Source organism: Lepidochelys olivacea (genome assembly GCF_965140295.1).
Source record: "Lepidochelys olivacea isolate rLepOli2 genome assembly, chromosome: 3".
NCBI lineage: Eukaryota > Metazoa > Chordata > Testudines > Cheloniidae > Lepidochelys > Lepidochelys olivacea.
This window is the reverse complement of record NC_140413.1, coordinates 6278625-7378041: the sequence shown is the minus strand read 5'-3', so window position 1 is coordinate 7378041 and position 1099417 is coordinate 6278625. Positions and strand designations below refer to the sequence as shown.

At 47.2% G+C, this 1099417-nt stretch overlaps 10 protein-coding genes across 25 annotated transcripts; 4 read left to right on the top strand and 6 right to left on the bottom strand.

Moving 5' to 3' along the window:
- Positions 1-57916: 57916 nt before the first annotated feature.
- Positions 57917-112704, bottom strand: ZNF395 (zinc finger protein 395; the record flags this gene model as incomplete). The annotated part of the gene is given in 11 exon segments (XM_084622358.1): positions 57917-64940; positions 73095-73198; positions 73575-73667; positions 77229-77487; positions 80876-80976; positions 81811-82046; positions 86435-86547; positions 88220-88479; positions 96717-96974; positions 112515-112544; positions 112546-112704. Coding segments are annotated over 11 exon segments (1725 nt in total). The 3' UTR covers positions 57917-64828.
- Positions 112705-162469: 49765 nt separating this feature from the next.
- On the bottom strand, positions 162470-233323 carry LOC311518259 (uncharacterized protein). The gene is made up of 6 exons (XM_084623920.1): positions 233205-233323; positions 220540-220713; positions 208728-208794; positions 196228-196300; positions 166534-167297; positions 162470-164161 (listed from the first exon to the last, which is right to left on the bottom strand). The coding sequence occupies exons 2-6, from the start codon at positions 220674-220676 to the stop codon at positions 164120-164122; spliced, it is 1083 nt and encodes a 360-aa protein (XP_084480046.1). The 5' UTR covers positions 220677-220713; positions 233205-233323; the 3' UTR covers positions 162470-164119.
- A 52183-nt stretch (positions 233324-285506) lies between these two features.
- NCOA1 (nuclear receptor coactivator 1) lies at positions 285507-637260 on the top strand. 10 transcript variants are annotated; one of them, XM_084623432.1, is made up of 22 exons: positions 285507-285763; positions 372554-372722; positions 502521-502626; positions 510977-511143; positions 555063-555157; positions 562745-562922; positions 569760-569939; positions 571948-572043; positions 572967-573107; positions 574684-574831; positions 575801-577124; positions 593448-593631; positions 607657-607783; positions 611814-611982; positions 615731-616042; positions 616737-616838; positions 619683-620082; positions 621364-621571; positions 630154-630337; positions 633998-634087; positions 635838-635894; positions 635990-636127. In XM_084623432.1, exons 3-21 carry the CDS (start codon positions 502538-502540, stop codon positions 635880-635882), a joined length of 4239 nt encoding a protein of 1412 aa, XP_084479558.1. In that variant the 5' UTR covers positions 285507-285763; positions 372554-372722; positions 502521-502537; the 3' UTR covers positions 635883-635894; positions 635990-636127. The 10 variants fall into 10 exon arrangements, with proteins under 10 accessions (XP_084479558.1, XP_084479557.1, XP_084479553.1 ...); XM_084623431.1 differs by having other exon boundaries at positions 635987-636127; XM_084623424.1 differs by having other exon boundaries at positions 285509-285763; positions 621397-621571; positions 635987-636127.
- Positions 637261-649280: 12020 nt separating this feature from the next.
- On the bottom strand, positions 649281-655320 carry PTRHD1 (peptidyl-tRNA hydrolase domain containing 1). The gene is made up of 2 exons (XM_084624726.1): positions 655006-655320; positions 649281-649596 (listed from the first exon to the last, which is right to left on the bottom strand). Exons 1-2 carry the CDS (start codon positions 655303-655305, stop codon positions 649426-649428), a joined length of 471 nt encoding a protein of 156 aa, XP_084480852.1. The 5' UTR covers positions 655306-655320; the 3' UTR covers positions 649281-649425.
- Positions 655321-655424: 104 nt separating this feature from the next.
- CENPO (centromere protein O) lies at positions 655425-671845 on the top strand. 3 transcript variants are annotated; one of them, XM_084624724.1, is made up of 7 exons: positions 655425-655559; positions 657577-657737; positions 660215-660384; positions 660804-660933; positions 661959-662218; positions 663538-663709; positions 666569-671845. In XM_084624724.1, the coding sequence occupies exons 2-7, from the start codon at positions 657707-657709 to the stop codon at positions 666694-666696; spliced, it is 891 nt and encodes a 296-aa protein (XP_084480850.1). In that variant the 5' UTR covers positions 655425-655559; positions 657577-657706; the 3' UTR covers positions 666697-671845. The 3 variants fall into 3 exon arrangements, with proteins under 3 accessions (XP_084480850.1, XP_084480851.1, XP_084480849.1); XM_084624725.1 differs by lacking the exon at positions 655425-655559 and adding an exon at positions 655573-655668 and having other exon boundaries at positions 666572-671845; XM_084624723.1 differs by lacking the exon at positions 655425-655559 and adding an exon at positions 655573-655668.
- A 147-nt stretch (positions 671846-671992) lies between these two features.
- On the bottom strand, positions 671993-766473 carry ADCY3 (adenylate cyclase 3). 2 transcript variants are annotated; one of them, XM_084624720.1, is made up of 20 exons: positions 764019-766473; positions 742755-742904; positions 699420-699550; positions 697101-697212; positions 694565-694692; positions 692712-692870; positions 689723-689885; positions 689073-689192; positions 688439-688581; positions 686997-687158; positions 684788-684875; positions 683566-683682; positions 680612-680871; positions 680203-680284; positions 679488-679646; positions 677091-677237; positions 675508-675627; positions 675199-675325; positions 673548-673672; positions 671993-672859 (listed from the first exon to the last, which is right to left on the bottom strand). In XM_084624720.1, exons 1-20 carry the CDS (start codon positions 764691-764693, stop codon positions 672677-672679), a joined length of 3351 nt encoding a protein of 1116 aa, XP_084480846.1. In that variant the 5' UTR covers positions 764694-766473; the 3' UTR covers positions 671993-672676. The 2 variants fall into 2 exon arrangements, with proteins under 2 accessions (XP_084480846.1, XP_084480847.1); XM_084624721.1 differs by lacking the exon at positions 686997-687158.
- A 13894-nt stretch (positions 766474-780367) lies between these two features.
- Positions 780368-796111, bottom strand: DNAJC27 (DnaJ heat shock protein family (Hsp40) member C27). Of its 2 annotated transcripts, none has more exons than XM_084622954.1 (7): positions 795859-796111; positions 791029-791111; positions 790193-790262; positions 788960-789124; positions 788385-788507; positions 787664-787824; positions 780368-784529 (listed from the first exon to the last, which is right to left on the bottom strand). In XM_084622954.1, exons 1-7 carry the CDS (start codon positions 795943-795945, stop codon positions 784397-784399), a joined length of 822 nt encoding a protein of 273 aa, XP_084479080.1. In that variant the 5' UTR covers positions 795946-796111; the 3' UTR covers positions 780368-784396. The 2 variants fall into 2 exon arrangements, with proteins under 2 accessions (XP_084479080.1, XP_084479081.1); XM_084622955.1 differs by lacking the exon at positions 795859-796111 and adding an exon at positions 795717-795851.
- A 50533-nt stretch (positions 796112-846644) lies between these two features.
- On the top strand, positions 846645-979754 carry EFR3B (EFR3 homolog B). Of its 2 annotated transcripts, none has more exons than XM_084623863.1 (23): positions 846645-846781; positions 895143-895219; positions 897588-897715; positions 909342-909492; positions 922974-923095; positions 935824-935973; positions 940869-941003; positions 942816-942894; positions 948029-948164; positions 951440-951598; positions 954389-954500; positions 957991-958042; positions 958634-958806; positions 959661-959736; positions 961233-961394; positions 964562-964693; positions 965118-965185; positions 965759-965886; positions 966397-966488; positions 968741-968789; positions 969613-969719; positions 970665-970714; positions 971417-979754. In XM_084623863.1, exons 1-23 carry the CDS (start codon positions 846742-846744, stop codon positions 971520-971522), a joined length of 2484 nt encoding a protein of 827 aa, XP_084479989.1. In that variant the 5' UTR covers positions 846645-846741; the 3' UTR covers positions 971523-979754. The 2 variants fall into 2 exon arrangements, with proteins under 2 accessions (XP_084479989.1, XP_084479990.1); XM_084623864.1 differs by lacking the exon at positions 846645-846781 and adding an exon at positions 857456-857534.
- Positions 979755-999181: 19427 nt separating this feature from the next.
- POMC (proopiomelanocortin) lies at positions 999182-1010967 on the bottom strand. 2 transcript variants are annotated; one of them, XM_084622320.1, is made up of 3 exons: positions 1010908-1010967; positions 1004687-1004840; positions 999182-1000176 (listed from the first exon to the last, which is right to left on the bottom strand). In XM_084622320.1, exons 2-3 carry the CDS (start codon positions 1004816-1004818, stop codon positions 999526-999528), a joined length of 783 nt encoding a protein of 260 aa, XP_084478446.1. In that variant the 5' UTR covers positions 1004819-1004840; positions 1010908-1010967; the 3' UTR covers positions 999182-999525. The 2 variants fall into 2 exon arrangements, with proteins under 2 accessions (XP_084478446.1, XP_084478447.1); XM_084622321.1 differs by having other exon boundaries at positions 1004699-1004840.
- Positions 1010968-1062915: 51948 nt separating this feature from the next.
- LOC311518583 (fibrinogen-like protein 1) lies at positions 1062916-1098678 on the top strand. Its single transcript, XM_084624506.1, has 6 exons — positions 1062916-1063400; positions 1085306-1085528; positions 1088789-1088926; positions 1092477-1092693; positions 1095501-1095696; positions 1097599-1098678. The coding sequence occupies exons 1-6, from the start codon at positions 1062966-1062968 to the stop codon at positions 1097743-1097745; spliced, it is 1356 nt and encodes a 451-aa protein (XP_084480632.1). The 5' UTR covers positions 1062916-1062965; the 3' UTR covers positions 1097746-1098678.
- Positions 1098679-1099417: the final 739 nt, after the last annotated feature.

Below are 1099417 nucleotides of genomic sequence, written 5' to 3'. Positions count from 1 at the left end.
CCCTTGCACCCCACTTCCTGGGGAAGGTTTGGTAAAAATCCTCACCAAATTTGCATAGGTGACCACAGACCCAAACCCTTGGATCTTAGAACAATGAAAAAACATTCAGTTTCCTTACAAGAAGACTTTTAATAGAAGTAAAAAGGAATCACCTCTGTAAAATGAAGATGGTAGATACCTTACAGAGTAATTAGATTCAAAACATAGAGAATCCCTCTAGGCAAAGCCTTAAGTTACAAAAAAGACACACAGACAGGAATATTCATTCTATTCAGCACAGCTATTTTCTCAGCCATTTAAAGAAATCATAATCTAACATATACTAGCTAGATTACTTACTAAATTCTAAGACTCCATTCCTGTTCTGTCCCCGGCAAAAGCATCATACAGACAGACACAGACCCTTTGTTTTTCTCCCTCCTCCCAGCTTTTGAAAGTATCTTGTCTCCTCATTGGTCATTTTGGTCAGGTGCCAGCGAGGTTACCTTTAGCTTCTTAACCCTTTACAGGTGAGAGGATTTTTCTTCTGGCCAGGAGGGATTTTAAAGGGGTTTACCCTTCCCTTTATATTTATGACACCTCACATATAATATGCGGCACAAAACAGGCATCTAACACCATTGGGATATTTTTCACACTTAAATCCAATCTAGTGAGTAAACAACACCAGCGACCCTTCAATCTACCAAAAGCACTTTCAACTGTCTTTCTGCAGCTAATGAGCAGATAGTTGAATCTTTCCTTGGTGCTGATGAGGTGGCCAGTGTATGGCTTCATGAACCAGGGGAGCAAGGAGTAGGCTGGGTCCCCCAGGATCGCTATTGGCATTTCAATATCACCAATCATAATTTGCTGGTCATGAAAGAAGCTGCTTGCAGCTTTCTGAACAGTTCTGTGTTCTTAAAGATGCAAATGTCATGCACCTTCACTGGCATCCGTGTTGGCTAGTCAGAGACGCATCTGCAGTGATCCACCAAAGCTTACATAACCATAGAAACTATTAACCATAGAATAACCATAACCATACACCATTACATAACCATAGAAACCATATACTATGTTTGTAGACTATAGCAACATGGGCTGGTGCCAAAATAGGGATATGCATGCCATCTATTGTCCCATCAGAGTTCATAGTGAGAGTCACAATCCTGCATAGCAGGCCACAATTAATGGCCCTGCACACTTGCATGACAATGGCCTCCATTGTGGATTTTCCTACTCCAAAATGATTTCCCAGTGACTGGCAGCAATGCAGCATTGAAGTTTCCAAAGTGCAATCACCACTCACTTCCCCACTGCCAGGGAAGCTCTCATTCTGGTGTCCATGAGCTGAAGGGCTAGAGCGATCTCTGCATACAGACCCAGAAATGTGGCCTTTTGCATCTGAAAGTTCTGGAACCACTGCTGATCATCCCAAACTGGCATTATAATGCGATCCCACTAGTCAGTGCTCATTTCTCAAGCCCAGAAGTGGTGCTCCACCATCCGCAGCTGCTCTGTGAACACCACTAAGAACCTTGAATTGTTTTTCACTATGTCCCTCAGCAAATTGTCCTCAAAGAAATCATCATGTCCCCCCCACTGTTACGGACCTTCCTGCAGCGCTGATAATACTGGAAAATTTTGAACACTGCACATACAGGATGCATGACACTAGTACACAGCTGTGTGGGCTCCATGCTTTTGTAAGAGTTGGCAGACACTGAATAGTGCCATGTGGATTTGTGGGATTTTTTTTTAAGCAAAAATTATGGGATATAGATGGCATTAGGGAGGGAAAAAGTTGCATGCTGGGAACTTGACCTCTACCTCCCAGAGATCCCTACATGAGTTATCTGTCCCCCAAACTATTTTGTAAAAGCTTCCCAGAAGGCATTGCACAAGATGGTAGCACATGGCACACTGGGATACCTACCCATGGTGCACTGCACTTTGCATCAAGACTCAAGCACTCTTGGTATGTGCAGCACCAATGCCAAACAGCCAGGTATGCACGCACATGAACAATACACTAACTTCCGCAGCTGAATGCCAATGTAACTTGCATCGACCAACATTTGTAGTGTAGACATGGCCTCCCATCCAAGAACTGATCCAGCCATACTGGCTGATAACATCTCTTGGTGTACATGCAGGGAGGAAAGGCATGAGCTTCCCAAAAAGCTGCATTTAATAAAAACTACACAACAGCTGTAGGGAAAGGAACCTGCTGGGACCTCAGAGTTCAGAACACCTCAGGAATGGAGGGTGTTCGTATCTTTGAAATGTTCGTAACTCTGAACAAAACGTTATGGTTCTTTCAAAAGTTTACAACTGAACATTGACTTAACACAGTTTTGAAACTTTACCATCCAGAAGAAAAATGCTGCTTTTAACCATCTTAATTTAAATGAAACAAGTACAGAAACAGTTTCCTTACCTTGTCATATCTATTTTTTTTTTTAAAAAAACTTTCCCTTTTTTTTTTTGTCGTTTACATTTAACACAGTACTGTACTGTATTTGCTTTTTTCCCCCTTGACTCTGCTGCTGCCTGATTACTTCCAGTTCCAGATGAGGTGTGTGGTTGACTGGTCAGTTCATAACTCTGGTGTTCATAACTCTGAGGTTCTACTGTATCCCGATTTTGGTTAAGAACAGTTGTAATTTGGTCTGCATTTAGTGCAACTCCCTGTTCAATCGTTTACTCTTTCAAAAGACAGACTGAGAGCCTCAATATACACAACACAATGATCCAGGCAGGGGAATGGGATTTTTACAGTTATGCTTGAGGAACCTGAGATGTCAAAGCAAGTTCCCCTAGGCCCATTCCTGGTGTCTGTTGGAGCAAGTTACAGATGCCATGGCCACGTTCAATCAGGGTAGGGAGTGACCTGACCCCAGCTAACCTTTACTCTCTCAGGAAAACAGCTGCTAACACCCACAGCTGCACGTGAGCTACAGCTGAGTGCAGGAGGGCTGACGCATTTACCTGCAACAGTCACAGCACAGGAAGTATAGAGCTCATTGCTTTGTTAAGTGCCTAGAGTATGAAAGACACTAGTTATAAAACCATATTCTATCCGAACAGGAATAATAGTCTTGGCTTACAGGATTTCTTGTACGTTAATGGCGCACAGCAATCAGCTCTTGGCAGGGAATTCGTTTTCCTGGAAATGCCACATACTTGCACCCTTTTTCTGAAGGAGAAGGAAGTCTGGTCATGTAATTAAAGACCCAGATCCCAGCTCTACTGCCAAGAATTTCCTAAGCGACTTTGGGAAAGTCACCACCTCTGTGACTTAGCTTCCCTATCTGTAAAATACGGATCATATCTTTCTGCTTCACTGGGATATTGTTGCTGTAAGCCAAGGGGTTCACCAGCTGCAGAAACAAGGGAAACACTGGTGTTTCTCTCCCCATCCTCTTCTCCTGCTGAGCTGCTCCTTAGCTTCCTTACCAACCCTCAATAATCCCTGCAGCTCTCCCAACAAAAGCTTCTTCCCCCATGTTCTTAGGGCATATGACCAGTCTATAGGAATAGGGCTTCTGGGATAGGAGTTTGGAGGCACCCATGCCCTCCTAAAGCTCACAGGGATTGTGGGACCCTTTGCCAACCAGGTGATACAATTGTCTGAGAACAGCTCTATTCCTGTGGAGCCCCTATGGTCAGCAGAAAATGGGCGCCCCTCCTAGAGAATGTCGGAGATGTGCATTAGTCTGGCTCTCACCCTGCCAACCTCAGGAAGCCACGAGGAACGGAGGGGAAGTCCCCAACCTGAAAACTTCCATCATTCACCAGTACCATGCCATGCCTGTTTTAAAAACTAAGGAAATTTCTACACCAACAAACTTCATTAAAATGAAGTTAAGGCTGCAGGCACATATTGTTAAGGAAAAGTTAGCACATGTGACTCCATTTTGGTTTGGGGCCCACCATTGTTTAAATGCCAGCACATCATACACCAGGAGGAGTAATCCTTAGATACTGAATCCCTGTGAAAATCCTCCTCCTTGTCTCCAGCCTGCCTTGACTCCCAGTATCTGGTTTTTGTCAGTCTCTAACTCCCTGTCTCTTGGCCTTGATGTGAGGCCTCCCATCCTGATAATAAAAGTTACTGATGCATGGCTTTAGGACCATGCTGTGTAATTAACATACTGGTATAGCACGAGGAATGCACCAAGCAGGGATAGGTGGTAGATAAGACAAGGGTTTGTTTATTGGCTAAGGTTTCCGATGCACGAGGGCAACATGCTTTGCTAAAAGGTATATAACCTTTGTATAATCTGCATTCAGGGTTCCCTCCTGGCTAGCAGGGGGGCACCATGCTCGAGCGTAATAAACTTAGTGTCTTTTGGGAACTCTGCAGTTGTGGACTTTATTTCTGTGCCTCAGCCTAGATTCGAACTGTGCATGACCTCTCAGGTATAATTCGCAGCACTTGTGTGCGTGTCCTACAAGGTGTAATTCGTAGCACTTGTGTGCGTGTCCTACCAGGCATAATTCGCAGCAGTTGTGCGCGTGCCCTACCAGGTGTAATTCGTAACAATATCAATGGTTGGAGTGCTTATTACTTTCCTTGAATGTAGGAGTTAAAACACTCTCAAGCATTAGATACCCAGGAAATGCAGAGATAAAGATATATTACTCTAACAAGATACCCAGCTCGCCTTAGCACTGCATATGTATCAATGCCCTTAAATAAAATAAACACTGCTATTCTTCCTCAACCATCCATAGAATATAGAATCATAGAATATTAGGGTTGGAAGAGACCTCAGGAGGTCATCTAGTCCAATCCCCTGCTCAAGCAGGACCAACACCAACTAAATCATCCCAGCCAAGGCTTTGTCAAGCCGGGCCTTAAAAACCTCTAAGGATGGAGACTCCACCACCTCCCTAGGTAACCCATTCCAGTGCTTCACCACCCTCCTAGTGAAACAATGTTTCCTAATATCCAACCTAGACCTCCCCCACTGCAACTTGAGACCATTGCTCCTTGTTCTGTCATCTGCCACCACTGAGAACAGCCGAGCTCCATCCTCTTTGGAATCCCCCGTCAGGTAGTTGAAGGCTGCTATCAAATCCCCCCTCACTCTTCTCTTCTGCAGATTAAATATCCCCAGTTCCCTCAGCCTCTCCTCATAAGTCATGTGCCCAGCCCCCTAATCATTTTCATTGCGCTCCACTGGACTCTCTCCAATTTGTCCACATCCCTTCTGTAGTGGGGGGACCAAAATTGGACACAATACTCCAAGTGTAGCCTCACCAGTGGAGGACCTGACAAATTTTGTGAGAACAGTGCCAGACAAATTCACAATAAAATGATTAAAAGTAATAGTATGCCTTGCCCAGGAAAACAATACAATAGAAATACTGAAATCATCAAGATGCTTTGATACAGACATGGTATTCCTATTCTGATAGGATAATCAAGAAGGATATACACGGAGGATAACAACAAAATTACATCCCTCTTTCTCCTTTATCTTTCCTTTCTTTCTATTCTCCTGAGATACTTCCCTGACCAGGAAACATTCTGCTTCCTCCCCGCCCCCAAAGAAGTTAATATGAATGGTATAGCATGTTAAGGTTGTCTTTAAATAATTGGGGGAGGGGGTGCTATAACTATAGATGGTCAATATACAATATGTTGCTTAGTATTGGTCATTCTGTAATAAGATATGTACTTAGGTGTGTCAAGACTATGTAAACGACCCAAATGATCCTTAGGAAGCCCCAGGAGGATAACCAATCAGAAAGGGTCACACAAAAGGAAATGAAGACTTAATCTCTCATTGGTTATTGGTAGCTTCTCACTGGAAAAAGAAAAATAGCCCAACCATGGAGGATGGTTAAAAATATATAGGAAGTTGTGGTTATGGAAGAATTCACACACCAATTACGTACTCAGCAAAATTGACAGAGGACAGATAGATACGAAGATATTTGGTTATCTTTTATTCAGTACTCAGACAAAGTACATTCACCTGCAAAAAGCCCAGCACACCTGTCCAATTATTTTTAATATTAACATTTGATAGACATACCTTGTCTGTTAAATGTGTATATAAAGATTTCACTCAATTTAATAAAATCACTCGAAACATAGGTGTTGTAATGATGCTCACTCTGTAACATGGTAGCACCCTGTTAAATAGAAAGATCCAGTGACTATATTCCTGTATCATGTCTCTTTAAACAAAAGATAACTGCTGTAATGGATTGTTTTGTTTCTGATTATTCCATGGCAAGGATTTGTAAACTTGTTAAAAACTTCCCAAATAAATAGTTTAAAAAAATTAAATAAATGAAATCTCCCTCCCCGCCAAAAAAACAATATCTATAACACTCTTTTCATTTCCAATCATATAGCAGCTGGGTAGTTTTGTGGCTTTCTTTATCATCAGACACATACAGGGTTTTTACAAAACCCCATTGCCTTCAGCATGCTATCATTCTCCACTCTTCTTTAAGGGGTCTGAGCCTGCAGAAGCGGGCAGGAGCAGGTCATAACAGAAGGCAAACACTCTGGAAAGACTTTATTCGAACACAGGATGAACACAGATAGCCTCTGATGACATCATAATGTAGGCATGCCTATGGTTACAGGGAGCTGGCATCAAGCCTGTTTCCCAGCTGGCTTAGGATGTGTTTCTGAGGACACCATCCAGATGTTATTCACCTACCAAATGTAGGGTGCTTGGAAAAAAGACGGTCTTGCCAATAGGGAGGGAATCCTAAAGAAGGGATTTCCAGAGAAGGTCTCTGAGAATCAGCTTGTACCTGTAGCTTCCAGGTAAGTGACGCACCTGTAAGCCTCAGCATTAAATCAAAAGACTTAGCTCTGCTTATCTTCTCCATCCCGTCCCATTGTATTGTTACACCCTATTCCATGTTTGTTGTAACATGATAATTTTGCCTACAGTAACAAAGGCATCAGAGTTCTCTCTGATCAAATTGTCCCATATTCTGCTCAATAATTCAGCGCAAAGGAATGAAATTCTCCATCTGCTTTCTCCTGCCTGCCAAGGTATGTCTAAGCTGCATTGTGAACCTGGGTCTGCAGGACCCAGGCTTGTGGACTCAGGGTTTCCGGTCCACATTTGAGCATCCCCACTGCTTTGTAAATCTGGACTTCCATTTGCTGGACCCAGGTCTCACAGCTGTGCTAACGCCTCTGTACTACACTGCGCGGACCTTCTGACTCAGGTCTGAGGCTTGAGCTGTGTCCACATTGCAAAATGAGAGGAATTGTATCCAAGTCAGAACAGGATTCAGGCTCTGACCCATCCCTCTAGTGATGTCCTAGCACCTGGGTACTGAGTGCTTGCTGACCTGAATCAGACTGATTTGCGTGTGGACGGAAGGAAGGTTTGGGCTCAAACCTGAGTCAGAGCCCAGGCTTAGTGTGCAGTGTAGACAGACCCCCAAAGGAATGCCTGCCTTCTTCTCAGCTCCCTCTGTTTATCCAGCAGGAGCCAGGCCTTTTTGACTATCTAGTCTTTGCACTCTCAGCTCTCCTATAAAGCTCATGCCACCTAGAAGAGCTTACCTGTATTTCTCCACCTGACTCACTCCAGTTTCAAATCTCATCTTCAAGCCTTAGGCCAGAGTCTCCTGTTCATTATTACGGCAAAACTGCCTTAAAACTGGTACATCCAGCTACCAGAAAGGATCACTGGAGTGCAGAGAAATCCTCTGGTGCCATCCAGATGCTGTAGAGTTTCATGCTGACCATGTTGCAAAATCCTTTATAGAGATGAATAATATGAGACAGCTGTTGCTCCAATACCACCCCTCTCCTAACCTGCCAAGCAGGCGGCACGTCTGGGGAAACAGGGGCATTTCTACACCCCTGCAAGCCTCAGCAGCAAGAACAGTTCCTCGGGACCATTGTCAGACAATTCAGTTTACAGCAAGAAGATCAGGGGCCACAAAATGGCCTAAAGACACCTGTTCACTCCCCCTGCACTCTGGGTGTTCTGTTCCATACAGTTCAGCCAGACTGGAAGACCTGGGCTAAGATGTTTTCTCCCTTCCCTAGACATACACACACCCGCCAGTACCTATCCCCCTTTGTTATTAGCAGGGCTCTGTGTAAATCGCAAAATTTTGTTGAGAAAATTAATGATAGTATAAAGGGGCAAAGTACTGAATGTCACAGTGCATACGTAAGTAATATTACAACTAAAGTCACCAGTAAACACAAAAATATACAGTTCCCTAAAGGTCACTAGCAAGGGCTACCATGTGGTTATGTCTAGCTGCACAGGGCAGTGAAAGGCTCTGGCAAGGAGGAAGCAGTAGGACATTACCCAGCTTTAAATAGCACCATAGACATTGGAGACACTGCTTGGGCATGTAGAGAGCCTATATAGGCTACATACCCTTGGGGGAGGAGGGGGGGAATCAGGCATGTAGGGCACTCCACTAGCTTAAGCCACACCTCACAGTCTACATTGTTATTTATACCCATGGTAGCTGGGCATGCAGTGTCTGTACTCTACACACCACTGTAAGTGTAGACGTACCTTGAGTTAAGCAGTGATCCCTGATGTACTGGACTGTAAACTTTTAACACGTACGATGCACTGTCAGCGATAAATGCAGCACTATCATCAAAATCCACCCCAAAGGTATTCTAGCATTTTACAATAGCTTCTGCAATGGTGTTGTAATTAACAAATCATATCAGCCAGCACAACTTTCAGTTCTGAATTAGATGTGTCTTCATCGTTTAGGCCTTGCAAAACAAAATAAAATGTGACACATATGGATTGTGAGCATCAGTCGATTTGACAGTGATCATGGACAAACAATCAGACTGCTTTAGCAATGCTATAATCTCATCCTTGTGACAATTGGTAACATTATATATTCACGTCTTAGTGAGGCTGATGAAGGAATCGATCAACCATTTGCTACATTAGGACTGAAGAATTCCCATAGCGTTTGGTTGTCCATATTTGTGCAAACAAACCCCTGTGTAAGGTTAAAATTTAAAGTTACGTACTTTACAGTTTTCCACTGAATTTTGAAATGAGGAATTTTTGTTCCTTCACAAGTAAAGCCGTTGCCACAATTTGAATTTCCATCTTTCTTTTGGTGAAAACCCAAATCCAGCCGCCTGTCAACAGACCCTTTTTGGTAGGATCGACGGTAGCATTGCAGGAGGTACAGAGGAGGTTGCCTCCATCACTGTGTAAAACTCCTGGTGGATATCGGTGGCTGGTACTTGACGAGATCTGCGGCAGACACCTTTTTAGCTTTTTTTAGAGACATCCAGTTTCCTGTTTCAGCGTTTCCCACCTAGATTGCATTTAGATCAATTCACTTACACAGCACTCTATGTTGCGCATGCAGAAGAACAGGACACACAGGTGCGTAACAGCTGGGCTGCACAGTTTGCTATGCTGATTTTTTGGATAAATTACTTTATATTATACACTTGAGAATATTGAAAAAAATTATGGTATTGAAGTATTTTCATGATTTCCAGGCATTCCATGAAATCATGATTTACACAGGGCCTTAGCTATAAGTCCAGAGCTGAGACAGCTGATCAGAACTCCAGAGAAGGCTGAATGTGTATGTCCATGTCCAAGCTCAGGGCCATCTCTAGTTAGCAAGCTGATGACTGAATGCTTCCATTTACTCTCCATATGATGGCCCTGATTCTCCACTACTTTGCACTTTCGGACATTTACATGAGTTCCCAGTAAGTGTAAAATGGAGCCCTCAGATGACTGTAGAGACCCTTGAGAGAGTCCCATGTGTGAGTTAGAAAGTTTGACTCTTTGCATGGGTGTTTGCATGTGCATGTTTGCTTGTGTGCATGCTTGTCTGTTTGGACCGTGGTATGTAGCTAGAGACAGCACCTGCCACAAGGTGAGCTAGAAAAGCCCTTGAACCTCCTGCCTTTGGTTCATTCTGTCATCATGGCCTCTGGGTTTCTGGTACCAGTCTTGAAGCTGCAGGGTTTTGTTTGCAGACACCGCAGTGTGATGAACTCCACTATCAGCCAGTCAGAAAGCGAGGTCTCTTCCATGGCCTGGATCCCCCACAGGGAAGACCTTCAAAGATACCTGGATGAAGGGGAATATCCTCCCTTTCGGTCTGTTGCAATGTTTGAGAGCAACTTCATCCAGGTAAATGGGGACTGGACATTGAAGTGGGAGGGTTGGATCGCAGACCTGGGAGCCTTGAGTACTTGGTTCCAGCACCTGGCTTTACCACTGACTTTAAGACCTTGGGCATATCACATCACCAATCTGCAAAATGGGGATGGGGCAGAAAGGGGATAGTAACATCACGCCTGTTCAACAGGCATAGAGATTTAACAGCTATTGGAACCAGAGATCAGTAGAAGCATCTCCCTGGCAGTTTTAGGCATCTATCTCTCAGCTGTAATCCACACTGGGTGGCGCTGTCCCTGTGTAGCGGTGGGGGCTGGGTCACACGTAGGGGTTGATGAGCCAGCTACCGTGTTAAGTAGCTGAGGTGCGTCTTTTGGCTCAGGCAGTAAAGCTCATATGTTAAGACCCAGAGTTCCCAGGTTCGATCCCTACTGCACACTACCCACACAGGTGTGCAGTGTTACAGAAGGAGGGAGTGGCCAGGTGGAATAGTGCAAGGAGGTTCATTCCCATGCACACAGGCCCCCTCCTGGATCATACTAGAAACTTGGGTCTTATCAGTCTACTGCTAAAGCAGAATATGTCCCCTTCTAGTCCACGGGAGAGGCCTCAGACACTCCCCTTCTGCTCCCATGGGTCGGAAGGGAAGATACCCTAAAGGTTAACATAAATGCTGAAGAGTTTATCTACTGCCCCCAATCCCAGAGCTGAAAGAGATCCCTGGGTGTAACCCCCTTTCTCAACATGCTGCTATTTATACGGGTGCCATATACAGGCGTGCCGATCACAGCTCCACCACTCCAGGCACTGTACAGACATGCCAGAGAATGACAGTTCCTGTCACAAAGAGCTCACAGTCTAGGTTATGATAAGAAGCAGCAAGTGGACAAAGCAAATAAATCAGATGGAGATTTGAGGGGGAAGTAGCAGTGAAGTGAGCAAGTTATTGTACAGTATCCACTCCCTTGTATTGCAATGTAGCTATTGCCATGATATCTCAGGCTTTCTGCACAGATTACTAGGAAGGGCAAGAACGTGGACGTCCATAATCATCCGACCGAGGCCATCATCGGCATCATCTCCACCGACAACAAACTGCCACTGCCCAACATAATGCTTATCGCTCGCCCAGTGCCCAGGCAGAACGGCCAGGTCTCCGCAGGGTGCCGCACTGAGCAGCTGGTGCTCACCAGGTGAGTTCACAAAGGTCCTGCCCTTACGCGGGCTGGCTTTGGGAGGCGGGGGTGTTGACCTCTACTCACTCATGTAGCCTCCTGGGGTGTATCTATGCTGCAGCCAGGAGGTTTGATTCCCAGAGCGAGCAGACAGTCAACTAGCTCAGCTCAAGCTAGCACCCTAAAAGTAACAGTGTGGACGTTGCAGTCAGCAGCTGGAGCCAACCTCCCAAGCCCAAGCCTGCCTGAGGCCCTGGGTCTGAGCCCAGCTGGCTAGCCTGAGTTGCTGCCTGCACCACAACGTCCGCACGGCTCTGGCTAGTTGTGACGGGTTGGGGCACAGAAACTCCCCCAGGACTGTCACTAGATGTTCTGGGATACCACTGAGAACAAACCCCCAGCCGGAAAACGCTCCCCTCCACTCCTGTCTTCAGCTGGCTCAAGAGATGGCCCCTCCACCCCAAAGACATGCCTGAAAGAAACTTGGACAAAGGACAGTAACTACGGGGGTGTACGCGATTGCTGGACCCAGGCCATAAACTACAACGTTGGTCTCAAAAGGATCGGGCCCAGATTAGGAAGGAGTCCAGTCTGTGAAAGAAGCTTATTGGAACATCTCTAAGGGTGAGACACATCTAGGGACAGTCCTGAGGGAGTTTCTGTGACCCAACCCGTCACACTCATGTGCTAGCTTAAGCCTAGCTAGCTCAGTTTCGTCTACCCGCACTGGGAATCCCACCTCCCAGCTGCAGTACAGACATACTCCTAAAGGAAAGGGAGAGAACACAGTTATACCCTGGGCTAAAGTCTGTAGATTAGTATCACCACAGGGCGTCCGCCCAGGTGAGTATGTCTACACTGCAGCTAGAGGGGAGTCCACCCAAGCTAGAAAATATACCCGTGTGCTAACTTTGATTGAGCTTGCACACCAAAACCAGCAAGGCAGCTGTAAGGGCGCAGGTAACGGGATGAGCTAGCCACCCCAGTATAATTCTGTCCAAAACCTTAAGTGTGTAGGTGGCTAGCCCGTGCCACTGCAGCTACACTTATTTTCATTGCGCTACCTCGATCAAAGCCAGCGTACGTAGGCCTACCCAGGCTGGAAATTACACCTCCAGCAGCAGAGTAGAGGTGCCCTGTGAGGCCAACCCGGGCGCAGAATGCTAGTGGGAGTAACACAGCTGAACTCTTTTCCCCAGCTCTAGGGATTGCCCAGGTGGAAAGTCAAGATGCCTTTGCTTCTGCTCAGACACAGCAGGGATCTAACCCAGGCGTTCTGGCCAGCATCGTCATCTGTTTATAAAATTGATGTGCACAGAACAGCCGCTGCACTAGCCTGGGTGGTCCCGGCACCAGACTCCCTGCTGTGCAAAGTGCTTTGGCGCTTAACTTTGGTGCTTTAACTCCCTGTCTGTTGCCCAGTGTACTGGGTACCCGGAGACAGAACGCAGCTCCAAAATAGGATTGATTCCCTATAGTTATCCCAGCTTCTTTTTTTAGAGTCTCCCAGGGCTATATTGCCTGTCTGAGACTGGAGCATCTCCCTAGGGAATAGAGTTCTAGGATTCCACTCACCTATAAGCAGAAGCTGCAAAAGACTAGGCTATCCCTAGGGAAGATGATATGACCCCCCACGCTAAGCTTTCACTAGCTGTTTGGAGCTGCTGTTGTTTAAAGCTCTGGCAAAAAGCTTGTTCCCAAAATTAAGGGCAAAAAGGCCCAGCTTGCTCCCACAGATACTAGTGCATGCTGGGCTGAGAAATGGCTCCTGGAGTCTCTTCTTAAGCCAACAGCACATTACCAGCATACTCCCCATGCATTTCCACTCAAGCTCTTCCCTCTGCACTCCGAGTTCCTCCACACAGTGATAGGTGCAGAGGTTCAGCGAAGAGGCATTATTTGGTCTCACACTGGGGTTTCCTTGTAGGCTCCTGCCCTTGAAGTTTGTGCGCATCTCCGTTCACGATCCCGACAGGCAGCGCATCAAGCTCAAGCTGATCAATGGGCGCTCCTACTACCTGCAGCTTTATGCCTCCCCGGGTGAGCAGCAGCTCCTCTTTGATCGCTGGCTGTCACTCATCTACCTGCTGCATCACCCCCCGGACTGCTACCTGCGCCCCAATTCCTGCATGTGCAGAGACAACCTCAGTGTGCAAATCCTAGCAAGCGAGGAGGAAGAGGAGGTGGTGGTGAGTCCACAGTGGGCACAAGCCTCACCTTCAGCATATGCAAATAAGATAAGCTCAAATACAACCTGCCTGCAGTGTCCGTCCCAGCATCCACAGTTGCCTCCCATGATTATCCCCTCCCATATGGCTTCTCTACTGTCTCTTTCAAACTGTAAGTTAACCCTAAAATCTATGGTGCTGTAGCCTCTTCATTATCTCTGGCCCATCATATGCTGCATTGCTACAGCTCTTTCTCCCCTCACCGTCACACCATAAACTTTAGTCTCCTGATGTAGCTGTCTTGCTGTATGTTTGCAGTCTCTGATTTGCTACTGTACTTAACTCCCTAAAGCCAGAAAGCCAGAACAAGGCTCAGGAGGATGCAGATGCAGAAGAGAAGGGAAAGGAGGAGGTGGGCAATGCTGCAAGTCCTCTTGGAGAGAGCAGCAGCAGAGAGAGCCTCATCCAAGGGCCAAGCACAGACACCAAGCCAGAGCTCAACTCGGAGTCCAAAGAGCATGAGAGTTTCACACAGACAGATGTGGTGAGAAATGAAGGGGATCTGGGAGAAAGGGCCAACAGCAGCTCACTGGACTCCAGCACAGCATTAGATCAGGCCAGGTATGTAGGTGGCAAAGGGGCATAGTGGTTCTGACTGAGGGGCCTGCCACACACCATTCTCAGAGGATGCCACATGGCATAGACCTCAGATGCAGGGGATCTTTTAATTCAGAATTGATTGGTACATTAAATCACTACTAAGAACCATTCCTAGTGTTGTAAACTTACAGACATCGAATGAGACACAGTCCTTCCCCTGAAGAGCTTCCATCTTAAGCCAGCAAAGAAAAGAAACAGGACAACAGGTGAGGGTGCGAGGAGAAGGGAAGAGTGGGTTTTAAGGAAGGATCCGAAGGATAGAGGCTACTTAGCCAAAAGGGAGTGGGAGATTGTTTCAAGCCAAGGAGGAAATATGAGTGAAGGTAAGAAGAGCAAGAAGAGTATAGGTTGCAGGGAAGGTGGCAGGAGATTATGTAAAACTGTGAAGGGTTTGCTCAGATCAACATGAAAGCAATGCATTCTGGGACCTGTACTCTCCATGGGCGATAACTCTGTACTGAAGATCTGAGTGATTACAGTCTGCTTACTTTCATCTAAATTGGCTTTAGCCCTCAGGCTCCTGACAAATCAAACTGCAGACCTTGACTGGGCAAAGCTTAGGCAGCCCCGAATGTACCTGGCATGCCCATTGGTCAAGGCAAATGTGAGATCCAGACTTGGCCACACAACTAGAGCTAGTTTTGTCCTTGTCCCACAACTGGCTCCTGGCTGTGCCAGTAAGAGCTGCTGCATCCAGGGACATATGCAACTCCAGGAGAGGCCATAAAACACTTCCACTGCTGCCTTTCCTTGGGAGTTCATGCGGCTTTCAGTTCCATAGAACTTAAGATTGGCTATACTGGGTCAGACCAAAGGTCCATCTAGCCCAGTATCCTGTCTTCCGACAGTGGCCAATGCCAGGTGCTTCAGAGGGAATGAACAGAACAGGTAATCATCAAGTGATCCACCCTGTCGCCCATTCCCAGCTTCTGGAAAACAGAGGTTAGGGACACCATCCCTGCCCATCCTGGCTAATAGCCATTGATGGACCCATCCCCCATGAACTTATCTAGTTCTTTTTTAAACCCTGTTATAGTCTTGGCCTTCCCAACATCCTCTGGCAAAGAATTCCACAGGTTGACTGTGTTGTTTGAAGAAATACTTTCTTTTGTCCATTTTAAGACTACTGCATATTAATTTCATTTGGTGACCCCTAGTTCTTGTGTTATAAGGAGAAATAACTCTTCCATATTTACTTTTTCATACCAATCATGATTTTATAGACCTCTATCAAATCCCCCTTAGTTGTCTCTTTTCTAAACTGAAAAGTCCCAGTCTTATTAATCTCTCCTCCTATGGAAGCTGTCACACACCCCTAGTCATTTTTGTTGCCCTTTTCTGTACCTTTTCCAATACCAATACATCTTTTTTGAGATGAGGTGACCACATATGCACGCAATATTCAAGATGTGGGTGTACCACTGATTTATATAGCGGCAATATGATATTTTTGTCTTGTTATCTATCCCTTTCCTATCGATTCCCAACATTCTGTTACATAAATAATTCTAGTAAATCAGCGAGGCATGATTTCCCTTTACACAAACCATGTTGACTCTTCCCCAACAAATTGTGTTCATCTATGTGTCTGATAATTCTGTTATTTACTATAGTTTCAACCAATTTGCTCAGTATTGAAGTCAGGCTTACTGGCCTGTAATTGCCGGGATCACCTCCAGAGCCTTTAAAAAAAAAAAAAAAAAGTGGGTGTCACATTTACTATTCTCCAGTCACCTGGTACAGAGGCTGATTTGATAGGTTACATACCACAGTTAGCAGTTCTGTCATTTCACATTTGAGTTCCTTCAGAACTCTTGGGTGAATACCATCTGGTGCTGGTGACTTATTACTGTTTAGTTTATCAATTTATTCCAAAACCTCCTCTAATGCCATCTCAGTCTGGGACAGTTCCTCAGATTTGTTACCTAAAAAGAATGACTCAGGTTTGGGACTCTCCCTCACATCCTCCGCCATGAAGACCGAAGCAAAGAATTCATTTAGTTTCTCCGCAACGGCCTTGCCTTCTTTGAGTGCTTCTTTGGCATCTTGATCATCCCCACTGGTTGTTTATCAGGCTCCCTGCTTCTGATGTACTTACATTTTTTGCTGTTACTTTTTGAGTCTTTGGCTAGCTGTTCTTCAAATTCTTTTTTTGGCCTTCCTAATTATATTTTTATATTTCACTTGCCAGAGCTTATGCTCCTTTCTATTTTCCTGAACAGGATTTAACCTCCACTTTTTAAAGGATGCTTTTTGACCTCTAACTGCTTCTTGTACTTGGTTGTATCCCTGAGACAGGTGCTGCCATGGGGAAACTGAATCAGTTCACACACACCCCATCTGAGCTAGCCACACCCCTTTCCCGGCTAGCATTAACCATCTCGATGGACAGAAGCTTGCAGCACCTTTGCTCTGCAGTAGCCTCTGCTCCAGGTGGAGCTTTCTGCCATGGGGGCCTTGCTCCTGAGTCTGGACTGGTGGTGCAGACCATGAAATGAATGTGGACCCAAAGTGATAAAGGCTGACCTTTGGGGATAAAATAGCAACTCTTCTTTCACTCCGCTGAACTCCACAGGGGCTGGGAGAGACTTCCATAGGGAAGGAGCATCTGGATTATATCTTGGCTATATTTCTTAGGCTCCCACCAACGTAGGGTCCTGTTCACAGCTCTGCCAATCCCAAGTAGACCGGGGCCCTATCTCCCAAAAAGTGGGAGACCGGAGTGACAGGCGTTCACGGTGTAGTGAGGGGATGGATACCCTGGCAGCACTTTTGCTGCTAATCACGTCTGCACCAGGATATCCAGGTGAGTGTGACAGTACAGAGCCTACCAGTAATGATTGAGTTGTCTGTGTTAATCTGGGTTCTTTGCTTCCAGGGAAAATACAGCAGTGTCTGACAGGACAAACAAAAAAGCTAAGGATACAAACACATCATCACAGACTTCAGGTATGAAACAGATCCTGTTACATTTTTACATATTCATCCCCTTTAACTACTGCAACAGTTGCCCCCCTCGCAGAGGTCAAGACTGAACAAGCTAGGCACTCCCCAACAATTAACATCCTACACCACTCACTGCCACACCCTCCTGCTGGGGTCCCCCCACTGCCAGCACTCCTGCACTCATCCCCTGCTAGGAAAGGCTAGAATTGAATCCCCTACAGGTGATGCTCCTTCACTGTTCCCGACAGTGAGATTCTTTTTATTTCAGGCTGCAGGGCTTGAGGCCAACTCATGTAACGGTTTCTTACAATAGTTGTTAACTACTTTATACTAAACAATCCGTTCCACCTTGTACTTAGCTGTGACACCCTGGGTACATCTACACTGCAGCAAAAGACCACAGCTGGCCCAGGTCAGCTGACTCAGGCTCAGGGGTAGGGGGGCACTTGGGCTGTGGGACTGTAAAATTGCAGTGTTGACATTTGGGCTCAGGTAGGAGCCTGGGCTCCAAAACCCCATGAGGGGAGACGGTCTCAGAGGCTGGGCTCCAGCCCGAGTGTCTACAATGCTATTTTTAGCCCTGCAGATCAAGCCCCTAGGAACCTAAGTCAGCTGACCTGGGCTCTGAGACTAAGTGCCACGGGTTTTTTAATTGCAGTGCAGACATACTCTCTGAGTACCTTTCCCAGACCTGAAGAGCTCTGTGTAGCTCCAAAGTTTGTCTCCCTCCCCAACAGAAGTTGGTCCAATAAAATATATTACTTCACCCACCTTGTCTCTCTAATAAGCCTTAGAAGTGTCTATTCAAGCAAGGACACTTGCCCTTCTCTACATCATGGCCCTGGTTGCGTTGGAATGTACTAGGCATGGCTCAGACAGCATGGACCATGCTAGAGACCATGCTGTGTGTTGTACAGAGACTTCCCCTCTTTGTACTAATAATAAACTCTTAACGATTCCTGCCTGCAGATGAACGAGTCAATCCATCTCCCTCCTCCCACTCCCTATTGTCTTGTTGTGTTCAGATGTCTGATGAGATCTTCCGTAGGTGAATTTAGACTAAATAGAGCTCACAGACGCCAACATTTGGGTTCTTTCCAAAACCCACCAGCCCCACCCCCTACCCAAGAATTTTCCCCAAATACACTTCCTCTTCTCCCTTCAACAAACGGTTTTGTTCAATATCTTCATAAATGATCTGGAGGATGGTGTGGATTGCACTCAGCAAATTTGCAGATGATACTAAACTAGGAGGAGTGGTAGATACGCTGGAGGGCAGGAATAGGATACAGAGGGACCTAGACAAATTGGAGGATTGGACCAAAAGAAATCTGATGAGGTTCAATAAGGATAAGTGCAGGGTCCTGCACTTAGGACGGAAGAACCCAATGCACCGCTACAGACTAGGGACCGAATGGCTAGGCAGCAGTTCTGCGGAAAAGGACATAGGGGTGACAGTGGACAAGAAGCTGGATATGAGTCAGCAGTGTGCCCTTGTTGCCAAGAAGGCCAATGGCATTTTGGGATGTATAAGTAGGGTCATAGCGAGCAGATGGAGGGACGTGATCGTTCCCCTCTATTTGACATTGGTGAGGCCTCATCTGGAGTACTGTGTCCAGTTTTGGGCCCCACACTTCAAGAAGGATGTGGATAAATTGGAGAGAGTCCAGCGAAGGGCATCAAAAATGATTAGGGGTCTGGAACACATGACTTATGAGGAGAGGCTGAGGGAACTGGGATTGTTTAGTCTGCAGAAGAGAAGAATGAGGGGGGATTTGATAGCTGCTTTCAACTACCTGAGAGGTGGTTCCAGAGAGGATGGTTCTAGACTATTCTCAGTGGTAGAAGAGGACAGGACAAGGAGTAATGGTCTCAAGTTGCAGTGGGGGAGGTTTAGGTTGGATATTGGGAAAAACTTTTTCACTAAGAGGGTAGTGAAACACTGGAATGCGTTACCTAGGGAGGTGGTAGAATCTCCTTCCTTACAAGTTTTTAAGGTCAGGCTTGACAAAGCCCTGGTTGGGATGATTTAATTGGGGATTGGTCCTGCTTTGAGCAGGGGGTTGGACTAGATGACCTCCTGAGGTCCCTTCCAACCCTGATATTCTATGATTCTATGATTCACCCAACTCCGATACACTTCTTGGTCTCCCTGCTTCTAGCCTCCTGGCACAAACTGAACTTCTGTCTCATTCTCTGTCCAGGACCCCACAGACCACTGGACCCACTTCTCAAAGATCCCACCTTTGCTCACCTTTGGGGCAGTCTGTCAGTATGCCTGTGAAGGAGTCCAGTTGGCCACCTGTGAGCTCCTGTGTGTGGCTGGGTCAGTGATGTTCTCTTCCCTTCCCTGGAGAGTCATGTTCCCGTATCCATCTGTCTGGTTTCCATTGCCAGTGGGTCTCTCCCTTGTCCCTTTCCCTGCTGCCTGTCACAATATTGCCAAGCCCAAGCATTTAAAAATCATGAGTCAGGCCCAAAAAAGTTATGAAAATTTTAAAATAAAAGTCATCTTTTTTCCATTTGCCTTCTTGTTTGAGCCTTTGGGGATGCACTTGAGTCACATTTTCAAGCTTTTCTATGCAATTGTGAAACTTACTTATTTTAACAAAAGCCTGAGATTCTCACCTCACACACCTCCAGGAGCTAGGGCTTTGGGAAATGCACCAAATATCCCAAGAAAGAGTTGGCAGCACTGTCATCACCCTCTTTGTTTGGTTGCAGTGAAGGGGAGATGCAGCAGCCTTAAGACTGTGACGCTCTTTAGTGCCATTTCCAAAATACTTCTGAGAAAGGGGAGTGAGGAAGAGAAGACTGAAGCTGACCATGGATGATGGAGAAACTGAGACCAATCAGCACAGAGGAAAGAGAACAGAGACCCTAATCATGGGAGGAGAAGGTAACTTACAAGGGAAGGCTTCTGCCCAAGCCATTCATTACCACTAGAAATGGGGCATTCCCAGCAGTCTTCCCTATCCCCATCCAGACCCTGAGGGCCTCCAACCCACATGTACCCACCACCACCACCACCACCTTTCAAGGCATACATCACAGGTCCCAGCTTTTTGAAAAGCACTAGATAAAATGAACTCAGAACTTGTGAGCACAGCTCCTTAAGGCCAGAGGAGTCATAACTGAACAGTCTTTGGCCATCTCACAGAAGTGAGTGTGACCCACTCACCTCCTGGGTGTGGTGTTCTGTCCCCTTTACTGGCACCAAGACCACTCAGAGAGAGATTAATGAGTCTGTTCTACAGACACATTCATATGCCACAGTCATATGGCTTTTAGCTCATGCAATATAGGTTCATGCACTAAGTTCCAGAGGTCCCACATTCGATCCCGCCTGCCGACAACCGGGGTCTGTCGGCGTTACATGAGCATGCTCCCCCACACCGCCAGTGCTGTGTGGGACTATCTGGGCTCTCTCCACGGCTGTGTCGAGTACTAAGGCCTGGCTACCGTGTATCATTCTCTGAGCCTGAAATCAGAGGGAACGGTGCTGGATACAGCAATATCCCTCCACTGCAGAATCCCTGGGAGAGATTCTATGGCCTGTGCTATGCAGAACTTCAGACCAGATAATCATAATGGTCCCTTCTGGCCTTAAAGTCTATGAATCTATTAGCCACAAGATACTAGCAACTGAAATGGGACAAAATAAAGTTAAAAACAGTGTTCGATATAGGATGAGCTACATCAGATCAGATGAAGTGTCCCTTAGGTACCCTGCCTCTACTAGGGACCAGGACTGATACCTTGTAGGAAGGCAAAATCCTCAGAAGATCCATTTGAGGAAGTGAGATATTCCCTCCTGACCCTAGCAAGCTATGGGGCCCTGAATCATAAGATTTAATTTCCCTCATCTTAGCAGATATAACTATAAAAAGGACCATTATGATTCAGGTTAAGATTTCATCACAGTTATTTTTAGTAAAAGTCAGGGACAGGTCACGGGCAATAAACAAAACTTCATGGAAGCCCATGCGTGACCTGTCCCTGACTTTTACTAAAAGTAACTATGACAAAATGAGGCTGAGCCAAGCCCTGCTGCGGATCAGGTGGGGGGGGTCCAGCATCTGGCACTGCCTGTGGCAGCTGGGAACTGCGGGGCCCTCTGCCAGCTGACAGCTCCAGCCCCGCTGCCCTGAGGCTGAAACAGAAAATGTCACGGAGGTCACAGAAGTCACGGATTCTGTGATATAATCTTAGCCTTAATTATGATTAACTAGTCTGACCTCCTCAGTCCAGAGTCACAGTCCAGAGAACCTCACCCAGTAATTTCTGCACCAAGCCCATGACTTCTGGTTGAGTTAGAGTGTATCTTTTTAAAAGACATCCAGGCTTAATTTAAAAACTTCAAATGATGGAGAACCTACCATCTCCTCTTATGTCACTGTCCCTTACAGTTACATTATGGGCAAGTGTATACAACAGGGACTGATTGGTTTTACCAGACCTGTCATAATCAGAACTACCTGACTAAAGTCTCCTCTAATAGGTCACCTTTTTCCAGTCTAAGGAATCATTTTCTGCCATTTGTTCTCATATGCAAGTCCCATCAGGACTTCTCCCTCCATCTAGCTATCTTCACTGCCCTTATCTGGCCCTTTTCCATCTCTACCACATCTCTACCACACAGTGCTCCACACGAGGGTGCCCAACATTTGACAGCTCCTCATTGTGATTTGTTATCCTGCTACACTTTCTGATCCTCTTTCTCTTCTGGTTTGTTTGCAGGGAAGCAGAAGGGCAGTGCCCAGCTGGAATGATCCAAAACTGCTTCCATATAAGAATGAAGAGAAAGAAACAGAAGAGAAATGGATGGAGAATGGGAAGAAAAGTTTACCACCTAAAAGACTTATCCATTCCCTCCTTCTCATGCATTTTAATCCTTTAAAATTCAACATTCTTCTAAATATCAGTCAGCAACACTGTGCTGAAAAAGCCAATGTCCAGGCTAGAGAGAAGGCTGCTCAGGGACATTTACAATTTATATTTACAAGACAATTACAGCCGTCAGCAAGAGGGTCAGAAGGGACAAATTTTAAATACTCTAGCCTCTGCCTAGATTTTTGTTGCATTATCTTTCACACTTTTCTATTGTGTGAAATGCTCCTGATGGTCAGCTCTCAGAGAGTTGGTCATAACGGGGAACAAATAAGGAGTTCTGGTTTAATCACAAGAAGCAGTTGCTACCCGCATGTACTGGAGCCGAATGCATCAGATACATCCAGGTAGAACTCAGTTGCTGAGCAGCTAAATTGTCAAGTACATTCAAGAAGAAGTCAAGCTCTGTTGCTAATGTATTAGTTATATAATGTAGTCTCTGCTCAAGCTAGATCTGGAATAGCAGGGGCTGTTGCAGGTCTGGACTGGTACATTGGCAGAGCTGCGTGAGGGGTCCAGAAGTGGAATAGTAAGGGGCTCAATAAGCTATTTTTACTACCCCACAAGTAAAGATAACAGCTCCTACTCTGTAGAACTTACAATCGAACATTAGATATGACACAATGAGTAGAGCAACAAAGAGTAAGGAGGGAAAAGCAATAATACAGCAATAAAATCCATGGTTACTCAGTTATGGCACGTACACACAGATTCATAGATTAAGGTCAGAAGGGTCCATTATGATCAAATCAACATGTTCAACAGCCTAAGGGTTACTGGAAAGGGTTTAATTATTTTAAACATAACCCACTGGAGCCAAGAGCTTAACACCTCCAAGGTACTGAGGGATAAAAGGCTAAATCCCAGTTTATAGCCACAAGAGAAAGAAACAAAAAAGTGACACATACCTCCATACTGGGGTTCTTTACTGCAGGGCAGGCTGCTGGTCTTTCCTTTTCTAGCCTGTCTCAGAATGATTCCTTTCTGGTAACTCTTATTTTATAGCCTAGTGAGGGTTCCCAGCCTGCCCTACTCTGTCACAGGCAGGACAGATTTTTTTTTAAGGAGGGATTTGAATGAGAGCATCATGGTTTGGCAAAACCGTCAAAGTTGAGCTTGGTTGCATTGGCAGAGCTGTAGTAGGAGTGTTTGGCCTTGCCGGGAAAAACTGCAGAGAACTTCCAACCTGAGACTCCAGCCAATAAGAGAAGCCACAGCCAAGCAGGGACTGCTACACTGGGGGAGGGGGGTAAAATGGGGCCCAGCTGATGCCACCATCCCCTCAAGCACCTCCCTAGACTTGGAACTGTGCAGGGAAGACCCCCCTCTTGTAGCAGGAGGGACCTAAGTGGTGCTTTTCCTTTCCTTCCTCAGTGTGTGGCCTTGGGGAAAAACAGCAGACTCCAACTGGTAGGGACACAGCAGCATCCAAAGCAGGGACATCTTTGGTCTGGACTGGACATTACAGTCAAAACCATACATTGTCCTCTGACTGATTCTCTGCCCTGTGCCAATTGGCTGTTTGCTCCAACCCTCTGCCTCCCGGCCACAGTCACTTCACCCAGCTTTGTCCCTCCTCTCCTCTCCTCTCCTGCCCTGTTCTGTCTTCCTCCCTTTCCTTTTCTTTCCATTTAACTGATTGCAGGGGCGTGCACAGGAATAAAATTTTGGCCACTTTTGGAGGGGTACTTTCTGTGCCCCCCCACAGCCAGAGGAGCTGCCTTCCTCCCCCCCACACACAGCTGGAGAAGCTGCCTCTTCCCTCCTCCCCACCCCCACCCCCACCCCCACCCCAGCACCGGCACTGGTTGAGCTGGTTCTCCTTCCGCGGCCCCAGGACTGGTGGAGCTGTCATCTCCCGCCCCAGCCTAGGGCCAGAGGAGGTCACTCTCCTCGCCCTGGCACCAGAGGAGTTCTGTGCCCCCACTGATTGGAGGGCCATACCCCTGCTTGAGCGCCTCTTGCCCACACCCCTTCCTAAGTAAATCCATCGACCCACCCACCCAAAAAAGCAACCAATAAAAGCAAATTGTGGAACAAAACATGCCATTTGCTACTATCCCTCTGTCACTCCACTTGTGTATTCTGCCCCTTCCCCCATCCTGTGTCTATCTGGTCTATTTAGACAATATCATCTGCTTCCTTGGTGTAATGGTCTCCACTCAGAGTCTGGTTGGGAAGCGTGGCCTAGTGGTCATGGCCACAACCCCGGACTGCCAAGGAGGTTCTGGGGAGGGGATCCCGGGCCCTTCCACTCCACCGACCACCAGGTAGGTGGTTTCCTCTTTCCCTATTTTACATTTTGCAGGATTTGCTGTTAGTCCAGCCTGTCGCAGGGAGCAGAGCACGAGCGTCGCTTGGGCCAGATGTTCTTCCCAGCTTCAGCTGTAGATGACTACATCATCTAAAATAGACTGTGGTGTATGAGTTATGGGGCTACACCACCTGGTCCATAAGGCATTGGAGGGTTGCGGGTGCCCCATAAAGTCCAAAGGACATAGTTCAAAACTGCTACAGACCGAATGGAGTGGCAAAAGCATTTTTTTCTTGAGATTCTGGTGTGAGTCGGATTTGACAATACCCCTTTGTTAAGTCTAAGGTGGTGATGTACTGAGCTTCACCCAGCCGTTTTAGTAATTCATCCACACAGGGCATGGGGTAGGCATCAAATTTGGAGATCGCATTAACCTTCCTGAAGTCAGTGCAAAATTGGACAGTGCCATCCGGCTTTGGGACTAATACGACAGGGCTTCACCACTCGCTGTGGGATTCCTCAATGACCCCAAGCTCCAACATGGTCTGGACTTCCTATTTTACCACCTCACGCACTTTCCAGGGAAGCGGCCGGGGGTTCTCCTGGATGATCGGGTCCAGGTTCCATCTGGATGTGGTGGTGTGTGAGGTGGGTCCTTCCTGGCAGGGAGGAAAACACTGTTGGGAAGGCTTTCACTAGACTCTGTACCTGGACTCTTTGTTCAGGGCAAAGTTATTCCCCACCTGTATAGCCTCTGGGGACATGGTGTAAGGTACTTGGGGCCCCAGTTCTGGTTCTGGGGAATACGAGTTGATGAATAGAATTTCTCATTCTTTCCATGCCTTCAGCAGATTGATGTGATAGACCTGGGTGGGCTTCCATTTGACAGATTGTCTAACCTTATAACTGACTGGTCCGACTTGGCGCACAATTACATAGAGTTCCTGCCACTTGGCCAGTACTTTAGACTCCGTACTTGTGAGTAGAAGGAGGACCTGATCGCCTGGTCTGAAAGTATGTACCCGCGCTCCCTTGTTATAGGAGAGTTCCTGGGTTTGTTGGGTGGTGAGGAGGTTTTCTTTAACCATAGCTCCCACAGTCTCAAGTCTCTCCCTGACTCTCAACACGTACTGTAGGACATTCTGAGTTCTCAGAGTTTGTCCTTCCCACATATCCCAGACCAGATCGAGGATTCCCAGGGCCATCTCCCATACAGGAGCTCAAATGGGGAGAAGCCTGTAGAGGATTGTGGGATTTCCGGAACGGCAAACAGGAGTGGGAGGATCAGTTGATCCCAATGGTGGAGGTCTTCTGGCATAAACCTTTTCAGCATCTGCTTCAGGGTTCAGTTGAAGTGTTCAACCAGGCCATCCGTTTGCGGGTGATAAATAGAGGTACAGAGGCTCTTTATTCTCAAAAGCTCACAGACCTATTTCAGCAAGCCGGATGTGAAATTGGTGCCTTGGTCAGTGAGAATCTCCTTGGGAACTCCTACTCAAGCAAAGACTTTCAAAAGTTCCATGGGAATAGTCTTTGCATTGGTGTTACACAGTGGGATTGCCTCCGGATAGCGAGTTGCATAATCAACTATCACCAATAGGTGTTTGTATCTGGCGGCACTTTTTTCCAGGGGGCCGACAAAGTCTATTCCAATTTGTTTGAAGGGGACATCAATGACTGGGAGAGAGACAAGGGGGGCTTTCATCCCCCATTTTGGCCCAACTAGCTGGCATTCCGGTCAGGAGTTGCAGAAGTTTTTAACTTCTTGATGTACACCAAGCCAGAAGAAGTGGTCTAAGATCTGGGCCAGAGTTTTCTCCTGTCCAGGGTGGCCTGCAGAGGGGATGGCATGGGCCAATCGCGTGACTTCTCGCCAATGCGGCCAAGGGACAAGGAGTTGTGAATGGATTTCCCCCATCCGATGGTCCTTTTCCAGCTGATATAATCATTCCTCTTGGAGTTCAAAGTGGGGGTACTGCGCATCCTGGTGGGGATCTACAACCTTCCTCTGGTCCTTCACAAAATCCGTCTCTTGGGTCAGTAACTCCCCTTCCAGGAGCAGGGTTTGTAATGTCTCCTGATTAGGCGGATCTTCTGGCAGCATTCCCTCTTGGCGGGAACCCCCATCCCCGGGGTCCTGCTCCTCACCTACTCCCACCAGGGTCACGGGCCGAGCTTCCCTGCCTGCCCTGGTTCCCTCAGGCACTTCCTCCGTGCTCCCGGGAACAGGCCTACATCCACTCAATAGGTCAGAAAAGTGCTCCCAATCCAGACCCAAGATAACAGGGTAGTCTAGGGCTGGGGCTAGCCCTACTATAAGGGGCCTCGTGTTATCCCCTATGGTGACCTCTACCCGGGTACTGGTGTGATGTCTCCATGAATGCACTGCAGGAAGATGGTCTCTCTGGGGGCTTCAGGGTTGGGGACCAGGTCGTCCCAGACCAGGGTTTGCCCACACCCTGAGTCTACTACACTGATTACCTCAGTCCCATTTATTTGTACAGGAACTGTTAGTTTTGCTGGGGTGCACTTCTGGGTACGTCTCTCTGCCATCCATACTTGCCCATAGCTGCACTCCATATAGGGGAATTCCTGATAATGGTGGCCAGGACACCCACAGGAGAAACAGGCCCCCATGGTTAGCCCTGAGACTGCTAGTCAGGGCCCAGGCCTCGGGGGATGTCATCCCCCAGGTGCTTGGCCCCCTCACCCTTCCTGACCTCGCAGTTTCCAGGCAACAACCCGGGGTCGGGCCCCTGGAGGGTACCTTCCCCTCCAGAACCTCTGGGGGAAGGTCTCCTCAGTAATGTTGAGGTACTCCAAGATGGCCGCTCTGACCTGGGGGGTAGTCTTGGGTGCTCTCTGAATCCAGTCCCCGGTATGCAGCCTGCGCTGGCCCCGTTAGGTAGCATGCCAACAGGATGGCCCACTGGTCAGGGGGCCATTGGGCAGCCGTCACCACCCGCTCAAATGTTGTCAGAAAAGCCTCGGGGTCATCCTCTGGGCCCATCTTTGTGAGCTTCATGGGTACTGGCAGGGCTCCTGAGCTTGGGCCCAGGCCCCCTGATGGGGAGGCTCCACGGGACCCCGGGACTGCATCAGCGCCACAACTTGTTGAACTAACCTTTGCTGCTGCTCCTGTTGTTGGGCCGCTAGGGCCGAACCATTTGCTGCAGGAGTTGTGCTGCATGGCCTAGTGGTCACAGCCACAACCCCGGACTGCTAAGGAGGTTGTGGGGAGGGGAGCCAGGGCCCTCCCACTCCACTGGGCTCCAACCCAGGGCCCTTTGGGCTACCAGTAACCTGGCAACCAAGACTACTTAAGGCTGTCCTCCCTGGGCCTCTTCCTCTCGTCTCCCCGCTGGGGTCACCTCAGTCCAAGACCTTCACCTGGTGGGAAAATCCAAATCACAAGGAAGCAAGAGGGAGTCACCACTGTCCAGGGCCACAGGATACTTCCCTTTCTGCTTGTCTCTGCGGAGGGGCCTCCTTTTCCTCATGGAGGGCCCCTTTGGGCAGCTGCGTCAGAGCCTTTAGATTTTGCTTCACTCTGCTTTGCTGGAGCTGTGGGCTGCAGGTCTGCTCACCTTCAGCACCACCTGTCAACTGAGCTAATTCACTGCCTTTTAATTCTTCCAGCAGATGACACATTTGCAGCAGATGTGGCGGGGCGGGGCTGGCTGAGCCAAAAATGAGCCCTTCAGCCCTTGTTGCTCAGTGTGGGGTTTGTACACCCCATCACACTTAGATTCCCACATGTGTCTGCAGCTAGCTGTTGTCTTTTTTCTTATACTTAGATTGTAAGCTCTTTGGGACAAAGTCTGTCCTTTAGTTCTGTGTTTGTACAGCACCTGGCACAGTAGGGTCCTGACTAGGGTCCCTGACTAGGTCTCCTAGATGCTTGATAATACAAATAATAAAATAACATATTGGACTCTAGAAAAAGGGGTTCATTAATCAAAATTAATATGGCACACAAATGGATTAAAAGCTGGCTAACTGGTAAGTCAAAATGTAATTTTAAACTAGGAATCATCGAACGGGTGTTTCTCTGTGGGGTCTGGCAGGGATCAGTTTTTGGCCCCATGCGATTTAACATTTTTATTAAGAAACTGGAAGAAAAAACAAAATCATCACTGATAAAGTGTGCAGATGACATAAATTTGCAGGAGTAATAAATAATGAAGAGGACAGGTCACTGATACAGAGAAATTTGGATTGCTTAGTAGCTGAGTGCAAACAATGTGTGTTTAAATAAGGTTAAGTGAAAATATATACATCTAGGAACAAATAACACAGTACCCTGTCTTCTGACAGTGGCCAGGGCCAGATGCTTCAAAGGGAACAAACAGAACAGGGCAATGTCAAGTGATCCATCCCCTGTTGTCCAGCCCCAGTTTCTGGTAGTTGAAGGTTTACAGACACCCAGAGCATGGGATTGTATTCCTGACCTTCTTGATGGTCCTAACTTCCATGATGGACCCATCCTTCACGAACTTGTCTAATTGTTTTTTGAACCCAGTTATACTTTTCACCTTCACAACAAGTTCCACAGGTTGACTGTGTGTTGTGTGAAAATATACTTCCCTTTTGTTTTAAAGCAGAGGAATCTTGAGGAAGAGTAGAGAGGTTATTTTACCTTTGTGTTTGACACTGGTGTGACCCCTGTGTCCAGTTCTAGTGCCCAGAATTCAAGAAGGATTTGATAAATTGGAGAGGGTTTACAGAAAAGCCACAAAAATGATTAAATGATTAGAAAATATGGCATAGTGAGACTCAAGGAGCTCGGTTTATTTAGTTTCACAAAGAGAAGGTTAAGGGCTGACTTGAGTTTATAAGTGTCTATACAGGGAACAAAGATTTAATAATGGGCTCTTCAATCTAGCAGAGAAAGGTATAATACAGTACAATGGTTGCAACAAATTCAGGCAGGAGATAAGGCATAAATTTTTAACAGTGAGAATAATTAACCATTGAAACACTTTACCAAGGGTCATGATGGATTCTCCATGACAGACAATTTTTAAATCAAGATTGGATGTTTTTTAAAAAAGATCTGTGATTACTCTAGTAATTACTTTGGAGAGTCCTATAGCCTATTATACAGGAGCTCAGACTAGATGACCACAATGGTCCCTTCTAGCCTCAGAATCTATGAATTACATTAGCATGAGAACTAAACTAACACACAAAATGTTATGGAAGAAAAATATGATGAAAGTGTTAAACCCTAAATGTCACCCTCAGAGGATCTTCAAACACTGGTGCCTTTAAGACAAGGGTGGTTCTTGAGTCTGCAAATGCCCAAGCAGCTCTCCCCCAAGAGATTACAGAACAATTACAGCTAGCTGGAGAACAAGTATCAAGTGAATAAAAACATTTGAAGGTGGTTTGTCACACAGACTCAGGACAGTACTGAAGGACTGCTAGAATAAAATTACCTCTGAAGTCTTTACACACTTTAGAGCAGGGACATGGCAACTGGTAATACTCTAATATCATGGTTAAATAGGCTGGGATTATAGGGGGTGGGGACAGACTGGGACCTAGCATTGTTTGTGATCCGGCATCTGTAAAAATGAGTGTGAAGTTAAGTGATTTATTTGGGTGCAATGATGGAAACCAGGATGTCATTCACGAGTAGAGACTGGTGCTCAGATACCACAGGAATGGGAGAGTTAGGAGAAGACGTTATAATAAAAAGTGGAAGAAATCACTCTTTTTGCCATGGAAATCAGGACTGGGACAAACAGAGCCTCATTAATATACCCCATAGAACATTTCATTACAAAGTCATTGAGTGGCTCAGAGAGAGTTTTAATATTAGGTCTCTAGTTCAAATCGACCCCATTTTGGTAGCCAATAAAACTGCTACCATCTCACAGCTATTTAATGGCCCTGGTCTGAAATTAGTTGAGTGGATCTCACTCCAGTTTCATGCAGGCAGGGATCTGCATCACTAAAAACACTAATGGGTCTCCTCATTGATAATGTCAGAGGAACCCAGGAGTTAATAACCCATGGGGATTAAATGCCTCTCAGAGGGTCCTTCCAGGGCAGGGAATGTGGGGAGCTGAGGATGGCAGTCTACAGGGCTGTCAATGCAGTATACTCTGCATCATGGCATTTGTCATTGTAAACTACTTGCTATTACGGAGGAAGAGGGGATGGTTTTTGTATTTCAAAGGAGTGACTCATTTTAGTAAGTTCCCTATCTTCCCTATCTTTAAAAAAAATATCTCCTTCACCTCAGCATGCATCCGGGATGGGGAGGAAATTGAAGAAGGGGTTAACTCAGGATTTGGGGAGACAAATAAATAGCGGCTGAGAACTTCAGAGCTATTTTTAGCATTTCCATAGAAACCAGTGTCTTGTGGCTGCAGTTCAAATATACCCAAAAGGCATGTGGGTGGTGTTGGTTGGGGAGAAAGGGGTGGAGGGTCAAATATCCCTCAATTCTCTATCTATACAAAGTTCTTGTAATACTTTAAAGATGGGCCTGAACAAAAGTCTGGGCACAAACACACACACTCTGAACTCTGCAGGGGGATCGTTCAAACCCAGAACTCCTGCTTTTTCTTGATTCTCTGCTATTCACACTACTAACTATTTTTTCTTCCTCCCATCTCATTTCCAGTGCCCATAAAACACAGATTAGCACAGGTTTCACCTCCCAGCAAACAGTTGGCTCTGTTATAGCCTCAGGAATGATGAAGTCAGTTAAATAAGAGAATCACAGTTTAATTTCAGAGAAACAAATCTCCATCTACATTTTCTAGTGCACTGAGCATAAAGAAATATGAAGAAACCCCCACTGGATACAAGTATATTTCATTAGCAAGATCATCATCGGCACCATAAATTTGTCCAGAGGGAAATTCCACTAATTAATATTTCTACCCATATCAACTGCTACAAGACCAGACTGGCAGGGAGCATCATTCTCTTAGGTCTTACTGTTGGCCACATTACATTGTTTGCTACACAATGCACCTTCTCTTTTGGGGCGGGGAGGCATAATACAGCATATCCATTCCAGAGCGCCCCCTTGCAACACTGTCCAGTGTAGCAGCCAATCAGACCCAGCTTCCCTGTTGATCTTCCACTGCTTTGCCCAGCTTCCAATATTCCAACATCTTCCAGGTTGCAGTGACTTAGCTCTGTGACTAGGTCACTTACAGCTCTACCCCTTTGGAATACCCAAAGTCCATAACAAATACAAAAAATAAACATCTTTCCCCCCACGTGCCCTGATAAGTCTTGCCCCAGCCAGCCCTCTTCTGCATAGTGAGAGCTGCACATCTGCTCTCCATGTCTTCCTCTCGCCAACTGAACAGGGGCTTTAACTCCTCCTTGGAAGCCTGACTCCTGCCCCAGGCATCCAATAGCCCAGTAACCTTCTCCTGCCTTTTGTGGAGTTTGCATGCCCCATCACAGAGGACACCAGGTTTGTCTCCCTAGAATCTAGACATGGGCCACAAACCATAATCCCAGATTCAGATGTTGATGGAACTTTGGTTTTGAGCTTTGTTGTCAGCCTTTTACCTTAGATACTTATACCATTACAACAGTAGTTGAGCACCTCAGCTAATGTATCCTCCCCACCCCCCCGTGAGATAATACAGAACTATTATTCCCATTATACAGGTGGATAACTGAGGTACTGAAAAGCCATATCCACAATATTGCAGTACAATCCTCAGCCCTGAGTTAGACACCCAGGCTCTCCATACAATGCATGGGGAGAGTTAGGTGCCTAAGGAAGAGATTTTCAGAAGCCAGCACACTGAGCAGGGAGCCACTTAAGCTAATCTGGAGTGAAATGCAGAGGAAAGGAGCAGGGAAGATAAAAGAAGGCTTCAGTGCCTGGCTGATGGGCTAGAGATAGGCACATCCCTCTGGTTCGGATGTTCAGCCATGACTCCTCTCCTGTAGTTAGGCACCTTAACCAAGTCAGCCACTTAGGTAGCTCACACCCTAGCAGCAAAAACTCATCTGGCTGAAACAAAGACCTGCCTCAAGAAAAACCAGAGAGAGCAAGAGACACCCCTCTACAGCAGATTGATTATTAGGGCACTAACATAGGATGTGGGACCCTCAAATTCAAGTTCCTACTCTGCCTGATTCAGACAAAAGACTTTAACCCACATCCTTAGTGACTGCCCTGACCCCCAGGCTGCTGGCTCTTCTGAAGTGGACCTCTCTCAGTTTCTCCTACCAGAGCCATTCCATTGTGTATAAATAATTAAATATTCAAGGGAGCAGGGACTTGAACCTGAGCCACTCATCCCAGGTGAGTGATGTAACCAATGGGCTATAGAATCAGACTCTCTCTGTCTGGTCCAGTGCATTATTTATTCAAAATTATGTACCCAAAGGTTTTGTTGAAAAATTCCTGATCTGCTCATCCCAGCTGTCTTTCATGACAGGTACCAGGTGTGCTCAAAGCACACCTACAGGATTGGATCCTGCTGGACAGATATGCACTCCCCTGCCTAGTTTGAGAATCCAACTTCAGCTTGAGCTAGGGCTCCGAGCAGCTCATTGTCTGCACATAGGTGGCTTTGTGAATGCTGACTGGTGGAAGCTTAGGTACCTAGGAAACTCAGGCAGTTGCTGTACAGTTGTTTTGAGAAGGGAGTGGCACTTAAATTGTGAACTTACATGCCTAAAGACCTTTGCACATGTGGTCCTAAGTGATCTGTCCAAGAGTATGGGACAGCAAGTAACTGAAATCAGGGCTCCAGAGTCCTTGGCTAGCACCCTAACCATTGGACAATTCTTCTTCTCTACAACAGGATGAACCAATACCATGGATCTGACTCCCACCCACTTTAGGACAACTTGGGTCCATCTCTGCTGGAATCACATATTCAACTCCCAGCAGGGTCAGGTCAGCCTTTTGTCTTTCTGCGGTAAATTGATAACCAAGAGGATGGCTATGGGAGTCTTTTGGATGAGACTTTAAAGATCCAGTGGGATTTTTACAAGAGTGAAATAAAATTGTAGAACACCATGCCACCTGGTATGGGCTCACTTCCACCTGCTGTGGTCAAGCTATGCATTATGAACGTGACTACCTGAGGCAAAGCTCTCCATGCACGGGTTACATGTAAAGACCACAGCCAAAGAACTGAAGGTGCCCAGACATGGTAGTGGCACGCATGAGAACAAGACAGATATGTAAATAGATTGAGCCAACAGATCCACTTCAGGCAATGAGGTGGAGTAGCTGAACATTTGCCCACCAATTCTCAGCAAGCAGAAGCACCATTCAAACAGAAACACAGCAATTGCCATGCTGGATCAGTAGCCCCTAAAGTCTGGTATCAAAGGCTTCAGAGAAACATACAAGAATCCATATGATAGACAAGCATTCCATAAATACATACATATACACACACTAGCTAATGTAGCTGTGGAGGTTCTCATTAGACATAGAAATGTCCAATCGTTTTTGGAATCCTACTAAGCTCTCAGACATTACAGTGAAGAGATGCTGCAGCTCAAGCCTAAGGTACAATGGCAGATCAATGCTGGTGGAGGGCAAGGCTGGAATAACAGGAGGCTGCTGCAGATCAGGACTAAGGTGTGGTGACAGAGCTGTGCAGGGGTCCCCAGTACTGCAATAGAAGGAGTACTTCTGATGAGGACTCCAGTGCATTGGCAGATCTGTGCGTAGGAAGCTTTAGAGCGGCTGCCTACACTGTTAGGCAGATGATCCTGCTAATACTGCAGCATTTTTATCATCCTGAAGTTGAAATTAATCCACAAGTTTTAAGAAAAGAATGGTTTCCCATTGCGTAAATGAGAGAGGAAATAAAGCAGCCGACAAGCAGGTTGGCAACATAATGAAGAGCTCAATGATTCAGAACGAGTTTATTTTGCATAACCAGCAGCAACTCTTGTCGTCAGCATTCATAAAACAAGCCCTGGAAGTATTTAGTTTTGAATGACGTTCCAGCCTTTTGTCAAACTGCAATTCCTGGTCACACTTGGGAGGTTGAGTGACTATCATAAAGCCAGCCCAACAGAGAGAGACATGACAATTAAGTAGTTTGGAGTAATTTATGTTTTACAGACTGAGGGGGTGAAAAGGCCAACAGCCGCCAACTTTGAAGTTAATCATTTTCTAAAAGGGTGTTAGTTTTATTTATATAACTGGCTATAACACACTTCAGAAAAGAGCTGCAGGACTTCCACATCACCTTGAGCAGTGACCTATCTGATCTCACAAGGTTAGGGAGGTTTGGGAGTTGGTATTTAGAAGGCAAACTCATGCAGCACAGGAAGAGGTGATGATGATGATTCAATCAGTGCAATTTAAAGCGGGTCAAAAGTTTTATGATGGAATAGTTTTCCCCACCAGAAAACATTGATTCCGCTAAACTTAAATATTCCACAGAAACATGCTGACTCTGTCAAAACGTTTGACAGAAACCAAGCAGGCAGACTGGCCATCCTGCCTGCTTTCCTGGCCCACCCACCTCCCCAGGCTCCCTAGCAACTCACCGGGGAGGCTGCTTGGGTTCATGGGCTCTTAGTCAGCTACTAAGCTGCCCAACAGAAACAGGCAGGCAGCTAGGAAGCTGGCCAGCGAAGGAACCAGGCAGCCCACCCACCCACCAAGTGGGTTGCCATGGAGCCAGGGAACCTGCCCACCCCTCAGATGAGCGGCTAGCAAGCCAAAACTTGCCATTTCAGCTCTGCCAAAACAGAAGTTTCCTCCCCTTTTGTTCCTGTGAAAAATTTCATTTTTTTTTTCTGGTTCTGATTTGGAACAAGAATTTTTTCAAAATCTCAATTTTTTTCCTTGGGAAGGAATATTCCATTCTTCCACTATTCTAGTGGCATTGTTCCTTCTGAGTCAGCACTGAACCAATGACCCATAATGGTGACAGGGGGCTGTGTGGTTGTCATGCACAGGAGCTGTAAAACCATTTGCAATCATCAGTCAAGGCTAGCCTGCAAGCTAAATATCAGTTAAGGGTAATTACATTCTGCTTCTCTACATTCCAGTGGTATCAAATGCAGAAGTGCATAGATGCAATACACACTTGCGGACACTAGAGAGCCTGGAGGGGTCTAGAGTCCTCCCCCAGTGGAGGCTGCTTACATATTCGTACATTTGATGAACAAAGAATCCTAATTAACTCTACTAACTGCTTGCTTTCCTCAATTAAAACACAATTCCCTCTGCAGTTTCACTTCAAATATGATTCCTATTCACTTCCTTTCCCTGAACTGTTGGCTGTGTTGTTGTGTACTGCCATAAGAACACCACAGAACGCAGAGATGGATGATTAATTACTGATTAATTATGTTTGTAGCACCCCCTCTCCACCCGGTTACCTTCTTTAATGCCAATCTGCTGACAGGTTTTGATGGACAGGTCTGGGTTCTTCTGGATCCCGCCACCCACTCAGCGGGGTGTATCTTCTTTATTTTTCCCTATGAATTTATTCGGCAGTGCCTCCACCCCCCTCCCTCCTTCCTGGCAGGGTCACCAGGGCAGCTTGGGAGGAAAATTCTAACCACAGGGTAATCCCCACTTACTTGTCAGATAGTTGGAAACTTCCAAGAAATAACACAAACACATACAATATGTTCAACACAATAATTATATTAAACAGGAGACAAATATAACATAACCGGGTAAAACACTATTTTTAGGTTCACTGGTGCCCACGCTGCTAATAGCTGTGACTTTCCCCAGTCACGTGACTTGATGTAGCAAACGTAAGATTAGTGTCCCGTTGGTACGCGTACTTTGTTGGGGCCCTTGATGACCTATGACCACAAAATTCTTCTCTGCAGGGGTTTAGCAGCGTGGCTGACTGGGTTCAGTACAGCCCAAAGGACTCATGTGGGAGAAGGTGGTAAATCCCTCCACAGGTTTAATATGCAGCAGGTTATAAAATCCCTAAACCCTTATGCCCTGGCTTGAGGACACAGTTCCGGGAGTAGGGGGTCCCCAAAACAAATTTCCTGACTGACTAAAAGATGGTGCACTCACAAACTCCATGAATGATCCTCAGGTTCAGAGATAACTCTGGACTCCTCCGTCACTGCAGAGGGGCTGATCTCTGCTGGCAGGGATCCTCTTCTGGCAGGAATCAGGCTGCTTTGGTCCCAGGATTTCCCCTCACCACAAAGGGGTACAGGGCTCAAGCTGCAGATTACACAACTGCACTAAAATCCAAACTGTAGTCTCCGAGCCCAGCGTCCAGACACACACACAGCAGGCAGCAGCCCTGAACTAGCAGACAGAGAAGAGCTGACCATGTGGTGACTGGTCTCACCTAGGGAACTGGAGGGCTAACTCAGCCTGGCTGGGGAAGTTTCCCAATAAAACTCTACAAACTGGGAATCATCTGCGGAGAAGGAAAAGCCCAGCTGAGGGATTTTGCTTTCGGGTCCCTAGAGGCCAGTTCTCAGGGGGAACCCTGCATGTAGGCCTGGGACTCACCAGCACCCAGGGCCATCCCTAGTCTGGGGCCCTATGCAGCCCCCCTGCGGGAAGGGGGGGGGGCCGGCAGGCCTCTGCGGGAGGGAATGGGCCCCAGGCCTCCAAGGGGGGGGGAGCGGGGCTGGCTTGGGGGGCAGGAGGGAACCACCCCCCAGCACTCACCAGCGGCACAGCTGTGGCTGGGTTGCTGCACTTCCCGCCGCCGGTGAGTGCAGCTCCGGCCCTGCTGCAGAGCTCAGGGGAGTGGGGGCAGGGCTGGGGTGGAGCAGGCGCGGGAAGAGGTGGGGCTGGGGCAGGGAAGAGGTGGGGTGGGGTGGAGCAGGGGCAGGGGCCCTGGGGAAGAGCCAGATCAGGGGCTGGAGCAGTACGCAGCTGCGCAGGTCACCACTGGTGCCCTACGCAGGTGCGTACTTTGCGTATGGGTAAGGACAGCCCTGCCAGCTCCCCACACAGCGAATCCTGCCCTGGCTGGCTCCAGACGGACTCAAAAATGGCTTCTCCCCTTTTCTGCACTCCCTGGGAAGGGCATCTCACTCTCTGTCGGTTGCCCAGCAGACTCTTAGTTTGCCTGGGCTCCCCCTCCCTACCAGGGACAGTGCGCCTCTCCCTGAGCTGCCAGCAGACAGAGCCCCAGGAATCTAGGTCATCTCCTTGGGGGTTACATGTACAATCCATTCATCAGAAATGGCTGAACTGTCCATATGCCAGTGAGGATTCTCCCCAAATCATCCATTCATAACAGCCCAAACGTCAGACGTGCAGATTTTTGAACTCCCAGGGTTTTACGAATGGTTCCAAGAAGCATTAATTCAGTATTCTGGATTCAGTTTGCAGCTGGGTTGTTGGAATCAGATGACATAATTACAGTGCTATGATTGACTGTCCTAACCTTTACAAACAGAAGCCGCGCCTACAGAAATCACTGGTAAATTGACTTGCAAGAAGAGGGTGGGCAAAGATATAGGAAGAAATGAGCAGCTCTAGCAAATCTTAGAACATTTTAGATCGTTGTGTTCTCTTTTGGCTACATACATGAACCCTGGACTTAAAAATTCCAAGCAGAGATGGGCAGCAGGGGACAGGGCAATATATATGGGCTATTATCTAGCACACTTTGCATTCTTTTTCTCTTAAACATTGACACCAAGTAACCATGTCTATATATTCCATTTGTGAAGAATGCAGCCAGATCCTTGTCTGACTCATTTAATTCACAGAGTGCGAGGGCTCTGGCCAGGGAGTCTCGGGGAGCTGCTGTTTATTCCCACACACAATCTGCCATGTGCATGGATTGAATCCATGGGTGTTCATTTTATGCCATGCTATCATTCACTTCCCACAGTCACTAACTATATTTCAATGTGAAGCGAAGTGTGTACTGACTCATTTGATTGACTGCCAGGGCTCTGCATAGGCGGCTTGGGACCTGCCATGTATGTTTTAAAGGTGACCTGCAGTCAAAGAAAATAATTGGCCTTCTGCCCTTTTCCCCTTCTTTTTGGGGGTGTAAAGATGGCTTGAAAGGCATTTTTTAAATTTCTGTCTGCCTTTACATTAGAATTTCAGGACTTGTCAATCCTAGAGGATTCTATGGACAACTGGTCAAAAAATGGAGAACATCTCTGTCTCTTGCCCCCCCAAAACTCCCTCTTTCCCTTTCCACTTTTTCACAAATATGAATTAACGGGCAGCTTTCTGAATATATTCAAAGAAAGAGAGAGAGCCTGCAAGTGATGCTAACTTGCTAGTTTCATTTGCCAAAGTGCTAGTAAAGAAACACGTAAAAATAACTATTTGCTGAGCTCTAAAGATAAGACAAGTTCTGGGGAAAATTCCACACTTAAAATTCAGTTGTAAACCTAGATGTGATATGCTGTCAATTTGTGTTAACGTTACTTTTACACAAATGATGAGTATCCAGGAAGAGTGGTCACTGCTGAAGATAGATTTGCTTTAATTTGTTTGAAGGCCTAGGTTTTTATGGTCACAAGAGAAAAGCAATGACGAGGTATGATCTAGGGTCCAGATCCTCAGCGGTATTTAGCCTCTTAAATTTCCATTTTTCCCATTACCTTTGATGATCTCAGCCTAGGAGACTACTATTGTGTGATTTGATCTTGCATTGCTTGGGCACTCCAACCTCCAAGCATTCAAAATGAATGGAGCCAGGCACCCCAGAATCACAAGATTAACCAAATATAACAGTTTGCTGCCTGCCTTCTGATTCAAGAGGAAGCTTTCCATTCCCGATTTGTGTGTGATCATTTTCAGGTTCAAAATTCAACACTAAGTGTATGCACAAAAATGTGAGTCTCCACACCAGCTGTTTTTGATAGAGGCTCCACTTACCCTTTAACCTTTGTGGGGGTGGATCTGCCATTTTTATCCCTCCCCACTACCTCTACCTCTCCATCCAGACTGCTTCTTCCCTTCCTGTCTCATTCCCTGCCCTCCGCCCCCAACTCCTGCCCACCAAATGTGCAGTATCACTGCTTCGGGAGCCAATCAATGGTTCCCACCATTCTGGGACAAAAAACAGCATTTTGCAGATTCTGCATTTGTCTGTGTCCTGTTATAGAAACCATCAACAGCATCTGCCTCTCCTCGCTCCTCCACTCCCAGCCTCGGCAGCAGGAGCCATCCAAGCAGGAGGTAGGTGTAGGGCCATGGCAGGACAAAGCCACCCTTTAGTATTAGGGTTTACTCATGAAAAGCATTCACATTGATCGGAGAAGTGGGTCTAACACAAGGGTGCAGCAAGTGTTTTGGTCAAAGGGTAAGTTAAAATGGAAGGTACAGTTCCAGACTGGACCATAAGGAGGAGCTGCTCACCGGTGCCTCCATCTGGCATGCTTGGAAGTAGGAGAGTGGGGTGGGGGAGCCAGCCCAGGAAGGAAAAAAAACAGACACTGTGGGCCCTGCCCCTCCCACTTTTGTTGGGCTGTCAGAGAAGCCCAATCCAGAGTGGGTTCAGGAAGAGCTCTGCACAGAAAGGAGTACCCCACCGAGGGAAGGAAGCACCAGGAACAGTTACTGACCATAAGAGTTGCAGTCTTGTCACTGTCAAACTGCTGTGTCCACTTTCTCAGGCATTTGAGCCTGTGCATTCCTCCCAGTCCTCCCTTCCATTCACAGCACAGCACTGGGAAGGGGCAGAGGTTGGACATTGGTGTTACATACCCAGCCTTACCAGCCCAGCTTGAGCAATCGGTATACCTTTAAGAGCAAGTCTGCTGATGTGCATCACTACCACGTAGCTCATAAAAATCAGCTATTGGGCTTGTGGGCATGATGTGTAGATTAAATATGATTTTTCATTCAAAACAGTGTTCTCTCCACCACTCATTCTCCACACTCCCTTGCTGTCCAAGGTCACACTAGTAAATCCTTTCCTCGCTGATGTTAGCTAATTAACTCCATACCAACTTCTGGCCGCTAGTGCGTCAGAGGCGCCCACGTGAGCAAGTTAGAAAAGCTGCCAGTGCACGTTAGTTTTCATCCTGCTGCTGGATTAGGGCAAGTTCCCTGCAGCACAGGAAAGAGACAGTATATTTTGCACCTTCTTGTTAACTCTTACGTTTAATTTTTCTATCATTTCGTGTTTCTGCAACACAGAGATAGAGCCCTTAGAAAAGGCCTAAGGGAGAGTTTATACCTCTAGATTCGTGCAGTTTGCTTAGAATGAAATCACTAAGAGTATGTCTACAAAGCCAAAAATCCCTGCAGCAGCAAGCCTCAGAGCCTGGGTCAACTGACTCAGGCTCGCGGGGCTTACACTATGGGGCTAAAAATAGCAATGCAGACTCAGGCTGGAGCTCAGACTCTGAAACCCAGTGAAGGGGGAGGGTCTCAGAGCTCAGGCTCCAGCCTGAGTGGGAATGTCTACACGGTTAGTTTTAGCCCCGCAGTGTGAGCCCAAATCGGTTGACCCAGGCTCTGAGACTTACTGCTATGAGTCTTCTTTTGCTGTGTAGACTGTAGACATACCCTTTGATGCAGATCCTCAGTCCCTTCCTGCAGAGCAGGACTCTGGGAACTTGTGAAAGGGATCCCAATCCACCACACTTGCATGCTTCAGAGCACAGTTCTATGGGATCATTGCCCCCCCGGCTCCAACTTATAGACCAGGGGCTTTCCTTCTATCTCACACTTTTAGTCTCTCCTTTCTTTTCCATTGTGGTTTCTTTCCTCTTCATTTCTCTTTTCCCACCTGGTTTCATCCCTCAATATTTTACCCTCTGTCCCTTTCACCTCTTATCCCTCCCACCTTAACCTCATTGGACTCTCCACATTTTCCATAAATGACAGATTTTTACCAAGCTTTTCTTATCTAGAGACAGCTTTTATATCCAAACACTGAAAGCGTGATTTTCTAGGTGATACAGACTCAACTGTCATGGACAAGTCTTTCAGGGCAGGAACATGAGGTTGGAAATCAAGAGCTGGTGCGGGATGTGGGATGGAGAGTTCTCCAGAAATGTAAGACATTGCTCATTTTCCTGTAGTGACACAGATCCAGATTTTAAAAGGCAGAAGGGGCCATGATGCTCATCTAAAAGACTATTCTCCTGTGTAAGACAGGCCACAGAATGTCATCCAGTTACTTCTGCATTAGATTTGGCCAAAGCAACTCTTCCACAAAGGGACCAAATCTTGATTTGACATAAAGAGATGGAGAATCCACCCCTTCTTTTGGTAATTTGTGTGATGCTGGCAAACCAGGTGCCAGCTCTTGCCAAGGCTTTGGGCCTCAGCTGAACACTGACGAATTCACTGGTGGAAACTAGTCTGTTTTACTTGTATGTTAATATGGTTAAGAGAAATACTAGACTTCTAACAATGTGTTTGCTGTTTAGACTTTGTGAAATGTTTGTAAATTACTGCATGCATTTACAATTTCTTTATCACATGCTATACGGTAATATTAAAGTTTTTGCTTTTTAACTGTAAAAAATGTTTGCTCTGAAACTGTGAACCCAGTCAGGAGTGATTATCTATGATCTCCTGCCTATCAATAAGGCCTATCAAAACTAAATGGGCCATTGTGGGACGTTACAATACCAAGACTTTGTTTATTTCGCTTATGTGCAAAAGGGCTTGTCCCATCAGCTTGAATTCTGGAAGAAGGAAATAAAAATAGCTGACAAGAAAAATTTTCATCTCTTTTGCTGTTTGGACTTGGAGCTATGAAACAGAAGCAGAGATCCCCAGGGTCTACTTGGGTAAGCCCTACAAGACATTCCTAGCTGACAGATTACTACAACTCCATCACCCTTTGAACCCACAGACTAACTCGTTTGTGTATATTTGTTTGCCTGCTTTAACCTTGTAATAATTCATTTCTTTTCTTCGGCCAGGTCTACACTACAAACTTGTATCAGTAAAACTATGTCGCTCAAGGGTGTGAAAAATCCACACCCCCCCCATGAGAGATGTTGCTATACCGACCTAACCCCCAGTGTAAACAGCGCTAAACTGATGGGAGAGCTTCTCCTGTCACCATAGCTACCATCTCCTGGGGAGGTGGATTAACTACACCAATAGGCGAAGCTCTTTCCTGCACTGCACTGATGCTGCTATAGCGCTGTACATGAAGACAAGCCCTTTGTTAATAAATCCTTAGATAGTTTATTATAGGATTGGCTACAAACAGTGCCTTTGGTGTGAGATGTAAGCTTCAAATTAACCTGGGGTAAGTGACTGGTCCCTTTGGGACTGGGAGTAACCTGAATCTTTTGTGATCTTGGTATATAGCAACCATCTATCACTAAGACCAGTTTGACTGGGTGGCAAGATAGACTGGAATGCCCAAGGGTCCTGTCTGTGACTCCATGGTAAGACTGTTACAGTGCTTTTGGAGTTCACAGTTCTTACTGGGTTGGTGGAATCTAATTATAGAACATACAACCAGTTTGGGGTCTCTGCCCTGCTTCTTGACAGTCTGCCCTGAGATTGGCTCTCACAATCATGAGTCACTTCAGACAGCATAATAGTTTGTTCTGGTGGCTAATCTGCTTCGCTGTTAGAAATTTTACATGGATGACACCCAGTTTCAAAGCACAAGACTAGAGACTTTTGTCTTTTACTAAAATACCTGTGGTTTTAGGCTACTCAGGAATCACACAGATTGTTCTGTAAGAGGAGGTAATGAAGGGAGGGTGCCTGGAGACTACCCTGCTGTGGATTGAGGGTCAAAGAGTACAGGCTGTAGTCAGTTGTTGGCTGCAGGTGTGTTCTGTCTGTGTGCTGCACTAACTCTGGCCAGATTGCCTGTACAGCAGGCTCTGATCGAACTGCTCAAAAAGACCACAGACTCAGTTTGGTAGTGAAGGCACTCGGGCAGGTTAATTACCGATGAAGCACGGTCCTAGCTTCCCGGATCAATGTCTACAGTTACACTAGCATGTGTATGCCTATGATAAAGAATTTGGCTCAGTGAATGGCGGGACTTTTCATTTCCCCCTTGGCTGGACAAAGACATCCCCTCTGAGACTCCGCTTTATACACCAATACAGACAAATTACGTATTGCCCCTCTCACATTACCACCCTTTACTTTGTACATGTTGGTTTGATCAAAACATCTCTATCCATCACCCTGTCATCCTGACCTTATCTTTAAGAGGGGTCAGTGTGTCCCTATTATCTTCAGAGAGTGTGTTTATACCATAACCTTGTATTGGGGTGTTGTGATGCTACCCTTCTGGAATGTGTTTAAGTGAATGTTTAGTGCCTAGGAGTGCTTGTGCTTTTGTAACACCCGCCCTGGTCTTGCCAAGTTCATGAATTGGACAGTGAACTTGCAAGCAGGCATCTGCTTTGTAACAGGGCCTGACTTTTGCTCATAGCTTGACTCTTGCTAACTTTGCTTTATCTCAACAGGGCCTGACTTTAGTGCAGACCTTAGGCTTTATACCAGGCCTCATGTCTCAGGCTCTCCTTCTACTAAGGGCTCCTGTACTGTCTGGCATGTGGCTGTGAGGACTTGGATTCTAATAATGCCCAATGACCACACATGAGAACCTCTGTGACACCTGAGGAACTTGTCACCGTTTACTCTTTAGGAACACATATAGTTTACTACATCCACAAAGTATTTTTGCTCCTTGGAATGAGCAATTAATCAATATTCAAGGCCTTGCTGGATTGTTTCCAATAGGAAGAGAAACTGATTATATGATTCTTTGACCCAGTCCTATTTGTTTACAGTGAATGCATACAGAATCCTGTTTCCCAGAACACTATCATACTCATATGGTGCCCCTTACTGCATTGTCTGAGTACCTCAATCTTTAATGTATTTATCCTCACAACACCTCTGGAGATAGGGTAATGTTGTTATCCCTATTTCATAGATGGGGAACTGAGGCAGAGAGAAGCTAAATGACATGTCCAAGGTCACACAGAGGATGTCAGGAGGAGCAGGGATTTGAACACAGGTCTCTTAAGTCCTAGGCTAGTGCTCTAATCACTAGGTCTTCCTTCCTCATGCAGGAATAAAAAAGCAGGCAGTTTCCTTGCTCACAATTTCCAAGCCTGCCTTTTCAGCCAGTCCTGTGCCTGAAGGAGCTCCATCTACGCTCCTTCTCAGAGCCACATTCACAACTGCTTCTGTGGCTTTCTGTTTACTTTCTCCTGGCTTTCCAGGTGCTTTCTGCCTCTGACACCCACAGACAAACACAGCTGCAATCACTCAGTTCCTGTTTCAGACCTTGTGTTTGCAATCGCTCCCCAGGGAAACCCTTCTTATTTTCTCCAAGTTCTTGCTCAGGCCTTTCCATATGGCCCATCCCTTGGATGGGGGCTTCTGTTGTTTCAGCTGTCTTACTCCATAACAGAGTTTAATTGTTTCTCTTATTTAGCCTGAATGAAAAGCAACTGGCATGACCAAAGGCAGTCTGTTATTTCCCATAGATCAAAGACAAGATGACAGCCATTAACCCCTTCCAGCATAACAGTATAATGGAGCTGACGGTACTGCTTGCTCCTGAAACTACCAGAAATAATTATGCTTCCCTACCAGTTTATCATGTAGGGAGCTAAAGAAGTTCTGGTCCATCTTATAGACTTTTGTGGGCGGGGAGTGGGAATGAGGGCACACAGAACCGCTGGGGAGAGAGAATGGGGACCCTAGTGTGGGATGCACACATAAGCCTGGCAGGGGGTTTGGGAGGAATTTCAGGGACTCCCTGAAATAGAGGGGGATGGGAGGTGGCACACAGGGAGCTTGTGCAGGCGAATGGAGGAATGCAAGGAGTCAGTGGTATGTGTAATGAGCTCAGCTGACATAAGGGACGAAGCATGCACGCCCCAGTAGTACCGGTTACTGTCACAAGCTCAAATGCAAAATATTACCTGCATGTACATACAAATGCTCCCACTAGGACTCTTCTCTGGGCAGACTTAACTTTCTCAGTTGCTGTGGCATGGGGTCAGCTCCTTAAAATTGGGAAATAAGTGATAGTTCCATTGACTCGTTCACACTCCTTTTGGGTCTCTACCACTATAGCCTGCAATTAACTAAGCCTGCAGCAATTCTAGTCCTCTTTCTTCCTCAGTGGGCTGAGGGAACCTGCTGTCCAAATCCAAACTGTCAAAGTCCTTGAACACAGCCCTAAGGCTTACAGCAAACCCTGGTGGTCCTTGCACTGCTCCACAGCTGAGTCCTCCTGTTGGTCTGGCTCCCTCTCTTTATAAACTCCGTCTCCTACCCTTGAGCTCCCATTGGTTCCACTCTCAGAGAGTGACTCTGGGTGTGTCCTGCCAGGCTGCATGCCCACAATGGAAATTGCCTAAATAGCTTCAAACAGCTAATGAGCACTTCCAGTTTCTGGGTGATTCTTGCCCAACCAACAGAGTCACATTATCCAGCTCTGGTAAATCTGTGGGCACACAGCATCCCCTGAAACAAAAACAAGAGCATAAGTATCCTCCCTGCTTTTACTTCCCTTATTTACACCACTAAATGCTGCAGTACAAGTATGTGAGATAGACACCAATGGACAATGCATTTGGTAGTAATTCCCGTTGGGTGGCAGGGCTGCCAGGTCTTATGCACCTGCCTGCAGCTCAGTCTGAATTGCCTCCACCCAGCTGAGCTGTGAGCAGAAACCCTTTTGACTGCTGGAAGTCATCAAGCCTGGCTTCATGGAGTCAGATTACCTCTCCTCTGGCTGCTTTTCCTGCTAGATCTCAGAAGGGAAGGAAGCAGTGACAACAGCCAGTTGGCTCGTTACTACACAAACTAAGGGAGCTAAATACTAGCCCCAGGCTCCCACAGTTAACCTCCACACTGACCCCCACCCCCTCCCAACCCTCAGGAAAAGTCCTTGCCTCTCAGCTAGGGGAGTCATTTCAGATTTTGGTACAGGGAGGTGGGGGCAACTTTAACCGCAACTTTAACCGTGATTCCAGGGGCTACTTAGACACTTGAAAGCTCTGTTTTTTTGGCAAATAATTTAGCAATAGGTGACAGGAGCATTGCATCTAATTCTGATACAAAACAAAGAAAAGTAAATAAATATTAGACCCACTCAGCTCTATTACTAACATGTGGTTCATCCCCTATCGCCCACTCCCAGGTTCTAGCAAACAGAGGCTAGGGGCACGCAGAGCATGTTGTTGCATCCCTGCCCACCTAGCTAAAATCCATTGATGGACCTATCCTCCATGAACTTCGTTAGTTCTTATTGGAATCCTGTTATAGTTATGGCCTTCACAGAGAGTTCCACAGGTTGACTATGAAGAAATATTTTCTTTTGTTTGTTTTAAATCTGCTGCCTATTAATTTCAATGGGTGACCCCTAGTTCTTGTGTTATATGAAGGAATAAATAACATTTCCTTATTCAATTTTTCCACACCAGTCATGATTTTATAGACCTATATCATATCCTCCCTCAGTCATCTCTTTTCCAAGCTGAAAAGCCCCAGTCTTTTTAATCTCTCCTCATATGTAAGTTGTTCCATACCCCTAATCATTTCTGTTTCCCTTCTCTGTATCTTTTCCAAATCCAATATATCTTTTTTGAGACGGGGAGACCAAATCTGCATGCAGTATTCAAGGTGTGGGTGTACCACGGATTTATATAGAGACAATATGCTATTTTCTATCTTATCATCTATCCCTTTCCTAATGAGTCCCAACAGTCTGTTCGCTTTTTTGATTGCCGCTGCACATTGAGCAGATGTTTTCAGAGAAGTATCCACAATGACTCCACGATCTCTTTCTTGGCGGGTAACAGCTAATTTAGACCCCATCATTTTGTATGTAGAGTTGGGATTATATGTTGCCATGTGCGTTACTTTGCATTTATCAACACTGAATTTCATCTGCTATTGTGTTGCCCAATCACCCAGTTTTGTGAGATCCCTTTGTAACTCTTTGTAGTCAGCTTTGGATTTAACTATCTTGAGTAATTTTGTATCATCTGCAGATTTTGCTGCCTCACTGTTTACCCCCTTTTTCCAGACCATTTATGAATATGTGGAACATCACTGGTCCCAGTACAGACCCCTGCGGGGGGGGGGGGAACACACCACTGTTTACCTCTCTCCATTCTCATCATTTATTCCTACCCTTTTTTTCCTATCTTTTAACTGGAGTGCCTGACAATGCTTTCAGGATCATCTAACAATCCTTAATTTTATTTAATTTAATTTAATGACAAGACTTTTGTTATCTTAATCACCTTGCCTCTGTTTATAAACAAACTCCCTGCCCCAAAGATGACACTGGGAGCAGCACAGAACTCTTCGGGCTGCATTAGTGGGAGCATTGTCAGCAGATGGAGGAAAGTGATTATTCCCCTGTATTCGGCACTGGTGAGGCCACATCTGGAGCATTGCGTCCAGTTTTGGGTGCCCCACTACAGAAAGGATGTGAGCAAATTGCAGAGAGTTCAGCGAAGGGCAACAAAAATGATTAGGGGGCTGGGGCACATGATTTACGAGGAGAGGCTGAGGGAACTGGGTTTATTTAGGCTGCAGAAGAAAAGAGTGAGGGGGGATTTGCTTGCAGCCTTCAACTACCTGAAGGGGGGTTCCAAAGAGGATGAAGTCCAGCTGTTCTCAGTGGTACCAGATGACAGAACGAGGAGCAATGGTCTCAAGTTGCAGGGGGGGAGGTCTAGGTTGGATATTACAGAAAACTATTTCACTAGGAGGGTACTGAAGCACTGGAATGGGTTACCTAGAGAGATGGTGCAATTTCCATCCTTGAGGCCAGGCTTGACAAAGCCTTGGCTGGAATGATTTAGTTGGGGTCAGTCCTGCTTTGAGCAGGGGGTTGGACTAGATGACCTCCTGATATTCTATGATTCTGTGATTCATCACTAAGGCTCAGATTTTGTCACGGATATTTTTAGTAAAATCAGACAGGTCATGGGCAATAAACAAAAATTCACGGAAGCCCATGACCTGTCTGATTTTTACTAAAAATATCCCAGATAAAATGGGGAGGGAGGATGGTCAGCATCAACAGCAGCTGGGATCCCCTTGTCCCCCCACAGTGGCTGGAAGCTCTGTGGTCCCCCCGCCGCCTGCTGGGGCTGGGCGGCTGCAGGGAGCCGCACCACCTATGGCAAATGGGAGTTCTGGAGGAGGGGTTGGGAACTCCGGGGTCCCCCTGCTGTCCTGCGGCTAGGAGCTGTGGCTGAGAGCTGTGGGGCTTCCTGCTGCCAGCTCCAGCGTCGCGGCAGAAAATGTCACGGAGGTCTCTGGAAGTCATGGATTGTGTGACTTCCATGATCTCTGTGACTTAATCGTAGCCTTACTCATCACATATCACACTCAAGCCGAGTTGCAGTTACGAGCTCCATCTGGGGCTAGGGCGTGGGCTGTGAGCAGAACTCAGGTATGAAATTCTGTCCCCCACACAAATGGCACCCCTGCTCCCGAGGATACCTCTACCACATAGGCGCACTCCAGACATCCAGAGAGGCCCCTATTACATCCCATTTCCCTGCCTTCCAGAAACATCCTAGCTATTAGTCCCACAGACAGATTTCAGTTCCCCTCCCAGGCAGCATCCACCCACCTAACCCAGCACTCCCAGACATCCCAGCACCCCCCTACCCTGACAGCACCCACCTAGACACCACTGCTACTCTTAGGCAGCACCCAGGCATCCCAGATCGCCAGCACTCACCTAACCAGCCAATTGCAGACTCCCACCAGCACTCCCCTATTCAGATATCTCAGCATCCCTAGACACCTAGCCTGTATTTTGCACAGTTCCATATCCTACACTCACCACTACTAGAGGAAGGGTCAAAGGCTGTATTGACTATAAACTTCTATTGAAAGTCATGTGTAAATTATTTGAAAATATGCAAGTTCACTAATATTTTTTGCAATCAGTGTGACACATGGAGTTGAACAAAACTTGGCTGCTATGTTTGTGTTTGATTCTACTGGGTGTCTTTGCAGAACTGGTACTGCCCTCTGGTGGTTTGAAAAGGGCATGATGAATAAGCAGTAAAGATGAAAACCTTGGTGGATAGCACTATCTAGTGGTGTCATGGCAAAACTATTCAGTCTGTAAGAATAGACAGAGGCTTAAATGAGATTGTAAAGTTAGAAGGTTAAAGTGTACAAGTCACCATCAGTGCTTTGCATACTCTGGCTCATTCGTTCATTTAGAGAGGGCATTATTAACTATGCAACCAAAAGGAGGTTTTTGTCAGTGTCAAGGGTTTCTTGTTGCTTTCAAGGTTCATTTTTAGAGTTGCTGGGTATTTCAGACTGTAGCTGACAGTCTTCTTTGCTGGCTGGGTTATCACAGCTGCAAATGCTACTGCTATTTTTCCTCACGAGGTCTGCTGAGGTGTTTGGGAAGAAAGGGGATTCTGTGGGGGTTGTTTGGGTGGTCTGCATTGTTTAAATGAACTGAAGTAGTGGAGTTAGATATGAGTCATGCTACCTGCACAATTTGGATTGTGCTGGCTGGAGTTTTGGGGTATCCTTTCATTTTGATCTTATGGCCACATGAGTGGAATTACTAGACTTCTTCCCTCTCTTTCCTGGTGTCCCTTCACCTTTTTCCTCCTCCTCTCAGAGAGCCTGGGCTCAGAGTGAGCAGGAACAGGCAGAAATGTAGGTCTAACACCTCTCTGGAGGCACCATCAGTTTCTGTAGCATCTATGATTTCACTTGAAGAGTTACGTTTCTAAACTTTCTGATTGTGAAGGAAAATATTTCAAATGTGAACCCAACATAAACTAATGCACTGTTATCTACCTGACCATCCAGGCAGCTATCTAAAAAATATAACCTTGAGAGGTATAAACAGTCTCCATACATATTAAATTACTGTTACCTTGAAGTCTAATGATGTCAAGTTAAGCTGACCCTGAAAGCTAACACTGCCGATCCTTTGAGCCAAAAGATCCTTTGAGCCAAAACATCACGCTAATATGCTTAGCTAGAGTGGTTTGATACCATAGAAAGAAGAGAAGGAAAAGATCTTTTATCCATCTGGTGATCTGGAATTAACTATAAAAATAACTACTGATAAAATTTGCAGATGACATAAGAACAGCCATACAGAGCCAGACCAATGGTTCATCTAGCCCAGTATTCTGTCTTCCAACAGTGGCAAATGCCAGGTGCCCCAGAGGGAATGAACAGAACAGGTAACCATCAAGTGATCCATTCCTTGTCGCCCATTCCCAGCTTCTGGCAAACAGAGGCTAGGGACACCATCGCTGCATCCTGGCTAATAGCCATTGACAAAAATTGGCACAGTGGTAAATAATTATGAGTATGTGGACAGTCACACAGAGCAATCTGGATCTCTTGATAAGCTGGGCCCATTCAAAGAGAATGTGCTTGAATACAGCCAAATGCAAAGTTATATACATCTAGGAACAATAAATGCAGGCCACACCTACAGAATGAGGGGACTGTATCCTGGAAGCAGTGACTCTATGGAGGATTTAGTGGTCACAGTGACAAGCAACTCAGCATGATCTCCCAGTATACTGCTGTGGCAAAGAGTGCTAATGTGATCCTTGGATGTATAAAGAAGGAAGCAGTGAGGTGATTTTACCTCTGTATACAGCATTGGTGAGACCAAGACTGGAAGACTGCGAAGAGTTCTAATGTCTACATTTTTTTTAAAGGGTGTAGAAAAATGGGTCAGGGTGCAGAAAAGAACCACAAACATTATTTGAGGGCTGGAGAAAGTGCTTTACAGTGAGAGACTTAAAGAACTTGATCTCTTTAGCTTATCAAAGTGATGGAGAAATAACTTTATGGGGAGAAGATACTGGGTACTAAAGGGCTGTTTAATCTAGTGGAGAAAGGCAAAACAAGAACCAATGGCTAGAAGCTGAAGTCATACAACTTCGATTTAGAAATTATGCACAAGATTGTAATAGTGAGGGTGATTAACAATTGAAACCCAACTACCAAGGGAAGTGGTGGATTGGCCATCTCTTGATGTCTTCAGATCAAGAATGGAAGCTTTTTGGATGAGAAGCTGTAGCTAAACACAAGTTATTAGGTTCAAAACAGGGATAAGTAGGTGAAATGTAGTGGCCTGTGACATACAGGTCAGGCTAGATGTTCTAATGTTCCATTCTGGCCTTAAATTCTATGAATCACTATCTTCTTGGAAAATTGTTTGTGCCAAATTTAAAATTCCTACTAGCTTGCCTTCTTTTACTCATATAGAATGTCTTCCATTTTACTTTCCCCATTGCCCAGATCTGTCGGTTATAATTTGTAATTCACACCTTTACTCCCAATATTCTGAGAATAAATTTATTTCCCTGGCAGAGATGCTTAGGAAGCGGAATTTGATAGTTTTCTTTTTACTCCTTTCTATACTTTTAATATTTTCAAACAGAAAGCCTCCTTACTCTGCCTGCTAATAAGACAGCACAGAGCAGAAGGGAGCTAATGGTTGAATCTGTTGTATTTTTGGTCAGTGAGTTCAGAGTTAATGAGATGCTTATACAACACACTCATGAGTACAATGAAATGCAGGAATAGGGAGCTGGGTTATTAATTTTTCCTAAAGAATGTGGGTTGAGATGGGGAAATATAATGACCAATTTATGCTCCAATCATAGGACTGAAAGGGACCTCAAGAGGTCATCTAGTCCAGTCCCCTGCACTCATGGCAGGACTAAGGGTTACCTAGACCATCCCTGACAGGTATTTGTCTAACCTGCTCTTAAAAATCTCCAATCTTCTACAACCTCCCTAGGAAATGTATTCCAATGCTTAACTACCCTAACCATTTGGAAGTTTTTCCTAATGTCCAATGTAAACCTCCCTTGCTGCAATTTAAGCCCATTACTTCTTGTCCTATCCTCAGAGGTTAAGAAGAACAATTTTTCTCCCTCCTCCTTGTAACAACCTTTTATATACTTGAAAACTGTTATGTCCCCTCTCAGTCTTCTCTTCTCCAGCCTAAACAAAACCAATTTTTTTCAGTCTTCCCTCATGGGTCATGTTTTCTAGACCTTTAATCATTTTTGTTGCTCTTCTCTAGACTTTCTCCAATTTGTCTACATCTTTCCTGAAATGTGGGGCCCAGAACTGGACACAATATTCCAGCTGAGGCCTAATCAGCACAGAGTACAGCAGAAGAATTCATTATCGTGTCTTGCTTACAACATTCATGCTAATATAATGCCATAGCTGTAGATATTGTAGAATTCCAGAAGAAAATATACCTTGAGTATCAAACTCTTGGTAAAATGCTAGGGTTGCCAAACCTCCAGGATTGGCCTGGAGTCACCAAGAATTAAAGATTAATCTTTAATTAAAGATTATGTCATGTGATTACATCTCCAGGAATATATCCAACCAAAATTGGCAACCCTAATCTTGGCTCAATAGATGGGCTAAATATTAGAGTGACTATAACTAAAATGCCTCACTGTTTATATACTTTGAGCCTGACCAAAACTTATTCTGGTCTCTTGTGAATTTTTTCCATGTGATGGAGTACAAGTACAGTGTCTTTGAACTCTGGGACAGCTTCATGTGCAGGAGGAAAGCTTGGTCAGCACACAGGAACTGGAGAAAGATGGATCCTCAACCCCTGTTAGAATGGTTAAATCAAGTATGAAAGATTGCTGAATAGCACACATTTTTTCAGGCAGGCTAGATGATCTGGTGATCTCTTCTGGCCTTAAACTCTATAGACAAAAAAGGATTATATTTGTTATTAGCAGATTATTTCAGGAGCTCTAAATCTCCTACCCACCATCTCCTTTCTCAAAACCACCATCCTGCGCTTGTCACTCAGGCCTGTAACCTGGGTGTCATCTTTGACTTGGATCTCTCTCTCTAGGTCAGAGATTTTCAAACTGTTGTGCGTGCCCCCTAGGGAGGCAAAGGAACATTTGTGGAGGGTGAGCGGAGACACCAGGCAGCTCAGGCTTCAGCCCTGTGCAGCGGGGCTTGGTCTTTGGCTTGAGCCCTGCATGGTGGGTCTTGGGGAAGGAGCGCCACCTCCACCCCCTGACTCACTTAAGTGAGTCACCCAGCTTATGGGTCAGTGTCAATGCCTCCAAGACCTGTGCTGGCTCCTTGCCCCCCCCCACCTCCCCAGACCATTACACATACCTTCCCCCACCCTGAAAACCCAAGTGGGAGGGGCAGCTATTGGGGTGGTGCAATCAAAAATTATAACTCAAAGCAGGGGCTCAGCTCAAAAAGTTTGAAAACCACTGCTCTAAGTCCTTACTTCCAAGCTGTATTTAAGAATTGCAGATTCTTTCTGCATAGCATCTTGAAGTTACAGCCTTTCCTATCCATTCACACAGCTAAAACTCTCATCCATCTCATGTCTCGATTACTGCAATAACCTTCTCTCTGGCCTTTTAAAATGCACTCTTGTCCACTCATATCCATTGAGAATGCTGTGTAAAGACAATTTTCCTAGCCCATCACTTTGATTATGCGATACTTCTCTTTGCATCCCTCCACTGGCTCCCTCTTTATCTATTATATCAAATGTAAGCTACTTGTTCTTCCTTTCAAGGCCCTTCATGACCTGTCTCTACCTCACCTATCATCTGTAGCTCAGTATCAAAAGGTCAACCCCCCCCCATCTCCATGATGCATGATTCCATTATCTACTTCTTAAATTACCTACTTCTCAGGCCTCCTGCTCAGGGCAGGTGGAGGGTCCGGGGCTCTCCACAGAGGCCCAGGCTCCCGGGGTGAATCTTAACATAGCCTAGGGTGAGCATACTTCCTGTTTTGGCCAGGACAGTTCCCCTTTTTAAGCCCTGCCCATGACGTCCCAACGTTTTTGGCAAACTGGCCATTTGTCCCATTTGCTCTTCCCAACTGATGGCCCTGCAGATGACCAGTTGGCAAGAGCAAATGGGACAAATGACCAGTTTTGCCAAAAAGGGTCTTGCGGGGGTGGGGGGAGGCAGGGGGAAGCGAGTGAGCGGCAGGGCTTGGGCCAGCTCCGTGCGGGAATGGGGGCATAGCTGAGCCAAAGCTCCAAACATTTGTTTCCACAATACAAGGCACCTCGTTTGGATATCTGATGGACATACAGATCAAACAACAGTGTCTCTCTCTTTCTCAGTTCCAACCACATCCTTTAGGAATTTTAATTTCACTAGCACACATCCCAGGGCTGGGTACTGGTTATCTCCTAACCCCCATATGGCCAACCTGGTTAGGAGCTGCAGGGACTAATGAGTCTGATGCTGCTGGTAAAATGGTTTGTGGATGATAAGTGACCTGAGAGATACACTATTCTTGTGAGAATCTGGAGGAGCCCACATCCCATGACATAAATATCAGGAGCATTACCAGTAGCCCCTCAAATGCATTCACCCTGCACTAGGAGGAATCAGTGTCAGAGACAAGAACGTACTCCATGAGGGAAATGTAGTGTAATGGTTTATTGCTAAAGAAAAGTCAATTTGAATTTGCCATTCACGCTCCGCCTAGACCCTCGGTGCAGAGTGAGAGAATCAGCAGTGGCATATTTATCATTTCAGCAGCTGTCCCTTCTGCTTCTGGTGGCTCCTTCTAGTATTGCTCTCTCCCTTTTCCTTCCTTCAGCGCATTGCCATTTCCCTCACGGTGTTCCTCTCAAACACTTTTCCCTACGTCCACCTCATTTTTCCTCACTGCCTAGTTTCTGTGCTTCCCTGTCTCCTCATCCCCCTCCTGTCACTATACTTTCTTCAGACCCTTTCCCCTTTCCGAACACCTGCCCATTTCTGCCGGTCGTTCCCGCATGCCACTAACAACAGATCTGGAGTTGGATTCCAATACTCCCTCTCTTCTCCTCTTAAAGGAATATCACCTAAACCCTGCCAGAGTTTCCACAGCAGTAGAGAGAAGATTCATGTGTTGCATCCCACTGCATGTCCTCATAGTCACATAACTGTGGCCTCCCGTACTTAGGCATAATGGGCCCAAAGGCCACAGAAAGACACTGGAGAAAAAGATACTTGACCTTCCTTTGTGACTCCATTCAAGCCAGCTGGCAAAAAACAAAGCAAAAAGTGGGTGGTAAAGCAGAGGGTTTGTTTACAGTGTAGAAAGCTCAGCCAGATTAATTTTTTCCAAAAGGAAATTGTACAGTTGCCTTCAGCCTCTGTGGGACTCTTTGCCAAAGGATGTTGTGAAGGCCAAGCAGAGCTGTCCCTCGGGTACGGTGAATCAGGGTGACCGCCTTGGGCCTCACACTTTGGGGGGCCCTACAGGCGGGGAGGTGAGGCGGGCGGGGTGAGGAGGCGAATGCGGGGGCAAGCAGCCCCCCATTAGAACCTCCCCCCCCAGTGCCTCCTGCCCACCGGTGGGCCGCACCCATCAGCACCTCCCCCTCCCTCGCAGCACCTACCGCGGATCAGATATTTTGCGGTTTCAGGAAGCGCTGGAGGAGAGGTCAGAGAAGCGAGGGCGCAGCGTGCTCAGAGGAGGGGATGGAACTGGGCGGGGAAGAGGCGGGGTGGGAAGAGGTAGGGCGGTAGCAGGAAGAGGCGGGGTGAGGCCTTGGGGGAAGGGGTGGAGTGGGGGCAGGGCCTGAGCGGAGCCAGGTGGAGCACCCCCTGGCAGATAGGCACCGAGTTTCTAATGTCCCGGGTCTCGCAGCCTCCTAGGGACGGCCCTGGGGCCCAGACCATAACAGCGTTCAAAAAGAACTAGATAAGTTCATGGAGGATAGGTCCACCCATGGCTATTAGCCAGGATGGGTAGGGATGGTGGCCCTACCCTCTGGTTGCCAGAAGCTGGGAATAGGCGACAGGGGATGGATCACTTGATGATTCCCTGTTCTGTTCATTCCCTCTTGGGCACCGGGCATTGGCCCCTGTCGGAAGACAGGATACTGGGCTAGATGGACCATTGGCCTGACCCAGTATGGCCGTTCTTATGTTCTTAGGGTTTGTTTACAATGTAGAAAGTTCAGCTAGATCTATTTTTTTTTCAAAGGAAACTGTAAAGTTGCCTTGAATCTGTATGTCAGGGATGGGGAACCTTTTTTCTATCAGGGGCCATTGACCCATAAGAAAAAAGAAGTCAGTTACAGGCCACACACAGCCCCATGGGGGGGTGGGGATAGGGGCGCAGAGGCTTGGGGCTTCCCCCACAGCAGGGCAAACCAGCACTTGCAGCTCCAGCCCCGCAGGGGGGTACGGAGACTCAGGGCTTCCCCTGGGTTCTGGAGTGGGGCCAGAAATGAGGGGTTCAGGATGTGGGAGGGGAATCTGGGCTGAGGCAGGGTGTTGAGTGCAGGAGGGGGTGAGGGTTCTGGCGATGAGGGGTTTGATGTGCAGGAAGAGGCTCCAGGCTGGGGTTGAGGGGTTTGGAAAGCAGGAGTGGGCTCACGGCTGGGACAGGGGGTTGGGGGGTCTGGAAGGGAGTTAGGGTGCGGGAGGGGGTTCCCACCTGGGGCAGGGAGCTCAGGGTGTGGGCTCCGGCCGGGCAGCGCTTACCTCAGGAAGCTTCCAGGTGGCAGCGCAGCGGGACTAAGGTAGGCTCCCTGCCTGCCCCGGCTCCGTGCTACTCCCGGAAGCGGCTGGCCTGTCCAGACCCTAGGCGGAGGAGCGACCAGGCACTTCTGCCGAGCTGGTGCTGGAGCAGCACACGGAGCTTCCCGGGCCACAGAGACATGCTGACTGCTTCCGGAACTTGCGCGGAGCTGCTCAGACTTTTAACAGGCTGGCAACCCTAGCTTCCCCCCGCAGAACGAGACAGCGCTCGCGGCTCCAGGCCCGCGGTGGGGCGCCGAGGCTCGAGGCTTCAGGCCTGGAGACTTGCCGCGGGCCGTAGGTTCCCCACCCTTGCGGTATACATAATGGGCGCAATGCAGCTGTCATTCCAGTCTCTTGTCTGCTTTAAAAACTAGGTTAATACAATGTATAAAGAACAAGACTTTTTAGCCAAGCAAAAGTGGTCTCGCGTTAGGAAACATCAAGCTGGAAGAAATGTTCCCTTCAGTGCTCTGGGACATGAGCATCAGGCTAAACAGTGAAACATGTAATAGCTACCCTAGTCCAGGACAGCAAGGTCTCTTGCTTTTTCTTCCTTCTGTACAAGAACAGGTAAAAGGACACAGTCAGATATCAGGCAACTTTTCATTTTATTTCTTATAAAATATATTTTATATTGCTGCTGTAAAAATTACATTTCACATTTTTATTTTATTACAATAAAAAATAATACTTGGAAGACAGCTGAAAAAAGCTCCAATGAGACAGAAATTCACTGATATGGCATATCCCCGTTAAGCTGAATAGCATGCCAAAGAGCAGCTATTGGCAACAAATGTCCCATCCTTTCCACACTTTCTCATATCCCATAACTCCACAAAAAAAACAAGTTACACCCTACCCTAGCTTTGTGTATCTACCTGAAGACTTCCCATTTCTTTAATCCAATGGGGGTGTAGAGTGACAGAGTGGGGGGGGGGGGTCACCAGGTGCTGAACTTCACACAACACAACTGCTTTGCTTCTTTTAGGGGTCCAATCTCCCATCAACAATGAAGGGTCACAACGTGTAGGCTGGACACACTCCAGTTAATGCCTAGCAGAAAGGTTCCTATGTACATACATACATGCACAAAGAGACAATCAGACCAAACAGGTGCATATGGGAGGTGTTTCTTAGCTGAATTCACAGGTCACGGCTACCTAATGTTTGGAGGTTGAGGGGGACTTGCTTAAGATTAGAAAAGTTCTTAAGTATGGAGTCTATGCAAGAGTGACAGAAGGAAAACTAGAGTCTACCAAGTGTGGTTGGAAGCAAGTTAGAAAATTAGGCGGAGAAAAGCAAAGAAGGAAAAAAAAAATTTTTTTTAAATCTTGCTGTGTCATTTCTGCCAACAAAAAAAGTGTAAAAAATAAAATTAAAAAAGACGTGCACCAGCTGTTCCAACAAAAAAAAAAACACCCACATATAAAACAACCACCATATTGTTAAGAACTATTTTGTCCAATTAAATCTGTACCGCAAAAGCCCTCAAAATAAAGTGTAAGAATCCCCCATCCCCTTTCAAATCTTTTAAAAAACACGGATACAAAATATTCCTATGTAAGATGTTTTTTTCTTTATTATGATTAAGTAAGTGCTCTTCATTTTGGAATCAGGCATTGCAAGATGGCTATGTGTACAAACAAAGGTGCTGCAAGATGGGGAAAAAAAGCCAGTGGACAGTATTTAGTGTGTGTTAGTGGTGTAATACTTCTCTTCTGCCTACCTTCCTCCCATCCCACACACGCCTGTGATGCCAGGCAATAGCAGACGGATTCTGCATTCCTCTCTGGCCTAAGAGTTTGTGCAGCTTAGCGAGGGTATACGGTATACCACATGCTTCTATAGGTGACTGCTTATTCCAAAGTCATTTACACTTTTTTAAAAAAAAAAAATCACATTTAACAAAAGCAAAATGTTATTTTTTTCAAAACCCAATCTTCTGTCAGCAAAAAAATTATCCTTGAAATAAACATATATATAACACATACAAATGTTTGGGTTGAGGACTCTGGATTGTTCAAGGCCAGTTACTGAGGGGTGAACCTTAAAGAGGCTCATAGGATTGGTCTGATCAGCACCCGTGCGTCTGGATGCATATTTTAATTTCCTGAGTGACCCAGATTGACCTTATGAATTGCAGGGTCCTAAGCAAGAGAAGGGCCCCAAAAGTCCCAGAGAAAGAGAGGGAAGGGTGGTCAGGGTGAGTTTGTGTCCTGTTCCTCCAATCTCACGGCTGGAGAGAGAGATGAGACTACAATCAGTAAACTGCTAAGATGGCTTCATTTGAAGTCTGCAAATTGTACTAAAAGTGTCATAAAATAGGCTCTCTAAGAAGATTTCTGGACCTCTCCACTTCCTGAAAGACACAATGGGTCCAATGATTAGGGTGCTAGGCTGTAACTCAAAAGACTTGGGGGTTCAATTCCTTGCTCCACCACAAACCCTCCCATGAGTTAGGGGCTTCTGAAAAATCCCAGTAGGTGCCTATATCTGGATCTTTAGAAATCTGGCCCTTAGTCTCCCTGGATCAGATGTATGCAAGTGCCTAACTCCCAGTGAAATCAATGGGAATTAGATGGTGTCATGGGGTGCCTGGGCCCCTTTAAGGGGGAGCTGGTCTGCACCTGGGCTAACTGCCCTGGGCTGAGGCTGATCGGAGAAGTTCAGCAAAGAAGGTTTTAATGAACAGCTGGACAGCTTGAGTGACCCTACTGGTTACACCTGGAGAGGGCATGGTCAGGTAGGGAGGAGAGGAACTTAGAGGAAATGCAGGGAGGAACCCTCTCCGGGGTGGACAGTCTGAAGAAGGACCTTGAAATAGATCCCTCAAGTTGTCACACCCCGTATCTGTACAACTTGCAACTTCTGGTTGATACTACAAAGTTACTATGAAGTGGTTGCCATGAAAAATGCTGTATCACAAATGCTCCTCCAGCTATGCGTATCCACTATGGGCTAAGCAGAGCTGTATCACATCCTCTTAGTAGACCAGATACAACAGAAGGTCCTTAGAACTTATTAAGTGATAACACCTTGGAACAGTGGGTGAGTTTAGGCCTGGGGCGGGGGGGGGAAGTGGGGGGAATAAACCCAAACAGTTTTACTCTACCTCTCTGAAGGAAGGAACAAGAAGTGGAGAGCGGAAAGTTACCAAGCAGAACAAAGATACCTAGGTGTTAATGCTAGCCTTTAAAAAACACAGAGGTTGGGTGGGTCAGGAGAAGATTGAGAGACACAGGATGTTTGGGAAGAAAGAAGGAAAGACATGGATCAGCCAAGGTGAAAGTACTAGTAACTGAGCTGGGAAGAAGACTCCATGTTTCAGAACGTAAGGGTCCACAGCAGAAGGACCTGGTTGGCCCCAGAGGCTCTGACCCCAGCCCAAAGAATGCCCTGGTGAAGAAACTGAGAAATGAGCATAGGTTTTATTATTTTTGTATGGACCTGTGTATTTCTTGTATGATTCAGTAAAGAGCAACAGCGTTCTAGAACTCTGGGCAAAGTGTCTATTATGTGTCACAACTTTTATGAGTCCCCTGAGAGGGTTGAATGGTAACCCAGAAGGCTCATATTTTTGGTGCGGTTTTGGGAGAGGGGATCTTTAAGCTACAAGGGGAGTCTATGGTGTCTCAGCATTGGTTCCAGGCGCTGGGTAGTGGATGGTGAGGTCACAGCTCTCCCGAGGGAGTGTTAGAGGATCTGTGCTCCAAAAGTATGCGTAGGGATCTCAAGATTGGAACATCTGGGGATCAAGAAGGTTGATCATAGCATCTGCTGAGGTGACCAAATTTGTGACAGGGGGAAAAGCGGAATAAACTGCAGAAGTCACAATTAACTATAGTCATGCCCCCTCCCCACCCCCCCGGGGGGGGGGCAGGAAGGGGACTTGGGGCCCTGCAGGTCAGTATCATGACAATAGGTCAGAGGACTAAAGGGAACTGGAAGAGAGAGACTGAAATCTCAAACTCATAGGGCTGGAAGTGAGTTGCTGTTACTGTTTCACGTGCTGTCACTCGGTGAAGAGACTGGAACTGAAGACCCCAGGTGGGGCAGAAGACTTTTTGGTTCACTTTGGTTGTTTTAATACTGATGAAGGACATTAAGGACACATGTCCCAAAAGGGGTGGGACTCTAGAGGGAGGCAGCCAGAGGGCCAAGTACCCCATGACATGAGAGAGATGACACCACCACAAGAGGGCACTCCAGGATGGTGAGAGACAACAACGCCACAAGGGAGCGCTCTGGGATGGTGAGCCCCATAACAGGCATCTAACACATTTAGAAACCTGGCTCTCTGTGTCTCAATTCCTTACCTATAAAATAGGAACCCGAGCACTACTCTACCTCACAGAGGTGTTGTGAGGAAAAATACATTAAAGATTATGAGGTGCTCAGATACTATAATAATGAGGGATGAAAACCTTAAACAGCAGAGCCAGGAATAAGAGATGAGGCATTTCTCTGGTTCCAGGACTGGGAATGAAAAACAACTAATAATATCAGAAACTGAACTTTTTGGGCCTCAAAAGAGACTTCTATTTGAATTGCAGGCAACGGTTCTAGTCAGTTTTACTTTACCCTTCCATAACTCGAGTGCAAAAAACACAGAAGCACTTGCATGCAAGTAAGCAGCATCCAACATCAAGAGTTCAAACTGGGAGACAAGAGGTTTCCTTTCATAATTTTATCAATGGGCCCAGGTGCCAGCCTTAAAGGAAAACTGCAGTGTAACCCAAGAGATAGTTTAACCACTGCATTTGAGAGTTATGTATGCAATTCCGCAATCCTTTCTCATGTGAGTAGTCCCACTGCAGTGCTGAGGTCACTGGGAGTACTCAAACAAGCACTTCAAGGAGTAGGCCCCAAGTGCCTGAAATACAATAAAGACGAATTATTAATAAACAGAAAGGTGCATTGGCAGGTTAGGATTCAGCCAATTCAAGTCAAGTAAAAACAGCTGGAAATTAGACTGTTTTAAAGGTTTGTGGGCTTTTACATTGTTTTTGAAACGGAAACATTTAAAAATAAATAGAATATATTTTAGAATGGCCCAATTTTCACCTATGTCCTGTGAGGGGTTCAAGTAGTACCCTGGCTGCTGTGAAGCACAATTCTTCACCATGAAAATGGCAGCCCCAACTGACTATCATCAACCCCTTTCTCTGAATGGTACTTTTTAGGCGAGCAACCACAATGTCTGAAATCTCTTTTGAAATTTCATTCTTTTCCAGTATTTAGTAAAATATTAAGCCCCAGGGAGGTATAACACCACCTGGTATGACAAACCACTGCAGTATTCCTTTAAAGGTCACCTATATAGAACAGTTCAGCAACTTGTCTGCTTTCATAATCCACATTTCTCACATCAGACTAAGACAGTGGATCTCAAACTGCTAGCTCTTTATGGTGGTCATCAGAGTAAGAGTCACAGTGGAGGGACTAAAGTGTAAGAGAGGGCCTCTTACGAACTCCTTCCTTCATAAAGTATCTGAACCGCAGTCACTGAAGTCAACTGAAAGACTCCCATTGTTTTCAATGGACTTTGCATCAGACCCACATGGACCCAGCTAGAGAACCTGACCCTACTGAATCAGACCTAGATGATTCCATTGGCTCAGAATCAGTGGACTAAGTAAAAAAAACAAACAAATAGGGAGACACACTCACTTTGTTCCTGCTTCCCATAGGCCAATTTGGCAACCACCAATTTAACAGCGAGCAGAAGACTGGGTTCTAAAACAATATACTGTATATATGTATAAAATTACAAAAAAATACCAACAAGCACCCCCATATATAACCCCTTTGACTGCACCACCTGCCCCTTTATCAACCAGGCTCACGTTGATCCAGGAGGAAATAACACCCTCCTGGTCACATGAATTGTTTTTACAAAGAAAGTGTAGTCAATCCTATGGTCCTTAAAAATACACCAGGCTTGTTTCTGCCTTGCCCATGGGTTGAGCTCTGCAGTTTATGGCCTACGATTATCAAAAACGCAGCAAAAAGTCCAATGATCCCCTTCCCACCCACTCCCATTAATACAAAACCCTCAACTCTGACTGCAGCCGAGTTATGCACAACATGGACCACATGGCTCGTGTGTAGCTGCCATTTTGTATTTACAAACAGAACAGACTTCACAGCGCCAGGATTCTCTGCACAACAGAGTGTAGCATTTGAATGGCTTTAGTGACGGGGCATTCCTTGCCCTGTTAAGAGAAACCAGGACTCCTTAGTGACTGTGACAGAGCACTTCTGTGACACCCGTTGAGTTCAACACGATCAAAATGGCACCCTCTGGGGGCAGTGTCCCAGTCAACCTGCACTGCTACCATCGCATACTGTACTGAGTTCAATGATGGAAACACCACTGACTCCCCAAGACACAAAATGGGGACGTATAGAACAAAATTCTTTGCCTTTGTGCTCCAAGGTCACACAGTGAGATGGACAGAGACACTGACATTAGCAACCTGGTCGCCAGGGTCCTGTCCATGCAGGGCCAAGCTTCCACAGGACAGCTTATTGTGCCATGGGATGCACTCTGCTGCTCCTCACAGCAGCTGCAATGTGTGTGCTGGTATTGTGGCTGGACTGCACTTGCTGCCAAGTGGCTTTTCACAGCTCAGACAGTAGATTGGGCACTTCCTACATGTGGCTGATCAGCCATGAGTGCAAAGACCAAAAACAATAAAAACTGGACCTGACTGCTGGTGGTGGATTAAATGGTGCTCTTCTCCAAAATCAGAGGGGCCTATGGAACCTTTGATCTTTCCCTCCAGCTCCCCCCGCAATTCCAGAAAGACTCCTTGGGCTTGATTCTTCTCTTATTTAAACCTGTGCAAGTCAGGAGTAACTCCACTGAAGTTACACTGCTATAAGTGAGAATCAGGCAAACAGGGATAAATTCTACCCCCAGAAGACAGTAAACTGTACACAATGACAGATCAAATCAGAAACATTTGAATCATGTAAAAAGAATATGAATTTTTAAAAAATGAAAGCCAGAAAGCTGGGTTCAGACATCTTTCACAATTCAGGATTTCATAACATACGTATCTATGACACTGATTCAGCAAATGACATAAGCACGTGCTTATCTTTAAGCATGCAAGTAATCCCAACTCATTCAGCATGTACTTTAGTCCCACTGATTGCAACATAATGTAAAAATGTATGTAAGCATTTTGCTGAATTGGGGCCTAAATTTTTGTGTGTCCACCCTTTCTAGTCCTCTTGGGTTAACAATATTGATCCTGCCAACTTCGCAGAAAGCTACATCAGGTTTCAAAATAAAAACTCATTCCCTGTAGGTTAAAGAGACACTGTGAGACCCAAAAAATAGGTTTTTCAAAGAAATACATTGTTTTCATGAATCTAACAAAAAAATTAGTTTTGTTTTAAAAAAAATTTGTTTTTAATTAAAAGATAAAAATATATGTAGATGTTTATTTTAAGATTTCAACATTGCTGATGCAGCTGTATCAGAACACATAAATACCAGGAAGTGAAACTGACCAGAGACATAGCAAGTCCAGCTTTAATGTCAGAGCTGAGAGGTGTAAAAAGTAAACACAGTATCATTGGTAAAAAGCAAAGGAAAGAACTTTAAATTCCTCCCATTCCAATAATTTAAGGTGTTACTAGTAAAACATGAACATCATTTTCCTTTTTTAAGCTATGATTGTTATTCTGACAGTGCCCTTTAAACTACAGCAGACTTTGAGCTTTCTAGCCAGTCACGTAATAGAGAGAGAGATGATCCTCACCTCCTTATCCCAGCTACTGACCTGAAAGTTCAGTAGACTGTACTGTTGAGCTGGGAGATCAGTAAAGAGTTCTTTGGTCCCTGGATCACCAAATAACAAGTCTGCTGTGAACACCAAGCAACCAGCTTTCTTTCTTTCCCTCCCTATTTTTACTATAAAATAGGAGGACTTTTTTTTTTTTTTTTTACATTTGTAAAAAACCCACAGAAAGTGTAAAAAATTAATAAATCCAGCTGACATACAATATACAGAACTTGGAATTTACACACAGCTCTTGAGATCTCTGCTGAAGCCACAGGAGATAGATACCTCCAAGTTTGCTGTGCCCTGGTTGCAGCAATGACCAACTTTGGGAGCTCTCGGCTGAGAGAGAGAGAAATTCAATACTCCTGAAATGTTCATGTGCTCAGTCCAGGAATCGCTGGCAGGCCTTTTTCCACCGGCAGGCCGTGCACCACTGGTCTCGGTGCTCAATTCCATACACTTTACGGCATTTCTTGGCTTCGCCACGGACTTTTCTGCAGAGTAACAAAAATAACCGAGACGGTGACATGGTTATTAAAGCGTTACAGAGCTCAGGGGAGAAGAGAGTATGTGCAACGCAATGCAAGGTTGAGCTAAACCTGAGGAGGAAGCCCCAGTGTGAACAAAGCATTAGACGTTCCCAGTAGAGAGCAACCCTGCAATAGCAGAGGGATGGGCTGAACCCACAGTAACATCTCTTGCTTATGTGGCAGCTTCTAGAATTCTAAGGGCTTGTCTGCACTTGAAATGTCACAGCATTGCAGCTGCAACTACACTCCTAGAGCACTTCAGTGTAGACACCACCCATGCTGACAGGAGGGATCCTCCCACAGGTGTAGGTAATCCACCTCCCCGAGAGTTCTCCGCAAGAGTTCTTCTGTTGACCGAGCACTGCCTACACCGGGGCTTAGGTCAACTTAACTAAGTCTCTCAAGGGTGTGGATTTTTCACACCCCTGAGTGACGCAGCTGGGTTGACCTAACTTTTTGGTGCAGACCAGGCCTACGTCAAAGGGCTGTTCCCATCCTGAGGGAGTCCAAAGAAAGTGGAAGTTTAAACCAAAGCGTTTCCTTCTTTTCTTTTGGACTGTTTTCCATCAAGACTCAGCAATACTAGCCATCTCCACAGCACCATTATTAGAATGCTAATAGAGAGGAAGGCTGTTCTTATTGTTAAGGTACCGGACTGAGATTCAAAAGATTGAGAGTCAATTCACAGCTCTGCCACAGGCTCCATGTGTGATCCATGGCAAACCACTTGATCTGTGTTGTGAATTCCCCATTTGTAAAATGGGGATAACAACACTTCCTTTCTCCCACGCTTTATTTCTCGTCTATTTAAACCCATAAGCTCTTTGGGGCAGGGACTGTCTCTTACTATGTGTATTATGCACAGTGCCTATGCATAATAGCTGATCTTAGTTGGGGCAAATAATTCAAATACAGAATAATACCCGCTTTCATTCTGAAGAGTCACAAGCAGCAGACAAACTAAATACAGAGTTCAGTCATCCACCATTTAAATGCAGTCACCTCTGGGGTGGAATGTGGAAGCTACTCTGAACCAGCAGCGCTACATAAGAGTTTTTAGAAGGAGAAATGAAGAACAGTGTCCCCAGTTATTCAGTATTTAGGCAAAGCTATTACATGCAGACAGCAAAGAGGAAGTATAATACAACAGGTTGGTGGATTGAATGGACATACTGGAACAGTTATGGACCTGACCTAAATTAGACTGTATAAAAGCCAGTCAGCCAGTCAGCTGCGAACCAGCTGAGCAGCGAACAGCAGAGCAGCGAACAGAGGGAGTTTGCCTGGGAATTCCCCAGGGAGAGCCTGCTGAGGCTTACATCTTGCCGGCTTCTCTGAGAAGTTACTACAACTCCTGAGTGAGCTAGTAGAAGGAAGATAATATGGATGGGGGGTGTTCAGCTGTTGTGACCTGCACTGGATGTACCATGTTTGTCTTTCTTCCACAGGACAGAAGCAACTTTGTCTGTACAAAGTGCAAGCTGGTCTCCATATTGGAAGAGAATATTGGAGAAATGAATATCGACCCTGCATTGCATAAGAGAAACTGAAGACTTCCTGGACAGACGTCAGGATATGCTTCTACGGGCACAATGTTCTGAAGATTCAGAGCAGGCTGCGCAGCGGGGACAGGAGGACGGTGAATAAATTTAGCAGCATGTGACCTCCGGAAGAAGAAAGGGGAGCATCCCTGTACCAGCAGGGCAGATACAGGTAAGTAACCGTTTTCATGTTTTCTCCACAGGTACTAATGCGGAGAGTGGACCAGATGATACATCTGAGGGAAGGGAACAAAAGGAGACTCTGCCAATTGGAAGGCATGAGATGCACTGTCCTAGGGTTGGGGGTTCCACGACCACCTCTCCCAAGAGAAGGAGGCGGGTGGTGGTGGTTGGGGACTCTCTCCTCAGGGGGACTGAGTCATCTATCTGCCGCCCTGACTGGGAAAACCGAGAAGTCTGCTGCTTGCCAGGAGCTAGGATTCACGATGTGACAGAGAGACTGCCGAGACTCATCAAGCCCTCGGACCGCTACCCCTTCCTGCTTCTCCACGTGGGCACCAATGATACTGCCAAGAATGACCTTGAGCAGATCACTGCGGACTACATGGCTCTGGGAAGAAGGATAAAGGAGTTTGAGGTGCAAGTGGTGTTCTCGTCCATCCTCCCCGTGGAAGGAAAAGGCCTGGGCAGAGACCGTTGAATCGTGGAAGTCAATGAATGGCTATGCAGGTGGTGTCGGAGAGAAGGCTTTGGATTCTTTGACCATGGGATGATGTTCCAAGGAGGAGTGCTAGGCAGAGACGGGCTCCACCTTAAGAAGAGAGGGAAGAGCATCTTTGGAAGCAGGCTGGCTAACCTAGTGAGGAAGGCTTTAAACTAGGTTCACTGGGGGAAGGAGACCAAAGCCCTGAGGTAAGTGGGGAAGTGGGATACCGGGAGGAGGCACGAGCAGGAGCGCGTGAGAGGGGAGGGCTCCTGCCTCATACTGAGAAAGAGGGGCGATCAGCGAGTTATCTCAAGTGCCTATACACAAATGCAAGAAGCCTGGGAATCAAGCAGGGAGAATTGGAAGTCCTGGCACAGTCAAGGAATTATGATGTGATTGGAATAACAGGGACTTGGTGGGATAACTCACATGACTGGAGTACTGTCATGGATGGATATAAACTGTTCGGGCAGGGCAGAAAAGGTGGGGGAGTTGCACTGTATGTAAGGGAGCAGTATGACTGCTCAGAGCTCAAGTATGAAACTGCAGAAAAACCTGAGAGTCTCTGGATTAAGTTTAGAAGTGTGAGCAACAGGGGTGATGTCATGGTGGGAGTCTGCTATAGACAACCGGACCAGGGGGATGAGGTAGACGAGGCTTTCTTCCGGCAACTCGCAGAAGTTACTAGATCGCACGCCCTGGTTCTCATGGGAGACTTCAATTACCCTGATATCTGCTGGGAGAGAAATACAGCGGTGCACAGGCAATCCAGGAAATTTTTGGAAAATGTAGGGGACAATTTCCTGGTGCAAGTGCTGGAGGAACCAACTAGGGGCAGAGCTCTTCTTGACCTGCTGCTCACAAACCGAGAAGAATTAGTAGGGGAAGCAAAAGTGGATGGGAACCTGGGAGGCAGTGACCATGAAATGGTCGAGTTCAGGATCCTGACACAGGGAAGAAAGGAGAGCAGCAGAATATGGACCCTGGACTTCAGAAAAGCAGACTGACTCCCTCAGGGAACTGATGGGCAGGATCCCCTGGGAGAATAACATGAGGGGGAAAGGAGTCCAGGAGAGCTGGCTGTATTTTAAAGAATCCTTATTGAGGTTACAGGGACAAACCATCCCGATGTGTAGAAAGAATAGTAAATATGGCAGGCGATCAGCTTGGCTTAACAGTGAAATCCTTACTGATCTTGAACACAAAAAAGAAGCTTACAAGAAGTGAAAGATTGGACAAATGACCAGGGAAGAGTATAAAAATATTGCTCGGGGATGTAGGATTGAAATCAGGAAGGCCAAATCACACCTGGAGTTGCAGCTAGCAAGGGATGTTAAGAGTAACAAGAAGGGTTTCTTCAGGTATGTTAGCAACAAGAAGAAAGTCAAGGAAAGTCTGGGCCCCTTACTGAATGAGGGAGGCAACCTAGTGACAGAGGATGTGGAAAAAGCGAATGTACTCAATGCTTTTTTTGCCTCTGTCTTCTCGAACAAGATCAGCTCCCAGACTACTGCACTGGGCAGCACAGCATGGGGAGGAGGTGACCAGCCCTCTGTGGAGAAAGAAGTGGTTCGGGACTATTTAGGAAAGCTGGACGAGCACAAGTCCAAGGGGCCGGATGCGCTGCATTCGAGAGTGCTAAAGGAGTTGGCAGATGTTATTGCAGAGCCATTGGCCATTATCTTTGAAAACTCATGGCAATTCGGGGAAGTCCCGGACGACTGGAAAAAGGCTAATGTAGTGCCCATCTTTAAAAAAGGGAAGGAGGAGGATCCGGGGAACTACAGGCCAGTCAGCCTCACCTCAGTCCCTGGAAAAATCATGGAGCAGGTCCTCAAGGAATCAATTCTGAAGCACTTAGAGGAGAGGAAAGCGATCAGGAACAGTCAGCATGGATTCACCAAGGGCAAGTCCTGCCTGACTAATCTAATTGCCTTCTATGAGGAGATAACTGGCTCTCTGGATGAGGGGAAAGCAGTGGACGTGTTGTTCCTTGACTTTAGCAAAGCTTTTGACACTGTCTCCCACAGTATTCTTGCCAGCAAGTTAAAGAAGTATGGACTGGATGAATGGACTATAAGATGGATAGAAAGTTGGCTAGATTGTTGGGCTCAACGGGTAGTGATCAATGAATGGCTCCATGTCTAGTTGGCAGCCGGTGTCAAGTGGAGTGCCCCAAGGGTCGGTCTGGGGGGTGGTTTTGTTCAATATCTTCATAAATGATCTGGAGGATGGTGTGGATTGCACTCTCAGCAAATTTGCAGATGACAATAAACTGGGAGGAGAGGTAGATTAGCTGGAGGGCACGGATAGGATACAGAGGGACCTAGACAAATTAGAGGATTGGGCCAAAAGAAATGTGATGAGGTTCAACAAGTACAAGTGCAGAGTCCTGCACTTAGGAAGGAAGAATCCCATGTCCTTCTACAGACTAGGAACTGAGTGGCTCGGCAGCAGTTCTGCTTAAAAGGACCTAAGGGTGACAGCGGACGAGAAGCTGGATATGAGTCAACAGTGTGCCCTTGTTGCCAAGAAGGCCCATGGCATTTTGGGATGTATACGTAGGGGCACTGCCAGCAGATCGAGGGACATGATCGTTCCCCTCTATTCGACATTGGTGAGGCCTCATCTGAGTACTGTGTCCAGTTTTGGGTCCCACACTACAGGAAGGATGTGGAAAAACTGGAAAGAGTCCAGCGGAGGGCAACAAAAACGATTAGGGGACTGGAACACATGACTTATGAGGAGAGGCTGAGGGAACTGGGATTGTTTAGTCTGCGGAAGAGAAGAATGAGGGGAGATTTGATAGCTGCTTTCAACTACCTGAAAGGGGGTTCCAAAGAGGATGGATCTAGACTGTTCTCAATGGTAGCAGATGACAGAACGAGGAGTAATGGTCTCAAGTTGCAGTGGGGGAGGTTTAGGTTGGATATTAGGAAAAACTTTTTCACTAGGAGGGTGGTGAAGCACTGGAATGCGTTACCTAGGGAGGTGGTAGAATCTCCTTCCTTAGATATTTTTAAGGTCAGGCTTGACAAAGCCCTGGCTGGGATGATTTAGTTGGGGATTGGGTCCTGCTTTGAGCACGGGGTTGGACTAGATGACCTCCTGAGGTCCCTTCCAACCCTGATATTCTATGAGTCTATGATTCTATAGCAGGGTGGGAAGCTCTGATGGCTTCACCTGAAGGCTAGAGTCCAGAAATCTGAGAACCAAGGTATGATACAGTGGAGATCCGTTATTATTTATAAAGTGCCACACACAGCTGCATGGCAGAGCTGGGGCTGGCAGAAAGCACATCATTTTCCTTTTTTAAACAGGAACAAGAAGGAAGGGGGCAGAGGACAGCAACTGACCCCTCAGGTTTGGGGCCCCCGAGCAACAGGAGCCTTCTGGGATGGGGATGGAGGATACTGAGGCTACTGTAGAAGATTCTCACACAGCTTTTGAAATACGGAAGGGCCAGCTCTGGTCTTTGCTGAGGAAGGGCCCCAGGGTAACCCTGGACTAGGGAGGAATGCACCTGGTCTCCTGAACATGTGAAGTCTTCTTGGGGTTTTCTCAGGAACATGGGGCAATTCCCCTGCAGGGCACTAACCTACTCGGGGGACCACAAGTGTAGACCCCGGCCCAACGTAGAGTTATGCAGGTGTGACAGCACCAGGCCTATCACCTGGATGCACATTAGACATGTCTGGGCTAGTCTGTTAACGTCTTGTACAAGGCTAAAGAGGCTGGGTTGAAAAGACCTATTCAGGCAGAAGCCCCAGCAAGGAGGCTATGCAGACTGGAGGGGTGATTAGGCTTTAACCAATACAAAATAGCCACAGGAGAAGATTATAAGCCTCTAAAACGTCCCCATTAACATCTCACCATCCTAGATCACCCAGTCCCAGAGCATCCATGATTTCTACAGTGCCCAAAAGCACGCTGAGCACCTCAGAAGAACATATCAAAAGACAAGGTGCTGATGCCAGGTTCCGAGCTAGCCAGGGACCTGACACAGGAAGGACAAGGTCTGTAGTGAGGTCATGGGGTACCTCAGTTTGGGTACGTGCATCAGGAGATTTCATTACCTATCATTCTTATTATTTTAGTTCATGCTTCTTGTAAGCCAGGTGATCAAGGGAGTTCAAAGGGAGGCTCCTAAGCTAGGAGAGGTTGGTGGCTTGGTTAACAGGGATTGGCAGAGTGTTCTAAGCAGGGTTTGCATGGAAGTGGCTTAGGAAATACAAGGCTGTCCTCCTTTGCAGAATGGAGGAGACAGGAGGAAACTTGATAGGAGACAGGTTTCAGGAGTAACAGCCGTGTTAGTCTGTATTCGCAAAAAGAAAAAGGAGTACTTGTGGCACCTTTGAGACTAACCAATTTATCTGAGCATAAGCTTTCGTGAGCTACAGCTCACTTCATCGGATGCATACTGTGGAAAGTGTAGAAGATCTTTTTATACACACAAACCATGAAAAAATGGGTGTTTACCACTACAAAAGGTTTTCTCTGCAAAAGGTTTTCTCTGGCCCAACTTGATTATCATACACATTGTAAGGAGAGTGATCACTTTAGATAAGCTATTACCAGCAGGAGAGTGGGTTGGGGGGAGAGAAAACCTTTTGTAGTGGTAAACACCCATTTTTTCATGGTTTGTGTGTATAAAAAGATCTTCTGTACTTTCCACAGTATGCATCCGATGAAGTGAGCTGTAGCCCACGAAAGCTTATGCTCAAATAAATTGGTTAGTCTCTAAGGTGCCACAAGTACTCCTTTTCTTTTTGGTAGGAGACAAGGCCAGAGATCTGGGCCAGGGCAGAAGTGAGTCAATAATAATTGGCACCTGGACAGCACTTTCTCTCTGGGGATATCAAAGAACTCGGAGGACATTATTTGTTACCGCAGCTACTCATGGAGCAGCACCCCACAGTGGGAGGCGCCATGCAAACACAGAACAAAGAGATGGCCGCTGCTCCAAAGAGCTTAGCCTCAGAAAGTTTCTGGGAAATTATTATTATCATCCTCATTCTGGAGATGGGGAAACTGAGGCACAGAGAAGTTAAGTGATTTGCCCAGGATCACAGAGAGTCTGTTGCACAGTTGGGAAGAGAACCCAGGACTTCAGATATTCAGTCCCATGTTTCCCCCAAAAGGACAGTTACAACCATCTTTTATACCACCTAAAAGACTGTCAAATAAGAAGTTTTTCCATCTAAAAACTCTCTTCACCTAAAGGCAACAAGGGACATGGTTAAAATGAGAGCCTCACGTAATACTTTTACATTCCAAATGCTTTAACTGTTTTTCCTTCTTTCTGTATATCTTTAATAAAAGGTTAAAAGGATGTTTAAATGGTGTGTTTGCCATGGTACTAAATCTCTCTGCCAAACCCGGAACCTTGTTTAACACTGTTTAATGTTGGTCAGTGACAGGGCCACATTAACACCTTTGACTCTTTGGGCCCATATAATCCACCTAAATTATATCTTTGACTCTTTGGGCCCATATAATCCACCTAAATTAATACAACACAACCATAACAACATCCTTCCTCTCAAAAAGAAAAGGGAGGACTCGTGGCACCTTAGAGACTAACCAATTTATTTGAGCATAAGCTTTCGTGAGCTACAGCTCACTTCATTGTATGCATTCAGTAGCTCATGAAAGCTTATGCTCAAATAAATTGGTTAGTCTCTAAGGTGCCACAAGTCCTCCTTTTCTTTTTGCGAATACAGACTAACACGGCTGCTACTCTGAAACCTTCCTCTCTCACTGTCCCACCTGCAATGGTGTAACCATACCCAGCTGTCCCTGTGCAGGATATGGTATCAGCTCATTACTACCTATGTTAACACTCTCTCTTCTCCGACAGTACCAGGGCAGCATGGTCCCCACCCGCTTCCCCTCTCTGCAAACTCTTACCTGGTGCCACTGGGAGCCTTGGGAGGAGACGCGACGATCAGGTGTGACTTCAGCATTGATGTCGGCTGTTGGTGTTCACTGAAGCTCAGTGATCTGCTTCGAACCTGCACATGAGAATCAATTCCAGATCTATGAGTCATCACACACACCAGAGCTCGCTTTCTGCTGCTGAGATCTGTCCAGTCAGACGAATCCAGCCCAGTCTCTGTACTCAATAGCCTATGGAGACTGGTTTTATTGCGTGCGTAAAGCAGCATAGAGAACATAGCTCAACCATGTGGTGCCATGTCCTCTGAGCTGGTGGCAATGCACAGATCTCCTGTCAGGCAGCACATAAGCTTCAGGGAGTGACAAAGGGTAAACCAGGTTCTCTTTAAAACTCCCACTCCCTATGCCCTCCCACCCCTGCCCGATCACCCTTTCCAAGGTGCTGGGCAATTAACTGTGTAAAGAAAAAAGAGCCAAGCAAGCGTGACTCACCGGGGAGAGAGAAGGGATGGTGGAGGTGGCAGCAGCCCAGCTGATGCTGGTGAATATGTGTGGTGACACCGGAATCTGAATTGACGGTAAGGCCTGTAGAAGGAAAGGGGAGCAAAGGTTAGTGGTTTAACATTAACCCTTCAGAGGCAGTGTTGGTAACTGCAAGGACAGGGAAGCCAGGACTCCTGGTGTTGGATCATATTAAAGAAGTTCTGTATTAAAATCACAAATGAGTTTGATCCCCCATAGTTTAAATTCCAGGGTATTACTAATTAAGAGGTCTCTTGGTTTTTGGTACTGTTTCTCTCCCTCTGTGTGTGAAACTTGCAAGCTGCTAATTGTGTTAGTACATTCTAAGACAAAGTCTGTTCTCAAAGCAATTCTTTGTAACAACAACTACTCACACAGAGAGAGACTCAAAGCAATACTCTGTAATAACAGAAACAGCACCAGAGACTCCCTGTCCTTTTGTTGTATTCATCTCGCTTTGTTAACAATTGTGACTAAAATAGAGATAGAGGAAGTATGTGGATGGATGCTTGGTGTGGATAACAACTGAATGATCAGGGGGGTGCCAGCCTAAGAATCCGGTGTCCATCGGCTGAAGCAGGCGTCAAGTGGAAATAACCAGAGGACCCCCGGAGGGCAGACTAGAATCCACCCAACAGCCTCAAGAATGGGAGAACCAAAGAACAAGATAACATCTGGCAGCACGGAGCCGTCAGGAATATGCCATCTGCTGATTGATTCAGCAACAGCATGATGAAGCAATTCCCATAGACTGGCATAGGAAGAAATTCCTATAAAAATGGACTCTAGAAAGTGAGAACTTTGGGATCTGATTCTGCAAACCAACCTCCAGGAGCATCAGATGAGCATCTGACAAGGCCCTGCTCCCTCCTCATGTTCAGGTCACCTGGCCAGTGGCTTGGCATGAGCAACTCTAAGGCTGGTAACTAGGATAACAATCTTGCAGAACCTGTGTGTGTGTGAATGAATGTGTGAATAAGTATGAAATTGAATGGAATGTTACAGCTATAACTAACTGCTTACTATGATTCTTTCTGTATTCACAATAAATGTGGCATTTTGCCTTTTCCCCTTTAATAAGATCCTGCTGGTTTTTATTTTATTGGTATAACACTGGTTTCCATCTGACTATCACTGACTCACTGGGTGAATTGGCCAAACACCTCAGAACCTCAATACCCCTCCTCCCTGACTTTTGCGCTCTGAACCATGCAGCCTGCATGTTCTCTTAATGGAGTTTTTAAAAGATGTTTCTTAGGTAAATTCCTTAACCTGGAACGATTTCACTAAGTCCCACCAGAACACCTTCTCCAGGACCATTATAAGGTCTGGAGAAGAGGGTACCTGACCTGCCAGCCACAGGAGCTGTGGGATACCAGCCTTCAGAGCCCCTACTCCAGCACAGACTCTGAGCTCCACTGGGCAGACACCTAACACAGCTTCTGGCCTGCTTCAGAGTCCAGAGGCAGAGTCCCCCACCCTTAGCAAGGCTGCACCTTTAGTTCACTTTTCAGCATGCAGCCTCAGCAACCATATGTGCATAGCAACCTTCCTTACGATTATTTATTTGTATTACGGGAGGGCCTAGAGACCCCAGCCAAGCCCAGGGCCTCACTGTGGTAGGTACGTATATACACATATACAGCAAAAAACAGCAACAGCCCTCAAGATAGGAACTAAAGAGACAAGACAAAACGGGAGGAGAGGAAATATTATCCTCATTGTACAGATGGGAACCAAGGCATGAGATTGGGGTAAAATTTCCAAAAGTGATTTAGAAGCCGAAGTCCCATTTTTACGACAGACTTAGGCTCTGAGAGCCATTGGAATTTAAACTCCCAAGTCATTTAGGTACTTTTGAAATTTTTACCCTTAAATGACTTGCCCAAGGTCCCATGGACTCTGTGGCAGAGTCTAGAATTGAGCCCTGATCTCCCCAGTCCCAGTCTAGTGCCTTGACTACAGAGCAACCCTTCCTCTCCAACCTTAACCGCTCTCTTTCTGTGCAAGGGGTACTGCTCATGCACAGTGGGCGGCTTTCTTTCCTTCCGCCCACTGTGCATGAGCAGTACCCCTTGCACAGAAAGAAAGAGAGCAGAGTGCCCCAGGGCACTAAGAAACGTTTCCCCCTGAAACAGATTTCTCCAAGGTAGTTACACACATTTCAATTTCAACCCCCAACTGATTGGGCTGTGGGGCTAGTCAGAAAAATGTTACAAGATTCCCTGCCCCACCCACACACCCCCAATGTGTAAAATGTATTTTTTCCCTCCTCTCTCTCTTACTTAAAAAAACAGGATACATTTTTTTTGTTCAGACTTTCCACACAACCTGCCCCCCGCCCCCAGGCGGAGACCATGCCTGAAAGGTGAAAGTGACTGAAGACAGGCAGCTACAGTGGAAATGCTTATGCTGCCTTAGCTCCACAAATCGTCCCGCGTGTAACACAGAGATATCCTGGGCTCTAAAGCCTGGTCTACGCAGTTTGTCCACTAGTATTACTAGGTGGGGTAGGGGTGTGATTTTTTTTTTTAACGAATGTAGTTATAGCAATACAAGCCCTAGCGGGCAAATAGATATAAAGGTGCCTTATATCAGTACAGCTTATTCCCCTCCCCATAAAGGAATAAGCTACACCAGCCTAAACAGGCCGATACTGGTATAACACCACCTACAACAGGAAAGTTGTATCTCTTTAACTAAACTGGTTTAGGTACACTTGTGTGTGTACAGAAGGCCTAACAGTTTTAGCAGCATGAGGAACTGCAAGTGATGCAGTTATACCGGATCCCCATGCTTCCCATGTATTTGAACTCGGGACTCCTAATACCCAAGCCATGCAAGGACCCGGTATAGTTACATTCCTGGTTGTGGTTTTTTTGCATACATAGGGATGTGCTGCATACCACCAAGCTGGCTAATTACAGGGTGGCTGGAAACTAGAGTGCTCACAGCAAGAGAATGACTGTGTTATACAGGTTAGCGAAAGAAATCCACTGATCACTTAAACAAAGAGTAACAGATACGCAGCTCCATGGTTATGAGGCCTAGCCAGCAGGTAGGAGGACAACAAGGCTGCAAATGTTTACAAGACATAATGAAGTTCCTCCCATATGCTGTCTTGTAGTATGAAAATTATGGAAACACTGGATCAAAACTAAGTAAATTTGAAACCAACAAATCAAAATACTTTATGTCGCCTATAGCCAATCTGTGGAACTCACTGCAGCAGGAGGTACAGTCAAATTCTGTGGCTGGATTTTAAAACAGAACTGGATCATTTTAGGATCACTAACTTTTGTAGCTATCCAAGCCAAAACAACAAGGAGAATCAGACCATTAGCTGATCAACTGCTGGGTCCGAGAAGGAGATTTTCTCCTTCCTGCTATGCACAACCACTACAGAATTCACTATGTGTTATTTTCTCTGATGCATCAGGCACTGGTCACTGGCATAGACAGGACCCTGAACTTGATGGACCAATGGTCTGATGTGGTAAGGAAGATTCTATAAGTAGCCAGCTGGTTTCTGAACCTTGTCACTAGATATGAAAACAAATGCCCCTAAGAATGAGGATGCCAGATGCCACTCCATCATGATGTTTCCGTAAGTGGCCAACATACCTGATAGGCATGATCTGCCTGGATGTGCCAGAAGGAACTGGGGGCAGACTGACTGAGAGCACTGTTTGGGAGGTGAGACTCCAAGGTTGCCTGGTCCAAAGCCAAAGCCTCTGGCTTGGCTAGGGCCTGCTGGATGACAATGGGTGAGGACCCAAAGGTGGGGCTGGTGGCAGACTCTGGAGCAGCTTCTTCTTTCACCTGCACTTCGGTGTAGTAGAAGTCTTCCTCCCTCCTCCGCTGGTCAGAGTCTGCGCCATCTCTGTGGTGGTTTAAAAAGGGGAAAGGGTATGAGTCAGTAATCATGATAAGTAACTCCCCCTTCCAATCAGATCTGTGCAAGGCGCCAGCATGATGCAGGTGGCAGCACTCAACCAAGGAGCTATAAAAAAAAAAAATCACAGGTTCAAGACCCGCCCCAGTTTCAAGCTCATTCTCAGAGCTGACAGTGTGAGGCAGCAGGTGGGGTCATCCTTGCGGAGGGTTCTCTTCTTCGGTTATGCTGTTAAACCAAGGTCTCTTTGGCCCGGCTGGGATTAAAGTTTCCACGCACTTTTCCAAGAGACCAGGTGTCCTGGCCAACACTGCCTCGGCCAACAAAGCAAGTTCTGACGCTCAAGACAACAGCGAGCTATTGCTCCGTGCAGGAATGCGGACGGGCTTGCGCACACCCGTCGTACTGAAACCTGGAGAGCTGGCTGGCCCCAAATGGAGATGCAAAGGGCTATGAAATAATCACACAGCAGCAACAGCACATGCTGACCCAGTAAAACATTGTAACGCAACATCAGCATGCAGTTCTGCCAATATTTCATGACCCCCGTTCGTACCATCTAATGTCTCCTGCCACCATATCCAGTGTTATTAGCTGCTTTTGGGAAATGAATATTTTTCCTTTCTCCCTTTGCTGGCTGCATAAATATTCAGTTACTTCGGTTCCTTTGCTCAGCATCGCCTGTGTTGTGTCACGTACCTCAGAAAGTACGGAAGACGTGTCAAGCAAACCTTTGGACTCTAAGGGCACTTCTCCACAGCATTTTAGAGCCTGCGGGAGCGAGCATCCCAGATCTGGCCGACAGACTTGGGTTAGCAGGACTTGAGTGAGAGCTGTAAAAATCGCTGTGTAGACAACGCTTTGAAGTTGTGGCTGAGGCTGAAACCGCAACTTCAAAGCGGCGTCAACACAGCGATTTTGTCAACCTGGGCTGGGAGGCTTGCTCTTGAGGGCTCTGAACTGCTGTGTAGACATACCTTTATGGTCTACAGTCACTGCACCAGTAATATTTAGCACTTAGATGGGAAGGTGCTTTGTATCTTCAAAGGGATTTAGAAGCATTAACTAGTTAAACAGACATCATCGGCTTAAAAATCTCACTGCTTACTAATTTTGTTTTATCTACCATTGTTGCAAATAAAACCCAAGAGGAGTGTAGGAAAGAGATTAGAAAACAGGCTTTTTTCCCCTCGATATTGCCAGCATGTTTATTTTGTGCTCCTGACAGTATTTCGTGAATTGTCAGTTTCCCCACGTCCTCTGTATAGTCAGTTTCTCCCATGGTTTGTTTGGAGCTTTCACATGGAAACAAGGTGAGAGAAAAAACATTTCACAAAACAGAAAAACGTGAGGCTGTAAAACCACACTGGCACGGGGGACTGAGTGGTAGACATGGGTTTTAGAATGGACACCACCACAATATCCCTACAAGGAGGGGAAGAATTATCCCCATTTTGAACATGGGGAAACCGAGGCACACGGGGACGGACAGACTGTGAGATGCCCATGGCGAGAATTAGTGGCAAAGCCAGGCTTTGAACCCAGGAGTTCCTGGCCCCCAGTGCTCAGACCCAGCTTCTCTTCTGCGATAACTTCTACAGTACAGCAGGGAGACCATGGAACACAAAAATTAAACCAAAAACCAACTTCCATTCGAGGCTGGATTTTTCTTGGAAACATGAGCAAAGCAGGAGGTTTGACAGGATGTTAGCTTCCCCTGCGCGTCCTGCTCTTTTGTGATAAAAGCCTCTTTCCTCACTGTACCACAGTTGCTGTACAAATGCAGAAGTGTCAAGCTTTGCGGCTTGTGCCTGTATCAGTCAGATGGGGCAGCAAGGGGCCCACTGGCTGGAGGTGCAACCGCTTTTTCTTTACTCTGAGCCCTTGATGGTCAGGGAGAGAAGAGCTTACAGCTCACTCCTGTCCCACCTTTATACCCCTTCGCTTTAGGGAATTTGCAATGCCTGGAGAACCAACCCTGAACTGAAACTAGGGGGCCCCACTACACCAGAAACAAGCCTTAGCTGAACTGAGCAACTATAGTCATTACTTGAGTTCTATTCAGTTAATTAGCAGCTTAAAGGGGAGCATAAAGCAAAGGGCTTGTTTCCAAGAAATACCAGTTTTACCCTGGGGGGGGGGGCCCTTAAAGATACATCCCATCTCCCCTTCTCAATACCCCCCAGTCTCCGTCATTGTTATTTATTTGTATTTCAGCTGTGTCCAAAGGCCCTAAACAGAATTAGGGCCTCCACTGTGCCAGGTGCTACACAAATGTAACGCACTGGTCAGTGTCGGTCATGCATCCCCCTCTGTATGAGCCGGATAAAAACTCCCTGCCAGCCCCACTCTTAGCTTGGGCTGCAGAGACTCATAATTTAAAGCTCTGGATGTCCCCGGTTCATTCCCTGGTGGTGGCCAAGTGGCAGCCATCACACAAACACACGAGACTGTTCCTGTCCCAAAGCGCTTCTGCTTCAAAATAGACAGGGCAGAGAGGCTGGAGAAAAGGGATGCAATACACGAGCAGAATGATGGTTGGCAAATCTACCTTTTCTTATTGTATTCTTGGGCAAAGGTGGGGGTGGAAGGCTGGAGAAGAGTTAACAGAGCAAGAGAGCAGGAAACATGAGGGAAGAGGGACACAGAGAAATGGGGAAGGGAGAAAAGGAAAGATGGAGAAGAGCACAGAAGGCAAGGGTTGGGGTGGGCAACGCAGCCCTGAGCTACCGTACAGGGCCCATCTCAGTGGTGTCCGAGAGGGAGAGGGGAGGGCTGGAAAGCAGGTTATGGCAGCCATCAGCCATCTGGGCCAGCAGCAATTCTCTAGCCAGGGTAGTTTCCTGCGTTCCCTACTAGCCCAAGCAGCAGGTTTAGTGAAGGTCAAGTGCAGCAGAAAATCCTTTGGCATCTGCCCTAAGCACTGGTGACAGGTACTGCACCCACAGCTCTGGAGACTGACGAGCTTTACCCACCAAACAGCCGCAGTGTGTTAGACCTGCCCCAAAGGGATTCCTCTTCAAGGATGAGAGGGAAGTTCATTCTCCAGGGCCCCTTCAACCCTTGGCCTCATTGCAGAGGCTGCAGACACATAGGGACAACAATGATGGTGGCTTTGGTGACATGGATGACTGGTGGGCACTGGACTGAGAACTTCCAAACGCATTTCACACAGGCCAGGGCAGTACCAGTTTGATACCCAATATATCCTCAATTGGGAGACTATGTCCTGCCTTTCCGAGGGATAATCTCAATGATCTACCAAATCTTTTCCGACTTTTAATTCTGTGAGCCTCTGAAATTCCTTCTTCCTTCTGCCCCCAGCCCCTCAGACCCTGCTTGGGTTCTGCAGGTTAATCGCCATTCAAGGTCTTACCCAAGGTGCTGGGTCTTGATGTGACGCTTGATACCGACAATGGATCGCAGTACTTTACCACAGTTTGGCCACAGGCACTTGTACATCACCTTCACCGAGTTCTAGGAAAAAGACAGCCCCACGTCACGGAAAGGTTACACCCCAGCCCTGCTCCGAAGGGACAGAAACAGCCCCAGAGAATTAAGATTCACTCAGGATCACTGAAAACAGTCTGCATGATGCTGCCGTTTTGTCCCATCCACCCCACACACATTCCTGGGCCTCCCTGGCCCTCTCAAGGTGCCAGTTCACGAGGTGCCAAGTTTCAGCCAGACACAAGGAAGACTCCAGTTATCTGGATTTATTTCTGCCCTCCCATCCTGCCTGTTTCTCCCTCTCTGCTCCTCTTTCTCTTGCCCTAAAGTGGACTTGTCTCCCATACATTATTTTCCCCCTCCCCCAGCCCCTTTGACGATCAGTGCACCTGCTCCACCTGGCCCATGTGGACAGAGGAGGGAACTGAGCCGAGAAAGAGCTCCATGCATGGAACGGAGTACTCCCCAACCGCCCCGGCTCCCTGCTCTGGTCACAGATATCAGGCAGAGTGGGAAATGCTGATGAGTAAAGGACAGGAGTGAATGGGAGCAGGGAGAACTCTGGAGCCACTAGCAGGATCTGGGGAGATGGCAGGCAACTGACCCTTGGGCTACTGTCTCTTCTTCCCCGCCAATCCCCTTTGCATTCCTGGGGTCTCTTCCCTTCTCCCATCCCCAGCACCCCTTCTGCTCTGGGATCTCAAGGTGAAGCTTGCCAGGGGTTAGTAAGAGGCACTTTGCTTCCACTCTCTCCTGCTAGCTTCAGAGTCAGAGTGAAACTTACCAACACCTTGTCAGTTTTACCAGGCAGCAGATCCCATGACTGAGAGTTCACAGCACAGTTCCCCCTGCCCTCGGTACCTTTCTCTTTCTTGGGGCAGGCTCATCGAGAAGAAAGGGATCCGAGTCTGTCTCAAAGCCATCGTCGGCCTGCGGGGAGCTCAAGGCCTCGCTCGAGTACTTGGGGCTGGCTTCGGGATGCGGGGGTGACGGGGTGGAGATGTCGCTTCCGCCACTCCAGTGACCACTGGTGGTGCTGCTGCCACTGTCTGAAACGTCGCCGCTCTCCTTCCAGGCGTCGCAGGCTGCCTGGGACGCTGAGCCAGGGGGAAGAGGAGAAGGGAACAGACATGAAAACTGACAGGTACGAACACAGCTCCTGCCTGCGGGATGCGGTAGCTCTGCTCCCAGCCCCCCTGCCCCTCTCCATTCAGTCTGTTAGGTTACCTTCATCTTGATCAACACCCAGGACCGAATCACGGACCTCTGGAGCTAGGAGCATCTGTCTCTACAGCTCTACCGAGCGCCAGGCCCTGTAACACTCCCATCTGCTGTGGATCAGGCACGGTGGGGAGACACATAACGTGCTTCCCCCTGGGTTACGGCGCCATTAAGGATGGCGTGGATGCAACCAGAACAGAGACCTTTGGCCCAAAACTTAAACCACAGGCTTCAGGATCAAAACAACGTGTGTAACCTTTACCTTCTCCCCGCTGCACAGGGCTGCGAGCCAGGAGCCCTGGATTCTATACCCAGCTCTACCAACGATTCACTGCGTGGCCCGGTGCCTCCCTCTGGCTTCGCGTCTCCTTCCGTAAAATGCAGCTAATGCTGCCTACCTCATTTAATCACAGTCGCAAAGCATTTTGAGAGCCCTGGATGGAAGATGTCAGAGAAGAGCAGAGAATCTTCCTCCTCCTTCTCCCAACAGTTCTGCAGCTACAGGTTTTGGCCAGGGTGGCAACAGGAGGGCTGAAATACCACGACAAAGCCTCTCTCACACCATCACTGGCCAGCCAGACCTGGGAATCTGGTTTGGCATGGAGATTTACTCCCCCAGGAACCAAAAGCCTCCATCGACCTGAAGACAAACTTTTCCCCAGATGGCACAGAGGGCTGATTATATGGACTCTTGCAGCGTCTTTTTCAGTTCAGGGCCCGGAGGCTGCTGGGCTGTTCAGCGATACACAGCTGCTCTCTAGGGGAATGTGCTTTATAACGTGGGACACTGGCGTAGCTGCCCTGAACGCACCCTCACCTTGGAAGAGCTTAGCTGTGCCTTTAGTGACGCATGGTCTGAATGCAAGTTCATTTATTCCGCTTTAACCCGGTTTCCATGTCCAAGCGTTCCGGACAGGGCTGCGGCAGAAACTCACAGGCCTAGCCCCTCGAGGACTTGCCTGTTGCTAGCTAGAGCCAAGTCTGCGTGCAGAGAATGAGTTAGTGACAGGACATGCAGATTTCCCACAGCTGCAGACATCTATTTTTAACCACCTGTATCCACTTGACTACTTGGGAATGGAGCCGCCGCTAAAAAAAAAGGAGCCGGGCCACTCTGTGCTCCCATGCCTGTGGCTCCCAGAATAGGTCCTGCCGCTCTATCGTACATGGCAGCTGCGGGCAGGGTTACGCTCTCCTCTCTCTCTCTCTCTCTCTCTCTCGAGAAATATACATGGCCTCCCAGCTTGGCCAGCCGTTCAGCAAGACCGCATTAAAGCGGCTGTCCCAAAGCACCCTGCTCACGGAGCCCCACAGCTTCTGAACAGCCAGCACTCCCATGTGCAGACTCTTTTGGAAAGCCAGTCCCCCTCACCCCCCAATTCTTAGTTGGTTCATCCCAATCTGTTAGGCCTGATAATTAGAACAAACAATTCCAAATAAATAAGAGGAGGAGGGGGCCAGCCTGAAGAGCCATCTCCCAATTAAAACAGGGGCTCCCGGCACTCATAACTCAGGCTTTCCGGGAGGAATTCAACACATTAAGCTACACTATCCTCCCAGCCGCATGCTGCTCACGACACCCAGACCCACTTACGCAGGGATTTGTATCAAAAGCCCAGTAAAGGTCCCTCTGCAGGAGATACACAGAACATGATCTGCTGCTGTCCAACACGTGCCATGGGACACTTCTGCAGAACGGCCATGTCCCTGGCATTTTTCCCCTTTGTAATATTATAAGCGGGATCCGGACCTCATGTTCTCCTGACAGACACCAGCATGAGCGAGGTCAGAACCAGACCCTGTGCATTTCTCTGAAGTAGGGAAGGGTTTAAAAAGGTTACTTTACAGAACTTTTGGATCAAAAATATGAAAAAACAAAATTAACAAGCCCAGTAGGAATATTTAAAATAAAAGCCGGTGCTCGTACAATAAAATGCCTTTCAGTCATAGACCATATTGCACAGACCTGGAACCTGAGGCGCAGAGGGTTATGTGACTTGCTAAGGAGCTGGGAATTAGACTCAAGTCTAACCAAGAAGCTAACAGCTGTCAGTATACTGGATCCCTCTCAGTCAGGATGGGCCAGGGCATGGGTCAGACATAGCACCTGGTAAATGGCCTCCTCCCGCTCACTGACAGGGGAATTCCAGCCAGTCAGCTGGCTGCACCTCTCTGCTGCATTTGACTCACTTGCCGTTCCTCACCAAAGACACTTCTCCAGCCTCCAAGAAGTTGCAAAGGTGCCTGGAAACACTTGAAAATGGCTCAAGTCCTTCCTCTCAGACTGAGCTCACAGGGTCATCACGGACCCCTCCAACCTCCCCACCCCTGCAGTCTCAATCCTCTCCCGCATTTTATTCCAGGTCTACAGGATGCTGCTGGGAAAATGCAGGCTGAATGCACAGACACCACCCAGCTCTACAGCCAATGCAATCGGCACCATCTCCCAGCACTTAGCTACAATTAGCAGCTGGATGGAAAGCAGCAGGCTCGAACTGAGCCCTGGCAAGACTATGGTGATGCTAGGAGGAAGAGGGAAGCACTTTAAAGAACTTGCTTCTTCTGCTTCGAGGGCACCTGCTCTCAGATTGTTAAGGCTGTCCACAGCCTTGGGTCCTTTGAGAGTCTTCAGCTCAGCTGGAACCCGAAATAGCCACGACAGCAAACATTGCCCACATCCATCTCTGACAGGCCAGAAGATCACATCCCATCCTATCGGGCACAGCCTGGCAGCGTCCACGCTAACCCTTCAGGTTCCATCACTGCTATTCCTTAGGTCTAGGAATGATAACCTGGAAGAGCTCCAGCTAATACAGCCCATGTGCTTAGTAACAAAGGTCGCCATGAGGAACCTGGTACACCAACTCCTCACAAATATGGAGCTCAGTTTCGAGGTCTCTGTCCTGATATTCCAACACCCTATGAGACTGGCCCCATCACCCTGGGAGATTGCTCTCCCTCTGCAGGCAGGCTGTCCCACGACAGCTACATGCCATGGAGCAAGGTAACCGTTGACTTGCACCTGTCCACGCTAGGAGCACTTTACCAACAGAGGCACATGCCCACTCCCGATTAGCCAGACAGCAGAGGGGACATGGATTTTATTTGGATACTCGAGAGGGCAAAAGCCATTCAGCCATTCACCAGCAGATTGGCCTCGCCCATGGGCTCATCCTCCTCTTCCTCACAGTCCCGGCCAGGACTCTGCTCTGCCCCGCCAAAACCGCAGGCTTCCCTGCACCTGGTGCCTGCAGGGATCGGGTGCCACCGGCCCTTCGGCAGCACAGGGAGCCCTCTGCAGCTTTGCTGTCACAGCCCTGCTCACTCACTCCCGTCACAGTGGGGCGGCAGAGGGCTCCCCGAGCTGCCACAGGAACCATTCAGCAGCAGCGTGGCCTCCCCCGCGGCCGGGGTCTCCTCTTGCCCCCCCTCCCCCTCACAGTCCTGGCTGGGGGTCTGTGCTCTCTTACCCAAACCTCCACATTATCTGACCCCCTTCCTCGTCCCCCACCATCAGGTCGGTGGGGGGCAAGGAAGGGCTTCAGATAATGTAGAGGTTCAGACGACAGGGTTTCGGGTACATGGCAGCATACTGTACTCTACTGCTACAGTGCTCCCAGTGTGGACGCAGCCTCTACCAGCAAACCTGGGCTTTTACCAGCCTGGTTTATTCCAGCTGCCCCACACCGGGAAGAGGGCAGGTCTGCCAGAACAATGCGTCTACACGAGGGGCTTCTGCTGGCACAGCGACATCGGGCAGAGGATGTCCCCTCACCAACACAGCTGTGCAGGCAGAGCTCTGTACGTACCCACAGCCGTCGAGTCCCCACCATTCATTCCTTCACCAGCACAGACAGAGAACATCTCCAGCCACATTCTCAATCCGGAGATACATTAGAATGGGTCAGACAACTAACTTCCCGCCCAGTGGCTTACTCACTGCAGCACGGGGCCTCTCTATGTACCTGACCCCAAAGGCTGGCTCCAGTCTGCGGCAGAGTTTCATGGTGAGGGCGACATCACCAGCAGAGAGCATGCTGGGACACCAGAGTGTGCAACGAGACAGACGTGGCAGTCAGACAGCAATCTGTTCACATTGCACTTGGGGCTCTGGTTACCTGGGAAAACTTATTGTTTGAGGTGAGCAGTTTTCCCCTCCTTCTTCGGGGGCACCACAAAAGCAATTTAATTCAGCCTCCAGTTGCTGCAATACAGAGTCAGGCAGATTTGGGACCCCAGCGTCCAGCTGCACAGTCGGACTTACCCGGCATGCTGCTTTCACGGCTGGGCGGGCTCTGCACCACAGGGCTGCAGGACAAGCTAGTCAGCACCATAGCTGCCATCATCTCGTCCATTTCCACAGCAGCATCGGACTTCCTGCGCCAGGAGACAGAGAACCATTAAAGACTTCAGTGGGGGAGGGGAAGGCAGATATTCAGGAGACAAGGTGAGGATTCTATTTCAAAGACCCCATATAATCAAAAGGGCCATGGGAGCAAACACAGAGCCCAAAGGTGTTACACTTGGGGCTGATTGGACCCACGGGGTTCTAATGATCATTGCTGCCTTTGGGTACCTCCTTCCTTTCTACAGGACCCCAGTGTGCCTTCCTGTATATAGAAAGCACAGTTACCCATCTGGAGTCAAGCCCAGATCCTAAGAGGAATTTAGATGCCTAAAGATGGCAAGAGACATCCAGTGGGATTTTCAAAAGTGCCTCCCAGTGCATCTTTAACCACCTAAATACCTTTAAAAATCCAGCCCTGAGTCCGAGGTGTCTGTCCCTCCCCCAGAACCCCAGTAAAGCGAGCACCTAGGTGGGGACACTGCCTACTCACAGCATGAGCTATACCGCTGCTCTCAAATTCATGCTTATGAAGGCATCAGTGCAGCACAGACCAGGGAACAGAGGCTGGGGCTCGGGAGAGACCTTTGTATTTAACGGTTTAAGTGGAAGTCAAAATTGAGGATTATTGTAGAGGTACGTGAACAGTGGCTCTGGGGGTAAGAACTGCTCCACAAAATGACTAGGGCCTCTGTTTAAATTATCAGGCATTTACACAACCACTGTAGCAACATGTTGCCCCTAGCGCCACAGAGAGGCCAGGGTTCAGAAAACAATCCAGCTGTCTACGGTTAGCGGCGGCTAACTTCCTCTGCTTCCAAGAGGTTCCCTTGGAAGTCACACATCCAACCACTGATCAGACCTGAACCTGCTTAGCTTCCCAGTCCTAAAGTGTTCACACACTGAGGCTGCATGGCTCGCCACATGTCTCTTTCCCCCGTAACCTCTCCCCACTCTGCTGTCCCCGGGGCCAAACAGGACCAGAGCGATTTTTAACTTGCAACTAGGGAAGTTTGCTTTAAAAGAGAACTTTTTTTTTCTCCTAAACCACCATAAAAATATCCTCTTAATCCTAAATTCAACAGCACTCTGGATAATCCACCCTTTGGAGAGGCTGACACAGTATGTTACAATGACGTGGTCTCATCCCGCGTACGAACAAGGCAGAGGTGGGAGACGGTTCATTTCTCATCATACACTGAAACAAACAGCATTTTACTGCTCTGGGTGAACAACACTAAGGACCATTCTAGAATTAACGCCTCTGCATTATTTTGAGCTTCCAGTGCAATCTAACAGCTCCTCTGCAGACTACTGCTAGATTTTTACTACGTCCTCCCAACCCAGGGGACTTTGATTCTATTTTAGCCATAGTGACACTGAGCAGAACCAGAATTCAGCACCTCACATTTTATGTAGCCATGCGCAACTGTTTCCAGAAATATGCTTTATACTATAGGATTCCAGGGCATTTTATAAACTATACACAGGGATCATTTCACCCCCGCATGGAAATGCGGCCACCTCTGCAGTAGAATCCAGCCGCTGTTAAACAGCTCTCAGCAACACTACATACTAGTTTAGAACAGAAAGAGAAGAGGGATTCTGTAAGCAACCAGTGCGCAAACCCAGCTGTTGAACCAGGCAAGATGAACCAGAATCAGTCTCCAAAGCTAAAAGCACCAAGCAGCCAAGGACACATACCTTTTAGGTACATCGATATTCCTAGAAACCGATCTCTGAACTGATCCATTGGCAGGACTATGGTCCATCGCAGTGGCAGGACTATGGTCCATCGGAAGGGTAGGGGGCGGCGATCTTTGCATCTGAGCCAGTCTCACATCCTCTGTCTTCCAGCAGGTGTGCAGTCCCTGCTCAAGGAGCAGCACCTTCACCTCATCACTCAGCTGACTGTGTTGCTCTACCAGGCCAGTGCACTCCTGCCCGTTATAGGTGACGTAAACCTACGTGAGGACAAGTCACAGCTGGTCAGTGTTACTCTCCATCCTTTAAACAAAATCCAGCCAAAACTCACCTGCCCTGTCTCTGAGCACCCTCCTGTGCAAAGCCCCAGTTGCAAGGATTCCATCACCGGGAATAGCATAAAGCCAGGGTTTTTCCTTTCCACCAGTTCAGCACCCCTATCCTGCACCACCACTCTGAGTGAAACAGTATTAGCAATTGTCACCCATCTCAGGACTTTCTCCACTTGCCTGTTGGGACTCAAGGGTCCCCCCTCAATATATGGTCATGGCTGATGCAACAGAGCTGCAGCAGGATATCACTCCATGTGATCAGCAGCGTTAACACAGGGACTCCCCAAGGGGGTAAATACAAAGGCAGCGGCATTCCTCAGAGACCCTGTGGAATAACGAAGAACTGGAATGCTCCCACTGAACCCAATGGAAGTTTTGTTGATTTGAATGGGAGCAAAATTGGGCCCCAGCAGGTCAGATTTCAGCCAAATTTAGGTTTTTGCAACAACAAAGTTTTATAAAACTTACTAGCAACATTCCCATGAAATTAAAAAAACTCAACAACATTGCAGCACTGTGCCGGGGCATGAGACCAGGAAAGGAAAACAGACTAGAAACAAACAATAAAACTGACAAGTCTGCTTTCAGTTGCCAGACTGAGTGAAATCTAAAATGCAAGGCCAGCAGAAATGCTGAAAGTCAGTTAGATTTCTTTACTTCTCAATTTCAACTTTTGAAGATGTTATTAGAAACATGGGAGAGGATTTTAATTAAAAAAGATTTTCAACTTGAACAAGGTCCCTTTAAACTCAGCTGGACAAAGGTGTGTGGAATACAGTGTAAAACACAACTTCACAGGGCTAGAGGAGATTTACAAAGAAATTGTCTGAATCCCTTCATTTCAAGCATAGAAACATTGTAAGGACCATACACACATACCATTGCCCTCTACTGGTTGCACTCAGAACTGCTCAGCTGTGTGTCAGGCCATATATTGCTAAAAGGAGATTCTTGATTAGCCCAAGTATCAGGAGGAGCCCGAGCCTTTAGGGTGTCTAACCCCCATTATGATCAAGAAGTTCCAACTGGCCGTGTTATTCAAAGCATCAGTGACAACCATGCGGTCCTACAAGGGCATGGATTTTTCATAATGCAAAGCCAAACTTCAGTACAAAATGGACAGAGTGAACAGCTGGGTGCATTCAGTACAGAAACACACAGAAAAGAAAGTGGAGGATATAATGCTTGAAGAGACTCCTTAGCAGGGATGGTGGTCACTGGCCCTTTAACAGTCAGAGCAGGACTGCAGGAGTGTGGAGACCCTCCCCCCCCCACCCCATTTACAGGGTAGCATTCTTGTAGAACCTCCACTATACAACCCCAGAGCAAAATTCATGGCAGGTGTAAGTGGGCACAACTGCATGGAAGTCAATGGAGTTATACCCGCTTAGGCCAGCAATAAATTTGACCCTTCTAGTCTAATTTTCATTTGCGGGGGGAGCGGCACAGAGGAAGGAAAATGTACTCTAGCTTCCCCTGTCAACTATCCTCTTAAATGATTGTGCTCTGACCCCCAAAGCAACAGACATAGTAAAAACATTCCTCCCCAAAAGGAAAGAAACCAGCCCCATCCCCTCCCCACATCACATCCTTGGGTTTCCACTTATCATTATTTGCATTACGGTAGTGATCAGGGTCCCTTGCACTAGGTGAACAGAGCCATGAAGTACCAAACAGTCCCTGCCCCAAACAGCTTACAACGGGGGTGGGGGGGGGGGGGTTATGACAAGACATAGCAGGTGGATGAAACAAAAAGACAGGCGGGGGAGAGAGGAGGTTTCCTTGTTTAAAAACCATCAACTCCTCAGAGGAACAGGACTGATCAACCATTTAACGAAAGGGAAAGAAAACACAAGAGCTGAGACATTTCTTCATTTGAGTGAGTGGACAAAACCAATGGAATATGCATCCTCCTTTGCAAGACAGGCAGAGTCTGGCAGACAAGAGCTCTCATTCATGTCATGTCTGGTTCCCCATTCTCAGCTTCTTCACAGAGGAAATGTTCTCTCCACAGGTACCATTGCGGAGAGTGGACCAGATGATATGTCTGGGGCGAGAAAGCAGAAGGAGACTCCGCTGGTTGGAAGGCATGAGATGCGATGTCCTGAGGTTGGGGGTTCCACGACCACCACTCCCAAGAGGAGAAGGCGGGTGGTGGTGGTCGGGGACTCTCTCCTCCGGGGGACTGAGTCATCTATCTGCCGCCCTGACCGGGAAAACCGAGAAGTCTGCTGCTTGCCAGGGGCTAATATTTGCGATGTGACGGAGAGACTGCCGAGACTCATCAAGCCCTCGGATCGCTACCCCTTCCTGCTTCTCCACGTGGGCACCAATGATACTGCCAAGAATGACCTTGAGTGGATCACTGCGGACTACGTGGCTCTGGGAAGAAGGATAAAGGAGTTGGAGGTGCAAGTGGTGTTCTCGTCCATCCTCCCCGTGGAAGGAAAAGGCCTGGGTAGGGATCGTCGAATCGTGGAAGTCAACGAATGGCTACGCAGGTGGTGTCAGAGAGAAGGCTTTGGATTCTTTGATCATGGGATGGTGTTCCATGAAGGAGGAGTGCTGGGCAGAGATGGGCTCCATCTTATGAAGAGAGGGAAGAGCATCTTTGCCAGCAGTCTGGCTAACCTAGTGAGGAGGGCTTTAAACTAGGTTCACCGGGGGAAGGAGACCAAAGCCCTGAGGTAAGTGGGAAAGCGGGATACCGGGAGGAAGCACAGGCAGGAATGTCTGTGAGGGGAGGGCTCCTACCTCATACTGAGAATGGGGGGCGATCAGCAGGTTATCTCAAGTGCTTATATACAAATGCACAAAGCCTTGGTAACAAGCAGGGAGAACTGGAGGTCCTGGTGATGTCAAAGAACTATGACGTGATTGGAATAACAGAGACTTGGTGAGATAACTCACATGACTGGAGTACTGTCATGGACGGTTATAAACTGTTCAGGAAGGACAGGCAGGGCAGAAAAGGTGGGGGAGTAGCACTGTATGTAAGGGAGCAGTATGACTGCTCAGAGCTCCGGTACGAAACTGTAGAAAAACCCGAGTGTCTCTGGATTAAGTTTAGAAGTGTGTGCAACAAGAGTGATGTAGTGGTGGAAGTCTGCTATAGACCACCGGACCAGGGGGATGAGGTAGATGAGGCTTTCTTCCGGCAGCTCGCGGAAGCTACTAGATCGCATGCCCTGATTCTCATGGGTGACTTTAATTTTCCTGATATCTGCTGGGAGAGCAATACAGCGGTGCATAGACAATCCAGGAAGTTTTTGGAAAGCGTAGGGGACAATTTCCTGGCGCAAGTGCTAGAGGAGCCAACTAGGGGGGGCGCTTTTCTTGACCTGCTGCTCACAAACCGGGTAGAATTAGTGGGGGAAGCAAAAGTGGATGGGAATCTGGGAGGCAGTGACCATAAGTTGGTTGAGTTCAGGATCCTGACGCAGGGAAGAAAGGTAAGCAGCAGGATACGGACCCTGGACTTCAGGAAAGCAGACTTCGACTCCCTCAGGGAACGGATGGCCAGGATCCCCTGGGGGACTAACTTGAAGGGGAAGGGAGTCCAGAAGAGCTGGCTGTATTTCAAGGAATCCCTGTTGAAGTTACAGGGACAAACCATCCCAATGAGTCGAAAGAATAGTAAATATGGCAGGCGACCAGCTTGGCTTAATGGTGAAATCGTAGCGGATCTTAAACATAAAAAAGAAGCTTACAAGAAGTGGAAGGTTGGACATATGACCAGGGAAGAGTATAAAAATATTGCTCGGGCATGTAGGAATGATATCAGGAGGGCCAAATCGCACCTGGAGCTGCAGCTAGCCAGAGATGTCAAGAATAACAAGAAGGGTTTCTTCAGGTATGTTGGCAACAAGAAGAAAGCCAAGGAAAGTGTGGGCCCCTTACTGAATGAGGGAGGCAACCTAGTGACAGAGGATGTGGAAAAAGCTAATGTACTCAATGCTTTTTTTGCCTCTGTTTTCACTAACAAGGTCAGCTCCCAGACTGCTGCGCTGGGCATCACAAAATGGGGAAGAGATGGCCAGCCCTCTGTGGACATAGAGGTGGTTAGGGACTATTTAGAAAAGCTGGATGTGCACAAGTCCATGGGGCCGGACGAGTTGCTTCCGAGAGTGCTGAAGGAATTGGCGGCTGTGATTGCAGAGCCATTGGACATTATCTTTGAAAACTCGTGGCGAACGGGGGAAGTCCTGGATGACTGGAAAAAGGCTAATGTAGTGCCAATCTTTAAAAAAGGGAAGAAGGAGGATCCAGGGAACTACAGGCCACTCAGCCTCACCTCAGTCCCTGGAAAAATCATGGAGCAGGTCCTCAAAGAATCAATCCTGAAGCACTTGCATGAGAGGAAAGTGATCAGGAACAGCCAGCATGGATTCACCAAGGGAAGGTCATGCCTGACTAATCTAATTGCCTTCTATGATGAGATTACTGGTTCTGTGGATGAAGGGAAAGCAGTGGATGTATTGTTTCTTGACTTTAGCAAAGCTTTTGACACAGTCTCCCACAGTATTCTTGTCAGCAAGTTAAGGAAGTATGGGCTGGATGAATGCACTATAAGGTGGGTAGAAAGCTGGCTAGATTGTCGGGCTCAACGGGTAGTGATCAATGGCTCCATGTCTAGCTGGCAGCCGGTATCAAGTGGAGTGCCCCAACGGTCGGTCGTGGGGCCGGTTTTGTTCAATATCTTCATAAATGATCTGGAGGATGGTGTGGATTGCACCCTCAGCAAATTTGCGGATGATACTAAACTGGGAGGAGTGGTAGATACGCTGGAGGGGAGGGATAGGATACAGAAGGACCTAGACAAATTGGAGGATTGGGCCAAAAGAAATCTGATGAGGTTCAATAAGGATAAGTGCAGGGTCCTGCACTTAGGATGGAAGAATCCAATGCACCGCTACAGACTAGGGACCGAATGGCTAGGCAGCAGTTCTGCGGAAAAGGACTTAGGGGTGACAGTGGACGAGAAGCTGGATATGAGTCAGCAGTGTGCCCTTGTTGCCAAGAAGGCCAATGGCATTTTGGGATGTATAAGTAGGGGCATAGCGAGCAGATCGAGGGACGTGATCGTTCCCCTCTATTCGACATTGGTGAGGCCTCATCTGGAGTACTGTGTCCAGTTTTGGGCCCCACACTACAAGAAGGATGTGGATAAATTGGAGAGAGTCCAGCGAAGGGCAACAAAAATGATTAGGGGTCTCGAACACATGACTTATGAGGAGAGGCTGAGGGAGCTGGGATTGTTTAGCCTGCAGAAGAGAAGAATGAGGGGGGATTTGATAGCTGCTTTCAACTACCTGAAAGGGGGTTCCAAAGAGGATGGCTCTAGATTGTTCTCAATGGTAGCAGATGACAGAACGAGGAGTAATGGTCTCAAGTTGCAGTGGGGGAGGTTTAGATTGGATATTAGGAAAAACTTTTTCACTAAGAGGGTGGTGAAACACTGGAATGCGTTACCTAGGGAGGTGGTAGAATCTCCTTCCTTAGAGGTTTTTAAGGTCAGGCTTGACAAAGCCCTGGCTGGGATGATTTAACTGGGAATTGGTCCTGCTTCGAGCAGGGGGTTGGACTAGATGACCTTCAGGGGTCCCTTCCAACCCTGATATTCTATGATTCTATGAAAGTAGAGGAAATATTCAAACGCTTCCTTTCTCTCAAAATGACAGGTTTCAGAGTAACAGCCATGTTAGTCTGTATTCGCAAAAAGAAAAGGAGGACTTGTGGCACCTTAGAGACTAACCAATTTATTTGAGCATAAGCTTTCGTGAGCTACAGCTCACTTCATCAGATGAAGCGGTCTGTAGCTCACGAAAGCTTATGCTCAAATAAATTGGTTAGTCTCTTAAGGTGCCACAAGTCCTCCTTTTCTTTCTCTCAGAGACACCCAATGACCTAATAGGCTGCTTCTCCTAATGTCTAAATGTCTGTTTTTATTAAGGTAAATATATCTGTGCTGAAATATAGCACACTTCTGCAGGTTAGCGTTCGTAGGTATTTATAGGGACATGCACTCCTATACCTAAATACCAGAGGTGACGTGTGGACAGGCCTGTATATGATGGATACATAAACGCACAGTGCTCTGAGGCAGAGAGAAAATGTCTCAGCTGACACTGGATGCAGAAACCAAAGCAGAGAAGGGATGTGATTTGCCCAAACTCAAAGAGAGCAGCTGCAGCAGTGTAGGGATTAGGACCCAGGAGCTCCTGACCACTACACCCTGCTTCTCTCCAAGAGTATCTTTGCAGACAATAAGGAAGGAGGCTCCACAATGAACTACGCCAGCGGACTCCCCAGACCTAGACAAGCACTGAGCAACAGAACACGTACGCTCGAGCATCTGCTGAGGCTGCACAGCAACCAAACACAAAAAAGTCATCTGCCACTGGTATGTAAATACAGCACCCCACTCCCGATGACTATTTTTATGCTGCTTCTGGTGTGAAGAACAAAAAAGCCCAACACTGATGTGTGCTGGAGAAAACAGCCCTCGCTGTCACGGGGTTAAAAACCATAGAGCAAAAGGAATCTGGCTTCTCTGTGAGCTTATAGGATAGCTCTGTGTGCAAGCCAAAAAAAAAATCAAACGAGGGGCCTTATTGACACTTTGTTCCAGGCAGAACTCAGGGGCCCTGGTGGCACATCAGCAGCTGCCCCGCTCCATTCGGACAGCCACACTCCGAGACCTTTTACTATTCCTTCCTAACTGTCAGGGTGGTTAAGCACTGGAACAAGTTGCCTAGGGAAGCTGGGGAATCCCCATCACTGGAGATTATTAAGAACAGGTCAGACAAACGCCTGTCAGGGGTGGTCTAGAATAATACTTAGTCCTGCCATGAGTGCAGGGGACTGGACTACATGAAACTATGGCGGTCCCTTCCAGTCCTACATTTCTAGGATTCTGGGAACAGTAATCATTCCTATACCACTGAAGATAGATCCAGTGCTCTGCAAAGCACCCTACCCCTAACAGTGTGCAATCTGTCTACTGTACTGACCCTCTAAGGGCCTCCACGCCCCTGAGCACAACCAGGGTGGAGGGTACTCAGCATGGGCAAGGCAAGATGCCACACATCTCTGCCTCCTCCTTATCCATGAGAGACAAGGAAGACAGGTGTGTGACCCTGGCTCTTACAGTCCCTAGTCCCTCTACTGAGGCTGCCAAAAGAAGCCAGTTAGTATCTACTGAGCTGCTGATGGAGACGCTTGTCTACGGGGAACCCACTAAACTCATTCCACACTGGCTACCCAACAGCTAGCAGATGCTAATGACTTGGTAATTACAAAGCTAAGCCAGATTTGAGCCAGCAACTCAATTGTAATCCCTGAACTAATGCAGTCAGACGCTTTCATCCCATTTCCCATCCCCTGAACCACAGAGGGCATGTCTTCACTGCAGAGTTAGCCCCTCCTGCTGGAGCGGCCCCCCCTGCAAAGCCCTACCCGGTTCGGACCCATGCGGTTGCATCCACAATGGTGCTGAGGTAGCCCGTGTGCTGGGCTGGATTTTCTAACAAGATATCCCATGGCTCTCACTGGTGCATTAAACTGGGCCAACCCAATGAATTCACTCGCAGTGTATTGTGAGAGAACTTGTCTGTCCTTCCTGGGCTCCCAGGCGAGAGTGCCCTGATGAGTCTTACTGGCATCGCACCACAGTGTTACCAGAAGGCTGGTCACAGCTTCTGGCCAACTGGCAGCGTGGGAGATGGATTTCTTGGCTGGCACCTCTGTCCAAATGCTATGGAGGTACAGCAGAAATGGAGCAGGCAAACTGGGGGGTGAGGGGGCTAAGACCCAGTGACGAAGAAGGGAGGAGTTCAACAAGAAAGTACAGCCCAGGTGGCACTGTGGGATAGGACTGGAGGACTAACAGCACCCTGGCAAGCCCATGTTTTCACTGCATAGAGGGTGGGTTGCCAGCTTGGAAAGTGAAATGCTAGCTCAAGCCTAAACCACCCTCAGTGATGCCCGCTAGCTTGTGTTTAGAGCACCCTCAAGCCTGGGCCAGAGGTTCTTATGTGTGGACAGAAGGGGGAGGCTACAGCCCAGGCTAGCTCTGCACTGAAGCCAGACCCACAGCGGACTGCACCCAGGTTCAAGGGATTAACACCGCCGGTCAGCACTGTACAAACAGCCTCCTTACGTACTCTTTGTCCTGGGTGGAGCTGTAAGCGGTTCAGGTTTGGGAAGCTGGGATTTGTGCTGCTCTCCTCTGCCTGCTCCGTGCACCGACCACCCTCATACGAAGCCAGGTGGGAAGACACTCTGCTGAGCTCTGCCTGCAACGTGGGGATCTGGGCCGTCCCCAGCATCCTGTCTGCCAAGGAGCTGGGCGTGGAAACGCGGGCGCCCAGCAGGGAGCGCTTCCCCAGGCGCCTGGACAGCACGCTCGCCATCTTGACACTCTGTAAAGGACAAACAGACAGGTGCTATTACCTCCAGTGCAAAACACAAACTGCTCTGCATCTGGGGTGCTGGCGAAAGGTACTGGGCTGAGAGTGCCCTGAACTCCTCCAGCGGCACTGTCTTGTGCTCAAAACAGCGGGCTGGGAGTCAGGAGGCCTCATTTCCGTGACTGGCTCTGATGGGACACTCACTGAGCCAACCTGGCCACGTCCCTACCTCTCTGTGCTTCAGTCTCCCCCATCTGTAAAACAGAGATCACACCACTGACCACCTGCCAAATGGAAAGTGCTTCGAGATCCTTGGCTGGAAGGAACGATGCCTCCACACAAAGCGCTCGTCACAGCCCATTTCACAGCCTTTTGGAAAATCACATCCCTCCCCCTCGCTGTTATTTCTCAACCTCTTCATTGAACCTGGACTGACGTTCCTTCCCCCCCGTCCTGCACACAGTGGAAGGAGGTCCCGTGGTTAGGGCGCAAAGTGGATAAAATCAAATATTTAAAAAACAAAACAGATTTATGTCAATGAAGTTTTTTTAAAAACCTTATTTAAAATTGAATTTGAAATTGAGACAAAACCCTGAACTTACAATACAGCTATTAAAATCACTGACATTAATTAAAAAAATACTGTTAAGCAGAACATCTGCTGCCAAGTTTTAAAGAAAGGGAAACCACTGAACTGGTGGGAGTCACTGACTAAGCACCTGGAACCGGAGTTTAAAGTGCTAAACCAGCTTCTGACAACAGTGGCCTCTTCCGCAGGTTCAGCGAGAGAATATATTCTTCTCCATTTATTCCACTAGTTCATTCAAAATTAAGAAACCACTTGGGAGTTGAAAAAGCAGGAAAGCTTGTTTTCCACTTCCAATCTATGAACAAAAGCAAGGTGCAAGAGGATGAGACCTACTAGTTCTAAAATTCTGAAGGATTTTGTGACCTAGAATCAATTCAATTCACTAACTACAGAAAATACCTCCTTAGTTTTAGAGTCAAAACATGTTTTGATAAACGTTTTGTCTTATCTATCATCATGTCAAAGGTAGTTATATTTAACTAAACAAATACTTTTTAAAATGTTTCTGTGCATTTTAATTTCCACCCAAATAGAGCCCAACATAAATCACAAGTACAAGATTAATCAAAGTCTTGTAAAGTAGAAATGCATCATACACAATTTGCTAACTATTTTAAGTCTGAATAAACGTAAGTTACATAACTGCTTGAATGAATGTATATAGATACAGTGTACCATCCCGTTAGCAAAAAGCACCACCAAATCTAGTGTAAAAGCTATAGTCAATTGCAAATCAACATGTTTTAATGGTTACCAGCTAATGAGAATCAACCTTTCTTTAGGAAATTAACTAAAAAGTACAAATGCAAAATAAGATTAAAATTGTTGATTTAAATCAAGGTTTTCTGTTTGCTGATTTAAATTATTATTAAAGCCAGTGATTTAAATCAATCCACCCTGTTAGAGCACTAGCTTAGGACTTGCGAGACCAGAGTTCAATTCTCTGCTCCATCAGACTTCCCATGTGACCATGAGCAAGTCAACTAGCCACTCTGTGCCTCAGTTTCCCCGTCCGCAAAAGTGCTGCCCTGCCTCACAGGGTGTTGTGAGGATACACATATTAAAGACTCTGAGGTTCTCTCATATCTACTGACGAAAAGCACTATAAATATTATTGCTATTATCGGAAGGGTGCACATGAGGGCTGAGCAGCACAGGGAGGTATATTATCACAGGGGGACACACGAGGGCTGAGCCAACACCCATGGGTATGGTACTGTGCGGTGGCCTATGAGCACTGGGCTGCAAGCACCAATTTATCTTGTTAAACCAGGAGCAGGAGCCCAGGCTTTGGCCACATCGATCACTACACGTCAGTCTCTTTGGGTGGCTGCCACCCCAGGAATATCAGTAGAGACACTTTTAAACCAATTGCATTGTCCGAGGCTAATGGGAATGCACCACGGGCAAGTTTACAGCTCCAGCAGACAGCTATGGTTTGCTCTGAGGACATTCATCAGTTGTGGCAGTATCGGATCCAGTGGGCTAAGGGGTTTTACCCTGGCTGTCAGCTCAGCTGCCACTAAATCAGGTTCTACAGTCCATCTACAGACAAAGACAAAGCCCTTTGGGGATTCAACAACGATCCACAAAGCCACATAATGCACCCCGACTGTGCTTTACAATACGTAACAGGGAAGCCCAGCAAAGCAAGAACAATTAAAGCTGAAAAAATAGACAGGAGGATCCAATGTTACTCTTACTACACCTACCACTGCATTTGCTGCAAACCATGGTTTTCTAACAGCCACCTCTGATCAGATTCCCCTCATCTGAACCTGTTTAACCTGTAACATTCCTGTGGGTGTTCCCCCCCACCCACTGAAATGATGTTCCCAGATGGATCTTCCAAATCGACCTCATCCGCTGTTCACAGCTGTGGCCCAGCAATATTCGTGGCCCTGGAGAGCCAAACATCATGTAGAGAACAGCTAGGAAGGCTTCCCACACACAACCTGCAGCCCCCTTGCTGTTACAGACCTGGCCCTCCAAAAGAGACTCTGCCAGTGCACCTCAATGGGGGGCTCCCCTCAATTCCGCAACATCCACTTGCCAGTCCTGGGCACAGGGAAATAGTGGTGCCTAAAGAAACTGACAAGCTCATGATGTGGACAAAAGTCGTCTCTCAGGATATCAAAGATCCACTTTATTCCACAAATAAATTAGTTAGTCTCTAAGGTGCCACAAGTACTCCTTTTCTTTTATTGCTCAAGTAATCCAGATTCCAATTAAGGACTCCAGATGCAGAAGAACTGTGCCCGAATGCGCCACTCCCTCCTTAGCACTATTACCTCATCTCACTCTCGCTTGTGTGTTCCTGGTTTAGGGTTCAAGTTCCCACAGGCAACACTTGGGTTTTTTTAGCCTTTGGTACCTCTACTAACCCACACAGTTAAGGTGGCAGCCAGTCCACCCAGAATACACATGCAGCAGTCTCAAACCACTGGATCAAGAGAACCATGGAAATTGGTGATGGCAAAGTTCACCTGCACACTCTCTGCCAAGGCAGGGCTGTCCCCTCCAGTACCCTGTCCAGTCTAGTTTTAAATGATTTGTGCAATGGGGCTTCCACCCCTTCCTTATGGGGACTATTCCACAGGCCTATGGAGCTTTGCTCTGCAGGCCTGTGTTACAGAGGTCAGACTAGCTGATCACAATGGCCCCTTCTGGCCTTAGAACCCATGAATCTATGGATTCTATAGAAGTTTTGGGATATACGGCCTAAATTTTCCTGACCTAATTTCCAGCCCACTCCTCCTAGTTATATCCCCTTGGTCCGACCTAAGTAAATCCTTGGGTTTTGCAGTTACATACCTCTACATTGCCAAAAGACACATACTTAACCCTTTCAGCCTCCCCAGCCCAGTGACCGCTTTTGCTGCTCTTCCCTGAATTCCCATCCATTTGCCAACGTTTTTCTGGCAGGGTGGTGCCCAAAACTGCAGACAGTCCACAAGGTGAGCACCCACCAGACCCGTCAAGAGAAAAACGATCACCTTCAGAAACATCACATTAGGGCTGGCACTTCTGCATCCTTCAGGAATTCCTTTCCTCTCCCTTCCCTACCTGGGAGGAACAGGCGTTTCAGCCAGATGCGTTTTCCAGGGTGGGATTCCTCTCACACGCTCATTGGGTGCTGCCAGTCCAGTAGATTCTCTCCCTGATGATGAATGCAGCATTCAGGCACTGGACTATAATCAATAACTAAATGTGTAGTTCCCTCCTAAAGGCCGTTTCTTCCCTTGATCTCTGGGCAAAACCAGCCACTAACACCAGTGAGCATGCACACATTCCTAGACTTTAAAGCCAGAAGGGATCTGACCTCCTGTATAACATAGGCCAGAGAAGATTCCCTCTGCACTGCAGTAAATATGTATTTTTGGATGTGCACCATGGCCCACAGACCATAATTAAACACCATAATTAAACACAACGCTTGACCCTCAAGTCCCAATGAATTTGACACCTTGGCCAAAACTCTAGTCAGACTAGGACACAAAGTTCCAACTATCCTCCTACACCACTGAAACAGGTGGATTGGTCTTAGCATGCAGAGGGAGAATCAGTGTTCTAATGTAACTGAAGCTTTAAATCCACTGTCAAAAGCTTATTCTTTCACAAAGATTCACACTGTTCACCTTGAAGTCAACAGGCATTTTGGCCACAACCTTCAGCGGGAACATGATCAAACCCTCAAAGAGGGCAATTAAATCTAAACTGTGTCATTACCGCCCCCTCCCTGCAAGGCAATGTTGGCTCAACAATTTAAACTTGTTTAATAATCATAAAAAAAAAGGAGGGGGGGAAATCTAGAACTCAAGAAAAATAAAAGTGCAAAAAAAAATACATTTCTCAGGGTTGTGCCTTTAGGACTTAAGAGAACAGATGATAGGAGGAAAGAAAATAATAAAGGAGAAAGAGTTACACAAAGCTCTGAGATGAAGGAAGAGAGGGAGCATGCTGTAGTGGTCAAAGCACAAGACGGGAATCCAGGAACTCCAAGAATCTAATTCCAGCTCTGACACTGACTTGCTATGTAACCTTGGGAATGTCACGTAGCTTCTCTGTGATGGTGTTCCCTCACCCATAAGCCTTGTGAAATGGGTAAGAGTCCCATTAGGATATCGGTAAAACACGTGGAATGCTGGGTTATTAATGAAGTAGCCATGTCTTACCACTCCACTTTATTTGGTTAAAGCACCATTAGGAGCATTTTTCTTCTCTCTTGGTGACATTAACACATCCACAGTAATTTTTCTTAGGCTTTTTTCTAAAATTATTTCCCCCCCCTTGAAAACAGGCAGTGATGGATTTTCCCTTTTGACTGGTGCATGTAGCAAGTACATAAAGAGAACTTCTCTGTCTGGCTTTTCCTATTCCTTTAGATTTGCATTTTTTCTGTTGTAAAAATATGGGTTTTCCTAAGAGCAAGGAGAATTCATGCCAAGGGAGAACAAACCTTCCAAGTTTACGCATAAAGAACCAAAGAGAGAAAAGACTGTAACATGCACTGTTCAGGGTAAACAGTGTTATAGTAATACTTAGCACTCTTCATCTTCAAAACACATTACAAAGTCACAGTGCCCTATTTTACAGAGGGGGAAACTGAGGCAGAGAGTGGCAAAGTGATTAGACCCAGGACATACAGTGAGTGCGTGCCACAACTAGATTTAGAACACAGGAATCCTGACAACGCTCTCCTCTAGCCCCCCCACACACACACACACACAGTTCTATGCTCTATCCACTAGGCTTTGAGCGCTTGAATGGAGTAGAGGAGGGCAGCTGCAAGCAGTCAGATGGAGGTACCGGCACAGGGCCAGCCCTAACTTACAGCAGTGGAGGCTAGGACGTAGGTCTGCTCCACCTACCACACTCCCTCCCGCCCGTGCCCCACCTAGTCTCTCTCTCCTTGCATCAAGCATAGGCAGCAGGGCTGCCTCCATCAGCAGGGAGTTCCCCTGCCCACAGAGAATTCTCCACCGGTTGCTTTCAGGCCACTCTGTGCGGCCTGTGCAAAGCGTCCTCGGCAGACCTGAGGACCCGACCTGAGCTAGCTCTGCTTGAGCTAGTGCACAAAACACAGAAGCGTGGACACTGCAACACAGACAGTGGCTTCCACCCAAGGGGTTTGGCAGGCTTGGACTTGAGTGACTATCCTGAGGTGCCACCTGTTCTGAAACGCCCACACTGCTATATTTAGCACACGAGCTGAAGCAGAGCTAGCGAGAGTCTGTCTGCCCGGGCTGGGAGGCACGCCCCCAGCTCCAGGACAGACGTACCCAAAGAGACTTGCCCAAACTCACACTCTGTAGATTTGAATTCCGAATGAAAACTTTAACCTGCCACCCCACCTCAAGCTTCAGAGAAGCCACTCACAGCTAGGGAGCTGACAAACGTGAAATAAATGCACCACACTATGGTCAGGTCTACACGACAGACTTAGACTGAAAAATCCACCCCCTGAGCGACGTCGTTATACCGAACTAACCCCCCCATGCCGCTGGGCTGCTGTACGGGATGACAAGCCCTAAATGAATATATTACATTAAAGATGAGAAACTGAAGTGGAAAGTAGCTGCCACCTCATAGGTGCTTCAGGGAAAGGTATTGGAAGTGGTGTTTTTCCATATGACTTTGTACTGAAGCAATGCACCTGCACGCCTCCAGGGGTCGCTATGCTGTTGGACGTGCCAGCTTCCTGATTACAAATAAAACTAAGGTCCTAGCCGCTTTTGGTTTTTTAAGACAGATGGTGCTTTTCCAAAGAGTTTGGGTGTTAAGCCGTGGTGTCCTGACTAAATACCAACTCTAGCACCTATATTCTGATTCCTCTCACTGAAATTCCCCGTGTACTTTCATTTGACTTTAGCATTCTTTTTCATTTCCAGGCCTAAATTGTTGCATGGTGTTGCTGTGTGCTGTTAAATAGCTGTGGAGTTCTCCCCCAGAGATGGCCACATTTCAGTGATGGATATATGTAGTTTATACAGCACTCTTGTAGCCTACATACCATTTCAGTCACACAGAATTTCAGAAAAAAAGGAGCCACAGAGATCACAATTTCAAACTGACCCTGATCCCAAATAATATCTCATTTCAAAACTGAAGTGGAAAGTAGCAGCTATTTAACAGCCATAGTAACACTACAAAAGTGTTTCCAATGGGAAGTGAAGAAGAATATTGACAGGTTTCAGAGTAGCAGCCGTGTTAGTCTGTATCCGCAAAAAGAAAAGGAGGACTGCATCTGATGAAGTGAGCTGTAGCTCACGAAAGCTTATGCTCAAATAAATGTGTTAGTCTCTAAGAAGAATATTGTATCCACTTGAAACCACACAGGGAATATCAGGGAAAGCAGACACAATACAGTTACCAGGACACCATGGCTAGCACCCTACTCTTAAGAAACATGCTATTTATCTTTAAAAATTAAGGTCCTGATTCAACAAAACACATAGGGGCTGGTCTATACTGGAAAATTAGATTGACCCAGCTACGGCACTCAGGGGTGTGATGAATCCATACCCCTGAGTGAGGTAGTTAAGCCGACCCCAGTCCCTGTGTAGACAGCCCCAGGTCGATGGAAGAATTCTTCTTCAGCCAACCTAGCCACCACCTCTGGGGGAGGCGGATTACCTACATTGATGGGAGAACCCCTCCCGTCGGCGTAGGTAGCGTCTGCACTGAGGCACTACAGTAGTACATGTTTCAAGTGCAGACAAGCCCTTAACCACCTCGCTCCCTTGTAGGTGCTCCGAGTGCTTTGCTGGGATTATTCAAGTGCTTAAATGTAAGCATGTGCACCTCAGGGCTTTGCCAAACCAGGTGCTGAAAGCGGTAGGCCCCTTTTCAGCAGAAAGGCGCTCCCAGGGGCACAGCCCCCCCATGCCAGGTCAGGCCAGGCCTTTAGGAAGAGCCCCACCTTCCGTTTCACTGGCACCATTTCCGGGAGCACCTCTTAGTGGGTGGCAAAGCCTTTACATTTTTACTGCCCCCACCGCTGACACATACCTCTGCCCTCTCTTAACTCAGTCACATGGAAAACCTATACCAAGTTTTTTTTTTCTGTTTTTAGGAACTTATGGAGACAAATTTGCTGACTTCTCCCCACCCTTCCTTAAAACCTCAGGGAAATCCCTCAGCATCCGAACTAACTTGCAAATACGTTGACCACACCGGATTGCTACTAGAACGGCAGGGCTCTTGGGAATCACTCTCTCTCCTTATAACTAAGCCACCGTGTTCCCAGACTGGGCACTCATCCACACCAATTTACCATGAAATTTAAAAATAGGACACCAGGGGACTTTTTCAAGGTACAAATGCACATTCCCTGAGGCAGAGGGAAGCTATGTAGCAACAATCCAAATGTGTATTTATCTATCTCGATTTATCGCCTTCGGTTCACAGATCTAACCCCTGAAAAGATTATTCCCCATTCTACAGACAGGGCAGCAGAGGCAGAACGAGGTAAAGAAATTTGCACCAGTTCACACAGCAAGCCTGTGGTAAGGCCTGTCTATCCTGACTCCGTGTTTACCACTAGACCACGCGTCAGCCCATAGCCCACGCCTCCTGCTTTCAATAACTTGCACTCAAATACTGCCAGTGCCAAGAACTCTGTTCAGACAGTGGATTCTGGATTATCAGTGGCATTTTTATTCCATGCTGTTTGAGGGGCTTGACAGTTTAAAGACTTCCCCTTGCACCAGTCCAGCCCTACTCCTCCATACCAAGAAAGGCTGGGATATAATGCCCACTTCAGTATCTCTCCAGAAAGTTTATTTTTTTTCCCCCGATACCTTGTAAATTCTATTCACATGACCCTTCCCTGCAGGTTTTACTGCCGGCCAAGCCCAGTCCTCTCCCACTTTAAAAGGTCCCGCTCATCTCCCCTATGCAAACAAACAACTACTGAAACCAACAGGGCTGCAAGGTTCCTTTAAATTGTGCTAATCTTTCAGTGCAGCACCTGGCTCTGATCCAGAAGAGGGGGTTGGGGTATTTTTGACTTGCAAAAAGAGTTTAAGAGTAGGGAGCTCAGGAACGCCAGAGCCACATCTGCTTTCAGCAGACCCTGCAGGGTGAAACGTGGATCTTCTTTCAACACCATGTCCCATACCGCGTGGCCTGTGATTAGGAAGTGTACATGCTAACACAGCTACTCAGCTGAAAAGAGGACTGCTGAGGGGCTTTAGCTGAACGCTACAGGGTGAGTGGAGACGGGTGAGTGGAGACGGCATTAGGATCCATCGCTGTGAAGTCCGCTGAGAGCCACACCCCACTTAGAAGAACAAGGGGGAAACCCCTGTGAAAACTTCCGATGGCAGCTGAGCTGAAATGCTAGGAAACAAGAACCCTTCTGAGAGAGAAGCTGTCCAGATTTGTGCTGGAGAGTCATGAACACGGCTCCAAAAAAAGGGAGGCTAAACAACCTACAGCAATGGCATTTGAAAGACGCTACCTCTTACATACAGCAACTGCAGTTTACCAAGGCTGGGGTCATTATACCCATATTCCAGATGAAAAAACAGAGGCATATAATTTCTCTCTGACCTGCCCACAGCTACAAAGCAAGCTCTGATGGCAGAGCTAGGAACACAGGGTCTTCTGCTTAGACGCCCACCACTTAGACTCTGACCCGTATGAACACTGCCGACTAATGCACACAGTGCCTATCAGTTGCTAGCAACCACACTTCACACAGGTGAGAACCAGCAGAGATCCAGAATTATTTCTTGAACACTGAGCATACACTTTGGAGGCAATTGTCAACGTTCGGCTTTAAACAAGCAGTGGGGAAGACATCCGTCCATCTTCAGCCTTTCCACATTGGAGTCATATACTAATAAATAACAGCAATGCTTCGGTGCTTAACTGGGGTCTGAAAACTCTTTACAGAGAAGGTGAAGTATCATTCACTCAATTTTACAAATGGGGAAACTGAGGCACAGAGGTGAAACACTTTACTCAAATTCACACAACAAATCCACAGCAGAGAGCGGACTAGAACCCTAGTTCCACATTCTAATCACTAATGCTCCCCAGTCAGAACACCCAAATGTAGCAGGAAAGTAATTCTGCTATTAGCATTTGCATCGCAGAAGTGACTAGAAGCCCCTCCTGTACGGGGCGAGGTACTGTACAAGCACATTACAGAGCCATGGTCCCTGCCCCGGAGAGCTCACAATCTAAACTGCTGCCTACTTTCTTAAAAACAGAAGTTTGTAGGTTTCATCATCTTGGAAATATCAATTAGCACACGCTAAAGCCAAGCTCACATAACACAGTATCCTACTGCACTGAAGTCAATGGAACTACTCATGGTGTAAAACGTTACTCAACATGAATAAGGGTGTCAAAAGTGAAATGGTACTGTGACCGACTGAAAAACGTATATAACTTCTGCCTCCTCAATTCCACTAACTCACATGTATACAGTGCCTTTCTTCCAGAAGGATCAGAAAACACTTTACAGACTATGGCCCCAATCCTGCAATCTGTTGCATGTGTCGTGGATGCCTGCCCAGACCCAGTTGCAAGATTTGGGTCCTATATTCAAAACCTGCTTCAACCAACACTGAAGTGCAACCACCACTGAGATGGAACATGGCTGCTATTTATAATTATGATAGATGATATATATGATAATTTAGGACAGGAAGTGAAAAATTGCATCACCTATTAAAACTGCATGGGGAAAGTTTAAGAAAGAAAACTAAGTGGCAAATCAAAATTTGGCCAGGACCCCCACTCCTGCAGAAAATGCCCAGGAGTTCCTTAATTACAAGTGGGTAAGACTCAATTTCACAGCATAAATCTGGCCTTTACTTATTCTTATTAAATGCATTTATTAGTGAGAATAACAGCCGGCCTCTCTATATATGTGGGAGGCAGTGTGGTCAAGTGGGCAGTGCAGTGGACCGGGTTTAACTCCTGGCTTGCTGTCTGGCCTAGAGCAAGTTCACCTTCACCTATCTGTGCTTCAGCGTTCCCATCCTTAACATTACAAAAATGATATTCCCCTTCCCTTGTAAAGAACTCTGAACGTGACGGATAAAAAGCGTTATACACCACTCAGACATTACCGACTCCAACAGGGGCAGAACTGGGCTGTTGGCTTGGAATATTTCAAATCTTTAGAATCAAAGGTTCAAATCCCAGCTGAGACAATTCACCCCTTCATCCTTCTAAGGCACATAAATTCAATTCCCTCTACTTTACTGAACAAGGATCTGCCAGATGAGACTTTAAAAACCCAGCTCCAGCCTGCTCTTCATGGACACTGAAGATCCCATGGTGTTTTAGCAAAAGAAGAAGCACTTTGCTCCAGCACCCTTTCCCAAAATTTCCCTTTCATTCTACTATGTTGCCTGCTGCCCTCCGTCTCAGAGGTGGCTGCATTTTAGCCATGCGGCCTGTATTCATTCATGGTCTTTGAAATGCTGTTGGGATCCTTCTGATTAGAAACACTTTTTACTGTCCCAGCTTGGAGGATGCCAGAGAGCCCTGTTAAAACTGGGGCTAAGCTGACGACAACTATGACAAGTTTCATCTCCACCCATCTCTCTCTCATGCACTGAAGTTACAGAAAACTTCAGACTTGCCATTTCGTACTCCGCTGCATTTTTCCGAAGGCCTTAATTTAGGGTGGGTAGGGGTCTCTGGCCCTCCCATTGGGGCTTGGACGAAAGCCTGAGTGTGTGTGTGGGGGGGGGGGGTCTTGCCCATTTCACTCCAGTGTGAATGTCTGTGTTGCTGCTGAGTTCAAGAAGGAGATAAGGATTTTGAGGAGAGAGAATTTTTAATTGGGCAGTAAACATATATAAACACTCATACACCTACCTACACATTCACCAGGCTGTCCCTAAAACAGCAGCAGCCCCACCACCCTAAGAAAGCCCCTCAACCAACACCAGCCATCTGCTAGCATTTGAGAAAGATAGCCGGCTCTAAGGGGTTAAAGTAACAGAGTCTGGGAAGGAAAAGGTGGAGATTTGCTACTTTCTCAAAACCAAGCCTACAGCTGGCAAACTCCCATCTGATACCCTCAGCACATGACTGCAAAGGGACAGGTATGAGTCTACAGGAGGGGCTGTGGCATGCTTGCAAAAGGGCAAGGATGGGAACACGAGGGGCACGCAAAGCAGCACGGGGGGGGGGGCTGTAAGGCGGATTGTGGAATGCATGCAATGGGGCAGTGCAAGAGTGTGGCAATCATTCAGGAGAGAGGAGAGCAACACAAGGGGGTGTGGCATGCCTGCAAACTGGCCGACAGAAAAATATGAGAGAAGGAGCGGCCTGCACGCCAGGGGACTGGGGAGCACTGGGGAAAACGCTGAAGTGCACGCAAAAGCGGGCAGTGGGGTACAAGGAATTGACGTGCAAGCCGATGAGCTGGAAGGGGTCTGGAAGGCATACAAAGAGTCATGGACAAGCACAAAATGCATGCAAAGGGCAGAGACAATGGTGTGGCATGCATTGTAAAGCTCCAGGAACAGAGGTGCTGCAGGAGGGTAGTGTGCGTGTGTGCACGAGGGCAGGAGTGTGGCAGAAGGGGGAGGCGTGGCGTGTGTGCACAGGGCCCAGGAGTGTAGCAGAATGGCGGGGGCATGGCATGTGCGCACCAGGCCAGGAGTGTAGCAGAGTGGGGGGGGGGTGGCATGCGTGCATAAAACGGGGCAATAGTGTAGCCAGGAGGGGGCGTGGCACCCATGTAATGAGCAACAGTACAGCCAAGAGGGGGCGTGGCACGCATAAAACAGGGCAAGAAGTGCAGCCAGGAGGAGGCGCCCGGAGCAGGAGTGCAACAGGGAGGGGGCAGGGCCCTGGGACAGGTGTGCAATAGGAAGCAGCATGCTGTACGTGAGGGAAGAGGTGCCAGAGGAGGCCTGGCATGTGTGCAGAAGAACAGGGAATGGGTGCATGCACAGAGGACTGAGGAGTTAACAAGCAGGGGGACACTGGGATGACATGCAGCGGGCACTGGGGAAGCATAGGGGTTATGTGCAGAGGGAAATGGGGGGATACTCAGAAGTAACAGGTGAGTTTCCAAGGATTTCCACAGTGGGAAATGGAGATGGGCCCAGAAGAGGAATAGGAATACCTGGACAGTGCTAGGTGCAGGAGGAAATGGGGTGATGCACAGGGGGACAGAGAGGTGCCATGGAGGGAGCTGGGGGTGAATGCAGAGGGGAAGAAGGGTGCATGAGGGAATGGAACTACAGGGTATGTTGCACACAGAGGTAACGGGGTGCACAAGGGAATGGGGACAAATGGGACAGCTCCACGTGGGGGGAATTGGAGTGCAGTAGGCAGATGTATAGGAAGGGAAACAGAGGGTGTAGAGCAGGTTGAGGGCAAAGGGGCTAAGGGTGCATGGAGAGGCTGGACACAGATAGGAACAGAAGGTGCATGGGGAAGCTGACATGGGGGGTGCACGGCGCGGTGGCACCCAGCGAGGGAATATGGAAACAGGGACTAAAAGGGGAGGTTGCATGCAGGGAGGAATAAGGTTGTACATGGCGGGGTGCAAGCAGCGGGGGAGCACGGGGCGGGTGCATGCAGCAGGGGACTATGGGAATAAGGGTAAAGAGGCCACTACATGCAGCGCAGAATGGGGGGTGCAGGGGACGGTTGTGTGGCGGGACAATATAGGAACAGGGGGTGCGCGGGGCTGCTGCATGCGGCACAAGGGGAGCAGGGCACTGCTGTATGGGGGGGAGACAGCGGGATACACGGCGCGGCTGCACGCGACAGAGGATGCACAGGGCGGGGGGAACGGGGGGATGCACGGGGAACGCGGGGTGCACGGGGAACGGGGGGTGCACGGGGAACGGGGGGGCGGGGGGTGCACGCGGCGGGGAGGACGGGGGAGTGCACGGGGAACGCGGGGTGCACGGGGCAGGGGGAACGGGGGGCGCACGGGGAGGGCGGGAGGAACGGGGGGCGCACGGGGAGGGCGGGAGGAACGGGGCGGGGAGGACGGGGGGCGCACGGGGAGGGCGGGGTGCACGGGGCGGGAGGAACGGGGGGCGCACGGGGAGGGCGGGGTGCACGGGGCGGGAGGAACGGGGGGCGGCCTGTTGCAGCCCCAGCGCCCGCGCACCCCGGCCGGTGCCCTGCAGCCCGCGCCGCCGAGCCCGCGCCTCCTTCTCTCCGCCTTGCTCCCTTCCCCCGCCTTCTGCGGGCAGCGGGCCCCCCGCGCCCCCGGGGGGCGGCTCCCCGCAGTGCCCCGGGCCCGGCCCGGCCCCCCTGCCCGGCCGCGCGGCGCGGCGCTTACCTCCCGCTCCGCTCGCTTCGCTCGCTCCCTCCCGAGCTCGGCTTGTTTTGAAATTAACCTTCCCCTTCCCCCTCCCCGAGTCCCCGGCACAGGCTGCCTCACGTACGCGGCTGCAGGCAGCCCCCGGCCTGGAGTCCCGGCCGGGAAGGGACTGCGGGGGACTCCACTGGGTAACACCCCGGGACAGCGGTAGGCAGAGAACAGCTACAACTGCGGGGCCGGGGACGCAGCGGGAGCTACCTCGACCTAGACAGACACCCGTCCTAACAGCGAGACGCTCAGCTGCCGGCAAACACGGACACGTGCGAACACACGCCAGGCTTGGTCCGTGCAGACAGAGGCATACAGCTAAGTCGATACACAGGGCCGGATCGTCGGAGGTGCTGACGATCTATCTTTAGTTTGCATTTGATTCCTTTGGAATTGTAGGTGCTCAGCACCTCTGAAGATCAAGATCGCGGCCCGGGAAGGCACGTATACATACACCCCCATACACATGACTCCATGGGTCCCCCTCAAGGCCCGGTACAGCAGGCATAGGTACACACACGGTGCATATACGTGGCTGGATGCCATCACACATATATGCAGCCTCATCTGTGTGTGTGTGTGCCTGCACACATATATAATTTGCCGCACAATGTAATCAACTGTGTTCATGTTTTATTGGCGTGGCAAGCTATACCAGTGTAGACCGCCGCTAGGTAGCCACAGAAAGAGGCACAAGGGTGCACCCCAAGACAAGCATGGTCTCTTGCAGGCAGGAGCAGCCAAACCCCAAGGATCTTCCTTGCAAAGAAAAACAAAGTCGTTGTTGCACCCTTATTCCCAGAGGTGCTGGAAGGAGGGGTGCTGGGGACGCAGCAGCACCCCTGTCTTGAAGTGGTTTCCATCATATGCAGGGGTTTACAGTTTGGTTCAATGGCTCTGGGCACCCCCACTCTACACATTGTTCCAGCACCCCTGCCTATTCCCCATAATAAGAAAAGGAGGACTCGTGGCACCTTAGAGACGAACCAATTTATTTGAGCATGAGCTTTAGTGAGCTACAGCTCACTCCATCGGATGCAGTGAGCTGTAACTCAGGAAAGCTCATGCTCAAATAAATTGGTTCGTCTCTAAGGTGCCACAAGTACTCCTTTTCTTTTTGCCAATACAGACTAACACGGCTGCTACTCTGTTCCCCATAATGGTTACTCTCAAATACCCTGGACACCGCTCAAGCCACTTTGCTGGTCGCCTCTTTCTAGAGGAGAAGGAGGCCAGGAAAATTCATCCTCCCACCTCCCTTCCAAGCGATCCCCTGATCCAGGCCAGGGCTGGCTGGAGTGCAGCCCCGGGGGGCCAAACACAGTCTGGGGAGTTATACCTCATGGCCCTCCCTCTTTCAACCTCCACTGAGACCAGGGGTATCGGGAGTTGGCGAGGGATGCACAGATGCTGAGACCCGTGGCCTGTACGGTGGGACCAGCAGCGGGGACCAGTTGTCTCCGTGGGCCACCCCTGCATCCAAGAGGGGGGCATGTGATGCAGCCCCTGGTGCCCTTCCCTCAGGGCAGATGCAGCTCTGGGTTTAGCAGCCCCTCTAACGCTGGACAAGGGCAACTTGGGAGCCCTTTGGGCATCCTCCCTTGTTCCACGGTTACCTGCCGCCTCGCCTCCACTGCGCCGCATGCTTTACCTTGGTCTGCGCCCTCCAGGAACGGCCCCGGGGCCCATCCCTCGGGCGGCCGGCCCGGGAGGCAGCGCGACGCCGCACACGTGCTCCCAGCGCCGGGATTTGCCTCTTGCCCGCTGCCGGCCGGGTTAAAGCGCTTCGGGAAGGTCTGGTGTAAACAAGCTGCCCACATGCTCAGCCCCTTCCCGCGCATTGGCTGCCCGGCTCCCTTTAAATACACGCCCCCACCGGAGCCTGCAGAAAATAAACAGTGCGGGGCTGGGGCGAGCTTGCCGCGGCTTCCCCCCGGGCTCCTCCCTTGCGAGTCCTGCACCAGTCCCGCTGTGGCCTGACACCCAAGCCGGGACAGCCAGGGCTTTTGGGGGTTGCGCACGCTGCGGAATGGCAGCTGCCCCCCGGTTCCTGCATCCAGTAGCCTGAAATCACCCAGCCGCTCCATTTCTGCTGCTCACTGGGGGCGGGAGGGACAGATAGCCGCTCTGTGCCCGCTTCACCCCCACCCACTCCTCTCCTCTCCTCTCCCAGCAGCAGGGAGATTAAAGGAGGGGGGGTCACCCCCTTAGTGATTCCTCCCCCCCCCCCACACACACACAGAGTGGCTGGCAGGGAACCAAGGCACACTTCACTGTCCAACTTCTCCCTCCCCCCGGAATTCGGTGACCGAATTAGAGAGGGAGGAAGGTCCTTGCTAGATTTCGCCACACCCGCCCTGGGGAGCTGAACCAGCTCAAGGCCCACTTTGCACCCCAACGTGCAGCCCAGCAGCTCCTAAGCCACCCTTGTTGGCTCCCCCCTAGACCCCTGGCCGGGTCTCCGTCTCTCTTGCACACGCATGGGATGGGCATGATGCAAAGCCCCATGTGGCTCGAAAACGTGCAGGACTATCACTGTTTACCCAAACGCTTCTGGCTCCCAAGGGTGGGGGAGGCGGGGAAGGCGTGGCGTTTGGCAGCACGCTTGACATTTTTTGTTGCTTCCTATGCTGTATTGGCTGGAATGTCTCTCTCTCTCTCTCTCTTTTTTTTTTAAAGCGAGAATGTCCAGATTTTGCTTAACCAAAGGGGACAGGTTGGCAGCCTGTAAATGCTGAAGACAGCACCTAATTAACATAAAATGAGTAGGTAACTCTCATCTTTAACACATGGGCAGCCTGCCGACACATTCACAGATCCCAGCGTGCTAGGGTCTGTCTGGGACCAAGATAGAATACAAACATTATATGCTGGAGTTCAGACCCTCTACTGGCTCCAAACCGCTTGGATCAAGATGAGGTTTGGCATGCTGAAATCCACACCCATTTAGCCTTATGCTACTCCAAATCAATATAGAGGAAGGCATGCTGGGGACTGTAGTCTGCCACAGATTGGCCTGCTCCATTAATGAGAAAGGAGACATGGAATGCATTTAAGATCTCTGTGGCCACTCTGTGGGCCACTCTGTAATTTAACTTGCCTTCTGTTATAGGACTTTTTCTATCCCATTTCTGACCCTTCTCAAATCCATTGATAAGGGTTTCTGTTTGTAATTTCAGATCTTTCCCTGTCACAGGATCCTGGATACTAGAGGCTTTTTTGTTACATCTTGAAGGCAATTTGAATTTAATGGGACAAACTCATCCACTTAGATAACTCCCTTAATTTCAATCAGACAGTAAAGATGACTTTGTGGTTCAGGCACTGGATTGGGGCTCTGGAGAGCTGGTTCAATTGCCAGACTCACAATGTGACCTTTTGCAAATCCTATAGACCTTGCTTATGCCAGAAAAGTTGTACTAGTCTGACTAAATCAATTTAGCTTGTTTTGGTAGAATTAAGTGAGGGTTAAACTTAGATTTCCTAGACATATGCTTAAACTTCTGTAAGGCATTTGACTTGGTACTGCACAACAGTTTGATTAAAAAACTAGAATGATATAAAATTAATATGGCACACATTAAATGGATTAAAAACTGGCTGATAATGTACAAAATGTAACTGTACATAAAGAATCAAAATAAGCAGGAGTGTTTCTAGTAGGGTCAGTTCTTCACCTTCCGCTAGTTAACATTTTTATCAATGGAAGAAAACAAAATCATCACTGATAAAGTTTGCACACAACACAAAAATTGGGGGAGAGGTAAACAGCAAGAGGACAGGTCACTGGTACAGCGTGATCTGGATCACTTGGTAAGCTGGGCGCAAGCAAACAATATGTTTTAATACGGGTAGATGTATACAACTAGGACCAAAGAATGTAGGTCACACTTACACAATGGAGGACTCGATCCTGGGAAGCAGTGACTCTGAAAAAGATTTGTGGGTTGTGGTGGATAATCAGCAGAATATGGGCTCCCAGTGCAACACTGTGGCCAAAAGGGCTAATCCGATCCTGAGATGCATAATCAAGGGACTCTTGAACTGGAGTAAAGAAGTTGTTTTACTTCTGTCTTTGGCCTGCTGCAACCGTTACTGGAATATTGTGTCTAGTTCTGATGTCCACAATTCAAGGATGTTGATAATTGGGGATTGTTCAGAGAAGAGCCATGAGAATGATTAAAGGATTAGAAAAACTCATCTTACAATGACAGACTAAAGGAGCTCAATCTATTTAGTTTAACAAAGAGAAGATTATGGGGTGAATTAATTACAGTTTAAACATACCTACACGGGGAACAAATATTTGATAATGGGCTTTTCAATCTTTCTCTTCAATCTAGCAGAGAAAGGGACAACACGATCCAATGTCTGGAAGCTGAAGCTAGACAAATTCAGTCTGTAAATAAAGCATCAATTTTTAATAGTGAGGGTAATTAACCACTGGAACAATTTACACCAAGAATTGTGGTGGGTTCTCCATCCTGGAAAAAACTGGATGTTTCTCTAAAAGATCTGCTCTCAGAATTATTTAGGGAAAGTTCTCTAGCCTGTGTCAAACTAGATGATCATCGTGGTCCCTTTTGGCCTTGGAATCAAAGAAAAACCAGTTTAAGTGCTTCTATATTAGGGGTTTGCACCAGTTTAATTTAGTCAAACCAATGCAATTTTTCTAGTACAGACAAGGCCTTAATCTCTGCCTTAGTTTCCCTTCTGTCCAATGGTGAGAACACTTGCTTTTTCTAACCTTTGTCTACTCTATTTAGATTGTAAGATCTTCATAGCAGAGGTTGTTTTTTACTATGTGTACGTATAGCATCTAGCACCAGAGAGTGCTGGGTCCCAAGCCACCATTGTAATAAAAAGAGTAAATAATAACAAATACTCCTGGGACTAAATTGGCCCAATTGTGCATGAGATTATTCAATACCAGAGATAAAGTGGGGCTGAAGCAATCTGTCTGGATGCAGGGAAAAGAGGATGGGTTTTTCTGAGAATAAGTTAAGATCCTTGTTCCCCTGTTAATAACAAAAATAAATAATAAATCACACACATGCATATGTTATTTGAAGAGGGGCAAGTCACATGAACAAAGATTCCTAATCCAAGACTTTATTACTGGGATGTTACATCTAAGGATATCCTAACATCAGACCCACCAAGCCTCGTGCCTGGGAAGGCAGGAACTTCTCATTCAGGGTAATTTCTCCTTTTTATGATTACTTTCATTACAATAGCCTCTAGAGGCCACAGTCAGGATCAGGGCCACATCATGTCAGACACTTTGCAAACGCATATAATGAAAAGAACGTCCCTGCCCTAAAGAATGTACAGTCTAGGTGTCAATGAGATACCTTCATTCACATTGAATAGTACCTTATACCATAAGTAGTCCCATTGCAGTCAGGGTAATACTCCAGGCCTGTTTTAACTAACACATTTTTAAACTTGAGTGTAGTCAGGGAAGTTTTTTTTGTCCAAAGTGACCTAGGTGCCCACATCCCATTTTCAAAGAAGTGACAGGCTCTTAAGAGCCTAAGTCCCACTGACTTTCAGTGAAAAAAGTTCTTAAGCACCTCTGTCACTTCTGAAAATGGGACCAGAGTGCTTTTAAAAAATGGTTTCAGAGTAAAAGCCGTGTTAGTCTGTATTCGCAAAAAGAAAAGGAGTACCTGTGGCACCTTAGAGACTAACCAATTTATTTGAGCATAAGCTTTCGTGAGCTACAGCTCACTTCATCGGATGCTGAGCTGTAGCACACGAAAGCTTATGCTCAAATAAATTGGTTAGTCTCTAAGGTGCCACAAGTCCTCCTTTTCTTCTTTTAAAAAATGTGGCTAAGGTTCAAGTGAAGACATGGTGCTTAGGAGGAGAGCCAAAGTTTCAGCTCGACCAGCTAACATATTTCAATACAACCCGCCCTGTCTATTCTAGGTGTTAGCTAACACTTCAAAATACCTGCGTTATAAGCGAGTGGACAGAATGAGTGAGAAAGGGCGCCAGAGCATTTCTAGCTAACATCTCTCCCTCCAACAAGGAAGGGGTTTCTACCCAGTATGTGCATGTCAATCAGTCACCCTCTCCTCCTCCAGGGCAGTTCAGCACCTATTCCCTGGTGTGGGTACAGGGCCATTTGGAGGTGTATGCAGCTCTCATACCTCCCAATTCCTACAGGGAAGGCAGCTCCAATCCCTTCCCCCATCCAGTTCCTACAGGGAAGGTGGCTCCATTTCCCCCCAGCTCAGTTCCTATGGGGAAGGTGGCTCCCATACACCCCACCTTCACTAGTTCCTACAGGAAAGGTAGCTCCAGACCCCCCAGTTCCTACGGAGAAGACAGCTTTAGTCATCCCCCCCAGCCCAATTCCTACAGGGAAGGTGGCTCTAGTTCCCACGCCACACCCAGTTCCTATGGGAAAGATGGCTCTTGTAAACTCTCCCCCCTCCCCCACCCATTTCTATGGGGAAGGCAGCTCCAGTCCCTCCCCCAGTTCCTAGGGGGAAAGCGGCTCTAGTTCCGCCCCCCCCCCGCAGTTCCTAGGGGGAAAGCGGCTCTAGTTCCGCCCCCCCCCCCGCAGTTCCCATGGGGGAAAGCGGCTCTAGTTCCGCCCCCCCCCGCAGTTCCCATGGGGGAAAGCGGCTCTAGTTCCGCCCCCCCCCGCAGTTCCTAGGGGGAAAGCGGCTCTAGTTCCGCCCCCACCCCGCAGTTCCTAGGGGGAAAGCGGCTCTAGTTCCGCCCCCACCCCGCAGTTCCTAGGGGGAAAGCGGCTCTAGTTCCGCCCCCACCCCGCAGTTCCTAGGGGGGAAAGCGGCTCTAGTTCCGCCCCCACCCCGCAGTTCCTAGGGGGGAAAGCGGCTCTAGTTCTGGCCCCACCCCGCAGTTCCTAGGGGGGAAGCGGCTCTAGTTCCGCCCCCACCCCGCAGTTCCTAGGGGGGAAAGCGGCTCTAGTTCCGGCCCCCCCCCGCAGTTCCCATGGGGGAAAGCGGCTCTAGTTCCGCCCCCCCCCGCAGTTCCTAGGGGGAAAGCGGCTCTAGTTCCGCCCCCCCCCGCAGTTCCTAGGGGGAAAGCGGCTCTAGTTCCGCCCCCCCCCGCAGTTCCTAGGGGGAAAGCGGCTCTAGTTCCGCCCCCACCCCGCAGTTCCTAGGGGGAAAGCGGCTCTAGTTCCGCCCCCACCCCGCAGTTCCTAGGGGGGAAAGCGGCTCTAGTTCCGCCCCCACCCCGCAGTTCCTAGGGGGGAAAGCGGCTCTAGTTCCGCCCCCACCCCGCAGTTCCTAGGGGGGAAAGCGGCTCTAGTTCTGGCCCCACCCCGCAGTTCCTAGGGGGAAAGCGGCTCTAGTTCCGCCCCCACCCCGCAGTTCCTAGGGGGGAAAGCGGCTCTAGTTCCGCCCCCCCCCGCAGTTCCTAGGGGGGAAAGCGGCTCTAGTTCTGGCCCCCCCCCCCGCAGTTCCTAGGGGGAAAGCGGCTCTAGTTCTGGCCCCCCCCCCGCAGTTCCTAGGGGGAAAGCGGCTCTAGTTCTGCCCCCCCCCGCAGTTCCTAGGGGGAAAGCGGCTCTAGTTCTGCCCCCCCCGCAGTTCCTAGGGGGAAAGCGGCTCTAGTTCCGCCCCCACCCCGCAGTTCCTAGGGGGAAAGCGGCTCTAGTTCTGGCCCCCCCCCGCAGTTCCTAGGGGGAAAGCGGCTCTAGTTCTGGCCCCCCCCGCAGTTCCTAGGGGGAAAGCGGCTCTAGTTCGGCCCCCCCCGCAGTTCCTAGGGGGAAAGCGGCTCTAGTTCGGCCCCCCCCCCGCAGTTCCTAGGGGGAAAGCGGCTCTAGTTCGGCCCCCCCCGCAGTTCCTAGGGGGAAAGCGGCTCTAGTTCCGCCCCCCCCCGCAGTTCCCATGGGGGAAAGCGGCTCTAGTTCCGCCGCCCCCCCGCAGTTCCTAGGGGGAAAGCGGCTCTAGTTCCGCCCCCCCCCCGTTCCCATGGGGATGGCGGCTCCAGGCAGCTCCCATACCGCCCCCCCCCCGAGTGGCGCCATCCCCCAAACCCAGCCACGGTCAGGCGCTGCTGAGCCCCCCGCGCCGCTGGGGCGGCTCCCCCAATCCGCTCCTCCCCCGCTGGGCTGCCTACGTGCAGATCCCCACGTGGCAGCAGAACCGCTCTCCTCGTCTTGCCGCCCGAGCACAGCCGCGCGGCACGTTCGCGCCAGGCAAGGGCGGGTGGGCACTGGGGAGCGGGCGGCCAATCAGAGCCCGGAGCGGCAACTGGAGCGGGGGGTAAAGGGGGGACAGAAGCAGCCAATCGGAGCCCGGGACGAGGAAAAGGGAAAACAGGGAACAGCCAATCAGAGCCCCGGAGCGGTATGGCCCCGCCCGCCGCCCCCTTTGGTAGCCGCGCGCGGCCGGCTTCCGACTCCGAGCGCCGACTCCCAGGGGGCGGGGCGCCCCTGCCGGGGGTTCCGCGCGGTGCGGCCGCTTATTGCCCCGCCCTCCGACTCTGCAGGGCGTGGGCCCCTCCCCCCACAGCGCCCCCCCCCAAGGGGCACGGCCGCCCTGACGCCGCGGGGCGTGGGCCCCTCCCCCCACATCATGACTCCCCCTTGACACTGTAGGGCATGGGCTCCCGGCCCCCCCAGCAGGCGCCAAGGGGCATGGACCCCACCACACTGCAGGGCGTGGGCCCCTCCCCCCACAGCGCCCCCCCCCAAGGGGCACGGCCGCCCTGACGCCGCGGGGCGTGGGCCCCTCCCCCCACATCATGACTGCCCCTTGACACTGTAGGGCATGGGCTCCCGGCCCCCCCAGCAGGCGCCAAGGGGCATGGACCCCACCACACTGCAGGGCGTAGGCCCCTTCCCCTGTAGCACCCCTAAGGGGCATGAACCCACCCTTTGACCCAGCAAAGCATGGGTGACTTCCCTCCACAACCACGCTCCCCTGAGGGGCATGAACCCCTTGGGGACACTGCAGGGCTTGGTCCACCTTCCCCCTCTCCCCCCCACAGCACGGTCTCCATGGGGAACATAAGCCCCCTCCCTCCCCCACATGTTTCCCCCCACCACCACCGACAGACAGTGCAGGGCATAAGCCTGCTCCCCTCCACACATAGCACTCCCACCATGAAGGATGTGACACTCCCCCACGCCCCAGACCCTGCAAGGCACAAGCCCCCCTGCTTCCTCTCGCAGCAGCCCCAGTGTGAGGGGCACGACCCCCACACCCTAAGTGGCACTGCAGGGTGAAACTTCCCCTCTTCAATGCCCCTCGGTGAGGGGCACGCACTCTGGAAGGGCAGAGTGTCAGGTTGCAACATGGCTTGAAAACGTGAAAAACACTGGCACAGTGTGTGGCCAACTGTTGAAATTTGGACAATCCTGCAGAATTCAGGAAGGGCAGCAACCCTTCTAGTCCGGCCTCAAACTAGCCCTGGGGGACACTGTTTGTTTTTATGCTATTAAAAGGGGAAAAGTTCAGTTAAGTTGTAGGAGTGGGTGTTTTTTTTTCCTTTTAAAGAAAGAAACAAGACATTTAGTTGCAAACAATTAGCACTCAGTTAACTCAAAAACAGGGCATCCCAAGACTACAAAGCACCCACAGCACTTACCATGGTGTAGCATATGCAAACATTTCCTATTTATGAGGACATTTTCTTCAGTTTTTACTTCTTTGCTTTAAACATGGCTACAACCCACTAACGAACATCATCAGCTCAAGATAATAAATGAGCAAGAATTGTGCTAATCAAATATATACCCCAATCCACAAAAATTCCTCCCTGGTGGTAGAAAGCTCTTCCAACAGGACATTTTTTTCTGTATATTCCCATTCTCTCCCTTCCAAAAATCCTAGCCTTACTGGACAGCACACTGCAAAATCATTGCTTCTTCTGGTTTGATTCATGCACGCTTTGTTGTCAGACTGATTTTCAGCTGAAGGTAAATTGCACACTAAACAAGCTGAATAAATGCTCATTCTGAGCACGTGCACACACACAAATAATACTCATGGCATCCATATAAAGCATGGATCTAAGGAATCAGGATAGGTGTGGTTAAAATATTTACAGCATTTATGAATATAGTGAAAGCAATGTGTGGATGTGCAAGTTTAGTGCTAAAGAAAGGTCCCACCTTGACAGTCTGTGAATTCCTCTGTCCACAGATCAGATATGGTAGAGGCAGCGAAATTCTCTGCCAATGTAACTGAACCATAAACTAGAAGGACTCTATCAGATGGGAGTTAATTCTCCCATTACACTTTAGCATCTCTGCTAAGATTGCCAGCAAGGGTGACAATTAGTGCCAAATGTGTTTTGTTCTTTTTTATGTGTGGACTTTAATATACTAGAACCTGCACTGCGAATCACCAATTCATTTCACAGGCTAGAAAGCTGCCATGTGGTAATAACTTACTTCTAACATTTATGTAGTAGCATTAACTTATTTTACACTATTTCAAAGGCATTCAGAAGCGTCTCTGTTTTTGCTTCCTGAGTTGTTCCTGGTTATAGCTTTTCCAATGGTGAATATATGCAAGGAACTTACCCAAATCTTTATTAATTTTGCAACATTTTAAAAGAGATATAGACCAAAAAGCAATGGAGCAAGAAATGCCACACATAATAAACCACACGTCAACAGAATGGTATTTAATCACAGCGTAAGGTGACTTCAATTAATATTACATGTTAGTGTGCATTTAACAATGTTGTCTGCTTGAATACAGGTAGCTCAACACTATCTGCCTGGTTGTTCTGCATGACATTTTACTTTGGCATCTGTCCATGGACGGTGGACCTCTACAGATGCTTTGTTTCTAGGCATACCAGTTCACAACAAATTGCTTAACTAACATTTTGAATCCATTAATATAATTTATTTCATTTTTAGTAGCGGTGAATTTGAACCAAACCACCAGACCCAAATACCCCCTAAAATACAGAAAAATGTGCATGCAGATTTTGCTTCAAGTCCCTATAATGGGCCAAATCTAATCCAGATCTGAACACCACCAAACTGGAAAAGTTCAGAACAGTGTTGCCAACTCTTGTGATTTTTTATCACACGTCTTGGGGTATTTGATGTTTTCTTGCAGCTCCAGCTCCTGAAGGCATGTGATTTGGGGAGATGCTCAAAGTTCTTTTTTTTTTTTGCTTTAAGTAAGTTTCTAGCCCTCATGGTTGTCGAGAAAAGCTTGAAAGTGTGAACTGAGTGAGACCTAAAGGCTCAAACACCAGAAGGCAAATGAAAAAAAGCCCACTTTTAAAAAATCTCATGATTTTTAAGCCAATCTCATACTGGGGGGAAGTTGACGCATGATTGTTTATCACTTGGGGTTGGCAGTACTAGAATCTGAACTCTGTGGTTTGGGCTACACTGTCACTAATTCTGGATGCTTCTATTTTTAGGGGCTCAACTTGAGACACAGATGCCTGGTTTTTCAGAAGTGTTAAGCACCTGCAGCTCTTATTGATGTCATTGGAAAGTCAAAATCATGATCCACCCAGGCACCCAAAAGTAGCTGACCCACTTTAAAAAAAATTCGACCTAATTGATTACAGCCGCCACGCCAGAGGCAGACACACATCTAAACAACACGTGCAGCCAGACAAACTGGCCGCCAAAATCAATCAGCTCCCCACATGTGTACGGGACATTTCCTGCTGAACAACCACACCGTTTTTCACTATTATCTATAGGCAATAACCTCGGCTGAACCACTCGCACATAATGTGTCAGCAAACAGAAAAAGATGGACATTCTGGGCGAAAGGTATAGATTTTAATATCCCCCTTTTATGGAAAGTATCAGTGTGTCTTCAGTGCTCATACAGAGCACTTAGGAGCTAGGTATTTCAGACCTGGAGCACCCACAGAAAAAAATTAGTGGCGGCTTAGCACCCACCATCAGCCTGCTCTCCCCCCCCAGCGCCTCCCACCCACCAGCGGCCCCACCAATCAACTCCTCCCCCTCCCTCCCAGCGCCTCCCACCCACCACTCTCAGCTGTTCCGCGGCATGCAGGAGGGGGTGGGGGAGGAGCGGGGATGGGGCACGCTTGGGGAAGGGGGCAGAACTGGGAGGGAAGAGGCAGGGTGGGGCATGGCTTTGGGGAAAGTGATGGAGTGGGGGCGGGGCCTAGGGCTGAGCACCCCTGGGGAAAGGAGGAAGCCGGTACCTGTGATAGGTCATGAGGGCCTTGAAAGTGAAGAAAAGTAGCCTATGTTGGATATGATAGAGACGTGGGAGCTGGAGGAGGGATGCTTGGAAAACCACCTCTGCAGCAGCTTTCTAAATGGATATCAATGGGGCAAGATTTAATTTGTCAGGGCCACAGAAAAAGACATTGTAGTAATTGGGATGCAAGATGATAAGAGCCCATGTGGATGGACAGGAAAGACTGTGTGGATGGATAGGAAAAGCTGTATCTTAAGAGAGACATTCTACAGAAAGAATCTGCAAGACTTAGACAGTGAAGGAAGTGGGACCTAGAAAGAGATGACACAAAAGTTATGGGCCTGAGTCACAGGCAGGATGGTGGTGTTGTCCACAGTGATCGAAAAGAGGTGGGGGCGGGGGGAGGGGATTAAGAGCTCTCTTTTAGCCATGTTGAACTTGAGCTGATGGCTTGACATCCAGGAGGAGATGTCAGAGAGACTGGCTGAGATTTTAGTTTGTCATTAACTTCAATGGGGCCAGAATTTCACCCCTTGTGTGATCCATAGAATCTAGGATGCGTTGACACAAAACAGCTATGCCATGACAGACGTAACATCCATACTCCACGTATTAAAGATTTCCCAACTATGACTTCAATTCAGCAAGGTTCTTAAGCACATGCCTAACTTTAACCACATGAGTTCCATTGATGAAGATTAGTCAGGTGTCAATGGGACTACTTGCTTAAGTACCTTGCTGAATTAAGGCCCCTGCTAAAAGACTCAAAATAGATTGGTTTCAGAGTAGCAGCTGTGTTAGTCTGTATCCACAAAAAGAAAAGGAGTACTTGTGGCACCTTAGAGACTAACAAATTTATTTGAGCATAAGCTTTCGTGAGCTACAGCTCACTTCATCGGATGCATCTAAGGTGCCACAAGTCCTCCTTTTCTTTTTTCAAAATAGATTGTAACAACTCCTTATGGTCTTCTGGGTAACAGTGCTTCCACCAGGCGATTGCCAGAAAGCAGGATGGTTTCTCTCAATACAGTGGGGAACGGGAAGAGTTATATGTAAGAATGATCTCCTAGTACACGCCACTGGACTACCTGTATCTTAGTGAAGGATCACAGCATCTTGCTTACTTGTTTCTGTTATGCAGTGTGTGTGTGAGACACAGAAATGTTTCAGAAAGGCCTCCAGGAAAAGATGGGTATTATGTGCTGCTTTGGTGACAAGTAAGGCGTAGTCAAGTTGTCTGAGCACATGACTAGGTGCCGAGAACAACTGAGTTCCAATCCAAGGTCTACATGACTGTCTCACTGGCTCTGAGCAAATAACATAGCCCTTCTTCCCATAACACTTAATGTTCATGGGCAGCCATGCTCTAAGACACCAATGTGGACATCTCAGAATTCACGAGTAGCCTATAATAACAAATTGCCGTGTCGTTTAATGCTCCCCTACAATAAACAAAGCATTGTGCAGTGGAGGAGCTGGGATTTTGGTAAAGAAGCATATGCCAGTTAAAAACTTCCCAGGGATTATTATAAAAAGAAAGTAATTAAACTATTTTTAATTAAGAAAAATCCCTTAAATCTGTTCTTTAAACTCCTTTTTTATGTTTTTTTAAATTTGTTTTTTAGTTAAAATGGTTAGTGAAATGGTTGTTTCAGCGGGACTTCTACAGTCATAGTGTCAAATCTGGCGGCTTGATTCTAATACAATTTTAATGTAATTCTGATGCATCTCCCATCTGGAAGGATATCAGACACTGGGCCAGATGTGTGGAGGTGTATCAAAAGATTATCCTCGAAGTCCAGCATAATGAACTGAACGGTGCTGTTCAAAAACCTTTCTGCGACTCCATTATCTCCAGGGTCATAGACCCATCCAATGAAGTGAGCTGTAGCTCACGAAAGCTTATGCTCAAATAAATTGGTTAGTCTCTAAGGTGCCACAAGTCCTCCTTTTCTTTTTGCGAGACCCACAATAGGTCACAGAAATTGCCTTTGAGCCAGTATACCTGTAGTAACAGTGCATATTATGTTATAGGTGGTAACTAAAGACACTAATTTACACATATACTACTGCAGGCAATAATTACATTTTTAGTTACAAATCCAAAAGAAGATTACAATAGAACGTATCTACAGCTATGTTTCTAAGTTACAGAACTCTGCTGTTCGCAATTTTGTTTTCTTCAAAACAACCCCATGTCATTATCCTACAATATGGACAAAAAGCCTTCAGAATTTAATTCAAAGGGCAGGCAGTAACTGCACAGTGTGGTATGTGTTCTACAGGATGAACTACATGTTGTCTCAGTTTTCTACAAGTACTTTTCTTTTAGTGAAAATCTTGAACAATGTGTAGTAGCTCTTTCATACTAAGGTTTTTACAATATATATGAAAGGAGTAGATGTACCATAACATCCTGCAAATAATAAACAGATTGTTTTAAAAGAAAGTACAAATATTTCCTTTCCCCCCCAAAAAATTAAAGCAAGGCAGATTTGATTGTGTTTTAAACATATAGTGCAACAAATCCTTGGCCACCTAAGAACTTCATCATTGTTAGAACTCAGAACTACCTGCTGCAAAAGCACACGGTCCTAACACCCCTATCATAATTGTCTCTGTTGTATCTTTTACTCTTTACACAACCAACATAACAGGAAGCACCTGGTTACAGTGATGTCCACATTACTGTGATTACCACCTATAACATTCAAGGGCTAGTGACATAGGTACACAGCTGCTTGGGCAGTGTTCTGGTGGATTCTGAAACAGAGAAGACATTCAGTCACGGCCATCAGAGGGATCACAAACTATTTAAAGGACTACTACTCAATTCCTATACATTACAGTCTCAGTTACCTTGTGCTTTCTCCACTGTCTGTTTGTTGTATCCACCTGTTGTCCCTCAGCTTCTACATAGATTTTAAGTGTTTTGGGACAGGAACTGTCTTTTTGTTTTGTGTGCCTACAGCATCTAGACCAGTGGGACTGGGCTCTCTAGGTGCTACCACAATGCAAATTAATAATAGACACAATAATAATAATGCAAAGTGACTGTTAGCAATATAGGGCCTCTGACACACCCCACTGAGCGGTAGTTCTGATTCCACTGGGTAATGGACAGAGCACGAGCCTGTGCATTACAACAGATCTATATTTTCAGAGTTTTAAATTGAATTAAATCTGGTTTGCAACCCCAGCAGGTTAATTAAATCTGCTGCACCCCCCTGGACATTCCTCCATGTCCCCCTAGCGGGGCACGCCCCACAGTTTGGGGACCATTGCCCGATAGGGAATCAGTTCCCAGGGCTATTTTGTGCCTACAGTGACGGTGTGTTTTTGTGATGTGAACACCTGGCAGGCTGTGCTGCCAACTCTTGCCAACTGATTCCAAGGCTCATGATATTAGGTGTTTTTCTTAAGGTCCCACCTCCTGGATTCATGAGAATATGTGAGAATCTCAGCTTTCTTTTGAAAACACTTGCTAATCCTCATGGTTGGTGCAAAAAGTTTGAAAATGTGACCTGAAGGTCCAAAATTCTGAACTCAAAGAAAAAGAACCCTAAATATATTATTAATTATTATTATTATTTGAAATCATGCTTTTTAAGACAATCTCATAATTTTTGGGTGACCGATTTGTGATTTTTGAACACTTGAGGTTGGCGATTCTGCGATTGTAACAACTTTTAGCTATTACTGTCCCTGGACTGAAATTGGACTCAAAACTTAGAGGCAAAAGGCTCAGATGCAAACCTCTATTCCAACCACTAAACACTTCTTGCACAGTTGAGATGTAATGAAAATATCACTATGGGCAGAGGTTTGCTTAGAGAGCAACATTGCCCTAAATCTACCGGAGAAAGCTAAGCTGCTTCCTTTGGGAGGTTTCATTGTCTTCTTTTAGTGGCTTCTGTGGCTTATTAATCATGATTATTATTACATAGAATCATAGAAGGTTAGGGTTGGAAGGGACCTCAGGAGGTCATCTAGTCCAACCCCCTGCTTGAAGCAGGACCACTCCCCAATTTTTGCCCCAGATCCCTAAATGGCCCCCTCAAGGATTGAACTCACAACCCTGGGTTTAGCAGGCCAATGCTCAAACCACTGAGCGATTCCCCCCCCCCCCATTTCATGGTTTAATTTTTTTTCTTTCCATTTTGGAGATTTGCCATTGTGCCTAGTGTGTAGTGTTGTATCATACTTGTTTGTGTGACTTCCTAACAATGAACAGACTCCAAACTGTGCAACTGTGTCTCAAAAGCTCTATACTGCTAATGCTTAAAGAGGCTTCTCCTTTAGTTTGGTATGGGCCTATTCTTCTCGATTAAGAGGGTCTGAGTTCTAGCCCCAATGTCATCATAAGGCTCCGAGAAGCTACTGTGCGAAGTAGAAACTCCCTGAAAAAGCACAAGAGCAAATCTGCACAGACACACCCCTAGAACTCCAAGCAGAGGTATTCTATCTGCTACCCAAGATCCATAAACCTGGAAATCCTGGACGCCCCATCATCTCAGGCATTGGCACCCTGACAGCAGGATTGTCTGGCTATGTAGACTCCCTCCTCAGGCCCTATGCTACCAGCACTCCCAGCTACCTTTGAGACACCACTGACTTCCTGAGGAAACTACAATCCATCGGTGATCTTCCTGAAAACACGATCCTAGCCACTATGGATGTAGAAGCCCTCTACACCAACATTCCACACAAAGATGGACTACAAGCCGTCAGGAACAGTATCCCCGATAATGTCACGGCAAACCTGGTGGCTGAACTTTGTGACTTTGTCCTTACCCATAACTATTTCACATTTGGGGACAATGTATACCTTCAAATCAGTGGCACTGCTATGGGTAGCCGCATGGCCCCACAGTATGCCAACATTTTTATGGCTGACTTAGAACAACGCTTCCTCAGCTCTCGTCCCCTAATGCCCCTACTCTACTTGCGCTACATTGATGACATCTTCATCATCTGAACCCATGGAAAAGAAGCCCTTGAGGAATTCCACCATGATTTCAACAATTTCCATCCCACCATCAACCTCAGCCTGGACCAGTCCACACAAGAGATCCACTTCCTGGACACTACAGCGCTAATAAGCATGGTCACATAAACACCACCCTATACTGGAAACCTACTGACCGCTATATTTACCTACATGTCTCCAGCTTTCATCCAGACCACACCACACGATCCATCGTCTACAGCCAAGCTCTACGATACAGCTGAATTTGCTCCAACCCCTCAGACAGAGACAAACACCTAAAAGATCTCTATCAAGCGTTCTTACAACTACAATACCCACCTGCTGAAGTGAAGAAACAGTTTGACAGAGTCAGAAGAGTACCCAGAAGTTACCTACTACAGGACAGGCCCAACAAAGAAAATAACAGAACGCCACTAGCCATCACCTTCAGCCCCCAACTAAAACCTCTCCAATGCATCATCAAGGATCTACAACCTATCCTGAAGGACGACCCATCACTCTCACAGATCTTGGGAGACAGGCCAGTCCTTGCTTACAGACAGCCCCTCAACCTGAAGCAAATACTCACCAGCAACCACACACCACACAACAGAACCACCAACCCAGAAACCTATCCTTGCAACAAAGCCCATTGCCAACTGTGTCCACATATCTATTCAGGGGACACCATCATAGGGCCTAATCACATCAGCCACACTATCAGAGGCTCGTTCACCTGCACATCTACCAATGTGATATGTGCCAGCAATGCCCCTCTGCCATGTACATTGGCCAAAGCGGACAGTCTCTACGCAAAAGAATAAATGGACACAAATCAGAAATCAAGAATTATAACATTCAAAAACCAGTCAGAGAACACTTCACTCTTTCTGGTCACTCGATTACAGACCTAAAAGTGGCAATATTACAACAAAAAAACTTAAAAAACAGACTCCAGCGAGAAACTGCTGAATTGGAATTAATTTGCAAACTGGACACCATTAAATTAAGCTTGAATAAAGACTGGGAGTGGATGTGTCATTACACAAAGTAAAACTATTTCCCCATGTTTATTTCCCCCCCATAGTGTTCCTCACATGTTCTTGTCAACAGCTGGAAATGGCCCACCTTGATTATCACTACAAAAGGTTTTTTCTCTCTCCTGCTGGTAATAGCTCACCTTACATGATCACTCTTGTTACAGTGTGTATGGTAACACCCATTGTTTCATGTTCTCTGTGTATATAAAATCCCCACTGTATTTTCCACTGCATGCAGCCAATGAAATGAGCTATACCTCATGAAAGCTTATGCTCAAATAAATTTGTTAGTCTCCAAGATGCCAAAAGTCCTCCTGTTCTTTTTGCAGATACAGACTAACACGGCTGTTACTCTGAAACATCTCTAACTACAGTGATCCTATGATTGCCCTTAGCTTTAAACTCACTACTGAGAATCTGTCCCTTGGTTTATATATTCACAGGCTGTATGCAGTCATTAATTTGCAACAAGTACTAACAGCTACTGGTCTGTAGGGTTCCTCTCAACTGCAACTTCCACTATAACAACAGGAGCCGTATGAACCAATCCGAACATCTTAGCTTTTCACTCCCTGGCTGGGGCTGCCAAATATGCCTGAGCCAGAGAAATCTAGTCTCAACAGGCTGGATATACAAACGTGAGAGGGGGAGGGGATCTGGGTTGTTTGGCTTGGCTCCCAACAGCACACTCACATGGAAGCAGAGATCTTTCTTGCCTTAAAGGGACAGTACCCTAAAACCCATTAGGGAAGCTTCAATGGAAGCGGATATGTACACATAACTGACTTCAGGATGATGTAAGTGACTGAGCCATATTTGGGTTAAAGAATTCACATTTTTAATCAGTAATCACCCCTTCCCCCCACCACCTTCCAGCTTTGCTTTTAACAGCAAAAGTTGGCCTAGATTCAGAATCTTGAACCTGGTTGTTATATTCTGCAAATAACAGCACCATAAAGTCAATATTGTCTTTATTCCAAGGATTTATTGCCATGAGATGTTGTGAAGGCCAAAAGAAGAATGGGGTAGAAAAAGAATGAGATAAGTTCATGGAGGATAGGCCAATCAATGGCTATTAGCCAGGATGGGCAGGGACACACCCCCATGCTCAGGGTGCCTCTGACTGCCAGAAGTCAGGAGTGGAAGACAGGTGATGATCACGCCTAATTGCCCTGTACTGTACACTCCCTCTGGAGCTCTGGTACTGGCCCCTGTCCAAAACAGGATACTGGGCAAGATGTTTTCACCCAGGATGGCAGAGCTTGTGGCAGCTTCTACTCCACTATTATTGCTATTATTTGTATTACAGTAGCACCTAATGGCCCCAGGGACTCGCTGCGCTAGGTGCTGTACAGACACAGAGTAGTAGGACCTTACAATCTAAGTAAACAAGATAGACCACGAGGCATGAAAAGAGGAAATGTCTTTTGCATATGCCTTTGATATTTGCAACCCAATTTATACTGTGTCAAATCAGGAAAGGAAAGGGAGTGAAATTAAAAAAAGGTTAAAAAACAACAGCAAAAACGGAGCAGGTAGCATTAACAGTGTAATGTAAGTATAGTCTCGTGTGATCATTGAATCATAGACGATCAGGATTGGAAGGGACCTCAGGAGGTCATCTAGTCCAACCCCCTGCTCAAAGCAGGACCAATCCCCAACTAAATCATCCCAGCCAGGCTTTGTCAAGCCTGACCTTAAAAACCTCTAATAAGGAAGGAGATTCCACCACCTCCCTAGGTAACGCATTCCAGGGCTTCACCACCCTCCTAGTGAAATAGTGTTTCCTAATATCCAACCTAGACCTCCCCCACTGCAACTTGAGAACATTAATCCTTGTTCTGTCATCAGCTACCACTGAGAACAGCTGAGCTGCATCCTCTTTGGAAACCCCCTTCAGGTAGTTGAAGGCTGCTATCAAATCCTTCCTCACTCTTCTCTTCTGCAGACTAACAAGCCCAGTTCCCTCAGCCTCTCCTCATAAGTCATGTGCCCCAGCCCCCTAATAATTTTTGTTGCGCTCTGCTGGACTCTCTCCAATTTGTCCACATCCCTTCTGTAGTGGGGGGCCCAAAACTGGACACAGTACTCCAGATGAGGCCTCACCAATGTCGAATAGAGGGGAACGATCACGTCCCTCGATCTGCTTGCTATGCCCCTACTTATACATCCCAAAATGCCATTGGCCTTCTTGGCAACAAGGGCACGCTGCTGACTCATATCCAGCCTCTCATCCACTGTAATCCCCAGGTCCTTTTCCGCAGAACTGCTGCTTAGCCAGTCCGTCCCCAGCCTGTAGCGGTGCATGGGATTCTTCCGTCCTAAGTGCAGGACTCTGCACTTGTCCTTGTCCAACCTCATCAGATTTCTTTTGGCCCAATCCTCCAATCTGTCTAGGTCACTCTGGCCCTAGACAAATCTATGGTACATCCATACTACATCCCGCTAACACATCATTCTGTTTCCCACAGTATGAAATCTTTACTTCCCCTAGCAGAGATAAAAGAACCCAGCAATAACCATGCCAGTTTGTTTAATATTGTGAGTTTGCAGCATCCAAAAGTGTTTTAAAGGCACATAGGAAAGACAGGTCCTTGTGTTAAAGAACTTACAACCTAATGTCCTGATTCTGCAAAGGAATCTGCCTGCACAGTGCCTAAAACCCACAAAGGATATAGTTCCCTTCGCAGGATTAAACTGTCAGGGCCCAGTCTTGCAACTAATTGAGCACCCCCCACTCCCGTTTACACTTATAGAAAGAACAGAAAAAAGGGCGGGGAGGGAAGCACCACAAGACTGTCTTTGCACCTGTTTGTAATGTTTATCATCATGGCCCATTTGCCTCTATTTTGGTTGCTGTTGTTTAATCCTTGTTGGTTTCACTCCCTGCACTCCCATTCCATTCCTGCTTTGACACAGTATACGCTGATTGGCAAATATCAAAGGGATATGTCCAATGTTCGAAGTATCCAAATTAAAATGTTTCCCCTACCAGGTCTATGACACAAAGTTGAACAGTTCTGAGTCCATCCAGCAGAGCTCAGCAGCACAACAAAGGAAGGAATTCCTGCGCCTGCATGTTTGCCTCACTTACAGCACAGTGACAAGCATTCTGAAGGTGGTCATGGGATCAGGCAAACCCCATCTTTTCCTTAGTTCCCATGGAACGTGTTAAACGTACAAGAAGCCCTCCCTCAACCCCGGCACAGTTTGTATGAGCTGCAGACGGAGCCCAGTTCTGAGGCACCTCAGGGACAAAGTGCCTTTCTCAGCTGGACACCTGGGTTCTCTTCCCTGTTTTGCCACAGAATGCCTGTGGGACCGTGGGCAAGGCACTTAGTCTCTTCATGGCTCAGTTCCCCATCTGTAAAATGGGGTGCCCAGCTACTCTGGTAATGAAGGTTATATAAACACATAGATCATACATAAGGGGGAGGGGGACAGGCAAATTAAAGTTGCACAGGCAATCTTAATTCTGGCATTTCCTAACTTTAGAGTACTTGACTTTGCAACCTTAATGTTCTTTTAACATTTTTGTGCGTAATTTCCTAGGTTAAAAAAGCAACCTGAATAAACAGAAACTCCACTATGTGGCATCATCTCCACACCTATGGCTAAGCAGCAGGTTTGGAGCTGTTAGCTCCACTGCCTAGACTTTGGGCACTTAAGCTAACAAAGTAACTGATCACAATAGTAGGTTGTCATCCTCTAGGTGGACCAACACTGGAGGGGGGTGGGGTGAGATGCACACAGGGTTTCACAGATATTTGCTGACAGCAGAGGAATGTTGACACTCAGGAATCTGGGATTCCATTCCAGGCTCTGGAGGGGAGAATGTTTCCCCCAAGCTTGACCCTCTGCCTCTGCCCCAATCCTGTCTCTTCCCTACCCTTGGCTTGTCATCCCGTCCCATTCTCCTTCTCTCCCCATTCCCAGTCTCCACTTCTTAGGCTTCTCATCCCAGGCCCAATCTCTTTGCCCAGCCAGTCCCAGTCTCCCCCTCACAGGGTTCCCCAGGGCTCCCCATCTGAGTTGTAGTCTGCCTCCCTAACCCAGACTCATTGCCCAACAACCAGACCTAGTTCCCCTCTTCCAACTCCAAAACAATTCTTCCCCCCGCCTCCCACAATTAACTGAATTGTCCTATGAATTGCACATAAGAAAGGCTGCACTGCTGGCTGAAAAGAAATGCATACAGCATGTGTTCCTTGCCGCTTAAAAACAGACCCCATGATTTAGGCCAGAGTGTCTGTTTGCTTTTCCCACATACAGCAAGATATCTTCCTTGCTCTTCTGTGGGAGCGATGCAGGGCTGGCAGTGCAAGATGGACTAACTAACCTAGCAGAGCTTCTCTTTCACTAACTCCCACCGATAGATCAACCTGTGTGAAACCCCCTTCCAGCTGCCCTGGCCTTGTTCCTACATCTCCTCTTGTGGTTGTTGCTCAGGAACATTTGTTTGCCACATGCTAAATTGACATCTCTCCAGAGGCTAAATTAACTCACAGCCACCGTCACATGTTTGCACGCACACACACAAACACACACACACACACAACTCCCTGTACTAAGGAGACCTCATACATGCCTGATTTCAGAAGTCCAGGAAAAGGATAACTGTGTCAGATTAGAATAAAATAAAACAATGCCCAATTCCCTTTTTATTCTTTGGCAAACACCAATCTGGAGCCCTCTAGTGCTAGATGACTGGTACTGGTAACATGTCCTATGGCTATACTCTTGGGACCTTACTCTACCAGTCTTGCTGTCTCCTTTCTATCTCGCTCCGTCCTCTCTTGTTCTGTTGTCTCTATCATCTTTATTCTTCTTTCAAGACAGCGAACATGGATTTCTTACTCCGTCCCATTGCTGCCTTCGACCCTGATTCCAAGACATCTGTCCCTCCAGGCATTTCCTCCTCAGCCCACTTTCCAGTTCTTAGTGCATCACTTCCTTCCCTATTCCTGATTTCCTCCCTGATCCCTGGTATCTCATCTCCTCACTCTCCTCCAAGCCCAGGTATGCATCTTCCCTGCTGTCTCTGGTGATGCCCCCTCTAGCCCCAATTTCCTCCTCTCCTCGGCTGCCCCAATTGCTACGAGCGTGGATAAACTGAACAAGCTACCATGACTCCAGCTGTTAGAGATGAAACACAAGGAGAGTGTGCCTTATGTTTGCTATTGGACGGGGTATAAATACACCCTGAAAGGTGATTTTTTTTCCTTCTGCACATTTTTTTTTACATTAAAACCTCAGTTCTTATCAACCATATTTCTCCTGGAAAGCTGGGGAACTAGTAAATTGTTGTGAGGAAAGATTTGTGATTTAACAGCCCCATCTCATCAACTAAAAATGGAGAAAAACTCCCATGCCACCTCTGAGATCCTCCAAGGAGAGCTCCAACAAAAACAGGGAAGAGAAACCCTGATAATCCTGCTATTTTATTCTTTTTTAAAGCAGAAAAAATTCTTTTGAAAACTTTTTTTCAAGCCATCCCTTTTTATACATAAAAAATCTTGTCTCCTTTAAGTCAATCACTGTTCCATGCATGTGAACTCATTCTCTGGTTTTCAAGGGTTAAATATGTCCTGTCAATAACAATTACCCTCTTTGAGGCAGAGATACACGGAGAGGGTTATTAGGTGGCACCCGTTTGGCACCTATCTGGCTACCAGTGGTAGAGTAAGTAGAAGCGTTTTGCTCTTACTGCATCTCATTCTATGGGTGTTCTCTTTACTGACAGGTTTCAGAGTAACAGCCGTGTTAGTCTGTATTTGCAAAAAGAAAAGGAGGACTTGTGGCACCTTAGAGACTAACCAATTTATTTGAGCATAAGCTTTCGTTGTAGCTCCCGAAAGCTTATGCTCAAATAAATTGGTTAGTCTCTAAGGTGCCACAAGTCCTCCTTTTCTTCTCTTTACTGTGCGCCACTTGATGTGAGATTTCCCTCTTTCTCCAGAGGCTGAGACGAGCACTGCTGGGCCTTGCTAGTGTTACTTTACAAATCAAATGTGGTGACATTTCACTCTAACATCTGGGGCGCATTGGTAATTGCTCTATCAGAGCCACAGTCCTGCCCGTCATTCCAGCTGTGTGTATACTCAGAGCTGAATAGGATTGCTAGACTCTGGAGGTGAGTTAGGAAGACGATGAAGGCTTTTGTGAAGAGATACATTCAGTTACATGAGCAGGTGAAAGCAAACACGTGTCTGGTTAGTCTCCACAACTCCCAAGATAGAAACATTGCATAATCAGCATACCGTCATTGACTGAACGTACCCTCGGGGTAGGACATTATGTCTACACTAGGATGTTACAGAGAGCTAATTAACCCTTTCATAATTGTCACGCACGAAGACACCATAGGGTCAGTGCAAATGTCATATCTGGCCTTGTGGGTAAGGTACTGCAGTGTTTTCCTTTTCCGGCTCTGCAATCTTATCATGGCATCAAGAGGCACATGGTCACAAGTCTATTGAGTCATCACTCAGGAAGAACTCATCAGTGACTGTTCAGTGACCTTGATTTAGAGTAAATCATCATGTGGTAACATGCCATTCGGTGTGAGGAGTTACCAGCAGCAGCCATGTAAAAAGGCAGACAAATAAGGTGAACAATTGTGTGAGAAAGAATGTTATCTCGTGGTTAGAACACAGAGCTGAAAAATAAGGCAGTGTTCTAAGAGTTATCAGATAGGGCTATCTCCATGATGACAGACATGGCCTGATTTGCCATTCACTTACATGAGGACATCAGGAATAAAGTCTGAGTTAAATCAACAGCGCTACATCAGTGTAAAGCCACTGTGAGATAAGAATAATGCCCAGAGTCTTATTCCCAAGCTGTACTGTTGACACCGTATATGGCCTTGTGCAAGTCACTTGACCCCTCTGAGTCTCAGGGCTGGTCTACTAAAGCTGAAAGTTGACCTAAGTTACATTACTTCAGTACTGAAGTAATACATAACTGGAGTCAACGTAACTTAGGTCGGCATACAGTGGTGTCTACACCGTGCTGTGTCGATGGGAGACACTGTCCCACTGACTTACCTGACGCTACTTGGGGAGGTGGAGAACAGAAGTTGATGGGAGAGTGCTCTGCCATTGACGCAGCTTGTCTTCACCAGACCCGCTAAATTGACATGGGCAGTGGGTCTAATAGGTCAGGGGAGGCTCTGCCTCCCCTAACACAGCTGCTGCTGTGGGACCCCGGTTGCAGGGGAAATTTTTGCTTTTTGTTATGCCCTATGCAGGTTCCGGGGCGGCTGAGGAGGCGGTATGCGCTATTCAGCTTCCTGGGTTCGTTAGTAATCTCCCTGCACGCCAGGGAGGTTACTGATGAACCCGGGATGCTGAGTAACACATTCCGCCTGCTCAGCCACCCCGGAACCGGCATGGGGCATGGCAAAAGCTCAGTTTCTTCTTCCGGAAGAGAGAAGAGAAGACCTTTTGAATTTTCATGGGGCGGCTTGGGGTCTGCAGAGGGGAGGCGTGGCTGCGGGGGCTCCAGCCAGCCCGGGGCTCCTCCAAGCAGGTTGTGGGGGGACTCAGGGCTCCGGCTGGTCTAGGGCTTCTCTGGCCATGGGCAGGGGGAGCAGGGGGTCTTGGGGTGCCTCTGGCCACGGGGGGGGAGGGCAGGGTGTCTCAGGGCTCTGGCCACGGGGGGGGGGCAGGGGCTCAAGCAGTGGTAGGGAGGGGGCCTCAGGGCTCCGGCCACAGAGGAGGGCCAGGGGGACTGGTGGCTCCAGCCATGGGGGAGGCAGGGGTGGAGCCAGGGGCTAGCCTCCCTGAAGTGGGGCTTCACCCGCCGCCCATGCTTCTGCATCTATCACAGCAGTGCCGATTTAGCCATAAGTTTAGACAAACCTTCAGTGTCCCCATCTGTAAAATGGGTGTAATAATTCCCTACCTTTGCAGGGTGGTTGATAATCCTGACCTACCTCAAGAGGGTTATGAATGTGCATACGTGCTTTGAGAGCCTTTGATGAAAAGCACTAGACGAACAAAGGATTCTGGTTTCCTCACTCGCTTTCCCAACCTGATTAAAACCCGGCGTCATTACACATTTATACTGAGGCAGCACCTGAAGGGCATCACCAGGTTGTGCTAAGGGCTGCAGGAGCATAACATGACAGGGATATATGGCCTCCTTGCATGCCGTTCTCCGAGCACCATTATAGCTACAAATTAAAATGAAAACAAGCAAGAAATAATCTCCATGGAATTGGTGTTTGGAAGTGCAATCTCCTTTTGTTTATTCCTCTCCTACTCACTCCCTGTTAGCCAACTGTTCCTGGGGAGAACCTCCCCCTCTTGCCTTTCTTCCCTGCAGGCAGGAGTACCATGCAGAGTCACACGTAAAACAGCCACAGCCGTGTGCATGGTCAGCTAAGCCAACAGAGTCATCTCCAGCCAACAAGTTCTGATGCTCTGGTGACTAAGGCACTCACATCCTTTCCTATGACTAAGAGGAAGAAATGAGAGAAGGCTGTGATTACAGACAGTGAGGCAAACACAGGCTTGTAACCCACGTAGCTGTTGGGACATATTTTTCTGGGTGGAATATAGGAAATGCCGCCCGATGTCACCAGGGTGAGATAGGAGGGCTGCTCACACTCTCTTTGCTCATCTCCTAGTTCTGTCACACCCAGAGGCAATGCCATGTGCTTTACAACACTGTGAAATAGACTCAGTCAGACTTTAAGAGCCTGAGCCAACTAAATGGGACTCTTCCCCTCAATTTCAATTGGATCGATTACTATTATTTAACATTTATATTGTGATAGTGCTGAAAGGAGAACAAGGGCTGGTCTACACTAGAAAATTAGGTCAACCCCCACAACAGCACTCAAGGGTGTGAAAAATCCACACCCTAGAGAATCATACTTAAGCCAGCCTAAGCCCCTGTATAGCCAGCATTAGATCAATAGCAGGATTCTTTTGTCCAGTGTTTTCCCCAGGAATTGAAATTACAGGGGGTGTTCAAATATACAGGGGGAAGTCAGGGCCGATGAGGGGTGAGACCGTGAGGGTGAAGGTGGGCTGGATGGCACCATAGTAAAAACTGAAAAATGTTTCATGACCATTTTATTAGATTTTAAAATCATCTCACAAATTAAAGTTGGCTACTCAAGCCTTCTATGAAGCACCACGTTTACATCCTCCTTGGTTTCTTGTTATAATTTTCCACAACTCTGTTAATGAACTTCTTGAATGCAATGCTTTGGTGGCTTCTCATGTGTCCGGTACGTCCATTCCTTCAATTGACATGCTCATTAGTTCATTCACATGATCAGGCAGAAGGCGACTTCTTTCAAAACACAAAATTCTATTCAATGATGAAAAAGAACGCCCAACTGTAGCTGTTGTGACTGGGAGTAGCAAGAGATGAATCATAGAATCATAGAATATCAGGGTTGGAAGGGACCTCAGGAGGTCATCTAGTCCAACCCCCTGCTCAAAGCAGGACTGATCCCCGACTAAATCATCCCAGCCAGGGCTTTGTCAAGCCTGACCTTAAAAACTTCTAAGGAAGGAGATTCCACCACCTCCCTAGGCAACGCATTCCAGTGTTTCACCACCCTCCTAATGAGAAAGTTTTTCCTAATATCCAACCTAAATCTCCCCCACTGCAACTTGAGACCATTACTCCTTGTTCTGTCATCTGCTACCACTGAGAACAGTCTAGAGCCATCCTCTTTGGAACCCCCTTTCAGGTAGTTGAAAGCAGCTATCAAATCCCCCCTCATTCTTCTCTTCTGAAGACTAAACATCCCCAGTTCCCTCAGCCTCTCCTCATAAGTCATGTGTTCCAGTCCCCTAATCATTTTTGTTGCCCTCCTCTGGACTCTCTCCAATTTTTCCACATCCTTCTTGTAGTGTGGGGCCCAAAACTGGACACAGCACTCCAGATGAGGCCTCACCAATGTCGAATAGAGGGAAACGATCACGTCCCTCGATCTGCTGGCAATGCCCCTACTTATACACCCCAAAATGTCATTGGCCTTCTTGGCAACAAGGGCACACTGTTGACTCATATCCAACTTCTCGTCCACTGTAACCCCTAGGTCCTTTTCTGCAGAACTGCTGCTGAGCCATTTGGTCCCTAGTCTGTAGCGGTGCATTGGATTCTTCCATCCTAAGTGCAGGACTCGGCACTTTTCCTTGTTGAAGCTCATCAGATTTCTTTTGGCCCAATCCTCCAATTTGTCTAGGTCCCTCTGTATCCTATCCCTACCCTCCAGCGTATCTACCACTCCTCCCAGTTTAGTGTCATCTGCAAACCTGCTGAGGGTGCAATCCACACCATCCTCCAGATCATTTATGAAGATATTGAACAAAACAGGCCCCAGGACCGACCCCTGGGGCACTCCACTTGATACCGGCTGCCAACTAGACATGGAGCCATTGATCACTACCCGTTGAGCCCGACAGTCTAGCCAGCTTTCTATCCACCTTACAGTCCATTCATCCAGCTCATACTTCTTTAACTTGCTGGAAAGAATACTGTGGGAGACCATGTCAAAAGCTTTGCTAAAGTCAAGGAACAACACGTCCACTGCTTTCCCTTCATCCACAGAGCCAGTTATCTCGTCATAGAAGGCAATTAGATTAGTCAGGCATGACTTGCCCTTGGTGAATCCATGCTGACTGTTCCTGATCACTTTCCTCTCCTCTAAGTGCTTCAGAATTGATTCCTTGAGGGCCTGCTCCATGATTTTTCCAGGGACTGAGGTGAGGCTGACTGGCCTGTAGTTCCCCGGATCCTCCTTCTTCCCTTTTTTAAAGATGGGCACTACATTAGCCTTTTTCCAGTTGTCCGGGACTTCCCTGGATCGCCATGAGTTTTCAAAGATAATGGCCAATGGCTCTGCAATCACATCCGCCAACTCCTTTAGCACTCTCGGATGCAACGCATCCGGCCCCATGGACTTGTGCTCGTCCAGCTTTTCTAAATAGTCCCGAACCACTTCTTTCTCCACAAAGGGCTGATCACCTTCCCCCATGCTGTGCTGCCCAGTGCAGTAGTCTGGGAGCTGACCTTGTTCGTGAAGACAGAGGCAAAAAAAGCATTGAGTACATTAGCTTTTTCCACATCCTCTGTCACGAGGTTGCCTCCCTCATTCAGTAAGGGGTCCACACTTTCCTTGACTTTCTTCTTGTTGCTAACATACCTGAAGAAACCCTTCTTGTTACTCTTAACATCTCTTGCTAGCTGCAACTCCAGGTGTGATGTGGCCTTCCTGATTTCACTCCTGCAAGCCCGAGCAATATTTTTATACTCATCCCTGGTCATTTGTCCAATCTTCCCCTTCTCGTAAGCTTCTTTTTTGTATTTAAAAGCAGCAAGGATTTCACTATTAAGCCAAGCTGGTCGCCTGCCATATTTACTATTCTTTCTACACATCGGGATGGTTTGTCCCTGTAACCTCAATAAGGATTCTTTAAAATACAGCCAGCTCTCCTGGACTCCTTTCCCCCTCATGTTATTCTCCCAGGGGATCTTGCCCATCAGTTCCCTGAGGGAGTCAAAGTCTGCTTTTCTGAAGTCCAGGGTCTGTATTCTGCTGCTCTCCTTTCTTCCTTGTGTTAGGATCCTGAACTCGACCATTTCATGGTCACTGCCTCCCAGGTTCCCATCCACTTTTGCTTCCCCTACTAATTCTTCCCGGTTTGTGAGCAGCAGGTCAAGAAGAGCTCTGCCCCTAGTTGGTTCCTCCAGCACTTGCACCAGGAAATTGTCCCCTACATTTTCCAAAAACTTCCTGGATTGCCTGTGCACCACTGTATTGCTCTCCCAGCAGATATCAGGGTGATTGAAGTCTCCCATGAGAACCAGGGCGTGCGATCTAGTAACTTCTGCGAGTTGCCGGAAGAAAGCCTTGTCCACCTCATCCCCCTGGTCTGGTGGTCTATAGTAGATTCCCACCACGACATCACCCTTGTTGCTCACACTTCTAAACTTAATCCAGAGACTCTCAGGTTTTTCTGCAGTTTCATACTTGAGCTCTGAGTAGTCATACTGCTCCCTTACATACAGTGCAACTCCCCCACCTTTTCTGCCCTTCCTGAACAGCTTATATCCATCCATGACAGTACTCCAGTCATGTGAGTTATCCCACCAAGTCTCTGTTATTCCAATCACATCATCATTCCTTGACTGTGCCAGGACTTCCAGTTCTCCCTGCTTGATTCCCAGGCTTCGTGCATTTGTATATAGACACTTGAGGTAACCTGCTGATTGCCCCTCTTTCTCAGTATGAGGCAGGAGCCCTCCCCTCTCATGCGCTCCTGCTCGTGCCTCCTCCCGGTATCCCACTTCCCCACTTACCTCAGGGCTTTGGTCTCCTTCCCCCAGTGAACCTAGTTTAAAGCCCTCCTCACTAGGTTAGCCAGCCTTCTTGCGAAGATGCTCTTCCCTCTCTTCGTTACGTGGAGCCCGTCTCTGCCTAGCACTCCTCCTTGGAACATCATCCCATGGTCAAAGAATCCAAAGCCTTCTCTCTGACACCACCTGCGTAGCCATTTGTTGACTTCCACGATTCGACGGTCTCTACCCAGCCTTTTCCTTCCACGGGGGGGATGGACGAGAACACCACTTGCACCTCAAACTCCTTTATCCTTCTTCCCAGAGCCATGTAGTCCGCAGTGATCTGCTCAAGGTCATTCTTGGCAGTATCATTGGTGCCCATGTGGAGAAGCAGGAAGGGGTAGCGATCCGAGGGTTTGATGAGTCTCGGCAGTCTCTCCATCACATCGCAAATCTTAGCTCCTGGCAAGCAGCAGACTTCTCGGTTTTCCCAGTCAGGGCGGCAGATAGATGACTCAGTCCCCCTGAGGAGAGAGTCCCTGACCACTACCACCCACCTCCTTCTCTTGGGAGCGGTGGTCGTGGACCCCCCAACCCTAGGACAGTGCATCCCATGCCTTCCAATCGGCAGAGTCTCCTTCTGTTCCCTTCCCTCAGACGTATCATCTGGTCCACTCTCCACATTAGTACCTGTGGAGAGAACATGAAAACGGTTACTTACCTGTATCTGCCCTGCTGGTACATGGACGTTCCCCTTTTAATTCTGGAGGTCACATGATGCCAAATTTCTTCACCATCCTTCTGTCCCTGATGTGCAGCCTGCTCTGAATTTTCAGAACCTTGTGCCCGTAGAAGCCTATCCTGACATCCGTCCAGGAAATCTTCAGTTTCTCTTATGCAACGCAGAGTCGAAACCTGTTGCTCCAGACCTTGAACCTTCTCTTCTAATATGGAGACCAGCTTGCACTGTGTACAGACAAAGTTGCATCTGTCCTGTGGAAGAAAGACAAACATAGCACATCCAGTGCAGGTCACAACAGCTGAACACCCCCCATCCATATTACCTTTTTTCTACGAGCTTCCTCAGGAGTTGTAGTAATTACTCAGAGAATCCGGCAAGATGTAAGCTTCAGTGGGCTCTCCCCAGGCAAACTCCTTTTGTTAGCTGCTCTGCTGTTCGCTGCTCAGCTGGTTCGCAACTGACTGGCTTTTTATGCAGTCAGGCCCACTTAAGGCTCACCTGGAACAAAACACACCCAGTTCCCACCCTTTTCAAACAACCAATCAAGCACACAGCACACAGTCACACTGTCCTCACAACAAACACTCAGATACTCACCAACACAGCCGCCTTAATGCAGCCCTTAGCGTACCTCCTCTCAGGTACTGAGAGGTAATGAATTCCTACTTCTTTCAGCCCAGGAAACAGCATAAAGATCGGGTCGAACCACTAATGATGATAAAAAAGAAGTTGAACCCAAATCTTCATTCATTCATCATATGATGTTCTACTCTGTGCTCAAATTCTCTATTCTGTTCTGAGCACATGGCAGACCCATTGCTTGTAGTAGATGCATCCGATGAAGTGAGCTGTAGCTCATGAAAGCTTATGCTCAAATAAATTGGTTAGTCTCTAAGGTGCCACAAGTCCTCCTTTTCTTATTGCTGGTAGTGGATCACTCCACTCAACTGTCAGTGTTTTATAAGACAGGGAGCTGTAAAAGCTATGTAGAAGAAGTCACTGTTGTAGATTTTTAAGGATCAAGTCTGTGTACTTTTTCAGTTGTCTTAACAAACACTTCTTGTCCTCTTCACTTAAGGATTCAATATAAATGCCTTCATTAGTCAAGTTCTGGACTGAAGTCTTTGCTTCTTCCAGTACTTTTTCAATGGATAGCTCTCTGATTGATCCAAATGTAGCTTCTATTGCTGGACAAAGATCTACTGCAGTTGTAGCAGATGCCTGGATGGCATTGTTTAATGACCCAAGTGGTTTCAACAGTGGACTTACAAGAGAGAGAATTCAGAGTAGCAGCTGTGTTAGTCTGTGTTCGCAAAAAGAAAAGGAGTACTTGTGGCACCTTAGAGACTAACCAATTTATTTGAGCATAAGCTTTCATGAGCTACAGCTCACTTCATCGGGTGCATAAAGTGGAAAATACAGTGAGGAGATTTATATACACACAGACCATGAAAAAATGGGTGTTTATCATACACACTGTAAGGAGAGTGATCACTTAAGATGAGCTATTACCAGCAGGAGAGTGGGGTGGGGGGAGAGAAATGGCAGTAGTCTTCTCTGAACGTAGTAACAAAAGTAATCCACCAGCCTCACTACTTAGATCCATCCCATCTTGGTATATACTTTCCAAAGCCAGTAATAATGGCTGGAGTAATTTTAAGACAACAGCCAAGGATCGCTCATGAGAAAGCCAGAGGGTTTTCCCAGGTTGGACTAATTTGAACTTCAGTCCCAGTGTATCTTCTATATTTTCCAAGATATTCAGTCCTTTAGGACTTTTGCTGAAAAAAGAGTATAATGAAGACATTAAATGTATAGCTTTTTAAATGTTTTTTGAAGAGTCTCGTATTAGCGCTAGTTGGAGTAGATGGCCTCTGCAGTGTGTATACGAGAGACTAGGGTTAAACTTTTCTCTGAGCAAAACTTGTGCTCCACCATGTCTTCCAGAGAAGTTTGCAGCTCCATCAAATGCACAAGCAGCCATCTGTTTGGGGTCCAATTGACAAGCATTTAACTCTTCTAAGATGTGGGTTGTCACAGATGCAGCCAATCTGTCTTCTATAACTTGAACATCTAGAAATGCATGTACTGGCCTACCCCTGACATCAAGATAACGTACACAATGACTTAATACTTGATGACTATTTGCATTGGTGCATTCATCAGCCATGTGTGCAATTTTTTTGAATGTGGTGAGAGAGTTCTTCACTTTTTCAACTGTTGAGTCTTTCACTGTTGCACCGCCTGCGTCTAGCCAGTCTGTTGAGTTTCTTGCAGAAAGACAGTGAGCGTTTGCTGGTCTTGTTCGGAACCAGCGTCCAACTTCAGGATGAACAAGTGACCATGCATTTAACATTGGCCTCCAGTTTGCAGTGTGTGGTATCTCTTGCTTAAATAGAAAGTAGGATGCCACGGCCATGTTGGTTCGCATGAACTGTGTTGAGTAACAGCCTCATTAACACTCACCGGTGTTGTCCTTGGTCAGTGGGGACCCAGAGTTCAGAGGTGCTTTCACATGAGTTCACCTCCCAGGTGGGGGGCAAGAAGGCACCTTGCTCGTTCCTCCAGCTGCTCACTGTTCACTCTGTCCACTGTTGTTCATTGTGCCACCGTTCACGCCATCGCTCCGTTCCCAATGGCCCTGCACCGTCACCTTCTGCTGCCACCTGCCACTGTGACCTCTGCGAGTCGGTCTCTTGAGGTTCCACCCAGCTCTCCGTGATTTCAGCTGAGCTCTCAGTGGGGGAACCTCACTGCTAAAGCAGACTGGGCCGTCTCTTCCACAGAAACACTGTCCCACAGCAGGTCTAAGCACTTAGACCTGACTATCAGTGATTTCAGCTGTAGTGGTCACTTAACAGAACAAAAGACTCTCTATGGAGCCTAATCAGTTCTGTTTTTAAACAGTGGAGAGGGGCAGGTCAAATCATACTTGTGACTCAGGCAGACCATCAAGCAAAACAACTGCCCCCACCCTCTCTCTTGATGCCCTCAATCGGCACAGGCTAAGTACAGTTCTACTGTCTTTTACTCATACAATAAGAATAACAACATTTCTTTACCCCCCGCATTTAAGTGATTTGTAACCCAACCCCAGCCAAAATGTATCACTTTGGCAACACAGCTCTGTTTGCTGGATACCTAGGTAGATTAGGTTTGAATGTAAATACAATCTGGTCCTGAAGTCTTCCCCCCCGAGCCCCTAGCTCATCACTAGCCGTCAGGGAGAGCTCATTTAGATTTTACTTACAAATCATAATTTGAAATTATTAGGTTGGCCAACATCACCAAAATGGATGCACTGACATGGTCATAAAAAACAACAGCTGTATAAGGAAGCTAGTCTATGTTCATACTTTTCAAATCCATTATACTTTTTCAGATACACGTATTTTATCATACACTTTATATGCTTTTAAAGTGTGTATTAATGTTTCAACTTCAATTCACATTTCCAAACAATCACTAAATTGGCAACATTGCATGTAACTAGTTCACAAAACTGGTTGGGTGGGGTGTTGGGGAAATTCCGGGGGGGTAAACACCCCCATGGGGAGGTGTAGGGAAATCCTTGCTTCTGTCAACCTAGCTACCGCCTGTTGGGGAGGTGGATTAACAACAGCAACAGAAAAGCCCCTCCCGTGGGCGTAGGTAGTGTCTATACTGAAGTGCTAGAGCAGCGGAGGTGCAAAGCCCCGGTTGCCTTTCAAGTGTAGGTGAGCCTTCTGTCTGAAGCTCCATTGTGCTAGGCGCTGTACAAAATGCGGAGCACTCTCAACACCCACTGAAGTGCACTGGCAGAGCAGTGTGTGCGTGGTGGGGGGAAGACCAGGATTGGAATAGTAAAGAGAGGGGGTCACAGGTCAGGCAGGGGATGGGCTGGCAGAGCTGTGAGAGAGGCTTGCCCAGCCACTGCCTGCCCTTTAGCTGGGCCCAAACCTCTTTTACTCGTCCTTTACTGTCACACAGCAAAGCCACCGTTCAAAAAAGGAAAGCTTGAAGGAAGCTATTTACTGCATGTCGGTCCACTGAGCGCGTCTCCCCCTCTCTAACCAGGATGTAAGTTACTACATTTAAAATCCAACAGCAGCCTGTGCAACAGAGCTCAGCACCTGGGCGGAAGCGTCTTCCTATGAATTAGATGCACAATAAAAATAAGTGCAACCCAGCGATCTTATTGTAAACAGGAACGTTCTATGGATCCCCCTGTCTTCCTGCCTCCAACGGCCGGTGTCAGCTGTCACACGCGTCCTGAGCAGAGCTCTGTGCATGCAGACCCGTCTGCTGTAACATTTCAGCAGGGTGCACATTTCCCCAAGGGTCAGGGTAACGAAGCGGAAGGCTGACAAACTGCAACTGGAATGAATTGCTTATTAACCATTTCTTCCTGAAGGCACAGTTCCTACAGCCCTGGCTATGCTGCAGCCGTCGCACTAGAACAACTGGAGAACACTTGCTGCTGCCTTAAGCTCGAGAATTTTCAGCGAGGTTAGTTTTATCCTCAAGATGTGCATCCGTTGATTCCATGGAGCGCAGCAAACAGTGCCATCAAGGGCAGAATTTGACTGCTAGAGTCCCTGCTTCCTTCCAATCCCCGGAGAGGAGCCTGCACCTGGGGGCTGGGGGGCAGTGATCCTACCTTGGCATGCTCCCAACCTCCCTTAGACTCTGTGGGTGGGCTGCAGGGATGTGATCTGGCAGTGAGGAGGGGGCTGGACACTGTAGTTTCCTTGTTCAGCTCCACCCCTTCACCTTCCCACATTGTGGAACATGCCCCCCATCTGCCAATGGGCAGAGAGGCCCTGCCAACATTGCAGGATGAACGAGTTAGCTTATTTTAATATCCTACACCAATTCTCAGAGGTGCGGAGTTCCTGATGCTCCCACTGACTTCGTCTGCAAAGAGGTACTAACGCAAAATCCTTTCATGGCCAAACAGCAGGAGGACACAGCTCTGCTGCAGGGGGATGCTGTCGACACAGAGTTTGGTACATTTACAAAGCCTGGGTCCAGATTGGTTTGTGACCCTGGAAACACATGAACAAAAAGTGAAGTTCAAAGCTGATACCATGTAACCACAACACGGAATGTTAACACTGAAAATTAAGTTTGCTTGGTGTAGCAGGCACAAAAATGAACTCACATGGGAAAACTTCACTGGACTGTCTATATAAAGACAGATACCACGTAGCGGAGTTTGAAGTAGTGGGAATGGAAACCCTGTATGTGCTTGGGCTGAATTGCAACTGCAAATGCAGATGATCAAATGGTGCATAACTTGTCCACTGAACAGGATGCAAAAGAATTTGATGAGGTGGGCAACAGCTGCCACAAACCCCAGCTACCTGTGCCATGCAAAGTCCCATTAGCACTGAGAGCTGAACTGGATTGCATGGCAAAATTAGATGTTACTGAGAGAAAGCAGACACCAGCTGACAGGGTTCACACTATGGTCCCAAGGTAGGGATTTGTATAGATCCAAAAGGTTTGAACAGGGGCATCAAATAAATAGGACTTAACGCATAAGAACAGATGGGGAGGTGATGCCTTGACTTCAAAATGCAGGAGTATTTTCAGATTTGGATGCAAGCCAAGGATTTTGGCAGGTCTGGTTTGATACAGAAAGTGCAGAACTTTGCCCCCTCAGCCTCTCCTCAGTAGCTATAAGTTTAGACAACTTCCCTTCGGGATTTCCACAGCACCTTGGGTGTGCCAAAGCATCCTGGCCCAGATCTTCAAGGATCTAGATAAGGTAGGATTCATTGTTGATGATCTGCTGATTTTAGTGTGCCTAGGGAAAGAACCTTGAACAGAACAGGAACCAGTGCCAGGGTGGGCTAAATGAGTTTAATTACCCTGGACGGCTAGTGACACAGGCACTTGACTGGACTTAAGAAAAGTGGAGGCAATTGGACAAATGGAAAGACTATAAGCAGGGAAGCTTTACAGAGATTCATGGGCATGTTAACATAGCTAAGCCAATGCACCCCTAAGTTGTGCTCAGACTGCTGCGTGAAGACACCTAGAATGCTGCTGGCAGGGCTCCCAAGCCGCAGACGTCACACAAAAAGCCCATGCAATCACTGGCCATGAAATACACTAGGAGCAACAAGCAGAGACTCCACTGCTAATGCATCCACTTCCTAGCCTCCCAGCAGGCCACTGCCTTTTGGAAACACAAAGTGGTCACGGGATCAGAACGCAATGGGAGCGTCACGGGGTGGAGGGGTCTAGTCTGTGTCCAGCCTGGAACCAGTCTCCTGGGAGTGACCCATTAATGGGCTGGCCCCCTAGGACTCAGACAGTTCCACAGGGGCAGGCCCCTGGCTTCCAAGACTATGAGACCAGGCCTCCTGCACCAGCGAACCCATGTCAAGTGACAGGGATAGTCTATGTCAGATGACCGGTTCCAGCAAATAAAGACCAGTGTGTTACCAGCACCCCTGTGTGTTGGACCTTTATTGCAGCTCAGGCTTGTGCCATAACCATAAGTGCTTGCTTCCTCCATTTGTTACAGGGCAAAGAGCCAGATGTTCCAGAGCCAGATGACATTGGAAAGCACCATGGACTCAGAACTGTCCCAGGTGTCGTGAAGTGTTCCAGGTCACTAGAGGCTCCGGTATTTGTTTTTCATGCATTTCTGCACTCGCTCTACGCCAGGAATGTGCCAGGCTCTCTGGCAATGGAAAAATCGAAGTGGGTCTAAATTCCACGCTACAAGTGGGCCTGCTTTGTTTGTTCAGGTGTAAATAAATCCAGCACACGTGATAAATCCAGTCAATGAAGCCCGGCACTGAGATGTTTCCAGCACGCCCGAGTTAAAGGAGCGACGGAGCCTCTACCAGCAAAAATGCCGCCTTCCATGTCCCTGCTTTTACTTGCTTCTTAGTTCAAAGGTGTTCAGTAATTATCAGCAAATTTAACTGATGGTGCATTTCAGCAACCCCTTTTGATCTTCCAGGAGCTGCTCAGGGAGCACTGCTGCCAACTTTCCTTAGCCCAAAAGCCTGGTCAGCCTGATCGCAGGGTTGTTAAGGCCAGGGGGAAAATGGGAAGGACCCCAGCGAAACTCTCCCCTCCCCACCAGTAAAAATGAGACGGGAAATGCAATTAAACCTGCCAAATGTGAAGTAAAGTACTGCTGCCCTGAGTCTGATACACTCTGTGAAAGGTATGAATTGCCTCATCCATCCCTATGTGCCTCAAGCCACCAGCCTTCCTCTCGGTGCCCGAGAGGGGAGTTCGGCCTCCCTGTCTGCTGAGGGCGTGGCGTGCTCCTATATCGTGTGCCAGTGAAAGGGCTCAGCTAATGCAGAGACCGGGGAGGTCACAGTGTGTCTGCACTGCCACCTTGAACGTGGACCTTGCGGCCCCTGAGAGATATCCCCCCAAACGACAGGGCGGGTTTAGAGTGCGCCCAAGCAGCTCAAGTCTTCTGCCCTCTGGAAATCATTAACCCATGTATCTGCTATCGCTGGCTTTGCTGTTTAGCTGATTGCTGTGCCTGCTGGCTCTCTGTGCCTTGTTGTGGGAGCAGCCTGAACATGCTAAGACACACACACAAGCCCCAGGAACATTCACAACGAAGTTATCTTGGTTGCTCCAAAAAAAACCGGTTGTTTCTAATTATATGCTGGCATCAAAGTCTCCTTGTGATGTCTAGAAGCCTGGCTGTTTGGAGATAAGTAGTGAAAGTCCATGTTGGAGCCCCACGCCCCCTACCCGGCTATGCCACACCCAAGGATTGCTGCCAGTGAAGGACAGCAGGAGAAAGTCAGCAGAAGGAAAGTTGAAAAGACATTTGCACTTAGGGAAGGACAGTGAGAGATAGCTTCTCTTTACAGCTCTGCCAGCGACCCTCCATGCAACCTTGGCCAGATCCCTTAGCTTTTCTGCACCTCTGTTCACACAGCTGTAAAGTGGGGATAATAATCCATCTAGCACTTCATTCTGGCCATTCCAAAGAACTTCGCAATAGTGACTGGGATTGAGCCCAGATCCTTCTGCTCCAGAAGCACAGGCCCCAGCCACTGGAGCTAATGGAGAATCTTCATTAGCTGATGGCAGTATAGGGCCTCTGACACATATTTGAACAGTTCTGATTCCATTCAATGAAGGGCAGTGGTGGCACATACACACTACCCTTCTCTGACCAACTTCACAGGGCATCACAAGGATTGACTCGTTAGCGGAATAAAGTGCCAGGAGGCCTTCAAGTGAGAGGAGTTGCAGAAGGGGACAATATTGTTATCTGGTTGTTGTTAAGTGGTCAGAATGGTTGTTAGAGTCTATTTAACTAGCTTCCCTTCCATAGTCTCTAGCCCCCCCTACAGTTCATCCGATCTGTATGTGGAGCAGTGGTCAGGCCTGAGAGAGACTTTTGCTTTTACAGCTTACTGAGTGACACCAAGACATAAAGTTCTTGGCTGGCTGGTGTGTGTCACCTGGAAGAGGAGTAGAAACCGTGAGAGCTGAGATGCGATTTGTTTTTGGAATCCTAGGCTGTATGCCTTAGGAGACGACTCTGGCTCAGAACACAGGGGTGCGAGACGACAGGAAACCAAGCCCCAAGGAACCGGTGGGCTCCTTTCTGGTGGACTTGCTGCCATGCAATAGTCTGCTCTCAGGGGTGCTGCTCAAGAGCCAGGACACCTGGGATTACTGCAGCAGTTCTGCAATGACCCTCTTTAGAGCCCTGACATTAAACTAGGTATAGGGCAATAAGCCCTCTGATCTGGTGGTGCTTCTCACTGTTTGCAGGCCTTCTCTGTGTGCACATTTGACGGCATGACAACATTTTGGGACAATCTCGTGCTGATGATCGATGGGGCAAAATGTGTCCAGAGCAGAGCTGGAGGGAGGTGGGGGAGAATCAGATCCGTTCATTAGTCAGAGCTCTCAGTCTGAGTCAAAAGAAAAGGAGTACTTGTGGCACCTTAGAGACTGCTGCCTGTTGGGTCTTATTATTCGTCTTTCACAAGCACTTGGACAACCCTTGGGAGTTGGGGAAAATGCTTGAAAATTCCCACATTTGCAGGGATTTTAGCACTGATGATCGTTTGTCCAGAAATTCCTACCTGAAAAGATGTTATCTGCCATTCACTCTGCTACTCTACCGCTTGAGGAGTTTCAGTCATCCAGGCAGGGAGCAGAAACTATTCTGGGTCATTCAGGGGATCGGTCACACATCGTGAATAGTGGATCAACAGGAACAGCTCACAAACAACCCAAAGAGTGGGAGAAAGTGATTTTCCTCGTTCTGCTTTGAAAGTGAGACCTAAGGTGGCATAAAACCAAAATTAAACACAGAGGAGTCCGGGGGTAAGGAGCTGAGGATCATGAACATCTGGAAGAAGCTACCAGGTATATGTGGGGGAAGCACCAGTATTTAAAGGAATTTACACATAGGGTCGATGATATTTCTGATTAGATCTCCTGAAAAGCAGGAGTCAGAGGCCAGGCCATATGTGCCTCTCTCTCTAGCTCCTTCCAGTCAGTGTCCCTGTTTCTAGCTGTCATGTCCCTAGGTATTATACGCTGCAGCCCTTAGAACAGAATCTCTTGCTGTGACTCTAATGCACTAAAACCCTGCGATGCCTTCAGGTATAAAACTGATGAACAATATGAGGCAGGGTTGGTTATCGTGAAATTATCATGCCCTTGGCATTCTGAGGCAATCAGCTGCATCCCCCTGTGCCTCAAAGCATCTCTGTGATTAGATGATTTCCTTGCAAGCACGGCACCTCACCATGCACCCTTGCTTAATCATTCTCTCTGAAACACCCACCTTATAACTGACATTAATCTTTGCACAGTAGCCTGCTGATAACAATGCTGGTGCTTGCAGCCTGGCACCTCCCCATGCCGCGAGAGTTATTAAAGCTGCTAGTTTTCATCCCCCCAACATTGGCCTGGCTTGTTTTTGTCCTTTGACTCAGCCTCCTTAAAGGCCCTTAGAAGTTACAATTCTCCCTGAACCTGTCTCGACCATGGGGAACGAGCCAGTGGGCAGCTTCCCTCCACCTCAGGCTTTTGAGCCCCCCGTTCCGTGTGTGGCATTCTCACGGTTACCAATAAAAGTGGAGCAGGGAGACAGCAACAGGGAGTGTATGTGAGCAGCCAAGGCTAAGAGCAAAACAGGTACGACAAGTTTGGGACCTACCTGACAACACAAAAACACTGGGTTGCACAAAAACCACATTGCCAGATAGAGTGTGCGTGTGCGTACGCACATGAGAAACAGCTGTGTGCACGTCCAGACCAGCTCTTTGGGGCTGCCCCGGCCAACCCCAGGGCTGCAGCGCCCCCAGCTACGTACACGCACATTTTGCACACGCTCCTTCCCCAGACTGGCGGGGCTGTGGAGCACAGAGTCACATTGCTCAGCACCTTCCCAAGCCAAACCAGTCCCCTTGGGCTGCCAGGGCAATGGCTGCAACACAGAGAAGCGGGGGAAAGGAGGGGAAACCTCCTGACTCCAGGGGGAGGAACCCCCACCGCATGGCAGCCTTGTGATACTGGTTCAGCTTTCAGTAGGCCCACATGCCCTATCCAAGCTCAGGTCCCTATGTGCTAGGCATTGTGAACACACACAGACAGCGCCTGCCTCACAGAATTTACCCTCTCTAACTAGACAAGACAAAGTATGGAAAAGAAAAGATGATTATTCCTGTTTTACAGATGGGAAACTGAGGCGTATAGAAATTGAATGACTTGCCCAAGGTTACACAGGGAACATATAGTAGCGCTGCGAACTGAACCCAGCTCTCTTGAGTCCAGTCCAATGTCTCAGCCATTAGACCATCTTTCCAAGCACCACATCATTGGCATTATTGTGAGTGTAACGGGGAGCAGTAGCCTTGTGGTTAAAATGCCAGACCCATTTGTAGTTCTTGCTTCCCCATAGATCAGGTCATGACTTTGGGGAAGTTCCTTCACTTCTTTGTGCCTCAGTTTCTCCATCTCTGGGACCATGATGGTGGCTACGTCATGCAGGCTCCATGAGGCATCATCCATTGACATCTGTAATAAAAGCACTTGGATGGAGGGTGCTCAAGAAATGAAAAGCATCGTTGTTATCCAACTGGCCAGACAACATTCAGGGTGACCTGGGAAGTGAAGACAAGGGAATTTTCACCTTGGATAACTTCCCTGCTTTTGCTGGAGTCCCCCATGCTCCTTGACCTGGAGGGTGAGCTTTCCTTGCCCTTCATCAGCATGTCCCAGGCTTTCCGGAGAAGATCTTTTTAGCTCATGTGTTTGAGTTAAACAAAGAATTTTAAATAGTCTGATTTAAAATTCCCTTCCCAAGAGCTCAGCTTTGAGTTGCTTCTCTCCTCATCATCCTATAACCCCACTAGTTCTCTGGTCTTCCACAGAGCCCTCCAGCAAAGACAGAGCAAGAGAAAAACCAGATATTTTAATATGAAAGCAACTAACCCTTGCTCCCCCAAAAAAGCCCATATCCCTTTTCCAGAAGAGGGAAAAAAATCTTTCAGGGCTTCTCTCTACATTAGAAAGCAACAAAAATGGAATTTTGTTGTCCTTTACGGAGAACCTGTAAGGCAAACAGCTACGTTTCCTCATGAACATGTCAAGCAACTTGAAGGCCAAGTCACTAAAATAAATAAATCCCAGGTTGTTAAAACCTTTAAAAATTATTGTGCTGAGAAAAAGGGAAAGACTGTTCCAGATACAGCCCAGCTCCCAGCTTTGCTGTGCACGCTGGTGGCAGTTTGCGTAGATATGGCCGATTTGCAGCCACGAGAAGCAGCATAAATAACAACCCCAGACGACAGCAGCTAAAGATATTACAGACAGAGGACGCCAAGGCAGGGGAGGAAAATAAAGATTATGATTTATTGCAATCCAAATATACTAGCCCCAGCAAGATACTTACATTTAGAACTAGAGCTGCTAGGAGCACAGAGGAGTTTCTAAAGCTTTGTATAGCCTGTGCATGCAGGAAAAACACTGCTAGACAGACCCATCAGTGAAGTGCAGTCACCTCTGGGCTGAAAGGCGGAAGTTGTTCCGCTGTGCACAGTACCACAGCCCAGCCACTTCACACAGGAATGAAGTGTGACCCAACTGAAATAGTATTTAGGCAGGAATTTGACCAGGACTACATTTATCTATCGTCTAGATGCTGCTACATGCCCTGCTCATGCAAAAAGAGCCATTAGAACTTCACTGACTTCAAGGGTCCGTTTTACATTACATCTGATGTGGCAAGTAGGGGAAGAGGCTGATCCTTAGGATGGCAAGAGTCTCGGTGTGCAGTCCCCAGCCACGACCAGGGTGGGTAAGCTATAAATACAATGATACAGACAGACAGAGCACGGGACCAGGAGTCAGGACATACCTGAGTGCCAGCTCAGCCACTGAGGTGTTAGGTGACCTTGGGCCAATCGCATAAGTTAATTAATGAAGCCTGTACCTCAGCTTCCTCATGCGCAAAGCAGGGGTGACTCCCTCCCTGCAGGCTCCATTGTCTGTAAAGGACTTTGGCCTTCCCCCATGAATGGAGCTATTGAAATGAAAAGCCCCATTAGAGATCCCTGCCACCCCAACTCCCTCGAATGCCACACACCCTGACTATTGCAGCTGCAGACCTCTTCGTGGCCTCCCCCATCCCAGCTGGCTTGCCTGCAGCCTGAGCAGATTGCTGCCACCTGCCGTCTCCTCATGCACGATGCCACACTCCTCCACCCGCAGGCACCTCCCTTCTTGTCAGGAGCCAGCTCCAATCTGCCCTCCTGGGTTTTCAAACCCACCCTGCAGCCAGGCTGGGCCCTCTCTCATTCCACTCACCTGCTTGCTCCTTCCACTACTTAGTCCTGCCTTCCTCTCTGCCCTGTCACCTGCCTGCACCTCTGCTGACCAGAGAGCATACACCTCTGCAGCTCAGCCCCTGCCGGCTGCACAGCCTCCCTGCATCAGTGATACTCAATCCATTTTCACCCTGACCGTGTCCCCTGCTCAAGCCCTCAGGATCCTTCTCTCTTTCGGAGGTGGTTTATTTATTTATCCATATCACACATCTCCAGAGACAGCTTGCCTGTTGAGACATGCCACACAAAACACAGTTAGCTTGAGCTCTGTGTCCAGGGCATGACGGCACTTAATGGGGACTCCAGAGATCAGCGAGCTAGAGGCAAGCACAGGACAACCTCCCTCAGGGAGGAATACACGCCTGGGGAGCGGGGCTTGCCTTCCTTTCTTGGAGCCAGAGACTGGCCACACTCCGACAAGGGCAGCGCTGTTTCCGTTTTTATGCCAAAACTCCTGCCAGCCTCCTTGCCTATGGCACGCCCTGGGGACAAGCCTGCTCTGCGCCCCCTCTGCCCGGCTAGCGACACCGACCGCAGCAGACATCTTATCTGTACTGTTGTGTAAACAAGGCCCACCCAGTCACGCCAGGCCCCTGGCAAACCCCTCTTCTGGGGCCAGGACTGGCAAGGGCTCAGTATCTTTACTGGGAATTTCCATGTGACAGCAGGGAGGGCCAGCAAAGGTGAGATGACAACCATGGAGTGCTGGCCCGCCGGCCTCTCCCTCCCCCAGTCTGGCCCCTATGCCACAGACTCCCTTCCTCCTACCTGCCACCCCCAGCACTGCCCCAAACACTGAGCCCGGCCTTCCCCTTAAACAGAAGCCAGCACTCTCGTAGCGGTCTTACCCTGAACCTCCACCGCTTTTCATCCCGCCGCAGTGCCGCAGCCTTCCAGCCGCCTCAGGCTTCCCAAACACAACAGCCTAACAACATCTCCCCCCCACCGGTTCCCTCCATTCTGCCCACTGCTGCCTCCCACTTGCTGGGCTCCCTCCTGGATCTCCCAGACTAACTTGCCTCCCTCCCTGCTTGAGGCAGGCTGGAATAGGGCTAACCCAGACCTGACCTCCCCACTTATGTATAGATTAGGGCTGTCAAGCGATTAAAAAAATTAATCACGATTAATCGCACTGTTAAGCAATAAGAGAATACCATTTATATAAATATTTTGGATGTTTTCCACATTTTCAAATATATTGATTTCAATTACAGCACAGAATACAAAAGTGCACCGTGCTCACTTTCTATTTATTTTTGGTTTCAAATATTTGCACTGTAAAAAACAAGAGATAATATTTTTCAATTCACCTGATACAAGTACTGTAGTGCAATCTCTTTATCATGAAAGTTGAACTTACAAATGTAGAATTATGTACAAAAAATAACTGCATTCAAAAATAAAACAATGTAAAACTTTAGAGCTTACAAGTCCACTCAGACTTAACTTCTTGTTCAGCCAATTGCTCAGACAAACAAGTTTGTTTACATTTGCAGGAGATACTGCTGCCCACTTCTTGTTTACAATGTCACCTGAAAGTAAGAACAGGCATTTTCATGGCACTGTTGTAACCAGCGTTGCAAGATATTTACATGCCAGATGCACAAAAGATTCATATGTCTCTTCATCTTCAACCACCATTCCAGAGGACATGCATCCATGCTGATGACGGGGTCTGCTCGATAACAATCCAAAGCAGTGCGGACTGACACATGTTCATTTTCATTATCTGAGTCAGATGCCACCAGCAGAAGATTTTCTTTTTTGGTGATTCGGGTTCTGTAGTTTTCACATTGGAGTGTTGCTCTTTTAAGACTTCTGAAATCATGCTTCACATCTTGTCCCTCTCAGATTTTGGAAGGCACTTCAGATTCTTAAACCCTGGGTCAAGTGCTGTAGCTATCTTTAGAAATCTCACATTGGTACCTTCTTTGTGTTTTGTCAAATCTGCAGTGAAAGTCTTCTTAAAATGAACAATATGCTGGGTCATCATCTGAGACTGCTATAATATGAAATATATGGCAGAATGCGGGTAAAACAGGAGACGTACAATTCTCCCCCAAGGAGTTCAGTTACAAGATTTATTAACGCATTATTTTTTTAATGAGCATCCTGAGCATCCTGGAAGCATGTCCTCTGGAATGGTGGCCAAAGCATGAAGGGGCATACGATTGTTTAACATATCTGGCACATAAATACCTTGCAATGCTGGCTACAAAAGTGCCATGTGAATATCTGTTTGAACTTTCAGGTGACATTGTAAATAAGAAGTGGACAGCAGTATCTCCCATAAATGTAACCAAACTTGTTTCTCTTAGCGATTGGCTTAACAAGAAGTAGGACTGAGTGGATTTGTAGGCTCTAAAGGTTTACATTGTTTTGTTTTTGAGTGCAGATATGTAACAAAAAAAATTACATTTGGAAGTTGCACTTTCACATTAAAGAGATTGCACTACAGTACTTGTATGAGGTGAATTGAAAAATGCTATTCCTTTTGTTTATCATTTTACAGTGCAGATATTTGCAATAAAAATAATATAAAGTGAGCACTGTACACTTTCTATTCTGTGTTGTAATTGAAATCAATACATTTGAAAATGTAGAAAAACATCCAAAATATTTAATACATATCAGTTGGTATTCTATTGTTTAACAGTGCGATTAAAAACTAAATTAATCGCGATTAATTCTTTTGAGTTAATCGCATGAATTAACTGCAGTTAATCGACAGCCCTAATATAGATCTTGCTCTCTCTCTATATCTATATATCCCTCTCCAGCCTCGCCTCACAGATGGCTCTGGAGTGGATTCCAGGCTGCAGTTCATGCAATGGGCTCCCATGTGCAGATTAAAGTCCGGTTGGCGGTGCAGCGAAGCTAAGGCAGGCTAGTCCCTACCTGTCCTGGCACCGTACTGTGCCCCAGAAGCAGCCAGCAGGTCCGGCTCCTAGGCGGGGGAGCCACCCAGCTCGGCACGCTGAACCCACTCCAAGCAGCGGCTCCAGACATCTATTGGCACGGAACCTCAGCCAATGGGAGCTGGGGGCGGGGCGGTGCCTGCGTGCAAGAGCAGCGTGCAGAGCCTCCTGGACCCCACACCTAGGAGCCGGACCTGCTGGCCGTTTCCAGGGTGCAGAATGGTGCCAGGACAGGCAGGGAGCCTGCTTTAGACCTGCTGTGCCACTGACTGGAAGCTGCCCAAGGTAAGCCGGGACCCCAACCCCAAGCCCCAACTCCCTGCGCCAGCCCTGAGCCCCCCAAACCCAGAACCCCCTCCTGCACCCCAAACCCCCCATCCTCAGCCCCACCCCAGAGCGTGCATCCCCAGCTGGAGCCCTCACCCCCCCCCCTCCGCACCCTAGCCTAGAGCACCCTCCCACACCTTGAACCCCTCATCCCCACCCCAGAACCCATACCCCTTCCTGCACTCCAACCCCCTGCCTTAACCAGCAGTCCCCTCCTGCACTCCGAATCCCTCAGCCCCATCCCCCAACCCGGAGCCCCTTCCTGCATCCCCTACCCCAGCCCAGTAAAAGTGAGGGAGGGTGGGGGAGAGTGAGCCACTGAGGGAGGGGGAATGTAGTGAGTGGGGGCAGGGCCTCGGGGAGGGGCGGGGCAGGGGCCGCGGGGAGCGGGCGCAGCTAGGGTGTTTGGTTATGTATGATTAGAAAGTTGGCAACCCTATGGACGTGTAGCACAGATAGTGTGAGCTTGGAGTTAGGGAGGAAGAAAAGATGGTTGAATGGGCAATGTTCTGGCCTGGGAATCAGGAGCTCTGCCATGGACTCGCTGCATGATCTTGGGCAAACCATTTAATCTCTGTGCCTCAGTTCCCAGTCTGTCAAATGGACATAACACTCCCTTTGTTGGTCATGTTGACTTAGATTGTAATGTTTGGGGTAAGGACTGTCCCTTACTCTGTATTTGTATAGCACCTAGCCCTGATCTTAGTTGGGGTCTTAAGTGCTATTGAAAAACCAGTAAGTATTATTAATAATGAGATTATAATGAAACAGAGCCATCTCATGAAAGGAATGTAAGCCCCGTGATCATACTGAAACACACAAATAAAGAACACCGAGCTAAGGCCTCTTCTCCAGATGTCTCACCCTCTCTCTTTCTCTCTGCCCCATTGTGTCACCTGGTTTTCTATCAGGCCAGGCAGCAGCCATACAGCCAGCTAGGCTGTTGGGGCCTAAACTCTGAATACCCCTGCTTTGTTTCCAGTTTAGGCAGGACCCTTGCTGCGTTAACATAGCCCCTCTTTGTTAGTTTACTACAGAGATAGAAGCCAGAGTTCAGCAAGGGGGAAAAAATTAGGTCACAAACAATGTTCTCATTGATGTTCAAGTGTGGGAGAAGGGCAGGGCTAGAGGACTGTGCAATTGGGACGCAAGTGAAAACTGCTCCCCCACGGCCACCATCTCACGGCCTGCAGATCTGACGGGACCTTTTACAACGTCTCCCTCACAGCATTCAATTCCCCCAGCTCAGCTCATGGCTGAGTGTGAGGCTTCTGCTGTTTTTTCTTTACCTAGTGTTCCTGGTGGATGGAGTGAGGCACAAAGACTAAGGATAACAGTCCCTTGGAACACAAGGTCATTCCAGATCCCATTTCTGAGACTAATCTCCTGAGGATTCCCTGGTGGATGCATGGAGTGTGCTTACCCCTGGCAGAGTTCTCTGTCCTGACATGCATGTTGATGTTATTATTGCACAGCCCCCCAGAACGTGCTACGAGCCTCACAATTGAGATGACAAAAGGCGATTCCCTCCCCGCAAATAGTTTACAGACTAGCTTCCAGAGAACTTGCTGCGGGGCCATCTGGAGACAAAGACACCTGTCAGGCAGCTGGAGAAGGACTGAACCCAGACAGCCAGGGCCCTGGCCACAGTTAGAGCACCAACCACAGAGCGAACGCTACGAAAGGATGCCAAAAAATAGGGATGTTTGGACAATAGGTCGCAGAGGGAGGGCACTGTAGTGTGGAAGAAGGGAAGGGGAGAGATGGAGGGGGAGAGACGAAAAGAGAGCTCTCCTCTCTTTTCACTCTCTCTTTTCTTCCTGTTTTTCTGTCCCAGTTCCCTCTCCCCTTCCCAGAATCAGCATTTAGTCACCAGATCTGAACCCCCAGGGTTTGCTGCTATTGCTCCCATCCAGTTTGGAAGGTAGGTCGGGGTCTCACCTTTGTCTCCCACTCCAAGGGGTTCATGTTCCATGCAGCCCTGGCAAATCCCGCCCCGTGGACGGGCCCCCAAAGTCACCAGGGCTTGAGGCAAGGGGACAAAGCAGCACCAGCGGTGTGATACATGCAGGCTCGTCCACTCCAAAAGAGACTTGAGACTTGTGGATCATTGCACACAGGACACCTAGCATCAGCAAACTGTTCAGTCATCACCAACGCTGGCTGGATTTGAATCCCCTAGGGATGAAAGGCTCTGTGTCCCCTAAGCAATCCCCGAGCTAGCCAGTCCCCAAGGCTCAATATATACAGACTCTTGACACAACAGTTGAAGTTTGAAGTTAATGAGAGCAAGGGGACTGGACCCTGGGTCTCCCCACACCCAGGTGATTGCTCCAACCACTGGACTATACAGTCTTCCTCACTTTTGCTCTCTCTCTCCGGCCTACTGCCTGTCTAATTATGTATACACAGAGGAACAGATTCTGCAGGAGTGACTGAAGGCACAGGTGCCACCTTTCCAATGTGCTGGGGGGTGCCACCCCTGCCCCGCCTCTTCACACCCTGTTCCACCCCTCCTCCCACGTTCCCCCAGCGCCTCCTGCATGCTGCGAAACAGCTGATTGCGGCGGGTGGGAGGGAACAGGAGGTGCTGATTGGCATGGCCCAGCAGCGGGTAGGAGGCGCTGGGGAGGTTCTGATGGGGGGCTGCTGGTGCGTTCACTAGGGGCATTTCCCCATTGTTTCCCCATGGGTGCTCCAGCCCCAGAGCACTCACGGAGTTGGCACCCATGACTGAAGGAACCCTATATCAGAACATGCCATTGCTCAGGGGTTAGAACACCCCCACATAGGAGGATTTGAACAGAGGTCTCCCACCTTTCTCCACCTCTGCTGAGGGGGGAATTGAACCTGGGTCTCCCTCCTCCCAAGTAAATGCTCTAACCCCTGGGATGAAAGTTATAAGGTGGTGGGGAGGCGTTACCTCCTCCTCTCCCCCTAATTTTGAATGGGAGTCCTTCCGGCAGGCAGCCTCTGAGCACACCTACTGGAGAGGGCCCCTCCTATACTCACATTACATAGCTGAATGCTCATCTTCCCCTGGATCGCAGAGCGCTCTGGGGCTTAAGTGGGAGATAGGCATCCGGCCACCAAGCACGAGGCAGCAGTGGGCATCCTTGGAACCACAAACAAAGGCGCCGGTCGAACTTTCATACTGGAAATGCAGGTGCCTGCAGGGTTTGGTGGGAGTTCTGTGGATCGAGTAGAGCCTAAAACTGGGACTTAAGTGCCTAAGGCTGGGGTCTAGGCACCTATGTACCTTCGTGGATCTGTAGGGGCAGATAGGCACTAGTCGAAGGGCCTTGGAAGGGGCAGAAGAGGACAGGGCTAGATCTCCTAGCAGCCCTCAACTATGGCACTCAGTATTTAGCTCTGCACCTAGCTGAATTTGTCCCACACTTTGGTTCAGTCACCTGCTGTGGCTATTATTTCCACAGGTTACTTTGGTCTTTGCATGAATTAGATCTGCCTCCGTTAGATGTAATTAGACTGTAAGATCTTCAGTGCCGGGACAAAGGTTTCCTAGATGTTTGTACAGCGTCTGGCACAACGGGGCCTGAATACTGCAATACAAACAATAAATAATAATATTCATCCCTATTTATTCCCAATTGCCTGCTGTTCAGATTATGTCTTGTGCTCAGATACCACAGCGATGGGCACAGTATAAGAACGTGAAAGAATAGAGAATGGGTCTCAACCCTCAATCCCAGTGAGAAAAGTATCCCGTGTGGACCTGTCTGTCCTTTGATCACTTATTGCACAATCAGCCATTTAAAGGGAAAAGGAACCGTTTTGCCTAGTTGAGGAGCTTGAACTTCCACAGGATTTTACAGCTCTGGTCTGGCACCAGCTAACGCAGACACAGCTCCTGCTGTGGCCCATGGCAGCTCCCTCAGCAAGTAGCAACATTTCAGCTGTTGCGGGTCATTTGGGTTGAACATATGAAAACGAGGCGCGCATATACACACACCAGCATGAGGAGTACAGGATAGGACAGGACTGGATGGAGTTTTCATTTTGCAAAACCAGGGCTAGCTCATCCACAGGGTCCCTTTGGTCCAAACCACCAGAGCAAAAACGGGGGTTGGATAAAGTGTGATTGAGGTACCACTCTCTTCAGCTAGAGAGTCGCCCTTTGTTAAGGTTCCATTTATAATAAGGCAGGTTAATATCGCAGGTTAATAAATGAGGGGATAAATATGTTATAGACAGTTACAAGGTAACAGTAAGTGTTATAGACAGTTATAAGCCACTGGTTATAAGCAACCTCTCAGTGTGCTAGATCTGTAACAATCTATAAACCATTTATTAATCACTGATTAACCATTTAAAAACTCCTTACAAACAGAGTGAAAAGTGAAAAAATATACACATTTCACAGTGAGAATGGTTTCTTACCCTGTTGATTTTCATAGCCCCAGGCAGAGCAGAAAGGTGGAAATTTTTGTTTAAGAGCTTGTTGAGTGAGCTCTTTGCTAGGTAGCCAAGCTTTAAGATTCCCTGTAAAACATTATTTGCCAGTTCTTGTGGGTGGGAGACAGACTTCAGGTGGTTCTTGATCTTGATGCCTCCTTACAAGATGAACACACTCATGTCTTTTGGTTTTATTTTCAGGACAGCTGATGGGGGGAGGGCAGAATTCCCTGGCACAACCCCCAGCCATTTCCCGCTAAATGCTTTTTGGAGGGTTGGCTCAGATATTTGTTTGTCTTAACTCTGAATAACCGGGTTGATAACGGAGAAGGGACGGCCCTTCCCCTTGCACCAAACACTATCAGATGCAGCTCTGAACAATGTCCCGTTGGCACACTGACAAAGTTACTGTTACACTGTCACTGTTAGTTACACTAACAGTCACAATGCATCAGCTTCTGTAGTCATGACATGCTCTGTACCCCCTTAGTGTAATGGGTAAGCCAGGCTGGGACATGCTGACAGTAGATTTTAGCCCAGGTAAAGTACTGGGCCCAATTCTCCTCCCACTTATGCTAGTGTAATTCAGAAGTCACACTACTGAAGTCAGTGGATTTATACCAGTATCAGAGAGCAGATTGAGGGGGAAATCGAGATAAGGCTACAGATTACTATCAGAAGGCCCTAAAGTTTAGATCACAGCAGGGCTATTAATTCCCAGATCAAGTGCTGGAGAAAGAGAAATTTGGTAAATTACTATTTGGTCTGATAAACATCTGGGCTCCTATAGAATTAGACATGAGTTTCCAAAAGCCACCACTTAGCAGCCCTGTGGGACATGGTGACCTATACTGATTTGCTCCTGCCTGCATAATGTACTGTAATCACCCTGCTCGGTTCTGCTTTCCCCTTGGGACTTCCAAGACATGCTCTTCATTTCTGAAATCTTGTTGCCCCCAGCCAGGGAATGCCTCCTCAAGGGCATTCAGTTACTAGCCAAAGGCTTCATCACAGCTGAGTGCACAGCTCTTGTACCACGCTGTTGTACAGCGCTGGCTTTCAAACCCTGTAGTAACAGCTGGGTGAGAGGGAGGGTTCTGGCACTTGCAGAACAACAGCGTCTCCAAAAGGGCAGACATCACGTCCCAGTGCACAGGTCTCAGGAGGATACTGGTGGAGATCCGTCACTCCCTTAGTCTCCCTGTAACGCTCAGAGCCTGTCATGTCGCACTCCATGCTCAGACATGATTGGTATCAGTTTCTTCAACAGCTGTTGCGGGTAAGACATGCTGTTCCAGCACCTTTGATGGAGCTGTGGACACTGTGATATCAGCGGCAGCGGGACGTTCCTAACTGTGATCTCTAAGGAGGTCCTTGGTGTATCCGGGTAATACCGTTAACAGGGTAGGGGCAGGAGCTGGGGATGCTTGTGTCAGGCATGGCTTCACAGCGTCCCTCCATGAAAGGTCAGCAAATGTCTGCCTCTCCTGGCAGGGCTAGTCAGGATTGGAGTTCTCTCTGTACTTGATATAGCCTTCCCCTGAAGTTAGGGCTCCTCATTCTTCTGGCTGGGCTATGACGGTGGGCACCTCACTGTCCTGTGGGATGACAGAGAGGAAAGCAGAAGCCTGTTAGCATGAGCAATAATTAGAGATGGATCCAAAGTGGCTCCAGGTCCAAACTTCTCCAGAGTTTGGTAGCAGCCAGATCTTGGAGTCTGGTGCAGACTTATCTAGGAATAATAATACTGTTAATAATTTACCTCCCTATATAGTGCCCACTAAACCCAGCTCATCTGTTTTGTTACAAGAGAAGGTTTTGTTTTTTCCCTTTTTTGGAAGAAGCTTTAAGCTTGTTCATGACAAATGACTTTGTAGACCAGCCAAGACAAGGGGAGACCTGGATACTATTCCCTGCCATGTTGCTGATTTCCTGTAGAAAGCTCAGCATGTTCATGTAGTCCTTCTCTGTCTCTGTTTTCCCATCTATTGAAGGGGAATGATGGCAAGGGATGACACCTGCTCAGGTCAGGCCAGAGCTTTGGGGAGGTAGAGTCATAGGTTTTAAGGCCAGAAGGGACAATTGGGATTATCTAGTCTCTTGCATAACACAGGCTGGGTGGAGAACCTCACTGAGCCCTGCATCAGGCCCATATCTTGTGACTGAGCTTTTGTAGGTGTGATGCTTACTGTACATGCCAGCAAGTTGGATGGGTCACAGTCAGAGCTGCTTGTGGATCAAAGGCCTGTCTCAGCTTGGTAAAAAGAACCCAACTTTTCTCCAGCACATCATGGAAGAGATGTGAAACACCCCCCCCCCCCCCCCGGTCTCGGGAACTTCTGAGCACAAATTCAGGGCTGATGTCCATGCAGCCTCACCTGTTCACACCAGCACCCAGTCTGCCCCCTTGACTTCAGATAGGATTTCTGCCCTGTTTTATTTGAAGTGGGTTCTCTGGATTCACCCCTTCTCCCACCACATGTCATTTCCTAGCTTCAGAGCTGGGCTGATGTGCAGGATTCTACTGGAGAGGTCCCAAGCTCACCCACCAGCCGGTGCTGCAAAGTTAAAGCTAGCTACCGACTCAGTAATACTGAGGTTAGTTCAGCTAGCTCCTCCCTCATGCCGCTGTCCCTCCTACCCTCTCAGTGTGCCATTGCCCCTCCTCCCAAATTGTTCAGCCTTCCCCATCCCCTCCACCTCCAATGCCTCTCTCCAGCTCCTGCTCCGCCCCCTCCCCTCCTCCTCTCATCCTGGTCTCCCCTCTCCTCCCCCCAAATAGCTCTCAACCTCCTGAGAAGATGGGATCAAGGTGCAGAACAGGGGACACATGAACCAGAAGCGCAGGGAAATTAAATTACATAACACATTGGGCGGTAGCTGGGTCCTTAATTTTGCATGAGTGCTTGTTTCCAGGTTATAAGGGGGTCGGTGGGTCTTGAAAAATCACCACAAACTGTGTTATGCAATTTATGGACGCCCCTAAACCACGTGGGCTTCACTCATCTAGCAGCGTGTTTCCTCTACGGCCACTTTCCCGAATTAGCATTTCTGGTGCAAAGAATGTACAGGGCAGCAGCGAGATAACCTCAGGTCTGTGGGGCGTGGGTTGAGATTGACTCCGGAATAAGGAACAGGCCTCAGAGAGGGAGAGAGGAGAGCCACAGGCTGGGCTACAGAGTTACAAGAGAAAAAAAAAAAACCCCAAACCAAACAGGGGCCTTGATAATAGTGGTGCTGACTCAGAAAAAAAGGTGGCTTTAAAGTTCAATCACTGGGGGATGTTTAAGCTCAGTGCAGCAAGAGCCTGATCCAAAGCCCATTGGCGTCAACGAGGAGCTTTCCATTAACTTCACTGGGCTTTGGATCCGGCCCCAAGAGGAGAAGGAGTGGGGAGGGAGAGGGAGTGGAGGGAGAGGGGAGATTTCAGAGCGAATTCGCAGGTCAGGATGCAATTCCCCAAGACGGAATTTAGCCAGGAGACTGGGGTTAACACCCCATCCTTGCTGAAACTACCATGCCATGGGATCTTTAACTACACAACATCCAGGATCCTGCTCACATCCCATCCATCAGACAGCATCTCCAGTCATCGAGTGCCCCCAGCATCATGGTGGGGCATTCAATTAGCACAGACCTGGGGAGGAGTTGTACACACCAAGTGCCAAATGACACTCCCTTCAGCATCTGGCAGGCTTCTCCAACCAAGTATTGGCCAGGTCCAGCCCTGGGGAGCTTAGGAGAGCTAATAAGATCACAGCAGGGTAGCAGCTCAAATATTCCTTTGAGGCTCCTAGCCGATAGAGAAGGAGACAGCCAAAAGCCTCCCCTTGGAAACATCTGTAGAAGGGGGAGCAGAGAGAAACCCCAGCCTAGATGAAACAGAACCTTGCAGGAGAGAGGGCAGCAGATGTTCAGGGAACTCAGGGCCCGCTGAACATCAGGCCAGGCAGAGGGCAACCCGCATTACCTGCGTCTCAGACCCCAGACTCCCCAGGGTTTCATAGATCACATCCAAGTGCTTTTCTGGTAGGGGTGGAGGCTCCTCCTCTTCTGGCTCCGTGGAAGCGTCTGGGCTTGCAGGTTGTGAGAGCCCGAGGGACTTGGATTTCTTACACACTCGCGCATACATCGCCCTGAGCTTCTTCTCCCTTTCAGTCAAGGACTCGTTCACAGCATCCTCCTCCAAGGCAAGTTCCTGCCACTCCCGAGGTGACTTCCCGGGGTCCCCCCTGGAATCATCAGCCACCAGCTGCTCCTGTTTGCTATTGCATCGTGGCAGTGTTTCCCCTGGCTCACTCTCCTCACCCCCTGCAGTAGCATGGCCTGAGTTCATATTAGGGCCTTCTGCAGTGCCAGCACTTAGTTCGTACAAACTCCCTCGGTAGCACGTGATTCCTTTATCCCTGATGCTTTCGTAGATTGGACCATATGCGTCCTGACTGGAACTAAGCTGCTCTGCAGTCGTTACTTGCATATCCCCTGGAGTCGCTGGGAGCTCCCGGAGCTGCAAAGACTCTATGGCAGTTGAATTTTCCTGAGATGCCACTGGGGAGCTACTTCCCAAGACACCTGCGGCCAATGCTCTGGATTCCCTCTCCCCTCGATGGTTTGCTGGAGAGGAGTCCAAATCCTTTGTGCAGCTGGAGCCTCCTGGCTGAGGATGGGTGTTTCCAGTGAAGCCATTTGTCTGCCTTTGGGCTGGTGCTCCTGGGTCGCTGGGCAAAGAGCCGCCTGCAGAAAGAAAAGCAGAATGAAAGACTGAGCCAAATGCATGCTCCTCATTTTAATTAAACTGAAGTAGGACAAACGAGACAACTGCAACAAGCGGAAAACCAGCTGGGTGAGCAAAGTCTGCTGGGTAGGTGGAGAATTGCAGCACGATATCAAGCAACGTACCTGGGATGGGGGTGTCCGCACCCTGTTGCCCCCATGCATCACTGCAAACTCTCAAGCCCCTCCAGGATCAGTTTCTTTCTCCCTAATCCCTTAGCAACCCTATGACTCCCTGGGTACGTCCTAGGGCTAATCTCCTGGGTGCCAAGTCATCCTCAGCATATTTAAGACAATATGTGTCTAGGACGGCAGTCACTCCAGCTGCCAGGGTGCGACGTGGGAAGAGGGATCACACTCCCTCTCTCAAGATGGCTGTAAAGGATGACAAGATGTTTATTCACAGCTCTGCACAGAATCAGCGCAAGACAATCTTGTGTTAATGTAGTCTTATGGCTGAGAGTTTAAATGCATGAAAATCAGAGCACTCAAATGTCCTGGTCCTACATCAACCTTCCTTGTTCAAAGGTAGTAACCTTGGGTAGCTGTGCATGTTGTTTAGTGTAGGTTCAAACATGGGCAAGACTGATGTGGGTTTAAATTTAAATTGCCTGATTTGGGTTTTTAAATCCCTGGCCATAGTGCTCCAGCAGCACAAGATGTTTGGACTGAACTTCCTTAATTTAAAAAGGACTGAGTGAACACACAAAAATAAATGCCCTGTGGCAGTGGTTTTCCACTGTTTCCTTGCCAGGACCCTTCCACAACCTCAGCTCGTCTAACTGGAATCCCTGTCTTTGACACCAAGTGCCATTGGTGGCCCACTACTCTGAGTCAGCCACTCTTCAGGCCTGACATACTCACTACACCTAACAGTGTTGTCAGGCTATATATGCAAAAGGTGGCATGTAATAGATCACTGGGAGACTCATAACTCACTGCTCATTAATATTATTGTGTGGTGTACAAATGGGTAACATACGTCAAACTACAAAGTTATGCTGAAAATATGTTCTTAGAAGTACCCCACAAGGTACCTCATCCTAGGCAAAGGAATGTGGTTCCACCTTCTTGAATGTGTCTCCACTGTAAGTTAGGCAAGGTGTGACCAAAGATAAAGAAAAGCATGTTTATATGCAAGGTAAACAAAGCCTTCAAGACAGCAAGTGGGGAAAGATGAATACTTAGCAATTTCAACCAAGCGCAGGCCAGGGAGACTTCCTGCCTCTTGAAGCAGGGTCAATGAACTTTGGGACGGCAGCTCAGCATCTCCATTCCAGCAGGAGAGAGAAGCTTGGTCTAGGCTTGCTTTTCAAGGAATACATGTCAAAGAATTATTGGGCGATGAAGACTGAATCAACTGATTGTACACAAAAAGAAAAGGAGTACTTGTGGCACCTTAGAGACTAACAAATTTATTTGAGCATAAGCTTTCGTGAGCTACAGCTCACTTCATCAGATGCTGTAGCTCACGAAAGTTTATGCTCAAATAAATTTGAGTACTCCTTTTCTTTTTGCAAATACAGACTAACACCGTGAGCTGTAGCTCACGAAAGCTTATGCTCAAATAAATTGGTTAGTTTCTAAGGTGCCACAAGTCCTCCTTTTCTTTTTGTGAATACAGACTAACACGGCTGCTACTCTGAAACCTGTGATTGTACACACTATTACTGTGCTATAAAAGTGTATAGAATAAGGTCTTTTATGAAAGCCTGCGACACTCTGGTGATTAACGTCATTGTGAAATGTCTGTATTACCACTATGCGAGGAATTATGGATACTCACTGATATCATGCTTTAACCAGAGTTTTCCTCTCTGGGAAGGCAGCAATCTAACTGTCTGCAAAGTAAATTAAGCATTGTGGAATCAAAACAATGGAGGCTGTATTTACATACGAATCAGCAGGGAGATGGGAACACCACAGGAAAGGAAGGACAGCAGGAAGCATTTCTGCCTCTTGTAACAAGGTCAATGAACTTTGGGAGATATAAGCAGTGACAGAAAGGCACTTTGGTAGCCATCACTTGGGGGATTAAAGGGGCCAGAGTTCTTGGAATCACAGAACATTGGATCCTTCACCCAAGGGGGCTGAATTCTCAGGGAACCGAACACAGGTGAGAAACCTGCCTAGGCAAAGATTGTAACTGCTGAAATTAAGTTTTAGCCTTAGAAATATAGTTTTTACTTGTGTTTGTTTGTAACCATTTCTGTCTTTACTCCTTATACTTGGGATCAGTTAAACCCATGACTTTTACTATAAACCAGTTCAGGCCTGTGATTAAATAAGAGTCTTTGTCAAACCCCAGTTAAATTTACGAGCTGGAGCATTTGTCTCTTTAAAGGAGTAACAAACTGAATAATTTCTGGGAGTGTTCCAGGAGAGGGCTGGACACCACAGGGAGATGTCTCTGGGGAACTCAGGAATTGGGGTTTGTTGTTTGTAACCTACAAGGCAAGGTCTGGGCTGTCAGAGCCCTGAAGAGTTTGCTGGTAAGGCAGACAAGCTGATGTATCAGGGAGTTGTCACACAGCAAAACTCTGAATTGCTGAGATGGGATAACACAGTAACTCTCAATTCTGGGAAAACCCAGCAGATCGTCACAGGGCAGATGATGGTGTTGGGAAAACTTGGGATTGGGAGGGTTTTGGGGTCACTCTGCTGTACTGGAAGGGCAGAGGGGTCATGCCCTAACACCCGTTTGTGAGTCCCGACTGGGAACCTATGGTCCGCAGAGGGCCAGCATAGGACCATCCATGCTGAAGGATCCAGTGAGATTACATGGTGCACAGAAATTGGCCCTGTGCACAAGGGTGTATTGCACCCTATTTGCATTTATTTCAACAGAAGATTCAAATCTGCAGAGATCCCAGTCCAGCAAAAACTGAGAGATACAGTAAATCTCCTCCAATAGGTGATCCCACCTCCTAACTGATTGCTTTAAAGTAGCCCCATAAATCAATGGGCATTAAACAGCCACCCTTCAAGAAGGCTAAAGATCTAGTCAAATGAGGTCAGCACTTTATAGAATCCCATTACCAGTACCTGGCTGCCAAGAAGCAGTGGAATACAGCGGGTATGTGCCATTCCCAACCTGCTCTGAAATACAATCCACACTCTGTGTCAAACTAAAACTCACACCCTTCCTGGATTTGGTTAACAATAATACAACAAAGTTCTGATCAGTCCTCCCCAGGCTTGGCTGTTCCTAGGATTCCTCCCTGAGGCGTGCTCAACCCACGCCCTAGATCCTCTTTTTCTGGAGAGTCATTACCAGCAGTCAAAAAAGCAAACAGAATGTTGGGAATCGTTTGGAAAGGGATAGATAGTAAGACAGAAAATATCATATTGCCTCTATATAAATCAATGGTACACCCACATCTGGAATCCTACGTGCAGATGTGGTCGCCCCATCTCAAAAAGATATGTTGGAATTGGAAAAAGTTCAGAAAAGAGCAAGAAAAATTATTAGGAGTATGGAACGACTTCCGTATGAGGAGAGATTAATAAGACTGGGACTTTTCAGGTTGGAAAAGAGACGACTAAGGGGGGAGATGATTGAGGTCTATAAAATCATGACTGCTGTGGAGAAAGTAAATAAGGAAGTGTTATTTACTCCTTCTCATAACACAAGAACTAGGGGTCATCAAATGAAATTAATAGGCATCTGGTTTAAAACGAATAAAAGGAAGTATTTCTTCATACAACTCACAGTCAACCTGTGAAACTCCTTGCCAGAGGATGTTGTGAAGACCAAGACCATAACAGGGTTCAAAAAAGAACTAGATAAGTTCATGGAGGATAGGTCCATCAGTGGCTATTAGCCAGGATGGGCAGCGATGGTGTCCCTAGCCTCTGTTTGCCAGAAGCTGGGAATGGGTGACAGGGTGGATCACTTGATGATTACCTGTTCTGTTCATTCCCTCTGGGGCACCTGGCATTGGCCACTGTCGGAAGACAGGATACTGGGCTAGATGGACCTTTGATCTGACCCAGTATGGCCGTTCTTATGTTCTTATATCCAGGTGACAAGCCATCTGCCTCAGTGAGTCAGCAGAACCCACTTCACGCTTTCCTGGCAGGATCAAACACCCGATAGCAGGAAAGGGGTGTTTCAGGCAAACTGCCAGCCTGTTACAGACTCTGCAATTCACCAGAAAAGTTCCCTGTACACCAACAGAAAGTGAGAATGTTAGAATCAATTAGAGATTTCAGTGAAACCTGTTTAACAAAATCCACCTAGAATCTCTATTTAAAAAAAAAAAAAAAGCGAGGACAAACTCTCAAACAAATTTGGGCCCAATAAATACAGCACAAAGTGGAAGGCTGGGCTAGTGGTTATATCACTGAGCAGTGCAAGAGCTGGGTTCCATTCCCAGCTCTCCCACAGTCTTCCTGGAACAAGTATCAGAGGGGTTGCCTTGTTAGTCTGGATCTGTAAAAGCGGCAAAGAGTCCTGTGGCACCTTATAGACTAACAGACATATTGGAGTGTAAGCTTTCATGGGTGAATACATCCGACAAAGTGGGTATTCACCCACGAAAGCTTATGCTCCAATACGTCTGTTAGTCTATAAGGTGCCACAGGACTCCTTGCTGCTTTTTCCTGATATAAGTCACTTAATCCATCTGTGCCTCAGTTCCAGAGCTGTAAAATGGGCATGATGAAAACACTTTCTTTCTCCTTCCATTTAGGCTGCAAGATCTTTAGGCAGGGATGGTTCCCCTAGCCTCTGTTTGCCAGAAGCTGGGAATGGCAACAGGGGATGGATCACTTGATAATTACCCGTTATGTTCATTCACTCTGAAGCACCTGGCATTGGCCACTGTCAGAAGACAGCATATTAGGCTAGATGGACCTTCGGTCTGACCCAGTATGGCCGTTCTTATGAAGCATCTGTGTCTTATTATGCCTTTGTACAGTGCCTGGTACAATGGGGCTTTGATCTTAGATAGGGTCTTCAATCACTACCATCAAAAAAGCATTAATAGTGATACAAACCCATATTCTGTTTTTTCCTTCTTTAAATGTTATTTTAGAATGTTACATTTATGAAAATTGGGTAAATTTGTGTATCCCACTTACAAAAAACTAATTGTAACAGCTGGAATTAATCTGTTATTGGAGCATCAGTAAATGTTTATTGGTCTTTTGGCTAAGGAAGTGGAGTAATAATTCTAAATGTCTATGTAGGCACAGCTTTCAGGTTTTACAGAAACAGGCGACTATAAGTCCTATGACCATTAGAAATATTTCCATATTTTTTTAAGCAAATTTTGGAGGGGTTCGGATTTAAAATATGCCTCTGCAGCAATTGCAACCCAGACATTGCAGTGCTATGCTAATACAGGAGTGCTAAAAAGTGAGAACTTCGAGAAAACAAAAGTTCTATGGACCAGTCCAGAACTAAGGGGACATTAAATAAAACTGAAAGGCAGCAAATTCAAAACTCATTAAATGAAAATACTTGTTCACAAAACACATAATTAGACTGTGGAACTCATTGCCACAAAGTATTATTGAGGCCAAGGGTTTAGGAGGGTTCAAAAAGAAGGAATGGGACATTTATGTGAAGAACAATAGAAGTTCTGGCGTTCACAGTTCAAGCAGGATTTCGATGGTGGAGGGTTCAAAGCAGAGCCATGAGAATGATAAAAGGATTGGAAAACACACCTTATAGTGAGAGGCTCTAGGCACTCCGTCTGTTTAGTTTATCAAAGAAAAGGTTAAGGGGTGACTTGATCACAGTCTATAAGTATTTACAGGAAACAAAAATTTAGTGAGTGGCCCATCCATCTAGCAGAAACAGGTCTAACAATATTCAATGGCTGGAAGTTGAAGCTAGACAAATTCACACTGGAAATAAGGCAAATTTTTTTTACGGGGAGGGTAATTAACTATTGGAACAACCTACTGAGGGTCATGGTGGATTCTCCATCACTGGCAACTTTAAAAAATCAAGATAGGATGTTTTTCTGAAAGATCCGCTCTAGTTCAAACAGGGATTAATTCAGGGCAGTCCTATGGCCTGTGTTATACATATGACCTGATCACAATGGTCCCTTCTCGCCTGGGAATTTATGAATAACATCCAGAGTTATAATAATTAATGATAAAAGAGCTAACAAGACTTTGGGAAGGGATCTAAACCCTCTGGCTCCAGGGCACAAGAAACATCCCTGGGGACGGGTTATCTTATCACTGCCTACATTGTGATAAAGTGTCTTGTATCTGTCCCTGAAGCAGCTAGTACTGGCCACTGTCAGAGAGAGGGTATTGGGACACATGGGCAAGTGGTCTGAGCTGCTCTGGCAATTCCTATGTTCCTATTTTTGTTGTCTAAAGTTAACTGGACAAGAGAAGAAACAAACAGCAAAAATAGTAAAAACTGCACAGGATCATCCCTTCTTAATCATCTGTGGTGTTACCGCCACCTCAGGCAAGGACATTCGTAACCAGACAATGCCCCTTCATTGCTGCTCTCTGCTGTACTGACTGTAACCTACACTTATAGGGCTCTGGATTTGAACAGTTCCTGTGCTTGATGGCCATTGCCAGCTCCCTCTGGTCAGTCAGGGCACCAGAAGACTGAGGAGGAGACACAAAGATGTTGCCTGTTCCTCCATGCACCAGCAGCGTGGGCAGGAGGGGAAACAAATGGCTTCCTGGGGCCCCTGTAGACACAACAGGCTGAAGAGCCACTGCTGGCTCTCCCTTGGCTCCAACAGGGACCAAGGGGAAGCCTGGCTAGCATCTACCGCAGTGACATAAAGCAATGAGCAAATATCCCTCGACCCCCTTATTAAAATGAAGGCTCTCTGCAAAACAAACAGGCTGCGTGGTATGTGCAAAACCTTCTCCCTGACTAGAGAGGATTTGGTCCAGCAAGTCTATTTCTGGGACCTGTTTCCTTCACTGCCAGGTCTTCGTCTTGGAGCACGGCACACTCGGTGTAGCACAGACACAGATCAGGCCGAGGCAGGTTCTAACATTTGCTTAGCAGGTCTATTCTTCCTAACCATGGAGGACCACAGTATTCAAGTCCACAGGCCGCAGAATGTTGATTCTTGTAGTGAGTTTATTTCTTTAGTCAAATATTTATTTAAGAAGGGGCTCTCTACTACCCATACAGGATTTGTCAACATTGGTGCTCAACAAAGCTGTACGCTAGGCAGGTTTGTTCACCTAAAGACGAAAGAGCCTTTGAAAGAGACTTAATTGAATTCTGAGGCACTGGCCCAGTATTTAACATACCCCAAAAGTCCTCACCCTTTTACCTAAGTGCCCTGTTGTTGCTGAAAAATAGAATCTACTTGCTCATCTGATCTAGGGTTGCTCAAAGCCTAGTTCCTCAGTTGGTGACTCACAGGCTCATGCACCCAGAGAGCTGAACATAGTCTGAACAAGCTGTGGTTAAAAGTGGGGTTACAGCCTGAGTCACTGGATGGCGGCATTTCATGTAGTCCCATAAATTCTATTTCTTACCATAAAGCAATGTCCAGTCTATAGTTGCTTTGGAGCAAGCCGCAAGGGAGTTTCGTCTGTGCCAGGCTCTCTCTAACCAGAGTCAGGTTTTGGGGCAGAGCTGGTCCCTGGGAACGGGGCATTCATAGAACCATAGAATATTAGGGTTGGAAGAGCCCTCAGGTGGTCATCTAATCCAACCCCTTGCTCAAAGCAGGACCAACCCCAACTAAATCATCTCAGCCAGGGCTTTGTCAAGCTGGGACTTAAAAACCTCTAAGGATGGAGATTCCACGACCTCCCTAGGTAACCAATTCCAGGGCTTCATCACCCTCCTAGTGAAACAGTTTTTCCTAATATCCAACCTAGACCTCCCCCACTGCAACTTGAGACCATTGCTTCTTGTTCTGTCATCTGCCACCACTGAGAACAGCCGAGCTCCATCCTCTTTGGAACCCCGCTTCAGGTAGTTGAAGGCTGCTATCAAATCCCCCCTCACTCTTCTCTTCTGCAGACTAAATAAGTCCAGTTCCCTCAGCCTCTCCTCATAAGTCATGTGCCCCAGCCCCCTAATAATTTTCGTTGCCCTCTGCTGGACTCTCTCCAATTTGTCCACATCCCTTCTGTAGTGGGGGGTCCAAAATTGGACGCAATACTCCAGGTGTGGCTTCACTAGTGCCGAATAGAGGGGAATAATCACTTCCCTCGATCTCCTGGCAATGCTCCTACTAATACAGCCCAATATGCTGTTGGCCTTCTTGGCAACAAGGGCACACTGCTGACTTATATCCAGCTTCTCTTCCACTGTAATCCCCAGGTCCTTTTCTGCAGAACTGCTGCTTAGCCAGTCCGTCCCCAGCCTGTAGTGGTGCATGGGATTCTTCCGTCCTAAGTGCAGGACTCTGCACTTGTCTTTGTTGAACCTCATCAGATTTCTTTTGGCCCAATCCTCCAATTTGTCGAGGTCACTCTGGACCCTATCCCTACCCTCCAGCATATCTACCTCTCCCCCCAATTTAGGGTCTTGCTGAGGGTGCAATTAATCCTATCATCAATAAAGATGTTGAACAAAACCAGCCCCAGGACCGACCCCTGGGGCACTCCATTTGATACTGGCTGCCAACTAGACATCGAGCTGTTGATCACTACCCGTAGAGCCTGACAATCTACCCAGCTTTCTATCCACCTTAGAGCTTTCTATCCACCTTAGCATTGGTGTTTGGGCTGAGATTCCTGATGGAGGAGTTTGCGTGCATGCTGTTTGTGACCACCTCTGTTCCAGGACTTGTGTATGCGAGTAAACAAATAAATTACACTAACAATATACCATGACTCCACATTCCAGATACTTTTCCAACAAGAATGGGAGCTGAAAGGCTCTGACCTTCAGTACTACATGCAGAGGGGAGGCAACCATGGATTGAAATAGGCGGGGGAAACTCTCACTGCACCAGCCACAGAGGAGGGGGAATTCACCCACACCTATGAGTGATGGAGGGCTCCTGCTGCTTTTAGCAGAAGAGAAGGAGCTGAACTCCCAGCCTCACTTGAACCCCTGTGGGGGTTCTAGATAAAATATTAGATATTTATATCTAATAGGGATCTTGAATTCATACAAAAGCGGGCGTAGGTCTATTTATAAACTAATCCCTCACAGGTTAATAGGATATAATTGGCTGTTGCGTATTACGGTCTGGTAATCCAGACCAGATTACTGGTGCACGAATCTGAGTGCTGGAATATAACAGACATCCACGCCACCACCATCCTCACGTCAAATCACTACCATTGTCTGGCCTGGATCCTGCTGCCTGCTCTTCCCCGGAGCAGCACTGAACATCACACATCACTGCGTGAGCAGTGCCAGCAGCCACAGCCTTTCGAAGCTTTGAGATTAGAGAGAGAGAAAGGAAGCAAGCAGGGGCCTGCAGAACCAAGGTGTCCCAGCCAAGGCTCCGCTTGTCTCCAAAACTGCGCCCACCCTGTGCTACCGGGCACGACCCGATGAGCAACGAACGAACGCACTCTCCCCCGCACCCTTCCCAACCCACACATGCTGAAAGGTTTCTTCCAGCAAAGCAAACCCCATGTGGTTGAGACAGTGCTGTGGCTCTCCCAGGCCCAGCCATGTTTATGCTGTCTCTGTATTAACTGCTCAATCTATTGCAGGAGACTTGTACCAAGGAGCCAGTCCCAGAAGGTGGACTAAGAGTGTGGCACACAGCAGTACTGGTAAAAGTCGAGTCAGCTCTTTATTGCCTGGCATGGGGCAAGGTTACTAAAGATTAACACCCCCTGTCACATGGCAGGGGTCAGGCTCCACTGGCTCCAATTCAATGCAAATATAGCCGCAACTAAAAATAACCACCATACGCCTAACCCAGCCAACAACACGCACAAACACGCATACAGACGCTAGCCCAGAGGTTAGGGCCAACGACCTGAACCCCCGCAACAGACCAGAGGGTTATTCTGCCTCCCGCTGCTCTCTCTGGACCGCAAAGGCTTTTCTGATCCCAGGGTCACTTCTTCTCAGAGCAGGCTTTCACGCCGCTGACGGGAGAGCTGCCAACTGCCCTGGTTGTTTTCCGTGGTCACTGACTGGGTGGGCATATGTTAATTCTGTTAGCAGCACGCTGTCTCCCCTCTCCCCCTTCCCAGCCACACTGGCACCAAGAGAGAGGCACCAAATAGCTCCACCGTCAGGGAACCAAAATTCCACCACCGCCCAGGCTTAAAGGGGCCAACACCACCCTAAAAAGGTTTCTCTTCCTTTAGAAGTCTCTTCAGCCACCTAAAGGGGTCACTGAGACCAAGGCAGGCGGGGGGAGAAGAGCAGGGCTCTCCCCTCCAGGAAAAGAGGCAAGTGTAATGAGGCGGAGGACCCGACTGTAACCCCTTAGCGTGGCCGAATGCACAAGTGCATGTCACGAGCAGCACAGAGCCTGGGTCAGGGCTGAATCCTGGCTATGCAAGAAGGCACTCCCGATCCCCTCCATGGTGGGAGATTAGACTAAAGCAAGTGGCCTGGTTGTTCAAGAAGCTGCAGCTGTACAGGGAGCAGCATTTGTCCCTTCCGATCGCTGGGGCTGTGACTGGAAAAGTCTGCTGGGCCCATGGCAGGTCACGGGATATTCGACCTTACAGACCCACCTACTACTTACTTCCCAACCCCTTCCACACTTCCACCCCACAGTGGAGTTAGTGGCCAATAGCTCGTGAAAGTCAGAGATTAATGTCTGAGGCCATTTCTAAGACGGAACTTCAAGCTTCATAGACAACAGCTGCTAAAATCATACACTGAACTTTCCAATTTATTTGGGAGTAAACTTTCGTGAGCTTATGCCCAAATAAATGTGTTGGTCTCTAAGGTGCCACAAGGACTCCTCGTTGTTTTTGCTGATACAGACTAACACGGCTACCACTCTGAAACCTGAACTTTCTGAGGAGCTCAAAGCTCTTCACAGATATTAATGAGCTAAACTTCAAAGCTCCTTTGTGAGAGCAGAGAGGTGTCATCTCCCTTTTATAGATGGGGAAGTTGAGGCACAGGGCGGGGACGTAACACACCCACAAACTCAAAGAGCCCGTATTAGAGCTTTGATCCTGCAGTTACACTGCTTAACCTTATCGACCATCCTTCCTCCCCCCTTCCTGCCCCGATCTGCAGTCACAGCACCTCTGGGAGGTAGCCTGGGGCATGTCCTGAAATGCAGGCAGGGAGGTTAAGAGACGCATCCAGCCACACGCAGCATCTGAGATGGGATTTGAACTTTAGAAGTCCTAGCTCCCAGACCACAAGACACCAGTCCCGCAGCACTGCGCAAGCAAGGCGGCAGGTGGAGAGAGACTTTGAACCGCCCAGCACGCAACACAGACAGCCAAAGTGACACTTGGGCTTTTTGTTCCCCCCTAAGTTTTAACTAGTGCTCAGGGTTTACATTCCTGTTCTGCAGCCTCTGGGGAAATCATCTCAGCATAACTCCCTCTTCCTCACCCCCACCCCCACCCCCCTCCAGCCAGGGGGCGCTTAGCCAGGCTCCCTGCTAATTAGCTCCCAAAACAACCTATCATCTTCTCAGTGAGGCGTCTCACAGGGAAACCACAATGATTCATCAGGAACAGCAGCAGCCACTGTTCTGGGCCCTGCATGTCCGATGCCTATTCCTCACCCATCACGTCCACACTCCCTGGAAGAAACCCAGTGACCAGAGGCCAGGAAGTCACAAGATTCCCCTCTTCTGCCTTCCCTCAGGGCTCACCCTCAAAGCTTTTCAAAGCAGGGAGCTGGGGGGGTGCCAGGCCTGGAACACACCGTCAGCGTCTCAGCACAGTGCAGTAAGCAGAGAGGCGAGACCAAGTCCCCTCGGAGCCACTGCCTGCCCAAGCCTGTTCTGAAATCTAAATCCAGCTCTGTCATCACAAAGCCTGCCCTTCCCGCTGCCCTAGCCCAGGGCTTACAGCTTCCTCTCGCCTGCCTCTGAAGCTTCTTTCCTGGGCAGCGGCCTCGCCAACCAATGGGCAGAAAAAGGAAGGTGCCCCTTCATAATTTATTATTAGTTGGCTCTGCGGTCCCCCAGCTGAGGTCTGCAGAGTGCTGTGTGGAGGACCGGCTGGTCACCTGATGCCGGCTCCTCCTCCTAATTTTCGGCAGCTAAATTGCATTAATAAAGCACACAATACACAAGTGTCCTAATATCACTCTACTGCATGAGCAACGGTTGCAATTGCCACAGGGAGATGATGAGATTGTGAATGAGAAGGGTGTGGATGGTTGTGAATGGGACAGGCAGGCAATGGGGAACAGAATGCGAAGTGTCCACAAGGCAATCTCTAGTAAGATGAGCACTGCTTTGTTACAAAGCCTGAGAACCCCTTATTTCAACTGTAAGATTTTGGGGAGTTTTGCTTGATGAAGTGCCACAGAATTTGCTCTTTTCAAGAGTGACTAATGATTCCAGGGGCCCAACTTGAGGTTCCTTAAGAACAGGCCTGATTTTCGGAAAGCGCTGAGCACCCACTCTCTGAGAATTAGCTTGAGACATCTCAAATTGGGCATTCGCAACCACTAGTCACTTTTTGGCCTCTCTTTGTCAAGCGCCCTGCCTCTACTTTGCTCCACAACGCTTCCCATCATGTGAACATCGCTAAATAATGTATTATTGTGGACAGGTAAGTAGGAAAGAAACTCACACTCGACTATCCTTTTGTTTGATATGCAGGTGGACTTTGAATTTTTAAGTCTGCAGATTGATTTCTCTTATTGGAGTGTTACATGTATTTATTATTTTGTTAAAAATAGCTTCCCCATGTCGAATGGCTTCGGGCCAATACAGAACCCAGAGCAGGGGACATTGTGAAACCACAGTTGACAGGAGACTGCTGGAAGCACCACTGTTCCTGAACAGACTCTTCTAAACCAATAACGAACCACGCTAGTGAAGTGAATGTGCTAGTGTAGCAGGGCCCTCTAGTGGGTCATAAATGGAACTGCTTTACTGCGTGTCAAAGTCCCTAGACTGATAACAGCTAACGGAGAATCTCCTTTCCCTCCAATGGTGGCGATCTGTGCTTTTAGAGTAGGAGAATCCAAGTTCTTGCACTGTGGTGAAGTGCAGAGTGGAGCGCAGTATAGTGTACATCTACACTGTACAGTTAACCCAGGCTTTTAGTAGGGTTTTAGTCTTAACCCCACTACTGTCTACACAGAAAAACCTTTGGCCTGGATACGGAGGGGCTTTAAGCTTGGGCTAGCTCAGTCGGCTGCAGTGTAGGTTAGAGCCCGAGTTCAACTTTAATTCAGGATGGCATTCAGCACCTTTGCAATGAGGGTGCCTGCAAAGTCTCTAGCACTGACTGTCCTCCAATGCCTTCCGACAAGTCCCTTGAACGACAGGCAAGCTCTCCTGCAACTGACATAACTGACTGGGAAAGAATCCTAAAGCTTCTCAGCACAAAGACCCAGGAGCTATGGCCCCAGCCACACCCGGGCAACTACAGAACCAGTGAACACGCAGGTAGGACTTTGCAGTAGGGACGCTCGCTCCTGGGCTAGACTGACTCGGGACTTCTTGTTGGGTGCTGACTCGGGTGCTGAGCACTGAGGTTAACTGTGCCGTGTAGACATAGCCCTAGTGACAATGCTGGAGTTCCCAGGTGGCTAACGATTTGTTCCAGTGCAATCAGACCCTTGCCTTGGCCCAAATCAATAGCTGTTTATACAAGATCTACCCTTCTTCCAAAATTTCTAAACGGCTTTGTTCTAGTCATTGCCAGCGTCAGATATTTTAAAAAGTGAGTCAATATCTCAGTCATTTTAGTCATCATCAAACTCTCATCTCCATTTCATTCACTGGCCTAATTTCCACTCAGTGTTTCCTTCCCCCAATATACCTGTTAGAGCCTCTCTATTTTTTCCTGCCCATATCTTTTCCCTGCGCCTTGATATTGACTCTCAGACCTGCTTTGATTGCCTTTTCCACTCACAGTCAAGGTATTGGACTATTACTTCCTTGACCAGACACTGCTGCAGCCACATTGGCCACTGCTTGTTCCGAGCATCTCTTTTCAGAGGTTGTGGAGTTTGATTTGGTCTTGTGTCTGCTGAGATTCCCCTGCCTTCTTCTCCACAGGTTAATTTTAATTCTCCCTTCGGTTGCAGATTTAATTTTCCCAAACTGTCTCTCCTGAAATCTTATTCCCTTGGACTGCTTCATTCTCTGGTCCTGCTCCTAGGGTAGGGAATGCAAGAAGCTGCTGTTCACTGGTAACAAACTCCATTCTTATTTCCTTGCTCTCAGGCACGTCTTCCTTCATCCATACTGATCAGGTGCTGAGAAGAGTTCCAGCCAGAAGCATAAATATCAAGCGTCCTGTAATGTTCACCTCCAGGCCAGGGGCAGCTGAAGCCTTTCAGTATTTGTCAGATATCAGCAAGGTATCAGTTCCTTATGCTGTGGCTGCTCTGTGCTCTCTCTGATCCTAGCAACGCCAGCGACTGCAAGCCATACACAGAGTCAGGACTTTGGTATCGCTCAGCGGTGGCCAACCTGTGGCCCCGGAGCCCCATGCGGCTCTTCAGACGTTAACATGTGGCTCCTTGTCCAGGCACCGACTCCGGGGCTGGAGCGACAGGCGCCAACTTTCCAATGGGCCGGGGGGTGCTCACGGCTCGACCCCTGGCTCTGCCACAGGCCCTGCCCCCGCTCCACCCTTCCCGCCCCCTCCCCTGAGCCTGCCGTGTCCTCGCGCCTTTCCCCTCCCTCCCAGAGCCTCCTGCATGCCATGAAACAGCTGACTGGGAGGTGCAGGGAGGGAGGGGAGGCGCTGATCGGCTGCCGGTGGGCAGGAGGCGCTGGGAGCGGGGTAGGGGAGCTGACGGGGGCTGCTGATGTGTTACTGTGGCTCTTTGGCAATGTACACTGGTACATTCTGGCTCCTTCTCAGGCTCAGGTTGGCCACCCCTGGTATAGCTCAAGGGAGACAGAGAATAAAAACCAGCACTCAAAGCAATTGCTTTATGGAGTAATCTGTGCCAACAACTCACAAGTGACCCTACAATAGCAAATGATGCATCCAACTGTGTGCTCATAAGTAACTCTACAATAACAAAGGGCACACAGACTAGCTCCGCAATGACAAACCTGCACACGGTGCCCAGTACTCACAAACTACCCGACTGCCTGTCTGTTTACTGGGAGGACAAAAATGCATTTCATAAGAATTTTCAGATTTCATGAGCAATCTAACAAGATTGGGAACAAGCATATAAATATTAGTTGGAAAATACCATGCAAATGATCCAGGAAATTCTGAGAGGAAGCGGCAGGGTTTCATAGGTTATAAAGTCAGAAGGGACCATGGTGATCAGTTAGTTGGACCTCCTGCATAACACAAGACCAAGAACTCCCTGAAATTAATTCCTGTTGGAACTAGAGCAGCTCTTTTAGAAAAACACCTGGTCTTGATTTAAAAATGTCCAGCAATGGAGCATCCACCAGGACCCTTGGTAAATTGTTCCAAAGGCTAATTACCTTCACGGTCAACATTGGAAGCCTTATTTCCAGTCTGAATTTGTCTAGCTTCAGCTTCCAGTTCTTGGATTATATAAAAGCTTTCTCTGCTAGATTGAAGAGCCTGCTAGTACCAAAATTTCTGTTGCCCATGTAGGTACTTACAGACCGTGATCAGGTCACCCCTTAACCTTCTCTTTGATAAGATGAAGATTGAGCTCCTAGAGCCTCTCACTGTATGCCTGGTTTTCCAGTCCTTTAATCATTTCTGTGGATCTTCTCTGAATGCTTTCCAGTTTGAGTCTGGGACTGGCCTGACTGTCTGGTGGTAAGATCTGCACAGCCAGGCTGAAGAGCCAGGTTCAGCTCCCTGTTCTGGTCTCTTGTTCCCAAATCTCTGAGCATCCCCCATGGGAACAGGGACCACCTCACATCACTCAGGAGATTGAGAAACAGCACGAGCGTTCTCCAAATGGAGCCTCATCCAGTCCCCCTTGGGCAGAAGGGGAGTAGCTGCAGTATGGGGTGCGATAAGGGGACAAGAGAGATTCTCAGGGTTCTGCAAAGGGATGGGACGGCACTCTACTCTGAAACAAAGGGGGAAAAAGTGATGTTGAAAACCAGGTTCCCCTGAAATCTGAGTCCCTGCCCCTGATGGGATCATGATAGATGGAATCACAGTTCTCTTTAGACAGGAAACATTTATTAGAGAAAACCAGTACTATGAAATTATGAATTATGAAAATTCTTATGATTTAACTGGGAATTGGTCCTGCTTCGAGCAGGGGGTTGGACTAGATGACCTTCTGGGGTCCCTTCCAACCCTGATATTCTATGATTCTATGATACTAGCTACAGACACAAACAAACAGGCTTCCACACAGCTCGAGTTCCAGATTTGCCTTCCTGATTTACCAGTGACGCACCCTGACTAGAGCTCTACAAAGCACACAGAACCACCTAGTGACTGAATACTACACTACAAGTATGGAGTGGAAATCTATCAACTTCATGAAAAACTTCGTACAGATACAGACAGACATCATCTTCCTTGCCAAATGCAAACAGATGGACATCGTACCAAATTAGTCTCTTAGGTGCCACAAGTACTCCTTTTCTTTTCACACTACAAGTAAATATAACAGACAAGGTGGGTGAGGTAATATCTTTTACTGGACCAGCTTCTGGTGGTGAGAGAGAGACCAGCTTTGGAGCTACACAGAGCTCTCCTTCGGGTCTGAGGAAAAAGGGGTCATATCTAAATACAAAGTCACACAGATGTTTTAGCATAAGTATCAGAGTAACAGCCGTGTTAGTCTGTATTCGCAAAAAGAAAAGGAGGACTTGTGGCACCTTAGAGACTAACCAATTTATTAGAGCATAAGCTTTCGTGAGCTACAGCTCACTTCATCGGATGCATACTGTGGAAACTGCAGCAGACTTTATATATACACAGAGAATATGAACCAATACCTCCTCCCACCCCACTGTCCTGCTGGTAATAGCTTATCTAAAGTGATCATCAGGTGGGCCATTTCCAGCACAAATCCAGGTTTTCTCACCCTCCACCCCCCCACACAAATTCACTCTCCTGCTGGTGATAGCCCATCCAAAGTGACAACTCTTTACACAATGTGCATGACAATCAAGTTGGGCTATTTCCTGCACAAATCCAGGTTTTCTCACATCCCCCCCACCCCCATACACACACAAACTCACTCTCCTGCTGGTAATAGCTCATCCAAACTGACCACTCTTCAAGTTTAAATCCAAGTTAAACCAGAACATCTGAATAGATATGTGCCCACATATATGTGACACCATCACAGGGCCTAATAACATCAGCCACACTATCAGAGGCTCGTTCACCTGCATATCCACCAATGTGATATATGCCATCATGTGCCAGCAATGCCCCTCTGCCATGTACATTGGTCAAACTGGACAGTCTCTACGTAAAAGAATAGATGGACACAAATCAGATGTCAAGAATTATAACATTCATAAACCAGTCGGAGAACACTTCAATCTCTCTGGTCACGCAATCACAGACATGAAGGTCGCTATCTTAAAACAAAAAAACTTCAAATCCAGACTCCAGCGAGAAACTGCTGAATTGGAATTCATTTGCAAATTGGATACTATTAATTTAGGCTTAAATAGAGACTTGGAGTGGCTAAGTCATTATGCAAGGTAGCCTGTTTCTTCTTGTTTTTTCCTCCCCCGCCCCCAGATGTTCTGGTTTAACTTGGATTTAAACTTGAAGAGTGGTCAGTTTGGATGAGCTATCACCAGCAGGAGAGTGAATTTGTGTGGGGGGGTGGAGGGTGAGAAAACCTGGATTTGTGCTGGAAATGGCCCACCTGATGATCACTTTAGATAAGCTATTACCAGCAGGACAGTGGGGTGGGAGGAGGTATTGGTTCATATTCTCTGTGTATATATAAAGTCTGCTGCAGTTTCCACGATATGCATCTGATGAAGTGAGCTGTAGCTCACGAAAGCTTATGCTCTAATAAATTGGTTAATCTCTAAGGTGCCACAAGTACTCCTTTTCTTTTAGCATAAGTAGTTAGCACATATTCTAAGGGGCCATTCAAGGTGAAGTGGCCCGTAAACACCCCTGTAAGACATAGGACTAAAAAGGGGGGTTAGTTGGTTACAGATTGTTGTAACAAGACACAAATGCAGTGTCTTTATGGATTTTCAGTGTCTAGCAAAGTTATAAATTTAACTCCCAGGCTTGTTTTTTGAAAGTGTTGTGCAGGTTTCTTTTGGGGATGAGGACAGAGTGATCAACAGAAGATATCAAATTTCGCCATCTGAAATGGAAACTCCACAACATGAAGAAAAAGGAAGCAAAACTTAACCATGACATCTACTTCCTGGGCAGATCATCATCCCCAGAGGTCTCACCCTCTATAACACTCTGACCAGGGCCATCCCTAGCCATTTTGGGCCTGTGAGTGGAGGGAGGGCGGGCAGGCCTCCGTGGGAGGGGAGAGGGGGCTGGCCCCAGGCCTCCGTGCGGAGGCGGGAGCAGGCTTAGGCAGTGCCGCCCAGAGGATTCAGGGGGCCTGAGGCAAAGCAATTTTGGGGGCCCCTTCCGCTGCCGAGGAAGAGAGGGACTGAAAGACCCGCTGCCGAATTGCCACCGAAATTGCCCCCACCCTGTCTGCGGGGACCGGGGTCTGGGGCAAATTGCCCCACTTGCCCGCCCCTCTGGGCGGCCCTGGGCTTGGGGGCAGGGCAGGCCCGACCCCGCACTCACGGGGCGGCGGGAAGTGGAGTGACCCGGCCCCAGCCCGCTTCGCTCTGCTCCCCTGGCTCCCAGCCTTGGGAGTGGGGGGCAGAGGGGAAACTGCCCCCCAGCACTCACCAGTGGCACAGCTGGGAGCCGGCAGAGCAGAGCAGGCTGCGACCGGGTCGCTCTTATCACCGCCAGTGCCTGCAGGGTGCCCGACCCCTGCTGCAGTCCTCAGGGGAGTGGAGGCGGGGCTGGGGCGGAGCAGGGGCGGGGGCCATGGGGAAGAGGTGGGGCAGGGGCTGGAGCAGAGGGTGCCCCAAATTTCCTGGTGCCCTACGCAGCTGCGTACTTTGCATATGGGTAGGGACGGCCCTGACTCTGACCACTACAGACAACTCCAAACCCACTTATGCTAAACTAGCTGTTTGGTCTTGGATTTAGCTGTGACACTCTTAGCACCCTTCCCAGACTTCGCGAAGAGTGCTACAAGTACGTCTACACAGCAAAGAAAAACCCACAGCTGGCCCGTGCCAGCTGACTCGGGCTCGCAGGGCTCTGGTTGGAGGAGTATTTTATTGCTGAGTAGACTTCCAGGCTTGGGTTAGAGTCCAAACTCTGGGACCCTGCAGGGTGGAAGGGACCCAGAGCCTGGGCTACATCCCAAGCCTGGAAGTCTACACAGCAGTGAAACACCCCTGTAGCCCAAGAGCCATAAGCCCACGTTGGCTAGCAGGGACCAGCTGCGAGTTTTTCTTTACTGTGTAGATATAGACCCTTTGTAGCTCAAAAGCATGTCTCTCTCTCACCACCAGAAGTTGATCTGATAAAAGATATTACCTCACCTTATCTTCCAATAGTCTGGGACCGACAGGACTACAAGCTACAACACTGCATTACCACACACAGTCATTCACAGCACACAGGCAGGAAGTGGTGGGGAGTACTAAAAGGCTGGGGGCGGGGGGGTTAAAAAGCTGAGGCAGCAGAGGTGCCTTGACATACAACTGAGTAGTGTGGTCACCACCAGAAAAAAGATTTGCAGCTCCCTTCTCTGCACTGGGCTCAGCACTGTCAAATCACGCAGCTCTCCAGCTCAGATGAGGAGATTATGTGAATTTACAGTGACATTCTTACAGCTTTTGGAAAATCCGTTTTGAAGTTGGTGCAGCACTGAATCTGCTCACGGTTCACACTGCAGGATAATACGGCATGGCTTGAAAGAAGGGAACCTATAATCATTAGCCAGATTATATCTTCCCAAGAGAAGAGGGTGCCTTATTGGTGAGGCACATTTCTGAGAGTCAAAGGATCTGGGCCCTGCCCATGGAACTAACAAACACACACCTCCTGGGTGTGGTGTTCTGTCCTCTCGCGTGGCACCAAGACCACTTAGAGAGCAATTAATGAGTCTGCTCCACAGCCTTAGCTAACAGCCAGTCGGCTCTGAGCTCATGCTGTAGAGACTCATGCACTAAGCTCCAGATGTCCGCGGTTCCATCCTGCCCGTCGACAACTGGGATCTGTCGGCGTTACACAGCCTCAAAGAAGTCATGTAACCTGCAATGGAAAGGATAACTCCGCCACCCAGAGGGGGGTTAGAACGCTTAACTCATGCGTGCTTGCAAAGCGCATGGAGATCCTTGCACAGAAGAGGTTATAGCCCTGCAGAGTTTACTCTAATGGCTTTCATCCTGAACAAAGCACTTCACAAACTGCTTGGTCTCTGCGTATAGAAATCGCTCTACTCATCACAGCAAGGCAGCTGTTGCTGGAGTGGAATGGTACATCCCTTCTGTGCCATCAGCATTACAAAGGGCAGAGAAGAACACCACCCAGCATGCCAGACACTTCAGAGAAGACACACAGTGATGTGGTCACTGAGCCTAAGAGTTTACAATCTAATTACAGACATGATGCAACAGGTGGGAGTAACAAACAAACTTCCCCACACAAAGCCATATAAGAGGAAGTTTAGACCAGCAGAAGGGAAACTGCCTGAGCTGGATGCTGGGTCAGAATAAAACTCCTGCTCTTGCAAAAAAGCCCCATGGGATCGGTAATGGCCACAAGCGTCAGCTGTAGGCCTCAGCTGAAAGACGGTAACTCCAGCACAATATCCCCATAAACACTGCTCTTGTGCACTGGCTCATTGCTGACTCACAGAGGAAAGTGGCTCCTACAGAACCACCCGCACCTCTCCCTGCAGCACTGGGGGTTTTCCCTGGACGTCTCCCATCCAAAGACTGACCAGGCTTGTTTCTGCTTAGTTTGCAAGATCACAACCAGAGATAGGACAGCTGTTGAAGAGAAACAAGAAACTGCTCAGAACAAGCATGTGGCCAGCCATCATGGAGCCTACTTTCCATCACCCCTCGGGTTATGACCAGCTAGCCCCTGATCTTTGGAGGATTGGGCCAAAAGAAATCTGATGAGGTTCAATAAGGATAAGTGCAGGGTCCTGCACTTAGGATGGAAGAATCCAATGCACCTCTACAGACTAGGGACCGAATGGCTAGGCAGCAGTTCTGCGGAAAAGGACCTAGGGGTGACAGTGGACGAGAAGCTGGATATGAGTCAGCAGTGTGCCCTTGTTGCCAAGAAGGCCAATGGCATTTTGGGATGTATAAGTAGGGGCATAGCGAGCAGATCGAGGGACGTGATCGTTCCCCTCTATTCGACATTGGTGAGGCCTCATCTGGAGTACTGTGTCCAGTTTTGGGCCCCACACTTCAAGAAGGATGTGGATAAATTGGAGAGAGTCCAGCGAAGGGCAACAAAAATGATTAGGGGTCTAGAACACATGACTTATGAGGAGAGGCTGAGGGAGCTGGGATTGTTTAGCCTGCAGAAGAGAAGAATGAGGGGGGATTTGATAGCTGCTTTCAACTACCTGAAAGGGGGTTCCAAAGAGGATGGCTCTAGACTGTTCTCAATGGTAGCAGATGACAGAACGAGGAGTAATGGTCTCAAGTTGCAGTGGGGGAGGTTTAGATTGGATATCAGGAAAAACTTTTTCACTAAGAGAGTGGTGAAACACTGGAATGCGTTACCTAGGGAGGTGGTAGAATCTCCTTCCTTAGAGGTTTTTAAGGTCAGGCTTGACAAAGCCCTGGCTGGGATGATTTAACTGGGAATTGGTCCTGCTTCGAGCAGGGGGTTGAACTAGATGACCTTCAGGGGTCCCTTCCAACCCTGATATTCTATGATTCTATGATTCTTTCTCAAGAGCCCTGGTCATTCAACATGTGAGCTCCAAAGCCTAAAGGCAGCTCTGATACATTTCCAAGCCTCCTGTCCAGCCTTGATACCAGGTGCTGAAACAGACTCAGGATCGGCAATTCGCACTTGAGTTACACAAAGCAGGAGTTCAGAGGCTCAGCTGGCTCCATTTAAATGCATCTTGGCCAAGGTAAGGATGGGCCTGATCTGGTAAGTGTGAATCTGGATCTGCACTTTCCCCACTTCTGGGTGTGTTCAGATGCGAGGTGCTGGGTCAGGCCCAGAAAGGGCTGGTTTGGTGGTCCCAGTGCTAGGCCTACAGCACCCAGACTCTTGGAAGCGATGAGTCCTGTCTGGATTGACTGAGCACTTCACAGGGAATAGCACTGTAGCTCTGTCTGTCTTCCTAGCATGTCGTAAACATTTATGTCCGGGACATTTAGAGCAATGCACTGAGTTCCATGCAGTACACAGTGAGGGCTACTCCACAAAGACCTGAAAAACGTAGGTCCTGCATCTTCCGTGTGGATGTTAAAGATACAACAGGATTTTTCGTAAGAGCAGGGATTTGCCCTGGCGTTCCTGGCAAAATGTCTCTCTCCCTCGCCTCTTCTGTGTATCATTCACCCCAGAGGTGGCTGCACTTCACTGGCCCTGTGTGGTATAAGGACACGGAAAAGCGCTTTGGGATGAGGTGTTACAGTACTGCAAAAGCCATGCGCTGACTGCACAATCTGCTTCAGCAGGGAGCTAGTTGCAAAGGCAGATAGTGACTACTGTCGTGTTGGGTTAATGTTACAGTAGCCAACACACTTTTTGTAGTAGCTACCAGGCAATTCACAGGGCGCTGAAGGCATATTGTGAATCTACAGAAGTCCCCAGAGGTCCCAGTCAGGATAGGACCCATGTGGTGCTCGGCCTTGTACATGCACATGGTCCCCAGCCCCTAGCTCTGGGTGGGTGTGCAAGGATGAGGAAGAGGGTACAAGAAACCTCCTCCTCATGTGCACATCTGTGCTGGGGACAGTCTCCTCCCACTGCCCATCCTGAGCTCCTGCTAGAGGCTAACATGGGCAGCAACGCTGGCTTTCCCAGTGAGGTGGGACAGCGTCATGGCCATGCCTTCTTCTGCACCAGCCAGCACGGCCAAGGTGGAGATGCTGTACTACATAGGAGGGCATAGCAATTACTTCTCTGCCACTCATTTCTGGGGAGATCCTGTCTGCCTCAGCATGGAACTTTTGGGGAGCTCCCCTCGGAAGAACGCAACCCTCCCCCTGCAAAGAACACCCACCCACCCTCTTGTTTAGAGTCACCACCTAGCCCTGTGATTTGCTCCGTACAGGCTGGCTGAGTTCTCGGGACTGCGTTATGCAGAAGGTCCAACTAGGTCATAATGGTCCCTTTCTGGTCTTAAAGTCTCCGAAGCCATTATGTAAGTAAATGAAGTCACTTGTGGCTCTCGTCAACGTGCCCTCAAGGCCCCAGCCTGTTCCCAGGGAAATCAGTGCCAGAGTTTCACAACAGCTTTAACAGAAGCAGAGCTGGGCCTTAAGTGATGCGCTTCCATCTGGAAAGCATGCTCTCTGCTTAGACAGATCCTTTCACTGCTTTAAGACCTGGGCAACCCGGAGTCCACGGGGGTTAATCAGAGCTTTAGTCCTTCTCTCTCCAGAACAGAGAGTAAAGACCAGTCAGGCCTGGGGAGGGAGGAGATGGGGCAGGGAATCCTCCTTTGCCCGCAGAAACTCCTATCCCCATCCCGTAGCCTCGGACATGAAATCAATGCAGCTTAAGCTCCACAGATGTTGTGCTAAACCGCAGCCTCCGTCTGGCTATTACTTTGCAGTATAATCCATGTTAAATAAATCCCAGTCACCTTATGTGGGCTCTACAGGAGCAGAGGCCTTTCAGCTCCCACCAGACAAGCCAGCAGGTTACCCATATGAAGAGAACACGGCACCAGTCACATTCCTGGTTAAGTGACATTAACTCAGCTGCAGTAAGTTCCAGGCACTGCATTACCAGACTGTTAGAAACAAACTGGCGACGAGCAGCAATGACAGCTAGGGGCTGGAAGGATCAATAATACTGTAACAAATCCACTGCCAGCTAGGGCTTCTCAGCTGTTGTCACAGGCCACACCAAAGCCTCCTGGAACTTCATGGCTAGCGCAGGGACAGAACTCAGACCTGATCAACCACAAGCACAGGTCTCTTGAGCTACCAAATCTCCGCTAGCAATATAAAGCCTATGGCCCAAGGGGAGCAGTTCCCCAGGGGCAGAGAGCAGGGCAAAATACACACCAGGCAGTTCATGCCCATACTTTGAACTTTTACAGCATTTTCCAGGGAAGGGAAGCACTGAGCCCCACAACACAGGTGGGAGGGGTGATCTGCAAATTGGGCAGTGGTGCATGGAGATATTAAGTGACTTGTCCTAGGTTACACAGGCATCAGCGGCAGACCTGAGAACAAAACAGACCCAGAGCGGAAGAGAACTTTACCCCAGCTGTTGCCTGTCTTGTCTCCATAGCTCTTTGGGGAAGGGACTGCCTCTTAGGATACGCCGCTACAGCACCTCGCACAATGCGGCCTGATCTCAGCTGCGGGCCTATAAATGCTGCTATGATAGAAACCATAAATAAGAAAAAACGTTTCCTGGCTCCTGTTAAGGGGTTCTATCCATAACTCCCCTCTCACTCACCTCGACGAGAGCGAAAAAGAGTTAAATACACGTCACTTGGCTGTGTGAAGCACAAAGGATCCACCGAGAACAAACATCTGAAGGCTGCAAGCACCGGGGGAGGAGAAGAATTGTTAAGGGTGGCACAAGGGTTTATAAAGTGGGAGTGATGGGCTGAATATCAAGAGACACATCCTGTATCAGGCTATGGGAACTGGTGGGATCCCCGTTGGTTGGGTCACTAGACTGGACCAACAACCCGTGTTATTATGCTGGCGGGAAGAGCACTATGCTGGCCCTGGGGACATGGGCTGGATGATATAACAGGGTTTGTTCTATCTCCAGTGCCTACAAGGCCACGTTGAAAAGGAGACACTGAGCAGACATGCAGAGTGCTCTGATTAGAGACACAGCTATTGACCAGCAGGAAGCAATTGTTTCAGCAACAGGAGAGCACGTTTCCCCTTGCTGCAGCCATATACTTTGCCAGAGGTTTGGAGAAGGGAGCCCCTCTCTTGTGCTCCTGTGGAGGGGACGTCTCTCTCATTTGGCTGAGCTTGATTTAGAAGCAATATTAAAATGCACATTTGGGCAACTGACTGTGACCTACAGTCGGTCACCAGTCCCCTCTCCCGGGCTTTCCCTCCGCTTCGCTCCCAGCTGCTTTGCTCTGGCGTTCAGGACCAGGAAGAGGAAGTCCTGCCAGTGAGACGATCTGTATGCTAGGCAGCACGGAGACGCCCCTGGCTTGTACCAGGCACCTTTGTGCACTGGGGCCACTAGCATGGAGACCGTGTTATGAAGCGATATTCAGCGGGCTTGTTTTTAAAGCCTCCCTGGAGTCACCCCAGCCTCACAGACCTGGCCTCTCCCTCTTGCTGCTCCCGCACCAGCCTCCTCCATCCCTAATGCAACCCGTTAGGAGTGGGATGGAGATGGTGGAAGACGCACTTATTTGCCAAGTGCTTCCTTGCTAAAGAAGAATACATGGAGGCCTGGCATCTTCCCCTGCTCCCCAGCTAGCCTGACCCTTAAACACCCAGCCCTGCCAGAGGAGCAGCAGCGGAGATGGGCCAGACTGGGAATGGTGGGGGTGTCTCTTTACTCTGAGCACCTATAGACCGCAGTGGTGGGTGCGAGATTCAACAGTCCCCATGCCGTCGGGGAGCAGAGCAACAAGCCCAAGTGAAATGAAAACACTGAGGGTCCATCCAGTGCCAGGCAGGGCAAGGATGAGTCGTGGGCTGGTTTAGTGCCCCCTTGTGGGGCACCCAGCAAGCCCTGGGGCTGGGGAAGCAGGGTGGGAGAAAGGAGCAGGGCAGGAGAAAGGAGCAGGGCCCAAATCAGGGCACACAGAGGGGCTGCACAGGGAGTTGCCGCAGGACACCTGCCTCAATGCAAGGAAACTTGGTGTTTTAGGGTAGAACGAGAGAGACTGGGGGCACTGCTGCTCTGGGTGGCTCTGCCCTCCCCTGCCAGCTGGGGTGTGACACACACCAGGCTTTCCCTGCTCCTCTGAGGCAAGGCATTCTCCTTGCTGCCACGGCCTCAACCCTGCAGACTCTGGGGGGGAGGGATCCGGTGCCACGGACAGCCCTTTCCTGAGCACATGCTCATCCCTGTCCCTACCCCAGAGCCCGCACCCCCAGCCCAGAGCCTGTACCTCCTCCCGCACCCCAACCTCCCTACCTCAGCCCGGACCCCCCTACTTCAGCCCAGAGCCCCGCACCCTGAACCCCTCATTTCTAGCCCCACCCAGGAGCCCACACCCCCAGCCCAGAGCCCGTACTCCCTCCCACATGCCAATCCTTGCTGCAGCCGGGATCCTCCTCCCACATTCTGAAACCCCCAGCCCCAGCCCAGAGCCCCCTCCTGCACCCCAATCCCCTCATCCCTGGCCCTATTCCAGAGCCTATACGCCCAGCAGGTGCCCTCCCCAACCCCCTGCCCCAGCCCAGAGCCCTCTCCTGCACTCTGAACCCCTCATTTCTGGCCCCACCCTGGAGCCCGCACCCCCAGCTGGAGCCATCACCTCCCCCGCCCCCGCATCCCAAGCCCCTGCCCCAGCCTGGTGAAAACGAGCAAGTGAGTGAGCGTGAGGGAGGGAAGGACAGAGGAAGGGGGATGGAGTGAGTGGGAGCATGGCCTCAGAGAAGGGGCGGGGCAAAGATGTTCGGTTTTGTGTGATTGGAAAGTTGGCAACCCTAGAGAGAGGATGCATGGGGCTCTCATTTCTCACTTCCCTCCTAGGAGCATCTCCCGGCTCCAGCAGAAACAGGCAGCGCTCACATGCCAGGTCCAGGCAGCATCTTCAAAGGCCAGAGGATTGCTGCCATCAAAGGAGTCTCTCCCCCTTTCCTCTCCCTCGCCCCTTCCAAGTTCATATGGAGGAAATCCTAATTACACTGAAATGCAAACAAAGCCCCTGAGGAAGCCAAATGTTTATAGTGCCTTTATAAAGGGATTACACAAGATTAGCCAGGCAAGGGGACAGGTGCTTGCCAAGCAATACACACACACAATAAATCCCGCTCTGCTGGCCCAGCTCAGAGTCGTGGAGCAGATACCTAGCGATGGCCTGATTACTGTTTGCCAGGCAGCGCTTGGGATAAAAGGCTCGCTCATGTGAACCATTAACGATTCGATCTGGCTTTCATGTCAGCCGGGAATAAACTGATCCAAACAACACCAGGGTGTGGGATTGTTTCAGCCGGGTTAGGCAACTTCACATTGTATCTGCTGGGAAAGAGAAACCTCTCATCCACGTACTGACCAGTCCCAGCCCCGCTTAGCTTGGGAGAACAACGGCAAGCTTTGCCCATCATCCTACACAGGCAGGTTAACATCCTTAAGCAGCAATGAAATGGAAATAAAATAAAATGGACACCACACAGATCTGTGCTGCTAATGGGATTCCGCCCCTGTGCAGAGGGACCCTGTAGGCCCAAGCGCCATGTAGGGTTTAAGCAGGGCTGCGTCCAGAACGAGCTTGCCCCACCGTATGCAGCCACTGACCCATCACAATGCACTAGACCAGTGGTTCCCAAACTCGTTCCACTGTTTGTGCAGGGAAAGTCCCTGGCGGGCCAGGCCGGTTTGTTTACCTGCCGCGTCCGCTGGTTCGGCCAGTCGCGGCTCCCACTGGCCGCGGTTCGCTGCTCCCAGGCCCATGGGAGCTGCTGGAAGTGGCAGCCAATACGTCCCTCGGCCCACGCCACTTCCAGCAGCTTCTGTTGGCCACTGGGAGCCGCGATCGGCCGAACCTGCAGACACGGCAGGAAACAAACTGGCCCGGCCCGCCAGGGGCTTTCCCTGAACAAGCGGCGGAACAAGTTTGGGAACCACTGCCCTAGGGACTGGTTTTCCTTTAATTTGTGAAAGACTCCCTGTGACTGAATCGATGCCTCCTGGTGGTGAGACATGGTGCCGCGGGCTCCCTGCCTCAGCTTCCCCAGCTGTGTTTCTAGCCCGCTCTGGTGGCTTACGTAGCGCAGCCTTCTAGCCAGTCATTACACAAGCTCAATTCCCTTCCAGGGTAGCAGAGACCAAAGTCACTAAACAAAGGAGTCTTTGCCTGTAAACTTGGCTTAAGTCCGCAGTTCCTCGGGTTATTCATCCATCTGCCCTCTGGGTTTAGCTCTCTGTCCTCCTGTCTCCTCTACATGGCTCATCTTAAAATTCATCAGCCGGTCCCAGGTACATCCGAATGGTTCCTTGTCAGGGCCTACAACCCCTCCAGGGGGACTTGATCAGGAATCAGATTTAGTCAGCTCTGGATTCCTGCCCAGCTTCTCTCTCCACAGGTCTGTTGCTCTGAGCAACTTCCCAGCCAGCCCCCTTCTGAGCATCTTTCCCATTTTTAGCCCCACCCCTCTGGCCTAACACCCACAGGTGTGGCAGGCAGGGCTGATTAGCTCACAGCAATACATTAACCTTGCCCAGGAATTCATAGAGTTTGCAAACCGTATCATGCTCCCAAAAGCAAAGGATTGGCAGCACCCAAATGAGCTAGGCGTCGGGCAACCACCCCAGGCATTGTGTGAGTTCCCCCAATGGAATGGAACTGATCCACAAGGCCCCCCCAGACCCCCCTGCTGTGACATGTATCGAACTATGTTATGTATCCATAGAGATTTAGAACTTCAGACTGGACCCAGGAGGTGCTGGGAATGGACCCAAATCACTGTTGCAGCACAGGGCAGGCAGGAACTGTGATCAGTTAATACCTGGTGTTGTTGCAACGCAAACCATCTCATTGTCCTACCTTCCTGCACAGTTGTTTCAGCCTTTGGTTGTTTCCCTGCAGGACTGCTGGCTGATCGGTCTCCTAGCCGAGTCTGCAGAGAGAAACAGAAGTTTGACAGTGGCCCTATTGGCCCTCCCAGGGGGCCTGGTTCAGCAAAGCAAGCAGGAACTTGGTGAAGTGTTTTGCTGAAATGGAGCCTTAATCTCTAGCCAGATCTTTCTTTTTTCAGACCTGACAGGACCGGTTTCACACAAAAACCGAACAGGTGCCAACATACCCTGGAGATGGGCACAGTGTAAACACACAGAGATTAGATCCTTTCTGGAGCATCACACAGCACAGAGGTAAGTCCCCTGTCTCCAACATGATGGGGCTGTTGCCCCCCAGTTTCTGCTTCTTTGTAGGGTTACTATAGCTCAGGTTCCCAAAAAGAGGGTACTGCGGGAGGGGCAGGGAGGGGACAGGAGGGGAGACCGGGGGCGGGGACACCTGCAGCAGGGCGTACTAACTGGAGGTGGGGGGGCTGGTGCAAGCCCAGGATGCAGTGCCAGACATCAGACAGTGCCTCCCCGCCGGGCTGGGAGCCGGGGCCTGGGTGGGCAAGAGGGATCCAGCAGCTGTGGCTGCTGGGCAATGGACCAAACAGGTGCAGATGCAGGGGACAGACCAATCGGGAAGCGAACCAGCATCTCCTCTGCAAAAATCCCAGACGTTTCCTGTTATTTGAAAAATCCACCCGGACAGAGGATGGAGCCTCAAAGAAGAAATGACATCAAGGAAAACCCAGACCTACAGTATCCCTACTTCTTTGCGATGGGTGAAGGTGGCCTGAAGTGAGGGTGGGAGGGTAGGGGACTGTGTTAATTAGACCTGCTCTGAGCCAGGTGAGTTGACATGGTGTTTAAAATGGTAGCAGCTGGTGGGCCCCATCTACACAAGGGCTCCAACATTGTTTTCCTTGGGGGATTATTCCAAAAGCCACTGGTAATCAGCATAAATTTCCCTTATTATTAAAGCTGAGTCTAGATCAGGGCCCCATTGCTCTAGGCATTGCACCTACACATTGCAAGACAGTCCCTTGAAGAACTCACAACCTAACAGACAGAGGGTTGGAGGGGAAGGAGAGAAGGGATGTAATTTGCCCAGGGTCACACAGGAAGGCAGTGGCTGAGCTGGGAATAGAACCCAGGTGTCCTATGCCATGCAGCCTCCCATTTTTTCCCCATTACTCCTAGTTATAACCCCTTTGGACACCTTGCATCTTTTTTGGCCCTTCAAACTCTTCCTTTCCCCTCTCCCCCACCTTGATGCAGTCTCTGAGGTTGTGTCTACACTGCCGGGAGACACAGAGTATCCCTACCACTACAGCTGAACCTGGGTTGGTGCTGGCGGGAGCCCTTCCAGAGTGGGATGGTGGGGGTGGTGTCATTAACATGGTGATAAGAATAGGCCTAGCCCAGGAGTTGCCTGGAAACGAGGGCTCTGACCAGTGCTAAACTCATCTGTACCTGGCCTCAAGGCAGAGGATCCCCTAGCACAGCGAGTGGGCAACTCCAACCCACTGCTGTCACTGTAGTTCCCTTGAAGCTGCACATAAAGGGGTTAAAAGCCCCCAAGCTTACATGTGGCTCCCAGCTGAAGGGGAGTGGAAGTTGAAGCTTGTCTAAGAACCAGCATCCCCATCCCTCTTCCCTGGGAGCAGACAGGGCAGCAGCTCAGATTACAGCAGCCACATGGGACCTCACTAGTCAGGTCCTCCGAAGATCTTGCTAAGATCTTCCAGCAGAGAGAGGGGAACATTGAGGTGACCCTCCAGATGTACAAGGCAAGCAGAGGCAAGCTATGATGAGGCCGCCTAGATACAGACCTGGGAACTGGAGCAAGCACTGTGGTCTGCTTTGCAGGTCCACTTTCACACAGCAAGGTTGCACTACTCTGCCTGACTCGAGCGAGTGACCCAGCAGAGAAGAGGTTACACGCACAGAGGTGCCCAAGGGCCAGCTGTGGTCACTGACCTGCTGCTCCCACCCCCACACACCTTTTCACTTGTGTTTGAGGGGCTACATATAAAGGAAGGCTCTCTGGAGAACACAGCCACAACCGGGGAGCTGTGAACACATGGGTGGGCTGGCAGGCTGGGGAGAGCAGACTGCAACAGAGGTTAACTCTTAGGACCCTGTCCTGCATTCTCATCGCAAGCAACATTCCTCCAGCCTCCCCCACCCTCAGCAAAGAGAGATCTCTTAGATCAGGGGTTGTCAACCTGGGGGTCAAGACCAGGTGTCAGGGGCTATGACCGTTCTGACTTTCCCATATTGCTGAATAGGAGGAAGGCTCCCAGACTGGGAAAGGTTCAGAGCTGCCTGCTTGGACCCTGCAGCAATCCCCACAATGACTGATGGGCACCTGTGAAAGGGTCTCTCTGCTCCTACCACCTGGGAGCTGACAGCAACAATGGGACAGCAACAATTGACAGACAGGAGCCCCATTGTGCCCCACGCACAATGCCTATGATCAGGGCTCTGGAGACCTACCAGCGTGGGCATCACTAGACAGAGAAGCAGCTAGTTGGGGGCTCTGCTATCTCAGTGCAATACTCTGACTTAGCGAGCGTGATCATGTCGCCTTCTAGCATCTCCCCCCCTCCCACCCCCGGGGCTGTATTAGCCTGCTACATGCTCACAGCCATAGGAGCTCTGTTAGCTCCAGGGGCGGAGTCATGTGCTTTTGATGCTGAAAGTCCTGGGTTCAAGCCCCAGTGAGGACCGCAGTGTCTGTAGCCATGGTTCCTGATAGGAATAGCAGCAGGAGCAGAGGATGGGGCTGGATGAATAGACAAGGGCCAGCCACATCCTTCTCCCCAGCAGAGTGCTACGAGCCTTGGGCTAGCCCTGGGCATTGCCAGTATAGAACCGGCACCGAAGCATTCATGCATTCCCTGGAGATTCCCACCACAGTACTCCAGCCAGGCTCAGATATGGCTGCCCGGCCACCTCTGGTTGTAGAGATCAGAGAGCCTAATCTTGATCACAGAGACAGTAGCCTTACACAGTAAGGAGCCTACCGTTCAATGCAGCCGAGGCGAGAATGCATAGGTGCCTGCTGCCACCCGTAGGCAGAAGATATTAGCACACGTCTCGCATGCGAGAAACCAGAGTCCTGACCGTTTGCAGTTACTGCAACTCCCACGTCACATTGAATTCCCTGACACAATGCATCCTGGCATGATCCTGTGCTGGGTAGTTACACCCAGCTTCCTTGCCCTTTACCCCTGCCGGTCCAGAGAGTGTCTGCATGTCGGGGGGGGGGAATTCTAGGGGTTGCCTCTCCAGCAAGGCCTGTTGGGTCAGAGATTGCCCCAAGATGGCATTTCAGATCTTGTATCACTAAGGCCTTTCCCACCACAGTGCTCTGTTCTTCAAAGCGCTGGACGCTCTTCCCCCAGTGGCAGGTGAAGACCGAACCCTGCACCTATCCAGCAGCCCAACTCTGCATCCCATCACCCCTAAAGAAAGCGCTGAACCCGTGGCCATGCAAAGATGGCTCCAAGAACTGGAGGCGTATAACAATTCCCAAAAAACCCTCCTTACGTCTCCCCCCCCACATTAGATATCATTTGTAAGCTTATTTTATATAGGTTTAGGTGAGGTACGGAGTTGAGCTGTCAAGTGGTGCTAAAGGTGAGGTGAAAGGATGGGATCCACAATAAGAAAGTTTCTGCACAGCTCCAGAAACACTGCAACTGGGCCATGACTACCGTGTGTACTGTTTGAGTTAACTTCAACACCTTAAAGGTGGGATTTACTCATCAAAACTACCTAATGACAATGGATGAAAAGATGTTTATTGGTTTTGCATAGGCAAGCTTTGTTTCTTTCAGAAATGATGAAGCTGTTTAGCCCATGGGAAAGACAGCAAACATCAATATTTTGCAGTATATTCACATCTCTTAATTGTCAAAGTATCTCACAAGTGATTATAATAATCATTTATAATTTTCAGTTGAAGTTTGCTCACCAGATCAGTCTCTCACGGAGTAGCAGTAGATTGCATGCCCACAGTCTGTGTAGCACAATAGGGAGATATAAAAGTATGTGAACTCCTAATGCAATGCTTTTCCATGTATAAGCTTTTGTACATACAAGTCTACACTGGCACTTTCATTGTTAAAACTTTTGTTGCGCGGGGGTGTGAAAAAACACACACTGCCCCCAGAACCACAAAAGTTTGAGCAACGAAAAGTGCCAGTGTGGACAGCACTTCAGCAGCGTGAGCTGTGCTCCCGTTGATGAACCTACCGCCCCTCATTGGAGGTGGTTTTATTTTGTTGCCGGGAAAGCTCTCTGCCGGAGAGAAAGATCCGTGACACGGCGCGCCTTACGATGGCACGGTTGCAGAGGCACAGCCGTGCCATTGTAAGGTGCGCAGTGTAGACATAACCACATACAATGCAGCGTCTAGTCTGCCTGGCAGAAGGTTTTAATTTTTCAAATTACCTATGCATGCAGTACTAGCCTTTGAAATATTCTAGAAACTAGCTTTTTAATTCAGTGACTCTCATGCACAAGTCAGCATTAGTGTTGGAGAGGACAATACACAGCTTTATGAGAGAAACAAGTGGCCTAACAAAAAGTAGTGAAGACAAAGTCCACAAACAGTTCCTTGCCTCTGCCCTGAAGAGGGGTAAAGAGCATGGTACAGCTCTTATCATCAACCATGTAATCAATATGAAAAACCCATGTGATCCTGAATCACACCCAGAAGTACCATCAGCATATCTGCTGGAATGCATGTAATATCAGATGTACAGGAGGAGTCAGCACCGAAAATAGCAGATGCTGGTGAAGAACAAGTGGAGAGATCTCTGAGAGATGCACTTGATTCTGATGGGACATGGAACTTCTTCAGCTCAGTCAAGAACTCTGGCATAAAAAAAAACTTTTGCTGATATGCCAGAATTAAATTTGGTTTTCTTGGGCAAGGGATGGACAATCACAGCAGCTATCAGTCCAGAAATTATTTTTTTGCTGAGTCCTGTCCTTAGCAAGAGATGATGTTTCAATAGTATCTGTTCTTAGGCACAGATCCTATGGGGTGACTGATATTGATGCTGATGGAACAATGAGAAGGACAAACAAAGCTGAATTAGGGCATCAACTGGATGCTCAAGATGAAAGCATTCATGAGCTAAGGGCATGCAACAAAGAAAGCCACAGAGATGCCACAGCTGTCACAAAAATGACAGCTCGAGACAAATTCCACACGTTCGATGAATTGGCTGTTGAGTACTTGAGGTGTGTCTTAAAAGAATTTAACATAGATAATTCTGTAATCGAAGTCTGACAGTTAGGATAACAGCAACTGCATGAAAACAACAGAAGGACAGAGCTGGACAGGATAAAATGTTGGATTCAGGAAATACCAGGTGATTGGGGGATGCCCTATGCCTCCATAGAAAAGGTTTGCTTGCTGGATACCAAGTTTAAAGTCATTTGTAAAAATTCCTCTGTCAATATATGGTTCTTCAAAATGCACCTGAGAGCGTAGGAGCATGCCCAGCACAAACATTCCTCCTTGCTGGAGGCTTTTCCAACAGGGAAGTAACAAAGTCCATCACCAGGAGAGGTGCTGAAGGAACCCAAGGCTTGTACGGTATTCAAGAGGAAGCAGACACAAGGATGCTTCCACATGTGTCAATATGGCTTTGGGGTCTCCTAGTATCAAAAGGAACCATAATAATTAGGCCACCTGATACAGATGTTTTGGTCCTTGCTGTGCCATGTTTTCAATGCACATGTTATCTGTGTTTAATTTCTGGAAGTAGGCACAATTACCGGCACAACTGACACGCCTCGCTTCATACCTGTACGGCCAATTTGTGGTGCACACACTCCCGACTTCCTGCTGTACACGCATTAAACAGGATTGTGAGCTGTGTCATCCCTATTTGGTACTGGGGGTCGGGGGGAAATCCGTGTTTAATGTTTTCTAAACAAAGGGAGCTTATCCCTTCAGAGATCTTGCCCGGTTGGAAAAGAGTGATGGACAAAACACAATTTCTGCAGCAATGAAGTTGGTAGCAGGACTGTATGACCAGAGTGAGAAAGAAAAGGAGCTTCACAGAGACCTGAATTGCTTGCACCTCAGTCTGTCCATCACAAAAGGACAAGCTGCTGGCCAAACTCCCACCGCGAGAGGACAGTTTTGAAGAGCATGTCAAAAGAGCATTTGTGGCAAACAAAGATGTGGATGTCTTCATGCATAGGTAAAGCCAGGTATTAGATCACCATGGATGGAAAAATTCAGATGATGAACTACTTCCTGTATTCTTCAAGGGCCCAGTGACATCTAAGATCTTATTTGTGCCAGTACCAGGAGACTGCACTGCACAATGCACAATCAGTTGAGTCTGCAGTGAGAATAATCACCCCTACAGAGAGCGGTTTACATGTCAAGGCAATGAAGACTGTGGAAACCCATGCACTCTTGACTGAGATCATAGTGATGAACAAGATGTGATGATGATGTTGGACTAGATGACCTCCTGAGGTCCCTTCCAACCCTGATATTCTATGACGTTGCCCAGAAATCTCACCAGCGATATGACATTTCAATAATACCTGTACACATTTATTATTAGATTTTGTTTGATGCTGTAGCTTGTTGTGGTGATGCTTTGAGGTCACAAAGAAATCCAATTTTATGTCCTGAAATAATACACAGTCCTTAAACTAACAGAAATGGATGCAAATATTTCAAAGCGGTCATTTTAATGCGTTGATGAAATCGTTTCTCTCTGTTTCTATGGTAACGGCACCATGTGACAGCTCCACATCATATCTTATCTTAAAAGTAGACATAATAAGCTTTCAAATGATGCACGAGGTGATGTGTGTAGTGAGGGTACATTAAGTCGACCAAATCAGTGGTGTTTGCCGCTTGCCTGCTGCCATGGCAATGGCACAGCCAGCAGCAGGCCAGCCTGACCAGAGCTGGCCTGAAAATCTCCTGTTGACTTCTGTAACTTTGCTTCAGGCCCCAGGAGAGGTCCAATAATGGGAGATTATTTTCTCCCCCTTAGGGAATTCTACTTAGCATGGGGATTAGCTGCAGGGTGGTTTTGATTACACAGTATATGGTAATGAGCACAGCAGATAGATCGACCAACCACTTCTGGAGTTTTGCTAGGCATCTGCAGGCTTTCCTACCAGAACAGGGATTGCGGGCATCTTCTTACCACCCTGGGCTCTCCCCGCTTGGTAGTGCCAGAGGAACCAACATAACTGGCTACAGTGAACCTGAAAAAAGGAGCTGTCACGGAGTGTGGGGGAGTCCAGGCCCTGCACCCCTCTTCCTGGGATTCACTGAGACTCTCAGCCAGCCAGTAAAACAGAAGGTTTATTGGACGACAGGAACTCAGTCCAAAACAGCTTGTGGGTGCACCCAGGACCCCTCAGTCAAGTCCTTCTGGGAGAGCAGGGAGCTTAGACCCCAGCCCTGGGGTTCCCTGCGTTCCTCCACCCAGCCTCAAACTGAAGCTAAACCCATCCAGTAGGTTCCCTGCTGCAGCCTCTGTCCACATTCCCAGGCAGAGGTGTTACCTCCCCCTCCCCTTCCTCCTCCTAGCTCAGGTTACAGGCTCTCAGGTCTCCCATCCCCAGGACACATTCCCAGGTCAACACTCCCCCCTCCCTGCTGCGTCACATCGTCACAGGAGCACATTTAGAAACAAAGTCCTTTCTAGTCTGCTCTCCTTTCCTGGACTTGACCTCAGAAAATCCAGAGGCTACAAGCAACGAGTAGCCAATGCCTGTCTCTCCACGTAGCAACACTGCTCCCAGCAACTCTGGTTAGAAATTTGCCCTAGATCTTTGGCTCACAAATACAGAACCTTCGTGCTTTCACCAGCTTTGCTGCCATTCATGTGTGCATGATTTTCAATGGTTTAAAAAAAAAAAAAAAAAGGGCTCTATTGCAGGATGCCAGAACTGGCCGTATTCCTGTTTACTTATCTTGTCTCTGCTCCATCCAAACATTTATTTAAATTAATAGTCTTTAGCATTTAAGTAAAACTCAGTGTTTCAAATTGGTATAGAAACATTGACCTGTTACCTCAAACACCCCTTTTATACAGTAGCGCCTCAGAGTTTCGAACACCTTGGGAAGGGAGGTTGCTCGTAACTCTGAAACCTTCGTAACTCTGAACAGAACGTCATGGTTGTTCTTTCAAAAGTTTACAACTGAACATTGACTTAATACAGCTTTGAAACTTTGACTACGCAGAAGAAAAACGTTGCTTTCCCTTTATCTTGTTAGTAGTTTAGGTTTAACATAGTACTGTCCTGTATTTGCTTTTTTTTGTTTGTTTGTCTCTGTTGCTGCCTCATTGCGTACTTACAATTCCAAATGAGGTGTGTGGTTGACTAGTCAGTTTGTAACCTCTCCTAAAAGGCGGAGAACCTTCCATTTTCCCAGGTTTCAGAGCAGCAGCCGTGTTAGTCTGTATTCGCAAAAAGAAAAGGAGGACTTGTGGCACCTTAGAGACTAACCAATTTATTTGAGCATAAGCTTTCGTGAGCTACAGCTCACTTCATCCACAGTATGCATCCGATGAAGTGAGCTCACGAAAGCTCATGCTCAAATAAATTGGTTAGTCTCTAAGGTGCCACAAGTCCTCCTTTTCTTCCATTTTCCGACACTAGAGGGCTGTCATAGCACAAGACGCCAGAGTCTTGATATTTTGTACACAGCACTAGTACAGAAGTGGCATTACAGATTCCCACCACATGGGCTTACACATTCCACCCAGTATTGCTAGGTGATCATTAGCATCACTAATCAATTCCACATCAGATGATAGGGGGAAAGGATGTTTATTAGGGAGGGGTCTTGACTGGGGGAGCAGTCTCCCATTGGTGTGTAGAATGGGCTTTTGCAATATGTCCCTATGCAATGGTTTGTTAGTAATACTCAGGGCACATATACAGTGCTTGTATAGCACTCTGAAGATGTAATGTAGGCTGACATTTTCTAACTCATTGCTTAACACTGGGCTCCTAAACCTACACATAGGCCCCTAAATAAAAGTGGCCTGACTTGCAGAGATGCTAAGCCCCTGCAGCTCCCAGAGACTTGGTAGTTTTGGCCAAGGCACGGGACCGGGAATTCAGAGGGGGAGGATTCAGTTCGCAGTTCAGTCACAGACTTGCTGGGTGATGAGGGGCAAGTCACTTAATCTCTGTGTCTCATTTTACAAATGGGGATAACCACGAGAATAGAACTTCTCTGTCTCACCCTGGAGCAGTGAGGGTTAATTCATGCTTGCAAAGGGCTGCAAAATCTTCTGATGAGATTAATTAGTATCATTCACTCTCTCTCCAATCCTCCACTCTCTTGGTTCTTTTCAATCCACAGCCAGCCTGTTTGCAAGGGTTGTGTTTAACCAGGCTGCTCATAGTGAGTTACTACTTGTTTCTCCCCCTGTTCTCCAGGACACCAGAAGTGAAGCCAGGCTGTAGTCTCTCAGCGTGAACGTGGACTTCTCTCTCGTCAGGGAGGGGTACAATGGAGTTTTCCCTTTAACAAAGACTAGGGCCATTCTTTTTGATGTGTTGGTGAAAGGCACCATTGGACAGAGTCCCCTGTGCAACCCCCACATGCAACAAAGACCAAAGTAGCACCAGCCTCCCGCCCTATGACCCAATGTGACTATTCTAACCACAAGGGTGTGAATCGAAGGTCCCTTCAGTCTTTAGCCTCGGGGCTGAGACTTCCGATATGGGAGTTGGTGGTAGTACGGATATACCATACAGTCCATGGTATCCAGACTATGGTGGATACCTGCCCGCTAGGAAGTGCACGGAGACCTGCTACACCTAGGCTACCAACCAGCTAAGAGATGGTAACAACTTCCAGTCATTACAGACCTGTAATGACTGGCTATGAGGTGCTGAACAAAAGGTGAAGGGCTGCCTCTCCCATTTTTTAGTCCCTTCTAACATCAAGGGTGTCCAGCAACTATTGGGATAGGTGAGGACCACTGACAGTTACAAACAAATATTTTTCTATTAGTTCAGGGATTCTTCTTCCTCCTGTAGCATCTCTCTCTAGAGACACAAAAGGCAGTGCTCAGGTCACTCCACTGATCCCTGGAAGATTTTGCCAGCCCTTTCAAACAGGCAGAGAGGATGACACAACCTAAGAACAGCTCCCACAGTTTATCCCTCTGCAGTGACGCTGGTACCATTAACAGTTCAGAGTGCTGGGCATGGTTTCAGATCGAGTGGAACAATTAGAGTCATAAGAGCAGCCATACTGGGTCAGACCAAAGGTCCATCTAGCCCAGTGTCCTGTCTTCCGACAGTGGCCAGTGCCAGGTGCCAGAGGGAATGAACAGAACAGGTCATCATCCCCTGTTGCCCACTCCCAGCTTCTGGCAAACAGAGGCTAGAAACACCATCCCTGCCCATCCTGGCTAATAGCCATGGATGGACCTATCCTCCATGAACTTATCTAGTCAATAGGAATTGGGTGTGTTCAGTGCCTATGAAAAGTCAGGACATTTATTTAGGTGACTAAATACAGGTTTTGATGCCTAACACCAACCACCCAAGTTTGAAAATAATGGTCACATATTAAGAAAGTCTAGTCATTAATTACACACCATTGTGCTGTGCTCAATGCAAGAGACAAAAATAAAGAAAGCCCCTGCCCTGAAGTACTTAATAATTACTCCTTGCAAAAGCTCAGCCAGGAGGTAATTAAGAGCAGTTCTGCTCATTTGACTTGTGTTGAACATGGGGGTGCTCTGTGGTGCATCTGGATCTTTACCCCAAAAAGAACTGTAAGTATAGGGTGGGGAGGTGGTATGTCAGAGGGAGCTGACAGGTTCGTTACCCTTCTCCAAAGTCACGGGGCCTTGGACTGAGAGCTGTTAAGACTGAATTGGTTTAACTGCCAGACAACATAGCTACAATCATGGGGGAACTCTTATGGCCTGGCTGGCTGGGAAACACCAGTTACTGGCAAATAGATGATCTTACACCATGGCCCTGTCACAAAGGCCATTGAGCCATATGGTAACTGGGCTCGGGCACACACAGGTTGGGTGGTGTTTTGGGGGGGTAAGAAAGGCAATTGTGCCTAAGAAGGGGGGGGCACAGTCTGGGGCATATGTTCTCTTGAAGGCAAACTGGACGAGGCTGGGTCTCAAGAGCCCCTTGCTTTCCTAAACTAATGTAAACTGGGTCTGCTCTTCTCCTGTAACACCAGAGGAAAGCCCATCATAACTTAGCTCGTCGCGAAGCGTAAGCATGGATGAGCCTAGGCGGGCACGCAGGCTGCTTGTTGTGTTGAAGTCACTTTCTGCAATGCTTTGTTCAGTTTGCGAATAAACATACTTGTTTTAAAAGGACATTGAGCGTGGTGCATTGCTGGTCACTGTCACCTCCCGAGGGCCCCCATGGGACTGAGTAGGGCTCTAGTAGGGGCTAATCAGGGTTTAAGAGCTTCTTCTCTAAAAGTCCATGGCTGGGTTGTGCGGGTGTGTGCCCAGGCCTGCCCACTCCCCTGGGCTCCAGCTCAGGCCCCTTGTTTGCGATGGCCAGAACCAGTCCATCTAGTCCTTTGCTGTTCCCAGAGCTACTTCCCATCTGTGTAGTCTTCCCCAGCTGTCAGCCCTGTTTCTCCCTCTTTGGAGTGGTGGTTTTGTCTGGCAGCTTCTCATCAGTCTGTTGGAAGGATCCTGTCCCTGCAGTCTCTCTGGCAGCAACTTTTCTCCTCTGAAGTTCCCCATCTAGCTGAGCTCCTTAACCTTTTAGCATATCCCAGTGCCTCCCTGCCTGCCTGATTAACTCCCTGAGTAACTACTCCCAGGTGAACTTGAGCTGCTTCATTCCCCCTTGTGGAAGTATCAGAGCTACCCTCTGAAACTCCTGAAGGGAAGAAATGCAGGCATCCAGTCAGACCTGCACAGAAGTGGTTGGCATACTTGGTGGGTAAGGATTGTACTCTGAGCCTGGTCTAACTGCAAAACTGCATGGCAGGATAAGTAAGGGCATGAGGCCTGACACTGGGGGGATGCACTCAAACAGACCAAAAGGGGACAGTGGTGCAATGAGCTCCATAACTGTGACATTACTGAACTGGGAAACTGAGGCACAGAAAGGGGAGGTGATTTGCCCAATATCAGAGGGATCCCAAAGTTCCTAATTTCCACTACTTAGTCTGAACTCTTTTCTCCCCTCCTTCAAGGTCCTGCCCTCAAAGAGCCAGTCTCCAGCAGATTTGCACAAGCTCACGTTGGCAGAGTTCACACCAGGGTTGGCCCATCCTGTCCTCTCTCTCGCCAAGCATGAGCAAAGCTTAAGAGCTAGAGTGCCCAGCACCAGGTACAGCAAGTTGAAGAGGGAAGCAAAAGCAAAGGTATCAGGAATGCACCCACTTAACATTGCTGTAGGATCATCCTGCTGCAGAGGTTCTAAGGAAAAACACCTTTTCCAGAGGCCTCCAGAACTTACCATTCTGATGAGCTTGGAGGAGTCAACATGTCTCCCAAGGGGTCTGGTGGAAAAACTTTGTTTTTTCCTGCAAAGATGAAAAAGACACAAACGATTCACTTTGCTCCTCCGGAGAATGCGTGGAAAGTTTTTCTGATGTTCATCACCTTTCTGTGCCCAAAGCCACCAGCTGCACAGATCAGAAGGGGGCCAGGATATATTTCCTGACCCCAGCCAGGATGGAGAGAGGAATTGTTTAGGTGGGTAACTTGGAGTAGCAGGATCAAACTCCGCTAAAAGGAAGCTCAGGGAATTCCTAATGGCAAGATGATGACTGCAGTCTCTTCCCAGACAAAGGGTGGAAGCCCAGTCACCTGACACTCCTAATGCACCGGATCCTCACTAGAACGCGGGATTTGGGATCCATGCACAGTACCGCGTTAACGCGGGGACTGCGTTAGAATGAATTGCAATTAAAGTAATTAAATTTGGGATCCATGGCTGCGACCGTGTTATATGCGAATTTGTGCTATACAGACGCGCGTTCTAGCGAGGGTCCGGTGTACTGGAATGGACTAGAGAAGAGGGAGGCCCAGCATTGGCTGGGGGATGGGCTAAGATGGAACCCAACACAGCTTTCCCCATCAGCAATTTCTAACACGTATTTCCGTATTGTCCAGCCATTTCCTCCTTTTTTCACGGACTATGAGTAATTACATTGCGGGGCGATGGGCACCTTAGGCAGAGAGAGGCATTGTAATGACTGCCATGGCTTCCATGTGGGGTCTCAGAGCCCAGAGCCTGAATGTCTACACTGCAATTTTAGAGCTCTGCGAGCCCGAGTCTGTAGCCAGACAGCCAGCCCCCCCCCCCCTCCTCTCAGACCAGCATTGCTGGAAACACAGGAGGAAGCCGGAACAGGGCACTTAACATATATTCCAGCACAGCCTTTGAAGCTGTGAAAGCACAGGTGTGCTGCTACAATGTGCCTCTGGGAACAGATAGGACGATTAAGCTCACAGCAGGCAGAGGCCCTGGGACAGACATGGCTTTTAGCCCCTACTAAATAGCGTGATGCACACACCCCAACATCCTAGGTGGGAAAATATTTACCCTGATAAAAGAAATGTCCAGTAGTCGAAACTTATTGTTTCTCTCCTTTGCAAGTGTAAACTACTCTTGCGAAAGCTGGCGTCACCCCGACAGACCAGCCTCAATTTGGCATAAGAAAGGAGAAAGAGAATAAAGGAGTACAGAGGTATAAGTAGGGGACCTACAGCACCATGATTTTTGAGTGCTTTTCACTATCTATCTGCTAGTCAGATAAGTGACAGCCTCCCAAGGCTTCTGCAGCTAAGAGGGTCCCTACGCCTTGTCCCTTATTCGTCTTTCCGTGGAATTGAGTGACCGATCCTGGCTTGGCACCGCTGGAATCGAGAGATGCAAGGAGGGTAAGAAGCACCCACACCTGATCTCCTATCTTTAGTGTACACCTATTTTGAAATAGAGCTCTATACTTTGTTTTCTTTCTTTGGGATTGTGGCTTCAGTTTTGTAACTTGTTTGTGTGTGTAACATCTCTACATTTAAATAAGTAGGCACTAGCAATTTTGTAACCACATGATTAGAATCTAGCTTAATAAATTTTGGTAACCATTTATGCATAAGCCTGACTTGTTTTCTCTGGTTTACTGTAAAGCAGCCAACACAATTAAAGAACCTCAGCCGTTTTGGCTCTAAAGCCTGGCCATTAGGTGAGAGTACTAAGAGCCTAGCGTTGAGTTGTGCCGCCTCCACGGGGCAAACTCTTGGGGCACCTGTCAGTCAATCCTGGCTGCCCGCTGCGAAGGAGCTCTGAGCTCTAGCAGTTAAAGTCACGGGTGTGGAGAGGCTCTTAGTGCTGCCATTGGGGCACCTGTCAGTCAGTATTGACTGCCCGCTGTGAAGGAGCTCTGAGCTCTAGCAGTTAAAGTCACGGGTGGTTAGGACCTTGGGGCATCCGTCAGCCTAGCCCGGGCTGCCCGCCGCGAAGGGACAGTGTGTCCTAGCGGTTAAAGTCACAGATGGTATAAACGGGCATAGCTGGCACCTCACCAAACATCCTTGGCCGTCGGCTAACAGAGTCACAAGTCTCCTGCTTCAGTTCAGGCACGTGCGTAAGTCTTTTGCTCCTCCTGTGTGGCAAGCCAGGGTGTGAATTCCCAGCTTGCCGCGCAGTAATGCTTCCCAGGAGCAGTAAGCCAAGCTGCACTCCGGGGCTTTCACTGCACCGGAGCAGCGTCCACGTAGGACGGAGCTGCCTGGCCAGGTGGTGCACTGTAGATTCACATCTTGGCTTGCCACACAGTGACTTGCTGTGCACCAAACCCTTTGTGGTTTTGTCTCATCTGACAGATGTTGCATTGCCCGTTAATCCCCCTTCACCCCTCCCCCTTGCGGAGCCCTCTGTGCACATGGTCAGGAGGAGCAGCACGCAGGATATGCAGTGGCAGAGTGACCAGGCCCTTCCCTCCCCTGGCAGCCTTTCGATGTACGTGGGGCGCCTTTTCAAGCACACGACGCAGCCGACAAAAGGAGGCATACGATACTCACTTCCACACAGGGCGGAAACAGCTCCTGTCCCGGGGGGCTGGGCGTGGCTCCCCACTCCGTTTTTGCAACACTGGTGCAGTGTCACGTGTCTCCATAACCCCTTACTCTCTGTCACAATGCCACGCGCTCAGATTTGCCCCGGCCGCCCCTCTGTCATGATGGAGCAGTGGCTGGGCCACACCTGAGTTGGTGCCGTAACCCCGTGTGCCAGGGCACAACAGCCGACTGCTCCCCAGCGAGCGTGGGGTGGGCTCGCTCGCCAACCCACCACCAGTGACCCCTCGCTCTGCCCCCCCCCACCACCACTTGGTTTTAAGACCTGGCTCTGCCAATGAGGCTATACAGATGAAGTCCAACACAATACTAGCAGCAAGAGATGTACTGAGCCAGTGGTTCTCAGTCAGGGGTCCGGGGCCCCCTGTGGGGCCCGAACAGGTTTCTGGTGGTCCTCCAAGCAGGGCCAGTGTTGGACTTGTTGGGGCCCAGGGCAGAAAGCTGAAACCCCACCGCATGGTGCTGAAGCCTGGGGCCCTGAGCCCTGACACCCGGGGCTGAAGCCAGAGCCTGAGCAACTTCGCTTTGCGGGGGCCCTGTGGCCGGGGCCCTGTGGCCTGGGGCCCCAGGCAGTTGCCCTGCTTGCTACCCCTTAACGCCGGCCCTGGCTTTTATATGCAGAAAACCAGTTGTGGTGGCACAGGTGGGCCGTGGCGTTTTTATATCCTGTTGGGGGGGTGTCAAGGTTCCTCCCCCACTCTGAACTCTAGGGTACAGATGTGGGGACCTGCATGAAAAACCTCCTAAGCTTATCTTTACCAGCTTAGGTCAAAACTTCCCCAAGGTACAAAATATTACCCCTTGGACAGGCCGCTACCACCACCAAACTAATACTGGTTACTGGGGAAGAGCTGTTTGGACGCGTCCTTCCCCCCAAAATACTTCCCAAAACCTTGCACCCCACTTCCTGGACAAGGTTTGGTAAAAAGCCTCACCAATTTGCCTAGGTGACTACAGACCCAGACCCTTGGATCTTAAGAACAATGAACAATCCTCCCAACACTTGCACCCCCCCTTTCCTGGGAAATGTTGGATAAAAAGCCTCACCAATTTGCATAGGTGACCACAAACCCAAACCCTTGGATCTGAGAACAATGAAAAAGCATTCAGTGTTTTACAAGAAGACTTTTAATAAAAAATAGAAGTAAATAGAAATAAAGAAATCCCCCCTGTAAAATCAGGATGGTATATATCTTACAGGGTAATTAGATTCAAAAACATAGAGAACCCCTCTAGGCAAAACCTTAAGTTACAAAAAAGATACACAGACAGAAATAGTTATTCTATTCAGCACAATTCTTTTCTCAGCCATTTAAAGAAATCATAATCTAACACATACCTAGCTAGATTACTTACTAAAAGTTCTAAGACTCCATTCCTGTTCTGTCCCCGGCCAAGACGACTACAGACAGACACTTTGTTTCTCTCCCTCCTCCCAGCTTTTGAAAGTATCTTGTCTCCTCATTGGTCATTTTGGTCAGGTGCCAGCGAGGTTACCTTTAGCTTCTTAACCCTTTACAGGTGAGAGGAGCTTTCCCCTGGCCAGGAGGGATTTCAAAGGGGTTTACCCTTCCCTTTATATTTATGACACGCCCCCCAAATCTCAGCTAGGGTGAAACACTGGCTGGGATTTCTTCCTGGAGCTCTAGGAAAACAGAGTTAATAAGACACATGCATCTCTAAATATACTACCAAGTACATAAAGACTAACAATATTTTCCACATCTCAAGGACGATTTTAACCAGTTGATTCTGGGAAACTTTCACGGGAGAGTGCATCAGCTACTTTATTAGAAGCTCCTGAGATGTGTTGGATGTCGAAATCAAAATCTTGGAGAGCTAAACTCCACCGAAGAAGTTTTCTGTTAGTTTCTTTGACGGTGTGAAGCCACTTTAGTGCAGCATGGTCGGTTTGCAGGTGGAAACGCCGTCCCCAAACATATGGGCGTAGCTTTTCCAGAGCGTAGACAATGGCATAACATTCTTTTTCAGTGACTGACCAGTTGCTTTCCCTCTCAGACAGTTTTTTGCTGAGAAACACTACAGGGTGGAATTCTTGATCAGGTCCTTTCTGCATTAAAACTGCTCCCACACCACGCTCGGATGCATCTGTGGTTACTAGGAACGGTTTGTCAAAGTCTGGGGCCCTTAGTACAGGGTCAGACATGAGTGTCGCTTTAAGCTTGTTAAAGGCCTTCTGACACTTTCCGGTCCACTGAACAGCATTTGGCTGTTTCTTTTTGGTTAGGTCTGTCAGTGGGGCAGCGATTTGGCTGTAGTGCGGTACAAATCGTCTGTAATAACCGGCCAAGCCTAAGAAGGATTGAACCTGTTTCTTTGACTTTGGGACAGGCCACTTTTGGATAGCATCCACTTTGGCCTGTAGGGGGCTGATAGTTCCTTGACCCACCTGGTGTCCAAGGTAAGTCACTCTGTTTAGGCCTATTTGACACTTCTTAGCCTTAACAGTTAGTCCTGCCTCCCTTATGCGCTCAAGGACTTTTTGTAGATGTTCCAGGTGGTCTGCCCAGGAATCCGAAAATATGGCCACATCGTCAAGGTAGGCGACTGCATATTCTCCTAATCCCGCTAGGAGACCATCTACAAGTCTTTGGAAAGTGGCGGGTGCATTTCGCAGCCCGAAAGGGAGTACATTAAATTCATACAGCCCGAGATGTGTGATGAAGGCTGACCTTTCCTTGGCAGATTCATCTAGCGGTACCTGCCAGTACCCCTTGGTTAAGTCCAAGGTAGAGATGAACTGGGCCCTTCCCAGTTTCTCTAATAGTTCATCTGTGCGTGGCATGGGATAGTTGTCTGGGCGAGTTACAGCATTTAGCTTACGGTAGTCCACGCAAAAACGTATTTCCCCATCTGGTTTGGGAACTAGAACCACTGGAGATGCCCATGCACTTTCAGAGGGGCGGATTACACCCATCTGTAACATATCCTGGATCTCCCGTTCTATAGCAGTTTTAGCTTGAGGAGACACCCGGTAAGGTTGGACCCTAATTGGGTGAGCATTACCTGTGTCAGTGGAGTGGTATGCCCGTTCAGTCAGTCCTGGGGTGGCTGAGAACGTTGGCGCGTAGCTAGTGCACAGCTCCTGGATCTGCTGTCGCTGCATACGCCCAAGGGTCATGGAGAGGTTCACCTCTTCCACACCACCAGCACATTTCCCTTCGTAGTAAACACCTTCAGGCCACTCAGCGTCGTCTCCTCCCTGGGCTGTAAACTGACAAACCTTTAATTCTCTGGAATAAAAGGGCTTTAGAGAATTAATATGGTACACCTTAGGCTTTCGGTTGGAGGTGGGGAATGCTATGAGATAATTAACAGCTCCCAGGCGCTCCTGGACCGTGAATGGCCCTTCCCATGATGCTTCCATTTTATGGGCCTGGAGTGCCTTTAAGACCATGACCTGGTCTCCTACTTTGAAGGAACGCTCTCTGGCATGTTTATCATACCAGGCTTTTTGCTCTTTTTGAGCATCCTGTAAGTTTTCTCTAGCAAGGGCTAAAGAGGTTCGGAGGGTGTTTTGTAGGTTGGTTACAAAGTCCAGAATGTTAGTTCCTGGAGAAGGTGTAAATCCCTCCCATTGCTGCTTCACCAACTGCAATGGCCCCTTAACCTCACGGCCATATACAAGTTCAAATGGGGAAAACCCTAAACTGGGATGTGGTACAGCTCTGTAGGCAAAGAGCAACTGCTGCAATACTAGGTCCCAATCATTGGAGTGCTCATTTACGAATTTACGTATCATGGCCCCCAAAGTTCCATTAAACTTCTCCACCATGCCATTTGTTTGATGATGGTAAGGAGTGGCAACCAAGTGATTTACCCCATGAGCTTCCCAAAGGTTTTTCATAGTTCCTGCCAGGAAATTAGTCCCTGCATCTGTGAGGATGTCGGAGGGCCAACCTACCCTGGCAAAAATGTCTGCTAGTGCCTGGCACACACTTTTAGCCCTGGTGTTGCTTAGAGCTACTGCTTCCGGCCATCGGGTGGCAAAATCCATGAAAGTCAGTATGTACTGCTTTCCTCTGGGTGTCTTTTTCGGAAAAGGACCCAGAATATCCACAGCTACTCGCTGAAATGGAACTTCAATGATGGGGAGTGGCTGGAGAGGAGCTTTGACCTGGTCTTGGGGTTTTCCCACTCTTTGGCACACCTCACAAGACTGGACATAGGTAGAAACATCCTTGCCCATTCCCTCCCAGTGGAATGACCCCCCCAAACGGTCTTTGGTCCTGTTCACCCCAGCATGGCCACTAGGGTGATCATGGGCTAAGCTCAAGAGCTTGGCCCGGTATTTAGTTGGAACTACCAACTGTCTCTGAGGATGCCAGTCTTCCTGGTGTCCCCCAGAAAGAGTTTCCTTGTATAAAAGTCCTCTTTCTACAACAAACCTGGATCGATTAGAAGAGCTGAGAGGCGGTGGGTTGCTCCGTGCCACCGTCCAAGCTCTCTGGAGGCTTTCATCTGCTTCCTGTTCGGTCTGGAACTGTTCCCTTGATGCTGGAGACATCAGTTCCTCATGGGATTGTGGACCTAGGCTTGGTCCCTCTGGAAGCGATATAGGGGATGGAGCTGTTTCTGTTGACTGTGAACCGCTCTCCGCTGGTGCACTATGTTGGGATTCAGGCTCCGGCTGAGCCTCTTGTGTAGGGTTATCGGCTGCTGCCAGTTCAGGTTCGGTGGGGCCCTCTGGTGTTGAGGTTGCAAGTACTGGATTCAGTGCTGACACGGGGTCTGGTGTTGGTTGTTCGGCTGGTTCCGGTTCTGGGACTGGTTCCGTCTGGGTCTCTGGGACTGGATCCACTACTGCTGTTGCAGACATTGGCCTGGGGTCCAGGTCCATCACCTCTGACTGGGTCCTGATAGAAGTTTCCGGAACAGAGCTAGGCCTCACGGCTTGTTTAGCCTGGTTGCGGGTGACCATTCCCACCCTCTTGGCCTGCTTCACATGATTGGCCAAGTCTTCCCCCAACAGCATGGGGATGGGATAATCATCATAGACTGCAAAAGTCCACATTCCTGACCAGCCCTTGTACTGGACAGGCAACTTGGCTGTAGGCAAATTGAAAGAGTTGGACTTGAAGGGTTGAATCGTCACTTGGATCTCTGGGTTGATTAAATTGGGGTCCACTAAGGAAGCATGGATAGCTGACACTTGTGCTCCGGTGTCCCTCCACGCGGTGACCTTCTTCCCACCCACACTCACAGTTTCCCTCCGCTCCAAGGGTATCTGGGAGGTATCTGGGCCTGTGGACCTCTGGTGTGATTCCGGTGCAATGAACTGTAACCTGTTGGGGTTCTTGGGGCAGTTGGCCTTTACATGCCCCAGCTCGTTACATTTAAAACATCGTCCAGCTGACGGGTCACCGGGGCGAGGTGGGTTGCTGGAGAACGGGGTGGTGGGACGATAAGGGGTCTGGAGGGTTCTTTGGGAGGTAGGTGGGGCTTTGGGCGGCCCCCGGTAATAGGGTGTGGTCTGGGGTGGTCCCTTCTGGTCTCCGCTCCAACTGCGACCAGTTTTCTTCTTCTCTGCCACCTCCACCCATCTGGCTCCAATCTCTCCTGCCTCAATTACAGTTTTGGGTTTCCCATCTAGGATGTATCTTTCTATTTCCTCAGGAACACCCTCTAAGAATTGTTCCATTTGCATTAGGAAGGGCAAATTTACTGGAGATTCAACACTTGCTCCTGATATCCAGGCATCCCAATGTTTTACAATGTGGTAGGCATGTCGGGTAAATGACATGTCTGGTTTCCACCTTAGGGCTCTGAACCTCCGACGAGACTGCTCGGGTGTTATCCCCATTCTGACTCTCGCCTTGGATTTAAACAGTTCATACTTGTTCATGTGTTCTTTAGGCATTTCAGCTGCCACCTCAGCTAAGGGTCCACTGAGCTGCGGCCTCAGCTCTACCATGTATTGGTCAGTAGAGATGTTGTACCCAAGGCAGGCCCTTTCGAAGTTTTCTAAGAAGGCCTCAGTATCATCACCTGCCTTGTAGGTGGGGAACTTTCTGGGATGGGAAGTGGTACCTGGAGAAGGATTGCTAGGGTTTGTTGGTATATTCTGCTGGGCCTTTATCCTCTCCATCTCCTCCACATGCTTCCTTGCCTCCATTTCCCTCTTGTGGGCAGCCTCCTGTACCTCCTTCTCCAGCCGCATGAGTTCTATCTGTCTTTCATGTTCCCTTTGTTTTTCCTCAGCCTGAAATTTGGCTAATTCCAGCTGTAGTCGAGCTGAGGATTTGGCCCTTCTAACCTCTCTGTTTTTAACTAACTTTACACCCGAGGTTTAGAAATAAACAAACAAAACTTGGCTGTAAACTTTTGCTGTGCTGGAATAGAGTACCTATTCTCTGATAGTGATTGTCAGCCTACAGAAAAAGACAATTCCCTTGTCTCTGCTCTGGGCCCAAATTAAAGCAAAAAACCTCCAACTACTTGGAAAACTGCTTACCCAGCCCAAAGAAAAAAAAAATTTCTTTTCAAACCTGTGCTCCTTGTAAAACAAAAAAAAAAAAAAATCAAAATCCTAAAAAAAAACCCTGCCACTTTTGTCTCCAGGCAAATGGGTAGAGCACACACCCCCTATTTACTTTTAGGAAGAAAAGAAAAAAAAAAAACCTCTGGGTTGGAAGACTGTGAATTTCCCTGCAGGAGTTAAGTACCCTGCCTCCAGGCAAGAAAACCTGCAATTCACAAGATAATCCCCTTTTGTCTCTGCTTGGCCACAAAGCAGAGAGAAACCAAGCTGCTTTCAGTTTCAAAGCTGCCTTCTGGACTTCCTAAAAATTCCTTTTTAAAATCTGTATTTCTAGTTCAAAAAATCTCAACTGGATCTCAAAATGATTTCAGGTTAATCCCACCACTGTGCCACCATGTCAAGGTTCCTCCCCCACTCTGAACTCTAGGGTACAGATGTGGGGACCTGCATGAAAAACCTCCTAAGCTTATCTTTACCAGCTTAGGTCAAAACTTCCCCAAGGTACAAAATATTACCCCTTGGACAGGCCGCTACCACCACCAAACTAATACTGGTTACTGGGGAAGAGCTGTTTGGACGCGTCCTTCCCCCCAAAATACTTCCCAAAACCTTGCACCCCACTTCCTGGACAAGGTTTGGTAAAAAGCCTCACCAATTTGCCTAGGTGACTACAGACCCAGACCCTTGGATCTTAAGAACAATGAACAATCCTCCCAACACTTGCACCCCCCCTTTCCTGGGAAATGTTGGATAAAAAGCCTCACCAATTTGCATAGGTGACCACAAACCCAAACCCTTGGATCTGAGAACAATGAAAAAGCATTCAGTGTTTTACAAGAAGACTTTTAATAAAAAATAGAAGTAAATAGAAATAAAGAAATCCCCCCTGTAAAATCAGGATGGTATATATCTTACAGGGTAATTAGATTCAAAAACATAGAGAACCCCTCTAGGCAAAACCTTAAGTTACAAAAAAGATACACAGACAGAAATAGTTATTCTATTCAGCACAATTCTTTTCTCAGCCATTTAAAGAAATCATAATCTAACACATACCTAGCTAGATTACTTACTAAAAGTTCTAAGACTCCATTCCTGTTCTGTCCCCGGCCAAGACGACTACAGACAGACACTTTGTTTCTCTCCCTCCTCCCAGCTTTTGAAAGTATCTTGTCTCCTCATTGGTCATTTTGGTCAGGTGCCAGCGAGGTTACCTTTAGCTTCTTAACCCTTTACAGGTGAGAGGAGCTTTCCCCTGGCCAGGAGGGATTTCAAAGGGGTTTACCCTTCCCTTTATATTTATGACAGGGGGGCAGAAAGAAAAAGGTTGAGGACCCCTGTTCGAAGCGACATGAAACCTGGGTAGCCGAATTCCCCTTCTGCCCTGTGAGCGTTAATGGCTAGAGTTAAATTGCCACACAACTGCTCTTTCCCTGCCATGTGTGTGAGCGGATGCCACCCGGTGGCCAATCTGGCAAAGCGCACCTCCAGGGGAGACATCTCACGGCACCATGGCACACAGTGTAGTTGAGAGACCAGCTGCACCCTCTCCAAACCGGCCCAGTGCCTGACCACAGCTTTGCTTCCTTCCCTGGAGTGAAGGGGAAGCATCTCTGTCCCTCTCACATGGTCCATCCCTCTACTTGCTCTGCCACAAACTTTACGGGACCCCCATTGAGGATAATACAGATCAGCCTCAATCAGGCAAGGAGACTGGCATCAACAAATGCAAGGTGCTGTCTCTCTCTCCCTCATCCCCCTCCCCCCAGAGGCGCTGTCACATCAGACAGGGCGGTGAGCAGCCTAGCATGCAGATAGACGAAGACCCGTCAGAAATATCCAGCTCGCCACCTAGGCCTGATATTTGTGCTAGCTAGAAAATTAACGCTTTGATTCATCCATTGCTATGGCCCAATTTTTGCTGGGGTGCAGGAGGGGGAGTCACACTCCTTTACATGCAAATGCTCTTTGACCTGCTTATGTTCTCTGATCAACGTGTTCGGGATGCCTGGTCTATGCTAAAGCAGGGCCCTGCTTTAACTGAATTGATCTAGAGCGTATTACGGACATGCTTAAACTTAAACTGGTACATTTTTAAAATGGTTAGTAACCAAAGTAAGCTATCAGGTTTAAATGGATTTAAGAGCATCTCCACAGGAGTTTGCACCACCTAAACTAAATCTATTTCAAAACAACCCTTCAGTGAAATTGGTGCAACTCTGCATATAGACCAGACACTGGTGCAAAAACCATTTTCACATATTCATAGGTTAGGAACCATTGTTATCCTCTAACCTGACCTCCTGTATGGCACAGGCCTTGAATTAATTCCTGTTTGAATGAGAGCTTATCTTGATTTTAAAGTGATGGAAAATTCACCACAGCCCTTGATAAGTTGTTCCAGGGATTTTTAACAGTGAGGGGTAATTAATATCCACCTTATTTCCGGTCTCAAATTGTCTAGCTTAAATTTTGCACAGGCACAGTGTGTCAGCACCAAGGGGTTACAGCATGGAACTACATCAGCGTAGTCATACCAGTGCTAGTATTTCTAACCTCAACAAGCCCTGAGATTCCACTCTGAATTTGGTCCTTTGTCCCCAGGGCTGACAGCCCTGCCCAGCACCTTCCACCATGAATAATGAGAGCGAGCAAGAGTGAGAGATTTAGGAGGGAGAGCACCTACCTTTTAAAGGAGATGCAGAGAAGGAGCAGGAGAACTGTGAGCAGGACAGGGACAATGGATGCTAAACTCCATTGCAGCAGGCAAGAGCTGAAAGTGACTTTCGAATACTCTGGTCTCTCTGCCGAAGAGGGAGCCATGCGGCCAGGTGGAAGGGAGGGTGGGGCAATAAAACCACTGAAAAAAGAAACACACAGAGCAAATAAAAATCACAAAGAATACCAACCTGTAACATTTGTATTATTCAGGTAGCCATGTGCATCAGAAGGAGATGACATATGTTGTTTGTACAAGGGCGTGCTTGTATCTAAAGGTTTGTGTGGAGGTATGATGTGTAATATGTGCGTGTGTAGAGTTTAGGGAGGTGATGTGAGCTGGGGATTGGACTTTGGCAGTAGGTGAGATTCAGCTTTTCCCAGAATAAAGCTTTATTCTGAAGTGTTCCTGATTGAAAGGGACTCGGAACACACCCCAAGCCCAGCAGCAGGGTTTATGAAACCTACAAAGGTTTTATGAACCCTCCTGTAACAACCAGAGAAATGTTACAAGGGGTTATTAAACATCCGACACTGCAAGGGAGGAACACCAAATGAACAGCACCAAGTGCTAGAATATTGGAACCAGAAAGCAAAAATGATCAGCAAGCCCTTGACCTCAAGCCATATTCATCCTAAAGCTTCACTTCTGCCAGGCTGGCTGCCTTTCAGCTTGAGCGGGTTAGAAAAAGGTTGAACGAACAGTTTTGTCAGGAAATGCAGTTCTGCCAAAATCAAAACACTTCCTGAAACTGACATGATTTTGCTAAAATTTTGTTTCAGAGTAAGAAAGGGGAAAGTCCTGACACCATCAAAATGTCCCGTTTTGACATTTTCGTCATGAAACATTTCAATTTTCCTTTAGAAAAGGACTTTTCTTTCCAAAGTTTTATTATAACATAATATGAAAAATAAAAATTAAAAAACTAGGGCTGTCAGACGATTAAAAAAATAATCTCAACTAATCACAGTTTTAATCGCACTGTTAATAATAGAATACCAATTGAAATTTATTATAGAGATTTGGGGATGGTTTTCTGTATTTTCAAAACATTGATTTCAGTGACAAAACAGAATGCAAAGGGTACAACGCTCACTTTATATTATTTTTTATCGCAAATATTTGCACTGTAAAAAGATTTAAAAAAAAAAAAAAAAAAAAAAAAAAAAGGTCTACTTGCATTTGCCCGGCCTGCTATCTCACAGCCTTAGTTACTGGGGAAACTGAAGTGCCTTATTAAGGGATCGCTTCCTGCACAAGGCAGCCTTGGCCCCTTGGAGAAGTCTCCCTGTAGCTCCGGCACTCACCCCTGCCATCACCAGGACACTATCTTAGCAGCTCTCCTAACTCTCACTCTGGCAGCACCACGATGCCCTCCCGGGCCACCGCAAGGGAACGAGCCCTGGATTGTGGAGTGGGAGGGAACAGAAATAGGAGGTGAGATTGTACCACTCAGGGTCCCCTGTGGAATCCACAGGGGCGGGGGGGGAAATCCTGCAAAGTGGGCAGAGACAAGGAAAGGAATAAAGCAGCAAAGGAAGGGGGTGTAAAGAGGTGACAAGACATCTAGATCAGTGGTTCCCAACCTTCTCTCTGCCATGGCAAACCTTGAAACTTTTAATTATTTTGTCTCCAAAATGATCTCGCCCTTTTATCGCCTCGGTCCAAGCTGTTTACCACCCTGGCCATTCACGTCATGCACTTTATGTGCAGCCTGTGAGGTGCATTTTCTGTCGACTCACAAGTTCACACCAAGATGCCAAATACAAAAATGAATTGTTTTATTATAGGATGAACAAATAATACAGAAGTTGTACCAATCAAGAAACAACAGCTAAAAATATTATTATGTATCAAGACTTATTTTATTACCTTTTCATCTCTGAGGCACTTCTTTCGTATGGCCCCTGCTGCAGGAGTTCTCACCTCCACATCTCCCTGTCCCTTGCCCAACAATGAATTCTGCCCCCAAACCTCCAAATCAGTCCTGTGGCTCCAGTCTCCAAATCAGTTCTACCCTGCAGCCCCCCATCAGTTCTGTCCTTACCCTCCACCTGTCCAGCCCCCACCTGACCCCAATGCTGCTTCCACCAGTTCTGCCCCCCCGGGTCCACCCCCTCACACCCAGCTCTCACCCCAATTCAGCTCCCCTGCCTGCCTGCCAGCCTCACCTCCTGAGGGGCTGCAGCAGGGTCCCTGCTCCTCTTCCAGGCTGGGGAGGGGCAACTCCAGGGGATCTTCCCCCCGCCCCTGGCTGCAGGGCGGGGGAGCGGACCCATTGCTCACAGGAGAGGGAGATGGAGCTCTGATTGGTTGCTCTGCCACTGGAAGAGGAGGAGGGGCAGCGAGGCAGACGGCCAATCGGAAGGCAGCTTCCCCTCTTTCCTTTCCCACCTCCACCCTGCAGGACTCAGATTTGCTATCGTAACCTGGCTTTGGGGGATGGAACGTGATGCGTGCATAATATTGGAAAGGGGCTTCATCCCAGAGAGCAAAAGTACAGCCTGGGATCCGGCTCCAACACTCATTAAAATATAGAAGGGAAGGGTGTTTTTGTTCTCACTTGTGGTTCTTCAGAAAGATGACACGGCACACTGACCTGACACCCACAACACTGCGCCATGGCACATGGTTTGGGAAACACCGACATCAACCTTTACAGCAGGGCTCTCCTCCTGACTTTACCTCACACTCCCCATGTGACCTTGGGCAAGTCCCTTCCCTTCACCGTGCCTCAGATCCCTATCTGTGCCATGGAGGGAACCACACTTCTCTCCTCTCTCCGGGGAGTCGGGAGAATGAATGGACGTTTGTAAAGCGCTCCAAGAGCCCTATATTTAAAGGCACTTCGAAGGAGTGCCGATGACTATTTCCAGTGTTCAGTGCTTGGGCCTGCGACCCCTCTCTTGTGCCACTCCACGTGCCTGGAATAGTTGCCCCCACCACCCTCCATCTCTGGGAAGAGCCTTTAAGAACATACCTATGCCATGAACCAGTCAAGCTGCACTGGCCCCACCCTGTTGCTCTGTGTATGATCTGTCTGGTCTTGTACTGTTTGCATTCAGTCAGAGCTAGCTCTTTCCGAGCAAGGGCTGGGTTACCTGTTTAGCTGCAACCTTCTCCTGTTCAACACGGTGTTCACTAATAATGAAACGAGCTAAAATACAAGAGAAGTGAAAGCAACACGTCCTTTCCAGCAGCATGAACTGTATGGAATGTGCTGAGACAGTGATGGATTGAGCCGAAACTGGGCTCGGCCCAATAGACCCAACAAATCACAGTGCTCCTGGCTCTTTTTCTGTGGCTGCTTCCGGCTCCCCATTCTCAGGAGAGATCCAGCACACTCTGACAGTGCCCATCCCTCTAACATTAGTGGGCGGGGGGCCTCTCAGTTTAGATCTCCATGTATCCTCACCTTAATCCAGCCCTGCATTTAGATGCCACCTGGAAATAGACAGGGTAAGGATGGGGGGAAAGGACATTCAGAGCCAGATCCACAGTTGGTGGAGCCCTGTTGCCTTCCCCAGCTAAGGATCAGACCTTCTGTTCCTAATTTCCAAAATTAGGGAGGAAAAAGACAACCAACGATTTCCCAAAAGAAACATTTGCTGCTGCCCCGCCCCCCGAAACCGAGTTCTCAGCCTCATGAACCAGGGTATTGCTCTCTCCCACCAGAAGCTGAAGGGGCTTCACTAAAATCAGGCAGATTTCGCTCCTTCCCAGAAAGAAATTAAAGTTCCCTTTTTAAGATGACAGACTAAGAAAACTGGCCCTCAATCCGCACTGGAAAAATATCTGAGACCCTTGTTCCTTGGGTGGAGTAACAGATGGATTATATTAGCATAAGTAGCCCCGGGAGAATGGTAAAATTTAGTAGAAGAATTTGTTACTTTTCAAAAAAAATAAACAAACCCCAAACCCTGGAGCAGAGGGGACAAAGATGAGACTCCCAGAGAAGCAGCCGCAAGATCCACGTGGTCCCGGGAAACAACAAACAGGATGATCCAGTTTTGCTGAGCCTGACTCACCAGAGAGGCTTGCATTGTTTTCAGCTGCACTGGCGTGATTTATTTCAGTTCCTCCTGGTTTTGACTGGCCTCAGATTGAGACGCTTGGAGCAAAGAATCTAAGACACATACCAGCATTGCTGTGTTCCAGCTGATCCTTCACCAGCTTAGCCTGGGACCCTGAGTCTTGGCAAAGGCAGTTGATTGACAGAGATTTAATGTCTCCTCTCTGCTGCATTCATGCTCCCTGGAAGCTCTTGCAGGCAGGGACGCCGGCTATTGCTCAGCACATCTATGTTTGTACAGGGCTACCACCTTGTGTATTCATGGTGACATAGAAACAAAGTGATGATAATAATGGGGCCGACTTCTTAGACATTCTCAGGCCTCACACCTGCAAAATGAGTTAGCACAAGTGATGTTGCCCTTACGATTGTGTCTATATGGCGACAGGTGGTACTGCAGCACGGTAGATATACCTGCGCTAGCTTTAATCTAAAAAAGAAAAGGAGTACTTGTGGCACCTTAGAGACTAACCAATTTATTTGAGCATGAGCTTTCGTGAGCTACAGCTCACTTCATCGGATGCATGCCGTGGAAACTGTAGCAGACTTTATATATACACAGAGAATATGAAAAAATACCTCCTCCCACCCCACTGTCCAGCTGGTAATAGCTTATCTAAAGTGATTACCGTTGCGGGGCTGTCTGTAGGCAAGGACTGGCCTGTCTCCCAAGATTTGTGAGAGTGTTGGGTCATCCTTTAGGATAGGTTGTAGATCCTTAATAATGCGTTGGAGGGGTTTTAGTTGGGGGCTGAAGGTGACGGCTAGTGGCGTTCTGTTATTTTCTTTGTTAGGCCTGTCCTGTAGTAGGTAACTTCTGGGAACTCTTCTGGCTCTATCAATCTGTTTCTTTACTTCTGCAGGTGGGTATTGTAGTTGTAAGAAAGCTTGACAGAGATCTTGTAGGTGTTTGTCTCTGTCTGAGGGGTTGGAGCAAATGCGGTTGTATCGCAGAGCTTGGCTGTAGCCACACGATCCATCGTCTACAGCCAAGCTCTGCGATACAACCGCATTTGCTCCAACCCCTCAGACAGAGACAAACACCTACAAGATCTCTGTCAAGCTTTCTTACAACTACAATACCCACCTGCAGAAGTAAAGAAACAGATTGATAGAGCCAGAAGAGTTCCCAGAAGTTACCTACTACAGGACAGGCCTAACAAAGAAAATAACAGAACGCCACTAGCCGTCACCTTCAGCCCCCAACTAAAACCCCTCCAACGCATTATTAAGGATCTACAACCTATCCTAAAGGATGACCCAACACTCTCACAAATCTTGGGAGACAGGCCAGTCCTTGCCTACAGACAGCCCCGCAACCTGAAGCAAATACTCACCAACAACCACATACCACACAACAGAACCACTAACCCAGGAACTTATCCTTGCAACAAAGCCCGTTGCCAATTGTGCCCACATATCTATTCAGGGGACACCATCACAGGGCCTAATAACATCAGCCACACTATCAGAGGCTCGTATACCTGCACATCCATCAATGTGATATATGCCATCATGTGCCAGCAATGCCCCTCTGCCATGTACATTGGTCAAACTGGACAGTCTCTACGTAAAAGAATAAATGGACACAAATCAGATGTCAAGAATTATAACATTCATAAACCAGTTGGAGAACAGACATGAAGGTCGCTATCTTAAAACAAAAAAACTTCAAATCCAGACTCCAGCGAGAAACTGCTGAATTGGAATTCATTTGCAAATTGGATACTATTAATTTAGGCTTAAATAGAGACTGGGAGTGGCTAAGTCATTATGCAAGGTAGCCTATTTCCTCTTGTTTTTTCCTACCCCCCCCCCCAGATGTTCTGGTTTAACTTGGATTTAAACTTGGAGAGTGGTCAGTTTTGAAGGGGTTTTACCAGCAGGAGAGTGAGTTTGTGTGTGTATGGGGGTGGGGGGGGATGTGAGAAAACCTGGATTTGTGCTGGAAATGGCCCACCTGGTGATCACTTTAGATAAGCTATTACCAGCTGGACAGTGGGGTGGGAGGAGGTATTTTTTCATATTCTCTGTGTATATATAAAGTCTGCTACAGTTTCCACGGCATGCATCCGATGAAGTGAGCTGTAGCTCACGAAAGCTCATGCTCAAATAAATTGGTTAGTCTCTAAGGTGCCACAAGTCCTCCTTTTCTTTTTGCGAACACAGACTAACACGGCTGCTACTCTGAAACCTAGCTTTAATCTAGGAACAGAAGTGGGCTAGCTGCCCAAGTGCAAGCCTGCTGGGGACCTATTTGGGTTGCTAGCCTGTGCTGAAGCCCATGCCTCCATGTCTACAGTACTGTTACCAGTGCTAGTTAGATTCAAGCGAGGGCAGGTCTGCCTACCTGTTGGCATATCATTGACTGCTGCATAGACATAACCTTAGTGGCTAGGGACCACGAATCACAGTATGCAGGGAATGCTTCTTTAGCTCAGCTGGTAGAGGCCTTTGGCGCGTAAGGGCTCAAGGCCCAACTTTGGGATGGAGTTTGGGGAGTTGACATGCACACTTACCTGCAGCACGTATATTTGTTACGGTATAATATCCCCAAAGCTCACCACGCTTGTTGGCACTCTCAGCCAGGAGGCTAAGGCCTGAATCACCACAGAGACCAAACTCCTAGGACCGCACTGGAGGGACTTCTTTCAGAGCAGCGTGCAGGCGGCAGGGTGGTGCCCCTCACCCGAGAGAGGTAATGGGGGCCAAGGGGAAATGCGCCAAAATGGTCTGAATTCTTCCTGGAATGGCTCATTCAAAGAGCAGTGATGGGAAAGAGTATCTCCACTGCAGAACCCCTGCCTTGTGGAGTCCCACAAGGATGATTTCTCTCCACGGTCCTTTTCAACCCTTTCACAGAACTGATAGGTCAATTGGTCAGATGACACTCACTCAAGTGCCAGTAATATGCAGATGAGACAAAGTTGCTCCTGTCCTTCACCACGAACGACCATGCCACTACCATGAACACGGCTCAGTGCTTGGCCGAGATCAGCTCATGGATGAGCAGCTGGCTGAAGCTGAACAGAGGCAAGACAGGTGAGGATGGTGGGCAGAGGGAAGTATTTCGAGGAGTTTGCAGCCATGCTGCAATTGTCTGTGGCTGAAGGCACCTACTCTCAATTGGTCAGTTCAGTCCATACTTTAGGAGTACTCTTCAACTCTTGCCGACACTAAGGTCGGATATAGCAGCAACCACAAATACTAATTTCTATCAACTCTGGTTGTCTAGGAAGCTCTGACCCATCCTGATGGATGATGACCTGGACTTGAGCACACCTTTGTCAATGCTTGGTTGGACTACAGCAATGCAGTATACCTGGGCATGAAGCCTTCAGCACTTAGGAAATGCCAACTAATTCAGAACTCTGCAGAGCGTCCCTTCAGCAATACGGACAACCGTGAGCACATTGCACATCTGCTCTCTACACCAGCTTCCTGGAGATTTTGGGATCAAATTCAAGGTCTCGCTTCTTAGCTTCAGAGTGCTCCTGGGTGCAGCCTATTTAAAACAGCCGAAACCTCCAGGATGAAGACCCTGCTTAACAACTCTGCTCCCCTGGCACAATGGAACTCTCAAAAATATGGGAGCAGCTTGTCTGTGGAGGAGACAGAACGTTCTCAGGGGCTGGTCCGAGCCTGTGGCATGAACTCTCCGAGGAACTATGGACCACCACAAACCTCATCACTTTCCACTCCAAGTGCAAGGTACTTTTTTGGAACCTTGCTTTCTCTAACAAATACAGAGCAGCAGGTATATTTAAAACAAAAAAATCCAAAAACCTAAAGCCCCCACCAAAACAAGACATTCCAGTGTATGTATTTCTCCCCTTGGGGAGAGGATGAGAGAAGATACAACAGGTGACAGGTGCTTAGGCACAATGGTTAATGCACCAACTGGGAAGCGCTCAGATGCTATAGTGATGAGCAATGAAGATGGTGTAAGAACCTAGATAGAATAGAATGGAGGATTTGCATCATCCATTCATATTATACCTACTCTGAGTACCTTGGGGGCTTAGCTCTCCAGCGTCTACAGTCCGGAACCTTTCACCAGCACTGAATGCACTTAGAAACAATATGATTCTCCAATTCCCTAGGCCTCTGTAGAATTTCCTCTCTGAACCTTTACAAATTAGAGAACCCTAAGAAAACAATATCTCATTTTCTTCCTAATGATATGTGGTCTGGCTACTCAAGCAGAGGGCAAAGCTTCTTGACTTAAAACACCACACCATAGGGAAAATTGGTCATCTAAATTTAGTCTCTAGAGGAGATCTCAACAGCTACAAAGCACCTGCCCTTAAACACCGGAAAGAGATCATGAATCCACTGTCAGTCATCCTGGCTGATCACTCGCTACAGAAAAGTGCTGAATGTCCTCAATGCCAATAATTGCCAAGGGCGCACTGCAGGAATAGACCCCAAGTGCGGAAGGAAGGTTAACCTGAAGAAGGCTGGACTTGCACTTAAGGCACTGGATGGGGACTGAGGAGGTTGGGGTCCAATTCACAGCTCTGCCACAGACTTCCTGTGTTACCTTGGTCAAGTCACTTAGGCTTCTAACTCCCACTGATTTCAATGGAAGTTAAGAGCCTAACTATCTAAAAGGATCTAAGCCAGTCTGTATTTTAGTTCCTCATCTGTAAAATGGGGATAATACAACTTCCTTTCTCTCAGTTTTTGTTCATCATATCTGTTTAGACTGTAATCTCTTTGGGGCAGGGGCTCTCTCTTTCTAGGGGTGAGTACAGTGCCTTGCACAATGGGACCCCAATTTATTATTTCAGATAATGACAGAAGAGCGCATCATAGTCGTGTCAATTGCAATATACTTATAGGTCAGAAACACTGTGTTATGGGGTCTGAGGCAAGGGCTGGGATCCAGGAATTCTTGGCTTCTAACCCTAATGTGCTGTGTGATCATGGCAAAGTCTCTCCACTTTTCTGAGACTCAGTTTTCCCATGGAAAAAATGAGAATAGTAATTATGAACTACCTCAGGGTGATTTGCAGAGCCCCGCGCGGATACAAAATTTGTATCATCTGGTCGGCAGTCGTGGCCTGTGGATATAAAGCAGATATCTGCAAATTTGCAGGGCTCTAGTGATTTGAGAATTGTTTCATTAATGCTTGCAAAAGGGTTTGGAAGCTGGGAAATACTACATGTCATTTCAGATTCCGATTTCCCTTCTTCATTAGGGGAGGTAGTGTAGCCTAGTACACTGGACTGACCAAGCCGCTTCATCGCATTGTGCCTCAGTTTCCCCATAAGGTGGGGATAATGATACTGACTGTAAAAGTGCTATATGATCCCTGAATGAATTGCACTACAGAAGAGCTTTATATTGTAATTAAGGAGAGCTGGTCTAGTCACTTTTTTCTGCATTTCTACTCTATCCAAGAAACATTAAAGAAAGCTCATCTCACAAACCACTTAGATGGGTAAAGTGCTTGCAGAATAACTCAGGTATTTCCAGCATCTAAACTGCAAATGAGATGCAAAATCCTCACTTGACAGGCTGGTGATCACATTAAGTTATATTACGGACCAAACTGAACATTCAGAATGAAATCTGCATCCCCACCGCTCACTGAGCTCATCCTTATTAATAAAGAGCCATAGGGATTAGAGGTGTGAGAGACACGGGAGGCTGGTCTTATAGTACAGACGGGCAGAGAGCACTAGACAGGTTGCTCCTAGAGAACACACCAGGACTTTCTGCATCTCAGACACCTTCTAAGAACAGGAGAGGAATATGTTAAGGCAAAAGACAGACACGGAATACGGAGCAGTCATCAAGGATCCAAGACAGCTCACAGTGGAAACAGCAGGAGCTTCTGCCTGGTGAACGAGAGGGAAGCTCTGAGCACTGAAGAAAACCAGATTCCTGATCGAGCGGCACAAACAGAAAGGTGCTGTCTAACTGCAGAGATTGGCTAGCTCAGGAGGAAGTGGAAAAATATGGACCAAGATTTCCAGGAATAACTAGTGGATCTGGGTGCCCATCAAAACAAGGTCCTTACACAGGGCTGGAGAAAAATCAGACCCCTTTAAGGTGTCATATTGGAGCACCCAAAATCCCTTGCCACTAATGAAAAATCTTGGCTGCAAGATATGTCTCTCTTACAGCCTAGTTACTCACAGCAAGTGGCCTGTTCTCAAAGAGAAGCAGCTGGGGAACAAGAACCAAGAAGGAAGTGAAGAGAAAAAGTAATAGCAGCTGGTGGGTAAAGAATTGATAACTGCCAGGGGTGGGGACACTAGTCAGTACCAGGAGCAGTATGCTTCTTTTCACCAGTGGTCTGGGGGGCACACACCAATGTAACGGGCTTGATGGGGCAGTGCTAAACCACGAGAAGCTGTTCAATAGGCATTATGCACCTAGCGTAGACAGATTAGCTGATCACAGCCGATCTTAGGGCCATGGCCAGCTAACACATATTTAAAGGCTCCTGTGGGAGTTTGCCAAGGCAGTTTTAAAGGCTTTTAAAGCTGTTAAGGTGTGTCTGAGTGAGGTACCAAGTTGTGTTTTAAAAAACCTACTAGCTACCAGATTTTCAAAAACAACCAATTTTTCTAGCCTACAGAGGACCAAAGTTAAATCTGATTCACCAGGAGGGAAAATTATTTTTATTCAGATTGCTTACAACTCATTGTTCTGCCTCTACCTCCCACACCTATTTAACTCAAACACAAGAGAAACACTTGGGAGAAAGGTCTCTGTTAAAGATCCAATCCTTTCTCCCCTTCACAACTTCTTCAGTGAAGGGATGAGAAAGCTCCCAAGGAAATCTTGACCACCAGATGGGAGACAGGAGTTGTCACTGGTACTTCTACAGAGGAAAAAAAGCCCAGAGAAAACCCATTAAAAAACACCCCCCACACTATTTTTAGAGAACCACCAAAGTTTCAGGCCTTCTTTATGCTTCATAAAGCAGCACAAGAGGAGCCCAAGCTAAATCCCTCCCCCCACACCTCAAGTCACCTTGAAGGGTGCTTGCCAGAAACCGTCTGCCAGCCTGATCCAATGGTTAGGACACTGAGCTGACATTCAGGAGACCTGTGTTCTAATCCTCACTGCCACCTTGTTGGTGATCTTGGGCAAATAATATTCCCTCCCTGGGCCTGTGTTTCCCTCATCCCCGCACTGCCTGTTGTGTATTTAGAATGCAAGCTCTTTAGGGCAGGGATAGGCTATCACTGGGTGTTTGCCCAATGCCCAAGTACTAATAAAGTCAGAGAGGGCCCGGCCCAGAGATACCAGGCGCCAAATATTCCCCATCACATTAGTCCCTCAGTGATTTGCCTCCCTCCCTTAGGGACACAAAAGCAGTCTGGTAGGAGACACCAGCCACCTCTCTTCCTGACCTGGGCTCCCAGGTTCCCCCACCCCACGCCTTGCATGTAACTCAGATCTCCTCTCAGTGTGCGAACGGGGGATTCTGCCATCCCCTCGCGTCGCAATTCCTGGCCACCTCCCCACCAGTCCTCATGTCACTTCATAACCACCCCCTGAACACCCCCATTTTCCCCACAACCCCCCAGGCCACTTCACAACCACCCCTCCCCCCATACCACTTCATAACCATGGAGAAACCACTCCTCTGAACCCCCGCACTCTCCCCAGAACAACCCCCCAGGCCACTCCCTAACCACCCCTCTGAAATCCCTGCCACGCTCCCCACACACCCCCATGCCACTTTATAAGCACCACCCCCAGATACTCCATCTCTCACACCCCCCATGCCACTTCATACCCACCCTCCCAGATACTCCACCCCCCATGCCACTTCATAACCACCCCTCCCCAATGCCTACTTCATAACCACCCCTCCCAGACACCCCATCCCCCACATCTCATGCCACTTCATAACCACCCTGCTGGTGCCCCCCACATCCTCCCCACAGCACTTCATAACCACTGTCCTCCAAACCAACTCCCTGCAATTCCATGAGCTCCCCACTTTTACAGAGCCATGCCCCCTTCTGCCAGCAACTCTGAGCTCCCCCTGCATCTAGCCTGGAGACCCCCAAACTCTACAACCCATTTTCACACACCCCTGGACCTTGCCTGTCCCCACTTCAAACCCACAGGGAGAAGCCCTGCTTTGCCTCCTGTTCTCCCCTGTCTGAGCAATGCAAGGCGGCAGCTTTAATTCCAGGAGGAGGGAGGGGAACCTTCCCAAGGCATAACTCCTGCAGGAGAGCAGAGGAAGAGGGCCCCCCTGGGGAGCACAAGGGGCTCACTAAGGGATATGGGGCAGGCTACCCCTTAGGAGAGCAAAGGGACCCCCTTAGGAGAGTAAAGGGACTTCACATGGGAGAGAGTAGATTGCTGCTGCCCACAACTCAGGGACAGCAGAGGAGCCCTGGGGAAGAGAAGGGGGCAGGAGTCACCTCTATATCCCACCAGGGAGAGCAGGGTGCCCCATGCTGGTTTTCCCCAGGGCAGTGCAGAGGGAAGCCCCATGGGAGAACACACAGCTGCTATCTCCACCCTTATTCCCACTCGCTTCTCCCAGAACAAATTTTCTGTGAGCACAAAGCCACTCACCACAAGGAGAAGCAAGTCCCTGGCTCAAAGTCTCCTGCAGTCCCAAGCTGTCCTGCCTCCTGGAAGGGGGACAGGGGCTTCCTTCTCTACAGGGAAACTTTCTCCCAGCTGTGAGCTGCCTTCCCCCAGCTGCTCTAAACTTTGAACAGGAGCCTGTGGGTGGGTGGGTAGCTGCTGGCTCAGAAACTTCCTGGTTGTGCAGAGTCAGCCAGGGCACAGAGCAAAGACATCTGCCAAAACCAACAGATCCACCTGTGGCTATACAGGTAAAAGGGGCCCAGATGGAGTCCACCCAGCATGGGCAGCAGCCATGGGCCCATAATGGGGCACAAAGGAAACTAGGGATGGACAAAGTACCCATTTTAAAGAACTGACCCAACCCTTTATATTGACCTATCCACCCAGCAAGCCCCCTTTTCTGTAGAGAGGGGTCCAACCAATCCTCAGGGCCGGATTAACTCTCCTGTGGGCCTGGGGCTATTAGATTTTGTGGGGCCCCTGTATACAAGTCTTTTTCCTAATTTAAAACAAAATTTAAAACAATTATGGCATTGAGGCTATTAATGCTATACTAAACTTGCCTTTTAATTAACAGAGCTGTTCTGTGGTTACATTTCAGTCTTAAAACATGTAGAATATAGTTAAGTTAATTCAAGCCTACTTCTTACCTTAGAACAGCTGATATATTAGTTTCTTTCTAGGAGGGAGTTTGGGTGCAGGAGGGGGCTCCAGGCTAGGGCAGAGTGTCGGGGTGCAGGAGAGGGTGAGGGGTGGGGGCTCAGGGGCCGCAGAGATGTGCCAGCAGCCGCCTGCTTCCAGGAGCGACATGGGGCATGGCATGCAGGCAGCCTGCCTGAGCCCTGCTGCTCCAGGGCCCCTCCTTAGCCTGGGACTCTGGGCTTCAGCCCCTAAAGCTCCTGCATTAATCCAGCCCTGCCAAACCCCCTCCCCCGATCTGAACACCCCAGAACTTTGGGGGGGGCACATAACTGAAATTCAAACCCAGATGAGGGTCTCAGTTCTGCCACTTGCTCCAGTCTTTGCAGTGGGCTGAATCATCAGTTGAGATCCTATGTGTCCGTATTCGGTTCTGAGCCTTAGATGGTTCCCCTGCAGCTCTGCTGGGGGGGGACAGGGTTCATGACCACAAGGTATCAGTGCTTAATTGGTACCAGGGCTGAGCCCCGGCATCTCTAGGCTTGGCAGTTCCTAGCCCCGGCACCTCTGGCCCTGCTCCATCAGTTATGAATGTAAAAAAAAAAAAAAAAAATTGCTTGGACCTCCACATCTCTTTCATTACAAATTAAGCACAGTAAGACACCCCCCAGAGACTTCCCCAGAGCTGCTTCAGTCTCCCAGCATCGCATAGAGAAGCTCATCACAGCATTCCAGCCACAACCTCATGCTGGGGGTCTAAGCAGGGTGGCTGAGTATCCTGAAGCTCCAGCATAGGAAGAATGGTTTTCCCCCAGCCCTACTAATGGGTTTGTGTAAAGAATAATTATTAGGCCTGATTGTCCATTGTCTTGCAGCTTGTGCTGTCATTGACACCTGTACAAAGTAAGGGTTAAAAAGCATCAGACCTGAGTGCTAGCATCCGACTCTCACTTTATACAGGTGTATATGATTACACAAGGCAACAGAGACTTAGCCCTGTTTTATAATCCCGGGAAACAGACTGATCTTTTTGCATTCCTCACTCAGTTAATCATTGCAGTTTGTACACTCTAAAAAAATACCAAGCAGGCTGGGAAAGTCATAGATTCCAAGGCCAGAAGGAAGCATTGCGATAATCTAATCTGACCTCCTGTAGAATACAGGACAGAGTACTTTCCCAAAATAATTTCTAAGGCAGATTTTTCAGCAAAACATCCAGTCTTGATTTAATTGTCAGTGATAGAGACTCCACTGCAACCCCTGGTAAAAGGTTTCAATGTTTAGTTACTTTCACCCTTACAAAAATGTCTGTCTTATTTCCAATCTGCATTTGTCTAGCTTCAACTTCCAACTGCTGGATTGTGTTATACCTTTCTCTGTTAGATGGAAGAGCCCATTATCACATATTTGTAACTCATGTAGGCACTTGTAATCAAGCAACCTCTTGAGCTTCTCTTTGTCAAGCTAAATAGATTGAGCTCCTTGAGTGTATCACACTAATGCATGTTTTCTAACCCTTTAATTATTCTTGTAGCTCTTCTCTGACACCTCCCAAATTTATCAGCATCCTTCTGAAATTGTGGGCACCAGAACCGGACACAGGATTCCAGCAGCTGTTGCACCAGGGCCAGATTCAGATGTAAAATAACCTCTCTACTCCTATTCGAGACATCCCAGGATCGCATTACCTTTTTGTGGTCACAGAGTCAGACTTAGAGCTCATGTTCAGCTAATTATCCATTGGAACCCCCAAATCGTTGTCAGAGTCACTGCTTCCCAGGATAGAATCCCCCATCCTGTAAGTATGGCCTTCAGTCTTTGTTCCTAGATAATACATTTACACTTAGCCATATTAAAATGCATATTGTTTGCTTGCTTGTGCCCAGTTTACCAAGCAATCCAGATCGCTCAGAATCAGTGTCCTGCCCTCTTCATTATTAACCATTCTCCCAATATTTGCTGCAAACTTTCTAAGTGACAATTTTATATTTTCTCCCAGGCTTGGCTGCCAGTGGGTGCAGAGCACCCACTAATTTTTCCCCGTGGGTGCTCCAGCCCCAGAGCACTCATGGAGTCAGCACCTATGTTTCAGCATCATCCACTGTAGTTTCCTCTTTCACCAGTTCCTTAACCACCTTCTGATTTTCATATTAATTCTTCTCCAGTTTAACTAGTAATTTCCCATGTGGAACTGTATCAAATGCTTTCCTGAAATCCAGGTAGATTAGATCTACTCTATTTCCTTTGTCTCGAAAATCAAGTATTGTCTCAGAGAAAGACATCAGGTTGGTCTGACGTGATCTACCTTTTGTAAAATTTGCTTTTCTTTGGCACGGTGACTTCCTTTCCTTTGATCATACAAAGTCCCTTTGTTCAGGAAATGACTGAGGAGCATGCGTCACAATTATGCTACCTTAATAGCTTGCTAGAGTCTTTCATCTTCCCTCTAGTTAATTAATGCAGATTTTTCTTGACAGCACTTCCAATGTGAAATCGGAGTCTGTATGTAGATTTTCAAGCATTTTAAAATATTGCTCCTAGAACAGAAATGTTGGTCTCAGGGAAAAACTTACCAAAGGAGCCCATGCAGGATGCAAAGAAGACAAATCCTGTGAAAGCTGCCAAGGGTAGGGCGTGAACTTATAGTGCATGGGTGTACCTCAGGTTCAATGACTCCAGCAGATCACCTTGTGCCATCCAGTTACTGTGACAACACACTGCCTGAAAACACTCTAGCATGAACAGAGCCTGAGGGCTTGTCTACACTTGAAATGCTACAGCAGAGGAGCTGCACTGCTATAGCACTTCAGTGTAGACGTGACCTACACCAACAGGAGGGGTTCTCCTATTGGCATAGGTAATACCTAGTGTAGCGCCCATCTATAAAAAAGGGGAGAAGGAGGATCCAGGGAACTACAGGCCAGTCAGCCTCACCTCAGTCCCTGGAAAAATCATGGAGCAGGTCCTCGAGGAATCAATCCTGAAGCACTTAGAGGAGAGGAAAGTGATCAGGAACAGTCAGCATGGATTCACCAAGGGCAAGTCCTGCCTGACTAATCTAATTGCCTTCTATGACGAGATAACTGGCTCTGTGGATGAGGGGAAAGCAGTGGACGTGTCATTCCTTGACTTTAGCAAAGCTTTTGATACGGTCTCCCACAGTATTCTTGCCAACAAGTTAAAGAAGTATGGGCTGGATGAATGCACTATAAGGTGGGTAGAAAGCTGGCTAGATCGTCGGGCTCAACGGGTAGTGATCAATGGCTCCATGTCTAGTTGGCAGCCGGTATCAAGTGGAGTGCCCCAGGGGTCGGTCCTGGGGCCAGTTTTGTTCAATATCTTCATTAATGATCTGGAAGATAGCATGGATTGCACCCTCAGCAAGTTTGCAGATGACCCTAAACTGGGGGGAGAGGTAGATACGCTGGAGGGTAGGGATAGGATACAGAGGGACCTAGACAAATTAGAGGATTGGGCCAACAGAAATCTGATGAGGTTCAACAAGGACAAGTGCAGAGTCCTGCACTTTGGACGGAAGAATCCCATGCACTGCTACAGACTAGGGACCAAGTGGCTCGGCAGCAGTTCTGCAGAAAAGGACGTAGGGGTTACGGTGGACGAGAAGCTGGATATGAGTCAACCGTGTGCCCTTGTTGCCAAGAAGGCTAACAGCATTTTGGGCTGTATAAGTAGGACCATTGCCAGCCCATCAAAGGACATGATCATTCCCTTCTATCCAGCACTGGTGAGGCCTCATCTGGAGTACTGTGTCCAGTTTTGGGCCCCACACTACAAGAAGGATGTGGAAAAATTGGAAAGAGTCCAGCGAAGGGCAACAAAAATTATTAGGGGGCTGGAGCTCATGACTTATGAGGAGAGGCTGAGGCAACTGGGATTGTTTAGTCTGAGGAAGAGAAGAAAGAGGGGGGATTTGATAGCTGCTTTCAACTACCTGAAAGGGGGTTCCAAAGAGGATGGATCTAGACTGTTCTCAGTGGTACCAGATGATAGAATAAGGAGTAATGGTCTCAAGTTGCAGTGGGGGAGGTTTAGGTTGGACATTAGGAAAAACTATTTCGCTAGGAGGATGGTGAAGCATTGGAATGCATTACCTAGGGAGGTGGTGGAATCTCCTTCCTTAGAGGTTTTTAAGGTCAGGCTTGAGAAAGTCATGGCTGGGATGATTTAGTTGGGGCTGGTCCTGCTTTGAGCAGGGGGTTGGACTAGATGACCTCCAGAGGTCCCTTCCAACCCTAAGATTCTATGATTCTATGAATACACCTCCCCAAAAGGCAGCAGCTAGCTCAATGCCAGTGATCAGTTGTTCTCCACTGAAGGTAGGACAAGAAAGAACGAACTTAATCGGCACAAGGGATTTTTCGGTTAGATATTAGGAAAAACTTTCTATCTGTAAGGGGAGTTAAGCTCTGGAACAGGTTTCCAAGTTAGGCTGTGGAACCTCCCCATTGGAAGTTTTAAAAATAGGTAAGACAAATCTCTGTCAGGGATGGTCTAGATCTACTTGGTCCTGCCTCAGCTCAGGGGGCTGGACTTGATGACTTCTCTAGGTCCCTTCCAGCCTGACATTTCTATAATTGTACAGTTTGAGCCCCAGGTGTGCACAAATAAAACATTCCCAAAACCAGAGAGACAAGGTGGGTGAGGTAATGTCTTTTATTGGGCCAACTTCTGTTGGTGAAAGAGACCAGCATTTGAGGTACTCAAGAGCTCTTGTGTAGCTTGAAAGCTTGTCTTTCTCCAACAGAGGCTGGTCCAATAACAGATATGACCTCGCTCACCTTGTCTCTCTCACATCCTGGGACCAACACGGCTACAACACCACTGCAAATTCCAATTTGCAGGTGATTTTGTAAACTCATGATTTTTAGGGGGGCTGTATCTCAGGAACTTCTTTCTCAAATGATCCCAAATTTGGTCCATTAACCCTACCCTACAGCCTTATGAGGCACAGCAAATTTCAAGAAAATCCAAGAGAGTATTTGAATTTTAGAGCACTTAGAGTAGTCATCTTATCTGGCATCTTAAGATGTGTGTTTCAGAATTATCCAGTAGCAATGAGTTCCACAGGATAATTGTCTTTTGCAATAAGAGACTACTCCATTTCCATTTTCAGATGTGATGCTATTTCATTGCCCAAAGAGTCCTCTTGTTCTTGTATTATGAGAAAGGGTATACAGGAGAACCAAATTAGGCTTCCCTATTATTTTAGGGGAAGCCAAGCCAGGGGAGCTGTAGTTAAGTGGGCGGGGCTTCTGAGTGGAAGGAGGATGAGAAAAAGAGCAACTGCTGAGAAGGAGGAAGAAAAACTGAAGTTTATGGAGTGTTTTCCTTTTCCAGGTGCCAGACAAACCTCATTTTTTAAATGTTTAGGTAGCTGGTGTGCTGTGACCAATATCATACCAGGTGGACCAATATTGTCTCATTTTTTCCTTGTGGTCCCCTGTTGGTCGGTGTGCATTCATCTGTTCTCTCTTGGTTTTTTACTTCTATTGTACGCTTTTGGGAGTGGGGCCCATCCTTTTGTTGTGTCTGTACAACACCTAGCACAATGGAGTCCTGGCCCATGACTAGCGCTGCCCAATCACTGATGCAATACAAATAAATAATATAATCCATTAATAATCATTTGTTCTCTTAAGGGTTCAGTTGTTCCATATTTAACTAAATAAACTGGGCCATAACTCAGCAAAGAATTAAAGCATGTGCTTAGCTTTAAGCACATGAGAAGTCCCATGATGGTCAATGGAGCTACCCTTATGCTTATATTTAAGCACATACTTTGCTGAATTGGGGCCATAATTTGTATTGTTGTGCCTCTGGGTAGAACTGGATCTTCCTCGAATCTTTGAACTATGGCAATGTACATTATTGCTCTATTCAATTAAGATGGCAAGTTTTACTGAAATGAGATCATCACTTTATTGTCACTTCATTAGAATTCAGACACTGAAGCACATAAAAAGCAATAAAAAGTGTTAAAAGCCAAGTAGGGGGGAAAAAAATCCCCAAGCTGAATAATTTAAACCTGTTGTTTCAGGCAGTAAATTACTGTAAGTCATTTAATTAAAAAGCAACACAAAACCTCTGAACTCTCCCAGTTCTATTTAGCCACTACACTCCCCGCCCTCTCCCCATCACTCTCTCTCTGTTTAGTTTGTTTCAGCAATTCCAAACCAAAGTGCATTAGTGTAATTTTAAAAATTAGAATCATTTGTTTGAAATGGGAGAGTGTGTTTGAAAGATGGGAGGTTTTCAGCGTGAGCTCTGAAAGCCTTCTGCTGACAGCAACAGTTCAATCTGTAGGAGAAATCTGAGTGAAGACAGCAATTCAGGACTTCCAAAAGGGGAGGGGAACACAGCTGAGCAGAACACAAATTGAAATAATCATTTAAGAGCAAGGTTCCAGAAAAGTTTGCTTAGAAAAAGGGATTTTAGGGGGGGAAATTGAGTCATTTAAGAAGATATTAGACAAAGGGAAGGCATTTCTGATCTTTGTTTTGAATATAAAATACTCGAATACCCATCCTGTGCCCCCACATCTCTTCTCTGTTCTATTCTAGACTCTTCTACCATACCCATCATTGTGGTACCCAATCTCCAGCAGCATTCATCTAAAAATACTGTGAATCGTGGGCCTGATTTGCTATTGTCTTGCACCTTGTATCATCATTTACACCAGTGCAAAGTTGGTGTAAAACTATACTAAATCATGCTGGTAGCATTGTTCACTCACTGCACTAGTGAATGTGACTACACATAGTGCAGGGGCTATGGTGAATCACGCCCTGCATATTTAGTCTGCTTTAGAGGGAAGGGGTTCAAAAAAGAGCAACAAAAGCTATCAGGGGACTGGGTGGAGTGGTGTAAGAGGGAAGACAAAAATCCATCTCCATTCCCACTCTAAAATCTTGATTACCCAAGAGTTAAGGTTTCTGCATTCTGACTATGACTAAGTACCCTAAAAACGAGGCAATGCAACCCTGGAATACGTAGACAGCTACGTATGTGTTCGATTGCTGCAGTATCGTAAGTGTCAAATAAAGTAAATATTGGCTGGCTAAGAGAAGACTAAGAGAGGGCAGGACAAAATAACCCTCTACAAATATTTGCAGGATGGGAGGGAGAGGGATTATTTAGTGTGGTGCAAGGGGGCATAACTAAGAGAAAGAGAGTGTAATTTAGGCCGGGCCTATATTGGGAATTTGCACCAATGGAGCTGCTGTGCAATGCTGCTGTGCAAACCCCAAGGGTACCCGAGGCCAGCTGTGATCTGCATCCATGGAACTTTCCCCTTCTCAAAACCAGGATACATTCACCAGAGCACTTTGGGGCTTTCCTTGCCTGCACTTGGGGTTTGCTCTAATGCAGCAGGAATTTATGCAGATTCCCAAGGATTTATCCGGTGTGGAATAAGCTCCAGGAGGAGGTGATGAAAGAGTCCGTTGCTAAAGTCCTGGAAACGAGGCTACTGAACTACTGCTCACGTTCAGCTAGAAAGGGAGCTTGCTGTGTGTTGCTCCAAAATCAGGATTTTACTTATCACCACAATTGATGTAACCCGTAGGACCAGATTTTTAAGAGCGCTTAAATCCCAGCTTGCTGAGCTCTTTTGAAAATCTGTCCTTAACTGTGAGCGCTCAGCCATCTAAATGTTCTGTCACAATGCGGCCTGCTTCCCTGTCATTAGTATCAACCTACGCCCTCATTTCAGAGATCTCTTCACTGCCCTCCAGTGGATATTCTCCAGCCTGCTCTTACATTTTCAGCTGCAATCCTGCAAGCAGATCAACTAAAATGGCCCTCTTCACCTGCCTGGATCCCCAATGCAGGGTACTATGCTGGAAGATATGATTGCTGGATGTGGGCCATGAGTTGTATCTAATTTGCTGAAATTAATGTACTCAACACAGTTTGAATCCCATACTCCAGGGGGGCATTCTAAGCTCAACAAAGAAAACCCCTTTTATCTGACACCACAAGTACTACTGGAAGGAAGAAGTTAGAGAAATCCTCTCATCTCCCCAACATAGGATTATTCCCAGATATCCATTTTATAAAACACAAATCTGTTGGTTTCACAGTGGGAATAAATCGGGAATAAGTCATCCCAGGCTTACTCACAAGAGCTTTTACTGTGTTGAAGATATTTTTTTATATTTTTTTTTGTCCTCCTATTGAAAGATCTTTTCACAAATGCCAGGAATTATTGCAGCTGCTATTCATTAACATTTTAAAGCTGGGAAATCCTTTCAGAATGTAGATACTTTATATATAAACTCACCTTAGTTTGTCTGTTTAAACAGAATATCTTAATATCCCATTTCAGCTTCTGAAACAGCAGCTTAATGTGAATTAGTTTTTCTACTCTTTCAGCAGTGTTGACACTTGTTTTTGACAGTCAGTCAGCTATAGCAATAGCCATAAATTCAAAAGTTTTAAGGCCAGAAGGGACAATTGTTTCTTGTCATCTAATCTGGCCTCCTGCGTAACATAGGGTACAGGATTGCACCCAGAGAGTCCTGCAGCACAGGAAATTATTAGTCGCTATTGTATAAGGGAGCACGTACTTGGAACTTCCCTAAGGATATCTAGGCCAGAGCCTCATCGGGTGTAATCAGTACTGGTCCACTGATGTCAACGGAACTATGCCAATTTCCACCATCTGAGAATGTAGCAATTAAACTCTAAGGATTTTTAGACTGGAATCTCTTTGGGGCAGGGGTTGTCATTTGCTATCGTTTGCACAGTGCCTAGTACAATGGTGCTCGATACAGGTAAGGTCTCTAGGCACCACAGGAATATGAATGTTAAATAAGTCCAGAGGGCCAAATTTTGCCACATACTTTGTGGCACCTCAAACTGTTTTTCAACATCTTTTTCCCCAAAGGTAACACACAAATCTTCCAAGTTTCCCAACCTATCAGACTTTTGGTAGCACTTAATACAAACACTTTCCCAAAATAATCATCACCGAGTAAAAGGTGAGCCCCAGCCCACCCCCACCAGCCCTTGTCTTTTCGTTTAGCTGATTGGCATATTGGGTTCATGCAACAGATTCAGCAGCAGCACCATCTGTTGGGAAGCTCACTACAGTATGAGTGAAATCACAGCCTCACTGAAGTCAATGCCAATTTCACCCTGTGTGTTCAGTGTTGGGTTTTTTTGGAGTGTTAGAGACCCCTTCGATATTACCGTCAACCCAAAGAGGTCACAGCCCTTTGGATACATGAATCAACCCTCACAACACCTTATGATGTGGGTAGATAAACTCAGTTTCTCCATCCTCTTGTGGATGGAGAAACTGAGTTTCAGATCAATTAAGTGACTCACCTGAAGGGCTCAAAGCAAGTCTGCGGTGTGACCAGGAATAGAGCCCTGTCCTTCTGTTGGGGAGACGTGTGCATTGGCCACAAGCCAGTGTATTTGTATCTCCCCATGGTTCTATAATTCCTACACTGGATTAGCCCTGAGAAGGTAGAACAAAAAAGGCATCTGATTTTTGCACAAAATAATCACGCTCACAGTTGGCTGGCCAGCATAAGAACAGAGAAATTCACTAAGCTCCAGGGGGTTAGAGTAAATTGTTTCCTTCTCCAAACTGTCTGTTACCAATTTGCTGAATTCCTTTCCCAACTGAACAGCTGAGGGGGAGAGGAAATATTTCCAGATGTGCTTTGTGGCTGCAGATCCAAGGAGGAGGAGAAGTACCTCCCTATTTGTCAAAGGAGTATTTTTTGTAATTCTTGTACCCCACCAGGCTAATGACCAAGAATTTGCTCAAGTAAGAAACTTTGTACTGGAGAGACTCTAGGACATGGTGTAGAATGACCGGATAAGATTGCTGAATTCTTTTCCTTCTAGTTCTTCTGCTTTGCACTTTGATGGCCCGTTCTATCCAAGATCTCAACAAGCTTTACAAATATTGGCCCCAATCTTGGAATCCAGCCATGCACTCTTGCAGAGTTCCACTGAGGTCAATGTGACCCCAGTTGCAAGACAGGAGCTATTAGAGAATTAAAACTTCAAACAGCCCTGTGAAATGGATAGGATTATCCCCCATTTATACAGCTGGAGAAAACTGGGGCATTGAGGTGAAGCAGCTTGCCCAAGATCAGAGAGCATGTCTAGGGTAGGTCAGGGAATAGATCAGGAGCGGCCCTAGCCCTTTTGCCAGCCAGGGAGGAAAGCATTTTTGGTGTTGGCGAGGTCCCATTAGTAGCTGAGCCAAAAAAAAAAAAAAAATCCCAGCTGGCAGCATAGTGGTCTAGCACCCCCTGGAAGTTGGTGCCTAGGGCAACCTCCCTGCTTGCCTGTCCCTACAACCAGCCCTGGAATAGAACCAGTATCCCCTGACTCCCAGTCCTGTGGCTTATGCACAAAACCTCCCTTCTTTTTTTTCTCCCTTTGAAGTGACTTTTTTGTGCCATTGTCAGGGCAAATTGGGACCCAAATTTAGCTTTTATAAGAACAAGGTTGTCTAAAGCCTAAGACCAACAAAAATGCTTCCATGCTTTTTTTTAATTTGGTAAAAATGCCCAGAGTGATGGATGGGTGCTTTGATGTAAATTGAAATACATAATAAACAACCCCCCTGCAGCCTGTGTTTGCAGTCCAAACACTGCAGCATTGGGCAAATCCATGTGAAACAGATCCAAAATCAGATCATAAATGAAAATGAAAATAACTACTTTATTTCCACTGTCCAAGCTCAGAAAAATACAAGAAGTAAACAAGCTCTTGGAAAGCCAAATCCTGGAGTGGTGTGTTTGCAATCATGAAATGGAATAAGTCACTAAACCTCCTCCAAGACTTGGAGAAAAAAACCACTCCCACATAATAACCAGAAACTCAACTCAGTCATGCACCAGCAACATATCATCTGGCATTACCAGGTTCTTTCTTCATCATGTGTAGGGATGGATGGAATGTGACTCCCTAGAGACTGCAAACATCAAGGTGTATTCCCCTCCGCCTTCCTTTTGCTGATCATTGAGCTTTGTAAGTGGGAGATTATGATATTGCACCCGTGGATTTGATCCACTGGCTGGAATTTTCTGAAGGGCTGTCACAAGCTCGCTTCAGCCAGAGGACGTCTTGCAAAGTGAGCTTGCCTAATTTCAGTAGCCCAATTAATATCTAAGTGTAAGCAGGGTCTGAATGAGCTTTTCTCTGACATTTAGTGACAAACTGGGGGGAAAGACTTCAGGAGCAGACAGTATTTGCATAGACACACCTACTCTGCCTATGTGTTGGACAGGCAGAGCTGCTTTGCCAAAGTGATCAATTTTGGCTGGTTTTCGGTTACAGTTCACTTTAGTGAAGCCAGGAAAGTAACTGAAATACTCCTATGATAGGTTGTCCCTCAGTAAATATCCATCTTAAATTCTCAATTACTGAGTGACAATCAACACTCATTGCTATATTTGCTTTCCACAATCTCCTCTTAGTATAACCTTGTATGAGTGATGTACCCGAATATTTGGATGCTAATATCTAAACTGTATCATTACATTTATTAACCTTAATTTGGGATAGTGCTCTGACTGGCCTCTGCCTACTCCCAGCCCTTCTAGCCACTGGAGGACCAAGTCTCACTGGTTCCACCAGTAGCTGACCCTGGGAGGCCTTTTTAGGCAATTTCTGGAAGTCCAGACTCTACACCTTTCACTTCTTAGGTCCGTGTGCACCAAGTGGGGTGTCCAGTGGGGGTGGGGGGTAGTGAATGCCTGGTACACCCTGTCACTGGCTCACAGCACCCACTATTGTGCCAGATTATCAAAAGAGCCGAGATTCCATTTAGGCAACAAAATAAGTGGCTACGTTTTCAGAAGAACTCAGCATGCTGGATTCAGCCCTCTTAAAACTGGCTGAAAGTGCCACAGTGGGAGCTATTGAAGGCAGAGCTCTTTTGAAAATTCTGGCAGTTGATTAGATGGTCTGAGGTCCTGAGTCCAAACTCTTCTAGAAAAGTTGGTAAAGTAAGTAGATTTCTTGGCAAATATCTGAATGTTTTCTCAGCTACCAAGCAAGCAGACTCCACCCTAATTACACGTCTCCTCTGGTCTTCGTGGCAAGCTTCTAGCGGACTCTGCCGATAAGTTATTAGTATCTTCCTTGGCCTCTGTGCACATCATCTGACATCTGTTTGTGAGTAAGTGCTTCTTCCTTTCCTGCCAATTGCTTCCCCTGGCACATCACGGGGGCAAACGGAATATTGTGGACACTTGTTAAGGGGGAACTGGGAAAATCTGGTGGGGCAAGGGCAGGTTGGGGATGTCTGTCATGTGAGGAGGAACGAGGATTTGGTAGATAGGAGTATTCAGAGAATATTCAAGACCAAGTGAATGGGTGGGGAAGGGTCCAGACCAGTTTTCTCCTTATGCTCTGGAGATGAGGTCCTGGCAGGTAAAGCACCCTTGGCACAGTCTCTGGCTATGAAAACTGGCCCATTTCACCTACAGCGCTGTCCAGCGACACCTACTAATCTTTACTTTTTTCTGCCAAGGTTTAAAAATATATATTCCTGCTAAAAAGGACAGGATCTAATTAAAGAAACTGAGTATGGATTCTAATAATCAACCCCAGAGTCTCAATTTGTAACAAAGACACTCTTCAAGCCAGACTTGGGCTTACTTAGATTGGGCCAGTGGAAGGCAAATCTTCCCTCTCTTTCAGCCCAGTGGGTGCTGTGGCTAGTTCAATTTCCAGTGCTGCTGGTTTTCATCCATTTGTAGGTCTGTAGGGCAGAAACTAGGCAAATTGCACTCATATTGGAGTAATGTGTAGGCAGCTTTCTACATTCCTTTTAGTTCTCCCAGATCAGAGGTATTTACAGATGACTAAATCCTATCTCTATTACAATCACAGAAATCAGAGCTGGAGAAGACCTAGATTAGGACTTTCTCTCATAAGGAATGTAGGAGATTCTGGTATTTTAGGTCACTCCAGGAAACCATGTCTGATTTTTGTGTCTCTGGTGGAAAAAGCTCAAGAATCCTAGATTTTTGGCTGAGAGGTGGGTCCCAAGCTGTGGTCTACAGAGCATCAGTGATGGGCAGTGAGCTAATTAATCAGATTTCAGAGTAGCAGCCGTGTTAGTCTGTATCCGCAAAAAGAAAAGGAGTACTTGTGGCACTTTAGAGACTAACAAATCTGGTTCTCCATTTAAGACAGCTAAAAATGCAAACTTTCCTAGTATTGCTCCTCCATGTAAAGAATTGCAGCAGCTGCCATGGAAATGTTATATGGCTGCAAGTGAAAAGTGAGATGGTTTGAGCAATTGCAAATGGTAGGGACTGTGTCCCCAAGACAATACACCGAATGCTGAGCAGCAGTGTAAATCTGGAGTCACTCCACTAGTTTTAGTGGAGTTGTTTTGCAGACACATTAATGTGAGATCAGAATCTGGCTTAATCTCTCTGTTAAAATGCGGTATGCACTATGTGAGAACCATGGGTGGGGACCAATGTCTGTTTTTGAAGCTTTTCTGTTCAAATCAGGGGCTCGTTCACCTGCACATCTACTAATGTGATCTATGCCATCATATGCCAGCAATACCCCTCTGCCATGTACACTGGCCAAACCGGACAGTCTCTATGCAAAAGAATAAATGGACACAAATCTGACATCAGGAATCATAACATTCAAAAACTGGAGGAGAACACTTCAACCTCTCTGGCCACTCAGTAAAAGATTTAAGGGTGGCAATTTTGCAACAGAAAAGCTTTAAAAACAGACTCCAATGAGAAAGTGCTGAGCTTGAATTAATATGCAAACTAGATCCCATTAAGGTGGGTTTGAATAGAGACTGGGAGTGGCTGGGTCATTACACATATTGAATCTATTTCCTTAAGTTAAGTATCCTCACACCTTCTTGTCAACTGTCTAAATGGGCCATCTTGATTATCCCTACAAAAGTTTTTTTTCTCCTGCTGATAATAGATCATCTTAACTAATTAGCCTCTCACAGTTTGTTTGGTAACTTCCAACTTCTCTGTATGTATGTGTATATATATATCTTCTTACTATATGTTTCATTCTGTGCCTCCAATGAAGTGGGCTGTAGCCCACGAAAGCTTATGCTCTAATAAATGGGTTAGTCTCTAAGGTGCCACACGTCCTCCTGATCTTTTTGCGGATACAGACAAACACGGCTGCTGCTCTGAAACCCGGCATATTCAGTGATGCCACATAGCTGCTTAGTAGTGATTATGCTGGTATTAGCCAGATGACTTCACTCCCTTGGCTACGGATGGTGGCGAAGCAGCACAAGCAGGTAGGTAACAAGACTGATTGTTAGTGTGCATCATACTGCAGGGCAGACACTTAAATAACCAGTCACTGTGAAATAAAGGGTGGAGGGGGGAAGAGAGAACACGCATCAAAGATAATTGGATCCTATCCTGCCCACACTGATGTGTCCAAGCCCAGCTGTTGTCCTGCCTGGGGAAAGGATGGATCTGAGCTCGTAATCGCTGGTGCACATATATTCGATGAGAAGCTCAACTGACATTCTGTGGCAAGGCCCCCTGCTGTCTATGGCACTCCCGGCAGCAGACTGGGATTGCTGCAGCAACTTCCAGGTACATTCGAAATTAGATGGTTTTACTGAATTAACCATGAAAACGAGACATGCAATCAGAACAGTGTCCCTTGTGTGGTTTAATCTGGGACCAAATTCATCTTACACTGCCCCTAAATGTTCTGTTTTCCCTGTGCTATTAAATTTTGTATTGAAAACTGCTGAACATGATGTGCCGTTAATCAAAGAATAATAACGACTGCTCTGTAGAAATTGCACCTATTGCTTTTTTGCCCACAGTCCTAATCAATACAACCCCACTTCCTGCTATTATTTTCTGGGGATCGCAGGTGGTGATCATGCTTCCTTTGTTAGCTATAGGCATCTGCTGACAGACATCAGATGTCCAGCACAGGTGCACTTCAGCTGAAACGACTTGTTTGCTAAGGCAAATATTGGGTAGAATACGTTAGTTCCCTTTCTTCCCTCTCAGATGGCTTTGTAAAATGGTGTAGCCGCAAAGGTATATTTTTAACACCAAAGAGCCTATCATGATCAGTGTGAGCTGTTTAATAATACTTGGCTTCTCATTGGCTATGAGTTTTTAAATACTTTGTTGCCCTGTTGAGCAAGCAACACAGCAATGGCTGACTCATGCCATCCTCGCATGCAGAGGGAATTTCACTCTACTGGTGTCTTTCTATGTTTACATAAAATCTAGTGCTGCTTTTATTTCTTACTGTGTATTGGTCAGGCCGTTCCCCGGCACATCCCTCGGACCACGCCACTTCCCACAGCCCCTATGGGCCTGGAGCGGCGAACCGCGGCCAGTGGGAGCCGCGATCAGCCGAACCTGCAGATGCTGCAGGTAAACAAACCGGCCCGGCCCGCCAGTGGATTTCCCTGATGGGCTGCATGCCAAAGGTTGCCGATCCCTGGTCTAGACAGAAGGACTGTACTCCACACCAGCAAAGGTTTGATTTTCTTAGTGGCTCTCATTTTCTGGGGGCCAACTTGAGACCCTGAAGTCCTTATTTGCAGAAGTGCTGAGCACACGCGGCTGCAGCTGAAGTCAATGGGAGATGCGCTTTGAACGTGTGAAGAGCTATATACTGCTAAGTACTCTGAAAAAATCAGGCCTTGCCTGTCTCAGATTGACCAGCCAAAACGAGGGGCCACTTTGACCGTAAGCTCTCTGTATCACAGGTTCTCATCTGCAAAATTACGATAACACCACCTCACCTCTCATGAGTGTTGTGAAAATAAATTAATCGTTGTGAATCACTCAGGTCCTATAGTGATGAGCATCCTGGAAAAGCCCATGAGGAAATGAATAATTTTGTCTTCAGAGCAGGGTTTGAATAGCAAGCAGTAAATGAGGCCTGGGGCCACATGTTGAACAGTGAGGATAAAACAAAATATTGAACAGCTGCTCAGTCAGTGAGCACTCTCTAGTCTGTGCACTGAGCCAGGGGTCCTGTGAGAAAAATGGTCCATGCTCACATATCATGATGCATACACACAAGGGGGCCGACTTAAGGTTGCGCAACCTTGATGCTGGCATTTCCTGACTTTTGAGTGCTGGACTTTGCAGCATTCACATCCTTCTAATGCATTGTTTTTCTGTGTAAAGCATAGACACGTTAGCTTGGTATTTTACTGATACTTGTGTATCAAGTATGGCAGCACATGGAGTCAATGAAGAATGTGGCACAAAGGCCTCCAGTATGCTATTCTGTCTAATCGGAAATTTGTAAAGTACATATTTGTTTTGGTTGACTATGCTTGGTTGTAAAGAAAGCTGGGGTTTGTGCAACCCTTGTAGACATGTGAGAGTAGGGCAGTCTAGAGTTTGTGCTCACAGGTCGACACAGGAATTGCCAGATCACAGAGCAGAGATCCAGGCTGAGGTTTTACTACCTTTCTGTGGCCCATGATCCCTGCTGGGGAATTCACTTAGGAGGCGTCCTAGGAACTGCCATGGACAGGAGTTGCACTGTCACAGGTCCCAAAGCCAACTGCCATGGATTCAGAGCCAGCAAGAAACTCCAGGGCCTCTGCAAGGGTGGGTTTAATTTTCCAGGGATGCCCCAGATTCCACATAGTTTGCAGGGATCCATGCGGTTTGTGGCCCGTGGAGCTTGATGTGTGGAAGGCAAACCCTACCCCCCCGATGGAATGATTCTGGAGGGAGTTTCTTGCAGAGAAACTTGCAGAGATTTCTTCCCCCCACCCCCATAGTGTTTGGTTTACACATTAACATTCATCTCTGCAAAGAATAGCACTCAAGGCTTACGCCAAAGTTTTCAAAAATGGCCATTGACTTAGGCTACCCAACTTGAGACATGTAGCACCTGATTTGTTTCCAAACGGAGGAGTGGATGCTCAGCATTTATGAAAAACGGACCCAAGGTGGGGTCCCCCCAAAACTGAGGCACACCAAGCCAGTAGCCACACATGTTAATTCTGGCCTTACTGCGTTTTGTAATGAAATCTTGTGTCACCAGCGGTTATCTGTCACTCATTTTCAAGCCCTCCAGAGCTGGTGTGCCATTCTGATGGTCCTATTTAAAAACTTTATGACTTTTAAAAAAATTTCCAGGATGCTGAGAAATTTGATCTTCTGCTCTACCTCTTGACTAGATGGATCTAGCAAAGTCCACTTCATTTGTCTACTTCCCATTTTCTAACTCAAGTAGCAAAAAGGATTTAGAAGAATTTTAGAACTCTGATAATCCCTCTCTTTTAATTTGGCATCTTTTAAAAACAGTTTGACCAACTAACTGGCATCTTGGTTAAAAACTACTAAACAACAAACTCATTTGGCAAGGAGCCAAAATTCCATTTTAAGAGAGGCTCATAATGAAAAATGAGTTTTAATCTAAATTATGGAGAAGTAGCCACCATTGTATAATTCTCAGTACTCAGAGATTCCTGGTCACATTACTCTTCTCTTCCTCTATGGCATTTATGACAGGTTTCAGAGTAGCAGCCGTGTTAGTCTGTATTCGCAAAAAGAAAAGGAGGACTTGTGGCACCTTAGAGACTAACCAATTTATTAGAGCATAAGCTTTCGTGAGCTACAGCTCACTTCCTCAGATGCATATCGTGGAAACTGCAGCAGGCTTTATATCTGTACAAGTTTTTTCATGCAGTTGATAGATTTCCACTCCATACGGCTAAATGCAGTGCCTTGCATAATGACAGGTTTCAGAGTAGCAGCCGTGTTAGTCTGTATTCGCAAAAAGAAAAGGAGGACTTGTGGCACCTTAGAGACTAACCAATTTATTAGAGCATAAGCTTTCGTTATATGTCCCCATTACTGCAGGATATGACTACCTCACAATATTTAAGCATTTATCCTTACAACACCCCTGTGAGGTAGGGCAATGCTATGATCCCCATTTTACAGATTGGGAACAGCAGCACAGAGAGGTTAAGTAACTTTCCCAAGATCCCACAGGAGGTCTGTGGCAGACCAGGGAATTGAAGCTGAACCTTAAGTCCCAGGCTAGAGCACTAATCACTGGGCTTCCTCTCCCATCTAGTAGCCAAATGTTCAGGTATTTGGTATTTACATGGAAGCAGGTATTAGTTCGTTTTTATGAATGCCAGCCTCTGCACATCGCTTGTGGACAAGCGAATATAGCTGATCAGTAATCCCACCATTGTGCTACTAAGCCATTCAGCAAAGACCCTTGATGATGGACAGTCCAGCTTCCACCTTGCAGAAACAGCTCCCCTCCAATATTAAAGAATGCTCTTGACTAAGAGTAGGATGTAGCCCTTGATTTTAAACATATTTACCTCAGTAAGAATGACATTGTTAAATTGTTACAAGCTGATTCTGTACATCTCCCTGGAAAGGGATCTTGTCTGATTGTGAGCAATTGGTGTCATTATCAAAGGTGATGTGCAAGGGAAACAAAATGGGGGTTATGTCCTTTTATGCTTAATTATGACATATAAAAGAAGGTCTGGAGGGCCAGGGGCTTAATATTTTTTTAACATTAGAACCATAAGAACAGCGAGCGTGATCTTCTTCTGGATATCTTCTTGTAGGGCTCAGCCACATAACTGGAGTTCACAGTCTTTAATTGAAGGAGAGGTGATGTTCCGTCTTTACCAAACAGATCTTTCCTTCCAACTGTTTACAAAGGGATTGAGTTGAGCAGCTGTCTCCAAAAACAAAACAAATGCTAAGTGTTAAGCAATCTGAATAAAAGTCACTTCCCCACTCAACTTTCTGTCACTTGATACATGTGATGTTGTATTTCTGCTAGTCCTTCTGTCTTCCAAGAAAAGCAGAGAAGACAGCCTCTGAATTACTAATGTGTGAGGCAAGTAGATTAATACCTCTTTAAAAACCTCCTTCGTACCTTACGAAGAAGCCAAAAAAGGGCACCAACCCACTTTCCCTATACATATAGCCTTTAAGCAATGTACCATGCTGCTGTAGCTTTCAAAATTTAAACATGCCAAGTTGTATCCTAGTGGTGTTGTATGACCCTGAGTGGGCATTCATCTAGTTTTTGGATCCCTTTATTCTCTCTGTCTGATTACTTTACCTGTATGTTTTCAAAAAGGCATGAATTCATAGAATCATAAAATATTAGGGTTGGAAGAGATCTTAGGAGGTCAGCTAATCCAACCCCCTGCTTAAAGCAGGACCAATCCCCAACTAAATCATCCCAACCAGGGCTTTGTCAAGCTGGGCCTTAAAAACCTCTAATTGTCTTAAAAGACTGAGCATATCAGCTGCATAATTCATTATGGGCCAGAAACTTAGCTAGAGTAAGTCAATATCGACTCTACATGGATGTTAAGGGAGTGACATTCATTTACAGCAGCTGAAGATTGGGTTCTACATTTCCAGAGTTTCAGAGAATTATATTTGATCCTGCCTGGTGCTGAGCACTCTGGCCCGGAACCAGCAAAGCTCTTAAGTACATGCTTAACTTTAAGCATGAAAATAGTCAGGGCTGGCCCTAGACCAAATGGTGCCCCCTTCCCCACATTTGTTAAACCTTTGAATACCTTATTTTTTATTGTGGCAAAGAGTCCTGTGGCACCTTATAGACTAACAGACGTATTGGAGCATAAGCTTTCGTGGGTGAATACCCACTTCGTCGGAGGCAAGTAGTGGAAATTTCCAGAGGCGGGTATAAATATGCAAGAAAGAATCAGGCTAGGGATAACGAGGTTAGTTCAATCAGGGAGGATGAGCCCCTCTTCTAGCAGCTGAGCCCCTCTTCTAGCAGCTGAGGTGTGAACACCAAGGGAGGAGAAACTGCTTGTGTAGTTGGCGAGCCATTCACAGTCTTTGTTTAATCCTGAGCTGATGCTGTCAAACTTGCAAATGAACTGAAGCTTGGCAGTTTCTCTTTGAAGTCTGGTCCTGAAGTTTTTTTGCACCGGGATGGCTACCTTTAAATCTGCTAGTGTGTGTCCAGGGAGATTGAAGTGTTCTCCTACAGGTTTTTATATATTGCCATTCCTAATATCTGATTTGTGTCCATTTATCCTTTTACGTAGGGATTGCCCAGTTTGGCCGATGTACATAGCAGAGGGGCGTTGCTGGTACATGATGGCGTATATTACATTGGTGGATGTGCAGGTGAATGAACCGGTGACGGTGTGACTGATCTGGTTAGGTCCTGTGATGGTGTCGCTGGTGTAGATATGTGGGCAGAGTTGGAATCAAGGTTTGTTGCATGGATTGGTTCCTGAGTTAGAGTTACTATGGTGCGGTGTGTAGTTGCTGGTGAGAATATGCTTCAGGTTGGTGGGTTGTCTGTGAGTGAGGGATCATTGTCCAGGATGGGTTGTACGTAACTGATGATGCATTGGAGAGATTTTAGCTGAGGACTGTATGTGATGGCCAGTGGAATTCTGTTGGTTTCTTTCTTGGGCTTGTCTTGCAGCAGGAGGCTTCTGGGTACATGTCTGGTTCTGTTGATCCGTTCCCTTATTTCCTCGTGTGGGTATCGTAGTTTTGAGAATGCTTGGTGAAGATCTTGTAAGTGTTGGTCTCTGTCTGAGGGGTTGGAGCAAATGTGGTTGTACCTCAGTGCTTGGCTGCAGACAATGGATCATGTGGTGTGTCCGGGATGGAAGCTGGAGGCATGAAGGTAGGCATAGCGGTTGGTGGCTTTTTGGTATAGGGTGGTGTTAACATGACCGTCACTTATTTGCACCGTGGTATCTAGGAAGTGGACCTCCCATCGTAGATTGGTCCAGACTGACTGGCGATGCCCCGCCTCTTATATAGTTCCAAGGGCATGGCTGACAACATTCTAGGAGGTTCGAGGAAAATGTAGTTCTCAGAAAGTCTGGAAGGTTCCACAAGATTCTACAAAGGTTCAGAACATTCTAGGAGGTGAGTGAAAAATGAATCCACATTCGGAAAACCTGAAACATTCTATTTTCCCTTTTGTCGCTACCAACGAAAAGCAGCACACACACCCTGAGCGTGGAGCCCCCAAAGCCCAGCGCTCCAGGTGGTTGCCTCGGTTGCCTGCCTTTAAAACCGGCCCGAGTGTGAATAGTCCCTAACATGCTTCAGTGGATCACAAGCAAAGTGATCTTCACCTTGCAGGACTATTTTCCTCATTGTCACAAGTACAGTGATGTGATTTCTCTACTTTTTCTGGTAAAACATTTACATTTCTCCTCTCCCCTCCAAAGGATTCACTGAGAACTGTATGTACCCAACTTCCTACTAGAACATACAACAGCAATAGTGATTTACATCTAATAGTTCTTGTGTTGACAGCCTCTTTAATGGATCATTGATTTTTTTTTGTGTTTGAATTTTTATCACGTTTCTATGGATTGTTTCCCTAAGCATTTATTTAATAGAACTGTTTTTACTAATTGCCTTACACTGCCAGGGAATGTTCAATTATTACACTTTTCCTTTGGACATTTCTGAAAGTATTTCTGATTATATATGGATTAGAAACGTGTATATAATTTAATCTCAGTGTGTATAATTTTATGTGACTGTCCATAAAATGATTTCCTTCCTTGTTTTGGTGTAAGGTAAATCAGTGGTTCTCAACCTGGGGGTACGCAGAGGTCTTCCAGGGGGTACATCAACTCATCTAGATATTTGCCTAGTTTTACAACCGGCTACATAAAAAGCACTAGCAAAGACAGTACAAACTAAAACTTCATACAGACAATGACTTGTTTATACTGCTCTATATACCATACACTGAAATGTAAGTGCAATATTTCTCTTCCAGTTGATTTGTTTTATAATGAAATGGTAAAAATGAGAAAGTCAGCAATTTTGCAGTCATAGCGTGCTGTGACACTTTTGTATTTTTATGTCTGATTTTGGAAGCAAATAGTTTTAAAGTAAGGTGTAACTTGGGGGTATGCAAGACAAATCAGACTCCTGAAAGGGGCACAGTAGTCTGGAAAGACTGAAAGCCATTGAGGTAAATGAACCAAAATCCTCCTCTTTAATGTGTAGATATAGGCAGTGACCACGATTTTCAAAAGCAACTAGTGAGTTTGGATGCTTCAGTTTTTGGATCCCCAACTTGAGACATTTTCAGAACTGGGTGCTCAACATTTCCTCAATGTGAATATTGGCACCCTTTAAAGCCTCTCAAGCCTGGCACCCAAAAATACAATGTATTTATTTAAGTAATTAAATAAAACTATTAAAAGCTGTATATAAACTATATAAAAACTGTAAATAAAATTGTAACTTCACAGGAGCAAACTAAGCTGATGTAAGACAGGTTTACAGTGACGTACGATTGCCCACACACAAAACTTCAATCCCGAGCATCCTAACTGCAGACAGGGCAGATGAACATCCAGCTGTGGTTGCAGCTTATAGGCATGTTGGTTTTGATTATTTTTATGGGGGGTTAAATGCTTGTCAGTCCCCAGACTGGGCAACAGGAAGGTTTGCTCTCTGGATCAACGTACTGAGTGAAAAACACAGATGGTATTGCCTTCAGAACAAGAGACTGGATAATATGTATCTCCCCAACAGTCTCCCACTGAGAAAATATGGAAACTGGAATAGAGACAAGCTGTTGGATCCAGATTGGGGCCTTCTCTGAACAAGGCAGACATTGGCATTAGCTCATCAAAACTGCAGGGATCTCATCTTAGGTAAAAACAGATGGTGCAGAAGCTAGTGTTAACCCCATCTTCTTAGCAGGCTAGAAGATTCCCTCAGTTGTGCGTAAAGTGAATCTATCTTTCTCCCCAGAACCTAAGATGTTAAAATTGGGACTGGCCATTGCTACTGTCTGGATATTTAAGGTTGCTAGCCATTCTTCCCATCTGTCTCGGACCAGCTGGGTGAAAGGGGAGGGAAGCACTAACATTATCCTGAAGTGAAGTAGAAAATACCAAGACTTCAGAGTCAGCATTAGGGTCCACACCTAGAGGTGATCTTTCTGGTACCAAAAACTCTTCTGAGGCTAGAACTTCTGACACAGACCTAAAAGATTCTGACAGGAATCTAGGAAAAGATTGATCTCACCTCCTTCTTTTCACGATCTGAGGATCTAGGGAAGATCAACAAGGTCACATCGCTCAAAATGAGGGAGGAGGGAGGCTCAAAGTACCTCCGAGAGTTGTACCTCCCCTGCAAAAGAGCAGGGAAGATGGAGCTTTTAGAAGCCTTAGACCCCAAGACCTCAAAACACATCCCATATGATGTTCAGGCCAACCTGAGCAATCCCTACAACCAAGAAGTAGAAGAAGGAGAAATTCTGCCATTCCCAATATTAGGAGTAAGAGAAGCCATTCAAGAAAGAATTTTGAGGCTTTGAAATGTGAATTCATATTTAACCTTTGCAGCTCATGCCACTCTTTAATTTGTAACACTGGATGTGTGACAAATCTAATAAAATGCCTGACCCTGATGCAGGATTCACTAGTGCCAAACCTGTGGTTCTGCAGAGTCCAATTTACTTCAGTAGGGCTCTGCATGGATACAGGAGTAGGGGCCTCAAACTTTAAAGTTCTGAGCCACCAAACACTGAGTGTGTCCTTAAACACACATTTAAATTATCCGATTAATAAAAATACCTGAATAGCAATCATCTAATGAGCATGCACAAAACTGCTGACTTAAAATGTTCATAACGTTAAAATAATTGAACCAACTTTGACTTTGTTTCTTGTTTTGTAGCCATTATTTAGTACAAAACAAACTGGGTTTATAGCTTCTAACTCCAGCTAATTTCAAGGGATGTGAGGTACAATGCCCAGGTGCCAGCCTAAGACTTGACTTTGTTCTGGTTTCTAACGTAGTGGGGAATAATTTATAGACCTACCTCAAAGAGATACATAATATGGTACTACCTGTGTTACAGACATCCTCACAATTCATTGTGTCTGTTGTAATCACTTATACTGTTACATGGGGCAATTTCTCAGACAATATTAAAAGAGCAACAGCATACCATCCTAAGGCAAAGAAAAGATAGGTAGAATAGTAAGAATCCAATATAGCTCCATCAGGACCTCGTTAATGGCCTGAAAATCAAAAAGGAATCCTACAAAAAGTGGAAACATGGACAAATTGCTGAGGAGTACAAAAGAATAGCGCAAGCATGTAGGGACAAAATCACAAAGACTAAGGCACAAAGTGAGTTACACCTAGCAAGGGACATACCAGACAATAAGAAGAGGGTCTATGAACACATTAGGAGCAAGAGAAAGATGAAGGAATGTGTAGGTCCTCTACTTAGTAGGGGAGGAGAACTAGTAACAGGCAACTGCAAGAAGGTAGAGGTGTTTAATGCCTATTTTTCTTCAGTCTTCACTGGAAAAGTAAATTGTGACCAGATACTTAACACGACAAATATACACAATAAACCCACCATGTTAAAGAATATTTAGGTAAGTTACATGTATTCAAGTTGACAGGGCCTGATGCGTTACCTAGGGAGGTGGTGGAATTTCCTTCCTTAGAAGTTTTTAAGGTCAGGCTTGACAAAGCTCTGGCTGGGATGATTTAGTTGGGGATTGGTCCCTCTTTGGGCAGGGGGTTGGACTAGATGACCTCCGGAGGTCCCTTCCAATCCGGATATTCTATGATTCTACGATTCTATGATGAAGTGGTCCCTAGGGTACTTCAGGAGGTATCTGAGACAAACTTGGAACTGTTAGCGATTATCTCTGAGAACTCAGAGGATGAGTGAGGTCCCAGGGAACTGGAGAAGAGTAAAGACAGTACCTATCCTTAAAAGGGGGAACAAAGAGGACCCGAGGAACTAATGACCGGTCAGTCTAACTTCAACATCTGGAAAGATACTGGAACAAATTCTGAAACAATCAATTTGTAAATACCCGGAGGATAATGGGGTTATAAGTAACAGCTAGCAGGATTTGCCAAGAACAAATCATGCCAGACCAATCTTACTTCATTCTTTGGCAGGGTTACTGACAGGGCCATCCCTAGCTATTCTGGGGCCCTACTCAGCAGTGCAGACCCAAAGATATATTATGAAATTCACCCCCTCCCTCAATGTGTAGAGGGGTGTGCATACTTCTTCCCCCTCCTTCCCCCCACCAGTTAGAAATTACAGAAACTGGCTTTACTAATAAACAAAACAATAAAGGGCAGGTTTTAAGTGGTAAAAGGGGTAACAAACAGAATAAAGCAGATTACTAAGCAAATAAAATCAAATAAACAAACTAAGCTAGTTTCATTAAAGAAATAGGTTACACATAGTATTTCTCTCCCTAGATATTTTTGCAGGTACTTTGCAAAGTTTCTGTGGTTTAGAGGTCCAGTTATATTCCTTTTTAGACTGGACCCCTGTCTCCATCCAGACTCCCACCCTGCCTTCCCTTTTGCAGTCTTTCTTCTTGGGCAGACAGGCCATGGAGAGGCGGAGTCCTGTTTGCCTTCCTCCCCACCCTTAAATAGGATTTACATAAGGCAGGAATCCTTTGTTTCCCAAACTTGACCCCCCTTCCCTTACAGTGGAAAGTTACAAGACATCCCAGGTAATGTTTTAGTATCAGGTGACAAGACCACCTGACTCTGTAGGATCATAGGGTCCATGAGTCAGTGGCAGTATGGAGTGTCCACAGGTAGGTCAAGCTTTTCATAGTCCACTCTCCTTGCTGATTGGCCATCTGCTCTTTCTGCCTTTTCCATTGTTATACCTGAAATGTTAGTCGTGGGCGTCATCCAAAGTAGCATGGTTGAAAAACAGATACATAGTTAATATTCCTAACTTCAGACACAGAAATGATACAGGCATAAAAATTGAATAATCACATTCAGTAAATCATAACCTTTCCAATGATATCTCACATGAGCCATCTTGCATAAAGTACATCTCAGTTGTGTCATATTCATATCATAAGCGTATTTTCATAAGGAATATGGAATGAATGTCACACTCGGATTGAATGTGTTGTTTTAAAGGGTTTTAGAAAATATAGCATTAAGAGAAATGTTTTCAAAATGTTTGTAAAATGTCAGTGCAAATGAGATTTAAACATTCACCACACCTCCCCATGCAGCGCTAGGAACTCAGACCCAGCAGCCTGGAGCTGGTGCACAAGCAGCCCAGAGTGAAACTGATCTGTCGACTGATTGATAATATTACATTATGAAAACTGAGATTCTTGCAGAATTAACTTCCTCTTCATCTCGACACTACAGTGAGAGGTACATGATAGATAGACAGATCAATCTGCTTGTTTACTCTTTCAGGATCGGGGGCCTGAATGAGTGCATTTGGGTGAAATGTAAAAAGCAAACAGACACCTGCCTCTCTGTTATATTTCATATCCAAGAACGAGGGGATGATCGTGGGGAAGGAAGACCTATAATACAAGACTGCTGGATTGTTCCAAAGTCTGATGCTGACTCTTGGATGACCTCGGGCGAGCCCCTCTGAGGTAGGTTGTTGCTTTAAGCTGCTGTGGAGGGCTCAGGAAGATCAGCGCAGCTCTTACCAGGATGAGTTTGCGTGAGGTAGGCACAATGCAGCAGGAAGCACATCGAGAAGCGGAAATAACAGTGGCAGCAAGCTGCCAGCAGGGGCAGAAAAACCAGCAGCATCAAGCGAGCAGTGGCGGCAACAAAAAGTGACAGCATTGGCAAGCCAGTTGCAGAGGTGTGTGGCAAGGGCAGAGACATTGCTCAATGCCTCCCCTCACCTCTCTTCAGGTGCGGACGTGAACCCACCTCTGAACTCGTGGTCTTCACTCACCAAGGGCAACCAACTGTGAGGGGGGTGCAGTGGAGGGAGAGGGGAGTGGCATCTTCAAGGGACATTCATTCATTGGACTTTCACACCACAAGGTGGGAAACTGAGGCAGAAGACACTGCCCACGGTACTGTGGGGTGGGTGTTTGCTTATGGTGACATGCTTTTGAATGTGGTTGTGGTGTTTTCCCAGATTAATGCTGGGTTCCCTTTTAACAGAAGTTTTCTTTTCTTATACTGACTCAGGCTGGCAAGTATTGCCTCTTATAGATACCCAGGGGTGGTGTTAAATTTTCCCAGATTAGTGGGTGGGGACTCAAGCCAATTCTATATTGTTAAGAGGAACCCCTAGGTATTGAACATGGCACTTGTTGCTGTCACCTCCACCTTACAGAGAATGCAGTAGCCATCCTCCCCCAGGCTAACTTGGATCTGTTGAAGTGAGGGGCACCTGCAATTTTCACAAGTGCCTAAGGGAGTTGAGCACCCAGCTTTTAAATGGGATTTGGGCATTTAACTCCCTTAGGCACCTTTATAAATCCCAGCCTCTGTGTTTTCTAGCATTTCTGTTGGCACTAGTCACCCCTGCTCTGTGCATACTGGGTGGGAATATAATGATTATACCTTCCCCTTGAGCAAAGATATCAACTTGTATCCACTCCCTCTCCTTGTACTCCTATGCAGGCACAACGTAGCCTCTAATGAGATCTTGGGATGCATATACAGAGGACTCTCTGGCAGGAGTAAAGAGGTTATCTTACCTCTGTACTTGGCACTGATGCGACCGCTGCTGGAATCCTGTGTCCAGTTCTGGTGCCACAATTCAAGAAGGATGTGGACAAATTGGAGAGGGCTCAGAGAAGATCTACAAGAATAATGAAAGGATTAGAAAACGTAGGGTGCCACCAGACTCCTCGTTGTTTTTGTGGATACAGACTAACACAGTGACCCCTCCGATACTTGAGGTCAGACTAAAAGGAAAGGCGGACTTGTGGCACCTTAGAGACTAACAAATTTATTTGAGCATAAGCTTTCGTGAGCTACAGCTCACTTCAGATGCATGCAGTGGAAAATACAGTGGGGAGATTTTATATACACAGACTCCAACGAGAGACTGCTGAATTGGAATTAATTTGCAAACCAGATACAATTAACTTAGGCTTAAATAAAGACTGGGAGTGGATGTGTCATTACACAAAGTAAAACTATTTCCCCATGTTTATTTCCCCCCACCCTACTGTTCCTCATACATTCTTGTCAACTGCTGGAAATGGCCCACCTTGATTATCACTACAAAAGGTTCCCCCCGCCCCCAGCTCTCCTGCTGGTAATAGCTCACCTTACCTGATCACTCTCGTTACAGTGTGTATGGTAACACCCATTGTTTCATGTTCTCTATGTATATAAAATCTCCCCACTATATTTTCCACTACATGCATCCGATGAAGTGGGCTGTAGCTCATGAAAGCTTATGCTCAAATAAATTTGTTAGTCTCTAAGGTGCCACAAGTCCTCCTTTTCTTTTTGCGGATACAGACTAACACGCCTGCTACTCTGAAATGAGGTCAGACTAGATTATCATAATGGTCTCTTCTGACCTTAGAATCTATGAATATATGAAACCTCTTTGTGCCTCAGCTGATCCATCTGTAAAAATGGGAGTAATAATAATTACCTACTTCACAGTGGGGATTGTGAAAATTAACATTTTTAAAATGGGGTCCTCAGATGAAAAGTCTATTAGTTGCCCAATACTGTGAGTTAGGAACTTTATACCCACTAGTTGGGTGGGTGATCTACAGGGAATGCAGGAGGGGAGCAGTTCAAAGAAAAAAAAAGGGCTCACAATAAATTGTATAGACCACTGCACACTGCCATGAGTCTCAGACACTTTTTAGGAGGAACACACAACTTTGGAGGAGGCAGATAACCCTATGCAGACCACGGTATGGGCAGAGTGTTCTTTTGTACAAGCATTCTTTAAAGTCTATACTGTGTGTTGTGAGCAGAACTTAATGATTGGCGCAAGATGTTCCAGCACAGCTCAATGAAAAGAAGAAAGGGGTCCAACTGTGGATAGAAACCACGGCAGAAAGGAAAAGAAACTGAAATATTGATTCTTGATGTGGACTCAGGCATGAGATGAGTTTTAGGGGGGTGGAAAAGGATATTATTAAGTATGGATAAAGCCCTGGGACTGTTATGTAGCTTTCAGCTCCTTTCCCCTCAAATGCTTTGGGTTTGATCCCACGAAGCAATGAGTGACTCCTGTGAGGTTCTAAGTGACTTCAGCTTCTAGGGCTCAGCACCGCACAGCCCTTAGACTGCCACTAAGAACAAATATCAGGAAAGGTTTTTATGCATATTAGCAGAAATTACAGGAGTGAGAGTCCTGTGCAGATCATTGCCCAAAAGGTTGGAAACAGAAGAGCATTTGGTGAAACTGTTAACATCTGGTGTTGGTTGCTTGAGAACGAACTGGAGTATTGGAAACCAATGGTTACATATAAAAGAAAATCATAACACATCTTTCTAGATCCTAAACTTACTCCCAAGACATTCCCCTGTTTCCTACAGGTCAGTTTACCCCAAGTCCTTTTCCCAGTGTTTTCAGTCAGTTTAGCTAATATCCCCTTTCATAAAATCAAGCCCATTGGCAGCTTCTCCTCACAGACTGAAGGGTTCATCTACACCCCAGATGTATCAGAATAGACCTGTAACCTTCACCTGAAAACAGGGTTTCCCTCCACTGTTTACCTCTTCCTGTTAATTTCTTTCTGAAGTCTCTGCATTAGTATTTGACTCTGTATGCTAACATACTTCTCTTGTAAGATATACAGTCGCCAAAGATCAAGAGTCTCGGGAATTCCAACATCCTCCTGAATAGTAATCGGGTAATTTCTCTATGAATCCTGTAGGGTTTTGGGGGAGAGGAAGGAGGAGTTTATACCAGATCGATTTCTGTCATATGTAGATTCAGGTGTCCTGTGAATGCTCTCAAATGATATTTTTTTTCTCCAGAGTGGGCTTTTTAGCTGAGTAGTTAATAAAACCAGCTGGGCCAGTATGGGGCTGGAGAAGTAATCTGGCCAGGTCTTAGTGATGCTGGCCAGGTTGGAAGGTTTGTCTGAAGCCAGATCATGAATAATACAGGATTTGTTGCTGATTGACTTTGTATTCCTTAGCAAGAGTTTCTGAACATCAAATCCAGATCTGAACGTCAAGCCTGGGTTCCATCTCTGCTTTTACAATAGATAACAAGCATAGTAATATGGTGTGTAATTCATTTTATTGTTAGACATTCTTTTGCTATTGCTGATCAGCCCTGTGATAAGATCCTGGTATTCTGAGGCCATAATTTGATCCCTCATCAATCCTGTGATAACGTTCTTCACATACCTCGGGACTGTACTTTGATCCCTTAGCAGCCCTATAAGAACATCTGTATGTTCCAAGTCTGTAGTTTGAGCAGACTGAATCTCTATTTCACTTCTCCCCATAAAACCCATTCCTCCACCACTGTCTTTATGGAGACTAGCTGGCACATCCCTGGGCTTCTGCAAGACAGCTAAACATTTACAAATTAAGACCTAACTCCCCGAAATTGAGTCTTTAAAGTCCATCAATCCTGATTCACTAGTGTGCCTCACATTTTACTCATGGAGGAGGAGATGGGACTGCTTTTCTTCACTTCCATCTCCCAGGCTGTTAATCACATCTCTAGCAGGTGGATTCTTCTAGGTGTTTTAGGATTTAGGTCAACTAGAAAGCAGAATATCTAGGATTTAATGTAGCTTTTAAGAATATTCCTAAATACAAATAGTAATTTAAAAAAGAGTTAAGGTTGAAGCATGCTTTGATGCTGTTCAGCTAATACCCAAACCAGTTTTATGCTTTCTTTTCAAAAATTCTGGACCTTTTTAAAAAAACCCAATCAGCAGAATGCATGGAAATGAACAATTTAAAAATAAATGTATCCAGACAGTTCTCCATTGCAATATACTCCTTCACAGAGTTGCCATCTTATGATTTTATCACAATTCTTGTGGAATCTTGTTGTGACAGGGTGGACTAGGTTTGAAGGCCCCTTGCTGGAGGCCTCGTGGCCCTGCCACACTCCACCCCAAAAAGGGGCAGTAGAGAGATCCTCCAAGCTGCCTAGAGTGGCTGTGTGGGAAGCAGCCAATTAGAGAGGCTTCAGGGAACAACCAATCGGGGCTCAGCAGGTTAGTATAAGAAGAGCTGCAGGGCCAAAGTGAGGTCAGTTCTTTAATAGAGCTGGAGTAGAGTAGAGTAGATTGTGTGCCTGGCTGGCTGGCTGCTACAGGCCCTTGGTTAGAGCAGTGCTGGAAGAAGCCAAGGGGAATATGAAGGAGCTATGGGCTAGCTGTTGGGACACAATCAGGCCTAAGGTAAGGGTGAAGAATATGCTGGAACCATGGAGAAGTGGCCAAGGGAATTAGAGCAGCTGTGTGGCTTACATAAAGAGACATGGCATGGCTGCTATCTATAGGGTCCCTTGAGGCACCCCAGGAGAGGAACTGAACCATAGTGGCTCAGCTGCAGTGCTGTGGCCAGAAAAGCCCTGAGGGGGCACAGACATTCCTCCAGGGAGGGAGCCCTGGGGGCACTGCTCTATACTGAAGCAGGGGCAACTTGAGAGACATTACAGAGGGCACTGAGAGAGGCCCCTGTTGGACTTGTACCCTGGGAGGGTTTTGCCTTGGTCTTATCTCACAGACAGACTGTGTGACTCGGCCGAAGGGCTGAGTCATTGGAGACTCTCTACAGAGAGCGCAGGCATGTGGACTGAGATCGGGTGCTTGTGAGAAGTGAGTGCCCCTCATTATACTCGTTGCTTTCATAAAGCCCTGTCTTCTGAAGTCCTGTAATTACATGAGGTTCTCACTTTTTTACAAGATTAAAATCTAAGTTTCTACTCCTCATGGTTGATGAGAGAATCTTAAAAACATGGTCTGCCTACCTGAAAGGCTAAAATACATTTATTTTTGTTTTAAATAATCATAATTTGTAAGTCAATCTTGTAACTTTTTGTGACTCATGATTAGGCATTGGCAGTACTATCTTCATCACTTCTGATTTACATCACCAGCTCAGCTTCTGCATAATTAATGATCTAATTTCAGAGGGCCACCCCATGGACCTTCCTTCATCCCCCAGACCCAGCTAGATCCTACTTTAACTTTGCCCCTGCCCCAAATTTGCAAGAATCCTTGCAAAAGATCAAGATAACAAGTTACTAGGAGATGAATGAAAATGGGTACAGTTTCTGAAGCACACTGGGCAAGATTCTCAGCTAGTGACATGGAGCATAGCTCCAACTGGTTTCAGTCGAGCTACACTGCTGTACGCCAGCTGAAGATCTGGCCTGTAAAATTCCTCTTTCCAGAAAAGTTCTACTCTGAGATGAGAAGCCATGGGGGACATTTCAAGAAGACTGATTTCTTTACTGGAAAAGTTATGGTATGGATTTAAAAATGACTTAAATTGGAAGCGACATTTGACCATGGCTGTGAAGCAGCAGCTGTTGATTCCACAATGAAGGTATAACAGGGTAGTCTGCCCTTTGAAGAGCCAGGGAGCCTGAGGCCAGCCAGCCCTCCTAATAAGAGTAGGTGTTTGGACCTGGCAAGGGATTATCAAACCCAGTAAGGAAGGGGTCAGGTGACTACTGGATGAGCACCTGATTCTGATAAAGGCTGAAAAATAGTTACTGGAGTTGCAGGGCTATAGGAAGTCAATTGGCTCCTGTGGTGGACCATGGAGCCAGAAGACTGGGGAAGAGGTGCTAGAATTGAAGCAGGGGAGACTGGAGCATGAAAGATTTGTGTCAGCGGTGGGGGGAAGGATAGCTCGGTGGTTTGAGCATTGGCCTGCTAAACCTAGGGTTGTGAGTTCAATCCCTGAGGGGACCATTTAGGGATCGGGGCAAAAATTGGGGGTTGGACTAGATGACCTCCTGAGGTCCCTTCCAACCCTGATAGTCTATGAAAGGACCCAGATTAGCTGTTGGGTTCATGTTGAGCTAGTTCATTTGGGGGTTTGCTAAAGATTACTGGTGTGACAAATGCATAGTACCCTAAGAAAAAGACTGAACAGATGATGGGTGTGGTTTTTAATCCTTCTTGGGCTGGGGAGATAGGCCAGCAGCCTACAGAAGGGCTTAGTGACACCTGCTTGGTCCCTTCCTTTTGCTCTGCCCTATTAAAAAAAAAAAGTGGTTCTCACTTGATGAGACTAAATGGCATGATGAGTTAGAACTAGTATTTCTTCAGGCAATGAAGCCAGCCTGTGTAATTTCCTGCCATATGAGGTCACAGAGCCAGAGGACCAAACCCTGCTCTCACTCTCCCCAATGTAAAGCAAGAGTAACTCCATTTACTTCAGTGGAGTTAATCCACATTTACAATGATGTAGCCAAGAACTCAATTTAGCTCATTTACTGCAACTAGATTTAAAAAGTGACTGTGTGAGTCCAACTAATAACAGTCCTACATACTAAGTTTTTGACGGCCACATCTCCTGCTTAAGGTTAGCATTGTGTTCAGGAAGGAATTTACCTTCATGTCAATTGGCCAGGAGTATTGTGCATTAAATAGCACATTAAATTATTTTTTGCCTTCTGCTGGTGCATGAAGTGCAAGAACAGAGTACTTGGATTGATGGACCAAGAGTCTGGTCCACCATGGCAATCCTATGATGGTACTGAAGTCCTATAGTCCATCTCATTCAGCAGAAGAGTCATGAGAAGAAGAAATGGGCGTATATAGCTACAGAAGGCATGGACAGCCTTATAGCTAACACACAGGAATGGGAAACGGGAGATGCTGGATCTGTCTCCACCTACACTAAAAACTTAGGTGTAGATTTGCAAAGGGGCACTTAGGCACTGTAATGCTCAACCTAACATTAGGTGCCCTACCCCAAGTGGAATCCACAACCCTGACTTAGGTGCTCAGTTTCCCTACACAAGGCATCAGGAGAATTACATGCCTAAAAATGGATTCCCCGAAGCCAGCACACTGAACAGGGAGCAGCCTAAGCTAGCCAGGGGTAAAATGAAACAAGAGGGGTGTGGCTAAAGTTCTGCCCCTTCAAAGGGAGTCCTCACTGCATTCAGAGCTGTGAATGCTCTCTTGGAGGTAAGGAGCTCAGTCATGTCAGTCCTTACTGGAGGAAAAAATTATGCCCTTTTACCCATAGCCTAGTGGTTAGAGCACTCACCCAGGATGTGGGAAACTCTGGTTCAAATCCCCACTTTGCCTGATATGGAGTTGAGACTTGAGCCCAGCCCTCCTAGCTGAGTGCCCTGGCTATAGGGAGGGTCTTCCTCAAACTCTCCTGTTAAAGCGGTTCCATTTGGTATAAAATATCTATTCATAGGGCCAAAGAAAGATTGACTCGGTAGCTGAGTGGTTATTAGGGCACTCACTGTATCTTTTATACAAAGTGGAACAACTTCAACAGGAGAGATTGAGTGAGCCCCACCCCAGGGTACCCCATAGCCCAGTGCTTTCATAGCCTAAGGCCAGAAGGGACCATAGTGATCATGTCTGACCTCCTGTATAACACAAGCCAGAGAACCTCTTCTCCCACCCCACAAACAATTCCTAGAGCAGATCTTTTAGAAAAACATCCACTCCTGATTTAAAAGTTCTCAGAGATGGAGAATCCATGACAACCCTGGTAAATTGTTCCAGTGGTTAATTACTCTTACCTTAAAAAATGTACACCTTATTTCCATTCTGAATTTCTCTAGCTTCAGCTTCACTATCATGTTAAACCTTTCTCCGCTAGACTGAAGAACCCATTGTTACCTATTTGTCCCTCCTATAGGTACTTATAGACTGTAATCTAGTCACCCCTTAACTTTCTGTTCATTAAGCTAAACAGATTGAGCTCCTTGTGCCTTATAGTAATAGAATTGTTTTCTGATCCTTTATTTGTTCTCATAGCTCTTCTCTGAACCCTCTCCAATTTATTAAAATTCTTCTTGAATTGTGGGTACCAGAACTGGACACAGTATTCCAGCAGTGGTTGCAGCAGTGCCAAATACAAAGGTGAAATAACCTCTCTACTCCTACTTGAGATTCCCCTGTTTATGCATCCCTGGATCACATTAGCTCTTGTGGCCACAGCCTCCTACTAGGAGCTCACATTCTGCTGACTGTCCACCACAACCCCCAAATCTTTTTTCAGTCACTGCTTCCCAGATAGAGTTCCCCCATGCTGTAAGTATGGCTTATATTCTTTGTTCCTAGATGTACACATTTACATTTAGCCATATTAAAACTCCTATTGTTTTCTTGCTCACAGTTTATCAAGTGAGCTAGATCACTCTGATTCAGTGATCTGAATTCATTATTTACCATGTCCCCAATTTTTGTTATCTGCAACTTTTATCAGTGGTGGTTTCATGTTTTCTTCCAGGTTATTGATGCCTAAATAGCATAGGGCCAAGAACAAATCCCTGCAAGACCCCACTGGAAACAGATGTGCTTGATGATGATTCCCTGTTTACAGTTACATTTTGAGACCTATCAGTTGGCACTCATTAAATGGATTAAAAATTGGCTGTTAACTTTATATCTAGTTTTTAATCAAAATGTTGTGGTAGCAAGTTAAAAGCCTTACAGAAGTCTTTTCCATCAACACCATTATCTTTAACAACTAAACTTGTAATCTCATAAAAATCAAGTGTTTGACAGGATCTATGTTCCATAAATTCATATTGATTTACATTACTTTCCTTTAGTTCTTTATTAATCGAGAGTCCTATCAGCAGCATCATTATCTTGCCTGGATCAATGTATGGCTGACAGAATTATAATCACCCTGCTCATCCCATTTACCTTTTTCAAAAATTGGAACAACATTAGCTTTCTTCTGGAACTTCCCTAGTGCTCCAAGAATTAATGGTTCAGCAAGCTCCTGAGCCAGCTCTTTTCAAACTCTTGGATCCAAGTTCCATGGACCTGCTGATTCTAAAATGTTTAACTTTTGAAGCTTCTGTTTAACATCCTTCAGAGACACTAGTGGAATGAAAAGTGTGTTATCACCACATGATGATCCTATATCCTCTGTTTTCCCTCCCCCCCCGTCCCTCCATATACAGGACAAACAGAATGCATAGGGCATTTACTTGGGATGTATAAGACTTGGGTTCAAGTCCCTGCCCCACATCACGCAGAATGGAGATTTGAACCCCTGTCACCTACATCTCAGGTGAGTGCTTTAATCACTGGGGTATTGAGTAAAGGGGGGAGCGCTTCTTTGGGCTGCTTGTGGGAGGACCCATCTGATAGACATGATCTAAGGTGGTCTCCTAGCATGTCCACCAGATTGGGAACTGCAGGCAAGATAGATGAGGGAGACCCTAGTTTGTGAATCCCATTAGGGCTTAGGTGCAAGTTGGGCACCGAGCTGCTTGCTGGTGTTAGGACTGAGGTGGCTGTGTGTGCACCCACCAGCAGAAACTTAGGCATGTAGCAAATTTAGGCCCCACAGGGTTAGGTAGCAGCTGAGCAGGGGCTTTGAATGCCACAAATGGTGACTGTTAGACTTAGGTGCCTAAAGGGGTAGGTAGGCACCTGAGTCCCCCTTGTTAACCTGGCCCTTAGCATATAACTTTAGGTAACTCATTTAACTTCTCATGTGCCTTGGTTTCCCCATATGTAAAGTGGGGATAATATCTAAATTGCAGGAGGACTGCAAAGATGAATTCTGTTTGTGGAGCCCAGCAGGCTCATTGAATGGAAGGTGCTGTAAAGTGCAGTTATAGCGTAGGCTAGTGCTGGAAGTGTCCTGTCATGAGGTTGAAGGTAAGTGGGTCAGTAATAGGGAAAATGTTTGTGGTTTCTATGAGTGAATGTTCCCGTGGTCGTCAGCTAGTCTAGACGACAATGCAGACGTGACCCTTTAGTGAAGGCTTCTGATTAATACCTGTCCTTACTGTTTGTGAGTGTATCCTGCACATTAATATACCTGAGAGGCAAGCTGGGGCCCTTGTGGCCCATTGACAGCCAACCTACTAGGTAAACTGCAAAGGAGCCTCCTTCAGACCAAGCTAGTTGAAGCTAATCTAAACTTGTGTTCCCTCTAAGTCACTCTGTGCTTCACTTAGAATGAGGAAGGCAGCCATAGGAAACAGAGTTTTTTTCTTAAAAAAAAAAAAAAAAAAAAGGTCAATTTGCCAAGTTTGGGGCTGGCTCTGAACTCCCCCAAAACATAGGGATGTTCAGATCTAAGGTTTTGGTTTGCCCCATTTCACAGATGAGCCAGCCTACAGAGCTTGGGTCCAAATCTGTGCTTCCACAAGGTTCAGGGATGCTGGGACACAGGATTGTAATTCAAACCCGTCTCCAAAATACAATAAGAGGCGCTATTTGAAAGTACTTCCTCTTGTTGAAGTGCCTGACCTTCAGGTGCTCAAGTGTTCCCAGATCCATAGACAAGATGGTATTTTTAATTTCACTCAAAGTGATTTCTTGGATAACTTCCAGGTTCTAATCAATCAGAAATGTCCTAGGGCTAAGAGGGTCCAAGTATTTAGAATAGGTTTCTCAAGTGAAGGATTTTTCAAAGGCAAGCAACTCTTTTTATAGCAAGAGACATAAGTTCCTAAAGGGACATTCAGAGGTAATCATGGGGGCGCGTGGAAGAACATGTGGGACTATCGGTACATTGAGCCCAATGAAGTCTGGGATTGATAGCATTACACCTTAGAAATCAGATCAGGGTTGGGGAACAATACAGCAGGTGCATTGCATTGCAATACAGCAACAACACTGCATTCCCAGGCTGCGACAAACAAATATGAGCCAGGAGATGGGGGCAGGGAGGAAGAATTCCTAGCTTCCAATTCATTGCACAGGCAAAACTCCTGTTAACTTCAATGAGCATTATATGCACATCTGGTGCTCTGGTCACCATTGCCCTGCACCCTGTGTAATCACTTACACCAGTGCAAAGTGAATATAAAATGTTATCAATCAAACCAAAATGGTATCCTGTTTAGACCTACTTTCGACTGGTGTAAATGATCACACAAGGATCATGGACATGGTGAATCACGTTTGTGGGCTTCAAAATCAGAAGCTCTAAGATCAAATGCCATTCCCTACTTACATATATGCTCAATAGAAGGAAAAATCTATGTTCATCCAGTTTTTTGGTTATGGCCTTAAAATTAGCATGTGTAGTTTTTTTTGTTTTCTGAGCATACTAGCATTGTCAAATCAACGTCGGCGTAGCTCTGGTGATAAGTGTTTAAGAATTTCTTAATTGAATTAAAAAGATCTATCCCAAAGATTTTTTTTTAAATAAAATGTCAGGGTTTTTTCCATTATCCTGTGGCTGTAGGTCATATCATAAGCAACACTGATTCTCATTTGTAATGACAAATCCCAGTTATACTGTTTATAATATCTTAGCTAGTGAGATGCACGTGTTTGTTTGTCTCTATGGTGCCTATCACATTGGTATCTAAAGGATTGAAGAGCAGTGTTTTCCAGTTAGAGGAAAGTCTGAGCTCAGTATATAAAATATTTATAATTTCCAGTACATTCCCCTTCCAGCTCATTACAATTTTAAATAGATCAATATTTTATCCTAACAATGAAACTGACATTAACAAGACACAGGTCAGCTAAAATTGACAGTTGGACTATCCTCAATGCAGAAGCTGTTGGAGGGCAAAGGTGGGTTATGCCACCCACCATATCTCCCCTGTATTATGTGGCCAGCTCCTGGCATAAGTTAGAGCAGCCTTGGGGCTGCTCTCACATTTCACTGCTTAGGGCTCCAAAGGGCAGTTCCAACAGCCAAGTATAGCTATAGTGTAGAGGCGCTCTAGCCATGCTCTTTCCTTCAGCCACAGTGGTAACCTACCCTCTGTGCCTGAGCTGTGAAGGATGACATAGTTTCTAGAGCTATTATGCTCACTCTGTGCCATCCAAGAATCTGCTACAGCAGGTATATCCCCAGTGGCTAGCTTCAGTATCCCTGTACACCAGACTTCTGTATACTGACTGCACTCCAGTGAATTCTTTTGAACCAATGTGTTATTGAGAGAGGACTAGGAGTTTGCACTTTGCACCAATGTAAGACAACCCTTCACTACTGCAAACTCCTCATATAGTTTCCCTACTTTGGACAGGCCCTTAACCTTGCTTGGATAGTAAGTGATTTGCTGGTGGCTTTAGGGCAATGCATTCATGGATTGATACTACTGAATATTCTGGTGAAGTGTTGTGTTCTCAATGCCCAGGGCTCTACACCTTTAACCCAATTGCAGTGGGACTTCTTTAGTCCCTATATGTGTTTTTAGATGCTTTCATCTGAACTCCATGATTTGTTTTGGATGACTTGAATTGTCAAAGGATGGAGTGTGTATAAAAGAAAAAAATGAATTTGTCAGTATGTTTGTCTGATGGCTTGGTAACTCTGATTGCCTTTTCCACTGAATGCATCTGATGGAGTGAGCTGTAGCTCACAAAAGCTTATGCTCAAATTGGTTAGTCTCTAAGGTGCCACAAGTCCTCCTTTTCTTTTTGCGGATACAGACTAACACAGCTGCTACTCTGAAATCTGCTTGCCTTGTCTTCTATAGAATAAAGCACTTTGTTTTATTCCGTCTTTCCTAAATATACCGTGGAGTCTTTGGATCAAGGAAGGTACAATACGCTAGCTAGTGTATATGTATCACCACTGCCCTCTTTGGTAGATGTAGACCCACTCAAGTGGTTGTGATTATTTCACTGAGTCTGTCTCAAGTGGCATATAAAGCTTTAGCTCAAGCTTGTGATTTTTGGATCTGAAGGGCCTGATTTCTATTTCCAGTACTATATGTGTAACTAGTGACCAAAATGTCTCCCCTTTGCAGTCTCTGATACACAGGGCCCTATAAACACTGCAATTCCATGGCCAAAGAATTTGCCCCAGAATCCATCCCTTCCTATAGAACGGCTATCCAGAATGTAAGGTTTCAGTTTACATTTTAAAGCTTATTACAGTAGCCACAAAAAACCTACTAAACATGAACTAAGTATAAACTGAGGCCTTGTCTACATCAGGTTTTTAGCCTCTGATGTAGCTGCATCACTGCAAATCACTATCGTGGTGAGCACCTCATTGGTGCAAGTCATAGTTTACACCAGTGCAGTGCATGATAAGTTTTCAGGTATATAAAAGGTTGTTACAAGGAGGAGGGAGAAAAATTGCTGCTCTTAACCTCTGAGGACATGGCAGGAAACAATGGGCTTAAATTGCAGCAGGGGTGGTATAGGCTGGACATTAGGAAAAACTTCCTGTCAGGGTGGTTAAGCACTGGAATAAATTGTGTAGGGAGGCTTTGGAATCTACATCATTATAAAAGCACCTGTCAGGGATGGTATAGATAATACTTAGCCCTGCTGTTAGTGCAGGGGACTGGAGTAGATGGCCTCTCGAGGTCCCTTCCAGGTCTACCATTCTATCTATATTGGGTTTGCATCAGTGCTGTTGCATCAGTGTAACTGCAGTGGTGGCTACAAACCCCAGGGCAAACGAGTCCCGATGCAGTGCTGTCTGCCTGAGTCTGTAGCTGGCCTGAAACCATAGTTCTGAGAGAAATGGGAACTGACCCCGTTCTTAAAATTTTGTTAACTTGGAAAACTGATAAACATCAATACTGTTAGTTTTGCAGATAACCTTATTTAGGTTAAAGGGAAGACTTGAGGAACTTCAGTAGAACCTAAAAGTCAGGTGAACAATCGGCCTACAGCAGACACAAGTCACTATTGACACATGCATGGTTATGCACATTGGAAGAAATAATTTGAATTACTTGTGCACATTGCTGGATTCTAAATGAACTGTAATTGACCCTGGAAAAGGTCTGGTGTGAACACAGATGTATCAGAGAAAACACCTGCTTTCCTAAATTGAGCTCCTCCCCAACAAGATTGCCCCACTTTCTCATGGATGACTTGTTGACCCATCTGTGTCTTATGTCTATTTTGTTCCTCTGAGTTACAGCTTGAGCCTGCTCACACACAATCTGTGGCAAGTGCCGCTGACTTCAGTGTGATAGGATCAGGCCCCTAGTTTGTCAGTTATGTCATCTTTCCTGTTCTGTAAAACACCATGTAAGCTGGTACCTTGCTAGTTTTTTCATATATAAAGCACAGTAATAAGGAAAACTTGACATCACTAAGGAAAATTGAGTTTCTTAATCTTCAGCCTCCCTGTTTCTTCCATAAATGACCTCTCGTTGGAAATGTCTCAAGAGGGTGGCAAAAAATTAATCTTTTGGAAGTATATTCTGAAACAGAAGAGCTGAGAACATTCTTTTTCTTCTTGGCTTGCTTCCACTTTGTTCTCAATTTGCTGAATTCTATCTATTATTGGATATTACATACACAACAGATGGTTTTGCCTTTGCTGAATCCTAGGTGAAAAATCACTAAATGAGCAAGGAAATAATATTCCATTTTTCATTGTCCTTGGACTTGCTTGAGCCTCTCTGGGAGGAGATCAGAGCTTCCCGGGGGAGGCCAACCTCACAGTTGGAGAAGCACTGCAACTAGAGGAAGAACTAACAAGTTTTTCTCAGATGTGGCATGTTAGATTAACATGTCCTACACAAACAGACGGAATTGCGTGGCTATAGCAGTGGCTGTTCTCTGATGTAGGAGATCAAGAATGAGAAGTCTTTGGATTGAGTCCAAAAATGTGAGTCTCCAAGGGGATTGGGAGGGAGACAGTTTAAAAAAAAAAAAGTGAGCAGTGTCAAAATCCAGAGGTTCCTAGTGTAGCACAAAGACCCCTTTTAGCAAGTGTCCCTGCAAATGCTGCTATTAATACATAGCATTTCTATATCATGTGAGGATCTCAAAGCATTGTACAAATGCTAATTTGGCCTCAGAATAACCCTTTCACAGGTAAACATTGTTATCCCATAGAATCATAGAATATCAGGGTTGGAAGGGACCCCAGAAGGTCATCTAGTCCAACCCCCTGCTCGAAGCAGGACCAATTCCCAGTTAAATCATCCCAGCCAGGGCTTTGTCAAGCCTGACCTTAAAAACCTCTAAGGAAGGAGATTCTACCACCTCCCTAGGTAACGCATTCCAGTGTTTCACCACCCTCTTAGTGAAAAAGTTTTTCCTAATATTCAATCTAAACCTCCCCCACTGCAACTTGAGGATTGAATACAATTTTTGAATACAAGGAAAGCAACACATGAAAGTTAAGTGAATTATTTCAAACTTTCCCATCAAATCTGTAGCAGAGGCAGGTCTAGAACCCATATCTGCTAGATCCCAGACCCATGCTTTCATCACGAGACCTTCCTCTCTCATGAGGACCTACACTGTAAACCAATAGCACCTCAGAATACCCCTTTCTCCACCCCCTCACAAAGAAAAATCTCTACTCTAAATTACCATACAATCGTAACCATACATATGAATGACTACTTTAAATTGCCACAGTAGGAAGAATTAAAACATGCATACATCCAGAAAAACCCTGTATATTTTACAATTCCCTCTCATCCTAATCTAAATTCTCCCCCCCCGCCCAACCCCACCAGTATGAATCATTTACCCCAGAATTCCCCTGATCACTTGACTCTCCATTTATCTGGATGATTTTGATGGCCACAAAACACTTCCGATAACCAGGTTTGCGGGGGGGGGGGGGGGCAGGGTTGTTGGTTTTTTGGTGTTTTTTTTGCAAAATGTAATTTTATTGAACTAAGTTAGATTGAGAGGCCTGATGTCCTCTCTTAATACACAGCAGTCCAAGCTTCCCTGCACTGCCCTGCCAATGTTCCCCCACCTGGAGGAATGACTCCTGGGAAGGGGACTTTTCAGCCTCAGACTAATCTAATCATGCCAGTTGATGTGCACATTTGTCCACAGAGGCCACCAGTACATTTCTCAAAAACCAGCAGGCATCAGGTAGTGACACCTTTTGGGTGATTAAAGATTTAAGGTCTGTACCAGTTCAACACTATGGTTAGCAAGGCCATCTACCTTTTATATCATTTGCTGATTTTTGTAGCCTCAATTTAATTCTCACTGTAGAATCTAGGCACATTTTCACACAAGGCAATATTGTACCAGTAGGAGTGCCCTACTTGCATTTTTTTATGTCACCTCCTCTAGATTTTCAATAAGCAATAAACCCACAAAAAGAACTGCTCTCAAGCTAAACTGGCATCCCTGGAGAATATACTTATCACATGGGTAATAACAGTGCACACTTTCCTCCCCCCCACCCCCCAGTAGATCTCACCCCCCACACCTGCCAACTTTTCAGAAACAAAAGGAGAGTGATCTACAACATTCAACAGACTGAAGGGGCATCAGCCCCTGCCTGTCCAAAGCTGGAATGTAGCTTGATTTGTTAGTACAGATACAGCCAAACCACCAATAAATCATACATTCAAGAAGTTTAATGAAGAAAACTTTACATAAAAATAAAACATTTGTGATTGCAATGAAGTTTTCCTTTAGTTTCCTATCCTCCACTTTTCTCTGAATTTTTTTCTTCCTGTCCTTCAGTGTCCGAAGGAAAATATACAAACAAGGTTTTTACCCCTTATATTTTTCTTTTTACCTTTAAAGCTGTTTCATGAAGATGCATTTCTTCTGATTTTTAGCTTTTATATTCTCCATTTTAATTTTTTACTTCCTGTGTTTCCCTTCTCACCTCCTTTCAGTCCCTCACTATCTTTTTTTTAAAAATTATTTATCTTCCCAATACCCAGAACAATGCTGCTATTCCCATAAGGGGAGTGAACAGAAACACAGACTCAGTGATTTGCCCAAGGTCACACAGGGAGTTTGTGGTAGAACAGAGACTTAACCTCACATCTCCTCGGCCCTCACCAGCAGTCTGCTCTACTCCTCTTCGTTTTCACTACTGACTTGTTTGCTTTCTCTCCTTTTCTCTCTCTGTCCCAGTCTCTCTCCATGAGGTCATCTCACATTTCCTTTCTGTACCCTTTAGGTCTTTCTTTCATTGCACTGCCCCTTTGGGTTTCTCTCCTTCCTCTTACAGGCTCTGATCCAACAAAGCACTTGAGCATATGCTTAACTTTAAGCAGTAGTTCTACTGAACTCAATGGTAGGTAAATAATCATTAGACAAGAGGCAAGGTATTGTCATGGATTAAAAGCTAAGACAGGAAATAAAGTAGAAATAAAGGGTTAATTTTCATCAAGGCAAAAAGGTTAATGGTGGGAGGTCTCAAATATACACCAGACATATTACAGAACCTTATTAACAATCTAGAAGAGGGGGTGGGCTATACAATAGCAAAATTTGCAAGTGACAGTTATTTTAGATTTGTCAAGTCCTGAGAAGACAGATACTTCAGAGGAACCTACTGAACTTGGTAAATGGTTAACATGCAGGCTGAGGAAGTTCAATGGTAACAAATGCAAAGTAATGTACGTTGGATGGAAAACTTTAAACTACTTCTTATGGGGTCTAAATTAACAGGAACAATTCCCCCCCCCCACTGCAGAAAGGATGTGGACAAATTGGAGAGTCCAGCAGAGGGCAACAAAAATGATCGTGGGGCTGGGGCACATGACTTACGAGGAGAGGCTGAGGGAACTGGGATTATTTAGTCTGCAAAGAGAAGAGTGAAGGGGGGATTTGATAGCACCCTTCAACTACCTGAAGGGGGGTTCCAAAGAGGACAGAGCTTGGCTGTTCTCAGTGGTGGCAGATAACAGAACAATGGGCAATGGTCTCAAATTGCAGTGGGGGAGGTCTAGGTTGGCTATTAGGAAACTATTTCACTAGGAGGATGGTGAAGCACTGGAATGGGTTACCTAGGGGGTGGTGGAATCTCCATCCTTAAAAGTTTTTAAGGCCCTGCTTGACAAAGCACTGGCTGGGATGATTTAGTTGGGGATTGGCCCTGCTTTGAGCAGGGGGTTGGACTAGATGACCTCCTGAGTTCTCTTCCAACCCTCATCTTCTATGGGTCTATGAAAGGGACGTAGGCACCACTGAAGCCCTCCATTCAGTGTGCAGCTGTGGTCTAAAAAGCAAAACAAGAAGTTAAGATGCATAAAGAATGGGTTGTAGAACAATATGGAAAATTCTATAATGCTATTATATAAATCAATGGCTTGCCATCATCTGCCTTTGGAGTATTGGTCACCACATCTCAAACAAGGTATTGCAGAATTAAAGGAGGTTCAGAGAGAGGTTGTGAGAATGAGTAGGGAAACCCTTAGAAAAAACCATCATATGAAAAAAGATTGAGATTCCTTACCTTATAAAGGAGACCTTAGAGGTGACATGATAAAAATATACAAAATAAGTGGTCTAGAAAAGATGGATCAAAAACTTTTGTTCTCCCTGACTTAAGACAAAAAACATGGGTCATGCAATGAAATCAAAAAGTAGAAAATTTAAAACTGATAAAAGGAAATACTTTCCCTACACAATTAGACTGTGGATCTCTCTGCCTCGGGATCTCGTTAAGACCAAGTATTTAGCATGATTCAGAGAGGGAGTGGAGATTTATATGGATAACAAGAATATCCAGAGTTGTTATGAATGCTCATAATTTTTGGGGAGGGATTAAAAAAAACCTCATGCTTTACAACAATCTCTAACTATTAGGGATTAGGATGAAACCTTCATGGGAGGGGGACATTTTTTTAAATGTTTTCCTTACTTTAATTGCTGAAAGCAAAATAATTCCCCCCCCCCCAGTTTTGCTCTTCACTTAGTTTAGACATTGAAACTTCATTAGTTGCTTTCCCTGTGGCTTAACTTTTCATTATAACAGTTTTTAGTTAGTTCCCATCTGTTTCTCAGACACTAGTACAATGCTGAAGTATTTTGGTTCCACACAGCAGGGAAAGGATTAAAATCCCAACAAACATATAACTGTTTTAATTGAATTTTCTCTATTTACTTTTTAAATGTTATGAAACATTTCTATAAATATTAGGTTTTGTAAACTTTTTAAAAGAAAATTAAATGTTGAGCCTAAATTGTCTGGCAGTGTCTGTTTCAAAAGAAATATTTAAAAACCACCCACAACTAAATCATTTTTTAATTTCTAAGAGCTCCTTGCAAGTACTCATGGTAGTAAGTATTCATACTTGGTAATAAGTTATGCAAGACCTGGGACTACTCATGGTAGTAAATACTGCAATTTTGAAATCAACAGGGCTCTGTGTATGCATAAAGGTCTGCCAGCATGGCTACCATTGCAGGGTCAGGGCCTGTAGCCAGTAGTAGTCATAATATCTGCCCCAATATTCTAACTTCCTTGGAGTAGGGGCCCTGCCATTAATCTAACTGTACAGTATCATCCTTGCCTATGGTGCTAAAGATAAATGCTAATAACAGCAAAACCTAATGATTGTTAAATGTATAGTTATATACATGTTAATCATTAATAGAAATGATCTAATTCATAGAGCTCTGGGATGTGTTTTGAAGGGGAATGGGAGGGAAGTGAGGTTTCCTGCGTTTAAGCTTGGCCTAAAGCTCTACACCTTTAGTCAAAGGAAAAAAAAAATTAATTTGAGAAACTCCATACTCCTATATATACATCCCTATTTTGATCCAGTCTGTTGTCAGATTAAAGGGTGAGATCTGAATCAACATATGAGTATTTAATCTGTTGTTCAAACTACCAGACCCTGAAGGGGAAAAATTGTTACGAAAGCTGGCCTTTTAATTTAATGCAATACAATTTTAATGAATTTCTTATTAAGTTAAATACAGATGTGACAGCAGAATGTGGAAAGCACACACTATAGCTGTGCGAGGTCCAATAAAGTGATAAAAGCTGTTTGTGTGGTTAAGGATGGCTTTGAAAGTATGTGGTAACCTAGCCACAGATACTGGGCAGCCTATGAAACCCAATTTGCTGTATGTCAGAAGTTTCCTGTGAGATATTAAGCCTTTTTGATTGATTATAGTTCACTTTCTTGCTGCTGCTAGAGGTTGCTCTGTGCTGAGTTGGATTTGATACCATAAAAAGTCACGGAGGAAACTAAAGTGCTTGTTTTGTACTAGTAGCCTGTTTTGAAGGCAGGAAAAAAAAATGCAGATCTGGGCTTTTAAAACTGCACTGAATGACTCCACTGTGAAAGGTAGGGCAGAGTTAGTAGTAGTATACTTTTGCCCTTGTGTTTACTATAAAATAGGTCACAGAAAAGGGGGCACTGTATCTTTAAATATTGTTACCCTGCTGATCCTGGATTATGATTAGGTTACGTAACTTGCTTATGAGCTGCTTTTCATTAAGACTTCCACAGAACAAATACTTCCATTTTAGTCTAAAGCACAAGAGGGCGCTGTGTTTGACTCAATCTCTGCTGAGAGCCAGAATGCAGACACGCAGTTTTATGAACACTCTAACAACCATTTTAGTAAAGGATTTATTTAAATGTAGACAGCTACTTTCCTGTAAACCATGCAAGTCCTAAAAGTCTTCATCACTGCCAACTGCTCGCATGAATTATCACAGGATAAGTAGATGTCTGAATGTAAAACAACTAATTAACTTTAATGGAATTATACATTAATCTTAGCTGAAGTATAGTCACAAAAAATTGTAAAAATCAAGTGTACATAAAAGATGTTAAATCAATGCATTAAAAGCATTTTTCTCTAAGCCTCCAAATTATTGTATTAAGTGCATCCTCTGCTAAGTAAGAAACAAAACTTTGATACTTCTTTTGTTGGTCTCAAAAGCTAGCTACACTGATCATCAATGAAAGTAAAAGGCTGATGCCTATAGCTCTTAATGAGGGTAAGAACAGGACCAAAACTAGGGAGCCAAGTTATAGATTAACCCAACTGCAGGAAAAGGCTCAGTATTTATAAAGATTTTACAAGCCAACATTTAGGTCCCAATCCTTAGAGGGAAGTCAATATCTCCCAAGAGGTACTCGGCACTTTGGAGAATCGGCTCATACTTAGAATTTATGTAGCACTAAGAGGTCAGATTCTCCCAGTCATGAAGTGGGGTGCAGTGCTGTTGTCAATAAAATTAAGGCCCACTTACACCAGAGCTGGTATCTTTAAAACTGTACAATATCAACTAATGAATCTGCCTCAACCAATCTGAGGTAGTGATTATTCCAGTGGATACTCCAGAACTACTGCAATGAAGGTTGAAAAAGGCCTCCTTACCCAACAAGTTAAATGAAACAATGGGCTAAAGGGAGGCAGCATTATACAGGGGTTAGAGCAGGAAACTGGGAAGTCAAATCACCTGGGTTCTATTCTATTTGGTGACTCCACCACTTACCTGCTGAGTGACCTTGGGTAAATCACTTAACCACGCTGTACCTCAGTTTCCCCAGAGGTAAAATGAGATACTTTTAAAAATGCCTAAAAGTTGGTTATAATTTCATTCTTCTGATGGATTTATATTTGCTATGTATATTTCAATGAGATTTAAATCTCGCTTATTTCTTTTGAAGTCTCATTCATATTGAAATGAATTCATTTCATTCATTCATATTGGTATCCCTGTATGTATTTTAAAATATAACTAGCAGATTAATAAAAATGGCCTTATGCTTCTCACTTGAAAACTTAAGCATCCCTTCCCTGGGACTGACCCATATATTAGTCTCCTGTGCAAAAATTAATGGAGGAAGCCACACTGATGTAAAAACTCCATAATTCTAAGAGCTGTGGAGTTTGAGCATTTTCCCCCCTCTGATGAAGTGTACCAGGCCTTCCTGGCCCCCTGCTGCTCAGCTACACCCTGCCCTGGGAAGGTGGGAGGAAAAGAGCAGTAAAGATGGGTCCTCCAGACCTACCTAGAGAGACCTCACTGGGGTAGCCACCTTGGAAGCCAGAGACACATTGGTCTCCTCATCTCAAAAAGGATATACTGGCATTAGAAAAGGTTCAGAGAAGGGCAACTAAAATGATTAGGGGTTTGGAATGGGTCCCATATGAGGAGAGATTAAAGAGGCTAGGACTTTTCAGCTTGGAAAAAAGACTAAGGGGGGATATGATAGAGGTATATAAAATCATGAGTTGTGTGGAGAAAGTGAATAAGGAAAAGTTATTTACTTGTTCCCATAATATAAGAACTAGGGGCCACCAAATGAAATGAATGGGCAGCAGGCTTAAAACAAATAAAAGGAAGTTCTTCTTCACACAGCGCACAGTCAACCTGTGGAACTCCTTGCCTGAGGAGGTGGTGAAGGCTAGGACTATAACAGGGTTTAAAAGAGAACTGGATAAATTCTTGGAGGCTAAGTCCATTAATGGCCATCAACCAGGATGGGTAAGGAATGGTGTCCCTAGCCTCTGTTTGTCAGAGAGTGGAGATGGATGGCAGGACCGACATCACTTGATCATTACCTGTTAGGTTCACTCCCTCTGCGGGGCACCTGGCATTCGCCACTGTCAGCGGACAGGATACTGCGCTGGATGGACCTTTGGTCTGACCCAGTATGGTCGTTCTAAAAATAGTTAGTTTTTTTTGTTTTACCTTAGAATGAATAATAAAATTGTCTGTGACAGTGCAGAGTTCCCCCCCCCCTCCCCAACCTGGAAAACAAGTTAATTCTAGCTCAGGTCACCTCTCCACATGCACAGGTGCTTAGGGGAAGATAATGAGGCAGGGTTATGGAATGCAGGCTAATCAGTTTCCTCCGTTGGATGACAGGAAACACCATAAAGATAGCTGCTTAGGAACTAGCCTAGCCTTAAGAAGGGATCTATATCAAGTTATTTGCGCTGAGGTTATAGGTTAGATTGGAGTTTTTTCTGACTTTGATTTTTGGCTTGTGAAGCCCAGTTTGTTTTGTTAACACTACTGCATTTGGAATACTTTGAGGAATAAAAAGCCTTAAGGAGGAATGTGAGCTATCTGAAGAATTGTCTGATTTTAAGTATTCAATCTATTTTCCTTGATGGCATGTTGGCTGTTGTGCGATTTCACACTTCCATAGACCATATGAAGAATGTAACAAGATGAAGAAAGGTTTCAGAGTAGCAGCCATGTTAGTCTGTATCTGTAAAAAGGAGTACTTGTGGCACCTTAGACTAACAAATTTATTAGAGCATAAGCTTTCGTGAGCTACAGCTCACTTCATCGGATACTGCATCCAATGAAGTGAGCTGTAGCTCACGAAAGCTCATGCTCTAATAAATTTGTTAGTCTCTAAGGTGCCACAAGTACTCCTTTTCTTTTGAAGATGAAAATGTGGCAAAATAGTTGACTGCTGCAGATGGAGCACTTGCTGCTGTTCAGTTTATGTAGAAGTAACAGCAAGTGCTAGTAGAATGGCTTCAAGTAGGTCCTGGTGAGTACAGTGGAGTGGATGGGACCACTTTGGCTTAAAAGCTTGTCATATCTCACATCATACTTATTGGTGGGAGGAGCTGTTTTTTGCCTCTGTTTGAATTGTGCTGACCCTGTATCTTAAAATGGTTGAATGTCTGGGGGCATGGCTACACTGGAAACTTCAAAGCGCTCCTATGGGAGCGCTTTGAAGTGCAAGTGTGGTTGCACTTGGGTACTGGGGGAGAGATCTCCCAGCGCTCCTGGTAATCTACCTCCACCCTGTTTCCTAGAGTCCCAGTAGTCACGCCATGGAGGGGGTTGTCCTTAAATCACAGACCGCATTAGAGGGTGGGTGGGTCCTTTATATGCGTTAGTATCAGTATTCCTGAGGTTGAATGTATTCCCAGGGGTTTCAGCACATGACATCACCTTTAATAAAAGATTACTCTTTAATTCCCGGAGCCTCCATGATGATCCTGGAGGGTGGGCAACCCTAAGTGTTATGATGGAGTGGATGGGCCTTGGGCGGGGGGGAAGCAGTCATGTTTGGACAGACCTGAGGGGAAAACAGGGCTCTGGGGTATCTGGGTGCTACGGGAGGGAGCGCTTGGTGGGGGAAATGGGGGGGGTGCTCAGTGGGACGTGGGTGCTATAGGAAGGAGTGCTTGGTGGGGGAAAGGGGGGGTGCTTGGTGGTACATGGGTGCTACGGGAGGGAGCGCTTGGTGGGGGAAATGGGGGGGGTGCTCAGTGGGACGTGGGTGCTATAGGAAGGAGTGCTTGGTGGGGGAAAGGGGGGGTGCTTGGTGGTACATGGGTGCTACGGGAGGGAGCGCTTGGTGGGGGAAATGGGGGGGGTGTGCTCGGTGGTACGTGGGTGCTATGGGAAGGAGTGCTAGGGGGGTGCTTGGTGGTACATGGGTGCTATGGGAGGGAGCGCTTGGGGGGTGCTTGGTGGTACACGGTTGCTATGGGAGGGAGCACTTGGGGGGGGTGCTCGGTAGGGTAGTGACTAGGGTGACCAGATGTCCCGATTTTATAGGGACAGTCCCAATTTTTGGGTCTTTTTACTAGAGACGCTCCTATTACCCCGCTGTCTGGGCACCCTAGCGGCGACCCTGGGCCTGCAGGCTGCCCGCTGGAGGGCAGCGGGGAACGTTAACTGGGGCTTGGGGGGCCAGGGGCAAGTGGGGGTGGGAAGCGGCCCCCAGGCCCTGTAGGGGAGAGGGGCGGAGGCTGAGTCCCCGGCACGGAGGAGATGGGGGTGGGGATGGTGCTCGGGGCAGCCTTGTGCTGGGAGTGGGGGCAGGGCGGTGCTTGGGCCCCTTTACCAAGATGGCGACTGGTTCTCTCTTCACCCCCCCCCCCCCGCGAGCGCGGGCCCCGTGTGGCGGCGGCGCCGCCCTGGCGGCTGGAGGACCCCGCGCTCTGCGGGAGGGGAAAGGCCGCGGCCTGCGCCCAGGCCCCTGGGGGGGGGGGCGGCGGCGGCGGGGGGGGGGGGGCGGCGGCGGCGGGGGGGGGGGGAAGATGGCGGCAGCCGTCGGCGCTGAGAGCGGTTGAGGGGGAGGGATCCGGGCCCGGCCGCGGCGGCGACACCGCCCCTCGCTCGGCCCCGCCCCGCCGGGAGGGAGGGAGACGGAGCCCGAGCCCCGCAGCCGAGCCCAGCAGCCGGAGCAGGGGGCCCCGGGCGCCCAGGACCCCACAGCGGGAGCCGGGGCCCCAGCAGCAGCAGCAGCGGGAGCCGGAGCCCCTCGGGGCCGCCCCCCTCCGTGTGGCCGGCGGAGCCGCTGTCGCACCCCCGTGAGCTCCGCTGGGGGCAGGCCGGAGGCGGCGGCGGCGGCAGGTGAGCGGAGCTCGCAGCCCGGCCGGACTGCAGCTGTCAGGGGGCCGGGCGGAGGGGAGGGGCGGCGGCGCCCCATTGCCCCCCGCCTGGGCCGGGAGGGGCGGGGCGGGTCACAACGGGTGTGTGGTGGGGGGGCTCTGGGGTACTGCGGGGGGGCTGGGGGCAGAGCAGGTCCAGTGAGGGGCACCCTAGAGCAGTGCACCGGGGTGTGTGTGTGTGTGTGCAGGGGGGCCCCAGGCTGGGTAGGGGGCGAGCCCGACGGGAACTGGGGTGCAGCGGCGTCTGGAGGACCCCCCAGTGCTCGCCCCGGGGCGCGGCGGAGGCGGGGATCTAGGGCACTGGGGGGGCCCTGGACAAGGGGGCGGGGTGGGGTATTCCCCCCCCCCCCCGGTGCTGTGGGGCTCGGGAGGAGCGGAGCACTCGGGCTAGGGGCACGGAGAGGGTGAGGGGGAGCAAATGCGGGGAGAGGGACGGGGGCATGCGGTGGGGCTGTTACTTTGGGCCCCTTCCCCTTCAGCCGCGCGTCGGGGTAAGGAGGGGAAACCACCAGGCAAACGCACCCTCCGTGGTCTGGGCTGTGCCGGGGGGAAACTAAAGCTGTCATGGTGCTAGAAAGTAGCAAATGGGTGTGTGCGGGAGGCAGGGGAGGAGAAGGGGGATGGGAAGGGGGATGTTCAGTATTTTGAAGTTGTCCTGGACGCTGGTGAGGAGCTGAGCATTCTCCCCATAGACAACTCCTAGTCTAAGGGGTATTTTGGCCTTTTTTTTTTTTTTTTGCGGGTTTCTGGGCTGTACTGTGTGCCATGCCTTTCTTCTTTGAGGGGGGTGGCTGTAGGGGTAATGTGAAAGAAATGTCTGTTGGTTTGGGGATAAGGGGGTTTGGGGGGTGGGAGGGTGCAGCACGCTTTGGCTCCCGCACAGCAGCAGTGCGGGGAAGGGGATGGGTGACAGTCGAAGCTGATTAAATCAGGGCTCTTCGTTTCTGAACTAGTTTGTGCGTTTGTTCAGATTGTTAAGAAATTGATTTGAAAAGTAAGGAAGCAGGGTTTTTTCCTTCTAGCGTCCCTGTGAGGGAGGAATTGGAACTATATGGAGTGACTTTGTCTTGGTTCTGCAAACATGGCTGAAGGGGAGGGAATGGGGGTTGTTGATGGGGTGAAGCTGCGCACAAATGGGGGTGGTGGTGGTCACACAGCAACAGGGAGCTGCTGAAACGTCTGTTGCAGGGACAGCGGGCTGGGGGAGGGGAAGACATTTCATTTTGTTGCCTTTTAAATGACAGCTCTTTGTTTGTTTGCATCTTCTGATCAGTTACATTATTACACCAGCACCATTGAATTAGGTTACGCACATTAATTTTTTCGTGTAAAATTTCTAAGAGGAAAAACAAGTAATACATTAATGCGGTTTCTTGGTTAAAGGAAATGAAGATGGTAATGTGGTATCAAATAGCTTTCAGTGTAATTTGAGCTGAGAAGATGGCTCAGTCATTATGCATTTTGTTTGGAAAAACAGCCAACAGTCTGAGTAAAAGATGTGTATGGTGCTTACTGCTGTTCTGAAGTGTGTGGGGAGATTTTGATTTTTTTCTGCTTTTTTTCCTCTGTCAGCAGCTGAATTGTTGCCCTAAATTTTGTAGGTTTCTGTCCTAGAAACGTGGACTAGAAGCAGCAGCAGACTGTGGATAATTCTTAAGTTGGGGGTGTGTGTAAGTGGCAACCCAGGAGTTCCAGTTGGAACTAAGGGGGTTATAGCTAGTAGAATATGACATTTAGTTATATAGAAGCAGTGGCTGAGAGGCAATTTTCTTCCAGTGTAGGCGGCTCTAGACACTAAAATCCCTGGTTTCTTAGGTGCATGTTGACCTTTCAATAGCTGAGAATTGCGTTGCCATTATGTTGTTTTATGTTTGATATTTTCATGATTGTATTGCATTATACTACAATGCAACAAGGGGGTGGTTTGTGACCTAAAGTGCTAGAGAGTTGGTATGTAAAAGTTTACTCAACATATAGTGGATGTTAACTCTACAGACCCAGATATGGCATAACCAAAAAGGGGGACACAGCAAAGAGCAAGGCAGAGCTGAAAACTCTTAATAATGTAGGTGTTTAGCATGTGCTGTTCTTAAGATCTTGCATTCCTTATGTTCATAGTTTACATTTATATACGTGACCTGGCTTATGTGGGGTTGCAGGAAATGTGAATCTCAAAAGTGGTACACCTGATGAAGTACAGATGAGTAGTATGTTAGTGGATTTAAACTAAAAATGAGGTTTACTGTTTACTTTTCCAGGGGTGTACTATCCTATTCCAATTCAGAGCCTGTAGTATTTTCAGCTTGCCACAATCTTATGGGAAAGTTTAAATGTTCTAAAATGTTTAAGTTACTTTGTGCCTATGACAGCTCTTTATGTAGCGGAAACAGCAAAAACTATTACATACAGTTTCTCCAGTTTGTTTAAGCCCCTTGAACAGCAACAGGGAGAGAAACAGGAAAAGGTGATTATAAATCGACAAATTTGCGGAGGGTCTCAGAAACTGATATAGTATCTGAAACTACATTTAACTGAGTTTTTGAAAATGATTGGCGTTCAAGTTGTCCCTTTTAAAAACAAACACCTACTGATGCTAGACAACAATAGTAACTTCAGCAATATTATACCTGTCTCAGAGCCTGTGGGCATGATTGAAATGATATGATCTTACCTGGTTTGCTCAAGTTAAGTATTTATTGTCTAGAAATATGCTGCTGTCATGTTGTTTAGCAGCATGATTCCTTGCTTTCAAAACAAATGCACTTCACAAGAAACCACGTTGGGTTAGAGTAGTACTAATTAAGACCTTTATTTTTTAGTCATTAGTTTGATTTAGAGATGGTGTTAGGCTGTTGGTTTTCCCCCATAACTTGCCCTCTGCTGTGAACACTGTAAGAGAAAAATTCACGACTGTATGACTAATTCACGTAATTAGTCATGCAACTTCCATTGTAGAATTATTGGCATAGAAATACTATCATTTTATGTTCTAATACTGCATTGTCTTGTTTTAGAAACATATGTGCCCATTGCTGAGACTTCAGTCTCTTAACATCATTTATATGTGATACATCTATAAATGTTTGAAACCTTTAGGATCATTAGATTTCCTTAACTTTTTATAAACATTTTTATAATGAGCAGATTTGCTGGAGATCAACACCTTGTGGGCTACTAATCCAAGAGAGTTAATTTGCATGTGACCTATGAGGATTGTCAGAAGTTAGGGTGTGAGCGTTGTAACTAAAAAAATCCTCTCTTGCATAAGCAATTTGCCAGTTGAAGAACATTAATTTAATTTTTGTGTAAGCAAACTACTTATATTGCAAGTTTTGCTTGGTTCCTCATTTCCTTGAAGCAGTAATACTTATCTCTTTTATCAAAGGGAGGGAATAAAAAATAGTTTTTAAAGTTACATTGAAATCTGTTTTTAAAAGAGAAATAGGGAAAGCTCAGAGAAACAGGTAAAAGTTAAATCAAGCCTGCCCAAAAGGGCAAATACAGCCCAGAGTCTACTACATCCTGTAGCTACCGCTGCCATATAACAAAGGCTAATTGTTGACAAATTCAATCAAGCATTTAATATTGGTTTATTTAGAAACTAGTTCAAACAGACAATTGTAGATAACCATAATACTTAAGGCCTGGTCTAAATGGTTGAAATGGTGCAACTTTGCTTGGCACTATTCTTGTATCTGTTTAAACCTGGCTCTTAAGCAGATTCAAGGGTAGTGCCATGCAAAGTTGCATCAGTTTAACATAACATCCCTTGTTAAATAGGCATACCTTCTGTGTAGACAAGCTTTAAAGTGCTTTGAGGACTCTGGGGACTGCCCTAAACACAAAATTGCATCAGTTTAACTAAAAATGTGATTATTTTTTTAAAATAGATTTAGTTAAGACAATACATCTTGGTGTGTGGACACTTTAAATCCATTTAAACTTGCTTATTGGTTTAGCTTGCCCCTGTAAACAAATAGGAGCAAGGTAAACTGACAGCCAGTTTTGAATTAATGTGTCCCCACAGAGGGATTTGCCCTGATTTAACTAAACCTGTACAAGCTTGTGTGTTGTCAAAGGAAAGGTGTTATAGAAATGCAAAATAGTTCAATGAATATACGAATGAGCAGTGTCACTCGAACTTTTCTGGCAAGTAAGCTGTACGAGCCTCAATTGCAAAATATGGGCACTGCCTATGATGAAGCTAAGACAACTTCTAAAATAAAACTGAGGCAGGTTCTGCCCTCAGATGTATGTGTAATTTTCTCCCAGAGGCACAAAAACATTTAAATGTTTAAAGCTCCGTCTTAAAAAGACAGATTCAAGGAGATGCAAAATCAAGGCTGACCCTCTGTCTAACTTTTAGGGGAAACAAATGTTTAACTTGTTTAGTTTTGTTCTATGAAATCTAAGTGTCATGAAAGATACGTATAAAACAGGCTGCTTAACTAAGAACAGGATCTCTTAAACTGGATCACCTTTTTCAGTTTTTTATTATATGCTTAAAATTGATCAGGATATTACATGAATTAGCTGATGTGGAAAAGGGGGTGGGGGAGAAGAAACGAGCCTTGCACCTGTTCTGTGTGTTCATGATGTCCTGAATAAGGAACTGTTGGTTTTTAAAAACAAAAACAAAATTTAGGTCTTGGGTACGTTTTTGGGTCAGAGGTTCAGGGTACTCTGGCTTGGAGCTCTATGAATGGAGAATGATGACATATCAAGAGACTTAAAGCTTAGCAGTTGAGAGGGAAAGGGATTTTTATTTTTGTGTTCACTTTTTTCATATATATTTAACTCCAAAACTTGGGAGAAAAGTTGATAATTGAAGCATTGAACCTCTAAACCTATCAGTCTTCTATGTATAAAGCTGAACCAACCTGACTTAAAAAAGCCTTTGCAGGATCTACAACAAACCCTCTAAAGTATCTGGAATCATTAATTTTTATAGTTGCATTATTTTAAAAATAATGCAATTCTCCCTCACCCCTCCTAAAGCTTCCTTTTCATTCCTAAACGGAGACTTTGCATACAACTTCTAACAGAACACATTTCAAGTTGAGTTAAATACCTGAAAGTAGTGGTTTTAATGGTAATGGAAATGACTTATCAGAATAGTTTTTTTGACACTTGTTTGTGACTAGTTTAAATTTCAAATCAGATTGAAAAAATTGTGGGTGAATTTATGTTAACGAAAATCAAGAACTTTACAGCATTAGCTAGAGTAGGACCTACTACCCAGTTTTAATCTCTTCTGTTTTATTCCTTAATTCTGACCCCTGCTACTCTAGTACTGCATCTTCTCTCCTGCTCTGCCAATGCGCATCAGTGCTAACTTCTAGTCTCTAAGGTGCCACAAGTCCTCCTTTTCTTTTTGCGAATACAGACTAACACGGCTGCTACTCTGAATTCTGTTTCAGTGGTGACGCTTTCTTGAGCAGAGACTCCTAATCAAATGGTTTTGGGAGGTTATTTATGGTGTGAACCAATATCCACTAGTGTGCATAGGATGAGTGCACTAACCTCATTTTCACTAAAGACTCAGTTGACTCAAAGGTGAAAAGCAAACACAAGTACTGTTTAATTTCAAAGCACATTGTGTTCGGATTCAAGGAATGACAGCTGGTCACTCTGGAACCATTTATACCAAATAGGTCATACAATATTCTTGCTTGCATGTGTAAGTGCAAATTTAATAGTAAAATGCTGGGTATAGAATATTGTTAAGAATATGAAACCTGAGCATTTACAGTATGCTCATATCTGAACTTACTGTACAGTTATGCATCAAGTCCAAATGTACATTAAAAGTGTGAAGCCTGACTCAGTACTGTGTTAGTATTTGGAATTCCTTGGAATAGATTTCACTTGTAAAGCATCTTTGCACATGTCTCCAAATGACACGTTAAGAATATTGTTATACGGAAAACAAGTGTGAGCCACTTATTTTAAAAAAAAAAAAATGCAGGTATAACAATTATACTTCACAGGCCTCAGTCTTTTCTCTTTCTTGCTGACTCATTTTTAATAGGAATAGGGTTTAATTAGTTCTCCCTTTGCTAGCATGTACATAAATAACGGGTTTTGTGTAAACTAAAAGCATAAACAACGTGCATTTCAGAATAGCCTCAATATTTTTACTGTTCTACAAATTCCAGGTAGTCCTTAGACTACGTTCCGTTTACTTTCTTCCAGTATACTTTATAAGAAAAAAGGCCCTCCTTTGAAAGAGATCAATTTAAAAACTTTTTTGGGTGCCTAAAGTTACACATCAGATCCATAGTTCAACACTAATTGGCCTGGCTTTCGGAAGTGTAGAGCATCTAGTGAATTCAGTGGGAGCTGCGGGTGCTCGGTCCCTCTGAAAACCGGGCCACTTTGTTACTCCTTAACTCTAGGCTCCCAGATTTTACAGTCTTGTCTTAAGGTATTACCACCATTATAACCTTACAAAACCTAATATGAATAAGTGTTTCTAAAATGTCACTGAAACCAGTGTTTTGTCTGGGCTTATAAATTCTTTTGCAGTATTGGAAATATAAACACAACTGCATATTACTGTAATGCATGGGGAACTGTACATGGAAAGTAAAACTGAGCATCTGATTTCACTTTTCGAAATGAGTGAAGTTAAAAAAGTAAACTAAACCAATATTTCCCACACTTCTGACTAAGGCAACCCACTAACTGCATTTTGTCCCTTTCTGAGAACACCCCTTTACCCCTGTTTTCCCTCTCCTCTCGCCTTCTCGGTTGTCCTGCCCCTCCTGCAGCCCCAGCTGGTTCCTCTCTCTCTCTGGCTGGGGAATGTTGCCAGCTCTCCCGGATTGTCCTGGAGTCTCCAGGAATTAAAGATTAATCTTTAATTAAAGAATGTCATGTGATGAAACCTCCAGCAGTACGTCCAACCAAAATTGGCAACCCTATGGCTGGGCCGGGCTGCGATTGCTGTCAGGCAGCTGATTGTTGGCCGGCCAGCCACGGCTGCTTCCTCTGGGCTGCTGCTGCTACCTGGACCTTGCTACCTGTGCCTCTGCATGCTGCCCAGGGGAAGTGAGAGCGGGATCTGGGTTGGCGGCAGCAGCACAGAGGAAGTGGCTGGAGCCAGAGGGAGGGCAGTCGGCCACCTCCTCGTGCCCCAGGGGCACTTCCTCAGTGATGCTGCTGCTGCTTGGATCCCACTGCCTGCTGGGCTAGGGGAAGTGAGAGCATGGATGGTGGGGTAGGGGAATGTCTCTGGGCACATGCAGGGTGGGGCAGATGGTTGACTGTCTGCTCGCTGACTCTGGCCACTCCCTCTCTGCTGCTGCTTGGAACTCTTCCCCCCATACCGCTGCCTACTGCCCAGGAAAAGTGAGATGCTGGGGGTGGGGTGAGGGGTGTGACCCACCCAGACCCCTCCCTGGACCTACTGTTTGGGGAACACAGAACTAAGCTGCCCAGATCAGAAAAAGTAACACAACCTATTTTCTGTTTTGTTCTACAGCCTAAGATGTTGACTTAAATTCCTTTAATGCTGCTAAGATTAAACTCTTAAAAAAATAAAGCAAAGTGCAGTACATCTAAGTAACAAATTCTGACATCAAGGGAAGTCTGGACCAAATTCTGCTTGTTACTCGCTTGAGTAGTCTTGCTTCTTAGTCCTTTTGGCTTTGTGGTTATGGCGGACAGGATTTGCTCTACTGTCGTTAACTTCATAGGTATTGCAGGGGTGTAGATCTGTGTTGGTGACAAGTACCATAATGCCTGGATATAATGTGCCCTCAAGTGTCAATTTCTTTATATTATCCTGTAACAGTCTTCAGTATTATAAGGGGAGCTGGTAGTGATCCTGTACTTAGGTTCCCTAACTTTTCTCCTTATAATCTTGGAGAAGCTTTAATGCCTCCATTGTTTGCACCAGGGTAATCCTGTCAAGGTAGAAAGGTGCTTTTTCTTTTTTTTTTTTTTTGGTGAAATTCCATTCAGATTTAACTAATTGTAAAATGTTAAAAATCGCTATTTCCGTTCTCTCAGGGCTTATCTAAAGTAGTAACAACTTGTGTATGTAATATACCAGTATAGTGAAAGTGGTACACTTCCCTCCCCCACCCCGCCCACTCCTTGTCTCCACTAGGAAAAAGGTGTGTTCTCAACTTATCTCATATAAAAACTACAAACTGGCTTGTCTTCACTATGATTTTAACTTGAGTTAAACAAGTTAAGGCAAATCCTACGATTCCCATAGTCTTTATCTCACCCTGCTACGGGGGAGCCTGTGGTTTATCTTGGCATGCTAACTTGTGTGAATACTACAGGCTGCCCATCGGCACTAGGTTTTTAACTCAAATTAGTACACTTTTTTTCCTAATGAAGGCACGCACCTAATGTGGACAGAGTTATATTCCTGTATGGGAATACCATTATATCAGTGTAATATGAACAGAGAAATGCTATTGTTACGTGTAAGGCCTTGCTTTGCTGTACTAACCCACCTCCCTTTCCTTTCTCATCCCGTCTGGAAGCTATATCAGGCGGCAATTATCTAGGTTGCAAAGTCAAGAACTGAAAAGTCAGGAAATGCCAGATTTAGGGATGCCCATGCAACTGTTGTTAGTTTTTAATTACATAATATTTTTTCCATGGAACCCCTGCCACATTCAGTGTACAGGTTGGTAAGCAAGAGGGCCGGATTAAGGTTGCACAGACAGCTGTAAATCTGCCATTTCATAATTTTTGTGTGCTTGATGTTGCAACTTAGATGATAATCTTTTAACATGTATATGCCTTTCTGTGGTGCTTACTGTGATATTATTTGAACACCTGACCTATATTAAACTGTTCATAATACCTTGGGCATAAGCAAGAGCACTCTCATTTTTCAAATGCGGGACATTGGCACAGAAGTTGAGTGACTTGCCCATGTAGCAGGGTTTTCTGTCCAAGGAGAAAAGGCATTTGACAAACTAAAATATTCTCAAGTGCTCAGTGCATGACTAGAAAACTTGTGATCAGAGAGGCTGATTTGTTACATTGGTGCAACTCATCATGAATTTGCCAGCGTACCTTGAGAGTTAGATCAAGAAGGGACCCATCATCATTGGCAGTTGACTCTTCTGCATCAGGGATGTGTTGGTCCTTATGGATTTATGACTGGCACCTGATCACTCTCATTCTGCAGACCAACTCTACTTCTCATTGTGATGTCTAAATTTTTTTTATACATAAAACATAAACGTGCATAGCACTCTAACTGTGGGGGAGAACTCAGGCTTGAAAATCATTGTTACTGCTGTAGAACATGCCACTGCAGAGATGTTGGATAGTCTTCCAATTCTGTTTGAGTCTTTATCTTAAAATCAATTTTAAAAGCATGTTTAATTGTTCAAATACTTTGAAAGGGGGATTTATATCCCTGATGCTGACATAGACGTGTATGCTTAGGCTTGGAAGGGTTAGGTTTTTTATCAATGGTCAAAATTAACAGATAGGCAAAGTGAGAAAATTGCTGCTTGAGAGATTAGAGTCCCATGTGAATGTGTATAAAATGTGTTATAATGCTGGAGTTAAATGATTATAATTTCCTGCAACTGTGAACGTTTAAATCAATGATTGAAAAAAATGCTTGAAAATAAACTTGATATTATCCATTGAAGTTATAAAAAATAAAATAAAATTCTGACAAGCCTGTGTATATTGTCATTAGGCCTTTCCACATCCAATGGGTAAGTTAAAAAGAAACAAATCCAAGCTTTTAAAGACATCTAAAGAATCTAGTTAGATCAAGATTTTATTATGTATAGCTTTTAAAACGCATGGAAAATGGACAAAATAACCTTTAGAATAGAAGTCGGGAAACATTTTCTTCCTCTCATCTGTCCATTAGGCTGGGTGCGAGTTGTGTAGTACTAAAGCTACCAGAGGCGGCTGAAATTATCAGTTGTCAACCTTACTCTATAAGGACCGGCCCTCTAGATCCACCCCAGAAATTCTGCCACGCAACAAGTATAGGTTGGCAGTTAGAACTTTTTCCTGTTGAAATAAGTGCTTCTCTATCCAAGGATCTCAAAGCACTGTACTAAATATTAATATAATAAACCTCACCACATATCTGAGAGGTAGGTAAGTATTCCCATTTCACATATGCATGTAGACTTACATAGGGTTGGTCCACACTGGTACATTGGTATAGCTTTGTCCTTCGGGGGTATGAAAAATCCTCACCCCTGAGAGACGTAGCTATTCTGACCTAACCCCCAGTATAGACAGCACTAGGAATCCTTCTGTTGATGGGTGGGTTACCTACGCCAACGAGAGAACCCTTCCTGTTGCCATAGGTAGCTACTATACTGAAGCTCTATAGCGGTGAAGCTACAGTGCTGCATCTATGCCACTGTGGCGGTTTAACCACAGACATACCCTAAATGTCACACAGGAAATCTTACTGATGTGCTGATGGAGCTCAGGTCTCCCGACTTAGGGCATGGCTACCCTACAGCAGCATAGCTGTGGCCTTGCAGCTGTGCTGCTATAGTGTAAACCAGAGGTTCTCAAACCAGTGGTCCGCGAGCTGCATTCAGGTGGTCCGCAGATAGTTCCCTTGAAGGTGCGTGCTTGGGCAGCCACACACAAGAGCATGAATGGCCACCCACCTAACGTGTGGAGCCGCACAGGCGTGGCTCCACAAATTAGGTGCTTGGACTCTGGAGAAGAGACACATGTAAGGTGAGGTGGTGGTCTTGGGAGGAACAGGGGGTAGGTGGGAGCGCTCAGTGGGGTGAGAAGAGGGGGTGGGGGGAGTTTGGGATGTGCAGGGCTGCGGTGGCCAGAGACGGAGGTTACTTTCCCTAGCTCCAGGGCTGCGGCTGCCAGGGAGAGATGGCCCTCCTTCCCAGCCTAGGCTCTGTGGCTGCTGTGGCTATGGAGAGACCTCGCCTCTTTCCCAGCCCCAGCTTGGGAGCTGCTGTGGCGTGGGAGAGAAGGCCCATCCATCGCATTAGAAAGGTAAGACTACTGATATTAAAATATGAGTTGTGTGCTTTTATTTGTAGAACAAAAATAATAATTATTATTAAGGGTTTTTTATATTTAGAGCTTTTTATCTAAAGTGCTTTACAATAGTTAGCTAACGGTACAAACAACATTTGGAAAGATCATTAAGTGGTCCGCCAAGATCCTCAGCAATTTTCAGGTGGTCTGCGGGGGAAAAAAAAAATTTGAGAATCACTGGTGTAGAACCTTCCTGCATTAACAGAAAGGGTTTTTCTGTTGATGTAGGTAATCCATCTCTCCAACAGGTAGTAGCTAGGTCAATGTAAAAATTCTTCTGTTGACCTAGCTTCATCTACCGTAGGGGTTGGTTGACCTAACTATAATCACACAGGGCATGACATTTTTCACGTCTCTCGTTTTAGGTGTAGAGCAGGCCTCAGTCCTGCACTCTAATCACTTGTGTAGTTGCACTTATTTAATTCTTGAGCAGTTGGTCTACAGTGGTTAATGTATGGCACATGTTTACGGTAATTACAGCAATATAAACTTGATTTGTTTAGCAACAGAGTCCTTTGGATAAGCCTTCAAAAGTGCCAGGAATGGGAAACAAACACAACTTGACATGCTGCTCTGTATCCTTGAGTATAGCGATAAGTGCCTATTTGGCATCCTGATAAGTGATTTGTAATGAGAACCACAAGGTTAAGGGAGTTCTCTCCTGACCCCCCCCCCCCCAAACCTGTTTCTGTTCAGTGCCATTGTGAACAATGGGGTCCCTGCCAATTCAGCAATTTAGAGAATTGTGCCTTGCTTCAAACTCTGGACTTAATCCACAGGTAGTTTCCAGCCTTCAAAAGACAGCAAGGTGGGTGAAGCATATTCCAGTACCCACAAAGATTTCTGCACAAGGGAGTAGTACTTGTGTTCCTAGAAGTGAAGAAATGGCTAGCTGGAATTCTGTGCAAACAAAGAACGAATAGGTTTAAGGATCTTTCTGATGTGGGTAAGAGGAAGTTAGAATTCCCCACTGCTAAGCATATAAGAGGCCATTATATTTCTCCTTTGGTGGAAGGTATTGAGTGGGCACAAAAATAGAAAGGACCATAATGAAAAAAGAATGTAAACATGAAAAGCAGAACAAGAGACAAAAGCAGTTCCTTTAATAGCCAAAAATAGTCTTTTTTTTTTTTTTTTTTTAAATGAGCACCGTAATAGCAACCCTACACAAAAGTCTGAAGATTCACTATAAGCCAGAAGGGAACACTGTCTGCCATCTCTTGCACCTCTCCAGGCCCTTTTTAAATAAGCAGCATTGGATGCAGCTGGGCCAGTAAACTACATTTGCCTTTTTTTTCATAAGACAGCAGAGATTGTTGTGTGCCTAGAGAGGGCGTAGTCGAATCCTCAACTCAGCAGTCACATCCAAATGGTAGTCTTTATTTAAGAGGATCAACATGTTGGAGGGGAATAAAATAGAAGCACTCAGTTACACTTGGGTGAAGAGACTGCAATGCTTGCTAAACAGGCTAGACTACTTAGCTACAAAGGTTAAATGCTGTTAGCTGTAACCTTTCATTGTCAAAAAGAAAAGGAATACTTGTGGCACCTTAGAGACTAACCAATTTATTTGAGCATAAGCTTTCGTGAGCTGCTGTAGCTCACGAAAGCTTATGCTCAAATAAATTGGTTAGTCTCTAAGGTGCCACAAGTCCTCCTTTTCTTTTTGCGAATACAGACTAACACGGCTGTTACTCTGAAACCTTTCATTGTCAGAGTCCATGTTTGAACCTTTTGCTCTTCCTTTTCAACAGTTAATGGCAGTTGCCAAAAGGGGCTTGTCTTTCTCTTCTCCCTGAAGGGAAGTTGACTTCTGAGAAGTGGCTGTTTTTTAATATTGAAGCCAAACTTTGTTCATTCTAGTGCCATCTCCTATCCCACTCTAGTGTCTAACCTCTAAGGGCATGACCCCAAACCACATCTCTCTGGAGATGTTAGCTGTAGGCCCTTCTCTGTGAGCTGGGTGAACACGTTTTCAGTTCTTTATATACTTGAGCTCCTTGAACCTCAGCGCCATACATAAAAAACCTGCCATTTCTTTCAAAGAGACTTTAAAGGGAATTTGATAAGAATATATAGAAAATGAGCTTTCATTTTGTGAGGTAGCCTTTCATCACACATGCACTTGAAACCTCTAAAGAAACAGTGCAGTCTTTGCTGCTTTGAGATCTGTGGATGAGAAGTGCTGTGTAAGACATAGATATTATTTCCCAGGGGAGGCAAATCAGAATTAAATTCTTGGGATAATTCTGGAATGTATATTTTGAAATGACAACAGGGTTACTACTGAACTGGTTATTAAGATGGAACAGGAGGAGGTCCAAAATTACTTTAGTGAACACTTTTCCTCAAATTCAAGGAGTACTCCATTGTGATGCAGAGAGAAATGATCTGTGGACTACTGATTTGAATACACGTCTGAGTCCTGATTCTGGCTTGGATATTGGCTCTCTTAGGCAAGTCACTTATCCTCCATACTTGTTTTCCCTGTATCTAAAGTGGTGATAACAGATACTTCACATGGATGTTGAGACTAAACATAAATGCTAAGCATTAATAATGCTATTTAAAAGCACATAACTCTCCAATAAGGGGAGAAGAATAAATAACTGGCTTTTGTACTGTGGTAACTCTCATTGGGAACAACACACTGTCTGCATGTGGCTGTGAGAGAGTGGTCAGCGGATTTGGCAAAGATAGAATGTGTTGCGTCCTGCAGTAGATGCAACTGATTCATTTTTTCTGAAGAATAATCCTTCTAGCAAAAGACCATCTCTATTTCAAGAGTAGGCAAATAGGAATAGGCACCCCAAAGACATTTCAAAGCCTTTGCAGCAGCCTTGGAATATTCAGTACGTTCTATTCTGGCATGAAATTCTAAATAAAGAGCTAATGGTCATGAGAGATCAGAAGCTAGTCTACGTATACAATTTTGCTGGCTCAATCTTTCATTTTAAATGCTGTGGACTTCCTCAGCAGGAGCCATTGCCTCTAATGTAGACTTGAGAGGGCATCTTTGGCTAGGATCATGGGCTAACCTAAGTGTTTAATAATTTAGTAGTAATATCAATTATTTGTAGTGCAATAGTGAACAAGGACCCCAATCAGATCAAGTCCCCATTGTGCTAGTCACTGTACAAACACAGAACAGACAGTCCCTCTCCTGAGAGATTACAGCCTACGTCTTAAAAAAGGGACAACAGACAGGAGGAGCACAAGGAAATAATTAAATGAAAGTGGTCAGTGTGAAAAGCAGTGGTCACTGTATACCAGCTGCCTAACCATTATCAAATTTTTTGTAGGTGTCATGCTAGAATGTTCACCAAGCTATGGAAGGGGGTGGGAGGAGGAGAGAAGTATATTTGGAGAAACTCAAATTAGTATTATATAGAGGTGTTAAAGGACAGTTCTAATAAACTATGATTACATGTGGGGAGGATGTATTTGAGATTAAATATGAAACTATTAAGGGGAGGAAGGACCCTACAAGGAATTAAAAGGGAGGTTAGTACAGTAGAATACCTTGGGAATGGAGGGTGTTCATAACTCTGAACAAAATGTTATGGTTCTTTCAAAAGTTTACAGCTAAACATTGACTTATACAGCTTTGAAATTTTACTACGCAGAAGAAAAATGCTGCTTTCAACTATCTTAATTTAAATGAAACAAGCACAGAAACAGTTTCCTTACCTTGTCAAATCTTTTTTTAAACTTTCCCTTATTTGTTTAGTAGTTTATGTTTAACACAGTACTGTACTGTACAATATTTGCTTTTTTTGTCTGTCTGATTGCGTACTTCCAGTTCCAAATGAGGTGCGTGGTTGACCGGTCAGTTCATGACTTTGAGGTTCTACTGTATGTTTCTTTTTGATGGGTAGGTAAGTGCAATACACTAAACAAAATTTAGCTTCCATATTACATATAGTCTTCAAATGAAATATGTAGAGAAATACTAAAATTTGTGAGGGATAGCCTCTGTCTTGGCATTACTTGTGTAACTTACTCCAAAGCCTAAATTAACAGTGCAACCTTAGCATTATATTACTTACTCAGAGTTGTTAGGGAATGCCAGAGTTAAGGTTGATCATTCAGTCTTTACCCCCTTTCTGCATAAATGCCTTACACAGTCTAATTACAAAATTGCATATTTCTCAGAGACAGTATAGTAACTTTATATACATGTAGTGTCTAGTGATATTTTTTCAGCTGTCTTCTTTATTAGAGATCTACTTATAGGGTGCTAACAAAATTTACCTCTTTGAGACAGTTATCTTTACAGTATAATACCATTGTATTTAGTACACTTTTTCAGAGAGACTAGAAAATAGTATCAATATTATATATTTCTTGTCTATCAGTCTCTTTTCTGCAGATATATCTAAATTGAATTATGAGCTATATCTTTCCATCTTTACTTGTTCTATGTCGTAAAAATAATTAAATTGAGATTTAAGAATGTTTTTAATATAAAAACTTTTATGGAGCATCTGCTTATTTACTATAAGCTTGAACATGATCAATATCTTTCAAACTAAATGCAGCTTGACCCAAGTCATAAGTAAAAAAAATTAATCCTGTAGTAAAGAAATGTATGTCATTCACCCTTTTCTAACATAAAAATATTAAATTTAAGAATCTGAATAAGTGAATGGTAAGCTATATAATTGCTTAAATGTTTATAGATATAGCATATTATCCTGGTTAGCAGAAAGGTATGAAATTGAGTGTACAGGCTATATTTAGTTGCAAATCAACATGTTTTGATGATGACCATCCAACAAGAATAAACCTTTCTTTAGGAAAATAACTAAATTACAAATGCAAAACAAGATTAAAATTGGTGATTTAAACCAAGGTTTCCTATTTGCTGATTTAAATTTTGATCAAAATCTGATTTAAATCAATCCACCCCGTTTCAAACTAACGTAAACTGGAGACTTTCAGAGACATAAAATGTTTGTCAGTGCTAAATATTTGGCTGAGTAAATAATTCCTATATATTGATAGTAAGAAGCAATAGAGGGAGAAGTAGTCGATATGGAAAGAGTTTACAGGTATAAACTGCTACATTTGCTAACACATAATATTTCCCACTATTACTATTAACTAGAACAGTGATCATAATAACTTTTTAGCCCAATCCAGTGGTTCTCAAACTTTTATACTGGTGACCCCTTTCACACAGCAAGCCTCTGAGTGCGACCTGCCCCCCCCCCATAAATTAAAAACACTTTTTTAATATTTAAAACTATTATAAATGCTGGAGGCAAAGTGGGGCTTCAGGGTGGAGGTTGACAGCTTGTGGACTCCTCCCTCCCCCCCCGGCGGCATAACCTTGCGGCCCCCTGGGGGGTCACAGCCCCCAGTTTGGGAACCCTTGGCTTAATGGTACATTAGTTTGCCTGGTGATGTCTATTAGAACAGGCATCCACCTACAGCCTGTCCTAATTATGTGGTGTAGATTCATGCCAAAGTGTGCTAAACATTTATATACCTATTAAAAAAAACTACACTGCAATATAAATAATCTTTTAAAGTGAAGGACTGAAGAGACAGGAAATGCTAGAATTAAGGTTGCCCATGCCACCCTAATTTTGCCCCTTTGTGCCTATTCACTGTGATACAATCTTTATTTACAGGGTCATATTGTGTTTTTTACACACTACCTGCACAGGACCGATAGTACTCAGGGAGCAAGGCAATGGTTCAGTTTTATGTCTTACCCTCATCATTCAATGTGTCTTTCCATGCCCAATTTCCTGTACCCCATCCACATGCTGCACTGAATATGGAATTAGCTGCCTCATTGTCTCATCTGTGGCAGTCACAGCTATAGTATTTGAGACTCACAAATAATAATGAACTTCTCTTTATAACCTCTGTGAGATATTTGAGTAGTAGTATGCCCATTTTATAGATGGGGAACTGAGGCCCTGGGATATCAAAGCCAAAATTGGCAAAAGATTAATTTTGCCCACTCAACTTGGTTGACTTAGGAACCTGATTTTTCAGATTACTTCGCATTTTTCTTGCACTTCGTATGTTCAGAAGACTACAACAACAGATTGTCCTAGACCTTTATGAAGAGACAAAAATAAATTCCATTATATGCAACTCTTACAACCACACAAAATGCTAGAGCTCTTAAAAAACAAACAAAACCCTGAAAGACAATTTCTCCAGTTTGTCCAGATCATTTTGAATTTTAATTCTATCCTCCATAGCACTTGCAACCCCTCCCAGCTTGGTATCATCTGCAAACTTTATAAGTGTACACTCTCTGCCATTATCTAAATCACGGACAAAGATATTGAACAGAACCGGACCCAGAACTGATCCCCCACTCGTTATGTTTAGAGCAGGGGTTCTCAAACTTCATGGCACTGTGACCACTTTCTGACAACAAACATTACTACACAACCGCAGGAGTGGGGACCAAAGCCTGAGCCCCACTGTCCTGGGTGGGAGGGCTAAAGCCCAAGCCCCACTGCCGTGGGCGGGGAAGGGGGGCAAAGCTGAAGGGTTTTAGCCTCAGGCAGGAGACCTGTAACTTGAGCCCTGCCTCCCAATGCTAAAGCCCTCGGGCTTCGACTTCAGCCCTGGGCTGTAGGGCTCGGGCTTTGGCTTTGGCCCCAAGAACTCTAAGCCAACCCTGGTGACCCCATTAAAATGGGGTCGCAACCCACTTTGGGGTCCTGACCCACAGTTTGAGAACCGCTGATTTAGAGTACTTCTTTAGCTATTCTTATTCCGAGTGATCATTAGCTCTATATTATGCTTACTGGAGTTATAAAACTCATTTTTTTAATTCTGCTGAATTTTTTGTTCACTTATGTTGTCCAGTTTGTTTTTAGTTCAATTCATTTCCCTATTTTTTTCTTGTCGGTATTGTCACGGAAGCATGATTTTCAGCCAGGGAGGGGTGAGGAACTGGAGGAGGATCCAGGGATCTGGTAATTTTTCAGGAAACCCTGCTCCTCTTAGTATCATGCTTGTACCCAAGAATGGTGATCAGATTATTCTCTTTTCAGTAAAATGTCTGGCAAATGACTGTTAAAGATAAACAATAGTGTTAGACTGTGTTATACTCTTCACATCTCTTTCAACATTACCTTTAATTTCATCCAGGGATCTGAACTCAAAGCTATACAAACACTTTTTTAATGTATGGGCAACAGTGACACACAAATTATGTGATTTGGCCCAAAGTCACACAGCATGTCTGTGACAGCTGGAAATAGAACCTAGATCTCCTGACTTGCAATCCTGTGCTTTACCCACAAGACCACCCTTCCTTGGTAGTACTGAAGTCTGAACTTCCAGTCCAAAATTGTATATGTGGAGCCAGACATTGTAGCAATTCATGATAGAGCTAGCAAAATCCCTTTGCCTCTCTGTGGTGGTCTTTCTTTTGTTTTTGTCTTAAAAAAAAAAAAAAGAGAGAGAGAGAGAACCCCAGGGATACTTAATCAGCAGAAGCCTAAAATATTTTCTAATTAAAATGGGTATTTTATATCTGCTCCATGATCTCATAACATTCACTCTCCAGGATAATTCTGTTTTTCTTTTCCTTTTGTGTGGCCGAGTGGCAATACGTTTTACAAATAAAACAAAACAAAACCCATTCCTCTTTTATTGGGGGGGGATGGGGAGAGGAAAATTAACTAACTATTGGACTGACTTTGAAGCGCTGAACAGCTCCAGCTGCTACTGAAGTCAATAAGATATTGTAGGTGCTCAGCATTTTTGAAAATCAGGCCACAGATATGGTAATATTCCTTTACTGACAGACGCATTAAGACATAAGGATGCTGGGTTTACTGCAACTATAGATGATAGTCTCTAAAAAGGAAAAAGTTCATTCTTAACGGGAACATCTGTACAGTTAATCATCTTAGTAATTCATATAGAGGAAATGTACGAAAGAGCTCCCCTGCGTTGGTGCATTTTGCATACTAGTGAGCACTTTTATCATATTCATGGTGGGCAAACATAAAATGGTTTAGAAATGCCTATTGCAGCTTATGAGCAGCAAAGCTGTAGAATCATAAGGCTATCTCTAAAAGTGATAGTAAACACAAGCCTTGTAGTCTTGTTCCCAATGCTCAGTGCTGATGGCAGGGAAGGGAGACAATTGTACCCGGGCCCTGAGTTCCAGGAGCCCCCCAAAACATCTGTGTAAATAAAGTGAAATGGGACTAAGCGAACACTATGTACTAGACCCCCAAACTTCTCTCAGTGGGCTTGCCAATGTTCAAACTATTTACAAATCTGTTTCTGTTTTGCTTCTAAAGCTCTTCAGCTCATATAATTGCATTGCCCCTTATGTATAGTGGATTATATATAGTCAGGTTGCAATTGTAATTCCACTTGCTCTCAGCAATAGGTGACATAACTGTTGAGGTACAATGAACAAAGACCAAAGTGCTATTTTTTTTTGGTAATCTGCTGCTTTTAAGAACAATGGCTTTGTTCATAGTATAGTTGTTTAATTGTAGAACTGTAGTTTATTATAGAAGTTTACTCAAGGAAAAAGTACTGAAAGCTTTTATCAAATAGTTCAGATGGCAGCAGAACTTGTCCTTCCACTTGTCTTTATAGCTGATATTAAGCATTGTTCTTGTGACTGTAGGACTGGAGAATCTAACCATACTGGATTTTCTACTATAATAGGGCAATTGTAGATGTAGCTAGAAGCTTAAGGTGAAGTATCTCGTGTCAGAGAGGTGTCATAAAACAGCTATATAATAAGAATAAAATACGTTTTTGTGTATTTCTCCTAGAATTTGAAAACTATTTATTTACTGTCTAAATAGTTTGTATGGCTGCTGTTACATGTGTAATACAACTTCTTAAATAGATCACTTACGGGTGTATGGTTACATAAGAGTGGCCATACTGGGTCAGATCAGTGGTCTATCTAGCCCAGTGTCCTGTCTTCCAACAGTGGGACAATAGGAACAAACAGTACAGAGAATTTATCGAATGATCCATCCCCTGTCATCCAGTCCCAGCTTCTGGCAGTCAGAGACTTAGAGACACCTGGAGAATGGGGTTGCGTCACTGACCATCTTGGCTCATAGCCATTGATGGACCTGTTCTGCAGAAACTTATTTCATTCTTTTATGAACCCAGTTATAATTTTGGCCTTCACAAAGTCCCCTGGAAGTGCCAATAGAAATGTCTTTAGAAGAACCTATAGTAGTCCAGTTAAGCTAGTCAGAAAAGTGCAGGACTTTATTTATCAATTATTTTATTATTTATAAAAAGAAAAGGAGTACTTGTGGCACCTTAGAGACTAACCAATTTATTTGAGCATAAGCTTTCGTGAGCTACAGCTCACTTCATCGGATGCATACTGTGGAAAGTGTAGAAGATCTTTTTATACACACACAACATGAAAAAATACCTCCCCCACCCCACTCTCCTGCTGGTAATAGCTTATCTAAAGTGACCACTCTCCTTACAATGTGTATGATAATCAAGGTGGGCCATTTCCAGCACAAATCCAGGGTTTAACAAGAACGTCTGGTGGGGATGGGGTGGAGTAGGAAAAAACAAGGGGAAATAGGCTACCTTGCATAATGACTTAGCCACTCCCAGTCTCTATTCAAGCCTAAGTTAATTGTATCCAATTTGCAAATGAATTCCAATTCAACAGTCTCTCGCTGGAGTCTGGATTTGAAGTTTTTTTTGTTGTAATATCGCAACTTTCATGTCTGTAATCGCGTGACCAGAGAGATTGAAGTGTTCTCCGACTGGTTTATGAATGTTATAATTCTTGACATCTGATTTGTGTCCATTTATTCTTTTACGTAGAGACTGTCCAGTTTGACCAATGTACATGGCAGAGGGGCATTGCTGGAACGTGATGGCATATATCACATTGGTGGATGTGCAGGTGAACGAGCCTCTGAAAAAACATGAAAAAACCTTTATTATTTATAACCATACCGTGGGTGGGCTATACCTGCCTTTGACAAATACCAGAGGGATCTGCCTCTTTTTCAGATATTTTAGTAATACTTGACTCCTTTATTTGGCATAATAAGCGATCATTGAATTGCTAGTACCTGCTTAGTGTTGGTTAAATATAATTACTACTCTATATTTACTGGATGTTCATGGATTGTATAATGCAATGCAGCTTTATTTTGTACAAATTAAACAACTGTGATGTTTTTCTGTACCTGATCTCAAACTGAGAAAATAACACTCCATTTTTAGGGAAACACTTGGCACAGCAGTTGGAGAGGTTGGAGAACGCTTTGTCCTGCTGTCAAGTGTTGAGTCATATGGTGGGCCTGAGAGTGCAGCTTTTCCTGGCCCTGAGATAATCGTTCCCCTTCTGCTGCTTTCTGCTGCTTGGTGCTTCATGCCCTACCTTGCCTTGCTTAATGGCTTCAGGAAGAATGGTGAACGGGGTATATGGTACCAAGGTGCTGAATAACATCACAAACACCCCAAAATGGGGGAGAGAGTACCAACACCTGCCCCCACCGCAACTCCCTTTCCAGCAGCCACTTGCTGCTGGCATCATAAACGTAAATTATCAACGTTTTGTGCGGTTAAAATTTCAGCTGTAATGCTATTTTCACACATGTATATAAAATATATTTTTTGCCTTTAACCTGATCTTTGTTTGGGAGAGAGCCTCTTGTGCAGTCTTTTATACGTCAGTTTCATAATTACTGAATTTGTATATATTCCAGCAGAATCTTTGTGAACTTTTAAAATTGTTTGGACAAAAATCATTAGGGTATAACTAGTATTTCAAAGATGTTTTAAATTATTGCTGTGATTGAGCTTTCCACGGAAAAATGTCAGATGAAAAACTGCATAGACTTTGAAGCCAAAGTCCATATTAGGTATGGCCATGGGTGTGAGGAGCCTTGAACTAGAGTCTTAATTTCTGTGGCTGCTGAGTCATGGTAACATGTGGCATGCTCTATATAATCAACATGAGAATTTTACACCTTGCGTTGCCAGGGTAAGGGAGCTTTATCAGGTTGTCAGAAGTCTGGTTCTACAATAGAGTGTTAAAAGATCAGCTTTTAATTTGCCTATTGTACCTTGACAAAAGCCAGGGTGTTTGAGCAAGTTTTGCATTTTTCAAAAGAAAGTTAATTACCCGTGTTGTAAAGTGTAGGATATTGTTGCTGTTGTTACATACGGTATTTTTATAGTGGATTGATTGTTTTGTAAGTAATACAAATGCACAGTTATACTAACTTGATTGAGAGATGAGCAGAAATAGTACAAATAACTGAAAAACCACAGCAACAGAACCTAAAATGCTCTGAAATAATGCTTTGCACCTTTATTTTTCTTCCAGTTGTATGTAAAGCCACCTAGCCTGGAGCTCTGGAAGCATATACAAATATTTAATATACAAAACTAAAGATTAAAATCCCCAAATACAACAACTTGTTCTTCTCATCCAAGACAACCCTAAGAAAGAAAATAAAACTGCTAACAAAATAGCTTCTGATATCTGATCACCCCGTAATCCTCAAATGCCCCTGAACAAAATCCGGAAGAAATACATTAGCTTTACAGCATGTTCTGATGGTCAGCAAATCTAGGCTTTGCTAGGAAAAGGGGGAGCGACTGAGATTGAGGACACCTTGCAAAAAACATTGTGTCAGCAGTTTCCTCTTTTTATATTGGCAGTTGTTGGCCAGTGTTCAGTGGCTGATTGAAACTATGGTGTTATTGCATCCTGTGAGAAAAGTGGACCCTCAGGTATCAAGGTAGCACATGTTCAAAACAATATCTTTTAAATTCTATCTGAAAACAAATAAGTAAATACTTGTCCGTGTAAAGGGCCTAGCAAATGCTGATGTTAAGTAAACTATAACTGGAAGCTAGTGCTGACTATAGTGTGTTGATGTGTCTATTCAATATCTTCATCAATGATTTAGATAATGGTGTAGAGAGTACACTTATAAAGTTTGCTGACCATACAAAGCTGCCAGTGCTTTGGAGGATAGGATTAAAATTCAAAATGATCTGGACAAACTGGAGAAATGGTCTGAAGTCAGTAGGATGAAATTCAATAATTACAAATGCAAAGTACTCCATTTAGGAAGGAACAATCAGTTGCATACACATAAAATGAGAAATGACTGCCAATGAAGGAGTACTGCAAAAAGGGATCTGAGGAGTCCTAGTGGATCACAAGCTAAATATAAGTCAACAGTGTAACACTGTTACAAAAAAAAGCAAACATCATTCTAGGATGTATTAGCAGGAGTGCTGTAAGCAAGACATGAAAAGTAATTCTTCTGATCTACTCCATGCTGATTAGACCTCAGCTGGAGTATTGTGTCCAGTTCTGGACACCACATTTCAGGAAAGATGCGGACAAATTGAAGGAAGTCCAGAGAAGAGCAACAAAAATGATGAAACGTCTACAAAACTTGACCTATGTGGGAAGATTGAAAACACTGGGTTTGTGCAGTCTGGAGAAGCGAAGAGTGACGGGGGACATAACAGTTTTCAAGTATACAAAAGGTTGTTACAAGGAAGAGAGAGAGAAATTGTTCTCATTAACCTCTGAGGACAAGAAACAATGGGCTAAAATTTCAGCAAGGGCGATTCAGGTTGGATGTTAGGAAACTTCCTGTCGGAGTAGTCAAGCACTAGTTAAATTGCCAGAGGGGTTGTGGACTCTCCATCATTGGAGATTTTTAAGAGCAGGTTAGACAAACATCAGTCAGGGGTGGTGTAGATAATACTTAGTCCTGCCATGAGTGCAGGGGGCTGGACTAAATGACCTCTCGAGGTCCCTTCCAGTCCTACAATTCTATGATTCTATGCTCTCAAGAAGTACCACTCAAGAGGGCAGCTACATTCTGCATCAATATAAGAACATAAGGGCAGGTCTACACTACTGCTTAAATCTATCTAACTTACGTTGCTTAGGGGTGTGAAAAAGACACCCCCCCCCCCCAAGCAACGCAAGTTACAGCGACCTAAGCTCTGCTGTCCATGCGGCACTGTGTTGGTGGGAGGCACTCTTCCGTTGGCATAGAGAGTCTTCACCAGATGCACTACAGCGGCATAGCTGCATCTGTGGAGCTGCACTGGTGTAGCACTTAGAGTGTAGACCTGTCCTAAGTGACCTTAAGTCCTAGCTTCATGCTGAGCGTATGACAGGTGCACCACAAATCTTGAGATGATGAATGCATGGTTAACTCATAACAAGCTCTGCATCCAAAAGAAATTGTCCACTTCTTGCCAAATGCAGATGGAGAAGGGGACTCTCTTGGTTACAGTTGTTTCACCATCCAGGATCTAACATGAACCCCAAATTGAAGCCACTAACAAGCAGCAAGTACGTTCTCTCAATCTGGAGGACCAATATGCTTTCTGTGATCCCACAATATTCTTGCCAGCAAGTTTAAAAAGTATGGATTGGATGAATGGACTATAAGGTGGATAGAAAGCTGGCTAGATTGTCGGGCTCAACAGGTAGTGATCAATGGCTCAATGTCTAGTTGGCAGCCGGTATGAAGCAGAGTGCCCCAGGGGTCAGTTATGGGGCTGGTTTTGTTCAACATCATCATTAATGATCTGCATGATGGTATGGATTGCACCCTCATCAAATTCGCGGATGACACTAAGTTGTGGGGAGAGGTAGATACGCTGGAGGGTAGGGATAGGGTCCAGAGTGACCTAGACAAATTGGAGGATTGGACAAAAGAAATCCGATGAGGTTCAGCAAGGACAAGTGCAGAGTCCTGCACTTATGATGGAAGAATCCCAGGCACTGCTATAGGCTGGGGACCGACTGGCTAAGCGGCAGTTCTGCAGAAAAGGACCTGGGGATTACAGTGGATGAGAAACTGCATATGAGTAGACAGTGTGCCCTCGTTGTCAAGAAGGCTAACGGCATATTGGGCTGCATTAGTAGGAGCATTGCCAGCAGATTGGGGGAAGTGATTATTCCCCTTTATTCGGCACTGGTGAGGCCACATCTGGAATATTGCGTCCAGTTTTGGGACCCCACTATAGAAAGGATGTGGAGAAATTGGAGAGGGTCCAGCAGAGGGCAATGAAAATGATTAGGGGGCTAAGGCACATGGCTTATGAGGAGAGGCTGAGGGAATTGGGCTTATTTAGTCTGCAGAAGAGAAGGATGAGGAGGGATTTCATGGCCTTCAACTACCTGAAAGGGGGTTCCAAAGAGGATGGAGCTCAGCTGTTCTCAGTGGTGGCAGATGACAGAACAAGGAGCAATGGTCTCAAGTTGCAGTGGGGAAGGTCTAGGTTGGATATTAGGAAACACTATTTCACTAGGAGGGTGGTGAAGCACTGGAATGGGTTACCTAAGGAGGTGGTGGAATCGCCATCCTTAAAGGTTTTTAAGGCCCAGCTTGAGAAAGCCCTGGCTGAGATGATTTAGTTGGGGTTGGTCCTGCCTTGAGCAGGGGGTTGGACTAGATGACCTCCTGAGGTCTCTTCAAACCCTAGTCTTCTATGATTCTATTTCTTCTGGTTGTCTTCCCCCAACCCATGAATACCAGAGGAATACCTCTGTCTTGTCTGAGTTGTTCCTCAGCCAGCTAGCCCTAGCCTCAGATGGCACACTGAGTGAATTGTTCAGCTGCATCAGCCAGGACACATAACTGGAGCTCTGTTGCCACTTTATCAGCATTTTAGAGACACTGTAGCCTAAACAGCCTCATTATGAGGCCATTAGGATGTTTGAGAGAGAGGTGATGCTGTAGAACTCCTGTGGTATCCCGCGAGGCAGCCCGTAGGGCAGAAGAGCAATCACAAAGCACCTGTTTGAGGACTATTCCTCTTTTAGAGAGGTCAGTCAATCAAAGGCCAGGTTGACACTAGGAGTGCTTTCAGTATAACTGTACCAGTATACTATAACAGGAAAGTGCTCCTAATGTGGATGCAGCATATACCAACAAATCTGCTTTTGCCAGAAATAAGCTATAGCAGCAAAAGTTTAATTGTGTGCATAATTTATAAACAAACTGCATCTACATTAAGGACCTTTGTCAGCCAGAGATCACACCTTATCACACCCCTGACCACCATAGCTGTGCCACCAAAAGTTTATAGTCTACACCTGGCCTAACCCTGTTAGGGACTTCAGATGTGTCAACTGTACCTCATGATCATTGGTGTCTATATGGTGCCTTCAGTCCAAAAATTCCAAAGAACTTTACAAACATGCATGAACTTGCCCTTGCAATGTCACTGAGGGGTAGGCAAACAGTATTTCCATTTTAGAGATGACTAAACTGAGTCACAAACCTCAAGTGACACACCCAAGGTCTTGCAGTGAGTCAGTAGCACAGCTTGGGTGGCACCCATCTGTCAGAACTCAATAATTTTGTGCCTTAACCATGTGGCTGACCTTCCTCCCCAAAGGAAACTTGTTCTTATTATTCTGGTTTGTGGTAAGAGCTTAAAGCATTTAACATGTGTTCAGTGTTGACTTAGGAGCAAGTAAGAAAATTAGAATAATTTAAGGATTTTGGTTCATTTGCTAAAATGACAAGTGCATAAGCTTTCAACAGTTAAATGTTTCCTTTCTTATGCAAATTAAGAAATGGGTCTATTGTAATATTGGAGTATGTGTGACATCCACTGAGTTTTTCAGCTGAAATCTTGTTGAACAATTAAGAAAGGAGCTAAAGAATTGCTTATTTTAAAAATAGTGTCTCTATGTACATCTCAAGGGATGTTGTGGAGACACCAAATTTAAGCAACTCTCCTCTTATCCACTGATAAAGCCCATGAAAAATTTTGTTTTTCCTCCAGACAAGTGTTTACATAGTTTAATCTTAATTTGTGAGCAAAAAGAGTAAATTACGTTTTAAAACAAATATCTTAAGTATATTGGAGAAATTACAAACAGGAAACCACAAAGAAATGTAGCCCATGACATGAATTTGAGAGAGGCTGGAAACTTTCAGAGCTTCAATGATTTAACCAGTTTTTTCTAGAAAACAGTAGAACTTAAAACAGTTTTGAAAATCTTCTCTCACTGTAACTAATATTGAATCACTAGTTCCAGCAATAGTGTCAAGGGCCAGTTGGCCCTTTTAAGGAGAATCAAGGCCTAGCTTTCCCATGATGGCCCTCTGAAGACTTAACTGAGTCAAGGTGGTTTTCCCAGGTGGCTGGTAATGGTGCTTCTGCACCCCATAAAAAGGCTGCCTGAGCTCAGTTGGGGAAGAGCTCTCGGGAGGAAAGTACCTCTGATGAGAAGAGAGACAAGGTGGGTGAGGTAATATCTTTTATTGGACCAGCTGCTGTTGGTGAGAAGGACAAGCTTTTCAGCTTACACAGGGCTATTCTGAGAAGAGGTTTGTAAGGGGGCATCCCCCGAGGGAGTATGTCCTCGGGGAGGGAACAGGAGTAGTCATGGGGAAGGGAACTGAGAGTTCCAGAGAGAGTGAGTCTGTTTCCCAGTTGCCAGGAGCAGGAGTATCTTGAAGGGAAGGAATCTGAGGGAATGTCTACACTGCAGCTGGGAGCGAACCTCCCAGTGCGGGCACGCAGATTCAAGCTACCTGGGCTCAAGCTAGTGAGCTAGCAATAACAGTTGGCGTTCAGGCCTCTCAAGTGTCGGCGGCTCAAGTGGACTTACTGGTGTGAATCTGTCTACTTGGGGTGGGAGGGTTGCTTCCAGCTGCAGTATAGACATATCCTGAGACTGTTTCCAGGAGGAGTGAAGAAGAGTATTCTGGGAGAAGGAATCAGACTGTCCCCCAGGTGAGGGAGTAGGGTTATCTGGAAGAAAAGGAACCAGCGATTGTTTCCAGGAGAAGGGAAGAGGACTCTTGAAGGGAGGAGCCAGAGGTCACTGTCCAAAGCTAGATGCACTGACTGCAGCATGGTGGATACCCTGGGGGTTCCTGAGTAAGATCTTGCTTATGTTTGTGTTAATTTATGATGTCATTAAATGAGGCCCTCCAAAGGGGGGGCACTCTTTGATACAGAGATTTGTTTGGACTGGCCTATACCTGGCTTAGGGAAACTATGGCAAGGCTTGCCTGCAGCACCAATCCCAAGTGCTAGGGGACGTGCAGCAAGAAGTAGAGCATCCACACAGAGAAAACGAAATAAATATTTTTAAAACCTGTTTTTAAAATTTAATATTTACTATCCAAGGTCAAACTAATCCCTGTAGTCTATTTTTCTTAAAGGAATAAACACTTCAAATCTATTGGTTCCACCTCACAAGAAACAATATAATGTATGCTAAGGTTGAGAGAGGCTCACTTCTATAACAAAACAGACTTCAGCTGCAAGCTTCTCAGGGGTTATTTTGGACTGTTTGAGGGAAAGAATTGTCAAAACATCAAGTACCTAACTTGTGTAGTTCTCTTACAAACAAACGTTATGCATTATTGATTGGAGAAGTTCTGATCAGGGAATTACCAGCCTATTCTAATGGTGAAATATTAAATATAGCTCTCTTTCATGCAGAATATCAACTGGTAAATCTCTGGTGTTTTATTTTTTAACTAGGGTGGCTTCTCCCAGGGGTCTCTCACTTCTTCCCTCAGTCTTCTGATTTTGCATTGTAGCCACTCTACCTCTGGAGAAGGAAGTCTGGATATGATGCTGTTTCACTGTTGGCCAAAGAGGATCACTTGAGTCAGAGTCCCCTTTCAGTCAGGCTGTGTGAATTGCCTGTAACTCCTATGTTACAAACTAGTTTAGGAGTTGTAACCAGTGGGTTCAGTGGCTTCCAACCGTCTGTGAGAGCTCCGCTTGTGACAGATTGGTAGCTAGCTGTATGTTCGACACAGTGATGCCTAGGGATCCACCGCTGTCAGGGCACCGTTGTGCCAAGCACTGTAGAAATAGAGTAGGAGAGAGTCTCTGCCCTGACAGAGCTTGCACGCTAGACAATAGGGACAAAGAGTAGGGGGAGAGAGAGAGAGCCTATATACCAATCGCTTTGTACCATTTCCTGGTACAGTTCATTTTATTTTCAGTCAGTTAGTTGTAGCATCTGTTCTTCTCCCTGCAGTTGCCTAGTCCAGTGTATTTTTAGCTGTCCTCTATGCTGATCTAGTAGTTAGAGACAAGAGTAGGAACCAGCAGCAGCCCACCAGACAGCTCTCCATGGACCACTACCAAGTGGATCACAGACCACAGTTTTTGGGAGCCGTTGCAGTTGAGTCAGAGTGGATATAGGTTCTTCCCACCACCACTGCTCTTCTTCTCCGCTTGTCTCCCCACTTCCAGGATAGCCTACCTTCTCACCCCATGGCTAGGTTGAAAGCATTAAGTTACCAGCCTATTCTAATGGTGAAATATTTACTCTAAATGTGGTTTGTGTCCAATGTGGCTAATGCTCTTAGTAACTATAGCAGCGAAGTGTTTTGCCCTTGCATGCCTTCATGTAACCAGATCAGCGCTGTTTCTATTGGAGCTTAATCCCCCTCCCCAAAGAGTGTCTGTGTAAATGGCTTGGGTGGCCCTCCTTCCACCCCAGCATTCTATGCAAAAGACTTTCCAGCGTGCATTGTTACATATGCGGCAGAGTGGATCATCTGTGGGCATATGATCTACTGCAGAGGCATGATGGGCCTGCTGTACGTGAGGAAAACTTCCCCCAGATTTTAACTGGTTTTAAAATCAGTTCAGCTAAACAGATGTAATTGGCTGGCGCTGTAGTGTAGACGAGAGTTCAGGCAGCTTGAACAATTTCAAATGAATGTGTCTCTAAACCACCTCAAGCTGGTTTTGCAACTGGTGTGGTAAAAAATGGTTGTGGGCTACACAATGGCTCCAGCAAAATCTATTTCGCTGAGCTGGTTTTAAAACCAGTTGGAATTTTTTGGGGAAGATTTCCCAGCATAGATGGGCCTGTGTGTTACATGCTCAGATTTCCCCAGCACGCATAACTAGCTACAAACATGGTTAGGAATTGTGGTTGGTACAAATTCACGAACACTTGACACATGACTGTTTTGGGAGGAGGCAAAATGCTGCTGTGTGGGCACAATTCAAATGAGTTTGCTGTTCCCACATTAGTTGAGTGTCACAAACTGGTGAAGAATATCACCAATTGATTTTTACTATAGACAGGGTATGACTCTAATTCCTCTTTTACTAGGCCAGCACAGAGCTGGAGTTCTGGTCTTGAACACAGATCCTTGGCTTAGGAGCACAGTGTGCTGCAACTAGACTGCTTGGAAACTTTTGCAACCAAGGGAAACTGTTCAGGGAATTTTTTTCAAAAGCCAAAGCGTTTTCCCTTTAAAAGAATAGGTGTCACTTTAAGCAGATGTATGTTAAGGTTAAACTCCTCTAATCTTTATTACATGTCAGTATAAAAATGCCCTCTGTAATATGACCCAGCAGTTCATTGAATGCTTTTGCTAAACCAGTTGGGGCACCTCTGTTTCAGCAGAAATCTGTTAAATAAATAGCCTTTGTGCATAGATAATATTGTTGCAGTTTATTCTCTTTGGTTTGAAAAGGTATTTGGTGATCTATGCTCTATTAACTTTTCAAAATAAAGCATAATTGCAAGAGATTCGGTATGTCCCCACACATGACCCTGGCCAATATTAAAATATGATTACTTGGAAACATGCAGATTCCGTTGAAGTCTCCTTTTCTTTGTTCTGTGCCTTCAACTTTCTTTAAAGAAAATAACTTGAAATTTATAAGTGTTAAAGAAATAGTTTTCTTAACGCCTTGCACAACCTATGTAAATTGCTGAACCACAATTTGCCTTGTTAAATTAGGATCATTACCATATCAAGTCAGTAACTACGCAAGCATTTTAATGTCAGTTCTAATTTATTCTGTGACTCTTGTCACTTTCATATTCAGGTTCAAAATATTTATAAAAGCTTGCTGCATATCATTGGTATTGAGCATTCAGAGTTTGTTAGGTTCCTCCAGGCAGGCACTGTGTGAGCAAAGCACCTAGCTTTTGAAAAGCTGTTCTTTAGGGGGCACCTAGTAGTCATTGTGGCAGGAGCAGTGTGTGGGGTAAGAAGAGAAGCTGTAAAAAGCCAGCTGCAGAGCAAGGTGGGGCCATTTCCAGGCAGAAAATGGAGTCTACTTTGATTCCATACATTTTGGTTTTTCTTTTTTTCACTGAAAGAGGCAAGAAGAGACAGGGAAAGAGGAGAGGAAGAAAGGGCAACTGAGGGAGAGTAAGAGTATGCTGTGAAAGGAAAAGAAGGTAAAGAGAAGGCAATGAGCTACTCAGTATTGAAGCTGATGAAATTGATTTTATTTAAACATCTAACATTGTATATTGCATTTCCCTAGAAAGCCTCTCAAAGCTGTTACCTTATGTTAGAAGGGAAGAGTCTAGCATGATTTTGTTGTATCACAATCACTTCCTCTAGTCAGGCATGTAACTTGATTAATGGGACAGGTTTCTTTGAATGAATGATCAAATCAGCTATGTATGTAACCATTACATAATTGTGTAGTTGACAGAGAATATAATAATAATGCAGATCTGCCATCAATATAGCCAGGTAAACAAGAAGAATGTTGCCAGGCACAGTAATAACCAGGGTGGGTTGAAACTGTCTGTCTTTGTACTGTCCAATGTGACTTATGCGGTGGTGCAAGACAGGAATATGTACTTAAATTGAATACTACAGAGGTATGTAACATTCTTCCCTCCCTCCCCCTGCAGATTTGAAGCCCTGTTACTGCAACAAGGTCCTGAATTATCAAAAGTTGATCATCCTAACCAGCAGTATTGATCTGTGTAGATACAGTTTGTAGTAATTGGCATTGGGTCTCTGGATTTACAGTGATACATAAGGGTTTATTCCTCTTTTCTGTTTACTTGGTGGGGGAACATAAAAGGCATTTGTGACCTTGTTTGTTTAGATGACAAATCAGTTGTCCTTGTTGCCAGTGCCTTGATGTGAGATACTTAGGCTTTATGAGAATTACAATGAAGTGGTGTCTCTGTGGATGGTAGTATACTTGACTGTGACTTCTACTTGGGTGTACAATTCTCCTGTCCCCCAGCAAAGGCTCTGAGTCCTGCTGACCCTCCCTCTGGCTATTTTTGCAGACTGCTCGCACCACTCTTGGGTTGTGCCAGATGGTTTTTGCTGGAGAGAGAAGCAGAATACCTCCCTTGAGGCTAGACCTACTGCTCTGCAGCCTACTCAGGCCCTGCTGGCCTTAGAAGATATGATCGCCTGTGTGCATGGTGCTGGCCAGACAGGCTGAGTAATAAGAGCACACTAGTGGATAATACTTCCGTGAATAGAATTCTTTAGATGATTGTAAAGGCTAGGAAAGTAAACAGAGCCTTTAGGAGGGGTTAGAGGGTATAGGTTACAGTGCATTTATGAAGGTGTATTTTTCTTCAGCTCTCTTCATCCTGTCTGATCTATCAGGTCTAGCTGAGTGGCTTCCCTGGTGTCTGAGAGTGGGGCTTTAAGAGCTATCTGATGCTCAGTCCCGACAAGACTGAAGTAGTGTTAGTAGATTCAGAGAAACAAATGGAAAAAGGACAGCATACATCAGTTCTCCTGTTGAAGGGCAAACACTTTGTCTGTCTGTCACTTGGAATTTGGAGTTGGGAATTGTATGAATGGTCAGAAGGGGTTGCTGGAATAAGAGGGGAGTAGGTAAAATTAAAAAGAAATTGAGGGCAGTGAACAGAGGGAAAGCCTAATGGAGGTGGGAGGGAAGGGAGAGAGAAATAGCATATACCCAGAGGATTTGTCTTCACTGCCAAAAGTGAAGTGGTAGTTATAATTTCTGTAGTCAGCCTCACTTCAGTACCTGGAAAGGGTCTGGAACAAATTATTAAATCATTTTGTAAATAGCTAGAGCTTAGTGGGGTTACAAAGAATAGCGAACATGGATTTGTCAACAACAAATCTTGTCCAATCAACCTAAATTCCTTCTTTGACAGGGTTATTGGCCTAATGGGGAAGCTGTAACTGTGATATATCTTGGGGTTGGTTTTTTTTTGGTGTTTTTTTTTTTTTGGTAAGGCTTTTGATACAGTCCTACACAACATTCTCATAAGCAAACTATGGAAATATGATCTAGGTGAAATTTACTATAAGGTGGGTTGCACAACCAGTTGAGAGATTGTCCTCAAAGAGTAGATATCAGTGGTATGCTGTCAGACTGGGAGGATATATCTAGTGGGGTTCTGCGGGGGTCAGTCCTGGGTCTTCAACTAGTCGATATTGTCATTAATGACTTGGATAATGGAGTGGAAAGTGTTCTTTTAAAGTCTGTAGATGACATCAAGCTGGGAGGGGTTGCTAGCACTTTGGAATACAGGGTTAGAATTCAAAACAACCTTGAGAAATTAGAGAATTGGTCTGAAATCAATAAAATAAAGTCAATCAGGACAAGTGCAAAGTGCTACATTTAGGAAGGAAAAATCAAATGCACAGAACTACAAAATGGGGACTAACTGGTTAGGCGGTAGTACTGCTGAAAAGGATCTGGGGGATATAGTGAATCACAAATTGAATAAGTCAACAATGTAACACAGTTATAAAGATGGCTAATATTCTGGGGTGTAATAACAGGAGTGTTGTATGTAAGACATGGAAGTTATATATCCCACTTTACTTGGCACGAATGAGGCCTCAGCTGGAAAACTTTGTCCAGTTCTGGATGCCAGACTTTAAAAAAGATGTGGACAAATTGGAGAGTCCAGAGGAGAGCAACAAAAATGATCAGAGGTTTAGAAAACCTGACCTGTGAGGAAAGGTTACAAAAATTGTGCATGTTTAGTCCTGAGAATAGAAGACTTGGGGCTGCTAATAATCTTCAAATCTGTTAATGGCTATTATAAAGAAGATGGTATTCAATTGTTCTCCATGTCCACTGAAAGTAGGAAAAGTAATGGGTGTAATCCACGGCAAGGGAGGTTTAGACTAGATATCAGGAAACACTTAACTATAAGGGTAGGTAAACTCTTGAATAGGCTTCCGAGGGAGGTTGTGGAATTACTGTTTTTGGAGGTTTTTAAGTACAGGTTGGAGCAGACGTAAACACGGGTCAGGGAGGTCTAGATTTACTTGGTCCTGCCTCATTACAGGGGGCTGGACTAGATGACTTTGAGGTCCCTTCCAGGATGGTTTCCAGGATTCAGTGCTTAGGCAATCTTGTCCATTTACAGAACTTGGGCATTAAATGCATAGAACTATGTTAATTTGGTGATAGGGATATATGCTTAAATTAAAAAAGGCAGCAAATTCAAAAGTTAATGTTTTAGTAATACTAATCCTTATTCACATGATTTTTGATTACTGGTATGGCTGTTAAATGATATAGCCTACACAATGTGCTTTGATAATTCTAGGGGTATGTCTACACTAGAAATGCAAGTCAATCTATATTAGGTAGACTTACATCCGCCGCAATAATTACTGCAGTGGTGCATGTCTACACTACTCTCCTTGGGTTGGTGGTGCTTGTCTTCACCTGGAGTGCTTCCACTGACCCCTAAGAGGAGCAGCGTGGAGAGCTGAGAGCCCAGGCTCCCAGTGGGCGGCTCTCCCCCCATTCCCCGCTGGGAGCTGGGGAAAGCCTCACAGGGCTTCTCGGCACCTCCCCATTCCCCACTTGCAGCAGTGGGAAAGCTGCCTGGGGCTTCTTGGTGCCTCCCAGTGCCGGGCTGGGAGCTGGGCAGCCTTGTCAATTTCACAGCTCAGGAAACTGACATGGCTGCTCAGCTCTGGGTGAGGGGGCTCCTGGGCTTCTCATCCTGGCTCCAGCTGCCCAGCTCTCCAAGGGGGCGGGGGGGCAGCTGGGCTATAGCTACCAGAAGCAGGGCCGTCCCTAGCAATTCTGGGGCCCTACGCAGCCCCCTCTTCCCCCCCCCCCCCCGTGGGGGTGTGGGGCCCCAGGTCTCTGCGGTGGGGGTGGGGCTGGGGCTGGCTTGGGGGGGCTGGGAGGGAACCACCCCCCAGCACTCACTGGCGGCGTGGCTGAGGCCGGGTTGCTGCACTCCCACTGCTGGTGAGTGCAGGCCCAGCTGGGCTGCAGAGCTCAGGGGAGTGGAGGCAGGGCTGGGGCAGAGCAGGGGCGGGGAAGAGGCAGGGCCTTGGGGAAGAGCCGGAGTAGGGGCTGGAGCAACACGCAGCTGCGCAGGGCAGCAGGAAATTTGGGGAAGTTTGGTGCCCTACGCAGCTGCATGCTTTGCGTATGGGTAAGGTCGGCCCTGACCACAAGGCAGCCAACAGCTGACGTAAGGAACTCAGTGTCTACACAGACTACACCGACATAAGCCTTACACCTCTCGTGGAGGTGGAGTTATGTCAGTGTAGTAGGGCACTTACATTGGCAGAGGAAGGCTGTAGTGTAGACACTGACCTAATTAGATCGACGTAAGATGCCTTACATCGACCTAACTGTGCAGTGTAGACCAGCCCTAAGAGAACCTTAACTTTTCCGTCTGGCTCTTGTTTTAATGTAACCTTTGCTTTTTTTTTTTTAAATAGGTTCTTATTTAAGCCTAGTATTTCAGACTTTCAAGTAAAGTTGATGTAAAAAAAAAAAAATCATCCCGTGTAAAACAAATCTGCATTTAAACTAAGGAACATCAGTTTGAATAAGGAATTATGCTGAAAAGCATGCAACTCTTGCAGCATTGTTTTGTGTCAAGGTTCCTCCCCCACTCTGAACTCTAGGGTACAGATGTGGGGACCTGCATGAAAACCTCCTAAGCTTACTTTTACCAGCTTAGGTTAAAACTTCCCCAAGGTACAAATTAATTTTATCCTTTGCCCTTGGGATAACCACTGCCACCACCAAACTCTAACTGGATTTACTGGGAAACATAGTTTGGACACGTCTTTCCCCCCAAAATTCTCCCAACCCTTGCACTCCACTTCCTGGGAAAGGTTTGGTAAAAATCCTCACCAATTTGCATAGGTGACCACAGACCCAAACCCTTGGATCTGAGAACAACGAAAAAGCATTCAGTTTTCTTACAAGAAGACTTTTTAATAGAAATAGAAGTAAATAGGAGTAAAGGAATCACCCCTGTAAAATCAGGATGGTAGGTACCTTACAGGGTAATTAGATTCAAAACATAGAGAATCCCTCTAGGCAAAACCTTAAGTTACAAAAAAGAGACACAGACAGAAATAGTCATTCTATTCAGCACAATTCTTTTCTCAACCATTTAAAGAAATGATAATCTAACACATACCTAGCTAGATTACTTACTAAAAGTTCTAAGACTCCATTCCTGTTCTATCCCTGGCAAAGCAGCATACCAACAGACACACAGACCCTTTGTTTCTCTCCCTCCACCCAGCTTTTGAAAGTATCTTGTCTCCTCATTGGTCATTTTGGTCAGGTGCCAGCGAGGTTACCTTTAGCTTCTTAACCCTTTACAGGTGAGAGGATTTTTCCTCTGGCCAGGAGGGATTTTAAAGGGGTTTACCCTTCCCTTTATATTTATGACATTTTGTATTTCAAATTGTATTTCGTAGTAATTCTGACTTCACTAGAGACTACAGCAGTGATGTCAGCCAGGATTTATATGTTCTGTCTGTCATCAAAATTATAGATTGTAGCGAGCGTTGCCAGAATCCTAAATTTTATTGGTGATTGTAGTACGTTGCTGATGAAATTCTGCAAAAAAAAGACAGTTTGGAAATTCCAAGTAGGGTGTGTTGAATACTATATTGAAGGGTAAAACCTTTCTGTTTCTTTTGAAAGCCCTTTGAAGTCAGGGGGTAGAGCTTTATAATAGTAAGTGTGCTTTCTCAATTGTTGGTCTTCTAATGTATTAGCATCGCTTCCTGCTGTGACACTATCCAGATTGCATCCAGCAAGTTGGCATGATGATATGAAATGGGTTATTGTAGCTGTAATGGGGCCATGAAAATTATTTGGAAAAGGATCAAAAAGAAAAATTTCAAGAAGGAAAAACAGATATGATACCAATAGCTGTGAAAAACTGCTTTTGTTTGTTTAATAATATATACCTGTCAGGAACTGTGTTCACCATGAAAGCAGATTAGACTCCAAAAAATTCAGCAAACTAAAATAAGCTCACTATTCATTGCACAATCTTTTAAAATAGGTGATGTCCAGATTCTGTGATTAAGATAACAGTATATTACAAGTGGGAGTATTCTTTCAGTGTAAGAGCTTCCTTCATTGTTGTCAATATGAGGAGGAACATCATGGAGTATTTCAGAGCTGGTAAGTCTGTATGAGTAAATAAAAGTAAACTAGAAGTTACTTGTGATAGGACAGAGTGAAGAGGCCTATAATGGCCAAAGTTTAGAAGAAATGGGAATATCAACAATATTTGCTTGAATTATAGATGAAGAGATGTGGTTTAAGATGTGTAGAAAAACTATTATAGCTCCATTGAACCCAGTGGAGTTATGATAGTTTACACCAGCTGAGGATCTGCCCCAGGGAACTTATTCTAGCTGGTGGAGATGGTGCATGGGAGAGATATGAAGCTCACTCAGGAGAACTGGGAAATGAAGCAGAAATCTAGTACTTGAGGAGCACAAGTAAATTGCCAAAGAACAGTGAAGTGATTGAGGGGGAAACTCTGGTGGATCTCAAGTACAGAAGTGTAGTTGTACTCTGGACTTTGACATGATTAAGAAGTTAGTGGAAACTTCAGGATGGGGGTGAGAGCCTATTTGTGGTTGAGAGTGAGGAGACAGCCCATCTCATTATGGATAAATTTAAAATTTAGAAAGTTTAGCACTTAAGGAGATATTGAAAGGGAGGGAATTTCAGAGATGTTCCAGGTGTTTGTACTGACCTCAGATATTGCAGATGAACTCTATCTCAGCACAGTAAAAGATTTTATTTCCCCTCACCCCAGATTGGCTTTACCACTTTAAGCCAAACAAATACTGTTAATTGGGACTGTGTGTTTTAAAAGTATATATAAAGATTTTGCTATTTAATTGTGTTGTAGAAGATGCAAAGGGAGGAAGTAAATAACTTTGTGGAGACAAATGAGTGGGGAAGATTCAGAAAGGGTTAACAGCTACCGCTAATGCATGTAGCTCAAGAGTAAATACATACAAAAAGTAAGGTGAATATTTGACAACTTCAGCTATTTGCTACGAGTTATTTCTTACAGAATCACAAAAAAACAAGTCTGTTTATATTGGAATATTGCCTTTAAATCCTTACAGAATTATACAAGCAGCTGTGCTCAAAAGTGGGGTGTCACTTTGTACATTGGTTGGTTATGAAACACGGCAGCGTAGGCCAAACACCACATTTAAGAGCACCTGTGTGATAGCATGGAGTATCTTCATGAGGAAGAGATCAGCTGAGGATTATTGGCTGATAAGTAAAACAAATCAAACAAATATTGAAAATAAAAAGACAGCTTTTTAATTTAAAAACAAAAAGGAGGTAGGGGACTCACTAGCTATGAACTTGCTATGCAATGTGAAAAGTCAGTGTGTTTGTGGGCTTCAAGAGACGAGACAGAGTAGGAAGGTGATATAGATCCTTTCTGAAGGCAAATGGTGATCTAGACCAGTGTTTCCCAAACTTGGGATGCTGCTTGGTACGTCCCTCGGCCCATGCTGCTTCCCGCAGCCCCCATTGGCCTGCCGCGGTTCACCGCGGCCAGTGGGAGCCGCGATTGGCTGAACCTGTGGTCTCGGCAGGTAAACAAACTGGCCTGGCCTGCCAAGGGCTTTCCCTGCACAAGCGGCGTCCCTAGTTTGGGAACCACTGTTCTAGACTACTGTGTGCAATTATGGTTATCTCAGTATCAGCGAGCTGCCAACAAGGAGGAATTCAGTGAAAAGCAGCAATTGCCTGAAAGTTTGGGGGTGTTAAATTATGAGAAAGATTAAGAGTAAACATATAGCTTAAATAACTCACTTAAGGAAAAAGGGAGGACTGAGAGATGTAATCCTCTGTATTTGAAGGGTGTTAACACCTGTGATGGAAGAGGATTTGGATGTTGGGGTTCAAAGTAGTATCACTAGAGCTAATGGAATGAAACTGACTGAAGGAAATTGTACACTGAGTACTAGGAAGTGTTTCCCAATAGGTGGGCTTATAGGATACTAAAATAGACTCAACCATGAAGTGGTGCAAGCTCTATTATGTGAATTAACAAAGCACTGGAGAATAGACTAGAGGAACAATCATAGCTTGATTGTGGGATGAACAAAATGATTTAATAGAGCTTTTTGCTCTCTAAATTGACCTCTGTGGGTTATATAACCGGCCCTATCGTTAATGAAAATTAAATTACCAGGAAACGGGCAGAGCAAAAAACACTCAAAAGTTGGTTCTGTTTAACTGTCCCACTCAGATGAAAAGAACTTTGAACCCCTTCTTAGCTCGCCAGTTGTCTCCAACTCAGAGTTGAGAAACTCATTCTTTCTGGAATAAAGTCTTATCTCTAGCCATGCTGGGTATCCAAAAGAGGAAAAAAGTAGAAACTTAATTCTGTACAACCAATCTCCTGTGTTACATTGCTTATCAACTTCTGTAGTTACGTGGGTAACCAACTTAAAACATACTAAAAAAAATTGTACGACATTAAATTGATTGGAAAAAAGCACGTTCAGTAGCCAGCCTACCTGTAGAACACTGTGTAAAGAGGAGATTAGATGGACCAGAATAGCAGTAGCCTGCCAGAATTTTGAAAGACAGTGAGTAGGAGGCCAGTAATGGGACCAAAACCAATGTCATATAAATGTTTAACTCACTGGAAACTTTACTTACCAAACTTTCCTTCCAGTCCCTAGTCTGACACTCCTACACACAAAAAGTGATCAAGGTAAACTCTTGAAGGCCAAAAGGAGTATGCTTATGGTGCTGAGTATTGCAGAAAAGCTGGGTATGATAAATACTCAAAAGTAAAAACGCCTCCATTCCATTTGGCAGCTTGCTTGGCAGTTTCTGCAAACAGACCAAAGGCTGAATGGCCCAGGGAGCCTGACTTCCACTATTGTCCTGAGAGTTAGGAAGAGGGAGGGATAGCTCGGTAAGGGGGGAGGGATAGCTCAGTGGTTTGAGCATTGGCCTGCTAAACCCAGGGTTGTGAGTTCAATCCTTGAGGGGGCAGTCTGGGGCAAAAATTGGGGCTTGGTCCTGCTTTGAGCAGGGGGTTGGACTAGATGACCTCCTGAGGTCCCTTCCAACCCTGGTATTCTATGATTCTGTGTTCTCATGGATAGTGCACTCCTACTGGGATGTAGGAACAGAACCCAAGTCTCCCAGCTTAGCCACACACGCCCTGTCTGACTTTGGACACACTATCTACGCTGAGCCTCAATTCCCCATCTGTAAAATGAGGGTAGTGCATTAATGATCGTGAGATGAGGACCATATAACTACCTCGATAGACACCATGTCACTGATTATTTTAAAAGCAGTGTGGGAAAACTTGAATTGCTTCTGCCTGTACTCAACTTTTCTGTGGTTAAAGAAGACAGAAAGCCACACTTCACTATTACTAATTTCCCTTAAAAAAACAAAAAACAAACAAAAAAAAAAAACAAACCCCAAACCTAAAAGCTGCCAGAGCAGTTTGAATACCCTCCCTGCTCCAAATAAAGGAGTAAATAGAGTTCTAGTAGAATATTTCTGTTATGGAGAGGAGGCCTACATTTAAAGTCACCCTGTTCTTCTCTTGATTTCCTACCCCCCCCTTTTAATTAAAAACATTTGGTTAGGTCTGTTAATTCAGTTGTGTACAGCATGTAAAAGAGTGGTTACTAAAAGTAAATAAGTAACAATTATTTTATCAAATGAAATAAGTTTCACCCATATCACTGATCAGGGATGAAAATGAACACAATGATAAAAATTGCTTAGAAAGACTGAAGAAATAACAAGGACGGTGAAAGAGTAGAAATAAGTGACTTAATCTTCTAGAAGGCTTTCGATCTCTTGGACATTAGTCTCTGATGCAGTAATGTAAGCAGCTGTGGTATCGATATGAGACACACAGTTGCGTTAAAAAGAGGCCCAGAGATGAAGGTCAAAGTTAGCAGTAAATGGTTACAGATTTTGTACGAGGGAGGTGGCAAGAGGAATGTTACAGGAAATTGTTAACCTGACCCTAATCACATTCAAACTGTATCAGCTAATTCTGAAAGTCACTATGTGGCCAGGTTTATAAATCTGCAGGTGAGACACACTAATTTGATTATAATATATTAACCCAATTGTGATACTGTGTCCAAAAAGACATTTAGAGGAAACCGACATGAATTAATAGGATAGCTTCTGCAACTTACTGTAGAATAATGTGGAGTAATGTGGCTAGAAACTTGGCAAATGGGGATCATGCTTTTAAATGGTCACAAATTACAAAACACTGATCAGGAAAAGGATCTGGAGTTGTTCATTTAAGGAAATTTGATAGCCTTTTTAAAACCTGGTAAGAAAGCAAAGAGTACTGGGATGACTAAATAGCGTCCAAATTGGAAGAAATCTTTGACCACGTGTAAAGACTAGGGGGACAATTCTGGGCCCCGTATTAGAGAAAGGATACTGAAAAATTGGAGCAGGAAAAATATAAAGGAGCAAGCAGGATGGCAAAGACCAGGTTTGGAAAATTTAAGCCCTAAAATTAAGTTTCAGGAAAAATATGAGGGATTGATATCAAGGGAAATAATGATGCAGCCTTTACTTTACCAATTACAGCTGCTCCCACTGTCATTACAAAAGAAGAAATTGAGGAAGCATGTTTGAGACTTTTAAAATGTTGAGATGTACCCAGAAGAAGGATGCCACAACAAACTTCCTGAGATGGCAAAGTCTAAAACAAGAGGGCAAAAGTGGATGCTGTGTATAGAAGAAGCTACCCAAGGTAGCTGTAAAGGGCATGACCCACCAGAAAATATCCTCCTCATAGTCTGGGAAGTGACTCAGAGGCAGGCCTGCTTATCTAGGGAAAAGGTCAATCTTCTGTGCAAAGTGCCAAAGATCTGAATACTAGGGAGATGGGGTACGGTCAAATGAGCAGCACAGCTGGTGTTGCTGGAGAGAGGAGAGTCCATGCAGATGAGCTCCCACAAACTCTGTCTTGGAGCTGTGAAGCTTGCAAGAACTAGTTCAGCCTTAGGGCTGAAGTGAACTCATGCACAGCTCATGGATATGGAGTTGTACAGTTCCAGCTTAAGGGCTAGGGGTATATTGAAGGCTTTGTTTTTGATTCTCATATTGGGTTGGTTGCGTGCGGGGGAATAGCAGCATCCCTGTCTCCTGTAGTCAAGGGTGGACTGTGAAGAGTAGTTGTCAAGCACTAGTACTTTTCTTTTGTCTGCTCTCTGAAACAATATAGAAATTTTGGGGCATTGGAATACTGAAATTCTTCTTGGCTCACAAGTAAGATCCCATTCTTGTGTTAGAATGTCTGGGATTGTACTGAGCACTGATAGTAAGCCTTCAAACGGATCGGGAATTCACTAATCTCATAGTAGAATCAGGCCTTTTCTCGAAGGTTTGTTGCATGCTGAGAGCTTGTCTGCACTTGTGGGTACAAGAGCATTTGTATCTTTCTGATCTCAACATCTTAACCTGCAAAACCATTCTTGTGGCCTACGAATGAGCTTGAGTGCAGACTGACATGGATGAGTTGTAAAGGTGCGGAAATGATCCTTTCAGCTGCTTCCAGGAGTGTGAATCTGCTTAAATAGCTGCTGGATCTCAGGCTGATGAGTTTGTTATATTAGGATAATAGATCCTGGTCTTGAAAAAAATCTACTTGCCTGGGGTAAACAGAAATCTTTCCTGGACAAAGGTCATCTCAGCTTTCATTTTTTAAAAAAAGGTGTCTTTTATGATTAAAAGCCTTCTAACTACTAAATGTAATTGATGCTGTGATGGCTGACTTCACCTTGTCCCAGTGCAGTTGCTGCTACTGCTTTGGGTCCTGGCCACTGACTGCTGTTAGGAATAGGGTCCCCTGAGGGGTGTCCGTTACCCTGTGCTATGTTGTAGAGTTTTGGGGAATGCCAGTCTCTTGAGAAAGTTCCCATCAGGGGCAAACCGGCCCAGACAGGGCTCTGTGTGGGGCTCCTGACAACTCTGCAGAGGATTCTGTAGAGGGGAGGGACACAGCTCCTGATATTACCATCATCCTCCAGAGTGCTTGGTGAGGTGATGGTAGTCCCTCTTCTCTTTTAAAATACTTCTAGGCCTAGGGAAGGAGGTAGGTAGTCTGCCACAGCTGGCCTTAGAATCATAGAATATCAGGGTTGGAAGGGACCTCAGGAGGTCATCTAGTCCAACCCCCTGCTCAAATCATGACCAATTTCCAACTAAATCATCCCAGCCAGGGCTTTCTCAAGCCTGACCTTAAAAACCTCTAAGGAAGGAGATTCCACCACCTCCCTAGGTAACCCATTCCAGTGCTTCACCATCCTCCTAGTGAAAAAGTTTTTCCTAATATCAAATCTAATCCCCCCCCCCCCCACTGCAACTTGAGACTATTACTCCTTGTTCTGTCATCTGCTATCACTGAGAACAGATCCATCCTCTTTGGAACCACCTTTTAGGTAGTTAAAAGCAGCTATCAAATCCCCCCTCATTCTTCTTTTCCGCAGGCTAAACAATCCCAGTTCCCTCAGCCTCTCCTCATAAGTCATGTGTTCCAGTCCCTTAATCATTTTTGTTGCCCTCCGCTGGATGCTTTCCAATTTTTTCACATCCCCCTTGTAGTGTGGGGCCCAAAACTGGACACGCTACTCCAGATGAGGCCTCACCAACGTCAAATAGAGGGGAATGATCACGTACCTTAATCTGCTGGCAGTGCTCCTACTTATACAGTCCAAAATGCCGTTAGCCTTCTTGGCAACAAGGGCACACTGTTTACTCATATCTAGCTTCTCGTCCACCGTAACCCCTACGTCCTTTTCTGCAGAACTGCTGCCGAGCCACTCGGTCCCTAGTCTGTAGCTGTGCATGGGATTCTTCCATCCTAAGTGCAGGACTCTGCACTTGTCCTTGTTGAACCTCATCAGATTTCTGTTGGCCCAATCCTCTGATTTGTCTAGGTCCCTCTGTATCCTATCCCTACCCTCCAGCGTATCTACCGCTTCTCCCAGTTTAGGGTCATCTGCAAACTTCCTGAGGGTGCAATCCACGCCATCCTCCAGATCATTAATGAAGATATTGAACAAAACTGGCCCCAGGACTGACCCCTGGGGCATTCTGCTTGATACTGGCTTCCAACTAGACATGGAGCCATTGATCACTACCCATTGAGCCCGAAAATCTAGCCAGCTTTCTATCCACCTTATCGTCCATTCATCTAGCCCATACTTCTTTAACTTGCTGGCAAGAATACTGTGGGAGACGGTGTCAAAAGCTTTGCTAAAGTCAAGGAATGACATGTCCACTGCTTTCCCCTCATCCACAGAGCCAGTTATCTCGTCAGAGAAGGCAATTAGATTAGTCAGGCATGACTTGCCCTTGGTGAATCCATGCTGACGGTTCCTGATCACTTTACTCTCCTTTAAGTGCTTCAGAATGGATTCCTTGAGGACCTGCTCCATGATTTTTCCAGGGATTGAGGTGAGGCTGACTGTCCTGTAGTACCCTGGGTCCTCCTCCTTCCTTTTTTAAAAGATGGGCGCTACATTAGCCTTTTTTCAGTTGTCCGGGACCTCCCCCGATCGCCATGAGTTTTCAAAGATAATAGCCAATCTTTCAGGCTAGCTGGGGCTCACTACTACTCAGCTTGCTGCTCTCTCTTTTGAGAGAGTACAGTTGTATTTTTGTCCGGGCATGGTTGGTTTAGTGCTTAAATTAAATTAGGAGGTGTTGGTCAAACTTTAAAAGCCCTGGATAAATCTGTTGTTCTGAACACTGAGGTTTCCCCCCTCACCAACATACACACAAAGGAAACATCTCAAAACAAATAATGAAGCAGTCTTATTTAACACCTATTGTAAATAGAGAGGGGTAGTAACCAAAATCTAGGGGTCAGACTCTCCCAAAGATTGGGAAAATTTGAATCCTGATATTGCAGCTGGTCCTGTAATGGCCCTCAAGCAATGGTGGTAATCCCCTAACTTTCAAGCTTGGGCCCATGCACTTCTAGATCAACTTTCTTCTTTTGCATGATTATTTTGTAACGTCCTGTCTTATTTTGCTATCCTATTCTGTAGGATTAAAGCTTCCAGCGACACTGAAAGTTTTATTTTAGGTTGTGCACTCTTCTCTTCCAAGCCTTTTTCATGCTGGTAGTAAAGTTGACATGACATTTTTGCAATTTGTTCAAATTTTCTTCACATTAAAGGGACAATACTCATTTGGCGTAGGCTAAGTGTCCATTTTTAATTGTATTTGTATTATGGATTTATAATATGCAGTTGTCTTAAATTAGTGTTTTGACATGGATGATTTCCTAGGGAAATGTTTGTTCTGAAATGAATCTCTATAAGGCTTAGTTTACATAGTATGTGAGCAGTAATGTGGAGGCCTTTTGTAAATACAGTAAGATGCGTACTAAGCGAGTTGCTTTTGTTGTGTAGACAAACAGGATTTAAATACTTATGTGCAAGAGCTGCAGAATTGGTGTAGGGAAGGGGTATGAAATATAATTTAATCTGTTTTCCGCTATAAACCTTGGATAAAGGGCTGTTGGCTCAGTGATCAGAGCTTTCTAGGTCTGTGCCGTGTTTAATGTATAAAATAAAGAGTTTATTGTTTGTTCAGTGTCTTGGGGCTAAAAGAGAGCCTTGGCTAAGGTGGCATGACTTTGAGTTCTGTGTGATGTCCTAATTGATTGCATGGCTTATTTATTCTTAGTGGCATATTGGTTTACTTTGCAAACTTAAAATTGGTCATGTGAGAGATACATTAGTCATTTGATATAACTATTTAACTTGCAGGCCATGGTCTGCAAAATGGATGTAAAAATTTGGAAATCCCAAGTGGATTTTCTCTTTAACACTTTTGATGGGCTTTTATATGGTCTGGCTTTCACAAAAATGAATTTCAAGGTCTAATTTATTTCTAATGTTGTATGTCCATATGCCATTTGCTAAAGGAGGTCATTGGATGCTACAGTATATTGACTTGAAGAGTTTTCTTTCTCAGATTGTCTGATGTGCTGGTTCACTTTGAGAGGCACCAAGGGGGAATCGAGAAGCTCTAAAGAAAAACAACCAGCCAAAAAAAAAAAAAATTAAATTACAAGACTCTGCTGTATCTCCTTGTCAAAACTACAGATATGCAGTAATTTGTAAGCACATTCTACAAGGCAGGGGAGATATTAGGAATTTCTCCCTTTGATAATACTGCCTTTAAAACTCTCATAGAAATGTTGCCTATGTCGTCTGACTGATAGTAGGAGTTCTTTGCAGCCTGATTTGTAGGATGACAGCTTTCAAATATGATTGCTAGCTTTCTCAAAAAGTTATTTTTCAACCGTTCCTCATGTTTTGCCTCTGTGAGAGTAATTGTACAGAGGCAAAGCTTGTGTAAAAATTTATTGCTGAAGATTATGGGAAATAAAATCAAGGCTAGCTTCAGAGTCTGATCCTCAGAAATTAAAGTTTTCAACTGCTGACTCAATTAGAATGCCAGTTGGTAAGTGCTTGAGGTCCTGGCATTCATAGGAAGGAGAACCAATTCATTTTATTGGATAGTACTGAGTTTAAGAACATTTATTGGCATAACATAGTAGTTGACTCTGCTACACATTGTCATATTTATTTAACAACCGTTGTCTTGTGTGCAACTTGTTTTTGAAAGTATGGATTGCCTTGCTTTACCTGTTGAACTGCATTACTTTCCAAATGGCCTTGAGGCTGTGCTGGGTGTTTTTTAAAGTGCGTACCCCTGCTATATGTTAACATGTAAGGTCTCCAGGACAAAACGATTTTTCAGTGTTACTTAATAGTGATACAAACCATAAAGACATTCCATAACTAGAAAACCGAAAGCAATGCTAGGGTTACATTAAGTAAAGACAGAGGAAGGGATGTTCTAATTGCAGAGTCTTCATTAGCACAAGCCATGTTGACTTTTAGATCACATGTGAGTTTACAAGGCAAACAAAAACGATATATATTTTTTACTTGTAAGTCTGAGCAAATTTGATGTGGAGTAGTTGAGAGACAACAAACATTCCACTCTTAAAAAAACAAAAAAAGAGGAGACATGCTCAAAATTTGTTTTCTTTTCATGCTGGTGGAAACTGCCTAAGGATTTTTGTCAAGTAAACATAGTAATTTGTTTTCTTATTGTTGCACAAGGGATTTTGTTCCCATTAGCATTAATGTACACTAACCAGATAAATCCTCCTGACACTGATGGGAAAGGATCAGTTACTATACATGCACGGCTGTAGCAGATTATCTCAGTAGACCAAAGGGGTTCCTGTCAATCAGATTTACAAGAAAAAACATGCATAGTCTAAGGTTCCTATCGTACGAATATTGTGTTCTGTAGTAACACGGAGGTGATGAAGGGATTGTTTATAAAAACAAAAATGAGCCAGATAGTACTCTTAGTGTTAATAGCCTTATGCCTGAGTGCCTCATGGTGGAGGCTTTGCTCCCTTGTGTATTTTGCTGGAGGACTCTGACCCACATTACATCATGGTTCCAGAGACTTTAGCATCTTACCACTAAGTACAGCACTAGCAATGGAACTCTCGCAGGGCAATGATTAACCACTAGGTCAGTGCTTCCCAAACTTGTAACAGGTGCGTACCCCTTTTGAGACATTTGTCTGATCAGCGTACCCCTTCTCTGGTGAAGATAATTTGGAGGGGGGGCAGTGGGGGTGGGGACGGAGGGTAGCCACATTTTTATAACACGCTCCTAATTCATTTCATTCTGGATTAAATGTTTATTAGAAATAAATACAACATTATATTACAGACAGTTGAAACAAAAATTTTAATAGAAATAATAGTTACATATAGAAATAGTACTAGAAATAATTAAAATAATAGAAGCGAATCAACAGTCTGGCACAACAGCGTGTGTGTGTGTGTGTATGGTGAATTCGTAGCATTCTGAAATTTAAAATACGCTGGTTTGGTTTGGTTCGGTTAGTGAAGAAAGCACTAGTTTTAATACTTACTATTTGGTATTGAAAAATTTTCAGTACAAACCAAACTATTCAGTGCGAGGGATGGAACTGCTTTTGACCAGACACTATTGCGGGGATATCTGGCTCAATGTTTGTGATCTTAAGACAAAGATGGGGCTCCATGTCAATAAGACTATTTTGTTTTTTTGTTTTGATGCCAACCAGCGCAGAAAATCCGATCTCGCACAAATACGAGGTGGGAAAAGGCAGCAGATACTTGACAGCTTTGTCCGATAGAGCTGGATATTCAGAGCTAACCCCCAACCAAAATGACGTTAGTGTATTTAACCCTTCTGCCAGGCCGAGTTGATAGCAGCAAGGGCTGGGTTCATTACACAGGGGTTCCCTCTCATCAAAGCAAATGCAAAACTGGCTCGAGCCCCCACCCAGTGACCTGGGAAAATCTTACACACACCCCTGGGCGCCTCAAAGAGGCAATACTTCCTGTCTCGGTGTAGCAGAGAATCTTTAATAATGTGAGGTAAACGACATCAGCATTAAATTGGGAAAAACACCACAACTAGGGTTCATCAACCAAACCATGAGCAAAGACCCACCCCAGCAAATTGGGCCATATCCTTTCCCTCGGGTTCTTGAGTCCCACAACCCAAATGTCTCTTGAGTCCAGCACTCCAAAAATCACCCAAAGTCCAAAAAGTCCAACAACCCAAAAGTCCAGCCCCAGAGTTCAAAAGTTCATCTGCAGAGTGTTACTCCCCAGTTTGGGTGAAAGTGTGTGTGTGTGGGGGGGGGGGGGGGAAGAGGTAAGGGACACCTTACATGATCTGAAGCTGACTGCCCCACAGCTCCATAGGGATCCGCACTGCTCCACCAGCCGTCCCATGAACTGCTCTGCTCCGCGTCCCACAAGCAGCTCCCAGTGTCCCACAAACTACTCCGCTCCGCTTTAGATCTTCAGGCTCTCCACTACTCAACACAGTGCTCAGTGATTTCAGCTCTTAGTAATTTTAGCTCTTTAGTGATTTCAGCTTGTAGTAGTGGGAGCCTTAGTGCTGGTGCACCATAAGGCCAAAGTGAATTCAGCTCAGCACCTGTAGCTAGACTCCTAATAGACCCAAAATTAGCTCTGATATTCCACAGTGGAGAGAGACAGAGGTGCAATTGATGTTTCAGGCTCTCACAAAGGGGTCCACACCACCAGGTATTAATACCTGTCTCCAGTCTCTCTCAATTCACAGAGTTTTGGAACCCATGTCCCTTGCCTAGCGAGTGCTACTTAGTTGATGGCGAGTCCCTCCATCATAACAAAAGGCCAAGTACAGTTCCACTGTCCTTGATTCCCATAATCAGGGTCATAACAATTTATTCTTCCTGCCCCAATAACAAAGACACTGAGGATCCCACAGCAGCCAAAGTGACCATTTGGGCAGCTATAGCCTCATTCTAGGCGGGGTGGGTGTGCGTATGCAAATGAGATCGCCCCCTGAAGTTCTTTTCCACAACTTGCCACACCTCACCACCAGATGTCAGGGTGGAGGTTACATGTATTTTGCTCAAATTTTGTTTTCAGGAAGCTATCTGAAGCCAGCTCCAAGAGCTGCTGTTCTTCTGAAGCAGAGAGGTTATTTGCCAGTGTTCGAACATTGATGATAAAAGGGTTCCTTATCCATTCAAAGGTGCTGTCCGGTTCAGGGAAATACTTACGAAGATCTTTCTGCAAGCTTTCCAAACGCTGCTTCATGGTTTGCAACACATCACTATCAAGTTTATTAGTCGAGTTTACTACTAAGGATATGTCTACACTACGAAATTAGGTCGAATTTATAGAAGTCGGTTTTGTAGAAAGCGTTTTTATACAATCAATTGTGTTTCCCCCCACACAAATGCTCTAAGTGCATGTAGTCAGCGGAGTGTGTCCACAGTACCGAGGCAACCATCAACTTCCGGAGCATTGCACTGTGGGTAGCTATTCCACAGTTCCTGCAGTTTCCGCCGCCCATTTGAATTCTGGGTAGAAATCCCAGTGCCTGATGGGGCTAAAACATTGTCGCGGGTGGTTCTGGGTACATATCGTCAGGCCCCCCTTCCCTCCCTCCTTCCGTGAAAGCAAGGGCAGACAATCGTTTTGCGCCTTTTTTCTTGAGTTACCTGTGCAGATGCCATACCACGGCAAGCATGGAGCCTGCCCAGCTAACCGTCATCGTATGTCTCCTGGGTGCTGGCAGACGTGGTACTGCATTGCTACACAGCAGCAGTTTATTGCCTTTTGGCAGCAGACAGTGCAGTATGACTGGTAGCCATCATCGACGTAGTCCTGGGTGCTCTTTTAACTGACCTTGATGAGGTCAGGGGCACCTGGGCAAACATGGGAGTGACTCAGCCAGGTCATTTCCCTTTTAAGTTTCATCTCATGGCGATTGAGCCCTACCAGCAGTGCACTGTCTTTTAATCAGCAGCCAGCAGAAGATGATGGCCAGCAGTCATACTGCACCGTCTTCTGCTGAGCACCCAGAAGATGACGATGGCTAGCGGTTGTACTGCACAGTCTGCTGCCAGCAAGATCTATAAAGATAGATGAAGTGGCTCAAAACAAGAAATAGACCAGATTCGTTTTGTATTCATTTTCTCCTCCCTCCCCCCGTGAAATCAACAGCCTGCTAAACCCAGTTTTGAGTTCTATCCTCGAGGGGGACAATCAGTTTCTCGCAAAGCCACCCCCTTTGTTGATTTTAATTCCCTGTAAGCCAACCCTGTAAGCCATGTCGTTGGTCGCCCCTTCCTCCGTCAGGGCAACGGCGGACAATTGTTCCACGCCTTTTTTCTATGCAGACGCCATGCCACGGAAAGCATGGAGCCCGCTCAGATCACTTTGGCAATTAGGAGCACATTAAACACCACACGCATTATCCAGCAGTATATGCAGCACCAGAACCTGGCAAAGCGAAACTGGGCGAGTAAGTGACATCAGCGTGGTGACGAGAGTGATGAGGACCTGGACACAGACTTCTCTCGGAGCACGGGCCCTGGCAATGTGGGCATCATGGTGCTAATGGGGCAGGTTCATGTGATGGAACACCGATTCTGGGCTTGGGAAACAAGCACAGACTGGTGGGACCACATAGTGTTGCAGGTCTGGGACGATTCCTAGTGGCTGTGAAACTTTCTCATGCGTAAGGGCACTTTCTTGGAACTTTGTGACTTGCTTTCCCCTGCCCTGAGGTGCAATAATACAAAGATGAGAGCAGCCCTCACAGTTGAGAAGTGAGTGGCAATAGCCCTGTGGAAGCTTGCAACGCCAGACAGCTACCGGTCAGTTGGGAATCAATTTGGAGTGGGCAAATCTACTGTTGGGGCTGCTGTGATGCAAGTAGCCCACGCAATCAAAGATCTGCTGATATCAAGGGTAGTGACCCTGGGAAATGTGCAGGTCATAGTGGATGGCTTTGCTGCAATGGGATTCCCTAACTGTGGTGGGGAATCTATCTTGGCACCGGAGCACCAAGCTGGTGAGTACATAAACCTCAAGGGGTACTTTTCAATAGTGCTGCAAGCACTGTTGAATCACAAGGACGTTTCACCAACATCAATGTGGGATGGCCGGGAAAGGTACATGACGCTCGCATCTTCAGGAACTCTGGTCTGTTTCAAAAGCTGCAGGAAGGGACTTTATTCCCAGACCAGAAAATAACCATTGGGGGTGTTGAAATGCTTATAGTTATCCTTGTGGACCCAGCCTACCCCTTAATGCCATGGCTCACGAAGCCGTACACAGGCAGCCTGGACAGTGGTCAGGAGCTGTTCAACTACAGGCTGAGCAAGTGCAGAATGGTGGTAGAATGTGCATTTGGACGTTTAAAAGCGCGCTGGTGCGGTTTACTGACTCGTTTAGACCTCAGTGAAACCATTATTCCCACTGTTACTGATTTCTGTGCGCTTCACAATATCTGTGAGAGTAAGGGGGAGACGTTTATGGCGGGGTGGGAGGTTGAGGCAAATCGCCTGGCTGCTGGTTACGCACAGCCAGACACCAGGGTGGTTAGAAGAGCACAGGAGGGCGCGGTGCGCATCAGAGAAGCTTTGAAAACCGGTTTCATGACTGGCCCGGCTACGGTGTGAAAGTTCTGTTTGTTTCTCCTTGATGAAACCCCCCGCCCCTTGGTTCACTCTACTTCCCTGTGTGCTAACCAGCCTCCTCTCCTCCCTTTGATCACCTCTTGCAGAGGCAATAAAGTCATTGTTGCTTCACATTCATGCATTCTTTATTAATTCATCACACAAATAGGGGGATGACTACCAAGGTAGCCCAGGAGGGGTGGTGGAGGAGGGAAGGATAAGGTCACACAGCAATTAAAAAGTTTAAAACTTTAAAATGTATTGAATGCCAGTCTTCTGTTGCTTGGGCAATCCTCTGGGGTGGAGTGGCTGGGTGGCCGGAGGCCCCCACACTGTGTTCTTGGGCATCTGGGTGAGGAGGCTATGGAACTTGGGGAGGAGGGCGGTTGGTTACACAGGGGCTGTAGTGGCAGTCTGTGTTCCAGCTGCCTTTGCTGCAGCTCAACCATATACTGGAGCATACTGGTTTGGTCCTCCAGCAGCCTCGGCATTGAATCCTGCCTTCTCTCATCACGCTGCCGCCACCTTTCAGCTTCAGCCCTCTCTTCAGCTCGCCACCTCTCCTCCCGGTCATTTTGTGCTTTCCTGCACTCTGACATTGTCTGCCTCCACGCATTCGTCTGTGCTCTGTCAGTGTGGGAGGACAGCATGAGCTCAGAGAACATTTCATCGCGAGTGTGTCTTTTTCGCCTTCTAATCTTCACTAGCCTCTGCGAAGGAGAAGATCCTGTGATCCTTGAAACACATGCGGTGGTGGAGGAAAAAAAAAAGGGACAGTGGTATTTAAAAAGACACATTTTATAGAACAATGGGTACACTCTTTCAGGGTAAACCTTGCTGTTAACATTACATACATGTGCTTTCATTCCAAGGTCGCATTTTGCCTCCCCCCAGAGTGTGGCTAGCCTCTCCCCCCTCCCCGTGGCTAACAGTGGGGAACATTTCTGTTCATCCACAGGCTAACAGCCCAGGGCACCTCTGAATGTCCCCTTAAGAAAAGCACCCTATTTCAACCAGGTGACTATGAATCATATCACTCTCCTGAGGATAACACAGAGAGATAAAGAAAGGATGTTGTTTGAACACCAGCAAATATACACTGCAATGCTTTGTTCTACAATGATTCCCGAGTACGTGCTACTGGCCTGGAGTGGTAAAGTGTCCTACCCTGGTGAATGGAATAAGGCTGCCCTCCCCAGAAACCTTTTGCAAAGGCTTTGGGAGTACATCCAGGAGAGCCGTGAATGCCAGGGCAAATTAATCCTTTCACATGCTTCCTTTTAAACCATGTATAGTATTTTAAAAGGTACGCTCACCAGAGGTCCCTTCTCCACCTGGCAGGTCCGGGAGACAGCCTTGAGTGGGTTCGGGAGGGACTGCCTCCAGGTCCAGGGTGAGAAACAGTTCCTGGCTGTCGGGAAAACTGGTTTCTTCGCTTGCTTGTTGTGAGCTATCTACAACCTCATCATCATAATCTTCCTCGTCCGCAAAACCTGCTTCCATGTTGCCTCCATCTCCATTGAAGGAGTCAAACAACATGGCTGGGGTAGTGGTGGCTGAGCCCCCTAAAATGGCATGCAGCTCATCATAGAAGCGGCATGTTTTGGGCTCTGACCCGGAGTGGCCGTTCGCCCCTCTGGTTTTCTGGTAGGCTTGCCTCAGCTCCTTCAGTTTCACGCAGCACTGCTTCGGGTCCCTGTTATGGCCTCCGTCCTTCATGCCTTGGGAGATTTTGACAAATGTTTTGGCATTTCAAAAACTGGAATGTCATTCTGATGGGATGGATTCCTCTCCCCATGCAGCGATCAGATCCTGTACCTCCCGTTCGGTCCATGCTGGAGCTCTTTTGCGATTCTGGGACTCCATCATGGTTACCTCTGCTGATGAGCTCTGCATGATCACCTGCAGCTTGCCACGCTGGCCAAACAGGAAATTGAAATTCAAAAGTTCGCGGTTCTTTTCCTGTCTACCTGGCCAGTGCATCTGAGTTGAGAGTGCTGTCCAGAGCGGTGAAAATGGAGCACTCTGGGATAGCTCATGGAGGCCAATACCATCTAATTGTGTCCACAGTACCCCAAATTCGACCCAGCAAGGCCGATTTCAGCGCTAATCCCCTTGTAGGGGGTGGAGTAAGGAAATTGATTTTAAGAGCCCTTTAAGTCGAGAAAAAGGGCTTCATCGTGTGGACGGGTGCAGGGTTAAATCGATTTAACGCTGCTAAATTCGACCTCAGCTCCTAGTGTAGACCAGGGCTCAGTCATGAAGAGAGGGAAAGGAATCCAGTTCACGACGACTAAGATGTTTATGGCACAGTTTCAATTTTGCGACCATGGCACTCACTCTTTCTTGAACATGGAATATGGATATGAGTTTCCCTTGCAAGGATAGATTGAGGTTGTTTAAATGAGCAAAGATATCTGCAATATATGCTAGTTTGCATAGCCATTTCCAGTTGTGTATACAGTCTCGCAGGTTAAAAGTTTCATCTAAAAAAACTTGCAGTTCTTCTCACGGCTCAAACAGGCAATTCAGAACTTTTCCACGCGAAAGCCAACGCACTTCAGTGTGAAATAGGAGTTGTGTGTAATCACTGCCCATCGCATCACAAAGCTGAGAAAACAGCCAGGCGTTCAAAAGGCGGCCTTTCACAAAATTGATTATTTTCACAGCTTCATCCAGTACTCGCTTTAGATCTGCCTGCATGTTCTGGGTGGTGAGTGCTTCCCTGTGAATGCAACAATGAGTCGATTTTGCTTCTGGCGCAACAGCTTGAATACATGCAACAACTCCTTTCTTTGAACCAGTCATGGCTCTGGCTCCATCCATGCTTATTCCAACACAATGACTCCAATTGAAGTCATTGTTTTTGATAAAGTCATAAATAACTTTAAAAATAGCTTCTCCAGTTGTATGTGTTGGTATTGGTTGGCAGAACAAAATATCATCAGGGACTTCATTATTCAGCTCGTATCTGACAAACAACAGAAGATTAGCTAAATTCACAGCATCAGTGGATTCATCTGCTTGCAGTGCATAGTAATGATTCTTTTGTACTCTTGACAATAATTGCTATTTTACGTTTTCAGCCATATCTGTGATTCTGCGAAGAACAGTGTTGTTTGAGAGGGGGACACGATCTATAGCTTTGCTAGCCTTGTCTCCAATCATCACTTGCACTATTACTTTGGCTGCAGGTTTTACTAATGTCTCGCCAATCACTTCAGCAGCTCCGGACTTTGCAATTAAGTATGCCACACTACATGAAGCTTCCAAAGTTTTCATATTTTCACCTCCCGTGACATTACGAATTGTTTTCTGGGACTTTTGAAGACCTTTGCACCTATTTTTTGAAGAATTCTACAGGTTTTCCCTCATATTCTTTGTTTGCTATGGAAATGGCGTTTTAGGTTGGATGGTTTCATACTTTCATTTGAGAGAGTCTTGTAACAAATCACACATAGCAGAACTGGCTCCACCTCATCGCCATTCCACGAAAATCCCAGTTTGATATTCTTCAACATATTTGTGGGCTTTTTTCGTTTTCTTTGCAGCTGATGCATTCAATAAACTTGTTGTCACAATTGTCTGATGTAGCCATATTACTGCATTTTTCGGCATAATTATCACTAACATTCATATTTCCTTCATAATTTTCTTTTGTATGTTTCAAACTTCCTGTTTTTAGCCAGCAATCCATTGTAAATGGGTTTAACAAAAACAGATAAAAGTGAATAACTACTCTAAAGATCGTAGCAAGTACATACTTGGTGTGTATTAATATACAAAATTTTTCTATCAGTATGACTTCTGTGCATGCCACAAAGGCAAGTGTATTGCCCCAGCTGTGGTAACGTGCATGCGTGGTTTGCATCTGGTCTGCTGTGCTTCTGACCCTCTTCTTTCTTCGGTGGTACGACTTCCGCTTTTCTTTTCTTTGCCGCTTGGGGCGGCAAAAAAGCTGGAGCCGGCCCTGGCTGCTGGCTGGTGTGAACGGAACCCCAGGCCTGCGGGCAGCGGGCTGAGCGGGGCCGGCGGCTGGGACCCCGGCTGGCAGGAGCTGGCGGCCTGAGCCGCTCGGACCGGCAGCGGGGCAGGGCTCCCGTTATGATAAAGTAAAATAAAAGATTCTGCCCCGTACCCCTTCAAACCCTTTCACGTACCACCAGGGGTACGCGTACCACACTTTGGGAAACACTGCACTAGGTGATAGCATTGGGCTCTGCTTCTCTGAGGCAAGAAGAATATTATTTTTTAGGCTTGTCCCAGGGGAGTAAAGCCCTTGGCTGCACCACTGCTGAGTGAGCAGGAAAGCCTCCTGATGGGTTAGTATACTGCTATGTGAAAATCTAGGCTTTGATCTTACTTGTCCAGAGGGAGTTTCTGTTCGATGGCACAGGACAATCAGCACTGGTAATGAAAGACCAGGGGGATATTATTTGTTGTTTGCTGCTGCAAATGTGCTAAGTACTTGGCAGACAGGCATGGAGGCCAGGGACCAGCTTGCAGGGTTTTACAGTTTTAATAATAATAATAAAAACTCACTGGTGAACAACTTTTAAAGCAGTGTGATTTGAAGGGTTAACTGACATTCACCTTATCTGCATGAATTTCCTTATATTAAACTTAATGGAAAAGTTTTGCATCTCATATTTCTTAGTGATTCATTAGTTGGCACGTCTGCAAAGGTGGAGGGCAGGTGGAGGTTCATGGGACTTCACAAACAGGTGTTTTGAGGAGGAGAGGAACTGAACTGGACCTTGATCAGGAACTCCAGGCAGAGGGGTGCTGTCTCCAATGCTTCTAAGTAGAAAGGTTGTGTTCACCATATACTGATGATGATGTAGCATGAGAGAGTGGACAGAAGAGCTCTTTGGGTGGTGATAGGGATTCCAAAACCTACAGGTTAGGGAGAACTTTTAGGGACTGGTTTTTATAAGCAGGAAGCCTAGTCTTTCCCACTGTATTCATTGACTTTCTTGAGAGTTTTGAGAAAGTGGCATCTGCAGGATTGGGCCTCGGATTGCAGAAATCATGGTCTCTGCTGCGTTATAATATACAGTAGTGACTTTAAAAATGTTTCTCTTGTCTGGCTGTAAGTAATTGACCATGGACTATATCTTGTGTGCAAGATTAATACACAGAATTAAACTAAAGCAGGTGTTATGAATAATCTCTAATATTTAGTTCCCATGGCATTGCCTGCCACTTTGCCTTTTCAATTTTACAGCTTCATGTTACCTGCACTTCTGCATCTCTATTAAACAGTCCTGCCATTAAGCAGATTTCACTCCCTTTTAGGGAAATAACTCTTTGAAAAAACCTTATGAATTACTGATCATGTGGGATTGCATTTTCATTATACTTATTACCACTTAATCAATTAAATATATTTTCATCTCTCCCTTTTTGTTTTAAGAAGTCAGGAAAGGGAATTGTATTGGGATTACTTGTTTTGAACATACGCATTGAGCAGTCTGGAGTCATTTATATGTTCAGAATGCACAAGAGCTCAAAAACATAAAATAGTAATTACATTCTGCTGTATAAAATTAAATGTTCACTAAAAACATTTCTGTAGTCATAGAGCTGTGATCTGAAAAGGATCATGTAAAAAACAAATTTCCCCACACTGGAGTACCATAAAGCATATGTTTTTTGGGTTTTTTTTGTAATAAACTTTATTAGATTAAGAGTACTGTAAAAATGCATGTCCAAAGAATACTGGCACAACAATTAAACCTCAAATCCTTTTTCCACTTCCTCCATCAGTACATGAGGCGTTCATAGTTTAAAAATAAAAAACTTCATCTAGAAAGGGCCAGACCAAAAAATCAAACAAAATATGATGCAGTTAAACAACTGAATGTTGTATCTGTATAATGCATATGATGTAGCTTTTACATCTAGGAATAGATTTTGCCACCTTATTTGCATTGAATGCCACCATACTTCATGAACAGCCCTGTTCATACCAGTGGGGCTACTTGTGGAATATGTTGGAGGACTTGGTACTAAACTAAATGTATCCAAGTGGTGACCCAATTGTACTTCTGGGAACTGTGACCCAAGAACCCTTAGAGCCTAGGGGCTACAGTAATATCAAATGAATCTCAAATGAACGCTAGTGTCTTACTGGTTATTAATATCATTGTGAAGTGTATGTACAGATACTATGTAAGTAATTATGTATATATACTGAAAACATATTTTTAGTCTGTATCAAAGTATTAATCACCAGCAAAGGTGAAAAACAGGTTTTCTGTAAGACAGGAGGTAAGAAATATGTATCTCTGTCAGGATGTAAATTATGCATTGTGCATGCTTAATTAAGCAAAGTGGATGGATATTTCTAGAAGAAGTCACATCTTAACAAAGAGATGTGAAGTCAACAGGAGAGCAGCACACAAGTAAAAACAAGTGATGGGTGGTTATCCTGCCTGTAAGCAAAGGCAATGAACTTTCGGGGTATATTTAGAAGACCAAGAAGATTCCCACTTATCCTGCACCTCAGAAGTAAACAGCACATTTACAGTAATGAAAATGAGATCTCAGCCAACCTTGGTTGAAAATGCTGAGGAGGACTTTGGATAAGATACACTTTAGACATGAGGTTAAGGTGGTAGTTAAGCTTAGTCTCTAGAAAGCATGTTAGGATTTTATTTCATATGTGGCCATTTGTTTCCAGTATCCATACTATCTTCTGGATCTCTAGTCTTTGATAATAAACTTACATTTATAGTGAAAACAAGAATATCTGAGTGCTGTAGTGTTAAGCAAAGTGCTAGTCCTGAGCTGATTGTTACAAGCTGGTTTGCATACTGTTCTGTTGGGAACAGCAGGCCTGGTATTTCTGTGAGTAGCCAGGGTCAGGGGCTGGATATCACAGGGGAATGCTTAAAACAGACTCGGGGACTGGGGTGCACCTATTGTTAACCTGCAAGGCAAAGTCAGAGCTGGCATAGCCCAGAGGAGCATGCTTGAGTCGCTCGCGGCCTGAAGGTGTTAGGGAGCTGACACCCAGCTAAACACACTGGCCCTCATGCTGGAGACGGGGGGGGGGGGGGTAACAGTGCTGGGCACCATGAGAACTATCCCAGCAAGTACTGGTCAAACAGGCTCCTAACATGATCCGCCAATGGACCAGTTTTGCAAAGAAACAGCATCAACTTAAGAATAAACACTTTAGTGGGTTAAAAAATATTTTTTTAGACAAGAGTTGCAGTGATTGAGACTGAAAGATGCTAGTGAATACTATTTCCCCCCCCCCCAGTTTGTTTACTTTTGTGCATTTGATACATTTTGGATATAGCCAGTTTCACCATTTTTCCTTCTTGTCAATTTCATTTTTTGCCAGCATAAACAGATGAGAAGAAAAACCCTTAACATTATTCAAAATTGAATTTGTGTATATTGATCAATTTCAAAACATTCAAGTTGTGTTCTCTTAAAGGCATTTTAGATGCAGTTTCTGCTTGTCAATGTACCATTTCTCTGCTTCAAGTCTAGTTCTCCCTACTGTACCTTTCTTTGTGTTCTGTGGGCTTGTTTTCACTATGGGGAGTTTGACGCTGCTGCGTTCAATACAGCGTGGTCGATTTTAGCGGGTCAGTCTTCTCCAGTCGACCCTGGTACTTCCTCTCCAAGAAGAGTAAGGTAAGTTGACCGGAGAGCGTCTCCTGTTGACGCAATGCAGTGAAGACACTGGGATAAGCTGACCTAAGCTACGTCGACTCCCAACGACGTTATTCATGTAGATGGGGTAGCACAACTTAGGTCGACTTATCTCGGTAGTGAAGACAAGCCTTCTGTCTGTCAAGTGCTGTGAAGTGAAACTTTATTAATAAGGGAGTCTTAAGTGGTTAGAAAATGGGATTAGAAATCAGGGCCACTGGGATCTATCTCTGACTCATTTTGTATCCTTAGGTCAATGCACTTTACTCCACTGGGCCTATAAAATGGGGACTGTTGTACTTGCAGGTCTGTTGGACTTCTGTTCAGAGCTGATGTAATCAGTACTTTGCATTTCTGTTATAATCTAGTAAACACCACTGTACAGCTCCTGGTGCAAAGCATGGAGCTGTGGAACTACAGAGGGAGGAGGATGAGTGTGGAATTAGAACACAGCAACAGGCTGTTTTTTATAAAAATAAGAATTCCTTTTTCTTCAGAAAGGAACATACACACTAGATGCAAAGGAAATGGGAGAGTGAGTCTTCGGAAAAGAAAGAACAACATTCAAAGTTGTTGGGTTTTTTCTTTTTTAGTGGCTTGTTTTTTGTTGATTGTTCTGATATTTGTAATTTTGCTGGTTGTGTATCCTCTCGTTAAGAAAAGTGAAGAAGGTCTTGGCAAAGGGATATCTCTGTGGGATCTTGATTTTTACTTATTCTTGGGCATACCACTTAATAAACGACTTTGTGCTGTGACCAGAATTTTGTTGTGTGCACCAATAGTGAGGCACCAAAGCCTCTGGGTTCCATTGAAGTCAGTGGGTGCCCAGCAACTCTGGAAAAACAAGCCTCTCATTTAGATACCTTTGGCCACTCGTGTGTGAATGTGCAGGCTTGTAGTTCCAATAGTTACATTGCCATAGTAGCAGGGGACTTACTGCCATTTTGCAATGGTATTCGTTATATAAATTGGTTTAATTCGTCTCCAAGATGGCTTGCAATTTGGCGGTAAATATATGCTTGTACCACAAAGGAGTTCTAAAATATTCATTGTGTTGTTTAAAAGAAAAATTCCTCAGCCTTGAAAAGCCTCTGCAGTTTTACATGCTAAACAGTTCCTTCTGAAGGGAGTGTTCTAAAGCAGATAAGTTCTTCAGACACATCTCCAGAAATGTAAACTGTCATGGCAGTATTACAGTGCTTTAGCTCATTCTCTCTCGAAAGCAAGTGCAAGCTTAGTTGGCGCAAGCTGCTACTTGTATATGAAGAAGAGGTAATTATGATGAAACGAGTTCACTTCAGACTTCAAACACTAGGGAGTTAATTTGCTGTAACATGATTGAAAAAACAAATAAAACTTTTGTAGATCATTTCCTCCTAAGATAGGGATATTCAGCAACTAAACACATTATAACACAATTTCGTTTTAAACATGCAAATATTCAGACACTGTGTCCCTTCAAATGTGAGACTGTACAGAAGATGTGTAGGTTGTTTTACAAATTGGTGGGAGTAACAGTAACTTCGTAGCAACACCAAGAGGCCAACTGAAAGGCTACACAAGGGAGACAAATTGTCAAGGTCATCATCTGGCACCTGTTCCTGCTCTTGTGTTTACTAGCTTGGACCTTTTGGGCTACTTGCGTATAGGATGACCAGATAGCAAGTGTGAAAAATTGGGACGGGGGTGGGGGGTAATAAAGGCCTATATAAGAAAAAGCCCCAAATATTGGGGCTGTCCCTATAAAACTGAGACATCTGGTCACCCTACTTGCATACCACTACCAGTCCTACTATAGTTTTTATATGTAACATTTTGGGAGCGTTTAAAAGAATTGGTAAACCTATGAATATTGTAAAATCACTTCTAAACACTCAGGCACTATTAGATGAAAAAGGCAAACTGAATATTCAGTCTAGAGTCTGATATTTTTAGAGTCTAGTGCTGCTTAGTCTCCTGATTGTAGAGTTTTAAATTATCACTATTTCAAATAACTCTTCTCTTCTCCCCACTCCTCCCCCCCCAAAAAACCCCACAACAACAACAAACAACCCAATCGAAAACCATGATATTTTCCTTCTTGGGACTTAGTTCACATTCACTTTTGTTACTTGTAATGCCTTACGCATTTTGAACACAGCCATGGTTCCATATGAAATACATTTCATATGTATCCTTACATCTGGATACAATACTGTTCATTAATATGTTTTTTAAAACCACTTTCTTTGTATTTCCTTTTCAGAAATTGTACTGAAGTACAGAAATTACCTTTTTTCCCTTTAATTTGGACACTATAAAAACAGTCTTGGTTTTAAAGTTTGCTTCTATACTCTGACATTTTGTGGAGAATTGTTTCAGTTTAAGAGAACTGTTGCATTGTGAAAGTCTCTAGGTCCACTGGAAGATCTATTTATCATAATAGTATGTATCAATAAGGTGACTAGAATTTGAACCATCTTTTCCCCCAGACTTGAACTTTGTCCAATGCCTTTCAGAAGTCAATTTCCTGTTATTGTTTGCGACTTTCACAGTAATTGGAGAATTAAAATAGCAGATCCAATAGGGTGATCCACATGATCTGCCATGGATGAATGTATTAAATGATCCAATAGAAGAAGAATGGGGTACAGAATACTTTATCTCTAGGTAACAGGCCGAAATCTCTTCCAGGTTTGATAGTGGGTGAAAGTACTTACCACCTGAGAGCTGTTCAGCCTTTGGAAAAGGAGTTGGATATTCTGGCTAATTTCCCGCGGATGATGTCCACATCACCAAACCACCACCTCAGCTGAGAACCCTGTTGGTACTATCATTAGCTGAGAGTTGGATGGCCATGGAGATTAATGATCATCTCATATCAAGAAGTTGTTTAACCCATGCTAGAATCTTACTAGCCATAACAGTGTTTAAACTCTCTTTTGCATAGCTAGTATAGCTATCCCAGTGTGTACAACGCCCCTGACTTCTGGTGTAGCACTTTAGAGATCTGTTTAATCCAACAGCTTTTCAGTCCAGGCAGTGATAGATTGCCCTTCTTGGAGCCTTTAATTCACAAATTCAAAGAGTCAAGATTAATTTGGCATCTCAAAGATACCTTACAATATCTTCTAATTAAATAAGCTATTTATACTGCAGTTGGTGAATTGCAGAAAAATAGAAACTTTAATAAAGGTCCAGTGTGGCAGGTGTCTGCTCAGAAACGCTTTGTAGCTATGAAATACTTAGGATGGGACTGGGGATAAATTTTCCAACCTCTGTGTGACCCACAGTATTGTATGGAGGAACCCATGGAAATTGTATTTAAAATCCTTTATTAACCACCATACTGCAGTCCAGTGTGCAACAGTCTTACTAGCATGTTGCAAAATGTTGATGACAGCCATTCAGATCTTGAGTCCTTTAAACCTCCGCGCCCCTCCCCTCCCCCCCCCAAGATGGGTATGTGATAGAATCCAATAACTTTAGTTGCTGATAAATGAAAGACTTGCTGGTTAAATTGAACACAGATGCCTTTATTTCTGCTTATTTGCATTTTGGGAATGTGACTAGAAGTTCATGCTATTAAGCTGCTGATTGATGTTACCATCAGATGATGGGGGTGTGGGGGTGGAGGCGCCGCATAAGGTGGCTGCAGCAACAATTGCAAGCATCTGGAACATACAGTGACTCCCATAAATTAGTGTCTTAATACTGAACTACTATTGAGTCTAGGGAAGAACTTGCTACTTAATAGTTTTTTTTTCATCAGTAGATCTCAGTGACTTACAAAGGAGATCAGTATCATTCATGTGTTTCAGATGGAGAAAGGGAGGCGTGGGGATGTAAAGTGACTTGCCCATGGTTATGCAGCAGGCCAGTGGTAGTCAGGAATAGAAGCCAAGTGTCCTGAGTCCAGTCCAATGCTCTATACGCTCTGTCCCATTACTTACTCAGCTACCTCTCTCCAGTGTTGTGAGGATTAATTAGATCTGTTTGTAAAATGCTCTGAATAATATCAAGTGACATGTAAGTATTATCCGCCAAGGAGCCTTTCTTTCAGAAGACCTCTGATTTTTGGATTGGCCTGTCTGGTTGTTGGAAAACAAGATCGAGGCCCTCAGTCCAAACGTTTAAACGTTGAGATGACTTAGTAAATTGAATTTTTACATTATGGCAAAAACTGGTGACTGTTATGCCTGACTTTCTTTAATTTATTTATATGCAGTGTGCACATGTCTGTGCAAAATAACCCATGTTAAAAATCAGCATTAGAATGAAGTGAACCCCGTCAACTTGAATCTTTTGAAATTGGTTGATAGTCTTCTTTTGAATTATGTTCCTTTAAAGTGTGAGCTTTGTGCTCCTGTACTGATGTTGAGAAGGGTGCTGCAGCTTGGTAGGGCCTCGAGAGCAGCAACACCAGACGCCATAGGCTGGGGGTCTCAAACTCCATTTACCGTAGGGCCAGTGACAGTCCTCAGATCCTCCTCGTGGGCCAATCATGTCACTGAGGACGGTGTTCAGAAAAGAAAATGTTTATATTGTATTTTTTATTTTGAATTTCTTAGAAATAATAAAACTGTCATACAATTCTTCGCCTGTCAGGGAGTTTTTAGTGTTTGCCAGACACCTGGCAATGCTTCAGTTCTGTCAGTTTGTTGATGTTTGGCCTCAGTGACTGAGCAATTGAAACCTTCAGGATTGCAGCAAGGTGTGTATCAGATAGCTGTGTTCAGTATTTTGACTCGTTTATATTCATTGTGGGGAAAAAAGTGATGCTGCCTTCGACTGACTGTGCCTGGCAACTAGTGATGCTGCATCCATGGCTGACTCTGCCTGGCGACTAGTGATGGTATCTCTGTCCCTCTCCCCCAGCCAATGGGAGCTGCAGGGGGCGGTGCCTGCAGCTGACCTTCCTGGCAGCATGTCTGCATGCGTCTCTCCTCTGCAGGTCGCAGTGGGGAGGTTCTCGGGCTGCAGATGGCCTGCGGGTCGGGACTTTGAGACCCCTGCCATAGGCACTGAGTGTTTCTTTTCCCTGGAGGTGCTCCAGCCCTGCTCCACCCTGAGGCCCTGCCCCTCCCCCATTGCCCTGCCCTCAGATCTGCCCATTCCCCGAGGCCCCTTGCCGATTGCAGTGTTCTCCGCCTTCCTCCAAGCCCCTTCCCCAGCCTCCGATCAGCTGTTTGGCGGAGTTACTGATCAGCTGTTTGGCGGCGCAACCGATCAGCTATGGCTGATGGGGGCTGAGCATCCACTGTTTTTTTTTTCTCTGTGGGTGCTCCAGCCCCAGAACACCAACTGAGTCAGCGCCTATGCCAGACACACTCAGACCTACCTCTCTTAGCCATTCCCTCTCTTTTCCACTCTGTGCACATGCCTTTCTGCAGCCTCTTTGGTTTGAGATGAGTAGTAAACAGCCTTCCTCAGGGACTGGGCATGGGTGTGCACATGCATTCCCTCCCAGAGCAGTACATGAGTGATGTCCTGCTGGTGCATGAGACAGGAAGTGCAACTGACCATCAACAGAACAGCAAACCCAGTTGTGTGTGAAGGGCTGTCAGATGTGCAGGGTAAATGGCAGAAAATCCAGAGAAATTTTCTAATCTGTGAGTTTTGGAAAGCTCTGATATTACATGTAACCAAAGTGGGTATCGTTTTCAGGTGGAACTGGGTTTTTTTTTCCGTGATGATGTTCCTATAAGGTAAACTACACCACTACTGATGTTGAAATACAAACAGTAAAATCAACATATATATAAATAGTGTGGGTGTATTAGGTGAAGCTGAATTTCTACTTCTAGACTTTTTTTTCCCAGTTAACAAAATATGCTGTAGCTATCGCTCCAATGGAAATTACAGACATGATGTAGGAGTTTCTGGGTGAAGTTCGATGGCCTGTGGTATGCAGGAGGTCAGACTAGATCATAAGTTTTTTCTGGCCTTAATCTATGAAAACCAATTTTTTCTAGTTTGAAATTTTCTGTGCAGTCTGTTCAGTGATGATGATTGTCTGAAGAGTCTGAGCAAAAACTGTTCATGTAGCCTGTTTTTCAAGAATAAAACATTACAGTTTGTCTACAAGTTCTGATCAGCACTATTATGTTCTGATAATTAAAAAAATAATTGGAACTAGACATTTCAGACCCCATTTATATGGAAGATCTCTTTGAGATAAGAGGTTCTAGCTAAGTTTGAAGACAACTTGTTCTGTATTTTTAAAGTAATAATGAACAAAGTGTTTGTATTGGTCTGGGCCTGAAACAGCATGGCCTTTGACATACTTTACTTTCATTTTGCTAATAGTGCGTTATAAATTCATGATATGGTCTAAAGAGCGCAAAAGTAGGAGTTAGCACTCCTGGGTTTTTACTCTACCACTGCAATTGGATTGTTTGTCACAAGAGAAAGTATCTAATCCTCGTGTCTGCTTGAAATTTTGGGGCAGTCTTTGCTAGTGGATAGGGCATGAGGAGGCTTCCCCAACCCTTGAGAGAGACTCCCGGCAAGGCCCAGGCACTATGCCTGCATTAAGTCCTCTAAGGACTTTGCTATTGCTGTCGATTTCATGCGGAAAGAAGTCATACGATATAATAATGGGTGGTAGTATAAAACTCTTAGACAGATAAATAGATTGCAGTCCCTGTGTTCCTTTTAAGTGCAGGGACTGCTCACTTATCATTCTCTAAGACAGTGTTTCTCAAACTTTTGTATTGGTGACCCTTTTCAAACAGCAAGCCTCTGAGTGCGACCCCCCCCCCCAATTAAAAACACTTTTAAAATATTTAATACTTCTATAAATGCTGGAGACGAAGCAGGGTTTGGGGTTGAGGCTGACTGCTCTGGACCCCCCACATAATAATTTTACGACCCCCTATTTGAGAACCCCTGCTCTAAGAGCATGACCCACACAAGATTGTTCTGCTTACTGATACAAGGGACAGCGGGGAGGAGGTTCTGGTCCAAAGAATTACATTCATGGTGGAAGATTGGGTGCATCCCCTGAGACATGGTCCTCAATTAGAGTTTCCCGCACCACCCCTACATTGGTCATGTGACCTCTAGTTCTTTGCCACCTTTTTCGTGGGGATACTGGTTAAGAAATTGCCAAATCCACTGGAATTATGAGATCTCTGGAAAAGCAGGGAGAAAACTGCTACCCCAACTGTCGTGAAATGGTAACACATCAAACAGAGTTGAGAGCACAAGCTGTAAAAGGAAAAAGAAAATATTTCAATAAGGTAATGAGGGCACACTTTCAAAGAGGCATATCAAGTCCCAATACTGTTTAGATAGCTTTGTTTCATTACCCGAGCTTTGATATATTTGTCATCTGTTTTAATTCTGAATCAAATGCAACCGCTTAAAACTAATTTAAGAAACTTCAGAGAGATGGGAAATGTTCAAATTGCCCTTGGCCAAAAGGTGGAAGCTATGGGCCAAATTCTCTGGAGGTGTTACTCCACTGACTTCAGAGGGGTTATGCTTGGCCCTTAGCCTTGTCAGTGGAACAAGCTTGAACTTAAAAGATTTGTTTGTATATAGTAGTTTAAGTACTGGAAGAGAGACATCTGGAGGAAATATGGAACCACGATATTGACTCTACAGCTCAGATTGTAACCAGCTTTTCATTATAGCACTAAGTTAGACTCCACCTCTAACTTCCTAATGAAGGTTGCTCTATAACCAGCTGTTTATGGAATCTTGTCCCACCAATCTATTAGAATTCTTTGAGTGAGTCAACAAACATGTGAACAAGGATGATCCAGTGGATATAGTGTACTTGGGCTTTCAGGAAGCCTTTAACAAGGTCCTACGCCAAAGGCTCTTAAGCAAAGTAGGGAGTCCTGGAAAAAGAGGAAAGGTCCTCCTATGGATCAGTAACTGGTTAAAAGACAGGAAACAAAGAGTAGGAATAAATGGTTGGTTTTCAGAATGGAGAGAGTAGATAGCGGGGACCCCCAAGGATCTGTCTGGGGACCTGTGTGGTTCAGCATGTTCAGAAATGATCTGGAAAAAGGGGTAAACAGTGAGGTGGCAAAGTTTGCAGACAATACAAAATTACTCCAGATATTTCAGTCCAAAGCTCTGAAGAGTTACAAAGGGATCTCACAAAACTGGGTGAATGGGCAAGAAAACGGCAGATGAAATTCAGTGTTGATAAATGTGACATAATGTACATTGGAAAATGTACTCCCAACTATACATACAAAAGGATGGGATCTAAATTAGCTGTCATCACTGAAGAAAGAGAATTGTGGATATTTCTCTGAGAACATCTGCTCAATGTGCAGCAGAAGTCAAAAAAGCTAACAATGTTATGAAGCATTAGCAAAGGAATAGATAGTATAATACTGCCACTATATAAATCCATGGTACACCTCCAGCCTGAATACTGCATGCAGTTCCAGTCACCTCATCTTAAATTAAAATCTATTAGAATTGGGGCTGTCGATTAATTGCAGTCAACTCACATGATTAACTCAATAAAATTAATCACAATTTTAATTGCACCGTTAAACAATAGAATACCAATTGAAATTTAGTAAATATTTTGGATATTTTTCTACATTTTCATATATATATTGTATTCTGTGTTGTAATTTGAAATCAAAGTATGTATTATTTTTTATTACAAATATTTGCACTATAAAAATGATAAACAAAATAAATAGTAAGAACCAGGGTCACCAAATGGCAGCTGGTTTAAGAGAAACAAAAGGAAGTACTTCTTCACACAATACAGAGTCAATTTGTGGAACTCGTTGGCAGGGGATGTTGGGACGGCCAAACATATAACAGGGTTCAAAAAATAATTAGATAAGTTCATGGAGAATACGTCCATCAATGGATATTAGCCAAGATGGTCAGGGATGAACCCTATGCTCTGGATGTCCCTAGCCTCTGACTGACAGAAGCTGGGACTGGATGATGGGATGAATCACTCAATAATTGCCCTGTTCTATTCATTCCCTCTGAAGCATCTGGCGCTGGCCACTGTTGGAAGACAGGATACTGGGATAGATGGACCATTGGTCTGACCAAGTATGGCTATTCTTGTGTTCTTATGTAACATGTAAGAAGTTCAGCAGACTGTGAGACATTCAGCGTATTGTAGATGTTAAGGTCAGAAAGGACCAATCCAATTATATAGTCCATAGCCGCATACTCTGACCACCTGGATAATACAGAGCATAGAATTTACCCAGTTGTGCCTATATTGAGCCATCTCATTTCCATATCCCATACATAAGGACCTGTGTAAATAATTATTTCATAGAGGGCATGGAAACTGCAAAAATGCCCCCAAATAGTGACCTTTAAAATATTTTTTTTAAAGGAAAATATCCGCAACTGAGTCTTTAATTCAAAAAATTACCTAAACTAGTCAGTGTCAAGAATGTAAATGGTCAAAATTGATGACGGTTACTTATAGAATTCATTTCATCCTTGCAATTGACTACATTTAGTTTTAAAATTCATTCTGTGGAAACTCCAGGAAATTTAATTTTTTGCCATTTACACTGTTGAGAATTTTCTTTAAAGAAAAAAAAAGTGATTTACACAGAGCCCTACCCATTGCTTCATTTGTTCCCCATACACGTAGCTCAGTTACTGCCAAAAGGTATGCTTCATGTTCTCAGCCCTTTATGCAAAGCGTGCTATGTTTGTCCTGCCAAGCAAGGTGGATTGATTTATATCAAGGCTATTTAAATCAGCTTTTTAAATCATGATTTAAATAATCGATTTTAATAATCTTTTCCATTTGTACTTCAGTTTCTTTTTAAAGAAAGGTGCATTGTCACTGGTTGATATCTGTTAAAACGTTGATCTTCAACTAAATGATCCTTTATACTACATTTGTTATATATTTTTTGCTACCTAGGAGATGGATAACTAACTTCTTGCTCATGATTTGTGTCAAGCTGCATTAGGATGGTAACAAATTTTAATTAAAACAGCATACAATATTTATTTTTATTAAACAAAATCTTAAATGTTTTGGATTCATAAACTTTTCTTATCAAAACGTGTTTCACCTTTTACAACTAAATCGTAAGTTTAGGCTTTAACATAGTTTGTATTAAATTCTGATTTTATTTTAAACAGTCTTATTTTTCAAAAGAAAAACTTAAACCTTATTTTTGATTTTGTAATTTAAATTATAAATTAAAAAAACCCCACTTTGTTCCAGGAAAAAAATCATTTTTTAAAATCCAGCCTGCTTCCATGTAAAGTAGGTTGGTTCAAATAGCTTATGAAAAAAAATCCAAGTTTACGTCAGGAATAAGTTCCCAGTCAGGAAATTGTGCAGGTAGTCAAGATTGTAAATACAGATCAGTTTATGGCATCATTAGGATACTGTACTTTTAAATAAAGCAAAATGCCTGAATAAGAAAATGTGGAGTTAACCTTGACATTAACCATAACTGTCTCTGAATAAACACCCAGTAAAATCTGTATTTCCAAATCTTTCAGTTCATTCAGATTGACTTTTAAAAACCGGGTGCACCATCTTGAAAGTCTTGACTATATTTAAGACCACCTCAGTCATCCGCATCCTGGTTGGAACCTGTGCTCCACTGTTGCACCATAGTTTTCTGGATTAATTAGTTTTTGACCCTTCTTTGATGTGGAATTCGCTGCTTCTTAACATCCACCTCAGTCCCTCCCTTTTAAAGATAATCTAAACTCTCACCTTCTAGAGATGTTCTGTAAACATTCTTGGCCTCATGTAAAACCTCCAGCCTTTTTAGCGATGCCACATTGTTTGTCTTTTAAAATATTGTATGCATTTAAAAACTGTTTGCGATGGAAAAGAGCTGATCTTATCGCTAGTTCTATCTGAGACCCATAGAGTAGCTTTGCTAAAGGATGTATGTAAAATTTCTGGTGAGTGTGAATTTTTTTATGCATTGGTAGTAGCCTAGTGATGTTTACACTGTTGTGATTTTCTTGTTCAGTATAAAGAAAACGAGGACTTGTGGCACCTTAGAGACTAACAAATTTGAGCTGTAGCTCACGGAAACTTATGCTCAAATAAATTTGTTAGTCTCTAAGGTGCCACTAGTACTCCTTTTTTTTTTTTTTGCGAATACAGACTAACACAGCTGCTACTCTGAAACTTGTTCAGTATAGACACAGTATTTGGCTGGGTTAGAGCACCCCCAATCCGCTACTGGTTTGAGCTGGCTGGCTTGGTAGTACCATAAAATATTTGGAATAGCTAGCCCATGCTATTTAATGGATGTGTACAAAGTATCTTCTTTCGCTCTTCGTGTTTTCTGATTCCATATGAATTCTAACATCCTCTGTGTTTGTGCTAGATCTTTATCGGGGATAATTTTACGGTGTGAAGAGCTCAGAGTAACACTTTGAGGGGTCTATGTGAGGGTTTACTTTTTCATTCATTACTCATTTTTATTTTACCCTTTTGCTGGCTGTAATTATTTCTCTCCTATGTATGTGTAAGCGTGCCTGTCAGCAGTAGCATGGTATTAATGCATAGTCTTAGAGTTATTTCATTGTTTGCTTAGTATTAAGCTGCTTTTTCTCATTTAATTATCCAAAGATTATAATAAACTTACTACTGATTTGTATTTATATCCACTCTGTTTATATTTTCTGTATCTTATACATGTGATATAAACGCTTTAAATAAAATCAGAATAATTGTACGGGGAAGGGGGAAGAATTACCACTCTTCAATTTTTGTTAAATTGCTCCAACCTCCTGTTCTCTCCCATGGTCTCGATCCTATTTTATCATTAGCATGAGATGCTGAAGGATAGTTAAGGGGCCACCATTATTTGGGTAAAGATTAGTCTTCTGCTTGCTGTTGAGCTAGCTGCATAGAAACTTTTAAATAGGCCTTGTGCTGTGAAGATAGTGCCAGATCACTAGACAGGACCAAAGTGATATGTATATTAGAAATATATAGATGCACAGATTCAGGGTCTGATCCTACAAAGTGCTAAGCACCTTCAATTTACATTTTCTTCAGTCAGAGCTGAGGGCGTACTGTATCTTGCAGGATCGGGCCCTTAGTGAACTCCAGCAGCTTTTTCTTTCTATAGTCAAACTCTGCCATGTACCTCTACAGGAGCCTCCTTTCGGTAGCTGCCTCAAATGCTGTCTTTTGGAGTGACACAAGATACTGTAGCAATTGCTACAATAGGAATGACGACTTTGCAAATAAACAGTATTTAGGGAAATGCCTTAAATATCTACCAAGCAACAATTTACCAGTGTTGTCAACCTTAACCAAAAAGGTACATGCTCTCATTTTCTGGTTGTACTTTCCCCATAGTTTGAATGGTAGAAGGGGAACACTGCAGGGAGATCGTTCCACAGATACCACTCTTATGGCTTTGTGCTGGAGGACATGATCCAGACTCCAGTAAATAAGATCTTTAATTATTTGTTGGGTTAAGTCCTGGTCCAACTGAAAGGAAAGAGTTCCTATCATTTGCTTAGCCCTCAAATGACTTCATGTCTTTATGGATAGCTATCAAAACCTTGAAGAATCTTCAATTTGCATTTCAGATATTACTACCTCTTCATAAAATGTAAGCCAACAATAATTAATATCCAGTAAAATCAGCAGTAAAATCACCACCATCAGGTTCAAGTACACCTCAGTCATAACAAATTATTATCCAGTAAATGCTTTCATTTTATTATAATCTGTAAAAACATACTTCATTCCATTAAAAATTATGAATTTGGCATGGAAAAAAATAGCAACATCTGCCTCAAGCTATTGAGATTATGTTGTAAAATATCAAGTCTTAACAGTGGAAAGCAAAAAGAGTAATCTGAGGTACTTGGTCATGTTTTGGCAATTCAAAATACAGTTCAGATTCCTGTGAAGGGTAAATTTAATCACTTACGACTACGCTTCACATAAATCCTAGTTAAGCAGGGCTTAGGCCTTGTTGGACCATTGTACAGGGGTGAAATTCACAGTCTGATTGATCATACCACCCTATTTTTAGTCATCTTCATTAATACTGAATAGAACAATAAAATAGATGGAAAAGATGTCTTGTCCATCTTAACTTGGCCACAACAAGATTCTTCCCTGAAGTATAAAGTATCAAATTGATTTGAAAATGTTGCTTTTAACATACTAAAACAGATAGAAATCTTGTCTCAATCTTAGTACACTTATGGTTATTGGTTCTTTCATCTCATTTTTTCTCATTTCATATGTCTTTGAAAGCTGCAAGTTCAGAACAATTTCTTTCACCCATGTACTGGCTAATATTGTTTTAACATGGAACTTTCAGCTGCCACAAGTTCTACTTTCAGCTGTGTACCTTCTATTCACCTCATGGAAACATTGACAGTTCATAAAACTATTTACAGTCTTCCATAATGAATCATCTCTGCTGGATTACTTAGATGACTTTGACAGAATTTTAGGCTCTCCTGTCTCCAAAAAAATTAAATCAGGAAAACAAACACCCATCACTTCCTTGTGTTGTCTGGCCTCCAGATGAAGAATAGTTTGCAAATGACAAAAACATTTTTTAATAAAACTGATGGGCCTTGGGAAGGGAGGACAGACCAAATAAAATAGGAGTATTGAACTGGGTGAACCATTAGTGTGTGTTTTCCTAATAAGAGAAACTGACTGTTCTCTGAACTAGGTATGCATGTGGTAGTCCAGAAATTACTCTGTTTATGTACAGTCTATCAGTCTACTCTAAACAACATTGACTGTGCTACAAAGAGGGAAAAGGAAGATATCCATGCATTTAAATGTTGGAAAAAATTGGTACAAATCCTCATTGGCCCAGTTTTGTATATTACTTGTGTATTGTGTATGGTATAATATCCCATGATTTCAGCATGATATTCATTAATTTCTCTCTACAGACAATATCTGAGAGGTCTCTGGTACCAATTCCTATATTAATAAAGTAGTAAAGAGTGAACAGGGCTTTCCATCCAGTGCAAATGAGCACGGTTTAAAAACTATTATAGTTTGGTCTAATTTAGAGGGGAAGTCCCTGAGATCTTTAATACAAAATACACAACTAAGATACTGTAGGTGATCTTAGGATTTCAGTTTTAAATTATTGGCTAGGAGCAAACTATAGATTTTAATTAAATCTTCAGATACTGGCAAAAACATACATGGGTGGTGATGGCCCCATATAAGTGTGTGGATGGAAGGGTGGCTCAGGTTCTTCCCTGACATCTATACCTTCATATTCCTACTGTACCCACTAGCCGCACCTCACTTAATTCTGAGTAGGTGTTAGTCTCATAAGCCCACTGACAGGGCAGTAGGAATGGTTTCGGGAGGGGCCCCCAAAAGTATGCTTGCTTCCAACACCCTAGATGGCCTGTAAGTGTTTTGTAGACAAGTTTGTTACTTCCTGCATTTAGTGGAAATGGCCTGGTGGAGACAACATTCTTTAAGACTAAGTTGTTGCTTCATGGAAATGTGAAGACTAGATAAACTCAGTCATAAAAGATATCATGTCCAAGGAGAAATTCAGGTGCATATAAATACACTCAGTCTTGTTAGGCAGACGTGATTTTTTTAATACATGCCTGGCATTGGTTACATAGTTAGCCACTTCTGACTACCTTGTCCTTCTCTATTTGTCTTTATTCCTACGGGTATTGGCTAAATCATAGATTTAGTTGGTGAGCTCTCTGGGGCAGGAATTGTCTAACTTTTCTCCAGACCATAATCTCTGTTAGGGTTACTGCAATAGAAGTAACCACAGATTCCACTTTCTTTAAAGACAGTATTGCATCTTGTTCACCTAGAAGTTTTTGTTACTTTAACCAAAGAATAAAAAAACTTTCAGATTTTTTAGCACCTTGAAGTGAAAACTGGAAAGTGTGAAACATGTTAATTTCAACTAGGGCAAGCAAAAACTCCACAAAAAGCTTGGCATACATTCAAAAGCTTTAAAAGTACAGAAAATAGTTTAACCTTTCCTGTGAGCTGATAAAAGACAAACTCGCTTCACTCAAACCCATTTGATTTCTCTATTTTTCAGTCCTTAGTTGTAGAAAACTGCAAACTCTCAAAATACAGTGGTGAGCATTCAACCTTTAATTTGGAGCTGTTAATTGGCAGACTAATTTGACCCTCTTACCAAAATGTCTCTTCGCTCTGCAATTTGATTATTTTATAATATTGTGTATAAACGGAGCTGTGGTATCTGAAAGAGTAGAAATGGACAAAGATATAAATTCCTGGTGTCCTCCTATTATGCACCTATTTCTTCTTCTTGGCAGAATTCCCTCCTTCCTTTCTGCTATGAATGCATTAAATTCAAACCATACTTGAGAGCTAAATTTCAGAAAAACCTGTTGTGTGAAATAACACTGTATAGGTACTGCTGCCTGAATGTTCCTATCCAGGGGAGGTGAAGTGTCCCTGAGAAATATGAATTCTAAACTGGCCCAATAGCCTTGGAGGAGATGCAGGTTAGATTCTTGGCACTAATGTCTTGCATCCCACTCAGAAACAGCGCTCTCTGCATATGGAAGTGCAGAAGAGGAAGGGCCTTGGATCATTCACTACCTACCTTTCCAGCCAATTACACTTCCTTTGGTGTCTGTCATTGCGCCTCCTTAAAGTTTACAGAAGTTGTCATTTTATTTTTAATTGGTACCTCTGATACTAAACAGAGAACACATGCAGCGGTATGTACTATAAGGTTGTACTTTTATGTTGGGAGTTCTGGTGATATGTACAGAAACATCTGAACTCTTCTGCCTGCAGCATATATTTTGTATTTTAATTTACTACCCATATCTTTCAAAAATAATTTTAGGCAGGTAGGTGTAGGTGAAAGGAAGGGATGGTCTTATTATGACTGAAGGACAGGACTATATATCGAGAAATCTGGATCCTGCTTCTCCATTCTCACTGCTTTAAATTGGGTAAATCCATTGAAGTCAGAGGAGTGACACTGGTGTAACTAAGAAGGGACTCCAGCCCCTGGCTCTTCCTTTTCATTGTGACTTTGTAATCTGTAAAATGGGGTAGTATTTCCCTAAATGACAAGGTGGTGAGACTTAACAGTGCCTGTAAATCACTTTTGAAATCTTTGTATTTTATGGCACCTTCCATACAAAGTAGTATTATTGTTCTGAAGCAGGTTAGCAAAGGACAGACCAAAAAGACAAGAAATTCCCGGATTTGGCTGAAAATCCTGACTGAACAATCAGACATAAACTAATCAGTCACCCATGTCAGAAGTCTAGGCTACAGTGGCGCATAAAATAAAGCCTAAAGTTCTCAAGCAGATTTTTGTCTTTTAAAGTTCATTGCTTTTATATTAGGTCCATATTATATATTTGGAGATATTTTTTTAAATGGTGGTAGCTAAAGTAATTAAAAATTGTCAGCACTGTCCAAATTGCTTACTGCATATACATAACATTTGGAACGTACATAAATTTTGAAATTCATTTTATTCACTAGACTAAGTAAAATGTAACAAGGGAGTTGCTGAAAGGCATGTGCTTTGCATGCTAGATCATAACTGCTTCAAAGGTGCTGAAAGTCTATTGCATCATGGTCTGTTGTGAGAACTTTAATTGCAGATAGACCATGCCTTTTAAAAAAAAATTCATAGGCAGGAGTTGTAGACCAAGCTGGATGAGCAAGCATCTCAGAGAGGTGATTAAGAAAAAGCAGAAGGCATACAGGGAGTGGAAGATGGGAGGGATCAGCAAGGAAAGCTACCTTATTGAGGTCAGAACATGTAGGGATAAAGTGAGACAGGCTAAAAGTCAAGTAGAGTTGGACCTTGCAAAGGGAATTAAAACCAATAGTAAAAGGTTCTATAGCCATATAAATAAAAGGAAAACAAAGAAAGAAGTGGGACCGCTTAACACTGAGGGCGGAGTGGAGGTCAAGGATAATCTAGGCATGGCCCAGTATCTAAACAAATACTTTGCCTCAGTCTTTAATAAGGCTAAAGAGGATCTTGGGGATAATGGTAGCATGACAAATGGGAATGAGGATATGGAGGTAGATATTACCATATCTGAGGTAGAAGCGAAACTCAAACAGCTTAATGGGACTAAATTGGGGGGCCCAGATAATCCAAACAATATTAAAGGAATTGGCACATGAAATTGCAAGCCAATTAGCAAGAATTTTTAATGACTCTGTAAACTCAGGGGTTGTACCGTATGATTGGAGAATTGCTAACATAGTTCCTATTTTTAAGAAAGGGAAAATAGGTGATCCGAGTAACTATAGGCCTGTTAGTTTGACATCTGTAGTATGCAAGGTCTTGGAAAAAATTTTGGAGGAGAAGATAGTTAAGGACATTGAAGTCAATGGTAAATGGGACAAAATACAACATGGTTTTACAAAAGGTAGATTGTGCCAAAGCAACCTGATCTCCTTCTTTGAGAAAGTAACAGATTTTTTTAGACAAAGGAAATGCAGTGGATCTAATTTACCTAGATTTCAGTAAGGCGTTTGATACCGTGCCACATGGGGAATTATTAGTTAAATTGGAAAAGATGGGAATCAATATGAACATTGAAAGATGGATAAGGAATTGGTTAAAGGGGAGACTACAACGGGTCCTACTGAAAGGTGAATTGTCAGGCTAGAGGGAGGTTACCAGTGGAGTTCCTCAAGGATCGGTTTTGGGACCCATCTTATTTAATCTTTTTATTACTGACCTCAGCACAAAAAGTGGGAGCGTGCTAATAAAGTTTGCGGATGATACAAAGCTGGGAGGTATTGCCAATTTAGAGAAGGACCGGGATATCCTACAGGAGGATCTGGATGACCTTGTAAACTGGAGTAATAGTAATAGGATGAAATTTAATAGTGAGAAGTGTAAGGTTATGCATTTAGGGATTAATAACAAGAATTTTAGTTATAAGCTGGGGACGCATCAATTAGAAGTAACGGAGGAGGAGAAGGACCTTGGAGTATTGGTTGATCATAGGATGACTATGAGCAGCCAATGTGATATGGCTGTGAAAAAAGCTAATGCGGTCTTGGGATGCATCAGGAGAGGTATTTCCAGTAGGGATGAGGAGGTTTTAGTACCGTTATACAAGGCACTGGTGAGACCTCACCTGGAATATTGTGTGCAGTTCTGGTCTCCCATGTTTAAGAAGGATGAATTCAAACTGGAACAGGTACAGAGAAGGGCTACTAGGATGATCCGAGGAATGGAAAACTTATCTTATGAAGGGAGACTCAAGGAGCTTGGCTTGTTTAGCCTAACTAAAAGAAGGTTGAGGGGAGATATGATTGCTCTCCATGAATATATCAGAGGGATAAATACCGGAGAGGGAGAGGAATTATTTAAGCTCAGTACCAATGTGGACACAAGAACAAATGGATATAAACTGGCCACCAGGAAGTTTAGACTTGAAATTAGACAAAGGTTTCTAACCATCAGAGGAGTGAAGTTTTGGAATAGCCTTCCAAGGGAAGTAGTGGGGGCAAAAGATCTATCTGGCTTTAAGATTAAACTTGATAAGTTTATAGAGGAGATGGTATGATGGGATAACATGGTTTTGGTAATTAATTGATCTTTAATATTCATGGTAAATAGGCCCAATGGCCTGTGATGGGATATTAGATGGGGTGGGATCTGAGTTATCCAGGAAAGAATTTTCTGTCGTATCTGGCTGGTGAATCTTGCCCATATGCTCAGGGTTTAGCTGATGGCCATATTTGGGGTTGGGAAGGAATTTTCCTCCAGGGCAGATTGGAAGAGGCCCTGGAGGTTTTTCGCCTTTCTCTGTAGCATGGGGCACGGGTCACTTGCTGGAGGATTCTCTGCTACTTGAAATCTTTAAACCACGATTTGAGGACTTCAATAGCTCAGACATAGGTGAGAGGTTTTTCGCAGGAGTGGGTGGGTGAAATTCTGTGGCCTGCGTTGTGCAGGAGGTCAGACTAGATGATCATAATGGTCCCTTCTGACCTTAGTATCTATGGAAAAAAAAAAAAACCCATGGGTAAAAAATCTGTAGGGAACACATGACTTGGGGAATGTAAATGGAGAAAGATAACTAAACTAAAGATGAAAGAAAGTTCTCTTTGAAATGTGGTCTGGATTAAAAATGATGGAAAGATATTTTGTCTGTGACTGATTGGTAAATTAGTGAATGGATTTTGCCTTAAATATTTAGTAACAGCTGCCCTTGGGCTAAGGTATTGTGCCACTTTTTAGCCCCCAAAGAATTTTTACAGCTGTCTTCTAAAACCTTACAATAGGGGTACGTAATGGAAAGACTGATAGACACAGTGACATGACTGGCACCATAATATATTTTTGAGTACATTTTAGATGGATTACAAGAATTCTTAAAATTGCTATAATCAGTAATAGAGTACTAACCAGATGAGTCTTTTTCATAATGAGGTATTGTAAAGGAAGTTTAGTTAGAAGAGTTCATCTTCAAAGGACATGTTTACAGAGACCTTAGATAACCTACAGCCTGCCTTCACCCCACCACTCTCTGGGAAGTATAATTATTAGGTATGGTTTGCTTAAAAACCAAACAACATTCATCTTGTGTTGAATATTTGTTCCTCTCACGACAGCTTCATTAGTTGTCAGAAAGAAAGGATAAAAATGAACCTCAGCACTTCTCAGCAAACCACTTCAGACAAGTCACTGACAAGAGTTGAGCATGAAATACTGAATACAGGATTATGGAAGGTAACAGTCAGAGGACCAAGGATTTCAGGCTAATGCAAGCTTTATGGAAAGGCCAGGTTTCTTACATTGAAAATCGTTAAGTACATACTCCTCGTAGTAACAAGAATTGAAAAGCTTTCTGATGGAGTGAAAAACATTGTGAGGTGGAGATATTTATATTCTGTGGACATTTCATTCTACTGTTTGTCCTCCAACCATCTTTTTATCTTAAATTGAAGACTTATCTGAAGTCACGTTGGTGTATAAAAACTATTTGTAAAGTGCCTTTCGTTATCCTCTCCAGGCACTATAGTAAAAAAAAAAAAATCTGCTTTAGAACAAAAAAGCTACAGATATATGGAAAAATATATTTGGACATAAAGATAATCCGCTTACTTGGGTAAGGAGAGAGTAGTAGTTGCCGAACTGGCATTATTGCCCACTGTCTAAACCCATGATTGTCACGCTGGTGATCTGCAGATTGCTGATTGCTCAGAGGGGTGTGTGTTCTTTTCACACCCCTGAGGGAGATAAGTTATACCGATAAAAGTGCTAGTATAGACATAGCCTAAGAAGTGGTTCACGCTGTACAAAACTTCAGAACCCCCATCTATACAGGTTTATAATTTGTGTAGCCAAAGCAGCCACAGTAGCGCTGTTCACACTCTAAAGCACAGTTTGCCTGTGAGGAAGCAGTCTAACAGACATGGCTGAGAACAGCTAGCTAGGAAGATATGGTAGAAGCGAGTCATCTAGCCACAGCTCAGGGCTGTTACCCTGTCCACTCACTAGAACAGCCTGATTATAGTTACTCATTTGAAGTGATATCCATGTCCATATCAAAGAAGTGTATCACTGAGACATAAATGTTTCTTGTTTGGGTTATAAATTCAGAGAAGACTGTGAAGAACTTTTGGAGGGATCTGATCAAGTTGGGTGAATGGGCAATGCAATGGCAGAAGAAATTTAATGTTACTAATAAATGTATTATTGGTATTACCCTAGCACTTAGGACCTCCTGTCGTGGACCATGATCAACTGTGGTAGATGCTATACAAGAGAAGCTTTCTGCCCCAAAGATCTTACAATCTAAGTATGAGACAGAAGCAGCGGATGGATACAGACTGATGGGAGAGTACACGGAAACAATGAGGCAGTGGTCAGCATGATAAGCTGTGGTCTTAACAAACCGCCATCCTAATTGTCAATTTTTTTTATAGGCATCACAGTAAAGCAGAGTTTTAAGGCAGGATTTGAAGGGAGATAATGACACCTTTGCAGATGTTTATGGAGAGCTCTTCCCAAGCCTGGGGCATGGGAGAAAGCACAAAGGAGCTTATATGAAAATGTAACAAGTGGGCGACAGAGGTTGGTGTCATGGACCGATCAGAGTTGGGAGCAGACAGTTGGATGGTGATGAGAGATGATAGACTGTTAAGTGCCTTGAAAGTAAAGACAAACAGCTTTTGTTTGATGCAATAGATAATGGGGAGCCAGCAGAGGGTTGCGAAGAGAGGGGTGAACATGGTCAAAGTAATGGGCTAGGAAAATGATCTTTGCAACAACATTCTGAATGGATCTGAGTGGGGCAAAACAGCATTTGTCATGGCCAGAGAGAAGGAAGTTGCAGTAACTAAGATGAGAGCTTGGATGAGAGCTTTAGCTGTGTGGATGAATAGGGAAGCTGTATTTTAGAGCTGATGTGTAAAAAGAATCTGCAAGATATGAGAGATGAGACCTAGAGAGAGATCTGAGTTGAAAATGACACCCAGGTTACAAACCTGAGTGACCGGCGGGAGGATGGTGGTGTTGTCCACAGGGATCAAGGAAGGATGATGTAGGTGGGATCGCTTGGAGTGAGGGGAGATCAAGATTAAGAGTTCTGTTTTAGTCATGTTGAGCTTGAACTGATGGGTCGACATATATGAAAGGATGTCAGAGAGACAAGCCAAGATTTTAGTTTGGCTAGAAGGAGAAGGGTCTACAGTAGAGAGGTAGATCTGTATATCACCTGCATAGAATTACAGAAGTCAAGGAAGGATAAGATTTCCAGGAGGGCGTGGTCGACTGTCAAAGGTGGCTGACTGGTCAAGGAGCATTGGGCAAAATAAGGCACATTGAAGGGAAAACTTAAGTTCTAATACATTTTACTAGGTTCTACGTTAACTGTATCGACTCAGGAGTTGACTTGGGTATTGTTGTGGACAGTCCAATGAAGACTTCTGCTCAAAGCGCAGTTGTCAAAACAACAAATGATATTAGGATGCATAAGGAGTAGGATGGATAATAATATATGAAATATTAGAATCCTGTTACATAAATTAATGGTTCACACTCATCTAGAATGCTTCATTCCATGCACTGGAATAAATTGCCTAGAGAGGCTGTGGAATCTCCATCACTGGAGATTATTTAGGAGCAGGTTAGAACAAACACCTATCAGGGATGGTCTAGATAATACTTAGTCCTGCCATGAGTGCAGGGGACTGGACTAGATGACCTCTTGAAGTCCCTTCCAGTCCTATGATTCTGTCTCAAACAGAATATTGCAGAATAAGAAGGGGTCAGGGAGTGGCAACCAGAATGATTAGGGGAATAGAAAAACTCTCATATTAAGTAAAAAGAAAAGGAGTACTTGTGGCACCTTAGAGACTAACCAATTTATTTGAGCATGAGCTTTCATGAGCTACAGCTCACTTCATCGGATGCATGCCGTGGAAACTGCAGCAGACTCTATTTATACACAGAGAATATGAAAAAATACCTCCTCCCACCCCACTGTCCTGCTGGTAATAGCTTATCTAAAGTGATCATCAGGTGGGCCATTTCCAGCACAAATCCAGGTTTTCTCACCCTCCACCCCCCCACACAAATTCACTCTCCTGCAGGTGATAGCCCATCCAAAGTGACAACTCTTTACACAATGTGCATGATAATAAAGTTGGGCCATTTCCTGCACAAATCCAGGTTCTCTCACTCCCCTCCCAAAAACCACACACACAAACTCACTATCCTGCTGGTAATAGCTCATTGTGTAAAGAGTTGTCACTTTTTTACAGGTTTTACATGGGTGTAAATTTTGGGAGACTTGATGCCTGAAAAAATTACAATGGTTTAGACCGATGATTTGGCTACAGCAATATGCAGGATCGAGTTGGTGAAACTTGTTCCTTGTAGCGGAGGAAGTGGAAGTGACATGGCACTTATGGTATCCCTAAGGTGAAGGGATAAAAGGCTACATCCACTATTCTGTTCTGTTTAGGTTCTTATACCATGGGCCATGAGCACCATTTAAAGTGTAAAAAACTTTTACAAAGTACAATACATCAACAAATTAAAGTGATGTTTCCTCTCCGTTTTCTTCTCATGCAGCCCTCCATGGATAGTAATTTCTACACTTTAAATTCCTTCTCTGACCTAAATACTAATAGGGTGTGTTGTTTTGTGGGAAAGAGTGGTCAAAGATCTGAGATTTATTTTTTATTACATTTGGATCTGAAAATTGGTGAGCCTGTTGGCTAATCTTAGCCCTCTGGGAGTGAATTCTACAACAAATCTGCCAAGAAAGCTCCTGTGAGCTTTGCCTTTGTGGTAAATAGTTCCTTTATTCATGAGGATCAGAGCTGTTGAACAATTGAGAGTTGGAGGATGAGGTGAATTTTTAGGTACCTTGGTACCAGTTTTTTGCAGGACTAGAATCTTGATGAAGTTCAGTAAGGAGCTTGTGGAAAGAGTGGGACAGGGGAGATATTGATCCTGTATCTAGGTTACAGGCTATAGACTGATGTGCTAAGGAACTGCTGTTCATTAACTTCTCAGTCAGCTTGCTCAGGAATAGGAGATTTGACTGCAGGTGGTGGAAGTCTTGTTCTGTGTAATCAACAAATGTTTCAAGATTGGTCTTGCTGTAAACCAGGAGAGACAGGTCCTTCGTTGAACAAGGCACTGGCAATCTGTCAGATACTGTAGCTATTCTTGAAACTTTCCCCAGCCAGGAAGGGCAAAGAACTGACTTGCAAGTGGAGGCTTCTGTTTCATTCACTTTGTCCAGTGCTTCCTGATGTGTAGAAGGATCAGACTTGGGGAAGGGAGGTGTCCAGGTATTGAAGTTGTATGTAATGTTTGGTTCTGTGTACCCCAAGAAACTACTGGCTATATAGGGGATGTTCTCAGTAAGGAAGAAGATAGCAGAAAGTGGTACTGGATTCTTCTGCAGGCTACAGTCGGTTGGGCTTCATTAACCAGAATAGCTTTTTTGGGTGGCTTCTACAGAAGATGAGAAAAAAGATTTTAGCCTGTTGTTTTGCCTTAGTGTATTTTTTACATATTGAAAATTTTTGTTTCAATATTTCTACCTTATCTAGATTTCAGTGCTCTAGTTTCTTTTCATATTATGCTAGTCACATAGAGACCTGTGTGAATGATGTGAAGGCAGAATGTTGTTTGGGAGCTGTTATTTTGATTACAGTGGTTAATGTGTGGTCATAATGATGCACAACTTGATTGCTCCTTGGTCCCTTGCTGGGCTGTTGCTGCTGAATATCAGGGTGGATAAAAATAGATTTAAAAAAAAAGTTCATTTGTTTAAATTAAATGCATTTTCTTTTAAAAATAAACCTATTTAAAAATTATGGCAACGGATATTAAGGCTTAAAATTATTATTTATTAAATCATTTAAATTAAATTAAAAAAATCAACCAGTACATGTTTGCTGACAAATTTTAAAGAAACCACTGAACTAGTGAAAGTTACTGGCTAAGCACCTGGCACCAGAATTTGTTGACGTACTAAACCCAGCTTTTGGTAGCAGTAGCCTCTTCTGCAGGTGCAAAGAGAATATTTTCTTCATTTCAGTATATTCAGCTATTTTACTTCAATGATTAGTTCATTCAAAGTTGAGAAACTGATGAGGAGTTGAAAAAGCAGGAAAGCTTATTTTCCTCCTTCAGTCTATGAATAAAACTGAGGTGAGAAAGGAGCTCTATTAGTTCTAAAATCTTGAAGGTCGTGGTGACCAGAAACAATAAGTTCAGTTCAATAACTATAGATAATGTTACTTTTGTTTAAAAAAACAACCAGTTTTTCCAAAATGTAAAACGTATTAATAAACCTGCTATTTTGTTAGGTATCCAGTACATTTAAAGCAGTTTTGTTTTATGTGGTAAACAATTTTTAGATGCTGTTCTTGTGTGTTTTTAATTGAATTCTAGTTTTCATCCAAGTGCAGCTTGACAGAAATCACAAGTAAAAAATTAGTCTAGTAAGGAAATGGATCATTTTCTAATATAAAAATATATAAAAATGAAGAATATGAATAAATGTATATATATTTAGCTATATAATTGTTTAAATGTGTATAGATATAATGTATGCTTTTGGTTAGCCAAAAAGTACCAACGACGACATATAGGATAGATACAGCTTCCTCTTCATTTCAAATACAGAACAGAAATACCTAACGAATATTTCTCTCATCTGCATCACTATTTACGATTTTACTGTCTGTGCATCTAGCAATTAACCTATGCATTAACTAAGATGCTTATTGTTCCTAATATGATTTAAAAATGTCTTGTTGGCTTTAACCCTATTGGCCATTAATATTTCATTGATTCTTTGTACTTACCAGTTGCCTGCATTTTTTAACTTTTAACTTTAATTTATTGCTATTAACTTCCCCTTTTTGTGGTCTTTATATTTTGGTTTTTTTCTATATTTTTATTGCTGCTTTCACATCTCCTTCTTTTAACCAAGATAGTTTTTTGAGTAGTGTAATTTTTTTTTCAAGTTTGTGCAATTGCGTTTTTTCAGGCATCTAGTAGGATGGCCTTGTGTGATTCCCAATTGTTGTTAACACTTTCTGTTGGTTATGCTGACCAATTGCTTTAAGCTTTGGGTAACTGGCCCTTTTAAAGTTTTGAAGTGTACACATTACTGGTAGGTGCCATATTCTGTTTGTAGTCTGGCAGGGGTGAGGTGGACCATCTCTGGGCCTGATTTTAATGTTTTACTGCTATTACAGTAGCACCTAGGGAACTCCAGTTAGAGATCAAGGGCTCATTGTAGTAGGGTCTGAACACCCCCAATAGAAAGTGGATGGTGTGCTGCTGTACTGCCACAGGAACAGCTGAGGGAAGGAATTGTGGCTTTAGGGAGCCATAACTACTCCCTGGTTTCCTCTTGTTCCAGACGGATAGTAATTTGCAGTCTCTTAGGTACTTACGTGGCCCCATTTGCTGTATTATGAGCCCCTTGCAATCTTTAATGTATTTATTCAACACCCCTGTGACGTAAGGAAGTACTATTTATTTCCATTTTACAGATGGGGGATTGAGGCACAGGGAAGCTAAATGACTTGCTGTAGTCTGTGGAGTAGCAGGGACTTGAACTCAGGTTTCCTCAGTCCTGGGTTAGTGCCCTAGCCACTGGATGATCCTTCCTGAACTATAACAGAAGCAAATTACTACCCACACCCTGTGAGGTAGTGCTCAGAAGGTGATCACATTGTATCCGGGGCCTCATCTGTAATGAATTCACTGATGATTTGAGGCCTGTTGACCACCAGTCTAGCGCTGATGAACGTCAACTTAATTTTTTGGTACTCATTTGTGTCGTGGTGGATGATGTCTGGCTATCGCAAATTGTAATCAGTTTCAGAGTAGCAGCCGTGTTAGTCTGTATTCGCAAAAAGAAAAGGAGGACTTGTGGCACCTTAGAGACTAACCAATTTATTAGAGCATAAGCTTTCGTGAGCTACACGAAAGCTTATGCTCTAATAAATTGGTTAGTCTCTAAGGTGCCACAAGTCCTCCTTTTCTTTTTGTAATCAGTTTGTTTCTGGATCTGTGTTGCTCTTTCCTGTGGGTATTCTATGTTAGGTATTGTATAAGAGAGGGAAAGAGGCAGAAGATGAGCATGTCTGTTAGTGACATTGAACCTAATGTTTGCTAAAAGCCCTAGGGTTCCTGGACTGTGAAACTTCCATTCTTTAGCATGGATTTGTTGAGGAAAAAGGTCTTTAAATGTTGATTTTTTTTTTTCCAAATCACTTAAAGGCTGGAAAAACTGCTACCCTATTAAACCTTTCTGTAATGCAGCCAAAGAACAAACTGCTTTGGTGTATGTAGCATTAATAAGACCAACATGCTTTTAATATGATATTGCCACAAATTAATGTTGAAATTAACTAACTGCGGTTTTTCACTTAAGATGCTGAAAGTTGAATCCTGTGTCATTTGGTTTATTGGGAGACAGTATTGTAACCAAAATATCTGTCTGCCCCTTTTCTCACCAGAATTCAATTATTGATGCTGATCCCCTGCTTGGAGGGTTCATCTGAAGACTGCCCATGGACGATAGATGCTTATGTTTGCTGAAATTCTAGGATTCTTTGCTTTACTGTTTAATTTACTGAAGAGTCCATTTTTTCCCATGAGTCATCTTCCACCTCTGGAAAGATAGAGGTAAGTTTTCAGGGTTTTTTTCTTGTTCTTTCTCCACCTCAGGTGAAAATTGTTTAAACCTATCAGAGATGCCTTTTGCTGAGGCATCTCTAAATGTGGAATCAATCACTGGAACTGTTTAAAGCATTTTCTCTCTCCTCTGCATCCTAAGAGTTTGCTTTCTATGGATCAGACTGGCAGCCATTCTGTAGTGCATCGGCAGTTAAAAAATCTGCCTTAGAAGTGCATAAAGGAAAAAATTACTGCAAAACTAGACCATATTGACTTGGTGTGCTTTAATGGCTAGTTGTTGCAATTGCAGAGTGAAGTATTGTGAAGGCGTAGACTATAACAGGGTTCAAAAAAAGAACTAGAGAAGTTCAGGAAGGATAGCTACATACTCAAGCCGGGTATAGTGGCTTTAATTAGTTAACGTTACTCTCATGGTTTTTGACCTGCAGCTTTCAGAGCTTCTCTGTAGAAGACTTGAGTCCATAGTGTGTTTCCCAAGTCTCAAGCTTGTGTGTTTAATGTCAGGGACTAAATACAGTCTCTGGTGAAGGAACAGTATAGTCAGTATCCTTGTAGCCCTTACTAGCTGATCTACATAATGGCTTGGACATTTCTATAGCTTGCTAGCACCCAGCTATATTTTAATTTGAAGAAAAATTGCTGTAATAGAGTGAGCGCTACCTGGAACAGAAAAACTTAAATGAGCATAGTGGTAAAAATACCAAGAGCTATAAACGCCATCACCCTAAATTTAGACCTAAGTTCCTCCTGTGCCATTGACGTATTGGGCGGTCCAGTTCGTCCATTGATTGTGGTAATTGTGGTACTTCTTCCTCAGCAATGTCCACATCTTCAGTAACCTTTGTCACTGTCGTCTACCAGTTCTTGTTTGGCCTACATCATTTTCTATTCTATCCGGATACCCAATTCAATGCTTGCATAGTACATCTCCCATCTTCTATATGGTGTATGTGTCTCAACTGCCTGAGCTTTTTTCTTTGATATTTTCTAATACAACCTGCTGTGTCAGCTCCCTTACTCTCTGTTGTTGTTTTGTCTTTCCATAAAATGTGTAGTATCTTCCTCAGCCATCTCTGTTGGGCAACTTCCAGTTTGTTAGCTACTATCTTCAGCGAAGTCTCTGCCCTGCACAGTAGTGTACTCAGTACAATCACATGGTATAATCTGACCTTTAGTTTCGTTTTGAGACCTCAGTTTGGCCACATGTTGCTCATTCTTCCAAAAGTAGTGTTCACTTTTCCTCATCTCGTCATCAAATATCATCACACTCTCCAAATAGCAGAACTCTTCCTGTTTCATTTTCTTTTCCAGCTGTGTATACCTTTGCATCTATTATTCCATTTCGTACCTTCATAATCTTGTTTTTCCCTGCGTTTACTTTCAATCCAGTTTTCAGTGAATCACAGAATCCTAGAATATCAGGGTTGGAAGGGACCTCAGGAGGTCATCTAGTCCAACCCCCTGCTCAAAGCAGGACCAATCCCCAACTAAATCATCCCAGCCAGGGCTTTGTCAGGCAGGGCCTTAAAAACCTCTAAGGATGGAGGTTCCACGACCTCCCTAGGCAACCCATTTCAGTGCTTCACCACCATCCTAGTGCTTCTTTTTCTCTCTGATGCAAGGGCAGTCATTGTCTCCCACCTAGTAAAGCAATGTCATCAGCAAAGTTAAGATCATATAATTCATCTCCACTAACCCGTTCTATACTGTCCATGATACCTTTTGTTGCTTGCTTCATCACATAGTCTATTGGTAATGCTAAAAAGATTGTTAACACACACCCCAGTCTAAGTCCAATCACAATATTGAGCTATACACCCAAACCTGTATTGATCTTACTGTGCATCTACTTTCATCATATAAACTCCTTATTATGTTGATCAGTTTGTCTGATATCTCATAGATTCTAACAGTATTCCACAGGGTTTCTTTATAGACTCTGTCAAGTACTTCCTTAAAGTTGTTTAAGAAGGGTTTTTTGCCAACCAGTAGCTTTTTTCGATGCTCCATCAAAAAGTTTAACAGTCATATGTTTACAACATGGTCTACCTGGATGGAACCCAGGCTGTTCTTCTTGTAGTATTTCACCCGCTGTCATCTTCATTCTCTTCAGCCTAATCGTAGCTAATACTTTGCCCAGGATTGACAGCAGTGCAATACCTCTACAGTTTGTGCACTGAGTAAGATCACCCCTTTGTCGCAATACCACAATACCACCATCTTGTGGCACTTGTTCTTTCACCCATATTTCTTCAGAGTTTTGTGGGCTGCTCAGTCAAAGGTGGCTGCTTCCCACTTTTAGTTCCCCTGTTGGAATTTTGTCAACCTCAGAAGCTTTCCCCTGTTTGAGGGTGCTTTAATTTCATTGGATGTTGTTGGTCCCTCTTCTGTTTCTAACTTAGCACTGGCATTTCTATACACCCTGTGCACAATCATCATCTCTGGACAGTTTAATATGAAAGGAAATGTTCTTTCCACCAGATGTTGAAAATGCATGAAGAACAGGCCAAACAATTACCTCTCCCCGCCCAAAAAACCACAATGGGGAAAATAATCATGCAGGTATTATCACGAGGTGAGCAGTTATACTAATGTATACAATGTAGCTAATCTTTCACTCACCAAGAGTTTCTTCAGAAGCTTTCAAATAAAGTCCATTGTCCAGAACCAGGTTGCACTAGGGTTGGAATGCAAACTAGAATTTCTCGATTTTTTTTAAGTAGGCTTGAAATGTCCCTTGCTTGACTAAAATTCACGATATTATCCTTAATAGAATACAGAAGCTGTGTAGAAGTATGATGCTGTTGTTGGTCTCCTTCATAGGCTGATTTTGTTACTGGAAGGATGTCTGTGGGTTAATAGGTGGCTAATGGACTCAGGTACCCTACGTACTATTCTTGACTCTGCCACACACTTGCGGCATGGTGTTGGGTGATCCATAGGAACATGGGATGGAAAGGGAACTCGTAGGTCATCGAGTCCAGTCCCCCGCTTATCATTTGACCTCTCTATGCTTCAGTTTCTCCATTTGTAAAATGAGGGTAATAATATGTAACCCCATTGTAAAGCTCTTGGAGAGCTTTAATAGTAAAATGAGTGAATGAAGAAGAAAGTATTACTAATGATCATTATTTCACTTAATTTGTCAGGTTTCAGACTCCCTGTGCAAAGAAGAACTGTGGCTTTCTGATTAGTTACTAAGTTCAAAGACATTTCTATGAGTATTTGTTCTTACAATAAAAAAAAAGTCTCAGAATTTGGTGAGCATAGCACTTAGTACTGAATGCTCCACAGCTCTGCTCACTGTTTTCACTTCACTGCTTATTTTCTGGACAGATCTCTTGTCAATCTGGAATCAGGGTTTTACAGAGCAATAAATAGACTCCTTCTATCCTTCCAATTTTAAAGGTTTTTTTTAATGAAAAGAAAAATGTATTTGGACGTAAAACAAGCAAAAATATAATCACGTTAAACAAAAGCTTTCTAATATTATCCTTAAGATTTATACATAACATAAAATGACTATTGATGGCTCTAAGCCTTTGTAGTATATTTAAAACTCAGTCACCCGAATAAAAACAAAAATATATGTAGCCAGCCCTACCAAAATCAGGAAGAAAACCCAAACCTACTACATCTATGAATACCCAGTTCTCAGGGCACAAAGCAAAGCTATCAGCCCACTATCCCCTTCTTGAAGCTTGGGGAAAGGATGTGCTTTACAGGGTGCCAAGAAGGTCAACAAACTTGGGCTATTTGGGACCAGAGGCCCCTTGCAAAGCGTTCCTAGCCCCAGCTCTATTTCTTTTACACTGAGCAATGGCACCACGGACTGGACCTGCAGCAGTATCAGACAGGGAGAGAGGTGCCTCTCCAGTACATCAGTTCTAAACCATTCAGAGTTTCATATGTCAAAACTGAAACTGCACTCAGAAGCTAGCAAACAGTAGAGATCCCAGAGCACTGCAGTCACCTGCTCAGAGTGAGAAACTCCACGTGATTAAGTGAGCTACCACATTCTTTGCTGGCTTCAGTTTCCAGTTGACTTGAGATGCAGTCCCACATAAAGTGAATTTCAGTAATATAATCTCAGCGACGAAGGCATGGATCACGCTAGCAGAGTTCTGATGTGGGAGAAATGGTTGCAACCTCCTGCCCATACGTTGATTAAAAAAAGTAACATACTATTGGCTACTTTTATAGCTACTGTACATTGTATTTGAGGTTGTATTGTAAAGTTTGGTAGTGTAATCTCCCAGTCACCGTTGAAGACGAGGGAGGAGGTAGTGTCTGACAAGTCTGCATTTGAAGCCAAACTGTTGTATAAATAATGTAATAAAATGGATGGTCAACTTTATAACAAAAGGTCTTTTGTACATATTCTTTTTGAAGAGAAAAACCATTTTGGGGAAAAAGCATCAGTGATGTACATAACTTGGCTGTGGAAGGCCATTATGTTATTGACCCTCATTAGATTGCTGCTGCTTGGAATTTCCACAGAAGTATAGAATTGTCTAACATTCACGCATTTAAAACAGTCTATTATTGAAAATGAGTGAGTGAAAATTAGGTTTTTGTGTTTTAATGCTGAATTATACATGTATATCATGGTTGGAGAGTCAGACTTGGATTGTTTTGCATGAATAAAACTGAAGAACAGGTCTCCTCTTCATGTTCCTGTTAGAGAAACTCATCAGAAGTATTTATGATTTACTCTAGAAAAGTTGCATTATGAATAAAAAGAAATTCCAATTGATAATGTCACTTAACCAAATTGATGGTGTCCTTTGGTGTCAGCTAAAGTTAGAAGTTATCAGGGTTTTCCCATATCTAGCTGATAGGCTTGTCAGCTCTTACTTTTCTTTTTTCAGAAGAAATTCGCCCTTGTGTAAAGGGGTCAGCAAAAGGCTCTTGTGCCATTGCAAAGACCTCCAAAGATGACTGAAGTGATGTGTATATATAATGTGTTAGCCTCAGCACATAAATGAATTTCGCTCTCAGAGGTGCTTACAGAAGCCTACCTTGTTTGTTGAATTCTTCAGATGTGGTGACTTCTAATAAACTGTGGCAAAAAAAATTCTTAATTCCCATTTCAGTCCTCAATTCAGGTGTGAATGAAACTCAGCAACTTACATCAGAGCAGAGCTTTGGAAAGTTTTGAACCTCTTCAGTTTTTCCCCAAAAGGAAACGATGGCTTGTTTGTATAAGATTCTTACTGTAGGATTGATGCCTAAAGAAAGCACTTGAGTATCTGCAGGAGATATTTCAGATAGCACTGTGCTTTCTGGCTAAAGCTTATCTGAAAAAGTGTATCAAATTTTTTTAAAGATCTAAACATGAAGACCATTCTAGCCTGAAATTCTTAAATTGTTCTGAATGGAATTTCTGGTCATCCATTTGCTGAAATAAATAAGTTCATCGCTAGTTAGCTGACAAAAAATGACATGTCTTCAATCAGTAGGAAAAATTCATTTTAAGGAAGGGTTTCTAACAGTAAGATTAATTGGAATTAGACTGAACTATTTTGCCAAGAGAGTTTAAGGCAACATTATTAAAAGTGTTCAAGTGTTAACTAGATAAAGACACTTTGATCTTTGTTGAGCTGTGGACTGCTGCAGAATCAATGAGAATAATTTGGTTAGCCTTGAAGAGACCAGCTCTTCTTTTTCATGTTCATATTAAATTAATAGGAATCAGAGTTGACTGTACAACTTAGATCACATTAAAGACTAAAAAACTTCAAAGATGGATGGAGAAACAACTCATGGGTCTTCAGGAAAAATGACAGAGAAAACAAACATTCTAGCAGAATTTTCAGACTTTGGGGAATGGGAATTACGGGCAAGAACCTTTTCATTTAAAGTAACTAGTTTTCATTACATTTCTTGGGTTTTGTTCTGTTTTTTAAATTTAATTGTAGCCTTAAAGCCAAAATTTTCAATGGGGGTGCCTAAAATTGGGTACTCAAGGTAAAAGTGCCCTGGCTTATGGAAAGGTGTTGAGTACCCACAGCTTCTGTTGATGATCAACACCAGTGAAAGTCAAACCACTTAGATGCATAAATAAGGATTTGATTTCTTAACTTGAGGCACTAAAGTTTACAAAATTTGTCCAGATTTTTAAGATGTAACCTATTGGCCAGTGTATGTGGAACTAATATAACAAAATACTACTTTTGGTGTCAGTAACTAGAAACTTCCAGAAGATGGCAAAACTGCAAGCCTCTTCAGGTGTTTCAGCAACTTTATTTATAGATAGGGCTCATTTGTAGCTTATAAGTCAGTACAGAATCATAGAAATGTAGGGCTGAAAGGGACCTTGAGAAGTCAAGTCCAGCCCCCTAGTAACATGTAGGCTATTATCCCTGACAAGAGTTTGCCCAACCTGTTCTTAAAAGCCTCCAGTGACGGGGATTCCACAACTTCCCGTGGAAGCCTGTTCCAGATCTTAACTACCCTTTGAGTTAGAAATTTTTTCCTAGTATCTAACCTAAATCTGTCTTGCAGTAGATTAAGCGCAGTACTACTTGTCCTACCTTTAATGGACATGGAGAATAGTGGATCACTGTCCTCTTTATAACAGCCCTTAACATATGTGAAAACTGTTATCAGATCCCTCCTCAGTCATCTTTTCTCAAAACTAAACATGCCCAGTTTTCTTAACCTTTCCCCATAGGTCAAGTTTTCTAAACCTTTTATACGTTCTGTTGTTCTTTTCTGGATTCTAATTTATCGACATTTTTCCTAAAGTATGGAGCTCAAAACTGGATACAGTACTCCAGCTGAGGCTTCACCAGTGCTGAGCAGAGTGGAACAGTTACTCCCTGTGTTTTAGATATGACACTCCTGTTAATACAGCTCAGAAAGATTAGTCTTTTTTTGCAACCATATCATGCTGATGATTCATAATTTGTGATTTACTCTAACCCTTGCAGTGTAGATATACCCAGAGTGTCACAGCTAAATAAAATTTGGAACAGATTGTTTAGCATCAGTAAACACACATTTCAAGGGACAATTAAAGATGAAGCTGTTTAACAGCTCTCCAGTCATACGAAGGAAAGGGGGGAAGATATGATGTGGGGGTCGGAGGGTGTTAAGTGGGTTATAGATTGTAAGAAGCCATGCATCAGCGTTTCTATTCAGTCCATGATTTTTAGTATCCACTAAAGTTATGAGGTTGGCATATTGGGGAGCCATCCTAGTACCCATGGAATGCATATGGGGTATCATCAAACAATTGCAATCCGTGCTCAGTGGGGACCATATCCTGAAAGAAACCTTTCCTGAACCCCCTCTGTGATGGGTTCGGTCACAGAAATCGCCTTGGGACTGTCAGCTGATGTGCTGAGATTACCTCTGACCCATTTTCCCTGCCAGCTTGGGACTCCAGAACCCTGCCTTGTTGAGTCAGACCCACTAGCTTGTTGCAACACAAACTCAGGGTCTGGGCCATGTCCTCAAAGCTGCAGACTTAACTGAAAACACTTTAGCAGGTTACCTGCCTCCAGCACCCAGACCCCAATGGTATCCAAACCCTAAATAAATCTGTTTTACTCTGTATAAAGCTAATACAGGGTAAACTCATAAATTGTCTGCCCTCTATAACACTGATAGATATGTACTGCTGTTTGCTCCCCCAGGTATTAATCACTTACTCTGGGTTCATTAATAAACAAAAGTGATTTTATTAAATATAAAAAGTAGGATTTAAGTGGTTTCAAGTAATAGACGGAACAAAGTAAATCACCAAGCAAAATAAAGCAAAAACATACAAGTCTAAGCCTAATACATTAAGAAACTGATTACAGGTAATATCTCAACCTCAGAGATGTTCAAGTAAGCTTCTTTCACAGACTAGACTCTTTCCTAGTCTGGGCCCAATCCTTTCCCCTGGTAAAGTCCTTGTTAGTTCCAGCAGACATCTTAGGTGGAAAGCAGGGGCTTTCTCATGACTGGCTGTCCCCTTTGTTCTGCTCCACCCCCTTTTATAGCTTTGGCACAAGGCGGGAATCTTTTGTGTCTCTGGGTCCCCACCTTTCCTTCTAAATGGAAAAGTACCAGATTTAACATGGATTTCATTATCAGATGACTTGGTCACAGGTCACTGTAAGACCTCATTCTTCATTACCCACAGGCAGGCCCACGCATACACAGGAAGGCTTGCAGGTAAATAAACCATCCACAACTAGTTGTCCTAGTCAATGGGAACCATCAAGATTCTAAACCACCATTAATGGCCCACACTTTGCATAATTACAATAGGACCTCAGAGTTATACTTCATATTTTTAGCTTTGTATACAAGAATGATACATTCATACAAATAGGATGACCACACTCAGAAGATTATAAGCTTTGTAATGACAGGTTTCAGAGTAACAGCCGTGTTAGTCTGTATTCGCAAAAAGAAAAGGAGTACTTGTGGCACTTTAGAGACTAACCAATTTATTTGAGCATAAGCTTTCGTGAGCCACAGCTCACTTCATCGGATGCATGGTATTTTACAAGAGACCTTTTGCATAAAGCATATTTCAGTTATATCATATTCACGTTCATAAGCATATTTTCATAAAGCAGATGGAGAGTAATGTCACACCTCTTCTGGGCTTCAAAAAACCCCCAACCTCATCATCAGAAGCAAACAGAAATCAGGACCCACCAATTCAAAGCAGCACTAGACCCTGCCAGAACAAAGGATGCAAAACCTGTAGACATATCTCCACTACAACAATGATCATAGAATATCAGGGTTGGAAGGGACCTCAGGAAGTCATGTAGTCCAACCTCCTGCTCAAAGCAGGACCAATCCCTAACTAAATCATCCCAGCCAGGGCTTTGTCAAGCCTGACCTTAAAAACCTCTAAGGAAGGAGATTCCACCACCTCCCCAGGTAAGCCATTCCGGTGCTTCACAACCATCCTAGTGAAAAGGTTTTTCCTAATATCCAATCAAAATCTCCCCCACTGCAATTTGAGACCATTACTCCTTGTTCTGTCATCTGGTACCGCTGAGAACAGTCTAGATCCATTCTCTTTGGAACCCCCTTTCAGGTAGTTGAAAGCAGCAATCAAATTCCCCCTCATTCTTCTTTTCTGCAAACTAAATAATCCCAGTTCCCTCAGCCTCTCCTCATAAGTCATGTGCTCTAGCCCACTAATCATTTTTGTTGCCCTCTGCTGGACTCTTTCCAATTTTTCCACATCTTTCTTGTAGTGTGGGGCCCAAAACTGGCCAGAGTACTCCAGATGAGGCCTCACCAATGCTGAATAGAGGGGAATGATCATGTCGCTCGATCTGCTGGCAATGCTCCTACGTATACATTCCAAAATGCCGTTAGCCTTCTTGGCAACAGGGGCACACTGTTGACCTATATCCAGCTTCTCGTGCACTGTAACCCCTACGTCCTTTTCTGCAGAACTGCTGCCGAGCCACTCGGTCCCTAGTCTATAGCAGTGCATGGGATTCTTCCTTCCTAAATGTAGGACTTTGCACTTGTCCTTGTTGAACCTCATCAGATTTCTTTTGGCCCAGTCCTTTAATTTGTCTAGGTCCCTCTGTATCCTGTCCCTACTCTCCAGCATGTCTACCACTCCTCCCAGTTTAGTGTCATCTGCAAACTTGCTGAGGGTGCAATCCACGCCATCTTCCAGATCATTAATAAAGATATTGAACAAAACCGGCCCCAGGACCGACCCTTGGGCACTCTGCTTGGTACCGGCTTCCAACTAGACATGGAGCCATTGATCACTACCTGTTGAGCCCGATGACCTAACCAGCTTTCTGTCCATCTTATAGTCCATTCATCCAGCCCATACTTCTTTAACTTGCTGGCAAGAACACACCACCTCTCCCACAACACACCTTTCAAGGTCTGTGTGTGCTACCACATGCCTGTCACAACATATGGTGTACATTACCAGTGCACTAAAAGCCCCAACAACTACTAAGTGGATGAAATGAGACGGTCCCTGCACTGTCGAATGAACTCAAACAGAAAAATAAAAAACAAAAACACCATATCACCTGTGGATGAATACTTTTCATAATGCAATCATTCTCTCTATGACTCTCAGTCCTCATCCTCAAAGAAAACAACTTGAATAACACCCTCAAAAGATGAGCCTAGGAGCTTAAATGTATAACTTTGCTAGATACTTAAAATCATGGACTGAATAGAAATTCTAGATTAATGGCTTCTTACAACAATCTATAACCCCCACTTCTTCCTCCCCCCCAATTTTTTTCCTTTCCCCTCTGTGACTGGAGAGGTGTTAACGGGGTCACTTCACCATGAAAAGTCCCTTGAAATAAGAGTTAGGTATTTATGATAAACAATCGGTTCTATTTTGTATTTAGCTATGACAGTGAGTACGTTTCCCAGATCTGAAGAAGAGCTCTGTTTAAGCTTGAAAGCTTGTCTATCTCACCAACAGAAGTTGGTGCAGTAAAAGATATTCCCTCACTCCACCTTGTCTCTCTACTGTGGGACTGTCAGAAGCCTTATTAAAGTAATGGACACATGCTTTCCCTTGTCTTTATGTTGTTCCTAATGTACTTATAAAACCTCTTCTTATTGCCTTTTACATAACCTATATAACTTTCTGTTGTGTTTTCAAATATTTGCCCAGATCCAAAATTGTTTGTGTTAATTTGCTATTGGTGCATGTAATATAAAACATTACTTGAGACTGGGTGAGGTTGGCTGAGTTAAGGATGTTTAATCCATGATTCTCTTCAGCCTCTTCTATTTGTGTAGAAGTTGCTCTGTGGAGTACACAGGATGAACTGTGTATATATTTGTTTCAGCAAAACCATAATCAGTGTCCCACAGGACCATAAACGATGCTAGAAATTTCAGTGGCTTCTTAGTCTGCTGGATATTCTGTTGTCCTCAAGGAGTTTCTATTTCCTGGGCTAACAAAGAGGATGTATTGTACAACTGAAAACCATACACTTAAATAATCAATCCATTTCTTTTCTGGACTTAATGATCCAATACACTTCACATAATGCAGTATTTGCTATAAAGGCCCTTCCGGTGGACATTAATAGGATATAAATTGGTACTTATTTCCTTTCCCTTCTCTATGGCTTCCATATACATTTGTACAGCTCTACCTTTCACATTAATAATATACCGGTAGTATGTTGTGGGAATTAATTTGGTGTCCTACCATTATTGACAGGCTTCTAAAATACGTTCTGTTCTATTCTCCCAGTTACTGTAGTGGTGGTGCAAGTCGCAGCTTCTATATTTAATATTGTAAAACTGCCTCCATTACTTGTATAATGTTCTTATTACTCCTGACTTTCCAAAAAGCTCATCTTTAGGGCAGTTCTCCCCCATGCTTAGATGAATTGATTTGGAAAGCTTGAACAAAATCCCTTTAAACCATATTTTAAGTTAGTGGACTCAATGTGGGGAGTGGAGTAGGGAAGTAATTTTCCTCTTTAAATAAATACATCTTTAAAAAAAATCTAGCCTTTTTAGACGAGGGCTATACTTAAAAAAACCAAACCAAACCAAATTTGAATGGTGAAATTTGGCATTGACATAGCTTCCATTCCTCGGTTGGCAGAATATTGGTTTTGACTGAGCAAAATTAGGATCTTCATCAACTCTTTTTTTTTTTTTTTTTTTTTTTTTTTTAAGAAGAGGAATAGAGATTATTTCAAAGGGAAACTTTTGGATGTGAAATTCTCCAAGTATGATGATATGCTGGTCCAGAACTCTTGGACCTTCCCATAACTCCTTAATGTAAGCCTCAGATTCACAGTCTCGGACTTGCACTCTGTATCCATCTCAGCCTCTACACTAAGTTTCGTAAATAGGGCCCTGTGTAAATTATGATTTCATGGAGGACACAGAAATCAAGAAAATGCCCCCAGACTGTGAACATTAGTCAATTTCAAGGATAGAATGAATTTCAGTCCTTGAAATTGACTAACGTTAGTTGTAAGATTCATTTGTGCAAACTGCATGAAATTCAATACTTTGCCATTTACTTTTGTGAATATTTTTTCCCCTTTTTTTAATAACATGATTTACTCAGGGCCTTATAACGAAAATCTAGTCCACTTGTTATGACATGTATATCAAGGAAAACAAAATTTCCCCAGAAATAGGGTGTGTATATATATTCCACATCCCCCATATGGCAACCAAATGCCCTGAAAATAGCCCAACTCCCCTATCTCCAGGCTGTTTTTTCCCTGCAATGTGTTACCATAGTTAATTGTTCTACAATATTTGTCTCTCTGTGCAGTCTCTATAAAGATAACTGAACAAAGTTAATTCAGTGCCAAGGCTATCCATTTAAAAAAGTGCAATGCAGAAAATTACTGTTGCTGCAGGTAATAGGACTACAAAGTTGTCCACAATATAAATATGTGTTAAAACCATTAGGAAGGATGATTTGACCTTGGGCAAGTCATTTAATCTCTATCTCAATTCTCCATTTGTAAAACTGGAATAATACTTCCTTTTTACTGACTTTTGTGTTGTTTATTTAGAATGTAACCTTTTTGGGGCAGGGACTGTCTCTTGCTGGTTAGCTTAGTTGGATTCTGATTTTGGCTGGAGCCTCTAGGTGCTGGCATACTTCTACAACAAGGAACTATTGGAGTAAGGGAGGGTTGAAGTCCCATCTTTGCTACTAATATCATTTGGCTGGTGACCTTTTTCTGTAAGGCTGGGTTGATGGCAATAGCAACAGAAGGATAAAATCTTAAGACCCAAGGCTGCAGCTGCCAGGTATTGTGCTTACTATTGTGCATAAGCCCATAAATACTGTGTTTAAGAATAACCGTGCATGGGATCAGCTCCTTAATCTGTGCCTGCTGGAAGTTTTTGCCATGTTCACTTGTGAATTTATCTCCAGCAACAACTTCTGGGCCCATAATGGGCAGCACCGGGCACGGATTGAAGGGGAGGCCCTACTAGCCTGTTCTAAAAATAAGCTGATGACAAATGGGCATGCTCAGAAGTGCTTTTCTGTTGCTTGTAACTTTCTGATTGTTAGGTTTTGGGGGGATGGTAAATTTAACGAAAGGTTGACTCCTCAGGAAGTAGTACTTGTTCAGTTTAGTGGTGGTTTGTTCATGTTTTTCAGTTATTAGTGAGCAAAAAAGTCTTACTGCTGAAAGAATGGGTTTTATTCACTTTCCAGTAACTCTCAAATGACTGGAGGGATTTTCCACAAACTTTCGAAAAAGATTCACCTCTGGGTTGAGAGCAAGCGTGGGAAATTTCAACCTCATAGGAATAACTGTGTGTTTCAAGATACTGTTATTATTTCCTTCACGGTCTTGTGATAAGTTTTTTGTGAATAGTTTTTAGAGATGTGCTTGGAGCTTTTGTCCTCAGAGTGTGGATCTTTTGGCCTTTGGAGAAGAACATTACCTATCAGAAGTTCTGCACCTTCAGAAAACAAATACAAATTGTAATAAACACACTCCCCCAACCACCTTTCCTGCAGAGCTGGGGATCATTGTGTGCTACTGTACTCTGTGTGGTAGAAAAGGGATTGTCAGTTAAAGCATTTGCTGGCTGTTTTGACTCCATAGTGGGTAAGTGATTCCTGTAATTCTATGGCCCACCAGTCAATTGGGGATGTTGATTTAATAATCCCAGAGTAATGTTTTTTATATCTACTACTTTCCAAGAATTACAGGTAAATAATTTTCTTCTCCATGTTTAGTTTTGGAATTTCGCCCAACTAAAGCGGGTATGGAGCACCTAAAGGCTTGGAATGCAGATCTTTAGTTTTTTTTTTATCTTTAACTAGTGTTCCTTCCATTAGACCTCTTCTCAGTGGAAGGGGAAGATATAAACCTACCAGGCATGCCTATGCTATTTCTTCCAAGAAAAATCTTCAAGCCCAGAAATCTGTCTTGGACTTGCAGCACTTCCTTGTCTTGTTAGAAAGGTTAGTTGATGTGCTAGTATCTCAGGGTGTGGATTTACAATCCACGTAATGTAACACAGTGTGCTACTCGTTGGGATCAGCACTATTTCTGGGGGAAATTCTCCCCATGCAGGGGACCAGAACAAGGCCAATGCCTGTCCACCACTTACTGCCCCACTTAAGTGGAAGTGGTACATAGGAATTGGTGCGGGCTCTCTGCATAGAGGTGAATTTCACCTGCAATTACTGGCAGCAATATCATGGCCGATGAACCCACAACTTTGATGACTCATCTGTTTATAGGTAGTTTGTTTAAAATGACTTTCTCCCATTTATTTTAAAAAATGAGTTTTTTAATAATAATAAACTTGTGTACTTTCTTTCATGTATTTCCATCATGTACACTCCCTGGGTTTACTTTACTTTAGATATTTGAGCTTCAACAGCCCTTCGCTGTTGCCAATAGACAGTGGGATGCTGGGAATAGTTAGTAAACTTCTGGTAGTATATTTAATAAAGAACCTTAGCCTCCCCTTGCAGATTTCAAAGAATTCTCGTGAGGTTAACGAAAGCTTTAGCTTCAGTGTGTTGGTTTTTTTGGTTCCCCTTTACCTTGTTATGCTAGAGTTCCTTTAGAGAATGAAAGGCATACTCTTATATAATAGCGCCATCACAAACCGTGGCTGTGGATGTGCTGCATATAAATGTACATTTAAAACATATTGTGAGAAGTTGAAAATGAACTTCAGAATCAAAGGAAAATTGCCCCTCTTGCGTGCTATAATTCATATCAAAATGTCACTAGGGAGAAACGCACATTCTTTTAGAAGAGTGAATAGTTAGCTGAGATGGGGACTGAGTTCACCTGTGGGGAAATAGAATATCTCCCTACCACCCCCAACCCAATTGGTGAAGAGTGAAAAGTAGACTAATGAGTAAATTTTAATAACAAAGTAACAGCATATCAGATGGATGATGGATCTTTTAACATTACAAGTAAAGCCATAGATTTATGCACTCAAGAGCAATTTCCATACAGCTCTGAATATAATAAATGAAGGGAAAATCATTTCTTTAGATGTTTGAATAAAATTCTGAAAGTGGCAGGAATAAATTAGAAATGAGACTTTAAAAACTCTTGTCTCTGTAACAGTGACAGTTCTGGAAAAAGAAAATAAATAAAGTTTACATGTTTCACTTTGAAGATTTTTTTAGATTAATGAAGCCACAAAGATGCTGCAAAGATGCAGTAAAAATTTATATGGGCAGTTCAAGAAACATAGTTTCAAAGCTGCAAGAGCAACAACAACAAAATAATTAAAATAGTGTAAAATGTTCTTATGCAAGAAAAAGCTATTCAGGAATGTGAGAAATGTCAAGATGAAATCCACCAGCATTATTAACTGTTAATTGTACAGAAGTATCAAACTTGGAATTTAAATGAGTGGAATCTGCATATTGTCGTCTAAAAACTGGTCACTGGAAAAAGAAGCCAAAAACCAATGCACTGATGCCATATGGCTAATGGTGCTCAGACACTTTGATGAGCACTGTAGAAGTTTCTGAATAAAAGTGAGGGAGAAACCACTGTTAATAAGATAGACATACTTCTGTCGATAGTTGCTGAAGGAAAATGAAAATATTTTGAGTCGCAAAGGCACATAAAAAATAAAATCCATGAATCACTGCCATCATTGCATATAAACAACTCTTTTGTAGCAGGATAAAATATTGTGTTTAACAATCACATAAGTGGACTGCAGTCTAGCTTAATCAAATTAATTCCTACTAGAAAGACTTTATTACAGAATAAAATGATCATACAATTTCACTGCATGTTCCTCACCGGTAGCCAATTTTAGTTCTGTTTGGAAATCTCAGAGGAAGCCTAAACCTTCCAGATAAAATAGCCTTGGAAGGCAGAACAATATCCTAGGGTGGCAGCAATGCCAGAATTCTGTTCCAGGATGTCAATATTCCCTGATCTGTGACGTTGCTTTATATCACCTAGACTCCAGTTCTTTTCTTCATGGCCTCAACTAAGCTGCTGCAAAGCTGCTCCAGCAACCCTGACACCATTTAGGCTCTGCAGGGACTATCCTCAACCCTCACATCTTCCTGTTTGGAAAGGATGGCTTATGTTCCCACAAGAGAATCTAAAACTGCCTTCCAGTTCAAGTTACATCTGAGAGAGTTTAACAGAGCCTAATTGCTGCTTAATCCGGGTGCCACAAAAACAGATCATATCTCCTGGCTTCTTAAAAAGAGAGAAAAGGACATCTGGTGCCCTGAGTCTCCACTCACATACTTCGGTGGTGAACTCAGTGGTGCTATGCTGATGTAAAACACTCCAACCATTCTCCTGTTTTAGGGTACCCTAGCTATTCAGTCTTATTTGCTTTTGAGGCTTACTGTAGTTATTTGTCCCTGTGTGTTCATTAAATTAAAGGCTGGAATAAAGCATCAGAGTATTGCCAACTATCACATGACATGAATTCTTTTAGAAAGACAAGGTGGGTGAGGTAATATCTTTTACTGGACCAACTTCTGTTGGTGAGAGAGACAAGCTTTTGAGCTTACCCAGAGCTGCTCTTCATGTCTGGGAAATGGACTCAGAGTGTCACAGCTAAATAGAAGGTGGAACAGATATTTTACTGCACTCACTCTGTCTCTCTAATATCCTGAGACCTACATGGCTACAACAACACTGCAAACATGAATCCTTTTGTAATTCTTTTACTATAGAGTCTCATCTTCAATCCTCTCAACTATTTTTTTTATTTTATACTGGCCATTCCTTTCAAAAATAAGTAGCCACAGGTCCAGATAAAACTCAGGTTGGCAGGACCCTAAAATTTGTGTTGTTTACCTCTTCACCTAACAGAAGAACCAGTGGTAACCCGATGAAATTAATAGGTAGCAGGTTTAAAACAAACAAAAGGAAGTACTCCTTTACACAACACACAGTCAAACTGTGGAACTCATTGGCAGGGGATGTTGTGAAGGCCTAAACTATAATGGGGTTCAAAAAAGTATTGGATAAGTTCATGAAGGATAGGTCCATTGATAAGCCAAGATGGTCAGGAAGGCAACTCTGTGCTCTGGGTGTCCCTAGCCTCTGATTGCGAGAAGATGGGAGAGGATGGCAGGGGTGGATCACCTGATCGTCTGTTCTGTTCATTCCCTCTGGGGCACCTTGCATTGGTTGCTGTCGGAAGACAGGATACTGGGCTAGATGGACCATTGGTCTGACCCAGTATGGCCATTTTAATGTTCTTATATTTGCAGTATTTTCTACAATATGTACTCTAAGACAAACCAACTTTCTTTGCTCTATATTTATTTCTGCTCTACCTGCCTTTAGATGGAAACAGCTAGTGTATGGCAGTCTCCTGTATCCTGTAAAATGGACTGGAGGTTTCTCTAGTTTGTGTAAACAACTCTGTATTCTTCGTGGAAATGCCCTGGTGTCATTCCTTGTAGCAACATGCAGTGGTACCTGCGGGGTATCTTTATCCTTTTGACAGCTGCCATGGGATTATTTTTGCTTCTCAAGCAGGAGAACGCTACAGTTAAAAAAGACTGTACCAAGTGAATGCATGGACCCCAAAAGTACTTTTTTGTTGCAGCTTTGTGTGCATATAAAACAGCTCCCGGGATTGGTCTTCAGAGGTATTTGAACCCTTAACCTTCAGCACTGCAGCTCAGAGAGCTCTCCCACTTGGCCTCAAGGAATAACTCCATTAGCGTTTAGCACTAACAGGCTTTTATCCACTAGAAGAACAGGAACTAGAGAGGGACAAGACACACGTTGTCAGTGTCTCTCTCACACATTAGGCCATGACATGGAAGGCACAAGAAGCTTCTCTGTGTTCCCCCAATGCGGGAATCAGCGACAGTTGCAGCTGTTCTGCTCCCTTGAATGCAAGGACTTCATTCTGTTAGTGCCATTCTCTCAATGAAGCCATTACAGGTTAGTAATGAATAGTCCTAGATTCTTAAGGCCTGAAGGGACCATTGTGATGGTTAGTCTGACCTCCTCCATAACACAGGGCCAGAGAACATTGCCATCAGGTCCATAACTTTTGTTTGAGGTATAGCGTATTTCTTATATAAAATTACTCCTGATAAAACTTGCAGGTGAGACACAGATTGGCAAATAATGATGACAGGATAATCATATAGAGGGATCTGAATTGTTTGGTAACCTGGGCCCATTCAAACAAAATGTTTTTAATAGAGTCAAAATGCAAAGTTATGTGTGTAAGAATGAGGACTGCAGGCCATACCCACAGAATGGTGGTCTGTATCCTAGAAACCAGTGACTCTCTGAAAAGACTTCATGGGTCATAGTATTTTAACATGAGCTCCTAGGGCAATGCTGTAGCACAAAGGGCTAATGAATGCTTGGATGTATATCTGGGGGAGTATTGAGGAGTAGTAGGGATATGATTTTATGTCTATATATGGCATTGCTGAGACTGAAACTGGAATACTGTGTACAGTTCCAGTGTCCACATTTTAAAAAGGAAGTTAAAAATTGGAGAGGGAAAAGACACAACAATAATTGGAGGGCTGGAGAAAATGCCTTGTAGTGAGACTCCTAAAGTGCTTGATCTGTCTAAAAGAAGATTGAGAAGTGACTTGATTAGTATTTAAGTTCCTTCATGGGGAGACAATATTGAATGCAAAAGCGCTCTTTAATCTAGCCAAGAAAGGCATAACAAGAACTCATTCAAATTAGAAATGAGGCACAAATTTTTAACAGTGGGGATGACTAACCCCTGGAACAAACTGGCTTTCTGGAAGAGATGCTTTAGTGAAACCCAAGTTATTGGACTCAGTAAAGGGGTAACTGAGTGAAATTTAATGGCCTATGATGTACAGGAGGTCAGACTATATGATCTAATGGTTCATCCTTTCTGGCCTTAAATTCTGTGAATCTTTTGGAAAGTTGTTCCAGTGCTTAATTACACTCACTGTTAAAAATTAACACCTTAAACAAATTCAGACTAGAAATATCTTCTGCTTTCAATCATTGGAACCAACAATTGGTACAATTGTCCCCATCCATTTTTGGGGGGGGGGGGTGAGGGAAGGTAGGGTGTGTGTGTGTGTCTATTTGAAGTCACTCTTCTGAGTTTTTCTTTTTACATAATTTTCCAGACATGCACTGTTGCCTGCCTCATTGTCCTGTTGCTCATGTTTGAAATGGCAGGTGAAAACAGGTCATTATGATTAGCTGCTCTTGACATGTCATTTCATGAGGGCACATATGTTAGTATTAGTCTTTTATCACCCTGCAGGTATTAATGATCATATAAATAATAAACTATTTCATTAGTATCTAGTGTTAGTGTATAGTAACCCTGTTTTTCGAATGCTGTTGGGCGTTCAACTAGATTATAATAATTGCAGTAACCCTGTTTTTTGAATGAGTTGGGCAGAGTAATAATTGCTGAATGTCCTGATCTGTGTCGTTTGGGAAATCACTGAGCATATTAAATGTGAACAACGCAAAAGTCTACAAACATTAGCAAAGATAAGAGTGTTTGCAGATGAGTAAAGTAACTAAGGGATTAAAAAAAATCACTCAGTGCAGTACTTACCCATCTATCGTCAATACCATGTACCATACATAAAGTAAATAATTCCAGTGAAAGATACAAAGATCTTGTTAAACATTTTAACTAACTCATCAACAGACTAAGAAATATTTAATGAGAGTTACCAAAGTGCCTCTTCAGACTTCTATAGAATTTTAAGAATGGCCTTCACAAACTAATAAACACGCTTGAGAGAGGAGATTTGCTGAAAGCCAGTTTGTCTATCCTATTTTAAGTATTGGATTTGGATATAAGAATTTGCTGTTTTCAGTAGTGTAACAAAATCAGCTCTAACTTACGTTCTTCTTTTTAAAATATACCCTTTTAGAGAAGTTGCCAAAAAGAGAGAGAGAGAGACTAACTCAGTAAAAAGAAAAGGAGTATTTGTGGCACCTTAGAGACTAACAAATTTATTTGAGCATGAGCTTTTGTGAATTACAGCTCACTTCATCGGGTGCATGCAGTGGAAAATACAGTGGGGAGATTTTATATACACAGAGAACATGGGTTGTTTCATGTTCTCTGTGTATATAAAATCTCCCCACTGTATTTTCCACTGCATGGATCTGATAAAGTGAGCTGTAGCTCACAAAAGCTCATGCTCAAATAAATTTGTTAGTCTCTAAGGGTATGTCTACACTACAAAATCAGGTCGAATTTATAGAAGTCGTTTTTTTAGAAATCGGTTTTATACATTCGAGTGTGTGTGTCCCCACAGAAAATGCTCTAAGTGCATTAAGTGCATTAACTCGGCAGAGTGCTTCCACAGTACCGAGGCTAGCGTCGACTTCCGGAGTGTTGCACTGTGGGTAGCTATCCCACAGTTCCTGCAGTCTCCGCTGCCCATTGGAATTCTGGGTTGAGATCCCAATGCCTGATGGGGCTAAAACATTGTCGCGGGTGGTTCTGGGTACATATCATCAGGCCCCCGTTCCCTCCCTCCCTCCGTGAAAGCAAGGGCAGACAATCATTTCGCGCCTTTTTTCCTGAGTTACCTGTGCATACGCCAGACCACGGCAAGCATGGAGCCTGCTCAGGTAACCGTCACAGTATGTCTCCTGGGTGCTGGCAGACACGGTACTGCATTGCTACACAGTAGCAGCAACCCATTGCCTTCTGGCAGCAGACGGTGCAATATGACTGGTAGCCGTCATCGTCATGTCCGAGGTGCTCCTGGCCACGTCGGCCAGGAGCGCCTGGGCAGACATGGGCGCAGGGACTAAATTTGGAGTGACTCGGCCAGGTCATTCTCTTTAGTCCTGCAGTCAGTCCTATTGAACCGTCTTATGGTGAGCAGGCAGGCGATATGGATTGCTAGCAGTCCTATTGCATCATCTTCTGCCGGGCAGCCATGAGATGTGGATGGCATGCAGTCCTTCTGCACCGTCTGCTGCCAGCCAAAGATGTTAAAGATAGATGGAGTGGATCAAAACAAGAAATAGACCAGATTTGTTTTGTACTCATTTGCTTCCCTCCCCTCCCCCATCTAGGGGACTCATTCCTCTAGGTCACACTGCAGTCACTCACAGAGAAGGTGCAGTGAGGTGAATCTAGCCATGTATCAATCAGAGGCCAGACTAACCTCATTGTTCCAATAAGAACAATAACTTAGGTGCACCATTTCTTATTGGAACCCTCCGTGAAGTCCTGCCTGAAATACTCCTTGATGTAAAGCCACCCCCTTTGTTGATTTTAGCTCCCTGAAGCAACCCTGCAAACCATGTCGTCAGTTGCCCCTCCCTCCGTCAGAGCAACGGCAGACAATCGTTCCGCTCCTTTTTTCTGTGCGGACGCCATACCAAGGCAAGCATGGAGGCCACTCAGCTCACTTTGGCAATTAGGAGCACATTAAACACCACACGCATTATCCAGCAGTATATGCAGCACCAGAACCTGGCAGAGCGATACCGGGCGAGTAGGCGACGTCAGCGCGGTCATGTGAGTGATCAGGACATGGACACAGATTTCTCTGAAACATGGGCCCTGCCAATGCATGCATCATGGTGCTAATGGGGCAGGATCATGCTGTGGAACGCCGATTCTGGGCTCGGGAAACAAGCACAGACTGGTGGGACTGCATAGTGTTGCTTGTCTGGGACGATTCCCAGTGGCTGCGAAACTTTCGCATGCGTAGGGGCACTTTCATGGAACTTTGTGACTTGCTTTCCCCTTCTCTGAAGCGCATGAATACCAAGATGAGAGCAGCCCTCACAGTTGAGAAGCGAGTGGCGATAGCCCTGTGGAAGCTTGCAATGCCAGACAGCTACCGGTCAGTTGGGAATCAATTTGGAGTGGGCAAATCTACTGTTGGGGCTGCTGTGATGCAAGGAACCCACGCAATCAAAGATCTGCTGATATCAAGGGTAGTGACCCTGGGAAATGTGCAGGTCATAGTGGATGGCTTTGCTGCAATGGGATTCCCTAACTGTGGTGGGGAATCTATCTTGGCACCGGAGCACCAAGCTGGTGAGTACATAAACCTCAAGGGGTACTTTTCAATAGTGCTGCAAGCTCTGGTGGATCACAAGGGACGTTTCACCAACATCAGCGTGGGATGGCCGGGAAAGGTACATGACGCTCGCATCTTCAGGAACTCTGGTCTGTTTCAAAAGCTGCAGGAAGGGACTTTATTCCCAGACCAGAAAATAACTGTTGGGGACGTTGAAATGCCTATATGTGTCCTTGGGGACCCAGCCTACCCCTTAATGCCATGGCTCATGAAGCCGTACACAGGCAGCCTGGACAGTAGTCAGGAGCTGTTCAACTACAGGCTGAGCAAGTGCAGAATGGTGGTAGAATGTGCATTTGGACGTTTAAAGGCACGCTGGCGCAGTTTACTGACTCGCTTAGACCTCAGCGAAACCAATATTCCCACTGTTATTACTGCTTGCTGTGTGCTCCACAATATCTGTGAGAGTAAGGGGGAGACGTTTATGGCAGGGTGGGAGGTTGAGGCAAATCGCCTGGCTGCTGGTTACGCGCAGCCAGACATCAGGGCGGTTAGAAGAGCACAGGAGGGCACGGTCCGCATCAGAGAAGCTTTGAAAACCAGTTTCATGACTGGCCAGGCTACGGTGTGAAAGTTCTGTTTGTTTCTCCTTGATGAAACCCCCCGCCCCTTGGTTCACTCTACTTCCCTGCAAGCTAACCAGCCTCCTCTCCTCCCTTTGATCACCTCTTGCAGAGGCAATAAAGTCATTGTTGCTTCACATTCATGCATTCTTTATTAATTCATCACCCAAATAGGGGGATAACTACCAAGGTAGCCCAGAAGGGGTGGTGGAGGAGGGAAGGAAAATGCCACACAGCACTTTAAAAGTTTACAACTTTAAAATTTATTGAATGCCAGCCTTCTTTTTTTTGGGCAATCCTCTGTGGCGGAGTGGCTGGTTGGCCGGTGGCCCCCCCCACCGCGTTCTTGGGCGTCTGGGTGTGGAGGCTATGGAACTTGGGGAGGAGGGCGGTTGGTTACACAGGGGCTGTAGTGGCAGTCTGTGCTCCAGCTGCCTTTGCTGCAGCTCAACCATACACTGGAGCATACTGGTTTGGTCCTCCAGCAGCCTCAGCATTGAATCCTGCCTCCTCTCATCACGCTGCCGCCACATTTGAGCTTCAGCCCTGTCTTCAGCCCGCCACTTACTCTCTTCAGCCCGCCACCTCTCCTCCCGGTCGTTTTGTGCTTTCCTGCACTCTGACATTATTTGCCTCCACGCATTTGTCTGTGCTCTCAGTGTGGGAGGACAGCTTGAGCTCAGAGAACATTTCATCGCGAGTGCGTTTTTTTTTCTTTCTAATCTTCACTAGCCTCTGGGAAGGAGAAGATCCTGTGATCATTGAAACACATGCAGCTGGTGGAGAAAAAAAAAGGGACAGCGGTATTTAAAAAGACACATTTTATAAAACAGTGGCTACACTCTTTCAGGGTAAACCTTGCTGTTAACATTACATACATAGCACATGTGCTTTCGTTACAAGGTCGCATTTTGCCTCCCCCTACCGCGTGGCTACACCCTCAACCCTCCCCCCTCCCCGTGGCTAACAGCGGGGAACATTTCTGTTCAGCCACAGGTAAACAGCCCAGCAGGAACGGGCTCCTCTGAGTGCCCCCTGAAGAAAAGCACCCTATTTCAACCAGGTGACCATGAGTGATATCTCGCTCTCCTGAGGATAACACAGAGAGATAAAGAACGGATGTTGTTTGAACGCCAGCAAACATACACTGCAATGCTTTGTTGTACAATGATTCCCGAGTACGTGTTACTGGCCCGAAGTGGTAAAGTGTCCTACCATGGAGGACGCAATAAGGCTGCCCTCCCCAGAAACCTTTTGCAAAGGCTTTGGGAGTACATCCAGAAGAGCCGCGAATGCCAGGGCAAAGTAATCCTTTCACATACTTGCTTTTAAACCATGTGTAGTATTTTAAAAGGTACACTCACAGGAGGTCCCTTGGGTGGGTTCGTGGGGTACTGGCTCCAGGTCCAGCGTGAGAAACAGTTCCTGGCTGTCGGGAAAACCGGTTTCTCCGCTTGCTTGCTGTGAGCTATCTACAACCTCCTCCTCATCATTATCTTCTTCGTCCCCAATAACCTGCTTCCGTGTTGCCTCCATCTCCATTGAAGGAGTCAAACAACACAGCTGAGGTAGTGGTGGCTGAACCCCCTAAAATGGCATGCAGCTCATCATAGAAGCGGCATGTTTTGGGCTCTGACCCGGAGTGGCCGTTCGCCTCTCTGGTTTTCTGGTAGGCTTGCCTCAGCTCCTTCAGTTTCACGCAGCACTGCTTCGGGTCCCTGTTCTGGCCTCTGTCCTTCATGCCCTGGGAGATCTTGACAAAGGTTTTGGCATTTCGAAAACTGGAACAGAGTTCTGATAGCACGGATTCCTCTCCCCATACAGCGATCAGATCCTGTACCTCCCGTTCAGTCCATGCTGGAGCTCTTTTGCGATTCTGGGACTCCATCATGGTCACCTCTGCTGATGAGCTCTGCATGGTCACCTGCAGCTTGCCACGCTGGCCAAACAGGAAATGAGATTAAAAAGTTCGCGGTTCTTTTCCTGTCTACCTGGCCAGTGCATCTGAGTTGAGAGTGCCGTCCAGAGCGGTCACAATGGAGCACTCTGAGATAGCTCCCGGAGGCCAATACCGTCGAATTGTGTCCACAGTACCCCAAATTCGACCCGGCAAGGCTGATTTAAGCGCTAATCCACTTGTCAGAGGTGGAGTAAGGAAATCGATTTTAAGAGCCCTTTAAGTCGAAATAAAGGGCTTCATCGTGTGGACGGGTGCAGGTTTACATCAATTTAACGCTGCTAAATTCAACCTAAAGTCCTAGTGTAGACCAGGGCTAAGGTGCCACAAGTCCTCCTTTTCTTTTTGCGGATTCAGACTAACATGGCTGCTACTCTGAAACTAATTCAGTAGTATTTCTAAGAAATTACTGAACGGAACAATCATCTTGTGGTTAAGGCGCTGGACTAAGACTTGGGAGATCTGGCTTCAAATCCTGGTTCTGCCACAGACTCTGTGTGACCCTGAGCAAGTCCCTCAATCTCTGTGCATCAGTTCCCCACCTGCAAAGTGGGAATAGTACTACCTTTTGTCTACTACTGAACTTCTACGTTTAGGTTGTCGGCTTTTAAGGGCAGGGACAGTTTTAGTATGCATGCGTGTGCAAAGTCTAGGTAAGTGGGGCCCTTGGTCTCACTTAGGTCTTGTCTACACTGGCAATTAACAGTGCTGCAACTTTTTTGCTCAGGGGTGTGAAAAAACACCACCTGAGCGCAGCAAGTTGCAGCGCTGTAAAGTGCCAGTGTAAACAGTGCCCCAGCGCTGGGAGCTATGCCCCTCGTTGAGGTGGGGTTTTTTTTTTGTTTGCTTGTTTGTTTTTTTTAGAGCTCTGGGCGAGCTCTCTTCGAGCGCTGCGCCGTGACCACACCAGGCATGTTAAAGCGCTGCCAGTGTAGACTAGCCCTTAGAGACTCTCAGTGTTACTACTAATGATACACGAGATTGAAAAGCCTGAGCAGTGACCTTGTGATTCTGGACCAAATTCTCCAGTCCTTACTTGAAAAACAGTTTGGTTTTAGTCGAAGTTTTGCTCAAGTGAAAGCCTCAGAATTTAGCCTTTATTTTGTAGGAAACAGCAATTTTGGGGGGTAGGGACTGTATTTTAATAAGTCTCTTTAATAGTGGATTAACCAGATTTTACTGGTTACAGTCTTGTGAAAGAGAATGTATCGGATATTGAATTGATACTTCACTTACCATATAACTAATCCTGTAACTAACAGTATGCCCCGTCTTTTTTTTTTTTTTTTGTGATCATCTTTGTTTTTACAGGGTTTAACCTCAAACAGAAATAAAACTGTTACTTTATACAATGATGTGATGGTATGCAAAGTAGAAATAGGCAAGATCCCTGCACCAATCAGGGATTGGTGGAACTTGACATTGGTTGAACTTGACATTGAGGGTCCTATAGGCACTTTATTTGGCTGTGTGAGATTTGTACAGAATGCACAAATGTGTGACTTGTAATGCACATATTTTGCTCAAGTTTTAAATTAACTCTCTGATAATTTAAACTCTGTTGTGAGCTAGTAACTTTGGCCTATTTCTTAACAGTTTATTAAACACCAGCTAATCTTACATTTGAGTTTTATCCTCATTTCTTTTTAATTTTATTTATTAGCAATCTAATACATTGTTAACAGAAGCATTTTTGTACTGCCAACATTACTGTTCCACAAATAATAGGTCTGGTGTACATAAAAGTTGTGAAGTATAAACTGGCCTTTGGAATTCCATAATGTTAGAGTGATGGCCATCTAATAAGATAGCAGTGTAACAGTTTCCCATACTCAGTATTCAGAGAAAGTCCTCAGTCTGATGGGGATGATTCTTTCCCTGCAAACTCCAGGAAACTCCACCATATTTCTGGTTAATCCTTTTCTTTCTTCCCCGTAGAACTCTGACTTGATGGGTTAGCTTTTTTAATAATAGTATTTCCCATACTTTGTGGAACTAGTTAATTGATTTAGGGGAGTCATGTCTCTTCCACCTTGTGATTGTGATTCTTGCTGCAACTAACAAATGGGTAATCCGTTCCTTCTACCTCTTCTACAGTGCAGAATTTTCAGGAAAATTCAACAAAAACAACAGAGGATTATGTGACAGCTGGCAGCCCATTTCTTTAATGAAGTCCCCAACCGCTTTCCAAAATGTCCTAATTTTTGGACAAGTCCACCATATGTGAAAAAAATCTACTCATTTTGTTATACTCTCTCCAGCATTTACTCATCCCTGTACTATAGATGTGTTTAACTTTAAGGGAGTTTGGTACCCTGGCTGGAAGATTTTAGCAGTTTGTCATCCTTTTATAATGTCCCCTGTGCAGCTTGAGTGTTCTTTCCTTACTGTTTTTTGTCCTCCTTTCTATTTGGCAAAGATTGATTATTTTTTCCTGTGTGCTTAATGGAGCAGAAGCCAGTGTTGCTGTGTTCTGTAAGCTGCCATGTTTGTGCATTAGCACTGCTGGTATCAGTGAGAGTGTTTGTAGTCCTGAGTATAGCTTATATGTGTGTAAACAGCTGCTTCAAGGCCAGTAGGCAGAGCTCCTTTTTGGTGTGTCATACAAAAATGCCAGTCATCATTTTCAGAAGTGTTTTGTGTGGAAATGTTTTGGTTATTGATTGGAAACTCTGTTAGGATAGAGTTCACCTCTGTGCAGAATCCATCGGAAGGTTTAGGCAACACTTTTGCCCCATGTACATTTAAGTACTAGGTAGGCACTGGGCTGGTCCCCTGCACCAGTGTAAAAATCATCCTTTAGGGCATACCCTCCAGATAGTGTTTTCAGTCAGACTATTACATGTTTTATTGGATTGAACTAAATCAAGCCCAAGAAGTAAACATATTTGACAGTGAAATGTACCCGGTGTGCTCCAGTTTAACAGACTAGATAATCTCAGCTTTCTTGCACTGTTAATGTCTAAGATTTAATAACACCACCTTGGACTTATTTCTGTAGCACTTTCCATCCCAGGATCTCAAAGGACTGCCTACTTCAATTAGTTTAGCCTCACAACTTCCTCATGAGGGACTGAGCTCTCCAGTCCCCGTCCCCCTCGCTTGAGCATAGAAGTTCATACTTCTCTCCTAACTATCTAGGTTCTTAAATTGGTGCCAGTTATCACAGTGGAACTGGAGTGCTCCTCCCTACACACCAAGAAGTAGCTCTTCAACACTTTATTAATATATCCCATTGTATTTAGGTTGCACATACTTATGCTGTAATACTTATTGCATAGATTTTCTGCAGTGCCTGGGGGACTCCTATAATTTGAGGCTCTGGCCCCATCCCCTTTCTCCAGACACAGATCCCTTAACCTGAGGAGGGTGGTGCCATGAAGCTGGCTGTTTTTCACCCCTTTTTCTGTGCAGATCCATTTGGAGGAGTGGGGTGTGATTGGTTCGGAAAACATGATTCTCTCCATATACTATTTTGTGCCTTACTCTTCACTTTGATGTTTATGTCTAGCACTATTTTGCAAATGTAAAAAGAAGCAGCCAGTGGGAAAAGTTTGTGTCTCTTTGAGGTCACAAACTTGTGCTGAGGAGACAGTAGAGGGGAGAAACTGATAGCTGTCTAGTTAAAATTCTTCCATTATACAAACCTGGCAGTAGCAGATGTGATGGTATGCTGAACATCCTGTAGGCTTGATTGCTGACTGTCTGACACCTGGGTAAAGGAGGTGTAAAATGCTGTCATTCTGACTTCGTAGCATTTCGCACCTGTTTTGCCCAGGTGTAAATAACTGCACAAGATGCCAGTCTGTCTCTTTTGTCACAGGCTCGTTTCCACTAAACCTTCCTCCTTGCCTCTGTTACACTTCCTTCTCTTTCTTGCTGCTGCTATTTAGCTCTGGGATGACAAGTAGGAAAGACCACACAAAATGAAGCTGTATCTTATTGTCACTGGGAATGGATCATTTTATTTCTTTTTAATCTTTCCCAGTGGATTCTCCTCAGCTGCAAGTTTGTAAGCCTTCTATTGCAGGGACCTTTGCTGCAGAACTCAAAGTACAGTTCATGAGCTCTCTGCAGTCTGTTTCAAGGAGAAAACCTAAAGGCAATGTAAGTAGAAATATATATTGTGAAGGCAGATCAATCTTGCTGCTGTAGAACAAAAATAATAAATGGTAAGTTGGATAAATATAGTGCTAGAAAGGTGCCTCCAGCACCCAAAATGTTTTTTATTTCAGTCCTTAGTGAGTGATCCGCTGACGATGGTGTGATTTAAAAAAAAAGAAATTAATTATGATTTAGAAATACTTAGTGTTGGGGGAAGAAGTTGGGCTATATGAGAGCCCAGTTGTTTTAAACTTGTTTTTCATTGTAGTAGGCCCTTTTTAAAAAAGACCCTAGGCCTTGAAGACCGTAAAACCCTTCAGTTGCAGTGCTTGGAAAGCATCTCTGGCCCTGAAAATATTCTGCATTGGGTAGATTGGGGGCGGGGGAGGAGGATATTCAAGACCACATGCTTTTTATTGGCAACCCTTTTATGGCTAGAGTAACGTGTACGGGGTGTGTGGCTTTTTATTTATTTGTATTAAATCCGGGAATAGAATTTTGGGGAAAAATCAGGTAGGGGATGCTTTTCTAAACTATACCAATTCAAGTGACCAAAATAACACTACTCCCTCTCCTTTGGCACATGAAGAATGAGAAAGCTGACAAAATAGATACTTAATGCTGGGCACATGAATTAAAGCCTCACTGAGATGGATGGGGGCAGTTGTCATTTCTTAGAGCTATTTTTACAGGTTCTCTTACATGAATATTTCTCCATTGGTTGTTACACTGTATTCACAAGTAGGTTTAAGCCGAGAGAACAAGATAGCAGCTTCAGAGAGGTGCTGATACACCATCACAACCACATATTGGGTCAATCCAATCCTCCTTAAATCTGTTTTTTGTCTTTCTCGCAGTTCAGAATTTGTGGGTGGCCTTGCAGAATAGCTTTCCATTCTGCAAACTTAACTGACTTCTATCCACTTTGATCACTTTGCTGAGGAGAGACCTTGGCAGTTCTCTTTGAATGGGACTAGATCAAAGTGCATGTAATGAACTGTTAATGCAGGTCAGCAGGGTCCATGCAAACAGTTAGCCTGTGGCAGGCTAGTATGGGGTAGATTCACGCATCAGCTTGCTGCGAACTAATTGTTTGTATAGACTAGCCCTTTCTTCCTTGCTTTATTGGCCAGTGTTTAAAGGGACATAGTCAATATACTTAATTACTAATAATACCTAGCACACTACATCTTCAAAGTACTTTCCATATGCTAATTAATTCTCATCATCACCAACACTCCATAATGTTGGTAAGTATTCAGCTGAGGAAGTGAAAACAGGGAGCTTTAGGTGATTTACCCTAAACCACTTAAAAAATCAATGTCAGAGACAAGATTAACTAGGAGTCTGGTGGCACCTTAAAGACTAACAGATTTATATGCGCATAAGCTTTTGTGGGTAAAAAACCCACTTCTTCAGATGCATGGAATGAAAATAGCCAAGATTAGTACTTGGGAATTTCTGGGTTTCAGCTCTGTGCTTGGCCTGCTAGATTTCAGATGTATAAAGCAAATGGAATTTGTGTATTTATAATTTCTTTATTAAATGATTATTAAATTTACTAGTATGTTTATAGTTAAGATCTAATTAATGCTCTGCTCTACAAAACTGAAAATAAGGTTATCAGGTGGCATGTTGCCACAATGACAACACCAACACTGGTCTGAGTATTGCATTGACAGGCATAGATCGTACTTTCAAAGCTGATCAGTTAAAATGAGGAACAGAGTAAATACTTTTTAAAAACCATTATCACGAGAGAGAATGGGGGAAAATGGCATTTCTACTACCTCTTCCTACTTTAAACCCACCACTTCACTGAAACACCTGCCATAGTAGCTACTTTATCACATCTTGCACCTCTGAACTTGGATCTTATACTGTCCACTTTGCCTTGATCTCTTAGAAAAGATTAAGTGGCAAAATGGGAAGGTTGCATCATGTAGTTTGCCCTCTATAATTAATTTAATTTAGGTAGACTTGTTCACATTGCTTCAGCCTTAACTTGTTCTTAAATTAACCTTTAAGATTATAGGTTACCGAGATTGGTCATGTAATAAGAAGTGGCTTCAGTAGGATCTAGAAAAATTTGAGAACTGGGTTGAACCATGTATTTTTACTATTAATTTTGAAGAATCATAAAATATCAGGGTTGGAAGGGACCTCAGGAGGTCATCTAGTCCAACCCCCTGCTCAAAGCAGGACTGATCCCCAATTAAATCATCCCAGCAAGGGCTTTGTCAAGCCTGACCTTAAAAATTTCTAAGGAAGGAGATTCCACCACCTCCCTAGGTAACGCATTCCAGTGTTTCACCACCCTCCTAGTAAAAAAGTTTTTCCTAATATCCAACCTAAATCTCCCCCACTGCAACTTGAGACCATTACTCCTTGTCCTGTCATCCGCTACCACTGAGAATACTCTAGATTCATCCTCTTTGGAACCCCCTTTCAGGTAGTTGAAAGCAGCTATCAAATCTCCCCTCATTCTTCTCTTCTGTAGACTAAACAATCCCAGTTCCCTCAGCCTCTTCTCGTAAGTCATGTGTTCCAGTCCCCTATTCATTTTTGTTGCCCTCCTCTGGACTCTCTCTAATTTTTCCACATCCTTAGAATCATAGAATCATAGAATATCAGGGTTGGAAGGGACCCCTGAAGGTCATCTAGTCCAACCCCCCGCTCGAAGCAGGACCAATTCCCAGTTAAATCATCCCAGCCAGGGCTTTGTCAAGCCTGACCTTAAAAACCTCTAAGGAAGGAGATTCTACCACCTCCCTAGGTAACGCATTCCAGTGTTTCACCACCCTCTTAGTGAAAAAGTTTTTCCTAATATCCAATCTAAAGCTCCCCCACTGCAACTTGAGACCATTACTCCTCGTTCTGTCATCTGCTACCATTGAGAACAGTCTAGAGCCATCCTCTTTGGAACCCCCTTTCAGGTAGTTGAAAGCAGCTATCAAATCCCCCCTCATTCTTCTCTTCTGCAGACTAAACAATCCCAGCTCCCTCAACCTCTCCTCATAAGTCATGTGTTCTAGACCCCTAATCATTTTTGTTGCCTTTCGCTGGACTCTCTCCAATTTATCCACATCCTTCTTGTAGTGTGGGGCCCAAAACTGGACACAGTACTCCAGATGAGGCCTCACCAACGTCGAATAGAGGGGAACGATCACGTCCCTCGATCTGCTCGCTATGCCCCTACTTATACATCCCAAAATGCCATTGGCCTTCTTGGCAACAAGGGCACACTGCTGACTCATATCCAGCTTCTCGTCCACTGTCACCCCTAGGTCCTTGTCCGCAGAACTGCTGCCTAGCCATTCGGTCCCTAGTCTGTAGCGGTGCATTGGATTCTTCCATCCTAAGTGCAGGACCCTGCACTTATCCTTATTGAACCTCATCAGATTTCTTTTGGCCCAATCCTCCAATTTGTCTAGGTCCTTCTGTATCCTATCCCTCCCCTCCAGCGTATCTACCACTCCTCCCAGTTTAGTATCATCCGCAAATTTGCTGAGAGTGCAATCCACACCATCCTCCAGATCATTTATGAAGATATTGAACAAAACCGGTCCCAGGACCGACCCTTGGGGCACTCCACTTGACACCGGCTGCCAACTAGACATGGAGCCATTGATCACTACCCGTTGAGCCCGACAATCTAGCCAGCTTTCTACCCACCTTGTAGTGCATTCATGCAGCCCATACTTCCTTAACTTGCTGACAAGAATACTGTGGGAGACAGTGTCAAAAGCTTTGCTAAAGTCAAGAAACAATACATCCACTGCTTTCCCTTCATCCACAGAACCAGTAATCTCATCATAAAAGGCGATTAGATTAGTCAGGCATGACCTTCCCTTGGTGAATCCATGCTGGCTGTTCCTGATCACTTTCTTCTCATGCAAGTGCATCAGGATTGATTCTTTGAGGACCTGCTCCATGATTTTTCCAGGGACTGAGATGAGGCTGACTGGCCTGTAGTTCCCAGGATCCTCCTCCTTCCCTTTTTTAAAGATTGGCACTACATTAGCCTTTTTCCAGTCATCCGGGACTTCCCCGGTTCGCCACGAGTTTTCAAAGATAATGGCCAATGGCTCTGCAATCACAGCCGCCAATTCCTTCAGCACTCTCGGATGCAACTCGTCCGGCCCCATGGATTTGTGCACGTCCAGCTTTTCTAAATAGTCCCTAACCACCTCTATCTCCACAGAGGGCTGGCCATCTCCTTCTTATAGTGTGGGGCCCAAAATTGGACACAGTACTCCAGATGAGGCCTCACCAATGCCAAATAGAGGGGAACGATTATGTCCCTCGATCTGCTGTTCAGCTGCATATGTTAGGTCAGTTGATGATGCTACCCAGGTTGACATTAGCTGAGGTTCCGACCCTCTTGTGTATTTGCAGGTATGGTAAAAGTTAGAGAAATTTAACAAATCCTCTGTCTGAAGACTTTGTACTTTCCATTGTTACATACAAGCCCTAAGATTATTAACGAACAGAGAATAGAGAAAAATATTGTTCTCTAGTTGTTTCCAGTTTATATTGTGTGTTTGGTAGCACTTTGGTCCAGATTTTTAAAGGTATTTAGGTGCCTATGATGCAGATAGGCACCTAATGGGATTTTCAACAGCGCCTACGTGCCTCTGAAATTAATGGCAGTTATGTGCCTTTGAAAATCTCCCTAGGCACCGATCTGCGTCTTTGGACTCATCTTCACTGCATTCGCAAAAAGAAAAGGAGTACTTGTGGCTTTTACCCCTAACCCGACTCTTGTCCCCCCCCACACTCAAACCAGCAGGCCTGTTTGGGGATGGGTTGAAGCTCCAGCTAGTAATCCAGAAGCCAAACTCATTGACCACTAATCTAATCACTCTGCTAAGTAAATCACTAGCTCTAGTATTTCACAGTGTGCTCACTCTCACTACTTGCTTACTCCAGCTCTTGCAGTGAATAGAAGCCCTTTAGATGCCTAAATAACTTTAAAAATCTGGCCTTTTGTCTATAGTCAGTTTCACTGTTTTCCCCTTATAGTCGTTCATTAATAATTTTCCTATGTTTGTATGGGTCTTTCACACAGCAACGGTGAAGGGATAAAAACATTTTGGGAACCAAAAATCAAGCATTGTAAAGCCACAGAAACTGGCAGTGGGGACTTTGGGGAGGGGGGAGGGGGTATAACACCTGAAACTACTTTAAACTTAATTGTTTTAAAACGTTGACTACATTTCAAGTTGAGTGTCTCTTTAAGATCACTCTCCTGTAATGCGAGTTATATTTTGAATTACAGCTCTGTCATTAAAGTAAATGGAAAAACTAGCTTGGCTTGAATTTGGATTTGTATAGGACTTGGGTCAGTGTTTTCTTTCCGCTTGAAGTGGAAACCAGGCACAAAGCAATAGTGCGTTTCAGTGTGTTCCTCAGAGCAGTGCGAGGATACTTTGTGTTTTCATGTAGTCTTGCAAAATGTTTCCCGTATCTGAAAGAAAGTGTTTTATTAAGTAATTTATAGGCTTGGGTAGGCTTTGAAAGCTAAAATGAATGTAATACTGAGTAATCTCTTTTGCAGAGTACGTATCTGAGGCGGTATCTTTATTAGGAAGTAATTTGAAAGCTTTGGCTCTCATTTCTGGGATGCCCTTGTACGATCATCTCTAACTAGATTTTGAAGTCGAAGTTGTATTGCACAAAACTTAAAGTGAAACTTGGCTTGTCCAGCATATCTTTACCCAAACTAGCTCTTAGCTAGTAATTATTATAGGAATGTTAGGAATGGAAAGTTGACAGAAGGTGAAGCTGATTATATGCAAACATGCCGGGCTTATTGATCTAATATCCTGTACTGCATTACATGTGTTCCAAGATGCCCATGTAACACATTAAAGTATTATAAATAGTGACAAGCCTCTGTATAAACAGGGCATTAACAACCTAACACACAAATATTTTGCATGCGTCACTTGTGGAGCTGAAAGTGCTTTACAAAGAGGGGATAAGTGCCATTATTCACATCTGTGAAGTAGGGCAATGAGGCACAGACACAAGGCCACCGTTTTCAAGAGTGGCCACTAAATTTGGATGTCCAATTGGGATATGCAGGTTTGCTTTTCAGAAGTGCTAAGCAGCTGCAGCTCCCATTGAAGACATTTAGAGTTGTGGGAAATCAGGCTCGAGGGGTTACAAGTTGAGCATCACAAGTGAGTCGCACAATAATGTAGAGCTGGGAATAGAAAAAAATTCTCCTGAAACTTTTTTCTAGTGCCCTGTCCATTGGTCCACATTGCCTCCCAGGACAGTGATTGATCTAGTGCTTCTCCATTGCTTCAGCAATAGCATTTCTGCTGAGTAATAATAATTACACTTGTCTATTGGCAACAAACGATTATTCATATTACATTAGGCAGGCAGTAAGTGCGTCCTTCCTGCCAAGATCCATACTCATTCTTTGAAGCATCTCGTATATGTCCCTCATAAGAGTTAGATATTCCAGCACCCAGTAGGTAGGCATTTGAAATCAGGAAATGATGTAATTGTGAAGCATGACGTTTTGATTTTTCTCCAGTGCCACTAATCCATTTTTCAGATGATGGCAGTATATCCTCGTACACTCCCAGATGAACTTCAGGGATTTGTATGTGTTGGAGGAGGGGGCAGGGGAGGTGGGCCTGGTTCCTTCAAATCGATCATTAGGAGAAAGTAGATTTTCTCTGAGGGGAGCTCTTTTAGGTGAGAAATACTATTTAATCTGTAGTAACCGTTTAAGGTTCTAGAAAGAACGTGACTTGCCCATCCAACACCTCTGTGCATTGTTTCTTTTTAAAAGGTGCTGTTGACTCTTTTGGCACAATTTGTTTTGAACCCTCCAAATGCTAGCTCACAATGGCCCTAAGACTACAAGTACCTTAACGGTGGCTGAGGTCAAGAGATGAGACTAATATGGTGCTGATCCAGGCTGAGAGTGTTTCCTTCCATGCTTCTTAAGCGCCAAACTCCTTTTCCTATTAGTGATCTCAGTCTCACGCAGTGCTGCCTTTCATTAACTCAGGGTCTAAGGAAATGGAAGCAGGATCTCCCTTTCCTTCTTGCCCACTGTTCCTGTTTGGAGAAAATAGTCTGCTGAGGAAGAGGAATGTGAAGGACTTATTCTCTCCAAAAATGTAGAGATCAGGCTGTTCAGGAGACATAACTTATCCTCTCTAATCGGCTAAGTTTCCAACATACTTAATTTGAAAGATTTCATTCCCGAAATATTGGAGGAAGAACCTTTCTAGGAACTGATCTGCTTGGAGATTCTCTGGTTAAATAATGGCCTCCTGAGATAGAAAACCGCAGTCCTTAGTAATTTCTCAGATGCTTTATGCTCTTAACAAAGAGTCATGGACTTTTTTTGGGGTGTGGGAGGGGCACTTTTGAACCAATCTCCTTCTGCAAAGATCCAGCTGAGTGAAAAACAGCGTATACCCTTAACCAACGAACATCCTTCACTTTTAAAGCACAAACTGGCAGTCAGAAAATTTGTGAAAACTCAGGAAATAGAACCTCTCTTTTTCAGCTGTGGGAGAAGTACTTCTCTGTGCATAACTTCTCCATCTATAATACCTACAACAGGGGGATAATATTGTGAAGTTTAACATTCATGGAATACTTTGAGGAGGTCTGATGGCCAGTACTATAAAACATGCAAAATATCATAATAATAAACTGATTTTTGGGACCATCATTTCTAGGAATAACAAGGCCAAAATAGCAGGTGATAAATTACGTCTTTGATCATTTTGGTTACCTTTTAGACCCTTAGCAGAAACAGACAGTAGGATGATTATTTTATTTAAAAAGAAAAGGAGTACTTGTGGCACCTTGTGCCACAAGTACTCCTTTTCTTTTTGCGAATACAGACTAACACGGCTGATACTCTGAAACCTATTTTATGTAAGCATTTTGGTTTTTTTAAGAAGGTTATGTTCTGTAAAGCAGCAGTGTTGATCTTCAAAACGTAACTGTTACATATTAGCCAGTACACTCTTTTCTTTCTCAGAAACCAAGAATCCACCCACCCATCATAAAAAATCCAAAGGATCTGTCTGATACAATAAGGCTTTTTGGCCAGCTGCCTTGATTTACTTACATAGTGTCCAACCTTTCAGAAAATACAGTAGGCTGTCTATTTTCACAGTCTTCCAAGAACAATATGGAGTCCAAATTGTATATAGTTAGCGAGAGCTTGAAATGTGTCCCTGTGTATTGTTTTGGCTCCTGGTTATATGGCCTAAGCCTGCTCTGCTCGTGGATTTCCTGTTTCTCATTCTCAAAGGTGAACAGCTGCCAGATGGAAATTAAAATTAAGGTAGGCCCAGTCTTCTATACAGAATCCCTCACTAACTGGGCTTTTGGAAAGAGGGAGGGTGCGCAACATTCAATTGAGAAACAAACCACAGTTGATCTCCCGAAAATTATTCCTTCCCAGCCCATGTTCGCACCTGGTGAAATCCTCTTGCTTTTTTCTACTTCACTGACCATATCTTACAATATAATATAGAAAATACTACATATCTCACTGCAACCCAAGGCATTTGGGATGTCTCCGAATAATGCAATCTGGGATACTGTCACCGGGTGTACAGGGAACACCAGTGGAAATTCATTGTCAGGTGGGGGAGGTTAGTGAAGGAAACCATTGAAAGTGATTTTTGACCTGAACCTCTGTCCCCCAGCCCGCTTAGTGGGAGTATTCAACACAGAAACCTGTGCACACAACAACTTTAATGTTTGCACAGCAGCCTGCCTCTTAAAGTGCTGCTAAATTGTTGTCAGCACAGGCTCTTGGTCTGTTAGAGTATAAACTAGACTTTGTATCCTCTAAAAAGTTTTCCTTATGGGGGTAGAAGAAAGGTTTGCAAATTTTAGCAAGTCAGCTTGACCTACTTATTTATCCTATCCAGAATTCACAGGTTTCTGAGGCAAGTGCTTCACATTTTCCACTTGCAAAGGCTCCTTGTATGGTATTTTAAAAACAGGTTCAATATTTAAGCTAGCAGACATTCTCGTAGTGTGTATTTCTACCAAGATTGCTCACCATGGCTTTGCTGAAGTGAATTCTCTCCACTGAGAACCTGGTGAGATTTTCAAAGGTGCTGAGCATTGACCAAAATCTGTTCCCATTAAATTTCTCTCCCATTGGCTTTCAATGGAAACAGAGTTAGGTCAGTGTTGAGTGTTTAGGAAAATCCTACTCCCTTCCTCCAAGCAATTAACGTTTAGATCTGGGGCCTGCTAGCGTGAATGGTGCAGCTGAGCTCAGATGTTGAGGGAGTGCGTGGGGGAGAGGGGGTCAGGACTCCCACCGTATTATGCTGTGCTGCCCTTGCCAGACTTTGCATTGCATGTAATATGTGTAATTGGCGTATTGTCTCACGTTCAGCTTGGGTTAGAACGAAAAGGACTTGGGAGGCAAAGCCAAACAATTTTGTTTGATAAGAACTAAGAGTATCATGACTTGGGCTCCTAGGCACTACGGTAATATAAAAAATGATGATACTAAAAGTGAAGAAAAAGAGGTCATAGGCAGGTGATATGCAGCTCCTGTGAGTTCATTCCTAATTCAGCCTAATAAATGTGTTTTGACAGCCCATTTCACAGCAGTGAAAGTGGAACCCCATTGCAGAAGATTTGGTCTTGCGATAATAGTAAATCAAGATTTCAAAGTAGCTGGGCCTTAGAGTGAATGTAGTGCCGGGGAATTGTGCCAGATTGACAGCTCTGGAGACTGAAGTTGTTTAGCCATAGACAGATGCAGAATAGGCTATGGTAGTTCTAGATTTGCTGCTCTATCCCAATGGGACTGAGAGGAGGGAGAAGTGAGGTAGTCTACCAGTAACAGTCACTGGCCATACCCACATTCCCAGTGTTCCTCATTGTGTTTCATTTCCAGCCCATATTCTCCACTACCACAGCCCCCTGGACTGCTAGTAAACCTTCTGGGAAGGAAGGAGGGTGATGGTGGATCTTTCCTCCTCCCTTATAGGCAAAGGTGCCCAGGTATCACCTACTCAGAATTCCACATGAGGGGGAACCTGGTGACTCACCTCTTGCTCTGCACAAACCTTGGAAGCGTGAGCAAGGAGCTTCTTGCCTTCACAGCTGGTGTGAGGGAGTATTGTGAGCCTTGCTCTTGGATATGTACAGCTCAGAGACTGGGGAAGAAGTGCCAGCATGATGTAATGTTGTATAGTGATCCACACTGAGACCACACCCTCTCTAGAAGAAGATTAGTCTGTTGATGACAAGGTAGTTCAGTCTCCTGCCATTCATGCTGTGCTTCTGTGATGAAGGTTCTTTCTCCCCTAGTAGTAGGACTGAGATGAGCAACTCATTTAGGAACATAGGGCTGGAAGGGACCTCCTGGGTTACTGAGTCCAGTCCCCTACTATCACAAGCAGTCCATCATAAAATCAACTTCACAAATATATCAAGATCCGTCTTAAAACTACTTAAGTTGTTTGCTTCCACTACTCCTATGTGAAGGCTGTTCCAGAACTTCACTCCTCTGATAGCTAGAAGCCTTCTAATTTTCAGCCTAAATTTATTCATGACCAGTTTATACCTATTTAAGCCACTGGAATGGTAGTTACTTTTGATCACTACAGTTCTGGGCCTTGTTCCGCCAGTGACCTGGAAAGGAAAGGCTATATGTACCACTGCCATGACCACTGAACAACAAACCCTTTTCAATCATTTATTAGAACAAAGACACATCCCACTGTATTCTGCTGACTGTAAATGAGATGTGTAGCTCATGTCTGGGCATCTGTTTATGGAGCTTGTTTTCCCTCTAATGGACAGTGGAACAAATACTAAGAACATGTTTCATTAAAGGACAGTTTTGGTGAAATCCAGCCTGTTCTTGTTTCTGCCCTAATATTTTTTGCTAGATTTGTTTTTTGGGTAGCACATGACTTCCTATTTGTGTTGTGTAAGCCATGGGGAATTCCCACAATGTCTAATGCTTTTGATATACTTTGAGGAACTGGTTTCAGAGTGATAGCCATGTTAGTCTGTACCAGCAAAAACAACGAGGAGTCAGTGGGTTTTAGCCCATGAAAGCTTATGCCCAAATCAATTTGTTAGACTTTAAGGTGCCACAAGGACTCCTTGTTGTTTTTGAGGAGCTGATAACTTATGCTGTGATTTCACAATTCTCTGCTCAGTGTTGAGTGTTTAAAGTTTGCTTCTCTCTCTTGAACTCTATTTTTGGGGCCTCTTCAGTGTTAACACCCACTAAATAATTATTAAAACATTAAAGGCCTGATTTCACCATCCTAACACATGTTGAGTAGCACTTTACTCCATGATGAGCTCTGTTGATTTCACTGGGGCCACTCACAGAATAAGGCACTTCTCTATGTGAGCAAGGGTTTCAAATGGGACTATGTTAATGTAAACATGGGTACCTTTTAGAGTGTGCCAGCAGGGCTACGTGCAATGCAGAGTGCAATGACAAATCACCTTCTGAAGTGCCTTTAATTTCTCTCTGCATTTGTTTCCTATCTCATCTTTTGTCTGTCTTGTCTATTTAGATAAACTCTTCTATGAAGAGATTCTCTTACTGTGTATTTGTATGCTGTCTAGCACAATGTGGACATATAGGTGTTATTGAAGTACAAATAACGGTACCACAACTCGGAATCCTACATTCTGAGGATTAAAAAAAAAAAGTCTGAAATCTCAAAAAATTAAAAACAGGAATCCACTTCTGTAAGAATTGCATTTAAAACTTTATATTCTCTCCTTCCCCCTCCCCTGTATTCCCTGAACAACCACAATTAGGATTGCTTTGATTTGAGTCTTTATGAATCATATCTACCTAAGTTGCTTTTTTTTCATTCCTCATCCTTTCAGGGAGCAAAAAAAGCCATGAAGTTTCTCTTCCAGAATCTTAGCTGACAGACCCATCTCTCCAAGAGTTGTCAGTTTCACAAACAATTTAAACTGAAAATGCCAGGAAAGGATCCCTTTAGTATATGTCAGTTGCTTTCAGGTTTAACAACCAACAAACTTCTAAGGAAGCCCAGGAACCACGTTAAAAACCCAAATGCCAAATCAAAGTCTTGAGAGAATTGGAGATAAAAAATGTTTGTGATCCTAAACTAAACATAGCCCAGCCTGTCAAATACCCAAGGAATCTCCTTATTGTGAGCATTACCCAGACCAATGTGTTTCCAACTAAAGAAAGCTGTGCATTGTAAAATAAAATGGCATTTTGACTGGATGGTAGAGAGATGGGAATTTGAAGAGTTCTAATAAGGTGATTTTTTTCCTTTCATGGGATACGTTTAAAGCTGCAGTAACTCTGGTTTGTTAAACTGACAGATTCCACACTTAAAGAGAGAGGTCTTAATAGTAGCATCCTGGTAATATTTAAATTACCAGGTATTGGTGCTTAGATAGTGGTGCACGTGATAGGTGCCTTACAAATACCAAAAATAGAGATTGAACTGGATAAATCTACAACTGCTGCACCTTCCCTTGCTTTTCTTTTTTCCCCCATTGCCTGGCACGGTTCAGTGGCTTGCCAGTGTGTTTAGTCAATGAAAGTTAATAGCAACATGTGTTATTTTCTAGTGCCAATTATTAGATCAGCAGATGCTCTGGGGAGTATTTATTAGAGCTGTCACATTAGTAATCCCAAGGTGTAATTATACTTGCAGATTTCTCATGCTTTAGTGGTGTTGACAAGGTGGTCCAGGTGTTTAGATTGGGGAGGAGGAAGAGATTAGGTATTTTGCACTGTCACCCTCTATTCAGTTGTGATTAAGAATGAGATGTTATCTAACACTCAAGTATTTTAGTGGACTTTAATTGAAATGGAACTGAAAATGAAGATAGGTAAATATGTATTCTGCTGTTTATCTAAGTCCCCTCTTCCTGTTGTAAATATTTGACATGACCCTTCACCCAGTAGGGTTTTTAGCTGTTTTTTAAAGTGTTTCTTTAATTGCTCTCTACTTAGAGATCATTAAAATGTTAGGTAATCACATCCTGAATTCCATGTTGAATAGGACTGCTTGTAAATAGGCTGCAACCCTAATTATTTCTCTTGGAAAGAGTTCAGGTGAGTATGCCTCAGACTTAACTAGCCATGGTGAATGGGAACTGAGTAATAATTCTCCAGTTCGAGAACTAGGGTCAGCTTGGTTTAGGAGCATTCCCTCTGAGCTACTGTCTGAGGTTTAAACATAGGCTTTACTAATGCAACATAAATATTATGTAACAAGTTAATGAGTAACTAACTTGAGTGAATGATTATATCAGACTGTCTCTAAGTGGTTGAGACTGTTGCTTCAAACCAGTTGGGATTAGGAAAGGTCAGATGTTGTGGATAGAGCCTTATGTGTATTATTATGGTTTTATCATATGGCACTTGATTTTAAATTCAGTAAAGAATAAAAATATTACTAAGGCCACATATTAATGTCCTTAGTTTTCTCTGGAAGAAAATTCTAATTCATTTGAAGCATCTAGCATCTCTCATTACCTGATTAGTTGATCACCAGTGGACAGCTGAAATATTCTTGTTCTCACAGAAATAAAATATTTAATAAGTTCTGAAATATATTTTTAAATACTTTGATAGATACCAAAAGCATCATTTTAAATATTAACTCTCAAAATCTCTTTGGTTTGTAAGTCCGTAGAAGGGCATATGATTGCTATGAAGAGAAATGTCTTTTTGTTTCTCTTGGACATAAATTAAGTGTCTTATTTAAACATAATTACAATGAAGTGCCAAACTATGTATGGCCCAGAGCAAAAATGGAGATACTGTGGCATCCTTGAAAAACTCCATATTTATTTTTTTAAAACATGTTTGGAATAAATAGATGCTTATGGAAGTCCTGAACTAATAGTATTAACTAGGACATGGCATGACATACATTTAAATAAGATTTCCTGCTCTGTCAGTACACCTCCATCGTGACATGCAGAGCCTTCTGGTCAGAGACTGTGCTTGTTTCTGTGGCGGTTTATTTGTGACGTGGATAAGCTCCTACTAGAGAGAAGGAAGAGAATGCTGTTCGCTTTCATTTGCGATCTAAGCAGAATTTGTGGTCTCTTTAAAAAATGAAAGACGATTGCACTATTAAACCACTGACCCTGAACTTCTCTCCTGCTAGTGAAGGAAGAGTTGATCAGGTTGCGTGCTGTATCCTCTTGTTAAACTCAGCCATTTTAGTAAACTTAAAATGTTTCTATGCATTGATCCAGCAACTTCATGCACAATATTTTCATCCATGTGTTCAAACGTGAACTCTAAAGCTCATTGTTTTGACCTTTTTTTTTTTTAAACCTGTCTGGTAGTGATACCTTAAGTTATTGAAACACAACTAATAAAAAACCCACAACAAATTCACTTTTTGCAATTCATACGACGATCTTACATTTTTCATTCAGCATGGACACTGAAAATGGACTAGTTAGTTTCACTTTCTGGCTTTCATGCACGAGCACAATGCTGTAATGTTTGGGTTGGAAAAAAGTGCAGGGGAATGTTTGTATTTAAATAAACTATTTTCATTAGAATAAAAAAAGGGAAAATTTCTAATGACAAATTGTAAAAATCTTGTTTTTAATCAAACATAAAAGTTAGTCCTAAATTGATCTGACGGTCTCCACTTAATAGTTCAAAATGTCTAATGAAGTCAATGAAAAAAATTTTGTGTGTAAAAAGACTAAAAAGATGTTCACCTGTACTTTGTCTATGCTTATGAACCAATTTGATCAACACAGATACAATGTGATTTCCTCATCCACATCCCCTGGGTTTTCTTTAGTTTTTAATAACTTTTCCTGTTTAAGTAAATACAGTATTTTGATATGGCTTGAAGTATTGCTTGGGTTAAATTAATCAGAGGGGGTTTGATCTGGGGAAATCCTCTAGAGATCAGATGGTGTAATTCTTACAACACTTGGCTAGGAAGCAAACAGTGTCTTTTTGCTTAATTAGATTCAAGGAAGGTGCATGCAGCCATACAAATGTTCCTAGACAAGAGGAGAGAGGATTAAAGTGCATAAAGAAAATACACGAGTCAAGATTGCAGATTGTGAGGAATTCTTCAAAAGAAAAGAAAAACTGTAGCAACACTTGCTCCATGCGGAATATGTTAAACATATGAGATTAGATTAAATCAAAGCAAGACAAACCATAATAATACGGAGGTAAACCTCCTTTACTGTCCCCAAAATAAAATAATTTAATATCCAAAGGCTTTAAACAAAGGTAACAAAAGTTGCAGTGGAAAAGGCAAGTAGCAAGAGGAGAGCAAATATAAAATCAAAAGTAAAATAAAGGAAATGCATTTAAACAAACAAAACTTGTCGACCCAGTTCAGAGTGTAGGTTAAGGAAAACAAGAGTCATAAAAGAAAAGTGAGGACAGCGGGGAAAAGAAGAAACAGTGACACAATAAGGGGAAAAAACTAAAAATAGAAGCCTTAAAAATTTGGGTGAGTAAGAGGGGAATGGAAGTCTTGCTAATGCGATGGAGGCCCCAGTGGAGCTGATGAATAATGGGTCACTTGTGCAGATTAGACTGTAGCCTGAAATTGATATATACTGTTTCTAAAGAGTTTAAAATTAGCTAAATTAAAATTACATTCTTATCCTTCTTGTATCTTTTATTTCATGCAAAGGTGACAAAAGTTGAGAGGAACCCAGTTAGAAGTCAAAGTAACCTTTAGCATGTACATGAATATACTGTGGTGTCCATCTGTGAACATGACATGAGGTAACCTTGTATTTCTCTAAGTATCCATTTTACTGGCCATTCACAAATATACAAAGGGAGAGAGAGAGATTAAAACAGAACAGTACTGGAGAAAAAAAAAATACCTGCCCATATCTTTCAAACAAAGAATCAGCTGCTGGAGTCCCAGCAATGCTCCTTCTTGGGCTGCTGTTGTAGTCCCAATAAGGAGGAGAAAAAGATGCCTGTATCTCCACTGGGTTGTTTTTGATGCTGAGGTCCCAGCATGCAATGCTGCTGCTTGACTCAACCATCAGACTAACCAGTGGAAATATGTATGTCCTGTCCCCTAGTTATTGGGAGTGCTGCAGCAGATCAAGACAGAACATTGGTACATAAAAAGAAAAGGAGTACTTGTGGCACTTTAGAGACTAACCAATTTATTTGACCATGAGCTTTCGTGAGCTACAGCTCACTTCATCAGATGTATGCCGTGGAAACTGCAGCAGACTTTATATATACACAGAGAATATGAAAAAATACCTCCTCCCACCCCATTGTCCAGCTGGTAATAGCTTATCTAAAGCGATCATCAGGTGGGCCATTTCCAGCACAAATCCAGGTTTTAGTTTCTCCAGATTGCACCTTCATATGAAAAATGAAGATGGCAGCAGGACACATTAAAGCACCCTGGGCTGCACTTTGGGTTGTCCCTGTCCTCATGCTAATTAGCAGTCTTTTCCTGTCCCTGCTCAGTAGTCACTGTTGGCAAAATGGCATTATGTTCAGCTCCTGAGTCCTTTGTTTCCATTCAGAAAATGAGCTTGGTGACTGCAGAAGACCCCTGTGGTCAAGTAATTTTTTAACTTGCTGTATGTGGTCCTGCTTCAGTGTGGGGGCTGGGCTCTTGAGGTCCCTTCCAGCCCTCCGTTTCTATCATACATAGCTTTATATAAAGGATTTGGTTTCCCTTTCTTCCATCTCCCTCTTCTCTCCAGTTAAATCCACTGATTGAACTTCAGGAAGTGCCAAGAATAGCATGGCCCAGCTCACTCCTTCTCTGACAGAAAATGCAAGAGCAACTCTCTAAACATCCACTTGCTTGCAAGTCATGTTTACTCTTGAATATTGATGCCCTGTTTACACTTCAATGTCAGGAACAACAACAGGCAGCTCAGACCAGTGCATCACCAGTACACTGATTTTGATAGAAGATGTTAATCTATTGGAGTGCAGTGTCTGTCCATCTGTCTTTCTATGGTCCACAGATCCTTTTACGCTGGGTCTGCAACCTATACTCAACTGAAGGAGGTAAAAGCTGTTCTCAGAGGAGTGCTCCACATAATTGAAAACTATAGTGTGCCTTTGCTTTTTTTTCTTGCACCTTTTGGACTTCACATCTCAGCTGCTGCTTGCTCTTCTTTCTTTGGATTTGGATTTAGCATTGCCTGTTAACCTCATTGAAAGCTTTTAACCTAAGCTGCGAGTGGCACATGTTTTCACAGGAATATTTTTATCCTTACAAGCTGAATCTCATTCTCACCAATAAGTGAATGGGGACATGAAACTGCAGTCTCTGCAGAATATTGTCTAATATCACTGGTTCTCATAGTTGAAAGGCTTTTTAAAAATTTAAAAGCAGCTTGATTATTTTTAATTCCTTTACTGGTTGATAGGGTACTAGATATTTACCCTGTCATGTCATATGATCATTCGTTATCCAGCATTTAGAGATATTGATTATAGAGTAAAGTGAGCAATTTGTTGCATAATTATCCACTGTAATTTTAGTTTTTGCATGAATAAACTGTTTAATTAGAACACAAACTTTTAATATTTCAGGATGTACCAACAGAAATATAATTGATTATATGTCTTGCCTGTGTGGGAATCCTGCAGTTATTCTGTAAGGACACCTAACTACATTTAATCAAACATTGGCTAAAGCCAGCTGTTCAGAACATAGTTTTGGCACAAAGTAAGTAACAATTTAACAATTACTGAGTGCTGCTGAAAATAGTCTTGCAGTAGAGTGGGCTGTCTGCTGTGCATTTCAGTGGCACACAAGACCCCTCGCCAGGCTGTTTTTTTATTAAAGAAAATGTTGCTTAACAAAATAATGTAAACAAAATGATGCATCTGTTTAAACAGTTTTAGTTTCTATAGGTCTTCGAGCCTGTGTTTAATGAATTCATCAGCCAGTTTTTTGTGTGTGTTGCAGTATGCGAGCTTTCAATGGGAGAAGGGTGCGTTGATGAGTAATGAAAGTTTTGTTTCCAGTACCGTGCATAGCATGCTATAACAGCATGCAGCAAATAGTCTTCTCCCACGCACCCCAGTTTGCAATGTTAGGGGTACCCTTGAAAACCCTTTCACCACCTCTTTTTTTCCCCCCTGACCCGCCCATTCCCACCCTATCTGTACTGCAGCCAGAAGGAACAGTTTGACTTTTACTACACGCTATTTTTTCCAGAAAGCTGAGTTTACATTTTAAAGTTTTTGCTTATCAAGTGCAATTCTGACAACTTCCTCGTACAGGAGCGGTTTCAGAACTGCACGGGGGGGAAGAAATGTGAGGCTTCCCTTAGACTTCCCACACGCCCACTCCCCCTTCTTTGTCTTGGGACCAGATTCCATTGACCTCAAAGGGAATGTCACACATCATAGGGAAATGGAGAGGGAATTGAACCTTGGGAAGCAAAACCCATTAATGTTGTCATCTTGTTCTGGCTGAGGGTGGCTGCCTCGGACTTTGCATTATTCCTAGATCAGTTGTTGCAAAAGTTGTTGTGTTTTTTCCCCTCCACTACCAGAAAAAGGGAGGGAAGCTGCCTCATAAAATGTTCCTTGCAGTGTCTACTGGCAGGTCAAAATAAATCCTTCAGATTCCAATCAGTTTGTCACCTATATGTTTTTAGAACCTAAATATGGCAAGTTGCAGAATGTCAGCTTTTTGGCAGCCTTGGAAAGCTGTCAATCAGATATTAAATTGGGCATAGACGTATTCTCCGTCCTCAGAAGTGAAATCTCATTCTAAAAGCATGCACTGAAGTGCTGTCAATAGCTGCACAATCTTTTTAGCTTCCACGCTGTAGTCTTAATCATACACGTCTTAATTGCAAAACCATTGGGTTTTGTATCTAAAAAAAATTGGAATAAAAATGCTACCATGGAACCGTGACATCTGGGGTCATTGATGCGGTTGTAGCAAATTCAATCACCGACCAGCAAGTTATGAGTTAAAGAGACTGAAGGTGTGACTAGTTCTTACACTCATGGTCAAAGATATGGGTGCCCAAATGCAATAATTCCCAAGGACATACTGGTAACTTGGAAAGTGTCCAAAGGCTGCTTTTAATGTGTATATAAACTTACATAATCTTGGAAGGGAAGCAAACACACAAGCATGTTTACTTGAACTCATTTTTCCTAGTTTGGAGGAATATAAATTGCTTCCTAATTGAATTCCCTAGAAATGATCTCCAGCTCCATAAGATTAAATTGCTTGTTTTTGTCTTCAAGTGTGTCACTGCACCCTAGCTGCTTATCCCTTTTGCCTCTTTCCTTCTCTCACCCCAATGCTGCTGGCCATGATCCCCTCCCTACCTGCTCTCTATTTGTGCACTTCCCCCACAAGCATCTGTCTCTTTTTCATGTTTCCTCCCACACATGGAACACCCTCTCAACTGTTCCAATCTGCCAAGCCGTCACCCTCTTATTTAGATCCCTACATGCCCACGAGAAGTGAATTTATAATTTATTTTGTAATTAAAATTGAGCCATCAAGGAGTACACGTGCTCTAAACTGATCAGTGGCACAATCGTATTACTGTTCCCTACCCTCCCTATTTTTTGTCACCTTCACATGTTATGTTGTCATAAATGTTAGGTCTCAGTTCTGCAATCAGATCTGTCTGCACAGACCACTGCATCTCTGTTGGTGTCCTGTTGATTTCAGTGGGGTTCCACAGGGGTTCAGGAGCTCACCTACACAGATCCAGCAGCAGGCTCCTAGGGTAGGGACATAGTAAGCCAATGTATTCTGTAAAGCACATGTTGTGAATTTGGGCACTATATAAAGTATCCAATAATAAAATGAGAGCCTACAATCTTTTAATTTAGTTCTCACTTTACATTCGTAAGCAGAGGGTGATTGCAGGCACCATTTTATAATTAATCAACACTTAGACAGTGGCCACCATCAACATTTTTATAACTTTGCCTAACATTACCATACTTGCTTTATTTCCTTTACATAGTACAGAGAATACCATGGTAAGATCAGTGACTTACAAATAGAAACAGGAAAGATTTTATGGTAACCCCTGTATGTGCTTTACATTTTCAAAATGCTATACAGATATTAATTAGTCAATCCTCACAGCTGTGAGGTAGGTAGATGATCTTGTTCCCACTTTACGGATGGGCAAGTTCCGACAAATAGGTTAACAAGTAATTCTAGTTTGAAGCACATACTTTGGTGACACCTTACCTACATACATCTTGTGTCACGACTGTTTGTGATGCTGCACAAGCAGGAAAAATCCCAGCTTGACTTTCAGATCCCAGAGTGAAGTTTCAGGGCTGGCAGTCATAAAAAGGCACATAGCTTGTAAACTGAGTAAATCTCATATGTAGGTAGTGAGAAAAACTACTCTGGAGCTCAGGCCATGGTTAGTCACTTCTCAGAGCAGAGTCAGATTTTAAGATTATTTCCTAAGGGCCAACAGTGAGTCAGTTGTAAAGGCAAGGTTAGAACTTGGGAGTTCCTGATTTCATGCTCCAGTCACTAAACCATGCGCCCTCGCTACCTGTTAGAACTGTGTAGAATAGCAGTTCTCCACCTTTTTGAGCACAGGACCCAATTGTAAATTTTTATGGCTTGTTACAACCCCGTAAATAGTCTGGAGGTGGAAGCCCTGGGGTGCTTTCAGTCATGTCCTGCCCCCACAAGGGGGTTGGGTGCTGCCTGGCACTTACTCCCACAGCTCTTGTGCTGTGGGGCTGGCTGGGCTTGGCTCTGGGGATTGCAGCTTCCGGGGTTGCAACCCTGCTCAGGTTTGGCTGCACCCCCCTCTCTGGACCAAATTTGTGTGAGTGGAGCTGTGACCTGGCTCATGGGGTTGCAGTGCCACTCACTCAAATTTGGGCTACCTGAATTCCCGGGCCAAACCTAAGTTGTGCTGGGACCCCAGGGTTGCAGTGCTTGGAGCAGGGAGGGGAGCCCAGCCAGCCCTGTGGGACAGGAGCCATCATGTGACCCTTGGAATCATTCTGGTGACCCTGTTTTGGGTCCCAACCCACAGATTGAGAAACCCTGGTATAGAGCACATTTGGACCTTCTGCCACACTCTGGAATCAAGTTAAATCCGCAAAAGTCATCGCTGACTTCTCTGCAGCCTGTCTTCAGTTTCTCACTCCTTAAAAGTATTACTTGCTCCCTTCGAGCAGAATGTGCTCCCTTCTTCCTCCTGCTCCCCCCTTCAGCTGCAGCTCTGGAGAGGCCTCAAAGCTACGGGCCATGTCCCAAACGGCAAGAACCCCATTACCACACATCATTAGGCCGCTCACTTTCATAAACCGCTTAATGCTGTCTGTCTGAATGCTGACTATGGGGAGAAGTGACACAGAGATGGCTGTAAAAGTTTAGCTTGCAGATTGGAGCTGGGTTCCAAGATGGATGCGGGGAGAGAGGGAGTGTGTGAGCTATAACATAACTTTTCTAAATACTATTTCCTAGACTGCCCCTTCTCAGAAAAAAGCTCCTGACAAGGGGTGGAAGACTCCATGATGGCCCCTTCCTTGATTTCCCCTCCCCCCAAAATCATTCAGTGGGTGGAGTTTGCCACCATTGCCACCTCTAGAACAGGCTATGGTTTCACTTCCAAACCTTATGGATCCCAGTGGAGATGACCATCCACACACAGGCCCTTTGCTTCTGCAGACCCCATTCACTCCCTGTCCAAGGTTGTGCAGAAAATCACTGTTGCAGCCATGATCACCCCGATGTCCTGGCTTCTTGTGTTGTCCTGTAGCCCCCAAACCATCCTTCTCCGCACTGCACCAAAGAATGCATATATAGACGTCAGTCCTGCTGGTGTGTCTTAAAATGGTAAGCTATAGTTATTGTTAGCTATGAATTAGTTTCAGTGCACACTTCTGTGTCTTGAGTTCCTCACCTAACCTGTGCATTTGCCAAACTAGTACATGTCCTCTTGACCTCTGTAAATGTAGGCTAGAGGCAGCTTATCATCCCTAAGATCATGACAGCTGACACCCAGATCTAAGAGCCTAGTAATTATATGCTAAAAGTCAGTGTGCCTGTTTATTCTGTCTCCACCTCCAACAGCAGGAAAACATCCTTTAACTAATTACATGTGGGTGTCTGTCCCATCCCACCCCCAGCAAGGAAGCTGCAGCATGAAGCAAACAGTCTGCAGAGATGTCTCTTAGGTGGTTTACAGACGTGGGTAATCAATAAGGAATGTTACTGGGATTGAACCAAACAAGCTTTGCGTGGAAGTGCAGCACTTACCCGCATGTCCTCAACATTGCTGTTCTCTCTTTTGCTTGGTAAAATGAATACCCTTTTTTGAACACTGTGTGCACAGATGGGCTGCTACTCTGAAACCTGAAATTAGTCTCTGTAGTACCTCTTGCACAGTTATGTCATGGGGTGGGGAATTGGGAAGTAAAAGATCCCACCATCCTTGCACAACAGTAATATGATCCCATAGAATCATAGAATAGAATCATAGAATCAGGGTTGGAAGGGACCCCAGAAGATCATCTAGTCCAACCCCCTGCTCGAAGCAGGACCAATTCCCAGTTAAATCATCCCAGCCAGGGCTTTGTCAAGCCTGACCTTAAAAACCTCTAAGGAAGGAGATTCTACCACCTCCCTAGGTAACGCATTCCAGTGTTTCACCACCCTCCTAGTGAAAAAGTTTTTCCTAATATCCAATCTAAACCTCCCCCACTGCAACTTGAGACCATTACTCCTCGTTCTGTCATCTGCTATCATTGAGAACAGTCTAGAGCCATCCTCTTTGGAACCCCCTTTCAGGTAGTTGAAAGCAGCTATCAAATCCCCCCTCATTCTTCTCTTCTGCAGGCTAAACAATCCCAGCTCCCTCAGCCTCTCCTCATAAGTCATGTGTTCCAGACCCCTAATCATTTTTGTTGCCCTTCGCTGGACTCTCTCCAATTTATCCACATCCTTCTTGAAGTGTGGGGCCCAAAACTGGACACAGTACTCCAGATGAGGTCTCACCAATGTCGAATAGAGGGGAACGATCACGTCCCTTGATCTGCTCGCTATGCCCCTACTTATACATCTCAAAATGCCATTGGCCTTCTTGGCAACAAGGGCACACTGCTGACTCATATCCAGCTTCTCGTCCACTGTCACCCCTAGGTCCTTTTCTGCAGAACTGCTGCCTAGCCATTCGGTCCCTAGTCTGTAGCTGTGCATTGGGTTCTTCCGTCCTAAGTGCAGGACCCTGCACTTATCCTTATTGAACCTCATCAGATTTCTTTTGGCCCAATCCTCCAATTTGTCTAGGTCCTTCTGTATCCTATCCCTCCCTTCCAGCATATCTACCACTCCTCCCAGTTTAGTATCATCCGCAAATTTGCTGAGAGTGCAATCCACACCATCCTCCAGATCATTTATGAAGATATTGAACAAAACCGGCCCCAGGACCGACCCTTGGGGCACTCCACTTGATACCGGCTGCCAACTAGACATGGAGCCATTGATCACTACCCGTTGAGCCCGACAATCTAGCCAGCTTTCTACCCACCTTATAGTGCATTCATCCAGCCCATACTTCCTTAACTTGCTGACAAGAATACTGTGGGAGACTGTGTCAAAAGCTTTGCTAAAGTCAAGAAACAATACATCCACTGCTTTCCCTTCATCCACAGAACCAGTAATCTCATCATAAAAGGCGATTAGATTAGTCAGGCATGACCTTCCCTTGGTGAATCCATGCTGGCTGTTCCTGATCACTTTCCTCTCATGCAAGTGCTTCAGGATTGATTCTTTGAGGACCTGCTCCATGATTTTTCCAGGGACTGAGGTGAGGCTGACTGGCCTGTAGTTCCCAGGATCCTCCTTCTTCCCTTTTTTAAAGATTGGCACTACATTAGCCTTTTTCCAGTCATCTGGGACTTCCCCGGTTCGCCACGAGTTTTCAAAGATAATGGCCAATGGCTCTGCAATCACAGCCGCCAATTCCTTCAGCACTCTCGGATGCAACTCGTCCGGCCCCATGGACTTGTGCACGTCCAGCTTTTCTAAATAGTCCCTAACCACCTCTATCACCACAGAGGGCTGGCCATCTCTTCCCCATTTTGTGATGCCCAGCGCAGCAGTCTGGGAGCTGGGATTGCTGAGAAGATTTAAAAGATTAGGTGGGATGCCTTTTATTTGTATTTAAAGGGCCACTGCTAGGGTAAAAATAAGGCTTTTAAAATATATGTATTTGTTTATACACACATGTTGATGTGTGTGTATGTATGTAAGTGATATTAGTGTGAGTACGCTTACGCTATCATGTTGAAGTGAATTTAAAATGCTGAATAACTTTTCACCCTTAATGTAGTTTTATATTATGCACTACACTGGATTTGGACCACAATAACTGACCAGTCAGTTTTACTTTTATTTCTGGTCAGTTTTGTTTTCATGTCCTTTCATAATGCTACTGTGTTTAGATTTCAAATGTTGCTGTGGAATTTTTAAATCTATAAAACACTTTCATTGGACTGTAAAGTGAAATAACAGGAACTTTTCTGTGGCTGAGCTGTAAAAGCTTGGTGGCTTTTGTTTTACACCACCTGAATTTTAAGTCTGACCAGTCTCGTGTCCCTTTTTAAGCTTTATCCATTGGGCTAGCTGAGAGGTACAGTGGTAATAATAATACTGGTTTCAGAGTAACAGCCGTGTTAGTCTGTATTCGCAAAAAGAAAAGGAGTACTTGTGGCACCTTAGAGACTAACCAATTTATTTGAGCATGAGCTTTCGTGCATCCAGTGAAGTGAGCTGTAGCTCACGAAAGCTCATGCTCAAATAAATTGGTTAGTCTCTAAGGTGCCATACAGCAAGTCCTGTGTTTGGTCCTTCGAGCCTGGAAGGCCCCACAGAAACAGTGTGCTCACGCCTAGCAGAAAGGGGGAATTTGGCCCTCTAGAGTTGATGAGCTTCACAGGGAGACATAGTCACTCCTCTCACTGGAGCAATACTCACCATGACACAGGGCTTTGGGGGAAGGGCGTTATAGGGCTTGAAACTAGACAGTTGATGTTGGTAGGAGCTTTGCTGTCCACTTCAGTGGGTGCAGGATTGAGCCTGTAATGAGGAAAATTTAGGAAGATCCTCCTCCTTCTTAGGAGAAGGAAGTGGATTCACAGTTCTAGATCTAAGAGGATCAGACAGAACACTCATGTTCCAAAATATTACAGTAAAGTATAATAAAATGCTAGTTCACATGCATGTGTTATGCAAACCATGGCCCCAGTTCTGCAGCTGGATCCATATGGGCAGACTTCTGCCCAGAGCTCCATTGTGGCTCCTTATGGACACAGGGATCTGCTTGTGTAGATCCATTTTCAGGAGCAAGGCCCATGTTAGGAAGATAACAAACATAGACTAGTAACACATGACAATGTGGGAATACACATTGCCATGTGCTTCATAAAAAGCGTAAGGGAAGAAACTCCATTTGAGCTAGTCTCTGATTTTTAAGTGTTTCCAAATGTTAGTGTAGAGGCTCTTGAAAGCTCTTCTAGTAGGATTTCTTGTTATGTCTTGGGTAAAAGAGGAATAAGTTGATTCAGAAACCAAAGGCTGTGCGTGTGCGTGCGCAATACCAAATGAGTATCCACATTTTAGAATATTTGGTTAAGATACATAGAATCATAGAATAGAATCATAGAATATCAGGGTTGGAAGGGACCTCAGGAGGTCATCTAGTCCAACCCCCTGCTCAAAGCAGGACCAATCCCTAATTTTTGTCCCAGATCCCTAAATGGCTCCCTCAAGGATTGAACTCATAACCCTGGGTTTAGCAGGCCAATGCTCAAACCACCGAGCTATCCCTCCCCCCGAATTTATACATATTTACATTATACTGTAATTTACATTATACTGTAATGGCTCCTTAGGAGCTATTAAAATGCTTTTGAAAGGTTTTAAAATCTTTTTTCTGTTTTAAAAAACAATAAAAACTTAAGTATAAAAGTGTTTTTAAAAGTTCTTTAAGATTTAGCATGTCTTCACCGAATCACTGTTTTTTCTGCTTTGGCTTCAGCTTCATAGACTTCCAAGACAGGTGGTCTTTTTGAACTGATAAATTGAAACCGTTCACAGAAAACTTTGTCAATAGAATCTGTGTTAAAAGTAAATGGAAAAAGGAGGACTGCAATGCTTGCTGTTCTCAAACCCTTGTATTACATTCCCAGTGTTTCCAACTCTTGTGATTTTATTTAATGATGTTGGGATATTTTGTGTTTTTGGCCTCTGGATTCATATTATTACTTGAGAACCACAGCTTTTATTTAAAAACAAAGTTTCTAGTTCTTATGGGTGCAGAGAAAAACCTTAAAAATATGACCCCTAAAGGCTGAGTCTCCAGAAGGCAGACAAAAAGAATGGCAAACATATGACTTTAGAAATATCTCATGATTTTAAAGACTGTTTCATGAATTTGGGGGCCTCATTTTTTTGAACGGTTAGGATTAATAATACTACATTTCTACTCCACTGGGGTTAGTTGAAGAGTGGGACAATTTCAGATGTGATACATTAGGTGTTGTAGGTTACATGTAGCTAGAAGAGAGTGATCATAGAGTCATAGGACTGGAAGGGATCTTGAGAGGTCATCTAGTCCAGTCCCCTGCCCTCATGGCAGGACTAAATATTATCTAGACCATCCCTGACAGGTGTTTGTCTAACCTGCTCTTAAAAATCTCCAGTGATGGAGATTCCACCATTGATGTAGCTGGAAAATCAGTTATGCAGAGGGAAATGGAATACAGACGTGGGTATTGCTAAATTGAGTCAGACCAGTTTAGTCCCATGTTCTGTCTCCAGCAATGGCCAGCACCAGCTGACTCAAAGGAAAATGCAAGAGCCCTGCGGTAGGAAGTTAGGGAAAAACATGCCCCTGGAAGAGTTTCGTCTTAACCCCCATTAATTAGAGGCTGGTTTATGCCCTGAAGCAGGAGCGTTTTAAGGTGTTAAGTTAAGGTAGATCTGACCTCCTACCATAACAGACATGCTAAAGGGCTGGAAAAAGGTGTAAGTTGGCAACTGATCCTTGTTCGGTAACTTATGCCACTTAACTCTTCACCTCGAAGTCTGCCTTAGTGCACAGGACCTTACTTTCAAGGGTTTAAGTTAGTTCTTTCAAGCCATAGGGTGGTATTTTCAGAATGCCTAAGGGCTAAATTTTGTGCCGATAAATTCAGTGAGGGTTTTGTTATAGAATTTTGTGGAAGCAGGATCACCCCTTAAGTGAGTTAGGACCCCAAGTCTCATTAAATGTTTAAGTGATTAAAAACTATATACTTTTCCTTGCTGTCAGCCCCTCTTACCCCGTCTCCCCCACACACAATATTTGATGTGGAGGAGGTGATTGAAGGCTATTTGCTGCATTAGCTATGGAGCCATGGCTCTCTGAGGTGCTAGCATTCCCTCTTCATCCTCTTGCAGATATGGTTGTAGCTGCCTTCTCTGCAATGTGAAATCAAGCTTGGGGAAAGTGGCTTTAAAGTCTCAGTTGTTTTGACTGGTCGATTACAAAGGGCATTTTTTAGTGACAATTGTTTACAATATGGGAAGCATGTGTGTTCTAAAGGACGCTGGCAAGGTCGGGAGGCAGAGAATGCCCTCCCTTTCTCTAGCTCTGTATATGCTAACAATGCTCGTGTCCAGTAATTTCCTGTGTGGCCTCCCCCCCGCCCCAATCTGTACGTTAGTCTAAATCCTTGCATCCCTGAAACAAGTCCATGATGGCCCTTCTGAAGCCTGTGTTGCACGTGCAGTCAATGGAGGCCACCACGCCCCTTGTTCTTGTCTTAAATATAAATAGCTTTCTGGCTGCTTTGCCAACAGACCTGGCGCCTCGAGTGATTCTCGCACGACCTCGGAAAATGCTGCCAGACTGGCTCTGCGAGTGAACATGTGTGAAATGACTGGGGGAAGGGGAAATCTAATGAAACAGTTAAGTTTCAGGCAATAAGCAGGTCACTATAAACAGAGGGATGAGAGGGAGTGTTATTGCTTGGTTCAGAGATCTCGACTCCCTATGGGAGTTGGCTCTCTGAGGATCTCCCTGGTAATTGGGAGCTTACTTTGCAGTGACCTTCTGTTCTACAGACGTGAACACGTTAGGAGACTGTAGGGCCAATTTCTCCCTTGCCTTGCACTTTGTGTGGTAGTTTCAATCTCTGCAAAGTGAGTGTGACTATGATAGTGTTTTATGCACACTTTGCAGGGGAAACAACAACACAAGGTGCAAGGCAATGGAGTCTCATGTTCTAGGGCCTCTGATGAGCAGAGAGGTGGAGGTTAGATAGTCCATGCAATTCACAGTAACAACTTCGTCCCATGATGGAGGGAGAAAGAGTCCGTATGTTTCAGCCACTACTATCCTTGATCTACTCCTGTTCACATTTCACACCTGGGCACAAGCTGTTTAGTTTGCCCCTGTCAAGATCATTTTTTCCATCTCTCTTCAGTACTACTGTTTACTTCTCCAAACACCACCTCCTCTCCCCAAAAACCTTCTTAAATCGTAGTGTCTACCTGTGGTTCACCATGGTGAGAATACAATTTAACCCTCAGTTCTCATTGGGAATCAGCTGTTCCCAGGCCTGTATCATCTGCGCAAACTGGGCACAGCAGGGTTAATAAAACAGCTGCTAGCTCTTGTGAATTTTAAGTTAAGTCCCTTATTTTAATTTTGGACATGAGGGGTGTGAACCTAGGACTTTGTTCTGGGAACCCCTGACCCTTTAACATGGTGTTTCAGGTAATGAATTCATTGTCTCCTTCCAAACCTCCACTTCCACCTCCTTACACACAAATGTAGAGTGTTTCCCTATTACATTGCTTGATTCAGAAGAGATGCTCATCTGTTCCATGTATGTCTTGCCTTTGATAAGTCTCTTGATTGGAACAGTGTGTGGTTCCCTTTGTCACTTCATATGGCTTTATTTTTGTTTTGCATCAGCTGGAGGCTCTTTTAAAGTAGTCTGCGTGCCAATGAGCAATTTATGCTGGTTTGCCTTGCAGGATTGGGCCCTCAATGTACATTCAGTAGCCCCAATGGGATTTCTGCTCCGGGCCCTTGAGATGTGACAAAAAGGAGCAAAAACTGATCTGCTTTTTGTGTGGGAGTAGGGAAAGTTGTCTACCCTTCTCTTTCCCCATTACAAGCCAAGCATTTCACTACTGCAGTAGTAATCCAGATACCAAATCCAAGCTGTGTGTTTATAGCTGGAGAAATTGTGTAGAGATAAAGCTTTAGTTTATCAGTTTGCTTTTTGAATATGACACCAAAAAAGATAACTGCTACAATCTACTAATAAACGTGATTTGTATCAGTTTGGAGACAATCAGCATATCTTGATAAGAAAATAAATACTAGCCGGGAAGAAGAGGTTTATGGAGCAATGTACAATAATTTATTGTTCCTTTTAGTAGCCTGGTCACTAGAGTAGTTAATAGACAAGTTTGTGGGGAAGAAGGATAGCCTTGTAGTTAGGAAACTGGTCTGAGACTTGAGTTCTGGGCTCAGTTCCTGACCCTGGCACAGACTTCCTGTATGATCTTGGGCAAACCACTTAAGATCTCTGTACTTAAGGTCCCCATTTGTTTAAAAAAAAAAGAAAAATAAAAAAAAGAGAGAGAGAATACTTCCTTCTGCTCTTTCTTTGTCTAATTTATTTAGATATTAAGAACTTTGGGGCCAGGACTGTCTCATTCTATGTATTTGTACAGCGTCTAGCACACTGGGGCCCTACTCTGGGTTGGAGGTTTGGGACACTGCTGTAATACATAGGAACTATCAAATTGGATCAGACAGTTGTCCATCTGGTCCAGTATCCCATCTCTGAACTTGGCCAGCATCATCTATTTCAGTGGAAGGTGCAAAAATCTTTGCAGTTAGGTAGTTAAAGGGCAACCTGTCCCTTAGGAAAGTTTCCTCCTAACCCCCAAAACTAGATGTTAGCGTATGCCCTGAAGCAGGAGGATTTAGAGGCCTTTCCAAATTCTTGTTTATATAATATTATAAGTCAATATTTTTCTATCCATATAAATGTCTAATCTTATTTTGAATCTTGGTATATCTTTTGGTCAGTGATATACTCTGTGGCAATGAGTTCAACAGACTAATTGTGCATTGTATGAAAAACGCTACTGCTATTAATGATGTCCAAATGATACTTGCCTTTCTGATCTGAGTGGACTGCTCATTGACTTTACTGAGAGTGTGTACTTGACTAAAACAATCAGGATTTGACCTCAGTTTACTGAGGTTGCATGCCAAAAGGGAACATGTATATCTCTAGTTGTAAATGTACAGCTGTCTCCAATGGTTGACTGTTTTCAGTGTTTTATCATGGTGCTGTTTAATATGTTTGAACAGGAGATTTTCAGTAGGTTTAACAGGCAGACATGCTCTTCCTTTAAGCTACTTGAGTCTTACTCAACAGTTTGAGTATTAAATTTTGCTTTAAAGACTCAAATGGTAAGAGATCAGAAGTACATTAGGCATGTTCTACTTTAAAAATAATTGATGTAAAATAAAAAATGGACAAGCTCTTCTGGTGTGCAAAGTTCAAGAGATTGTGTGTGTGTGTCTCTTTTTTTTCTCTCTCTCTTTCAGTGTAATTAACTAAATTCTTTTCTAAACCCTAAGGGCTAAGAGTTTCAAAATTTCCTACACGTTTTGCCCCTTTACGCATGTGTTTGCTTGCCTTGTTCTGCAGGCTAAGGGTGCGCTCTTCTCTAATGCAGCTATTTTGTAAAATTGCATTGCCAGTGGTGTATAACTTTGATTTGAATGCTGTTGATGGCAGTGTAAATAAGAACACTGGCACACACCTCTCTTTAAAATAATTCATATGCAGAGCCAGATTGGGTACTTTGTACACAGACTCTTGTTGGGAGGGTGGATCTTGAGAGGGAATTTGCCTTACCGCTCTCTGCTCCCTTTGGAACAATGTGCTCCCCTGAGGACGCCTGGAGGGAGTGCACTCTGCACTCCACTAAGCATGGGGGACTGGGGTTATCTATCCTTGTGCGAGGTATGCCAGGGGAATAAGGAAATCTTGTGCCTAATCTCTGCATACAGACTAGTGGCAATCTGGGCCATAACTAGCTCTATATAGGCCACATCTGCAGTAGGCTTCTCAATATGTTCATGGTCAGGCTACTGTTACCTTTGATATGACAGTGATACTCATGTATAGACTCAGAATTCTGTAGAGGATATTGTCTTTATAATAAACACTTCCAGTGAAGTATCTCAAAGTACTATATGAACATTAATGAATAACTCTTCTCCCTAGGGAAGAGAGGAAGCATCCCCCCCCCCTCAGATTTTGGGAGGAAGGAGGAGGGAGTTGAGATGCAGATTGTGTGACCCTCAGCAAATCACATAGGCAGTCCATGGCTGCATCAGGAAAAAAACCTTGACCTCAACCCTGGGCCTTAATCACAAGACCATCTTTTCCAAATTATAATTTTATTAATTTTGCAGAATAAAGAAAACCTCTGGCAATGTTTGAATTTTAAAAAAGTCCTCTAGATTATAATCTAAAATATAGTGAATCTTTTTAGTGTTTATAATGGGCTCAGTCCTGCTTCCCATTTGGGAATAGATCTGGTCCATTAGATGGTATTGATAAAAGCAGAACAATAAGGAAGTGTTAACCGATCTGCTCGGCAGGCTGTCAGAGATGCTGACATCAAACATATTTCATAGAACACGTGTCCCAGTCACATCTGGCTTACAATTAAGGCTGGTTACCTAAGCCGTTACAATTAGATAAGAATAACAAAGGCAACACACTTCCAAAAGCGAGACTGGATCCAAGGTATCTCTTGTTTTTTTTCTCTTGTCGTATAATTGAACCCTTAGGTCCCCTCCGCTCTATGGGAGGCAGGATATTTTCATCACTAGTTTATAATTATTTCTGTTGTGAAACCTCTTATGAGGCGTTAAAATTAAAATAATAAGGGCAGTGAGATACTGATCCTTTCTGCTCAGGAGGGGGCCTGTGTACAGCCTGCTACTTCTAAATGCTTTGTCTGTGAAGCTCTTGGAGGTGGAAAGTGCTAAAAATATTAATAAAAATTTAATTCTAGAATTATGCAGAGCAGAGGTTAAAGTGACATCTTATTGTTTCAGATGGGAAATGTATGGCTCAGAGGGAATGGCCAAGAGCAACACCAATCTAGAGATGGATCCTAATAGTGCAGTAGAGCGTCACCAATCTGCCCCCAAATAGCAGTCTCTGCTTGCTACTCAGCTAAGGTGGTTACAGATATGCAGTGGTACATTCTGAAGTGCAGTTACCTCTGTTCAGGAGACCGCGCTTATTAGACAACCACCTGACTTGAAAGAGTAGCTCATGGTATCCCCAAATGTAAGGCTAGCTGGAGCTATTTAGGCATGGCTTTACATTGTGGGCAGTGCTGATTCACAGTGCCTCAGGGTGGCACTGGATGTTTCCTGAACTTCTCAATATACAGCAGGTATATTGGCTGCTACTAAACCTCCGTATGCAATGCAGCCTGTAGATTGGTACTGGAATGGGTGGGACCAATAGTTCTGCCTTTTCCCCACTTCCTTTATGATGCTGTATGTCCCCTGGGAAGTAGAGAGGGACAAGATCCGGTGTGTCCCTTAGCACAAAGACAGCAGTTCTGCCTATCCCTTATGTGGGATGCAAGCTGTGTGAGATTTGGGAGACCAGTGTAAGCCTAGTAGATGGGTCACTGAACTGGGAGTCAGAAGTCCTGGATTCTGTTCCCAGCTCTCCCACTGACCTGCTGGGTGACCTTGGGCAAGTCAATTTTCCTCTTAGTGCCTCTGTCCCACCCTGCCTATTTAGATTTGTAAGCTCTTCAGGAAAGGGACTCTCTCTTACTATGTGTATATACAGCATGTAGCACAATGAGACCCTCATCTCTGTAAATGACTATGTGTTACTGTAGTGAGAAGAAAATAATAATAATGCTGCTTGTGTTGTTTCCCAGTGTTGTGGCTTCATGTGAAGGCTGGCCAGAAGCGATCCTGCACTGGGTAAATTGAGTTCCTCCTGTACTGGAAAACTAGTGCTTTTAAGCAGCAGACTTTTGGTCAGTCTCTTTAGTTTGTCCTTTGGAACAGAGTTCTCTATGTTGTCATAACCAACTAGCTAACCTGCAGTTGTTAAAATAAGACAACTAAGTTTTATGATGTAGTCTCCTCCTTGTATTTGTTCTTCACTTACTAACTTGCAAAATTCAGGCATTTGTGTCAGTCCCCTGATCGCTGCTGAAAACTAGTGAGGATCTAGTATATACTTAATCCATTTGGAATGAACATTTTGAGGATTTGTTGAGTTGAGATCTGGGGATTTTTTTACATGTGCTTCTTGCTGCTGAAAATCATGATTGCACCACTGCAGAGTTTACAGCACACCACATCCATTCAGAAGAACATCTTTTGTTTTTGTCGCTTAGCGATTCTCGGCTGACTTTCAATTTCAGCAACAAACTTCACTTTTCCCTTACCAGAGCCAGTGGAGGTTCTGTATCAAATTAACTGCACTTCCTAGTTAAAGATGTGTTACAAATATATTAATCCTGGGGGAATTCTGCTAAAAAAATTAAAAAATTCTGCACACTATATTTTAAAATTCTGCATATTTTATTTGTCAAAATAACACAATGATCATGTCGGTTTCAGTTGTTTTGGTAATTTATTTCAAAGTACCTGTCAGTAAGTATGTCTGTAACAATACAAACCAACAAAAAAAAGAGTTTCAGGAAATGTTTTTTTGACAAATAGACTCCTTACTAGGCATATTAATACAGAATTTTGAGTAATTCATTTAAACTACAATACGGAAATGTATTTCCTGCACCCCACAGAAGCAGTGCAAAGGCTTGAGGGAGTAGGGGTAACAGAGGAGCTGAGAGAGAGGGAAGGAGCCTGGGAATGAACCTGGAGGGTTGTTGGGTGTAGGTGGGAGAAGTATAGAACAGGGTTTTTTTGTAGGGGGGGGATTGTTGGGGAGCCTCCCCCATGCACATCCTGGCTGACCCCTAGCCACTCCCATTCAGTCAGGCACATCTGCCCCTGTGTGTCCTTGCATCCCATATGGCCCTGGACCTTCTTACACCCGGTCCCCATGTGGCTCTGCAGCCCCCTACCCATTCAGCCCCTGGCTCAGTGCTGTCACCCCACTAGCTCCTGAGCTCATGCCCCAGTCTGTCCTCCCCACTAGCCCTTCTGAATCCCGGTTTGTAACCTCCCAGTAGCCCTGTGTGCCCTGTCTGTCCTGTGCCTCTTCACCTGGCCCTGCTGTGAGGAATGCAGCCTCTTCCCCCTCCCTCTCTGCTGGCTGGCTGTCCTCTCTTCTGTTGCCACAGCAGCCCCTGGTGGGCAAAATGTGTGACTGCAGTGCCTCTCCAGCAAACTCTATTCTGCGGAGAAAAAAAATTTCCGGGGGACATGAATTCTGCACATGTGCAGTGGCACAGAATTCCCCTAGGAGTAATATATATGGTGGATTATCCAGCAGAAGAATAAGCAGCAGGTGCTAAGGTGTTTACTTGTGTCATTTCTATGTAGGAGACTGCAATTCTTTAGGAATAACTAGCTCTTACTTCTGGAAATTCTGGCTCAGGCCCAATCTGAAGTCCTGAGAAGAATAGGTTGTTTCAGGGTTCTCCCTAGCGTGCAGAAGGCTGCATTGCAAAAATAGCAAGCAAATTTCATCATTCACCCACTTGGTGGCCTTTGTTCATATTAAAACCAGAGCTGGCTTATTTCTCAGTTATGACTAAATATCTGACTCTGAAAGATAAGATCTCTCCAGGGCAAAATTTGAAATGCTCAATGCAGGCAGTGTGACAGAAATTTTGTAGCTGCTTACATGGAGTTTGGGTAGTGAATAAAAGGACCACTGTAATTTTAGAATAGGTAGCCATATTTACAATCAGGAGTGAGTGGGTTGTTAACTGTGCCTTTTCAAAATGGTAGCAGATAGTGAAAAATCAAACTTAGGTCTGGACTTAAAATTGCTGGATATATATCTACAATGCCCTATCAATGCCCTATCAATGCCCTACCCATGCCCTAGTGTGGTGGTCCTAGGCACAATGATGAGTAAGGATTTGTTTTTCATACACCTTTTATGGGAGGGCACAAAAGATTTTTGGTTTCATCTGTGTAAGATGATTCTGAAAACCACACTATTTCCTGAACTCTGGTTGTAACCTGTGACTTATGAAAGATAATTCTGCCATGTAATAAACACAGTTGTATTGTACTGCCAGAGATTTCCTCAAATATTCCACCCTGTTAACAGGCATTGATCTGGCTGTGAAGAGGGTTACATGGATTTTGCTAAATCACTGGTGCAAGTGTCTTATAATCCCCCCTAGTTATAAGGGAGATAGGAGTGCTTGTCTGGGAAAATACAGGGTGTGGACTGAGCAGTCCTGAGGGAGAAACCCTAGGGAGAAAGTTTGACATGAACTTTATTGTATTGTTGATTTCTTACTTAATAAAGCCAAACCTCAATATGGGGGTAAGTTTGGTCTTGTATGTATGTGTGGATTTAATAGAGCAGCCTGAGAAAGGCATCTTGCTCACAAATGCAGTTGGCATGCTTTTAAATCAAACTGTGAACTTAATTAAAGTGTAGGCTTTTGGACTGGACTAAATAGAAACATTAAGTGCTCAAATAAATTGGTTAGTCTCTAAGGTGCCACAAGTACTCCTTTTCTAAGTGCTGACAGTCATTTAAGATAAACGTGTAACAAACTTCATCTTCTGAATTCAGAAACTAACCATAATGTATAAAAATTGTAACGTTTCTTACAGTGTACTGAGGGTAGCAGGAGAACAAACCTGTTCTTGAATTGCAGAGGTCTGACTTCATTGTCTGAAATGGACACAAGGAGTTGAAACTTTTTCTTTTTCTCCCTCTCAGTGCAGTTAATATCTTCACTCAGATGTATTTCCTTGGTTGTTCCCTGTCTATCATTTCCTGCTTGGAGAGGACAGAAACCATTCTTTTTAGGTGACAAATCTGAGGAACTAATTGAGGTGTCTAATAGAGGAGGTTTGGGAACAAATTGATAAACTAAACAATAAGAAGTCATCAGGATCCGATATTATTCACCCAGGAGTTCTGAAGGAACTCTCATTTGAAATTGCAGAAGTACTAATTGTGGTATGTAACCTATCCCTTAAATCAGCCTCTGCACCAGATGACTGGAGGATAGCTAATGTGACACCAACTGTTTTTAAAAGGGCTCCAGAGGCAATCCTGGCAATTACAGGTCAGTAAGCCTCACTTTGATATCAGGCAAAAAATATACTAAAGAACAGAATAATTAGACACACAGATGAACGCAGTAGGTTGGAGAAGAGTCAGCACAGCTTTTGTAAAGGGAAATCATGCCTCACCAATCTATTAGAGTTTTTTTGAGGAAGACAAAAGGGGTGATCCAGTTGATAAAGTGTATTTGGACTTTCAGAAAGCCTTTCACAAGATCCTTTGCCAAAGGCTTTGGGGCAAAGTAAGCAGTCATGAGATAAGAGCGAAGGTTCTTTCTTGGATCTATAAATGGTTAAAAGACAGGAAAGAAAGGGCCGGAATAAATGGTTCCCACGGATCTGTACTGGCACCGCTGCTGTTCAACATGTTCCTAAATGATCTGGGAAAAGGAGTGAACAGCGAGGCGGCAAAGTTTGCAGATACAAAACTACTCAAGATAGGTAAGTTCAAAGCTGACTGCGAAGAGTTACAAAGGGGAGTCACAAAACTGGGTGACTGGGCTGCGAAGTTGCAGATGAAATTCTATGTTGATAAATGCAAACAAAGGCATATAGGAAAACATGATCCCAACCGTACATAAACAATAATGGGTTCTAAGTAAGCTGTCGATATTTCTTGAAAGCATCCACTCAGTGTTCAGCGATAGTCAAACACCCCCCTGAGTAGAATGTTAGAAACCATTAGGAAAAGGTACAGATAAGGCCGTGAATATGATAATGACTCTATATAAATCCATGATACACCCACACCTTCAATACTGCATGCAGTTCTAGTCACCCCATCTCAAAAAAGATATCTTAGAATTGGAAAAAGTACAGAGAAGGACAACAAAAATAATTAGGGGAATGGAACGGTTTCCCTATAAAGAGAGATCTAAAAAGACTGGGACTGTTCAGGCTGGAAAGAGATGATGGGGTGGGTGGGAGTGGGAAAAATATGAAAGAGGTCTATAAAATCATGACTGGTGTGGAGGAAGTGAATAAGGAAGTGTTGTTTACCCCTTCACATAACACAAGAGCCAGGGGTCACCCAATAGGCAGCAGTTTTAAAACAAACCTAAGGAAGTGTTTCTTTGCACGATGCATGGTCAACCTGTGGAACTCATTGACGGGATGTTGTGAAGGCCAAAGGTGTAACCGGTTTAAAAAAAGAATTAGATAAGTTAATTGAGGATAGATCCAACAATGGCTATGAGCCAAGATGGTGAAGGATGCAACCCCATGCTCTGGGTGTCCCCAAACCTCTGACCGCCAGAAGCTGGGACTGGATGACAGAGGATGTATCACTAGATAATCGCCTCGTTCTGTTCATTCCTTCTGAAGCATCTTGCCCAGCCACTAATGGAAGACAGGATACTGGGCTGGATGGACCATTGGTCTAATCCAATATGGCCATTCTTATGTTCTCTTCTGTCTGTGGTTGCTGTTAGTATTATTTGAAAGAGCAACTGTCAAAGGATGTTAGCTTCATCACGCAGGTTTAAGGTCAGTGTCCATCACCTGTACAATGTGCTGTGTCTTGTACACTTGTGCTTTGTTGTTTTATAGTCCGTTGTGGTAATTCTCCAGTTGTAGTCCGTGGTCACTTGTAGGTGGGCCAAAGAGATGCTGCTGTCACAGTGAGGAAGCATCTGTCAGTCTGCAAGCTGGTTGTAACCCAGACCAGGACGCTTTTAGAGTTTACAGAGGCCAACAAAGCACAAAGGAAGAATATGCCTCTTGGTGGATGATTAGTCTCCATGAATAATTTGTGGGTTATAAACAGGGTTTCTTTCCAATTAAGGAGGCTGGCATGTTAGAGTAATTATCTCTGGGGGAGGTGAATGATGCAATAGAACCAGGTCTGCTTTCTACTCCGAGTAACTTGCAATCCCTTTTCTTGCTGAGATTGGATGGAATACTGAAGAGAGGATATATTTCTGATGAGAATATTGATGATAGAATCCTGTATGCAGTTTTCATATGTAAATTGCAAGTCAAAATGGTTGAGACCAGGCCAATAGACCTAAGAGTTGACACACAACTGGGTGGATTGATTTAAATCAGCAATTTAAATAATGATTTAAATCAGGAAGTGGAAAGCCTACATTTAAATAATCAAATCTAATCAACTTTTCCATTTGTACTTCCAGTTATTTTCTAAAAAAAATGGTTGATATAACTATTAAAAGGTTAATTTATAACTAAACAGAACCTTTACACTAGATTTGATACATCTTTTTGCTACCTAGAAAGGTGCATTATAACTATATACATTTATTATGTAAATTAAATATAAATGTAAATATATTATGTAAATTATATAGCTTAATATTTTCAGTTTTATTCATTGTACATTTTTAATATGTTAGAAAATGGTGAATGATATATTGCTTATTTACTATGTAATTAACTCATGATTTGTGTCAAGCTGCATTAGTATGGTAACTGGGATTTAAATAAACATACAAAACAGCATATAAAATTTATATTAAACAAAACAATGTGAAATGTTTTGGATACATAAACTTGTTCTTATCAAAATATGTTTCACATTTACAACTCATGATTTGTGTCAAGCTGCATTAGTATGGTAACTGGGATTTAAATAAACATACAAAACAGCATATAAAATTTATATTAAACAAAACAATGTGAAATGTTTTGGATACATAAACTTGTTCTTATCAAAATATGTTTCACATTTACAACTAAGTGATTTATTAAACAGATTTATTAACTCTAGTCAGCGAATTAAACTGATTTCAGGTCAGCCTGGGAGAATTTTCAAATATGTCTAAGTGAAAGTGACTGCAGTGTAAGTTCCTACTTGCTAAGTCTCTTGAAAATGAGACAACCATCTCCTAAGTTTCTTAGGTTGTCCTTCAAACTTTTAAAACTAGCAGATTTTATCCCCTCCCTCCTCATTGTTATTCATAGACTGGAAGAGAGAGAGACAAGTTTTCCTGCTTTTTCAACTCCCAGTCGGTTTCTCAACTTCGAGTGAATTGGTCCACGTGAAGAAGATATTCTTTCTGTGCCTGCATAAGAGGTACTGCTTTCAAAAGCTGGTTTAGCACTTCAACAAACTCTGGTTCCAGGTGTTTAGCTAGTGACTTCCGCCAGTTCAGTGGTTTGACTTTCTTTAAAACATCAGCAACAAACACGTACTGCTTGAATGGTTCACCTCCAGCCCTGAAATTTGTTATGGTTGATGAGTGGTGATTAGATGCCCATGGCATGGCACTTCTTCAGCAGTTAGGCATCTACTGTGGTACTTTGAGTTGAGAATATTGACAAAGAAATTGAAGTGGAATAAGTGCTTGATCCATACCCTTCTTTACTGCCTGCAATTTATCTTGAAGTTCTTTCCAAATTTCAACAGCATCAGCAATGCAGCAGCCATCTCTCTTCAGTTTATCCAAGGCTATGGAAATAGGTTTCAGTATATTCAGCAAATCTTCTACATTTCTCTTTAGTCCAGTGATTATCACAAATTGTCATCAGAATAGGCCAATTCATAATAAATAGCTCAAAACAATCAGCCACTGAATTCCATTGCACATCTTGGGGGAGAATTAGTTTGGATCCTCCTGCTCTCTTCAGTGAAGCTGAAGCAAAATGGTTGTTATGGGAGTATTTTGGAATTTCAGCAACATTTTCCTTTATTCATAGAAGCATAGGTCTGGAAGGGACTTCGAGAGGTCTTCTAGTCCAGTTCCCTGCACTCATGGCGGGACTAAGTATTATCTAGACCATCCCTGACAGGTGTTTGTCTAACCTGCTCTTAAAAATCTCCAATGATGGAGATTCCACAACCTCCCTAGGCAATTTATTCCATTGCTTAACTACCCTGACAGTTAGGAAGTTTTTCCAAATGTCCAACCTAAACCGCCCTTTCTGCACTTTAAGCCCATTGCTTCTTGCCCTATTCTTAAAGGTTAAAGAGAACAATTTTTTTCCCTTCCTCCCTGGAACTACCTTTTATGTTCTTGAAAACTGTTATCATGTCCCCCCTCAGTCTTATCCAGACTAAACAAACCCAGTTTTTTCAAACTTCCTTCATAGGTCATGTTTTCTAGACCTTTAATCATTTTTGTTGCTCATCTCTGGGCTTTCTCCAATTTGTCCACATCTTTCCTGAAATGTGGTGCCCAGAACTGGACACAATACTCCAGTTGAGGCGTAATCATTTCAAAGTAGAACAGAAGAATTACTACTTGTGTTTTGTTTACAACACTCCTGCTAATACATTCCAGAATGATGTTTGCTTTTTTTTGCAACAGTGTTACACTGTTGACTCATATTTAGCTTGTGGTCCACTATAACCTTCTGTTCTTGGGCAGTCATTTCCCATTTTGTATGTGTGCAGCTGATTGTTCCTTCCTAAGTGGAGTACTTTGTATTTTTTCTAATAGGATGAAATTCAATTTACTTCAGACAATTTCTCCAGTTTGTCCAGACCATTTTCAATTTTAATCCTATTCTCCAAAGCACTTACAACCCCTCCCAGCTTGATATTATCCCCATAAACTAAGTGTACTCTCTGTGCCATCTAAATAATTGATGAAGAATTGAACAGAACCAGACCCAGAACTGATCCCTGCGGGACCCTACTTGATATGCCCATCCAGCTTTATAATGAATCATGGATAGCTACTCGACCAGTTATGCATCCACCTTATAGTAGCTCCATCTAGGTTGCATTTCCCTAGTTTGTTTATGAGAAGGGCATGTGAGACGGTGTCAAAATATACCACGTCTGCTGCTTTCTGCCTGACCACAAGTCTTGTTATCATGTACTTTCCCATGTTACCTAGAGCTGTACTATAGAACCTCCGTTATGAACTGACGAGTCAACCACACACCTAATTTGGAACCAGAAGTACACAATCAGGCAGAGGCTAAAAAAAGCAAATACAGTACAGCATTGTGTTAAACCTAAACTACTAAAATAAAAAAGGGAATTTTTTTAAAGAAATTGACAAGATAAGGAAACTGTTTCTGTGCTTGTTTCACTTAAATTAAAGACAGTTAAAAGCAGTATTTTTTTCTGCATGGTAAAGTTTCCGAAGAGTATTAAGTCAGTATTCAGTTGTAAACTTTTGAAAGAACAACCATAACATTTTGTTCAGAGTTACGAACAACTTCCATTCCTGAAGTGTTCGTAACTCTGAGGTTCTACTGTACTTTAGTCTTTTTGTGTAAAGTCAGCATCAAATGAGCACTGTACCCATATGTTGAAAGTTTTAGGTTTCCTTCATAATCTTCTTCTAGATTTCTTCTCATCTTTGCTACATTTGCATCATCTGTGACAAAGCTACACACTTGACTTTTTGTTCAGTTGGTTATGGCTTTTACTGCTACTTTTAAGTATTCTACTATAAGGGCATTTCCTCATGTATCCGTTGTTTCTGTAAGATAGACAACCCCGTCTTCTGTTGTCACACAGGCACATATTACAGAATCATTGTATACATTGCTGCACCCATCAAGACTCAGATTAAAAAATTTCTCTTCAATCTTTTTTGCACTGTTCAGTTCTCCTCTCATACACTCATAACCGGCAGTTTTCAGCAATGTCTAATTGGCTGAGTGGAGAGTAGTCTAGTTTTAGTGATTGAACCCTGTCAATGTAAAGTTTGTTCTGAATAAGATGAAAGGGAGAATTTGCTGCATAAATGAACCAAACAATCTTTTTATCTGTGGAGCCTTGCTGGAATTTGCTGGTCCTGATTGTGAGCTCATCTGTGATTTTACTGGAGGATGAAGGCTTTTTGGCAGGGTGGGAGGGGAGATGAAGATATTTACTGTCTGACATATGATTAGTTGCAGCGCTGCTGGTGGTGGTACCAGCAAATGACTCTGAAGTTTTTCACATTGCAGATGATGGATGTTCATAACTTCTTATGTGTAAGCTGGACCCTAAAGAAAATGATTTTTAAAAAAAGTCACTGCCACTGAGTATTTCTCAGTGAGTGGCTTTAAAAAAAGAGAGAGAGATGGTAAATGAAAGATTCCTCTTACTGCAGCTGTTTGTACCAGTGTTTAAATGATATAATTTATTCCAAACCCAATCATATGGGGGAAAATAACTCATACATGATTATCAAAATCTGTGTAAACTCTTATCTCTAGCAGTATACCAAACAGCTTGAAAGTGTTTTTAAATGTTAAAGTTCATAAATGCCTAATAAAACTACATTTAAACAGGAAATCTTTGTCTAGGATATTTGATTATATTGAGCAATAAAAATTATTCCAGATGTTCAGTAGTAACAGTAAAAATGTAATTGATAAATACTTCCACAGTAATCATACCAATTATATTTTGAACACACATATTTTGATATTCATAAGTAATCCACCAAAACCACAAATTTATGACAATAATTGAAGTTATCATTTGCTCATATAGTAAGACATGGAAGACAGTCTGTAATGAGTTGAGTAACCAGTTGATCTAGGTTGTTCAAATGTGTCCACGTCACTATCTTCAAAGTCTTTGCCTTCTGAGCAGCATTTTTCATATTGTTGTTTCATTTTAACAACCAGGCCTAGCATCTCCTTGTGATATTGTTTGTTTGGTGCATGTTCCTTTTGTACCCAGAGATACAGAAATTTCTTGAAAATATTCCCAAAGATAGGGTCTTTTTTTATGACCATGGCAGAATTTTTCCTCCCGTTCCCAGGTGTTGAAATCAGCACTAGACGCTGCACTCTGAAGAGGGTTGTCCCTTCTTCCTGCAGTGTCCTGCTTTGACACCTTTCTCGTTGCACACTTGGCTCCTACTTCCTTATTACATAATTCCTCCCACATCTACAAAATAACTAACAGCAATCCCAGACTTCTGCTTGTGTAACCCACATGCCTTTTGCACTGCAGTATTTTATTTGTTAGCGTGAGTGAGGCAGGCAGTTGGAAAATTAATGGATTTCTGTTTGTATCTGTGTGTACGCATGCAAGGTGACAACACAAGGCCACTTACTTGAAGTGTCCAGAACTGCCCAGAAGTAAGGGGTGGTAAGTTACTGGGCAGATCAGTGTTTTTCCATGTGTGGGAGAGTAAGTTTCCCTGATGGGTGGAGTAATAAATATTTGTAATTTGATAACTGACCTAATCAGAGCTAAGGTAGGGAGAAGCTATAAAATAGGAACCTGAAACCACCCAGTGGGCTCAGTGGATGATTCTGATGAAATACGTGATGATGTCTCCTGGAGTCAGAGGCTGGGGTCCCAACGTCTGTGATGACTTTGCCAGTCTCTTGTACCCAGTAGCACAGACCTTGGGTCTCCCACAGGATCAAGTTCTTTATACAGTACGGGACCTGTTGTGCCATATTTATGAAGTATAACTTCAAAAGTTAGAAGGTTTCCCCCCAAGTTCTTTCTTTATATAGGAAAGCAAGATGAGTTTTCCTTCCTAATAAGAAAGTACAAACATTTGCCTACTGAAGATGCTGGCTGTAGTTAGGTCTTCAAGTCGAGCAATTCCAGGATCTGGAGAACTTTTTCCATGCCTCCATTTATCATGAAGGTGCTTTCTATCCTTGAACTGGCTTTTCTGGCTAGGTTTTCCATATTCTGCTAGGTGCTCATTGTAAGGTTGTCAATGCCTTTGAAAAGCAAACCCTGGCTTTCCCTCCCTAAATAGAGCATATGCACCATCTAAGGCTCTTTTAGTCAACTCAGTCTTTAAAGAGACACTGTGAAGTCTAACCATGTTTTTTTAAATGTTCTCACCTGGCACAAACAACCAGTCAGATTGTTACTCTGGAACAAATCTTAAAATGAATTGCTCTTCCCTGTATGACACATTTGATCACTTTTTTTATATTCACTGAGAAATGATTGTAAAACACTGCCACTGCTGTGAATGGGGAATTCTGATTTTGGTAACATTTTACAGCTGCTTTGTATACCACTTCCCAAGGCAGCAGAGGGTCAGGCCTTTAACTGTGACTTTAAAATGTTGGGTTTGCCCATTCTCATGAAAAACCATCTCGCTGTTAGCATGTGCTCCCTCATCTGTTCGTTGTATCCATCTATGCTACTCCTTGTTTTAAACTTAAATTGTAAAATCTTTGGGGCAGACTGTTTTTCATTATGTTTATACAGTACCTAACACAATAGGGCCCCAATGCTTGATCAGGATCTCTAGTTGCTACCTCAGTGAAAATAATAATGAAAGTCAGAGCTCTCATTTGTTCGGAGCTGCAAAGAAATGCCTCCTTTCTAAAAGGGGAACAGCATATATAATTGAAGACTGATATAAACCTTAATCTCTGTGCTGACTCCTTTAGCTAACCAGGAAGTGGGAACATTCAGGAGAACAACAAGCTTTAACTAAATTTCCTGACATTCCTTTTTTCCCCTTTCTGACAGCTTCTTCGTAGTTCTGGGTTCATAGACAATATCCTAGAGCACAACATCTCAAACACTGGAAGTTTTATAAAATACCATGGATTGTATGGGATGCCATGTCACAGAATAATGCTTTCTGGGGCACTTTCAGCAATTCAGGTAACACCAGAGAGTTTTTGTGTGGGAAGATTCAAGAGGGAAAAATCTTTAAAGATGGTTAAAACTTCTTTGTGCACTGAATGTGCCCCACAGCCTATTCAGTGGGGCCTCTCAGCAAACCCCCCTGGTGATGCAGGTTTACATTGAAAACACTGTATTGGTGCAACTTTGCCGCTACAGTGCTTTCATGAAGATGCTCTACACCGAGGAGAGAGAGCTCTCCTGTTGGCATGGTTAATCCACCTCTCTGAGAGGCAGTAGCTAGGTCAACGGGAGAAGCTCTCCCACCAACATAGCATTGTCTACATGTGGGGTTAGGTCAGTATAACTGTCGCTTGGGAGGGGTGTGTGGATTTTTCACACTTCTGAGTGATGTAGTTGTAGCGACCTCGATCTCTAGTGTAGGCCAGATCTCAGGACCTGTCTGCATTAGAACATTTGTACTGGTATAACACAACAGTGTAGTGTACTAAATTGGGGATTCTGGAGAGAGCTGCAGCAATTGTCCCACTGCCACAGAGATGTGCTGGAAGTTCACGCTGGTGTAATGATACCATGTAATTTATTATACTGGTGTGAATTTTTCCTCAATGTAGAAAGGGCCTCAGTTTCCATCAATGCTTTGCAGCTCACTTTAAAAGTGAACACAACTAGGTAGATGACCCATAGTGTGAGGGAGTGTGATGACACTAGGTGAGTGTTGGGGGCACCCACCAGTTCATGGACAGTTCTAAACTGGAGGCTTTATTCTAGGTGACTGGTAGTCTTTGTCCCTTCTTTATCAACATTTTATTAGCAGTATGGGTGATGGATAAGTGTTGGGGCACAAGTGCAACAGGTGGGAAATCACTCCCTTCCGCTCCCTGGATTTTCCCCAGTCCTGATAATTAATCATCATGTTCCGGAGAAAGAGATAGAAAGTGAAACTGGAGAGGCTTACAACATTTCTGTAGCTTCTGCAAATTCTTCTTTACCAGTCCAGCCTTGTTTAACTCTCTGTGTTGAATGATCCATTTCTACTGGGGTTTATTTCCTCTTTAGGTATTGTGTGGGCTCTCTCCTCCTCCAGTCTCCTCAAATGATACTGAAGGATCTCAGACCCTTGTACAAAGTGGATGTCGACTGTACAGGAATCACTTGCTCACCACTGAAATATAACCATCTCTGGGGTGGAACAAACTAAAGCACCCCGCCCCTTTTTTTTCGCAGGGGTATTATGAGTGGAAGGAAAAAACATCTTTGGTTGAAATTGCAGGGGAATGTTGGGTAGTCAGCATATAGTCTACCCAAATTGGAATTTGGTTGTACACCCAGATTAACGTTCCTACTCCAGTGAAATGCTCTATTGCTAAAGAGGCAGATGCTGCTATGTTACCTGAATTGCTGAAAGTGCCATAGAAAGCATTATTCTGTGACATGGCATCCCATACATCTACTAATCATTCATCTGTCATACCAACTATAATCAAATTCATTGCAGGGCCCAGACAGTTACAAAAAGGGCACATTTGCTGCCCGAATCATGAAAAAAATTAAACTGCTGAAGGGGTAGAGTTCGTTTGGTAAACTACCCAAACTTATCATATTTCTATTTTTCCAATTTATATTATGCATATGTAAATTTCTGTGGGGACATGGATGTGTTTCAGAACTGCAACATGCAAATTAAACATCATTAAAAGAAGATTCCAAGGCCTATAGTGAACAGAAAACTGAAATCTCTCTCCTTATCCTTTTCTTTTAAAAAAACAAACAAACAAACCCTGTTCTCTGAAGGTTATCAAACTGGGGCCTTGCTTGTCCATGCAGAGTTTGAAGTGGTGAACCTGCACTTGTTTGTGGTAGCCTCTTCCATAGGTGTTGAGAGAACAGTCTCCTTGTCTGGCCAATTAATTCTAGTTTGAGAGAGTGGCTGAGAGTCTTATACAGCTCCGTCACTCTCTTCTATCTTTTTCAACTAAGACTTCCCTTCCATTTATTTTTGTTTTCTGTAACCTTGGTATTCTCCTTGATCTTGAACAACTTCTTCAGTCTCCTGGGTCTTCTAACTCATCTTTCATCACCGCCCCAATGTTATCCAGGAGCGTCACTGCCTGAGCTCCACCTTTGCTAAAATCCTCATCCATGCTTATCTCTTTTCTACTTGACTATTGCAACTCCCTTCTCTAAGTCCAAGGTCTGCAGACACTACCTTGTGGAGAACAATGTTGCCTGCCCTCTCATGTGAATAAAGAGGAATGTGTTCATCCGCCCTCCTTTAAAAATAGCCCCACTAGACATGATTTATGATAGGATCCACTTAAATAATGAGGAGGAGGTTTTTTTTTCCCTCTCTCTCCATTGACTTGCTCCAGCTGCCTCCACACCTTCTCTCTCCCCCCACCTCTTTTCTTCTTTTAATTTAGCACTGGCTGCTTCTGGGTTCTTCTGTTTTAATGCAGGCACAAGAGTTTTCTTCTCTGCAGATCCTGCTATCTGGGACAGCCTTCCTGTATCTCTCACTCCACTGATACACTCATTTCACATTTGATGAAAACCTCCCCTTCTTCCTTGCCTCTTTATTTCTCACTCCTTCTGCTATTTTTATCCCCGTAGGCTGCATTATCTGACTCACTGGGAAAACAGTTTTATCTTTTGGCTTTTGGGAGAAAGTATGAAAGTGAGTCTTTCTGTCTCAAGCATTAAACAAAAAAGAGACAATAAGGGAGAGCCCCTCTTTGGAAATCCAGAATGAGCTATTCAGATGCTATCCTGATGGTAAATTGTAGCTAGATATTTCAGTTCTACCACAGTCACTAAACTGAAAATACAGAGATCTTGATAATATCAGCAACCATTCTATAGCCTGGGCTCTGTACGATTTTTCTATTGAATTTTATTTACCCTCTTCAGTGCAAGGGACTGTTCTTGATGACCTCTCAACGTCCCTTCCAACCCTATGATTCTATGAAAATAACCTCTAGACCTCTACAGTCCACGTGTCGTGACCCCCTACTATAGTGAAATGACACCAATTCTGCACCCTATGGGTCACCAACAGAACTTGAATCCAGGGCGATCAGCACCACAGCACTGACTTACTCTTCATTCAAGTGGTAGAAATCTGTTACGTAGTAGCAATAGTAGACAGTTATCCCTTAGTGGGCAAGCCATTGGAGGGGTAAACAGCATGCACTTTGTCATTGTGTTACGATGACAGCTGTGTGGGTGCCTGGGCACCGCATGCTTCGTAGCTTGTATAGGCTGAGCATATTGTATGCACCAGAGGCTCCTTTCATCTCTCCATTTTCCCCCACCCAAACACCTTGTGTGTCACCCTTTCATCCCCCTTTGTCATGGACTCCTGCAGTTCTCCCAGTGTCCCCCCGCCACAGGTTCTGTGTGCCCCCCATTCTACTCTGCTCCCATACCAGACTCTTCCATTCTCTTCCTCTGTGTTAGCTCCTATTCCCCCTTCCTCCATGCATGCCATTCCTCCCATGCCAGTGACTGCCCCCTTCCCCTACCAGATTCCCTAGTCACTCCCACTACTAGGGGTTCTGTGTCCCCTCACCATTTCCAGATCCCTCTATCATTCCCCCTGGGTAGGGCCTCCCCATGTGCCTCTGTTCCCTATGTTCTGCATTCCTCCTTACCCCATACCAGGGTCACCAGTCTCCCCCTGCCAGGGGTTCTCCATGCTTCTCATTACTCCTTCCAGCCATACCATTCTCCTCTCCCAACTGGGGCTTTGTGCACCGTACCCATTCCCCCTTATCCCCACCATTATTATTCTTTTTGTCTGGAAGGTAAGTCATTCTGGGGCCACGTCTACACTACAAAATTAAGTCCACCTAACTTAAATTGGCATACAGCTGCTTGTGCATGTTCACACTTTGCTTCTGGTGTCAGTAGTGTGTGTCCTCACTAGGAGTGCTTGTATCGATTGTATTGTCAGTGTGGGGCATTGTGGGATGGCTCCTGAAAGACAGTAACAGCTGACATAAGTAATGCTGACACTGCGTCGACCTAACTACATCAACCTTGACTACACCACTCGTGGAGGTGGAGTTAAATCGGCGTAGCAGGGCGGTTATGTCAGCGGGAGAGAAATTTAAGTGTAGACACTTCTATAGTTGGGTCAACATAAGCTGCCTTGCGTTGACCTAAGTCGGTAGTGTAGACCAGACCTCAGTGTCAACATGTTAAATTTTGTTGGGTGGATGAGCAGAGTTGAGCTGGTGTACTGTTATGCTGGCGTGTGTGTGTGTGTGTGGGTGCCATTGAACAGTTTGACCTGTAGACAATTGCACAGATGCTTGTGGCTGCGCTAAAGAGCGGTCAGGGGCTTCATGTACCCCCTATTTCCCCTCTTTGGGTCTTTCTGTTTTTCATAAAATCAACAGGGTTCTGTCCATTGATGCCGAGAACATTCTCTGAAATTTTGGAGTTGATCTGATGTGGCATTTAAAAGTTATCATGTTACAGACAAACAGAGAAATGCTGTTGAGTGGAGTGTAAGGCCTTCACAAACTTGGTCACTATGAAGAATAGTTGGTTGAGCATACTGAACTGACTGAAGTGGTTCCAGTTTCTTTAGCTGCCCAGTCTTGCTGTTGCCTGCACACCCAACATTTGCACTGAACTCATTTTTCAGGGTCCATGTAAGCTGTTTGGGCCGGGGCTATCTTTTATTATGTAAGTGTCCTGATCCCTGACTGGGGCTTCTAGGTGATACTGCGGTCATTAAAAATAAGGATCACACCCTCTTTTACTATAAAGTGTAATAAGCGTAGCCATTAAAAGAGGTATTTTAAGGTCAAATATAAGTTTAAAGAAGTCCCTCTCCTAAACAATTAAATAAAAATCTGGTTATTATTAAATAAAGAAATGATTAATCTTTTTAACACTCTAGATGTGTGGGAGAGATTGCTGGTATAGGCTTTACATATAATGGCTATTGTACTAAATTGGGATTCAGGAGACCGCTCTACCTTGGGCTTTCTATGTGACCTTGGGCAAATCACTTTATTTCTCTGTGCCTCAATTTCTCCATCTCTAAAATGGGGGTAATTCTTTTGTATCACACCAGGTGTTTATGGAGCACTGAGATCCTATGGTCATGGGGGATCGTACATGTATTTAGCTAGATAAAAAGCTGTTTACCAGTTGGAATTCTAAGCATTATGCAGGTGGTAAGTAGTTTGCTTTGGCTGCTTTCAGAGAGGGTTTTTTTGTGTGCGCCCTCTTTTCTTGGTGAAAGTCAAATGTATCTCAGAGCATTTATGGCTCACTTGATTCTTTGAATGTAATTGAATTGCAAACCTGACTTAAGTAATGTTCTGAATCTGTCCTGCCACTGTGTGTGTTTGGCGGAGTCTGTCAGGTGGCACTGGTGATCCCAGAAGAGTCGCCGCGTTCGAGTGGCTCTGGCTGTATGTGTTTAGTTTAATTATCAGTCAGCTGGTGTGGGAATCAAGTGGGAGAGCTGGCTCAGAATCCTTCGCCTGTCATGGCAGCAGCATGTGCTGGAGAGTACAAACGCTGAATGTATTGCAAACATCCAGGAGCACATGGAACAGAGGAAGGGAGAGAGCGGGAGAGAGAGCTTCACAACAGCATGTTAGTCATCTGGTTGCTGCTCAGCCTGAAAACAGACTTGTCTAGCTGGAAATCTCTCAGGTAAGGAGAGCGGTCTGATACCTTTAAGCCTCCAAAATGTGCTTTTTTTGGTTATTGTGAGCTAGTAACAAATCTGCTTCCCCAACCTTCAGAATTTTTGCCTCCACTCCCCACCCCCTCCAGCTTTAAACGCTGGTATCCTTCACTGAAGACCTCAGCTGTTTCCAGGCAAACCACATTTTGCTAGAAGATCGGAGGGGATTCTCTACAAGGCAGAGAAGCTTTTACTGTCTTTTATGTCTGTGTTTATGTAACAGTGCAAACAAAAGATGATGTCCAGATAATTATATTTAAATTTTCTGAGGAAATGTCCTTTTTACCATGAGTATTTTAGCTTAGATATTTTTTGATTGAACTTTTTTGGTACTGTTTGCTTTACTTCCCCCACCCCATAGTATTTAATAATGTTGTGCATTTTGAAATAACATACTAAAGTAGAAAATTACATATTTCAGCAGTGACCTTGAAAATCGATGCGTAAATGTTTAAACTGGCTAGATCTGGCAAGGATCCTCGCAGCAACTCGCAGAAGTAAGGACGTTAGTTTAAAGAGAGAGAGAGCGCTCCTTGCTTAAAGAAAAAATTGCTGATTGCTTAACATTTGTTAATCATTGATGAAATAATTTAAAGCAACAGATGAAGTTAATGATTTCACGTGTACGTTGTTATAGAGAACCCAAAACCAACTATTGCACAATTTGAAGGAAATCTTCCTATGATGGAAATTCATTTTAGATTGTTGTGTAAACAGATTCGGAATGCTGACTTGTCTTTGGCATGTGCTTGAAACCATTTTCTGACTGAGGGCTTCACGAATTTCTATAAATCCTAGAGGCAGATTTGGGAATATAGTAAATACAATGGATCTGCAAGTTATTGTTTGCTGACGCTGTGGTGCACTCTTATATAGTGATCTAGAGAAGGGGGTGGGAGGAGGGTTAGGCAGTAGCCCAGGACAGTGGAGTACAGTATGTCTTGCACACTGTTACAGAAAGGTCCATCTGTGTATTGGTGTAATTAAAAGTACACACAACCTGTTTATTCTAGTATGTATGTACAGAGGCATTTATATCTTCACCTAGACAGAATTGCGTATTCAGAGAAGATGGAATCAGCACAAATAATTGTTGTAAATGCTGGAGTGTGTCTGTAAGAGTACTTGTGCGCTTGAATATACTTGTATATAGTATGGTTTAGAAGCTAAAATATCAAGGCACATCTGCAATCTGGCACTGTGTGCAAATATTAAATAAGATGGTAGTATCGTGACCTCTGGATCAGAAGGTCATGGGTTCAAATCCCAGACTTAAGCTTTGGTGATACTGCAGCATAGTTCTACGGGTTGCAGTTTTTTATATAAGGTGTTAAATATGAATTGAGTGAAAATTACAGATCCCATGACACTTTTCAAAAAGAGTAGGGGAGAAGCCCTGTGTCCTGGCCATTGTCTCCCTCTGAATAGAACTGGTTGTCAAGTCCATGGCTGTGTGAAAAATTGCTGTGCATATTACCAACTGCCATATTAACCTACACTTTGGGACGGGACTGTGTGTAGACAGCAACTAGCACGTGTGCACTTTTGGAACACAATAACTAATGATGCAATCACTGCATCTAGCATATTCATGACCGAGATATTGTAGCATGAAGTGAGTCACTGTATACAATCATTTAATATAATACTGTAGCAAAGTATTTACATACGTACATCTCTGTCACAAACTGGACTGATGGAGAATAGTGTCAGCATTTGTACAAACCTTTAGATCTTCAGCATGCTGCACAAATACAAGCCAGTCGCTGCCACTCCCTTCTGGGACAGAAATAGCGGATCCCCAATTCCAACTCCACTGTCTCTCTCGCCAGTCACTGTTTTCTTTGCCGGCAGCAGCACAGTCACCAAATACACAAGAATAATCTCCAGGTGTTCAAGCTGTGGTGTTGCACTGCAGCATCGTATTACCATTATTTGTGTTATGGGGCGCCTAGAGTCTCCAACCAAGACTGGGAACTGTCATGTACAGACATGTAGCAAGAGCTAGTCCTTGCCGTGAAAAGCTTACGTTCTAAACAGACAAGATGAAGAGCGAGAAAAGGAAGCATTCTCTGCCTTTTACAGGGGGCTAATTGAGGCACAGACAGATTGTGATACTGAGCAAGTCACACAGCTAGCAGTGCGGAGCTGGGAATTGAACTCAATCACCTGAATCCCAGTCCAGTTTCTTAACTACAAGACCATCGTTCCTCTCTCTAGTCCATTCTGCCTTTGCATTACTGTGTTTTTATCTGCACAACCCCCTCACCCTACCCTTCAGTAGTCTCATGTATATGTCAAGGTTCATCCTCTCTCCATTACAGCTACAAACTCCATATGGGAGTGCTGTCATGTCCAACAGGCAGCTTCCCATTACAACCCTGTGCAGTCAGTCTGTAAGAAAGGATGGGAGACAGCTCCATGTGCTTCCACTCAGCCAAGTGTCTCCTGGTGAACATGGTGAAATGCTGCTGAGAACTCAAGGGCTTGTCTACACAGTGAGTTAGTGCGTGGCAAGCCAGGGTGTAAATCTATAGCATACTAGCTTGCCGCACACTAATTTGCTGTGCGGACCCTGCTACCACGCACTTTCAGATGGAGGTATGCCAAAGTGCACTATGGACCTTTTTAGTGTGCAGTAGCAGGGTCCACATGGTGAGTTAGTGCATGGCAAGCTGGTGCGCTGTAGATTCACACCCTGGCTTGCTGCACACTAACTTGCTGTGTAGACAAGCCTCTACTAGCATGAGAGAGTCTGTTCAACGGGCTATTCTCTAATGGTGCAGCCATTAGTCTAATTTGTGTAATGGTGCAGCCTGTGTGATGTCTGCCATATCCTTGACTAAAACCTGACTTGGAAGGGTCCGAGGTATTGGCAAGGCCAGGAGTTGCTGGAGGTGGCTTTAAGCTGTACTTCTTAATTACTTTGTTCAAACTTGAGAAGTCTGACATTGGATGCTGGTTGGCAAGGTGAATTTCATCAAAGTACTGTTTCTTGAGTATTGGACAGGCTGTCTGCTTCAAGGAGGCAGGCTGTCTTCAAAGGAGATGATAGCAGAGGGCTTTAGCATTTTTGGTGAGATTTCACCAGTCAGGATGGAAACAGGATGGCATTGCATGTAGTGACTGGTGCCTCCTTCAGTAACTTGAGGGAATACTTGTTGCATGAGGATCCTGGGAAGGAAGGTGTTCTAGTGTCAGTCTAATGTGTGACCATCAGTTCCTGGGATCCGGAGAGGTCATCCAGACTTTTGATGATCTTGTCTGTGAAACAGGCAGATAATTGCTTTGACTGGCATGGACTGCTATCTGCAATTGGGAGGAGGTATTATGTGTTGGCCAATAAATTGGCAGGCCTACTGGTTGTGATTTAGTGCAGTGTTTCTCAACCTTTTTGTGTTGGTGATCCCCTTTGAACTTAAAGATCTTGACCCCTCCACTAGAAAAAATTGCGAACTCCTACCTTAAGCTTGGGACTTGGGCAAAACATGTAAATTAGCTTTGGTAGGCTCCCTGTGGTGTGGGACCTGGGGCAATTGTTCTGCTTCCTACACCCTAATGCCGGCCCTGCTTATGATCCCCCCTAAACCCATACTGTGAGCCCCAGGGGGTTTTGACCCCTTGGTTGAGAAACACTGATCTAGTGGATTCCATGATGGAAGAGATTTTTCTTAGCCTATTAACAGCTGTGGCATAATCATTGGGCATCTTTCACAATCAGCACTTGAGATTCCTTTGCCACTGTGATTCATGAAGACAATAGTGGAGAATGGATGCTTCAGTGCCTGGTGTCAGTCACAATGGATAGTATGTTAGTGTAGTGTCCCCCTAGCTCCAAGTCTCTTTGCTCTAGAGTTAGTTCTTGGGGTCCGTTGGGATGTTCTAGTGTTGGCTGGGCCAATGAGCCTTAAGGGGGTGTCTGTCCTGGCACCAGCTTGTCTCATAGAAGATTAGGGTTAGACCTCAGGAGGTCATCTAGTCCAACCCCCTATTCAAAGCAGGATCAGCACCAACTAAATCATCCCAGCCAGGGTTTTGTCAAGCCAGGCCTTAAAAACCTCTAAGAATGGAGATTCCACCACCTCCTCAGTGGAGTAGAGACACCTCTGACTCCAGCATGGAGCAGTAGGTGGTAAACTGATGAGGAAAGATTTGTAGTGCTGCTTCTGCCGCTTTTTGCCACATCTCCATGGCTGACAATGAGAGACACTATGTTCAAACTAGTTATGTGGGTTTGGGAACTATTTGTGTGAAACCCATAATGGGACAGGGTACGCATGGCTGTGAAATGGCTAGGAATGCATTATTCTAAGAAAAGCTTTCTTTATACTGATTAGTCACATGAAAAACCCATACTGCCTGGGCAGCAGTATGGTAGCCAACAGAATGCTGTGGGACCGCTTTTGGGATGTGCTCGTTTGCCATTGTAATTCAGAGTGAACTCATAAAGGTTCCACTCTCTCTGGTGAATCTAAAAAGTTACTCCTGAGGGAAGTCTGTGCCAAAAAATTAAAAATGCTGTGCACAATATTTTAAAATTCTGCATCTTTTATTTGTCAAAATAACACAAAATAATCCAATCAGTTTAAATTATTTTGCTAATTTATTTCAAAATACCTGTCAGCAAGTATGTCTGTAATAATACAGACAACAAAAAAGTTCCAGGAAATGGTTTTTTGAGAAATAGAATCCTTACTAGGCGTATTAATCCAGAACTGTGAGTAATAATTCATTTAAACTACAATACAGAAATGTATTTCCCGCACCGCTCAGAAGCAGTGCAAAGGCTTCGGGGAGTCAGGGGTAACGGAGGAGCCAAGGGAGAAGGAAATAATTGCTGGGAGGGAGCCTGGGAGTGAACTTAGAGGGTTGCTGTGTGTTGGTGGGAGAATTATGGAACAAGGGTCTTTTTGCGGGGGGGGGGGGGAGGAGGTTGGGATTGTTAGGGAGTTGGGAGCCCTTCTCCCCCCTCGCCCAGCAGACCCTGTCTGACCCCTAGTCTCTCTTATTCAGTCAGGCACATCAGCCCTTGCCCCCATGTATCCCTTTGCCATCTCCTCCCTCTGTTCTCCTGCACCCCCTGTCCCCATGTGGCCCTGCACCCTCATTCCCATTCAGCCCCTGGTTCAATGCTGTCACCCTGCTAGCTCCTGTGCCCAGGCTGTCCTCCCCCATCACAAGCCCTTCTGATCCCCAGTCTGTGACCCTCTCTGTCCATCCCCCCCCCATATCCTGTGTCTTCTCACCTTGCCCCATAGGCAGGGTGCTATGAGGAAGGCAGCTACTGTCCTCTCCTTCTACTCAGCTAGCTGCTCCAGTCCTGAGCTGTCTGCCCTCTCTTCTGGCACCACAGCAGCCCCTGGTGGGCAAAAACTCTAATTGTAGTGCCTCCCCAGCAGAATTTATTTGACATGAATTCTGAACGTGTGCAGTAGTGCAGAATTCCCCCAGGAGTAAAACAATAGACAAGAAACATGGTGGATAACGAAACCCCTTCCTTTCTCTTGAAAAAAGAGGTCTTTGCTTCAGATGGGGAGACTTCACCCTGGGAGGGTCAGTAATCCAAAATGTATAATTAAATTAGACCAATTTCCTCTGTGGGAGCACAGTTACTTAGGATACGTGCTATTACAAACGTTAGGTGAAATCACTGTTGACCTTTGCACCCATTGACTTTAATGAATGTACTTACGGGAGTAAGACAAGCAAGATTTAGCCCATATGCTTGTTAAATATAACAATTGGTAGGTGTACCAGCTACCTTCCCCTTCAGAATGGTCTTAGGTTGACTCCTTTCACAATACCCACTTTATAGCTGAACGAATACTCTTAAAAAAATGTTACCAGTTTTTTGCACCATCACGATTGCTCCCTAAATTACAGCATGAAACCTAAGCTCTGAGCTGAGTGCTTCCTACCAACTTGTCAGGCTTCTGAGATTTTCACACTCTGTACTGTGGGCATGTTCAATGCTTAATTAGTTTGACTTTCATTATTCTTCCTGGCAAAAACATCAGAATCCAAAGGTTGTTCAAAGGGCATGAAATGATGCAATTATATTTGCTTCTTTCTACCTTCTCTACAAGGTTAACTTCTCCAGCGTTGTACTCCTGGGGATGCAATGCTAAAAAGTCCTCATGTACCTTGCTTCTGCTAAGTTGTTTGGAACATATTTTTCCCTGACTTGGCAGGGAAATGTTGAGATTACATTTGCCGAACATGGTAACTTCAGAATCTGGTAAGTGCGGTAGTTGTCACAACCTTCCTCATCACTGTGCATGCCTGGAGTGTTGTGATGGGTGCACTACGTAAATGGAGAGATAAATGTAATTTCCAGCTATGCCATTCCCTGCAACGATCCATTTCTGTTTACAAGATTCAGTCTTCCTCCCTAAGCACTCCTCTATGGCCCTGGGGCTTAGTTAGAGTACAGCATTTGGCATACTGAATTCCACCTGGTCTCTTTCCTCAGACCTAATCAAGCACTGCAGCCCTCTAGGCAGCCAAAAAGTACAGCCCCATTTCTCCCTCTCAATATCTTTGGAAGAATGAAGATCTACTTAGCCAGCAGGGCTGTGGATGAGGGGATTGGTTGGAAACCTTAATTATCAAGACTGCTTTTAATTAAATGTGTAGCTTCAACCGTGAAAGTAAAATATTTGCAATTCAGGGCATTGGATTCAGTTGCAGTATTCTGGATCCATTTGACATCCTTCTTCTGTCCTGCAGTTAGCAGACTATTTTCTGCTCAGTTTCTGTTTTAGCTTTGGCTGTTACCAATTTTTTGTTGTTGTTGTTGTCCTTGCAGTGCAGAATATGTGACAACCCCCAATTCCATCTGAAAGAGTTAATGGCATACAAAAGGTATCATTTTAGGAGTTCTGATGGCACACCCTCTACCTATCCTCCCCATTCCTATGTTTGGCTGCTGAAGTGACCAATGACCTACTAGCCAGCTCTCCAGCTTCCCATGTTGAGGAATCTATTATTCAAAATAGGCTTCAGACGTTTGCCTGCTCTGCTGTTGAACTGTTTGGAGCAGTGGTTTTCAACCTGTGGTCCGTGGACCCCTGGGGGTCTGTAGATCGTCCAAGATTTCCAAAGGGGTCTGCACCTCTATTTGACATTTTTAGGAGGTCCGCAAATGAAAAAAGGTTGAAAACCACGGGTGTAGAGAAACAACTTAGTAAAACCAGCATATGCAGATTGATGTGAGTGTGTGCTAGTAAAACCCTCTTGCAGTTCCTCCTTCCCATCTAGCTGTCTTTCACTAGGAGCACAGTTCTCTGTTCTGCAGTTGGGATAAGTTCTAGCTTCAGACTTGAGGGGCTGTTTCCAGATATAGTATTTCCTCTTTTCAAACAGTGTCTGTGAAATGTACAGTAACTCCTTTTGACACACATTGCCTTAGGCTGCAGAGTTATCCAGGTAGTTGTCAGATACCTTTGTGATCCATCCCTGTGTTGATTTTATCTATAATGGAACCTGTGCCTGAGACTAACACAGATATTAAAGTGAGGAAAGTAGTTTATATGTATAATATGAATTGGCTGTTCCTGAATGAAGCACTTGAGCAACTTTTAAAAGGTCATAGTCAAACATATTTTAAACATAGTCAAAGGTCATAGAGGATTCTGGGGAATGTGTAGGTACAGAGCTATACAGTCTCAGCTACCTTTGATATGCTGCAGCTACCATTGTTACAGCTGTACAGTAAATAACTAGGTGGTGGATGGGCTGTGGAAACTTAATGGATTATATTATTACTTGTATTACTATAACACCTAGAAGTCCGATTGTGCTAGATGCTGCTAGCATCTAGCACAATCGGACTTCTAGGTGTTATAGTAATACAAGTAATAATATAATCCATTAAGGGCTTCTTGTAAAGGGGAGCATCTGGTTTGTTGAAAGGTACATAATTAATCTGTGTTCATAATGCTGCCCAGACTTTTCCTGTTACCCCTCGTCCACTCTGCCAACAGGCTGTTTGCTTTTCCCACCGCTGTCTGTCTTTCCTTCCATGTTGGGCCTTAATCCTGGAATGCCTTGATCAGCAAGTTGCCTTCTTTCTCTATGTTCAGTCCCCCTCCTTTCTGCCCACTTCTACCATGATTGCTGACAAAAAACTCACCAGCCAAGGCGTCAGTTCAGTCATGAAAAGTATAATAGCGGCCCTCTGTGCTTCGTGCTATAAATTAGCCCTTGTTGCACAATCACATACCTTTATTGAAGTTAGCCCCTGCTGCCTCCCTCCCTGTTATCTATTTGTTACATCCTGTCTTTTCAGTTTGAGCTTCTTGGGTCAGGGATCTTTCTGTTCTGGGGGGTGCCTGGCAAAGCTTTAGGCACCAACACAAGTAAATGATAGCTAATAACTTGATGAATTCTGATTTCCTGTGCAGTGTTGCTGTTTTCTTGGTCCTTATGATGGTCCTAAAAGCAGCAGCTGAGGCCAAGAAGCTCCTTCTCTAAAATTAACTCCTCGGGCAGGAGAGATACAATAGATTGCAGTGCCTGACAAGGAAATAGTAAAAGCATCATTGCAGACTATGGTTCATCCTTCAGTTCCGCACTGAAGTGACACCTGCTACTGGAGATGGTGACACACCTGCCTGACAGTTCTGCCCAGAAAATGGAGCTGTCCAAGCCCGCACTTCTTCGCTCCTCCTCCTATATGCACTGGGGTTTTCCCCTCTATTCCACCTCATCCTCCACTTTGGCAAATCATCACTTCATGTGGTAATGCTGCTGGCTTGTCATGCACTAAGCATGCTGACGGGGAAGGTGTCTGGGATACATCTGTGTACCATAGTGAAGTGGGTCCTTTGTCCACTACCTCTGTTGGCCAGTGTGTCCCTGTATCATTACCGTCAGGCAGTGATGTCAATAGAGAGGATGGCTGAAAGCCTATTAGAAATTTGCTCGTTACCTCTAGTTTGTTAAGCCTCAGTCCTTGCGATGGCAAAAAACCCAAGCCACAAACCAACCACTTTTATCAAGTCCCATAGCTGCGAGTGGAATATTATTACTTCCTCCCTATCCTGGACTCAATGGTAGTTTCATTGGCAGTGGGGGAAAAAAAGGAAGGTGGAACATAAGTCTATTCCTCTCTTCTTGATAAGGATGCCCCGCTGATTGATCACCATAAACTGGTTAGATTACAGACCATAAAGTTTAACTTCTAAATCTGGATAGGGCCCTGGACTGGGAGTCAGGAGATGTGGGTACAGCTCTGCCACTGACCTGCTGCATGATTTTGAGCAAATCCCTTCACATCTTTATAGCTGTTTCAGTTTGCACACATAGTCTGTTTATCTTGTAAACTCTTGGGGTTGGGGCTGTCTCTTACTATGTGTTTGTGCAGTGCCTAGGACAATGAGGCCCCCATCTTGATTGGAGCCCCTTGGCACTACTGTAATACAGGAAATAAGTGCAAAGATTAATAAATCAAGCCAGATGTTGTGTTTCTAAATAATGATTTGTCACCATTGTGTAGACCCTTTCCCTTCTCTCCACCCATTTAAAAAAAAAATCTGAATAACTGTAGCAAGCAAGAATGAAGCAAGCATTCCTTTCTCTCAGAGTTTCTCAGGCATCGTGATTAACTGAAGCTTCTTAAGTAAGCTCCTACTGAAATAGTAGAGTACAGATAATTCTTCTCTTCTCCCACCCAAGCTATCATTATGCTTGAAGGATGGTCAATCACAGACACAACTTAGTTTTAAAATAATGGGATCTGAGTTCTTTGGAGTTGGTTTGCACTGTGTAGATCCCAATAACTGTGCTGCGTAATGTAGCTTAAACTATACTAGGAAACGTAGTCATAGGGGTACAACAGTCAGAGTCCTCTCCGTGGTCTAAAGTTTACTTCTGAGTCCAATGGTAAAGCCCATGGTTTGTCTTCCAGTCCCAGACGTCCGAGCAGAACGTAGGAGTCTCTGGGTGCTACTATAGTATAAATACTAGTTTTTAATGAGGTCAGGATAATAGATTTCCAAAAAAACCAACTGTGTAGATCCTTTCATAAAATTAGAAATAACTGTATTGGCTGATCTTCTTCCTCCCTATTCCCAAAGCAGGATTTCCATCTGATTTAAATGATTCAAGCCAGGGGGCTTCCTACCATAGACCCTGAGATTCCACATTCCTCTTTTTTCCTAAGTTCAGATTCTACCACCCCGCTCAATTTGACACGAGACCCTTACTCCACAAAAAGGCCCAGTGAGTTCAGTGGAGAAGTACTTGTTGGATAAGGTGTTGCCCAATCTATGTTGTCCATGGTGTTTACACCCTTCAAATTCTTGGATGATTATGAAGTCACCTCCCTTACTTCCCCTTGTCACAGTCATTTGGCTAAACTATATGCACTTGGTTCTTTTGATGTCTTTCTTATAAATCCCTCTAGCCCAGGGGTGGGCAAAATTTTTGGCCCGAGGGCCACATTGGGGTTCCAAAACTGTATGGAGGGCCAGGTAGGGAAGGCTGTGCCTCGCCAAACAGCCTGGCCCCTGCCCCCTATCTGCCCCCCCCCCCACTTCCCACCCCCTGCCTGCCCCCCTCAAAACCCCCAACCCATCCAACCCCCCCCACTCCTTGTCCCCTGACCACCCCATTCTGGGACCCCCGCCCCTAACTGCCCCCCAGGATCCCCCCCATCCAACCTTCCCTGTCCCCTGACTGCCCTCCTGACCCCTATCCACACCCCCACCCCCGACAGGCCCCCCGGGACTCCCATGCCTTATCCAACTGCTCCCTGTCCCCTGACTGCCCCAACTCCTATCCAACCCCTCTGTTCCCCCACAGAACCTCCACCCCATTCAACCACCCCCTGCTCCCTGACTGCCCCCGGGACCCCATGCCCCTTATCCAGCCCTCCTGGTCCCCGCCCCCTTACCATTCCGCTCAGCTACGCTGCGCGGCCGGAACAGAGCACTGGTGGCATGGTGAGCTGAGGCTGCGGGGGAGTGGGGACAGCGGGGCAGGGGCCGGGGGCCAGCCTCCTGGCCGGGGTGGTCCTGCGGGCCATAGTTTGCCCACCTCTGCTCTAGCCCCATGGTCATTAATGTTGCTCTTCTCTGAACTGCGTCTATTTGTCAATATCTTTCTGATATTGAGACATTGATGCTATACAGAGAACTGTCACCTTCATTCTCCCTGACATGATGCCTCTGTATATGCAACCCCAAATTACATTAGTTTGCAATTTTTATATATGAATTTTTTGCCCAGTATTATCACGAGGTCTCACTTCAGTATTACTACTTTCCAAGTGCCCTCACTCCTATTAAGTATTTGTTGGAATTTTTTACAATGCTGCAAAAAGAGTGCCTCTCCATGACATAGATTAGAATTTGTCGAAGTTGAGTCTCATTTTATTCCCTGCCTCCTTCCCTCTCTAGGTCACTCTGTAATAAGTTTCTGTCCCCAGTGATGGTCGCATCTCTTCCAAATTTAGTATCCTGTGCAAATTTCAGTAGCTTGCTGATACTTAATGAAGATATTTAATAAGACTGGGCCTAACAGAAAGCCCGTTGACACCCCACTAAACACGTCCCCCGCAACTCTGTTCTTGGTTATTTATCATGACCTTGTCTATGGTCTGCAAGCCTGTTTCACTCCATGGGAAAAAAGCTCCTATCCGAGCCAGTCTGAATGATTGGAGGAGTGTAACTCTTAAGCACATAAAAACAAAAGCAAAGCTCTCCTATATCAGTATGAATGTAATGCAAGGAAGAGAGATACAGCATACTTTTATATCCGAGTTGGAATCCTGTTTGATACAGAGGCTTACTATGATAATTTACTTATTTTCCCTGTTTTAAAAAATGCATCCCCCATTGCGTTGAGGTGCATGTATTAAAAAATAAGACGACTCATTCCTGTACAATTGGATCAGAGCCAACTGACAAAGAACTCCTCCTCTCTTTAGTAGCTAGATGCTATTGGCTATATTTCAAAGAATACAATTGCATAAGGCTGCCCTCAATGTTGATACTGTTCTTTAGCCAGGAATAACAGCCACTCACCTCTTCCCGCTCATTCCCAGAAATAGGCATAGGCTTTAAATCAGGATTGGATGCCTTTCTCTAAGATCTGCTCTAGCTCAACCAGAAGTTATTGGCGTTGAGCAGGAATCACAGGGTGAGGTTCTCTGGCCTGTGTTATCCACGAGGTTGAACTAGATGATCATAATGGTTCTTTATGATTTTAAAATCTATGAAAATTAAATGACCATTTTGTGTCTTGCTCTGTAACTCATCACTCAGATGTTGCTAGATAATAGGCAATAGATCTATTTGTCTATTGTAGGTATTTATATGGAACCAGTAATATTTTTTTAGGAGTTGATATACATAACCTTGCACCATGTTTCATATGCTTTTCCTTTATTTTGAAGAGGTTATTAATGTTCGTATTTTTCTAGCTGAATTTTCTTTTAAATATTTCACTGTAAGACCTTTTTAAAAACAAAACCCTTCCTTTTCTAGAAGAAAAGAAACCTAATACAGATATGTTCTCTTAATTCGGACTTCCCAGTGTCTTTCCTTCTCTTGACTTAAAAAGCTGCAGTACAGCACTTAGCTTGATCCACAATATATTTAGCTGAATGAGGGGAGGACATCATTTATGAAAGTGAAGCACTCAATTGCTTTGATAAGCTGTTTGCTTTGGTCATGGGTAGTTGAATGTTGGATCGTAAAACACTGGTGAATGGAAATGCAAATCCCTGTGATACCTATGAAGAGGTATATTCATACCTGTCACCACTGGCATAAATAGGATCATAGGGGAAGGAAAAAAGGATACTTTTAAAACTTCTTTGTAATATACTGGGGTAAGAATGCTTATTAGAGGGTAAACTAGAAAAATGATACTTTTATTTTAAGGGAGTGTCCCTCCACAAATCAAATGTAGCTAAAAGAAACCAGCTAAATGTTAAATCTCAAAGTTTAGGGTTACAGGTTGTGAATAAACAAATGTGTAATAAAAAGACAAAGGAGAGAAACCTTTTGCACTGAAAACAATGAATTTGTGGAACACTGTGCCACAGTAGTGGCTCTAAAAACAACTAATGTAGTCATGTTCAGAAGGGGAGTGATATTTATGAGGTGCAACTTACCTTCCATAGCAGTTGGCACACAGACTGTATCCAGAAGTGTTCTACAAGGTCAGATGCAATTGTAAAGGGAGAGATAATTAAGAGGTAATGGTGAGGGCGAAAAGAGGGAGGGTTGAAAAATCAGAGCGATACAGAAAACCTGCTCCAGATGAAGGGAGCTGCAGTGGAGAAGGCTCTCATATCAACAGTAGTGAGACTGAGCACATAGAAGAGCAGTGCTGGATGAGCATGGAGAAGTAGTGGTGAGATAGGTCTCTGAGATCTAGAGCTACATGGCTGGGTCAGATTCAATGGGCCTTTGAAATCTCTTCTCATCTTTCAGGTTCCTATGGAGTTCAGTGTGTGTCTAATTCTGTATTTAAAAAAACCCAGTTAATGGCTGGTCTGTCTATGATACTGTGTCCAAAATGCGGTGTATTAACCCTATGATGCAGCATCCCATCCAATGGCATTAATGCTCTCAAAACATTTTGATTCTGGTGAGGGGACCAGCCACCTAACTAGGAGGAAGGTTATATTGGAATGGAGATGAGAGGATTGGACACCTCCTGCTTGGTTCCAAGGATATGACAGGTGGGTTGCTTCTTTAACCATTGCGGGAAACTTGCTCATCATGGACCACGTTATGCATTTAAGTGAGAAGCATTTACTCTTTTGAGAGCATGTGTGCGCACATGAAGACACAATATGCCAGCCCGCCCATGCTCTAGAGCACAATCTTTCCTATGGATGAGCAGTAGGTGTCGGCTGCAGCTGCTGCTTCTCTTGGGTGGAATTTTTCTCCTTCTGTCACAGTAATCTAAGTAGCTAAGAGCTTTATGTTTACATTGTTCTGTACACCTGCTCATTTTCTTTATAGAATTGACATCTAACTTCTGATGTGTTGATAGGTCATGCTGCTATTAACAACTGTGGAGAAGCAGAAGGCAATGCTAGTCTCACGTTTCGGAGAGGGAAGGAAAATCTGCACCAGTCAGTCACTGAAATTTCTAGGAGATTTAATAAATACTTTTCACTTCTGTAACATGAAATCTGTGGCGTGGTCCCCACGGAAAAAGTGAAAGTTAGCCTGCAGTTACCATGGTCACCGCCTACTCCTAGTATAGGAAAGGTAATGGTGGAGTCTCAAGTACTGCTGTGGGAAATGGTGACTTGTTAATGGTGACTACCATATGTGGATTCCTATTCAAGGCTCTGTGTGGCATTTAAACTTGAAACAAGGGCAGAACGTTGAATAGTAAAAGGTAACCTCAGTTTCTTCTATCTTTATACACAAAATGTTTCAAGAAATGTTGGATTTCCAGGATACTATTGCTATATTTATTTTGCAAATGCTCATGTCTGCAGTTATATAAAGCTGAATCTAAATAATTGTGAAGAACATTGACTCAGTCAATGGGTATAGGCGGGCAGCTCTGCTCAGCACAGGGCCAGAGAATGTGGAGCAAAAGTGACTTTACACACATGATACTGGAGCTGGTTCAGCTTTGGTACAATGTACAGCAGAACTGTGAGGCTTCAGTGAGTAGAGCCCAATGGCCCTAAGGGCTCTTCCAACACCTGGCTGTTGCTGGAAGCACAATGATGCTCTGGTCACACCCCCAGCATGCTCCTGCTGCAAAGGGAGATAACCAGCCCAGTGCCATTCAGGGATTTCCTACACTGGGAAAATACTCAGCTGGCTGGTTAGGCATCTTTATGCCCCTTTATGGCAACAGAATGGCACAAAGGAACCGTACTGAGGCAGAGGATTGTGCCATCTGTATCTCAGGTTTTATATTTTGTCATTTTACACTTTAAGCAAGTGTAAGCCCTTCTAGGAGGTAAAGAGCTGGTAACTGGGGGTTTACAGCAACTTCACTCCGAGGCATATGAGGCACAATCCAACACTGTAAAGTTTTAGGCTGAGATTTTCAAATGAGGCTTTTTCTCTCTCTCTGCCTCCCCCCAAACAGAGAATGTGTTTTACCGCAAGAGAACTAATGCTTATTTGTGATCTCACGGAGAGATCCTAGTGGAGACGAGATATCTGTAGTTTTTACTGCTAGGTAGCTAGGTGAGGCCCACACTATATCTCTGCTCATGGAATCGTAGGGCTAGCATGGGACCCAAAGGGTCATCTAGTCTAACCCCCAGCCCAGATGTAGGATTTGTTGTGTCTAAATCATCCAAGACAGATGCTCTCCAGCCTCCTTCTGAAAACCTCCAGTGAAGGAGCTTCCACAACATCCCCAGGTGTCTGTTCCATTGTCCTGCTGTTCTTACAGTTAGGAAGTTTTTCCTAGATTTAATCTAAATCTCCTATGCTGAAGTTTGACCCCATTGCCTCTTGTCCTGCCCTCTGTGGCAAGAGAGAACAGCTTTTGTCCATCTTTTTTATGGCAGCCTTTCAAGTATTTGAAGACCACTCTCATGTCCCCCCTCAATCTCCTCTTTTCCAAACTAAACATACCCAGTTTCTTCAGCCTTTGCTCATATGACTTGCATTTCATCCCCTTGATCTTTGTCGTTCACCTCTGGATCCTTTCCAGTTTCTCTCCATTCTTTCTATACAGTGGTGACCAAAACTGGACATAATACTGCAGCTGAGGCCTGACCAGCCCTGAGTAGAGCGGTACTATCACCTCCTATGACTTGCATGTTATGCCTCTGTTAATGCAACCTAAAATAGCATTTGCTTTTTTTGCAACATCGACTCATGTTGAGATTGGATCTGGGTGTTGTGGTGGGTTGCTTCTCAACAGTGCTGTTGCCGCCGAGCTAGTTATCCCCATTTTGTATTTGTGTAATTGTTAACCTCATCTGTTTTACTGCAGTGGCTTGATTAATGATTAAAGGTCTAGAAAAGCTCTAGAAGACATGAACTATGGGGGAAGATTGAAAAAATTGGGTTTGTTTAGTCTGGAGATGAGAAGACTGAAAGGCGACATGATAACGGTTTTCAAGTACATAAAAGGTTGTTACAAGGAGGAGGGAGAAAAATGGTTCTTCTGAACCTCTGAGGATAGGACAAGAAGCAATGGGCTTAAATTGCAACAAGGGCGGTTTAGGTTGGACATTAGGAAAAACTTCCTAACTGACAGGGTGGTTAAGCACTGGAATAAATTGCCTAGGGAGTTGTGGAATCTCCATCATTGGGGATTTTTAATAGAAGGTTAGACAAACACCTGTCAGGGATGGTCTAGATAATACTTAATCCTACCTTGAGTGCAGGAGACTGGACTAGATGACCTCTCGAGGTCTCTTCCAGTTTTATGATTCAATGATACCCGTTATCTGTGGTTCAGGTTTTCAAGTTTTTTCTTCACAGTCATGAGAGCTAGAACTTTTTTAAACCAAAGTTGAGATTCTGAAATGATGATTCCTCACCTTGATCTCTCATCAGCCCTCACTGCTGCTCACTCCCTTCCCATCCCCAATGATCAAGAATGTCACTGCTAAAGTTCTCTTCTTCTGTCATTTCATCTCTTTACTCCTTGAATCTCCTCATTCCCACCAGCGTCAATAAGATCAGAATTAAGCCATGTGTTGGCATGTAAGTGTAAAGCATAAATTTCACTGTGGTTCAGGTGAGGTTATGGTGTGGAGGCTGCCCTTGTCAGTCAGCAACTCTCTGCCTAATATAATTGATGGGCATGGCCTTGGCCTTGTTGACAGCAATGAATTTATTGGAAGCATCTAATGTCATTGATCATCGGATTTGTCTCCATTTCTGTGCAGGTTTTTTTTAGAGTTCTGGTTGAACCTGATGGAGTGAGCCAGTAGGTGCTGATGGATGAATTGTCATTGGGTGTTGGGATTATGTGTAGAGTTCTCCAAAGGTTAAGATTGGTGCAGTGCTCCTTTATGTCTATAGCTTGTGAGAGACTTGGGCTGGGATATTACTATTACACAGATAATACCTAATTATATATATGTCTCCAGGTTCAAAATGCGGGTTAAGGGATTTGTCACTTGCATCATAAAAATGAAGAATGAGATGGCTGTGAACTGGCTAAGGCTGATCCCCAGCAAGACCAAAATCATGCTGATTGGATCAGAGAGAAACTGTAGGGAGAGAATCATTCCTCAAGACCTCTATATGGCTGGCGTTTTAGTACCTTTCCTGCAGTTGTTAAAGTGGGTGCCATGCCCCAGTGTGTGATGGGGAGTCATTTTAGGGGACTGAAATCTAGGCAGAGATTGTAATCATGCCTGATGTTGGGTTAGCTATTTGTTATGGTTAGAGCTGTTAGAAATATCAGACTGAAGCCCTCTCTTACCTGCTGATGTGGTGATTCTGATGTGTTTCTTGGAGACAACAATGTTAAACTACTGCAATAGGTTTTACTGTGGGTTACCAGAAAGACAGCTTGTTAGTCAGATTACTCCCGGGGGAATTCTTCACCAAAAATTAAAAAATTCTGTGCACAGTATTTTAAAATTCTGCATATATTATTTGTCAAAATAACACAAAATAATCATGCCAGTTTCAATTATTTTGCTAATTTATTTTAAAATACCTGTCAGCAAGTATGTCTGTACAATACAGAAACATATTTCCTGAACCCCTCAGAAGCCGTGCAAAGGCTTGGGGGACACGGAGGAGCTGAGGGAGAGGGAAGTAATTGCTGGGAAGGAGCCTGGGAGTGAACCCTGGAGGGTTATTGGGTGTGGGTGAGAGAAGTATGGAAAAGGTTGGGTGGGGGGAAGTTGTTAGGGCATTGGGGAGCCTTCCCCATGCAGACCCTGGTTGACCCCTAGCCTTTTCCATTCAGTCAGGCACGTCTTCCCCTGTCCCCATGTGGCCCTGCACTCCCATTCCCATTCAGCCTCTGGCTCAATTCTGTCACCACATTAGCCCTTCTGAACCCCAGTCTATGTGATCTCCCCAGAAACCCCATGTGCCTCACTGTGTCCGTCTCCATATCCTCTGTTTCCGCACCCAGCCTTGCAGGCAGGGTGCTGTGAGGATGGCAGTCACTGCCCCTTCCCTGTCTACAGCTGGCTGCTCTGACTCTGAGCTGGGTGTCCTCTCTTCTGATACCACAGCAGCCCCTGGTGGGTGAAAGATGTATCTACAGTGCCTCTCCGGCAGAATCTATTTTCTGCGAAGAAAAAAAAAATCTGCGGGGGACATGAATTCTTCACATGCACGGTGGCACAGAATTCCCCCAGGAGTATTAGATTGAATCTCCTCTTTGCTGCTTTCTTTCTCCTGCTACGGATTGCATTTAAGATTCTAGTTGTAACCATTAAGGCTTCTATCAATGGACCAGTTTCCCAACATCTTTCTGAACTTCTAGCTTCTGATATACCATCACACAGTCTGAGCTCAGCAGAAGCTCTCAGTCTGTGAACTTTGGGCTTTCTGTCTTGCTGTACCTTTTGTACAGCAGGTTGGTTTTATTTATGTTGTCATTCCAATTGTTTACTTTGTTTGTTGTCCTTTGTATTGTATTGTTGTATTTCTTTTAATACTCCTAGGGTACTTTTGTAAGTGGTGTAGTATGTAATAAACTGTTATATTATGGACACATCCCATATTTAGATTATATTCTGCAAAGGGTTTTTTTTTTCACAGCATTTGAGGTCAGGCCATCCTTCATGGTTGGCCTTAACTTAAGGGATGACCAGGTATTCTGGAGTTGTCACTAACCATTTAATGTGGAGCAGTCTTGGTGTCATTTAACCCATGCGCTCATTTACTCTTTTATACAGCTATCATCTTGATATTTTCCTTTAGCTGGGATTGCCATGAGGGTGCTATTGGAAACACACAATGATAATGACTGGATTTAAACCAATACTGGAGTAACAAGCTTTGCCATTCTGCAAATTCAGGGCAGCAAACATCCTTGGCTTGTCCTTTCTGACAGTTCAGGCTTGTTGCATCAGAAACATATATGCTTATCAGGCCTTGGGAGTAAGAATCCTAAAGTCACTCCTGAACTTAAGTCCTATGGCTGCTTGCTGATTCTCTTCCTGTTGCCCTTCAAACCACTGGGGCTAACATGTTGGGGGAAAGTTGTAGACTTGCACCTAAGCCGGACTGACCAGCTCTGATTGGCCCTATTTAATATTCTTTTTGTAACACTTTAATTTAAGGGTATGTCTACACAGCAAAGAAAAACCCGCAGCTGGCCAGTGCCAGCCGACTCGGGCTCAGGCTGCAGGGCCTTTTCATTGCTGTGTAGACTCCTGGGTTCGGGCTCCACCCTGAGCCTGCAAGTCTGCACAGCAGTGAAGCAGCCCCGCAGCCCCGTCAGCCCGAGAGGCCAGCTTTGGGTGTCTAGTTGCTGGGTAAACATACCCTAAGCCGGTGGTTCTCAAACGGTTGTATTATTGGTGACCCCTTTCACACAGCAAACCTTTGAGTGCGACCCCCCCCCCATAAATTAAAAACACTTTTTTAATATATTTAACACTATTATAAATGCTGGAGGTGTAGTGGGGTTTGGGGATGGAGGCTGATAGCTCGTGACACCCTATGTAATAACCTTGTGACCTTCCGAGGGGTCACGACCCAGTTTGAGAACCCCTGCCCTAAGATACACCAATTATATGGCTACCTTCCAGTTACTGTGTGAGCAAGACAGAGTTACAGTAACTTTTTTTGAAATCTCATTTGCTTCCACCACAATTTAATTTCTGCTACGTGAGCACCAGTGTATGTGTGCATCCAGCCTAAATATTTTATTTTCCCCATAGAGAAAATTATGCAATTATGGTATGTAATTCACAAATGTAATATTAAACTAAGTGTGTAATGCTCTGTAAGTACAAGAGAATTCATGTTGTTATCCCTTGCAGAAGTTATAGAAATTAATCTACTTTTTCAGCTGCTACCGGGAGAAAAGGTTACGGATCTTACAGTTGAACTTTGTATCTTATCTCCACTGTAAACATGGCCAGATCATACTGTTGGATTTCAGAGACAAGCAACCCTGCAGGGCTACACAAGGGCTGCCTCAGTAGTGTACGTTCTTTCTCTCTCTCTCATCCAAGCTAAGAAGTTAGTTAATATTGTCTCCTTAGCTCAAATTCAGTGCCCAACCAGAGATCAGGGCCTCTTTGGACTAGGCCAGCAGTTCTCAAACTTCATTGCAGTGTGACCCCCTTTGAGAACAAAAATTACTACATGACCCCAGGAGGGGGGACCGAAGCCTGAGCCTGCCCAAGTCCCACTGTCCTGGATGTGGAGTAGGGGAGGGAAGGCCAAAGCTGAAGCTCAAAGGCTTCATCCCCAGGTGGGGGGCCTGTAACCTGAGCCCTGCTGCCCTGGGCGGAAGGGCTTGGGCTTCAGCCCCAGGTGGAGGGGCTCGAGCTTCAGCCCTAGGCCCCAGCAAGTCAATGACCAACCCTGGCGACCCCATTAAAATGGGGTTGCGACCCAGTTTGGGGTCCCGACCCACAGTTTGAGAAATGCTGGTCTAGGCACTACATGAATGTAATTAGAGACAGGCCTTGTCCCAAAGAGCTTACAGCCTAAACAACAGGTGGGACGGGAAACAGAAAGTTACGTGACTTGCCCAAAGTCACACAACAGGTCAGTGGTGGAGCTGGAAACAGGATCCATGTCTCCTGAGTCCAGTGCCCCATCCACTGGATCATTCTGCCTCCCTAAAACAACTCAACTTTTAGATTCAAACCAAAATTCTAGATCTTGGACACAGCGGAATATTGGGAGCATTCAAAATCTGAACTCCTCCCTAATTTTTGTTATAAACTAAGCCAAATGCCATTCAGACTGGCATACATTGTAAGCTTTTGGGGTCAGCAGCTATCTTTTTATATGTGTGTACAATACCTAGAACAGTGGGGCCTTGATCTCTGAAGAGGGGCCTTTAGAAGCTGCCTTAATACAAATAATAAATGATAATCCATTCTGCTAGGGTCCTCTCTGTTCAACCATTTGTTGACCTATTGGTGTATTCCAAACATCTAAAACTCCAATTGAAGCCTGCTTCTGCATATTTTTTGCAGTGGGGAACCTGCATTGGACAACATGGCTGTGATCCTGTAAAAACACACATGAGAAATAGTCCCACTGAACTAAAGAACTTACTTGCAGGCATGTGTGCAGGGTTGGGGCCCATACCTGTTGCTGAATGTATACCTTTCGCAGTGGGTGGTGCAACTGTCACTGCTCCTGTTCTGCTGCTTCTGCTCTATCCCAGATATGCATGTGGTGATGAGACATGCCCCTCATATCCATTAACCAAGGGCATTAACCAAGAGCTCTGTGAGTTAAATCCGCCTTCGTACAGTGCAGTAGGGAAAGCACTGACAGCTGCAAGCGCGCTGGCGTGGCCACATTTGCAGCACTTGCAGTGGCATTGGGAGTGGTGCATTGTGGGCAGTTATCCCACAGAGCATCTCTTCCCATTCTGGCGCTGTGGCTTGTGGGAAGGGGGCGGAGAGTGCGGGGCATTCTGGGTCCTGTCCCAACTCTCCGTGATGCATCGGTTCTCATCCCAGCATTCCCTTTGCTTCTGTCCACATTTGGCGCCATCTTTCAGCAGTCTTTGTACTGCGCGCTCTGTCTTCCCTTTCGGTCTGCGGGAATGGAGCCCGAACTGCTGAGGAATATGCTGATGAGTATCGCCAGCGTGTCACGTTTGGTAGTTGAGTTATTCCCTAAGATCCAAAGTGACAGTGAGGACTCCGACGATGATATTGACTCGAGTAATGCAAACGACACAAGTTTGCTTGTGGCATTCACGGACATGCTCACCACCGCAAAACGCTGCTTTTGGGCTCGGGAAACAAGCACTGAGTGGTGGGATCACATCGTCATGCAAGTCTGGGATGACGAGTAGTGGCTGCAGAACTTTTGGATAAGACAAGCCACTTTCATGGGACTGTGTGAGTAGCTCGCCCCCACCTTGCGGCACAAGGACACGAGATTGAGAGCTCCTCTGTCAGTGGAGAAGCGGATGGCTATTGCAGTCTGGAAGCTGGCAACTCCAGACAGCTACCGATCGGTCGCTAACCAGTTTGGAGTGGGGAAGTCGACCGTTGGAATCGTGTTGATGCAAGTTTGCAGGGCCATTAATCGCATCCTGCTCAGAAGAACCGTGGCTACGGGTAATGTGCATGACATTGTGGCTGGCTTTGCACAAATGGGTTTCCCTAACTGCGGAGGGGCGATAGATGGGACGTGTCATAAATAGAAAAGGAAGGGTAACCACCTTTCTGTATACAGTGCTATAAAATCCCTCCTGGCCAGAGGCAAAATCCTTTCACCTCTAAAGGGTTTAGAAGCTAAGGTAACCCCACTGGCACCTGACCCAAAATGGCCAATGAGGAGACAAGATTCTTTCAAATATGGAGGCGGGGGGGTGGGGGTGGAACAAAGGGTTTGGTCTGTCTGTGTGATGCTTTTGCTGGGAACAGATCAGGAATGCAAGCCTTAGAACTCCTGAAAAGTTAGTAAGTTATCTAGCTAGAAAATGCATTAGATTTTCTTTTGTTTAATGGCTTGTAAAATAAGCTGTGCTGGAGGGAATGTATATTTCTGTTTTTGTGTCTTTTTGTAACTTAAGATTTTGCCTAGAGAGATTCTCTGTGTTTTGAATCTGATTACCCTGTAAGGTATTTACCATCCTGATTTTACAGAGGTGATTCTTTTACCTTTTCTTTAATTAAAATTCTTCTTTTAAGAACCTAATTGATTTTTCATTGTTCTTAAGATCCAAGGGTTTGGGTCTATGTTCACCTGTACCAATTGGTGAGGATTATTATCAAGCCTTCCCCAGGAAAGGGGGTGTAGGGCTTGGGGGGGATATTTTGGTGGAAGATGACTCCAAGTGGTCTCTTTCCCTGTTCTTTGTTTAAATGCTTGGTGGTGGCAGCATACTGTTCCAGGACAAGGCAAAGCTTGTACCTTGGGGAAGTTTTTAACCTAAGCTGGTAAGAATAAGTTTAGGGGGTCTTTCATGGAGGTCCCCACATCTGTACCCTAGAGTTCAGAGTGGGGAGGGAACCTTGACATGGTGGCAGCGGTGTTACTTAGCTTCTTAACTCTTTACAGGTGAAAGGATTTTACCTCTGTCCAGGAGGGATTTTATAGCACTGTATACAGAAAGGTGGTTACCCTTCCCTTTATATTTATGGCAGACACATATTCCAATTCTGGCACCAGCCCACCTAGCCTCTGAGTACGTTAATTGGAAGGGCTATTTCTCTGTGGTTCTCCAGGCACTTGTGGAGCACCGTGGATGTTTCATTGACGTTAAAGCAGGTTGGCCCGGAAAGGTGCATGATGCACGCGTCTTTCGTAACACTGGCCTGTTCAGGAAGCTGCAAGCCGGGACTTTTTTCCTAGACCAGAAGATCACCGTAGGGGAAGTCAAAATGCCCATTGTGATCCTTGGAGACCCCGCTTACCCTTTGATGCTGTGGCTCATGAAACCCTACGCAGGGAGCTTTGACAGCAGCAAGGAGCAGTTCAATAACAGGCTGACCTGGTGCAGAATGACTGTAGAGTGTGCTTCTGGCCATTTAAAGGGTCGCTGGCGCTCTGTATGGGAAACTGGACCTGGCTGATAACAGCATCCCCGTGGTTATATCCATGTGCTGTACCCTCCATAACATTTGTGAAGGGAAGGGTGAAAGATTCACTCAGGCATGGAACTCGGAGGTTCAACACCTCTAGGCTGAAATTGAACAGCCAGAGAGCAGGGCTGTTAGAGGGGCCCAGCGTGGAGCTGCAAGGATTAGGGATGCCTTGAGGGAGCAATTTGAGGCTGAAAGCCAACAGTAATGTCTGGTCTGGTGCCCTGCATGGGAGTGAAGTGCGGTAGGAATCTGTGTTTGCTACGTATGATACACTGACTTGCGGTGCCTGTTGCTTTCCTGGGATAAGATTTCTTTTACGTTATGTAATAATAAAGAATATTTTCAAAGCCAAAAAAACCAATTTATTGAAAAGAAACACAACACAACTGCTTGGGAAACACAAAGGGCAAGGGGTGGGGTGGGAAATAGTACAATCACAAATTTGCATATGTCCTGTCTGGAGTGCTTTGCAATGCGTGCTTCAGGATGGCTATACTGCATGGTGATGGGGGTTGAGTGCAGTGGGTAAGGGTCGTAGTTTTCAGGGCTGAATGGTGAAGCTACAGGTATTGGAGGCAGTGGGTGGTGTAAGAACCCGGATGCTGGGGAAAGTGGTTTGGAGGTGACATGGTGGCACAAAGGAAAGAGTTTTGAGACAAGGCCTGCATGGCTACAGATGCCTGGATCGAGTCCACTTGGTGCTCCATGATGCTTGTCAGCCACTCTGTGCTTTGGTGCCGGCGATCCACATTCTGCTGGCAGACCCTCCTTTCACTCTCCCACCACTCCTGCACTTTTTTATTTTCATTAGTTGAATGCTGCATGACTTCATGCAGCATGTCCTCTTTGCTTCTACGTGGCCTCTTCCTGATTCTTTTCAGCCTCTTGGCCATTGATAACACAGGCAGCTGAGATCTCAAGGTTGAATCTGTAAAGGCAAAATGCAACACTTAACGGAGGCAGCATTGTTCACCCCAGACAGAGCAATGATTCTCCTGTACTCAAGGGCAAGCACAGTTTACACAATAGCATAATTTGCCTGTCCCAAAGCGAGTGCACATAATCCATGGGAGCCCCAAAATGGTGAGTAAGCACAGGGTCAAGTGTGACTGACTGATTCACGGCTGTACTGTCATCTGGGTTTCTGTGCCTTGGGGAGAGCCAACAGCGGCAGGGGGCCCCTATAGTGAACACTATCCCCACATTTTCCACAGGAGTTCGTCCTGGAAGATATCTCGCTGCTGAGGGTGACCAGGGAAGCAAGGGGGAGGGTCTTCTACTGTAATGCGGCTTCTGCCCTGGCCCATATGCAGCTTACCTGTGTGCAGCAATGATCCCTCCCGGCACAGTGGCGCGGACAAGTTAGCCTTACTGGATGAGGACAATAGTGGCTCTCCCGAAAAACCTGCTTGAGCGCATTGCCCAAGTTCTGGCTGAGACCTTTGAAGAGATCACTGAGGCCAATTACCGCGATGTGAGAGAGCACATCAATGCCCTATTCCGCGTCTAGGCATGCATGCAGCCCTAACCCTCCTCACCCCAAGAGCCCGCACCGAATAACTTCCTTCCCAAAATAAAAGCCGCTTATCCGGAACCTCCTCTGGTGTTTGTCCTTCCCCAAGCACCGGCCGCTGCGACTGGCTACCTTTCTCCTGGCTTGAGAACAGCTCCTATCTGCATGCATCTAGGGATTCCAGGGTGTCTTCTTCCGCTGGAGCACCCTCGCTCCCGCTTTGCTGCTGCTCCTCCTCCTCCACCTCCTCTTGCCTTGTTACACTGGCCTCTGAGGTGTCCATGGTGGTACTTGGAGTGGAGGTGGGGTCGCCCCCAAGTATTGCGTCCAGCTCTTTGTAGAAATGGCAGGTTGCGGAGGCAGCACCGGAGCGGCGGTTTGCCTCGCGGGCTTTGCGGTAGGCATTCCACAGCTCCTTCACCTTAACTCTGCACTGCAGTGTGTCCCGGTCCTGGCCCCTTTCCAGCATGGCCCTTGATAGCTGCCCGAAGATATTGTAATTCCTGCGGCTGGAGCGCAGCTGGGACTTGGACAGCTTCCCCCCTCGCCCCCCCCAAACACTGATGAGGTCCAGCACCTCGCCATTGCTCCATACTGGGGCTCGCGTGGCGGCATGGTCACCTGGAAAGATTCGCTGAGAGCACTCCACACCTGGCTGAGCAAACAGGAATGGGATTTTCAAAATTCCCAGAGAATTTAAAGGACGGGTCTGACTGTTAGTCACCTCAGGGCAGGGCAGTAGAGTTCAAAGTGATGACCAGAGTGGCTAGAACAGGCATTGTGGGACACTTCTGGAGGCTGATCAGAGCGCAATAACAGACCAGGGCGTCCACACTGACGCCACGGCACTCCAGCAGGGGTGCAGCAATTGTTATTCCACTCACCGAGGTAGAGTACCAGCATCGCTGTAGCCGCGGAGACAGAGCGCTCTACGTGCCTTGCCAGTGTGGATGGGGAGTGAGCTAAGGCGCCCGGGGCTGCTTTATCGCGCTGTAACTCGCAAGTGTAGCCAAGCCCCAAATATGGAACCATTATGGGTTGGATCATACTCCCATTGAAACCCATAGGACGGGGTCCTAAATCAAAAAGAAGAGCTAAAATTTCATTTTAGTCTGAGTGTGAAATTCACCCCTGTGCAGAGGGACAGCACAAAGCTTAGGCACCATGGAAGCCCAGAGTCTTAAGGACTCGGGCATTTTGCTGTCCTCCTGCGCAGGGATATATTTCACTCCCTGAACTCACCATTGTTTGTTGACCTTAAAAGGGTGTGTTTGGAGGAGGCACTTGTTTTACAAGCTTGAGCACTGGGGGGAAAGATTAAAAATTAGTGGAGTGAAACATCATTAAAATTGTATAAACCTAAGCTTGACTCACCTTTTCAAAGGGTTTCTTCCTTCACTGTTGTTCAGTTCCTGCACAGTATAACCACTTATCTAACCTTGCTATTGGCCTTGCTACTTCCAAACATTGTTAAATGCACATGATGCAGCCTTTGGGGGAGTAGAAGGGTAAAGTAGTTCTGACTGCCCCCCCCCTTCTTTTTTAAACAATAGGGCAGCTCAAAGAGAGTGGATGTTTACAAACAAGATAGGTTTCAGAGTAACAGCCGTGTTAGTCTGTATTCGCAAAAAGAAAAGGAGTACTTGTGGCACCTTAGAGACTAACCAATTTATTAGAGCATAAGCTTTCGTGAGCTACAGCTCACTTCATCAGATGCATATCGTGGAAACTGCAGCAGACTTTATATATACACAGAGAATATGAAACAATACCTCCTCCCACCCCACTGTCCTGCTGGTAATAGCTTATCTAAAGTGATCATCAGGTGGGCCATTTCCAGCACAAATCCAGGTTTTTTCACATTTGGGGACAATGTATACCTTCAGATCAGCGGCACTGCTATGGGTACCTGCATGGCCCCACAGTATGCCAACATTTTTATGGCTGATTTAGAACAACGCTTCCTCAGCTCTCGTCCCCTAAAGCCCCTACTCTACTTGCGCTATATTGATGACATCTTCATCATCTGGACCCATGGAAAAGAAGCCCTTGAGGAATTCCACCATGATTTCAACAATTTCCATCCCACCACCAACCTCAGCCTGGTCCAGTCCACACAAGAGATCCACTTCCTGGACACTACAGTGCTAATAAACAATGGTCACATAAACACCACCCTATACCGGAAACCTACTGACGGCTATTCCTACCTGCATGCCTCCAGCTTTCACCCTGACCACACCACACGATCCATCGTCTACAGCCAAGCTCTGCGATACAACCGCATTTGCTCCAACCCCTCAGACAGAGACAAACACCTACAAGATCTCTGTCAAGCTTTCTTACAACTACAATACCCACCTGCAGAAGTAAAGAAACAGATTGATAGAGCCAGAAGAGTTCCCAGAAGTTACCTACTACAGGACAGGCCTAACAAAGAAAATAACAGAACGCCACTAGCCGTCACCTTCAGCCCCCAACTAAAACCCCTCCAACGCATTATTAAGGATCTACAACCTATCCTAAAGGATGACCCAACACTCTCACAAATCTTGGGAGACAGGCCAGTCCTTGCCTACAGACAGCCCCGCAACCTGAAGCAAATACTCACCAACAATCACATACCACACAACAGAACCACTAACCCAGGAACTTATCCTTGCAACAAAGCCCGTTGCCAATTGTGCCCACATATCTATTCAGGGGACACCATCATAGGGCCTAATAACATCAGCCACACTATCAGAGGCTCGTTCACCTGCACATCCACCAATGTGATATATGCCATCATGTGCCAGCAATGCTCCTCTGCCATGTACATTGGTCAAACTGGACAGTCTCTACGTAAAAGAATAAATGGACACAAATCAGATGTCAAGAATTATAACATTCATAAACCAGTCGGAGAACACTTCAATCTCTCTGGTCACGCAATCACAGACATGAAGGTCGCTATCTTAAAACAAAAAAACTTCAAATCCAGACTCCAGCGAGAAACTGCTGAATTGGAATTCATTTGCAAATTGGATACTATTAATTTAGGCTTAAATAGAGACTGGGAGTGGCTAAGTCATTATGCAAGGTAGCCTGTTTCCTCTTGTTTTTTCCTACCCCCCCCCCCCCCAGATGTTCTGGTTTAACTTGGATTTAAACTTGAAGAGTGGTCAGTTTGGATGAGCTATTACCAGCAGGAGAGTGAGTTTGTGTGTGTATGGGGGTGGGGGGATGTGAGAAAACCTGGATTTGTGCAGGAAATAGCCCAACTTGATTGTCATGCACATTGTGTAAAGAGTTGTCACTTTGGATGGGCTATCACCAGCAGGAGAGTGAATTTGTGTGGGGGGGTGGAGGGTGAGAAAACCTGGATTTGTGCTGGAAATGGCCCACCTGATGATCACTTTAGATAAGCTATTACCAGCAGGACAGTGGGGTGGGAGGAGGTATTGTTTCATATTCTCTGTGTATATATAAAGTCTGCTGCAGTTTCCATGATATGCATCTGATGAAGTGAGCTGTAGCTCACGAAAGCTTATGCTCTAATAAATTGGTTAGTCTCTAAGGTGCCACAAGTACTCCTTTTCTTTTTACAAACAAGATAGAGGCTTATAAAGCACCTTGAGGTCTGGTTCTTTTGGATGAAAGGCGCTAGGTTCATAGATGAAGGCCAGAAGGGACTATTGTGATCAGAAAAACTCATTGTATACATGAGTTACTATTTTACCTTGAAAACATGAATCCGGAATCAGAAATCAGCTGCCAGGTGTTGTCAGTGCAGTTTCCAAAAAAGCAAAATAGTGTGCAGATTAAGGAATCTCTGTGTGATTTATTAAAACGAGTCACCATGCTAGGACTCTATGGGATTCAAAATTGCACTTAAAGGTCAGTATTTCTTAAGCTGGAATTTTTTTATGCTGTGGAGTTTCTTGTGGGTTTGGTGTTTCTGAACAATTCTGTGCACGGATTGCACAGTGAAATTCAAGCATAAAACTAAGTATACAAAGTGTGTATTGCATTAAATTCATCCCTTTGCACCCTGCCCAGTCTCAAGCCCGTACCACTTAGACCCAATTTTGAGGAAGGGTGGTCTTGTGATTAAGGCACTGGACTGGGACTCAGAAGATCGGGGTGCAATTTCCAGCTCTCCCACAGACTTCTTGTGTGACCTTGACCGAGTAATTTAATTTCTCTGTGCCTCAGTTCTCTATCTTTAAAATGCGGGACTAATAATGCTTCCTTTGACTCTTTAGACTGTAAGCTCTTAGGGGCATAGCCTGTCCCTTACTCTGTGTGTACAGTGCCTGGCACAGTGGAGCACTGATCTGTGGCCATAGCGAACAGGAGCGATGTCAGTAGCAAAATTAATGGTCAGGAGTAGCTTTACAACTTCAGTCACTGCTATGGAAGTGTTAACGTTTTTAAAAGTGTAATATTTTTCTAGCAGCAGAGGTGGGGATGTGGTCAAGTAATTGTTTGTATTACAATAGAATCTAGAAACCCCAAACAGGGTGGGGTTCCATTGTGCTAGGGCTGTATAGACATATAAAATAATGACAGTCCTTGGCCCTGATCTTGGTTTTGGGGCAGGTAGTTGCTGCCGTAATTATTATAATTAATGGTAAAAACGTGCACAATGTTTTTTGGATGAACTGGTGCCCCCTTAAACAACAACAGTTAAATTCGGAACTAGACTTCTGTTGTTGTTTGTGGTGCACCAACGGGGAAACAAAATGAACAGAAAAAGGACAAGCATGTGCACACTCAAGAAAGCTCTTTAGTGCCCATTGAAATCCGAACAGCATCCAGGTTGGAAGCTCACATTCAGCCTAGAGCATTTTGATTCTTCCCTTCTCCAGCACCCCCCTCCTTATATCTGTTAACAACAAACAAATGTTTTAATGCCTCTTTTCTATTTATATATATGTTAAAAAAAAATCTATGCTGGCATTCATGAGCAACCCTATCATAATAACCAGTTGGCATGTTTAGGGAAAACAGCTGGTATAAGATCAAATTTGAATTTCTAATGGGTTCTTAATGGGTAAAACAAAACAAAGTGCTTTTAATGCTGGAAGAAGACATTTAAAATAGCGTAAAGTGCCTGAACAGTGTTGTCCTACACTTAGGTATGTGGAGAACTGCCTTGACCTCCTTTCATGTGGCATATTAATTTATATACACAGATGGCGGTAATAAAATAACCCCACTAATTTGAAATTATGGCCCATACAGTTCTAAATTAAAAATAATTTCAGGGATCACTGTCTTGTCTAGTGTCTAGGCACTTACCATTTTTCAGTTGACGTCTCTTCGGTAGTGTTGTATTCCATGCGCTTCCATGCTGAAATTATTACAAACCTGCTTTTAATTGAGCACCTTTGCAAGGACGTACAAATCTATACAGCAGGGTCCTGGTCCATGATTGGTGCTCTCCTAGGCACTGTGATGATTTAAATAATAACTAATATGAGGAGAGAGAGTCTCTCTTGCTGTGGTTTGTTGCCTCAATTGAGATCAGCTTAGATGCTTGAACTGGAGTCCTGCAGTTATAACTGAGTTGTGCCTACTAGCAGGATATTCTCTGAGGTGCCTTTCAGCACTGAAATTGACTCTCCCTTCCCCCCACGACCACTCCAAGTCTGAAATAGCCCAAATCTTAAGACCTTCAGAACATATTGTAAAGCTCATCTTTTCATCCAAGCAGTTGCAAATGAGGCAGAATTGAAATAGTTGGGATGCGAAATTATTCAAAAGGAGGAGGATTTGCAGCAATTGAGGTTCATCCACCACACTTGCAGTGTGTTTTTCAGTTCTGTCAAGGACATCCAGAGCATGTGCAAACCGTGCCTTTGAGTAGAACCAGAAACTACCAGGGACAATTGGGCCATGAATGCCATTCAATCCCATACCAGCCCTTAGTGGATTGTCAGCATGGATGCGTTGAAATCTAACACTGTCGGTTAGTGGAGTTGTATCAAGCCCTTCTTCCTTTAGAGCTACAACCGATTGCAAAGATGAAGCTCCCTTCCTCATATGCTAAATACTATCAAATTAGAAGATGGCAACATTAAGTAAATTCTCATGTTGTACTGCATCACAGATAATGTCGAAAGGAGACTCTTTGGGTCTTAATGTTAGAAGGTGTGAAGTGCCCTCAGTTCCCAGTGAAGTGAATGGGAGCTGAAGACTGACATCGCTGTGCAAGAGTGGGCTGGTAAGCACTTGCTGGGTCAGGTCTGAAAGATGCATACTGGGAAATCATCAAAGGGAGAAGCAGCTGAAAGGTGAGTTATACCTGAAGGGTAACGCTGTGTAAAGCAAACATGTGGACAGAGCACTGTGCTTGTTAGTGCTGAAATTTAAATTTCTGTTGGAAACATTGCATCTCACTCTCATTTCAAGTGACAGTATTTTATTAGTCACTTTTGCTCATTTTTGTTTTTAATGAGGCACATGCTTTAATGTCATCACTTAGAGCTGTGATCACTTCTGATCCTTTGAGTCAGAGAAGGGAATTATCTTCTGAGCAGTCACCTTCCGGGGAAAGGATAGAGAATTCTGTAAGACAGGGTGTTTTATCAGGAAGCTCTTGAGTTGACATACCATGTTGCTAATAATTAATCAGGAGCATTTCAGTGCTCCAGAAATTAATGTGGAGAGATCAGATGAAAGATTGTTCTTTTTGAAAGCTTTTCTGTATCTAATGGCATCCTTACATAAGAACGGCCATTCTGGGTCAGACCAAAGATCCATCTAGCCCAGTATCTTGTCTTCCAACAGTGGCCAATGCCAGGTGCCCCAGAGGGAACGAACAGAACAGGTAATTATCAAGTGATCCATTCCTTGTCCCCCAGCTTCTGGCAAACAGAGGCTAGGGACACCATCCCTGCCCATCCTGGCTAATAGCCATTGATGGACCTATCCTCCATGAATTTTTCTAGTTCTTTTTTGAACCCTGTTATAGTTTTGGCCTTCACAACATCCCCTGGCAAGGAGTTCCACAGGTTGACTGTGCATTGTATGGAAAAAAATACTTCCTTTTCTTTGTTTTAAAGCCGCTGCCTATTAATTTCATTTGGTGACCTCTAGTTCTTGTGTTAGGAGGAGTAGTAAATATCATTTCCTTATTTACTTTCTTCACACCAGTCATGATTTTATAGACCTCTATCATATCCCCGCTCAGTCATTTCTTTTCCAAGCTGAAAAATCCCAGTCTTATTAGTCTCTCCTCATATGGAAGCAGTTCCATGCCCTTAATGGTTTTTGTTGCCCTTTTCTGAACCTTTCCCAATTCCAATATATCTTTTTTGAGATGTGGCGACCACATCTGCACGCAGTATTCAAGATGTGGTTGTATCCTGGATGTATATAGAGGCAATATGATATTTTCTGTCTTATTATCTGTCCCTTTCTTAATGATTCCCAACATTCTGTTCGCTTTTTTGACTGCCGCTGCACATTGAGTGGATGTTTTCAGAGAACTATCCACAATGACTCCAAGATCTCTTTCTTGAGTGGTAACAGCTAATTTAGACTCCGTCATTTTATATGTATAGTTGGAATTATGTTTTCCAGTGTGCATTACTTTGCATTTATCAACTTTGAATTTCATCCGCCATTTTGTTGCCCAGTCACTTAGTTTTGAGATCTTTTTGTAGCTCTTTGCAGTGTGCCTGGGACTTAACTATCTTGAGAAGTTTTGTATCATCGGCAAGTTTTGCCACCTCACTGTTTACCCCTTTTTCCAGATCATTTATGAATATGTTGAATAGGACTGGTCCCAGTACAGACCCCTGGGGGACACCACTAATTACCTTTCTCCATTCGGAAAACTAACCATTTATTCCTACCCTTTGTTTCCTATCTTTTAACCAGTTACCAATCCATGAGAGAACCTTCCCTCTTATCCCATAACTGCTTACTTTGTGTAAGAGCCTTTGCTGAGGGACCTTGTCAAAGGCTTTCTGAAAATCTAAATACACTATATCCCCTTTGTCCACAAGCTTGTTAACCCAAAGATTCAACAGTAGATTGGTGAGGCATGATTTCCCTTTACAAAAAACATGTTGACTCTTCCCCCAACAAATTAGGTTCACCTATGTGTCTGACAGTTTTGTTCTTTACTATAGTTTCAACCAGTTTGCCTGGTACTGAAGTCAGACTTACTGGCCTGCAATTGCTGGGGTCATCTCTGGAGCTCTTTTTAAAAATTGGCGTCACAGTAGCTATCCTCCAGTCATCTGGTATAGAAGCTGATTTTATTTATTTATTGGAGGCCACAGAAGGGATGGTGCTGGAGAACATGGGGTGAGTAGAGTCCTTTTTTGGTTCTTTGTAAATATTTTATTAGGTGGGGGTAGATGGAGAAGTTTAATTTTCCATTTTAAACTAGCTTTCCACTAGGGCTATATATGGTAAATTTCAGGGGGAAGCCTGACAAAGCATCTCACGTTTTCAAAGCACCACACACACCCACTCTAATTTCCAAACATTAACTTACTTAGTTAATGCACTACATTGAAAGATGAGTCATGAAAAGTAAGGACAAAAGCACAGACAGGTGTTGGAAGCGAATCATTTTCCTGGATATTCCATTATGGCAGTGTTTTCTGCCAGAATGCTCTGTTTCTTGTGTTGTGCTAACTGTATTTGAGGGAACTTATTGTGTTTGTTTATAGGCTTTCTTTTGCAGTTCCTTGTTGTGAACTGCTATGATAGTTACTATCCTGAAGAAATGCTGGTCCTTGGTTTCAGCTGTCCTTCACTGCCCCTGTTGGAATGACATCCTCCTCTGCAAGGTGGTTCATAATAGTGTGAATAAGAATAATTTGTGTTGTGGTAGCACCTAGAGGTTCCAGTTAGGATCGGGGCCTCATTGTGCTAAGCACTGTACATGCCTATGACAGAATGCCAGTCCCTGCCCCATTGAGTTGACAATCTGAGTATAATATAAGTAGGCTTTGCAGAACTTGATTTTTTTTTTTGGACAGATAATATTGATGTTTAAGCATTTTTTATTTTTATTTTTATTTAAATTGTCACCATTGTCAGACATTATGGAGTGGCAGATAATTATGTAATGAGAGTAGATGTTGAGATTCAAAAGTTAAAGCTTTATAAGTGTTAGACACAAATTGTTAGCATCGCATGTCAAAAAGTACAAAGTAAATATCCTTAAATCAAACTCTAATATATTTGCATGTGGCATTTTCCTACTTTGTCTATCTATAAATTTCAGTTATTGTTGATGGAAGTATTTTTCATTGGTTTGTGTGCGGTGAAATTGATGTTTGCCAACCCTTACCAATAAAAATCAAATCCTTCCAAGTCTAACTATAGGAGACCACAGGTGGATACAACAGTCAGACTTGGTGAGCAAAAGGTAACAATGAGATGATTATGAGCAGTGTAGTAAGCAGCAATAACAGCTCATCAGTTGCCTTGCCATTGTTGAATGTTTTTGTGGGCATCTCAGAGGTGAGCTTTAAGGAAAGGTTTGAAGGGTAATGTAGTGGCTTTGTGGATTTGAATGGGGGAGTTCTTCTCATGGCTCAGTTCATTACTTCCCGAAGGTGGCGACTTTGTTTTAGTGGTAAGAGTTAGCATTTTGTAGCTCTTATTCCAATATGTCCCATTCTTTGTAAATCAGATTGGCTTTTGAAATCCCTCTTGTGCTAAAAGGGAGCTGGTGCCCTAAGTTGGTGAGCTGATGTAAGGGTGGATGATTTACAGGTTAAGGTTATTTACAGGTTACAGCTTATGTCAGCATAACTTATGTTGCTCATTGGTGTGCATAAACCATCCCCCTGAGCAACATAATTTACACTGACATAAGTACCGGTGTGGACAGCGCTGTGTCGGCGGGAGAGCGTCTCCTGCCAGCATAGCTACTTCTGCTCACGGGGGCTGGAGTAGTAAAGCTGACAGGAGAGCTCTCTCCTGTCAGCTTAGAGCGGCTACGTTGGACAGCTTACAGTGATCAGTTCTGATCAGCCTCCTCTTTTATGATGATGCTTCCTTTGTAGGGTTACCTTTTTTTTCATCATCCATAGGGCATTGGTTCAATACCTCTTTCCTTATCTTTGCATTATGGTATTTTGTATTGTCTACCAAAGAATGCTGTTTGTTCCTTTCATGTCCTTGCTGAACAGATATTTGAACTGGCAGCCAGTGTTACTATGGTTTCATCCTTAGGGAATTCCATTCTTCAATTTAATGAGTATTTTTTGTTGCCTTATAGGGAGTTCTGTGGACCTATGCAGATTGAGTCAATGTTACTGACCATGTGTAAGGCCCTGCCAAATTCGCGGCCATGAAAAACGCGTCATGGGCCGTGAAATCTGGTCTTTTGTGTGCTTTTACCCTGTACTATATAGATTTCACAGGGGAGACCAGCATTTCTCAAATTGGGGGTCCTGACCCAAAAGGGAATCGCGGGGCGAGTCACAAGGTTATTTTAGGGAGGTAGCAGTATTGCCACCCTTACTTCTGCGCTGACTTCAGAGCTGGGTGGCCGGAGCATGGCAGCTGTTGGCCAGGCGCCCAGCTGTAAAGGCAGCGCCCTGCCGCAGCAGCGCAGAAGTAAGGGTGACAATACCATATTGTGCCACCCTTCCGTCTGCGCTGCTGCCTGCAGAGCTGGGCAGGTCGGACAGTGGCGGCTGCTGACGGAGGGCCCAGCTCTGCAGGCAGCAGCGCAGAAGGAAGGGTGGGAATACCACACCAGGCCATCCTTCCTTCTGCGCTGCTGGTGGCGGCGGTTCAGCTCTGAAGGCAGAGCCACCGCCAGCAGCAAAAGCGCAGAAGTAAGGGTAGCAGTACCGCAACCCTTGTGAATACCCCACCACTCCTTTTTGGGTCAGGACCCCTACAATTACAACACCATGAAATTTCAGATTCAAATAGCTGAAATCATGAAATTTAAGATTTTTTGAAATCCTGTGACTATGAAATTGACCAAAATGGACTGTGAATTTGGTAGGGCCCTAACCATGAGTACAAGTTACCCTTCCAAAGCAGAGGTCACCTGTTGACAAAAGATCGTTAAATGGGTTCAGAAGACTGAATTTGGGGGGCAATAGAGCTCTCAATATTGCACATATGGTATAACTTTTAAAGCCTGGAGCCACAAATACAAATAGAACTGAACCTTGAGAGGTAGAATCAATTTCTTATATCTCTTAAATATTAATATGTATGTGACATGCTGCTCAGTGTGTTTGTACATCTCCCTCTTGTGGCTGGTGTATAGCGGGTATGAGCCAACTGCTTCTACCAGCTAAAGGAGTTATTCCCTTAGTTCAGGTGATAGTCTCACGCTTTTAGTGCTGGAGGTCCCAGGTTCCGTCTTGACTGACTACTCAAAATGGGTATTTATATAACATGTTGAATTCTAAGTAGTTGTCCCCAATGAGCATGTGTGGCCTTGTGAGCAAACAGAGCACCTTGCATTACCAAGTATAAGACATACTATCGTAATGAATGTGGGATGTCATGCCACCTGTGGTTTACCCTTAAGTTTTTGTTTGGTATGAGTCAGCCCTCCTTGAAGAGGAGTGAGAGCTCTTGGAACAGAAACCCATGAATCCTTTGTCACTGCAGAGGGTCAGTATACACTTGGGCACGAAGAATAAAAAATGTTGTTCCTATGACACTCATTGGAGTAGTATCACACGCTTTAAATAGCAGTGTAAGCGTTGAGCTTTCAAATAGAGAGCCCGAGGCTGCAACTGCCTGAGAGTGAATCACTACATGACACATGTTGTTGTTGTTAGATATATCTAAGGTGTTCATCAGTAGCTGAGCATCTACACAGTAGCTACGTTTATCCAGTGTGTAGTCTTTAGTTTCAACACTGTAAACACAGGTTGCAAGGCGTAGCTTGCTTGCTAATAATAATACTTTGCACTTCTACAGTGTCTTCCGTAAGAGGATTCAGAGTGCTTTGTAAATATTAGTCAATTAAGCCTCCCATCACTCCTGGAAGGTAAAGTAGGTTCTCAGTTGTGGAATTTACTCCTGGAAGTCACCAGGGTCCATTTATTTTGGAAGTCTCATCCGGGCCCATTTGTTGGGCCTTCTCTTTTTTGTTTTTTCCTCCTTCTCCCTTTCCATGTATGTTGCCCCTTCATTGTGTGTGCTAACTGAGAATTAAGGCAAGTCTACGTTATAAACTTGCATCAGCACAGCTACACCACTGTAGCACTTCTAGTGAAGATGCTCTAAGCTGACGGTAGAGAGTTCTCCCATCGGCTTACTAACTCCACCTCTTTGAGAGGAGGTAGCTGTGTCGGTGGGAGAAACTCTTCCGCTGACATAGCACTGTCTACAGCAGAGATCAGGTCGGTATAACTATGTAGTTATACAAAGTAAGTGTGTAGTGTAGACCTGGCTTATTCCCTTTTGTGTGGTGGGCTGGTTTGCCAGATGGCTGTTAGGTTTGCTCTTGTTCCAGCTCAGAACTTCTCTTTTCCTTGTTGGTGCTTCCTTCCCTTCTCCCAGCATTACATATATACAGGATGTGATCCAGATATACACCCTAACCCGATGAAGTGAGCTGTAGCTCATGAAAGCTTATGCTCAAATAAATTTGTTAGTCTCTAAGGTGCCACAAGTCCTCCTTTTCTTTTTACCCTAACCCAAGTTTGCCTTTATTATTAACAGCAACAAAACCTAACCTTCAGCCAAAGCATTCTTCTGAGTGTGACTGGTCCTAGGGTTTTCCCAGCACTCCTGCTGGTGATATTTATCCAACTTTCAGAGAGACAGAAAGAGAAGACTTTACATTCCTACATTACAAGAAAGATAAAGCCTGAAGGCTGGTCCAATAGCAGAATGTGGCTCACTAAAACAATAAGTACCACAGAGTGCTGTGTTCCTTTCCTTTGTGCCTTTCAAAATCCTAAGGTTATAAGTATCCCCTTTGTGGAGCGCTCTGCAGTCTAAAACCTGATTGTTTGGACGCCATATACTTAAAGGAGCAGTGACACATCTATAGAACAGTGCAAGGTGCACCACATCTAGAGGCAGGGATCATGGTGAGACTAAAGGATTCATTCTGGAAGGGTTAAAGCTCTGGGCTGGGACTCAGGAGAGCTGGGTTTATTTCCCAGCCTTCCCGCACACTTCCTCTGTAACCTTGGGCAAGTCATTTAGTGTCTCTCTGCCTCAGTTCCCATCTATAAAATGGGGATTATACTTCCTGTCTCCCATCCTTTGTTAGCTTAGATTGTAAGATCTTTGAGGCAGAATCTGTCTCTTACTACATGTTAGTAATGGGGCCATGGGCTCAGTTGAGGCCTCCCAGTGCTACTTTAATACAAATAAGACAAAAGAAAGTAATATTTTTTCTTTAGAATTGTTTTTAGCTGTCAAAATGTGCCCCTTTTATAATGTTAGTAGCTTTCATATCTATAGCTTTTTTGATCAGGATTAATCAAGACTGTGAATGTTCCCTCCCTTACATCTCTGCACTGGCAGGTTTTATTAGCCTGCCACCTGGAGAGATCCTGTAGTAATTATCAGATTTCTGAATGACTCTACCTACACAGTAGAAAATAAAAGCAAACACACTCACTTCAGACTGGCAGTTTGCTTTGGAGGATATGGGGTTCGGGGTTAGGCCAGTTGCAGTGACGTTTGTGTTTCTGCTGTGTTGGATGGTGAGGCACTAGATTAAATTTGTATTCTTTGGTCTGTCTTGCAAACAATTGCCTGTGAGCGTCGGTTCTTGCTGTTGAATGTAGCCCATTGAAGTCTGTTGGGCTCCTGAGTGTAGGAAGTGCTATGCCTAACAGTAAGTGTTTGCAGGTCTGGCCTTAAGCAGACAAAACTGATGTGCAGCTTATGAGCCCCAGATGAATGTCCAGGTTCAAGCCGGTGTAGATCTTCATTCTCTCTAGTTTTCCTGCTCAAGATTCCCTCTTTGGTGAAGGTTTGGTGGGAGAAGTGTTTGATAACCACAAAGCTAGTCTTCTGCTCTTTAAGGCACAGACAGGTCTTTGACCTGGGAGATCTGGATTAAAAGTTGCTAGCTTTGCTGCAGACCTCCTTTGGGACCTGATCTAAAGCACACTGAAATCAACGGAAGACTGGGGCCTTCAATCTCTCTGTCCCTCATTTCCCCATTTGTAATTTGTGGTACTTTCCTTGTCCATTTTCTCTATTTAGATTGGAAGGTCTTTGGGGCAAGGACTGTTTTTATATGGATGTACAGCGGCTGGCGCAATGGAGCCCTGACCTCAGCTGGGTGCGCTAGGTACTGCAGCAAGACTATGAGTAAAATAAGAGTTTTAATGAAGAGACGTTGATGATTTGGCATTACGGTAGCGCATTGAACAGAAGACCCTGGGTAGTGCAGAGACAAGAGAAGAGTGACATTAGGAGGAAGTGGATAGTGATACGCTTTGGCCCATTGAAAGCAGATGCATACAGCTTTGCAGTTCAGTGTCTTCTCGATCCATCTTTCTCCCCAAGAAGTCCATGCAAAATTAGCCTGTGCGCATGTTCCAGGCTTTTCAGCATAAGCTCTGTGATGGAAGAAGTACAATACACTCTAACACTTCATTGGCAAAAATAGCTAGGATTCCTAGAGGAAGAGACTGCTAGCTTGATTCTTTTGCAGCTGTTTTTCTGCTCCGCACTGGAAGATGATTCTGCTGCCAAAACTTCCAGATCTTTCTCATTCAAACTGTTCTTTCTAGGTATTGTATGATGTACCAGAGCCAAAGGTTCCATCTGTTAGTATCCTCCTAATACTCAGTCACAAGACAGTGTCTGACATCTGCAATCTAGGTGTTAGGCTGCAGCAGGTGAACAAAACAGAGAAATGGGGAATGAGGTAACAATAAAACAGGACTTACTATGAAATCAGAAGTCTCTGTTAGCCATTCACTGAACCAGTGGCATATGGATGCATTGATTCCCTCAAGGTCCATCACACTAAATAGATGTGATATTTGTTTTCTTTGGCAGCTGAAGTTGTGGATGTTTGTCCTGGAGTGTAGGTCCTATTTTTTTATGTGAGGTCAGAAAAAGAAATTTAATAATATACCATTCCTGTCTCAGGGGAGTAGCAACTCACCTATCACTTTCGCCCATCACCTCTTGTGTTTCAATGTAGAGCTTCAGTGTTTGTTTTGTAACCTGCAGAGGTTTAAAAATAACAACAAAACACACAATAAAAATGCTCATTAAGATTTGAGTACTTAGATTAGCAACTAATGATGTACTCATGAGTGGGACAATATAGATGTGTCCTTGTGGCATCCTAAGTGTGCTCTTAATTATCTCTAATTGAGACTCTGTCTGCTCTGTGTGTGCACAGATGGGTTATATTTTAATAATAAATTACTGCATTGTAAGGGACTTTTCTAATGTCAAACATTTTCTTAAAAGCAGCTTACTAATTGTTTCTGTTTTCCAGTCGTTAAAGTGTGATACACATTAAATATGTTTTTATGCTGGTTTCTGGGTGAAATTCCCCCCTGTGATGGGGCATCTGCCCCACACTAGCCCATAAAGAGTTAATAGAACCCTAGGGAGGCTGCGCAACAGGGAGCCAATTGGAGAGGGCTACAAGGAGCAGCCAATCAGAGCCAGACAGGCCCATATAAGAAGAGCCATGGGACAGAACAGGTCAAGCACTCCCTGGACCTCAGGGAGGGAGGAAGACTGGCTGCCTTGCATGCAGAGGGCAGCTAGCACCTTGGACAGAGCAGTACTGGGCAGGATCAGGGGAGTGAGAGTGAGCTCCTGGCTGACTGCTGACAGGCTGGGGCCCTGAGACAAGGGCAGAGAAGGTGTTTGGGGCTACGGGGAAGTGGCCCAGGGAAGTAGACTGCTGGGTTAGGGGAGAGACGCAGCATGCGACTGCCATCTACAGAGTCCCTGGGCCGGGACCCAGAGTAGTGGATGGGCCTGGGTCCCCCCACACCCGAACTTGCCACTGAGGAAGTGGCTGGACAGTAGACTGTGGTTCCACCGGAAGGTGGGAGGACAGAGTGTGACACTGTGTGTCCTGAAGAGGATGATGTATCCTTTGGGACAACACGCACCTTGGAGCAGAAGTGATGGGGACGAGACGTCACCAGAAGAGGGCGCACGGGTGGACTAAGCTAATTCCCAGGACCGCCAGTAGGAGGTGCCGCAGTGGTGAGTTGAACCCTGTCACACCTCTCTACCAGGGGAAATCGTTCTATCAGAAATATTTAGACACAGGCCTGTGAGTCAGTAGAGACCTATATTCTGTGCCTAGCTTTGCCACTAATTCATTGTAGGATCTTGGGCACATCACTATGGTGCACTGTGCCTCATTTGCAGATAGTGATACCTTTGTGAGCTGTTTGAGATATGTGAATAAAAATGCAGCATAAGCACCAGCTACTGTAATTACTTTTTTTTTCCCCACTTTTAATTATTTTGACAGTCAGTGAAGAAATTGTGCACATGCGAAGTTACAGAATTATCACAGTGCCATTGATGGATTAAGAGTTTGTCAGCATATCTGTGCAAGCATGAAACTGAGCTTGGTCCTTTGCATCCCAGTCTGGCAGGGCCTTTTGTCACTTTTAACACACACACTGGTGTTCACGTGATTTGAAGAATGAGCTCCCGTGGGTAGAGGAATGGATTAGTGTGATCAGGACTGAGAGGCAGTGTTCTCTAGCGCAGGGTTTCTCAACTGTTTTTGATACCGGGGACTGGCTTGCTGCCTTCCTAAACTCTGTTAGGGAGATCTCCGGGACTGGCACCAGTCCACGGACTGGTCGTTGAGAAACACTGCTCTAGTGGATAGGGCACTGGACTGGAAATCAGAAGATGTGTGTGGGGTCTGTTCCCAGATCTGCCACTGCTTGCTGTGTGACCTTGGGCACGTTGCGTCAGCACTCTGTACCTCTGTTTCTTCCTTCTCTTTGCCTCTCTTTTCTGTTTGGAACACAAACTCTTCGGAAGAAAAACTCCCTTGGTGTGTGTCTGCCCCAGCCTGGTGAAAGTGAGTGAGGGTGTGGGAGAGTGAGCAACAGAGGGAGGGGGGATGGAGTGAGCAGGGCTGAGACTCTGAGAATGGGTGGGGCCTCGGGGAAGGGGTGGGGTAGGGGTGTTCGGTTTTGTGAGATTAGAAAGTTGGCAACCCTAGTTATAATACAAATATATAATAAATATTTGGGGGCAGGAGAGTGGATTTGGACAGTCTACTTTCTGGGGCAAGTGTTCATGCTCCTAAACCCCTCAGGTTTTGTCTGTACTTGAGATTAGCTCTAATTTAGCTGTTGTTGGCAAGCCACTGCAGTAGCTGAGCTGCTGGAGACAAGGAGAGCTGCCATTTGTATAAGTTGAGTTTACTTCGATTTCAAGCATAGTTGGTGCAATTGTGACTCCCATACAGCCAGTGATAAGCTGCCAAAATCTTAACAACCGGTTCCCTCCTCACCCCACGAGGGGGTCGTGGTCCACCCCCGCCCCCCGGGACTCCTGCCCCATCTACTCCCCTCCCTTGTCCCCTGACTGCCCCCAGAACCAGGCAGGAGGGTCTTGTGGGCCACCGTAGTGGGTGCCCATCCTACCCCTAAGAACTAGAGGGACCTGCCCGGGGGCGAGGTGGGGAGTCCCGGTGGTGCTTATGTGGGGCAGCTCCCAGGAAGCATTGGGCAGGTCCCTCTGGCTCCTGGGGGGGGGGGGTAGCATAGCTGGGGGGAGCAGGGGGAGCGGCCGCTCCCCTCACTGATCACATCAAAAGTGGTGTCTTAGGCACCGACTCCGTGGGTGCTCCGGGGCTGGAGCACCCACGGGGAAAATTTGGTGGGTGCAGAGCCCTCACTGGCAGCTCCGCGCCTGGACCCAGCTCACCTCCGCTCCTCCTCCGCCTCCTCCCCTGAATGCGCCGCCCTGCTCTGCTTCTCTGCCCCCCCACCCCGGCTTCCTGCGAATCCGCTGTTGGCGCTGGAAGTCGGGGAGGGCTGAGAAGCAGGCGGCTGCTTCCTGCTCAGGCCCAGGGAGGTGGAAGTGAGCTGGGGTGGGGAGCGGTTCCCCTGCCCCTCCCCCTGCCCCGGTTACCTGCTGCGGCGTGGGCGGCCCTCCTCACACCCCCCCCCCCGCCCCAGCTCACCTCCGCTCCGCCTCCCTGGGCCTGAGCGCAAAGCTACCACTTGCTTCTCAGCCCTCCCAGGCTTCCCACGCCAACAGCTGATTTATGGGAAGCTGTGGGGGTGGAGGAGCGGGATGGCACGTTCAGGAGAGGAGGCGGAACGGAGGTGAGCTGGGGCCGGGCACGAGGCAGGGAGCTGCCAGTGGGGGCTCTGCACCCACCAAATTTTCTCCGTGGGTGCTCCAGCCCTGGAGTACCCAGAGTCGGCGCCTAAGCGCCACGCAGGACAACTGGTTCTAAAAGGGCTTCTAAATGTAACAGCCGGTTCCAGCGAACTGGCTCCAGCTTACCACTGCACACAGCTATATCAACTGCTGGCCACTGATCTCTGGATCCCAAGTAAGACAGGGCCTTACTGCATGAAGCTGAATTTTTGAGTGGAGTGCAGTTATACTGAAAACTATATAACTGTATAAACTGACAACCGTTTAATATTGCGAAGCCAAAATATAGTTCTGTTTCAGAACAGCCATTTCCAGTGCAGACATGCTATTTCTTCGCGAAATGAAGTTTCCATTAGGATTTTTCCATTAACATGTTGAGAAAGTGTGGGGGTTGGAGGGAGGGGGCAATAAAACACTCTGTGTATTGATGCAGTACTTAATATGTGTTCACGCAGTGGCTGACATCCGCTCCAAAGGAACCCTAATAAGTAAATAAAACAAGCAGCTAAAAGGCAACATTTTACCCAGGCTGCCATTATAGCTTTAGTGGTTAACCTTAGCAATGGCAAAGGAGCGATTGTTTTGTTGAGCAGGTTTTCATCAGAGAGAATTTGCATTAGAATTTTTTTTTTAAATTGAACTAATTCGCTTGTTTTTGCTTCCATCACTCTGTCCTTTATCTGCTTCTGTCTGCTCTTGTGAGCAAGAAGAATATTGTCATTTTACAGAAATCAGGTTTCTTGTAAATTTCAATACTTTGATCAGAGAGCAGAGTGAGGACAACACAAGGCCTGTTTGCATCTCAGAAGAACACAATCCCCTGGGATAGTGCATCATCCTATGGCGTATTCGGCATGCTAAGTGTTACAGGCCTTGTTCTGAGCCGTCAGGGTCAAAACGTTGTCAAACTAAGCCATTGGAGTTATTTTTAGGCTAAGTTAAATTTTTGGCCTGTCAGCCTTGGCAAGTGTTGCTGCAAAATAAACTGAATTTATAATAAAAAGAAACAACGAATGTATTACATCAAGGGTTTAACTCAAGCCAAGGATTTCAGCTAAGGCTGCAATTCTGTCCTTAATTCAGCCTGGTTGGGCATAAAGAAGATATCGCCAAGGTCATGATACTGTAACAGAGGACTCCAGTGGGAGGGATGAGATTACAGTCCATGGCTCTGGCCCTGCAAAACACTTACTCATTTGAGTAACTTGACTCAAATGAGTAAGTGTTGCAGGATCAGGGCCTGTGTGAGCTGCAGTAGCCGTCAGAATTCAGTTTCCTGGCTTTGTGGATTTAAGCTAAACTTTTAACTTAACTTCAGTGTCACGTTTCTTGATGTGAATTTTCTTGAAATGTGTACAGTATAAATAAGCAGCATGTTAAGTTAAAAAAGGGAGGATGGAAAGATGCTGCTTGGTACATCTATTTTGTAAAGGAAATATTTAAAAACATTGAACAACAAATGTATATCTTAAAAAAAAAAAAAGTTAAAAAAAAACCCCTTGTAATTGGAGCAGATGATACGGCAGTTTGTTTTCCAGTCCTTAATTTTTAAAGGTTTTTTTTCTTATGATTACAGTTGCTTTTGACATTGATTTTTATTTCAAACTCGACAAATACGAGGAATAAAATTAGATCTATGGTCATCAGCTAGCTTGTTGGTTTCTGACCAGAGTTTCTCTGCTGTTGATTATTCTTGTTTCTCATAAATTAGGACAACTCACTCTGCTTTTCATTCTCGCTGGCACAAAGGAGGAATTATTGTTTGGCTATGCTAATATTGCTGAAAAGATTTCAGGAACAGCTTTCATCTTGGTAATAGTGACGCAAACATTAGCAAAAATGACTGCTTGCTGTATAAAGATTGGTTTCTCATGGCACTTCTATTTAAACACAGATGTACCATTTACTTCAGAATAGACACTTTAACCAATAAATAGCAAGCACAATGAATCATGAGTTTGGTTTGAATCCAGGATCTTTAGCATCGCAGCACACATCTCTACTAAATGAGATAAAGGAGAAACTCCATTAACAGTAGCACTAGTAGGCCATTAGCCTCTAAGGGACCAGCTACTGGAGAGGAGACAGAGAGAAGCATGCCTTCTCTCTCTCCACTAGTATATTGCACAAGATTTGAAAGGAGCATGCATAAAAGCCATTTAAAGATGGAGGGTGAGGTTTTCAAAAGGACTCAGTGTTGGCCTAACTCTGCTCCCTTTGAAGTCCATGGGAGTTTCATCACTGCCTGCAGTGGGGACAGGGCTATGCCAGTGTTGAGTTCTTTTGAAAATCCCACCTTTAGAGACCAACTTTATGAAGCCAGTGGGAGTCGAGAGTGATTAGCATCTTGCAGGATCTGGCCCTTTGAGAGTGTCTGGCTGGTTTGTCAAGCCATACGAAGCTGAGTAAGTGTGTCCCAGAATCATAGAAATGTTCAAGGACTCTTTCAGCCCTAAAGTCATTTAGTCCAGCGCCCGACACTGAGACAAGACCATGTAAACCTAGACCATCCCTGTTAGGTGTTTGTCTAACCTGTTCTTAGAAACCTCCAGTGATGGGGATTCCACAGCCCCCCTTGGAAGCCTATTCTAGTAGTTAAATATCTTTATAGCTAGAAAGCTTTTCCTATTATCTAACCTAAATCTCCCTTGCTGCAAATTGAACCAGTTACTTCTTGTCCTACTTTCAGTGGACATGCAGAATAATTGATCACCGTCCTCTTTATAACAGCCCTTAACCATACTGGAAAACTGTTATCAGGTCTCTTGCTCTCCTCCCCTCCGCCCCCGGCCCCCAGTCTTCTTTTCTCAAGACTAAACATGCCCATTTTTAAAAACTTTCTTCATAGGTTTTCTAAACCTTTGATAATTTTTGCTGCAGTTCCCTGGGCTCTCTCCAGTTTATCCACATCTTTGTTAAAGGGTGATGCCCAGTGTACTCCAGCTGAGGCCACACCAGTGCCATGTAGATCAGGACAGTTACCTTCTATGTCTTATGTATGACACTCCTGTTACTACACCCCAGAATAATATCATCCTTTTTCTCAACTGCATTACATTGTGTCTCTAATATCCTGGGAGCAACACAGCTACAATAACACTGCATCACATTGTTGACGCATATTCAATTTGTGATCCACTGTACCTGTATACCCAAATCCTTATCAGCTGTACTACTGCATAGCCAGTTATTTCCCATTTTGTAGTTGTGCATTTGATTTTTTCCTTCCTAAGTGTAGTACTTTTCACTTGTCTTTATTGAATTTCATCTAGTTGATTTCAGACGAATACTTTTTGGCAAGGTTGTTTTGAATTTTAATCCTTTTCTCTAGAGTTCTAGCAATCCCTTCTAGCTTGGTGTCATCTGCAGATTTTATAAGCACGCTTTCCATTCCGTTATCTAAGTCATTATGGAAAATATCAACTAGTACCAGGCCCAGAACAGACCCCTGTGGGATCCCACTAGACACATTCTCACAGTTTGACAGTGAACCAATGATAACTACTCTCAGTATGGTCTTTCAACCAGTTGTCCACCCACTTTATGGTAGTTTCACCTAGACTACATTTCCCTAGTTTGCTTATGAGAATGTCATATGGGATATGTCAAAAGCATTTCTAAAATCAAGATATATCACATCTACAGCTTATCCACTAGGCCGGTATCCCTGTAAAAGTATGAAATTAGATTGGCTTGGCATGATTTGTTCTTGACAAAGCCTTGTGATTATTACATATGACCTTGTTATCCTCTAGGTGCTTACAAATTGATTGTTTCATAATTTGTTCCAATATCTTTTCAGGTAAAGAGTTAGGCTGACTGGTCTGTAGTTCCCCAGGTCCTCTTTGTTCCTTTTTTTAAAGATAGATACCCGGTTTGCCCTTCTCCAATCCTCTGGGACCTCATCCATTCTCCATGAGTTCTCAGAGATAATTGTGAACAGTTCAGAAATTGCTTCAGCTAGTTTCTTAAGCACCCTAAGATGAATTTCATCAGGCCTTGATGACCTGAATACATGTAATTTATCTAAATAGTCTATAACTTGTTCTTCCTACTTTGACCTGCATTCCTTCCGCTGATGTTAATAATAATTGTGTTTTGAGTGCCTGGTCACAATTTAGCTTTTTAGTGGATACAGGCAAAATAGACATTAAGGATCTTGGCCTTCTTCATGTTGTCTACCTGTCACCATTCATGTTGTCTGTTTTTACCTCTCCTTCCCTGCTAAGTACAGGACCTACACTTTCTTTGCCTTTCTCTTGTGCCTAATGTATTTAAAGAACCTCTTCTTATTGTATTTTATGTCCCTTCCTAGATGTACTCGTTTGTGCCTTGTCCTTTCTGCTTTTGTCCCTACTTGCTTGTGTTATTCTTTTGTACTTCTCCTTAGCAATTTGTCCATCTTTCCCCTTTCTGTAGGATTCCTTTTTTTTTTTTTTCAAGTAATCAATATAACTCCATCAGGAGCTCTTTAGCCTCTTACTAGTCTTCCTGTCTTTTCTTCGCATCGGGATAGTTTGTTGTTGCTCCTTTAACATCTCTTTGAGAAACTGCCAGCTTTCCTAAACTCCTTTTTCTGCTCGCTCTTCTTCCTTTACATAGAGTCATGAAATCTGTTATTTCATGATCACTTTCACCCAAACTGTCTTCCACCTTCAAATTTGCAACCAATTCCTCCCTGTTAGTCAGAATAAAGTCTAAAATGGTTTTCCTGCTGCCTGTTTCCTCCACATTGTGAAACACAAGGTTGTCCCCAATACATTCCAAAAAACGTATTGGAAATTTTGTATTTTGTTGTATTTCTTTTCTAACAGATGTCTGGGTAGTTAGTCCCCCATTACTACCAGATCATTTGTTCTGGGAATTTCTGTTTGTGTTGTTGAGTGTAGAAAGCCATGAGGCAAGTATCTGGAAGGGGTTGACTCTCAAATTGGTTTAGGTGTTTAATTTTTTTTAAATAACCCACTTTTAAAAACATAGCTTAATAACTTAAGAGAATAGGTGGCCTGGATTTTAGCAGTGCTAGAAAGAAAGCTGATTAACCACCCTTAAGATACAGCCTTTCCTACCCATCCATACATAGAAAACTCTCTTCCAGGCTCTTATCATCTTGTGTCTCGAATACTGCAACATCCTGTTCTCTGGCCTTGACAAATGCAATCTTGCCCCGCTCGTATCTATTGAGACTGCTGCTGCAGAGGACATCCTCCTAGCCCATCGCTTTGCCATGTTACCCCCTCTTTTCCCTCCTCCTTTCTCTATTGTATCAAATATAAGCTGCTTGTCTTTGCCTTCAAGGTTCTACACAACTTATCTCTGATTCAGCAGCGAGACGCCGATCCCCATCTCTGATTAGCCCATGATGCTAGCAACCCTTGCCCACTTGTTAAATTTTTAAACAAGCATCCTCATGGTTACTCCTATGATGCCCCTCACCCTTGGGAGGAGCTTCCTGTAAACATCTGTAAAGCTACTTCATTGTCCTTCAGATCTCCTTAAAAGTCTCTCCTTTGCTTTGTCGTCTACAAAAAACTTGACAACAGTTAGACTGCTAGTGTGCTGAGACCGCTGTGTATAATGCTGACCCAATGTTGTCTCATTGATTCCTTGTACTCCCCGGTCTCTCTTTATCAATCTGTTGATTCTTCTCTTCTGCTTAGATTGTAAACTCTTTGGGGCAGAGATCATTTTTCTGTTTGTACAGCACGTAATAAAGTGGACTTCTTGTCCATTACTGGGGTGCCTAGATTTTATGGTGGTACAAATAATATTAAAAATAAAATAAAAGGCAACCTACATTATATGGAGAAATTGCAGGATAGAAATATCAGGTATTGAAATACCCCAAATCACCGGTTACTTTTGAAAATTCTTGTCAGTATATTTGGAATTTTGTTACTTCTTTGTTTAAATAAATAAGGTTGTATTTAAAAACTCCTAATTAGGGAGTGGTAGCAAATGGGATTTTGCAATATTGTAACCCTCAATGCTTAGGAATTTTATTAAAGCTGCTAGGCAGGGATTTGCAAACACTTTCCTAGTGTGGACCACATCTTAATAGAATGAGTGTCTAAAGTACACTTGCCTCTTCTGTGTCTTCTCGCATGGACACCACCTCCTTCCGTCGATAATCCCATAACAGCACTGCAGCATCTATAGCAATTGCATTCCTGGGACAATGATAATAGGGTTTGTTATTTTTTTTTTTTAAAAAAAAAAGCTTCTTTTAATGGAACTGGAAACAAGGAGTGCCACCTGCCATGTGACCAGTCAACTAATGGGAACCTCTGCACTAATGGATGGTCTTAAGTCAACACTGATGCAAAATGGGAGAGGTACCAAACACAGAAGTCCAACTGTAAAGGGAGATGAGAAAACAATTTTTTTTGGACGGGGGGATGTTACATCCAACAAGATGAGTTATTTCCAATTAATGTAAAGCCATATATTTAGAGAGAGAGAGAGAGAGAGAGAGGGAATAGATAACACAGACGCAAATGTGAGGGGGTGGGGCAGCTATCTAGAAATCAGAGAAACCAGAGGATGCTAAAGGTAACTGAAAATCACCTAACTGTGTCACGCTGCCAAAAAATAAATGAATATAACTCAGTTCTCCCCTGTATATAGAGTGTTCTCATAACAAGGCTGTGTGCACAGAGCCCTTTGAAGATCATATCTGGAGTAGTGGGTGCTGTTCTGAACCTTGTTGGAGGGTACTGGGGAAAAAAACAGAGAAGGGCAATGGAAATGATACAAGAACCAGATTTAAAAGCAATGGGGGCAGGGGAAACTGAGGGAGTTCAATCCATATCATATAGAAGAAAAGGGATATAGAGGCTGAGGGCTTGTATGAGAGAAATACCTTCAAGGTGGTAATACACATGGTCTATTTTCTCCACTTGTACTTTCTACATAAGCTTCCTTTACAAGTTGGTGGGACGAGGCTAAAACTGAAGAAGGTAATATATTCTGGTGGAAGATTAGGGAGATGATGTTTAACATTAAGAGCAATTGGCTGCTGGAGTAGTTTTCTATTCGGTGGTCACTGGATTCATGCTTTCTGGTATTCCTGTGTATGAATCATTCATTACCTGGTTGTAAGCTGCTCCCCCTGTCAGGTTCCTGATTCGTGTTTCTCTTTCATGTATAGGTGCAAAGTAGCTCAACATGAGTGGCCTTGGGGACAGCTCAACAGATCCTGCTAACCCTGATTCCCGGAAGAGGAAGGGGTCGCCGTGTGATACGTTGGCCCAGAGGTACGTGCGCTGTTCCAAATCCATTTCTCCCACATGGCTACTTTGTCATTCTAACCGCATCGTTCTGTCCCATCTGCTTGAGCAGATGGAGCAGGTTTCATCTACTCATAAATGTTCACACTTCCCACCAGAACTCAGCTCCACTTTTATTAGTGACTGTGGTGGAAGAGGGAACATGATGGAAATATAACTTTCCATCTGCTCTTCTTGCTTTTAGGCGGCAACTGATGATAGAGGCTCATTATCAAAGTTAATTTATTGATTTATAAATTGAGAGCATTTGGTGGTGGCATGGGGAGATATCGAGAGGGCTTTCTTGGTATGAGTTAGGGATGGTTGCATTACTTGTGAATGTCAAAGCCGTGTGTGAGGTCTTCAGGTCAGCCCAAGGCTTGTGCCTCCCTACAGGGTGCCCAAGCAATGCATATTTCCATCAGGTTCCAAAGACCTTGGTGATGAGATTCTTTTACACCATCGTACATTCAGGAGACACGTTAGTGTAAATTATAGTCATTTTCATGTGATTGTCCAAACAGCCCTAATGGCAGATTCCTTTCATAATTCAGCTTGCTCTAGAAATCTGCTTTTTGTGTGTGGCTTTCCCAGTAATTTTTCCATTGTGCTGCCCATTGGTTAAGGCTAAGCAAATCCAACATGTATTTCATCCTGGTTTATGTAGTTGTGAGCATTGTAGCAAAAATGACTGTCATGCTGTGTGGTCCTTGCTGGCACTGGTGTGACTCTGTCAAGTCTGGCTGTTTCCCTTTTGGTTCAGCCTATGTTAGGAAAGAGTTTATTGCATTTTAGTGCCGCTGTTAAGTGTGTGCCTCTGCTTCCTATGAAGCTGTTGTGCTCATCTTCACACAGCGCATGTGCAGTGACAATGCTCAGCGTTTGCTTTCTGTCCGTTTTGCACATGTATGGACCTTTTGTATTTGACTGAAGTTGTGGCCGTTTCTAGACCGTAAATATAAAGATGGCAGTAAGTTGTTAATCTAGTAAAGAGGTTTAAGATGATTCTGTTTGATAACTTCAAATATTTTCTACTCACCTTTTCAGTGACTGCTTCTCCCTTCCTTTAGCAGTGAATCTTCTACGGAATTTCCAGACCTTCCAGTAGTGCTGATTACAATGGTGATTTGGGTTCATAGCCTAACTATGCCATCAACTTAAAAAATGAAACAATATATTTGGTTTCAGAGTAACAGCCGTGTTAGTCTGTATTTGCAAAAAGAAAAGGAGTACTTGTGGCACCTTAGAGACTAACAAATTTATTTGAGCATGAGCTTTCGTGAGCTACAGCTCACTTCATCGGATGCATACCGTGGAAACTGCAGCAGACTTTATATATACACAGAGAATATGAAACAATACCCCCTCCCACCCCACTGTCCTGCTGGTAATAGCTTATCTAAAGTGATCTACAGGACTACAGGACAGGCCTAACAAAGAAAATAACAGAACGCCACTAGCCGTCACCTTCAGCCCCCAACTAAAACCCCTCCAACGCATTATTAAGGATCTACAACCTATCCTAAAGGATGACCCAGCACTCTCACAAATCTTGGGCGACAGGCCAGTCCTTGCCTACAGACAGCCCCGCAACCTGAAGCAAATACTCACCAACAACCACATACCACACAACAGAACCACTAACCCAGGAACTTATCCTTGCAGCAAAGCCCGTTGCCAACTGTGTCCACATATCTATTCAGGGGACACCATCACAGGGCCTAATAACATCAGCCACACTATCAGAGGCTCGTTCACCTGCATATCCACCAATGTGATATATGCCATCATGTGCCAGCAATGCCCCTCTGCCATGTACATTGGTCAAACTGGACAGTCTCTACGTAAAAGAATAAATGGACACAAATCAGATGTCAAGAATTATAACATTCATAAACCAGTCGGAGAACACTTCAATCTCTCTGGTCACGCAATCACAGACATGAAGGTTGCTATCTTAAAACAAAAAAACTTCAAATCCAGACTCCAGCGAGAAACTGCTGAATTGGAATTCATTTGCAAATTGGATACTATTAATTTAGGCTTAAATAGAGACTGGGAGTGGCTAAGTCATTATGCAAGGTAGCCTGTTTCCTCTTGTTTTTTCCTACCCCCCCCCCCCCAGATGTTCTGGTTTAACTTGGATTTAAACTTGGAGAGTGGTCAGTTTGGATGAGCTATTACCAGCAGGAGAGTGAGTTTGTGTGTGTATGGGGGTGGGGGGATGTGAGAAAACCTGGATTTGTGCAGCAAATAGCCCAACTTGATTATCATGCACATTGTGTAAAGAGTTGTCACTTTGGATGGGCTATCACCAGCAGGAGAGTGAATTTGTGTGGGGGGGTGGAGGGTGAAAAAACCTGGATTTGTGCTGGAAATGGCCCACCTGATGATCACTTTAGATAAGCTATTACCAGCAGGACAGTGGGGTGGGAGGGGGTATTGTTTCATATTCTCTATGTATATATAAAGTCTGCTGCAGTTTCCACGGTATGCATCCGATGAAGTGAGCTGTAGCTCACGAAAGCTCATGCTCAAATAAATTGGTTAGTCTCTAAGGTGCCACAAGTACTCCTTTTCTTTTTGCGAATATATTTGGTGTAAACTGCAGTAATTCCACAAGAAACGCTTTTCTGGTAACACTTATTTCCATCCCTAGCAAAGACTTCTATAGTACTGTGAGACATTTGCCATTTCTGCCATTGTGTAGGAGAGCAGGTGTTTGAATCAAAACTCTACCACGTGTTCTAGGCCTGCCTAAAGCCCTGAGTCTAGCGTAGAGCCGAATCCAATTAATTCTAGTGTTTCAACTGGAGCCAGGTCATTCCCTTAGAGATGAACTCCCTTTGTCCCTCAAGCACAGTCCATGTGTAGTGTCTGTGTGGAGCAAAGAAGACCTGTATGCCTGTTCTTGAAGGCTCCATTGCCTAAATAAATAAGAATGTGCATGGTTCTGTTTCTTATATTTATTATAACGCCTTTCTTTATTGGGAAACCTGGCTCATAGCCCAATAGTAAAGTCCTTAAACCGGCCATGCATTTTCTTTTCTAACTAGCTTTCTCATTCTCCATTCTTGTAGTGATCACTCCCTCAGAAACCTTGCTATACAGATACAGAAAGTCCTTAAGAAGATTCAGAGTAAGAGCAGGCTAGGACAGTAGAATGGATTATACAGCTCCTTTCACACATAAGTAGGGGTCTACCAAATCCGTTGGCCGTGAAAATCACGTCATGGACCGTGAAATATGGTCTCCGGCTGCCCAGCTGTGAAGGCAGAGCAGAGAATGGTGGCTGCTGCCAGGACACCAAGCTCAGAAGGAAGGGTGGCAATACCATGGCACCCTCACTTCTCTGCAGCTGCTGCCGGCTGCACTGCCTCTCTCCAGCCGCCCAGCTCTGAAGGCAGGCTAGAGAGCAGTGGCTGCTGGTTGGGCTCCCAGGTCTGAAGGCAGGACCGCAGCCAACAGCTGCAGAGAAGTAAAGGTGGCATGGTACTGCCAACCTTACTTCTGGGCTGCTGCTGGCAGCGGTGCTGCCGTGAGCGCTGGGCACCTAGGCAGCAGCCGCTGCTCTCCCGCCTCCCAGCTGCAGGCAGTGCTGCCATCAGCAACAGCGCAGAAGTGAGGGTGGCATTGCTGCAACGCCCTGATAGGCTTGCGACCCCCTTTTGGGTCCAGACCCCTAGTTTGAGAAACGCTGCGGAGAAATCACACATTTCCTATGGGTTGGTCACGGCATAAACAGAAAATTTCACTGATGTGTAACACATCTGCAAAATTTGCTATTTGTGCCATGACCAACCTGCAAAATTTGTGTGATTTCTCTGTGATTTGAGTAGACCCCTATACATAAGGTATCGAAAAGCACTTTGCAAAGTGCTAACTGGGATACCTGTATGCAAATGTGGCAGCCATTAGGAGCTTTCTCACAGATTGGGACACTGGAATGTGTTTCCCTAGGAGAGGGAATGTTGGCCAGTGCCCCGGTGCTATATCCTACTCTCTTCAGAAAGTGCTAATGAGATGTTTTAACTTCCACCGGTGTCTGGCAGAGACAACTTCCTGCTCCACATCTTGTTCAAAGGCTGGAGTATGTAGCATGCTACAGAGCTACTTGAATTTCAGAATTCCTGTGTAAAAGCATGGACAGTGTCACAGTTCCTGTGACAGGTTTCAGAGTAGCAGCCATGTTAGTCGATATTCGCAAAAAGAAAAGGAGGACTTGTGGCACCTTAGAGACTAACAAATTTATTTGAGCATAAGCTTTCGTCCTAAAGTGAGCTGTAGCTCACGAAAGCTTATGCTCAAATATATTCGTTAGTCTCTAAGGTGCCTCAAGTCCTCCTTTTCTAGTTACTGTGATGATACTCCAGAGTCATAAAGAACAGCCCACTGCTATAATATTCTCCTGATGCTTTTATGTAGGGAAAATCAGCCTATTCTCCCTCCCACAACTTGAAAGTTGCCACAGCAACAGTGGCATTAAGTTTTTTTTTGCACCAAATGAGTTCACCCACAACAAGTAGCTTTTCTTCTTTTTCCCTTTTGATTCACAGAGAGGGGAGGAAATTAATTTGACCTTAACTGAAATACCTATTCAACTCTATTGAGACATTTACCTGCCCTTTAATAAGCAAAGAGGACCTACCTGTGTGTGAGTCTGAATGTTTTGCAAAATGACTCACTGCATTGGAGTTGGTTGCTGCTCTGTATTCATCTGCATGGCTCAGTGTGGTATGTGGGGTGTTTCTGTGACTTGCTTATAAAGTGATCCACTAGATTTGCTTTAGTTGCTTTTGCAAACAGAGATTGATTGCAGTTTTTCTTTCTTTTTCTTTTTTGTTTTTCTTTCATTCAAACTTTTACCTTTTAACTTATGAAATCTCAGACCTTTGGCATTGTGCCTCATATTTCTCTTTGGTATCTCACCAGAAAATTTTATTGGCCTATTTACAGCATGCTCTGTGGAGCGTATGTATGTTAATATGTTGAGTAACATTTCCTTTGAAATGCATATGGTAGTGGGGGTGGGGAGATCACACTTTTCAGATAGATGTTCTCTTTCACATACCTCTAGGCCCCTGCCAAGTGCATTAGATCCCTGGAGCTAATGTAATTGGGTATAGTTTAGTCCTTCCCTTGATGTAAGTGGGTCACTTTCTAGAGCACAAAAGTTACTTCAGATTTCACTGATACCAATTACAAAAAGAGGATAAGATGATAGCCTGGACAGACCCAACAATTTTGCGGAAGGTGGAACTCAAACTTGCCACTGGCCTGTTTACAGTAACATTTAACTATTTGCTTGGGTATGATACAGCTACCAACCACTTCATTGTCAGCTGCCTGATGGGAGAATGAATGTAACTGTACACACTCCTGAGTTAGCAGCCAATCATTATCTGATCCTATAAAAGTTACTGGACAGTGCTGCCTGTCTCCCTGAAAAGGCCTAGCAGTCACTTGTTACCTGTCACTTAATAGGAATCTAAGCTACACAGATTTGGCAAACCAGACCAGAAATTTTATTCCTTTTCTCCACACTGTGGAGTTGCCCACAGTCAGGTAGTTGATTATTTTTCAAAATACAGATTCTTCTGGGAGACCACCTGGCTCCTGATCTGCTGTATCAGCTGAACAGAAAGTTACCTCTCTGGCTTCTCAACCCTATGTGCAGCAGTTTGGGGAAGGAGAAAGGACAACAAGGTGTAGGAAGGTGAACCTCAGCCTAATGGAGGCACCAGGGAGGAGCCAGAGTTCCAGAACGGTGAGGGGCATGATGGTCCATCTAGGAGTGTGTGCAATTGTTAGTTGTTTACAGAGAGTCCAAGCCACAGTGAAGAGGACAGAGGAGAGTGCACACCCGTCAGGGCTAGCAGAAAAAATTAATAATATTGTTAGAAATAAATCAGAAAAAGGAACAACTCTGTAAACCCCGGAACATCTGTGCAGTGTGTGCATAGAGTTTCCTGTGGGTATATGGGTGTGTAGTTGGCTGGATATTTGGGGATGGAATAATCTCTAAGGAGCCTAAGCAGTAGCTGCAGACATATCAGAGTGCTGCTCGCTGTACGCTGGTCATAAGCATTTTGTATGTGTCCACTTTTACAGAGTGACTACCACAGAGGTGGGCAAACTATGTCCCCTGGGCCACACCCGGCCCGCTGGACTGTCCTGCCCGACCCCTGAGCTCCCGGCCCTGGAGGCTAGTCCCTGGCCCCTCCCCTGCTCTCCCCCCTCCCCTGCAGCTACGTGCCCGCCCACCTCCCAGGCTTTCCAATAAGCCTGTCCTGCTGCTCTGAGCCGCATGGTGGGGAGGGTTAGATAAGGGGCAGGAGGTCCTGGGGGGCAGTCAGGGGACAGTTGGATGGGGTGGAGGTTCGGGGGGCAGTCAGGAGACAGGGAGCAGGGGGGTTGGATAGGGGGTGGGGTCTTTGGGGGACAGTTAGGGACGGGGGTCCCAGGAGGGGGCGGTCAGGGGACAAGGAGTGGGGGGGGGTTGGATGGGTTGGGGGTCCTGGGGGGCCTCTCTGGGGCGGGGGTGTGGATAGGGGTTGGGACAGTCAGGGGACAGGGAGAAGGAGGGGGTTGGATAGGGGGTGGGGCCCGGGGGGGCGGTTAGGGGTGGGGGGTCCTGGAAGTGGGCGGGCAGGGGACAAGGAGCGGGGGGGTTGGATGGTTCGGGTGTTCTGAGGGGGGCAGTCAGGGGGCGGGAAGCGGGAAGGGTGGATAGGGTGAGGGGCCAGGCTGTTTGCGGAGGCACAGCCTTCCCTACCGAGCCCTCCATACCGTTTTGCAACCCTGACGTGGCCCTCAGGCCAGAAAGTTTGCTCACCTCTGGACTACCACATACAGAAGATGGAACTGATCACTTTTTGCAGCTTTTAGCTTGTTCCTCTGCACAACCTCCTGCACTGGCTGGACAGAACTTGACTGCATGCTCAGAGAATTTTCAGTCCCCAACATATTCCTTTCAATTTTCCCTGTCTCTTTCCGTCTGATGAATGTACCTTGTAGCATTTGCCTTATGATCTGGAAATTGTTCTAGCTCAGTTTCAAAATTGTGGCCTGTTTGTGACCTACCACTCATGTCACATCAGCTTGTTAATTGTTGAGAATAATCCATTTTTAGATGATATTTTCTGAAATCATTTATTATTCTGCGTCCTTCTGAAGGTTGCAAGGAAGGTGATTTGACTGTTTTTATAAAAACTTTTATTTAGCAAATAGTGTGTATATATACATTTTTACTTGCTAGTCTCTATAAGAGACTCTCCATTGGCTGTTAAGAGTATAAGGCCTATAATTCACATTTGAGCAGTTCTGATTCCACTCAGTAGAGGTTTCAGAATGGTAGCCATGTTAGTCTGTATCAACAAAAAAACCGAGGTTAGTGATAGAGAGGGGGGCGTATGTGTGTCACAGAGCAGTTCATTGCACTCTTTTCCTGTTCGCAGTGTCTTTGGCACAGAAATATGTTATAGTCTCTAGAGGGACTCTCATGAGATCTAAGTTACAGCTCAGCTGTTGGCAGTTTGTCCACACCTCTGAATTTTGCCATAGGGAAAGAGTTCATGGGGAAGTATTTGGCCCTTTCATTTGGCTCTGACCTCAAGGAGGAGAGCTGCTGTTGGCATTTGTTGGGATGATACCAATAGCAATACTAAAAGAAAAGGAGTACTTGTGGCACCTCAGCGACTAACCAATTTATTTGAGCATAAGCTTTCGTGAGCTACAGCTCACTTCATCGGATGCATACTGTGGATGAAGTGAGCTGTAGCTCACGAAAGCTCATGCTCAAATAAATTGGTTAGTCTCTAAGGTGCCACAAGTACTCCTTTTCTTTTTGCGAATACAGACTAACACAGCTGTTACTCTGAAAATAACAATACTGCTTTTCATCCCAGTCCTGCCACTGAAGTCAACTAAAAATAAAATGTGAATCTTCAGTGGACTTTGTTGATCCTTTGTGTGTGACGTTAGGACTGCTTTGCACCAGCTTGAATGCTGGCTTTGGCAAGGTAAGTGGCACTGCAGGTTTATAGTTCCCTTTCTGAAATAAGCAAGGAGTCCTGAATGTTGGTTTCTAAAAAGATACCTTTGAGGAATGTATTGAGTCTGCATTGTGCATGTCTTCCTGGGCTTTCGTTCTGTGACTCATTCTGCATAAAAATAGGCAAGGGCCTGAACCAAATCGTCCTGCATTTTGCAGACATTCAGATTGCAGCTTCATCCTGTCTCTAAGCAGAAAAGTTTCTGGGTGCCTGATAGACACACACATGCCTGTTTGGGGGAAGCAGTGGGAAAGTCATTAACCTGGAGTTTTGTTTTGTCACAGCAATGAAAAGCGACGCCGGGAGCAAGAGAATAAATACTTAGAGGAGCTGGCGGAGCTGCTGTCGGCAAACATTGGCGACATCGACACCCTGAGTGTCAAGCCAGACAAATGCAAGATTCTAAAAAAGACGGTTGACCAAATCCAGCAGATGAAGAGGTTGGAACAAGGTAAGGCTTGAACTCTGGGGCTGTGAGCCTGATAGAAAGACCATGCTCTGTTTGCATCGGCAGTATTGATTAAGTTACAAACAATAACCATGACATAGAGACAATTCTCTTTTATAAAGTTTTTCTTCTCCCACTTGTAAGGCATTTCCATGAAAGAAAGTATCATTTGTTTCTGTAGATGGTTACTTGAAGTCATAATATTCTGTTTGTGATGATGTCCTCATTTCCAGAGTGATCGGTTAAGCACTATAAGTCTGCACACTCTAATGCTGAGCATTTATCTGGTTTATCCTGGAAGTGCTTTACCAGCACTGAGCCCAGTTCTAATTCACAGGAGTCATCCTTCCTCCTATGAGCGTTCTCATTAATTTGAACAGGACTGCTCTTAAAAGTGAAGTTTTCAGGATCAAGCTTGTTAACTAATGAATCTCTGATGTCACTGTAAGGTAGGTACATATGCATTAAACCCATTTTGAAGATGGGTAGGATGAGAGGCTGAGGAGGGCGTGGCTTTAGGAGCTGGTATTAGATTTTAGAAAATTTTCCTGGCTCTTAGTCTTGTGCTTGTATTGCTAGACCAGGCTTCTCTTCTATGTGACTTTAAGCAAGGAGAAAGCATCAGAAACAATGAACTCTTTAAAGACCAACTTTTGTGCCATTGTCCCTAATCATTTAAAAAGAGGAAGGAGACATTCAGAATGCTCTCTGAATAGAATGCTTTCTCCAAGCTTTCCACATGGCATCAGGAGGCTTTTAAAGAAAAAAGGGGATGTTTCTATATCAGTTTGTCAGTAAATGAAAGCTTTGCTTAGCATCCCAAGGAGTTCTGCAGTGCTGAAGGTCTGGGGATGTGGGGCAGTGGTTTAGTTGTTACAGGAATAGGACTGGGCATCAGGAGATCTGGGTTTTCTGCCCAGCTTTGCCACACAGTTGCACTGTGTGACCTTGAGTGATTAATTTAATTTCATCTTACGTGGTTCCCCATCTGCACAATGAATCTAAACATTACCTATCCATCCATCACTGATGTGTCTGGGCACCATAAACAAAATTAAGAGAAGAATCATTTCTGTCTGAAAAAGACCCACCTCTCCCTCATTTGAAGCCGTTGTATTGACAGGGATAATTCTCCCATCCTTCACCTTTGTGAGGCTAAATTTATTGTTTGAAAAGCACTTTGGGACCCTCAGATGAAAGTCACTTGAAGTATTCCTTTTGGGGTTGAAGTTCACCCCTGTGCAGATCAAGCCCAAACCATATGCGCCACGTAAATCCAAAGGTCTTAGGAAACCAGGATTAAGTGCTGCATGTAGAACCCACAAGTGAGTATGTGTTACAGGTCCCCTTCTGTGCCAGTCTGCAGAGGATATGAGTGGTTACAGCCCCCAGCTGTAGCAGCTCATGCTTTTAGCTCTGGAGATACCTGGTTGGGGCAGCCATCACATAGTCCTTGGGGTGAATTTCACCCATTAGTAACCGAGGCAAGACAGGCTTGCCCAAGCTTCAGCCAATTCCTTTTGCCAAAATTCACGCTGGACATTTTCAGAATTAAATATTGTTGCCTTGTAACAGATGTTGAAGATTTCATAAACACAGTACTTGGCTTGTGTATGTGTGCGCTAACTTCAATCCTATTTAGTTCTTCATTGAATACACCGTTTTAGGTTGTATGTGCAGGAGTCATTGGCATGGATCCTCCTCACAGACTATTATTTTAGGAATGCAAATGCAGAACGCAGACTCCATAGCGTTAAAAAGGGGGTGAGGGGGCTGTTGTGAAACAGTCATCTCTGATTAAGTGTTGTATGTGTTACTTAGCCGTACTGTCGTCGCGAAGAAACAGGGAAACTGTTTTCAGATTTCATTCAGGTTACGTCTGAAATCTGAAAAGAATTTCATAGTGGGTAGGTACTTAAGAGATTCTTAGTTACTGGCACTTCAGTATTCATTAGTTTTCTTGACATTGCACAGCAGGGCTGAACATTAACTAGGATAAGTGCTACTTAAAAATATTGTTCCTTGAACTTTGTTCTGTATTGCCGGCTTATTTGGTACTGCACTGCACTGCTGAAGAAATGAAATTTCACCTCTGCGTTTTCTTAGCTAGCATTTCATTGCAGAGGCATTTAGCCTGAGAAGGTGATGGAGAGATGTTGAAATGTCAGTACATTTGCGCTGGGGTCACGAGAAGCTTTTTCAATACTTGCATTTGTACCGAATGTTACACACATGTTGTTTGTTTCCTTATCTCCTTTCTGTTCTCCCCTCGTCTTTATTTCCATGTAGCCCCAGTCAAGAATCACTTAGTGTCAGCTGATTGCTTAGGTTCTGGTTTTGCTTCGGAAGCATTGTGAATGGCAGAGCATCTACTGCAAAGCCAGAGGACTTGCATTATGATCTGTTGAGAGCAAGGGAAGCCAGAGCTCTGCCTGAGGAAGAGGGTCACATACATCTTGGGAGTGCATCTAATGTGGCCTACGACAGCACTCAGAAGCACAGTGAAAACTTTCACAGGTACAGCCCTCGGTGCCCAGCTAGGCAACAGCAGCCAAGAGCATGCTTAATGCCATAGGGTTAGAGATGGGAATGAGACTTGAGGCTTATCCAGAAATAGTGGAGCATTTTACATCAAGATGAGGCAAGGACTTCATTGTGTGGTCGAGTCAAGTCAGCAGCTCAGTGTGTTGCAATGTGTTGAACAGATGAAGTCTAGGAACATCCATCTGTTATCGCTGGGCAGCCTAATGGGTTAAGAGCCACTCGCGGGCGCACTCTCTTGAATGGAAAGCTGTATATTTGTGGTGTCAAGACATTTAAGTGGAGTGTACCCAATTGGCAGTGGTGTGATAAGGAATTCATTAGTTTTACAACACCTACATGTGTGAGAGAGAGTGTGAGATTGTGTGTGAGTTTGTTGTGCGTTCTTCATTCCTGTGCTGCTACTCTTAATGCACTGCAACAGGTGTTCCCCAACACAAGAATTACAAATCCGAATCCCACATGCAGGTGTTCAAATGGGCACTTATGTAAAGCTTGTCTTACGTTACATACACCTCTCTCTCTATCTATATACAGTGATTGCACATGGGCAAGGCAAGCTTTAAAAAAAACCACACATACACCTAAAAGCTCATCTGAGCATCCAGTTGGTTGTCTGTTAGGGAGCCCACCTGTGGAATTTAAGTTGTTTTCCAGCAATGACCAGAGTAGGGCAGGGTTCTTGGCACTGGGCCACATAATGGTTGACATTTTTGGTGGACAGCACAACACTAACACGGGGAAATATATATATGATAATCCATTTTTATTGTTGCAATGCTTAATTTAAAAAACAAAATAGCAAACTAAAATAATCTGCCCAATGGGGAACATAATGGGGAACTACAGGCCAGTCAGCCTCACCTCAGTCCCTGGAAAAATCATGGAGCAGGTCCTCAAAGAATCAATCCTGAAGCACTTGCATGAGAGGAAGGTGATCAGGAACAGCCAGCATGGATTCACCAAGGGAAGGTCATGCCTGACTAATCTAATCGCCTTTTATGATGAGATTACTGGTTCTGTGGATGAAGGGAAAGCAGTGGATGTATTGTTTCTTGACTTTAGCAAAGCTTTTGATACGGTCTCCCACAGTATTCTTGTCAACAAGTTAAAGAAGTATGGGCTGGATGAATGCACTATAAGGTGGGTAGAAAGCTGGCTAGATTGTCGGGCTCAACGGGTAGTGATCAATGGCTCCATGTCTAGTTGGCAGCCGGTGTCAAGTGGAGTGCCCCAGGGGTCGGTCCTGGGGCCGGTTTTGTTCAATATCTTCATAAATGATCTGGAGGATGGTGTGGATTGCACTCTCAGCAAATTTGCGGATGATACTAAACTGGGAGGAGTGGTAGATACGCTGGAGGGGAGGGATAGGATACAGAAGGACCTAGACAAATTGGAGGATTGGGCCAAAAGAAATCTGATGAGGTTCAATAAGGATAAGTGCAGGGTCCTGCACTTAGGATGGAAGAATCCAATGCACCGCTACAGACTAGGGACCGAATGGCTAGGCAGCAGTTCTGCGGAAAAGGACCTAGGGGTGACAGTGGACGAGAAGCTGGATATGAGTCAGCAGTGTGCCCTTGTTGCCAAGAAGGCCAATGGCATTTTGGGATGTATAAGTAGGGGCATAGCGAGCAGATCGAGGGACGTGATCATTCCCCTCTATTCGACATTGGTGAGGCCTCATCTGGAGTACTGTGTCCAGTTTTGGGCCCCACACTACAAGAAGGATGTGGATAAATTGGAGAGAGTCCAGCGAAGGGCAACAAAAATGATTAGGGGTCTAGAACACATGACTTATGAGGAGAGGCTGAGGGAGCTGGGATTGTTTAGCCTGCAGAAGAGAAGAATGAGGGGGGATTTGATAGCTGCTTTCAACTACCTGAAAGGGGGTTCCAAAGAGGATGGCTCTAGACTGTTCTCAATGGTAGCAGATGAGAGAACGAGGAGTAATGGTCTCAAGTTGCAGTGGGGGAGGTTTAGATTGGATATTAGGAAAAACTTTTTCACTAAGAGGGTGGTGAAACACTGGAATGCGTTACCTAGGGAGGTGGTAGAATCTCCTTCCTTAGAGGTTTTTAAGGTCAGGCTTGACAAAGCCCTGGCTGGGATGATTTAACTGGGAATTGGTCCTGCTTCGAGCAGGGGGTTGGACTAGATGACCTTCAGGGGTCCCTTCCAACCCTGATATTCTATGATAATTGATAGGAAAAGGAGAAATGTTACACTGAACATGCAAACAGAGCAGCAGAGGCGGAGAGAATTTAAATGAAGTAAAGTAGGGGACTAAATCCCTTTAAATTCTGTTAGAAAATTCCTAAATGAAAGCCTGTGTTGAGTGCCGAGCACTTATCAGAGTTCTCTGCAAATTGTGAAGTTATGGGAGCCAGCAGGTGTAAGCTCATAATGAATGGAAACAATCTACAATTCAGCCACTTCTTGCCAAGTGTTCACTCACTAGTGGAAGTTTCCCCCACTGTCAGCCTTGAAGAGTTTGTTTCTCCTAAAGATTTAGAGGTCACATCTCCTCAGCTTTTCCTCTCCAAAATCATCTTTGTGTGTGTGTGTGTCTCTCTCTCTCTCTCTCTCTCTCTCTCTCTCTCTCTCTCTCTCTCTCTCTCTCTGCAGGATCTTACTTCTTTTTGTCCCACAAAATGGTGGAAGAACCAAAAGGAGGCAGGAAATCTTGTAAATGCATCACATAGATCAGCTAAGCCCTCCCTCCCCATCCCCCAGCACGCCTGGCGGCTGTTATTTAAAGTATGAAGCAAATGCTTTTAGAAAAGATTCCTAGGTTTGGATACTTTCCAATGTTAGTAATGTACAGTTGGCAGAACAAGCCGTTTGCGGCTGTGGCAACAACCTGAAATTCATCTGCCAAGACAGCAATAAATGCAGCAGAGGAAGGGTCCAGAAAGTTAATTTTTCAGTACTCATCTGTCCCACAAAAGTTTTTAGATTTTGAGTTAGTGCAACGTTGTGAATTTTGCTTTTCAGGCCTTCGATAGTGCTTTAGCAAAGTCCCTTAGACAGGGACGAGAACAAAAGCTCACTGCAGTCATTTGGGCCACACGTAACATTGGAGTGAAAAGGGAAAAATAATTGAATCCAGGTGTCTTGTTGAACATAATATTTTTAATAGGCTTGCTATTGTGGGCATGCCTGGAGGCAGGGGAGCAGGGATAGATTCAGAAGTTTGGAGTTTCCTAAGAATTTGGGAAACTTGTCCCATAATGAGTTTGGTGGTGGGGAGATTTTTGTTGGATGAACGTGGGGCCACATGATAGATGCTAGTCACATTGCTAAGTGCTTTGCAGGAAGGCTCCCAAACGTTATGGTGATGGACCCATGAAATAACCTGGATAGTACTGATGCACTTACCAAATGTAGATCAACCCATCCAAGGTGCTGCCTCCAACATAGGTCCATTACACAGATCTATGCTGCTTCTCTTTAAACCAGTTTGCTAGATAAGGTGTTAATAGTTCATTGAGAGAGTAATCCTTAAAAGCTGACCTAGAAAGACAGGATGTACATCCAAGAAGGTCCTGCTTCTGAGATTTAATAAATCTTTGTTTCACAAATCAACTGGGAGGGGCGAAAGAGATGACTTTATGGCGATAAGGCCCTGCTTGCTGTACAGTAGAAATGGTACATTTTGTAGTGCTTTGTCCATATTACTTTAAAAAGGTCAGTGAAGGCAGCGAGGTCTGTAGGAATGAACACAGGGTAGAAAATCAGGAATTGCTGAGTTCTAATCCAGGCTGTGTAGCTGACTCACTCTGTGGCCTTGAGTAAGTCACTTTACTTTTACATGCCGCAGTTCCCTCATCTGAAAAATGGGTAACATATTTACTCACCTACCCCAAACAGGTGTTGTAAGGATTAATATCTGTGCAGTATTTTGAACACACAACATGAAAGATAAATGCTATCTATTATTATTTAGTTGCCTACGTAGATTGTAAGCTCTTTGGGGCAGGGCCTTCTTTTTGCTACATATTTGTACAGTAAAACAGTGGAGCCTTGGTCCATCACTGAGGCTTCTAGGTCTTATTTGCAGAATACTGCTACTAATTCTCAAGTGGTGGGGCCTCCATTATTCCCCTGGGACACTGTTCCCACAGGCTAATGGACTCAGGAAGTGTTTCCCAATTCACTCTGATTTTTCCCTTTTTTAATTTCATCTCTTCACCGCTCATTATATTCTCTTCCCCCTCCTACCTTCAAACACACAGTTTACAATTCTTCTACCTCCTTGGTGTTTACAACCTTCAAATGTTTGCTCATTGTTCTCATAGCCTCACTTACCCACACTACTGTATACAGATTCAGCCTATTTAATTTTCCATCACAAATCCAACCCCAGTGATTTTATTGCTCTTTCTGAACTCCCTTCAATTTATCGATATCTTTCTGGCAGTGAGATGCCTAGGACTGAACACATTGTTCCAGGTGAGGTCACCCCGGAGCCAAATAAAGAGAGACTGACTCTTTGCTCTAAGACAGGATGCAGCTCTGCTCTGCTGGGATGTGTGTCTTGGTTTTTGGAAGGATATTTTTTTCCGAATTTTAAATAAATAAGTTCCTTGTGTGAAGGCACTAGCCTTTGTGTTACAAAACAAATAGCGGGAAAGAGTCTGGAAGGAGAGGGGTGGGGAAGTCCCTGGTGCTGGTGGATCTATTGTCAGAGAGAGGGTATTTTTTCCCTTTTAGACCTACCAACCTTGACTGTGTCCATTTTAAGACTGTCACCCAATCATTTGCCCCAAACACCCCTCCATTGATAGGGTGCTTAATTTCTTTTCAAAGTGGTAGTTTAAATGCAGCATCTTAATAGCATAAATCAAATAGTATTGAACTTTTGATCAGGATCTGCAAACTCTATCATCACCACAGAGGATTGTCCTTGAAAACCCTCCTAACAATTATTACAAGTAAATCTACAGCAAAGAATATTCAAGGGGGACCACCTTTTTCCCCCCCTACTGTATTTGCTTTTTTGCTGTTTGCTTTCTTCTGCACCTGCTGTGCTGCAGCACCTCATTAGTGCTCTGTGGAGATCAGTGTTTAGAACCAGCGTTACTTCTGTGTTCATTAGTTCAGCACGTGCATCCCCCTGTTCTGCGTCCACAGTATTTGGTATGCCAATTATTTAGTTAGTACCTGGTAGCCCCAGTCAATTTATTCCATGGTCTCCAAAATAAAGGAGTTTATTCCATGGCTACCGTGACAGTGTGTCATACCACTTATAAATCCTACATAGGCAACTATGAACTCTCAGGCTGTCCATGCAGACAAAGGGGTTCTCATGGCAGAAGGGAGATCATAAGAATGAACCCTCTGCCCTCTTGTGTGTGGTATGGTATGGTAGTGTTAGGTTCAGTTTGCAGATCTTTAATAATAGTATTTCTGTTACAGTACTGCCCATAAAACTTGACTGATCTGTGGATGTTTTAGTAGTGTGGTGGACTAGGAATTATCTTCTCTTATATATATTCAGTATTGTACCAGATGTGATCATTGTGCTGTCAGCGTCCTCCCTCTGTTTTTCACCTGCTGTCTCATCATATGTTTAGACTGTAAGCTCTTTGCGGCATTGTGTTTGTACAGCATCTAAACCAACAGGGCCTGATTCTTCTTTGGGCCATCTATGCACTACGTTTGAGTGAATCTAGCATTGGTGAAAGGTGGGAGATTGACAGCCCTGGACTGACTGCTTCCATCCACTGAGCAGGTTCGGCAAAGCCAATAATGGTGTGAGCTTTCAGAAGCTGCCCTGCTGAAGCATCCTCAGTCTGAGTTGCGGGAGACCCTGTCAGGGACAAGAGAAGAATTTAGGCTCCATGGTTCATTTTGTAGTAACAGTGATGATAACATTTGCATGGTTCTGTGTATGTTTATTAAAGATCTTAAAATTAAACAGCACAAGAATACTGGGAGCAAATATTATATGTACTCTACAGGTAGGGAAACTGAGGCACAGAGAGACTGTCCAAGTTTACACCAGAAGCCAGTGGCAGAACAGGGATTAGCACTCTGTTAGACTTCCTAGCTCCCAGTGACGTACTAGAACACTAGGCCTTAGCCCTAATGGACTGGGCTGAGATTGTTTTCAGTTAGTGACCATTTTTATGAATTTTTTTGCAGTGTGAACATTTATCCCTTATGAACTAGACTGAGACCCACCAAACTCATTTCACACCGGGGCTAATGAACTTGTAGGTGCAGACTTTTTTGTTCACGAAATTCTGCATTCTGGAGCCTCGTGCTGGGCCTGAAGATTGGGTAGAGTGCTTTCCTCCTTAAGGTTTCTTTCTAAATGATGGTTGCCAGTCGATGTCCACTCTGCTCTGGTCACTTTCTGTCCAATTTCTACCTGGTCTGAGTAGCCTTTGAGGATACATTTATTATTATTAGCAAACAAAACCTATGGTTAGTGATGGTTAAGGTTGCAGCAGGACACACCTTACACATCCACAACCGGAAAAGCATGGAAATAAGAACTTAAGGGAGAGACTTGCGCACATTTGCATTGCCTGTAGCATTGCTGATAACCTGCTTCAGCACTCTGTGTGGCTTTCATTTCCGTCCTCAACAGATAGCCAAAAGCAATACATACCCCATCTTTGTCAGACTCAGACTCTAACAAAAACCACTAACCTCCTATGCTTTTATATTAATTATGTCAACAGATCAGCACGTGTTGCACATTCCATGAATCTGGAAAGCTATTCTGCTGAACATTGCTAGGGTCACTGTAAAGTTTTTGTACTAGAGTGCAAGCTTGATGAAGTTGGGATATGTATGACTTTAAGTGACTTGCTCAAGTTCACACGCTGAATCTGTTATAGAGCCAGGAAATAAACCCAGATTTTCTGAGACTCAGTCCAGAGCCTTGAGCACAAGATCATCTTTCTCCTCTATTCTTCTGTTGTTCTAACTGTTTTCTGATGTTAGTCTCCATGTCACCCAGCATTCTCATATCTTTGATGTTTGCAGTCAACTCAGTAGTCATGTGATGTCCTGTTATAAGAACACAATGTTGTTACAACTATTAATGACAAATGGGGAAAATACCAAACAAACTCAGATCCACAGAAATACAAATTCTAATGGTTGTTACTCAGGCTGTCACTATTTGGTGTTAATTTGAATCCAAAGTAGATAATGACTACAGAACACCAAGCTGGGATGCCAAGTCTGTGGCTGTGGAGGAAACCTCCCAATCCTTTCCTGAGAGCCCTGTTCCTCTCTGGCATGGTGTGTGTCTGGAGGGAGAAATGTCACTCTCTTCTGACTTAAAGATCCACACCATGTGATCTTTACTCTTTGGCGAGGTGTCAGATTTTTGCAGTTTCAGCCTAACACAGCCACATTTTCAAGACAGTGTGACTCAACCAAAGCGCTTGTTGTGTGAACGGTGACACAGCAGGATAAATGTTCGGCGTCCAGTGTTGGTGGAAAATATGTATTTGATTCCCAGCACCTTCTGCTCAGAACAAGCCCAGAATGATTTGGTCTTGTCCAATCTGTCTCTGAGGGACACACACCCCTGCCTTTGGGAGGGTATTCCACAGCCTGAGAGATCTCATTGTCAGTAAGTCAGCCTAGATTTTCTTTTACACACAGAATGTAAGCCCATTTCTCCTTTCTTACACTCTGAACAATTCCTGTCTCTTTATGGGCCATCTGATTGAGGGGTGATGAGGAGCTACCTTGTGCCTTGGGAATCTCTGAGAGGGATTTTCTGCCCTAACTCCCTCGCTTAGGATGATCACACCTTATACGCCTGCTGCAGTATCTAGTATTGTGTAGCTTCCTACTCAAACATGATGATCACTTCCCACAACTTGCTATATTACTTTTTGTCAATTACCTTCCTTTATGGTCTGTCAGCTACTTTTCAGTTCGTGTAATGTCGTTCATATTCAAAATGATCTAAATTATCTTTTCAAGAAAGATTTTAAGACAGAAAAATTTCTCATCCACTGCATTTCTTTCATCCAGTCATTTTGTAATTACGTACCAAAAGATCAAAGATTTTTATAGAATGGTTTCATCTTTATAAAACTCAAGTGTGAGGTGCTCATGGTTTCATTATGCTCCTGTCACTGGCATAGTTTGTCCTAAATATTTCACTAAAGATTAATGTCAGATGTATGGGTTTACCTTATCCCTCATCTCTTTGTTGTATTCACCTCTCATCTGCCACCACATACTTAGATTATAAGCTTTTGAGGGCAGGAACTGTCTTTTCATTATTGTGTTTACAGCACCCAACATGATGGGGCTCTGATCCTTGACTGGGGCCTCTAGGTTCTACCTCAGTACAAATAAGAAATAATAATAGTGATGGATGTTAATTGTCAGGACCTATCATTTCCTTTTTTGCGGGGGAGGAGGTGGAAACTGGTATCACATTTCCCTATTTTTTGCAGTCTCTCTGGTACCTGCCAACTTCTTCAGGCCTTCTAAAAAAAAAAACAATTGCCAATGGTTTGGTAAGCTTATTTGGAAATGATTGTAAGATCCTGGGAGCTTTAACATCTGGACCATACACTCATATATATTCAGTTTTCCATTATTCTTGGTCTGTTGTATCAATAGCGATCTCATCATTGCATCCTAGTCCTATCCACTTCATTACATTAGTTGTTTTACTAAAGAATGAGTTTGTTCAAGGTGTGGAACAGCCTTTTAAAATCCTTAGAATTGCCGTTCATTTAATCTCCCTCCTCTTTCTAGTATTAGTCCTTTCTCCTGATAGTCTGATAAAAATACTTGAATCCCTCCAGCGGCATTAACTCCTAGTCTTGAATTGTCTGTCTGTAACTTCCCCTGCAAGTGTCAACTTATTCTAAATATTCTTGCTTGGTTATTTCTACGCTTTGCCAGGATCGTTGCCTTTAGTTCTCTGAGCAGTTCCTCCAGATGCCCATCTTGGCTACTGCTTTATCTCTTGCATTTTTCTTTTTCAGAGGAATGTATGTTTTGTCTTAATTATGATCTCTTCTGAAGGTTCTCTGTCTTTCCTTCCCCCACCAGGATCCCTTAGACCAGCAAGCACAGGGGATTCTTAGAGCCTGGATCTCCCCTCTTTAAAAAAAAGGTGGTAGTCTATCTCCACAGCCCTATCTCCACCTTTTGTAGCCTGCAGAGGGGGCGGTCCAGGTCCAAGGTCTGTTCATGGGAATGGAGCAGAGAATGGGGAAGGATGGTAGGGCTGAGAAGATACATTGTTTTTCCCTCCACCCTCCTCCCCACATCCTCTCTCCCACTCCCCAGTCCTTCCTAGTTTAAGCTATTCCTCCCTGGGGGCAGCGTCACCCGATGTGCCAACTGGAGGTTCATGCACAGGGCCTGGCTCAACTGCATTCCACTGAACGGAGCCATCTGCCACAGGAATTGGGACAAGCGATGAAGGAAATGTGGCTATGCTAACAAGACACTACCTCACATCCTCTGTAGCTGCAAGCCCCATTGCAGAGCCTGGCAGCTGCGACAGATCACCATCCAAGATCGCCTGGTCAGAACCATCCCACCGCCTGCAGGGAAGGTTGCCGTGTATTCGGCAGACCCTGGAATCGACAGCCAACTGCGACCGGACATCGTCATCACCAACGAGGACTGGCTGAAGATCATCCTGGTAGACGTCACCGTGCCCTTCGAGAATAAGACCCCGGCCTTCCACAATGCCTAAGCTCGAAAGGTGGGGAAATACACCCATCTGGCTGAAACCTTGAGAGCTAGGGGTTACCAGGTTCAGACACACATGCTGATCTTCGGAGCCTTGGGTGCATGGAACCCCAGTAAGAGCGAGTGCTGAGAAAATGCGGAATCGGTCAATGCTACACTTGGCTGATGTGTCAACTCAGGGTGTTAGTCGCCATCAGATGGTCAAGGGACATCTACATAGGACACATCACCGGTCATCGACAATAACAGAAGGGATGAGCTGGAGTGCTAAGGAGAAGCGAAGTGGGGAAAGTAACTGAAGTACTTTCCTCATGGATTGTATTTTCTAAGGTTTCAGAGTAACAGCCGTGTTAGTCTGTATTCGCAAAAAGAAAAGGAGGACTTGTGGCACCTTAGAGACTAACCAATTTATTTGAGCATAAGCTTTCGTGAGCTACAGCTCACTTCATCAGATGCATACTGTGGAAAGTGTAGATCTTTTTACACACACAAAGCATGAAAAAATACCTCCCCCCACCTCACTCTCCTGCTGGTAATAGCTTATCTAAAGTGATCACTCTCCTTACAATGTGTATGATAATCAAGTTGGGCCATTTCCAGCACAAATCCAGGTTTTCTCCCCCACCCCCCACACACAAACCCACTCTTCTGTTGGTAATAGCGTATCTAAAGTGACCACTCTCCTTACAATGTGTATGATAATCAGGGTGGGCCATTTCCAGCACAAATCCAGGGTTTAACAAGAACGTCGGGGCGGTGGGGGGGAGGTAGGAAAAAACAAGGGGAAATAGGTTACCTTGCATAATGCCTTAGCCACTCCCAGTCTCTATTCAAGCCTAAGTTAATTGTATCCAATTTGCAAATGAATTCCAATTCAACAGTCTCTCGCTGGAGTCTGGATTTGAAGTTTTTTTGTTGTAATATCGCAACTTTCATGTCTGTAATCGCGTGACCAGAGAGATTGAAGTGTTCTCCGACTGGTTTATGAATGTTATAATTCTTGACATCTGATTTGTGTCCATTTACTACTATCCCCAATAATGTCACGGCAAACCTGGTGGCTGAACTTTGTGACTTTGTCCTTACCCATAACTATTTTACATTTGGGGACCATGTATACCTTCAAATCAGCGGCAAAAACAAAACTATAAGAAAAGCCATTTTCTCCTAAGTAGCCAAAGTCCCTGCATATATTGTATATGGGCCTGATCCTGAGCAGGGCTGAACACCCACAAGCTATGTTGAAGTTATTGTTAATTTTAGATAATGGGCATCTGTCAGGATTAGGTCCTTAGAAGAGACCACATATGAACTAGACGATCTGTGTTATATGTAGGATGATATGATTAGGTCTGTTGCCTGCAATATTAAAATCTAGAGAATCTTAAACTTCCTATCTTCTCTGGAATGCACATTTTCTTTTGTAAAGTGATTTGTGGGGCAATAAAAGTTGTCTAACTACTAATTCTGCTGTTTAAGGTTAAAAGAAACATTATTAATGGAGGAAGTTAATTAGGTCCTTGCCCTTCATCTGTATGCATTGAGCAACATCAAGCATCACAGGCTTTGTAGCCTTAACTGGCTTTGCTGTGACTTTGGCATTAATATCATGTGTTTTAAGTTACAATATATAGTCTGGGAATGGAGGCTTTGAGACTTGTAGTTAGAGCAGGATGACAGTCACCCTTGTGCAGAGGGCCAGCATATGGCCTATAGCACTTAAATGTTGTATATGCCTCATGCTGGCCTTCTGCACGGGGTGAAATTCCCTTATTCAGTAATTTGCAAAACCTTGTATTAGGCCTAGGTCTAACAGGTATTAGTGTGACTTGGTGAGGCTCACTGTGGTGTTAGAGCTGGAGGGAGGTGATCACTTCAGTCTGATTCACTTACACTGTAAGTTTGTTGGGACAGGAACTGTCCTCTCATTAAGTGTGTATGGTGCCTAGCACAAAGGGGTCCCAATCCCAGATTGGGGCCTTGAAGTACTGCTTTCATGCAAATAAATAACAGTAGTTTAAGTCTAACATACAGGTTTTGTAAAAAAACAAAACAAAAAAACCTAAACCCAACAACAGAACGTTGTATGAAAAGCAACGCAAGGGGAAATGGCTCCTGGAAATAAAGTAAATTCAAAGTTCTTTAAAGGTTTTTAATTAATTAAAGGATTTAAAATTAATTAATTCAAACTGCATGAAAGATTGTCATGTCTAAAATTAGATTGTAATCTCTTCAGTGTACAACTGTCAACCTGATTCTGATCTCTCCAGTTTAAATGCATTGATTTTATTGGAGTTACTCATGATTTGCATTGGTTTAAGGGGGAATCAGAATTGGGACCTATGTATTTGTTCTATAAAAGGCAATTAGCAGGCTCTATAGTACAATGTAAATCATACTGGAGGCCTGATCCTGCAACATGATGGCTATGAGTTGCTGAGCATCCTCAGTTGTCTTTTGAAGTCAATGGGAGTTTGGGGTGCTCAGCAGGGGGAGGAGTTGGGGTGCAGGTTTGGCCCCAGTGTTTGCAAATCAAACATTGCAGCATTTTGCTAGTGCAAGAGGACCAGAAGACAGCATTGTCTAGTCAGTGTTTTTACGTGTTCTTTGTCTAACCTGAATGAACTGCAGTCATTGAGCAAATGGGGCACATGGTGAAAAGTAAGTTTGATTTTAACCATTCTTCCTGTTTTAATAATCAGAGTAGCTGAGACACTTTTTGTTTTGTTTTTAAAGTGGATTTTAACTGGACAATGTCCTTGCCTCTTGAAACCTGTTCATTGTGGCTGTTACTAGCCTGACTTAATTAATAAAATTAAGTTTATTGTGTGGTCCAAAATCATTAGAATTTGCAAACATTATTTTTGATTTTAAAAAAAAATTACTTGTAAAGTTGCTTTCATTTCGATCACTTTTTTTAAAAATAAACATTAAAAAAACCTTTTATAACATGTTAAAACTTTATTATTTGTACTGTGGTAGTACCTAGAAGCCACAGTCAGGGAACAGAAGCCCATTACACGTATCTAGTCTTAAAAAGACAGTCCCTAAGGAGTTTACAATCTGGGTTAAGATCAAGATTTAACAGGTGGGTGAAACAAACAAATGAATGTGGGCAAAAGGGAGATAGGCATTACTACAGACTGCGCTGTGCTCTATAAATATTTTCCTCATAGAGATACTAAAAGATTTCAGTGGGGCAGAGGGACAGTGTAGCACTATTCTCCCATTGATATTCAGTTGGTGAAGGTTGTCCAGTGGGAGCTTGGTGCCGAGCTCCCATTTGTGCCTTGGAAAATATCCTTGTCTATCAGGAGTCCTAGTTATGACTAGATCCGTGAATTTCTGTGATCTGGTTTCATGCATCATCCAGGCTATGTATGACTGGATTTTTAGTTCATGGGCAGGCTGAGAATTTTTGGATAACCGAAAGTGATTAAATGCAGGAATTGTTGTGTGGATCATTTTGCTAGCAAAGTATCCATTTCCTCTGCATTGTCTTCTTAATCTTGGTGGATTCCTAGTGTTTTCCATGTGGATGAGTGAAATGATGGGAAAGGGTGGCCCAGCCTTGATAAACCAGAGGAGCAGTATGAGACTGCTGTGTCACTGACAACAGAAAGGGGGTCATCTCTGTTTTTTTATTTTGCTTTATATGAAAGGCAGGTTGAAACAGAATGAGGTGGTTATTCGGCCCAGTCCTGCAAACATACTTGAGTCAAGTTCCTCAGGGCTCAATTTTCCATTGCCCTAGACCTTGCACAGTCATGTAGACCAGTGTGAAGTCAAGAAGAATGCCTCATTTTCATGTGGTAGCATTTTTCACCCATTTTGCACTCACTGGGCACTGGCAGAAATGACTGCACAAGATGCAGGTCAGTGGAGAATCAGGCCTTTGGTGTTTTCAGGATGAGTACCCCTGCGTTGTGGGGAGTGACTAATTCCATGTTATATCACAAGTCCCATGTAGAATGTTCCTGTGAAAGAATTCTGGGTATTTTACACGCTCCCCTTCTCTTCCCCTCGGTTTGAGTGTAAAATAGTAAATGGGTTGACTCTCTGCCCACACCTTGTGCAGACATTTGTAAAATCTGTCTCTCAGTATCCTCTGGGATCTCTCTTATATCAGGGATTGATTTCAGATACAAACTCCCCCAGGTCAGTGCTATAAAAATCTCTGCCTGCGCAGTACCACCCGGCAGTGTGCTTTGTATGTGTTTATTTTATAGAGCCACACCGCCTATGAAGCATGTCAATAAAATTCTCATTCCTGGGCTGACGATTTTAATCTAGTTGACAGTTTAAATATAGAACAAGGGGAAGGGGAGGCTGCTGAGAATCTCACAAACTTCCCTGACCGTTGCCTTTATTTTATAACTCTAGCAGAACATTTGGTCATTACCTCTTGAAGCATTAAACATCTTATATTGTCAAGGGCTAATAAATACTTCAGCATCTAACTGTAAGTCATTATCATCAAACAGAGTTTACTGAGGACCATTGTGCCAGCCACAGTGACCGTGGTTGATGGCGTCACACTGGGCTTTGTATAGTGAAGTTCCTGGATCTGGCTCAATCCTGTGAATCCACAAATCTCTGGGGTGGCCTGGCAGGTGGCGACAGATGGGATCAGAGCAAGCACCCCTTGGCGTGTTGATAGAGAGTTTGAGAGCATGGTGTGCTGGGGTCTATTTGTCCATCTTGGCGAGATGGCCACAGAGTATGCTATGCCACTTTTGATGAGCATTTGAAGGAAGGCCACACGTATCTGTGACATTGACATTTTGCACAAAGTCACACCTCTTTGTGCTCAAAATTTGGCAATGACACAGCTCATGGAACACCTCTAGCTGCTCCTGGTCTGCCTGTGAGAGGGTTCGGGTTTCTGACCCATATGGCAGTACAGGTGGTTTGATATATATTGAACTCTGTCTCATCACAAAGATGTTTTTGAATCCATAAATGAGACACGAACGGTATGCAGGAGGCAGGGAGATTTAGTCACTGAGCACCATCCGGTTTCTGGTGACCAATTTGTATTCTGCTTGGAGCCTTGGTAGATGAACTTGTCAGTGCTCTCCATGATACTCGACCCCACGTGCACAAGGGGTTCTGGGAGCCCAGTTTTGAAGTTCTGGACCTTGGGTTTTGCAATGAGATGCTCAACCCCATAGTGCAGGTAGCGTCTTGGAGGGCAGTGCTGAAATTGTCTGTTGTCTACACAAGCAGGGCAGTGTTGTTGTCGTAGTCTTTGTCGGTGAATGTTTCTTGATCAATCTTCATTCCTGTGTCTGAAGTGATAAGTCATAATATTCAGTCGATAGGCTCAGAGAATAGTGCTGGGATGAGAATGCATCCCTGCTGCAAACCTGAGGTTATGTAGAAATGCAGCAAAAGCCATGAACCAGGGCTTACCCTCGCATTGGTACCAGTATGAAGATTGCTCAGTAGATTTAGCAGAACATCTGCAATGCCACCTCCTTTCAATGCAAGTCAAAGTGCTGACCTGTTGACTGAATCAAAAGCCACTTAGATGTCAAAAGATGCCATGTGAAGTGAGTGGTTAAATTCTTGGTGCAGCTCAGCCAGAAGCATGAAGGTAAGGACAGCATCCATAGTCAGCTGCCCACCAGTGAAACCTGGTTGCTGTGGACAATGATGTCAGTTAAAGAGTGGCTGAATCTTACCAAACAGAACATGAGTGAAGACCTTTCGAGGAATTGATAACCGGGAGATTGGCCTGTAGTTGACACACTTGGTGTGAGATCCTTTGCCTTTATACAGGTACACAATGATGCTGTCTTTCCATTCTGCCAGTACTTGGCCTGATGCCCACACTTTTAAGAGCAGTTGTTGCTGTCCGATGCGCACTGGTTCCAAGGCACATTTGAGTAACTCTGGTGCAATGCCATCTGGTCCAGAAGCATGTCTGTTCCATAACATTCGGATGGCCTTTTGTACTTCCTCAGGTGACAGAGGGTCAGTGTTTGTCCCTGGGTCTGCAGCCTTGTGGTTTGCCAGGTCACATAGCTCTGGACTGTAGTCAGCAGGTGTGTGGTTTCTGCACTCTTTCGTAATGTGTTTTCAGTCTGTGCAGGACCTTGTCCATCGATGAGCAGGGAGACCCATCTGATTTTGTGATGGGGATGTTAGAAGGCTGTTTATGGCTGCCAGCCAGGCTCATGATGGCTCTGTACGCAGTATGCAGATTGTTGTACTTTAGGCTGTCCTTTGCTTCATCAGTCAGGGAGGTGATGGAGATGTCAGTCACACTTTGACATGGCCTGGAAAATATCTTTTAGCTATTTATGTTCTTGGGCATTTTCCTACTTACGTGTTTCTTCCTTTTTCGCTAATATATCAAAGGCCTCTTCAGAAAGCCACAGTTTCCTGCATGACTGTCTGAAACCGATTGTTCCAGCAGTAGCATGTGATCCAGCATTCTGTATACCACTCCAGGTGATCTCTGTGTCATCTGAGAGGGTATCAAGGTTATATATGTGCTCTTTGATGGCCTGTGTGTATTTCACAGCTTCAGCAGGATCTTTGGATGTATGCTGGACATTGTACAGTAGGTGGATGTCTGGTTTGCAAGGATTCAGAAAATGCACTTAGAGCTGAGACACAACTAGTCTATGGTCTGTGGTTGCGGTTGCTTCTGCACTGCCAAAGATCTGGTGAGATTTCACTGCAGAGTGATTTCTGATGAGGACATGCTCAGTTTCCTTCATGGCACGTCCATTGTTTGCAAGCCAGGTCCAGCGATGGTTGTTAAGGCACCCATAACAGAGCTCATAACAGACACGCCCTCAGCCGCACACAGTGTCAAACAGTGGGTGGTGTCATATGGGGAACATGAACCAAGTAAACCTATCACAGTTTCATAACCAGTTTGATTGCAGCCAGTCACGTGATTGAAATCTCTGAGCACTAGCACTATGTCATGAGGGAGAGTTGACTGGATTTTTGCTACTAGCTGGTGGTCGAGTCTGTCCTTTTCTTCAGGTGATGAGTCTTCTGTTGGAGCACAGGCCCCAGTGACAGATAAGTGTTTGACGATATTGGAGCTCAGTAGAGGGCAAGCATGGAGAGATGGTGTTCTGTGTGACTAAAGCTTGTGCTACAGGTTGTCGAATAATAAGTGCCACACGTTGAGTTCGGTGTGGACTATCTGAGTGGAGGAAGGTTGTTTCTTCCATGGTAATTTGAGTGCTTTGTGCTAGACGGGTCTCTGCAACGTCAGTGAGTTCAGTTTTGTAACTGGTGAGTTCTTAGACAAGTTGTCTTGTATATGGTGCTGTTCAGAGTTAATACGTTCCACGTGTTGATACGGCATGCACCTCTAAGGTCTGGTTTCGGCTTCTGGGAAGTTGGGGTCGTTTAGGGCTGCTTCTTCCCTAAATGGGGAACCTGGCCTTCATCCTCTGGGTCCATCAAGTGAACACCAACATTACCCTGAGCAGGGATTCTTACTGAGTATTACTGATCAGGGCCAGTCAGACATGAGGCTCATGTGCACAGGGATGACTACTCCCTGCAGTAGACCAGCCTACACCATGACTACTCACTACCCAAAAACTGTAACACAGAGATCCTATGGGACGTAACATACATGTGCACAGGGCCGGATTTCCAATTAAGCAAAGCAGGCACGTTCCTAGGGGCACCGACGTTCTAGGAATGCCTTACCTCTCTAAAACTATGTGCAACATGAAAGCCAGCTGTAGGCAGGGAGGGTGCTGAAGATGCTGTGCCTAAGGGTGCATAAGCTATAAAGCTGGCCCTGCATGTGCAGCACACAGGATTGTTATAACCACCTAAAGAAATGAGAATTCCTACTACTACCATAATCCCAGACCATAACAGGGTTTAAAAAAGAACTAGATAAATTCATGGAGGATAGGTCCATCAATGGCCATTAGCCAGGATGGGCAGGAATGGTGTTCCAGCTTCTGTTTGCCAGAAGCTGGGAATGAGCGACAGGGGATGAATCTACTTGGTGATTACCTATTCTGTTCATTCCCTCTGTGGCACCTGGCATTGGCTACTGTTGGAAGACAGGATACTGGGCTAGATGGATCTTTGGTCGAACCCAGTAGGGCCATTCTTATGTTCTTATGCAGTACTTTTGCCATGCTGGGCTATGTTTCCTGTACTTGAGTCACTGCCTTTATTTTTCTGGGAGTGTGGAGAAAGGAGAAGGAAAAGAATTGCCTTTCAAGATTCCTTTCTCACCACCACCTGGTCCTGCTTAGGGACGTCCAGGACTTCCTTTAGGCTGTGTGTGCCCTAGAGAATTGAACCACTGGAACAGAACCACTGTAAACACAGAAGGTGCAGCATGTTCACACTAACCCCGTGCTGTTTCAGATGCAGTTTTGCCTCGTATCCACTAAACTGGGGTTCCTGTTCTACAGCTCCAGGCCCAGCACCCTGCAGTAGTGACTTCTGGGAGATTTCAAAAAGCCTTGTTGGGGCATAGATCATGGGGACCTCTTATGGATCATGTCACTAGAAGGCACCAGAAGATGATCATTGGACAAATAGCATGCAACTGGTTTCTGGCAGACTTGACCGCAATTCTAAGGAGAGCAGAAGGCAAGGAAGACAGGCCACTTTGGCAGTGGCTGATGCACTGCAGAATAGTAAGACTGTATGCTCCATGGAGCTATTGTGCCACTGATTTCCATTCATTCTGGCATGACGCTGGTATTGGCTGGCATGCTGAAGGACCACACGGTGGTTTAGCCTTGTTTAAAGCTAGTCATTGCAAACAGTAGTGGGATGCCAGTGCACCACTGGGAGCCCTTCTGTATGTGAGCCTCAAGTGTGTGACAGGCATGCTGGGGGGCCCATCAGGTGCTTAGCAGTAAATTTCTCTACACTAGACACAGCTCTTCAATTGACCAGGGGGGATCACTGTTGCTTTTCTTTTCACTTTCAGTAGAGTTTTTGGCTGAACAAACCTTTAATTCTCAAAACACCCATGTGAGTTAAGTCTTGGATAGATAAGAATCACATCACCCAGTAATGAAATCCATCAACCTCTGGGGTGGAACATGACAGCTATTTAACAGTGCAGAGCAAGAGCTTTTTAGGATGCTGTTCAGCACAGTGATGACTTCTTCGTCTGAGCGCCCGTGTCATTTTGTGGCACTTAGAGATCCACCAGCCTTATGGAAAAAGACTGAGGCCTGAAGTTTAGCCAGCCTCAGGACACTGAAAGATTTTAAATGATATTTGTCATCATTTCTCTCTCTGTTTAGTATGTCAGTGCCCCCTCCCCCACTCCAGGACATGTTTTCCATTAATTAATTAAACTGCCAATCTCAGCTAACTACCTTTTAAATCATTACGTCTCTATTATAATGAACTGCACCGCTGAACACTGGGGCTGAGGATTGGGCTCATGGTTCCTTTGGTTAATAGATTGTACTGCGTTTTACAGTTGCCGGACTAAAATGGCAAATTACATACATAGGCTACATGAACCATTTCTTATGAGAACAGGGAATAGTTCTTAGTGTGTCTTGTTTTTGAAATAATAGCTGATGTAGAGCAACTGGGTTTTAAAAATGAGTTGTTTTTCTCCAATGATGAATAAGAGTTACATGCATTTGGATGCAGAAGGCTCTGTGTGTTAGAGTTACTGTAACTGACGGGCAGTAACCCCATCCAGTTAGCAAGTGTTGATCTTGTTGGGAAAGGGCCAAGTGGGTTCTGCTGACTCACTGAGAGAGGAGACTTGTTCCTCCCTTGTATACCAGGGCAGCGAGAGTGGCTAGCTGGAGATGGAGGATCTAGGATGTGGGTTAAGCAGTCCCAATAAAGAAATCCTAGGAACAGCCAAACCTGGGAAGAAGGTTGAAGCTGGACTTTATCTTGTTGATAAAGCCAGGTCACCCGAAGAGAGGTGAGTTTGCACTCCATGCAGACTGTTCATGCACAGCAGGATGAGAGAGACCACTGAAACGTTTCTGGTAAAGTGTGTTTATGTCTAGGTGCTCATGGCACTTGACAGACGAGTGTAGAATGAAAGACCCCTGCTCTGAGGAGCTAACAGTCTGTGGTGTACCACCTCATAGGCACTGACCCACATTGCGGGGGGTGCTGCAGGAGAGTTTGTGCCCTATGGAGCAGAATTCCTTCCAGTTCTTCCTGGCATGCCCAGTGGGAGCGTGCACCTTCAGTGGTGCAGCCCCATGGGCTGATGCTAGAGTGTGTGGGTGGGGTGGGGGGGTAGTGCCATTTCATTTGTTGTTGGTTGCTTTGTATTACAGTTGTGCCCAGAGGTCTCATTCGGGGATCAGGGCCCTGTTGTGTAGGTTGTGTTGGGTGGGCAACCTGAGCCTGAGAGAGAGCCAGAATTTACCAATGTACATTGCCAAAGAGCCACAGTAACACGTCATCAGCCCCCACCCCCGCTCCCAGAGCCTCCCACCCACTGGCAGCCCCGCTGATCAGCTCCTCCCTCTCCCTCCCCACACCTCCCGATCAGCTGTTTCGTGGCACGCAGGAGGCTCTGCGGGGGAGGAGTGAGGATGTGGCAGGCTCAGGGGAGGGGGCGGGAAGGGGTGGAGCGGGGGCAGGGCCTCTGGCAGAGCCAAGGGTTGAGCCGTGAGCACCCCCCGGCCCATTGGAAAGTTGGCTCCTGTCGCTCCAGCCCCGGAGTCGGTGCCTGGACAAGGGGCCGCATATTAACGTCTGAAAAGCTGCATGGGGCTCCGGAGCCACAGGTTGGCCACCCCTACTTTATACACATGCACAAAGAGAAGACCGTCCCTGTTCCAAAGAGTTTAGAAGTCTTGTGTTGCTCCCTGCCTCTTTTGGGGTGTCTCTTGGCTCAGGGCTGCAATTATGCCTGGCAGCTACAGGTATGTATATGTGTGTGTGTGTGTGTGTGTGTGTGTGTGTGTGTTATCTTTCACCTCTTGTTTGTCCACACAGCATCTGGGCATAGTCTGGTCCTATATTGGACAAGTTGTTTTTGGAGAAGGTAGGAGTGGATGATCTCTTTCATAGCCATCTGCTGGCAAGTTTACACTTCCAACTGAGTTCACAGGAATGAGTAAAAGGTAGTTCACACCTCTCCCAGAGCTATAGTTTTGTGCTGTCTCCAGACTCGGGCAGACATCCTGTGTTAGTTCTGTTTACCCTTGGGACACATTTTTAAGAATATCTTTGCAACTTAAGTGAAGCTAACTTGATTGCTAACTTAAATAGCTGTTTCATGCCAGTAACTTTCATGGACTTGTTCCCGGCCAAAGGGAGCTGCTGGGGGAGGTGCTTCCAGGTGAGGGCAGCCGCACACCCCGCCCCAGGGGCTGCAGAAACATGGTGCTGGGAGTGGCATGGGACCAGGGCAGGCAGGGAACCTGCCTTAGCCCTGCTGCACCATGGGGCTAGCAATCCTGCGGGCCAGATTGAAAGCCCTGATGGGATGGATCCGGCCCGTAGTTTGCCCTCCCCAGATCTAGGCTGTATTGTAATCTATTTGCCAAAGGAGAGAGTGAAGGTTATTTAGGGCTGAATTAAGACTGTGTGTGGAATCACAACATTATCTTTTCTTGACTTGTGTGGATTTAGCCATGCAACCTTACATTTTTAAAGAAATTGAAATTATTTTAAAAAGGAGATAAAATAATGGTTTGTTCCTTTGCAAGTACTGTAGCAGGATGCATTTGCAGTGGTTGATCTCATAGAGTTGAGTAGAAAAGGCATATCTCCTTACTCCTATTCTCAGGTCAGTATTCAGCCCTCATTAATTTTGCATTCATTCAATAAGACATAATTTTCCAGATATAGTTCATACAACCAGCCTTTTTAACTTAATAAGGCATCTAGGCAGTATTAATGTTCGGATGCTCCCTAGAGGATGACAAAAAGAAAAGGAAAATCTTTCTATAGTGGCACTATTTTGTACTACTCTCTTTACTTTGATTACTTTTTGACTTACACTGAAAATCCTAACTGCTCCATACAAACCAAAAAGGAAGGAAGTATTGTCTATTGGTCGTCAGAGTGGTGAGTGACAGGTAGGACTCATAGGATCATAGAAATATCGGGCTGGAAGGGACCTCAAGAGATCATCAAGTCCAGCTCCCTGGACTGAGGCAGGACCAAGTAAACCTGGACCATCCCGGACAGGTGTTTGTCCAGCCTGTTCCTAAAAACAGCCTGTGATGGAATAGGCTTCATTGGAAGCCTACTCTGGAGCCTAACTATCCTTATTGTTCCAAAGTTTTTCCTAACTCTCCCTTGCTGCAGGTTAAGCCCATTGCTTGTCCTACCTTCAGTGGAATGTGGAGAACAATTGATCACCATTTTCTTTTTGACAGCCCTTAACAGATTTGAATACTTATCAGGTTCCCCCCCAGTCTTCTTTTCTCAAGACTAAACATGTCTGGGTTTTTTTTAGCCTTTCATCATAGGCCAGGTTTTCTAAACATTTCATCATTTTTGTTGCTCTCCTCTGGACTCTCTCCAGTTTATTCACATCTTTCCTAAAGCGTGGTGCCAAGAACTGGACACAATACTCCAGCTGAGGCCTCACCAGTGTAAGTAGAGCAAACACCACGGCAAGTAATCCCATTGCCTTCTGGGGGCTTGCTCAGGGTAATAAGCACTGTGCTTGGTTCTAGGGGATTGTAAAACCAGGCCCTGTTTGCAGTGGTGCAAGTAGAATTCCTATCTTACCAGTATGCTGCACCAGCTAAAGGGGATGGGGCACGTGGCGCCCCAACATGACCCCGCCCCCAGCCTGAGGCCCACAGTCTCCCCCACCCCTCCCCATGATCCATCCCACATTACCTGGGGGGAGCGCTTCCAGCAGGTGGACATGGCACAGCTGCTGTGTGGGCTGCTAAGAGAAGAGGAGGGCTTGCTCTCTGGAACAAGAGGCAGTTCGCAGTCACACCTGCTTTGGGAATCACCAGCAGAAGAGCTTCAAACCAGCTCCCACTGACAGCAGAGAATATTATTTCAGACATGCTGGCAACCAAGCCCCATCCTGGCTGCTCCTCTGGCACGGCTGAACTGCCCCCAGCCCGGCGCCCAGGCTTTCCTGTGTCCTGTCCAGGGTCTGTAAAGCAGCCCCTCCAGAGGACAGGGCTGGGGGCGGGGCTGGGAGCGGTACAGCCAGGCCAGAGGAGCTGCCGGTGTGGGGTTATGCTCCTTTCGCCACTTCAGTTCCCGGGAGAGCCCTGAACCACAAGGCTCTCCCAGGAAAGGCAGCAGCGAAAGGAGCAGAAAGTGGGACTGCCAGGCGGCCCCACGCTGGCAGCTCCTGCAGCCCCGCCCCCAGCCCTGTCCTCCGGTGGAGCTGCTGTACAGACCCCGGACAGGAGACGCAGGCGTGCAGCTGCATGGAAGGGCTAGGGGTGGGACAGTTGGGCCAGAGGAGCTGCTGGCGTGGGGCTGCCCAGCTCCTCCTGTGTCTTTCCGGTACGCCATACCGGCTATAAATAGCTTCCTGGTATGGCGTGCTGTACCGTACCGCCCTACTTGCCCCACTGCCTGTTTGCAAGCTGCAGTCAACAGGGATCGACAGCTGTGAGGCTGCGTGTAGCTGAATGGAGATGAATAAACCTGTTTGTATTCCTTTTCCTATAGCAATCCTAAACAACATTATACAACTTGTGTAATTCCTACACACGGTAACCAGGGAGGGGCTTGGATGGGGCACTGTGAGTATAGAAAGCTCTCTACTAGTTGGGAGCAAGCCTGCAATGCCAATTGTTCCTTAGCTCCCTTTGGTTTCAGGGGCCAGTTACACAGCATGTAGCAAGGACCCTCTGTACTCAGCATTGGGCTCTGCCTCTGCTTCAGTTTCCCCTTAGTTTCAGTTGTTTGCTGTGACTGAGTCCTCTGGGTAAGTCCAAAACCATTACACCACTTCTGGAATAACCAACAGTCTGTCCGTCTTTCCCCTTAGAACAGGGTTTGCTGCATCCCCTCTCCAGGTGCCAATGTAGGGGGTTCCCGTGCCCACTCTTTATCTAGGTTGCTGACCCTGGGGAACCCTAAATAACTGAGCTGTCTACCTCCTGTAGTCCAAATTGCTCTGGCTTCTTCCCTGGCTTCTTTCTAGGCTCTCATGCCTCCTGACTGCCTCCTGCTCATGGTAGAGCACTGATTTCCAGGTCTGCGGTCCCTGGAGTCTGCCTGGCCTCCCTCTGAACTACTAGTTCTTATTTTCTCAGAAGGCCTGATCTTAGTCTCCTAATCCTTTGTCACTGATTTCCTGCTCCCAGAGAGATGAGCTAAGTTGGGCATAGATGCAGCTGAGCCCCAACCCCCATAAAGGGGATCCCCCTGTGACAGTTTTCATGTAACAAAGGTAGAAAATTAGAAATGAGTGCCAGCCTTGTGACACATGGTGGTTTTCTGAAAACCCCAGCAGCTGGAGTCATGTGATTACATCAGGATCCCACACTTCATTTAAAAAAAAAGGTGTCTAGCCTGCATGATTGTAGATAAAACTTTGAAAAACATGACCTCTGACAGCTTAAAAACAAATAAAAAGCCCCCCCAAATGCACTAGTTTTTAAATTTCATGATGTTGAAGCCAATCTCATTATTCTGGGGGGACCTGACTCATGATTTCTGAATGCTTCATGTTGGCAGTACTGCAAACTGTTAATCAGAAATGCTGAAAGGCTTGGAAAAGACGAGCCACATCCTCAGGTGATGTAAACTTGGTTTAGTTCCGTTGACGTCAGTGTAGCTCTATCGATTTACAACAGCAGAGGATCTCGCCCTTTATTCCTTGCATAGGTATTTCCAGTTCTGTGCCTCATATATAGTAAGCTTCCCGTATATTGTTTTAATTCATAGATCAAATTGCTACCCACCTCCTGGAGTAAAAGATCAAAAAATTCTCAACCTCTGAGCTGTTCACTTCCATGTAATATTTTATGAGAATCTGGTACTCAGAAGGTGAAGGAGTGATAATGCAGAGCAGTGCACTGGAATATCTGGGTGCTGCGGTGTGTAGGCAGGTGCTTCTTTGCACAAATAGTTCTGCCAGCACATGTCAGTCATGACTTACAGTTTCCCCACCTATTCTAACCCAGAATGCCGGTCACACTGAACTAAGTGGCAATTCTGTGATCTGGACAGACGTGCTCTGCAGACCAGGCAGGACAATCTAGCTCTTCCTTGTCCTTTGTTCCCAGCTCCCAGTTGAAGTCAGTGAGAGTTTTATGTTTGACTTTATTTGGGAGTTGGACCAGGTCCTGTAATCAGGATGTGAACAAATGTGGGTTAGAGAAAAAGAAGGTTACCTAGTTAAGCAAAAAGGAAAGTCACTGAAAAGGCCCTGCGGGGGTGTCTGAATCTCCAAGGCTTCGTTAGCGTCCTTGCTCTTAGTTAAAGGTTATTGGCTGGAATTCCTACTAATTGAAATTCCAACCACAGTGAAGAGAGAAGTACAGATAGTTTCATTTCCTGGGCTTTTTACAGGGTGATGTAAAGGAGATATGTATGTATACATAGGTAATTAATATAAGAAACTCCATGTACTAGAACAGAAGATTATGTAGCACTGTACATAAGTAAGTAGGTTCAATAACGTTATTATGCACTGCAAATGGCTTTCTGAACCCAGCTCTTAAAGTGGGGCTCCACACCATATCCCTTGCTCCAAAGCCTAGACTTAGGAAAGGACCAGGTCCTCTGCCATCTCCCATCACCTGATGCTTGTCACCAGCTGGCCATATCCTTTCACTGCCTTCATACACAGTTTACCAGTCTGACTCCTCCCATTCCTACCAGTCAGTGGTGAACGAGGAGAGGCGTAGTTCTCCCATTTGAACAGCTGGGAGGAGGCTGAACGTAGACAGTTTAGAAGGGGGGCTGGAGGCCCAGCTCCCAAACTGACTGGGCAATCAGCACCATGTTTTGGGCAGTGGCTCATGAAAGGAAGTTGGTCCATCCCTTCCTTCTACCTTGTCTGGGTAGCTCAGAGAAGCAACTGGAAACTCTCCTCCCTGGATGTTCCCTTCTGGGTGGGTGGATGGCACCTGAAATATAGAGGTAAAACATTCCTCCCCCCACTCCTTTTCCCATATCAATCTCACGTGTTAATGTATCATTTAAAGTCTCAAGCTGCCTTTTATGCTGACAAGCTGCTCTCCCAGGCTGCTTGCAGTTTTTGGTATTTCATCTCATTGCCATTTAAACCATCTTATGAGAACTGCACTCGGTGCACACAGAAAACCTTCTCTCGGATGGCTTATTTTTATGCTGGTTGTTCTTTCCTGTTGGATTTACTGGATTAATGAATTCCATGTTGGGGACTAATTAATGGCATGGCTTTCTGTCAAGCTTTCGATCGATGGGCGCACCAGAGTCTATTACATCTGATTTTAATTAACTAAAAATCAAATCTCCGCATTAGGGAAACTGCAGATATATATTCTGTCACCTTCCCAGTTGCTTCAAAAGTAGAAAGATCATTTAGGAGCTGTATTGTGCTGGATAGGTACAGCCTTTCGTAGGAGTCCATGTAGAACTGACTTCAAAGGGAACTCAGGAAGGGAATGTGCTTCAGGCCCATGCCTTCTCTCCGGCCACCACTTCATCTTCCTGCACCCTGGTCTCTCCACCTGGTCTTTCTGAGGTTTCCTGTCTCATGAGCTCCGTTATGCGTCTGTCTGTCTTGGCCCCCAGTCCTGTACTATTACTGTACAGTTCTTTATGTATTTATCCTCACAGACCCTGTGGGAGGCAGGAAGTACTATTGCCTAAACAGGACACTTTTTTGTTCCCGCAAAACTTTGTGAAGAAATCAACATTTCCACTCAAAAGTTTTAGCGTTTTCAATGAAAGACTGAAAACCAAACATTTGTCAGTTTTCAGAAACTAGAAAATAAAAAATCGTAGCTGCAAATTGAAAATTTTTGGTTTATGGCAGAAATGTTTCAATTTGTCAAAATAACCACTTGGAAATTTTGTTGAAAATGAATACTTCCTGCAGAAATTTGTTTTAACAAAAAACATTTCATTGAAAAAATGTTTTGAACAAATAATTTCAACCAGCTCTATTATCATCCCCATGTCACAGAGGGGGAGCTAAGATACAGAGAGACTAAGGGGCTGTATACAATGCAGCTGAAGATTTGATTGGGGTAGGCATACCCACTCTAGCGTTAACCAAGCTAGTGTGGCTAAAAATAGCAGCTAAGATACAGCAGCACAGACGGTACAAGTTTGACTGGGAGCTTGGGTATGTGCTTGTGTGGCTATCAACAGGGTCTGTGCCTCTTTGTCTTCACTGCTATTTTGAGTTAGATAAAGGCTAGCATGGATATGCCTACCCGAGTTGCAGCCATACCTCTGATTGCAGGGTAAACACATACCCTGTGTGACTTGACCAAGGTTAGACAGGGCGTCTGTGGCAGAGACAGGAATTGAAGCCAGGTCTCCTGAGACCCAGGTTAGCACCTTAACTGTTGGACCATGCGTCCTCCACTTCTCAGTCACTCTGATCACCCGCTTCTAGCCTCTCGTGCATCAGCTTGTTGTTGACTCCCTCTCCAGGTTCTCCACCACTCTTGCCTCCCCGTTCCCCCTGCAACATCCAATCCATTCATGCCCAACATCTGCTTGCTCCGCCTCTGCTCCCAGGCCATTGAGTTCCTCTGGAGAGAGTTCCATGGTCATGCCAGACTTCCTCCACCACAAATTAACTCTGACCTCCTCACGTTCTGCCATTTTCCTGCTCAAACATCATTGCTTCTCTGCTCTCTTTGAATCCAGATGCCTATTTGCTCTACTTAGCTATAAGTTTGTATAGTGCTTAACACAGTAGGATTCTGGGCATTTCTGTGATAGCAGTAATAAAGAGGAAGGAGAGAGAATATGGGCAAATTGACTTTCCCCCCTACATACATTTTCATGATGGAGCTGAAAATGTTTTGCAAATTTTGCAACATTTGTCATTGCAAAGAAGTAAAAGTCATTTTCAGGAAATTCTTCAGAATCTGATTAACTTTCCTTGCATTGTTTTGCTACATTTGACGTCTAAAGCGGTAGTAAAACACTATTCTTTGGTAAGCCCTTTTAGATGCCTGTTCCCTGGTTGACTTGTGCTGCCCTTGTGGTGGTAATACATCCTCTGCTGACTGCTGAGCATGCTTCCTGGTCCCCCACCGTGTTTGTTGTTGGCTGACTATCTTTACTTGACCTCTGGGCAGACCTATGATGCTGTTCCCATGAGAATCTCTGGTAATATTTGCTATGCATATTTCTACTTTCATAGAAAACTTTCCCTTTTCAATTTTAAGATGCCTGAATTTCTCTCTGCCAATGGCTCCATGTGCAAAGCCCTTGATGCAGAGGGAGACAAACTTAGTCCTATTATACAGGATCCTAGTCAGTTTCTCTCTGTAGCCCTCCGATGTGTAAAATACTGATGATCCCACGGAGAGCAAAAGAAGACAAAACAGATGAAAAGACCAAAAGAGAATGGAGAGTTCAAGAGATTAAAAAAGAGGAGGCATTTTCATACCATGGGGATAGGAGCCATATAGAAACTCAGTCTAGCAGATGAAGACAGAGAACAGTGAGACAAAAGAGAAAGGAGAGTCAAATCCATGAGAAGAAACAGTGTGAAAATAAAAATAGCCCTAATATTGGTGGCTGTCATGATCGTTTGCAGTGTTAAATGTGAACAACCCAATTTGTGTTGTGGTCACCAGCTGGATTACTCTAACAGAGTGGCATGTGAGGAGAGCCCTCCAGAATGAGTAATTCCCCTTTCTAGGTGTGCCTTTTAAAAATAACCGTGAGACAGGAGATCTGGTCTCAGGTAGCAGTCTGGAGTTTGACAAAGCCCATGCTGTTGACCTTGTCCTTAGGGCCCCAGGCTGTATTTCCATTAGTAGTCTGGGCTGGAATACTCTCGTCGAGAGGGACTTGGGGTAATTCTCTGTGACAGTGAGGGGGTAGGTTTGCTTAGAAATGTAGTCCTTCCTGTCAGCCGTGTTGAAGTCCTGACTGAGGGCAAGTCATAGAATCGTAGGACTGGAAGAGATCTTGAAAGGTCATCTAGTCCAGTCCCCTGCACTCATGGCAGGACTAAGTATTACCTAGACCATCCCTGACAGGTGTTTGTCTAACCCCCAGCTCTTAAAAATCTCCAGTGGTGGAGATTTCACAAGCTCCCTCGGCAAGTTATTCTAGTGCTTAATTATCCTGACAGGGAGTTTTTCCTAATGTCCAACCTAAACCACCCTTGCAGCAATTTAAGCCCATTGCTGCTTGTCCTAGCCTTAGAGGGTAAGGAGAACATTTTTTTCTCCCTCCTCCTTGTAACAACCTTTTATGTACTTGAAAACTGTTATCATGTCCCCTCTCAATCTTCTCTTCTGAAGACTAAACAAACCCATTTTTTAAAATCTTTCCTCATAGGTCATGTTTTCTAGACCTTTAATAGTTTTTCTTGCTCTGCTCTGGACTTTCTGCAATTTGTCCACATCTTTCCTGAAATGTGGCACGCAGAACTGGACACAATACTCCACTTGAGGCCTAGTCAGCGTGGAGTAGAGCAGAAGAATTACTTCTTATGTCTTGCTTACAACACTCCTGCTAATACATCCCAGAATGATTTTTTTTTTGTAATAGTGTTACACTGTTGACTCCTGTTTAGCTTGTGATCCACTATGACCCCCAGATCCCTTTCTGCAGTACTCCTACCTAGGCAGTCATTTCCCATTTTGTATGTGTGCAACTGATTGTTCCTTCCAAAGTGGAGTACTTTGCATTTGTCCTTACTGAATTTCATCCTATTTACTTCAGACCATTTCTCCAGTTTGTCCAGATCATTTTGAATTTTAATCCTGTCCTCCAAAGCACTTGCAACCCCTCCCAGCTTGATATTGTCTATGCCGTTATCTAAATAATTGATGAAGATATTGAACAGAACCAGACCCAGGATCCATCCCTGCGGGACCCCACTCTATATGCCCATCTAGCTTGACTGTGAACCACTGATAAATACTCTCTGGGAATGGTTTTCCAACCAGTTATGTACCCACTTTATAGTAGCTCCATCTAAGTTGTATTTCCTTAGTTTGTTTATGAGAAGGTCACTCAAGACCATATAAAAAGCCTTACTAACGTCAAGATATACCACATCTACCACTTCCTGCCCCTATCATTTTATGATCACATTCATCTTAGCTGCTTTATACTTTCAAATTCTCAACCAGATCCTTCCTGTTTGTCAAAATCAAATCTAGAACAGCCTCTCCCCTAGTAGCTTTCTACACCTTCTGAAATAAAATATTGTCTCCAATACATTCCAAGAACTTGTCTGATGATCTGTGCCCTGGCATGTTATTTTCCCAACAGATGTCTGGGTAGTTAAAGTCCCCTATCACCACCAAGTCCTGTGCTTTTGATGATTTTGTTAGTTGTTTTAAAAAAAACTCATCCAACTCTTCTTCCTGGTTAGGTGGTCTGTAGTAGACCCCACCATGACATCACCCTTATTTTTTTACCCCTTTTTCCCAGAGACTTTCAATGAGTCTGTCTCCTATTTCCATCTCAACCTCAGTCCAAGTGTATGCATTTTTAATATATAACGCAACACCTCCTCCCTTTTTTCCTGCCTCTTTCCTGAGCAAGCTGTACCCTTCTATACCAATATTCCAGTTATGCATATTTCATAGTTGTTTATTAACTAGCTTTCAATTTCTTCCTGCTTATTCCCCATACTTCTCGCATTAGTATACAGACATCTAAGATACTGATTTGATTCTCTCTCCCCCCCTTCTCTACCCCCTCCCCAGTTCTGTCTTGTCTCTCCCTTATCTCTGCTATAACAGCCCATGCTCCCCCAAGATTCTGACCCTTCTCCTGGCTCTCCATGTTTTTGACTTACCTGTGGGCTTTGGTCACCTGCCCCTGTTGAACCTAGTTTAAAGCCCTCCTCACTAGGTTAGCCAGTCTGTATCCAAATATGCTCTTCCTCTTCCTTGATAGGTGGACCCCGTCTCTGCTTACCAGTCCTTCTTCCCAGAACAACATCCCATGGTCAAGGAATCCGAACCCTCCTGGCGACATCATCACCCAGCCAGGCATTCACCTCCAGGAAGCTTCTGTCTCTGCCTGAGCCCCTACCCTTGACCAGAAGAATCAAAGAGAGCACCATTTGCACCCCAGCTCCCTCACCCTTACTTCCAGAGCCCTGTAGTCACTTCTGATCTGTTCAGGGTCATACCTCGCAGCATCATTATTGCCCACATGGATGAGTAGCATGGGGTAGCAGTCAGAGAGCTGGATGATCTTCGACAATCCCACCCTAATGCCTCGGAGACAGGCCCCTGGCAGACAACATACCTCCTGGGATGCTATGTCAGGGTGACAGATGGGTGCCTCCGTCCTCCTCAGAATAGAGTCACCAACCACCATTACTGTTTCCTCCTGGGAGTGGTGGCTGCAATCCTCCCAGCCTTGGGGGTACATGGCTTCTTCTCCTCCACCTTTGGGGGTGATTCCTCATCTCTTGTTGCCAGGGCATCATAACGGTTCTTCATCACTGTGGTAACCAGCAGCCAGTGACCTCCCTGTGTGACAGAGCCATATCCTCCTCCCCTGGTGGCGTGACAGCAGTCCTCTCTAGCTGGATAGCTTCCTCAGCCTTGGACGTCTCCATATGAGTACTCTCAGTGAATTCCTCATGGGCATGGATGCTCTTCAGCCTAGCCACTTCCTCCTGCAGCTCTTCCGCCTGCTTCCTGAGAGATTCCACCAGCAGGCACATTTCACACTGGATGGTCATAAGTACGGCCATACTGGGTCAGACCAAAGGTCCATCTAGTCCAGTATCTTATCTTCAGACTGCAGCCAATGCCAGGTGACCCAGAGTGAGAGAGTTAATAACATCAACTAATGTTCCAATAAGAACATAGGAAAGACCATACTGGATCAGACCAAAGGTCCATCTAGCCCAGTGTATTGTCTTCTGATAATGGCCAATGCCAGGTGCCCCAGAGGGAATGAACAGAACAGGTAATCATCAGGTGATTCCCCCCTACTATCAGCTTCTGGTAAACAGAGGCTAGGGACACCATTCCTGCCCATCCTGGCTAATAGCCATTGATGATCCTATCCTCCATGAATTTATCTAGTTCTTTTTTGACCCCTGTTATGGTCTTGGCCTTCACAACATCCTCTGGCAAGGAGTTCCGCAAGTTGATTGTGTGTTGTGTGAAAAAATACTTCCTTTTGTTTGTTTTAAACCTGCTCCCCCAAGCCTGGCTTTCTGAGAGTGGGAATGCAGGCCACAATCTTTTCAAATCCACACCAAGATCTGGGTAGAGGCATCCAGGATCAGGTTCTTTGTCTGGATCCACATGCAGGTGAAGGAGACAGGAGCAGTGTTGCCACTGGCGATGCAGCCCTTCCTAATCATAGTGATTATATTACAACTCCCTCTTACAAACTCCTTCTCAACCTCCCTTGTTTGCTAGCTTCCCTTTGGTGCTTAGCCTTTGGCTCTTTAGGCTTCTCTTCTAGATCAGTCCCACCCCCTCATTAATCACGCAGGGGGAGGGTGATCACAAGGCTGATTGAGTCTGATCAGGATGATCGTGCTGGGAATTCAGACAAGTACATAAACTCAGCCCTATCCACTGATGTGTCTATCTGGAAGGAAGCAGGCTTCTGACAATGACCTAACTCTACGGGCAAGTGAACCCACTTCCTTTGCTTATTTTTTCATATGTAATGTTTTTTGAGGCAGACCTCTCAATGCAGAGGGTCTAACCCAGTTCCTAAGACTGACTGCAATGTCTCTTTTGGTGAACTGAAAAGAAGCCACAGAAAGGGGAAAGTGTTGTGTTCTTCCCCTTCCTCCATTTATAAATGCCTCACACCTTTCTATTTGATCATCCAAAACTGCTGTTTAGTAAAATAACAGCCTCACTGCTCTCAACTCATCTATCAAATTCTGGTTACAGGAGAGAAGCTATATAATAGAGATCTGATGATATAAGCACAGGATCCTCATAACAAAAGGAGGACTCAAGCACTTACCTTTCCTAAAATCCAGGGGGAAATGCCATAGTTAAGACTGCTGCCCATCCTCACACCAGATATTGCCCTAGTTTGTTGTTCACTCATTCCCCCACCCCATTTGGTTGCACCATGCTGTTGCAGCAGATTGCCATCCCGTTGTCAGCCCTTGAACAGTGGCACCTAGCCAGGAATGTTGTTTTTTTTTCAGTAGGCTCCTGCTCCCTTTCCATTGCTGAATGCTGGAGTTGATACTGTGCCCCTTTTCCACTGCATCAAACGCAGCATAGGTGAGACAGAGCCTCAGTTGTGACGGGATGTGAGAGGAGAACAACCTGGCTGGGAACACTGAAGGTGCCTGGGGTGCTCTGTCTGGTCGTGTGGAAAAGTTCCCCATCCACTGTGGAAAATCTGTTCCCACTGACTTGCTCTGCTCTCTCTTCCTTTGAGCATGTGTGCTGATCTCCTCCCCGCCTGACATGCATTACAGCATCCAAGCATCCATTCCCTCTTGCAGTGCCTGGCCAAATTCAGGGCTAGCTTTGGCCTCTCTGAGGATCCTGACCCCATTCACTCTGGACACCATCATTAGGGCTCTATGTCTGTCACGGAGGTCACCGAAGTCACAGATTCCATGGCTTTCTGCGACCTCCATGACTTCTGCAGTAGCCAGTGTAGCTGACCCCAGGGCCACCCAAGCAGCTGGCCCCCAGAACAGCCACTTCAGTCGCTGCTGCAGCGGCCCCGGGGACAGCCACACCAGCCATTGCTCTGACAGTCCCCAGCAGCAACCCCAGGGTGGCTGGAGCAGCAGCGCTCTGCTGGTCCCGGCAGCAATCCCCAGACGGCTGGAGCAGTCAAGTCTGCTGGCCCCAGCAGTGGTCCCTGGCCAACTGACCGGAGAAGCCGTGGTCCCCGGCAGCTGGTGCTGCTGGTCCCAGGTGTTCCCCTCAGCAGCGCTGGCTGATCTTTGTAGTGTAGATGGCACCTAGGATGTCTTTTACTGTAATTACTGATTAACTGAATCCTAAATTGGTGTGCTGTGGCTACTGCTTTTTATGCTAACCAGTATTGCCTCATAGTTTTCTTGTGCTCCCGGTGTCTGTCTGTATCTACCTCTTGTCTCTTTTTTTAATACTTAGATTGTGGGCTCTTTGCAGCAGGGACCATTTTTGTGTCATGTTTGTACAGCGCCTAGCACAGTGGGATCCTTCTTCATGACTGGGGCCCTGTGTGCTACCACAATGTAAATAATCACCAAAAGAGTCAGGTGGAACTCGAGGACAAGCAGCTGTAGGGGAACATTTTGGTGCCCTCCACTGCAAAATGTAGGTGAGGTTTCTGCCTGTCACCAGAACGTTTCTCAAAACAGCAGAGCTGTCAGTGATTTTAGTGTAATGCGAACAGGAGAGGGGACTGAGACTAATGGGTTAAGGTGAAAACCAGGGGTTTGTTGTAATGTATTCCTTTCATATCTGCGAGGCTTCTCGAGATGAAAAGCTAAAGAACTGCATTTAATGAAATTTTGCATTTAAGCCCATTAACTTAAGTGCTTGGTTGGGATGAACTGACACTTCGATTGGAAGAATTCTGTGTATGTCACCCTGGAAAAGGTGAGCAGTGCTTTAATTGATACTTCTACTTTAGCTGAGACACCCAAGAATGCCTGATGACTCCAAACTAGGGAAGGAAAAAGCCTGCACACAGTTGAGATGGCAAAATGGTGCCTCGTTCTGTCAGCTAATCCTTTTGAATAATAGGCTTGGAACTGGCATATGAAACTATTTTGCTAAAGTGGGAGGATTCCACAACGCAGTTAAAGGATTAGATTTGGAAGCCAGCACATTACCCGTAAGTATATGAATTAGTTAGGAGTGGAAAAAACATCTCTCATGCTGTTCAGTATTAAGAGGTTCTGGCTCTGCTACAGGCTGCTTGAGAGACCTTGGGCAGATCACTTCTCTCTCTGCCTTGGTTCTCCCCTGTAAAATGGAGGAGATGATGCATCCCACACCCCCATGTTTGTTTTCATGGTAAATTCGGCAACCCTTGTAAAACGCTTTGAGATCTTCAGTCAGCAGACGCTATGGAAATGTTTTAAATATTATTGGTATTACAATAGCTCCTTGAGACACTAACCTGAGACTGGGGCTTTGTTGAGCTAGACATATGCATAGTGAGAGCCCGTGCTCCAGGGAGCTTACAGTCTAGATAGATAAGGCAGCAGCAAAGGGTGGGAGGAATGAAGTTTGATATTCCGCACTTGACACATAAGGAATTGGGACTCAGAAAGATGAAGTGACTTGCTCAAGGTCACACAGGGAGTCTATGGCAAAGCCAGGAATGCTCATTGTTCAGGTCTTCTGGCTTGCAGTCCCACACTGTACACACAAGGCCACCAACAAGGTCTTAAACTTAACATTCCTCTCTGAGGATGAAGTATTTGTTTTCTAATGGTGAAGTCACAAAAGCATTGAGACGGCACATACCATACGGCTGGTTTTTATAGAATCACAGAAATGCAGGTCTCGTCCATTCCCCCGCACTAAGGCAGGATCAGTGTTTCCAAAGGTGCCCAGTGCCCACCTAAATTTTGTGAAGGAATCCTACCTATGTGCATAAAATGGGCCCTTGAGAGTATGTCTGCCCTACAATAAAACACCCGTGGCTGGCCCATGTCAGCAGGCTTGGGCTGCAGGGCTATAAAACTGCAGTGTAGACATTTGGGCTCAGGCTTCAGCCTGGATTCTGGGACCCCGGGAGCTCTAAAGCCCAAGCCTGAGTTAGTTGCCATAGGCCACGTAGACATACCGGTAGTGTGTGGATACTTGTTTTGGTGCCCAAGTGTCTCCGTGGGGGTGTGGCTGGTTGTGATGCACTGCCAATGCGCATGTTGCTGTACAGAATATGTAAGAGAGAAGCTCCTTGCCCCCCAAGAAGCTGATAGTCCAAGAAGGCAAACAGATCACCCTTTGGGAGTTTTTTGTGTATAGGTAGTAGCCTTGCTTAGAAAGGTGGATCAAGACTGGCAGGCTGCTGCCCTGAGGAGGAGGGACTGGAAGAATGAGGCGATTGGGTGGGAGCCTGCATTTGAGGAGTACGGTGTGGCGAGGTAGAATGCAAGGCATGCATGTACCGGCATGGTGGCTTTTTTCTGAAAACTAGGCCCAGCATGTGCTAGAGCGTTCGAATGTTAATCTTTTCTCCTTCCATGTTGTTTTGAAATTTGAGATAGTTATTTAAAAGGCTTTGCCTGATCTCTTGGACACTTTCTGTGCTCAGAGAGGGCTTTGTTTCTGGAAGTGGGTCTGCCTTTCACAGGCTATCGGGAGGGGAAGGTGATCTGATTTTTTTTACTGGGTCACCCACAAATGTCAGTTCCACATGTCATGTTGTTGCATCCGAGCGATGGAAGCTGTTGTCTGGAATGCAGGCAGAAATCAGTGTTGTCTTATCATTGATCCTACATTACTATTATTAATTTATTATTTGTATTCAAGTTGCACCTACAGGTCACAGCCAAGATCTGACACAAGTTGTGCCAGGTGCTGTACAAACCATAGTGACAGTACCTTCCAGATAAACTGCTATTGAAATGCAAGACAGACAAAGGGTGGGATGGGCAACCGAGGCATGGAGGTCAGTGGCAGAACTAGGAACAGAACCCAGGTCTCGAGTCCCAGTCCCGTGCTCTATCCACTGGAATATGCTGAGTCTCCTAAGAATGCCATTGATTATGAATGAGTGTTGAGCAACTGGCAATTCCACATCTGTTCCTCCTAAAAAATTGTCTTACAGGTGAGGTTTGAGTTAAGAGAACAAAGCAGGAAAATATTTGCTCAGAGAATCCTATAAAAAATTTCTATAATGATGAGGGTATGGGGAATATGTGTATGTGAAAGGACACATCTGTAAGTTTCTGGAATTGCTCTTCATTCATATCATTAGATCAAAGCACAAGTGAATCACAGTATTAATTTGATGCTTGTGGTAAATGTTGGGTTGAATTAGACACTTCCCCAAAAAACTGTAAATGCAATTTAGCTTTTGCTTACAGACAAGTCATGGAAATAATCCTCTGTTCAGTGCCAGGATAGCGTGGAGATGAATGTCGGAGCAGAGAGCATACAGATGCTTGTGGCCTGTTATGTTGAGAATGTCAGTGTTGCTCAGTGGAGATGTGTTAGACTGTGGAGTAGTCTCCTAAGGAAGTGGGGGAAGTCCCATAGCTTGGGAATTTTACAAGAGATGGAACAAAACTCTAGAAAATATGCTGTAGGGAAGGTTTCTCCATTGGCTCCTAGAGATGGATTGGATGGGCCAAATAGGTTTCTTCTGTCCGTCCATGTGTGCTAGCCAAAAGCTGGGAATGGACAACAGGGATGGGTCATTTGATAAATTGCCCTGTTCTGTTCATTCCCTTGGAAGCATCTGGCACCGGCTGCTGTTGGAAGACAGGATACTGGGCTGGATGGATCATCGGTCTGACCCAATATGGCCATTCTTATGTTCTCATCTATACAGGTACTTTTATGGCCCTGGTTACAACAGCAGTTGAGCATCTCAAGTATGTATAGATTGATCTCATCACAAAGGAGTACGTGTCAGAGCCAGGAATTCACCTAGCTATCCCAAGTTCCAGTCCAGTTCCTTACCCCCAAGGCCATTCTTCTAGGTCTATTGTCTGTGATTCTCACTCCAGCATTTTTCAGAACTCAGGCTTGATCCTGCAAGACTGCTGTATTCAGGACTCCCACTGAAGTCAATGGGAGTTCTGCACACAGAAGGTCTGCAGAATCAAGCCTTTGCTGAGGATGCTAATCTTTAGGTTCTGTGGGAAAAGAGGCTTCCCTATCAGTGGAGTGAGCACAGTACACAGAATACAGTGGAGTTGGTCTAGGGAGTTTTGCTTTAAAGTAGCCATAGAAAAATACCTGGTTACTATGCATGTCTGTTCCTGAGGGGGCTGATCCTGTTCCTTCCAATGCCAGCACTGCATGGGATTGGGCCCTAGGTTTTTTCTGAGCTATATCTGCTTAGTTGCCTGGCAAAAGCAAGTATTTTTACTCCTTCCTGCACTGCAGAGCCAGCCTAACTGCAGAGAGGCAGGCTGTATCCTATTGTACCTCGCACATTATCCACCAAATTGCCAGCTGAATCATGATCCCAGGATTTTTATCGTTGCTGAAGGTTGGTGATGATGCAGAAAGAACATAGCTTTGTTTTCAGCTATCAGGCAGAGTTTGCAACTCTGGCACTTGGGGAGAATCTTGCAAATGATGCAAATTTGATAGAAGAGTCACTGAGGAAGGGATTGTGACACCAGAGAGATTCTGTATTTAGAGTCGTTTTCTGATAGCCACAAGGAGTTCTTTTGATTAGTAGCTATTCATAAATTGCAATGAGCAACAGTAAATTGTGCTGGTGAAGGAGGCATGCATGTCTGCAGCTTGCCCTTCCAAATTATTTGTCCCCCTGATGTTCCAAGACTCCCAGTCTCTATTTTCAGAGTAACAGCCGTGTTAGTCTGTATTCGCAAAAAGAAAAGGAGTACTTGTGGCACCTTAGAGACTAACCAATTTATTTGAGCATGAGCTTTCGTGAGCTACAGCTCACTTCATCGGATGCATGCCGTGGAAACTGCAGCAGACTTTATTTATACACAGAGAATATGAAAAAATACCTCCTCCCACCCCACTGTCCTGCTGGTAATAGCTTATCTAAAGTGATCATCAGGTGGGCCATTTCCAGCACAAATCCAGGTTTTCTCACCCTCCACCCCCCTCCCCCCACAAATTCACTCTCCTGCTGGTGATAGCCCATCCAAAGTGACAACTCTTTACACAATGTGCATGATAATAAAGTTGGGCCATTTCCTGCACAAATCCAGGTTCTCTCACCCCCTCACCCCCCTCCCAAAAACCACACACACAAACTCACTATCCTGCTGGTAATAGCTCATCCAAAGTGACCATTCTCCCTACAATGTGCATAATTAAGGTGGGCCATTTCCAGCACAAATCCAGGTTTTCTCACATCCCCCCCACCCCCATACACACACAAACTCACTCTCCTGCTGGTAATAGCTCATCCAAACTGACCACTATTTTGCTTCTTATGCAGCCGTCGATTTCCCCCACCTGTGTTTTACCCTTTTAAAAAATTGTCCTTTATTCTTTCCATTGAAATGTAGCAGGTGATGCTCTAAATGAATCCCAGAATCCTTAGTGCAAGTTCCAAAGATGATGCACAGCAACCAGTGTCTAGTGATTGTGATGCACATGGGAGGATGTGAATTCTCTGACTTCCACCAGGAAGAGCTACAAGAGCAAAGACACTCCCTGCCCCCAAAAGTTTACAATCTAAAATGTCCCTTTCTTCCATTTGCTAAATAGCACCAGAAGAACAAAGTAATGCTATTGCTAAGTAAAGTACAGTTGTCCCTTCTAGGTATTACTGTCTTGGACAAAGCCAGTGTCCCTTTCTTGCTTCTGTTGCATGAAAAATTATTCCACCCTAAGCAAAACTTGAGATCTATTTAGGGATTTTACACTAGATCTATTCAAAGTTTTTTATAGCTCACGGAAAGGGGCAAGGGGGTTAGAATAGGTTTTGGATGCCTGCCTGGAGTGTCCCATTGGTAACCAAGTTCTTTATCATGAGACTGTATTACAGCTGTGTGAACAACTGAGGGAACCGGGATTGTGAAGGGTGAGATGTCTGTTCCATAAAGTTCTCATCCCACTCCTTATGGGGATTATAGATGGTGGATTTGGGAAGGACCTCCTAGGATACCTAGTTAGTCCATGTCTGGGATATGTCTCTGTACTAAACTCCTATGTCTTTAATCTAGTCTATTCTTGAATGTTTCTGATAAGTATCCCAACATTCTTTGAGTCCCTAGCAAAGGAATCCAACAACAGAGCCTTGCTGTTGGAGACGTGTAGCTAATTTGCCATTTGCCTACTTTGAGACACTTCTGCTTTTCTGAATATTGTTGGTCTCTCTGTACTTTCCATCTATACAGTCCTTTCTAATTGGGCGTGGTCTGTGCATTTGAGGCCTTGTCCCACCATCTGCTTTGACACCAGCTCTGACATCCATTGACACCTAGCCCTCTGGGGAGCATTCAGGCTTTAGGGATCAGACCTGTAGATAAGGTGCAACTAACTTACTTCTTCCCAACTTGGAACCTTATCATTTCTCATCCCTCTCTTTGCCCCTTCACTGGCTTCCCTTGGCCCTCTACCTTACATGAGAGCTCCTTGTGCCTTCTTCAAAGCCATACCCAGTCTAACTCCCACCTGCCTCTCTGTTCTCTTCTCTATTGCACTCAAGCCACATGACTAGCCATCCTCGTAGTTTCGTACTCCTGCTCCTGGTAGTTCCCTAGCCTGGAACATCTCCTCCCTGACTATGGAGCTAGAGCTTATATGGTCTCCATCACTGTAGTGTCTGAGCACCTCACCATCATTTACAGTATTTATCCTCACAACTCCCCTGTGAAATAGGGAGGTGCTATTATCCACATGTGGCACTGCTCACACAGGGAGTATGAGGCAGTGCCAAGAATTGAACCCAGCGCTCCTGATTCCAGTCCAGTGCCTTAATCACAAAATAATCCTTCTGATCCATCTCCATACTCTCCTCTTTCAAACCCCTCCTCAAAACTCCCTTCATTCCCAAGGCCAGTCAGCTCCTGACTCAGCCACAGGGGTTGTGAAGAGAGTGCCAGGGGAGAGTAACCAAATAAACTTGAAACCACCTCACTTTCGTGGCTGACTTACTGTAGTCACTTGCCTTGTCCCATTCCCCTCCCCCCCCATTGTCTGATAACAGACGATAAACTCTTTGGAGTAAGGCTCTTGTCTGATTATTGGCTTGTAAAGCAGCTAGCATCCTTGGAGTCTAGTTCAGTAATGAGGTCTGCCACCCAGATTTTAAACTGAGCCATAATACTCAAAATAAAACTCTCACACACAGCTCTGACTTTTCTCTCTCTCATGCAGGGCTATGTTGAAAACTTTACTCAAACCTAGTGGCCTGCTTTCTAGAGGTGCTGGGTACCGGCAGCTCCCATTCAACTCCGTCCCAGGCGCTTGGCACTTCTGCAAATCAGGCCACCTACACATCATAGCTACGTCTTTGTCTTCTGAGCCTGTGCTGCTTGTGTCAAAGCAGGCTATCTGGTTTCTTCCGGCACAGTCTGTTCTTTGTGAACTCCTGCTGCCGATTGCTCATTGAGATGTTGTCAGATCTTACAGATCAATTATTTGCTCAAACATTTTAGCCCATACTAAGGCTGAGCTGATTAGTCCTCTTTCAAAAGCTTGATGTTTTTCAGTCTTCCTCTTTAAAATGGTGTGAGTGGTTCCTCAATTTCCTCTGAACCCAGGGAGGAGAGGATGGGGTGAATCTAGCTAATACAGAGCATTTTCCTACAATTGGAAATGGCGTTTTCTTTTCTCACATTGCTTCCCCTTCTATACAGTGAAAGGGGCACAGATCAAAATACGGAAGTCACTTCAGTGCTTTCGGTTTGTTGCTTCACTGGGACAATGGATATTAAACAATAGTCAATGTTTGTTGCTAATCAGTAGCTTTTCAGTGGTAAAAAGTTGGTTCTTTTCATCTAAAACATGTCCTTTCCCTTACTGCAGAGAAAACAGCTGATGATGACGTCCAGAAGTCTGACATCTCATCCAGCAGCCAAGGAGTGATCGAAAAGGAATCTCTGGGACCTCTTCTCCTGGAAGTAGGTGCTCTATTATAATCAGTAACACCACCAGTCTTTTCGTATTTGAAATCTGAGATCGTTTTACTTAATTGCTGACTAAGAAAGTAAAATACAGAATAGTAGAAAAACACAGTCCCAATCAGGTTGTTCCAAAGCTAGATTATCCCTCGCTAAAGCTGCGGGTAGCTCACTTTTGTCCCCCTGTTCAGCTTATCCCTTAAGCATGGGAATCCTAGCCCTATCAGCAACGCACTTAAGCACATACTTAAGTCCCACTGAAATTAAAGCAACTGAAGCATGCGCTTAAGTGCTTTGCATGAATCAGAGCCATAGTGAGCAACGTCTTAATACTGGTATAAAGGTGCCATACTGATGCCTGCCCACCTCTGTGTAGTTATTTCATTCTTTCCACTTAGCCTGAGTAGCATTGTGGGGGGACACAGTATGACTGAGAAGCCATCGTTCAACTGAGCAAGTTGAAAGCAGTCTGCTTTGGGAGAAAACTTCACTTTCAACCACACTGACCTAAGTCACCGGTTAGACAGGTTGTCTTGTTAACTGCCAGGGGTGCTGAAGACTTGCTAGCCCTTTCTGGCACCAGCGTTCTTAGATGTGTGCTAGTAAACTTCCTCCTCCCAGCCAAGGCATGAGAAAACAAGAGTTAAAGGCAGGAAGAATGAATACTGAGTGCAAAGCAGTGAATTGGAGTGGGCCATTAAAATGCAACAGCATTAAATAGTCCCATTTTGAGGGCATCAGGAGCAACCAGATCATTTAGTCTGACCATCTGCATAACACATGCCAATAAACGCCACCCAGCCACTTCCACGCCAACTCCAACAACCAGAATTAGACTTGAGTATTACAGCCTTCAGGAGGCTAAACTGTTGCGTGCCATGGCAGAGAACAGACGAGACCTGTTGAGTTTAGTGTGTGGATGCTAGTGGTCTGGGATAGTCAGGAGGTCAGTCTATATCAGTGGTTTTCAACCTGTGGTCCACTACGTCTAAAATTTCCAAAGGGGTCTGCACCTCCATTCAAAATTTTTTAGGGGTCCGCAAATGGAAAAAGGGTGAAAACCTCTGGCCTAGCTGATCTGGTGGTCTCTTCTGGCCTTAAACACTGACTATGACCAACGGAACCAATGCCTGGGGCCTTTCTGTGACAGGGAAGTAAGTGAGATATACCACAGTGATCCTAGCAAATGACCTACACTTTGTGCTGCAGAGGGGAAGGTGGGGGCTGTGCTAACTAGATCTGTGTAACATGAAATATAGTGAAGTGTGATGGTATGGGACTGACAAAAAGCTCTTTTCTTGGCATGAAGTGGATGCAATTGCCAAAGTGGTTCTTATGTTTTTACTAATTGATAAAGAGACATATTGGCTACTGTAAAGGGCTGACAGTGCTAAATCATTTGCCCATGTCTGCTTACTAGCAGGAGAATCTGGGGCAATAGGAGCACTTTTATAGCAAATGAAGCTACTGAGGAATGATCAAAGGTTCACTACAGACAAAATTAATGCCTAGGTGAGAACGTATTTGAACTGAAAGGAAGGATCTGATTTGTGAAGAGAATTAAAGCCATCTGCCTGAAATATGTGGCCAGAGCTAACTGAGAGTTGTCTGCTCAGCAAAGGAGGTGCTGTCTAAAGGAAGCAAAAAAGCAGAAGTGGCATTAGAGAGAAAACAGCATTGAACAATGGAAACAGTGAGTGAGAAGAGTAAAAAAATATAAAAAAGGGGGGGGGTGGGCAAGATTGTTCTGAGAAAGGTGGCAGTTCCTCAAGAGTAATATAGAGCTTGGGCTACAATAAGAGAGTTGTGCATCCTGCTAGAGTAATGGAGGATTAAACTCTACAACCGGAAGAAGCCAGAGGAGGTGACTTTCCAGGAGAGTGGGCTGCCTAAGAGGCATCAATAAATTTGCAGCATTCCCAACATTTTGTAGAGCAACCCCTGGAAAGTCACCCCTGGATGTAGCTCTCATAAATTGGAAATCAGGGGTCAATTTAAGACCCTAGTACAGTTTAAGAAGACTTTTATTCCAGAGTTGCTAGGCCTAGCCAATAGCTCTCTATAGGGGTTGAAAAAATTGGGTGCTTATCTGGGATGGGGAGTTAATTAGATCAGCTTGCCCATGGCTGAGAATACGGCACCATGCTCAGAGTTTAGCATTAATAGGTCATTCCTGCAGGGAATTAAAACAAAGGTGTGTTGTGGCTCTGTTAAGTTCTGCTTTGTGAAGAATTCATTATACACAGTGTGCTAAAAATATCTAACAGTTATGCAGACGGAAGGATAGTTTTGTAACTTGAGATCCCATACAACCAACATGCAAAACACTAATAGATGGGTGAATTGCTCTGGAGTACAAAGCTGCCTTCTGACACCAGACCTCCAACACCATTAATTTGGTAATTTACATTGACCCTAGCCAATGCACGTTGAGATCATGGAGGCTACATGCTGTTATTTACATGTATCATCAACATAAGTCAAATCACATATTTATCTCTGGCTTCCAGAGCCAGTATCAGATTGTATTTGTATTCTATCCCTGGGCGCCATTAACGTTCACTTAGGTCTGGCTCCTGCGCAGTGCGTCTGTGGAGTGTTGCAAGGATAAGAGCAAGGTGGTGAGCAGGACCAAGAGAGCAGGGAATCTTTTTGCTGCATTAATCTGAGTGCCAGCTTACTCCTTCCTAGTAGCAGGTTTGAGGCCTAAGAGGGGAAGCATGTAGCTTATCCCTCATTAACCCGAGGATCCTTGCACTTCAACCCAGGTTCTCCCAGACACACCCTGTCCCCTTTCATATCCTACCGTACCTTGTGTTCCTGTGATTAAGAGAGCAGGTATTCAGAGGGCTTGAGAGCTTCAGTGTAGAGCGGGGGTTCTCAAACTGGGGGTTGGGACCCCTCAGGGGGTCACGAGGTTATTACGTGGGGGGGAGGTGTCATGAGCTGTCAACCTCCACCCCAAAGTTTGAGAGCCGCTGGTGTAGAGGATGATGCCTAAAGTGGAACCTTACATGTGCCCCTATCTATCTGCCATTTGCACTTGGGCTGGAGTGCAGCAGTTATGGTGCATCATCTAAGGGCTTGCAGGATCAAGGCTTTAATACTTAAGAAGATGCCTGGATGTGTAGCTCGAATTTCTTTTCAAATATATTCAGCACATTGGCATCCCTCACCCCCGTCAGGGGCCAAGCATCACCTGTCTTGCAGCGCTAGGGTTTGTAAGTTGGGGTAATGCTCATGCTGTTAGCCGCTCAGAGAGAGGTTTTTCTGGTAAGGTGAGGGTAGGGGCTGTGGCTGCACTAGGGGGTGAGGAGTGCTAGATATTCCTGCCACAAGGCTGTAGCAAAGCAAATTCCTCCCCTCCTGTCCTCAGACTACTCCTTTTAGAGGTGTTAGGCCCTTTCCTGCCTCCAGGCACTGCAGAGAGGAGAGGACAGGAGGAAAGCTCCTTCTCTCCAACCCAGCATAGCTTAGGCCCATGAGATCTATTAATGGGACTTTTTTTTTAGAGTCCTTTACAAACCTTAACTAATGCCTATAGCCCACCCTATGAGGTAGCTGAATGTTGCAACCTCTGTTTTACACATGGGGAAACAGAGGCATGGGGCATTGTGAGAACATATTAGTTAATTTTTGTGAAGCACTCTGGAAACACTCCCCATCTGTGCTCAGTAGTTATTAGTATTATTAATGGGACTGTTTTGGTGCTCCCAATAAATGATCTCGCTGAGGAATGGCTTCAGATCCTGCTTATATTGAGGCAACTGTGAAGAGTTTAGTTTTCTGTCACAACTGACCAGGAGAAGCAGTTTTAGGTTCCAGTAGGTTCCTAAGCAGCATTCAGATTCAGCCGTCTGAAAATGTTCCTGAGGTGACTCCCATCCCCACCTGCTTGTCCTTTGCTGTTTCTTTTAACTCTTGGGATACAAGAGCTTGCTGCTCAGAAGGACCCAAATCCTAGCTATTATGCCCCAAAGTAAAGAGATCTATTTACTGTAACTTGCATGCTTAAGCAAATGTACTGATATTTGATCCTCAGCAAAGGAGCCACAGAATTCGTGACATACTTCATTACCATTAGAGTCCTTTAGCTAATCACAACACAGATCATCTTTGTGGTTATTCCTTTCTTATTGCCGGTTGTACTTTAGGTAATCTGTGCTCTTGGGTCAGCTCACCAGACACCACCTGTAGACAGCAAGGAGCCTTCTATGCACCTAAAAGAGGATGAAGAACAGCCCATTACTGGAGGGGGGGATCAAAACAAAATGAAAGGACAGTGCAAACAGAGAAAATTTGTAATTATGTCAGACCACTTGAAGTGATCTATTATCTCTATTATGGTAGTGAGATCAGGGTCCCATTGTGCTAGGAGCTGTACAAACCCAAAATGAGAGAGAGTTCCTGCTTTAAAGAGAAGGACTTGCGTGTCCACTATTAAAGTCATTCAGAGTTGCAGGCACTCAGCTACTGTAGTGATGAGGGCCATGGAAATACTAAAATAGGCTATGCATCAGGATTGGGAACCATGGGGTCATCTGCATGCTATGTTTTGATTTCCATTCTATATTAATGGCCACAATCCCTTTCTGTCATCTCACAAACCTTTTGCTGCATTCCTAGACCTTCTGAGCTGGGTACCAGATCAGTTGCCACTTACCTGGACTTCTTCCATTAAGGAGTTAACTTGCTACTGTGCAGCATGTTCACTAGAAGACCGCACCAGTGTAGGTTTTAAATGTTGATATTCCTGATCTTCTCCACAGAACATAATGCTTGGGCTAGTGACATCTTAATGGGTAGTCTTTGTGTTCTAGGATTGTCTTGGGGCTAAATTGCAAGGACTAGGAGTCAGCAGATCTGGGTTGTAATTTCCCGCTTTGCTATGGATGGACTTCCTGTGCCCCTTTGGGAAAATCTCTCTGTAATTCTGTTTTCCTGTGGGGGATAATACGATTTCCCTGCTTCACAAACTATTAGCTCATTAATGTTTGTTAAAGCACTTTTACAGCTTCAAATAGAAGTGGCTACAGAGACAAATTATTTATTGGTTAGGTTTTCTGCTGTTTGGGACCAGATCCATCCCTCGTCATGGTTCACAAGCTCCACGATCAGCAGTGCTGATACACCAAGTATTTGTAAACCCCACAGTAGCATTTGCTCAGTGTTGCTAAGTTAGGAGTGAGTTCTGTTACCCCACATGAGTTTTAGTTCAGTAGCCTCTTCCTTCTGCAAAGCACCCTGGAGTACTGTGTGCAGAGAGCACTAGTTAGAAACCTTGTCTTGTACTTTCCTGCAGGGCTTGGATCCAAGGCCCCCCTGCTTTCTTAGTTTCCCTCAAAAAAAATTTTAGTGTTTTATTGGCCTCTGATTAGGATGCTCACAAGAGAGGCATGGGCTCCTCTCCTAATTTCCGGAAATGGATTATTCAGCACCAGTTACATGCTGGTTAGACATCAGTCCGACTGTGTTAATGGAGCCGTGATTGATTTACACCCAAGCTCAAACCATTTGTTAGGTGCTGATTCATTCTGTTTCTTTAGCTGCTCTTATTTCCCATCTGTTTTATTCATGCTATTCTTTACTAAATACTTTAGAATAACCGGATCAGCTTTGTTACTGGGTGTGTGATGGGGGGTGGATGGAGGAAATATCACGATGTACTTGAAAAGGAGGGCAGTTAGGGAGTAAAGTTTAATGCAGGGCTCTTGGACAAACCCATTTGACCCTTCTACAGGAGTCTGTTTCTTCTGTGGGAGCATGAAGTGCAAAATCTGGTTGCTTGGCAACAGGCAACAGCTGTGAAAAAGGAAAATTGTGGTTGATCTGCCAGAGCAAATTTTGACAGAGTTTCTTTAAAAAAAAAAAAAAAAGTCTTCCTGTTCTTGCATGTTGCTCTATGGCAAACCTGATTTCCAGAAAATGTATTAAATGGAAATCAGAGACTGTGTAGCAACATAACTCACTTCAGGCTTCACAAGACAATAAAATTATACGGCATATGTTTGGTGGAGAAAGGGGTTAGAATGTTGCTGCATATAGGGGAGGGGAGGTGTAGGTAAAATATAAAATCCTGGTTTTGTCCAGGGAGGGATAGCTTGGGGGGGGGGGGGGGGGAAGGGATAGCTCAGTGGTTTGAGCATTGGCCTGCTAAACCGAGGGTTGCGAGTTCAATCCTTGAGGGGGCCATTTAGGGATGGGGCAAAAATTGGGGATTGGTCCTGCTTTAAACAGGGGGTTGGACTAGATGACCTCCCGAGGTCCCTTCCAAGCCTCATATTCTATGATTCTGTGAATAGAAGTCCCGGATTCTACAGTCTGATCCCTGGACTTACGTGCCGTGTGCAGTGCTATGGCTCCACACCAGCACCAGGGGGCTGCCCACATGGATTCAGTTGCAGGATCAGGGCTTGTGTTAGGGCGCTGGCTGTTAATTACTAAAGATGGCATTAACTTAGGCTCCAGGTAGGTAAAAATCAAATCCTACTGACATTTAGCACCTCTAAATTATCAATCTACCTCTCCCAGGGCTTCTTCCAGAAACAGTGGAGTCTCCTACCTTGGGCGTTTCCATGTTGGTAGAAAGAGTTTCCCCCTCATGAACAGTACCAAAGGAGTAAATAAGGACTTGACCCTGGTCCCATTAAACTCAATGGCAAAACTCCCACTGGTTTTAATAGTGTAAGATTGGCCCCCTGTTTGCAGATATTCTATTTCACTGTGGTTGCAGGGCTTGGGCTGGATTTGCCAGTTGTTTCCCAGGAACATGAAAAATGTGTTAGTCTGCAAGATGCTGAATATCTTTTAGTTCTCAGGCCCTGATTCAGCAAAGCAAGCATGTGCTTGACCTGCATGCTTTACTGAATCAGGGCCTCACTGACAATCTGACTCTTCAAAGAGGATTGTTTGCTACTAGCTATTATGCCCCAAAGTAAAGAGATCTATTTACTGTAGCTGGCAGAGCCATAGTACATGCTTAAGCAAATGTACTGATATTTGATCCTCAGCAAAGGAGCCACAGAGTTTGTGAAATATTTCATTACAAGTAGAGCCCTTTGGCTTCTACACTTAGATCTTCTTTGTGGTTATTCCTTTCTTACCGTCAAGTAGATATAGCTGGTCATGCTTTAGATAATCTGTGCTCTTGGGTCAGCTCACCAGACACCACCCACAGACAGCAAGGAGCCTTCCACGCACCTAAAAGAGGATGAACAACAACCCATTATCGGGGGTGGGGGGGAAAGCAAAATGAAAGGACAGTGCAAGCAGAGCAAAATGTTAATTATGTCAGACCACTTGAAGTGATCTATTATCTCTATTATGGTAGTGAGATCAGGGTCCCATTGTGCTAGGTGCTGTACAAACCCAAAATGAGAGCGTGTCCCTGCTTTGAAGAGTTTATAGCCTAAATAGGCAAGAGCGGGAGGGGGAAACAGTTGCAGAGAAGCAAAGTTACCTGCCCAGGCTTACAGAGCAGGTCAGTGGAATAGAACCCTGGTCTCCTGACTCCCAATCCAGCGCTTTACCTTCTGGAGCATGCTGCTCTTGCACTGACTGCATTTTTATTTCCTCTGGACATTGCAGGCGCTAGATGGCTTTTTCTTCGTTGTGAATCGTGAGGGGAGGATTGTGTTTGTGTCCGAGAATGTGACCAGCTACCTGGGTTATAACCAGGAGGAGCTCATGAATACCAGTGTCTACAGCATCCTGCATGTAGGGGATCATGCGGAGTTTGTCAAGAATTTGCTGCCAAAGTCTCTAGGTAAGAAGCGGATGGGTTTTTCCTTCTTTATTTCAAAGAAAAATGGGATTTGCGCCATGTTTTCCTGATGAAGCAACTAAACAGTTGGTGTCAGATTGTTAATGGCCTGTCCATGTGTTTATAACACAACAGTCACTGTGTTACCTAAAGTGGAGAAGTGTAACCTCTCTGTGCTTTGGAGTCTTGTGTTGTGAGACTAGATGCATTAATATATATATATAGCACTCTGAGATCTTCAGATGCAAGCCATTGTAGAATTGCAAAGTGCTGAAATCATATCAGATGTTTACAATATTTATTTTTTGGCATTTGAAGAACAGTGTGTAAAACGCTGTTGTTCTTACAATTAAGTTAATTCTGTAATGACTGAGATTTTGGTATACCTAACTGCACACTGGAATTTGGAGAGCTGTACAAACCAGTTAACTACATAAAGAAATAAAGCAGGTGTATATTTCTGTCTCAGCTCTCAGGGTCCGATCCATCAACTTTTGCACAATGAGAAGTGAGCTGTAGCTCACGAAAGCTTATGCTCTAATAAATTGGTTAGTCTCTAAGGTGCCACAAGTCCTCCTTTTCTTTTTCCCTCCTATAATAGAAATTCATATTAACTTTTTGTAAAGAATATTCTTCCTGTTGGCTGTCAGAGCCTTTTCTCTCTGCTTTCTGCTACTGATGCAACTTCTGCATAGATCAGAATAGCTCATGGGTTGTGGAACAACAAAACTTTCTGAGGCTTTGTGTGTTAAATAAATTGTCTATCTGGAGTTGAGTGCATGCAGTGCACACTTGAGAACACTAGAGGGCAGTGTGAGAAGGTCACCTGGAGAGCGAATAACTGGAGGACGTTTGGGTTTTGAGGGCTAGTGTAAAGAATCCTGTTTAATCCTGTCGACTGCCTGCTCACTTGCCAAAATGCCTGTCGCTTAATCTGTATTTAAGCTCATTTTTAAAATAATATGCTTACTCTATGTGCAATCATGTAACTCCTAGTAAGAACCTCTATTGGCTACTCAGCCAGAAACCTCAACTAACTTTATTAAACACACAGCTTAAAAAGCATTGACTTTAAAGGCATGTTGTTAAAGCAGATATGCTAAAAATGTGCCCTGCCTCTTGAATTCTGGGGCTTTTTGGTAGGTTTCAGGCACGTGGCAACAAACACAAAGAATAAGCTATGTTTTGGTTTGTTGTAGGATCAGTACACAGTTGGTTTTAGTCAAATGAATTGTTGCAGCCCTCAGATCAATGTCTTGTTCAAGGTAGGTCAAGTCTGTGGCCTATCCACCTTGCCCACATTCTGCTGTTTTGATAATATAATGTCTAGTTGGCAGCCGGTATCAAGCGGAGTGCCCCAGGGGTCGGTCCGGGGGCCGGTTTTGTTCAACATCTTCATTAATGATCTGGAGATGGGACGGATTGCACCCTCAGCAAGTTCGCAGATGACATTAAACTGGGGGGAGAGGTAGAGACCCTGTAGGGGTAGCAATGACCTAGATAAATTGGAGGATTGGGCCAAAAGAAATCTGGTGAAGTTCAACAAGGACAAGTGCAGAGTCCTGCACTTAGGACGAAAGAATCCCATGCACTGCTACAGGCTGGGGACCAACTGGCTAAGCGGCAGTTTTGCAGAAAAGGACCTGGGGATTACAGTGGATGAGAAGCTGTATATGAGTCAACAGTATGCTCTTGTTGCCAAGAAGGCTAACGGCATATTGGGCTGCATTAGTAGGAGCATTGCCAGCAGATTGGGGGAAGTGATTATTCCCCTTTATTCAGCACTGGTGAGGCCTCATCTGGAGTATTGTGTCCAGTTTTGGGTGCCCCACTACAGAAAGGATGTGGACAAATTGGAGAGAGTTCAGCAGAGGACAATGGAAATTATTAGGGGGCTGGGGCCCATGACTTATGAGGAGAGGCTGAGGGAACTGGGCTTATTTAATCTGCAGAAGAAAAGAATGAGGGGAGATTTGATAGCAGACTTCAACTACCTGAAGGAGGGTTCCAAAGAGGATGGAGCTCAGCTGTTCTCAGTGGTGGCAGATGACCGAACAAAGAGCAATGGTCTCAAGTTGCACTGGGGGAGGTCTAGGTTGGATATTAGGAAACACTATTTCACTAGGAGGGTGGTGAAGCACTGGAATGGGTTACCTAGGGAGGTGGTGGAATCTCCATCCTTGGAGGTTTTTAAGGCCCAGCTTGACAAAGCCCTGGCTGGGATGATTTAGTTGGTGTTGGTCCTGCTTTGAGCAGGGGGTTGGACGAGATGACCTCCTGAGGTCTCTTCCAACCCATATCTTCTATGATTCTATATCAGAGTTAGGGCCTATTAGATAAACCCTTATAAATTCACAGACCACTGGCCTGAACAACTGTTGGAGCCAATACTGTCTTTCAGGTCCACCCAGTTGTCTGTTCATGCTAAACAGTGTGGAATTCATGTTCTGTAGCAAAAATACCTCAGTGTGCCAAGCAGTGTATTTGAAACAAAGGATGAATTTGAGAGGGTTGGTTGGGCCTCAGGAAGGTCTTTCCCATTTTCTTCTCCCACCCCTTGGTATTTTCCCCAAGGCCCAGGGAGATTGTGTATAGCCTCTTAATAACTCAGCAAGCATCTGCCAGAGGGGGTGCCAGAAGAGGGCTTGTCTTCACTAATGAGTTAACAGGAGTTATAGCTCCATTGTTCCCGTTAGCTCAACCCCCATCAACACACACAAACCTGTCACTCATGTAGTGGTGGTAATAAGGTGAGTTGGCTGTCAAGTCTTGGGGTATAGGGCAGACCTCGAATGAGCTTCTGGAGAAGAATTCTCAAGAGCTGCTGACTCAAGTTATCAGCATGTGGAAGCAGGCGTAGAGACTAAGGCATTGTCTGCTAACATAGTTACACCATGGTAGTTAAAGTGTGTTTTTAAACTAGTTAAAGCAATCCAATCCCCTGTGTGCATGCTTTTAAATGGGTTTAAAACTGCCTTATATTGATTTAGCTTAATTTAGTAAGGAATTAGTTTAAGCTGAGTAACCTATATGCCAAAACAGCTAGACAAGTTTTTCTCATTTGGGATGTGTTTTTTGTTTTGTTTTTTTCGAGTTGGACTTGAGTTAGGAGTTAAATTGCCGGGTCTTAGACTACAGTGAATTTTTACAGCTGAGTTATAACCCATCTAAAATAGTGGTTGATAATAAAACCATTGACACGACTGTAACTATGGAATTCTAAAATGTGTCCCTATGATTAAACCACTTCCAAGAAAAAACCACTGGAAGCTTTTTCATTGCTATGTGATAGACTGCAAGCAGGCCACCATAGGCTCTGCAGCAGGTGCTGTATCGAACTGTAAATAGCACAATTAGCAGTTGCTTTCTGACTGATTCCAGAGGGAGGCCTCAGTGTACCATAAAAGCAATATGAGCATGACTTTCCATCAGCCACGTGAGTGCTTCAACCAGAAGTAAGGGTGAAAGGTGTCCCTATGCAGAGGGCCAGCTTAAGGCCTATGCACTTCATAAGTCCTCAGAACATCATTTAAGGATAGTGAAAGCACAAGACTGGAAGTCAGGAAATCATCTCAGCTCTGCCACTGAATCACTGTGTGACCTTGGAGCAAAGTCACTACACATCTTTGTGTCAGTTTCCCTGTCTGTAAAAGGGCGGTGGTGGTGGTGGTGGGGTAGTGATACTTACCTCCCAAGGGTGTTGCAAGGATTAATTCATTAACGTTTGCATAGTAACTCGCACGATAGGGTGCTTATCTCAGTTGGTTGATTCTAGATGATATAATACAAATAATAAACAGTAACAAGGATGAGATTTCAATCCGCATATTGGTTTCATGTGCTGGTGTGTTTGGTGAGTTCCCCATTCTTTTGTGGTGTTTAGCAATTGCTGTCAGAGCTTGCGGTGGCTGGTCTAGAGTCTTATCTAAAAGGGAATCAAACAAATAACACAGAGAACTCTCTTCCCTTGGATCCAGTACTTACCAGTCATGATTCTGGCATAAGAACGGACATACTGGGTCAGACAAATGGTCCATCCAGCCCGGTATCCTGTCTTCCGACAGTGGCCGGTGCCAGATGCTTCCGAGGCAATGAACAGAACAGGGCAGTTATCTAGTGATCTAGCAGTCAGAAGCTTAGGGACACCCGCAGCATGGAGTTCATCTGTGACCATCTTGGCTAATAGCCCATTGATGGACCTGTCCTTTATGAACTTGGTTAATTATTTTTTGAACCCAGTTGTAGTTTTGGCCTTCACAACATCCCCTGGCAATGAGTTCCATAGATTAACTTTGCAGTCTATGCAGCAGTACTTCCTTTTGTTTGTTTTAATCCTGCTGCCTATTAATTTCATTGGATAACGACTGGTTCTTGTGTTATGTGAAGGGGTAAATACCACTTCCTTATTCACTTTCTTCCCACCAGTCATGATTTTACAGACCTCTGTCATATCCCCTCTTAGTCACCTCTTTTCCAAACTGAACAGTTCTAGCCTTTTTAATTTCTCCTCATATGGAAGCTGTTCCATACCCATAATCATTTTTGTTTTCCTTCTCTGTACTTTTTCTAATGGATCTTTTTTGAAATGGAGCAACAAGAACTGCACACACTATTCAAGGGGTGGGTGTATCATGCATTTATGTATTGGGATTATGATATTTTCTGTTTTATTGTCTAGCCCTTTCCTAATGGTTCCTAACGTTCTGTTAGCCTTTTCAGCTGTCACTGCACACTGAACAGATGTTTTCAGAGAATTATCCACAATGACTCTAAGATCTCTTTCTTGAGTGGTAACAGCTAATTTAGACCCTATCATTTTGTATGTAGCGTTGGGAATATGTTTCCAGTGTGCATTACTTTGCATTTATCAATGCTGAATTTCATCTGCTATTTTGTTGCCCAGTCATCCAGTTTTGCGAAATCCCTTTGTAACTCTTTGCAGACTGCTTTGGACTTAACTATCTTGAGTAATTTTGTATTGTCTGCAAACTTTGCCACCTCACTGTATACCCCATTTTCCAGATCATTTATGAATATACTGAACAGCACTGGTCCCAGTACAGATCCTTGGGGGACCTTGCTATTTACTTCTCTCCACTGTGAAAACTGACCATTTATTCCTACCCTGTGTTCCCTATCTTTTAACCAGCTATTTATCCCTGAGAGGACCTTTCCTCTTATCCCATGACTGCTTACTTTGCTTAAGAGCCTTTGGTGAAGGACCTTGCCAAAGGCATCCAAGTACATAGGTACATAGGGTCAGGTTTTCGAGAGCTCAGAACACATTGTGACACTTGGGGGCAGATTTTGAGAGCTCAGTATGCTGAGTGCATGTTGGGAGCTGAGCTCTCTGGAAAACCTGGCCATTTGTTTTGGGCACTGAACTCTTCTAACCGTCTGGCCCCGATCATAGATGACAAATGTTTTTGAAAATCTGGCTTTTGTGCTCAGCAGGTGCTACTTCGCTATAGGTAATTGTGTAGAGTCCTGTTAGCACTGATAAGCCACCGTCTTACTTGGGCTGTCAATAGTTAATTTTCTCATTTAGTGTAAGTTTAGCTTAGCATTACTGATTGTAGCATTTTGTGCCGGGAAGGGCTTGTTGGATTGGTGTTCTCTAGCTTCACTGTGGCTACTCTGGCTCCTTAGCCTGGGGTAAGGGTTTTCCCTTTGCCTTGCAGTCTGGTGGTTTTAGCTGAGGTACCGTTCTTGATCTTTGAAGAAGGTAATTTCATGCTGGAGCAAATTTGGGGGTGGAGAATTTATTCACAATGCAATCAGTGTGACCAGTAATTCTGTGTAATCCCCCTTTTCTCCTTGCACCTCCACGCTCTGTGCATTTATGTAGGGGCAGACCTCAATCTCGTCCTAATGTGAGTGTGTGCATTTTCTGTACTCGCCACCTACACAGTAGTATCACTTTAAAATCAGATGTATCCTCTACTGGGGGAGGCTATATCTTGCCCTTGCAGTGTAGTAGACTCTGATTTCATAGAGCTTGAAGAGCCTAGTTCAACAGCAGTGGTTGTGTTCAGCCAGCAGCTGTTCTGCAGGGAGCCAGACCACTTGCCTTCAGAATCCTCCTTGAAAGGGAGGAGATCATGGCTACGTATAGCCTCTGTGTGGCAGTGAAGTTGATGGAGGTGTGGTCTAGGGAGCTACCAGTGCTGGGGACCTGAATGATCTTCGGAGGGACAGGCCTTTCGGGTGAAATGTCCTGGAACATGCTGACTCATGAGCGATTTATCACCTGCTTCTGTGACTGAGGGGAGGGGAAGAAAGTTCTTCTGGCTGATGCACTGGATGGGGAGTCAAGAGAACTGAGTTCTATTCTTGGCACAGCCACCGACTCACTGTGTAGCTGGGCAAATCAAAGCACCTCTCTATGCCTCAGTTTCCCCCTCTGTTACACAGAAATAACAATACCTGTAGTACCTACCTCACAATGGTGTTGTGGGGTATAATTCATCAACCCTGGAATTCTTTGGACTTGTTAGGCTGTAGAAGTGCAAAGTGTTATCACACCACTGTCAAAGGGGTAGTGTGGTCCAGTGGGTAGGGCGGTGCACTGGGACCCAGGAGATCCAGCTTGTAGCCACTGACCTGCTGGGTGACTCTGGATGAATCCTTTCACCTCTCTGTGACTCTGTTCCCCCTCCAACCCTTGTTTGTTTCAGCTATAAACTCTTCCAGGCACTCTTACTCTGGCTGCCTAGCAAATGCTGATGATGACATGGAGAGGGTCAGGCAGAGAACTCTGATCCTTAACACCTGCTGTTTGAAATGTTCACTTGTGATCAAAGTCTGTGATTCTCTCTTTTCCCCTCTCCCTCGCCACAGTAAATGGAGTTCCTTGGCCTCAGGAAGCAACCAGACGCAGCAGCCATACCTTCAGCTGCCGGATGCTGATCCGCCCCCCTGATGAGCTGGGTGCGGAGAACCAGGAGGCTCGCCAGCGCTATGAGGTGATGCAGTGCTTCACCGTGTCCCAGCCCAAATCAATCAAAGAGGAAGGAGAAGGTAGGGTAGAGGATCATTTATTTCAAACCCTGCTTGATTGCTTTGTACTGCGTCTTGGGGAAGGGAAGGAGGCTGGAGTGGGAAGAGAGGACGAACTGCCCTCTACTGTCCTTATGCAGGACTTCCTTCTAGGAGATTGTAGTTCATGCTGAGAGCAGCCTCGGAGAGTTTACTTTCAGCCTGCCACATTTGCTGTTGCATTTGGGATGGGGCTTGCAGTGCAGATGGCACAGGATCAGGTCCAGGGGCAGTCACACAAGGCCTTCTCCCCAGAGGGCCTTCCAAGGGTTTCTCCTCCCCAGCACAGCCTGGCACAGCCTGGGAAATGCAGACGGGACAAGTGGAAACACATTTAGAAGAGTTCGATGTCGGTCATTGGTTCTCCTCCCTCCTCTGTTTTTTATTCCAGCTTAAACTACACTTGGAGCTTTCAAGTCCTTTCTGACCGCTGTGCTGAGCCCCAGGGATTTGCAGAGCTGTGTTGCTCAAACTCCTGGGGTGAAATGTGTGGGAAGCGCTGGCTGATATGAGGCTCTAAGCCTGTGTCAGTCTTGAAGAGAAGTTACCGGCACAAGATCTACTTGCCCTCCATAACCTGGAGGGGAATGGAAAGTGCTAGTGAAATTTAACTCGCCTGCTGAAAAATGGGCAAATCCAAAATTTTGCAAGGCTGCTTTACGCTGCCACAGGGTGACCTCCCCCTCCCGTCCCATGCAGGTGAGGCCTGTGCACCATGGTGAGTGGGACTGAAGTGGGGAGCACAGGGCTCATGCCAGCCCTTTGCCCAAGGGTGAATTGCACCAACAGTGAGAGCACAATCTCCAGCTCTTACTTTATCCATTTCCTGTTGTCTGGATTGATGCTGTCCAGTCAGCAAGCCTTTACCCTCTCTCTATAAGCAGAGATGGAGACAGGCTGCCCTTCCGTGCATCAGGAGAACTCGCAATGGAGCATGTTAGGTAGAAATTAAGGAAAGGGAAAGATAAATTGATTAGTATGAAAAGCTGCTTCACAGGGAGCTCTGTCACTGCAGAATAACAGTGGGAGCCCCAATCCTTGAGATGGGTAAGACTGGACTGGACTGCATGGCACAGTCCTGCCCTGATCCCCAGCGGGTGGACTTGATGCCCTTATACAGGGGCAGTCAGTAGGTGGACCACAGGTCAAATCCAGACCGCCAGACGCTTTTGAACAGACCGCAAAATCTTTTTATTTACTTCTTGTTATCATAATTGTTATTATTTTTGTCTTATTTTCTCTGGAGTCTGGACCTTGACTATACCTTGACCAAGAAATTTGGACCTTGACAAAAAATAATTGATTACCCCTGCCCTAACAGGACTTCTCTAGCTCTGATTTCTGTCACTTTTACCTAGTGCCTCCAGTAGTGCCAGGAGTGTTTGACAATTGTAGTAGCCAGTGAGTTTCTGGCCCCAGTCAGATCTGTAGGGGTGCACCTCTGCCCAGGCTCCTGACGGTCAGAAGGGTCACCCTGTACAGATCCGATTGCAGGATCAGGGCCGTGGTTTGTATCCACCACTGATCTCCAAATGGTAGAGGAAAGAAGTCTTCTTGCAAAAAACCTTAACCCTCATTTCTGTGTACCAGCCGTTATTTTCCAGTGCATTAACTGAATTAATCCATTGTGGTTTACACAGGAGATCATGATTGGAAGGAATAAATTACAGTATTTTATGACCAGATACTTTCCCTGGAGCCAACAGTTGTTGGCTTTCAGTGCTGACTATTATGTGTGGTACTTCTGAAAGGCCTTACAGTTAGTTCCTCCAAACAATGGGGTTCTTTCCTCTCCAGCAAACATCATACAGCTTATAGAGAGCCCTGTTGTTTTGAAGGCCTAGGTGACAGGCCAGGTAAAGGCATCCAGAGTAGGATGTGGCTGTCGAGTACAACAATGCTATTTTAATTAAAACATTGAATTGCAAGTGGTTTCTATAACACTGGACTCTCACTTTCCCACTCTCCCCACCCTGTTCTGTTACGGCAGATTTCCAATCTTGTCTGATATGTATTGCACGGAGATTACCTCGACCTGCAGCTGTCACCAGTTCAGAATCTTTCATGACCAAGCAAGATACTACAGGTAGTGTTCTCAGTGAGCTCGGGGGAGTTTTATGCTGGGAGATGCTAAGCATTGTTCTGGGTAAGGAGCCATCTTTGCAATCAAAATGCTTCCAGGCTAACAGCATCTTTGTTCCGCTAGAACTGTAAGATGATGTAGCTCTTGCAGATGTAGCATTGTCCCAGAATTTCATCCAGCCAGTAAGATAATGCCACAGGGTGCTAAATTAAAACAGTCTGCAAGGATGGCTGGCTTGAAGCTAGCCAGCCATACTTCCCCCTTAATTAAAATGGATACTTGTATATTACACAGTTTTGAAGAGGGTAGTGAAGTTTCAATACGAAACTGGTGAACAGATGAGAAATGCTCTATTTCTGGTGCGTCCCCTAGGTATTCATGAATGAGACAAGTTGCAATGTGTGCATGTTCCTCTCTTATTGTTCTCTTCATGTCCACAGTCAGTCAGTCATTTAGTAAAGCTGCCTGGATTTCAGTATCCTCAATAGGTAGATAACTCCTTGGGCGTATATTTCATTTTTTTGATCTGTGTAAGGACATCCCTAGTATTATCGCTGATTGCCTGGCTGATGTCAAGTTGGATGCATCTGGATTTTGTGATGCTGAATTTAGACTAGAGAGAGGTCTTTTTGATGAGGGTAACATACAAATGTCCTTATTAATGATCTTTTGGGGCCTCCCTACTATGTTACTCCAACTTTATGCCAGTATAACCTCGGCAAGGCTCAGCCCACTGTACATACTTTGCGTATAGCTTCTAATTTTAGTTGTGAAAGCTCATCTCAAAACAAAGTATGTGCACGCCTCTAGCTCTGTGTGTACCTATATACACATGCCACACCAGGAGGATAAGAGTGAGAGCAGTATAAGTGACTTCTTTTGCACTGCTTCTGTATCTGAATAATGTGAATTTTCTTTTCACCCAGGTAAAATTATCTCCATTGACACCAGTTCCCTGAGAGCCGCAGGCAGGACTGGCTGGGAGGATTTAGTGCGGAAGTGCATCTATGCTTTCTTCCAGCCTCAGGGCAGAGAGCCATCTTATGCCAAACAGCTATTTCAAGAAGGTACCAGACTTCTCTCTTTGCTGTACTTTGCCTTGCATATTGAGCTGGGGTGGCTTCAATCAGAAGCTGATGCATAACCCTTGTTGCTGGATAAGTGCTTTCTGGAAAAAGGGAATTCTGCATGAATAATAAAGTTCCAATGAAGTAGCAGAAAAGGCCCAGTAGCACAGAAATGGCTCCTGCAACTGGAGAGGCTGGCTGTGGATCTCACAGCATTCAACAAACTACCATTCAGATCCCAGCACTGCTACAGTAACTTGCTTAGGGGATATGATTGGCCCAAAACTCATGTGTGTCATGCCAGGCTAGAGGTTTGTTCACACCCTTCTGCAAATAAAGAAATGAGTCAAACTTCCAAAGACCGACTGTGGTCACTGCACTGAAACCAGAGGGTGATTTTTTTTCCTCCCACACTCCATGCATACATCAGCCCCAGTGTCAAAGTCCCATGACTGATCTTCAAGCTCTCCTCCTTTTCAGTAGTTTTTTTTAGCAGGGTTTTCCTCTGATCATGGTAGTGATTTAAGATATTGTTCCCTCTGGGGGTTTGTCATGGAAGCTTGATGCACTGTTGGTGAGGACACTAACAAAGGAAATCAGGAAGACAGAATGTTGCATAAGGAGATTGGCTGAGCATCGAGAAAGATTTAATTCTCCCAGTGCTGCCGTGGTTAGTATCCTGTTGCAGCTCTCCATACCTGGCTTGGATTCATCAGGGTACACTGAGTATGTACTGTACACTGGTGATAGAATAATTGCCCTTTCTGCTGCTATAGCACTGTATGTTCAAGGACGGTGCTTAATTGATTTAAATAGGAGTACATTGATAAGGCAATCAGTTACAGCGCAGACATTCCTGGCTCACATTGTGCCCCATGTCCCTGCCCACAACAAGCAGCATTGAGAAGTTAACTTGCATCACACCACCCTTCAGATCTTCCTGAAACACCCGCTGCAACTGTGGGGACCAGATCTCCCAGTTTTATAGGGACAGTCCCCATATTGTGGGCTTTGTCTTATATAGGTGCCTATGACCTATAGGATGGCCCAGATAATACGGAGTCCTGCCATGAGTGCAGGGGACTGGACTAGATGACCTCTCGAGGTCCCTTCCAGTCCTATGATTATCCCCCTGCCACCTGTCCTGATTTTTCACACTTGCTATCTGGTCACCCTAGCTGCAATACACTGGGTTAGTGCAGCTGAAAATGGTGATGTGACCGTGATAAGGCAGTGAAGAACAGAGGAGAGAGACTACCTGGATTGCCATAACTTCACTTGAGGATTATTTTTGACTTGCATTGTTTGCACACTAACGGTGGGATCTTTGGGGACTGGCTAAAATACACAGAGCGCAATTGGGCGGAGGGGGAGAAGGGGAAGGTGCAAAGGTGGTTGCAAACTCCGTGTTGCTATCCTTGCGTGCACACAGATGGATGGTGGAAGTCAATCCCCTACTACCTTCACCACCATCCTGCACCCCCCACATCCCTTCTCAAAGGTTTTGTGAGCCCTGTCTGAATTGCTAAGCAGATGGATGGATCACGTCTGGTTTGTTTCCCTCCCCCCTCTCCAGTGATGACGCGTGGCACGGCCTTCAGTCCATCGTACAGATTCACGCTGAGCGACGGGACGGTACTTAGCGCCCACACCAAGTGTAAGCTCTGCTATCCTCAAAGCCCAGAAATGCAGCCTTTCATCATGGGCATCCATATCATTGACAGGTGAGTCCTAAGAACTTGGGGTGAAATCGCTGCTAGCTCGCGACTTGTCCTGGATCCTCAGCTGTAGCTGAGGAGTTCACAGCACAGCTCAGGAGTAGGAGTAGTCTGGAGGTTGCTGTAAGCTAGACCAGCTGCCAACGGTGTCTAGGAGCCTATAAGTGCGGTCAGAGATCAGTGTCAGCTGCGGGGATGGTGGCGTCTTAGGAGTCACATTGCTGGTTCTATGCCAGTGGCGGCTGGGGTGATCCTCTCACGCTGGTTTTGGGAGTGCAATTCCACAGCGAGGTGCTGCGTTGGGGGATTTTAGTCCATATGTTTGAAAGCCAAGGCAGCAAAAGTTCACTAAAGTTTGGCTATTTCTGTGGCTTCGCAGTTGTATCTGATGCTTATGCAGCTCCATGAATTCACACGGCACTTTACCAACATGGCGAAGGCTCATGCCCTGCCCCAGAGAACTTGCACTCAAACTCGTTCAGGAGGAAGAGGTTGTTATAGAACAGGAAAGATGGGGGAACTTACTGTGTGTTAAAGAAATGCAACCAGATGGAGGAGGGCAAAGAATTGTATTCTCTTAGCACTCTCCTCTCCCTACCAATGCGAGAATACACAGCCCAAAGTAGACTTTCCCCTCTGAGATAGATTTGTAACTCCTCAGTTGCCACAGTGCTGCACAATCCACTAAATACCTACAGAGAGCAATGTAGCTGCTCCATCCACAAATGCTACTGAAATATGCTCTCTGTCCTCCTGGGACCCTAGGGTAGTGGTGGGGCTAAGATAGTGTGTGAAAACACCATATCGTACAAGCTGCAGCTGTCAGACTTACCAGGCCTGATGGGTCTATGTGATAGCTTAATCCCAAAGACGCTGGAAAGGTTTAGTTGAGCTGTACTACAGATTTAGTTGAGTCGTCTTCTGAGTTGTGTCTCCCCACCACCCAGCCTCTCTGTCTTTTTTTCTTTCTTCCAGGGATCACCACATGCTCTCTCCTCAAGAGAACACTAACTCTGGAATGCCCCTTCCCCGTGTCAGCCCTGCGCTAAACCCCAGCATCTCCCCAGGGCAAGGCATGGCTCTCTCGTCTGCCATCCCTCCATCCAACAGCGGCATGTTGGCGACCAGTGTAAATCAGCAGCCAGGCTCTGGCCTCCATAGCAGCAATTCCAGCACCGGCCAGACGAGCTTTGGGTGTTCACCTGGGAATCAGATCGGAGCCAATGTTGCCTTAAGCCAGGGACAAGCTGGTCCCCAGAACAATAACCACCTTTTAAACCTCAATAGCTCCCCCTTGAATAGTCCAGGGATTACCCCAGCACAGTTCATGTCTCCTAGGCATCGGGTTAGCCCAGGATTGGTACCAAGGCCCAGAATGCCAAGCAATCCTTTCTCTCCTACCATGCCTACCATGCACTCTCCTGTGGGCATGGCAAGTGGTGGCTGCAGCAGCGGTGGCAGCAGCAACAGGCCTTTCCCCAGTGCCCCAATAAACTCTATGCAGGGGCTTAATGAAGGCCCCAGCACCCCTATGGGCTACTCCACGCCACCTCCCATTCTGAGGCAGCCGAGCTCCCAGAACTCGCCTGGCCGGCTCAGCATGCAGCCTGTGAAAACGGAGCCGAAAGACAGCAAGGAGATTACCTCCATCCTGAGCGAGATGATTCAGTCTGACAGTGGCTCGAGCGATGGCAAGCCACTGGACTCAGGCCTGCTACATGCCAGTGACAGACTCGCGGAGGGAGACACCAAGTGCTCCCAAGCTACCAGCCACAAGCTGGTTCAGCTCCTGGCCACAACGGCAGAACAACAGCTGCGGCATGCTGATGCAGACACTAGCTGCAAAGATCCCTTATCCTGCACAGGTGCCTCTGGGAATCCTCCAGGCAATGCGTGTCCCTCTTCCCATAGCTCCCTCACAGAGCGGCACAAGATCTTACACCGTCTCTTGCAGGAGGGCAGCCCCTCCGACATCACCACTCTGTCCATGGAGCACGACAAGAAGGATACTGCGCCAAATGCTGCCGCCACCCCTACCTCTCAGAGTCAGATCCCGGGGACCCCTGAAATCAAACTGGAGCCAGAGGCCTTGAAGAAAAAGGAGTCCAAGGACCATCAGCTCCTACGCTACCTACTAGACAAGGACGAGAAGGACCTTGCCGCAGTCCCGGCCCTGAGTCTGGACGACGTGAAGGTGAAAGTGGAGAAAACGGAGCAGATGGATCCGTGCAATACGACTCCGGCCCAGCTGACCAAGCCCCCTGCCGCAGAGGAGGTAAAGCTAGAGTCACAGGGCCAGGTGGGTTTGCCCTTTAGAATCCATGCTGTGTATCTAGGGTTAGCATTAAACACCAGTTAAGTGAAAGGAGAATCTCTTTTAGCACATAGTGATCTGAGGCCTATGAGAGAGACAGACAGACACGCACACACCCCTTAGCAGTTCTCCTTCGATTCATGGAGCTATAGCCCAGTGCGTGGTCTCGGGTTTTGCTGCTTCACAAACACTGGTAGTGGCATGACCGGTTCCAAGACTAACTTGCCAGCTGGGGTGTTAAAAGTAGATCTCTAAATGACCCCGAACTGTAATTAGACTCCTAAATGATCATGTGAGCAGTTAGGTGCCTAAATGTAGACCCTCAGGGAGCCACTTTGAAACTTCTTGTTGCTCATGCACACGCTCTGAGGAGCAGCAATGATGGGAGAGAAAAGAAAGCTTAATGGAGGTTTATCACAATACGATGGAACATGATGCATTGATTCTTCAAACGCTGAGAGGAGAGAAGCCATTTGTAGGACATTTCTGCATTGCCGAGGGGAAAAACTCTTCGTATCCAGCATCTGTAAGCCTATTCAGGGCTTATGTACTGGGGAATTTTCAATCTGTTGCCTACTTGTTGGCTGAGATTAGCAATTATAAGGGCCCTTTAGTTATCCTAAAAGTATTATTAAATTGAATAATCCAGTGACAGATCCCAGTGATAGAGTTTTGAGAGTATAGATATTCATTACAAGTGGCTATGAATAGAAGAGATTTCTTATTTTTGAAAGCCAGGGGAGATGGTAACATGGATAAAACTGCTTAATCCTTTTTAAACAAAGAGTACAGAGAGTCTGATATTAAGAGCAAGCCTGTTAGCCTGCTTACTGACTGTGTCAAGCAGGGCTGCTGGGTTGGGAAGATATTGCATGAATAACACAGAATGCTCTGAAAGCCTCAAATGGCAAATACACAAGAAGCCTCTTAATAAGGTTAAGAGCTCCATTCATTTGGGAGCCTCAGTCAGTTATCCCATCTGTAAGTGGGAATCTAACTAACTCTTTCCACCTTACTATAAAACATTCCTACTGGTATCACTCACACCTTAGATACATTAGATATTTCTCCTTCCATTCAGGCTCAGCTGTCTAGATTAACATAAATTGCCTCTAGACCAGGGAAGACACAGATTAAGATATATCTGTTTTGGAAAGAACAATGGAGCTTTGAGCTGGTGACTGGACATCATACAGCTTTGTGCAACTAGCTACTTTGTCCAGGAATGTTAGAGAGTTGGGGGGTGCAATCTGCCCCTCCCTAGGGTTTTGTATAGCACTTACCACTGTAATATCTGCAGAAAGGAAAACATCTTGCTACAGTCATGTTGAAAGTTATGCAGGCTATGCACAAATAGGAGCAACTGAAATGCACAGCTGCTTGTTTTTCTGGCATTCTGGCCCTGTTATATTTCACACGCAGCCTGATACTCCTTTGACCTGGTTATGACAACAGGCTATCTCACTGCCCAGCAGAGTTTGCTTATCAACACCATTGCACTGCCTGATTGTGTTAATATCAGGCCTTCTGGGAAAATAAAAGCATAGAGCCCAATTTGCAACAACCTGGTTACAAGAAGAGAGCTGTGTGCCAGATTCGTCTGCTGATGGGACAACACTCTTAGCTCCCACAGTTACTAGTAGAGTAATAACTTTTTTGCATGTGAGCAACCAACCATGTTTAGAGTCAGCTGTGATGCTCACTGTTACAAACTCAGTTAAAAGCTGGTGTACAGAGAGGGACTCTATATCTATGGGAAGGAGGATCCAGGATCGCACCCCACAGTGAAAACTGGTTTGTCTGCTTTGTTTTCTTGCCCTGAGACCAGCAGTTCAGGGGTGAGATTGAGCTGCCACGCTTATCTGCATATCTCTGCCAGGCCACTCTGTGTTGTATAATTCATGCTATTGGTTAAAAAGCGTTTGGCCCTAGTTGTCTTCCAGATGACTGCAGTGTTACCCGCCCTAGCCTGCGTACACACGTCTGAAACAATAGCTCTGAGAGGCATGAATTGCCCCCTTTAGTAACAATTTGTTGTCAGCTCTGGAGTCTAATGGGGTGTGTGCTTTTCAGAAACCTGAGGTCTGTACATGCACGCGTGGGACTACTTTGTGGATGAAGTTATGGGTGCTGTGTGTGAAGACTGGCCATGTGTGCATGATTGGAGTTTACTGAGCAGTTTGTATGTACAAACGGATAGTTAGCATTTATATTCGTGGTAAACAGACCCCTGGTCTCAACAGCTTGATAACAAGGCCCTTCATAGGAACTTCATCTGTTTCACTGCTGCTGATCCTTACCGCAGACGCATCCAGGCACTCCAGTATTGTGGGCAGCGATTAAGTTATCAGCACTGTCTCCATCCATTCTGGCTCCAGAGCAGCATTGTTTAGCAGCACAGTGCATGGAAGATTCCTTCCATACGAAAAGACCAGGCCTGCCCTGGTTTAGAGGATTCTGCTTGCTTTCCTGCAGTTCCCAGGCATGGAGCTGCCAGTTCCTTTGATAAACAATTTAGAAAGGTAGTTGCAACATTTTTTAAGGGGGGTGGAAACACTGGGCGACTAAGGGCATAATTAAGCCCCTTCTGTAACTAAGAAGGGATTCTCCTGACTTACTTTATTTGCTGTTTGCTAACAGTGCACTCGGCCCAGGACTGAGCAAAGAGCTGAGCTGGGCCGAGGGATTTCAGGGACTCGTAATCTGAATGTGTTTGTAGGGCTCCCCATAGCCTTTGGAATCGACCTAATATTCCTATCCTAGCAAGTGACTTTTCTTCTCTGTGCATCTTCCCAAAGACGACGGGACTGCCAGGTTTTTATAATGACCAGAATGACCCTCTCCAAAGAGTTAAGGAAGAGGGGTTTTAGAACCCTAAAATGCCTACTTGTTAGCAGATTGCAACTCTTTGACTCCACAGCATCCAAGGAGAGAGTCCAGTGTCCAAATTTCTTCCGCTACCCAAACCATTTCGGTGAGGTTTCAGTTTATTTTTATGCTCTGTCACTAAAAATAAAACACCACCTAGATCTTGAATCCAACCTTCATTTTAGTTGTTGTGCTTGTGACTAGTCTACGAACCTGACACTGGAGTGGGAGAGTTTTATAATCTTGGGACTCATTAAAGGACAGTGCATCAGCTTCAGTCCTTATTCTCATTTTGTAACTAGCCTATAAGGATGCTACAAGCCTTGGATGACCAAAACATTGAGCCACACACTTGATGGCCTGTGGAACTACTTGCTACATGATATCACAAAGAACAAGAAGTTCAATAGGATTCAAAAAAGGATTAGATATTTATATGGATTCTAACGGGAGTTAAAGTGGTTAATAGTAAAAAACAAAAACTAAAAACAAACAAAAAAAAACCTCCAACCCTCCTGCTTCGAGGCATGAGCCAAACACTAACTAAAGGGAATGAAGAAAAAACATTCCCTGGGGGGAGGTTATCCAATAATTGCCCTATTTACTGGGTTTTTGTGCCTTCCTCTGCAGCAGTTGACACTGGCACCTGTCAGACAGTATTGCCAATCCCATGCATTAAAAAAAATCATGAAGTCGGTCTCCCAAAATCATGAGATTGGCTTAAAAATTATGAGGTTTTAAAAATACTAAATTTTATCTTCTTTTCATTTGCCTTCTGGTTTCTGAGCCTTTAAATTGCACTTGGATCATATTTCCTGACTTTCCTGCACAACCAGAGGGGCTAAAATCTTACTTTAAAAAGAAGAAGAAGAAAGCTGAGCATCTCATGGAATCCGCTGCTTCCAGGAGCCGAGACTTTGTGAAAGATTCTAAATACTGTATTGTGAGACTCATGATAAAATTACAAGCCTGGGAGACAGGGCCCTGAACTAGAGCTATTGGTCTGACCCTGCATGGCAATGTGTGTTCCTTCCTAGACAATAGTCTTGTCTTGAGTCGCTTCTCTAAAGGAGATCTTTTTTTGCTTTGCAAAGCTGCCTTACTCCAGACTGTGCCTTTCTGTGACATATATAATAAGTAGCAGGGTGCTCTGCCATCTCCACTATTGCATGAGGTTGCCACTTAGCTTTATACCACAATTCTCAGATACTTGTGCTTGCTGATTTTATTGTTTTTTCATTCGTGCATCTTAGGGATAATGGTAGCATGACAAATGGGAATGAGGATATGGAGGTAGATATTACCATATCTGAGGTAGAAGCGAAACTCAAACAGCTTAATGGGACTAAATTGGGGGGCCTAGATAATCTTCATCCAAGAATATTAAAGGAATTGGCATCCGAAATTGCAAGCCCATTAGCAAGAATTTTTAATGAATCTGTGAACTCAGGAGTTGTACCGTATGATTGGAGAATTGCTAACATAGTTCCTATTTTTAAGAAAGGGAAAAAAAGTGATCCGGGTAACTACAGGCCTGTTAGTTTGACATCTGTAGCATGCAAGGTCTTGGAAAAAAATTTGAAGGAGAAAGTAGTTAAGGACATTGAAGTCAATGGTAGATGGGACAAAATACAACATGGTTTTACAAAAGGTAGATCGTGCCAAAGCAACCTGATCTCCTTCTTTGAGAAAGTAACAGATTTTTTAGACAAAGGAAATGCAGTGGATCTAATTTACCTAGATTTCAGTAAGGCGTTGGATACCGTGCCACATGGGGAATTATTAGTTAAATTGGAAAAGATGGGAATCAATATGAACATTGAAAGGTGGATAAAGAATTGGTTAAAGGGGAGACTACAACGGGTCCTACTGAAAGGTGAACTGTCAGGCTGGAGGGAGGTTACCAGTGGAGTTCCTCAAGGATCAGTTTTGGGACCAGTTTTATTTAATCTTTTTATTACTGACCTCGACACAAAAAGTGGGAGCATGCTAATAAAGTTTGCGGATGATACAAAACTGGGAGGTATTGCCAATTTAGAGAAGGACCGGGATATCCTACAGGAGGATCTGGATGACCTTGTAAACTGGAGTAATAGTAATAGGATGAAATTTAATAGTAAGAAGTGTAAGGTTATGCATTTAGGGATTAATAACAAGAATTTTAGTTATAAGCTGGGGACGCATCAATTAGAAGTAACGGAGGAGGAGAAGGACCTTGGAGTATTGGTTGATCATAGGATGACTACGAGCAGCCAATGTGATATGGCTGTGAAAAAAGCTAATGCGGTCTTGGGATGCATCAGGAGAGGTATTTCCAGTAGGGATGAGGAGGTTTTAGTACCATTATACAAGGCACTGGTGAGACCTCACCTGGAATACTGTGTGCAGTTCTGGTCTCCCATGTTTAAGAAGGATGAATTCAAACTGGAACAGGTACAGAGAAGGGCTACTAGGATGATCCGAGGAATGGAAAACTTATCTTATGAAGGGAGACTCAAGGAGCTTGGCTTGTTTAGCCTAACTAAAAGAAGGTTGAGGAGAGATATGATTGCTCTCCATAAATATATCAGAGGGATAAATACCGGAGAGGGAGAGGAATTATTTATGCTCAGTACCAATGTGGACACAAGAACAAATGGATATAAACTGGCCACCGGGAAGTTTAGACTTGAAATTAGACGAAGGTTTCTAACCATCAGAGGAGTGAAGTTTTGGAATAGCCTTCCAAGGGAAGCAGTGGGGGCAAAAGATCTACCTGGCTTTGAGATTAAACTCGATAAGTTTATGGAGGAGATGGTATGATGGGATAACATGATTTTGGTAATTAATTGATCTTTAATATTCATGGTAAATAGGCCCGATGGGATGGGATATTAGATGGGGTGGGATCTGAGTTACCCAGGAAAGAATTTTCTGTCGTATCTGGCTGGTGAATCTTGCCCATATGCTCAGGGTTTAGCTGATGGCCATATTTGGGGTTGGGAAGGAATTTTCCTCCAGGGCAGATTGGAAGAGGCCCTGGAGGTTTTTTGCCTTCCTCTGTAGCATGAGGCACGGGTCACTTGCTGGAGGATTCTCTGCTCCTCGAAGTCTTTAAACCACGATTTGAGGACTTCAGTACCTCAGGCATAGGTGAGGTTTTTCGCAGGAGTGGGTGGGTGAGATTCTGTGGCCTGCGTTGTGCAGGAGGTCAGACTAGATGATCATAATGGTCCCTTCTGACCTTAGTATCTATGAATCAAGAGAGGCCGGTTTTCCAAGTCAATTAACCAACAATCTTTAAAGGAAAGGAAGAGATTAAAGGAGATGGCACTACTGCCAGAGCACTGAGAGTGAGGGGGATTGACTTGTGCAGCAGTGAACTACCTCGCATGGGGTCTGATGCTCCACTCACTGAAATCAAGGGTAACACTCCCGACTGACTGCAGTGAGTGCAGGATTTAACCCCTGGAGCACAAGTCCCATTGAGTCCTGCTTGGCTGAGAGAATGGTGGTTGGCATGGGAGGTAGTGAGGTTGTTGCTATAAAATAGGAGGGATTATTAAGGCTCCAGCTAAGATGAGAACAACCCTTCCAAGTTAGTATGGCCGTTTTGGACAGCAAAAAAGTACATGGGAACCACTAACTTAATAAACAGCCCACCTTCTTTCCCATGAGTCTGAGCGAGGTTTCTGCTTTATTCCAAATTTTATAAAGGAAAAGGCCTTGCTCCCAACCTCAGACATCATCTACTTTCGTTTCAGGCTGGAGGGAGCTTGTAGGGTTAAACTGTAAATGCCTGAAAGTAGGGTTGATAATGAAAATTCTGTTGTAAGTTTAACTGTAGCAACAGGAATGGAATGGAATTTGGATCTGCAGAGTTGCCCTATCAAGGGAAGCACTAGGGGAGCACTATACTTCAGCACTTTCCAGCCTGCTGGGAAATCTGCAGCACGTTAGTTTTTATATTTGCAACCGAGAGGCAACTCGTCCTGACTTAAAATTGCACTCACAGCTTCTTTTCTGCATCTTATGCAAAGAAGAGCCTGCAGGCTTGATGGTGCCTATTCTGCTGGAGAGGTAACAGCCTCTTGGAGTTCTGGAGGAACTCGTGGCTATATCATTTAAATGACACCACAGGCTTCTATTAATTAAATTAATCTCATCAGCTGTAAGTAAAGTAATCTCTTCTACGCTTCAGGCTGCCAGTTTCGCAGAAGCAGGGCCAGCAGAAGTCGCGCACCTTGTCAGTCTGGGATGTTTTTGGTAAAATCCAAGTTGTTGTTTTTTTTAAATAAAACCTTTCTATTCCATGCCCCCATAGAGAGCTCCCTCCCACTACTACCCTTAGGAAGCAGGGTCATGTAGTTAAGTTGGTTAAGCCCCACAACTGGGTTTGATTCCTGGCTCTGCAGGAGGAAACCTTATTAGACTTTGTCAGGTGCTTTGGTAAAGGAAAGGATACTAACCTCTGTTCCTGTGCACAAATATTTTTGATGATTTACCTATAACCACCTTTCTTCCATTTAGCAGTGTAAAGCCCTTTACTCACTGGCATATAAACGACATAGAAATCACTTCCAGTGCTAAAATGTAGTCACCTCTGGGGTGGAATGCAGCAGCTGCTGAACGGTGTACAATTACAGTATCCAACAGTTTAGGTCAGGAAGAATATTGTATCCATTGGAAACTTTAGGTGGGCAGAATGTAATGATCCATCCTTGAATGTTGCTGGGAATGAGGGACCCCACTCCTGATAAATGTGCCATGGAACCTTCAACAGCCTATTAATTTTGTAAGAAATCAAATGACTTGCCATAATTATTTCATATCCTGAGAAGTGGACCCTAGAGTAATGCTCCCTTCTCTTTAAACTATAGGTTCTGTCTGGGAATTATATTGCTGTCAGGAGGACAGATTATCCTTAGAAAGGAAAAGAGGAATTCTGTTGAATTTCTGCGTGGGCGGGGGGTTTTTGTGTGTGTGTGCTTAGCCTTTATTACAGGACCATTGCGAGACAAAAGCTGGGTCATTCAAGAAGCGTTAACTTATTCAGCTGAACTAGCACTGCTGCAGGATTTAATTTAATATTAGCTTAGTGACTTTGCTGCTGCTGCTTGGCCAGGCTTTACTGAAAACCAGCAAAATCCTGCGTGATCTCACGCACCCCTTTAAATCACACCCGTTTGATTTTAGCAAATGTTGACTGAGTGAGTGGATAGGCGATAAAATGTGCAGCTCTCTAGTACCCATAAAAGATGCAACTTGTTCCTATGGCTCACCCAGTGCGAGTGGGGATAGTCTTAATTTTATTATGAATGTTAACTTTTATATTGTGGTAGCACATGGAGGCCAAGAAGGTCAAAAACCAGTTGAGTTAAGCGCTGTACAAACACAAAGTATGTTGCAAGTCGCCGCCCCAAACTGCAACGATGTATGCTTTACAACAAGGGTGAGATTTCAGGAGGGTAAACTGGTGGCTTTGTGGGTCTTGTCTGGGAGCTCCTTCGTGAGTATGGGAGAACTGTGTATCCACTGTGCTATGCTGGGCACTCCCCAGGCTAGCGTAAATAGGTTAGGCTCTCTCGTTTGATGTGCAGTTGTGGGATGGACAATAAAAATAACGAGGGAGCGCCGTTCTGCCCTTTTCACTTGGACTTTGTTTTAAAGATATTTATCATCTGCCTCGCTGACCTTTCTCGGTGGAAGGGCTAAACTTTTTTCCTTAGCAGGATGTATGTGATTCATCCAGTATCAATGGACCAGTGCATTAGCTGAAAGTTTAATGCGTTGATCCCTGCTGAAAGGATTAAGCATATTGGCATTTCATCATCATCTTACCACACCATCCGGTGCATAAGGCCATTTGGCCGGTGCCAAATGTCTCCAGTCATTCCTGTCCTGAGCTCATTTGTCCAAGTCTTTTATGTTCAGATGTAGTAAATGCCACTCCATTCATTAGTGTGCTGCAGAATGCCTCTAGGACGGCCTCTCCATCTCTTGTCTGGGGTTGCCAAAGAAATGCTGCTTTAGGTAGCTTATTATCGGCTATTCTTAACAGATATCCCAAATATGTCCATCTTTTCTTCCGCACTACTTGTATCATTGTAGGTAGCTATGCCCATTCTAGTACCACTTAATTACTTATTGTCTCAGTCCATTTTACTTTGAATATTCTATGCAGACACTTGCATTGATTGCTGTTCAGTTTGCACTGGAATGTTCCAGGACTCTGCTCCATATCGAAGGATACTTAGGACATGGCTGCTTAAGATTTTGAGTTTCGTGTTATTGCTAATTATGTTGACTTCCATGTTGTATGGAGTTTTTGAAATACAGCACTTGCTTTTCCTACTCTGGACTTTACATCCGATGTGCAGTCATCAGTTTTGTGAGTGTTGCTTCTCAGGGAAGATTAATGTTTTTCAAGGCTTCACCTTCCAAATAGATGAATTGATAGGTAAATTAATTTTCCTACTCTTTGATTTATTGATAAGACCTATTGGGTTGGTAGAATTTGTGAGACCACCTGTCTCACTGCATATCTTCAACTGATTTATTTGTAAGTTCGATATCGTTGACAAAGTCTGACACCAAGCTCACTATCCGTGCAATGCCCATTTCCATACTGACAGTCTGTTGCATAACAGAGTCCAAGATGGCATTTATGTGACCATAATTAACATCCATGTTAAGACCCCATAGGGGTGAACGGCAGGAGTAGGGGGAAATAGCCACTTCACAGTGCTACTCTTTCACTCTGCTTGGCTGCATAGTCAGTACCCAAACAGAGAACCAGTTTACTTTGTGCAACAAACCTGTCTTTGCCGTCAGAAGGGCTGGGAACCTTTATAATAAATACCAAGATTCTGAATTCTGTCCGCAGTCATTGGATGAACCTGAATTCTCAAAATACCTGGAATTTCTGCACTCCTTGGAGTTCTCTTACCCCAGATCAGAATCCAAGTTCATGGTCAGCCTAATAATGCCTTTTAAATGACAAAAAAACTAGATAGGAGTGAAGTAAGAATCAGGGACTCCTCATAGCAATCAACCTCATTTTAAAGCACTTTTCTCCTGCTTCCTTGTGAAGTATGTATTAATCCCGTGGCTATGCAGTTCTGCTTTCAGGCAGGCTCATTAACAAGATAATTATATTAGCTATTTTAAAAAGGACTTTACATCATTATGTTGACCCTGATGTGTGGAGGCTTCTCTTTGGAACTTCAAGGTACACCCCCTCCAGGTACTAATCCAGTCTGCACTGCTTCTCAACAAGTTACCCGCCCGGAATACTGCTTAGACTGAAGATAAGGTTAGATGCAATAAACTAAGGTCATGTCTACACTAGCGAGTTTACAGCAGCACAGCTGTGCCAGTGTGAGATTGCACGTGTAGCCACTCTGTTGACGGGAAAGCTCTCCCGCTGACATAATTAAACCACCTCCAACAAGCAGCGGAGCTATGTCGGCGGAAGAATGTGTCCCTCCGACATAGCGCTGTCCACACCAGCACTTCTGTTGGTGTGACTTATATCGCTCAGAGGGATGGGGTTTTTTCCACACCCCTGAGTGACATAAGTAAGTTATAGACATAAGCTACTGTAGACATAGCCTAAGAATCTGTGAATCTAGGAAATGGATTTAAGCAAGTTTAAGTTTCTAAGGAAAAAAGTGTTACTGTCTAAGGGCCAAAGTATTTATAAAGTAGTTCCTGGGGCAAATTCCATTCTGGGATACTGCGTACACGGGAATTAGCATGAGCGCTGCATGTGTGTCTGAAGGCAGACCTGGCTCAATACATTTAGACTGCATCTACACCAGCACTTCTATCGGTATAACTTATGTTGCTTAGGGGTGTGAAAAAAACACCTCTCGGAGCAACGTAAGTTACACCGACGGAAGCGCTGGGGTGGACGGCGCTATGTCAGTGGGAGACGCTCTCCCGCCGACATAGCTCCTCTGCTTTGGGGGTGGTTTAATTATATCCACGGGAGCACGCTCTCCCATCCTCATAGAGCGGCTACATGTGCAATCTCACAGTGGCACAGCTGTACCACTGTAAACTCACTTGTGTAGACATAGCCATAGATGTTAAGACTAGAAAGAACTCTTATGGTCATCTAGTCCAATCTCCTGCATAATACAGGCCATGGAACTTCACCCGTTGATTCCTGCATCTAGTCCAGCAGTTTATGGTTGAGCTTATCTTTTAGATCAGGGTGGACAAACTTTTTGGCCCAAGGGCCACATCGGGGTTGCAAAACTGTATGGAGGGCCGGGTAGGGAAGGCTGTACCTCCCCAAACAGCGTGGCTCCGCCCCCTGTCTGCCCCCTCCCCCTAACACCCCCAATCCAACCCCCTTGTCCCCTGACCGCCTCCTCCTGGGACCCCCGCCCCTAACCGCCCTCCCTGAGACCCCACCCCCTGTCCAACCCCCCCACTCCCTGTCCCCTGACTGCCCCGACCCCTATCCACATCCCCACCCCCTGACAGGCCCCCCCTGGAACTCCCACACCTTTCCAACCCCCCTGTTCTCCATTCCCCGACCGCCCTCCCAGAACCTTCACCTCATCCAACCGCCCCGATAGGCCCCCCGGGATTCCCACACCTATCCAACCGCCCCCTGCTCCCTGACTGCCCCCCTGGGACCTCCCGGCCCCCTTACCATGCTGCTCAGAGCAGCATGTCTGGCAGCCACGCCACCCAGCCAGAGCCACTGCTGTGCTGCCCTGCAGGAGTGCGCTGCCCAGCACCCAGAGTGCTGCCTGTGGGGGAGGGAGGACAACGGGGGAGGGGCCGGGGGCTAACCTCCCTGGCGGGGAGCTCAAGGGCCAGGCTGGACAGTCCCGCGGGCTGGATGTGGCCTGTGGACCATAGTTTGCCCACCTCTGTTTTAGATGGACGTTCAGCCTTGAATTCTCCATCACTTTATCTTTTAAATTAACCCTTCCCTTGGTAATCTGTTCCAGGAGTTAATTGTCTTCACTGGTAAAAAATTAGCTTTTTATTTCCAGATGAACCTTTGTTGAATTCAATTTCCAGCCATTGCATCATATTCTGCCTTTGACCACTAGATTAAATAGTTCTCCATTATCAGATATCTTCTCATACCCAGGTATAGGTACTTACAGACCAAGATCAAGTCATCTTTTAACCTTCTCTTCAGTAAACTAAATAAACTGAGCTTTTTTAGTCTCTCATTGTATGACATGTTTTTCAGACCACAAATTATTCAGATGGAGGCTGGATCTTTTATTGAAATCAGTGGGAACTGCAAGGGCATCTCTGAGTGATTGATATGGCCCGAGTTGTTTAGTTCATAAAGTAAAATGTGAACACTGTGTTTACTACCCCTTCACACCCATTTCTCCCTTCTCCACTGCCCAGTCTCTTTCCATGCCTCCTGGGCAATGTAACTAGACTCATGGGTTTCATTTTCCTTTCTCTTTGCCATGGGTCATAAACTTTCGCGATGACTAAGTTTTCACACACACACACACGTTCTACATGTAACAGAGCTTCTTTCAGTCCTGTTAAAAAGTGTCCCCACACTACAGATAGTGAGTGTCTTATATTTGCGTGTAGTAATAAATAGCTTACTACATGTATTCCCTTTGTTGCAAGGCATCTAGCAATCTTGTGCTCTAATGAAAATCTGTTGTTTCAAGAAGCTCTATTTCTTCGAAGAATTAGAATTGCATTCTTCTTGCAGAGGCAGTGCTGAGGCTGCAATTCCTGTATTTTATTGTTTCTGTAAGTGGGAGTGATTATGTTTATAAGGATGTTCTTTTCCTAAAGACTCTGGGCTTAAAGTTTGATGGATAGCATACACTATGAAATTAATGGGTGGATATTCCATTATAAATCATCATGTTTATTGTCCTTAAAGCATTACATAAACATTGTTTAATCCTCACAATTCTGCGAGGAAAGTAAGTACTTGCCCTATCACAGAAATTGTGTACATTAAAAATCCCTAACTATCTAAATACTTACGTGACCCTAGAATGAGTGACTTGCTGAAAGGTCACACAGGCAAAGCTGTGGCAAAGCTGGGAATTGCACCAGATTTCTTGGGTCCCATCAAGTGCCTTAACCACAACACCATCCATCCTTTTGTTTAATGTGGCATTGTTATCCTGGTTCAAATGCGAGACGCTCTTGAATATCTAGGAAGAGAACGGTCTCTCCCAAAGTCCTATGGCACAGCCTCCGGAGCGCGTTCACAATGTCTCAACAATGTATATAATACAGCACTACTGGTGAGTATTGTGGCAAAGATTGTTAAACAGTTCAGCTGTTGGTTATAACAACATAACCACCTTCTTCTGCCTTAGATGGTCCACTAGTGTCTCCTTTTTTATGATACAGTCATGACTTGATTGTTTTATACAGCGCTTTCCCATCTGAAAGTACATTGCAGGCCTTATGCCTTTGTTGTGGGATGTGATAAATTGATGAAATCTTGTCAGTAAAGAGTGAGCGAGAAAGAGAGAGAATCTAGTAGACAGTGCTGTCTTTTGTAGCTTTTCTTGCTGTACTTGAATAAATATGGAGATAAGTCTTTAAGTTGGATCCTTGGAGAATGATAACCTTGAACTCATGCTAAGGAGATGCAATGGCACTTTATCAGCACTGGTCCCTCCACACAAAGGGCCTGTCTACAGTAGGCAAGCCTGCCATTGTATGGGGCATTGGTAGTATGAAAGAGCCAAGCTTTTTATCCTCGCAACGCGCCAAGATTTGCACCTTGTAGGGAGGATGTGCCCATCCTTTTCCCGTTACTGGATTAATATATTTTTAACCAAATGGGGACTAAAAAGAAACTTACCCGTAAATTCCTGTTGGAGGAAGCAAAGAGTCAACCTTCCTCTGAAGCGACTCCTGCTGGCCACTCATGGAGACAGGATACTGGACTAGATAGGCTATTGGTCTGATTTCATCTGGCAGTTGCTATGTTCTAAATTTTTTCTGGGGTCTAGGCTGCTCACTTGACGGTGACAGCTGAGAGCCTTTGCTCCCCTCACTCGCTGGCTGTGGCTTGCTGCATCTGAACTGGAACAAATTTAGCAGTCACTAGAACAGGCTGCTTATCGCCGGGAGGCTACCCAGCATTCCCAGTGCCTTATGGGCTCTAAGAGGTGGTTTGCATAAGGTGGGAGGAGGAAGACTTGACATGTGCAACTTCTGTATATCCATAAAAAGAGAGAATGAACTATGTGACCCACATTTCCAAGAGGGATCTGAACTTTTCTTCTGGCTAGGAAGCCATTTCCCTCCATCCCTGCTGCTTACTGGAGGGCTTCCCTGGCATTAATTCCATACAGGTATGTCTACACTGCAATGAGACAGCCGTGGCTGGCCCATGCCAGGTGACTTGAGCTCACAGGGCTTGGGCTAAGGGACTGTTTGATTGCAATGTAGATGTTGGGGCTCGTGGTGGAGCCTAAGCTCTGGGACCCTCCCACCTTGTGAAGTTCTAGAGTCCGGGTCCCAGCCCAAGCCCGAATGTCTACACCACAATTAGACAGCCCCTTAGCCTGAGCCCCGCGAGCCAGAGTCAGTAGGTGTGGGCCATTTCTGGGTGTCTCATTGCAGTGTAGACATACCCTAAGAGGCTAGTTGCAGAGGCTGTTTCCTTTCAAGCATTCTGTCAGCCCATTGTAGACACTTGTCAAAGTTTGCTCTTGCCAGAGCCAGGCTGACCAAGAAGGCAGCTCTTTAAGAAGCTTGAATCCATTTTTGCAGAGCAGCACAAGAATAAGGCAAGCCCTGAGCTGCCCCAAAGTGAGCAGCCCTCCAGGCAAAGGAACCTTCCCCTGGCTGGAGCTGCAGTTTGATCTCACAGCTAATTTCTCCATAGCATTGCTGACGTATTGACTCCTCTGTGAAACGCACAGCTGTTTATATACCCCAGGCTATTGGTAAATCTGGTTATATTTATCATAGGCCATGGGCCTGTCAGCTCCAGCCTTGTGTCCCAGCTAATTAGGCAACTTTCTGCTAAACCTCACTGTGACCTAAACTTAATTCTCTGCATCTGTCAGTCAAATGCAAAGGTATGTCAGCCTAATAATCTGGAAAGGAATTGCCTGTAAATACACACCTCGCTCAACAGGCATGCTCTTTGCCCGCCGACCACTGGCTCTTGTGGAAGCGTGTTTCAATGTGTACTTAGATTGAGATTTTTTAAAAATTGTCTTCCCTTGGGATCATTTTTTTTATTTAACCAAAACCTAATTTAGCTTAGTCCCTTTAATCCCAAACTGTTGCTTACCAGGATCTCCATTATATCCCCTGGTGCGAATCCCTTCCTCAGTAATTTCCCCATTTATTTGGGTCCCCAGGCCAAACGTCTACTCTCCTATTCTTTGCTATGAAGAAGATTGGAAAAGCTAAATGATATATTACTAGACCATCGAGAATAATTACTTGCCCTAGGCAAATGTATAAGTAGAGGTTTAGAGGGCTGTCTACAAAGTATCTTATACTTTTCAGGAGAGGCCATTTTTTACATCAGTGTAAATGTATATGTATTAATAGAGCAAATTACCTCCTGCCAAATGGCTATAGGTGTCTAGGGCCCATTCAAGTCAATGCCCACATAAGCCATTAATAATATTTGTTTTATTGTTGTGCCTAGAAGCCTCCATTGAGATCAGAGTGTCATTGTGCTCAGTACTGTACAGATGTAGTGAGAGACAGTCACTGCCCTATAGAGTTTGCAATCTAACTAGGCAAGACAGACAAAGGGTGGGGAAAGGAAATATTATCCCCATTTTACAGACAGGGAACCGAGGCACATAGAGAGGCTTGCATAAGGTCACACAGGAAGCTGGTGGCAGTCAAGAATTGAACCCAGCTTTCCTGAGTCCCAGTCCAGTGCCATAACCACAAGGCCATATGTCTCTACATGTTTTGGCAGAGCAAACTACCCCCGCTAGGTGGGCTCTAGGTACCTAATGGACATGAAATGGTGGCATCTCATATCCAAGATGTTGATTTTGCATCTTCTGTGTAATGTTCTCGGCTCATTCTAGAGGCTAGGGGCCTGATTTTCCCCTGTGTTCCAGCTTCACATGGGTAATTCCACTGAAATCCGTGGAGATATGCAGCTGTAAGCCAGGAGGTAACATAGTGAGTGGAAAATCAGACCCTGTTTCTGTGCTGCTGCTGCTGATCTGTGATTGAGGGTACACAGAAGTAATTCCAACAGAGGCCTTTACACCAGCATCTGGGGCGGGTAGCCAGAAGAAAACTACATTGCAAAATGCTTGACCTGCCAGGGACAGAATGAGTCCTGATTGCCTTCTTTGCATGTAATTTGAATGAGCCAGTTAATTTTTGGGGGGCAAGGGGAGCGGGGGGGAACTGTTTCTGAATTTTTTCTGTGTGTAAAGAGATTTTGCTGCCCAAAGGGGCTCAGTGACTGACCTGTGACCTTGTTTCCTTCCTTAGTTTGCTGCTGACCTTGACCAGCTCGATCAGCTGCTGCCTTCGCTGGAGAAAGCAGCCCAGTTGCCAGGCTTGTGTGGGACAGATAGAACTGAAAGCAGCATGGCTGGTGTTGCGGTCAAACCTGAGATCCTGGCAGCCCCCCTCCAGCCCAGCGCTGCAGCAAGAACTCCAATGGGGCTTAATAGTACGTGTCAGTGCTAATAGCTCTGCTCTCTCATGCTAATCCGCAAGACCGTTTTCCAGCACTTGGGAGGGAGAGTTCATCTCTTGTCATTGTAGTGGACTTCTAGGGATACAGCATTAGCTTTATGTGGTACACTGGGGCCAGTGTGTCCTCTTAATTGTATTTTGTATCTTAAAGCTTGGTGACCTTGCAGAGATGTGTTCACTAGCAGACATCTATTTGCATTTCAAATAGCTATGACATGAGTGAGTAAGAGGACAGGGATACATTCCTTCACAAATTAGGAGTTGGGGAGTCAATGTGCCAACTGGGCTCAGTAAGGAGCAGGTTGCTGCATGTGGTTTTGAAGCATCACAATCAATTTGGGTGCTTAGCGTTTCATCACCCACATCCCTATTTAGATACCTGAATAAATGCCCTGATTTTCAGAGGTGAGGCAGCACAAAGCAACTTCAGCAAAGCCCGGGTTTTCCGCTATTTTCAGTGGAAGTGTAATAAACCTTGTGGTGCTTTTACTTAGCACTCACGGGCTTCCCCCCAGGAGTGCCGGTTGTATTCCTTCTGATAGGTTTCCCTCAGCTCAGGCTGCTCTCACTTATCAGCTTCAGTTCTGGGAAATCCTCCTCCTTGCAGCCCCAGTGCACAGAGTATAACCCGGTTCCAGCTATGTGAGGGCTTACCTATCCCGGGTTTTTATTTTGAGCTTTGGGTGAAAGAGTACTGTTTGTTACATCCACTATGTTACCACAAGCAGAAATATATCCATCTTGTTACTGAGAATTACACTGAGTCTTAAGAGAGGAGGTGCAGAGTTTTGCTAATGAACAGGACTGTCTGAAAGAGGGAGAGGGAGTGGGAAGGGAATTCTAAAAAGAAAAGCTAATGATTGGCAGAATAATCCCAGGTATAAACCAATTAGCTGCTGTTTAATGTTCTGCCCTGGGAGGGATAATCCACACATCACTTATTCAGTAAATAGAGATAATGAGGCCATTGGCTGGCTCTCCTGTCTCAAGCAGAAATCAGGACGAAGCCCACAAAATTGGTTTGGCAGGAAGGGGGTAAATGAACGGCCTGGAATGTTTTCATAGGACTCTAGTTTCAGGTGTCAGTAGAGGAAGTTCTGGAACAAATTGATAAATTAAACATAATAATTCAGCAGGACCAGAAGGTATTCACCCAAGAGTTCTGAAGGAACTCGCGTATGACATTGCATAACCACTAATTTTGGTATGTAGCCTATTGCTTAAATTAGCTTCTGTACTAGATGACTGGAAGATAGCTAATGTAATACCAATTTTTTTAAAAAGGATCCAGAGGCGATCCTGGCAATTACAGGCCGCTGGTAAGTCTGACTTCAGTACCAGGCAAATTGGTTGAAATGATAGTACAGAACAGAATTATCAGAGACACAGATGAACACGGTACACTGGGGAAGAATCAGCATAGCTGTTGTAAAGGAAAATCATGCCTCACCAATCTATTAGAATTTTTGAGGGGGTCAACAAACATGTGGACAAGGGTGATCCCATGCTAAGGAGCCAGAGTAGCTGCAGTGAACTGCATAACACCAATCTGACAAGCACTTCTCAGCACTAACAAAATGCTACAATCGGTTGTGCTAAACTTACATTAAGTGAGAAAATTAACTACTAACAGCCCAAGTAAGACGGTGGCTTAACAGTGCTAACAGGACTCTACACAATTACCTATAGCGAAGTAGCACCTATTGAGCACAAAAGCCAGATTTTCAAAAGCATTTGTCATCTACGATCAGAGCCAGATGGTTAGAAGAGTTCAGTGCCCAAAAAAAATGGCCAGGTTTTCCAGAGAGCTCAGCTCCCAGCATGCACTCAGCATACTGAGCTCTCAGAATCTGCCTGTAAGTGTCGCAGCGTGTTCTGAGCTCTCGAAAACCTGACCCTATGTACTTGGACTTTCAGAATGGGAAATGAAATTCAGTGTTGATAAGGACAAAGTAATGCACGTTGGAAAACAAATAATCCCAACTATACATACAAAATGACAAAGTCTAAATTAGCTGTTACTACTCAAGAAAGAGATTTTGGACTCGTGGATAATTCTCTGAAATCATCCACTCAGTGTGCAACAGCAGTCAAAAAGTCTAACAGAATGTAAGGAGCCATTAGGAAAGGGATAGATAATAAGATAGTAAATATCATAATGCCGCTATGTAATTCCATAATATGCCCAAACCTTGAATACTGTAGGCAGTTCTGGTCACTCCATCTCAAAAAAGATCTTAGAATTTGAAAAAGTACAGAGAAATTGAGCAAAAATGGTGAGGGGTCTGGGACAGCTTCCAGATGAAGAGACATTAAAAAGACTGGGACTGTTCAGTTTAGAAAAGAGGCAACTGATGGAGGGTGTGACAGAGGTCTAGAAAATCATGAGTGATGGAGGGGAAAGTAAATGAGGAAGTGTTCTTTACCCCTTCATATAACATAAGAATTAGGGGTCACCAATTAAATTAATAGGCAGTAGGTTGAAAACAAACAAAAGAAAGTACTTGTTCACACCACACAGAGTCAACCTGTAGAACTCATTGGCAGGGAATGTTGTGAAGGCCAAAAGTATAACAGTTCAAAAAAGAACTAGATAAGTTCATGGAGGATAGGTTCATGAATGGCTGTTAGCCCCACAATGGGCAGCGAGACAACTCCATGATGTAGGTGTCCCTAAACCTCTGACTGTCAGAAGCTGGGACTGGATGACACAGGATGGGTCACTAGATAATTGTCCTGTTCTGTTCATTCCTTCTGAAGCACATGGCAGTGGCTACTGTCAGAAGACATGATACTGGGCTAGATGGACCCAATATGGCCATTCTTATGTAGATTTGGCATCTTTAGAAGGGTAAAAAAAATTAGAGTGTTGTAAGCAGGAGCAAAGTTCTGCTCTGGAGGCCTGAACTCTGAGAATATTTTGTAGCTACTGTGGCAGAACTCTGACCTTGTCTCTGTGGGTCCCGCACTTCCAGGAGGTTTACACTAGTCTCAGAGGCTCACTGCGACCCTCCACGTAGCCCCTCTCTCTCTAGGGCCAGGGTTACAGTCTACTGAGCCCTTTTCATCATAAGCCAGCAAGAAGGTTGGTGAGAGAACTCCCACAGTCTCTGTTGTCCCTGCGGGCTTGTTCCAGAACAGTTTAGCCTCTTGTCCTGAGAGGGGCCTGTCTTTCCCTCCCAGGAGGTGTTTCTGTAGTGGCAGGTTGGGAGGAACCCGGACTTGCCCTCTACTCCAGGTTCTGGCCTAGGGACCCTAATGGCAGCAGCTGTTGGCAGCTGAACTTTCACTGCCAGAGTTGTTACATTTCCCTGGGTCAGTTTCCCACAGCTCTCCCATTTCTCCCTCTTAACACCTTCTTCACCCTTACCTTAGGGCTCCCTTTCCAGTGGCTTGAGGGCTTCTTCACTACCCAGCCCTTCAGCCACGCTTCCTGTCCCCTGGCTCTCCTCAGCCTGACTGGAGTGAGCCCTTTTATAGTATCAGAGGGGCCTTAATTAGAGTCAGGTGTTCACATTAGCTTAACAGCCTCACCTGACTCTGTGCAGGTTAATTGGAGTCAGGTGTTCTCATTAGCCTAACGGCTTCAACTGACTCTTTGCAGGCTAATTGAAGTCATGTGTCCACCCTAGCCTGGAGCAGCCCCTGTTCTGGTCAGTCAGGGAACAGAAAACTGCTTATCCAGTGGCCAGTATATCTGCCTTCTTCTACTCTGCTGTACCCAACTGGCCTGGGTCTATCACACTAAACACACACCAGTCATCCTTGGGAAACAGGCCTCTAGCACCAAATTAAAGAAAAATCCATTAGTTGCAAGCAGGTTGTTATAGTCACTGGGACCAGCCACTAGAGGGTGACATGGTTATGTGTTACATATGCTGTAAAGAGAGGAGATTATCTGAATCAAGAGCCACCATGTGACTCTAAGATCATGATATCAGCTCTGAGAGGAAACATAGGAGCTCGAGTTGGATAGGAGATACTATACTGGGCAATAAACCTGGTGAGGGCTTTGAATGACAGCTGCACTGAGACTAAATGCATCAGAGAGCCATGCTATGCCTTTCCACAATAGGGGGAATGTCTGGCAGTTTGAAAAGGAGCTGTCAGCTCTAATCATAGCCATTGACCAATTTGTCCCATCACCTCTCCACTGAATTCAAAGCTAAAGATCAGACAGCCGCTTATCACTCAAGCCTATTATTTGCATGCCAAGGACTCTTATTCTAAAGACTCAAATGGACAGCACTTTCAGGAACGGAGTACTAGGGCATTCATAATGTAGTGACAGGAGTATAATTATAATGGGACTTTATTGTCTTTGGGAGACAAGGGAACCTTCTATCAGACGGTTGAAACAGAGATTGGCAAAGAGTAGGAGTACATTTATGGCGAGATGTGTCCAACTCTGTGCTTTAAACTCCCAACACCGACTCCCCATATAATCCAGAATTTACATATTCTTGCTGGGAAATGATACTGTATCTCAAGCCCAAGTGCCCACAAGGAAACCAGTTTCCTTTAAGTTAGTGCTGTTGGGTTAAACTGTGCATGGATTACAATGGTTAACTCGGAAAACGCTCTTCATCTCTGCCACGAGATGCCTGGTCATTCCATGGACACTCAGTCCGTGCAAGGCGTGTGCTCTGCACTAGTGCTTTGCACAGGGGTGAAACCCAGTCTAAGCTGTGATCAAGAGATACAAAACTTTGATGGCCCAGATGATTCTACAGGGTGAATAAAGATGGGACCCCACTACAGTCTTTTTCCCACTAAATCACAGCTGAAAAGAGCAGAGGGTATGGTGAATGGTGGCTGAAATTCAGCCCTGTATAGTGGGCCTGCCTGAGGCATGGGCATCACTTAAATCCCCCTTAAGGCTTAGAGTTGGCCCACTGCACAGGGGTGAATTTCACCGTGTGTGGGTTAGTGAGGTCCTGCTGTATGTACTTGGATCAAGTTCTGACGACAGTGAGTGGGCAGCTGTGAATTATCCCCGCAAGGGGCTCCTTGGTTGACCTGAAGTGAAAGTGAGGTTTGTGCAGTTCTTGCACTGGGGTTCAAAACCTGCTTATTTCATATAATACATAGGCACAAGAATCCAGTCAAACCTAGCTGCCCTCTGCATATCCTCTGACTTGAAGCATGGGCTACCCTGTGTATCCCTTCACTTACCCAGCTTAACAACTTGGGTGCTGGTCCCTTTCTCTACCGCACCATTGTGGCAGCAGCATGGATTGCCTGCCTTCTCAGAAATACTAAATCAGAGCCCCGGTGCTGATCGGCAGCGTAGTGTCCTTGTTTGCATGCATTCCTAAGGTGTGATTCCCTGGGGTGGCCTCTGAGCAATGAAGTCACATCTGTCAGTCTGTAGTCCCGAGTGCCATGAGTAGGCCATTCCCACACCAATCCCTCTTTTGCCCTCCAAAGTCACTGATATCAGCTCCTTTGGCTCGCAGGATGAATCAGTCAATCATTGGTAATGTCATGATGAGCCCTCGGAAGCTGTCAGAGTTATGCTTATTTATTATTTAATGAATCTCTAGCTATTAATGGTGGGCAGGGCATGCAGGCTGGCCGGTCCCCATTTGAGTTCTGCGACCCCGTGGAGCCAGTTCAACTCAGGCCAGCTCATTGTCCTGCAATGAATGGCAGCAGTCCGCATTCCAGGTTACTGTCAGAGCAGGGCAGGGGGACAGTAACTGGACCAAACCCCTTCCAGCCTGATACAGGTATGTGCTCCCGCAGGGATCTGCTGATCTGGGCCTTCTGCGCCCTACTAGGTTATGCCTGCAGTTTCTGGGGGGATCTACCAATATAAAAGTATAGCAGAGAGGGCACCAAGATAAGTTAAATTCACCCCGTGCAGAGCCGAAGGTTTACATGGGGCAAAGGCCTTGTGTCTGAATTCTACTCTAGGTAAGGTGAGGTAATGTTAGACCTGTGTTTTGAAAACCAATTCTGACAGCGGCACTATGCAAGGTAGGCAAGGCAAAACAATCCCACCCAGCTTTCTCCAAGCAGCGAATACGGGAAAGCAGAAAATTTGATTAACATTGGTATTGAAAGACAAGGTGGGTGAGGTAATATCTTTTATTGGTCCAGCTTCTGTTGGTGAAAGAGACATGCGTTCAAGCTTACATGGAGCTGAAGAAGATCTGTGTAAGTTAGAAAGCTTGTCTCACTCACCAACAGAAGTTGGTCCAATCTTAGAATATCAGGGTTGGAAGAGACCTCAGGAGGTCATCTAGTCCAAGCTCCTGCTCAAAGCAGGACCAATCCCCAACTAAATCATCCCAGCCAGGGCTTTGTCAAGCCTGACCTTAAAAACCTCTAAGGAAGGAGATTCCACCACCTCCCTAGGTAACCCATTCCAGTGCTTCACCACCCTCCTAGCGAAAGTTTTTCCTAATATCCAACCTAAACCTCCCCCACTGCAACTTGAGACCATTACTTCTTGTTCTGTCATCTGCTACCACTGAGAACAGTCTAGATCCATCCTCTTTGAAACCCCCTTTCAGGTAGTTGAAAGCAGCTATCAGATCCCCCCTCTTCTTCTCTTCTGCAGACTAAATAATCCCAGTTCCCTCAACCTCTCCTCATAAGTCATGTGCTCCAGCCCCCTAATCATTTTTGTTGCCCTCTGCTGGACTCTTTCCAATTTTTCCACATCCTTCTTGAAGTGTGGGGCCCAAAACTGGACAGAGTACTCCAGATGAGGCCTCACCAATGCCGAATAGAGGGGAATGATCACGTCCCTTGATCTGCTGGCAATGCTCCTACTTATACTGCCCAAAATGCTGGTAGCCTTCTTGGCAACAAGGGCACACTGTTGACTCATATCCAGCTTCTCGTCCACTGTAACCCCAAGGTCCTTATCTGCAGAACTGCTGCCTAGCCACGCAGTCCCTAGTCTGTAGCTGTGCATGGGATTCTTCCATCCTAAGTGCAGGACTCTGCATTTGTTCAGGTTGAACCTCATCAGATTTCTTTTGGCCCAATCTTCTGATTTGTCTAGGTCCCTCTGTGTCCTATCCCTACCCTTCAACATATCTACCACTCCTCCAAGTTTAGTGTCATCTGCAAACTTGCTGAGGGTGCAGTCCACACCATCCTGCAGACCATTAATAAAAGATATTATCTCACCCACCATGTCTCTCTAGCGTCATGGGACCAACACGGCTGCAACACCACTGCGTACATTGGTGCTGAAAGACACTGTACTGAAGCCACTCCTACCTTCAGTGCAGTGTCTGGAAAAGGGCATGCACTACTTTGTCAGCCTCTTTCCTTTATTCCACTTACCTGCTGGGGAATACCGCTGTGGTGTCTTGGAAGGATAACCCAGTGAATCCACTTCAGTGTGAATGTTTGAAATAAGACAGCTTTTTTTTTTTTTTAATTCTGCATTACTGCGAAAAAGAGGCAAACAGACCTTGCTTTCCTGTACCTGTTTCTAGACAGATATTGTCAAACTAAATTGCCAGCTCCGGAGAAAGCTGTTTAGAGTTTAGTGCAAGGGCCATATTCCTCTGGAAATTGATCTAAAGATCTTTCCATAAAACTTGGAATGAATAAACTGCTTTTGAATGGCAACATTAAACTCCGTGAGCAGGCTGGGGTTTCATGACTGCAAATGACTTCGGTTACACTCTCCCCAGAGGCTCAGAAGAAGGTGTATAAGAAGCTTCAGGAGTGAGGATCCCAGTTCAGGCAACGAATTAGATTAGTGTGGTGGGCACCTGATGGTAACTAGTGGCACAATGCTGGAGACCTAGGTATTCCTGCTTTCCAGACTATGCTGCAGGGGCCTCCAGGAAGGGAGGGTATTGCTACTCTATCTCCACCTCTCCCCGTCAACATGGCGAGATATTAAAGATGATCTCAGAAGAGACCCATATGTTTCATCCTCAGTGAAGAAAGAGAAGTTCTGTAATGGCAGCTCCGCAGCAGGGAATGGATCACAGGAAGTCACAGACCCAGGATCACTCACCTTCCACTGGAAGCCAAGGAAAACATATGACCATAGGAATTGCCAGACTGGATCAGACCCAAGGTCCACTGAGTCCAGTGTCCTGTCTCCAACAGGGCCCAGAACCAGACACTTCAGAGGAAGTTGTAAGAACCCTGTCAAAGGCAGATGTGGGATAATCTGTCCCCTACGTAGGTCTCTTCCTGATCTCTAGTAGTTTGAGATTAGCGTGAGCCCTGAAGCACACAGTTTAATATCCCTTCCAATATTTTTATTGCCATTAATTATGATAACTCAGGATATTCTTGACATCGATATAACTGTCCAGTCCCATTTATTCTTGTTAAATTCTTGGTTTCAGTGACTTTCAGTGGCAGTGAGGTTCACATCTTAATTACACATTGTGTGAAAAAAAGTATTTCCTTTTATTGGCTTTGAATTTGCCATCCTAATTTTATTGCATGTCTCCTCGTTCTCATGGCATGAGACTGGAAGAAGAAATGCTGCTGATCTCTCTTCTCCAGATTATTTATTATTTTATAGATTTCTATCAGGTCCCCTCGTATTCATCTCCTTTCTAAGGTAATGATCCCAACCTTTTCAGTCTCTCTGCATAGGAGAGGTTTTCCAGGCCTCGATCACTCTTGTTGCTCTTCCCTGAATCTCCTCCAGTTCTGCAGTATTCTTTTGGAGATCGGGTGACCAGCATTATATGCAGTAATCAGATGAGGCTGCACCATTGGCTTATATAAGGGCATTATAATATTTTCATTATTATTCTCCATCTCATTCCTTATAGATCCTAACTTCTTGTTGGCGGTTTTGACTGCAGTTGTGCACTGAGCAGAGGTTTTTATTGATCTGTCTGTAGTGACACCCATGTCCCTTTCCTGGGCTGACCGTTAATGTAGAACCCTTTAAAGTGTACCAGTAGTTTACATTTTTCCTCCCTAGCGTGCATTACTTTGCATGTGTCAATGGTGAATGACATTTGCCATCGTGTTGCCCGTTCACCCAGCTTAGTTAAGTCTCCGTGAAGTTCTTCACAGCCCTCTCTGAGGCTGACTAACCTAAACAACTTTGTCTCATCTTCAAATTTTGTTATCTCACTACTTATCCCATTTCCAGATTATTAATAACTATATTAAACAACTTGGGACCTAGTAAAGAACATTGAAACCCCTGTTGTTAACCTTTTGCAAGATGAAAGTTAACCATATAATCCTGCTCTTTGCTTTCCATCTCTTTGGCGGAAAGCTTAAAGACTTCGGAGGCTGTAGTGCAGAACTCTTCTATGAGCGCAACCCTGTGAGAGGCTAGGTACTTCCTACAAAGTATTGAGTGTCCTCTTCTCCTTCTGAAGTCAGTAGGTGCAGGAGATCACAGGTCTTATATGAAATACAAGGATCAGTTTCTGAGTTAAGTTTTGCACTAGGTTTCCCAGACCAGAGACCTAGCTTGAGGACTTGCCTTGGCTCACAAGTGAAATGAGCTTGGCAGTTGGTCTTATCCTCAGAAAGACAGTTTGGTATGATATCGCTTTGGCTTAGGACAGTAGTAGTAGGGAGGCCAAGACTGAGAAGCAGTGGCAGAGCTGTGTGAGGAAATTGCATACCGTTTGCCTATGTTGTGCCTTGTCCCAGCTATCGTGGTCATAAGCACTGACTTATTATGGTTCTGCCCACAGTGGCCTCCGTGTAAAGTGCTTATTCAGTTGCACTTATAAGACTGTAGTTTGTGGAATCGCTTGGATCAAGTTGACTCAGCACCAAAAGGATATCTGGATTGTGACTTGGTTTATCTGAAGGAGGAAGGAAGTTGCCTGTGGAGAAGATGGCACCTGGATTTCTGAATACTTTCATCTTGCTGATTGGTGCACATGGACAGCAGCTGAACTGTTGTTGTTTGGAGAAGACCATAAGCTTCAGCCCAAGCAAATATGTGAAAACATGTCAAAGAAGCCTATAAAGAAACTGAATTAGGCTGCAAAGTTATTGTGCATGGAGCATTCTCTTCCCCAGCTGGAGCTGACGTTGCTGCTGCTAGAATTTATTTTATTCTTCTGTTGCCAAGCAACCTTAAGACTGTTGTCTTATTGTACAGTAATTTCATGAAGTAAATGAACACTTGCAAGTTGACTTTACTTGCTGGTGCATAGCTATGATCAGATTAGCATATGATCAGATCAAAATTACGGCAGCTAGATCCAGGCAGCCGTCTCAGATTTTAGGGCTAGCTTTCCAGGAACCTGGTGACCACTTGCCACAATAGTAGGGTCATCTGTGGGTAATGACCACTTTGTAACTATGCACCTGATTTAGGGCATCAGTGGGAATGGAAGCTGGGACCTCTAGATCTAAAAGCGTGAACCTCTAGTGCAGGGGTTGGCAACCTATGGCACGCGTGCCAAAGATGGCACGCGAGCAGATTTTTAATGGCACGCTGCTGCCTGCCGGGGTCCCAGCCACCCCGGCAGCAGCATGCCATTAAAAATCCTGCCCGCCCCGGCCCGCTCTTCTCCACCCCCCCCTCCCCTCCGTGGGGGCAGGATGAAGAAGCTTGGTCCTGCCGGCTACTGCTGCAGGGCAAGCAAGCTCCACCCTCGCCCGCCTCTTCCCCCAGCGTGCTGGGTTCCTCCCCCTCTCCTCTCCCTCCCTGCCACTCATCAGCTGATGGCCCTTGTGAGAGGGGGAGAAGCGGAGCTGCAGCGCGCTCCCTGCTCCGGGGAGGAGGCAGAGAAGAGGTGGAGACGGGGCCGTGGGGAAGGGAGGTGGAATCAGGGCATATCCCCTCCAGCCCCCTGCCGTGAGCCGCTCAGGGCAAGGGGCTGGGCGCACCCCCACGACCCCAGCCCACACCCCAAGGCCTCTGCCCTGACTCCTGCACCCCCTTTACATACCCCCAGCCCTCTGCCCTGATCACTGCATCCCCCACAACCCCAGCCCTGACCCCTGCATCCCCTCACACACACATCCAGCCCTCTTCCCTGACCCCTGCATCCCCCCAGGACCCCAGCCCTGACTCCTGCACCCTCCTCACACACCCTCAGCCCCCTGCCCTGACTCTTGCACCCCCACACATACGCAGCCCCCCCACACCCTGTCCCCTGACTCTTGCACCCCCCACATTCCCACCCCCAACCTGAGCACCAAACGGGAGCTCCTGCGAACCCCCGCCCACCCGCCCCCCACATTCTTACCTGCACCCTCACACCAAACGGGAGGTGCCCAGGTAAGCACTCCACACCCCAACCTCCTGCCACAACCCTGAGCCCCCTCCCTCATTCTAGCTCCTGGCCAGAATTTACACCCCAACCGCCAGCCTGCTCCTTCACCCCCAGCCCTGTGCTCAGTGCACTCCCACCCTCAGCTCAGTGCAGAGAGAGAGAGAGGAAGAGAATGGGCTAGAGCCAGGGAGAAGGTAGGTACCCACTCTATGTGGGCAGGGCCAGGACCCCAGACCGGCAGCGGGCTGAAGGGGGCTAGCATCCGGGACGCTGGCTGGCAGGAACCAGCGGACGGAACCCCAGACTGGCAGTGGACTGAGTGGCAGCGGGCTGAGCCGCTCAACCCACTGCCAGTCTGGGGTCCCAGCCGCCGGCCCCTCTCAGCCCACTGCCGGTCTGGGGTTCTGACTGCCGGCCCCTTGCCAGCCGGGGTCCTGGCCGCAGGCCTCACTCAGCCTGCTGCCGGCCTAGGTGAACGGAACCCCAGGCTGGCAGCGGGCTGAGCGGGCCGGCGGCGTAAGATCAGCATTTTAATTTAATTTTAAATGAAGCTTCTTAAACATTTTGAAAATCTTGGTTACTTTACACCTGACAATAGTTTAGTTATATAATATATCGACTTATAGAGAGAGACCTTCTAAAAGATGTTAAAATGTATGACTGGCACGTGAAACCTTAAATTAAAGTGAATAAACGAAGACTCGGCACACCACTTCTGAAAGGTTGCCGACCCCTGGTCTAGTGCTTGAGCTAAAGGACCAGGTCCATTAAATTCGAAGCAGCAGCAGATGCAAAACCTCTTACATGATGCAGCTGCTAGAGAGGGACAAAGAGCCATATTCTGCCAACATTCAGTATGCTTAGATCCTGACCTTTAAAGGATATGCACCTCTAAAATCACTAATATATGTAACCCATTTAATTGTAAGAGGAATTAGCACAGCTGAGTATGGTGAAAACACCAAAAATAAATAAAGACTTTTCATTTTCAGTAACTGCCTTATAAGTACTTGAAACCTTAGAAATAATAGGACTATGCATAGACACGGGGAGCATGCCCAGGAGAAGGGATGCCACCATAGTCAGAGATTTTCTTATCCCTTGCAGTTCTCTGTTCGTATTGCTGTCCGATGGTTAGTTTAGTCAAGATGCTTTTAGTCTTAAATATCAATTCATATTTTAAATAGGAGGATGGTGTAAAGTCTCCAGACCTCATAAATTGCTCAGTTCTGGGCTGGGCTCAAACTCCTGCTGAATTTAAATTGGCCGTTTCCCCTGTAAAATGAGTTTCTCCAGAATGGAAAGTCAAAAGGCATGAATATGTATGCGCTTTATTTTGTTTTTTTAGGAAAAATCTCCAGTGGTAACAACTTTCAATAAAGAATTCTTTAACTGGCTACATTTTGAAAACATTCATAGATCTATGTAGAAGAGGCACTTACACAAAGCTGCTGTGTGTATAGCCTTTGAGAGAGACTTTCTCTTTCTATATAAAAAGAAAAGGAGTACTTGTGGCACCTTAGAGACTAACCAATTTATTTGAGCATAAGCTTTCGTGAGCTACAGCTCACTTCATCGGATGCATACTGTGGAAACTGCAGAAGACATTATATACACAGAGACCATGAAACAATACCTCCTCCCACCCCACTCTCTTCTGCAGTTTCCACGGTATGCATCCGATGAAGTGAGCTGTAGCTCATGAAAGCTTATGCTCAAATAAATTGGTTAGTCTCTAAGGTGCCACAAGTACTCCTTTTCTTTTTGCGAATACAGACTAACACGGCTGTTACTCTGAAACCTTCCTATATAAGTGTACCCAGAAGATAACGTCTGTTGGTATGAGGGAAGCTATAGCTGATGTCTGCTACTTAGGGGCTGAAAAGAACAGCCACATAATAGTCCTGCCATTAGGAACAAAGCTCTCTGGGTCTTGGTGTTTATGTGACAAACTCTCTGAGCTGGAGTGTCTCTGTTTTCTGAAAACTCATGTCATTTATTTTGAAATCTTAGTGTTCTCTTATCCCTTTCCTTATTGCTTATCCTGCACTCGCAAAGCGTTAGAGCCATGACGCAGTCGCTGACCTGCTACAGTCTATTAGAATTAGTGTCGTTGAGCTGCAGTTGTTAAGTATGGCTGCCTCGGTTGTGGGTGACAGTGTGCTGTGTGTTGCAAGTGAAGGGAGTCAGCTGTGTGAATTCCCATTGCTTTGGTAAGATTTGACGTACTCAGCCTGATTAGAGCTTTGCTCACAGAGATATAGGACATCAGTGTGGAGCAAGTCCTTGAACCTGCTTCAGCTGGTTGCCCCTCTGGATTCCTGATCTGAGGTGGTGGTAAAGGGAGTCTGATGAGAGATTTCATGTTTCCGTTTAATCACTCTGTTTTTGGCATGTATTCTGTGCCATCATCATGGTGTCTGAGCATCATGTATGTCAGAGCTAAGTAGCCCCGTTCCTTAATCCTTTAGCAGTGGTAGTACTTGTCCGCAAAATCAGCTCATGTCAGAATGCTTTTGGATTTGGGTGAGGTACTGCCTCTGTACCTCTGTGAACCAGGGATTCTCGCAGCTGACTCCAGAAGGATTTCAAGTCTAAGCAGACATTACCATTTGTCTGAACTGTTAGCTTCCTCTGCGTTTTCCACACTCTTCTTTCACTTAAACACTGAAGATATTTTACACATAAGCGAATGGGATGATGAACGGGGAAAGACTTGTAACTCCCTTTGTATAGTGGTTTATGACACCTCTTTTGCTCTGTAACACTTACTCTCCCCCACCCTGGCTTTTCCCAATCAGGATTGTCTGAACTGGAGTTGGGAGTCTCTGATCAACAGTTTGGACAGCCAGGAATGGGTGACCAGATTCCATGGGCAGATAACACCATGGCCTCCATGAATCGAGTATCTTTGAATAAACCAGACGAGTAAGTACCATGGGTTTGGATAATCTGCCTTCCCACTACCCCACCCTCCTCTAGCCTCTTATGGTATATTTTTAGTAGGCTTACCGTTTGTTGTAGATCTGTGGATAGAGATTGCTGTGCCCACCCTTGAGTAAAGGTCCCTATGGGCACATCCACACAGCGAGTGTCAACCCATGGCCATGAGTGTCAAAGCCCAGGTAGACAGTCTGAGATTTGCACTAAAAATAGCAATGTAGAGGTTTGGGCTCAGGCTGAAGGTTGGGCTATGAAGCCCGCCCACCCACCTCCTTAGGCTTCAGCTAATTTTAATGCCGTAGCATGAGCCCGTCTGTCAAACTAGGCTCCGAGACTTGCTTTCACTGGCTGTGAAAGGCATACCCATTGAAGTTAAACTTACATGAGGTTTGTTAAGTGATCAGACAACTCAAATGTTGGCCATAATAAGATGTCCTGATATTCTCTAGTCTGATGCACTTGGCTGAGAGTCGAGGGAGAGGAATGTTTTCACCATAGCTAGTTAAGACTGGAGGAGATACAACAGCACAACGGTGAAATTCACACCTGTATGGAAGGGCCAGCCAGCACAGTCAGAACATCTCTGAGGCACAGGCTTTGTGCTGGCCCTTTTCACAAGGGTGAACTTCACCCTGTGTCAGTACGAATAATATTAGTGCACTGTCAATGATGAAAGGTGTCTCACAGACCAGATACGCTGAAATCATTATTAAGACAGTGTGAGGGACAAAGATTTTTTCCAAATAATGAAGGATAGTCCATAGTCCATTAATTTAAGCTACTGCCACCTAGTGGTATAGTTATAAGGTTGCAAAAACTCTGCAGGCAGAAACTTTTCTTTGACCTGAATTGAGGCAGAAGGAAGGTACTGTACAATTCTGCTTGAGGAAAAACCTCTGAATAGGGTTTTCCATTTAGCTATTAAAATAGCTGCAGTTGGGCTTCCTCAGCGGTGACTACAGCAAGGCTTGTGATGGGGAGGTAAACAGTCTGCTAAATGACCAGCTGTGCTCCTGAAGGAGAACAGAACATTAAGCAATAAGGTGGAGCTGTTGGAATAGAATTAGGACAGAACAAAATAGTTTCAATGAGGCCTTTCCCCAGGAGCAATGGCCATAAATAAAATAAAAGTACTTATTAAAAATTTCATTATATGTAAACTCACAAAGCTAACCAGGGGACTAGAGAGAGCCTGTCTGTCACGCATGCTACATCTGATGCCCAAATACCAAGGGGATGGGTGCCTTACAGGGGGAAGGAAGCGGAGGTGAAATGGCTTCCAGCAACGTTAGGAGTAAATGTGACACTGCCTCTTTGTATGTGAAAGCAGCAGCACCGGGAATCGTGGAGAGTAGGCAAACTGCGGTCTTGTGTTTAAGCCATTGAGGTGACAAGGGTGGGAATTTTGCCATTGCTAATAAGATAGCCGTGACATTGATTGGGAAGAAGATCCCAATAATTGTAAACAATGGCCACCAGAGGCAAAGTGGTGAGCCTTTCGCCTAGTCCAGAGGGCTTTTCTGGACCAAAAAACCCCAAAGGTCTCACTCCAGCCCTCAGCAGAGCTTTAAATAAAATCAAATGTCTGTGTAGAGGCTCTTAAACTGCTGGAGCTGTGTGTGACAGAATCTGATTACAGGTTACTGGCCGCATGCTCCAGTTTTCAATTTGACAGGCCATATTAAAACTCAAATTGAACTTCATATGTAAAGCGTATATGGTTATGTTTGTTATGAACAGAGCGTTCCCGCGAGGGATGTAAGCCTTGCTCTGCTGCAAGATACATGTTAACTAGAGTGTGACAGAGTTGCTCTGTTCACATTACAAAGCTGGTGGGTCTCTGGATAGATGTGTAGCAATTTGTGGTCACTCTGAGCTGCATGTCTTTAGAAGACTTGGGGTTTCTTTCTGTGCTCTTCTGTACACACGAGGAAGACATAGGGAGGCTAAGGGGGTTCTGTTCCTGGCTGGATTGTTTCCCGTGAACCATTTTGCTGGAACATATCAGCAGCTTGTTAGAAATGTGTCTGGGACCTGTGATTTTTCTGAGGAATAATAGTCCCGTTAGCATAGGGCTTTGCGTTTGTGTTGCCACACACAGAAATCCCTTTAAGAGATGACCTGCAAGAAGTAAAATAGCATATCAACCCAGGGGCATAACGAGCAGGCTGTGTAAAGAAGAACACTGGTGCTGTAGTTAAGGCACCAGGCTGGGAGTTTGGAGTTCCAGATTCAGTTCCCAGACTCCCTGAGTGACCTTGAGTGAGTCTCTTATTATTTCTGTCTCTGTCCCGTCTGAGATGGGGATACTACTCCTCCCTTTCTTTGTCTCTTTAGGCTGTAAGCTCTTCAGGGCAGGGACTGCCCCTCTCTCTCTCTCTGCGTTTGTGCAGTCCTAGCCCAAGGGAGCCCTGAGGTCAGTAGGGGCCTTGGAGCACTACTGTATTGCATATAAGCCATAGTGCAGCGGTGTCAGACATACCGCCTGCAGGGCGGATCTGGCCTACATGATGTATTTGTGTGACCCACATGGCATACGCCAATTGGGCAGAATCTAAGCTTCAATTTAAAAAAAAAAAAAAAAAGAAGTTTCTAGTCCTCCTGGCGGAAGAGGGAACTTTCCAAACATGAACCACGCGTAAGAGACATCATGATGTCTGCATGGAGCAACAGTGAGTTAGAGGGGTGAACTCCCTTCTCGTGCTAATCCGGTTGGAGCATCAGCACTGAGACCAATGACGTCACTGCAACCTCAACATTTACTGACCGTTCTAGTGTGTAGAATGGGGTCGGGATGGGAGTGAAACTCTCGATAGGTGCCAATTGGGAGTTGCCACAGAGAAAGAAATACAGGAATAAATCACAGGCTTGTTACTAGTAACGGCCGCGTTGTTTGCTGGATGTCTGAGTGAACCTTCCACTGATATCATTGGGGTCTCTGATGTGGATCAAGGGCGCTCTGCTAACCTCCAGCCCACAATTTAACCTGGAATCCATCCCTTTCCTCTGAATTTGATGCCCCTCCTATGGACCGATGGTGTGTGTGTGTGTACAGGAGCCAGTACAGCTAGATGTGTAGCTGCAGCTTTAACACACACAAATTTGGTTTGATATGAAGCTACAAGCAGCAGGAATCTTTGTTGTAAACTGAAGCAAGCCCCGTTCTTCACCTCTCCCTCCCCTTCTTCCTCTGCTCCTGTACTGCAGTCTAAGAAATTCCAGTGCCTTATATTTCTTTTCCAGGATTAAACTATGTGTATTGGCTGCAGTGTTCCTGATCAGATTAGTTTCAGTTACTTACTGTACATCTGGTCCTCATCTGGAGCTAAGAGGATAAACAGGTCTGCTCCTTGGAAACCACTGACATGTTTAAGTTCTCTCCTTTGTGCTTTTCTAGCAGTGTGATGTGCCATAGCTCCCTTCATTGTGTCAGGCCCAGCAAATCCCATCGACGCCAATCAGTCACGTCATTGGAACATCTCTCATTACATATTAACCTTGTCCCCAAGAATATCAAGGGGGAGAGTTCTTCAGGCTTCTTATTTTTGTGCCTAAATGGTTCCCTTTGCCTTCAGGGGCTTTAGTGTCAGCTGTTCTAACTTTTCCCAAACCTCTCTGGCTTGGTGTTTTCAAAAGATTCTCTGTACTGAAAACCCGCTGTCTTTCCCAGCTAGTGGGATATTTGCAGGCACAAAACCTGGAAAAATCAGGAAGGTTTGATAAGAATCTTGTCGAGGCTCTGAAACTCAACCCTGCACACAGGTCCAGCAATAGTCTGAAGTGGTGCCTAAACCTTGTGCAGGGGTGAAGTTCACCCTCGGTGCATTCCAGACATCACTTTGGGTTTGCTTGCTAGATCAGAGTGAGTTGTTGCATGGACTCAGAACCAGTTAGGCAAGTGAGCATGTCAGTGGGAGGAACCCCACAGAAGCAGTTCTTCCACTTGGGGTCCTTACAGCTGAAATGCAGAGCTGTTTTCTGCACTTAATGTCTGTTAACTTTGTCGTCCGTACAGCCAGTGCATCACTTCCCAGCTGGACGAACTCCTATGCCCTCCCACCACGCCGGAGGGCCGGAATGATGAGAAAGCCCTGCTCGAGCAGCTTGTGTCCTTCCTGAGTGGCAAAGATGAAACGGAGTTGGCGGAATTGGACCGAGCTCTTGGGATTGACAAATTGGTCCAGGTAGCAAGCGATGTACTTGGGGGGTGCTGGGGCTGATAGAGGACTGTGTATGTTGCCAAATGCTTAGGCCTGATAATGGGTGCAAAGGAGGGCTTCCAACATCTGGTGCTTGCTTGCCAGATGTGGATGGGAACAAAAAAGTACATTAGGTTCAAAGAGGATACTTAATACCATGGCATTTTCCAGTGCGCTCTACCAAAAAGTTGGAAAATATCCCCATGAAATACAATATTGTGCCCCCCTGCCTTTAAAACGTGGGAAACGTCAGCCTCTCAGAGGCGGCTGAATGTATTTATCCTTGAATGGCTCATGCAGTGGGAAGTGGGGAGAGTTGGCAGACTTTTCTGCCTCACCATCTTACTTTGGGGTTAGAGTGCAGAAGAGAACTCCAGCTGGAATCTCACAAGTAGAGATTCCTGAGCCTTAATTATGCTGCATAATATATGCTTAATGGCCTTGCTGGTACAAAAATGCACAGCCTTTACCACCAAGCCTGGCTTTCATTGCAGTAACCCCTGTCTCCAATTTAACCGCAAGCTGATGAGTTTGTCCCCACCCACCCCCACCAAATATTGGCATTATGTGGCCCAGATCCTGCCTCGGAGCTGCGCAAACAGAACTTAATCCCGTAAACCCCAATGGGGTTCAGCCTGGGTGCACGCAGACCCAATGGCAGGGTCTGGGCCTCTAAGAATATGCTGGGTTTTCATAAATAATGAAGAACAGCACTGCTTGAAGTAATCCTGATCATAGGAAAGATATAAAGAACAGAGACATGCAAGTAATGAAATAGTTTGCAACTATTTTTATAATTTATTTTTCCAGTTCAGACAATACTTACACTCGTACGTGTTTGTTTCCAAAAAAATTATTAGAACCAAAAATCTGTCATTAATTTTAGTGCTCTTGGAATGGACCTAGAAAGGGAGCCCTGGAGAGTGAATTCCTCTCCTCTTCCAAGGCCTGCTTCTTTATCACTGAACTGAAGGGGGCTTCTTCTGTTGAGCCCCCCCTAGAATAACTACAGAATAGCACTGCAACTTCTTTATATCGTCCCATTGCTATGCTGCAGCTTTAATCTAGAGACAAGTCTAGATGTTCTTAGGTGACTAATCTGAGACACCTTGTAGTAGAGTTGTTTTTCAGAAAATGCCAAGTATCTGCCCTCTCAATAGCAGGCCCCTTTTAAGGCATCAAAAATCAACTTGGGCATCAAAGTCACTAGCCACTTTTAAAAATGTAGGTCTGAGAGGGGGAGTTCAGTCTCCCTGGCTCATTCAGTCGCTGATTCCTCTGCTGAGGCTGCCGGTAAAGATGCCAGTTGTGGCAGGGTGGTTTTTGTGCCATGGTCTCCTATCCACCAGGACCCAGATCACGATCTACCAAACTCATTTCATACAAGCCACCTAACAGCCATAACCACACCAGCCAACTTTCAGTGTTGTTCTTAGGGAGGGTACTAGGCATTTGACTTTCTCTCTCAAATACTGAAGTAAGATGCCTTGGAACACTGAGCCTGGGGCCCAGAGTTGTGTGAGAATGCCAATCATCTTCCCTCTTGAGCCAGCAAATTCCCTGTCTAATAGTCTATGGCTCGGAGCATCGTCTCATGTTTGGAATTGAAATCCAACTTTACTCCCATCCAAGGATCGTTTCTTGAATATTAATCTTGGGCTTTTTCCATGGCTCCAGATGAATCTTTGTAATAACTTATGTAATGCTATAAAATATGTACTGGACATAAATATTTATGGGGACAGCATTCAGAATTCAGGCACCTTTGGGAAGAAGTTCATTTTGATAGTTTCCCCCTCGGATACATAACTGAAATGTATCCCATCCTCCTAAACCAGTTTGTATTTCCTTGGATATGTTGTACAGACTACCCTTACTCTTACTTTCAAGTTGTTTATAATTAGGCCCAAGTATTTCAGACCCACCTGGAACCAACTCAAAGGTATGTCTTAAGCCTTAAGGTATGTCTTCACTGTAGAGTTACCTTAGTCCACCTCCTCTCCACCAACAAAACCTTCTCAGCTGAGTTTAGTGGTGCTTTCAGCCTGAGCTAGCTGGCACGGCGGGGTCTGGAGCCTCAGTGCCGCTTTCTCTCAGGCTGGTCACCTACCTACTTTGCAGGGAGGGTACAGTCCTGCTGCGCCTTCCCATAATTCCTGCTCTAGAATGACAGACAAGGTCTTCCACAATTCACTAGGAAAGAATCATGGAGTGGCTCAGCTTACTGCAGCACAAGGAGCCATGAGATTCCTCCCAGATGTCCTAGTGACACACGCAGGTACATGCCGCAGCGGCCAGGGTGCACTAATTCAGGCATGATATTGCACACGCAGTGGCTGTTCACACCCAGGCACCGATCACCTGAGTTAACTCTGCAGGGAAGACATACCTCTAGAGAGTAGCAAAACCTCTGAGTTCATTTCCCCTGACTCAGACCTGATGCTGAAGGTTGCTGATTGATTTCAAGCACTTGATGGGATAGGGCTCCTAATCTGGTAACTGATTATGTCCAAGACCACCTTTCTGCTGCAGCATCAGACAGGGATTTGTGGTCAGGTGAAGTGCTCGAGTTAACCTACCCCCCAGTTTAATGAGGAGGGGCTGAAATCAGGATATTTTCAGTGAGCTGTTCTCCACTGTGGAATTTACCTCCCCCATTGAGTGAAAGATGGTTTTTTTTACATAGCACATAGTTAACTTGTGGAACTCAATGCCACAAGCTTAGTAAGTTTACTCTCTGCTAGGTTCATATTATTTTGCTCTACCTGGAGTAAAGCTAACGCAGAACAGTGTGTCTCCTATTTCCCCTGTGTAAGCTTCCTCAGAGTGGTCTGATTCAGCTTACTTGCAAATACTGACCCCAATCCCGGACTGGAGCTGAGGAGCCCACGGTACAGCTCAGGACGGCATGCTCCTGTGATCCAGATCTGACTGTGCATTGCTCTGGTCACCCTGTGTAACTGAAAGCAGCTTGAAGGCTATTACTCCAGCTGTCAAAGGCTTCTAGGGCTATCATGATGGCCGGGGATTGCTGGGGCACAGGGAAGCCCCAGCTGCAACCTATTTCCCCTGGCCACCTCCCCTTTACAGACTGCAATAGGAGGGTAATGTAGGAGATACCATGCTGTTCCCCTGGCCTTGAATTGATTCTTCCACTGTCACAGCACAGCCAAAGATGGGTGCCCCCCTTTAGGCACCTAAATAAATGGCTAGATTTTCCGAACAGCTCAGCTCCTATTGTAAACCATGGAGAGTCATCTCCCCATCACCACTCCTGAGAACAGCAAAGAATCTCTTGCCCCTTCCTCCCTTCCCCTTGAGTGCCCTGGAAAATCTGGAGCCAACTGTGTGTTTTGAGCCCTTCTGAAAATTGTGGCCTTTGTTCATGGCCACACAAAAAACCCTTTTCTTTGTGAAGGTTTTTAAGGCCTCTGGCCCTGAGGAGTGAGGTATTAATTGTTCTCCCTGCAGTTGCTTTTTGGAACATTCCCAATGACTAGACTCAAGCGGGCTGCACTGTGGCCGGCTGTACCAGAGCAGTGAATGCCAGGGCCAGGAGCAGTCCCTTCTGGCCTGTGCTCAAGGAGCCTGAAAAGTGAAGGGCCCTTTGAGTTGGGGTTTGCTACCTTCTGTGAGATGTGGAACACATGGCTGTTGCTTTGTGTGTTAGAAACTCTGCTGGGATTTTTGTCAGCTAAGAAGGGGTCTCACTTTTGTCCCCCTTTTTAAACAGGGAGGCAGCCTGGAAGTGCTGACTGACAGATTCCAGCCACAGCAAGCGACACCGTCTCTTCTAATGGATCAGAAGCCTGGCCTGTACCCCCAGCCTTATTCTTCTGCTTCTACTGCTAATCTCCCCAGCCCTTTCCAAGGCATGGTCAGGCAGAAACCTTCTTTCGGGCCCATGCCGGTTCAGGTACCATCGCCCCGAGGGGCTTTCCCCACCAACATGGGAATGCAGCCACGGCAGATTCTAAACAGGCCACCGACAGCCCCCAACCAGCTGAGACTTCAGCTGCAGCAGCGGCTACAAGGGCAGCAGCAGGTGACTATTCACTTTGGTTCTGTGGGGAATCCAGAGCTCTCAGCTAGAGCTGCCCAGCACTCAACCTCTTCCCTCCAGATGTGCTGTGCGGGTTACAGAAGTCTGTAAACTGCCACACGCTGGGTTTTGCGCAGCACTTCTCCTTATGTGGGGCCAGCCCATCCCACAAGCTCTGTCATTAGGATGCCCCACTGTAATAGAGCAGCAGAAGGATGTGCGCCAAGAATAACGTAAAGCAGAGGTCCCCAACGCGGTGCCCACGGGCACCATGGTGCCCACCGGGGCATTTTGTGCGCCCGCAGGACACCCTGCCACCAAAATGCCGCTGAGAAGCGTCACCATTTCTCGGTGGCATTTCGGCGTCAGCGCTTCTTCCTGCCGCCACATTTTGGCGGCGGGGTGTCGGGCGCCCGCCACAGTCTTCTGGGAATAGCAATACGCTATTTCCACAAGAAAGGTTGAGGACCACTGACGTAAAGGAAACCAGCTTAATGGAAAAGTGCTCTGTTGCCATTGTGCAGTTAGAAGAAATTGTGGGGAAACTAGTCAGAGTCCCTTTAAATGAATTATCTGCTTCTCAGTAGGGAGGAAAAATGCTGCTGGAAGCCAGTTGCCGTTGGTGGGTCTGTAGATGTTCTGTACCTGACAAAACTGGTGTAGAGCTGCAAGGTCTTTCTGATTTCCTCCTCTCCAGCTGATACACCAAAATCGGCAGGCGATCCTGAACCAGTTTGCAGCAAATTCTCCGGTCGGCATCAGTATGAGGGCAGGCATGCAGCCACAGATTACGCCTCAGGTAATGGTAGGAAGCCACATGTTGACACCCTTATCAGTCCAGCGGAAATTAGTACTTTATCACTAAGGGCCTACACCATTGATTTGTAAGCAGCAATAAACTCAGTCTATTACAGTGAGACTAATTTGGGGTGGGATGATTTAGCTGGGAATTGGTCCTGCTTTGAGCAGGGGTTTGGACTAGATGACTACCTGAGTCCCTTCCAACCCTGATATTCTATGATTCTAATTGCAGAGTGAGGTACTACTCAATAGTAGAATTCGGCCCCAAATGAATTTTCTGTGTAGCTGATTGCGGATATTATCTTCAGCCTCCATACAGCATTTCCACTTGGAAATTCTCTATTGCTGCTTGGACATGAGTAGTACTGGCTTGGACTTTAATTGAGAGGGGTCCCTTCGTAACTGATGACATTCACGTATAGTTGAATCTCTAGTGAATCTTTTGTAATGATCCTGCAAAGCCCCAGGTCCAGGAGTTCTATCCCACTTTCAGTAAAGTGGGATCAAATATCTGCTCGGTATAAGGGGAAAAGAAGGTGGAAGGTGTAGCCATGTTCTGGTAACTTTGTTCCATATGGCGGGTTTTTATTGGTGCTATCTTGCCACCCCCAAACCATTACTGACTCCAAACTGTTTTGATGAGTTTTGGACATCTTTGATATTCTCTCAGGCACTATAGCTGCAGACAAAACTATGTAATAGTTTCCATTGTAATGCTTTGTTTTCAGCTGCTGCTAACTTTCTCAGACTTTCTCTTCTGGGCTGAAATTTTCCACCGTGATATTTTATTAACTTTGAGCAAATCTAGTTCAGCCATTTGGGAAACAAACCATAACTTACAGAAAATTCTTAAAAGAGATGGTTTTGAACAGCCCTACAGTCAAAATAGCTGGGTTAGAGAATTGAACTATGGCATGGAACTAGCCTTCACTGACAAGAAGCGCCTTCAAGTCTCTCTGTGAAAATGGGGTTTGATTGGAACAAGTTATGAATAGTTTGAAAATAGCATGCTCTGCAAAGGAGTTGTCACATTTCTCACTGCTATCATTATTATAGTGGTGGCAAGAAACCATGTTGTGCCAGGAGCTGTACACACACAGAGAAACACACAGCCCCTGCTCTAGAGCGCTTACAGTCTAAATAGACAAGACCAACGGGGGCAGGGGTAGGAATCGGAGACGCAGAAAGGTGAGGGGACTTGCCCAATGTCATAGGGCAGGTCAGTGCCAGAGCTGGGAATAGAGCCCAAGTCTCCTGTTTTTTTCCAGTGCTCTGTCTACTAGGCGACACTGCCTGGCTCACTAAGCATGCACTTTGTAAAGTAGGCTAAGGGAAATGGTCTATGGCAACAGTTGCTTTGGTCACTGCCAGTCTAGTATGGCACATCCGTATAACGTGTGCACCTGGCGCGTCATAGGCTGCTAGGAAGATAGGTTCCTGCCCAGGAGAGCTGAAAAACCCTAAACGGAGAAAACTCAAAGAAAAAGGTTGAGGACAGAGCTTGACATTAAAGCCCAAGTGACTGAGCCCTTTGAGCTGGTAGAGTCCAGAGAGCAAACACGATCATACTGAACAACTGCAGACTCCGTCTGGGCCGGGTCGTGTGTGGCCGGTGGGACACTGGTTAGTTATCGAGTTGCCATCAGGAGACGTGTAGTGGCGTTGGGGTCGAGCTGGGTCAGGCATCAGGTCACAGAAAAGAGCCAAGCAGCGGAGCGGGGACGGAACTGGGGACAGGAACTAGAGTGTAAGGTTCACAGTAAGGCGAGGTCTAGCGCAGAAGCAAGCAGGCAGTTTGTGTCCTTGCTCAGCCAGCCCCTGTAATGGCTTCCTGGCTTATATACTGGCGTGCGCCAATCAGTGAGCTGCAGGGCTCCCACTCAGGCTCCGCTGAGTGCTCCTTCCTGCAGTGTCTAGCTTCACAGGGTCCCCCAACAGAAACCTGGCCTGAGCTCCTGGTGGTGATGAAGCTTTGGGAGCCCAGAATCTCCATAGTCCCAGGTTCTAGTTCTGCAGGTGCTGACAGACGTTGCAGTGAGGGATGCTACAGTCTGGTGACTCCTGTGGGCAGAGCTTGGAAGAGAGCCACCACCTTTCTTCCCCCAGTTTCACCCCTGAGTACCACGGGCTTTTAAAATGTCATTTGTAACGATTATATAGTGATACGAGCAAGACAGGATTACGGTGCCAACTAAGCAGGGACAGGTGGCTAGGGGGCGGGTAGGCACAAGGAAAGGGAATCTGGAGGGGAGATCAAGATGGCGGGAAGAGGCAGACTGCTCAGTGTGCAGGGAGCAGTATGAAGTGAGTGATTGTGCTGAGAGAGTCCAGCAACAACTGTTGTTAAAGGCAAGGTTGTGGTAGCAGGGCGGGATCTGAAGCAACAAATGGTGGTTTTTGGACAGGCGTTTTTCTCGTTAGCAGCTGCATGAAATGACACAAAGCTGAAATTTTTGCCAGTAGCTGCCCCCACAGATGGGGAGCCCCTTGCAAAGGCTTCCTGTTCATAGCCAGGCTGAGAACATGTGTTCCGAATCCCAACTCCCCAGAGTCTTTCAAGCTTTTATGAGGTGAGCATACGAGACTTTCCATTCAGTTACAGGAATGAGCATGTACAGAGGCAGCTCTTTAATATTTCCAATCTGCTCTGCCTTTGATCTACACAAACTGGCAGATTTACAGAGCTTCCTCAACTGCTCTTTGGGATTTTTAGCTTTCCTTGCAAATGATGATTGACACCACAGGCAGCCAGAAAGGTCATTTGTCCATCCCCCGTACAGTACAATTACCCTGACAGGGGGCAGAGTTATCATAATGGTCACATCTACCTCCTCCTCTGCAGCCACCTCTGAATGCACAGATGCTGGCCCAGCGCCAACGAGAGCTGTACAGCCAGCAGCATCGGCAGAGGCAGCTAATGCAGCAGCGAGCCATATCGATGAGACAGCAGAGCTTCGGGAACAACCTTCCTCCCTCAGCTGGACTCCCAGTGCAGATGGGGGCCGCTCGCCTCCCCCAGGCACCCCCACAGCAGTTTCCCTATCCCCCCAACTACGGTACGAATCCAGGAAACCCTCCCACCTCCACCAGCCCCTTTTCGCAGCTGGCATCGAACCCTGAGGCAGCACTGGCCAGTCGCAACAGCCTGGTGAACAGAGGGATGATGGGGAACGTTGGAGGGCAGTTTGGTGCCGGGATGACCCCTCCCATGCAGCAGAACATCTTCCAGTACTCTGGGTCAGGTACGTCTTCGGCTGTGCCCCTTAAAGTGGAGTCTGCGTTCAGTGTCTGCTTCATCAGGTGATGCTTTAAGTATGTGGCGGTATGAGTGGGGGCAACAAACGATGCAAGTAAACAAAGATACTGCACGGCCAACGAAATGACTTCCATGTGTACCCCTTAGCCCCAAGTGGAGGAAATCCAGATCAGGTCAGAATTACACAGTGCTTTTCATTCGCTGATCTCCAAGAGCTTTACAAAGGTGGGTAGGAATCATCATGCCCAATTTATACATGGGGAAACTGAGGCACAGAGCGAAGCTGGGTTTGCAGCCCAGTTCTTCTGACTGCCAGTCCAGCTCTGCATCCACTAGACCGCGCTGCCTTTGCATTTCATTAGTGCCATTCACTTGAGGATCTCAGCGCGCTTATTGCAAGTTCTGGGAAGGTACCCCATTCTTCTGGCTCCGTGTTCCAAATGTACCCCTCAGACAAAGTAGAGATCTCTAGAAGTTGACACCATTTAGGTAAATAATTGTATTTCCCTTTTAAAAAAGAGAGAGAAAAATTCAGAGTGGCCATTTTAATTAAACTACTTTAAATTTACATTCAGAAGCTAAATGTCTGAAAAAGGCCAAACCCTTGTGCATGCTCTGATGAGGTATCGGAAATCAGCTGCAGATGGAGGTTATTTCCTGTGTATAGATTATGTGGGTGGCTCAGATTAAATCAGTGAGTTTGTCCAGAATTGGCTGCAGATGGACATCTTCGTACTGCACCTGCTCCACATGGTTTTACAGTTAAGCAGCACTTTTCCATAATGTAAAAAGAATTCAGTTTGAATCTGGCAAGGGAGATCTGGTTTCTATAATTAATCAAGAGAGACAATTACCCCACAGCTATCACGGCTTTGGAAACCAACTAAAATAGTCTTGCAAGTCAACAATCACATTGTCTTGTTCTCCAGTACAGTTACTTCAGCTCCTTCTCCCGGCAGTTGTGTTCTGGAATACTACCCTCTGTTTACAGCAAGCAACTTCCGGGTTTCCCCCCCACCATTTGGCTACAAAATGCTGTATTCGGGTAATACAAATAGCAACCAAAAGAAAGGGGAGGGGGGAGGCCTAAGATCAAAAGTCCAGGCTGAAGCTTCAAATTTAACTCCAGCACCTGCAAAAGAGGGGAAATCCTCACAAGACACCACTGGAGGAGTAAGGTAATACTCTGCGTGAGCAAAGGTGGCAGACTCTGGTCCCAAGGGATTAAGAACAAGCTTATTAAGTAATGGCGTGGTCGTCTGCACAGCTTGCAGTGAAGCGGCCTGTGTGTTGTTCCCAGGTATGGGTCAGCAAAGTGAGCCTGCATTCGCTCCATCGCTCAGCCCCAGCAGCCCTCTGGTGTCGCCGCAGATCCCTCCTTCGCAGAGCCCCATGCTCCAGCCAGCTCCATCGACCCCTGGGTACCCGTCCCCAGACATGAAGACTTGGCAGCAAGGAACAATGGGGAATAATAAGTAAGTCTAACCTAAGGTCAGAGTAATGTACACGCAGATGGTAGGCTATCATCCCGCCTTCCCTACTCCAGGAGCAATAACTGCTGAGGTCTGTGCTCCTGCCCCCAGCTGGTCTGGAAGCAGGGGACCAAGGGTAACAAAACATGGCTCTCTGGATGTTGACATCACAGTCGTCAAGGGGATCGAACCTGGCACCTTCAGCACCAAAATCACAGGCTTCTTCCACAGCAGAGCTCCTTTAGCTGTGAGTTCGTAGTAGGTTGCGCTGGTCGCTGGGCCCAGACACTAGGGGGAGACATGGTCACACATGCACTAAGCCAGTGTCATACACCAACCCATCCCCTAACCACTCACCCTGCGGGTTAGCATGTTGAGTTCCCTGTAGAACATTCATCCAGCCCTGAACTTTAACTGTATAATTACCTTGTAAAAAAACAGATCATTGGCTTGCTTATAAAAGCAGTGAGCTCTCTCCAGTTTCTGAGTGAGTAATCCATGCTGGTGCTTGGGTGTGCTGAGATACAGGTCGAGGAGATACCACCAAGATGATGGTGGTATCACCATGGTGATAGATGCTTTATAGATACTTAACACAGGCTGTCTCCTCCCACAGTGATGGGGCCTGCAAGAGTAGATGGAGACCAGTGCTAATCTCAGTCAGCATTTACACACCATGAGCTTCTCCTTAGACTCCTTTGTTTGTATTTTGCCCTTGGATTGTCAGATTGCCAGAAGCCCACAGCAAATTGGTTTTCTAAATGAGCACACACATTCAGTAGCCCACAGAGCAATTCTTTTGCTTTAATTTAAAAAATGATGTAATTAAGTCTTCATGAAAGCAAAGGACCTGTGCTAGCAGTAATTCTGCCAAATACACTTCAGTCCTGCCCGCTACTTTGGTGCTGGGCATCTTTGAGCAGAGATTGGCCAATCCATGACAAAAGTTGACTAGTGTAAGAAAGCATCAGCTCCTATTCCTATTGTCTTAGCAAGGCTTTGGCCGCAGATCTCCCCCGGTTAAAAGCTGCTAGCGTATGCACTGACTTTGCAACTTGGCCACATCCCTTTGGAAGGGGCTGCCCTTTCACTGGACTAACAGCTCCAGCATACAGTAGCTGTGCTAATTCTGGTGCAAGGGCTGCTTTGTTCTGTGCAGCATTGTTCTGACTTGCCCTTGGATGGAAAGTTGTGTCAGTCTCCAGAACAGGAAAAGGGATGGCTCAGACTGTCAGGAGGGGAATTAGAGTGAAGTACTGCACTGTGCCTCGCACTCTACAGACTAGGCCTTTACTTCATTTCTGAGCAACACCATAGTCCAGCTAGGACTTCTTTAATACTGTCCTTTCTTGTCACCATTGTTTTTCATGCCCTATCCTCAGCCAGACTTATCAGACTGGATAAACGCTTGGTACAGTATAAACTGGGGCAATATTTCCAAGACTCCCACAGTACCGTGCATGCCGTGGAAGGGAGCTCTAGTCTGCAAAGCAGTTGCCCATGTTTCTGTGGGAGTCATTTTTGTCTTCAAGGCTGTTTGAACTTTGTCCCACTAGGTTTCTCTGCAGTGCCTTTGTTGTCAGCTGTGTTTCTAATTTCTAGAGTCCCTGTGCTTCTAAACTGTATTTTAGGATTCCTAGAAGTTCTGAGGAAGAAAGCAAGGTCTGTTCCTCATTGAACGGCTTTTTATATTCCCTGGTTTTTATTACATCTTGGAATTGGACATTTTTTAATCCAGTAGAGGTTTGCCATTATGCACTAATGATGCTTGGCTAGCAAGGCATTGGGCACCTTATGTGATCAGAATGTTTTAGACTGGCTAAGTGGTCAGCCACTGGGTAACAGAATCAGGTGTTTGAACAGGACATTTGTTTTCTGTGGCTGTCTCTCTTCTAGCCATTCAGCCATTGGTGGAGCAGTTGACATAGCTGTGCCAGTGCAAACCCCAAGTATAGACAGGGAAAGCCAGGATACACACCAGTTCTGCTTCTCCCTGCTTGAAACAGAGTTAAACTCCAATCGTGGCTTAGCTTGCTCACCTGCACTTTAGTTGTACTGACTACTGGCCACCAGTTGCTGAACTGTGCAAATCCCCAGGTAGACGTAGTCTGTGAATCAGTGTATTTGTGCCTGGTGTAGGGTATATTTCTCATAGCTTCTTTCCCCCATCTACACTACAGAAATAACCATTTCTAAACACAGTTTGGAAGTGTGGTTGTGGCCCATCTGCATTGTGGTGTTCTGGCCCATGTGGACAGAAATTCCTCCATGAAACATGGGTGGATAACCAGGCTAAAAGATGGTTATAACAAGTTTATCTCTGATCACACAGGCAAAAGGAGGTCATGCTATAAAACACATGGGGAACATGACCATGTTTCACTACAGTGTTTAAATGTGCGGTTTTCCCTTCTCTGTCCTATTTTCCTGATGCACTTCAGATATTGCAGTGGCAAGCCCCCTAGAAGTGCCTGTAAATTACGAAATGTCCTGTTTTGGTTTTGGCTGGTCATGGTTCTGAGTCTAGAATAACACAAACTCAGATTGAGAAGGCAACATAAAAACCTGCGAGGACCAACAGGAACTCTGTCTTGTATGGTCTGACCTGCATACAGTCTGCAGTAGGGAGGGCTAATGCCTGTACTGCAGCTCGATGATGCTCTGTGTTACATAAAAGAGCTTAAGTACTCATGGTGGGGGGTGGGGGTGTTGCTGGGGGGGGAGGTATCATCCATCTCCCTCCATTGCCTTCAGGAAACACAATGCCCCAGGCTCCCATCAACCTTGCCTCCCCCACCAAAGACTTTGATAGTGACAGCACCTCATACAAACTGGACACTTCACACTTCTCATTACACAAGAACTCGGGGTCACCACATGAAATTAACAGGCAGCAGGTTTAAAACAAACAAAAGGAAGTATTTCTTCACACAATGCACAGTCAACCTGTGGAACTTCTTGCCAGAGGATGTTGTGAAGGCCAAGGCTATAACAGGGTTAAAAAAAGAACCAGATAAGTTCATGGAGGATAGGTCCATCCATGGCTCTTAGCCAGGATCAGCAGGGATGGTGTCCCTAGCCTGTGTTTGCCAGAAGCTGGGAATGGGCAACAGATGGATCACTTGATGATTCTCTGTTCTATTCATTCCCTCTGGGGCACCTGGCATTGGCCACTGTCAGAAGACCGGATACTGAGCTAGATGGACTTTTGGTCTGACCCAGTATGGTCATTCTTATGTTCACTGCTCAGAGCTGATGAACTGAGATAGCAGAGACCAGGTAGGGCTTTTTCCACATGTCTTGTTCTTGCTATATGTTCCTTGAAGGCCATGCAGGACTCAACCCTGAATGTAGTGCTGGGAGTAGCCCTCCCCATCACACGGATGGAAAGGAGGATGTGTCCTACTGGATTCTCACCTGCTCTGAGGTTTTTGGTTGCTAGCAGGATCCTCCAGCAGGTAGATTTCAGCATCCAAATGAACCATCCTTCGGGTTTTTTAAACTGCTGTGTTTCGTGTTGGCTGTGGCTCAGACACTAGCTTTTGTGGTTAATGGGTTACAATGTTGAAACTAAATGGGTTTCAATGGTGAAACTAAAAATAAATTCATGGATTCATAGATTCGAAGGCCGGAATCATTGTGATCATCTGGTCTGACCCGCTTTATCCCACAGGACAGAGAACTTCCCCACAATAATTCCAAGTGCAGAGCTTTTAGAAAAACATCCCATCTGGATTTAAAAATTGTCACTACAACTCTTGGTAAATTGATCCAATGGTTAATTACACTCACTGTTAAAAAAATTGTGCCTTATTTGCCGTCTGAATTTGTCTAGCTTCAACTTCCAGCCATTGGATTATGTTACACCTTTCTCTGCTAAATTGAAGAAATCATTATTAAATAAAAGGAGGACTTGTGGCACCTTAGAGACTAACAAATTTATTTGACCATAAGCTTTCGTGAGCTACAACTCACTTCGTTGGATGCATTTTTTTTCCCACTGAATGCATCCGATGAAGTGAGCTGTAGCTCACGAAAGCTTATGCTCAAATGAATTTGTTAGTCTCTAAGGTGCCACAAGTACTCCTTTTCTTTTTGCGAATACAGACTAACACGACTGCTACTCTGAAACCTGTTGCTATTAAATATTTGCTCCCCATATAGATATTTATAGATTGTAATCAAGTCACCTCTTAACTTTGCTTATTAAGATAAGTAGATTGAGCTCCTTGAGTCTATCTCTATAAGGCACATTTTCTAATCCTTTAATCATTCTCGTGGCTCTTCTCTGACCCCTCTCCAATTTATCAACATCCTTCTTGAATTGTGGGCACCAGAACAGGACACAGGATTCCAGCAGCAGTTGCACCAGGGCCAAGTACAGAGGTAAAATAACCTCGTTACTCCTACTCAATCTTGCCCTGTTTATGCATTCCAGGGAACATACAAACTCCAACAAATCCCTTCATGTCCTTTATTTCAGGGCTCGCTTTATTCTGAAACAGAGCAGGCAACTCAAAACACTCTTAGCAGCCTTCAGCCCTCATCTCCCTTCTCTGGAGCTCAGGCTATCCCTTAGATAGTTCCCTGGCCATATGGCCTCTGGGTTCTCAGTGTGTCCTGTGGAATGGCATTTCCCAAAATTCCTGCTCTTAAAGGGCCCAAGAACCATAGTGGGATGGGCCTGTGCACCCCAAGGCCCAGTACCCTATTACAAACGTAGAATTCATATTGCTGCTGTTTATTATTTTACAGCAGCACAAGACGTTGGAAGATGTGATCCCTGCTCCAGAGAGCAACATTCTAAATCTCAGACATGACCCAACAAGACCAGCAGTAGAGAGGGAGTGGGATCAAGGGGTACAATTCACAGGGATACTGAGCAGGATTAGAGAGGGGATGTTACCTTGGGATGCAACCGGGGAGATCTCTGCTGGAACATTGTATTCACTTCTGGTGTGTCTACGTTAAAAAGGAGGTTGAGAAATTGAAGAGGGCTCAGAGAAGAGCCATACAAATGATTCGAAGGCTGGAAAACTTGCCTTGCAGTGAGAGACTAAAGGAGCTCGATCCATTTAGCTGGTTGAAGAGGAAGAGAAGAGGCAGCTTAATCCCAGTCTGTAAATATGGTACCGCCCCACGAAGTGCCTGATGCGAAAGGGCTCTTTAATCTGTCAGAAAAAGATCTGGAGGGACAATGGTTGACAGTTCTACATGTTGGCTGATTTTTGTGGGTGTTGGGTGAGAAGTGTGTTTTTGGTAAGAGGCTGGAGTGAGTTGGCAGACGGAACCCAGATGTACCCTGGGAGTCCATGGAACTAGAAGGTCACGGATGGTTTTTGTGTTCTCCACCATGAATTCCAAACAAGCCTGTCTTCTCATTTAATTTGCTCAGTAATTTGACCAAGCCAGAAGAATCGCTTCATTGATTTGGTTTCAGGCTGATACAGTGCAGAATGGCTCCAGTGCAGTTGCTCCAATTAGGGGATAATCTCAATCTCTTTGTTATATATGAAGCAATAAACGGCTGCCCAGATTGATTACGGTGCTCAGCCGCACTTGGGCATTTAATCAGTCTCAGAGGCTGTTTGTTGGAGTGCTGCAAAGCAATACAGATTATGGCTGTTAGCAACCAGAGCAGGGCATTTTATTATTATAGTCTCTCTCCTCTTGCAAGAGCTGAGCTGCCTCTTGGGTCTTCCACAGACTATACAGCTGTCTGGGGAGGTAGGAAGACACAATCTAATCTAACACGCACTGAAGTCAATGGAAAGTCTTCTGCTGACTTGGATGGGCTTTGGATCAGGTCCATGATGCTCTGGATGAAGGTCCAGCCCAAGCATCATGTTGTTTCCTTCCCCCCTTTCTGTAGGGGTCATTGCTGACAGATTTCCCATGAGCTGTGTGCGTAAATGCTATATAGACCTGTTTCTCAAATGGTCAGTCCTGACCCACCAGTGGGTTGCAGGGCCCTAGGCAACTATAGACTTCTCCCGCCCCAGTGTGGAGGAGAGGTTCCTGGGTAGGGCTGGAGAGTGAGTCTGCCCCACACTCACCCGCCAGCAGCAGCTCCTGTCCTGCAGGGTTGGGCCTGGCTCCCTACTCCAAACATTACGATGTGGCACACATGGTCACAATGCCACTTAGGTTTGGCCTGGTCACTCCTCCGGGACAAATCCAAGTGAGTGCTGGTGTGACCTGGTGCATGGGATTGCAGTGCCACTCAGGTTTGGCCATGACCAAGGGGCAGGCAGGCCAAACCTGAGTGCTGTTGTGACCCCGTTGCAACACCCAGAGTTGGGAACGAGGCCCAGCCCCACGGGACAGGAGCCGCTGCTGCGAGGTGAATGCAGGGCGGGCTCGCTCTCCAACCCATTCTGGGTGATGCCAGGGGGAAGGGTATATGTATCTAATGGTGGGTCTCAAAAAACAACAACAACGAAAAAGACAAAATGTGGCTGGCGGGGCGCCTTAGTAACAAGTCCGGGAACTGCTGCTCTCCAGCCACTTAGTGTTAGCAGCAGCATTAAGGAGGCAGTTGAATGAGGAGATGGGGCTCTTCGATTCCCTAGAGCCCTTAAGCGGGTGCTTCCATTTCATCAAAGTCAATGACATTGAGAACTTAGCTGAATCTGGGCCCCACTGGGCTGGAGCATAGGCAGCGAGACCATGAGTCGGGCTCTTTGGGGATGAGGGGTGATGCGATTGGACACCTTTTGACAGCATCACCATCCTTGGTGAAAGGAGGATGTTAGATTTTTCTGGCTGGTGATTGGCTGAAGTGTTTTTCTTGTATCCTATATGATACTTACAAAGGTTACTAATGTCCATGGATTACCAGACACAGGTCTGGTTGGGCCCTCCCTGCTGGTGGCCCACCAGTGTTGTGAGGGGATCCAAACACTGACCCCTTCACGTGTTTTAAGCTTCCCTGGATCTCAGCAGGCTGCAGGCCTGTTTCTTCTCTTGGCGTCTCTGGCACATTTCCTGGGCATCAACTCTCTGTTATCCCTTCAAGGAAAGGGAGCTCCAGCCCAGCCCATCTTTCTTGGGCCCACAGGTCAAGCACTGACCCCCAAGATATCCCAGTAGCTTAAGCACACTCTCTCCCAAAAATCTCACCAAAGGTGTGAGCCTTTTGGTTTATCTCTTCAAGGGGTCATGTGGTACATGTAGCATAGAACACACAGAGACACTGTGCCCAGAGTTTTACAGCATTTTTGCTCTTTACTTAATAACCCAGGAAATACACAGATCTGTACAAAATAATATATCCTACATGTATTTTCCTGCCTCAGTTTCCTCACTACTCCAGTGCATTCTTTGGGCTGGGGCCAGGGGCCAACCAGCATCCTTCTGTTCCAGTGCATGGTTTATGGGCTGAAACGTGGAGTCTTCTCTGACCTTGGCTGCCCAGCCGCCTCCCAAACATCCTAAGTGTCTCTCTGTGGGTCTTCCCCTGGCCCACCCACTGTCTGTGGTGTCTTTGTTTAGCATTTGGGGATTTTCTGCTGTTCCAAATGCCAACCCTGGCAGAGGGAAAGTGGAGAGAGGTGCTTTCCCCTAGGATGCAGTTACTCTTTTTTTCTCCCCAGGTAAGACCTATTCAGGTGCTGATAGCCCTTAACCTATTGCCTAGTGTCCCTGTTCTGGCAGAGACAGGCATCCAGCCTTGTAAGCCACAGTGAGTGGACCCACAGACCTAGGCTTTCCATGATGCAGCAATTTTGTGATAACTCCACCCATATCAACCAGAATTCATAAGTCGCCCAGACCGAGATTTCAAATCATCACACCATGATGCTTTCCATTTGGACTTTTGTAAATGTACAGCTGTATTTTTAGGGTTCCATTTGCAGGAAAGTACTTGCAACTCCCAGTGACTTCATCACACCTCTGAGAGCAGAATTTGGCCCTTTTACTTGTGGGATTTAAAAGGAAGAAAGCAATGAGGTTCTTTAGAAACTAAGTGAGATTTTATAGACACTGCTCTTAAGAGAATGAGATCCTCTCTAGAGAACTTTTAAAGCAGCTGATGGAGTTTAATGTTATCCCTGCTACAGAATTCTGTAGGTTGGTTTAAACATTCTTGGGGAAAGGGTCATTCTATGTTAAATTCTGTAGGACATTTCCAGAAGGGTGGTATTTTCTTCAGTAGATAGAAGCAGGAAGTCATGAAATTCCTCCCCAGGGGAAAATAAGCCACAGAGATCTGTCAGCTGCAAACATTGCATCAGCTCTTTTAAAAACAGCCTTTATCACTCCAGATCCATTCCCCCCACACACACCCTCCCCTTCCTTCTCTGTTACAGACATCTCTGTGGTTCCACTTCTGCAAGGATGCCTGTTGCTGGAGGTGTGGGTTATTGCACCTGTGAGCATCTAGCAACCGACAATTCTCCTGGCACCTATGTAGAGATGGGGGGGTTTAGTCCCATATCTGTGTGCTAGGAGTCCCATTCCTCTAGAGAACACTCCCTGGGTCGATCTCTCACTCTCTATGTTACAACTGGAAACAGAGCCCTGGCCTCTCTGAACTCCTGATTCTGTGTAATCCCTCTTTATTTTTTTGTCTGGGTTAACAGTGTATTCAGCCAAGCTGGGCAGAACCAGCCCACACCTGCGCAGCAGGGAATGTACAACAACATGAGCATCACCGTGTCCATGGCCGGAGGAAACACAAACATCCAGAACATGAATCCAATGACTGGACAAATGCAGATGAGCTCACTGCAAATGCCCGGGATGAACTCCATGTGCTCTGAGCAGGTCAGTGCTGCAGCGTTCTCGTTCACCAGGCACTCCCAGGAGCATGAACAGCGATGACGCCGCTCCACTGACCATCAGCCAGTTTCACTGGGGGTGGGGGTGGGGGTTTCTCCATTGGTGAGGCACACGTATCCCACAGTAACTTTGTGGTGCTCTCCCTGGGAATTGCCGAACTCCCTGAGCCAAGGAGCTAACGGATTTATTGCGTTTAAGCTTTGTGTTCCAGGGTTTTTGCATGCCAGATGCTTGCTGCTCTAACTCCTCTCCACTCTGTATCATGCACACCCCTACCTCTGCCGCCTATTGTCTAGCATGCTGGGTGCCTGGAAATCCTGGCTCATGAGTCATTTGGTGCTTTTGTGCAGACTTACAAAATCTCCCTGGTGATCTCCCTTTTCTCTGGGATGTTTACCTTAAGGTTATCTCCTTCCTGTGCTTGAGAGGCAGGGACCTATTTCCAGTAGTACAGTTAGGTGTTTGACAGTGGAGCAAAGGGCTGGAGGGAAGCAGGCAGAGGCCCCTCTCGCTTCACTGGCACCCACAGCTGTAAGCTTCTCTGTGCTTTGAAGCCTGGTGCAACAGGCACCGGATTAGTCAAATTATGAGATAGTTACATCAGCTCACCAGGAACCGATGGGCGTGCATTCAACTCTGTAAAGATAACGGTGGCTGCACTGAGAGTTCCCAGCGGCTAACGGTTCCTGTAGCCCGAGTGTGCACTGATGATTCCTTATTGCTAATTAAGGAGAACTTGACATTTCATGGGAAGATGAGGCAGAGGCAGATTTGTTCATGTTTAGGCACACCCAGGAAGTCACCAGGTGGTGGGGCTGGATTGGTAAAACTCCCATTGTAAAACTTTTTCTAAAGCAGGATCCCCACTGTTAATAACCGGTAAGTAACTGGTGTAGTAATCAGTTCAGTACCATGGAAATGCAACGTTCTTTCTAGAACCTTTGGATCAAATTCAGTCCCAGGGCCAGCTGACACTTCTCGGACTGAAGTCAGTAGCATGACCCCTGATTACACCCTTTTCCTCTACAGCCATCTTTTGCAACAACCTTCAGTCACAGAGGATGGTATAAAAGTGAACACAGACAGATACATGTGCACATGCATCCCCTTGAAGCCAGGCAGATATGGATCGCCTGTTGTTACACTCCGAAATGGTCAGAGAGGTCTCCTGGCTGCAATTAGCTATAGCATTCATGCCCCTAGGAACTCATTTCAGGAAACCATCCCTTCAGTGTCTGTGCAGAGTAGTGAGGGTGGCAGAGAACAAGCTGATTCACTGCTCAGCTGTGCACACAGAGGGCTGGTTGGTGCAGTTTGTACTGGGTCCTGCTAAGAGGCAGTGTGGAGCTACTCCAGCCCTGAGAGAGCACTGGGAGAGATTATTCTGCCTCCAGAAGTACAGTCTCTTCCAGGATGTTTGGTGAATGCAGCTGCTCACTTTGCATCATCTGTAAGGATGGTGGAGATTGCTTCCTCTAGTGATGGGAGGCGTTCTAGAATCCTAGAAACATAGGGTCGAAAGGGACCTTAAGAAGTCATCTAGTCCAGCCCCCTGAACTGTGGCCAGACCAAGTAACCCTATACCATCCCTGACAAGTGTTCGACATCTGTTCTTAAAAACCTCCAATGATGGGGATTCCACAACCTCCCTTGGAAGCCCATTCCAGAGCTTAACTCCCCTTAGCATTAGAAAGCTTTTCCTAATATGTGATCTAAATATCCCTTGCTGCAGATTAAGCCCATTACTTCTTGTCCTGCCTTCAGTGGCCATGGAGAACAGTTGATTCCCGTCCTCTTTATAACAGCCGTTCATGTGTGTGAAGACTGTGATCATGTCCCCTCCTCAGGTTTCTTTTCTCAAGACTAAACAGGCCCCGTTTTTGTAACCTTTCCTCAAAGGCCAGGTTTTCTAAACCTTTGATCATTTGTATTGCTCTCCTCTGGATTCACTGCAGTAGGTCCACATCTTTCTTAAAGAGTGGTACCCAGAAGTGGATGCTGTACTCCAGCTGAGGCTTCACCCGTGCTGAGTAGTGGCTCCACCTCCTCCCCAGGTCTTTCCCAGTAACTTGCTTGATGGAGGACCGAGGAGTGAGCAATCCCCGCCCACACTACTATTGTGGTGGGGGTGTGCAAGTGGCAAGGGAAGCTGCTTGCCCGTGCCCTCATGCCTGCACCAAGGGCCAAGTATAGTCTTGTCCAATGTTTCTTTGTGGCGAGTAGTAGGCCCCTTTAGTAACCACTCAGTCTGAGGGAGATTCTCTCTCTGTTTCCAAGGCCAGACCTGAGATCTTTCAGGTCCAGAAGGGGCTCTAGCTGTTTGGGTTTGTGACTCAAGAATGTGGTAAAGCACCTTTGGGATCCGTTGCGTGACGAGAGGGATCTGTGCTATATTGCTCTTGGCAGCATCCCTTTTAATTAGTTTCATCTGTGAGCGTTTGTCTGTCTGCACTTAAAGCTTCTCTGAGCCATGCCTCCAACAGCTGACCTCTCCCAGCCTGTTCTGAAGGGATTCAGTCACGGGGACTTTCTGAACTGCTCGTTATGGCTGCAGTAAACGGTTTGGAAACCAGCCCTCATTGTGCATTTGCTGTAGAGCGAGCTGGGAACTGAGGGAGACTGGTTTGAAGACACACTGACTCAGGCCCTGCTTCAGAGGCCAGATTTAGGTCATCATGTCCTGGCTAACACAGGATTAGTCCCTGGTGTCATCTGACGCTTCAGTCTGGAAGCAATGTGAAGGCTGAGCCATTTGTTCTGCCCCTCTGGTCCGTTCACTGGAGCTTCACGCTCCTCGGAGAGATGATGCTGTAGGGAACCACCGGCAGCCCAAGTGGGGGGTACAAGGGAGCTCTCCTCCGAGGGAACTCACTTGGATAATCTTAGTCCAGAGTGTGGTCAGTGAAGCAAACAAGGATTGCAGCCCCTCCATGGCTTCATTCTGCTTCAGCAAATGGAGTGAGCCATCTCGTACAGCTGGGGCTCTGAGAGGCTGGGCTTGATGGAAGGAGCTCAGGGGGTCCCAGCCAGCCGCTTGGTTGTATTGCTCTAATTAAAACACTAAATGGAAACTTGCAGCAGGGAGTGAGCTGCTCCCAACACTGCCTACAGAGTCAGGAGTGCTGCTCACACTCGGCCAGCACCAGAACCAGGTCTGCAGCCCTGCCCTGGGATCCACGCTTCTCTCACCACTGTATCCACAGCATGCTTAAAGCTGGGAGAGCAGAATGAACTGTGCTTCCTGCACCCCTGGAAGGTTAAAATGGCAGATGCTGTAGCGTGGGGGGAGGTGGTGGGGAAAAGGTCAGGGGGGAAGTGCTGGGGAAAAGGAGCCCAGCATTTCTAAATCTCTCCTTGGCTCAGAAGTTCTGTTGTTCGCCTTTTGTGAGGAAAAGCAAGAGAACGCTGTAATAAACAGGCTTAGTCCAACAGTGTCCCACTCAGCTGCTTCCCTGAGGCCACGCCAGCGTGTCACGGAGAGCATGCCAGCATGTAGGCGCCACATACACAACCCGATGCTGTAGCTCTCCTGGGATCCCTCACTTTCTGCAGAGTTGACACTGGAGGATGGGGCACTGGGGAGAGGATAGAGAATCCTCTGAAAAGCAGGTGAACCATCACTGAGCCTTGACCTTGCTTTGACAGGTAAATGACCCAGCACTGAGACCCACCGGCCTTTACTGCAACCAGCTTTCCTCCACTGACCGTTTGAAAACAGAAGCAGACGGGGCGCAGGTCAGTAAGAAACTGCTAAGCACAGACCCATCTGAGGTACAAAGAGATGTTTGGCCTGTGGGTTGGTCACCTCAGTAACTGTAAACTTCTTGCACTTGTATCAGCGGCTTTGGCTTCCGGGATGGTTTCTGTAGCGGCAGAGAATAAATTGCAGGGCTCAGCCCAGTAGGGCCTTCTATTTTCTGTGTAGTGTAGAGCTGGAATCTGCATTCGATGACAACGACCTGCCTCAGAAATCTTGCTTTATTCTCCTACTCTGATTTAAGCCGGCATGGATCAAAGCTCGTTGCTCTGGCAGGAAGGGTAAGTGTCCCCAGCAGTGTGGGGAGCGCAGTGAGCTGAGCTAGAAAAGTAATTGGACATCGGAGAGATGGGAGTCGCTAAAATCCTTATCGGCTCCGAGGCTGGCCCCAGGTACAATGACAAACGAGAGACGTTTCTGTTTGCTTGCTCGTAGAATGATGTTAATGGGAACATTGGCAGTCAGAATCCTCGTCTCCGTGACCCAATGCGCTGATCATGAGCCCCTTCATAATATACCAGTGTGCACTTAGTGCCGCGTTGGGAGTTGTCTGAGCTCGATTGCAGTTGACCCATTCAGTCTGTTCAGAGAAAGGGGCTCAGCACTTTCTGCAAATCAGGCCCTTTTAAGGTGTCTCAAGTTGAAAACCCAAAATAACTAGCAACTTTTGAGTATCTTGGGCCAAGTATTGCCACTCTGCCTTGCACTCTGGCCAGTTTCAGCCAGAGCATGCACCTGGCCAGCAGTCTGGAAGGAGCCAGCATTCTACCAGTCTGTTTAGAGATGACATGTTCTGCTTCAATATGAAGTTCTCTTTGTTCCCCCGTTTGCTGGTGAACTCTAACTGCACCTCCTGTGCCGCTCTTGTGTTCAGTCCTCTGCTTGCCTAGGGCAAGGAATTTTGGGCTTTTGATGGGCTTATAAAAGAGCATCAAACAGTATACATTTCTCAGTAGCATTATCCTTAAAGAGGGTGGGTGAGTAGATTTTTGCCCCTGGGCTGGTTACCGTGTTCAAAATGGGTAGTAGACATACTTAAAACAAAATAAAAGTGATGTGCCTCCTTGTGTGTTATTAATAACCTATTAAGTATTACAAATCAATTGTACCTGTCACCAACGATGCTGCTTGGTTTGTATTTTTTCATTTTGCTCAGTTTGGACAATGAAAATCAACTCATCAATTTCACACTTTTAATTTCCTGGTCCGTTTCACTTTGTGGTTCTTATGCATTAGCAGGATACTGCAGTGTTTGATTTGCAAAGACTGTAGGGAAATGTTAACACTCAAACAAAACAAATCCTATTTTTACTGGAATAAATAAAGAAGGAAAATGTGTCCTACCTTTAGGTTCTGTGACACTTCAATTTTAGACCTAACTCTACCTTGGTATTGTCCTTTTGATATTCCCTTGCAGCGAGTGGGATGCCATGGTGTACCCTATTCAGCAGCATAGCATAAGCATTCTACCTTGTGCCTCTGGTCTATTTCGCTGCAATTGAAGGGGTTCAGCAGTATTAAAACAGGAGAGAGATTGGTTTCCAGCCTTTAATACTGTGCTCCCCTCAGAGCAGGTGTCACGGACAAGGTGGCTCTCAACACAGAGTGATGGCTGGCCGGCAGCTGGAGACATGGGAATGCCAATTTTAATTTTTTTTTTTTTAATGAAAAACATGTGAATCTTTCAGAGCTCTGATCCAAATGAGTGCAGTAGTTTTCTTTTTATAGGAAAAGAAGACAGAAGAGTTCTTCTCTGTGGTGACTACAGACTAGAGGAATTCTCTAGTGAGTTTCCACTTCACGTAGTACCCAGTCCATAAGCCAAGGGGCCTGTTCCTTTTTCCCTCTAAAAATCTCTCTTGTCTTTTGTGTCCCAGCAGGTACAACAGGTTCAGGTGTTTGCTGACGTGCAGTGTACAGTGAATCTGGTAGGCGGAGACCCTTACCTGAACCAGCCTGGTCCAGTGGGCTCGCAGAAAAGCACGACAGGTCCTCAGACCCCTCAGGCCCAGCAGAAGAGCCTCCTTCAGCAGCTACTGACTGAATAACTGCTTTTAAAGGAATGTGAAATTTAAATAATAAGACATACAGAGATATATAAATATATATATATTATATATTTTTCTGAGATTTTTGATATCTCAAACTGCAGCCATTCTTCAGCTCGTAGTGTTTGGAGCAAAAGTTTTTTTTGTTTTGGGGTTGTTATTTTCTTTTTGTCCTTCGGGTGGTTTTTGTTTGTTTGTTTGTTTTTGTAAAAGGCGTTGGATGTTGGCAAAGCAACAAGGCAGGACAGTCGGTTTCTTGAGCCAAAATTACAGATGATTCTTATTTTTGTAATCAGTTGCTGGCATCTTACTCCAGACGAAGGTTTCTCGGGGAAGTGGGGAAGGGGATGGAGGAAGAAGCGAGTTGAAAGAGACTGCTTCGGAAGGAGGACGATCATCTCAGTTTCAGCTGGATCTGTCACTGATTCGTGTCTCAGCCCAGTGGGAAGGTGGGGAATTGACACCAGACTTCTATCAGAAAGGCTGTTTTTATTCATGCTTAAAAAACCCAAACACCTTTTCTCCCTTCTGCCCCAGTCCGCTTGTGCGTACAATCAGCTTTTTCTAGCAATCGTGAGTTTGTCAGTTTTAAAGAAAAACAGAGAGTATTTTGACCCACCATTTTCCCCATGTTTTATGCTGGTGTTTAAAGCCTCCTAGCGAGAGAGGCCACAATGTGTATATTACATCGGGGGAAAACAATAATAAAAAAAACAAAAAAAAAAGAACAGTTTGGGGGGAAAAGCTGCAATAATTTTTAGGGGGAAGGATGGGGAGGAGGGGGGAGGGTTCTGTCAATTGTAGATAAAAATTTTCTGATTAAATATTAAATAAAATTAAGCAGTTGGTTTTTTCTGCTTTGATTGTGCTTAACAGCTGAGGTAGCTTAAACTATTTAAAATAATAATAAAAATAATGAAAATTCAACTCTCTGATGGGAGATAGCTTATTTTTTTCCCCCTCAAACCTGTCACTGTACATAGCTCTGATCTCTTGTGTAAATTTTGTTTTCTTCCTTTAGCTGCGATCGCTCTTAATATCACCGCTTTTTATTTGATTTATTATTTTTTTCCCTTTTTCTAAAATTATGCTGGTGTGTGGAAAATGTATAGCTTTGTTGACTGAATTTGCAAGAGATAAAAACAAAGAAATCGAGATGACAGCTAACGTTGTACTGCTTTCTGATGACTGTGCTATTATGTGGATTTTCCCTCTCTTGCGGTTGGAGGTGGATGGGGCAGGTCTAGTTTTCAGAGGTACTGAGCATTCATTGCTCCCACTAGTCCATAGGAGCTGCAGGAGCGCTCAGCACTTCTGGAAATTGGCCCTCTAAGCTCCGAAGCACTAGTTCATTCTGCCCCACAGAACAGCCTGGTCCAGCTCCAGTGGGAGGCTTGGCTCTACCAAAAGCCCACAGGGGGTGTTGTAGTTGCCACCACTAGAGAGAAGAAGGGTTCCTCCTCCTGCCCTGCCACTCAGGCAGTCACCAGTAAAATGGGCGATGTGAACCGAAGGCAAGTCTGCGAAGCTCTCAGCTTGAGCCCAAAGGGGTCTAAGCCAGTTAGAGAATGTGTCCCTCTTCTCCCAGAGGGGGAAAGACCAGAACTTTCAATACAGACCAGGAATGCCCCAGCCATTAGTGTCACTCCCCGAGGAAATACACTCAATTCCCTGTGACCACAGCCAGAAGCTGTTCAAGGAGATTTCTTCACCACATTTGACTTGAGATCCAAACCTCCATATCCCCTCCCCATGCAGGATTTTTTCCAATCACAGATGGGGAACTGCATGTCCGGTTCTGTGCACCAATGGTCATCCTAATATCGACACCTTGCAGCTCCCCCAAGCTGAGTGTGATGAACAAAGGCACCCTCAGACAAGAAGGGATCTGTGATAGCCCGTGTAGGAGACTGGCTAATGAAATCTGGAGCAGAAATGGCAGCTCCATCCAGGACGCTAGAAGTCTTCCAAACTATAGGGGCTCTGGCCATCTGGACTCAGGTGATATGATACCACACTCTCGTAGGAGGAGTTGCTTTGTGCCAGGAGAGGTATATCGAAATCATGGATCTGATGAGAGAGCCAGTCCAACACTCACAGTATTCACTGTGTCCAGGTGGTGTGAGCCTTATTGGGATGCTAGTTCCCTACCTCACCAGGGACTGCAGCGTATGTATTCATGCTACAACAGTACATGGCACATTACAAGACAGAGGCACCCTGCTGAAATAAGTATGAGCCTCAGACTGTGCAGGGGGAAGAGCTGACAGAAGTGAATTCCCTTTGGATCTATTCCCCTACATTCAATCACTGGGGCAAGCTTTAGAATGTGGGGCAGCTAAGAGAGACACCATAGTACAGAGCCAGTGCCATTCAGATGCCTGGTGCCACACGTACACTGTCCTCTCTGTGGGCAGAGCCAAGAAGTTCTTCAATGGGAACCCTGTCTCAGTATATACATGGCTGCTGCCCTGTCAGCTCCTTAAACCAAGGATTTCCCATGCCTCCTTATTCATGCCCTACCCTCCACTTCCTGTACTGCTCCTGGTTGTACAGGAAACCTAAAGAGGCACAGCTGCAGGACAAGAACGGTGCTTCTAGTGCAAGGCCATCCATACAGAATGCTCGCCAGTCCTCACACAGGGGCTGCCGTGTCCAGAACTGCAGAAGGTATTCAGGCAACTATGCAAAAAGCCACATGTCTGAGTCCTGTCAAAAGCTCATGGGGTAAAGTTTGGGTCATGTTCTGTGTGAAGACCAAGGAATCCCAGCTAAGAGCCTGGTAGGATTCTTTGTTAGCCCAACCCAGAACATTAGACCAAGGGTCAATTTCTGAACTCCCCTGTGGAGCCTAAAGTTGGTATTAGATAGAGACACTAGCCTTATCCCCACTGCATGTGGAATACCTCTGGGATTTCTAGCCCTTCCTTGCCTAACCATCAAAACCACTTCCACAGCCTCCCTAGCCTCAGCGATGAAGGCAGAAGACTAGCCTTTTTAGTTCTCCACAGGGCCTTTTCCTTGCTTAGCCTCCAAGTTTCATCTAGCACTAGAGATCTTGCCAAGTTTTCAGCTCAAGGAACCAAAGAAGTCCCTACAATTTCCATGCGTCAATGGAGCTGAATGGATTTTAGTTTGAACTGAAGTTACAGAGCCCAGATGGGTAGAATGCCCAGGGCAAATTAGGGCTCCCTTCTAGAAGGGTGAAGCAGTCTGATGGCTGAGCAGCTAAGAATTTCCATATGCAGCTTCACCTAACACTGAGGAAGGATGGCCTTGTAGTTAAAGGCACAGGCCTGGGTTCCTGGCTCTGCTGCAGGTTTCCTATGCAGCCTTGGTGGATTACAGTATCTGACTAACTTCCTAGGAGAAACAGCTCTTTAATCTAGTGGAGAAAGGTAACACAAGAACTGATGGCTGGAAGCTGAAGCCAGACCCATTCAAATTAAACAAAAGGCGCAAATTTGTACCAGGGAAGGGGATTAGTCATTGGAACAAACTACCAAGGAATGTGGTGGATTCTCTTCAAATCAAGACTGGCTACCTGACGGGAAGATTTGCTTTAGCCAAGCGGAAGTTACTAAATTCAGTACAGGGGTAACTGGGTGAAATGTAATGGCCGGTGCTATCCAGGAGGTCAGACTAGATGATCTGATGGTCCCTTCTGGCCTTAGAATCTATGAATCTGAAATCACCTAGGCCCAAATTGTCAAAAGCAGCCTCTAATGCTGAGAGCCTGGATTGTGGGGCTGCTAGGGCGGGATTCCAGTGGGCCTGCAGTGCTTAATGACCTGCGTTGGTGTTTGAGTGCTGAGCGCCTCTGAACATCCAACCCTGGGTGTCTAAAATGGGGCTCCTAAAAAACAGACACACCCAAAATTAAAGGCCACTTTTTGAAAATGTGGACCTTAATCTCTCGGCCTCAGTTTCCCCATCTATTAAGGTAAATGTATTCTGTGCATTGCAGTACCACCCACCACGTGCTAGGTGCTGTCAATACACAGCTCCCTGCCCCCAATAAGCTCACAATCTAAGAAACCAAGCCACATCCGTGAGGGTGGGGGAGATGGATAAAAAAATGCAGGCAGAATAAAGACCACCACTCCCAAATGCGTACCTCAACTGGCTGATCTGTGGGCAATGTGGCAGAAATGGGTCTCGAGGGATCTGCAGGAGTGTTGATGTGCTATCTGTTTCCCCAGGATGTTGTGAAGCTACACTTGTCAGGCTGGAGATTTGCAGGCCCTGGATGGAAAGTGCTATAGAAGGAATGATGATGATTATCGTCAATCTACGATGGCTATTAATACAGTGCTAGTCCTCTTATCTCCGCTCTTACTATATGCTGCTGCTATTGTACCTAGAACTCATCTGTCTGGACCAGTGGCAACTCAAATCCCAGCAAGAACATGTTGCCTGGTAAAATCCCAATGTTTCTGGAACTTGGGGTCCCAATCCAGAACCTGGCCCTAGGTTTAGTAGTCAACAAGCCAGAGAGGTTAGAGAAGGATTTTTCCCTTTCTCCGTCTGCTTCATAAGGCTAAGGAAGATCTCAATGGGAGAAGAGAGGGGGTGGACACAGATGATAAAGAAGAGGGTACCCAAAAAGTTCTGTGATAGTTGGTGGCTCTGCCTGATTAACAGGTGTCAGGTGGGAGCTGATACAGTGGCTGGATTAGGGGCTTCCCATTCAATCTCCAGATGAAAGCTACTCTTGCCTTTTAGATGCTGTGGTCAGTTGCCACTGCTGTCTGGAAGGATCTGTGTCTGGTACCTGCATGTGTGACATCAGTGCGCGCTTTCCCCAGCCCTCCATTTCCTCTGGCATGGCCAAAGCCTAGTGACCAAAGGAATTTCCAAACGCTGCCTCAATTCCTATGCTGTAGTGTAGGAGTGCGTTCTGTGGGGTCGTAGGAGGGGGGTGAGAAATATAAATACCATTCAGCTCATGTCCTTTCCTAGTTCTGCCTTGAGCTACTCAGGTGTGAACAGTTCCTGTAGGGCACCCCATTGCTCGCTGAGTTCAGTGTCCTGTGTGCAAAACACCCATGGGAGCTCAGCGAACTTGGTAATTAAAACCAGCTGTGAGCAGCAGTTCCTTGCCCAGGCCCGTTTTAAGGATCTGAGATAAGATACCAGTAGTGCGGGGGCTGGGCTTATCTTTTAACACAGCTGTAAATAACCATCTCATGGTGATGTGTGCACACACAGTGCAGTTCCTTGCTGACTTGTCTCTCTGCACTGGTCTCTTTCCAGTCCTGTTGGACACCTGCCCCAGAAGGCAGCGTAGTCTAATGATTAGTGTGTTGGGGGGGGGGGGTTCAGGATTCTTGCATTCCAGCCCCAGCTGTGCTACTGACCAAAGCGGGAGACAGGTGGCAGGCAACCAGAAACCAGTGTCCACAGGGGCCCACACCCATTATATGTGCCAACCTACCCAGTTCAGAGCAGTCTCGTTTCCTGGCCAATCAGCCATCTTTAAAAAACATATTTCATTTTGTTTGGCATTTCATGACTGCAACATGGCACTGCATGTGCACGATACTGTGTGGTGCTAACACCAAAATGCCTCCAGACCTAGTTGGCAGCTAGAAATGCATCTTAGGATCTCTAACGCGAGACATGATTATGAAGACTGCTGCCCAGAGGAAGTGTATAAATGCAAAAAACCAACAGATCCTTGGCATAGGTCCCAGAAACTGTTTGGCCAAGCTCTGGAATATAAAGACACTAAGAATATACTTTGATTCCAGCTAAGTAGGTGCTATTCTACAGAAACCATTCAAGTATTCAGTCATCGCAACATATGCTGATGAATTGGTATTGAATCCCACCGACAGATCCAGCAGTAACACCAAGAAACAATTCCCTCCCTAAGAGTCAATACAGCTTCTTACCCCTTCACGCCACAGCAACAGATTAAGATTTGTGAGCAGAAGCCCCAATGCTCTAATTGGATTTGTGCAGGCAGACCACTACACCGGAGCAAATATAGCAGCAGGATTGGAGGCCCTAATGATCATTAGGCATAAGGTGCCAATGAAATGGTGCTGCAGCCCTCTCCCAGTGGGTCTTTTTGCGTCAATGGAGGCTCCTGACAATAACAGATCTGTGCTAGAAAGCCCAGTTTTCATTGCTGAAACCTTCAGAGGAGTGGCCCAGCTTCAGAGGGGAGATTATCAGGGTCAACAAAGACATCATGGATTTAATGGCCCAATCCTTGAACTAATTAGTGAACAGAAGTGGCTAGGGGTATTTTCACTGGGGTTGTTTGGATAAAATTGCACACTACCCCAATCAATAATTTATGTAATATAATTACTTATGTGCAAATAATGTATATTTGCACATTTTACTGTTTTCTTTTACCAGGAAACACTCTTCCCCCCCACCCCACCCCATCCCACCCCACTTTGCCACAGTTCTGATCATTAAAAAATTAAAATCCAGATCTTAGGGTGAGAGGCAGCTGTTTCGCAGCAGAGCCCACGTGGTTGCTGGCTGTTTTTTCCTCATAGAAGACATAATTTCTCTCTCTGCTGCCTGCATGTTTTTTTGAATTCAGGAACTAGTTTAAACTAGGTGGGTGTTGGATTTTTTTTTTTAACTTGTTTGCAAGTGATCGAAGTGTGAGAACGTAGTGGAATAAATAGAGGAACAAATTCTAGGGATGTAAGTAAAAAAAATTAATTTTGCTTTCTGGTCACTTACGAAAAATCTATCTGCTCTGCTGGTTTCCCTCTATTCTATAAAATAAAAAGCACCATCATATTCTTCTGGCATGGCCCCAAACACTGTACTAAGAGGGGGATGAGGTGAAATGGTTTGGACCATTACCAGAAAATGCTGTAGGACTTATTAAGAAGTTGACTGTCAAGTTTTAATGTGCCCTTGGTTTCCACTGTGATTTTAAAGGAGGACCTGAAAAAGGCAGAAAACAGTGGGTTTTTGCCCCTTCTTGCTTCTTTATGATGTAAAGGGAAGACCTGAAAGATTGTTGGTTTGGATTCCTTTTATATTTATTTGGCTGCTCATTGTTTACGCTATAAATTCAGGTCTTGTCTGGCCTGTTTCTCCTGAGCAACTCTATGGAAGACTGGAGAATTTATGAGATTATGTAAGAAACAATGCAGATGTAACTAGATTAAGAGGGGGAAATTATTTCTAATGAGACTGTTTAACTCCTCATAAGAAACAAATTGGAAGAAAAGCTCTTTTCTTAAAATTAATCTCACACGCCCACGCCCACACTTCTACTTCTCCTTTAATTAAGGGCTCAGAGAGCTCCCAATCCACAGATCTGAATCCACCACGGAAAAAAGTTTGACATGCCTGATATTTAAGATAAAAAGCAAGGAGATATATAACCTTCTTAAAGGGTTTAAACACCCCCTCCCCCCCCACACACACACAGAACACCTTTCAGGTAAAGAAGTGCTCAAACCTATGTTTTCCCCTTAGGTCACCTTTAAAAATAGCTAGGGCTGCCTGGAAATGGACACTTGTAAAACCCCACAAATTCCTAGACTTGCCACCAACCCAGGTAGAGATGTCACAGCTTCATCCTTTAATTAGTTAACAATGTTTGTAAAGCACTTTAGAGCTGAAGCAAGCCTCACAAAAGTGCTGAGTAATAATAATGATACTCATCTGGCCCATCGCTTCCTCTTAATCAAGGGGAAATAATTATTTTAATGTTCATGCTCCAAGGAAAACGTATGTATGCAATCTTAGGGGGAACCAACTGATTGGTACTGGAGTCTGAGGCCTTGTCTATACTAGCAAACTCCATAGTTATAAGAACAGGAGTACTTGTTGCACCTTAGAGACTAACAAATAAATAAATTTGTTAGTCTCTAAGGTGCCACAAGTACTCCTGTTCTTTTTGCGAATGCAGGCTAACACGGCTGCTACTCTGAATCCATAGTTATAGTTCATCCCTTGTGCGGCCCCTGCAGAGGGAAACCATAATGTAGATGGCGTGACATGGGTAATCACACCAGAATCTTGTCTATACTGAGGATTCCACCATTGCTCTCAGGATGGAGCTGCACCAGGGTGAATTACAGCTACGGGGTTCACCTGTTTGAAGTACTGATGACTCTCGGGCTTCATTCACTCATAGGCCTAGTGATGGACACTGCTCTGGGTCACCATGTAAAACTGGAGTAACTCCACTGAAGTGATGCTGGATTTATGCCAGTGCAAAGGGGTAGTCTGTAATCCTGTTTGTATGTCTCTGGCCACCTTGCTGCTAGTGCCCTAGCTTTAAAAAAATAAAAACATGGCTCAAAGCAAGTTCTCCATTTGGGACTCAGAAGAAATGTCCAAGCTTTTAAATGCACAGTTGTCTCTGCTCTGGAAGCTGTGTTGTGCTGGCCCTGGGTTGGGGCTGGACAATGTTAACTGTCTAGTTCGGGGAAGACAGCTCCTGAGCTCTGCAACCAGTCGTGGCACTGTATTAAAAGATCTGAGTGGGCAGGGGACAGTGGTTGTACATCTTGTCTGAACAATGGTGCCTTTAGTTCCATGCTTGGGTTTAGTATTGACTCAGTGAGGAGGGCATCAAGGACATCACTCTGCCTGACCCCAGTGGGATGCTGTCCCTAGCTGCCATGGCATAAAATGAGCCGATGGCCCTAGTCCTGTTCAGCAGCACTTCCAAACCATTCTCAAACATCTCAGAAGCTTTAACGTGCACTGTGATTAAACGGCAACAATGCTTTAGAAATGCATGGGTGAAAGCAGGGGCAATGCCTATTACATAGCTTCAGTAGCAGCACTGGGGGTCCTGCAGGCTGCTGTGGCCTGTAACTCAGGTCACTGAAACGTGTAGTTTTAGGTTAAATTACAGTCACAGCTTTCCGTCTAGGGAGGTACTAACGACCAGTTTTGAAGTTAGGAGTGGTGGTGTTCTCGATACACACCAATCGCACTGTCTGCTGCCTGGTTTGAGTGAAGCTATTATTTCCTCCCCATTAAAAAGAGGGGAAATCACGACAATGAGTCAGAGAATATGAATCCTGACTTCCCACCCGTTTTAGGTTAGTGTGACTAGCAAACCAACAGAGTTACTCCTGATTTACGGGAATTAGAAGAGAATCAGTCACTGGAGATCCTAATTATTTTCCTTTAAAAAGTGCTTCATATTTGTTTATTACTTTTTTAAAAACTTCCCATAGAGGAATGCAATTTTGTCATTCTTAAAAATTGTCCCAAAATAACCCTAAGGCACAGATTTATATTTTGGTTTGGCTAGAAAACTGTTTTATCTTCACTGATCCTACTTAAAGTTAAATTCACATTATTACATTGTGAAAAATCTCCTCATTAGGTTTCCCCTGCTTAGGGTAAATGGAGATAAACGATGGAAAATTGATCCATCTTGCATTTAACAGCTCTAATGTGCAATGAGGCATTTAGAGAACACTTTTGTCTTAAAATAAATGCCATTTTTAACAGTGACTCGTTTTGAATATTTTTCCTGTATTTAAAATGAGGCATATTTCTTCAGCTGCTTGACTACTCCTGCTTTCTGCTGTTTTAGTGTCAGCTTTATTCAATGTTTAATTATACTGTTTATTGTAAATAAAGTCATTTAAAAATTGGCTTTCTAGTTGCAGTCTGCTTACTCTATTCCTTACAAGGGCCACTGAATTGAATTAAATAGGAAACCTATAGAATATAAAGGCGAAATGGAGTGAAAATGCCATCCACCCCAAGCAGGGAGAACTCAATCAAGCCTTTCTCTCATAAGGCTCCCTGTTACTTTCTGGGGGAGGGACGAGCAGGCTCCAGCCCCAGATGAAAATAAATATGGCCTTGCTCCTGCACCACTAGTAAAGTGGAATAGTATTTTGCCCTATTGTAGCAAGGAAGATTGATCTGGCAAGAGGATGAGGCTCAGGACACCTGGCTTCTACCCCCAACTTCTCTACTGACTTGCTGGGTGTCCTAGCATGAGTCACTCCATCTCTCTGCCCTTCATTTAGAATGGGAATACTACCTCAGAAGAGCATGGTGACTCAATTCTTTAATGGCTGCCCCCTGCTTAGAGGTCCTTGGCTGAAAGTCACTCCACAAGGGTTAATTATTGTTAGACCCAGGCATCTCTTTCAGGGAAAGTTCCCCCAGTTGAATTGCCATTGCTGCGATCATTTAAATGAACTTGTTTATTTGCTGTTCAGCCCACAAGGTGATGGCCCCTTATGAAAAAAGCTCAATACAGTCCTGCATGAGTAGCTCACTGCATGATTTACACGGGTAGTGTTGCAGGGTTTGGCCCATTTGGGTAGAATACTGTAGTGGTTTTTCCTCACCCTGTTTAATCTTATTTATATGGCGGTAGCCATGATACAGCACAGCTTGACTTTTGTGGCACAGTGTAACTTATGCTGCCTCACATGGTTCTCTACCTTCTTGGTAATGCATTAGGAGAGCTCTGGTTAAAGCTGGCACCTCACCTGGCAGCCAGCAGCATTTTCCTTACTGTGAGAGATTTTGCTTATGCAGCCCTGGTGAGGTGGAGGATTACTGATCAGGCCACAGGTACACGCCCCTTTCAGATGGCTAGCTACAAGCACACTTTGCTCCCACGGCTTGAGTAGTATTTGAAAAGCCGAAGGCACCACCTCCCAGCACCTGTTCCACTCGCCCATAATCAGGGGCAGGAGAAATCTTGTCAGTACTAAAAACTGAGACACTTGTTTGGTTCCTGCACCCCCATGGGGCAGAACTCAAGGCCATCATATAGGCAGTGACATGCTTGGTTTTCTGCCACTTAAGAGAGGGTGAGTGCTGCATAGGATACATTCTCCCCCCCCCCCCCCGGCCTGGCAAATGCATGGGCCTGTATTGCTATGACTCCTAGAGGAAAGTTGCTCAGATGGGAGGAGGTTTGAAATGGTGATCCCTTGGGACACCTCTGCTGTAGCTTTCACGGGTGGATGCAGGAGCAGCTGTACTTGGATGTTTGGGATCTATAACCCCTCAAAGGGGTCTCTTATTAACAGTGCTCAGTATGCAAACCCAGTAAGCTGAAGCCAGAGCAAACACCAGACTGGTAAAAAAAAACAAACCAAGTTTATTTTCAACCCTGTTCTATTGAAATAAGAACTGCCAATTCACAGCCACACGTGAGCAAATGAGACTTACCTGCATAAAGAACTAATCTGGTTCATGAAAACACAGTCAAGCCTTTTCCATTGGGAACTACAGCTGCATAGGGTCACATATGGAGAGGGGTTAAGAAAGTGGGGCACGCTCTCTCACCAGCAGTGCTAACATCTTACTTTTTGCATTTCCTTTAGCTTGGACAGTGCTTTTAGATTGGTCTGTTTCCCTTTCTAGCTCTGGACCATTAGCCCAGTGTGGCTGGCTCTGTAACACCACATGGGGAATAATCTAAATCCTATCCAAAAAAAATAGCTTCACTAACCCCCTCTTTGAAGAGCATTAACCATTTCTATCCATATCATATTAACCCCTTGCGGTGACAAGCTAAATGCTTGGCTTGAACCAAGACACTTGGGTTTATTTAACTCCCCATTAGACTCTGCAGCCATGTGGCATCAGAAATTGCCAAAAATGAGGCCTAATGCAAAATGCATTACCACTTAACACTGGGAGCTTTGAACAGCTGTCCCAGAGGGCAAAGCTGTATCTTCAGTAACAGCTCTCCTTCCCTCCTGTCACCACTTGTATTTACTCACACTCATTCCTTTTGTTAAAGCAGATTTTTAAGCTTTCCCTTGTCTTTTGCTTAGGGGAAAACAGCATCAGGGCTTGTGCAGTTGAAACAAAGGTAAAAGGGGTGAATCTGGGGGAGAAGCCTGACTGATAGTGAGGTTGTTGGGTGCAAAAGAGCAGAGATGTGACTCCAAGCAGAGGAGCAACATGGAGGTGAATTAAAGAGAGACAAGGCAATAGTGCTCACTGTACGTAGAAAGAGGCTAAGAAAAGCTACCAAGGCTGAGCAGCAGCAGAGCTGACAGTGTCACACAAAGCAGTTATTTGACAGTTATGATCCCTCATACAGACGTCAGAGATGGAAGAGATCAGTTAGCTCACCCACTCCAACTCCTTGTGACTGATCCAGGAACACTCCTTCCAGCATACACTAAAGATTAAGTCACCAGGGCTTCAAAGCTCCATGGAAGCTTTTCCTTGTATTCAACCTACATTTTTCCCTTTCTGAGCATTTGCTCATTTCAAATCCTGCCAGTAGAGGGCTGCCCTATAGCACTTAACAAGAGCTACTCCCCACAAACAAACTCTGGGTAACTATCAAACAGCTGTGGACAAGTCTTCTGCTTCACAGGGAGGCCATGGAAGGGAGAAAGCAAGGCAGCAGTAGCGTTGAGAGACCTACAGCAGAATAGGGTACCACAAATTTCAAACCTGTGTGTAACTGCACGCATCTTATGCGATGCGCTAGCTATGATTTTGGGCTGCATATGCAGCAGCATCACCCCAGCTGTTAGAGGACAGACTGCACATGGGTAACTCATTTGGAAGACCCAGACAAACTGGAGAGAGCTCAGAGAGGAGAAAGGAAGAGGATGAGAGACCTGGAGGAGCTGACTTTGACAGAACTACAACAGCTCCAGGAGGATTGAAAGACAAACTAAAGGACATCTCACTACTACCTATTCTCTATAGGCCATGACAGGAGAAGAATTCAGCATCAGAGACAGAAATAATGGGGTGAAATTTAGGCTGAATGTCCAAGAAAAATTCTGCCCTAGAAAGCAAGACCTGTTGGTCTAAGGAATAATTTTCCCCCTGGAAGCAGTGGAAGCTCCATTCCTGGAGACATCTAAAAATGAGAATTGACACAACCTAGTGAGTATGTTGTAGGGAAAAAACCCACTCTGGCTGTGGAACAGACTACGTGTGCCATTAGATCTTTTCCATCTTTGCTCACTGCAATTTTGATGGCTCAAAGCTGATATGTGAATATTTATTCTGGAATAAGCTGCATTCATACATTCCACCAAAATCCCTTTCCATGGAAGTGAAAGACATGGGTGTTTCATCATCTCCAGTGAAGAGCACTGGCTTTAACAGCAACATGCAGTAAAAAGGTTATAAGTTCTTCAGCAGATGCATCTTAAAATGATGCTTTTAGGACACATGCAGCTTTATTGTCTCCATATAGATCTGTACCATTTTTACAGCCAGACGCACCCAGGAAAGCTACATGTTCTGGTTAAGTCTGTATGACACAATGAAGGTGAGGGACCTATAATGGGAAGCTAGGGTAAAGGTCATTTGAGCAATCTGAACTTCTTCAAATGTTGGTGCACTTCCTCTTTGGGGTAGGGTCTGAGTGCGATGCAAGTAGCGATGTTCTCTGGCTGCTCTATCCACACTTTGTGATCGATGCTGTGTTGCTTCAGAGTCTCAGCTAGCGTCGTCAAGGCACACTCATCCAGGGCCTAGAGAACAGGGGGGGTGAAAAATTCACTGTGAGCTCAACGTGAGATTGTCATGGGAAGCCAGCAGTAAAGGCAGCCCTCATGCTGACTGATCAGATCTTCCACCTCCATACTACTGCTCCCCACACACGTAGACAATTCTAACACCACTTTCTAGTCACACAGTATCAGAAGGATCTCAAAGCACTTCAACTGCATGTGCAAAATCTAGAGAGAAGAATTACCTGCATGCAACTGAAATGCAGCTAGTTCTGGGATGGAACGTGGCAATCGCTGCTGGTGCAGAATACTTCACAGCTTTTTAGGAATAGAAAAAGAAAAACTCTGCCACTGAAACTTCAAAGGAACTCACACAAAGTTAGCCAGAACATAGCAGTAACCCTTCCATAGGTGCCTAGCGTTCCTTAATGGAGGCAAGGCCTCCCTTTTATGTATTTGTCCAAAATAAGTCCAATTCTTGAGGGTAACTCAAGTCCGCAATTCTGCCTACGGGAGAGAAATCCTTTCACCAAAAACTACCAGGAGTGATTGGCAGAATCTGCTTTCCTGTGATTCAAGGGGCAGACAGGGACAATTACTGGGAAAAGTGTCACCACAGGATGCAGGTGATTAGTAAAATACCATGCTGGGGAGTGCCTAGCACTTTACAGATCTCTCAAACTGTGTCCTAAAATGCTCAGAGTCTAAGGTTTAATCTGTACTACAGAATAATCACGCACCCCTAGCTGATACAGCTATGCCAGCAAATCCCCTGATGTATATGCAACTGAGCCAACAGAAGAGTGCTGCTGATGGTATAGCTCATATTGTTCAGAGCAGTGGTTTAGCTACACAATAGAAAAACCTCCTCCTGTCAGCTTACACTGCATCTACACTAGGGGGCGCTGCCAGTACAGGTATGCAACAACAAAAAATTAGGAGTATAGACAAGCCCCAAGTATGGGCTCTAAATGGGAGCAGATGCTTAAATGGAAGTGAATCTTGACTGCATCTGGAGCAGAGAAGGTGCTCTCTTCCTCAGGATGGGCGGGCATGGACTCTGATGGAGGATTTATTAGACAGTCACAGAACTGGAAGGAACCTCAAGAGCTCATCTAGTCCAGCCCCCTACACTCAGGGGAGGAATAATGATCTAGACCATCCCTGGCAGATGTTTGTCTAACCTGCTCTTAAAAATCCCCAATGATGGAGACTCTGCAACCTCCCTGGGCAAGTTATTCCAGTGCTTCACCCCCCTGACAGTTGAAAAGTTTTTCCTGATGTCCAACCTAAACCTCCCTTGCTGCAATTTAAGCCCATTGCTGCTTGTCCTATCCTCAGAGGTTAGGAAAAACAATTCTTCCTCCTCCTCCTTGTAACAACCTTTTACATACTTGAAAAAGTATGTCCCCTCTGTCTTCTTTTTCAAACTAAACAAACCCAATTTTTTCAATCTTCCCTCACAGGTCATGTTTTCTAGACTTTAATCATTTGTGTTGCTCTTCTCTGGACTCTCTCCAGTTTGTCCACATCCTTCCTGAAATATGGCGCCCAGAACTGGACACATTACTCCAGTTGAGGCCTAATCAGCACGGAGTAGAGCAGAAGAATTACTTCTTGTGTCTTACTTACACCACTCCTGCCAATACATCCCAGAATGATGTTCGCTTTTTTTGAAACTGTGTTATACTGTTGACTTACACTTAGCTTGTGGTCCACTGTGAGCACCAGATCCCTTTCCGTAGTACTCCTTCTTAGGCAGTCATTTCCCATTTTGTATGTGTGCAACTTTTTATTCCTTCCTAAATGGAGTACTTTGCATTTGTCCTTATTGCATTTCATCCTATTTACTTCAGACCATTTCTCCAGTTTATCCAGATCATTTTGAATTTTAATCCTATCCTCCAAAGCACTTACAACCCCTCCCATCTTGGTATCATCCGCAAACTTTATAAGTGTACTCTCTATGCCATTATCTGAATCACTGATGAAGATATTGAACAGAACCAGACTCAGAACTGATCCCTGCGGGACCCCACAAACTATGCCCTTCCAGCATGACTCTGAACCACTGATAACTACTCTAACTAATCCAATCAACATGTATTGGATGGGCACCTAGATACCACACCATTAGCACAATATAAATAGAGATGATTATTCAAGTGCCCAACATATTCAGAAATGGTCATTCAGGACCTACAAGCTCCACACGCTGTGGGCTACCACAACTCCTTTGCACAGATGCTCACTAAACATCTCAGGTGCTTTGCCTGTCACATTGTTCAAGGGTGTATATAAAGGTTGCTACTTTTCTTCCCCACCACCTTCTTCAGTATGCTGAACTAGAAGCAAACGGGTGCATTCTGTCCATGTAGAGGACATTCAGCTCCTGCACGCGACGGGCAGAGAAGCAGATTCCTTCCTGGGTGCTCACACCGTACATCGGATGGTTAGTGTAGGAGGCTGCTACCACACTGATCTACTTTTTTCATGGAAGTGACAAGTCAGCCCAACAAATGGGGCATGGAGTCCTTCAATTCTCTTCCCTCTGGCATTTTCAAGCTTGTGAGCAGTTTTTCCATCTGCATTTGCCTTTCTGTAAAAGGAACCTATGGCTGTGAGGTCAGATGTTACCTGTGAGGGCACTGCAAGAGAGCAGTTTAACACCACTCAACAGTGTGTGATAATCCCTTGGATACTGAATACAAATCTGTTGCATGGGAAATTTCTCCCTTACCCTTGCCTGTGCACAACTCGTTGACTCTAACATCACCCCCCAAGATGTCACAGTGTTCTATCAAACCCGAGCTACCATTCTTCCCTCTCAGCCCTCTTTCTCCCATCTCACTCTCACACAGTTGAGTACTCAAACCTCTTCTTTGTCACCCAGATTTGCATCATCATCTCCACACATCCAGGCTCTTGCCACTTTGCTGCTTCTTCCTTAGCAGTATATCTCCTAGTTTCCCTCTCTGATTTGTAGTCTCTTCCTTGCATTATCTATCTAGTTTAGAGTGGAAGTTCTTTGGGGCTGGGTTTCATTTTCCTGAATGCTTGCAAAGCAATAGATGGTACCATATAATAAGCTTGTCATTCTAGGATAGCTCTCAAGGGCTGGTTTTTCATTCTAGGTTAGCTGCAGAGTGCTGGGCTGGCATTATCTCTAGAACATTGGACAAGTCTTACTGTGACATCAAACCATCTCATAACTCAAGGCTAACAAAATATTACCGTTACCTTTCAGCAGTGGGTGTGAAAACCAAGACTTGAAACCAGACAGGTACCAACAGGAGCAATTTCAGAGATCTCACACACACGACTGCAGATTGAACAATGAACTTCCCCCATGCATTGCTTCAGTTGGGCTATATCAGAATACAGACAGAACCGCAGAATGAAACCAACTCCCTATGCAGACAGCTCCCAAATAAGTGTCTCAAAGCTGCAACAAGTTAGTTTTGAAAAGAACTATTGCCCCCTACTGATCTTTTACTGCCAATAGGCAAATCGACCCTCAGTTCTGGCAGCAAATGCAGTTGCTGAAATAAACATGTTAGGGGGAAGAGATGACGACGTATTACAACAGACTGTAGGAACAATAGGGAAGGATACTTTTTTAATAATTGTGAGACAGCCTCACAACTATGCTTTTCTTCTGTATGAGGCTAGTTTATATGGAATGAGGGACTGATAGCACTAGCTAATGCCAAGAATAACATAGACAAGTATTCCACTTCTACTACTAGGTAAACAATAAAACCTTGCCATCATACAGCACTTATCATTATCCCCATTTTACAGATGAGGAAATGAAGTGGAGAAAGGTCACACAGGAAGTGTAGGTGGAGCTGGCGGAACAGATCCCAGATTTTCTGACTCTCCGTTCCATGCTATAGCCACCAACCACACTGCCTTTGGTAGAAGCGAAGACTGCTAAAAACTGGGTAATTTTCCTCTTAAGTATTCATGTTCTGCTCATACATATGAATAGACCAAGAGCTGGGAAGTAGGTTCAGTAGGACTACTTGGATTTGAGATAAGATATGAGTTCCATAATGCCACGTTTTATCTACACTGCAAGGCCATTCACATGCAAGTTGCTTGAGAAGTGCGTGTAGTGTCCCTCTCAGCTAGTCCACATAAACAGCAGCCTTCAACTCCTGCCAAGCAACAAAACTCTTTCAATAACTCAAGCAACGTGCTAATGACTTGTGAGGGGGGATAGTTACATATGCTGTTACTTATATTCTGAATGTTCAGACCGAGGGAAATCATCGTATGCAGAAGTGTCTGAAAGACACAGCTTTCTAAGGTGTCACAATCGGCCATGCCCTCATCTCACAGTTTAGAAGTAAACAATTCCCACCTTATGGACAGATGGTTTAGAAATTCCCATACAGCAATGCCCCACTGGACAGATACTTGACTATATCAGATTTAACTGTCCTGACTATTGCTTCTCTCTTTATGTCAATGGAGTTTCTTTAATCCAATTGACAGCTGGGACTTGTAGACTCCACAAGTCATTTGAATTCTGGAGCATCATGTGCTGGAACCTGTAGTCTCCATGAGCAACTGAGCATTTGGATCAAGACAGAACCTGCCGGGTGACCAGATGCTCTGGTTTTGCTCTGCTGGGCCTACTTTTCTGCAGCCCTACCCGCCCTCTGCCTTCCCTAAAGCAGGGGCTGCCAAATGTCCTGTGCTTGGGCAGTGCTGGAAGTAAAGCCTGGATGCTTTGCAGAGCCAGGCACCTGCATCCATGCCAGGAGACGCTGCAGGACATTTTCCTGGTTCAGGCGGCTTCGCACCTCTTCCTTGGGCCAGGACGCGGCTTTAGCGCTCGGCGCGCACAAGGGGAGCAGCGCTAGCCCCGGCCCTGGGGCTTTGCCCTCACACGGAGGAATGACGGTTCCTACCGGGATTCGCAGCGCGGACCCACCGCTTGGCGCTAGAGGAAGCCAGGCACCCCGAGGGCTGGTCCCGTCCCCTGCACTGTACGCAGAGCGCCCAGCTCTGCACAAGCCTGCCCTCCCACACGTGCGGGCCTCTTGGGACCCCTCTCCCCACGGGCCCGGGCCTCACCCCCCCCCCCACCACGGGCCCGGGCCTCACCCCCCCCCCCCACCACGGGCCCGGGCCTCACCCCCCCCCCCCCACCACGGGCCCGGGCCTCACCCCCCCCCCCCACCACGGGCCCGGGCCTCACCCCCCCCCCCACCACGGGCCCGGGCCTCACCCCCCCCCCCACCACGGGCCCCTCACCCCCACGTCTCCTGCGCTTCCCCTTCTCCCCACTAGGGGCACTCCAGGCCCCGCCCCCGCCCGGCGCTTCCGCCCGGCCCCAACGCCCACGGGCCATATCGCGTCCCAGGGGCCCCGCCGCCCTTCCCCCGAGCCAGGGGCTCCCCCCGGGGCCCCGCTCACCTCCAGCACCACGGTCCTCATGCTGCCGCCCTCAGCCAGGTAGGCCCCGGTGTCCGCCTGCCCGTAGTGCGCGTGCACCGCCGCCAGGGCCGCGTGGCAGGCCTGAGCCACCAGGGCCCCCAGCGGCCACGAGAGCGGCTCCCGCTGCAGGTCCCCCCGCAGCACCACGTACTGCACCAACCGTCGCCCCGAGCTACCGCCGGGCGCCGCCATCTTAGCGTACGGACACCTGGCGGGAGGGAGAGGCGCGGAGCATGCCGGGAAAAGGGCCTTGCGGTACGGAATCAGCACGCACGGCATGCTGGGAAAACAGGCTAGGCGCCGCCATCTTAATGTACGGAATCGGATGACGGTTACGCGGAGCATGCCGGGAAAAGGGTTTCCTCAGCGCCATCTTCCAGTACGGACTCACTCAACACGCAGGCTATGCTGGGAAAGCAATGCGGGTGCCGCCATCTTGTCGTACGGTTACGGGGGAACGAGAGCGCGTGCGTGCCGGAAATAAACCCTGGGCGGGGCGTCTCCACTTCCTCTTCGGGCAACCGTGCCGCGGGGTATGCTGGGAAAGAGAACAAAGGGAGCTTCGTGACGTATTTCCGGGGGGGGTCGGTACGCGGGAGGTTTGAGCGCGGGATCCGTAGCCGGTTTCCATGGTGCTCGCGGGTGAGTCCTGAAGCCGCAGTAGGAGGGTCCGCGTCGGTGACCCCGTCCCTAGAGCGGGGTCCGGCCTGGCTCAGTCCCCGCGCCCGCCGGCCCGCAGAGCCCCTCCGCCCCGGAGTCCCACCCCCAGAACCCAGGAGTCCGGACCCCCTCCCCTCCCCCTCCCGCCCCCAGGAGTCCGGACCCCCTCCCCTCCCCCGCCCGCCCCCAGGAGTCCGGACCCCCTCCCCTCCCCCGCCCCGCCCGCCCCCAGGAGTGCGGACCCCCCCCTCCTCCTCCTCGCCCTCCCCCTCCCCCGCCCGCCCCCAGGAGTCCGGACCCCTCCCCCGCCCGCCCCCAGGAGTCCGGACCCCCCCTCCCCCTCCCCGCCCGCCCCCAGGAGTCCGGACCCCCCCTCCCCCTCCCCCGCCCCGCCCGCCCCCAGGAGTCCAGACCCACCCCTCCCCCGCCCCGCCCGCCCCCAGGAGTCCGGACCCCTCCCCCGCCCCGCCCGCCCCCAGGAGTCCGGACCCCTCCCCCGCCCCGCCCGCCCCCAGGAGTCCGGACCCCTCCCCCGCCCCGCCCGCCCCCAGGAGTCCGGTCCCCTCCCCCGCCCCGCCCGCCCCCAGGAGTCCGGTCCCCTCCCCCTCTCCTCCCGCCCCGCCCGCCCCCAGGACTCCGGACCCCCTCCCCCGCCCCGCCCGCCCCCAGGAGTCCAGACCCCCTCCTCCTCCCCCTCCGCCCGCCCGCCCGCCCCCAGGAGTCCAGACCCCCTCCTCCTCGTCCCCCTCCGCCCGCCCGCCCGCCCCCAGGAGTCCGGACCCCCTCCCCTCCTCGTCCCCCTCCGCCCGCCCGCCCCCAGGAGTCCGGACCCCCTCCCCTCCTCGTCCCCCTCCGCCCGCCCGCCCCCAGGAGTCCGGACCCCCTCCCCTCCTCGTCCCCCTCCGCCCGCCCGCCCCCAGGAGTCCGGACCCCCTCCCCTCCTCGTCCCCCTCCGCCCGCCCGCCCCCAGGAGTCCGGACCCCCTCCCCTCCTCGTCCCCCTCCGCCCGCCCGCCCCCAGGAGTCCGGACCCCCTCCCCTCCTCGTCCCCCTCCGCCCGCCCGCCCCCAGGAGTCCGGACCCCCTCCCCTCCTCGTCCCCCTCCGCCCGCCCGCCCCCAGGAGTCCGGACCCCCTCCCCCTCTCCTCCCGGCCTCGCCCGTCCCCAGAGTTCGGACCCCCTCCCTTCCCCGCAACCACCAGAAACCCCTCCAAAACAGGAAACAGAACCCCCCTCCCCCAACAGAACCCAGAAGTCCTACTGCCCCCAAACCTCCAGAGCCCAGGAGTCCTGACCCCAGCCACCAGAACCCCTCCCCAAACAGCACACAGGTGTCCCAGTGCCCCCCCGCCCAGAACCCCTTCCTGAACAAGGAATAGAATCCAGGGGTCCCGGCTCCCAGCCCTCCCCACCAACCTGACCACCAGAACCCCTCCCAGGACAGAGATCAGAACCCAGGAGTCCTGTGTCTTCATCCTCACCAGGCTCCAATGCCCACTTGCTTTAACACGGTCACTCCAGTGAAGGCTGCTCTGAGGCATTTTCCTGCACCAGCTGTTTGTGAAAATGGCTTCTCTGCATATGCGCCCCCTTCCCTTCCCTTCCCCTCCCTGTCTGAGGAGCAGGAAGAGTCAATGGGATGCCTCATGAAAATAGATTAAAATTGTTTTATACCATATGCACCTTCAGAAATCAACTTGGAGACATGGTGTCTGTGCTCCTGCTAATGCCTTACAGTCAGCACCTACACCCAGTGCCCTGGGGCAGGCACCCCTGATCCCAGCCATAGAAAAGCCGCAGGTGCAGGGATTTTCATGGGCTGAAAGCATTGTACCATCTAATTCTTTCAGTAGATAACCTAAAATGTAAAAGAGCGATCTCTTCTTTTCAGCACAAATAAGCTTGCGGTGGCAAAGCCCCTAGTGCCTTTGTGGCGTAATTCTACCGGGCAAGTACTTACCACGAAGATCCTTCATTCCACACTACATACTTTTGCCATTGCCTAAGAACTAGACGTGACAATGGAAGAGGCAACAGCTTACCTGAGAGATGGTAAGTTGCTCGAGATCAGACCGCAGCTGCCTTCACCTTTAATGTGGAGCGATGACCTGAAGAAACTATGGGTCTTAAGTGCAAAGTGCTCTTCAGCTCCGTGAAAGTGATACTCTCCTCATTCACAAAAAGAAAAGGAGGACTTGTGGCACCTTAGAAACTAACAAATTTATTTGAGCATAAGCTTTCGTGAGCTACAGCTCACTTCATCGGATGCATTCATTCATTATTTTTTTCCCCCCACTGAATGCATCCGATGAAGTGAGCTGTAGCTCACGAAAGCTCATGTTCAAATAAATTTGTTAGTTTCTAAGGTGCCACAAGTCCTCCTTTTCTTTTTGTGACTACAGACTAACACGGCTGCTACTCTGAAACCTCTCCTCATTCAAAATCACTCCTTAAGATCCATTTCTGCCATAATAATAAAATCTAGCTTTTATGTAGCACTCTTCATCTGGAGATCTCCAAGTACTTTGCAAAGGAGGTAAAGATCATTATTCCTATTTTACAGGTAGGAGAGCTGAGGCAGAGGTGTGAAGTGACTTGCCCAAAGTCACCCATTAGATGTGGGAGCCTGTGTTTCCTGAGGTCCAGTTCAGTGCACTACCCACTAGCCCAGTGGTTTTCAAACTGCGGGTCGTGACCCAGTACTGGATCACGGCAGCTCTGGTCAGCACCGCTGACGGGGCCATTAAAAGTCCTGTCAGCAGTGCTGCCTGGCTAAGACAGGCTAGTCCCTATCTGTTCTGACACCACGCTGTGTCCCGGAAGCAACCAGCAGCAGGTCTGGCTCCTAGGCAGGGGGGCCACGGGGCCCTGCACGCTGCCCCTGCCCCAAGCACTGGCTCTGTACTCGCACTGGTGAGCCAGGGGGGCTGTGCTTGTGGGCAAGAGCCACATGGAGCCACTTGCGCGCCTCCACCTAGGAGCCGGACCTGCTGCTGTCCACTTCTGGGTCTGTGGCGCCAGGACAGGTGGGAAGCCTGCCTCTACACCCCCACTGTGCTGCTCACTGGGAGCCGCCCAAAGTAAGCCCATGCCCCAACCCCCCTCCCCAGCCCTGAGGCCTCCCCAAACCCGGAGCCCCTTCCTGTACCCAAAATCCCTCATCCCCGGCCCCACCCCAGAGCCCTGACCCCCCTCCTGCACTCCAGCCCAGAGCCCCCTCCCACATTCTGAACCCCTCATTTCTGGCCCCACCCCTGCATCCCAACCTTTTGCCCCAGCCCTGAGCCCCTCCCACACCCCAAACCTCTCATCCCCAGATCTGTTTGGTCGCAGGCATCAACAATTTTCTTCAACTGGGTCACTAGAAAAAAAGTTTGAAAACCACTGCACTAGTCTACACTGCATTAAAAAATTAGCCAGCTAGCAATGGCTACATCAAGGGGTAATTAAGACTCAGTCATATACATAAGACCAAAAAGCCCCTTAACTGTAGGTTATTTCTCTTTCCCCTAACCTATATAAGTGTGTCATGATTAGGGTCTCTCCATGTATCATTACAGTGCCTAGCATGATCTGGGTGCTACTATAATATACATAGGCTTGGCAGAATTCAATTCCCCCCACCCCCCCAATTTTGACAGTTAACGTAGATTTTTATTTTTAAGATTTTATCATCCATTAGTATCACTTGTTTTTCAAACATTTGCTGCAAATTAAGGTGGGGGGTAGGGCTAGGGTAGCACTGACAGGGGAGCTGCTGAGAGGTCCAAGACGCCAGGGCACAAAGAAGGCTGTAGTCCTGGCACAGAGGCCCCCGGCCACGACTGCAAGGAGGAGGACAAACCTTTGGCCATGGAGTGCTACTGAACAGTTCTTGCCCAGGGACAGCTCCCACACTCCTGGCTGATGAGTGAGTGGGGCTGGGGCAGCAGAGCTGCAGAGGATTCTCTGCACTGGTGATGCCTGATCACTGAAGGTGCAAGGTGTGGGGAAGCCTGTGGTCCTGGCAGGGCAAAGCAGAGACCCCTGTGGGCAGAGCTGTGAGGGGGAGGAGGAGCCCCCCAGCAATGAGGTAGGCCATTCTGCTGCTGAATGGCTCCTGTCCGGGGTTGGAACCATTCGGCAGTGGGGTGGCCTCTCCAACAGCTGGGGGCTTTACCTCATCATCTCAGTCCTGGCCAGGGGTCTCTGCTCCACTGGGCTTGGACAGCAGCATTCACTGCATCTGGTCCCTGCAGGGATTGGGTGTTACCGGCCCTGAGGCCATGCTGTCATGGGAGTGAAGGAGCTGGGTTGTGACAGCATGGTTGCAGAGGACTCCATGTATCCCCGGGGCTGGTGATACCTGATCCCTGCAGGCATGTGGTGAGGGGACTGTTGCTTCCTCCAACAGTTACTAACTGATTTTTTTCGTTGATTTCAGTGTGTCAGCTGAAATAACTGACGTCTATAGATTTTTAAATCCTGCCCAGGCTAAATATAAATAAATAATTGCAGACTGGATTTATCTGTTTTTTCCTTTCCTGGAGGGGTCCTATCCCATCTGGAAAAGCTGGAAGCTCATGCACGGAAACTAGCACTGAAGCAAGAAGAAACTCAACAGCAGCAGGAGAATTTGGTCAGGCTGAGAGCAAGAATCCAGGAGCTGAGACTCCAAAGAGATGAACTCCAGACCAAAGTGAACCTGCAGCAAGTTGGGGTAAGAATTAGGTGCTTGTCACGTACAAGTGGCAGAAGGTCCCTGACCGACTTCTGTCCTTCCAGACTGTGTGATTGACTTATTTATATTATTTCTCTAATACAACTAGCTGCTATTCTTTCCCTTCACTTTTTTTAAATAACTTCACGGTGCTGGCTTGAGAAAACGCAAGACTGAAGTCCTGCTCACAGAGCAGGTGCAATGCTGCCATGCCCTGCTACTTACAAAGAAACTGTTGTGCCCCCTATCCTAGAACTTTTTTCTTCTCCTGTCACAAAACAGTATTCCAAGCAGTTTGTCTTGCCCTGCTCTGAGCAGAGCAAATCCCCAGCAGCAGCCTGGGCCACCCTTCATCCAGTGAATACTTGATGTTTCAGTGACTTCTGAGCGGCTTTTCTTTCATGTCTTGTCTTTTATAGCTCATCAGGCAGGAAGGAGCTACCAGCAGTAATGTGGAGCCCGTCCAAGGAGCAGAGACCGGAGGGCAAGCTCTTCTAAAATGGAAAGTGGAAAATGTGAAGGCCATGCTGCAAGCCTTTCATCTGACAGGTAAAGCCCTGAGATCCATGCAAGCTCTGACTCGTGCCCTGCAGTCCATAGTCAGTTCCTGTATGTGGGGCTGATAGGTGTCCTTGATCCCAGCCACTGGTTTTGTAGCGTTCTCATTTTGAAGGATGAACTTGCTATCAAGCTGATTGTTTTCTATTAAAAGTGATTCTATTGTGCTTTTAAATAACAGTCATTAAGAGTGTTGAGGTGCTAGAAGATAACTGAGTTTGAAAGAGATTAATTCATCTAGGGTTGATTCCCTTTGTCTGTCACCTCGGATTCTCCATCCACCACTAGAGGCTTCCATGATACTGAGTTAACACACCGTGTTCAGAACAAATTCTCATTGGCTGAGCCTTCCCTAAGGGCAGGATACTGTTTCTAACGGTCTCTGAGCCTTTTCAAATTACTACTTTAATGGGCGTCACTTTCACCACAATTTCCAGTTTCTCTAATTGAAATGTTATTGAACCAATCTTGCCACGATGCAGATGAGCTGATTAGGGGAGCATTTCTCAACCTTTTTGGATGACTGTGTATCAGTTTAATCAGTCTTGGACCTTGGCTACGCCCGCCAGAGCATGCTGCCTTCCTCCACTCAACTGTGCATTCTTTAACTCAGCACTGAGTGTGGACTTCTCATGATGGGAAGACTGGCTTGGAGTAGCCCAAGCTCCATAGCAGGCTAGAGTGCATGCACGTGTGTGGAAGCTGAGCAGAAAAATACCAGGACCCAGCACAGAAGCTCAGTGGAAGAAGTTGGGAACCTGGAGTACTGCGGGTCACAAAATCCTGAACCCACTAGAAGATTGAGGGGAGGGTTATAAAAAATGATTCCAGGGTTCATGCCTCTTAATTCTTCCAAATCCTTAATCCTCTTAGGAGCCCTGTCTAAGGACTAAATGTGTGTAGTGTATTCCATATGTAGAACAACAAAAATTGAGCTGTCCATGCCCCCTTAGCAAAGCTTTCTTACAATAGTGTTCTAGAATGGTGCTGAATAAAGACCCCTTTTTGTACCCAAGGGATTAGTGGGAAATTGACCAAACGAGGAGTCTGTTTCTGCATCAGCACTGCTTATGAAGGCACCTACCTGGACTCCTACTACCTCGACCTCCTCATACAGCAACCAGTCCAGATTCATCACCACTCTGTCCCCATCTTCATCCCCTTGGAGCAAATAGCCAAGAAGTACTTGCAGACCGACATCAAATGTTTCCTGGCTATGTTGTCTGATCACCTGAATGCTTATGCTGGAAGGAAATACCAGGCAGATCAGTTACAGGTACCGATGGCCCCAGCAACCACATTAATCTATTCTTGACCTTTTGTATGTACGAAAAGGGAGATAAATTATATGAGAGGGTTATCTACCCACATGTATTTGGGGGAGTGGGTGAAGTTACAATAAATATGAGGTGGGAAGGACTCAAGATTGTGTGGCTTGAGAACCAGGGATCTGAGAGTTCTAATTCCACTTTTGACAGTCACTGGGTATGCACTTGAGTAGGTCATTAAACCATTCTACGTAGGTTTCCACATCAGTAAAATGCAGAACATGACAGGGTGTTAAGAGGGTTAATGAGTTAACATTTAAGCTCTTTGAAGACACATGTTAAGTAAGTATTGCATTCCAGGTATGTGTGGTAGGAGGAGAGCTAAACACACACAATAATATCTTTTGTTTAAATCTTAGAAACTGTGTTAGGTTGTAAATATCCTAAAAGCCTGTGGGCATCAGAGCTTGCATGGTATTTTTATGCAATGAAAATTGTGCAGAGAATTGTTTGTGTCAGAATCTGTATAGGAAGCTGTTAAGACGTAGCTCCTACAAAGGAGCACTCAAGGTTCCAGTTTTAGGTGTTGCATTGCTTATTATAGCATGAAATATGAACTCACTTGAAAACTGATGGAAATATGTCTTAAATGTGTTCGCATGCATAACTAAAATATATATAAAAACAAAACTCATTGGCTTTAGAAAAATAAACATGTGCAAGTCCAGGAAACGTGGAGTTAAGATTCCACAAACAACTTCCACTCTGTTCCACCCCATATCCACCACACAGTCCATCTATATCCCTGAGAGACTCAGACTTGTACCTTCTCCAAACTGCCCTGATTCTCTAATATTTTCCCTCTAGCTTTTGTACACAGAACAGACATATTCCTCTCCTCCTCCCACCTGCCCTCTATACTCTGTATTGCAACATCTTCGTATCTTTTTAGCGGAGGGCATTTGCTGATATTAACCATTGTTAAAATCACAGTCCGCCATGTTCACTCTGTCTACTGAATACAAATGCCACAATCCTCATCTGTTGTAGGGATGATGTTCTATGTGTCAGGATACAGGGTGGGGTAGATTTCAGATATTTTGTGCAGTCTAAACTTCAGGTTTCCTGACTTGAAATAAAAACGTGTGCCAGCTCTGATGTTTTTACTGCGAGGTTTTTGTTTGAGGTATGTACAATATGTTTCCAACCTTAAATCTGTCAGACCTAAGTGTGTTTAAGATTTAGCTAAATGGGAGAAATCCCAGCCCCGCTCTCTGAGTGAGTCCCTTTCATAGTGTCGTGCTTCTGTTTGTCTTCGTCCCTACAGGACCATTTTTCAGCCTTTCTCGAAGGAACCTTGCAGAGAAACTCCTTGCATAATGTATTGTTCTTTAATTATGATGTGGAAACAGAAAGCAAGACCTTTCCATTCAGAGCAAAGCTGGTTTACGGCAATCTCACCCGTAGTCTTCCAACTGAGGCCATTATTACATGTAAAGGTAAAAGAAGGACATCTGTGTCCAATCAGAGAACATTTGTATGGAAGCAAGACCGTAGCAAAATAATCTGCATTGGGGCTTTCATAGTCTGTTTTTATTATTATTAAATAATAGTCTGGTCATATTATTATGGTTCACTATTTGAACTTCAGGCCAAGAAAGAAATGAGCAGCTTATTTTATTTCTTGAGCCCTCTGGAAAAGCAAGTCACGTGATTCCTATGTAGCTAGAGCTTTGTTCCGCAGAGGTTGTGGCCTCATGTTATAAACATTTTACAGACTTGTTACAGCTCCCATCTTAGCCGGGCTGTAAGATGGTTCTGGATCATTAGGGGCATTGTCGGGACTGAGGTGTATGGGAAACCAGGACTGGAATGAGTGTGTGTGCAGGAGTGCACATACAAATAGTCTCAGAAAAATGCATGTTAATTTGTTACCTTGAATAACTTCAAATAACAGAAAAATGCTAAAATTCATAGACTGTAGAGCCAGAAGGGACCATTGTGATCATGTAGTTCATAGATTATATTAATAGATTATATTATTATATTCATATATTATAAAGCCAGAAGGGACCGTTGTGAACATGTAGTCTGATCTCCTGTGTAACACAGGCCAGAGAACTTCCCTGAATTAATTCCTGCTTGAACTAAAGCAGATGTTTTTAGAAAAACATCCAGTCTTGATTTATGAATTGCACATGATGGAGAATTGGCCACATGTTGCCCTGGTCCCCACAGGAATATATGAAGCTCTGTGCCAAGCACGCAGGCCAAATCAACCTGTATTCTAACAATTGAGGAACCTGCCATGTTACAACTCAATTCCCTGAAACAGAAAGTTTGGAGGATAGAGGGGCTCATAATGAATTCAGAAGTGTGCACACTCTCAGCCATAGTTACAACTTGCTCAAGTATCCCACTTATCCACTGTGGTAAAGATTATCCCATGATTTCTCTCCACACTTATGAAAGCCTTGGGATTGGAAAACCTCTCTCTCTGGGTGAGGAAGGAGGAAGAGCTTTCATTGTGAATAAGATTTGATACTGTGTAGTTTGACGGCATTGGCCTGTACAGTATACTAGAAAGCAAGTGATGGCACAGGGGGAGATAGGCAGTGTGATTATGGCTCTCACCTGAAACATGAAGGGATAATATGAACTATAGTGACAGAAAGCTTTGTGCCTGGGAATGGTCTGCCTGTCCTCCCCATCCTCTTCAGGAAATCTGTCCTCCCTCCTCCATAATATTGTTTTTCTATTATCATAGTCTTGGACCAGGACCCTGTTGTGCTAGGCGCTGTACAGGCACAGCACAGAGACAGTCCCTGCCCGCAAAGAGCTTACAATCCAAATATATGACAAGAGAGAACAGATGGACATAAACAGACTGACAGGGGAATCATGAGATAATACTGGACAGCAGTAAAGCCTTTGAGGCAGGGACCATCTCTTATCCAAATTTCCAATGATAGAAACGTTTTATAGTCAAATTATAGTGCTTGTCATATTACAGTCTCCCCATCGGTTTGTGATGGGCTGCCATAAATGTTAAGGGTTGGTCTAAGAAATCTAGGAGTTCCTCTTGATCCAAAGCAGTTGCGAGGTTTGCACTGTCTGACAGCCTGTTGATTCTGATTCTGCTTTCTGTGGATTCTTTCCCAGAATGTCCCTGTACCGCAGGCTTACGTACAAGGAATAGGCAAAAGACTTCATGGTTAAAAAGCAGCCAGTTTGTGGCTTCTGCTCCCTATCTGTGCTTCGTAGCAACACTTACCTCCTGTGGGTGCAGTGAGGGTTAATGAGTTAATGCGAGGCTTTGTGCGCCTTTAATATTGCCCCAGCAATTATCTTGCAGAAAGACCCTGCAGCTGGGCCGCCTGAATGGGGGGCTCTGACTCTTTTGCTCTGCACCTGGTCCAGTGACGGGCTAGACAGAGCTCTGGGGAAAGGAGCAACTCGAGCTACTCTTAGCCAGTTGCTGGTTGTCTGGAGGCCCCATTGGCCAAACAGCAGAGCTGGTATGCGGGCGGAACACCACCTTCAGTCTCCCGCTTCCCTCTGCCACTTACAACACCAAAGGGAGTCTGATCTCCTGAAGCTGTTTCTTCCCCCCCCCCACCCCATCAGCCCTCTGCAGATGAAGCTGTGGCCTTTGCCCAACAAGTTCAGATACAGCAGTTCTGAGCACCAATGTCTGAAAGATAAGCTGCTCCCCCGGCACTTCCCTCACGTTTACACACCCCGAGCCATGCTTAGGGTTGCCCCCCCCATCCAAGTTTTACCTGGACAGTCCAATTTTTGGCTTCTGTGTCCGGGTGTCATTTAGGGTTGCCAGGTACCTGGCTTTCGACTGGAAGTCTGGTTGAAAAGGGGGCCTGGCAACCTAAATGGCACCCGAACCAAAAGTCCGGTTACTATGGGGAGGTATCGTGTCATTAAAGATCTTGCTCAGCTGGGGTTCTTCTACCTGCCAGTGATGGGGAGAGGAGCATGTGACGGGCGGGACCTTGGGGGAAGAGGCGGAGCAGGGGCGGGGTCTTGGGGGTCCAGTTACCAGCAATTCGAAAGGTGGCAACCCTACCCATGGCTGTCTCAATGCCAGGAAAAAGTGGGCCTGGAGCCATTTCCTCTCCAGTGCTGGGGGAGAGACTCACTCAGAGCAGCTGCATGTCAGGGGAGACAGAGTGGAGAGTAAGGAAGGTGGAACAGAGGGGGAAGGGAGGGTGACAGATGAAACCAGATGGGACTCCCAACATATGCAGAGGTGGGGAGAAGAGAAATCAGAAGCAAGGAGCTTTGTGTTAGGGGTAATACTGAGTTCCTTTCAGCTACACTGATTTGTTGGTTTCTCTCTGAAGCAGGGGATGTTTCTGCCTCTCTGGTGGAGAAGACAGCAGCTCATTCAAACTTATTCCGCCACACAGCTCTGCACAAAGCCTTTGATTCCTTCAAAAGAGCAGCAGAAAGTCTGGATCAATCGATGTAAGCAGACAACGCCCTGTCCCCAGGTGAAATGCACTTACAATGCTTTCTGATCGCTGTAAAGCTCCCTGGGAGGTTGCTACTGTGTAAATGCTTTTTAGACTGGACTGCAGCAGAGTTTCAGGAAAATGCCTGAGGAATAGCTAAACCAGTTCATAGTACTGAGAACACTGTCTTCTTGAGCGGCCCTTAGATGCCTGGTCTCTGCATATCCTTCTAGAGCCCTTCTCCTCTGGCGAATTGCTAACGGGTTGCTGACAGATTAACAACATAGTTGCTATCATGGCTCCATAATACTTCACGAGACTGGACAGCAGACAGACACAGGAAATCCATCTCCCCATTGGAATGGTAAACCAGAGACTTTCAGAGTTGTCAGGTAAACTTCACAAAAGTGTAACAAAACTTAGCCCTAGTGAAAGCTGTCAGGGAAACACCCACGGGGCTTGCAGTCTTCCCTGTATCCCTCCAGCTGGTATCAAATGGTGTAGAGCAGGTGTAAGCTTCCTCTAGGTTGCTTTGCAAATGGCATGTTTAGTTCTAGGCCTCATGCTGAGCTTATTAAGGAAGGCTCCAATTCTGCAACTGGATTCATGCAGGACAACCTCCATGACTTCCATAGGGCTCTGTATAGGTGCAATGTTTCTACTGCATAGGTCACGGCCTATGTTAGCTGTTAGTGCTGACTGTGAGAGTGCATTTTGTGACGAGAGCTCTTACCCTCCGTGAGGTAGACTACGGGCTTGACTACAAATTCATTATTAATGGCACTTTCACTTTTTAACTTGTTACTAAATATGCCTCATGATTAAAACTGCAAGAATCTTAAAAATCTAATTTACTTTTCACTATGATGGTGGGCAATTATTTCTCTCAAGCCTGATGAGTGATATTTGACTAGGCAATTCTTCTTCCCACTTCCCATGTACCAGCCCAGTGCTGCAGTGGTTGCAAATGCAGCAGGGAAATGTTTGATTTATTTTGGTTTGTTCCAGAGGAATTTTAAAAATAGTTTATTAAAACTCTTGAAGATAGTTTAGGAGTCCAAATTTAACCTGACCATCGTTTTAAATTGCAACCTGAAGTTCTATGGCACATTGGCTGAGATTTATTTTATTACAACTGCATCATTTCTGAGTGGAAGACTATGCTTCTGATGTTCAGAGTTAATTTGGGGAGGGTGCTCAGGAAGATTTATGAAAGAACTGAGCAGATGGTTGCAGAAAATTCCTGCAGGTTGCTGTTGCATAATGTACGGCCTCTAACTAGATTCCTGTCTGAAAATGTCTTTGTTCATAACAGCTAGCATCCTCCATCGTTTTTTAGAATGGTGAAAGGCAGTTTCTTCCTTTGCCTGTTGCAATGCCATTGCTGCTCCCTCTGCCACTGCAGTGGCATCTACCGCTGACTAGGTGTGCAGATTGTGGGGGGGGGGCTTTGACACAAGCAAATACCATTCTATTTCTGCAGAGCATGCAGGAGCATATCTATGGGGAGCGATAGGTTAAGGGGGGATTTCTCTCTTCCTCTTGTGAGAATGAAATGACCTGTCCACCTAACCATATGTTATAGGGAAGAGGAGCCCTCAAATCTACACCTGTGACCCTCTGCAGCCCCTTGTCTCTGGGCACAGATTACACTGATCCGGTACAGGTATTACAAATGAACATTATTTCCTAAAGATTTTTAGTTTTAACTTCACAAAAACCTCCTCTAGCTTGGAAGTAACAATTATTAAACTGAAAAGTGTAATGTGTTAATTACAGAGAATAGAGGGACTGGGTTCCTGCTGAAGCCTGGTTGATTAACCATCTCAGATAATTACTAATGTTATATTACCTGTGGCAAAAGTCATCAGAAAAGGAACTTACTGACCTTCTGTTTCAGATAAATTAGTTTTCAGAAACTGCCAGTATTAGAACTGCAAATGAGGTCTTCTAGTCCATTGCTCACACGCCCTTAGCCAGTTTGAGTGTTCCGTGGAGCCTGATTTCCAGTTTGTGTAATTGTAAATGACTCAAACAAAGCTTCACCCATTTCACTCAGACCTTTTCACAAGTTAATGGATCTTAGTGTGAACAAGTTTGCCCAATAGCCTTCCTTCCTTCCTGTTTCTCGTTGTGTGACACTACATAATTTTGCTTTCTCCTTGGTGTTTATATTCATGGTATAAGTAATGAAGGGTACTATGGGCTGAGGAGTCCAGGAGCAGTCATACATGAGGTGACACTACAGAAACAACAAACCATTTATTGTCTTGCATGTGCATTTTTCTGTGACTCAGTCAAAGTTAGCACAGTTCTTGAGGTAGCAACAGGCAGGAAAACCAGCCAGTCAAATTGCACCCCCCTCCCACACTTATTCTACAGGGCTCTTTGACCTATTAGCAGAAAGCTAGGGATGTCACTTAAAGGAAAGTGCAGAAAGCCTGATCTTTCAGGATCTCAGACAGCCCTCAGACAAGAGCAAGCAGGTTCTTGCATGCCAACAGGAGGGGTGCGCTGTAAGAACCTAGATGGAACATAGAGGTCAGACCACTAGCATGATAAAAATTTAGTCATTTAGTCACCTGGCTCTGGCCCGGGCCTGCTGACTTGGGCTAAGGGGCTGTTTAATTGTGATGTAGAAAATTGGCAGCCTGAGCTCTGGGACCCTCCCACTTCACAGGGTCTTAGAGCCCAGGCACCAGCCCAAGCCTGATTGTCTACACCACTACACTGTTGACATACCCACAGGCAACAGGAGTAGCAGAGGCTGTTTGTTTCTAGCACTGAGGGAGACCTACGCAGTCTGTTCCTGAGTGTGTTTGAATTGCATAGCACAGGGGCTCAAACTTTTCCAAGGGGGACGGGGGACTAAACCTAAGGAAAGTTTCCTTCTGAACACTACTGGTACCATCATATCCCTCTGGCATCTACTGCGATTACTTTGCCAGGTAAGGCTCTAATTCATTTAACTGTCTCCAATGCTATGAGTGTTTTGCCTTGCTTGGAAATATTAATTGCTCTCCATTCTTTTATTCCTCTCGCTTCCCTGCTCATGCTTCTGTGATGCCTGTTCCCCTTCTCATCCTTGTCCCTTATACGTATGTTCTTGCTCACTGGAGCCCTTCTCCCCAACATCCACTGCCCAGCTATCTCATCTTCTGCTCCCCTTAGTCCCTGGATCATGCTACTATGTTAGTTTTTCCCCTAGATGTTCCTTGGTAGTTGCTGGTTCCTGTTTCCTTTTCTTCACAATAGCCCATTTGAGAGGGAGCTACATTAGTCCCTCTTTGTTTCCGGCAGCTTTTCAGGCTCTTTTCAATGGAGACAGCTGTAGAAGCTGCTGGGACCACCAAGGCGGTGGGTGTAGGACAATGTGACCAAGGCTCTCCAAGGCCACTTCAGCCTGCAATGCGGGAACCATGTAGGAACAAATGTTCTTGAGCAGCTCTTCCCAACCCTTGTGAGCCATCCTACTGCCTGAGTCTGCGGTATGAACCTCAGTCTCAGAGGAAACCTTTCCTTCTTCCCAAGGGTGAACTAGTGGAGGTAGATTTGGGAAGAAAGAGTGGCGGAGGAGAAAGCCAAGGCTCTGCAAAGTTTGCTGGCCCTTTTGGAGATGGGAAAACAAGTGGCTGGAGCCTATAGAAGTGATCTGAGGGCTGGGGCCTTGCTCTACCTGTTTACACCTGTGCAAAGTATATGTAACCCCATTTTAGGTACTACACAGTTCCCCATTACCTAAGCACCTCACACACTTTATTTATCCTCAGAACCACTACCACCCCCTTTGAGATCGGCCAGTATTATCTCTATTTTGGGGCTGGGAGAGGGATACCCAGCGAGACTAAGGCCCCGATCATTGAAGTCAATGGGAGTTAGGAGCCTAAATGCCTTAGGCCCAGATCCTCTAAGTGATTTGCACAATGTCTCAGAGGGAATCTGTGACAGAACAGGGACTTAAACTCAGGTTTCCCAACTCCTAGGCATCTGCTTTAACAAGTAAACTGTCCTCCTCCCTCTGGTCTGGTGGTGTATACGCCCACTTTGCACAGCTGTAAGTGACAGTGCAAGGCAGTGGTGCATGAGACCTACACTTTAATTGTGGCTGCACTGGCCTTGATGTTCTTAAGCCCAAATTCAGACCTGGTGTAAATGGCCATACTTAGAACCCCCTGAGCTCAGCAAAGCTGCACCCACCTATAGTAGGGTGACATGCCAAATGGGTGTAAATTACTTGTTTCCCCCACTCCCAAGAGCAAGCAAGCTGTACAAGCTACTTTCCTTTTCTGCCTCTATTTAGAGTATGACCAACTACCACTTCATTTACACCACCACTGAATTTGGGACTGGGTGATGTTCATGACAGTGAAACCCACAAGGGCTCTGGTCCAGTGGATGAAGAAGATTGCTGTGAGTCAAGCCCTTTGGATTTTATTTCCAGCTAAGTAAGCTTGGGGCAAGTCACTTACATCTGGTCTAACTAGAAAATTAGGTCCATTTAACCACATTGGTCACGTGAAAAATCCACACCCCTGAACCGTGTAGTTAAGCTAGACTAAGTCCCCATGAAGCCAGTGCTAGGTCAACTGACTAATTCTTCCATCGACCTAGCTACCCCCTCTCAGGGGGATGAATTACTTACGCCAGCAGGAGAAAGTCAGCCGTGCTGCCACAGTGTTTAAGTGTAGGCAAGCCCTTACGCACCTTTGAAAAGCCCCCTGAGCACCAATCTACATCTTTAGGCCCCTGAATACCTTTAAAAATTGGGCCTCTTTGCCTTAGTTTCCACATCTGGAAAGGGCCTGAAGATACTCACTGCTGTGAAGTGCTGGCTGACCTCCAGCTGAAAAGGTGTTATACACGTGCTAAGGATTTGTATTACTCTCTCCTAGTAGCTTCACAGCTCAGAGAATGTATTTACACTACAGGCCTGGAAATTCATGTGGGGACGTGTTTTCCCTTCCTTGCTGTGTTTGCGCAGAGCCCCTCATGGGGTGAGGCCATGAGGCACTTGACCATCCAGCAGCCTCAGCCAGAGCATGGAAGTGTTCAGGACAAACTGGACACAGAATCACTGTCTTTTAAATTCAACTTGTTCTATTCAAGAATCTAGAGAAATAATTACACTGCTTTTGTTTTCAAATAGAATATTGGATGAAGGCTTTAATAAAACAGTCTTGTTCTTTGCCAATACCTGTCCATCTCGTCCTTAAAGCGACAGCAAAGGTGACAACAGCAGCGAGCGGAGTGCAAGGCAGTATCGGAAAGAGAAATCCGCAAATAGTCTAACAGACACAATTAAAAATATAAATGTCAATCTGTATCTTTTTATATATATATTTATATATTTGAAATACACAACATTGGTTTTTATTTCTTCACCTCCAAGTCAAAGGAAATATTGCACTCTCTCTGATCTCCTAGCTACGGTGGCATAGGGCAAGGATGAGCATCCTGTGAACTAACAGAAAGCCCAAGTGCTCCTGTTTTAGCTCTCCTGGCGCACACCAGAGATTTTTCCTCTGACCACCCACCCTGAGTTTTTATCTCTTAGCAACAAACACTAAGTGGAGGCTGGGTCTGTGGCACTAAATTAAATCCAAGCCACCTGCCTCTCTTGATTACACTAACAGGGTACACAGGAGCCTACTGCAATTGGGAGTGCTCCTGAAATGCTGCGTGAGGCTTCCGAACAGTCAGACCCACACCAGCACAATGGTGTGTGTGTGTGAGCTGTAGGGGGATCGGATCAGTCCCTCCCGTCTCCCTTCTGCTAAGCTGCAGATGGGGAGCTGAAGTCAAGCAGACCCCTCTAAGATAAACCTCCAGGAAAAAAGGAGCAGGCCAGGGCTTGGTTTCTCTTAAATCTAGACATTAGGTTGAAAGATGTTACTATCAGTCTCGTTTCTAGAGCGCTGGGCACTCAAAGCTGCTTGTCTCTTGCCAGTGGGAGGCACTGGACTTCATTCACTAGTGGGAGTATGGAGCCCAGCTCCATCATGAGCTGTCGACCACCTGGTGTGGAAGAGTCACTGAGGAGCCATTGACGAAAGAGCCCTGCTTCTCCCGGCCCTTCAGGAAGAAGGTCAGCAACTCCCCTTTGCCTTTGACGTAGATGGTCCCCCGGCGCATAAAGCGGAACCCGTACTCCTTCAGGACGAGATGGGTCTCCTCCACCACCTGCACAGATGAGCAGACACGACCGCGCAGCTGCGTTTACTGGGCATTTCCCATGCTAAGGGAATTCCCTTCACGCACATCTTCCCATTATAACGCCTCACCCTCTACCCCAGGCATGAAGCATTTACATCACCCCTTTCATTCAAAGACCAGCTGGCACTTTGCTGCAGAGAGTCATCTGAGAGGTTCAGTGACTTCAGGGTATAGCAGACCCAGGAACAGTTCCAGAGCTCCTGTCCCGCACTCCCCAAGTGTAATGGTTGACATAGGAATCCCTACATCTGATTTTCTGTCTCCCTCTGTGCTCCTTCACGCAACCATGCCTTTCCCTCTGCCCAGTCTCTCCTCCCTCCCATCACTCGCAGCTTGCTTCCTCGTTTTTGCACTGGCCCCTAGGCCTGGAACAGCCTCCACCAGTCAGGTGACCTCATTCTCCAAACCTGGCTCTGTCAGGTAGCTCCCCTGTCTCCAGAGGTACACGCACTCGCTCTGATATGACACACCTCCCTGTCTGTCAAACTGCAATTGCTGTCTCCTCGGGGCTGTCTCTTTCTCAGTGAATATCGGTGCTATGGTTAAGGTTACCTAAGCATTTCCATTCCACCCTCCTATTTTCACTAGCTCACAACTTTCATCTGAACTGAAACAGGTCATGCCTGGCGTTTCTGAGGGGGATGTGCTCACCCACCTGGATGTTCCCCATCACGCCTGTTGACTCCATCCTGCTGGCCACGTTCACTGTGTTCCCCCAAATGTCATAGTGTGGTTTGCGGGCACCGATCACTCCTGCCAGCACCGCCCCTTTATTCATGCCTGGAAATGGGGCATAAGGACAACCTGACTTTACTACCTGGGTCCTGTCGTGGGGAGGGAGCCCTTGCCCTGGGTGCAGAGGAGCACAAATATACAGGGCACCCACACATGCCATAGGCGGCACCCCAGCATCATCCACAATACGTATTGCAGGTACACAGTACCCATGGCACTATCACCCGCATGGTGCCGTCTCTCTCTCTCACACACACCCATCATGCACCCACAGCCCTAGTGCACACCTGGGGGGGCCAGGACACACCGCAATGGTGCACGTACTAAGTTGTTGCATGTAAGTGAGGGTCCCCCTAGAAGTTTTTCTAAAAAGCAGCGTTTGGCTGAAGTTGCAAGTAGTGCTCCGGCCTCCAGCAGGAGCCCTGCTGTGACGATCCTTTCTCCAGCCCCTATCTGGTCCCTCTCCCCGTGCTGCTGGCCCCCTACTTTTCAGCTACAAGCCCCCAGCGCTAGCACCAGAGGGCTGGGGCCAGCAACTCTCCCCGAGCTCCTGCCATGCTCATGGTAAGATTCCTGGCGGTAACCAGCCCAGCGCTGATGGCTGCATCTTCGTTAATCCCTGCTTTCCCCTGCTATGTAATAGTTGCTTTAAAATAAATATATTAAGTCTTATTGACACGTGACACGTAGTGGTGCTACGGGGCTGGGATCAGCGCTGTAAATGTTTCAGCAGCCAATAGGGGTTCGGGGTTCTCATACCCGGTGCTGCACTCAGGCCACGGAGAACCATGTTGATGGCTGATCTGTGGAACAATGTCTGTTCCTGGGAACAGTGGATGCCACTGGAGATGTGCTCTGGTGGGGCCTACACCCTGCCCTAAAAGGGGCTGGGCCCTTTACCAAGGTTCTTCCATTTCATACTGCTATGAATGCTACCACGTAGTGCTTCACAGCTCTGTGCAAACAATTCATCCTTATCCCACTCCTGAGATATAGCTATGTATTAGCAGCGCCATACAGGGCAACCGAGGCCCCGAAAGGGGAGCAATGTGTCCGCAGCCTCACAGCAAGTCACACTCAGGGCTGGGATTAAAACTCGAGTGTCTCTGGCTCCCTACTCTAATCGCAGGATAGCATGCTATGCCATGCCAGCATAGAGTGCTCAGCAATCCATTCTACGGCTGCATAGTCCAGGTCAGGCCTTAAGGAGACCCTGGGTGCTGACACAAGCCAGTCTGGGAGCTAGGGAGAAGCACAGAGTGTGTCTATGGCCAGCAGCAACAATAAATGATCTGCTTGATAGTCACTCTGCCATGTCTCTGCTCACCTGGAAAGGGGCTGGGAGAGTAATGGGACAAACTAAAGGCCTCGCCCTAAAGGAATTCACAAATGAAAGAAAACAAGACGCAGATATTTCAGTGACAGCTCAGTGCTCCGCATGCAGGGATCGGAGTTGAAGCCCTTCTCTGCTTGCTGGGCTGGTTGGTCTCAGAGTGCTGGAGTGTGACTACCCCCATTCAATCTCCCACCCAGTCAGCAGACTCCAGTCATTCCCAGGGCGCAGCACTTGCCTATTCGGAGCATGAAGTTGTTGAAGGACTGGTAGTTAATGTTCATCAGGGTCACTTTCATGGCTAAGGCAAAGTCGGCCAAATCAGCTAAGTGTTGCCAACGCTCCTTCTCCGAGAGCTCCTCTTTCTGCAAGGGCAGTGCAAAGCCAAGGGCAGAGGTTGAGGGAGGTAAAAAGACCCTCCCACACCCCAGGAGGCAGTGATCAGCCTGTCCCATTCCCCTTTCTCCATCCTTCCCCATCAGGCCTGAGTTCTCAGACAGCCCAATTCACCTCCTCCCCAACCTCCCTCTCTTTGCTGTCCCTGTACCTTTATGGTGGTGTTGTAGCCATTGGTATTGACATCAGGGGTCACTCCAGAAGCAGCCATGTAGGTGCTTCCAATAGTTTTAATCTTGGTGATGCACCGGAACTGGGGATCATCCAGGAGCTGTGAGATACAGGAGAAAAAGCCACAAACAAAGGAGGTGGCTGGAAAAACAGCTCAAAGGCTGATGAGTGGTGCGGTTACAGGAACATGTGTCAGGCCAGAATTAGCTGTAGTTACAGTTGAACCTCAGAGTTACGAACTGGCTGGTGAACCACACACCGCATTTGGAACCAGAAGTATGCAGTCAGGCAGCAGCAGAGACAAACAAAAAGCAACTACAGTACAGTGCTGTGTTAAGCATAAATGACTAACAAAAAAAGATTTGACAAGATAAGGAAACTCTGCCCTTGTTTCGTTTAAATTAAGATGGGTAAAAGCAGCATTTTTCTTAAGAACATAAGAACGGCCATACTGGGTCAGACCAAAGGGCCATGCAGCTCAGAATCCTGTCCGCCGACAGTGGCCTAATGCCAGGTACTTCAGGGGGAGTGAACCCAACTGGTAATGATCAGTGATCTCTCTCCTGCCATCCATCTCCACCCTCTGACAAACAGAGGCTAGGGACACCATTCCTTACCCATCCTGGCTAATGGACTTAGCCTCCATGAATTTATCCAGTTCTCTTTTAAACCCTGTTATAGTCCTAGCCTTCACCACCTCCTCAGGCAAGGAGTTCCACAGGTTGACTGTGCGCCGTGTGAAGAACACCTTCCTTTTATTTGTTTTAAACCTGCTGCCCATTCGTTTCATTTGGTGGCCCCTAGTTCTTATATTACGGGAACAAGTAAATAACGTTTCCTTATTCTTCTGCATAGTACAGTTTGAAAGCTGTATTCAGTCAATGTTCGGCTGTGAACGTGTGCGAGAACCACAACGTTTAGTTCAGAGTTACCAACATTTCAGACTTATGAACCACCTCCCTTCCCCAGCTGTGCCGAATGCTCAGGCTCGACTGTATTTAAAACAACAGTGACACCTGGTGGCTGGTTAGCAGATTCGCTGGCTCATTTTATCTACTGATGCCCTGGCTGCAGGCTTCTTTTGGAGAGGCCAGAACGCATCCTGCAGCCAGTTGAGCTCTACACTGGGAGCACAGTTACCCTCCCCTGGACTCTGGACAGGCAGCTCATGGTTACCACATGGCCCAGCATGCACTGCTCTCTCTGAAACTAAGGGGAGGCTGCTCAGAACCTGGTGCAGCATTGCATGCTGGGACCTGTAGTCTCCAGGGCGTGAAGCTTGGTTCCAAGTGGGATGGGCAGCAGTAGGGAATGCACATCTGGACAGCTGGCAATGGGAAGGTGCTGGCCCCAAACTAAGGCTGCTTACAGTCCCATCCAGTAGCAGTCTCAGCAAGGGGACCCCACAGGGAGAGACAGTTGCTCAGCTTGGCCAGGAGAGAGCTCTGTATGCCAGCGGGGGTGGCCTACGTTTCACTTCCAGACCACACCCTCCCAAGTGCTCCCTTGAAGGGCCAGCGTCCGACTGGCATTGGGGAAGGCTGGCGTCCAGGCTGGACTCACCGCGTCGAAGTCCGAGATGATCTCGTTGAGGAAGCGCAGGCACTCGATCCCGCCGTTGTTGATACTCTCCTCCGTGTAGAAGTCAGCAAAGTTTGGGAGGGAGGCAAACATGACGCCAATTTCGTCGTACGAATGGCTGTACAGCTCCTGCGGGACCAGGAAGCAGGCCTGTCACTCAGGCCTGCAGTGCCTGCTCGTGTATTGCACTATATTAGCTGTACCGAGCCGGGGGAGGACACCCAGAGATGCCACGGAGCCAACCTGCTTATTATTCTAGGGCAGCCCAAGCCACCTACTGGGCTCACTAGTTCTGTACAATGCAACTGCTTCTGCTACCCGGCTCCTTATTAAACCTGCAGCCCTAGTCGCTCTAGCACAGGGGTTCTCAAAGTGGGGGTTGGGCCCCCCCCCTCGGGGGTCGTGAGGTTATTACATGGGGGGGGGGGTTGGTCGCGAGCTGTCAGCCTCCACCCCAAACCCTGCTTTGCCTCCAGCATTTATAATGCTGTTAAATACATTAAAAAGTGTTTTTAATTGGTAAGGGTGGGTCGCACTCAGAGGCGTGCTATGGGAAAGGGGGTCACCAGTACAAAAGTTTGAGACCCCCGGCTCTAGCACATTGAAGGGTACGGCTACACGCTGCAGTTAAACACCTGCGGATGGCTCGTGTCAGCTCTCTCGGGCTACAGCCTGGGCTCTGGGACCCCACAAGAGGTTGGGAAGGGGGGGTGTCCCAGCGCTCAGGCTCCCACCCGAGCCAGAACAGCTACCCTGCAATTAAGCCACCCTTTAGCATGAGCCCACGTCAGCTGACATGGGCCAGCCGCGAGTGTTTAACTGCAGCGTAGACAGTCCCGAAGAGCCCCTGACAAAACTCCTCCCAGCTTGGTCACCCTGTGAGCTCCCCTGGCTCCACTGAGCCACAAACTCACCTATGCGCCCAATTTCCTCCCAAAGCCCATTGGGTGGGGCTGAGTAACAGCAGTGGGCACTCCCTATCTAACCTACCGGTCAGCATTCCACAGGGCTGGCTGGGCAGAGCACAAGGGTTAGTGACGGGATCCCCTGGGGCAGCCTGGGGGCCCCCATAACATCACTCACGTACAGATCTCAGGCCCTTCACAAACCCCTGTGGGGAAGGCATCAGTGCCTGTTTTTTTTACAGCTGGCCCCATGGAGTCCAAGAGAGGTTCAGTTTTGCCCTTAGAAGCGCATCAGAAAATGGCATCCACCCCACTCCGCACAGGGGGTGTCAGCTCCGGCCCTTGGGAGACCCCCTCCCCCCCCACATTTCTCCTGGTGTGGGGCTGGTTTTGGTCTCACGGTGAAGAGAGCTGTAGTGAATGGGGTGGAGCTGACTTCACCAGGAAGGGCACCCAGCTTTTTAAAACTGGGGCACAGACCCCAGCCACTCCTCTCAATCTGCCCGTATAATCCAACGTGCTAAGGGGCTTCTCCGGCCCTCCTCGCACGCCGTCATTAATCGATTTATCCTCACAGCTCCCTGGGAGGTAGGTAAGCCTCATCCCCACTTTCCAGAACTGCGGCCCAGCGAGATTAAGGGACTTGCCCGAGGCCCCCCACGAGATCAGTGGCAGGGCTGGCTTTAGCCCCCAGGGTTGGGGTTGAGGTCCATCTACACGGCAGCTGGGAGGTGTGATGCCCAGCTCAGGTGGGCGTACACATACTAGCGTGCTGACATTAGCAGGGTGGCCACGACAGCGGCTCAAGTTTGCTGCCCGAGTACGTGCCTCGGATCTCAGCCGGGGTTGTGCTCAGGCAGCCACCCAGGACACTGTGGCCACACTGTTGAGTTTTAGAGCGTGCGCGGGACAGTCATTCCCCTAGCCCAGTGCCCACTCCGTTGGGCAACACAGGAACCCCTCAGGCAGCTTCTCGTTCTCCAGCCCGCCCAGCCCAACTCCTGCCGATGTGGGGGAGAAGCTGGACCAGGTCACCTCACCGGCTTTTTCGATCCCTCATTTCTGTGCACCTTTCCCTCCCCTCTCCTCCAATACAGGGTGGCTGGCACTCCTTACCCCGCTGCTTCCACAGCTGGCAGGAGAAGGGGGCACTCCTGTGAGCCCCACGCTGCTCACTCAGGCTGAATTCACCCCTCTGTGAGAAGCCTCCACGGATCTGGCATGACCAGAGACTGGGTCCTTCACCCGCACGGAGCAGGGAAGGCTGGACAGGAGGCAGCCATCACAGCTGGGGCAAGCTGCAGAGGCAGATGTGCAGGGAATGCCCTAGCACTGGCTCTGAGTGAGGGGCCTAGGTAAGTTTCCTTCCATCTCTGATTTCTAGGAGTCTCTGGCTTGGGCTGGGAGGCCAATGGAAGGAGACTGGAAACTTCAGCTCTCCCCATGTCACAGTGTCTGGCTCGCCCGTTCTCACCTCGTCCCGTTTCTTAGAGCCCAGGAAATGTCGGGCCACATGCTCTGGCAACATATTGGTGACCAGAGCCTCATTCCAGCGCCTCATCTCGTACACCCGCTCCTTCTGGTCATGGACATCGATCTTCCACAGGAACAATGTCCTGGCCAGCTTCTCCACCTGCAGGAGGGGCAAGTGCTGCAGTCAGACAGGGCCTTACAGTGCTTCGGACACAATGACCTCCCCATGGGCTCACTGAGGCGCAGGGCTGGGGCAGGACCCGCTTACAGTACCGTGGGCATGTCTGTGGCAGAGCCAGGAACGGAACGCAAGAGTCCCGCCACCCAGTTCTCTGCTCTAACCACTCAACACCACTGCCTCTCACTGCCCTGCCCCCATCTCCCTTGCACCGAGCTTTTCACTGCGGTGACGCAGTCACTCCAACAAGTGAGACAAGGAACCAAGAGAAACCGCAAAGGAGAAGGGAAGGCAGAGATGGAAGAGAGAGAGGCAGAGACACAAGCGACTTGGGAAGGGAGGGATGCATGTAGGAGAACTGAAGAACAGAGAGAGAGGGGGCTCTGCATGGGACAGGGTGAAAATGCCCTCCAGTGGGGCAGTGCAAGGGAAGGTGGCTGTGTGTCCAAATGCCCTGTTGGTGGCTGTGCCAGGAGAACTCCAGGGATCCCAGGAGGGTGAGGATGGAAAAGGAAGGGGAGCTGGACAGATCACTCACATGGCGAGAGAAGTAGTAGAAGCTGAGCATCATGATGAAGACCATCACTGTCATGGAGTACTTGGAGGGAACCAGGGCGGACCTGCCGAAGGAGAGATGAATGAGCCATGTTCATCCCACCATGGCTGGGTTGCCTCCCATTCCATGGCAGCCAGCATATCCTTACACCCAGGCCGGCACCCAGCGATCACGAGGGCTTTGAAGACCTTCAAGGGGCTTTCCCTTGTCCCGCCAGCCCCTGCTGGAAGGATGCAGGGTCAGCTCCATGAGAGGCCTGACAGGGACAACCCAAACAGCCACTTGATGAAAGGAGTTCTTGTCCCGTTCAGCCATCAGCTGAGAACAGCTGCCTTTGGACCAGCTGGGAGCACCCAAGGGTTACAGCCACTCCCCTCCCCAATGCCCTTACACGTTCTCCTGGAAGCGTTCCTTATCGTACTCGTCGAAGATCTGCTGCCAGGCATAGATGTTGACCACACCCACGGCCCCGGTGATCATGACCATCAGGGTGAGCTTGACCATGTGGCTGACCTGCACCAGCATGATGCTGGCGATGAGGGCCAGCACGGCAATGAAGCTGTAATACTTGGGGTCCTCCACGCAGCCCCCCGCCAGCAGGGTCCCCGCGGTGCTGTTGCTGGTACTGGAGTAGAACTGCAGGCAGCTGAGCTGTGAGGGCAGCAGAGAGATGGGTGAGGGGCTGCAGGCTGTTACGTACCAATGGCCGGACTGGATCGGAGTGGCCCAAGCCTGAAGTCCCAGGTCTCCTCAAAGTCAGTGCCCTGAGTGTAAACTGAGTAATGGCGTTTAGTGCTCCCTGCCGGCAGCGGCCCACTCTGCCTTGCCTCAGACCCTGGGCTGGAGAGGTCAGAGAGGGCAGCTGAGCTGCATGGGCCATGCAGGCCTTGTCAGCACGTTAGTTCCAGAGGAGGTGGCTTTCCTTGTGATGTGGCTACCTGGGCCACCACGCACTGGACTCCCACTTCTCCAGGCTTTCACGCAGCTCTCCGAGGCTGAGGGCTTGTGGTTTTCACTGATCTGGGCTCGCTTTGAACCAGCGACTCAGGGGTGAAAGGCTCCACTGCTGGTTACCATGTTTAATTCAGTAATGGAGCCCAAACACAACAGGGACTGTCCGTGCCGCACAGATGGCCAGGTGCTATAGGAAACCTAGCCAAACACGACAGAGCCTTCCCCAGGCAGAAACCCACCCGTTGTCACCCCTGCACACAGCTGGGTACTGTTATCACCATTGATCACATATGGACCTTGGAAAGATAAGGTAATGGCCAGAGGAGGATCAAACCTCATGCTTCAGGGCATAAGCTGATAGGCAGCTGCAGGGCAGTGGGATGGGGTCAGGAAGGAAGAATTGGAGCTTGTGTCTAGATGGGAACTTGGGCCCTTATGAAGAATCTGTAGCCCTTGGAAAGTCCCGTTTCCTCCCTTTAGGACGGCTGAGGTCGCTGCTGTAAAGTATGATCTGGTTGTGCCAGAGGTACCCATGCTCTGGCCCTCTTGGCAACCTGCCAGGAGCCCCGGGCTGCACCTGGTCTCTGCTAAATGTAGGTGTCTGGGCTGCCCCGCCATTGACCATGGAGCTGCTGAGAGACCCTATCACACAGTGATGCTGGGCTCTTAGGAGGGAGCCAGAGCATTGCATGCTGGGACTCATCCTCTCCCTGGCTGCCCCCGCTTCCAATTAGCGAGAAGGATGCATGGTCCCACTCAGGTCGGCCCCTAGCTTTAGCACTGGAACGTTTAGGATCACTTCAGCTGGTGTAAATGCGAACACTGGGTCTGATTGTCCTCACGGCCATGTAAATCGGGGGGTGGAGTGACACGGCTGCGGAAGGGCTGTCGGCATCAGGCCCTCGGGATTCACCCATTAATAACACTGCTAACGATGTCTGGCTGCTGTCGATCTTTGCTACTTTTGTTTAATGGCCTGCAGGGCATGGTGCTCTGAACAATTATTGGCGCACCCGGAACGGGAAGGTCAGAACGGACGTATAAACTGAGTAATAGCATTTTGAGCTCCCTGCCTGCATGGGCTAGGGACAGGAACAGTGCAGGCAGGATGGGGTCAGCCACCCACACCGAGAGGTTTATAAATAGGCACCGTGGTCCAAACCCAGACCAGGCATGAAGATACTCCAGGGCTGCGCAGGACCCAGTGGTGCTAATGGGCCTCCCAGGCTGGAAGGGAGCTCAACAAGTCATCGAGTCCAGCCCATTGCGCAGAGGCAGGACCAAGTAAACCTGGACCATCCCGGACAGGGGTTTTCCAACCTGGTCTTAAAACCTTCGATGATAGGGATTCCACATCTCCATTGGAAGCCTGTTCCAGAGAGTAACTGGCCTTAGTTAGAAAGGTTTTCCTAATATCTCACCTAAATCTCCTTTGCTGCAGGTTAAACCCATTCCTCCTTGTCCTACCTCCAGTGGACACGGAGAGCAATTGATCACCTCCTCTTTATAACAGCCCTTAACAGTGGACGACTGTTGTCAGGTCCCAGTTAGCCTTTTTTTCTTAAAATATGCCCAGCTTTTTTAACCTTTCTTCATAGATCAGGTTTTCTAAAGCAATGGCTCTCAACCTTTCTAGACTACTGTCCCCCTTTCAGGAGTCTGATTTGTCTTGTGTACCCCCAAGTTTCACCTCAGTTAAAAACAGCTTGCTTACAAAGTCAGACATAAAAAGACAAAAGTGTCACAGGGCACTGTGACTGCAAAATTGTTTACTGTCTCCTTTTTACCATATAATTATAAGTAAATCAATTAGAATATAAATACAGCTGTGTACAAAACGAGTCATTGTCTGCATGAAATTTTCGTTTCTACTGACTTTGTTAGTGCTTTTTATGTAGCCCATTGTGAAACAAGGCAAATATTTAGATGAGCTAATGTACCCCCTGGAAGATCTCTGCATATGCCTAGGGTACGTGAACCCCTGGTTGAGACGCACTGTTCTAGTTATTAGTTTATCCACATCTCTCCAGTTTATCCACATCTTTCTTAAAGTGACAGTTCCCCAGCTGAGGCCTCACCAGTGCGAAGTACAGTGGAACAATTACCTCCCCTGTCTTACAGGCGACACTCCTGTTAATACACACCCAAATGATATTAGCCTTTTTCACAACTGCATCACATTGTTGACTCAGATTCAATCTGTGACTCACTATAACCCCGGATCCTTTTCAGCCGTACAACCCTCCAGCCAGGTATTCCCCATTTTGTACTCATGCATTTGATTTTGGATGTCAATAGACTTTTCTTCCGAGGCACCCAATGGAGCAACCTCACGTGCTGGTGTGAGTTGGCAGGGAAAATGGCGGCAGGGGGAGGGGAGAGGGTTCTCACCATATCCACAATGTCAGCCATGGTGAGGATAAAGATGGCTGACATGGCCCATGTGTTCCGGGCCCACCGGGTCCTGTCGATCCAAGTGGAAAAGGCTACGAGTTTTTTGGGAAATACCTATGAAGAGAAGAGGTTTTTAATGACGTGAATCTCAACCCTTCGTCCCAGAGGCTACAATGATGGGCACCTTGTAAGTACCTGGCACCAAAGTGCTTTGTCAACACTCATTTCAATGGGACTTAGAGGTCTAAATGCCTTTGAGGATGTGAACCTAATTGTTAACCCCCCATCACACCGTGGTGAGAGCAGTCTACATTGTCATCAAGTATCTCCAGAACCCCACGTTTTCTGGATGAAGGGTGTGCCCCTGGCTGAAATTGGGTGGCCCACAATCTCTGCTTTCAATTAACTTTCTCGCCATTACCCCTGTGAAGGAACCCTACCAAACACAGAGCAGTGCTGCCTTCCTGAATCTGCAGACAGCCCAAAACAACAGAGGTATGAACTGCGCCATTCACCTCAGCAGCGGGGGGGGGGTTGACCCCACAGCTGAATGATGAGCATTACAATGGTAACATAGTTCACTGGTTCAGCGCCGATCGCTTTAGGAGAAACATCCAGCTAAGATACCTACACAGCATTGTTGGATGTAGTGATGGATACTCGGCCAAAGAGAAACAGCTGGTCAAGGGGGAGGAACTAGTAACTCAAGGACACCAACATGTTTCAGTATGTTTCTGCTTTTGTAGAACTGATCTTTACAACATTTCAACAAATCCTTGGTCACGAAGGACTTCACAGCACATGAAGGATTGGAGGATAGGTCCCTCAATGGATATTAGCCAGGATGGCCAGGGATGGTGTCTCTAGCCTCTGTTTGCCAGAAGCTGGGAATGGGTGACAGGGGATGGGTCACTGGATGATTCCCTGTTCTGTTCATTCCTTCTGAAGCATCTGGCATTGGCCACTGTCAGAAGACAGGATACTGGGCTAGATGGACCTTTGGTCTGACCCATTATGGCCGTTCTCATGTGGAGACAGACCCTCCTACTGCAAAAGTTCCTCCCTCTATGACCAGAGCTAAAGGGGACTCTCCATGAGCTATTAGCAATATGGGGCCTATGACACACAGTTGAGAAGGGCAGATTCCATCCGCTTCCACTGACTCCTTCGGAGTCGCGGGTGCTCAGCACCTTTCAGGAGCAGGTCCTCTGTCTCTTACCCTGGGGAAAATGGCGGCCAGAGAGCAGAGAGTCAGGATGAGCAGCAGGATCTCTCCAGTTACAAACGTCACATAATTGGCCACCAGCCTGCAGAGAAAGAGAGAGTCAAAAAACAACCCTGTGGGAGGTTATTCCAGTGACGGTGCTACCCACACAGCCCAGTGGGTTCACACAGGATTCCACTGCTTTTCACAGCAACATTAGATTGCTGAGTACGTTTCACGCAGTTCTGCACCACCAGCATGAACAGTGCAGAGAGCCTGCAGCAGGGCTAGGAAGAGCGGGCAGCGCAACGCAAGCAGAGGACAGAACGTAGCCAGCGTGGGGCTGAGAAAGCTGCAGGTCACTTCCCAAGCCCATGTTCTCAAAAGGCAAAGCAGACACGGAGCTAATGGATGTTGTTTGCAGCCAGTAACTAGATTGGCTACTCCTCCAGCGGATGTGGAAGAGGGTCTGTGTTGTGGCCAACTCTTGAGGGGGAATATATATGAGAGCAAAAGGATGACAAAGCGCTAGCCTGGGACTTGGGAGACAAGGGTTTAATTCCCAGCTCAGCCACAGACTTGGTGTGATCATAGGCAAGTCACATACCCTTCTGTGCCTCAGTTTCCCATCTGTACAATGGGGATAACAGGGCTGCTGAAGGGATAACTACATGAAGGGTTGTGAAGTGCTCGGATACTACAGGAACAGGGCCCATATTAGTCCCTGAGAGTGTGGGGAGAAGAGGGGATGTTATTTCAACACACTTTTTAACTAAGCTTCCTAAAAATCCTTCCAACTCCTGTGAAAGCTGGCTGGCTTTTCCAGCATCCCCACCCCCTGTAGCAACACTGTGGACAACAAGAATTTGCAAAGCACCAACAGTGGGCGTGGTTCTGTGCAGGACAGATGTCTAAACAAAGCCCCTGCTGGAAGGACCTTGCAGTCCCAAAGAGAAGGTCTTCAGGGGAGCTCTAGTGAAGCCAGAAGAGCCAGGGGCTTTTCACAGCAGTGCCGATTTCTGGGCTTTGCCCCATTCCCACTTGCCATTCCCCTTCAAGAAATAACAGGTAACACTGATGGCGTACAACAGCCATGTAGCTCCCAGGGCTTTCCGAACACATAGGGAGATACGCCCTGGAGAGCTAACGATTTAAGCATTAGGGCCACACAGTCACTTTCCTGCGAGGCTTGAGGCAGGGTACCAGCCCTGGAGCAGCATGGCAAATGCATGTTCTCACCGGGCATGCCCATGGCAACCTGCCCACAATCAGATAGGGAGGGAGGCTGGCACTGCACGGTCACTTGGTCCCGTCGATTCATTATTTGATTGCCCTTCCCCAGGAGTGCGGGCAGAGGCGATCGTTAATAGGACGTAGTGAGGACAAGCTGCAGTGCTTTGTGCTCTGAGCAGGGTGGCTAAGGCTTCACTCAGAGGCTCTGCTCTCACAGCCGGCGGCTCTCGCCCGGCAAACCGCCCCACTGGCCGGCTCGACATCCCCTGGCAGCTGCTCTCAGAACAGGTGCTGCTCCTGGGAGAGCCCAAGAGCAGCCAGAGAGAAAAGAGGAAAACCTGGGGGCTGAGGGCCCAGGGAACTCTCCATACCCACGGTCCCTGCTGCAGCCTGGCAAGAGTCATTCAAGACAGATGTCGCTTGATGGGCTGTAGAGTGGCCTCTGTGAAATGAGTTTGGGGCAGGTCTCAGCCCAGTCCCTGAGGATCTGGGGTTCACGTTATATAGGCTACCCCTGCAGTCAGCATCCTGGCTGGCAGTCTCAGCCCAGAGGGCAAGGACTCCGCAGGCCGTGGAGAGAAAGCCCAGTGTCTCCCAAGAGCTGGTCGCTCTAGGTCAGAGCTGAGGAGCTGGGGCAGGATGGTGCTGGGGAAGCTTTAACTGCCACTGCCTGGGCTGTGTTTGCTCCATCTCCCTGCCAAACACACCTTCTGGGGGCCAGGCCTGCTCACCCCGGCCTCCCTGGGTTTCTAGGGCACCTCAGGTGAATACAGCCACACACAAGTCCAGCCCAGGGGGAATCAACCAGGCCTCTGGGGGAATATGTGTAGGAAGTGATGCACCTGGCCCACTCTACAGTTCTGCCCAGGGTGAGGGGTGGGGCAGGGTAATCCTTCCCAGCCCTAGAGGCCCCCAACCCAGCGCAGAGCCCTGTTGTTCCAGGGGCTGCACAGACACAGCCCCTGCTCCTTGCCCAGATCGACCTGCTCACCAGGGATCGATTAAGATCTCTACCAGGGCGGTGAAGAAGAGCACCATGCAGGAGCAGCTGAAGGCGGCCCCGCTCTGCTTCTCCTTCTCCACAGAGTAGCGCGTCTCCATCTCCGGGTTGATGAAACGCATGGAGAGGCGGTAGGTGTACTTCCCCTTCAGCCTGCCGGAGACACCGCGAACCCTGGTGAGATGCTGGAGGTCGTGGGCAAAGGGGAAAAGGAGAGGGAGGGTCCTTACTCTGCTGGGGGGCTGCTGCAAGGGCATTGCCATCACCATGAGGGAAGAAACGAGGGCCGTGGGAAAGAGCATCCCGGGGAGAGGGGAGAGGAAGAGGATCCCTGTGGCATCCTGGAGAGAGGAAGAGGATTTGAGGGAGAGGACAGGGTATCTGGGGGCAAAGGGTACAGCCCCCACAGGGGGAGGTAGGGGAACAGCACCTTCAATCAATGGCATCCTGGTGCTGTTTGAGACACACACCGTACCCGGCCCTTGTTCCCAGGGCACCGCTGGGCTGGCTAATACGCAGTGCATGTAACCCCCATTAGCGGTGAAAGGAGAGCAGATCCATTGCAGCTCAGTTAGTCTCTGGGCTGAGGAGGACACTACGGCAGGTTTGAGGTGGCTGGGCAGGTCCCAGCAGGGCTGCACTGGGGAGCCCCCGGTGACCCAGTGGGGCTGGGACTGGGTCCCTGTAGCTGGGCTGCACTGGGGAGCCTCCCCTGACATGGAGGGGCTGGGACTGGGTCCCTGTAGCTGGGCTGCACTGGGGAGCCCCCAGTGACCCAGTGGGGCTGGGACTGGGTCCCTGTAGCTGGGCTGCACTGGGGAGCCCCCGGTGACCCAGCGGGGCTGGGACTGGGTCCCTGTAGCTGGGCTGCACTGGGGAGCACCCCGTGACCCAGGGGGGCTGGGACTGGGTCCCTGTAGCTGGGCTGCACTGGGGAGCCCCCGGTGACCCAGTGGGGCTGGGACTGGGTCCCTGTAGCTGGGCTGCACTGGGGAGCCCCCGGTGACCCAGCGGGGCTGGGACTGGGTCCCTGTAGCTGGGCTGCACTGGGGAGCACCCCGTGACCCAGGGGGGCTGGGACTGGGTCCCTGTAGCCGGGCTGCACTGGGGAGCCCCCCCGACATGGAGGGGCTGGGACTGGGTCCCTGTAGCCGGGCTGCACTGGGGAGCCCCCCCGACATGGAGGGGCTGGGACTGGGTCCCTGTAGCCGGGCTGCACTGGGGAGCCCCCGGTGACCCAGCGGGGCTGGGACTGGGTCCCTGTAGCCGGGATGCACTGGGGAGCCTCCCCTGACATGGAGGGGCTGGGACTCGGTCCCTGTAGCTGGGCTGCACTGGGGAGCCTCCCCTGACATGGAGGGGCTGGGACTGGGTCCCTGTAGCCGGGCTGCACTGGGGAGCCCCCCCGACATGGAGGGGCTGGGACCACTCACGCCTGCACAGACTCCCTCTCCAGCAGGGCTTCGTTGAGCAGGTTGTTGAGCTCCTGCTCGTTCTGCGAGGCGTCGACGACTCTCTCGGCCAGGTCTCGCAGGCGCAGGCGCCGCCGGGGGTTGGGGAAGGAGGGGTTCACCACCTGCGGGGGAGGAGGGGGGCGGGGGGGAGAGTCAGACGAAGGCAAACCCCCGGGGTTACTGGCTGACAAAACCAGAAGTGCGACCTGAGAAACAGGCCATCTCCTCTTGAACGCCACTGGCCAGCCTGGGCCAGATCCCCAGCAGGTGTAAATGGGCCTTGCTCCACCGACTTCCGTGCAGCCGAGCCCATTTCCACCAGCTGAGGACCTGGCCCCTCATTCTTAGTAGAACCCCACCCCTTCCCCCATACGGGGAGGGTCACCGTGGCCAGTTCCATTCATAGCCTGGCAGAGAAGTACAAGGCCCACGTGCTTGTCCCCCTTCTCCTTGTGTCAGAATTCTACAGGGTGATCAGACCCCAGGGGTAACAAGTACCCGCCCTGTCTGGTCACCCTCGAGCCTGCTGCGGCTCTAAATGCCCGGGGGCAGCCCCTGCTGCTGGGCTCCAGTACCCCTCCCCAGCCTCCCCTCTCCCCAGGGCGGCTCTCACCCTGGTGTCCAGCTCCTCGGCCTCGTCGGGCGTGGTGCAGGTGGTGTTGATGCTGCCGTTACACTCCTTGGTGTTGATCAGCAGCGGGGAGTTCCCATGGGAGGACGTCAGGGACAGCTTCTAGAACACAAAGGAGCAGGTGGGAATTCAGCCATCAGGAGTGAGGGCTATAACAAGGGGGAACGACTCAGGATGCGGCGTTCTGTTTCCTGGCCATGCTGCCCAGGCCTCATGCTGGCCTCGCTGCATAAGGTGAAATTCACCCATGAGGCAACCAATATGGGAAAGAGGAAGGGTGGCTCAGGAACGGGGGCGGAGGGGGTGTCTTGGAGGGACGAGAGTGACTGGAGCAGAGGAAGACGTAGGGTGGTTATTAAGGAGCAGTAGAAGTTACGGATGGCAGAGATGGATTAAGTCTCTTTAGGAAAGGGACAGGAGCGCTGAAGGTTTTAGAACCAGAGGCTCACAGGAATGGGGAGCCAGGAGAGAGGAGGATGGGGCCAAGTATTCACACCTCTTGGCATGCATGAGAAGGGCAGAGACGGAGACAGGGCTTCGCAAGCCGGAGAACGGAGCCCAGGGCAGGTCATGGAACAGAAGGTGCCAACGGGGGAGATGAAAGGAGCTGGAGGAGGAGGAAGGTCACTCACCACTCCGTTGATCCCGTTCTTGAGGGGCTGCTTGGGCACCACAATGAGGTACGTGACGATCCCCTTCTCCTTCAGGTACTCGCACCTTGACCCCCCCTCACCGGGCTCCACCTCAAACTCCCCTTTCAAGCAGTCCATGGTGCTCTGGGAGATATGCACACGCCTGTGGGCCGGGTGGGAAGAAGACATCAGTAAGGCCCCAGCTGCCTTCGTGCCAGCCCGGGCAGAACTAGGCAGGTTTCAGGAAGAACATCTTGCGAAGGTATTGAGGTATCCACACAAAGCCCCTCGTCCCCTTCATCCACTGGGGAAGGAGGCAGGACTGCGTTACCAGAAAGAACCCGGGGTCCCAGCGGCGATTGGTTTCCATGGGGAAGGTGGGAATGGACTGAGCAAAGCAAAGGCCCATGTCTTGGTGGGGGGTAGGCGGAAGCATAGCGGCAGATGCAGCCGGGACCTGACCCGTGGGGAACAGGGGCAGCAGAAGCCATCTGGGAGCCCAGCAGTGGGGCAGAAACAAGGGGCTGGTGTGCTCACAACAGCCTGGCCTGCTAAGGAGACAGCACTCTGCCTGCTGACAAGCTGTTTCCAACTCCCGCCTGGGGTGGGTGGGCGCAATCAGCCAGCCAGCAAGAGCCAGGGCATGGAACACCTCCCGCCTTGCCCACAGGGTGCCGACGTCAGCCCCCGCTCCCTGCATCCGACATCCCTCTGCACAGGACCCTCTGCACAGGACCATCCCCAGTTACTTGCGACGAGGCCCCATTTGGCTCGAGTCGCCAGGTAAGGAATCCAAATCTGGAGCCCACGTGGGGGGCGTTCCAAGCTGAGGTTTGCTCAGAATCCCTGCCAAGGCGTCTGGCTGTCTCCGACGATTTCCCAGCGCCACAGAGCGGTTGCTCCTTCTAAATGGCTATTCTTGTTATTAATAATCAATCCCAGCATCTCCACCCAGGCAGATCGAGGGCACTGCTGCTGACCCCAGCCGGAGAAAGCAGATTTGTTACCCTTGTGGCTTTCCAGCTGGCTACACTTGGCTGCTCCTTGCCCCAAGGCTGTCATTTCTTAGCGGTGACAAGACCGGGTGTGCTGTGCGGTATTTGGATTTAGCTAAGCCTGCAGGGTGCCCAGCCACAGAGGAAATGCTTCCAAACCAGGGTCACCGTCCTTCCGGAGACCTCCCTGCTCCTCCAGGCCCTGCCGGTTACCATGGGCCACCCCCCAGCCCACAGGGACTGCCCTTGAAACAAACGCAGCACGTGTGACTCCCTGGGCTTGAATTCCACCAGAGCTGTCTGGAGTGGAGCTCTGGTAAATATTTCCCACCCCTCTGGGGCTTCTATAGCATGTTGGGGGGCTCCGGGAAATACTCTATAAGAATTTAAGCCCATTGACTTCATCTGGCTCCAAATGTGGCCCTGGGATGTTTACCACATGGGAGCCTGGCTAGGTTATTAGGGCCACTTCTGGCTGCTGGGGGCAAGGCAAGCTGGGATTTCTGGAAAGTGTCCTGATTCCCCGAGCCTGCCCTCTTGATGGGCTCCACCTTTCTGTCTCTGCCAGCTCCTGGCCCCTCCATCAGATCACACCGGAAGGCCAGGCAAAGAAGGGGGAAGAATGTCACTTGGGACATGTAAAACTTGACTGCACAAAACCCTACTGAGGTGCCCTGGGGACCAATCCTGCACTGGGTGGCAGATGGGACTGGGTGGGACCCAAGAGGACAAATACTGGCCAGATCCTAGAAACGGCTCTTGCTTGGGAGGAGCTGACAGGATCAGGATTCTGCTATTTTTGGCCAGGATCTTGCTCCCAGTGCAGCCAATGGGTTTGTTATCTGGGGGTTGAATGGAGGCAGGGCCAAGTCCTATCTCTGCACAGCATTAGGTGTTGTTATTAACAAAGACTGAGGGGAGGGGAATGCAGTGAGTCTGAGACAGACGGTGCCCTGATGGGTAAGGCTGTGTGTCTGTCACGGAAGTCACCGAAGTCACGGATTTCGTGACTTTCCGTGACCTCTGTGACTTCTGCAGTGGCCAGTGCTGGCTCAGGTGGGCAGCCCCTGGGCCAGCAGCAGCAGTTTGGGTGTGTGGGAGGGGGCAGGGGGTTGGGATGCAGGGCGGCGCTTACCTGGGGAGGGGGGCTACCTGGCTCCCACCGGCATGTCCCTGCAGCTCCTAGGCAGAGGGGCCAGGGGGCTCTGCAGTTCCCGGCCAAAGGGAACTGCAGAGCCGGTGCTTGTGGTGGGAGCAGCCCGGTGCCCCCATGGCTGCCCCTTCCCCTAGGAGCTGCACGGACATGTCAGTCAGAGACAGGTAGGGAGCCTTCCAGCCCCACCAACCCTCACCCCCAACACCAGTGGGGGTCTCGGGCAGTGTGCCGCCCCCCCTTTCCCCTCCAGCACCAGCAGGGCTCCCGGATCGCACGTCGCCTCCCCCACAGCATCAGCGGGGGTCCCAGACCACCCCCCCCAGCACCCGCAGACTGCCCCCTCAGAGCACCCGCAGCCCCCTGGCCCAAGTGTTAGTTAGGGATATATAGTAAAAGTCAGGGACAGGTCACGGGCCGTGAATGGATATATAGTAAAGGTCATGGGCCGTGAATTTTTGTTCACGGCCTGTGACCTGTTCATGACTTTTACTAAAAATACCCATGACTAAAACGTAGCCTTACTCATGGGGTTTCACGCTCTTGCCCGCCGTCGGTGAAGCACTGGGTCAGAACCGGCACTGACATCACCTCAGCTGGAGGCTGAGGACACAGAGTGCTGTGCACTCCGCCAGCGAGGTTAGCCAGAGGGACCCCAAAACAAGCCACATCACAGGGCTGGAACAGTGGAGACACAGGACATGTTTAAGGTGAATGGCAGGGCTAGTGGACGGAGATGGACCGACACCCCTTTGGCCCTGATGCTGTCTAGCCGCTGCAGGCTTCCCCACCCCCCTGCTAAGGCTCAGCCTGGGCTGTCCGTCCACCTGGAGACACTCACCCAGGGATGCCACCGGCCTCCATCTTGTTAGCCACCGTGACATCTGTGGACCACACATCATACTGCCAGCGCTTCTGGCCCAGCACGCCACCCAGCACTGTGCCGCTGTGGACCCCCACCCGCATGTCCACGTCCGTTTTGGTCTTCTCTCGCACGTAGCTTTGGGAGAGGGAGAGCAGGGGTCACACAGAGAGGTCGCTGGATCCACGTCTCAGCAGCTAAGTCCCCCAGCTGAGCCTCACCCCCACACCCTGGCAGGGCATTCAGCAGCATTCAGAGATACTGGGACAGATCCAACCGGGAGAGGCCCCACCAAAGACACGGGAGTTACTCTGGGTTGATGCTGGTCTAGCGGAGTCCGGCCCCTGCTGACACATTCCTGTGCAGACACGCTTGGGGCCAGATCTTCCTCTGGTGTAAAGTCACAGACCTCCTGTGAAGCCCGTGGCGTTCCACCAGTTTGCTCCAGCTGCAAATACGGCCCTACTGCTTTTGCAGCGTGAAAGCTCTAACGACAGTTTGTCCTTCCTGCGTACGCTTTGCCCAAGGATCTCAAAGTGCTTTATGCACATTAGTGAACTAACCCTCACAACCCACCTTCCTCACGTGGTGGGTATCAGGCAACCTGATCAAAAACACCCACATGACTTGAACGTCAAAGGAACGTCCTAACTCACTTCAGATGCCTTTGAACATGTTACCTCTCATTAATCCCATTTTACAGACAGGCACTTCCCCAGTGTCATACAGTGAGTTAGCAGGAGAGTCCGGACCAGAACCCAGCACTCCTGACACGTAGATCTCTGCTCTAACCAACAGGCCACATGCCCCTAGGGATCCTCATTCCTGCAGCTGAAGTTGCAAGCCAGCTTTCATTATAGCTCCCACAACTAACCCTTGTTCAAAGCTTTCAATAAATCTCTCTTTTGGCTGAAATTTTCAATCCCTGCTCTCAGCTCAAAGGTGAATTTTGGGGCAAAAAATCTCTTCAGATGTTTTTCAGTTATAGGTCAGGGGTAAAAATACCACTTTTTCCACATTAGGTATATATCTGGCCCCATCCTGTCTGGGCAGTTAGCAATTTTCAATGTATTTATCCTCCAAATACCCTAGTAAGGCAAGGCCTGGCTATGAACCCCACCACACAGATGGAAAACTGAGGCACAGGAAAGGGTAAGTGACTTGCCCTAGGTCATACAGGGCAGCTGTGGCAGAGCAAAGACTTGAACTCAGATCTCCAAAATCCAAGGCTAGTGCCCTAATCACTGGTTAGGGAGTCCTGAAGTACCTAGGCTGGGATTTTCAAAGGCACTTAGAAGATTTAGGTGGACAAACCCTTTGAAAATCCCATCTCTTCCCCTAAAAATCCCATCTTGTAGTTACCACAGCTCTGTATATGCTACCGCTAGTTTTTGTGTGTACGTGCACACTCAAATTCAAACCCTAGGGTGCTGCACACTTGTACAACCCCACAACACTAAAGCAAGGGGACTTTTTTTTTAATTCAGTCTTGTTTCCCCCCGCCCCCTTCTTCAATCCTTTAAAAAACACAACAGGGAAATCACATACAGCCAACTTTGTTGGCACAAAATGAAGGCTGCACATCTAAACACACACAAGCACGCACTCCCAAAGTCACAACGGGACAAAGGTGCCATCGGCCCAGAGCACCGATAACAGACATCACTGGCCATGGGGAGGGAAGAGGCGTGATGGGTGGACCCGACGTCATGATGCAGAACAGGCTAAAGGAGCCCCGAGAGCGCTGCTCGTTTACAGGGAAGCGACGGGGCCGGGGAAGTGCTTATCTATCTCGAGAACAAAGAGTAAGGGACGAAGGGAGTGGCGCTTACGATATGGCTTCCACCATGGCCAGTCCCATCATGATGGAGCAGGCGGCGTGGTCCTCGCGGTAGTCCGGCAGCCCACAGATACAGTAATAGCAGTCTCCGAGGATCTTGATGCGCAGCTGGTGGTGTTTCTGAGAGAGCAGGGGGAAGCACAACATGTGACCTCCACATGGTTATGGCTGGGAGAGAGGCTCCTACCTACATCTCTGGGCTACCCCCCTCTATGCTCTGCCAGCCCTTGTGTCTGCCTGGCCTCTCCCTGCACCTCCTTCCACACTGCCCCTGGAGCCAGGGTCTCTCCGCTCACGTACACCCAAATCCTTCCATCTCCACCCTGAGGGAAACACCCCAGCCCCACACTTTCCGCCCAGCAGTCCAGCACTGTTCTGTGAATATCCCAGTGCTGCCAACTCTCATGATTTTGTCAGGAATCTCAAAATAATTATTGTTTCCTGTAAAGCCCCAGCTCCTGGAGTCAGGGGGATGTGTGATGACTTCAGCCTTCGTTCTTACAGAAAAATTAAGTTTCTAACCCTTGTGGCTGTGGAGAAAACTTCCAAATGTGACCCCAGGGCACCCTAAAGGCTCAAAAAGCAGAAGACAAATAAAAAGAACACCAAATCTCTTATTTTTACACAATCTCATGAGTTTAAAGCCACTTGTGTGATTTCTGGTGAGCCAGACTCAGGATTTTTGAACATTTGGGGTTGGCAATGCTGATCTCCTACCTCATCAGCAACGTTGGTCGTGGCCTGCCCTTCTCCACTGTTTGGGAAAGGCACTGACCTGCCCCCAGGCTGTGCTATGCACAGGGGCTGGGGCAGACCTGCCCCCAGGCTGCACTGCTCTGACTTGATTCAGCTCATCACGAGGTTACAGTGACTGGCTTTAGTGTGTTATGAATTCCCCGTGCTCCCTGTGGCAGGGGCTGGGCTAACTATCTGTCGTGTTCTGAGCAACGCACAACACATATACAGGCAAACTTCTGCTCCCAGTTACCCCAGTGTAAAAGCAAGTGCCAGTCTGGATTCACAAGGGTGAAATTGGGTCTCTGGTTTTCCTCCTTCCACTTCCTCTTTCAGCACTGCTCTCCTCTCTCCGAATTCCTTTGTTACTGACCTCGCCAACTCTCCCTCCCTCTCTGTCTCTCTCCTGTTCCCCCTTTCGCTCCCCTTCCCGGTAACTGACTCAGAATTTAGGTTAGGTTGAAATGAAATGAAAATGTCTCTCCCTTTATGGTTAACGTGGCTTTCCTCCATCTCCCCTTCCCACTCTGCTGCTTGACATGCTTCACACCCACAGTGCTTTCCCATGCAGCAGCAGGCGCAGGGTTTGACCTGAGTCCAAGGACACTCAACCCCAGGCCATGCAGAAGTAAACTCATTTTCCATTCCTCTCCCTCCCCCAAGGATAAGGGTAGCGGCCAGTTCTCCCGGCAGCAAGGCACAGCTCAGTGCTGCTGGGAAAATAGCCCCACCGGGGCTGCAGGGCTAGATTCTCAGTTACACTCAGGGGGGCAAGCATGGAGGGGCTAAGGTAACTTTTAACCACCGCTGCACTCCCTGTATTCTGGGGCCATGAAGGGCCCTGCCCAGCCCCCAGTGTAACTTAGAGCAGCCTCTGGTCAGTCAGCTTCCCTGGCCTCTAGGGAACAGCGAATGGCCATGTTACACTGCACTCCAGACACAGCCCTGATCTGCTGGGAGCAGGGCTAGTGAGGGGCCCTTACACCAGCTCTGCACTGGCGAGGGAGCCTTTTGCACCCACTTTAAGGCCCCTTTTTGCAGTCTGTGTGACATTACTGAGGGTGAGGCCTGCGGGAGTCAGGCACCCCAGGGAGGGCACTTCTCCCTGTGCAGGCAGGCCCGGGCTGCTCCTGGCGCTCACTTTGGGGCTAGTCCTCCACAGGCTGAACCTTTCCTTGGTCTCAGGGATGCAGTGGCAGCCCAGGGGCCCCCTATTTATCCCCCAAACCAACAAAGTCCAGGCAGCCGCGGTGCTCCTCCACTCAGCAAGCCTCCCGCTTGCCCTGGAGGAGTCAAAGGGGAGTTCAGTCTCCAAGACTCATTCAGCCCTTGGCCTTTACACAGAGGCCACCACCGCCACGGGGGCTAATGGTGTCCAGAGCGGTGGCAGGTTTCGCTATGCAAACCCCTGGCCACAGGGAACTTGGCTCAGACCCACCAAACTCACTACACGTAACCCAGCTAACAGCCATCGTGTGGCAGCAAGGTTCACACACCGCCAAGTGGAGCCTGAGGTGACCAGGTGCAAGGCCTAGGCCTCACGTCTCGGTGAGCCTCACTCTGCAGGGGGATGGGCAGACGTGACCCCCTCTGGAGCTCACCCGCACAGCTCCTCCCGTGGGCAAGGAGCGAAGCCTGCTTACTCTGCCACCACAGCATTCCCAGACCCTGCTGAGCCCCGGGGAGACTCGGGTGGCAGAGAAGCTGTGACCTCCTGCGAGGCTTGCGTTTGCTGCGGAGCCGGTTGTGAACCAGAGCGTCCAGACTGACAGGCGCTGCGTGGGCGTACGTACCGCTGCCAGTTTGTCGAAGCGGGCAAAGAGCTCATTCAGCAGCTTCACCAGCTCATGGGCGCTGCAGGAGGATGACAGCTGGGTGAAGCCAACTATGTCAGCAAAGAGGATGCTGGGAGAAGAAGAGAACACAAGCCAGAAAACATGAGTTGGTTTCACAGAGTCCAAGGCCAGAAGGAAGACCATAGTGATCATCTAGTCTGACCCCCTGTGTAGCACAGGCCAGAGAACTGCCCCCAAATAATTCCTAGAGGAGATCTGCTAGAAAAGCAGCCAGTCCTGGTTTACAAATTGCCAGTGACAGAGACTCTACCATGACCCTTGGGAAATTGTGACAATGGGACTATCGCCCAGAGCCGGCCTCCACTCAGGAACAATGGAGACCTCCCCGCTCCTCCTGTAGCCATCCAGCTGCCCATAGGGAGACTTGCCAGTCTGGTGTCATTGGGTCAGTGGCAGCACCATACAGATGACAGGGCTGTAATGGCCACTCAGAGGAATGCGGAGAAAGCCAGAATCAGAGGCAGCAGCGATGCTGAAGACCTAGTAGATCTGAGGCAGTCCAGGGTAGGATTTTTCCCTGCAGTTTATTCTCCACAGCTTTCTTACTGTGAAATATCCCACTCTGTTCTCCTCATGCCAAGGAATCTTGGGGCTTTCCCAGGAACGTAAGAACTGCCCTAGTGGATCAGACAAGCTTCATCTAGTCCAGTGGCTCTCAAACTTTTTTACTGGTGACCCCTTTCACATAGCAAGTCTCTGAGTGCGATCCCCCTTATAAATTAAAAACACTTTTTAATATATTTAACACTATTACAAATGCTGGAAGCAAGCGGGGTTTGGGGTGGAGGTTGACAGCTCGCGACCCCCCATCTAACAACCTCGCAACCCCCTGAGGAGTCTCAACCCCCAGTTTGAGAACCCCTGATCTAGTCCATTATCCTCTCTCTGACACTGCCCTGCACCAGCTGCTTCAGACGAAGGTGCAAGAAACCCCACCAGGGATGATAATGGAATCACCTCCTCGGCGGGTGGGGGGGGGATTTCTTCCTGACCCCTGTCACTTGGCAGTTGGTGCATGCCCTGAAGCATGAGAGTTTATATACCTGCTTACACATTTTTTCCCCATCCTACCAACTGTGAATTTTCTCATTGTCCTCAAATGTCTGGTCTTTTTTGGAATCCTACTAAGCTTGTGTTCTCGGTGACACCTTGAGGTGGTGAGTTCCACTGGTTAATTATACATTGCATAGGACAGCCAGCTCCTTTATCAGCTTTAAGCCAGCTGCCTTTCAAATTCATTGAACGCCACTTTGTTCTTGCATTATGGCTGAGTGCCCAGTATACCTCCTCTACCCCATTCCTTATTTCATCTATGTAACAGGGTGGGCTGCCCCTTTAAAGGCCAGGGAGCCTGGGGCCCTCCAGCCCTGTTCTGAGGCAGAGCCCAAGTGACTGTCTGATGAACACCTGATTGCCATAAAGCTGACAGAGCTCAGGGGGGCGGGAGAGCTACAGGCAGGAGACTGGCTCTGGTGGCAGGGCCTGGAGCAGGGGGACTCCCAGGCAGATAGCCTCTAGACTAGGAGGACGGGGGCAGGACTGCCTGGTGGAGTAAAACTCTGGCACAGCTGCTGGGCCAGGAAAAAGGACCTGGTTTAGCTGTTGGGTTTATGCTGAACTGCTTATTTGGGGGTTTTGCTGAAGATTCTTGCTGCCACGGATCCATGGAGCCTTGAGAGAAAGGGCCTGATCCAGACTCTGTGTGTGATGATATCAGTCCTTCTTGGGCTGGAGAGACCAGTCAGCAACCTCAGTGTACCCCGGTCGTGTCCCTCCTTACTCATCTCCTCTCCCAATCACACCACCCCAATCCTTCCCGTCACTCCTCAGCCCAACATCTGCCCAGGCCCCTAATCATACTTGTTGCCCATCTCTGAATTCCCTCTGTTTCTGCTCTGTCCTCCTTTGGCAGAGGGGGTGACCAGAACCGGACACAGTGCAGCAGGGGCGCATACCCCACTGCTTTACAGAATGGCATCAAAAGAGCCTCGGTCTTATCCTTCATCCCACTCTTTGTGCAGCCGAACATCTCGTGTGCCTTGTGACGCTGAGCCCTGGACGCTACGGAGTCCAGGTTTTTCCCCTGCGTGGTTACAATTAATGTAACCCCCCAGACAAGCACACAGGTCATTCATATTATTCCTTCCAATGCACATTTTTCATCACTGAATTGAGTGTAGACAAAGTGACCGTGATAAAAGTGATGTCTCACATGGAGATCCACCCTCTACCCATGGAGCAAGGCATGTCCTTTACCTGACATTCTCATGGCGGTACATGTACATGGTGTTAAACTGCTGCATCTCTTTCTGGCTCGGGTCCTTCTTCATATCCTTTAGCATCTCATCTGCCACGTGCTTGGGCAGGATGGAAAGCATCAGCCGTTCCTGAGGTGGAGGGAAGAGGAAGAGGATAATCAGAGCTCAGGGCAGATCAAAGCAAAGCCCTGTAGGCTCAGCAGGTGTCAGGACAGGGCTGCCAGCCAAGCGGATTCATTTAGACTCGTAGCCACAACAGAAATCCCCAGGGTTCAATTACACAATTGGCCGGCATAATGCACTCACACAGATCAAGCCAGCCCAAGCAGCTGTGACTAGCTGCACCTCTGGGATGGGCAGTGTGCCTTGTGGCAAGGCCCAGATGTGCCAGTCTGCTGCTGTGATAACGACCCATAGTAATAATATACCCCCTAGCACTTTTCAGCAGCAGATCTCAATGTGCTTTACAAAGGAGGTCAGCATCATTATCCCCATTTTACACATGGGGAAACTGAGGCCCAGAACAGGAAGTGACTTGCCCAAGGAGAGCCAACAGGCCAGTGGCAGAGTCAGGAATAGACCCAAGGTCTCCTGAGCCCCAGTGCAGTGCTCTGTCCACTAGAGACTAGACCCCACTGACGCAGTGAAAATGAGCAGGGCAGCAAGAAGAGTGTGTGTTTGGGGGAACTGGATACAAACCAGGCTCCACCGCTTAACACACCGCAGCATAAAAACTCACACACTGTCCAGCTCCTCCTGCTTTACCTCATGGCATTGGCACTGTACACTCCCTGCGTCCGCACCCTCAGGCCAAATCCCAAAGTCCTGATTCAGTGGCTAGTCTGGCGAGACCCCTCCCCACTTGCTCCTGCTGCAGTGAATGGCAACCCCCCACCCTCGATCTCAACAGGTACAAGATCAGGCCTACTGACTCCAATGGGAATTGACCCTGGGTTTTGGCTCTCCTTACGGAAATGCCATGCTGGGCCACAACCGCCCGCTCGCTCATTTATACCCCTCCAGCCAAGCTGCTGGCAATGGGAATTAACATTAACATTGCGCGATGCTCTGTTCCCCTCTAGCGGTGTCCGCTACTGCCTCCAGTCCAACAAACTTCGGTTTTTAGTGCAAGCCACCCTGGATTCAGGCTATTCCTGGCCCTTGGCCACCGGGAGATTTCCACACCCTCCAGCAAATCTCAGGCTAAGCCAGCTTTCTGGCTGCTTTTGTGTTGCCACATATATGCACAGCAGCAGGAGCCAGAATCTGGCCCGAGGTCCCTGCCCCAGAGATCTCACGCCCAAGTACCACATTACGAGGTGCGGTGACTAGCAGGAACTCCATCTTGCCTTGCTATGGGGGCTCTTTTTGTGACATGCCCTAGCAGACAAGGGGAAATGAATTGAAGCCACAAGCTCCTTTTGGTCCAGGCTCATCGCCAGGCTGGACAAAGGGGCAGTGTGTTGTCTCCTGAGCTGAGCGCTGATTTGGGGCATGTTATGCAGCCCTTGCTAATCCTAGCAGAAACAGCCTCTTGACAGTAATCTCCTGCCCAGGGACACCGGATGCAGTTTCAAAGCCAGAATTCCACTCTGGTCACACCCCGTGGCTGGAACTCCAAAGAGTGCCAGACACGTGGGCAGGTTTACATTTCAGCCACTAAGGGAGCAATCTCTGGCAGGCAAGAGGGAGGAAGTAGGACGGACCATGGTCACGAACAGCTTTCCAGCCAACCTAACCCTCGGCACTGGCTACAGAAACACAGGAACTTCCATCACTGAACCATGAAGGAAGCCACAGGCTAGAGGAAGATGGGTTTAGCCTCTATCAGGATGGGTTACAAGACACAAAGATTTGGCGCTTTGGCTGGGGGAGGAGCTGTCATCTGATGAAGAATTGATTGCTTTGGAATTTGTGGTTGGTGGATGGGGGCGTTTTATGACACATCAGCAATGCTGTTATTAATATTTTGCTGATATCATATTACAGTGGTGTCTAAAGGCACCTGTCAGGGATCAAGGCCCCACTGTGCTGCGCACTGTACGCACGTGGAATAAAAAGGTAGTCCCTGCCCCAAAAGCTTGCAGTTTAATTTAAAGCCTTAAAATTAGGAAGGATGGTTTCATGGTAAAGGCATTAGACTCAGAGCTCTGACACAGACTCACTGTGTGACCTCGGTCAAGTCACTTAGGGTATGTCTACACTGGGTCTGTGGGACCCAGGCTTGTGGATTTGGGGTTTCCTACCCTGGGCTTGAGCATCCACAGTGCATTGTATACCTGGGTCTCGTAGCCTTGCTAATGTGTCCACACTGCACTACACAGACCTTCTGACTCAGGTCTGTGGCTTGAGCTGTGTCCACACTGCAGGAGGAGAGAGCTTCAACCTGTGTCAGAGCGGGACTTGGGATCTGACCCATCCCCCTAGCAGAAGCCTAGGAGCTGAGTGCTGACTGACCCAAGTGAGACTGATTTATGTGTGGATGGAAGTGGGGCTTGTACTCAAGCCTGAGTCAGAACCCAGGTGTAATGTGCAGTGTAGACAGACCCATTATCTCTCTGTGCCTAAGTGACTCACCTGTAAAAAGGGGATAACAACACTTCATTTCTCCCATGCTTTCTCTGTTTAGATTGTAAGCTGTTCAGGGCTGTCTCTGATTAGGGAACCTAGCACAATGGACCCCGGATATGTAAATGTATTTGAGACTCCTGAATACTGAGCTGAATATATCCTCACCTGGGATGAACATGGCCGACTGTGCAACACTGGGCGCTCAGTCAACCAACCAAACTGATAAGAGATGTTGGAAACACCTGCTACAACCGACCAGATCAATGGACCCTCCAGTAGGGATGGGTGGATTGAATAGCTTGCTGTGTCATCTGAATATTGGCCACATTCTGCAGCCCGCACCCCTGCCCGCTGATGCCAGGAGCTCTACCCATCTCACCGCAATAGACGCCCCACAGCGCAATAGGATATCAGGGCGTATGCGGCATCCGGCATCTCAGCCCGAGCTCCGTTCAAAGCTCAGCGGGACCCAGCAGAGAGTTTCTGAGTCCAGCTGGTGCAGGGATGGGCAGGAGCCAACTGCCCCGCCATGCGAAACAGAGGAGAGCAGTTACATGATGTCACCCAGGAAAGCAGCCCCTCCCTTTCTCCCCACAGTGGACCAGACGGGAAATTCAAAGAACTGCCCAGAACCAGCCACGATCAATCGAGGTAGAGCTAACAGGAGCACGGAGCCTCTGCTATGTACTACCAGGGACTGAACAGCCAGCACACCGTACACACGTACTTGACTATCAAGGATGCTGCCAAGCCACTGACTCTGACTGAGTGGCCAAAGCAATCTCTACAGGCAGCTGGTGCACAGGGAAGCTCCTCAGTGCAGGGCACCATGGGGCATTCAGAGGCTAAAAGCTCTACCTCCATACACAGACCACTCAGGTCCTCAGCACGGGCAGTGCATCCAGATCAGGCAGATTCACTTCTGTCAGAGATTCTCGGAAACCAGGGGTGTCTCACGATTTGGTCTCTCCTGGAACACACCATCTTGCAGGGTCAACGGCACAGCTTCTCCTTACGGTCCCTTGTCGAGTCCAGTTTCAAATGCCTCCAGTCATGGGGCTTCTATCGCTTTCCTCTGGAGAAGATTCCAGTCCCTAGTATTATTATTTGCACCCCAAAATCCGGGCTCTGTTGTGGTAGGTGCTGTACAGACACTCAGTGAAAGACAATGCCTGCTCCCAAGATCTTACAGTATGAAGAGACAAAAGGTGGAAGAAGAAGGGATTTGCTTCACATCACGTCAGTGACTGAGCCAGGAATAGAACCTACATTTCCTGGCTCCCAGTCCACTGGCCTAGCCACTAGACCACACAGCCTGTCTGGATCAAGTCCTGTGTCAAATCAGACTGTGAGCTTTTGTGTGCGGGGAGCATGTGCATCGTATCTGCTCTGAGAAGTGTTTCGCTCACCTTCGGACGCTGCAAATAATCATACTATAAGGTGACTATACTAGCAGATTTCCGTCACAGAGACATCAGGGACCAGACTGGACACGTGCATGAAAGCAGCTCCCAGCATCCAGTTTTGGAAGCCACTCCTGGAGTTTTTTGTTATGTTTTTTGCCAGAAGGAGCTAATTTTAGATGGAATTAGCGAGTCTATTTTCAAATCCGGTTGACATTTTGGTGTGTGGCGTGTCACATTTAGCCTAGTGACCCACATACTCCGAGCAATTATTGCCGCCACAAGAATGCCATCTGGTTAGACAAAAGGAGGGGTGCCCAGGTGCTAAAGTGATGGGCACAAAGGCAAAGCTCCTCCTACCATGTCTTGGAGAGACCTCTCTAGGGGTGGATTGGGAGCTACTTCTCCAGACTCATTCAATCAGTAGCTTCTCTGCTTAGCTCACAAGGGGCCAGTTGTGATGGGTGTTTGTGTGTTATATTTACATGTGCAATAGAAACTAGGTTAAGAATATCCAGCCCATTCCACAGCCACCTGAGGTGAAGGTACTTGGGTCACTACTACCTTGGGCGGCGTTTGATCCTGTGTCCTAGGCATGAAAGCCCAAGCTCAGTAGCCAGAGCCAGCTGTTTCCCTAACGTGGAGGAGTCCTGCCCAGTTTAGCACCTCCCTGTTATTTCCTAACTGTATCTGGATTGTTGAATCACTGAGAAAATCATCCTCATTAAAACCTCAGCAGCTGAGAATGATCAAATTAACCCCACTGCATCCTCTGCAACTTACTCCCAGTGAGCCCACACGCCATGGCAAACAGCCCCAGAGTGAGCTCCCCCAGGGCTCGCAGGCTGCCAGCTTCACCGCTCATAGCCACCTGGGTCAGCAGCTCTCTGGGCCCGATGCTGATCGCAGTCACAGCGATGTGGGGGAGGAGCAGCACCTGGGCTGACCATGGAATGACACCAGGGTATGAGAGGAGCATCCAGCCCTTCACGTAGTGCTTGGAGTCTGCTCAAAATACTTATTCATAACAGACAACCCTGGCCTGAAACAACGCACTCCTGAGCACTTAAACGTCATTGCATGGAAGGTTTAGGAAGCTGCAGTCATCCAGCCATGTGCTGATACTACCAAGCAGAGGCTCATCCCAGCTGGTCAACAACAGGGATGGAACCCAAGACCTTCTGCATCAAAAGTACAAGACCCCACTGCTTGAGACAAAGGCGTAATTCTACAGCCTGCAATTAACAGTTGTCATGACCTCTGGGGCCACCCACAAGAGGGAGGGCTGCTCAAATGCAGTACATCTGAGTGCCACACCAATTCTCAAGTTTAAATGGATTAAAAGCTGGCTAACTGCTAGATCTCAAAATGTCACTGTAAAGAGGGAATCCTCATGGAAGGGGTGTGTTTCTAGTGGGGTCCCTATGCTATTTAACATTTTTATCAGCAACCAGGAAGAAAACATAAAATCTCCACTGATAAAGTTTTCAGACGACACAACATTAGAGGAGCGGTAAGTAATGAAGAGGACAGGTCACTGATTCAGAGCAATCTGGATCTGTAAGCTGGGAGCAAGCAAATAATATGTGTTTTAATATAGCCAAATGTAAATATGTCCCTCTAGGAATAAAGACTGCAGGCCATACTTTCGTGATGGGGGACTCTATCCTAGGAAGCAGTGACTCAGAAAAAGATTTAGGGCTCATGGTGGATAATCAGCTGAACATGAGCTCCCAGGGTGACGCGGTAGCCAAAAGAGCTAATGTGATCTTGGGATACATAAACAGGGGGATCTTGAGTAGTAGAGGGGTTACTTTGCACTGTTGTGACTGCTGCTGAAATACTGTGTCCAGTTCTGGTGTCCACCATTCAAGAAAGATGTTGATAAATTGGAGAGGGTTCAGAGAAGAGCCAAGAGAGTGACTGAAGGATTAGAAAACCTGCCTTAACAGGCTCAAAGAGCTCAATCTAATTAGCTTAACAAAGAGAAGGTTAAGGGGTGACTTGATCACAGTCTCTAAATACCTAGGAACAAATATTTCACAATGGGCTCTTCAATCTAGTAGAGAAAGGCATCACACGATCCAATGGCTGGAAGCTGAAGCTAGACAAATTCAGACTGGAAATAAAGCGTCCATTTTTACAAGTGAGGGTAATTAGCCATTGGAACAGTTTACCAAGGGCCATGGTGGATTCTCCATTGCCGACAATTTTGCAGTTTCTGGGGAAGGTCTCTGGCCTCTAGTGTAACGGAGGTCAGATTAGATGATCCAACTGGTCCCTTCTGACCTTGGAATCTATGATACACCAAAGTGCTCTGATGCTGTGGTTAAGGTGATTTAGTAGCAGTATCAGTGTTAGCCAATGGCTCAGGGTGCTGTCAGGAGGCTGTAGTGCAGGGTAGTATTCCTCTAAATAGTGTGTGAGTCCTCTAGTGACCCTCACTGTCTTCTGTGATTCAGAAACCAGCCGGAGCAGCAATGTGTGTCTGTCGCTAGGCCTGGTGTGCTGTGTAGAGTTAGTAATCACAGTTACCTGGACCTGGGGTTCCTTCATGTTTCAGTTGTTGTGTGAAGAAGAGACATAATGCAGAGCTGAGTGCATGCCAAGGGCAATCCATTCTCATGCATCATGGTGGAAGATGGTGGACTGGTGGGGTCAGGAAGGAATTTCCCCTCCCCACCATGTACAGCATGGCACAACTAACCAGGCGCATTATGGAGGAGGGAGAGGGGAAAGGGCTGGGTTTCCTCTGAAGCATCCTCAGTGCATGAGGCAGGATACAGGACTAGCTGGACCAATGGTCTGATCGAGAACGGCAGCTTCTATCTGACTTCCTAGCTCACTGCCATCCCTCTGCTTGGACATCAATTCATCCATAAGACTGGGCTGCAGCTCCCTGGGGTGAGACGTCACACTGAAGTCCCAGCCACCTGTGGCCATTAAATAAATCAGGGAGTTTTTTGAAAGAATAAGGGTGTTAGTTCTGGTCAAATTCCAGCGGGGGGACCATGTGCTGGCTCCCTAAAATCTTCCCGGCAGCTTCTGTTGGTGACAGTGGACCTGGTTCTCCACTGCCTTGCCCTTTGAGTATGCATATGTGCACCCGAGTAAAGTGAGTATCAACAGCTACCAAACCACCATGGACTGCACGGACGACACACTCCTTCTGCTCGGGTGTGAATGACGACACAAGGCCGTGGAGAATTGAGCCTGATATTCTCCTTCTCTTCCTGTCCTAAACTGTTCCACCACATTATACAGTGGGCTGCCCCATCGTGGTGGATGGCTGTGAAACACTTTGTGATCTATGAATAAACCCTACTATAAAGGTGTGAAGTATGGTTATTATGTATGTATGATCATTGGGCCAAGATGTCGTGGTACACCCTGGTGACTCAAAGTAGCCATACAGCTGCAAAGCATTTGGATCATCCCAATTAATCTGTTCTTTTACCTCCAGGTCTCCTTATGACCCACCTTGTGTAATCAGTACACGTGTTATTGCTGAGTTGTAGTTACTGGAGGTGTATTATGTGTTGATTTACAGCACATTCTAGCAAACAGCCGTAGTAAATAGTCGAATGATGTCATATAGGATATTGTACATATATTTCTTCCTGGAAACTAAAGCTGGCTAAAAATAATTTAGTTATCTATAAAAACAGACCAGCAGTGGGGCTGTTAATTGTGACTTCTTCGAAGTAAAGTTTACCAGCTGTAGAGCTGGATTTTTTAAAAAGGAGCTGAGTAATTTTATTACCACTAATAACAGCTGCAGCTATGCAGAGCTGAGAGCACTCAAAGGGCAATCCAATCTCATGCATCAGGCCGGAAGATGGTGGACTGGTGGGGTCAGGAAGAAATTTCCCCTCCTCACTGCATACAGCATTGCACAACTAGCCAGGTGCATTATGGGGGTGAGGGGGAAGAAGAAGGGGCTGGGTTTCCTCTGAAGCATCCTCAGTGCATGAGGCAGGATACAGGATTAGCTGGACTGATGGTCTAATCCAGAACGGCAGCTTCTATCTGACTTCCTAGCCCACTGCCATCCTTCTGCTAGGACACCAATTCATCAATAAGAGCCCGATATTGAAACTGAGCCAAGGCATGCTTCACAAGGTAAGGGAACTGGGTGGTTCCCAGCTCTGAAGAGGCTGCACAGGGTTAAATAAACAACCCTCCCACCACAACCCTGCACTCTGCAGACCACAGCTCCACAGCGGTTCTTACCACACTGCAGGGTGGACACAGATACATGCATTAATAGGTCAGAAGAGACCATTGGGATCATCTAGTCTGAACTCCTGTATAACAAAGGACAGAGACCTTCCCCTAAATAACTCCTACTTGAACTCGAGCATATCAGTTAGAAAAACACCCAGTCGTGATTTTAAAATGGCCCGTGATAGAGAATTCACCACAACCCTTAGTAAATTGTTCTATTGGTCAATTATCCCCACTGTTAAATATGTCAGGTTTCAGAGTAACAGCCGTGTTAGTCTGAATTCGCAAAAAGAAAAGGAGGACTTGTGGCACCTTAGAGACTAACCAATTTATTTGAGCATGAGCTTTCGTGAGCTACAGCTCACTTCATCAGATGCATCCGATGAAGTGAGCTGTAGCTCACGAAAGCTTATGCTCAGATAAATTGGTTAGTCTCTAAGGTGCCACAAGTCCTCCTTTTCTTTTTTGTTAAATATGTGTGCCTTCTGGTCTGAATTTGTTTAGCTTCAACTTCCAGCCATTGGATCTTCTTATACCTTTGTCTGCTAGACTGAAGAGCCCTTTATTCAGAGGTGAAAGTAAGCCAGTAGGGTCCGGTATGGCGTACCAGCAAGAGACAGTACGCCGTGCTGGACTGGACCAGCTTCCCCAGGCTGGCGATTTAAAGGGCCCGGGACTCCCCGCAGTGGCCAGAGCCCCGGGCCCTTTAAATCGCCGCCCGAGCCCCGCTGCCGGAGCCCCAGGGTAGTGGCAGCAGGGTTCTGGCGGTGATTTAAAGGGCCAGGGGCTCCGCTGCGGTAGTGGCGGCCGGAGCCCTGGGCCCTTTAAATTGCCCTGAGCCCCAGGGCTCCCAGCTGCCTCTGCAGCTGGTAGCTCCAGGGGTGATTTAAAGGCCCTGCCTCTTCCGGTGTACCGGTAAGTCCTTTAAGTTACTTTCACCCCTGCCTTTATTAACATATATTTGTTCTCTGTGGGTACTTATAGACTGGGATCAAGTTACCCCTTAACCTTCTCTTTGTTAAGCTAAATCGATTGAGCTCCTTGAGTGTATCACTCTGAGACATGTTTTCTGATCCTTTAATCATTCACGTAGCTCTTCTCTGAACCCTCTCCAACTTATCAACACCCTTCTTGAATTATGGACACCAGAACTGGTCACAGGATTTCAGTACCAGTCACACCAGTGTTAAATTCAGAGGTAATATAACCTCTCTACTTCTATTCAAGATTCCTGTTTATGAATCTAAAGATCGCATTAGCACTTTTGGCCACTGTGTCACACCGGGAGTGCATGTTCAGCTGATTATCTGCCACGATCCCCAAATCTTTCTCAGAGTCACTGCTTCCTGGGATAGTATAAGTATGGCCTACAATCTCTCTATGTTAAAAGGCATATTGTTTGCTGGTGTCCAGCTTACGTAGCAATCCAGATCTCTTTGTGTCAGTCCCCTGTCCTCTTCGTTATTTACCAGTCCCCTAATCTTTTTGTCATCTGTGAACTTTATCGGTAATGATTTGATGTTTTCTTCCAGACCACTGATAAAAGCATTAAATAGCTTGGGCCCAAGACCCAATCCCTGCAGGGCCTCACTCAAACCCACACGATGATTCCACATTTACAATGACATTTTGGGGTTTGGCAGGGGCATAGCCAGGGAATCCACAACTACAAACAAAGTCTCCCAGGAAGCGGGACTTGCAGAGGCTGTTTGTGCTCCTGAAGTCGACAGGATTGTGTCTCCCTGCCTCCCCGTCCATGTCATCCAGCACCACACTCATCTACTCGGGCTTTGGGACAGAGGCAGGGCATGACCAGGAAGCAGGAGACTGAAAATCTTGGGGCGCAAACGCAGGTGCAGAAAGATTTGCTTGGAAAGGTCTGGAAATGGGGCTGTGAGCTGGGCTGCCAGCTAGAGCCTGTGATTACGGGCAGCTCAGGCTGGGGATGAGAGGAGAGAGGAGGGTTTGGGATTTTTTAAAATCAGTCTCCTGGATTATCACCAACTTTCTGGCCCACTAAAAGAGCCACAACATCTTCAAAATGACACCGGCGCTGCAAAGCCGCTCGGGGCAATCTGCGATTCTCTGGCACGCTCCCTCATTGGGGCAGGGCCATAGGCAAGGGAGTGCAATCTGGCAGGGAGGGATGGTTTTTCACTCTGTACTGACAGGAGCAGCGCCTGGTGCATTTCAAACCCCCTCCGTTCATTTCCTTTGGCTTCCTGTAATTTGCCTTGTATGTCAAATTGTGTCACTATGGCAACCTGTTTCCATGACAGCAAATGACAAACTTCGCCACTGCCAGTTGCCCCTGCTGGCTTCCTATGTCCTGCAACAGCAAACACCCAGACAGGGGAAACAAACATCCCTCCATCTCCCAGAAGAATTCAGGGGGAGCCTTCCTTCTGCTCTCCAACAGTCCCTCCTTTGCTCCACCGCACCTTGCTGGCTAGAATAACAGAGCTGGGATGCAGGCTGGGAGCATTGGCACCTGGGAAGAAGAAATCTATGACTTGTTACGCACTGCCAATGGCGTTGGCCCAGCACAAGATACAGATTGTCTCTCTATCCCCGCTTCATCTTGGAAGCTGAATCAAGCTCTGGTGGGCTCTGGCTATCGGCTACCAGGACTTTTACCCCCAAGACACTGGTTCAAAGCCAGGTCAGATCAACAGTGGCTGAATGATTCTGACTCTTGGGTATGCTAGGGCAGCTCTGTGCTAGGCTCCTAATGCAAAGCTGTCCTCAAGCCAGCGGAGGAATTCCCTGCACTATATGGGAATAGCAGCCCTTAGTCATGGGGATCCTCACCTGCCAGAATGGCTCCTGAGCGCCTTAGCAGCTGGTGCAGGTTAGAGCAGCCCTAAGGCTGTTCTAATGTACACCAGGGACCAGAATGATCTGGAGCCAGCCTCAGGACTGAGGGCTTTGGGGCTACAAAGGGATCCTTTGGACCCCCTTCAGCAGCACTCAGCAGCTGAGAATCTGACCTCCTCTATCTCAGTGTCTCTCAATGTGTCTCAACCTTTCCAAACTACTGTTTCCCTTTCAAGAGTCTGATTTGTCTCGCGTACCCCATTTGACCTCACTTAAAAATGACTTGCTTACAAAAATCAGACATAAAAATACGTTCTCATTTTTACCATATAATTAAAAAATAAATCGATTGGGATATAAATATTGTACTTACATTTCAGTGTATGGTATCCAGAGCAGTATAAACAAGCCATTGCCTGTATGAAATTTTAGTTTGTACTGTCTTTCCTAGTGCTTTTTACATAGCCTGTTGTAAAACTGGGCAAATATCTAAATGATTTGAGGTACCCCCTGGAAGACCTCTGTGTACCTCCCAGGCCTGGTTGAGAACCATTGCTCTGTTAGCTTTTCAGTGGCCCATATGTAACGAGCATTGTAGGTCTCAGACCAGTTCCTGAAGGGCAGGTGTCCACATCACCTATGCCACAATTAGCACCCTTGAGGCAGACTCAGAAGGGAAGCCCTGGAGACTGAACTCCCCTGCCCAGTGCCAGGGAAGTGGGGTGAGGGTGTCCCGACAGAAGAGCAGGAGAGGGTAGCTGAGCTGTGCTATGGCCATTCTGCTGCCTGACAGTTCGGTGCGGCTGCCCCGAGCGCTCCCGCCATGAGTCCCCCAGTGTTAAGTAAAACCATCATTGGGCTGTGCCTTGCTGGGCAGACTGGATGCTGCAGGCACGACTCGACCTACTGCAGAGCGCCCTCAACTCCCATTGGCTTCAGTGGGCCAAATCCAACACGCAGCACTCCCGCGGACTTCACCTGCGTAAGGGCAGAACACATACCAAGTCTGGGCTTCAGGATCAGGCCAGGCGGGCAGTAAGGAAGCTCTGCCCCTTTGCACGATCGGGCCCCTCATTTGCAATAGGATTTCAAGTGCTCTGTGATGCGAGCAGGCAGGCTGTATTCACTGCCCAGATCTGAACAGTCTGTACCGTTTCTCGGTGGGGTTGGACGTGTGAATCTACCAGGCAGTAAGATACGATCGGGGGGGAATCTAATAAATCCGAACGGAGAAATCTCAACAGGAACAAACTGTTTTCCCCTCCCAGTGATGGGTGGTTTTACAGGCACAATGGAGGGCTCTGCACACAAACCGGTGTGGGGGAGAGAAAGCTTTCTACATACGGTGAGAACATCCCCATCCCTCTCAAGTGTTTGGAGAGGAACCAATGTCGGAGTTCCCTGGGACAGTCACTGTCCAGAACTTCCTTGCACTCATTTACAATCTGACTCCCCATTGTCTTGGAGGACATGGTGGAGTTCAAGATAGTGAGCAGTGGTTGCTGCATGATGAGCAGCAAGCTGGTTTTCTTTTTTTGGTGGCTGCCATATTGTGCTCCAGAACCTTCAAAATGTGACCCACCAGAGCCACGTCTGCCTGAATCTGCAGACAGCCTAAACCAATCTTCTACTACCCCACGTCCTTTCAAGTGTGTGTGAATTCTGAAACCTAAAGATGACCGGTTGAATGCCAACACTGATAACTTATTTAGCACTAATCAAAGAAAGGAGGGGACTGCTCACAGAAGGACCAGCACCAGCTGCTGTGAATGGCATGTCATCTTGGTGTCAGGAGTAGGCAGAGCTTAGGCTGTGGGTGAAGCTTAGGAAAATACCACTCTAGGGTTTTTTTTCCAGATTGCCACCCGTTGCTAAAAGCATTGAAAAGCAATAACAATCATCATTAGCCATGAACAGAGAGCTTGGGGGCCTCTGAGTTAGACAGAATTAGGCTGGGCTTCAGGATCTGAGGCTGAATCAGGCCTAGGGGTGGGGCTCAAAAGCATCACAATCTCATGGGCTGCCTCTACAGGATTCCAGCCTCATGTGGCAGAAGGGTCACGCGATCAGCTCTTCGTGTGGTACAATGAATGGAGACCCCCTTGAGTCCCCACCAGACCACAATTTGGGCCAGGGGTGCCGGAACAGGGGGGCGAGGACCCCCCACTTTTTACCACTCGTAAGGGTGAATGATGGAGGGAGGGGGTGGAGAGGAGCGAGTGGGAGCAGGATCTTGGGGGGAAGAGGCGGTGTGGGGGTGGGGTCTTGGGGGAAGGGGCAGTGTGGGAGGGGGTTGGGGAGAAGGGGCGGTGTGAGGACAGGGGTTTGGGGGGTGGAGCCACAGTTCAGGCCCTGGTGGCCCCCCCACTTTTAGGGCACTTCCGCTGCTCCTGATTTGGGTGGTTTACAGAGTCTTTCCCCTGCTTGGGACACAACCGGGGATTCGTCCCATAAACAAAAGGGGTTCTTTGCCCCTCCGCTGGGAAAGGGGGAATCACAGTAAAAGAAAAAGACAAAAGGTGGCCAAGTCTTTTGTTCACACCTTGGGGGTTTGGCTTATCTGGACACGCCCGTGTCCTTGGTCAGGGTCTGCCTCCAGCCCCTCATTTTGGTAACCCCCACTTTAAACCCAGTCGATCCAGCATCAGGGACAGCAGGGTCTGCAACTGTCTTCCTCTTTGCTGACCTGTCTCTGTAGCTAGCAGTCTTCCCCTCCCAATCACCACCCCTTGGGCTGGCGGGGGAGGCTTTCCCTCTTTCAAGCCTCCTCCCTCCAGCACAACAAGCCTCACAGGGGTTTCTGGGTAGTGCTGACTGAGCCCATCAGAGCTCATAAGCCTCCTCTCTACTAGCCTGAAGGTGTGTCCCTGGCGGCGTCTGCTTTAGACCCATCTCATGGGGCTTGAGTCCAAATGCAGGGGAGGCATTAGCGTGGCCAGAGGCAGAGAACGACCCAGTGGGGCACAGCAAGGAACTACCGCTGCGTGCTGCACTGGCTGGCAGCCTGAGGCCCGGTCTGGGCGTTGGCAAGATCCTCTTGGCCCTGCTGGGGAACTGAATTCACACCAGGGACGACGGGGTGGCAAGGAACGGACCCTGCGCTGGGCCCAGGAAAGTGCTCCAGCTAGTGGCAGGGTTGATGGCCCTGGCCCATTGCTGAAGGCTGAGGCTATGGAGTTCTGCACTGGGGTGGGCGGATAGAGGAGTCTAACCCCTACTCAGCTTTATCCTTTCCCCTCCCGCAGCTCAGTGCTCAGTTCCCATTAACATTCAGCAAGGGGACGCCTGGCTTCAGCCGGAAGCGGCCTGTCTAAAAATAGCTGCCAGCTCTAGGCTGGGAGCTGTTCCTCTGGTGGATTTGAGGGGGGACTGTGCAGAAAGGGGAGTAATAGAGAGGGCCAAAATAAATACACCCGCTCCGCTGCTCTGCAGAGGGGCTGGGCTGGGGGATGGATGGCCCAGCTCAAAAGCCTCTGCTGCTACTCGCACAGCCAACAGGTATCTGCCCCTAGGATGATGACCAATTAGCTCATGAGAGGAGCCCTGGAACAATCGACACAGCTTTCATGGTTCTACAGCGTCACTCTGGAGTAAAGCTGGAGCGACCGATGGAGTCACCGGGGTTACTCTGGGTTTGCATTGGTAGCAGAGCAGAATTTGGCCCAAGACGCACAGGAAAGGCCAAATAGTCCATGAGAATCACCCTCATCTCCTAAATATCCCCTTAAATCCTTATCCCACTTTTATCTGTGCACCACCCCGGTGTTTAGACATGTCTCACACTCGTGCACCTAGTCACCATCGTTCCCCCTTTTAAAACGAAGCTACTCCCACCAGGCCGGTCAAGGACAATCTGTTCTGTGGGCTTGTGTCTCCTGCGGTGCACCTGCACCTTCCCACCCACGTCCGCCAGAGACTGCACGCTCCCAGGATCGGGGCCATGACACCTGGCTGTAGAGAGCTGAGCCAGCACTTAACCAGTAATGGCGCAGATCCCTACCTAGGACTTCCTGGCTGCTGCTGTGTCTCCATTGCCGGGGGGGGGTGGTGGAATTCACAGCCCCCTGCTCCCAGAGCAGGGGAACCTACCCCCGGAGCAAACAGAGAATCTCCACTCGCTGGTCGCAGTTGAGGCCTATGACACACAGCTAGGCAGTTCTGCTTCTATCCAGCAGAGGCAGCATATAAACACTAAGCCAGCTCATTACCACATCATCATCTCCCAGCAATGGTAGGGGAAGCATCACGTCTTGGTCTCCTCTAAGAATACAACCCCTGCCCTCCATCTGGTCTCTCTTTAACTCAGCTTTCGGCGATGTCCCTTTGGCAGCCCATTGGCTGATGTCAGCAGAGGCCTTTAGAGCAGAGAGGATGCTCACCACAGCGGCCGTCGCCAAGGCAATGGGAAGTGCTGATGAAGTGCCCTTTCCTACCTCGGCAGAAGAGGTTAGAACAACATCTTGACCCTGTCCCCGTGAGCAGTTGTGAGCTCACTGGCTCCTCACAGAGTCAGAAAGGAGGGATCTGGCCGGAGCCGGCTATGCAGCACCAGCGACAGAACCCGGGTAGCTCAGGGGTTAAAACACCATGTGTGAAATTCCTGGAGCCAAAGGCTCAGGGTCTGGCAGCCCTGAGATCCAGGCAGTTCGCGATGGCTATGTTACATGCGGGATGGGTCCTGCCAGCCAATGCCTTAAAAAACCCAAGATGCTGTGTGGAGGTTCAAGGTCCTACTGTTTTTTCCATATACGAGGGCTTTACTCCTACACCCTGAAGTAAAATGTCCCCCTCCGCTCTGCTTATCCATCCCTCTGCACTCCAGAGCTGGCTGCATTTCAGTGGTGGTGCGAGAAATGTGATGATTAAGGACAGTCCATGTCCTGAATGCAGAAGGGTAGATGCTCCCCCATGCTCTCCTTCTTTTTTGGCACAGGGGAGGCCCCAGCAGGCATAAGGATGGTCCAGTCCCCACCCCAGAGCCACAACCAGCTCCCTGCTGTCCCCTCTCCCTGGTGTGCCACATGGATCTTGGCTAGAGTGGAGAATCTGGCTCAGGGCCTAACTGGAGGTCCTGGTCCTGATTATCAAAACCTGAAAGAGCACAGCACCAGCCGGGGAGCGCTGAGGTCTCTCTCCAGCAGGGGAAGTGGGCCATTAGCCCCTGAGTGCTCCTTAGTTATCAGAGCTGCTCTTTCACCCATTCAAAGAACTGTTATGACATATATCCCCCTACCAATGAATTTAGCACTTGTGCAGGGGTGGGAGTGGCAGCCACAGAGCTGGATGGCCTCTAGGCACAGGCTTGGTTACCAGCTGGCCAGCTGCACTGCGAGCTGCTTTCTCCTGCTGCCACTCATCTCTGCCCAAGGGGCGGGCAGGAGGAACTCTGCGGACAAGAGGGCAAGTGCTGGACGGCCCCATGGCAGGCAGAAAAGGGCTGTTTACAACAGGAAGACCCCTCCACTTCCCTAGTGCCTCTCAACCGAGGCCAAATCCAACCCCAAGGCTGACAAACAGCTTGCAGAGAGATACAGCCTTCAGCCACTAACTAGCCTAGATCAGCACAGCGGGGCCCTGCACCTGCCATACAAATGGATTGTTCTAACGAAAGGGGCTCAGGACATACAAAAGACCAGGCCAGCTTCCCTGCTGCACCTAGTTATAGAGGCAGAGAGTCCTAAAAATGTCGCGCTGGAAGGGACCTCAAAAGGTCATCTAGTCCAGCCCCCTACACTCCGGCAGGGCCAAGTAAACCTGGACCATCCCTGACAGGTGTTTGTCCCATCTGTTCTCAAAAACCTCCAGTGACAAGGATTCCACAACCTCCCTTGGAAGCCTGTTCTAGAGCTGAACTCCCCTGAGAGTTTGAGCATTTTCCCTAATATCGAATCTAATTCTCCCTTGCTGCAGATTATTGTCCTACCTTCAGTGGCCATGGCCAATGATTGATCCCCATCCTCTCTATAACAAACCTTAACACATGTGGAGACCCTTATCAGCCCCCCATCCCCCAGGGTTCTTTTCTCCAGACTAAACTGGCCGAGTTTTATTAACCTTCCCTTCCGGGTCAGGTTTTCTAAACCTTTATCATTTTTGTTGCTCTTCTCAGGACTGTCTCCAATTTGTCTACATTTTCCTAAAGTGTGGCATCCAGCTGAGGCCTCACCAGTGCCAAGTACAGAGGGATAATTACCTCCCGTGCCTTACAAATGACACTCTTGTTAATGACAGGTTTCAGAGTCAGCAGCCGTGTTAGTCTGTATCCGCAAAAAGAACAGGAGGACTTGTGGCACCTTAGAGACTAACACATTTATTAGAGCATAAGCTTTCATGGGCTACAGCCCACTTCATCGGATGCATGGAATGGAACATACAGTAACTCTTGTCAATGCACCACAGAAGGATTTTAGCCTTTTTCGCATCTGCATCACATTCTGGATTCATATTCAATTTGCAATCCACTATAACCCCCAGACCCTTGGCAGCAGTACGACCCGTTAGCCTGTTATTCCCCAGTTTGTAGTTGTACATTTGATTTTTCCTTCCTAAATTTAGTACTTTGCATTTGTCTTTATTGAATTTCACCTTGTTGAATTCAAGACACTTCTCCCATTTCTCAAGGTCATTTCGAATTCAAATCCTGTCTTCCAAAGTCCTTGCAACCCTCATCCACAAATTTTATAAACATGCTCTCCACCCTGTTATCCAAGTCAGTAATGAAAGTACAGAATAGTACCAGACCCAGGGCTGACTCCTGCGGGACCCCACAAGAGACGCCCTCCCAGTTTGAGAGCAAAGCATTGATAACTACTCTTTGAGTACAGTCTTTCAACCAGTTTTGCACACACCTTAAAGTAATTTCATCTGGACCACACTTCCCTAGTTTGCTTATGAGAATGTCATGTGGGAGTATCAAAAGCCTCACTAAAATCAAGGTTTATCAGGCTTGCAGTTTCCCACACCCCATCCATGAGGCCAGTAACCCTGTCAAAGAAGGAAATTCAGATGGTCTGGCACGATTTGTTCTTGACAAATCCATGCTATTACTTATAACCCTATTATCTTCTAGGTGCTTGCAAATGGGTTGTTTAATAATTTGTTCCAGTATCTTTCCAGGTACTGAAGTTAGGCTGATTGGTCTATAATTCCCCGGGTCCTCTTCATTCCCCTCTTTCAAGATAGGTAGTAGTTTGTCCTTCTCCAGTCCCCTGGGACCTCACCTCTCCTCCATGAGTTCTCAAAGCTGATTGTTAATGGTTGGGAGCAGCAGAACAGGGGTGCTAGCAGGAAATACGACTCCTCGATTATCTGCCCAGCCATGGGACAGGCTGTTCTGACCTTAGGGACCATCCATCAGCTGGGGGTGTGGGGAGTGCATCATATTCTGGCCGCTCCTTCCCAGCTCCACATGCCCCTGGCTTTGGGAGTTGTGGGAAGGGGATGTACAACCCAGCTCCACACTCCCGTTTCCCCCCCCCCCCCATGTCTCTGCTACCTTTGCATCCCTTGGGTGGCACCAAGGGTGTGGAACAGGAGTGAGAACCAGCCTGTTATCACAATGTAACACACCATCCCCTGCTGTCAGGGGATCCAGTAGTAGAAATGGATCTACCTACCTAATGGCACTCAGTTCAGGCCTGGAACCTCGAAACTGATCCAGATGCAATATACACTCCCGTTTACCTGAATGGCCTGGCAGACTTCTGAAACATTCACATAACCGGGCCTTTGTATACACGGAAGTGCTATTTTGAGCTGCAGTTTCACTGAAACAAGTGCTAAGAGGCTAATGGAGAAATTATTAGGTGATTAACTAACACTAACACTAATTAAAACTATAGGGAGAGGAGACACGCTGTGGATTCAGATAACTAGGATCTTTGGATAAAGGGAACTTGGAGGACTGGAATGATACGGTATTTGGTGGGAGAGATTAGGCCCGGTTCTCCTCCTGCTCACACCATGAGCCACCTCTGCCCTCAGAGAAGGGATTCCTGAGCCATGCAGGCAGGAGTGCAATCGGAATCAGGCCCCGTAAAGAGTCCCTCAGACGCACCTGTTTCCTCAAGGCTGGAAGCAAGCAGGGATCCCTGGCTCCCCGGGGAGTGGACAGGGAGTGAGGGCTGAATGTTCATCCACTCTGCCCTGGGCTCTGCATGAACGCTAGCGTGGGACCATGCTTGCCTCCGGTCCACGGCCTTTAGGAACAATGGAAGCTTTAAATAGGCTACAGCTGAGCTTTCCCTGGGCCTGACAAGTGGGTGATTGTAATACAGTCAGCAGATAGCCATGGGATCTAATTAGGTAACCATCGCTACCCCAAAGAGCAGCTAAAACTGTCCTCCCCATGACACATCCATGTGCCACAGAGCTAGATTCAGGCAGGATCCACCATCCCCGCCCAACACTGAAACAGACACCCAGCCCAGAAACGTCATCCTCCAAGAGGCCTTTCCAGAAGACTGCCATACATCCCTGCCTGGTCCCAATCCTTGCACCAGATCTTTCCCTTATTCCCCTCATCCACACCACCTCCTGAATCCTCCTGCACCGGAGACTTGCCCTGCGTGAAATCCATGGTGCTGCTAACAGTTTTTGTACGGCAGTAGCAGCCTGAGGCCCCAGCTGAGATCGGGGTCCCTCTGTATACAAGCACAGAGTCAGAAATAATCCCTGCCCAGAGGAGCTAGAAGCAGTTCCTGCTTCAAAGGGGCCACCTAGCTCCAGGGAAGTTAAGTGGAGAAGATATTTGGACTTTATCTTTTCCCCTTAAATCTAACAGTCCTTCCACTGGGCCCATCTGGCTCCTCTGAAGCATGGGAGTAGGCCCTGCTTGGGTCATCAGCACTAGCACAAGCTTTATTCAGGAACAGCTATTCCTGCATAACTCCAGGCGCAGACAAGCCCTCAGTGTCTATTCTGGGATTTGCACCAGTTTAATTGAATGGGTTTAAATTCACACCTTTAGCTGACCCATTGCCACGTTCTGTCTAGACAAGCCCACAGCCACTCGGACTTCCCAGCGTACGAACTATGGAACTGTCATGCCCTTCGCTTGCTCTATAGTGCTCCCGGGCATTTCCAAGCACTCTCCCTGCGCGGAGAGTTCAGTGCCATTTCGTCCTCAGAGTTCAGCACAGGCTGCCACAGGAGGTGCATGCCCCCAGAACATGGTTAGGGCCTTCTGGGGAGCTGCAGGGAGATTTTAGAAATTTAAGACTATCGATGGGATTTTTTAAAATGTAATTTTCATAAATTAGGGGTTAAGGTCAATATTGTCAAAAATAGGAGCCTAAAGTTAGGCTCCAAAAGCCTGATGTAGGTTTATACTAATATTAATGATCTAGACCGCAGTAGCATTTACAAGCGTCAGGCACGGACCAGGTCCCACTGTGCAAGGCTCTGTACAAATTAAGAACAGAGACCGTCTCTGCCCCAAAGAGCTGACAGAACTAACCTGATTTTCAGGAGTGGTGCGCACCCAGCTCCCGATGAAATCAACAGGCGTTTAGGGGGCTCTGCCCTTTTGAAAAATCAGGACACTTCTAATCTAGTGTCTAAATATGGATTTAGGAGCCTAACATTAAACTCTTGCTTTTGAAAATCTTGGCTCCGTGACTGAATACCACAATATGTCAAGGGGGTTAAATCTTAGCAAACCAGTAGCCAATACTTTCTGGACCACCAAACTTTTCCAAGACCTGGTCCTGGACCAGTGAAGGGAAGCAAACATTTCTGACCCTTACTGTATGAAAGTGCAGTACTCAATATTGCTGATACTCGGCTCCACTGTAAAGCCCTGTGAATCTCAGAGTCTGGTATTACACTGCCTCTTCTCCCAACGGTAATAAAAGCGCAGTGTTAAAGTTCTTCCCCCAGGTTCCCAGTGCGGTGGTGATGGGGTTGTTTTGGTGACGTGGGAGCAGAAGAGAACCTGGTGTTATTGCAGCATCTTGCCCAGCCATCAGACAGCAGAGAGATTTCATTTTTGCCTGGAGATTTGATTATACACTCGAGAGTTAATTACACTGGCAGAACCCGGGACAGGATTTTACTAAACAAGTTACGGCTTCCAAGTGATGGCAGTCTGGAAAGTCTCTCTCTGCTGTGCGTGTGTGAGAGACGTACCTACGCACTTGCTGATGGATAAGATATATTCAGGAATGTATGTTAATTCATGCAGCAGCTGAGGATCGATCTTGCAACACTAACATGACTAAACCTTATTGCTGGGAGGATCCCATGGGTTATTAAGAATTAATCATGTGATAGTAATAACTAGGGCCCTACCAAATTCACAGCCATGAAAAAGACGTGACAGACTGTGAAATCTGGTCTTGCCCCATGAAATCTGGTCTTTTGTGTGCTTTTTCCCTATACGATACAGAGTTCACGGGAGAGACCAGTGTTTCTCAAATTGGGGGTCCTGACCCAAAAGGGAGTTGCAGAGGGGTCACAAGGTTATTTTAGGGTGTCACAGTATTGCCACCCTTACTTCTGTGCTGCCTTCAGAGCTAGGTGGCCGGAGAGCGGTGGCTGTTAGCCAGGTGCCCAGCTCTGAAGACAGATCCCCGCCAGTAGCAGCGCAGAAGTAAGGGTAGCGGTACAGCAACCTGCCTTACAATAACCTTGCAATCCCCCCACCACTCCTTTTTGGGCAGGACCCCTACAATGACAACACCGTAACCTTTCACATTTAAGTAGCTGAAATCATGAAATTTATTATTTTTTAAATCCTATGACCATGAAATTGACCAAAATGGACCATGAATTTGGTAGGGCCCTAGTAATAATGATACCCAGTGCTATCTAGTGCTTTTCATCAGTGGGTCACAAAGCAATTAATAAAGGAAGTAAGCATCATTATGACCATTTTTCAGGTGGGAAAACTGAGGCACAGGGAAGTGATGTGACTTCCCCAAGGTGGCCCAGTAAGCCCATGGCTGAGCAGGAAGTAGAACCCAGGGCCCAAGCCACCCATGTATTCAGAAAAGATATTTCATATCCAAAGCCCACTAGAGTCTGTGGAAAGACTCCTATTGACACCAATGGACTTTCGATCAGGTCCGTTACAGGTATCCATATTTAGGACCTTCTCCTGCTCCCAATATACGAAAAGGGACTTTTGGCAGCAACTCCAATGGGAGCAGGATCGGGCCCTTATTCTCCCTCCATGGCTTGCAAACCAAACTTGCACGCTTCCAAACATCACTTTCTGCCTGGGATCTCTCCGCCTCCTCTCGCGCTGGTGAAAAGAATTCTGCGGCTGGAACTTGGCTGACAACGCTGCTGCTGATGCAGAAGGCAGAAGAGAACCCAGCTGGCTTGGCTCTGCAGACCTAAGGGGAGTCAAATCGGGGGATCTGTCTCAAAGACACACCGGGAAGTGACCTGTGGAGTGAACAGGGGGCCATTTTTACCCAGACCCCTTTTCTGAGAACACACACACACACACACCTTTTAGGATTCAGGTATTGGTTGTAAGGAAGTCGAGGAACACAGAGCTAAAGTTCCCATGGGAATGTCATCTGCCCTAATTCTCTCATGCATTACGATAGGCTCTTTGATGATATAATCTCAGAGCATGTGAAATAACTGTACTATATATATTTAGGGCTTCTGTTTTGGGGGGTTTATTCATTTCATTTTGAGGGGTTTGTTTTTAGCAATTTTTGAGTTCTGTGTAGATGTCCAAAAATCAGGGGCTTTCCAGGCTCTCTTGTTATATACACACATAGTGCTGTTTCAAACAGCACTAGCTTAAAGCACACTAGAAAACCTTTCATACACACCAGCAGGACAAATTAAGGCACAACACACTAGTGCCCTTTAGAAATCTTATTCCTACAGTTGGCATGACTACTCTGTACAAGCAAGCCTTTAGATACAAGCCAGGGAGCAGGGAGATCGCCTGTATAAACAAACTGCGAAGACCACGCAAATCGAATAACCATGTCTAGTGTTTTCTCGGTGTTCATTGGAGAAACACCAATTTCATTTTTTTTTAAATTGGGAGTATTTTATCTCTGTTAATACTTGCAATCAGAAGCCCTGTTTATATTGCAGTAGCACCTTGTCATGGACCAGCGCCCCGTGGTGCTAGGTGCTGTACAAACGCAGAGCAAAGGGACAGTCCCTGCCCCACGGAGCTTGCAATCTAAGTACACCTTCAACACACTGTGCCAATATTATGGATTCTAATTTGCCATTTAGCCCCAGCTCTGAGCACAGGGAGGAGGGGAACCAACCTGCCCCATGGGGAGCTTTGAGGATGCACAGACAAGAGGTGCATGCCTGCTGCTACCACCCCTCAGAGAGTGCCCTATGCAATCCCCACCCCTGCATGGTCTGCCAGTAGGGTGACCAGATGTCCCGATTTTATAGGGACAGTCCCGATTTTTGGGTGTTATATAGGTTCCTATTACCCCCACCCCTGTCCCAATTTTTCACATGTTCTATCTGGTCACCTTATCTGCCAGTCACCGAGCAAGGGAGGGAATGGAAACAAGGCTCCACCTCCCACTGTGGGCGGCTTGTGCCATAAGCAGCGTTGGAGTCAGGAAAGCACAGGAATTGAGATGGTGGTCACCACCCGAGCACCCGGGGCAGCCACACTTCGTCTCTTATTAATCAATCCTCTGCATGAGGCAGGTAAGTGTCATTGCCCCCCTTCTGCAGACAGGGAAATGCCTGCACAGCGTGGGGAAGAGATGTGGCCAGGGCCACAAAGTGAGTCGGTGGCAGAACCAGGAATACAACCCAGGAGTTCATGGCCTCTACTGCACCTCTGTTCCTTGTACGACACATTGCAGAAACAGTTCCCAACACCCTTCGTATCAGCTCCCTCGCCTCTATCGGCTCAACCCCCCCAATACTGACATCAAGGCAGAGTAGTAGGACGCCCCTGTCCTGCCGAGAGTTCTGCCTTCCCACAGCGCCAGCTTGTCAAGGAATCAGGGCGCAGCAGCAATGAAGAAAGCTCCTGATGATACTGCTAAGGCAAAAGAGACCAAACCCCTCCCTCTCCCCCACTCAATTCTCCTGGTGCCCTATTACCAGGTTGCAAGATGAAGAGCATTGTCTTAATTGGCCCTGCTGTGGCGTGGGTAATTGGGCTGCCGCTGACTAGGCCAGGGCAATGCTTGCGAGGAAAAGCCAATGCCGGAAGAAGCACATGACCAACGTGGACTAGGGCACCCGGTTGGGCCACGTTGAATCAGACCCGACGCAGCACAGAAACTGTCCTCCGGCTACTGGCCACCAGCGCTCACTGCTTCAGCTTAGAGAGGCTGCTAAGGAAAGGCTGCTTCCACGTCCCAGCTTCCCATGGTCCATGCTGGGAGCAGGTCGGAGAGCATGAGCCACACACGATCAGGCCGGGTCACTGCTTGGATGGGCGATGCAGGCAAGAGGTGCGGGGCTGCAGTAAAGAGCGTAGCTGACTCAGGACCGAGCTAATGCTCCTGAAAGGTGTGGCTGGCCACGTGAAGCCAAAGGAGTGACACTGAGGGAGCCCATGGCACTTTTCACTAGCTTAAGAGTATAAACTGGTGTTCTGCCCAAATTCTAGCTTGGATAAGTAAATAACTCCTACCTAAAATCCGTCTGCAGTTGCAGTGGGATACAGCGTTCTTCACTGCCTATCCTAAACTACTTTGCAGGAGGTTGCGGTGATCAGTTAAACGGCTAATGTGTTCCACCACAGAGGTGGAGGGATTCCAGGGATGAATAAGGAATCCCTATAGAGTGTTTATAAAATATTTTGATTAAAAGTTTATCATGATTATTACTACAACCTGGCCAAAGTCCCCAACCTACATTGGCAAGGTGCTCAGGGCAAGGGATAGGGAGTCAGGACTCCTGGGTTCGATGCTAGCTCTGTTGTTGATTTTCTAACACAGCCCTGAACTGTACCTCAGTTTCCCCATCTGAAAAGTGAGGATAACTTTTCTTACCCATGTTTAGAATGCACTTTGAGATCTCTGAATAATCATGCGCCAGAAAAATCATGGAGCAGGTCCTCAAGGAATCCATTTTGAAGCACTTGGAGGAGAGGAAGGTGATCAGGAACAGTCAACATGGATTCACCAAGGGCAAGTTATGCCTGACCAACCTGATTGCCTTCTAGGATGAGATAACTGGCTCTGTGGATATGGGGAAAGCAGTGGATATGATATACATTGACTTTAGCAAAGCTTTTGATACGGTCTCCCACAGTATTCTTGCCAGCAAGTTAAAGAAGTACGGATTGGATGAATGGGCTAGAAAGTGGATAGAAAGCTGGCTAGATCATCGGGCTCAATGGGTAGTGATCAATGGCTCGATGTCTAGTTGGCAGCTGGTATCAAGAGGAGTGCCCCAAGGGTCGGTCCTGGGGCCAGTTTGGTTCAACATCTTCATTAATGATCTAATTGATGGGATGGATTGTACCCTCAGCAAATTCGTAGATGACACTAAACTGGGAGGAGAGGTAGATATGCTGGAGAGTAGGGATAGGATACAGAGGGACCTAGACAAATTAGAGGACTGGGCCAAAAGAAATCTGATGAGGTTCAACAGGGACAAGTGCAGAGTCCTGCACTTAGGACGGAAGAATCCCATGCACCGCTACATGCTGGGAACCGACTGGCTAAGCGGCAGTTCTGCAGAAAATGTCCTGGGGATTACAGTGGATGAGAAGCTGGACATGAGTCAGCAGCGTGCCGTTGTTGCCAAGAAGGCTAATGGCATATTGGGCTGCGTTAGTAGGAGCACTGTCAGCAGATCGAGGGAAGAGGCCAGTGAAGAAGCTTGGCAACATGTGACCTCCAGAAGAAGAAGGGGGAATGTCCGGGTTCCAGCAACGCGGACACAGGTAACTAACCGTTTTCATGTTCTCTCCACAGGTACCTTTGCAGAGAGTGGACCAGATGATACGTCTGGGGGGAGAAAGCAGAAGGAGACTCCGCTGGTTGGAAGGCATGAGATGCGCTGTCCTGAGGTCGGGGGTTCCACGACCACCACTCCCAAGAGGAGAAGGCGGGTGGTGGTGGTCAGGGACTCTCTCCTCCGGTGGACTGACTCATCTATCTGCCGCCCTGACCGGGAAAACCGAGAAGTCTGTTGCTTGCCAGGGGCTAAGATTTGCGATGTGACGGAGAGACTGCCGAGACTCATCAAGCCCTCGGATCGCTACCCCTTCCTGCTTCTCCACGTGGGCACCAATGATACTGCCAAGAATGACCTTGAGCAGATCACTGCGGACTACATGGCTCTGGGAAGAAGGATAAAGGAGTTTGAGGTGCAAGTGGTGTTCTCGTCCATCCTCCCCGTGGAAGGAAAAGGCCTGGGTAGGGACCGTCGAATCGTGGAAGTCAACGAATGGCTACACAGGTGGTGTCGGAGAGAAAGCTTTGGATTCTTTGACCATGGGATGGTGTTCCATGAAGGAGGAGTGCTGGGCAGAGACGGGCTCCATCTAACGAAGAGAAGGAAGAGCATCTTTGCGAGCAGGCTGGTTAACCTAGTGAGGAGGGCTTTAAACTAGGTTCACCGGGGGAAGGAGACCAAAGCCCTGAGGTAAGTGGGAAAGCGGGATACCGGGAGGAAGCACAGGCAGGAACGTCTGGGAGGGGAGGGCTCCTACCTCATACTGAGAATGGGGGGCGATCAGCAGGTTATCTCAAGTGTCTATATACAAATGCACAAAGCCCGGGAAACAAGCAGGCAGAACTGGAGGTCCTGGTGAAGGCAAGGAATTATGACGTGATTGGAATAACAGAGACTTGGTGGGATAACTCACATGACTGGAGTACTGTCATGGATGGTTATAAACTGTTCAGAAAGGACAGGCAGGGCAGAAAAGGTGGGGGAGTAGCACTGTATGTAAGGGAGCAGTATGACTGCTCAGAGCTCCGGTATGAAACTGCAGAAAAACCTGAGTGTCTCTGGATTAAGTTTAGAAGTGTGACCAACAGGGGTGATGTCGTGGTGGGAGTCTGCTATAGACCACCGGATCAGGGGGATGAGGTGGACGAGGCTTTCTTCCGGCAACTCACAGAAGCTACTAGATCGCATGCCCTGGTTCTCATGGGCGACTTTAATCTTCCTGATATCTGCTGGGAGAGCAATACAGCGGCGCATAGACAATCCAAGAAGTTTTTGGAAAATGTAGGGGACAATTTCCTGGTGCAAGTGCTAGAGGAACCAACTAGGGGCAGAGCTCTTCTTGACCTGCTGCTCACAGACCGGGAAGAATTAGTGGGGGAAGCAAAAGTGGATGGGAATCTGGGAGGCAGTGACCATGAGTTGGTCGAGTTCAGGATCCTGACACAGGGAAGAAAGGAAAGCAGCAGAATACGGACCCTGGACTTCAGGAAAGCAGACTTCGATTCCCTCAGGGAACTGATGGGTAGGATCCCCTGGGGGACTAACATGAAGGGGAAAGGAGTCCAGGAGAGCTGGCTGTATTTCAAGGAATCCCTAATGAGGTTACAGGGACAAACCATCCCGATGCGTCGAAAGAATAGTAAATATGGCAGGCGACCAGCTTGGCTTAACGGTGAAATCCTAGCAGATCTTAAACATAAAAAAGAAGCTTACAAGAAGTGGAAGATAGGACAACTGACCAGGGAAGAGTATAATATTATTGCTCAGGCATGTAGGAATGAAATCAGGAAGGCCAAATCACACCTGGAGTTGCAGCTAGCAAGAGATGTTAAGAGTAACAAGAAGGGTTTCTTCAAGGTATGTTGGCAACAAGAAGAAAGCCAAGGAAAGTGTGGGCCCCTTACTGAATGAGGGAGGCAACCTAGTGACAGAGGATGTGGAAAAAGCTAATGTACTCAATGCTTTTTTTGCCTCTGTCTTCACAAACAAGGTCAGCTCCCAGACTGCTGCGCTGGGCATCACAGCATGGGGAGTAGGTGGCCAGCCCTCTGTGAAGAAAGAGGTGGTTAGGGACTATTTAGAAAAGCTGGACGTGCACAAGTCTATGGGGCCGGACGCGTTGCATCCGAGAGTGCTGAAGGAATTGGCGGCTGTGATTGCAGAGCCATTGGACATTATCTTTGAAAACTTGTGGCGAACGGGGGAAGTCCCGGATGACTGAAAAAAGGCTAATGTAGTGCCAATCTTTAAAAAAGGGAAGAAGGAGGATCCTGGGAACTACAGGCCAGTCAGCCTTACCTCAGTCCCCAGAAAAATCATGGAGCAGGTCCTCAAGGAATCAATCCTGAAACACTTACACGAGAGGAAAGTGATCAGGAACAGTCAGCATGGATTCACCAAGGGAAGGTCATGCCTGACTAATCTAATCGCCTTCTATGATGAGATTACTGGTTCTGTGGATGAAGGGAAAGCAGTGGATGTATTGTTTCTTGACTTTAGCAAAGCTTTTGACATGGTCTCCCACAGTATTCCTGTCAGCTATTAAAGAAGTATGGGATGGATGAATGCACTATAAGGTGGGTTGAAAGTTGGCTAGATTGTCGGGCTCAACGGGTAGTGATCAATGGTTCCATGTCTAGTTGGCAGCCGGTGTCAAGTGGAGTGCCCCAAGGGTCGGTCCTGGGGCCGGTTTTGTTAAATATCTTCATAAATGATCTGGAGGATGGTGTGGATTGCACTCTCAGCAAATTTGCGGATGATACTAAACTAGGAGGAGTGGTAGATACGCTGGAGGGCAGGAATAGGATACAGAGGGACCTAGACAAATTGGAGGATTGGGCCAAAAGAAATCTGATGAGGTTCAATAAGGATAAGTGCAGGGTCCTGCACTTAGGACGGAAGAACCCAATGCACCGTTACAGACTAGGGACCGAATGGCTAGGCAGCAGTTCTGCGGAAAAGGACCTACGAGTGACAGTGGACGAGAAGCTGGATATGAGTCAGCAGTGTGCCCTTGTTGCCAAGAAGGCCAATGGCATTTTGGGTTGTATAAGTACGGGCATAGCCAGCAGATCGAGGGATGTGATCATTCCCCTTATTCGACATTGGTGAGGCCTCATCTGGAGTACTGTGTCCAGTTTTGGGCCCCACACTACAAGAAGGATGTGGACAAATTGGAGAGAGTCCAGCGGAGGACAACCAAAATGATTAGGGGGCTGGGGCCCATGATTTACGAGGAGAGGCTGAGGGAACTGGGCTTATTTAATCTGCAGAAGAGAAGAATGAGGGGGAATTTGATAGCAGCCTTCAACTACCTGAAGGGGGGTTCCAAAGAGGATGGAGCCCAGCTGTTCATGACCAAACAAGGAGCAATGGTCTCAAGTTGCAGTGGGGGAGGTCTAGGTTGGATATTAGGAAACACTGTTTCACTAGGAGGGTGGTGAAGCCCTGGAATGCGTTACCTAGGGAGGTGGTGGAATCTCTTTTCTTGGAGGTTTTTAAGGCCCGGTTTGACAAAGCCCTGGCTGGGATGATTTAGTTGGGGATTGGTCCTGCTCTGAGCAGGGGGTGGGACTAGATGACCTCCTGAGGTCCCTTCCAACCCTGATATTCTATGATAACAGCTTGGTGAGTGAGATTTTCCAAAGTACTCCCTCCCATTCAGGTACCTGAACAGGAGGCCTCTGAAAATCTAACCGCAAACGTCATCCTGGGAGCTGCTGGGTGCCAGCGTACCGTTGACAATCCAGTGGGTTTGGAGAATCTGGAGAACTCTTGGAGAATCTGGCCTGATAAGCACAAACAACTCTCATTACTTCTCAGCACCACACAGAGAGCACAGCGGAAGGGAAGATAATATCCCTGGCTGGTCAAGAAAAAAACGGTTACTGGTCCCAGGGGACTGGAAGTGTGGAAGTGATACTGACTGCAGCGATATGCGGTGCAGTAGCGGGCTCTGCTGAGGTTCCAGTTCTCTGTTACTCCATCTGGGTAACGGTCCTGGCAGCAAACAACAGCATTTGAACATTTAAAAAAAAAAAATCTTTCTAATTTTAATTTGGGGATTTGCACTAACCGTAAATAACTTGGTTAATTAAGTGGGTTTTCACTCAGAGCCTACAGGGGTTACTCTGCTACAGCTGCAGATACAGAGAGTGTGTTGCTATGGGAACCGTGCTTTGTCATTTTGGTCTCCATTTCCAAGTTCTCGATTTCCCTGGGAGCTGCTGGCGATAAAATATAAAGAAGGCTGAACCCTTCTGACATGGAGATCTGCCGTCCCAACGGAACAGCAGGTCACATGCTCCAGGGCAGAAGCTGACCACCAGGTGGGTCAGGAAGGAATTTCCTTCTATGAGATACTACTGCACAGTGAAGGTTACAGCTTTGTCAGAAGTATCCTGTGCTGGCCACTGCTGGAGACCGGATGCCAGGACTTGGTGGACCATGGATCTGGTCCAGAGTCCTACATCCTCCTCCTGTTTGTTGCTTTTTAGTAGTTCACCAAAGATCCAGATTAAACCAGGCCAACTCTGGCTAACGCTGGTAGCTGATGCTTTTGCTGCACTGTAGCAGACCTCCCTAGTACCTGAACATGGACTGTGTGAGACTGTGCTGTGTTAGCGGCAGCCTTTCCACTCCTCCCCATACCCGTTCTCCTTGTCCATTAGAAAACACTGGGAGGGGCACACAGTGTTTGCTTCCAGCATTCAAGTTGCAGTGGGGGAGGTTTAGATTGGATATTAGGAAAAACTTTTTCACTAAGAGGGTGGTGAAACACTGGAATGCGTTACCTAGGGAGGTGGTAGAATCTCCTTCCTTCGAGGTTTTTAAGGTCAGGCTTGACAAAGCCCTAGCTGGGATGATTTAACTGGGAATTGGTCCTGCTTCGAGCAGGGGGTTGGACTAGATGACCTTCTGGGGTCCCTTCCAACCCTGATATTCTATGATTCTATGATCTCTTCCTTTAAGCTACCTATGACCTAGCAACAGGTGGGTACTGGATGACCTTCTAGATGGAAGTCACTTGCCATTGCTAAGGTGGCTAACGTGCTGCATAACAAACCCAGGCTTTCCCCAGTGAATCTCAGGAGATCATAACCTGAACAAACCAGAAATCGTTCCTCACTTACTCACACCAGTGACGCTTTCATTTGGGCAGGTCTGGCTTTAAATTGGGGTGGGAGAGAATATGGATTCTTCATTTCCTACCCCAACAGCTAGCTCCCCACTACGCTCTGTCCCAGCATCTTGCTTCCATCCAGCCTAAAATAACCAGCAGTAATACAGTTAATGTTGACATTTCACTGGACTGCAGTGTAAAAACTTTACTGACTTGAATGAGGCAGATTGCACATCTCTGAGCGATTGTTTCAGGCTTTCTGCAGACTCCAGCAGTCATCCTTACAGTGATTTATGATCTATTCATACCAGGAGGGTTTTCTGTGCCATCACAATTAAATATGAAATGGGGATAACAAAAACTATGATCATGGAACACAATTATGTGGCAGTTCAAAACCATCTTACAATGAGATAATCAAGGGTCTGGGGACTATAGTGATAATTGGGCCTACAAATTTACACCCCACTTGTGAGCTCAAACGTTGTCACAATAACCTATGGCAACAAATGTTGATGGGAAAAGGTGCAAAAGGGAGAAAGACTGAATCAGTCCAAACAAAAAGGCCTCCTGGTATAACTCAAGGACAGCATTAAGCTCATGGTTGGTAAACAAGAACAGCATGGAACCAGAAATCAGTGAACCAAAACTAGTGTGCCAGACACTAGTCCTAGCTGGTGGATGACGTGATGAGGGGCTGGGCTATTCCGCCCACCACTCCCTTTGTGGGTCCTTGAAGAGAGAGACTTTAGGGAAGAAAAACTAGCTACTGGAGCGAGTGTCACCATCATGGCTGCCACCCCCTCCATCTCCTGGGACCCCAGACCTTCTGCATCCTAATCCTGAGAAATGTCCTGACCAGACTAGGCCAGGCAGAGGGACCCAGATGACATCTCCACCTCCACCGGCTCTGGCTAAATCCCAAACTCCACCTAGGATAACACAACAACAACAACTACAACAATAGCAGCTCCAGCCCATCTCAGCTTCTTCTCTGTTCCCCAAAAGGACAATTATTGCCGTCTGTGACACCCACTAAGAGACTGTCAGAAAAGAGGGGGTTTCCTTCTAAAATCTCTCTCCAGCTAAAGGGAACAAGAGTTGTTGTTAAAATGAAAGCCTCATTTAATTCGTCGTATTCCAAATGCTTTAACCATTTTGATTCTTTTCTCTCTCTTTGATAGAAGGTTAAAAGGATGTTTAATGGTGTGCTTGCCATGGTATTAAACAAGTACAACACTGACAGACCCCGGGATCAAACCTAGGACCTCTGACGCATGAGCTAAAAGTCACATGGCTGTTAGGTAAGGCTGTAGCAGACTCATTAATCTCTAAGGTGGTCTCAGTGGCACTAGAGAGAACAGAGCACCACAACCAGGAGGTGTGTGGGTTACACAAGCTGAGTTTTCTACATACCAAACCCAAAATTCATTTAACACTGTTTAATGTTGGACATCGACTGGGTTATGTTAACACCTCTGGCCCTTTTATATGATCAGAATCAATTAAACAGGACAAGCTGTGACATTTGGGCCCATCTCCAGGGTGTTTGGATCCAGAGTTCTGGTCAGAGCCCATCTCTCGAAGTTAGAGCCGGAAAAGATCCACTGGGTCACAGGTCCATTTCTCCCATCATTCCCTACAGCATATTCCCCAGTGCCTTGTCCCATCCAGCTCTGCCTTCAAGATGTGGCTCTGAATGACCCCATGATGAGAAGAGCTGTCATGGAAATGCCTCTTATGATTCAATTAACTTATTTCCCCAAGTGGGACAAATACTGGGAACACCCTATCCCACCACCACACACGTAAGGGGTGAAATCCTGGCCCCACCAAAGTAAATGACAAAATTCCCATTGACTTCAGTTGCGCCAGCATTTCATCCCAGATCTCGAACCTTAGCTTGCAGGACCTGATGTTTACTCAGTCCATATTTGGATGACCTCGTTTACCCACCCACAAGTAACAGGAAAGCTATGACAAAGGAACGAGGTTTTGTCTGTCAAAGCAGCTGGATTCAGATTTGCTTTCCATAAGGATCATTTGGGATCAGGGAAGGAAGAGTGAAGGGGGCCAGTTGATTACGGTAAGTCATCAGACTCAATTAGCACCAGACTAGAGCTGTAACACTTGGTGAGATGACGAGCTGGGATATGAGAACCTTCTATAGGTATTCAGTGGGTACAGATGATCTTTCTCCCTCTTACATAGTGGGGGTGACTGATACAAAGAGGGCATGGCTAAGAAGTGGGATGAAAGTGAGCAAAGGGAAATTGAGGATGAATTCTGATGAGGAAATCCTTTCCAGCAATCAATCTGTAGAACAGCCCTTCCAGGGGAACAACAGAAACCCCACCATTTAGGGCATTTCATACTAGACTGAAGGGCTACAGGGAACAATTCTGCATGGGCTCCAGGGAGCTGGATGACGAAGGCTGGTGGAAGTCATTGCAGGTGCTCAGCACTTCGCAGGAAGCATTCAGCACCTTGCAGGATAGGGCCTTCGATGATCTAACCGGTCTCGTCTGTCTCTAATATAAATTATGGTAAATATGAAGAGAACAGGTCTCCGGAAGAGTGATCTGGATCGCTTGGTAAGCTGGGTGCAAACAAACAGTATGTGTTTTAATACAGCTAAATGTAAATGCATCCATCTAGGAACAAAGGATGCAGGCCGTACTTACAGGCTGCGGGACTTCTATCCTGGGAAGCAGAGACTCTGACAAAGATTTAGGGCTTGTGGTGGATAATCAGCTGATCATGAGCTCCCAGTGCGACACTGTGGCCAAAAGAGCTAATGGGATCCTGGGCCACACATACTGCAGAATCTCGAATACGAACAGAGAGGTTATTTTATCTCGGTCTTTGCCACTGGTGTGACGGTTGCTATAATACTGTGTCTAGTTCTGGTGCCTACCCTTTAAGAAGGAGTTATAAATATGAGAGTTTTCAGAGACGAGCCATGATTAAAGGATTAGAAAACATGCCTTATAGCAGTAGTGGCCAAACTTTTCCCCTCCGCCATGTACATTGGCCAAACCGGACAGTCTCTACACACAAGAATAATGGACACAGATCTGACATAAGGAATTATAACATTCAAAAACCAGGAGAACACTTCAACCTCCCTGGACATGCAATAACAGACTTAAAAGTGGCAATTCTTCAACAAAAAAAACTTCAAAACCAGACTCCAACGAGAAACTGCAGCACTGGAATTAAAATGCAAACTGGACTCCATCAAATTAGGCCTGAATAAAGACTGGGAGTGGATGGGTCACTACAAAAACTAATTTCCCCCTGCTGATACTCTCCCCTTCTTGTCAACTGTTTGAAATGGGCCACCTTGTTTACATTGGCCGCATTAGCACTACAAAAGTGATTTCCATCCCTTCTTGTCAACTGTTGAGAATAGCCCACTTCCACCTTAATTGAATTGGCTCATTAGCACTGATCCCCCACTTGGTAAGGCAACTCTTTTCATATTCTGTGTATTTATACCTCTCTACTGTATTTTCCACTCCATGCATCTGATGAAGTGGGTTTTAGCCCACGAAAGCTTATGCCCAAATAAATGTTAGTCTCTAAGGTGCCACAAGGACTCCTCGTTGTGTTTGCTGATACAGACTAACACGGCTACCCCTTTGAAACCTGTCTCCCTGCTTTTAGTTCAGGTGCCCAGACCTGGAGCAGCCAGCAGCAGCCCAGAGCTGTCTCTAGTAAGAAGGGTGAATAGTCTGTTATGTATGGCTGACCCCAAGCCCAACCAGCACCCAAACAGCCTGGCGCTTCCCCTAGCCCACCCTGTCCCCGTTACCCCCAAAAGGCCACTAGCTCCTGCTCCACCACTTCTTACATCAAGTGAGGAAAGCGGGCTGCTTTGTCCCCCTCCTCCAGTCTCAGGGATTTCAGGGAGAAGCCAGGTGGTCTGTTGTCCTCCTTTTCCCTCCCCAGGAAGACCTGCAGGTCCAACAGGGATCATCTATTACTCTGTGTTTGTACAGCACCTAGAACAATGACCTGATCATCATTGGTCACTAGGCACAACCGTAATAAACATGATTAATAATAAATAATAATACTCAGGGGTCTAATCTGGCCCTTGGAACAAACACTAAAGGAAATTCACAAACAAACAAATTTGTTAAAAAAAATAAGCTGTAAGGGTAAGAGAGTATGTTTGGGTAGGTTCAGCTCAGGCCCCTTCGTAGAACTACACTTTCTTGTGTTGCCAACTCTTACAATTTTATCGCCAGTCTTGTGATATTTAGTGGGTTTTGTTTTCTTAAAGTCCCAGCTCCTGGAGTCGGGTTATTTAGTGAGAATCTCAGCTTGCATTTAAAAAGAAAAGAATGTTTCTAGCCCTGGTGGTTGCAGAGGTAATCTTGAAAAAGTGAAACCCAAAAGACTCCAACACCAAAAGGCAAAGAAAACAATCCAAAATGTATCATTAAAAAACAAAGCAACTCGTGATTTTTAAAGACGAATGTCACGATTTAGGGCCTGACTCATGATTTTTGAATATTTGGGGTTGGCACCAGTGAGCTTGTCTTTGCACAGTGGATAGCGCAGAGTACAGAGTCAGGGCTTTAACAAGATGCAGAAATCAGGGATACACCTGGGTCCTAAAAACATGTGAATCAGGAATATTCACACTTCTAGAAATTGAGTGACGGAAAGGTCATCCATTTGTCTGTCCGTCCATCCTCTGGTGCCTCATGCAGGATTATTCCCCACACTATGGTTTCTAGTTTTTTGTCCAGCCGAGTTTTAAATGCCAAGGAGTGAGGTTTCCTATCGCCCCCTTGGGAGACTACTCAACAGTCTAATACCTAGCGCTGTTAGCAGAAAGCCCCAGACACCAAATTCAAAGGCAGATGCAATGCAAATGAATTAATTGGAGGGACTCCATCAAAAGACAATGAATGCAACTGAGACAGGGCACCCAGTGAAAGAATGTATTTGGGGAGAGGACGAGTCAGAGCACCAAGGTATCAGTCCACTAGCAACAAAGCGAAACCTCTCTGGTTTGCAATGTCTTTTTCTTGAAAAGTGTAGTGGGTCTAACTGGTGCATGATGGACCTTTGTGGGGTATGGTCTGCTTTAGGGGACAGCATTCAGCTTGCACGCTGCCTATGGAAATGGCAAACTTTTCAAAAGTCAGGAAATTCCCACCAATGGACTCCTATTCTGGTGGATTCTCCATCACTTGAAAACTTGAGCTCAACAAGAAGTTCTGGGCTTGGGCCAGGAATCACTGGATGATGCTCTCTAACCTGTGTTCTGCAGGAGGTCAGACTAGATGATCTTAATGGTCCTTTCTGGCCTTAACATCTATTCACCTGATCTTCCCGTCCAGCTTCCCCTGGCCTGGCTCATTCAGATGGCACACCCCAAGATGTCTACTTTATTTCTCTCCCCATGTCCAGCTCAGAACCTGCAGTAGTGTCATAATAATTTATATATTGCCTTTCAGTCTGATGACGCCAAAGCAGTTCAAAATCTGACACATAATTCATACAGATCGCTTCCCCCATATCACTGAAATGCAGCCAGCTCTGGTGGGGTGAAACAGAAGTTCTGTTCCTGTCCAAATGACAGCTAGCAAAGCATGTAACAGCAAGGTCAGGTTTGCTGTCCATACTAAATGGTCACACAGACACCCTGCAGCATTCAACCTAAAAACAGGCCATTCATGATACAAGTTCCCCAGCGCTAACTCAGCCCTGCCACATATACTGGGCCCCACCAGGCTCTCAGGATCTGCTCCAAAACCCACTGAAATCAATAGAAAGACTCAGATTCATTTTAAAAGATTTGGATTAAGCCCTTGGTTACATTGGAGGCTGTCATAAATATAAAGGGAAGGGTAAATCCCTTTAAAATCCCTCCTGGCCAGAGAAAAAAAATCCTCTCACCTGTAAAGGGTTAAGAAGCTAAGGTAACCTCACTGGCACCTGACCAAAATGACCAATGAGGAGACAAGATACTTTCAAAAGCTGGGAGGAGGGAGAAAAACAAAGGGTCTGTGTCTGTCTATATGCTGTTTTCTGCCGGGGATAGACCAGGAATGGAGTCTTAGAACTTTTAGTAAGTAATCTAGCTAGGTACGTGTTAGATTATGATTTCTTTAAATGGCTGAGAAAAGAATTGTGTTGAATAGAATAACTATTTCTGTCTGTGTATCTTTTTTGTAACTTAAGGTTTTGCCTAGAGGGGTTCTCTATGTTTTGAATCTAATTACCCTATAAGGTATCTACCATCCTGATTTTACAGGGGGGATTTCTTTATTTCTATTTACTTCTATTTCTATTAAAAGTCTTCTTGTAAGAAAACTGAATGCTTTTTCATTGTTCTCAGATCCAAGGGTTTGGGTCTGTGGTCACCTATGCAAATTGGTGAGGCTTTTTATCCAACATTTCCCTGGAAAGGGGGGGTGCAAGTATTGGGAGGATTGTTCATTGTTCTTAAGATCCAAGGGTCTGGGTCTGTAGTCACCTAGGCAAATTGGTGAGGCTTTTTACCAAACCTTGACAAGAAAGTGGGGTGCAAGGTTTTGGGAAGTATTTTTGGGGGAAAGACGTGTCCAAACAGCTCTTCCCCAGTAACCAGTATTTGTTTGGTGGTGGTAGCGGCCAATCCAAGGACAAAGGGTGGAACATTTTGTACCTTGGGGAAGTTTTGACCTAAGCTGGTAAAGATAAGCTTAGGAGGTTTTTCATGCAGGTCCCCACATCTGTACCCTAGCGTTCAGAGTGGGGAAGGAACCTTGACAGAGGCAGATGGAACTGTCCCCATGGAACTGTCCCCAGACAAGAACTTGGCACACTGTGTACATTTAACAGTGATTATAGGACACAGGTCTTGATCTTATGCTAACTGAAGTCAGTGGCAAAGTTCCCATTGACTTTAATGGTGCAGGATCAAGGGCTAATTGGGTATAAATCTGGAGTATCTGCATTGAAATCAGTGGCTCTGTTCTCAACTTTATACCAGTTTTAAGTCAGAGCAGAATTTGGCCTATTAGAAATGAAAGAAACCTATTAGATCATTTAGTCCAGTGGCTCTCAATCTTTCCAGATGACTGTACCCCTTTCAGGAGTCTGATTAGTCCTGAATGCCCGCCAAGTTTCACCTCCGTTAAAAGCTATTTGCTTACAAAATCAGACATAAAAAGACAAATGTGTCACAGCGCACTGTTCTTGACAAATTGCTGACTTTCTCCTTTTTACCTTTGTATCAATATAAAATAAATCAGTTGGAATATACATATTGTACTTACATTTCAGAGTATAGTAGTATATAGAACAGTATAAAAAAGTCACTATCTGTAGGAGATTTTAGTTTGAACTTAACTTTGCTAGTGCTTTTTATGTAGCCTGTTGTAAAACTAGGCAAATATCTAGATGAGTTGATGTACCCCCTAGAAGACCTCTGTGTACCCCTGGTTGAGAACCACTGATTTAGTCTACCCAAATCAGTGCAAGACTCTTCCTTACAGTCTATTTGCCAGTGTTTTGTCCCATTCAGATTTAAAATATCTCCAGTCCTTTTCCCTACTCCCCTGGGGACAGACCATTCCTTGTAATCCCTTTTAAGACACTTTCCCCAGATATTCAAGCTAAATTGACATTTGCGTCATTCCATCCACTGATATTCTCTACCCTTTCACAGATGTGCAGCGTGGCTGAATGTATGTTGCTGTGGGAACCTTCCCTTTCCAGTTCTCCGACATCTGCGCATTTAAACTTCCACCCTGGATGCTCTATTATTGCTGTGGGCGGGAGAAGCTTGCATTCATTTTTTCAAATGCTTTCCAAACAAGCCATGAAATAGCTATATAGCACCAAGAGCAACAGCAGAGCTGGTTCCAGTAATGACCTGCCTTTTTGCATCATGCTTAATCTATCACAAAAGACGTTGTTATCAGAGATCTGCCTTTGTCCCACAAAGCTCAAAGGCACCAGAGGAAAAGGTGGCTGCCGCTGACCCTTTTGAAGAAAAAGAAATCCAATCTACCACAACGAAAGTCTCAAGCATCCAGGACGTCACAGACAACACTACGCTGTGCATGATGACCCACTGAGAACGTAACGTGAAGAGGAGGAATAGAATTCCTGCTCCAAAACACAGGCCCCTCCTACTTGAGCCAAAAGAGACTCGGAGCAGATGGCAGTATAGGGCCTATCACACATAGCTGAGCAGTTCTGATTCCATCCAGTAGAGGGTAGCGGTTACACATACACAGTAGCTGCTTCTTTACAGGATCTAATCTGTATTTCTCAAACACCCATCACGGTAGTATGTAGGGAGTTTATGGCTGACGTTTGAACCTCAAGACGCTCACCTGAATAAAATACCAGTCCCAGGGCAGAACGGATGACGGACTGAGGTATGTGCTGGTTCCAGTATTTGTATATGGAGTGTCCAGCATTAGTGCTGGTCTTTTCTAATGTCTTAGAGAGCCACTTTTAGGGAACATGTGGTGTCCTCCTGACAGGCAAGTAGTGAGGAACCGTTCAAGGCAGAGAGACAATGAAAAGAGAGAGAGAGAAATACAGATGGAGAGGGAAACTAGAGGAAAATGGAGAGGATGAAAGGAAGGAAGGAAAGGGACAACTGAACTGAGAGAGCTCTGGAAGGAGAGTGACTCATAAAAACAGGTCTCTGCAAACACTAACCAACGTTGTATGTTAGAGACAGATCAATGCATGCAACTTAATTTGCAGCTCAGACATCTGGGCTTCAAAAGTTTGATTCAAAGGCCAGCATTACTGGGGACACTTCACGTTCCACTCAGGAGAAAAGGAGCAGAGAGGGGGGAGAGAGAACACAATGGCAAAAAGGGAAACAAAATGCGGAGCAGAGACAGGAAAGAGTATGGCATAAAACAGCTTCTGCAGATTGTTTGAGCGTATTTCTGCTGTCTTTTCATTGGTGATGCAGAAGCCCTGAAGGCTAGTTTGGGCCAATGAACTTGAGAGAGTCTCCCTGGCCGCATATGAACAGACACGACTGTCATCAGCAGGGATGGGATGGATCTCATCAGCAGGGATGGATGGTCATGGCCAAAAGGGTGATGACGCCAGCTGGAGAATTGCTGGAGAGCTCTGACACTCCTGTCACCCCCTATTTTTGCTTAACCACACACCTCACCATGATGGCCAGGACAGGGAGGAGTAGGAGGTGCAAAGCTACTCATGACATCAACCAGAGATCCCTCTGGTTTGATGGCCACTTTGTGCCAGAAGACACTTCCCCCATACAATAAACCCAGAGATTCCTCTTGGAAACAGGCCACAAAATATCCAGGTAGTACAGCCAGCGGACCACTCCCTGCCCCACCACCCTACCCTTGCCCTGGGGCACTAGGACAGACATGATGGCTTTGCTCAGAGTCCTTGATCAAACAGAAAGCTGCTGGCACGGCTCTGTCACCCAGCCAGTGACCTGGATGGGTGCATGCCTTTGTCGCTCTTGGGAGCAGATTGCTGGCAGCACATTGGATAGATAACAGGACAGGGAGAGAGAGAGGGAGACAGGCCCTAGATAAGGTGCTAAAATTAGCCCAGCTCATAATTGGAAGCAGGCAAGAGGAAGCACGGCTTTTAACCAGGTTCCTGTCAGTGAGATGCCAGCTCTCTGCTAACAGCTCTTCGGTGAATGGACACAGCTGTAACTACACACACAGGGCTGGGAGCCCACAGAGACAAGCCCACAGTCTCCTCTCACACCTGTTTATGTTAGTGTCACTCCATGGACGTCTAGGGAGCTGTTCCCACTTGACAGCGAAAGAAGAATCAGGCCTGCAGGCCCCCTTCTGAGCTCTGCCAGTAACTTGTGGCAAGATCTTGGGCAAGCCACTTGCCTGCTCTTTGCCTCGGTTTCCCCACCTGTACGATGGGGGTAACGATACCGCCCTCCCAGGGGGCTGCAGGGTTTAATTTAGTTTGTAATGCACTCAGATGCCAGGTGCTGGAGAAGTGTGAGCTATTCTAGACGAGCCAACTGCTCTGTGATGTGGGGGATTATAAACACTGGCGACTCTGAAAGGACCCACCGAGCTCAGTGTCAAGTGGGAGAGTATCAGGGTTTGAGCACAGGAACAGCTAGACTGGATCAGACCCAGGATCCATCTAGTCAGTGCTTAAAGTGGTCTGAAGAAAGTGTGCCAGCAGGAGGGGTCTATCATAACCCGAGAGCTGGTTAAAGTGCACCCCGCCGGGACCCAGCTCCACATTTAATTATGTTTTTTTCCTCTGGATCTGCGACCCCTTACAACCCTCCCGTCTTTAAGCCCTCATCTAGTCCTGTGTCCTGTCTCCACCAGTGGCCAGCATGAGCTGCTGCAGAGGAAGAGGCTACAATCCCTGCAGTCAGCAGATATGGGATAAGCTACCCTCAGGTAAAATTTCTTCCTAACCCCAGTAGTTAGAGGTTGGCTTTTGGTCTGAATGCTGGCCTCTGTTGGAAATCTAGAGCCTCTTTAACCCCAGTTTGTATCTCCTGCTCCATCCTGAATCCCATTCCCCAAACCACTGTTTCCTCTGGGAACGGCAAGCCGGAGCCTTTGAAATGGGAACAGGACAGTGCACCCATTCAGCGTGCGGCCTGGGAAACATGCCCGCCTGACTTCTGCCGTCTGCACGGCTAAAGGTTTTGCAGTGTGAAGGAACAAGCGGGCAGCTGTGTCTTCCCAGAGCTGTTCCCAGCCACCCTTGTAACGTCACGTCCATGTGGTTTATATCACATGGCTTGCATATGATTAATAATTACCCAGGAAAGCGGAGTGCACTTATCGCAGCATCTGGTTCTCGGGGAGATGAGAGTTTCTGCTCTCAGTTTATATTCAATATTCCAGCTGGGTGGAGGAGAGGCAGAAGGGCACCCGGTGACTCATCAGAGGTCATGCAGAATGGAATGATCAGCCCTGCCAAAAAGGGGCTGTGGCTACACTGGGATTCTAGCTACTGGCACAAACCCCTGAAGCAGACAGGATTCACTCCGGTGCAACTCATGTCTACCCTGGAGCTGTGCACTGCTGCAGCTACCAGGGTGTAGTGGGTAAAATCCCAGTAGACAAATGGCCTAAATATAACCAGCCATAAGTAAATAAATAAATAATACCACCTAGCTCTTTGATAGTACTTTTCATCAGTAGGTCTCCAAGTGCTTTACAAAGAACATCAGGATCATTATCCCCATTTTAGAGATGGGAAAACTGAGGCATAAAGGGGTGCAGTGACTTGCTCAGGGATATCCAAAAGTTCAGTGGCAGAACTGGGAATAGACCTCAGGTCTCCGAGTCCCAGTGCAGCGTTCTACCTACTAGGCAACACTGTCTCCCTACCATACTCCAGGTTCTCCCGACTGCCTGCCCTCTGCTCTCACTGCATGAATTCAGCCCTTGGACTTAGAACGCAAACAGCTGATGCATTGCCCTTTAGAGAAGGAGGCGGCATAAGAACCTGGGGGGCTCTTCACCTGACGCTCACAGCAGAAAGCCAGGTCACAGAGACACACAGGCAGAGACGAGCTCAGCCACATTAAAGTCACGGGCACTGCGGTAGGGACAGGAAGGTAGAGTACAATCTCAGTTCCGTTACCATAGCTCCCATTGGCCACCCCCACAAAACAGTCACATTAGCCCAGGGATGGGTGGGGGAAGAACCGACTTCCTCTACCCAGCGCAGCCATTCTTTAGGAGGTCAGATTCCTCATCTTTTGGCTTCTGCACTGGGCCTCGCGCACAATTCCTCAAATGCACCTTGATCCTCACCTGCAGCCTCCCACTACTAATCCAGTCCCGGCCCTCCCCCATCCTAGCTCTGCCAGTGCCCCTCAGTCCTCTCCTCTTATTGTTATTTACTATTCATATCGCAGTAGCCTCCAGGAGCCCTAGTCATGCACAGTGGCCTCGCCGCGCTAGGAGCTGTCCGCACACAGAACATGAGGACGGTCCCTGCACCAAAAAGTTCACGCTCTCAGTCTGAGGTTCCCTGCACACAACTTGGCTGATGCACCCTGAGGCTGACCTGCAGCACCGAAAGCAGAGTGTCACCATGCTAAAGGCCCAGCCCTTGACTAGCGTCAGGATCCATCATTTAGCACAAGGTCTCTCTGCAAACACTTTCCACTGGCAACAGCAGAGGATGGGGGGGATCTGGGGAGCTGACAGAGTCAACCCCAGAGTGGAACAGCTTTCCTCCATCCTCAGTAAGTTTCCCACATCTCCCTTCCTGCCACGCGAGATGACAGGCCAGCGACATGCTCTCTGGCAGGAAGACACAAGCATCTGGCAGCAAATCAGGGATCTGCTCTTACCTGCTGCTGGCTTTGTTCCTCCAGGTTGAGTTTGACCTCGAGAGACTGCCGTGCTTCCAGGAAGGCCTTGCGGTGCTTGCGGTCTGCCATGTAGTAGGACATGATGCCCACAGTGATGGTGCACAGGTAGATGGCGACATTGGACAGAATCTTCAGAGAAAGCGAGAGAGAGAGAGAGAAGGGGTGACGTCATCAGTGCAGAAGGGAAAGACAAGAGGGAGCTTGGGGGAGAAGGCAGGGACATTGCTGTCCACACTCACCACCACCAGAACTGCCACATGGACAGCCCCATGGTCCATGTATCCCAGAATCATGTCTCCCACAGCAGGCTGCTGCAAATGTTTCCAAGAAAGGAATAACCACCACCACCCTGAATTAGCCTGACCAGGGGCCTATAGGAACACAGGAATTGTCAGATTGGATCAGACCCATGGTCCATCTAGCTCAGCATCCCGCTTCCCATAGTGGCCAGTGCTTCAGAGGAAGGTGTAAGAAACGCCCCCGGAAGATCTCATCCTAACCCACAATAGTCCTGGCATATGAGGCTTTATATCCCTCCTTAAATTCTCATTTCTTGGTCTTTAGCATTATAACTCTGGATATTCCTGTTGCCCTCTTTGCATCTTGTTCATGGCTTCAACAACTTCACATGGCCATGAGATCCACAGTCTAAATCCTCATTGTGTAGGAAAGTATTCCTATTTATCAGGTTTAAATTTGCCACCTTTCCATGTCATTGAACGTTCCATAGATCAATTCTGTAATAAATCCGGAACGCCCCAGGACTTCCTGGCTCTCACTATGCTGCACAGTATGATCACTCGCAACTTCATGGTGACTGCGCAACAAGAACTCAGCTCCTCCTGCACTGCACCCTGATTTAAGGGAGAACCTCCTTGTACCCACTAACTGTAGAGGGCCTATGACACACAGTTGAACAGCTCTGGCTCCATCTAGTAGAAGGAAGTAAGACACATACACTAAGCAGTTCATTAGGATCCTATACCACATGGAGAGAATCATAGGATATCAGGGTTGGAAGGGACCTCAGGAGGTCATCTAGTCCAGCCCCCTGCTCAAAGCAGGGCCAACCCCCAATTTTTGCCCCAGATCCCTAAATGGTCCCCTTAAGGATTGAACTCACAACCCTGGGTTTAGCAGGCCAAAACTCAAACCACTGAGCCATCCCTCCCCCCAGAGGGGCAAAGGGTCAGCATTCCATAGGCTTGCTCCTGTACTATGTAGCAGCAGTGCGAGTCAAACCTCTGGCAAGAACAGAGGAGCCCATCCATGCTACCAGATGTGATTTCTGCTCCCTGCTCAGCAAGGTTCCAGTGTGACTTCATATTTTTAGAGTCTGTCGGACAGGCACACCGCACTGTCAATCTGAAACCATGGTAACTTCTTTAGCAGGGTTTCAAAGTGACAGCACGGACATACTCTGCTGTGCTGCTATATATAGATGCTAAATAAATGATCAATAACACTAGCAGCAGGACATGATCTTTTTATTATGTTCATCCTTGCCCTCCCCTCCTCATGCCATGTGCTCGTTTAGATTAGTTGCCTTCGCTCGGGGGGGGGGAGGGTGTCTTTTCCTCCTCTAAAGTGTCACGCACATTCACAGTGCTGTATAAACAAAATCTGAGACGATGATGATGATGTTGATGATTTAGGAGTAACGTAAGCAAGCCCTGTTGGTGCTGTGTAAACTGAAGGGGGTGGCTTACCCTTTTAAGCATCAGGATTGACATTCCTAGTCTCCTTGGAACCACCAGTTCAAATCTCAGCAGCCTATCTGCATCTGCTCAAGGTAGGCAAGCTGAGTCGTTTAGGTTGGAGTGAGAGCCATTGAAAGCAAATCTGCAAAACCTCTGTTCTGGGCAGACATGGTACTTCACAGAGGATACATTCATCAGTGGCTATTAGGTAAGATGGTCAGGGATGCAACCCCATGCTCCGGGTGTCCCTAAACATCTGACTGCCAGAAGCTGGGAGTGGACGACAGGGGACGGATCACTCGATAACTGCCCTGTTCTGTTCATTCCCTCTGAAGCACCTGGCACTGGCCACTGTCAGATGACAGAACACTGGGCTAGACGGACCATTGGTCTGACCCAGTATGGTCATTCTTATGTTCTTACTTTTTGTACGAGTACTATTATCTGTATTCCTGTAGTGCCTAAGAGCTCCAGCCACGAACCAGGACCCCGTTGCGCTAGGTGCTGTACAAATGCAGGTTTGTTCTGGTGCCCTTTACAAGTTGCTCCTCCCCCCTGTGCAGGGCCTCAAATGGCTGGACTGCGTAACTCAGGAGATCACACTGGTCCCTTCTGGTCTTAACATCTGCCAGTCTTCTACCTCTCCTCTCATCCACCACTCACACCTAGGCCCTTCACATCATGTACAAATTCTGCTGTTTCCTTCTCCACCCTCAAAGACCCGGCCCTTCCTCTCTGGCCTCCTAAACCCCTACACTGCCCTTCAAAACACACCACCAAAGTTCTCTCCCGAGCCTGCCATTGGGAGCAGAGCACGTCTCATGCACACACACTCGCTCTGCATCCCCCCTTGCCTGTAACAGGCTGCAGCCTCACTGCATTTGGGCCAGGATGTGATTATTCACTCAGCCAGGGAGCCAAGTTACCATCTACATATATTGGCCTCCCTCTCAGACAGGGAGCAGTGATTTTGGGCGCCCAACTCAAGACACCTTCCAGGGGCCTGATTTTCAGAAGTGCTGAACCCTTTGAAAAAAAAAAAGTCAGACCGATACTATAAGGTGTCTCAATCACTAGTCACCTTGGCCATTACTTGTTCCCAGGCAGCATCCCATTAAAGATCACACACATGAGAAAGCCACTGCTGTAACACCTGCCAAGCCGGCGCACTCTGTTTTCTGTCCTGGCCTTACGGCCCCTTCAGTCACCCCGGGGAGACACATTCTAACTTCTCTTCATTAAAACCTGCTTAGCTGTTTTGGAAAAAGTCATCAGGTCTATAATCTCCCGGGAAGGCCACAGGGGAAAGGAACTTCTTGAGTAGTTCTGCCCCAAGCTACGCACTTTGCTATGCTGAACACAGAGGCTAGGGGGGCCAGGTCTACGCCGATACAGCACCACGGAAAGGTGTTGCACCCATTTACACTAGGTCCAGATACAAACAACTCCAGGCACAAATTCAGATCATACTCACTTCTATAGAACTGGTCAAGCCAACAGAGAACATACAGTTTATTTGCATTTGTTTCCAGTTTATTTGCACTCATCATACTTTAAGTTCTCAAAAAGCAAAAACCACTGGTAAGGGTCCTTCAACCCCATAGCTGGCCAGCTTTCCTCGATCCCAGTGATGCATAATAATCCTATCCACTCCTCAAGCACCTCTCTTCACAGGATCTCACAGGCCCATCCAAATGCTAAGGATGTAATCCCTCAGCCCCTCCATGGGGTGGGGGAAGTGGAGTCATCCCCGTGTTACAGATGGGGAAGCACATGCAGAGAGAGGAAGTGACTTGCCCAGATAGGATTTAAGCTTAGACCTCCCAAGTTCCAGCCCTGTGCTTTAACTCCAAGAGCATCCTTGGTTAGGCATTCTGGATGACAGAGGTGTCTATGCGAGCCCCATGCTTAGGAAAAGTAAGGACAGCTGTTGAGTACAACAGGCTGAGCTGTCATTAGCCTTACGGTGATTGGGAGGCATCTCAGTGGGTTGCAGGAATCCTCGGTCTGTGGAAGAGATGGATAGGCACAAATGCTGACACCTCACCAATCCCTAGTGGACATGTCGCCACATTAAAAACAATGCTCATTTCAGTACCATTGGCACGTCTGCTCAGGAGAGACCCAGGAATGGAACAGCAGGGGGGCAGCAGGTCATCATTGAGGGGCATCGGCAGAGCTACATATGGGGAGCCCAGAGCTCAAATAGCAGAGGGGCTGCAGGTTGGGAGTGTGGGGCATCGGCAAAGCTATGGGTGGCAAGAATAGAACTGGAATAGCGGAGGTCAGGATTGAGGGCCGTTGGCAGAGCTGTCTGTGGGGAGCCCAGGGCTGGAATAGAAGGGAGCAGCATTACTGGATTGATGTGCATCGGCACAGATGAATAATGCAAATTCTGGTACAATTTCTGTCACCCACCCCTACCGCTGCTCAGAAGAAGAGAGGGATGGTTCCACCCCTGTTTACAGCCTGCATCGCCATTGCGTTCCATATCACTCCTGGGCTGGAGCACATGGAAGGGACACAGATAAGAAGGATGAGTCTTTTCAAGGACCAGAGATGGGGAAGCTCATTTTGAAGCGATGGAACTTGTCCCTGGCTTTCTTTTTAGTGCACTGGGAAAGGAAACACTCATGATTCTCAGGAAACCCTGATCTCCCAACCCTTCTGGCCCACTCCTTGCACATTATCTCCTCAGCGGGGATCCTGCCTCGCACATTCCTTGCAATTACTGTTAAGCCATAGGAATTAGCACAATGAATAAAACAATGGTCCATCTAGTCCAGTTGCCTGTCCCCATCAGCGGCTAATGTCAGACCGCCCCTTCCTGCAACTCTGTCCCAGAGGGATAAGGGGGAATTCCTACATGACTCTCGTTGTCAATCAGATGACGCCTTGAGCCATGGGGACTGGCTAACCCTCCTCATTCGTCCTTGCTAGCTTCACTGCATCTTCCAGTGTTATTCAGTGACGTTCCTGGCCCTCTTCTGAAATGCACTGAGGTTTGCCTCTTCATGGAAAACAGTGTCGTGAAAGCCCAGCCCTCTCCAGCAGGTCAGACCCTTGGAAAGACGTGAAGGCCCCAGCACTTTGCTGCTTCAAAGAGAAATCCACCCACACTTGCAAAATGCAGCTGTCGTGCTGGATAGAGGTGGAGGAGGGAGAGCAGAAGTTATGCTAAACTCTCTACAGCAGCTCCTAGAGTGCAGCTTTGCAGATTTCCTCTCCCACCCTCAAACAATTCCACTGGGTCCCTGTTCGTTCAGGAGCTAGCTCTAGACCTTCCTTGTTTTTAAGGCCCTCTGTGGATTTTCTTTGGACAACCTCATGAAGCGAGGTCCAGATACTGGAGCCCTTATGGAGCTCCAGCAGCATGCAGGAGCCATATAGGGGGCAAAGCAGTGGAATTCCCCCAGTGCAGAGACTGCTGTGCTGGGCCTTATGCTTCCCCGCCTCACAGCCTGGGTATATTGGAGCGGGAGGTGGAAGAGGCACGATTGTTCTTCTCCAGCTACCTTAGCTGCACAACAACCCAAAGGCAGCCAAGAGATGCTCTGATGTGCACCCTCCCAGCCCCATAGCAGCCCAGAAACTTGGCGGCACAAAGCCACCACTGCCCCCTATCCGTCAGGCTGCCCCTCCTGTTCTGTTCTTCTTGAGAGCCTAGCCCCCAGCCTCACACCTAATACCCCATCCATTCATTCAGCACCAGCCTCCTCTGTGATCCTCCACAGCATCACCACCACCGGTACAGGAGTCTTCTTAGCAACACCTGCCTTCTGGTGCCGCATTGCCACTGCAGAGAGGCTTCAAACAGATTTTACACATCCCTCCTCCTCCCTCACCTCAATCTCTTGCTCTCTCTGTTATTTATTGCTGCACACCTCTAGCCAGCTCAGAGGTCACAGGCCAACAGCCTATTAACTCACACCCTGGCATGGCTCATTGCTATCAGAGCAGGAATCGTTAACCCTGAAGTGCGGTTCCGCTCTGAAGAGCATGTAAAAATAGCCCCTTCTCGCTCCCCAGATCCTGCTTCCCACTTGTATCCCTCAGTCTTGGGTGACCCAGGTAAGTTTTTACTGCTTTCTTTTCTCCATTAACCCTGCAGAGCCAGCCCAGCTCCAGGAATGAGCTGGTCTGTTCCTTCTGGTGCAGCAACAGAATTGCTCACTAAGTTCCAATCAGTCACACCTGTTCAGAAACATGGAAGGCACAGAGGTCACTGAGGGCTTCATTTGAAGACATCGGGAGTGACTGAGGCTTTGTCTAGACTAGGGGTGATGTTACTTAACACATCTAACTAGCACATGCCTCGGACGGACAAGATGCGAAGTTGGAGTTCCATGTCTAGACTCTTCAAATATGGTTGCTTATACGTTCTAACACCACCCTTTTTATCCTAGCCCAGGCAAAGCACAAGGGCATAATTTAACCTGCAGAGCCTTTATGGTAGGCGATGGTGCAGGAGAAGTAAAAAACTCAGCTTGACACTCAGATCCCAGGGGAGCTGGGAGACCTTCTCCTTTGAGAATAAAACTGTCTTACTTTTAAAGGGAGCCCATTTGCTCTGGAGTTGCTGACACATAATAAACACTGAGTGCCACACAGGGTGACCAGACAGCAAATGTGAAAAATGGGGACACTTTTTTTTTTTTTTTTGGAGGAGGGAGGGGATACAGTTGCCTATATAAGACAAAGCCCCTAATATCAGAATGGTCCCGATAATATTGGGACATCTGGTCACCTGAGGGCCAAAGCAGCATCTTTGCAGAGTCACTTTTTAGAGCAGAGCTGCACTTGAATAATAAAAAAACCCACAAAAACAAAGGGTTCAGAGTAACAGCCGTGTTAGTCTGTATTCGCAAAAAGAAAAGGAGGACTTGTGGCACCTTAGAGACTAACCAATTTATTAGAGCATAAGCTTTCGTGAGCTACAGCTCACTTCCTCAGATGCATATCGTGGAAACTGCAGCAGGCTTTATATATACACAGAGAATATGAAACAATACCTCCTCCCACCCCACTGTCCTGCTGGTAATAGCTTATCTAAAGTGATTTCCAGCACAAATCCAGGTTTTCTCACCCTCCACCCCCCCACACAAATTCACTCTCCTGCTGGTGATAGCCCATCCAAAGTGACAACTCTTTACACAATGTGCATGACAATCAAGCTGGGCTATTTCCTGCACAAATCCAGGTTCTCACATCACATCTCACATCTCACAAAGAGTTGTCACTTTGGATGGGCTATCACCAGCAGGAGAGTGAATTTGTGTGGGGGGGTGGAGGGTGAGAAAACCTGGATTTGTGCTGGAAATGGCCCACCTGATGATCACTTTAGATAAGCTATTACCAGCAGGACAGTGGGGTGGGAATAGGTATTGTTTCATATTCTCTGTGTATATATAAAGCCTGCTGCAGTTTCCACGATATGCATCTGAGGAAGTGGGCTGTAGCTCACGAAAGCTTATGCTCTAATAAATTGGTTAGTCTCTAAGGTGCCACAAGTCCTCCACAAAAACAAAAACACACTCTTTTGGTGGGACGATGCAATGTTTCCTTCCACTCTGACAAATAGTTCCTACCAAGAGGATAAGTGAAATAGCAGGGGGAAGGCTAGAAATACCTCATCTTTTAAAGTTTGAACCTATTCACACTGGAAAACATAATCTCAAATATACATACAAAATGATGGGTCTAAATTAGCTGTCACCACTCAAGAAAGAGATCTTTGAGTCATTGTGGATAGTTCTTTGAAAACATCTGCTCAATGTGCAGGAGCAGTCAAAAAAGCGAACAGAATGTTAGCAACCATTAGAAAAGGTAATAATAAGGTATAGAAAGATGATAAAACAGAAAGTATCATAATGCCACTACATAAATCCACAGTACACCCACATCTTGAATACTGCATGCAGTTCTGGTGGCCCCATCTCAAAAATATATCTATAGTAGAAGTGGGGAAAGTACAGAGAAGGTCAACAAAAATGATTAGGGGTATGGAACAGCTTCCATATGAGGACAGATTAAAAAGACAAACTATTCAGCATGGAAAAGAGGCGACCAAGGCAGGGGATATGGTCTATAAAATCAGGACTGGTGCGGAGAAAGTGAATAAGGAAGTGTTATTTATCCCTTCACATAAGAACCAGGGGTCACCCAAGGAAATTAATAGGCAGCAGGTTTAAAACAAACAAAAGGAAGTATTTCTTCACACAGCACAAAATCAACCTGTGGGATGCTGTGAAGGCCAAAACTATAAGAGGGTTCAAAAAAGAACCAGAGAAGTTCATGGAGGATAGGTCCATCAATGGCTATTAGCCAAGATGGTCAGGAACAAACCCCATGCCCTGGGCGTCCTAAGCCTCTAGCTGCCAGACGCAAGGAGCTGAGAACAGGGGACAGATCACTTGATAACTACCTGTTCTGTTCATTCCCTCTGGGGCACCTGGCACTGACCACTGTCGGAAGACAGGACAGCGGGCCAGAAGACCCGTTGGTCTGACCCAGTAGGGCTGTTCTTGTGTTGTTCTTTTTCCTCGTCTTCATTTTTAAACATTGCTTTTGACACCCCGCTCACCCAACAGCCACTCATGTTCTGTTATAAACACCAACCTGGGAATACGGAGCGGTTCCTGTCTAACGTGGAGTCAAAGGTGGTGCAAAGAGCCACCAACTTCTGCAGACTAGGCAGCCTGACCCATTAAGAGGAAGGAGACATTTAAAAACTACCTTCTCCTTCAGCTCCCCCCCCACCCCGAAAAGCTGACCCTCTACCCCTTTCACTTTGTAGCCTGCCCTAATCTTTGTCCATTACCTTGTCCCTCTGGGTGTAGGGATATTGTGTGTGCTGTGGTCCCTGGGGCACAGGGAAACCGTGTGTGTGGTGGTGATTAGGTCTCAGCTCTTCACCCATGGGAGCTGGTGCGCAGTTGCGACAGCATCCAGGCAGCCAATCAGAACATGGAGTTGTACAGTCAGGCCACTAGTGGTCTGAGCACAGGGCTATGAGCACCCAAGTCCTTACCCCAGCTCTGCCATGGGCTTCCCAGGACCTTGGCCAAGTCACTTGACCGCTCCATGCCTCAGTTTCCCCACCCATACCAGGGGATAAGTTACTTGTCTCCTTTCCAGGGGCACTGTGAGGATTAAGGAGTTGGTGTTCATTAAGTCCTGTAAAAATGCTGAGTATTCGTAGGTGTCTTTAGCTTTACTAGGCAGCCCCAGAGATTCAAGCACAAGGGGCCAATTAGTCAGGACAAGGGGATGGTTCTAGACTATTCTCAGTGGTAGAAGAGGACAGGACAAGGAGTAATGGTCTCAAGTTGCAGTGGGGGAGGTTTAGGTGGGATATTAGGAAAAACTTTTTCACTAGGAGGGTGGTGAAACACTGGAATGCGTTGCCTAGGGAGGTGGTAGAATCTCCTTCCTTAGAAGCTTTTAAGGTCAGGCTTGACAAAGCCCTGGCTGGGATGATTTAATTGGTGATTGGTCCTGCTTTGAGCAGGGGGTTGGACTAGATGACCTCCTGAGGTCCCTTCCAACCCTGATATTCTATGATTCTATGACAGCAGATTTTACGCAAGCTCCCTTCCCCGATTCCACCATACTTTGCCCGTAGCAGTCTCTCCAGTGCTGGCTTTCTCCCCACACCCCGCACAGCTGGTCTCTCTCCCTTCTGGAAGAGGAAACACCAAGAGTCCCTTCCAGGCTGGAGACGGAAAGGACCAGGTCACAAAATCCAAGACTCTCAGCAGCAAGGGCTCCTGCCAGCCCCCCAGGCAATAAGGGGCTGCTAACATGAGGAGAGGTCGGGGTGGAGAAAACAGGGTGTTTAAAGCAAGCAATGCCCCTTCTCCTCCAGGCTTGGGGCAGTTTCTCAGGCTTCCCCTCTGGACAGGCAGGCCAGTTCCATCCTTAGCTGGTGCCCAGAGACAAAGTCTAACTCCTCTTCTCATTCCCCACTTCTGCCAGGGGAGAAGAACAAATGGCTGCTCCTTGGCAAACCCAGGAGTGCCCATGATCCCCATGGCATCAGGGAACTGCTCCCAGATCTTCCCAGGGCAGAAGAGGAAAGCACAGTGTCAGAAACACCCAGCCCTCCCCCACCCCACTTAGTACAAATGCCTCTTACCAAGACACAGGCCAAGACCCTTTCCTTCCAGCCTGGCAGCTAATGCACAGCCTTCCCGATCTCTGCTCTCCCCTGGGGGACAGGATTTAACACCAGCTGGGTGCAGGCTAACACACCGTGGCCACATACAAACAAGACACCAGCAAGGATGGAACCCATGATCTTCAGCACCAAAAGTAAGCCCCCAGGCACTGCCTGAGCTATGGGAGATCTTTAGCTACCGGCCGCAAGATGCTATCTATGATTCCTGGCACTGGAGCGAGGTGTGAGCATACTGAGCAGGCCAGGGTCTCACTCTCTGCAGCATCTGAGCACCCCCCAATCTTAGTGTATTTATCCTCACCGCCCCCTTGCAAGGTGAGGCAGGGCCATTACTTCCATGCTCCACCTGGGGAATAAGGCACAGGAGGGCCAAGTGTCTTGCCCAGGGTCGCAAGAAGCACTTGGCAGAGCAGGGAATTGACCCTGGCTCTCCCAAGTCCCAGACTAGCAGCACCCTGATCATCCTCTCTGCAGTACGGGTACACGCCCCATCACAGTCCCAAACACCAAGCCCTGTCCACATGGCATTTCCAATCCAGATGCTATTAGCGCATTACTGCTCTGACAGCACTCTGGGTGCATCCAGACTGCATTGTAAACCCTGGCTCTGACTCAGGTCTGAGCCCAAACCTCCCTACTGTCCATACACAAATCAGTGTGACTCAGCAGCAAACACTCAGGACCCAGGTCCCCCTGGGTCTGAGCCCAACTCCTGCTGTGACTCAGGTCCAAACCCTGTCGTTTGGCAGCGTGGACGCAGACCCAAGTTAGAACGTCAGTGTAGTGCCGAATGGATGCGCCAGCACAGCTGTGAGCCCTGGGTCCAGCCACTGTAAACCCAGGTTTTACAGTGTAGTGTGGACACTCAAGCCCAGGCCTGGAAACACCGAGTCCGCAAGTATGGCTCCCACAGACCCAGGTTTACAGTGCGGCATAGATGTACCCTCAGAAACTCCAACCACGACTATTGGCCTGCTAAACCCAGGGTTGTGAGTTCAGTCCTCAAGGGGGCCATTTAGGGATCTGGGGCAAACATTGGGGACTGGTCCTGCTTTGAGCAGGGGGTTGGACTAGATGACCTCCTGAGGTCCCTTCCAACCCTGATATTCTATGATTCATCCTGAGACTAAGTGATGTCCAGACCCAGTGACGATAAGGGGAAGGGAAGAGGTGCAGGCTGACTCCCAGAGCTGGGCTGCAGAGGGGTGGCCGTCAGAGGGGAACAGAACCCACCCTTCTCCTTTCTGAGGGAGCCATCTGCCCTGGAGCCGGCGAGACACCACACAAGTGTCAGCTCAGGCTGACAGGTCCACAGAGATGGTTTTCCCACCAGGACCGCTCGGGAATGGCTGCGCAATGCAATCATGCTGGCCGGAGGGGATGGGGGATTCCCAACGAAAGGGAAACCCCCTCAACAGAGACTCCTAGGAGACGGAGGGAGAAAGTTCTGGGGGTGGCGGGGGCACAACCATCCAAACGCCGGCCACTTGCTATTTTGAACAACTCCCCCACGTTGTCATGACAACTAACTGTTCTGAGGAGGCTGTGTCTGCTCAGAAGGCTCCCACAGTGTTCTGCAAGCACCAGAGCTGCACAAAATCCACCTCTCCAAGGGAGCTTCTCACGTGCACTTATTATTATTCAGCATCTGAACCCAGAGATCCTCAGCCCAGTAACGAACCACTGCAGAGAGGGGGGCCCAGGCTGGGCTTGGCTGGTGGAGTCCTTTCAGGCTACCTTAGCAAGATGGAATTTCCTCCTCCCCGGGGTCTCCTTTCCCCATGCCAACCATGCCTCCGCTCTTGGGTTTCTGTGCTTTGTCTCATGACAATGGAGCTACAATGATTTACATCAGCATCTGGGGATCTGGCCTTTAGACTCCTCTTTAGTGGTGACTCCCGTACGATCATGTGTGGAAAACGTCCAGTGCAGCCCTTGCGTTCGAGAAGGCCTTTCTCAGCGTATGCCTAGCCTGACAAGTGTGGGGAGCAGGTTTGGACCGAGTCGCTCCTTTCCCTGTGACAGAACTAAGGGGTTAAAATAAGTTTGAGCCAAAGCACAGAATTTTTGCTACCCTCGAAGATAAATAAATCCCCACTCCATTTAACAAATGGAAAGTTTCATCAGACACAACTCCCAGGCTCAAACGAAGGGGGCTGCTCTACGGCCAGCATCCCAGAGGAGATCTCCTAGGTCTGTTTTCCTCCTGGGTAAGAAGAGCGGCATTTCTAATCCTCTGTCCTCTTGATCGTGCCAAAGAGGAACGGAAGAACAAACAAGTTTAAAGCGAGTGGCTGTCCTTCCTTCGAATCTGGTTCTTGTCCACTAGGCACTGACACAGACCACCAAATGGTCATTTCTGTCACTCACTCCCAGGTGCGCGTCCAGGTGGGCTGGACTCACACCTGGGACTAGGAGGCAGAAGGCTCTGTGGCTCTTCATTAACCCCCCACCGCACCCCAATAAGATTTTTTTAAGAACATCTGGAAGGGGGCAGGGTGAGAGAGTAAGAAAGAACAGCAGCGGCACACGCAAAGGTATTTTTATTTTAAATAGGCCTCAGGTTTAATACAAACAAGGGGAAGTACTTTTTCCATACAATGGCAAGTTAAACTGTGGAACTCATTGCCATGGGATGTTGATGGCCAAAAGTATAACTGGGTGCAGTGAAGAAAGAGATAAAGGATAGGTCCATCAATGGCAACTAGCCAAAATGGTCAGAGATGCAACCCCATGCCCAAGGCAACCCTAAACTAGTAGGTAGATTCAAGGTCCTTCTGCCAACAGTCTCCTGTCAGAAAGCAGGGAGCAGAGGGAGCTAGGGAACAGCTACACTGAGGAGGCGAGCAGAACCAGTACGAGCACTAGAAACAGAAGCACCTGGAGAAAGAGGTTTCAGAGGGGCAGCCGTGTTAGTCTGTATCAGCAAATAAAACGAGGAGTCCTCGTGGCACCTTAGAGACTAACAAATTTATTTGGGCATAAACTTTCGTGGGCTTGTGGGTTACACTCCAAGCCTAACCGCAGTGGAAGGGTTTTAGGACCCCATTAGTTTCATCCCTGCTAACACCTTTAATTCAGCCCCAGAGGTGCTGTTGCACTGCCTGTGGCTCGGGAGGCAGGAAATTCCCTGCAGAGGCTGCCCAGGGCTTCACTTACTTAACGCTAAATACAAACAATTAGCGAGAGCCGGCTTTAAAGAGAATGGGAGGAGAGACTAAAACACAAACAATTCCCAAGCTGAGAGAGGGAGCAGGCGGGGAGAAAGAAACCAGGGTTAATAACCTCCCTGCTTCGATCATCACCATAGCGCTGGGAGATCACAACGCGCTGCACAGGAGACACATCCTAGCACGACACCCAGAGAGTCCCTGCCCCAAGGCACTTGTAGCCTCTAGGCACCATGGGCCAGAGTCTCAGATCGATGTAAACTGACCTCAGAAGAGCTGATTTACACCACCTGAGGAACAGGGACAAAAATGTCTGTCCCCCAGACTTGGTTAGTCACAACCCTGTGTTCCCCTGTGTACTGGCCAGGGGATCTGAGCCAACCCAAGGCTGTCACTGGACTTGGGACATAGTTACCATCCCATCTACACTGCCCCCCTGAACCGCTTTATAGCCCGCTTCCCCTAGCCCTGTAGCAGTATAGATATGGCCAACAGGAATGTGTTTGTCATTGTCAATAGGCTCTCTGGGACAGGTGGGATTTGGAGGAGAGGGAAGGAACTTGGTCTACACCTGGAAGGCCATCCCAGGTATGGGAGGAAAGACGAAACGAAGCTTCAAATGGGATCTGTCAAGAGAAGCAGCCAAGAGAGGAGATTGGGCGCAGCCGGGGGAGATGGAGGCAGGAGCAAATGTATGGAGAGCTTTGAAAGTTAGGAGACACTTGTGATTGGAGAAGAAACTGGGAACCCAGTAGAGAGAATCAAGAAGGGAGAAGATCTTAAAAGCGGTAATTGGATCGGCTGGAAAGGATGAGGTCATAGAATTCGAGGACACCAGGGAGGTATTTATTATTTATATTAACGCAGCACTTAGTGGGACCCCTGTCCTCGGTGCTGTACGAACATATAACAAACAGGCTGGCTCTGCCCTAAGAGCTGACATGGAGCTGCTGGCAAGAGTTGCTGCATATTGGCAGCAGGGAGAAAAACCCAGGCCAAGATTTGCTACCTTAGTCACTTACAATAAGGCATCAAAAATCCATATTTAGGCACCTCATTAAGTGGCCTGGGAATTCTGGGGGCTCAGCAAGTGTGACTCAAGGCAGTACTGACTTCCTGAGAGTTTGCGGCAATGTGTCTGAGAAGGGTGAACTCCTCCCCCCATTTATTGCAATGTTGGTGTTGACTCTGAAACCTAATAGTGACTGTTCCAAAGTCAACATTGTTAACTGTATTGCTGCTGATAATTTTAGCAAAAACATCCAGCTATTCTAGGATTGTGAATAGAGTCTGACTAGTGTATTGCCCCTTTTCCCCCTCCTTCCAATCTGACCACTGGGGAACACAATCTACAGGTCCCACCCTCCATGCATGGGCTAGTCTCTGGGCCTGCCCCGAGAGGATGACAGCACACACGTACACACTCAGAGGAGGCAGACAGTTCCAAACCTCTAGTGTGGTATAGAAGAAGGCACAAAGACAAGAGAGCCCTGTGGGTCTCACTGTTTATATTCCAGGGACTTTGCATCAGACAGGGACCAAGCTATCTGAATTATATAAAAGCCTCTACCACCCACCCCCTATGGTGAAACTGCCTCATCCAAAACTCTCCGTGAACTCAAAGCTTTTGTGAGGTTTGACTCTCTTTCTCTTTTTTCTCCTCCATTCTGTTCCATTCCCCAGGACTTCCAGGCTACTTTTGGGGCTGCAAGCACCAAGATAGCATGAACGCAGCCATGCTTCCCATATAACAGCCCAACCTACCAGAGACTGGATCCTATGACAACGTGGACTGCAGAGATTTGGAGAACATTTGACTTTCTCCTACCTCCCGGAAGTAGCTGGTTCTCACAACTGCAGGATCTATTTATCCTCACACCACCCCTGTGAGGCAGGGCAGAGCTATTATGCCTATAGAACACCTGGGAAACTGAGGCACAGAACCACAGAGTGGTTTGCCCAAAGTCACCCAGGGAGTCTGTGGCAGAGCAGGAAATTGAAACCTGGTCTCCAGCTAGTGCCCTCACCACTGGGCCATCCATCCTTCCTGATTTCTTACTGGAACCTGAACTCTGACCCCTGCTGCGGTGCATCATTCACCGGCCTCTTTGTCAGCTTGATCAGGAGCAGAACTTCTTGGCTTTGCTTGTTATAGCCTTCCAGCCCAGATTAGAACTGCCCCAGCAACACCCTATTAATAGCAAAACCCTCCAGGAACCATATAAATGTCTTTAATAATAACGCATATGTTTATTTCTGGACATAATGTTCCTCTTTTCCAGAGTGCAGAGACTCAGGCATGCCGAGTTGCCAAGGTTTTCCTGGCCCTGTATGCCCTGTACGACAGAAACAATTAACACAGAGCACTGAAAGGCTGGTGCTGGGGTGGAGGGTTTGGTTTCAGTGGATGACACGGAACAGATCATCTCTTTACCTGGGATTCACAGCAATGTATTACAAGGGGAGGCCCATCGTGAACTCTCACGCCTGGGGATTTGCTCCAATTCCACCCCACAGTACGGCTTAGTACAGGCAGAGTTAGCCACTATTAGCCGGTTCTACAGTGGTGCCCTGCACCCAGGGATGAGTTTATACCAGTGCAAATAGAAACTTTGGCTATCTGCACTAGGGGTCTTCATGACACAGCTGCTGGTCACTACTGGTAATCAGGGCAAAGCCCCAGGGAATGACAAAACCTTAAACCTCAGGGATTTGGCCACTTCTTCAAAGAGGCTGGAAACATTTGGAGTGGGTAGCCTGTCTTCACCCACACGTCACACCTCTTTAACAGGCCTCAAGCCCTCCATTAGAGGCTAAGGTGACTATGCTGGGCCAGCCACTTTTCACAGGACAGCCATGCCCATTTGGAGACCACTGTCCTGAATTCTCTTCAGGACTCCACATCATGAATTGGGAATTGGTCCTGCTTCGAGCAGGGGGTTGGACTAGATGACCTTCTGGGGTCCCTTCCAACCCTGATATTCTATGATTCTATGAGTGCTGCGATGCCCTGACCACTGCTGGATGATCCTGCGGTTTGGAGGTCCCGTGCGCTCTGATCACTGGGTCTGCAGCACACACAGACACACGTGCAAAAGAGAGAAACAGAGAGAGCAGTGGAGCATTCCACCTATCATAGCACTGCGGAACCCAAGACAGAGCCGTGCTAAAGACACACTCCGATCTCAACATCATTAGTAGGGCCCTACCAAATTCACAGCTATGAAAAATGCATCGTGGACCATGAAATCTGGTCTCCCCCCATGAAATCTGGTCTTTTATGTGCCTTTACCCTGTACTATACAGGTTTCACGGGGGAGACGAGCGTTTCTCAGATTGGGGGTCCTGATTCAAAAGGGAGTTGGGGGGGGGGAAGAAATCACAGTATTGCCACCCATACTTCTGCACTGCCTTCAGAGTTAGGCGGCCAGAGAGCAGTGGCTGTTGGCCGGGTACCCAGCTCTGAAGGCAGCACCCCTGCCAGCAGCTCAGAAGAAAGGGTGGTAATACCTTACCATGCCACCCTTACTTTTGCGCTGCTGCATTGAGAGCTGGGAGGCCGGAGAGTGCCGGCTGCTGACTGAGGGCCCAGCTCTGAAGGCAGCAGCGCAGAAGGAAGGGTGGCAATACCATATCCCCCCTTTAAACAACCTTGTGACCCCCTACAACTCCTTTTTGGGTCAGGATCCCTACAATTACAACACTGAAATTTCAGATTTAAATAGCTGAAATCATGACATTTATTCTTTTTAAAATCCTATGACCGTGAAATTGACCAAAATGAACCGTAAATTTGGTGGGTCCCTAATCATTAGCACATCCATAGCCAGGATGTAAACAACCCTACTCAAAGATAAGCGGTGCCCAAGAGGCTCCACTAACCTTGACAAAGGTAACATACTGCCTACTGGACAAAACAGAGCAAAAAACCCCACAACAAGCTGGATTACTACAGAACCTTTCAAAAATCCAGTGCACAGATATCTTACTACAGCTGAATGTGCAAAACACAGTCAGATTCTTCCCCTACACGGAATCCATGGGTACAAACTGGAAATAAAAGCCAGGCCACAAAGGGCCCACAGGAAAGCTGAGGAGGAAAGAATTAGTAGCTCATATGTGGGACAAAAACTGACTATGAAAGACACTTTCTGCTTTGCAAAGAAGCTCTTGGAAAGATGCAGATGGTTCCTGATAAGAGGCAAGGAAGGGAAATGGTATGTGACTTGGGAAGAAAGAAAAGTATTGCAGAAACAGTCTCCTAATATGTGGCAGCTAGTACCAAATCTGAAAAGGCCAGTGATACAAAACGGGCACATTAGAGGTGTGGGAAGGTTCCAGGATTGGTACTGTAGTTGTGGGGAGAAGGTCTTGTGATGAAGGCAGTGGATTGGGGCTCTTGAGATCTGGGTCCCCAGCTCTACCATGGATTCATGTGTGCCCTGGGTAAGTCACTTAATTTCAGTGCGCTTCAATTCTCTAGTTGGGGATAATAATCTATTTTGTCTGTTAAGACTGTAAGCTTTCAGAGGCGAAGACCGTCCCTTACTGTGTATGTCCAGGGCTTGAATTTATAGCCAGGATCTCTATGTGCTGACAATGAGTCTATATATTTTCAACAGCTTTTTTTTTTTTTTTTTAAATTGCCTCCAGGAGACATTTGTGGGTCTGAAGCACACACCAGAAGGCCTGATTTATTATTTTGGCGGCATAAATGGTATCCCATACAAACACTGAGCTATTTGGCTCAGTCCAGTTCCCCAAGTTCAGGCCTACTCATGCCTGTTGTGAAAGCCAAAACTAGACACAGACACTGGATATACTGTAAAAACTCAATGCATCATTTGTCGTCATGCTGATAAAGTTATTGACACTGAGGCAGGAAAGAGCTATATGGTCTAGTGCATCGGTCAATTTATACTTGCCCAGGGCAGATTTCTGTTCGTAAGATGGGATCTGCCCATACCTATCCTTTAGAGGGATGTTGGGGGTTTAATATAAAGGCTGCCCAAATAAGCAGGTCCAAGGCAGTAAGAGAATGGTGAATGCTATTGTTTCAATTGCCTGGCATTGCGTCTAAAATGTCTTGGGCCAAATTCACTTCCTGATGTAAAAACCCCATCGATTACACTGATGTTACGGCAGGGATGAATTTGTCCCGATATTTACAGGCATCTAATAGTCTTTAGCCCACTAGTTCTGTGCAACTCTTCCCTGGGCAAATGCTTGATGTACTGTATTGTATCGACCTCTTGGCAGCTCTTGCCTAGATTGTCAGACCACTAAAGAATGGCTGGGCTGAACTGTTAAACAGGGAACAGTCTTGTACAGAGGTTTTTTAAAACTGTGGCAACACCCTCAGACAGGCTCACGCTTTTTCACACCCTGCCTCTGCTCTGCTTCCAAAACTGCAGTCCCACCCCTTGATCTCTCTCACTCACTCACACACACACCAGGGTCCAGTTGTCATCCAAAGAGAACAGATGCACTAAAACAGTGGTTCTCAAACTTTTGTACTGGTGATTTTCACATAGCAAGCATGTGTGCGACCCCCCCCCCCCGATATAAATTAAAAACACTTTTAAACATATTTAATGCCATTATAAATGCTGGAAGCAAAGCGGGGTTGAGGGTGGAGGCTGACAGCTTGCGACCCCCCCAAGGAATAACCTCTTGACCCTCTGAGGGGTCCCGACCCCCAGTTTGAAAACCCCTGCACTAAAACGTCTGTGGAAAACCTGCAACAAGAGAAGACAGCCCACTGAGTGCAACTCACAACCAAATGCCCCCTTGCAAACAGCTGAGACCATTCAAGACCAGACGAAGCCCATCTGGAAAAGGACCAAGGGCCGAGGAGGAAAGCGTCACAGCCATGAAACACATGGACATGACTAGGTGGTGACTAAAGAAACAATAGAAATATAGATACAGGCTGTCTGCAAAAGTCAGACTTGACTGAATTCGTCCCAATGGAAAAGTCACGGGGCGGTGGCTATGCCTGGCGTGAGATCACAGGCCGTTGCCATGCTTTGAATTGTGTATCGGTGCAGAGGCAAAGCAGGTAGGGTACACAGCTGGCAGGCATGGGGTTCTATTCTTTCCTCTGTCACTGACTCGCTGCCTGGCCTTGGGCAAGTCATGCAGCTGCTGTTTTTCCACCTGGAAAACAGTGGTAATGATTCTTCCCCACCGCTGTAAAGAGGGATGAGCGCCTCATGGCACTACCAAAGGGAAAAATATAGCCCTTGACTCCCACACCAGCCCATCCCAATTAGTACTGTTGCACCGGGAGCCTGATCCTGGTAAAGCCAATGAGAGCTGGATCTAGCCCACAGCAATCTGTACTCTTATAGCAGCCCCTAAAAGCTCACGGTCTGCTAAGAGCCAATGCAAAGCACTACACAAGGGAAGCCATTTGCAGTGCACAGTAACAGCAAGTTTCACTAGGCCTACAAAGCCCAGAGCTACATGCTCTGGAGCACCATCTCCTGGCACCTCAGCTTGTAACTACCTATTGACCCATATATAGAAGTAGGGCACTCTCGTCACACAGCCTTTGGCCTAAATTTTCAACAATGTCTAGTGAATTTGGGGGCCTAAAAGGAGCCTGACTTTCACATGGGGGGCACGCAGCATTTCTGACAATCAGACCCCTCTACGGGGTCACAGGTTGGGCACCTGAAACCACCAATGGGTTTTGCAAATAAAGGTCTTTTCGAATAGCGGTGAAAGCAGCAGCCTCACTCCTCTGCAGAATGCCCAACAGAGAGCACTAAGCGGGCAGTGGAATGGAAGTCACCGCTGGTCCCGTTGCAAACATCGTTAGTAGGAATTGGCTCATCCACGAGCCGGAGACCAGCCTGGGCTGGAGCATTACAAAAAAAAAAAAAATCACACTAGAGCAGATTGCTTACAGGAGGGTCTCCTTTGGAGAAACAGGTTGGGGTCACAGCCCGCTCCCATTGATCTAAAACAGCACAACTCCCAGTGGATCCAATGGCACCAGCATTTGGCCACTGGAATAGTGGTGGCCCACATTGCTGGTGGAAGCTCCATCCTTGTGATAGATTAGAAGATGGGCATGTCCTCTCACAGTGGTCTGGCACAGCGGCTGCCCCACCTCAGTGTGCAAACTCCATCCCCGCATACAATAATTCTAGGGCATCTGTGTTTATATTTTCTCTAAGCTGGTTTAATACCCCAGGCAGCCATTTGGGAGGCCAAAACAGCAAAGGAGCTGGGATTCTCCTGGCATGTCTGTATGGCCACCATAAGTAGTAAACCTGCAAAGAAGGCACCAGACTGGGAGTGAGGGTTCTGCCCCCAACTCGGCCACCGACATACAGTGCGACCTTGGGCAAGTCACTTCCTTGCCCTGGCCTCTGTTTTCCCAGGCGTAGAACAGAGAGAATGATACCTCCCCAGTTTGTGACACACTTTGAGATCTTTGGATGATAAATACTATCCATATACACAAACGGACATTGGCACCCCAGACTATTCACTCTCTCCCCGATGACATCGTTAAAATGCCCATCGCCATGATGGGCAGGTGCCTAGAGTTTAATATACAGGGCACAGTGGGCAGCCAGGTGGTGCTGGGGGAATCGTGTGATGATGTATACAATGGCCCTGGCTACCGTTGCCAGTGGCTATTTTAGCTTTGGCAGGAGCTGAGAACAGGAGGTGGTTTCTGATCCTCTGAATAACTGGTGGGGAGCCCCTCTTGGGGAGATGGCCACCCACAGCTCGAGAACCATTGCTCTCTGGGCAACTAGACAGCCCCAAAGACAGAAACGTTGTCCCCTTATCCCAGACCCAGGTGCACAGGGCTTGGAGTGCATGTAAGGTAAGGGCCATGGTGTTTCAATGTCCCTAATGTGGGGAAGACGGACCCAAGGTCTGACCAGTATTGCTGGCGACACGATTGGTGGTACATGCTCTTCTGGACCAAGCTTCCAGTCATGGCCCACTTCAACATAAGCACAGGCTGCCTCACTACCTCACCCCAGGAGCCTGCAAAATGTGTGACAGGGGCCTTCACTTCCCTGTACCCATCCCTGAAGGTCAGTTACACATGAAACATCTCCCTGGCCCTACTGACTCCCCCACATTATAGGCCCTCCAACCTCCTGCCCTTAGTAGGCCCCTTCCCGCTGGCCTACCTCTGCCTCAGGATCCCGGCTCCCCTTACCTGCCGTAGCAAGGCCTCTCCGTTGATGGCGCCCTGCTGCTGCTGGGCAATGGTGACCCCCAGCACCAGGGTGTGGATGCCGCAGGAGACGGCCGTGATGAGCACGATGGGCATGAGGCGCAGGGGCAAGGTGATGAAGAAGGAGAAGACGAAGAAGGCCTGCCAGCCCACTGTGTCACTGGCCTCGTGGAAGTGGGAAAAGTTGAGGCCCAGGTAGCAGAATATCTGGGCAGCGATGAGAATCCAGAGGACATAGGGCATGAACTTGCGGGAGATGCGGTCCGGCAGGAGCCCGTACTTGCATAGGATGAAGAGCAAGATATGGGCGGCCAAGCCCACTGAGGCCACCAGGATGGTGGCCAGCTTGTCGGTGGTGTAGACCACAGCGCACATGACGATGACATAGCAGTCGAAGAGGGCAGCGAAGACCACCAGCACCAAGAGGGTCTCATGGCGCTGCCGGCGGAAGTAAGTCTGGTAGAGGTTCTCCAGGGACTCGGGAGCGAAGGTGAGCCGCATGAAGCGCGGCAGGCAGAGGCATGAGCCTGAGTTCCTCACTGTCACCTCATGGGTCCGGCCCACCCCACGTTCAGGGTCGGAGGGTAGGCTGACCGAGTAGTCAGCCGAGTACTCGGCCGAGTACTCCGGCTCAGAGAAGGCCCTGTTCCCGGGCATTCTGCCTGTCCTCTTTTCCCAGCCAACCCTTGGAGAACTGGCACCGTCTGCAGCCGACGGTTACGCCAAAGGAGCTCCAGCTCCCATTTACCTCAGGGCAAGCAACAGGCAAGGGCAAGGAGGCATCAGCAATGGCATCTCAGTTCTCCCCCTCAGACCCACGTCCTCCCCAACCCAGACGTTCCAGTCAGAAACCCAGGCTCCAAATGGGGAAGCGTGCCAGTTGCCTCCCCCTGCACTGAAGCCTTCAACTGGCTGCTCTGTAACACCTCGACCCTTCCCACTCACACCCCTTTCAAATGTCACCAAAAATAAAATTCAATTTAAAAACCAATTGGCTGGGCTCCAAACAAACAGAATCATGAGCTGCAACTAGCCAGCTTCCTCCAGTCGCTCCCCAGTCCCCGTGCTCTTGGGGGCTGCAATCAAAACAGAATCCAAAAAAAGACAAATGTCTCACTGCCTCCTTAGTAGAGAAGCCAGAATCTGGGGTCTCTCTCCCCCTTTCCCTCCCCAATTTTTCCCCCTTTGGTTTTCTCGGGACCGTTCGTCCCCAGCAACCATTTGCAAATTGAATGCCAGGATGATATTCCTCAATGCACTAGGGTCTCAGGTCCCCAAATCGCACCTGCTCCCCCCTCCATGCGGGGGCAAAGGCATAAACAGCATTGGCCGGCCATTCCATGCACCCTGCAGGTCTTTGATTCTCATCCAGCTGTTAACGGGAAGGGAGGAAGATTTTGTTTGTATCCGGAGTTGCCAACAAGAAAAAAAAAGGGGTGGGGGGTGGGGAGGACAGTCAGCAGAAGAGGCACTGATCTGTCAACCCTGAAGGCTCCCAACTGTTGCTTTCAGCTCCCCCATCAATCCAGGTAGCCTGTTCCCTGGCCTTGTTCTGGAGAAGGCCAGCTCTCCCCCCTCACCATCTCAGTGCTGACAGGAGGGGATGTGGGGAAGAGCCTCTCGGCTTCTTTGGTTTGGGCCTTGTTGAAATTAAAGCAGGGCTGTGGGAAATGGTGGTCTCCTACCCTGGGAGAGTGACGGCGTGGGCAGATCCTGGAAGCCCCACGACGCTGCTAGCATTCCCTGCCAGTCACCAGGTTGCTCTGGCTTCTGTTTGCTCTTGGGCGAGCCCACGTCCTGCCTGGAGGAGAAGACGGATGGGTGGCAGAGTCCAAACTAAACAGACGTCTCTTTAAGAGCCGAGCGCCCCTCTCAGCCGAAAACCCCATTCGGAGTCCATACTCTGCCTCTGGATTCTCCGCTCATCCATCTTCAGCGTCCCTCTCCTTGCATCCTCCTCCTCCTTGCCCAGCAGCTGGTGTCTTGGGAGGCAGATGCCGTGTCTGTGTGTTTTTCCGTCTCTCTCTCTCTCTCTTTTCTCTGCTTTTTTGGTGAATTCCCTTCTTCCCCTTGGCGCCCAACTGGGTGTCTTGTCGGAGCGTGTGCGCAGAGGTGGGTGGGTGGGAATCTGTCAAGCACAGACACCCAGCAGAAAAATGATGGAGGAGGAGAGGGAATGGGCGTAGCTTAAAATTATTGAAGAGAAAATAAAATCAGACAAGTGCATGGCTCGGGAACACACGTGTGCAGCCTGCATGCACCCACCCACCCCGGGGCTCGGCTCCTGCGCTCTGCTGGGGACTCTCCCTTGCAAACAAAACCTGGAGTTCAGCGCCTGGCGGGGGGGGAGAGGTGGGGGCGCTGGAAAGGAAAGTCAGGCTGCCCAGCGGATCACAACTCCGTTATGCAGGCTGGGGGTGGGCTGCTCATGACACTAAGGAAGAGGGCGGCGGGGATATTCCCCCTAGGTGTGCGGGGGGAGAAGCCCCTTCCCCCCGGGGCAGAGGGCGAGCTATCAACGCAGGAAGCTCGCTCCGCCCAGCTGGCGGGCCGGGCTCGCTGCTGCAGGACTGGGCGGCGGGGGGGGAGAAGCTGCTGCTGGAGGGACGAGGGGGCGGCTGCCGTTCTGTCTCAGCCGGGCAGGGGACCCCCGGGGCCGGGGGAGGGAGACGTTTGGGCGGCTGCACGCCCCGCTCCTTCGCAGCAGCCCCCTTTCCCCGCGGGGCTCGGGGAGCCTGGCCCGGCGGCGGCGGCGGCGGCGGCTGGGCGCCCGCGGCGTCCCCCGGCCCCGCGTGCGGGGCAGCCGCGGCGAGCGCCCGGGACGGGGACGGGGACCGGGACCGGGACCGGGACCGGCCCCGGCGGCCGCAGCGAGCGAGCAGGGGCCGAGGGCCCAGCGCTGCGGCTTCAGACAGCGCCCCGCGGCTGAGCTGGGGCGGGGCGGGGCGGGGGGTTGTTTGTGGGGGTGCCTGGGGGGAAGGCGGCAGCTTCAGGGGGGCTGTTCGGTGGCTAAGCTGGGTTTGCCTTGGGGGAGATGGGACAAGCTCAGTGGCTAGGGGAAGCTGGAGATAAAGGGGGGGCTGGATTTGGGGGGGCTGCTGGGTGGGTGGGGGGGGCTTGGGGGAGATGGGTTCGTAGGGGGACAATGAGGGCGGCTGGGGGGGAAGCTGGGGGAAGACAGGTGGGGGCTGTTGGGTGCAGGTAGCTTAGGGGAGAAGCTGGATTTGGGGGGAGCTGCTAGGTGGGGGGGCTTGGGGGAGCTGGGTTTGTAGGGATGGCAGGGGGGCAATGAGGGCGGCTGGGGGGGAAGCTGGGGGAAGACAGGTGGGGGGGCTGCTGGGTGCAGGTAGCTATGGGGAGAAGCTGGATTTGGGGGGGCTGCTGGTTGGGGGGGACTTGGGGGAGCTGGGTTTGTAGGGATGGCAGGGGGGCAATGAGGGCGGCTGGGGGGGAAGCTGGGGGAAGACAGGTGGGTGGGCTACTGGGTGCAGGTAGCTTAGGGGAGAAGCTGCATTTGGGGGGCTGCTGGGTGAGTGGGGCTTGGAGAAGGTGGGTTTGTAGGGATGACTGGGACAATGAGGGCGGTTGGGGGGGAACTGGGGGCAGATAGGTGAGGGGGCTGCTGGGTGCAGGTAGCTTAGGGGAGAAGCTGGATTTGGGGGGCTGCTGGGTGAGTGGGGCTTGGGGAAGCTGGTTTTGTAGGGATGGCAGGGGGACAATGAGGGCAGCTGGGGGGAAGCTGGGGGCAGATAGGTGGGGGGGCTGTTGGGTGCAGGTAACTTAGGGGAGAAGCTGGATTTGTGGGGGCTGCTGGGTGAGTGGGGCTTGGAGAAGGTGGGTTTGTAGGAATGGCAGGGGGACAATGAGGACAGCCGGTACAAAGGGTTGGAGAGGAAGCTGGGGGTAGATAGGTGTGTGGAGGTGGCTGGGGGGTTGCAGGGTGCAGGTCGTTGAGGGGAGAAGCTGGGTTTGTGGGCGTGGGGTGGAAGTAGAGAGGAGTGCCTAGGGGAGGGGAAGGCTAGGGCCACCCACTCTTCCATGCCCTCCTCTTTATCTCCACTGTCTGTTGCCTTGGCTACTCTTCCCCCACCCTGATCCGTGGAGGGTACAGCCGGCTCAGCCAGCACCACAACCAACCCTGGCAGCCGTGAACTGCAGTGGCAGGCTGTGGCTGCAGCCCAGCTGCATGGGTGACGGTCTGTGCAGCAGGAGTGAGGGGGAAGCAGGTGCAGGTGCGAGTGTCACCTGAGCTGCCTGACCCTGGGCAGGCCTGGGGCCTCTCCCTGTGACTCACTTAACCTCCCTGCCTCTGGTTCCCCATCTGTACAACAGATCAGTTGTGACTCTTGTCCTGGGCACAACAATGTGAAGGAACCACACGGGCACAGTGTGGTTCAAGTAACTGCATTTACTTATTGTATACAACATGCAAAGCCTAGTTACATATACACACTACTGCCCCGGCTGGTTTCTAAACAGAGAACACAATGAGCGCCATTAGGGGGCTCACATACTATTTAAAGAGATACTACCCAATTTTTACACCACAGTGCCTAATACTTACTTATTTCCTGGGGCATTGTGAGAGGTTTGCAAAGAGCTATGAGGAGAGAAAGCCCTACATTGTCATACCCACTCTCTGCCTCTCTCTACATAACCAGTACTGTTTTCCAGATGCAGGATGCATCTCTGGAAGCTAGGAAGGATGTGAGAACATCTGGATGGCTGAGCTCCCAGCACATCCTCTCCTAGCAAGGAGATACTGATGCCGTTAGAGGTCTTGTACAGCACTTAAAAATGGGAGGAAAAAAATGACAAACACCATGTGAATCAATACACTACTGAGACCAAAATCTCTGAGCCAAATTAATCTCTGGAGTAACACCAAGGATTAATTTCTGTGTTAGAAAACACACATTCATGCACAAGGCAAAATCAGCCAGTAGAATTCATTGCCACTAGAAACGAAGACCAAGAACTTAGCAGAATTTAGCACCAGACCTCTAAAAAGGCTTTCTGATGTGAAATCAAATCTCCACCAGATTGAATCGTGTGCGTGCATGACACTCAAATTAACGCATGTGCAGCCGGGGAGCCCTTGGAGATATATATATTTTTAATAACTGTTTAAAATCTGAATTCAGTGCTGGTGAAAGATCCCAGCTTGACAGCCCTTGGGAGCTATACATCAGGTACAACATGGACAGCACAAGTTCAAGCTACAGCCATTAATGTGATCCAAGTCCCCTAGCATTTTCTGAGTTCAGCGCTTTTCAAGTTTTATTGCTGTTTGCAAGAGCTCCTCCCAAAGGAACACCTTTATAAACCTAACAGTGATACAGCCTTTCTTCAAAGAAAGTACACCGTGCACAAACTGAGAATAAGAACTTAGAAGACTGTGTGTAACAGCACCATGTGGTGACTCCCATTCTAACACCATCTCCATTCTCAACTTGTTCCATCAACCACAACGGAGCTCAGAGTAACTTCATAAATCATCTGCAATGACAGCAAGAAAGGTACAAGTCCCAAACAGAAGAGAGAAAAAAATGAATAAAGGTTTAGCTATTTACCTATGTGTAACAGTTCAGGGCAACTGCATCTGGATTTGCCCTTAGTGATCCAGCAAAGGAACCTGCTCTGCATGTATCGCTCTCTCTTCTGACCAGGGTATCTCAAGGCTGAACAGTTTACTGTGTTATTCCCAGCAAAAGACAGATTGTCAAAGTAGACCTGCTTGCTTTCTCTCCAACTAATGTTGTAACTGCCCACATAGTCAAACTACCACATAGCTCTTTCTATGCAAGCTTATTTATTCTTAAGGTAAAAGCATTGCAGAGAAAATGTATTAAAAACAATAAAAGAACCTAAACACATAATAAGTTAATCAGAGCTCTGATAAGCTAATATGTTTATCAGAGATCACGCCAACTCCAACATGGGCTCTGGCAGGTGCCTTCAAACCCCATAAAGGAGTCTCCTCCTCTATGGTCACAAGTGCATAAAATAGCACTCATTAAAAGTTTAGTCCTGCCTTTCACAGATCAGGGGTCTTTGATCTGGAGGAGCAGGTAATCAGCAGACAATGGGTTTTTCTCCCCAGGGCATAGTTTCAAAAGGCCTCCCAAGTACCTCTTAGGAAACCCACTGCCCATGTATTGTCCCAAACAGTTCTTTGAAGTTCCTAACATTTCCCCAAGGTTTTACATCAGCCAGTCTCTAAGAAAAGTTACATACAATTCTACTATAACACACAAACAATTGAATTTTTAATACAATGGACCCCAAAGATATGAAACTTCATTCAATCAAAAAAAAACAAGGAGTATTTGTGGCACCTTTGAGACTAACTAATTTATTTAGGCATAAGCTTTCGTGAGCTAAAACCCACTTCATCGGATGCACGCAGTGGAAGTAACAGTAGGGGGAAAAATTAGCAAGGGGAAATAGTTTTACTTTGTGTAATGACCCATCCACTCCCAATCTTTATTCAAGCCTAATTTAATGGTGTCCAGTTTGCAAATTAATTCCAATTCTGCAGTTTCTCATTGGAGTCTGTTTTTGAAAGTTTTTGATGGAGAATTGCGACTTTTAGGTCTGAAATTGAGTGACCAGGGAGGTTGAAGTGTTCTCCGACTGGTTTTTGAATGTTATAATTCTTGACGTCTGATTTGTGTCCATTTATTCTTTTGCATAGAGACTGTCCACTTTGGCCAATGTACATGGCAGAGGGGCATTGCTGGCACATATCACATTGGTAGACGTGCAGGTGAACGAGCCTCTGACAGTGTGGCTGATGTGATTAGGTCCTATTAGGTGTGGACAGAGTTGGCAACGGGCTTTGTAAAAACTATTTCCCCATGCTAATTTTCCCCCTTCTGTTACTCACACCTTCTTGTCAACTGTTTGCAATGGGCCATCCTGATTATCACTACACAAGTTTTTTTCTCCTGCTGATAATAGTCCACCTTAATTGATTGGTCTCGTTACAGTGTGTATGGCAACACCCATTTTTTCATGTTCTCTGTGTATATATCTCTTCTTCCTGTATTTTCCTCTGCATGCATCCGATGAAGTGGGTTTTAGACCACGAAACCTTATGCCCAAATAAATTTGTTACTCTCTAAGGTGCCACAAGTCCTCCTTGGTTGTTTTTTTTTTTTTTTTTTTTTTTTTGCTTATACAGCTTATAACACGGCTACCACTCTGAAATTCATTCAATCAAGTTTAACTTGCCTGTAAGGTTTGTCCAGGAGATTGCAGGAAATTGCCCTCTGACACACTATGTAGCAAGTGTTCTTCTGATTAGAACTTTCCAAATCCCCATTCCCAAAATCTGCTTTATTCCCATTCACATCTCTTTGGAGATTTGTTTTTTTCTCTTTTGTGTAGCTTTCAACTGCTCCTTTCTTGCAACCTTGTGCTGTAGCTCATGAAAGCTTATGCTCAAATAAATTGGTTAGTCTCTAAGGTGCCACAAGTACTCCTTTTCTTCTTGCATTTCTTGTTTCAGCAAATGAACCAGGAATTTGCTCTTCTGTTCTGCAATCCATGGGGAATGAGGAGACAGCCATCTTTTTCTGGACACATTCACTCCCCTGAATGACCAATTCCTTACTCTCCTGCTTGGGGCAGTGTTTGCAATTATCCTCCCAAAAAGGACGTCTGGACAAGGCAGTGGCATGTCCCTGCTCGTCCTCAGGCCTGTGTGTGTCTGTGAACTGAGAACCTTTTAGTTTCCCCAACCACCTGGCCAGTTGCCCCTCAGGATTCCTAATTCTAAAGAGCTGTTGGAGGAATGCATGGACTGCCCTGACCACCAATTTTCACCCACACAGATAGTGGTGAAACGGATTTAATCACTGCCAAGAAACCCTTCCTGATGGCACGATGGTTTCTCTCAGCAGAACTTTGACTTTTGTTGTAATAACAATACTGCCTTCAAGCCATAAGGACTGGCCTGTGTCTGAAAACGCACTTTGAGACTCAGGTGAGCTAAGACAGGAGTGGTCACAAGGGCTCTTTTGAACTCTTGCAAGTGCAAATACCAAGTGACATTTAGGTAGCTACTGAAATGGTTTCCTTTTCTCACCCAGCCCATGCACCCATTTTGCAATATTGGCAAACCCATGAATGAACCTTGTATACCTATTGTGGGTCCTGGGAGGGGCAGGTCTAGGCCTGCCCAAAACTAAAGGCCCATCCCCTAACTGAGGGAGGGGAATGACTGAGCCCAGGCCACAAATGAGTTTGAGGGACAACAAATAACAAAACCGGGCCAGGAGCAAAGGTCACAGGCCCCAAACAAGGGATCCAGAGGGGGACACTAAGCACAGAACCCATGACAGCGCCCCACTGCTCCTCAAAGGAGCATCAGAGGACGCTGCCCATACAAGCTCTGCCGGGAGATGTGATAAAACAAGGGACCAGAAACAGCCCTCCCCCACCCCCATCTGTCCCAGAGCCCAACCCCTGTCAAGTTTCCTCCTTCTGGTGCAGTGGACGGCCATCTTGGACAGCACCAAGAGGAGGTTGAGGAGGTCTCATGACTTTGTGGAGCCACAGATGGGAGTGTGCAAATACAAGAAAGTGTAGGGAAAAACACAGCCAGGACCTCAGCAGGAGGTTCTGGAGGAGCCTGAAGAGGGGCTGCAGCCTGATGCACCCTACACAGATATGTGCCAGGGTCTCCCTTTCACTGCAGAAGGGGCAGGTGTCGGGGAACTCAGTCAACTGCACCAACCACATGCCCATGCTCCCGGCTCCATGGAGAAGCTACTAACTGAGATCCCCAGCAAGCCATGGGTCTAAGGTGAAATACCGGCTGGCCCATCAGGGCTCCCCACACTCTGCAGGTGGCACACACAAGAGCGAAGACGTGGATGGTATGGAGCATGAACAAGTAGAGATGTTTGCGGGGCATGGTCTGGAGACAGACTGAGTGGATGGCATTCAGCCAACTCAGGTGGTATATCAGAGCCCTCTGGAGGGCTCGCGGGGCAGAGACCTGACAATGTGTGCTGGAGGGTCAGGGGCAATGGGTGGGTGGGGAGCACCGTCCTGCAGGACCCGCTCGATATAAGTGAGAGAGAACCAAGGTGCAAGACCGCCCTCAGCTCCTGGAGCATGGCAGGGGACACATAGAGTGGGCAATCCCATGTGCTGGCCAAGCTCTATGGGGTCCATCCAATTCCTTCAGTGTAGTCCAGGAAGTCTCTGCGTGGGTGGGAGGGAGCCCACCTGCTACCCATCCCCAACTCCCCAGCCATCAGGCTAGAGCTCTTGACCCAACTCACCCGGGCAAAAGAGGCTGCTGAACAGTTGTCTTGGCAAGCTGCCCTCTGTGCCAGGTCCCCTAGGTCCTGACTCCTGAGCCACGAGTAGCACATCGTTGGCATACCCCACCAGATGACCTGCAAGTCTGGCTCTTGAAGCACCAACCCCGTCATCCTCTTGCAGAGGAGATAGAGGAAGGGCTGGATGCTATACCGCTGGCCAGACAGTGGGCAACCCTGATGACCAAAGGTGCCAGACTCAGTAAGGGCCCAATTGAGCTTGACCAGACACTCCACAGAGATGTACAGCATCTGGAGGAACCCCACGAAGCAAAGCCTGAAGCCAAATGCCTGTAAAGTGCCCATAAGATACCTGTAATCCACCCTGTGAAACGCCTTCTCCTGGTCAAGGGGCAGGAGGATGAGTGACAGATAATCCTTACACACCAGATGGAGAAGTTCCCAGTGTGACATTCTCCTCTGGTGTTATCTGGACCAGTGATCTGCTAGGTCACTCCAGTCCTTGACTCTGGGAGCCAGCCTTACCCTGCTCTGCTGTGAGAACCCCCACTCCTGGGCTGTTCACGCACAGCCTCTGGCATGTAATTTGCTCCTTGGAATGTGGAACCGAATGACACTAGCCAATATCTCCAGTCCCAGACACAACCTCAAGAACCTCCGTTTTGCAGTGTCCAGTTTTGCCCACTGGACGCTGCAAGCTTATATAAGTTCATCAATTTAACAAAGAAATTGATATGTACCAGGCTTGTTTTCCCAAGGGGAGTCTCTGACATGCTTCAAACCAAACGCTCTGCTTCAGGTAGAATAAACAAACAAATTTATTAACTACAAAGCTAGATTTTGAGTGATTATAAGTCAAAGCGCAAGAAGTCAGATTTGGTCAAATGAAATAAAAGCAAAATGCATTCTAAGCTGATCTTAACACTTTCAATGCCCTTACAAACTTAGATGCTTCTCACCACAGACTGACTCGTTTCCCTTCAGCCAGGCTCTCCCCTTTGATCAGCGCTTCAGTCGCTTGGTGGTGATGTCTGTAGATGTAGGTGGAAGAGAGAGGAAGAGCATGGCAAATGTCTCTCCCTTTTATCATGTTCTTTCTTCCCTCTTGGCTTTGCCCCCCGCCCCTCTTCAGAGTCAGGTGAGCATTACCTCATCATAGTCCCAAACTGACCAAAGGAAGAGGGGTGACTCACTCGAGAGTCCAACAGATCCTTTGTTGCTGCATAGGCCAGTGTCCTTTGTTTCTGTGAGGCTGGGCTGGGTTTGTCCCATACATGCCCTGATGAGGTGTGAACTGCCCCTCTGCTCTTGGAAAATTTTGCCTGGGCAAAATGTTTTAAGCCATGAGGACACATTTTCAGCCTCATAACTATACACATGAAATTACAACCTGTAATATTATTATAACATTACTGTAACAACAATTACTATAACATCACTATAACGACAATGCTCAGTGCATCATGAGCCTTCCAAAGACACCCGACATGACAAACGTTGCATTGGATGCCACACAATCGTATTATAAGGATGAACGTGGGGGTGGAGGGTGTTCCTCCGAGGTACAGAACGTCACACCCAGTCTCGACAGAGATTGTCAAAAATGGTCCAGCCTGGGACAGCGTAGGTCTGGTTGGGGTGGATCATGTCTGCCAGCACAAACCAGAGCTGTAGCGGGATGGCTTTAGCTACGATCTTATGGTCTGTGCTGAGTAGCGACACTGGGCATCAATTCTTCAGGTCACAGAAGTTCCCCTTCTTCAGCAACAGGGCAAGCATTGCCCATCCATGTGACAAGGGGTGCACCCTGCTCCAAATGATGGCAAGATCCAGGCTGAGGATGTCCCAGATCGTGCGGTAAAACTCCATGGTCAGCCGTTGATGCCCAAAGATGTATTGGTGGGCATCAAATGGAGGCCTTTCAAGAATTCCACCAGAGTGAGAGGAAGCTCCAGCCAGACTCAGTCTTCTGCACTGACCACAGAGAGTTCATCCCACAGGACCTCGCAAGCATCAGTACTGGTCAGATGTGGGGAGAAAAGGACTGTGTAGGAAGCTGCCATTTTTTCCTGCCTTCACTGGATCTGTGAGAGGAGTGCTGTCCTCTGCCAAGAGGCAGGTGATGTGCTTTCTGGCACCCTTCTTCTCCAGGGCCTAGAAGATCCATGAAGGAGCCTGATGCGCAATTGAACAAAAGGGCCCCAGGGTTGTCAAGGGACTGGAGTTCATCTCTCATCTCCTGACACTCCCTGCAGAGGGATGGGTCCCCCAAACCTGCAGGGCAACAGCCTGGGCTTTAGTATAGGTACATGGACCCCATCTAAGCATCCCACAGTCTTCAATGTATTTATCATCACAACACCCCCATGACTGTCCCCATGCTACAGACGAGGAACTGAGGCTCAAAGACACTGACTTGCCCAAGGTCCCCCAGGAAGGCTGTGGCTGAGCAGAGAATTGCATCCAGGTCTCCCAAGTCCCAGGCTAGTATCCTAACCACTGGGCCATCCTTCCTCACACCATTGATGCAACAGACTTGTAGCCATGGTCTGTAGCAAACTGGATTAAAACTCTGCAGATTCTCTACCGCTCAGTGTAGACAGCTAGAGATTTTTCTGCAGCTTCGCTGACATTTAAAAATGGCAGGTTTTAATGCACTGAATATGAACATGAATAGTAGGCTCAGGAATGCAGCCCCTGGCGTTATTCTGGCATTAAAACCCATTTATTTTTATGCTGGTCTCACAGTTTCTATTTTGATTCCCTGCAGATTTCTGTACTGACAACATATAGCTGCACTGTATAAACTGGAGGCTTTTGTAGCTGGGGCTTTTAGCATCTGGAGAGGTACCTGGAAAGGAGCTGAAAGCAGTTAGAGAGAGATGGATTAACACATTAGCTGGAAGTTTCTGTTAAAAGTGATCGGCAGTGAAATAGTTAACAATGTGGACATTTACATTATCCTTAGGTTTCAGATTGGATGAATGGGACAGTTGACACCTCTTAGAACAGGGGTGGGCAAACTTTTTAGCCTGAGAGCCGCATTGGGTTTCGGAAATTGTATAGAGAGCTGGTTAGGGGAGGCTGTGCCTCCCCAAACATCCAGGCGTGACCCGGCCCCCGCCCCCTATCCTGCCTGCTTCTCACCCCCTGAGGGCCCCCCCAGGACCCCTGCCCCATTCACCCCCCCCCACTCCTTGTCCCCTGACCACCCCTGGAACCCCCACCCCTGACTGCCCCCCGCCGCCTCATCCAACCCCTCCTTTCATTCCTGAGGGCCCCCCCAGGACTCCTGCCCCATCCAACCACCCCTTCCTCCTCACCGCCCCTGGAACCGCTGCCCCTGACTGCCCCCCGCAGCCCCATCCAACCCCCCCTCTCCTTCCTGACTGCCCCCCCCGTGACCCCTGCCCCATCCAACCACCCCTTCTCCCCGTCCCCTGACCGCTGCCCCTGACTGCCCCCCGCAGCCCCATCCAACCCCTCCTCTCCTTCCTGCCTGCCCTCCCGGGACGCCTGCCCCCATTCAACCCCCCTATTGCCCGCCCTCTGACTGCCCCAACCCCTATCCACACCCCCTCCCCCTGCCCACCACCCCGAACTCCCCTGCCCTCTATCCAACCCCGCCGCTCCCTGCCTCCTTCCCACGCAGCCTGGAGCACTGGTGGCTGGCGACGTTACAGCCCCGCCACTGCACAGCACAGAGCACCGGGTCAGGCCGGGCACCGCAACTGCACTGCCTGACCACTGCCAGGACCTCGCAGCCCCCCCGGCCCGAGCATTGCACCAGCGGTGCTGAGAGCTGAGGCTGTGGGGGAAGGGGGAGCCGCAGGGGAGGGGCCAGGGGCTAGCCTCCCAGGCCAGGAGCTCAGGGGCCAGGCAAGAGGGTCCCTCGGGCTGGATGTGGCCCGCAAGCCATAATTTGCCCACCTGTGTCTGAGAGTGATTGTTTCGGGCGGTGTGTGGACTTGGGCAGACAGCACTGCACTGGTTGATAGTTGGTTTGTTTTCAAGGTTTAATGAAAGCTGTGGGTCTACACTAGAAAACTAGGTCGGCATAAGCACGTCATTCAGGGGTGTGGGAAACCCACATCCCTGAGCCACGTTGTTACACTGACCTAAGCCCCTGTGTAGACGGCATTGCCGCCTCTCCGGGAGGTGGATTATCTATGCAGACGGCAGAATCCTCCCGACAGCACAGGTAGCATCTACACTTAAGTGCTACGGTGGCACAGCTTCGCCAGCAGCCTTTTAAGTGTAGACGTATCTTTAGTGGCTGGGGTACATTTCTCAAGTAAAGAGACGGTAAAGGGTGGAATACGTGCAAATTCTCTGACCACCAAATCACTGAGTACACTTAGCTTGTCTATACAATTTGGCTAACCAGCTTCAATCCTGACCTACAGCCCTCCCCAGCTATTCCACTCCTGAGTTCCCCTGCCCAGCTCTTGGCCCTCAATCCTGACCTGCAGCTCTTCCTGCTACTTCAGTCCTAAATAAAGGTCTGCAAATATGTGAGGCGGCTTGGTGGAGGTTTTTATTCCAGAGACAGATGACGACTAGGGACTGCGCTGAGATCCCCAAACTCATTTCACTGGTAACGTTTTACAGTCAGCTTTGAACATGATCTCCCAAGGCCAGTCAGAAGAACCCACAGCAGCAACCTAGCCCCTTCACATGTGACCTCTTCAGGACAAACCTCTCCAGAATAAATAAGGTTCTTTCGGTGGCATTTACATGTGGTGCAATAGGTTAACTGGAGGCTGATGATCCATAGTTCAAGAGAAAAGTGACAATGTGGATTTGGATCAGGAAGCAGCATTCACAAAACATGATCGATTCCCCATTGCATAGGGGCAGGGAAGATATTTCTATCTGTTCCCTACCAGTGAAAACATTCAGTTATGGGGTAAGCAATCATGTCTCTCTAAGAACTAATAGTGGGCCCACAAAATAGGTATTGCAGTAAATAGCAGATGGATAGTGACATATCACGGACCTAGATGGGATTTTCTGAAGTGTGTTGCTCCCACTGAAGTCAAGGCGAATTTCCCCACTGACTTCAATAGGAACAGAAATAGGTCACTGCCAAGTAGTTCTGATCTCATCTGGGAGTATTTTCTTTGCAGAAAGGGTCCGATAATAGGAAACCCATTGCCTTGAAAATGACTTCTGAACAGTTGTTATTCAGTGTGGATCAATGTGTTACACCTTAAGCCTCCCATGGGACAATGCAATTAGGACATTCTGTGTTTAGTTTCTTAGAAAATTGCATGAGTGTGTCATACAGAAAGGGTAGTGACTCCTGTCAAAAAGCACACAGACATAATACTATTGTATTTTTCAGCGAAACAACATATTTGGTTTCACACCCCGTGGAGTGATGCACCAGATCCATAAAGCCCTCTGTTCTCAACCCCACTGCATCATGGGAAGTAAATGATGCAGCAGGTGTAGCTATGTATATGTTTCAATCACATTGTCTGTATCCTATCCCTTCAAAGCTCTAGAGGCAGAACCGACGCTCCAGAGGAGACCTGCAAACCCTATGCTCTCTCACGGGGCTTTAAGGGAAACAACAAAATAATCTAAAATTAAAATGAGACCTGGAGTACAGGGTCACTCTTGGACGGAAAAATCTAGCAGCTATCACACAGAAAGACTCTTCAGGGCAAGCTATGGGCTTAGACAATAAGAGTATGCTGACACTCAACTAGAGAGCCCATTCTCAGCTCATGCAATCACTGCCACTACTAAAATGTCTGCACACATACAAGAGATCAGCTCTTGGACGAAGAGCAGATGGCTCAAGCTGAACCCAGGAAAGACCAAAGTGATGCTGGGTGGAAAGGAGAAATGCTTCAAAGAGCTGGCCAAGTCGCTGTCTCTACTTTCCATTGAAGACTCACAGCCCACATTGGTCAAAGTGGTGGATGCCTCAGGATCCTCTTTTCCTCCTGGATAACCAGGTAGCATCAGTTTAAAAAAATGCCTTCTTTACCTCCAGCTTGCTAGGAAACTTCATCCCCGATGAGGGCCTGGCCCCGGGGCTCCAGGCATTTGCACCTCTAGGTTGGATTATGGTAATTCTTTGCATCTAAAGCTGAATGCGAAGATGATGCACAAGCTCTCTGCCTTCTCCATGACTGAGGCCATTGCGAGCACATCAGGCATGTGCTCAAGTTCCCCCAACGGCTCCCCGTCTGCTTCTGAAATGCCAGTTTAAGGTCTGAGTTCTCATTTTCAAAGCAATTCATCGATCTAACTCCAGCATCAACCAAAGACCAAATTTCCATCTATGAACTACCATGGCAGCTGCGTTCCTCTGGGACAATGCAGCTCCCACAGCCCAGGACAAAGCATTGTTTAGCAAGGGGATCCAGCTAAGGAACAACCTTCCAGAGGAGAGCAGACAAATTCAGACTCTCACTGACCTACATTGCAAAGCCTTCCTCCTCAAGAAAGAAACTCCACTCTGTAATGCTCATAAATCAAACACCCCATTTATATCCAAACCCTGACCAACTCCACCCCTCCCCCCAAAAAGAAAAAGAACCCCAAAACCTACTCCAAGCAGAATTCTGACCTCTAAAAAGGAGATGTCCTAGAGACTCCATGAAATCCAATCAGGATTTCATTACTGATTTTATGTGGAAGGGGCTCAGATGCTCCAGTGATAGGCATCGGTATAAAACCCTAAAATAGGTAAGTGTTCAGAGACGTATTATTCCTTTAGCTTTATGTAAGGAGGCTCAGGCCATAGATTTGTAGGTACAGGAGACTGGTTAATTTAGCCTCTCCCTAGTGTAGAGATCTCTGTTCAGAGCCCTCTGTTGCCCACAAAGCCAAGTTCAGTATTAAGTTTTATGCTAAACCTACCAAACATTTATCCCCATCAAACCTGGCAGCGTCAACTCAGCAGTGGAGCAGAAAAGAGGGGTGTTAGCAGTGATTCAAATTGCAATCAAACATGAACAGTAAAGAACTTTCTCACTAGGGTAAGTTACAGTGAGTCAGAGAAATACACAGTGCTGCTTTTGTTTTAAACTCAGCTTTGCTTTATAAAACTACACAGCTTAAAAGTACATCAAGTCTCTCGACAAGACACGCATGCGTAGTCATTTCAATGTTTCCAGTCAGTTCAGGTAAACAACAAAAGCAGACATAAATTCAACCAGCAGAATAAAAGGTATTTTTATAAGAGTAAAACACAGTGCATTCACAGTTTATATATCCAACACACCAGAACGGGTAAGTGCATCCCTGAACATAGGAAGTATTTCTGAACAACAATCAGCCATTAACAAGACTCTTCCTAGAAGCTGGCCTTTATGGCTTGGAATTGCACCATCCAGCAGCAGAATTATTTATCCTTCCTTCCTGGAAAATACACAGAGAACTAGGTTTGAAGCCAGAATCAAGTGGTTTCCTTAGCATGAGAGATGAGGAGGCCTCGAAAGAGCCTAAGAATGTAAACTGACCTAGCTCCACATACTCCAATGCTGACTTAACATCAGAGCAGGATCTTGCCCGTAACATTTGAATTTGCTTTGGGAGAGGAGAAATGTTGCTAATTTAAAACTAAAGTTAACCTTATGGAGCAATGTCTCAAATGATTATTTATATGTCTGAGATATAACAGCTGCTTTTCAGCAGATCTTTTCTCCCCCCAGCCCCATCTCTCCGCAATCGGGCATCTGAAACTTGGTGTAGATGGAAATAATGTAGTCTTATGAAATTTGCAGCAAAACAAACAAACAAAATAAATACATCAACCTTTAAATTGCTTTTAGCGGGGCTGGGGGGAAAGACAGAAAAGTTTCCTTGAAAGTGAGAGGAAAAGGATGTCTTGAATTGCACCAACTGCATGAAATAATGGATTTTAAGAACACAAAACTCTGTTGTGGGGTGGGTATATGTGGAATTTGTCTTTAATGTGCTTTTATTTCCCACTGTTTAATACTTTCATAGCTTCAATCCTCTGTCCCCTACCGATTGTCCTTTTCTAGCTGGCACCTGTGGAAATGCAAGGGAGAAAGCTGAGTAGCTGCCGCAAACCCGTAGGGCGACCTCACAGCTTTGTTTCTGTGTGGTTCCAGTAAAAATCATGGCTATAATTTCTCAGGAAGAGCACAATGGCCGAATTCTGAGCCTACACTACTGACAGCAGCCTTGTAAGAATTAGGTCATGACGTCAGGAGAACTCTGACTACATGAAATGCCCAGAATGCAACACAATATGCAAGACAAAGAAAACAGCATGTGAAAATACAAAGAACCTGCACCCGGGTTTATGGCAATTTTATCTTGCACAACATTCACAATGGTCAGAAGACTGAACTTCTAATCTAACAGGTTAAGCAGGGGGAAAGACTTATTTGAAGTGAGAGAAAATACACTCACAAGCAAAGCCTACTCTCCACACAACATATGATACATTGTCAAAGCTTAAAGTGCACAGGTGGATCAATATACAATGGGTGGTGCTCTCATTTTTGGCTTGGAAGTCTCACCCTGGACATTTCGTAACAGCTAAAGCATTCCCTTCACACTACGATAAAATGAGTGCAATGGTTTTGCTCCCCTAAGAGAAGCCTGACCAGAGATGATTGCTATTTCCAGCACCATCTCAGACACAAGCACACACCTCCAGTCTCAGAAATGTCCTAACCCCATTTGCTCTGGTACCCCTAGGAAGCTGCATTACTTGCATGCAGATTTGCAATGGAGGAATTTTAAAGGGAATGAACAAAGTGTGCAAGGCTTGGGTGCCAAAAGAAGGCGCTCTGGTTTCAGAGGTGCACAACAAAACCTGGGCCTGTATTTTCCTGAAAGAATTCTTCACTGTGTCAGTTTCCTCATCCTATGTGCAACGGCTGAGGGGGCACACTGTTCACTTGAACAACCCATCAGGACGGGCTTTTACCCATTGGCACCTTAATCAGTACCATGCCAACAGTTTGTGGAGGGCCAGAGACTCACAGGTGAGGTTTAAGCAGCTGCAGAGCCTGTGCATCCCACTCTGCTAAGGTTATTTCAGTGAGCCAGAGAAAGCCCATGGTGGGAGATTTCAGGCTGTAACTGGGAGGACATGGCCAGGATGATGACACTGGGTAGAGAGGCCTTGTCATATTCATAGGGACGTTCGTGCCATCATTATCCAGGTGTGACTACAGGAAGAACATCCGGCCTCCACTTAGTGACAACAGAGCTTCCCAGAGCTGGACGCCTCCCAGGCTCTAGGATCGTAGTGTCCGGGGCAAATCCTGCAGTGTTTATTCTGGGCTGGCCTGTGGCCTTGAGCCTGCATTCGGGGAAAGGTGGGAGTGGCTGTACGCGGGCGGTGGCAGGGACACCCTTTAAGAGTACAGTGTGCCCTTCCCAATAAAGCAGCCTGCCCGTAGCAGACGCAGGACCTGCAGCCCTACCCATGCAGCGTTGGTAGCTAAGCCCCCGGCAACTTGCATTCTGAGAGGGGAGAAGGACAGAGATTGTTCCTGGTATTTGAGCAGCAATGCTGGAGCAGAGGGATGAGGACGACAGACAGTTCCTTGCACCCTTTCCTCCCCAGGCAGGTTTAGGCACCATCTAATCCTTAATCTTTCCTCAGGCACATCTCTCCTGTTGGGTTTAGTATTTCCAGCAGTGAAGTTTCTGCAGCCTGGCTCAGGGACAGAGAAATAACTAAGCTTTGCTGGGAAAGTCAGACTACCTTTGACTTCTGCAGGCTCAAGATAGGTGTTACTGCTTAGCACATGAGGAAACATGGCTCGTCCCTATGAAATAACTTAGTCTCAAGAGCCATTTCCTAGACGTGCCAAACAGGAGAGGGCCTGATCCTGAGAAGCTGAGCACTCTTCTCCCTGTGAAGTCAACCGGAGCTCAGGGCACTCAGCATTTCAGGCCCACTCTGCTGAAACAGGGGGTGAATATTGTTTTAAGTCAAATCTTAGGGCATAGGATTCCCTGGTGCATTGCGCTCAGCCTCTCCCTGCAGACAGTCGGCCCACAGGCACGTGGCATTTGGTTTTAAACGCTCACGTCCCGGATTTCATCCCCGCTGTGCTCTCTAGTGAATTCGCTGGGCTTTTGCCACAGGCACAAAGAGCAAAGGCCTCTGCACTCAAGCCACATTCGAGAAGCTGCATTCCTCTGCCCTCCCCTCCCCAGTGATAGTGCTTCCCAGTCTGGCCGGAGAAGGGTTCTTTCCCACCAGGGACAATTCACTGCCCATCCAAGTTCCATATCGGGCCCTTACTTAAGAGGCTAAGAAATGGGCAGGCTTATGTCCTGTTGTGACCAAGAAGTCAGCCCCTGATCCAACGTGTCTAACACAGAGGTTACTGACATTCTTTACTAGTTTCAAGGAATCAGGGACCATATCCGGAGTTTCCTTGAACCTCAGGGGTATTTGTAGTGTAGACAGCTAATCCACGTGTAAGGCGGCTGCCTCTGCTGGCGTCCTGTCTCTGAATCTAGAGCAAACTCAGAGCCAATGCTGTAAGATGAGCATTTAGGCCACGGCATGAGGGACTTGTTTGTGCTGGGGTAGGCCAGATTGCTCTTGCTGGTTTTAGCATTGGGATAAACAACCACAACGATGCACTCGGAGCCAGCCCCTCCCACTCATCTAAGGAGAAGCCTCAAGGGCCAGTAATGCCTAGCAAGGGAGGCTTCATTCAAGAATTCACGTGAAACAAGACTGGGGGCCAAATCCATTGCTGGTGAGAACTGGTGCAACACCACTGCCTTCAGAAGCGCTGCTAACGCCAGCCATGAATCTGGGCCTCAGACTCAATCAGGAACGTGGTTCAAGGCTGGGTGCACTGGGCACAGCTCCTCTGCTCAGCTCTCAAGGTAGAAAGAAACTGGTACAGTGGTGAAATGCAGCTACCGAGGGCCAACTCCTGTTCCTCTGTCAGTTAGTGGAAGCAGGAGGAGGCCCCTAGTCTCCATTACTAAGACAGTAATGAGTGCTGGGGAGGAGAGGGTTGCCCTGGTCAACTTGCTTTCCGGGAATCATGGGCATGGGGTCCGCCAGGGTGGGCTTTCCGGATCCGTCCTCTATTTGATGGTTTTGAGAAGCGCCGTCCGCGCATTCACGACAGCTTTGAAGGCGTCCTCGCTGCCGGGAGCCATGCACTTGTCCGGATGGAGCAGCACGGCCAGCTTCCGATAGGCTTTGTTCACCTCGTCCCTATGAGAGACGAGACAATCATCAGCAACAGGGTGATGTCCGGAGACCTTCCTTTACGTACAGCTGCCATGTTAGGAGGCACCCATCAGCCCTCACTCCCTGCTAGGGAGACAGACTATGGGGAGGTGGGGAGAAGAACAGTGAAGGCGCAGAGTTGTTCCCATTCTAACCTTCCCCACTCCCAGCTCTTTGCAGTTGCTCATAAATTTCCAAATCTTTCCCCTTTCAGGCTGAAATTGTCCAGGCTTGGACTGTGCCGGAATGTAACTTATGATGGGAAGCTAGAGGAAAAGCGTGCTGACCGCTTCTCAGCACAAGGTAAGTGGAAAGAAAAAATACATTCTTCCCAAATGTCTGCAAACAGCCCTCCAGCCAGACCAGCTGGGCTTTACAAGCTGAAGTTTGGCAAGGAAGTGACCCTTTCGGAAGAGCAGCACATGGCTTTGTTCAGAAAGAACCTGGGTTTGATTTAAGAGTTATGACCATTTCAGACTATATATGCAGCATGTGCAGATGTTTTTGTGCAAGCTCAGTTCACCTTGGGGTAGAGGCCAGCGCAGGCCCCTGGAATTAAGTGATGCACAGGCCCTGGGCCGCATCCTGTTTGCATACTGAGGAGAAGATATTGTGTCCTGTGTGTTGGAGAGGTGACTGCACTAACTTAGCTTCACAGCAAAGTGCCTAGTCACCTCACTTCACAGCAGTCAGCTGACAGGGAGGAACTAAGGTTGTGGGAAGGGCTCTTGTGGAGCAAGTGAAGACAGCAATTCCCTTACCATCAGTTTCTCCTGGCCCTTGGATGGTTGGTGGGAGCACTGCCTGTCCCAGTTGCAGAGTCACTAATTTATGTAGGGGGCTAAGGCTCCTGGTGGATGGCAGGTCCTGAACTCTGCCAGAACATAAGCAACTTGAAGGGGTCCTTTGAAACTTGAATACATAACGGTACAGCCGTAAAGTTCTCTTCTTGGGCACAATAAATAATCGTTTTTGCATTTCAGTACAGCACCTTTCAGCTAAGGATCTCAGAGTGCTTTACAAACATCTGCTGAGCTTCCCAGCACCCTTCTGGGGTAGATATTCTTGGAATTTCAGATAGGGCACTGAGACACAGAGGTGAGTTGACTTGTCCAGGTCACTCAGCAGAGTCAGGAATCCCAAATTTTCAATCCCCTGCTCTAATCACGCTATAGGATGGGTGCCAATGATCCAACCAGCAGTCAGCCATCTTTAGGAAGACTGAGGAAGTCTTGCATCTTTTGGGAAAAAAAACCCCACAACAATAGCAATTTGCACAGAAAGAAGCATTGTGATGGCAAGTCCTTGCCTGCAAGGTGTGTGGAGAAAACAGCAGCTTTATGGCAGCACAAAAACTTCCCTACAGTCAGAGAGCAAGGGAAAGATACTGCTTTATCTGTAAAAATCTTAACATCTCTCTCTTGGAGAGATCATAAGGGTTACTGTCAGACAAACTGGACTGGACAAAGAAGCACCGAGAAAGGACAACAGATTGTGCAGCTGGCAAGTATACACTGTTAAAAGATTTGTACCCGTTATAGTGCTTTTTTCATCCATAGATCCAAAGCACTTGACAATGGAGGCAAATATAATTATCCTCATTTTAACAGATGGGAAAACAAAGGCTCAGAGAGGTGAAGTGGCCAGAAAAGCAGGCCAGTGGCAAAGCCTGGAATAGAAACTTGGTCTCCTGAGCCCCAGTCCAGTCCAGTCCCTGAACCACTGGACCGCACTGTCTTCTGGTTACTTCACTCAGATCTGACATGTGGCAAGTCAAGTGAAGCTGTATCTCACCACTGGTATTACTCAGTAGCAATGGCAGGAACAGCCTTGCTGGGTTTAGTATTTTAAGATGTATAAGTCCTTAGCACCAGCTGCACTGTTGGACTTTGCACAGGTAAATCCCACAATCTAGATGACCAGCGTTACATCATCCCAGGGGAAAGTACTGACAATGCTACCTAGCACTTCTAAGGTGACAAGGTGTACTCCATGTGAGGATCTTGAAGTGCTTTACAAATGTTAGTGAAGCAAGTATTTCGCTCCCTGTTTTATAGGCATGGAAATGAAGGCAGAGAGGGATTAAGCAGTTTGCCCAAGGCCACAGAAGAAGTAAGAGGTACAATAGAAGTGTTCGGTTTCAGAGTAACAGCCGTGTTAGTCTGTATTTGCAAAAAGAAAAGGAGGACTTGTGGCACCTTAGAGACTAACCAATTCATTTGAGCATAAGCTTTCGTGAGCTACAGCTCACTTCATCGGATGCATTCATTCATTATTTTTTTTTTTTCTCCCCACTGAATGCATCCGATGAAGTGAGCTGTAGCTCATGAAAGCTTATGCTCAAATAAATGTGTTAGTCTCTAAGGTGCCACAAGTCCTCCTGTTCTTTTTGCGGACAAAGACTAACACGGCTGCTACTCTGAAAAATGTAGCTCATATTAAATGTATTGAACACTCACTAGTAGATTGCAAAAAAATATTGTAAATGGGGAATCATCATTGTAGGTGCTTTGAGTGGGGTCCCACAGGAGCCTGTTTGCCCCAAAGCTATTCAATATCTTCATCGAGGATTTGCAAGAAAAGGAGGTGGTATTACCTCTGATCACGCCATCAGTGAGACCAGTGTTGGAATATTGTTTCCACACCTTAGAAGAGGATGATGGAAAACTGAAAGGGGTTCAGAAGAAAGCTACAGAATGATATGATGTCTGGAAAAACCTGCCTTATAGTGAAGGACTTCAGAAACTCAAATCTATTTAGTTTATCCAAGAGAAAGTTAAGACTACTTGATCATGGTGGCCTACAAATACCTACATGGGGAAGAGATTAAGATTAAACGTTGGATCCAATGTTTGGAAGTTCAAACTAAACAAATTCCCTAGGGCTGTGGTGGATTCTCCATCACTTGAAGCCTGAGTGTCTTTCTAAAGATCTGCTCTAGCTCAAACAGAAGTTACGAGCTTGATGCAGAAATTACTGGGTGAGGTGCTTTGGCCTGTGTTCTGCAGGAGTCAGACTAGATGATTGTAACGGTCCCTTCTGGCCTTAAAAAAAAAATCTCTCTAACTCTAATAGCAGTTAATCAAAGACAACTAGGAGAACGTTGAAGCATCCTTTACCTTGTGGCTCCAGGTTTAACTCCCAACATGTCCCAGCTGTCCTTGCTGTTGCGGATCCTCCGAATGGTGTCCGCCTGCTCTTTGGTGAACCCAACGCTCATGCTCGATGTGGGGCGTTTCCCACCATTGTCGCACAGATCAACAATTGCGGAATAGAAGGTCTGCAAACGCAAAGAGGAATTAGCTGAAAGCTTCCCCGATTTCTGAACGACAACCAGCAGCTCCAGTTTATGTACCTGAGCAATAAGGCCACTGTGAGTATATTGAAACACGGGTTGTGACAAGGGCTTGATGACTCTTGGTGCATCCACTCAAAGCTCTTAAGAGTGTAGACACAAACCGCAGAACTTGACCCAAGCAACATTGTAACAGAGGTGCTCTGTTGCCTGCCAGAATAGAGAAGACACCCCTACCTATAGTACATGGCTAGTACTATGCTACGACATCTGGCAGAAAAGCCTCTCTGCTCTGTCAGCTATGGAACCACATGCCTGGAGTCCTCAACGTACAACCAAATCGACCTCTCACTCTGAATATTGCTGTTACTAAACGGGAGCTACCAATATGCTGGACTCAGAACAGAAAGGTGGAATTTTATCACGATGCAGCCCTTATTATGAACAGTCAATAGATTCTATAGATCACGGCAATTAGTGAACATTCTATTGACAAAAGGAGATTACCTATGGGGCCTGCATCCTTTTCACTGCAGTTATGTTACCTGGAACATCTCATTGATTCCTTCTCCGGTCTGTGCTGAAGTCTCAAAGTAAAGAAACCCCCGGCTTTCTGCCCACAGTCGCCCTTCACTCTCATCCACGCAGCGGTGCTTGGTGCAGTCAATCTGAGCCGAACAAAGTAGAGAAAAGGAATCGGGGAAAGGACACATCCCACATATCCCAGTACAGCAGTCGCAACAGGGCTACCTAGAGAGCTGTAGTTGCCAGGATCCCAAACGCACTGACTCCTATTCTAACATCTCACGGTGGCATCAGTGATAGACTTCCCAGAACAGCCTTGGGAGGAAGCCTACGTTTTCTTGAGGGGGAGGAGAGGGAATTGAAATAGACGACGATTCTGAAATCATGAACAGAATCTGCATGCAAGACCCAAGATCAGGGTGCTGGGAAACCCTGCAAACATGGCTACTAGTGTGTGGTGCACAGATTAACCTCTTAGCAGGTTCCAACAACCACTTTGCACTCTGAACTCATTCCCAGAGGCTCAGAGCAGTTGCTGCTCAACGTGCTGCAGCCAGGAATTCCTGTCTCTTTTCGTCAGCACAGCATGTTTTACCTTGTTGGCACAGACAACAAAGACAATGTTTTCCATGTTTCCATGAGGTCCGAGCTCCTGCTTCATCTCAGCCAGCCAGCCAGCCAGCGCATCAAATGACTCCTTCTGTCCGACATCATACACTAGCACAACACCCTGCGTGTCCTTGTAAAACTCATTGCGCACCTACCCAGGACAAAAAAAGAGTGAGAATGAATGTGATGGATGCCATCTTGGCTGACACTGGTGACAGGACCTCCAGAGCTAGAGAACTAAGGTCTGTATGACTCGCATCCTCTGCGAATGAGGCGTAGAGGGGGATGCATAACACACTCTGGCCAGTGGGTTACACATGTTAAACTATTCTAGACGATAAGTGCTTCAGGGCAGGGAATCTGTAACCTGTACAGCAAGGCACCGTACATGCACATTTACAGCTCTGTGTAAGTAATAAATAATATCAGTAATGTTATTTATGGCAGGGAAGGAACAAGGCCTGGTCCATGAGCACAATACCAGGAGCCACCAGAGATTCCTGGGATATAGTCAGCTTGGACACTGACTCTCTTTTGTGGCCTCGGGCTAGTCACTCAGGTCAGGGCTTTTCAGAATCCACTTATTTTTGGTTCCCAGGCCCACCTGGCCTAAGACCCCATTTTCAGAAGTACTGAGCACCCACAAACTCAGCTACAGTCCACGTAAGCTACAGGTGCTCGGGACCTCTGAAAATGAGGCCCTAACTGATTTGCCCAAGGTCACACAGTGAGTCAGGGGCCCTGCCAAGGTTAAAATTCTGGAGTTCCTGGTTCCCAGTCCCATGCTTTGTCCACTACACCCTGCTGCCTCAATTACACCCCTACAGATTGGCAAGTGCTGGGTAGGTGACGGAGGGCAGTGTTATGGATTTATGTCGGTATCCACACTTATGCTACAGGCAATCTGGAAATGTGCTTAAGCAGCAAAATTTATCAATCTGCCCCATAGGTGTGAGCTCATTCATAGTATGTCACTTGCACAGCACAACACTTTAACATGGGATATAGGAAATACAATTATAACCCCCGAAGCAGTCACTCTGCCAGGGTACGAACTGCTGATCTATGTTTCCCACAGATCTTCTCTGCTACCTGCCTCCTATCATCGCTTACCTACTGCTTATGTCTAGCTATATGATCAGAAGTAATCTAGAATCACACTGAGACAGAACAGACTGAGTTTAACCATGCTGCAGAGAAGAAACCCTCTCTCCCTTACCTCATAGAAGAAGGGGTGCCCAGCCATGTCAAAGATGTTCACTTTAATCTCTCGATCTCTAATTTGCACTCTGAAATGATACAGAAGAAGCATTCAGAAGGGGTATGAAGCTCACACAGCATGAACCAATGAAAGAGCTAACTCCCTCCCAACAAGATTCCCAGAGAGTTCCCATTTGACGGTGTTCAATTCTTCAGAGAGAAAGAGACAAAGTATCAGCAAGATGAAGGCATTTTTACTGCCCTAGTTTAGCTTGATAAAAAATACAAGAGGGGGTCTTGTGTGGGCGAATAACTGTCATGCATGGTAGCCAGTCAACAAAAGGGGACAAAAGCCAGCCAGATGTCTTGCTTTCTTTCCATTACCTTTAGCTGGACAAGAAACCCCCTCCTCTTGATTTCTGTACAAACCAGAAAGGGAGCAAAGCATTGAAAAGAAATGATCACTCAATCTTAAGATGGTTGTACCTAATCAATAATATAACTCAAGCCCCCACGCCCCCAGTGATGTTGCTCTCCACAAATCACTCAGTAGTCAACAGAGGAAGATAGAGTCTTCATGGCCACACTGAACTGGCACTATATTTCATGCTACACATTTGCAGGTCGTAGATAGCAACATTACGTACATATAGGAACGTAAGAGATCATGTCGTTTTGCCATGACTTCTTTCTTAAGAGCCCTCTAATGCTCAAGTTTAAATTACATTTACTCACTTCTGCTCTTTTCAGTAAGTGATTGGTGAGCCCTAGCATGTGTATACAGCCACCATGGTACATGGCTTTTCACTTGCAATTGTTGCCCACCCGTCAAAGTAGCTAGAAAAGGGTACTTACTTGGTGACGCCATAGTCGATTCCTATTGTCGCTAGGTATTTGGGAACAAACCTCTTTTCACAGTACCGCTTTATGATACAGCTCTAAAACAGAAACAGAGGCGAGTACGAACATGTCCGCTCCATATCACAGGAAAAGTTATTTCACATTATTATTGATCACATTATTGGTATACGGCACCATGGCCATCCATGGCACTTTGCACAACAAGTGAAGACATTGTCACTGGCCTGGAAGGGCGAGGGGGGACCCATAACAAACGAATCAACCAAAATAAATAATCTGATTGTGAGCAGAGTTTTTATACCTCAAGAAGGGAGAAGAGCCAGGGCCTGCATGAAGCCCACTAGGGGCTTTGCTATTGCCGATCTATTTTCCATGGAAGGCGCTCAGATGCTGTGGCGATGGGCGACAGTGCAAAACCCCGAGACAGAAAGAGCTGACAATCTATCTGACTTGATGGTGAGATGGGGCGCTGAGGATACCCCACATAAGGGATATGGTAGAAGGAATGCATCCGATACACAGGGTTGCTTGGGTGGTGTGGTCACATGATAGGACATACGGATCGTTCGGTGGGCGTTGCAGGGAAACCACACAACCTTGCTGCACCCCACCCAGCAATGTCCCTTGGATGAGGCCTTTAATCGAATTCACAGATCAAAGAGGTTCCCAGAGAATTCTACCTACTCTGCATCTTGTGCTGCACCCTGAGTGCCTCACGCCATGTAGGTTGGGTGTAGTAGACCCTAGCAGGCCAGCAAAGAGGATGTTACAACAATCGGGCTTAGAAAGCAACAGTGAACACATGATGAAGTGATGAAGTGAGCTGTAGCTCACGAAAGCTTATGCTCTAATAAATTGGTTAGTCTCTAAGGTGCCACAAGTACTCCTTTTCTTTTTGCGAATACAGACTAACACGGCTGTTACTCTGAAAAGTGAACACATTGCAGTCTTAGTGGTGTCAGTAATTTTAAGAGACTAAATTTTGGAATTATTTAGTAAATAAAACTGGCAGATCTTCACAACAGAATGTAGATGGGAACAAAGGGACAAGGCAAAGTCAAAGGTAACACCTGGATCATATTCCCTCATGGAAGGTGCTACTTCCTTCTCCTCTCTTTCTTTGAAGGGAGAATCCAACTCTACACATGCCAGATGTGCTCTCAGTAACACCACTTTGCTCCACCCAGCAAGTAAGGGAAACTTCTCAGACGCAGGAAGGCACCTAGTGAGCAGCAACATTAAAAAAAAAAAACACAAAATACAGTCCCCCAGGAGAATCCAGAAGGAAACACGTTGTGGGTAGACAGCTGCTGGCCATAGCTCTGTCTCTATATGAACTGGCCAGCCACTGCAATTACACAAAGCTGAGCCATGAAGCAACTACTCCTGATGCATGCTTGCCTCCTAAGCAGAACCTGCCACTGGCCACATGTACCACTGAGGCTCTGTGCTCTAAACTACTTTGGGGGAAGGAGGGCTAAGAAAATGCAGAATGTGTGTAGAGAGAGGCTAGTTTTTTGTGACAATCCTTAGGCAGGAGTCAAGACACATGGGTTCTACTCCCAACAGTACTACTGATTTGCTCCGTGATCCTCAGCATTGCCAAATTCACCCCAAGCAATCAAAGCCCAGAAGTTTTCCAGGGAGCCTGTCTCATGCGTTTGGTTTAAAAAAAAGAGCGTTAAGAGTTGTACATTTTGAGTTCTGCCTCCGTGCTTTTAAAGCCTTTAGGAGTCATGTTTTCAAGCTTTTCCCTTCACTCATGAAGGCTTATAGATTCAGACTTTAAGGCCAGAAGGGACCATTGTGATCATCATGTCTGACCTCCTGCACGCTGCAGGCCACAGAACCTCACCCATGCACTCCTGTAATAGACTCCTAACATCTGGATGAGTTACTGAAGTCCTCAAATCATGGTTTAAAGACTTAAAGTTTCAGAGAATCCACCCTTTACTCTACTTTAAACCAGCAAGTGACCCATGCCCCACGCTGCAGAGGAAGGCAAACCCCTCCACCCATCCCCCCAGGTCTCTGTCAATCTGACCTGGGGGAAAATTCCTTCAGTTAGACCCTAAGCAGGTTGGCGAGCCCTGGGAAAGAATTCACTGGGAATTCACTTCCCACCTGGGAAAGAATTCACTGTAGTAATCCAGAGCCCTCTCCATCCAGTGTCCCATCTCCAGTGAAAAAAAGGAGACTCACGTTTTCACATGGCTGCAGAAGCTAGGGATTTAGGAAAGACACCAAATACAACAAGACTCATGCTGTAAAATAAACCCTTCCCTCCAAACACACAACACTGAACATAAGAACAGCCATACTGGGTCAGACCAAAGGTCCATCTAGCCCAGTACCCTGTCTTCCAACAGTGGCCAATGCCAGATGACCCAGAGGGAATGAACAGAAACACGTCATCATCAAGTGATCCATTCCCTGTCGCCCACTGGATAGTCCTGGGCCAGTCCCTTCCTCACTTGGTGCCGCACTTCGCCCACTAGCCGGGGATGATACCACTCATGCCTCATGGGCGACAAGGTGGCCTCTGCGGCGGGCTCTAGGGCAGGAGTTCCCGAACTGTGGGCCGTGACACAGTCCCAGGTGGTCCGCCGGTGCAGCCATGGGTGGAGTTTGGGGGGGGCATGTGAGGACATTACAAAGTGGACGGTGATGGGAGTGGTGGCAGGCAATGGCACCCACCCAGGGCCAGAGGAGCCCAGTGCCCCCAGCAGGTGGCAGAAGGCGAACAAGGGGCTGGCTGCAAAAGACAGTGGCTCCTAGGGCAGATGGAGGGTTCATGACCATTCCCGCTCTGAACCACCGCACCCCATGATCCATAGTTATCAGGCCCCATGGAGTATTGGCCCCATGGCCACTCCAAGAACCGGGGCTCAGCAGTGCTGCTCTGTCCTCCCCCTGGACAAGGCCGTGTTTGGGCCGTCATTAGTAATGACTGGGCCCAGCTTGAGCACCTGCCTCTGCCTGGCACTGGCAGCCCCTGAACTTTTCCCTTGTTCCTAGGCAGGAGGTGCCTCCGAGGAGCCCTAGGGTGCTGGTAGGTGACTGGAGCAGGCCTGCCAGGTGATGCGCTCAAGGCATTCAGCAGGCTGCTGAGGCAGAGGATGTCAGCGGGGGCTGGCTGTGGCACCTGCCTGGCCCCTTCCCCCTCTCGCTGGCCCTGGTCCCTGCTGACGCGAGAGGCCATGCACGTCCCGCGGTGCCCCTCTCCCTGGTGAATGCATGGCGGCTCGGGGAGAACAGGCTGCATGCTCAGCAGCCCCTTGCCTGATTTCCCATCTGATCAGCAGGAGGGGATGATGGCCTGCCTGCCTCGTAGGTGAGGTGGAAGGGGGCAATATCAAACTGTATACACTGATAGTGTGGGGGGGAGCACAGTTTAAAGGTTCATCCGCCCCCCTGAACAGCTCGAGTCACAGCCCCCTCCTGGGCAAGTTCCCTTTTACCCTCAGTCTCCCCTCCCGGACACAGTGGGAAGTGTTAATGGTGAGCCACAATGCCTACTGCAGCTGCACAAGTGAGCCTCAGGGAAAAAAGGGTTTGGGAACCCCTGCTCTAGGGAACATAGTGCCAGGGACGCACACAGATATGCCAACTCTCGCAAATTAATCAAGAGAGATGCGATTTCTAAGTAAAATTAATCCAGACTCATGATTTGGGAAGAGAACTCTCAAATGTCAGGATTTTGGCGGGGGGGAGGGGGGGGAGGGAAAAGAACCTGCAGAGGAGCAGAGGTGAGGCCGGGAGGGCTGAACTATGGCCTGGGGGCTGAAGTGAGGAGGGTGGGGGCTGTACAATGGTAGGTTCTGAGCAGATGGGGTGAGTGCTGGGAGGATGAACCGGGGGGGGGGGCGTGTCGATGGGGTAGGGGGGCTGAACTGATGGGGTGGTGATGAGGAGGGCTGGGGGACTGAAGTCAGGGGGGTTGGGCGAGGACAGAACTGATGGGGGCCTAGAGAACAGGATTAACTGCTGGGCAGGAGATGGGCGGATGTGGGGGGTGAGAGCTCCTGCAGCGGGGGCCCAAAATCCGCAGTAGCCTGTACATGCGGGAGAGCGGGCCGCACTGACTGTCCCAGGAGCAACCCCCCCCCGGGGCCCGGGCCGTTCAAACATCAAGACGCTGGCCTAAAAACAACACACTTAAAAAAAAAAAATCCAGTGATCTGGGGGCCAATCTCGTGATTGCTGGGGGGCGGGGGGGGCCCAACTCATGACCCTTTGATGGCTGGAAGATGCTCGCAGGGCACCCAGCGGGGCCGGGACGCCCAGGCAGGGGAGTCCGCTCGGGCGGGCCCGGCTCCCTGCCCAGGGCCCCGCGCTGGGCTCACCAGAATGCGAGTCATGGGCCCTGTACTGCTCTGAGCCAGGGAGAGTCCCCCTGACTGGAGGCTCAGGAAGCAGCCCCGCCCCTTCACAACCGGGGGGGCGGGGCCGAGCCCTCAGGCCAAGAGGGACGTCAGGACGCCCCGCCCCCGAGGGGGGAGGGGCATAGAAGGAACGGTCCCGGGCCCGCTGGTCCAATGAAAGGGCAGAGTCAGCACCCCGCCCCCTCCACCTAGTATACCGCCCCTCAGAAGCTCCCCCGCCAATGCTGGGGGTCCGACTGGGGAATGCCCCGCCTCCACCTGCTTACGGCCAACGTAGAAGGGTTTCGATTGACTCACCGGCACGTCAGTCGAACTTTTCAACCAATCCGCTGCCTCCTTCAAGGCCGAAGGGCTGCAAGGCATCCGATTGAACAGCCCGCTTGTCAGTCACTCCCATCGGAGCCAATCCCCTCCCCATCTCGCTTCCACGGCTCCTCACCTTGCCCACCTCGGCGTTGCCCATGGAGATGACTTTGATCCTCAGCGACTTGCGCGTTTCTTTCCGCTTCGGCAGATTCGCCTCCATCCCCGGGAGAGACGAATCTGCCCATGAACACACGCGGGGGCGGGAGTGACTCAGGAAGCCGCCGCTCTGCACCTGAGAGCAGGGGAAACAACCGCCTCGAACCCACCGCTCCCCGTGCAGCTGCGGCCGAACCGGGATTTTCCCCCCACTTCTCGCGGGCACAGGGAGATCGCGCGAGACTCCCACCGAGTCCTCTCGCACTTTCGCGAGAGCGTCCGTCGGAGCGGGCTGATCAGTTCTCGCGAGAGAGAGAGCGAGAGAGAGCGACGCGAGAGGGGAAGCGGCCTCTAGTTTATTTTTTCAGTGTCAATAACTTTATTGACACTTGAGGTAGGGCGAACAGTGGGGGGAGGGGCGTTGCACGGCTGTTTGGATGGGGTGAAGGCAGGGGGTCCACGGGGCCCGGTGGTGAGGCCCCTGCGGGACGCCTGGGTTCCAGTCCCTGCCCCAGGGGCCGCATGGTCCAGCCGTGAGAGCAGGGGGGATGGAGCCAGGACTCCTGGGTTCTCCTCCCTGCTCCAGGGGCAGCCTGATGCCACGCTGAGGCTGGGGCCGGGATCTCAAACTCAACTCCCCACGAGGCCTCGTACCTCGCCCACGGGCCGCACCCCTGACGCCTTGCCATACGGCACCAGAGTGTCGTCAAAAATGAAAAAAATGGAGAGTAACACAGCGCGCTATTAGAAGTCAACGCTCGTAGCCACTTTTTAAAACCTGCAGTGCGAAGAGGGGTTTTAGTGAAATATAAACACTCAGTTATGCACCTCACTCAAAACGACAAAACACGCATTTACTTTTAGCAGAAGGAACGAGGCGTACTCGTGACACCTTAGAGGCTAACGAATTTATTTGGGCAGAAGCGTCGGTGGGCTACAGCTCACTTCGTCTTTCAGAATTACTTCGGTTAAAGCCCCGCCCCTCTGCCCCTGGCCCCGCCCCCACCCCACCCCTTCCATGAGGCCGAGGCCCTGCCCTGCCTCTTCCCACCCCTTCCCTGCCTCCATTCCAACCCCTTCCCCAAAGTCCCCACCCCAACTCTGCCCCCTTCCTGCCCCTATTCCAACCCCTTCCCCAAATCCCCGCCCCGGCCCCGCCTCTTCTCCGCCTCCTCCCCGTCCTTCTTGGGAAGTCCTAAGCACCGCCAAACAGCTGTTTGGGGACGGGAAGCACTGGGAGGTAGGCAGGGGAGCGGGGACGTGGCTTGCTCGGGGAGGTGGAGGGTGAGGGGAGTTTGGCTACCGATGGAGTCGGCGCCTATGGCGGGCTGCAGGAAATAACTCCGCGGGCCGTATGCAGCCCACGGGCCATGTGTTTGAGACCCCTGGATTAGGGGGTGGAGTCAGGACTCCTGGGTTCTAGTCCCAGCTCTGACATGGACCTGCTGTGAAATCTTGGGCAAATGACTTCCCAGAGCCCTGGTTTTCCATGCATAAAACAGAGCGAAGGTTACAGGGTGAAGAGAGGCTAAATTGGTGTTTATAAAACTGAGCTCATGGCAGGATTGTAGCCTTAGAGATCCTTGGCTAAAAGGAACTAGAGGTGGACAAATAACCAGCATCCTGAATAGCATTAAGATGGTTAGGAGCAGCACTGAGTGGTCTGGGCTGTACGTGTTTCCCATGCTGGGAGCTGGAAGGCTGCTATGCTGAGACGTGAAAATGGGCCCAGCTTTTTTATTCTTTATGGATTTTTTTTCTGTATCATTGTTCTTTTGAAGGGAAAAGTTTATTATTCTCTTTCACTTGTGACACACAGAAAATTTCACAACTCTCTTATGAGAGACACTTATGTGGTCTTGGAAACAGAATCAGAAAACTCTCCTAGTACTTAACGGAGTCTTACAGACACAAAGAGTTTAGTTTCTTTAGTATTATTTTGCTGAAAGACAGTGACTCTTCTCTTTCCTGCCTCAGTGGCTGATGTCTCTGAACTGCTCTACTCAAGAAGAAAACATGCATCAAGCTGTGATCTTGCAGTGTATCAACCACCGCAAGAAGGGAGGATTCTCCAGCTTGTTCCCATGCATCCAATTTGATTTTGACTATGACAGCTTCCTATTTGAGGAGTCAGATGTGGGAAGAGCAGGCGACAGTCTCAGATTAAACCAAACTATCCCAGATTTTGGAAACCCATCCATGCAGTTTCAGTCCTGACTGATAGCCAGGACTGTGGGTGGCATGAAATGTGCAGGTAGCTGAAGATTTGCTACTCTATCAACTTCTCCCTGCATGTGCTGTTCTCAGTAAGACCTCCAGGCAGTTGCTCCCACTGATACCAGATGGATGGTGCAAGCATCTCAAGCAAGCTGGGGAGGGATAGCTCAGTGGTTTGAGCATTGGCCTGCTAAACCCAAAGTTTTGAGTTCAATCCTTGAGGGGGGCCATTTGGGGATCTGGGGGAAAAAAATTGGGAATTGGCCCTGCTTTGAGCAGGGGGTTGGACTAGATGACCTCCTGAGGTCCCTTCCAACCCTGATATTCTATGATTCTAACCCACACTCTGTGCAGATAAAGGGGTCAGGCCCTCCCTGTGTACAGCAAGATGTTACGTCCAACCAACAGAGTCAGAGTCTCTCAACTTGGCCAGGGAGGGGAATTAAGGAAGATTGAGTGAATGAGGGTGTCCGGATGGGGATAAACATGGTTGAAACAATTAAGGGACAGTTGTTCAGATGGACGGGGAGCCTTGTGACTTCCAGATTCCCGGCTTATTTGAAAAAGCACCCCTTGAGGAAATTGTGCAGATCTTGGCAGCTATATTGAAAGTGTGGTTTTCTATCCAAACACACTCACTGTATACATCTAGTGTGTTGGTTTCCATGGCCAATCGTTGACCAAAAATAATTACTGAGTAAGTGCAGACTTGCAGAAAAGCATGTTGCAGTAACAAGACTGTGGGACCACAACCTTTGAATTCTCTTTAGTGAGGTCTGTTGGTAAAGCAACAGACTCAGCAGTTAGGAATAAACCTTCTGTGGTAGCTAGATAACTATAAAAGGCTTCACTTTAGTCTCCCTTACTGCTTGACCTTGTCCTGTGTGGTCATTGTCTGCATAAGTTCTGTCATATTCATTGCATGTGGAGTTGAGGGGTTGGGGAGAGAGAAAGAAGACACATCATCTTGGCTCTTCATCTCTGCTCTAACCAACATCTTCAGATCTTACTGGGCCCTGTCCTTCTGGGATTTAGCATAGATATAGTTATTTAGCTCCTGTTTGTATCACATGTGGATAGGGGTAAGCTTCTCTCAAATACTTATTGTCTTCTTTACCACCACAAGTCACTTGCAGGCTGCTTAGGCCTTATCTACACAGGGCAGTTGACTGGAATACTATTCTAGAATGAAAGTCACTTTATTCAAGAATAATTAGTGCACTTCCACAGCAGAGTAATTATTGTGGAATTAAAATAACTTTTTATTCTGGAATAGCACATCCACCAAGGGAGCAATGGCAGAATAGCCCATTCCAGTCAAGTTCTCTGTGTAGACAAACCCTGAATACAGACATCTAATCCTGGGTGGGTTGGTTAGTTAGTTTATGCAGCCTCTGGTCATCCCTCCTTTAATATTAGCTACACAGAAACAATTCCTTTTGTCCCTACTAACATACCCTTCTTGAGTGTGAACTTTTTCCCAGCATACTGGGAGGGCTCACCATTTAGCACAGCAGCTGCTTGTCTCTGCCAAATTTAAAGTGGCCATTTTATATCTGGTTGTTGCTGTTGTCTGGGAAGTATCCTTAATGGCTTTTGTATTTTCTTTTATTTCTGAAATGTTGGTAGTTTCTCCTAGAAGACAAGGTAGCAGCAGTGCTTTATCCACCATGTTATTTACCCTGGCTCTGAGCAGGCTTAGATGCTGTAGTTAAAATATCAGCTCCTGGGGCTGGAGCTCTATGTACTGCTCCTAACCTTGCAGCCGTGACTGGGACATTTCTTCAGGGAGAAGGCTGGTAGAAATCCAGCTATCAAGCCTCTCTGGGTAGCTGGGAGCTGCATTTCTAATGTAAAAAACAAACTGAACTTTCCTTTCCCTTTTTAACACAAAAATCATGGGGTTAGAAGGGACCACAAGGGTAATCTAGTCAAACCCCTGCTTAGACTAGTCTAGTCCAGCATTTTTTCAAATGCGGCCACCAGGGGCTTTTCTTGCAGCCAGTCTCCTGGGCTGTGTTTGGGGGGTGGGGAGCGCAAAGCAGTGGCCCCTCTCCCAGGGCCGCCAGCAAGGGTTGGGCCCTGCCCCCTTTCCAGAGTCTCCTTTGGCCGCAGGGCTTTGGGTTCCATCCATGTGGTGGCAGGCTAAAGTTCCAGGCTCCAGCCCCAGGCTCACCACCCCACCATTCTCCCTTGGCCCTGCTGCCTCCCTGACCACCTCCCCATCTTGGGCTTGATTTGTCCCAGGGCTGAGTAAGTCTGCTGTGAAAAGTGATATTAATAAACATACAAATATCATTTTCACAGCAGCAGACTTGCTAGCTAGCAAATCTTTAAAAAAAGCAAAAGAAATGTTGCCGGCACCTAGTGCCAGAGGCGAACAACAGCAGGAGGGGTTCGTTACCCGGTGTTCGTTACCTAATAATTACAACGGGGTGGAAAAGCAGAAAAGTTTATTTGCAGCTGCAAACAAGGTACAGGGAGAATAGAATTTCAAATCCTGCACATCAGAGCAGGTTATTACACATTTTTATATTTCTTAATGCTACTGCACTACACATTAGCCAATTAAAATTTTACACAAATACTTTGCCTTTCTTATATGGGTTACAACAATATTTATTTTTTGCAACCTTTAACAAGCATTTCTAGCAACTTAAACAATCAGCACATTTTGTCTGGCCTTGTAGCTGTCTTTTCTGTTATCTTTAACTTGGCGTCAGCAAACCTTACACTATAAGTCATTATTTGCGGCTGCAACATTGTTTTAAGAGCAAAAGAGCTTACTTAAGCCAGCCAAGCCTGAATTTTATTAAGGGGGGTTGAGAAGAAGCCCTTAGGCCTTCAGCAGGGAGACCTCCTCGACCCTTATGGCCTTCCATTCCCTCAACTTAACTAGTGGCCATGCCCTGGGGTCTCCTACAATTCCCTTTTTTGAGAATACTCATTTTTATTGCTTGAGTTTTCTTATTTTTATTTACTTACTAGCGGGCTATGCATAAAATTAAAATTTTTTAAACTCTGCAAAATAAGCATTTTTACATAGGACCACATACAGCACAGTAAACATAACATGATTAATACAGGTAAAAAAACTTAAATAATAGGCTAAACAACCCATTTAGCCACGGGGAAAGGCCCCAACCAGAAAATAGAAAGCCTAGCCTATTCTCCCCAGTTTGCTGATGAATGCCTTTTACCAGCTGCTTTAGGCGTTGTAAATTAGCTTCTGCGGATGGCCCTGCATCTGTTCTATTAAAGCAACACATGCCTGCAAACTCCTGGCATAGGTGACCATGGCGTAGAAGCAAATAGTCCACAGCCAGCCTGTTCTATAGCATACCCTGACGTACTTCCCCTAACTCATGTGAGAGTTGGGCCAGGGCAGTTGAGGTTAAGTTAATGGCCTTTGCCACCGTGCAGGCAAGGTGCTTTACTGCGTGATAATTATGAACCACAAGCCCAGGGATACCAACTAAAGAAAAGGCCAGAGCTGCTGCCTCATTTTCTGAGAATAAGGTTACCTCTGACCTACAGGTGGAATCAAGGGGAATAGCATCCCTTTTATGACGGGCAGATAACTGCGGAGGGTATGGAAAAATCAATGGGGCCACGCGACCAAGAGAGCAGGGACCCCCAGAACTATTGGCTGGGACATAGGAATACGCATGTCTGCCACATATAAGGAACCACCCTGCTGGCAATTTCATGTGCCCGTAGGCAAAGGAGATTTTCACACTGTTATTACATTTAAGTTTTTTATTGGTGAGATTTTTCCCAATGTGAGTAGCATTTACAAACCTCATACAAGGGGGGCAAGGGTTGTATTGGCTAGGAAATAAGAAAACATGAAGGCATCTAACTTATACTGGGCAGATCCAAGGGTATATAAATCAGTATAAGTAAATGTTTTATTTATGGTTTTTAACAGGGAATAATGCTGAACCAGGGTTGGGGCTGCACATACACCAATAAAACAAGTCTTCATGATTGCACCCACTGAAAATGTATGTGGCAAACAAAACGACATTGCGTTCACTGCACTCTGGGCCAGTGCCAGCCAGGTATTTATGGGTACAATGCCTGAAACAGCAGTACCAGCTAGGCAAATGGCCAAGAGGGGGAATAAAATATACCCTTTCATCTATTTTCCTGCCTTTCCGGCGGGCTGCCGTTTAAATAGTAATTTTAGTCCAAGATCGTCCGTGGAGGGGGCTGAATGCACGGTCCACCTTTCAGCCGGGGGAGGGGGGGTTGACACCGCTTTCAGCTGGGTATAATGAATTCAATTTTTGTGTCCCTTGACCTTTGCTGCCGTGTGGGAGACCAGCAGGATGGTATAGGGTCCCTTCCACTTTTCCTGGAGGGACTCGTTTTTTCAGGTACGTACAAGCACTGAATCACCAGGCTGCAGGGAGTGTATGGGCGAGTCCAAGGGTAGAGGCTGGGAATCCTTAGTATACCTGTGAAGAGACAAAAGAACAGCAGACAGGGAACACATATACTGAGACAGAAACCCATTTCCCAATTTCCACTCTCCCCTTGACACAACCAGTGTACCATTTATAGGCCATGCCCTTTCAAACATAATTTCAAAGGGACTGAGCCCTAATCTACCCTTCGGGAGAGCACGGATGCAGAGCAGAACTAGGGGCAGGGCATCAGGCCACCGTAGGGAGGCCTTCTGGCATACTTTTGAGAGATGTCGCTTAAGGGTTTGATTGGTCTGCTCCACTACCCCCCTGGCTTGCGGTCTTCAGGGTGTATGGAGTTTCCAGGGAATCTGTAAGGTGTCTGAGATGCTTTGGACGATTTTTGACGTGAAGTGTGTTCCATTGTCAGATTCCATCCACTGGGGAAGTCCAAAGTGAGGAATAATCTCCTTAACAAACTTGAGAGCCACTGTTTTGGCAGTGCAATTGCGACATGGAAAGGCTTTTGGCGATTTACTGAATCTATTCACTATAACAAGGAGATACTTGAACACTTGGGTCCAGGGAAACTCAGTAAAGTCTATTTGCCACACCTGTCCGGGGCCTGGAGTGGGTTTCAGGGCCGCTGGTGATACTGGGTGTCCTGGTCGGGGGTTATTCTTTTGACAGACTAGGCATTTCGCCTGTACCTGGGCAGCCAGGGGTCTGAGTCTGGAGGTTATGAAGTACTTTTCCCATTAGTTGGATAAGTGCCTTCCTGCTAGCATGAGTGGTTTGATGTAATTTCTGTAATACTGGCAGAATTAGGCCCTTTGGTAAGAGGACTTTTCCTTCCGGGGAATGAAGCCATTCCTCCTTTTCCTGGAGACCAAGTTTGTCAGCTAGCTGTTTCTCCTCCCCAGAATACTGAGGGGTCGGGAGCTCCCCCACTGATGGGATAAGGGCATGCATATAGGTGTTTTCAGTCTGAGGGAACATCAGGGTGGCAGCATGCTTTGCCTTTCTATCTGCCCTGGCTGGTTACATCTTGATTTTTCCTCTGATGGGCCTTCCAGTGTACCACTGCCACTTTCAAAGGGAGTTGCACTGCCTTTAGAAGCCGGAGAATTTGGGGCCAGTACTTGACTGGGGAGCCTTGGGCTGTCAGCATTCCCCTCTGCTTCCACAGGCCAGCATGAGCATGCAGCACACCAAAAGCATATTTGGAATTAGTGAAAATATTGACCCGTTTTTCTTTGGACAGTTTGAGTGCACGGGTCAGGGCCACTAGCTCAGCCAACTGGGCAGAGGTCCCAGCGGGCACACTTTCAGCTTCCACGGTGTCATTGAGGGTCACAATAGCATAACCCGCCCTTCTTTGCCCATCTATCACCATGCTGCTACCATCAGTGTACCACTCATAATCTGCATTTGGCAGGGGCACATCCTTTAAGTCCGGGTGGCTAGAATATTGGGCATCTATGATCTCCAAACAGTCATGTTCCTGTTTCTCAGTTTCTTGTAAGAGGGTGGCAGGGTTAAGGGATGGACAAGGCTGCAGCGTGACCTCAGGGTTCTCTAAGAGCTTTGCTTGGTATTTTGCCATACACGCTTGTGTGAGCCAGAGGCCGTCCTTAACATCCAGTAAAGCGCGTACCGTGTGTGGTGTAAAAACCTGTATTGTTCCCCCTAGTGTCAGTTTCTCTGCTTCTGCCAGGGTCAGGGCGGTGGCTTCCACTGCCCGCAGGTACACTGGCCAGCCCTTGGCTACTTGGTCTAGTTGTTTAGAAAAATATGCCACCAGACGTTTTCATGCTTCTAGCAGCTGTGTGAGTACTCCCAGGGCCACCCCCTTTCGTTCATGTACATACAACTGAAATGGTTTGGAGAGATCTGGCAGACCTAGAACCGGGGCTTCCTTCAGCTTTTTTTTTAGGATTTTAAATGCCCTATCAGCCTCTGGGGTCCAATGAAAGGGGTCATGGTCTGCTCCTTTTACACAGTCGTACAGGGGTCTAGCCCATAGTTTAAACTCTGGGATTTATATCCTACAGAAGCCTGCCATCCCCAGAAATGCTCTGAGCCGCTTGAGATTACTCGGGATAGGAACTTGGCATATGGCTTCCTTTTTTTCATTTGAAAGCTGGCGTTCCCCCTGCCATATGTAGAACCCGAGGTACTGTACCTGCGGGAGAGCAATCTGAGCCTTACTTTGTGTTACCTGATATCCTTGGAGTCCCACAAAATCCAGGAGACTCACGGTGGCTTTAAGGCAGGAAGTTCAGCCCACAGTGGCAATTAACAGATCATCTACATATTGCGAAAGGAGGGCTTTCTCATTATTCCACTCCTCCAGATCTCTGGCCAGAGCCTGACCGAAGAGGGTGGGGGAATTTTTAAACCCCTGGGCTAACACTGTCCAGCAAAGTTGCTTTTTAACTTTGTTCCGGTCCTCCCATTCGAAGGAGAAAATCTTCTGTGCTGAGGTGTCAACTGGGATGGCAAAACATTTTTTAAATCAAGAACTGAAAAATGGGTATGCTGTCCCCCTATAGAAGCCAATAGGGTATACGGGTTAGGGACAAGAGGGTGCAGAGTCTTAACCCGTTCATTAACTGCCCTAAGGTCTTGTACTGGCCGGTAGGTGCCATCAGGTTTCTGTACAGGTAAAATGGGAGTGTTCCAGGCTGACTGACATTCCTGGAGAATACCGTACATTAGAAATCAATCTATGGTTTCCTGTAACCCCTCTCTGGCTTCCTTTTTGATTGGATATTGCTTTACGTGCACCGGGCCTTTCCCGGGTATGAGCTGGACATGAATGGGGGTTTGGTGAGTAGCTTTTCCTGGGATCCCTGATGCCCACATAAGGGGATACACTTGGACTTTCCACTGGTCCCATTTTGGGGCTTGCATAGCCGAGGGTTTAACTGCAAGGGCCATAATCCATGCATTTTCAGGGGGTAAGGTAAGGGTTATTTCATCTTGAGTAAAATGCAGGGTGGCACCGAGGCGACACAGCAGGTCCCGTCCCAGCAACGGTGTTGGGCATTCAGGGAGGTATACCAGCTTATGGGATATGGTTCTGTTTCCCAAAGCACATTCTGTTGGGGCATACACTAGGTACTTGGTATCTTTGCCTGTGGCTCCTGTCACAGTGAGGGAGTCTGCTACTGGCAACTGAAGGGGTTGATTTACAGCAGTTCGCGCCGCTCCAGAGTCCACTAAAAAAATCTATTTCTTCATTTCCCATCCGCATTTTTACTCAGGGTTCCGGGGGTAGGATGATCCGACTCCCCTGACACCACTATTCCTGTTCTTCTATCGCCATCATAGAGGTACCCCCCCTTTCCGTCTTGTTCAGGCACTCATTCTTCCAGTGTCCCTCTTGCTGACACAGGGCACACTGATTGCGCCCCAGTTGTCTCTCCCGCAGCCTGGACGTCTGCGTCCATGGCCCCTTCCTTCTCGTTCACTTCCCTTCGTGCCTGCCTACACCGCCGCTACCATCAATCTCACTTGCTTCTTCTCCTTCTCCACTTCTCTTAAACTATACACTCGATTTGCTGCTTCTAAAATCTGTGCCATGGTCTTACCCATCAAATCCTCCGTTTTCTGTAGCTTTCTCTTAATGTCAGGGGCTGCCCTGCTTGTAAATACTTCTTTAATAATTGCCTCAGTTTGCGGATCATTAGGATCTGCATTGGTATACTGTTGGATCGTGTCTTGAATGCGCTGTAAAAAGGCTCCAGGGCTTTTCTTTGGGTCCTGCACTACCTCATATGGTTTAGTCCAATTATTCTGTCTGACAGCTGCGTGACGGAGTCCATACAGTAGCAGCTCCTTATAAGAGGTGAGGTGGGTCATAGCCTGATTGTTATTTGGGTCCCACCTAGGATCCTTTATGGGAACCTGATCATCTGGGGTCGGGATATTGTTACGGTCCTGGTCATAATGCCTCTTTGCTTCCTCCCTTGCTTGAGCTATGACCTGTTCTCGTTCAACCTCAGTCAATAATGTTTGCAGAAGGACATTACAATCATCCCAGTCTGGCTTGTAGCTACTAAGACATCCCTTAAAAACCGATACAAACTTGCTTGGGTTGATAGAAAATTCTCCAGCCTGTGCTTTGAAAGCGGCCAGATCCATAGGATTAAAAGGTGCATGAGTATAGACCTGCATGGTAAGGGCTGGCCTACCCTCAGCTGCATTCCGAGCAATTTTAGTCTCGGTAAGTAACCTATATTTCAGCAGATGGAGCTCGAACCTCACTGTGAGCTTCACTAGGAATCTTACTCTGAGCCTCGCTCTGTGTGGGTGTAGGGGCCGAAGGAGACTCGCTCTGTGTGGGTGTAGGGGCCGAAGGAGACACCGGATCTGCCATTACATTTGGGGTGGGGGTCCGGGGACTGACATTAATTGCTACCGGGCCAATCGGGGTTAAATTACAGCGTTGTAAAATATCAGTACGAGACCACAAGGTCATAAACAAGCATACAAATGCTCATTCCACTTCCCCGTTCGCTGACAGAACAGGAGTAACTGGAGGATTGTATTATGATTTAGTGATCCTCCGGGAGGCCACTGTTCCTGGTCCTCTAATTGGTACTGAGGCCAGTCAACTGTACAAAATCGCTTCAATTTACCCTTAGTCATTGGATCTGATCCAAATACCTTCCAATTTACTAAAATACACTCTAGGGGCGTGCACAGTACCCTACCTTCCGTGCTCTGTTCCTGTCCCATACCTACAGGGTAACTCTGGGCATCCCCAGGTTTCAACAGAGCATATAATCCGGATTTTAAAAGGTTCCTACCTTATTTAAGGGACCGGTTCCCCACTGTCGCCCGCAGCTGCTCCTCCCCTATATCCAAGGGACCGGTTCCTCACCGTTGCCCACAGCTGCTTCTCCACTATATGAGTGCGTTGCACGGTTATGCCCTCTGGGGTCGATCAAATCGCATCTCCTCCGAGGCCCCCGATAAACTCACCGGTGCATGCTGGGCGTCGGTTGTCGCTGCAATCCTCGACCTCCAGGAGGGATCCAGGCAAGGCTAAATAGCAGCCTCGTCGCCCCACGTTGGGACGCCAAAAGCTGTTGCCGGCACCCAGTGCCAGAGGCGAACAACAGCAGGGGGGGTTTGTTACCCGGTGTGCGTTACTTAATAATCACAACAGGGTGGAGAAGCAGAAAAGTTTATTTGCAGCTGCAAACAAGGTACAGGGAGAATAGAATCTCAAATCCTGCACATCAGAGCAGGTTATTACACACACTTTTATATTTCTTAATGCTACTGCACTACACATTAGCCAATTAAAATTTTACACAAATACTCTGCCTTCCTTATATGGGTTACAAAAATATTTATTTTCTGCAACCTTTAACAAGCATTTCTAGCAACTTAAACAACCAGCGCATTCTGTCTGGCCTTGTAGCTGTCTTTTCTGTTATCTTTAACTTGGCGTCAGCAAACCTTACACTATAAGTCATTATTTGCGGCTGCAACATTGTTTTAAGACCAAAAGAACTTACTTAAGCCAGCCATGCCTGAATTTTATTAAGGGGGGTTGAGAAGAAGCCCTTAGGCCTTCAGCAGGGAGACCTCCTTGACCCTTATGGCCTTCCATCCCCTCAACTTAACTAATGGCCATGCCCTGGGGTCTCCAATAGAAACAACAACAAAAAGAAGACAAGAACATGCAAAATGTCTTATTTGTGTTTCTATTCTATTTAGGTCCAGGAATGAATAGAGACATCTGTACATTATTTTTATTACTGATTCTGAAAAAAAAACCTACATAAATAAATTACAATGATTTGGACATGTATATGTGCATATTTATTTGTTTTTCCTAAAGTTAATTATTCTAGGAAAAATTGTCAGTGTGGCCGCCAAAATTTTTTTTTGTGAGAACCCCTGGTCTAGTCTAATCTTTGGCATGTCCTTTGTATGGACCGAAAAGGCAAATAAAAAAGTTCAGCCCCAATAATTTCTCTTGATGGCAGCTATTGCCTGATAGTTGTCCCTGTGGGGAGTTGAGCTGATGCCTGAGTCAGGCCAAATGGCTACAGAAGATGATGCAGGGAGTAACCGATCTCCTTGGCCAGCAGGATAGATGTTTGGTAGAATAAAGTTGGTTTCTTGTGAAGGAAGGAGGGATTTTTCTAGCCGTTAAACCCTGCCTTGGGAGCTATCTGAGCTGGGAGAGGGAAGGAGCTTTTTGTAGCTGTGACTGATTCGCAGGTATGTTCTACAGGCCTTTGTTAACATCTGGAGCCACCAGCAATGAATGGGGCCGAGGCGGAGCCTCGTCCCCATCGTCCTCGGGCCTCTCTCTCCAGGCGACCTCGGGCTTCCCCCTGCAGGGCTTGGGGGCGCCCTCCCCCTATCTAAGCTTGCTGGCCTCCCCCCACTACAGCCCATTTCCCTCTGAGTACCTGGCGCCAGACCCCTGTGCTCCCCGCCCCGAATGCGCCCGCCCCGAGCAACTGGCCAAGGGCACCCGCAAGCTAAAGATGTCCCTGACAGCGGTCACCCATCCTGACTGCTCAGTGGTGGGGGGTTTCCCTTTCTCCTTGCCCCGGGGGTGCCCCCTGGCCCCCCTCTCCTCCAAGCTCCCACGCCCTACCATCTTCAGCACTGTGCCCCAGCAAATGTTCAGTTACGTGGAGGAGGGGAGTGGCGAAGACCCCCTGGACGGGGATGACGAGCTTGTCATAGATATCCCAGAATAGGGGGGTTGGGGGGAGCCCCCCAGATACACACATCTCAGCACTGTGGTGGGGGCCCCAGGAGGCCCCCTCAGTTGAATTCACCTCCTTTACAGTTGCATTAACAGGCTCCAGACATGCAAATTAACCAAATATACAGGATTTTGGAATAAAAAAAAATTTCCATTGTATTTGTCTCGGGAAGTACATCTTGCACATCAGGTTCCTTTATAATTCCCTCTGTTGACAATCCAGTTACAAAATCTGCTTTTGTAGAAGGAAATCTCAGTTGGGTCTGACGCTATTACCCGGGGACAGTCTCAGACCCATGCCTCTGGGACCTTGGGGAAGGCAGACTCAGAACAAGGTAACACTTGGGTACGATGTCACAAACAAAGGAGGTTGCAGTCTGTCTCTGCAAACAGTGCCTTGAAGGGTGCTGGTGACAGCTAGTGTGGGCATGCAGAGAGCTGGACAAACAGAAGGATGCTATATGCAGTTACCTGAATGTAAAGATCTTGCCCAGTACTTGCACTCCACCCAATTTTTATAGTTCCTTGAATGCAACTCAGAGTCAGAGATCTCACACAGGTTACCTTTATTAACTGTTGCACAGCACATAGCTAAACAGCACTGTTCTGGGTCAGCAGCTCCCATAGGCAGGTCTCTCCAGACAACCAGTGGCACCTGGGGCGATGCCCTGGATTCCCAATAGTTGGGCCAGGGCCTTTGTCATAAATATAAAGGGAAGGGTAAACACCTTTAAATCCATCCTGGCCAGAGGAAAAACCCTTTCACCTGTAAAGGGTTAAGAAGCTAAGATAACCTTGCTAGCACCTGACCAAAATGACCAATGAGGAGACAAGATACTTTCAAAGCGGGGGGGGCGCGGGACAAAGGGTTCTCTCTGTCTGTGTGATGCTTTTGCCAGGACCGGAGCAGGAATGCAGGTCAGAATTCCTGTAAAGAGTTAGTAAGCAATCTAGTTAGATATGCGTTAGATTCTCTTTTGTTTAAATGGCTGATAAAATAAGTTGTGCTGAATGGAATGGATGTTCCTCTTTTTGTGTCTTTTTGTAACTTAAGGTTTTGCCTAGAGGGATTCTCTATGTTTTGAATCTGATTACCCTGTAAGGTATTTACCATCCTGATTTTACAGAGGTGATTCTTTTTCTTTAATTAAAATTCTTCTTTTAAGAACCTGATTGCTTTTTCATTGTTCTTAAGATCCAAGGGTTTGGGTCTGTGTTCACTGAGGCAAATTGGTGAGGATTTTTATCAAGCCTTCCCCAGGAAGGGTGTAGTGCTTGGGGGGATGTTGGGGGGTTAAGACGTTTTCAAGTGGGCACTTCTCCTGTTCTTTGTGTAACACTTTGGTGGTGGCAGCGTTTAACCTAAGCTGGTAAGAATAAGTTTAGGGGGTCTTTCATGCAGGTCCCCACATCTGTACCCTAGAGTTCAGAGTGGGGAAGGAACCTTGACATGGTGGCATAGCGGTGGGATTAATTTGAAATCATTGAGGATTTTTTTTTAAACCAGAAGTACAGAAGGATTTTAAAAGATTTTAAAGGGTTTTGTAAAAGGGGACAAAGCAACAAGCATAACAAAAGGGAGCTTGCTTTTGTGACTTGGAGTTTTTCTACGTAAAGGCAGGGTAGTTAACCTCCTGCAGGGAAATTCACAAGTTCTTCACAGACCTGAAGAGGTTAGCTAAGAGCAACTAGAGGGTTTTTCTGTCTATTTGCCTGGAGACAAAGGATTTTTCTGTAGGCTGAGAATCCTGTCAGAGAACATCGGTATCCGGTTACAGCACAAGCTATTTTTTTGACAAGCCAAGTTTGTTTGTTTTTTTTCTAACTCTCGGGTGTAAAGTTAATTAAAAACAGGGAGGCAAACATGACAGAGCCCAAGGCAGAAACAGCCAAAGAGGCTGCCCACAGGAGAGAACTGGAGGCAGTGAAAGAGGCAGAAAAAAAACCCGAGAGGCTGCCCACAGGAGAGCTATGGAGGCAAAGGAAAAAAATGGAGGAGAAGAAAAAAGAGAGGAAGCTTGAACTGGAGTTGGAGAAGGTAAGGGCTGAGTGGTGTCTACTGGATAACCCTAACCATCCTTCCCCAACAATCCACAAATGGGAGCGACTATGTCCACAGTATGATGAATCCAGTGATATTGCTGAATATTTTCTCACCTTTGAGAGACTGTGCACTCTCCATAAAATTCCTGAAGCTCACAAGATGACTACATTGGTTGCAAAATTGACTGGAAGAGCTCTGGACATATTCAATAAGATACCTATTGAGTGGGGAAGGAAACTTGACAGCTTTACAATAAGAGACGGTGTTTCCAGGTGCAGGTTGGTTGTGGGTAGTGTCCAACTGTCTTCTTTCCTCTATCTGGGGATGACTTTTTCTGAACCAACGGGAGAATTACATGTCCCATGTCCACTATTGAGAGGCTCTTCCTTCTTATATTTAACCACCTGAATCTTCCACGGTGGGTGGAGGATGTTTGTCTACTCTCACACTTAAAAAACAAACTGGGGAGATAGTGCATCCTAATGGTTAGTTTAGGGTACTGCAAGGATTCCTGGGTTCTATTCTTGGCCCTGCAACTAACCTGCTATGAGCACTTCCGCAACTCAGCAGTTCTGTAGTTCAGTTTCTCCGCTGGCTTTAATCACTCCTGTCTTGCAGAGCTGTGGTGAGGCTCCTGTTTGTAAGAAACTTTGAGATCCTCCACTGAAAGGTGCTGTAGACGGGCAGAGAATTTGTGCTCCTGTTGCAAAGGGTGAACATCATAGAAAGCAAAAGGACAAAGAGGCCAGTAAGCAGGCAGGCAGTGAGGGAGATGTTCATGAGTTGTCTTCTCAGCAAGTTTAATTGTTCTGACTGATTGAAAGCTTTCCAGTCCTGTACGGGTTCAGCTGCTTTGTTAGTGCCCTTTAGCACTGTGTTCATGTCTGAATTGGTTAGGAAAGCAAGAGGACAGCAGGACTAATGAAATCTGTGCTGCCAGGAAGGGGGGAAAATAGGCTGTGAAACTTCTGGGAGCCAGGGTCGGTATAAACTGTAATTTCAATTTATGTTAAGATTAAACCTTGTAAACCAGAGTCAAAACTTACATGCACCACCAGGTGTCACTGTAGCTCCATGTATGGCTACAGGATTGTTGAGCATCTCCACCAAAAGTTGTAAGTCCCTATTGAGCATACCTTACTCTGGCAAAACTCCCATTGGTTTCAGCATAAAGGGTGCTTAATTAGGGGCCAAAGAAAACAGTCCTGGTGTCATGTGAACAGTGAGCAGAGGTCATAAGGGGGCATTTACTGGTCCCCGGAGGAAGAGCTGATTGCACACAGCTGTCAAATAATCCATGAGATGTCTGATAGGACAACTGTTGCTCTAAAGCCTATCATGGAGAGTAGTGTGATAGAGAAGTAGGCAGGAAGTCGGGAGTCCCTGTGTCACATTCCTTATTACCGGTGATCTGCTAAGTGACCTGGAGCAAGTCTTTTAACTTTAGTTATGCCTCAGATTCACCATTTGTAGAATGAGGCATAACTGTAATTTGTAGAATGAGGTTGGTAACACTTACCTGCTTTTACAAGCACTTTGAGATCTATGGGTGAAAAGCACTGGGAAATGCTAGATGTTACTAAGTAAATATTATCCCCATTGAACATATGGGGAAACTGAGGCAGAGGAGTGAAGACACTTGCCCAAAGTTGCTCATTTAAATGACAAAGCAGAAATGAATCAGGTACTGAGCAGGTCCTACTCTCTGTGACACAGAGGTGCCTTGGTGTTAAAGATGGGCCTATGCCGTGCAATTCAGATCCAGACTTTCCTAGTGCTTGGACCTGAGGCTCCAGTTCATTATAGAGAGGAGTTCAGGCCAGGAAGCCTGGATCTGAACTTGCCTAAAGTTCAGGGGGGGTTAGATCTGAGATTTCAGTTTGTATCAATATTAGGACTCATTGAATTCAGCACTAAATAAATGCTCTTAAGAGAAATAGAGTCCCCGTGGGGCCAGTCTATTCCCCTGGAAAATCAGGTTTATTTTAGGAGGGGAGATTCCTGGTTGACAATCCTGACACCCGTGTAGCGCTTTTCATCAAAGCTTTCAAGACTTTACAAGTTATGGGGTTGATTGTGTTCTCACTTTGGTTTTACACTGCTTCAGTAGAGTTCCCCCAACTGGCCCCAGCAGTGTAAATGAGAAGAGAGTCCCTATATATGCCAGGGATCATTTCAGAAATGCAGCTACCTCCACGAGGCAATGTGCACCACTGTTGAGCGGTAAGAATTGAAGGGCCTAATTTTGATGGAAATTTTTAAATGTCTCATTGAAATGCAAGGGAATCCTTCTTCCCAAGAGGGGAGAGGCTTCAAAAATCCTGCCTGAAAACCAACCCCAAATGGGGTCACTGGCACAATGAAGGAGACTTGGCAGGTCGGACGGCAGCCTCCTTTAAATAGCTCAGAGCAGCGCAATAGGAGAGAGAGTGAAGAATATCTTATCCAACTGACGTGGCAGGAGGAATGTAGGGAGTTGGAACATAATGAACCAACTTAGCCCCAGTGTCCTGAAAAAAATTCTAACACCTTGACTCTTACAAAATGTGCCATGGGATCTTTACTTATCAAGAGCTTAACTCAAAAAAGGCTTAGACATTTTTATAGTGAATGAGAACGTGCATGGTTACATTAGCTAGGATAACAAAGCGTATGAGGGGTATTCATCAACCAGGGCTAGGTAGAAGCTACCCTTATGGATAGGTTATTTCTAATGTTCCATTACTGGGATTCTTGCACCTTCATTTGCAGCGTCGAGTGCTGGCCACTGTCAGAGACAGGGTATCAGACTAGGCTGAACTGGGGTCTCCTTGCTGCCTGCTGTGGGGGGTAAGGAGCCCCACCGCCCTTGGACGCTGGAGCTGCAGGGTCCCCTTGCTGCCTGTAAGGGTTGGGAGCTCCAGGGGACCCCCCCACCCATGGGGCCTGGGAGCTCCAGGGGACTCCTGCTGCTTGGCAGCTAGGAGCTGCTGAGGGCCTGCTGCCAGCAGTGGCTGAGAGCTGCAGGGCTGCCTGCTGACAGCTCCTGTGCCAGGGCAGAAAAGTGTCATGGAGGTCTCTGGAAGTCACGGATTCTGTGACCTCCATGACATAATCGTAGCTTTAATTATGACCATCTTAGGTCTGTGTCTCAGAGTAGAGCTACTTATTCCTGGGGGAATTCTGAGCCAAAATTTTTAAAAATTCTGCACACAATAGATTTTAAAATTTTGCACACTTCATTTGTCAAAACAACACACTATAATCACAGCAGTTTCAATTATTTTGGTAATTTATTTCAAAATACCTGTCAGCAACTATGTCTGTAATAATACAGACAACCAAAAAGATTCAGGAAGTGATTTGACAAATAGGTTCCTTTCTAGGCAGATTAATACAGAACTCTGAGTAATAATTCATTTAAACAATACAGAAACATATTTACTGCACCCCTCAGAAGCAGTTCAAAGGCTTGGGGGAGTCGGGGGTAACAGAGGAGCTGAGGGAGAGGGAAGTAATTGCTGGGAAGGAGTATGGGTTTAAACTTGGAGGATTATTGGGTGTGTGTGGGAGAAATATGGAACAGGTTTTTTAGGGGGATGCAGAGAGGGGTTGTAAAGGAGCCTCCACCATGCAGACCTGGCTGACCCCTAGCCTCTCATTCAGTCAGACACATCTGCCCCTGTCCCCATGTGTCCCTGCACCTCCATGTGTCCTTGCACCCCCAGTCCCTATGTGTCCTTGCACCCGCAGTCAGTCACCCCTCCCCATGTGACTCTGCACCCTCACTCCCATTGAGTCCCTGCCCCTATTTGTCCCTCCCACTACCCCTTCTGAACCCCAGTCTGTGACCCCCACCCCAGCAGCCTCATGTGCCCCATGAGTCCATCCTCCCAGTATCCCGTTCCCCTTGACCTGACCCCACAGGCAGGGCACTCTAAGGAAGGCAGCCTCTTTTTCTTCCCTATCCACAGCTGGGGCTGCTCCCACGCAAGAGCGGCTGCTCTGTTCTGGAGCCAGAGTGGTCCCTGGTGGGTGAAAGGCATAACTGCAGTGCCTTTCCAGCAGAATGTATTTTCTGTGGGGGAAAAATTCTGCGCAGCACATGAATTCTGCACATATGCAGTGGTGCAGAATTCCCCCAGGAGTAGCTACTATTTAGTAAAGAAGAGCTTTGTTGTTCTTCTGCAGTTGGTGTGTTCACTGGTTTTTTGAGAGTCTGCATTTGTATGTTGGTCAGTTGCAATATGGAATACACCTGCCTCTGCAGGCGCAATGGCCAATAATAATTATCCTAGGGGAGGCAGTGTTGTCTAGTGAGTAGCGCACTGCGCTAGCACCTAGGAGCCCTGGCTTCTATCCCCAGCTCTGCTAGTGGCCTGTTGGGAGACTGCAGAAAAGTCATTTCACCTCCCTGTGCCTCAGTTTCCCCATCTGTAAAATGGTGACAATGATACTTATCTCCTTTGTAAAGTGCTTTGAGATCTACCGATAAGACCTAGGTATTATTATTATGGGATGGATAAAGTCATGGCCCAGGCAACATTAAACAAGGGGAAATATCTAGACATCAAAGGAAAGGGTGGGAAAGGACACAGATGATTCTTCATAACCTGTTCATTTGTCTGACATGTTTGTGTGTTTTGTTGTGGTTCTCAGATCACTTGGACACTGCGTCCAAAGCATTTTATCTAGCTCAAAAGTTTTGCCTAGTTGTTGAATTAGGCACCTGTTCCTTAGGCAGCCTGTGGGCTAGGTTTTTGCTTCCTTAACCTTGGGTGGAATGGGTTTGAGGGGACAGAAAGGGTTAATCTGTGGCTGCTTGCAGGGTTGGCTGAAAGGGTTTTGTTATCCTGAACAAACCAGGAAATATCCACTCCTCTCTCTAGGCCCTCAGCTAATGCCAAAGGGGAGTTTAGTAACTCTCATCAGGACTGGAGTTGGAGCGAATTCTGGCAGGATGAATTCCTCCCTTTATCATGCCAGGCTGAGCCCTGTGCGAGTGACTCTGGGGGGTGTTCTGGGTACCACCTCAAACTGAAATGCACAGGGAAGTTTGTGGTGGAGCTGGCCAGAGACCCACAGCAGACACACGCAGCCTTGGATGCCTTTTTGACTTCTCGTCACACTGTTTAGTCTTCACCCTGACCTGTTCTGGTATTCTGCTTCCCCTGTTCTTTAACCACTCTCTTTATCTGTCTCCGCATTACGTTTGCTTCATTAAAAAGAAAGTCTGAAGGACAATCTACTGATCTTCAAGGCAGATGCCGGGAGCCCGAGGCTGCAGAGCAGGTGGCATGCATTCAGGATCAAAGGGGTATGAGATAGCAGGGGAGTAGGAGGCAGGACTGAGGCAGGAAAATGACTTGGCATTTACAACTGCCATGGGCAGAGCGGGCTGAGGCTATGGGCGAGAGGCAGAATCAGACAGGAGGCCTGTGCTGCTGAGGCTGGATCGAGGTGCTGCAGGAAGCCCCGAGACAGATGGGTAGGAGGGATGGGGAGTGTGACGCTTCAGAGCTGGCCTTTTCGAAAATATCCCGACTGGCTAAAATTCTTGGGGTTTATTAAAAAAAGATTCCTGTTTCAGGACAAAAAATCAAAATGCCAGCAAGGTAGTTTGTAGTAGCACAGGCTTAGGTCCCCATCTGTGCTACTCACAGACTGAGGCCAGAAGGGACCATCATGATCATCTAGTCTGGCCAAACCACAGTGGGATGAACTGGTTCCAGCACACGTCTCCACCTCACTTCCATCTTGCGCTGTAGATGGGGTCATCACTTCATTTGGAGGTGCACTAAAGCCCAGGTCAGAGACAGGATGAGGCTGTCTGCACTTAACCCGCTACAGAGGCACATCGACAGTGCCGCAGTGTGCCGTTGTAGGGCATCACTGTAGACACGACAGTGCTGGGAGGGGTTCTCCCATCACTGTGGTCAATTCACTTCTCCGAGAGGTGCTAGCGAGGTCAATGGGAGAATTCCTCTGTCAACCTAGCGCTGTCTACACCAGGGGACAGGTCGTTTTAGCTACATCTCAGGGGTGTGGATTTCTCACACCCCTGAGAGACAGAGCTATGCCACTGTAACTTCAGTGTAGACCACCCCTCAGACTCACCTGCACTCGGAGATGGAACAATGTGGCGGGGTCAGCCATATTGTAACCAGATCCACCAACGTGGCTGAGTCTGTAGCTCTAAAGCCTTGGGCTTGGTCTACATTTGATCAACCTCCCTACCTTGTTCAGAGTATAAGGACCCCACGCTCCTGACCGGCAGAGCTTTGCTGACCTAGCCCCCAGTGTGATGCAGCTACGTCGATGGAAGAATGTCGCTTATGTTGATGTAGCTAACATCATTTGGGGAGGTGGTGTTCCTACACTGACAAAAAAACCCCTTCTGTCAGCGTAGGCTGCGTCTACACTACAGGGTTATGCCAGCATAGTTACACCAGCGTAGCTGTGCTGGGGTGGACTCTGGAGCATAGACACAGCCTTGCCAGCCCTGGGGATTTTAGCCGCTGGTGCATACGGAGATACCTAGTGTAAACTCAGTGCGTCGGTCCCGGTCCCAGTTCAGGCCGGTGTACCCAGGCTACCTTCGGAGGTTGCGTTAATGCAGCTACATCAGTTCAGCTACACAGATGGCTACAGCCCTGTAGCGGGGCAGTCACCCCGCTCCTGGGAGAAAGGGTAGGCTGATGGGGAAGCGGCCACAGCTGTGGCCACACCTACTCAGGCCACAGCTGGCCCTGATAAAAGGGCTAAGGGAGGAGTTGGGACACAGTCTCTCTGCAGCCTTGGAGCGGGAAGGCCCTGGCTGCTTGGGAGCTCAAGGGTACTTGATGCAGATCAGTGCTGGGGAAGAGGAGCTGGGAAGCTCCAGCCTGGCAACTCCCCAGGCTGAGGCCTTGTTTAAGACCTAAGGAGGTACCGGGGCTGAAGAGGTGCAGCCTGGAGATAGGCAGAGGTCCAACCCCCTTGCCAGCGATGAGTGGCCATTACAGACTGCAGTCTGCCCCAGAGAAAGGGGGCCAGATGACGACTGGCAGTAGCCACTTAAGCAAGGTGGGCTTAGAGGGTTGGGGGTTCCCCTGGGAGGGGAGACCCAGAGCGTGGGGGTACGGCTAGGGCAGAACCCTTAGATAAAGGGCACCAGGGTCCGGGAAGGACACGGGGCCTGAGGCAGATGAGACACCGGCTAGCAGAGGATGCTCGGAGAGCTGGAATTGAGCTAATTCCCAAGGTAACCAGCAGGAGGCGCTGCACCGGTGAGTCTGCAGCCTGCTACACGCCCCAATATAGACAAGGCCTTACAAACAGAAAACCGCTTCCTTCAGTCTATCTAAAGCCCTGTTGACTCTTGGGTCTCGGTCTGTCTTTTTTGAGCTTGACCACTTCCCTTTTCTCCTCTCAGTCACTTAAAAATATGATCTTTACCTTAGATTCACAAGAGGCAGTGCTGATCATCAGGGCCAAGTCTACAAAGTCAGCCTTTTCTAGCTCTTGCCTTCCCGTTGTGGGACCAGCACAAGACCCCAGGCACCATTTGAGACCTAGTTTAAGTGCGACTTCATTGCTCTTGTGCTGGTCCTTGGCAGGGTGAATTTTGCCTTCAGTGAGCAAACCCTAGTACAAGGGCTTTGATGTGGAGCCCTCTTAAAACTGCATGTTTCTAGTTGCCTTATTCTATTAAATCTCCACTCTATCTGAAGCGTCTACAGCCTTTCCCCTTCCTTCTATTCTGGGATAGAATTAAGGGTGAGAGGAATATCGTAGCAAGAAATAAAAGATGATGGCTGGGCAACCTTTGAAAAATGAGAGAGCTGAAAAAGATAGATCGGTGCAATTTGCTACTTAGACTGTAAATTAGCTACCTTCAGTGGTGAGTGCAGTGCAGCCAGAAAAGTAACAGAAAGGTAAAGTCTCCAACTTGATAAGAAACCACCATCAGCCCCATGGCTGATTGATTGAAGAAAGGAGAATGGATGCCCCATGACATTCATTAGAACATTTTGGGAGAGCAGGTCTCTGCATTTGCATCCAGCTACTATCAGTGTGTTGAAATTTGGCACTGACCACAAGGGACTTGCATCAAAACATAGCATACATTTTACCCAACAAGGAAATCTAGAGAGGTCACAAAGGGCAATTGGGGGAAGATGAGGTTGAGACATTGCTCCTGGAACAGAATCCCCAATCCGTTCCTTCCCTTCTGGCACTGGAAACTGAAGATGTGGATTCCAACTCCAAATCTGTGAGTGCAAAGAAGCGATATCACATTTCATTGCAACACATTGGGGAAGTAAGATGACAAAAGGCAAGGCAGCTGAATTCAGTGTTTTGTCTAATATTAAAGACCTGTGCTCCTGGCCACCCAGCTCAGTATCCATCGAGTGTGTTTTCACTACATTCAGATTGGCTTGGTCCACATTTGTAAAAGGCTACTGGCCGAGAAGGCAAATAAATTGGAAAGAGGGTATTACTTTCCACAGGCAGATGTGAAAATGTGGCAAGTCTAATTAGATACAAGACTGGGGACTAGAGAATTGTGTTCCACTTTCAGAACAGCAGTTTTTCATCTTGGTCAACATGTGCCTTTTTATGCTGATGGAATAAATATGCACCTAAGGTGAATTGCATGAGGTCTGTCTCGTTTCATTAAACGACAACAACGTGGTTTTAAACTGGGAGTTTTCAGTGGGCTTTCTCTGGGTTGGAGGGAATCCTAACAATCCTGCTGAGGGCTCTCAGATACAACGAGCACAGCATGTTAATTAAGAAAGCATCTGCTATATTAATAGCTGGTGTTAATCGCTAACAGATTCTTCCCAAAAAGGTGTTTCTGTCAGCTGCACAGGGTCTTTACCAGATGGGACTTTTTTAGTGTGAGGCAAATGCTTATGGAAAAGTACAGAGGTCAGTACAGATGCATCCAGCAGGAACTTTCTGAGATCACTTGAGCTCCATCGCTTGGCATGTTTGAAATAAAACCAGCCAGTACTCTGATAAAAGTTCTGTCACGAGAGAGAGAGAGCGCAGAGGGGTGACCTCCCGTCCATCCCTGAATTGAAAACTACGCAAAGCCCTGAATTATTGTCTGTTTCAGATAGATTGCACTTTGGAGTTAGAGAAACTGAAGGAGAGTGGGGCGAACCGAAACAGTGAATAGAAACTGGATGTTGTCTCTAAAATAATTGCAATCCCTCTTCCCTTCAGTTTTGATACTGAATCATTGACAGATTGTGGAGTTAGAGCCGCAGCTGATGTAAAGCGGTGTAACTCCATTCTCTTCATTAAAGCGACACTGATGCCCCAGCTGAGCATCTAGTCCAGTGTGCACATGCCCTACAGAGCTCATTACTGAAGACACATCTTCTGTTTAATGTAATTATTGTGGCCTGCAGCTGTAAATCACAGAAGGCTTTCTGTTCTGTTTCATTTTCCCTTGTGTGAGTGGCTTAAGAAGGATGCAAATAATAATTTAGGGAAACTGCTAAACTGGCATACTGTATACAGTAAATACATTTAAAGTCCAGGACCCTGTTCCAGGGCTATGTTCCCCTGGGGAACCTGCTAGCCCCTGAAGCACATCAGAGAAGAAGGATGAATTTCTTCCTTTGCACCTATAAAGATTTAACTGACGCTAGCTGAGAGGTTTCAGATAATCTTTAAATTAAGCACATATATCAGATTTCTCTCTGTATACTGTGACAAAGCTCTGTCCTTGCCTCAGTGGGTCCCGCATTTCCTGGCAGATTTCGCTAGCCTCAGAGGCTCACTGTGACCCTCCACGTAACCCTTCTCTCTCTAGGGACAAGGGTCACAGTCTACTGAGCCATTTTCATCATAAGCCAGCAAGGGAGGTGAGGAGAAGTTATCCTCCCTTGCACAGTCTCTGTTGTCTCCCAGTCTCAGTACTTAATCAGGGGGCAAAGGTGGGGGGAGCCCAGGCGCACCCTCTACTCCAGGCTCCAGCCCAGGGACCCTAATAGTATCAGCTATGGTAGCTGACCTTTTAGAAACATGACATGTACAATTCCCTGGTCTACTTCCCCCACAGCAGCCCCCACTTCCTCAAGCTCCACTTCACCCTTACCTCAGGGCCTCCTTGCTTGTGCCTGATATGGTGTGTACTGCTCAGTCTCTCCAACAGCACAACTTCCTCCCACAGCTCCTGACATGCACCCCCACCTGACTGGCTGGGAGGCTTTTAACTAGTTTCAGCCAGCCCCTGATTGGCTTCAGGTGTCCCAATCAACCTAGCATTCTCCCTGCCTTCTGGAAAGTTCTTACTTGGCCCCAGGTGTCTTAATTGACCTGGAGCAGCTTCCATTTCACTTAAGCTGGTACCAGGGATTTGTTTAGCCTGGAGCTAATATATCTATCTCCCACTACTTTTCTATAGCCATCTGGCCTTGCCCCGTCACAGGGCACTACTGAAATGCAGCTACCTCTGGGGTGCAGTGCTGTAGCCAGGCACAGAGCACACCTGAGAGAAGAGGGTTTAAGGTTTAAACACTGAGCAAATGTTGCTCTTGCAGAAAGCACCATAGACTCTTTAATGGCCATGCAGAACCTTGGTTTCAAAGGTCTCATTCAAAAGGACCTTCCTGCAGTTCACGGCATAGAGCTTGCTTTATCTGCCTCAAATGGATGAAGGGCTGCGTTGGGCTGATTTGAGCCTGTGCTTCTGTGGAATGCAGGGACTCCAAAGCTAAGGCTTAGCCCATTACGACATCTCTTCTGGTTTCTCAGAGCTTGTGCACTAGGGCTCTGACCTTTGTATGTGGCACTCAAGTCTGAGGAGAGGGATGTCCCAAAGTGGAGGTGGTTCTCATGCAGCTTGAAGGATGGGTGAACCCCGAGTTCATTTGGGACCTGATGATGCCCCATTGTGACATACAAGCCAGTGAGGGCTCCTGTTTGTGTCCATGTGCAATGTCACAAGAGAGTGCGTAGTGGCATCCCACGTGGAAACAGGCACCCCAATCCTGTGATTGCATTCCTACTAAAGACACCCTAAACAGGCCCATAGCCTGTCACTGAGGTATCACAGGAACTTGCTATAGGTCCACTTAATTGAGGGACTGAATAGGGTCTGTCGGTGAAAGCAGGGGGCTCTGGGAATCGGGACTCTTGGGTTCTGTTCTCAGTTCTGACATTGACTGGCTGTGAGTCAGATGTATACCGATGTGCCTCAGTTTTCCCAGCTCTAAACTGGGGTGTTAATACAGATCTATCTCCCAGGGGTGTTGTGAGATGTGTGAAGCGCATTCTAATCATTGCATGTCTAGATTATCTTCAATGTATAATTGTATTTATTTAATCTGTATAATGTGCTGTCACGTTTTCTAGACACATGTGCATCTTCAACTCATACCAGTGAATGCACTGATTCAAGAGAACTTCATCTAGTCTACCAAGAAACTCAACTGCCCAGCCCCTGAGACCTCCTTGTAGCCAAAAGCCCGAGGCACTAGCCCTGAAAACTCAAACAAGTTTGAGGTCTGTTGTCTGTGGGACTAGGAGAAAAGAGATCCAGAGTTGAAGGCCCTTTGCTGCATCTGTTCCCTGCTGTAGAAATCTGGGGACTGTCACCTCAACTATAGGGGTTATTACAGTGTAATATATAGGAGAGATGTGTGTGCTGCCGTCTCCTGGGTGGAATCCTAACAGCTAATCATGTCAGACAGATTGGATTCTCCTCTAGCTCAAAAGATAGTGGACATTTTTGGAACAAGAGGGTTTAGATTCTGGCCCTGGGACTTTTTTTTTTTTCCCCCCTCCTCTGCAGCATGCGGCACAGGTCACTTGCAGGTTTAAACTAGTGTAAATGGGGGATTCTCTATAACCTGAAGTCTTTAAATCATGATTTGAGGACTTCAGTAACTCAGCCGGAGGTTAGAGGTCTATCACAGGACTGGGTGGGTGAGATTCTGTGGCCTGCAGTGTGCAGTAGGTCAGACCAGATGATCATGATGGTCCCTTCTGGCCTTGCGTCTAGCCCCACTGTTGCCAAATAGTTCCAAAAATCATAGAATCATAGAAGATGAGGGTTGGAAGAGACCTCAGGGGTTCATCTAGTCCAACCCCCTGCTCAAAGCAGGACCAACCCCAACTAAATCATCCCAGCCAGGGCTTTGTCAAGCTGGGCCTTAAAAACCTCTAAAGATGGAGATTCCACCACCTCCCTAGGTAACCCATTGCTGTGCTTCACCGCCTCCTAGTGAAATAGTTTTTCCTAATACTGTATCCAACCCTGATTATTATAGCACTGATGACCCCAGTGCTGTAAGAATCACAAATAACTTATCCACCTGTTGAAAGTTCTGTTACTTTCCTCACACCAGTTACTTCCCAGGCACCACCTGACTGTTCTGCTAAGCCCAGTTGCGGTTGATATCTGTCCACCCCCACTTCCCCTCCAAGAAACTTCAGGCTTCCCGTTCCTGTTTCTCAAGCGCTGGTGGGTGTCTCTCTCTCTGGGCCATTCCTCTTCCCTGTTACTGCTAGTCAAAGTAGGGGAATCAGTCCTATTCCTGTGGAAGTCTGCTGGTAAAACTCTTGCAGACTTCAGTGGGAGGCTCTCTGCTGGGAAGCCACCTCTCTTCCGCAGGGAGGAAGGAGCAATAGACAGATGGAGGGGTGGATTTCTTGATGTCTGAAGTCCCTGCTGCTGTTTCTGTGGCAGCTACTGGTGTCCATGGAAACAGCCGTGAGAGAGTGTCAGGTGGAGGGCGGGAGGAAGGAAGGAGCAGCCAGACCAGGGAGGAACCTGTCTGACAAAGGAGGGAGCTGGGCCCTTTCCCCCGTCTCCTAACCGACTCAGTTCCCTCTGCATGCCAGTCACCTGCTGGTCAGGACACATGAGGATTTTATCATTCCAGGCTGCTGTCGTGCTGGAGGTCCAAAGTGCCTGCAAGAAAGCTGTCGGCTCTATTGGCCCGCTGCTGGTAAATGGGCCTTCAGGGATCTCTGCTTCAATTCCCCCAAAGTCACTGTTCTCTTTGCTCTCACCGAGGCTCAGGCTGTGCGTCGAGCCGGGCTTATTACTCACCGCTCCTGTTTAAAAAGGAAACTGAGCAGCTGGGGCTGTCTGCGTGACTTGGGAAAGGAAGGAGGCAGCCGACGCACAAAGTAACTTAACTAAACATTTCTAGCTCTTGTTTTGCTGCGGCTGACTCTTCAAAGACGAGCTCTCTCTCTCTGACGGATCGTGGGGCAGCGGGAACAGCGGCGTCGGTGGCTTTCTTGGGACTTGCCAGCCAGCCTACGGGGAAAGAGGACACCCTCAGGGATTCCCTCCCTGCCTAGGCTGGACTGAGCTTTGGGACCGGTCTTGCAGCGTGAACCCGGCTCTCGAGAGCAGCAATGACAGGTAGGGGGGGAGTTGCAGCTGCTTGCCAGCACATGGCAGGGGATGTGGGAAGGCAAGTGACGGGAGAAAGGACTTAACCCCTTTTTTTGCTTGCTTTGCACCTTAAGGGTTGCTCTCTCCCGTTGAGTAATGTTTGTCTGGTCTAGGCATGCGAGAAGCAATAAGATACCCCATAGTTTTGCCTGGTGCAGGCAGTGCCCTTTCCATGCCCTTTCTCCCTCCAGCCCCAGAGTGTGGTGTGTCAGTGAAACATTGCGCTTAAGAACAGCAAATGCTGTGTGTCCTTTATGGAGTTGCAAAAAAAATTCAGAGGTGAAGGGGTTAAAGGAAAAAACCACAGGAGTTTCCATCTGCTGTCTGGAAGAACAGTGTGTTTGCTGGGCAGGAGATTGTTGTTAGCACTGGTACCTTGGTGTTAGATCTTACACCAGTAAGAACAGGAAAATGTTGAACTATCTGGAAAAGCAGCTTGACTGTGAGCTGTGCTAGGCTGTGGAGCTGTGTCCTAGGGGAAATGGTGGAAGCACCATTGCTTGGGGCTTCGGAGACCAGACTGGAGGGAGGACAGGAGAATACACTGAGCTGTAGGGCGCAGCAGAGATCTGATGGGCCTTTCCCATCCCTGGCTCTGAGGGGGTTTTAGCCGTGATCTGGAGGGAGTTTGTGCAGGGACGGCCCAGTGGACGAGTGGGGGTGGGCCAACCTCAGCTCAGCCCAAATGTTTATTATTATTACCCAGCTGAGACTGGAAGGCTTTGCTGTTCCCCAGACCTTCCAGTGACAGGTGGGCCAGCCTGGAGGCAAGTGTGGTTTTTCAGGGGAAACTCAAAACGAAACTGACAGATGAATGAAACTGACATGGAAACTGAATCACATCCTGCAGGAGCCCTTGTGACAGGACCCTGTGGAGTTTGCACAGTTCTGTCGCTCTCACAGCGCCAGACGCTCCGTGATTGTTCCTGTGGTTGGGGGTAAGGTGGCTTTAAGTCACCTTTGCACACCCTGTATTTTGGGGCTAGGGAGGGCCCTAAGTCAGAGCATCCCAAGAGCTATTGTAACTTTCCCTCTCCTTGCTGCAGCCCCATATAGGCAGGGGAAGCAGAGAATAGCCATAGTGCAGCATACTGCTGCCACACCAATGACCCCCACACCATACTGGGGGCCTGAGAGCAGGGCCAGTGACCAGGATGTGGGGGGGATTCTTGGAGGGGGGGGGCTGCTTCCACCCACTTTAAGGCCTCCTTATACTGCCACAGCATTATAAATGGGCCTTGACATAACTAGAATTAGGGCCTGTTGTATACAGTTCTCAGTGACACGACAGTTCTGTCATGCTAATCAATCCCAGCTTGCTTTTCAGGGAAGGGTGAGCTGCCCCGTCCCCCACTGCTCTCCACAGGTTTGTGGGAACCAGAGCTCGCCTTCCATAGGGAAACCGTTAGAGAATGAGCAGGCTGACCCAGAGGCGGATTGAGTAGACGGGCTTCTTTATTGCGGTACTTGTTCCTCTCGACCCAATTGTCCAGTAAGCACTGGATTAGCTACAGCACGCTCCTGTTATCTAAGTTAGTATGTAAATATCTACAATCGTTGCAACACCCCCAAACCTCTTATTGAGTAACATGAATGCCCATACAATGAATATTAATAGCTATATACTGAATATAATTATCCCCGCCCCTGATTACAGCATTAGCATATTCTACAGATAAATGTATCTTCAAAGTAAAAGTTCTTTACAATAATTGTAGCCACAAATGCCCTGGATGAGCAGTTTGCAGGGAAGGGAGGAAGGGGCCCTGACCCCGAGCTTGTTCATGTAGCTAGGAAAGGAAGGGAGGGGGAAGAAAACAGTGCTTTACACAAAGGTATCCTTTAGATCCCCACATTCCGTATGCAGCTGCAAGGCTTATCAATCCTTAACAAGGGGAAGGGAAGGCAGAGGGGTAGCACTTTATCAGGGGTACCTGCACTTTACCAAATGCAGAAGCGGTGTCTGCTCATGGCTCTGCTCCCTAATACCGTGTCTGCACACCAGCGGTTTCCCAGGTCTCTGCTTCACCCTTACATATCCCAGCAGAAACGACATCTATTAAGAGACACAGCATTGTGCTGTTGTGACAGCATTGCCATAGGCCGAGGCTGGACCAGCCTCCAGCCGCACTTCAGAACAAGGTGGTCGGTTCCATCCGCATTAGGGCTTCCTGTTGCTCCCACGGCTGCTGTATCTTAACGCTGCACCTGGAAATCCACATAGCGAGGTTTGTAGTGAACTTCAAAGAGGGCTCTGCTCTTCGCCTTACTGTTTGTAGTACAGTAGCATCTAGAGTCATTATAGAAGCACAGGACTGAAAGGGACCTTGAGTGGTCGTCTAGTCCGGTCCCGTGCACTCATGGCAGGACTAATTATCTCTAGACCATCCCTGACAGGTGTTTGTCTAACCTGCTCTTAAAAATCTTCAATGATGAAGATTCCACAACCTCCCTAGGTAATTTATTCCAGTGCTTAACCACCCTGACAGTTAAGAAGTTTTTCCTAATGTCCAACCTAAACTGCCCTTGCTGCAATTTAAACCCATTGGGTTAATGAGAACCATTTTTCTTCCTCCTCCTTGTACCAACCTTTTATGTACTTGAAAAGTGTTATGTCCTCTCTGTCTTCTCTTCCACAGACTAAACAAACCCCCTTTTTTCAAACTTCTCTCATAGGTTGTTTTCTAGACCTTTAATCATTTTTATTGTTCTTCTCTGGACTTTCTCCAATTTGTCCACATCTTTCCTGAAATGCAACACCCAGAACTGGACACAATACTCCATTTAAAGTATAATCAGCGCAGAGTAGAGCGGAAGAATTACTTCTTGTGTCTTGATTACAACACTCCTGCTAATACATCCCAGAATAATGTTTGCTTTTTTGGCAACACTGTGACACTGTTGACTCATATTTAGCTTGTGATCCACTATGACCCCAAGATCATAGGGCCCTGTCGTGGTAAGTGATGTGCGTATGCATATGTTGTAGGTAGATCTGCTTCCTGCTGAGGTGCAGAAGCTGTGGAACTCCTTGCCAGAAGATGTTGGGAAGGACAAGGCTATAACAGGGTTCAAAAACGAAATAGATAAATTCGTGGAGGATAGGTCCATCAATGGCTATTAGTCAGGATGGGCAGGGATGGTGTCCCTAGCCTCTGTTTGCTAGAAGCTGGTAATGGGTGACATGGGATGGATCACTTGATGATTCCCTGTTCTGTTCATTCCCTCCGGGGCACCTGGCATTGGCCACTGTCGGAGGACAGGATACTGGGTTAGACGGACCATTGGTCTGACCCAATATGGCCGTTCTTGTGTTCTTAAGCTTGGTCAGAAGGGAGGCTCCTGCAGCATGTTCTAAATGCCATCACTCTTTGGGTCATTCTGATCTCTCCAGCAGCTCGCTCTGCAGCTGAGCCCCCCCCCGCCCTAAGAGTACTTTGTCTCAGCTCTCACACGCTTTGTCCTAGACTTTGTGAGCTGCACTGTCGCTGAAGAGAGCAGCTGCCATGGGTGGAGATGTGGTTGCTGGAGTAGCTGTTGATAGCTTTGAAAGTTTGGACCAAGGGCTTAAATTAGCAACAGAAGAGGACTGGGAAGGGGACACATTGGTGATGCACTGAAGGAGGCCCAGCATGCTGAGGAGGTCGGACATTATATTCTGCATAAGTTGCATCCTCTGGGTTGCTTCCACCTTTAGCCCCAGACAGAGTTATCACAATCCAGCTAGGAGGTGATAACAAACAAAGGGCGCACTGGGACCAAGTCCTCCTCCAGGAAGAGCAAGCTGGCGATAGAAGAAAGCATTTTTCTCCACTGTCTCTCCCCAGTCATGGAGACTGACTGCAGGGGTGTGGGGCAGGTGTCTTTGATGGTGGAGAGGCTTGTGTCTTCCCAACCAGCATCGCCTTAGCCTTGCTCAGTCCTGCAGTTTCTGTGGGGAAAAATCTGAAAAGTCAGGACAGCTGTGTGACAAGCAGGAGGAGTGGCTGTCTTCTTACACTCCTGACCGTGTTGATGCAGCTGCTGTCATGAGCAGCAGATAAGATGCAGTTATACAAATCACAAACACCCCGTGGATCTGGGACTAGAACCTTGGCCATTGTTTCCAACGCACAGGCCTCTGACACTTGAACCAAAGAAGATCTCCCCTAACTGCTCCTCGTAGTAGGTCAGTTATCCTGTCTGTGAGCTAGCCATTGCCAGTCAACATTATGTACATGTGTAAGGGGACTGTTGCCCCCTTACTAACATTCAGTGTGGGTGTTTTAGTTACTAGCTCCCAGTAGTAAAAAGGGGGAAGGGTCAATGGGGACTCAGGACCGTGAGACTGACAGCCCCCAGGAACAGTGGGGAGAGGCCAATGCTCCAGGTCAGCCTGAATGACAGGGCGGGCAGGCTAATCAGGGAGTCAGGAGGCCAGGGAGGTCCCGTCCTCCATGTGAGCTGGACTTGCCTGGGTCAGACAGAGTGGGGCTGAGCTAAGGAGAAAGCAGGGCCCCAAGCTGAGCTGGGGAGCTGAGCTGGGCCAGATCCAGAGGGACCAGAAAAGCAGCCCCGAGAGAGCAGACCTGTCCTGGGAGCAGAGCTGCAGCAACCAGAGCCAGAGGGGCCAAAGAAGCAGCCCAGGGAGCGGGAGGCAGAGCAGCAGAGACCGAGTGGTGGAGCTGCGGCTGGAGCAGTCCGGAGCTGGGTGCGGTGAGCAGCTGGGGAGACCGAGGGGGACCCTGGGCAGCGGGCCCAGCCCAGGGAGACCCCTCAGCCAAGCGGCTCTGCAGGCCAGGCTTGGATCGTAACCCCGACAGGGCGGGGGCGACACTGGGTAGACGGGTCCTACCACTTAGAGCCTGTGAGCGTGTGGCCACCACCAGAGCAAGCGTCCAACCCACAGCATCCCTGCAGCACGGCCAGGGCCGGAGCAGGGCCTGGGACTTACAAGGAGCAGACTGTGAACTGCCCTGACGTTCCAGGGACACTGTTTGTGATGTTCCCTGCCACAGAGCGGGGTGATGTGTTTCCTTTAACCTTTCCCATTATTCCTTATTCGTTTTAAAATTAATTGTTGATTAAATAACTTGCATTTGCTTTAACTTGTATGTAATGGTCAGTGGGTCAGAGAAGTGCCCAGTGCAGAGAGAGTACCCCGGAGTGGGGACACCCTAGCCCCTGTCCTAGGTGACCACAGCAGGGTTGGGGGTCGAGCCCCCCCAGGAATCCTGGGCCCAGCCTTGTTGGGGTTACGAGGACTCTGCCAGACAGGAGAGTGGAAGGGGAGTCCTCAAGGGCAGGGAGGCCACTGGGTAAAGGAAGTGGGAGCGAGGATCCTTTCGCTAGCCCACTTCACTGGGGTAGTGCAGAAGCCAGGAAAGTTCCCCACAATAGCGGGACTGTTCCCCCGCTTACACATGCATGCCACTGCATTACAGTACATGCTTGTGTAACATACTGTTTCAAATTACACCAGTTAAGGAATTGTATTTAGGCTTGACAGAATTTGATTTTTTTAAATAATTTTGATGGATCGTATCAATGCTTACTTTAAGCATATTCTTCCAATTTGATTGATTTAAATTTTCACAGTTCCAAGAAATGATGGGGAGGTGGAAACAGATACTAATGATTTAATGACTGTAGATGTTGAGATTTTAAAAGTTTAACCTTCATAACAGTTACACACAAAGTTACACCAAATAACAGTTACACCAAATGTCAAAATATACAAAATAAATGTCCTTAAATCAAACTCTGAGTTCTCAAACAGCATTTTTCTTTCTTTGCCTGTCTGTAAGTTTCAGTCATTATCAAGGGAAATGTTTTTTGTTGCTGTGTATGGTGAAATCGATGGTTAGTGACATTTACCAATAAAAATCTAATTGAAGCCCAACTACGGCACTGAACTATGTGGTGTGCATGTTCCCACTGCTGGATGGAACCACTCAGCTGTGTCTCATAGGCCCTGTAATGTTTGAGCCTAAGCTTTTTAAAGCAGGAGGATCTGAGTTCTGTTGCTGTGAAGTTCCTGGGTCTGAAGTGTCATGGAGTGGACTTAGAGACTTGGGAGACACTTTTTAGTGAGTGGCTTGGCCCAGAACTAGGACTCGGGAACTCGTGGGATCTAATCCCAGCCCTGCCACTGATTTGTGGGTTTGGACATGTCTGTTTCGTCTTCCTTTGTTGTGTAAAATGGGGAGTAATGCTCAGCTCCGAGGGTGCCAGGAGGCTCAATTAGCTGCTGTGTCTCTGAGAAGTCTGTGCTGGTTGGTTTGTGGTAGGTGGAACGAGCAAAGAGCCTCAATTGTGTAATTCTCTGGGCTGCAGCACTCAGGCCTTCGGGCTGCTCATCGGAGAAGCATTTGGATTAATTACTGCAGAATCCCAGGAATCCTAAAGAACTGTCTTGGCTGAGGTGGGGTGGGGGACCAGCTCTCACTCCCTAGAAAATGCCTCGTACAGGTGGTGCAATTCATAGCACCTGACAGCTAAACTCCTGCCACTTGCCTTCTTGAGGCAGAGGTGTTCTGAACTGGAAGTTTGGGTGTGAATGATGGGTGTCTGGAGCCTTATAACTCGATTGATCCAGGCAGGTGGGACTGCCTGCCATGGCTAACAAGTCCATGTAGGACAAGGGAACTCCGACTTCCAACCAGGAACATCAGGTCTGGCCAGGTGGTGTGAAAAGTTTTGCCAATCACACAGGCTCTGTGGGCCTTCGTTTTTCAACCAGACGCAGGGTACGTTGGCCAGAGAATACAAGGTCTAGTAGTCTCGGGGCAAAGAAAGATCCCGAAAGAGGTAGTTTGAGATGCTGAAGGAGAACATGAAGAAGGTTGGAGTCAGCTTGGAAGATGCACTCGACAGGAATGCTTGGAGACAAAGAACAAGCGCCCCCAACCCCGACTAAAACGGGACAAGGAGAAGGTGAAGAAGACGGCAGAAGCACACAGCAGCAGCTGTCCCGGAGCATCAGATAGGTGCGGGGAGGGATGCCACCTTCACCCCCTGCCCCCCGCCAATCCCTTTGGGTAAATAATGCTGCTGACCACATATTTGCCAATGCTGCTGTATGTTAGAGCCATCCAAGATGAGGGATGTGGGCCTGTCTCAGAAGGGCAGAGAGTCAGTCCTAGAATGATGGCACTATCATCCTTGGGAACATGGTACCAAGCGAATAAATATCGTAAAGGTAGGGGCCTTACTGGCTTATCCATCCCTCTGTAAAACACGGTGAGCACCAGTAGCCCAAAATCATAGTCCAGTAAACATCACTGCTCAGTACATTGTGCTTGTTTGTAAAAGCACTTTACGAGCCTCCTGTATGAATGAATCACTCCTTCATTATGTCCCATTGTGTGCTACTCCTGTTTTACTGAGGGGAAAACAACTTCTCTGTGCTGTCATGAGACACCCTGAATTATACCCAGGCCAAATAAAGAAACACGGTAGCTTTATATTGTCTATATAATCATTATGCTAGAGAGCCCTCCAGACCGCCTGGATAAGGAAATCTCCAGACCGCCAGGGATAAGGAAATCCCTGGGGAGATACAGACTTCCACTACAGCTAGTGGACTGTATAATTGGGCACGTTTTACTCCATGGCTGTGAAGTCTGGGGCCCAGCTTTGACAGACAGTATCTAAATCCCAGTAGCAATGCTTTATCTATAGTTCTGCAGACAGATTCTCCGTGTACACGGGCGCTCCAGCACCCAAGGTTACAGTGCAGAGCTGGGTCGGTTTTCCCCCTGCCAGTCAGCACACAGCGAAGAAGACTCTTCTGCTGGGGCCTAAACCAAAACCACTCCAGCCATTGCACCGTCCGGCAGGCTCAAAAATGAAACCCACATGGCGGCGGGCGCTCCTGCTTGTGCATTACTGGGTGGGGCTGGGCCCGGCTTTGCGGGGGAGCCTCAGCTGCTGCTGTCCACTGTGGTGACCTGAGCATGGGAGCTTGGTACCAGCTGCTGGGGCTGCTGTATTTCATGGTGCGAGGGGACGCTGCATGCTGGGCTCCCACGGCACCGCACGGAGAGACACGGGAGCGTGGGCTCCACCGGGGCTGCCAAACAGCTGGCTCCCCTGACTGCTGGGGGGTGAGGAGGAGGAGGAAGGCAGGAGTCAGGGGGGCTGCTTGCCAGGGCCCATCCTGGTTCATTAAGTTAAATGCACAAGCCTCGCTGCCTGACCATGGCTCCCACCCATACAGCTGGCCCTGTTTGGGGGGTAAACAACCCCCCTGCTCAACTATACCTATGCCTGGGCCCCCCCTCCCCTCGCCAGCTCTGCTAACACCCCTCAATCCTGACCCACAACCCGCTCCCACCCACAGTTCTACCGATATCCCTCACGCCTGACCCACGGGGCCCCTGCTGTTCCGTCGTGGCTTTCCCCAGGGCAGATACAGGTAAACACAGAAAATTTATGCCCAAGTGTGCGGTGGTGTTTGATGTGGACACATGAGGGCCTGGAATGAGACCCATCAAACTCATTCTCCTTAGAGGCCTGCATTAGAATTTAACCTAGCGTCTGTGGGACTGAGCAGCTAACTGAACCCATTGAAATCCTGTCCCACGCAGCTTTAGAGCATCCCTCCGGCAGCTGCCCTCTATGTTCCTGGTAGAGCTCCCTGTGTCTCTTGTGTCCAGTCCTGCAGCAGCAATCTGCTACCTTCCCCAGACAGCGTTTCCTCTTGGTAGCTAATGGTGGGGAGACGTTGGGATTGCCTTTAATCAGCAGGACAAAACAACCCCCTTGTTACAATGTGATGCCATGTCACCACTTTTCCCTCTCTCTCCCATGCCGTGCTGAGATGTCAGAACAGGGTGTGTCATAGTCTCCCATCACAACTCAGGCCCAAGATAAATGTGTGGCTTTAATCGCCCTACAGACTAGGCTTGCTGGTCATGTTGTAATTAACTGGCTAATGTGTTTGTGTGCCACTCTGCTTTAGTGGCCAGAGGCTTCTGCAAGATTATTACATCAGCTGGTTAATGGTGATTATGCTGCAGTTCAAGTGGTAGGCAGGTGTTCTGGACTCTGGGGTACTGGGTTTTATTCCTTGATGGGGCATGTACGCCATGTATCTGACAGCTGTGATATCTGGCTCTGGGCAGCTGCAAGCTCACTTATGAGGCAGATCCATAAACAGTAGAACTATCCCATGAGTTCCAGGACCGTTGGTACTTGTCCTTCATAAACATGTCTGCATGTTGTGATTAAAATTATCACTAAATCAAACTAAGAAGGGATCAGCTCTTGTTAATATCCTGGCCCTTGGCAAATTTGTCCCCTTGATTTCACAGTTATGTAAGACATTATCATTTCATGTGCAGACAGATTGCATTTCATGGTGGCACTAATTCCGCATGCCCTGATTATGCCACAGTATCTTGCAGCTGCTAGGAGAGCTTTTTCCCCCTGATGCTCTGTAGTTGCTCTGAGCACACCGCTCCCTGGCTTATCAGATGTCTGCTTCTATCTCCTCATGTCAGGACTTTTCAATCATCCAGTGCCTACGGTGCAGGACCTGAAATGGGAACAACGCAAGGTGTTAGCAGCTTGTCTCTGTATTCAGGCTAATTATGTTCTAAACAGACATCTGTGTTGCCCACTGACGTGCTGTTCAAAGCTGATGGGTACAGGCACATTCAGGAATCAGGTTTCTCAGTGAGCCGCAGATTTCAGAGTTAGCATTTCATCTGGAGAACAGTGAAGCTTTGGTGGGCAGTGCAGGCTTATTTCATTTCTTTCTGCATCAGCATGCCCATCAGAAACCATTCTAGTGGGAAGACGTTATTACTGTAATTGACATTTTATAGCAACTGGGTAAGACTAACTTAGGCTGTTACACATTGCAGGGCACATCCGTTGTGTGACGGTGAATATACATGTCTTCGGTTATGAGGAGTGACTTGCCGTGCCAAATTACAGAAGTGGGATCCTCTCTAGTAATATTTTACTTTTAGATCTTTCTTCTTACAGCACCACTGACATGCAACAACCTCTGGGGTGGAGGGTGGCACTGAGTACAGGGGGACAGGTGTTGGGAGGGTGGATTTCTTTTCACCCTGGACACTAGGACAAATTCTCACTTATACAAAAAAATGCCAAAGGGTCTCTTACAGATACGGAAACCAAGGCACACAATTGCCCACGAACAAAACCTTATGTTTTTTAGGTCATATACACACTGTAAACAATCACTCTTTATATTAAAGCTCCATTGCAAAAAGTTTAAAAAGGGTTGATAAATGACGGCTAGATGTTATAAGCATGTTAGATGGTTATAAGCATATCAGTAAGAAGGTGTTATCGATGCAACCTATTGACATGCTGGACTGTATAACAGAGGATTCACCATGTATTGAAACATCTACTAATCTGCAGCTACTGGAAATGGAACTTACAAACGAAGTGTGATCCTGTCAACTCTGCATGGAACCGGATTTATGCAGCAGGTCTCGGAGTCCCAGTAACCTAGACACTCAACGCACCTCATTCCTCAGGCGTTTGTCTCAGATTGCTGTCTAACGGTGTAGAATGTTTGGGGGTGAACAGCAAGCAGATTCTGAGACAGAGAAGAAAACGAAAACCAGAGACAGTGCTGGGGGGGCGTAGTAACAGGGTTATATGAATGTGTAGCAAGATCATTTAAAACAGATCAAACGTTCTGTGTTAATGCTCCAGAGCTGGGACTGTCTCTTACTTTGTGTTTATACAGAGACCAGCTTGATGGGACCTTGATTCTGACAAGGGCCCCTGGGTTAAAACAGACGTTAATGAGTTCCCATGCAAGTTCCCTAGAGAAGTATAGAGAGGGAGCGTTATCTAGTAGTTAGAGCAGCGGGGCTGGGAATTACAAGACTTGGTTTCTATTCCAAGCACTGCACTCTCTGAACAACCTCTCTGAGCCTCAGTAAAATGGGACTAATGCTACTTACTCACCTTTTGGAAAGTCGTTGGAGATCGTGGGAGGAACAGTACCCATAGGTTAAGTATTATCGCTATATAGACAAGATGCCCAGTGGCATGGGACATTGTTCTTCTTCGTGAATGTACTGTCTGACCTACCCTTTTGCATGAATCATCTGCTCAGGCTGTCCTATCGTGACTCAAAGTGGGATTGTTAAATGAGTCTCTGTCAGTCCAGCTCTGTTCATACCCTGGGTCTTTTCAGTCAGTAATGTCAGGTGTGGGACACTTTGGTTACTGGGTTATTTTGTAATAGAATTTCACGAGCTCGTCTCCGCCTTGTTAGAAGAATGCGAGACAGTTATCAGTGAATCACATTTCTGGAGCTGTGACCCGTGATCCATCTAGTCCAGTAGCTTCTCCCTGGTGGTGGCTGGTGCCAGATGATAGAGGAAGGTGTAAAAATCCCCTAATAGACAATTCCACAATGACATGTGTAACTCTAGCGCCCTTGTGGCCAAGTCGGAGTCTGCTCTGCAAGCAGCTCTGGCCAAGACAAGGCACGCGCAGAAACGCGGCAGGGAAAGTCCCTTCCACCCTAGGGGCACCTGTTCCAACCCTCCCGGAGTAACACACGCACCCTGGAATAGTACAGTGAATATAGGATAGGGAAATATTTATTTACATAGGGATGAATGGAGAAAAACAACAGGAGAGAAGATTGGGGAAGCGGTAAAACAGGGTTACATTCAACACGAGGCCCCATGGGCCGCGCGGTACCGCAATGCAAAAGGGCAGACACCAAGCAATGGGTCTACACTCAGACTTAAGGAGTCCTGGGCAGAGTTCCAGTCCGGCAGCAAGTCTTGGGTGCTCCTGGCCAATAAACTTCCTCTAACAAACCCCTCCAGTGCCCTTAGTCTCTGTGTTGCACTTTCCTGCCAAAGGGGAATAATGGCACTTCCTTTGTCTCTTTAGACTGTAAGTTCTTTGGGGCAGAGACTGTCTCCCACCATGTTTGTACAGCACCTAGCACATTGGAGCCCTGATCTTGGTTGAGGACTCCAGGTGCTACTGTCCATCCAAATAATAAAAACATTTCTGGGGGGGTATTTGATTTTTCCGCCCACCAGTGCTGAATCCAGCCCAAGTGTCTCAGGGTAAGTCTACACAACAAAGAAAAAACCAGGGCTGGGCCATGCCAGCTGACTCGGGGCTGCAGGGCTGTTTCACAGCTGCATAGACTTCTGGGGAAACCTCCCACCATGCAGGGTCCTAGAACCTGGGCTCCAGCCCGAGCCCAGAGGTTTACACAGCAATGAAGGAGCCCCGCAGCCTGAGCCCTGCGAGCCCGAGTCAGCTGGCATGGGCCAGCTGCTGATGTCTAGTTGGTGTGTAGACGTACCCTCCGAGTCAAGATGGCAGCTTCCTATTTGTTAAGTGTTCTCCTATAGAACTTCCATACTGCACTAATTTCCCTTTAAGGCCTGTTGCCCTTTATGGTGTCACGTTGATGGCTGCTCAGTAGACCAGGGATAACGAAATCCCCTCTCTAACAAGGATCTTTGTGTGGATCAACCTGAGCTGCTCTCGGTCCCTGAGAACTTCTCTGTTTTCCAGGGAAATCGAAGAAGCAAATTCATTCCAAAAATGTTTTAATTAAAAACTTAAAATCTCTTGAGGACAGAGTCTGAGTCATCAGCAACTGCATAATTAGAATTGAAGAGCCTGATTGAAGACCGGGGCTTTGGCTGTTCTGGGAGAGTCTGGAACAAAGGGTTTAGGGGATCAGAACTTCTGCATTCTAGTCCCAGTTCTGCTGGATGCCTGGCCAAGTCACATTGCTGCTCTGTGCCTCAGTTTCCCCACCTGGAAAATGAGGATAACACTGAACTACCTCAGACAGGTGTAAGTAACTGGCAGCTCACCAGTGAATAATGCCTATAAAGCACTTTGAGAGCCTTGGATGGCAGGTGCTTTAGAAGCACCAAGTTTGCATGTTTGAGCATTGAAAATGTTAAAAATATGGGGTCTGATTCTACTCTTGGGTGTAAATTGGGAGTCATTCCATTGAAATCAGTAGGATTACACTGGTGTAAGTGAAAGGGAACTGGGTATAGGGGCGCTCCCTGCAATGGAATGGTTCAGAGAGATAAAGGGAGACAATGGCCTTTTCCAGAGTGTCATGTGAGTGGGGAGAGCATCCGTAGGGATTTCCCGAGCAGCTGCTCTTCTGGGGTGGTGGGGAGCCCAGAAACCCTGCGGCAACTCAGGGGAAGCTTAGCAGCTGCGGTGATTGTGACTGTTCCCCATCGGTCCCTGCTCGCTCTTGCCTCGCTGTGTGGGTTCAGCAGCTGGAGGGGTGGGGGGAGTTCATTCATCCCCACGCAGGACAGCACTGGAGACGCTGAACAGTCAGCGGCCCTGATTCTTCTGGTGGGACTCCACTCAGAGTTACTTGTGAGGTGCACCCGTGTGACTGAGAGGAGAATCAGGACTCGAATGTCATTGCATGCTGCCCTGGCACTGACTGCAGACCAGCAAGAGGATTAGAGAGCTAAAAAGCATGAGTCTCTACCGTTTGAGGTGAAGGAGCAATTCCATGAGCTAGCCGTTGTAGTAGACTTTATCCTCGTACATGGATTAGCCACTAGCGGGGGATAAAGACTTATACACCGCATGCGTTGGGGTTACCTTTGCAGCACATAGATTCATTACAAAACGGCCAGGGGGAATGGATAAAGCGGAGAGATGTTGAGGCCTGAGGCATGATAACTGGAGCTGTGCTCGCCAAGCCCACTGCGCAGGCCTGGTAATGGGGGTGATGAACCTGGCCAGGGTTTGTGAAACCCACTGGTGAATGAGTGTTACAGGTCCCCTTCGGTGAGGGTCTGCAGAGGATACGAGTTGTTGCGGTTCCAAGCTATTGGAGCCTGATTCTGTAGCTCGTGCTGTTACCTCTGGAGGTCCGGGTTCAAGCCCTGGTGTGTCAGCCTAGAGGGAGGTCATCTAGGGTTGCCAGGCACCTGGTTGTCAAAACGGGACCCCGGCAGCTCCGGTCAGCACCGCTGACTGGGCTGTTAAAAGTCTGGTCGGCAGTACAGTGGTGCTAAGGCAGGCTCCCTGCCTGCCCTTGCTCCATGCGGCCCCTGGAAGCTGCCGGCATGTCCGGCTCCTAGGCATAGGAGCGGCCACTGGGACTGTGTGCGCTGCCCCTGTCCTGAGTGCCGGCTCCACGGCTCCCATTGGCTGGGAACCACGGCCAATGGGAGCTGCGGGGTCAGCACCCGCGGCTGTGGGCAGCATGCAGAGCCCCCTGGCCCCTCTGCCTAGGGACGGACATGCCAGTTGCTTTCAGGAGCCTCCTGAGGTAAGCACCGCCCGGCTGGAGCCGACACCCTGAACCTCCTCCCGCACCCCAGCCCTGAGCCCCCTCCCACAGCCAAACTCCCCCCCAGAACCCACAACCCATACCCCCTCCTGCACCCCAACCCCCTGCCCCAGCCCTGAGCCCCCTTCCACGCCCCATCCCCTCGTCCCTGGCCCCACCCCAGAGCCTACAACCCCAGCTGGAGCCCTCACCCCCTCCTGCACCCCAAACTTCTCATCCTCAGCCCCCAGCCAGAGCCCTCATCCCTTCCCATACCCCAACCCCCAGCCCTGAGCCCTCTCTTGAACCCCTCATCCTCAGCCCCATCCCAGAGCTCACACCATCTCCTGCACCCCAACCCCCTACCCCAGCCCAGAGACCCTTCCCATACCCTGAACCCCACGTCCCACCCCTCACCCTGGAGCCTGCACCACCAGCCCTCACCCCCCCCCCCAAATCCCAACCCTCTGCCCCAGCCTGGTGAAAGTGAGTGAGGATGAGGGAGAGCGAGTGGGGGGGGGGGGGATTGAGTGAGCAGGGGGCGGGGCCTTGGAGAAGGGGCGGGGCAAGAGTGTTTGGTTTTGTGCGATTCAAAAGTTGGCAACCCTAAGGTCATCGCATTTGTTCGGTGCTTTCCAATGCAGCAATGGCCTTTGGGTTGTGTGGGGGAAATGGAAGCTGGCGAGCTCCTGCGAAATGGAGCCCGTTTGGGTCAGGGCCCCTTTCAGCAGAGCCACTCTCCATCTGCTTTCTATCCTGTGCCTCTGTGTCTTTAAAAACTCATCTCCAACCCCCTGGGGGTTTCACCTCCTGAGTCCAGAGGATTAGGTACACCCAAGGGCAAACCTCTGTGAATGTTAATAAGCTAGGTGCTAGGCCAAGCAGGGTCCAAGCATGCTCAGAGGGGCCATCATGATTTGCTTACTAAAGGCAATCACAGCTGGCTGATGGGATTAGGTTTGTTTTTTTTAATCATTCCTTCTCGGTCCCGCCATCCATTATTTGTAAGGCTGCAGAGCTGGATGCCTCTCAGTGTAAGGTCACTAAATGCTGTTCTAAGCTTCCGGGCTGCTGCGTGTGTTTCGATCCCATAGGAGGTGTGGTTGTATTCGGAGTCAAACAGGTCAGTCTGGGAAGATGGGGGTTGGGTGTGTAAATTAAATGAGATGCGAACGGGATGACATGACTGTTCTATCTCCCATCACTCTTCAGAAAGAGCAGATGTTTTTGCCCCACGTTTCCTCTCTGTTGCCTGCTGCTCAGTGACTGTCCTCCACTCCAGAAGTGGCCACGTTTCACCGGCGCTCACTTTGGGGTCCTCCAGGCACATTTCCTGCCCCTAGCTTGTCTAGAATGGCATGTTCTCTGTCTGGAGCCCATTGATGTGATCCCCTCGGTTCCCTTTGTGTAAGTCCTCCCCAGAGATTCCTCCTGGGATCGGCTGGTTTCTGGCAGCGCCAGGGGCTTGACAGCTGCGTAAGTCTGACAGGCCGCAGCTCCTGGGAAGGAGCTCTGCTGTTAGACCCAATATGTGTTTAACTCTGACCCATCAAAGCAGGGTGGGCGGCCGCTGACAGGTGACTTCAATAGTTTAAAGGGAAAAATGTGTGTGTATATATATATATATATATATAGAGAGAGAGAGAGAGAGAGATTTCTCTAAAGCAGCTGTAACCCTCTCCTCCCCAGCCCCTGCCTGGGCACGTCTGCTGCCATCTGCCCCTTGGAGACGATGCAGCTTTTCATGCTTCTTTCCACTCACTGGCATTCAAAGCAGAGCCCAGAAATAGCTCACCAGGAATGTGGATGGCTGTGGTGAGCAAAGCAAAAATGCAGAGCCCCTGGTAGCTCGCTCCCATCCCTCCCACTGCCAGCTGGTCACTGTATGTGCCCCGTGGTGCCCTCTGTTATTTCCTTCTGCCCTCTTCTCCATGGATATAGAGGGCCCTCTGGAAGTGGAGCCCATGTGCCCAAGGTGGATGCCCCTAGTACATGCAGCCTAGCTCCTTAGGGTGCTGGCTGTGTGGCTGAGCATTGCTGGGTGCATAGGCCAGGGGGCTCTCCTGGTGGGGAGAATTCCTCCTTCTCTGTGAGGTAGGGAAATGACTGTCCTAATTGTAGAGGGATAAACTGAGACCAGGGATTGTTCGTATTACAGTTCTGTCTTCAGTCCCCCCACTGTGATCAGGGCCCCATCGTGCTAGGTGCTGTCTGTGGCATAACAGCCCATCCTTGCCCTGAAGCCAGACAATGAGCGGGGGGTGGGGGTGGGGGGCAAGCAGAGTTCCCATTTTACAGATGGGTAATTGAGACCGAAAGGGATCATTAAGTGATGTGCCCCAGGAGATCAGAGACGGAATCTGGTTCTCTTAGGCTTGATCAAATGCCTTAACCACAGGAGCATCCTTCTAACTTACTGACTTGCTCATGTTCATGCCACAAGTAGCTGTCTGAGCTGGGACTTGAACCCTCACCTGTGCCTTCCAGCCCTGTAGTGCTGCTCCAGATGGGGTGGTTCTCCTCTCACGTCTGCCTCGTTTGCCCCACTGATGGGAGTGGAGTCACTCCTGACTTTCACTGCCTGAAGAGCTGGCTCGGTCCGATCTCCGACATGTTGGCTGTGTCTATCGGTGTGGCTGCAGCTTCACTGCTGCAGTGCCCGAGACTAGCTAGATGAAAGCTGTGCAAGCTGCAATCACAGCCTGGGGTTGCAGCACAGACACAGGCTGTGGAGAGGAGCCCATCCTGGATGTTACAAGTTGCTTACTCGGCTCCCAGGTCCATTAGGGGCTTGGAACACTGAGCACACGGAAGAGAGAACAGCCAAGCAGCTATTGGGATGAAAATAATCCCCTTGCTCTCTAGCCAGGGCGGAGGCTGGAATCTGACTCATCCCAGTACCTCCGGTGCTGTCATCTTCCCCGGAGCAGCTCCCAGCACAGCATGCCAGGTGTCTGGTGTTGCTGTCTCGGCTAATTAAACACGCTCCCCAGCCCTGCGTAGAAGCGAAGCAGCAGTCAGGGGTTAAAGCTCCCTCGCCCACAGCTTGCACCTCTCCCTGTGGGGTAGTGCTGAGGGGGACCTGTGAGGTTTGGTTTGTTTTACATTTTTTCCCCTGCTTGTCTCGTCACCTGGGAAATATCAGATAGTAAATCTCATCTGCCCTGTTTTGGCCAGTGAGATGGACTTCATTGAAGGGGCAAAGGGTTGCTTTCAATCTTTAACAAAGAGCACTTTGCTCCCAACTGAGTGTCAGTTGCTTGAGTTCAATTTGGTGCTTAAGAAATGCCCCAGGATGAGCTGGCTTTTTAAAGAGATTTGAGGATCAGGCTTCCCTATGCCAGGTGCAGCCTGCTTTCCCAGGTGGAGGGACTGCCACCATGGGTCATGTGACTAGAAACCAGGCCTGCTCTGGGTAGGTTGAACACTCTCTAAATTCAGGGAGAGAGCTGGCTGCGAAGATGGCGAGGGGACAGGTCTCAAAACCTGCCAGGCAGAAGGCAAATAGACACCCCTGGTTCTCCCTGCTTCTGCAAGTCACCTTTTCAAGAGGTAATTTCTCTTATTAGGTCTAAGTTTCTTGCCTCATTCTGCTGCCTGTACAGGAAGCCAATGGAGATGATTTGCCATGTTATGATCAGGCCCTCTTCCAACTCTGGGTGCTCACCACTTGCCCCGTCTTCCTCCACTTTAAGAACATAAAAATGGCCATACTGGGACAGACCAAAGGTCCATCTAGCCCAGTAACCTGTCTGCCAACAGTGGCCAATGCCAGGTGCCCCAGACGGAATGAACAGAACAGGTGATCATCAAGCGATCCATCCCTGGTCACCCATTCCCAGCCTCTGGCAAACCGAGGCTAGGGACACCATCTGTGTCTGCTTTACCCTTTGCTTGGCCTCTGTTTTGGAACAGTGACCAGTTCTGCTGTGATCTGGCGTGGGAAGAGATCAGTGAATGCAGCTCAAGGAGATCAATGGACAGGAGAAGCCTCTTCCACTTGCCTATGGGAAGGGATATGCTGCTCATTGCTTCGGAGGGTGGTGGGGGGAGAGTGAGGAAGGATGGCCTTGTGGGTTAAGATAATGGCCTGCAACATCCAGTGTAACCTTGGGCAAGTCACTTGATCTCCTGGTGCCTCTCGTTCCCCTTTGTAAAATGGGGGTAATAAGCTATGCTTAATTTGTAATGAAAGAGGTGCCGGGGCTCAAGCAATGTTTTTACTTTCATAACTGTTGCAGCAAAGCCAGTGGTGCCGAGGCTAGGAACTGCCAAGCCTAGAGGTGAGCCTCCCACAAGCTCTTGCGCAAATTAAGCACTGCTAATAAGACTTTCTTCCTGTCTTTCCCTTTGCCTGGTCTGGATTTTGTTTGGTTTGTTTAGCTGGCAAACTCTCTGGGGCAAGTGCTGTCTCTTCCTATGCGTATGTACAGGGCCTTGCCCAATGAGGCCTTGATCTACACTGTGTGTGCGCAAGGGACTGGACTAGATGACCTCTCGAGGTCCCTTTCAGTCCTATGATTCTATACTGTAATATGAATGACAAATAATCATGAGGTGCATGTTTCTTTGAGGATGCTCTTTGTGGCCAAATCCTTCCTCATGAGGACGCTGCAAAGGAGGAGGCCTATTGCGGGTGCAGATTACCCCACGTCAGCCTAACGTGGGGTTTCTTGCGCTTTCCTTGGAAGCAGCTGGTGCTGCCCACTGTGAGAGACAGGACCCAAGGCTAGATGGACCCTGGCTCTGGTCTGGTCTGGCAAGTCCTCTCTTCTTAAACAACAGTGATCAGTCTAGACAGTGAATAAGTACCCAGGAAGGGACACCTTTTGGCATGTAGAAAGGGCTCCTCTTTGTTCAGCCTGTGAATGCAGTGCTTAGTTGGTGCCAGGGCTGAGCCCCGGCACCTCTGGGCCTGGCAGTTCCTCGCCCCGGCACCTCTGGGCCTGGCAGTTCCTAGTCCCGGCACCTCTGGGCTTGCTGCATCTGTTATGAATGTAAAAAAATTGCTTGAGCCCTGGCACCTCCTTGCTTACAAGTTAAGCACTGTCCAGAAGCAATGATTGGGAACGGAGGGGGAATAGCTCTGCGTTGAAAGGCAGATGGGCTGGATAATCCCATGCTGCTCTTCTGTCTCTAGCATCTATGAGCTCTAAATGCCGCAGGGCGGCAATGCAGGTGGAAGAGGGGGCCTAGCTGGCTCCCGGGATAGCTAATGGAGTGTGGAGGCTCCCACTTGTTAGACTGGCCCAGCTTGGTGATGAAGGTCAGAGTGCCGTTGGGTGGCCTGCGTCGAATGAGGCTGATGCAAATATCCACAGCACAAAACCACTGGAAGCTGCTTTGGTCCAAGGGCAGAATGGGCCGTGGAGACTGAACTGCCTTCACTGCCTTAGAGGTGAGCCCTCCAGGTCAGGGCTGAGGCCCACTGGCAGGGTGGGCTGGTGGAGTCTTGTCCTCCGGTTGTCAGTGTGCCCTGGATACACAGAGGGCTCAGGTCCCTGATGGGGAAACATTGGCTGAGAGCTCACACAGGCACCCTCACGCTTGCTGGCCGTGGCCGTTACCTGAGACGTTGAGCATGCTGCCCAGGAATTGCTTTCAAACAAAGTGACTCATTAAAGGGCAACGGTCACTGAGATTAGCCATTAAACCAGCCACGAGTCCTGAGAATTAGGCTCTATTTATTATTTCAGAGGGAAAAATCCCAGCGCGTGTGATTGGATCTGTAGGTGAGATCTGCTCCTGCTTTCCCATCTGCCCAGCTCACCAAACCCTGCTCCTGGCTCAGCCCTGCCCCAGCTGTTTTCTTCCCGCTTTGTGTAGCAAACAAGCCCATTCCGTCGCTCTCCTTGCCCGCTGGTGGGGAGGAGTGAGAATCTCCGCTTTGCTCAGTGCCTGCAAGGATTTTTAGCTTGCTGTTTGAAGAGGAGACCCGGTTCTGTGTTTGGCTCTGGCTTAAAGGTGACGTGACAAGGAAAATGAAGCTTGTGCCTTTTTTTTATTTGCTGCTTTTTGGTGGTCTGAAAAGAAACTTGGTAAAAATAATAAAATCTTGCTTGATTTGTTGTATTTTTACACTAGAAATCCAGGTTTTGCCTGCCCAGTGCGGGTATGGGAGGAGCGGAGAGCTGGTGCAATGGTGACCCCAGAAGAGTTAGAGAGCGAAAGTGGAGCTATTAAGAGAAGGGATTTTAGTCAGATGATTTCAGACTTTGGTTTTGCTACCACCTGTTTAGATTCATAGATTCCAAGGCCAGACAGGACCACTGTGATCATCGAGTCTAACCCTCCTGTATAATAGGCCAGAGAACTTCCCGCAAATAATTCCTAGAGCTTTTAGACAGACATCCAATCTGGATCTGAAAATTTCTAGTTATGGAGAATCCACCACAGCCCGTGGTAAATAGTTCCAGTGGTTAATTACCCTCATTGTTAAAAATGTACACCTTATTTCCAGTCTGAATTTGTCTAGCTGCAGCTTCCAGGCATTGGATCTTGACATGTCTTTGTCTGCTAGACTGAAGAGCCATGACCAAATATTTGTCCTCATGTAGGTGCTAATAGATGGGGATCAAGTCACCCCTTTGCCCCCTCTAACTCTAATGTCAAAGGGAACTCGCAAGGAAAGTTCTAGCACCTTTGCTTCATCACGTATCCTGCAGGAGTGCCTGGGGCGCATGCAAAGCCAGGGGGCTTAAACTGGCCATTCCTGACAGGTTAACCCGCCCCCCATCCTTTCGTTTAGCTCTTCTCAGGCCTGCTTTGTCCATCAGAAAGAAGCAATAAATAAATAAAAGGCCATGGGCCCGATTAGAAAAGATCCTTTTCAAGTGGGGCGGAAGCCCCTGGCCAGGCTTTTAAAAGGAAGCGGCCTGGGGATTCGGAGGCACCCAACCTGCAACACTTGAAAAGACCCTGATTTCCAGAAAATGCGGAGCAGCCAAGGGGGGAATCCCAGCCCCTTTGCCATGGGAAGCGCGTGTAACAGGCCGGGGAGGCTAAGCCTCCCCCCAGAAGGCTGGCCAAGGGCCTTTACGGTGTCTCAGCTTTGGCCCCATCGGAAGAGCTTGGCTGGCTGTAGCCAGGTGTGCGGTGCTGACAAACAGGGGCCGTTCCGCTCGAGCGTTCCCAGCGGAATTTTAATGGCACCTTTAACCAATGAAACCTCCACCGGCTTCTCTCTGTCCTTGGGGAGGAATTGGAATGTGGTTAGAAGGGAGGTTAGAAGAAGGATTTAGGGAGACAAATGGAGAGGAGATGGGAAGGGGAAGGAGAAGCCACAGAAAGTAGCTGGTAATTGTATACTGATGCCTTTCATAGCGTGAGGCAAGGCGAAATGAACGGCTCTGGGAGAGATCAAAAGAAAGTACAGAGAGAGCAAGAGAGAGAGAGAGAGAGAGAAAGAGCAAGTGAATGAGCCAGGGAGAGGGATGGATTCCTGATGAGCCAGAATTAGAGGGTTACAGAATCAGCTGAGAGGCAGCTGAAGAAATAAACAGTGGCTCTGGGAGGCAGGGAGCAAACAGACAGGCAGGAGGAGGGGGGGAAAAGCCAGAATAACAGGAGCCTTAAAGCCGAGAGCTGGGAAATTAGAGCAGTCAGGGGTGACTGTTTTTGCACAGGAGGCAAATTGGGATTTTTGCGGGGAGGCAGAGATTTGTGCGGGTGCAGTTTGCAGTGAGAGTCCTGGTCTCTGTGAAGGCAGGAGACGCAGCTCCTTCTCCTGCAGCTCTCTGCCCCAGCTGAAGGAGCATCCCCACACTGAAGTTGCCTGATGGATTGCAGAGCTGCTGTGGACCATCACGTTTGCAATGGTAATGTATTGTCTGGGCGCAGGGGAACACATGGGAGACAGGCTGGAAGTCAGGAGAGGAAGGATGGGCTGGTGGCTCAGGCTTCAGCCTGGGAGAACGGGGTTCTGTTCCTGGCTCTGCTGCAGACTCTCTGTGTGATCCCAGACAAGTCACCTAGGGGAGGGTTACTCTTAAAAAGCTGGTTTCAGAGTAGGAGCCATGTTAATCTGTATCCGCAAAAAGGAAAGGAGGACTTGTGGCACCTTAGAGACTAACCCATTTATTTGAGCATAAGCTTTTGTGAGCTACAGCTCACTGCATCCGATGAAGCTGTAGCCCACGGACGCTCATGCTCAAATAAATGGGTCAGTCTCTAAGGTGCCACAAGTCCTCCTTTCCTTTTTACTTAAAAAGCTGTGCTGGAGCAGCTTTGTGGGGGAGCTTTTCCCATCCACACAGTGAATCCACCTCTGCCAGAGGTAGTGACTGGGAGAAGCTCTTCTGTCCGCAGTGGGGGGTAGGTTGGTGTATCTGCATCACTCAGGGGTGTGGATTTTTCACACCCCTGGGCGACGTAGTTATACTGATGTAAGTTTGTAGTGTAGACCTGAATCCAGTCTCTCTGTGCCTCAGTTTCCCATCTCTAAAATGGGAACAATAATCTCTCCTTTCTTTCACCCTTTGTCTTGTTTGTTTCGATCGTAAACTCTTCAGGGCAGGGGCTCGCGCTGAATGAAATGGCTGTGACTCCAACTTCCCTCTCCCAACCTGGCTTAACCCCAGAAGGAACAAACAAGATTTTCCATTGTTTCATGTCACCTTCTGCTGAATGGAGGGTAGGTTTATTAAGTGCTGAGGGAAGGTCTGACCCTGGAGCACGTGTGAGTGGCTATCTCCAGAGAAATGAAAGTGGTGTCTAATTTTAGTTTCGGTTTGGCAGCAGTGGCAGCTGTGTCAGGAAGCCTGGCTTCCTCCATGTGGCGTTGCAGGATTGAGCGTCCCACGGACTAGGTGGTTTGTATGCGGTTCACAAGCGGTGGCCGAATACTAGAATGGGTGCAGGCCACTGGATCTCAGACATCCGTGTTTGCAAAAAGAACAGGAGTCCTTGTGGCACCTTGGAGACTAACACATTTATTAGAGCATAAGCTTTTGTGGGCTACAGCCCACTTCATTGGATGCATAGAATGGAACATATAGTAAAAAGATAGATATATACATACATACAGAGAAGTTGGAAGTTTCCATACAAACTGTAAGAGGCTAATTAGTTAAGATAATCTATTATCAGCAGGAGAAAACACCTTTTGTCGTGATAATCAAGATGGCCATTTAGACAGTTGGCAAGAAGGTGTGAGGATACTTTAACTTAGGGAAATGGATTCAATATGTGTAATGACCCAGCCACTCCCGGTCTCTATTCAAACCCAGTGTGTCATGGCAGACGCTATGTGGAAGCCCCCATGATAGAGCCCTTTCAGATTCCCCTCCCTGATTTGTGTTTTAACAAGCGAGCGTCTTCTTACAGGTTTGAATGCGGTTTCAAACGCTTTCCAGGGTTGGGATTGGGGTACCCCTCTGCAGTAGCAGAAATGGGTTTGCCTGCTACTGCCCTCTGCGGGGCAGAATGTCCGAAGGGCTTGTGTGTTCGCATGGCAGAGCAGTCTCTCTAGTTCACCAGGCAGCCGCCTGGGGCTTTGAGCTGTAGGATGGGAGTTCAATCTCTGAGGCTTGTAAATATCCTTTAGGCCACCAGCTGTTCTTGTGTATTAAGAGGCATTATGTCTAAGGGCAGGAAGATGATGAGACCCTGTCAATGTCAACAATGGAGAGGACTTATTCAGTGCGATCCATGATTTTATGGCAGACATTGACCCCCTACTGACAAGGCAGCATGGAGGCCAGGTTCCACATGGCCCCAAAGCGAGCACTAGTCATTCTGATTTGCCTTATGTAGGATGCAGGTCTCCATGCTGATCGGTCACACCCACTGAGGTCAGTGGAGTTCCTCGGCATGTACGGGGGAGTCACAGTTTCAACATCAGGCCCACAGAGTGGAAGGGAGCTGGTTAGGGACATTAAGCAAGTGGGTGGGAAGGCCTGAAACTGACCAGCTCCACCTTCCTTTAAATGTAATGTCCTGTGGTGAGAGGAGATGGGAAATGAGGGACAGGCAAGAAAACCATCACTTGATGGGGCAGAGCTGCACAGGGGGAAGGGTGTAATCGTACAGCCTGGTGTGTTAGAATACATGCATGCGGCAGCTGGATAAGCAATACAAAGGAGCCGCAGACTTTAGGGCAGGGATGTGAGGGCACTGGAAGGACTGCAAAAGTGTGTGGGGGGGGACTGTGGGGGGAAAGCAACCAAAATGGGCCAAATGTGGGTGGTGCTGAGACCCCACGTGCCAAGTCACAACACCACACACTCCCAGCTGCCCCTCCGTCATCACAGCAGGGAAGGGGTTCTGCCATTGCATCACCCAGCTCTGGTCAGGGGACAAGGGGGAGCTGGGCCCCCTGGATCCCTCCTCCTTGCGCCCCTGCCAAGTTCAGGGCCTCAGAAGTGTGTGAAAGGGGCGGTGGTTGTTTGGTGCCATCCCCCATCTCCGGCGCCTGTGCCGGGATGCCAAAGAGCACCCTAGGGGGATGGCACGAAACAAAGTGGCTATTGGCTTGCAATTTGATGTGGCAGCTGAGAAAGTTAATGTGACTTTGGGCTTCATACATGGCTGTGTCCATATTAGCATTGTATGGACCTGTAATTCTCAATGGGCGCAGTTCCACGTACAGTATCAATGGCAGGCCCTGTCATGTAGCTGGGGAGTAAGGCTCACCATGGTAAAAACACTTGAGCCTTAACTACCCTAGAACGTCTGCTACTGTTATTATAGGTGGAGCTGAACCTGCTGGGGAATTATAGCGGAGACCAGGCCACTAGAGGCTGATGATGTGGAGCAGGGACAGGATCCTTTCCTTTGTGGCCCTGGTGGGACTGCAGCTTGATCACTGCAGTCCGTTCTGGGCATTTCAGTGCAAGACAGACGATGCTTTGTCGATTTCACACAAGAGAAACATGGGGCTAGATCAGTGCTACTCAGACCTCAGTGGAGCAGGAGTCAAATTAGCCATCAGCACGACCCAAAAGAGCCACAGGAGTGGGAATTCATTGTTTCACTCAGTAAAGTACTATATTCCCGAGCCTCTGTTTGCCCGAAGCTGGGAATGGACGACAGGGAATGGGTCACTTGATGATGACCTGTTCTGTTCATTCCCTCTGGGGCACCTGGCATTGGCCACTGTTGGAAGACAGGCTACTGGGCTGGATGGGCCTATGGTCTGACCCAGTATGGCCGTTCTTATATATTTGTATTTAAACAGTATAGTAGGAGGAATATTTAGTTAATTTATATATTAATTAATTAATATTTAGTTTAGATATATAAATAAAATAATACTTGGTCAGTTATTTTGCTGTGAGAATTATATATATTTAATTACTCTGTGTGTGTGTGTATATATATATATAAAATTTTCACAGCAAAATGACTGACCAGGTATTATTCTTTTATCAACTACAATTGGTTAATAACAAAGTAAAAGCCTCCTGATCAGCTAATAACTTAGACGGGTTAATAATTAAATCGCACTATGTTTTAATATCATGTGCTGCAAAGAGCTGCAGGAGACGCATTAAAGAGCTGCTTGCGGCTCCCGAGCCTCAGTCTGAGTGTCACTGGGCTAGAGGGACAGACAGGCTTGGGAAAGATTAAAAGAACTGGACACTTTGGAGAAGTGATGGCCAAGTGCGGGAGAAGGGAGGAAGGATGATGACCAATTTACAAACCAACTGTAGCGAGCAGCGGATGCGGTGTTGTTGTCACTGTGTCGGGGCCCAGGATAGTAGAGAGACAAGGTGAGGGAGGGAATATCTTTCATTGGACCATCTTCTGTTGGTGAGAGAGACGACCGTTCAAGCCACACAAAGCTGCTTTCCAGGTGGGTCCCTGTGTAACTGGCAGCATCCAAAGCATTAACGATGAGTTAAAACTGGGGGAACACGGCTCTGTAGGCTCATCAAAGAAAATGCGCGATAAACAATCTAGAAGGGGATGGCCCAGCACTTAATTTACTGGAACCGGCCTCTCTTAATTCGAGAAGTAGTTCTTTACGAATCCTGGCTGGGTGACAAAACGTATCAAAGGGCTAGATGTGCTGAAGTATCAGAAAAGAGCAGGCCCATAAATCAGCGGGCAGTGGGTGCTGCTTTGCAAACAGCCTCCCTGCAGCACTCTTCATGCCAAGTCTGTTGGTGATCAGAAATTCTGCCACTGCAAAGTCTTTGTATCCAGTGGTTCCATACGGCTGATTGCTCCCTGGACCCAAGCAGTTTCATGAGCCTTGCGCTGATGCAATGAGAAGTTGATGTCTGAGACACCTCCCTGCCCTGCCCTTTCCAACCAGTACCCTCTCAAAGTTAGCATTGCAAACCCCAGCGGGGAGCATGCCCTCCCCAGCCAGTGTCCAGAGGCGGGAGCGAGGAGTCCTGGCTCTGCCAAAGACCTGCTGTCTGGGGTACGTCACATCCCCTCTCGTGCTGCGTTTCCCCCTGTTGAATATTGATGCCTCTTTGGTAAAGTGCTATGAGATCTACAGATAAATGTCAGGTTTCAGAGTAACAGCCGTGTTAGTCTGTATTCGCAAAAAGAAAAGGAGTACTTGTGGCACCTTAGAGACTAACCAATTTATTTGAGCATAAGCTTTCGTGAAGGTGCGAGAAGAGCTATGGATTCCCATGACTAATCAGAGCTCCTTATGTTTTTTGTGGTCTACTAGCAGCCGGATGCCCAGATTTTGACCAGCTGCATCGTGGCACTTGGTGATTAGCACATGAGAAGAGCCTAATATCACGAACCTGCCCTGACACCATGAGCAGGGGGCAAAATAGGGAGCAAGGAGCCATGGCTGGGGTATTCTTCAGCCCTGCAAAGCCTCATGGGGTTATTGAAGCATGGGCACAATTTAGGGCAGCCCTAAGGCCAGAGGCCTCATCAGCCCTACTCTCCTGAATAAGGAAGATGCAGAGCTCTGGCCCTGCAGTGGTGCAAGGATGAATCAGGCCTAAAGAAGAGTTTGATCTGGCTCCTGAAATGAATGAGGACCCAGTGGGGTGACATGCTCCCTGTGGGTGGCAGGGCTGGTAGGACATGATTCACCTCTTCCTGTTTTCTGGGTGTCAGTTTCTTAGCTTCATGTTTGGAAGCACAGAGCATTCCTGTTGGTGCTTCCTCGGGGTAGCTCCCCCCCCGCCCACTGTGTGCTAGGCGTGAGGAACAAGCGGTCCTTGGGAGGGAGGGATCTGAGTTGGGCATTGGGTGGTCTGTCTGCGTTCAGTGCTGCTGCGGGCACAAGTCGAGATTTCCCTCCCCTGGCCAGGCTTTGGCTGCAGAGCGCTTCCAAAGGCAGATGGCTTCTGTGCCACCTTTGGGCTGTCATGGTGGCTACAGATTCTGCCCCAGAGCCCGTTCCCAGTGGAGTGCAATGGGGGCTGCACCATTAGAAGTGCAGTCAAGACTTTAGACTAAAGTCCTTTCTCCCCATCTAGTAGCTGCAGTCCTGAAGGGAATTAAAGCTCCATATGGTGCCTCTCAAAACAGGCAGCAGGGCAGAGGACGTGGCAGGATTAGATCCAAGCTCCCTGGCTGAAGGTATTTGTCTGCCGTTTGTCTCTCGACTTCTCAGCTCGGGAGGCTGGTTAGATCCCCGTTGCTGCTCAGTGTTCAAGTGGCAGTGACATTCATCTCGGGCCAGGAGGCTGCAGCCTTTCCTTTCAGATGTGGATGGTGGGAGAGTTCCCCAAAGGGCTAGGTCTCCCATTACTGACCTGGCCTGGCTCAACGTAGCCGATTAGATGTGACCGAAATGCCACCGGAAGGATAGAGCTTGCATTTGCCTCTCGGGCTACGGAGCCAATACCCAGGCGTAATACAATGTAAACTCAGTGGTTGCATAACGATTATTTAATATTTACATGACCACAGTGCCTCCCTTAGAGGTCCCCATCAGGATCACTGGGAATTGTGTCTAGGGCTGTGCAAACATATACGAACACATGGCCCCTGCCCCAAAGAGCTTACAGTCTCAGAAGACAATTGACATATGAAGGGCGCGGGAAAGAAGCCAGATAATTTGCTACAACTTTTATATTAAAAAAAATGTCAAGTGTCCCCCATCTGCGCCTTACGATAACCAGCGTTTGATGCATTGGGTGACAGAGCAGCAGCCGCCAGCCCCCATCTGTGCACACATTACATATGTCCTGGCCTGTCCTAGAACCTCCATCGCGCTTGCCACCAAATCATCAGCCCTCCCCGTCGCACCAACTGTGAACGATCCCCCTGCACTCAGTGGGTTACAGGGGCTGGTTCTGCGTGAGGAGTGTGGCCCTGTCTTTCCGTTGGTAGCGCTGGCGATGCTCGGAGAGGGTTGCTCATTGAGGGTAGGGAGCCACAGAGACCAAACCCTGTCGTGCACTCTCCAGCAGGGAGCAATCCACTAGCCCCTGAGTGATGTGTTGATGTCGCCACTAGTTACCGGCCATTCAGCCGCATGGGAAGCAGGGCTAGATGCATGTGGCCCAGAGCCAAGATTCATTCACTTTCCCTGTGTGAGTCCCACTGGCAGCTCCTGGGCCCTTCTCTGGGAAGGGTGCTGCTGAGAACTCTGGCTTGCTGGATCCACGTCCTACCTGATGAGGATCGCCAATGCCTCCTCGGGTTTCACTTCTCCTGAGGACAGAGGGTAAATCAGTACAGAGAACTATTATCAATGGTATGTCTGTGGGGCCTTTGTTAGCTATGGCCAACTCAAGTCATCACGGGGAGTAAGTGTGGCCTAGTTGGGAGAGCAGTGGATGTGGGAGCCAGGATCTGCCAATACCTTGCTGGGCAAGTCATGTGGCCTCTCTCGGCCTCAGTTTCCCCATCTTGCTTCTCTCAGAGTGGAAGCTTCATTGGATTTCTTTTGCACCAGAGGGAGGTCCAGTCAGGAACCCCAGACCCAAATGCCTTCCAGCTTTGCTGATCTGGATTCCAATTCCCCTCGCATAACCGTTTGGGTCCATCTCTACTGAGTTCTCTCTCCATCCTCTTCCCCCTCCCCGACCTAGTCATCTTCAAGCATGCGCCCTCTAGGGACCTTATTTTCATTGGGTCATTGTGCTTCTTCCTGACATGCCAAGTGCAAGCTGAGTGTCTTCTGCTGACTCTCCACACAAGGGAGAGCTTCACTGTCTAATGCTATAGAATTTCAGTCGTTTCTAGAATCTAGGCCTGTTTGTTGGTTTGAAATACAGCACACCTGTATCTGTCTTCATTTGTTAACTCCCTCTCCTTGCCCCTTTTGCGCCGGCCTCTCCTGTCACCTGAACAGTGTTTTTGGAAACCTGTGCCACTCCCACTCCGCCGAACATTTAAAAATAGCCAGGTGTGATGCACAGATGGGCATGATATCTTTTGCTGTCCCTGCAGCTTGCTAGCCAACCTGGCTCCCAGAGCTGAGCTGCTGCAGACGTCATCTGTGATACTGCTGTGCAGGGCACAAAGATCTCTCGGCTGGATACGCAGTTGAAGCTCTTGTTGATGCGGGTTTTTTGGGCTGGGAGGCAGAGGTGGGGAATTCAGTTCTAGACAAAAACACAAGGGATAATGTGGGGAGGGATAGGGAGGGATGTAATAATCAGTGTTTTCCAGATTGGAGAAAGGATTTTTCAAACGTCCACATGGCTTATTGCCAGCAACAGAGAGTAATGAGACTAATACTGAGTACCAAGGCCTGGATTTGGAAAAGAACGTAGCTCCCATTTAGATACCTATGTAAATGGCAGGATTTTCAGACAGACTCAGGGATAATCCCCTCTGGAAGAGAGTGGCCTCCCCAGATGTTTAACTTGTTGTTGCTGAGGGGAGCAAATGGGAAGATGGGGACGTGTGACTCTCTGGTCTAGCTCTTCTCAGCCAATCTGCCACAGTGGGTCATGGGTAGCCAGACCTAATAGTCAGAGCCAGAGTCTGCAGTTTGCAAGGGAGGTGTCCAGAGTCAGCTGAGTCAGGATACTGGGAGGTCAGAGGCAGGAGACAAAGGGGAGATCAGAACCACTAGTCAGGAAGCAAGGTCAGAGGCAGGAGGCAAACTGGAGTTCGGGAACCACAAGTCAGATGCCAGGAGTCAAGCCGGGTAGGGACGCCAGGATATCAAGCCAGGGAAACACAGAAGAGGGAGCACAAGGCACACTATCCAGACCAGGTTGGAGTCCAGTTAGTTCAGACAACTTCCTGCTCCTGCTGCTGGCTTAAGTAGGGCTAGTGGGCCAATCAGCTGATTTGGGACTCTGCCAATCAGGGCGGAGCCTCGCACTGGGGCTGGGCAGGGTCCCATGTAAGCTGCTGCCAGCCACCAGGTGGGTGGAGGGTTGAAACATGGCTGCTGCCATAAACATTGTGGGCCTGGACTAAGACCCATATGGGTCATGATGGAAGCTCCTCTTCTCACCAAGACACCCTTTGCCACAGGAAGTGCAGAGCCTTGTATGAGTGGGGAACTACTGGCCTAGGCTGCATGGAGAGGGAGGGAGAAGATATCATGAATCAAGAGGAAAGAGTTCTTCTCAGATGATTACACCACTGTGCTAGGCTTTATTCTGCCTTACTCAATGCTGCTTGCTCAGTAATACAGAACCGAACGCCCCCAATCTCGTTTGATCTCGGAAGGCAATACTGAAGTTCCCAGCAGGGCGAGCTGCCTTCAGCGATGGAAAAATCTCTCTTACTAGCCATCCTTTCAGTAAGTCTCTGTTATGATTGCTGATAGGGGTACAGTACTATAAACGTGATTTTTTCAGAGGTGCTGAGCGCCCACAGCTCCTTGAAGGCTTCACCCGGGGCTGGGGGAACTCAGTAACTCAGATGTGTACAGGGCCTGATTGTCAATCTGCCTAGGTTCTTATATGGCCCCTACTTTCTGAGGACCTCACTGTCATTAATGGGTTTTATCCTCAGTACCTTGATGAGATAGGGAAACATCATCCCCATATGGGGGAACTTAGGCAGAGGGTAGATTAAGTGATTTACCTAAGGCCCCACAGGAAGTCTGTATCTGAGCCAGTAGCTGAACCCAGGTGTCCTGCGTCCTAGACTTATGCCCTGTCCATTAGATCATACTTCCTATGAATGCTAAGTATGGGTGTCCCTGACTTTGATATCCCAGGCCAGGAGTCCCAAGCCTTCTGGGGAAATGTGCCAGCTAAGTTTTGCCTGTACCAACCAGTGTTTGCCACCTCCTGTCTCGGTGCGTGTGCACTAACCTGTGACGGGGAGCTTGTGCTTGCCAGACTGTAATTCAGAGCAATCTCAGCTCCGTGCGACATGCTGAAGATCCAGCTTCACGTGGTGGTAAGGAGAGATCTTAAGTGTATTGATAACACATGTCTGGGAACCACTTGTGTAGCAGATGGTGCCCAGGACGTGGGCAATAGCAGTGACCAGGTTTTCAGGTGGCGAGGGGGACCCTCAGTAGGTGAAGGTCTGCTCAGCTGTTCTGGGGAAAGGCTACACCTACATTGCGGGAGGCAGCTGTCTCGCGTGGGAAAGGGGAATCCCATCTATCTGTCTCTTTCCAGAACAGAAAGTGGGGTATGTGTTTGGCTGACCCGGGGATCAGTTGCTAAGCTCTCAGAGGCTGTCACTGCCTGCTGGACAAATAACACTTTCTCCTGTTAAAGCCTGGCTTTGTTTCTTCTAGGGGTCGCTGGTTTATGGCCTGCCATGGACGTGAGAGATGGGAGCGGTGTCTTGCTTGTAGCAGAGTAAACACATAATGGGGAAGTAATGAGTGATTGATGGCCGCACAAGTCACAGAGCTCTGTAGTGTGGCCCATGGCTGCCATCATTTAAATACAGGGCCAGGGCTGGCACAGATTCCAGTCCCAGTGGGTGCTTGGACCAAGAGGGGGCATTGCAGACTGGGATCGGCAGTCTCCATCCCCCTGCTTGTAGGGACCACCATGGACAAGCTCCTCACAAACATCAGTTGAATTGATCCTCTCAGCATTGGCACTGTAGGAAGGATTATTGTGCCTATTTCAGGGATAGGAACTGAGGCCCATAGACACCTTAGGCCAGCTTTGCAAGTGCTCAGCCCACCCAGGCCCTGCTGGATTGTCAGACAGAAACCATCAGGCACCAGAAGGAGGAGCACTCTTGACAGGTGGAGCAGGGGGCAGGTGAAAAACCCGCAGTGAGCGACTTGCTCAAGGTCATGCAGGGATTGTGGGGGGAGCGCTGGGATTTGAACCCAGAGCTCCTGAGTCCCGGCTCTTCCTTCCCGGCTGGGCGCACCGAGGCAGTGGTGCGGGGACAGGGGCTCCATTTGATCCCCGACAGGTACAGCCCTGGGCTGGGCAAAGCTGGGAGAGCCGGAGGAGGAGCGGCTGCTCCGGTGTGATGGGGGGCGAGCCCAGCCCCAGGGCGGAAGGGATTTGGTCTGGGCCCCTCTCCCTTTGTGTGCGGGACGCTCCAGGTGCCAGCAGCCCCGGGCGGGGCGGATCCGGATTAACAGCCCCTCCCGGGGGCGGCTCTCCCCGCTGCGGAATGAGCCTCACGCCGCCCCATTCATGCTGCTGCCTCCGCCCACCCCGCCGCTCTCCGGCCCGCCCGGCGGCTGAGAGGCAGAGCCGGCGGCGGCCGCTGCGGGGGCCCGAGGAGCCGGAGCCATGTACGGTGAGAGAACCGGGCGGCGGATCCGGGGCGCATCCCCGCCCCCCAGCCCTGGCGGGCTTTGCGCGGCTGCCCCCCACCCCGAGGCTGGAGCCCCGGGGCGGGGAGAGCCCCCTTCGGGGAGCCCCCTCGGGGGCCGGTCTCTCCGGAGCGGGGGAGCAGAGCGGCCCCGTGCGCCCCCGCTGCGCCCCGGGCTCTCTGCAAGCGCCGCGTCCGGCCCCGCGCGGCTCTCGGAGCCGGCGCAGCGGTCCGCAGGCTGCCCGGGACGGGGGATCGGGTCCCGGTGGGTGCGGGGAGGGGGGGGGCGCAGCAGGGGATAAGGCAGCTCGGTTTGGCTGGGGGGGTTTCCCCCCGCCCCTGAGCTTGAGCGTCTGGCTCCGTCCCCAGCCACATTGCTGCTGCGTGTCCCCAGGGTGCTGGCGGGTCCAGCCCGGTCCCCCGCCTGCCTGGGCTGAACGGGGCGGTGGGAGCCCCGCGCTGGCTGGGCATCAGCGCCTGGCTCACGCCTGCCCCCCGCCGCGGCTGAGGAGGGAGGCCAGGCTGGGAGAGGGGAGGGAAACCCGCCGTGAGCCCCCCTCCTCCCCCCACCCTCCGGTCGCCCCCCCTCCCCCCACCCTCCGGTCGCTGGCTTCGCTGCGCGCTCTCCTTGCAGGGGCTGCTGCGGCGCCGATCGTGGGGCCGCTCTGGCTCGTGTAGACGCTTCTGGGGCGGCTGCGACCCCGGGCTGGCTGGGTTCCCTGCAGCGTGCGGGGCTGCCGGGCTTGGAACGGGCTAGTAGGGGGAAAATGCCCTGGGACGTGTTAGCCCGTAGGGGGGTGGGGTGGGCCCAGGGGAGCCGGAGGAAGGTCTTCGGCCGTCAGGTTCTGGTCCTGGGTGTGTGGCTGATTTGTGTGGTGGCCGTGAGCCAGTCGCTTTGCCTCTCCGTGCCTGTGTTTTTCTGTATAGGCATTAGGTGGTATGAGGTGATGTTTCCCCACCTCGCAGGGATGTTTGGGGCTTAATGTTTTTGTCCAGAAAAGAATCCTTGTCTGAGCTGTTTGGCTGAAACCTGCTGAAAAGGGCACGGTGGTGTCCTTGCGACCCTCGATTCTGGCCCCCGACCCTGGCTGTTGGCTGAGGACGGAGGAGCATGTGCCGGGCTTGGCAAGGCACCCTCTCCCTCTGCTTTCTTGGTTATGGCGCAGTGACAGGAAGGGGGTCTGCCGTCAGCGCCAGCCCAACTGGGGTAGGATTCCAGCTCCATCTCTCCAGAGGCCTGCTTGGTTCCTCGGAGGAACCGCACCAGCGGGTGGAAACAGACTGGGTGAAGCTGCTTGCTAATTTGCAGAAGCTCTCGCAGCATTTCTAAATCCTCAGCTCTGCACCTGCCCCGGGATGCCCTAAAGCTCTGAGTCCTCCAAGAGCATCAGCTGGTCATGCAGGTCTCCCACCCACAGGAGTGGCTGTTCGAGGGGCTGGGGTCTTGTTTGATGTTGGGATAGTCCCTCCCCACCTCCTCCCCGGGCCTGGGCACGGGGTCCAGACTGGGATCTGAACTCCGCAGCTTAGCTGCGGACTTATTTTCCCAGGAGCTTATAAGGGGGCACTTAACTCTAGACTGGAGACCTAGAGCAGCCATCGCTGTGGCCGGGAGCAGAGCACCCATGACCCCACTGGAGTCCCGGAGCTGCTAGTGCCCAGCACCTCTGGAAAAACCAGACCCAAAGGGTTAATTATGGGTATCAGGAGCCTTGGGGTCACAGAGGTTGAGGGTCTCCAAAATGTCACAGCTAACTCTACTGTATAAAATGCCATGTGGGACCTACCCCCTGCAGCTTGGGGACAGGGGGAAGGCCCAACTGGCAGTGCCATTTCATCTGTCTGATCTTAAAGGCCCCTGCTTCCAGGCTTGCTTGCCAAGCTTCCCTGTCCCATCCTATGACCCCTCCCTCTGAGATGGCACCATTGGCCAAGGCAGCGGTGCCGCCTGCCATCTCAGCTCTTCAGTTCTGGAGGAAGCACTTAGCTCTTACCAGACACAGCCTGCCTTACGGTTAGTGCTGGGCTAATGCCTTCTGCCCCTCCCAAAGCACCTGCTCCAGACTACTCAGTGTGCTCTCCTGCCCCCACCCCCCTGCCAAGCAAGGACTGGTGGGAAAATTGCAGAGCACTGCAGGACACACAAGGAAATTCTTCCGCACAATTCCCCAGATGTCACCACTTAAACTCCAGCCTGGAAGAGCACTGGAAACCAATTTCCTAGCTGCTGCATGTCCCTGTCGGCTGGAAGCGATCCAGGCCTGTAAATCTGTAAAGTGCTGTGGGATCCTTCTGGATGAAAGTCGCCTTAGAAATGCAAGGGATTATTGGTGTCTTTTTAATCGTTTTACTCTCTCTTGGGCTCTAGCAAGGATTAGATATTTAATGCCAGGTGATTTTTTTTTTCCCTTTGTTCAGGCACAGGACTACGCTTTTACCACAATAGGGGCTGGCAGGGAATTGTCCCCCAGTGACCTTGGTGGTTTCCCTCTGCTCTTTTCTGCAGTGCTGAGCAGAGATGGTCGTAAGGATCAGGTGGGCATTCTCGTCCTGCTGTCATGAGGGCCGAAGTGACTGTCCTGCCTCCGATGATCTTGAAGGGTTGAGACACCAGGCATGGCTAGTGCTGAGTCACTCCGAGCAGGGTTCGCTAGTCCTCTTCCTTCTGCTCTGATTCCCAGATGCTGCGCTTACACTCTGTTGTTAGACTCCGAGCTGCATGGTGGCTCCTCACCCATCTAGGCCCGTCCGCGCTGCTGGGCTGGCTGCAGTTGCAAATGCTTGAGGCAGGAGGCATGGACGTTTGGCTGCTCTGTATTCAGGAGCCTTTTACAGCCTCCCATGAGATCGCAACAGCCGGCCGTAGATCCTGGCTGTGCGTGGCCAGCGAGCAGCACCGATGCAGGAAGCCAGTCGAACGCAAACCAGCCTGCGGCCCAGGACTTCACCCGCAACGGGCATTCTCATCCCAGCAATGGCTGCCAGGACTTACGCTTCCAGGGCAGCAGTTCCCAGTGTTACCGGTGCTTTCTGCCCCAGGCTCTTTCTCCTTTGTATCCTGGTGCCAGCCCTCGGTGCACGAGCACCGTCTCCCACTGTGTGAGCTGTACCCTGCAGTGCGGCGTAGGTTGCTGCCAGTGCCGTCGGGCTGGGTTTTGGGGGAGTATCACCCTGTGATGCGTTAGATAATACGTCGTAGGGGTTGCCAGGCACTGGGTCTGCACTCCAGTAAAATAACCCCATGGCACCAAGTCTCAAAGCCTGGGTTAATTGGTTCAAGCTCACGGTGCTTGGGCTGTGGGGCCAAAAAATGCAATGTAGACATTCAGGGTCAAGCTGGAGCCCGGGCTCTGACACTCACCCCCCCGCCCCCGTTGCGGGTTTCAGCTGTGGCCGGGCTGCGGGTCTTTTTCTGCAGCGTAACGTGCCCTTAATCTTCCAAACTGGGGAAGCTGGAACCTCTGCCGTAGAGAAGGGCGCAGCTCCGACTGCTGCATGAAACCCCCTCGTTCCCTTCACCAGCCCGTGGAACGTGTCTCCGCTCCTCCCCCACCGAAGCGGCGGGCCACGCAGCAAGCTGAGGAAATCGGCGAGACGCCAAGGACAGCAACGGAAATGGCAGAGCTGGTTTTCCGAACAGCGTTACCACAACGGCGCCGTGGGAACCGCGCCAACCTGCCGTGTTCTCGGTGCCTCTCGGCGAGTGACCTCCCAAGCCCAGCAGCGTGTGCCCCGTCGCTGGTGCCGTGCGACGCTCAGGCCGGCTCTGCCCCTAAAGCCTAGGTTGAGCTGCCGACGTCGCCCTGTGCGCTGCGGTGAGGTCGCGCTAACTTGTGCCGGAGCAGCAGCGGGGCGGACAGAAGAACCCTTCCATCAGTCTTGCTACCGCCTCTCCAGGGGGGCGCTTGACGACAGCCGTGGGAAACCCCTTCCGTCGCTGTGGGAAGCGTCCACGCGGCTTGGCTGCCGCGGTGTAGATCTGCCCATCGAGGGCTAACGCGCAAGGAAATGGCTTGTTTTAGTTGTGGCTGTAGGGCTGGACCGGCAGTCGGTGCCCAAAGGTCTTTCTCCTGTTGCCTTGGCAGTGAGGTCAGCTCCTCTTCTGGATGCGTGTCTCGCATTTCTGTAGGGAAGCAGAATGGCCTTTGGTTAAGGGCCGGGAGTCAGAAGTTCTGGCTTTTATTTCTGTCCTGTCATGGTCTGCATGCCGCACGTTTCCTGTGTGCCTTAAGAAAAGGAGGACTTGTGGCACCTTCGAGACTAACCAATTTATTTGAGCATAAGCTTTCGTGGGCTACAGCTCACTTCAGATGCATCCGATGAAGTGAGCTGTAGCTCACGAAAGCTCATGCTCAAATAAATTGGTTAGTCTCGAAGGTGCCACAAGTCCTCCTTTTCTTTTTGCGAATACAGACTAACACGGCTGCTACTCTGAAACCTGTGTGCCTTGTAACTTACCCTGCCTTGTTTTCCCCTGGTCTCAAATGGAGAGAAGGCTAGTTACTGCCATGCAGCGGGGATGCGAGGCTTGATTCATCCATACTCGTAACGTGGGGAGGTGGGAAATGCTATAGAAGCGTAAGGGAAGGATTATTGTGAGAACAGCTCTGGTGTGAGGTGCTGGCTTGGGTGAGAAAATGTTTTTCACGCGTTCCTGTCCAAAAGTCCGTGAGGGTCATTCTTCCCATTCCGTAAATGGAGAAACTGAGGCATGGAGGCTAAGGCCACATTTGCAAGGGCCCACTCATTTTGGGTGCCCATCTTGATTTTCAGAGGCTGCTGCACACCTGCAGTTCCAGCTGAAGTCGGTGGTTTCATGGCTCAAGTCAGACATCCAAAGTTAGTACATACTTTTGAAAACAGGGCCTTAAGTGACTTTCCCAAGGTCCCATATCTCACTGCTAGGTGCGGTGATCCCTGTGTGCCTTGCATAGCCCAGGCGAGGTGGGAGTCGATTGACAATTCAGGCTGCAGTGGAGATGGTCACAGGCTGTCAGGGTTGGACCTATCCTGCCTTACCATCTACCCTATTGCTCCCGTCTATTTCTACTGTACCCATCACTGTGGTTTTTGATCACCGGCAGAAACTGCCGCCTCCCATGCGAGTGGAGCTGGAAAAAGACACGATCTCCTCTGAACCACAACAGCAACGGTGGAAAATCAGCCGCTTTGACCACCGCTGGAACAAGTGACTGCCATGTGGTGCGTCAGCACCCGCAGCCGAGAGCGAGTCATCGAGTCCTAGGCAGCAGGAATCTAACAACATGTTTTGCATTAACTCCAGAGCAGTGCATGGGGCTGGTTGGGTCAGCAGGTCAGGAAGAGGGGGATGCAAAGTCTGACTTTATTTTCTAATGAGTTACTTTAGTGCTCTCGGAAGTGCGGAGCTGATGGCCTGCTCTTCGATTCAGGCATGGGGCGGGCGGCAGCTGGGCTGGCTCCCCTGTAGAGCCCTCCATTGCATCTTGCTCCCACAAGGTAATTAACACACCTGCTATTCCTGTCTTATGCCATCTCCAGAGCGGAGGCCTTTGCTGTTCAGCTGGGTTGTGCCCATACAAGACACTTGTTACGATACCTGAATCCACACACACTTCCCCTGGCTTTCAGCCCTCTTACAAATGCTTAACACATCATGGTTTCATCAATATGTTTGGGATGAACCCAGACTCAAGTTTTGAGCAAGCCTGGGCCAACTTACGTCTTCGCATTGAAACTGCAAAACTTAGGGGTTGCGGCCGAGTCCTGGGCATGTTTTGAATGAGAAACTCAAGGGATTTGAGCTCCTTAATGTGAAAAGAATAACTCCAATCATGGTTGTCATCAAGAGGATTTGAACCCTGGGCCTTCATTGCACTGAAGCACAGACTATCACTTGAGCTAAAGGAATAGTTCCCTTAGAGGGCAGCAGTAGAACACTATTTTCCTCTATGTGGAGTAGATAGTAGAGGTGGGAATGGAAACTAATTTTTGTGTGACTTACGTGAACTTCTGCTAACCAAGCTAGTTGAGTCCTGTGAGGCTACTAGACTTTTAACTGCTCCACATCGGTACTTACACTTATGGGTTGTTCCCTGTGTGATCAACACTGGCTTGTTAGGCTGGATGCCTAGGGTCTGATTATTTGCAGTATTCTCCAGGCTTTGGCCTGTCTCTGGCACCACCTGTCTGAGAATCTCACAGCACTTTGAGTACATCGTGAGCACGGATTTACAGCACCGTGTGTGCGAAAGAGGTTTCATTATCCTCTTTTTACAAACAGGGAACTGGAAGCACAGAGTTTAGGTAATTTGCTCAGCGATGAGCAGGCAGGCTATGCTGTGCAGAACTGGGGAATAGACCCAAGATGTCCTATGACCCTGGTCTGGCCATTAACTTCTCCTCCAGGAGCAAGTTCAGGCTTGTATTCCTGTTCAGAGTTCTCGTGTCTGAACAGTTGTGTTCTCGTTCAGGGGTCTTTGTGCAGGCATCCAATAGCATCAGATGGTCCGTAATCAGGGCTGTGGTTTGGGCTCGGAGAACACTCTGCATATCAAAGAAGCAACATATTTATAGGAAGAGGCCTGCTCCTTTTATAAATTCAGACAATGTAGTAAGGACATACAATTAGAGGATCTTCTCCATCTGTTGGAGGATGTGCTGATGCATCAGTTTCTTGAAATATGAAAGCACAGTACACTTTGGAAAGTGCAAACAAGCTCTTTGGTGATGCTGGGAGCATGCAGCTACCAGAGAGCTATTGGGAAGGACACACTTGAGTTTGCTTTTGTTCTGGCTGATGTATCACAAGTGGATTGCATTGATCTGAGCCAGTGTCTTGCACGGGATCTACCGCAGCAGTTTTCTGAGGAATCACGCCGAGCCTTTGGTGGTTATTTCTGTAGTGTAGGCAGAGGCCCCCCAGTGTGGAACATGGCTGTGGCCCAGGGTTGTGAAGAGTTTTCTATTCCCTCTGTGAATAGAAAAAACTATGTAGTTACCAAGTTCAGGAACCATGGGTGAATCCAGGGAGATAACCGGACTCAAACATCATCTCATGTAGCCAGCATCCTTTTTCTTTCCTGACCCCACCGGGGGAGAGAATTTTAGCCCTGCAAACCCTGTGACCCTTGTAACATACCTCGTGCCCGCAAGTGCTCCCAGCTGTGAACGAGTGTTTAGCACCATTGCAATGGCATTTGCTGTGAGTGAGACTCCCCAGTGGGACCGCCTGCTCGGGGTCACTGTGCCATTGGGCAGTGCAAGTGTGGACAGAAAGCACTGCATTTCAGCTGCTTTGGTGCAATTGGTCCTCCCACAGTCCCCGTGTCGTGCTGTCGGTGACGTCTCTGCTCGCAGCGCTCTCGGGCAGAGGACAGATTTGATTCTTAAAACGTTTTACATAGAAGTGCTTGTCTGTCTGTCAGAGCTTGGGGGAAACAGAAATCCATGTTGCAACATAGTTGGACCCCATCCATGTTTAAACATTCCTTCCTACCCCTGGGGTGAGAACAGGGCATAAGGTGGCCGTGTTTTAGATCCTGTCCACATTAAACATGTCTCCACTAGCAGCTTCTGTTGGCCACAGGGTGCGGTTGTTGACAGTGGCTTGAATGCGAGCGTGGACAGGGCTAAGTACAGACTCTGACGGTGGAGACAAGGCTGTTGGGAATAGAACTGTGCTAGGTGCAGGCCTACGGAGACCTGTTGCTTGTGATTCTAAAAGGGGTTGCTGGACCGGTGGGGACAGGGATTTTTGGTTTGCATGGACTATGTGCAGAGCCGGCTGCAAAGCAGCAAAACTATTTCACAAAAGCATTTGAACTGTCAAAGCTGTTGCCATTTTTGCAGGGTTCCAGCTGGCCCCAGTTGCAGTCTTTTGGGGGAAAAATCCATGATGGCAGTTTCTAAAAAGCGTTTTCTTACTGAAAATCAGATTGGGTTTTTTTTTTGGGGGGGTGGGGGCGCGAGAGTAAACAAAAAAAGTATTGGGTACTTTTTTAAAATGTTTCATTTTTTTTAAAATGGAGAAGATGGATGATGTTCTGGCTTTAGTTTTTGAGAAGGGCCTAGAACAGGGGTGGCCAACCTGTGGCCCCGGAGCCCCATGCGGCTCTTCAGACGTTAACATGCGGCTCTTCAGACGTTAACATGCGGCTCCTTGTCCGGGCACCGACTCCGGGGCTGGAACGACAGGCGCCAACTTTCCAATGGGCCGGGGGGTGCTCACGGCTCAACCCCTGGCTCTGCCACAGGCCCTGCCCCCACTCCACCCCTTCCTGCCCCCTCCCCTGAGCCTGCCGTGCCCTCGCGCCTTCCCCCTCCCTCCCAGAGCCTCCTGCACGCCACGAAACAGCTGATCAGGAGGTGCAGGGAGGGAGGGGAAGGCGCTGATCAGTGGGGCTGCCGGTGGGCAGGAGGCGCTGGGAGCGGGGTGGGGGGAGCTGATGCGGGGGCTGCTGATGTCTTACTGTGGCTCTTCGGCAATGTACACTGGTACATTCTGGCTCCTTCTCAGGCTCAGGTTGACCACCCCCGGTCTAGAACCTTTTCTGTGTGTGGAAAAGGGTGACCAGCTCCACAGCTGCTGTAGGTGGGTTAGCCTGCGCTGTAATCTGGCTACTGTGGCGTAGGTGAAGCTGTTAAGCCCTTTTTTCTGTACTGTATCTTTAAATTTCCAAGAGCTCAGCCTGTGTGCAGAGTCCAGCAGCCATGTGGTTCCTGCGCTCGTCGCAGCCTGCCACCGAGGAGGTGCACACGCTGTGCTCTCTCTCGTAGAGACTTAACTGGGGTTCCTTCTTGTTGTGGTTTCTTTTTAAATCTAAAATAAGTCATTTGAGGCTGAAAGTCTCTGCGGAAAAACATCCTAGCTACTGTGACCCTCGAGGGGGAAGGAAAAACCCCTGTGCCCACTAGCCACGCTTGAGCCTTGCAATCTGTACCTGTATTTAGGATGCTGAGTCTTGCTCCTTTCAGAATAGGACCCTTAGACCATTGCTAGTATAGTCCTGATTCCAGTGTGGCCAGGGATCTGTTTGTACCTCCTAAGAGCACTGGGCTTTGCTTGGTCCATTCTGCGCAGGGATCAATCACCTGCAACTGCTTTGTCCCCGTTCCGACAGGACTTTTCAGTGTGGCTCCCCCGTTCCCAGCTCAGTCCAGCATTGCTGCCCCTGCTAGCTCAGTCGCATTTCCTGCCATTTAAGTGCTTTTCTTCCTTCTGCCATTTGTTGGGTAATGAAAAGCTTAAAGTCCCAAAACCACGCTCTTGGCTTTATGAATTTGCACCCCCAGTACGCCAGGCGCCTAATGAAATCCTGCATGGGTAGTTTACCTGGTGTACAAAGGACCAAGTCATCACCATATGATATTAATTAGGTAACCCAGCCATTATTTAATCTTTGTGTCCGTGTCAAAGCACCAGGCTGGGCGGTTAAGTGTAGAGAGTACCGGGCCAGATCTTTGGGTGTAAACTGGCATGACTTCACTGATGGATCTATGCTGATTTACACTAGCTGAGGATCCATCCTTTCGGACAGTGTTTCTCAACAGCTGGTCCCTGGACTGGCGCTGGTCCCTGAGATCTCCTTGACACAGGTTTGGAAGGCAGCAAGCCGATCCCTGGTGTCAAGAAGGTTGAGAGAAACTGCTATAGGAGATCAACCTCTAAAGCTGGATTTGTAAAGAGCAGCAAGTGGTTTAGGAGCACAGAACCCATTGATTTATATTAACGGGTCGATCCAGATTGGTGCAGCTCCAATGGAAGATGAGAGCTGTGGGTGCTCAATGCCTCTTTGAATCACGCCCTGAACGAGCTTCAAACCTGTCCCCAAGGAGCTCATGTTTGAGAGTTAATATCTCTTTAACTGGCTCCATCCGCATTGCGACCCTATTAAAAAGGGAAGGGGAAAATTAGATCTGGGCAAATCTGGGAAGGATTTGGGATTCAAGATCAGTTCTGAGCATCTGGTCTGTCGTATTAATTTAGATGGGCTATGTGGGCCCAAAGAGTCAGAGCTGTTAACGTGACTGTGAAAACTGTCCAACGTTAACGAGTATTAAACAAGGTTTGGGGTTTGGCATAAAGACCTCAGCCTGCTTAGCACCATGGCAAAAACACCATTAAACCTCCTTTTCGCCTTTTATTACAGATACAGAAAAGAAGGCAAAACAGTTTAAATGTCAGGTATTAAATAAAGAGACAAGGTGGGGGAGGAAATATTTTTTTCACCAGCAGAAGTTGGTCCAATAAAAGATATTTCCTCACCCACCTTGTCTCTCTCATAGCCTGGTGCCAACAGTGCTACAAACTTTGCAAACAAGGGTTCAGTAAGGCTTTCATTTTACCATCCCTTTCCCGTCAGATGAAGAGAAGTTTTAGAAGGAAAATCCCGCCCCCTCCCATCTGACAGTCTCTTTGGTGAATTAAAGATGGTCATGAACTGTCCTCTGGGGTGGGGGGGAAGAGCAGAAGTTTAGTTGAGACAGGCTGGAGCTGTGGTCATAGCTGCTGTTAACGTCCGATCCATTTCCTAGAGCACACAAAAGGGGAGAGTCGCAAAGAGAGAATATGCAGCTTCTGGTTCTGGCTGTTACTTGCGGCCTCGTTGCTGGCACATCACAGGCCCAGCCCGTGGTGTGAACAGCCCCTCTGAGACCTGGCAAACTGGAACCAGCATGGAACTGTTCTTTAGGGCAGTGCTTTTAGTGGCTTCTCTGGTCACAGGCTTACAGCAGTGTTGGAAAATATACAGCTTTGACTGGCTAAGCCAGACTCTGATTAGAGAGAAGGAAAAAGGAAGGGGGAAAGGAAAGAAATAATAAAGTAGGGAACATAGGCGCTGACTCTGTTGGTGCTCCAGGGCTGGAGCACCCACGGGGGAAAAATGGTGGGTGCTGAACACCTACCAGCAGCCCCCCTATCAGCTCCTCCCTCCAGCCCCCCAGCGTTTGCTGCCCCCCAGCAGGCCCAGCTGATCAGCGCCTCCCCCTCCCTCCCTGAGCCTCCCACCCGCTCTGATCGGCTGTTTTGTGGTGTGCAGGAGGCTTTGGGAGGGAGGGGGAGGAGCGAGGCACGGTTGAGGCGGGGAGAGGTGGGGTGGGTGCAGGGCCTTTGGGGAAGGGGTGGAGTGGGGGCGGGTACTGGGACAGAGCTGGGGGTCGAGCACTCCCTCCTCCCCCACCAGCACATTAGAAAGTCGGAGCCTGTGGTAGAGAAGAAAAAGGATACTTTGGGGATTGGGGAGAACAAAAAACTCGCATCCAAGACGGTATTTGGGATTTAGCGGGAGGTGGCGGTGGAAGCTGGGTCCCTCTGGCCTCGCCTGGTCAGGACACCTCTCAGGCTCAGGAGGAAGATGGCCCAGCGATGTCCCAATGGATCCTGGGGGCCCGGGAGATAGTGGGGTGCAGCCAGGATTGTAAAGCTTGCTTCAGGGGTTGTTGGCAGACAGCTGCTACTTCTGCTAGTTCCACCCCACCAGCTCTTTTCTTTAAGAACTCGGAAAGGGAGTGGTGGGCAGAATTTTGTTGTTTTGACCACCAGTTAGGTCTAATTTCTGACACAGCAACTTGAGTTCACTGATCCACAGTCCCACACTTCTTTTGTTCTCCAGGCATGATCTTAACACTGTCCTTGACTTCTATCCGGAGGCCTTTTTATTTGGACTAATTCAGTCTGTCTCTCCCTCTTTCACTTTTTTCCCATCCACATTTCTTCTTCTTGTGACACTTTATAAACTTTTATCCACTTTCCCACAGTTCAGCTTGCCCCGGGGGGTAAATCAGACTGCACAATGATTACAACAGGTCTCCCGTGCAGACTTGATATTGCAGATCAGACAAGGAGCAATGCTTAGCAAATGAAAAACCTGTCTAACGTTGGGAGCAATTCAGCTAGAGTTCTCACAACACAAAGCCAAAGGGGGTTATTATGTAGAAAGCCAAGTTATGAGCCGTGTATCAAGTGTACGTACCCTTACTGTATGGTATGTGATATACCATATAATTCAGCTCTTTGTCTGTGCAGCTGGTGCTGTTGTTAAACAGTCCCCAATAACCTCTTTCCTTCCCCACGCCGACGGCTTAATAGAAAGTGCGTTTCTCTTCTGAATGGTGAAGCTGAAACGCTAATAACAAATTAAGGCTAACGAGCAAAACCCCCTTATACCGAAGGCTTCTGGGGCTCAGAGCAAATAAGGATGCTTTCAAAGCCAGCTACAATGGATCTCTGTCTTTTTCAGCATCTCGACTGGATGCTGTAGCCCCAGGGTTTGCAGCAATGCCTGCTGTCCTGATGGGTGCTCCTTGTGTTTGATCCTGCAGGGCGCTGAGCACCCTTGGCCCCCGTTGACATCCGTGGGAACTGAGCACAATCAGCATCTCTGAAAGTTGGGGTGCTGATGTTCTGACACCTGGGTTTGCAAAAGCTGGCCGTGGTTTGGGGAGCACTCTGGGATCGGTTCAATATGAAAGGCGTTGGCTGAAGAAGATATGTGGCCTGGGGGATAGTGCAGTGGACTTGGAGTCAATAGAGCTGGGTTCTGTACTCCGTTCTGTTGTATGACCTTGGGCAAGTCACTTCCCCTGTATGTGCTTCACTTTCTCCATCTGTAAAATGGAGACACTGAGGATACTGGCTTCTCTCTGTAAAGTGCTTTCAGATCCATGGGTGTAAAGCAGCCAATGAAAGCCAAGTGCTGTTAATCGTCACGTTTCTATTATAGGGCTGGAGCACTTCACAGAGAACAACCCAAACTGATTATCTGTGGTGTCTAACAAAAGTGTCTTTAATCTGGATTTTAAAAAAAACCCTCACAAGGATTCTGTTTATGTAAAAAGCATCAGGAACTGATTCCTGGAAGCTCAGAGTGGCAAGGACTTCACTGTGTCTTTGGGGGCATGTCCGATATCTGCCAGCTGCTGTTCTGAGTGACTGACACTAGTGCAGAGGTACGTTTACCACACGGCAGACTGTGAACTTTCCTGTGCATATCAAACCCACTTGCATGCAAGTTTTGCTTTGGCAGTATCCCAGGGTGACCCTGCAGAGAAGACAATAGATAGCAGGGGAAAGCTGTTGGATGTTTCAGTCTGTCCTAGGCGAGACTTGTCGGCTCTGAGTATGTCGCTGTAACTCACCGCCCACGAACGGTGCATGGAAGCGACAGGTGGGGCCTGTGCTGCAGAATTCACATCTGGATTTTGAATGTCAACCCCAAGTTTGGGTGTGTTCGGAATCCTGGGGCTTGGCTGCAGCCCGTTATAGATACAGGAGCCACTTATGACGTTCAGCTCAGGATACAGGTGTGAATTGTGACCCCTCTCCCTGCCCCCGGCAAGGGTTGCGAGGCCAGATGTGCTGGCATGTCCCATCTCTAATGCAACTGGGAGGAAGAAGGGATTGTGATGGTGGATTTCCCCCCCCCCCCCAAATTTGTCTGAATGGGGGGATAGTGGCCCCAGAGCAGACCCTGCATGAGCCACAGACTTATCAAATATTCTGGAACCCTCCCTCCCCCCATCTCTCCGTAGTGATTCCAGACAAAAGTCTCTTTCGGATGGATTCCCCCACCAATCTCTGTCTCCCAGCTGCATCTTGTCTAACTAGGTGGTAAGGGGACTCCATAGTCAGGGATCTACCAGCCACCGCTCTGCTCTGGAGCCAAGTGCATCGCTCCGCTCCTCTCCTCTCCTCAGGGCTTCCTTTGCACCCAACTGGCTTAAAGTGACTTGATTTAAGTGGATAAAAGCAGCCTGGTATCTCAAAGTTGGTAACGGCACAGCAGTTCCAGCCACGCGCCCATGCTCCTGTAGTTAATGTGATGTCAACATCTCCTCTGGAAAGCACGTTTGCAGCGGTTTACAGCTTGGCTGTAAAATATTATGGCCCCACCCACCCCTTGGCTTGCAGTTCTTGGCATCGCCACAATCCCCTGACCAATGGCTAATTTAAGTTCTCAGCAGTTCTTCCACTTCCGTGGTGGAGCCAATTATTCCCTCCAGGCAGGACTTTGCTTTCCTATAGTGCCTTATGTTTGCAGATAGAAACGTTAATAAATCCAGCTTTGCAGCTTCCCCAGAGAGGAAGGTCATGATTATCTCCACATCATAGACAGGAAGCCGAGAAGGTAGTGGGGTGTGTGTTTAAATCAGAAATAGGCTGAGGTGAGTTGTGCAGAACTCGAGATTTTGAAGGATCAATTAATTTTTAACCTGCTGAGTCAGCCTGGCTGTACCATCTGTCTCTTCTCTCTACCCTCTCTGTCTATTCTATGCTGTCCCACTAAGCTTGGAATGGCCTTCCTTGTCCCCACCCCCACCACGTTCTGTAGACTTGCATCTTCTGCAATGTCCACGAGGTGTAACTGACACCAACAAATATAGCAAATTTAAATCCATCCTTCACTGGGCTTCCCGTCTTCTCCATTTAACCTTCTGGATTGGAGGTGGTCACGTCTGCATTTTGTGTTGGGTGCAGCTCCAAGCACGCTGTCTGCCCCTAAGGCATAATAAGCAATCCTAACGCAATGACTTGCCAAGCATCACACAGATGGCATGAGTCAGTGGGACCTATATGGAGTAGAACATAGGGAGTAAAATGCTGGAGCATGAAACAGAGGAACATATGGTATGTCCTCACACTTGAATCAAGATATCGGTGGAAATAATATAGAAGGTATCCCCCCATATGGAAGTTTCAGAGCTGCTACTTTTAAGGGAAAGTGTTTGTTTGTTTTGAATCTGGTATAATGCACTTAAAGTGCATTATACCAGATTCAATCCAGATTCCATTTACAGAAGTAGCTCTGAAACTTCCATAAGTGGTAACACATCATACTAAAGTCCTCTAGAACTTCATTGGGATGACACTAATTGGATGCTATAGAAACTTAATAAGGTTCTCTATAATGTTACTTTACATATTTATAAGGCTAGATCCTCAACTCATATAAATTGATGTAGCTCTTTGGAAGTCAACGTACAGTAGCAGTTGAAGATCTGATTCACTAAATTTATTGTCTGTCTGTCCTGTTTACCTGTCCAAATACCTATCTGAATATCTAGGGAATTCTCTCTCTATCTCACACACACAGGACTTTTTGATCCACCTTTACAGAGCTCCATGGGGATATAATTTTCTATGAAATCCCATAGGATTTTTTCTATAACTGATTATTTGTTAATTTTAAAAATCTGGCATTATTTCCCACTTTCCAAAGCCTGTCCTTAATGAAGGACACCGTCAGATTAGTGAAGCTTAGCCTGGATTTTAAAAATCACGTTTTTTATTCCTTGTTCCTCACTATCTTGAAAGGTCAAGGATGGTTAATTAGTGGCAGTGGATTGCCTTTAATTATGTTGTGCCAGCAGTGTTCTGAATATGCCATCTCCTCTCCTCTGACCCCTCCCCTTGTGCATTGCAGTGAATGTATCCTATTAAAAAGCCATTCATAATGTAATGAGTATTGTGCATCCAGCACCTAGACTGTAAATGAGCTATTTCATTGAACAGGATGCTAGATATTGAGGTAATAACACCCAGCTCTTATGTAGACATTCTCATTGGTTGATTTCAAAGTACTATGCAAAGAGATAATGTTCACTATCCCCATTTTACAGTTGGGGAAACTGAGGCACAGAGCAGCTTGCCTGAGGTCACCCAGCAGGCTACTGGCAAAGCTAGGCTTAGAACCCAGGTCTCCTGGTTCCCAATCTCATGTTATATCCGCTAGGCCACTTGGACTATTGCACAGAGATTGGATCAATCCTCTGGGTGGTGAACTAGCTAGAAGTTCCTCCAGTCTAAAGCCGTCTCTGACAGTGACTTGCTCTGTAGCCAGGGGCAAGTCATTTAATCTCTCTGCCTCAGTTTCCCAGCTGTAAAATGGGGATAATCTTGCAGGCTCCATCCTGGAGTCCTTGAACCAGGAAGAATGGCAGAATCCAGATCTTATCTCCCTGCATGGGCTGTTCGGAGGATTCTTTAATGTTTGCAATGCCCTGGGAAGATGAAAAGCATGATATAAGTGCTAGATATTATTATTAATGGAATTCCTGGTGCCCCAAGGGAGCCCGGATTCTAGTGGTCCATACGGGATGGGAGGATTAACCCCTCTGAATATCCTTTGCACCTTGGAGCCACAGCCTCTCTACATTTGGAGTAAAAAATCTCCTGTCTCTCATGAGGGGAACGAGGGGAAACACACAAGGGCACACCAGGGAAAGCATCCCTATTGGACAGCAAACTCCAAAGCCAAACAATGATACCTGTTTGATACTGAAAACAGATCGTCCCTTGGAGAAATCCCAAGTTATGGTGTCAGTATTATTTGGGAGGGTGTAGGTGAGGGGCATAGGAGGGCAGAAAATGGGTCTACTGTACACAGGACTGGTACTGGGTATGTAACCCAATGCACTGTCCATTCCTCTCCATTCTAGCCAGAACCGACCCAGCCCCATTCAACCTAGTGTATTCTGACTCCGCTCTATGCATACGTTTTCCATGACAGTGCACTTGAATCTAACCAAGTTCAACCCAGTGTGAACCAATGACATCTAATCCACTGCCTTCCAGTCCCAATCCCAACCCAAATGGACATTCTCCTACCCATCACAAGTCTATGTGAGGCTCTGGAATTCAACCCAATGTAACCTCTCACAGATCGCTGGGCAACCAATGTGACCTCAAACACCCCCAGTGCCACCCAAACCAATCTCAACCAGCACAGTGCAAATGAACAGACCATAATTACACAGGCCTGGGCAACCCATCCCCAGCCTTACTTTGGTGCTGTCCCATCCAGCTAACCCCAGCTGTAGCTTGCTGAGCACCTTTGTGGGGTATCAGGTGAGAATAGAGTGCTGGGGTGATACCCACCCAAGGCACATGCTGCCGATTGCGGGAATTCCCCATCTGGGCTAAGAGAAGGTTTGTTGTGTGAGGCAGTATCCTGAGACATCTCTGCTCCATTATTAATGGAAGGAGAACCCCCAAAGTAGAGAACAAAACAACCCCGTTTAGCAAATCCCTTTCAGCAGCTTCCCTAGCAGAGCCGCTGGTATGTGATGAGCTGATCTTGTTCTTGACGGCGAAATGAAAGAAGGTTTTTCCGCACTTTAGAAACCCCGCTCCCTTGATGCCTGGTGTACGTGACTTGTGCTACTTACCATGGCTGCTGCTTACATGGCTATTCAAAGGGCCAGTCAGGAAAAGGGCCTTGGACAAACAATCGTATGATAGAACCATGCTGAGCTTCCGGGCAATGTCGCCGTCTGGTACGGCAGCCAAGCCCCTTCATCTCTGTGGGGTGTGTTTTTAATTCTTCTTCTCTCTGAAGATGCAAAGAGCGGGGCTTGATTCCAGGTCCATTGAAGTCAACAGGAGCCTTGCCACTGGCTTCAGCCAGCTTTGGATCTGGCCCAGTTTGAAGAGGAAGCGTCTCCTTGGCACTTTACTACTGGGAACATTTGCTTATAGCTCGAGCCAGGCTAAATTCTCAGTCCCACCCCCCAGTATGGATACAGCCTTTTCTTAGGGCCATATCCTGAATGGCATTCAGCACCCAAGTTGCAGGTGCTCAGCCCATCTTGGGATTAGGCTTTTCATTTACAGAGACTTCCAGCTGTGTTGTTGTTGCAATCCTCGTGGCTGTTTTAAACTTGACTCTAGATGTCTGGACAGATCCTCAGCTGGGGATAAATTGGCACCGCTCCACTGACCTCGATGGAGCTGCACCGATTTACAGCAGCTGAGTCCATTGTCTCTTTGTGCTGGGAGGAAGGGAAGGAATCCGCTCCCTGGGGTGGATGGAGAAGATACTGTCCTGTTGCAGTCTTTAATTTTTTACAGTTTTAAATTGGTGGCGTCCCCTCTTACAAGCTGCTAAATAAAACCCCAGAGAAATATGCTCCAAACGCCCCGTTTATATTTTACCTTGTTGCTCTTCCTGAGGGAACACACACTTACACCGGGGAAAGGCAAGGAAGCAAGTCCACAAAGGCATTTGCGGAATGTTTCTCTGATCACCAGCTGTGGGGCTGATCCGACAGCTGCTAAAATCTACCATCTCGCTGATGGAGCCTGCCAAATGCTTGTCAGTGGTTTTTTTTTTTTTTTTTTTTTTGTCTTCTTGCTGCACTATTGTTCTGAGATCAATTCTCTGCCCTCTGTTCTTTAAACGGCCTGAAGATCATTGCCTCTATCTTTCATCCTACGCTGGGATAGATAGATAGATAGATAGATGGTCTCCTCAGCTGACTCTAATGCTCAATGAGTTGGCTAGCAGAAGGCACCCATTGGAAAGACATCACTTTCTTTTCTACTGACTTGCTTAGCAGTTTATCTCCCTGGCTTGGTGGAGAAAGAAACCAGTGTAGCGCGAGCTTAGTTTTTTCCTAAGACTCTCATCAGACATGTAAACTAGATTCTGCTAAGCAGATTTAGCAGACGGCTCTAATTCAGCCTGGTTTAGGTTTGGCATTTATGGCAAGTATTAGGGGAATGACCTTCATGGAATATGTGGTTTCATGAATGTTTTGCAGATTTATTTCTAATTCGAGTGCCCTCATTTTGTGTATGGAGTTTACCTAATGCTATTCCATGTGGTGTTCGGACACGGATGCTTTCGAAATTGGGGAGGAGAGAGGCTAATGCAAATGGGCACTAGGTCAAAGCACTGATGATCCATCTGAGGGCTGTCTGGTGGCCATCCGGTGAAATGGCTTGCGGGTCTGAGTACAGTTCTCGGGAGACAGGGAGCCCATCACAACCACCGCTATCACAGTTAGTATTGTTTTGCGTCCCTGTCTTGGCTGGATGTTTGGTGGCCACATTGATTTTTGGTTTCTCCAGAGTGAAAATAATATAATCTCTTTTTTTCATGTTCTTCATGCTGAGGGACAGCCCCTAAGTTGGTGTAAACTGGCCTCCCTCCAAAGACTTCAATGGAGCGATGCTGACTTGCACGATTTTAGGATCTGGCCCTCAAGCGTCTGTTCTGCATACAGAGTCCATGGGAGTTTTGCACGCAGTTCCACGGCACGATTATAGCCCATATTACGTGCTAGACACCCTCATGATGTGTGTGCCAGAAATGCTAAGGGGGGGGTCTCTGCCTGTGGCGTACAATAGTTAAGTCTCCTGTGTTGTTTTGGTCTAGTTCTGTTCGTTGGGTTTAGCGTATGGGTGCCAGGTGGTGCTGCTGGCCTGTGATGTACAGAGGTCAGACTAGATGATCCAGTGTGGTCTTACAGTCTGACAGACCCCCCGCTACGGCGTGGCCCCAAGGGGGTGAAAGGAGCAGTGGCTCCAAGGCAGTCTCTCTGAGAAGAGTGGGACCAAGGCAGTGGCATTCCCCATTCTCCACAGCTCTGGAAGCCCCTCTGCTTGAATGCCACTTGGCGAGGGTTCTCCGGAGTGCCAGCTGGAGGAGGAGCATGGCCAGGGTAGAGCAGCGTTATGAGGCATCCCAGGGAGTTTGAGTGGGAGTTAATGGGGGCGCTGTCACTATTGATTCTCTGCCATCCTCAGGGATAGGGGGTGTGGGCATGGAGCCAGTGACAGTGTGGTTATTGGGAGCTATGTAGGATGGCGAATAGCAGATGCCCCATTATCCAGAGCGTTTTCCTGAGGCCCTCGGACATGTACAGTCAGAGGGATGGGCTTCCTGCCCTCTCTGTGGCCTCATAGTTCATGTCAGTGTCCCAGGAACTCTGCAAGCGGCCTCTGCCTCTCCATCATAACTTCCAGGTGTGTTCTGCAGGTGGGAGTGATCATGCACTGCATGTTTGAGTCAGCGTCACTGCCTGGATGGGCGCGGCAGTAGGTCTCCAGTCCGTTCCCCTGCATCTGAGCCGGGTTTATCTCACTCTCTCTAAACCATCCTCAGGCCTGATGGGATCCTTCCACGTCCCGCCGGGGCAGCTAGCGGCCCAGGAACACGTTCTTCTGCCTGGTATACTGCTTTCCCCTCTGGAGAAAGGCTTGTCACTTCCTGTTCTGCCCTTGCCATCAAGTGACACTAATTGGTCCCTGCCCACTTCAGAATATCCCTGCTCGCATCTTTGCGGGCTGTTCTCGTACCTCCTCCGTCCTGTTTTCTCTCCGGCGAACATGCCCCGTCCCGTTACCTCCTCCTCTGAGGACTTGTTTCCCAGCCCTGGTGCTGCTGCCGTTGATGATTGGTTGTTCTCTGATTTGTCTGGCTTCCAGAGCAGAACTCAGCGCTGAGGCCCACTTGGTGGCAAGTGGAGTAATGTAATTGGCTTTGCTTGTTTTTCCACCCGGCCATGGCCCTGTGGCTGTCCTCCCCTGGCCCCATTGTGTATTTGCATCTGATTTATTCCTTCCTTCGTGAGCCACTTTCCATTGGCCGGTGATGAATCTCATTGCGTTCTTGCCTCTTCGAGCGCATCAGAGCCATGCGGTGCTGAATATCCCGTGTTCAGAGCTGAATCCCGATTAGTTCGAAGCTGGAGCTTGGGAGTTTGAGGCTTAGTCAGGTCTAGGGTTTGGGTTAAGGGACACTGAAATTGTGGACGCTGTTCTCCCCAGGGCTTAGCCCCATGGAGCCGAATTCTGTGTCTGATCGCTTGTGGGATTTCTGCTGTCTCAGATAAATCTTGGGAGATCCGCTGTCCTGGCGAGCTTCCCGCTAACATGGGTTGCAGCCAGGCTGGATCCGGAAAACAGGTCCCTGCTGGTTTTGGACTTTTGCCCAGTCTCTAAACTAACAGGCGCAAGGTTCAGTTCCACACACACAAACTTGCCATGTGTGAAGTTCTGAGGGCTTCAGAGCTCATTTTAATATCATCTTCCCAAAGCTTTGTCCTCTTCCCCAGCTTCTCACTATGTATGACTTTGGCAGGGGTCTTTTCCACTGCAACCTTCAATTCCTTACCGGAAAACCGGGATTAGCATTGGGTCCAGGCTGGGGCTCCTCAGGACTCTCTTAACACTGGCTATTGAATCCATTCCATAGGCGTCCTAGAACGTGCATTTCTCTGGTATCCGTGTGAATGGCTTGTGGAAGACAACACTTCCTGGTGGTGGGGGTGGGGGATTGGAAGAGGGGTGGAATCATGCCCTGCTGCATCTGTTCTGTGAATAGTCAGAGGGCTTCTGTGTCTCCAGGGGTATTAAGGCAACACCTTTGGCCGGTACAAACTGCATTTTGAAAGCTGAAAACATTCCTCAGCACATGCAACCAGATCCAGGGCATAGTGACGTCTGGGACTAGTGAGCTGTTTGGATGCTCACCGTATGTGCCCAGATAAACTACTGTGGGGTGACTCTGTGCTCGGGGTAGGAAGCTGTTAACTCTTGTAGCGGGCTGTTGTGATAGAAGTAATAGGACCGGCTCCCCAGCTGGGCTAAATTTCCATACCCCCCCAAAGACGTCTCTGCAGCCCTGCTGATTTGCACCAGGTCCCCGAGGAGGGCAGACTTGAAGTGGCTGGAGTTGGGGGTGGAGCAATCGCCCTTTCGTGTGAAGAAGCCGCATTCGCTGGAGACCGGTATGTCTGTGTCAGTATCTGTTGTTCAGACTGGCCAGTTTCTTTCTTTGCTCTAGAGAGGAAGTAGTTTTCTCCTGAAGTGGAGCCCTGGGGTTTGCCCTTTGTCAACAGCAGAGCTGGTTTCTCACCACATGGAACTGCAGCAAGCCACAAAGCATGGAGACCGATTTTAGAAACAGGAAATGTATTTAACAGGTTTCTAATAAAGAAATAGCTCATGCAGGCACCAAAGCAGCGAACTAAAGGCTGTAATCCTGAGCAGTGTGTTTTAGGGCTAAATGACTGTAAGCAGTGTCAGGATGAGCTCCACCCTGACATCTGGTGGTGAGGTGTGGCAAGTTGTGGAAAAGAACTTCAGGGGCCGATCTCATTTGCATAGGCACACCCACCACGCCTAGAATGAGACCATAGCTGCCCAAATGGTCACTTTGGCTGCTGTGAGATCCCCAGTGTCTCTGTTATTGGGGCAGGAAGAATAAATTGTTATTACCCTGATTATGGGAACTGTGCTTGGAACTGTACGTGGCCTTTTGTTATGATGGAGGGATTCACCATCAACTAAGTAGCACTCGCTAGGCAAGGGTCATGGGTTCCAAAACTGTGTGAATGGAGAGAGGCTGGGGACAAGTAGTAGTACTTGGTGGCATGGGCCCCTTGGTGAGGGCCTTACATGCTGATTGCACTTCCTCCTCTCTCCACTGTGGAATATCAGAGCTAATTTTGATTTCATTAGAAGTCTAGTTATAGGCTGCTGAGCTCACTTTGGGCTGACAGTGCACCAGCACTGGGGCTCCCCTACTATAAGCTGAATTCACCTAAGAGCTGAAATCACTGAGTGTTGTGTTAAGTAGTGGGGGAGCCTGAAGATATATTGTGGAGCAGTTTGCGGGACGGCTGGTGAAGCAGTTCGACGCGGAGCAGTGTGTGGATGGCAGGAGCTGCTTGTGGGCCGTGGAGCTGAGTTCGTGGGGCAGCTGAGCGAAGGAGTTCATGGGGCGGCTGGCGGAGCGGAGCGCAGCTGAGCGAAGGAGTTCATGGGGCGGCTGGCGGAGCGGAGCGCAGCTGAGCGAAGGAGTTCATGGGGCGGCTGGCGGAGCGGAGCGCAGCTGAGCGAAGGAGTTCGTGGGGCGGCTGGCGGAGCGCCGCTATGGAGCTATGGGGCGGTCAGCTTCAGATCACGTAAGGTGCCTCTTACCCCCGTCCCATTTCCACCCAGGTTGGGAGGTAAAGCTCCGCCGATAAACTTTCGAACTCTGGGGCTGCCCTGACCAGGGACAGAGACTTTTGGGGCATTGGACTTTTGGGACTTTGGGTGATTTGGGGTTGCTGGACTCAAGAACCAAAGGGAAAAGGGCATGCCCCAATTTGCCTGGGGTGGGGTTGTTTTTGCTCATGGGTTGTGTTATGAATCCTGTTGGTGGTGTTTCCCCAACATAATGCCACATTGTTTCTCTCTGTTATTAAAAGACTTTTGCTACACTCAGACTATGTGCTTGCGAGAGGGGAAGTATTGCCTCTTGGAGGCGCCCAGCGGGGGTGGTATATATTTTTCCCAGGTCACTGGGTGGGGGCTCGAGCCGGTTTGCATTGTGTTATTGGAATGGAACCCCTAGATATTGAACCCGGCCCTTGTTGCTGCCAACTCTGACGGGCAGAAGGGTTACATGACCATAATTGTCCTCTTAGATCAACGTTCTTGGCACTAAAACAACAAAGCAGAAGTTTCCTCTTACCTTAGCTTGCCCCAGGCACAAACGCAGACAGAATCTCCTGTGTTTTACAGCAATGGTCGTGGGGAGTCACTTGCAGGTTTAAACTAGTGTAAACGGTGGATTCTCTGTAACTTGAAGTCTTTAAACCATGACTGAAGGACTTCAGTAACTCAGCCAGAGGTTGTGGGTCTATTACAGAAGTGGGAGGGTGAGGTTCTCTGGCCTGCAATGTGCAGGAGGTTGGACTGGATGCTCATGCTGGTCCCTTCAGGCCTTAAAGTCTTTGAGTCTGGAAAAAAACTGAGTTTATCAAAAGAGATTAATTCACCTGGGTTTAACTGAAACTACACAGCGTGAGACACAAATCCGTAGAAGCCCCACCCACCACCGAAGCCCTTCCTGCAGGATATCGGGTTACATAGATGACATAACTAGGACACGAAAGCTTATGCTCAAATAAATTGGTTAGTCTCTAAGGTGCCACAAGTCCTCCTTTCCTTTTGGCAAATACAGACTAACACGGCTGTGACTCTGATAACTAGGACAAACTCTCGCTGGCTCATGGCAGCCTAGTAGCAGGCTACTGTTTTGAGCAGCTTTCATGGGAGGTAGGACATCTAGTGCTCACGTTTGTGGATTGACCCGAATCCCGTCTCTGTCTGCCTCATTTCCCCCATCGGTAAAAAGGGGATAACTCTTCGTGTACCCCTTTAAAGACTTTATGATCCTCTGCTGCAAAGCACTATGCACGTGCAAGTATTTGTGCTACTCCCTCTCTCCCGGGTTTGCATATACCATGTAACCTGCTGGTGCGTCCCGTGAGCTGTGAGAGGCGTATCCTGGGCCAAGGAGTAAGAGATGCTGCATCGGTAGAATTCCCCTTCTTAAAGTGCTTCAGGGGACATGGGCAGGGAACTAAAGCCGAGACTTTTGGGGCTTTGTGACCTAAGGGCTTGTGCTACGTGGGTGTCTTCAATTATGGTCCCCCGAAGCAAATTTGGACTTCTCAGACAAATGTTGAAAAAAAGTTTGGGGATCTTCTCCCATGGTCATTATGCATCTCCGTAACCACAGTGTAGTTTACTTGGACAGGATCAGGGTGGAATAGCAAGGAGAGCTGCCGGTCAGGATTGTGGCACATCAGCAGAGCTGTGTGTTTTGGGAGCAGCAGGAAGGGGGAGGACTGGAATAGCAGGGTAGGGTTAGAAGTAGGGTTGCCAACCCTCCAGGAATTAAAGATTATTCTTTAATTAAAGATTATGTCATGTGATGAAATCTCCAGGAATACATCCAACCAAAATTGGCAACCTGAGCTAGAAGTCCGATTTGAGATGCACCGTAAGAGGCTCATGAGTGGATCCAGCACTGGAATATGGAGGACAGGGGCAGGTACTGTGGGTCAGGATAGAGGAGCTGTGTACAGGAAGCTTGCCCGCTGTTTCCCAGTACTCTCTGTCCCTCCCTTGTGTCAACATTCAACTCCTCCAAACAGCAGAGGAATGCATTTCATTTTCACTCCTGCAGTTCCTCTGCTGTTTTTAGGCTTCAGCGTAGAACAGGCAAAACGCCCCCTCCGATTGACCGTGTGAAACACCAGCAGAATAAATCATCCTCCTGAAGAGGGTTCTGTGGTGTTGCAGCCCAGATCCTTCTGCTTTGCTGCCATCCAAGCTGACTTGGTGACTCTGCACATTTGCTCCAGACACGCAGTAAAAGCTCACCTTTGACTTATTTATTTAAAACACTGCTCGCTGGGCTGGCCTCCTGAGATGCCCCTCTCCTTCCCTGTGCTGCTCCCCGGGGGAGGCAGCAGGCATGCAATCTAATTCAGCCTCTCGCCTCTGCTTTGGCAGGGACGCTTCTGTTTCGCAAGAAGTGCATGTCAGCCCATCAGACGTGGTCTATCGATGTAGCGGCTAATAATGGCCTTATTTGGTTGTTTGGTTCTCTCTGCAGCGGATTTGTGTGGTGAGAGCCCCCCGTTGTACTGGACAATATGCCACCTGGCTGGAGGTACCTTTCTTAGTCCTTGCTTCAGGTTCATTATATGCCAATAATGGAGATGCATGTAGGTGTCCCTGCTGCTGGGCTCGACTCTGATCTTACTTCCATTGGTGTGTAGCTGGAGTAGCGTTAGTACCATATTCTCAGGTCAGGTAGGGCTTTCTAGGTCAAACCCAGCATCTTCTAACCAATAGCCAGCTAGTGCAAATCGGAGAGCGCTGGTATCATGTTCCCATGGAGATGTACCCGGTCATTGTTACGGCAGTGACTCGGAGTGAAAAGTACCGGCAGTTAAGTCCCCAGTACCCTCCCGCCCCTTCCCCACTTTCTCCTGTCCCCCGACCTTATCAGTAATAGTTTGGGGTTTTCTGTCATGCCTGAACAGAATAGCTTTTGGGATCGTAACTCGGTTGAAGCGAGGGATGGGAAGGAGAGACAGATCCCAAACAACGAGAAGAGAGGTGACTAGCTCCTGAATGTACAGGAGTCCCTTGACAATGAATTGGATACTTAATGGAAATGGTGCCCAAAAGAAACTCTGAAAGGAAACCTCCCTTTTCATGGAACCCTTGGGGTATCTTCTAATCCTGAGGCAGCTTTTTGGGACTAGCCAGTGTGTAAGAGCTTGGAGAATCCTACAGCCCACCTGGCCTAGGCATGGAGCTAAATTCACCACTGTCCTCAGAATAGGTGCAGCTCCATTAACGTTCCAGCTGTTTCTGCCAGTGGAGAATTCAGTCCATAGGAAGGAAATGCAGCCAGAAAAGGTGATTTTAAATAGACACCATTGAGACCATTTGGTGGGCAGCACGTTGACAAATCTTGGGCAGCTGCATCCCAGAGGCGCCTGCCGGGGCACACAGCTTCCTGCTAAGGCATTGTTCCCCTGGGCGCAGTGAGATGAAAGTGACTGTGGTCTGGCTGACGGCTGACTGCCTTGGCTGTTGGTACAGAGTGACACAGGATGGAGATGGGCTGTCCTTGCTGTCTCATGTTGCTGCCCAAGGGCTAGAGATTTGCAGTCCTCGATCACGGCTTCACGATCCAGCCCGGGCAAATGGATGCCGCAAGTAAATCAGGTTTGGGACTGGGAGACTTTTTGTGCCTGCCTAGATGCTGCGTAGTTAGCTCTTTATCGGCCTCACAAGGTTGCGTGGGATGCTGCTGCTGAGTTCCTTTCATAGAGATTTCTCTGCCTCTTGCAGAAGCTTCTGGTTGGTATCCCTGCCCATCCCCCAACCCGCAGTGCAGCCTCTTGTGTTTCGGTTGTTGCTGATCCTCTGCTAACAAAGCAAATCGGACCAAGCAGTTTCTCTAACTATTTTGTAAAGGCCTGAAGTTTGGCTTACATGAAGCTCCGGTCCTGCCAGGGCCCCTAGCTCTGGGGGCTGATCCAGGACGGGAGAAAATGTAACACCGTGGTCTTCTTGCTGATTGTAATGAAAAGGAGCATGGGAATTGTCAGCATGGATCACAGCAGGGGGTTGACCTAGACCCATGCCTTCTTTCCAGCAGCTTCAGTGGAAGGGGCAAAATAAAATGAAAACTTTGCCATGGAAATTTCCATTGTACTTAGGGGAAGTTTCTTCCTAGCCCCTCTCAGTTCATGACCTGAAGCACTAGTGCTTATATTAGAGCTCACTGGAAATTTTCCATCAAAACTGTTTTTTCCAGTGGAAAACGGGTTTTCGGCTAAACAAAATTTTTTTGCAAAAAGTCTTACTTTCTGCAGAAAACTTGATCTTTAATTAAAAAAAAAAAGCCAAAATGTTCAGTTTCTGGCCCAGCAATTGCAATAGGAAATGCTGCCTGGATGCCTCTTGGGAGTTGTAGTTTTGGTGGCTCAGGCCCCCCTTTCCCCCTCTGGCTTGGGTCACCCAGCTGGATTACATCTTCCATGATGCACCATGGCAGCACGACTAGAAGGTGGACCATGGTGCATCATGGGAGATGTAGTCTGGCATAGAAGTCCATTCTGTAGAGGAGCATGGTGGCCTGAGGCACCTGAACTATGTCTCCCATAAGGCCTTGGGGTGGGCATTTCTGAGTCAAACTTTTTGGGTTTGGGGCAAAAAATTTAGTTTTCAGCTAAATTGTCATCAATAAACTGAAGTTTTCAGTAGGCAGGAAAGTATTTGCCATACAGCTGTGGTTTATATTCCTTACATTTTTTTTATCCTATCTAGTGGGTCTGTGGAGTTTCTCCTCATTTATAAAATGAGCTTTAATGATGTTGAAGATGGACAAATTTCTATGTCCTGTAGGTCTGAAGTTAAGCTGGACCAGGCAAAACCTAATCCAGGGACTCTTACAGTATGGCTAATGACTGTTTCCATCGTTAGCAAGGAGGATATCCAGTGAAGGCCCCCTGTGCCATCTGCACATGGAGGTGCTCTAGTGGCTTGAACATAGAACTGGGAGCTAATAATGCCTGAGTTCTGATCCCAGCTCTGCCGCTGACTTGTCCTATGGCCTTGCGGGAGTTACTTTGCCACTTGGTTCCTCAGTTTCCCCATCTACAAAATGAAGAGACTGACTTATCTCACGGGGCCTTGGGAGGATTAATTCGTTAATGTCCGTGAAGTGTGTTGAACTAGTCAAGCGCTAGGTAAGGGCTAAGCCTGATTATGCAAATAAGGCTCAGCCCTCTGGATCCTGGCAAGATGCCAGTGCAGCCCCCCTGGTGGGGAAAGCTTGGATGCCCCTGAGATGAAAGAATAAAAGAGACTCTGCCGTCCCCACAGTGTGATGCCTGGCAATGCAGGCAGCGTACAAGCATGTCCCTTCCCACTGGAGGGAGGAAGAGCAAGGGGAGGGTGGAATTAGAAAGCCTGGAAGACAAGAGTTATAAGACCTGCTGTGAATTTTTGGACTCCCATTGGCTCTGTGGAGACATGACAGAAACCAGTGTGCATTGGGGAGCAGGTAATTCTTGTAAAACTCATCAAATCCTCAATGAAAAAACCCTGTTTATAGGGGGCCCGCAAATATGTTGCGGGGAAGGGGGAAATGCTTGCTGGGGTTATGTGTGGAATTTTATTCTGTTTGGGCTGGGAGCCTGCACCCAGCACCATGGTATCTGAAGCCAAATGGCAAGGGGTGGTGGGGCATTCAGCGGTGTCACGATGACAGGGCAGGGTGGGAGGGAGCTTTTCAAACCTGCCCTCTATGCTATAGCGCCCATCACAGGGGTGGGGTGAGGATATAAACACAGTCAAGAATGTGAGGTGATTTGGGTGATGGAGGCCATGAGATAGGATTGGGCGTGCTGAACATAAGCCCTATACTGCAAATGGAGATTTCCCCTCTAGTTCAAGTGGCAGGGGCCTGGGATTTTGGAGCGGGAAGCTCTTGCGTTTATCCCCCCCTGTTGCTCTGAAGTTCTGAGTGTCTGCAGCATGCAGCGGAGTGACACGGGTGACTGGAGCTCAGATTTGGGAAGTGGTGCTCTCTCCAGACACATCTGTTTGCTAGGCACCCGCCTCCGCATCGCGGGGCTGTTGTTCCATGGCGCTGACTGCAGTTCCTGCTACTCTTGCCAGGGGCTGCTGCCAGGAGCAGGCCCTGTGCAGCCAAGGCCTCGCCCTCCCTGCCCCCAGCGATGGGGCATCAGCTGGGTAAGGCGGTCCCGGGGGAAGGGGCGGGGGTGAGGACGGACAGATCCCCGGAGAGCAGCCTCCTTCCCCGCCAGGGAGGGTAGAGGGAGCTGAGGCCTGGGAGGTGTGGAGGGAACAGGGGCAGAAGTCAGAGTTGTTCCGGGAGGGGGCGGCTGTCATGTACCAGGGGAAGGGGTTAGGAGTTAGGGAGCAGTGCTGGTGGCCGGGGGAAGTCGGGGGGGCCAGGCCTCGTGCCAAAGGGTGGGAGAGGGAGGTCTGCGGAGCCGCGTGTTCGGTCGCCGGCACGGCCGACTCCGCCCTTCGTCTTTCTGTGGCAGGTCCACTGAGTCCCGTGCGTTTCATGGGGCTGGGTCTTTCGTAAGGCAGGATTCTTATGGGGAGATCCCACGGCACTTCTTGGGACCATAGGGGTTTGCCCGGCCACCCCACGGTTTGTAGCATGCTGTGTGCCTGGCCCTGCCTGCCATACGCTCTCCGCCCTCAGTAGCTGCGAACCAGTGGTGGTGGGTGAAGCCATCCCTCTACCGGGATATTAGCCAGTACTTCCTTGCATTGGCAGGAGCTGCTTGTGACGGCCACAACCCTGCCTCAGGGAGGGAGAATCCACTTCATATGATGATCGGGGCCGCACAGGAGAGGCAGCTGGCTTGCAAGGGGCTCGATCCGTGCACCCGGCACCTGGCTGCACCCCCTTATCTAGGCAGCTCCCTTGTGGGGGGCTCCCTTGTGGAGAAAAAGTGGCAGCCACTTTCCTCTACTGCAACTATCCCCCAGCCTCTGGTGGGTTTTCCACTGAGGAACTTGTCTCTCAGGGTCTCCGCTGAAAAGCGGCGCTGTAGAACCAGAGCGGAATCGGCGTAAGACTGTGAGCTCTTTGTGACCTGGACTGTGTCTGTGCTGTGTGTGAGCAGTGCTTTAATATACGGGGCCCCCAGATCCCTGTGGGGGGGCCCTCTAGGTGCTACTGCCATCTGAATAATTAATAATAATAATCATAGTCATGGATCTGCTTGGCTCTTAAAAGCAATTTAAAAATGAGTTAATTGAATTAACTCAGTGGGACCTGTTGGCTGTGTCCATCCATCTGGGGATGTCGCAAGTACCTGATGCCCCTGGGGAGGAGGGAAAGAATCTATTATTCTTGTAAATTTTGTTAACTTCCCAAGCTTTCTCCTGATTAATAACCTCCCCCTCGCTCTTCCCCCTTCAGTGTTTGTACCTAGGCTATTTTCCTTGCTCTCGGCAGGTTTGGGGGGCTTTTAACGTTTGTCCTGACTGCTGCGGTTCTTTAAAGGCATCTTGAAATCTTGTATTTCCAAAAGGAAGGTCATGTCAGGTGTGGGGGAAAGCACTGGACATAATTATGCCGTTCGTATTAACGGGGTCCTTGATGCATCTGCTGCTCAGCCTCCTTCCCCACGACGAATAGCAGCAGTGAATCAAGGCTGCAGCTCAGTTGTACTAGCCCTTCTCCCAGGGCTTCTGGGGCGGGGGGAAGGAGGGAAATCTGAATTAGACCTAAAAATACTCTGAAGTTGCATTTATGGAGATGAGGTAATGTATGTTGAGACTGTGGGGGATGAAGGGGACCCAGATTCAGAACTAATGGGATGATTTGCAGGAAGAGACTTGGAGATTCTAGACACATGTAGAGGAAGGGCTTGTGAACAGATTAGGGAGCCAGCCTTGTCTCTGGTGCAACTCCAGTGAAGTCAAAGGGCCAGCTCTTTAGCTGGTGTGAGTGGGCGCAGCTGTAGACAGCTCAGAGACTCGGATGGTCTCAGTGACACACATTGTCAATGCGGAGACGAGATAAATCATGTAAAGAAGGAATTAACTCAGAGATCCGAGACAAGGGGAATTTATTAGGAGGCTTTAAGAGATCATAAGACGTGAGTTTCAATGTGAATAGGAAACAAGAATTTATTAAGAGGCCAGATTGAAGGTACTTTTTATTGGAAAGAAAGAGAAATCGATAACTCTATCTGAAGGAGGAAGCAGGAGAGAGGAAGCGAGCAACTGTAAGGAGAATTACAAAAATCAATGGTGGGAAAGGCACCAAGGGGCTCATCGGAAGAGCGTGTGAAAAGTCCAAAGGGCAAGAGAGCCACACTGTCGTTCACCACTATCCATGCCAGTGTCACACAGCTGTGGCAAAGAGAGAGCTTTTTGAGTCCTGCTACCCTGGGGATTGCAGGCACCAGTGGCTGTTATTCACAGTGCCGCATTTGCTCAGAGGCAATGCATTCAGAAAACGAGCAAACACACTTCAGGAAACAAAACAGGCTCATGACCTAGACAGATTTGACGTAGACAAATTAGAGGATTGGGACAAAAGAAATCTGACGAGGTTCAACAAGGACAAGTGCAGTGTCCTGCACTTAGGATGGAAGAATTCCATGCACTGTTACAGACTAGGGTCCGAATGGCTCGGCAGCAGTTCTGCAGAAAAGGACCTAGGGGTTACGGTGGACGAGAAGCTGGATATGAGTCAACAGTGTGCCCTTGTTGCCAAGAGGGCTAACGGCATATTGGGCTGTATAAGTAGGGGCATTGCCAGCTGATCGAGGGACGTGATCGTTCCCCTCTATTTGACATTGGTGAGGCCTCACCTGGAGTACTGTGTCCAGTTTTGGGCCCCACACTACAAGAAGGATGTGCAAAAATTGGAAAGAGTCCAGCGGAGGGCAACAACAAGGATTAGGGGGCTGGAGCACATGACTTATGAGGAGAGGCTGAGGGAACTGGGATTGTTTAGTCTGCAGAAGAGAAGAGTGAGGGGAGATTTGATAGCTGCTTTCAACTGTCTGAAAGGTGGTTCCAAAGAGGATGGATCTAGACTGTTCTCAGTGGTAGCAGATGACAGAACAAGGAGTAATGGTCTCCAGTTGCAGTGTGGGAGGTTTATGTTGGATATTAGGAAAAACTTTTTCACTAGGAGGGTGGTGAAGTACTGGAATGGGTTACCTAGGGAGGTGGTGGAATCTCCTTCCTTAGAGGTTTTTAAGGTCAGGCTTGACAAAGCCCTGGCTGGGATGATTTAATTGGGGATTGGTCGTGCTTTGAGCAGGGGGTTGGACTAGATGACCTCCTGAGGTCCCTTCCAACCCTGAGATTCTATGAAATCCTGGAACGCCAGAGACAAGGGCTGGTGTGAGTGGCATATGACTTCATGCGTTCCAGTGTGACCAGAAGCTAGTTCCCATTAGTGGCCTGTTTCTAAAAAGGAGGGGGAATGAAGGTAAAGGGTATTGATCACTTGTGTTTCAAATTTTCTGTGCGCTTTATGAAGTATGGTTACAGTGGTCACTTCTTCAGCTGCTGCTGACGTACAGCCACCTCTGGGGGTCGGGGGGGACTGCAGCAGTTGCATAACACACAGTGCTGCTTGGAAAACAATTGTAGTGTAGTGTATCTAGCAAAGGGAATTTTAGGTAGGTAAAATACCCGATCTATCATACCAATAGCACCTCTTGTCCAAGGATCTCAAAGCACTTCGCAAATATTAATCACTTGAGCCCTGCAATGCCCCCGTTGCAGCGCAGATGGAAATGCAGAGGCACAGAGAAGTGAAGTGACTTGACCATGCGGTGTCTCAGTAGCAGAGATGGGACTAGAATCCACAAATGTTAAATCCCCCGTGCTCCTGCCACTAGACAACATGTGCTCAGTATAGCCAAGGAAATGGGAGTGATCTGAATGGTTCCCAACAGAGCCTCTTCTTTCACGGCACCACACCAGTGAAATACCTTGTCTCCATGAACAATTGCTCTGCCAAGAGGGATACAGCAAGACCCTGAGGACCTGGATATGGTACAAGGCCAAATTTCTAGGGCCAAATGATCCCTTTATCACTTGCCAATCATTTAGAAACAGCATGAGTCTGTAGTAGTATACAAAGAAACAAGGCATAATACTGATAATATCCCATGATTACAGCCCAGCTGGTGTATAATAAACACCTCTGATGTGAATGTGCTGAACGGAAACTCTTTGAAATGACTTCCCCTTGGGGCTGTGCTGGAAGAACCAGTGGGAAACTTCAGCTGGTGTGGAGTGCAGCCTGCATGTGGCTCAGGGAGTATTTGATGCTCAGTCTCCGTGGTCTGCGCTGACTTCCAAGTGATTTATTAGATGAAATTTAAGGCATTGGCATTGATCTGTAAATGGTGTAAGTCCTGGCTCTGGAGAGATGACATCTCTCTCCATAGGATCCCTCAATGTTTGCTATTGGGTGCTCAGACTTCTAGCATCCCCTTTTAAATGGGGGATGGGCTGGTGGTTCAGTAGGGCCTTCCTCTCTGGAAGGGGCACCACCGTGGATTTGTGGCCCATCAGAGCACCCTGCAAGGTCTGTCTAGCCTCCAAGGCTTTTGTGGAAGGGGTGGGGTAAGCTGGATCCAGGTGGCTGGAGTGGGGAGAATTCTATCCCTGGTGGGCAGGATTGTGTCTTTGAGGCCATAGAGCCAGCTGAATGGGGGTGTGTGTGTGGGTAATATATAAAATAAGGATACAGAGCTCTTGGAGCGCTGGGCATTTGATAAATGTAAGTGATTTTAATGTTGTGGGTTGGCTGCTCCATTGATTGCCTCAAGAATAATTTTGCAGTGCTGGGTGACTGACTGTTAAGTCCTCAGATACATTATCAGCTGGGCTGTGGTATTTCCTGTGGGTTAAGAAACACCCATCAAATAAAGGCACTTTTGACGGTGAAAACTGGCTGCGCCGCCATAATAAAATCTTACATTCCTATAACATCTTTCATCCTGAAGGGTTCCCTAAGGAATCCGTCTAGCAGCCTGTGTGGGGTGTTGTGACGGCTGTTCATTAGTGCACAGCAACAGTGAAGGACAGGAAGTGAAGGACAATACTGTATTCAGAGGAGACTGGAGGGGGAAATTTGAGAAGACGGAATGTCATTCTCCGAATTGGAATCTGATCGGGACACTGGGAGATGCTGTGGGATCAGGAATTCAGCATTCTGTCTTGTGTGCCTGAGATTGTCAACACGGGGGCCGATCAGTGTCAGTGGGATGTTCTAGGAGGTGTTTAGTTGCTAGAGAAGGGGACTGGGGGACAGGGCTCCAGGGTGTCACTCCCAGGTCTGGTACTGGCTCTTGGTGACCTTTACCGAATCACTTCTCTCTGTGCCTTACTTTCTCTATCTGTAAAACAGGGGATAGTTTTTGTCTAACTATCTGACTTACATGGCCCCTGTCAGTTTAGTGTCTGATCACCTCCCCGTCTTTAATGCATTTATCCTCTCAACTCCTCTGTGAGGTAGGACATGCTAATGTCCCCCTTGTACTGGCACAGAGAGACTGGGTGACTCACCCAAGGTCCCACATGAAGTCTGTGGAAGAGCAAGGGCTTGGTCTCCCAGGTAGGCACTCTAACCACTGGCTCATCCTTCCTCTCTTAGTAATAGCGACCTTGAGATGTGTTGTGAGGGTCAATTGTTGTCTGTAAAGCACAGTATCGGGGCAACTCTTTCCTAGGTTTCTTGCCACATGGATGCTTCTTCACTAGATCTCATCAGATTGTGACATTTGGCTACCACTGATAGGGAACAGATTAAGACGGGTGACCTAGAAGACAGAGGTTCCATAGTCCGGTGCCACCTCCTCTCCCTTCCCCCACCCTCCGGCTATCTCATCTCCTGCCCGTGAGGTCTTGTGTGTGAATACATTGGTCTTTGTATTTTTAAAATTCTCTTTGGTGACACCAATCAAGTTGCTCACGTTCTGCAGAAATGATTGAGTGTGTTCTTGTGAAGATGTTGGACAACTTCCTTGAGAATTTGTTCGTTAATGTATTTGCTTAGATTGTTCCTGACCTTGCTTTCCTGCATGCGGCTTGTTTGGAGAGACAAAAGGGGGTAAGGAGGCGTGTGCGTTGAGGCTACTGGGTACCTGTTCTCTCTGCTGAGCAGGCCCTGTGCAGTACTATGGAAACATCATCACTCAGTAGGATGACCAGATGTCCTATTTTTAAAGGGACAGTCTTGTTTTTGGGGACTTTTTCTTATATAGGCGCCTATTACCCCCAACCCCATCTCATTTTTTCACAGTTGCTGTTTGGTCACCCTATCACTCAGTGAATAGGGCTGAATATGAGTGGTGACTTTTTGTCTAAACATTGTACTCAAGTTGGTTGATAGAGAGAGGTTTTGATAGGCAAGCTGCAAAACTGAGGTCAGGTGGGGATGCATAAATATTGCTGTTTGTCTTTGCGGTAAGATCTTTTCTCAGATGGGTCAGGGAAGAGGGGAGCTAGTAACTAAAGTCTAGTCTCTTTCCTGTGGTACAACAGAAGGCCAGAAGTCTTAAACAAGGCTGGTTTTGTGGCCTCCTTAGAGTTTCTTGATTAGAGTTTGTGGTCTCTTTAGATGGTTCCTATTTGACCACAATGCTCTGTGGGATGACCCAGTGCTGTTTTAACCGGACCTCTGTTCAGGAAATAGCCAGTGCTGGCATGGACCATCAGTCTGGTGCAGGGTCCCTTTGGCATCGATGCATTAGTGGAATTGTAATGACTCACCTCTTTGAGAGACCCTTCCATTAGCATGCCATTGGGACCTTTGGATGGTCAAGAATATATTATTGGGAAGAGTCCTATATTGGTAGGGAGGGTGGAGAGAGGAAGGACGAGATGAACTAATAGGTGCATCCGCTCTCATTTCAGTGGGTTGTATTCTGTTCCATCTGTCACTGATTCTGGTATACATGCTGCCAATAGTAAGGGAGTAATCAAACTCCTGACCAGTATGGCTGGACAGCAGATGACTTGTGTGGGTGGGTGGGCGCCTGTTGGATGAGGTGATCTGATTACACACCAGCGTTTTGGTGCAGGGCCCAGTGATCCAGTGCTTCATCTCTTGCCCATCATTTTGTGTAAACAATGATTTACTTACCCTTATGTAATCAGTTGCTTGCGCTGTTTCTGGTTGGGTGCATTTCCTTCTGTGGCATTTAGTAATACCTCTGTGGGGAGTGAATTGCTGAATGAAGTCCTCGGCTTATGCCTTTTCACTGCATGCCATGGAGGTAATGCTCTTTGTTGAGAGTACCCACCCAGGTTCTGATTTCCCTTGCACTTGTAAAGCTGCAGTTGCCCCATGGCTGTGTGACTTGCACTAGAAAAATGTGGATCTTTGCCCCCCTCTAGTGGCTGGCTCACATGAGTGGATAAGAGTCTACTACAGCTAGTAGCTGGTGGAGTTACTACTTTAACTCAAGGAATAGAACAGGGGCGGGCAAACTTTTTGGCCTGAGGGCCACATCGGGTTTTGGAAACTGTATGGAGGGCCGGTTAGGGGAGGCTGTGCATACTGTGAAAAATACAGAAGATGTTCTTATACATACAAACCATGAAAAAATGGGTGTTTACCACTACAAAAGGTTTTCTCTCCCCAGCCCACTCTCCTGCTGGTAATAGCTTATCTAAAGTGATCACTCTCCTTACTTAGGGGCCAGTGAGCCAGAGAGAACCATAAGGACAGCCTGTGTCCAGTCATCATTACACCTGAGCCTCGTCTCTTCTCTACCAGGAAGAGTGCTTCATTAGCTAGGACCGCAAATGCCTCAGCACTTGTCCCCCGCCCCCGTCAGTTTTCCTGGCTGAAGTGGCTGGCCGTAGCTTTTAGCTTTACTACTTCAGCTGATCACAAATAATATGCAGCTCATGGAATTCAGGTCCTGGTCAAATCACAGGCATTCTTGCCAGCCGAATGGAGATAGCCTTGTGGGTGACCTACCGTGCAACCTTCCATGCCTAACCATGTAAGAGGATCTCTGGTCGTACTGTTGCCACAATCAGAATCTGCATTGTGTACAACTGTGAGACGTTTTCCTCCAGAGTTCCGTGGCAACAGCTGATCAAAGTGACTCAGAAACAGGTTATTTAAAGACAAGCGTTATTTATTCACCCAGAGGTACATAGCAAGCAGGGGAAAGAGATTGACTAACAAAAGGCCTGTCCATCTGGATCTTACCAAAACTTTATTCTTTCTTTGCAAGTGTTGGGTAAATTCCACTCAGCCCAGACACCCGACTTGTGGCCTTGGAGATATAGACTGCCCCAGCCATGTTCTCCCAGTGTGTCTCTGTCAGAGACTCATCTCCAGCTATTGCTGCCCACTGCTCCCTACCCCCCAACTCCTCTATAGGCCAGCGTCTTTAATAGTATAGTGCCCCTTTGACCCTAAGCTTGGGCCTGGGGAGAATTTAACCTGCTAACCTGTTGGAGCCAGGCAAGTGGGCATTTCCCAATTAATGGATCCCCCATCGTTCCCTTAAAGACCTTGGATATCTCTCTCACTGTACAATATGTCATTGTTTCGTTATCTGCTTGTTTTCCTCCAGTGGCCTTCTTTGATTTAACTCCATGCAGTCAGGCAGGATCATATCCAGCAGGTAAACTGCAGGGCATAGGATATTCGTAAAACAACAACACAGAGAGCTTCCTCCTGTTCTGCACTGGGCTTCCAATGTTTCCCTTGTCTTCTCAGTCATGACATTTTGCGGTGGCGTTAATCTTCGTGATTCATCCCTTTGCAGGCCCTCGTGGCCCCGAGCAGTCGCTGAGTAATGCTATGAGTGGTGGTTGTTTTCTTGTTAGCAGGGTACGTGTTTTCTGTCAAACATGCCTCTCCCTGGAACCATCTCCTCTGTTCGGAGCGCATCTTTGGCTCTTGACGAAGGATAGGTCGTGAGGAGGACCGCTGCCCTGCTGCATTGCTGACTAGCTTTTCCTTTCTTTTCCAGGTGTGTGTGGCTGCTGTGGTGCGTTGCGTCCCCGTTACAAGAGGCTAGTTGACAATATCTTTCCGGAGGATCCAGAGGTAAATGAGCTTCCTGTTTAATTTAAGCACAATAATTTAACAGCCCCCAGCTTGCTGGAAACAGTCCCAGAATTTTCACATTTCTCCTGTGTGCGGGATTGCAGGGAACTCACTGTCATTCAGGGGTGTTCATCTGCACGCCAGGGGAATGCTGTTGCAGAAAAGGTGACCTCTTAAGGCTCCTCCGGGCCGTACATGGAGGATTTAATTTTCTGTAATTTGCCCTTAATTTTAGTTAGAAGCATTGTGTGTTGGTACCAAAAGCCAAAGCCCTTACCACCTGAGCTATAATGGCCTCTCTGGGTTTGTCTAGACTAGGGTTTAACTAGATTTGTCGTCAGCTCGAGGTGATAACCATAGCTCTAAATGCTAGTCTAAACACTCCCCAAATATTTGTTTCAAGACACAAGTGTGTGTGGGTTACCCTGGGCTGAGTCCTGCCACAAACATTAGAGGACTGTTTAGCCTAGTGTTTATGATTACGTTCATTAACTTGAGTTAATTGCAATCAGGTCCATGTCCATAGCATCGTTTGGCCCCGAATTTGGAAGTACTCGATGCTAGTGACTTGTCTCAAACTCACTCAGTGGCTGAGCCGTGAATAGGAGGGACCTAAGACTCCTGGCTCCCAGGACTGTCCTGAACAGTAGACAACAGAGCCTGGAATACATATCACTGCCAAGTTTAAAAAGCATCTCACATTGGTTGCTTATTTCCCACATTATGTCACAAGTCTTTGTTTGACATCTGTTCCACTTTGTCTGTAACTGTGACACTCTGAGTGTGTTTCCCAGTCTTGGAGAAGAGCCCAGTGTAAGCTCAAAGGCTTGTCTGTCTCATCCACAAAAGTTGGTCCAATAAAAGATATTACCTCCCCGACTGTGTTTCTTTGACATCTATGTGATTCAGTGGCTGATGTCACAAATGGATGGGTGAGGACATAAACAGGGAAGCAGGAGTGGCAGAAGTGCCTCCAGATTCAAGACTCTTGTTTTCATGCTGCAGTCCTTGGCAGTACAGAATAAGGGAGGAGGAATGCTGAAAACATCTCACATGGGAACAGAATGATTTCTAAAGAAAACTGTTTTTCAAAGCTTTCCATGACACACAAGCAGCTTTCTGGGATAATTACCTGCCCACTCAGTGAAAGTGTCAATCCCCCAGCTCTCTTTGAAGATGCTGTCATTGTCCCGCTAAGAGAGATTTTTTTATCTCAACAACTTCGTGCCCTGATACAATGAAGAACTAACTGGAACAGATCCTTTAATACGTTACAGTATAATTTTGTCTGGAGGAACAGATGAAATTTTCTTTTCCCTGAAGAGGTGTTCTGCTGTTGTGTATAAAATAGATGTATAATAAATGCCATGGATGGATGGGAGAACAAGAGGCAAGCTAGCAGCATCCCCGTGTAACTAATTGTGACCACATGCATGCAAATACCACCAGACACGAGTAGGAATTGATGTCTGGGATGCGTGGCTGGTGGTCTCCTAATAGGATGGCAACAGCATCTTCAGAGAGAGCTGGGAGATTGACACGCGTGCTGAAAAGGCAGGTAATTATCCCAGGCTGCTTGTGTAACCCCAGCAGATGTAAACTACACCAGGTACAGGGCAGAATCCGGCCTAGTACCTTCCACCTTAGTGGCTAAAGATCACTTTGGTCCTAAAGATCATCTTAGGAAGATGGTGAGGTGGTGAGACCTTGCATTTCTACAGCACCTCCCATCTGAGGAGCTCCAAGTTCCCAACATACGGCACCTGGATAGGTGGCCTGACCTCTGCACCATCCCTGCAAAAAAGTGTGTGGCTTGCCGCAGCTGGAGATAAAGCTTGGGGGCAAATAGGGTGAAGTGACTTGAAGGCTGATTCAAGCTGGTGGGTTGTCCGCCCCGGAGGCGGAGGTCTCTGTTTAGTCCCAGCCAGGTTCCACAGACACCAGTTCCTCACCAGTGTGCTTCAGGCATGACCCTGAGGGCTGACTTTGCTGCTAGTCAGTCCTTTGACTCCGGACTGAGGCTGCCAGCTTGTGCCAGCTGTGAAGTGCGTGGTGGCTCCTCCACTCATTTCACACAGGCCGCTGGGCAGCAGATCCCTCAATGCTAACGGATACTGACAGCTGACCGGGGGGGTTTTGGGCACCTTCCTCTGAAACATCAAGAATCTGGCCAGCGTCCGAGATATGAGATGCTAACTGACTAATTAGGCTATTGGTCTGACCCAGGATGACAATTGGTGTGACTTCCAGTGCTGTCGATTTCAACCTGGAGGCCGAAAGCTCCATAGCCCCTTCCCCTGTGCCGTTCCTTGGGAATTGCCTTGTAAAAGGCAAAGGAGATCAAACCCCGTGTCGGTCTATTTTCCAGGATGGGCTGGTAAAAACCAACATGGAGAAGCTGACCTTCTATGCGCTGTCTGCGCCGGAGAAGCTAGACCGCATTGGCGCGTACCTTTCGGAGAGGCTGATCCGAGATGTGGGCCGGCACCGATATGGGTAAGAGGCAGCGTGACACTGACTCGTAGCAAGAACTACGGCGTGTGCAGAAAGAGTGAGTGCCCAAAACATACGGGACAAGGTCCAGGCAAAGACTGAATGAAGCTAATGGGATGAATTGGCGCACCAAGCACTAAAGTATCCATATGTCCTGGGGGACACCCAAACTACTGTGTTCTCTGTTGCCTGGCCAGCTACACACACATCAGGTTACATCTAGACGATGGTATCTTGTCACCTATGAATGTACACGTGGTGTGAGACCAGGAATTGAATTACTGTGCCGTTCTCCTCTGCACCTACCTATGCCTGGAGCTACACCAAGCTCAGAGTACGCATTCATCCATGCATATGGAGTTCCAAAGCACCTCTCTTCTTCTAGCTAGAAGCTGTTAAGAGGCTTGCAACAGCTACTGCTTACCCAAAGTCATCCATAGCACTGAGGGGCAGGACTGCAAAACATAGCTGATTCCTGCCCACCATTGCTAGAGCGCTGTGCTTGGGCAGGCTCGAGGATTTTGTGGGTTGGTGGGTGACGATGCTGGGTTACACCACAGGCTCTTAACTGATTCGTTTTACGTACCAAGTGTCTGAGATCTTTAGAACTTTCCCCACCCCATTTCTTGCTGAGGAGTGGAGCCATGCTGGCTTGTTGCTGTTAGCCCTGGTCACCTGTTTCTATCTGTTACTTTTTCAAGACTCTGCTCAGGGCAAAAGGGCTACAAGTATCTTTTAATGAAAATGGAGTCTCCTCACTTCTGGTTTATCCTGAATCTTGGGCACCTGTGGCCTTCATAGGGTCCAAGGTCAGAAGAGACCATTGTGATCATCTAATCTGCCCTCCAGCGTACTGCAGGCCTGAGAACTGCCCTGAATTAATCCCTGTCTGAATTATGTTTTAGGAAAACATACAGTCCTGATTTTAAAAAATGCCAGTGATGGAGAATCCCCCAGTTGTTGCAATGATTAATTACCCTCACTGTTAAAAATGTGCACCTTGTTTCTAGTCTGAAGCTTCAACTTCCAGCCAGTAGATCTTGTTATGCCTCTTAAAGAATCCTCTGTTATCAAATTTCTGTTCCCTATGTATGTACTTATAGACTTAACCGTCTCTTTGTTCAGCTAAATAGATAGACTCAAGGAGTTCAGTCCCTATAAGGCATTTTCTAATTCTTTAATCGTTCATGGGGCGCAAAGTCCGACTGTCTGTGTTGAGCCTGTTCCCTTGCCCATGCACCCCTGTGCAGATGGGGTTCCATCCGACCGTACCCCTGGATCCTGTGGCACATTCCTCATGAATGCTGCCAAACCACGCTGCCCCTTCGCCTGGGCGCTATATGTGTAAATGGTCATCAAAATCTCTGCTTCATAAAGCCATAGGGATGGCTTCTCCTCCTCCTGGCCCATTAGGTAACCATCCACCACTTTGCAAAGTGAGTGTATACAGCTGCCACCCGTGTCGGGAGGAGCGCAGGTCGTATTTTATGCACACTTTGCATTGGTAGCAATGAGGAGGTAGGATACATGGAAGAGGAGGAGACTTAAGCCCACAATTTGCTTTTCACAGAACCATTGCATTAGCAGGAGGGTTGTAAGTAAGATGCCGTTCTGGGCGCCACGCTTCAGGAAAGATGTGGACAAACTGGAGAGAGTCCAGATGAGAGCAACAAAAATGATAAAAGGTGCAGGAAAGCTGTGAGGGAAGATTTAAAAAATGGGGTTTGTTTCAACTGGAGAAGAGAAGACTGAGAGGGGATGTGAGGAGTCTTCAAGTGCATAAAAGGTTGTTCTAAAGAGAAGTGTGATAAATGGTTCTCCTTACCCTCTGAGGACAGGACAAGAAGCAATGGGCTTAAACTGCAGCAGGGGAGGTTTAGGTTGGACATTAGGAAAAATTTCCTGTCAGGGTGGTTAAGCACTGGAATAAATTGCCCAGGGAGGTTGTGGAATCTCAGTCATTGGAGGTTTATAAGAACACGTTAGGGGATGGTCGAGAGCAGGGGTCGGCAACCTTTCAGAAGTGGTGTGCCGAGTCTTCATTTATTCACTTTTAATTTAAGGTTTCACGAACCAGTCATACATTTTAACGTCTTTTAGCAGGTCTTTCTCTCTAAGTCTATATATTATATAACTAAGCTATTGTCAGGTGTAAAGTAAACAAGGTTTTCAAAATGTTTAAGAAGCTTCATTTAAAATTAAATTAAAATGCTGATCTTACGCCGCCGGCCCGCTCAGCCCGCTGCCAGCCTGGGGTTCTGTTCACCTAGGCCGGCAGCAGGCTGAGTGAGGCCTGCGGCCAGGACCCCGGCTGGCAAGGGGCCGGCAGTCAGAACCTCAGACCGGCAGTGGGTTGAGAGGGGCCGGCGGCCGGGACCCCAGACTGGCAGTGGGTTGAGAGGGGCCGGCGGCTGGGACCCCAGACTGGCAGTGGGTTGAGCGGCTCAGCCCGCTGCCACTCAGTCCACTGCTGGTCTGGGGTTCCGTCCGCTGGTTCCTGCCAGCCAGCGTCCCGGATGCTAGCCCCCTTCAGCCCGCTGCCGGTCTGGGGTCCTGGCCCTGCCCACATAGAGTGGGTACCTACCCTCTCCCTGGCTCTGGCCCATTCTCTTCCTCTCTCTCTCTCTGCACTGAGCTGAGGGTGGGAGTGCACTGAGCACAGGGCTGGGGGTGAAGGAGCAGGCTGGCGGTTGGGGTGTAAAGTCTGGCCAGGAGCTAGAATGAGGGAGGGGGCTCAGGGTTGTGGCAGGAGGTTGGGGTGTGGAGTGCTTACCTGGGCAGCTCCCATTTGGTGTGAGGGTGTAGGTGGGAATGTGGAGGGTGGGTGCAGGAGCTCCCATTTGGTGCCCAGGGTGGGGGTGGGAATGTAGGGGGTGCAAAAGTCAGGGCACAGGGTGTCGGGGGGCTGGGTATGTGTGGGGGTGCAGGAGTCAGGGCAGGGGGCTGAGGGTGTGTGAGGAGGGTGCAGGAGTCAGGGCTGAGGTCGTGGGGGATGCAGGGATCAGGGCAGAGGGCTGGGGGTGTGTGAGGAGGGTGCAGGGGTCAGGGCAGAGGGCTGAAGGGGTGTGTGAGGGCGTGCAGGGGTCAAGCTGAGGGGGTGTGTGAGGAGGTGCAGGGGTCAGGGCTGAGGGTGTGTGAGGAGGGTGCAGGAGTCAGGGCTGGGGTTGTGGGGGATTCAGGGATCAGGGCAGAGGGTATGTGAGGGGGGTGCAGGAGTCAGGGCATGGGGTGTGTGAGGAGGGTGCAGGGGTCAGGGCTGAAGGCGGTTCAGGGGTCAGGGCAGAGGGCTTGGGGTGTGGGCTGGGGTCGTGGGGGTGAGCCCAGCCCCTTGCCCTGAGCGGCTCACGGCAGGGGGCTGGAGGGGATATTCCCTGATTCCACCCCCTTCCCCACGGCCCTGTCCCCACCTCTTCGCCGCCTCCTCCCTGGAGCAGCAAGTGTGCTGTGGGTCCCCTTCTCCCCCTCTCTCGCAAGGGCCATCAGCTGATGAGTGGCAGGGAGGGAGAGGAGGGGGGGAGGAACCCAGCACGCTGGGGCAAGAGGCAGGGGAGTGGGGAGCTGCCCTGCAGCAGTAGCCGGCAGGACCAAGCTTCTTCACCCTGCCCCCGCGGGGTGTGTGTGTGTGTGTGTGGAGAAGAGCGGGCTGGGGCGGGCAGGATTTTTAATGGCACGCTGCTGCCAGGGCAGCTGGGACCCCGGCAGGCAGCAGCATACCATTAAAAATCGGCTTGCGTGCCATCGGTTGCCGATTCCTGGTCTAGATAATACATGGTCCTGCCTCAGTGCAGGGGACTGGACTAGATGGCGTACTGAGGTCCTTTCCAGTCCTACATTTCTGTGGTTCTAGGATTGTAAGATTCCACCCCTAGGTACCAATTATTACCTTGCTCTAAGGCTCAGATTAACATCTTTCTGGGGCAATATAGAATGGGACCTATTGAAGGAAGAGAAACTATTTCATTTGTTCCCTTGACGTTGCAATTTTTTGGCTCAGCCAGTTGACTGGATTCTATATTCTTTCTCCATTTTTCTCCATCTGTCTTTTATGCAGTGCCATGTCTGGGACTTGCATTGTTTACAAACCTATTCCGTTGGTAGCAGAGCAGTTGCTAAGACTAGACAGCTGCTCTGATTAGAGATGCCAAGTGCTGGAAGAGTGCAGAAGGGATCACTCTTTGAAATAAGGGAGAGATTCATTCTCTTTGCCTCAGGAACAAACCCAAGACTGACAAATGTATCTTAACGCCACAGTGCAGTGGGAAGTTCAGTTTGGCTTTCGTCCTCTGGGAAGAGGGGGCAGAGAGGTGCTCCTAAGAAGTGAAAAAGTTGAAAAACCCTCAGTCTGCTATGAATCAGACATCATGACTGACAAGACACCCCAAAGCTTTGCCTGCTGTTATATACATAAGTGGCTGCTAACGGGGCTCTGCATGCTACCCAGAAGAACGACATGAAGAGAGTCTGACATCTGATGCGAGACTTTCTGGGCACTGTTTTTCCTTCCCCCTCTCCCCCCACACCCTCCCAGTGGTACAGGCATGGAATTGACTTAGTGCATCAGTTCATTCCCTGCAGAAGGGCAGATCTCAAGTCTTTCTCTAATCCCTGAAGTCAAGCTCAGGTCATCACCAGTTGGAATTGATGTGCTTCTTCAGACCAGCATCGTGCTGTGACCTAAACTCAAAAGCAATGAATTGTCGGTCCAGAATAAACAGCCACGGGAGAGCTGCAGAATTTAATTTGTGTTTGCTGATCTCCCGCCTTGTAAAATGAAGTTATAGTCCTTTTAAAAAAAAAAGAAAAAAAAATTACAGAATCCTTCTGCAATGGTTGTTCATGCTAGTAGCCCCGCGGGGTGACCTCTGTGATCTGATTTGCTTGCACTTGTATTTTCCTTAATAATTCTCTAGAAATTGCTTGTTTTTTGAACTCTCCTGCAATTGAACCCAGCAGTTACTGGCAGGCAGCAGGTGTCAATCACACCCCAGGACTTCCCAAGTCCCATTTGGCCCTCTGGGCCACCGCTGTGTTCAGTTGTCCCCAAAACAGACTTTCAAATACTGTAACATATGGTTCAGGACACCATTTTTAAAATACACACAGTTGGGCTCGGTATCACTGTGTTCCACACCAGCGTGAATAGGAGTGTTTTTTCAATGGAGCTACACTGGTCTAATACTGGGGTAAGTGAGAGTGGAATCAGGCCTGGTACCAACTTGTCAAACACACACCTTCCTTATGTGAAAAGAAAAGGAGGACTTGTGGCACCTTAGAGACTAACCAATTTATTTGAGCATTTCCAGCACAAATCCAGGGTTTAAACACCAACGTCGGGGGGGGGGGGGGAGTAGGAAAAAACAAGGGGAAATAGGTTACCTTGCATAATGACTTAGCCACTCCCAGTCTCTATTCAAGCCTAAGTTAATTGTATCCAATTTGCAAATGAATTCCAATTCAACAGTTTCTCACTGGAGTCTGGATTTGAAGTTTTTTTGTTTTAATATTGCGACCTTTAGGTCTGAGATCGAGTGACCAGAGAGATTGAAGTGTTCTCCGACTGGTTTATGAATGTTATAATTCTTGACATCTGATTTGTGCCCCCCCCCCCCCCGACGTTCGTATTTAAACCCTGGATTTGTGCTGGAAATGGCCCACCTTGATTATCATACACATTGTAAGGAGAGTGGTCACTTTAGATAAGCTATTACCAGCAGGAGAGTGGGGTGGGAGGAGGTATTTTTTCATGTTTTGTGTGTATATAAAAAGATCTTCTACACTTTCCACGATATGCATCCGATGAAGTGAGCTGTAGCTCACGAAAGCTTATGCTCAAATAAATTGGTTAGTCTCTAAGGTGCCACAAGTCCTCCTTTTCTTTTTGCGAATACAGACTAACACGGCTGCTACTCTGAAACCTTCCTTATGTGCTGTTACCAGGACCCCATGTGCTCCCTGATTTCGTGGCCTTGGCATCAGCACCAGAATCCACCCTTTGAGGCAACTGCATGAACTAAGCCTGGCACCCTTTGGGGAGTGCAGGACAGCAGAGGGGTGTCTGTCTCTGGGGGGTAGCTGGCTATCTACTGCCGTTTTCTCTTCCCCTGCAGGTACATGTCTGTAGCAAGGTAGCTGGCTTTGCACGTTGTATACAGTGCATCTTTCATTCACACCCCGTCCACCTTTTTGGGGGGGCTTCTGCTGGTGTCTTATTAGCACAAAGGCTAAGTGCAGCTAAATGTCTCTGCTTGCAGACAGACCCGTTGTAGTTGGCTCAGATCTCTGCTGTTGCGGCGCTCCATTGATCAGCAGTTCTGCGCTTGGCACCAGTGTGCAGACGGATTTTTACCGCTGTATAAATCTTTAGTATTTCTGAAGGTGGAAGGTTAAAGTCTATTGAACAGTAACTCATTTATTCTGGCTGTGGGGGGCTCTCCGTCTCTCTCCTCCGTGTGTTTGGGCGTTCATACTCAAGGCTGTGCGGTACACTTCCTAGTTTCCTTTTACAAAGGGATTTGGTGCATTGACATATTTAGCAGCTGATCGCCTGTTCGCTCTGTCCGTTGTTTCTGAGGGTGTATTTTTTTCATCTGCATCATCTTAACATTCAGGCAAGGCGGCGACCCATGCAAATAGAGCCTCCATCTGCAGATTATTTTCTGCTCGTACTAGAAATCTTTGCTTGGAGATTCTCTTCCTCTGTTGCTCGTCGTTTTCCCCCTTACAGAGCGATATGGTCATTGTTGCATGTGACCAAGGCTACCAAATCTAGGATCTTTAAGGAGTCAGGACATGAAATGTACATTAGCTGTATTCTTGTATCCATGGTTGTCTTGGCTGCTTACTGGACCTCTATGTGACACGGCCTATCCAGGTGGGACTCACTCGGCCATCCTATGTCTTCCTTTCTTGTGACCTCTTTCTAACTCCGAGTGAATTGGAATGGAGTGGTTTTTGTTTTTCACCCTCATCTCCTCTCTGAAAGCCAAGGCTAATCTCTGCTGAATGAAGAGAGCCTCTCTCTAGAATAATATGAATAGTGCTGGGTCATGCCCAGGGACACACTGAGATCGGGCCCTGTGCTAGGCTCTGTACGGACCCAGAGTAGTACATAACCTTTGCCTCTGAAGCGCTTACGATCTAAATGGAGAGGCCAGACAAAGGGTAGGGGAAAGGGGTATGATAGATGAATGGCGTAATCAACGTGATGGTACCATGAGTTTTTTGGGAGGTGGGTGGTTGGAGTTAGGAGGGGATTAGGGAAGGGGGTGAGGGAAGGTAGGAAGGGGCAGGTGTGGAGTGATGCGGCGGTGAAGAGACTGTGAAGGAGGAGGTGGGAGCAAACAGCCAATCAGCCCCAGTCAAAACTGTAGTAAATCTCATCGTGTCCGTGGAGCTCCATCTCTGCTGCTTCTGCAGCTGCTCCCCGGCTTCCTTCTTGGCTGGCTCCTCCCAGCCCGGTTTCCTTTCCCTAACACCTCACGGCTTGGGGGAAGGGGTGCACTGCGGGCATCCCCCCTGCTCAGTCTGGATCTTGTGGTTAATGCTCCAGGACAAGAGCCAGGTGCTCCAGGAGCTGCTCTTGGATCTGCCACGTGCTTTCCATAACTCAGGAGGCTGAGTGAACTAATATTTGTAAAGTCGTTTGGGATACTGGGCCAGACGCCCGGCTGGCGTAAATCAGCGTAGCGCCGTTCAGAGCCGCACTGACATACAGCAGCTGATGATCTGGCCCAAGATCACATCCTGATAGGGGCAGAGCCGGGAATAGAGGCCACTGCACTTGTGAGGAGCCTGCTGGGTTCTTGTTTAAATGGGGCAGGCCTCATCTTTTACATGGGGAGGTGGCCCAGGGGGCTGCTGGTCCGAATGGAATGTGGCCCACCGGAGCCCGCAGCCTCTTCTGGCATCAGAGGTGAGGCCCAGGCTGCCGGGGAGGAAGCAGTGAGCTAGTGGGGTGAACCCATCAACAAACCCACACCTGTCTCGGTCCACTAATAGCTGGGGGAGTTCACCTTCCCTGGAGGCTTCATCACCCTCCGAAGGAGCTGCTGCTCCGGGATTGCCTGTATTCCTTCTGAGCTGGCTGGGCCCTTATGGGCCGAGGACAGCACTCACTCTGCCCTGTATGCCTGAGGGAGATCTAAGGCGTTAACGCTCTGCGGGCCAGGCCATTAGGCTGCTCACAGCCACACTAAGTGCATGGGCAGCACTGTCTGCAAGTCCCTGCGACCCTATTCTCTTTTCCTAGGGTATGAGTAACTCCTGTTCAAGCTTAGGGGAAGGGCTCCTGTCATGCTGCTAGAGAAGAGGAACAGTGGTCCAGTGATTAGGGCTGTAGCCTAGGGCTTTGGAGACCTGGGTTCAAGTCCCTGTGTTGCCAAAGACTCTTTGTATGACCTTGGGCAAGTCATTTAGTTGCTCTGTGTCTCAGCTTCTCCATCCGTACAATGGGGATAACACCCTTCCCTGCCTCATACGGGGGTTATGAGGATACTACAGTGATAGGAGCCATATAAGGACCATTGATAGAGATTGGGGCCCGCAGAGTCCAGCTTGGAGGTTGCACTGATCATTGCCAAGCGCAAACAGCTTGGGAGGGTGCTGACTTGACTCTGGGAGACAGAGGATTTTCAGTGTGTTATGATTTTAATCAAATCTGTGATGCAGCACCTGATGCCAAACATCTGTTAGCTGAAGCCAGAGGAGCAGGACCCTGTCCTGCAAAGAGCCAAATAATTCTCATTACGTGCTCCGGGGGGGCAGGCCATGTTCAAAAAAATATCCTGCCGGGCTGGGTCACATATGCGAAAAGCAAGAGCCCTGATACCAGCGTCTGAGAGATGGAACGGGGACGCTCACGGAGGCTGTAATAATGCCTCTCACTTACTGCAAAGCATGTTGCTGACATTAGCCAACTCATCCTCCCAACAGCCCCAGAGGGTGAGGGAAACTAAGACAGCGAGGTGATGGGACTTGCCCCAGGCGACACATGGGGGCTAGTGTCTGAGGCACGGTTGGAAATTACAAACTCTTGGCTCTGGGGCTTGCGCCCTCACCACTAGACTGTCTGCTGCCAGAGGTCTGGAACTAGATCTGCCTTTCCCACACGTGCCTTCCCCGTACATAAACCTTTTCAGTGGGCTGGCTGACTCTTTTGATCAGGTCATGGGATTTTAGTTGGTTTCACTGGGGTAACTCAGAAGTCCAACAGCTGTCTGGAAAGCCCAGTTTTGTTTGCCAGTCCCAGGTCCATCTGGTAAGACTTGAGTCTGTCTGTGAAATAGCCACTGAGGGTATTGGGACAGATCCATTGACTTCAATGGAGTTACGCTGATTTATACTAGCTGAGGACCTGATTCTCTGTTGCGAGTGCACTTTAATTTGGGGAAGGGCAATAAATACATTTCTGGGGCAGCTCACTCCTTCCACGACTGCAGGGTCCAAAGGCTGCTTGGCCTGTCTCTTTGTCATATAACTAGCCAACCAGAGAAGTAATCCAGAGCCATCTGCAGCCTGCATGCACAGACACCTCCAGAGCCGCATCAAAACAACCAGATTCAATTTGTCTTGGAAACCAAATGTGACACAGAACAAATTCTGAAACTGGAACCTAATCAGGCAGCCTGCACGGTGGTGTGTGTCCAATAAAGACTTATTCCCTGATGTTCGCAGTCTCTCCTTCCGTCTCTTTTCTCCTGTTCAAATATAGGAGCATTAGAAAAGAGATTTAATAAGTTACCTGAAAAGACCTGCAGTGACAACTCACTGCAAACAGTCCGGTGAGGTGCCCTTCTGCTTCTCCCTCCGGTGTTCGTCCTTGGAGCTGAGACGCACCTACCACGCTCATTGACATCAGCGAGTGGCGGGGGCCTGACCTTTGAGGGGATGCTGTCGGTGTAAGATGCCTGATGTGGAATTCACCCTCTCTTATGATCCATCAGAGCTGGGGGTGGTGACCGGCAGCGCCAGGGACACTTTTACCCAGGTATTTTCTGGAAAATCAGGGCTGCCTGGAGAGTTTTCTGGCTACACGTGGGGTGCAAGGGCAGCATTACAGATCTGATTTAGTTGAGTCTCTGCGCATACAATGCACTGACTAGGTTCATAGATTAAAGGCCAGGAGAGACCTTTGTGATCCCGGAGTCTGACCTCTTGTCTATAACACAGGGCAGAGATCTTCCCCACAATAATTCCTTTCGAACTAGAGCATATCTTAAAATAAATTAAATAAATAGATTAAAAAAAAATCCAGTCTTGATTTAAGAATCGCCAAGTGATAGTGAATCTCTGCAACCCTTGGTAAGCTGTTCTAATGGTTAATTACCCTCCCTGTTTTTAAAAAAAACCCACGCCTTATTTCCAGTCTGAATTTGTTTAGCTGCAACTTCCAGCCTTTGGATCACATTAGACCTTTGTCTGCTAGATTCCCTGCTCTAAAGACTGTGCAGTTGAAGATGGAGAAGACATGGGGCGAGTCATTTGTAGCATGACTAGTACCAGGTGATTGTTTCCTGCTGTTCTTCATCGGGAGGAGGCAAAGGGTCTTTTCGCCTCCAGCAAAGAGATCCGAGTCCAGCCGCCGGTGCTTGCAGATGTTCAGCTGGGGCAGGGCTCTGAGGCATCACTGTGGGTGGTGGGATGTCTGACTTCCCCCAAAGTGCTCTATTTTGCTATCGGGTTATGCTCCCTCTGCCCTGCCTCCTGTTGCGGGGCTCAGGATATTGTAAAAGACCAAAGAGCCTGTGTCCCCATGGACTCAGCTGTAAGAAGACAACCAAGCAGGAAGACTGAATCCGGAATCGGTTGAGTAGCTTTGGAAAACACTATTCAGAGCCTTGTTCTGTTGCTGCTTCCTGGAGCTCTCTGGGCCTTGTGGGGCTGTTATTCCTAGAGAAATGAACGTGTAAAGAGAATCATCGTATTGCTTTTCCGAGTAGCTCTTCCTGCAGCTTATTCCCCACCACAAGTCCTCTTAACCCTCAGTTTGCACCATTCCAGTTATTTCCCCAGCAGCCTCTTGCAGAGTAATGGGTGCTGGGAGCAGATTAACCCTTTCAGAAGCAAACGTGAGGTTTAATACAAATTGCCCATAATGCTATATTACTGCCTGGGCCAGATCCTCAGCTGGCGTAAATCAGCAGGGCTCCATTGACAGCTGAGGATTGGGCCCTGTGCTGTTGTAGCCTCCAGAGATCTTCATACGCAAACATTAATGACGACAAAGGGTCCCGTGGCGCCTTATAGACTAAGAGACATATTGGAGCGTAAGCTTTCGTGGGTGAATCCCCACTGCGTTTTCCTCCAATACGTCTGTTAGTCTATAAGGTGCCACAGGACTCTTTGCCACTTTTACAGATCCAGACTAACACGGCGACCCCTCTGATACTAAACATTAATGAATTAAACTGAGGATCTGATTCCTTCACGGTGTGTTGTGCAGTAAGCCTGCTTTACAGATGGGGAAACTGAGGCATGGAGGGGTGAAGTGACTGGCTCAGGATTGCACAGTGAGTCAGCAGCAGAGCTGGCAGTTGACCCAAGGGTTCCTGAGACCCAGTCCTCCTGCTCTAATCACTGGGCCTCCTTTCCTACAAGGTGAGTTACTTTTGCAATATGCCGTTTCCCTCAGGTACGTGTGCATTGCCATGGAAGCCTTGGACCAGCTGCTAATGGCCTGTCACTGCCAGAGCATCAACCTGTTCGTGGAGAGCTTCCTGAAGATGGTGGCGAAGCTGCTGGAGTCCGAGAAGCCCAACCTGCAGATCCTGGGTACAAATTCTGTAAGTAGCAGCCTTGGCAAGGCCGAGCCTTTCGTCGTATCTTCTCGTGCAGAATGGTTGTCTTCCTCCCCCTCCTCTGACCCCCCTCCTTTTATAGCGATCCTTTGCAGAGTAATGAGATCCTGGTTCGATTCTGCCTGTTCCAATACGCAGGGGCACAAGAGCATGTTCAAACACCAGCTTTTTCCCCCTGGAGAGCCAGGTTCAAGCCTTGCCCAGATCACAGTGCCGTGGATCGTGATCTCCTCCTTCTCTAGCCACATCTCTGAACCACCGTGTGTGTCAGAAAATCTCCGGTTGGGAGAGGCTCAGGCTCAGGGGGCTGCAGGCCAGGGTGAAAGGGCATGAATAGGAGCTGGGGCGGGGGCAGAGCTCGTGACGAGAATAGCCGGAGGGCTGTGGATCAGGATTGAGGGGCATCATCAGAGCTGTACGGGGGGAGCCCAGGACTGGGAAAACCGTGAAAGTCCCAGTGGCTTTCCCCACCCCATAAACCTAGTAGAGGGGAATAGCTCGTTCTGTGCTCTGGAGATCAGTAAGTGGAAGAGGGGCACAGGTGGGGGGTGGTGAATGGCGGGTCGGGGAAGAGTGTGTGTGCGTGTGAGAGAGAGAGAGAGAAGTCAGAGGTGAGAGGCAGAGAAAGAGACTGAGGGGTGTGGAGTGAGAGAGACAGGGAGGCAAAGAGCTGGAAGGATGGATCCAGTGAGGAGGTGGGAGAGGCTGATGGGATGAGAGTGGGAGAGACCCAATGGGGTGAATGGGTGTGGGGGAAGGGTAGGAGGAATAGGGGTATCAGGAGAGGATGAGATCGGGAATCAGTAGCAGAGAGGGGGAACGGAGACATGGGGAGGGAGCTGTTGAAAGCGGGAGGGGGATTGAGGGAAGTGGGTTGAATTTAGGGGATGGAATGAATGAAGATGGGACAAAGAGGGAGGGAAGGGGCTGTATTAAGCATTAAGCTTGTCCTGGGTCTGGAGGACACCAAGGGGCCAGTGCCCAAAGCTCATGGCCCTACTGAAATGGACCTTTATGGGGCGAGGATTGGGTTTGTCCCTGCTGTCGACCTGCCAGCAGCCCCAGGGGAAATGTGGAGCCTCTGTCATTTCTGTTGCATTCTCACCCTGCAAGTGGCGTCTGTGTGAGCGGGGTCGGCGCGCTGGCAGAGGGGGAGACGTGGGGTGAGAAAGACGGTGCCTACTGGTGTTGGCTTTCTGTGGCTGGGATTGTGCGGTGTCCAAAAGGTGAAGGGGCCTTAAAGGGATATGGTCACTTAGGGGAAAGTTTGCAAAACTGGCCACTCTTTTGGGATGCATCAGTTCTTAGGAGCTTCTCCTAAGCCAGCTAGGGCCCGATAATCAGAGGTGTAGGGCACCCGCAGCTGCCGTTGCCTTCACTCGGAGTTGCTGCAATATTGCCAGCCTAAGCATTCAAAAATCTGTAGTCAGGTCCACAGAAATCATGAGACGGAAGGAAAAAGCATTCTGTCTCCTTTCCTCTTTGAACTTTTAGGTCACATTCCGGGCACCTCTTCAAGTTGCTTTTTCTGAAACCCTACGAGCCAGAAACATATTAAAAAAAAATAAAATAAAAAGAATGAGTTTCATGAAATAACGAGACTCCGGGACTTGGGGCTTTTTGGGGGAAGAAAAAACAAATCTAACAAGTTTCATGATGCAGTCACAAGAGTTGGCAAGGCTGTTGATGGGTACCCAGTGCCTCTGGAAATCAGGCTCAAGGTGTCTGAAGTTGGCCACCCAAGAAATCCGTGACCATGTGTGGGCTCAGAAGTCAAATTTAGCTAAAAGCATGCTGAATACAGTGAAGTGAGACCAGTTAGTCTCCCTGGCTGATTCACATGCTGCTGATCTCACTTCACTGTATCCAGCATGGTCCAGTGGATAAGATGAGCAGGGGGTTGGACTAGATGACCTTCTGGGGTCCCTTCCAACCCTGATATTCTATGATTCTATGCTGGGCTAGGACGTCTGAGACCTGGCTTCTATTCCCAGCTCTGCTAAGGATTCCCTGTGGGACCCTGGCTGAGGCAATTCTCTGTGCCTCAGTTTCCCCAGTTTCTGTACAAGGGGGATAATACCATCCACTCTGGATCTGGAATAAGTTGCAGGGGACAGTGCTGCAGGGTGCGGCTTGACCTTGGTCCTCTTTCTTTGGACCCTGCTCTCCAAGCTTAGCAGAGTCCTTTGCCTGTGAAATCCCAGCTGAAAGGCTCTGCTGATGGCTGGTCTCTGTGACCAGAGGAGGGTCTTTCCCTTTGTGTTAAGCTGTGACAGTCCTAGACAAATCCCAGGCTGGGTTTTCATGCTCCGTGTAATGAGCTCTGGCACCCGAGACCCGCTGGGGGATTGTTTAGAGCTCCGTGCCTCTGGACAAAGGCTGAACCATGGAAGGGAGTTGTACAAAGGAGATTCTTAGCAGCAGCTTTATATCCAGAGAGAGCAATGTCAGCTGGAGCAAGTTTAGCCCAGCTGCTATGGCTCGCGCCTGGAGGGGCTGCCTCCCTGCATCTTGTAGCTACGGGAAGCTGGCAGGGTCACAGCTGCAGGAGCGAGCAGGACAGACACTGGCATAGCAAGCCCAGCTGCCAGGATCAAGACCCCTTTCCTTGGCTCAGTCTGTTCTGGTAACTAGCAGGCATGCCGGGGCACTACTTCTTCTCCCAGTCCTTAGCTAGTATTGCCCAGCGCTGAGTGCTGAGAATCAGGACTCCTGGGTTCTTTTCCTGTCTTTCCTCCTGATTTGCTGTGTGGCCTTGGGCAGTCACGTCACTGCTCCGTGCCTCAGTTACCCCCTCTGTAGAGCGGGGATCGTCTCGTTGCTCAGCCCTGCCAAGCTCTTTGAGATCCTCGGATGAATATTGAGCGCTCACCATGAACAATTCTGAACAGCAGGCAGACTCGGTACAAATCATGCTGGGTTCATGTGCAGTTTGTGAGCAGAGAAAGGGCTGAATTAGACAGCAACTGCATTTGCAAGAAATAATTTTGGTCAGCTCAAGTATGTAACATTACCCCCATTCTACAGATGGGAAAACCAAGGCACAGAGTGGTGAAATGACTTCCTCCAAACCACACAGAGCGGAGGTCCTGATTCACAATCCCCTGCTCTAACTACTACACGTGCTGTCTCCAGCTGGGTAACTGCTCGTACAATGGCTCTTCATACGTGCGTTTGGTGGGACAACTAGAACCGCTTATTGGTTGCTTCATTTCTCTGGAGCACTAGGTTTATGTGACAGTTAGTTAGGCTTTTGAAGACCCTGTGGACCTCTTGGAACCTGGCTTGATGGCTTCAGCATTGCTAGTTATAATCCTTTAGGCAGCGGAGACCCGTAGCTTTCTCTGGCTTAGCCATGTGGGTGGGTGACTGTTTACAGCTCTCCTGTTTGAACTCTTGTGGATGCATCTCAAAGTTCCTGGCTTGAGACTTGGCTGTGTAATAGACCATCCTCCTGCTGGATGGGAAACCCTGCTCTTGGGTTACGGCCAGCGGCTGCATCCCAGCTGGCAGGCAGGGCAGCTCTGTGTTGCAGAACAGAACGTTCCCAAGACCAGCGTGGGTTATAAATATCGCCACATAAAAACCGGAGGCACAGTCAAAAGCTTTCACACCCTGTTCTTCAATGATGTTAATTGCTCCAAATTGAAAGTGATGGGAAACTGCCATGGCGCATCCATCAGCAGAGCTATTAATCCACAGACATCAGAGAAGCAAGATCATTGATCGGTCGAGCTAAGTTAGCATAATGCTGCTGTTGGCAGGCTGGCACTGTCTCCTACTGTAATGACTCTGCCCTCAATAGCCACTGGATGGGAATCCTAGGATAGAATTATATTCTCCCAGTAATAAAGCGCATATCCGTTCAGGGAAAGGAGAATCTCCACTTGCTGTCTTAGGCCTATGACACACAGCTGAGCTGTTCTGGGTCCATCCAGTAGAGGGCAGTGATCTTTCTTCCCCACCCCCCAGTTCATTCTGATACACTGTAATACAGAGCACTCTATGAGCAGTCATTTCTTCACATCCCTGCCTCCCTACCTCTGTGGTGTCATTCTGCAGGTGGGAAAACTGAAACACCGAGAGGTTAAGTGTTTCTCCTTAGGCTGCAGAAGAAGTCCATGGCAGAGCTGGGATTAGAAGTTGGAAGCTCCTTGCTCCCCGTCCAGTGTTTAAAGCATTCAGCAACACTGCCTCCCTAAGTGAAAATTGGAACTCTGTCCAAACACCTCCTAACCTTTAGTGGCTCTGATAAACCAGAGCATGGATCCCAGGGCCCCATTGTGCCAGGGGCTGTACGGACACGCAGTAAAGAGATATTTCCTCCCCCAAAAGGTGGATGAGGCAAACTGCATGGGGCTTGGAGGCAGAGGTGAGGGGTCTGCCAAGTGTGTTCGTTGGACCTGTGGGAGTCTCAGCTCGCCACCTGCCCGGGTGTTGCGCAGGCCATGGGAGAGCCATGGAGGCAGAAAGGAAGTGAGAGACGACAGACCTGTATTTCGGTTTGTGGCAGCAGCAGCCACCTCCCCTCTTGGGCCGCCTGGAGCGTAGTGATTTTAATGGGAGTTGCTTTTTCACGCTTTTTCAAACGTTCAGCTTGCCGAAGGATTGGAGGTGACAGTCGTCAGCTGCTGGGCTCCAGACATTTCATCCCAGTGCTCGCGCTGTGCCGATCAAACCCTCCTCCGTGCTCACTCGAGCCAACAGGGAGCTGTGAGTGAGTGGGAGGATCAGACCCAAAAGAAAACACTGGGTCTGTCTCAGTCCGGTTCCCCTCCCAGATGCAATGGGGACCGAGCAGCCTAGGATGGAGGGGTAGCAAGTGGGACCCTGCCATGAGCCACTTTGTGGAAAGGAGCGGGGTTTATCAGCAGCTGATCTTTTAAATGAGACGGATGGCCCCCGTAGGCGGGAGGCTGATTGTACCTGGGAAGCATGGAATCACTACTGGAACATGGCCTTCGCAGCCCCGTTCCCTTCAGTTGATTTAATGATGGATTTCGAGGGTGCCCGTGGTCGGTAATCAATTTGGGAGAGTAAAGGGGAGCCATAGAGTCCGGTGAACATGAGGAATATCCATCCAAAGGCACAATGAAAAACACTGGGCTCAAGGGAAATTCACTGCTGCTGAGCAGGGCTGGATTGTCATGCCTGCCAACCGGAGGGTCAGAGGCTGCTCTTGGTTACTCCGGTTACAGGCTCAGATGCTGCTCTCAGCTACTGTAGTGTTAATCTGAATCCCTCCGTTAATGTTAATCTCAATCCCTGTGCCAGCAGGCCAGCTGCCTCCCTCAATCCCTTCCTGGCCTGGGGTTGCTCTGCAGCAGGCCAGCCTCAGTTTCCCCCTCTTCAGGGCACTTAGCCACGAGAGACTGTGTGGAGTTTGTAACGCCAGCCCTGCCTGGGAACGGGTGAATAACAGAAAGAAATAATTTGAGACCAGGTCAGGGAGGTAATATCTTTCATTGGACCAACTTCTCCAGGTCCAAATAAAGTCCACCAGCCAAGCATCAAACTTCACAGTCAGCCATGGGGCCTCCTACCATATCTCTTCTTGGGTCTCAGTCTGCTCTTCGTGAAGCTGTTGCGCCCAGCTGGTGTTTAGCCCTCTGCCTCTGGCCTCCCTTTCTCCAGGTTAGGGTCTCCTGCAGGAGCTTCCTGCTCACAACTGGTCTCCTTTACTACAGTTTCCTCCTCCTGTTCCCCTCTGGCTCATTATGGGGAGCTCTGGCCCTCCATCAGAGAGGCTGCCTATGAGGCACAGGTGGGCTGGATCAGTTCCCTCTTACAGGGTGGACCTGGCCCTTTGACACCCTCCATGGATTTCAGAGGAGTTGCTGGCACAGCTGAGATCAGAAATTGGACCCGGAGTCTTCTGTGTCTATACAGATCAGGTTCAGCATGTAGATCAGCTACAAACATCTCCCCTGACGCAGCCCCGGGCCAGTGTGAGAAATGCGGGGCGGGGAGAGGATCATGAAAGCTGTCCCCGCCCGTTCATTCCTTGCCCGTTATTGCTCCAGCAGCGCAGACCGTCTGCAATAGCAATCCAGATCGTGAAGCAGGACAGTCTTGAGGAAGAATTGCCTTGTGGTTAGAGCAGAGGACTGAGGCTCACATGCTGGGGTTCTGTCATTGACCCTGGCTTGGAGTGCATGTATGGTGCGTATGTATCGAAATGTCTTAGGAATAACAATGGGCGCTGAGGATTTGGCTACTGCCTGGTTTGTGGTATTTCCCTGTGGTTTTTTTCAGTGGTCAGTTGCATTGCTGGCAATGAACTCTTAATAAATTTATTCCAGCTACGTTCTGGTCTGACTTGAGGGGACCCTCTGCCTGCCATGTGGTGTTCTGCACTCCATAATTCAGAGGAACGCTCAGGACAATTTCTGCAGAGAACCTGCTGTGTGCTTGTGTTGGGAAATGGGTAGCGGTAATGAGATGCTTCCTCCTCTCTCTGCTAAGGAGAAACTGTTTCAGGTGCAGGCTTAATTAAAGGGTATTGTTGCAAACAGTCCCTACTGTAATGGAGCTAATGATGGAGACGTGAGGATGCTGTTTATAGACAGCCAGGCTGAGTCACACCTGTGAAATCTTGTCTTCGAAATGTCTTCCCTTCACTGAGTCACGCGTTGCTAATCCCCAAGACTGATCATTCTCACACGCCCCCAGTGGGGGGGCTCGTTCCACAGCTCTCTCGGATGTGCCCATCTCAAGGCATTTAGCAGAGATGTGTGCAAATCCTGTTATTGCTGTATCCCTGAAGGCCTCCATTCACCCATGCAGATTCTGCACCCTTGGGGAGTCTCTGTAGTGCAGAAATCCGGCTCAGACACATGTAGAAGCCCCAAACCCTCTCTCATCCACGCACACGTGCCTGCATTCCCCTTAGCACGTGGGCTTGCTGGACGGGGCATAGGTGCCAACCCGTGTCCCAGCCTGCCCACTTTGCAGTGAGGACATAAAGCTTGTGTTCTGATAGTCCACCAGTGCTATCCCACAATTCCCAGGGCCTGCTTGTTCCATCCCTTCTAGATCCCAACTTCCTACTTGCCTCCTATGCGTCGGAAGCAACTTGCTGGTTGAAGTGCAGCTGTTTGGTGTTTAACCCCACACGGACGGCTCAGCTTTGCACTCTGACTCTCATGTAACTCTGCATAAGCAGGTCCCCTCTGAGGACTCGGAGGTCCTAGGGTTCAGCAGAGATATGTGTGGGTCCTGTTATTAATTTTGCTGCGTTTCTCTACTGAAATCGGCGATGGTGCTCGGTGCTGTATGTAAAGGCTTGAGCCTCCAGGAGCTTACGGTGCCGTTCAGATGCATGCATGAGACTTCCAATAGCTGTCGCGTGTCAGGGGTGTTCGCCTGAGTTTGGGGCGAATGTTTATTTAAAAAACCGTATTTGAAGTTAGTTCCTTGAATTTTTAATAATTTAACTCATAAAAAATTTCCAGTGTCTGTCAAAGCTGATGCTTTGGTCTTTAGGTATCTGTCTCTGGCTTCTCCTGCTTTGGAAGACTTTGAAGTATGCGTGACTGGCGACAGCCCCACTCTGAGCCCAGAGACGCTGCTGGGTGTTTTCAGATATGCTTCAGTCTATGTACAGCAGAGAGAGAGCCTCATTACAAACCACAGGTCCCTCTGCACTCTCAATGGTTGGTTTGAGCCTGGGTCGCCAATACAGTTAATCAGGGACTGCTAATGGCTGGTGGAGCCTTTCATCTACAGGTCACTCGCTCCAGTCCATCTCGGGGCAGGCAAAGCACAAAGCGATTCCGGTCTGATGGCTGTCTACTGGAGTGAAATGTGTGGTTGGTCTGAGTCTAGGTCCCTATGGACAGATGTTGCCATCCCAATTTATTACGTGTATTAAGGTAGCATCCAGAAGCCCCCCATCCGATCCGGGTCCCATTGTGCTAGGCGCTGGCTAGACAGACAGAGGGAGACAGTCCCTGCTTTCAGACAGCTCAGTCTGCAGTTGGCACCATGTTGCAGCCCTGGTTGGCAGGCAGAGCAGAGGGGCCACAGATCGAGTGGGCCCTGGGGAATGTTCTCCTTTCTCAGCCCCAGGAAGAGGCCCCTGCAGGCCAGGAAGGAGGCAGATTGGCAGGAGATGGGCAGCAAGCAAGAAGCTCCGCTGCCTGTCTGTTGTGCTCTGGAGCTTTTCAATGGGGCATCTTTTGGGAGCACTTAATGTCCCCCTACTCTAAAACAAACCTTCTCCCCAAAAAGGAGAGGCTGCAGCCAACGCTGCCGGTGCCAGCCGGCATTGAAGGCCTGGGAGCTTTAGGATTCTAGGGTGACAATCAAGGGAAACTAATTAAAATCGGTGTCTTCCGTTGGGATAACTAGCTCCTTCGCTGGCGGGGGAATGGGCAGGAGCATCCTTCCCAGTTCTCTCACCCCGGGGTCCAAGTCTCGTCCCATATCAGCACATGGATGTGTAGTAAGCTAAGCGGGCGGCTGCCTTCTTCTGCAGCCAGTGGTATAAGGTTCGTTATATAACACTGCTGCTTTTCCTGGTAAATAATGGAGGCATTTATAGGTTGAAAGAGGGTCCCTTTTTTCTGGGAACCGTTCCCAACGCGGCTGAGCCAGCTTGTTGGATTGCACAAAGCCAGTCTTTCATTTCCTCTTTGGATCTGACATTTTATTAAGAGAGCAAAAATCATGCGCCTAGAGGCGAATCAGTCCCTTCTGCCCGTGCAATGATCTGAACACCGAAGATAGAGGCTGAGCAAAATGTGCAGATGATACAAAACTACTCAAGAAAGTTTAAGTCACAGGCAGACTGTGAAGAGCTACAAAAGGATCTCTCAAAACTGGGTGACTGGGTAACAAAATGGCAGATGACATTCAGTGTTGATAAATGCAAAGTAATGCACATTGGAAAGCATAATCCCAACTAGACATATAAAATGATGGGGTCTAAATTGGCTGTTACCACTCAAGAAAGAGATCTTGGAGTCATTGTGGACAGTTCTCTGAAAACATCCACTCCATATGCAGTGGCTGTCCAAAAAGCGAACGGAATGCTGGGAATCATGAGGAAAGGGACAGATAACAAGACCGAGAATATTGTATTGCCACTATATAAATCCGTGGTGTGTGCAGATGTGGTCGCCTCATCTCAAAAAAGATGTATTGGAGTTGGAAAAGGTTCAGAAAAGGGCCACGCAAATGAGGAGGGGGATGGAATAGCTTCCATCTGAGGAGAGATTAATAACACTGGGACTTTTCAGCTTGGAAAAGGGGGATATGATAGAGGCCTATAAAATCAGGACTGGTGTGGAGAAAGTAAATAAGGAAGTGTTAATTACTCCTTCTCATAACACAAGAACTAGGGATCACCAAATGAAATTAATAGGCAGCAGGTTTAAAACAAACAAAATGAACTTTATCTAACTCTTTTTGGAACCCTGTTATACTTTTTCCACACAACACACAGTTAACCTGTGGAACTCCTTGCCAGAGGATGTTGTGAAGGCCAAGACCAGGGGTCTCAAACACGCGGCCTGCCAGCTCCCCACGGGCCCCCCACAGCATTTACCTAGAGTGGCTCCAGCCAGGCATGCACCGGGGGCATGGCAGGCTGCCTGCCCTGCCCCTGCGCCGCTCTGGGAAGCGGGAACCTGGAGGGGGCCCAGGGGTCTGTGTGTTGTCCTGGCTGCTCCTCCAGGTACCTCCCCTGAAGCTCCCATTGGCCGCAGTTCCTCGTTCCTGGCCAATGGGAGCTGCGGGGGCCGGTGCCTGGAGGCACGGCCAGGGCAACACACAGACCCCTGGGCCCTCTTCCCCCCCCCGCAGGTTCCGGCCGCTTCCCAGAGCGGTGCGGGGACACAGCAGGCACGGAGCCTGCCCTGCCCCCGGTGCGTGCCGGGCCAGAGCCTGCCCCCTGAACTCCTCCTGCAGCCGAACCCCCTCCTGTACTCCGCACCCCTGCCGCACCCCTCCTGAGCCCCCTGCCATACCCTGCACCCGAGCCTCCTGCTGCACCCCAACCCCTCCTGGGAATGGGAACAGGGAAGGGGTGGGAAGAGGCAGGGCAGGGACGGGGTCTCATGGAAGGGATGGAGCGGGGGCGGGGCTGGGGAAGTGGGGGGTGGGTGGGTGCCAGTGATGCGGCCCTCGGGCCAATTTATTAATCCTCATGTGGCCCTCGTGGTCATCTGAGTTTGAGATCCCTGGCCAAGACTATAACAGTGTTCAAAAAAGAACTAGATAAGTTCATGGAGGATAGGTCCATCCATGGCTACTAGCCAGGATGGGCAGGGATGGTGGCCCTACCCTCTGTTCACCAGAAGCTGGGTGACGGGATGGATCATTGGGATGGATTACCTGTTCTGTTCATTCCCTCTGGGGCACCTGGCATTGGCCACTGTCGGAAGACCAGATACTGGGCTAGATGGACCTTTGGTCTGACCCAATACGGCCGTTCTTATGTTCTGTGTTGTTTATGCCACCAATAAGACGGACAATTTGGACACTGTTCTCCCAGCAGCCTCTCAGGATAGGCAAGCAGAGAAAAGAAAAAGAATAAAGTCTAGCTGCACCTGACTGGTGGGGGGAGAGAGGAGGACTTGAAGTGCTCACTTTAACTTCGAGTTGCCATGGTGATGGGCACTGTATTAGAAGCTAGATAGACCTAGCACACTTCAGAGGTAAGTCCTATTCTCCCCGTTTTGCAGATGAAGGCATAAGAACGGCCGTACTGGGTCAGACCAATGGTCCATCTAGCCCAGTATCCGGTCTTCCGACTGGCCAATGCCAGGTGCTTCAGAGGGAATGAATAGAACAGGGCAATTTTAAGTGATCCGTCCTCTGTCATCCAGTCCCAGCTTCTGGCATTTGGAGGTTTAAAGACACCCAGAGCATGGGGTTGCATCCCTGACCATTTTGGCTAATAGTCATTGATGGACCTATCCTCCATGAACGTATGTAGTTCTTTTTTGAACCCCGTTATACTTTTGGCCTTCACGACATTTCTGGCAATGAGTTCCATGGGTTAACTGTGCGTTGTGTGAAGAAATACTTCCTTATGATTGTGTTAAACTTGTTACTTATTAATTTCTTTGGGTGACCCCTGGCTGTTGTGTTATGTGAAGGCGTAAACACACTTCCCTATTCACTTTCTCCACACCAGCCATGATAAAACCGTAATGAAAGCAAGGGAATCTGAAATAGAAGTGATGCATAAATGTCTCTTTCTGGCAGAGGGAGTGGGTCTCTGCAGTCTTCATTGCTTTGCTAGTGGACAGATGGTAGCTTGAAGCACAGAGCTGATGTGCTGTCTAGAGGCTGGACGTCAGCTCCTGGAATGAAGCATTGCTAGGAGCCTTCTTCCATGAGCAGTCGCTCCTCTCTGGCTGATTTGCTGTGTTGCGCTAGTAATTAGGACGGTTTTGGAGATAGCTTTAAGTGGTTGGCTGTAGAGTATCCCTTCCTGCCTCACAATGCCATCCAAACGCGGCTGCTACTAACAGAACTCTTGTGGCGATGTAAAACTTGCACGTGCTGGCGGATCATGATCTGCCCAGTTGTATAGGTGCAGCATAGTATGAGCCCAGGAATTATCTGTCGGGCTACAGTAGCCAAAACCTCACCAGGGAATTGGTTGTGCCTGCATTTGGAGAATGGAAAAATAAAGCATGTGGGATTGTTAGCAAAAAAAGAAAATGTCAAGGACTCTGCCTTTCCCTGGGGAAAAAATAAATGCAATGTGTATTCAAAGTATCACAGCACTGGTAATTTTCTAAGATGTTTGTCTGAGATTACAGTCAGGAAAGCAATGACCACCTTCTCTTCATCGTAGCTACTTGCTAGGTGCTCATGTTAGATACCAGTGCTTGCAATTTTATCCTGAGTCTTGTGGTATTTGATGTTTTTCTGAAAGCTTCAGGTCCTGGAAAGAAACTGCAGAGACTGTCGGCTAAGTCTCTAGCCTTCGTGGTTGCAGAGAAAAGCTTGAAAATGTGACTCTCAAAGGCCAGATCTGTAGATCTGCTGACTTTACTGACACAACAAGTTTTAACTCTGGCTAGCCCCGCTGAGGCAGTGCGGCTATGAGTTGGATTCTGTCAGCAGCAGCAGACTTGTCAACTAAGTTCTGCGGGCAGAATCTACACTACTTCCTGGTGGAGATGTTAAAAGCGGGAAGAATCCAGTTGGATTTTCAGAGTCCCATGTTATTGTAAACCTTCACTTTTCAGGCCTAGATTTCCAGGTCCGCTAGAGTAGCACTCAGTGCCCTTCTGAGGGCATTAGATGGCTTTATGCAATCTTTTTAATGCCATCCTTTTCAGATCCTGGAGATACTGAGGTTGAACTAGCCTATAATGCAAATTAGAGCAGCCTTGGGGTTGCTCTAACTTGTCAGTGGAAAAAGGTCCTCAAGGTGCTGCTCCCTCAGCCAGGATCACCAGAGCACATTGCGTTCCCATCTGTCACATCCCCCTTCCAATCTCCTGCCTATCCCTCCATGGTGGGGGCTGGCATAGGGCTGGCTATTCAGCTCAGGATTCTCCTACATTAGAGGTATCCTCAGCGTCTGCCTTAATGCAGCTTTAAGTCCTCTTTGTATCACTGGAGCCCATAAAAGCTATAAGAATTGTAAAAGAGTTTTTGATTATTTGCTGTGGTGGTGTTGTCCGTGTTGGGTCTAGGATATTAGAGAGACGAGGTGGGGGAGGCAATATCTTTTATTGGACCAAATTCTGTTGGTGAAAGAGACAAGCTTTTGCACCGCACAGAGCTTTTCTTCAGGTCTGGGAAAGGTACTTGAGTGTCCCAGCCGCTGGAACAGACAGGTTAGCATAAGTAGTTAACACAGTTTTGTAAGAAACCATTCAAGGCAAAGTGACCTGTTAACACCCCTGCAGTCCTAGGACAAAAAAGGGGGGTTAGCGGGTGACTGTTTTAATAAGCCACAAACCAGTGTCTTTATTAAGATTGTGATTTTTTTAGTGTCTTGTGAAGTTATGAATTTAAGCTCCCAGGCCGGTCTTTTGAAGGTGGTGTTGTGCAGCTTTCCATTGAGGACGAGGACAGATATAGAGCGATCGCTTTGTGAAACGTGCTCACCCACAGGTGACAGGGTGTCTGTCTTCTATCATTTTCCTGTGCAAGTTCATTCGAGAGCATAGTGGTTATCTGGCTTCACCCACAAAGTTGTTATCGGGGTGTTTATTGCACTGGATGAGGTACCCCGCATGTTGCGATAGGTATGAATAGGACCCAAGAATCTTGACAGGTGTGTTGTCGGGGATGTTGATCATTGTAGCGGTGGAGATATGTTTGCCGGTTTGGCATCTTTTCTGGCAGGGTCTGGTGCTGCTTTGAGTTGGTGTGACCTGCTCTGTGAGGAGCTTGCTTCTGATGGTGAGGTTTATTAATCAATTTTCTCCCTCCCGTCTTTGCTTTCCTTTCTCTGGGCTGACTTATTCTCTCATTCATTTTCCCTTTTCCAGTTTGTGAAGTTTGCGAACATTGAAGAGGACACTCCGTCCTACCACAGGAGCTATGACTTCTTTGTGTCGCGCTTCAGTGAGATGTGCCACTCTAGTCACGATGAGCTGGAGATCAGAACCAAGTGAGTATGGAATGAAATACATCAGCCCCAACTTCTGTCTAGCAAATGAATAACTGAACAAGTGAATGAAACTTTTGGGGCTTCTCTACTTGGGCGTGGTCAGGAAAGTTAAACTGAATTAACTACAGGTTAAAATTTAAAGGGGATGAGTTAAAACTCATTAACCAGTGTGGATGCTCTTATCCAGAATTCAAGAGGCCTTAATTTGGTTCATCTTAATTCATCTGGAAGCAAATTAAATTAAACTGAATTAAGGCCACTTTAATTGTGAACGAGAATGTCCACACAGGTTTAATGCAGTTTAACGAATTCATTTTGAAAATTAATTTGGATTAATTTGCCTGAGTGTCCCCATGTAGACAAGCCGTTTTATGATGCTTTTCATCTTGGGATCACTGTGCAATGGAGCCTGTGAACAACCTCTGGGAGCTGAAGCCACCTGTGAAATGGAATCCAGTTGCTCTCCATGCCATCCCACAGCTAGTGCTGGTTGGGAATTTTTCGACCAAACGTTTTTTATTTGGAAAATGCCGATGTGTTGGAAGCAAAACTGTTTGAAGAAACATACTGGATTTGCCAGAACTTTAAGCGAGAGAGGTCTCTTGGGTGCAGGATGGAACTGAAAGAGGCAAACGCCCTGCGGGTAACTCAGTGGTTAGAGCACAGGACTTGAATCCAGCTCTCCTTCATCCCAGGTGAATGGGTCTCTGCCTGTTTTTTTTCTGTTTTGTTCTGATGTGGAAGGGAAAAGTTTCTGAACTCTTGAAAATATTCACAGGAGAGGAAAACAGTTTCCCACCTGGATCTATTCCCAGCTACCTAGTAGGGAAAGCTGGTTCTTTTGCCAATGGCTGTTGGGCATAGAGGGTACAAACTCACCCTCTAGGACAACCTTCCAGAGACCACTAGAACTCACTAGAGAGAGGCCATCAAATTGGTAGAGACCCAGTGACTCAGATCAGGGTTGAGACATAGAATCATAGAATATCAGGGTTGGAAGGGACCCCAGAAGGTCATCTAGTCCAACCCCCTGCTCAAAGCAGGACCAATTCCCAGTTAAATCATCCCAGCCAGGGCTTTGTCAAGCCTGACCTTAAAAACCTCTAAGGAAGGAGATTCTACCACCTCCCTAGGTAACGCATTCCAGTGTTTCACCACCCTCTTAGTGAAAAAGTTTTTCCTAATATCCAATCTAAACCTCCCCCACTGCAACTTGAGACCATTACTCCTCGTTCTGTCATCTGCTACCATTGAGAACAGTCTAGAGCCATCCTCTTTGGAACCCCCTTTCAGGTAGTTGAAAGCAGCTATCAAATCCCCCCTCATTCTTCTCTTCTGCAGGCTAAACAATCCCAGCTCCCTCAGCCTCTCCTCATAAGTCATGTGTTCCAGTCCCCTAATCATTTTTGTTGCCCTTCGCTGGACTCTCTCCAATTTATCCACATCCTTCTTGAAGTGTGGGGCCCAAAACTGGACACAGTACTCCAGATGAGGCCTCACCAATGTCGAATAGAGGGGGACGATCACGTCCCTCGATCTGCTCGCTATGCCCCTACTTATACATCCCAAAATGCCATTGGCCTTCTTGGCAACAAGGGCACACTGCTGACTCATATCCAGCTTCTCGTCCACTGTCACCCCTAGGTCCTTTTCTGCAGAACTGCTGCCTAGCCATTCGGTCCCTAGTCTGTAGCTGTGCATTGGGTTCTTCCGTCCTAAGTGCAGGACCCTGCACTTATCCTTATTGAACCTCATCAGATTCCTTTTGGCCCAATCTTCCAATTGGTCTAGGTCCTTCTGTAGCCTATCCCTCCCCTCCAGCGTATCTACTACTCCTCCCAGTTTAGTATCATCCGCAAATTTGCTGAGAGTGCAATCCACACCATCCTCCAGATCATTTATGAAGATATTGAATAAAACCGGCCCCAGGACCGACCCTTGGGGCACTCCACTTGATACCGGCTGCCAACTAGACATGGAGCCATTGATCACTACCCGTTGAGCCCGACAATTTAGCCAGCTTTCTACCCACCTTATAGTGCATTCATCCAGCCCATACTTCCTTAACTTGCTGACAAGAATACTATGGGAGACCGTGTCAAAAGCTTTGCTAAAGTCAAGAAACAATACATCCACTGCTTTCCCTTCATCCACAGAACCAGTAATCTCATCATAAAAGGCGATTAGATTAGTCAGGCATGACCTTCCCTTGGTGAATCCATGCTGGCTGTTCCTGATCACTTTCCTCTCATGCAAGTGCTTCAGGATTGATTCTTTGAGGACCTGCTCCATGATTTTTCCAGGGACTGAGGTGAGGCTGACTGGCCTGTAGTTCCCAGGATCCTCCTTCTTCCCTTTTTTAAAGATTGGCACTACATTAGCCTTTTTCCAGTCATCCGGGACTTCCCCGGTTCGCCATGAGTTTTCAAAGATAATGGCCAGTGGCTCTGCAATCACAGCCGCCAATTCCTTCAGCACTCTCGGATGCAACTCGTCCGGCCCCATGGACTTGTGCACGTCCAGCTTTTCTAAATAGTCCCTAACCGCCTCTATCTCCACAGAGGGCTGGCCATCTCTTCCGCATTTTGTGATGCCCAGCGCAGCAGTCTGGGAGCTGACCTTGTTAGTGAAAACAGAGGCAAAAAAAGCATTGAGTACATTAGCTTTTTCCACATCCTCTGTCACTAGGTTGCCTCCCTCATTCAGTAAGGGGCCCACACATTCCTTGGCTTTCTTCTTGTTGCCAACATACCTGAAGAAACCCTTCTTGTTACTCTTGACATCTCTGGCTAGCTGCAGCTCCAGGTGCGATTTGGCCCTCCTGATAACATTCCTACATGCCCGAGCAATATAGGGTGGGAAGTGTGCATCTAGTAGTGGTTCAACATAGGACTTCAGTCTCCAGTGCTGTCGATCTGGCTCCTTAGAGCAGCATTAAAATCCACTAATGTGACCGCGTGCTTGATTATAATATTGAAATACGGAAAACCGAATCTCTCTAGACACGAGTGTTAATGAGCGACTTGCTTTCCTGTGCTGGGAAGATGCTCCTCGGGAGGATTAATTATGATGAACACAGACAGATTAATGTTGTTTCTGGTGATCTTGTCTGCAGTGTATTTAAAAACAACTAGCACTTAAAATTACCTCCTCTCCGTCCCTTGCAAAGCATTCCATAACTGACTGTGATGCTCTGGGGGATCTCCCAGGCCAAGAAGGGGTTCAGTCAACACCTGTTTGCAGGGGAACTCAATAAGCCTTCCAATAAGCCTGAGTTCTCAATAAGCCTGAGTTCTCCTCCCGGAACATATTTCTGCAACTCCCAGCCCCTCACTGTAATGCTCACACAACCATTACCAAGGTCGCTGCTCCTTTAGAGAGACAATATACAGCAGCCTGTTATCTTAACGGGGGTTAACACATCCTTTCCTTCAGTCATGGCACTGAGCTGGTTTATAGCAAATGTAAACCAAGTTTGTGAACAAGCGAACCTCGGTGTAAGTGATCCCATAAGGACAGAAATGGTTACAAACACACACAAGTGAAAATACTCTACTAAGCCTGAAATTCAACAAACGAGAGTCTCTTGTTCAGAGAGTTTGACTCGCCACAGTCATTATTCCAGCGTGGCTGGCTAGTCCTTAGCCAGGATCCCAACACAGAGTTCAAATCGCTTAGTTTCTTTGGCCTGGTCTACACTAAAAATTTAGGTCGACCTGGCCACATCGCTCAGGGGTGTGAAGAATCCACGCCCCGGTGCAACGTAATGAAGCTGACATAAGCCTGGGTGTAGACCGCGCTAGGTGGATGGAAGAATTCTCCTGTCGACCTAGCTACTGCCTCTCGGGGAGGTGGGTGACCTACACCGACAGGAGAACCCCTAGAGCAGTGTCTACACTGTAGTGTTTCAAGTGTAGACAAGCCCTTTGTCTCCTCAGGGGAAGGGCCACTTAAGGGTTTTCTTCCCCTCTCTTTATAGACCACTAAACCTTTGAAATGTGTTCTTCTGAAGTGACTCCCCACATAAAGTTCCTTTCCATGCCGGGTGTAGACGCCATCCTGGCTTCTACCCTGCATGTGATTTTTGCAATGCAAATGATCTTCCTGCAAAGTCCAGTACGAAGTCCCCTGTGCTTGGCCACACCTGGCTTCAGGTGTCCGCCCCTTTCCTTCATCTGGAAAAGCCCATTTATCCACTTCCCCTGGCATGCCTGCGTTAAATATGTTTTAATTGCTTTCCAGCACATCTGTATAAGTCTTTGTAGGGTAACTGTACCCGCATCACGCAAGAACATGAATTAGCAGTGAGTTAGTAGTTTTCCAAAGATATATGCCATCTTTTGGCGCAATACCACGGCAGCAGTGTGTGAAGCACGCTGAGCCAACCAGCCAGCTGAGACTCTCTGCTACGTGCCAAGGGGCTCCAGGCCCTCTGGCACTGGGATTTTCTAAGTGTCACCCTGACTGGGTGCCATTTCAGTAACGCCCTGCTGTTCTCTTAACCATATTTTGCCCATGGTTAGGCTGCAGTCTGAGTTTGAGTTTGAATTGCTTCCCCTCCTCTCACAGCAAGGTTAGGCGTTATAGGAAGCCTTTCAAAGGCCGAGGAATAACAAGCAGAGAGAGGCCAGGGACAGCACAGAGTAATAACCCAGTGCTTCAGAGCTGAGCCAGGAAGAGTGTCTAGCGCCTAAAGGAGAGGTGATCGTTTGGTCTCTGGTCTTGGAGTCTGGAACCTTAGAGCAGCCAATGCTCAGACTATGCACAAACCCAGAGCGAAGGGCATGAAGTTTTGCTGTCCTGGACTATTTTAATGCTGCTGGACAAACTATTAGTAGCTTTATGGAAGCCCTAGGTGCTCTAGCCAGAATCTGGACCTACATTGTCATGGGCGCTGTGCAGTCATATGGTAAGAGACAATCCCTGCCCTAGATTGTAGAGCTAACAATCTAAACGGACTAATGGTGGGAACAGACACACAGAGAGGGGACATGACCCAGGGTGGGTCGTTGGCAGAGCTGGGAATAGAACCTATGGTCCAGAGCTCCCTCCGTTGGACCACCCCACCTTTCAGATAGTCTAGTGCTCAAATAGTGCAATGATAGGTACCTGTGTGAGAATCTGGCTGGAGAAAGCTTAAGGTTGCAGTCACTTGTAACTTTCAGGTTTTGCTTCTTGGGGCCTGCTGCTTGAAGGAGACTTTTTTTTTCTTTTGGAAAGGGGGAATAAAACCACACCAGCCATTTCTGAGAACAGGGAGAGCGATGGGGAAAATATTTTCCCCGAGGGGAAAAGTAACATTGGCAGCTTTGTGTTTTGAAAGTTGTCTGGCTGAAACGGCTGAGACTAGAAAGCTGAAATTTGACAAGGAACGAGCCTTAACTGAGAAGAGATGCCTTGAAGTGTTATAGTGAAAATTGGATGAGATTTGGCTGAGTTCTAAGGCTTTGAAAATTGCATTTTCACACATGAAGAGTCAACCTTTACTATTTGAACAATCAGACGGAAGAATAATACACTACTCGGCTCCCATATCACGCTTTTCATCTGGTGTCAAAACTCAATAAGGACTGGTGGCTCCAGGTGAGATTCACCTGCTTCTCTAGCAGAGCTGGGTCCAAGCGACGAGTGATACGTGGAGTCAGATTCAGGCTCCAGCTGCCCCTGTGCCGAGAGTGGTTGAATTCAGCTCATTGGCCATGGGGAGGAGCCATCACTAAGGCTAGCATTTAGTCGGGGGGATTTTTAATAAAAGTCTTGGACAGGTCACAGGTAATAATTTAAAAAAAAAAAAATTCATGGCCCGTGACCTGTCCATGACTTTTACTAAAAATACCCACCCTGACTAAATCTGGGGGCAGGTTGCTGTGGGGGAGAGGGGTGCTCCGGGGGGCGGCAGATGGGGGGCTGCTGGGGAGGGCAGGGCCAAGTGGGTTTCGGTTGCCACTGGGATTGCAGATGCCCCGACATCCAGGCACATTTGGATCTAGAGTCTAGGCCCATCTCTGTTTGCAGCAGGCTAAGTCCTGAGGTTCCCACTCCGTTTTTACTGATCGAAAGCCTTCACAGACTGCCGCCCCGCTTTACTTCTAGTGACCCAGTGGGAAGTCTGTTTGTTTGCCCCCAGGATTAGGGCCTATGTTTCTTGGGCACGACTCTTGTGTGTGGGGGCTCAGTGATGTGCTGGTCCACACACTGCTGCAGTATGGTCGCCGGAAGGGCTTGCCGGTGACTTACCAGGGGAACATTACAGTTCATAGTCTGGGGGCTTTTACTCCACTTCCAAACAGTTCATTGAGAAACAAACGCCTAGAAAATGAGGAGAAAATAGCGACTGACCTGTGACCCTTACTCACAGGGTCACGATTTCCAGTTGCATGGGGCCTCTTTTTCCCCCAGACCTGGTTTCAGCCAACCCCTCCGTCCGTGACCATCTGACCTGCCCTGGGATACTAGGAAACGGCCTCTGTATTTTAAACAGTTCTGTCCATGTACTTCACGCACCAATTCCCTTGACGCCTCCTGTAGCTCTAATGCCAGTGGACGTTTCTGTTCTCCTGAAGCACAGCTGCTTATCCACTTTTTAACACCGCCCCAAATTCTTCTAGTCCCAGCCCTCCCACACCTGTTTCACCTGGTAAAAGTCAGCAAGCTGCCTCGGAGCTCGGTCTGTGATTCAGCACCAGGTCCTCAGCTGCGGTAAATCAATGGCTCTCACTGATTTATTCCAGCAGAGGGTCTGATCCTTAGTGTTTATTGATAAATGAGGTTGCAGGGCCAAGTTCAGACCTGGGACAGTTCCCCTGAAGTTATAATGTATGTCGTCCCTCCAAAAGGAACGGAACACTGCAGGGTTTTTCTCCCCCCGGGATTGCTGGGAAGTCAAGCCATGTCTTTAAACAATGCAGTCATTTTCCAGGGAAGAGATGCCGCGTGGGGTGAACCAACCCAGAAAAACGTACCCTCCTTAAGGGGTATGTCCCTTTAACCACCTTGGGCCTCATATTTTCAGTGGTGCTGCAGTGAGCGAGGCTGGGAGTGAGGATGCCCAGGCATTGATGGCATGTCAGACACAGCTTCTCCAGCCTGGTCTGTTGGCTTTCTTCAGGTTCCCTTGGGGCCTGTGGGGAGGTTAGTGTGTTTGCTTTAGGTCAGGGCTGCTGTATCTGGGGAAAGAGGCAAGCCGTAGGCGCCACAGAGGAATGAGAGGCATTTACACCAGATCCTCAGCTGGTGTAAATTGACGTAGCTGCATTTATGTCAATGAAGCGAAGCTGATTCCCGCCGGCGGGGATCTGGCTCAGAGGCCCTTGGGATCCCATCCAGGGAGCGCTGCACCTGTTTAATAATCACCCCACTATGGAATGCAGGATCGGGACCTTCGTAAACCATCCAAGGCAGGGATCTTGTCGGCCGGTTTGTCTTGAAGGCACCTCTTGCAGCCCAATTTAAATAATAAGCATCCCAGAGAAGCATCCATTCGGACCTGGAGGGGGATTGTCAAAGGCAGAAAGGTGCCCAACTCCCATGGAGCCCATTCCAATCTGGAGTATAGTTTAGTGGCTGAGCAGAGTCTCTTTGGGCCGATTTGGTCACTGCACCTTATTTTCCCCTTACTCTGATCAGGGGACATTTTATTTTCCCCTAGCAAGACAATGGTGCAGAAAACTCATTGTTTCCCCCTGACCCATAGAGCACAAATGATCCTGGTTCAATTACGTGCTGGATTGCAAGAGACCTATTCTGCAGTTCCTGGTTCCTGCAGTTGCTGGGAGAGCAATACAGCGGTGCATAGACAATCCAGGAAGTTTTTGGAAAGCGTAGGGGACAATTTCCTGGTGCAAGTGCTAGAGGAACTAACTAGGGGGGGAGATTTTCTTGACCTGCTGCTCACATAACCGGGAAGAATTAGTGGGGGAAGCAAAAGGGGATGGGAATCTGGGAGGCAGTGACCATGAGTTGGTTGAGTTCAGGATCCTGACACAGGGAAGAAAGGTAAGCAGCGGGATACGGACCCTGGACTTCAGGAAAGCAGACTTCGACTCCCTCAGGGAACGGATGGGTAGGATCCCCTGGGGGACTAACATGAAGGGGAAAGGAGTCCAGGAGAGCTGGCTGTATTTCAAGGAATCCCAGTTGAGGTTACAGGGACAAACCATCCCGATGAGTCGAAAGAATAGTAAATATGGCAGGCGACCAGCTTGGCTTAACGGTGAAATCCTAGCGGATCTTAAGCATAAAAAAGAAGCTTACAAGAAGTGGAAGGTTGGACATATGACCAGGGAAGAGTATAAAAATATTGCTCGGGCATGTAGGAATGAAATCAGGAAGGCCAAATCGCACCTGGAGCTGCAGCTAGCAAGAGATGTCAAGAGTAACAAGAAGGGTTTCTTCAGGTATGTTGGCAACAAGAAGAAAGCCAAGGAAAGTGTGGGCCCCTTACTGAATGAGGGAGGCAACCTAGTGACAGAGGATATGGAAAAAGCTAATGTACTCAATGCTTTTTTTGCCTCTGTCTTCACTAACAAGGTCAGCTCCCAGACTGCTGCGCTGGGCATCACAACATGGGGAGTAGAATGCCAGCCCTCTGTGGAGAAAGAGGTGGTTAGGGACTATTTAGAAAAGGTGGACGTGCACAAGTCCATGGGGCCGGACGCGTTGCATCCGAGAGTGCTGAAGGAATTGGCGGCTGTGATTGCAGAGCCACTGGCCATTATCTTTGAAAACTCGTGGCGAACGGGGGAAATCCCGGATGATTGGAAAAAGGCTAATGTAGTGCCAATCTTTAAAAAAGGGAAGGAGGAGGATCCGGGGAACTACAGGCCAGTCAGCCTCACCTCAGTCCCTGGAAAAATCATGGAGCAGGTCCTCAAAGAATCAATCCTGAAGCACTTACATGAGAGGAAAGTGATCAGGAACAGTCAGCATGGATTCACCAAGGGAAGGTCATGCCTGACTAATCTAATCGCCTTCTATGATGAGATTACTGGTTCTGTGGATGAAGGGAAAGCAGTGGATGTATTGTTTCTTGACTTTAGCAAAGCTTTTGACACTGTCTCCCACAGTATTCTTGTCAGCAAGTTAAAGAAGTATGGGCTGGATGAATGCACTATAAGGTGGGTAGAAAGTTGGCTAGATTGTCGGGCTCAACGGGTAGTGATCAATGGCCCCATGTCTAGTTGGCAGCCGGTATCAAGTGGAGTGCCCCACGGGTCGGTCCTGGGGCTGGTTTTGTTCAATATCTTCATAAATGATCTGGAGGATGGTGTGGATTGCACTCTCAGCAAATTTGCGGATGATACTAAACTAGGAGGAGTGGTAGATATGCTGGAGGGTAGGGATAGGATACAGAAGGACCTAGACAAATTGGAGGATTGGGCCAAAAGAGATCTGATGAGGTTCAATAAGGATAAGTGTAGGGTCCTGCACTTAGGACAGAAGAACCCAATGCACAGCTACAGACTAGGGACCGAATGGCTAGGCAGCAGTTCTGCGGAAAAGGACCTAGGGGTGACAGTGGACGAGAAGCTGGATATGAGTCAGCAGTGTGCCCTTGTAGCCAAGAAGGCCAATGGCATTTTGGGATGTATAAGTAGGGGCATAGCGAGCAGATCAAGGGACGTGATTGTCCCCCTTTATTCGACATTGGTGAGGCTTCATCTGGAGTACTGTGTCCAGTTTTGGGCCCCACGCTACAAGAAGGATGTGGATAAATTGGAGAGAGTCCAGCGAAGGGCAACAAAAATGATTAGGGGTCTGGAACACATGACTTATGAGGAGAGGCTGAGGGAACTGGGATTGTTTAGTCTGCAGAAGAGAAGAATGAGGGGGGATTTGATAGCTGCTTTCAACTACCTGAAAGGGGGTTCCAGAGAGGATGGTTCTAGACTATTCTCAGTGGTAGAAGAGGACAGGACAAGGAGTAATGGTCTCAAGTTGCAGTGAGGGAGGTTTAGGCTGGATATTAGGAAAAACTTTTTCACTAGGGGGGTGGTGAAACACTGGAATGCGTTACCTAGGGAGGTGGTAGAATCTCCTTCCTTAGAAGTTTTTAAGGTCAGGCTTGACAAAGCCCTCTGGCTGGGATGATTTAATTGGGGATTGGTCCTGCTTTTGAGCAGGGGGTTGGACTAGATGACCTCCTGAGGTCCCTTCTGTCACGGAGTCCCTGGGCGATGCTCTGGAACTGCTCCCCGTGAAGCCAGTCAGGACTCTGGGGAAGTCTCCTCTCTGTGAGCAGCCTGTCTTCAGGACACAAAGCTCACACAGCTTCCACCTTCCTGGGTCTGACCTCGGAGCATTCAGCATCCTCTGCCCCTCCGTGCGCTTCCCACAGCGAGTCCGCTCAGGCGGGGCTCCTGGGGAAGCCAGAGAGTCCTGCACCCCAGCTTCGCAGTCAGATGTGACTCTCAGCCAGCCAGTAAAACAGAGGTTTATTAAATGACAGGAACATGGCCTAAAACAGAGTTTGTAGGTGCAGAGAACAGGACCCCTCAGCTGGGTCCATTTTGGGGGGCAGTGAGCCAGACAACCATGTCTGCCCTTCACTCCATGTCCCAGCCAGCTCCAAACTGCCTCTAGCCCCTCCTCCCCTGGGCTTTGTTCCTTTCCCGGGCCAGGAGGTCACCTAATTCCTTTGTTCTCCAACACTTTAGCTCTCGCCTTGCAGGGGGGAAGGGCCCAAGCCATCAGTTGCCAGGAAACAGGGTGTCAGCCATTCTCTGTGTCCAGACCCCTGCACACACCTGCCCTCTAGGGCTCTGCAATGATCATACACCCTTACCCCACCACCTAGATACTTAAGAACTGCATAGGGGAAACTGAGGCACCCCCACAATATTCAGAGGAAACATTAAGAACAGTCCCACTTCGTCACACCTTCCAACCCTGATAGTCTATGATTCCTGCAATCAGAAGTACCCTGTGGTTTTGAGCGTTTTAGTTCTGTTTAACAGCCCTTCTTTGGGAGTTGCCTCGGAGTCAGATAAGTTCACTGCTCAGATCTGTGGTTCCATGAATTGGTTTCACAAAGTGTGTTGGGTTATTTTTATTTTTCTGGCTCTAGGAGACCACTGAGTATACAGATTGCTGATCTGAGTAAAGGGGTGGTCTTTCCTTCTCATCACAGCTGAACAGTTTGGGCTCTGGGCAGAGCGGGGGATTTCTCAGTATGGAGAACATTTTTGTAGTCCGCTAGAATGGAACCTAGGACCTTCAGAACCGAAAGGACAGCACTCCCGCTAAAGGAGTACCTCTCTTAGCTGTTACAAAGCGGCAGTCTCTTCTTGCTGGAGCCAGCTATTAGAGGGAGATGTGAATGATCATATTATGTTGGACTAGATCTTCAGCTGGTAGAAATTGGCATACCACCATTAAAGTCAATGGAGCGAAGCTGATTTACGTTAGCTGGCCCATTGCTTGTTGGGGTCTGCTAGGACACACAGAGAAATAACACCAGTTGTTATTTGCTTCTAAGTCAAGATGGGCTTGTACCAAAATCCTGTCTCCAAGATCCCTCAGGCTCTGGGGAAGATCAGATCTGGATCTGCCACTTCATGGCTGCCCTTTATCTTTGTATTGGGCTAAACCAAATCCCCCGATCCAACACCCCCTCCCCACCACATGCTGGGGAAATTTAGATCTTGGTCCAATTGTAAATGTTGCATCCTGGGCCCATCGCTGTTTCTAAGCAGATTGACCTCTCTGTTAAGTGAGAAATAAAGTCAGGAATTCACCCCCTGGCCCTGGCTTGCACTACTGGTGCTTTGTCCCTCTCTAGCGCCTTTCACCTAAGGCTCTCAGAACACTTTACAAACTTAAAATTAGTCCTGACAGCAGCCCCTGGGAAAGACAGAAGTAACATTATCTCTAGTTTAGAGATGGGGAAACTGAGGTACGGAGAAGTAAATTTACTTGCCATAGATCACTCTGTCACACAGCTGGAAGGAGAAGCCAGAGCCTGGACCCCGCCATACACTGTTCTAATTAGAGCAGGTCGGAAAAATGCTAACACAACGTTCTTTTCACTGGAATTTGCCAATTTGTCAAACTTTAAATGTTCCGTGGAGACAGTTCGATTTGACAAAGTTCTGTGGGAACCCTGCTGGGTTTCCTGCCAGCTCGCCTGCTATGCTTTTCAGCAGCACATCGTCTGGGATGGCGGGAGCAGAGAGGCTAGAAGCTCCTTGGCCGTCTGCACTTCCAGGGCCTGTAGCTCTGGGACAGCCCACCAGACAGACTGCCCTGGAGTCAGAGGTCCTAGGGTCTGTGACTGCAAAACAGCCCACCAGGCACACTGCCTTGGAGCTTGGGGCTCTGTCCCCTTTTGCAGAGAATTTTTTGCTCTCAATCGGAACAAACCCAGATTCTGAACTCTTGAAATCCTCCATGAAAGGGAATGACCTCCCTTCAAACAGCTAGAGTTCTAACCAGCAGGCCCAGCTCCCAGAGCTGAGAAAGGAAGCCCGGAGTCCTGACTCTCTGTCTTAACCGCTAGATCACATTCCTCTTGCAGAGTTAGGAAAAGAACCCAGGCTTCCTGAACGGCCAGTCCACTGCTCTCACCTCTGGATGACCATCTCTTTCCTAATGTCACACCTGTGGGATGGGTAATCCCCAGCAGTTTGGAGTCACGGGTTCAGACTTTCTAATGAATGGGTAGCACTGTGTCATCCGTGTGTTGGTCTTTTGTTTTTGTGTTTTTTGTTTATTTTAATCTTTTCCTTAAGGATTCGGACGTCTGGCATAAAAGGCCTTCAGGGGGTGGTGAGGAAGACGGTTAATGATGAACTCCAAGCGAACATCTGGGACCCGCAGCACATGGACAAAATCGTGCCTTCGCTGCTCTTCAACCTACAGCACGCAGAGGAGGCTGAGAGGTGGGAGTTTGCTTTTCCCTTCCTGGTAGGGGGCGTGGAGCTGCAGATAGCGTTTTTGGTGCTGCTTAGAATTCCCCAGTGCTAGAGTCTGGGTAGCAGCAAACTGTTGTTCTGTTCCCCGAGCAGCGAGGAAGGGTTTGAATTCCTGGAGGGCCCTCTGTCCTTGCTGGGTGAGAAATGGGTGGACCCGGCCTTGGGAGTCTGTCTGGTTTCAGTCGCAGTGTACACGTTGAAGCAGATCCTCAGCTGGCACAAATCGATGTCAACGGAGCTACGCTGGTTTGCAGCGTTGAGGAGCTGACCCATATTTCCTATTATTGCCACAAAAAAGGGATGGCTAAAACAACAAAACGATCTTCTCTTAAACTGCACCCCAACCCCCCGCATCAGGCTTTCTGCAGACATCATAAAGAGGTGTAAAAAAAAAAACAAACAATCCAGACATTTTTTTCCATTGCAGGTGACCTTTAAGTAGAACTGGGTGACATTTATTTTATTTTATTTTATTTATTTCTTGGCAAATGGTAAATTCAATGAAACATCCATTTTCCAGGGGACTAAAACGGTTTGCGAATTTGGGTCGAATCTGGTGGAAATAAAAAGAAGAAGAAAATATATATTCAAAAAGACAAAAAAAATGTCAACCATTTAGACACTATATATTTTGATTTTTCATTTTGAAACCATGATTTTGTTTTGAAATGTAGCTAGATTTGACAAAAAAACCCCAAAAAGGTTTTTAAACAACCAAAAAAACCCTTGAAAATGAAACAAAACAAAAAACTGGGGGGGGGGGGGGGAATCACTTTTGGTTGAAGGAATTGAAAAGTTTCTGCTGGAAACAAACCAATTTTCCGGATCAGTGATTCGCTGAGTGCCTTTCTCAAGTTCTGCAGCTAGCTAGCAGCAGAACCAGGAGCCCTGGTTCCCTGCCCTCTGCCTTGTAGCCTGCCACCAGCTCTCCGTTTTGTTTATATTCTCTCAAGCGCACGATATTTAATGGGCGTTAGAGTTTGGGGCCTTCGGAAGATTCCTTCAAATGAGGCAACTTGAGTTTTTGTTTGTGGTGTTTTCTCTCTGCGGGACTGAAATTGCCTGCTGGGAAAGTTCTTCATTATGATGATAGCGCTTAGAGGCCCTGTTGTGTTAGTTGCTGTACAGACGCCTGAAAGGAAGCACTCCCTTCCCTGAGCAGCTTGCAATCGAAAGAGACAAGACAAAGGCAGTGTTGTTATCCCCACTTTGCAGATGGGGAACATAGGCACAGAGAGATGAGGTGAAGGGTGTGGGGAAGCTTGAGGCAGAGTTAGGAATTGAACCCATCTCCTGAATCCTAATCAAGATCATTAGCCACCAGCTGTTCGACTCAGCTTGCTTTGCAGAGCTGTCAAGGTGAAAGTGCAGACCTGTGCATTCGCCAGATAAGTCTCAGCTTTTTCTCCGCTCTCTCTACAATTTTAGAGAGGAGTAATTGCCAAGACAGCGTGCCAGCTGTGACGGGAGATTAGGTAAAACCTCTCTCTCTCTCCCTTCCCCATCATATGCCTCAGGCATGTCCACCCCAGCCTGCTGGGTTTTCACAAGCAGACAGGGATTTTTAAGGGAAATTACTCAGGCAATAGATCCGCTTTCTTAAGATGCTTTTACAGACTGGCGAGAAAGGGACGTATGCATGAATTCTGCCTGGTTTATTTTGAAGGTTAGGAAAGATGCCTTCAAAAATCAAATGTTTGGGCTTAAAACTCCTTCATGGTGTTTGCATAAGCAAAAGGTCCAAGCGGAAGGCCAGATCCTGATGCCAGCATGTATCTGGAGTAACTTGTGAGTAGGCAGCAAGTTACCCTGGATTTGCACCGGCTGAAGCGAGGGCAGGTTCTGGCTCTGGGGGGGTCTGATTTTCGAAGGAGTGCACAAAATCCCATGTTTCATATTCAAATAGGCATTTATGGTGTGTAAAACACTGCAGTCTCCTGGCTTTGGGTGTCTACCACTGTCCTCGAGTGGTTGGCTCCCAGAAAGAATAAAGGAGCCTTTCTGGGTGTGCCTATAATGCGCACGAAGCCCGGGCTCTGATGCAGGTTGGCGCCCAAGTCTGACCACACACAAATCAGTTTTCAGAGTAACAGCCGTGTTAGTCTGTATTCGCAAAAAGAAAAGGAGTACTTGAATTGGTTAGTCTGTAAGGTGCCACAAGTACTCCTTCTTTTACACAAATCAGTGTGACTCGGGTCAGCAAGCACTGAGGGCCCAGGCCCTAGGACTCTGCTAGGGGGATGGGTCAGAGCCCAGGTCCTGCTGTGACAGATCCAAGCCCTCTCCTTGTGCGGTGTGGACACAGCTCAGGCTGCAGACCCGCAGTAAATGGTCAGCCCAGTGCAGGACGGATGCATTGGCAGGGCTGAGACACCCGGATCCAGCAATTGTAGTGCAGTGTGGACACTCAAGCCCAGGCTCGGAAACACCAGGTCCCACAGACCCAGGCTTAGTGTGCAGTATAGTGCTCCCATGAAAGGGGTTACCTGAAGTGGTTGAGACCTGTGTATTTGGATGGGGGTTCTAGCCTTGGCTCCCCAGGTGCATGTCTTAAGGTTTTGTAGTGACTGAGTGTGCAGCACGTGAACAGTCTCCTACGGATACACACTGCAGACCAAAGGTCCATCTCCTGCCCCATGGGTCAGAAGCACAGGGCTGGCTGGTAGCAGCGAGCTGGGTGCTTTGCTGCCTCCTTGTCCCTGACTCACTGTCTGGCTGCCTACGCGGGGGTCTGTGCAGCACCCGTCTGGCACTCGGGTGCCATGGCGACATGTTTTTCAAACATGATTCGTATGGAAACCGAGGCAGATCAGTGTGTGTTTTTCAGATTGTTCTCAAGGCGCTGGGGTCTCTCCTCACTCTGATCTGAGCTCCGCATTCAAGGGCCCATGGCTAAGGAAGCTCTGACCCCACTCGTCCTCATGGTCCCGTCCATCCTCCAGAGGTACTAATAAGATATATAGTATTGGAATTGGAAAAGGTTCAGAAAAGGGCAACAAAAATGATTAGGGGGCTGGAATAGTTTCCATATGAGGAGAGATTAATAAGACTGGGACTTTTCAGCTTGGAAAAGAGCTGACTAAGGCGGGATATGATAGAGATCTATAAAATCATGACTGGTGTTGAGTAAGTAAATAAGGAAGTGTTTGCTCTTTCTCATAACAGAAGAACTAGGGGTCACCAGATGAAATTAATAGGCAGCAGGTTTAAAACAAATAAAAGGAAGTATTTCTTCACAGAATGTACAGTCAACCTGTGGAACTCCTTGCCAGGGGATGTTGTGAAGGCCAAGACTATAACAGGGTTCAAAAAAGAATTAGATAAGTTCATGGAGGATAGGTCCATCAATGGCTATTAGCCAGGAAGGGCAGGGATGGTATCCCTAGCCTGTTTGCCAGAAGCTGAGAATGGTGAACATGGGATGGATCACTTCATGGTTACCTGTTCTGTTCATTCCCTCTGCGGCACCTGGCATTGGCCACTGTTGGAAGACAGGATACTTTGCTAGATGAACCTTTGGTCTGACCCAGTGTGGCCATTCTTAGGCACGTAGCTGCTGTGGGTGGTGATTTAGAAGGAGATGGTTTCTCAAGCAATCAGGGCCAGCCACCATCACAGCCAAGTCCTTGAGTTTGACGCTGTGCTTCCCGGGCAGGAGTGTGGTGGGGGGCTCCCAGTTGGTTTTTGTGTTTGAGTGGAGGCTGCTGGGGTCTGAGCCCACTGGAGCAGCCTCGGGGCTGGGGGGTTCACTACAAGGTATAATAAATAGCAGCGAGCTAGCCCAGAGGTCAGGAATGGCTGGTTAAGGATATCTGAGCACCTCACAATCTTCATTGTATTTACCCTCCCAGCACCCTGTGGGGTAGGGCAGTGCTGTGGTCCCCATGCCACAGAGACTACACGACTTGCCAGCATCGCACAGGGCGTCACCGGTAGACCAGAGAATTGATACCCGGGGTCCCAATTCTGAATCTAGCACTAACCGCTGTGCCATCCTACCTCTCAGAGTCAGCGTGGCCAGTTCAGAGTCTGATGGCACAGAGCGCAGTGTTCTGGCCAGCTGGAGATGGGACGGGGTTTGTGTGACAGCCTCTGTTTAGGTTCATCAGGAGCTTGGATCTTCGATTCCAATAACCCCAGCGTGTTACTCCCGGCTGAGTGTATAAAGCACAAATCGGTGGTTTTGGTGGGGAAGGGGAGAGTCGGAGCTCCCCCTTCTGGCCCATTGCAGAATAAACTAGGCACCTCTTAAACCCTGAATCAAATGCCCTCTTTTACTTGGAGCCCTAATTTGTCAGAACAGAGGAATTTCCCACTGTCTGCCTCCATTCCATGGTACATCTGAGCTGTGCCATGCTGGTAAATGTTAGGATCTGCGCGGGTGGGAGAGGTCCACGTGGGCGGAGTCCAATAGTCAGCATCCCTTCTGTTTATAGATCATCTCTCCTGTCAAAGGAGCCCAGACTGGTCAACAGGTTCACCGCACACAGGGAATCCCTTCGCTGAGCACTGAAATGCAGCCACCCTGGAGCAGAGCAGAGCACAGCAGTTCTATTCTGCATGGTGCAGTGGCATACTGCAAGGAGATGGGACGAGCCGCTAGTGTATCTGGCATGTAGGGAGGCAGTATGGCTCTCATTGTGGGCCCAGATTTCCAGTTCCAAAGGGCGGTTTTTATATTCTGGATGCTGGCGTCCTTCGCAGCGGAGGAGTGGCACCGCTGGGAGTGCAGCGTTGGAAAGAAAGCGAGAGCGTCGCGTTGTGGCACGGGAGAATGAGGGCGTGAAAATCGGTCTCCTTGATTGCTGCTGTACTGAGGGTTTGTACAGATGAGGCTTAATCTCTCTTTCCCTCTCTCTCAGCCGCTCTCCATCTCCCCTGCAAGCAACTGAAAAGGAGAAAGAGAGTCCCACTGAGCTGGCAGAAAGGTGCCTGCGGGAGTTACTGGGGCGAGCGGCTTATGGTAACATTAAGAACGCCATCAAACCTGTTCTCATGTAAGTCACTCGATCAGGTGATTGTCCCTCCACCCTGCCTGCATCTCTCTTGGGCTGGACACTCTGGCTGTCTGTGTTCTCGTTTCCTCATCCCCTTTTGTCCCAGAGGGGGACCCTTTTGTATTGTTGATAATAAGGAACACTAATATTGCCGTGAATTAGTGAGGCTTGGGTCTACACTACAGAGTTAGGTCGACATAAGGCAGGTTATGTTGACCTAACTATATCAGAGTCTACCCTACAGGGTTGCTCCCACCAATGTAAGTGCCCTACTACACCGATATCATAACTCCACCTCCAGGAGAGGCATAGGGCTCAGGTTGGTGTAATTAGGGTGAGGCAGTGTCTGTATAAACACTGTGTTCCTTACATCTGCTGTTGGCTGTCTTGTCAATTTCATGGCTCAGCTGGAGCTGTGAAATTGACCAGAAAGTTGGCTCCTGGCTCCCCAGCCCGGTTGCTGCCAGGTCTCTACTCCAAGCCAAGCTGCCACCCAGGCTCCTGGCTTGAGCTGCCACTGGGAACCCTGCTGCCCCCTGGGGTCCTGGCTCCTCGCTCCCCATGGGGAGTACGGCAGCTGACTGGACTCTGGGCGCAGACCTCCTCGCCGGAAGTGAGAAGCCCTGGGTTACTGTATCCCAGCTTCTGGCTGGGAGTGGAGGAGGTGAGAAGCCTGGGGGGCAGCTGGTGAGGAGCTGCATGGAGCTAAGAGCCCTGGCTCTCAGCCCCCCACACTGCCCTTCTTCAGTCGATAGAAGCGCTCCTGGTGAGGACATGCGCCACCGACAGAAGGAGGGTCATGTGGACATCAGCCACTGCAGTAGCTGTATATCGGCCTAACATAGGTCTACTTAAGATTGTAGGGTAGACATACCCTTAGTGTCGCTTTGTATGTAATGGAATCATAAGAACATCAGAACAGCCATACTAGGTCAGACCAGTGGTCCATCTAGCCCAGTATCCTGTCTCCAACAGTGGCCAATGCCAGGTGCTTCAGAGGGAATGAATGGAACAGGTAATCATCTAGTGATCAGATCTACTCAGCTGTGTGTCATAAACCTTAGACTGCTTATGGGCAGCGGAGATTCTCCTTTAGTTCAAGTAGCTGTGGGACCTGCGTTTCTGGATCAGGATGAGCTGAGTTCCATCTCTGCTGCTGCTTTGAAGTCAGTGGCTGCAGCCTGGAGCAGAATGGCAGCTCTGATGTCCCGGAGGCAGTGAATTTGTTCCAATACCTAGGGCATTGCACTTTTTCAAGTGCTGTGTACGTGTTTGGTAATCTCCTCCTCCCAACAACTACTTCCCCTAGTGGGCAGGTAACTAGTATCAGCCCCAGTTTGGTGAGGAGGGAAACTGAGGCACAGAAAAGCTGAATGATTTGCCCATGGTTACAGAGGGACTGAATGGCAGAGCTGGGATAAAGACCTAGGAGTTCCTGGGTCCCCGTCCCAGCCATACAGAAGCAAAGTCAGTGAGCACAGTTGTGGACTAACCCCTGAAAGTGAGCAACTCCTGGGCCTGGGAGGGAATTGCAGAAAAAGGCAGACAAATTAGCTCTTTACAGGGTTTGAGCTTTAGCTGGCAGTTTGCAATTCTACGTCGGCTCCCCCTTCCCGATCTTTGCTCTTCCGCCTCCTCTCACTCCCTGCTCTGACTGCTTCTGTGTCACCTGCCTCCCACGCTGTTTATTTGCTGTTTTCTCTGAGCAAAGGGAAAAGATGCCTTTGCTTGTCGTACCAGCAAGTCTACAAGCCTCTGTAATCGTTAAACGAACTCTTCTCTCTCTCTTTTTTTTTTTTCCTTTCCCTGAAGCCATCTAGACAACCACTCGCTCTGGGAGCCAAAGACGTTTGCTATTCGTTGCTTTAAGATCATCATGTACTCCATTCAGGTGAGCCGCTGGAGAGATGGCGTTTTGTGTCATTTCAGTCCTGTAATGAATTGTGAGTGCATGCCCCATTGCTCTCTGCTAGGAGGAATCTGAACTGCACAACTTGTGTGTCAGTGGCCCGGTGCTGCTAACTGTGGTGAAGGCCGGTGCTTTTTGAAGAGAAGGATCTAGCTTCTGTCCCTGTTGTCGCTGTGAAAGTCTGAGTAGCCACTGCATGCAGTGCTCTGGCAATGATGGGCAGATTTGTTGCACTCTATATAAGACCCTGTGGGTAATTCCCTGGAATCAATCTGTATGTGTCAACACAGAGATTTGCTATCAGATGGTTCTTTGCAAATTACATCAACATATAAATACTGATACCTTGCCCTTACACGGTACCTTGCAAAGATGGGGAGGTTGTTACCACCATGTTACAGATGGGGAAATTGAGGCACGGAGGGTAAGTGACTTGCCCAAGGCCATACAGAACTCCTGATTCACAGTCTTGTGCTCTAACCGCTAGATCATACTACTTCCATGATTTACCTGTGGCACTAGTGACTGATCCTAAACCCGTTATTCAGTCAGTGAGAGTTTGCCTGAGTCGGGACTGCAGGATTGGGGAATGCACTGAATCCTTGTCGTCTTGTTGCTGCCTTTGTCCTTCCCTTTCCTCATTCATTAGACACACTCGCAGCCCGGTGCAGCAAATAATGAGAAACCCTCGCTGTGCTGGGTGTCAGGATCCTGCCCTGCACTCTGGAGAAGGACAGAGAAGGCCTATCATGAGGCTGGAGCTCCCAGGAGGAATTCAGGCTGACGCAGCCAGAACTCCTGGGGTGCTCATGCTGGAGTGGGAGTGCAGAGTCCCAGCTGTGCTAGCCGGATCAGGCAACAGGACCATGGCCGTGCCCTCTTCAGGGAGCTGCTGCATGTGAAGTGGCTAGCAGGGACTATGCTTCCTAATGGGATTCTGGCCAACCCCTGGCAATCCACTCCTGGAGCCCGTCCTTGTGTACCCACTTGGGGCTAGCCAGAATTTGGCCTCGAGATCTCCTGTCTTGGACAGCCAGGTCTTTGCAGATACAAGAAGTAATGCCTTAGGCTAGGGGGTCCCATCCACAATTGCTATATCAGGGGACCTCTGTTACCTAGGCAGAGGAGAAAACGATACAGGTCAAATTCTGCGCTCAGTCACTCCCACGGAGCCCCAGTGGCTTAGCAAGATGTTGCCTGGAGATAAGCGAGGGGAGAATTTGACCCTCGTGTGTAGGATACTGGAAAGATATTGAAACAAACTGTGAAATAATCAGTCAGCCTCTGGAGGAGAATAGGGTTAGCAGGAATGGCCAGCATGGCTTTGTCAGGAATAAATCACGGCAAACCCACTGAATTTCCCTCTTTGGCAGGGTCACTGGCCTAGTCACTGGGCGGGAAGCTTTCGACATAGATTCATAGATATTTAGGTCAGAAGGGACCATTATGATCATCTAGTCTGACCTCCTGCACAACGCAGGCCACAGAATTTCACCTACCACTCCTACAAAAAAAACCTCACACCTGTATCTGTGCTATTGAAGTCCTCAAATCGTAGTTTAAAGACTTCGAGGAGCAGAGAATCCTCCAGCAAGTGACCCGTGGCCCATGCTACAGAGGAAGGCGAAAAACCTCCAGGGCCTCTTCCAATCTGCCCTGGAGGAAAATTCCTTCCCGACCCCAAATATGGCGATCAGCTAAACCCTGAGCATATGGGCAAGATTCATCAGCCAGATACTACAGAAAATACTTTCCTGGGTAACTTGGATCTCACCCCATCTAATAGCCCATCACAGGCCATTGGGCCTATTTACCATGAATATTTAATTACCAAAACCATGTTATCCCATCATACCATCTCCTCCATAAACTTATCGAGTTTAATCTTAAAGCCAGATAGATCTTTTGCCCCCAATGCTTCCCTTGGGAGGCTATTCCAAAACTTCACTATACCTTGATTTCAGTGAGGCTTTTGACACAGTCCCATGTGACATTCTCATAAGTAAACTAGGGAAATGTGGGTTTGATGAAGTTACTATAAGGTGGATTCACAACTGGTTGAAAGACTGGAGTAGTTGTCACTGGTTTGCTGTGAAACTGGGAAGATGTATCCAGTACGGCCCTACGGGGGGTATCCTGGCTCCAGGGCTATTCAGTCTTTTCATTAATGGCTTGGAAAATGGAATGGAGAGTATTCAGATGCCATCACGCTGGGAGGGGTTGCCAGCACTTTGCAGACGGGATTAGCATTCAAAACCCCCTTGACAAACTGGAGAATTGGTCTGAAATCCAAGAGATGAAATTCAATAAAGACAAGTGCAGCGTACTTCACTTAGGAGGGAACTATCAAAAGCACAACTACAAAATGGGGAATAACTGGCTAGGGGGTCGTACTGCTGAGAAGGATCTGGGGCTTATAATGGGTCACAAATTGAATACGAGTCACCAGTGTGATGCAGTTGCGAAAAAGGCTAATATCATTTGGGGTGTATTGACGGGAGCGTCGTATGTGAGACATGGGAGGTAACTGTCTCGCTCTGCTTGGTGCTGCTGAACTACTGCGGTGGGAGCACTGTGTCCAGTTCTGGGTGCCACCGGTTAGGAAAGACGTGGACAAATTCGAGAGAGTTCAGAGGAGAGCAACAAAAAGGACCTGTGATCAAAGGACCTGTGAGGAAAGGTTACAAACACTGGCCATGTTTAGTTTTGAGAAAAGAAGCCTGTCAGGGGACCTGATAAGTCTTCGAATATGTTAAGAGCCATTATAAGGAGGATAATTATCAATTGTTCTCCATGTCCTCAGACAGCTTTATCTGCAGCAAGGTTTAGGTTAGATATTAAGTGAAAACTTTTGAGCTCTCAGGGGAGTTCAGCTCTGGAACGGGCTTCCAAGGGAGGTTGTGGAATCCCTGTCATTGGAGGTTTTTAACAGATTGGCCAAACACCTGTCAGGGATGGTCCAGGTTTACTTGGTTCTTCCACAGTGCAGGGGGCTGGACTTGACAACTTTTTGAGGTCCCTTCCAGCCTGACGTTTCTATGATTCTATGACTCTGGGCTTTATCTTTTTCCCCTTCTTGCTCTGAAGCCCTCCCCTTTCAGGTGACGTTGTTGGATTGAGTTAGGCCCCAGATTTAGGTTTTGTTAGAAAACAGGATTCTAGAAATTCTGAGGTAATTAGAAATGTTTCCATGATCTCTTTGTTTGAATCCCAATGAAAATATATTTCTGTCTGGATTGTCATCTTGCTTCCCTTCTTTGTTGTCACTTAGCCCATTTACTTTTCACCCATCGCATTGGTTATTTATCCTTTTTCCACTCTGCACAGCTGGGTAAACGGAGAGGAAGGACAGCTTGGTGGTTAGGGCATTAGCTGCGGAGACCAGGTTTCAATTCCCAGCTCAGCCACTGACTTCCTGTGGGACCACGTACAAGTCACTTAGCCTCCCTGTTCCTCAGTGTCCCATCCTTACAATGGTGATTGTAGCACTGTCCTGCCTCACAGTGATGTTGTCAGGATAAGTCTTTTGCTACTACAGTGATAGGGTACCAAAGATGTCAGTGTCACTTTCGTTTCTCGTTAATTTTGATTTATGGCTCTCTCCTGACAGCTCAGCCCTGCTGTCCTTGGGGAATGCTTACATTAGGAAAGGCACCTGTTTTCATTGCATGTTTTATCTTGTAAACTGCACGATGCCCATTATCTTTAGATTAGGTTTTATAAAATCAATTTTTTTTACAAAACCTAAATGCTGGGCGTAAGTAACTCACTAGGGTCCGTTTGAAGGATACACAATCAATACATTCTCCCTTCATAAATACCTGGGGTTAATCACTTATTGGACCAACTCCTGTTGGTGAGAGGGACAAGCTTTTGAGCCACACAGAGCTCTTCTTTAGGTCTGGGAGAGGTACTCAGAGCGTCACAGCGAAATACAAGATTGAATGGATAGTTTAGCATAAATAGTAAGCACATATTATAAGGGACCAATGCTAAGCTATTTGACCTTGTATTTATCTGTGACGCTCTCAGTACCTCTTCCAGGCCTGAACAAGAGCTCTGTGTGGCTCAAAAGTTTCTCTCTCACCAACAGAAGTTGGTCCACTAAAAGATATATGACCTCTCCCACTTCATCTCTTTCATATCCCGGGACTGACCCGGTTACAACACCCATGCATACAGGATTAATCATGACAGTGGCTTTTATACATATGTAAACCCTGTAAATCATTTCCCCTATATGAACATCTCCAGACTAAAGTTCCATGCACTAGACTTTTGTAAGTATGTTTCCATTCTGCACGTACATTTCTATTTGGTAGCTTGAAAAGACCTGTTAAGGCATCAGGTGTATTCCTGGGACAGTGAAGGTTGTTCCCTCCATGGTATATTTCCCTGTGCCTCTTTCCATAAATAGACTGGTGCAGTCTGTGTGAGCGCATCTTCTACTGGCTGGACCCAGCCTCTTACTTTCCCTTCGTTAAGGGTGGTCCCCTTGAGATCGAGTGGCAGAGACCAGTGCTTTTGGTGCTGAAGGTTCCTGATTCTGTCCTTCCAGGGGACCTGTCATACCTGCATGTCTGTGGCCGTGCTAATGTGAGCATGAAACGAGCCGCTGAGCTCTCCGAGCCAAGGTAGTGGGTGCCATTAGGAGTGACACATTTATCACTCACAGGTGTTAAATTGATCTCAGCACTTGTGGGATTGGCCACAGAATTCTTCCTCAACTCACCTTCCTGCTGCCATCTCCCTGGCGTCAGTGGGATTACACAGGCCGCAGGCAGGCACAGAATTTGGCCTGGTATGGAAGATTCCACACACACAGGTCAATAGTTCAGTGCTGCGTACGTCCATTTTTAATGGCCACCATTGTGCGGTCAGGAAAGGCTCTGTGCAGAAGTGACCCCGCACTCCGCTGCCTTCCTTGCAGAGGTGGTGCTGCTATGGGAAAGCAGGCTGGATTCTGCCCTCGCATGGGTGTCATCCGCCAGGTGCTGACTGTCAGGCCTTCCTTTCTTGCGCTGGTGTCCGAGGCAGGAATTGCCCCCAAACCGCTAAGGTCGGCCCGGCTCAGCAGCCGTCTATCAGCGTGGCTCACTCTCTGCTTTCCTTCCAGCCTCAGCATTCCCACTTGGTGATCCAGCAACTCCTGGGACACCTGGATGCCAACAGCAAGAGTGCAGCCACGGTGCGGGCTGGGATCGTGGAGGTCCTGTCGGAGGCAGCTGTCATCGCAGCCTCAGGATCAGTGGGTAAGGAAGGGACCCAGTCCAGTGAGCCTCCGATCATGGCCGGAGGGCACTCCCATGGCTTTCCCCGTCCCTCCAGCGGCTGAGCCTGCATCTGCCTCTCCAGGCTGGAGCTCCCGGCCGGGCTGGAGTGATTCCCTTCAGGCTGGGGCCTGCAGCAGTAACTGATCTGAGAGGCACGGTGGGAGCTGGGTTCTCAGGAGCCAGAAATGGCCGCTCCAGGAGCCATGGCGAAAGCTTGGCCCAGTGCAGGCTGCTGCACTGTAGCAACTGGAAGCATTTGTCAGTTTCCTTTCGAGACCCATTAGACGGGACGGGGCATTGCAGAAGTGCCAGCAGTTACCCAGCACATCGAGATGCCAGCTGGGGATAAAACCCCTACGCAACTGGGAAGGAAATGAGGCAGGCAGACAGACAGACACTGGGCTGATGGATTGTTGGTGCCCGCAGTACTGTGCCAACAGGGAATGGTTCAGCCTGGCTCGGTGCTTCCCTTTGCACTGCCAGCAGCTGGCACCATGGGCACCAGGTCAGAGAGCAGGAAGTGTCCGAGCTTCGGGGGAAGAACGGTTTGATTTAGGTTTGTTCCGACTCCCGGCTGGAAAGATCTGAGAGCGGCAGGTAGTGCGTTTGGAGAGGCGGACTCCCCGGCAAGGCTTTTACACCTGAGGCCTGCTCCTGCTCCCACCTCTGGCAGCAGCCGAGTGGGACGAGGGAGGTGCCCCTTATGTTGCCTGAGCCCAGCTGGCCTTAGGCGCTGGTGGATTGGCTGGTTCTACGGGGTGAGCTGAGCACACGCAGCCTGGGATTATGGGCTTTAAGGGAGAGCTGCTGGCATTTGGACAGCACATCCACCTGTGGATTCCCTTGTGCTCAGCACTCCTGCTTCGAGCTGTAGAATTGCAGAATCCGGGCTGGGGGGGGTTCCTGCTGCTTAGACCCGGGAGTCCTGGGCTCGGTACCCCTTGCACTCCTGGCCTCCTGACGCACAGTGTGACATAAACGCAGATGACTTAGTTCTGTCCATTAATCAGACGCTCTTAAATCCTGGATTCCCTGGGGCTGTGGGCTTCCCATCTCTGAGCTTCAGTGTCTCAGGCACATCAGGCCAGGGAGCGTTGGCTAGTGCCTGTTGCAGGGGACTGGGAGTTGAGCTCCTCGGCTCAGTTTCTGGCACTGTCTCACCGTGTGACCTAAGGTCGGCAAAAAGCAGCTAATGAGACTGGGTCAGTAGAACAAGGAGATGAGCGGGCAGGTTGTTAGAGATGGTGGTTCACATCAGGATTGTACTGGGCTTTGTTTTTCCATACATTTCCTTCCCCCCCCCCGCATCTTTTCTGTGTCTTTCTTTCTTGTATTTATATTCCTTACAAGTATGTGGTCACATGTATTCAGGCCAGAGGTGCATCAGAAACACACAGACCCTTGGAGAAACCAGGTAGGTGTTGGCATTATAGGAGCACATCAGGATCTCTTTGTGCTAGGCGCTTCACCAACACGCAGTGAGAGATGGTTTCAGCCCCAAAGAGCCAGCAATCAAAATAGATGAGACAGAAAGGATGGGAGGGGAAACTGAGGCATGGAGCAGTGAAGTGAGTTGCCCAGGATGACACAGCAGGTAGAGGGCAGAGCTGGGAACAGAGTCCTGAGTCCCAGCATGCTCTGCACCTTGAAGCCTGGACAACTCTATGCGACGGAGTGCATCTCCATAGCAAAACTGCCGTGTTCTCTTCTGTAGGCAGCGTAGCTGGAGTCGTGTCAGTCCCAGGATATTAGAGAGACGATGACCTGTAGAAGAGCTCAGGGTGGCTCAAAAGCTTGTCTCTCCGCAACAGAAATTGGTCCAATAAAAGAGGTCACCTCTCCTGCCTTGTCTCTCTCGTGTTCTAGTCTGTTTGTTTCATCTGTTCTCGCTAGGATCTCACATCCCCGTGGTATCTAACCCCCTCCCGGTCATGCGTTCAGCAGCATGACTGCGCAGCTCTCTTGCTGTTTGTTCTCCTGTCCTCTCCCCACAGGCAGACGTGATTGCAGGGAGTGGCTTGCTTTGTTAGGGTTGTAGGGGATTTGGGGGTTTTCAACACACGCATTTCTCTGTATTTGTGTTAGGGAGAGCGAGTCAAAGAAATGCGCCTTGCAGTCGGAGCAGAAGCAAGGGAGGTTTGTGATGGTCTTTAGCTTCTGGGGGAGTTCCCTGGAGCACTGCGGTGTTATGTGGGGAGCCCCTAACTGCTGTAACCCTGTGCAGATGGCATCAGACCATTGTAGCGACCTTGCCAAGCCATGCTGGCCAGGGCTTTCCAAAGCGCTCGGTGTAGTCCTAGGTCTGTTCCCTGAAAAGTCAGTGATCATACTCCCCTTTGATGGGAGCAGAGTTAGGTGAAGGCTCAGCCTGTTTGAAAACCTGACCCACTCCCTCCCTCGTGGCCTTGCCTACATCAGAGCTTTGTCCAGATCGCTGTTACCCCCAGTCTCCGTGGTGGCAATGGAGGGAGCGCTGCTTGGGGCTGTTGGCTTTCTCCATCATTTGGCTCATCTGACATGATCAGGATGGTCAAAGGTGGCAGCAGCCGGGGTCCCGTCTGGCCAAGCACCGCCCACTGTGGGAGTTGAACCAGTGGTTGCAATTGTGGGATGTGTCGGGGTGGGGACTTATGTCCCAGTCATAAAGACCCCAGGGGCCAAACTCCCCGTTGAGTTGAGTTGGGTTTAACAAGGGCTTTACTTCAGATTGCTAACAAATCACTAGCACCGTTTGGTCCCATCTGTGCTGGCAAACCCCAGACTGTGCTCTCGGAAATGATCCTCGGATGTGGGATCTTTGCTAGTGTAGATGTGAGAGGTAATGTGTGAGGTTCATACTGGTGGGAGGGTTGAGTTTGTGGCACTGTCCACTCTGGCCCTGTGTCTCTGTTGGGGGTCTGAAGAGCAAGGACCATAAGCCTGGGATGTCCTCTTCTTTGTCAGGTTGCATCCTAGTGTGACCAGCCCCCTCTCGCTTACAGTGGGGCTGCATGTCCCAGTAGGAGTAGCAGGGTTGGCTGAATGGGAGCAATGTGGTGTAGCGGCTAGACCGCTGGCCTGGGTCTCAGGAGATCTTGGTTCAATTCCGGCTCGGCCCTTGGCCTGCTGGGTGACTTTGGGCAAGTCCCTGCCTCTCTTTTTGCCTCAGTTTCCTCATCTGTAAATTGGGGGTAATGAGACTGACCTTTAAGCACTGTAAGAGCTCGGTGGTGGTATTGCTCAATGCCTCTGCCTGCCCTCTCCGCCCTGCTCAGGACCGACTGTGCTGGAAGTGTTCAACACTCTGCTGCGGCAGCTCCGCCTGAGCATCGACTACGAGCTGACAGGCAGCTATGACTGTGCTGTCATCAGTACCAAGATCATCAAGGAGCATGAAGAGAGGATGTTCCAAGAGGCCGTTATCAAGACCACAGGTATGCAGGTCGCGCGCTGTGGGGGCATCGCGTCCTCCATTGGCTGGAGGGGCCTGCTCTGCTAACAAGGACGTGTTCAGATAAGGGCGGAGTCGTTTGCTGCTGCTGTCGGTCGGGCTGGACGGGGGTGATCTGATGGTTGTGAAAACCAGACCCATAAAACAGGAAACTATCCAAATCACATATCATGCCGAGGAGCAAAATCGGCTAGTCAAGGAGGAGCCAGCCCCACAGTTCTAGTTACAGGGCAGGTCTGCCGGGATCTAATTGACCGATGTTCCCACATCCTGAGTAAGATTCTTTCTAACACGAGGGAACACCAGGGAAGTGTACATCCAGCCTGACTTGTGAGTCTGCATTGAAACCCACAGACTCGGCTTGGGGTCAGGCCCTAGAGACAAAGGGGGAAGTGCAGCAGTGGCGTTGGGAAAAGGTTCAGGGAAAGTGACATCTGAGCCGATAATGGAATGATCATTGTTTATCCCTAAATGCGTGACCTCACACTTCTCACTATTAAATTTCATCCTATTCCTATTATTCCAGTTGACAAGGTCATCCAGATCCTCCTGTAGGATCTCCCGGTCCTTCTCTAAATTGGCAATACCTCCCAGCTTTGTGTCATCCGCAAACTTTATTGTCACGCTCCCACTTTTTGTGCCGAGGTCAGTAATAAAAGGATTAAATAAGATTGGTCCCAAAACTGATCCTTGAGGATCTCCACTGGTAACCTCCCTCCAGCCTGACAGTTCACCTTTCAGTAGGACCCGCTGTAGTCTCCCTGATAACCAATTCCTTATCCACCTTTCAATGTTTATATTGATCCCCATCTTTTCCAATTTAACTAATAATTCCCCATGTGGCACGGTATCAAATGCCTTACTGAAATCTAGGTAAATTAGATCCACTGCGTTTCCTTTGTCTAAAAAATCTGTTACTTTCTCAAAGCAGGAGATCAGGTTGCTTTGGCACGGTCTACCTTTTGTAAAACCATGTTGTATTTTGTCCCATTTACCATTGACTTCAATGTCCTTAACTACTTTCTCCTTCAAAATTTTTTCCAAGACCTTGCATAACAACTCGGTTTTCCCAATCAGCTCAGTGGAAAACACAAACTCGGGAGCTTCTTGGAATTGTCACCCACTTCTTTATCCTGCCATTTATTTCACTTATGTCTCATTTGTAAATTTCCCAGAGGGGTGAATTGGCTTCCTATAGGAAACCGATACTTTGGCAGAAGTTTGGATCCAGTTTAGATCATAAGTGGCTGTGACTTGGATGGATCTGTCATCTGGGTTCCCATTTGTCCACATCACAGACTCACATCCTGATGGGAGGGGTGCATGGTCAGGAGGGGCTGAAAATCAGGACCGAGGTGCAGAGCAAACAAATGATTGAAAAGCTGTTGTCCTTAGCTTGGTGGTACAGATGAATTGAGGAACAGCAAAAACAATGAGCAGTGCTTGTGGCACCTTAGAGACTAACAAATGTATTTGAGCACAAGCTTTCGTGGGCTAACACTTGTCTAGCAATGACAAAGAAATACCAGCGGAGGGCAGTATCCACCCAAGAATGCCCAAACACAGCCTCATCTCCGAGGCTGAACACAGGGAACTGCAAAGAGATTCTGGCTATAGGCGGAGATTTCCGTTTGCCCTTGTGAGATTTGGGAGCAGTGTAAGAGGTAGTGGGCATGAGCTAACTACGAGGTACCAGCCTCCCTGCAGTTCTAATTTGTGCCGCAGCCTTTACACTGCTGGAATAGGATCGTTTTGTCTCCAGGTGCCCAGGTGGAGAGGCAGGATGCTGCTGATCCAGGCCTGCCCGTCAGAGGAGCCTCTAGTCTGAGCAGTGAATCAGAGGCGCAGCAGCAGGGGTAGCCCATTGCCGGCTTGGCTTGGCTGTCTGCCTTCTGCCTGAGGAGTCCTTGTTCTTGGTGGATCTGAGCTCTGTTCACCCTACCCCTCCCTCAAGGAGGGGCGTGAGTGTAGGGCAGGGACATGAGGGGAGACGGAGAAATCCGAGCGAGGAAGCTGCTGCAGGCCACTGCCTAAGCTCCTCAGGACTTTTGTTCTCTCCGCTGGGAATGGCACTGCAGCCAGCCTGCCTGCTGCTTAGCCCTGGCAGGCCGGCTGTAGCCAAGCCCTGCCGGGGCGGATTCTCCACTCACAGCTCTGAGCAAACCCAGTGGTGCGGTCCCAGGGGGAGGAGGAGAGGGAACGGCCCTGGCTGGGCAGGTTCTGGCCCTCCCTACGCCGGGACGTACTTACCCCTGACCTGGTGACCCTGTGTGCTGCTAAGCCCGGGGCTGAGAGGAGCAGGATATGCCGGAGCATACTGCTCTGAAGGCCACTTCTGCTGCCTGTGTGGTGCTGATTAAGGTGGGTCTTTCCCCCGCTTTTGGCTTTCTGAGGGGCTAAAGGGTCCTGCTTGACGCCTGTCAAGACCAAACGCTAATCGCCTGAGCTGTGTGCTGGTGATGACTTACCCAACCTCTGCTACTGCCCATGAATGCCGGTGGGCCACCCAGCTGATCCCGCTCGCGGCAATCCGAGGAGGAAGCCCCCTTGGTGCTCTTCCTGAGGTTCAGCCTGGGGGCTCTCTCTGGCCAGGCGTGTCGTGGGGTAGGTAAACGGACGTGCAGGGCTCAGTTCTGTGTGGGATGCTCACTGACCGCTGAGGGCAGAGATGGGTGCGCGGGCGTCTGCTGTGGAAATGGGAACTGGGCGTGTGTTTCTCCTGCAGGTTGACCTTGACGGTCTTGCATGGTCTTAGTGCTGTCTGTCTTCTCAGGTTCCTTTGCCAGCACCCTCCCCACCTATCAGAGGTCCGAGGTCATGCTCTTTATAATGAGCAAGGTCCCACTGCCTTCTCTGCACCACGCTCTAGACGCTGGGAAAGCTGGGTGAGGACAAATTTACTTCTCTTCTCTCCCTGCCCCTCCTGCGGAAAGGGAACCTCTCTCAGGTGACACACTGGAAGCTGATCAAGAATTGGGTTTGGATTCGCTCCAGCAGGGATCCCTGGGGAAGTGTCCCCTGCCTCCCCTGGACATGCACCAGGCCAGACTTTAGTTCATATCCCGGACCAGTTTTCAGGAAGGTCTTTGACTCTTGGGGCCGCTTCTCTGATTCATTGTACAGTAGAAGACTCCTTTCACTTCTAGGTCCCTGGTTCAAATCCAGCCTCCGGTGGTTGAAGGTAGTGTCCATCCATGACCTTTATAAAATGAGCTCCGGTCAGCTTTTATTGGATGGGTGCCCAAATCACAGAGCCACCACCACAGCTGGTCCCCTTAGTAACCGAGACACCAAAGAGCAAGTGGGCCATGGAGGCTGACCTCCTGTCACCCCCGCCTCCTCAGTCAGTGCTTGGTACATTGGGAGGGCCGTGGCAAGGAAGCTTGCACGGCCATTTCTGTGACTATCGAGACTGCCATGCTTGCCATCTGCATTCACCCTCCAAATTCCCCGTCAAAGCCTCTTTACGGCGCAGTTAGAAAGGCACGTGAATCCAGTGTGTCATGAGCAAAGGGTTTCCCTCTTCCTTCTCACGCTTTGCTGCCTTTTCAGAATGTGACTGAAATCCTTATCCCAGGGCAAGAGAGCTTTGGGAGAGCAGAGCTTTAATAAGAGCGGCCATATTGGGTCAGACCCAGGGTCCATTTAGCCCAGTGTCTTGTCTTCCCACAGTGGCCAGTGCCAGGTGCTTCAGAGGGAATGAACAGAACAGGGCAATTATTGAGTGATCTGTCCCCTGCTGTCTACTCCCAGGATCTGCCAGTCAGAGGCTAAGGACACCCAGAGCGTGAGGTTGCGTCCCTGACCATCTTGGCTAATAGCCATTGATGGACCTATCCTCCATGAACTTACCTAGTTCTTTTTTGAACCCTGTTATAGTCTTGGCCTTCACAACATCCTCTGGCAAGGAGTTCTACAGGTCGACTGTGCGTTGTGTGAAGAAATACTTCCTTTTGTTTGTTTTAAACCTGCTGCTTATTAAATGCTTTAATGCTGCATCTCCATCCTTTCAGGCAGACGTGGCCACAGGAGACTAGTAGCTTCATCAGAATTAGCCATGTGGGTTTGCTTGACTGTTCTGCTAGAGGCTGGAAGTGCGCAGAGGGCTAGGGTTTCAGGCAAGAGACACAGTCAGGAATCCTGGCTGGTATTCCCCACCCCGTCACTGACTCACTGAATGACCTGGAGCAAGTCGCTCATGGCCTGAGGTTCCGGGGTGTGGAGCACTCAGCTGCCACTGAAGACAGTTTCCCTTGTCTCAACCCAGGGGGAATGATACCATGATCACTAGCATCAGCTTGGAGATTAGAGACCGCTCTCCGGCCGGAGTGCAGGTGGCCGACCGCTTGAAGTCACTGATGCTGAAGGGGAGCGTCCATATACGTACACGTCCTAGTGTAAATTCTGTGCTCTGATTTATGGGCCTGGCTCCTGGGGAAATAAAGGGTTCTGAAGGCCAAATTCAGCCCTAGTGCTAGAAGTCTAGTTCTGGCTCTAGAGAAGTCTGTCCTTTCCTGGAGGGAATGCCTGTACTGAGAGGGGGAGGCGTTGTAGCTACAGAGCATGACAGCTAGAGATAAGATGATGTCCCCATAAGTCGGGTCACGAGTTCAGCCTTGGCCAGTGACTAGAGCCGGGTACAAGTACATTTGGGAAAGGGAATAAAAACCAGGGATGTGACCTAAATCCAGAGATCAGACAAGAATAGCGGCCGCTCGCTGCTGATCACAAACGGAGCTCCCTGAAGGGCTGTCAGTGGTAGATGTCAGTCAGGCCCAGATAGTGCAGGAACTGCCTGTTCTTTTCGTGACGAATGCCCTGCTGCTTCTAACTTGTCTCGTGGCTGAATTAGAAGAGCTTAAGGAAGCCAGAAGGACAAAGCAGGTCATAGATCTCTCTGTAGCTTTCCAGAGGGATGGGCCAAGCTATTGTAGTTCCCATTACAGAAGAGGGCATGTCAGATCTTAAAGCATCACCGATAACTGTGTGGTATTTAATGAAGCGCCAGCCCATTTGTGTTAACACCACAGCCCAGAGAGCAGCATTCAAGCTTGTGGCTAGTTTGTGTGTAAAGCTTTTACCCTCAGTGAGTAGAATAATGCTATTTAGTTTTTGCTATGGAAAAGAAACACGAGACTAAGGGTGTTGGGGGACAAAATAGAAACTGCTATTTGGAGCCAGGATAATGGCAGCAAAGATGAGAGATACTAGGCAAAGCGCTTTGGAGGGTGGTGCCAGATTCATATCGCGACTAGATTCTTAGCGCTTGGTGTGTACAGGATTCGTATGGACAGCCTCATTTACGCTGGTGTAATTCCCTTGACTTCAGCGGAGACACTCCTGATTTGCACCAGTGCAAGATCAGAATCAGGCCCGCTAACTTCAGTGCTGCCCCTGCTGTGAGATCAGAGTCAGGCCGGCGGCCCCCGGCGGGTGAAAGCCAGGCGTTTCCAGGCTCGGGGATGGCAGACTGGAGTCCCAGGAGCCATTTAGCGCAGCACCGCTATCCGCTTCATCCCCAAGAGTTTTAAAATCTTACTAGACGCTGCGGGAAAGACGCAGCTGACTCCGTGCGAGGGTGCGAACTCGTCTTTTACCCCAAGGGTTGCTCTTGCTCCTAATGAAGTCACAGCTCACAACTGATCCTTGTGGGACGTGGCTTCCTGCCAGGGGCTTTAGCCTTGGAGTTCAGAGCTAGAGGGCGCGGAGAGAAGTCTTGTACATGGCCGAAGGACGATCGCGTTTCCCTGCAAACTCCCCGTGATGTTAATTGATCCAGCGAGCACGGACTGAGTTAAAATTCCAGCTGCGTCTATGCTTAAAATGCTACAGTGGTACACCAGCAGCCGCACTGCTTCCGCGTAGCCACTCGCTGCGGTTAATCCCCTCCCCGAGAAGTGGTAGTTAGGTGAACAGAAGACCTGGCGCTGTTGAGAGGGTGGGTTAGTCTGGCTTAATCGCATCCCCGAGAGACATAGCTATGCCAATGTCCGCTCCCAGTAGAGACCAGCCCCCACATAGGGACCTCAGGATTTGTCTTACTGTGCAGTGACCGGGGGTGACTGTAGGATCACTGTCTGCAAACAGGAGGGTGTGAATGCTAAGGAGGGAGAGGAATTACGTCTGGTGGCCTGCAGGGGTCTGACTAGGAGCCAAGGGCAGTGACATCTATTGAGCAGTGAGTGCCCCGTATTAAGGTTAGTGGTGTGGCCACCGTTGCTTGAGCTGTTAAAACTGGCCTGGTTGAGGCATGAGGAAATATCCCATAGGGAACACTCCTGCCCTGGCCCTGGCGCAGGGAATAAACTGATGGCTTTGGGTTTGTGTAAGTCTCTTTTCCGTGCCGAGTTCAACGTTGGTTTTTGTCCCCCACAGGGAGAATCGGAATCGCCTGACTCAGATAATGCTGCTGAAATCCCTCCTGCAGGTACGAACGGGCTCGCCTGAGCAGGTGTGGTTTGGCAGCAAGTGCCCATGTGGTCTCAGCACGGGCCTTGCCCTGGGACAGCCGCTGGCTGGCGGGCGGGCGGGCATGCACCTGCCCTTCCTCAGGAAGGTTTGACTGCTCACCCTCATGCAAAGAACAGTACCCATGTTCGAACACACTATACCAAAGCAAGGACTGGCTGAGTGGCTCCGTGGCTAGTACCCTGCCGTGCCACATGGGTTCGATTTACAGTCCCTCTGTCTGGCTTTTCGAAGCTAGGGACGCGGTGTAGGTTGCAGGTGCAGCCCCGGCCTGTGTGCTGGAAAAGTGGTTGCTGCCCTTCAGGACTCCCCATGCAGCCTGCCTCTGCACCAGCCCAACCTGTAGCCTGTTGGGGCTGCATGGAAGCTCCCATGCCAAGCTGCTCCCTGTGCCACGAGGGGTTAAAATGGAGCTCGGGCTGGTCCTCTGCAGGCCAGAGCATCTCTTCCGCCCATCCCCCAGCTTTAGGAAATGCTTTTCTCTCCCTGGGACGTTTTCCCCACTGGTCATATCCCTCTCTGCTCTCCCTCCACCTTGTGCAACCTGCAGGTCTCCACGGGTTTCCAGTGTAGTAACATGCTCACGGCCCTGCCTAGCTCTTTCCTGGACAGGCTGCTCTCGGCTGCATTGATGGAAGACGCCGACCTGCGTCTCTTTGTCCTCGAGATACTGATCAGCTTCATTGACCGCCATGGAAACAGGCCCAAGTTTTCAACTATCAGGTGCGCTGGTGTGTTTCACCCCGACGGGTTGTGGCTGGGATCGGACTCTGGTTTTACATCTGGCACCTACGGCACATGTTACAACAGGCATACGCTCACCCTTTAACGCACATTTCCTGAAATTAGTGGTCATTTTTCAAGAAATTAACAGTTTTAGTGTTCGTAAAGAAATGTCGAGAGGCATAATCTGGGGGTGTGATCCCAGGACTGGGAACCAGCAACGACTGGCTACTGATCCTGCTGCTGATTTCCTCTGGGATGCTGAGCATTTAATCGTCCTGTGACTCAGTTTCCCTTTCTGTAAAATGGGGATTGATATTTGCTGTCCTTACGGGGGCAGTTGTGAGGATTATTAACTAACGCCTGTAAAACCCTTTAAAGATGAAACCTACCCAGTACTACTCCCACTGCCTATGCTCACTTCCCAGAGCCTAAATGCCCAACATAATACCCCATTGATTAGGAGCCTTCCAGAACACAGAGACAGGACACTCGGTCAGGGAGCTGACCGTTGAGATGATGATGTTACATACAAGTGAAGGTAACTGCAAACAGAAGCGCTGGGGCAGGAACAGGACAGGGCTACTGCAGAGGACTATGGTCAGGCGATAGCTCAGTCTTTCTACATCTCTTAATAGCTCAGTTTTCTTTAAAAATATGCCACAGGGCCTCCAGCAACGGGTCTTGCCAGACCAGCTTACTCCCTATAAGAGGCGCGGTAGCGGGGCGTGTGGAGGCGGGGATTTGTATTCTACCGAGAAGACTAAGGGAAGGGGCAGTTCTCTGCCTCCTACAGTATTCCGCTGTCTCTGTGTCTTAGATTTCCCTCCCCCCTTGTCTCTCTTTAACTGCAGCACCATCAATGACATCTCTGTCCTGAAGCTGAAAGTGGACAAGTGTTCCCGCCAAGATACCGTCTTCATGAAGAAGGTAGGCAGCTGGCCGGCTTTATTTGATGGTAGCCGCTGGCCGGCTTCTGCGCCAGGTCACTCTCCCACAAAATGCATGTGATGCGGCCCGGTTCCCCGTGTCGCGGAGCAGCGTGGCTGCGAAGAGAGGAAAGGTCTCGGTCCACCCGGGTCTGGGAGCACCCAGTGATCGTGTGAGATACGCTGACCGGATTCTAATAGCTGATCTCCACTCACTGCCCTGCGAATGTTCTTTTGCATCCCCAGACCGTCCATGGTTTTCCGTTGCGAGGGGATCTCCCCGCAGAATCCTTTGCGCAGTTTCACAGAATGCTGTAGTACCTAACAACATGTGCACTATTGAGCGGTATAGTGTCAGAGGCAGCATTTACCTTGGATAATTTCACAGCTACAAGTAATCTTACAGTGATCACCGACGCAATGTCCTGCCCTGCGTATTCCCCATTGCTATAGAGTAAATGAACCCACTTCTACCCACCCATTCAATCATTGCAACTTCCACAGAATCCCAAGAGAATCTGAAAACTGTTATCTAGTAAGCTACACGTGTGCCTTCTGTTCAGTGATGCTCTGGTCGCCTCATTTGTATAACAGGGTTTCTACCCTGTTTATACGCACAAGATTTCCTTTGCAACTAGAAAAGCGAGTTCAAGTTGATGATGAAATCTTAGGACTGGAGAAACTCTCTGGATTCCCCAGACATGATGCTGAGGTTGTGATCCTGAGGCTGAAACCCACGGTTTCTGGCAGTAGGAGAATAAGCTTCCAAACCCCTGCTAATCTGCCCTGGGGGGTGGGGGAACAGGTAGAAAGGACTCGCTGCAGTTTCATAGCATCCGTCTCTTAATGTAAATCTGCACAGGCAGCTAGCTGCCTAGTGGAGCCAGGATTTGGTGGCCTGGTTTTGTACGGACCGTTGGGGAAATCCATGGGTTTGTAGACCCTACCTGATGGGGGGGCCCCTCAGGAGCGACCAGAACACAACCAATAAGGAACCTAGTTTCAAACATTGGATAGGAAGCTAGAGGAAAGCCGGACGGCAAAGGGCATGCAGCCTCGCGCCCCGCCTTAGGACAGTGCTTGCATCCTTTCAGTGGGCCTCGTGTGCTTTCCGGACTGGGGATGGTTTTTGGAATCAGGAGCTGGACCCTGAGATGTGCCGACTTGAGGGGTCTCGGCTCCTTACAGAAGGTGCACAGCCTCTCACAATACGAGACTCCAAAAGGCAGAACTGCTCCCCCTTGAACATCGTTGGGCCAGATTCTGCCCGTGGGAGCTGTAGATGCAACCGAAGGCAGAACGCAGCCAGGCAGCGGCTCCCCTAGAGCAGAGTTGCCGGAGGGCTAATGTCTCTAGTACTTAGCGAAGGCTGGCTAGAAGCACCTGCCTGCGTGACTTGTGCCGTGCTGGGCTGGCTCCCGTTACGCCTCTCTGACAAGAACCCGTATTTCCCCTGGGCCCAGTTTACGTGGTGCCGTGTTCTCTTCTCTCCGGCAGCATTCCCAGCAGCTCTACAGACACATCTACCTGACGAGCAAAGAGGAGAGCAACGTGCAGCCTCACTACGAGGCGCTCTACAGCATGCTGGCGCTCATTAGCATCGAGCTGGCCAACGAGGAGGTGGTGGTGGACCTGATCCGCCTGGTGCTGGCCGTGCAGGTAGGATTGTGTGAGCAGTGCAGGCGCCTGGGGGCGGGGCCCACCGTGCAGAGGGCTCCTCTCCCCTCGGTGCAAAGAGGGGATCGACTCAGCTAGGCATGGAGCAGACAGCCCAAAGTGGTGTAAATTCCATATTGGCAAGTGGGTGAAAACAAATTTACCAGGGCTGGATTCTGGGCTCTGTTAGGTTGCTTGACGTAATGGAGTTTTACACTGGCACAGTGGAGATCAGGATGCGGCCCCATGTCTATAATGCCTCCCTTTCCCAGATGGGTGCTGTGATGTTGAGTTAGGGAGGGCCCACGGCGTTGCTCCAGATTTCTGTCTGTGCAAATGAGATCCAAGTTTCGCTCAGTGCGTCGAGGCTGGTACAATTCACATTGTGAGGGGCTGCAGGAGGGAAGTGTGATATGGTACTCCTGGGGGAATTCTGCACCGCTGCATGTGAATGGAAATATCCCCTCCTCCGCAGATTCTCTTTGCTTCCCCACAGAAAAATGTTGTGTGTGTGGAAACAAAGAGAAGCTGCACCAGTGCGCACTAGGTGTGGGTGCGTCTGTTCAGGCAGCCGGGGGAGAGATAAGTCAAGGCGAGGGGAAGTGGGGGGTCTGGGCATGCCCCAGCTGCCCAGGGACATTAGGCCTGGCTGGGTGTGGGGAGGAAGGGGGAGGAGGAGAACGGCATCTGGGGCTGGGTCAGATCAACCCCCGGGAACCTCCCCCAGCTGCAGGAAGCTCTGCACTGTGCGGGGAGGGAAGAGGAGGCTCGGCGGGGGTCTAGGTGTAGGGGTGAGGCTCAGCAGAGGGGGTTGGGTGCGGAGGGGTGTGTCTAGATGCACGGGGGTTGGGTGGACAGGGGGAGTAGCTTCCCATACAGTGACCCCCTCCCCCCATTTCCTGGCCCCATTGCTCTTCAGCCACAGGGAAGGAGTCACTGTGCGGGGAGCTGCTCCCCCTATATGCCTAACCCTCATGCATCTGGACACTGCACCCCCCACCCCCCCGGCACCCAATCCCCCCCGTCAAGCCTCACACCCCCCCTGCACCCAGAACCCTCCCACCGAGTCCCACTGCATGACACCCCCTACATCAGGAGCCTCCCCGCACCCAGAACCCCTCCACGCCACTGACCCCTCCCGACACCCAAACAGTCACCTCCCTAAGTCTCACACCCTGCATTGGGAGCCCCCCACCCAGACCCCTTTCCTGTGGAGCCCCAGCCAGCTGTACCCTGACTCCCCCCCACCAAACCCACTCCCCCAGCACCCCAATTCCCCTCCCCTCCCCACTGAGCCCTAACTACCTTCACTTGGACTCGCCTGCAGAGTCCCATTCCCCCGACCCTGAACCCCACAATGAGCCCCTGTGCATCCAGATCCTCCCTGTACACACCCCCACCCCTGCCGAGCTGCCCGCATCCAGGTTGTGCCACACAGAACCCACCCGGTACTCTTGAGGGAATTCTGTACCAAAACTTACAATTTTTAGAATTCTGCAAAATTCTGCATGTTTTACTTGTCAAAATAACACAGTAACAATGTAACCACACCATTTTCAATTATTTGCTGACCAGTATTTTAAAATAAATTACTATAAATAAATAATTGAAAATGGTGTGATTGTATTGTGTTGTTTTGACAAATATGCAGAATTTGAAAACCTAGTGTGCAGAATTTTTAATTTTTTGGCGCAGGATTCCTTCAGGAGTAATGTGGGAATGGGAATTACAGCCGCACTTTCATTCTGTCCCCTTGGTTTGCAAGTTCCACCATCTTCGTCTTGATCACAGTCAAGTTTCAAAATCTGAATGAATATTTGAGAACCGTTTCTCTTCCACGTTTGCCCAGTCGGTACCAAACCCTCTTCTCTTTTAGCCTTTCACTGCGATTAACATTATAATAGTCTTTTTATTTCTCTGCATCAGGTACCCAGAAGCCTCTGGGTACCTTAAGAAAATGGAATAAATAGCAATACAAAAACGAACCAGTAAATGCAACGTAGCCAGTAAACCCAGATGGGAAAACAACAAAACACGAACATGACAGCAGCCCTGCCCTGCCACTCACCTGTCGCACACACAATGGCAGTGAGCAAAGCCACCTGCCAGTAAGATGGAAACATAATGCCGTATGTTCGGCAAATGCAGACGAACTTAGCTACTACCTTTCTGCGACAGATTGGTTTCAATGGAACATCTACTTAATAGTAGACCTAGAAGATGCATGAAGGAGGGTGTTGTTCTGAGGTGAAGTGGTTGAAGGGACATCCAGCTTCTGAGCCTAAATCGGTGTGGCACGTAGACATCTCGGCATTTGCCCACACGGGGCTAGCACTGAGGTGGAGAAGCAGCTCTATGTTCATATCCCATCCATGTTGTAGGCTGCTGGCCTGTCTGCCCAGCCCAGGAAGGAACCAGCGTCACCCCTGAGTCTATTCCAGGCCCTGAGCTTTATTTCTTCCCTGTAAATTCAACACGTTAGTCATCTCTTCCCAGCTAACCCGGGGTCTTCTGTAGGGGCCTCTCTATTGCCTTCAGGTTTCCACCATCCGACTTTCCTGCCACAGGGACCAATCTTGCTCCGGTCGCTCTCCATCCCAACTGAGCCACTTGCTGGTTTGTAGGCTCCCCTGACGGCTGGCAGGGAGGCAGCTGATCCGTCACAGACATAGGCGCCCGCTCTGTGGGTGCTCTGGGGCTGGAGCACCCCAGGAAAAAAGACAGTGGGTGCTCAGCACCCACCAGACACAGCTGATCAAGCAGTTTGGCGGCTGGGAGAGGGACTTGGGGGAGGGCAGTGAGCAGCTGGTGGGGACCTCAGGGGAGGGCACGGTGTGGGGCGGGAAGAGGCGGAGCGAGGGTGAGGCCTTAGGGGAGGGGGCAGAGTGGGGGCAGGAAGAGGCGGAGTGAAGAGGAGGCCTTGGGGTGGGGGTGGGGGTCTGGGGGGGCACCCCTTGGGTAAAATAAAAATCCGTGCCTATGGTCACAGGCGAGGCTGGGCCCAACTCCCCTTAAAGCGCCAGCTGCCCTGGGACACCTTTTTTTGGTCCCAACCTCTGCCAGTTAGTTTGCTGTCTCCCCATCCGCCTGTCCTTGCTTGGCTAACGAACTAACCCGCTCCCCGGTCTGGCCCCTGCTGCCGGGTCTCTCCCTGTCCGTGGGCTTCGCAGGAGATCGCCCAGATCAACGAGGATAACCTGCCTGTGTACAACCGCTGCGCCCTCTATGCCCTCGGCGCCGCCTACTTGAATCTGATCAGCCAGCTCACCACGGTGCCCGCCTTCTGCCAGCACATCCATGAGGTCAGTGCGCCTTGCAATGAGCTTGGAGGGTCTCAGTCAACTGTGACCAGATCGGGGTCTCCATCAGGAAATCCCTCCCCTCCCCCCCGCAGGTAGCACTTACTGGCCCCCTCGCTGATTGTCTCAGCAGGGAAGCCGAAGACTGAATTCCCCTCCCACTCCGAGAGGGGGTGGCTCCAGGGCAGGGTGGAGGCAGGCCCGGGGCTGAGGTAGGGGGTGTGTGTGTGGTGGTGGTGGGGTGCTTGTGTGGCCTCTGCCCTTGCAGCGCCTGTTCTGTGGGTAGCTAGAGGATTGTTGTCTCCAGGGCTGTGCATCGGGCCCCTGTCCCCAGCACTAAATTGGCCTTAACGAAGAAGCCTGAACAGCTGCAGCTGAGTTGGTTGACAAGCCGCTGACAGGTTCTCTTCCCTTCCCTCCCCACTAGGTCCTCGAGACAAGGCAGAAGGAGGCGCCGTATCTACTCCCAGAAGACGTGTTTGTGGAGACGCCCAGGTAAGCACCTCTGCCATGGAAGGCACTTGTCACCCTTGATTTGAGCTGCGAGCAGCGGCAGAAATCCTGCTGTCCCTGTCAGAACCGTCGCCTGCAGCCAGGCGCCAACAAACTGTGGCCCTTTATAATTCTCCATTAGCAGCCCTTGTGTGGGATCGAATTGCCAGATGAGTTGAAGGAGGAATCCTGGAGAAGTAGCTGCCAGGGAAACCTCCCAGCCGAGTCATTTCCTTTCCCTTGGGTCCTTCACTGAGTCGAGAACGTGCATCAGCTCAGCCCCGCCCCCCAGGTGGTGGCATCACCTCCTCCAGGCGGAAATGCCGCGGGGGCCTGGTTCTGATCTTGCTCAGACCAGTGTGACTCTGCTGTCGCCAGTGTGAATCAGAGGCGGATCAGGCTCAGTCTTCTGTGCCCATCTGGACCGATCTGGCTGTCTTGGAGGGACGTGGAGCAGTCCCAGTCCCCTGTGCTCACCTGGAAACCCTACAGGCCTCTGAACAGCAAGGGCCCAGGTAACCCAAACTGCAGCATGCCAGTGTCGTCACCTGTTTTCCTCCCTGTTCAATCACACAGGCTGACGAAGAGCTTGGATCACTTAGTGCCCGAGGTCTTCTTCCGACAGAGCAAGATCAGCGAGGTGCTGGGAGGCAGCGGCTATAATTCAGACCGGCTCAGCACCCCTTACATCCCCCAGCTGACAGGTATGGTACAGAGCGTCCCTGTGCGCTGCGGCCTTTTTCCGTTGCTGTGTCCTGCCGTGCAAGCAGCATGGCTCCTGGTTAGCTTCCGAGATTCAAGTCCTTCCTTTGCCATAGACTCCCTGCGTGACCTTGGTCAACTCACTTAGTCTCAGAGCGCCACCTGGACAATGGGGATAACTGCACTGGCCTGCCTCACAGGGGGCCGTGAACATGAATGTATTGTGAGCAGCTCCGATGCTACGGCAGCGGGGGGCCAAATAACTACAGGAGAGAGAGAAGTGGAACCGTAGGGTCAGAAAGGACTGCAAGGGTCCCCTCATTTACCCCCTTCTGGGACTCAGGATTTGTTGGGTCTAAACCATCCCCGTCAGATGGCTCCAGCCTCCTTCTGAAAACCTTCCACAACCTCTGCATCCTTCCCTCTTCTGACCCAGACAGCCCCCTTCCGAAATGCCTCCGCGTGTCTCCCCTCTCTGCCTTCCTGACGGGTTGGCTCCCCCTGTTTTCCAGATGAAGATCGGTTGTCCAAGAGGAAGAGCATTGGTGAGACCATTTCTCTTCAGGTCGAAGTGGAATCGAGGAACAGTCCCGAGAAAGAGGAGGTACTGGGTGCTGCCGGTTTGCCGCCTGCACAGGCCAGCCTGAGAACGGTCCTTGTCGTTGCACCATGTCACCAGCAGGAGGGGTGCTTTTTGAGGCTTGCCTAGACAGCTCCTCTGCTGGTGCCCAGTGTCCTGAGCCGGCTGGATCGGCAGGGGAGCGCTTGCTTGGGACAGCCATTTTCCTATCCAGTCTAGGGATGGCAGAGCCCTATTAGATCATGGAGTGTGAACCCAGAGGGAGATGATTTCCGGCCTGGGACGCTTTTCCTGAGGATGTTTCCCTTAGCCCCCAAAAAAGGAGGACTTGTGGCACCTTAGCGACTAACAAATTTATTAGAGCATAAACTTTCGTGAGCTACAGCTCACTTCATCGGATGTAGCTCACGAAAGCTCATGCTCTAATAAATTTGTTAGTTGCTAAGGTGCCACAAGTCCTCCTTTTCTTTTTACGGATACAGACTAACAAGGCTGCTACTCTGAAACCTCCCTTAGCCCATTACTTCTAGCCCCGTCCAGAACATTTCCCCTCCCCCCCTCAGTGCTTACACCTTTTAAACTTTTGCACAGTGTTTCCATCTCTCCCACTGTGGGTGCTGTGCAGACTGTGGGTGCTTCCGCCGCCCCCCGGAGCGTTTTCCCCCTTCTTTCCACCGGGTCGAGATCTTGGCGAAGACGCACTCCCATACGCCCCTCCTGGCCCCCTCCCTAATTGCCTGATGTCTGAGATTAGCTGTTCACCAGCAGCGGACTTGGCTCCATGTTGCACTCGCAGTTAGAGAGCGACTCAGACTAAAACCCCCCAGAAACTCCATGATCTTCAGGGAATTTCAGATTTGGTCTTAATACAGATCCTCGCTGTGCTTAATACAGATCCTCGCAGCTACATTAAAGGCACAGGATCTGTGGGAACGAAATACCTATAAAAGACAAGCCTGAGCCTTCCCTTTGGTGTTAAACATTTTCCATCTCCTGACCTGTGTTCTCTCCCCATAAGCTCCTGTTTTAACCGGATAATGCAACATACTTAAGCACCGTATAATTTTTCATTAGTATGCACAGCCGAGCACTCGGTGTCTGCGTCTGGGCGCTGCAGGCCGTGAACAATGGGGTAATAATTCACTCCTCATGTGTTCAGCAGGGCGAGGTGAATAGGCCTTGTGTCCTCCGTATGATTTATAGAGCCTGACTCCCCTGCTGGCGGCCAGGGCTGGGTAATCAAGGCTTGTGTCCCATCCTCGGGGGGAGGAGGAGCTCCCACGTGGTGATTCTGTCCTGCATTTATCTTCCGAGAGCGAGTTTGATTGCTTTGCTCTCTGAAAGCCACTGTTTTGGGCAGCTGCTTCTTGTTTATCCTTTTCCATAGACTCTTGGCACTAGGGTCACCACCCGTCCCAAAATGGGCAGGACAGCCCCGAAATGTACATTTCATGTCCCGGATTCCCTGTGGTGCCCCTGTGCCTGTCAAGGCTCAGGGGTGATGCCAGCCTCTTCCCATTGTTGGGGGGCTTAGGTGGGCCTTAGCCCCCGCTTGCCACAGGGCCGTGCCCCTCCTTTCTCACCTTTCCCCCCCGCGGCCCCCAAGGCTCCATCCCTGGCCAGGCTGTAAGCTGGAGCCCAGCCATGGTAAGAGCCACCCAGAGAGCCCAGGCCACCGTGGGGAGTCCCGCACCCATCACCTGCCCTAGGTGGTGCGCCCCAGGGAGCGGGGATGTGGTCCAGGGGCTGCTCTCAGGCACTCCAGCCCCCTGACCAGGGCAGATGGAGGGTCTGGGGCTCCTCACAGTGGCCCGGGTTCCCTGGGCGGCAGCTCTTACCATGGCCTGACTCTGGCTTCTGGCCTGGCCAGGGGGCGGGGCCTTGGAGGGGAAGAGGAGCAGGGGGTGGGGCCACAGAAGGGGCGGGGCTCCTGCATGTGTCCCGCTTTTGCCTTTTGAAAAGGTGGTTGTCGTAGTCGGCACCTTCATAGATCCATAGAGTTTGAGGCCAGAAGGAACCATTGGACCATGTAGGCTGAGCTCCTGTACAGTGCAGGCCATTCAGTTTCACCCAGGTATCCCTGTCTAGAGACCTGAAAGTTATCGCCTCCTAGTGGTCAGCCACACTACTGGAGGAATCAATCCTCCGAGTGGGCTGGCCCCTAGAACCGCATGGTCTGTTACTGAAATGAAATAGCCCCGTCCCCTTTCTTTCTTCTGCTCTCAAAGACAAGCTGCCCTGGAGATATAATCTTTCTTTTGTTGCCCTACCCCTAGAGAGCCCCCGCTGAAGAGATCACGTACGAAACCCTGAAGAAAGCAATTGGTAAGTAACTGAGCGATCTTTCCGAGTGCCACAGAGTTTAAGGCCGGACCGGGACCGTTAGATCATCTTGTCTGACCCTCTCCATGCCACAGGCTGTACATTATCACCCAGCTGCTGCTATGTTAAGCCCAAGTTAGTCTTCACACAGAGGAAAGATCGAGCTGTGTTGGTCACATTGTGTCTGTTCGGGGGTGTAAAACATCCCCTCTTTCTGCTGTGCTGCTCCACGAACGTGACTGGAAGTGTCAGGGTGCAAATTCTGCCCCAGGCCCACCATACTGCCTGGCCAGCGAGTCTTTAACTCTCACACAGAGAGACCTCCCTTTAGGGCTGGAGAGATGGCCAGCTAATGGTCTGAGCACAGGACTGGGAGCGAGGAACTGCTCAGTTCTAGTCCTGGGCCTGCCACTGACTCTTTCTGACCTTGGGCATGTCGCTTAAGCCAAAGTTTTCAAACTTGTCCTTTGATTTTGGGGTGCGTCGGTGTCTGGGTGCCCAGAATAAGACGTGGGGCCTGATTTTTCCAAAGGTGCTGAGCACCCACAAATCCAAATACAGTAGCTGTGCCGTGTGGAGTTCAGCCTGCTCTCGCCACCTGGCATGCAGGGGAGATGATGGGTGGTGGGAAGGCACCGCTCTCTGGGTATTCTGTGCACACCAGGGCTCATAGCAGAGCATCCATTCCCCTGGGGCTGGGCAGGATCTGTGCATGGCCCCAGGACCCATGAACAGAACGATTGAGACTCTAGCGCTGTGTGCCTGGTGCTGCGCAGAGCTTTTTCACCATTGCTTTGTCGCCCCCCCCTGCCCCCGGGTGCTTTAGTAGACAGCGTCGCCGTGGAGGAGCAGGAGCGAGAGAGGAGGCGGCTGGTGGTGGAGAAGTTCCAGAAAGCTCCCTTTGAAGAGATTGCGGCTCACTGCGGTGCCCGGGTGAGTCTCTGCTTTTGGCCTCTCACCCACCAGCTCTGCATTGCTGTGGAGATGATGGGCCTGTCCCAGTGGGTCACAAAACCAAAGCGTAGCACACCGCAAAGTGTGGATCATGTCCCCGCTAATGGCTGATTTGCTAGGCGATAACACCCTACTACTGCTACCTGCCAGCTAAGCTATGCCTTGAGCTCAAGTGGTGGAGACCGATGTCGTAGTACGTTCCGAGTTCAGATACTGTTGGCGACGCATGGGACAGGTTGTTGTGAAAGCACAGGAAGCCATCAGCTCCCTGAAGCTGAGACACCTCTGGAATTAGGTGGTCTTCGGGAGTGACTGATATTTAGACCTTTCTGCTGTAAATACCCCAAAGTCCCTTGTGCATCAGAGAGAAGGATCTCATCTGCCAGTGTTGAAATGCAGCCAGCTCGGGGGTGGAACAGAGCAGCTCTCAAGCAGCTCTTGCACTGCCCTTTGGGACAGGAAGTGGAGAATCCCATATCCAATTAAAACCACAGTGGGAAGGCAGAACAGAATTATCCAAGTCTAAATTTGGCCAGGGCACCTTGCTCCTGTGAAACATGTCAGGGAAACACTAACAGCCCCAATTAGTCTGGACTCCAGATCACAATCTCACATGAAAGCTGGGATCTCAAAGCACCACTTCACGCCATGCTGCAGTGTTGATCAGTACAGACGCAGGATGGTACCTGCATCACCAGCACCCCTTCCTGCTTTATGGAGATGTCCTGTGGAGGTGCACTGAGGACTCTGGGTGAAGGAGTGTGTCCCATAGTCAGCTGCACTGGTGCGCTGCAGCACCGGGCACCCTGCTGTGCCTTGCACAAGGACGCAGACCGGCAGCGGTGTGTCCGGGCTCTGCGGTTGTAACAAGCTCTGCCGTGGCGCAAAACCTCAGATTAATGGAATTCTTGTTGTTTGTTGCAGGCCTCGCTGCTGCAGAGCAAGCTGAACCAGATCTTTGAGATCACTATCCGGTGAGCGTCAGACTCTTTGGGGAGAGGACAGTCAGAGGAAGAGGGCTTTCAGGAGCCCGCTTTGCAAGGGCAGGGAGAGGCTTGTAAACTACAATGCTGGGTGGCCCGTGCACGAGGATGGATTGAGACATGCAGGGGGCAGCCACAATCTTACAACTGGAGACATACTTGGCTCTATCAGAACATGGGAGGAAATAGGCCCCCCTGCCCCTAAAAAGCTTCAGGCAAGCCGAGTACACAGGACAACACTGGGAAGGTGCAGAGATACCACCAGTGAGTGCAGAAAGGCTTGGCACAAAGGAGGAGAAGGAAGGTCAGCCTCTCCATTAGATCAGGCCCCACCGACATTCCCTTTGCCTCCAATCTGCTTTGTATGGTTCTCTCCCATGTTCCCAACTCCCCAAAGCTGTCAGTGTCTCTGGTGGGCTTTGGACCCCGGCAGGCCCCCCTTGTCCTCTCCAGTTTGGCTCTAATGTGGAGTCACTAGGTTGGATTTGTTCCTTCACATCAGTTGAGTGGTGATAAGTCTTCACCTTCGGGTAACACAGTGACAGGCTCCTGAGTTGGGAGGGGGAAAGCTTTTGCAATCTTCACAGCGAGCAAGAGTTGGGCAGAACCATGGCCGGGCTGGGTCCTGTTTTTCCGGTTTGATGAAATGTGGGAGTCCACCTGTAACTCTCCTCTGTATCTCTGACATTCCAGACCACCCCCGAGCCCATCCGGTACCATCACAGCAGCTTATGGCCAGCCCCAGAACCACTCCATCCCGGTGTATGAGATGAAGTTCCCAGATCTCTGCGTGTACTGAGAGTCGAAGCGCATGCCGAGAGAAGGCCAAGGCCTTATGCAACTGGAGCCAAGGGGGAAACGCGCCTTCTGCATGAATGAAAATGAGTCTCTTGAACTCAATAACCCTAAAGGAAAACCCCTCTTGGTGGACTCTTTGGCAGTCTTCCCTCTTCCAGAGCTACATGGCCCGAGACCACCCCACAATCCTTCAGCCATTTACACAAATCGAATGTACTTTTTTTGCCACCCTATTTTTTCTCAGCTAGTTCAGGGTTTGACAATGCATGAGACTCAAGGGCCTTCAGGAAACCGTTTGAGTTGTGACTCCAGCAGTGAGAAGTCGGGGAGCGCACAGTGGTAGCTGAGTTTTGCTTTAGCTTCCCTTTTTAGAAGCAGGTTAGAATTTTTTTTGGGGGGGTGTTAGCTCTTACCCCGGAAAGAGTTTGGCATGTTGATGTCCCACTACATAAAGCAGACCTATGTCAGTGACAGGTGTCACTCACGTTTATCTGCCTTTGGTCAGTTTAGGAGAGTTCTTTCTTAGCAAGGAGCTGCTGTCCAAACTTGAGGTCTTCTGTATTTTAAAGACAGACTAAGTGTACTTGAACATAGGACCCAAACTTGTTGCGAAAGGTGAATCCTAGTTGCCTTAAGACAGTCCAAAGCAGTCAAAGAGGCAGATTGACCCAGGACGTAAAATTAGTCATCACAGTTGGATGCATATTTAAAAAAAAAAAAAAGGATTATTTTTGTGCTGCAGGGTCCTATACATCAGATGTATATTTGCCTTTCCAGTAATGCTGGTTTAAGAAGACAAAGGGGTTGATTGACAGACTGGTACAATCAAGGCAAACACCCTTAAACTTTTCCTGCATGTTCTCAACTGAAAGGGAAATGACTCCTGTAATGAACCAGCTTGTGTGTGTGTCTCCCACTCTGTGGAGTGAGTGCCTAGAATCCCAACGGCTCAGCCCTATACTGCTAACAGCTAAAAGAGGTTCTCTGTTAGAGCCAAGTGGCAGGGGGTCGTGGGCTTCTGGAGGAGGAGGACCTGCTCTGTGAGCCAATCGAAGTTGCCAGTGGTACGCAGCAGATGGGGAGACCCTTTAAGTCCTAGGTGGTTATAGATTTGTTGCATACCTGACTTTTAAAATCCATGTTTCAGTGGGGATTGTCTTGCGGAAGACCCGGACCCGGATCTCACAGGCGGTGGGTGAGGGCTGTACTGATGTGCAGGCGGGACTAAGGGTGGGACAGCCTTGGAGAACCCAGAAAGAAGCAGCCGCAGGAGTGAAATGGGAATGGAGAGAAAGGTGCATTAACCCTTTGAACTCTGGCATTTCCCAGATGCCAGCCCAAATGGGGCGTTAGACTGTGCTGCGTGCAGACGGTTCAGGGAGTGCATGGAGGCACCTCCTCTAGTTAAGATAATGATTACCCCCCATTTTCACATGAGCCCAGTGTTTCTTTGGGACTGAAATTTCCCACGTTTGGGCTCTGTCTCACTCTCGCTTTCAGCAAAATCCCTCTGGCAAAGGGACCTAAAATAAAATGAAAAAATTCTGTTTTTTGAACCATTCCAAACGGTTAAAACAACAACACAAGGCGACAGCAAAAACAGCTGAAGTGTGAAAGTGGTGACTTTGTGCAGGCAGAGGAGGGTCTGTCATCTGCCAGCTTCAAAACAGGAGTTCAAAGGAGTTTCCTATCCTACATCTGCCCCTGGATTCTCCCTTCAATCGTTGTGGCTTGATAATCCCATTTTCTTGTTCCCAAATATGTTTTCCTTCCCCCTAAAAACGTACACCTCATTTGCCATCTGAATTTGTCTAGCTTCAGCTGTCAGCCTTTGGACTGTATTAGACCATTCTTTACTAGATTGAAGGGCTGATTTTTTAAATATTTGCTCCTCATGTAGGTACTGATAGATTGTGATCAAGTCAGGCCTTAATCTTCTCACTGTTAAGCTAAATAGATTGAGCTCCCTGTGCCTATCATTATAAGGCAGGTTTTCCAAGCCTTTACTCATTCTCCTGGCTCTTCTCTGAACCCTCTCCAGTTTATCAACATCCTTCTTGAACGGTGGGCACCAGCACTGGACACAGGATTCCAGCAGCGGTCGCACCGGTGCCAAATACAGCGGTAAAATAACACCTCTACTCCTGCTAGAGATTGCCTTGTTTATGCATCCAAGGATTGCATTCATCCTTTTGGCCACAGCGTCACACGGGAAGCCAAATATACACGACCCTAAAATCTTTGTCAGAGTCACCGATTCCTGAATAGAGTCCCCCATCCTGTAAGTATGGCCTGCATGCTTTGTTCTTAGATGTATATATCTCCTGAGGCCTTGTCTACACAAACTTGCACCAGTTTTATGAAACCATTTTAGTTTCTTCGGTGCAAGCACCTGTGTAAGGACACTCTTAGTTCGGTTTGATTGGGCTAATTCAGTGCAGCTTACATTTGTTCTTGATTGATAAATAAGCCTGGTTTAAACCAGCATAAGAGGGTCCATGCGACCTTTCGCAGCGATGTAACGAAATCGGCATAAAATGGTGTAAAATGTACACCAAGGACCTGATTCTCCCCTGCCTTGCAACTTGTGTGCTCATTGACACCTGTGCAAAGTGAGAGCTAAGTGCGTGAAAATGCTGCCAGATCCAAAGGGCAGAGTTTTACAGGCACTTTGCACAGATGTGAGTGATGTCACAAGGTGCTAGACGGGACAGTCAGACCTGCTTTGCTGCTCAACACAGAGCAAACAAACTGACCAGGCAGAGATCAACCATTCCAGTCTCTGATCTGTTGTAACCGTAGGAGAGAAAAGATTTTCCGACAGAAATGTGATTTATTATGTGGGTGAAAATTCCTCCCTTCTGAACTGCTCAGTGTTCAGTTTCTTGATGTGATAATTCCTCTAGTTCTCAGTTGTCCGGGTAGAAAAGACCTGAGTTCGCAATGTAACAAGAAAACAGTAAGGAACAGAAAACCCTTTTCAAAGAATACACCATTCAGGCCTCCTTCTTTCGTCATAAAGAAACAAAAGACCACACAGCCACTCTTCCCACCCTTTGCATCGAAGGGAGTATCTTGTTTTGGTAAGGTTTTGTTTTTAACATACGTCCCTAATAGGGTTTATTTTAATTATTTGTATTCGTTAACCATATTTTTTGCTACGTTATGTTAGAGAAGGCAGGTCAATGAAACACACCTTGCTATTGAAGCAGAAAGCAGTGGGGTTGGAATGGTCCTTGGTTCCTGGGGGAGTTCATAGCACCATCTCGGACCACCCCTGGAGCTGGTTCTATCCTGGCACGAATCAACTTTACTCTGAGTTTAGCCAAGTAAACTCTGAAGAATGGTGCAATTCTAGCAGCCCAGGCCGGTATTCAGGACCATTTCCCTTCAGCAGCAGAAAGCCTGAGCACAAGTCAGAAGGCGGAGAAGAGAATTGATTCTGGCGCTTTATGGCCCCAGATCTTGTCCTGCCCGCCTCTGGGCCCCACCGCACCTGCTGATAGAAGGCAGTGGAGTTGGGGAGGGGGGTTCTGCTGTGCAGCTCCCAGAGAGTCTGCCTCAGAGGCCAAGCCTGGGCTCTCTGCAGCACAAGGAGCCCATCTGCCCAGGCATGTTGGGTGCCTCTTGCAGGGTGGGAACCTAGCCAGTGGATCGGGATGGGCACGCGGCTCCTGCCAGTGTAGGTGGAGCAGTGGCTGGAGAAACTCCTCCCTGCCCTGGTGGGGGTCCCACACAAAGTCCACTTACTCCGGCTTTGCGCCAGGGAGGAGGGAGTGGAAACGTGAGGGCAAATAGCACGGCCAGGGCTCAGCTACCGGGACGATGGGCCTAACCAAGGCAAGGTCGGTCAGAGTTAGAAAGCAGCAGGCGGGTTTGTCACCGGAACTTCCCGTAGGAGGCCAAATCTAGCCCTCCCTGGCATGGATAGTCAAGGCCCACCAGGCCTGGGGAGCTGCAGGACAACGCTGGGTGGGGAGGTTTTAGCGGAGGGACGTGGGATCGGACAGCTGCTGCCTCCAGACATTAGCCCATGTTAACCGCAGACACATGCTATGGCTAGCGGCTCAGATCACCTGCCCTCTGAGGAGAAGGGTGAAGCGCCCCTGTGGCACCAGCCCCTCCGAGCGGTTTAACCTGATGTGTCGAGCCGCTCCAAGGCGTAGACTCAGTGTAGACAAAACCCTGCATTGAACCTGCCTTCTTCCCTCAGGGCACAGGGTCTGCACCTTGGCGCCAGAGCCCGAGGCGATGTCTGGCTATGGAGGGGCCCACGTGCCAGCTGCCATCTCAGAGCGGCAGTTTCTCCTCCAACCCTCCAATAATCTCCCCAGGTGCCCCTTGGCCCCCAAGATTCTCCTTCCCAGGCTCTTCGCCCCCATAACCCTCCAGGCTCTATCTCCAAATCCCCCTTCCAGACTCAGACTTGCAGCCTGACTTCTCCGCTGCCCCCAACCCTCCAGTATCCTGGTCACCACTGGCTTCCCTGGCCCCAAAGCCTTCCTTGCTGTGGAAGGGGAGAGTCCATGGGAATCTTGTCACCCCTGGTGTTTGGGGCACCCTGAGGTGGCTATGTCTGAAGCATCCCATGTGGAGCTGGATGAACCTGAGCAGCAAGTGGTTTCAGTTTTTTGAGGGGCGGGGGGAATGTGCAGGTCTTGGGGGAGAAAAGGGAGATTTGTTTATTGTCCATGCAAGTGGGCAAGATTTCTGGGGTCCCTGGCAAAGTGCCACGGTGCAGCCCTTGCCATCCCAAATTCTGGACACACCTTGCGGTAAAGGGGGAAGTTAAGGCCCAAGTGAGAACTCCGAGGGAAGCTCTAATAGAGAGGAAAGGATTGTGTGTGTGTGCACATGCACCACTGTTATCTATTGGAAAGAATCAGAATGGCTTGGCTGTGTGTCATAAGCCCTATACTGCAAACAGCTAATGGGGATTCTCCTTTAGCCCAAGGGGCTGGGACCTGTGCTTGTGGAGCAGGCAGTTCTGAGTTTTTTTTTCCCGTGAAGCTCTGAGTGCAGGCAGTGTGTGGCCGGTTGCAGCTGCGAAGTCCTGAACCGAGCATGGGTTTGTTACAACAGTTACAGTAGCTCATTCTTCCGAAAAATTCCTTTTTCATTCATGGCACTTCCCTGGCTGGGAGGGAGCCAGTGCTGACCCCTTGGGTCCCCCCTTCAACTTGCCTCAAGGGGGAGAGCAGGAGTGGGAAGCAATGAGATGCAGAAGCAGCATTTTGCTTTTTCCTTCACAGAGAACCCCTTCCCGAGACATTCTATAAGACGTGCCGGCCTCTCCTCTAATGGCTGCATGTTGGGTGAAGCCTCACGCTCCATTAGTAACTGTCTGGGACTGATCGCTCAGGAGCGGAGCTGAAAGTTTGAGAAAACGGGGAGCATTGTGACCCGACACAGGTGTCCAGCATTTAGCTGGGGGGACAAGGGTTATTTTATCAGTGAGGCTCCCTGTCCCGAAGTGGGAGTAACCAATGTAAATAACTTGCGTACGCTTAGAAAAACCAGCTGTTAAACAGTAAGTTCCTCTGAACGACTGCCTCCCTATAATCCCTGGCCATACATACAAAGTGCTCGGTCTAGAGGACAGGAAAGGGTGGGAGGCATGACCACATTGTTGAAGCGGGTTGCGCTCCATGGGAATAACTGTAATAGGAGCCCATCCCATTAGAGCTGGTCTGTGGCGGGGTGGTGACCCGCTCCGGAGGCTGGAATGCTAATTCCCCGGGTGACCAGCAGGAGGCGCCGCAGGGGTGAGTCCCTGCACCGCTACAGGGTTGAAGGCTTTTCTTGGGAAAATGGGGTTTTGTCAAACAACATTTTTCAAGAAAAAGTTGTTTGAAAAAAAATTCTTTTTGTTTAAATTCAAAACAAAAAATGTTGGAAAAAACGCCGAAGTTTTTCCCTTCAAAGCTGCGAGAAAACGCCACCTTTCTGGATCTCCCCCCCCCCCCCCGCCTTCCCACTACAAAATTAAGGGGGGAAGTTAAAAAGTGAGAGAAAATAACACCTTTGCCCCTCAAAACTTGTATTTTCTTTCCACTTTTGGATATCCTGTCTCTTGAGGTGAGAGAAAATAACATAAAATACTTTGACTTTTTCCCCCAGGAGCGGGAGGAAAAAGGGGGAGTGTTTTTGTTCCCCCCTTCCGACCAAAATGAACCAAAACTCTTCAAACTGAAATGTCACAAACCCCAAAATGTGTGCAAAAATGTAGAACAAAAATAAAATATTTTAGTTATTTTTAATTGCGTCAGTAAAAGACTGGGTCCAGTTAGCTCTATATGGTAAATAGGAAGCTAGATTTGGCCGTTACGACAGGGCTGCTACTTCCCCACCATAATACCAGGCACTCCGGTTACCGTTGTTCACGGAGCCCAACTTTTTCTTCCGAGGGAAGGGTGAGTGTGTCTGGGTCGCGGTCTCCTCACCTGGGCCACGTTGCCCTGAGACTCGGGCAGCAGTCGCGTGGATTCCATTTCTGGTCTCCGCTTCTCCCCCCTCCTCGGCCATATGGGGTCACGAGCCTTTTAGCAGCAGCAAGCAGCTTCCCAGTTGTCTTCTAACATGCCTCGAATCCAGTGGAAGGAGAGGGTGTGGGGAAGGTCCGGAGCAGGGCTTAGTTTGTAAAGAAAGAGGCGTGAGGCTCAAGCAATTTTTTTACTTTCATAACTGATGCAGCAGGCCCAGAGGTGCCGGGGCGAGGAACCGCCAGGCCCAGAGGTGCCGGGGCGAGGAACCGCCAGGCCCAGAGGTGCCGGGGCGAGGAACCGCCAGGCCCAGAGGTGCCGGGGCGAGGAACCGCCAGGCCCAGAGGTGCCGGGACTCAGCCCTGGCACAAATGAAGCACTAGTATGGAGACACAGTAGGGCATTGCCTACATGGCTTCTGCTTCACTGGTGACCAGCACAAATATGAACGAGGCTCAGTTGGCTGTTGGATTTTCTAGCAGTCTCGTCTAAACTTGCTCAGAGTAGGGTTAGACAACGCAGGGTTAAAATGTCAATGGTTGGTGCATACTAGTGCAATCACTGACTGTACTAGTGCAACCATGGGAGATGTGAATAAAAATGCCGGTGTAGATACAGCCTAGGACGTGTGGTCTACCCAGGCCAACCAAATCAAGAGTGGCCGCCTTGGTTCACTGCAAAAATCTTGCGTGTGGGGGTTACTTGCAATTGGTCAGGTTAAGTCACATGGTACCGATTCTATTTCCTGATTGTGTAAGTGCACAAGCAAGCACTTTCCAGTGCTGGTATTCATACGTGCAAATGAAAATGTCATTCCTGTGACGGTTCATGCTCGTAAGGTTTGGTCGCTCAAATGCTCATAGGAAAATTCACCCAGCTCTACCAACAGTGGGACAAATCCTGAAGTCCTTACTTGGGTTTGTACTTGGCCAACTTCCCCTTAAAGGCAATGGAAGTTTTGCCTCAATAAGGACATCATGGTTTTGCCCATTGTTTGGCAAGAGTAACAGAAGCATCCTGCAGAACGGGTTGGATGCTGGGACAGAAAATCAGAGACGGGACATTGGAGTAGCTGGACAATTGGCCATAGGGTGACCAGACAGCAAATGTGACAAATCAGGACAAGGGTTGGGGGGTAATAGGCCCCTACATAAGACAAAGCCTCAAACTGAGGGACTGTCCCTATAAAATTGGGACAGCTGGTCACCCTAATTGGCCATTATGTCAATTCCTGCATTGGCTTAACTGGCACGGAGTGATTCTTGAACTTCCTCTAAAACCATGTGGGGCGGTGTCCTAGCTGAGACTGATTGGAACCCCCTTTACTGTAGGCTTGCCCCAAATTGCAAACAAGCATGTCTTGTTTCAGCCTGTGGTGAGACGCTTCCACCCACTCCTCCTTGGAAATAATTTCCGATATTTGCACTAAGAGTTGAATTTTGACACGTGATCTCCATCTGTAAATGTCTCCGGCCGTGCATTGTGATTGTACGTACCGTTTAGACCTTGGGAGTATAGATAGTGTATATATAATTAGATATAAATATATTTATATAAGCCTGTTATAGGTGCATGGTCAAGTTTCCATTTCTGTGTTTCAGGAACATTAGATCATTTTCTGTGTGAGTAACCGAGGGCAGGAATAAGTTGTTTTGAGTTGCTAAAGGTCACATTTTGGTAAGGGGCTTTGTTGATATTTTCAAGTAAGTCATCTCTGCCCTTTTCAAATAAATGTTAATGTTGCTCTGTTATGGTGCTTTGAGATTTTTCGTAATGGGAATGCGTCGTTGAGAGCCAAGAATGTTTACTACCCCTCGACACCGATTTCATGGAGACAACAGGAAACACAGCAACGGTTTGTTTGTTTTTCCTTCTGTGGGTGTATGTAGAGGGCATGTTAAAGCTGGAGATGAGCATAAACTGGGTTTCTTGGCCCTGATTCTCCTCCCTTACTCTAGATTTACACAGTGCACCTCCAACCAAGTCAATAGGCCAGATCCTTAGCTGGTGTAAATTGACATTGCTCCTTTGACTTCAGTCAAGCTATGCTGCCTTACCCGGGTTGAAGTTCTAGTCTAGGAGAGCAAAGAATTGGAAAAACAGGTCCCTTTATATCCCTCTCTCATATCCTTAAGAGCACAAGGACGGCAACACTGGGTCAGACCAATGGCCCATCTAGCCCAGTGTCCTGTCTTTCGACAGTGGCCAGTGCCAGGTGCTTCAGAAGGAACGAACAGAACAGGGCAATCGTTGCGTGATCCATTCTGTCATCCAGTCCCAGCTTCTGGCAGTTGGAGGTTTAGAGACATCAGTGGCATGGGGTTGCATCCCTGACCATCTTAGCTAATAGCCATGGATGGACCTATCCTCCATGAACTTATCTAGTTCTTTTTTGAACCCTGTTGTACTTCTGGCCTTCACAACATCCCCTGTTAATGAGTTCCACAGGTTGACTGTACGTTATGTGAGGAAGTGCTTCCTTTTGTTTGTGTTAAACCTGCTGCCTGTTAATTTCATCAGGTGAGCCCTGGCTCTTGTGTTATGTGAAGGAGTACATAACACTTCCTTATCCGCTTTCTCCACACCAGTCATGATTTTATAGACCTTTAAGATAGACAACTGTTTTGAGTGCCACGATCCATCTAGGCTAACTATGGCCTCACTTAGGTTTACCATCCTTTTAGATATGCTGAACTGAGATGCCTGGAAAAGTCCTATGTCACCTTTTAGACAGAGAATCTTTCTGTAGTATGGAAGGTTTCAGAGTAGCTGCCGTGTTAGTCTGTATCCACAAAAAGAACAGGAGTACTTGTGGTACCTTAGAGAGTAACAAATTTGAGCATAAAGTTTCGTGGCCTGTAGCCCACGAAAGCTCATGCTCAAATAAATTTGTTAGTCTCTAAGGTGCCACAAGTCCTCCTGTTCTTTTTTTTCTAGTAGGGAAGAGAATTCTAGCCCTGATATGAAACTCTATAGGATGGGCCAGAAAACAGAGAAATGATCATCTCTATTAAATTGTGTAGATTCTTAACTGGCAAGTAACTCTCTAGATGGGAATGAACAGCTTGCTAACACTTCATGGAAGGAAATTGGAAAGCCCATCTCCTGGTGTGAGAGCGGTCGTCTTGGCCAAGTCCAGGGCTTTACCCAGGGACCTCCAGATCTAACTGGATGAGTCTCTAGAGCTCGAGCACAGGACCCAGGCTCTGTAACTGCCGGGTATGCTCTGCGGATTGGGCAGAGAGGGAGACGGAGCACACACAGACACATCTGCACAGGAAGAAACTTCAGATCTGATATTTATTTATTTCTGAGCTTTATAAAAAGGCCGCCTGTTGATCTTGGGGCACGTGTGTGTTCTTCCTTCGAGCTCACTGAAAATACACCCAGCTCCAGCTCTTCCAGAGGTTGGCAGAAATACAGAGAGGCCATCCCTCTCCCTCCGGCCCTTCTCAGGCACAGGGATTGGGTCTTGCACTGAGCCCAGGCAATCCGCATGCTTGAGCTGTCAAACCATGGACACACATGGCCGCTTCCAAGGTTTCCCCTCTTCACACACTGAGAATGCTCTGCCGGCAGCCTCCTCCCATTAAATCTAGGACCTCGGGTGACTTCAACTACTGCGGCAGATCGGGAGTTTGGTAGCTCTGCTCACTAAAAAAAAAAATCCTGCCCCCAGATCCTTTCCCTGCCCGCTCAGCTGCATTTGAGCAGGAGAATGGTGGTGGTGGAGCCCCACTTAGCCACACAAGCGCTGTTAGAAACCACAGTGCAGAGCCTGAGGCTCCTCCAGCCCGTTGGCAGCGTTGCCATGGTGCTGGTGCAGCACTTCAGTGTAGACACGGAGCTCTGGTCTACACTACGGAGTCGGGTCGATGCAGGGCAGCCTACGTCGACCTAACTCTGGAAGCGACTACACTTAAATGTCGCTCCCACCGACGTCGCTGCCCCGCTATGCCGACTTCGTAACTCCACCCCCAGGAGAGTCATGGGCGATGTGGTTAGGTCAACACAGGGTCCGTGTCGATGCTGCAGGGCTTTCGTCGACTGTTACTGGCTTTCCCACGAGGCCCCACGCCGCCAGTACAATCGGCACACGCGCCTGGTGAGCACGTGCTCCGCTGACGCAAGGAGTGAAGTGTAGACACGCACAAGCGACGTAATTACAGAGGCGGCTGTATGCTAGGTTGACTTAATTTTGTAGTGTAACCATGGCCACCTTACGGCGCTGGGAGTGGTTCTCCCATCGCTGTATGTAAACCCCCCTCTCCCAGAGGCGATAGCTAGGTTGATGGAAGGCTTCTTCCGTTTTCCTAGCACTGTCTATGCCAGGGGTTAGGTCAGCTTAGCCAGGTCTCTCAGGGATGTGGATTTTTCACACCCCTGAGCACCGTAATGTAGCTTTTCAGTGTCGACCAGGCCTGACAGTCATGCACAGCCATCCTCTGGAGGCTGCTCCCACCTTCACGAGTGGCTGGGGAAGGAGACCACAATACGGCCAGGGCCTCTTACAGCCCCGCTAGAATGCATCCAAGAGCCGTACCTAATGCATGCGCTGCTGCGGGAGTGACTGAAGGACACTAGCTCAGGTACTTCAACAGCACCTGTCGCTTTGGTACCTAAAAGAGAGAACCAGGAAAGCCGGGCAACAACTAGGCCCAGCAAGAGCCAACCCCTTCTCCCAGTGCTTCGGGGTGAGAGCAGGGGAAGGAGATTCACTCCGAATTACCGTTCAGCACGGACCACGTCCTATCTCTGCCCCGCACCTGCCTCAGCTGGGACTTTTCTTTGAGCTGCCGGAGTCCCCCTCCTAAACTCCAGCCTCTTCTCTGCCTTTGGTTGCGAACCAGCAAACGCTGGCAAACAATTTCTTTTGAAATCCTACTGTGAGAGAGCAGAGGGAGCTGCCTGCAGGCAGCTTGAAGCCTGAAGCAGGCTTGCTAAAGGACCTGGCCAGAAACACCTGCTCTGGGGAGGGCCCCTCAAGCGCCTGGTTCCTTATAAGATTGCTGAAGCAGTTCTTGAGGGAAGCTGTTACCCTGAGCAGGGCAGCTGCTAGGCAAACCCCAGAATGGGACACCTCCAAAGGAAGGATCCCTTTTGCTCACCCAAGCGCGGGGGTAAGAGCCAGCCCCTGGGCCACTGAGTTTGGCCTCTGAGTTCCTTTTGTTTGAATGAACTCAGCCTAGTTAAGGGGGTGAATGGGTGAGTGAGCGCGTGGAGGCTGGGAACAGGGGCCTGGAAGAGGGGGGATAAAGAGCAAGGCACTGTGGAGGCACCCCATTCACAAGGGGGCGCATGACGGCGGCCAGCTTGTTTGCGCATAACAAATAGACCCCTTTCTCCAGGGGAATCTGGACAACTGTGGGACTCCCTAATTCCCAAACACTCAGCGTCCTGACACACACCGGGGTGGAGACATCCCAAGATGAACGGTCCTCGGGCCAGGTTTTCCCTTGCCTCACTGAAGCTGAGACCAACTCTCCCTCTCACCAAGCAATGAGCCAGCCTTAGCTGACCTTCCCTTGTCCCAGAGAAGCAGGCCCTGCCGCCCTGCTCCAGCTGGCTTTAGTCCTTGGCCCTCTGTCTTCAACTTGGCTTCTGTTTAGGCCTAGATGGGATATAGCTTCCCCTAGGCGGCAGCAACCCCCACCCCCCATCTCCTCCTCCCCATTATGTCCTCTTTCTCTCTGATTATTAGAGCTGGAAGCCTGCCCGCTTCTGGCAGGCGGAGCTGGGGTTGCCATCTTTCTAAGGGCTGGTAACTGCACCCTCGAGGCCCCACCCCCTGCTCCGCCTCTTCCCTCGAGGCCCCACCCCCTGCTCCACCTCTTCCCTTGAGGCCCCACCCCCTGCTCCGCCTCTCTTTCCCGCCCCCCTCCCATGATCAAAGGAACCCGGGACCCCAGGGCTTGTCAAAAGGCACCCAGACGCACAAGCTGAAACCCGGACTGCCGGGGTGAAGACCCTCGGCTGAGCTACCTTTGTCGTGAAGTGCGCACACACCGTGATCGACTCCTTACAGAGAAGCAAATGGGTAACTTGTAGTAGTAGGAACTGAGCCTGATTTCAGGGAGTCTGGAGCATTAGGCCTGACGAGGGTGAGCGTCCCACTGGATTGTGACCAAACTGGCCCCTTTCCTTCCCTTAGATCAGCGGTTCTCAAACTGCAGGTCGGGACCCCAAAGTGGGTCGCGACTCGTGACCCCATTTTAATGGGGTCGCCAGGGCTGGCCTAGACTTGCTGAGACCTGGGGCCAGAGCCGAAGCCTGAGCCCCACTGCCAGGGCTGAAGCCGAAGACTGAGGGCTTCAGCCCTGGGCAGCGAGGCTCAGGTTATGGGCCCCCTGCCTGGGTCTGAATCCCTTGGGCTTCAGCTTTGGCCTCCTTGCGCAGGGTCGTGGAGCTCAGGCCTTGGCTTCTTCCCTCCCGCTCCGGGCAGCGGGGCTCGGGCAGGCTCAGGCTTCAGTCCCCCTCTCCTGGGTTGTGTAGTAATTTTTGTTGTCAGAAGGGGGTCTCAGTGCATTGAAGCTTGAGTATCTCTGGATTAGATAGATCCTGAGTCAGTTATCGACGGTATTCCTATAGGGCCCGATCCAAAGTCCAGATTTCCATTGATTTCAAAGGCCTCTCTGTGCTCTGGTGAGGGCCCTCATCTGAAGAGCTGAACCTACTGCCCTAAGGATGGCAGGCAATCACTCATCAACTCACAGAAACATAGGGCTGGAAGGGACCTCAAGAAGCCATCAAGTCCAGCCCCCTGTGCTGAAGTAGGACCAAGTAAACTTAGACCCTCCCTGATAGCTGTTTTGTCCAACTTGTTTTTAAAAGTATCCAAGGATGGGAATGCGGCGACCTACCTTGGAGGCCTGTTCCAGAGCTCAGCTAAAATGCCAGCCACTTCATTGGTATAGCTCATCTTCTTCTTCCAACGTCATTTCCCGTCCTCCTGGTGCTGCTGTCTGACGGGCAGCACTTTGGCTGATGTGTCTGACATCTGTTCGCCCACCATCCGCGTCAGTGAGGTAGAGGTAAACATTTAGGTTGGGATTCGTTTTGGGAACATCCCCTGTCTGAAACATGATCTGGCAGGAACATGTTGAGAGTTCTCGCCAATCCATTGCTGGCATCTTTCGCCGTGTGGAGGGGCAAGGGGCCCTTAGAACTGATGGCTTTGGAAATATGTGCTCCTGTTTAGTCAGCGTGCAGAGCGGGCCTTTTTCTTATTGTGCCGCATACATCACTGGAATACAAACCAGCCTTGAGAAGTGGAACCTCTTGACCATAGACCAGTGCTCCCCAGCTGGTGTCTGGGAGTTATTTGATATCCACATAGCAGCAATTCTCTTTTAAGAACAGAAGAGCGGCCTTACGGGGTCAGACCAAAGATCCATCTAGCCCAGTCTCTGGTCTTCCGACAGTGGCCAATGCCAGGTGCACCAGAGGGAATGGACAGAACAGGTCATCATCAAGTGATCCATCCCGTCGCCCATTCCCAGCTTCTGGCAAACAGAGGCTAGGGACACCATTTCTGCCCATCCTGGCTAATAGCCATTGATGGATCTATCCTCCATGAATTTACCTAGTTCTTTTCTGAGCCCTGTTATAGTCTGGGCCTTCGCAAAGTGCCTTTGTTGCACTTTATACAGTACTCATTCGTTCCACCCTTTCTACGTAACCCTCCACCCCCCCGTTGTCCTTCTGAAGCTACCCACAATCAACTGGTGCTTCAAATGGGTCTCAGGAGGCGGTTTGAGAGAAGCCAATGAACAAGGGCATGTTTCAGCAGACGCACGTCAAAGCTAGACGTTCGTCTCTCTTCTCATCCTTCACCCCAGGTCATCGAGATGTGTAAACTCGTATCTTCGGTCCTTGAGAAATAATATAGCCAGAGAACAGTAAGCGAAGCAGCCTTCGCTGCTAAGTGCACTGCTTGTCATTCAGATTTTCAGGGTTGCAATTAACCACCCTTGTGCAGGGAAAAAATCGGCCCTGAGAATCCAAGGGGTTAATGTGACCCTGTCACATTACCACACGAAATGGTGACACGTAGCTGGGGATTTCAAGTACAGAGACGTCAGCCTTCTTAGTTCCAACAACCACCGTTTATTATTAACGATGACTGTGATGTTTTGTGAACCTTGGACCACTTTTTAGCAAAGGAGCTTGTAGTTGGGGTACGCCTGCTAGCCCCCCAGGTATTTCACCACCACTCAAGCTATCCTCTGCTGTACCCCGTAGAAGTAACATGAATGGTTAGAAAGAACATCAGAATTCCTAATAGGCTTAAAGGGCATTTCCTGCTTCGGAAGTTATAACTATTCCGAGCTCATTAAACTCAGAGATCAACAGCACCCGTTAGGAACTGCAGAAATAGCTTGGACCATATGGGTGTCTGGTTTGTTCTTCGGTTCCTGATTTCCTCATTCTCCTCTTCCCCTGCTTCCTCCAGCCGAGGATACAGTTGCCAAGTCACTGTTATGACAACATGAATGTCTAAGACAACAGGGCCCTTCTATTGGCTCCCTTGTCCACCCCATTGACTTCAGCAGGGGTGACACCTGCTTACATCAGAAACTGATCCAATATTTAGCTCTTCAGAGCAGGGTCTGCCTGCTACTCAGCGTTTGTTCCTCTATGGCAGAGCACAGGGGAGTCTGCCACAGACTCAACTCCTGAAAAAACTGGCTCATTCACTGGGTGGGTAAAAGAGAGGGGAGACTCCCTGGCTGAGGGAGACCTGGGGATTTTGCTAGGAAGCCTCCAAAGCATACTGGAGTGTCCAGCGTTGAGTTAATTAACGCAAAAGCATCTGGCGGTGCTGGGCAGCAAGGAGAGTGGTGATGAGGCTGTTGTTGGTGAGTCTCATGGTGCAGCTAAGGCAAAAGAGGGATAGTACCCATATGGCATGCAGGGCCGGCTCAAGGTTTTTTTGCTGCCCCAAGCAAAAAAAAATTTTGGCTGCCCCCCCCCCCCTTTTGGCATTTACACGTTTGCACTTTGCAATGTTTCTTGTTTTTTGTTTTGACTGTTTTCACTCTTTTTTTTAAAAAATTTTAAACAGAATTTGTAGTTAGTGAAATAAAACAGTTTTCTACGAGTGTACTCATTTAATTTTAACAAAATCACAGTTGCAAACAATTTGAGTTCAACGATACACTGTAATGAAAAATGTTGATGTCTTCCGGTGTGCCCAGTTTCTCATAAATTAAAAGAATTTATATGAACTGAACGTTTCTGGTTTTTATACTTGCGTAGTCTTTTACTAATTCAGTGAAATCTAAATTTTTTTGCAGTGGTACTTTCAACTGAAATTAATGCAAGTCCTGACAAACGATTTTGAGACATGGTGGACCTCAAATAATTTTTTAGTAATTTCAGTTTTGAGACACTGCGCTCGCCAGAAGCCACTGGTACTGGTAATGTTAAAAGAATGCGTAATGCTATAACAATGTTTGGCATGAAAAATCATTTCTTGCTATAAATTCTAATATTTTTAGAGGAGAAGTTTTAGGACTTATTAGCTCAGATAAAGCTATTAATTCATCATACAGTTCTACTCCTTCAGTGTCAGCAGCGTTATCAGTACTGAGCGCTAAATGTAGGTCTTGGCAGTGCTTCTTGAGGTCTTCTTTGGAAAACTGATTTTTAATATTTCCAATATCTTATGCAAATTCAAAAGTTTCACAATGACAATGCAACTGATAAAATCTTTCTTCAATGGAAGTTATAGCTACATCCAAAACCAAAAAACGACATCTTTGGTCTGTGAATACACTACACGATCTATTAATTTGTTCCGCATTTTTCATTTTTTTCTTCATACTGGATGGCATAAATCGACAATTTGACTCATTAAATGGATATTCAAATGTAGGATCTAGTTTTGAAGGACCTTTTTTCACAATTATCATATAATTATCATAAAATAATCATTAGCATTACATCAGTAATTATTGTCGGCCATGTACTTGGATCCGATCGTTTGTCGGTCTCTCCACCTTCCAATAATTGTTCTTCAGTTTTAGATTTGGATAACAGTTCTTCATTTCTGGACTCTTCAGTTTAAGAGGTAAACCTCTGGATGGATTGTGATTATTCGTCTTTATCAGTTGGCGAAGATAATCTCTGGTCGGATTGTTGTTCATCTTTATCAATTGATAAAGATAATCTTTGGTTTGATTGGTCTTCATCAGTTAATGAATAATCCCTTTCAATGGATTGCTTAGAGTTTTCTCCTTGATTGTCGACTTTTTAAAAATATTTATTTGGAGTAAGAGAGTTTTTCTAATTGTTTGCTGTTTCTCTCTTTGTTGCCAGTAGGCAGCACCGGAAAGTAGTTTTTGTTTTTGTCCCGGCATTTTAGCCCCATAACCACTGGCACCAACGCAACACGGAAATTGGAGCGAATGGCGCCGAGAGGGTGGCACAGTACACACAAGTAATCATAATTCTTGATTTAATCAATAACCGTTAACGTTTACATATTTATGCACGTTCACATTATGAGTGACCGTGTCACGACGTGACACTATTTTTCACGTCACGCTCCTATCGCACTACTGGAGATTTTTTTGATCTTCATGTATTGGGTTTTTTTAAGTACACTGGTGGATTTTTCCAAAAAAAAAAAAAGGGGGGGGGGTGGGCAGAACGCCGCCCCTGGAAATGTGCCACCCCAAGCACGTGCTTGCTTTGCTGATGCCTTGAGCCAGTCCTGACAGCACACAAGCACTCCAGATATCAGGGATGCAAATTCCAGTCCCTGCCCCCTGAGTAGGAACCTTGTTCATAGAATATCAGGGTTGGAAGGGACCTCAGGAGGTCATCTAGTCCAACCCCCTGCTCAAAGCAGGACCAATCCCCAACTTGTTCCGGTCCCTGCTCATGTCTTTCTCCCCCAGCTGTAGAAACCCCAGGTCTCCTCTCTTTTACCCATCCAGTGAATGAGCCAGTTTTTTCAGGAGTTGAGTCTTGGTAAATAGTTCCAATGGTTAATTACCCTCACTGTTAAATTGTACACCTTAATTCCCATCTGAATTTATTTAGCCTCAACTTCCAGCCATTGGCTTGTGTTATCTGAAAGACTGAAAGAGCCCGTCATCAAATATTTATTCCCCATGTAGGTACTTATAAACCGTCATCAAGTCAGCTCTTAAGCATGCTGGATCCTTCAGGTGCTGGGGTGCCATGGAGCTGTACATTGTGTGTTTGAAATACACATTTTTTCAATCTGAGAGGATCAGCCTTTGATAAGCTAGACAGTTGCTTGCCAAGGACGCGCTATGGAGTTCAGACTGAAGAGTCGGTGAGAGAACATACAACAAATTTCATGCATCAGAACGGTGCGTAATATTCCCATTATTATTCAACTGATCACTTTTTTTTAGTTCTTTTTTCTTCAATGTTAGTTCATTACGTCAATTTCATCCATGCACAACTCGGCTTCTGCAAGCGATCTCTATTATTAGTAGTAATTTTCATTCCCTTTAAATGTTCTCAGTGATTTTTATGCTGATGGAAGCTGCTGTAGTTAACAGCCTCGGAGACTGGAGTCCTCTGTCTAGCCAGCCACACGTAGCCTGACAAAATCTTTGTCTGCACCCAAAAGTTGCACCTAAAAACAGTGTATATACATTGATTTAGGTTAATTAGAGAGACAAGAGGAGAGGGGGGAGTGAGGTGATATCTTTTATTGGACCCAGAGCTCTGTGTACGCTCAAAAGCTTCTCTCTCTCACCAACAGAAGTTGGCCCAGTAAAAGAGATGACCTCACCCACCTTGTCTATCTAATCTCCTGGGACTGACACAATTACAACAACACTGCACACAACATCAGGTTAATTTGGTCAGAGAATTAAGCTAATTTGATATAAACTGGCTGTAAACTGATTTATGAAACCCACATTGCATTTCTAGAGTGCTTCTGTCTGTGGATCTCAAAGCCTATAACTGGCATTCACAACTTCAGCCTTGCACCAGGCCTGGGAATTATTTATTATTCTGATTTATTTATTTATGCTTTGAATTCACGGTCAAAATGAAAATGGTCTTTGCAGCAGCATTCTGAACGGATATCCGTGGGGCAATATTGCATTTGTCAAGGTCGGAGACAAGAATGATGCAGTATTCAAGATGCAAGATGAGAACCTGGGTGAGAGTTTTAGCTCTATGGATGGATAGACATGGCTGTGTCTTAAGACTTAAGTAACGTGCATATGGTCACTGAAGACGTCTGTGCCAGAGCTGGAACATGTGCCAGAATTCTTGACTGCCAATGTTTTGCAAATGAGCCACAAGACTGTCCGTTCCACTGAGGCGGTGAAAAGCAAAGTGTTGCGTGTGACGGTGTGAATGGTGCCTTACTGACATGGTAGTTCGGGGCCTGAACCAAAGCCCACTGAAGACATCTGACAGACTGCCCCGGACTGCAGTAGGTTTTGGATCAGGCCTTGCTAGTGTACTAAATGCTACGTCTGTGCAGTATTTAGAGTGGCTGCAAAATGCTTTGCTGCCTCCGGTTGGTGGTGTCTGCTGCTTTTACCTTGTGTTGGATCCCACCCAGGTCTCTATCCTCCAGAGTCTCCATTCTGGATCCTAGCTGTCCTGTCATCCCATTAGGGGCCAACTCTATCAAACTGCCCAGACACGGAAGCTTGCCTGCTCTCCTTTGGTCCAACCCAGTTACTCCTGGATCATTGTTCAGATCCTAATTGCTCCCACCAGACAGCAAGTTGGAATGATTCAGGTTGTGGAATAAAGATGCTAATTATTTAGCTTTGTAGGCCGGAGCCTCGTGTGGAATTGGAATATTTCCACCAGCCTCCTTGCACACAAATTAACTGAGGTTTAAACACCTCTGCGACCTGACCAAGATCTCACAGTACAAGCAGACTCATTAGATCCCCGCTGTGTGTTGTCCTCCGAGTCCAGTTTAACCGTCAGTGCACTTTTCTGTGTGACGTCCACCTCAAGCAATCCAGGCACAAGCAGATCCCAGGCCACAGTTAGTTAAGTATTTATCACAGCAAGAATTAAGCTTCCTGTCTACATCCACTAGGCCAAGTCCTTAAGGCCCAAAGGCCAAAACGTTCAGAGGTAGGTACTTACATTTAAGCACCTAAATAAATAGAAGTCCTGAAAATGGAGCTAGCTAGAGAGTGATCTGGGTTGTGTTTGGTCTGCAAGCAGGCTATGTCTTGATGATGGTGAAAATCAGGCCAATTACATCGACACCTAAAGATGGATTTACATCCCTAGCTTAAGGCCCCTGAATTAGAAAATTTTGGCCTAAGTGACTTTTCCAAGGTCTCACTAATCGGCCTCGTTATTGTTACTCTCTGCTGTCAAGTGCCATCTTCAGTTCAAACCTCTAGAGCCACCTTCTAGCTTTTCTCAGTAGGTCGCTCACTTACTGTCGCAATGCGGTGGGGGGGTAGGAGTAGGGGGATGGTATAGTCCAGCTTGGTGCAGGTGGATGTGAATTACCTCTCCAATCTGCTTGCACATAACAAGGACTGCCACTGTCCTTTTTAAATAAACTATTGGCCTTAACAACTCCAGTTTCCATTCACTCTGGCATTGTCCACTGAAGTCCAGGGGAGTCTTTCCAGTGACTTGAGTGGGATTTGGATCAGACTGTATACACCACTGGTTCATCATTCATGACATCACAGGGCTGGCCTTTGAAGTAGGCCTGGCACACCTGGGGTGACTGAACGTGTCATGCTGGCTGACCAGGTGTCAGCTCATGCCAAGGTCCCCAGGCCTCAGTTGAACTCTGACCAACACCTAGCTAGAATCATTCCTGCTCACCCACTGTTAGTATTGCTAAAATAAGTATTAGGATTATCTGACTGTGTTTACACTTTACTGAATGCTTGAGAGTTGCTGCCTGCATTAATCTCCCTTATAATGTCTGTAGCCCATATTGTATTGCAATATTTAAGCATTTGTATTGTGAGTCTCTGCAACTGTGTAAATCACCAAACAGGAGATGGATATTAACTAGTGTGAAATGCTGGTCTCCAACCGAAGATGTTACATCCTGCCCAACAGGGATGGCCCATGGACACCAGATGGACTATTGTGGAACATTAAAGAGGATAAAAGACTTTGTTTAGTCTTCTCCCCCACGAAAGAGTCACGCAAGTGGATTCCTCCCGGCAGCTCAGAGCAGAAAGCTGGGGGAGGAGGTGGGGGGGAATAAAACCCCCCTAACAAGAAGGAACTGGATCTCTTTGCTGCTTGGACTCAGTGGCACAAGGTTGTCCAGGCATAAGCAAGAGAACACCAGTGCTTAGCCTGGGTTAGCCCTAAAGGACATATAGAGCTTGCTTATCATAGAAGTGTCTGTTACCTTTTGAAACTTAAGATTGTAACTCATTGTGTGCGTATGTTCACTGGCTTTCACCTCATAAACAGCTCTCTTGTTTCCTTTTCCTATATAATAAATATGTAGATAGTTTATTATAGTACTGGCTCCAAGTGTTGTCTTTGGTGTGAGATCTAAAATGCAATTGACCTTGGGAAAGTGACTGTTTTTTTTGGGGACTGGGTGTAGCCTGAATATAGCTGTGATTCTTGGCATAAGGGACCCTCTGTCACAAAGGCAGGCTCACCTGGGTGGCGAGACAGGTGGGAGTACCCACAGGCACGGTCGGTGACTCTATGGTTTGGTTGTTACAGTGCCTGAGGAGTTTACACTTGATAATTGCTTGGTGAAATCTAAATCTACAACTCACCGCCAATTCGGAATTTGTGCCCTGGTTCTTAACAGTCTGTCCTGAGGTTGGTAACCATGCTCTTGAGCTGCTGCAGGACAATTTGACCGAGTGTTCTGGGTCCATCTCACCCACCAGCCCCTTCCACCAACATCTTCCCCTCCACATCTCCAGCCTGTCTTCCAGAATCACATTCCTGACTGACTGTGTGTGAAGTTTTAAAGGTTTCTAGTGGGCAGGTTGCATTTCAGTCACTCTGGACTCATTGGGTATGTCTACATTGCAATCCAGAGTGGTGATAGCAGCATGCCTTGGTGTACCCCTGCTAGCTTTGATCTAACTAAATCAAAGTTAGCTCAAGTAACAATAACAGCGAAGCTCAGCCTGCCCAGGGTATGTACTTGAGCGGCAGCTGCCCATGCTGCCATGGCTTCACTGATCTCGTTACTCGAGCTAGGTTTGCTCTGATTCTAGTTAGATCAAAGCCTGCTTGGCTATGTCTACACACGCGGCAGTCACACTTCGTGACTGCAGTGTATGCAGACCTTTCGTCAGTGGCTCCTTCTGGGAAGTCAATAAATGTTCACCTGAGTAAGGAGCGGCTGAAAGCTGGCCAGGGGCTTCAGGGTTTGACCTGGTGCCTTCACTCCCTGTACTGCTCGAACGAGGAGTCAGAGGGTCTAGAACTTACTCAGGTGGCAAGTTCTTTGAAGCAGTGACTGTCTTTCCATTATATATGTGCTAGGTGCCTGGCACCCTGGGGCCGTTACGAGCTACTGCATTAAGAGTAACAATCTTGGTGATTAAACTCCCATGGGATAAATCAGGGGGGGTCAACCTGTGGCCCCGGAGCCCCATGCGGCTCTTCAGACGTTAACATGCGGCTCCTTGTCCAGGCACCGACTCCGGGGCTGGAGCGACAGGCGCCAACTTTCCAATGGGCCGGGGGGTGCTCACGGCTCAACCCCTGGCTCTGCCACAGGCCCTGTCCCCGCTCCACCCTTCCCGCCCCCTCCCCTGAGTCTGCCGTGCCCTCGCGCCTTTCCCCTCCCTCCCAGAGCCTCCTGCATGCCATGAAATAGCTGACTGGGAGGTGCAGGGAGGGAGGGGGAGGCGCTGATCAGTGGGGCTGCCGGTGGGTGGGAGGTGCTGGGAGGCTGCTGACATGTTACTGTGGCTCTTTGGCAATGTACATTGGTAAATTCTGGCTCCTTCTCAGGCTCAGGTTGGCCACCCCTGGGCTAAATGGTTATCTGAGTAATGGCAGTACAAAAATTCAGCTCTTTGGTTTTTGGCGTGTGGCAAATTGCCGGCATTACTATGATGGGTCTCACGCTTTCTCTTCTTGGGTGGGGGTTCAGGGCACTCTTTCTTGTCCCTGAACTGGGGTATTAACTGCCCCACTAGTGTCCTAGAGGAGGGGAGTGGAGAGGGAGGGACCCGGGCCTGCCCTCTACTCCGGGTCCCAGCCCAGGGGCCCTAGGGATAGCAGTAAACCACTTGAACTAGCGGTTCCTTCCCCTGGGCTACTTCCCTCTCCTGCCCTTCAGCTTGTGGGGCTTCCTGCCCTCCCTCTGCACAAACTAGGTGTCCCTTTACCTAGGCTCTTGGTCTTCTTAGCCCACCGCAGCACTTCTCCAAACTCTCCTCTGCTTCCCTCCAAACTGCTCTCTGCTCCAACACCAATCCACTCTGCTTCAACTCCTTCCCTTGTCTGATTGAAGCAGGGGGTTTTTATCAGGTGACTGGCTTCAGGTGCTTTAATTAGTTTATAGCAAACTTTCTTCCCTCTACAGGGAATAAGGCTCCCTTCGAACCCTCTCCTGCTGCCCTCTGGCCATGCTGCATCACAGGCTTCTGCCTGTTCGATTTGCCTAGCTTGAGTGGCACTTCCCAACTTTGCTAGATTTATAGTTCTGTCCACCCAGGAGTTCTTTTGTGCAGCAGGTCTGTGTTTATTCCACCTTGGCGTTTGGAACTGCTGCCCTTCCTGCAGCAATGCTGGGCTTGACTCTGGAAGATTAAAAACGTAGACAGCGGAGGAGTGAAAAGAGAGTGGTCCCATGCTATAGCAAACTAGCTAATGAAGACAATCAATCCTCAGGCTTCAGGATATCAGCTGCTGGCCTATGCAGCTCAGGAAGATAATTTCCCCTCTGATTTGCAGCCTTGAGCGATTGGCCATTGTGAGGGTCTTTGCCTTCCGCTCGTTACTCCTAGAGCCAAGATAGATTGGCCACAGGTGTGCTCTGGAGGGAGAATACAGGACTAAATGATCAGTGCATGAGCTGGTGTGGCGGAAAGCAGGATACTGGACCTGTGATACAGGGCTAAATCCTCACTTGATGTACATTGTGGGAGGTCTTTAGGGGTCAGCGAAGCTCTGGTGAATTACAGCATCTGAGCTCTGGCCAAAGGGCTAGTATGGCAATTTCCCTGTCGCTGTCCGGGTCAGGCCTTGCATTCCTTCAGCCTGCTGCATCGTTAGATTTGTATTCACCACCGAGACGGGAGCAGGCTGAGCCTGGATGGGGGGTGGTAGAGGTCCTGTCCGCAGAGAATAAATCTGAGTTCACGCTCTACATGGGCAGGCACAACAGGTTAATTTAAGAGCTGGGGGGAAGGACAGTAAGGCGGCAGGGTTAGAGCGGTGCAGTGAGCTGACACACAGGCCTTTCACTTGAGGCCAGCTTCAGAACCTGGGTTAGGGGCTTTGCCAAACTGAGTTCGAGGCTCCCCCCTTTATCGCGCACATCAGAGAATCGTCACCCAGGGCGACAGGATTAAACACTAGCAGTTGTCTCCAGTAAGAATCATAGAATATCAGGGTCGGAAGGGACCCCAGAAGGTCATCTAGTCCAACCCCCTGCTCGAAGCAGGACCAATTCCCAGTTAAATCATCCCAGCCAGGGCTTTGTCAAGCCTGACCTTAAAAACCTCTAAGGAAGGAGATTCTACCACCTCCCTAGGTAACGCATTCCAGTGTTTCACCACCCTCTTAGTGAAAAAGTTTTTCCTAATATCCAATCTAAACCTCCCCACTGCAACTTGAGACCATTACTCCTCGTTCTGTCATCTGCTACCATTGAGAACAGTCTAGAGCCATCCTCTTTGGAACCCCCTTTCAGGTAGTTGAAAGCAGCTATCAAATCCCCCCTCATTCTTCTCTTCTGCAGGCTAAACAATCCCAGCTCCCTCAGCCTCTCCTCATAACTCATGTGTTCCAGTCCCCTAATCATTTTTGTTGCCCTTCGCTGGACTCTCTCCAATTTATCCACATCCTTCTTGAAGTGTGGGGCCCAAAACTGGACACAGTACTCCAGATGAGGCCTCACCAATGTCGAATAGAGGGGAACGATCACGTCCCTCGATCTGCTCGCTATGCCCCTACTTATACATCCCAAAATGCCATTGGCCTTCTTGGCAACAAGGGCACACTGCTGACTCATATCCAGCTTCTCGTCCACTGTCACCCCTAGGTCCTTTTCCGCAGAACTGCTGCCTAGCCATTCGGTCCCTAGTCTGTAGCTGTGCATTGGGTTCTTCCGTCCTAAGTGCAGGACCCTGCACTTATCCTTATTGAACCTCATCAGATTTCTTTTGGCCCAATCCTCCAATTTGTCTAGGTCTTTCTGTATCCTATCCCTCCCCTCCAGCGTATCTACCACTCCTCCCAGTTTAGTATCATCTGCAAATTTGCTGAGAGTGCAATCCACACCATCCTCCAGATCATTTATGAAGATATTGAACAAAACCGGCCCCAGGACCGACCCTTGGGGCACTCCACTTGATACCGGCTGCCAGCTAGATATGGAGCCATTGATCACTACCCGTTGAGCCCGACAATCTAGCCAGCTTTCTACCCACCTTATAGTGCATTCATCCAGCCCATACTTCCTTAACTTGCTGACAAGAATACTGTGGGAGACCGTGTCAAAAGCTTTGCTAAAGTCAAGAAACAATACATCCACTGCTTTCCCTTCATCCACAGAACCAGTAATCTCATCATAAAAGGCGATTAGATTAGTCAGGCATGACCTTCCCTTGGTGAATCCATGCTGGCTGTTCCTGATCACTTTCCTCTCATGCAAGTGCATCAGGATTGATTCTTTGAGGACCTGCTCCATGATTTTTCCAGGGACTGAGGTGAGGCTGACTGGCCTGTAGTTCCCAGGATCCTCCTTCTTCCCTTTTTTAAAGATTGGCACTACTACTCAGAAGTTCTGGGCTGAGCTGCTCGGGCTCGAGGCAGTGGCTGGTGGAAGGATGGTGCCCTGAGGGCTGAGATGTATTGGCAGAACTGCTGGGGAGCAGAGGGGAGGAGCTCAAATATAGAATGGTCGGAGTGGAAGGGACCTCGAGAGGTCATCTAGTCCAGCCCCCTGCACTCATGGCAGGACTAAGTATTATCTAGGGCAGTGGTTCCCAAACTTGTTCCGCCGCTTGTGCAGGGAAAGCCCCTGGCGAGCCGAGCCGGCTTGTTCACCTGCCACGTCCGCAGGTTCGGCCGATCGCGGCTCCCAGTTGCCGGGGTTCGCTGCTCCAGGCCAATGGGAGCTGCTGGAAGCGGCGTGGGCCGAGGGACGTACTGGCCGCCGCTTTCAGCAGCTCCCATTGGCCTGGAGCAGCGAACCCCGGCCACTGGGAGCCGCGATCGGCCGAATCTGCGGACGCGGCAGGTAAACAAGCCGGCCCGGCCCGCCAGGGGCTTTCCCTACACAAGTACTGGAACAAGTTTGGGAACCACTGATCTAGACCATCCCTGACAGGTGTTTGTCTGACCTGCTCTTAAAAATCTCCAATGACAGAGATTCCACAACCTCCCATGGCAATTTGTTCCAGTTCTTAACGATCCTGACAGATAGGAAGTTTTCCCTAATGTCCGACCTAGATCTCCCTTGCTGCGATTTAAGCCCATTGCTTCCTATCCTGTCCTCATTGAATAAGGAGAACAGTTGCTCATCCTCCTCTTTGTAACAAACTTATGTACTTGAAGACTGTTATCATGTTCCCAATCTGTCTTGTCTTCTCCAGATAAACAAACCCAATTTTTTTCAATTTTCCCTTATGTTTTCTAGACCTTTAATCATGTTTGTTGCTCTTCTCTGGATTTTCTCCAATTTCTCCACATCTTTCCTGAAGTGGGGTGTCCAGAATGGGGGACACTACTCCAGTTGAGGCCTTATCAATGCTGAGTAGAGCAGAAGAATTACTACTTCTGTCTTAATTACAACACTCCTGCTAATACATCCCAGAATGGTGTTAGCTGTTTTTGGAATAGTATTACCTTGTTGATCCATATTTAGTTTGTGATTAACTATAGCCCCCAACTCCTTTTCTGCAGTACTCCTTCCTAGGCAGTCATTTCCCATTTTGTAGGTGTGCAAACTGATTGTTCCTTCCTAAGTATAGTATTTTGCATTTGTCTTTGTTTAATTTCGCCCTATTTAATTCAGACTGTTTCTCCAGTTTATCAAAATAATTTTGAATTCTTATCCTGTCCTCCACAGTGCTTGCAACCCCTCCCAGCTTATCATCGGCAAATTTTAGGAGTGTACTGTATGCCATTATCCAAGTCATTTATAAAGCTTGTATAGACCCTGACCCAGGACAGATCCCTGTGGGACCCCACTTGATATACCCTTCCAGCTTGACCTGTGATCCATTGATAACTACTTTCTGAGTACAATTTTCTAAGCAAGTGTGCACCCACCTTGTAGTAGGTTTGTCTAGGACTCTAGGCTATATTTCCCTAGCTTGCTTATGAGAAGGTCATGTGAGACATTATCAACAGCCTTACTAAAGTCCAGATATATCTACCACTTTCCTCCTACCCACAAGTCTTGTTACCCTGTCAAAGAAGAATACTAGATTGGTTTGACATGATTTGTTCTTGACAAATCCATGTTGATGTATCACCTTATTATCTTTAGTTGTTTACAATTTTTTGTTTTATTATTTGCTCCATTATCTTTCTGGGTACCAAAGTTAAGCTAGGTAGTCTGTAATTCCCTGGGTTGTCCTTATTCTCCTCTTTTATAGATAGGTACTATATTTGCCCCTTTCCAGTCTTCGGGGATCTCTCCCACCCTCCACGAATTCTCAGAAGATCATGATTGAGGTGCACTGGCAGAGCTGGGAATGGGAAACCCAGGACTAGAACATCAAAGGATTTGTTGCAAGTCTGGACTGATGTTTGTGAGATGTGGTGGAAATTAGCACAGTGCTTGCCCGCTCTGTCCCTATTCACTGTTCTTACGTTGCAAAGGATTTAATACATTCACCAGTCCTGTCTATCTGCTTCCAGGTGTTGACTTTCAGGCTGTAGCTTGTCTCATCCGCTTGAAACGCACAAGAACCTTTACCAAAGAAAGCAGCTCACGCCAGACAGAGCCAGAGACACTGCAGAGTCCTGCTTAGCTTGCAAAACTGTATTATTATTTGAATCCATCATTTACAGTATTGTACAGCTTGTTTCAAATATGAAAATAATCTGGCAGGGCAAAACTAGATATGCACTCATCAAAGCATCTCTTTCCTCATATGTACAGTACGGATGTTTTTATTTCAATGGATTGATTTTTAATCTGTGCACATTCAAAGTCAGAATAAGAACATGAAATCATTTCCTAATAGCAAACTGCTTAATAATAATAATAATAATTAGTAACAACATAATAAGTGATCATCGTAACTGTATCTAAGTGAAACACATGCCAGTGGGATCTTGAAGCTAACTTGGGTCTCCTTGGGGATCTATTTGCAAGTTACATCCCCACCCTCCACTCCCTCCCTCACCTTACTGGCCTTTCTTGTAGGCATTTTTGATTATGGCATTCTTAAAAAGAGTCATTAAAGGGGTCTGGCTGTTCTCCGATGTCATGAAGCCCCCGTATCGCTTGTCTTTGGGCGGGGTGTTCCATCGGAAATGGTGCATCTTGTAGGACTCTCCATCTTTCTTCTCTTCCTCCTCTGAGACCATCTCTTCCTCACTCGCTGGGCTTTCCAGGGACTCGAACTCGGGGTAGTCCAGTTCCATAGAAAGGTCTCTTCTGAACTCCAGTGGGTAGCTCTCAGCGGACTCCTCTTCCACCCCATTGGGATAGACCTTGATGGGTCTCCTCTTCCTGCCTACTGGCTTTCCCCATCGGAAATGCTCCATTGAGTAGGATCGTTTGCTGTCTTGCCTTTCGAGGGCAGCTCTTTCTTCTTCTTTGTCTTCTTTTTGAGCTGGGGAAGCATCAGGGAAGAAGCCAAAGAGTAGATTGCTGGGGATCTCTTCTCGCTTGTGGCCAGTGACGCTGCTGCTGTTCTTCCTGCCGAACTTGTTCCAGCGGAAGTGGCTCATGACATACTTCCGGATGTTCTCAGACAGAGGCTGCAGGTGGCCGTTACCTGGGTACACAGGTGACTCAGCAGACAGGTCCAGTTTGCAGGCTTTGATGCACGCCTGGGTGAGGAGAAAGGAAATGCTTCAACTAGACACACATTTGCTATGTGGGGCTCATGTCATGTAATGTCCAGGCATGGAGCTGACCTATGGGCCTTTCTATTTCTCTCTGTGAGTAACTGTACCTAGAAGTGCCTTCAGAGTCTTCCAGCAGCACAGCTGTTTATTAATAGCAGTAATACTCTGCAAGCCCATCTCAGGGTCTAAAGCACTCTACAAACAGTGAGCCGGGTCCTCCGCTGCTCTGAATTGCTATTGCTCCGCTGAAGCCAATGGAACTATGCTGATTTACACCAGCTGAGGATCTGGCCATTCAGTCTCCCCTTGTGAGGCAGGTGTGTGCAATTATTTTCATTTTACAGAAGGGGAAACGGGGGCCCAGAGAGGGGCGGTGACTTGCCCAAGATCACACAGGGAGTCCTTAGCAGAGCTGGGCATAGAAGCCATGTCTCTTAACTCCGAGTCTGAAGTGTTAACTGCCCGGTCGTGTATTGAGTGGTATAAAGCAGACCCCTGAAGGGGAGCAAGCTGGGCAGGTTGCTCGCATTTGGCCAGGGAAAGAAACTCCCAAGCCCGCTCCTTTTTCCCTGACTCCGCTTGTTTGCTCCGTTACTTGCAACCAAGACCTCCCCAGAGGCCAGAGCATCTTATAACCATTGCACCACTTCCTGTAGCAGGGGAACAGGGCTGGCCTTACCATGAGGCGAACTCAGGCGGCCGCCTCCGGCGCTAGACTGTAGGGGGCGCCGCTAGGACTCAGCGTTTCAAAGTTTTGGCCCGCGTGAGGGGCCGTCATTTCAGCTCCCCGCCTCAGGTGCCAAAATGTTGTGGGCCGGCCCTGCGGGGGAACCCTTGCAAAGGGTTAGCTTAGGAGGGGCTGGGGCTGAGGAACCTGTGGTCTTAAATAGGCTGCTGCAGCATCCTCCCTGCTTCGTGCAACAGGAGGTTCTTCTAGGGCCGCCAGTCGGCCGTGACCCAGCGTCTGTCCGGAGTCACGTGCACAATTCCCGCTGCTGGCAGCAGGAGATGGCAGGCGTATGTGGGAGGGCTGGGGTTGGCCCTGTGGTTCTGTTATGTAAAGATCGATGCAAATTTTAACTATAAACTGTTGTCTTCAGGAGTTCATAACCCAGGAATTGCTTACGGCGCGGACGGCACCACAGCACCAGATGGTGCAGAGCCTGGTGAGTCCTGCGACCAGGGCGGCAACAGAGCCCAGGGAATCCGACTGTGTAACATGGCTCTGGCAGAGGGCCCAGGGGCCTCTCGCTGAACTGTGGAGCTGGAGGTTGTGGCTGGGATAAGGCATCGTGGGCAAAGCGCAAGCAACCCACAAGCCCTGAGGCGAAGAACACGCCAGGGACTACGATACAGTCAAGGCAGCATCACAGATCGGCTGGGTCTGTCGTGGGAGGGATACCGACAGAGATTTAGGGCTGCGAATTGGACAGAGGGAATAAGGCCCAGAGCTTCCACACGCAGACTGGCTGACTGGGCCGAGGCTGGAAAGCCAGGGGCTGGAGGAAAGGATGGATACGGTGGTTTTAGAGCAGCGTTCGCAGTCTCTCCAAGGTGGCAGGCGTCTGTGGGTGCTGGCATTGACCCTCGACTTTGGACAGTGCTGTGATGCTCGCCGAAGAGTTCTTAGAGGCTGACTTACCAGGAGAACAGTCTGTCCCCTGAGGGGACAGGAGATGGGGAAGGAAAGTGTCAATGCCCAGGCAGGAAGAATCTAAGGGGTCCTCCTCTGCTAGCGGGGGAGACAGTTTGTTACTGGTGCGGGCACTCAGGACATATAAAGAGACTGTCAGCGTATGGACTGCGGCTTGGCAGAATTCTGCGGGTGGACTGGGGTGCCCAGGAGAAAACGAGTGTCTACCCATAGGGTCAAAGTCGTCAGGAAGCGGGTGAAGGGGTTAATGGACTCGGCAGCCAGAGTGTTTGCTTGTTCGGGTAGATCGGGTGAAACCCCACTGGATGCTGCCTGGGAGGGGATTGAAACTGGAATGCATACGTGGGGAAAGGAAATGGTGCCCTTTAGTGAAAATCCTCTTTGAGGTCAAGGGAAGGTTTAAATAGAAACAGGTGGGGATGGTGAAGGCTTTGCCCCATCCAGTCGTTTTGGGACTGGAAACCCTTTGCCTTGATGGAAGGAGGAAATTCCCGGAGAGCACAGAGTTGGTTATGGGGTGTGAAACACAAGACTGAAGAAGGGGGAGATCAAAAAGAAAGAGAAGAACCTAGCTAGGAAGACACAAGCCGGGAAGAGGAAAAAGAGCCTGGAGCAGAGAGAGAGAGCTGGTAGAGAAGGAAGAGGAAATGGAGGTGAACAGAGGCTGGTGACCGAGCCCTATGTGGGTTTACCTGCTGAAGAAGGGGTCCCCCAGGCAGCCCCAGGAGCAGACCAGCAGGAGAAAGAGCCTTTAGCCAAACGGGGTCCCGAACAAAATGTCATGGCGGGTGAAAGGAGCACCGAACCAGTGGAGCTGCGACGGAGTACAGAGGAAGGTCAGCCAAGAGACAGTCCTGCCGAACGCCCTTGGTATGAGGATGGAGGGGCGGAGACGGCCTCCGCCCACAGATTGTTCTTTCGGGGGGTGGAAAGCAAAGAGCTCGGCCCAAGAGACCATGGAGCATCGGGGAAAGGAGAGCGAGGTGTGTTGAATCAGTAGCTAACTGCAGGCTCTGTCGCTCTAATACCCACCAGAATGTATTAACTGGACCTAACTGGAAGGCAGGCCGTTAGCAGAAGGTGTCCATTAACTGAGCAGAGCTGCAGCTGAAGGGCTAATTGAAGGGGCAGCAGCCTCAGCAGATGGGACTATGCAGCTGGACAAGTAGGAAGTGCTGGAGAGGTGGGCGCCTGAAGGAAGACAGAGGTAGGCAGGATGCACGGCTGCTAGGACTGGAAGCACGTGGGAAGCTGGCTGGGGACTGTAGATATACGTAAATAAGGCTACAGGCTGCAGCCTGCTGGAAGAATACAATCGAACGTGGTGGTGGTGAAGGAGACCTGGAGTGCTTGTGGTCCGTGATTAAGGCCTGAAAGGACTCTCAGGGGACAGCCCCACAGCCAGCAACTGTTGCAAAAATGGTATCGGTTACCGAGAGGTCGAATCCCGATGACCTCGCTCAGGTCATTGACTTCAGCCAGCCGTGTCCTGCACCTAGTGAGTTCACTGGGAGCTGTGACGGCTCAGTACCTCTGTACGTCAGGCCGTGTGTGCTCAGGTGCCAAGCTAAAGCAGGCGTAGGCCCCCAGCTTTTGGCACCCTGGTGTGACAGTGTTGGTGTAAATGACTAGCCCAAGGCCAAAGAGGGGGTCAGCACCAGAGCTGGGGTTAAACCCCCTCCTGGCTTCCTCGCCCACGCTGCCATTAGATGGGGGTCCAGCTCCTTTCTTACCAGCTTTTGGCAAAGGGGACAAACCTTCAAATGGCTGAACCGGAAGAAGTGTCCCCTTTGCCTGCTCAGTAGACATCCCCTTGCAAGTCCGGTGCCAGGTAACTAACCCTTCCTCCATGGGGGTCGAGGGGGAGGGGAGAAATGAAATCCTGCCCTTCCGGCAGATGGAGTCTGTCTCTTCCATCTCTAGCTGCGATGTGCGCACTCCGTTACCAATGGGCCGTCTGCAGCTTAAAAACCTAAAAGCTGGCTAGTGAGGGAGAGCGCCTAACCTGGTGGTAGGCAGACAGCGAAGGCTGACTTGTCGCCCTATATGCGCAATGCAGAGCGCAGGGGAGCAGGCAGGGGGTGGAAAACTCCCCTGCAATCTTTGCAAACCCCCTAACTGCAGCAGGAGACCTCGTGTCATTGCGATTGCTCTGACGGGGCCTGCTCCTCTCAGCTGTTGGGAATCTGCATTGCTCGATTGCCTTCCCTGGAGCTATGCCCACTTATACCAGCTGGCGACCTGGCTTAAAGGGTAGCTGGACATATTGCTCTGAGCAGCCGTGCAGCAGTTCTATGGCATACCGAGGGCCATGGCTGCCTCTGAGCGACCCCAGGGACTGAGACTGGACCCGTGTCCTCCCACGGCCCGCATCGGTGCATCCACCAAGAACTATACAAGCTTCCATGACTCTGCATCCACTGCACCTCTGCAGGGTAAGGGAACAGAATCACCCGCATTTTACCACTGGGCAACTGAAACCCCTGGCTATTGAAGTGAACTGCCCAAGGTCTGTGACTGATCTGGGAATCTCCCAACTCCCAGTCCTGCACCTTCGCTGAAGATGCTCCTTCCTGCACTGTTGGGAACAGTGCTTGGGAGTGGGGGAGCTGTCTTACCGGGGCTTTCCCAGAGCTGATTTCCGATTTGCTTCCAGAAAGAGATGTCAAGGAGTTGTTTGGGTTTTTTTAATGTATTTAATTCTGAGCGTGGCCCAGATGTTAGGAATGGGAAATGTGTATTGTGCCTCCATCCACCCAGTTTAGTGCAGGACAGAGCCCGAGTCCCATTTTAGAGCCCCGACGTTCCCCCTGAGCGCCCAGGGCCGGAGCCACTCACCAAGAGACCTACTTCCGTGCTGAGGTCCCTGCATCTGCTGCTCTGCGAGCACTGGCTGTTCACGCCGCCGGCCGCGTGAAAGAGCAGCACGCCCAGAATCGCCAGCAGGCCGCTCCTTACGGGTTTCAGCATCTTCGGGATGGAGCTCGGACTCCTGAGGAAACAGAAGGGGTGGGGGTGATGCCAAGTGTAATCGCCGCGATGTTTGTCAGCCGCGCCGGCAGCTGTTAGCCGGCACCTCGGCAGCCAGGTGAGTCCAGCGCGGTTGCACAAGACGGCCAGAAAGAGAGGGTTATGCACAATGAGCTTGCCAAACAGGTCCAGTCAAATGTAGCTCCTGCACTGGGAGCGGGGGCCTCTCCTGAGAAGACATTTGTATCTGTTAGACCTGGACCCAACTCCCAGATGAAAGCCGCCCGATGGTGTGGGGATGGAGGCTTTCAGAATTTGGACCTGGGCCTGGGTTTGAATTTCCAAGTTTCGCTCCTGTCTCTCTCTGTTCGGCCTAGCCAGAATCACAGACATGACCCTCGACGTCCAGGGGAGGGGCTGGCATTCAAACCCAGAGCTGGAGTTAAATTCCACATAATTTCTCTCTAACGCAGTGGTCCCCGAACTTTTTACCTCACGCCCCCTTCCTGGAGCCGGGAGTGGGGCTGCAGCTGAGGGTGGGGCTGGGTGGTGCTTCTTCCCTGCCTCCTGTGGGGGCTGGCCCAGGCCCCAGCCGCACCATCCCCCCCCAAACGGTCTTCCAGGCCCCCCAAGGGGGGGGGCGTGAGCCCCACAGTTTGGAGACCTCTGCGCTAATCAGTCCAATTGCCGATCTGACTATCGGCCGACTTTGGAAGGATGGGAGTTGGGTTTCCAGCCCTGCTATAGAGCTTAGGGCTGCAGAAGGATGCTGGAGCTGAGTCCTAGCCCTGCACAGCCATGGGATGTGCCCAGATGCCACAATGACAGGCATGGCATAAACACCGGGATGGATGGGCAGTGAGCCCCAGCACAACTCTCAGGTAGGGCAGGGGCTTACAGTAGCTGAGTTCCAGCTCAGCAGGCAGGGATCCCATCCCAGTGCACTGCTGTGAGGGATGCTATTCTGAATAGTACCCTGAAACTTTGAAGGTTTACGAGGTCACGAGTCGTTGCTCAGACTCACTACAGGCAACGTCTGTTTGTAATAGAAAGTTTTGATTGGGCGGGTATGTAGATAATGTAAAAAGCCCTGGTTCCAGCCATGGAATTTTTAAATGCTCCTTTTGATACATTTCCCCCACCCCGTTCCCTTTATCTCTTAAAAATCGTGTAAAAATAATTGGGGTGAAATAAGGTATTCCTTTGGGGTTTACTGGTTTCACTGCCTCTGGGGCTTGGATCAGTTACAAAGCAGGCTGAGTCCTCAGCTGGGGTAAATTACCGTTGCCTCACTGAAGCCATGTTGCATTGTACAAATACCCCGGTGGGGACTTCAATAGAGAGATGCCGGTTGACACCTGCTGAAGATCTGGCCCTGTATTTTTAGGTAGTATCCGTCGTAAGGGAGGTTAATCACAGACACCGGGTCTGGAGAAACTTCTCTTCTGCAGAGAGCAGCTTTTATAGGTAGGTGAAATGAGTTTAGCTCATTCTCTGTGCTCTGGGTCAGACTGCCTTAGTTCGGTGACAGATGCAGTTCCCCTCCTGTCATTTCTGCAGAACCATTGTAGCTAACTGAGAAGCAGGCTCCATTCTAATCTAATCAGCATAATTGCTAACTGCAGCCCTGGCCTTGTAAAAGTCCTGCACAAAAGCAATGTGTATTCTTAAAGGACAACAGTTATCTCACCCTGCAGGGCAGGCAGCATATTAGAAGGTTAGCGCCATCCATTCTGATTCCAGTATCTTTACCAATGGCAATGGTGTCGGAAGCAGAGAGAACACAACTTGGGTTTCGGGTGCACTGGAAGTGCCAGCCAGTCGGAAAATCTTGGGATGTGAAAGTTAGAGGGTAAATTTGGAGCTAGACTCCGGTTTCTTGCCCTAAGAAGCACGTGCAGTGCATAGGAAATCACCCTCATTCTCTGTGCCTGGAGTTCTCGCTTCGTTGTATAACACCAAGTTATAGCCGTTACTTGAACATTGTTGCTGACGGCATTAGCAATGCTCGCTGGGCCTGTCTCTCATACTTTCATCGGAGGGACTAAAAGCCTGTTGCAGCTACTGATGCATTCAGCCTCACATATGCCTCTGAGTTATGCAAATATCCCCCTCACAGTTCTGCAGAAAGGGGAACGTGTACAGAAGGAATGTGTCCAAAGTCACTCAGGGAGTGTTCCGGAGACTCAGAAATAGAACGGAGGAGGCTGGACTCCCAGTCCCTTGCACTAACCACTAGGTAACTCTCTTTATTAACAGATTAGAGATTCAGAATCTGCAATTATATCCACAGCCGCATACAGATCACACTATCCCCAGTCAAAATGCAGCTTGGCTTTTGTTCTGTTGAATACAAGACAATATGATTACCCAATGTTATCTCTTTCATTCCTAATTAAAAAGCTTCTCTTTCGGGAAGGAACCCAGCTCCTTGAATTTGATTCTATGTGGAGGGAAAAAGCGAGACTTTCTTGGATGGCGTTTGCTACCTAAAGGTCCATCTAAGGATAGATAAATGCAAGTAGGGTTGCTAAATTGAAAAATATTAGCAATGCATTCTTCAGAACGCAAGCCCCTCTGATTGACTCACTGCTACAGCTTACAGTGAACCGAGCTGCCTTGTATAGAAATTTCTTATTGTTGTTCCCATTCTCCTAACCTCTCTCTGCCTAGACTTAGATGGCAAGGCTCTTGAACAGGGACTGTCCTTGCAGCGCATATGACAGAGTGGTTGCTTCTGTAAATAATAGATGAAGATTTAGTCATCAGATGCTTGTAGACAGCACTTGGAAGTTGCAGTGGGGGGTCAGAAGCTGATGTGCTTTGAAAATGCCACTCTAAATCTTGGTGAAGAACACAGCTGGAACACCTCTTGGGGGTGTAGACCAACGGTGTGCAAACTTTCCAGTTGTGCCCCCCTTTCCATTCCCGGAATTTGTTATCCCACCCCACTCCATTACTTGTAGTCTGAGGTAATCCCCTACTTCTGTGCTACTGCTGGCCATGGGGCTGCCTTCAGAGCTGGGCAGCCAGAGAGCGGCATCTGCTGGCCAGGGCCCTGCCACCCTGACTTCTGCGCTGCTGCTGGCAGAGAGAGCGGTGCCTGCTGGCTGGGCCGTTCATATTCTTTGTGGCACAAAAGGGCTATTTTTTTAACCCCACGCCCCTCCTGCCCTGCAACACCCACTCAATTTTGAGACCGCTCCCGCTATTATGGCAGCGGGTCCTGTGGGATCCCAGTGTCTTCACCCCCCGCCCCTCTCCCCAAGAACCTCTTGCCCCCACCCCCGGGGGTGTGCGCCCCCAGCTTGTGCCCCACTGGTGGAGAAGGTAGATTTCAGGACCTGGGCTAGCTCTTAGTGCTATAAAAGGCTGAGGAAAAGAACTGTAATTAGCATTCCTCACCCAGGGAGAACTTCAGCTGAGGTCAATGGGATTTGAAGGAGGAGTGCATTAGAGCCAGTCTTTTCTTAGAAACGTGCTTTTTGACAAAAAAAAAGGGGGGGGGGCCTTTGACTAAATGGACATTTTTGTGAGAAAACCTTTGTGTGTGTTGAGGTTTCTCAGGTGGTGTTAAAAACAAAATAAAAAATGGCCGCAAACCGAACCAGGCACGCACACGTTTCTTTGTTCTACAACCGCAGCCTGAAGTTTGTTGGTTTTCAGTTGAAAGTTCAGAAATATTTGGGGCGGGGTTGGGTTTTTTTTTTTTTTTTTTGTTAAACCCTGAAAAATGCCGCAAAAATCTGTGGTAAAAATGAAAAAGGTTTGGGTTGTTTTTCTAACTATTTTCATGGAAAATAAGATACTCTTTTCCACCTGCTCTTCTTACCACTGTATGGGATTGGGCCCATTGACTTTCCCTTACACCATGACTGGTCTCATTGAAGTCAATGGACAAAAGTTCTATTTCATGTGAGTGAGGCCAGGTCTACACAAGGACCTTTTACCAATACGGTATCCTAGCAAAGCCCTCCTAGAATGGATGCAGCTATACCAGCAAGCTGTGCTTCGTGCTGGTAGAGTAAAACCACCTCTGTGATAGAAACTTGCCCTGACACCACCCCGGGTGAGCAAAAGAGCTTTTTTGCTGGTACTGCTATGTCGACACTGCCAGTTTTGCCAGCAAAACTCTATCGGGGTCATACCTCTTCATGCCCCTGTCCGACATAGGCTATGTCTACCCTACAATCTTAAGTTGGCCTGTGTTAGGTTGGCTTACAGCCACCACATTAATTACTGCGGTGGCCGATGTCCACACTACCCTCCTTCTTTCGGTGGTACACGTCCTCACCAGGAGTGCTTCTACTGACTGAAGAGGCCAGGGCTCTCAGCCCCACGCAGCTCCCCACCGGGAGTCCAGCTGCCCCCTGGAACTTCTCACCTCCCCACCAAGAGTGAGGGAAAGCTGCCTGCAGCTTCTCACCTCTGGTGGGGAGATCCACACCCGGAGTCTGGTTGGCTGCTGTGCTCCCAGTGGGGAACAGGGAATTGGGACCCCAGAGGCAGCAGGGCTTCTAGCAGGGAGTGGGGAGCCTCAGCAGCAGCTCAAGCCAGGAGCCTGGGTGGCAGCCTGGATTGGAGTGGAGACCCAGCAGCAGCCTAGCTGGGGAGCTGAGCTGTGAAACTGATGAGAATGACAACCAACAGCTGATATAAGGAACCCAGTGTCTACACAGACACTGCGTCACCCTAACTACACCAACATAAGCCCTACATCTCTCGTTGAGGTGGTTTTATGATGTCAATATAGCCGGGGAGTTACATCAGCAGGAGGAAAGGAGTACTTGTGGCACCTTAGAGACTAACAAATTTATTAGAGCATAAGCTTTCGTGAGCTACAGCTCACTTGTTGCATCTGATGAAGTGAGCTACAGCTCACGAAAGCTTATGCTCAAATAAATTTGTTAGTCTTTAAGGTGCCACAAGTCCTCCTTTTCTTTTTGCGAATACAGACTAACACGGCTGCTACTCTGAAACCTGTCATCAGCAGGAGGAGCATTTCAGTGTGCACACCTCCAGTTTTGTGGACAAAAGCTGACTTCTGTCGACAAAATTGTGTAGTGTAGACAAGGCCATAGTTGTGCTGCCAGAAGTCTGTAGTGTCGACCTGGTCTAAAGTTCTCTCGCTCTGGCCCTGGTGGTTTTCCCTGAAGGCAGGGATTTGGTATGATTGTTTCCTTAACTTGACTGAACAAACATCACTGCTGTTATCATCAACACTGTTAACAGATTCCTCTTGGTTAATACACCACAAGACAGTAGTTTGCTGGGGAGCAGATTTGCAGCTAGGACACAGGGAAGCTTTTAATAACACAGGTTATAAAAGAGAACAGATCAAACCCAAAAGAAAAAATGTCCTCTCCTGATCTTTTGTCAGCGTGCAACCACCAGTAACTTTTGACATTATTAAGGAGGGTGAGAAAGTACAAAAGGGCTTGGAGCTGTGGACAGAGACAGAGAGGGGTTTTGTAATATATTTGGAAAACAGAACAATCCACAGCAAAATAGAGGAACAACAGAAAAATAAAGGCTCTAGGTAAGAATTTATTAAATATTTAGGTCCAAGGAAGAATGGGGAGAGGGGCTTAGTTGGTAGGGGGGTTTTTTGGGGGGGAAGGGGAGTGTTGTGTTTACTGGCTTCCCCTTGCAGTTAAATCACTGACCATGAATAATTTATCTTAGCATGCAAATGAATTGTAACATAGCTCTAATATTAACTATTTCCCCTTAGAGCAAAGTGGGCTTAGCAGTCAAGTGTCATTCCTTCAAGACTCACATAACAATTGGGACAATCAATCTTGAGTTGATCCCATTCTGAAATATGCCATCGAAAGACCAAGGCTAGTGGGAATACTGGGGTTTGTCCTCTGATAGCTTTATAGCTCCCTGGAATGGCTAATTCCTTTAAATCACACCTGATCTGAAATATTTCTGCTGGGTTACAGCTAAAGGACAACAGCTTGTTCTTTATCTATGCGAGGAACAAAGGCATAAGACACTGCCTCTGTGTTCCTGTCTTAACGGGAGTGGAGAAAAGATCAGAGCAGAAGGAATAAAGAGGAAGAGCCGGAGTCGTTCCGACTTACCTGTTGCTGTGGAGTGTGATCTTGGCTTCTCAGTCTGATGCCTCGCTCTCGGTCTCTGAGTGACTGTAGCTCCCAGCTCCAGTCCTGGCTCTTTTTATACCACAGGCTGGGCTTTGTGCAGGGCGTTTCATCCAAGACAACCTTCCGGACAGACCTTTTGAAGCAACAGGAAAAGGGCTGGGGAGAAGGGGGCGTGTGGGGTGGGGATATGGGCAAAGAAGCCAGTGACGAGGGAATGTTCCAGGTGTGGAACAGAACAAAAGATTAGCAAACAGTGTCTGGAAGACGAACGTTTGCTGGATCTAGCCCCATGGTAAATGGGGAGAGATTAGCATCTCCCTGTGAGCCAGAACTCCGGGTGGAGCATGGTAAAGTTTTCCAGTCATGCTTGCTAATTGCATTTCCAGAGCGGAGATAGCAGGCTTTAATTAAAAATCAAACACCCCTTTAGAGCAGGTATTAGTGAGCAATAAAGGTATCACTTCTGGATCCTGGTGCTGTTTATCACATGCACGTTGGCGGGGTCGTTAGTCACTGTTCAGTCTCAGATGCTGGACGCCATGGGTCTTTGCAGATTCTTGTTTGTCTTGAGCAGAAAAAAATATTGTTCTCCTGCATTTTAAAAAGTGAATATTGTGCTGGTGAAAGGTGGCAGGTCGACAGCTCTGGGCCGCATGGAACAGGTCCAGCATGGACAGTGGCAATGCAAGCTCCCCCATGTTATCTTGCTAAGGTGCATCAACCCTATCTGGAGGCCAGAGGAGAAAATCCATCTCCATGGCCCAGTCAATCCTTGGCCCCTCTGCTGAGATGGCTGCAGCTGGTCTCCTGGCTGACAAACTGTAGGTTTGAGGTGTGGACCCTGGGAGGTGGACTGGGACTCACCAGACTCAAGATACTCTAATAGGGTTGGCCTTGGATACTGGATATTTAAAATACGTTCCTGTTGGTATTGTGGTAGCATCTAGGAATCTTCATCAAGGAGCAAGGCCTGTTATCATAGAATCATAGAATATTAGGGTTGGAAGAGACCTCAGGAGGTCATCTAGTTAAACCCCCTGCTCAAAGCAGGACCAACCCCAACTAAATCATCGCAGCCAGGGCTTTGTCAAGCTGGGCCTTAAAAACTTCTTAGGATGGAGATTCCAGCACCTTCCTAGGTAACCCATTCCAGTGCTTCACTACCCTCCTAGTGAAATAATTTTTCCTAATATCCAAGCTAGACCTCTCCCATGGCAACTTGAGACCATTGCTTCTTGTTCTGTTATGGCCAAGCAAAGAAGACAGTCCTTCCCCCACGGTGCTTACAGTCATGTCAGGGCTCAAGAGGTGGGCAAACCAGACAAAGGAGGTGGGATCTATTGGAACTCAATCGAGAAATCTCAGCTTGCATCAACTTCCTTTATGCCCAATGCCTGGTGAGGTAGTGTGATTCTGAGGTGACCTTTCACCTTTAAATCTCCCCCACTGCAACTTGAGACCATTACTCCTTGTTCTGTCATCTGCTACCGCTGAGAACAGTCTAGATCCATCCTCTTTGGAACCCCCTTTCAGGTAGTTGAAAGCAGCTATCAAATCCCCCCTCATTCTTCTCTTCCATAGACTAAACATCCCCAGTTCCCTCAGCCTCTCCTCATAAGTCATGTGTTCCAGTCCCCTAATCCTTGTTGTTGCCCTCCGCTGGACTCTTTCCAATTTTTGCACATCCTTCTTGTAGTGTGGGGCCCAAAACTGGACACAGTACTCCAGATGAGGCCTCACCAATGTCGAATAGAGGGGAACGATCACGTCCCTCGATCTGCTGGCAATGCCCCTATTTATACATCCCAAAATGCCATTGGCCTTCTTGGCAACAAGGGCACACTGCTGACTCATATCCAGCTTCTTGTCCACTGTAACCCCTAGGTCCTTTTCTGCAGAACTGCTGCCGAGCCATTCGGTCCCTAGTCTGTAGCAGTGCATCTGCGACTGATCCACAGAGGGAAAGAAATTTGAAGAAAAAAAATCATCACATAAATCTGAATATTTAATAAATTGAGGGACACTCTGATTGCTCCAGGGACATTCAACAAACAGAAAACAAGGCAAAATTTGATGATTAAATTCTGCCTAGTGCATTATTTGCATTGCTCTAATATACCATCCTGAGCTCTTTATTCTTTCTTCTTACTTCATTGACTGTGCTGGAAATTTGCCTTAGGGACAGACTCTTACGTGTCCTGCACCCCTTTACTCTCTCTGCTGGCTACCTGCATTGCTGCCTTGGTTTTCTCTGAGTGTGCTTCTCGGATTGCTCCTGAGGCGGCTTCATGGTGCTCTGCTCTGTACTGGGGCTCATGGCAAAGCCATCGCTGATCGCCCAGCAATAACCGTGTAAGGCCCTCTGGGTGAAAACCACTGTCCAAAACATCAGTTGTTCTCACGATTGTCTCCTGCTCCAGTTTTATCTGCTTTAATTTTAGCTCAGTGCATTCCATCAGCTGACCCTCTCCTTTTAAAATCGAGAAGGCCTGCTCGGAGACATCCCACAGGCAATTCATCTCCTTGTCAATGCACATAACGACCTGAGCTGCCTCCACTCTCCGTGCCCTTGCCTCCACTCTCCGTGGCCCTTGCTGTGAAATTCTTTTCCTTGACAGCAGAGCAATTCTGAGACATTTTATGAGCCCGACCAATGGCTAAAAGGTGTCCATGATTTTCACTTTAAAGGATCCTCCATCATCATCATCAAGCCGCTCTGATCTTTTTATTTTTACAGGGATTGAGACATTTACAGGGGAAATGCGAAGGTAAAGTACCACATTGGAATAACTTTTCCAGTCTGTGCTGAACACCTCCAATGCACGCAGTCCAAGGAGGGTACTCACATGGGATGAGATTTTCACTTCAGAGCTTACCCTGGCTGGCCAGCACCCACCCCAGAGTTGAGCATCTGGTATTACAATTTCATCCCCTTTCGCTTTAGAATGGAGATGGGTTCCGGCGTGAAGTTTGGACTTTAGATCCAAATTCCCATCGTTCAAAGGCGTTCAGCTGCAGACCTGTTACAAAAAAGAAATGCATCCGATCCTCAGCGTGTGTGAAGTGGCATTGCGTCACAGATGTCAAAGTGACATGGCAAGAGTTTTGTAAATAATTCACTGTGAATTTTCCTAAACTTGATGTCATTTGAGAACATTTTTTGCCGGTCTTTTGTTTACCCCAAATCTGGAATTTAAGCTGTGCTGCGAATAGGAACAGAAAAGTCACCTGGGGTTGTTTCTGGTCGCTGAATGCCTTATAATCCAGTTTCTAGTGTGAATTGTCACAGAAAGTGAATGTAAAACTGTCCTTCCAGAAGACTTTGAGCACAGTCACTGGAGAGCCTCTTCCGTTAAGCATTTCTGTCAGTGAGACCTGGCTGCACAAATAGCTGGGGGACATGGACCCAAAGGGGCAGTGGACATGGATGAAATTAATGTATTGAGAAATGTGAGCAGAGATTCACAGAAACTGGCCAATGGGAGCTGCGGGGGTGGCGCTTGTGGGTGTGGGCAGCATGCAGAGCCACCTCCTGCCCCCGCATCCCGCCAGGGGCTGTAGAGTCATGCCAGCAGCCGGCCGCTTCCAGGACTGGCACGGGGCCACGGCATGCAGGCAGGCAGCCTGCCTGAGCCCTACTGCGCCGCCAGCCAGGAGCCACCTGTGGTAAGCGCCTTCTGGGCGGAGCCTGAACCTTGCACCCTCTCCTGCACCCCAACCCCCCTGCCCCAGGTCAGAATCCCCTCCTGCACCCAAACTCCCTCCCAGAAAGAAACTAACACACTGGCTGTTCTAAAAGGTAAGAAGTAGGCTATTTTGAATTAAATTAACTATATTCTCCATGGTTTGAGACTGAAATGTAACCACAGAACAGCTCTATGTTAATTAAAAGGCAAGTTTAGTATCGCGTTAATAGCCTCGATGCCATAATTGTTTTAAATTAGGAAAAAGACTTGTATACAGGGGCCCCAAAAAATCTAATAGCCCAGGGCCACAGGAGAGTTAATCTGGCCCTGGGTGTGGGGATCTACAGATCCCCATTTTGTCCCGGATATTTTTAGTAAAAGTCAGGGATAGGTCATGTCTTCCGTGAATTTTTCTTTTTTGCCCGTGACCTGTCCGTGACTTTTACTAAAAATGTCCGTGACAAAAATCTTAGCCTTACCCGTAGCCCAGTGGCTGGGGGATGTGCCTACAATGTGGGTGACCTGAATTCAAATCCCTTCTCCACCTCAGGCAGAAGGAGGAACTAAACGAAACCTGCTAAGTCCTCTGCCACCAGGCCTTTTGCAACTGCCCCTCCCCCCCAATCCATTTGGGGTTGAATGGAAAAAATTTTGTTCAACCCCAAGCCGATTTTTTTGTTTCCTTGAAATGTTTCGTGCTTTTTGGATTTGGTTTCACCTGAAATGAAATCTTTTTAGAACTGCCAGAGAATGAAAAAATCAGATATTCACCCAGCTCTACCAAAGAGCCATCAGGTGGTGATTTTTGGTCCCTACCAACATGGGCTGAATTTAGACCTATAATCTAGAGGTAACAGGTCCTTTCACTCCATTTCCAGCCTGCTGATCCACCAGTCTCATGCGTCTGTACTCATTACATGCATTGTTTTGGGTGATCCGAGTATCAGAGGTGCTGAGCACGCAGAGCTGCGATTGACTTGGGATGTCGGGAATACTCAGCACCAGGGGTTTAATATGTTAGTTATTTCCTGGTTTCCCATTCCATGTTTCTAAATGCAACGGCATGCCGTGACGCTTTTAGCCAGGCATGCAACTCTACACTTGGGAGTACATGCAAGGTCACGCTATGCAGAGAACGCCGTTTGTGGCTGGACAGAATTGTCCCATGGGCATAGCCTGTCATGGGGCATGCAATGACTGTGTTGCATACGTACATGGCATGCCACTGCCTGAAGGGCCCTAGCTCATCCTGCTTTCCTTTTCCTCCTCTGAATTTAAAGTGTATTTTTTTCATATCCAGAAACTCCGGATTTATTTTTATTTCAGAAGATTTTCTTTGAAAGCAATGGTGCGTTTGAGTGATTACCCATTTGGAAATCAACTAGTTCCTAGGCGCGTGAGAGCGGTGTAAAAACCAAGATAACCAGACAGGCATCTAGGAGGGGACTGGAGAGCAGAGCGAGTCCCAGTCTGGCCCCCTCCCCACTCAACGGAACGTCTCTTCCCTCTGCCTGGTCTCCGTGCCCTTGCCGCTGGGTACCTCTGGCTGGGACGGAAGCAGCTGAGGTCCCAGAGCATCTCTGTGCTAGGAGGCAGCGAGTGGCACTTAGTTCACTGACCTTGGCTGCCATGTTGTGGCACCAAACAGGGAGGCCTCGAGTGGTGGCAGAGGGATAAGACCCTGGAGGGGGAGAGAGAGGAGTTGTCTGCAGCACCTTGGTGTTGCCAGGGCTAAAGCAGCCCTTGTCTGGCAGGGCGGATGTGTTAGTGGGTGGTGGTGTCTGCATGGACCCGTGGGCTAATCAGCCATGTAATTTCTGGCCTTTCAGTGAAGGGCATTTTAATTTGGATAACAACTCGCATCTTGGTGTGAATGAGCCCCATGCCAGACGGCGGTTCTGACAGCTTTGTTCAAATCCAGCTGGCCTGCGTAGAAGCAGGAGATGGGATGATCTGCTACTCAGGGGAACAAATCAAGCCTGTGGTGGAGTCGTAAACAACAGAGGCAGCTGTGCCAGCAACTCGCTCCAAAGGCTCTTTGGTTTCTAATAGGAATCACACCATCCTGGCAGCTCAGCGTTCTCATGGGGCAGGGGGGAGCCAAGCAGGGCCCCCTGCAGTGCTAATCCAGGCATAGCATTGCACGCCGGCCATTCGCAGCACACACTTCCTGTGGGCAGGGGCACCAACGCAACATGGGTGTAGCAACTTACGGGCCCTTTGGCAAAGGCAGGGCAGGCTGGCACACGCAGATCTGGGGCTGATTGTGGAGGTCTTTGATTGGGGCCATCAGTCAGCGTGTAAAGTCCTCTGCAGCTTCGTTAGATGGAGGCACAACGAAGGTGGGACAGGTGCGTATGGATGGATGGATAGTGGTTTCCTGTTTTAAAGAGTGGTTGGGTGGGTGGAAGCCCTCATGATGTGCTCCAGCCAGGGGAGGCGCAGAACAAGCAGAGATGAAGTTCTTGACCTGGGGCTCTGTCAGCATGTAGCCCCATCTCATGTCAGGTTGGTGCATGAGCAGCAAACACCACACTGCCCTTCTGCAGTGCGACACCCTGACTCGGGCTCCCTGTGCTCACAGGTCTGGTGGCACTTTCTCAACTGGCATTGGAGACCGGAGCAACATTGAGGGATTCCTCAGGATTCCCTTCCATCAGCCATCACCCTCAGCTCAGGGGGTGGGTAAGGAGCACATGGCGAAGATTCCCAGTACAGGAGGTGGTGACCCATGAGAAAAAATAATGAAGAGGACAGGTCACTGATTCAGAGCGACCTGGATCGCTTGACAAACTGGGCTCAAGCAACCAATATGTGTTTTTAAATAGCTAAATTTAAGTGTGTACTTCTGGGAACAAAGGATGCAGGCCATACTTACAGATGGGGGGGCCTCTATCCTGGGGAAACAGGAACTCTGAAAAAGATTTAGGGGGCATAATGGCTAATTGGCAGAACATGTTCCCCCAGCATGATCTGTATCCAAAAGAGCTAATGTGGGATGCATAAACTGGGGAATCTTGAATAGTACAGAGGTAATTTTGCACCTATGTTTGGCACTGGTGCGACCGCTGCTGGAACAGAGTTCAGTTCTGGTACCCACAATTCAAGAGGGATGTTGACAAATTGCAGAGGGTTCAGCGAAGAGCCACAAGACTGATTAAAGGGTTAGAAAACATGTCTCAGAGTGACAGACTCAAAGAGCTCGATCAGTTTAGTTTAACAGAGAGAAGGTTACGGTGTGACTGGATCCCAGTCTGTAAATACCTACATGGGGAACAAATATTTAATAATGGGCTCTTCAATTTAGCAGAGAAAGGTCTAACAAGATCCAATGGCTGGAGGTTGAAGCACGACACATTCAGACTGGAAATAAGGCATACATTTTTAACAGTGAAAGTAATTAATCATTGGTGGATTTTCCATCACTGACCATTTTCAAATCCCGATTAGATGTCTGTCTAAAAGATCAGCTCTAGATATTATTGTGGGGCAGTTCTCTGGTCTGTGTTATCCGGGCAGTCAGATGAGATGATCACAATGGTCCCTCTAGGCTTGCAATCTATGAATTAGAAACAATTAATATTACTATCCTCTCTAGTTCCCAGATGTCAGCCAAACACACCTGGATTATTTCCATTGACTCCCAAGGTTGCCATCTACTCCTGGGTAGAGCTGTACGATGCCCCTGTGATTTCTCTTTGCAGTAGTTTTGCCCCCATTGAGTTCTGCTGTCAAACAACCCCCACAAATTCAGCCAATACCTCCCGAATTCTGGGGGAAGGTAGCAACCCTGAGAATCACATGGCTTCTACCAGCTCTCCCCTGCTCCTACATGTGAACCAGAGCAGCTGGTGACCACCCAGAGCCAGGGCCTGCAGGACTTAAACCAGGGTCCATAGGAGTCCTGGGAGTCACCATGCTCTAATCCTCGACCTGGCAGCTCACACACAGCTGCTGGGACCAGGACCCTATGGGGGGCCAAGTGGGGCACAAGCCCTACCCAGACATACTGTCTGGGAGAGCTCCAAGGCTCCTGATTGGGCTGAAGCCCCTATTTAAGCCAGAAGAGGCAGTTGTCTGACTAGCTGTGTTCTACCCAGCCATGGACTGCTGATCTGGTGTCTTTCTGCTGTTTGAGACTGACCCAGTGGTATCCTGACTTGGCCTGACTCCTGGTTCCTGCCCTCCGCTACTGTCGTCTGGTCCCAGCCTCCTGGTAGCCGTCTCTTGATACTGGCATCTGCTTTGTTGCTTGACTCTGATCTCCTGGCATTCCAACCTGGCCTGGTTCCTGTTACTTGGATCCTGGGCCCATGCCTGATGCTCAGTCCTAGACCAGGCTGTCCATCATGGATGGTGGGTGAACGTGTTCTGGCAGGCAGCATGGCCGCAGAGCCCCCAGCCCCAGCGTTGGGCAGGCGGGCAAGTGGCACAGCTGGAGTGCCCCCAGCCCCAGTGCTGGGGGGGGGCGCGGCTGGAGAGTTGGGCGGGCCTGGCAGTGTGGTCCCAGTGCCGGGAGAATGAGCTGCGTGGCATAGCATGGCCCCAGCCTCAAGGGTCTTGTGCACACTGTGGCCCACAGCCTGCCTGCCCCAGCCTCTCAGCCGCAGATGGGAACAGCAGGCAGAAGGGGGCATGGAGGTGGAGTGTGGGCAGGGCTATGCCAGGTTGTTTGGGGAGGCACAGCCTTCCCCTGCCTATGATACCCGCCACCCATGCCGCCCATGCCTTGGCCCTGGCACCCAGGACCCCCTGGACTCTTCCATGTGGGGTACTCAATTTATCTGTCTACCATCCAGATACTTATATGCCCCTCATCCCCATAGTATCTGAGTGCTCCTTGTAGACAGGAGACTTTCCCATCGTGCTCTTCTGGTAGCTGGCCCTTTACATCTGGGAAGGATAAGGGGGCCATTTTTCATCTGAATGCTGCTGGCTGTACCTCCCTCCCTTCCTTCCAGTCAGTGGCGTTAACTTATGTTTCCTTTTGTGTTTAGGAATTGGGTGGTGTCAATTTAAATAGTCTGTGAGCCTTTTAGTGGTGCTCACTGTATTGTATATTTAGTACACATGGTTATCTGGGACCCAGCTATGCCTGTGGGCTTTCTTCCTATCTGTGTGGTGTAAAGAGGAAAAGAAACAACATTTCCCCTTCTCTCAGGAGGTGGCATGTCTATGGCATGTCTTTTTTGGCATGTCATTTATATGGCATGTCTTTATATGATCCACCTCAGCTGGATCGCTAGCAGCCTTTCCTGTTGTCCTGCTGTCGCGGTCTCCATATCTTCACTGACCACTAATGAATTCGTTGCTGAAATCAGTCTGGCTCCCCTGTGCGTTAGCATTGTTAAAATAGGTCTTAGAATGATAAGACTGTGTTTCGTGTTTAGAGTTTAAGAAATGCTTGTAAAGTTGCTGCCTGCATTAATTTCGCTTATAACGTCTGTAGCCCATAGGGCAAGGTAATATTTAAGCGTTTGTATGGTAAGCTTCCGGGACACTGTAAATCACCAGACAGGAGAGGGACACAAAATAGTGTAAAGGGCTGGTACCCAACAGGAGGTGTGATGTCCCGCCCAGGAAGGGCGGCCCATTGACACCAGGTGGACTATTGTGGAACATTAAAGAGGACAAAAGACTTTGCTGTTCTGCACTTCCGTGCATGCCCCCTACCCTCAAGATGACGAGTCATGCATATGAATTCCTCAGCTGAGTTCGCAACCAGGAACACATGGAGGGGGTGGGGGGAGGAGGGAATAAAAACCCCTAACAAGAAGGAACTGGATCTCTATGCTACTTGGACTCTGGGGGGCAAGGTTCTCTAAGCATAAACAAGGGATCCCCAGCTGCTTACCCTGGGTTAGCCCTGAAGGCCATATAGAGCTTGCTTATTATAAAGTTTCTATTACCTTTTAAACTTAAGGTTGTAACTCATTTGTGTATCCGTTCACCTGCTTTAACCTTGTAAATAACAGCTTTGTTTCCTTTTCCTGTTTAATAAATCTTTAGATAATTTATTATAGGATTGGCTACAAGCCTTATCTTTGTTGTGCGATCTAGGGTGCAACTGACCTGGGATAAGTGACTGGTCCTTTGGGACTGGGAGTAACCTGAATGTAGCTGTGATTCTTGCCATTTATCACAAAGTCAGGCTCACCTGGGTGGCAAAATAGATTGGATTACCCCAGGGTAGTAAGTGATTCTGTTATAAAGGTCAGTTTGGACTGTAATTTCTGCTCGAGCCTCCACCTTCATTCAGCTGCTCACACCTATCAAGAACACTGAGTCATTTGAATACGTAAAGATATCTTCTTTTCCCACCTGATCTAATTAGATAATTTGCTCTTGGAAAACCAAAAAATGTCTGAGGTTGGATATTTCAGCCTTGGCTTCTTATTTATTGTGAAGTTAAAAATTATTCCTAGGTTGAAGAAAATTGACATGATAACTGTTAAAGTTCTGAATGTTTATCATTGCGTGTGTGTTAAAATGTTTACAGTCTTTCTTTTTACAACCTCGTTTTCATGTGCAGTTATGGTCCGACAAATGATTGTAAAAATGGGAGCCTCTTTTTTTAACTGCTCTGCCCCCCGGCTGCTCAGATAGATCCGCTGAACTTAACGACAGAAACCCATCTTCGCTACTTTTGCTGGAGTTCTGTGGGTGCAGCTGAAGGACCCGCAATTGGCTGTAATGCCGCAGTACCATTGCATCTATCGAAGGCCGTTCCAGAACTCCCTGAGGCAGGATAAGAGATGCCTTTATAACCTCTTCAGCGGCACCCAGTTTTCATCAACTATAAAGAAATTAATCTCCAAGGCTGTGTAGAGCTCTCTGCCTTACAGCGTAGGCAAGCAAAGCGTGTTTCCATCCTCGGGGTCAGGTCTGAGTTCACTCACAGACTGGCTCTCCTTGGTAAGAACACAGAAAGACACCAGTGCTCGGTAAGGTTCACAAAGCTTCTCTTTTTTATAATGTGTCCCATTGCTTGTCATCACCTGAAGGCAACTACTGTCTTGCTATGTACTGCTTCAGTCATGTCGGATCCGAGAGCTTCCCAACTATTTATCCTGACGATTTATTTAGGCCTGGCTGGATGTAAGTAACTTGCCTCATTTCTTAGTGGTCATAATTGGGAAGCTGAATGGAAGGTTAAGTGGTAAAGAGAGGCTTGACAAACACTATGCTGGAGTCAGGAGGTCTGGGCTAGCTATGATAAGCAGCAACACCTGGATGCTAAGGACTGTGGACAAGATAAACCTGGAATGTAAAGACCAGGTTCCAGGTGAACAGAGCAGGGATTGGTTCCTGTAAAGTCCAATCCAAAAATGTGTGGTGTAATGGATAGCAAATGCAGTGTAATGTGTAAATGTATGTAAAGGAAGAGGCTGCCTATGTGACTTTGGATGTGTGGTCGCTGAATACCCATCCCCTACACTTGAGTCTGGTCAACTCAGCCTCGCTTTGCTGCATGCCAAATAAAGGAACCTGAGTGGTAAAATCCAGAGTCGAACTGAGTGTTTTGGATCCCAGAGAACTGGATGATGTGTTCCCAGAACTGTCCAGGCTGTTCTGGACAAGCTGAATGGAAAAGGTCTTGGAGGGAATCCCAACACAATGACTCAAGAAAAGTTTATTATGCCCATTTACAGGGGAGGAGCTCAGGCAGAGAAGGATTAAGGGACTGATTTTCAGAAGTGCTGCACGCCCGCACCTGGACGCGAAGCTATGGCCCTGGGGTCAGCCGCACTGGCTGCTGCAGAAATCACGGAGGTCGCAGGAAGTCACGGAATCCATGACTTCCACGGCCTCTGTGACAGACATGGAGCCCTACTCAGGGCCCATGAAAATCAAGCTCCCAGGCCAAATTTGCAGAAGCAGCGAATGACTTCTGGACACCTTGGTTGTGGGGCACTTGGCTTGAGACCCTTTGAGCAGGTCAGAAAATGTGGAGAATTGTGAAACATTTGATGGAAGTTCCACATTCTTGAAAAATACCCACGAGCTGTGGGCCTGATTTTCCATCCCATCAATACTGGATCTTAGCAACTCAGCCCTAGCTGTTTTAACGTGGGTGCCAGGAAGCTGGAGGTACCCGAAATCAGTGCCCACTTCTCAAAAGTGAGGTCTAAGTGACTCGCCCAAGGTCACATGGGAAGTCTGCGCCGGAACCAGGAATAGAAGGCCAGGTCTCCGGAGTCCCACGCCAGTGCCTTAACCACAAAGACTATCTTTCTCCTCTTGTCTCAGTCCTCTTAACAAGAGGCCTCCATGCTGAAGGAACACTGGAAGAACAACTTTATATTTAAGTGGAACAGCGATTGTCTTTTCAATAATTCAATGAAATCCCCTTCACTGGACACTGCAGTGCATGCCTAGAAGTGGGTGGGAAACGCTTTTCCTGTCCTGTGAATTTTTGAGATTTTAACATTTTTCCCATCCTGAATCAGGACAAAAAGTTGAAATCTCAAAATTTTTCATGAGACTATAATCTGAAAAGGAAAAAAAAAATCCAGATTGGATAAATTCACTGATTCTGAGGTGTCGTGGGGTATGCACACTCCGTCTCCTCTCAGGGTGGATAGTGGATGGATGTGCTGACACCACGGTTACAGTCTATCACACTGTCTTGGGCCTCAACACGATGAGATACAAGGGTTGGAGTCAATACAGTGACCCTTGAGCGCAGGGCAGCGTGGCCTAGTGGCCAGAGTCCATATAGCAGCCCTAAGGTACAGGGCAGTGTGACCTAGTGGAGAATCCATCACAACCCTTGGAAAATTGTTCCATTAGTTAATTACCCATACTGTTTAAAAAAAAATTACACCTTATTTCCAGTCTGAATTTGTCTAGTTTCAACTTCCGGCCATTGGATTGTGTTAGACCTTACTCTGCTAGATTGACGAGCCCATTATTAAATATTTGTTCCCTGTGTAGCTACTTATAGGCTATAATCAAGTCACCACTTAACCTTCTCTTTAAGCTAAATAGATTGAGCTCCTCGAATTGCTCATAAGACACCATATTTCCTAATGTTTCATTCTTATGGCTCTTCTCTGAACCCTCTCTAATTTATCAACGTCCGTCTTGAATGGTGGGCACCAGAACTGGACACAGAATTCCAGCAGCGGTCATACCAGTGCCAAATAAAGAGGTAAAATTACCTCTCTACTCCTGCTAGAGATTGCCTTGTTTATGCAGCCCAGGATCGCATTAGCTTTTTTGGCCACATCATCACACTGGGAGTTTATGTTCCGCATATTATCCCCCATGATCCCCCATGCTTTGTCAGAGTCCCTGCTTCCCAGGATAGAGTCCCCCAGCCTGTAAGTATGGCCTGCAGTCTTTGTTCCTAGAGGGACACATTTACATTTAGCCCCATTAAAAGGCATATTGTTTGCTTGCACCAAGTTTATCAAGTGATCGAAATCATTCTGAATTAGTGGCCTATCCTCTTTGTTTACCACTCCCCCAGTTTTTGTGTCATCTACAAACTTCATCTGTGGTGATTTTTGGTTTTCCTCCAGGTCATCGATAAAGATGTTAAAAAGCATAGGGCCAAGGGCTGCTCCCTGTGGGACCCCATCGGAAACAGACCCACTTGACGACAGTTCCCTGTTCACAGTTCTATTTTAAGACTTATCGGTGAGTCAGTTTTTAATCAATGTAATCAACTGAAATATTTCTTTTTGATACTTTCAAAATGTTTTCTTTTGATTTTGACCTCTTAATTTTTGTAGCCCTCTTTTTTCTTTTTAGTACAAATTGGTTAAAATTTCAAAACACAAAAGTTGTTGTGAACTGGAAAATGAAACCTTTTTATTAAAAAATATCAAAATGGGACCTTTCAACAATTTTGAAACTCTCCCCTCCCACACCCAAATGTTTAAAATGGAGAGAGTTGTCAAAACTGACCCTTTCCTGTGGACATTTGTGATGTCAACAAGTGAGCATTGCTGAGAACGAGCGTTTTTGGTACACTTGTTTTGGGGAACAGCAACATCTTTTGGAAACCAGACAGTTGGAGAAATGGGAGTGCTCTTTTTGGAGAGCAGTTTCACTGGTGTAGGAATAGGGGGAATGGCGGGAGACATGCTGATGTTAGCAAAAAGAAAAGGAGGACTTGTGGCACCTTAGAGACTAACCAGTTTATTTGAGCATCAGCTTTCGTGTGCATCCAATGAAGTGAGCTGTAGCTCACGAAAGCTGATGCTCAAATAAATTGGTTAGTCTCTAAGGTGCCACAAATCCTCCTTTTCTTTTTGCGAATACAGGCTAACACGGCTTTGACTCTGAATGCTGATGTTAGCTTAACATTCGTGCTTTAATAAAGAGTAAAACAGTTTGATCGAAACACCCAAACTGTATTAGTACTATTGTGGGCATAATTGAATTCTGAATTATTTATCTTTTTCTAAAAACCTGACTCATCCCAGGCTGTTTGTGTAGGTCTCCATAACTGCAGCTCGGAAATGCTGTTGATTAGCAGTAGCAGGTGTTAAGAGGCTGGTTGAGAAGTTCTTAGCAGGCGATTAACGAACATAGGGCTACTGCTGGGATGGGCCTGGATTTGGAGAACAACGTTTTCTGAAAAAGGGAATGCAGCTCCCTGGAATTATATGGCAGCTGGGTAAATTCCTGACCAGCTCCATGCTTGACTAAGCCCAGGCCTACTCTAAAAAGTGAGGTCAACCCAGCTTTTACGTTGCTCAGGGGTGTGAAAAATCCACCCCCCTGAGCGACATACTTAAGGCGGGTTAGTTCAATGGAAAAATTCTCCCACGGACCTAGCTCTCACTTCTCAGGGAGGGGTCGTACCCACACCGATGGGAGAACCCCTCCTGTGGACATAGGTCGTGTCTACGCTGAAGCACTGCAGCAGTCCAGCTGCAGCTGTCCTGGAGCACTTCAAGGGTAGACAAGCCCGAAGAGGCAAGTCCTCTCCTCGGCGTCCCAGCCAAGCACCTCCATGGGGTATCGCTACCGGGGTACGAACAATATTGAAACGGCGTCGTGGCTGTGATTTCAGGCTGGGAAAAAAAGTCTCCGTAGCTCTCCTGGCCTTGCTCCCACCCTCACCCTCAGCCTGGCTCTCTCTCTCTTTCACACTCACACACACTCACACTCACACTCTCTCTTCAGTGGAGCCACACCAGTGACAAGAGAGCTCTCTGCACCTACAAATGTTCAGGCGTGGGAGCCGGGAGACCTGGGTTCGATTCCTGGTTCTGTCACAGACTTCCCATGTCACTTTGCCCAAGGTCACTGTGCCTCAGTTTCCCCCTCTGTAAAATGGGGATAATTACATTGACCTACCTCCCTGGTGGCTGGGGCATGTAAATTAATTTGTGTTTGTGAGATGCTCACATTCCATAGCAATGGGGGCCATGGGAATGGATGAATGGGGGGGCAGCATTGAGCCCTCAGATGAATAGTGTATTTTTTTTATTTGTGGTATCACCCCCTTTCCAAGCCCTTCCAAGAAGGACAGTCCCTGCTTCAGGAAGCCCACGATCGCAGAATGAGTCCAAGTCCTGTTACAAATAAAAGGCTGAAAATGTCGTAAAATGGGTTACAGTACTGCACTGAAAATCATGAGAATAAAATCCCTATTTCTGTTCTCATTTCATTTTCCTTTCATCTTTATTTACCAACTGATCTAGTTACAGATGGGAGCATGACGTTTTGCACCTCTGTCCACTGGCCAAACACCACCGACCCCGTCTCCTCTTCCCCTAACCTGTCTCATCCTCGTAGTTCTTCTTGGGTCTCTGGAAATCTCCCAGGATACAAGATCCTGAATACCAGAAATCTCATTGCAACCTATGATATTTGTATGTTAGGTAATAATTATGCATGAAGGGATCTCTCAGGGAGCTGGGAATTCACAAAGAATGTATATGCCTTTCACAAAGAGAAATAAAGGGAAAGTGTGTCTGGTGGGGAACAAGTAATTGAACCTTGATGGGGGTCATAGTTCACAGATTTCACATTTAATCTGATTTACTACATACCACAGGCCTTAGAGTTTCACCCAATAAATTGCCTGCAATGGAGGGAACTTTTCTTCACTGCTACGTAAGTAAACCCAGTCGTGCCCACCTTATGTCTGTGCACAAGAGAGGGATTTGAGGGGTGTATTGCGAGGGAGTGAAAGGAAGGTTGCTATGGAAATGAAGAGTCTGTGATTTCTTTGTGTATTGTATCATCTGGTGGTAGTGCGGAACTTTGTGTAGCTGGTGATTTCTTTGACTGCATTGACAGGAGCTTGATCAACACACACTCTCAATTAGCAGAGGTTTGTGTCTTTGTGGGCTTAAATACCCAGCTGGGCAGACTCTGAGCTCACACACTAGTCCGAGATCCACGAGCGGCACAAGGCGAGCAGCCTTGTTCCTGCAGGTCTGAATGTAATTTCCAGTAGTTCAATTTCCTTTTGTTTGGTTTGGCTGCCATGGTAATATTTTCTGCTGCTTTACTTCTTTGCCAGAATCGTTTGCACATTAGTTTCTTGTCGAGAGGACTTAAAAAAAAGAAAAAGCCACACTAGAAAATAAAATACGTTTAGTATAAATAATTCTTTGCAATTGAAAATCATGAATGCATTAAGCTTTACAGCATCCAGTGATAGTTAAGGGACTTGCCCAAGTTCATACAAGAAGTCAGTGGCAGAGCTGGGATTAGCCTGGAGCCCTGGCTACTAGACCACATTATCAAGCTAGGGATAAGCACTGTGGCCCCACTCCTCCACTTTGACCCTTGTTTCCGCTGCCTTTTGCACAGCCTCTCCCTTTTCTCATTCCTGAGGTCTCCCTTGACAAACGCAGCACCCTGAATGCAGGGGGAGCATTCGGCTTGTATAGATTTAAATAGAAAGCTGGTGTCCACCGTAACTACAACCCAGCTCGTGCCCTGCTATCCCATGTCAGGGCAGGGAGATGGGCAGTGAAGGGAGAAGGCTCAAGACGTACAGTGGCTGCTTCTCTTGATATAATGCAGAGTCTCTTCCCCATGGGGGTGTGGTTTGGAGGCTGAGTGTCTTGGGGCAGTGTGATTCAGCAGCTGGGATGGAGGGACGTGGTGCAGCGTGGAGAGGATGAGGATGGTCCTGGGTGGCTTCGCTTCACTCTCCACGTCAGCCTGGCGATCAGAGGCTGCAGGTCAGGATTTAGGACCACGATCAGAGCTATGTGAGAGCCTGGGATCGGAGTCGCAGGGAGGGCTGAAAATCAGACCCCAGAGGCTTTTGCAGAACTGTGGGGGAACCAGGAGTGGCCCAGCCGTGCGTACTGTAGATCAGGGTGGGCAATGCGTTGCCCAGGACTGAGCTGTGTGGCAGATGAGAACTGTGGTGCGTTGGCGAGCTCAGGGCTGAAATAGCAGAGAGGGCTGCCGATCGGGATGGCGGGGCAGCGCTGTGTGGGAATAGCACCCGAGTAGCAGGGTGTGCTGCAGATCAAGAGTGAAACACACCCGTGCAGCCACGCCCTCGCTACACCTCATTCCAGCCACGACCATAGTCACTCACTTTCTCAAGCACTAAATCCACTCAGCACATTACTTCTCCCAAGTAAGGGAATGAAATCCTCCCCCACTGGTGTATATTACGCCCTGGGTCTCTTTTAAGGTTACGGTTTATGACTAAAGAATCGAAAGGGCTTGCGAAAAGCCTTGATTTCTCGCCTCTTTTACAATGGGGCCAGGGCTCGCTTCATTCCGATGCCCTTACCCATCAATCATAGTGCAGCCAATTCCAGCGGTTGAGGCTTTACTCTTTTATTATGTGCGTTAGTCTTTCCCCCATGATCCATCCCAAGGAAATAGGCAGCAGGCTTCCTCCAGGTGCTAGTCAAATCGGTTTAGGTTAGGCCTTGAGCTCTTAGCCTCAGAAATAATTGCTGATGATACCCGCCATGGTTGTTTGTTTGCGCTTTGCGCCTGATTGTGCTGGTTGCCTGCAAAGCCAGTTTGTTTGGACTCCAGAGGCAAGCAACTTCTGCTGAATTGGAATTAATTTGCAAACTGGATACAATTAACTTAGGCTTGAATAAATGTAAGGGGACTATTGTCCCTTTACTAACCTTCAGCGGGGGTGTTCTAGTTATTAGCTCCCAGTACTAAAAGGGGAAGGGTCGATGGGAAATCAGGACCGTGAGACTGACAGCCCCCAGAAACAGTGGGGAGAGGCCAATGCTCCAGGTCAGCCTGAATGACAGGGCAGGCAGGCTAATCAGGGAGCCAAGAGGCCAAGGAGGTCCCGTCCTCCGGGTGAGCTGGACTTGCCTGGGTCAGACAGAGTGGGGCTGAGCTAAGGAGAAAGCAGGGCCCCAAGCTGAGCTGGGGAGCTGAGCTGGGCCAGATCCAGAGGGACCAGAAAAGCAGCCCCGAGAGAGCAGACCTGTCCTGGGAGCAGAGCTGCAGCAACCAGAGCCAGAGGGGCCAAAGAAGCAGCCCAGGGAGCGGGAGGCAGAGCAGCAGAGACCGAGTGGTGGAGCTGCGGCTGGAGCAGTCCGGAGCTGGGTGCGGTGAGCAGCTGGGGAGACCGAGGGGGACCCTGGGCAGCGGGCCCAGCCCAGGGAGACCCCTCAGCCAAGCGGCTCTGCAGGCCAGGCTTGGATCGTAACCCCGACAGGGCGGGGGCGACACTGGGTAGACGGGTCCTACCACTTAGAGCCTGTGAGCGTGTGGCCACCACCAGAGCAAGCGTCCAACCCACAGCATCCCTGCAGCACGGCCAGGGCCGGAGCAGGGCCTGGGACTTACCAGGAACAGACTGTGAACTGCCCTGACGTTCCAGAGACACTGTTTGTGATATTCCCTGCTGCAGAGTGGGGTGATGTGTTTCCTTTAACCTTTCCCATTATTCCTTATTCTTTTTTAAATTAATTGTTGATTAAATAACTTGCATTTGCTTTAAGTTGTATGTAATGGTCAGTGGGTCAGAGAAGTGCCCAGTGCAGAGAGAGTACCTCGGAGTGGGGACACCCTAGCCCCTGTCCTAGGTGACCACAGCAGGGTTGGGGGTCGAGCCCCCCAGGAATCCTGGGCCCAGCCTTGTTGGGGTTACGAGGACTCTGCCAGACAGGAGAGTGGAAGGGGAGTCCTCAAGGGCAGGGAGGCCACTGGGTAAAGGAAGTGGGAGTGAGGACTCAGATCCTTTTGCTGGCCCACTTCACCGGGGTAGTGCAGAAGCAAGGAAAGTTCCCCACAAGAGCGGGACTGTTCCCCCGCTTACATAAAGACTGGGAGTGGATGTGTCATTACACAAAGTAAAACTATTTCCCCATGTTTATTTCCCCTCCTACTGTTCTTGTAAAGTGCTGGAAATGGCCCACCTTGATTATCACTACAAAAGTCCCCCTTTCCCTCCCCCCCGCCTCTGGTCTCCTGCTGGTAATAGCTGGTTTCAGAGTAGCAGCCGTGTTAGTCTGTGTTCACAAAAAGAAAAGGAGGACTTGTGGCACCTCCTGCTGGTAGGGGGGGGAAAACCCTTTTGTAGTGTATGGTAACACCCAGTTTTTCATGTTCTCTGTGTATATAAAATCTCCCCACTGTATTTTCCACTGCATGCATCCGATGAAGTGAGCTGTAGCTCACGAAAGCTCATGCTCAAATAAATTGGTTAGTCTCTAAGGTGTCACAAGGACTCCTTTTCTTTTTACTGATACGGACTAACACGGCTGCTACTCTGAAACCAATTACTGCTGTGACCTTTCTTAATTGCACCAGGGTTTCTCAGAGTTTCAGCTCTCTCTTCCAGGAAGCTAAAATCCAAGCTCGTCGCTATCACTGGTAGCAGCCATTTGTAGCCTGGGTCAATGTATCTGACCGCGAAGGTAGGCCACGGCGCTGAGCGGAGGACTAATTGGAGCTGCGCAAGGAATGGATTTTTTTCCTGTGCGCCGAGTGAGCCAGCGAAAGCACCATGAATTAGAGAAATGCTTTAGTGTCATGAAGTGGTGGTTTTTGGCCAAAAAAAGTTGTGTGAAAACCGTTGCCCAAAACTAGGAATAACGGCTCTTTTGACCCTTTATTATTGATGCCCCTAGCGGATGCTTCTTCGCATGCATCCTCTCGTTCACAAATTGTCATTGTGTGGACACTTGCTTGTGAGACGAAGGCTCTGGCTACCCTACTGCCTAGAGCTTCTCCCACCAACACAACTTATGCCGTTCGCGGGTGTTACGAATTACACCTGGTAGGACACGCACACAAGTGCCACGAATTACACCTGGTAGGACACGCACACAACTGCTGCGAATTACACCTGGTAGGACACGCACACAAGTGCTGCGAATTACACCTGACAGGTCACGCACAGTTCGAATCTAGGCTGAGGCGCAGAAATAAAGTCCACAACTGCAGAGTTCCCAAAAGACACTAAGTTTATTACGCTCGAGCGTGGTGCCCCCCTGCTAGCCAGGAGGGGACCCTGAATGCAGATTATACAAAGGTTATATACCTTTTAGCAAAGCATGTTGCCCTCGTGCATCGGAAACCTTAGCCAATAAACAAACCCTTGTCTTATCTACCACCTATCCCTGCTTGGTGCATTCCTCGTGCTATACCAGTATGTTAATTACACAGCATGGTCCTAAAGCCATGCATCAGTAACTTTTATTATCAGGATGGGAGGCCTCACATCAAGGCCAAGAGACAGGGAGTTAGAGACTGACAAAAACCAGATACTGGGAGTCAAGGCAGGGGGGAGACAAGGAGGAGGATTTTCACAAGGATTCAGTATCTAAGGATTACTCCTCCTGGTGTATGATGTGCTGGCATTTAAACAATGATGGGCCCCAAACCAAAATGGAGTCACATGTGCTAACTTTTCCTTAACACGGGGGTGGGTTTTTAACGCGGATGGGAGCGCTCTCGCCTGTCGGCATAGAGCATCTTTACCAGACGCCCTGCAGTGGTGCAGCTGTATTGGTCCAGCTGCAGCACGGTATGTGCAGACATGGACTTATCCTGGAAATATAGTGCTGGTTTCTCTTCTGAAAGAGGTGATAATTGTACCCAATCAAGGGGGAAATATAATGCAAACTTAAGAGCAGAGGGTTAAGAGCATGATCAGTATAGCTGTGTGGCCTTGGGTGAGTCACTTTCCCCTCTCCCTGCCTCAGTTTCCCCATCTCTAATAATAGCATATAATATTTACCCAGCGAGGCTTAATTAATGTCTGTAACAGCACTTAGCACATATATTATCCAAGTGCTTTATTATTTCTGTCCATGTAAAATTCACATGTGCGTAATCTAATTCCTTTCTTCTCAAAAGAGCCCAAAGTGTTGTTTAGACTGTACGCAGATATGAGTCTGAGGCCTGGTCCACACTTAAAAATTAGATTATTGTAGCGATGTTGCCCTTACTGTCATAGTTCAGCCAACCTAATCCCCAGGGTAGACGTGGTTAGGCTGATGGGGAACCTCCTTCCATCGCTGTGGGAAGAGGCTCAGCCGCAGCGCAGTGACTGTGGTGTAGACATAGCCGCAGACTGGCAGCTCCCTCCGGCAGGTGGAAAGCTGCCTGCAGTGGCTCGAGAGCATGAGTGCCAGCCGCAGGGCAGACGATTAGGAAGCAGGACACAAACCCCAAATTGGCTGTGAGTTCTAGGTTTAGATTTCACCAACCAAGTATCCAGCGTACATGCCTCTGGCACTGTAACAGCTTTGACACGGAGTCACAGAGAGTCTCTTCGGGCACTTTGATCTATCTCACTGCCCCGGTGAGCGTATCTGGGCGGTAGACGGGTCACAGAAATAGGTTACTCCCAGTCCCAAAGGATCAGTCACTCACCGCAGGTCAATTGCGCCTTAGATCTCACGCCAAAGACAACGCTTGTAGCCGATCCTACAAAAAACTATATAAAGACACATACGATCAGAAAAGGACATGAGAGTTTACAGCAGTTTAAAGCAGGTAACATATATACATAAATGAGTTACAATCTTAAGTTTCAAAATAAGCAAGCTCTATATGGGATAAGCACTGGGGATCTCTTGCTTTTGCCTACTAAACCTGGCCTCCCGGAGTCCAAGCAGCTCAGAGATGTTCAGTTCCCAGTTCCTTCTGGCTGGGGTTTTGACCACCCCCCCCCCCCTCTTGCCATGTGCTCTGAGCTGCAAAACTCAGCTGATGGGAGGAATCCACTTGCATGACTTATATTCCTATGCGGGGCAGGGGGAGAGGACGGGGAAGAGCAGAGCAAAGTTTTTTGTCCCCTGTAGTGGCCCATAATAGTCGGTGTGGTGTCAATGGCCCTTTCCTTTGGGGCAGGACGGCACTTCACACTAGTTAGCGTCTCTCTCCTGTCTGGTGATTTCCAGTCACAGAGGCTCACAATACAACCGCTCAAATATTACCTGACAATATTGGGTAGAGATGCTGTAAGTGAGATTAAAGCTGGCAGCCACTGACATGCATTCAATAAAGTCTAAGCACATTCCTACAATCCTCATACCTATTGTAACAATCCTAGCACATAGGTGAGCCTGACGGATTCCAGCGATTGCCACTGAGAGGGAGACCTTGGCATGAGCTGGCACCTGGTGCCAGGATCACAGCGGCGACTAGATCCTCTGATCTGTTTGAATGGCACATTACAGAAAAAAGAGCCCGTGATGGGGTTTTCAGACCCCCTGCTAAGGCTGAGAGAAGGAAGGGCTGGAGCAGCACTGGGCCTGGAAGGCCCCACTCTCAGCAGAGCAATGCTCTTGATGCGGGGGAAAGGGGTGCGGGGGGAAAGGCCAATATAAAGGAAGCTCCAGCAGCCCCAGGGAGGGGGTGGGGGGAGAGAGAAGCTGTTTTCTGGAGGAGTAGCAGAAGAAGCAACTGCTACCAAGGGGGTCTGGAGATTCTCGCCCCCCACACTCTTGTCTCTACCCAAGAGGGAGGTAGAACCAGGGGCAAAGCCACCAGAAGGTTGTAGGCACCCCTACGCCACCCTAGAGCCCCAGCTTTGGGCCTCAAGAAGGGCAGGGTGAGGGGTTACTGGCAAAGACTCCGGTCCAGCAGGGATCTCATCCAGAGAGCCTGGGACATATTGAACTGAAAGCCACACTGAGGTGGGAGGGCCAGACCGCTAGGCCTGCTGGCCAACCAAACCACCCTGGCACAGAGCCTGGCAGGTGTTTTTGGGTGCTACCTTACTACACAGAAGAATAAATCACTTCTCACCACTAAACTGCAGCCACCCCTGAGGTGGAACACGGCAGCTGTTTCTAGGCAGCTGGTTAGGACAGGAAGAGAAGAGTAGCCTCTCTAAATGGGAATGCAAGGGTCAATAACTCCCGAAGCAGAATGTAACAAGGAAATATCTTATAGCTTCTAAGTCCAGCTAGGACTCTGAACCTCTAGCCTGATCTCCTGCATAACATGGGCCACTGGCCTTCCCTGAATGAATTCCTGTTTGAATTAGAGAAGATCTTTTAGAGAAAGTTTTCCTGTGATGGCGAATCCTTGGTAAACTGCTGCAAGGGTTAATTACCCTCACTAGTTACAATTTGGACCTTATTTCTCATGTGAACGTCTCTAGTTTCAGCGTGCAGCCTTTGTATCTTATTATACCTGTCTCTGCTAGAGTGAAGCACCCTCTGTTATTCAATTTCTTTTCTTCATGTTGGTATTTGTAGACTGGGATCAAGTCACCCTGTGACGGGGCGGATCAGCCCCGCATTGGTATGGCGGGGGTTAAACCTTCCCTCCTAGCAGAAGAAGTCCCACCCCTGAGGTCTGCTGGGCATGCTCCACCTGGAAGTCGGGTATAAAAGCCTGCAGAGCTGCTTAGTCAGGGCTGACTGCTGGGGAAGAAGGATGCTTGGCAGAGGCTCCAGCCCCTGACTGCAGAAACCAGAGCGTCTGAGGCCCAGACCAGAGACCGGTTACCACAGTGAGTCTACAGGAGTCGGAGTCCTAGCAAGTTACCTGCGCCAAGGAGCTTGGAGACCCTGATGGCAAACAGACTCTGGCTTTGGGACCCATGGTAGGAAGTGGCCGGGGGGGTGGAATGAGTGGTACCTTGCACCTGAAGAAGGTCAGCGTGTTGCAGAAGGATCCCTGCTGACTGGGTGATGACCAAGCTCACTGATGACAGAGCCCTGGGCCAGGACCTGGTGGAGAGGGAGGGGCTGGGTCCCCCTACCACCTCTCCGGCCACCTACCCCTAGGTGGTGGCCTACTTCTTTGACTTAGGCCACATTGCCCTGACCCCTAGGGCAATTGTATTGACTCTGGCTGCTAGGCCACATTGCCCCACCAGAGGAGGGGAATTGGATGGACTCTGGCCATTGGGCCGTGCTGCCCTAGGGGTGCATTGTATGGACTCTAGCCACTAGACTGCATTGCCCCACCAGAGGAGAGGAATTAGATGGACTCTGACCCTTGGGCCACACTCTAACTACAGAGGGGTTTAGATCACAAACTTGGATGTAGAGAGGCTGGGTTACCTCCCGTCCCCTTGACTTACGGGGCCGTCAAGGTTCTAGCCCCGCCACAAACCCCGTAACCTTCTCTTTGATAAGCTCAATAGATAGAGCTCTTTGAAACCTTCACCGTGGGTATGTCTGCACCACGGCTGGCTAGCTCCAATGGAGCGAGTGTGCTAAAGCTGGATGTCCATGGCCGTGTGACTAGCAGGAGACGCTAACAGTCCACACACGATCCACCTGAAACCTAGCCATGTATTCCAGGTAGTGCCCCCATTCCACCTCCGCAGCTGAGCTACCTGTCTCCTTTTAGTGCACTGACCCTCACTCGCGTTGGTCGAGTATGTCTCCCCGAGCTGGACGTTCTGCCTCCTGCACCAGTGCAGATGCACCCAATCTAATCGTTTCTAATCCTTTAATCGTGGTTGTGACTCTTCTCTGACCCCTCTCCAATGGTTCAATATCCTTTTTGAACTGTGGACCCCAGAGCTGGACACAGGATTCCAGCAGCGGCTGCATCAGTGCCAAATACAGAGGTCAAATAACCTCTCTCTGCTCCTCCGTGAGATTGCCCTGTTTATACATCCCAGGATCTCATGAGCCCTTTTGGCCACAGCATGGCACTGGGGGCTCCTGTTCAGCTGATTAGCCACCACGCCCCCCCACCCCCAGCTTTTTCCAGAGTCAGTGCTTCGCAGGAGAGAGCCCCCCACCCTGTAAGCCCGCCCTCCGTCCTTTGTCCCGGGATGTGCACGTCGGTTACATTTGATCGGATCACAGGGCATGTTCGCAGCAGTAGTAGTTAGAGAAATCTTCTTTTGGGCCCTGGTCCTACACAGCGGCCGCGGAAGCTTCCTAATGGTGGGGGGCCACTGGCGCCCGAACTGTGGCCCCAACCCCTGCATTGCCCCCGCCAAGCCCCAGCCCTCACGCCGCCTGTTTCCCTCCGAATGCCTACCCTTCTGCTGACCTGTCCCCCTGGGGGCCCACCCCACTTCTTCCCCCCCCAAGGCCCTGCCTCCTCACCTCTCCTTCTCCCCAAGCCCCTGCCCTCGTGCCACCCCTTCCCCAGGAGACCCCGCTCCCGCTCAGCCTCTTCCACCCTCCCCAAGGTCCCTCCCCCTCTCCCTGTCAGTCGTCCTTAGGGCCCATACAAAGTGTAGGGGTGCCATGGCCCCCTGCCTCCCGTTCCAGCACCCCTGGTCCCACAGCTGGAGCCGCATTGCCACAGGAGGTGGAGATAGCATTCCCATTTGCAGCACTGGGGCCTTGCTTTGCAGACTGACCCCATTTGATCGAGGAGCCCTGAGAGCATCTAAATGGGAAGCTGCCTGGTTCTATTTTTTACAGTCACTTTTTCTGAGGCCTTGTCTGCAGTAAACAGCTTGGTTGACCCACCTCTGTCACGCTGGGGTGTGAAAAATCCCCACCCCCGAGCGATGTAGTTCAGGTGACCTAGCCCCCAGGGTAGACAGCACTAGCTAGAGGGAAGAACTCTTCTGTCCAGCTGGCTGCCCCCTCTCGGAGGTGGCTGACCCACCCCGGTGGGAGAACCCCTTCCGTCAGTGTAAGGAGGGTCTACACTGAAGCGCTGCGGCATCCCGGCTGCCGCCCTGTAACGTTTCAAGCGTAGCCAAGCTGTGTACGTGTCTGCTTGTTGCTCTTGCTCTCCCAAGCACACACGCTGCACCAAATCCCCGATTACTGTGCTGTCATTATCTTCCTGCCTGTAGCACATGCCCCTAAGAGGGCTTAGTGTGGCTTAGATGGGGAGGAAGCCATGTGGAGATCAGGAGCCTAGCAAGCATTGCTTTGCTGCCAGCGGGAATTAGTTTTAGTTTTAAGTTGAGAGAACACGTGTGAAATGAAGAAAAGAGGCAACCCCAGCACCCCACTGGCTACCCAGAAGTCATACAAGCAAAACAGATCGGTGGGCAAAAGCGAAGTCCTCTCTGCCTGGTTTGGGTTGCCTTAATAGTAAATGAACTCCAGCTTTGGGCTATAACTGCCCTGCTCTGAGCAATTTGTCCTGAATTGATACTCTCACCAGTGTCCCACCAAAGGCAGCTTCGTTACGTTAGTTTGTAGAGGTCGGGTGTATCACAGGGCAGGGCAATTGCACCTGGATTCCTCCTCTGTGGTCCAGCGAGGGCACCCACTCTCAAGCTTCTGGCCTCCAAGCTGTCGCTTCTCTTGGGCGGAGACACGCGTCTCACTCCCTCCTGACTGGCTGCACAGTTCCCTGCCCGAACAGCTGAACATGAGCTCCCAGTGAGATGCTGTGGCCAAAAGAGCTAATGCGGTCCTCGGGTGCATAAACAGGGGACTCCTGCATGGGTGTAGAGAGGTTATTTTACCTCTGTATTTGACACTGGTGTGACCACTGCTGAAATCCTGTGTCCAGTTCTGGTGCCCACCATTCAAGAAGGATGCTGATAAATTGGAGAGGGATCAGAGAAGAGCCATGCGAATGATTAAAGGGTTAGAAAATATGCTTTCTTTTGAGAGAAGCAGGGAGCTCAATCTTGTTAGTTTAACAAAGAGAAGGTTAAAGGGAGACTTGATTATAGTATATAGCAGTGGTTCTCAACCAGGGGTACGTGTACCTCTAGGGGTACATAGAAGTCTTCCAGGGGGTATATCAACTCATCTAGATATTTGCCTAGTGTTACAACAGGCTACACAAAAAGCACTAGCGAAGACTGTACAAACTAAAATTCCATACAGACAATGACTTGTTTATACTGCTCTATATGCCATACACTGCATGTAAGTACAATATTTATATTCCAGTTGATTTATTTTATAATTATATGGTAAAAATTAGAAAGTCAGCAATTTTGCTGTCATAGTGTGCTGTGACACTTCTGTGTTTATGTCTGATTTTGTAAGCAAGTCATTTTTAAGTGAGGTGAAACTCAGGGTACGCAAGACCAATCAGACCCTTGAAAGGGGGTACAGTAGTCTGGAAAGGTTGAGAGCAACTGGTCTATAAGTATCTACCTCGGGAACAAATCTCTAATAACAGGCTCTTGAGTCTAGCAGAGGAAGATCTAACAGGGTCCAATGGGTGGAAGTTAAAACTAGAAAATTCAGACTAGAAATAGGGCACAACATTTTAACAGTGAGAGTCATTCACCAGTGGAACAATTACGAAGGGCCTTGGGTTCTCCATCGCTGGCGTGTTGTGTGGTTTGTTTTTTTTTTTTTTTTTTTTTAAATCAAGACTGGATGGTTTCCGAAAATATCTGTTCTCGGAATGATTTTGTGGCGATTCTCTGGCCTGTGTTATACAGGGAGTGGGACTAGATGATCACAATGGTCCCTTCTGGCCTTGGAATCTATGATCCACCCGAGCTTTAGAGCGGTTTAAGTGCATCTACACTCGGGTTAGCACCCGATTAACTAGACCTATTGTAAATTGATGGGGAAATTTGTGCTGGTATAAGGTGTGGGGTTGGCTGCATTATAGTGGCACAGCGATCGTTTTTTCATTCCAATGGTTTTTCCGTTGCTATGGGTAATCCACCTCCCCGAGCAGCTAGGTAGCTGCTCGGTTGGATGGAAACCATCTTCAGGTGACCCACCTGCATCTATACCTGGGGTTAGGCCGGCATAGTTATGGCGCTCAGCGGTGTGAAATTTTCATTCCCCTGAGCAATGTAGCTATGTCAATCTAAATGTAAAGAAAAGGAGGACTTGTGGCACCTTAGAGACTAACACATTTATTTGAGCATAAGCTTTCGTGAGCTACAGCTCATGTCATCGGATGCATTCAGTGGAAAATACAGTGGGGAGATTTATATACACAGAACATGAAACAATGGGTGTTCTCATACACACTGTAATGAGAGTGATCAGGTAAGGTGAGCTATTACCAGCAGGAGAGCTGGGGGGGACAGGACGTTTTGTAGTGATAATCAAGGTGGGCCATTTCCAGCAGTTGACAAGAATGTCTGAGGAACACTGGGGGGAAATAGTTTTACTTTGTGTAATGACCCATCCACTCCCAGTCTCTATTCAAGCCTAAGTTAATTGTATCCAGTTTGCAAATTAATTCCAATTCAGCAGTCTCTTGTTGGAGTCTGTTTTTGAAGTATTTTTGTTGAAATATTGCAACTTTTAGGTCTCTAATCGAGTGACCAGAGAGATTAAAGTGTTCTCCAACTGGTTTTTGAATGTTATAATTCTTGACATCTGATTTGTGTCCATTTATTCTTTTACGTAGAGACTGTCCAGTTTGACCAATGTACATGGCAGAGGGGCATTGCTGGCACGTGATGGCATATATCACATGGATAGATGTGCAGGTGAACGAGCCTCTGATAGTGTAGACCAGACCTATGGTGTGAATTATACCAGTATAAACCCCCCACCACCATGTGGGCACTCTTCTTCCAGTAGAAGAGTGGCTCTTTTCAGTGTAGCTTATGTTGCCTGGGAAGAGATTTAAGCGAAACTGAAAAAAGCTACTCTTGAGTGTCCACTTAGTTGTTATACCTGTGTATCTAAAGTGGTGTAGCTGGTAAAGCTTTCTCATGTAGACAAGGCCATACTTACACCCATGAAACTCTTATAATGTAGACCAGCCCTTAGATTTAAAAATGTTGTTAAAGCTAATGTAAAAAAATTGTATAGTACACAGGTTAAGAAAAGTCTCTACATCTGGGTGAAGTGCTTAGATTATACACAAATACAAAGTTTGTTTTAAGTCATAAGATCCATATAGTGCATAATCAGCAATAACCCAAATGTAGGTGAATAAATTTAACAATACAGTTGAGTTATGTACGTGAATACTTTGATGCTAATATCTAATGAAAAGTGGTACGGAGTTGGTTGCTGAAAGCAAAATATATCGCTGAGTGAAGATTGTCCCTTGGTAGTTGAGAGTTTAGGGCAGGTTGCCCATTAGAAAGTACAATCCATCAGGGAAGTATTTAAGTTACTTTCTGATTTTTTGCTTCTCCTCAGCACTCCAGCTGATCTCTCCTGGTATTGCCGATGTCCAGTGATTGTGTTCTAGATAGATGTCCCTCGACCACCTGATGGTGTCCGACGCAGGGCTGGTGCAAGGAGGTTTCACGCCCTAGGCAAACTTCCACCTTCTGCCACCTCCCCTCCGCTCAGTGCCCCCCCATGGCAGCTCCCCGCCCCAGCTCACCTCTGCTCCGCCTCCTTCCCGAGCACGCCGCCGCTTCTCTTGCCTCCCAGGCTTGCGGCACCAATCAGCTGTTTGGCGCGCAAGCCTGGGAGGGAGAGAAGCAGAGCGGGGCGGTGCTCAGGGGAGGAGGCAGAGCAGAGGTGAGCTGGGGCGGGGAGCAGTTCCCCTGTGCGCCCCCCCCACCCCCCCTCCCGTTACTTGCTGCAGGTGGCCTTCCCCATGCCCCCCTGCCCCAGCTTACCTCCGCTCCACCCCGCCCCCAACCACTTGGTGCCCTAGGTGACCGCCTAGTTCGCCTAGTGGTTGCACAGGCCCTGGTCCGACGCCATGAGTTGCCACATCAGCTGAGGTAGCTTTGACCGATTCCGTGTTCCTGCAACATTCGCTCCTTCTACAGCGATCAAAGTCCATGACCTAGATAAGATCAGGACTCGGCAACAGCCAGTGGGGCTCCTCTCTGAAGCCACTGTCTTGTTCTCCAGAATTGCAGCTCTCATTAAAATAAGTCTTTAGCTGTTGTGATCGAGAATAAAACCTTGAAGATGTGAACTGAGTGTAACCAATACTGGGACAGGTTTCAGAGTAGCAGCCGTGTTAGTCTGTATTCGCAAAAAGAAAAGGAGGACTTGTGGCACCTTAGACTAACAGATTTATTTGAGCATAAGCTTTCGTGAGCTATAGCTCACTTCATTGGATGCATTCAGTGGAAAATACAGTGCAGAGATTTATATACATACAGAACAGGAAAAAATGGGTGTTATAATACACACTTAAGATGAACTATTACCAGCAGGAGAGCTGGGGGTGGGGGGGAGAAAACATTTTGTAGTGATAATCAAGGTGGGCCATTTCCAGCAGTTAACAGGAATGTCCGAGGAGCGGTGGGGGAAATAAACATGGGGAAATAGTTTTACTCTGTGTAATGACCCATCCACTCCCAGTCTCTATTCAAGCCTAAGTTAATTGTATCCAGTTTGCAAATGAATTCCAATTCAGCAGTCTCTCGTTGGAGTCTGTTTTTGAAGTTGTTTTGTTATAATATAGTGACCTTTAGGTCTGAAATCGAGTGACCAGAGAGATCGAAGTGTTCTCCGACTGGTTTATGAATGTTCTAATTCTTGACATCTGATTTGTGTCCATTTATTCTTTTACGTAGAGACTGTCCAGTTTGACCAATGTACATGGCAGAGGGGCATTGCTGGCACATGATGGCATATATCAGAATGGTAGATGTGCAGGTGAACGAGCCTCTGATAGTGTGGCTGATGTGATGAGGCCCTATGATGTCCCCTGAATAAATATGTGGACACAGTTGGCAACGGGCTTTGTTGCAAGGATAGGTTCCTGGGTCAGTGGTTCTGTTGTGTGGTGTGTGGTTGCTGGTGAGTATTTGCTTCAGGTTGGGGGGCTGTCTGTAGGCAAGGACTGGCCTATCTCCACAAATCCCAAGATTTGTGAAAGTGATGGGTCCTCCTTCAGGATAGGTTGTAGATCCTTGATGCGTTGGAAAGGTTTTAGTTGGGGGCTGAAGGTGATGGCTAGTGGCATTCTGTTACCTTTGTTGGGCCTGTCCTGTAGTAGGTAACTTCTGGGTACGCTTCTGGCTCTGTCAATCTGTTTCTTCACTTCAGCAGGTGGGTACTGTAGTTGTAAGAACGCTTGATAGAGATCTTGTAGGTGTTTGTCTCTGTCTGAGGGGTTGGAGCAAATGCGGTTGTATCGCAGAGCTTGGCTGTAGACAATGGATCGTGTGGTGTGGTCTGGGTGAAAGCTGGAGGCATGTAGGTAGGAATAGCAGTCAGTAGGTTTCCGGTATAGGGTGGTGTTTATGTGACCATTGTGGATCTCTTGTGTGGACTGGTCCAGGCTGAGGTTGATGGTGGGATGGAAATTGTTGAAATCATGGTGGAATTTCTCAAGGGCTGCTTTTCCATGGGTCCAGATGATGATGAAGATGTCATCAATGTAGCACAAGTAGAGTAGGGGCATTAGGGGACGAGAGCTGAGGAAGTGTTGTTCTAAGTCAGCCATAAAAATGTTGGCATACTGTGGGGCCATGCGGGTACCCATAGCAATGCCGCTGATTTGAAGGTATACATTGTCCCCAAATGTGAAATAGTTATGGGTGAGGACAAAGTTCAGCCACCAGGTTTGCCGTGACATTATCTTACACAGAGAGCCTGGAACAGCAGCTCTGACAGGTGTGAACTGCCCCCTTCCTCTCAGTGAGATGTTAACACAGGTCCCCAGTCTCATTCTGGTGCCATTTTAGCTGTCTCTCCTTGGAATCCAGCTGGAACAGGTGCAGAGAAGGGCTGCTAGGATGACCAGGGGACTGGAGAACCTATCTTGCACACGGTAGGACTACATTTGAGATGGGAGGTGTGAGTCTCTATGTGTATAGACATACCCATGCTAGCTTTGCCTGAGCTCCTGCCTAAGAAATAGCAGTATGTTCACAGTGGGGTGGGGTGTACGTAGCCAGAGGGTCAGGTGGGATTGTACTTGGGGTGGCTGGCTGGGGTGGCTAGCCCATGCTGCCATGAACAATTATGTTCATTTTTTAGGCTCAAGCCTGAGTGGAGATAATATGAATGCATCTACACCCGTTGAGACTCATGCCTCCCAGCTCAAATGTAGACATCCCCTCAAATAGCTTGGCTTGGTTAGCCTAGAAAAGTGAAGGCTGAGGAGGGATCTGATGCCCCTCTCCCAATATGTTAGAGGGGTAAATACCAGGGAGGGTGAATGGCAAGTAAAGCGAAAGGACAGTGCTGTCACAGGAACGAATGGGGATCAATTGGCTATGAACAAAGGCTTCTGGAAAAGCCTCCCAATAGCGGTAGCAGGGGCAAACAACCTAACTGGCTTTAAGATGGAGCTTCATGAGGGGCTGTATCGGCAGAGTGGCCTGGAGAGTAGGGGACTGGACTCACTGACCCAGGAGGTCCCTTCCAGTCTTACGTTCCTCTTTTTTCTGCCCCACACAAGAAGGCTTGAAGGCCAAGGAGCCCAGCAGAGCCCATGGGCATAGTCAGACCCCACTTGAGGAGCTGCCCGTGGGCCCCAGAGAGCTGCCCGATTCCATTTGGCATCTCATGTTGGCGGCTCACATAGGTGGAGTTTATTTTGTGGATGGATTTTATCCAAACTCCTTCCTTGCATTTCCCTCCTCTGTTTAATCTCTGTCCCTATTGTTAGCCAATACAGATAAGTTAGGAATAGTATTAATACAAGTGTCGGGAAGTTATCTTAGCCAAATGTCTTATACTCGCCCCACAATTCTATCCACCCATGTCAAGTATCCCATAACTTGCACTAGCTGAAGTAAGCTTTGGCTCCAGTAGATAGGAAGACTCCTGGGATCAGGACATCTGAGTGCTTTACCATAGCAACCAGTAGGGAGTTACTCTCAAGCTAACAGTGGAATGTCCCAAAGGAAAAGGCCAAGAGCTATGTATTTTCTACCCTAGTACAATCCTAGGAGGTGCCTTCATGCCCTTTGTTACCTGGAATGCAGGTGTTCAGAACAAGGAAAAAAGGATACACCATGGCACCAGAAAAACAAGGTAGCAAACTGATTGGTTGAATCAAGTTTGAACTGATGTACACAGGACCTTTTACTTGTAAACAGGTAAGGTATAAAAAGATGGCATTAGGGGTGTCATTTTGGGAGGGGACCGTCTGCGTAAGGTGAATGTAACAATGCTACACAAGACTGCTTCCTAGATTCCTATATTATTACTGGGTTATAGCAATAACCTGGATCTAATGCATTCAAGGGTGCTGAGAGAGTTGGCTGATGTAATTGCAGAGTCATTGGCAGTTACCTCTGAAAACTTGTGGCGATTGGGGAAGGTCCTGGATGACTAGAAAAAGGCTAAGGTAGTGCCCATCTTTAAATAAGGGAAGAAGGAGAATCCGGGGAACTACAGACTGGTCAGCCTCACCTCTGTCGCTGGAAAAATCCTGGAGCAGGTCCTCAAGGAATCCATTTTGAAGCACTTGGAGGAAAGGAAAGTGATCAGGAACAGTCAACATGGATTCAACAAGGGCAGATTATGCCTGACCAACCTGATTGCCATCTAGGATGAGATCACTGCTTTCCCCATATCCACAGAACCAGTTGACATGATATATCTTGACTTTAGCAAAGCTTTTAATACAGTCTTCCACAGTATTCTGCCAACAAGTTAAAGAAGTATGGATTGGATGAATGGACAATAAGATGGATAGATCGTCGGGATTAACAGGTAGTGATCAATGACTCCATGTCTAGCTGGCAGCCAGTATCAAGCAGAGTGCCCCAGGGGTTGGTCCTGGGACTGGTTTTCTTCAACATCTTCATTAATGATCTGGATGATGGGATGGATTGCACCCTCAGCAAGTTCGCGGATGACACTAAGCCAGGGGAGAGGTAGATACACTGGAGGATAGGGATAGGGTCCAGAGCGACCTAGAGAAATTGAAGGATTGAGCCAAAAGAAATCTGAGGTTCAACAAGGACAAGTGTATAGTCCTGCACTTAGGATGGAGGAATCCCATGCACTACTAGAGGCTGAGGAATGACTGGCTAAGCGGCAGTTCTGCAGAAAAGGACCTGGGGATTACAGTGGACAAGAAGCTGGATATGAGTCAACAGTGTGTCGCCAAGAAAGCTAACGGCATTTTGGGCTGCATTTGTAGGAGCATTGCCAGCAGATCGAGGGAAGTGATTATTCCCCTCTGTTTGGCACTGGTGAGGCCACATCTGGAGTATTGTGTCCAGTTTTGGGGCCCCTACTACAGAAAGGATGTGAACAAATTGGAGAGAGTCCAGTGGAGGGCAACAAAAAATGATTAAGTCATGGGCCCCAGCCGCCTATGAGGAGAGGCTGAGGGAACTGGGCTTATTTAGTCTGCAGAATAGATAAGTGAGGGGGGATTTGATAGCAGCCTTCACCTGGAAGGGGGTGTTCCAAAGAGGGTGGAGTTCAGCTGTTCTCAGTGGTGGAAGATGACAGAACAAGGAGCAATGGTCTCAAGTTGCAGTGGGGGAGGTTTAGGATGACTATTAGGAAACACTATTTCACTAGGAGGGTGGTGAAGCACTGGAATGGGTTACCTAGAGAGGTGGTGGAATCTCCTTCCTTAGGGGTTTTTAAGGCCCGGCTTGATAAAGCCCTGGCTGGGATGATTTATTTGGTTTTGGTCCTGCTTTGAGCAGGGGGTGGACTAGATGACCTCCTGAGGTCTCTTCCAACCCTAATCTTCTATGATTTTAGTAAACCTGACTGATAATACTTGTTGTTTGGTCTCTTGAATAGATTTTGTAATGAACCAAAGTGTGGACCAGCAATTGAGTATCCAGTTTATGAACCTTTTATAAGGTAGATAGATGAGTGACAGCTGCAAGTCAGGGGAGTATATAGACAGCACAGCCCCACCCTTCATCGCTGTGAATGACCCAGGACTCCTGGGAGACAATTGGGGCCTAGTAACTGATGGAGAAAAACTCCCAGTCCTGAGACACCCACCAATGCCATGAGTGTCCAGCCAAAACTGTATCTGCCTGCAACACCCTTATCATGAGGGTATTGACTTTTTTCCTAATATTTGTAAAGTGTTGCCATCAGCAGGTCTACCCAGGAATCCCAGAATAGTTCCAGCAGATGACCGCTAACATTTGCTCAGTTAAGGATTTGCCATTGGCCTTTGAAAGCCTCAGACTTCCTCTTGGTGTTCATTTCTTCACCGCGAATGATTTAGGTCTAACATTAGCGAATGGAAGGAGCTATTCAGGGTACATAGAAGTCCTAGAACGACAGAAGTGAGAGCTCTTAGGTCATCTTGTCCATTTTGCCACAGGGCAACCGCAGGATCATCCCCTACAGGAGATATTCCAGTGCTTTGCTCCGCCTATTTGAGAAGTCCCATGTGGTGGAGTTGCAGAGAAATGGTGCTATTGAAAAATAGGAAGCATTTCCGTCCATTCTGCGTTCTCAGAAATAAATACTCTCCTGTGTCTTACTGAAATGCTGACAACATGCTTTGGGTGGGACAAGATGGAAATAAAGACAGCCCTTCTCCAAGAAGGCAGTGTAGAAGGCAGACTTGGAGAAGACTGTCAGAATGCGCTAGAGATCTGGATCCAAATCCAAACTTCACCAAGTCCAATTACCTCCACTCCAGACTTTGGGAAAGTTCAGAGTTGGACCTGAATTCTGATCCAAATTTCATTGTGTATCTAAGCTATTTATGTGACTCCCATCTGCATATTTTAGCCGTGAGAAGTGATTCTTCACTTTGCACTGAAAGTGCAGAGGAAATTTTAGCTCAAGTTGGGCCGAGACACTAGGGATAATGCCTCTACGCCTATGAAAAGTACCGTGGGATCTTTAGCTATCATCCATGGATACAACTTCAGTTTTGTAAATCCTCTAGATGGCACTTGTCAGCACAGGGCACCACTCACCACATTCCAGCACTGAGTTCCTTTCTAGCCTGCTGGGTCACTTGCTCATCCCTGTCTCAGAGCACTTCTTACTGACATGCTAACAGTGGTTCCTGAAGCATGGTGCTTCCTTAGAGGTCCCTTATTTAAGTACTGAACACGTCCAACCCTGTTTAGCTTAGAGTTGGAGGGATCCCAGCCCAAGGCTAGCGGAGGCTTTTGTTTTGTAATTTTCCTTCCTCCTTTCCCCTCCTCTTGTGTGTCTCTTTCTCTGGGGATGTTAGTGACAAAGATTGTCAGGGGGTGGATGTGAACTGTCGGTGTTCCTGCTCAAAAGAGCAGCGATGACAGGGCAAGTGAAGGGAACCTATGCAAACCAGAGGAAATTAATATGGGGAAATCAAAAATGAAAAGGTCGCCAGCTGATGAGCTTTTTGGTTATTACCCCAGCAAGAACTGGATGCAACGGAGCACAAAACAAACATGAATGAGGCCAGCACCAGGAGCCACATGGGGCCCTGTTTTCTCTAGAAGCATGTGGACAGAGGAAAGCATAGAAGCAGAGCTTGCATTTGGTATGTGAAAAGGATACTGTGCCACTAACATCTGGACAGTCCTGAGAGTGATAGCATGTGATGGGTGGACACCAGCATCTCCAGATGTGGTGGATGTGCCATCACTTAAGTTATTTAGAAGCAGAGCAATCAAAGAGTTCTTCTTTTCTTTCTGTGAATATAATTGACATTGGTAATGCCTGCAGGCTATTTACCATGGTAGAAGTGCGTATAGAAGAGGGATTTGAAGGAGGACAAGGTGCTGGCTTTATGGTCTAATTTTGAGGGAGAGGGTTCCATGCATGAGACATATGGAAAAAAGCAGACACCGGGGGGAGATGGGATGGCATCACTGGCAGAGCAGGGGATATCGGCAGAGTGACAGCCTATCTCCACTTACCTACTATCCTAAGTTGTGAAGGGTGTCAGAGAGTGCAACAAAGCTGGATTTTGGTGCAGTGGAAACAGGATAATGAGAGCTGAGCTGTGTACAGCGTTGTTATGGGGATGCACATTCTGGTTTGGTATCGCAGGTTGACCTGTGCACACTGATTTATTCTTGTAGGGTTGCCCTGCACATGCTGGCCAGTTATCTTCAAAGGGTTGGTCCTGTGTGCTGGTCTGGTGGCATGATTCATTTGGGCAACCTCCTCCTATTGCCTCCACCCAGAGGAAAATAATGTAAAAACAATATGAACATTGCAAACACAAGACCTTTTTGACCAGGGAAGCTAGGCAAATGTTAGTTTCACCCTGACCATGACCCTTTTACAGAAGCATTTTCTAACTCTTCTCTGGAAACTATTCCTGCGGCAATCTGCTGCTCATTCTCTAAATGCTCCCAAAACAACTTAGGGAGTAATTGATGGAAGAAGAAATATTAGTTTTGTTTCACTCAAGAGGCTTTGACTCAAGTGGGCAGTCGCCCATGAAGGAACCCGCTGAGCGGGGGCCATATTCATTTAGCTTTCACAAAGAGCAACCTTGAGTGAAACGCCACTTCGTGTGCATTGAATGCAGTGGCTGGGGCTGGGAGCATGGTTTTTCCATGTAGCACTCGCTCCCATTCATGCAGGGCACACTAATGATAGCGGCGAGCTTTCGGGAGCATAATGGGGAGAGAAATGAAAGAAAAAGGAGTAGGAGGGAGGAGAGGCCAAATCCATTTAGGAGCCGATCTATAAATATATTGGCAGAATGTCTCCTAAATGGTTTCATGAAGACTTTGCTGCATAGGACCACAATGCCCTGAAAAGGTGAACTCAGCGTCTAGGGTTTGAGTGAAAGGTGATGAGAATGGATTTCATTAGAGCAAACAGATGTATGCAGTCATACACCATATAGGGGCTGGTCTTCAACCATGCCAGAGGAATTGGGCAGCTATTAGCATCACTTAACCAGGAGTTGGTGGAAAGATGAGCTGTGTTCCAATGAAAGCCCCGTAACTTCAGGTCCCAAGGAGATGGGGAAAATGAGTCCCCCCTCTATTAATCTAGCCCGTTCTCTTGAGTGTTCTGCTACCACTGTTGTAACCCACCGATTTATGGGTTTGCTGCTGGGTTTGGGCTTACGGAGCTGGATCTGTTAGCTTGGGTAATAGAGTGCAAGCTCTTAGAACCAGTGACCAAGGGTCCGATCCCTGCAGATAATGACTTACCCAGGGACATGGTGTTATACCATGACATGGGAGGTACTGTCACACGAAGCCCCTGATCGTGTTTCACAAAGTGTGCCCATTGGATTGAAGTTTCTTGTGCTGCTCCTCAGATTTGAGGTCTAAATTTCTTTGGGGGGAAAGTCTGGTCAATCCCATTTGATCATTTCTGAGCACTCTGGCCATGGGGCAAGAAACTGTGTGAAGGCAGATTTTCAGCTTAGTCTATTTTTTGCTCTCAGGTGACTGAGAATTGGCTCTATCCACTAATGCGGAGTCTAGCAGTGAGACAAATTCATAGATTCTAAGGCCAGAAGGGACCATTGTGATCATCTAGTCTGACTTCCAGTACGACACAGGCCACAGGACTTTCCTGACTTAATTCTGGTTAAAATAGAACAGAACTTTTAGGAAAAACATCCAGTCTTGATTTAGAAATTCACTTTGGTGAAGAATCCACAACAACCCATGGTCAGTGGCTCCAATGGTTGATTACCATTGTTAAAAATATGCCATGTATTTCCAGTCTCAGTTGGCCTGGCTTCAACTTCCTGCCATTGGATCATGTTCTACATTTCTCTGCTAGACTGGTGGGGTCCATTATCTGGAGATTTTAGGAGACTTGCTGTTAATCCTCCCAGCTCTGCTGTCAGTTTGGCCTAAGGGAATTGCCCATAGTCACACAGCAAAGGTTTCAGACATGGATGCCTAAAGTTGGGCACCTAGTGAGAAGTAGCCTTATTTTCAGAGGTGCTGAGCCCCCATGTCACCCAGTGAGCTGTCATTCAGGTCCTTGGATGAAAGGCACTGTGTAGACACACACTGTATCATTATTGAAGCAAGCCATGGGCTCGGTCCTCAGCTGTGATGAATCAATCCTGAAGCACTTGCATGAGAGGAAAGTGATCAGGAACAGCCAGCATGGATTCACCAAGGGAAGGTCATGCCTGACTAATCTAATAGCCTTTTATGATGAGATTACTGGTTCTGTGGATGAAGGGAAAGCAGTGGATGTATTGTTTCTTGACTTTAGCAAAGCTTTTGACACGGTCTCCCACAGTATTCTTGTCAGCAAGTTAAGGAAGTATGGGCTGGATGAATGCACTACAAGGTGGGTAGAAAGCTGGCTAGATTGTCGGGCTCAATGGGTAGTGATCAATGGCTCCATGTCTAGTTGGCAGCCGGTGTCAAGTGGAGTGCCCCAAGGGTCGGTCCTGGGGCCGGTTTTGTTCAATATCTTCATAAATGATCTGGAGGATGGTGTGGATTGCACTCTCAGCAAATTTGCGGATGATACTAAACTGGGAGGAGTGGTAGATACGCTGGAGGGGAGGGATAGGATACAGAAGGACCTAGACAAATTGGAGGATTGGGCCAAAAGAAATCTGATGAAGTTCAATAAGGATAAGTGCAGGGTCCTGCACTTAGGACGGAAGAACCCAATGCACAGCTACAGACTAGGGACCGAATGGCTAGGCAGCAGTTCTGCGGAAAAGGACCTAGGGGTGACAGTGGACAAGAAGCTGGATATGAGTCAGCAGTGTGCCCTTGTTGCCAAGAAGGCAAATGGCATTTTGGGATGTATAAGTAGGGGCATAGCGAGCAGATCGAGGGACGTGATCGTTCCCCTCTATTCGACATTGGTGAGGCCTCATCTGGAGTACTGTGTCCAGTTTTGGGCCCCACACTACAAGAAGGATGTGGATAAATTGGAGAGAGTCCAGCGAAGGGCAACAAAAATGATTAGGGGTCTGGAACACATGACTTATGAGGAGAGGGCTGAGGGAGCTGGGATTGTTTAGCCTGCAGAAGAGAAGAATGAGGGGGGATTTGATAGCTGCTTTCAACTACCTGAGAGGTGGTTCCAGAGAGGATGGCTCTAGACTGTTCTCAATGGTAGCAGATGACAGAACGAGGAGTAATGGTCTCAAGTTGCAGTGGGGGAGGCTTAGATTGGATATTAGGAAAAACTTTTTCACTAAGAGGGTGGTGAAACACTGGAATGCGTTACCTAGGGAGGTGGTAGAATCTCCTTCCTTAGAGGTTTTTAAGGTCAGGCTTGACAAAGCCCTGGCTGGGATGATTTAACTGGGAATTGGTCCTGCTTCGAGCAGGGGGTTGGACTAGATGACCTTCTGGGGTCCCTTCCAACCCTGATATTCTATGATTCTATGAGCGTGCTGGACTTGGAAATCCATTCTGCATTGCCGCATACCTGCTTGCTGTTGCAAACCGTGCTCTAGCTGTCCGGCACAACTGGGATGTCTTGCGTGATACCACAAGATCATTAATGAGCTGTGCTGGATTTATTTGCAGCCGGATTCTGCCACCCTTATTCCACTTTAGTATCTTACTCCACACTAGAGCAGGCTGAAAATTTTCCAACGGAACTTCTTTGCCGTTGGAAAATGCAGATTCTACAAAATTGAAGAACATGAAGTGATAAAGTCAAGGTGAAGGCTTTTCACTTTATAGAAATGATGCACTTCAACCTTGTAGAAACAAAGTGCTTTAAGGTCATTTGAACATGAGCTCCCAGGGTGACACTGTGGCCAAAAGAGCTAATGTGATTCTGGGCTTGTAAACAGGGGAATATTGGATATTAGGAAAAACTTTTTCACTAGGAGGGTGGTAAAGCACTGGAATGGGTTACCTAGGGAGGTGGTGGAATCTCCTTCCTTAGAGGTTGTTTAGCCCGGCTTGACAAAGCCCTGGCTGGGATGATTTAGTTGGGGTTGGACTAAATGACCTCCTGAGGTCCCTTCCACGCCTGATATTCTGTGAATCTCAAATAGGAGGAGAGAGGTCATATTATCTCTGTAGGAATACTGTGTCCAGTTCTGATGCCCACAGATCAGGAAGGATGTTGATAAATTGTAGAGCATTCAGAGAAGAGCCATGAGAATGATTAAAGGATTAGAGAAAATGCCTTAAAGAGGTAGACTCAAAGAGCTTAATCTATGGAGCTTGATAAAGGGAAGATTAAAGGGGTGACTTGATCCCAGTCTATAAGTACCTAAATGGGGAACAAATATTTAATAATGGGCTCATCAATCTAGCAGAGACAAGTATGTTTCAATGGTTGGAAGTTGAAACCAGATTAGAAATAAGGCACAAAGCAGCGAGAGTAATTACCCATTGAAACAGTTTACCAAGGGTTTTGGTGGATTCTCCACTTCTAATTTTTAAATCAAGATTAGATGGTTTTCTAAAATCTGCTCTAGGAATTATTGTGGGGAAGTTCTCTGCCCTGTGTTAAACAGGAGGTCCGACCAGATGATCACAAATGTACCTTCTGGCCTTGGAAGCTGAGATTTCTAAAACAGATCTCTTGGGAAATTTCATTTTGTGGGAAATGTCAAAAATCTGACTTTCCATCCTGATTCAGGACAGAAGATCAGTTTGAAATGCTGGAATTTCCCATAGAATGGAAATTCTGAGTTTCAACCCACAGCTCTGGTGAGATGAGTCAAGGAGTACAGTTCTTCTCCATAGGAGTAAGGGTGGTGCAATATTGGGGGAGGCTATTTGGTGTTTGATCAAACTGCAAAAAAGAATTGGGCTAGATTGTGCCTTGCACTATGCCCTTGAGCAAGGGAGTCAGAGGGGAGATGAACCCACTCTTATCCCCCTATGCTAGATGCCTGGGCCTGGGCAGGCAGGTTTAAGCAGCTGTGATGTACCTGATTCCTCCCTCCCTGGACAGGTGGGCAAGGAGAGGAGTAGTCAGAGGCTTTGGATTTACACAAGCTGCTCACTGGGTGGTGCAATTTACACACCTCCCTTGGCTCAGGGCTGGCTCTAAAGGCCATGTCGCTCATTTCTAACCCATCACAGGAAGTGGTAGAGGATTGGGGTTTCCAATCGGAGAAGCTGCCAGGCTGGCCAATCTCACATTGATGGAAATAGCAGGGTAAGGAAACTCTTACCTCTGTTTCTATAGCACACATCTACATAATATCCCTAGCACACTTCGGCATAATATCCCAGGTCCATTTCCACAGGGTTTTCCTTTCACTTTTCTCTAGACACACAATCTGTTCTTCATCTTTCCTTCAGTGCACACTCCGTTCAGTGAGGGAATTCCATCCTGCTGGCAGGAATGGGAGCCAAGAGGACCCATAGGCTGATGAGAGAGAAGACCTGTCAGGCCAGGATATGCCAAAAGCTCTGGAGGATTCTCTCAATGGAAGCGGTGGAAGTCCCCCTTGCTTGGAATGTGTAAATCCAGGCTGGATAAAACTCTGGTCACTGGAGGGAAAGGAGTCAGAACAGTAACTGGGTGTGTCTACATTGCGATCAGAGGTGTGACTGGAGCCAGGGGTAGGCATACCTGTGCTAGAATGGCTAAAACAGCTGTATGGAAATGGTGACACAGGCTAGCAATGGGAGTATGTAACCAGGGACCCCAGCCTGCTTGTACAGCCTGTGCTGAAACCCATGCCGCCCCATCTACCCTGCTATTTTTAGCCATGCTAGCAGGGGTATATCTGCCCATGCTGCAATGCTAATTTGGATTGCAGTGTAGACATACCCATTGCTACATGCCCTGCTTTGGATAAGCTGGACATATCACTGGTGGTCTTCGAACGCTTGCATATGTCCTTCATATTGTAGGATGCATGCAAGTCCCATGCACCAATGCCAGAGCATTTTTCCTAGCAGTACCCATAGCAGGGACCCCACACCAGGTCCCTGTGCTCCAATGGGAGTGTACAAAGGATGGAGCTGCACCACCCCTCCTTTGGTCCTTCTTGCCATCAGTGGTCAGAGCATTCTGTGTTTCCCGTGAACAAACTTCTTGTTGCTTGTTTTCTTACCCAGTGATATATTCTTTCTTCATTGGATTTTTTTTCTTTTCTAATTTTAATTCAAAATGTCTAATTTTAGTTAAAAATTTTTTTAGTCGGATGCATTTCTGGACCTTGCCCGATACCAGGGGAACCTCTGCCAAGGACCCCAGCCTTGCTCAAGTTGTCAAAAGCCCATGCCTGTCAGTGACCCCCATATTCACACTGCCTCAGCTGCTTGGGTGAAGGCCATGTAAGAGACGGGTGCTCTGTTTGCCACAATTTCAAGACCAAGTCAAAAGCTGACCACCTTTATATTCTTGTGGAGGCTGCCCCGGGGCCCTGGAACAATGTGTAGAGTGGGGGGTCTGAGAGCCACTGAATCAAACTGTAAACCCTGGATATGATGGAAACCACTTCAAGCCAGGGAGTGTGGCAGCAACCTCAGCACCCCTAGTTCTAGCACCTCGGGGCTGCCCTTCTGCCAGCATCTGAACCCCCTCAGTCATCCAAGGAAGGTGTTTGACATGGAAGCCAGTTGTCAACTAATAGTGGGTGCTTAGCACCCACCAGCCAATCATCTGTTCGGTGGCAGGCGAGAGGTGCTCGGAGGACGGGGTGGAGCAGGGGGCAGGAAGAGGAGGAGCAGGGTGGGGTCTCGGGGGAAGGGATATGGGGGTGGAGCACCTACCTGCGAAAATGAAAGTCAGCACCTGTGTTTCAGCCTCATTTGTTTCAATACCGGCTCCATCCAAGGCTTGATACCAGCCGCTAGGAAGCTCTCTGCGTCCTCTGGTGCCACATTCCTAGTGTAGATCCAGTCCCTGTCACCAAGGCCCCCTGGCATGGCACCACCTCGGCTCTCAGAATATTCTGATTCTTCACTGTACCCTGAGGAGGGCTCTTGAGTCCGACACTCCCGAGAGGCCAGAGCTTCCAGCAGGTCCTGTTCTCGTACTCAACAAGGCAGATTTCAGAAGAGTAGAGCCAGGGATTGGGACAAGGCACCTCTGGGGTCTGATACTGGCCATGTTGGATCCCCCTCAGCATCCAGATCAACATCACCACTATCTTGCAGGAGCAGATCCCCTGAAAGAGCTGTCTCCCGCCAGTACCGAGAGGCCTGTGATGGTTGGTACTGATTTACCTATGGACTCACAATTACAGGACTTACTTCAACCTGCTCGGGAGCTGCAGCCTCCCCTGATACCACAGGACGAACCTTGAGAGCTTTCTCCCTTGCCTCCCCCTCATGCATTTTCCTCCTCACCCGATGAGGCCCTGGTGCTGGAGGTGTCCTACCCAGAGCCAGATGACTGAAGTGTACCAAGAGCTCCTGAGGAGAATAGCAGCTTCTCCTGGTATGCAGCTGGAGGTAGAGGATGAGAAGACCTGCAAAGTGATTGACATTTTGCATCCGGCTATGGCAGGAAAGGTAGCCCTGCCTATAAGTCATGCCATTATATACTGTGTTAGGATACAGATATTCAGGCCTGTCTGTAAAGGCCTAGACTCTAAGAATTTAGGTGTATTCTTATCACTTGGCGAGTGATAGAGGTATAAAAGAATCAAAATCACTGTCTGCCGGTGTAAGGGCCTTCTCTTACTGTGACAGTCTGAGGCCCTGTTCTTAGGCTAAGGCCTTTGGCTAAGCAGCAGAGGCAGCCATAAGCTGGGAAGCGAACGGTCACATCCTCCCATTCCAAACTAGTCACACTGAAAGAAGGTGCTATTCGGATGTTAGGATACAATCCTGTCCTGATAGTTCCTATCACCTCCAGAGAAAGAGAAGTGCCTAGAAAATGTAAAAGGAAACTTAGTTTGATAGCATCCTGTCTGGCAAGAACTCACTTATCAATAGCTGGGATGTGAAATCCTCACTTCTGTATTGTTTTGTCATTATAGTTCCCACTTTGCTGTTGTTTGTCTGTATAATCTCTGTCTGGTTCTGTGATTGTTCCTGTCTGCTGTATAATTAATTTTGCTGGGTGTGAACTAATGAAGGTGGTGGGATATAATTGGTTACATAATCATGTTACAATATGTTAGGATTGGTTAGTTAAATTTCAGGAAAATGATTGGTTAAGGTATAGCTAAGCAGAACTCAAGTTTTACTATATAATCTGTAGTCAATGAGGAAGTGACGGGGTGTGGGTGGGGGTGGGCATGTGGGTGTGTGAGATGGGAACAGGGAATGGGTGTAAGAAAATTGGAATCATGTTTTGCTAAAGGGGGAAATGGGAATGGGAGTAAGGAAGTTGGAATCATGTTTTGCTAAAGGGGGAGATGGGAACAGGGACACAGGTGTAAGGCTCTGTGGTGTCAGAGCTGGGAAGGAGGATACTAAGGAAGGAAACTGGAATCATGCTTGCTGGAAGTTCACCCCAATAAACATCGAATTGTTTGCACCTTTGGACTTCGGGTATTGTTGCTCTCTGGTCATGTGAGAAGGACCAGGGAAGTAAGTGGGTGAAGGAATAAGCCCTCTAACACACTGTATTACGATACTGTGGCAAAACCCTTCCTCCAAGCCACCTGCTGTCATCCAGGGAATAGCTGAGAAAGAGAACTTAGTTTTTGCATTTGGGTGGGAGCAGCTTTTACCAAGCCAAAGTTAGAAGCTGTAACCTTGGGGGTCTAATACAAGCCTGGAGTGGCAAGTATTAATTTCTAAAATCCTTGTTGACCCCTACCTTCAGCACTCGAAGTGCCAGAGTGGGGAATCAGCCTTGACACCCCCAAAACCTGGTCCTATGTCACCCTGAGATATCCAGGACTATGGTTCTCAAAGCCTGGTCCACAGGGCTCTTAGGCACTAAGTCCTGATGTGCCAATAGTTGCCAGGACTAGGAGCTAAACTCCGACAGAGAACTCCAGTCCTGGGATCTGATTGGCAGAACTCTGGGGGTCCCAACTGGTTCCCGGCTTGTATTTCAACCCACCACAGGAACAGGGTTTCTCCTGCTTGGGACTGCTTCCCTTGTGATACCTGCTTCTACTGCCTGACTCTAATCTCCTGGTAACCTGCCCCTCTCTGCCTCCTGAGCCTGGCTTGCCCTCCGGCTTGTCTCACACTCTGATCTCCTGGCATCTGACCCAGCCTAGCACTCTGCGCCTGCTCCAACCATTAGGCAAGACTGCCCATTGCCCAGATATGACACCTTCTCTCCCTTTTGTGACTCTGGTAACGGGCACTTCAGCCGGGGGGTGGGGAGCACATCTGGGCAATTGTCAGGCTCAGGTTTGTGAACAGCTCCTGAGGCCAGGTTACACACAAACTCTTGATTTGCTCTCAATATTCTGTGCATATTAGAAGTTCCTCCCTCATATTCAGTGCAACGGGGTCCAGGTGCTCACCAACAACACCATGGTAGTTTTTTATGTGGAGAAGCAAGGGGACACCAGGTCAGACAGCCTCTGCCAGGAGACAGTCAAGCTGCAGAATTTATACATATGGATCTCGGTCACTCTCAGGGCATCTCACTTGCTGTGTGCTCATACTGGCCTGGTGGACCACCTGAGCAGATTCGTTAACTTAGACCATGAATGGTCTCTCGACACAGCCATTTTAGTCGCAGTGTTTTGCACAGGGGGCTTTCCAAGGGTGGACCCGTTTGCAACTCAGTAAAATGGGAAGTGTCCACAGTCCTGTTCCAGGTTGGTTCATACTGTGGGCCAGCCTCAGATGCTTTCCTGCTTCCATGGGACAAGGACCTATTGTATGCATGCCCACCAGTCCCTCTGACTCCCTGCGTCATTCTCAAGCTGCAGCAAGACTGAGGCAGAACGCTCCTTATGCCCTCAGCCTGGCTGAGGGAGCTGTGGAATTCCAACCTCTGCAAGCTGTCTACTCGAGAGCCCTTGCTGCTGCCCTTAACCAGAGACCTCATCCCTCAGACCCAGGGGTGGGTGTTGCCCCTGAATCCTTGTGTGCTTTAGAGTAGAGGAGGCTCATTATTCCACAGCAGTGCAGAATATCCTCCTTAATAGCAGAAAATTCTCCCAAGAGCTCCTTACCTGAGTTGATGGAAGACCTTCTCCATCTCGGCAGCCTCCCGTACTCAGTGTCCTCCACTCAGACAGTGTCCCCCGCTCAGGCCAAAATTCACACAATTCTGGGCTACCTCTCGCATCTTCAGGAGTCAGGCTTAGCCCTCAGTTGCTTTTGGGTGCATCTCATGGCTATCTCAGCAGTTCACCTTGGAACTGATGGTAGGACTGGTTTCACTAACCCAGTCATGACCATGTTCTGGAAAGGTCTAGCCTGGTTGTTCCCACCTGTCTGGGATCCGGCACCTGTTCCTATGGGCCCTCCTTCCAAACTTTTAGCTTCCTGCTTGCTTCTACACCTCTCGGTGAAGGTCGCCTTCTTAGTGGCCATCATCTTGGCTAGGAGAATGGGAGAGCTAAATGCACTTGTCACTGGTCTGTCTTACTCCACACCCTAAACTTCTCTCAGAGATAGTATCGGATTTCCACCGAAACCAGTCCATATATGTCCCAGTGTTCTTTCCAAAGCCGCATGCTTCCAATGGTGAACAAAGACTGTGCACTCTGGACGTGTATTGTGCTTTGGCTTTTTGCCTGGAAAGGACAAAGCCCATTTGGGTTTCTTGCCAGCTGTTTGTTTCATACGCGCCGGACATGCAAGGTCAGCAGCAGCTCGCCAAGTGGAGCACCCGCTGCATTGCTAGGTGTGAAAGGGATAGTGCCCTCGGGAAGCAGACCGTACACTCCACCTCTCCAGTGTTCGCAGCACAGGTCCCAGTTGTGGACATCTGCAGGGCAGAGACATGGTCTTCCGTACATGCATTCACCAGACCTCCTTCACTGGCTGCTGTATCGAGGGACAAGGCAAATGTAGGAAAAGTGGTCCTCTTCCAATGAGACGCTGAGCCCCACCGCCTTGGATAGCAGCTTGGGAGTCACCAACAGTATAATGGACCTATGTAAGCAGTCGAAGAGGGAACAAAGTTACTCACCTTCTTGCAACTGTAGTTCTCCAAGAGGAGTTGCATATGTCCATTACACAACCCACCTTCCTTCCTCAGTGCTTTGTAACCTACCCTCTGGCTTTATACCCTGTGCTCAGAGCACGAGGAGCTGGATTGTGGGCAAGGGTGCCCCTATAGGTACTGCTAAGGAAAACTCTGCAGTCCAGGTGCGTGGGATATGCACACTCCTTACGGTGTAATGGACATATGCAACACCTCTTGATGCTTGCCACCTTTCACTTCTGCTCCAGCCACATCTTGGCAGCCTAGAGGAGCAAAACAATGGAGAAAAAATCCAGGTAACTTCACTTTTTTTTTTTTTTCAAACCACCACCCCCAAAAAGAAAATTCAATCTGAGTTTGGATTCAGGGTCCAGGCTGATTTTTACTTGATTTGGATCCTCTGTAATCAAAACCCTTAATTCAGCTTTCGTACGTCCCCATGGGGGAAAAAACCCACTCCTGTTCTACAGTTCAGTGGTGCACAGATGCTTACCAGAAAGGACTGAGTGTTTCTCAGATTGGGGGTAAGGTTTTACATTTTCATGTGACGGTGTGGAATGCTGCGTGTGTATTGTTACTGGGCAGGACTTAGAGGAGTGGAGTCTGGCTGTGCAAGTGTGAGGTGTGGGAGATAAGGTGTGTTAGTGGAGGAATCCTTGACTGGGTCTTTTCCTTGCTTTTTAGTGTTTGTGTGGGTTGGTCTTTAACAAAGTGTTTTCTTTTTGAATTATTCCATAGGGAACATTTGAAGTCAAGAAACCTGTTTCCAATAACTACAAAACCCATTTTTTTTTTGTCCAGCACAAACCCAAGGTTCCAGATCAGGTTCCTACTTTTAAATGATTAGCATATTTAATTGAGCAAATCTGTTGGCATTTACAGTCAGACAGATCATTACGATTGTATTCTCCCAAGAAACTGACGGTGTGAGGCGGAAAAAGGTCAGATCTGTCAATAACCATGCCAGAGAAATAAAACCCATTTGCATGGACAGACAGACCCTCTCGGCTTCAGAAATGTGATAGTGGACAGAGCAAGGGATTAGTGCATTTACGTCATGAGGGCAGAGAAGGATGAAACGTGCCCTGTCCATCAAACTGTCCCTATTGGTACAGAAGACACAGCACCGGTCTGTAATGACTATAAAGGGGATGCTTTATTGAGGCTGCTGGACACACAGCAACTCCGTGGTTCTCTAGATCCTGGACAGAGCCGCATGGCCTGTGTTTGCCAGCATCCTCATTCAGGGCCTCTCAGAGTCCTGGTTTGTGGTGTGTAGTGACGGAAGGAGCTGCTATGTGACACCCATCAAATTCTCCACTTGGCTTTTGGCTTCATAACCTGGGGAAATGAAAGTTGCCCTCGCTTGTCAGAATCTCCTAGGGAGAGTGGGCACTGGTACCTCTGACCCCTAGGGGTGCCTCCAAAGCATAGTCCAGAGACACTGTAACTTCAGGGCTCCTCCCGGAAGAGGAAGAATAACTCATCTCTGCCAAGACTCCGGTTTAATCCCCCTTACATTGGTCACCTCCTGAAGGTCACCCTGGGTCTTGGACTCCTCCCTCTCATGAACTGTCTAAGACTGCAGGGTTTTTTTATATTCCTATTTATAGTGCAATGATAGGATCAAGGGGAATAAGCAATTAGCGTCCCCTGAAACGCACCCTGCTTCCCTTGTCCCATGCATGTTTACCTCTCTCCAGCAAAGCGAGAGCAGCTGTGACGTGTATGGGGCTCCAGGCAGCCTGGGGGGCTGAATCTGGCCTTTTGGAGGTAAGTCTCGGTCTCTTCTTCTTATCACTGGGCGGGGGGAGGGGTGGGTCGCTCTGATGTAAAATGAACTATTCCCTTTTCACCCCCTATCTCTGCCTCAACATTTCCTAGAGGGAAGTTCTGGGTGGGGTAGTCAGCACTGGGTAGAATCAGAGTTCATTTCTGACTTCCCAGCCATGGTGGTGGCATAGTTTTCACTGCAAGCTGACCCTGCTTGCCCGCCACATGCCTCGTACGTTGGCTGGTCAAAAACCCACATGGGCACGAGGTGCGGTTTTTAGGACCATGCCAGAAAAGATGAGCCTTTTAGCAAGGCACTGAGCCATGAGAGGGGGATTCTTGGTGCTGGCAGCTGCAAGGTTTGGCTCTCCTGTGGTAATGTTTGGGGGTGAGGCTCTGGGGTGGTTCTGCTGGATTTCCAGTTCTGGCTCATTTATTCAGTCATGCTGCTGCAGCTGCTGTTCCCCAACTAAAACATGGCTCAAAGGCGGATCTTCATTCTGTCCCGTTGGAAGATCACCCCCACAAAGGTTAAAGATTTCAGCTGTGATGAAGTGGAAAATGCTCCCCTCCTGACGTGACTGTATTTTACACCCACTCTGCACAGCTAGTGCAAGGCCCTGGAGACTCGTGGCCCCGTCCCTCTGGGTCTGTCTTTCTCCCTGAACCCTTTGTAGAGCGAAGCAGTTTTGCAAACCAGCCAAGCTACGCCCCAGGCAGAGTCCCACACAGGGCTCAGCTTGTGCTGGGCCATAGCTTTAGTTCTAATTCACTGGCCCTGGAATTTCTCTGGCTCCAAGTTAAGGGGATTAAACATCATCCTTCCCTGCTGTTGTGTAAAGGGAGCGTGGCCGAGGGGTAGAAGCATGACTAGGTGGCAGGAGAACTGGCTTCTCTCCCTTGTTCTGCCACAGATTTGTTGGGTGACCTTGGGCATGTCGCCTCTCAGGGCTTCAGTTCAGGAGTGTTGGGAGCCTGATAAATTAGCCAAGTCCCCTGAGCATCATGGCTGGAAGATCCTATGGAAGGGAAAAGGACTGACCCCATATACAGGGGTCTGATTGGGAGCCCCCTGCTCCCATGCTGGGACACCTAGTGTGAGTAACTGCTGCCTAATGGAAGTTGGGGGGGCCCAACCTGTCTCCTAGTGAGTGAGGTTAAAATGGGAGTCCATCAAAGTGTCCCTATTGGTACAGAAGACAGGGCACCAGGCTGTAATGAATATAAAGGGGATGCTTTATTGAGGCTGCTGGACACACAGCAACCTGGTGGGGGTCTCTGGTTCCCAGACACAGCCCTATGGGACTGCTTGGTTTGGGATTCCATTTAGACAGGAAGCTCTGCAAGACTGATATTTTGGCAAGGGAATAAATGTCTCTGTGTAGCTATAGCTCCAAATCCGGACGCCTCCTTGATTTATATTCAGCCCTTACTAACGCAGGGCTCCCATGCACATCAAATGGAGTTCTGCCTGAGCAAGAACTATGCTACATCTAAGTGAGTGCTTCCTACTTGGGCTCCTAGCCGATATAAATGGTTGCTCTTTATGGCCTTCATCTTCGCTCAGACCGAGCTGGGATAGCTTTTTTTCCACGTCTCACGCCACTTGAGAATCCCTCTTCTTCACCTCGCGTCACTTGTGGTCCTTGGGGGAGGCGGGGTCCGAGGGATCAGCCGTGGAGTTCAGAAGACATTTAAATTTCCCTTTTGGAGAAGGACGGAGCCAAGGGGAGGACACTGACAAAAGCGAGAAGGTGGGAGGTTAAAATGGAGCTGAGATGGGCAAACGGATGGGACCAGATTGGCCTAATGTTTTCTGCTCTGACTGCCCCGTCTTCAGCTGCCCCCATGGTCGTTACACCACTTGCAGGTTTCTGTGAGTGACTAACTGAGCAAGGTAGGTTAAGATTTCAGCTTTCTCAGGCACGGATTGAGCCTAGGCATGAAGCACGTTTTCCTTTGTTCTTTGTTTTTCAGGTTAAGTAGTTACACAGGGAACTATTGAGGAGGATTGACCCTGGATTAATGAAGGAGCTCAGCTGCTGATGGCAAAAGCCTGCTGATGGGTGTCTTCCCCTACCTGTTTCTAGGGAAGCCCGCTGTCTCCTGGAAGCGGCTTGTGACTGGCAGATGGGAAGAGCTGTCCGGGGTCCTGTAAACTGAGACAGGTCTTCACAGCTCGGACAGCACATTTTTAAGGCGACTCAGCTGCCAGCAGATCCACGCAGAGGAACCATCTTAGTGCGGAGAGCTGGTAGGAGCCTGTGGGGGTTGTCGCTTGGAGGTAGGCCTCTCCTGTTGGTAGCTGGTGTAATGAGGAGCAGTAAAGGTCTATGGGGTCAGGCCAGCGCCTTCTCCTCAATAACCCACTTCACTCTCACACACTGCGTTCCCCATTTGTGTGTGGCTGCTACCCAGTTATCCCCGCTGTGAGCTACATGCCAGCAGGACCCTTCCTCTTTGGCCTCTTGGCACAGTAGCCATTGGCTCTCTTGGCGGTAGCCAGTGCTATGCATGTGGGTTTCCCCAAGTGGCCATCTCGATCCTGGGCACTGAATGAATGACAATGTGTTACCCAGGTGGCTCCTTGTTTGCACCCTTCACCTTCCTCATGAAGTTCGCCCTCCCCCTCGGCTCCACCAGGATGGCCCTGTGGTCTCTCATCTTCATGGCCGTCCTGAGTGGCCCCTCGCTGCAGAAGCCCCTGGCTGCTGAAGATGACAGCAGGGGGCACCACGGGAACACAGGCCTGATCCAGTGCGGGGAGTACAGCAACCAGATCCTGCCCAACGGCCGGTGTAAGATTGTTGCCACCTTGCCACAGATGGACGAGCAGCGGTGCCCAGATATGTTCCGCTGCACGGACGAGGTCTCCTACTGGCTCCACGAGAACGAGGAGCGCAAGCAGCAGATCCTGGAGCTGCGGGAGCTGATCTCTGAGCTGCAGGAGGAGCTGAGGAACCACCGGCATCGCATCAAAGTCCTTGAGCTGCAGGTAAAATCCAGGAGCATTTCCCTGGCCTCCCAACTGCCTTTTGTAGGCCTCCGGTCTTTGCCAGGGGTGGGCGTGTGGGTGGGCACAGTAGGATACACCTAGGTTAATTGTGACCCTTCCTTCCTCTTCTGAGGTCACTTCTCATCTGACCCCACCAACACAAGGAATCTCCAGCCTTATTATTCCATCCAACTCCCTTTCTCAGTTGTCAAGTTTTTGGATCATTAGGGTCACCCTCTGCTATAATTTCTGCATCACCTCCCTGCTCATTGAAAGACAGATGGAAGTACAGAGCTGGGTATTTGGCACCTGCGTTTTCCCACTTCTTTGCCTCCTGCTTGGTCATCTGCACCTGGTCAAAGTGGGTCCGAATCACTATTATGAGAGAATCCTGATCTGCTAGTATTTGACATCCACATAGCATTCTCCTCATTCAAACACTTATGCAAGGTGCGGGGAGAAGCCAGGCCCAGGTGTGAAATTTGATGCACTCTCTGGAACCTCAGCTGTCATGTCTCCTGCTGCTTACAAGCAATGCACCATCCCTGGCACTGTAATAAGGTGACCTGAGTGCAGCTCATGCCAAATGTAGCTTCAACCAGGGCTAGATTAATTTCCTGCACATGGTTTAATTGCTCCTGGCTTTAGGCAGCCTGGATCTGGATTCGGCATGCTGGTCCATTGGGGAGGAACTAGGAGGAATGGGGGGAAAACTGAGCAACTTTCAGCTATTGGGGGGGGGGGGAACCTTTCCAGGCAGTGAGATCTTATTAGGCTCTCAGAGGAAGTGATGGAAGCTGTTTGCTTGAGTCATTACAACCAGATTGGACAAAACCCTAGAGAATAGACTATGGGTCAAAATCTTGCACTAGCCTCCCCAGGCTGGACGAGATGAGTCCGGCATGTCAAAGTGCTGTGAGTCATTTGCTGTTTGGCTTTGTTTCATTCTCATTTGCCTTCTCCGGCTCCTTCTGCTGATCCCCATTTTGCAATGTATCGCCTTCCCGGCAGATTTCCAGGTCATTGTTGTTTTGTCCCTGGGCCTGAGTCACAGAGACCTTTCCATCTGCCCCGTGCTCGTGTCCTGATTCAGCCATGCTCAGTCCAACAGTCCGCCTTGTTCAGACTGACCCTCTCTTGCCTGTCTGAGCTCAGTCCAAGCGGGACCCTTTCTGAGCCCTGAACTTCACCTCTCTCTCATCACATATACAGTGATTGCATTGGCACCGATACCTGCCCTTTTCTATAGGCTTCAGCACAAAGTGTGTGGATCTTCAGGGTGTTTAGGTATTGGTCCCCAGCTCGTTGTCTGCAGTAATCCATGAGTACCTTGAAGAGACTGGAGTTGGTCCCTATCAGCACAGACACATCAGAGGTTCCTTTAGGGTCGGGGCATATTAAGGCAGCTGTATCCACCTCTTCTTACCCCAGCCACTTCCTCTGGGAATTCCAGGTGCACTGTGACGTACCCTTGGTAGAGGTATTCATCCACGCTGAGGCCACGCAGGCCAAGGCCAGTCAGGGGCTGTATAGATAGGTGCCTAAGCATCCATTGGTAGAAGGACTGAAGTATAATCGTCACTTGAGATCCAGTGCCAAGCACTGCTTCACGTTCTGTCCCTTTGATCCTCACCGCGACCTCTGCTCAAGGCCCTTTCAGTCCTGAGGGCATCCCATTTGGACAGTCTTTTCCAGGAGAGCCTTCAAGTCCTGTGGGTCTGGGTGGCCCCCAGATCCTTCAGCAGTTCCTCAACCCCCTTCCCAACTGGTCCTCAGCTTTCCATACACTAAGGAGGGATTTTCTTCACGGCGCTTGGCTGCACTGTGCCCATCCTGACCACACCAGGAGCAGAAGAATTGTCCTTTCCCCTGTCACCCACGTGGGCTGGGGGCTCTAAATGCTGACTTTTCCATCGCCACAGGCAGAGGCTCCTTACACCTGGAAGTCTTAGCTTGGTCAATGGTGCTTTGCAGCTCAGCTATGTGTGTTGGGCAAGTTCCTCTCCGGCGCTCGCCATCAGCACATTGGTTGTCTGCAACGGTGCTGTGCTGGCTGGCTCAGATGTCTGGGCTTCCCAAAACTCACTGGCAGCCTGCCTTTCTTCCTCCTCGCTGACATCAGCTGGGAGTAACTCGGGGGACGTTTCTGTCGCTCTCTTAACTGGAGATGAACTAGAATCAGCTTCTGATATTGAGTTTTTCTCTTACAATTTGAGCCAGTCTGGTCTGGTCCATCTGCTCAGCAGTCACTGCTCCCCTCTGGACAGCTCTCTGAAGCAGTCTCTCTCCACCTCTGTATATAGGCTGAAACCTTCTCTCTCCCCCCCCTTTGCTGTCGGGAATTAAGGAACTTACAGTAACTGTCCTCAGAGCCCTCTACACTCCCAAAGGTGTGATCAGGGGCCTCTAGGCAGTCCTTCACACTGACCCCAGGGTTAGCGAGCTTCAGGGTACAAATCACGTTGAATGCTGGGCCCTTTGGCTCTCTACTTGACATCTTCACGTTTCTGCGTCTGGTACAGCCCACTCCTGGAGCATTTCAGTGGTATGTTCTATCCAGGCTTCAAACACCTGGGGAAGAGGCATTGGGATAGGACCACCAGCAAGTAACTTTAACTTGTGATAGGAGCTTGATGTAGCATGGGACAACACAACCTTTTCCAATGTTTGCCTCGTGATTTTGCCCAATCATTGGCCAAGGCTGCAGCCCCCCCCCCCCCCCAGCTAGGGGCTGCTGAGTCAGGGCCCAACCAACCTGACATATTCACCATTATACAAACAGTGATTTTCATCAAAAATACAGCAGGATTGTTTTCCCAACTTTGTGAATTACTCAAGATGTGCTTGCGAGGGGTACTGACCCAGCATCCCAGTCAAGCCCCCTTTAAAATGTAACCCTTCTTCCAGGTGGAGCCAGCAGTGAGTGGGCCAGGTTCAATATCTAAGGGTGACTTTCCATAGATACAACACACAACTGGCACAAGCCCCCACCCAGTAACCTGGGAAAATTATACACCAACCCCTAGGTGCCTCTGAGAGGCAATACTTCCCTCCTCTTATTAAATTTCTTTTCTACACTCAGACTCTGCTAGTAAGAGAGGAAGTAACTTGGTGTTAATTTGGGAAAGCACCACAAACAGAGTTCATAAGCCATGAGCAAAAGCCCCAAGCCCAAGTAAGTTGGGTAGTGCCCTTTTCACCTCAGGTTCTAAAGTCCAGCAAACCAAAAGTCCCTTTAACGTGCCCAGTCCTTCTCTGCACCTCACTCACAGTTGCTGTCCTTGCTCAGTGCAGACCCAGAGTTCAGAGGTGCGTCTGCAGAGTTCACCTCACCTCCTGGCTGGGGTAAGGAGGCACGTTACTTGCCCCACTGCTTGGGCACTCATCTGCCGCTCGCTGTGCCTCTCCACCAGCTTCCCTGCTGGCCGCTCGCTGCACCTCTCCAGCCACTCATTCGCCAGCTGACTGTAAGTCATTGCTGGCTGCTGTGATCTCTGCATATCTGTCTTAGTGATTTTCAGCTCTTTGCAATCTGGGCAGAGACACTGCCCCATTGTAACTGATTTCAGCTCTGATTGAGCATTTAAAATAACAAAAGAGCCTCCTGATGAAGCCTATTTAGTGCTTTCTTTGAACAGTGGGGAGGAACAGGTTAAACCAGACCAGGTGGAACCCTTGGGGAGGGTTTGTAATCCTCCTGGCTGGGACACCTGTCCTTACCCCTCTACCTTCACTGGGCTCTGGCATTCAAGCCCCTGGTTTAACAAGGTCCTTTCAGCTGAGGGTAGCCCCCCTCATTTGGGACAGGTTAAGCACAGTCCTGCTTCCCTGTATTCCTATAATCACAATATTGGTAACAGCATTTCACTACCCCTGCATTCTGTACTAAAGTGATTTGTAACCCAATGCCAGCCAAAGTTGATTACTTTGAGCAAAACACCAGTCTGTCTGCTGGATATCTCAGCAGAGCAGGAGCAAACTGTATTTACATAAACACATCCAAAGTCACTCCCAGCTAGCTGTCGGGGAAGCATTCATTCAGTTCATTTAGACCCTTACATGTGATTAAAACAAACTTCCCCAAATATCCCTCCCACTTGATCCCTGCCTCCTCATCCTCCCAGTTCATGCTGGTCCCCTCTGTCTCTCAGCTGTCCTGGCACCTGTAAGGAGTAGCTCCCGCCATTCAAAGCCACCCTCTGCTTTCCTCTCTCTTACCCTCTCCCCTTCTGTCATTTGCTCTGCTCCTCCTCCTCCACCCTGTCCATTTGATCAGTATTTCCTGTTTTCCATCCCCATCCTCCACCAGACCTTGTCACAAGTGGATGTGCCTCCAGGTTCCTCAAGTTATCTGTCAGCCCTTTTCCCAACTACCAGCTGGATCCTGAAACCCTTGTGAAGGTTTCACCAGTCCTTAGCTAGGCACTCTCCTTCTGTTTGGACCCTAAATGATTTATTTGCCCCCCAGCCCTGCTGCTAGGAAACGGGCAGTCTTTGCCCCAGGCCCAGAGGCTTCAGGAAGAGTTAGTTATGCTAAAGAAGCTCTGTCTGGGGCTGCCGCTTTCCCCGTGTTCCTCATTTTAGGCCGATATCCTCTGTTGGTGGCCCAGGTGTAACGCGCATACCCGTCCATTCCCACCTGCAGCAGGTTGGCATCAGTGCTTGATGCCACAGTTTCTAGGAGGACTGTGCCCGACGCGCTCTTGGGGCAGTCTCCTCCCCACCCCTGCGTACAGAGACAGGCAGCTTGGCAGTGTTGGCAAATGGAACAGGGGCCACGTGCATCCAGCTCTGAAGAGCCAACACCCAGCCAGCTGTGCCCAACCAGAACAGCCCCAGCTGCGCACATCTGGCACCTAGTGGTTTAAGCTTCTGGCTAGTCAGCTCCTAAGCAGATGGGGCAAAGGACGGGGTGGGGTGTGTGAGCGTCACATCGATGTGACGAGAGGAAAACGCTGGACACTGGCACTGTTAATATTGTACCTCAGGAGAGGTATGATGACCCTGAGCCTCTGCCTCTCGCTGCAGCCTCTCAGACCCTGGAGCTAATGGTATTGGAAAGGAGAGAGAGGAGGAAAGGGCCAGCTGCCTGCACCAGCTGGGGAATTGTCAGCGCGTACCCCCAAGAACCCGTCTCCCTCCCGCACCAGGCTTCCCAGGCCTGCTGTGCCCCATCCAGCCACTGAATGGCTTTCTCTCCCCTTCCCCCGCACTTCATGCTTGGCTGGCTCTACAGGAGTTCCCGTTGCAGGCCTTGGTCTAAGAAGCCCTGTCTGGTCCTGGATTGAGTCCTGCCCCTGGATGGACATGCTGATGTACCCTTTGGTTCCTCTACACTGCAGTTAGACACCCAGCTGACTCAGGCTCCCAGGGCTTGGTGTAAGGGGTTGTTTCATTATGGTGTAGATGTTCAGACTCGGGCTGCAGCCCAGGCTCTGGGTCCCTCTTGCCTCACAGGGTCTTAGATCCCGGGCTCCAGCCTGAGCTCAAATGTCTACACTATTAACAGCTCTTTAGCCAGTCAGCTGGCACAGGCCAGCCACAGGTGTCTGATTGCTGTGTAGCACTTAGGGACACCTGGAATTCCCTTCTCTATGTTCCCAGATGTTGGAGATTAGAAGAGACCCAACAAGCCCTGTCTCCACCCCCTGTCAATGAAGGGTTGCTCCCTACACACTGTGCTCCAGGACTTTCTCCAGCCCAGCTGTAAATGTCTCAAGCAATGGGGCTTCCTGCATGGCCCTTGGGAGACTATTTCACAGTTGAATAGATCCTATCTCCAGTTTTCCTGCCATCCAGTCTCTCTTTCCCGTTGTTCATTTCCCTGTCCTTTCTCCCAGATGCAACCCCTTGTTCCTCCAAACTATCCATCTCCCACCTGGGTCTTCCCCCCATCGTGGTTTGGTCAAGTTCCACCTGTTCCAGTGTGTTCACATTTCCTCCTAAATTGCTGCTCTTTCCAAAAAGCCTCACCAGGCCAGCTGCTGCTGGCTGTGATGGTGCTGTAAAGCCGGAGTGACTCCACTATGTAACTGCCAGCCCCCGGGGGCAGTGGAAAAGTCCCGGTAACCCCCAGAACAGTTGTGACGTGACTGTTTACGCATGAGCCAGGTCTGCTCCCAGGCCGCCTTTACCCCAACGGCTGCACCTCTCAGATAAAGGGGCACTGTAGTTATTTCCCCCCCCCCTAAGCTGCCTGCGAGTCCTGTAGCAGCAATAGACTAGCTCAGATCCCTCCTCCGGAAGGATTAGTGTGAGACTGCCCTGCATGCTGCTTGGTTTAATGAGATCTCCGGCCATCTGTCCTCTGCCCAGCTCGGAGCCCATCTAGGTCTCTCAGTGAAGGACGGTGATTCATTCGTTTGTTTATTTTTGCACTGCGATATGCCAGGGCCCAGATCCTTAGCTGGTGTCAGTGGAGCTCCTCCTGCTGAGGATCGGGCACCTGGGGAGTCTTTTAACAGATCTGGGAAACAGACACAGTGGGGGAGGCTTATTTAGAAGTTGATGAAGGGGGGAATCCACTCCAGAGGAGGAGAGGGATCCAAGGGGCTGTAGCCAGGCGGAGTGCAGGGCAGTTACCCAAAGGAACATGGGGGTTGAAGATCAGGAATCTCTTCGTTACTCTGGATCCCACAGCCTGGTCTCTCAAGGGACGCCATGGAACCCCTACTGCTTGGGACATTTTAAAGGAGCTGGAAGCACATACTGCAAGGAGCTCTCCTGAACTGACCAAAGGCCCAGTGGTTCTGTTCCTTCTCCCTCCCCTCTGATAGGCTGCAGGACCATGTGGCACTAGCTGAAATCAGGACAGTGGGTACATAAAGGACTTTCTGCCACACTAGGGTCCTGATCAATGGCCAGGGCTCCTAAGCACTAGATAATATAAATGAATAACACCAATCTAAGCAAGTTCACAGACTTACCAGGTGGAGGACTGCAAGAAACACCAGTCACTACACAAGAAAGGGAGTTTGTTGTAGTTTCATAATCGATTTGGGGCCAATTGTTGCTCCTGTCAAACAATATTACTTAACTCTTCCATAGCAGATTTCATCCCTAAATCTCTAAGGGCTTTACAAAAGCCAGTGAGTATCACGGTCCCATATTACAGATGGGGAAACTGAGTCACAGAGCCGGGGCATGTTTCAAATGTTCCAAGACCAGAAGGGACCACTGTGGTCATCCAGTGTGATCATCTATGTAAACCACGCCAGAGAACTTCCCCAAAATAACTTCTAGCGCAGATCTCTTAGAAAAACACCCACCCTTCATTTAAAAAGTGTCTGTGAGGAAGAATCCATCACGACCCTTGGTAAATTTTTCCAATGGTTAATTACTGTCACTTTTAAAAATCAGAGGGGTAGCCGTGTTAGTCTGGATCTGTAAAAGCGGCAAAGAGTCCTGTGGCACCTTATAGACTAACAGACATATTGGAACATAAGCTTTTGTGGGTGAATATTTTGTCATGCCTCCAACGAAGTGGGTATTCATCCACGAAAGCTTATGCTCCAATACGTCTGTTAGTCTATAAGGTGCCACAGGACTCTTTGCCACTGTTAAAAATGTACGCCTTATTTCCAGTCTTAATTTGTCTAGCTTCACCTTCCACGCATTGGACCATGTTAGACCTTTCTCTGCTAGATTGAAGATCCCGTGATTAAATATTTATTCCCCGTGCAGGTACTTAGAGACTCTGATTAAGTCACCCCGTAACCTTCTCTTTGTGAAGCTAAATAGACTGAGCTCCATGAGTCTATCACTATAAGGCAGGTTTTCTAATCCTTTAATCAGTCATGGCTCTTCTCTGAACCCTCCCCAATTATCAACATCCTTCCTGAATTGTGGGCACTGGAACTGGACACAGGATTCCAGCAGTGATCGCACCAGTGCCGAATACAGAGGTCAAATAACCTCTCTACTGCTTGCTCAAGGGCACAGAGCAAAGCAAGGAGTAAAACCCTTGTTCAGTTCCCTGTCCATCGGACCATGCTGCCTGTCACATGGAGCAAGCTTAGTCTGTAGCTGTGTTATTGGAATCCTAGCCTAAGGTCTCACAGCCACTCGGCATCCCCTCAAACGCTTCTCTCTGCTCACGTACTCCATGCTGCGAGCATGTTCATTTCTATCCTGTGGGATTGCCAAATGCAACCCCATTGGTTGAGATGTGATCATGTGACTGAAAGCAGTTTGTTATGGCTAGCTGGTTTCACTGGTTTGATTGTTATTTTTGAACATTAGCTGGCTAGTAATTGGCTGGTCCATCTAGCCAGTATTCTGTCTTCCAAGCGTGGCCAATGCCAGATGCTTTAGATGGAATGAACATAACAGGTGATCATCGAGTTATGCATCTCCTTTCGTCCATTCCCAGCTTCTTGCAGTCAGACATTTAGGGACGCCCAGAGCATGGCATTGCATCTCTGACCATCTGATAGCCATTGATGGACTTATCCTTCATGAACTTATCTAATTCATTTTTGAATCCAGTTATAGTCTTGGCCTTCACAACATCCCCTGGCAATGAGTTCCGCAGGTTGACTGTGCATTGTGTGAAGAAATACTTCCTTTCATTTGTTTTCGTCCTGCTGCCTATTAATTTTGTTGGATGACCCCTGGTTCTTGTGTTATGAGAAGGAGTAAATAACACTTCCTTATTTACTTTCTCCACACCAGTCATGATTTTGTAGACCTCTATCATATCCCCCTTAGTTGCTTCTTTTCCAAGCTGAACGGTTCCAGTCTTTTTAATTTCTCCTCATCTGGAAGCTGTTCCATACCCCTAATAATTTTTGTTGCCCTTTTCTGTACCTTTTCCAATTCTAATATATCTCTTTTGAGATGGGGCAAAGAGATCTGCACAATACTATTCAAGGTGCAGGTGTACCATGGATTTATACAGAGGCATTATGATATTTTTTGTCTGATTATCTGTCCCTTTCCTAATGATTCCTAACATTCTGTTTGTTTTTTTGACTACTGCTGCACATGGAGTGGATGTTTTCAGAGAACTATCCACAATGACTCCATGATCTCCTTCTTGAGTGGGAACAGCTAATTTAGACCCCATCATTGTGTATGGATAGTTGGGATTATGCTTTCCAATGTGCATTGCTTTGCATTTATCAACACTGCGGGGTACCAGTCCCCTGGGAAGCAGGGCAGTTGGGACGATAAGCACATTAAAGATGGAGAGGTGCTCAGATACTATCGTGATGGAAAGCCATGTAATACCCTCAGGCAGTCAGACAGAGAGGGAGAGTCCTGTGAACGTGACAGTCTCTCATTATTAAGAGTTCATCTCATTCTTCCTGTTTATTCTCCAAAGTAAAAATGCCAGGTGCAATGCTCCACATTGTGTGTTAACCAGTTGTGATGTGACAAGGACTTGACTGTGACATAATTTACGAGGAGAGGCTGAAGGAACTGGGATTATTTAGTCTGCAGAAGAGAGGAGTGAGGGGGAATTTGATAGCAGCCTTCAACTACCTGAAGGGGGTTTCCAAAGAGGATGGAGCTCGGCTGTTCTCAGTGGTGGCAGATGACAGAACAAGGAGCAATGGTCTCGAGTTGTAGTGGGGGAGGTTTAGGTTGGCTATTAGGAAACACTGTTTCACTGGGGGGTGGTGGTGAAGCACTGGAATGGGTTACTTAGGGAGGTAGTGGAATGTCCATCCTTAGAGGTTTTTAAGGCCCGGCTTGACAAAGCCCTGGCTGGGATAATTTAGTTGGGGATCGGTCCTGCTTGGAGCAGGGGGTTGGACTAGATGATCTCCGGAGGTCCCTTCCAACCCTGATATTCTGTGATTCTAAGGAGTCTGAGGGCTGCTGGAAATCAAGGGGCAGGAGCAGATGAATTCCAGTATTCCTTCAGATGCAGTTTATTGACACAGCCACAACCAATACACTATAAAACAATAATCAAAATGATGTGACAAACAGAGTTGGATCGTCTAGTCCTTGTGATTTATTACACCGCCAGAGAGAGTTCAATCCAGGTGAGAAAAGGTTTCACGTTGTTATTGAACCTCGTAAATGTTTGCTGTCAAATGGCACTCCAGATTGGCTGGCTGCATTGAATTATGCAGATTGTTGGGTAGCTCTCAGCGTAATCAAATACTGACTTGGGGATAGTATTATCAGGATTCCAGTGAAAATCCATGAATACCTTAGGCAAAGAGCATTACAGCAAATATCGGCTCCAGATTGTTTTCCAAAGTTTTCCTGTGAATCCTGAAGCCAGCAGAAACAGTTATAACAGTGTATGGGGGTGGGGGGATGTGAGAACCTGGATTTATGCAGGAAATAGCCCAGCTTGATTGTCATGCACATTGTGTAAAGAGTTGTCACTTTGGATGGGCTATCACCAGCAGGAGAGTGAATTTGTGTGGGGGGGTGGAGGGTGAGAAAACCTGGATTTGTGCTGGAAATCACTTTAGATAAGCTATTACCAGCAGGACAGTGGGGTGGGAATAGGTATTGTTTCATATTCTCTGTGTATATATAAAGCCTGCTGCAGTTTCCACGATATGCATCTGAGGAAGTGAGCTGTAGCTCACGAAAGCTTATGCTCTAATAAATTGGTTAGTCTCTAAGGTGCCACAAGTCCTCCTTTTCTTTTTGCGAATACAGACTAACACGGCTGCTACTCTGAAACCAGTTATAACAGAATGGCAGTTGCACCATCCTGTGGCAGAAATGCCGAATGACTTTCCTTGGCTAGAAAGGATGGGGGAAGCTGGGTCTTTGAATTATCAGTATCAGCTAAAAGAGACCAAATTGTGGACACTTGAAAAACAGCTTCAGCTAACTGAAGATTCAAGCATCTCTGCAGTGTCGTCACAGATCCAGGGTGGATCGTAAGTGGAGGTGCATAGTCTGTATACCCTGGATGGCAAATTTAACCAGCAGCAATCTTGCACTGCTATTTGGGGTTTCACACTAGCAGCTGCAGAAGGGAGGCAGCCCCATTAGAGGATCAGGACTCAGAATACAGAGGCATTGATCTCAGAGGTGGAAAGGCTGGGGGTGCAGTTAATTTCAGGCACAATGTTGCACCTTGGTGCCCCAATGTTAGAACATTTATATGCAGTGATGAGCTGCCAAAATCTTAACACCCAGTTCCCTCCTCGCCCCACGAGGGGGTCGTTGCCCACCCCCGCCCGTGGGACTCCTGCCCCATCCAACCCCCCCATGTTCCTTGATGCCCCCCCTCCCTCGCCTGTCCCCTGACTGCCCCCAGAACCAGGCAGGAGGGTCTCGTGGGCCACCGTAGTGGGTGCCCACCCCACCCCTAAGAACCAGAGGGACCTGCCGGGGGGCGAGGTGGGGAGTCCTGGAGGTGCTTACTTGGGGCAGCTCCCAGGAAGCATCCGGCAGGTCCCTCTGGCTCCTGGGGCGGGAGAGCGTAGCTGGGGGGGGAGCAGGGGGGAGCGGCTGCTCCCCCGTCTGATCACATCAAAAGTGGCGCCTTAGACGCCGACTCCCTGGGTGCTCCGGGGCTGGAGCCCCCACGGGGAGAATTTGATGGGTGCAGAGCCCCCACCGGCAGCTCCCCGCCCCGCGCCTGGTCCCAGCTCACCTCCGCGCCTCCTCCCCTGAACGCGCCGCCCTGCTCTGCTTCTCTGCCCCCGCCCCCCAGCTTCCCACGTATCCGCTGTTGGTGCGGGAAGTCGGGGAGGGCTGAGAAGCAAGCGGCGGCTTCCCGCTCAGGCCCAGGGAGGCGGAGGTGAGCTGGGGTGGGGAGCGGTTCCCCTGCCCCCCGGTTACCTGCTGTGGTGCGGGCGGCCCCCCTCGCACACCCCTGCCCCAGCTCACCTCCGCTCCGCCTCCCTGGGCCTGAGCGCAAAGCTACCACTTGCTTCTCAGCCCTCCCAGGCTTCCCGCGCCAACAGCTAATTCATGGGAAGCTGCGGGGGTGGAGGAGCGGGACGGCATGTTCGGGGAGGAGGCGGAACGGAGGTGAGCTGGGGCCGGGCGCGGGGCGGGGAGCTGCCAGTGGGGGCTCTGCACCCACCAAATTTTCCCCTTGGGTGCTCCAGGGCTGGAGCACCCATGGAATCGGCGCCTAAGGCGCCCCTTTTGGCCGGTTAAATTTAGAAACCCTTTTAGAGCCGGTTCTCCCTCGCGGAACAATCGGTTCTAAAAGGGCTTCTAAATGTAACAACCGGTTCTAGCGAACCGGCTCCAGCTCACCACTGTTTGAATGTCCGTATAATTAGTGGGAATAACACCAGTCAAACTGGCACTTTGGTGTCTCAGCGGACAAAGTCGTGGGCCCAGAAAGGGAGGCAAGGGTTGGGAGATCTGGTCCTCTAGGTCACAGCTGGTTCCTCCTGCTGGGGGGCAGGGCCGCGTTGTGTTCTTGGAGCCCCGTCGCAGTGAGCTGCACTAGCAGGGGATGCCGCGTGCGGAGTCAGCCGGCTTTGCTGTTGTTGTAATGAAAGACCGCCAGGCTCAGTTCGGTGGTGAAGGTGCTTGGCCAGGCTTATTGTCAATAAAGCACAGCATTAGTGCCCTGGCCAGCGGGTCACAGGGACATTACCCCATGGACGCCTGTGACAAGGCAAAGACTCAATCAGGACACCAGGGTCCGGTCCCCTCGGCTGAGACAAAGGTGCCCCTCCTATAACTCGATACAAACAAGTTCCGTGTGACACTCCAGATGTTGTTCATTATCACCCTTATACCTTGTACCTGCTAGTTCGAACAAAACATGCTTTTCCATCTCCGTCATCCGAGCCTTATCTTACGAGGGGCCGGTGTGTTCCTGGGCCATCCCTTGGGAATTTGTTTAGGTAGTTACTCGAGAGCTCTGGGTGTTCTTGTACCATGTTCCCCAGTCAGGAGCGTGCTCACTTGATTAGCCAATACATGGTGTCTTACTCTTCTGCCAAGGCCAGGTCTACTTTGGTTCACACTGCTAGTTATGTCTAGGGCTTCAGCAAGACCTACGTACAGCAGTTATGCACAGTAGCAGAGCTTTCATCCATCCTGCTGCAAGTGTCCCAAGCTCGGGGGCTCTCAGTCCTTCCCTTGGGGAGAATGTTTCGCATTCAGGCCGTTTCACTGGGAGGATGTTTTCCCTCATAATCAACCTACATTTGCATTTGCTTAATGTCATCCCATTATTCCTAATTATCCCCCGGTAGGGGTGTTATCCCTGTAGGGCACCCCACATACCTGGACATTGCATTACAGGGAACTTCACCTATCGTACGGCTCCTGGTGGCCACTTCCTTGGCCATGATGGCCAGTCCCAGAGGGTGTCTTCTCTACATGCCCTCTATAGGTTTTCTGGGGCCCAGGCCTCCAGCTCCCAAGATACCTAGGCTGCTCCCCTCTTTGCTGCACCCACCTCCCATGACAGCTAAGTTCCTTGGGAGTGATGGAGTTGTCACCTTCATGGGGGAAGATGGTGGGAGCAGGAGATGGGGCTTCGCAGGGCTAAGGCCTGGATCTCATCTCCGGAGGGGGTTAGAAGAACCAAATCTCATTGCCTTCAGAACTTAATGCACTTGATGTGGTGTTCCCAGAGACACAGCAGAGGAGGAAAGAGCAGGGGACAAAATACTCCATAGCTCCCACTGTGTTGGGGGATGGAAACCTAGGGCCAGACCCACAGTTGGTGCAAAATGATGTAGCTCCACTGACATCAATAGGGATACCCTGATTGACACCTGCTGAGGATCTGGCTCCTGGCCGAGGTCTGTCAGTCACTTGTATTTTTGCTCTATCCCTTGGCCGAGGCTCAGATACAACGGGGATGGGCACCATGACTAAGAACCTTGATGAAGAATGACAAAGCCGGAGGAAGTTCAGTTCTGCTCAGAACACGTGTTCCATGGTCATTCAACCTCAAATCTTTGGCTCTGATGGAGTTCCTGTGACTCAGAGTCGGTGCTGAAGATCACCCAGCTCTACTGAGTGACAGAGAATAGAATAGCAGACAGCCCAACCAAGTAACAATATAGATCCAGTAGTGTAGGGAGTCCAGTAGAAATGCCTCTAGTAATATACTGGAAACTATTTTTAATGGTCTCTGGTGATTCTAGTAGGAAGAGAGCCTGAGACATAAGCCCTTGTGTCAGAGGCCTGGTCTGGGGCAGGACCTGCTCACGGAATCTGGCAACAACAGGGCTGATATTGCAAAAATACACATTCCTAAGAAGTGCTAGTCACAAAGCACTTACGCAAACACATCCCAGTGGTATCAAAACATTCCAGTATCAAAAATTGTACAAAAATGTTTCCCAAGAATAACAGGAACACACTGATCCCTCCTAAAAGATAAGGTCAGGATGACAGTATGTAATAAAAATGTTTTAATCAAACCAACATGTACAAGATAATGAGTGATAACTAGCCACATCAGGGAGCAGTAACTATGTCAGAGGAGCAGTATTAACTTGTTTGTATCAGGATATAAAGATGTATCTCAGAGGGAGTATCTTTGGGATGGGCAGGGATGGTGTCCCTAGCCTCTGTTCGCCAGAAGCTGGGAATGGGCGACGAGATGGATCACTTGATGATTACCTGTTCTCTTCATTCCCTCTGGGGCACTTGGCACTGGCCACTGTCGGAAGACAGGATACTTCGCTAGATGGACCTTTGATCTGACCCAGTAGGGCCGTTCTTATGTCTGGCCTAGGGAGGAACGGAAAGTCCTGCCTTCACTGAGCTGGTCCATTGTTATGGGCATACATGTATTAGTGGTCTGGTAAAGTCTGCGGAATACTAGTACCCTGCTGCATCGACAATAAACCCGGCTGGGTGCCTTCATCCCTTAACAGATCTTGTGGTCATTGGGCAGTTTGCTCAAGGTCTGCTGTGCCGCACACACAGCCAAAACCCACACACACACAGCCAAACATCTATCAACATCTAACCACAGTGATAACAAAAGCAGAGGATTGGAGTCACGGGTGATGGATTCTTCATAAAAGTGAGGGGGTCACGAGGCCTCACCCCCTCCATGGCCCTGTCCCTGCCCCGCCGCCTCCCCTGAGGCCCCACTCCCCAGCCAAGCCAAAAGCCGGAGCCAGGCTGGGGAGTTGCGGACCCTCCACCTGCTCAGGGTAGGGGGGCCTAAGAGCAGTCCCCGGCCTGTGTCCCTGCCTACCGGGCCCCTCACCCAGGGCAGGTGGAGGGTCTGTGGCTCCCTACAGCTGCCCACGTGACGCTTACCCCAACTCAGCTCCAGTTTTCGGTGGCAGGGCCTTGGGGGCCAAACAGCCACAGCCGGGCCATGGTAAGAGCTACGCTGGATGGAGAACCCGGGGGTGGGGACATAGGCTGGGGGTTGCTTTCGGCCCCCTACCCCTACCCCAGGCATGCGGAGGGTCCACAGCTCCCCACAGTTCCCCAGGCCACTTTTACCCGAGCCGGGCTTCAGCTTCCGGCCTAGCTGGTGGGCGGGACCTCGGGGGGAAGAAGGCCCATGGCGAAAAGTGGATGGGCCATGGCTCCTTGTCTCTCCCCATTCCAGCGCCCCGATTGGAGTTACAGAGCACCAGCTCAAGAAGCTGCATTTTACTGAAACTGAAAGTTTTCAGGGGCTGTTGGTAGGTTTTTTTATAGATGGCTCAGAGGGTGGACATAATTTTAACGACCGTTGTGCCATCTGGTGGACAAAGGGTGTAGCACAAGTGAATGAAGTGAGCTGTCGCTCACGAAAGCTTATGCTCTAATAAATTGGTTAGTCTCTAAGGTGCCACAAGTCCTCCTTTTCTTTTTGCGAATACAGACTAACACGGCTGCTACTCTGAAACCTGTCAAGATAAGTCAAGTACATGCAGGAGCTGCAGCTTTATAGGCTTTTTGTTAGACCAGCTTCTGCTGGCGAGAGACAAGCTTTTGAGCGACACAGAGCTCTGCTTCAGCTGAGTGTGTCACAGCTAAATACAGGACCAAACAGATAGTTTAGCCCAAGTAGATAGCGCATCGTCTAAGGGACCGTTTGCGGTGAAGTGGCCTGTTAACTCCCTTATAGTCATAGGACGAAAGGGGGGTTAGTGAGTTACAGATTGTTGTAATAAGCCATAAATCCAGCGTCTTTATTAAGACCGTGCTTTTTAGTGTCCAGCAAAGTTATGAATTTCAGCTCCCAGGCTGGTCTTTTGAATGTGTTGTGCAGGTTTCCTTTGAGGACGAGGACTGAGAGATCAGCTATAGAGTGATCGCTCTGTGTAAAGTGCTCAGCCACGGGTGACAGTGCAGGGATTGTCTCGTTTCACCCCCGTAGTTGCTATGGGGGCGTTTAGTGCACTGGCTGCGATACGCCACATCTTGTGATAGGCATGTGTCGGACTCACGGATCTTGACAGGTGTTTTGATCATTGTAGCGGTGGAGGTAATGGCTGCAGGTTTGGCGTCTGTTGTTCTGGCAGGGTCTGGTGCCGGTTTGAATTGGTGTGTCCTAGTCTCTGGGGAGCTTGCTTCTGATGATGAGCTTGGAGAGACTGAGGGGTTGTTTGAAGGCCATAAGCGGGGGTTCAGGATAAGGTCCCTATTGAGTATGAGCTGTAGCTGTTTGATGATACCCCATATGGGTTCCAGTGTGGGGTGGTAGGTGACAACTAGAGGTGTGCAGTCGGAGGGGTTTTTATTTCTATATTGAAGCAGGTTCTCTCGGGCTATTTGAGTGGCCCATTCCATGATGTGATCTATTTCTCTGATGGAGTATCCTCGTTTGGTGAAGGTGGTTTAGCGTGTGTTAAGTGTATATCTCGGACTTTCTCCTCAGAGCATATTCTGTGGTATCTGAGGGCCTGGCTTTAGATAAGAGACTGCTCGGTGTGTTTGGGGTGGTTACCGGATCTATGAAGATAGGTGTGGTGATCCGTGGGTTTCTTGTATATAGTTCTCTGTAGGGTTCCAGAATCCTTTCAAGATCCATGGTTCCTGCATGTGCCAATCACCACATGTAGTGCACCTCAGCCAGTGCACTAAATGCCCCAACAACAACTATGTGGGTGAAATCAGGTAATCGCTATGCTATCAAATGAACTCGCTCAGGAAAATGATAAAAGAACATTTGATGAACAACTCCAGGTGATCAAGTGCTGCTTTCCATGCATCCCTGATGGGTGTGTTTCTTGATCAAATCAAAGTCTTTGTAAGAGGAGTGCATATCAAGAAGTCCCATTCGCCGACTTCAGGCACGGATGACGACTGTTCATATAAGTCACAAGAATCACAGGAGCAGGAGGGGGTGGTCATGGGGAGTGGAGAACACAGGCAGGCCTAGTACTTGCTGTTATTCATTGGTAAGGCCACACATAAGAACATAAGCATGGCCATACTGGGTCAGACCAAAGGTCCATCTAGCCCAGTATCCTGTCTTCCAACAGTAGCCAATGCCAGGTGCTTCAGAGGGAGTGAACAGAACAGGGAATCATCAAGTGATCCATCCCCGGTTTCCCATTCCCAGCTTCTGGCAAACAGAGGCTAGGGACATCATCCCTGTCCATCCTGGCTAATAGTCATGGATGGACCTATCCTCCATGAACTTATCTAGTTCTTTTTTGAACCCTGTTGTAGTCTTGGCCTTCACAACATCCTCTGGCAAGGAGTTTCCACGGGATGACTGTGCGTTGTGTGAAGAAATACTTCCTTTTGTTTGTTTTAAACCTGCTGCCTGTTAATTTCATTTGGTGGCCCCTAGTTCTTGTGTTATGTGAAAGGGTAAATAACACTTCCTTATTTACTTTCTCTACACCAGTCATGATTTTATAGACCTCAATCTTATCCCCCATTAGTTGTCTCTTTTCCAAACTGAAAAGTCCCAGTCTTATTAATCTCTCAACTTTATGGTCTCAAGTTGCAGTGGGGGAGGTTTAGATTGGATATTAGGAAAAACTTTTTCACTAAGAGGGTGGTGAAACACTGGAATGCGTTACCTAGGGAGGTGGTTGAATCTCCTTCCTTAGAGGTTTTTAAGGTCAGGCTTGACAAAGCCCTGGCTGGGATGATTTAACTGGGAATTGGTCCTGCTTCGAGCAGGGGGTTGGACTAGATGACCTTCTGGGGTCCCTTCCAACCCTGATATTCTATGATTCTATGATTCTCCTCACATGGAAGCTGTTCCAGACCCCTAATCATTCTAGCTGCCCTTTTCTCTACCTTTTCCAATTCCAATATATCTTTTTTAAGATGGGGCGACCGCATCTGCACACGGTATTGAAGATGTGGGCGTCCATAGATTTATATAGAGGCAATATGATATTTTTCTGTCACCACATATCCAAGTGCCTCTTAGCATCATTATTCCTTCCAAACCCAACACTCTAAGGTCCTGAATACTATCAGCTGTGATTGATGTCAATGTGCATTGAAAGCACTTAGCACCTTCCAGGACTGGATCCGAAGGAGCTTGCCCTAAGAACATATCCACTGGGCTGCTGATGGACGTCAACAATGGATGCAGCCAGACACAGTTTAGCTGCAAGTTCAGACAAGAGCAAACCGTATTGAGGCCTTTTTCAGTAGCCAGTTAAAACAAGCTCCAAGCAAGCCTGATTGATGCGGTGTTAAAAATACTGGCAGCTGCAGCATCCTTGTCTACACTAGGGCTCCCAACATTGTGAAACACTGGTGCAGGTGCGTTACGAGGCCAGCTTCTGATGGAGATTGGGCACGTGAATGGGAGTGAGCTCACGGTAGATCTCATGGGGGTGATGAAGGTAAATTGGGAAAACAACGGGACACGATGCCAGAGATAATATTGGCTCCCTTGATTGAGGTGGTATATCTGCCAGTCATTACCCGAGTTCATAATCTGGGGTTTGGCTACATCTTTGTGCAGTGTAGCCTACGGGATGGAGCATGGGACTAAGACTCAGGTGACCTTAGTTCTAGTCTCAGCTCTGCTGGGTGATCTTGGGCAAGTCAATTTCACCTCTCTGTGCCTCGGTTTCCCCATTTGTAAAATGGGGGATGGTGATACTGACCTTCATAAAGTACTTTAAGATCTACAGATGAAATATATAAGAGATTGGTATTATTATTGTTATGAGCTGAGTGAAACCTTGTTACGGATTGAGCTAAAACATTGAGATCGATAGGCATGAACTCACCCTTCAATTAACATATCTGTAAGTATGAGCCACCAACTGAGACAAAAGGTGTGTGCGAACCCACCCAGGAGCTTTTGGCTTAGTATTGTTTTGGGTAGGTGGGGGGAGGGAGGAAAAGAGAGAATACACCGAAAATTGAGAACAGACAAGAACAGAGAGCCAGAAGCAAAAGGCAGGAAAGCCCAGCAGTAACCTGTGAGCACAGTGTGACCCTGGAAAAAGCTAGTGAGAGTGTTTGGGTCTGTTGGCTAAAGAGGCTTGGGGCTGAAGGCTAACAAATTGCTGTGCTTGTTCTTGGATCCCTCTAGCAAAGACATAGCTCAGTGTCTGTTTTTCGTAAATAAACAAAACTGTATCAGAGAAACACTTATCACCAGCTTCTACGCCCAGCTGGAACAACCTACTAGACCCCTGTCATAAATATAAAGGGAAGGGTAAACCCCTTTGAAATCCCTCCTGGCCAGGGGAAAGCTCCTCTCACCTGTAAAGGGTTAAGAAGCTAAAGGTAACCTCGCTGGCACCTGACCAAAATGACCAATGAGGAGACAAGATACTTTCAAAAGCTGGGAGGAGGGAGAGAAACAAAGGGTCTGTGTGTCTGTCTTTGTCGGGGATAGACCAGGAATGGAGTCTTAGAACTTTTAGTAAGTAATCTAGCTAGGTATGTGTTAGATTATGATTTCTTTAAATGGCTGAGAAAAGAACTGTGCTGAATAGAATAACTATTTCTGTCTATCTTTTTTGTAACTTAAGGTTTTGCCTAGAGGGGTTCTCTATGTTTTTGAATCTAATTACCCTGTAAGATATCTACCATCCTGATTTTGCAGGGGGGATTTCTTTATTTCTATTTACTTCTATTTTTATTAAAAGTCTTCTTGTAAGAAACTGAATGCTTTTTCATTGTTCTCAGATCCAAGGGTTTGGGTCTGTGGTCACCTATGCAAATTGGTGAGGCTTTTTATCCAACATTTCCCAGGAAAGGGGGGGTGCAAGTGTTGGGAGGATTGTTCATTGTTCTTAAGATCCAAGGGTCTGGGTCTGTAGTCACCTAGGCAAATTGGTGAGGCTTTTTACCAAACCTTGTCCAGGAAGTGGGGTGCAAGGTTTTGGGAAGTATTCTGGGGGAAAGGGCGCGTCCAAACAGCTCTTCCCCAGTAACCAGTATTAGTTTGGTGGTGGTAGCGGCCAGTCCAAGGACAACGGGTGTAATATTTTGTACCTTGGGGAAGTTTTGACCTAAGCTGGTAAAGATAAGCTTAGGAGGTTTTTCATGCAGATCCCCACATCTGTACCCTAGAGTTCAGAGTGGGGGAGGAACCTTGACAACCCCAAACTTTTGGCTAGCTGCTCAGGCCAAAAGCAGTAACATTATCGAGTCAGAGAATCATAGAACCAGAGGGTTAGAAGGGACTGCAAGGGTCATCTAATGTAAACCCTGCAGAGATGCAGGATTTGTTGTGTTTAAACCATCCCAGACAGATGCTATCCAGGCTCCTTCTGAAAATCTCCTGTGAAGGAGCTTCCACGAGCTCCCCAGGTGTCTGCTCCATTGTCCTGCTGTTCTTACAATGAGGAGGTTTTTCCTGAGATTTAATCTAAATCTGCTCTGCTGGAGTTTGACCCCCTGCCTCTCGCCCTGCCCTCTGTGGCAAGAGAGAACAGCTTTTCTCCATCTTTTTTATGGGAGCCTTTAAAATATTTGAAGATTGCTATCATCTCCTCTTCTCCAAACTAAATATACCCAGATCCTTCAGCCTGTGCTCATAGGGCTTGCATTCCATCCCTTTGATCATCTTCATTGCTCTCCTTTGGATCCTTTCCAGTGTCTCTTCATCCTTTCTATACATTGGTGACCAAAACTGGACACAGTCCTCCAGCTGAGGCCTGACCAGAACCAAGGAGACCGGTACTAGTACCTCCTGTGATTTGCTTACTATGCCTCTGTTAATGCAACCTAAAATTTTGTTTCCTTTTTTTGCAACAGCATCGCATTGCTGACTCATGTTGAGGTTGTGATCCACCACAACTCCCAGCTCCTTCTCAGCAGTGCTGCTGCCGAGCCAGTTATCTCCCATCCTGTATTTGTGCATTTGTTTTTTCTTCCCAATGCGTAGCACCTGCCACTTGTTTTTGCTCAATTTCATTGTGTTGTCTATAGCCCAGTTCTCCAATTTATCAAGATCCCTCTGAATCTTAGCTCTATCCTCCAAAGTGTTTACAACCCCCAACAGCTTTGTGTCATCTTCAAATTTGATCAGTGTGCTCTCTAGTCCTACATCCAGGTCACTGATAAAGATGTTAAACACCACCGGACCCAGAACAGATCCCTATGGAACCCCACTTGAGACCTCCCTCCAATCTGACATCATTCCATTACTAGTTACTCTTTGTGGTTGTTTAATCAATTATGTATCCACTTAATGGTAGTTCCACCAAGCCTGTATTTCTCCAGCTTACTTATCGGATTATTATTAGTATTCCTGACAGCTGCTTTCTGAAGACCCAGTAGCAGCTGTGGCCGAGATGGCTGTTTCCATCCCTGTCTGGCCGGGGTGAACAGCCTTTCCTTTAGGGTGTATTGTCACTTAGAGAACAGGCTGCTACCTGGGGCTGCCCCTTAGCTCTGTTTAGAAGGCTGGTGCAGAACGCACCTGTCACTGGCCAGGATCACGTTCCCTGGTGTTCGCAGCTCTGCCCTGGCTGTCAGCTGGTTTCCCGTCCACTGGCCCACATTGTCCTTTGCCCTGTTATCTCCTGTGACATCCCCCACTATGCTGAACCCTCTGCACTGCCTGCAGCTAACACTTCTTTGGTTGCTTTGCTCCCCTGAAGCACGAGGAGAAGAACAGCCGGAACTCCACGGTGGAGCAGCGGGTCCAGGAGCTGGAGCAGCGTTACAATGAGGCCAGCACGCTGCGGCACATCCAAGCCACACTGCTCTACGACATGCAGGCCCAGATCCACAACATCTCCCTGCTAACCGAGTGGGCCCGGCGCAACCCCGGCTGCCTCCTTCCTGCCGAGATGAGGTCGCAGCAGGAGATGCACCATCCAGGTGATGGGGAATACCTGGGATGGGCGGGGGGCGAGGGGCTAGAATCCAGACTAGACGCCTGATCTAGCTAGTTCACATAACGATAGCAGTGAAAGCTGGGGCAGAATGGGCAGCAGCATGAGCTGTACAGCCCCGTCCTGGGTATGTACTTGAGCCGCTGGCCTGAGCTAGCAGCTTCACTGCGATTGGTGCCGGAGCTAGGTAGCACGATGAACGCTAACTCAGGTACGGCTACATGTGTCGTCCTCACACCTCCGACTGCAGGTCTGATGAAGAGGGGTGAAAGTCCCAAATAATTTCAACCGGGAGGAAGCAAGGCCATCTTTTTGTTACGTAGCTGTACCGTGCTCAGCACAGTCGGAGATCGGGCCTGTTGCCATAAATGCCAATAGTAAAAAATAAGACTAGACTATGTCCTTGCATTTTATGGACTTTCGCTCCGTTTTTTAGGCCAAACGTTTCACAGTTAGATTTGGGGTGTCCAATTTGAGGCGCCCTGGGCTGTGATTGTCAGAATTACCGAGCACCTGCGGAACTGTCAGGCTGCATCTGGAGCTTCTCAGAGCCTCAGAAAAGATGGCCCTGAAGTCCTCTTGATGCTGGCGATATGCCCACACCATGTGGCAGGAGGCAGGTGTCCCGAGCACCTCCTGGCCCATGTACCACAAGTAGAGCTGACCCCAAAAGGTCAATTCATTTTCATGGAAAATTTTTCTCTCTTCTTGAAATTTTCCCGTTTTTTTTCATTGAAAAAATGAAAGTTTTTGGTTAAAAAAAATCATTTTTGGTACAATTTTTGAAAACCAAACCCCCAATTCTTTTTTTAAGCAAAACCTGAGGTGTTGGTTTTTTCTATTACCAAGAACTGAAGATCTTTTACCAAAAGGGTTTTGGTTTCTGGTTTTGTTTTTTTAGAAAAAGAGGAAAATTTCAACCAAAACTAATAATGCTCCTTTTGGTCAAAAACCCATTTTTCACCAAAAAGCTGCTGTGATTAAAACATCTCCACCAGATTCTCGCCGCTGCCCCGACTTGGAGCGCTCAGTTTGAGAAATCAGGTGGGCACGCTGGTCTGGGTTCTTGGCCCCCGTCGTAAGACTGAAAAGCACACGTGACTGTGCTTTCTGAGATGTGGATACTTATCCAGTAAGAAGCCGGCTGAGCCCAATGACTCCTTCTACACACGCTGATCAACAGGCCTGATTTGTTAATGCCATTCACCTACCAACCTGAATCCGATTTGAGCCAGTGGCGTTGGGAGGAAAGGCGCGTTAGTTGGTTACTGAGCCTATGAGCCAACCAGTCTAATTGTTTTCCATCATCCTTGTTTTAAATGAAGCCAGCTCTCTCAGCCTTAGGTACCATGATAGCTTGGCTCCAATTCCTCTGGCCACCAGGTACACATAAATAATTTCTCTTTGGAAGAGTAAATGGCCGGCTGGAAAAAGGAGAACTGGTGCTGGTGGTAATACCCTCACTAGGCAGCAGAAACTAGACCCAATAGCCCCAGAGTGTCTCCCCTGTGAGATTTCCTTGCATGGTATTCTCACAGGGTTCCCTTTAGCAGCGCTGCCGGATCAGCTGGCCGGAAATAGTCCAGTGGAACTCTGAGAGCAGTCCCTAAAGAGTGGCCTTGATTGGGTGCTTCTCCATTCCGTCCCCACTTCCCACAGCCAATGGGAGACCTCAAAGCAAACGGGCCCTCTGACTGGTGGCTTGGAATGTTGCAACGCCCATTCCTCCTTTCCCAATGTACTTTCATTGGCTGCCAGAGTTGTGACCTCATCCCTCGCTCTTCCCTCATGGGGAAAAAAAAATGGCAATTCTCTCTTTATAACCCTCTCAATCCCACAAACTTGGCCATGCTTCTGGTTCGGTATTAGGGTCAGCTGGGGTTGGGGCTGGTGTAGCGTGGATAAGAGGAAGTGTATCTCTCTCATTCGTCCCCTGTTCCCTCCGCCTTTCTCTGCAAAGCTCGTCAGAGAATTTGTGTTCTCACTGATGATCTTCCTCAGCTTTCACTCAGTCTTTCCCCAGGCAAACCCTCCTTGGGTATGTCAACACTGGAGTGTAGACACAGGCTCTGACACATCTTGTGTCCCAACCCCCTAGTGGGAGGCAGGGGTGCCAGAATAGGGGGGGCCTAGGGGGCCATGGCCCTCCCACTTTTTACCGTCTGTAAGGACAAGCGACAGGTGGGAGGGGACAGCGCCTTGGGGGGGAAGGGGCGGTGCGAGGGCGTGGCCTTGGAGGAAGGGGCAGTGTGAGGGTGGGGTTTCTGTTTGAGGGGCGGCACGGGGACGGAGGCTCAGGGAAAAGGGGTGGTATGCGGGAGGGGCCTTGGGGGAAGGACGGTGCAACATTGGGGCCTCAGGGGGAAGGGTTGGCACGGGGGCGGTGGGGCCATGGTTTGGGCGCCAGTGGTCCCCCTACTGTTAGGAAGGTTCTGCCGCCCCAGAGGTGTGACTAAGGATGCTAGGGTTTGGCCACTTGTCCATACATCTTTAAGCTAAGAGTATCAAAGCCTAGTAATGTAAGGTGCATTATGGGAGGTTTGACACCTTTCTCTGAAGCATCCAGCACTGGCCACCTTTGGAGAATGGAAACAGAACTAGACCATTCTGTCCCAGTGTTGGAAGGGAAGAGCCCAGCAGAACTTTGAGCTCAGCAAAACTCTTGCCATTTCCACCTTAACTTAAAGGGCAAAGAAGCTTTAATTTAAAAACAAAGAACGTGTCATTCTAACAACTGCATGGAGGTCTGCACTCGTCGAGATGGGCCTGAACTGTGAATTTTATATCCAGAATCAGCTGTGAATCCAATCTGCTCAAGCTCAGGGGTTTCCACTTCCAGCTCAGAGACAGGTCCTAGCCACACAATTCTGGTTAGCATCCAGATTTGATTCCAGAAGTCCTGAAATTGTGGTTGAGTGTGGATATAGGGCTCTGGTTCAAACTCTATTCCCCTGTGCTCTGTGCAATGGATGGAGGTTTGTCTGTGAAAATCAGTCTTGCTCCCATTTTAGGATGGCCCGAGGGATAAAATAAAATGAAATAAATGCCAGTGAACTACTCCTCAGTCCATGTGGAATCCCAGAACTTAAATTTTGCCAGAGTAAATGGAGCTCATACCTCAAAAGTCTTAAGCTCTGATCTACATCTGGAACTCAGAAGTTTGTGTTTGAGTTCTAAACTCAGCCAAACAAGTCCTCCCTTCTTTGAGTGAAATGTTAAACTGTGTCTCTCTGTTTCCTGTCTTAGACGTGAAGCATGCAAAGAACTGCCCAATAGACTGTGCTTCCATTTACTACAATGGGATCCGGAGGTCTGGGGTCTACAGCATTATGCCCTCTGTCGGTGGGATGCCAATAGAAGTGCTGTGTGAAATGGACACGGAAGGTATAGTAAGAAGCGACCACATGCCTGAATGTCTTTTCTCATAAGGGTCAGGCAGGGCCCAAGGCACAACGTCAGACTTCTGTGTACTCTGGATATGTACCTAGAGCACACTGCACCCTAGTACCTAGGCACAAGCTTCCTTGTAGAGATAGTCTCACCCACTGGAGTTCTGGAAGACCAGCTATAGGAACCCCAGTTGAAGTGTCTCATTGAGCTGCAGTGGTGGAGCTAATGCTTCTAGCCCCCAGGACCTATTCAAGCAAGGATGGATTCTCCATCTTGGTGCATCCCGCGCTGGAAGAGCTCATGGTGTTTGTGCTCTTGGAGCCTAGAGCCTGGGTTAAACGGGGGAAGGACAGTGTTACACTTTCAGGGTAACTGCACCTGTATTTCCTGTCCGTGGTCCCTCAAGGGCACACACATATGGTTTCAGGTTCCCAGGCATCATCTTTCTGGGGCAGAAACCTGCATCCCTCTTCCTCCTGATCAGGGTTTTAAGGCTGCACCTGTCAGAATGATCTAGTCATTACTTCGTCCTGCTTGAGTGCAGGGAACTGGACTAGATGACTTATTGAGGTCCCTTCCAGTCCTACACTTCAATGAGTCTGTGATTCTATTATTCTATACACTGGCATATCCCCAGCAAGACAGACTGCCTCAGGGTCAGCCCCTGTGCATTGCTTTCTCTCGGAGGACAATGGCAGTGTTTTTACCAGCGGGCACACAGTTCTTCCTTGCAGAAGAGTACATTTATTTTAAGGATAGAAAAGCATACAGAAAAAACACCTAAAACAATAAAATTCCCTGCACACGTACTAAGGACTCATCCACCAGGACTCACCCATCAGTCTTATAGGGCCCTAGTAGGCCAAAGACTTTCCAATCTTTCAGCAAGGGTTGGGGTTCCCCTAAAGCCCAAGATCTGTCTGCTTGTTGAATCAAAAGGAAGACCCCAAATCTTCCCAAACTCAGCCTTTATATCTCAATTTCTTTATTTGCCCATGACATCTCCGCTGGGACTGCCCTAAACCAGTATATGCAAACCACCCCAGGAGAATATTTCTCTGGAGCTGCATAGAATCTCTGAGACTACAGTAATCGCTCCCCGCTGTTTTCAGTCCCTGGCGGAGCTGTGGTAACCCTTCACCTATGGAGTTGCATGCCCACAATGATCCATAAACCAGTCATAAACTGAGAATCATAGAAATGTAGGGCTGGAAGGGACCTTGAGAGGTCATCAAATCCAGTTCCCTGTGCAGGGCAGAGGGACCAAGTAAACCTAGACCATCCCTGCCAGGGATTTGTCCAACCTGTTTTTAAAAAAACTTCAGTGATGGGGATCTCACAGCCTCCCTGGGAAGCCTGTTCCAGGGCTTAAATATCTCTATAGTTAGAAAGTTTTTCCTAATATCGAACCTGAATCATCCTTGCTGCAGATTCAGCCCATTCCTTCTTGTCCTGTGTTTAGTGGGCATGGAGAACAGCTGATCACAAGCCTCTTTATAACAGACCTTCTTGTATTTAAAGACTGTTACCAGGTCCGCCCCCCCATCTTCTTTTCTCGAGACTAAAGAGGCCGGATTAATGCAGGGGCTTTAGGGCTGCAGTCCAGGGCCCTGGGCTAAGGGGGGCCCCGGCGCAGCAGGGCTCAGGCAGGCTGCCTGCATGCTTTGGCCCCACGCCGCTCCCGGAAGCAGCCGGCTGCTGGCACGTCTCTGTAGTCCCTGGAGGAGGATGGAGGCGGCTCCGTGTGCTGCTACTGCCCCCAGCACCATCCCCAGTTCCTGGCCAATGGGAGCTGCGGGGGCAGTACTTGCGGGCGTGGGCAGCGCACGGAGACACGCTGTCCCCTTCCCCACAGGAGCGCGCAGAGACGTGCCAGCAGCCGGCCGCTTCCGGGAGCGGCGTGGGTCCACGGCATGCAGGCAGGCAGCCTGCCTGAGCCCTACTGCGCCGCCAGCTGGGAGCTGCCTGTGGTAAGCATCTCCCGGCTGCAGCCTGCACCTCGCACCTGCTCCTGCGGCCCAACCCCCTGCCCCAGGTCAGAATCCGCCCCCTGCACCCAAACTCCCTCCCAGACCCCTCACCCTCTCCTGTACCCCGACACTCCTGCCCCAGCCTGGAGCCCCATCCTGCACCCAAACTCCCTCCCAGAAAGAAACTAATATAATAGCGATTCTAAGGTAAGAAGTGGGCTATTTTGAATTAACTTAACTACATTCTACATGTTTTAAGACTGAAATGTAACCACAAAATGGCTTTATGTTTTTTAAAAGGCAAGTTTAGTATAGCGTTAATAGCCTCGATGCCACAATCGTGATCATTTTGTTTTAAATGAGGAAAAAGACTTGTATACAGGAGCACCACAGAATCTAATAGCCCCGGGCCCACAGGAGAGTTAATCTGGCCCTGCTTACATATGCCACTCCTGTTAATACACCCCAGAAGGATATTAGCCTTTTTCACAACTGCATCACATGGTTACTCGTATTCAGTTTGTGACCCATTGTGTGGTGGGGGGGATGTGAGAAAACCTGGATTTGTGCAGGAAATAGCCAGACTTGATTATCATGCACATTGTGTAAAGAGTTGTCATTTTGGATGGGCTATCACCAGCAGGAGAGTGAATTTGTGTGGGGGGGTGGAGGGTGAGAAAACCTGGATTTGTGCTGGAAATGGCCCACCTGATGATCACTTTAGATAAGCTATTACCAGCAGGACAGTGGGGTGGGAGGAGGTATTGTTTCATATTCTCTGTATATATATAAAGTCTGCTGCAGTTTCCACGGTATGCATCCGATGAAGTGAGCTGTAGCTCACGAAAGCTCATGCTCAAATAAATTGGTTAGTCTCTAAGGTGCCACAAGTACTCCTTTTCTTTTGACCCATTACAGTATCTCCAAGAAAACCTGCACTTGCTCGCTATATCTGTCCTAGACAGCACAGTCTCACCCATTAGTGACTCGGAGGCAAGCAGAAAGGACGCCATTGGTAGCCATCAGAGACGCCTCCGTTAATCTGCAGTGATTGCATGGCTGCCTCACTTAGGTCCTCTAGAAGAGACACATGCTTCACGCAGTGTGGTTTTGGCTACGTGCACATCTGTGGTGCTCTGGAACCAATACATAATAATACCAACATGCTGGAATCTCCAGCCTATTTCATGCCTAAATGGCTTCTTTCTTCAAATTTACCAGCTTGATTCTGCCCTCAGGTATGCCCGCGTAAATGAGGAGTAACTGTTGCCGTCAGCACTGGTGTAGGACAGATCAGACTCGGTCTCTGTGATCTGTAAACTTCTCCACGGATACACATTGTAGGGTTATAACCACTGCAGAGCCAGCAGATCAGCTTTCCTCTGGGGGCTGGGGGTGTGGCAAGGGATGAAGAGGAGCAAAGTTAGTTGAAGACATCTCTGCAAGCAGGCCAGCTGGCCAATGTCAGTACAAGGCGGAGCTGAGTCAAGGTTTTGGCACAGGATGATGCTGGGTTCCTCACTAATGATGCTAATGGGAGACTCAAATCAGCGTCACCTCTCTCCCCTTGGCAGGTGGAGGTTGGACCGTCATCCAGCGGCGGCAGGACGGCTCGGTCAACTTCACCCGGACGTGGACCGAGTATAAAGACGGCTTTGGGGATTTAAACAGAGAGTTCTGGCTGGGTAACGAGAACATTCACAAGATGACGAACCAAGGGGACTACTCACTACGCATTGATTTGGAAGACTGGAATAACAAGCACAAGCACGCCTTCTACCAGCTTTTCAGGTAGGAGGGCACGGTGCCCTTCCCTGGGTTCCTGCTGCAGGCAAAGGGCCGTCTCCTGCAAGGCCTTAGCGCATGGAAATCCCACTGGAATTGGTGGAAGTTTTGGGCCCAGAAGGCTTGTGGGATTGGCCCCAAGTTATGGTTAGTTCCTGGTCTATTTGCTTGATTCCCATAACAAGTGCCGTGGAGGGTAAGGCCTCACTTCCTGGTCAGATGTGTGTTGTTTTGGTTTAGGAACATACTGTAGAAACACAGCAGTTGCCATAGTGGATCAAACCAGGGCCATCCATGCTGATGTCCTGTTTCCAATAGTGACCAGCCCCAGAGGCATTCCAGGAAGGGACAAGAATCCTCCTAGTGGACAAGTATGGAGTAACTGGCCCAGAGGGGAAGTGTCTGCCTGACCCTCGCCGGGGGGTGCCTCCATCGCAGTGGGGAGATGTGATTCGCAGACATACACGGCTAGCTCTGCTTGGCCCAGCACCTGAAAATAGCAGTGTGGGTTCAGGAGGGCCAGCTGGCTGCGTGCGTGTCTAGGAGGTCCAATAGGCTTGTATTTGGGTAGCTGGTCCCACTTGCCACGGCTGCCCTGTGATAGATCCTCGCTCAAGCAGAGCTAGTGCGTGTAAGCCCGCCGAAGCTGGAAATCACACCTCCTGAGTGCCGTGCAGACATCACCCTGGGGGTTAATTTATGCCCTACAGCCATGGCAGCTCCTGCTTTTCAGTCTGCAGGTCCACCAATCCCTGGTGCATGGAGCTGATCCAAAGTCTGCTGGAGTCATTGGAAAGACTTCCATTTGACCTTAGTGGGTAGGGTTGCCAACTTTCTAATTCCAGAAAACCGAACACCCTTGCCCCGCCCACTGCCCCCTTCCCTGAGGCCCTGCCCCGCCCCTTCCCAAGGCCCGACCCCCTGCTCACTCCGTGGTCTCTCCCCCCCCCGCCCCCGTCGCTTGCTCTCCCCCACCCTCTCTCACATGCTCATTTTCACTGCAAGGCCCAAACAGGCGTATTTCTTGTTCTGAGCAGTAGTTCAGGGTTTATTTGTTACAGGGCGCTAGAGCTGGCAGCAAAATAGTCAAAAAGGGTCATTTAAAAAAAAATGGCATTTCATCAAGGTTTTCACAATTCTTTCCCTCCCCTTGTCCCATTTTTCGTAACCAGCTCCATGGCTTTTGTTCACTAAAGTTACTGTAATTTTGTGTGTGGAATTAGGACCACACCTTATCACCGCTGCCCTGGGTCCATTAAAGGCCCACTCCTGAAGCCCAAATACAAATCCACAGAGCACAGCCACAGAAATGCACCTGTCCAGATATCTGTATAAATAAATCTGTAGAAACTGACTCCCACACCAACATGCAGATACACACGTGTATTCATGTGTACACTTCTAGCATGCACTAACATATGCACTTCCGCATTATGTAATATTTTACAACGGTTGTTTTGTGCCTGGAGACCCCAACTAAGATCAGGGCTCCAGGCTGGAAGGTGTTGGACACACACATAAAAAGCGAGAGTCTGCAACAAAGAGTTTATAATGTTGCTAGACAAAGGTGGGAAGAAATGTCTGATACATCGGCTCTTCTGCAATTACTAGTCAACAACATTTGCCTTTTTCAGAAATAATACATTGCTTTGGGAGTTCCCTCCTCTTTTGAACACTTGTTATGAAATGAATACGCACATATTTTATGTTATCCATTTTTTTTGTGCGCAAGCCAGCAAAAGGAATGAAAGTCAAAGAGTTAGGCTGCAAATTTTATTCACACAGGTATACACACACCTCCCTACATACAGACACACAGTCTCTTACAGACATACAATGCATGCACGCACATACTTGCCGACAGAGACACTTTTTCATACACTTTCCAAGGGGCTGCCTAAATAACCCAGCCGGGAAGGGAGGAGGGTGGGCTGGAGGGGAAAAGTTGGGGGTGGGGGGGGTGGAGGAGAGAGGATGGGGAGGGAAAGAGACCAAGGAAGAGAGCAGGGTGGGGGTGAGAGGGGGCAGTGAAGGAGAGAGGAGGGGATGTGGGGGGTATGTGGGGTGGATGGGGATGCAGTGGCAGAAGGCTACAGGTGCATGAGGATGTGGGGGGCACAGGGGTGTATAGGGACATAATGGGAGTGCAGCAGTGTATGGAGGTGAATGGGGTGCAGGGCTGTGGGGGGTGGGGGACATGGGGGTGCCGGCTCTGGGAGGTGGAGAGGATGGGTGGGAGAGCGCTGTAAGGGGTACAGGGATGGGATGGGTAGGTGTGGGGGGCAGGACAGGATGGGATGGAGGAGGGATGCGGTGAGGGGGATGGATGTGCAGGGGGTGGGTCAGGGAGGGATGCAGTGACAGGGGGATGGGGATGCAGGGGGGTGAGATGGGGAGGGATGCGGGGGGAGGGATGGGGATGCGGGGGGGTGGGTCGGGGAGGGATGCAGTGACAGGGGGATGGGAATGCAGGGGACGGGGAGGGATGCGGTGAGGGGGATGGAGGTGTAGGGGTTTGGGATGGGGACGAATACAGTGATGGGGGGATGGGGGTGCGGGGGGTGGGACAGGGAGGGATGCAGTGAAAGGGATGGGGATGCAGGGGGTTGGGGCGGGGAGGGATCACATATTCCCGAACGGAGAGAGAGGGCGTTGGGCCCTGAACTGGCAAGATGCAGTTACACTGAGCATGCCCAGCCTAGATAACTGGATGCAGATGGATGCGCTGCAAGAATAAAGCTTGCAATGCCCAGCTTGGAAAGGAGATGTAGAAACCCCAGGAGACAATCCATCCCGTTTCCTCTTGTTTGCAGCATTGAGGATGAGGCAAACTATTACCGCCTGCATGTGGAAGGCTTCAGTGGGACAGTGGAGGATTCATTTGCCTGGTACCACAACAAGAGGAGTTTCAGCACGCCTGACACGGGGAACATCTGTGCCGAGATCTCCCACGGAGGCTGGTGGTATCATCAGTGCTTCTTCTCCAACCTCAATGGCGTGTACTACAAGGTACGGTGGCCACAAAAGGACACAGGCATTGCTGCTTCGTGGGTGAGGCTGCATGGAAGCTGTTGTTCATCATATAACAGCAGCTCCTCTTTGCCTGCCCAACCACCCAGCTACAAGGCTCTCCCTCATTGCTTTGAGAGACCCTGATTTGTTGGAATTATTAATAATATGTGAAGTTATTAATATGAATATGAGAAACCACCAAACACAAATTTAACTATACATTCCTTTATTAAATCCCAAGGCCAAATGGTACCGTGTACAATTGTTCTAAACATGCCTAACTAATAAGAAAGGCTAAGATTTTGTCACGCATATTTTTAGTAAAAGTCAAGGACAGGTCACGGGCAGTAAAGAAAAATTCACGGAAGCCCATGACCTGTCCATGACTGTTACTAAAAATATGCGTGACAAAATGGGGAGCTGCCGGATTTCCCCACCCCCACCCCTCTGCCGCCTGCAGCAGCTGGGAGCTGTGGGGCAGCCGAGCGAGGGGACCCCCTGAGTTCTGAGCTATGGCGGGCAGCGGGAGGACCCTGCAGCTCCTAGCCGCCGAGAGCTGAAGTCATGGAGATCTCTGGAAGTCATGGATTCCGTGACCTCCATGACAAAATCATAGCCTTACTAATAAGCAATTTACTACATCCAAAAAGTAACAAAACATTTATAAGCATTTGATCAAGATACTTACAAATGGGCTAAGCCCAGCGGTGCTTAGACCCATGTTGGTCGGCTCCAATGTGGTCAGGCAGGAATTAGCAAAGAACCCTTTAAGAGTTTACTTTTTATACCCTTTGACAAAAACGTGATGTCGTTGCCAATTACTGACTTCAGCTAAAAACAGCCTGAGACAGTTCATCTTAATCCAGATCATATTTTCAACCTTCTTTTTCCCAAAGTCTTTTCTCCTTAGCACTTCCCCTCCCAGCTGCCCAGCAGCTCATAGAATCTCAGAGTTGGAAGGGACCTCACGAGGTCATCTAGACCAACCCCCTGCTCAAAGCAGGACCAATCCCCAGTTTTTGCCCCAGATCCCTAAATGGCCCCCTCAAGGATTGAACTCACAACCCTGGGTTTAGCAGGCCAATGCTCAAACCACTGAGCGATCCCTCCCACCTCTTTCATTACACCTGGGTTCACATGGGAAATACCACTGGTGTGTGGGGTGGGACGGTCTCTGTTGACTCCTTTGAAGAGACATTCTCTTTGTCTTATTGAAACCCATCTGCAGTCACCCTGTTCATCAGCGGCCTTCTTCTTAAGCATTTCTCCTTACTTCATCAGCTATTCTTTGAACGATTCATCCTCCCTGCTTCATTTCTTTTGGCCTTATAATTCATTATTTTTAAGGCCTTCCTTCTACTTGCTAGTCAGGGCCTTTTGTTACAACACATGTGCATATTTCTTTAACCTAACTCAAACTAACTCTAATTCTTTAACTTTTTTTTTTTTTTTTGGTCCTACAGACATAGTAGAAAATAGAACTGTCTTCTGCTTCCAGGCAACCTCATCCTTTCTCTTGGGTAGATGGGCCTGCGCCCGCTGGAAGGGAGGGGAAACCCAGCTGAATTCTGTTCTTGTAGATTTCGTGCCTGAGTGTTTTCATCACTGAGCCTGTAAATTAATTATCATCCAGTGAAAACAATCCAGGTTGTACAACCTATCATGCCAATTGCCAGGCCTTCAACGTCTGGTGGGAGATGATTCCAGATGCCAGGGAATGTTCGTATAGTGCTGCGGGCACTGGCAGCACTAGGAAAGATCAGCAGCTCCCCCATGGCTGAAGCTGCAGGGGTCCCTCAGCTGTACTCCCTAGGGCACTGGGAGGTTCTGGTTTCAAATGACTCTTCTGCCACTTCTGAATGTCCCCTATGCCTCACATTCTCCTTCTCTCTGTCACAGGGGGGCAGGTACTCCATAAAAAACCGCAAGATCCTGGGGCCAGATGGCATTGTGTGGTACACCTGGAAAGACACTGATTACTACTCCCTGAAGAAAGTCACCATGATGATCCGTCCACGCACCTTCCGACCCCATCTCTCCCCATGAAGGGACTGGGGATGTTTCTCCTCTCAGCTGATCCCCAGCTCCAGAAAGGGATGGACGGGAGTGGCTTGTTATAGCTGGAGATGGACTGACTCCGGAGACCACGGCGTCCCCAAAATATCATCCTGCTTCTGCCTTTGGGGCAGGGTCAAGAGAATGAAGACAACCAAGAAAGAAAGAAAGGCCTTCAGTGTGTGGTTAAATGGTGAAGCCCTGTGTTACCAAGGCCAGTTTGAGTGAAATCTTATTGTTCAACACTCTCCTAGACTGGACCTACCAAAGGCTGAGAACAGGCCAAAGATGGAAGATCGTGGTCCAAGAGGATCCCATTTTTTAGGGGAACTATTTAAATGTTTTAAAACTTTTCATGAGATACTGCCATGTAGTGACTTCAGGGACTGCAGTGCTGCCCTCTGCTGGAGGAATGCTGGACTTGCTTGCACTCCGTATGACAGTGCCCTTGGCTGGCGGGGCTCACGGAGCTGCCCCTTCGGCTTCTCAGGTGTGTCGGCCCAAATCCAGATGCCACCTTTTGATGGCTCTGGATGGATTCAGGCATGGATTCTTGGCTGGAGACCCTAGATGCTCTTGGTGTGAGCTCAGGAACGAATGATGACCTCAGGGGAAGCTCTAGGGGGACTCACACAATCTACTGGCTTGAGTGTACGTTTACCACTATCCTCTAGTGGGACACAATGGCCCTACTCTGGTATAAAGACAGACCTCTTTGCTGGACAGAGCTCTGGTATTCCCTTATAGAAGAGAGACTCGCATGTGTTTGGAGCTGAAAGTCTGTCTTGCATCCCACGACTTCCTGGGGCTGCCTCTGTAATGCGTGGGCCATGCTTTCATCTCCTCTGGAGAGAGCTGTGAGGGCTGCCTCCTGGGCCCGGTTCCTGCTACTGTTTGTTTGTACACAGCACGCAGAGAACTGTATGTTAGTCGGGGATGGGGGAAGTTTTGCTAACGTCCCCTCCAGCCCATGTTGCCCTCTGTCTGGCACACTGACGTTCCATAGCTGAGTTTCCTCAGGGCTGGGATAATTATTGCACCACAAATAAAACAGACATCAAAAGCCTCCCAGTGCTGCCATTTCAGTCCCATTTTCACAGTTCCTGTCCCTTCTCAGGGAAGAGACCATGCGGTGAGGTGGGTTTCTATTTACCTCAAAGGCGGCCTGGCGGGGCTGGGGGGAGAGGGAATTGGGTTTGTGCTCACTCTCGTAATTTTGTGGTGGGTAAAGAAGGTGGAACAGGGAGACTGGCCCTTTAGGAGGAAGCAGGGGCCAGTGCACCTGGACTAATTACCTGCGGGCCAGTGGGGGCTTACGGGAAAGAACCAGGCTTTATTAAAGAGGGAATCCTGCAGGGGGCTGCTCCCTGTGGACCATGCACCCATTCCTGAGAGGTAAGAGAAAGGATTCCCCAGGACCTGCTCTGAGCTGGAATTATGCAAGTCTCCTGCAAGACCCATAACCAGGGGGAAGGGTTTGGGCCTGAAAGCCAAAGCGTCCCCTCTTGAGAAAAGTGTGCTGAGATTTTTATTTACTTAATAACAGAGTCTGGCTGGCAGGTTTCTGTTGGGGAAGGGGCGGGGGGGGGGGAAAGGCTGTTACCCCTTAGGCGTATGGGGGTGAAGGCTGGAAGTGATTTCTGGGTGGCTTTTCCTTGGGCCG

Excerpts from the sequence above, each read along its gene's own strand:
- LOC311518259 (XM_084623920.1), bottom strand. The coding sequence starts at position 220,676 with ATGGCTCCCTCTTCGGCAGAGAGACCAGAGTATTCGAAAGTCACTTTC. Across the intron at positions 208,795-220,539 it reads CTCTGCATCTCCTTTAAAAG|GAAAAAACAAAGTTTTTCCA; the intron begins GTAGGTGCTCTC and ends TCATCTTTGCAG. Across the intron at positions 164,162-166,533 it reads GTCTGGGGTCTGAGACGCAG|GACAGTGAGGTGCCCACCGT; the intron begins GTAATGCGGGTT and ends GTCATCCCACAG.
- NCOA1 (XM_084623423.1), top strand. The coding sequence starts at position 502,538 with ATGAGTGGCCTTGGGGACAGCTCAACAGATCCTGCTAACCCTGATTCC. Across the intron at positions 611,983-615,730 it reads GGATTGACAAATTGGTCCAG|GGAGGCAGCCTGGAAGTGCT; the intron begins GTAGCAAGCGAT and ends CTTTTTAAACAG. Across the intron at positions 621,572-630,153 it reads GGAACAATGGGGAATAATAA|TGTATTCAGCCAAGCTGGGC; the intron begins GTAAGTCTAACC and ends CTGGGTTAACAG.
- PTRHD1 (XM_084624726.1), bottom strand. The coding sequence starts at position 655,305 with ATGCCGTGCGTGCTGATTCCGTACCGCAAGGCCCTTTTCCCGGCATGC. Across the intron at positions 649,597-655,005 it reads TGAGGACCGTGGTGCTGGAG|GCCCTGGATGAGTGTGCCTT; the intron begins GTGAGCGGGGCC and ends CCTGTTCTCTAG.
- CENPO (XM_084624724.1), top strand. The coding sequence starts at position 657,707 with ATGGAAGAGGCAACAGCTTACCTGAGAGATG. Across the intron at positions 660,385-660,803 it reads TGAACCTGCAGCAAGTTGGG|CTCATCAGGCAGGAAGGAGC; the intron begins GTAAGAATTAGG and ends TGTCTTTTATAG. Across the intron at positions 663,710-666,568 it reads GGCCATTATTACATGTAAAG|CAGGGGATGTTTCTGCCTCT; the intron begins GTAAAAGAAGGA and ends TTCTCTCTGAAG.
- ADCY3 (XM_084624720.1), bottom strand. The coding sequence starts at position 764,693 with ATGCCCGGGAACAGGGCCTTCTCTGAGCCGGAGTACTCGGCCGAGTAC. Across the intron at positions 689,886-692,711 it reads GAGGCCGGTGGCATCCCTGG|GCGTGTGCATATCTCCCAGA; the intron begins GTGAGTGTCTCC and ends CCCGGCCCACAG. Across the intron at positions 675,326-675,507 it reads GCTACAACACCACCATAAAG|AAAGAGGAGCTCTCGGAGAA; the intron begins GTACAGGGACAG and ends CTGCCCTTGCAG.
- DNAJC27 (XM_084622954.1), bottom strand. The coding sequence starts at position 795,945 with ATGGAGGCGAATCTGCCGAAGCGGAAAGAAACGCGCAAGTCGCTGAGG. Across the intron at positions 791,112-795,858 it reads GCAACGCCGAGGTGGGCAAG|AGCTGTATCATAAAGCGGTA; the intron begins GTGAGGAGCCGT and ends TTTCTGTTTTAG. Across the intron at positions 789,125-790,192 it reads GGCACCCCTTCTTCTATGAG|GTGCGCAATGAGTTTTACAA; the intron begins GTAAGGGAGAGA and ends TGTCCTGGGTAG.
- EFR3B (XM_084623863.1), top strand. The coding sequence starts at position 846,742 with ATGGATTGCAGAGCTGCTGTGGACCATCACGTTTGCAATG. Across the intron at positions 948,165-951,439 it reads CGCAGCCTCAGGATCAGTGG|GACCGACTGTGCTGGAAGTG; the intron begins GTAAGGAAGGGA and ends CGCCCTGCTCAG. Across the intron at positions 954,501-957,990 it reads CTAGACGCTGGGAAAGCTGG|GGAGAATCGGAATCGCCTGA; the intron begins GTGAGGACAAAT and ends TGTCCCCCACAG.
- POMC (XM_084622320.1), bottom strand. The coding sequence starts at position 1,004,818 with ATGCTGAAACCCGTAAGGAGCGGCCTGCTGGCGATTCTGGGCGTGCTG. Across the intron at positions 1,000,177-1,004,686 it reads GCACGGAAGTAGGTCTCTTG|GCGTGCATCAAAGCCTGCAA; the intron begins GTGAGTGGCTCC and ends CTCCTCACCCAG.
- LOC311518583 (XM_084624506.1), top strand. The coding sequence starts at position 1,062,966 with ATGACAATGTGTTACCCAGGTGGCTCCTTGTTTGCACCCTTCACCTTC. Across the intron at positions 1,063,401-1,085,305 it reads TCAAAGTCCTTGAGCTGCAG|CACGAGGAGAAGAACAGCCG; the intron begins GTAAAATCCAGG and ends GCTCCCCTGAAG. Across the intron at positions 1,088,927-1,092,476 it reads GTGTGAAATGGACACGGAAG|GTGGAGGTTGGACCGTCATC; the intron begins GTATAGTAAGAA and ends TCCCCTTGGCAG.